The 1,153,433-nt window shown below is 36.9% G+C and overlaps 3 protein-coding genes, 3 non-coding genes and 1 pseudogene across 25 annotated transcripts; 3 read left to right on the top strand and 4 right to left on the bottom strand.

Annotated features, from left to right (window-relative positions):
* Positions 1 to 77,964: 77,964 nt before the first annotated feature.
* LOC132496574 (U6atac minor spliceosomal RNA) lies at positions 77,965 to 78,087 on the bottom strand. The gene has a single exon (XR_009533469.1). It is a non-coding gene; the product is annotated as a U6atac minor spliceosomal RNA (small nuclear RNA).
* A 250,958-nt stretch (positions 78,088 to 329,045) lies between these two features.
* TRNAR-CCU (transfer RNA arginine (anticodon CCU)) lies at positions 329,046 to 329,119 on the bottom strand. Its single transcript has one exon. It is a non-coding gene; the product is annotated as a tRNA-Arg (tRNA).
* An 85,197-nt stretch (positions 329,120 to 414,316) lies between these two features.
* HDAC9 (histone deacetylase 9) lies at positions 414,317 to 993,528 on the top strand. Of its 20 annotated transcripts, XM_060108660.1 has the most exons (27): positions 414,611 to 414,630; positions 414,862 to 414,924; positions 511,880 to 512,121; positions 516,756 to 516,906; positions 517,909 to 518,035; positions 520,301 to 520,422; positions 567,115 to 567,246; positions 572,429 to 572,544; positions 582,403 to 582,525; positions 585,557 to 585,767; positions 586,199 to 586,416; positions 603,452 to 603,715; positions 633,900 to 633,902; positions 668,957 to 669,134; positions 684,032 to 684,165; positions 695,533 to 695,653; positions 700,462 to 700,511; positions 739,262 to 739,369; positions 785,170 to 785,225; positions 785,470 to 785,557; positions 791,580 to 791,699; positions 792,011 to 792,108; positions 847,050 to 847,168; positions 915,091 to 915,224; positions 939,703 to 939,787; positions 964,655 to 964,802; positions 991,753 to 993,525. In XM_060108660.1, the coding sequence occupies exons 2-27, from the start codon at positions 414,903 to 414,905 to the stop codon at positions 991,790 to 991,792; spliced, it is 3,210 nt and encodes a 1,069-aa protein (XP_059964643.1). In that variant the 5' UTR covers positions 414,611 to 414,630; positions 414,862 to 414,902; the 3' UTR covers positions 991,793 to 993,525. The 20 variants fall into 20 exon arrangements, with proteins under 20 accessions (XP_059964626.1, XP_059964625.1, XP_059964630.1 ...); XM_060108643.1 differs by lacking the exons at positions 414,611 to 414,630; positions 603,452 to 603,715; positions 633,900 to 633,902 and adding an exon at positions 414,317 to 414,461 and having other exon boundaries at positions 516,765 to 516,921; positions 991,753 to 993,528; XM_060108642.1 differs by lacking the exons at positions 414,611 to 414,630; positions 603,452 to 603,715; positions 633,900 to 633,902 and adding an exon at positions 414,317 to 414,461 and having other exon boundaries at positions 516,756 to 516,921; positions 517,909 to 518,029; positions 991,753 to 993,528.
* On the top strand, positions 474,958 to 505,554 carry LOC132496405 (casein kinase I-like; annotated as a pseudogene).
* Positions 993,529 to 998,078: 4,550 nt separating the features above from the next.
* TRNAV-UAC (transfer RNA valine (anticodon UAC)) lies at positions 998,079 to 998,151 on the top strand. Its single transcript has one exon. It is a non-coding gene; the product is annotated as a tRNA-Val (tRNA).
* A 91,918-nt stretch (positions 998,152 to 1,090,069) lies between these two features.
* On the bottom strand, positions 1,090,070 to 1,091,973 carry TWIST1 (twist family bHLH transcription factor 1). Its single transcript, XM_060108710.1, has 2 exons — positions 1,091,224 to 1,091,973; positions 1,090,070 to 1,090,692 (listed from the first exon to the last, which is right to left on the bottom strand). The coding sequence occupies exon 1, from the start codon at positions 1,091,878 to 1,091,880 to the stop codon at positions 1,091,266 to 1,091,268; it is 615 nt and encodes a 204-aa protein (XP_059964693.1). The 5' UTR covers positions 1,091,881 to 1,091,973; the 3' UTR covers positions 1,090,070 to 1,090,692; positions 1,091,224 to 1,091,265.
* Positions 1,091,974 to 1,129,108: 37,135 nt separating this feature from the next.
* Positions 1,129,109 to 1,129,600, bottom strand: FERD3L (Fer3 like bHLH transcription factor). Its single transcript, XM_060108873.1, has one exon. It carries the CDS (start codon positions 1,129,598 to 1,129,600, stop codon positions 1,129,109 to 1,129,111), a length of 492 nt encoding a protein of 163 aa, XP_059964856.1.
* Positions 1,129,601 to 1,153,433: the final 23,833 nt, after the last annotated feature.

Below are 1,153,433 nucleotides of genomic sequence, written 5' to 3'. Positions count from 1 at the left end.
AGTGAAGGTGAGAACCCACTCAGTGCCCCATTTAAACTTTTGGGCCCATGGGTCCGTCAGGACAGGGTGACATTCTGTCTTTATTGCTAACTAGCTACATAGTGTTTGACTGTTACTTAAGTTTTTGTAGCCTTTCTTTCCTTAACTCTACATTGGGGATCCCAGTACTACCTATACTATAGGATTGTTGTGAGAATATGTTGTAAGGGTCAATGAGGCACATTATGTAAGGCAGTTAGAATAGAGTAAATCTCAGAAACCTCCTCTGTAGCTTTTGGTATCACTGTAGTTTCAGATTACAAGTCTTATTTCCTGAAGCTGCATCTAGTCTCATGCAATGCAAAGTTTCCCAAAGTATATGGAACATTAATCCTACAACATGTGGAAGAAAAAAGGATTACGAAGTTAAAAGAACTTGAGATATCCTGTGGATCATAGATGGACTTCATGGAGAGTCACATTAAGATATTAATAGCTCTGAAAAGTCTGGGAGTAAATAAACCTTTTCAACTTTGTTTAATATTATGTACTAAATTCCTTTGATCAGTGTCCTCCCCCATATTCACATTGTATATTCTTTGGGAAATGTTAATTTGAAGAGCTTCATGAGGTAGATCAAGCAAATTACTGGTACTTATAGATCCCCATTAATATTGTGAATCTATAATAAATGATAAATAATAAAATATGTTTTGAGATTCTGTATGACTCTGAGCCAGTTTATTAGTTACCCCACATCAATCATTACATGATCTTTCACATATTTCATTCCTCATTTTCTACACAGAACTGTATCACTTGCCCTATGTTTCCTCCTAGGCCTCAGATATGTTCAGAATGATGTTTTTTTGGCCCGACTTGAGATAATTTAAAGAACGTTCCCCAGACAGTTCTGGAAGTTGCCTTCCAAAAATACTTGGAGTAATGCCACCATCATTAAACTAAGCAGATAACTTTCAAGGTGGATGGTTTTAAAAGGGACAGCAGCTACTTGGATGTGTATTTTCTCTGCAGAATAAAAGGTTTGTCATTTTATAGTCATGTAAGGACTGCTGAGTTCCTACTATATGCTTGTCCCTGTGGTAGATATAGTTGATCTGGGGCAGACATTCATAGTCTAGTGCAGGAAAATAAATGTTAAAAATGAACCATTATGGAAGAGGTTAAATACAGTCATAGAGGGATCCAAGGGTTATGAAAATATGGAGGAGGGGTTTGCCTTGGGGGTCAAAAAATGCTTCATAACATCAAGGATACTTACGATAACCCTTGACTACCATGTGAACAATAGAGAGAGGATATTCCAGGCTGAGAGCAGTAAATGTACACAGGCCCAGAGATGGGAAAAGGGTGGGGAACTGTAGCCACGTGAGTGCAAGTGGAGTGTAGGCCTCTCAAAGGAAAGTGGAAGGTGATGAAGCCAGATGGAGTTCTGACTGTGAGGGCCTTGTAAGTTCTGGGGGCATGCAGTTTGGAGTTCATCCCCTAGCTGGTGGAGAACCACTGGTAGACTATTAGAGATGGCCATAGTCATAATTTTAAAAAGATTGTTTTGGTAGCACTGTGCAGTTGAGTTGGAATAAGAGAGACAGGAGCAAGGAGTCTCAGAGGCCATTGCAATGGTCCAGTCAAGAATGAGTCTAAACTAAGGTAGCAGGAGTCATGATGGGGAAAAGGGAACAGCTTTGAAAGATATTTAGGAGATGAGGAGGTAGACTGTCATGAATGACTGGATAAGAAGAATAAGGGGAAGAGGAAATCTGGGATTCTCAGAGGGTCAGGGTTGGATATTGGCATCATTCAGTGTGATTGGCATTCAGGAGAGAAATGCATGTTGGGGGACACTTACTGAGTTCTGTTCTATGCTTGTTGCATTTGAAATGCTTATTGGTTATTTATTTGTGCCTTTATTGATTCTTGGAGTAATTACTTTGTCCTAGATAATGTGGTAGACTCTGAGGATATGGCAAGAAAAAAAGGCACAATGTTCCATGTGCCTGTGAAGCTCACAGCCTAGTGAGAGAGACAGACATAAACAAATAATTACTCAACTAAGTATTTAATTAGTAAGCAAATAAGAAGGGGCCCTAACTCATAAGGCAGTGTGGAGTCCATTCTGGAGCTTAGCAGAACAGTCTGGTCTGTGATAGAGATTTGGGGGTCATTGGTGAATAGTTGGTAACTGAAGCCATTTGATTGCCTAGACTAGGTTTGCAATATGAGCAGGAAAGGGGATTGAGGTTAGAATAGCATGAACATTTAAGGGGGATGGTGGATGACTAAAGTGCTAAAATCTGGAAACGATGGCAGAGTAGTTGAAAGGCTGGGAAAGGGTTGGGACTGTGGCAGAGAGGTCAAATAAGATAGGTATGCAAATGTTCCCTGGCTTTGGAACTGCAAGACCATGTTGGCTGTAGCAAGAGCAGGTACAGCAGAGTAGAAGGTGCACAAGCCATGTTTTCATGCAGCAGTGTGCTGGAGCTGGTGGCTTACACTGGTTTGTGAGAGCCAGATAGTTAACTTTTCAGGAATTGTACAAGCTGGTTGTTAAACATAGCCATTATTTAAAATTAAATTATGTATGCTTACAATTAAATAAATTATATTAAAAATAAATGTAACAAATATTCAAAACTCATACTCCTTAATTATTTTACTACATTTTCCTATTATCTATGCTCCTAAGTTTACTTAGGTCTATTTTATCTGAATGGTGGATATGCTATATATAATGGTGTGCCAGTGCATATCTCTTCTGAAGTTTGTGTTTGTTCATTCACTTTAGTATCTTGAAATTAACCCTAGTGAGAGTATTTACACCATAGAAATTGGCAAATGTTACAAATCAGATATTTTGTTTTGTTTGTTTTCTAGACTTGAAGTGATAGAGATATTGCTAATGCAGACTAAACTCAAAAGTATGTTGAAGATGTAGCAATTACATTGTAAATGGCACAGAAAATTGAGGAAATGGTATTCCAGATATTCTCCAAATACATAAACTATTATCCAGTTCAACAAAGAAGTTGCTCCCATTATTGATGAGCAAGAGAAGTTTTGACATACATATTCATTGTTTCACTTTTCTCTTACTTATTAATACAAAAGAAAATATCAACTAACATTCATGTCAGAACGTACCAGATTTGGTAAATATCAATGAAAGCATTTTATAAGAAACAGTTGGCTATATGGAATTTATAGTGAAGAATATTATATATTTTACTATTATGTGTAAATTGTGTGCTTTATATTGCTAAAATTTATAATAAACAAATGTATATAGGTACATACATACATACACACGTATTTATGTTATGAGAGCTGATTGATAAACATTTACTGGCACACAATGGCTGTATACAGGGGATGTGTGGAATCAGGTGGAATCTACTGTTCAAAAAGCTTGGCCGAGAAGAGATATTCCCTCAGTACTAGGTTATAAGTAGCCAGAAGACATTTGCAGGCTTGTGGACTTCTTTTGTTTCATTTTGTTTGTGTCTTTACTTGAATGGATTTATAGCCCTAAAGAGAGGAGCCAGTAGAGAGGAAGAGATTGATGGTGCAGAACAAGATAAAAGTAAATGTTGGCAAATGAAACAACAGACAAAGGATTGATCTCCAAAATCTACAAACAGCTCATGAAGCTCAATATCAAAAAAACAAACAGTCCAATTAAAAAATGGGCGGAAGACCTAAATAGACATTTCACCAAGGAAGACATACAGATGGCCAAGAGGCACATGAAAAGATGCTCAACATCACTAATTATTAGAGAAATGCAAATGAAAACTACAATGAGGTATCACCTCCTGCTGGTCATAATGGCCATTATCAAAAAATCTAGAAACAATAAATGCTGGAAAGGGTGTGGTGAAAAGGGAACCCTCCTGCACTGTTGGTGGGAATGTAAATTGATACAACCACTATGGAAAAGAGTATGGAGGTTCCTTAGAAAACTAAAAATAGAACTACCATATGGCCCAGCAATCCTACTCCTGGGCTTATACCCTGAGAAAACCATAACTCAAAAAGAGACATGTACCACAATGTTCATTGCAGCTCTGTGTACAATAGCCAGGACATGGAACCAACCTAGATGTCCATCGAGAGATGAATGGATAAAGAAGATGTGGCACATATATACAATGGAATATTACTCCGCCATAAAAAGAAATGCAATTGAGTTATTTGTAGTGAGGTGTCTGTCATACAGAGTGAAGTAAGTCAGAAAGAGCAAAACAAATACTCTATGCTAACACATATATATGAAATCTAAAAAAAAAATGGTACTGATGAACCTAGTTGCACGGCAGGAATAAAGATGTAGACATAGAGAATGGACGTGAGGACACGGGGTGGGAGGGGGAAGCTGGGGCAAAGTGAGAGTAGCATTGACACTACCAAATGTAAAATAGGTATCTAGTGGGAAGCAGCTACATAGCACAGGGAGATCAGTTCCGTGCTTTGCGATGACCTAGAGGGCTGGGATAGGGAGGGTGGGAGGGAGGCTTAAGAGGGAGGGGATATGGGAACATATGTATGCATATGGCTGATTCACTTTGGTGTACAACAGAAACTAACACAGTATTGTGAAGCAATTATACTCCAATAAAGATCTATTTAAAAAAAGTAAATGTTGGAAGAAGGTGACAAAGAAATGGTAGGAAATAAGATGCAGACCATTGTGGGAAAATTAACCTTGAGTACAAGGAGGATGCCTATTCCTGTAGGATGAGGAATGATCACAGAAAATGTGGTAAATTCAAGTACACGGACATTAAAGTCATTTACATCAGTGAAGTGTAATTTAAGAAGTGGGCAGGATGAGCTCAAGAAAAGAAACTCAGAAAGGTATCTGTTAATTTCTGAATAAATTATAGAATAAGAGGTGAATACTATGATTGACCAGGGCAAGTTTTTTACTGATTTAATCTCTGAAATATTGTGTTGCATTTTTAGTCTGTTTTTCCAGGTGGAAAGATTTGAATAAAAGTGAGAGACAATTTAAAGACACCTAATGTATTTAAATGCCAAATATTATTTGTTTTACTGAGCCCTGCAATGTAGTCCTATATTTCCATGGACACGGGTTGAGTTTCTACAAGATGATCAGAAATGGGGAATCATTTGAGGTTGACTAAACTGCATTCATTGCATGCATGGATAGTTTGAACACAAGGTAAAATGTTACCCAGACTGCTGAAGAAAACAAGACTTATTTTGGAACATGACTTTTTTCAGCATTATAATTTTTGACTTTTTCACTTGGATTCTTTCTTTTAACACACTCATATTTATATATATGCCCCAATCAAAGAAATGCATAACATTTTGCTTACACTGCCTCCGTTCTATTAGTTTCCCACTATTAAAATTTACGGTCCTTATTCTTCTCTCAATTGAAATACAATAAAATAAAGAACTATTTTATATTTCATAGTACTTTAACATCTCAAGTCTTTTCATATCTGTTTTCTCAAAATATATTAAATTAATTATCCTAAATATTCAGAAGTACTGGTACTGATTATGCAAAATAAGGGTATTAGTATTGAGTATTGCATGCACCCAGCTCTCAGTTGCCATTATAGCTGTCATTTTTGAGCCTGACAACTGTGGTTACTGCCCTTGCAGTTTAAAAGCACCTTATCCATCTGGTTGAGGATTTCAAGGCCTTAGTCTTGACTTCTGGAAGCATAATGCTTCACTCTGTGTTCGTGTTGTTAGGGTTAGAACACTGTTGTAGCCCTGCTCAGACAGCCGGTCTTGTGTGTGTTGATTGCTTCATGGTTGCAAGGTGCTACTGCTGGCCTAAGTATCATGTTCATGTTCAAGGTGGAAAAAGGGGTGGAGGACAGGGAAGGGACAGCATCAGGCAATGAGTGTGTCCTGTTAAATCATGAAAGCAAAAGCTTCAGAGACACTTCCTTTAAAGTTCTGCTTAGACCTTATTGGCCACCCCTAGGCACAGGAGAGTCTGGAAAGGGAATATTTATTTAGCTTTCCACCACCTGTAGTGGGAGACAGCAAAGGAGAAGTTAGTAGAGAATGGCTTTGGTTGGCTCATTGACAGCATTTGCCAAAGGGGAGCATCTCAAGTCCTGTCTAGAGCCAACTGTTGCATTTCTTTTACTTATCAATTTAAGGCTGTCTCACCTGGAAAGCAGCCTTTTTAGTCTCCTTCCCTGCAGGCTTGGGAGAAGTGTTGTTGGCCTCCATCTAGGCTTTACTTTGATAAAGTTTGGTAAGTTACGAGATACTCCCTTTTGGAGGAGAGGATCCATTCTTCAGTGTCAGTCTGGATAGAGCAGTCGAGGAAATAAGATACAGTCCTGGAACTGAAAGGATACCAATGTTAACAGCATCTCAGTACCAAGCATGGCTGCTGTGAAGGCTCCTGTGAAAAAAAAAGATCATCAGGAAGAAAATAATCTGAGAATCTGCCTGATAATACTTTTTGCATCTGAATGATTTAAACAAGTAGAGCTGCATACGTTACCGGGTTATTTTCTGGTCGGTGTGGGACTGTACATCAAGACTTCCTGTTTGAAGTGTTTCTTTCTTTGCAGCTAAAAATATTAGAAAAGAATGAAGTTTAAGTAAACTGTTTATTTGTGGACTACTTGGGAGCACTGAGAATGGTTCTGAAGTGAATATACTTCCAAAACCCATGTCTAGATCAATCTGGCACTATTCACAACTGCAAAAATAAAATATTTGTGACCCTCTAGGTGTAGGATAATTCTTTGTTTTGGATTTTTGAGAATAATATTTAAATGACAAAAAATTTGCCATGCACATAAATGAAAAGCCAATTATTAAATTATTTACAAAGTTGAATTGCACCATATAGATATAGAAGATATAATGAGATATATATTTTTTCTGAGATCTTAATTGTATTCCAGTATTGGACTAAGAGATTCATGTGTATTGTTTTATATCCTTGAAGTACGTCCTTACTATTATTTTCTCCTTTTGAAGGATCTGATGTTCATAGAGGTTAGGTTACTTGCCCAAGGTTTCAATGCCAGTAGTTCACAGCAGCTGTGATTTAAAACCAGGAAGTTTTCCATACCTGCCGGGTGTGGATCTGTGCTTTTAATAATAATAACAAGTAGGCACTATGCCAAAGATTTTATAGTCATTTCACCTATTATTCATTAAAATCCTAGACGTTGGTACTAGTATCATCATACCTGTTTTACAGTTGAGAACACTGAGCGATTCACTAACTGTCTCAGTTTTTCACAGCTTCCAAGGCATGGGTTTCAACCCTGGCAGTCTGACCTGACTCCACGTGAACCCTAAGCTCTTCACTACACTGCTTGTATGTAGTAAGTCACGTGTTTGACTTGTATCTCTATTGTTTTCTATAAACTGTAATGTTTATTTCTAAAAAGAAAATTTCATCCACATTGTAAAATTCCAGAAAAGGCTTCTGGTGTTTCTCAATGGTTTCATGCTGGGAGACAACTTTCTTCTGCCAGATCAAATTTGGTAGCTATTTTTCTGGTGTATGTTAATGAAAATTTGATTTGGATTGCTTTGTTTCTTGCACATATGACCAGAGCTTAGATTAGTTCATTTTTAGATGACTGAGTAAATTTTAAAAATCAAAATTAACTAAACTGGGTGCTTCCCTGGTGGCACAGTGGTTGAGAGTCCTCCTGCCGATGCAGGGGACACGGGTTCGTGCCCCAGTCCGGGAAGATCCCACATGCTGCGGAGTGCCTGGGCCCGTGAGCCATGGCTGTTGAGCTTGCGCATCTGGAGCCTGTGCTCCGCAACGGGAGAGGCCACAACAGTGAGAGACCCGCGTACCGCAAAAAAAATTAACTAAACTTATATTAGGAAGATTCCAGGCTGAGAAAATTTGACACAAAAATTCAGCAATGATGAAAGCTTATGCCTACAGGAAAAGTTACAATTTATGTAACTTGCTGATGTTTTATGATAAGGGAAAAGCAGTCATTTTTATTCTTCAAATATCATTTTGCTTAAAGGATATTAATAGAAAGTAATATGCACTTCCTTATACTGTGGATTGTGATTGGAAAGAAAATGTGATTGCTATTCAGTCTCAAAAAATAATCTACTTCATTACAGAAACATTCATATTAAATTATAGTTCATTCTGTATCAAAATGGTGCTTTGATTTTGATTCAAATGTATGTAAAATAAAATATAATAAAAATTGGTACATGAAAAAAATCAACTCTGTATTATTCCAGGCACATTTCATCACCGAACTCCCTTTCACCCAAATTCAGTGCTATATTTTATAGTAATTGATTCACAGGAGAAAGATCTGTGACTTATATCTTGCTGCATGACCTTGGGGAAAATTGGCTTAAATGTATGAAAGGATATTTCAGGCATTGACTCAGACTAAATAAATGTGCTAAATTGGATACAGTGAGTGGGAAATTTTTCTCACCACATGGAACCACTAATGAGCTTGGGAAGTAAACATGGTTAAGTAGACATAGTTGCCTTTTTGTTACAGTAATTCTGAATTGGCCCATTAGCATAAATATCATTTCAGTAAATTTTACAATTGTAGCTTTAGGTCTGACCAAAAAAAACCCCAACCCCCCCCCCAAAAAAAGTCTACAAATGACAGAGCTATTGTGAGTTGGATTATGTTCCCCTAAAACATATGTTCAAGTCCTAACCCCTGGTACCTGTGAAAGTGACCTTATTTAGAAAAAGGGTCATTGTAGATATAATCAAGTTAAGATGAGGTCCTACTGGAATAGGGTGGGCCATTAATCCAATATGATTAGTGTCCTTATATGGGGAAAAGAGAGAGACACACAGAGAGAACACCTGTGACAACAGAACTAGCGATGACGTGATGCAGCAGCAAGCCAAGGAGTGCTAAGGATTGCCAGCCACCAGCAGAAGCTAGGGAGAGGCAAGGAGGGAGTCTCCCCAGAGTCTCAGAGGGAGCATGGCCTTGCTGACACCTTGATTTCAGACGTCTAGCGTCTAGAACTGTGAGAGAAGAAATATCCGCTGTTGTCAGCCATTTAGTCTATAGCAGTTACCGTAGCCCCAGGAAACTGATGACGAGAGGTAGCAATAGAGCAGTGATGGAGAGAGTCAGTGGTAGTCCTCTGTGGATTTGCTCTTTCTCCTGTAGCTCCATATCTTCCTTCCTCTCCCCATGTTATTATCATAAACATCAGAAAATTGGGTTCTGTTTCTTCCTCCATCACATACCTTTGCAACATTACTTAATCCCTCTGGGTCTCATTTGCTTCATTGGTGGAGAGAGGATCTCAGACCCTTCTGAATAATGATAGCCAACATTTATGAGAATTTTGCCCATCTAAACCCAGGGGTCAGTGCCTAACATGCATGGTTTTATTTACTTCTCATAAGAATTCTATGAGGAATGTATTATTATCCCTACTTTACAAATGAACCAAATAATGACATTTCTCTGTGACTCCTCACTTTTTCTTGTCTTGTCCCCTCAGAGACTTGAACATGGCAGTCAGAGCTGAAAAAGTGTTAGTATTCATGTTTCCTTGATGGGAAAGGTAACAACAGATACCTAACGACTTAATCTGAGTAGAAGAGGGTGAAAGCCATTGGAAAGGGATGTTACAATCACTTTGGCCATTTCACACTTTCTCCATGTGCAGGACAGAGGGTGTTTCTTTTTAAAAATTCTCTTGTTATATTTGACCCCTTTTTCTTACTAACAAAATCTTAGTATAGTTTTTTTCTAGCTCACTTGAAAATTTTCATTATTGGAACTATTTCAAGTTAGGGTGTAATAGAGGAATTTAATGATATAACTGCCATTATTGATATTCACTCTGTCTTAGACACTACATTGTGTACAGCAGCCTATGAGTTAGGTGATATTGTTATTCCACAGCGTACAGACTGAGGCATAGGAAAGTAACTTGGTCAAAATTACTTGTCTTCAAGTTCTGTTTTTTTGGCGTCCAGAGTCTATTTTTGTACGTTTCTGTTAGAGAAGGTCGTTAACACACTGACATGGACTAATTTATCAGATTAATGATCAACTTGGAAGCTAGGCATCTGGGCTCTAAGAGGTACTGGCCAAAGTAGGTAAGTATGGGAAGTCTGGAAATATCTGAAAAATGGTATGCTGAGTGGAGTAGCTTAGGCTTGAGGATGGGGCACAACATGAGGACAGCAGGTGTATCAGCATAGGGATATCAGAGATAAATTTGGCTTCTTTCAGAATATTTAATCTAAAGCTCTTCTAGAATAAGACTAATTTATCCTTAGTTACCATAATTAGGGGCAGGCAAAAATTCAGTATTTTCTGCTTAGCTTTTGGTTGCTTACATTCTCCCATTCAAGGATATGGTGACAAACTTTACACTCTACCCCTAACATGGACGTTTTAGTAAATGGTGGGTTACAACCTGATAATAGAAAAGATGTTACAGTTGAAATCAGAGTGCATAAGTCCATTCCATGCCATTTCCTTGGAAGGCACACTGTGTCACATGCCTTTAATATTAAAAATTCTTAGAAATTACAGCAAGCAGTAGCCTTTGAGTAGGTCTTAGAGGCAAAACTGATCTGACCAAGCAATGTACATTGGTTAAGTGAAGTATGAAAGACTGTCTGTTCTATCTCAGCTGAGGATGTTTGCCATCGAAAATGTTTGTTATGGCACAGTAGAGAGACTGAAGCTACCGGTTTCTTGCTACCCAAACTTGCTTTGGTTAAATTTGTCTCCTGTCTTCTAGACCCTAGAGAACTGTCAGTCTTCTGAAGAACTGGGCAGTATAGTGTAGGAAACAGGAAGAGACTTTGAGGAGTTTAGCTAGTTTACCAGAATCATTTACTGGGAAAATGTACTTGGACAATAAATAGACACTGGAAAGTCTGACTGTCTGATTTGGATTTCTCCATATACCTGTCATGGTGAAGTGAAATATCTGTTGGACTGGGAGTAAGTATGTCAGTATTTTGGTCACACCTCTGTACAAATTAACACTAGGACTGGCAAGTGGTGCTTTGTGGGAATAGCTTTCTTCATGTGTCAAAGCTGTGGAGTTTTTACATTCCCTTTAACTTCCCCCAAATTCCTTTTCAACTTAGAAAAAACCGTAGGGGTCATATTGAGAATGTGTTTTATGAAGTATTGATCAACCCACTGGATGTTTCCCATGAACTTGCTATGCTTGCCATCTTTGCCACCAAAGAACATTTTCCTGGGTGATATATGGGAAGTTGGAAATGCAAATGATACCACAGTTTTTATCTGGAAACCAAAATCTAATAGATAATGATAATGTTGACTGCTGGTATTAAGTAAGTCAGCATTTATTATGGGCCAGATAATTCGCTGATACTCCACAGGGGAAGGCTTTGCCCCCCCCGCCGCCCCGCCCCCCAGGGACACTTGGCAATGTCTGGAGACATTATGGGTTATCACAACAGAAGAGAGGAGTGCTACTGGCATCTAGTGGGCAGAGGCCAGGGATGCTGCTAAACCTCCTACAAAGCACAGGATAGGCCCCCACAGCAAAGAATTATCTGGACCCAAATTGCCAGTAGTGCCAAGGCTGAGAACTCTGCTTTAGACCCAGTGTCTTATTTAATTTGTATACATGGTGATCATAGATGATTTAAGCCTGTCTTACAGCTGAAGTTCAAAAAGGTTGAGTTAATTTCTTAATGTTCATTAGCCAGCATTCCATTTCAGTCTCTAATGTTCAATCTTCGTAAACTAAGAGACGGCACCCAAACACAAACCCTTTTTTCCCCCCGTGTTGGGAAGTGTCCTTCACCTCAGCCTCTTAATCTTTAATATGAGAACATTTCCTGTCCTTTGCCTAGAAGGCTGTAGTAATATATTTGGGTTGGAGGTAGGTAGTAGGGAGGAAAGATGAGGGGTTTAGAGATTTTCAAAAAGTTGAGGTATTATACTTAAATGTAATATTTTTGGCAAAAATCTGTAGTCATAAGCAGTGTGGGTGAAATACAAAATGTATATTTAGAGTTTAGTGTTGCTCATACATATGCATTGTTTTTAGATTAAGAATGAGAGCTTTTAGTTTTTGCTTCTCTTTGTATCTTTCAAAAGCAATTTGATTTGCTCTTCTCTTGGGCGTGGTGGTGATTTGTAGATAGAGCTTGCTGGTTGTTAAGGAATCGAAGACTCTTTGTGGGCACTTAAGGATGAGAGTTTACTTCCATGCAGGCAGTAAGGTAGATTGTGAGTGTTTGGACTTAAAGCATAGTAGCAGGTATGAGAGAGATGTGAGCAAGGCCAAATTGCACTTTGGGGAAAGAAGTCTGGAGAGCCCCATGAGGAAACTGTGTTTTATTTACTTCTCTGGTCACTGATAAATCTCAACTTTGGGATAAAGTCTGACAGATAAATAGGTTACTGGAGTGTAAGAGGTGGGGAAAGTTAATTTAAATTATTTTATTTGAAAACTTACATTTTATGAGTGGGAAGTGTTGCTTAGGAAAATTGACAAGACTCATTCCTCTATAATATTAATTTCTTGCCAAAATACTACATTGCTTTTGAATAGTCTTTAGGGACTGTACACTGAAAAACATAGACAGCTGCCCTGGGTAGGGTTGCACTTGCCACAGAGTTTTACACTTGCACAGTGAGTCAGGTTTTATTCTGGAAGACTTGTGGCAGCAGCTTCATTTGCTTTGCAGGATAATCACATAGAACAAAGGCACCTCTTTGGTTTACCTGGTGTTCATTCTGCCAGTTGGTAGATTTAATAAACAGAGGAAGGACAAGACGTGCAGCCAAGGTAAGGAGAGTACCAGAACAGTATGCAAGTTATACCTTGAAATTATCTGTAGAGGGTTGAAAATAGACAGCTTCTAATCAGCATCCAAAAACTGAACATTTTCAGGGAGCAATACACAGAGATATGCTCAGTGTGGCAGTCAAGTTAACTGAAAGAATGAATTCCAGCTTTTCAGTGTTAATTTCAATGCATTAAGAACACTGAGGTCTAATCTTTACTGCCTTATGTTAACTACAGACATCATTATTTTCACAGGCATTCAGTGATCATTGCAATTTATTTTTAAGTAAAAAAAATAGTTGTGCTGAGAATAGTTTAGGACACTCTGAAACTTTTAATAGTTCACAAGGAAAAGATGAGGAGATCTTGAGGTAAAGATGACATTCGCTGAATCATGTCAAACCTTGATTTGAATTGAAATTGTTAATTTGCTTCTTTTTCACCCTTTTAATGAAACAAGAGTTGCCCCTGTGTTTCTTCAACATGCTGATTTCCCAGAAAGCCAACATCAAGATCCATGGTTTCAGCAGAATTTAAATATAAGTTACAGTCACTGTGGTATTGAAAAGTCCCCATAGCAATGAATCATAATATTTTATGTAAGGCAGTGAGAAATGTTAATTCATTTTCACATACAGTTGAAAGATTATGTTAGACTTGATTTTCTTTAGACACCATATGCGTATTTACCAGTAGAATAAACTCTGGTTGTCAGTTATGTGTGTAGGTTGGAGAGAATTTGGATATGTTATATGAGGGCAGTATTCTTGCAGGGGGAGAAGAGGATAGAAAGTAATGGAACTGACACTGAGTGCTTGCTAGTTTTCAGGCATTGCACTGGGCAATGCTATATGTAAACATCACAACAGCTCTGGGACCTAGATGGTATTATTTTCATTTTACATTTGAGGAAATAGAGACAACAAGCTACAATAACTAGGAAGTACTTTTTTTTTTTTTTAAACCATACTCCGATCCAGCTCTAGTATCTGGACCAAAAATTGGAGATTTGTGGGGAGTGGGGGTCAAGTTATAGTTGTTGGTTGACTTGAACAGAAAATTCTAAGAATTTGGATTCACCCTTAAATACAAAAATCTCTGCTTTTTTTTTTTTTTTTTTACTTGGGGGGAAGACTTTCATGCACTCATTCAAATTACTGCTTGAAATATTTCCCAGTGGCCCTAAAGACACATTGGTTACAGTGACAGATTTTGGTACAGTGAGCACTATTTAATTTGTAAGATAACCTCCTCCTCCAACAGAAAATTACTTTAAAATAGAGTCTGGTAGTTTATCTTAGTTCTGATTATGCTCTGTTATTTGGTACTGCAAGAAGTCAAGACCCCTTTTTATTCAGAGATATTTTATCCAAAATGGCAAAGGGACATTGATCAATTTAAAGCCACAGTCCAAATGTGATTTTTGCAGCTAGCTCACTTTCATCCCTGTGTATTTTAATTGTAAATAAGTACACAGCCCCCCAATTTAAAATAGGTTGCATTCAAAAGTTCAGTTCGAACAGAGTTGTTTGGAGTTTGAAACATTTTTCCATAGAAACAATGTTAGGTTTCCAGGCCAACCCACAAAAGCCTATTTAAACCATATTGTACAGTTTCTGCTCTAAAATCATCATGGGGCCCACACAACATATATAATAATATTTCTATTATTGTAAATGCATTTGGAGTTTGGCTTGGAATAGACTAGAGCTTCACTCGGGGAGAGCTGGGCACTTCAAGTCCTCCTGCTATCTTGGCAACGAGAACCAGCATTTTTTCTTATGATGCTGTCTATAGTGCCCGTGACCTGGGGTGGAGACTAAGGCAGGATGGGGGTGAAGGTAGGGAGCAGGTCATCTTTCAAGGGTGGATACATGATTTAACATGCTTTTGGGCTCCAAGCAGGAGCCTACTCAATTTGAATATAAGGTTTATTCTCTCACACAAGAAGTCTGGAACAAGCAGTTTCAACATTGGTTAATTCAACAGCTCAGTAACATCAAGGCTGTAGGTTAGGTTAGGTTCTTGGAAATCTGTATAACCCCACAGTCATAAGATATCCACTGAGGCACAAGAATCTTGTCCTTGTGTAACAAACTCTGAAAGGTGAAAGAATAAGGAGTGATCTCTTAATCTTATTAAGTAGGAAACTATCTCCCAGAAGGCCCTTTCCTGGGCGTATTTCCCTTTCCATACCATTGGCCAGAACTCTGCGTCAGAAGTCTGCTTCTAAACCAATCACAGGCCACCGAAAATCAGATTGTTAGAACTGGCTTAGAGTCTAAGCCTTAGGATGAGTTGTAGTTCATGTTGTAGGGTGAGGCAGATGCCCATCTCCTCTGAGCACGTTGCCAAGCTCATCTGAAGATCTGCTGACATAGAAGGTGGAATGTCTGTTGGGTGAATGTTATCCACGTCTTCTGCATTGTCTGCCTCTAGGGAGCAATGGCCTGGGTTAAGGGGAAGGTCATAAAATCCAAACTTTTGTTTTACTCGCTCCAGCCAGCTGAGAAGTCATGTGATTCCTCCCTCAACTGTAGTTTCTATAAAAGAAGCAGGTAGGATAGATTCATTTATTCTTCATCTTATTCACTCAAGAAATGTTTATTGGGCAACTTCTTTTTACAAGCAGTATTTTGGGCATAGATAACTTGATTGATATTTTCTGTTTTTTTTTTCCCAATACTGTCAGCAGTAGAGGAAATAGATGGTGGTGATGGTGGTGGTGGTGGTATGGAGGGACCTTCTTTATCTTCCCTTGTTTTTTCTCTTATACCTGCAGGGGAAATTAAAAGTGCATGAAGAGCATACTAGTGCTTCCTTGAATGCAAAGTACGGAAGTAAGATCTACTTATATTTCAGAGAAATATCCAGGTTTGGTGAGGAAGAAAGAGAAAAGTATGTTGGAGGAGATTGACTGGTGGCTGAGAACAGCTGCAGGGGTACTGAGGTTACCCTTCCATCTTCTACCCTGGGTCTCAGCCATGTCCATCCCTGCCACCTGGGACACTGCCCCGGCCTGGGATCAGAGACTGGGAAGGGAAAGGGCTGTGCAGGCAACATCAGACTGTGGGTGATGAGGAAAGGGAGAAGGCAGAGAAATCCTCTGCAGAGAGAATAGCAGAAATCCTGCTGCAACCTGAGCTTCTGGGTCTTTCCTGAAAGTCCATTTTCTAAGGGAAAGTATACATATAATCAAATGTAGCAATAATACTGGCTCATGATACATATGTTTTGTTTTTTAAGTGATGATAAAATACATCACAAAGTACTACAGTGATTTCAATGGCTATCCTTTGGAATTCTAGTGGAACCTTTTAGAATAGTGTAGATAGTAGAGGGTTCCAGTTTGTGTTATCTACCTACTTATCTGTCTACCTCAGGAGTTGGCATACTTTTTCTACAAAGGACAAGAAAGTAAATATTTTAGCCTTTGTGGGCCATATGGCTTGTGTTCTAAGTATTCCATTCTGCTGCTGCACCACAAAAGCACCATTTAGGTAAACAAATGGGCGTGGCTGTGTTCCAATGAAACTTTATTTATGGACAACTTCCTTGTATTTCCTTCAATTTCACATAATTTTAATGTCATGAAATATTTTTTTAAAATATTTTTCAACCATTTAAAAGTGTGAAAGCCCCTCTCACCTTGTGGGCCATGGTAAGAGAGGCCAAGGGTCAGATTTTTCTCTTGGGCCGTAATTTGTGGACTCCTGGTCTGATTCTCATCTGTTATCTGTCTGTCTACCTATCTGTCTTCCTTCTTTCCTCTTTTATCAGTGAACAAGAATCTGATTCCACTAAATTGTATACAAAGAATTCTTATTCATGTAGTCAGCTGCTCTAAACACTTATAAAGGAGAAGGAGAATAACTGATTTATAGGATCTCTAGTATTGATTCACTTCTGTTTCCTGTGGTTGAACTTGTACAAGCTTTAAATATTATCATTATTATTGTAAAAATACTATATTTAGCATTCTTATAACTAGTTTGAAGTAATTCCTTTGTAAAAGATCCTTAAGGATGTAACTTTCGTCTTAACAATAAATGATCTTGGATCTTGTTGAGACTTAAAAACCACAGGTGAATGATAGCATCACGTCAATTTTTCCATCCTCAATAGGGCACTTGTGTTTTCCGAGGCAGACAGTCAAGACTTGGATGGCTGTATGTTACTGTTTATGATCCTTATCCTTTACTGCAAATCCAGTGTTTATTCCACTCCTGAACTTAATTAGCAGCTAAGAGCTTTGTATTTTAAGGAGGCATGTGATTTGTTCATTAGTTCAAAAGCAGATTAATTATTATATCTTTAGTCACCATCTGTAAACACATCTATATTGGTGAGCTCTCTCCTGCTGAGTTACCTTGAAATGCCCTGTGGTGCTTTATTAGCTTTCAATTCTGTGTTTATTACAGTTGGCTGGAGACTTTTCAATTTAGTTTATTGGCCACAGAAAGTCCAGTCCTTCTGTGAAAACTACCAGTTTCTGAGGGTGAGAGATTTATTAATGTTGGCTATCAATTTGCTATAAACATTTTTCCCAAGTCATACTATGTTTTGGTTTGGATTAAAGATATTAGTAGTTCGATTATAAGCCAAGGTTTTAAGCACCTTATGTGCTGTCTAGGTTCAAGGAGGAGCAATTGGGAATAAAATTAGTAACCTGGATAAAAAAATGTCTTCGGAGACCAACCAAGTCAACCCTGTAGAGAATTCTTAAGTACATGACAGCAAGCAGAGAAATGAATAGTTATTGATGCATTGGCGCTTTAATATTATTTAATTTTGGTGTTGCAGTAACACTTTCAAACTCCAGGCAGTTTTCAGAGAATTTAAAGAGCTTGCCTAAGGTCAGTGGTGGAGCTGGGGTGTGAACCAAAGTTATATGATGTGTGAGTTTATGTTCCTCTTCACCAGTGTCTAGGTTGCCAGGTAAAATACAGGATTCTCAATTAAATTGGAATTTTTTCATATCAACAAATAATGTTTTAGCTACAAGTACATCCCAAATATTGCATGGGACATATTTATACTGCAAATATTTGTTGTTTATTTGAAAATTAAATTTATTTGGGCATTCTGTATTATCATTATTATTCTTTGCTAAATCTGGCAACCCTAGTAGTGTCATCACCTCTGTCTTTCTCAAGGTATTCACACTGTTCAGAGTACCCCACTGTGCTGCTAGTTTTGGTTTATTAACCCTGTCTTACTCTGTTCAGGCTGCTGTAACAAAATACAGTAGACTAGGTGGCTTGTAAACAACACGTTTATTTCTCACAGTTCCAGAGGCTGGGAAATCCAAGATCAAGGAGCTGGCCAATTCAGAGTCTGGTGAGGGCTTGCTGTAACCTCCAATGGTGGAAGGGGCTAGGAAACTCTCTGGGGCCTCTTTTATAAGGGCACTAATCCCATTTATAAAGGCTCTGCCCTCATGATCTAATCACTTCCAAGAGGCCCCACCTCCTAATACCATCATCTTGGGGGTTAGGATTTCAACATATGAATTTTGGAGGAACACAAACATTCAGACCATAGCAAACCCCATTCTTTACTTTTTTAGTGTGAAGTTTACCTGCTCAAGACCATTAAGTGAGAACATTAATCTCGTTGATTTTCACAGTGTCCAGTGACTAATCTGATAAAGTAATTCAGGTAACCTGTTGATCAGACCTAATGGCTTCACACGTTATTTCTTCCAGGTTACATATTTGATTAACATGACTTGCTGTAGCTAATGCTTTAACATACAGTAACTGCAGAGGCCAGAACATCAGATTCCATGCAAAAGAAAATGGAAATGAGTTTTGAAACCATTCTTTTTGTTATTCTGGTAGTGTGTTTTTTCTTCACAGAACCTGTTTATGATTTTAACTGTATTTTTTATTTCATCTAAAATTTGATTATCATAGTTGTTAATTTTCTTATGATTCCTAAGTACTTTACATATTTTAAAGACAATTTTGGTGCATTTTCAAAATAAAGTGTGTTATAAAATACGTTTTAGAATTGTAGTGGATGATTGAGATTGCTACCAATTATGAAACTATATTTTCACTTTTAGTAAAGGGTAATGTTGTACAGTAAATTTGTTCTTTCTTGAGCAATCAGAATACAGTGAGAGAAATTAGTTCTCAGCTTCCAACCGCTTAACCATATACCAAGGTGATAATAGATCAGGAGTTTCACAGTGTAGCTAATCCAAGTCAGTGCCTTATATACTCTGCCAGAACTATAGGACACTTGTATCTTTGCCCCCCAAATCTCAGAGAATGGGCTGGAAAACCACTGGGTATATTAAGGGGGGTGGTTTTATTATCAAGTTACCATGAAGCATTTAATAGGGGCCCCAAACCCTTTTCGGACCACTGAGCAGAATTGGTGTGTTGTTGACTATACTATGGAACAAGTCATTTCATCTCTCTGTACCTTGGCTTTTTCATCTGTAAAATAAAGCGGGGGTGGGACTGCATAATCTCTGAGGTCTCTGTTACTTTGGTACTGGCTCCAACAGAGTTGGGAAGCCCCAAGTCATATGAAGCTTTTCCAGAATTACTTTACAGGATCACTTAGGGTAGCTAAATGATTACAAGAACAACCTCAGCTATGTACAGAGCCGTTGGAATAGAGGCAGTGGATCTGAAGGGCTGCTCTCCAAGGTCTTTGCAGGCAGTAATGCACTTATATTTGACTACACACAGGGCAGGCATATTCACAGGGTTGAATGGTATGTTTCACCCAAATAATGGAAGTTTAGTAAAATACCTTCTTTTTTTTTTTTTTTTTGTGATACACGGGCCTCTCACTGCTGTGGCCTCTCCTGTTGCAGAGCACAGGCTCCAGACGCGCAGGCTCCAGACGCGCATGGCCCACAGGCCCAGCCGCTCCGCGTCATGTGGGATTCTCCCGGACCGGGGCATGAACCCGTGTCCCCTGCATCGGCAGGCAGACTTCCAACCACTGCGCCACCAGGGAAGCCCTAAAATACCTTCTTAATGGGACTTTAATGTGCCATGCCTCTCTTCCCTCAAAATTAATGCATCTGAGTCTTGTTTCTCTTCCCTTTTCCTTCTCTCCCTCTCTCCCTTCTTTTCTCTTTCCCTCCTTTGTTCCCTTCCTTATTCCTTCCTTCCTTGTCGTTTTAACATGACTTTTAGAGGATAATCTTCCAGAAATAATACAGTTGTATTTATTGCCTTATCTGGATTTCCAGAGCTCATTTCTCTCCATGTGCTTTCTAATCAGAAAGAAAACAACACAAACACCTACGCCTTTCAAATGGAGACAGCCCCCAACTTACGATGGTTTGATTTTTGGTTTTTTGACTTTACCATGGTGTGAAAGAGATACGTATTCAGTAGAAACCATACTTCGAATTTTGATCTTCCTGGGTTGGCGATATGCAGTACAATACTCTCTAGTGATGCTGGACAGCAGCAGTGAGCCTCAGCTCCCAGTCAGTCACGGAATCACAAGGGTAAACAACCAATACACGTACAACCATTCTCTCCCCACACAACCATTCTGTTTTTCACTTTCAATGCAGTATTCAGTAAGTTACATGAGATAGTCAACACTTTTTTTTTTATAAAATAGGCTTCCTGTTACGCGATTTTGTCCAACTATAGGCTAATGTGAGTGTTCTGAGCGTGTTTTAGTTAGGCTAGGCTAAGCTATGATGTTCAGTAGGTTAGGTGAATTAAATGCTTTTTCAACTTACGATGTTTTAAACTTATGATGGGTTTATCAGGATGTAACCCCATCGTATGTCAAGGAAGATCTGTATATCAGTTTATAAACAAAACCAAACCTGGGGAGTGTGCATTTTGGAGTTTTGGATTGCATGTGTAAGGAAAAATGCTTAAAATCTGTTTCAGTTATTTTTTAAAGGTGGACTCTGCTTTAAAAATAAAACAATGATAATGCAATTGCTCAATACTTGTTCTTATAAACTTGCTTGATTGATAACTAATAGTACTATTTGGTTGCTGTTTCGATATCTACAGTCTGCTGAGAATCAGAATGTTATGGTTGAAAAACTAGCTTAGTAGCATTAATCAGAAATCCCTGGCTTCTGGGAAATTAGGAGGTTGCGTCTTTCCTACTTAGGAAAATAAATTTCAAGTATTAATCTTCATTTATTTTTGACCAGACCACTTGTGGGATGGAGTGGGAGCTACAGTGTATACTATTGAACCACTTTCTGAAGTCAGTTATAGAAAACATCTTTTGAAGAGAAAAAAAGGACTAATGAATGTCTCTCCTGGGCCAAAGCTTTTGTCACCCCAGAGAAGGAAAGAACTCTGATGTACGAGCAAGGGAGGAGAGCAAAATCAAACACCACCATCATAAGGCAGTGAATGGCTTAATCCTAGCAAAGGACTTTATACCCTCTCTCAAAGAAAGCAGATCTAGGCAGGCTGTTATGCTCACTTATTTTTGGTCTTTCAATCTGAGCAATACAAAATTTAAAAATTATGATGCAATGATAGTTAATTGGAGTCAAAATTTAAGACAAACCCTTCCCTAGTTTGTTCTAGGCAGAGAAGAGGCTGACGTCAAGTATTTAAGAGCTATTTCAGCTAATGGCAACAGATTATGGAGAATCACTGCTTGTTCATTGGGCCAGGTACTAATTAGAGACTGAAGAAAGAAGAGTTGAATGTGTTCCATTCTCTAACACCTTCACACGCCTCTTGAAAAATTCTCTATTGCCTGTTCATTTGCTTCCCTTTCTTTGCTCCCAAGTCACAGCAGTTATGGGCTTTTTCTTGCCTTCGGTGTGCCAGTGTGTCCCAGTGACGTTATTTCTCTTTTCTTCAGACAATTAGTAGCTTCCAAAATCAACCGCAGTCTCCAAATTGCTAACTACAGAAGCAAAATATAACTATATTCAAAGTGTTTAGAAGCTCTCATAAGATTGTAGTAATATGAAGAATAATAGGCAAAATATTTCGTCATATCTGAGTATACTCAAAAGTTGTGATTGAAGTTTTTAGCCTTATTCTTTGTGGGGATCAAAAAGCTTACTATCACCTTCCGAATTAAGTGGAAGAATTTGATAATTTCCCTAAAAGACAGTATGTTCTTTCAAGTAAGATTATTCAGAAGGTAGCATAGAATCATTAAATGACCTGGCTGAGCTCTTTGGACCATGAGGCCTTAGTTGTATTATCCGTAAAATGAAGAGTTTAGCTTGAATCAGTCTTTAGCGAGGTGGGTTGTATAAGGCTGACAATGAAGAACAACTTTTTCAAACGATATTGTTTCTTTATGTCAGAATCCCCATGAGCCCTGCTCCCCCTCCCCTGAATAAGGTGACTTTATTTTTTATTTGATTTTATGTTTGTAAAGCATTCTTGGGTTAACAGTCTTTTAAAATAACTCTCAGAATTAAATCAACTGGCTGTGAACTTTGGGTCCTGGCCTAACTGAGTCCTCTGGCCTCATAGATGAAACTGCTCACCATGGAAACAGTCGGTACCAGTGGTCTATTTGTTAAGAAAGCAAATCTTTATTCAAACTTCTGCTCTGCACCCCCAACTCATCATCCTTAAGCTTCTGTCATAAATTGCTTGGAAATGAACAACAGCAACAAAAACCAACAGAGATGTGAACTCTGGTTCAAAGCAGAACAAATTCCCCTGAAATTACCCATGGCATGTCAGTAAAAAAACAGGATTAATCACAGAAAATAATTGTAGTCTTTGGACATGTCAGAAACTCATAATATATTTAGAGCTGTTCGTTCCTCATATCACCCTCTTAAGAAAAAAAGTCCTCTGGGCTTTTAGTTAAGCGGTGGTGATATTCTAGATGACATATGAGAAGACTTGTCAAATATCCATGACTTGAAACTAGAAACAGCATGACTTCTTGTCATTTTAGGGAGACTTAGGAGCTCAGTCTGGTAGCTTTGGCATCAGCTTATTTTTAGCAACATGTGATGTCTGTTTTTTCTGTTTATTATCTCTGGGCTTACTTTTACAATTATAGGATACACACGTTATTCAGCAGATAGGAACATTTTCACTTAGTATATTCCGTATATATGAGCACCTTTTTAATGCGTTAATGGGCTCAGTTTTGTTGATTGTTTTGCATTTAAAATGGCACTTCAGTCAGATAACCAAAGACATCAAGTGGAAAAAATGATTATTGTAGAAAAAAGGGAAAACAGCATGTTTCTTTAAATGCTTTCATGTCACTTACCCAGAGAAAACCATTTGGCTATTGGAAGTTGCTATGGGAAGCACACATTTCTGCAGCATTACATTTTGTTTTCTTGTTTGCTTATTTGAAGTTATTCTTTTAAAAAATCTATGTCTATATATCTGTGTAAAAAAACTATATCTATATATTTACACATATGTACACACATAGCTATATATGGGTGTGAGTGTATATAAATGTACATTTTTTTTAATGCCTGTGTGCCCCTTTTCAGGCAGGGCCAACAGAGTAAAATTTAGCTTTAATTATAATGTTCACCCTCCTGGACTTGGTCCATTACAACCATTGTGTGCATAACCTTGTGGAAGGAAGTTTCCTGTAACTGTGCTGGCTCTTTGGCACCACGGTGTTTGCTGTGTTCATGCTGCAGGACTGCTTTAAAGTTCAAGTCTCCTTACCAAGAGGCTTGGTATTTCAGAGACTAAATTCCCATGTGGCTGAGCAATACAAAATTGACCTGCTTTATTCCTAATTCTGCTGGATAGCATATTATTTTTCACTAATGTCATAGTATATATTAATTAAGAAGTGTTATTAAAGGGCTGCTAGGGAAAGAAATGAGCTTTTGGGTGACCATATAAATTCCTTTATAACTCTGATGGATCAAGACCAATGAAACTAGTGGTTAATTTCCACCATTAGCTGTACTTATACCTGTCATTATCAAAATTCATGGATTGAGTATGAATATAGCTTAGAGATTCTCATGCACAGCCCTATTTGAGACAGTAGAAATTGCATATGACTCTTTAAAGGCAGAAATTAGTTACAGGGACTGCATAAAATGTAAAGAGTGTCAATTGTAAGTTGTGAACATAAGTGAGTAACCTTATTTCTCATTCTTAAACACTGAGAGTGATTCTGAATCACATTTATGTTTCTAGTTCTCAGCCTCATCTCCATGTGCATCCCCACCCTCAACCCAAATAATATTTGACTAAAACCAGAAATATTCTCTCTTTATTTGCTACATTAGGGATTTCAGAGGGAATTCTGTTCACCCAGGGAAAAGAAAATCAGGCCAGTTCTGAGAAACTAAAAATGTAGCTATGCAAAATTGTTTTCAGAATGGAATTCATTGGCATTTGTTTTTATGCATAACTCTTTAGAATATAGCATTGAATCAAAGTATGATTCTGACTGCAGTGATTTTTTTGTAGTCAGTTTAAGAATATTGACTATAGATTCTCCTATATATCTAAGCAGGTCTAATTTAAATTCCTATAGCATAATAGTAATATTATAATAATAATGAAACAATATGAAAAATAATATATATGTATAACTGAATCACTTTGCTGTACAGCAGAAATTAACACATTATAAATCAATTATACTTCAATAAATTTTTTTTAAAAAGTGTAAAAAAATAATGATGCAACAGTATTTATTGAGTTTGTAATATGTGCCTGACAGAGTGCTAAATTTTTTTACATCTATTTTCTCTTTTAATTCGCACCACTATCTTTCCAAGTGGGTAGTATTAGCCCCATTTAATATGTAAGAAGGTGGAGAAAATGTCTTATCAGTTTGACAAAAGTAAAAATTTCTTTTAGGAAGAGAAACGTGTCAGTATGAAATCTTGATAAGGGTTCTGGGGAAACCGTGAGCCTCTGAGCTACTCAGTGCCTTCCTTTTCCTCTCTCCTTTCCAGGGCCTCTTCTTGTCACTGATGCCAAGACTTCAGAATGAGAACCGCATGGCAGAGTAGTGTGAGAAGGGTTTGGAGTTCCTGGGTTTATCTGAGATTGAGGGAGTGTGGAATAGAGACGAGATGGGGAGAAAAAAGGAGCCAAAGAACAGGATTGTAGGAAGCTTTTAATAGAGTTGTTTTTTTATTATTATTATTTTGTATATGTGTGTGTGTACGCGTGTGCATGCACGTGCCCGCTCATGTAAACTTGGGCTCTAGGCCCAAGTAAACACAGTGCTGGAGGGATCCCAAGAAGCAGAGAGGGTGACAGGCTACAACCTTTCCAGGAACTGGTAGCAAAGGGGATAGGATTATTTTGGATTTGCACCAGCTAAAGAATTCAGGGCTCAAGGCTATTTCATTATGAATCTTGATTGGCAGAGAAATGCCCAGGGACATCTCTCACATCACAGATTAGCAAACTGAGCATGAGTGCTTGCCTGAAGTCATTCACTTTGTCAGAGACAAGGCTGGGATGTAAATCGGGGACTCTCTCAATTCAGGGTGCTTGGTTCTCTTCGTTCTGGAACTCTGGAATAATGATTTCTAGCATGAGATGTGGTAGAGTCCCATATATAAATGTTATGATTATACCTGTGTTTACTAGCAGTTCTGGTAATCTTCAGTTTCTAAACTTGGTAGTCAGATGTGTTTAAAATTTAAAAAAAATAATGTATTTTAGAGAGTGAAAAGTATGCTTAGGAATATTAAATATTTTATCAGATATCATCATCATACTGCTATAATCGGGACGTTTTATGACATTTTATTTCATCCCCTGGCACCAAGAAACTATGAAACATATAATGCTTTACTTATAATCCACACATACTGTGTTTTGCTATTCTTTTCTTTTTGGAGAGTCACAGAGAAGTAAATTGGCAGGTTTTAAAAACTGTTTTGTAATATATTGGATTGTATGAGAGACCTGTAGTAGGCTGAATAATGGCACTCCACAACATATCCACTTCCTAATCCTTGGAACCTGTGAGTGTTACCTTATATGTCCAAAAAGGGTCTTGGCAGATATGATTAAAGAATTTGAGATTATTTTGATTGTTGTATATTATCCAGGTGGGCCCTAAATGCAATCACATATATCCTTGTAAGAGGGAGGCAGAGGGACATTTGATACATACAGAAGAGGAGAAGGCAATGTGACCTTGGGGACAATGACTGGAGTGATGCTGCCACAAGCCAAGGAAGACCAGTGGCCACCAGAAGTTGGAAACAGCAAGGAACAGATTCTCTCCGAGAGCCTCTGGCGGGATTGTCTGCCAACACCTTGATTTTGCCCAGTGAGATTGATGTTGGACTTTTGGCCTCCAGAACTTCTGTAGGAGGATAACTTCTGTTGTTTTAAGGCACCACATTTGTGATAGTTTGTTATGACAACCCTAGGAAACTTATACCACACTACAGAGAAATCCAAGCCCTCAATTAACCTCAGTCCATGGAAAAATTAAAGGCAGGATGCAGGCTTTCTTTCCCCTAAAACCAAGGCTGTGGAAAGGAGCCTGTGATGAGAAACGAGTGGTGGCAAGATAATCCCCTGCTTAGGGATTCTTGGCATTGGGGGAATGGCCTCGATCTCTTCAAAGACAGAATTGGTCTAAAGAAGAGATTAAATGTTATAAATTTTGTTGTACTTCTAAAAATTGGAATACCAGCATACAAGTTGTTTTATAGGTTTTTCTCTTTGAACACACCAAAGTAAGAAAAAATATGTATCATCTTCCCCAGAATTTAGAATAAATTATGTCACCCTGATTAGATCTAGATTTCATCTCATCTTATTATGATTGTTTTAATCCAAGTAAACAAAATTAGCAAGCTGCATCAATACTTTGTATTATGTAGGAGAAATTGTTAGTAATTATGTTTAGACAGTTGATTATTAAAGATTTTCCTACTTTTTAGCTGGGCAAATAACTACATCCATCTAATTATAATAACTTAAGACTTTTTTTATGTTACTGCTTGGAATGCAATACCTTGAAAAAGTAAAATTAATTTGTTTCTTTCCAGTACCAAAGATTTTAGTCTATATGCCAATGCCATTGAATATATATATCCTGTTCTTCTTTCTTTAAATTTCTCTAGTAATATCTATCAAATGAAAAACAAAGCAGTTCTGTTGATACAACATTTAATTTGGAGGTCACTCATATTTTGAATGGGAAATCAAATTGTAAGTTTTTTTAATTAAGTGGCTGCAATAGAATTTGATTTCCTGTCCCTTCGTAAAACTAAAATTCTCAATGAGCAACATTTTCTTTAGAATAAACCAGCCACTATGAAAACAAGCTTCCTCAGCTGGTAAGAAGGTGTGTGCCCTGATGAGCAAGCAAGCCACACTAAGCTTCAAGTATTTTAAAACTGAACCAAGGGCCCTGCTGAGGCACAGCTGCCATTGTTTGGTAATAAGTATTTTGCAGAGTCCTTTCAAAAGTAAACTGTAGTGTTCCCTTTCTAGCTGCGGTGCATCTGAGTGAGGTGATTATGGTTTGTTAAAAGGCACTTTCAGGACTGCGGAAAAATTATCTATTTGAGAAAAACTTTTTCCCCTACGTCTGGTGATAAATTTAAAAACCTTAAACATTTCCTGAATGCCCTAGCAAAGTCTATAAAATTTTCTGAAAATCCTGCCTTTGATCCCAGGTGCGCAGTCTAAAAACCCTTCAGAGCCCACAGGCAGGGCCCTGCTTCCCGAGCTGCTGGTTTGTTTCGGCAGGAAATTTTGCATACTAAATACTTTACAACTTTGGTATTCAGAAAGGAATATTAAGCCCAAGGCAGCTCTGAATAAATAGAGCAAATTTTCAACACGCCAGGGTACTTGTGTAGATATTGAGACAGCCTCATTCATCATATAAAATGTCAAACTGCTGGCACATTGAGCTCACTTGTATCTTCCGATGGAACGTCTATTGTAGGGCTCTCAGAATGGTGTGGGGCTGGGGGGTAGACATGGTGTGGAACTGGAGCTCATCTTTTACCCCTTTGCATTTTCATATATCCTTTCTTCTTAGTTACTTGTGTCGTTTCATTATTACCAAGTTGAAATAACCATGGTCTTGGCCAAGTTCTAATATATTATTTTTAAAATATTTGCCGTATAGATTGTATTATTTTTAAATGTTGAATCAAGCATCTCCAAGTTAATTTTCTTTTAAAAAATTTTATTTTATATTGGAGTATAGTTGATTAACAATGATGTGTTAGTTTCAGGTGTACAGCAGAGTGATTCAGTTATACATATACATGTATCTGTTCTTTTTCAAATTCTTTTCCCATTTAGGTTATTACAGAGTACTGAGCAGAGTTCCCTGTGCTATACAGTAGGTCCCTGTTGTTTATCTGTTTTAAATATAGCAGTGCGTACATGTCAATCCCAAACTCCCAATCTATCCCTCCCCTGCCACTCTTCCCCTCGGTAACCCTAAGTTTGTTCTCTAACTCTGTAAGTCTATTTCTGTTTTGTAAATAAGTTCATTTATATATATATTTTTTAGATTCCACATATAAGTGATATCATAGGATATTTGTAAATATCTGTGTAAGCAGAGTTTGTAATACAGGAGGCAAATATTGGATAGGGCCTATGACACCCTATCAGTTTATTGACTCCTGATTTCCCTTGACAAGTCCTTGGGTTCTTAATTTAATGAATTGATACTAGTCCTTTATTGTCTCAGGATAATGCGGAACCCATACCTCCAAGGGTCTTACCCATTTCCGCACGCATATTTTAGGGGATATTGAAGGGATTAGAAGTGTCTTCGTTTGGCCTAAAGAAGTAACTTAATATGACCCAATGAAACTCTACCCTTAAAATATAAGTTGCTTCCAAAATAATCAACTAGAGCAGTCCCCTGTGGGAGACCCCTCACTTCTCCTGTTCATCCTTCCTACCCGCTCTGGCAATTCTCATTCTTATCCATGAGGTTCTTCTCCCTACTGAAAAAATACATGTCTGAAGATTAAGTGCACTGGAGTCTTATGCACTGCCCCAACTTGTTATAGAAACATCTGTTCTGTTGTTACTGGGATGAGGTCAGCATCATCACGTAGAATTTTGTTGTCCCATCGTCATCATGCAAGGGAATTAGAGTTCTGTTCATTCCCTAGCTGTTCCTCTACTTCAAGCAGAAGTGACACCTGGCCATGTCATTTTGTTCTTCCTGGGATCAGCTCGTCTCAGGTCAGTGTAATAGCACCCAGCTTGCCCTCTCCCAGACCCCTCATCTCAACCCCAGAGAGCTGCAAACTTTTACTTCCCTTGAAGTGGAACTGAGTCAAGCCCCCTCCCAGGGGGTTTGGCAGGTCGAGAGTAAGCAACTTTATGTACACATTTTGTGATTCCAGCTCCCTCTGCTCCCAAGTCTGTGGAGTAATCCCATAGCAGCACACATTATACCAAGCTGAGGGGGCCTTTTCCCTTAAAATCTTCCATTATATCAGCAGCATACACTGAAGCACTGGATTTAGCTGTTAGGTCCCTTCAGTCCCACCAGGGTCCTTCAGTTCCACTCTTTGGAACCCATAGGTTTTGGAACCACTTTAGATGTATAGTAATCTCATGGAGAGACTTCCAAAACTCTGCCCACTGCTGCTTTCTCACCCAAATGTAAGCATGAAGGCAGGGAGTTTTATTCTGCTCATCTTTTGTAAACTGGTGTGTTCCATGCACCTAGGCCTATTGTTGAATGAATAAATCTTTACAGTGGCATATTTGCATTTTTTGACAAACACTAATAATAATTCTTTCCAAAACCTAGAGAAAAAAATTCCCCAAAGAAATCAGGAGATGGAGTTATGCTACTTGTTAACCATTACCATACAACTGACTACATTAGGACATTTTTGAGAAAACTATATATGATGCTTGTGGTCATTCTGTTTACGAAGATTGCATGTTATATATGTTCTGTTTATTGACAGGAATGGCAGAATCCTTTTGAATTGTCATGTCAAGATGTTAAGTATGTAAGTAAGATGAGTTGCTGTAATGAAGTAAAAATTGAAAGCAACTTAATTAGTTTATAGGAAGTGAATGCCCCTTTCATTTTACCTATTAATTTGGTGCAGAGTATGGCTGGGCATGACATATGTTAAAAGTAGATATTACACAAAATTTTCTGTGGCATGTGGTAGATAACCTCATTAGAAGGAGAAAAAAGCCCAAGTTGACATGGATCACGTGATAGTGTCAGAGTCTTCTGTTGCTGGCTACATTTATGCAAAAAAAAAAAAAAAAAAAAACCCTCTCCAACCCCCTAAATCTATCTAGGTATCACACCTAGTTTTGATTTTAATGACTTTCAGACTCTTCAGTGGGAAGTAAATACACAAAACAATAAAAGCAATTTTATTGAAAATATTTGGGAATAAAAATATTTTCTGATTATGAATAATACATGTTTTATTTTAGAAAATTTGGAAATTAAGAATAAGGCTAAAGGAGATAAAATCACCTTAAATACCAGTTTTCAGAGGGAACCATTAACATACTGATGTATTTCCTTTCCTCAGTTCAGGGAAAGTAAAGGCTTCTATTTACCTTTCTTCATTCCTTGTTACTGACTTCTGTGATAGGGACCTCCTTCTGGTTCACCAAATCAGAAACCGTGGGGGTCATCTTTGACTTCTCCTTTCACTCATCCCTTCATCATTTGGCACTATTGGTCCTACCTCCCTGAGTACCCCTGTGCTCCATTCTCTCTGGTCCAACCCCACTCCCGTTATCTCAGTCTCCCTTCATCTCTTATTTGGGATCCTGCAGCAGCTTCTTACCAGTCTTCCTGATCCTGGTCATTCCCTCCTTTGAAGTATGAACCATTTTGGGACTAGCAAATTCTTTTTTTCTAAACGTTTACCCTATTAGGTCCTACTCTTGTTTAAATCCTTTCAGAGGCTCCCACTGCCCTCCTTTTCATGATCTGCCCTTATAAACTCCCCAGTCTCACTCCTTGCCCTTCCCCTCCTCATCTTCTCCTCAGCCATCACCCCAGGCAGTCGACCAGCAGTTACTAGATCATCCTTTTCTTCCATGATGTTCATAATTCTGTTCCTTGTACCTATGATGCCTTTCTCCTAACCTCCTTGAAGTCTAAAAAAATGAAACAGAAAGACACTGCAGTACTGTGTGTTTGTTATAAATAAGTGTTTTGAATGGCATCTTCCTGTTCCTCCTTCAGAACTTAGCTTGTCCTCACCAACTCTGGGAACTCTCCCTGTTCACGAAGACTAAGTTTCACTCCTTTTGTGTTTCCACAATTTATGACTAGCACTTAGGCATTGTAAAGTTTAGGTCATTAACTGAGCCTGAATATATATGTCAGGTGAAAATTGTTGAGAAGCAGATTTTAGGTGGATTTTATTTGAACAGTCAGTAGTATATGTGGCCTATCTATCATATGCCAGGCACTTTTTTCTGGTTCCTGTGAATTAGACCTCATCTTTACTTTCATGGAGTTTGTAATCTGACAGTAGGAGATATACACTCAAGAAGAAGCAGCGAATAAGCAAGGTAATTTCACATGGAGATAAATAATTTTAAGTAATAAACCAGGGTGATGTGATGGGATTGGATGGGATGTGGTAGTACGTTTTTAGATTGACTGAGCTAGTGAAGGCTGTGCTATTTCACATTTGCCAATGTGTTACGTAGGCATATATCAATCATAACTTAGGTTAACACCAGCTGGTGATGAGAGCTGTGCATATTTATGGGGCTAAAGGTATTAAGGTTAAAGGCTTATTTGAATGAACAGAGGGCATTTAATTAAGGTTTGAAAGAAACTTGATAGCATTCAAATAATTGAGTGACTATATAACATAACTAAGGGATTCTGGATCACCCACAGAAGACTGAAAGAAATAAACCAATAAATAGAACTTACAGAGGTATACCTCAACTTAATGTAGAGAACATCTTTTAAATGCTTATCATTTACTCATCAATAGAATGGATTTGGTGAGCCTTTCATAGGGGTTGTGTTCAGGTAGAGGTGATCCGTCAGAGGTCAGTGGGGAATTTCCTCTAAAGGAGAGAAGAGCAGCTAAGATGGATTCAGAGAAACTTGTTGCATTAAGTTTAAGGCACTTGACTTAGAATGAATAGAAGTAGGTGTTCAAAGAGGAAACGATCCTAGCCAGAGAAGGAAGACCCCTCAGAAGAAGTGGATGGAAATGACATTTCTCTGGAGAAGAGGCATGTAGAAAATATGTAGGAATGTTGATTCACCAACCATAAGGTCTTCATGCTGCATGGTTGGAGAAAAAGGAACGGGAAAGAAAAAAAGATCAAATAAAATAAACTGGAATAGTATGTTTATCTTTTATTTTGGCATAATAATATGACAAGTCTTCATTTTTGATCCTCAGAATTATTGATTGAAGCATAAATTTACTTGGACTCGGGCTTGGCTAGATCAGGAAAACAACTGTTTTTCTTTAGAGCTGCTATTATTGCCTTTTATGTTGTGGTTGGTATTTTGGCAGGCACAGGTATTAAATTGCGTGCCACACAGAACTAAATATAACAGTTTTCTCAGGCTTAAAAGAAAGGGACCTTGGCTTGTTTAAGAGATTAAGTAAGCTTTATTTGAATAACAATGGGTAGCAATACAGTACTTCTATTTTTACTTGTCATATATTTAAGTTATACATTATTCTTAGATTATTCTTGTGCTTATTTTTTTCTTCTAGCAGAAACAATTTAGTGCCAGTGTTTTAAGTTATGAATCCTTCCTAGAAGAAGAGTTAAAGTTTTCCAGTTCAGGAGGAAAAGCAGTCAAAGTGGAAACCCCCCTCATTTTTTACATTTTCTCCCAAGAAGAATAATGGTAATTTCCTAATCTTCTGATAATGCCCTCAAGGCATTAGACACACATTGACACTTAAAAAAGAGAAAAATAGCAATTGAAACATGTGTGACAGCAGTATAAATAATAAAGGAAAAATATTAAACCACAGAAGTAAATTTATATTTTTTCCTCAATATTTGTGTCTTTAGCTAATAGGCTATTTATCCTTATTGATGGAGGGTTTTGACAATGATAGTAGAATGTTACTTTGTCATTTAGCAATTTATTTCAACATTGTATTTCTAAATGAACCATCTCAATTTTTTGTCTGAAAGGTGAAAGCATACTTATTATGGTCCGTTTCATAAATATCCATTTACAAATAGACCTCTTCACACCTGCATGTGCCTATTTGGAGACACAGACGAAATCCTCCCAATGTGAATTACTTCTTGACTTTCAGAAGTTAAAATGAAATTGCTTAAAATAAAAGGAAAAATAAAAATTTGCTTGCTTCATCGTACATTTGGAAGATTACAAAAATTGGGTCAAATATTGATATTTGCTTTTTGGTATTTTTGTCTTTTAATTGGCAAGTTAATAGGGATACTTCCTTGGGTGTCTCTGTTTGCCATTGGACACATGGAAAAGACATAATTGGAACATGTTTTTTAGAAATATGAAATATTTCAGTAATACAGAAAATATGGATAATATATTTAATAGTCATCTATTAACTATATAATTTTCAGACCTTTGTGTTTTGTCTTATTTATCTTAGGACTTTTGTTTTTGTTTTACAAAATAAAGCATCCAAGACATGCTTGAAGCACTCTGTCCAATTCACTCCACAGAGGTAGCCACTGTCCTGAGTATGATGTTTATCATTCCCATCCATTTATTTATTCTTTAATTACTGTATGTTTATTCACAAATATCATCTATCATTTTGTATGTTTTTGAACCTTATACACATGGTATTTTATACAAACCATGCTTTAGTTTATTTTATTAATTTACCATAAGTTTTAAGATGTATCCATGTTGATTTATATAGCTTTATGTCCTTTATATTAATTACTGTGTAGTATTCTGTTATATAAATTATCACAGTGATTGCTTATATATCCATTCTCCTGTTGATGAACATTTAGACTGTTTTGAAATTTCTGTTCTAAATAATCTTGCAATGAACATTCTTGTGATTTTGTCCAAGAAGACATGTGGGGGAATTTCCCTAGAAGTAGAATTGCTAGGTTATTTATTAGTTTTCTATTGCTGTTGAAACATGTTGAAACAAATTACCCCAAACCTGCTGGTTTAAAATAACACAAATTTATTATCTTACAGTTATTGAGATTAGAAGTCTGATATGGGTCTCAGTGGGCCAAAATCCAGGTGTTGGCAGAGCTGTGTTTCTTACAGAACCTCTAGGGGAGAATTTGTTTCCTAACTTTTACAGCTGCGAGAGAGCGCTCACATGCTTTGGATTGTGGCCTCATTCATCTGTCTTCAGAGTCAACAATGCTGTATCTCTCTGTTAGTCCACTGTCACATCTCCATCTGGCTCTCTTCTGCTTGTCCTCCACTTTTAAGAACACCTGTGAGTTTTACACTACTGGTAGATAACTTAACTCTTAGACTGAGTAAATAATGGATGCTGATTTACATCCAAGAAAATAAAACAACATTTACAAGGTAGAAATTTTCATGAGACAAAATTTTCATGGGACCCACCTGAATAATCCAGGATAATCTCTATTTTAAAGTCATTTATTAACACAATTCTATCTGCAACCTTAATTCCCCTTTGCTGAGTAAGGTAACATGTTTACAAATTCTGGGGATTAGGTCATGAACATCTTTGGGGAGGCCATTATTCTGTCTGCTTCAGGTATTATAAATCTTCCACTAGGCAAAATAATTTTATTTTTTATTTTATTTTATTTTTTATTGGAGTATAGTTTCTTTACAATGTTGTGTTAGTTTCTGCTGTACAATGAAGTGAATTAGCTATATGTATACATATATCCCCTCCCTCTTGGACCTCCCTCCCACTCCATCCCCATCCCACCCATCTAGGTTGTCACAGAGCACGGAGCTGAGCTTCCTGTGCTTTATAGCACGTTACCACTAGATTGCTCTTCTAAGTGATGTGTGCATTTGCACTGTCTCTGTATGTGTGCGAGAATTTTAGTTGTTCCGTATACTTACCAACACTAGGGTTTTAAGATTTTAAGATGATATCCAGTCTGATGGATGTGATTGGTATCTCACTGAATGTCTTTTCATATAATTATTGGCTGCTAAAGTTTTACTTTCAGTTTATTGCCCATTTCTTTTCTACTTCTAAATTGTTCTTTTTTGGTTTATTTTGTTTTCTTACTAATTTATAGATGTTCTTTTAATATTCCCATTACTAATTCTTTGTTGGTTATTTGCATTGCAATTTTTTCTCCTCAGTGTGATTTATCATTACACTTTTTAAGAGTTTGTTTTATTGCACAGTTTTAAATTTCAAAGTAGACAAATTATGTCTTGTTTAAGAAAGAATATCCTACTTGAAGTCATAAAGATATCCCTCTTTATTTTTAAATGTGCAACAGAGCAAATTATACATTTTAATAATTTTCTTTGTAGATGTATATGTTTCTATCCGTATTTGTGAGATGTAGCAACACAAGCAAGTATGATTTATTGAGTTGGCTCAATTTTATATAGGCTGCAACTGAAAACTATATAATTTAAAGGTTGATGGTTTATGAAGTGTTTTTTTCTAGGAAGAACTTTAGAGGTGATCTGGCCCAAACCTGAGGCCCAGAGAGGCAGGGAGTGGCAATTCTAGAACTACTTGCATTGACAGAGTGAATTGCATATATACAGCATTATATTATCTTCATGACTGAGGAAACTGCCTTCCTTACCTTAAAGAGTTTTATACTACTGGTAGATAACTTAACTCTTAGGCTGAGTAAATAATGGATGCTGATTTACATCCAAGAAAATAAAACAACATTTGCAAGGTAGAAATTTTCATGAGACAATAGCATATCACTTTGTTTCTAACTATCCAGGAAAAAAAAGGGCAGTATCAGAAGCAAGGAATAGTTAATTGCTATGAATGTAACACTTATTCATCCTTCAGTGATGAGTGTGTGAATATAAAAATAACTAGACATCAGTTTTGTTGAGAATCACCTATTTCCCCCATATTTTCTTTTGCAAGGCCTGTATCACAAACATGCCTCTACTGTGGACCAGGCTCCAAAAGGAAAACTTACTTTAGCAAAGTCCCTCAACTTTTCTGTCTGGGTACTCACCCACCTCACTGTATATCACACACTGCCCCTTCTCCAACTCATTAAACATGTTTATTTTCACAATATCACTCAATTCTTAGACTCTTTAAGCTCAGCAATAAAATTAAGTGCATTTCTTATGCTCCAAGTAAGCATCTCAAGAATTTTTCACTATTTTTTTTCTTTAAGGAGTGTTGCAGAGGAAGTTAAGAGTGAGTGACAGTTGACAGAGCTCTGGTTGCCCAGCAACTGGCAATTTAAATATGTAGGACTTACCAACTTGATAAACAGCAAGGACTTTAATACAATCTTAAGGACTGCTACAGATGATGCATTGACCTATTTATATGTCTTGATCTGTCTCAGTCTATTTTAATGTGTGTATATATATATATATATATATATATATATATATATATATATATATATATACACACACACACATATGCTTATTTTTTCCTGCAGAACTGGAATATGAAAGCAAAGACTGTATTTCTTCCCCTATATGACATTAATAGAAGTTGCATGCAATAAAATTCTTTGTTCTAGCCCCCTTGTTTTTATTCAGATACTCAGTTTCAGAGGAGGCCTTCTCACTCAGAGGGAATAAGTGTCCTGTGGATTGAGTGCTTTGTTTGAGGTCTGAGACTGTATTTATATATTCAGTAATTGTTGTTATCTTCTTTTTGCAGGTTTTATAATTTGAAACTTCACTCCATTTTTTGAAAGGGAGTAGTAGTTGCTCTTTATTCTTCACAGGAATAATGAGGTTTCATAGGTTTGGCTCTGAGTTAGCTAATTGATTAGTGTGTTTTACTAATGGGATCAAGAGGCTTGATTCCATCATGAGCCAATTAGCTTCCTGGAGCAGGTGAATCTTCATCTTCCTGACCTTCCTGACCTTCAGTGGACATTGTTCATAAGGTGATTCTAAGCGATGATAGAAAAGCTGCAACCCGTCAGTAATAATAGTATGGTAACCCAAAGAGTCCCCCTCCCTGCAGGAGGTCAGCACTGTCATTTTGTATATCAACAACATGGTATGCTTGAGAAGCAGTCTGTATAAAATTCTACCATCTTGTCGGGAACACAAGGTGCTACATAAAACACACTACTGACATCCTGTTACTAGCACAGGAGTTGAGAAATTTTGAGGATAATTTTAACACTGAAAATATTTTATCATATGGGAATACAAAAATAGATCATTTCAGTCATGGAATAGTTGAACGTCACAGCAAGGTAACTTTAAAATTGTTTCTTGAAACTTTGCAGTTTGTTAAGTTAAGGCTTGAAGAACCCTGGGAAATGAGGACATTTTTGCCAACCATGCATGTTTGAATAAAATTCAATATCTGAAAGCTGCATGCCAGCTCTTCCAGGGCACCTTTCCTTCTACCTCTAATTACAGTGAAAAGTCCCTTTTCCAAATTCCTATAGTGCTTATGCTGTCCTATTCCTTTTAAGAAAAAATGCCTATTAGGGCTGTGGTGTTTCACAATTCCAGGGGCATTTGGTTAGCACAGAGGCCTTGACTTTCATAATGATATCTCACGTTTATTGAGCACTATGCTAATTATTTTAAATATATTGTCATTTGTCCCTCGTGATCCTACAAGTCGTTATTAGAGCCAGCTACTGGTGAGGAAGGTCAGAGTGGTAGAGTAATTTGCACATAAAAATAAAGCAAGAAATTGAAGAGGTGGAATTTGCTTTATGGTCTGTCAGACTCCAAATCCAGTTTTCACTGTGATATTTTTCTCTCTATGTTTTGTTGTTTCTTAATTGTTCATACATGTATGTTATTTCTCCAGTGGTTCTCACACTAGAGCTCACTTAAGAATCATTGTGAAAATTTGTTAAAAATGCTGTTTCTGGACCCTTGTCACACAGATTCTGATATAGCAGGTCCTAGATAAGTTCCAAGTGTCTTCATCTGTATTTTTAGGGGAGTCCTTAGACCATACTCTGAGAAATACCTGATGTGAACTCTGTGAGGCAGCAATTGTCTGAGCTACGCTCTCAGCTCTGTACTGAACGTTCATAGTAAGCACTCAATAAATACATGCTAAATTCAAGCACTGTTAAAACTGTTGCTGCTGTGCTAAATATAGCCCACAAAGTTTCATAGCTTGAACCTGGGTGGATCTTAACTTGAATATAAAGTTTGTGCAAGTTAGAAAAGTCAATACTAATTGGTAGGTTGAAGACCAAAGAACAAGATATCTGATATGATGATTCATTTTTTCCATATCATTGTATTCTGGAAATTTAGGTGTATTCTAAAATACCGGTATTTGTTCAGAGGAAGCCTCTGTAGAAAAGGGAAAAGCATAAGTAAGAAAAGAACCAGAGAGGAGTGGAATTGAGATAAGTCTTAGGTATAAAATACCTAAGATTTTTGGGAAGGGATGGGAAGAAGATAAAGGTGGGAGATAGGAGGTTGATTCAACTCATTAGTGAAAGAAAGTGGGTTCTTTGGAAAGGGGTCAAAGAAGAAAATGACCTATTCAATTGGAGGAGATCTTGGAAAAAGCTAGTGGAAAAAATGATCAAAGATAGGGGGATGGGAATAAAAGGAATCAATGACAACATACATGTTGGTTGGGGAGGGGTTCCATGCACCTCACATTTTTTGAGTGGCCCTGGTTACTCAAGGCTTATCCTGTTTTCCTTCTTTATCATGTGGATATTCTTCTGTTGTCATTTCTCCACCTGAGGTGCTTATCTGTCCATGTGTGAAGACGTGTCTTGGCTGGCTCAAAATTGGACTGAACATTAGCAGTAGATAGAGCAGTGAGTACCATGACCAGTGAAATCCTGCCCAGAATAGAGAGAGGCCTTAGGTCTATTGAAATTCCCAAGGTGATTTGTTAAAACAATAGAAAAGTTGTTTAAAGAAGGATTTATATGGTACCCAGGGAATATGCTTCATGTTTCTCTTTAAATTTCTACGAAATGATAGTTGTTCCTAACTTACTGTTTGTGATACTGTAATGTTTTCCTTTCTATCAATACCCAAGTGGTTTTTTAAAAGTTTTATATATATATAAATATAAATATATAGTAATATCATTGAAAGATAAGGGTAAACATGGTATATTCACAAGCAAATGATAGCACAGTATTTTTCCTTAGAGCACACATTTGCCTCCTAAAAGAAAAAAGCAAAGAAAGGAAAAAAGCTTTAGTAATTAGATCCCTGTTGTAACCCTAGTGGAGTAAGAAAGATTAATAGCTGTGCTGCAGAACTCGGTTCCAGGGTGAGAGGCACTGCGTGTCACTGTTTTCTCCTGGGATGAAACTTGGCCTGAAGTAAAACACAATTTCTATACTAATAATGATAATAATAGCCAACATTTTTGATCACCTACTCCTTACCGATTACTTTACATTTATTTTCTCCAAGCCTCACAATGACCTGGTAAGTTAAATAATTCATGTTTAAGCAGCTGAGGCTCAGAGAGGTTAATTGACTACCAGATCACCCAGTTAGTGAGACATTTTACATGGGCACTTCAGATCTTCAGGAGGTAGATTGCAGCATTAAAAAAATCACAGAAAAAAATTTAAATGTATTCAGTATTGAAGTTTGAAAGAAAGAACCATGTCGATCTAAATTGCAATGATGGATAAAGGTCTTTTGTGTTTGGCTAGCTGATCATGACCTGTGCCTTCACACTGGCAAGGTAGTAGGCCGGGAGCCAGGTTCTTTAAAGCATGCTTGATCGGGCAAGTTTTCTGTAGGGAAGGTTATAGTGTACAGATTACAAAGCCCTCCTGCTGCACAGGTATCAGAGGTTGTCTGTTGCAAGTTCCTTCACTTCGACTATTACTTCCTTTTCTCAATTCTATTTTGGACTTCTGTCTCATGTGTATTTACAGGTAGACAAAGCTCTTTTTAACAGCCCCTTTGCCATGACTGAAGAGGAGCCTTGTATGTCCTGCAGTTTCTAGGCATTGTGATTCTCGTTTTAAACTCACTCTGATGATAATGCTGGCTGTGACTTCCTGTTCCCTATTGTCCAAGGAGGGAAGTTGCAGGTAGGGGCCTTCAAAGATGATCCCATAAAAATCTGTGCAGGAAGGCTTTTTGATGAAATGGTCTTCATAGAATCTGTTTGGCATATGATTTGGGTGCTGGATTCTGTGGGACTAAGCCCCGTGGGTTTTTTTGTTGTTGTTGTTTTGGTTTTTTGGTTTTTAAAAATATTTATTTATTATTTTGGCTGTGCTGTGTCTTAGTTGCAGCATGCGGGATCTTCATTGCTGTGTGTGGGATCTTTAGTTGTGGTATGCATGTGGGATCTAGTTCCCTGTCCAGGGATCGAACCCGGGCCCCCTGCATTGGGAGTTCAGAGTTTTTTTAACCACTGGACCACCAGGGAAGTCCCAAGCCCCATGTTTTTAAAGTCAAGGCTTCCTGAGAAAAGTCCAGTCTTTATTAGTGCAGATTCTGAAGTTGGCAGAATTTCTTCTTATAAAATGAAATATACAGCAAACCATTTCTGATTGTGTTATATGTATTTTTAGATATTACTATTGAGTTATATTTATAGTATAGGCTACCAAGTTCTATTTTATTTATTTATTTTTTATTAAATTTAAAAAAATTTATATATTTATTTATTTTTGGCTGTGTTGGGTCTTCTTTGCTGTACGCGGGCTTTCTCTAGTTGTGGCGAGTGGGCTCTAGAATGCAGGCTCAGTAGCTGTGGCACATGGGCCTAGTTGCTCCTCGGCACGTAGGATCTTCCTGGACCAGGGATGGAACCTGTATCCCCTGTATTGACAAGTGGATTCTTAACCACTGCGCCACCAGGGTCCTATTTTAAATATGCAAAATATTTGCATAACTAACCTTACAAACTGCATTCCCTGGTCTGTGTTGCACCCTGCAATGTAGCCTGTGCTTAAATGGTTCTCCTAAAAATCTTAGAATGGAACTTCTTATTTGCTTTTTTTTTTTTTTTTTTTTTGCGGTATGTGGGCCTCGCACTGTTGCGGCCTCTCCCGTTGCAGAGCACAGGCTCTGGACGCGCAGGCTCAATGGCCATGGCTCACGGGCCCAGCCGCTCCGCGGCATGTGGGATCTTCCCGGACCGGGGCACGAACCCGTGTCCCCTGCATCGGCAGGCGGGCTCTCAACCACTGCGCCACCAGGGAAGCCCCTTATTTGCTTTTAAAATGTCAGCACAGAGAGTGTATGTGAGCTATATGGCCCTCCAGTGACCTTTCTGTTCTTACTTGTACTCTGAGAGTGCTTGTCAACTAGTTTTCCAGTCTCCAGAGTCCCCAGGGTCCTTAGAGTCCTATTGTTTAAGATAACTTAAGTGTTGTCATTAGCATTATTTTTGCAGTCCTGCTTCTGCTACTGCAGTTGAAGGGGAACAAGTATCCTTAAATCTCTATATCCCATTCTCCTGTGTCTTGTTGAATAGTAGTTTGATTATTTTGATGGAACTGTGAGTTTGTAGAGCTTGTCTAACAAAGAAATGGATTTCCTTCGACAGAGGAAAACCTGATACTAATAAGATGAGTAGCTGAACCTTTCCTATGATATGAGAAATCACTTCTGTTGAAAAGCCTTGGTAATGATAGTGTCTCAGACAACATAATTAATAGGAAAATTTGTTTTTGGGAGTCTCATGTCTTACCCTAATTCATGAAGACACACACCTTGTCTGGGTCTACTCTTTCTAGATGGTGGTCCATGCTCTAGAGTATTTTTCTTTCTTTCTTTAATGGAAGTCAAAGGACTGTGTTCTAGTCCTTCAGAACTTTATACTAACAAATCAGATAAATGATTCTGCCCCAAAGTTAGGCAAGTAAAGATTCATTAGTTTAGCCCTTTCCCTTTAAGATTATTGTGTACCTAAATGTACCAGGCATGGTGGTAGGTATGGGGATTGCTGAGATGGGATAGTGCAATCCCCGAACCAAGGAACGTAGTCTCATGATGGATAAAACTACTTCACTAATATAAGAGATGCTATTATTATCTAACATAAGGGGTGTTATTATATGGTACAAGACACAGTGGGAACATAGATGAAGAAGCTGACCTTTTACTTGGAGTGTTTGGTTAAAAATTCTCATTTGAACATAGCCTTAAAGAATTTGAGCTGAGAGGTAGACATGAGATGATAGTATCCTTTGGGGAAGGAGGCACAAAATCATGGAAATGTGAATGTGAATGATACTATACAGAAGTAATTAAGCCCACAGTCAGCTTATGTGATTTAGTACAGCCACACAGATGCTCATACAAGTGTTCATTCTGATTTGTCAGTGCCTCTGCCTCAGCAGTAGTTAGCAATGTAGAATATCACCCTAGGAGTAAGGACAGATTGTCTGGAACCATAGGAGTTATGTGTGAGGAAAAGAAGAAAGGAGAGAAAGTGGAGTTAGAGAGAACAAATTATGAAGGAACTTGAACGCCAACTAAGGAGTTTATAGGTCACCACATTTTATTTACTCATTCATTCATTCATTCAGACATTCCTTGGAGGCAGGGATACCAGAGAGAAGGCTAGATAAAGAATGCAATCCATAATAAATAATTACTCACAGTCCTCTTAGATAGCCTCATCCACCAGAGGGCAGACAGCAGAAGCAAGAAGAACTATAATTCTGCAGCCTGTGGAAGGAAAACCACATTCACAGAAAGATAGACAAAATGAAAAGGCAGAGGACTTTGTACCAGACGAAGGAACAAGATAAAACTCCAGAAAAACAACTAAATGAAGTGGAGATAAGCAACCTTCCAGAAAAAGAATTCAGAATAATAATAGTGAAGATGATCCAGGACCTAGGGAAAAAAATGGAGGCAAAGATGGAGAAGATGCAAGAAATGTTGAACAAAGACCTAGAAGAATTAAAGAACAAACACCTAGAAAAATTAAAGAACAAACAAACAGAGATGAACAATACAGTAACCGAAATGAAAAATACACTAGAAGGAATCAATAGCAGAATAAGTAAGGCAGAAGAACAGATGAGTGACCTGGATGACAGAATGGTGGAATTCACTGCTGTGGAACAGAATAAAGAAAAAGGAATGAAAACAAATTAAAACAGCCTAAGAGACTTCTGGGACAACATTAAATGCAATAGCATTCTCATTATAAGGGTCCCAGAAGGAGAAGAGAGAGAGAAAGGACCCAAGAAAAAATTGGAAGAGATTATAGTCAAAAACTTCCCTAACATGGGAAAGGAAATAGCTACCGAAGTCCAGGAAGCGCAGAGAGTCCCACATAGGATAAACGCAAGGAAAAACACACCGAGACACGTAGTATTCAAATTGGCAAAAATTAAAGACAAAGAAAAATTATTGAAGGCAGAAAGGGTAAAATGACAACATACAAGGGAACTCCCATAAATTCTACAAGCCAGAAGGAAGTGGCATGACATATTTAAAGTGATGAAAGGGAAGAACCTACAACCAAGATTACTCTACCCAGCAAGAATCTCATTCAGATTTGACAGAGAAATCAAAAGCTTTAGAGACAAGCAAAAGCTAAGAGAATTCAGCACCACCAAACCAGCTCTACAACAAATGCCAAAGGAACTTCTCTAAGTGGGAAACACAAGAGAAGAAAAGGACCTACAAAAACAAACCCAAAACAATTAAGAAGATGGTAATAGGAACATACATATCAATAATTACTTTAAACATTAATGGATTAAATGCTTCAGCCAAAAGACACAGGCTTGCTGCATGGATACAAAAATAAGACCCATATATATGCTGTCTACAAGAGACCCATTTCAGACCTAGGGACACATACAGACTGAAAGTGAGGGGATGGAAAAAGATATTCCATGCAAATGGAAATCAAAAGAAAGCTGGAGTAGCAATTCTCGTATCAGAAAAAATAGACTATAAAACAAAGACTATTACAAGAGACAAGGACACTACATAATGATCAAGGGATCAATCCAAGAAGAAGATATAACAATTGTAAATATTTATGCACCCAACATAGGAGCACCTCAATACATAAGGCAAATGCTTATAGCCATAAAAGGGAAAATCGACAGTAACATAATCATAGTAGGGACTTTAACACCCGACTTTCACAAATGGACAGATCATGTAGAACAAAAGTAAATAAAACACAAGCTATAAATGACACATTAAACAAGATGGATATTGATATTTGATATTTTATAGGATATTAATTGATATTTATTGATATTTAATTGATATTTATAGGACCTCCATCCAAAAACAACAGAATACACTTTCTTCTCAAGTGCTCATGGAATATTCTTCAGGATAGAACATATCTTGGGTCACAAATCAAGCCTTGGTAAATTTAAGAAAATTGAAATCTTATCAAGTATCTTTTCTGACCACAACACTATGAGACTAGATAGAAATTAAAGGAAAAAATCTGAAAAACTACATACACATGGAGGCTAAACAATACACTACTAAATAACCAAGAGATCACTGAAGAAATCAAAGAGGAAATCAAAAAATTCCTAGAAACAAATGACAATGAAAACACGATGACCCAAAACCTATGGGATGCAGCAAAAGCAGTTCTAAGAGGGACATTTATAGCAATACAATCCTACCTCAGGAAACAAGAAACATTTCAAATAAACAATCTAACCTTACACCTAAAGCAATTAGAGAAAGAAGAATAAAAGAAACCCCAAGGTTAGCAGAAGGAAAGAAATCATAAAGATCAGATCAGGAGTAAATGAAAAAGAAATGAAGGAAATGATAGCAAAGATCAATAAAACTAAAAGCTGGTTCTTTGAGAAGATAAACAAAATTGATAAACCATTAGCCAGACTCATCAAGAAAAAAAGGGAGAAGACTCAAATCAATAGAATTAGGAATGAAAAAGGAGCAGTAACAACTGACACTGCAGAAATACAAAGGATCATGAGAGATTATTACAAGCAACTATATGCCAATAAGATGGACAAGCTGGAAATAATGGACAAATTCTTAGAGAAGCACAACCTTCCGAGACTGAACCAGGAAGAAATAGAAAATATAAACAGACCAATCACAAGCACTGAAATTGAAACTGTGATTAAAAATCTTCCAACAAATAAAAGCCCATGACCAGATGGCTTCACAGGTGAATTCTATCAAACATTTAGAGAAGAGCTAACACCTATCCTTCTCAAACTCTTCCAAAATATAGATGAAGGAAGAACACTCCCTAACTCATTCTATGAGGCCACCATCACCCTGATACCAAAACCAAAGATGCCACAAAAAAAGAAAACTATAGGCCAATATCATTGATGAACATAGATGCAAAAATCCTCAACAAAATACTAATAAACAGAATCCAGCAGCACATTAAAGGATCATATACCATGATCAAGTGGGGTTTATTCCATGGATGCAAGGATTCTTCAATATACGCAGATCAATCAATGTGATAAACCATATTAATCTACAAAATCTACAGATTCAATGCAATCCCTATCAATTTACCAGTGGCATTATTTACAGAACTAGAACAAAAAATCTTAAAATTTGTATGGAGACACAAAAGACCCCAAATAGCTAAAGCAGTGTTGAGGGAAAAAAATGGAGCTGGAGGAATCAGACTCCCTGACTTCAGACTATAATACAAAGCTACAGTAATCCAGACAGTATGGTACTGGCACAAAAACAGAAATGTAGATCAATGGAACAGGATAGAAAGCCCAGAGATAAACCCACACACCTATGGTCAACTAATCTATGACAACAGAGGCAAGGATATACAATGGAGAAAAGACAGTCTCTTCAATATGTGGTGCTGGGAAAACTGGACAGCTACATGTAAAAGAGTGAAATTAGAATACTCCCTAACACCATACACAAAAATAAAATCAAAATGGATTAGAGACCTAAATGTAAGACAGGACACTATAAAAGTCTTAGAGGAAAACATAGGAAGAACACTCTTTGACATAAATCCCAGCAACATATTTGTGGATCCACCTCCTAGAGTAATGGAAGTAAAAACAAAAATAAACAAATGGGACCTAATGAAACTTAAAAGCTTTTGAACAGCAAAGGGAAACATAAACAAGATGAAAAGACAACCCTCAGAATGGGGGAAAATATTTGCAAACAAATCAACAGACAAAGGATTAATCTGCAAAATATATAAACAGCTCATGCAGCTCAATGTTAAAAAAAAAACAGTCCAATCCAAAAATGGGCAAAGACCTAAATAGACATTTCTCCAAGGAAGACATACAGATGGCCAAGAAGCACATGAAAAGCTGCTCAACATCACTAATTATTACAGAAATGCAAATCAAAACTACAAGGAAGTATCACCTCACACCAGTTAGAATGGGCATCATCAGAAAATCTACAAACAACAAATGCTGGAGAGGGTGTGGAGAAAAGGTAACCTCCTTGCACTGTTTGCGGGAATGTAAGTTGATACAGCCACTATGGAGAACAGTATGGAGGTTCCTTAAAAAACTAAAAATAGAATTACCATATGACCCAGCAATCCCACTACTGGGCATATACCCAGAGAAAACCATAATTCAAAAAGACACATGCACCCCAATGTTCACTGCAGCACTATTTACAATAGCCAGGTCATGGAAGCAACCTAAATTCCCATCAACAGATGAATGGATAAAGAAGATGTGGTACATATATGCAGTGGAATATTACCCAGTCATAAAAAGAAACCAAATTGGGTCATTTGTAGAGACGTGGATGGATCTAGAGACTGTCATACAGAGTGAAGTAAGTCAAAATGAGAAAAACAAATATCGTATATTAACACATATATGTGCAACCTAGAAAAATGCTACAGATGAACCGGTTTTCAGGGCAGAAATAGAGACACAGATGTAGAGAACGAACGTACGGACACCAAGGGGGGAAAGTAGCGGGGGGTGGTGGTGGTGGTGGGATGAATTGGGAGATTGGGATTGACATGTATACACTAATATGTATAAAATAGATAACTAATAAGAACCTGCTGTATAAAAAAATAAATAAAATAAAATAAAATAAATAATTACTTGAGCCAAGGCAGCGTTCATTGAAAGGGAAAGGAGGGCCCGGATATGAAAGATATTTTTAAGACATCAGTGTTCTGGCTTTGGTGACTATCTATGGGAAATGCAAGAAACAGAGAATTGAAATAAAATCTAAGGTTTCCATCATGGGTAACAGAGTATCTGGTATGTACTCAATAGAGTTTGTTGAATAGAATGTTAAGAGTGATTTTCAAGCATTTTTCTCTAAAGATGAAATTATGGCAGAATTTTAGGTTTTGAGGCAAAAGATACAGACTTTAGGTCTGATGAACCTCCTGATACTCAATGCACCGTACAATGGATGCTATGAACTGAATCAGCTCATGAAGCCTACTATACAGAGGATTTGAGGCTAATGGCTCCATCTCAGAAGAGGACTTGCAAGTGAGTGTGATTGGCTTTGTACTCTGAACTGTGCATTACAACTTGCCCTAAGTCTGAGAAAGATATATTAGAGACACATAGTTTTTGTTAGCTACATAGCATTCTGCTTTCTTATTGGCACACTGTCCAAAATAATACCAGTTGCCCAGAAGGAAAAAAAAGAAAGAAACCTGTAATAAGAAGCTCAGGGTATAGCTTTAAAAAACTGAAATAAAGATTGTGGTAGGAAGGTGAAGTCTTAGTCAAATTTGAAAACTTATACTGTGAGAATTCTTGTAGACATTTATTGTAACTTTTCAGTTTATTTTATCATCTTTTGTGATTGAGTTCAGTCTATTCAATGGCAAGGTAAGTTCTTTAGTAAAGACCTGTAACTCAGTGAGTCAGTACTGAAATTGTGATGACTAGGTAGACAGAGTCTTGGTATTCAAGCAGCTTTGCTGGAATGGTCTGTAATTCCTTGTGATGCAATAAAGAGAGCACAGAGCTAAAAGGCAGAAGGCCAGCCCTCCCATTTGTCATCTGCATGTCTGTAAATGAATTCCCGAAGCTCCCTAAGACTCAAATTCCTCATCTGTAAAATGGGAATAAAATGACTTAGTATACTCCAGAGGGCTGTTGTGAAGATCAGGGGAAATAAGCCTTGTGCAAATTCTTTGTGGTCTGCAAAGCTCTGCTAACTTGCCATGTTATTACTATGGAACAGGCCATGTAGGTGGAATGGTTCAAGGACCTGTGGAACCACCTCCACAATGTTAATGAGAGCAGCATGGGCTGGGGCAGTGTAATGTGTTAGTGGCCTCTCTTTCCCTGGCTGCACAGACAAGCTAAAGCATTGCAAGATGTCACCCCCCTGGGCTATTGCCCTGTGCTATATCCCAGGATAGTATAGCACTAAGTTACTTGCAAGCAGCTGACCAACTTGTAGTTAGAGATGACCTTTTTGAAGCAAAGACTCTTACCCCCTTACTGTGGATCCAGGTAGCTCAAGTAGTATAGTTGACCCCAAATAACCATTCTTGGATCTCAGTAGGTAAAAGTTTTATAGCAGCAATTTTGTTTTTGCTGTGCTTGTATTTATCTCCTTAAATGTGCATATATATTTTTTTATAGCATGGACAAATTAATGTACAAATTAATTGAAACTATTACTTGAAGCCAGATATAATTCTGTATTTGCTTTAATAATCTGTACTCATAAACAATCAGCATAACTTTTTTTCCTTTTTTTTCACTTATCTACCCACATGAAGGTCAGTTTCCTATTATTTCTTGTTCAGACTTATCATAAGAATGACTAATATTCTAGGGGAAAATGTCCCCATTCTAAGAAAATAGTCTGTTTCTCTGTAGTCCATTTAGATAAAGAAATGTGGGAAGATTTAAGAACAAATTGCCCTTTCTTATTGACAAATATTCCTCCACTGACCCCTCTTTCTTTTCCAAGCAACTAAAAATGATCTTAATTTGTGCCCAATTCTGAATTAATTTTGTCCCTGAAATAGGGCTGCCAATCCATTGATTTTGTTGTCCATGAGTCAGGGGAAACTTACGGAGCCTTATGATGCACACACACACACACACACACACACACGTATGCATATATGTGTAGAGGATCCATATCCCTGAAACATTTTAGGAGAGCTCTTTAAATGACCATATTTCAGTTATGCAGCTATAGTTATTGTGATAACTTTGGTTTAATATGGCTCATTGGAAATGCAGATGTAATAAATGGAAACCAGTATGTATCAACATAGAAATGCATATTAATTTTCTTTATAACAGTGTTCAGTTAACAAGGCTTTCATAATGCTAGAAGAATATGTCATGATTAGGCAGTTATTTTTTTTATTTTTTATTTTTTTTGCTGTACGCGGGCCTCTCACTGCTGTGGCCTCTCCCGTTGCGGAGCACAGGCTCCGGACACACAGGCTCCGCGGCCATGGCTCGCGGGCCCAGCCGCTCCGCGGCATGTGGGATCCTCCGGGATCGGGGCACGAACCCGTGTCCCCTGCATCGGCAGGCGGACTCTCAACCACTGCGCCACCAGGGAAGCCCTAGGCAGTTATTAAAAGGTTGAATGGCAAGGAGAGTAGTTTAAATTTTAGAGAGGTATTTAATGGTAAGATTTTGGAAGCCAAATTCATATTTCCACCTGAGATTCACTTTGCAACTCAAGTCTAGAGCTATGAAGACAAAACTCCACAATTATGTAAGTAGCCATAAATCAGCATGTCGTGGACAGTTGTTATGTGTGTTTGTGGAAATAAACAGCAGAAGTGTGTAGAAATAGAAACATTTTTTTTATATATAAATTTATTTTATTATTTTTTTGGCTGTGTTGAGTCTTCGTTGCTGCGTGTGGGCTTTCTCTAGTTGCAGTGAGCTGGGGCTACTCTTTGTTGCTGTGCGCAGGCTTCTCATTGCGGTGGCTTCTCTTGTTGCAGAGCATGGGCTCTAGGCATGTGGGCTTAAGTAGTTGTGGTGCACGGGCTTAGTTGCTCCGTGGCATGTGGGATCTTCCTGAACCAGGGATGGAACCCGTGTCCCCTGCATTGGCAGACAGATTCTTAACCACTGCGCCACCAGGGAAGTCCCAGAAATATCTTTTTAATTTTAGATTTTGGGACAAGTAGTAAAACTTTGGCTTTGTATGTATTACCACTGTTCAACTGTTGGAAATTATTGGTTAAACTAAGTTATATTTGTAGATATACAAGTATCAATTGTACAAAGAGACATTATAGATTAAAAATAATTTTTTTAAAATGCAGAGTAACTATGCCTCTGGTGGAAGGTACCTTTTAGTGCTGCTTCACATATATTCTCTTAAGGTTTCCTGTCCCTCGCTTTTTGTAATTTTTAATTTAAAATCAAATCGTGCCATTGAGAATCAAGAATGTATTAAGAACATTTAAAAATGTTTTAGACTGCAATGTAAAAAAAAAATTAAAATGCGAAAAATCTCAAAGTCCACATTCATCAATTTTAGATAGTCTATAAATTCACATTTCACTCAATTTTAACTTTGATTTTGCTTCATTTCCTTTTAATTATGAAGCATATGATATCTCAGTTTTTTTACCTGTAAGGGTAGGGAGGGGAGTTACAAGTATCTATTAGCATAGTTGATATGAAAATGATATAAAATATGGTAACATGTCTAAAAGTACTTTGTAACTGTAAAGAACTATGCAAATGATGTTATTACTTTAAAATACGATATTGACATCTTTTTATTTAGAAGCCACTGTCAGAATGTCTGTTTGCTGATACAGAAATCAAAGGAATTTTTTGCTCTTCATTTTTCATCTCTTTTTGTAGAAATATTGTTTTCTCATCAACCTGGAAATTAAGATTCTTTAAATAATGCTGATAAAATAATCACATCAGTATAATTTTTGAAGGGGATTTATAAAAATATACATTTTATTGTTTCTAAATCTTAATGTATATCCAGCACAAAAGATGTGGTGAGAATTAGCCTGTTAGAACTGATGACTCTACTTAACTGTTTTTAATAACTGGCATACTTGTATTTTGGTACCTTTTGAAGTATCATAGGTATTCTTAGTGATGTTACATAGTTCTTCAAGGGAAATACGTATTTATATCCTGCTTTATACATTTGGGCAAAAATAGTAATAACACTTTCAAAATACTGATGGGAAAACGAGTCACAATAAATATGTTGGATTCTCAAGATAAAGAGATGTACAATTCTCAGAGTTACAGCATACTGTCTTTAAAAATAGTGCAATTGGGATATACTATTTTAGTAAGAAACTCATTAAGTGCAACTTTAAAAGCTTCTTTTTCCTCTTCTTTTTTTAAACTTTGACATTCCAGTAAGTTGTGAGGAAAATGTTCTTCCACTTGCTCTTTGCTGAAGTGTCCGGAAAGTCCCTTAAATTCCTTTCAAGAAGTCCATCCTGTAAGTGCCACTCCTAGAAAGAGTATGGTTGTTATTACTGTTGGCTGGAACAAGATTGCAAAAGACTTCAAGAAGAAATGGAAATTGTAATGGTAGTTTTCTGTCACCCTTGTAGTTTATGGTACTTTTGTCCCATTTTTTTTAGTCTATTAAGGTTTTTTTTGGCCAAGAAGTCCTTATCTCTAGAAGGAAATCTGTGATATTGATAGTTAAGAATACTATGTAATGAGATTCTTATATCCAGAATTCCAAAAAAATTAAAAATTTCTGTAATAATGATAACAGCAAACAAGTTAGTATATAATAGTAAATAGGAAACTAATTATAATTATGTAAAGTGCTTTTCACAGATTCCTTCTACACCTATTATTTTATTTTGGTGTTCGCAGTATTTTTGTGCTTTAAGCATGACTGGTAAACTTGCTCTTATATAAATGAAGACTTAAGACACCTGGGAGGTTGATGTGACTGCCTCAAAGACCCTCCGTCGAGCTGTGGCTGAGCTGAGACTCAATGCTGGTTCTCTGTGTTTCTTTTCCTGTGTGGCTTGACATAACCTATTTAATACACATGCATTTTTCTTACATTCTAGGTTTCCCCTCTACCAGCTTCTCGTGGACCGACATTGCCAGCTGAAGAAAGGCTGTGAATCCGCATCCCAGCGCAGTCCTTCTCCTGATTCCCATGATGAGTTCACCAGTGCAGTCCGGTCAGTCTGGTTGCTTCTTAAACCATTAACAGACTTAATATGAAAGATGTTGTTTTGTGTTGCTTCAAACTAAGCAATTTAAGTTGTGAGAGGACTTTTTTTTTTCTGATGAAGATTGGTTGATATAATGAATTTTGAATTTTATCTTCTATAGCCCATCCTCTATTATGTAAGCTTGCTTTCCACGCAATTAATTTCATTTGTGTTATCATCTGAGCAGTGGGCTTTAATTCTTCTGCTGCAAATGTAACATTTGGATTGAATTTTATGAAGTTATAAGTATTTGTTAAATATGATGTAGGCATCTAATTCACACCCAGAGTCTTCTGACTGAATACGTGTCTGTATGTTTTTAAATGGTGTTGTGGGCTTTGGAAGTCAGCCTGTGGATTACTCCCCCTCCATCTCTTTGACACACAGGAAGGATATTTCTCTTCCCCACCCTTCTTTGCTGCCACTCCTGTTTCCTATATACATATTTAATTATGTTTAATCTCAGCACCTGCTTCCTCTGAGTCCAGTGTGACGTGTGGCTCATGTAGTGTTGTGATCAGCACAGCTGACACCCATTTCTCCAGGAACAGGGTGTCAGTTTTGGAACAAACACAATCCAAGTCTTGAGAATGATGGAATAGCTTCAGAAATCACATGTTAAACATGGACACATTTAAAAAGAATTTTCTGTTTGGATCATTATGGGAGTATTTATTTCTGTATATTCTTTAAAAAAATCTTTCAGCATATTGATATCCTTGAGTTATCCAACTCCTTAGATTGAAGCTAGTGTAATATTTTATTCAGAGTTTATGAAGGGAAGTTTTTTGCCAAGATTTTCACTCTGTGGAGGGCCACACCCAGATCAGTTGCTCTGGAATTCCAGTGTCTCATCAGCCTTCCTCACATCCCCAGCAGGCTGCCAGCTTGTGTGTTGAATTTGGATCTGGAAATTATTGGAGAGTATAACTGTAACTGTTGATTCTAAATGATGTAGTAAAGATATTCCAGGGTCTTTAGTCACAGTCATGATTTATAATCGGCATTATCATCTGAATAAGAAGATGAAGAGTTACCTAGGCCTCTTACCTCTGAGTCCCTGTAGCCCAGTGGTTCTCAAACTTTAACATCAGAGGGAGGGCTTTTAAAATCAAGCCCCATCCTCACAGTTCTCGATTCAGGTCTTAGGCGCGTCCCAGGAATTGCAGTATTTACAGGTTCCCATAGGTGATGCTGCTGCTGCCTGGGGACTACACTTTGGGAAGCACTGGTCTAGCCTGCTATATTTGTTCCTTCCTCCACCCTGCCTGCTCTCCACCCCCTCCTTCCCCCACGCCACCACCCTCACAGGCAGCCTTCTGTGTGACCTGCGTTACTCATCACAATCATGGCACAGTTTTACGATCCTTTCTGTTGAGTTGAACTTAAAATGATATCTGCATTTTTATATCTATGTATTATATTTTAAATATATATTATATTTATTTATATATAAATTTAGTGTTTCAAAATTACATAATTTAAAAGAGACATTTAATTTAGAAATACCATAGCCAAACATTTTTTTTTCTTGTGGTAAAATGTGTTGGAATCATTAAAAAACATACTAAAAGCAATGGGGACAAATTGGCTACGTACAGATGTGGCAGAAAACGTACTCCATTTCTCTAAGTTACTGTCTAGAATTTATACAGGGGGTTGTCTTTAATTCTCAATATCAGAAACTATACTTCTTATATATTTTTATAAAACTGTCCATGTCCCTTTATTATTCTCTACCCACCTCCCCCATGTCCTCTGTACATTGTTTGTTTACCTCCCATTTTTACTTCACAGAAGAATGACAGGTCAGATTGAATCATGGGAAAATAGACTTTTTGGCAGTGACAACTGTATCCAAATGAAACATTTGAAATGGCGTTTCTACCTGGATATGTAATCTTGCAATGGGCACAAAATGCAGATCCCATCCAGGTTAATGAAGGATGAAACTATAAGGGAAATTTTTGATTCCAAATTATAATTAAACTCAATTTATAAAATTTACTGACTTTTAAATAGTGCAAGTGTAGCAATTTCAGTGTCTGTATCGTCCCTCTTTAGCATCTTTCTAGCATGTATGGACTTGCACCCATTTTTTTCTTTCTTTTTTTATTGAAGTATAGTTGAATATAGTTGATGTACAATATTATATAAGCTACAGGTGTACGATATAGTGATTCACAATTTTTTAAAGGTTAAACTCCATTTATAGTTGTTGTAAAATATTGGCTATGTTCCCCATGTTGTATAATATATGCCTGTAGCTTATTTTATATACAGTGGTTTGTATCTATTAATCCCCTACCCCTATATTGCTCCTCTCCCCTTTCCTCTCCGCCCCCACCCCCGGTAAACACTAGTTTATTCTCTATATCTGAGTCTGATTCTTCTTTGTTATATTCATTAGTTTGCTGTACTTTTTAGATTCTGTATATAAGTGCTATCATACAGTATTTGTCTTTCTCTGTCTACCTGTTTCACTCAGCATAATACCCTCCATGTCCATTCATGTTGTTGCAAATGGCAAAATTTCAGAATGGACCCACTTATTTTTAAGGTGGAACACATAATCCCATTAGAACATTATTGTAAGCGATTAGACTCCCAGTTTAACCCATCAAAGTCTATTTAAAGATAACTACTTTGCAAAGAATGAATATAGAACTATTTTGACAACCTTATTTGGAAAAGAGAATCAGTACAATGTAATGAAAAATATTTAAAACTTTTACATGTTTAAAGAAAAGTGGGCCAAATGGCAGGAAGACAAACAGATAAGAAATTCTATGGTGATACTTAATGTGGTCTATGGGCGCCTTAGATCGTTTCTCAGGTAGGTCTGTATTACATGTAATTTCATTCTAAAAGTAATGTGTTTTTTGGGAGGTCAGTGTCAGGGTGATTCTACTCTTGGTTTTCTTGTCTGATATGTGGAACAGAAGGTGGGAGTGACATTTTTATTGTTGTGGAGGTAACCACTTAAGAGGTAAAGTATATTGGGCAAAAAAGCTATAGAAATGATGTATATATGTAAGGAACAGGTGGTCAGAAGTAACAGTGAGGTACAAGAGAAAAGGAAAACAGATGAGTGCATGCACCTGACTTTTGAGAGAGAAGAAACAGACATGATTAAAGGGGATTTGAGGTTAAATAAGAATCTTATTGTCTGCCCAGCATAGGTTGTTGGTTGTATAGGAAGGGCATGTGAATCCATGCTTTAAGGTGCATATGGAGAAGGAGGGAGTAGTATGAATAATTCAGCTTCTTGTGCTCAAGATGATAGCAACTTGTAGCATTGTTTAAAAACTCAGAGTTCCTATATGTAAATGTAATACGTAAGATGGTCAAATACACTGGACTTCCTTTCAAAAAGACAAAGTAAAATAATACCAAATAATTTGATTAATACCACATATACCTGATGCTAGCTCACAACAGGTAATATTTGACAATTGAAATCAGCATGCCCTGCCCGCAAAAGTATTGATTTTATAATATGAAAATGTCCTTTCAGGCAGCTATTTTGATGAGGAGGTTCTTGCCAGCCTTGATAATCGTTCAGTTAGAAGAAGAGTGGATGGTAAATGAGACAGCCACCAAGTGAAGCTCATTTGACTCTAGAGCTATTAAAATGTCCTTGTGTACTTTCTTTCTTATAAATACTTCTGGTCTGTTGAGAGCAGCTTTATACAGACGTCTTAATCAATTATGTTTGGGGAATTCTTATGAATGAACTCAGAGTTGAAGAAGGTCATAGAACAGGTGGGTGGGAGTCTTTTCTGTTTATTCCAAGTACAAACTGTGATCAGAGACCTGAAATGCACTTTGCATATATATAAAAGAAAATGCTGGTCACAAACATTAAAACAGTCTTTTGCTACTATTAGCCTGTATCTTATGGTACCATATATATTCTACTAGTGAGAGATAACCTAATCGTTTGACTTAGAAAAAGTGTTTTTCTCACATCTCCTTTTTTAAAAAAAAACTGTCTAAAAAGAGAATTAAATTGGTCTTATGCAATCACCATCCATTTATTTTGCTTTTGTTCCACAAAGGGCTCTAAGGAGTTATTGTGCACCAGAAAAACAGTCTTACTCTAGTTGTTCCAGAAATTCTTTAATAGTCAGTATTTCAGATAGTGTAAACTCTTATTTTGCCCAGGCATTGACACAATTCTCATAAAAGTTCTCTATCCATATTCAAATACAGTCAATATCAAGTACTAAATGTTACTGTCTTGATCATATATGCAGTCAAACAATAAGTACTGATTTCTGAATATAGAATTCACTGGTTTTTATTTTAGTCTTGCTGCCCCAATAATGTTCTAAGTTAGAGCACTGGGTATTGCTTTTGGGCGCTGAGGAGCCTGAGTGGAGAGAGGACTACATGGATGAGACTGGCAGCTAGCTGCTGCAATTAAGATAGTCACTCATTTAAAACTTAGCATGTATTCTGTGCTAAGCAGTGTGTTACTCTGTGGGGACACAGTACTAAAAACATGGATTCTACCCTATGAACAGTACCCTTTAGTGGGAGAGACAGAAGTGTAAATAGTTTTGGTCCATTCAGTGTGTTAAGTATTTTAATAAATATAGGAACAGAAGTTAATTTCTTCTGTATAGCAGTATGGATGCCATTTCTAGCAATTTATTTTTATCAGGGTTGCCAAATTTCAGAAGTAAAGACTTTAGGGCTCATCTAATCTAGAGTTTTCCAAACGTGTCAGATAATAAAAATCATCTGATGCTCTTGTTAAAAATACAGATTCTTGGACTACCCTCCCCCCACCCCCACCAAAAAAAGACTTAAACAGTGGACCTGGAGGGGTTATTAGATAACATATTGCATAGCGCTCTTCACTGTGACTTGGCAAAGTGCCGAATTGTTCTTTAATCTGTCCAACAAGCACTAGTGTTTCTCATTGAGACTCTAGAAAAACAAATATATCATTAAATTCCATCTTAATATAGGTATTCGTCCTGTGAGCTAAACTATAGCTCAGTCATTTTGCTTTCTGATAAATAAAAATCTAGCGGTGTTGAAAACTAGAGGAGGTAATAATTTGTGGTGAAATTCTAGGGCTTATGAGTATTCTCTGCCAGCAAGCCACCCTGTTTTATGTGGAGATGAACCAAAGAGATTCTTATAGTAGAGTACATTTTTTTCCTCCTCAGAACAAATTTCTACCTATTTTAACCCAGATCAGTTTTTTAGAATGATCCCAAGGTTATAGAAAACATGATTTGAGCCTGGACATTTTTAAGAATAACTAAATTCGGCTGTATCAGCCCTAGAATGATTCCAGTATGACTTTTAATTTTGATGAATCTAATTTATATAATGTAATTTTGATGAAAATGCACCCAAAGGAATTTTCCAAACATAGAACACAATGGGTATCCTGCCCCCTGGAATTTATAATGTTGTGGCCTTGGGGGCTCCTAGGTGACTTTGGATGGCAGAGTTACTATTAGGTGTATAGCAAAGTCCTATAATATTAGTTTTCAAAGCCCGTTGCATATAGGTGGCTAATTTCTCTTTTCTTCACCATTGTGGGAACACTTAAAACAACTACTCCACCCCACTGAGTGAGACGACCTGGCTATTGATACAAACTAAAGGTTTGTGGCAGGATCTTATATTCTATTCCTTTTCTTTTTTCTTTGGCAAATCTTAGGCGAAAATTAGTTGAGTTTTCCCTTCATGCCTCTGTTTTGTTAAACAGCTGAGTTCTCTTATAGAAATGTAGAGTAGCTTTAACTAATGATCAAAAAGTTCTTTGAGATAAAAAAATGTTATGAAAATGCTAAGTAGTATAAACAATTTGAGGGCAAGCATTAATAAAACCTTCACTGCAAGCATTTTTAAAGAGGACTAATAAAAGCTTCACGGTTCAGTTTTCTAGAAGCATATGGGGCCCATAAGGCCTGCCCCTGTTTTTAAAATTTATGAACTCTTTAATGATTCACCACTTTTGCTCTAGTGCATTACCCACTGTGGTCCCATTTAGTTATTAAGTAGGAAACTAAAACCAGGACAAAGCTACAAACAGATATCACAGTGTCCAAGTTGGTATTTTTTCTTCAATTTGTTCACAATGTGTTACCATAAAAAAATGAATGGTAAATGAAATAGAGTCGCAAGGCAAATCAAGTAGGTTATGGCTTCCCCAGGTGAGTGTGATCAGCTGTATTTTTTTAATGAAATACAGGTCAAATCTTATTACAATAAGCTCTGTGTAATTAAAATATTTTCAGGCTCCTAGACAGTTATCTATTTCAAGTAGTGTTCAAGAAAAATATTCTAAGATAATGAAATAAATTAGCCCCTTGAAGTTCATTGTAACAGAATTTGATCACAGAGTATGGTATTAGTGAAGCATGCTGAATGTTAATTTATTAAATATTGTTTTAGATTTTTTTTTGTTGCTGTAACTTCACAGTTAAGTGATTCATTCTTGTGCTATTGCTAAATCTAAACTCCTCAATATGATATTCAAGTTTGAAAGATAAACCAGAGAGAGCATTTTATTCATTGTCTAATTCCTGAGAGACAGTACTTTAAAAATGAGGCACAAACCTTTTCCCAAAATGTTCAGCTTAAATTTACTTTGCATATTTATTTGTTTTCCACTTTGCTTTTCACAATTTATTTTTGTGGGTAATTCAGTTTATATATTTCTTATTGTGTTCATTATTGTAGCACTAGTTCAAACAGAAAAGAAGGTTATTTCTTGTTCATATAAAGACTAAACAGGTTTTCCTGAATGGTAGGTTGTTCTTTTTCTAGTGGCTATTCAGAGCCCAAGACAGATTCTAATTTGTGACTATACTTCTTCAGCTCTTGGATTCCAAGGTTAATGTGTGTCTCTACATCATGCTGATGGAAGAGAAATGGAAGAAGTGGATTGTGTATGAAAAGTTTCCATAGGCACGTTGCTTCTGTTCACATTTCATTGGGTAGAATTTAGTCACATGCCCACAGCTAATTACAAAGGAGGCTGGGAAATGTAGTCCAGCAGGAGTCCAGGAAGTGGATGAAACAAGTTTTATGAACAGCTGGCTAGTCCCTACCACATTTGTCTTAAACGTTTACCTGGGAGTACCAATGTGGTATTGCATACAAGAGGTGGAGTACTTCCTATTGTACTCTTCTTAAAAAAAAAATTTTTTTTAAAGTTTTTTTTGATGTAGACCATTTTTAAAGTCTTTATTGAATTTTAAAGTCTTTATTGAAATACTTTTACAATGTTGCTTCTGTTTTATGTTTTGGTTTTTTGGCCTCGAGGCATGTGGGATCTTAGCTCCCTGACCAGGGATCGAACCCGCACCCCCTGCATTGGAAGGCGAAGTCTTAACCACTGACCGCCAGGGAAATCCCCTTCCTAATGTACCCTTGATTAAACCAATTATTAAAGAGTTAAGTAAGATTCCTTTAAAGAGATAGAAACACATTAAAGTCAGGACAAATCAGTTTATCTACATTTCCTAAGAGTTACTTAAGGAAGCCTTTCTTTAGAATCATGCTAAGTAGTGAAGCAGTGTAGCTATTAGAAAATTCAAGTTCTTGTTGTTAGTGGGAACTTTCCAGAAAATAGGAATAATATGTATAATGTAGAATATTATGTTTCCTTAACTAGTGTACAAAAGTCATGTGAGTGACAGCTGAAGACTGCAAAAAAAAATATCATGTCAGTTTATCTGAAATTATAGTTGCATGTATACTGAGGAAGAAGTAATATTCACAATTCTTTTTTTTTTTTTTTTTTTTTTTTTTTTGCGGTATGCGGGCCTCTCACTGTTGTGGCCTCCCCCGTTGCGGAGCACAGGCTCCGGACGCGCAGGCTCCGGACGCACAGGCTCAGCGGCCATGGCTCACGGGCCCAGCCGCTCCGCGGCATATGGGATCCTCCCAGACCGGGGCACGAACCCGTATCCCCTGCATCGGCAGGCGGACTCTCAACCACTTGCGCCACCAGGGAGGCCCCACAATTCTTATGTTTGCTTTTTATTGCATATTGGAGTCACAGTTTTAAACAACTTCATAGTTTAAATATTATGATGAAAATCTAGTCCAAATAAGCAATGGTTGATAGATACTTGTTTTACATTGATTTTTTTCATGAATGCAGTTATAAAACAATGCTAGGCTTTTTGAAGATCCATAAGCAAAATTTGGTACTTCTGCAAAATACACATGGACAGTCTTTTGTTTATAGCATCTGTCATCGTTTGAGAATGTCAATATATAAACAGTCTTCTCTTACGACTTATGGCCTCTAGTTTGTTGTAGGGTTAGAAAGTGAAGAACTATGCTAAATAAAATTGTTCAGTAAGATAAGTTCTATAAGTTCTGGGGAAATGTACAAAGGTCTCTTTTATGAGCAAAATACATATGTTTGGTTTTTTTTTTTTACATGTTGTAATTACACTTTTAAAAAAATGTTCAAAGAGCTTGTTGTTATGATGCTGCTTACTTTATTTATTTATTTTTATTTTTATTTTGGCCATGCCAGGCAGCATGTGGTACTTCCCCAACCAGGGATGGAACCCGTGCCCACTGCAGTGGGAGCATGGAGTTTTAACCACTGAACCGCCAGGGAAGTCCCTGTAATTACACTTTAACTGTCTCCCTAACCCTTTTATTTTCTTGGTTCTTTCTAGCTTGCTATATAGAACAAGAAAATTCTGAGTTTTTAATAGGTGAGGCATTGTTACGGGTTTGATTTTGTCACGCTTATCTTTGCAGATTACGATCAATACATTTTATCAATGCATGTTCTGTGTGTTGATTTGTGTTTCTTCAGAGGTACTTTAATATGCAAAATGAAAGACTCATGACTAAATTATTGGTGAGTTTTTCTTTAAAATCTTGTATTGATTAACGGGAAACAGAAAAGCTCTGAGGTAGTCTGTGAAATGGTTTGAAGTCTTTTCCATGATAACTTTCTGGCATTTGATTATATAAGGCTCTTTCCTTTTATGATAGATGGTTGCTTGTCAAGCAGCACTGAATAATTAACCTATTCTTCCAGACTTTTAACTTCCAAGAGAACTTTCTCTTCATCGTTGATATTATAACTCCACTGGCAACTGGGGAATTTCCTCTGGAGTTAGAATTTGCCCTAATAATTTTGCCCTCCTTGGAATTCTGTGAGTTCTGAGAGAGGGCAGATTATCATAGTTGCACACATGTGGGCAGTCATCTTTTATCTTTCACTCTCAGAGGTAATTGTTCTTCAGAAAGAAATGCTGAAATGACATATGAACAAATCATTAATAAGAAAAACTAGTTATGAGGTTTGGACTCTCTGAGATTGTAAGCATGTTTAATAAAAGCTGGTGACACCTTCTGGGTCTATTGTTATTGGAAAGGCTGCTTAATCATCTTATTTATGTTTTTCTGATCTTGAGATTTCGAGTGCTTTCTGGAGATCTAAGACTGCTGTACAAATGGATGAAGCCAAAACTTCATCTTGAACCTCTCTTTTAAAAATCTCTATCTGGTAGGAAAAAATATTTGAAGTCATTATAGTTACTTGTTTGGCTTGTCACTGAGACCCCAGATGTCTACCCAATGTGTTCATGGATGTGGACGTTTTGGAAATATCACTATCATTTAGGGCATACTGTTGTAATAAGTTATTAACCCAGTGATAGTGAAGTAATTCTTCCTGAAGGCCTTTCTCCCCTCATTATATGTGGTATGAAATAAGTATTATAATTAGAGATATTTTAAAAACCGCTTTAAGAAAATAAGAGCGTATGGCTAATAAAATTATTTTTGCATTGTTTTTATAGTACTTTTGGTTATATCTGTATCTTATGCCTATAATATGGTGCTTGATTTTTTTAATGGAGAATTGAATGTATCTTATTTTGGCTTTATGTTTAAAGTGAAACAGTAAAACAGATTTTAAAGGTAATAGTATTTCAGTGAAAGGACCTAGTAATTAGTAGAAAAAGTTAGGAAGCCAATTATAGAAAGAGGAAAAAGAATATATACCATAACTTGTGTTAGGTAATGTGTGCTCTTGAATTTCTGAATTTCAATAAAACATGTCAAAGTAGAGTTCATTTTCCCTTCTGTTGGGAGAATTGATAATCCGCTTACCCATCTGCCTTCCTACCTTTTGGAGTTTTCTTTCTTTATTTTGCTTTTGTGCTGCATAACTCTAAAAAGGATTTGGGATCTATATAATAAATTAAAAAAATAAAATACATTAAAAGGAAAGGAAATAAAGGAAGGAAAATCGGATAAAGTAAACACCTTTAGTACATATACTCAGGTTCTGTAAAGTTGCTAGAAAAGGAATGGATTTGGCTCTGAACTTCCTGGTAGCAAGTCTGTTTTCTACTATGAGATTACTCTTCCTTCAGCCTAAATCTGATCACGTCACTGCCCTCTGACATTTCTGACAGCCAGAAATGTCAGTGGTTGTCCATAACCTCTGCCTGAGGTACACCGGTACCCTTTCCAGATTTATCTTCCTTTTTCTCCTCAGTGAACCCTGAACTCTGTTCTGATCACCATGTGGAGCTGTGTGCCTTTCTCCAGGTCCTGCTTTCCTGCTTGCAGACCTTTAAATGCACCTTTCTCACTGCTGGGAGTGCCTTTCCCCCAAACCCTCCACCTCTCCAGTTCTTGGGAAATGTCTTTATTTATCCTTCAAGACATGACTCCAATTCCATTCTTCTGTGAAGCCTGCCTGGGTGACCCTTGGCCCCTCTGACATCTGCTACCTCTGTTAATTAAGGAACTTACCTCCTGATGCTGGGGGTTGTCTTAGTAATAGCTCAGTAGCAAAGTAAGCTTTTGAGAGCAAGGCATATCTTCTCGATACTTTTTCTTTTGGCATAAAATAAAGCAGTTGGCTGTTTTACTCCTGGTTCCTTGCTTAGTTAACCAGTACGATGCCAAGCATGTAAAAAGAGCCAAATAAGTGAAGAACGAAGGGCTTTCAGAGGAGGCCTATGGTAGTGGTGCTATATCTGAGGGTGGGGAAGCTGTTGAAAATACCTGAACAAAACCAATCTGCTCGATCTCTGGAAAATAATATCCCTTCCCTTTCTTTCTTCTTACGTGTTCATTTGTTGACTTTCTGTTCTTTTCACTTCTGAATGATGGTTTTGAGATGTTCTTTTGCCTCTATTTAGTTCTACCCATTGAAATGTTTTTTTCTCTTTCTAGGGTAGCTTTTCTGTCCCTTGAGCAATAAACATTGCAATAGGGTGCTTATTGTTCGCAAGACTTGCAGCACATGCTCAGTTCCCTAAATGTGGAAAAGTCTCTAAATTTGGAACGGCTTTAGCTAGCACAGTGGTAGAAGCAGACCTACACCCTTTTTTCCTTTTAGTACCTTGGAGCTCTCTCTGTTGCAACACTTGTGAGCTACCTCCCTCCCTATAAAAAATACACACTATAGTTAAGAATAGAAAAAAGGATTTTGAGTTGTGATTAAGCAGGAAATTGTGTTAAGTTCGTTTAGAATTCATTGGTCCAACATCCTTTAAACTTTAAAAAATTGATGCAGTTTTTGCATACTGTATTATTAACAGTAACTTTTTATATACTTGGTGTCTGAGGACTTTAAGTACAATATGTATAAGGGAAAACAGCTGGTTTAATAACTTATGACTTTTCAATCTATATGTTTTCAATTCCTCTTATTTAAGATGATGAACTTATAAGCACATTAATGTAATAGGTGAAGTCTTCATAGAGATTAAATTAGGATCTTAAACTTTGTGTCTCCATTAAAGATATGTTTTTGGCTTGACAGTATTGCAGTATGAGACTCGGTGGACAGAGTGATCTCTTACTTTGGCATATATCTAGTCATACAGCGTTCCTTTCATATCTGCAAGGATGTTCGTTTTCTAAAGATCATGAAAAGAACAGATGTGGAACAGGCAAGCACTGCTTGTCTTTCACTCACAGCTCTCTGAGGTACATCTTTGGGTAGGTTTTTGTTTGTCACATGCATAACAAATATGTCTTTACCCTGAATGATGCAATGGTCCAGCCTCCTATAGGGTAGCATCTACCGACAATAACGCCATAACCCATTAGTTGATAGCAGACCCCCTGAATCCATAGAGATTTGCTCCAGTCTAAATGAGTGACTAATTTTTAAACTACAAGGTAAGCCTGAGGTCCTTAGGGAATAGGGACATGTGAAGTTGGATTGTTTATTTTGCTTGTTATAACTGTAGGATCATTAAGGAAATGTTTACACCCTGTTGTGGTTATATGTTCTTAACCAGTATATGAGGCAAAGAGGTTTGATCTTTTGGCTTCTGCTTCACTTTTATTCCTTAGCATTCTCTACCCCACCCCCCAACTCCTGTGAAAAAAAGAGTTAACACTCATCAGGTCTAAATAAACCCATATCTGTTGTTTTGAATACTTTGTTACCTTATCTGTCTATTAATGAGAAATTATACAAATGCATATTTGAAGTTATTAGTAAAAGCCCAGGGACTTAAACATAAGCTCTGGAAACAAGTGTTACCTGTCACCTATCTGTTATTCATTAAATCTCCCTTTGTCCCAGTTTCCTTATTTGGAAAATATGTCATGACTTTGCTATATTGGTACATGAAAGGTATAATTGTAAAAAACATAGTAAAGGATCTAGTGTTCTTTTAGAATTATTACACATAAATTTGTAATTTTTTCTCAACTGGAACTTGAACTATCCTTTTGTGAATGTATCTGTAAACTCTGATGTATATAGGTCTTTCCACACTGCTGAGAAAGACCATCATTTCCAGGTTCTATCACAGTTTCCAGCTTTGTCTCTGTCGCAAGCTTGCTCGCTTTTGAGCAAATAAAATTATGCCTTTACTCTTTCTTATTATATGCCAGCTCCCTGCTCTGTCCCACCCCAAATAGTGAATGACTTTGTTGCCTTACTTAACCTTTCTGCTGTGTTTTGTTTTTTTTTGTTTTTTTTTTTGCGGTACGTGGGCCTCTCACTGTTGCGGCCTCTCCTGTTGCGGAGCACAGGCTCCAGACGTGCAGGCTCAGAGGCCATGGCTCGTGGACCCAGCCGCTCTGCGGCATGTGGGATCTTCCCAGACCGGGGCACGAACCCGCGTCCCATGCATCGGCAGGCGGACTCTCAACCACTGCGCCACCAGGGAAGCCCTCTGCTGTGTTTTTATACCATTTGCCATGCCAGTATTTCCTGTGAGTGCCCCTCCCACCCCCACCCTCACATCCTAGCGACACTTACTGTTGTACATAGATTACATGTAGTTTAATGAAATATTTGCCCTGAGGGTCTTTTTGTACCTGATATTAGCAACACTGACTTGCCATTTTTGTCAAATGATTTTTTTTTTGTCAAATCAGATACGCTGCTGATAAAATTGGTATGAGGGATTTATCATCTTTACAGTCTCCATTCTGTGGCCATAGATGAGGTTATATTTGGTACTCACATTTAAATCAAAGAGTTAGAGGGGACTCTGTGGGCTTTAAAATATGTCGCAGGCAGTGTAGTAAAATGAAAAGAGTAAGAGTATCTGAAGGAGTCAGGGAATCTCTGTTAAAAACCCAGTTCTGCCCTAACTTGGGGCTTTGGAAAAGTTACTTTACCTCTCTGGATATAAGTTTTCCATCTTGTGTTAGTTCCCTGTGGCTGCTGTAATTACCACAAACCTGATGGCTTACAACAAGAGAAATTTATTCTCTTACAGTTCTGGAGCCAGAAGTCCAAAATCAGTTCACTGGGCTGAAATCAAGGTGTCAGCAGGGTGGCCCTCCCTCCAGAGGCTCTAGGGAAGAATCTGTTCCTTGCCTCTTCCAGCTTCTCGTGGCTGCCAGCGTCCCTTAGTTGGTGGTTGCATCACTCCATTCTCTGCCTCTGAGGTCACATTGGTGTCTCCTCTTTTGTGTGTATCAAATCTCCCTTTGCCTCCTTATTATAAGGATGCATATGATTAATCTCTTCATCTTAAAATCTTTAATCATATCTGTGATTTATTTTTTGCCATTTGAGGTAACATTCACAGGTCCAGGGATAAGGATGTAGATATCTTTTGGAGGGTCATTATTCAGTATACCAAACAATTGAAATAGTTTCTGAAGTCCTGCTGGCATGTAATTTCTATTCATGCATTTGCTCATTCATTCACCCATTCACTAAGCTCTTATTTCATGCCCACTATATGCCAGACACTGTGCTAGATATGAGGAGAAACATGCTGACCATGCCTTTAAGAAGTTCATTATGTTGTCAATGAGATGTACCATACAGAATAAATACAGAGATAAAGGTAAAAGAGACAACTTGATGCAGACAATAAGATTAATTCTGTGTATGTCTCCTTTTGCATAATTCTAGACCATAAGCGACCATCATGCTTCAGTGCTCGCAAGTTATTTCAGTAAGTCTAGAGGTTATGTGCAGCCTGTGGACCAGAAAGTGTTTTGCAGTGCAGAAAGCATGTATCAGCTTAAATTTAATTCAGAAGAATGTGTTGAGCATAGACCTTGCCCCGCAAAGAATATATAATCTTACACAGTTCTTATCAACTCAACATCAGCAGTAGAGTTTTAAAAAATAACCATGCCTGCTTCTTCACCCCACATTGTGCTTGGTTCTGGGTGGAGCCCAGAGGGTTTTTTTTTAGTCTCATCAGGAGGTTCTTATATGCTGTTAGGATTCTCTGATGGAATAGAAGCCACCTGTAACTAGGAAAACAAATACACAGGTACTGATAAAAATGCAAGACAAAATGCCCTTAGTTCCATTAGGATATATAGAAACAAAATAATTTGGATACTCAGAGGAGTATGAGAGCATACTTGGCTCAAGGGAAATTTGGAGAAGGAAGTGTTTGAAATGTCCTTGATGGATGGGTAAGATTTCAAAAGGCATTAGGGAAGGGTAGTGGGAAGAGAATCCACAGAGGTGTGGAGGTGGGGAAAGGAGGTGGGTCATGGCTGGAGGCAGGGGCCAGGGTCCAAAATCTAGGTACCAATTCTCCTTTTGCTCACACTTTCTGGCCCAGAACCCAGGGGTGCCTGAGAAATCTAAATTTAAACCTGTTCTTCTAGGTCATTTCTAAGGTATATTTTTTCAAGGTGGGAGGGTAGAACATATTTTATGTAACAGCTGATAGGTTGATTTATACTTTTTAAACTTTTAGAAACATGATAGTTGGACCTCTGTGTACTCTTTCTGTAGGTCCTGTAAATATTGGGAGCAGGTGTCAGTGAGAGAAATAAAAACGGAGGTGTAAGTTTTCTTTTAAAAGGTTTCTAAAGGGGAATATCCAGGATATGGTGACCGATGAGAAGACAGAAAAACACAGTAGGAAGTAACATAGGTAATTCTGAAGTTCAAGAATGAGACTAGAATTAGTGGGAGTGAGAGATATTGATAGAAAAGATAGCTAACATTTGCTGAGTTCTTTCCATAAGCTGGGGTCTTAACCACTGCATTTTCTTTATCTCATGGAATTCTTTTCATAACTCTTGAGGTCAGTATTGTTCTTATTTCCATTTTACAGATGGGGAAATTGAGATTTGAGAGGTTAAGTATCTTGCTCTATCAAGGTCTCACAGTAAATAGAGTGGAACATCTACGACTCCGATCTAGGTACCTGAAATCTAGAGTTTGTATTGTTAACAATACAAACTAGTTATCATGAGGCTGGCTTGAGGGTAAAGTTGATGAAGAGAAGTTGGACCAAAAGGAGTTTAGAAGTCATCTGAAGAGAGGATGCATTTGAAAACATGGCTAGCTTCAAATTAGTGAGCATCACCTTATCAATTAAAACAGGGAAGAAAGAGAGAAGAGCAGAGGGCCAAGGAACAAGCCTCAGTGAAACTTTTATCTCTCTTTAAGGCTGCCAGTCATTTAACACGATTCATTAAAAAAAAAAGTCCCTGAATATTTAAATAGGCGAATGAACCAATCTTTCAATGCTGAGTTTTTTTCTATTATGTATAAGATTCCCCTTAATAACTTCAATTGCTTGAAGGAGGCAAATCAAAATATTTTCTTAACTTCTGTTGCCTGTATCTATGAACCTGATTTAGTTTCAAATCCTTAGGGCCTTTGTTGGATTCCATTTTCCAACCTTACTCCATATTTTTCCCAATAGAAGAGGCCTACTCTATAGAAAGGTTATGGTAGGGTAAGAAGACTGGCAGAGTAGCTCAATATTTTAGTCATTTTAAACAGCTTGTAAGCTAAGATATTGAAAGGACAGGTAACATGTAAATGAGGAGTGAGGAGTTTTGGCTGTATGAGTGTGTCTTTCTCCTCCCCCTCCTCTCAGAGTGCCTGAAACTTTATTTCTTTCCACCGTTCTTACAGAGTATGCCAAAAAAAAAGCACTATTAAATAACCCAGGAAAATAAAATTATTGCCTTTGAAATATGTGTTATGTTATTTTTTGTTTCTTGTCAGTATAACCAGATCAAGTTTCCCATGCTGGTCTTGTTCTTTTCCCCCCCAGTATTCCATAGTCTGAATCTAGCAGGTTTACGTGAAGGTTTCAGGTATTGAATAAAAAGAATTTCAGAATAACTTTATGGTTGTGTCAAATATTTTAATGTTATACTGTTATATTTCTTGTGCCGGTTTTCATGAAGTCACATTTTTCTCATTAATTTATAATTTCAACTCTTACGATACTAACATCATACCTACATTCTTAAAAAAACACTGCAGAGCTCTAATCTGTATCCTGTATGTCCTGTTTTTTTTCTAGTACTATAATTGAGTGCTAGGTATAATGTGGTCTTTTTACATAACTTATCTCACCTAACTTTATTAGGAAAATTGATGGAATTGGGAATCTCACAGAAGTGTTTGATTAGAATCAAGGGAAATCAAACTAACTTGTATTGAAAGTCAAGACTGGCTTTCAGAGTAAGCAGTTTTACGATTTGAAGTAAAAATACCCTACATTTATAGATAGCAATCAAGGCAAAGATGTCCATCACTCGGTTGTTTGAAAGACATTGAGTAAGCTAGTGATTCTCAATTTGGACTCTGCCTTAAAATCATCTGTAGAGCTTAAAAAACAAAAGCAAACATGAAATGGGACCCCCAACCTCAGTGATTCTTACTTAATTGGACTTCTCTGGGGCCTTGGCATGGGTATTCATTAAACCTCCAAAGTGATCATAATATGCAACCAGTGTTGAGAACTACTATTAAAAGAAACATCAGGGAAGTACAAAAGAGTAGGAGAAAGTAAATAAATATAAAATTCTTACTCTTTAGGAGATGGCGTATAGTTTCTAAAAAAGGAAATATTGTCTAATTAGTTATGAAAACTAAACTCTTAGTTCTTCTATTTTGAAAGGAGACAAATTAATCTCATTTAGATATTGTTACAGGGATATGTGAGAATACATATTTGTATGTTTTAAAAAAGCCTTTTTTTCTGTGTGTTTCTAAACTGCCTTATTTTCTTATTTAAGATTGTTGAATCTTAACTGTGCGTCTAGTCTTCTCCCCCATTATTCCAATTTATGAACTCTAAGTGTACATTAATTTACAAATGACTAATTCAAAATTAGTGGAGTGAATGTGACATTTGCAGGCAATGAAAAATTCAGTGATTATCTTGGGTGTATTTTTCTCCATAATGAAAGCATGGTTACTGTTACAAAGTGATGTTTGGTCACTGTGTACAAAGTGCCTTGATCGTTCTGGTCTTGGGCTGCTTTTTCTGTCAGACTGAGATATGCACTGCTGAATAGCAATGACTGTGTATTGAGTGTTCCTTATATTTCAAGTTCTAAGTGTGCCACATGCTGTATATGTGGTATCTTGTTTAATCATAGTGGAAACCCTATGGAGTAGGTACTATTTTCTAAAATCCCCATTTTAAAGATGAGAAACTGGTCTCAGAGACATAAATAACATGTCCAAGGTTGGGCATCTAGTTAGAGGTAAAGTCATGATGTGAATTCAAGCAGCCCAACACCATGGGCAGTGGTACAAGGTTACAGTAATACAATATGAAGATGAATTTTTCTGTTTAACCAATTGGTTGAGATCAGAAGTTAAGGCTTGTACCTTCCTTACTGGAAAGCTTTCCAAGAAGCCCATCCTGATATTTCCCAAGAGAATGGCAGATTTTTCTGTGGAAGCTAACAGGGAATAGGTGAGCTACTGGCATTAGTGTCTGCCACTGGCACTGGGCTGGCTGGAGGATGGGTGTTCTCTGGTGCTGGTTGGGTTTTGAGGAAGGAGCAGTACTCTCAAAACTTCCCAAAGCCCTCAAGATTCTGCTCTACGCTTCACTTCCAAATTGTAGGAGGGAACACTTAGGGTGGGAGGAAGCACAGAAGAGAGCTAGCTCATTTGGGATAACCTGAATGGGCTTGATGAATGTAGATGGGAAACTCTGCAAACTTGTGGTCGAAAGACCTCAGTTAAATTCATGACTCTTGACACTCATGCCCTAAAGGTGACTCAACTTCTCTGAATCTCAGTGTGTGCATCTTTAAAATAAAAATGGGATAGTAGTAACTAAATTCCTTAACTCAGGGGTCTGAAGATTGAATGAGATAATATACTGTAAAAACTCTAAATAAAGTATAAGATTTTTAAAACTATTAATGTTGATAAAGTAGATTTTTATTTTCTAGCTGGAAGTCTTTATTTCTTTAACATGCAGAATAAAAAAACAAACCAATAAAACCCCCCAAAAAAAGATGTGTACCCTACAATGCTACTTGATTTAGAATGTCCTCACCAAAACACTCGGACTGGCTTTGACTTCCCCCAAGTGTTCAAAACCCCTAGGCATTTATGCAGTCTCTAAGTGCACAAATTACTGTCTAATGGGCAAATCCTATGATCTTTTCTCAGTCTTCAATAGAATTGCTAATAGCAGTAGTAATTCATTCATTCAACAAGTGTATATTGAATGCCTACTGTGTATCTGGAATGGTTTTAAGTCACTGAAAGTAAAAGTCAGGGAAAATAAAAGCAGGCAAAAATGAAATTGTCTATTAAGTGCTTACTATGGATCAAATGTTACATCTAATATCATTTAATCTTCACAGCACTCCTATTTTACTAGCATGATTTATAAATGAGGGTACTGAAGTTCAGAGCACTGAAGTGACGTGTCTAGCACCTACTAGCAAGGAGATGGTAGAACTGGGATAAAACCCCTATCTCCTCTCCCAGAAAATGATCTTTCTTTTGACCACTCATTTATTAATTCGTTTGCTCATACTTTACCTGGTCTAAATCCTCTTAACCTTCTTTCTTTCTGTGACCATAACAGATATCTTCTTAGCCACCTGTGCTTAAAACCGTGGTGCCATTCTTGATACTCTTACTCTGCTCCCCTCCATATCAAATTGGCTTCAGTCTTGGTTGACTCTGTCTTCCATTTTTGTTGCCAACTTTTAGCACTTATTACTTCTTGCTTACAACTATTATAGTAGTCTTCCAACTAGTCTATTTTTAGTCTCTCCTCCATTTAGCCTAATTGTACGATGTTGCCTAGTGACTCCTACAAAGCACAAATCTGGTTATTTCCTTTCTCACAAATCTTCCATGGCTTGCCATGGTCTACAAAACTTGCCAATACTCATGAGCTATTCCTAGTGTCCAGGGTATAGGGTGAACCACATTTCCAGCCTTCTCCCTCAGTGTGCTCCTTCCCATACATGATATCAGTGTTTTTTAGGCTCGTCTGATAAGAAGCGCCTGGAGTTATTAAAACACAAGTTCCCAGGCCCTACTTGAACCTACTGAGCCAAAATTCTCGGGGATTTGCAATGCCTTGTGGGGTGTGGTAAGGCCTGGTGGTCCTCGGAGAGGCTCAGAGCACAGGTACACAACTGTGACCACCCAAGGATTCCTGCTAACACTGTGTGTTGAGGAGATCAGCCAGGACCACCTGACATTATGACACTTAGTCATATCTGAGTTCTCCTGGCCACTCTTTCACACACATCACTAAGGTGCAAACCAAGTGCTGAAAAACCTAAAGCCACATTAATTAAAGTGAATTTTCCAAAGAGGTGATTTTCTCACATCTATATGAGCATGAGATATTTTGTGAATAAATATGAAATACATAAAGGAGTTTAACTTGTAAATAAATGTTTAACTAGCATATGAACTGTCCCATTTCTAAATTATATATATACAATATATGTAATTTAGAGAGTGAGGAAGACAGAGACAGAGACACAGAGAGACAGAGACAGACATAGACACACACATGTATACGTGTATGGCTTGTCCTTCCCCAGAGTTATACAAGCTGGATTATAAAAAGACCCCTAATATTGCAAGGTAAAACTTTCACAAACTAAGGTTATGAAACAAGTGACAGATACTAACCAGAAAGTAAAATGGAGTAGAGTCGTTGTTCTGTAAAACTTTCTATATTATCAGTGAAATGGCTGTTAGAGTAGTACATTGAAATAACGATCTTTGCTTTCCTCTTGTTCTTTTATCTTTCCCAGTTTGCACGACTAATAAGCAAAATTACCTAGTTTTTAAAATCTCTTATATTATCATACTATATATATGTATATATATACACACACATTTTTTTCTTCTCAGTAATTTGTGTTTCCCCAAATTCCTTTTAAATATAGTAATTTGAACCTCAAATTTTAAAAATTCCAAGTAAAATAGTAGCATGTAATTGTTTTGTTTCTGGAAAGGAAAAATTAGACCCTTTGGCTATCATACAAATTAGGCTTAGAAGTAAATATGGAGAGATATTTAATTGGAAGGTGAAGAAATCATTTTAAATCCCTAAGTAAAATAAATTATTTAATTATATATTCCAAAAATGATCAAGTAATATGAATACTAATTCATTCTTTTCTGCATCTAGCCATTCCTCCATCCATTTATCCACAGCACATTTATTAAGTACCTACTTTGCACAGTGCCAGAACAGATGTATACCCTTAAAATTTTGCTATGCCTTGATATTCACTGAATAACACTGACTTTCTCAGAGCTGAAGAAGGATAAATGGATCTGTGTCACCTAGCAAATTCTAGGTTGATTTGCTTCTACATTAAAATACCTTTTTTATATTGATGTAATATTTCAAATATGTATGCATTTTTATTCTCCTGTTACTCAGCATTATGAAATATTTTTTGAGAATTATAGTCATAGTATGTTTGGCCATGAAATTGGTGGATCTACTATCATCCTGGGTGGAATGTTCTCTTTTTCCAGGTGGGACAGGCTGGTCCAGGATATGTGCTCTTAATCAGTTCCCTGACCTGCTTTTATTGTACCAGCATTCAGGCTTTAGTCACCTCTGATAAAGAGGGATTGTATGTGCTATGTGTGTTTGTACCTGGCTTCTGAGGCTACTCTCTTTCTTGCCAGGGAAGGCCATGCTTTGCACACCCTGGGAGAGCCAGTGAGGGAGGCTGTTGTCCTTGGTTACAGCTCTCCTGCTCCAATGGAAAGCGGCTGGGTTTTGATGCTAGGTAGATTCACGTGTAAATCCTTCACTTCCTCACTTTTTGATCTTGGACAAATTATCATCTCTGAGCCTGTTTCTTCATTTGTATAATGTAGAGAATATTATCTATCTCATAGATTTTTATCCACTGTCAAAATTTACTTTCCTTTCACTATCAATAAATATTTGTTAAATGCAATTAAGTGATAATGTTTTTGGAATTATGTGTATCAAAGTAACTGGGAGTATTTGTTTTCCTGTTCGGTTCCTGTTATGGGCTGAAATTTATATGTTGAAGCCCATTCATATATTGAAGTTCATATGTTGAAAATTTATATACTGAAGCCCTAGTCCCCAGTGTGATGATATTTAGAGGGGGGTGGGCTTTGGAGATAATTAGGTTTACATTACGTCATAAAGGATAGACCCTCATGATGGCATTAGTCCCCTATAAGAAGAGGAAGAGGGAGAGAGAGATTTCTCTCTCCAGGAGCATATACCCAAGAAAGGCCATGTGAGCACACAGCTAGAAGGCACATCTGCAAACCAGGAAGAAGGCCCTCATCAGACACCAAATCTGCCAGCACCTTCATCTTGGACTGTGAGAAATGAATTTATGTTGTTTAAAACACTCAGTCTATGGTATTTTGTTATAGCAGCTTGAGCAGACTAGCACAGCTTTTTACTAAATTTCTTACGGACTCCTTAGGGCACGAACTATAATTTGTACCTTTGTTTAGGATCACCAGTATTTAGTGTACTACCTGGTACCTAGGACTCAGTAAATCACTGTTGAACACAAGTAAGCTGTAAAATGGTAAATCAGCCCTCATGTTCTTATCATCATCTACAGCCTCTATTGATCACTTTCCCCACCACACATATGCAAAAAACTATGATGGTTTGGACGAATAGGATAAAGTAAAAACCTACAATTTGATCAAAAGGCTCATAGGGAGAACAGTGTGATATAGTGTTCACCATGAGGTTAGGTATGAAACAGAATGGATTTAAATTCTGCCTCTGCTTTTTTTTTTTTTTTTTTGCGGTACGGGGGCCTCTCACTGTTGTGGCCTCTCCCGTTGCAGAGCACAGGCTCCAGACGCGCAGGCTCAGCGGCCACGGCTCACGGGCCCAGCCGCTCTGCGGCATGTGGGATCCTCCCGGACCGGGGCACGAACCCGTGTCCCCTGAATCGGCAGGCGGACTCTCAACCACTGTGCCACCAGGGAAGCCCCTGCCTCTGCTTTTTATTAGCTGTGTGGGTGAAGAAAAGTTACCTAACTTAACAGTTTATTCATCACATAATCTTTGCAGACCTGTTTTGAGCATTAGATGAAGTCATGTAATAAAGAAATGTGAATGTTTTCTGAGTAGTTTTATCATCCTGTGCCATTACTGAAATATGTTTACACTCTTTCTCAATTCCTGAAAGAATGATTTTAGATTAACCTAGAGAACTCTCTTTTGAATATCTTTCTTTGTTCCAAATGTATTTCCTTGTGGCAGGAAGCGATAAAAACACATGGCACAGGCAGCTAGTGACTGAAGAGGAAGTTAATGGTGTTTGTTTTCCCTCCAGAATTAGTAGTTCAAAAATTAAAAATAAAAATATGTCTTGCCAAGTTTGGAAAATACAGAGAATGCTTTGATTATAGGACTACAATGGACCTACGTTTTTGACATTAGTATTTGTCTGATATCTATGAACTGAAATGCTCTTTCAACTTAAAACTTGGAGGCTTTACATTTTATTTTATAAGCTATAATGATTAAAATATTTATTTTTATAATTTATTATAAATTATAATATAAATATAATTTATGTTATTATAAATTATGAAGAAGAACTTATTTCTTCTTTACCCTGTAGACTTAGAAACCAAGAGAAGATTTAGAATAAAGCATCTTGAAATCATTGACAAGCACAAATGATACTGTTAGGATTCCATGTCAAGACTGTAATACCTTTGCAGAGATGATGTTTTAGGTGGTTTTCAAGCTATAATGAGAAGTAAACGAGGCCTTTCCCCAGCTATATACTGAAAAAACTCCAGTTGTGATCGAGAAGAATTGTTTTACTCAAAGCAAGCTCATTTTTCACAAGAGATTCCTACACACCACTAGTCTGGGGCATTACTAAAGATGGTGGAAAGGAGGTGGGATGAGGTGGGGGTGTTGCAGCAGAAGGCAGCCAATTAAGAAAATCTACAAAAGTGACAATAGATGCTATTCTAGAAAGTCAGAATATTCTTATTTCAGGAAACAAATTCTATAGTTTGGAAGGGAGAATGCAACTACTTTGAAATATCTTTTATTTAATTAAAATCAAGATTTATGTGGTTTGCTGCCACTGCATGAGTATCATTTTAACTTTTGCCTGATTTAGCTGTTGCCTGATGGTTTACAAAGATTCAAATGTACTTCATTATGAGTAGAAAGGGGTTCCTTTGGTAGATGTTTAATTTTTTATTGCAGAATCCCTGTGGCTTGCTTCTGCTGTCGGGTTTGGCAGTATTCATGCACCCTGGGAAAATCACTTTTAAAGCCGTTTGAGTGGAAAGGATCATGGGTATTTACTGTGAAAAAGAAGGGAAGGCAAAGATGTTATAGGGATTATATCACGATTTTTCACTTAATGGATTGGAAAGAATCATCTAGTCCAGTGTTTCCCAAACTGTATGTCATGAACTATTAGTGTGCCATGAAATCAATTTAGTGGTTGCAGGTAAACAATGACATAGAATAAAATACACTACAGCATACCAGAGTGCACCCACATTGTAAGATTTAAGGGCTAATTTGCAAAACTGATATTTTTATATAGAAAAGCATGTTTCTATATATGTATAAATATGCATACTGCACTTAATATGAAATGTATTTTTCAGTATGAGTAGCCGTTGTAGAAGCTTGAAACCTATTGATTGAGTCCTCCCATTTTTCAGGTGAGGAAGTTGAAAGAGGCCGACTCCCAGTTGATTTGAGTGGGTCTCCTAGAGGTAGCTTATCTATCAACAAACAAGTCTCTCTCTTGTTAAGAATTTTGTTTTGATCACCTATACATCTTATACATTCTCTGCCCCATACTTTAAAATTTCTATGTTTTTGTCAGAAGGAATTGGGTCAAAGATGTTGATTCTGGGGAAGATGAGTCTTCACTGAGCCTCTGAGCACCTTGCCCGTGGGTTGGTTGGTACTTGTGATACCAAGTGGAAAAGAACAGAACCTCTCTCTATCGATAAGCCCAGTTATTTTTCGTAGGTTCAGTCAGGTGGAAAGTTGGAGCAATAACCTGATATATTTCATCAATAGATGCAGGTAATTTTACCAACTTCTACCACTTGTGTCACTTCAGTTCCACAAATATTTATTGAGCTCTTGTTTTGTGCCAGGTATTTTGCCAACCACTTACCTTCTCCTCTATGGAGAATAAATACTCAAACACTTAAATTGATCCCTCACTTTGCTTGTGGGATATCCCTTCAGATTTACCGAAGTACAAGATATTTTGGGATTGTTTGCCAAAGATAATAGAGAAGTAGCTCCATGTTTTATAACAAAATATGCCACTTTGGAAATCTATTATGCTTTATCTGGAAATGTTCCTGGTGGCTTGAACTCAACCTTTCACTCATTAAGAAGTTGTGCAGTGACAAAGTTCATGTAGAATGTTTTTCTCTATCTTGCTTTCGTAACACATTGATTTTTATTGAACTTTCTCCCTGTTGCTATTTACAAAGTGTCGGTTCTGCACTAAGAGCTGATGGAGGTTTTTTGTAAATTTTTCTCTGACTATCTGAGAATCAAGGCAACAGGACCAAGGGGTCCCACTGGCTGGATGCCATGTGGAGTTTTGTTCTTCCCATGTTGTTGCTGTTTCTTGTTTGCCTTTCTGTGTGGCAGTTCCTGAAGGTAGTGTTCTGTTTTCTGTCTTTCCTTCTTTTGTTTTTAAAGTGTTTGTGCAAAGTGTATTATTTGGTTTAGTTTGGTTATTAGTTGAATATTGGCCACACAAGTCATTTCCTGAGTCAGTTACAGCATCAGGGAGTAGTCCCCAGATGGCACCATGAGCCTGCTTTTTCTTGATGGCTCTCAGTACAAAGAGGGATACCCATTAGGTCCAAGGCAATGGAGGGAGATCGAAAACCAGAGCCTGATCTTGTCAGTGGGAAGACAAAAGTACCTCTTTGCTTTTTAAAATTCTCGATCTTTAAAATCTCTGCTAATTTGAAAGTTAAACATGATAGTCTGTAGTCATTTTTACTTGTTTTCTTGACTTGTAGTGATTTTGAACATTTTCTCCACATAAATGCTAGAATTTCTTCCCTTGTGCTGAATTTGTTTGTGCCCTTTGCCCATTTTTCTTTTAGATTGTTCTCTTTTGTTACTGATTGATAAGAGCTTTTTGTATATTATTGAAATTATTTTTCTATTATAGTAAAATATATATTATAAAATTTACCATTTTAACCCTTTTTGAGTCATACACTTTAGTGACATTAAGTACCTTCACATTTTTGTGCAACCATCACCAATATTCATCTTCAGAACTTTTCCATCATCCCAAAGTAAAAAAAAAACAACAACAAAAAAACATGGTTAGATGCCACAGAGTAGGTGGCTATGTCTTAACCACGTGTTATGCAGGCCCAAGGACCTCTTTCATCCCTGGCAAGAGGATTGCTAAGCTTTTCTCCTTTCATACAACACTAGAAAAACTTCTTGAATGATATAATCCCCTAATTGTTTTTCTGGATCCAGAGCTTCCTTGATTATTGCTACTTCACTTTAAAAAATATATTCATATATTAAATAAACAGACGAAAAGCTTTTGTCATGTGACCATCTTACTGAGCAAGTTCTATTCTGTCAAGTCTTTGTAGTTCTTCCACTTTTTATTTAATCTACTGGTTTTTGATGTTTTTCTTGCCTGCCAATGTGGTATTTCCAGCTGTGCATGGAAATTAATTTTCTATTTGAATAGACAATTCCAGGAAACTATCTATTAAGGTTATAGGAGGCAAAGAGAATGTTGTTATACAAGTTTTTTTTCTGGTATTCTTGGCATTATAAGGGGAGGAAAAAAGTTGATTTAAGAGTTCATGATTGGCAGTTTATTTTTGTTTTTAACCAATATTATTTAAGTATAAATAAAATAAACTTTGCCACTGATAACAGAAGTGCTCAATAACAGAATGTGTATGGCACTGAAAACTTATCCTCCATTTAACAAAACCATTCTAAATGGATCTTTCATATACTCTGAAACCTTTTTTGGATGATAGATCCCTTTGTGTATCTGACTGGTTCTGTGGAATCTCAAAATCTAAGGTCCATAGAATCTTATCCAAAACCCTAGGGGCCAGGTATGTTTTGGAACTGAGAATTTATAAGATTTAAAAAAGGTAGTATGGAGCACATACTCAGTGTTACATGTCATGTCACCTTTAATGGGATCTGGTACAACTACTCATAATAAAAACAATTAATATTCCTGCAGTGAAATTCATAGATATTAATGCTAAATGAGATGAAGACAATAAATAGCCTCATGTCTTTCTAGGCCAGTTTTTGTTGCTAGATGAGCTTAGATTTATTGCCAAATGAGTTATGGAAAATCTTTGTTGTTTAGGATCATGGATAAGGAATGAACAGCATTTCACCTATGCTTTAGGGACTGCCAGCTGCCTCGGTTAGAAGTGGCTTGGCTCCATCATCCAGCTGTGCTGATTCTCCTTGGGCCCACTCAAGTTGTGGACTTAGCATTCTCAGTATTACAGACATGTTTTTGCTTCTGGGGCTCTACCTAATACTCAATTATTCTTCTGCTGAATTTAATCTCTTGTTTTTCAGCCATTCTTTGCCTGGGTTCTGATCCTTTATACCAGTATATTTATCATTTTAGTATATGTCTCATTACATATATATATATTTTTTCAGTGTCTCTATTCCTTTTCATTGGTTATTCTCAGTTTTTGAAATGCCTTTTCCACTCCTCCTCCTGTTAAATTTATCCCCTACCATATTGTTCTACTATTTAGATTCTACAGTTTAGATTTTCCCGCTGTTAAATTACCTATATTCTCTTAGAGCTTTGTACCTTTGTTATAGCGTGCAGTACATTGCTCCATAATTATTTGAATAATTATCTATCTCTCACATGAAACTGTAAGGTTCTTGAGAGTAGTACCTTTTTGTATATCCATTGCTTTACACATCACAGATTCAAAGATTTTCAGCCCAAGATAAATAGAAGGTATGCCTTTGGAGGCCATAGGGTGAGACTGGGGACTAGGGAGAGAGGAATGTACAACAGAAATAAAGCAGAGTACAAGACAGAGTAGTTTAGAGTAACAATGGTGCTGTTTAGCTTAAATGCATATGAGGTTTAGAAAATTAAAAGATATTTATATGGTTTGTAGAATTAGGAAAACTTCAAAAAGGAGTTGAAGCTGGAGACAAATCTTAGCAGGTAGATGGGATTGGGGTAGGCAGAGAACAATGCACAGTGCTTTCCAGAAAAGGAGAGTATGTTGAGTAGAGAAAGGGCATTGATGAGTGAAGAACATACTTTACTATTGGCCACTTATAATGTAAGTTCTGGTTTAGGAGATTGATGGAAGAAACGGGTCAGTGAGGCAGGTAGGGCTGGATTATACAGAACAATATATTATAAGGAAAATAATTGGATCTATTTAGAGTAAAATGCCACTGTGAGTTAAGGAATAGAACAAGAATGATATGATGAAAACAACATTTTTGATAATAAGTGTATCCACAGCGTACCCGGTGGTATCTGAACCAAAGGATGGGAGGGGACTGTTTTACATCCTTCTACTGGAAACCAGAAGGAGAGCATAAGGACCTGAACTGAGATAATCGTAGTGAGAGTGAGAATAGAGAAAAGAGTGTGAAACTTTTGAAAAGTAAAACCGTAGTGTGATGGTTAATTTTTTGTGTCAATTTGACTGAGCCACTGGGTGTTGAGATATTTGGTCAAACATTATTCTGGGTGTTTCTCTGAGGGTGTTTTTGGATAAGGTTAAAATTTGGATCTGTAGACTGAGTAAAGCAGATTGAAGCTCTATAATATGACTGGGCCTCATGAAGTTTGTTGAAGGCCTGAGTAGAACAGAAGTCTCACCTCCCCCAGACGAGAGAGAATTCTGTCTGACAGCCTTCACACTGGAACCTTATTAGTTCTTCTTCCTGATTTTATAACAGCTTGCTGGCCTTGACACACGAACTGGGACATCAATGAACTCTGCAGATTTTGGACTCACTGGCCCCCATATTGTGTGAGCCAATCTCTTATATAATAAATCTTTGTTTCTCTGGAGAACCTTGACTAATACACATAGGATATAGAGACTAGATAATGGGAGCCACAGGTGAGTTAAAGGTGACTTAAAATTTAGGACTCAGAATTCTGGAGAATAATAATAGTAGGAATAGGAATGGGGAAATTGAAAATAGGAAGTCAGTTTTGAGGGAGAATGTATTTGGTTTTGGTTTTGTTGGCTGTGAAGTAAAATTGGGGATTCAAGTGAAGTTATTTTAAGCGGCTGCAGTAACTTAGGCAACTTGTATGGGTTAGAATGGGTGTGGCATCTTGAAATCATCTGCAAGCAGCTGAACAGAAGCCATTTGACAGAACAAAGTCCACAGGGCAATGAGAGAGAGAAGCCCAGGGTAAGGATTTGAGGCTCTCCAGGAAGGAATTATGGCTAGAGGAAAAATTGAGTCAGTGTACAGAAAACTAGTTGTTATCAGAGTTCAGTCTTGACACTGGTTTGTCTGTCTCACGCACTAGAACGCGAGTCCCATGAGGGCAACTATTTACCCACTTCTGTTTCCCCAGCTTTAAATGTTGTTCTTCAAATACTCAAGATCTCTGGACATTTGTTTTACCTTTATTCTTCACTTTAAATGAAGACTGAAACAGGAATTAGGAATCTCTGCTCTAATCTTGACTTGGCATTTAAGTAGATGTTTAGAGTCATGCTTCACCTTTCAATTCCTGGAACTTTAATCTCCTTTTCTAAAAATGTGAAGGTTGGTTAAACAATTTTTAGGATTCCTTACAGGTGAGTAATACTGGGAAAATAACTATATGTCAAAAAGTTGTTCTAAACTGCAGAAGTAACGTTGAGTAAATTCAGAAAATACATGAAAATTTATAGCTAATCTTGTCACCTCTTTGTTTTTGAAGCTTTTATTAATTTAATATCAGTCAAAATATTGTAACATATATGAAATAAATCAAAGCTTTTTTTTTTTTGGTTTGCAGATCTCTAGAACGTTTCATCAAGTGTAACTGAAACTTTATATTCTTTCTCATACTTCTCTGTTGCCTATGGGACACTGGAGGACATATTGAAATTCAAGGCTCTGCATTATCTGGTCTTTAACTGTCTCATATTATTTCTTTTTTATTTTTTTAACATCTTTATTGGAGTATAATTGCTTTACAATGGTGTGTTAGTTTCTGCTGTATAACAAAGTGAATCAGTTATACATATACGTAAGTTCCCATTTCTCTTCCCTCTTGCGTCTCCCTCCTACCATCCCTATCCCACCCCTCTAGGTGGTCACAAAGCACCTAGCTGATCTCCCTGTGCCATGTGGCTGCTTCCCACTAGCTATCTGTTTTACGTTTGGCAGTGTATATATGTCCATGCCAGTCTCTCAATTTGTCACAGCTTACCCTTTCCCCTCCCTGTATCCTCAAGTCCATTCTCTAGTAGGTCTGTGTCTTTATTTCCGTCTTGCCACTAGGTTTTCATGCACTTTTTTTTTTCTTAAATTTCATATATATGTGTTAGCATGCAGTATTTGTTTTTCTCTTTCTGACTTACTTCACTCTGTATGACAGACTCTAGGTTCATCTACCTCACTACAAATAACTCAGTTTCCTTTCTTTTTAGGCGGAGTAATATTCCATTGTATATATGTGCCACATCTTCTTTATCCATTCATCGGTTGATGGACACTTAGGTTGCTTCCATGTCCTGGCTATTGTAAATAGAGCTGCAATGGACATTTTGGTAAATGACTCTTTTTGAATTATGGTTTTCTCAGGGTATATGCCCAGTAGTGGGATTGCTGGGTCATATGGTAGTTCTATTTTTAGATTTTTAAGGAACCTCCATACTGTTCTCCATAGTGGCTGTATCAATTTACATTCCCACCAACAGTGCAAGAATGTTCCCTTTTCTTCACACCCTCTCCAGCATTTATTGTTTGTAGATTTTTTGATGATGGCCATTCTGACCAGTGTGAGATGATATCTCATTATAGTTTTGATTTGCATTTCTCTAATGATTAATGATGTTGAGCATCCTTTCATGTGTTTGTAGGCAATCTGTATGTCTACTTTGGAGAAATGTCTATTTAGGTGTTCTGCCCATCTTTGGATTGGGTTGTTTGTTTTTGTTATTGTGCCGCATGAGCTGCTTGTAAATTTTGGAGATTAATCCTTTGTCAGTTGCTTCATTTGCAAATAGTTTCTCCCATTCTGAGGGTTGTCTTCTCGTCTTGTTTATGGTTTCCTTTGCTGTGCAAAAGCTTTTACGTTTCATTAGGTCCTATTTGTTTATTTTTGTTTTTATTTCCATTTCTTTAGGAGGTGGGTCAAAAAGGATCTTGCGGTGATTTATGTCATAGAGTTTTCTGCGTATGTTTTTCTCTAAGAGTTTGATAGTGTCTGGCCATACATTTAGGTCTTTAATCCATTTTGAGTTTATTTTTGTGTATGGTGTTGGGGAGTGTTCTAATTTCATTCTTTTACATGTAGCTGTCCAGTTTTCCCAGCACCACTTATTGAAGAGGCTGTCTTTTCTCCACTGTATAGTCTTGCCTCCTTTATCAAAGATAAGGTGACCATATGTGCGTGGGTATCTCTGGGCTTTCTATCCTGTTCCATTGATCTATATTTCTGTTTTTGTGCCAGTACCATACTGTCTTGATTACTGTAGCTTTGTAGTATAGTCTGAAGTCAGGGAGCCTGATTCCTCCAGCTCCATTTTTCTTTCTTATGATTGCTTTGGCTATTTGGGGTCTTTTGTGTTTCCATACAAATTGTGAAAATTTTTTTTCTAGTTCTGTGAAAAATGCCAGTGGTAGTTTGATAGGGATTGCATTGAATCTGTAGATTGCTTTGGGTAGTAGAGTCATTTTCACAATGTTGATTCTTCCAATCCAAGAACATGGTATATCTCTCCATCTATTTGTATCATCTTTAATTTCTTTCATCAGTGTCTTATAATTTTCTGCATACAGGTCTTTTGTCTCCTTAGGTAGGTTTATTCCTAGATATTTTATTCTTTGTGTTTCAGTGGTAAATGGGAGTGTTTTCTTGATTTCACTTTCAGATTTTTCATCATTAGTGTATAGGAATGCCAGAGATTTCTGTGCATTAATTTTGTATCCTGCTACTTTACCAACTTCATTGATTAGCTCTAGTAGTTTTCTGGTAGCATCTTTAGGATTCTCTATGTATAGTATCATGTCATCTGCAAACAGTGACAGCTTTACTTCTTCTTTTCCGATTTGGATTACTTTTATTTCCTTTCTTCTCTGATTGCTGTGGCTAAAACTTCCAAAACTATGTTGAATAATAGTGGTGAGAGTGGGCAACCTTGTCTTGTTCCTGATCTTAGTGGAAATGGTTCCAGTTTTTCACCGTTGAGGACGATGTTGGCTGTGGGTTTGTCATATATGGCCTTTATTATGTTGAGGAAAGTTCCCTCTGTCTACTTTCTGGAGGGTTTTTATCAAAAATGGGTGTTGAATTTTGTTGAAAGCTTTTTCTGCATTTATTGAGAAGATCATATGGTTTTTCTCCTTCAGTTTGTTAATATGGTGTATCACATTGATTGATTTGCGTATATTGAAGAATCCTTGCATTCCTGGGATAAACCCCACTTGATCATGGTGTATGATCCTTTTAATGTGCTGTTGGATTCTGTTTACTGGTATTTTGTTGAGGATTTTTGCGTCTATGTTCATCAGCAATATTGGCCTGTAGTTTTCTTTCTTTGTGACATCTTTGTCTGGTTTTGGTATCAGGCTGATGTTGGCCTTGTAGCATGAGTGTGGGAGTGTTTCTACCTCTGCTATATTTTGGAAGAGTTTGAGAAGGATAGGTGTTAGCTCTTCTCTAAATGTTTGATAGAATTTGCCTGTGATCCATCTGGTCCTGGGCTTTTGTTTGTTGGAAGATTTTTAATCAGTTTCAATTTCAGTGCTTGTGATTGGACTGTTTATATTTTCTATTTCTTCCTGGTTCAGTCTCGGAAGGTTGTGCATTTCTAAGAATTTGTCCATTTCTTCCAGGTTGTCCATTTTATTGTCATAGAGTTGCTTATAGTAATCTCTCGTGATCCTTTGTATTTCTGCAATGTCAGTTGTTATTTCTCCCTTTTCATTTCTTTCTTTTTTTTTTTTTGAGGTACGCGGGCCTCTCGCTGTTGTGGCCTCTTCTGTTGTGGAGCACAGGCTCCGGATGCGCAGCCTCAGTGGCCATGGCTCGCAAGCCCAGCCGCTCTGCGGCATGTGTGATCTGCCCGGACTGGGGCACAAGCCTGCGTCCGCTGCATTGGCAGGCGGACTCTCAACCACTGCACCACCAGGGAAGCCCTCATTTCTAATTCTATTGATTTGAGTCTACTCCCTTTTTTTCTTGATGACTCTAGCTAATGGTTTATCAATTTTGTTTATCTTCTCAAAGAACCAGCTTTTAGTTTTATTGATCTTTGCTATCATTTCCTTCATTTCTTTTTCATTTATTTCTGATCTATCTTTATGATTTCTTTCCTTCTGCTAACGTTGGGGTTTTTTTTGTTCTTTCTCTAATTGCTTTAGGTGTAAGGTTAGGTTGTTTATTTGAGATGTTTCTTGTTTCTTAAGGTAGGATTGTATTGCTATAAACTTCCCTCTTAGGACCGCTTTTGCTGCATCCCAAAGGTTTTGGGTCGTCATGTTTTCTTTGTCATTTGTTTCTAGGTATTTTTTGATTTCCTCTTTGATTTCTTCAGAGATCTCCTTGTTATTAAATAGTGTATTGTTTAGCCTCTATGTGTTTGTATGTTTTACAGATCTTTTCCTGTAATTGATATCTTGTCTCCTAGCGTTGTGGTTGGAAAAGATACTTGATACGATTTAAATTTTCTTAAATTTACCAAGGCTTGATTTGCGACCCAAGAGGTGATCTATCCTGGAGAATGTTCCATGAGCACTTGAGAATGTGTATTCTGTTATTTTTGGATGGAATTTCGTGTAAATATCAATTAAGTCCATCTTGTTTAATATATCATTTAAAGCTTGTGTTTCCTTATTTATTTTCATTTTGGATGATCTGTCCATTGGTGAAGTGGGGTGTTAAAGTCCCCTACTATGATGGTGTTACTGTCGATTTCCCCTTTTATGGCTGTTAGTATTTGCCTTATGTATTGAGGTGCTCCTATGTTGGGTGCATAAATATTTACAATTGTTATATATTCTTTTTGGATCGATCCCTTGATCATTATGTAGTGTCCTTCTTTGTCTCTTGTAATAGTCTTTGTTTTAAAGTCTATTTTGTCTGATATGAGAATTGCTACTCCAGCTTTCTTTGGATTTCCATTTGCATGGAATATCTTTTTCCATCCCCTCACTTTCAGTCTGGATGTGTCCCTAGGTCTGAAGTGGGTCTCTTGTAGACAGCATGTATATGGGTTTTATTAGCAAGCCTGTTTCTTTTGGCTGAAGCATTTAATCCATTAACGTTTAAGGTAATTATCGATATGTATGTTCCTATTACCATTTTCTTAATTGTTTTGGGTTTGTTATTCTAGGTCTGTTCCTTCTCTTGTGTTTCCTGCCTGGAGAAGTTCCTTTAGCATTTGTGGAAAGCTGGTTTGATGGTGCTGAATTCACTTAGCTTTTGCTTGTCTGTAAAGGTTTTAATTTTTCCGTCAAATCTGTATGAGATCCTGCTGTGTAGAGTAATCTTGGTTGTAGGTTTTTCCCTTTCATCACTTTAAATATGTCCTGCCAGTCCCTTTTGGCTTTCAGAGTTTCTGCTGAAAGATCAGCTGTAAACCTTATGGGGATTCCCTTGTGTGTTATTTGTTGTTTTTCCGTTGCTGGTTTTAATATTTTTTCTTTGTATTTAATTTATTATAGTTTGATTAGTGTGTGTCTTGGCGTGTTTCTCCTCGGATTTATCCTGTATGGGACTCTCTGTGCTTCCTGGACTTGATTAACTACTTCCTTTCCCATATTAGGGAAATTTTCAACTATAACCTTGTCAACTATTTTCTCAGTCCCTTTCTTTTTCTTTCCTTCTTCTGGGACCCCTATAATTTCTATGTTGGTGAGTTTAATGTTGTCCCAGAGGTATCTGAGACTGTCCTCAATTCTTTTCATTCTTTTTTCTTTATTCTGCTCTGTGGTAGTTATTTGCACTTTTTATCTTCCAGGTCACTTATCTATTCTTCTGCCTCAGTTATTCTGCTATTGATCCCTTCTAGAGAATTTTTAATTTCATTTATTGTGTTGTTCATCACTGTTTGTTTGCTCTTTAGTTCTTCTAGGTCCTTATTAAATGTTTCTTGTATTTTCTCTATTCTCTTTCCAGGATTTTGGATCATCTTTACTGTCACTACTCTGAATTCTTTTTCAGGTAGACTGCCTATTTCCTCTTCATTTGTTAGGTCTGGTGAGTTTTTGCCTTGCTCCTTCATCTGCTGTGTGTGTTTCTATCTTCTCATTTTGCTTAACGTACTGTGTTTGAGGTCTCCTTTTCACAGGCTGCATGTTCGTAGTTCCCACTGTTTTTGGTGTCTGTCCCCAGTGGGTAAGGTTGTTTCAGTGGGTTGTGTAGGCTTCCTGCTGGAGGGTACTAGTGCGTGTGTTCTGCTGGATGAGGCTGGATCTTGTCTTTCTGGTGGGCAGGTCCACTTCTTGTGGTGTGTTTTGGGGTGTCTGTGGCCTTATTATGATTTTAGGCAGCATCTGTGCTAATGGATGGGGTTGTGTTCCTGTCTTGCTAGTTGTTTGGCATAGGGTGTCCTGCACTGTACCTTGCTGGTCGTTGAGTGAAGCTAGGTCTTCGCGTTGAGATGGAGATCTCTGGGAGATTTTCGCCGTTTTATATTACGTGGAGCTGGGAGGTCTCTTGTGGACCAGTGTCCTGAAGTTGGCTCTCCCACCTCAGAGGCACAGCCCTGATGTCTGGCTGGAGCACCAAGAGCCTTCCATCCACACAGCTCAGAATAAAAGGGAGAAAAAAATAGGAAGAAAGAAAGAGAGAGAGAAAGAGATGGAGAGAGAGAGAGAGAGAGAGAGGGTGGGAGGGAGGGAGGAAGAAGGAAAAAGAAAGAGAAAGAAGATAAAATAAAATAAAGTAAAATAAAATAAAGTTATTAAAATCAAAAATAATTATTAAGAAAAAAAATTTTTTAAGTAATAAAAAATGAAAAAACACACAGAGGAACCCTAGGAGAAATGGTAAAGGTAAAGCTCTAAAGACAAAATCACGCACAGAAGCAGACATGTACACACTCACAAAAAGAGAAAAAGGGGAAGAAAAAAATATATCTTTGCTCCCAAAGTCTACCTCCTCAATTTGGGATGATTTGTTGTCTATTCAGGTATTCCACGGATGCAAAGTACATCAAGTTGATTGTGGAGATTTAATGCCCTGCTCCTGAGGCTGCTGGGAGAAATTTCCCTTTCTCTTCTTTGTTCGCACAGCTCCCGGGGTTCAGCTTTGGATCTGGACTTGCCTCTGCATGTAGGTCACCTGAGGGCATCTGCTCTTCGCTCAGACAGGACAGGGTTTAGTAGCGGCTGATTACGGGGCTCTGGCTCACTCAGGCTGGGGGGAGGGAGGGATACAGATGCAGGGTGAGCCTGCAGCGGCAGAGGCCAGCGTGACATTGCAACAGCCTGAGGCACCCTGTATGTCTTCCAGGGAAGTTGTCCGTTGGTCACGGAACCCTGGCAGTGGCGGGCTGCACAGGCTCCCGGGAGGGAAGGTGTGGATAGCGACCTCTGCTTGCACACAGGCTTCTTGGTGGCTGCAGCAGCAGCCTTAGCGTCCCATGCCCGTCTCTGGGGTCCGCGCTGATAGCCGCGGCTCGCTGCCGTCTCTGGAGCTCCTTTAAGCAGCGCTCTTAATCCCCTCTCCTCACGCACCAGGAAACAAAGAGGCAAGAAATAGTCTCTTGCCTCTTCGGCACTTCAGATTTTTTCCCGGACTCCCTCCCGGCTGGCTGTGGCACACTAGACCCTTCAGGCTGTGTTCACGCAACCAACCTCAGTCCTCTCCCTGGGATCCTACCGAATCCTGAGCCTCACCTCCCAGCCCCCGCCCGCCCCAGCGGGTGAGCAGACAAGCCTCTCGGGCTGGTGAGTGCTGGTCAGCACCGATCCTCTGTGCGGGAATCTCTCTGCTTTGCCCTCTGTACCCCTGTTGCTGCGCTCTCCTCCATGGCTCCAAAGCTGCCCCCGCGCCACCCCCCATCTCCACCAGTGAAGGGGCTTCCTAGTGTGTGGAAACTTTTCCTCCTTCACAGCTCCTTCCCAGAGTTGCAGGTCCTGTCCCTATTCTTTTGTCTCTGTTTTTTCTTTTTCTTTTGCCCTACCCAGGTACGTGGGGGAGTTTCTTGCCTTTTTGGAAGTCTGAGGTCTTCTGCCAGTGTTCAGTAGGTGTTCTGTAGGAGCTGTTCCACATGTAGATGTATTTCTGATGTATTTTTGGAGAGGAAGCTGATCTCCACATCTTACTCTTCCGCCATCTTGAAGCTCCTCCATAAATCAAAGCTTTTCTATAACCTTGTCTAAAAGCAACTTTGGATCAAAATAATTTCTTCCTAAATACTGAAGGTGTGATTAAAAAAAATTTTTTTTACGGGGGGGCCTAACCCTACTTTATATGGTTAAAATTAATAAAGATGTTAAAGAAAAACCCAGGAAAAAATATAAGCAGCATTTTTCCTTAAATTCCAAATACTGTAGAGAAATTTTAGTTCTTATGGGACTTCCCTGGTGGTCCAGTGGTTAAGACTTTGCCTACCAATGCAGGGAATGTGGGTGCCATCCCTGGTCGGGGAGCTAAGATCCCACATGCCTCTCAGCCAAAAAACCAAAACATAAAACACAAGCAATATTGTAACAAATTCAATAAAGACTTTAAAAATGGTCCATATCAAAAAAAAATCTTTAAAACAAAAGAAAATTTCTTTCTTATGGAGTTTTTGTTCTATTACAAACACTTTTTACTCTTTTTAAAAATTTTTTATTGGGGTATAGTGGCTTTACAATGTTGTGTTAGTTTCTGTTGTACAACAGAGTGAATCAGCGATATGTATACATATATCCCCTCCCTCTTGGAGCTCCCTCCCATCCCCACTCCCATCGAGGTCACCATAGAGCACCACGCTGAGCTCCCTGCGCTATACAGCAGGTTCCCACTAGCTATCTGTTTTACAAATGGCGGTGCACATACATCAATCCCAGTCTCACAATTCATCCCACCTGCCCCCCTCTCCCTGTGTCCACATGTCCATTCTCAACGTCTGCATCTCTATTCCTGCCCTGAAAGACTTTTCACTGTTAAAATGTTCTTATGGAATCAACTTATGAAATTTTAAAAAAGAGGAATCACTGGTTAAAATGATCCTATGTGTTTACTGTATTTTATTCAAAATTATATTGCACCTCCTCATATGTTTCTTGATCTATATTAACATCAGACAATCTCACAATACCCATTTTTAATTTACTTTGGAAGAATACTTTCTGTTCTGAATGGCACATTCAGATAAGGCATATCCAATATCAGTTTTAGGTATTTGATCAATGTGTGATATTTAAATTGTAGTCTATACCCTTTAACAATTTTTTCTGACTGTACAGTTTGAAATATGGTGAATTTCTAAAGGTAGTTTGGAAAAAATATGACGTCTCTATTCAAAAGATGTACAACATGAAAACTGATATATTTCACACAGAAACTATTGAATAGTTAGGGAATAAATGGCATAAACTTTAATCTGAAGGCATTAAAAATCAACATTTTCTTTATTAAATGAAACTTCTCGAGTCCCCAGTTTGTGTGTTGTGTGTTAGATATTGTTTATCATTCTAATTGTCTGCAAAGACACTGTGACCAGTCTTGCTCAGTGACCATCTACAATGTGCAACTTCCATCTGGAAATAATCTGTCTTAAACTAACAAAGTGCTGATGTTGTATTTTATATGTCTCTTTTATTTGCTTTAAGTCTCCTTAATTAAGGACAATTAACAGTTAAGAATTCTCTCAGAAAATAGACAGTGTCATAACAGTAATCAGATATGTACTTTTCTGATACAATTCCTCTATCTACAAAGTAAAATCTAGAAATCTTATTTATTTCCAATAGTAATACTTTAAAATTATTTATTTTTACTTCACACAGATCCCAAATTTCTGGATTTCTTGTGAAGGCGAGTAATTTATCCTTGAATTGATTTTTACTTTTGTGTCTATTTATATCCCAGTCATTTAATCATTCATGTTGGTCAGGTGGCATCTTAGATCAGTTTGTATTGTATATTACACACGAGGATCTACTTTTACTGTTTGCTCTGTGATCAGATTTATAGGAGATTAAAAAAAATAAAATCTACTTATTCAGTAACTTAAAAAAGCATTAGTAAAACTTTTGTGACATCTTTGCTCCATTTATTAGTCACACTGATGACTGATTTGCTTCTCAGTAATTTTCCATTTGTAACATTTTATACCTGGATACACAAATGTAATGCAGTTGAACACGAAAACAATTCTCTGTCTGGTGGAAATAATGTACTTATCTCATTGAAACAACTGACTTGTTTAAAAATACACAGAAGTTCTAGTTCTGCTCAGATTGTGGTTACCTGTAATTTGTAAGGAATTTCCAGGAAGAATTAAAATCCTCTGGTGTAATGGGATTGGTGGTTGAATCCATTGGTTGTGAGTGATAAATTCCCATACAGAATCCCTCTCTCATACACACCTCTCTTTGGAACCATTTTGGGTTTGAGAGCTTTTTTCAATAATCCAGCTTTTTTGGCTGGATCCCTGGAAAACTGCACTTCAAAGGCTGTATCTTGCAGTGAAAACTTCATGTTGACTTGTGGTTCTATGTCAGTGGAACTTTTTAGCACTTTTTGGCCTCGTTCAAGTGTTTCTTGGCATTTCCTGAGGGGTTTGGCCCATCCCATCTATAGGATCACATTGGATTTGGTATAAACTGTAAAAGCCGTAATTCATCTGCAAGCTAATTTGGGATTTTATTGAGTTTTGGTAATGGACTAACACCATTGGGCAGTTGAGGATTCAGTATTTTTTAAGAGTATTTCTAAGGACATATTTACTTCAAAAATAATACAAAAAGGGACGACTTTTCCTTTGGCCTGGCACTTATTCATCTTGTATCTGATCTTTTCAGAGGTCAATGTCCTATTTTAATTCCTTATTATAATTTTTTCTCCTTAGCAGTTTTTAAAACTACTGCAGATATACAGCTTTTTCTTCTTTCTTAAAGGGAGATTGCTCTGGCTGTTGGCTGACTTGTGATGTGGGACTTATACAGGTTTTCATTTTTTCCTTTAAAGGTGCTGCCAAAGCTAGTTAATTTTAGTTATAACATCATAGAATGTTGGTGCCTTAGGTGCCCTACAGATAGTTTGGTCCAACCCTCATTTTAATCATGGGGGACCATGCCCAGTTTCTTAATTGTCACAGGAAGCTATGGCACTGTTAGGCTGGAACTCTTGACCACCTTGCAGCAGAACCAGTCTGCAGAAGCCCCCAGGGACTGCTTAAAAATGTGCCCCCATTCCCTGTCTCAGATTTTGTATCTTTAGGTAGTTTTCCTTAATGCTTTTTAAATTTAGTTCCCCAAACTTCATATTAATTTGGAAAACCAGCCAAAATTTTTGTTTTGTATTTGGTTGGGATTCCAGAGTATTATGTACTATTCCTTTCTTCTTGTGTTCCGAGCCACAAAGAAACGAATATAGGAAAGAGAACGGGTTCAGAATAACTGCTTAATTACAAATAATGCTGGGTTTTAGAACATATCATGGACCCAAGGCTGAACCTGGCTTCCTCTGCCTCCCCCAAGCGCCTATTGAACTTAGCCACTGGGTCATAGATGGACAAGTGCGGAACTATGTGCCTTTTTTTTTTTCTCTTGCTTTACCACCAGTGTCTTGACACCACTGTCATTTACACTTTTTCCCCTGAAAGATGAGTTATTTTCCCATTATTCTCCTGAATAGAGTTGAAAAAGCAAGGGTAGTGAAGTCATCGTAGGCAATTGATTATTTACAATTGAGGAAAATAAATGAGAATTAAGCAGCTGGTAATGAGACCCTGTACACATACTCAGAATACTTCACAGTAGTGAGAAATGAATAACTTCTCTACTCTCTCATCACCAGGCCCTTTCTCTTCTTCTGACAGTTTTAAGGAGAGAAATGTGGGGAAGACATTTACCTCTCTATTTGCCATATTTGTTGAAGCTCTAGACCCCTGCCAGCACCCACCATTATATTTTAACGGAAGATTCAAATAATTTTGTTTTGTTTGTTTTGCTTTTGTGTTCCTTTGGGACCGAACTAAGTAAAATTTCAGGTCATAGAACTCTCCTGGAATTTTTAGTTGGTTTTTTCATTTTATGTAGGTAGGTTTCACTACGTTATTTTTTTTCAGGATAGTTTTTAATGAGTATCTTGTTTCTTTACCTTCTACGCTAGGTCTTTAAGATAGTTACCTATGACACCCCAGAGAACATCTAACAGTTTCCTTCCTAAAAGGGGATTTTTTTCCTTAGGATTTCTTGCCCTGTGAAGCATGTTGCACCTTTGTACAGATACTTGTTCTTGATTCAGAGGTAAATTGAATGTAATTTAAAATTTGAATATTCTGGATACTCATGCCTTCTCTCCCAACTGTTATTCTTATGCTTACTGAGCATTTACTTCCTTTTAGTAGGTTCAAGCGCATTTAGATAAAAAGATACTGAATTGCAGAAGTGTAAATCTAAGGTTTTATGTTGTAAGATGTTAAAATTTAAGATGTTTCAGTACCATTCTTGGAATCAAAATCATGTTTAAGATGAATTGTTTCTGAAGAAGTGGTGTAGTTGATGTCTCTTGAATCATCACATTGTTTTTTTTAATGGGCATGTCAAGTTATCTGTTATAGTGGAAACTGGGAGATAACGCACAGGACATAGCACAGAGAAAGTCATGGTACACAGCAGAAGGTGCCTAGGCAGTAGAGTATGGTAGAGACCATGGGCTCCGGAGCTGTGTACCTGGGTGGAAACTCAGTTCCAACATCAACTTTTGTAATCTCTCTTTTTCAGTTTGCTCATCTGCACAATGGGCATACTGACTAATGGTATCTGCCTCAAAAGTTCTTCTAAGGAATTAAATGAATTAATACATGGAAAGCATTTTAGGACAGTGTCTAAAATATCATACGTGCTCTATAAATGTTAGCTGTTAAACAGTCTTCCCATTCCTAATTGGGTTAATGGATCAAGGTTCATCTGTATTTCCAAGTGTTTTTCTTAGTACACTATTATTTAGGAAAACTGGACTTTTCTGAGGTGTTCCTGGCTTGTATTTTTGAAAGTGAACTGTGCATCAAAAGATTATGAGCCTTAATTTTATATAATTTAACATTAATAATTAACCTGGGCTTTTTGGTTGTGTGAAATTATTTGATGATGTCAGGCAATATATTTCCCGCTGTCAAACTATATATGTGTATTGTCTTCATCGTTGGCATTGATTTTGGCACTAAAATTGTCCTATATTCACAGTTGCTCACATTAGAAGGGAAATATTGAGAAATCAGTTCTCCAATTATTGACAGATCTCAACAGGCATAAAATAGTTGGGTATTTTAGAGGAATGTAGGATAATCTGATACTTGGGGCCATAATACCCTAAGCAGAACATTCCCTAATGTAATGTATATGTGTTTGGGGGGGGGTATTAAGTGGGTATGCCAATTTCAGGAATATTGAAGGAGAAGTTTTGGGGGAACCTGAAAGTTTTACTTTAGTTTGTATGATAATTAACTTGACTATATAAATACTAGGGAAATAATTAGAATCACAGATTATGTTGAATGACTAAAGAAATATGTTTGACAACTTTAATTTTTCTTTCCTCCCACACACCACTTCCTAGTTTGTTTCTGGCACACCAGCTGTGTCTCAACACAGTGGCTGATCCAGGTGGAGTTGTATGAACACCCGTGATTGTGGCAAAATAAATTTTCTCATTTTGGTTACATTAATGAAACGATATGTAGAAGGAGCACTATTTTGCAGATATTGTTATACAGATATAAGGGGTAGCCTGCCCTTTCTGCAAACCTCTACATCAATGTTCTTTTTTTTTTAAGCTGATACTGAAGTTTGTGTCCATGTGGTGAATGTACACAAAAGCTGATTGTAATCTTGTTTTTCATAGTTAGACACCAAAGGGCTACTTTGAGGCACAGGAATGAAGAGGGATGATTGGTGGGGAAAATTGGAAAAAAAATTAGTCACAGGGAAAGGTTTCTAAATAATATTCCTTTTACTATTTTCAAGCTTATTTGAATAGGCCAATTAACTTGCTGTTTTTTAGCTTAAAACTAGCTTTAATTCTTGATTTCCATGGAGAAAATACTTTCCGTAGGCATTTTAATTTTGTTTTTCATTTATTTACTGTACTAATTTTCTTATTATTCTTAGCCTTTTCTCAATTTAAATGCCAGAGTAAGTATTACATCCCAGAAATTGTAATTTCTTTCAAAGGAACTAATTTTGTTTTTACCTTTGGCCTCATTTATGATTCTTCTGTATATCCCTAATTTTGAAAATCTAATAATTTATTTAATAATTTTTCTCTCAATTTTTTTTTTTTTTTTTTTTTGCGGTACACGGGCCTCCCACTGTTGTGGCTTCTCCCATTGCGGAGTACAGGCTCCGGAAGCGCAGGCTCAGCAGCCATGGCTCACGGGCCCAGCTGCTCTGCGGCATGTGGGATCTTCCCGGACCGGGGCACAAACCCGTGTCCCCTGCATCGGCAGGCGGACTCTCAACCACTGCGCCACCAGGGAAGCCCTCTCTCAATTTTTAATTATAGAATAAACAATATTACAACTAGAAAGAAACTGTGCCTTAACATACTAACTTGTACAATTTGTCTGTTTCCTTTCAGCTTCAGATCATATTCAGTTTCAATTTATATTGCCCTTTACATGTATTATACTCTTTAATGAGTGATTTTTAAAGAGCAGTTGTTTGATCATCTAGTTTACTTAATTATTCCTCTGATGTTAAAGATTTAGACTTACAATGTTTGCTACTATAAATTATATCACCACAAAAATCTATTTGAAATTGCCTTTCCTCCCTCCCTCCCTCCCTCCCTCCCTCCCTTCCTTCCTTCCTTCCTTTTTGGAGTTATTTACTCATTTTAAACTTTCTGGTCTGATATTATTAGGTTAAAGCTTTTGAATTTTTTATGGATCAAAGAATGTGATTTTTAAAACATGGCTTTTGAAGTGCTTTGTTAAATTGCTTTCTAATATAAATTGCCAACAGTAATGTATGGGTTTATCAGTTTTACTTTCCCAAGAACCTGAACGGTGTTGGATATTGTTTCTTAGAATTTTTGTATTTATTAGTTAAGTGAAAAATAGCACTTCATTGTTGTTTTAATTTGCATTGCTTTGATAAATAAAATGTTTGAATGTTCTTTTTTTTTAATGCGTGCTTAATAATTTGATTTCCCCTTGCACGTGTCCATGTTATCAACTTGTTTTTCTTCTGGATTTTATGTTTTTCTGTCACATTGTTAACCACACACCCCACCATAACATAGAAGACCTTTTATCCCTTGTACTCATTAAACATATTTTTGCAATATGCTGTTTTCCTTTTACCATGACTACTACTTTATTAGTATTAAAGATTAAACCACTACACTAAATTTACATCTTTTTGTTTCTTTTATTCACTCAAAGTTTAGACAGCTATCATTCTTTCAGAAATACTCAATTTTATTTCATGATAATATTTTATCAACTAAATTATATATAATATATATATACATATACATACATATATATAGAGAGAATGAGAACAGATTAGTATTATAATTATATTATATGGTGTAAATTTTGAGTCATTATCTCCTCAAATTACCAACCATTTATCTCAATATTATTTATTAAATAGCTTTCTTCCCCTACCCCCATTGGTTTGAATTTCCTTTTCTGTCATATTATTGCATTCTTACATATAGATATCTTCCTGGACTTTCTATTCATATTCATTGAACTATTTCAGATTAGATATCAAAACCACATTATTTAAATTATTATTGTTTTGCAGTGTCTTTTAAAATCTAATAGATTCAGCTCTTCTCAAAAATCATTGAGCTTCTCCTGTGTTTCAGAAAACGTGTGGACATAGAAATTAAAATTACCCAGTTTCCCCACTCCTGATAATCAAATTCCTTCCAGGAAAACAGACATGTAAAAAGGTATTTGTACTATAATGTGATCAAAACCATGAAAGAGTGGTGAATACAGAACTGTGGTAGCACAGAGAATAGTATATTTTCATATGTTTATATTTTCTTGTTCTAGAGACAGTTCTATTTTAATTATAATTGCTACTTTATTATGTCTACAAAATAACTTTTGGTTTTTTAAATTTTGTAATCTTCTCACTCAGGATTAATGTCTGTGTTATTTATTTCCCAATTAAGATAGTTTTCTTTAATGTGAAATTCTTGTTAGAAAAATTTTAAGTTAAACATGTACATGTTATGAATATTGTTTGTGACAGTCTCTAGGTAATTCTGTATTTGATTTATTTCTTTAAAAAAAAGCCTTTATTTTGGATTTAGCACTCTCACTGAAAATCGGAGCACGTGCTTGATCTTTCTTTTTTTTATTGGGAAGCACTCACACATTCACTGATAATACTTCTGGGAGTTGAAAGGGTTTAGCATATACATAAGACGCAAGCATAGAAGTGTCATTGATGTTTACTAATAATTAATTTTTGAAACCAACAGTAGGCCAATGAGAAATTCTTATGCCAAGAAAACCATATTCTTATGAAAACCTGATTGAAATTGTGGGAAACAATCTGTATTCTATTGCCATGGAAACTTCAGATTTCTCATCTTTGGCATGCGAATTATAGTTTCTATCATTGCAGCTGTTAATTGGTGACAAGGAGGGGATAAAAGGTGTTAAGGAGTTTTGGAAAATAAACACATCAAATGGTAATCATTTCTGGAATTCTGTTTATATCAGTTGTTTAAATCCTACCTTTCAGATGCAGAGTAAAGTTTATTTCATTATTTCAGTTTGCTAATCTGTGCTTTATTTAAAAATATTTTTGTATTTGCAAATTAGGTTAGGAGTAAGCAGGACCTCAGTGACGTAAATAAACAAATCCCAGTCGAAGCCTGTCTTAGGACTTTCTCTGTGTGTAATTCTTTTTATATACGAGGACACTTCTCTTGGCCAGAATCCCGTTATAAAAAAGAAAAGAAAGGTGGGCATGTGGGGGGCTGAATATTCCCAGAGAGACTCTTCGAATTTCAGCCTTAAAATTCCTTGATTATTCTTGTGGCTATGGGAGCTGAAAGAATAATGAGAAGTTCATTTCCTATATGAATCGTATATACAAAATGGGTATACACAGGGCCATTGACTTGACTAAATCGATGGCCCTTAAACAGTTCTCTTTTGGGGGAGCGCAGTTTGCAGGGGGAGCATGGTGAAATTGTTTTAGTGGTTCAAATTCTGTGACTTCAGAGTAAGTTCATGTGCAGGGAGCAGAGTGGCAGGCATTTGATAATAAATTTAAGTTCAGGTGTTTATTTAATATATGCACTGCCTCATTCAAAAAAAATCATTTAAGACATCTTATAAGAACATACTCAACTTAATAATGGCAAAAGTATAAAGAAGAAAAGACTCATTATCAGGAAAACATGAATAAGTAGGAAGTCCTAATTACAAAATAGAAAATAAGTATTTTTAAAGTTTATTACATGTCATGTCTCTTACCACACACACACATACATTTATTTATTACAATTATTTGTTTTATGTATATTAAATCTCTATATTTGTGTTATTTAAAAAAAAAAACAAATTGCATTCATGAGCCTTGGGAGAAGCTCTACTATGTGAATCTCTAATTTCTAAAAGATATTCTTATACAGACCTTTATAAAGTGTGTACCAAGTGAGGTACTTAGTAGGAAAGTTAAATGATTCCCTTTAAAAGAACTGGTTTACCTATGGGTGATTTCAGATCAATCTATTAGGTACCTAATTTAAGAGTGGAGGCATAAGAAGTGTTTGGGAGAGAAGAGCAGACATGATAAACGTGATGTAGAAAAGTTACTGAATCTTCTATTGAGAGATAACTTCAAATGTTTCTTATCAGTTACCCAGATCACAACCTTTCACTTTTTCTGTCTCAGTATCTAGCTCCCTCTTCTACCTAAACATTAGCTGCAGCAAACAAAACAAAAATAACTCCCCTAATCTGAAACCATTTTTAACTTGTGGATTGGGCTTAGTCACTTGTATCCAAAGTGTTCTGATGCCCATTCTAAATTGCAGCAAAGTCATCATTGGTAGCATAGCATATAGGAAGAAAATTTAACCAAAAAGAAGTTGATCTAGCTGTCAATGAGAAGGGAAAGAAAGCTGAATAATAAATTAAACTAGCATGAGGAAGTGAAAAACAATGAGAGACTGGAAGATACCATATAAATTATGTGGCATGTAAATCCTGAGTAAGAGTCTTGAAATGATATTTATTGAGTCAGAAAAGGACCCCTGCCTTACTCAGATGTGCGTCTTCTGCATTTAAAAAAAGAAATTTATTTATTTATTTGTTTTATTTTTGTCTGCGTTGGGTCTTTGTTGCTGCGCACGGGTTCTCTCTGGTTGCGGTGAGCGGGGCCCACTCCTCGCCGCTGTGTGCGGGCCTCTCACTGCAATAGCCTCTCCCGCTGCGGAGCATGGGCTCCAGGCACGCCGGCCTCAGTAGTTGTGTTTTGCGGGCTCCAGAGCACAGGCTCAGCAGCTATGGCGCAGGGGCTCAGCTGCTCCATTGCATGCGGAATCCTCCCGGACCAGGGCTCAAACCTGCGTCCCCTGCACTGGCAGGCGGACTCCTAGCCCTTGTGCCACCAGCGAACCCTGCATTTGGTTTTTATTACATACCACTTAATTGCCTATTGGTTAAGTTCTAATCCACTGAATAAAGAAAAGTAACTGTCAACATACCTTATTTAGCAGCTTTCCCTTTCCTTATATCTTATTTTCTTTATTATGTCATTATTGCTAAGCTCTTTTAGTTCTTTTGGTCTGTTACCACCCCAATACTATTGTCGGCATGGATGTTTTAATGGAAAGGGCTAGTAATTTTTCTGGTTTTGTGACCTTTTACATTCTGATTGAACAAAACTTTATTGATCAGCTATTTATGTAACAGCACAATGCTAGGAGCTTTTTCATATCTTATCACACATTACTTCCCATAATACCTACACAAGGTAAGTACTCTATGGGCAGCATTTAATATGGGAGACTACTAATTTTGGGGAGAGATTAGCTCAAGGTCACATTACTAATAAGTGCTAAATTTTGGCTCAAACCTAAGTCTTTGACCTTGAAATTCCATAGCCATGTCTCTTGCTAAGCACTTATGACTTTTACCTAAGGTACACTTTGCTCTCTGTTTATTAATTATGTTTGTGTTAAATGTAATCACTTAAGTAAGCTGAATCTAAGGCTGCTATTATTCTCTGGGTCAGATTGTGGAACTGAAACATTGAGATGCAGATCTGATTGTTGTTGACTGTACAACAATCCGAAGAGTGGGATCAAATTTCCCTTGGTTGAAATCAGAGGGGTTGGAGCTTAAGGAAAAAGAGTATGTAATTTTTTGACATTGATGTTAGTGCTCGTTTTGACTATTAAGGGCCACTAGTACAAACAGTATATACCATAAACTTTTTATCTGATATAATGAGGAAACTGAGACACATAATAGGAATATTTTCATATTTAGTTGTGTTCATCAGAAATTTATTGAGCCCCTAGTATAATGCAGATAGTCTGCTGCATTCAGTGATACAACCTTAAATAGCAGTTAGATCTGACTCTCAGGAAACTTACAGTCTAGTGGAGAAACTTTGAATTTATAGTAAGATTGCTAGATTTTAAAAAAGTTCAAATTCAGTAAATTGCTTACTAGAATCATCAGCTTTGGGAATTTATCACTTATCTAATAAAGAATGTAAGTTTCAGCTAAGAGAGTTTCTTATTTTAGACAATGTAAGGTAAATCAGCTTGTACCATGATTTTAAGCCTTTTTCAAAAAAACTCACATTTTAGCTTTAGAACTAAAGTATGTTGAAAAGAGTTCTTTATCATGTAATTGAGTCACTTACCAGGCCTATTTTAAACCAGTGGCTTCCTTTTCTTTCTTTGCACCCTGTGACACACAGACTCCCAGAATCAGGGAAGTATTGTTTTTGTTTTTAGGGAGTTGCTACATTATGTGGAACCAAAACTAAGTTAATATGAGTAATGTTCAGCTCATGGTAGTGAATTATATTGAAATTTGCTTGTTTGCCCTTCTAAATTTGGGCGTGAAGTAGTTTCTCATGTTATAAATTGACAATTTTTCTTTATTTGTAATGAAATAATCCTTTTTTATTTATAGCCAAGTTCATGATTTTAACACTTAATCCTCCATGACAGTCTGGAGGAGAGGAAACTTGGCAACCATTCATTATTATCTGTTTTTACCATCAGAAGGTATTTATTTGTAAGGAGAGTGTGGCAATGACATCAAGGATAGGAATGAAATACTCCCTGACATTTTTATACAGGGTGGCCTTTCCTTTGGAGTCGTGAAGGTAAATATGACCATAATTACTTAAAATGCATGCAGGGTCCCGTGGAAACGCAGTAGTGTGTAATTGTAGCTGTGGAAGGAGAATGTCTAATAACGAAAGGAGAAAACGTCAGTCTTGGATTAGTGATTCGGGAATCCCATCAGTGACCATCTACTCAACAGCATTTCATCTACCTTCTAAAGCAGCTTACAAAGCTCTTGTTGGGCTGTGCTTCCACATCTTCATGCTTTTGTAAAAACCCACTCACTGGAATAGCCCACTAAGCCACAGTCCCAACATTTTAAGTCTAAGAGCTTTAAAAAAAATTAGAATTTCAGACCCTGATATAATATCTTACATATAAATATAGCATTAAGTGAGTCTCTGATGTTTTGAGCCTGACAGCATGGTGGTGTACTGAGGGAAGTCCAGTATCAGGTCATCTGAAATGATTTGACATTTGCCCTTGCTTGTGAGAATAATGAACTTCTATGAAAGTGCTGATATTCTGTTGATTTTTTTCTGATTTGGTCGTAGTATTCTATGGCTGTTTTTTGACTTGGTCCTTATGACAAAGTTATGTAGGTGTTCACTGGTGTCTCTTAAATTGGTGATGAACAGGAAGAAAGCTGAAATCTGGAGAGAACTGGGGAGACTTGGTATTCTAAATCTGTACCCGGAAAGAATAACTTCTGTGGTCATGAATTCAGCAAACACTTCTGAGTGCTGGTTATTATGTGCTAAGCTCTGGGGATGAAAAATGTGCAGTGAAGACCTGGCCCCTGTAACGGTAGACATCGCAGTCTAGCTGGAAAAATACAAATAATGTTTAAAGTAATACATAGCCTAGATTTGTTAATGTAAATTATGGCCATTGTGATTTTTTTCTATTATGTTGAGTACAGTATTGTGTGAGTATATAATGGGGAAGGAGTGAGAAAAGTGAGGAGAGCTCATTGAGCCGAGGACGAGGAGGAGACTTGGAAGAGTGGAAGGAACTATGGAGCAAAGTGGGAGAGTGGGTGTTTGAGGGACAAAATTCTCTTGGGAGAGAATTCCTTAGTTACTAAAGGATCAAGCTGTTCACTGGGATCAGTGGTTCATTGCCTGTTTTTCTCTGGGCAGAGGTTTATAACAGTTAGATTGCCTCTGTCTTTTAATACTCTGTGTTTTGCATGTTTCTATCTAGCTCCCAAGTCTGACTTCATCTTAATTTGATGAGTAGGATGATGATGAATAGGATGATAAGTAATACCACTCTGGAGATTTAAATTAGAAGAAAAAAACCTTCTTTATTATTGTAAGATTCAGATCTAGAGTGTTCTAATATGTTTCTTCCATCAAATTTATGATTACTTCTTTGAACGATATTATTAAATTTTATTATGATAAAATTAATTATTAAAGTTCATTATTAACCCCGTCAATGGTAAGAAATCATAATTTTGTGGTTAAGAGCCCAGGCTTTAGAGCCAGAAGATAAGGATGTGAATCCTGGTTGCATCATTCACTGCCTTTTCCACATTGAGCATGTTATTTAGCCTCTCTGCACCGTTGTTACCTCATCTGCATAATGGGATAATAATTGTGCTAGCCTCCTAAGATGGATAAAATAATACAGTCAAGTTTCTTGCTGAGCTGTCTTCTTTTGATTATTTCATAAGACATAGGAGGCGTCTTTTCTGTGTCCCTCCTTTGGAACACTGAAACATTTAGAGAGGGGCAGGTTCTCAAAATCAGGTTTCAGACTGTCGTATTCAACGCACAGTCCATCTTGTACCGCTGAAGACCAAACTACAATTTCACATAAACCTTTTCCTAATCCAAGGTAGTTGTTCACTTACTAATGCAAATGCCTTGTGCCTTGGATGTGTGAGCCCTAAAAATACACTTACAGGGATAAAAATAGATCTCTTCAGAGTTTTGAGATGCTGCTTAATCAGAACCAGCTGCAAGCTGTCTAGAAAATGCAAGTTATATGAGCCAGATGGCTTTTGCCCTTTTTGCTTTAGACAGCATATAATTTGGATAACTACAGCAACAGTAATACATTTTGCCAGTCACAGTGTTTGATAAACATATTTGTTGAGAACAGCCACTTCCAATTAGAGACCCAGTAAAATGTTAATTTATTTTAATAATTTTTTCCTCTAGGGTGAGACAAAGAATACTTTAACAGACTACAGAAATTATCTGTTCACCGGAGAGAGCACTGTTGGAGTTATTATATGCCAGTGGTTAACTTTTAGTTTTGGCGTTTAAATAATGATGAGGAGTATTCATGACCTACCCCATCTACTTTCCTTATTAAAATCTAGTTGCTGATCGAGAGACCATGATTTTCCATATTTTATAATTATGTTTGCTTTAACTGTAGAAAGATGGTTAGATTATTTTTCAGTTTTCTTCTACAGAGATCTATTTACTATAAACTCTGATAATAATTATTGAATTATTGTTTGTCCACAGACCATTATTAATGTGGTATTTCTGGCGATTTTACTTTTATTACCATGTTCTTTGAGAAGGGATTTTATTTATTAGCTGGATGTAACCATGCCTGATTTTCATTTACTGAAGATGATTGCAAACATAGTCATTGATATTAGCTTTTTAATTTCATCCAGCTCTCAATCAGCTCAGGTAAAACAGCCCAGTTAAGTGTTTGGGGCTGTTCACACTCTTAAGACCTAAGCTTGGATTCAGCCTGCTTTTTTTTTTTTTTTTTGCGGTATGCGGGCCTCTCACTGTTGTGGCCTCCCCCGTTGCGGAGCACAGGCTCCGGACGCGCAGGCTCAGCGGCCATGGCTCACGGGCCCAGCCGCTCCGCGGCATATGGGATCCTCCCGGACCGGGGCACGAACCCGTATCCCCTGCACCGGCAGGCGGACTCTCAACCACTTGCGCCACCAGGGAGGCCCCAGCCTTCTTTTAAGACTTGTGAAGCTAGCAGTTCTGTTTTCACTGGTGACACCACTTCTTGGAAAAGCATTCTGAAGCCCTCCTCTCCCGTTACATGTGATGAAGTATTCTCTACTTTATTTCTTGAGACATCTACCAGGCAGCAAATAAAAGATTGTTAAGTACCTCTGAAAGGTCTCTGTGTCATAAATTTTCCATAGTTCCAAGCTTACCAGCATTGTCATTTAGCAGTCTCCCAGCAGTGTGTTTTTTTTTTTTTTTTTTTTCCTTCTTACCCAGTTTAAAGAAGAGAGGATATTTCATGTATGGGATTAGTGGTGTTAGAACATAAACTTCACTATAATAATAGCGACAGGTTTATTTACTCTTCCTATAGTTTCTGGAACTTTGCTAATCACTTTATACATTACCTCACAGCAGTATAACATTACACGGTGCATATTTTTATCCTGTTTTACAGATAAGGAAGCAGTGGCTCTGGAGTATAATTATTCAACATCATACAGAAAGTGTCAGAGTCAGGATTTGAAGCTACTGTTGTTTCAGTGGTCTATCTGACTCATGCTCTTTAATTCCACCCATTTAGCTATGAAAAGTGGCATTTGACTTAGCCAGAGCTGTTTTTTCTCAGAGATAAACACATGCCTCTGCCCATCCTTGTATCACGGTGATGCTTCTTGGAATTTATTTTAAGCCCCGATTAATATGTGAAAGGATCTAATCTCTCTCACTCCACCTCATTAGATACACTATAACTGATGCACTTTAAAAGTCATATCAATGAGGAAAATCTCATTTTGGTGCTTTTCCAATATGTACATAAGGATTATACTGATATGTAGTTCTTGGAGAAACTTGTAAGCACTTGTGTGACATGAAACAGCATAGGAGGTGAATGTTTGTGAAATTTACCGAAGCTAAATCCTACTTTTATGACTTTATCTAACAAAGTAATAAGATAAAGAAATTCAGTAATGAATGCAGCAGGTCATACCTATACACCGTGTCACATGCAGCAGGAAATAAAGCAAAGCATTATTTATAGAAACATCTTAGTTGTGGCTCTGTCCACACAAAGCAAACTGATGGGTCATGGAAAAGATTTTATTATTCCTGACTGTTTGGGGAGATTATATTGTTGTGATTATTTACATATGGAACTTCTTGAAAGATAATACAAAATAGTAGAAAAGCTTGTACTTAAGTCACTATGGTTTAATAATGGGCATATGCTGTTTCTTAGTGAATAGTTGATGTTATTTGTTTTTGCCTGGAAATGAAAGGGAGAAATGGATCAAAAATATTATTTTCTAATAAAATAATTATTTCTATTCTATTTATTATACAAAATTATATTTAAATAATTACTTAGCCCCTTTTTTTCATATCTCACACAGTTGTAGTCAGTTAAGATATGGATTTAAATATGAAATCTGATACTTGTTTGGCTCAATTGAAAAAGCTTTTTAACATCATTAGATGAGAGACATTATAAATGGCCAGGAGAAAGTCTCAGCTCTTTCTTTACGTGGAGAGGTGTATCTTGGAGTGACCCAACAAGGCTGATTGAGTCAACATATATCAGTTTTCTGTTAATGTGTGAGGTGCTGTCGTTGGTGCAGTGGAAGGAAAAGGATAATCATTCACTGCCAAATGCATCCACATTTACACTTATGTGTGTGGATTGTTCCTTTTTCACTATATGAAGGTTTAGTAGCTTAAGAATTAGTATGCTTTGTTTAAATGATTTAAAAAGGAAGTACTGAGCATCCAATGAAGTGACTGTTTCCTTGTCCTCAAAGAGCTTTTGGCATTCGTCAACAAAAGGAAGCTTTGTTTCTATGTGACTTAAAATATGGTCCCAGAATATTGTGACTTTTGGAGGTTAGTGACTCCAAAGAAAATAAGGTAGATGAAGGGAAACCTTTTATTTTCTTCATCATATGGGAGACTTGTTGCCTTTGTCTTCCTGAAGAAAAGACAAGTATTGGCCTGAAAATGTATGTTACATACCCTTGGGCTCCATTGGTGTATTCCAAGCGGTTATTGTCAATCATATACATACACATTTAGGCAATTTCAGAAACACTTCCTGTTCTTTGCAAAGAGAGGTGTCACTCATCTTGGTACATCAGATTAATATATAAAGTGGCTTTCCAGAGTTGTGTCATTTCTTCACCATGACTTCTTTTGTCCTGCACTTCTTCCAAAGGCCTATTCCCCCTTTCTTTTTTCATTAGATGACCATAATTCTGTTTCTAGGTATGTAGCAGTATGAGATGTATGAGTGAGTGTGTGTGTGTGTGTGTGTGTGTGTGTGTGTGTGTGTAGAGGGAGAGAAAAAGAGAAGAGGAGAAAGAAAGAAGATTGACTGAATGATTGAATGGTTGGTTGGTTGTATGTGAATGGGGCTTTTTCCTGAAAACTTTACAGCTGTGGTTGGCATATTGAAAAGGTTACCAAAATCTCATTACTTTTCATGGATTTCAGTTAAGTCTCTTGTTTTTTTAAAGATAAGCAGCAATATTATATGCACATATAATCTGCCATTCCAATATTTATAACTCTTAGTGTTGTGTTGGTAAGATTTTTCTGTTGTGTTGGTAAGATTGTCAGAATTTCATCCTAATGTTAGTGAAGGGCATATGTACATCTGGCTTTATTGAAAATGACTTTGCTAAATGTTTAATAGTGTGCTGACTCTAGGTTAAAGACAGGGAGTCTTTATTATATTATTGAACTATTCTGGCTTACTAGTGTATGGACATGTAAACAGATGACTACATATTTTTTTTGAGGAGGTGGTTCTGTTTTAATTGCTCTTGACCTATTGATGTCATAAGTTTATTAGTAGATTTCCCAATAGTAAATCATTCAGGGGTTACTGAAATAAACTCAACTGGATGTGTTTTATTATTATTATAATATGCTGCTGGGTTTGATGTGTATTTCATCTAACTCTTTGCCTCTGTGTTCATAAATAATACTGACCTGTAGTCTTCTGTTTTCTCAGCTCTTTTTCAGGTTTTAGTGTAAGGGTTATTACTAGGCCCATCACTTCTGATTGTACAGCTTGCACACTGTCACCTACTGTATCGTAATTTGTATAGCTCTGACAGTTTTCCTGATGAAGGCAGTAAAGCATCTTGAGGAAGGGACTTTTTCTAACATAGACTTACCATAGCAGCTTGCAGAAGAGTGAGGGTTACTTTAACATCCTAAAATAGATTTTAAAAAAATATCTCCATATTTCTCTATTCATTCAGTGTTTAAAAGAACTAACATAAAATCATTCTGGTCTGGAAACTTTATTTGGCAATAGTTCCTTACTTCAGTTTCTTCAAAACTTTTGGTCTGTTTAGGTATATGTTCTACTCTTCTGGGAGAATCTGTTAAGTTCATTGAAATAAAAATTTTTTTTTTAACAACCAAGTATACATAGCACTCTTTAAAAATTTTTAATCTCTTCTGTGTTAGTGATTTTATCTATTTCTAATTTTCTTATTTTACTTTTTGGTCTTTTTCTTGAGTATGGAGGTTTGCCTTTTCTTTTCTTCTTCTTTCCCTCTCCAAATACCTTTGGCTTTATTTACTAGAATATACATGTTTTACTATTTTCAAAAATAATTTTTTTATCTTTGGTAATTCTTCCTGCTTTTTTTAGATACAGTTTAATCTATTTTTTAAAAAAGAAAATTATTTGCATATCTGCATTGACTATTTAGTTAATTTATTTTTATTCTTTATTTGCAAATGGCCATTCCAGGTACTTTTTAGGCTTTCTAATTTACTGTAACTGAAGAATTTAATTGTTAACATAGGGCCTCTCTGCTGCTGGATTAGCACATGTATGTTACCTGTGTTAGAATTCTTTGGAAGAATTTAGCTTGAAAAATTGACTGTGGATTTAATCTTAAAAGTCTGCATCAGGATTACACTGACAAATAATGTTTAGTGTTTTAAAATGACATTTTGTTCTCTCTATAATTTTAAAAGCAGTACACATTATCCATAGAAATTTGCAATATATAGAGAAACATACTTTGTTAGTTGTCATGGCTGTGTAACAAATTGCCCTTAAGTTTAGTAACTTAAAGCAACAAACATTTATTTTTGTACACAGCTCCTGAAAGTTAGGAATCTGGCAGTGGCTTTGCTGGGCTCTTCTGGCTCTGTGTTTCATTAAGTTGCATTCAGGCTGTTGGCTGGGGCTGTTGTAATCTGAAGGCTTGAGCAGGGCTGGAGGAGCCATTTCCAATACAGTCCACTCATAGCTATTGGTTGGAAGCCTCAGTTCCTCACTGGCTGTTGGCAGAAGGTCTCAGATTCTTGCCATGCAGCCCTCTTCACAGGGTTGCTTGCTTCCTCCAGAGTGAGTGATCCAAGAGAGAGTGAGGTAGAATGTGTGACAGAGAGTGTCTTTCATGAACTACCCTCAGAAGTGATGTATTATCCCTTGTCCTGTATTCTATTGATCCCACTTACCAACCTTGATACAATGTAGGAGGTTATGATACATAAGAATGAATGCCAGAAAGTGGGGATCATTGAGTCACCTTGAAAGCTGGTTACCACACATACCTAAGGATATTAAATTACCTTATGGAACTCTTTAGAGAAACTATCAATCATAGATGATGGTGTAGGAAAATCCTGAACTCATCTGCTCCCACGGACACAACACATCTACAGCTGCATATGGAATAATTCTCTTTGAAAATTGGATGAACATAGTCTCCACAACAAAGGATAAAAGGACAGCATCGAGACAGGTAAAAGAAACAGATAGAACTTGCCAGGGGAAGACCACACCCCAACTATAGTAATCCACATCAGGAAGGATCATGAAGGCATGGTTATTTTCCGCGCAGATTGAGGAATTCAAGCTCCACATCATGCACCCAAGTTCGTAGATCCTGCACAGGAGAGATGAGCCCCCAAAATATCTGGCTTTGAAAACCAACAGAGAATATATCCAGGAAAACTATAGAACCACAGGGAACAGAAAATCTGCTCTTAAAGGGCTCAAGTGCAGACTTATTCAACATGAAAACCAGCACAAGAACATCAGATTGAAAAGTGCATGGGCCTTAGGTGAAGAGGACTCACTAATCTTGAAGTGTCTGCTGGAGGTACTGGAGCCAGTTTGGATGAGGTCTGAGACCCTGGTGGGGGCCATTTTTGTGATCTCAGGCTATCCTGCTAATACCAGCACTGGCGGGCACCATTTTGGAATTCTCTGTCTAACCTATTAATGCCAGTAGGCACACCCCACTAAGAGCCGTGCCCACCCCTGTGCCTTGGCAGGGCCTGCAAGGCCTTAAGCCCACCCACCAGCACCTGGCAGCAGCAGCTGAAGACCCGCCCCACAGCCGTTCTGCTTGCAAGCCCCATGCATCAACACCCAGCAGTCTCCATGGCTGGACCCTGCAACTATTTCTGGGAGCCAGCTTCACCCACCAGTGCTTGGCAGCAGACATGCCTCACCACAACAGGAAGGCTCACATAGTCCACATAGAAGACACCCCTTGAATGCCTGGCTCTGGTGGCCAAGCGAGATTGAGCTTTTGAGCTCCATAGGACATCTCCTACATAAATCTCTCCTTCAATACTGGGACAGGTAGCTGATTTACCTAATACATAGACACAAACACAGAGAATTAGGCAAAATGAAGAGGTAGAGTAATATGTTCCAGTCAGAAGAATAAGACAAAGGATATTATACGTGAACCTCACAGTAACCACAAGGAAAAAACTTCTAATAAATGCACAAAAAAGAAAATGAGAAAGGAATCTAAACATAACGCTAAAGAAAATCACCAAAATGCAAAGGAAGAGAGAAAGAGAAAAAGAAAGGAACAGAGAGGAACCACAAAATAGCCAGAAAACAATGACAAAATGGCAGTTAAGTACATACCTATCAATAATTAATTTAAATGTAAATGGTCTAAATTCACCAATCAAAAGAGATAAAGTAGCTGAATGTTTAAAAAACAAGAGCCAACAAACAAAAGCCCATGACCAGATGCCTTCATTGGCAAATTCTACAAAACATTAAAAAAAGATTTATTATCTGTTTTTCTCAAACTCTTCCAAAAATTTGAAGAAGGAAATCTTCCAAATGCATTTTACAAAGCCAGCATTACCCTGATACCAAAATCAGAGAAGAACACTGCAAAAAAGGAAAATTACAGGCCATTACCCCTGAGAAGAATAGATGCAAAAATTCTCAACAAGATATTAACAAACCAAATCTAATGATATATAAAAGGATTGTACACCATTATCAAGTGGGATTTATTCAAATGATGCAAAGATGGTTCAACATCTGCAAATCAATTAATGTGATACATCACATTAAGAGAATGAAGGGTAAAAATCATATGGTCATCTCAATAGATGCAGAAAAAGTATTTGGCAAAATTCAACATCAGTTTATGATAAAAACTCTCAACAAAGTTGGTATGGAGAGAACATACCTCAACATAACAAAGGCTATATATGACAAACTCATAGCTAACATCATAGTCAGTGGCAAAAAGCTGAAAGCTTTTCCTCCAAGATCAGGAATGAGACAAGGATGCCTACCCTCACTGCTTTTATCCAACATAGTATTAAAAGTTCTAGCCACAGCAATTAGGTTAAGGAAAATAAATAAAAGACATCTAAATCAGAAATGAAGAAGTAAAACAGTCATTATTTGCAAATGACATGGCACTGTATATAGAAAACCCTAAAGATGCCACCAAAAAACTATTAGGACTAATAAGTGAATTTAACAAAGTTGCAGGATGCAAAATCAGTCTACAGAAACCTGTTGCATTTCTATACACTCATAATGAACTATCAGAAAGATAAATTAAGAAAACAACCCCATTTGTAATTGCATCAAAAAAGAAGAAAATACCTAGGAATAAATTTAACCAAGGAGGTGAAAGACCTTTACACTGAAAACTCTGGCACTGGTGAAAAAAATTGAAGAAGACACCAAAAAGTGGAACGATATTTCAAGCTCATGAATTGGAATACTAATGTTGTTAAAAGGTCCATTTTAGGGATTTCCCTGGTGGTCCAGTGGTTAGGACTCTGTGCTTCCAATGCAGCAGGACTGGGTTCAATCCCTGGTCAGGGAACTAAGATCCCACATGCCATGTGGCACGGCCAAAAATTTTTTTTAATAAAATATAAAAATTGCTCTTAAAAAATTAAAAAAAAATAAAGTTCCGTTCTAACCCAAAGCCATCTACAGATTCAATGCAAGCCCTATCAAAATGCCAATGGCATATTTCACAGTACTAGAACAATTAATTCTAAAATTTGTATGGAATCACAAAAGACCCCAAATAGCCAAAATAATCTTGGGAAAAAACAAAGCTGGAGGTATCACACTCCCTGATTTCAAATTATACTACAAAGCTGTAGTAATCAAAACAATACAGTACTGGCACAAAAACACACATGGATCGATGGAACATAATTGAGAGCCCAGAAATAAACCCACACATATATGGACAATATATGGACAATTAATCTAGGACAGAGGAGCAAAGAACATACAATGGAGAAAAGACAGTCTTTTCAATAAATGGAATAACAAATATTGGAGAGGATGTGGAGAAAAGGGAACCCTTGTACAATGTTGGTGGGACTGTAAATTAGTGTAGCTATTATGGGAAACAGTATGGAGATTTCTCAAAAAATTAAGATAGAACTACCATATGACCCAGCTATTCCTTTTGGGTATTTATCCAAAGAACCCCAAAACACTAATTAGAAAAGATCTATTCACCCCTGTATTTATTGTAGCATTATTTAGAATAGCCAAGATATGGAAACAATCTAAGTGCCTTCATGGATATATGGATAAAGAAGATGTGACACACACACACACACACACACACACACACACACACACAGAGACAGGAATACTACTAAGTTACAAAAAAGAGTGAAATCCTGCCATTTGTGACAGTATGGATGGACCTTCAGGATATTATGCTAAGTGAAATAAGTCAGAAGGAGAAGGACAAATACTGTATGTCTTCACTCATATGCAGAATCTAAAAAACAAAGCAAAGAAACAAGCAAAATATAACAAAAAACAAACTCATGAAACAGAGAACAGATTAGTGGTTACCAGAGGAGAAGGGAGTTGGGGGTGGGCAAAATTGTTAATGGGGGCCAACTGTGTGATGATGTATGGTAACCAGACTTGTGGTGGTGATCACTATGCATGTGTACAGATGTTAAACTACAGTGCTACACTTGAAACTTATATAATAATAAAAAAAAATTACCTTAAGTCCAGCATCCACACACAGTGGATCTTCCAGGTTTTTCTTCCCCCTTCCAATGCAGATATGATCTTGAACATTAAAAAAAAAAAACAAATTAGGGCATATAATCTTTTCTCACAAAACAGCAGATCATAAACATTTTTTATGTTATGAAATAGTGTTCTAAAATAGGATCTTTATCTGTTTGCTTAGCATCCATTGTGGGGCATGCCATAATTTATTTTTACTAATCTACTAACGTTGTTTTATAGTTAGGTTTTTTTTGAGTATTTGACTATTATAAATTGTTTATTAAATATTTTTGCCCATAAATCCTTGAACACATCTTCTACCATTTACCTAAAATAAACTGTTAGAAATATTACTGCTGGGTCAAGGCATATAAATGTTTTAAGACTTTATACATATACTACCAAAATATTCTCTGGAAATTTGTACCAAATTTATGTTCCCATTGATATAATAAAGAGTACATGGCTTCTTCTGTGTTTATTAATACTAGGTATTATATTTGAAAAATAATAAGAGCCTGGGGCTTCCCTGGTGGTGCAGTGGTTGAGAGTCCGTCTGCCGATGCAGGGGACACGGGTTCGTGCCCCGGTCCGGGAGGATCCCACATGCCGCGGAGCGGCTAGGCCCGTGAGCCATGGCCGCTGAGCCTGCGCGTCCGGAGCCTGTGCTCCGCAATGGGAGAGGCCACAACAGTGAGAGGCCCGCGTACCGCAAAAAAAAAAAGAAAAGAAAAAAAAAGAAAAATAATAAGAGCCTGATAGGAAACATAGTGTCTAACTGCAGTTATAATTTTTATTTTTGGATTACCAATAAGGTAGGGGAATCATTTTAAAAGTCTTATTCCTGAACCTATATTGTATTTTTTCTTGATTTTTAAAAGTATGTCATCCTCATAATTACTTTCAAAGGTGTAAATAGTTCTCTTTGAAAAATGTTATGCTTTGTTTTCTTTGAAAATATATATCATTGGAGTTTTCCATTAGGCCTACACTATAAGAGTGTTCTGCAGTGAACCTGGAAATATTGGAAAATAATTGGATAACTGAGGCACTTTCAAAGTGCTCATCAGTTTGATGTTTAGTAAATTTTCCCAAACTTATATTTTATTGTTTGAACATTTTCTAGAATAATGGGTTAAAAGTGAGAAGATGCTTTTTTGTTGTGGTAATCATCCATCTGTCAAAATTTGGTGAGTGTTGAAGAGCATTCATCCAGGGCTAAAGCATGACTGAGAGTTGTCTAGTCAGGAAAAAAAGAAAAAAGCACTCAGTATTTCCATGTGATAGAATGACTGTTAGTACTTGAAAAAATTTCCTGTCCAGCACTTTCATTATCACTGGTGTTCCCAGTGTTGTACCAAAAAAATTAACCTGCTCAACAGTTTTCTGGATCTCAAAATATGTTAATTTGATATTTTGATAACAATTGATTTTAAACTTAAACGTCATTACGAGGCTGAGGCATTAAGCAACAACTTCTCTATTTAGATACAGAGCAGTTTAAAGGAAAGGGTTGGTGGGGTTTTTGTTCTTCAGTTTGTTTTTTTTTTTAAGCCAACTATATCTGCAAGGGTCAGTAAGTTTTACTAAATTTTTTTCTTACCAGTAAAAAAGGAGTAAAAATGCCTACTTTGCTGCATTGTTTTCAAAAGTATGTAATATACACATAGTGCCTGGCACACACAAGTGCATGATATGTGTTTGAAGCAACAAGAATAACTACAGAAATGTATGCTATTCTTGGAAAGCAGTCAGACCTAAACAAAATGAAAAATTCAGGGATTTGTATGTAAATATTGAATATATGCCATAATTCTGACCAAGAATTTATGTGATAGAGGAGGGCATGGACAAATATTATTTTTGTACTAGTGAAGAATTTTGCTATTATTATACTTATTATAAAAGTTTTCTTCGTGATTCAGAATAGAATCATAGTTGCCATGATCTCTATTCTGAATTGAGAATGACGCCAGGGAAAGCAAACCATAGACTAAGACTATGAACATGAAAATGAAACTGATAGGTGTGATAAATTCTGTGGCACTGGCTCTAAAGTATAAATACATCTACATTCATGATTTCGCTGAGGGCAAGACAGGTTTTGAACTGTATTTGAAGAATGAATTGGCTTGCACAAGAGTAAGGGAAAAGGAGTGTCCTAAGTGTGGGGATGGTCTGGACACCTGCACAGAAACTGATATCCATGTCTTGTTCTGCCGCAGGTAAATTGACCTAACCTCGAGTAGAGAATCTGTGTTTGGGATTCAGTATGGATAGGGAAGGTGTAATCAGAATACTGAGAACCTTGATCATCAGGCAGAAGAGATTAAGCAGACATAGACCATCACTTGAAACTTCTGGAACAGGAGAAGAAGTGATGATACTAGTGTTTGAGGGACTTGGGGAGAAGTGATGCAGTGTCTCTGTCATAATCCAAATATGAAGATGCATGCTGAAAGTCAGCTCAGCAGCCCAGGGATGCGGTGATCAGATTCCAAACACTGGAACCATTACTTCTCTTCTGCTCAAGAGGCTTCCAGTGGTGTTCTCTTGTTATTCCCTTATGAATATATTGTTTGAAAGGAAAAAAAAAAAGGAAATTAAAATGTGAGATGGTTGGTTAATGGTTATTTACCTTTGGTTGACTGCACTTTTTTTTTAAGCACTTTATTTTTCAAGTAGGCCAGGAAAAAGTATGCTTTGACAATTATGTAATTATACAGTTATAATTACTGTAATATTTCACAATTTGTTTTCTTTCTTGGTGTGCTCACTGTGAATTACCATGACTGCAGATAAGCTGGAAAGGAAATAGCAATTTTTGAGCCCCTGTGTTGTATTATGCATGTTAGCCTCAGCATCCCATTTAGTCTCCACACATCCTTATAAAGCAGGTGATATTATTCCCATTTACTGATGTATACACTAACCTTTCTCAAAATTAGACATCTAGTGAGTGTTGGTGCAGAATGCTCTGCCTTGTAACATGATGCTTCCTAAGAGAATATGGAGCTGCACAACTTTTGGCAGGAGGAATGAACCCTAAACTAAGAATGGTATTGTTCATTTTTTGTGCCATAGAGATAAGGAAGTTAGTCTCCCTTGGAGGAGTCCGACTTAATTCTTACTGTGAGGTATAGTATCTGGTCATAGGGCTGTTCCTCTGCTTCCTGAGGAAGTGAAATTCTTCACTAAATTTGGTGGTGGCCTTCCATATTTAAATATAGTAATAGCGTGCTTTAGTAAAAATGTTAAAAACCATGGAAAATGCAAAACATTTGATCTTAAGAAGATTCTAATGCTCTTCATTGATGAAAAAGACTATCAAGTTTTATTTCTACTGTAATAATCATGAATTTTCCACATAACTGTAGTTTCTGAAAAAACAGGTTAGTTTACTATTAATGATAAGAAATGACTCTCCTAAAAATTACGGTGAAAAGTACAGGTTTTGTAAGCTGTAGGAAACTTCTTAACTTCTAAAGTATAAAAAACATCTTGAAAGTTGAATTAAATTGAACCTATTATTGTTACTAAGATTTCTTTAAATGCTCTGCCTGCTATGGGTTATAATTCTTGGTTTCAAGTACTAATGGAGATGTTACTTGCATATTAAACTCAGAACTGAGAAACATGCTTGTGAATTCCTTTATAAGTGGCTCTTTTAATTGCAGTTCTTTTGAAAAGGAAGTTTACACTTAAGTATATATTAATTCTTGACAAGGACCTTATTGAACCTAAGTAAAAGGTTTCTTAAATAGGCAGGTAGCTGTTAGCATTATGTGAGAATCTGAAACTAGGAGAGTAATTATTATATGAGTTTCTTAATCTTTTGTTTTTTTACAAATTGGAAATGTCCCTTTTTATTATTACAAAAGCAATTCTTAAATGTTAAAAAGTATTCAAACAATACTGAATGGAATAAATTGAAAAGTGAAAGCTTCCTATAATCTTACCCTACCAAGATGACCACTGATTACAGTTTAATACATATTCTTCCAGAACTTTTTCTTTGCAATCATAAATCTATATTGCTATCTATACATCTTTTAAATAGGATTGATTTACATACTACATATACTATTCTTTAATTTGCTTTTTCTTATTGAATATTGATCTATTGATCTATTATTGAATATTGATCTACACTTCCTGCTTCCTTAATTACAGATTTACCTCTTAGGTTATTGATTTGTTTTGCTGTTTTAACAGCAGTGTGAAGAAATACCTGTTTTGTATGTTTTTGCACACTTCTTTATTTCTTTAGGCTAAGTTCATACTAATGGAATTGTTAATGGAAAGGTAACTGCTCCTCTAAAAGGTTTCACCAATTTATTCTCCCATCAGTATTGTATGAGAAAGTTTTTTTGACTTACTCTTTTACAGTACTGTGAATAATCAATTTTTGCTAATCACAAGAGAAAAAAGAAATGAGTTTCTTTGATTATTAGTGAGGTTGAAAAAATGTCACGTTGTGAGCCTTTATATTTCTTATGACAGCTTATGACATTTGCCACGTTTTTTCCTAAGGTACTTATTTTTCATATTGATTTAAGGAACTTTTAATATATTCTTGAAATATGTTGTAAATATGGTTGTGCCTTGGTATCTGAGGTGGACTGGTTCCAGGATTCCTGTGGCTACCAAAATCCGTGGATGCTCAAGTCCCTTATGTAAATTGGCCTGCTACAGTAGGCCCTTGGTATCTGGGAATTCTGCATCCGCGGATGCAGAGGGCTGACTGTATTTACATACTTTTTTCTTATACTTTTATTGTGATATTTGCTGCAAAAAAATACTTTAAAACTTGACATATGCACATATGTCATTCTTTTTGCTTATGGTTTCTGGCTTTTGTTTCCATGCTAAGAATAAAAATCACAACTAATTTTGTTGGGCACCTAAGCACTTCATGTGCACATTCTCACTGAACCCTCACAGCAAATCTATGAATAGGATACTGTTAATCTTCCTTTTATAGGTGATGGGTAAGTAACTTGGGTAAGTAACTTACTTATTCAAGGTTATAGAGTTTTAAACGATAGCGCCACAATTCAAATACAGGCAGTCAGATACCTCCCTAACCCCAAGATTAATGAAACAAACAAACAACAAAACTTCCTTTGTTGTTTCTACTTTTGATTTTATTTATAAATGTTTAAATATAATAATTGCTATGGAATTAATCTTTTTTAATACTGTGAGGTAAGAATCTGTTTAATTTCATTTTCATCTTATACTAAATTTATATATACACGTGTTTGTAGCCTCTCTTTTTTATTGTAATAATCATATTATTTCTTTGCTAGTATTATACTGTTTAAATTACTCTCATTTTAGAGTAATTTTCATATGTAAGGGAAAGTCTCCATTATCATTTTTCTCTCTAAAAATCCTCTTGACTATTCTTATATACTTTTCTTCCAGAATCAGTATGTTAAATTCAGTTTGCAAATTCTCCCTTTACAATAGTTGGTAATTGTAATAATTCTAATTGAACAATTAGCATCTTTACAATATTGATCATTCTATTCAGGAAAATAGTATATCTTTTAATTAACACTTTTAGTAAAGTTGTATGATTGTCTTCATTTAAGTTTTGGACGTTTTCTTTTAAGTATATTCCTGGGTTAGATCTTGATTGTGCTGGTTCTTGTTCAAAGTTATAACTGTTGCCATTTTGACAGTGGGTGTATGTTACTTATCCTTAATGTTCACTAATTTGATTTCCATCTTGTGATTATTATAGTAGTTCATGTCCTTTTTTTGTATACTGTGTCAGAGAGTGAGGAATGGTTTCAGTATCTTGATGGCCGAAGACTCTACTTAATGAGCTACTAGCATCTGAAAATTTAGTTTTCCTGTAGATTGTATGATTCATTCATATGCTCATAGTTATTGGTTGATTTGGATTCTGCATAGCCATTGAAAATTATATTTGAAACCACAGTGGTCTCTAGGAACCAAAATTCTTCAAAATCCACCTGAAAGTCACATAGAACCATTAAAATAGTCAGAATTTCACATTTCAATTGTCAGCACAAGTAGTTCTACGTGAACAGGTTTGACTTTTTTTCTTCAAGTTGTGGATGCTTTTGCCATATATGTAGGTTATAGGAAGAATTCAGGATTCCCTTGGGATTGAGGACCACAGTAACATCACACACACATCACACCTGGAAACTCTTTGCTATTCTTTCCATTGCTGCTGTGTCTCAGAAAACCAAGAGAAAGGAGGCCTTAGTTTACATTTTCTTCACAAAGCATTACCAAAGACTGTAGAATTAGAAGTGAATGGAGAGTGTCTTAGAAATTGAATTTCAAAAAGAAATATGAGGCTGGAAAGTAATTATAGTAGTGAAAGAAGGCCAAAGGGAGCCAGAAAGAGGAGAAACGATAATGAAGAAGAAATGAAATGGAGAAAGATGAAGGACATTGAATGCCCCCCCTCACGCCAACCCCCCACAGAATGCTTGAGAGGAAGTTGGAGGGTATGGGGGATAGAAGAGGAAGAGAGGGGCATGACAGTAGGAAAAAACTGCAGCAAAGATGATGAAAATTTAGTAAAACTTACTGACCCTTGCAGATATAGTTGGCTTAAAAAAAAAAACAAACTGAAGAACAAAAACCCCACCAACCCTTTCCTTTAAACTGCTCTGTATCTAAATAGAGAAGTTGTTGATTTCTCTTTAGCAGCCTATTTTGGTATTGTATTTTGAAGATTTCTTCATGGAACACTAGGATATTTTACTACCTGACTGAAAGTGAATAAACAGAACTGGAGGATTTCTGCTTTGCACATTTCTGCAGCTTTATTATATCCTTATATAGGTAAAGAGAGAAGTTATACACAGAGTATGCCAAAATGACCACATGCTTCACACTTGCACTACCTCTTTTTATGAAGCTAAATTTGGAGTTTTCAAAACCTCCTGCTTAAAAATACATCCCAAAAGACTTCTGCTTATTGCACATTTTGTTCCTATCCTGTATGAGTTAGATCTTCATTTACAATTCTTTGTGGAATGCTTTTCCTTTTGTCATAAATACAAAAGGAAGATATTGACATATAATCCTTTACTATGTTTTATGCAGTAGCATCATAATTCTGAAATTTTGAGAATATATATACATTTTCTTCAAGTGTAGAGAAAAATCTTACAAGAATGTTTAATTATGCATTCATGCATATACATGGACTTTTAAATATAATTGAATGAATAAAAATGAAGTTGCCACAAATTAGTTTATGCAGGCATTCTCCACTTAAAATAACAAATACTTTACAAGAAAAAACATTTCCTGACAGATATTTTTATTATATGATTTGTATTTTCCTGTTAGATTTCATCATAAAATTATAGATTTTTTAAAATTTAAGTATAATTGACTTACAATGTTGTGTTAGTTTCAGGTATACAGTACAGTGATTCAGTTATACATATATATGTATAACTGATTATATATATGTATAGCGTGTGATTTTTCTACAGTGAACGAATGGATGAAATTGATCTTCAAATTAGTGAATCTTTAGTGTGCTAGCTGATTGGTTTCCAATTTAGGGTTTATTTAAATAGAATGCTATTAATAGGAATTTTAAAAAGTATATCAGATTGATGTCAAGATTCTAAAATTTATTAGATAGAAAATGTTGGATGGGTTTGGAAGTAAGAAATATGTTAAGAGTAGCTACGACTTAATTGGTAGTAATAGCAGTGCCAGAATAGTGGATAATAGGGAAGAATGGCATCTGTTTATTTATTTATTTATTCAATAAACAACAATTTATGAAGCACCTACTGCTGGCCAGGCACTTGCTGGGTTATGTAGGACTATAACAACAAACCAGACATATAATGCTTGTCTTTCTAGAATTTATAGATTATTACCAAAGATAGCACATAATTAATTATGATTTGGGGGGTTGAGTGTTCCCAATAAAATCACTCACTGTCCCTGCCTGATTTCTAAATGAAGTGAGAAATGAAAGAAGAGAGTATGGAGGATGAGAAACAAAAATATCACCTTTATACTGATAAAGCTGGTGTTAGCGTGTGCAGCTTGTATCAAGGAGCAAGTGGGCTTTCTAATACTATGAGAGATTTACTCATAGTGTTCCTGGAGGGGTGGGCACCTGCAGGCCCCTCCACAAAGAGGAGCCCTTGGCCCCTGTGAGGCATACAGCACTGAGAAGCAAAGCATATGTTCCCTGTAGGTAAAATGGCTCCCAGGAAGAAAAAGGAAAGAGAGTCTGTGTTGCCCCTTTAAAACACTGACCTGTGTTGCCCAGGTCAGTCTTTCCTTCTTCTATGGGGAAAGAGTTAGAGTGTCACACTGGTAGTCCTCCTTCCATGTGAGAGAAACTTCAGGAGTAGAGAAGAAGCATTTCGCCCACTCCCCGCAACGATAGAACAGTAATAATGTTTGGTAAGGTAGGGTTGATGAGAAAGGAAATATGGACTACTGTGGGAACCTAAGCTAGTCTAGGACTTCAGTGCAAGTGAGATTTAAGCAGAAGGAGAAGGGGGTTGTATTGGGGAAAGATTTTTTTGGACAAGGTGAGAGACATCTGGATACATCTGTGGAATTCAGAGCAATTCAGCTTGGCTGGTCACAGCCTAGACTATGGGACAAGAAGTGGAGAGTGACGCAGCGGGTGTGTAACCTGTGCCCAAATCTCAAAGTTCATTGTGAGCCAAATGCCTGTGAATGAAGGGCAACTGGAAACATTTGGAGAGTTTCAAATAGAGCAATGACATAATCAGATTTGTGTTTGAGGGAAGTTCATTCTGGCTATAGCTTGGAGGGAAGTAAAGGTGGAAAGAGGGAGACCTGTTAGTGATATGCAAGGAAAGGAGGTTTCTGGCAGGAGATGTGTAGATTAGGATAATTTTGTACATTTTGCCTTTGAAGGGCCAGGCATTCAAGTAGAGAGAGAAGGTTAGTAGAGCGCATACATATAAATCTGTTATGAATGCTTTATATTCAAAATATCGATCAGTGAATTTATGTTAATCTAGGGCAGCCGTGAATTTAATTAGATTTCTTACCTTCTGATAGAAACTTTCTAATACTTTTGAATATTTTCTTTGGTTTTCTTTAGAATCCAATTATTTGAATAAAGTTTCTTAAGACAGTTTTTGAAAGAATATACACAATTTCACTGTTTACTACAAGGTGCTGTTGACGTCTTGTAAGTGTTCTGGTTTATGGGAGAACAAAGGAAAGTTTAAGTTTTTGAGAAGGCACATTTCCATTGAAACTGAACATGCTAAAAGTGCATAATCATACCCGAAATGTGTTGTCCAGACAGTTTTTCTTAGATGCTACAAAAATACAACTATTTAAAGGCTGCACTATTTCAAAAGATGAAAATTTATTATCTGCATTCTGCCTAGGTGCAGATAAAGAGCCCGGAACTATATCTGATAAAACTTCCAAATTTATATGAGAAAGTCCTTTGCAAAGATAATTTTATGCTACCTAGCTAAAGGTCCCTCAGCATCAGCTAAGAATGCAGCCTGCTGCCTGCTGTCATTTTTCCTCTATGAGAATATTATCATATTATTATTTTTACAGCTTTTGTGTCATGTCATAATAGGTTCCAAAGAATTTTTTCCTAGTAGTTTGAGAACTTTGTGCTCTTGATTTGGGACAGTGTGACCTGTTAGTGGTTACCAGATGAATTGTATAGCTTTGAAGTGACTTTTTCTAAGCCATTGTGCTAATACATTTTAAAATTTACCTTACCTTGTGTTATAATAATTATATTTAAGTCTCATGGCAGTCTTCTTTAGTCTATATGTGATGAAAAGATTTATTTGCGTGTCTATTCAGAATAAATCAAAATAAATTTTGCTGGACATGGCATCATGTGAATTGAATCTCTTTAACTTGCAGTTCCTAAACACTGCTTTATCTGGTGGAAATGTTAGCGTTTGATGGCAGAAGAATTCCAGGCATCTTTAAACCCACCTTTAGTTACGTGAACTTTCATAGAATAAAGGTGGTTGCTGAATGCTCCAAGAATTTACTCTTCCTGTTCTATTTTTGTTATTTTTATTGTTTCCAATTGTTTTTTATAAAGAAAAATTTTATTTATAAATTTCATTGTTATTTATAGATCACTTCATCATTAAATAAAGCAGATGAGCTTACTAAAAATGATGCTTGAAATCATTTTTGTTATCAGTACGTACTCCTTTGATTAAAAAGCATTTTATTACACCACATCCCCTAAAACACAGTTTCACCTATACAGCAATCCTGTTGTTCTCTGTCACTGTTATAAAGGAAACCTGTGATATTAGAGGGAAATATTTCTAGAGAAGAATAGGCAAATTATATTTCCTTCCCTCCAGGGAGGTTGTCTTGAAAGCTCAAGCAATCTTGAGCTGTGGGGTGGGACCAAGAAGTGAGAAGTTCAAGAGAGGAGCTACAGTCTAATGACTTTTTCTTTCCCTGCACGCCTTTTTCTCCTTTTACCGTTTCCCTCTCTTTGGTTCTAGGATCAACATGAAAATGCATGCCCTCCTGCTCTTGTATGCTTTCAGTAGGAGAAAGGCTTGAATTAGTACTATGACTTCGAGCTCAGGAAGAGTTTAGTCTGAGAAAATTTAGCCAAACGTGAAAATGTTTGCAAAGTAAAACTAAACTAGTCCTGTTCTCTTCATGAGTCCATGAGGTAGTAAAATGGAACTACCATTAGCCTACAGCATACAGCTGTGTGAGCCTGTCATTCTGAAAGGGACTCCATGGGGAGGTCAAAAGTCAGTATGACCCATGCAGAGGAGGACCCAGGTTTTGTAGATTGTGGATCTTACGTAGTTTGGGGGCCCTCTTTAAGAAAAAAATACAGAATTACAAATAAAAAATTAGTGAAAAAGTCTTGGAAGGTGCCTGTGCAAGTAAAGGGCCCTGAACTTAACCGTCATTAATTCACAGTAAATCCACCTCTAACCTTATACATATTAAGTTCTATTCTGAATTGGTAATAAAACTTCATTTATTAAGTTAAATTCTGAACTGATAATAAAGCTAAATATTTTAAAATAAGTTTTAATGTCACATTCTTAGGGAAACCTTCCCTGATTCCTTCGTTTGTAATTCCACTATGTCACATATACACTGTGTAGTAATTGTACACTTGTTTGTCTGTGTTGCCCGTGAGATTCTAAGCTACAGGCAGGCTGAGATGTCTTGCCCAGTGATATATCTCTCATGCCTAGCACTGTGTTTGGAAGATTGTAGTTGTTTAAACTAGAATGGAGTGGTGCTGGGATCATGGTACCTTCAAGCAAGTTCCAACAGCAGCTCTGGTGTTGTACTTGATGTGCTAACAGAGGCCTCTAGTGCTATTACATGCAGAAACAGTTCTCATCAATCATATGGACAGCAGCTGATGAGTTCTGTTTTACTTGATGTGTTACATATGGGAAAGATGTCGTTCAACTATGCACAAAAATTTATAAAGAACAGGCTAGGAGTTCATCCCTCTGGTATGAAGGAGTAACTATAACACATCTGAAGGAGGAGTAAGGTACAAAATGGCCATATTTTACTTCTCATTGAAAACATTTAAAAATTTATTTCTTAAGACAATCAGTTCAAGGGAATAAACATGGAAGGCATAATTCAGAGATCAAATTCTTCCATTTGATGAAGTTGTACTTCATCTAACTGGGTAACTGATTTTAAACCAGAAGTCTATTTACAGATTTTATAGCTAAGACATCTAACTATATCTAAAACATCATAATAAATATCTTATTTCCAATGAAAGGTGTCTTGAGCTTAACATACATGAAAGGAGAAAAAATAATGGCTTCTCTTCTTTTCCTAAAATAAAAGAATGCTATTGCTTGTGTTTAGCATTTACAGGATTTAAGATTGGCAGGTTTGGTAGGGGGATATTATATATCCGTGGTGAATTATTTTTTATATTCAGAAAAATGTAGGATAAATTCTGCAAATACTGTAATTTATATTACCAAAGGAGAAACATCCTAAAACAACAAAGTTAAGGGCTGATATAACACCTAGTTGTATGAAAGGTGACAGGACTGGCCATGTAGTTTGCCATGCCCAGTGCAAAATGAAGATGTGGGAACCCTTACTAAAAAATAATTAAGAATTTCAAGACGACAACGGCAGAATGTTAAACCAAGTGTGGGGCTCTTTTAAGCTTGAGGTGCTGTGCTGTGCAGCTGCATGGATCACACACCCATGAAGCTGACCGAGTAAGGTGCCTTTGCGTGATTTGTGAAAGCTGCTGTTAAAGACCTTACTCACTATGTTGCCTGGTCAATTATACAGAACGGTTCATGTGATAAACTCCTCTTTGATCACAGTACCAGAATAACGTTTGTCACCCTAAATGACCTGTAAGTTTCCTTTGAATGACAGAGTTCAGTGTTGTGCTCAAATGGGGTTCCTCAGTTTCGATTTTCTGATGTCATTTCTTCTTTATTATTTGACTTCGGTTTTGTATGCAGTGTTAATAGGTTTTGGTCTTTTGTGTTGGAAGCCACCTCAAATCCTCTCTTGGAAGTAGGTTAAAAGCAAAAATGAGCAACACTCTTAAAAGTGGTTTCAAAAGTTGATTTAAAAAGCCTGTCATCATCAACATTATCTACTGGGTGCAGTAATAGCTCTATTAATGAAATTAATGTTTTCCAACAACATAATTATTTGTTAGAGACTTCACAATCTCAGGCAGAAATAATCTGGGAAGCAGAGGATGCATTTCATATAAGTAAGAGTACACATCAGCAATTTTAAATAGCAATAAAAATTTCTTAGTCTTAAGCAAAAGCTTAAGCAGTTAAGGTTAAAGGAGGTAAAGGCTGGGGCTTCGTTTATTCTTGGGCAAGGCAAATCCATTGGGGACATGCTTAGAGGGAAGGGATCTGCTGGCAGACAGCCCTTTGCTGGGGTGATACAGGTTCCCTTCAGACATAACATATGCTCTTCTATTCCCTAAAGTTTCCTGCAGCCTCAGCCAGGATCCCAGAAGAGCAAGGAACCAGTTATGGAGACTGTGCTTTGGACCTCCCTCCCTAAGTCATCCCACAAGAATTAAACTGGATTGTCCTTCAAGCAGGGTTGCTATGTTCAGTTGTGCAAGGTTTTTCACTGCACAGATCCGCTGGGTGATAGGCAAGTGGCATCTGAATTCCTCCCCACTTTATGATGACCAAGCTGTATCCCCTCACATGGGGCTGTGCCCCCTGCAAGAAGGGGCACCTTACGAGCTGGTGTTTAGGACAACCTAAGAACCAGCTAAGTAGACATAGTAGAGAATCTAAGTCCTTTAAAGTGAGAAAATGCCTTTTCTTATTGGAAAAAAAATTATTTCCAATTAGCTCTAAAAATAAAAACATTTTGAGTTAATTTCAGCATGAATGAGTACTGGTTAAAGTAGAATGGTAAGAGTAGTGATTCTTCACTTTTTGATAAGATTGTGGTGTGTGAAGAGCCAGAGCCTTTATATGAGTTGGAGACCAGGGAATGGGAGAAGTGGATGCAAAATGAAATAGATACAGTGTTTTTCACCACTTTGACTTCAATTTAGGTACCATCTTCTAGGGGTATTTGTTAATCGAAATATTACTTGTATAGAATTCCCTGAAGGACCAGTGGTTAGGACTCCACTGCTGAGGGCCTGGGTTCAATCCCTGGTCGGGGAACTAGGATCCCACTAGCCATGTGGTACAGCCAAAAAACATAAAATAAAATAAAAAAGAAATATTACTCGTATATGTTAATTGAAGTACTATTTGATTTGAGAGTAATATTCTCTTGAGTTTTTCTTATCCTTTAGGTATCAAAGAAAGTATATTTGTATTTCCTTGTTAAAACGGATAAAAACATGTAAAATCATATATGAACACATGGAAAAATACACACTGATAAATTAGATAACATTTTTGTTATAGCAAAATGAGAACAAGTTAATTTCCATTGAAGATAAAATAATGAGCATATTTGTGATTTGTGCTGCTTGCTCATCATAATTATGAGACATGACATTTAAGCACATATAAAATGAGACTTAGCCTGCACTTTCACATTTAAAACACTAGTTATTGTCTAGGTAGAATCTTACGCTTGCATGGCTGTACTAGCTGGAGTATTCTTCCTCCTTGACACTATTGGGCTTGACTGCCTCTCCACAAAATATGTGAAGTGTTTGCTGTGTGCCCAGCATGGTGCTAGAAGATATGCAACCAAAAAACCCCAGGGTTGCAGTATAATTAGTACATGGTATGATTAAAGCCTGTCCTCGATTTTTCTCCCTTTGTTACTGCAGTCCTCAATACTTTCCGAGATGCACCTTTCAACCACTGTTGCAAGGCTCCATATCTTGGGAAAATCATGGGCTTCTCTCTTTTGCTATCTTTTCTGTAAAATCTTTGCCCATTCCCCTATTTGGAGCTAATTATTTCATCCCAAGTGTTTTCCAGGGAACTTCATATTTTACTTTTCTATCACAGTTATTTCTATTCATGTGTTTATTCCCCACTAGATTTCAAGTTCCCTGATGTCATGGATTCAAATGAATCCTCAGCTCTCTATTCCTCATGATGTTAGCAAAATGCCTTTCTCATAGTTGGTGCTCAAAAAAAGTTTATAACATGAAATCAGATTGGATTAAAATAATGTTTTATCTGAACTGTTCAGGGACACAGATATATGCTGTAGAGCCAAGTTGAATTCTTGTCAGCATTCTTAATTTGTTTTCATTGTGCAGTGGAAAATTTAATGCCCAATCTCCTATTCCTGAACAAATAAACTATTATCATCATTTTCGGTTGCCTTTTCCAGTCTTGTATGTTTGTAAACATAATTTCTATGAATCTATGAGCATAGGCTCATAATATATATTCAGTTTTGAGTTCTGTATTCTTTCAGATATGTAGGAGACTTAATTAAACTAAAGAAACAAGGACTTTTGGTCAATAAGTATAAAAGTTTTGAGAGGGCTTCCCTGGTGGCGCAGTGGTTAAGTGTCCACCTGCCGATGCAGGGGACACGGGTTTGTGCCCTGGTCCAGAGAGATCCCACATGCCGCGGAGTGGCTGGGCCCGTGAGCCATGGCCGCTGAGCCTGCGTGTCCAGAGCCTGTGCTCCGCAACAGGAGAGGCCACAACAGTGAGAGGCCCGCGTACTGAAAAAAAAAAAAAAAAAGTTTTGAGATTGTTGCCCCAAATCAGCCTTTTAATTCTAGTAGAAGCATGCATAGAGGCTTATCAAGCTTCAGAAAGTACATCCTTTCAAGCCTTTCTAATGGCAGTATCATAAATTATGGCCACATATATCAGGGGATCACCCCAGACTGGGATTTTTCTTCAGTGAAACAGCAGTGCCTAATAATTCGAGATGAAATTCTAATTATTTTAATGGGATTATTTTGCTTCTTGGCATATCAAGCAATTTGTTTTACACCTTTACTCATTATTTTTCATCCTTAAAGACTTAAATAGAGGAGACATGATAGAATAGGAGTCCTGTTTCATCTCTTGTACCATTAATTATGCGATGGTAGTTTCACTGCTGATGAGACACTGAGACAAATGAATCTTGTTGGGTCTTACTCTGGTAGCAGATTTCATTCTTTATACCTCAAACAAGTTTTCTTAGAAAATCATTAATCACTAAACTGTGGATTAAATAGTGACAATAATGGAAATATAACCAACAACCAATTGTTCATGGTTGGCTTCTCCAAGGATTTGACAGCTAATTTATAAAACAAGTTATTTTTATATAGTAAGACTTCTGTGACTAAAGTAAAATTGCTTTGACAAAAATGCTCAGCATTGTTCTGTAGTCTGTGGGGGAATGCATACACAGACCTTCATCCTTCTCTCTTGATCCCCTTTTCTTGCCATTTTTTTACAAGATTTCAGTTGGTCCTGACTCATTGCCAGCATGTGCCCTTGAAACAGTTACGAAGTTTGCTAATATAAAAGACTATGAAATCTATTTTATCTTCTCAACACAGGGTCCACAGTGGTGGGCTCTCAAGCCATATTGTGGGGAACTTGGCAAATAGGTCCAACAAAATTGCAAGGATTCTGTTGCAGGAGCGTGATGGTATCTTCTCAATTCAGGATAGGCATACATTGGGGAGCAGTTGGAGATGGGGAGAAGGGATTTTGTGACCAGGTGGTAGAGGATTTAAAAGCCAGAATGTGGGGTTTATGTTTCATCAACAGCTCTACATGTCATCTTAAGACCACCTGTTTGGGATGCCCCTAGAGCTTGGAAAAAAATTACCCCTTCAGGATCCTTCCTCAGACTCTTGTTCAGATTCTTAGGGGTAGGGCCCTGAAATCTGCATTTTAAACAAGTGCCCTAGATGATTCTTATCCCACTTTAGGTTGAAAATTTCAGGTAAAGGAGAGAATTTGGTAAGACACCATATTTGTATATATTTTAATATGTTTTGTTTAGATTATAAAATTTTTGTGTGGTATAAAGGAGAAAAGAAAGTATATTTTTATCACTTTATCAAAAACTAACACTGGAAAGATACCTATCAAAGGCCCAGTATGTCCTATAAACAATGATATGCAGGTAAATGTTTAAGAACTAGCTCTCTGAAAGTAAACAACCCAACTGCACGCAAGTCCAAACATGGAGTTGGAAACAAGAATGTCTATCTGTGGTTGGTTGAATGCACAGATGTGGAGCCCATGGACACAGAGGGTGGACTAAAACATTTTATATAAGGGACTTGAGCATCTGCAGATTTTGGTATGGGGAAGAGGGTCCTGGTACCAATCCTGTACAGATACCGAGGGATGACGATCCAGTGTTTATAAAGGTAACTGTATAGGCTGATGGGAAGTTATGTACATGATAACAGATATCTTACCTTAAATATAACCATTAATTATTTTCCAAGCATGTTCTCAAACATTACCTTTGAGTCCTGCAAATATTCTGTGAGATTGCCATGGAAGGGAAGATAATATCAGCTTTATTCTATAGTTGAGAAAACTGAGAGCTGGTAAATGTAAAGACTTTTCCAAGGTTACATGGCTATTAAAATGCAAAGCCTGATTTAGAAGTTTTGGAGTACTGCTCAAATCATTTTCCTGTACTCTGCACGTCTACTACTTAAGCTACAGGATGCAATCCAAGGGTGGCTACATGTAAATGCTGACAGAATGATACTATGGATGTAACAAAAGGATAATTCTGAGATATTAGTTGAGATACTTCTACAACCCAAAGTGTCCTAAGAATAGACAGGTAAAGCATTCATTCTACCCTCACTAACAATTGTTTTCTAGCCACAAAGAAAGATCAAAAGCTCAAGGAAAACTATTCAGAGAGTGGAAGAAAACTAATGAGGCACTAAAGTCACCTAGAAGAACTCTAAACATATGCCAGTAGCTCTCAAAGTGTGGTGCCTGAGACCAGCAGCATCAGCATCACCAGGAAACTTGTAGGCAATGCAAATTCTTGGGCACCCCACCACAGACCTACTGAATCTGAAACTGGGGCTGATGTCAGTGATCTGTAATCAACAAGCCCTCCTGGTGATTCTCATGCTTGCTGAAATTTGACAGGAGCCCTAGGTCTATCCCCCTCCCCAGACCCAGGAACCCTAGAGAGGTTGGAGGATCTTAAAGAAAAGAAGACCTGGTTGTCTCATTCCAAGCTGACAGAGTTTAAATCAGAGATAACTGAGTAATCACTAATATGATTTCATTTACTTGAAGTTACTCAATTAAGTTATCTGCTCTTAGCTGGAATTGGGGATTTAAGATAGAAATTAAGTTTAGTTTAAGGGAAATTAAATTAAACTGCATACACACCTGGGTTTGTGGCTTTTAAAATCGAGTTTTCTACCTACACTTTGGATGCGCTTGGAATTTTGTGCTGGAATGAACCAAACAGTTGAAGTGAACATACAGACCTTGGTACATCATATAGTGTCAGATTGCAGTTCATACTGAATTAAGACTCATTATATACAGCTGTGGGGTGGGGCGGTAAAGCATATGAAATAGTAAGCCATGGCAAAATATGATCCATGTCACTTTTCCTTGGCCTTTGCACTGTGACTCTGCCCCCAGCCCCCTGGCTTTGACTTCCCTGACCTGATTGTGCTTTGTGCTTCTCCTTCAGCGTGGCATCTCACCACGGTCTTAACTAGAGTGACCAACTCATCCCAGACTGCGTGAGATTTTCTCAGTTTTGAAATGGAAAGTCCCATGTCCCTGGAACCTCCTAGTCCTGGCCAAACTGGGACAGTTGGTCACCCTAATCTTAACCCTCTTAATTTAAGACCACGACTGGGCATTTCCTTTGCTTTTTTCCCTGGTGCAGGTTGATCCCATGTCTCTGACAGGCTGGTGATACCAGGTTTTGCTGCTCTTGGGGAACTACAGGGCAACTGGCTATTGAGGCTCCCTGTGAAACAGTCACTTACTTCTTGAACTCGTAACTAATATTTGTACAGGGCATGAGTAGTAGTTACTTTTAGCCCCATGTGAAATATCTCTTACTGTTTTGAAGATATCTAGTCATGTATTACTGACACAGCTAGGTTACTAACTGCAATGTATTAAAGCTTGGAAACATCTTCTTGCTGTTGAGTGACTTCAGTTAAGGAAAATCACTAAGACTGGAATTTAAAAGCTTGGCCTGGCACTGGGGTATTGATTGTTTGGGTGATACCTGAAAGTGGGATTTTAAGAAAATTAATCCTGCCATTTGTGGAGTAGAATACAGGGGTTCTGAGGTGAAGAGGCATATAAGGAAACAGATCTGTTATGTCAGGACCGAGATGATAAAGGCACAATAGGGAGTTAATGGTCAGAATAAAAGAAAATAATTATGGAAATATATTTTGGATAAAGAATGCATGAAGTACTAACCTGGGTGTTTGAGACATTGATGATGCCATTGATTGAACAAAAGAGGCAAGTCTAAATTTAGACAATTGAATTGAACTCAGTTTTTGTATTGGTAACTGTCAGGAACTCAGATTAGTCCAAGCAGTTCGAGGTTTGGGGTTAAGGCCTCAGGGAAGAGTGGGTTGCATATGCCCCTTTGTGTTCATCTAACAGAGGTAATGGTTGAAGCCTTGGAGGTATCATAGTATCAAGAGCAGGCAGCTGAGATGAGTCATGTCAATGGCCGTAAATCTTTTGTTTATTCCTCAATATATTTTGATGCTATGTAATTAACATCTATTCAGGGTTTTATTGTTGTTCCTTCCATATTATTTTATTTTATTTTCTGGCCGCACTGTGTGGCATTTGGGATATTATTTCCCCAACCAGTGATCGAACCCGTGCCCCCCTGCAGTGGAAGCTTGGATTCTTAACCATTGGACCACCAAGAAAGTCCCCCATCCATGTTATTTTAGGAGCAGAAATTTTTTTTTTCCTTTTAACATCTTTACTGGAGTATAATTTCTTTAAAATGGTGTCTTAGTTTCTGCTTTATAACAAAGTGAATCAGCTATACATATATCCCCATATCTCCTCCCTCTTGCGTCTCTCTCCCACCCTCCCTATCCCACCCCTCTAGGTGGCCACAAAGCACTAGGCTGATCTCCCTGTGCTATGCGGCTGCTTCCCACTAGCTATCGATTTTACATTTGGTAGTATATATAAGTCCATGCCCCTCTCTCGCTTCATCCCAGCTTACCCTTTCCCCTCCCCATGTCCTCAAGCCCATTCTCTACGTCTGCATCTTTATTCCTGTCTTGCCCCTAGGTTCTTCATAACCTTTTTTTTTTTAGATTCCATATATATGTGTTAGCATACGGTATTTGTTTTTCTCTTTCTGACTTACTTCACTCTGTATGACAGACTCTAGGTCTATCCACCTCACTACAAATAACTCAGTTTCACTTCTTTTTATAGCTGAGTAATATTCCATTGTATATATGTGCCACATCTTCTTTATCCATTCATCTATCGGTGGACACTTAGGTTGCTGCCATATCCTGGCTATTGTAAACAGAGCTGCAATGAACATTGTGGTATGTGACTCTTTTTGAATTATGGTTTTCTCAGGGTATATGCCCAGTACTGGGATTGTTGGGTCATATGGTAGTTCTAGTTTTTAAAGGAACCTCCATATAGTTCTCCATAGTGGCTGTATCAATTTACATTCCCACCAACAGTGCAAGAGGGTTCCCTTTTCTCCACCACCCTCTCCAGCATTTATGTTTGTAGATTTTTTGATGATGGCCATTCTGAATGATGTGATATGAAACCTCATTGTAGTTTTGATTTGCATTTCTCTAATGATTAGTGATGTTGAGCTTCCTTTAATGTGTTTGTTGGCAATCTGTGTATATTCTTTGGAGAAATGTCTATTTAGGACTTCTGCCCATTTTTGGATTGGGTTGTTTATTTTTTTGATATTGAGCTGCATGAGCTGCTTGTAAATTTGGAGACTAATCCTTTGTCCGTTGCTTCATTTGCAAATATTTCCTCCCATTCTGAGGGTTGTCTTTTCGTCTTGTTTATGGTTTCCTTTGCTGTGCAAAAGCTTCTAAGTTTCATTAGGTCCCATTTGTTTATTTTTGTATTTATTTCCATTTCTCTAGGAGGTGGGTCATAAAGGATCTTGCAGTGATTTATGTCATAGAGTGTTCTGCCTATGTTTTCCTTTAAGATTTTTATAGTGTCCGGTCTTAAATTTAGGTCTTTAATTCATTTTGAGTTTATTTTTGTGTATGGTGTTAGGGATTGTTCTAATTTCATTCTTTTACATGTAGTTGTCCAGTTTTCCCAGCACTGCTTATTGAAAAGGCTGTCTTTTCTCCATTGTATATTCTTGCCTCCTTTATCAAAGATAAGGTGACCATATGTGTGTGGATTTATCTCTGGGCTTTCTATCCTGTTCCATTGATCTATATTTCTGTTTTGTACCAGTACCATACTGCCATACTGTCTGGATTACTGTAGCTTTGTTGTATAGTCTGAAGTCCGGGGGCCTGATTCCTCCAGCTCTGTTTTTCTTTCTCAAGATTGCTTTGGCTATTTGGGGTCTTTTGTGTTTCCATACAAATTGTGAAATTTTTTGTTCTAGTTCTGTGAAAAATGCCGTTGGTAGTTTGATAGGGATTGTAATGAACCTGTAGATTGCTTTGGGTAGTATAGTCATTTTCACAATGTTTATTCTTCCAATCCAAGAACATGGTACATCTCTCCATCTGTATGTATCATCTTTAATTTCTTTCATCAGCGTCTTATAGTTTTCTGCATACAGGACTTTTGTCTCCTTAGGTAGGTTGATTCCTAGGTATTTTATTCCTTTTGTCACAGTGGTAAATGGGAGTGTTTCCGTAATTTCTCTTTCAGATTCTTCATCATTATTGTATAGGAATGCAAGAGATTTCTGATTAGCTCTAGTAGTTTTCTGCTAGCATCTTTAGGAATCTCTATGTATAGTATCATGTCATCTGCAAACAGTGACAGCTTTACTTCTTTTCTGATTTGGATTCCTTTTATTTCTTTTTCTTCTCTGATTGCTGTGGCTAAAACTTCTAAAATTATGCTGAATAATAGTGGTGAGAGTGGACAACCTTGTCTTGTTCCTCATCTTAGGGGAAATGGTTTCAGTTTTGCACCATTGAGAAAGATGTTGGCTGTGGGTTTGTCATATATGACCTTTATTATGGTGAGGTAAGTTCCCTCTTTGCCTACTTTCTGGAGGGTTTTTATCATATATGGGTGTTGAATATTGTCAAAAGCTTTTTCTGCATCTGTTGAGAAGATGATATGGTTTTTCTCCTTCGATTTGTTAATATGGTGTATCACATTGATTGATTTGCATATATTGAAGAATCCTTGCATTCCTGGGATAAACCCCACTTGATCATGGTGTATGATCCTTTTAATGTGCTGTTGGATTCTGTTTGCTAGTATTTTGTTGAGGATTTTTGCATCTATGTTCATCAGTGATATTGGCTTGTAGTTTTCTTTCTTTGTGACACCTTTGGTTTTGGTATCAGGGTGATGGTGGCCTCATAGAATGAGTTTGGGAGTGTTCCTCCCTCTGCTATATTTTGGAAGAGTTTGAGAAGTATAGGTGTTAGCTCTTCCCCAAATGTTTGATAGAATTCACCTGTGAAGCCATCTAGTTCTGGGCTTTTGTTTGTTGGAAGATTTTTAATCACAGTTTCAATTTCAGTGCTTGTGATTGGTCTGTTTATATTTTCTGTTTCTTCCTAGTTGAGTCTTGGAAGGTGGTGCTTTTCAAATAATTTGTCCATTTCTTCCAGGTTGTTCATTTTATTGTCATAGAGTTGCTTGTAGTAATCTCTCATGATCCTTTGTATTTCTGTAGTGTCAGCTGTTACTTCTCCTTTTTCATTACTAATTCTATATTGATTTGAGTCTTCTCCCTCTTTTTCTTGATGAGTCGGGCTAATGGTTTATCAATTTTGTTTATCCTCTCAAAGAACCAGCTTTTAATTTTATTTATCTTTGCTATTGTTTCCTTCATTTCTTTTTCATTTATTTCTTTCTGATCTGATCTTTATGATTTCTTTCCTTCTGCTAATTTTTGGGTTTTCTTGTTCTTTCTCTAATTGCCTTAAGTGTAAGGTTAGGTTGTTTATTTGAGATATTCCTTGTCTCTTAAGATAGGGTTGTATTGCTATAAAATTCCTTCTTAGAACTGCTTTTGCTGCATCCCATAGGTTTTGGGTCATCATGTTTTCATTGTCATTTGTTTCTAGGAATTTTTTGATTTCCTCTTTGATTTCTTCAGTGATCTCTTGGTTATTTCGTAGTGTATTTTTTAGCTTCCATGTGTTTGTATTTTTTAAAGATTTTTTCCTGTAATTTCTATCTAATCTCATAGCGTTGTGGTCAGAAAAGATACTTGATACGATTTCAATCTTCTTAAATTTACCAAGGCTTGATTTGTGACACAAGATATGATCTATCCTGGAGAATGTCCCATGAGCACTTGAGAAGAAAGTGTATTCTGTTGTTTTTGGATGGAATGTCCTATAAATATCAATTAAGTCCATCTTGTTTAATGTATCATTTAAAGCTTGTGTTTCCCTATTTATTTTCATTTTGGATGATTTGTCCATTGGTGAAAGTGGGGTGTTAAGTCCCCTACTATGATTGTGTTACTGTCGATTTCCCGTTTTATGACTGTTAATATTTGCCTTATGTACTGAGGTGCTCCTATGTTGGGTGCATAAATATTTACAGTTGTTATATCTTCTTGGATTGACACCTTGATCATTATGTAGTTTCCTTCTTTGTCTCTTGTAATAGTCTTTATTTTAAAGTCTATTTTGTCTGATATGAGAATTGTTACTCCAGCTTTCTTTTGGTTTCCATTTGCATGGAATATCTTTTTCCATCCCCTCACTTTCAGTCTGGATGTGTCCCTAGGTCTGAAGTGGGTCTCTTGTAGACAGCATATATATGGGTCTTGATTTTGTATCCATTCAGCCAGTCTGTGTCTTTTGGTGGGAGCATTTAATCCATTTACATTTAAGGTAGTTATCGATATGTATGTTCCTATTCCCATTTTCTTAACTGTTTTGGGTTTGTTATTGTAGGTCTTTTCCTTCTCTTGTGTTTCCTGCCTAGAGAAGTTCATTTAGCATTTGTTGTAAAGCTGGTTTGGTGGTGCTGAATTCTCTTAGCTTTTGCTTGTCTGTAAAGGTTTTTAATTTCTTCACTGAATCTGAATGAGATCCTTGCTGGGGAGAGTAATCTAGGTTGTAGGTTTTTCCCTTTCATCACTTTAAATGTGTCCTGCCAGTCTCTTCTGGCTTGCAGAGTTTCTGCTGAAAAATCAGCTGTTAACCTTATGGGGATTCCCTTGTATGTTATTTGTTGCTTTTCCCTTGCTGCTTTTAATATTGTTTCTATGTATTTAATTTTTGATAGTTTGATTAATACGTGTCTTGGCATGTTTGTCCTTGGATTTATCCTGTATGGCCATCTCTGGGCTTCCTTGACTTGATTGACTATTTCTTTTCCCATATTAGTGAAGTTTTTGACTATAATGTCTTCAAATATTTTCTCAGTCCCTTTCTTTTTCTCTTCTTCTGGGACCCCTACAATTCGAATATTGGTACATTTGATGTTGTCCCAGAGGTCTCTGAGACTGTCCTCAAGTCTTTTCATTCTTTTTGCTTTATTCTGCTCTATGGTAGTTATTTCCACTCTTTTATCTTCCAGGTCTTCTGGAAGATAAGATATTTTATCTTCATTCTTCTGCCTCAGTTATTCTGTTATTGATTCTTTCTAAAGAATTTTAAATTTCATTAATTGTGTTGCTCATCATTGTTTGTTTGCTCTTTAGTTCTTCTAGGTTCTTGTTAAATGCTTCTTAAATTTTCTCCATTCTACTTCTAAGATTTCGGATCATCTTTACTGTCATTACTCTGAATTCTTTTTCAGGTAGACTGCCTATTTCCTCTCCATTTATTTGGTGTAGTGGGTGTTTACCTTGCTCCTTCATCTGCTGTGTGTTTCTTTGTCTTCTCATTTTGCTTAACTTACTGTGTTTGGGGCCTCATTTTCACAGGCTGCAGGTTCATAGTTCCCCTTGTTTTTCCTGTCTGCCCCTAGTGGCTAAGGTTGGTTTAGTGCGTTTTGTAGGGTTCCTGGTGGAGAGGATTGGTGCCTGTGTTCTGGTGGATGAGGCTGGATCTTGTCTTTCTGGTTGGCAGGACCACGTCCGGTGGTGTGTTTTGGGGGTGCCTATGACCTTATTATGATTTTAGGCAGCCTCTCTGATGATGGGTGGGGTTGTGTTCCTGTCTTGGTAGTTGTTTGGCATAGGATGTCCAGCACTGTAGATTGCTGGTCGTTGAGTGAAGCTGGGTCTTAGCGTTGAGATAGAGATCTCTGGGAGAGCTTTCACCATTTGATATTAACGTGGAGCCAGGAGGTCTGTGGTGGACCAATGTCCTGAACTCGGCTTTCTCACCTCAGAGGCATAGGCCTGATACCTGGCCAAAGAACCAAGACCCTGTCAGCCACACAGCTCAGAAGAAAAGGGAGAAAATAAGAAGAAAGAAAGAAAATAAATAAATAAATAAAATAAAAAAGTTATTAAAATAAAAAATAAAAAAATTATTAAAAATTGAAAAGTAATAAAAAAAAGAAAAGAAGAAAGAGAGCAACCAAAGCAAAAAACAAATCCACCAATGAAAACAAGAGCTAAAAACTATACCAAAAAAAAAAAAAAAAAAGGAAACAGAAAGACAGAACCCTAGGGCAAATGGTAAAAGCAAAACTGTACAGACAAAATCATACAAAGAAGCATATACATACACACTCACAAAAAGAGGAAAAGGAAAAAAAGTATGTATCTATATATATATTTTTAAAAAAGGAAGAGCAACCAAATCAATAAAGAAATCTCCCAATGATAATAAACTGTAGATACTAAACTAAGATAAACATAAAACCAGAAAGAAATTAGATGCAGAAAGCAAACCCCAAGTCTACAGTTGCTCCCAAAGTTTATCGCCTCAATTTTGGGATGATTTGTTGTCTATTCAGGTATTCCAGAGATTCAGGGTACATCAAGTTGATTGTGGAGATATAATCCACTGCTGGGAGAAATTTCCTTTTCTCTTCTGTGTTTGCACAGCTCCTGGGGTTCAGCTTTGGATTTGGCCCCGCCTCTGCTTGTAGGTCGCCTGAGGGCATCTGTTCTTTATTCAGCCAGGACGAGGTTAAAGGAGCAGCTGATTTGGGGGCTCTGGCTCACTCAGGCCGGGGGGAGGGAAGTGTACGGAATGCGGGGTGAGCCTGTCACGGCAGCAGCCGACTTGACGTTGCACCAGCCTGAGGCATGCCATGTGTTCTCCCAGGGAAGTTGTCCCTGGATCACGGGACCCTGGCAGTGGCGGGCTGCAGTGGAGGTGTGGATAGTGACCTGTGCTTGCACACAGACTTCTTGGTGGCTGCAGAAGCAGCCTTAGCATTTCATGCCCATCTCTGGTGTTCGCGTTGATAGCTGAGGCTCACGCCCATCTCTGGAGCTCATTTAGGCGGCGCTCTTAATCCTCTCTCCTTGCGCATCCCGAAACAATGGTCGCTTGCCTCTTGGGCAGGTCCAGACTTTTTCCCAGACTCCCTCCCTGCCAGCTGTGGTGCACTAACCCCCTTCAGGCTGTGTTCACGCAGCCAACCCCAGTCCTCTCCCTGGGATCTGACCTTGGAAGCCCAAGCCTCAGCTCCCAGCCCTCACCTACCCCGGCAGGTGAGCAGACAAGCCTCTCAGGCTGGTGAGTGCTGGTCGGCGCTGATCCTTTGTGCGGGAACCTCTCCACTTTGCCTTCTGCACCCCTGTTGCTGCACTCTCCTCTGTGGCTCCGAAGCTGCCCCCACCGCCCCGCCATCCTCCGTCTCCACCAGTGAATGGGCTTCCTGGTGTGTGGAAACTTTTCTTCCTTCACAGCTCCTTCCCATAGTTGCAGGTCCTGTCCCTATTCTTTTGTCTCTGTTTTTTCTTTTTTCTTTTACCCTACCCAGGTACGTGGGAAGTTTCTTGCCTTTTGGGTGGTCTGAGTTCTTCTGCCAGCGTTCAGTAGGTGTTGTTCCACATGTAGATGTATTTCTGATGTATTTGTGGGGAGGAAGGTGATCTCCACGTCTTACTCCTCCGCCATCTTGAAGGTCTCCCAGAATCAAGAGTAGAAATTTTAGTGAAGCAATTAGAATAGTGAACTTGTTTGCGCATACTAATGAAGGTCTTTTAAATTAACTTTTTAATAATAAAAACATCATCAAGTTCTCAAGAGCTATTTACTGCCACAATGATAAGGAAATTAGGCTTTGAGAATACCAATAATAGTTTAGTCCCTTAATTTCTATAGCATTCATAATTGGCAAAGCATTTGACCATTTATTATTTCATTTATCTCTGACCAAAACCTGTTGAGATAGGTGGTTTTATCCCCGATTTACAGGTGAGTAAACTGACGCTGAGAGTGATGGCATTGCCTGCGAAGACATATGGTGAAATAAACTGCACCCAAGGCAGATCTTGTGGTTCCTTGGCCAGTCTGCTTTCCACAGAGCCAGATATGAACGCTGCTGATCATAGCTACATAACTCTGGTGTAGTGAGTGTTTCTTCCAGTTTTTCATTAGCATAGGGTAGACTTCAGAAGCTTGCAGAAATGTGCCTTCATTAATCACAGAAAGACCCTCTGATTGTAGAGATTTTAGATGAATACCTCTATCTAACACTGCTGTAAGACCTTGGCACCATAATTTTCAGATTCAGTCATCTTCACTGGGAACCCATGAATAAAATCAGGCTGACTGAGGGCAGAAGAAGGCTGAGCCAATTAGAGAAAAACACTGGGAAGCCTGGATTAAGTAGCACAAAGACGCAGATGAGTGAGCTGATGAAATTGCAACCCTCACTGAGAAGCAGCTCACTTGCAGTAAAACCATAGAATGTTCTGCTAACTTCAAGCAGTGGGAGTTACATAATCTAATAATTAATTGTCTGTAACTTCCAGGCCTATTAGGGAGGTATGGAACAGACTCCAGAAGCAAATCACCAGCTTTTGTGGTGGTCAGGAATATTGCCTTAGGCATTCAGCTTTGTAATGGTAATGCTTACAAGTTGTTTTCCCTGTTAATTTTTAACCGTGGGTACAGTCCTTCTCCTACTAATGGGTATTTTAAGTGTATCTTAAAGATTTTTCACTGGTTTGTCACTCACAGTTGGAAATTGCCTAGTTTACCACAGTACTTTCAAGTGTCAAATTTGGCCTTTTTTTTTTTTTCCTGAAAGACAAAGCCCAAAATAAAAGGTGACAGAATATCCCCAGCAGGCTGGAGAAAAATTAGGATCATGTGCAGACAGAAGGACACATCGTTTTAAAATAGTTTAAACTGCCATGAGAAGTAGAAGGAACCCCATTTTATGTGGATTGCTTTGAACAGGCCTTACTCTCACAAAGGAGGAATATGAATTCTGTCTTGGAAAGGAAGAGGCCCTGCAACCACACAGCGTGAAGGGGAGGTTCGAGAGAGGCTGTGAGTGGATGAAGGCATTCAGTCACCAGGGGCCATAGGTTTCATTTTGATGTACATAAAAGCTGACCAAGGACTTTGTGAAAACTTTGAGCTGCCTTCCTGACCACCTTGGTTTCTTTCCTTCACCCATAGATCAGCGTCATTGACGACCCTGTTCTTTTCAAGTGGTAAAAGAAGTTAAAAATAAAGTTCTATTTTAGATGTACCTTTGATTTTCTTCAAAAACATTTCAGTTGATAGGAGAGAGAAGTAGAGTGATAAATTTTAGCAGAGACCTGGCAGAGTCTTCTTATAGTTTAATCAAAACGGGCTCAGCTTCAAATATATTAAGTTGCCACAGGAGAATGGGAGTGCCTTTTGGGAACAGTTAATAGTTCCCAGAATTTTAATCTACTTTTATCATAATACAGGGTAAAAGTTCCAAGGTAAATAAAGACAAATAACATTTAAAGGAATATTGCATGATATGTAAGAGGCAACATATTTAAATGGATGTAATCCTTCCTTATACGGCTTGCCTTTTCTATGACATGTGCTGCATGTTTTCTCTGGATAATTTGGACTTCATCCAAGACAGCAAATCCCAGTGTTCCTTATGCATGTGGTCATTCTCATCTCCTTGACAATGTCAGAAGAGATCTTTTAACTTGGAAATTTATAAAGGTAATAGAAAATACTATTTGGGATCTAAATGCAAGCACTTTAGAGTAAATTATTTTTATAACGTCAAGTTAGTTGTAGGTTTGTACCTGCAAATACTATACAATTAAAACTACCATGGTATTCCTCATGATTCTTCCCACTTGAATATTGATGAAAGCCTTAAGCAGAAGTGGCCAAGTTATACTCTTAGATTTCAGTTGTGATTTGGGTCTTATCTTTTGTTGTGCTGGACTTGCGTTGTCTGATGATTTCCCATTCTATACTGCATTTTCCCCTACTGAAAAAGTGCCTCCCTTATAATTATTTTCTCTTTAATCTGCGTTTCAGAGTAACATCAGAGTAAAATTTTCTTAATTTGTGTGCTAATAATAACTTTTTATATTTTTCTTTTTTGCCTTCTACTTTTTCCCTATATTCTCACTTCAGATTCTTTTCTCACATTTTCCTTAGATGTTTCTGTTGGCTGCAAAGTCTATATAGCACAGTTCCTATGATTCTCTTTGTCTGTTATGTACCTTTAGAATATGAGTCTCATTAGAAAACATAAATTTGTCTGTGTCATATTTATTGACAGAGAAGACCTTCATGCTTTATTGTTAAGTGGAGTAAAGGAGCACACAAAAATACATGTTGGGTGATTCAATTTTTTGGAAAATAAATATTTTGTTTAAGTATGAAAAGATATAGAAGGTTAGATACCAAAATATTAACTGTGATTGTTTGAGAATAGTTAGAATTTTGGTGATTATAGTTTTCTTTTTTTTCTCCACTATTTCATTAATTAATCTTTTAAATGTTTATTTTTATTTTTGAATTTTCTGTATTATTTGTGTTAAAAACAAACACTAAGTGGAAAGCATATAAAAAAAGTTCTATGGACATAAATAAATGTGAACTCTGATTATTTTATTTGATTGATGGGGCTATAAAATTTTCTTAACTTTCTTTTCTTTGGTTGTGAGGACTAAGAGTCTAACGCCTACTTCTTTTAAACTTTGGAGGGCATGGATTATATCATTTTCATAAAGTTAGAATGGCCCATTTTTTGCCAAAGTGATCAAGGAAGGAATTCACTTTGGATATCAATTGTGACTTTACATGGGCCTGGAGAAGGCATAATTAAACAGTGATGACTTCTAGCCTCTGAGTAGATCTCAGTAGAATGGCAGTGCCTCTTCCAAACTCCACTCAGGCTGGGGACAATTCTGTTGCTGACTGAGGGGTCCCCACTTGGGAGTGTCATATTGAATCTGTCCTAAATAATATGACAAAAGCCAGAAAGATGAGATTGGGGAAGAAAACGTAGAGCTAGGGTAAGATCAACCCTACTGCTACCCACATATTTGTTTTGTTTACTTGAATGAAATATGGAGCTATTTTAACTTCCTATATAACACAATGGTATCAATAAAATGCAGCTTGGTTAAAAAATATATTTTATTTTTCCGTTTGTGATTACATTAAGCTTCCGTGAAAATGGAACACGCCAGTTTCACAGCAGGAGAGGATAGATATAGCAAGACTAGAGAGGCGAGATGTTCAGAATTAGAAGAATCTGTATGGCTGAAAGTGAGGTAATGATAATGATTATGTGATAATAGTACTGTTGTACTGTTTTATGAGGCAGTAAATCCAGCTCCCAAAGCAGCTAAGCTATGGGGGTGAAGGCTGAGTTTATCCCATGGAGGGCAATAGATTCTTGCTGAATAACCCAGCATGACAGTAAGGCTTTTTCTTTTTTGAAGCAAGGTCTTAAAAGTAAGTTTTAAAATAAAATGAGTAACTTCCCAAATATGATCAAGTGAACAGCTGAGCAACAGTAAAAGAAAAGCAAATTGTGCAGGAGAGTGGGGGGCTAAGGGGGTGGAGGTGGGATTCTTTTTATGCAATGAAAACTAGAGTTCTAGTAATAGGAGACAAAATTTCCAGGAACCAAAATAAAAACAAAAACAAAACCTCACTACCATACATATTGGCAGCTGAATTGAAGTGTTATTCTTCTAGAGAAGTATTAAACTACTGCAAAATGCAAACAGATTCCCATTCATCTTATTGTAAGTCATTGTTCATTCGTGGCTTGGCAGTTGCTATATGGAAGGGGCTACATTAGTTACAACAGCAGTTATAGACAAATGGGATGTTATCCTTGGTTTCTATGAGCTTACAGATCAGTACTGCTTAATAAGATGTTGAAAGAGCTTAATCTTCAGTTTTTCTCTCTTTTTTTAATTTTTATTTTTTATTGGGGTATAGTTGCTTTATAATGTTGTGTTAGTTTTTGCTGTGCAGTGAAGTGAATCAGCTATACGTATACATATATCCCCTCTCTTTTGGATTTCCTTCCCGTTTAGGTCACCATAGAGCACTGAGCAGAGTTCCCTGTACTGTACAGTAGGTTTTCATTAGTTATCTATTTTATACAAAAGTCAGTTTTTCTCTTGTAGCCAAGATAGACCAGAAAAAAATCTCACTCTGTCTTGATTCCTCCTGCTTCCTACATGTATATAAGCATGTTAAGGCTTGTTTGGTTCTAGAGGAGGGATGGGATTCAATCCTCAGTCCATGTTGGTCATTCCTCCTGGGCTCTTCACTTAGGCATGTGGTTTCAGTTCAATTTGGGTGGCTCCACTGGCAGCTGGCTTCACTCTGGGACAGCTGGGAAAATGTTGCTTTAGCTCCCAAAACTTTAGTGTTTAGTACAAATTATTTCCCCCTCATAGGCTGCCAGCAGGCATCCTCCTGTGGTACTGTCACCTCAGAAGCCATAGTATCAGATGGGCTCATGCATCTTACACCCTGTAGAACTGCAATCCCTATTTTTCTAAGTACCTGGAAACTATTAGACCTCCCCAAGGGACGAGGCCACTTCTAACACTGAGCCTTATCTGCTCCTCCATTTTCACACAAAACTCTAGCTCAGTAGCTTTTGCCTTACAATGCAGAGGCCCAATTGGAATTTGTCTTGGGGGCAACCACCCATCTGGACCATCTTTTCAGACTAATTCAAAATAACCAATTTCAAGGATACTGAGGTTGCTTTTATGGTTACCTTCTGGGAGATGTGAAGATGCAAAAAAATATTTACAGAGTACTTATGTGTACCAGGCACTATCTGGGCACTTGGAATGTATCACTGAACACAACAGACAAGGACCCCTGCCCTCATTGAGCTTTTGTTTGAGAAAAGGGGACGATAACCAGTACATGTATTGAAAAGTTATCAAGTGTGTTAGAGACTAGGTGTTGTGGGAAAAAAATAAAAGGTTTGAGTGGGGTGAGGGAGATAACAGAGTAAAGAGCAGTTTGCTGTATTAAATAGGGTGGTCAGAGTTGGCCTCATTGAGCACGCGGTATTGAACAACCACGTATAGGCGGAAGGTAGTTAGTTGAGTGGGTATTTGGAGCAAGAACACTCTCTGGGCAGAGGAAAAACAACTAGAGCAAAGGTTGGAAGTGTGGTATTTTTAAAGATTGTGGCAAAATGAATATATCATAAAATTCACCATTTTAAGTTTATAATTCAGTGGCATTGTACATTCACAGTGTGCAACCATCCTTGAACTATGTAGTTCAAGAATGTTTTCATCACCCCAGAAGGAGACTCAATACGCATTAAGCAGTCACCCCCATCCTCCCCTCCGACCAGTCTCTGACAACCACTAATCTGCTTTCTGCTTCTGTTGATGTGCATGTTGGCATTTTGAAGAAGACCGAGAAGCTAACGTGGGCTGGAGCATAGTAAGTGGAAGGGAGCTTAGGAGGGGAGAAAGTCAGTTAAGTAATGAAGAGCTGAATCCCCTTTCAGCCATTTTAAGTATATGATTTTTTACTCTGAATAAAAGAGAGAACCATTCCAGAATTTTAGACTGAGGGGTAAAAAAGCTCCATGGGAGAGTAGATTGAGGGGAGTGTGTGTGTGTGGCAAGGTTGGAAGGAAGAAGATTGACTAAAGGGTGAGAGAAGATAATGGCTCTGGCAAGGTTGGAGGGGATTAGGAGGGGATTCAGAATATTAGAAATATTCTGAAGCTAACGCCAATAGGACTTGCTGATGAACTGGATTTGGGGTGTGATAGAAGAGTGACATCAAGGATTGCTCCAGTGAGTCTGACCTTTGTGATTAGAAGGATGAAGTTGCTATCAACTGAGATGGGGAAGCTCCAGCTGGAGCAGGTTTCAGGGGTGGGGGGTATCAGGGAAAGAGTTATGGCAGAGTGAGTCTGAGATGTCTGTTCATCCAAATGAAAAAGTCAAATAGATGGTTAGATGCGTGTGTCTGGAGTTCTGGAAAGTGGCCTGCAGTGGAGATAAAAACTGGGGAGTCATTAGCACAGACATGGTATTTAATGCCATGAGAGTGGAAGAAGTCACCGGGGAACTGAATGTGAACAGATAATGAGAAGAAACCAATTGCTGAGCACTGGGGTGCATCCTCCTTAAATGATGAGGGATACAGAAGGAACCAGAAAGGAGGAACCAAGATAGGAGGAAAATCATAGGTATGTAGTGTTGTGGAAGCCAAGTGAAGAAAGTGAATCAAGTAGAGAGTCGTTAACTGAATGAAATGCTGTTGAATTGACTGACTATTGGATCTAGCAGTTTGTGAGGCCGTTTCTGTTGTGTGAGTAGCTTGTAAGTCAGATTGGAATGGGTTTAAGGGAAAATGGGAAAGGAGGAACTGGAATAGTGAATAGAGACAAATATTTGGAGGATTTTCTTGGAAAAGGGCTGAAGGAAATGGAGGTGTACCCCCTTTTTCAGCTCCTCACTTTTACAAGAAATCATCATCTCTTATTTTATATATAACATAATTATATAGTTAATTCATGGGAGTGATACTTTTCTTTGCAAAGTATCATTTCATTTTCTTCCTCACAGATCCTCAGGACAATCCCTATCATTTAAAAAGAAACATAAGTTTATGAGCAGCTAGTGAGGGGTAAGAAACAGATCTGAGGGAAGAGAAAGATTCTCTTTCTGAATCACCAATCTTTTTCTGAATTACCTAGTGTTTTACAGAATAAAATCCTTTAAAAAAACTATCCAGTAAAGATTTTGTTCATGTACTTCTTATAGGTAGTTTGTAAATATTTCCAGAAAAAATAAGAAAATTTGGAAAATGTAAAAGTCATGGAGAAAAACTGAATAGTCTTTCCTCCAAGCCCCTTGGGGAAAAAGGAAATTATATGCAATGCTTATTTTAAGGCCTTTACAATGCTTAATTTATTTATAACTTAGTTAATAAAGTTTTGTCTGGGATAACTAAATTTTTAAAATATGGTAGATTAAGAAAGCAATTGCAAATTTATTAATTGAATTTGCTATTTGATGTTTCTAATTTTTTAAAATCATAAATAGGGTTCTAAAGTTGCTGAGGTTAAAATAATTTAACTTTTCTTATATGTTCTAGTAACTGAAAAGCAGATGAACCCTGGATAACCATCAACACTAGTACTACAAAAACTCGTGCTGTTTTAACTAGTTCCTTCCTCTTATGCAGTTAAAAATTTTTAGTTTTCTGAAAAGTAGCTATACAATAAAGGGGAGGGAACCCTTACATTCACTGGACTTGCTATTTTGACATGCAACTTGGTTGAACTGTTTGCAGTTCAACCTTCCACAGTATCCTCTGGTGCATTGTTTCATGCCAAGCTTGTTCATTTACCCACTTAAGTGCCCAACGAGTATTTATAAATGCTAACGGATAATTTAATGGGTGCTTGGGAACTGAGGATTTTACTGGATTGAGGAATGCTACTCTACTCTTTCATTTGATAATTGTTTTCTAACCTGAATATTTCCAAATGAAGGTCAATTTCTTTAATCCACTAGGTGAGATGGAGGAGGCCAAAATATGAGATTCAAGAGAAGTCTTAGAGAAATGGTTCTGCAAAAGTCTTCTCACCAGGCTGTGGGAGGGAGAGTCCATTTTATTGAACATTTATTGGGTACAAGTAGTTATGTGCCGAGCATTGTATTCAATGTTGTGATGCAAAGATGAGAGCTAGATTTATTCATTCAGTAATTATTTATTCATTCAGTCAACATATATTCAGCATCATTTGGATTATTCAAACAACTATCTAAAGGCAGTAATTCTGCAGCAATTGAAAATAGAAATAAGACATTTTTTGCATTGTAATTTAGTCAAATAAACTGCCATGCTACCCGATATCACTTACATTTCTAGTTTTAATCTAAGATTCAAACTTATTGCAGCTGGAATCTTAGTGATTACAGTTGGGGAAAAAGCTATTACATCTGTTTTCATAAAACTCAGAAGAAAAATCTTAATTTATTTTTAATATTTCATGTTCTTTATATTTCCCTATTTCAGGATATGTTTTTTAAAACAGGCAAAAATTTAATAGATTTTAAATAGAAAACAATATTTTCATAAAATCTTTCTAAATTATCTGTTTTTTAAGTGGGCAGTTTTACAGGTGAGGGGTTATTTCTTAAAGTTCCTTGAAGTGGGCAAACCTGTCAGTGTTTGCAGCTACTTAAACCATCTACCCTCCCACACCTAAATTAACTCTTCCTTATTGATGAATAATCTTTCTATTTTTCTGAGAGGAAACACCAGTTAAGTAGGTAATTAGGTACTAGTGTCTTTATGATTTCTTTTTAATACATGTAATCTTCCTTTTAAAAAATAGGTTATACCCCCTGTGCAGATGAGATGTAAATATTTTTAAAATAAGGATTTAATCCATTATAAATATGCCTGCTAATTTTAGGCAAAATTTTGCCCTAGGAGCTGAAGAAATCCAAAGAAAACTAATGTTTTTCCAGCTCTGAAGGAGGTAATAATCTAGTGGGAACGTAGAAGCACACATTATTTAGGTGGAATTGCCAATAAGATTTTAAAAATGGGAGCAGCGATGGACTGTTGAAATAGGGAGGAAAATTCATTCAGTGTTTAGATATGATACTTCTGTAAAGTTGTGAAAATGCTTTTATCTCTCTGAATTATCATATTATTGAAGTTGGGATGGACCTGTGTGAGATAAATAAGAAGGATCATAAGAGAAAACAGCATTGAGTTTAGAGGCAGCATCTAGAAGGAAGTAATTATTTGCTCCCAACTAGTTTCTTAGTAAAAGAGAATACATTTCCTGGGTGACTAAAAACACACTTTGCATGTTCTTCCAGTACAGTCTGAATCCTCAGCAAAAGGCAAAGAGGATGATTCTCACTCAGCAGCCTCTCAGCTTTTATGTACTTGAAACCTTCAGTTGCTATTTGTGGTTAACACTTGCATTTCTATCATCTCACTTTCCTCACTGCTAATTATGAGCTTAATATGCACCTTCCTTGATAATTTGTCTCCAACTGGAAGGCAAGATCAGTAGACTACTCTGTACCTTTAGCACTTAGCTGAGGGCCTGGCATATAGTCAGTGCTCAATAAATATCTTTTAGTGAATGAATTACCACCCAGATAACAAAGCCTTTACATATTAAGCTCTAGGGCAGAATTTGGGGCAGGTAGAGGGCAGAAGGTTCTAAGAACAAATTTTTGTGATACTAGTATAAACAAATGGAAGCTATATTAGCAATTGATACTTCGAACCTTTTCTGATAGGACTTTACTTGCAAGTAAAAAAAATGATGGACAGGTTTTAATATTGTGTCAAGTCAGTGCTGTCACCTTCATTCATGAAATTTCCATTTAATGTAATGCGCTTTAACAATTTGAGTGATAACAGGTGAATGACTTTGTATTTATGTGTTTGTGCCTTGCAGGTTTAGATATTTACCAATTCTGCAAGCTACTATGAAGTTAGCATCAGAAACATATTTTGTTATAGTTGAGGTATGAGTTAAAAGAAATTATGTACATTGTATATATTTATGTCTCTTGAGAGTACACTTTCCAAAAATGATTCATTGCATTTTTATATTCCTCTAGATTTTCATTTCTATCACGGTCATATAGGAAAATATCTACAAATTGTTTTATATGCCAGTGAGCTGGTCTTGCCAAACACTCAGTATTTACCAGCACAGAGCAGTATAAAATAAGTAAAAAATAGTCTCTGCCTTCATGGTTAATGTTTCAATAAAGAAGTTGGATCCCCCCAAATTGTGAAACATATGAGGTCATCAACAAGAGAAATGTGTAACTACAACCAGTTGCAGTGATCCTCAAATCCAGAGGGGTGGCTTCAGGCAGTGCAGTCGCTGAGTCCAAAAGTGGTTTGGAGAGTCATAGATCAGCTATCTGAAAGCTGAGGATGATGTCAACCTTCTCTTCATGGGTGACAGATAGTATTTGCTGTGTCATTAAAACGTGAACAGCATACATCTAAATATTAGATTCAATATAATGATCCAAGAGCAGTTTAACTGTATGTCCTATGAAATGAACCTACTCTATCCTATGTATAGGACATTTATTCATATGTATATATCCTAAGGTTCATGAAACATAGTCAGGAATGACTTTAAAAATACCAAAATTAAGAATAATTTACTATTGCCATGTTTTGAAGGTGCTGTATAATCCACTACTTAACACTTTGAACTTATTTGTCTCAAGCCTGCTTAATACCAAAACACACTCATAAAAGCACTTAACTTATTATGAAAGGTAATAATATCTGGGGAATTTGTACCAGAAATCACATGCTTGGTTTATAAAATATTTATTAAAAGAGAAATTAAATTATTCATGTTTAAATTAGGGTAGGTGGGTATAGCTAAGAAGTCCCAAATCTTGATGGTTTAATACAATAAAGGATTATTTCTCACCATGTCATCATCCAATTCAAGTTAGTGTTGGTGGTAGTGGGGCAGTTATCGGGAGCCTTTACTGTCCTCAGTCATTTAGGAAATCTGGCTTCTTCCACTGAGTGGCTTTGGTGTCAAGGAAGGAGCCTTGGAGTCCCCAGTGGATCATCTGCATCTGGCCTGTAAACAAGAGAGGAGAATGTGGAGCATTGCATTGAAGGGAATACCTTTTTAGTCCAGACGTGGAAGTGCTAGCCATCACTTTTAACTACCTTTCCTGGCCATAATTTAAGCGCATGGTTCCACCAAACTTAGGGGAGCCTGGGATATGTAACCTAGTGCTATGCCCTGGAAGAAAAGGAAACAGGGTTTGGAAACATAGCATGGTCTCGGCCATAGTGTTTAAACATGCTGCACTGATTTAAAACTTTCTGTACACACTGCTATGTTTGAAAGTGATAACCAATAACCAACAAGGACCTACTGTAAAAAACTAATTAATTAATTAATTAGAAAACAAAACAAAACTTTCTGATCAGTTGAAATACTTCAGAATTTTCCAACTTAACATGAAGTCAGTGGATCGTATAAAAGAGGAGTGACCAAAAACGTAACAAGAAGGAAGACATATCAAGTTAATCGGCCAATTTGGAAGCAGCTATATTTAAAGAAATGACTATCCAAAGATAGTTCAAATGGAAATGAAAGGTGACGAATTCAGTGCCTCAACTCTTAAACTAAGTGTGATACTGTAAAGAGGTGGATATATGGGTATCGCTAACTGGACATGCATCCTGGGCCATTCACTTAATTGCAATCTGACTTGATTGAATCCTCTGAAAAATGGAGATGATACTGACATTTGTTTTCATCCTTGCTTTGAAGCAAACAAAATCATGTATATGAGGGGGTTTATAAAATATTAATTGTTAAACAAGTTTTATTTCAGGCTACTTGCATTAAGGAAAAATTACCTCCAAGACTGCTCCTGTCATTCACCTGTGACTCATGAATTTTCAGTTGGCCTAGAGTAGCAGAGGAAAGTCTTTCAAATATTGTAAAATCTAGGTTTATCTGAGGTAACCGTTGCTGCTTTTAGGAAGTATGTGGCTGAGTAATAGTTCAAAAATAGCTAGTTATTTTGAGGAAGAAAATATGTTCTTCAACAAATAAAATAAGTGTTCTGAAGAATAATTTTATAGCATATTTAATCACACATCTAAAATAATTTGAATCCTGTAGTTCAGAGCACTCTGTACTTTGATATGAATTTTGAAGTGCTTTATTAACTGCAGTAGTACCAAGGCAAGTACTATTATGTAGAGTTGCATTTTATGAGTAGCTCTTACCAACCTCTGTGAAGGAAACTGTGCCATGAATAATCAAAACTGGAATACACAGATGAAACAATTTATATATTTAACATGGATTTTGAAAAGTTATGAATGTATGCTTACACACACACACACACATACACATAAATGATAGCTGTGATTAAAAGAGGCTTGTTTCATAAATCAAACAAATAGACAGTCCTCTCTTTGCTTTATGATGACCTGCTGATGCGTGTCTACCAGGAGTTCGTGGATGGGTTCATTCAATAGACATTTGAAGACTAAGTTGTAGGGATTAAGGTAAGTGTTTTCAGGATATTAACAAAAAGTAGCTGTAAGTCTCTTCAGGGTTTGCAGATATTATATACAGAAAAAAAAATGTAGTCAAAGGCAGTATTTTTTTTTAAGGAGTCAGGAGACAGATTATAAGTGGTATAAATGTGGCAGAGTGAGATTCCTTTCAGGTTGGAGAACAGGGAAAGACAACGTCAGGAGGAAGGAACGTTTTCATTGGTTCTTGGAGGATGGATAAGATTTAGCTGTGTGACAGGCATGAGTAGTACTTCAGGCAGGGAATATGGCATGAGCAAGTCAAGGGGATGATAGAGGAGCCATTGGCAATAGTAAAATGATTGATTTGGCTGGAGAATTAGACACATAAAAGAATTCGGGGAAATCATTCAGCTTGGAAACAGGTTGTAGCCATACCCTAGATAGCTTTAAAAGCCAGGCAGCTTTATGGACAGCTTTGATGAGACATTGATGAGTTTCTACAATGATGTGAAGTGATTAAGAGAGCTTTGAAAGCATTATTTAAAAACTCTTAATTTCCTAGGTGACTTCAAAATTATACTTGACTCTTCAGAAACCTTGTCATCTTAGCAAATAGAAAGCTTTTTTTCTCTTAATAACTTGAAGGGCTATTTTTTTTGCCCCAGATTTTTGGATTTTTATTTCTTACTACTGTGTTGAGTGTCCGAGATTCTTATGCAGTGCCACCTATTGTAAGGTTCCTATATAGAAACAGTAATGTGTTACTTAATAAGCAGAAAGTAATATTGATTCTGACTGCATGGAAAGTAGGGTGCTAGGTGAAGTGAGGCACACACAAAAATATAAAAATATGATGTTAAAATAACAACACTGCATAGCATTTGGGAGATAGCAAAAGAATAGTATAGAAAATATATTCTTTAGGAGTTCAGAGTTGTGATTAGATTTCAGAGAAGACAGGTGGGAGAATTGCAAGGGCTCTTAACCCCCAGACTGAGTGATGAGATTGACGGTATATCATCAGATAGTTTCAAGTAAATCAGGCAGCCAATGACGAGCCACTTCTACCTTTCCAACCAGCATTCTGTCTTATCGCTCTAAGATAATCCATTGCCATCAGTAATGGGAATGATAGTGATGACTTTTGGGACCCTGATTTTCTTAAAAGTAATTTTAAGTCAGCTAATAAAAATTTTATTTAGCTGATTTATAGTTTTTATAATAGACAATAGCAGAATGTTTAAGAACTGTGATGCATGTGTTTTCTGCTTCTTAAAATATGTCCTTTTTTCCCTTTCTACTTCCATTCCTCTCTCATTTTGAACAGGATTTTAAGTCTGTTTAAAATATATAAAAATAACAATACAAAAGCCAAAATTTAGGGAAATAAGGGCCAGTAAAAAATAGGGAAAGAAAAAGATGGATGAATTATTTAAGATGAGGTTATACATAAAATCCAGGTGTTAAGGTACTACCCATTTTCTATAAATAAAGAGCCCACATAGCTGTCTGTGAGTTTTCTAGCAGCCACAGAAAAGGGGAAAGACCATAGTTTGTGACTGGTCCTCCAGGAGAAGCTCCACAGAAGTAATAAATACTGAATGTCCTCTTAAACATCCTTACAAGTAAATAGGACAAAGGTTGTCTTAAGACTTTTAAAAGTATGCTTTTATAATGATTTTGGCTAATTGTTTAATGCCTTAAATAGTGTGTGGGAAAACACTTCTATCGAGTCCAAAGAATGAACACCAGGCACAGACTGGGGGTAATTTTGAGCCAGGGCAATAAGAGTGTGATTTGCTGACCAGCAGCTTCAGCATCACCTGGGGGCTTGTTAGATATGCAGACTTTCAGACATCTCAGATCTACTGAGAATCTTCAGGGGGTTATTGAGGAATACTGATTTCAGGTATCTCAGGTGACTTACTGGATGTTTAGATAATCTTTTGTGGATCAAAGGGCACAAACTTTCAGCTATAAGATGAATACATTCTGGAGATCTAATGTACACCATGGTAAGCATAGTTAGTAATAATGTAGTGTATACTTGAAATTTGCTAAGAGAGTGGATCTCAGGTGTTCTCAACACTCACACACATATAAAATGGTAACTATGGGAGGTGATAGATATGTTAATAATTTGATTGTCGTAATTATTTTACAGTGTATATGTATATCAACCCATCATGTTGTACACCTTAAATATATACAATTTTTGTCGAAACCTAAGAAGTAAAAAAAATAAAAAATATTATCTTAAATAAGTTTTAGTTAGACCTTATATAGCAGTGGATTTGGAGATTGCCTCCCTGACAAAATTCATGGAATAAAAATATATTATTTTACTGGTTAAGGGTAGATCTGATTTTTTTTTTTTTTTTTTTTTTTTTTTTTTGCGGTACGCGGGCCTCTCACTGTTGTGGCCTCTCCCGTTGCGGAGCACAGGCTCCGGATGCGCAGGCCCAGCGGCCATGGCTCACGGGCCCAGCCCCTCCGCGGCATATGGGATCCTCCCAGACCGGGGCACGAACCCGTATCCCCTGCATCGGCAGGCGGACTCTTAACCACTGCGCCACCAGGGAGGCCCAGATCTGATTTTTTTACACCATCCAAGTAGGGGGAAAGGTTTTAGATATTTAGATAATTAGTTATTGCCTAATATGTGTGAAGCACTATGTTTAGGTACTTTAGAGTTGTAAAGATGAACAAGACATGGTAACTGTTTCTAAGAAGCAATCTAGCAGGGAGACTTAGTTGTAAACAAGTTGACCTAATGAAATAAGAATCACAAGGTACAAACAAGGTGCTGTGATAGTTATTCCTATTCTACAAATTTTTACAGATGAGGAAACTTGGCTCAGAGAAATAATTTGTCTTAGCTAACAATTGAACTCAAGCTCTGTGTGATCTTAAATGCAGTTTACACTTTTAAAATACAGCTTCTTAAAGAAAAGAAAAAAAGAAGGGAAACCCATTTTAGAAGTGAGAAAATAGTCATAAATCAGTAGGCTTCTACATTCAAGTTCACTATTCACACAATGTAATAATTTTGATTCACATCTTTAAGAGCAAGTGCTGTTTTTAGTTAATGTAAACTGAAGTGAATCCTGCAGTTTTCCTCAAGTAGGAATTAAAATTTTGCCAAAATAAAGAGAGTGTCATGATTGCAGGTTTTTTTTCCCTGAAATAAACATAGATTTTATTGATATAGGAAGACAAGCTATTTTTATCCCTGAGTGCTGTGTGAGATTTAGTGGATTGAAGTATTTAGCAGATAGTATGTCCTCAATATATATTGATTAAATAAAAGAATTTAATATTTACCCTTGAAATCTTCTTTGGAGCCCAATTTTACCAGGCAAGTGGAATCAAAGGAATATATTCATAAGTTTTAAAATCTTACCTTCTTTAGAAATATTTCATAGTTCCATAATCCTTTTTACCAGATATGAGCTCCCCACCTCTAAGCACTTTATATTTCCGTTGACATTGGCTATAATTTCCCCCATGTTATACTGATGTGTGTATTTGTCTTATATTCCTGCAGTAATGTAAGCCTTTCAGAGAATTTGTCATGTTTTTCTTTCCTGTGTAGAATCTTGTTAGTACTCAGGAGGCACTTAGTAAATATTTGAATGAACAGTGAATGATGATCACTACAGTAATTACTAGTCAAATCTATTCTAGCAACCTATGCCTCTAATCAGTTCCCAATAGCTGCCTTTTAAACCTGGTCAAAGCCTTGCTAATTGAAGGTGTTCTTTGACAGTGTTTTTGAGTATTTACAGTACTGCTGTTGAGAAGGCTAGCATTTATTGGGTGCTTATTCTTTCTCAGGTACTATTTTTAAAGCTTTTTCTTTTAAATTTTAATTTTATTGGAGTATAGTTGATTTACAGTGTTGTGTTAGTTTCAGGTGTACAGCTAAGTGATTCAGTTATACATATACGTATATTTATTCTTTTTTATATTCTTTTCTCATATAGGTTATCACAGAATGTTGAGTAGAGTTCCCTGTGCTCGACAGTAGGGTCCTTGTTGGTTATCTATCTTATATATAGTAGCGTTTATATGTTAGAGCTTTAAAAACATTATATCTCAATTGGTCAGTACAACAATCTGAGGAGAAATTCTTATTTTGTCTTCTTTGGAGATAAGAAAACTGAGGTTTATAAGGAATTAACAATTTATGCAAAGTCATGGAGCTAGTAAGTGGTGGAGCTGGGATTTAGATTTGCTTTTAAAGCTCTGCTTACTGTACAAGGGTAGGAGTAAAGGAGTGACTAGGAGGTAACGAATGACCAGTCCATTTATTCTCAAAGAGCATAAATATACAAAATAGGCTGATTTGGGACATTATAGTCCTGTCTTCCTAGAAATTGACTTTGGCTAGGCTTATGTTTGGGAAATCATCGTCATCCAGAGCTAGATCAACATCTGTGTACAGAGAAGTTAAGAGTCAGTCCATTAAATAAACTGAATCAGCCTTAGGATGGGCACTTTATGGCTCTAAAACATAAGTGGACATGTTGGAAAACTTTATAGCTGTTTCTGACCTAACAAAATGTATGCTAATGGGAACCCTACTCCAGTTCTCTGAATCTGGCACTGACATTCTCTCCTACTTATTTAGGAATAGATTCTAAAGGATCACAATGTAGGCATCACAGTCCAGTCCACTGGGTCAGTCTCTCACAGGATAATCACATAAGTCCCGGAACTATCAGGATGTAACTCCATAGGACTAATGGGTAGGATTCTCATCTTCATTCCCCCGATAAAATAAGGTATACCCTCGGTATCTAAGATGCAATAGAGAGCACAAACAAAAAGATTGCTGGCCTATAAAGAAAACAAGCATGAGAATGCAAGCATGGGATTAAGATCGGTTTCCTAGGGCATACTCTTTTCATAAACACCAGGGAGGGAACTTTGTTCTTTTTCTGCTGGTGTTTAGAAGTTTTGTGGAGTGAAGGCAGTGAAGTCAAAGGTGTACTCCCTTAGTTTTTTTGTTCTTCTTGCTGAAGTAAATGAGTGGGGACAGTAAGGATTTCATGTGTGCACTGTGGCTACTTATTCTAAAAATAAAATAATGCAAACTAAGCGATTATTTCTTTTGATTCACTTTAACATAGTGATTTGCTGCTTATTAATACAATCTGACAAAAACCCCTAGGCAAGCAGGTTGGCACTAGCAAAGATATAAACACATCCTCTAGTGTATTCCCTTTACTGAAGTATTATTTTTAAAACCAACAAGGACCGACATGAATAATACTAAATACTGTCAGTTATAATAGTAAATAATACTAAATATTGTCAGTTGCTATATTCTTTTCTTCTTAAAATAAAACTAAGACAAAGCAATTAACTGCAAAGGGCTATATTAACCCAACTCAAAGGTTGCATTTTTAAACATGGGAGAGTGAGGAAGTGGAAAAGTTAAATTCTCATAGAAAACATTAACCCCTCTGCATTTCACCTGTGGTACATTAAAATGCATATTTAATAGTCTAATTAAACATGTACTAAGTTTAACATAACTGAATGGTTGTTAACCTGAAGCCCTTAACTTTTCCCTATCTTGGCTCTTTTGTTCATAAATTTGCACTTTACATTTCATTAGTAGATTTTCTCACTTATGAAACTTTTTTCCTTTCCAAAGAGTTAAAAATAGAGTAGTATTGTAATGATCTCTTGGTAAAACTATGTATCATTTGATGAGTCAATTTACTTATTTCAGAAAATTAAAAATTTTAACTAAAAAATAAAATTAATTTTATTTCAGAAAGTTAAACCTGTTGAGGTTTAATAAAATTTAGAGACCTATTGTATCCAACTTTGATCACCAGTCAGCTAATTTTAAGCCAGATATTATTTATTAACTAAAAGCTTTCATATGAAAAATACCACACATTAATTTTCATCAGCATAACATGAAATCCAATGACTCGTCTTAAAAGCAGACTCTCATTTTATTTTTTTAATTTATTTTTTATTTTTATTTATTTTTCTTTTTGAGGTACACGGGCCTCTCACTGTTGTGGCCTCTCCCATTGTGGAGCACAGGCTCCGGACGCGCAGGCCCAGCGGCCATGGCTCACGGGCCCAGCCGCTCCGCAGCATATGGGATCTTCCTGGACCGGGGCACAAACCTGTGTCCCGTGCATCGGCAGGCAGACTCGCAACCACTGCGCTACCAGGGAAGCCCCAGACTCTCATTTTATAGGAATTTAGTCAAGTGGAGGTTCTGAAATGTGTGAATTGATTTTGATATGTCAATCTCCAAACATAATGATTTTCTTATTTGGCTGACCCCTTCTTACCTAGCTATATCTGGGGACAAAATGCAACGATGACTGAAACATCCCAGAAATATCCTAGTACAGAGTCTCTGATGACTTTTAGCAAAAGAATTAGGTGTGTTTGGTGTACCTCTGTGCTCTTTCTCATCCTCATGGAGAGCACTCTTAAGATGGTCTCTGAATAAGAAAGCAGCACTGGAAAGATTAAGTTATCATTTCAAAGGAAGGTCACTGAACAAGCCTGTGAAGTCAAAGACTTTGGTAATATAACACCTTTTCTAAATAAGCTGTGTGTGCTAAGCATGTGTGAAAACCACAAAACTTATGGTTGGGGAGCAGGCTACAGGAGGAGATGCTGATCTTGGGAGCTTTAGAATTTTAATTTGAAGAAAGAGGCACTTTGGCATTTTCTGGACACTGTCACCTTCAAGGTTTTGTTGAAATATGCAAACTTTGTAACATTCTGACTTTTAGTGCTTGGACTGGGTTCTGTGTTTTTTAAATCATCTATAAAATATGCAGAGAGAAATTTGTTCTGATGAGCATAGGACCATGATTCATTCAGAGCCAGCCAGAAAAATATTAGCTACTCGAAAAAGGACAGATCCACAGTAAATTGAGTTCTGTGTCATTTAATAAGAATTCATATTGTGTATACTTCAGTGTCTTGCTTTATATAAAAATGGAACTTTTGTCAGGGCCTACTTTAGGAGAATGTGTAGAGCTGTACACATGTTCAGGAAAGGCCTGAGATGGACTTAATCTCTCACATCTGCCTGACCTTGAGCTTCTGTATAAGCAGGAAGTGAAGGCTAAGGCAGAGTTGTAAACTGTCTGCCAAAGCAGGGAATCCATGCCCCAAAATGCACACAGAGCCCCTTGGTTAAGGCTGGGAGACATATTGGTTCAAGTTATTTAAATAAATCTTTTTCTAATCATTAGGTGATCACAAATCTAACTGAGTAGTGACTTCAGTGGCCACACATGACAAAATGCAAACTTCAGAGAATTCAGAAAAGTCACTAAGCAAACAACAGCAGAAGGAGCAGCAGCAGTAGCAACAACAAACAACCAAAACAACAAACCCTGGGGGTGAGAGAGAAATCTGATTTCCAGAGTTACCACATTCTATTATTTAACATGTCTAGTTTTCAGCAAAAGAAGTATAAGATGTGTAAAAAAAGAAAAAAAAAAAAAAAGAAAAGAAAAGTATGGCCCATACACAGGGAAAAAAGTCAGTAAAAACTGACCTTGAGGTAGCCCAGACATTGGAGTTGCTAGACAAAGAAATTAAATCATATATTTATAAATATGTTTAAAAAATAATGGAAATCATGTTTAAAGAATTAAAGTATGACAACTATTTGTCACCAAATAGAGAATATCAATAAACAGCTAGACATTATTAAAAAGTAGAAATTTTGGAGTTGAAAAGTATAATAACAGAAATGAAGAATTTACTAAAGGAGCTTAACATCACATTTGAGCTGGCAGAAGGAAAAAATAGTGTACTTGAAGATATGTCAATTGAGATTACTCATTCTGAGGAACAGAGAAGTAAAAGAATGAGGAAAAATGAACAGAGCCTCAGAGAGCTGTGGAACCCCATCAACTGTACAAACGTGCATGATGTAAGTCCTAAAAGGACAGGAGAGAAAGAAAGGAGCAGAAAGAATATTTTAAGAAATAATGGCTGAAAACTCCCCCAGATTTGATAATAAACATTAATGTACACATCCAAGAAGCTCAAAAAAACCACATAGTACATACTTGAAGAGAACCACACTTAGACACCTCATAATCAAACTAATGAAGCAAAAAACAGAATCTTGTAAGCAGCGAAAGGTAAGTGACTCATCAAATCAAGGAATCCTCAATAAAATTGACAACTGATTTCACTTCAGAAACCATGGAAACCAGAAGGCAGTGGGTTACATATTCAAAGTACTGAAAGACAAATTAGCCAAAAAAAAAATTTTTTTTTTTTTTCGGTACGTGGGCCTCTCACTGCTGTGGCCTCTCCCATTGCAGGGCACAGGCTCCGGACGCTCAGGCTCAGCGGCCATGGCTCATGGGCCTAGCCGCTCCGCGGCATGTGGGATCCTCCCAGACCGGGGGCGCAAACCCACGTCCCCTGAATCGGCAGGCAGACTCTCAACCACTGTGCCACCAGGGAAGCCCAGCCAAAAATTTTATATCCAGCAAAACTGTCCTTCAAAAATGAAGGAGAAATTAAGATATTCCAAGATAAACAAAAACTGGGAAAACTTGTCACTAGTAGACCTGCCCTATAAGACATACTAAAAAAAAATTCCTTCAGGCTGAAATGAAAGAATGCTAGACCACAATTCAAATCTGCCTAATGTAATAAAGAACACTAATAAAGGTAACTATATAAGTAAATATAAAAGACAGTGTAAATTTATTTTTGTTTATAACCCCTTTTTTCTCCTGATTTGAAAGACAACTGCATAGACTATAAAATCAAGTTAATGGGCTTATTGTCTATAAAGAAATAATTTCTTTGACAATGTTAACACAAAAAAGAGGGGAAGGAACAAAGCTATATAGTAGCAGAAGTTTCATATGCTGTTGAAATTAAGTTAGTATTAGTCTGAATTAGACTGTAAAATAAGATAATTTTAATCCCCAGAGATTAAGGAAACAAAAAATATATTAAAAGAAACAACAATGGAATTAAAATGGTACACTATAAAATATCTATCTAACATAAAAGAAGCCAGTAATGGAAGCAGAGAAGAATAAAAGAGACATGACATAGAAAACAAATAACAAAATGGTAGACATAAATCTTATCAGTAATTTATTCAGTGTAAATGGATTAAATAATCTAATCAAAAGGGAGATGTCGGCAGAATGGATAAGAAATCATCATCTATCTATATCCTGTATATAAGAAATATAAGTTAGATACAAAGACAAATTGGTTGAAAGTAAAAGGACGGAAAAAGATATACCATGCAAACAATAACCAAAAGAGAGCTGAAGTAGCGATACTAATATCAGGCACACTAGACTTTAAAACAAAAATTGTTCCTAGAAACAAAAAAGGACTTCTCATAATGAAAAAACGGTGAATCCATGAAGAAGACATAGCGATTATAAACATTTATGTTCCAAACAATGAGCCTCCAGATATGTGAAGCAAAAACTGACAGAAGTAAAGTGAGAAATAGAAAATTCAACAATAGTAGTTGGAGACATTGCCATTCCATTTTTAATAATAGATAGAGGAATTAGACAGATGATCTACAAGAAAATAGCAGATTTTAATAGCACAAACATCCATAAAACATTCCACCCAAGAGCAGCAGGGTATACTTTCTTCTCAAGTGGACAAGGACCATTCTCTAGGGTAGACAATATATGCTAGGCCATAAAACAAGTTTCAACAAATTTTAAAAGATTGAAATGCAAGGTATATTCTCCAACCACAAAAGAATAAAATTAGAAATCAAAAAAAGAAAGAAATTTGGTAACTTCACAAATAGGTGGGAATTAAACAACACATTCCTAAATAACCAGTGGGTCAAAGAAGAACAAAAAGGGATAAACTATATATACAAATATTAATGAATTAATTTTAAAGAAGCTGTAGACATATCAGGGTTTTTAAAAAATGTATTGTGTTATTGTACTAGCAAAGTACTTTGTTTACACCCATGGTAAAATTAGGTATGAGAGATTTTAGCTTGCTAAAAATGACTGTACATATACTCATGTAAGAGGGGCATGAATGTAGAGGCCGGCAATTCATTTTGAAGGATTAACCTACTTCTATTTTAGAAAAGATGATTTATTTTAAGACAGTCTTACCCATGTATGCCTGATATATGACTTAGTTCTTATGGGGAAGAATAATTTACTCTTTCACTGACATCTCAAAGCCTTTGCTTCAAATCTTGGCTTTAATTAGACAAAATTTTAAGTTGTAAGAGAAAGCTGTTGATGTAAGTGAATTTACAAATTTAGCTAAGTATGATTTAAAAATTGTTTTTGGTTATGTGTCCTTAAAAAATGTTGACTTCATCTAAATGGTGTTAGGCCACATCTTTTACATTTACTTTTTGCTGTATACTTTAGTGCCATTAAGGGAAAACTAGTTACTCTAGAGATATTCAAACATTGCGCACAGTAGTGTCTATGCATGTCCATTATAATGCATCATTAAGTTCCAAGCACATGTGTTTGAGTCTTGATGCTTATTGAAGAACAGCAAGAACTTTTTTTTTTAAACATCTTTATTGGAATATAATTGCTTTACAATGGTGTGTTAGTTTCTGCTTTATAGCAAAGTGAATCAGCTATACGTATACATAGCTGATTCACTTTTATAAATAGTGAGTTTGATTTAATTTCAGTCTGTGTCAGGTGGTGAAAAAATGCATCCTGCAGAATTATTCAGAGAAAACTTACTCTTTCTTCAGAACAAGGAGAAATCAATATTGGGTGTTTGAGTTGAATGGTATTTTACTTTCAATTAATAATCTCTGTGATTGTTGAAACAGGAGACCAAAGCATAAATCACAATATGCACAAAAATGTTTCTGGAAGCAATATTTTATGAGCTATCTGTCCATGCTATTTTCTTTCAAAGAATTTTAAGTTTGGAGATGAGACATTTTTTAAAAAAATCTAAATAATCATCCAAGAGGAATATTGTATCCATTTACAAATAGTTTTGTTTTTTGACAAAACTATTGTGGTATGGCTGATAAACACCCAGAAGTTTTAGTTGGGTCAGAAAGAGAGTCTATGCATATTTCTTTAGTCTGGGGGCTTGTTTCCCTCATGATCTCCACCATATTCCTATTAAAAGCTCTTTTGTCATTTGTTTCCTCAACTGGAAATATTTTGTGCTTCTGGTTCTGTCTTTACATAGCTGTGTACATGGTAGACAATAAGTATTAGGTGGATACATAAATACTATGAAAACCTCAAAAAAAAACCTATGAAGACAGTCTTATAGTGTATTTCCAATTTTACTATTCTTCTCTTAGAACTTGATAGAATGCTGAGCACCATGAATGAACACAGTCAGTCTTAATTGATGTTGGTGCTACTCACGGCTACTGCAGTAATTTAAAACGTATATTTCTTGATCAATTAATATTTTCATGAGAACTTGGATATTTAAAAGAGCTAATAAAAACACTAAACCTATTAGACTATTTAGAAATCAAAGAGAACAGTAGAAAATCTTTTAAAATATTCTTACAAAATATCAATTATGTTTTGTACTTTAGAGTTATTTTTTAAGAACTTGTTATCAATTTCCATGTTTCATTAACAAACTTATAATTGATGTATAAATTGCTTGAGCTGATACTTTCTTTGATGACTATATGTTATTTGTCATGTACCTGTAGTACTCAGCGCATTGAATTTTCTCCACAAAAGTTTGTTGCATAGCTTGAATTTTGTATCTTCCTTTATGGATGTTTGAGTTATAAGAATTGTGTTTCCAACTGAGTTGAAGAATTTTCACATGTCAGAGAGGTTGTCAGAACTAAAGTTAAAAAATTTTTTTGTTGCTGAAAATCTTTGTTAGGTTTAGGCTCTTCAATTTTTAAATGTAGTTGATTTTAATTAAAGTTTAAAGAGAAAAAGAAACCATTGGAAAGATATTGGAACTAAATAATTCACTTCTGGTGAATAGGGAGTTTGCAGTTTGAGTTAATGGTATTCATTACACGAATTAAAAGCAGTGAGCCATTTTGCCCTTATTTTCCCAACCAGTGTTTTCAGTGATGGGGGGATGGGGTGGTTGGCATTTGATGTTTTATGTGATGAGGTATTTACTGATGGGCTGCTTTGACTTCTTCCTTAAATTGACAACCACTTGAAAGGAATTTATCAGACAAAAGAACAACTTCTTTTCTAGAGCTGGACCGTTTATTCCAAGTTTGGACAGTGAGAAGACAATTGAGTAGCTTTTACTGCCACCAGCTGTGCTATTTGAACAAATAGAAGACTAAAAGAATTGTACAATCTCTTTATATACAGCATTATACAAAATCAGGATCTTTTGCCTATTAAATATTGCATTTGTAGTTGAAAAACTTATAATTACTTAGATTTCCATTGCTGTAATGAATTTGCTGCCCTTTGAAAGCTCACGTAGGTCTATCAAAATTGAGTCTTGTAGAATTTGAGAAGGTGCTGCTGCAGGATTTGCAGCAAATTCATGATTATTTGTCTTGCAGATGGGCATCTGTATCTATAGCTGTATCTATCCCAAAGTAAACAGCTTGAAAACAAAACAGATTGTCCTAACTACTTTGAAAAATCACATTTCCTAATCAAGGAATTCCAGCGATTAATATCACTTGGCTACTCTAGGGCTTTGGAAAAAATGAGAAGTGGGTGTTTAAATGTTATAAGAGGTAATTTTCCAAGCAATTGAGCAGGTAGTTAAAAATACCTTGTTTTCATTTCCTTGCCTGAGAAAATCCTAAAGTCTAAAGGTTTAGAAGAGAGTGGAAGAAGTTATACTGAATAGAGCCTGAAGCGTATGCTCCAGATGTGAAATCCTCACACTTGCCAGTCTCCAGAGTTCATTGATCAGTATATGGAGTCATTGTGTTTGAAGTGTGAGTACGGGAACTGCGCCATTCTGTTAGCCTAAATATGTAGTTTCTTGGAGGTTTTTTTGGTGTACTCATTGATTTTTATAACTTATTAAATATTACTGTTGGAGTTGAGAAGGTATCTTGAGTTTGATAGAGGTGGGCAGACTACAGGAAAGGGTAGGTCAGGGTTTCTCAACCTCAGCACCTTTTTTATTGACCTTTTGGATTGGATAATTCCTTGCTGTGGGGGCCTATCCTGTGCACTGCAGGATGTTTAGCAGCATGTCCGCCATCTACCCACTAAATGCCAATAGTGCCCTCCCCACATGTTGTGACAACCAAAACTGTCTCCAAGCATTGCCAGATGTCCCCTGTGGAGCAAAGTCATCCCAGTTGAGAACGACTGTGCTAGATAGAGGGCTCCTGGCAAGTGATATTGGTTCTTACTCATCTCTGTATCCTCAGTACTTATCAAGGTGCCTGGCATAGAGTTGGACCTCAGTAAAGGTTTGCATAAATTTAAAAAAAGATAACTTAGAGGAGAAAGGTAACTTATTTTACTATCACCTCCTCTGCCATTGATTTCCCACATTATTAGTAGAATAGCATAGAATAAAAAGGCTCAGTGCTGCATTATTTATAAAGAGCAAAAAGAAAAAATCAGAAAAATATCTGAATGCCTACCTATGTAGAAAATGGCCAAGTTAATATAGTGCATTTCTGCTGTGGAATATTACACATTCATAAAATAGGTTACTAGCAAACCTTTTAAATAATATTATTTTTGTAAAAAGTAGGTTACAAAGTTAAAGAATGATTTTTGTATATCTATCTATCTATATATCTATATATCTCTATCTTATTTTTAGGTGAAAAAACAACAGGAGGATAAATGCTAAATTATTAGTCTTGGTTGCTTCTGGCATTATGATTAGATTTTCTGTACACCTTCTGAGTCATTATTGACAAGATGCCTTCTTTTTCTTTGGTCTTTAGAAAATCCAAATGAAAGGAATAGAAAACCAGCTAAGTCTGAGTGGATTTTATGTAGTCATTTGAAATGGCATTTTCTTCATTTTTTAATGAAAAGCTAAGAATGAATTGCAAGCTCTACTTACTATTTCTGAAATTGTTACCCAAATTTTCCTATAATTATATTATTTGATTTTTGTTGTAACATTGTTATTTGGCAAGAACACATGTAGCATTAAAATTGATTTGGCATACTAAACATAACTGGGAAAAAATACCCAGTGTATTTCGTAACTATTGTATAGAAGTTCCTTAAAATGTAGAAGAAACAATTTCTACATAGTTTGTCTGAATTGCAAACATCCCTGTGTGATATTGATCATCTCTTACCATTATTCCTGTCAGTATTTTACAGTAAAATATTCTTGTAGAAACTATAATTAGGGGAGGAAATGTAGACGCTGCAAGTATACAATGTGTGACTTTTAAAAGAATTACACATTCTCAGTTATTAGAGAGATTCATTTATGTGGCAGTCTAGCTGCACGTATACTGTATGTATAGATGTGTACATTTAAGTGAGATTGTACTGGAGCTATTTGTGAATTAATCCAAGCTCTCTTGTCGAAGGACCTTTTAGGTATTTGCATATTTCTTAGAAATATCCACAACTTAGAACATTCGGAGTTCCCAGTTCTGACTCCTCATCATGTTGAACCTGAAAGTTCATGTATTTCAGGCTGCCATATGTTTGAATAAGAAGTCAAAAATCAAACATTTGGCACTAGTTTCCCTCTTGCTTTCCTCTACCCAACTGTATAGACTAAGTTTGGATCCTAGAGGTACTGTGATCTCACATTTCGTGCACCCCATGCCTTTCTCTCAGCCTGAACACTTTTTTCTCTCTAATTCTTAAGCTTACTTCAAGCCTTAGTTTGAACAGCACTTCCTCAAGATTCTCTCTTGGAACCCTAACTGTGCTCATAGCACCCCGTATGTCCCTTGTCATAGCACTTTAATACAGGGTGATGCGTATCATTTTTAATGTCTGTCTTCTCCAGGAGCCTGTAAGCTTCTGTGAAAGTAGAAATCAGGAACATTCCATTCACCACTTTAGCATCTAAGAAAGTGCCCAGCACATAGGTAAAATTTAATAAGTGTTTGATGAATCAGTGCATGCCTGAATGAATAAATCATAATTCCAGCCTCTTTAAGAGGAAAGAGTAAGATGCATCAGAGGCAATTCCCAAATAATGTAGAGTAGTACAACATTTGCTCAACAATGAGAGGGCATCAAATGCTCAGTTTTTCTTTTACTACCAAGAGTTTTGATTTGGATTATATGGAACTTTGGAAACGTGTAAATTTTAGTTGCACAATATATTGTTATAGAATAGTAATATTCCGAATGTTTATTTATTATTTTTTTGTAAGATGAATTCTAGCTATACTAAGAATTGTAGTTTTCACGTCCAGATCAAAAATTCTCTGTTAAAAGAAACATTATTTTAAAATCTTAACAGAGTTGGATGAATGCTTTTCCTCATCTGGAAAGTAACACATCTTTGAGTCTCCTGATTATATTTTAACCATCTAAACGTATTAATTCTTTCTTGACAGGGACATAGTTAAGATTAAAATACATACATACATACATATATACACACACACATATATACACATATACATATATTGTGTGTCTCTGTGTGTTATACTAAAACACCTTCAAGGAGTAAGAGTAATTTTTTTTCTCTGATAAATAATACTAGACCCTTTATTATGAGTCAGATTTTTTAAATGTTTGAATTTTTTCTCCCTTGGTTTTAGCTTTCTCTTCTTCGTATTGTCTGAAAGGCAGCCTTCTGCAACATTTTCTTCCCCTCTTAGACAGTTTGTTTTGAAATCATCTCTAAAATTTTGGGTAATTCTTGGCTGAATTTTTTTCATATGTTAATCTTGGATCAATTGAAGTTAAAACAAAATTATACCCAATAGTATGTTTATAGTTCACCATTATTATAGAATTTTACTTCTCACTTAAATGTCACAACATTTTATAGAGAAGGGGGTTAGTTTGCCATTCATTTATTCATAATCCATACACATATAAGGAGCACTAAATATATAATGAGAAATGGATACAGGTATCAAGAAGATGTATTTCCATAATCAGAAAATACAATTGAAGATAATTCTAATGTTAGCCACAGAAGTAAAAGGAACCTAGGAATAAATGTAATAAAATGTACAAAATATCTTCATGTACGAAAATGATCTTTAATGAAAGTCATTTGAGAAGATTTAAGTAAATGGAAAGAGATACTGTTCTCATGGATTGGAATACTCAGTGTTGTTAAGTTGTTAATTCTCCTCAAAATGAGCTATGGATTCAATCAAATTCTAATCAAGACCCTAATGGAAGTTTTAATGGAATTCGACAAGCTAATTCTCAAATTTATGTGGAAGAGTAAAGGGCTAAGGAGAGAAAAAATAATGTTGAATAAAAAGGACAAAGTAGGAAGAATGGCATTATAACATACCTAGACGTCTTATGAAATCATAATATTGTACGTTGGACCAAATGTACAAGGCCAATTGGACAAGACTGGATAGCCCAGAAAGCACCAATTTATACATGGAAACTAGATATATGACAGAGGTGACATCATTGATCATCAAAGGGATGAGTTATTTAATAAATGGCACTGGGACAAAAAGTTGAAATTGTATTCCTACCTCATAAAAGCACAAAAGCAATTCCAGATTAATTAAGGATTTACATTTGAAATGCAAATTGGAGAATATCTTTATGATGTAGAGAATGAGAGAATTTTCTAAACAAAATTAAAAAAACACACTAATCTCAAAGGAAGAGGTTGATAATTATGAGCAGTAATTATAAATATTAAATTTAAAATTTGTACAATGAAAGAGAAAAGAAATTAATCAAAGACCAGGGAAAGATATGTGTCACATAAATATGACAAAGGGCTAGCATTCAGGATAACAAAAAAAAAAAATGACAAAAACCCACTGGAAAACAAGACAAATAAGAATTCAATTCTATTCAGTTCTGATAAAGTGAAGTTCAAATGGCCACTAAAAGCCAAAATACGGATCAGGGAAATGCAAATTAAAACTAAATACTGTTCAGTTTCATACACCCATCAGACTGACAAATAAAAAGTTCACCAACACCAAGTGTTGGTGAGGATATGGAGCAGTATAAAATTTCACAATACTGGAGAGTATAAGTTAGTACCACTTAAGAGAGTCATTTATTCGTACATACGTATTCAAGTTGTGTATTTCATAAGGGCCCAGCAATTCCAGTGGGAAGTATAATCCCATAGAGATACACTTTCATTTTGTACACAAAGATACATGTACAGGCGTGTTTATTTCATCATTGTTTATAATACTGAAAAACTGGAATCAAACTAAATATCCATCAATAGGAAATTGGATAAATAAGGTATTTTCATGCAATGGAATATTATGTGGCTTTAATAATGAATGAACTAGGCATATTATATACATGCATATATGTATTCATAATCACAGATGAGTCTCAAATATATGTTTAGACTGCTCTGTATTGTTTAGGGTTACATACATATGAAATAAAATCAAAGACATGCTTAAGAGTAATAAATACTAAATGCTTAATGAAACTAGAAACGGAATTAATGATAGGTAAGGTGTGTATGTTGAATGGATAGCTCAGAGCAAAGTAGGGTAAGGCAAGGGGGAGCTCACCCAATAGCAAGTATGAACCTTGGCACAATAATTCCTCTAACAATATGTTTTATTTTATTTAATTTATTTTATTTTTTAAACATCTTTATTGGAGTATAATTGCTTTACAATGGTGTGTTAGTTTCTGCTGTATAACAAAGTGAATCAGCTATACATATACATATATCCCCATATCTCTTCCCTCTTGTGTCTCCCACCCTCCCTATCCCACCCCTCCAGGTGGTCACAAAGCACTGAGCTAATCTCCCTGTGCTATGTGGCTGCTTCCCACTAGCTATCGCTTTTACATTCGGTAGTGTATATATGTCCATGCCACTCTCTCACTTTGTCCCAGCTTCCCCTTCCCCCTCCGCATGTCCTCAAGTCCATTCTCTACATCTGAGTCTTTATTCCCGTCCTGCCCCTAGGTTCTTCATAAACTTTTTTTTCTAGATTCCATATATACGTGTTAGCATACGGTATTTGTTTTTCTCTTTCTGACTTACTTCACTCTGTATGACAGACTCTAGGTCCATCCACCTCACTACAAATAACTCAATTTCGTTTCCTTTTATGGCTGAGTAATATTCCATTGTTTGTATGTGCCACATCTTCTTTATCCATTCATCTGTTGACGGACACTTAGGTTGCTTCCACGTCCTGGCTATTGTAAATAGAGCTGCAATGAACATTGTGGTACGACTCTTTTTTAACTATGGTTTTCTCAGGGTATGTGCCCAGTAGTGGGATTGCTGGGTCGTATGGTAGTTCTATTTTTAGTTTTTTAAGGAACCTCCATACTGTTCTCCATAGTGGCTGTATCAATTTACATTCCCACCAACAGCGCAAGAGGGTTCCCTTTTCTCCACACCCTCTCCAGCATTTATAACAATACATTTTAAATTTCTACATGGACCCTTAGCAAAGCACAAAATCCTCTCATTCTGCAAATACTCTTTTGAATTTCTTGGGTGATGCATTCAGCCTATATCTGCTTCTTCATATTATTTTAACATGTCTTTCTGTAATTGTTTTTTAAGTGTGGCACTTGAGTTTTCAGGACTGTTCTGAGTTGTAATTGATCACTGTACATGCATTTTGAATAGGCACATTTGTCTATGCAGCATATTATGTCTACTGACATGCCATTTCTCAGCTTGACAAAGCACATCTAGAGGGCATAGGTTTTAATAAGAGAGAATATATTATTTTTTTCTTCCATAGAAAGTGGGTGGTGTTACATTTTATAATGAAATAATGAATAGTTGAAATGACAGCTTATCACCTTACTTTTTTAATAAGCCAAATATAAAACTAGAAATAATGCTTATTAGTTTAGGCTTTATAACACTCACTTCAAGATGAATTCTAATAGGAGAATATTTACTAAATAAGTTTGCTTGTAGTCATAGTAAACAGTAACAAAAGTGGCTTCTTTGTCTTTTTCATCTAAGTTTTTCTTTCTGTATCCTTTCCACTTTTCTTCATACTCTAACTTTCTTCTTGCATTCAATTGTATGAGCAAACCTACATTTTGAAACATGTTGTAATTTTTTAAAACATGTAGTTTTTTATTACTCATTTTCAATTCATTTTGATACCATTATTCCTAGTTATTCAGTAATTATAGCACAGTTCTAAAATAAATGGAGGTACAAAGATGAATGAATGCATTTTCTATAGATTCTGCCCTAGAGGAGGCCCAGTTTAGTGTGAGAACTAGATAAAACACTTCATAATGGCAAGATGTGAGCACTCAGGCAGAAGTAGGAATGATGGCATGTGGCGTTGAAGAAACAGCAGCAAGCTCTGCTTGAGTGGGAGACAGTAGGCAGGGGCCAAAGACAGCTGATCCAAAAAAGTGAGTATGAGCTTGCTAGCAAAAAAGGATGGGAGAAGTGGTTGATAGGTGGAGCATCAAGTGCAGAGGAGTAGAAGAGTGAAAGGTCTTGGCCAGTTGAAAGAAAAATGAGAAGTGCCATGTACGTGGAGTAGTGGGTGTTGGGAGAAGATGACAGATGAAACTGGAGAAGTGGAATTTTCATTAGTACATAGGATATATAGTTCTTTTCTTCCATTTTGATCATTTCTGCCTGGTTCTAATATCTTGTCTTACACCACCGCTCACCCCCAAACATTTCTCAGTCATTTGAACAGACTCACTGGTGGTTAATCTTCCTACTTCATTTTCTCCTTTCCTAAGAACTCCTTTCGACTGTCTTGGTCGTTTCCAAATATGGGAATTCATTTCAGTTACTTAATTCAAAAGAATGTTTTATTAAAACATCTTACCTTTGGTTCAACTAAATGGCTAGCCAATTTACTAATTAAAAGGAAACTTTTTATATAGTTCAACATGTTAACAATTTAAATCAAATTGATTAATTCATCTTCTTGCTTGGTTAATTTAACCATTCCAGAGGGGAGTTTAGTAAAGAAAATTTTGTGATGTGTAAATTCATGGAACTAGTTGACTTTAGTCCTTTTCCAGGTCTATGTCACTGCACTTGCTTCATCCTACAATCAGGAAGGAACATCATCTTGAACTTTTCTTTGAAAAGTTCTCCTTTGAAGGATTCTAATGATCACTTAACCAGCCATTTCCCATTTCTGGATATTTTGGTAAATTTTCAGAGCATTTGGAAATCATACACCATTTCTTTCAGTTTCAGGAAATTATCCTTTTATTTCAGAATTCTGTGATCTGTGAAATGGGTATTCAGTTGCTTAAAACACTTCAAGTTGTTAGTTTTATGTCCAGAATGTTTGCCCTAACAGTTCAAAGCTAAGTTTTGTTTGTTCACATTTAGCAACATTTTTTAAAAAAAACTTTGAATGGACTGCTTTATTAAAATAATGGAAGAACTTGGTAGAGGAAGAACTCCCAGGGAAGAGGTTAAATAATATAAATAGCTCTGCTGAGAATGCAACAAAGTTCTCTATTGTGCTGTTGCCACAGCAACACCAATAATTCAAAACAAGGAAATGGAGTCTCATGTTTAATATAATACAGACCTTTCCCTAGAACCTCTGTGGTCTAGGGTTTTTCAAGGATTGGAATGTTTATCTACATATGTCTAAATTTAGATATGCCCTTTATGTAATATGGTAAAAGAGAAGTACTTAAATTCTATATGATGCAGTTATTTCTTTAGCATTTTTTTAAATTGACTTTAGAACATCAGGAATTTTCCTTGGGCATTGTGAATATGTGCTTATGGAGAGAGACATAATTTTTTGTGCATTTCACATTCTATTTTAAAAGGTCACTTTGAAAGGTATGAAAGAGGTGTTTGGTAATTCAAGAAAGAAAACTGATTTTTTTTTTCTATTGAATGTTTAACCACTGTAACAAGAGCTGCCTCTGCTATGGAAGTAGATATTCTATTCTGAAAGTCCAAATCTGGAACTCAAAGACATGGATGTGGAATTTTGGGAGTTTTAAAATAAACTTTGTCATTTTAGAAATAAATTAGAAAAATATTGAACTCCAATCTCAGGCATGTATCAAATTTAACTCACCATTCAATAAAGCACAACTAAACTGCAACAACAACAAAAAAGAGAGAAATTGTCAACGTAAAAACATAACATACTTTTTCCTAAACGTATTTGACCCAGCATAGTCTAGATAGAGACCTTCTTTGGACTTAAAAATTTTGTTCTCCTTTGTTAGTTACTTTGCCTTGCTGCCTGCCTGCCTGGCTTTCACACCACCAATTTTACCCTTGTTCTTACTAAAAAGTAGGCGTGTAGACAATTTTGATTGTTATAATTATAAATGAAATGATGAGAGAAATTTTCATGCTCTGATCTTTTCTACCCAGTTACTTCATCATGAGGTTGATGCCAAATGTATATCCAGTATGTGTGTATGTTCACATTTCACCCATTTAATAAGGACAGTTGTTGCCTAGAAACTAGTTTTCTCAAAGGCTTAATTATGTACTATGTGTAAATTGGTCAAATATTATTCCTTGCATGAAACTTTTATTAAGGAATTATGACTTCATTTTTCACTTATCTCTTCCACCTAGTGTTGAAAGGGGAATTCTGAGTGTTGAAAGGGGAATTCTTAGAGGTTCAGGAGAATAATTGTGAATCAGCCTTAAAAATGATTGAAAGGGGGCTTCCCTGGTGGCGCAGTGGTTGAGAGTCCGCCTGCCGATGCAGGGGACACGGGTTCGTGCCCCGGTCCGAGAAGATCCCACATGCCGCGGAGCGGCTGGGCCCGTGAGCCATGGCCGCTGAGCCTGTGCGTCCGGAGCCTGTGCTCCGCAACGGGAGAGGCCACAACAGTGAGAGGCCCGCGTACCGCAAAACAAAACAAAAAAATGATTGAAAGGTTAGAAGGGAAATAAAAATAAAATGAAAATGTATTCATCCATTCAGCAAATATTTGTTAAGGAACTACCTCTGTCAGATATGTTTCTAGGCACTGGAGATAAAGTATTGAAAAAGACAGACTAGCCTCATGAAAATTACGTATAATAAATATTTAAAGAAGGGATTTGGATCATAAAATAACCTATTGGGATTTTTTAATACTGTTATGACTCGTTCCATTCAATCATTCATTCATGCAGTATTTGCTCATAGCAGATCAAAAATTTTGTTATGTACTCTAATCTCCCTTTCTTCATCCAATTTTATCTTTTCCAGTTTTTCAAAAGGAATAACATTTTAAAAATTAAGTGGACTTCACATGTCACTTGAAAACAGAGTCAGGATTATCCATTTTAGGGCTTTGTTTTATTTTGCCATTCCCATCTGGACCTTCTTGATACTTTACTTTCAGGAAGATATGCCTGAGGAAGACCAAATTTGAGGTTCTAGATGGAACAGAGCTTTGTCTGTGAGTCTGAAACAGGATCAGGCAATGATATATGTTTCATGAAGGATAATGAACTTTTTAAATGGTGGCCGTACGTTTTGTGTTATTAGAAAGCATCATAACTATTCACTGACTTCTATTAATAGATTTTTCTTAAGATGAGTAAAATATTGCATGGGTTTTGTGGCCATTCTTCTTGTTCAGACTTACGCTTTGTGGAGCATGCTTTTATTGGTACTCTATTTGAGAGAGAGGCTGACAAAGGCTTCCATGACTTCCAGTCTTCAAATGATGAGAACTGAGCACCTGGTGAAGGATTTCAGGAAACCACTTACTGAATTGACTCTCTTTTCAAGTAAAATGTATTTCAAAGGATAATAGGCTAAGATTTGACTCCAAAGCCTCAGTGGAGATGAGAAATTCTTCTGGCTGAACTGTATAGCTAATGTTCAATTACCTTAGTTTCTATTGAACTATATTCTAAACACCTTCCTTTGTAACCATCACCTTGTGCAGAAGTCTATATTTTTAGCCTTTAAGCAGAGCTCAAGCACTGTATTTAGACATCTGACTTGAAGACTAAAATTTGCTCAGTGAGCAGAACAAATGTTCAGAAAATAACATTTCAAGGTTAGAGTTAGTGTCCTGAATAAAATTCCTTTTCTTCTTTTTCTCCCTATTGAATATAATATAAATAATGTACCCTGACTGGCTTTCAAGGTTAAAAAAATCAGAGAATAACAGTGAACTTGGAGGGGGAAGAAGGAGTAATTAAAAATTGAAGGGGCTACTGTTGAACAATTGTTTCCCTGAATCTAAGTACATGTTTTATTCCTGATTCAATAGGATTATGAATCCTAAAAGGCTTTTAAAAACTCTGTAGTAAAGCTTCTAGAAAAAGGGCCAACATGAGCCTATAGCCACCTTAAAAATATTGAAAGAACACACACACACACAATGAAGAGGCATTATAATATCCCTCTCAGAATGGGGAGGAGAAAACTATTTAAATATTGTTTTTGGCTAGTTATAGTAATTGTAGGTTTCAATTTTTGGCCATTTACAATGTGCTAGTCATGGCCTGAAGGCCTTTTATGTAATTGACCTTATTGAATATTCACAGCAATTCTATGAAATAGACATTATAAGCCCCATTTTATAAATGAGAAAATAAAAGCCAGAGTGTTTCATAACATTCCTAAGACAATATAGTTAGTGAGTCGTAGTATGTTATGGATATTTCTCAGGAAAATCCCGAAATGGTGGCCAAGGCTCCCTAGTGTTGAGAAATGAAAATATTTCACTTCTTATGGGAATAGATGAGAGTGATACATCATGATTATTTTTCTTAAACAAGACATTGCAAGGTCCCAGGACCACTTCCAAAAAGGGAAGTCACATATTTGCACTGAGGGAAAGGGATTATCACGGTGAAAACTTCTTGAAGAATTCAATTCACTTGGATTGTATGTGACTTGATGAGAAACTTATCCCTTTATATCCCACAAGGCAAAAGGATGTTGTAACTGCATTGCACAGTGGGTCTATAAATCGGCCTGGGCACTCCCTCTTCTTTGTTGCCTGGTTGAGGGCATGTCTTCACTTAGTGTAGCCCAGTCTCCTTGTGAACAGCACCAGGACTGTTTAAATGATCAAATTTTCTCACCCTTGGAATTAGAGCTGAAAGAATTGTTGGAAATTCTGGATAATTTTTAGGCACTACTTTTAGAAAGGAATAAAGAACATGTGAAACCCTTTGACCTTTTTCTGATCCTTGGTGTCCAAATGCTCAAAATATATTTCAACCCAGCATAGGGAGACATTTCATAGTAGGGCATAGTAAGGAGAGTGAGAGAGTAAATCAAAGGTGAGTTAGAGATTTATTTTTAAACTGGGTGGAATACCAAGTTTGTGTATCAGAAAGTATAACAGCTGACTGTTATTTGGTGAGATGATTATCTTTCTTCTTTGCAGAATGGATTGTCAGTACACATCACCTAAATGATATCTTAATTCTTTATTTACAGTTCCAAAGGATAGCACTAAATTTTTATGTGAAGTATGTTGTATTGCTCTAAAACAGAGATTGTTAAGTACTAAGATATAATTCCATTTAGTCACTGAGTCAGACTTTTTTCAGAACTTTTGGAGGTTATCACCATTATTTATTGATGGGAACATTCAACCTGGGGGATTAAATGATTTATTCAAAGGGAAACAGTAGTAAATGGCAGGATCATCCATATAATACTTTGAATTTTGGAAAAGTAATAAAAACAAATCCAAACAAATCTCTCAATTCCCACGTTTGTGTAGTATTCCACCTACCCCTCCACCATCCCAGGTAAAATGAGGAGGCAGAAAACCATTACTGTGGGAGTTAGACAGGTATCTGTTCAAACTCTGCCTCATGTCACTCACTATACAGCTTGGCCAATTTACCCAACCTTTGTTTTCTTAAGTGCTACTATGATCTTATGAACACGAATAGAAAGAATTCTGGGAAGCTGCCACTTAGCTATTAAGTATTTTTGCAGTATAGGATTATGAGGCAATTCTTACTTTTGTCCTCATATACTTTTTGTATTATTTGATTTTGTGATCAAATTGTTATTTGTAGAACAGTTAAAACTTTCCTGCTTTAAAGTCAAAAATAATTTTGAATTTTATTTAGTATTTAGAAATAATATGTTAAGATGTCAATTTATACACACACACACACACACACACACACACACACACATATTACTCCTATTTCATATGTTTAGATCTTGTGTCCTGACTCCTGGTTTGGAAAAGATGGCCACCGTTATATATTCAATTGCATAGTTTTTCCAATTATTTATTAGCTCTTATTTAATCTTTCACTATAGTCACTGTAGAGGAGTAAAGCATGTTTATTTCCCATTTTTAATCTCCTTAATTTCATGATCCTCAAGGATTTTGTTCTTTTAAGTTGTCTGTAATTTTAAGACTACCACAGTAGGTGAACGGTCTGGATTCCAAAAGAAACCTCTCTCTATAGAGCTGGGCATTGGCACTACGGAATTATCTGTAGTCAATTCTGGTCCTCCATTTAACAAATATGAAGACTTAGTCAAATTACTTAGTCTTTGGGTAAATTAGTCTCTTCAACTGTAAAATAAATGTAAGAAAACTGAATCCTCAGGATTGTTGTGATAATTAAATGAGCTAAAAATTTCAAGCATCTGGTATTATAGAGACTAGATAAAGATAAATTACTTTCTCCTTCACTTGGTTTAAATCTAGTACTCAGTGTTGCTGTTGTCCCAGGTAAAATTTTGCATATTAGTTTTGTGATGAATTGGATGTGAATTTTAGCAGTCTGCTAATTTTAAGAGTAATTGAATATCTTGTGGAGTAACTAAACAGATGACCAGCTGACAATCTTTTCTTCATTAACATGAGGCTGATTTCAGCCTAAATATTCTGGGTTGTCAGGCGGCCTTCACTTTATCAAGGGAGAAAATAAAAATCCACAAAGCTAAAGTAACAATGAAATAAAATTGGTCCAAAAGATCAATTAAAGGGCACTGTGATACATAAGATTCTAGCACTCATGAAAAGTACAAATATTTTTGATGTCTTCAGATTTATTTATTTATTTTTTGCCCTGGTGTTCAAAGTAGAAAAATTGCTTTTAAAAAAAAGTAAAAAGAAGAATATAAAATTTATCTATAATCATACCATTCAGAGATAATCCTTCTTCACATTTTGGGCTTTTAAAAAAATTCTGTTTTCTATCTAATATGTGGATACATTTTACATGTGAAGTCTGAAGGTGTGAGTGGTGTGTGTGTTTGTGTTCCAAGATATGGATAATAATACATACATGTTTTTGTATCTTTTTTCCTTACTTAACATTGTATTATGAATGTTTTTAGTGTCATTAAATATTTTTAATGTCATGATTTATAGAAGTTGTATCATAATCCAACCTATAACTATACTATGATTTCCTTTATTATTCCCCTTATATTCAGGATATAGACGGTTGGCAGTTGTTCAAATTTTAAAGTAAGTGTGATAGACATTCACTTACATAAATCCACATCTTTAATTTTTTTGCTTCAGAAATGATTCCTAGAAATACAGTCACTCTCAAAGAGTGTGACTTTTAAAAAGATTCTTGATATACTGTGACAGTTTTTTTATCCAGGAAAGGTATACCAATTTACACTGTCATCAGTAGTATATGAGAGTCCTTTTCACATCATATGCTGTCATCATCATGCATTAGCATCAATTGATAGGTAAAACACACAGACCCGAGGATGGTTTCCCTTTCTTTTTAGCAAGTATTAGATATGTTGTATTCTTATGGCAATTATAAAAATTATTTGAATATATGTCAATAAGCAAAATCTTGGCTAAAAGTAATCACTTTAGCAGCAAGTTTAATCAAATGCTTAAAGCATTTAAAAGAGACCACATTTGGGATGCTTCCCTCAGAAAGATGTGTTGCATGATACTAGGCTTATGAGATAGCTTTTCATATCTCCTTTTATGCTGGCCAATTGGTAATTTTGTTGTGTTTACCCTGGGTTCCCCAAAAGTGTTGAACTAGCAACTTTTGAACCTGCAGACATCTGCTTTTGTCATCGAAATTGAGAGATATAACTGAAAGGAAAGTTTTACTTCACAAACTGTATAGTCTTCTGATCCTGCAGAATTGAAATGAATAAACTTGAAAACATGTTTAAGGACTGAAGCTTCAGTAAACATAGAGCTTGAGACTGGAGAAAGGGTGAATTTGCTTTCACAGTAAGCACCAGCAGGACTGTGCTCCCTAACAAAAAATGAGGTAACATCTCCAAAATTATATCATCACTTCCACATCAATTACTATGATTCTAACAGTTACTTTCTATGCAGTCACTGATACATTTTTATAATTTGCGAAAAATCATTAGTAATTGCAGAATTCTTAGGGTGTATAGAGCATGCTTTAAATAGTCTTATTAGGTATGATTTTTAAAAAGACGTTAGCTTATTTTTCCAGGATGTCAATCTTGATGCTCAGGAGGATCAACTTTGAAACATTTCTAATTAAAGAAGTCTAATTTGGGGGAAAATAAATTTTTAAAGGAATAAAATGTGATCCAAGTCTTCAGCAGACTGAAGGATAAGACTGGCTTATAAAGAAGAGAGGTCTTATAAGGTATTTCTTAAGCCTTAGAGGAAATTAATAAAATAATTTTATTGAATTCAAACATGACTCAGCTTCTAATATTAATTTTTTAAATAGGGAAAAGCTAATTAAATTATGAAAGACCATTTTAAAGGTCAAATTATTATTTAGCTCATAGGGAAATTTATTTTTGACCTCTTTTAAAGCCCTAGATCTACACACAATTATTTAAGTGCTTTCTGTGTTATTCATTCAGTCTTAAATCCTGCCTGTGTGAGCTCTGGCTATCTAATAAAGGAGATAAAATAATGACCTATATATCTGGAACACAAGGTAATGAATCCTATTACTTGGATACATCCCTCTTCTGATTTGCAGACAGCTTAATTTTTACATCTGATCTTTAGCCAGTGCTCGAGATGGAGCAGAATTGAGTATTTGAGAGATACCACATTTGTTTATGCATTTCAACTGTGGTCCTTTCTGAATATCTTCAAAGAGTTTTCATAGTTACTTTCCTCTGATCTTTTTAAAAATTAAAAACTCTCTAGCCCTTGTTTCTTACTGTAAAACCTTAGTTCATTTTGGGAAAATTAGAGAATACTGTAAAATAGGAAAAAAACCCATATTCATGGAGAATTCCTGTTAACATATTGGCAGCTACTCCAGAGTCTATTCTATATCATTTATCTATGAGTGTTTTTACAAGATGAGACCAAAGTCTTGGTCACCTGCATGTTATACTGAATATCATATCTTTGATAATATATATTTTGTAAATGTCATTATAGTGTTTTTTATTGAGCAGCTAATACCTAAGGCAGAGATCATGTCAGCCTGCAGACAAATTTAATGTAATCTGAAGGGTGTTTGCCAGTCTTTTGAAAAAGGAGATTTCACATAAAAATCCAGTTATTTATTTTCTCTTGAAAAATGGGAAGCCCTGCAGTGCTCAAAATCTGCTTGCCCAAAGCTAGTGGGAGCCAGATAGGGCTGCTGATGGTTCTTGGGTGACAGCATTTTGTACGTTGCAATCTTTTGGAGTTGGATCAACAGATAAAAAGTATTTTATTTCATTAAAACGTGTCTTATGTCCTGCATTTTCTTCTCATTTATTGCAGATATTTTCACCTAGAAAACTGTTTATAGCTTCCTCAGAGGACATTAAATTTTCCCTCATCCAGAGGCACATATCTACCACTTTGTCATGTGTTTTAATTGCTAAACTCCAGAGGAAGAGAATCATCCGGGCCAGGGCCTCACATTGTGGAAGTATCTATATCCGGTAAACTGGCTCCATTCCAGACAGAATAATTTATCAACAAATGAAACACCAGCTACTTCCCACAAGTCCTCTGATTGCATTAAAAATCACTCCCTTTCCCACCCAACTGATGGAGTTTGCATAGAGTATGGAGCTGACATACATTCTCTCTTCTCCTCCTCTTCATTTTGTTGAATCACTGGTTTCTGTCATCTGTTAGGTTTCTTATTAATACTCATAAAATGTTCATTCATTAACTGTCTCATGTCTATGAACTAGATATCATCACTGTCTTTCCCCTCAAGTTATGCTGTTTTTATGAAGTCGTGCTGTAGCAGGGAAGTGAGCTGGAAAACTGATTTTGTGTCTGTAGCATCAGGTACTATTTAACCAGTGGGAGGGACTGATAAAATTAGTAAGTTGACTAACCACTTCCCTTCCTTGTGGTTCTTTAATATTATAACGGATACAGAAAAGTTCAGAAGGACTGGGCTAGTTTTCGAAACCACAGCACACTTTGGCAAAGAGGAAATGCACAACAGAATGGGTAAGTTTCTTTCTTTTAATCTTTTAAGAGAATGGTGTAAAGGATATTGGGGTGGAAGTTTTAATGTTTGATTACACAAATAGTCTTTAGTAATTGCTGTGGAAAGATAAACCTGTTAGGAGGAGGGAAGCAAAAGGTTTTCCAATCAGCAGCCGTAGCTCTAACAACAACAGACATTCGAGTGAGCAAAAGATTCACCTCCAGGAATGTCTTTATTGTTCCAGATAGACAAGACTAAAATATTCTGAGGGGAGGATTCTTGTATTCATAAAATTTTTGACAAGTAAGTTCCTGCACCCTCAGTTCTTGAAATCCAGACTTTGGAATTGTCAGCAGAGGCATTGACTTACTGAGCTCAAATGTCCTTCTGGATCCTGTAACAGCCTAAGATCTTAGGTTATCTTCTCTGTGGTTGAAACGTTTATTGCTTTTAACTTTTTATTTTGGTAAATCTCAAGCGAAAACAAAAGTAGAGTGAACAGTATATAGATACCCCATGCACCTATCACACAGCTTCAAGAGTTATGAAGTCAGCACCCATGCTGTTTCATCCACACCTCTGTGGCACTTTAGCTGAATTGCAATATTTGAAATGTGCCATTGTGAACATTAAATGAAAGAGGCCGAGAATCTCCTGAAGGCTTATACCAGTTCAGTAATGTAAGTTTTAGAGAAATATTTTTATAGAAAATTCAATTATGAGTCAGAGAAAGCAAAACCAATTTTCCAGTGGCTGCTTTACCAGTGGGATTGGGAGTAGAGGATAGTAGTTCAGATCATGGACTCTGGAGCTAGACTGTTTGGGGTTCAAATTTTGGTTCCATTGCAATTCAGTGTCCTTGTGGAAGTTTCACAATGTTCTTAATGCCCCGGTTGGTTTCCTCACCTGATAAATGAAGATAATAGTAGAACTGATCTTTTCAGGTTAGAAAACAATGAGACAGTGCCTCTAAAGACTTTGCAACTTGCTGAGAGTGGAGAGTGCTCAGTGTAGGTTAGTCCCACAGCTGTTTGCTGAAATTATTAGAGGGATAGTAGGAATGAGATTCATTCAAATAGGAAGCAAATGCATGCTTGAGTATACTTGGTTGTCTTCTGACCATTGTTTTTCTCCTGGTTATTTGATGATGTGAGGCTAAGAAAAATCTCCACTGAGATGTCTTTCTAGCTCCTGCGTCCAAAAAACTCTTCCCCACCAACTCTGAATTAGTTCTGTCTGAAAAGAATGTCAAAGCTGATCTTGTCCATCCTCTCACTTTGAAGATGAGGGAGTAGAAATTTGTCTAAGCTCACAGAGCAAGGAGTAGTCGATCTGAGGGAAGAGTCATGGGCTTCTCTAATCCCTGAAAAGGGGTGTGCTGTAGTTCGGTTTAGGCAGCCCTCCTGAGCCTGGGAGGCTGCCTCACATCTGAGCTCATGTCCTTTCCTCTCAGAGACAGAGTTCTCCATGCTTGACTCCACCTTCCAAGGCCACAAGCTGCCCAGATACTGTTTTCATTAGTAATGAAGATGGAGAAATTCTAAAGATGGCAACAAATGGGAAGTGAGGACCTTCCCTACTCTGTTCCTTCTCCATAATATTAATACAGACACTAATGGCTGCTTTTATTTATTTTTGGCTTCATTGGGTCTTTGTTGCTGAGTGCAGCCTTTCTCTAGTTGCAGTGAGTAGGGGCTACTCTTCGTTGTGATGCGCAGACTTCTCATTGCGATGGCTTCTCTTGTTGCGGAGCATGGGCCCTGGGCATGCAGGCTTCAGTAGTTGTGGCACACAGGCTTAGTTGCTCCGCAACATGTGGGATCTTCCCAGACCAGGGCTCAAACCCGTGTCCCCTGCATTGGCAGGTGGATTCTTAACCACTGTGCCACCAGCGAAGCCTCCAATGGCTGCTATTTATTGAGCATTTACTATGTGCTTGGTACTGCACTGGGTGATGTTTTCATAGATAACATATATAATATAGATAAGGGAACTGAGGCACGGAGAGATTAAGCAATTTACTTTGATTACCCAGCTAATAAGAGACAACCAGGATTTTATTCCAGTTCTGTCTGACTTAACCACTTCTTAGAGCATTTGTCCATAAGAATCAGTTTACTCATACGTGTGCAATCAAAATGCATCCACGATTTTGCTCGTAGCCTTCCTGAAGGTGAAAGTCATCAATAATCCTTTAAAGCAAGTTGAATGGAAAAGCTTTTGTCTAGCAATAGACAAAATTTTTTCCCACAGTGAATTTTCATAATGCCTAATTATAAGCTGGAAATTTGTCAGAAATCTTAACAAATACAGAGGCTAGTGGAGGTGGGGGTGGAATTACCACTGTAATGAAGTAGATATTGAACTGAGAGGGTAAGAAAAGAAATGCTCTTTCAGTAAATTAACCATACCTCAGTGGTGGATTTTGTTTATAAGGTCGCCATTTGTCTCTCTTGAGTTTTTGTAAATGATGGGTGAAATTAATCTAAGTCAATTTTCTAGAACATTCAGTGCTGTTGTAAAACAAATGATAAACACTGATGTGCTGCAGAAATAAAAATTGGCCAAATCTTTTGGGAGGTGCTGCAGAGAACTGGGACATGCACAGTCAGACATTTTAGAAACCTGGAATTAACTTTCAGTGCTTTTTCTTTTAGATTACTGGTACAACTGTAAAAATAGAACCAAATGTGTGAATGAAGGGAGAGGTTAATTTCACAACTTGGGAGAATTTTTTTTTTCCCTTCAGTGGAGTAATGGTGTTTAAAGAAAATTTCCTTCACTGAAAGGGACACTGTCTGGAATTTCCAGCTAAAAATGAAGACATCAGATACAAAATGACTGACTTCTCTTATCAGCAATTGGATACATTCAGCAATCTTTCATCTTTACGTTTATCTTTCCTTCATTGACTGCAGTACTTTTGTCATCTTGATAGAATCGGCCAAGCTTTCCTTATAGAAACATTGGAAGAGATTTGAAATCCTGCTATCTTTTTGCAGAGAAGTGGGGGAATAAATGGAATTGAGGCTGCCGGTGGGGGAGGGAGTGAAGTGGGAAGGATCATTGTTATAAAGCATCCTTGGATTCTTAAACCTTGAAGAAAGCAAAGACGCAGTTTAGTACTGGTGACTGCAAACCACTGTTTCCAGAATTATTCCATTAACTGTGTGTGTTTTTTTTCCCTCTAATATCTTTATCTCATAAGAACACATGATTCACAATGAGGAAAGTAGGATTCTGGGTTGGAAATTTCCGTGTCCATCTATGGTTAGAAACAGGTTCAGAAGTACCATTTAGCTTGTCAGGGTCCCCTAAGTCTGTATGCACTAATGTGATTTCTGATGGGCTTGGTCATCTCCACTGGATGACAATACCAGTGCCTCCCAAATCCTCCATTTCTGTCCTAATATTTAACATTTGGCCTGCTTTTATGTTACTGCTGTTTGGGGATTAAAAGTTTTATTAAAATTCTTAAATAACTAAAGCATTGTTTTTCCTTGAGATGAGTTCTCTCTTTTTTATTCTTTCAGCCATTTAGTCACAATTTTTTAGTGTCACCTGCCCTGCAGTTTCAGAGGTCAATAATCACAGCTCTTACCCTCAGAAAGCTTACAGACCAGTAGGCGAAACAAAGTTGTATGAAGTGAGTGAAGCTATAGTTCATAAAATATTTTCTATCTTCCTTGGACCACTATGCTAGGAAGGCAGTGCATGTGTGGATAAGAGAGAAGAGAGCCACGGTTCAAATCCTGTTACTCTGTGATTTTGGGTATCTTACTAACCTTACTAAGCCTTGATTTCTTTACCTGCAAAATGATACCGAGCTCCTAGGAGTGTTGTATGAATCATATGATATGATACATGTTAAATATTTATATAACATGTCATATATAATTTGGGGGTTCAGGGAGATTCTCTCTTAAAAGCAGTTTACTTTAAGATGGGTCTGAATGACATAGAAACATCCTTCTAATCACAGGGGAGCTACATGTGGCAAAATGGTAAAGAGTTTGGCTGCTCTGAGAAAGAGAGTAAAGGCCAGTGTGGTTGAAACATGTAAAAGGGGGAAAGTTGCTTGGAGGTGTAAGGAGTCCAGATTATTCAGGGCCTAGTACGTCACGGCAGGGAGGTTGCATATTATTCTAAGTGCAATCAGAAGTGATTGAAGGTTTATGCAGGAAGTTGCATGATCTGAATATTATTTTTAAATTAGTTACAGAGTGGAGAACACATTCTCAAGAAGCAAGATTAAGACACATGAAAACAGGTTAGAAGACCCTTAGAGTAGCCTAGTCTAGAGATGATAGTAGCCTGGAATAAGTAGTGCCAGTGGACAGAGCTGAGGGATCCAGTATAATCAATAGGATTTGGTAAGGAATTGGATGTGAAACTAAGAGTGAGGAAAATGGCAATTATGATTCTGGCATGAGCAGCTGGGTCAAGGGAGTTATCATATATGAAGATGGGGCAAACTGGAAGAAGAGTAGTCTTGGACATCTCAATTGAAATGCTTTTGAAAGAGTCAAGGGAATATGTCAAGTGGCATGTAGATGGTATGTGAAGCCATAGAAATAGATGTGATCACCTAGGGAGATGGTATGTAGTGAGAAAAGCTGAGGGCTCAACCATGGAAAACTCCGAAATTTAGAAGACATGTAGAGGAGAAGTAAACAGTAAAGGAATGAATAAGTAGTAGCCAGAGAAAAGCGAAAACCAGAAAGCACAGAATATTCAGGAGAATTGAATGGTTACCCATATCCAGTGCTAATTAAAGAGCTAATAAATTATCAAAAAACATCATGGGATTTGGTAATGTGAAGCTCATTGGCATACAATAAGTAGACAGAACATTTAATTTCTTTAAGATGTTATTACATTTTGACATACTGACTAATCAATTTTACTATTGACTAATTCAATAAATACATAAGATTAATTCTATTTAAGAGTCATGTCATTTCCCTAAGTGGCAATATATTTATGTTTCCTTATTTTATTTTCATGTAACTGTACAGTATTCAGGGAATAATAATAAAGTATATATGCCAGTCTAAATTTATTTCCCCCAAAGTGTAAATTGCTTGAACTCAGCACTTTCTTCATATTTATATTTTCAATGTCAGGGCGGCTAGGTACTGTTGTGGAGGGCACCTCTAGGGGGTACCATTCACATAATCAGGTGGTTCTCAACTGTGGACAGTTTTATCTTCTGGGGATATTTGGCAAAGTCTGGAGACATTTTTTTTTTTTTTTTTTTTTTTTTCAGTACGTGGGCCTCTCACTGCTGTGGCCTCTCCCGCTGCGGAGCACAGGCTCTGGACGCGCAGGCTCAGCGGCCATGGCTCACGGGCCCAGCCGCTCCACGGCATGTGGGATCTTCCCGGACCGGGGCACGAACCCGTGTCCCCTGCATCGGCAGGCGGACTCTCAACCACTGCGCCACCAGGGAAGCCCTGGAGACATTTTTGAATGTCACATTTGGGGCCAAATATGCTACTAGCTTTTAGTGGGAAGAGACCAGGGACGCTGCTAAATATCCTACAATACACAGGACATCCTCAAAAAACAAAGAATTATTTGGTCCAAAATGTCAATAGTGCTGAGGTTGAGAAACCTGACATTGACTATGATGCAGACCTGCTCAGTGCCTACCATGAGGTGTTGGCAATCATAGTTCTTGACTTGAGTTTTTCTGCAAAAGAGTAGGGATCTCTTACTGTGTTTTTCATGGTCTACCAGTAAGTTTGTATAGTAAGTAATCTTTGAATTTCATTTTTATCCTGAGACTTGGTAGAAAGAAGTGAATCAATAAAAGTAAAGTACATTTGTATGAACTGCCTCTGCAGAATTAATTTTTAACAGAATTTGTCTGTGTGGTTATAAGTAGAAGACAGTGCTCCACCCAATGGATGTTAGAATTTTACATCAGAGCTGGAACCTTTAAGTAGAGTTAGTTCCAATGCTAAAGTGTATATTAAGGAAGTCTTAATGTTAAAAAATAATCTTGAAAGTTATTAGATCCATTTTTAAAAACCCTAAAAGGTCCCATCCCTTTCTTTAAAAATAAACATTTTTGCTTTTAGTTTATTATAAAATAGTTCATATATGTAAAATTGTGTGGAAGTATATATATATATATATAACAAACTACTAGGGACACATAACCAATTTAGGAAGTTGAATATGACCATTACCAATGAAGCTTCCTGTGTGACTCCTCATCCCCTTCACTCACCCAAAGGTAAACACGATTCTGAATTTTTTTTATTGTTTCTTTAATTCATATTAAAGTTTTACTATATGTATATGTACATATATATAAACAAGGTATGAAATTAGAGTTTTTAAAATGCTTATGTCTATGAAATTAGAACATTATCTTACACCATACACAAAAATCAACTCAAAATGGACTAAAGACTTAGGCATAATACCTAAAACTATAAAGCTCTAAAGAAATAATATAGGGGGAAAGCTTCATATTATTGGCCTTGGCAATGATTTGTTGGATATGACACCAAAAGCACAGGCAACAAAAGCAAAAATAGGCAAATGGGACTACATCAAACTAAACTGCAAAGAAAACCATCAACAGAGTAAAAAGGCAGCTTATGGAATGGGAGAAAATATTTGCAAGCTCTGATAAGGAGTTAATATCCAAAAAATATAAAGACCTCCTACAACTCAATAGCAAAAAAGCCAAGTAACCTGATTAAAATGGGCAAAGGACTTAAATAGATATTTCTCTAAAGAAGACATACAAATGGCTAGCAGGTATATGAAAAGATGCTCACTCTTGCTAATTATCGGGAAAATACAAATCAAAACAATGATATATCACCTCACACTTGTTAGATGGACACTAAAGAAACAAAATAACGGGCTTCCCTGGTGGCGCAGTGGTTGAGAGTCCGCCTGCCGATGCAGGGGACATGGGTTCGTGCCCCAGTCCGGGAAGATCCCACATGCTGCGGAGCGGCTGGGCCCGTGAGCCATGACCGCTGAGCCTGCGCGTCCGGAGCCTGTGCTCCACACGGGAGAGACCACAACAGTGAGAGGCCCGCGTACCACACACACAAAAAAAAAATAAGAAAAAAATAACAAGTGTTGATGGTGTTGTGGAGAGATTGGAACCCTTACACACTATTGGTGAGAATGTAAAATGTTACAGCACTATCTAAAACAATATGGAGGTTTCTCAAAAGTTAAAAAATAGAACTAACATGTGATTCAGCAATCCCATTTCTGGGTATTTATCCAGAAGAATTGAAATACTGCAGTGTAATATTACACTTAAAAAATTGTTAAGAGAGTAGATCCCATGTTAAGTGTTTTTTCCACAATTTAAAAAACGGTCTATGCCTGTAGGATGGGTTGGCAAGGGGAAGAGTGGAAAGAATAAAACATGGTCAAGGACTGTTTTAGAAATGTAGACACGTGGCTGTGAGGCTTTGTACCAAGGGTGAGAACAGTGGCACTGTTAGAAAGGATTAGACATCTTTTGTGACTGTATCCATGGGAAAAGGATGAGCCTAAGATCAAAATGACTGTTTTAAACATGGTGGTAGAATAGAGGTTTTATTAACAGAACTACAGAAAGAGACAAGGGACAAGAAACATATAGAGTGAGATTGATTTTGTACTCTTTGCCTTCCTTCAAGAAGATCGAAGTACCATGTTCATTATCTGGACCTCTCTTTGCCATGGCAACAGGACATCTAAGAGTTTGCTCTCTCAGAGCAATTCCAGATAGGGATATAGTCGTTGTTGAGATGGCAGAACTGGAGCCAGATATTTGAGAGTCTTCAGTGTGGGGTGCAAGTTGAAGCCATATGAAAGGAAAAGTAGGGACAGAAGGGATTTTACGCTTGGTGAATGCCCATAGGTAATGGTGGGATTAAAAAAAACAAAAACTATGAGCTTTTTCTATTGTTTTTTGCTTATTTTTGTTTTAAAATCCTTTATCAATTTATTTCTATTCCATATGCTTCCTCTGTCTTTCTCTCTTCACAATGTGCATTCTTGTAGTGGATTAACATTCAAAACTAGGTTGGATTCTTCTGACGAGAAATATGATATGGTTTGATTTGGAATTCTTACATTACTTGGAACAAGTTTTTAATCCTGTTCGAAAAGGAGTGTAATTTATCGGAAGAACCAGAAGTGGCATCAGTGCTAGGTAAAATTGTGACATCAGCAATGTTTGTTTCTGGGGCTGCCATTCCCATTTTTATTGGTTTCTTTGATCCTAAATTTTTACCTCTTCAAAATAAGAAGTTGATCTAAATAATGTGTAAAATCATTTAAAGACAGTTTTTCTACCTTTTGAGCTTTTCTCGTTTTATGAACCTTCGTCCTATCTGTTAGGGCCTAAGCCTAAGTGGTTCACTCTGCTCTTTGCTCGCTCACACCCAATTTAAATGCTGCAGTGCTACATTCCCTTTTCTCAGAGGTCTGCTAGTTACTAATGCTAATGTGTCAAGTCTGTATTATTCATAGTAATTCACAATACGCTATTATTGGCCTAATGTATTCACTCCCAGATGGCATCTTCACTGGGGTCTTCATGTCTGCACCTAAAGTGGAGCTTAATGAAGGACTATTCAGGAACTGCGGCAGATGTAAGCCAAACAGGTCTATATTAGTATTATTTATTTGTACAAGTACCTTTTTGGTCCATATTTATCTAACCTATATCAACATAATGATAGAAATTTAAGAAAGACCTAAATTTTTACATCTTTCTTACCTGACATGCTTCTCAGAAGAAATTTTTACTTTGAAAGTGGTTAACTTTCTTTTATTCAACTTACACTTGAATTAATGAACTAGCTTATTAAGTCAATTTTTATGTTTATTATGTTCCCACATAGGACAGGCTTAGGCATATGCTACAGCTGCTGGGTGTTTTAACTGTTCCCATATGAAAAGTTATATAGGGCTTCCCTGGTGGCGCAGTGGTTGAGAGTCCGCCTGCCGATGCAGGGGACACGGGTTTGTGCCCCGGTACGGGAGGATCCCACATGCCGCGGAGTGGCTGGGCCCGTGAGCCGTGGCTGCTGGGCCTGCGCGTCCGGAGCCTGTGCTCCGCAACGGGAGAGGCCACAGCAGTGAGAGGCCCGTGTACCACAAAAAAAAAAAAAAAAAAAAAAAGAAAAAAAAAGTTATACAAACAAATAGTAAACCTGCTATTTTAGATTTATCTATAAGAAAACTAAAATTTTATTTAAAATATTATACCAGAATTTTGTGGTTTTGCAAAAACACCATGAGTGAAAACCCATAGATAGGAGAAATAGTATTTTATATTTACAGTTAGAACTGAATCTGTTCGTTTCAAAATGATAAGAGTTAGATTTTTAAACTTTTTTGGAGCCTGACATTTCTTAAGTTTCCAAAAGAATAAAGATATTTAAATAATTAAAATCACTTTATTATTAAAAACTGAATTAAGATGACAGTGAAAGAACACCCTCAGGTATGTGACTCTGCATTTTAAAGTGGTACATTTAATGTTTATGCAAGAGTGAGAGTTTTTTTTTTAATTTATTTTAAAAAGTGATTAGCACCTTGGATGTACAGCTCCTAAGATTTTTTTTTTTGTAACACCGCATAAAATTTAAAGCGTTTTTTGCTTCAAAATTTGACCTACTTAGAAAAGTTCTGATAATTCCAATGTAATGTATTCCCTCAGTTTTGTAAACGCCTTGGGTAATGTATTGGAGAGGCAAGTAATCTCATCAAGAAGCGTAATGGACCCTACCGAATTTCAAGATATATTTTTTTCTACTACTTCTGCTTCAAATTTAGTTCTGTGTTTAATGATACCACACTCTACTGGTAAGGGTACTTTTCCAAGTAGTTTAACTCTCTTTGCATACAAATGGTGTTTTGGTCTGGCTGTCATTGCAGATCTTTTCCTTGAAATGAGGTGACATAATTTGATTTTTTACAGTCAGAAAAAAAAGTATTTGTTCATGTTGAGAGATTAGAGAAAGAAAGATTGTCACTGAATAAAATGCATGGCCTGACACAATTCGAAAAATGGGTTGGTGCCAGCTAGAGAAAGCTGGAAGGAACTCTTACTTGGTTGAAAAGTACGATTGATCTGGTAGTAAAGGAAAATCTCCAGGATCAGTCATGTGGGGCTTTGTAATGGAGAGGAAATAATACCAGTTCACCTTCACCTTAGCAAACACTTTTCCCTGCTGGATTCCAGTGAGCTGCATGTTTTAGTCATAGGTGTTAAATTTTGAAGGCTTCTCAAGAGACTCTCTTGACAAGTAAAGTAGTCTTTATTATGTAAACTTTTACAGATAAAATACTTCAGGTCCTGAGAGATATTAAGCAACTTTCCCAGGAACTCAGATATCACCACCCTAAAATTTGAGTCTTCTTCCTTCTACTGCTGTCTCTCTCTAGATGCTATACTGACTTTTCCAAGGAATGTCAAAAATAGGATCTGATTTTAACAAGTGGAAAGTGTCCTTCTGTAAATGTCAGGTTTGCTTTGACTTACATATACCTTAATGAAGAAACACAATGAACTGAAGCATGATTTAAAAGCAGCTTGGGTAAGCCACTACAAAAATATATTTAATAGTATATAAAATATTTTTCTGTGCTAAGTAGAATAAATCAGATTATAAAGCAATATATTAATTATATATGGAGGATTTTTTTCCAAAATAAAATTAAGACATCCACAAGAACAAACTGATTCAGTTTTTTAGTTTGCAAATATCATCTTAAGTAAATATTTTAATAAATACATATTTTAAAGTTCTTGAACTATATACAACACAAAGTATTCCAAGTAAACATGTAGGTTAAAGTTAGGCAAAGCCTTATCTTGGCTATACTTGCCAGGAAAAAAAAAATTCCTTCATATTTTGGAAGACAAACATGATTTCATATATGTAATTAACAAAAAAATACTTTTAGGAGAAACACAATCATTTTACTAATGGTTATGAAACAGCAGTTGAAAACTCTGAAATCATGGATTCTAGGTAATAATAATAAAGAATTGCTTGCACAGTTCTTCATGAACCATGCTGAGAAAAATACTGTCAAGAAAGAATTCAGTACAGTTAAATAATTTAATTTGGTTTTTAAAACTGAAGTTAAGAAATGCAAACATTTTTGTCCTTTAGGTAAAAACACTTTCCCTGCAATCAGTTTTTTAAAAATAAACTGTTTATTGCATATGCATCTGAAGACCACATCATACTCATTTTCTGTAAAATTGCTTAAAGAAATATTACCTCAAGTTAAATGTTCAGTTGGAACTTGCCAGCTTCTCAACATAAGGTATCAGAATGTTTTAAGGTCATACTATCATCAGCTATTGTCTAAGTGGATAGATACAATGTCTGTATACTCAAATGGAACAAGTTAATTTAAGTGTGGTAGTTGAAATTATGTTTTATGATAGAACATGAAATTGTCTTTATTTTGAATTTACACTAAATATAATTATAGGAAAAAACAATCGAGACGCATTAGATTTTTTTTTCGCATGAATTGCTTTAATCCTCTATTTTATTCCAGAGACATTAGTTTTCACTTAGTATCCCACTGAGATAGTAAATAGCTTAATACTTTCTTTCATATTACTATCTAAGCATTTAAATGTAGAAAGAGACCAAAACTTTGACTCCTACTGCATTTGAATATATGAATTTATATATACGTGTGTATAAATATACAACAATAAACGTGTATAGAATGCATCACCATATTATTTTTATTTGTAACTCATGAAATACAAAATAAAGAAATCAAAATTATCTGCTCGCAAGTGAGGAGTGCCATCCCCTTCTCACATTTCTCTACCAGGTACTCTTGTTCAATAATGAGGGTGAGAGAATGATGCAATAGGAAAAGTCTACCTTGTTATTTAGGTGTTCTCAGGTGATAAGGTCTTAGCACATGTATGTTTTCCTATTCCCTCTCAACTGCCACAGAGTTCAGTACTTAAGAAGATGGATTTTGTATAAATCTTCTACTTTAGTATTTTTGTGCATGTTCATTTGATTAAGTGATTCACTTTAATGTTTTGATGACTCTGAAGTCACATGTGTAAGTCTCTGAAATCTACAGTACTCAGATATTAAGAACAGGTGTCACCATCATTTGGCAGTTTCCTTAAGTGGAAATTTCTAACTTTAAGAGCTCAAGTTGCAATTAAGTAGACAATGTGCATGTGATTAATAATACTCCCCAGTCTCCTTGTTTGTTTACACTCTTGGGTCAGCAATCAGTGTTGCTGATTTTATGCACTTAATTGCCACTTGTAACGTATGCCCATGTGCACAGTTCACTAATAATGGTTCCGATGGGGACTCAATTGGCATATGTAATTTTTATGCATCATTTCAGTCAGCACATGAGAAAAAATCCAGATGATGATATCAAGTATGTGATTTTTTTTTTTTTTTTTTTTTTTGGTTAAGTCATTGCTAATGTGTGGTGTGATTGGAACTGGGGGTTGAGACATCATGGAAAGGGCATTGGTCTTGAAGCCCAGATGATCTGGGTTTTAACATAAACAATATCATTGACTAGCTCAGTGACATTTGCAAATTGAGTTTACCTTTCTGAGTCTCAGTTTCCTCATCTATAATGTCTACTTTGTAAGGTAGTAGTGAAGGTAAAATGAAATACTTTATGTAAAGCTGGAGCCTAATGTTCCAGAAGACATAGGTAAATTGACTTTATGAGTATCAGTTCCCTCATCTACATTGTCCACTCTATAAGATGATAGTAAAGGTAAAATGAAATAATTATGTAAAACTAGAAACTAACCTTCTGGAAGGCATAGACAGTGTCTAGTCTCTAGTACAGTGTTTGGGGCATTGATAAATACTCAGTAATTCTTTGTTTGAATTAATTAAGGCACTTAGAACAGTAGGTGTTGAAGAAATATTAGTTCCATGCTTTTCTGTTTTCAGAGTTCTGTATCTCAATTTACTAGCTAACAATAGTCAAAGACTTCAGTTCAGTAACTTTTTTTGGCGGTGGGGGTCCTAATTTCCCACATAATACAGTATTAAGTGTGATTTTGTCAGTTGGTCTTTTCATGGCTTTTCCTAAAGGCATATGATTTCACTGGATGCAGTGGCAAAAATTAGCCACTAAGAGGTTGATAATTTTTCATAGAAAGGGCAGAACATGAGTTAATGTAATTAAGTGTGTGGTAAATTTATCCCCACTGTAACATAGTCAAGTAACTAGCATAATAAGCTCTTAAGTTTTCAGAGATGGCAAAGGGTAGCTGTGGAGTGAGACCTTAGATTCTTTTCATTGAAAAGCATAGGTGTTGGAGTCTATTGCAGAAAATGTTAGCTTTCTAAAAACTTTTTGTTTTTTCAAAATGCTTTCCCCCTTGTTCCATGGAAATAAAATTGTAGTTGAGCACATGACTGACCAACTAGGCACTACAATTCTCATTCCCCATTTGAGGTAGGTATGGCCATGTGACTAAGTTCTTATGAACAGAATGTGAGTGATGTGTGTCACTTCTGGATCTGTGCTTTAAGACTTGTGTTTGTCACTCTCCATGCTCTTTCTCTATCCTGGTGGCTGGAACCTCAAATGGTTTTGAGCTGGCTTTAACCATATGTTGACAAAAGTGCTCTTAGTCTTCCAAGCCATATATTTCCAGAGAACCATATCTAAACTCTAAGCTAGAGAAAGTGTGACTCCCCTTTTATCAGTAGGTTTTCTGATCTGTAAGCCAACAGAGAGAAGTAGTTATCAACAGTCATTTGAATGACATAAAGCTCTGCTTTACCCCGTGGAGGGTGCAGAGAAGCAAAGTTTCTGATCTTTAGGTGGAGGTCTACTCAATGAGAGGTTAAGACATACATATACACATAACACACCATGTGATGTAGAACAAATAAAAGGCAATGACAGGGCTTCCCTGGTGGCGCAGTGGTTGAGAGTCCGCCTGCCGATGCAGGGGACGCAGGTTCGTGCCCCGGTCCAGGAAGATCCCACATGCCGCGGAGAGGCTAGGCCCGTGAGCCATGGCCGCTGAGCCTGTGCGTCCGGAGCCTGTGCTCTGCAACGGGAGGGGCCACAACAGTGAGAGGCCCGCGAACCGCAAAAAAAAAAAAAAAAAAGGCAATGACAATAATTGCTTAGAAGTTCAGGAAAGGGAGCTGGCACAGTGGGCAGGGCTGATCAGGGAGGCTTGGAGTAGGGGTGGAGGGAGGTATTTTCTGGGTCTTGAGAGACTATTAGAGCAAGGAAAGTAACTTGAGCCAAGGTGAGTGGGCTGAGAGACCAGGATGTGTTTTAGTTTGGGTTCATCCCAACCCTAAGCAGGCCCTGAGGCAAGGAATCAAGTTTAAGTCCTTTATTAGGGAGGAGATTCCAGGAAATTCTTAATAAGGGAAATGAGCAAGGGAATGGAAATCAGCCCCCAAGGTAATATGATATCAAGTAAGTTGCTACCCTGAATAACTAAGGCTTAATTCTACTTGGGGAACTGAGGGAAACAGTGTACAACAGTGTACATGCTCGCCAGAGATATTCCACCCAGGGGTAAGGGAGCAGAGGTATTTATATGCCAACTCATGACCCTAGTCATTGGTTGAGGGCTGCCGATCAGAACTTCGGGTGAATGTGGGAGTGTTATGTCCCCAGCGCTTCTGGCCACTGGAAAAGAAATACACGTGTAGGCAGTTGGAAATCAAAGTCTAGCCAGTGTATACTGTAACGGTAAAGGCAAATAGGTATGGAGGGTCCATCAACAGCATCTGCTACAGCACGTTTTCAGAAGCAAATCTGAGTGAAGTAGCTTTAGACATGTTCCCAAACTGTGTTTATGTGGTTCTGAGGTAGCAGCATTTGTAAAGAAATAAAAGATGATAGTAAGACAAGTTAACCTAACACTGAGTAATGTGGGAGTAGTTTGAAATTGACCAGCAGATCAATCCTTCCACACACAGCTTTGGTGGCTCCTCATATACTGTTCTAATCATTGCTACTGCTGAATACTTCTCCCATATGCCTTTAATCATGGCACTTTCCTGCTCACAATCCTTGGATGGATACCAATGCTGGTACGATTAAGTCTTAACTCTAGAGTTAAATTCAAGACTTCCACAATCTTTTCTTCTGCTTCACCCACATTTTTCAGTATAAATTCTTCACTCCAATCAGATTGTTTACTCACCTTCCTCCTGTTATTATGGACATGGGAAACACCTCCCACTTACTAATATTCTTCCCCTTCTCCTTATGCATTTCAGCAGTCCTCTTTCATAGCCATCTGTCATGGCCATATGAGCCAGCAGTGGCCTCACTACTTATCCCTACTGCACAGTTCACATTGTGACATGTCTTCTGTTTATTAACTTGAATTGTTATTTCTCACCTTTATTATTCAATTTATTTGTGTGCTTATATCTTGGCTCCCCAGCTGGATTGTATACTCTTTGAGAGAGATAGTTCTATCCTTTTTGGGGTGGAGGAGTTTTGCTTTGAAACCGTACTGCCTGGGTTCAAATCCAGGTTCCACCATTTATGAATTTTGTGTCTGTGGGCAAGTAATTGATGCCTCAAAAGCATGGGCATTTACAGTGATCAATCCGGGAGTATAAAAAATGCACATAGGTGAAGCATCTGCCTGATACGTATTAGAAAAGTCTCTTATTGTGAGAATTGTCTTGAACGTTGACTTTTGTGGAATGAAGGTTATTATTTAGGGCCATTAAAAGAAAGCCAAAGTCCTTCTTTTTTTTTTTTTTTTTTTTTTTTTTTTTTTTGCGCGGTACACGGGCCTCTCACTGTTGTGGCCTCTCCCATTGCGGGGCACAGGCTCCGGACGTGCAGGCTCAGCGGCCATGGCTCACGGGCCCAGTGTCTCCGCAGCATGTGGGATCTTCCCGGACCGGGGCACGAACCCGTGTCCCCTGCATCGGCAGGCGGACTCTCAACCACTGCGCCACCAGGGAAGCCCCCAAAGTCCTTCTTGTTATATTATATCATCTTCTCAAATTAAGTGCTTAGCCATCCTTAGATTCTAAAAATATTTTCTAATATTATAAAATCATAGCAATCAAAATCATAGTGATATTTTAAAAACAGTAATCACATACATAAGAGCAATATATATCATTGTTTATTGATATATAAAAGATATATTAAAAAATATATATCTTTTCCCACAATGATCTTGAACACCAAAGATCATTGTGTGAAAAGGAAGCTATGCATCTGTGATTCTCCATCTCACCAGATACACTTTCTAGGTAATGAAAATACTTGAAGTCCTACAAAAAGCAGAAGAGAAATATTTCAGAAACTAGCAAAGTACGTATATATGAAAATGTTACAAACAAGTTAGATTCTTTGTTAAAAGTTATCCTATGATTCTGAAGAGTAATGAACAAATTCTTTATGTATGTATAGACAACTTCTTCAATTTAAATAAAAATTCAGCGCGTTGTCTTAGTTTATGTTTACATTCCTGACCAGCTTAACATTTTAACAGTGTTGTAAACCAGTTTTGGTTGTTAAGGACTTCTAATGAACTTGGTTCTGGTCAACTAGATTACTTAGAATGTGAAATTTGCAAAACCAAGCCTACATAGAATATCGTAAACATTAAAGAGGAAAAAATTCACTGTTTTAGCCCTTTTTTCTTCATACTCGTGTGGGTTTGTTTGAACACATACAAGAAACGAAAACTTTTCCTGTAAGGAAAAAAATAAACTTGAGCTCTGATCTGTAATTATTTAACCTGTGGAAAGTTCACAGCCTTATTGTTGGCTATGAATACAACCTACTTCCCCCTAAAGTGACATTTGATTTGCATTTAGTACTTGATAGTGGATTTTAAACATTCTGAAGATTTAAAAGTTTTGGTAGCCTCTGTAGATGATTGAAGATATACTACTTTGTGAGGAAAACGTGTTAGGTCTGACCTGGAGAGATGTTCTGTTAATCTTTTTCTTGTGCTAGATTTATAACAAAAAGTAGAGACCATCTAAAGCCAGAATACGTTATGTATATTGTTGATATGAAAAGTTGCTAGCCATTATTTTCCCTCTTATTCATACTGGTCCCCAATTTAAACTCAAATTCTGGGGATTAATGTGAGTTTTTATGGATGAACATGAAGACAAGAAAACAGAGCCCATCAAATACCTTCTTGGCCGTATCTTAAGGCCACTTCATAAGGCAGGTTTTACCTCTGTGTGCAGATGTAGAAACTGAGGTCCAGAAACCTCAGGAAACCTGTCCAAAGTCACATGTCTGACGAGGGGAGAATTAGCATCAACTCCAAATCCCACGCTCTTGTTTATTCTTGTTGATGTCTCTACATCAATCCACATTGCCTGTATTTTATTGCACAATTTTAAGTTTACTGAGACTGACCAGAGTTATTTGTAAGACTGTAAGGCTGGGCTTGTTTTATACTGTTTGGGAAGAATTGAAGTGTGTCATTTCTAGGACAATGAAATGTTCAGTCCTTTAGGCAGTATACATTTTTTTCTACCCACTGGACATTTATCCTTGGTTTAAACACCCATTTCCTTCAAGATCTTTCTAATGAGAATTTGTGGATTTTCCAAAAAATATATTGTGTCAGTGACAGTTTATTCACCTTACTTGCATAGTTCGAGGAACTGCTTGTTTAAATTTAGATACTGTTTCTGATGAAATGTTTTGACAAAGTGATACCAGCCTGATACTATTTAAAATATTTTGACAGATGGGAAAATTGTTTCAGTCTGAGTTGAGCAATACTTTATTGCAGTATTTTGCCAGTTAGAAAAAAAAATGGTAAAGGTAGCCTTAATGTTCCCGAAAATAACATCCTTCCATTCTCCCTGAGAAAAGAAAGGGCTCCATTCAGTCATAGATTACAATATGTGTACCACGTATGTTAAGAATTCAGGCAGTTAAAACAAGAGGGAACATTTGGGGATTATTTCCAAACAGGGAACATTTATTGTTCTGTAAGCAAACAGCACCTAAAGAACTTTTAGGAAGGTTTGTTGCTATAGCACTCTATTAGAGCTTTCTCATGCTCTGGAGAGTGTGCTCTTAATTAATGATGCTGAATCACTAGGATTTAAAAACTGGTTGAAAAAAATCCTCAAATCCAATTACTTTTATATCTTGAATTTTTAGAATGCTAAGGTAATAAAAATATTTAAATTTCTCAAATCAGTTGCAAAGGAATAAAATACAAGTGATATTTTCATTATTTTAAGCAAATATGTTAAAGAGATATGATGAGGCGGTGGTTCTCAAAATGTAGTTGCTGGACCAGTAGCATCAGCATCACCTGGAAAACTTGGAAGAAATGCAGATCGTTAGGCTTCACACCAGGCCTTTGGAATCAGACAATGGTGGAGTCCAGCCATCTGGGTTCTACCAAGCCTTCCTGATGGTTCTGATGCACACTGTAATTTGAGAACTACAGAGATAGAATAGAGGAGCTATTTTAGGTCTCCTTCAAATGATCTCACGGAGCTTCTTCAACGTCTGCGATGTGGAAAGAGAAGGAATTGGTGGGAAATGATGAGGGAAGTCTTCCAGGCTCCTTCCAGCTCCTGACCTGTGTCACCTCAGAGTCTTGGTTTTCTATCACAAGGTTTTAGATGGGTTCTGCCACTAAACGATGTCTTGAAAACCACTGGGATACATCTTTCTTTGGAGGCCAGTATTTGGTGGCCCAGAAAGACTTCTCAGGGTGATAGTATCTCTTTACTGTGCTCATATTATTCTATCCATGTGGTCTTGAAACTGGGTTTGGCTAGTAAAGAAAGAATTGCTGTGTGTCTCAGCAATAGTTTCATGCTCACCAGACTCCTAAGGAACATATGTGCAAATCAGAATGCCAGTTTTATTTTTCAAATTACAATGAGGAGCATAAAAATAAAAATTATACAATACTTATGTTTAACTCCTCTAGTTTATTCTTACTGTGCACAAGTTAACATTTAGAGTTGGGGATATACTTGTCCAGTGATTGGTGAAACTGATTCACTCCCCTACCTTCTGCAGAGTGCTGCAGGTGAGATGTAGAATTAATAACGGATTGTTCCTTTGAAACATAGAATCAAAGGCAAGAAAATCTGATATTTTCTCCAGGTCATCATGAACCTGTATAAATCTCCTTCTCTCTCTCTCTCTCTCTCTCACACACACACACATACACACACACACACACTTATTATTTACTAGATTGCTGAGGGCCCCTAAATTCAGTATCTCTCTTACTTGAAGCCATGTTATATAAACTTACTATATTATTTCTGTCTATTTTCTGTTTTTAAACATTTTCCAAATTATTGCTTACAATTATTTCTATAAATATTTTAATATTATTAATTAAACTTTAATAAGATCTATGTTTCTATGTATAATTTTTTGCTACCATCAATTATATTATGATTTTACTTGTTTACTTTTCTGAGTTCTCAGATGATGATGATGATGATGACAAAATAGGTTATCATTATTACAACAAAGATCACAGAAGGTAACAGAGTGCTTACTAAGTGCTAGGCAGTGTACTAAATACTTGGTGTTTATTAATACATTTTTTCCCTCATAGTCAATGTATAACGGAGGCTTTTAAACTTTTGAACATGACCCCCGGTGAGAAATTGAGACTTAGTAGTATGTGATCCCTCTATGTGTATATTGTATATGAATGGAAAAATTCATGATAAACTTTTAGTATGTTTAAAACTCATTTTTTTTCTATTCTATTTTATTTTATTCTGTCTTGTTCAATTAAAGAAATGCCAGTTGTGACCCAGCAAATTGATTTTATTACTCACACTAATGGGTTGCAACCTGCAGAATGAAAAACTGTGCTATCAGATTAGGTAGTATTATTAATCCCTATTTTACGTATGAGGAGATAGACATAACAGAGTTTATGTAAATTACCCAAATTTACTAAGTAGCAAATCCAGAGTTCAAACTTGGACAGTCTGTCTTCAAAGCCCTTACTCATAACACTACGTCTGTCTTGCCTACTAAGAACCTTTAGATTGTGGTACAATCAAGGAAGACTGTACCAAAGTAGAAGGGCTTAGAGCGGAAGGGTAAACATTGGCTAGGGAGTGGCTTTGGAGCCGCCTTTCCATTGAAGACACTTTTTTTTTTTAACATCTTTATTGGAGTACAGTTGCTTTACAATGATGAGTTATATAAAAGTGAATCAGCTATACATATACATATATCCCCATATCTCCTCCCTCTTGCATCTGCCTCCCACCCTCCCTCTCCTGAAGACACCTTTTTAAAACTTAGAATATGTGCTTGTTTGGGGAAGCTTTTGTAAAGAGGCTGATGGAGATTAATATGGAAGGGAAGTGGCTATTGCCACCAAACCACCTTCTTTGTGCTACCTCGGGAAATTTAAATAATTCAAGAAACAGTTGGTAGAAAAAATGTTTACTCAAAGTTAAAACAGTCTTTGGTATGTGGAGTTTCCTGGGGAGTGAAGAGAAGATGAAATGGAAATTATTTGCATAGTTGTCATGCTTTTTGTCCTGACTCCTCCTAGGGCATATAGTTAAATGTGAAAGACTGCTAACTTGGCTGAATATTCTTGGACACAGACATTATTCTTTCCCAAGTGTTACTAGATATGATTTTAAAATATGTATTAGATATCCAGGTACAAAATGCAAAGATAGAAAAGCCATAGAGTGAAAAGTCTGTGTCTCTCCCCCTTTTTCCTTGGTTGTTCCTCTTCTCTCTCCTGAATCAGTCAGTGCTACCTGTTTCTTGTATGGGTCCTTCAGAATCTTGTGCTGTGTGTGTGTGTGTGTGTGTGTGCATTAAATGCAAACATATTTTAACACATTTTCTGTGCCTTGCTTTTATTCCCCTTACAGTACTTCTCAGAGTTTGTTCCATGTGTAGAAGTGCCGCCCTGCCTTCTCCTTTTTCACAGCTGCATAGTATTTCCTTGAATGGATTTTCTAAAATTTAACAGGTTTCCTATGAACAGACATTAGGTAATTCCTAAGCTTTTGCAAGCCTCATTATTTTACATGCAAATTGCCCTTAGGGCTGAGAGTCCTCTTTGTGGTCTTTTATTCCTAGAAGAAGATTCACAGCCCTCTGCATCTTCAACAGGGACTGATAAATTTCAGACTGTTGAATAAGGTCAGGTTTGTGTCAGGAAGTTGCTTGATCTCAGTTTTCTTCACTATCTATTTTTAGCTTCTAAATAGTAATAGTGGTAAGAAATCTTAGTATCTTGCCCTGGACAATTTTTTCTTGGAAGATAAAGTGGTCCCTGTGAAAGGGTTCAAGGAACACAATTTGCTAACGGTTTAGTGGGTTGATTAGGGAGGTTGTGTGTTTATTTCTAAAAGGACAAAATGTTTGTGCACTGAAAGTTCTATCTGCTTTATTCTTCACAACCACTGAAACTTTTTCAGATTTATTTTCTTATTATTCATGGACATTTGGAAAATTATGTGGAAGATATGTATTTTCTTAAATGCATGATTACCTATTGCTTTGTCCTACTCTTTGAAGACAGTTCCGTGAACTGCTCAAGTTTGCAAAGAAAACGTGTCTTCACTCTCTGAGTTTTCTGTCATCCGTGTATTTTAAGAATGTTTTAGCCAGTTTCAGACAAAGAATATTCAATATTAGTGATAATTATGTGAGAAATAGGCCAGCAAGGCAATAAAATGGAAAGTTAGTAGAAATGTATGCATGAGTGATTTGGTCCATCCTACATTTTTCTGACTCGATTATATTCACACTAACACAGATAACAAAATTGGTGCTATGTAGCACATACTGTGAAGAAAACAATGCTGCAAATTCTTTGAGAAGTGATTTCAGAACTTAATATTTTCCTGTCAGGAGATTTATGACCTGACACTGAAAATTATTAAGGCTCAGATCCAAATACTTAGTTCATTTCCTCTTGCTCAGCATTTAGTAAAGATGTAGAACACACTAACCAGATATTGGTTAGCCAAGCTTGTGATTCAAGATTTGGTATCCTTGTCACCATGTGTGAACTTTGGAATATTTGGATTTTAATATACGCAAATGATTTTATAATGTGTTATGCGTTAGGTGAAAAATTATTACACATGCCAACAATCTAAAATGCTACTCCTGAATATTTTATAAATCTCTGGAATAATAACATACCCTTAATGAGCATTAGAAAGTTTCTGCTTTCTTTGTTTGCTAAATCATACGGCCTCCACTATACTTAATACACTGCCTCAGTTTATCCTTTTTGTGCTAGGAATTTCATGTTAAAATAGAAAATAATCAACAATCCAGATTGGACTGCAATCACCTTCACATGCAAAGTTTGATTTAGAGATATTTGATACATTTTTGGAGATGTTCCAGGGACCTATATTGGTTAATTTAAACCTATAGTTTGGTTGTATACAAAGGTAAAGTTAATCAGAATCAATACCCTTCTGAATTTAATTAGATGGCCAGCATCCAAGCAAGAGATTATTCTTTTTAGTATCTTTCTATCCTCTTTTCTCACAGGGTGAAGTAACTCCTTTGCCAAATTATGTTGGACGGTTCCCTGGTGACAGGTACTATAGAAACTCGTAGCTGTGCTGTTAGCAGATGAGACAGAGGGGAAGGGAATGTGGGCAAGGAAGACATTGTATTCTGGAGACAGTAATATGCCTGCCCTATCTCCACATCACAGCCCAGCCAAGGAAACAATGTCCCATTTGCCGTGGATCTACAGTGACTGTTTCTAAACCAAACTTGTAAATGATGATATGGTGCTTCTTTCAGGCTGAAGCATTCCAGGACAGAGAGACAGGAATAGTAGGGAAATGAATCATAAATTAGAATGGACTTGCAGTTTGAGGATACTATTTATAGTTATGTTTGATAAGGGATGCCTGGAAATGTGGCAATAAATTGAAGCTGAGGTTTTATTTCAGGTAATAACTTGCTTTTTATCTCTGTTGGAGCATGAGTAAAACAACCTAAAGGAGTTTTAGAAGGGCTAGATGGTATAACCTTCATCAGTCTTTATGTTCAATGCCATCAACGGGTTTTTATGTCATTGAGAAGTAGGTTGTTTACAATGTTTAAAGAAGGTGATTTGACTCTAGATCCATGAAACAACTGAGTTGAGTTGTTACGGTTGATACTATAGAAATTACTTGATGGGTAGATGCCTTTTTAGCAATAAATTTAAAATAAGTTTAGTAATATTTAAGTTACATGAATATATTTCTAATTTTGTGGCTTTCTTTTTAAAAATAGATGAATTGTGACACCTGCATTTTGTAATTCATATTTTTACTGTTCATGTCGTATCATCACAGATAAATATGGGTTAGGCAGCTATTATGAGGAAGGCACAGTGGAGGATTCAAGGAAACATAAGAAAGGCCTTTGTCCTCAATGGTTCTCAGAAATCTGGTTGAAAAAAACCTGGAAAAAGTACATGAAATGATTAAGTAACAATAACCATATAAAGGTTGTGGTCTTATTGTAGTTGTCACGCAGAATATCAAACATAAGGTATTTGTCTAAACCCCTGTGTTAAAGGAAATGGATTCCTTTTTATAAGACTAACAAAGATAGAAGAAACCAACATTTTTGTTCTGTTTCATGTACCTTCTTAAAATGAACATTTACTGAGCATTTACCAGCTATCGGGCACTGTTTTATGTGTTCTACATGTATGAATTCCTTTAATCTTTGACATCTTATGAGATGGGTACTCCTATTATTATCCCCTTGGCGTAGATAAAGGAGCTGGGGCAAACGATGATTCATTAGTTGCTCAAGGTCACAGAGCTGGTAACTGAGGGAGCTGGGTTAGGAAACAGGCAGCAGGAGTTAACAATCAACACTTCACCTCCATGCTTTATACTGTCTCTCATTTTGCTTCTTATTAGTTGATACCCCTCTGCTTTAAGCTTAAATAGGTGTTCAGTTTGCCCTAGTAAAATACAGGCCTTAAGCTAGGATCAGATGCTTGAAATTTATTTCTGTAGAAAATGATGATATGTGATTTGATGCCAGTGTTCACAACACTGCATAATTTAGTGATTAAATTAATCCCCTTTGGTGAGGTGGGGGGAGTTCTAGGAGGATAACCCCCTAACTTTCGGAAGTTGAGAGATGTATATTTATGCAAATGTGCATTTCCTCTGCCTCCTCCATCTTGTCTCTTCCTGGGAAGATCTTTATGATTACATGTGTCACAGATCACAAGAGATTTAATCACAGCCTTGGGTGTCCACACACTAAACAGGGACGTTTAGAGACTGCATGGAGGTGTATTTGCTTTCAGCGATGGTCCTTGCCCAGTGCTCCTTTTCATCTGTACCAGTGAATCTCCAACTTCAGCATGCATCAGAGTCAGCTGAAGGACTTGCAAAATAACCCAGATTACTGGTCCTGCCTCCAGAGTTCTGGTTTAGTAGGTTTGAGGAGGGACCAGAGAATTGGATTTCTAAGAAGTACCCAGTCAAGGTGAAGCTGTTGGTCTGGAGAACAGACTTTGAGAGCTACTGATTCACCCTAAAATTGTAACTGAAAGGAGTCTAGGATCCCCCTCCCCTTCCTTCTCTTTGCTTTTAGGCCAGTGCTCACTCCTTAAATGCCCAACCTTTTATTTACAAAGGTTAGAAAACCTCATGAACAGCTTTCATGGACCCTAGAAAAATTCTGGTAAGTCTCTTAATAATATAAGAATCATTGATAAGATATAGCACTTTTAATAATAACTGACTGCATTTAGTGAGTGCCCACTACATTGCCGGGCACTTCACTAGGGCCCACTGTCAATGTTGTCTCACGTAATAAAACAGCAAGCATAGGGATCCGTACTAGTCTTATCTTCATTTTGCGTTTGGAAACTAAGGTATAGAAAACCACCTGACTTTCTCAAGATTACATATACAACATGAGGTAGAGCTAAAATTCCAACTCAAATAATGGATGAATTCTAAAAGCTATGCTTTTGACTACCATGCTTTTTAAAACCCGTAGTGATGAGCTGAATTTCAGTTAGGCTTAAAGTTTCAGCACAAAGCGTCCTTCATTCTCGTTTCTCCTTTTATTTAAGTTCTTAAGCATCCTTAAATCAGCAGGGGGAAAAATTGCATGACCACAGATTTTTCAGAGGAAATGTAAAAATGAAAATTGCTGCTTGGGATATGACTTTATCATTTGTAGTGGTTCTCTTCAAATTTCCAGGACTAAAGGATTAATGTTAAGAAAATACATTTTTGCAGTTTGCCTTTCAGTTGTTTGTTTGCTTCTATGCCTATTTACAAGAATTTCAAGAAGAGTATTAAACTTTGGGGGGATATAGACTCCTTTGAAGGTCAGTTGAAAACTCTGAGCCTTCTCCTGAGAAAGGTGCACTAAACTTTGCATACTATCCAACATCTATCTGTAGGCTCTGTGTGAAGATATTTACCTTGAAGAGAGCACAGCAGAGAAACAAGTTGGGCTTTTGTATCTGGTGGCCCTGGGTTTGCTTCCGTCCCTTCCTATTTATGTGACCTTTGGAAAGTTATTACTGAGTCTTGTTTCTTCATCCATAAAATGGTAATGATAAAAAGAATAATATCTAGCTAATATAAAATGCCTAGCTGGATAACTGCTACACCAGTGTTTCTCAAGCTTTAAGGTGCCCATGAGTCACCTGGGGATCTTGTTAAAACGCAGACACTGATTCAGTAGGTCTGAGGTGAGGCCTGAAATTTTGCATTTCTAACAAGCTCTCCAGGGGCCACACTTTGAATATTTTCTCTACAAAATATGCAGAGATGTTTCTATTAATAAGTACTCTTAGGTGTGTCATACTAACAGAATATTTTCATTGATAACTTTGAGCTCAGTTTGGGGTTACCTGCTAAAATATGTACATAAAATACATATATATTGAGAATTATGACATTTGGAATATTCGCATTGGGAGGTAATGCATTGTGGACTGGTATTGTGCTGCATTGTACCCCCAAAATCAATATGGAGTCCTCTTTGGAATAAGAGTCCCTTTAAAATTTACCCATGTTAAAATATTTCTGTGTGTGTAAGAGTGAATCAAAGATGTGATTGGAGGCCTTTGTGTCATGTATTCCCTTCTGACAGCTAGATTTTTTTTGAGTACAACAATAATTTACCATGAATTTATGATTATTCTAAAAAAATAGGTTTATTATCTTCTCTCAAGAGTACTGCTCTTTATATACTTTGAATCAGGAACTGCTAACATTACATATGCTTGATTTCTGTCTGGTAAAGTTGAGTTTTAAAGCAGACTTTTGAAGACACAAAAAGAAAGACTATATATGAATATCTAACATTAACAAAATAGTAGAATCTCTGACTTACATGTATCTTTTCCAAGCATGTGTTTGCTAGCTGGTTACAGTTTATCACTAATGACATGCAACCCTGCTGCTGAGTCTGTTTTCTCTGATAACTACTGAATCAACCACTGCCTAAAAGTAATGATGAGACAGATGAAAAGCTTCCGGCAACCTGGGGAATTGTGAAGTCTGGCAGAACTTTAGTTTTTTAATTTTTATTTTATATTGGAGTATAGTTGATTAACAATGATGTGTTAGCTAAGAACTTTCTACTTTAGGGAAAATCTATGGTGTAAGGCCCCACTCTGTGTTTCATTTCTTTCCATTAAACTATACTTTTGTGTTGCTGAGATTTCTTCATAAATGTTATTGTTCCACCTTGCACAAATGGCTTAGTGTAAAAGTCCTTTAAAATGATTGGTTCTACTGAAAAATTTGCCTGTAAAAGTGGAAATGGAGAGAGAAGACTGCTGTCCTATTTAATTCTAGAAAATATGATAATGGTCATCAGCAGGGGCTGTCACAAATCATGTGTTTTCTGACGGAATGTGCCTGCCTTCAAAATAGCATGAAACTAGGAAAAGAACCGTATCCTAGCCAGCTTCATTCCAATGTCCTGGCCTCCTTGGGAGTTTTTAGAATAGAATGGTTGTCTACATACAGCACTGATGTGCCAGCATCTTTTGGATCAGAGCCTTTCATGAAATAAGGGAGAATTTGAAAGGGCTGTAGTGCAGGTCTAGGGATTAATTGAAAGATTATACTTTGTCATCCGATATAAAATGCTAAATAAACATCTAACCTTTTCTAAGGGTGAAATGTTTTCCCCCAAGCCAACATACTTGATCTATATCCACACCTTATACTTGCCATTTTTAGTAACAACTGGAATGTAGATGGCATTTATTGCAGTGAGTTTTCTTATTCAGACGGAATAATGAATAACTTCAGCGATTCCAAGAGTCACCTGTGGAGATGCAAAGAGATTTAGACTTCTCAATTCTCACCACATTTATTGAAAAGGAAGTATATTGCCATGGAGCCTAAGCATGTGGACTTTTAAACTGCTCTACCATTGATTTGAAAAAATTCATTCTGAATTAGAAGGTTGTTTGTAGATAGCATTAACTAGTAATAATTAGAAATTCTTTTCTTGAGAAAGAAGGCAGTGAAATATTGGTATTATAGACCAGGGGCTTTGACTTCAAAGAGACCTCGGTTTATATTTTGCTTCTGTCACCTACTGGTTGTTCGAAGTCTCTTTTTTACTCAGTCTCCTCGTGTGATAGTTGGAAATAATACTACCTGTATCACAGGGTGGTTAAGAAGGTTAAATGTAAAAACATATGCCTAACATAGTGCTTAGTAGGTAGTAGACTTTTTTTAAAACATCTTTATTGAAGTATAATTGCTTTACAATGGTGTGTTAGTTTCTGCTTTATAGCCAAGTGAAATCAGCTATACTTTACATATTATCCCCATATCTCCCCATTTTGTGTCGCCCTCCCACCCTCCCTATCCCACTGCTCTAGGTGGACACAAAGCACTGAGCTGATCTACATGTGCTATGCAGCTGCTTCCCACTAGCTATCTGTTTTACATGTGGTAGTATATATATATCCATGCCACTCTCTCACTTCATCCCAGCTTACCCTTCCCCCTCCCCGTGTCCTCAAGTCCATTCTCTACGTCTCTGTCTTTATTCCTGTCCTGCCCCTAGGTTCTTCAGAACCATTTTTTTTTTACATTCCATATATATGTGTTAGCATATGGTATTTGTTTTTCTCTTTCTGACTTACTTCACTCTGTATGACAGACTCTAGGTCCATCCACCTCACTACAAATAACTCAATTTCATTTCTTTTTATGGCTGAGTAATATTCCATTGTATATATGTACTATGTCTACTTTATCCATTCATCTGTCAGTGGACATTTAGGTTGCTTCCATGTCCTGGCTATTGTAAATAGAACTGCAATGAATATTGTGGCACATGACTCTTTTTGAATTATGGTTTTCTCAGGGTATATGCCCAGTAGTGGGGTTGCTGGGTCGTATGATAGTTCTATTTTTACTTCTATAAGGAACCTCCATATTGTTCTCCATAGTGGCTGTATAAATTTACATTCCCACCAACAGTGCAAGAGGGTTCCCTTTTCTCCACACCCTCTCCAGCATTTAATGTTTGTAGATTTTTTGATGATGGCCATTCTGACCAGTGTGAGGTGATACTCATTGTAGTTTTGATTTGCATTTCTCTAATGATTAGTGATGTTAAGCATCCTTTAATGTGTTGCTTGGCAATCTGTATATCTTCTCTGGAGAAATGTCTATTTAGGTCTTCTGTGCATTTTTGGATTGGGTTGTTTGTTTTTTTGATATTGAGCTGCATACGCTGCTTGTATATTTTGAAGATTAATACTTTGTCAGTTGCTTCATTTGCAAATATTTTCTCCCATTCTGAGGGTTGTCTTTGCATCTTGTTTATGTTTTCCTTTGCTGTGCAAAAGCTTTAAAGTTTCATTAGGGCCCATTTGTTTATTTTTGCTTTTATTTCCATTTCTCTAGGAGGTGAGTCAAAAAGGATCTTGCTGTGATTTATGTCATAGAGTGTTCTGCCTATATTTTCCTCTAAGAGTTTGATAGTGTCTGACCTTACATTTAGGTTTTTAATCCATTTTGAGTTTACTTTTGTGTATGGTGTTAGGGAGTGTTCTAATTTCATTCTTTTACATGTAGCTGTCCAGTTTTCCAGCACCGCTAATTGAAGAGGCTGTCTTTTCTCCATTGTATATTCTTGCCTCCTTTGTCAAAGATAAGGTGACCATATGTGCATGGGTTCATCTCTGGGCTTTCTATGTGTTCCATTGATCAATATTTCTGTTTTTGTGCCAGTACCATACTGTCCGGAATGCTGTAGCTTTGTTATATAGTCTGAAGTCTGGGAGCCTGATTCTTACAGCTCCATTTTTCTTTCTCAAGATTGCTTTGGCTATTTGGGGTCTTTTGTGTTTCCATACAAATTGTGAAATTTTTTGTTCTAGTTCTGTGAAAAATGCCATTGGTAGTTTGATAGGGATTGCATTGAATCTGTAGATTGCTTTGAGTAGTATAGTCATTTTCACAATGTTGATTCTTCCAATCCAAGAACATGGTATATCTCTCCATCTATATGTATCATCTTTAATTTCTTTCATCAGTGTCTTATAGTTTTCTGCATACAGGTCTTTTGTCTCCTTAGGTAGGTTGATTCCTGGGTATTTTATTCTTTTTGTTGCAGTGGTAAATGGGAGTGTTTCCTTAATTTCTCTTTCAGATTTTTCATCATTAAGGTATAGGAATGCAAGAGATTTCTGTGCATTAATTTTGTATCCTGCTACTTTACCAACTTCATTGATTAGTCCTAATAGTTTTCTGGTAGCATATTTAGGATTCCCTATGTATAGTATCATGTCATCTGCAAACAGTAACAGCTTTACTGCTTTTTATCCAATTTGGATTCCTTTTATTTCTTTTTCTTTTCTGATTGCTGTGGCTAAAACTTCCGAACTATGTTGAGTAATAGTGGTGAGAGTGGGCAACGATGTCTTGTTCCTGATCTTAGTGGAAATGTTTTCAGTTTTTAACCATTGAGAATGATGTTGGCTGTGGGTTTGTCATATATGGACTTTATTATGTTGAGGGAAGTTCCCTCTATGTGCACTTTCTGGAGGGTTTTTTATCAAAAATGGGTGTTCAATTTTGTCAAAACCTTTTTCTGCATCTGTTGAGATGATCATATGGTTTTTATCCTTCAATTTATTAATATGGTGTATCACATTGATTGATTTGAGTATATCGAAGAATCCTTGCATTCTTGGGATAAACCCCACTTGCTCATGATGTATGATCCTTTTAATGTGCTGTTGGATTCTGTTTGCTAGTATTTTGTTGAGGATTTTTGCATCTATGTTCATCAGTGATATTGGCCCGTAGTTTTCCTTTTTTGTGACATCTTTGTCTGGTTTTGGTATCAGGGTGATGGGATGGTGGCTTTGTAGAATGAGTCGGGGAGTGTTCCTCCCTCTGCTCTACTTTGGAAGAGTTTGAGAAGGATAGGTGTTAGCTGTTCTCTAAATGTTTGATAGATTTCACCTGTGAAACCATCTGGTCCTGGGCCTTTGTTTGTTGGAAGATTTTTAATCACAGTTTCAATTTCAGTGTTTGTGATTGGTCTGTTTATATTTTCTATTTATTCCTGGTTGAGTTTTGGAAGGTTGTGCTTTTCTAAGAATTTGTCCGTTTCTTCCAGGTTGTCCAATTTATTGGCATATAGTTGCTTGTAGTAATCTCTTAAGATCCTTTGTATTTCTGCAGTGTCAGTTGTTACTTCTTGTTCATTTCTAATTCTATTGATTTGAGTCTTCTTCCTTTTTTCTTGATGAGTCTGGCTAACGTTCTATCAATTTTGTTTATCTTGTCAACAAGAACCAGCTTTTAGTTTTATTGATTTTGCTATAGTTTCCTTCATTTCTCTTTCATTTATTTCTGATCTGATCTTTATGATTTCTTTCCTTCTGCTAATTTTGGGGTTTTTTTGTTCTTCTTTCTCTAATTGCTTTAAGTGTAAGGTTAAGTTGTTTATTTGAGATGTTTCTTGTTTCTTGAGGTAGGATTGTTTTGCTATAAACTTCCTCTTAAACTGCTTTTGTTGCATATCATAGATTTGGGGTCATTGTTTTTCATGGTCATTTGTTTCTAGGGATTTTTTGATTTCCTCAGTAATCTCTTGGTTATTTAGTAGTGTATTGTTTAGCCTCCATGTGTTTCTATTATTTACAGATTTTTTCCTGTAATTGATATCTAGTTTCGTAGAGCTGTGGTCGGAAGAGATACTTGATACGATTTCAATTTTTCTTAATTTACCAAGGCTTGATTTGTGACCCGTGATATGACATATCCTGGAGAATGTTCCATGCGCACTTGAGAAGAACGTGTATTCCATTGTTTTTGGATGGAAGGTCCTGTAAATATCAACTAAGTCCATATTGTTTAATGTATCATTTAAAGCTTGTGTTTCCTTATTTATTTTCATTTTTGATGATCTGTCCCTTGGTGAAAGTGGGGTGTTAAAGTACCCTACTATGATTGTGTTACTGTCGATTTCCCCTTAGGGCTGTTAACATTTGCCTTATGTATTGAGGTGCTCCTATGTTGGGTGCATAAATATTTACAATTGTTATATCTTCTTCTTGGATTGATCCCTTGATCATTATGTAGTGTCCTTCTTTGTCTCTTGTAGTAGTCTTTATTTTAAAGTCTATTTTGTCTGATATGAGAATTGCTACTCCAGCTTTCTTTTGATTTCCATTTGCCTGGAATATCTTTTTCTATCCCCTTACTTTCAGTCTGTGTGTCTCCCTACGTCTAAAGTGGGTTTCTTGTAGACAGGATATTTATGGGTCTTATTTTGGTATCCATTCACCCAGTCTATGTCTTTTGGTTGGAGCATTTAATCCATTTACATTTAAGGTAGTTATTGATATGTATGTTCCTATTACCATTTTCTTAGTTGTTTTGGGTTTGTTATTGTAGGTCTTTTCCTTCTCTCTGTGTTCCTTTGGCATTTGTTGTACAGCTGGTTTGGTGGTGCTGAATTCCCTTAGCTTTTGCTTTTCTGCCAAGGTTTTAAATTCTCTGTCAAATCTGAATGAGATCCTTGCTGGGTAGAGTAATCTTGGTTGTAGTTTTATCTCTTTCATCACTTTAAATATGCCCTGCCCCTCCCTTCTGGCTTGTAGAGTTTCTGCTGAAAGATCAGCTGTTAACCTTATGGGGATTCCCTTGTATATTATTTGTTGCTTTTCCCTTGCTACTTTTAACATTTTTTCTTTGAATTTAGTTTTTGATAGTTTGATTAACATGTGTCTTGCCATGTTTCTCCTTGTATTTATTCTGTATGGGACTCTCTGCACTTCCTGGACTTGATTGACTATTTCCTTTCCCATATTAGCGAGGTTTTAATCTATAATCTCTTCAAATATTTTCTCATCCCTTTCTTTTTCTCTCCTTCTTCTGGGACCCCTATAATTCGAATGTTGTTGCGTGTAATGTTGTCCCAGAGGTGTCTGAGAGTGTCCTCAATTCTTTTCATTCTTTGTTCTTTATTCTGCTCTGTGGTAGTTATTTCCACTATTTTACCTTCAAAGTCACTTACCCATTCTTCTGCCTCAGTTATGCTGCTATTGATTCCTTTTAGAGAATTTTTAATTTCATTTATTGTGTTGTTCATCATTATTTGTTTGCTCTCTGGTTCTTCAAGGTCCTTGTTAAATGTTTCTTGTATTTCTCCATTCTATTTCCAATATTTGAGTCATCTTTACTATCATTATTCTGAATTCTTTTTCAGGTAGACTGCTTATTTCCTCTTCATTTGTTTGGTCTGGTGGGTTTTTACCTTGCTCCTTCATCTGCTGTGTATTTCTCTGTCTTCTCATTTTGCTTAACTTGCTGTGTTTGGGGACTCCTTTTCACAGGCTGCAGTTTCGTAGTTCCTGTTGTTTTTGGTGTCTGCCCCCAGTGGCTGAGGTTGCTTCAGTGGGTTGTTTAGGCTTCCTGGTGGAGGGAACTAGTGCCTGTGTTCTGGTGGATGAGGCTGGATCTTGTCGTTCTGGTGGGCAGGACTGAGTCTGGTGGTGTGTTTTGGGGTGTCTGTGACCTTGTTATGATTTTAGGCAGCCTCTGTGCCATGGGTTGGGTTGTGTTCCTGTCTTGCTAGTTGTTTGGCCTAGGTTGTCCAGCACTGTAGCTTTCTGGTCATTGAGTGGAGCTGGGTCATAGAGTTGAGATGGGGATCTCTGGGAGAGCTTTCAACATTTGATTTTACGGTGGGCTGGGAGGGCTCTGGTGGACCAATGTCCTGATCTTGTCTCTCCCACCTGAGATGGTCAGGCCTGAAACCCGGCTGGTACACCAAGACCCTGTCAGCCACATGGCTCATAAGAAAGGAAGAAAGGAGGGAAGGAAGGAAGGAAGGAAGGAAGGAAGTGAGGGGGAAGGAAGGAAGCGAGGGGGAAGGAAGGAATGATGAGAAAATAAAGTTATTACAGTAAAAAAATTATTATTAAAAATAAAAAATTATTTAAAAAAAGCAAAAACAAAAAAGAAGGAAAGAAGAGAGCAACCAAACCAAAAAACCAATCCACCAATGATAACAAGCACTAAAAACTATAGTAAAAACAAAGAAAAAAAACGGACAGACAGAACCCTAGGACAAATGGTAAAAGCAAAGCTTTTGGGAAGTCTGAGGTCCTCTGCCAGTGTTCAGTAGGTGTTCTATAGGAGTTGTTCCACATGTAGATGTATTTTTGATGTATTTGTGGGGAGGAAGGTGATCTCCATGTCTTAGTCCTCCGCCATCTTGAAGGTCCCTCCAGTAATGGACTTTTGAAACTCGAAGTCTGGCCTTTGGATCGGAAGCAACCGCATCACACCACGAAGATGCTGGAAATGCAGAATCTCAGGCCCTTCCTACACCTCTCATTCAGGGAGAAGAGGGAGAGATTCCGTTGTTCAAGTATGACATGTGCTCATAATAGACGAACATTAAATGTTTGTAGTGGTTGTCGTGATTGTTGGGTGCTTTACAGTTCTAAGCTAATAACCTTAAAAACACTTGATGGTTGAAACAAAAATATTTTATGGGTTTTTTTTTTGTTACTTTCTCTTTATTATTTTTTACTAACAAGAGTTTCTGTTGCTGGTGAAGATTAGTTTGGGGCTCAGTGAAACTTTCAGAATTGCCTCTCAGATCTTAAAATAACATTTAGTTATTTCGTTTTTATGTTTGTGCATTTAAACATAAACTCTAAAGCCGAAGAAGCAGTTTAAAAGTAGACACAGTGTATTTACAAATAAAAGCTCATGTAGCAACCAATAAAATGGAAATTTGTGAATGTTTTAAGCAAATTGCCAGGAAGATTTTTAAAAATCAGATCAAATAAAATATTTGCAAATTATGCTATTTGTTGATGTCCATAAATTTAAAAATAAATCCAACAAATGTGCTATATTTTCACAGCTTAAATTTTTATGGGTTCCCAATATTATGGAATGAGAAATCACCATTGTAAACACTGTGCTAAATTGAATTTCTTTATTTGACTTTTACAAGTCACCAATATAGTACTTGCAGTTTACCCCTGGCAAAAACATAGAAAAGACTAAATTTAAGAGGCACTTCTGTTGTGTTCCTCAGAAAAGTTTTTAGTCATCCAACTTTGAAAAAAAAGGTAAAGATGAATTTGCAATCTAGAGCTAGGGTTAAAAATTATTGAAACGATTATTGAAGGCTTTTAAAAATCTTTGCAATTATTTAAAATAATAACGTTGCCATTTAGCATTGCCATTAACAGCAGAAAGTTGCAACATTCACCCAGTATTTTGTGTTTTTTATCTTGGAACACAAACTGAGTGAGAAAAGTAATTTTCTTTTTCACATATAGAATCTATTTTAGTTATTGCAGCAGGTTTTTGTTGTTGTTGACTGATTTTCAGCTCCAAATTTTATAACCTTAACAACTCATGGTGGTGGGAACAAAAGATTTTCTCTCGTTCTACAGCCGAAGTTATTTCAGCACCTGCTGCTCACCACAGGCAGCCCGGCTTTTCATCAGCTTTTAACAGGCTCATCAGCAAAGCTGGGGGAGAAAAGTCTTGAGGACATTCAACCACACTGAGGTGCCCACTGATCATCAAGGATACTTACAGTAACAGCCTATTATGTTTAATTAGCAAGTTTGAGTCTATTAAAAGAACTGTGAAGGGTGCAGTCAAGATGGCGGTGTGGGAAGATGCAGTTAGTGTCTCCCCACAACTAGGGCACCAGTCGGCCGCTGGTGGGGGACTCTGATGCCCAAGGAGTTTGGAGGAACCCCAAAGTGAACTGGCAGCTTGTGGGATCTTGGTTCACGAGCCAGGGGTCAGGCCAAAGCTCTTGTGGTGGGAGCTCTGAGTCCAAACCACTGGACTAACAGGGAACCTCAGACCCCAGGGAATATTCATCAGAGTGAGGTCTCATGGAGTTCCTCATCTCAGCACCAAGACCCAGCTCTACCCAATAGCCTACAAACCCCAGTGTTGGAAGTCTCAAGCCAAACAACCAGTAAGTCAGGAATATAATACCACTCATTAAAAAAAAGAAAAAGTGAGACAACAAAAAAATATGTCACAGATGAAGGAGCAAGGTAAAAACCAAATAAATGAAGAGGAAATAGGCAATCTACCTGAAAAAGAATTCAGAGTAATGATAGTAAAGATAATCCAGAATCTTGGAAATAGAATGGAGGCACAGATTGAGAAAATTCAATAAATGTTTAACAAAGATCCAGAAGAACTAAAGAACAAACAAACAGAGATGAAAAACAGAATAACTGAAATGAAAAATACACTAGAAGGAATGAATAACAGAATAACTGAGTCAGAAGAACGAATACGTGAGCTGGAAGACAAAATGGTGGAAATAACTGCCGAGGATCAGAATAAGGAAAAAAGAATGAAAAGAATTGAAGACAATCTCAGAGACCTCTGGGACAACACTAAACACACCAACATTCGAATTACACTGGTCCCAGAAGAAGAAGAGAAAAAGAAAGGGTCTGAGAAAATATTTGAAGAGATTATAGTTGAAAACTTCCCTAACATGGGAAAGGAAATTGTCACCCAAGTCCAAGACACAGAGAGTTCTCATACAGGATAAACCCTAGGAAAAACACACCAAGACACATATTAATCAAACTAACAAAATTAAATTCAAAGAAAAAATATTAAAAGCATGAAGGGTAAAACAAAAAATAACATACAAAGAAATCCCCATAAGGTTATCAGCTGATTTTTCAGTGGAAACTCTGCAGGCCAGAAGGGAGTAGCAGGATATACTTAAAGTGCTGAAAGAGATAAACCTACAACCAAGATTACTCTACCCATCGAGGGTCTCATTCAGATTCGATGGAGAAGTCAAAAGCTTTTCAGAGCTTCCCTGGTGGCGCAGTGGTTGAGAGTCTACCTGCCGATGAAGGGGACACGGGTTCATGCCCCAGTACGGGAAGATCCCACATGCCACGGAGTGGCTGGGCCCATGAGCCATGGCCACTGGACCTGCGTGTCCGGAGCCTGTGCTCCACAACAGGAGAGGCCACAAAAAAAGGCCCATGTACCACACACACACAAAAAAAAAGCTTTTCAGACAAGCAGAAGCTAAGGGAATTCAGCGCCACCAAACCAGCTTTACAACAAATGCTAAAGGAACTTCTCTAGGCACAAAACTCAAGAGAAGGGAAAGACCTACAATAACAAACCCAAAACAGTTAAGAAAATGGTAATAGGAACATACATATCAGTAATTACCTTAAATGTAAATGGATTAAATGCCCCAACCAAAAGACATAGACTGGCTGAATGGATACAAAAGCAAGATCCATAAATATCCTGTCTACAAGAGACCCACTTCAGATGTAGGGACACATACAGACTGAAAGTGATGGGATGGAAAAAGATATTCCATGCAAATGGAAATCAAAAGAAAGCTGGAGTAACAATTCTCGTATCAGACGAAATAGACTTTAAAATAAAGACTATTGTATGAGACAAAGAAGGATACTACATAATGGTCAAGGGATCAATCCAAGAAGAAGATATAACAATTACAAATGTTTATGCACCCAACATAGGAGCACCTCAATACATAAGGCAAATGCTAACAACCATGGAAGCATAAATCAACAGTAACACAATAATAGTAGGAGACTTTAGCACCCCACTTACACCAATGGACAGGTCATCCAAACAGAAAATAAATAAGGAAACACAAGCTCTAAATGACACAATAGATCAGATAGATCTAATTGATATTTATAGAACATTCCACCCAAAAGTTGCAGAATACACTTTCTTCTCAAGTGCACATGGAACATTCTCAAGGATAGATCACATCTTGGGTCACAAATCAAGCCTCAGAAAATTTAAGAAAATTGAAATTGTATCAAGCATCATTCTGACCACAGTGTTATGAGATTGGAAACCAATTACAGGAAAAAAAAAACTGTGAAAAACACAAATATATTGAGGCTAAACAGTGCACTACTAAATAACCAAGAGAGCACTGAAGAAATCAAAGAAGAAATAAAAAGTACATAGAAACAAATGACAACATAAACATGATAACCCAAAACCTATGGGATGCAGCAAAAGCAGTTCTAAGAGGGAAGTTTATAGCAATACAATCCTACCTCAAGATACAAGAAAAATCTCAAATAAGCAATCTAGCCCTACACTTAAAACAACTAGAGAAAGAAGAACAAAGAAAACCCGAGGTCAGTAGAAGGAAAGAAGTCATAAAGATGAGAGCAGAAATAAATGAAATAGAAATGAAGAAAACAATAGCAAAGATCAATAAAACTAAAAGCTGGTTCTTTGAGAAGATAAACAAAATTGATATACCCTTAGCAGCACTCATGAAGAAAAAAGGGAGAGGATGCAAATCAATAAAATTAGAAATGAAAAAGGAGAAATCACAGCTGACACAGCAGAAATACAAAGGATTATGAGACTACTACAAACAACTATATGCCAGTATAATGGACAACCATGAGGAAATGGACAAATTCTTGGAAAGGTACAATTTTCCAAGACTGAACCTGGAAGAATTAAGAAGTATAAACAGACCTATCTCAAGTAATGAAATTGAAACCATAATTAAAAATCTTCCAACAAACAAAAGTCCAGGACCAGATGGCTTCACAGGCGAATTCTATCAAACATTTAGAGAAGGGCTAACACCAGTCCTTCTCAAACTCTTCCAAAAAATTGCAGAAGGAGAAACATTCCCAAATTCAATCTACAAAGCCATCATCACCCTGATACCAAAACCAGAAAAAGATATCACAAAAAAAGAAAATTATAGACCAATATCACTGATGAACATAGATGCAAAAATTCTGAACAAAATAATAGCACACAGAATCCAATAGCACATTAAAAGGATCACACACCATGATCAAGTGGGATTTACCCCAGGGATGCAAGGTTTCTTCAGTATACGCAAATCAATCAATGTGATACACCACATTAACAAATTAAGGAATAAAAACCATATGATCATCTCAATAGATGCAGAAAAAGGTTTTGACAAAATTGAACACCCATTTATGATAAAAACTCTCCAGAAAATGGGCACAGAGGGAACCTACCTCAACATAATAAAGGCCGTATATGACAGACCCAGAGCAAGCATCATACTCAATGGTGAAAAACTGAAAGCATTTCCACTAAGATTAGGAACAAGACAAGGATGTCCACTCTCACTACTCTTATTCAACATAGTTTTGGAAGTCCTTGCCACAGCAATCAGAGAAGAAAAAGAAATAAAAGGAATACAAATTGGAAAAGAAGAAGTAAAGCTGTCACTGTTTGCTGATGACATGATACTATACATAGAAGGTCCTAAAGATGCCACCAGAAAACTACTAGAACTTATCAATGAATTTGCTTAGGTCGCAGGATTCAAAAGTAATGGCACGGGGCTTCCCTGGTGGCGCAGTGGTTGAGAATCTGCCTGCTGATGCAGGGGACATGGGTTCAAGCCCTGGTCTGGGAAGATCCCACATGCCGCGGAGCAACTGGGCCTGTGAGCCACAGTTACTGAGCCTGCGCGTCTGGAGCCTGTGCTCGGCAACAAGAGAGGCCGCGACAGTGAGAGGCCCGCGCACCGTGATGAAGAGTGGCCCCCACTCGCTGCAACTAGAGAAAGCCCTCTCACAGAAATGAAGACCCAACACAGCAAAAATAAATAAATTTATAAAAAAAAAAAGTAATGCACGGAAATCTCTGGCATTCCTATACACCAACAACGAAAAATCAGAAAGAGAAATTAAGGAAACACTCCCATTTACCATTGCAACAAAAAAAATAAAATACCTAGGAATAAACCTGCCTAAGGAGATGAAAGACTTGTACTCAGAAAACTATAAAACACCGATGAAAGAAACCTAGATGACATAAACAGATGAAGAAATATACCATGTTCTTGGATTGGAAGAATCAATGTTGTGAAAATGACTATACTACCCAAAGCAATCTACAAATTCAATGCAATCCCTATCAAACTATCATTGGCATTCTTCACAGAATTAGAACAAAAAAGTTTTCAATTTGTATGGAAACACAAAAGACCCCGAATAGCCAAAGCAATCTTGAGAAAGAAAAACGGAGCTTGAGGAATGAGGCTCCCTGATTTCAACTATACCACAAAGCTACAGTAATCAAAAGAGTATGGTACTGGCACAAAAACAGAAATATAGATCAATGGTACAAGATAGAATGCCCAGAGATAAACCCATGCACATATGGGCACCTAATTTACAACAAAGGAGGCAAGAACATACAATGGAGAAAAGACAGCCTCTTCAATAAGTGGTGCTGGGAAAACTGGACAGCAACATGTAAAAGAATGAAATTTGAACACTTCCTAACACCATACACAAAAATAAACTCAAAATGGATTAAAGACCTAACTGTAAGACCAGCCGCTATAAAACTCTTAGAGGAAAACACAGGAAAAACGTTCTTTGACATAAACCACAGCAAGATCTTCTTTGACTCATCTCCTAGATTAATGGAAATAAAAACAAAAATAAACAAATGGGACTTAAACTTAAAAGCTTTTGCACAGCAAAGGAAACCATAAACAAGACGAAAAGACAATGCTCAAAATGGGAGAAAATACTTGCAAAGGAACCAATTGACAAAGGATTAATCTCCAAAATATACAAACATCTCATGAAGCTCAATATCAAAAGAACAATCTAGTTAAAAAGTGCCCAGAAGACCTATATAGACATTTCACCCAGGAAGACATACAGATGGCCATTAGGCACATGAAAAGATGCTCAACATCACTAATTATTAGAGAAATGCAAAGCAAAACTACAATGAGGTATCACCTCATGCCTGTCAGAATTGCCATTATCAAAAAATCTAGAAACAATAAATGCTGGAGAGGGTGTGGTGAAAAGGCAACCCTCCTGCACTGTTGGTGGGAATGTAAGTTGATACAACCACTATGGAAAAGAGTATGGAGGTTCCTTAAAAAACTAAAAATAGAACTACCATATGACCCAGCAATCCCACTCCTGGGCATATACCCTGAGAAAACCATAATTCAAAAAGAGTCATGTACCATAAAGCTCATTGCAACACTATTTACAATAGCCAGGACATGGAACCAACCTAAATGCCCATCGACAGATGAATGGATGAAGAAGATGTGGCACATATATACAACGGAATATTACTCAGCCATAAAAAGAAATGAAATTGAGTTATATGTAGTGAGGTGGATGGACCTAGAGTCTGTCATACGGAGTGAAGTAAGTCAGAAAGAGAAAAACAAATACCATATGCTAACACATATATATGGAATCTAAAAAAAAAAAAAGGTACTGATGAACCTAGTTGCAGGGCAGGAATAAAGAGGTAGACATAGAAAATGGACTCAAGGACAAGTGAGGAAGGCGAAGCTGGGGCGAAGTGAGAGTAGCATCGACAGATATACACTAGCGAATGTGAAATAGTTGGCTGGTGGGAAGTAGCAGCATAGCACAGGGAGATAAGCTCAGTGCTTTGCAATGACCTAGCGGGGTGGGATAGGGAGGATGGGAGGAGGCTCCAGAGGGAGGGGATATGGGGACATGTGTATGCATATGACTGATGCACTTTGTTTTGCAACAGAAACTAACACAGGATTGTGAAGCAATTATACTCCAATAAAGATCTATTTAAAAAGAAAAAAGAGAGAGAGATCTGTGAAGATCTTTCAAATCAGCTTTGAACACACCCCCACCCCCACCCCACCCCCAGCCCATATTATGTGCTTCTGTGAGTAGTTTGGGTTGATCAGATACTTGACTATATACTTTATCTTCTCTCCTCCATATGCTCCATGGTTCATCTCTTATTAAGTCTGCTAGTGACACTTCCATGGAACTTGGAAATCTGTCTTTAACTCCCAGGTAAAAGAGGAGCTGTATTGTGAATGTTATGAACTCTTATTTTTCAGGACAGCAATAATGGCTGAGAATGTAAAATTTTTCCGGACAGCAATAATGGCTGAGAATATAAAATTCTTTGCACTGGCTCTCCTATCCAAACCTGAAAGATGTGTCATGGCAGGACCGTAACTCTTTAAAGTATCCCTTATTGTCAGTCACTTTGACTAATCACCAATAGAGGACTCTTGAATTTGGCAAACTTGGAATTTACTCTAAAAAATGACTTTTCCACTAAGTCATGGAAATTAAGGGGACTGTCATTCCTTCTGCTGACTCATTTTTATTCCCTCATTGTTCTCTGGTGCATGAGGAGGAAGGGTGCTCTATTTTGATAGCTGTAATTTTGTCCCTCAGTGAAATTCTGAGTGGCAGATAAGTGTGACATTTGCTCTTCATTTCACTTTGTTTCTCTCTTTGGACCTTCTCACTGTCAAAATGGTGTTGTGGAAGGAGCACTGGGCTGGAGGTAAACCCTGATTGTTGGTCCCTGCTCTGCCTGTAGCTAGCAGTGTGATCTCAAGCAGTCCCATAACCTCTTTAGAGGAACTTTCCAATTTCCCAATTCCTGGCATATTTATCTAAGTCATGGTTGGGAGGAGGAGAGAGGATAGGTAATTAGCATTGAGTATAAAAATATTTATCTTAGGTTGAACCATATGCAATGGCCATTTTTGTAGGTCAGGCAGTTTCATATGGTTTAAACTACAGTTGACCCTTGAACAATGTGGGGGTGAGGGGCACAGCTGAAAATCCACCTGTAAATTTACAATAGGTGCTTTATATCTGCGGTTCCACATCCTAGGATTCAACCAGGCTAGGATCGTGTAGTACTATAGGATATATTTACTGGAAAAAAATCCATGTATAAGTGGACCCATTCAGTTCAAACCCATGTTGTTCAGGGGTCAACTGTAATAGATTCTACTATCCACACTTCAAGGCATATATATATATATATATATATATATATATATATATATATATATATATACACATATGTATGTATATATATATATGTATATATATATATATACACACATATATATATATATATACATATATATATATATAACAAGTTCTACAGATTTCTTAGTGATTTTCCTACTGTCACAGTCAGATCTGACTTGAGTCTACATTGTGAACCAGATGGAAATAGTTCTTAGTATCTACAACTATTTGTTTACGTTTCTTCCCTTTCATATTATTTTCTTTTTTCCCAGGTTAAATCCAGGCCTTCACAACCTTCATGATCTTCCCATCTTATCCATTCATCATCAGTCCATCTACCTCATTCATCTCCTTACGTGTTTCACATCTGTTTTCAACATTTATCATATTCCATGCACTATGTGAGATACAACAAGAAGAGCTCAAAACTGATGATAAACTCAATAACAGGCCATATGAAATAGGTGGTTTGCCTTAATGTTGCTAAAGAGAATTCCAGTTTAACCACAGAATCACTTTGTAAGCTTTTAAAGACTATGTGTGTGTGTGATTGTGGAATTACAGGGTGAAGGAAATTAAATGGAAAGTGGTTGCTTGATTTGGTTCAGAGAGCACTCTTAAAATGGCAGGTATTGGTGAGTTCTAGAACGGAGAGTCCTTCTGAGAGTAACTTTATATACTGTGGCTTTTTTCAAGGTTCACATTCCTGTCTGATTTTAGGTAGCACATGAATAATTGCCTTATTAACTTCTCCTTCCTGAACTAAGCCAAGTTCCAATCAAATTGTGTGGTGAGCCTCAGGTGAGATGCACCCTGATTACAATAGAACCATATAAATGTTGGTATCCATTTTTTTTTAAATTGGAGAGCTGTAACTTTTTTGCAGCTTTGAATATTTCATTTAGAATTTATATCAAAAGTAGGGCAAAAATGGAAGTATTTCTACATTCCATTATGTATTACCCTCAATTTCAAAGGGATACTTAACATTTCAAACTAGTTAAATTTATTTCACTCTTCTTTTAGGTGAGAATTCCTTTGAGATTTCTAATGGAAGAAATGTATATCTTCCACATCACTAAGCCTCCCAAGGTCCTTTCTCTTTTATTTGAAACATCTTCTAACAATGGCATGTAAAAAAAAAAACTCATCTATAAGTAAAACTAACAGAAAATCATCCCTTCTTTTGTGTAAATTTAGCAGCATTAAACTGTTCTCCTGTAAAGTTGAATAATCAAAAAAAAATTATTTTTTTGTATTCCAGTTCTTCAGGATTTGAATATATAAGCATTATAATTTGGATTACTTAGCTTGTTTATCATAATCACAGGTTTTGGGTATAGGAAAAAGTGTTTTTGGATATTGAGGAGGGGGTATGGAGTGTAATTTTCATGAACATAAATTATCACAGAGTAGCTAATTTTTGTGGATTACCACATTACATACCACAGAGTCCAATTTCCTTCCAGGAGTGTGGTTAGAGACATGTTTGGTTGTCAAGGAAAATAATTTTCAGGGCGTACTTAATGTGAGCGTATCACTTTGTATACACAGCACGTCTTATCTCCGACTTAATAAGAGATTATATTTTCATATTGAAAAGGTTTAATTCTTTAAACAGAGGCAGAGTGGTTTTTGTTTGTTTTTACCTTGACAGTGTGCTGGTGTGGAATCTGCTGATTGCTGATTCCACAGGGGCAAAGCTGCTTTTCTAGTTAGGGGCACAAGGAGAAGAAAACAGACAGGTATGGATACAGGCGTACCTCGGAGATATTGTTGGTTCAGTTCCAGATCACCACTATAAAGCAAATATGGCAAGAAAATGAGTCACACAAATTTTTTTGTTTCCCAGTGCATATAAAAGTTATGTTTACATTATACTGTAGTCTATTAAGAGTGTAGTAGCATTATGTCTAATAAACAATGTACATACCTTAAGTAAAAAATACTGTGTTGCTAAAAACTATCTGAGCCTTTAGTGAACTGTAATCTTTTTGCTGGTGGAGGGTCTTGCCTCCCTGTTGATGGCTGCTGACTGATCAGGGTGGTGGCTGCTGAAGGGTGGGGAGGCTGTGGCAGTTTCTTAAAATAAGACAACAGTGGAGTTTGCTGGATCGAAGGACTGTTCCATTCATGAATAATTTCTCTGTAGCATGCAATGCTGTTAGGTAATATCTATCTACAGCAAAATTTCTTTCAAACTTGGAGTCAGCCCTCTCCAGTACTGCCGCTGCTTTATCAACTAAGTTTATGTAATTTTCTAAGTTCTTTGTTATCATTTCAACAATCTTCATGGCATCTTCACCAGGGATAGATTCCATTTTAAGAAACTACTTTCCTTGCTCATCCACCAGAAGCAACTCTTCATCTGTGAAAGTTTATCATGAGATTGCAGCAATTCAGGCACATCTTCAGGCTCCACTTCTAATTCTAGTTTTCTTGCTATTTCCACAACATCTGCAGTTGTTCCTCCACTGAAGTCTTGAACCCCTCAAAGTCATCCAGGAGGGTTGGAATCAACTTCTTCCAAACTCCTGTTAATATTGATATTTTGACCTCTTCCCAGGAATCACAAATGTTCTTAATGACATCTAGAATGGTGAATCATTTCCGGAATGTTTTCAATTTACTTTGCCCAGATTCATCAGAGGAATCACTCACTGTCTGTGGCAGCTATAGCCTTATGAAATGTATGTCTTAAATAATAAGACTTGAAAGTCAAAATTACTCTTTGATCCATGGGCTGCAGAATGGATGTTTTGTTAGTAAGCATGAAGAGAACATTAATCTCATTGTACATTTTCATCAGAGCACTTGGGTGATCAGATGCATTGTCAGTGAGCAGTCTTTTTTTTTTTTTTTTTTTTTTTTTTTTTTGCCGTATGCAGGCCTCTCACTGTTGTGGCCTCTCCCGTTGTGGAGCACAGGCTCTGGACGTGCAGGCTCAGCGGCCATGGCTCACGGGCCCAGCCACTCCGCGGCATGTGGGATCTTCCCAGACTGGGGCACGAACCCGCATCCCCTGCATCGGCAGGCGGACTCTCAACCACTGCGCCACCAGGGAAGCCCAGCAGTCATATTTTTAAAGGATTCTTTTTTACTGAGCAGTAGGTCTCAACTGTGGGCTTAAAATATTCAGTAAACTATGTTGTAAACAGATGTGCTGTCATCCAAGCTTTGTTTTTCCTTTTATAGAGCACAGGCAGATTAGATTTAGCATAATTCTTAAGGGCCCTAGGATTTTTAGAATGGTAAATGAGCATTGACTTCAACTTAAAGTCACCAGCTGCATTAGCCCCTAATAAGAGAGAGTCAGCCTATCCTTTGAAGCTTTGAAGCCAGACATTGACTTCTCCTCTCTAGCTATGAAAGTCCTAGATGGCATCTTCTTCCAATATAAGGCTGTTTTGTCTACGCTGAAAATCTGTTGTTTAGCATAACTACCTTTATTAATTATCTTAGCTAGATCTTCTTGTAACTTGCTGTAGCTTCTATATCAACACTTGCTGTTTCACCTTGCACTTTTATGTTATGGAGATGGTTTCTTTCCTTAAATCTTATAAACCAACTCCTGCTACCTTTGGGCATTTTTTCTACAGCTTCCTCACCTCTGTCAGCCTTCACAGAATTGAAGAGTTAGGGCCTTGCTCTGGATTAGGCTTTTGATACGGGAATGTTGTGTCTTGTTTGATCTTCTCTCCAGACCACTATAACTTTCTCCATGTCAGCAATAAGGCTGTTTTGATTTCTTATCATTTGTATGTTCACTGGAGCAGCACTTTTAATTTCCTTCAAGAACTTCTCCTTTACATTCACGACTTGGCTAAGCTTTTCATGAGGCCTAGCTTTTGGCCTGTCTCGGCTTTTGATGTACCTTCCTCACTAAGCTTAATCATTTTTAGCTTTTGACTTAAATGGAGAGATGTGTGACTCTTCCTTTTGCTTGAACACTTAGAAGCCATAATAAATTGGCCTAATTTCAAAATTGTTTTGTGTCAGGGAGTAGGGAGGCCAGGGGAGAGGGAGAAAGACAGGGGAACAGACAAACAGTGAAACAGTCAAAACAAACAGAACCTTTATTGAATTTGATGTCTTATGTGAGTGTGGTTCATGGTGACCCAAAACAATTACAGTAGTAACATCATAGATCATTGATCACAGGTCACCGTAACAAATATAATAATAATGAAAACATTGGAAATATTGCAAGAACTACCAAAATGCTGATACCTAGGCTGTAACCCAGACCAGACAAATTTGAATCCCTGGGAGTGGTGCCTGGGCCTTGTATCTTACAAAAGCTCTCATGCTCCAAGTTTTTGGGTACCAACAATGAGTAAGACCATGTTTCAACTCTCAAGCTTTTGACACCTGACAGGGAAGACCAGAGTACCCCACCCTGAGGCAAGTGCTACACTTATAAGATGAACAAATATATGGGGAGGCCCAGAGGAAGCCAGAAAATTACACACAGTGGAAGGATGTCAAAGAAGTGGCATCCCGCTGGGCCTAGGAGGATGGAAGATTTTCCCTGAGAGAGAAGGGGAGAAAGTGTGCCCAGGACAATCTCCTTTATTATGGCTCTGAGATGCTAAGAGAAAATGTGTTGATGTGATAAAAACCTGAGGTCTTTGAATCAGGCAAAACTGTGTTCAATTAGTTAGGCAAATTACTTCACCTCTTAGTACTCAATTTCTATGTCTATAAAATGGAGATACCCACCTCATAAGGATGAGAATTACCAACTGTATTTGGTACATTGTTGGTGCTCAGTAATGTTAACTTCCTACCAAAGCTAACCTTTAGGTGGTTCATGGTTGTGTAGGGGGCTGTATACCCTTGCTACTCACAGGGTGGTTTTCAGAATAGCAGGGTCAGCATAAGCTTGCAACTGGTCACAACTGCAAGACTTCAGGCCTCATCCCAGAACAACTGAACCGAGTCTGCATGCTAGTAAGAACCCCAGGTGATCTGTGTGCACCTCAAATTTGAGGAGCATTTTTGTAAAGCATAAAAAGATGAATAAGAAATAGCTCTTGCCCTTATGGAGCTTAGAGGTCCCTAAAACAACTTTAGTATTTACAGAAATAATTATAATGCAGGGTATAATGTGATAAGTGACATGAGGCATCCACGCCAAATGCTAAAATACCACAGATTGTTGCAGCTCAAATTGAAAATAGTATAAAGTTCCTTTTCTTACTGATAAAGCCTGAAAGTTCTTAAAGTTACAATGAGCCCTTTTCCTTTTCTGCCATCCTCCAAATGCTATAAACTGGAAAGCTTAACATATATGTAAGTAGAAAGCTACGTTTGTTTATGCTTGTTAGGACATTTGACCTACAAGTTGAGTCATTGCCTGAGAGGAAAGGAACAAAAATGCCAAAAGGTAATAAAAATGACCCTCTAATATTAAGTCTCAGAGCTGAAATAGATTCCCCAGAGAGAGATCAAGGTTAAGACAAAGCAGGTGAATGGAAATAGTACAGTTACCTTAATTTTTGATGCTCAGTGCTTTTGAAAATAAAACCCTACTTTTTGTATTCAAGAGCAATAGATAAAACAGCAAAACTGGCCTATAATTTCCCCTGTTGACATGAAGAACAAAACATTGATTTATTAATTATTCTCCTTTTGATAGTACTGATTTCATCTCGTCAAGTTTACCATTGCAAGTTACCAGAACAGTCAGAAATAAAGAAATTTAGTGAAAGAATGTGATTAAACTCTGTATAATCACTACAATGTACTTATTATTGAAAGTATTAGCAAAATGAATTAGAGTGATTATCAAAATATAGAAGGAGATGGGCATCGTTTAGTATATCTGAGGCAGAGATGTGTTATGTGTGGGATTTAAGAAAAACTGCAGTGATTATCCTACTCTTGTCACCTCCAAAAAAAACCTAAAGGAGACACAGGCTAAGTTAAGACAGAAAAAATAATTTCCATCACTTGGAATGATTCAGCCCCTTCCCCTGATGAAATGGAAATTGAGTTTATGCAGAAGCAGATATCTTTGAATTTGAAGGCTATTTCAGTAATATTAACTATATCATTACGTTTTATTGAATTTACAGCACATATGTTTTGCTTCTTTAAGTGAGCATATAAAATTTTAAAGTCTGGGAATATTTCACTTCAATTTGTGGTGAAACCATATGGCCTAGTATAATATAAAGCAGAAATAATAATTTGAAATAACTGTTTAACTTTTTGTCACTGGCTAACAGTTGACCCTTGAACAATGCGGGATAGTTTAGAGGCACTGACCCTCCCTGCAGTGGAAAATCTGTGCATAATTTACAGTTGGCCCTTTGTATAGGTGCCTCCTCCGTACCTAGAGTTCTGTATCCGTGGATTCCACCAAGCATGGATCATGTAGTACTATTTTACCTACTATTGGAAAAAATCTGAGTATGAGTGGACTCATGCAGCTCAAACTTGTGATGTTCAATGGTCAACTGTAATTAATGGTGTTTGATGAAAGTGAATCAATTCAGCTGGGTTTTGTTCTCAATACAGAGATGTAAATAGTGAAAGTAATTTTCAGGTGACACGTTAGATCAATGGACTTCTGATATAGCGGAAGTGAAAATGTTCATGGTTAATTTTATTTAATATTATTTTTGTTATTAGTAAACGTAAAGACCTGTTATTGTCTTATTTCAAATTTCATTTTTGTCTGGTAATGGTTTTACTTTCCAGAACTTATTTCAAATTGAAATTTCCCACTTACATTCTTCAAATTATGTATATTTGAATCAAATTTCCTGAAATAATATATTTGTCTTAGAGATAACAACATTCTTAGAATTTTTTTTTTACAAATTATTTGATTAAGGGAAGCTTGATAACAGATATTGAAAAGTATATTATTTTCTTGGCTATTTTATGCATATTCAGTGGATGCTTCACTTTCTCCTTAGGAATTACAGATTCTCAATTCCTCTTCACCTCTTATATATTTCTGACTTTGTATCAAGCAATAAAACATGCTGGTATGTTTTTGGTACCTGGAACAAAGGGTCTAATTAGGAAGAGGAGCATGTTCATAATGCATGTGGTCCATGTGTCACGGCCAAAATGGATATATATTTTGGATTTTTCAGCACTTTTATTAAATTGTTTAGATTTTTAAAAACTCTGTTAGAAGGGCTAGTTAAAAGTTGTATAAGTGTAGACCACGTTTTTTGATTGAAGTTCATCTTGGCAAGGCATTTCTTTCTAAACTTTTGTCAAATATGGACATTTTGTGGAATGCTGAGGTCTTCACAGTTGGAATCTAGAGGAGAGCTGAGGTTAGGTAGTTAATTGAATGCTTAAGTCATGCAAGATATTCAGGTAAACAGATCTTTCCCTTCAATGTCCTATTTTTCATCATTTCACCACATTCTTATGATTTTGGATACCTCAAGACATCTATAAAAACAATGAAAAGTTGAGGGACTTTTCTTCCCCATATTTCCCATGTGTTGATGACCTGTTAATATAGATATGTCACAATATATCTATGTTTATTTTAACTCATTTTACATTTGACTTGTTATTTATTAGACTGACTTTAGTAAAGAAACATCTCTTTCATTTTTGATTAGTACATGAAGCTCTTATATGATTACAAATAGTTGTTTTTAGGAAAATACACTTATTTCTTAGGACAACAGAGTTATTTGCTATAAATTAAATTTAATCTGGTAATTAAATTTTACTATTTTTAATTTGTGTATGAGACCCTAGATATAATTGGTAAAAATATTATGCTAATCATATAGATAATCTGCAGTGAAAGCTATGTTTTTTCAGTAAATATTAGTTTGAGCCATATGAAATGTCTGATATTTGACCATTTTTGACTTACAGAGATGGCAGTTGCATACGGTTCAATCTAATACTAAAAGCCAAAACTTAGGATGTTACACTAATTAAAATAATAACAAAACATCGAATGGGCAACACCTCACTCTTGGGGTACACATTTTTATGCTTAAAAAACAAAAGCTAAAGGAAAAACATATTTCTGAGGAAATTGCTGTTTTTATTATCATCACCTAAATGTGAAAAGGCTAATCAAAACTATTAATAACCAGAAAATTGAAGGTAAAGTTGAAAAGCCTGTATCAACAAAAGTTGGCTACATGTAAAAAAATACATATGAGTTTCTCTCAAATAATTTTTTGTTTCCTAGCTAACATCAAGCTAACTAAACTTCCTGATTTTAATTAGTGTGGAATAACTTACTGGTTATTTTAATCTACTTTGGTACTTATTTCCTTTTTTCAATTGTTACAGGATTAGATGAAATAATTTTTTGCTGCTTTGTAAAAGAGGAGGTTGTGTTAGAAGAATTCTAAGATGCCTTTCAGCAATAGGATGTCAAAGAAATAGGAAAAAAATCTAACATGGTTTAAGGACTATTTATTTAAGCAGTAATTATGACTGAAAAACATCAGAGTGGAAATAGGGTATGGTTTAGAAGCCCTTTTGCTTTTTTCTGGAGTTCATTAAAATGAAATTGTAAAAACTTAAACCATGACTATTTTTCATTTTGAACTTTTGTTCCTGTTGAAATTGGAGAGAAAACCACATAGTAATTTACGCATGCTACTAGGAGAGGTTGGCTACCCTCCAGGGCTTTCACAATGTGTCTCACTGCCTTTACTGGTTCATTTATTAAGTGCCTGTTACGTGTCATGGCTGGTCTCACAGATTCTAGGATATGGACCTTAGCAGTGGAGATCTAGACACTTATTTGGTTAGTAGATTTGGACTAGAGCACTCATGCAGGGACAGTCTTGCATTAACCAAATTCACAAGATGTTAAGGTATAAACCAAAATGCAAATATATTGATTTACAAACAGTGGGTCTTTGCTACGTATGATTTAGAATGCACATGTGAACCTACTCAGCACTGTCTCACTGAAAGTTACTCTACAGGGAAAATCAACTTATTACCAGAAGGCTGCTTGGTAGTAAGGCCCTAAGAGGGAATGGAATGAATTGCATGATTCAGTGTTTGATATTGGTCTCTGACATTCTGATGCCTCCAATTCTACCATAGCGATGCACCTGCCAGAGGGACCAGATTGCTCAAGATTTTGGACCAGATTATGCTTCCCATAAACAGCACTTGCATGCAGATTACTTCTTTAGAAGAATTCCCTTACTTTTCTCAATTTCACATTACACTTTCCTCCCTGCCTCAGTATTTTATATAAGCTGACTAACCTAAGACCTAGTACCTGGCCCCAAAAAGCACATCAAGTTTAATAAATTGATACTACCATTTAGCTACCTATAAGATTCTTATTATTTTTACTTTAGGAATAGTACATATTTTACTTCTGAGCTACTTTGGGTATAGTTTATCACTTCATTCTAAGGGGTGTGTGCGTGTGTGTGTGTGTGTGTGTGTGTGTGTGTGTGTGTGTGTGTGTACATGCGTCTAATGGGAAGGGCATGATACCTTCCATGCCTTGATGCTTTGAGAAAAGAAAAGTTTTCTGATTTTATTATTTTGCAAAAGTTCTGGATATGCTTATGCTTTTTTTTTTTACTTTCCAAATAAAGATTTAGATCATGAAGTTTCTTTCTAGAGACATAGCTTCAAAACTAAATGAAACTCAGAGTATCCCTAAGTCATCCCAGTTTAGTGAAGCTCTTTATGATGATAGTGAGTATGTGTGTTTTGCGGAGGTAGGTAGAGAGAAACTACATTTGAACTCTTGAAAGTCATACTTCAGATTCTTAGTCATTTTTCAGGGACCTGAAACTTACTGTTGATCCTAGTTTAATCTTCACTAAATGGATGATTTTTTCCTCCTAAAACCACTGTCCAATTATTGAAATTAATGCATATACAAGATATCTGACATGTAAATAGAACCGATAATTTTAGTATTTTGCCATAATCCCTTAAGGCATGAGTTGGCAGTGTAGACTAATGGGTTGAAAAAGATACCCGCTTCAGAAAAACCCAAGAGAATTAATCTTTCAAAATTCTTCTGAAACCATCAACTTCCATTTTCTATTTTATTTTTCTGTACCTCAAGAAAAACCAACCAAAAAGCTATTTCCTCTCCACCCTCTCCCCACTTTCTGAAAATAATTCACTTTTGGTTTGTTACCCTATATAACATGTGCCAAAATTCAGCCCTGAATGAATTTTTGTAGCCAACTTAGAACCCCAAAATAGAAACTGCTGACAGTTCCTTAAATACAGTAACACTGGCAGGTGACTTGGTAATAAATTCACAAGCTTAGAATCCACAAAACAATAAAGTTATGCAAATTGGAGCATGTAGGAAGAATAATCTGAAATAAATGCAGAAGAGTAAGTTTAGCACTGTGGCATCCTGTTTTACTAACACAGGGCAAATCACTCTGAGGAGAATCATAGGGAAATTTAAGATCAAGGAGGGAGAGATATGGACATAATAAGTAAATGAGTACAGCTTAAGCTGACCAATTAACAATTGATTTCCCTATTACCACAACCATAAACAGAAATGAGAAAATGACCATAAAGTTTCACATTGCAGGTATAAATAACAAAAGGCAAATGGAAAATAAAAAGAGACCTAACCTGATTGAAGTTATCAAAGTTGCTTTGCTTTAATTGTTCCTTCAGCATCATGCCTATCAGTCATATTCAGATTAGTTGTTTAATTTTAGTCAAATAATCAAGCATGTGATACATTTTGAATCCCATTTATTTTAAATATCCCTGCTTAATTATCTTTTACTTTTGTTATTAATCGCTGATACTTTTGTCATAATGGAAAGTTTTTTATTTTTAATAAAAAGAAAAGGCAACATGTTCAGTTAACTTATTTTTAGGAAATACACATTTTCAATTAAAATTTAAAATCGCTCTAATAATCACAGACAGAAGTGGAGCTGAGGACTATACCTTTTGTTAGGTGTGTGGTAAAATGTAACCTTTTGGACCTGTACTATGGCTTGTAGGATGTAAAGGAAATATTTAACTTTTTCTCCTTTTTGTTTTTATCACCTTTAAGTAACTCCCAAAGAAGTACAAAATGGCTGTTGTGTGCACAAGAAAAACCCATTAGAATAATGATTATAAGTTGATCGTACAAAATGGCTGTTGTGTGCACAAGAAGAACCCATTAGAATAATGATTATAAGTTAATCATCCTATTCAAGGTGAAGACATAGTGGTTGACTTAGTACAAGTTCATTTGAGATGGCACCATAACTACCCTTTATCATACCATATTCCACTACCTAGCTCTGTTGTCTGGCACTTAACTCTTAATAAATATCACCTGAAATAAAGAACAATATCATTTGCAAATTTAGTAGGCTCACAAAAATTGAGTTCAGCAGTGTGGTGGGGACCGTCATTGCAAAGTGTCTCAGGAAAGGGGGGTCTAGAGAAACCTCTAGAGTTAGATGCTAACTAAGGTCAGAGAGCCAGGACTGGAACACACATAACAGAGTTCTGTCAGCCTCAGTATACCTTTCGTGACCACATTTTCCATGCATTCAAAAGTTTAAGCTTATTTAAAAATGGTGCCATTTATTTTCTTTAAAGTTCTCACTAAAATTCTTTCTGGGAGAGGAGTAAGGACTTTATACAGATACTAAATAATTTTCCTGATTATTCCCTTACTTAAACATTTTCAAACTAACAACCACAGTATTCTCGTGGAAACAAAGCTGACCAGTAAATATTATAACATGGCCTGAGTGACCAGAGTTCCCCTGAGAGACTTCCTCTTCCCAGCTAAAAGACAATGTTCCATTTTTTCAGAAGTCTGTAATTTATAGCTGTGTGTGTATGTATGATTTTTCTAAAAATCCCCTCCCTTGTCACTTAAACTTGATTGTTGCTTTTCTTCTGGCATATAATTTTTCTAAGCAAATTAATGAAAAATACTTAAAATTAGTGAATACATTCCATAACTGAGCCAATTAAACCTGGGAGAATGTTGGAAGGGGACTATGGCAGCAGAATCCAAAAAAAAATTTCTGCCCCAGCTACCCCATCCAGGGAGTGAGACGGTATGCAAATCATTGAACATATGTAGATTTCAATTAATGCATCTGTAAAATACTTTTTAAAAAGTTAAGATGATGGTTATTTAAGTAGTTGAAAAATAACACTTCTCATTTTGGCTGCTTTTTATGTCGAAGCTAAAGGAAGTTATCCCTTTTCATGTACAGTAGACCGTGAGCTAATAATTTTGTTATGGGCAGAGAAATCAACATGTAACTTGTAACACTGAGAAAGTAGAGACCTGCTCTTTATTTCAGAAGTGGAGAACCCTTTAACAGAACATCCAATGTGAGGAGATAAACTTACACAAAGATCCTGACACAAAATGTTTACTGTAGAGTGAGAAGTCTGTTTATGATGTCAAATTTAGTTGCTTATATTGTTAGGTATTAAGTTATGTGCCAAAAGATACTACCACAGTTTTCTCTGATCGCAGTGTCATAAAACCAAAAATTATTAACAAGCTATAACACAAAAATAAACAGTTACTTGGAAGAAATACGCCGTTAAAACCTATTGGGTCAGATGCAATTCAAACTGCAATCGTGAGTCATTTAGAAAATAATAACACTATTCAGGGGAAAAAAACCCTCCTGAAATACAGGAAAACTGTACTCACAGGCAAATATATAGTGCTAAATAATTTCACTTTAAACTATAAAAAATAAATATTTTAGGAACTTTTAAAAAATATGAAACTTAACATGAAATATAAAGGGAAATTGGATGAGATAAAAAACAAAATTTGAAAAAACAGTGAAAGGTTGAGTTCATATATACAAGAGCTGGTTCTTAAAAATAATACTTTAAAAACTTTGGAAATAAAACTAAGGGAAAATATGAACCACGGTTATTTTTTAAATGAATGAAGAGGTTGAAATAAAATATAAATTTTAATAAAAATAGAAATTATAAGCTAATTCTCTGTGACACTTGATAGCAAGAAAAATTCAGTGGATGGCCACTTATAATTTTGGAGTAAAAATGGGTAATATCTGAAGTGGAAGACATTTTTTAAAACCTTATTTAAGAGTTACTCCTCAAAGTGTTTTTACCAGTAAGTTTTTCAAATTTTTTAAAAAGTAAATTCTTGTTTGTGTGAATAGAAATTGATAGAAAGTATTCCAATTAAAAATTTGAAGGTCACATAATCCTGAATCTAAAACCTAACAGAAATTATCACAAAAATATATATCTGTAGACCAATCCCTTTTGAATTTTGAATAAATATATAGGCCAAAAGTCTAAGTAAAGTATGGCAAATTAAATTTAACAATATCTTAAAAGAATAATTCACCTCAACCAGGATGGCTTCATGTCAGGAATTCAACAATAATTAATTACAGAAATATATCAAAAGAAAAAAACCTCACTAGAGATGAGTAAAAAGCATGAAAAAAAGTCAATACCTATTCCTAGGTGAAAATATTAATAAGCTAGAAATAAAATAACCTTCATGATGTAAGAAAATGTATCTAAATCAGACAGCATCATAGAGGGAAATGCCAGAGGCATTCTTGCCAAAATCAGGGTATTTCTATATTTGATGACATATTAAAGATTATTGGTGAAAGTTACTTTTTCAAAATATCGAATAGGTTTTTTTCCAGTGTATAAATGAAAACATCTGTCTCCATTATTTCCAGAAACCCGATTAAAGTAGCAATAAAAATCTAAAAGTATAAACCCACAGAAGGGAGAGAATAGGAGAGGAGTAATTGTGGAGAAGGGAGGCCAACAAATTTTGGAAGATAGGAGGATAGTAGGGGAGTGGTGACTAACTTAGAACCATGGAGGAAACCCAAACTCAGTGTCTACAGGGAGGGTGACATTAAGAAGAAAGATATTTTGTTTCCTTAAAGGATCAAGGATTATAAGTGGGAGATAAGGCAAAAGGGTGAATATAATGGTTGGTTGAAAGTTAATATTTAAGTAGCAGGTCACCAGTTCACTCCTCATTCTTCTTGGCCTCACCATCCTATGTAGTCAGGAAACTACCCATCTACTTGCCCAGCAGGGTTTGGGGAAGTTGATTATTTGAAGAAATTAATCCATAGAGTCTTGAGACTTTGGGACACCAGGGTTATGGAAAGTTGGGGAGAGGAAAGGCATTGATAAATAGGGGATTAATTGAAACTCTATATACTAAGTGTGAGAATTGTCCACCTACTTTCCACCTGCTGGCCAGAAGGTCTGATCTTTCAAAAGAACTTTGAACTTTAAAGAAAGAAAGAAAACCTCACAAACAGGAAAGAAAAAAAAAACTCAAAAATATATTTAATGCAGGGAACAGAAGAAAATTAAAATAATTTAATAGTAGTCTCAGAGAGATAAGAAATTCATTCATTAAACAAGAAAAGGATGCTATTTTTGTCCTAACATAGATCCTTTTTTCTTTTTCTTTCTTTCTTTGACTCTTTTCAGATCTTTCCACTTAGTACTACATAGTCTTTATGCCACTAATAATCCTAGGTTCCAGTCTTGTGGCTTCTTCAGCTGGGAGGACTGAGACTGAGAGATTCCCATCTTCTGAGTCCTGGATTGTTCAAGGATGTGTTCTAAGTAGATCAGGCACAAGATAGTCTTGATTTAGATGGATTTGCTGAAAACCCTAGTCCAATGGAGAATGGCTGTTTTTGATTGCCTTAGCATCTAAGATATTACTGGAGACTGGGAGAAGAAAAGGGTAAGAATTAGACATTTCTAATTTCAAAAATGTAGGAAAAACATTATGGAAGAGATTAATGGGGAAAGTAGACATTCTCAGGTAAGGGGTGGGGATAAATGCTGAGCTGTTTATCTTTCTATGAATGCTTAGAACATCCTTCTCCTAGAAGGAGGTCAAGAGAATAGGGCAGGACTACAAGCCATGCTGTATATAGAATGATTCCAATTCACCACATTCCTATCTATCAGCAGAAGTGATGAGTGGGGAAGGGATCATGGCAGATGCAATGACGGGGGAGGGAATTTTTTATGTTTGGGAAGCTAATCCAAACATAAGGGGCAAGTGTTGGTCAGTCGTGAATTAGTATAATTCAAAAAGCTTTTCAGCCACACAAACGTTTTGGGTTTGCAATTTTTTCACTTGTTTATTTTATTGTTCATGATGTCATACAAATGATATAAATTATATAATTTAAAAAAATATGTAGCTCAAAACAGTTTCAAGTTTTTTTAGGAAAGTTGGGAATTCACCTTCTCTAGTCAGAGTGCCTGGGATGGCATTTTCACCCAACTACTTGCTAACTACTGGACCTTGGATAGTGTTATAACCGCTTGTGCCTCAGTTTCCTCACCTGTAAAATTGAGATAATAATAGTACATAGCACATGTGGTATCAGGATAAAATATTATTATTTTTATAATAAACACTTTGGTCTCCTCATTTTATCTCCCCCTTGAGGTGTTGCCTAGCTCTGATTATTCATTTGTTGTATCTTATCCTCTCTTTTTACTTCTCATGTTTTAATATTCAAACATTGATGTGAATGCAGTCCCTGTATATAACTATATACCAGCAGACAAGGCACTATGAGATGAATTCTGTAAACAGAAGCTTGTTAACATATCATCCTATATATAGTAAATAATAATATCTTCATTTCAACATAGGTAATATTCACTATGAATATATGTAAAATTCTTCTCGCTGTATTTTAAGGAATTACACTGGTAGAAATTTGGTTGCAATCCTAGCCATTTGGGAGAGATTTAATTATTATTGCTAGGTTAATCTCATGCTAAAGATTTGTAGAAAGTCTCTCTCCAAGTTGAGAATGGTATGGATGTAGATGGTAAGACTGATGATGAGTGAAATCTGAAATTTTACCATGGTAATTTCATGTTTCATAAGCTGGCAAACGATTCCACTATTTATTCCTCATCTATTTTCTTTTGAGGAAGCCAATGGAACATTAAGTTCTTGTGGATGTATTTCTTTAAAAAATAGTGGTGCCATACCACATACTGTCATTATTTAAAAACTGTGACATTCTGACAGTGTGTCAGAAAGAGTGGTAGCTGTATGAAATTTACATGCCTAAGTTTGTAACTAAAACTAATTAGTAAGAGAATATTTTATAATTACCAAATTAAAGAAATGTATAATTAAAGTAAAATGAGCTCTGCATGAGCCTAGAAACATACTCTCTTAATGCTTTTGTTAGTTTTCTCCAATGATATTACTTGTAATATATGTATATAATATATATATATATATGTGTATATATATATATATATATATATATATATATATAATTTATTTCAGAAATAGTGGCAGAGTAAGGTTGTTTTCCAGAGATATGCAACCATTTGGAGAAATTAATGAACAACTTACTATGATGAATTATTTTCACATGTAATTCAGTGACTTTTAAAAGAGGAAGAGCAAATCAACCAAATTCAAATGCCCCTCTCCTTCTCATACTTCTGTATTTTATTTATAGCAGAGGAAAAACTTTCTTCATTTGTTCCTGTCAGCTGTGCAGAGGCAGTTTTACTGAAATTGGGTAAAAGAATATCCAGAACACTTTTTAGCACTTTGAGTAAGTCTCTGGTAAATAAATTAAGATGAATATTTTTCTAGCTAAGATGATATGGAGCAGCTTATTTTTTGAAGCACTCCTAAATAAAACTTTAAAAATTCCTTTAGTAAAGGGAATTTATTTTAATGCAATAATTTTGTGGAAGTGCAATGAGTATTATTTATATTTTGGATTCTGATAATACTGTGAATTCTCAGTTCTCTGATCTAGAGTTTTACTCACATGGGTACTTGCTCACTCTTTACATGGTCTGATCATGTAGCAGTGTAAGACTTTAGGAGTGTGTACATTCTATGATGGACTTTATTACTACGGGGCAGAAAGCTTAGTAACCATATTAGAAGTGTTTCATTATTGGGTGTATTTGAAGGAGACTATTTAGGAAATAATTGGGCATGTGCAACTACATTCAAGAAAGATGGTGTATATTTATGAAATCATCTCTTTCTGAAACTTAAAGGAGATGGAAAAATACCATCTATGTTTGTGTAGAAATTATATAGCTATAAGTGATGGATAAATCACTTAACTTCTCTGGATCTCAGTTTTCTAATTTATAGAATGAAGATACTATTACCCTCTCTAGTGAGCTCACAGAGTTTTCCAAATCAGACCATGGTAAAATCAATGTGAAATGCTTGGAAAAGTGTAAAGCATTTTGCAAGTATAAGGGATTATGATTTTTCATTATTGTTTTGTTATCTAGAACTACACTAGAGTTAAGTGCCTTTATTTTATTCTGCTAAATAAGAAGGAAAATAGAAAATTATTGTGTTTAAGGTAGTTCAGGTTTAAGAAATTAAAAATACAATGTGCACAGGTCTGTACTGAGACAAGGTAAGCTCTACATAATCAACTGGATATGCAGCTTACTATGTGGCAAGTCAAAATGGGTGGTAGAGTGCCATTGCTGTTCAAAGAAAGATAACCCGATAATGTAAAAGTAATGACAATAACATTGCAGTGATTATGACAATAAAGATATAAGCAACAGGGGAGACCTTCAAGGTGGCGGAGGAGTAGGACGCAGAGAGCACCTTCCTCCCCACAAATACGTCAGAAATACATCTACATGTGGTACAACTCCTACAGAACACCTACTGACACTGACAGAAGACCTCAGACTTCCCAAAAGGCAAGAAACTCCCACATACCTGGGTAGGGCAAAAGAAAAAAAAAAAAACAGAGACAAAGAATAGGGATGGGACCTGCACCAGTGGGAGGGAGCTGTGAAGGAAGAAAGGTTTCCACACACTAGGAAGCCCCTTCACAGGCGGAGACTGCAGGTGGTGGAGGGGGCGAACTTCGGAACCACGGAGGAGAGCACAGCAACAGGGGTGTGGAGGGCAAAGCGGAGAGATCCCCGCACAGAGGATCGGTGCCGACCAGCACTCACAGACACTCACTGGTGCCTGTGTTCTGGTGGATTTGTTCTTTGGTATGTCTACTTTCTTCTTTTCTTCTTTCTTTTTTTTATTACTCTTTAATTTTTTTATTTTTAATAATTAAAAAAATTTTTTTATAGCTTAATTTTATTTTATTTTATTTATTCATTTTTCTTTCATTCTTTCTTTTTTTCTCCCTTTTCTTCTGAGCCGTGTGGCTGACAGGGTCCTTGGCTCCGGCTGGGTGTCAGGCCTGTGCCTCTGAGGGGGGAGAGCCGAATTCAGGACAGTGGTCCACCACAGATCTCCTGACTCCACGTAATATTAAACAGCGAAAGCTCTTCCACAGATCACCATCTCAATGCTAAGACCCAGCCCACTCAACGACCAGCAGGCTACAGTGCTGGATACCCTATGCCAAACAACTAGCAAGACAGGAACACAACCCCACCCGTTAGCAGAGAAGCGGCCTAAAATCATAATAAGGTCACAGACACCCCAAAGCACACCACCGGACACAGTCCTGCCCATCAGAAAGACAAGATCCATCCTCATCCACCAGAACACAGGCACCAGTTCCCTCCACCAGGAAGCCTACACAACCCACTGAACCAACCTTAACCACTGGAGGCAGACACCAAAAACAACGGGAATTATGAACCTGCAGCCTGTGAAAAGGAGGCCCCAAACACAGTAAGTTAAGCGAAATGAGAAGGCAGAGAAACACACAGCAGGTGAAGGAGCAAGGTAAAAACCCACCAGACCAAACAAATGAAAAGGAAAAAGGCAGTTTACCTGAAAAACAATTCAGAGTAATGATAGTAAAGAGGATCCAAAATCTTGGAAGTAGAATGGAGAAAATACAAAAAACGTTTAACAAGGACCTAGAAGAACTAAAGAGCAAACAAACAATGGTGAATGACATAATAAATGAAATTTAAAATTCTCTAGAAGGAATCAGTAACAGAATAACTGAGGCAGAAAAACGCATAAGTGACCTGGAAGATAAAATAGTGGAAATAACTACTGCAGAGCAGAATAAAGAAAAAAGAATGAAAAGAAATGAGGGCAGTCTCAGAGACCTCTGGGACAACATTAAGCACACCAACATTTGAATTATAGGGGTCCCAGAAGAAAAAAAGAAAAAGAAAGGGACTGAGAAAATAGTTAAAGAGATTATAGTTTAAAACTTCGCTAATACGGGAAAGGAAATAGTCAGTCAAGTCCAGGAAATGCAGACAGTCCCATACAGGATAAATCCAAGGAGAAACATGCCATATTAATCAAACTATCAAAAATTAAATACAAAGAAAAAATTTAAAAGCAGCAAAGGAAAAACAACAAATAACATACAAGGAAATCCCCCTAAGGTTAGCAGCTGATCTTTCAGCAGAAACTCTACAAGCCAGAAGGGAGGGGCAGGACATATTTAAAGTGATGAAAGGGAAAAACCTACAACCAAGATTATTCTACCCAGCAAGGATCTCATTCAGATTCGACGGAGAAATTAAAACCTTTACAGACAAGCAAAAGCTAACAGAATTCAACACCACCAAACCAACGAATGCTAAAGGAACTTCTGTACATAGGAAACACAAGAGAAGGAAAAGACCTACAAAAACAAAACCAAAACAATTAAGAAAATGGTAATAGGAACATACGTATTGATAATTACCTTAAATGTAAATGGATTAAGTGCTCCAACCAAAAGACATAGACTCGCTGAATGGATACAAAAAACAAGACCTGTATATATGCTGTCTACAAGAGACGGACTTCAGACTGAGGGACACATACAGACTGAAAGTGAGGGGATGGAAAAAGATATTCCATGCAAATGGAAATCAAAAGAAAGCTGGAGTAGCAATTCTCATACCAGACAAAATAGACTTTAAAATAAAGACTATTACAAGAGACAAAGAAGGACACTACATAATGATCAAGGGATCAATCCAAGAAGAAGATATAACAATTATAAATATATATGCACCCAGCATAGGAGCACCTCAATACATAAGGCAAATGCTAACAGCCATAAAAGGGAAATCAACAGTAACACACTGATAGTAGGGGACTTTAACACCCCACTTTCACTAATGGACAAATCATCCAAAATGAAAATAAATAAGGAAACACAAGCTTTAAATGATACATTAAATAAGATGAACTTAATTGATATTTATAGGCCATTCCATTCAAAAACAACAGAAAACACTTTCTTCTCAAGTGCTCATGGAACATTCTCCAGGATAGATCATATCTTCGGTCACAATCAATCATTGGTAAATTTAAGAAAATTGAAATTGTATCAAGTATATTTTCCGACCACAATGCCATGAGGCTAGCTATCAATTACAGGAAAAAATCTGTAAATAATACAAATACAGGGTGGCTAAACAATACTAAATAACCAAGAGATTAGAAATCAAAGCAGAAATCAAAAAATTCCTAGAAACAAATGACCGTGAAAAACAATGACCCAAAATCTATGGGATGCAACAAAAGCAGTTTTAAGAGGAAGTTTATAGCAATACAATCCTACCTCAAGAAACAAGAAACATCTCAAATAAACATCCTAACCTTACACCTAAATCAGGTAGATTAAGAACAAAAAACCCCCAAAATTAGAAGAAGGAAGGATCATAAAGATCAGATCAGAAATAAATGAAAAAGAAATGAAGGAAACAATAGTAAAGATCACTAAAACTAAAGGCTGGTTCTTTGGAAAGATAAACAAAATTAATAAACCATTAGCCAGGCTCATCAAGAAAAAAAGGGAGAAGACTCACATCATTAGAATTAGAAATGAAAAGGGAGAAGTAACAACTGTACTGCAGAAATACAAAGGATCATGAGAAATTACTACAAGCAACGATATACCAATAAAATGGACAACCTGGAAGAAATGGACAAAGTCTTAGAAAAGCACAACCTTCCGAGACTGAACCAGGAAGAAATAGAAAATATAAACAGACCAATCAGAAGCACTGGAATTGAGACTGTGATTAAAAATCTTCCAACAAACAAAAGCCCAGGTCCCGATGGCTTCCCATGCTAATTCTATCAAGCATTTAGAGAAGAGGTAACACATATCCTTCTCAAACTCTTCCAAAATATAGCAGAGGGAGGAACACTCCCAAACTCATTCTATGAGGCCACCATCACCCTGATACCAAAACCAGACAAAGATGTCATAAAGAAAGAAAACTGCAGGCCAATATCACTGATGAACGTAGATGCAAAATCCTCAACAAAATGCTAGCAAACAGAATCCAAGAGCACATTAAATGGATTGTACACCATGATTAAGTGGGGTTTATCCCAGGAATGCAAGGATTCTTCAATATATGCAAATCAAGCAATGTGATATACCATATTAACAAATTGAAGGAGAAAAACATATGATCATCTCAATAGGTGCAGAAAAAGCTTTTGACAATATTCAACACCCATTTATGATAAAAATCTTCCAGAAAGTAGGCAAAGAGGGAACTTACCTCAACATAATAAAGGCCATATATGACAAACCCACAGGCAACATCATTCTCAATGGTGAAAAACTGATACCATTTCTTCTAAGATCAGGAGCAAGACAAGGTTGTCCATTCTCACCACTATTATTCAACATAGTTTTGGAAGTTTTAGCCACAGCAATCAGAGAAGAAAAAGAAATAAAAGGAATCCAAATTGGAAAAGAAGTAAAGCTGTCACTGTTTTCAGATTACATGATACTATACATAGAGAATCCTAAAGATGCTCCCAGAAAACTATTAGGACTAATCAATGAAGTTGGTGAAGTAGCAGGGTACAAAATTAATGCACAGAAATCTCTTGCATTCCTATACCTTAATGATGAAAAATCTGAAAGAGAAATTAAGGAAACACTCCCATTTACCATTGCAACAAAAGGAATAATATACCTAGGAATCAACCTACCTAAGGAGACAAAAGACCTGTATGCAGAAAACTATAAGACACTGATGAAAGAAATTAAAGATGATAAAAACAGATGGAGAGATATACCCTGTTCTTCGATTGGAAGAATCAACATTGTGAAAATGACTATACTACCCAAAGCAATCTACACATTCAGTGTAATCCCTGTCAAACTACCAATGGCATTTTTCAGAGAAGTAGAACAAAAAGTTTCACAATTTGTCTGGAAATACAAAAGGCCCGAATAGACACAGCAATCTTGAGAAAGAAAAACAGAGCTGGAGGAATCAGGCTCCCTGACTTTAGACTATACTACAAAGCTACAATAATGAAGGCAGTATGGTACTGGCACAAAAAGAGAAATATAGATCAATGGAACAGGATAGAAATCCCAGAGATAAACCCATGCAGATATGGTCACCTTAGTTTTAATAAAGGAGGCAAGAATGTACAATGGAGAAAAGACAGCCTCTTCAATAAGTGGTGGTGGTAAAACTGGACAGCTACATGTAAAATTATGGAATTAGAGCACTCCCTAACACCATACACAAAAATAAACTCAAAATGGGTTTAAGAACTAAACGTAAGACTGGACACTATTAAAGTCTTAGAACAAAACATAGGAAGAACACTTTTGACCTAAATCACAGCAAGATCCGTTTTGATCCACCTCCTAGAGAAATGGAAGTAAAAACAAAAAGAGACAAGTGGGACCTAATGAAACCTAAAACCTTTGGCATAGCAAAGGAAACCATAAACAAGACGAAAAGATAACCCTCAGAATGGGAGAAAATATTTGCAAATGAAGTAACGGACAAAGGATTAATCTCCAGAATTTACAAGCTGCTCATGCAGGTCACTATCAAAAAAACAAACAACCCAATCAAACTTGGTCAGTTGACCTAAATAGACATTTCTCCAAAGAAGATATACAGATTGCCAACAAGCACATGAAAGGATTCTCAACATCATTAGAGAAATGCAAATCAAAACTACAATGAGGTATCACCTCACACCGGTTAGAATGGCCATCATCAAAAAATCTACAAACGATAAATGCTGGAGTGTGTGTGGAGAAAAGGGAACCCTCTTGCACTGTTGGTGGGAATGTAAATTGATACAGCCACTATGGAGAACAGTATGGAGGTTCCTTAAAAAACTAAAAATAGAACTCCCATATGACTCAACAATCCCAGTACTGGGCATATACCCTGAGAAAACCATAATTCAAAAAGAGTCATGTACCACAATGTTCATTGCAGCTCTGTTAACAATAGCCAGGAAATGGAAGCAACCTAAGTGTGTGTCGACAGATGAATAGATAAAGAAGATGTGGCACATATATACAATGGACTATTACTCAGCCATAAAAAGAAACGAAATTGAGTTATTTGTAGTGAGGTGGATGGACCTAGAGACTGTCATACAGAGTGAAGTAAGTCAGGAAGAGAAAAGCAAATACTGTATGCTAACACATATATATGGAATCTAAAAAAAAAAAAAAAGGTCATGAAGAACCTAGGGGCTGGACAAGAATAAAGATGCAGACATAGAGAATGGACTTGAGGACACGGGGATCGGGGAGGGTAAGCTGGTTCGAAGTAAGAGAGTGGCATGGACATATACACACTACCAGATGTAAAATAGATAGCTAGTGGGAAGCAGCTACATAGCACAGGGAGATCAGCTCAGTGCTTTGTCACCACCTAGAGGGGTCGGATAGGGAGTGTGGGAGGGAGACTCAAGAGGGAGGGGACATGGGGATACGTGTATACATACAGCTGATTCACTTTGTTATAAAGCAGAAACTAACACACCATTTTAAAGCAGTTATACTCCAATAAAATTGTTTTAAAAAAAGATATAAGCAACAAAGATATGAGAGAAGGTTTTTATCTATTTTTTCCTGTTGTTTTCTGAGCCAAGAATTAGGCTCAGGTACCTAGTAGGTATTAATGAATATTTGATGATATTACTGAATGAATAACGTTTACTATTAGATACAACTAAAACTTGCACTTGTTTCCATGTAGCTCATGAAGAATTTATTTAGTGTTTTTCTGCTTCTATGAGATAATCATGTATTTTTTGTCATTTATTTTGTTAATATGTTGTCTTTCATAATTGATTTTCCGATGGTAAACCAATCTATCATTACTGGGATAAACTCCACTTGGTTGAGGTATATAATACTTTTTATACATTGATGGGTTCTGTTTGAGGAACATTGGTTTATAGCTTTTTTTCTTGTAATATCAGATTTTAGTATCAGGGTAATGTTGGTCTCATATAATGCATTGGGAAGGAGTCACTTGCCTTCAGTTTTCTGAAAGAGTTTGCATTATTTTTCTCCTTAAATATTCGGTAGAATTCAATAGTGAACTCCATCTGGCCTGGAGCTTCCTTTGTGGGGAGATTTTTTTTATTACAAATGCAAATTCTTTAATAGGTATAGTACTATTCATACTACCCATTTCTTCTTGAATTTGTTAATTTGTATTTTTCAAGGAATTTGTCCATTTAATCTAAATTTTCACATGTATAGGCAGAAAGTGTTTGGTAATATTCTCTTATAATCCTTGGAATATCTGTAAAATTGTAGTGATGTCACAAATTTGATTCCTGATATTAGTAAATATTATCTATTCTCTATTCTCTATGATCAGTTTGACTAGAACTTTACCAGTATTATAGATTTTCTTAAATAACTTTAGTTTTCTGATTATCTTTCTGTTTTGTATTTCATTGATTTCCACTCTGATCTTCATTATTGCCTTTCTTGTATTTGTTTTGGGTTTCATTTGCTCCCCTATTTCTAGTTCTTAAGGTGGAATCTAATTGATTTGAGACCTTCCTTCTTTTCTAATACATTTATTTAGTACTGTAAAATTTCCCTTAAATACTGCTTTAGTTACGTCTCACAGATTTTGACATTGTTTTTATTTTCATTCAGTTTAGAATAGTGTCTTTTTTAAAAAACGTGTATAATGTCATGCTCTGATATGTATACATTATGAAAGGAATTCCCCATCAAAGTAATTAAAACATCTATCACCTCACACATTTACGCTTTGTGTGTGTGTGTGTATGTATGTACAGTTAAGTTCTATTCTCTAGGCAAATTTCAACTATACAGTGTTACCAACTGTTATCACCATGTTATACATTAGATCCTCAGACCTTATTCATCTTATAGTTTGTACCCTATTACCAACCTCTTCCTATCCCCCCCCACCGCATCCCCCAGCTCTTGGTGACTACTTTTCTACTCTCTGTTTCTATGAGTCCAACTTCTTAAAATAGATTCCACATATAAGTGATACCATGCATTATTTGCCTTTCTATGTCTGGCTTATTTCACTTAGCATCATGCCCTTCAGGTTCACGTTCATCCATATTGTCACAAATGACAGGATTTTCTTTTTCTTAGTGCTGAATAATATTCCATACACACACACATACACTTGCACACACACACACACACACATCACATATTAGTGATCCATTCACCAGTTGGCAGACAGATTGTTTCCATACCTTGACTACTGTAAATAATGCTGCAATGAACATGGAGTACAGATATCTCTTCAAGATAATGGTTTCTTGGATATATACCCAGAAATGAGATTGCTGGATCCTATGGTAGTTCTATTTTTAATTATTTGAAGAGCCTACATACTGTTTTTCATAGTGGCTATACCAGTTTATATTCCCACCAACAGTGTACAAGACATGCCGTTTCTAAATATTTTTTACAGAATGTGTTCTCTCTTGTCTTTTTGATAACTACCCTAACAGATGTGAGGCGATGCCTCATTGTAGTTTGGATTTGAATTTCCCTGATCATTAGTGATGCTGAGCACCTTTTTATGTACCTGTTGGCCATTTGCATGTCTTCTTTGGAAAAATGTCTATTCAGGTTATTTGCCAATTTTTTAATTAAGTAGTTTTTGTTTGTTTGTTTTGCTATTGAGTTGTATGAGCTCCATATATATTTTGGATATTAACCCTTTATCAGATATGTGGTTTGCAAATATTTTCTTCTGTTTGATAGGTTGCCTTTTCTTTTTTTTTTTTTTGATGATTTCCCTTGTTGACCAGAAGCTTTTTAGATTAGTTTGATGTAGTCCCACTTGTTTATTTTTGCTTTTGTTGTCTTTGATTTTGTATCATAAAATACTTTCTAATTTCCCTTTTGATTTGTTCTTTTACCCATGGACCATTTAGAAATATGTTATTTGTTTTTGAAATACTTGAGGATTTTCCTAGATATTTTCCAGTTAGTGACTTCTAATTTATTACAATTGGGTCAGAAAACCTAACTTGTATGAACTGAATCCTCTTAAAATTACTGAGACTTGTTTTATAACACAGAATATGGTACCACATTCCTAGATAAATGTCCCATGTGCACTTTAAAAATGTGCATTCTGCTGTTGTTTCCTATAAATGTTAACAAGATCAAGTTTGTTAATAATGCTATTCAACTTACTGATTTCCTGTCTGCTTTTTCTGTCAATTGTTGTATATCCTTACTGGTTTTCTATCTACTTTTTCTACCAATTATTGGAGGAAGAATATTACAATCTCCTACAACTGTGTATTTATGTATTTCTCCTTGTAATTTTATTACTTTTTGGTTCATATATTTGAAAGCTCTTTTATTAGGTATATAAATATTTAGGATTGGTATGTCATATTGATAAAATGATCCTTTTATCATTATGAAATGGTGATCTTTTTGTTTAATAATATTCTTTGCTCTGGAATCTACTTTTTTCTCAAGGTCTCTTTCTATTAGTGTTAGCAGGGTATGTAGTTTTCAATTCTTTTACTTTAAACCATTTGTGTCATTATATTTATAGTGAGTATATTGAAGGCAGCATAGAGTTGGATCGTGCTTTGGTATCAAATCTGGCTATCTCTGCCTTTTAATTGGAGTACTGGACCTTTTACGTTTAGCATGGCTGTTGATATGTTTAGGTTAAATCTATCACCTTGCTATTTATTTCCTACTTTTCCTATCTGTTCTTTGTCTCCTTTTTTCCTTTTGTACCTTCTTTTTGATTAATTGATTTTTACAAAATGATTCCATTTTATCTCATTTTATTAGCCTACCATCTACAACTTCTTGTTTTATTTAGTTGTTATGTTAGGGTTTATAGATACATCTTTAATTTGTCATAGACTGTCTTCAAGTGATACTATACTGCTTCATGTATATAGTATGAGAAGGTTACCAAAAGTATACTTGCAGTTTCCCCTTCCTGACCATTGATTGTTATTGTCATAGATTTATTTTTTTACATTATTGATTGATAAACCCTACACTGTATTGTGATGAGTTTTGTTTAAACATTAGAAAGTTTTTAAAAGAGATTTACATAATAAGAAAAATTTCTGTTTTCCCACAGAGTTATTTCAGGTGCTTTTCATTTCTTTGTGTAGATTCATCAGATTTTTCCATGTGATATTATTTTCCATCTGTTTGAAGGAGATTTTTTAACATTTCTTGAAGTACAGATCTGCTGGTGATGAATTCTTCTGGCTTCTCTATGTCTAAAGAAATCTTTGTTTCACTTTCATTATTGAAATATATTTTGGCTGGGTATAGCATTCCATGTTGACATTTTTTTCTATCAGTACTTTAAAGATATTACTCCACTATCTGTTTCTGACATAAAATACGCTATCATTCTTTATCTGTGTTTCTCTATACTTAAAGTTTGTCTTCCCCCACTCCCACCCCTTGGGCTGCTTTTAATATCCCCCCCTACCTTATTTCTGTTCTGTTGAGCTTGTTGGATCTCAGAGCATATTCTTTCCATTAAATTTGTAAATTTTGGAGCCATTATTTCTTCAAATATTCCCCACCCTTTTGAGGCTTCAAATATATGTATTTTAGGCCACTTGAAATGGTCCTATATGTTGACAGTGCTCTGCTTTTTTTTTAAATTCTTTTTTCTCTGTGTGTTTATTTCCGTAGTTTCTGCTGCTGTTTCTTCAAGTCCACTAATCTCTTTTTCTGAAATGTCTAATGGGCTGTTAGTCTTAGCCCAATGTATTTTTCATCTGAAACATTGTAGTTTCTATCTCTAAAACTTTCATTTGGTTTTTAAAAATAATATCTTTAATGTTACTACTTAACTTTTTGAACATATGGGATACAGTTTCATAACTGTTTTACTTTTCTTTCTTTGTTAACTGTAGAGTCTATCAGTTTTGGATCTGTTTTGATTGATTGATTTTTCTCCTTAGCTGGGGTCATATTTTCGTCCTTTGCATGCCTGGTAATTTTTATTATGTGCCAAACATTGTAAATTTTACCTTCTTGAGTGATGAATATTCTTTGTTTTTCTATAAATATTCTTGAGCTTTATTCAAGGACACAGTTAAGTTATTGAAAGCAGTTTTATTCTTTTGGTTCCAGTTAGGCATGACTGGAGTAATGCTCTCTAGGCCTTAGTATTTCTCACTATTGTGAGAAGCCCCTTCCATTTTCTGTATCCAATGTCTCCAATGATTCATGAAATATACCACTCTGGTTGGTGGAAATAAGCACTATTTCCAGCCCTTTGTGACCGTTGCACACTATTACCTCTAATGTTGTGGTTTCCTTATACATATACTGATGAGTACTCTGCCGATCACTCCTTCTGTATATAGCTCTGGAGTTCTATTTATCACTTCATGCTGCCTTCTTCTCTCTAGTACCCTCTGCTGTGAATACTTTGGTGTTCCCAGACTTTCAGCTTTTTCTCTTCAAATATGTGAGCTGGCTGAGTTATTCCTGGGTTTTCACTCGCTGTACCATCACTAGCAAATCTTTCAAGTCAATAAACTAGAGTAATTTTTAGGCTTACCTTGTATATTTCACATCTCTCAGGAATCACTATACTTTGTTGCCTGATGTCCAGTGTCTTAAAACAATTGCTCCAAATGTGTTGTCTACTTTTGGTTGTTTCAGGTGAGAGAGTAAATCTAGTCCATTACTGCATCTTGACAGGAAATGGAAGTTTCTGATGCATAGTATTTTTATGTCACTTATTTTCCTCCTTTTTATTAAGAAGCCTATTTTCTTAACTTCTATATGCCTCACTTTCCTAATCCACAAAATTAGAATTATAGTTTTGCCTACTTTCAGGCTTGTTGAGAGGTTTAAATGAGAGAGCATTGTAAAACATTTGATAAATACATGGAAAGCCCCCAATAACTTACTTATTTTATTGTTATCATTATTTTTGTTACAAATCACATGAAACAATCTCTCAATTTCAAATGCATGTCCACTTAATTTGATTCATTTTCGATTTGTGTTAAACAAGCTTAATATTTATATTATACACAAGCAAGGGTTAAATGAATCTACTGAATGAGAGAGAAGAATCCTGTCTTGAAAGACAGGTGGGAACTGTTAATATAATCAGTTGGGTAAAGTTTCTTGGGAGAAATGTTGTCAAGAACCCTTAATATGGTGCTCAGCATATTCTTATGAGAGTGAAAGTCTCAATGCAGACAAAAGATTCTCAGTAACAATTCACCAAGTCATTTATTTGTGATTTGGATCATCTCTGTACCCTACTTGCATAAAATCTCCTCCTGTAAAGATGTACATTTAATCCTATCTTTCGCAATTAAAGCTGGGCTCTTTAACCAAAACAAACTCAGTGTCATGGGATTTTTAATGTATCTCTATGGTATCTTACTCATCAGGTTTTTTTATGCTTACCTCATTGGGAAACGTTTCAGCATTCCCAAAGGTGAAATATAGAAGATATTTAATAGTAAATACTTCATGTCTCATGAACTTTTGGCAAGAGAGGTAATTAGTAACTTGCTATTAAAAACCTCCAAGGGAGGGCTTCCCTGGTGGTGCAGTGGTTGGGAGTCCGCCTGCCGGTGCAGGGGACACGGGTTCGTGCCCCGGTCCGGGGGGATCCCACGTGCCGCGGAGCGGCTGGGCCCGTGAGCCATGGCCGCTGAGCCTGTGCGTCCGGAGCCTGTGCTCCGCGACGGGAGAGGCCACAGCAGTGAGAGGCCCGTGTACAGCAAAAACAAAAACAACAACAACAAAAAACCTCCAAGGGAATTTATGATATATAAATTATTAATAAACAGTTATAATATATTAGACATAATTTAATGGAAATAGTTTTAGGCACAGTTCAAATCATTGTAGCATTCAGATTATCTACAGAAAAAGTTGCCTATGTGTATGGTGTGTGCAGCTCGGATGTGTCTGCAGAATGTGGACCACGAGGAGAAGGAGGTATTCCTTATATCAAAATTAAAACAAAAAATCAAATTCATACTTTGATGTTTTTGTTTTTAAATAGAATATAGTTTAAAAGACAGCAAAATATAAAACACAAAATATAAATTTCTGTTTTGGTCCTAGCTAGAAGACTCTTCTGTTTTCTCCACTTTTCTTGGATTCAGTAAAATAAAGATGATTTTAGCATAGATTTAATCTATACTAATCTGCATTTCCTCAAAAGAATTATTTCCATTTTAGTAAATTCACCTTTATACGTGTATTTATTTCCACCAAAAGGAATCATGGTGTTCTTTTATCAAAAAGTAGGAACAGATAATATTTATCACTAAAGTAATAGTCTAATATAATCTCAAAATAGTTTGGGGAAACTCACCTCTATTGGGTCCTAACCAAATTATATCTACTTTTACTAGAATTTCTTTTGTAGTGGGCAATTCAGTAGGAAGGTCCTTTAGCAAGGTCTTAATGAGTAATTGTTTGAGGGGGAGGGAATGGTATACTTGACAGAAAGTATTCAGTTTCTTACAGAGTTCTCTTATTAAGACACTGTCCAAAATAAGGGTGTTTCAGATTATAAGTGAAAGCTAGAAATACCTTTTAAAAAACTGTTTTCCTTTTACAAGTCCATGATTAGTGTCTTGAACCCATAGGTGCAAATGTCTAATCGGATATCAGAGTAGGGACATCATTTATTGATTAGCTACTATTAGCAGCTAGGTTACGTACTTTACATTTATTATATCATTAACTCCTTCCAACAGGCCTATAAAGTATTAATATCCCAATCTGACAGATAAAGAAATTGAGGCTGAGAGATTATGGATATTGACCAGGAAGCAAAGACCAGGTAGCAAAGAAAGAATTCTAGTAAAGTTGTCTAGTTTCAAGCCAGATGATGGTAGTGACAATTTCAGGATATCTATGTGCACATGTGACCTCCAGAAATAGTTCAGGTAGTTTTAGGTACTAAAATAACAAGTCAAATTAATCTATCATTCTGTTGGTCTTAAAAGCATTTTTCTTTGCATCCAAAATTACCATTGTAAAGTTTTCAAGGAAGACAGAATCTGCATATTTTGAGCTTTTGTTTTGGCAGAAAAAAATAGGAGTTAAAAATGTGCAATTTGTTCAAAGTGCAAATATGCTGTGGCATTTTGGCAATGTTCCAAGGGCACAGATTTAACTTGGAATTTTGGTGGCTGTTACTGGGAATGTACTGTTTATCAAATTCAGTGTTAACTGCACAGTTGACGATTTTCTAGCAAAACTCTTTCTCTTTTTAACTTAAAAAATTCTTTCACCAACTTCTGAGGGTTGATAAGTAAAATCCATAAGGAGCTATGATGTTTGATGAACAACGTCTTTTATTAAAGGATAATCAGTGAGGTCATTCCACAGAGAGTTTGTGTAATCGGAGTTTGGATGATCTGGCATCTCTCCTAAAACCACATGCCCTCACATCTTAATGGGAATAAGAGAGGATGGAGTTTATAGTCCTTCACCGCCTTAGTGAGTGAAATAACCAGCCAGCAAACACCTGTCAGATGGTAGTAGGTGCTCCTGAGAGGTTTGACAGGTAGTATTTTAATCAGATGCACTAGTAATTCTGTAACCTGAAAGGGTTATTGTTTCCAAAGGCCAGGGTTTCCTTTCTTCTAGATAATGTTGTGTCCCTATGGATAAAATGACTTCCAATGAAACATTATGAACAATGGAATATATTTTAACCTATTGCTGAAAATTTTCTCCTGGCTTATTTCTTCATAGGTTTTAGAAATTTCTCCCTCCTCTGTGCTCCAGGAGTTGTTAATTCATACAGATCATGTTAAGCATCATTTTCACTCATGTGCTAGAAAAATGTCTGATTAAAAGATCATTGATAATAGGAATTATGATGCTCCTAGCTAATCACACAGTGGAATTCAATAAATTGTTCATTTAATAAATTCTTGTTTAATAAAAGTGTATGATAGGTGAACCTAAAACTGCTCTAAAATTGTCATAATAGAAAAAGTACCTGACTGTCCTCTAGTAGATTATTATCTTTATTAGTCAACAGAAGATGAAAAAAAAGACAATTGTTTGAGTATTAGGAGACTAATGAAGAAATTCCGATTAGCTTATTTTGCTCCCCATAATATATAGTTGAGGTATAATTCAACTTTATTTTATCTCTAGGCTAAGGCGCTAAAGAGCCTATTTATTATTCTTATTTGATTGGGTGACTGATTCTTTCCAGGTTGGTGCTGTCTCTACCTTCATTCAGCATATTTCTTTTATTTTACCTATATTTTGGGGATTTTACTCCCCCTGCTGGCCCCTGGCATGCATTAGTTTTGAATCCTTTCCAAGGAATCTAGTTAAGTTGTTCCTGTTTCTTTTCATGTCTTATGTATAGTTATATTTATGTTCCAAACACAGCAGCAACCACAGAAGTTTAACGGTAGATTTTAAAGTTTTTAGGCACCGTTTTTTCTTAAAAATTTCCTAGAGAGACTAGAGTACATTGATGCTAATTTAGAAAATATAGAAAAGACATTCTGAATTTCCGATTGCAAGATGTAATTGATTTAATTAAAAGTCTTTTGCTAAAGAAAGGTTATGTTTTTGTTCATAATGAATAAAGTTTCTTCCTTTTAAGATAGCAGTAATTGTGCTGCAAAAAAGAAAACTGTTTGCACTTTAAAAGATTCATAAAACCTTTGAAATAGATAGCTTGATATGAGTAAATGGAGCTAGATGATTTCAAAGTACATTTACTTTGACAATGCTTTGAAACAAGTACCACCCACTGTCATTAAATCTTTATGACTATTTCTTCATGAGAGAATTTGGATAATCTAAATCTCAAACATTGTTACATGCTATTGTAGCCTCTGTAGTTTTGCTTTTGTTGGATGCCTCAACCTCCATTACACAACTTACTTTTTTTCCTTTTATTTTTGTTGGACTAAAAGATGAATATGAATATTTCCTGAGAGATATTTCTTTTAGGTTGAAGAGAAGAGCTGCACTTTTCACATCATTCTTTTGTTGTTATTAAAAGAAAAAAAAATCATCTGACCAGGAAATCATATTTTTTTAGGAAAAATACTCTCAGAATCTTCTTCCCATCTTGAAATATGTAGGATGTTGCTGCTTTTGATAGGTAATGGTCAATAGGATTGTAAGATACTTTTATCTTGTACATTTATAATAGACATCCATATGTTTGATTAGTGACTCTATCATTAATAGTCACTGAAATCTCAAAGCAGGAGAAGATAGGCATATCCCACTAGTTGCTTGGGAGCCAGAGGATGACAGTTCAGATCATTTTTCTTGGTCCAAAGAGAATTAAATAGCCAGTCAAAGTAAAATAGCCACTTTACTTTGTTTCCTATGTCTAAAGTTCTTCCTAATTCATGGGTGTGGCATTCATAGGAGGGTCTGGTGGCACACAAAGATAATATGGTACCTACCAGTCAATTTTTTTACATCATACAATGGATTGAGAGTTTTAAAAACTTCTCTTGTTTGTTCTCTGCATCATGCCGAATGAATATTTTATAGCACTTCTTTTTAGAACACAAAACTTTGTAGGAAAAAAGTACTAATTCACCATTTTAATATAATGCCATCCACTCCTGGTTACCAGCACTGCAAAATACGTACCACTCAGCAGTTGCCAAATATACAGCAATGTGTTTTGTTTTTTTTTGTGTGTGTGTGGTTCGCGGGCCTCTCACTGTTGTGGCCTCTCCCATTGCGGAGCACAGGCTCTGGACGCGCAGGCCCAGCGGCCATGGCTCACGGGCCCAGATGCTCCACAGCATGTGGGATCTTCCCGGACCTGGGCACGAACCCGTGTCCCCTGCATCGGCAGGCGGACTCTCAACCGCTGCGCCACCAGGGAAGTCCAGCAATGTGTATTTTTAAAACATATTAAAAACTTTCCAAATGAAGTCTGTTTTTCCCACTCTTACCAGAAAGTGGAAAGGAAAATAAGCACTTCATCAGCAACACTCTTAATTATGTTACCAAGAAATAAAACATGAAGAAAAGTTTCTAAATATTGTGAGACCTTGATCACAACCCCCTGCAGGGGGTTAGGAGGGGCTGCTGTTTATAATGAACTCTATATAAAAACTTCCAGTATTAGAAAATAGTTTCTTAGACATTTGCTTGGATTTGTAGCTCATAAAGGGAAAACAAAACTAAAAAGAAATCCCATGTACATTGTTTTATTGCTATTCAGTTAAAATCAACAAAGGGATCTTTGACATAGTTGATACATCACAACATTTTTAAAATCTGTATATCAGACCCCTGTAACTTTACGAAGTAGGAAGGTAAGTATTGGGTTTTGAAATGGGTAGAGAGTTGAAAGGGACATGTATTCTTACTTCCCCTTTTTATTATTTTTTTTTTAATTTTTAAAAATTTTTATTGGAATATAGTTGATTTACAGTGTTGTTAGTTTCAGGTATACAGCAAAGTAGGTAAGTTATACATATATTTACATATATCTGCTCTTTTTTAGATTCTTTTCCCACATAGGTCTTGCAGAGTATTGAGTAGAGTTCCCTGTGCTCTACAGTAGGTCCTTATTAGTAATCTGTTTTATATATAGTAATGGGTAGATGTCAATCCTAATCTCCCAATTTATCCCTCTCTCCCCCTTTCTAAAAGAAAGTCTGGGTAGCAGTAATGGAATTGAATGGGCCGTGGTACAGTAACTATCCAGTGATTCTCAAAATTCCTTAGTCATACGAATCCTCTGGATTGCTTGTTTAAAATATCTATTTCTTGGCTGTTCCACAGAAGATTCTGGGTTCTGCAGTGGGACATAGGAAGAAACACAAGCACCCCAGATGATTCTTATAATCAGGAGAATTTGGGAAACTTTTACCTGGTTTAATGAATTGTAGCAGCAATATCAGGAATTTAGACCTGAGATTCGTAGTAAAGATTCATATATTCATTTAAGAAACATTCATTGAGCGCTTACTATGGACTGGGTTTGAGCACACTTTACTAGATGCGTAATTTTTCTAGATGTGTAGTTTAATCTTCACAATAGTACAGCAATATAGGTATTATGACCATTTAAATGGAGGCTGAGAAATGCAGTAACTAAGACAGAATCTTATAGCTATGACATTGAAAAAGAGAAATTATTTTAATCCAGATACATCTGTCTTCAAGCTCAAGTTCTGGCTACTAAGCCATATAAACTATTTCTGTAAGTTGAGTACAATTACTTTTCCCCAAGATCGGAGCATACAGTTCTCACATTGGCTTCTCGTTGGCTTTCTTTTCACTCAGAATGAAATTCAGAGTTCTTACGGGGGCCCACAAAGCACTAAACGATATGCCTTATGTGTTCAAGAACCTCTGCACTTCCTTTGTCTGGAGCTAATTTCCCCTAGATAGACCGCACAGCTCTGCCTAATCTCACCAAAGATGCCTTCCCAGATCACCTTACATAAGAGAGCTTCTGCTGACATACACACACAGCTATTGCCCCTTCTCCTTGCTGGCTGATTTTTGCTCTGCAGCAGGAATCAATAGCTAATACGTGCTATGCACTTTAAAATTTATTTTGTATTTCTCCTCAGTGTAAGTCCTCAAGAACAGTGGCTTTATGTTCACTCCTGCATCCCCAGTGCCTAGCATATAGCAGGGAAATATCTGAATATTGAACATTGAATTGGAGGATGTATTTGATATTCATTATATTAGTAATTTTATAATTTTCACAGCATTACAGCTTCATAGATGATGTCTTGGTAATTATCCTAACTTCATCTGTATTAGCTTTACTTTTCATAACAGAGTTCCTGACCAAAAAATACATCGTTGGATTTCACTTTTTGTACCACCAGGAATATCACTATGAAGAAAATAAAAAATATTTTTCTAGATAGAATATCTGGAATGAAAGAGTTTTCTTATAAGACTTCCTACTCTAACTTAGTCGCTCTTCAGTATTAATACTCAGTACATTTTCCTTACTCTTTCCTTTAGAAGCTAGAGCATTAGAGTTTATGTGAGGATTAAGCATTATCCAGTATTAGGAGGTACTCTACGTGCTGAGGGAAAGTTCCTATCTGCTAGCTTGGGTCATTATTCATTATTATTAGTAGCATTATCGTATATGTGTGGTAACACTAATTCAATAGCTTTCTAGGGTGTTTTTATACTGTCATTACTTTTTGCCCTATGACAAACTGGATGTATAGGTGTCCAGAATTATTGTACATGTAACTTAGTGATTTAAGGGTAATTAGCGACCTTGTCTTTTCTCTAGTTCTAACAACATCATTTCATTGATATCTCATGTAGTGTTAATGCTAAGTTTTGAAAAATAATTTATTTTGGGAGGCAGTAGTTTTGAGTATTTGAATTCCATGAAACAAACAAAAAAGAGAACTCAGGAGCTAACTGTGCACCAGGTTCATTGGCATCTGTGTAAAGCAATGTTTAGCAACTGTCAGTGGCAACATCCATCTGGCTTTCCTTTACCCCTACCTGGTCAGTTATGTGTCTTCATCGATACTGGTATTTTAATTTCTTCTTTCAGGTATCTTTTTGTTTTTCTTTCCTTCTCACTCTCCCTTTTCTCCTCACCTTAAGCTACTTTAAAAAATAATAATTTAGTGATACTTAAGATGCAAATCACTTTGGAAATGAGAAGGTGTAAATTTATACATGTGTTTGATGACAGGGGTTTCTAAGTCTGTCCCACTGGGGATGGTTAGTGCATACCATAGCTGTAAGGGAAAAATCCAAGTTTCCCAGAAATAAAGGTCAAGAGACATGGAACAACTCTTTTATTATTTGCTTTCAAAACATAGGGGTTATGATTTATGTAGGATATAAGCTTATGTTATAGCTGTGCAGGTGCCGCAGCGAAGCCGTGACCCTGGTCTAATCCCCATAAAGACACTGGGCATTGACCACATTTGCTTTGTTGTTACCAAGCTGCTTTCCCAGAGGCCTTTAAGTTTCTGAACCCAGCTGCTGGGTAGCTAGCTGGCCAGCTCGTGCTTGGTACAAGAACACTGTTTTTAAGTGCAATCTGAAGTATATTTTATGATCCCTGTCTGCGTTAAATGACTGTCGGTTTGTGATGCTGGCTATGTGATTGAGTCTAAAGTCTCATATTAACACTCACTTTTTAAAAAAATGAGTTTAGTATTTGCTTATAAATAATGTGTTTTCTACATTTCTTTCTCGTTATAATGCAGAAAATAATCACAGTTACTTATTTTGAAAAATAGTAAGCAGTTGCTTGATATTTATAGGATAAAATGTATCTTTGATATTGAGTGATAAGTCAATGGCTGATTTACTTATATAATTTATTTTTACTGTGAGAAGATAGTTATTTTTTCCATAATGTTTCAATATTTTCTTCATTTCTTACCTTCCCCCTAAGATTAATGACTTAGTAAATATTTGCAAGTCATCACAAAAAAATGATTTACAATTTCGTTCTACCTTCCAGTATTTCCATCTACTAGGGTTTTAATATTTTTAAAGCTTTCTATGTGCCTTAGATTTTTAAAAACCTAAAAAGTATTACCTTTATTTTAAATCTTATTAATGCTTTTTATGATGTGAGGGAAAATGTATATATGTAAGTTACCATTTAAATTAAGTTAAATTCAAGAAATTAAGAATCAGGACTCTGGAGGCAAAGTACTTGAGCTTGAATCTCAGCTCCATCACATCCCAGCTCATGATCTTGAGCAATTAGTTAACTTTTCTGTGTCTTATCTGTAAAAGTTAGATGGTAATAATAATACTGATCTCTTAGGTGTTATGATAACTAAAAAAGTTAATATTTTCAAGGCCCTACATAAATTTGTTATGTAGAGAAGTAAAGTTTAAATTTCCCAACTAGATACTTGTGATTTGATACTTTTCATTAATGTGTTTTGAGTCATTCGTACTGGTTATCACAATTTTATTATGAAGTTATTAGCTTTGTCTTAAATCTTGAAAATTTTGAATTGATAGGGAATAAAGGGAAAGTGACAATCCACAAAATTGTTCCTTATTTGAGGTGGCATGTGGGGCAGAAAGAGTTTACATACCTTTGGAGAACAAAAGCTCAAGAAGAAAAGAGTTCAGAATAAATTTATGTTTTTCTCACAATAGCTGTGAGTACCCTTCAAGTCTTAGTTAAGTGATGACAATATAATTAGACTGTAAAATATTCAAGTGTTCCTTTGTCACCTCTGAGGCTTCTCAGTTTTGTTAAGGTTTCCTTAGGCTACCCATTTAATCTGATTTCTCTGAAAATATATACTTGAATAAATAGGCTCTGCTAAACAATAACAACAAAATTAATATTTAACATTTAGCAAAAGCTGAGGCAAATATTACTTTTGAACAGGACAAAAGGAAATGAGGTAAGATGGACGCGCCAAGAAAATGTAATATTCTTCTTAGGAGAAAACAGTAAGTTGATTTTTAGATGTATATTTTTAAAAATATTTGAGACGACAGGAGTAAAATTATAATGCGGATTACCTCAGCATTTGGTCCTCACATTAACTGATTAAAAGTATTTGCCAAAGAGTTACCTCTGGAGGGCAGTGCAGTCTTATATTTGTTTCAGGAGCTTCAGGTAGTTTAAAACTTTTCCTGAAGTTCATTTCAAAGATTCCTGGCCTTGTAAGACCCGAATCACTCTCTCTTTTAAACACGCAAAGGAGACATAAACGTGAAAGTAAAGTCTTTTCTGCTAAGATGGTTAGCCTGTTAGATTGCGGGAGGGGACGTTACCTGAAAAAGGACTTTAAAATCCCATATGAAAAGTGTTTCAGCATTGTTTACACCAAACTGGTAAAGCTGGGTGTATAAATAAAGGGCCAACTGATATTTGTCTTTTTTTCTGCTTGGTTCAAATACCTGTGAACCTCAACTTAATTATCCTTTTTTGGTCTCTTCCTTACTCAGAAATACAAATCTGACCTTCTGTGGAAATCTGTTGACGGCCAAGACAGATGACACTGCTTAGTTGTCAAATCTGTTGACACTATATAGTGTCCTGGAGAAGGTCAGCCCCACAGGCATCAAAATATCTCCCAGTACCTTAACAAATCAGCAAAATATTTTGAGAAATGCTTTACTTTTATGAACAAAATACCCTGGTAGTTATTGGATTTGTCACAGCATCTAAGGTTTCTCTCATAACTATACTGACCTTCACGTGCTATTAAATTACAAAACCAACTCTTTATGTAATCAAACTAAAGGAAGAATGCTTAATTAGCTATACGTGACCCTATGTTACAATATAAGCATACAAAAGTTATTTTCTTCAGCACTGTCTAACTATTGTATAAAGAAATGTCTTTATACAATAAAGCCTGGGCTATTTGAAGTCTCAGGAGTAAAGTAATATCAGGATTTTCTTTTTCCTCTGAAGGCGATTTGAGAGCTTTCAGCAGGGGGATACTGCATTTAAAGGTTGCCTAAGATCTCATAACTTCAAGTGTCACAAAAAATATGTAGATTATGACTTTCCTCGTGAGCACAACAAATGTGCTTTTCAACCCTAAATTATGACACAGTCTTGTGATACCACAAAGAATTAAAGAATGTTAAGTAAATGACTTTTTTCCCTCCCTCTGTGCCTCTGAGGATAGTTATTAATGTCGATTCTTGCTGCTGAGTGATCCTGAAGCTACTGTCACAACCTTTTTATTCCCTGAGTGCAAATGAATCCTTTATGAGGTAATTGAAGGAAATTGATGACATTATTTTCTGTATCTTGGGTATCAACAGCATATAAATGAAAACACAGTTATCACACTGACCAACACATTTGGATAGAAAGGTCTCAAGCTGTTTCCTGCCTAAGCAGACTTTACACTTTTGCATTTTATGTGAAGTAGCAGGTACAAAACTTTTAAAATTACTAATACCTAGTATTAGTTTACCATCACCCAGTGTAAGGGATAAGCGTTTTAGAAACACAAAGACCCTGGACTTATTCTTTTTATTTTGTTCCTCTTTGTTTATTTTAATGTATTCACATTCAGAACAGTGACCAGTTTCATATTATTTTATTTTGACTGTTAGTATATGCACATTCTAAGCCAATGATGGCTTTAACGTTTAAGTTAAATCTCACCATTTGGGCCACAGCAAATTCTGGATTGTGTGTTTTAAGGGGGGGGGGAAGCACTAAAAAGAAATTTTTTAGAAATTTTATTATAATACAGAGTATAGATGAATGATTTAAATAGAAATGCTATTTTAAATCAGCACTACTGAATGAGTGACACTAAAAGAATGCTCATTTACTTAGCTAGGGAAAAAAATCATCTTAAATATGGTCTCTAGTTATTTTTCTTCTCAGTTATTGCATTTGCCACTTCATTGTGACCTTACTGTGACCTTGCAGTTTATGGGCTAAAGGTAACCATTATGCAATAATGAAAATATGCAGACCGAGCTTTACCACCTAGAAAGAACTAGTTTTTTATATTTTGTTTAAACTAAAACACTTTGCTGTTTATACAACTCTGCCCCACGGTGCTTAAAAGAGGAGAGAAGCATTAATCGCAATTAATGTGCAGATTTGGGCTTTTAGAAACTGTGTTTAGTGGAGGTGAGTCAGCAGGCGTTGTTATATTAATTATAGTGGTTTGATTCTCCACTGGTCTTGATTCACAAAGATACGTACTGTTCCTAACTTAATGCCTTAAAGTATAAATTGCTTAGAAAAAAAGGAACCTAAAAATCAAACTATTAATACCCATCTTTGTTTTCTTGTTTGGTTTGATTTATTTTATTTTACTTATCCGGACCTTAGTTTATTCTACTTCCACCTTGCTATGATCCCATAATCTGACCTTTGTGAAATAGGCAACTTACCATTTGGATGAGGTGAAGGAAAAGCTCTTAGGAAGGCAATAAAAAACAGAGAATACAAGAAGTGTTAGAGGAGGTAAGCACGTTCTTGGCACATAGGCCCCAAAATGAATTGTTACCTTCTTTGAGATCAGCCTTTTAATTTCTCCTGGTTTGGTCCTTAGGCTTGGAAATGAACTGAAACCACAGCTTGACCTTGAAGATCCACAAAGCATATGATATAAGTAATTATAAATTAATGGTTAAAAATCCTCAGTCTGCCTATTGCCAGTCATAATATTACCAACCACAGGTGCTTTCTTTACTCTTAAATAGAAGTGATGATAATTATCCTTGGTAAAATAACTTTCAGATAATACTGATTGCAGTCACTGTGAACTATGTTCCAGGCACACATCTCAGAACTTTTACATCTGAAATAAACTCTTATTATCACCATTGTATGGGTGAGGAAACTGAGGTTCAGAAACTTAAGTGCTTTTCCCGGTGCAATCTGATAAATTTGAGAGCAGCATGCCTGCTCCAAAGGACAGACTGGAGCTCCAGGACCTAATCTCCAGAGAATCTGAGTTCTTGAGAGAATCTTTATTTTCAGCATGGGGTCTGTGTTGCACCACTAGGATTAAAATGTCTTGACAGACTCAAAATGGAGATTTTTTTTAAAACCTCATTAGCAAAGAATACTTAGGGAATAATTTAGGATTTTTGTATAGTCAATTGAAAATTGATTGCTCACACCCAATGAAGGCAAATCTAAAAACTATTAATCCTTTATAAAACCTTGGGATGTGAAACCTTGTTTTGAAATGGACTGTTGACTCATGTGTTAAAAGTATATCCATGGTCAATTTTCCCATAGATATTAGAGACAGATTTAGCATCACTCTCAAAACTGTGGAAGGTTAAATATACACTGTGGGAGACATTTAAAAGTGCATATTTACTTCTCAAAAGTTTGTTTTGGTAAGGGATTTAACCCCCTTTTCATGACACTGATCAAAGCAGGAGGGTTTGAAGGAGAAGCGTTACAAAAAGGAAGACTTGTCTTGATAGTTATGTTATGGAGTATTTAATTCAAGACTTTCATATTTCAAAAATGAAAAAAGAGGCAAATCCATAGAGATACAAAGTTGGTTAGTGGTTTCCAAGAGCTGGGCGGAGAATGGGTATTAGCTGTAAATTGGCAGGAGGGATATTATTGGGGATGATGGAAATGTTCTGAAACTGGATTATGCTGATAGTTGTACAACCTGGTTTAAAATTACTAAAAAAGAATCACTGAATTGTCCTCTTAAAATGGGTAAATTTATTGTATGTAACCTTGATAAAATCCTTTAAAAATTCAGGTAGAAATCAAGAAAAAAAGAAAGAAGATCCAGAATTGTTTCCGGAGAGAACTATTAGTTGCATCGGATTCAGAACTTCCTCCGTATAATATTAATTTACTTCTCAATTTAAAGTCTGACACTAAATGTAATATATTAGGTCAAAAACCAGTAAAGATAAACATCAGTGCCTTCTGCCTTCTTTCCTTTCAACTTTTTCCATTTTGGTATTTTCAAGTTGAATCATTTCCCTTGTAGCCTCTAGAGGGCAACACATGTGTTTTTATTTGAAAGAACAATGTCTTCTCAGAAGTCTTAACTTCCTCAAGCAAACAGTAGTAACTTGCAAGCAGTAGGAGAGCCAGATTGCTTTAGATGAACCTTCTGATTTCAGGAGTTTATCCTAAGGACCTGGACAGTTGAGGGTCTTCGTTCAGCGGCTTGCTGGAATGAGTCATTCCCTCTTCCTTGTCAGCTGTCCTTTCCACCTCTCAGTATTTATGCCCTAGAAATATCTTTTGGCCCAATCTACAGGGGCACGTAGGAGACATTTCACTTGAGACTTTCACAACATTTTTCCATTGTAAGGCTTGGTTTTTAGGTAACAACAACAAAGAACAAACTCAGTATTTGCACATAGGGGGAGTGGGAAGATCCAGGAAATTGTGATACAAATCCCTGAACCTTATAAATTTATGAGGTTACATTAGAAGAATGAGCTATGACAAAAGCAAGGCAAAAGCAATGCCGGTATTCTCATCAATGTATGAATGGTTAGGAATGCGGGGCTTAAAAATCTGTAAGAATTTTTTGTATTGTGAGACATAAGCATTCTGGGTTTTTTCCCCTGTTCTTTTCATTTAACTATGTACAGTAGAAATCAACAAATAATGATTGAAAGGGTAAATCAGTTAGCATTGAGTTATAAACTTCAGGTCATTTTACAAAATGACTAAACTCCTCTTTTGCCACTTGATGGCATTTTTCCTATGGTAATTTAATTTAAAAAATACCTACAAAGTTACACCATTGTAGGATCCCGTCAACACACAGGATTTATACGCATTGATTTTGGTGTAGGGATCTGAAACAATTTTAGGCTCCCCTCACTATGTCTTAACTTTACTTTGGTTCTGAAATTCTTCCTACATATCCAACCCAGTTTATATGTGAAAAAGAATAAACAAACAAAGAAAGAAAGAAACTTGAGAATTGTCTGAACAGACATTCACATTGTCTGAATAAACCTCACAGTCCCACAATAAAACATTAGATTTGAGTGAAACTAGCAGTTAATTTTTTCTTCTTCCATTCCTCCTTTTCTCCTTTCCCTCCTCCTGTCTTCACTTCTCTCAGTAAACTTTGATTGCATGATAATTGTGTGCTAGGCCTTCTGTTAAGTTCCACCTATACAATGGAGAAAGCACAAGCATAGTTCCTGCCCTCGTGGAATTATAACCAGTGGAAAAGGCAGACAAAACTATATACAAACAAAAAGTAAATGTGTCATTATGGATTGAAATCAGTTCTGAGAAGGAAAAGTAACAGTGAGAATAACTCTTGGGATCAACTTCAGGCTAAGTAGTCAGGAAAGCTGTTTCTGAGGAGCGGAGGCTAGGCAGCCCCAGCCACATAAAGGATTGGGGGACAAGCTCTTCAGGAAGGGGATCAGAGGATGAGAGGCCCTGAGTCAGGAAAGAGCTCGGCTTGTTCTAGGAGCTGAACAGGTGTCTCGGTATCTCACTGTGAATGAGGAAGGGGGCTGAGATGCAGCTGGAGGGTTGATGGGCCAGGTCAGAAAGGTCTCTGTGAAGAGCCTGGATTTGTTTCTAGGTGCAGTGATGGTTTTTAAAGGGCGAAAGGAAAAACCAGTGGCATCATCATCTGACTGAGCTTTTGAAAGGCTCATTCTGGCTACTCTATGGAGAAAGGATTGGAGACGGGCTCAAGTGAATATGGGAGAAGTTAGTAGGTGGTTGCAGAAATCTAGACACAAATGATTTTGTAACTGACTTTCACTTGCATGTTGGAAGTAGAGGAGAAAGCTCTTTTTTGTTTCTTTAAAGGTATAGTTTTCAGCTTGTTAAGCGTGGCTACATTGAGAGAGTAAGGATTAGTGGGATATTTAAAAGTACTCTTGGAAACATTAATATCTCGTATTCTAGTTTCATGCAAAATGACATTGATTGTAAAAAGCTGAGGCAATCCAATATCCTCAAATGAGTGTTTTCTCTCTGAGGGCTAGAATTTTTAAAAATTGCTGATGAAATATGGGAACGGATGAGAACACTAAGAACTTGGTAAGTATGTTTACATGCCCCTTAATATTATTTTGTTAGGAACTTCTCTTTTAATCAAATACACTAATAGATTGCTGAGATTTAAAATGTCAAAAAAGCCAACCCTGTGAATAAAACTAAAAACTCCAAGACTTTATGCATGTGCATCTACAAATATGTATATACTTATATTCGTAAATGCCTAAAGTACCTTTGTGAATACTGCTTAGCTGTTGTATAAGTATATTTTGGTGGTCTTGACATGAACAGAAATGATATGGGAGGTCTTCCCTGGTGACGCAGTGGTTAAGAATCTGCCTGCCAATACAGGGGACACGGGTTTGAGCCCTGGTCCGGGAGGATCCCACATGCCGTGGAGCAACTAAGCCCGTGCACCACAACTACTGAGCCTGTGCTCTAGAGCCCGTGAGCCACAACTACTGAGCCCACACGCCTAGAGCCCATGTTTCGCCACGGGAGAAACCACCACAATGAGAGGCCTGTACGCTGCAACGAAGAGTGGGCCCCACTCGCCTCAGCTAGAGAGCGCCTGTGCACAGCAACAAAGACCCAACTCAGACATACATACATCCATCCATCCATACATATGTATGTAAATAAATAAATAAGTAAATAAATAAATTTATTTATTTATTTATTTTAAAGAAATGATATGGGAAACAACATATGTGATATTTTATACTTACCACACAAGATTACTTTCTGCTGAGGTGGTTAATGTGACATGTAATGCTAAAAATAAAAGTATCACATATCTCCATTGCAGCACCTCTCCTGAGGACCAAAGGACAAACTCCATCCAGCATCATCCAGCATCATCACTCCCCACCTCCCCCCATTCAAAATCAGCAATATAGTGCTAACAGAGCTGAAGGGTTCAGATTCTGGAGGTGGGATACTTAGGTCCAAATCCTGCCTCTGAAGCTTACTTTGTGACCTTGAGCAAGTTATTTAACCTGTCTGTGTCTCAGTTTTCTCCTCTGTACAATGGGAATAATAAATTCACCTGTCTCATACAGTCCTTGGGATGACTAAAAGAGTTGTTAAATGAAAAGCACTTAGAACAGTATCTGGCACATTTGAAGCACTGTATGTTGGTAGTATCCCAGTGGCATCAGTTAGTCACTCAAGGCTATTTGTTGAGCTGAATACAACCCAAAATGTGTCACCAGGTGCTACAGGTTATTTCTTAGGGAACATACGATTTACTGTTTTTTTTTTCGATTTACTGTTTTAGGCACCATCCTTGGACATGCCATTTTCTGGGCATCTTTTCCCTTTGCCGGAAACTGCAGGAGTTATGAATAGTATTGCTCTCTTAATGACCACTAGAGTAAAAGTGGACTTTTGCCTGGTCCTGCCGAGGTTGTGACCCAGCCCTGAGGACATGCATATTTTGTTTACTCTACATACTAGTTTTAGAATACTTTGAATTCATTGTCAGAGTAAAAATCCTCATTTCCATACTCTTTTGAAAAATTAAAGATCTGTATATAAACCACTATATATAAGATAGATAAACACCAAGGTTGTACTGTATAGCACAGAGAACTGTGTTCAATATCATGTAATAAACCATAATGGGAAAGAATCTGAAAAAGAATGTATATACATATGTATAACGGAATCACTTTGCTATACACCAGAAACTAACACAACATTGTAAATCAACTATACTTCAATTAACAAAACAAAAATCAAAAAAATTAAAGATCTGTAAATATGGACCCACTTCTCCACATGGCTGCATTGACTGGTACTGAGCAGTGACTACTTCTCAAACACTATCTCACAGTTGGGGTGAGCTCTTCAGCCCCCTATACTCATGTGTTACCTACCTGGCTCTTGCAGGCATGTGACTTCCACTTTGGGACAGCTGTCGATTGAGTGCATGTTAATTAGAGCTGTAGACGCAAAGATCCAGAAGGCACTCTCGTCTTGGGTATGGTACTGATGCTCAGGAACCCAACAAAGAGTACCGTGTAATACATTCTACTCTCAGTTGTTACCTCTCTGGATCATTTAGAGTTACGAACACAGGCTCTAGGATTGACAGAGCTAGGTTTGCTTCTTGGCTTCACCACTTACTATCTATAACTTCAGACACATAACTCTCACGGATCCTCCATGTTATAAGAATGTGAAGATTAAATGAACTGATATATGCAAAGGACCTGTCTCATAGTATTCAAGATCACGTGATTTGCCCCAGAACATCGGCTAACAGGTGGCAGGGCTAATATGTGAACCCACAATGGCACCAAAGCTTGCACCTTAAAGATTACACTGTAGCTATACTTCTTCCTTATATTGGGGTGGTGAGGGGAGATGGAAGAAGAGATATTTACTGTTATTCCTGAATTATCATTCTACTTCTCTTCTTCCTTTCACTTTCATTTCCTTGACTCTTATTCACATTTTCTAAAACTTAAGAAAGAACTTTACAAAATCACAAATAGACAATAGTACGATGACCCTCCATGTAGCCATAACCCCCACTACCTGCTTTCTGTTTTTAGTGATCTACCAAGGTAGATTTGGTGGTTTACTCGGAAACCCAAGAGCATTTTCTCAGTCTCATTCTCCTCTCCAGTTGAGGGTCCTGCTGTCCAGCACTCCCTCCTCCTGCTGTAGCAGCACTGTGCTATCCTGTCACTTTCCTCAGTCCTCAGATCCTCCCTCTTCTATCAACTTTTTACGTACTTTGTCCCTCTGCTCTTCTTTTTCTAGATTTTTCTAAGAACATTCTTCTACTTTCTTGGACTCAACTGTAATTCCAATTTAGATGGGGAGACTACTCTTATCTCCAGTCCTGGCCTCCTACCCTGAATATATTTCTACATTTTCAATAACTTTTAAACATTTCTGAACAAACTCATCACCTCTCTCACCAAGTGGACTTCCTTTGTGTCATTATTCTCCTCATTTCCCATAGTGAAAGTTTTAAGTTCTTTCTCTCTGCTTTCATATTTCATCAGTCGTTCAGTCCCAGTCTTCACTGGTAACAGTTTTTAGCATCTTCTCCTTAGTTATTTCCCTGCTCTATCTAGAAACATGTATGAACATCATGACTGGACTATTAAACTATTATGTTACTATTAACCTCTTGATTGTTATCCCTGCTTTAATCATTTCCTCTACAATTCCTAAAACATTGTGTTAGCCAAAAGTTTCTAGAGACTCCCCTTTTGCTGTGGAAAAAGGAAAAGTTTCAGAATCGCCATTTCCCCCTCTCTGTCCTCTCTCCAATGCCCTTCTCCTAGTCACTTCAGTGTATTACATTCTGCACTTCTTCCAAAGTCCACTTTAATCTCATCTCCTTCCTGAAGATTTCCATGTTCTTCTCTCAAACAATAATTTTGTCCTTTTCTTTAGTTAGTACAGCACTCTTGGTCCCACTCATTTCAAAGTTATTTCACACTACATTTTTTAGTTATTTGTCTTGCTTTACCAATAAAAGCATATACTTTCCAAGGGCCCAGATGATTACTTTCTACTTGCTTAGTTACTCCCACAGTGTCTAGCCATTTCTTTGTACATAATTCTTGATTGATTGATGGACGGATTGACTCTCACACCTGAAAAGTGGCAGAAGAATTATATTTGTCTGATGTCAGTTTTGTAACGTGTCACAGTTTCAAGCAGTTGCTCAGTTCATTAGGTTTATTTCCAGATAACCTAGTTACTAGGAGTAAAATGATGTTTCTTCTCTTCAGAGAATTGTAAGAAAGTTTTAGTTAGCAAAGTTGTTTTTTCCCTCTAGCTGATTCTTTATCTCTGTACCTTCTAACTATTAACAATAGCATAATTTATAGAATATACTAAGGTTTCTGAAAGCTGGAGGGATTTATTCTTTTCTCTGGTCAAGAGAAGCAAAGAGAGAAACTGGGTTTTCTTCTCCTAAAATACTAACTTACTAAAATTATAAGTGCTAGTTGAAAAAAAATCTCAATGCATAGGCAGGTGCAAGTAGACAATGGCTGATCACCTTTACTCCAGCCCTGTCTCTCTCCTGAACTTACCCAGACCAGTGCTTTCTACCCCTTTGAAACATCTAGTCTATTGCATGTTGATTTCTTGTTTGTGTAGCATTTTTCCCCCCCAAGAAGAACTTAAACCTTTAAATTAAATTTCAATTTAAACATTCTCATTTTGTACACTTGGTAAATAATTACATTCAGTTATATTACACCAGGGAAACCAAAAGAAACATTCATTTCTCTATTTTGCAAACACTTTAACTGCCTCAATAGGCATAAAATTTTACTGAGGGTTAGATTTCTGTTGAATATATAGTTAATACTACTTCTGCTTAAGGAAAAGACCTGGACTTTAATTCATAGAGCAATACTGCTGCAAATGTGTAATTTTCCAAATTGTCCATAGTCTATGAAACACTTTAATGTACTATTTCCTTTATTGCAGAGAGAGAGAGAGAGAGAGAGAGAGAGAGAGAGAGAGAGAGAGAGAGACATTTTGGCAGAAAGCCAATTTATTACTGATACACTTGGGAGACTCATTGTCAGTACATGATATGCTCTTTTCCTCCAAGTCCTCCTTATTTCTTCCTTGCTCTCCTTTCCAGCTCCCCACCCTTCTGGAATTTCTTGGTTCAAGGACAAGTGCTGACTCAGCATGGGCCACCGTCTTGAACTAACTTACTGCTTTGTGCTGCTCCTGAGGTGTCGCTTTGTGGGGAGCAAATGGAGCACCAGCAAATTCCCCAATTCTCTTAGGAGTCGTAGCTCTCCTCACTGATTATGAATTGCTTCTGTGAGAATAGAATGAGCTGTTAGGCTGCAAATGAGCTAACCTTTAATACTTGGCCATGTGGACTTTCAGTATTTATGATGTTCAGTACTCCTTTCCAAATTTTACTACAGAATTGCAGAAATTAGATTCTGTTGTCACAGAATAGAAATCTGTGATGTTTATGTGTTCAACCCTAGTTTCCCTATATATCTGTGTTAGAGGCAAGTGATAAGTGTTTATACTATGTATGTAGAAGAACCTTGAGTTTTTTTATTTTTTTTTTTACTGGAGTATAATTGCTTTACAATGTTGTGTTAGTTTCTGCTGTACAATGAAGTGACTCAGCTATATGTATACCTATATCCCCTCCCTCTTGGACCTCCCTTCCCTCACCCCTTCCCACCTAACTACGTCATCACAGAGCACCGACCTGAGCTCCCTGTGCTATACAGCAGGTACCCACTAGCTATCTATTTTACACATGGTAGTGTATTTATGTCAAACCTAATATCCCAATTCATCCCACCCTCCCCTTTCCCCGCATGTCCACACATCTGTTCTCTATGTCTGCGTCTCTATTCATGCCCTGCAAATAGGATCACCTGTACCAGTTTTCTAGGTTCCACATATATATGTTAATATATGGTAATTGTTTTTCTCCTTCTGACTTACTTCACTCTGTATGATAGACTCTAGGTCCATCTACCTCATTACAAATAACTCAGTTTCGTTCCTTTTTATGGCTGAGTAATATTCCATTGCATATATGTACCACATCTTCTTTATCCATTCATCTGTCAGCGGACATTTAGGTTGTTTCCATGTCCTGGCTATTGTAAACAGTGCTGCAGTGAACATTGGGGTACATGTATCTTTTTGAATTATGGTTTTCTCAGGGTATAAGCCCAGTAGTGGTATTGCTGGATCATATGATAGTTCTATTTTTAGTTTTCCAAGGAACCTCCATAGTGTTCTCCATAGTGGCTGTATCAATTTACATTCCCACCAACGGTGCAAGAGGATTCCCTTTTCTCAACACCCCTTCCAGCATTTATTGTTTGTAAATTTTTTCTTGATGGCCATTCTGACCAGTATGAGGTGATACCTCACTGTAGGTTTTTTTTTTTTTTTTTTGCGGTATGTGGGCCTCTCACTGTTGTGGCCTCTCCCGTTGCGGAGCACAGGCTCCGGATGCGCAGGCCCAGCGGCCATGGCTCACGGGCCCAGCCACTCCGCAGCATATGGGATCCTCCCAGACCGGGGCACGAACCCGTATCCCCTGCATTGGCAGGCGGATTCTTAACCACTGCGCCACCAGGGAGGCCCCTCACTGTAGTTTTGATTTGCATTTCTCTAATAATTAGTGATGTTGAGCATCTTTTCAAGTGCCTCTAGGCCATCTGTATGTCTTCTTTGGTGAAATGTCTATTTAGGTCTTTTGCCCATTTTTTGATTGTGTTGTTTGCTTTTCTGATATTGAGCTCCATGAGCTGTATATTTTGGAGATTAATCCTTTGTTAATTGCTTCATTTGCAAATATTTTCTCCCATTCTGAGGGTTGTCTTTTCATCTTGTTTATGATTTCCTTTGCTGTGCAAAAGTAGTTTCATTAGGTCGCATTTGTTTATTTTTGTTTTCATTTTCCTTCCCCTAGGAGGTGGGTCATAAAAGATCTTGCTGTGATTTATGTCAAAGAGTGTTCTTTTTATGTTTTCTTCTAAGAGTTTTATAGCGTCCAGTCTTACGTTTAGTTCTTTAATCCATTTTGAGTTTATTTTTGTGTATGGTGTTAGGGAGTGTTCTAATTTCATTCTTTTACATGTAGATGTCCAGTTTTCCCAGCACCACTTATTGAAGAGACTGGCTTTTCTCCATTGTATTTTCTTGCCTCCTTTGTCATAGATTAGGTGACAATAGGTGTGTGGGTTTACCTCTGGGCTTTCTGTCCTGTACCATTGATCTATGTTTCTGTTTTTGTGCCAGTACCATACTGTCTTGATTTCTGTAACTTTGTAGTATAGTCTGAAGTGGGGGAGCCTGATTTCTCCAGCTCTGTTTTCCTTTCTCAAGAGTGCTTTGGCTATTCGGGGTCTTTTGTGTTTCCATACAAATTGTAAATGTTTTTGTTCTAATTCTTTGAAAAATGCCATTGGTAATTTGATAGGGATTGCATTGACTCTGTAGATTGCTTTGGGTAGTATAGTCATTATCACAATGTTGATTCTTCCAATCCAAGAACATGGTATATCTCTCCATCTGTTTGTGTCATCTTTTATTTCTTTCATCAGTGTTTTATAGTTTTCTTCATACAGGTCTTTTGCCTCCTTAGGTAGGTTTATTCCTAGGTATTTTATCCTTTTTGTTGTGATGGTAAACGGGAGTGTTTCCTAATTTCTCCTTCTGATTTTTCGTTTTGGTGTATAGAAATGCCAGAGATTTCTGTGCATTAATTTTGTATCCTGCAACCTTACCAAATTCATTGATTAGTTCTAGTAGTTTTCTAGTGGCATCTTTTAAGATTTTCTATGTATAGTATCATGCCATTGGCAAACAGTGACAGTTTTACTTCTTCTTTTCCCATCTATATTCCTTTTATTTCTTTTTCTTCTCTGATTGTCGTGGCTAGGACTTCCAAACCTATGTTGAATAACAGTGGTGAGAGTGGACATCCTTGTCTTGTTCCTGATCTTAGAGGAACTGCTTCCAGTTTTTCACCATTGAAAATAATGTTTGCTGTGGGTTGTCATTTATGGCCTTTATTATGTTGAAGTAGGTTCCCTCTGTGCCCACTTTCTGGAGAATTTTTATCATAAATGTGTGTTGAATTTTGTCAAAAGCTTTTTCTACATCTGTTGAGATGATCATATGGTTTTTATTCTTTAATTTGTTAATATGGTCTATCACATTGATTGTTTTGCATATATTGAAGAATTCTTGCATCCCTAGGATAAACCCCACTTGATCATGGTGTATGATCCTTGTAATGTGTTGTTGGATTCTGTTTGCTAGTATTTTGTTGAGGATTCTTGCATCTATGTTCATCAGTGATATTGGTCTGCAATTTTCTTTTTGTGTGATATCTCTGTCTGGTTTTGGTATCAGGGTGACAGTGGCCTCATAGGACAAGTTTGGGAGTGTTCCTCCCTCTGTAATTTTTTGGAAGAGTTTGAGAAGTATGTGTTAACTCTTCTTTAAATGTTTGATAGAATTCACCTGTGAAGCCATCTGGTCCTGAACTTTCATTTGTTGGAAATTTTTTAATCACAGTTGCAATTTTGTCACTTGTGCTTGGTGTGTTTCTATTTTCTAATTCTTCCTGGTTCAGTCTTGGAAAGTTGTACCTTTCCAAGAATTTGTCCATTTCTTCCAGGTTGTTCATTTTATTGGTATATGGTTGTCTTGTAGTAGTCTCTTATGATCCTTTGTATTTCTGTGGTGTCAGTTGTTACTTCTCCTTTTTCACTTCTAATTTTATTGATTTGAGTCCTCTCCCTTTTTTTCTTGATAAGTCTGGCTAAAGGTTTATCAATTTTGTTTGTCTTCTCAAAGAACCATCTTTAGTTTTATTGATCTTTGGTACTGTTTTCTTCAGTTCTATTTCATTTATTTCTGCTCTGATCTTTATGATTTCTTTCCTTCTACTAACTTTGGGGGTTTTTTGTTCTCGTTTCTCTAGTTGCTTTAGGTGTAAGTTTAGATTGTTTATTTGAGATTTTTCTTGTTTCTTGTGGTGAGATTGAATTGCTCTAAACTTCCCTCTTAGAACTGCTTTTGCTGTGTCCCATAGGTTTTGGGTTGTCATGTTTTTGTTGTCATTTTTTCCTATGCATTTTTTTATTTCCTCTTTGATTTCTTCAGTGATCTCTTGGTTATTTATTAACGTATTGTTTAGCCTCTATGTGTTTGTGTTTTTGACAGTTGTTTTCCTGTAATTGATTTCTAATCTCATAGCACTGTGGTCAGAAAAGATACTTGATACGTTTTCAGTTTTCTTAAATATTCTGAGGCTTGATTTGTGACCCAAGATATGATCTATCCTGAAGAACATTCTGTGTGCACTTGAGAAGAAAGTGTATTCTGCCACTTTCGGGTGGAATGTCCTATAAATATCAATTAAATCTATCTGGTCTGTTGTGTCATTTGAAGCTTGTGTTTCCTTATTAATTTTCTGTCTGGATGATCTGTCCATTGGTGTAAGTGAGGTATTATTACAGCTGTTAGCATTTGCCTTATATATCGGGGTGTTCCTATGTGGGTACATAAATATTTATAATTGTTATATCTTCTTCTTGGATTGATCCCTGATCATTATGTAGTGTCCTTCCTTATCTCTTGTAACATTCTTTATTTTAAAGTCTATTTTGTCTGACAGGAGAATTTCTACTCAAGCTTTCTTTTGATTTCAATTTGCATGGAATATCTTTTTCCATCCTTCACCTTCAGTCTGTATGTGCCCCTAGGTCTGAAGTGGGTCTCTTGTAGACAGCATATAATGGGTCTTGTTTTTGTATCTATTCAGCTAGTCTGTGTCTTTTGGTTGTGGCATTTAATCCATTTACATTCAAGGTTATTATCGATATGTATGTTCCTATTACCATTTTCTTAATTATTTTGGGTTTGTTTTTTGTGGGTCTTTTCATTCTCTTGTGTTTCCCACCTAGAGAAGGTTCTTTAGCATTTGGTGTAAAGCTGGTTTGGTGGTGCTGAATTCTATTAGCTTTTGCTTGTCTGAAAAGCTTTTGATTTCTCCATCAAATCTGAGTGAGATCCTTGCTGGGTAGAGTAATCTTGGTTGTAGGTTTTTCCCTTCCATCACTGTAAATATATCCTGCCACTCCCTTCTGGCCTGCAGAGTTTCTGCTGAAAAATCAGCTAACCTTATGGGGATTCCTCTGTATGTTATTTGTTACTTTTCCCTTGCTGCTTTTAATATTCTTTCTGTGAATTTAATTTTTGCTTGGTTTTTAAAAACATAAATCTTAGTAACTTAGGTAGAATGTGGCCTAGTCATCAAAATCATGGTATAGATTCTAAACGTTGAGGAATTTGAATATTTATCATTCATAGAGGCATGAAAAAGCAGTATGTGAGTGTATATATATATATATATATATATATACACACACACACACCTATATGTATATACTGATATATAGCTTGGAATTACTATGAGTACAAGTATTAAGTTTAAAAGCAGTGATATTTCTTTTTAAAAATGATTAAAAAGTGACCCATGAATGTTGAAATTTTTTTTGTTCACAACGCTTTTTCAGATCATATATCAACTTATCATGCTGATGATTTTAAATTTCATGTACCATTTCTCATGCTGCATTTATCTCTTAGCAAAAATTATTTGTGAGTCTCATATTCAAATGTAGAGCAATCCTGAATAGTGAGAGTTCTGGCTTATGTTTTTAAATGTCAGAAAAATATGCATTGTTATGTTTAGTTTATATCTTTCTTTTAGTAAAAATCTATGCCTGACAATTACCAAAAGTGTTAAATTTATGGGGAAAAAAATTTTATCGTAGATTGATTAAAGTACGCAAAGGTGCCAATTTCTGACATGTGTTGATGAAATGTATTAAAATAGTAAGCTCACTAATAAGCATTTTTGCATTTTGGATTGATTTAAAGAATGTTTATGTTAAGAAAAGTACATTATGAAAGTAATTACAACTATTAATTATACTAATTCTCTTTATCTTTCTTAAGGAAGGATAGGATTTAATAAGGTGGTTTTTCATAAAGCCTTTAATCCATGGCTTTTATTTTAGGCACAGTGGATTTTCATATAATTTCCTTAGCTACTTTTTCTTAATGTCAAATGAGGTACATATATCTTTTGTAACTTCCTGGTGTCTGATCTCAGATACTTCTAAAGCTAATTGTGAGGATTAATGGGCAAGACTTCTGTCTAGTAATTTTGTGTTTTAGAAGAAACATGTTAATCCTAGAGAAAGAACTGATACATTTTTTTCCAATTTTTCAGGTTTTGGTTTACACTAGTGGGAAAAAAAAAGAATTTTTGGAGACTCCTGGTTGTTCAATTTCTTAAGAAAGGAAGCATCGTTTTTTGTTTTTGTGTTTTAAAGTTTACATTTGGTGCTATGCTATGTAGATAAATCAGTGGAATCTAAGTAAGGCTTGATTTTGAAGTTCTGTTATTGATTCACTAAGTACCACTAAGTCACTGCATCTGCTTTCTATTTACAAAATGGAGATGTTTTCTGCTTCTAATTTGCCCCTCAGAAGTGCAGTGTTGTAAGGATTAATTAGAGAAGGCCAGTAGACTGAGCCTTGAGGAAGGCATAAATACAGACAAAGGCCACATCACCAGGTGTCTCCTCTTCTTTGTATGTGGTTGATCACAATTCTGAGAGTCTTGCTTTTGCATTTTTATATAAAGGACATCACATTGTGTCAGTTAGTTCAAAGATTTGCATTGTAAAGATATGAACTTCCCGAGAGTTTATTTTCCTGGTGAAATGCCTTATCATGAATATTTTGTTGAGTCCTACTTTTCATAAAGATTCTTCAGGTTCAGAAATTTAATTCTGAATGGATGGGCTATATCAGATTTCTTTGCAATAGCAATCCATTCCCCCTCTCATGTTGTTCTATCAGATTTCCTGCAAGAGTATATAATCCCTCTTTTGGCACCTTCAGTCACTTATTTTCAAGATGCAAGTTGGCATCACTGGCTTGCTCATGGCCTCTTGAACAACACTGGCATGAGGCAGGATTGCCAAAGTAAAGATCCCAGGCTTTCAAGTTAAATTGCTTGGAGCTGAATTCCTGCTCCAAGCTGGCTGTACAGTGTTTGTGATGCGACTTCAATTTACCGTCTTTAAATGAAAAAATTTCTCATGGATTCTTCTGAGGATTAATTAAGATAATTCATAAAGTTTGTAGCATAGTGACTGGCACATAATAAATGCTCAAAATAATATTACTGTTTGTATTAATATTAGAAATTTTTAAAAATTAGGCACAAGGAAAAATAAAAGAAGTCAGTAAGGAGGCAGAAAAAGGGCAATTAGAAAGTGGGGAGAACCAGCCTGGTGTGTGTCTTGGAAGTAAAAAATAGAATTATTCAAAAATGAGAGAGTTGTATATAGCCTTGCCACTCAGAGTGTGGTCCATGGACCAGCAACATTGACTTTGCCTGGAAACTTGCTAGAAATTCAGAATTGTAGGCCCCAGCAGGGCCCAAGGAATCTAACTCTGCACTTTAACAAGATTCCGGAGGGAATGCGCTTGAAAAGAAGCAGATTGGGATTGAGTGGGATTTAGACTAAACAAACCATTGAATTTGTCTGCTAGACCTTAAGTGGAAAAGAGGAAAGAAAGAATAGGTAGCAATAAAAGAGAGAGTTATTGATAATTCTTTCAAGGAGATTAGAAATTAATCAGGGTTGGACAAAAGTTAAATGAAACTTTTAAAATGCAACAGAGTTGAGGGCAAATTTGTCTATTTTTATGAGCAAGAAAAGGTTGAGCAGTGTTTACACATGGAGTTAGAGTATCACGTAGTGGGCGAAAGATTTGAAAAGGAATGAATGAATGAAGGCAAAGACAACTAAGAGATGCGACGAGGAAAAACATTGATGACTGGCAAATTTGAGAAAAGTGCCTCTTCTTAGGCATTTGCAACAGTGGAAAGAGTTTGAGGTCAAAAAGAGGAAAGACAGGGCTTCCCTGGTGGCGCAGTGGTTGGGAGTCCGCCTGCCGATGCAGGGGACACAGGTTCTTGCCCCGGTCTGGGAAGATCCCACATGCCGTGGAGCGTCTGGGCCCGTGAGCCATGGCCGCTGAGCCTGCGCGTCTGGAGCCTGCGCGTCTGGAGCCTGTGCTCCGCAACAGGAGAGGCCACAACAGTGAGGGGCCCACGTACCGCAAAAAAAAAAAAAGAGGAAAGACGTATGTGTTCTAATTAGATGTCTTCAAGGATTCAAGGCTATTTGCTAAGGGCAAGTATGGCAGGAATGCAATCGATGGGTTTGGAACCATTGTGGTAAGTGAGATAGAACTAGAGTGTTACATAAATTTTAGATTCAGTGCTAGCTCTGATTGATTGGTAGTGGCTGCATGGAATATCCTCTTGAGAAGGATTCTAAAGCCGATATAGTATAAAGAGTTAAGAGAGCTGTGCTTGATGAGTGGTTCCTGGCATTCATAATCAGGGAGAAGTAGCAGTGTATGCTCCACACATATGCCAATCCTGGTATAGAGGATCTCCTGGCATTGTATGAAAATTATTAGGTAGAAATGAAGGAATAACTCTACCACTAATTTATGGTAAATCATTTGTGCAGTATTATTTGATCTTTCTCCAATAACACTTAGCCTAGGAATAGGAAATGCAGTCAAAGGAATAAAGCAATAATGAGTTTATTTTTGAAATGCCTGACTATGAGTTCCATATTTCATGCAGAGACAAATAAACCCTGAATTTGCACAATTCCACACTCAAGAAATTGTGGCCTAATGGGAAAAACACATACTATGGAATTTGAACACCAGATCAACTACTTATTAGCTGTGTCACTGGTAAATTATAGTTAACCTATTGCTAAAATGAAAAACTCAGTTTCCTCAACTTTAACATGGGAGTAATAATATTAATTTCCAAATAGAGTTCAAAAGAAGTCAAATGAATGTAATATAATGCCTGATGCCTTATCTCATGTTAGTTCTTTTTCCCCTTTTGTGTTTTCAGTTGTTTGTTTTTTCTGTCAGTTTCTCCTCTGTTTCTTCTGAATTTCTGTGAGCATCCAAGAGAACCAAGAATCATGAATTAGGATTGAATAATAAAGTGGTAGACTGGTATTCCCATGATCATTCTCCACTACTGTAATTTAATTCTTAATCTCCTTAACTTTCATTGCTTCATGTATTATATGGAGATAAACTGGAGGAAAATCAATCATGGGTGACATTGCTTTGCAGAATAGTTGTGAGCAAGGCTCCTTCAGAAACTAATAAATTCTTTACCAAGTGCCTCTTAGAAGTAGAAGTTCCATCACAGAACATGGGGTCAGTATCTTATAAGTGTTGAGAAGAAAATAATGGCTGACTTAGCCTTGGACCTTGAGAATAAAGGTTTCTAGAGCATGGCAGCTGGCTTGGATGTAAAATCTAGAATTTGCTCCAGTGGAAGATCTGTGCCCCCAAATAACTTGCTACAGTGCCAATCAAGATTTGTACTTGCTCTTCCATGGGATCGGATCTTTCAGTTACACTTGGCTAAGGACCTCCTTGGCTGATGAACTTTCACATGCGTACACTCCGAAGGAGCAGGGCTGAGAGTTAAAGGGTAGTATGCATAAATTCCACAACTACCTTTTTCTTTTTATTCTTCAAGAAAATTTAAGAACATATGATACTGACAGATGATGACATTTTTGGCAGGGCTGTTAGGCCCTTGCTACAAGGCAGCTTTCCATCTTTGCAATTGCAAAGTTATAACTTGGTTTCCAAAAGAAATGCTCATAGCTATTCACCTAGCTCATATTCCATTCTCAGTTTGAAATTCCAATGAAATGACTCTCTTATTTTTATGTACAGGTGATGCTTTTAGTTAAATAGTCATATCGTCTATATTTTGTTTACTTTGCTTAGTTTAATAAGAAAAAAACTATAGAAAATGTTTTGGATTAAAGATGTTTATTAAAATGTCATAAACTTGGCTAGTTTTGTTAACATGCAATTCTTAACATGTAGAATTGACTACTTTTCTAGATAACTTGTTTCACATTCTCTTCCCATCTGTATAAGATTTCTTCATTTTTCTCTTGGAATATCCATCGAAATAAGGCTTGTGTTTCTTTTTCATAAGTAATAGATATCACTGCAGACAAATAAGCACAGATAAGCAAAAAATAAATAAAACCATATTTAATTGCATCGTTCTGAGAGAGCCATTGTTAATTCTAGTGCATTCTAAGGGACTGCAAACTCAGATACTTAGAAGGGCCAGGGTGATAACAAAGGAGCAAATCAAGCTGGATAGGGACGCTGGGACTAGATGGGGCAGTTTTTACTTATAGCTCTACTGCTTTCACACCATGCGAGAACGTGGGCCCAGGGTCACCAGTTCTTACCATGTTTCGAGAGAAGACTACCAGGTTTTTTTTTTATAAGATTTCTCATCTCGAAGTTTGAATGACATAAAAATTAGTAAAGACCATATTCAAACCAAACAGAGCAGGTATGCAGACATTTTTCATTCTTTCTTTTGTATGTATAAAATCTAATGTTAGAAATTGTAGTTATGTTTTTAAGTTTTTAGTGTAAGGTTTTATACATACTTTGTGAATATACAATGTGTAATTTATAATAAAATGAATACCACCACTACACTTAAGAACATTATCAATACATGCACTACTCTTGGGTTTTATACCAATCCAATTCCATGTTAACCACTACCCATCATTCTAATTTCTCATTCCCATTTTTTTTTTAATAAAAAGGTGCTATATCTGCATATACGCCAAAACAATCTTTACTTTTGTTTGTTTTGGAGCTTCGTAAGCATAGCATGAAAATGAATGCAGTCTTCTGTAACTTTCACTGTATATTATGTTTTAAAACTCATTCTAAGGTTATTAGCTATAGCTGGAATTTATTAAATTTTTACTGTACTTCAATATTTTATTACACCACATTTGCTTATCTGTTTTCCTCTTAATAGGCATTTATGTTGTTTTAGGTATTTGCAATTATAGTCAGTACTTTCTGAACATGCTGCCAATGCATGTTTCCTGGTACACATGTAGCTTTTTCTTAGGATGTACCTAGAAGTGGAATTGCTGAGTCATAGATGGGTACATCAAATTTTTTTTTAATGTCTTTATTGGAGTATAATTGCTTTACAATGGTGTGTTAGTTTCTGCTTTATAACAAAGAGAATCAGCTGTACATATACATATGTCCCCCTATCTCCTCCCTCTGCTGTCTCACTCTCACCCTCCCTATCCCACCGCTCTAGGTGGTCACAAACCACCGAGCTGATCTCCCTGTGCTATGTGGCTGCTTCCCACTAGCTATCTATTTTACGTTTGGTAGTGTGTATATGTCCATGCCTCTCTCACTTCGTCCCAGCTTACCCTTCCCCGACCCCGGTGTCCTCAAATCCATTCTCTACGTCTGCATCTTTATTCCTGTCCTGCCCCATGGTTCTTCAGAACCTTTTTTTTTTTTTTTTTTAGATTCCATATATATATGTTAGTATATGGTATTTGTTTTTCTCTTTCTGACTTACTTCACTCTGTATGACAGACTCTAGGTCCATCCACCTCACTACAAATAGCTCAATTTCATTTCTTTTTATGGCTGAGCAATATTCCATTGTATATATGTGCCCCATCTTCTTTATCCATTCATCTGTCGAGGGACACTTAGGTTGCTTCCATGTCCTGGCTATTGTAATTAGAGCTGGGCAAATTCTTAGAAAAGCACAACCTTCCGAGACTGAACCAGGAAGAAATAGAAAATATAAACAGACCAATCACAAGCACTGAAATTGAGACTGTGATTAAAAATCTTCCAGCAAACAAAAGCCCAGGACCAGATGGCTTCACAGGCGAATTCTATCAACCATTTAGAGAAGAGCTAACACCTGTCCTTCTTAAACTCTTCCAAAATATAGCAGAGGGAGGAACACGCCCAAACTCATTCTACGAGGCCACCATCACCCTGATACCAAAACCAGACAAAGGTGTCACAAAAAAAGGAAACTACAGGCCAATATCACTGATGAACATAGATGCAAAAATCCTCAACAAAATACTAGCAAACAGAATCCAACAGCACATTAAAAGGATCATACACCATGATCAAGTGGGGTTTATCCCAGGAATGCAAGGATTCTTCAATATATGCAAATCAATCAATGTGATACACCATATTAACAAATTGAAAGAGAAAAACCATATGATCATCTCAATAGATGCAGAAAAAGCTTTCAACAAAATTCAACACACATTTATGATAAAAACCCTCCAGAAAGTAGGCATAGAAGGAACTTACATCAACATAATAAAGGCTGTATATGACAAACCCACAGCCAACATCATTCTCAATGGTGAAAAACTGAAACCATTTCTTCGAAGATCAGGAACAAGACAAGGTTGCCCACTCTCACCACTGTTATTCAACGTAGTTTTGGAATTTTTAGCCACAGCAATCAGAGAAGAGAAAGAAATAAAAGTAATCCAAATCAGAAAGAAGTAAAGCTGTCACTGTTTGCAGATGACATGTTACTATACTTAGAGAATCCTAAAGATGCTACCAGAAAACTACTAGAGCTAACCAATGAATTTGGTAAAGTAGCAGGATACAAAATTAATGGGTACATCAAATTTTATCAGATGATTCCAAATCATTTTCAAAAATGGTTGGAACCAGTTTATACACTCATCAGTGACTGAGAGTTCCTGTTGCTTCATACTTTCCCCAAAAACTTATATATTCAGATTTCTTAATTTTTGTTGTCTGGAGGTTGTTAATGTGATTTTAATTTACACTTCCCTGATTAGTATGGGATTGAGCATCTTTGGATGTGTTTATATAACATAGCATTTCTTTTCGTGAAAAATGCCTCTTTTGTCCACATTTCTTTTGGGTTGTTTCCATCTCTCAGTGACTTATTGAAGTCATTAGAACAGTCTGATATTAATCCTGTGTCACTTTTATGCTGCCAATATCTCTTCCCAGGTTGTAGGTTGTCTTTTCCCTTTATCATTTCCTTTGGTAAACAGAAGTTTTTAATTTTAATGAATTCAAACTTATTATTTTTATTTAATGGTTAATAGTCTTTTATGTCTTGCTTAAACATTCTTCAATTTGAAAGGTCATAAAGATATCTTCCTGTATTTTACTCTAAAATTTAAGTTACCTATTATATTTTACCTTTAAATCCACCTGGTATTTTTTTTGTTTGGTATGAGGTAGCGATCCCATTTCTTTTTTGTGTTGCATAGGTTAAATGAGTGTCCCAGACTAATTAGGGATCTGCAGTGCTACCATTGCCATATATCAAATTTGTCACACATCAATCACATGGTTCTGTTTCTGAACTCCATTTGGTTTCATTGATGAGAACATACACTCTTTGTTTATAAAGCAAAACATACTGTTTTGTTAAAATGTGTTTTATTTTCTGAAAAATAAGTTTTAATTAATTTTAGGGAAAAAATGGCCTTCAGTTTAATCCCACGCCTGTTCTCTTCTTTCCCCTTTGTTTTTTGGTTATAAGGATTCACTCTTTTCACTGTCTGAACTTCATGATGATACACTTGAGTTCTGTTGAGGAAGAAAGAACATATCCAGGTTTCAGACTTGTATTCAAGGCAAGAAAACTGAACATGGAAGCCTTCACATATCCAGTGCCCATGCCAAGGAGAGATGTGCCTCTCTGTGGTTCCTGTAAGCAGGAACCGGGCTTCCAATTGTTGAATTCACTCTGCAGGCACAGCCTTATGCTTGAATATATTGCTGGCACAAATCCTTATAAATACCTAGACACAGTGATTATCAATTATCTTTTTTTCTATCTGCTATGAGTTTAAAAATCTACTAGACCCATTTTTCACCCCTGAAAATCTATCACCTGGCTAAGTGCTTTCACACTACTTATATATGTGATATTTAGGGTTTTCTTAATTGTTTTCCTTTGTCCTACTTTAGCATCCTTTATGTGTTCAAAGTGAAAAGTACTCCAATATTTCCCATATCTATAAAAAAAATTGACTAGATCATGCTACGTGTCCTCTACTTTTCTGAATTAAAAAAGAAGTGAAATCCTGTTAGTGAACTATTTTAAGAGTCTGTTCTGTCTCATGGAACAGTAGAATATTGAGATGCTTACCTAAACTATTTTTTTTTTGCACTTTAAAAAATTCCCTTTTAGTGAGCACAAATTCAGGAAAAATAATTAACAACCTATGACATTATATTCTGTAGGAGTATTTAGACTATTGTAACGATATGCTTATCATGTTATCTGAAAATTAACCAAGAGGGTTAGATTACAGATCTAGCCTCTCTTTTTTTTTTCCTTTCCCTTTTCTCTTTCCTTTCCTTTTTTTTTTCTTTTTAAAATATCTTTGAGTTTGCGTCCTTACCTTGAAATCTTGAGAATACTTTATCTCAAGCTTCATATCCAGTCTTTACAACTATAATGACTCCTTCAGTGGAATTTCTAATTATGAGTGGAATAAATATCCCCTAAATGCTGTGGGCTTTGCACTAAAGGAAGTTATACACTAGACCGATTAACTCAAGATAGCTAGTATGTTATTCTAAAAAAAATTTTTTTAGAATGCTGCAGAGCAGGTCTTGAAAAGTGTTTCATGGTCAGTCAAGGAGAGACTCAGAGGAATGATTGAGGAAGTGTGCCTCTCACTGAGTCTGTCCCTCCATTATCCCAAAATGGGATTGTTTGCATTAGTGTAACTGTTGCTCTGAGGGGAAAACAAGGTTTATAGAGAATCTTTAAATCATTCTAGGGTAGAAGGAATTATAAGGTCAACTTTCCCACCACCTGCCAATGCAATAATTTTTTTTGTAGGTTCAAAGCATATTCAAGAAGAGGTTTTTTTTTTTTTTTTTAAGATCAAGACTTGCTTTTTCAGTTCCCCCCTTTTTTTTTGTATCTACAATATAACTTGTCCGCAGAGATAATGATACTGAAATGGAAAAAAAGTGTGAATTTTAATAGACTGGAGCACAAACTATCAAGACAGTAATTTATTCCTGCAAACCATTGTGCATGTAGTCCTGTAGGTTCTTCAAGCCCCAAGTGGGTTACCTTCTTCCTGTACTCACTAGCAAGCCAGTCAGTGTGGTTCTAGTTAGAATCCCATAAATCTGTAATATAATTAATTGCATATCCTTTCAAGCTAGCAGTGAAAGGAGTAACACGGGCCAGGATTTTGATGTGTTTCCATATTCTGAAATCAGCATGATGGTATACGACACTGCTGAAAACATTAATTTAGAGGGTGGCTGGAAATTGCTGAAAATATTGAACTCCAGCTCGTGAACCCAAACAGTCTCCTTTTTTTCCTACCCCTAGATCAGAGAAGTCTATGTAGTTAAAACTATGTAGTTAAAACTGCTAATCTAATTCTCTATTTCACGTAGATATGCATAAAACCATATTTTTTTGTTTAGCAAGCTCAGCACTGCTTCTTATAAGTCTGTAAATCATAAGTGTGAGGCAATTGGATCATTCTGCTCTATAAGAAGCATATTCCACTATAGTCAGTTTTTTAATTTAACTTTTATCTAGCCCTTGCTGGCAATATACTGGATTTTGTGTGATGCATTTTGCATAAGGGTTCTATTTGGTCCATAATGGTTGGTGTAATGAACTATTTGTCCTCTTCTAGATGACAACCAGTTGCTTAAAACCTATAATGAGATGTCAGGTGAATTGCACTGATTGGCATTGATGGATGAGCTTGTTGAAATATTGCAGGGTTTCCTGTAGGGGCATAGAGGAAAATTGCTGTTTAGAGCTTTGGGTCTCCTAAGCATTGAAACTGTAATCACATAAACAGAACCACTTCTGCAGGTCCGAGGTGTCATCGTGAATTTTCTGGCTAATCCATCCATTCATCTCAAAGGTCCAGAACTCGCGCTTCATGTCACTCTTTGCCTTTGTTCTGCACTTTGATCTTTCAAGATGTCTGTCAGAAGAAAAGTGTTTATATTGAATTATGTGTGGAAAGGGGTAGGGTGCATACTTCAGAAACTTGGCATGAAATTTGCTAAACAAACCTTGCCAGTTGCTCTGCAGCAATAATCGAGGTGTGGATTTCAGTTTAACAATACGTAGGTATACATTTTTTACCTTCAAAAACAACTTTAATGTAGATGTTTAGGTGCAGAAGATTTTGTTTTATTTGCTTATTCTGTAGAATACATCTAGCACCTTTATTAACTGTTAAACTTAATGTTAAGAAGGAAGATTAATAAATTTTTTAATGAAATTTTTTTCTAAAATTCTGATGAAAGGAGTTAACTAAATGAATGCTTGGGATGAATTGTCTTTTTGAGTGTGTATTTCATCTCATTGACTTCTGTATTCCAGTATAAGGTAAGATAGTAAGATACTAGTATCTAGTATAAGATAGTAAGATACTATTTAAGTATACAGTATACTATTTATACTGTATTCTAGTATAAGATAGTAAGATAAATAGATACTATCTTAGTATCTATTATGTCTATTATAATATATATGTTAGGACACACTAGGAATTCTACAACAGAATCACAAACAAACAAAATTAGGAACTAATTATGTTGAAAATACTATACAGGCACAAAAGCAGAATAAATGGGTGAATTGTTGATTGCTGTATCCTTTCACAGCGATCCTTTCTCTCTTCTCTCATATCTTTTTAATAATTATGGAATGAAAGTTGTTTTTTCCTCCTTATTGTGTCTCAATTGGTTTAAAAACTCTGAATCAGTTTCCACTGACATGATGCTATGGTCAAGAAAATATGTATTGGTTCCATTTCCCAGACTAACTTACCCTTTGATGGGCAAAAACAATTCAGAGATCTTTTGACAGCCGTCATATGTCTTTGCTTAATTTGGACACTGAAATACTGGTGCTGTTGTTATGAGATTCTTGAAGTAGGAGCAGATCTTATGCCAACTTTTGGAACCTTTTGAAATGAAATTGAATGGGACCCTCCAATGACACTGATTATCTCCTTGAATCAGTTTTCACTGCAGATGAGGCATTCATGTAATCTGAATGAACTCAGCCAGCCCAAAGTAACACATGCCTAACAAATTCAGGTTTGGTCTTTAGTGAGGCCCAGCATTAGTATTTCTGAAAGCTTTCCTGGTGATTCCAATATGCAGACGGATTTGAGAACCACTGGGCTAGGAAGATTCAACACAGTGGTTGCAGCTGTGGGAATATCAGACTGTCCAGCAAGAATGAATTACATGGACACCAGTGAGCCGCACAGAGCAGTAGCTTGCCCTGCTGATCTTCAGAGGGCTTTTCAATCCGGAGACCCAGGACAGGCATGACAGAGCAGTGGCTGAACCGACAGCAGAGAGCTTATGAGGCAAGAGTGATCTGCTTGCCAGGTCTGGGTTTAGACTTAGCTCAAGATCAATTCAGGAGTTAAATAATTAAGTTTTGATCCTTTAAAGGCTTTGATCAGTATAGGCACCCCTTCCTATAGGTCCTAAAGGCACTCTTAGGGTCATTCTTGAATGGTTGAAAACGTTTTTATAGAAGGGTAAGAGGGACAGAGCTGTAATTATTTCCTGCAAAATTTTAAAGATGACACAACCTGGACTCAGATCAGACCTAGTCTAGCCTGTGACTTACCAGTAATAGAAAAATCTTTCTTGAGCAGCTGAATAGCTTCTGGCCGACTTGGTTTTGTTGGATGGCTCTGGTGATTATGTTGGCAATGCTACGATAGTGGCTAGATATTATGGACTATAAGAAGGGTAAGGCATCTTGTACAGGTAGCCATATAACTAATTATTCTGTCCAAAGCTGTGTATTTTAACAAACTAGAAATTTTATATCTGAATAGTCATTTGTTTACTTTGGTTCAAAACATAAATAAACTGGAGCCAAAAGTCTTGAGTTTTTTATCTGCAGTTGTAGTTGAGCTCTACTGAACATGTTACTTTTATAGTATAGTGAGAAAAGGTGGGTGTGTTTGTTTACTTATTTAAAGTTATCATTTATGCAAAGTCCATCTTGTTTCAGAAAACTTTAATGAGAACCTATAGTAAATTTTTTTTAATATGAGAAAGATAAAAGGATCATTTAAGTGTCTCTCTTTCTCAATTTATTATTCTCATCTCTAAAACAGGAATAATAACAGTGTCTACCTTATGAGGTTATTATGATACATGAATTTATATATTTGGAGGGTCATAATGCTGATATTAACAACTATTCTGTTGAATTTTGTGTCCAAGTAATTCAGAAATTCTGATGCACTTTCTTTTATTTGAAGACATTTTTCTACTTTAATGGGATTTCATAGTAGCTTAGAGATTCCATGCAGGAAATGAGGTGTAAGTGCCACATTTGCAATGCTACTTCCCTTGAAATCCAGGTGAAACTGATGGAGCTTTGAAAGGAACACACCAAAACCTGAACTCTTGAGGTAACCCTTCTTTACAGATCATTGACATTTTTCAGCTCTGCCTTGAAAATTCATTTGTTTTGGAAAAAAACTTACGTATTTTCTCTGGCATTTAAGACATGCTAACTATTAAAGAGAAATACTAGACTTAACACTTGTGAGCCTTTGAATTACTTTTTTGTAGTTGATACTTGATATTTTTAGAAATATGAAAAGCACTCTATAATTAGGTATTTGAGCTGAGTACATCTAATAATGGCAGATATTAAATTATTGGTGCTGTAAAAATTTTTAGAATATATGCATTATTTAAATCATAAAATGGAGTTAGAATGTGATTAGTTCTCTGATATGTTTCTTTTAGTCTGAATGAATGTTTATTCACTAAACTATGTCTCTGTCTCTCTGTCTACCTCTGTCTCTGTATATATTGCATGTATATTATACACTAAATCACTATATATATATATATTTCTCACCCCTGTGGCGTATGTAATAGGAGGCAGCAGTGTTCCAAGGAAAGAGGATGGGCATCAAAGTTAAGCAGTCAGGCTTACCTGGTTATGAGTTTTACTTTTCCATGATTTATTAGCTGTGTGGCCTTGAACAGGATCACTTAACCGCATAGAAGTTTATTTTCCTCCTCTATAAAATGTGTGGGATAACACCTACTATGTAAGGTCGTTCGTGAGAATCAAGTAGATAATTTATATAATGGACTTGGTATATATCAGGCTTTTAATAAATTGTCCTTTTCCTTTCCCCTTAGTTGAGCCACCACATAGGTGGTACAGATGGGACCCTGCACATTGGCACCTGGCTAAGGGTTGAGTGGATGCTGAAATCCAGCCTGCCCTCTTTTTAATCAGCCTCAAACCCTGTGTGGAACTGCATTCACACTAGCATGGGCTGGTGGTGGCCCTGCCCCTTAAAGCTCTGAGACGGGCATCTGAATCCAGGACTGAATCCTGCTTGGTTCTACCCAGCTACATGACCCTAGTCATGTCACTTCACAACTTTGTATCCATTCCTTCAATATATAGAGAAGGCATTAGTATCTGTCCTCTAATGCTAATCCTGATGTCATTTTTTGAAGATGAAATAGCATAATATCTATGAAAAAAATATAAAAGCAATGTTTTATGCAAATTCCTGTGTAACACAGGTTATTTTTTATGAAGAATAGGCAAGATCATACAAATGTTTCAATTACTGATATGGAGAATTATTGTTTAGTTAGCTGGGTAATTTTTAAAAAGAGGCCAAGAGATCTTGGTGACTCTTCTGGGACAGAGCTGCTGTGTGCGAAGATTAAGCCAGGATTGGGAACGAGCCTAAGGAGGAGGTGGCCTAAGAAGTAAGGCCCTCGAGGGAGTGAGAGACATGAGAGGTCAACATGAAGGGCAATGATTAGAGAACATGACATGGATGTTGCTTGGGCCAAAAGACACTGTGAAGGAAGAGGTACTCTGCTCAGTTACAAATTTTATCAAAATAAATTTAGTCTATAAGTAGAATTATAGTTTCTCTTCTAAATATGTGAAATGTGTACATTCATAATAATTCTGTATCTGAGACATAAGTATTATAAAAAATAAGACTAAACTTGCTTTCATGCCATAATTATTCCATAGAATAAATGAATATTTTCCCTCATGTTTCACATGCAGAATGCTTTGATTCATTATATTTGCCATATTGTACACTCTGGCACCCTAAATTGACACATATTTCCATTTTTACCATTAAATTATTGAACAAATTATTGTATATTTCTGTTGCTGCGGGATCCTGGAAATCATTAACTAATTCTGGCACCACACTGACAGTAGCTTCTAGCTATTAACCATAATGCTAATGTAATGTTCCCTTCCTTTTGCTTGAATTAAGAAAGAGCTATCAGAGTTGCTGAGGCTAAGATCCAATCAATAGCCTGGAAATTTCTTATGGGCCAACGCTTTGGTCATCTCTAGCCTAGAACTCCTACTTTACAGGCACTCTAATTCATCAATAATGCTTTCCCTCTTTAAAAAATTGGTATCTTGATTTTCTGGAGGTTTCCTTTAAAATGAGCAGTAGTTTTACCTACAAAATGCTGCAGCTGTTTTACTTGTCAGTAATATTTATTAATTACATTAATTCCTTATTAGGAAAATTTCTTCTATTTTTTTCTTTAAGAATAGAAAATATACTCAATGTCCACAAATATGCATGATAATTGTTTTAGTCAAAGCTTAAGTATAGTAAAGATAATAATTTCAAGTCTTAAATCCTCTTATCAGAGTGAATGTGGTAAAGGTGTTTAGTATGATTTGAAATTTAAATATCAGCCTCCAGATTTCAGGTGTATTTTATTCTTTTAGTAAATCGGGCAGGCTGTGGATATATATTGAACAGCTATTCTGATCAGTCTTTATGTTTCATCCTCCAAGGATAGCAATAATTAATGATTCATTGTTAAAGATGTCAATACGTTAAGCATTTTAAAATCTACAGTTGTTCAAATAACGAGAAGGATTTTGTTTTTTATTATTTCTCCTATTGTGCTCTAGATTTAAAGTAGAAACTTGGTCCTTTAAATAGACAAGGGAACATGAAAGTGGTTCAATTTTACACGTTGAAAAGTACGTAACTTTAATTCCAGAAAAGCTAAAGAAGTTCTCAGATTCCTCAGTAGCTGGAACAAAACTAGTAAATCTAGAGACTTGAAAAAACAGAGGGACATAATAGCTAAATTAGGTGCCACTCTTTGTCTACTGAGCCCTTACTGGTATCACCTAGGGACTAGCAAATATGACTGGATGATTTAGTGCAGGTTTAGGAAAATATAAAAGAGATTATTAAGGTAACTAGCAGGTGACAGGTCAAAGGAGTTTCAACTGTATGAATGTCAAAGCAAATATAAATGTTCTTTTTAGTTTAAAAAATGCCACAGCTGAATTTCTGAGAGAGTAAATCATTTAGTGTGCAGATAGATATATATTTGTGTATACATATTTTGTATTTATATTATGTATTCATTTATGTTTAGAAAATATATATTTTATTTCATTGTTGATCATATTATAATATAGTGCTTTTATAATAATGCCAGATAAAAATAGCTAAGAATGGATTATATTCATATTAAGAATAATTAGGGGGCTTCCCTGGTGGTGCAGTGGTTAAGAGTCCGCCTGCCAATGCAGGGGACACGGGTTCGAGCCCTGGTCCGGGAAGATTCCACATGCCGCAAAGCAGCTGGGCCTGTGCACCACAACTACTGAGCCTACGCACCTAGAGCCTGTGCTCGGCAACAAGAGAGTCCACCTCAGTGAGAGGCCCATGCACCCAGTGAGGAGTGGCCCCTGCCCACCGCAACTGGGGAAAGCCCATGCACAGCAACGAAGACCCAATGCTGCCCAAAATAAATAAATTTATTAAAAAAAAAAAAGAAGAAGAAGAAGAAGAATTAGGGAGGAAAGGAGCCTAACCATAAGTAGTTGAATTTTAGTAATCTAATTTTTTCCCTGTGGATGTTTACCAGAATAAAGTGAATTTTATATACATCCATATCTAACATAGATATATATTTATTTATGCACATGTGTTTATATATATATAAATATGTTTTTGTAAATGTATAGTCTCTATTTTGGAGTAAACATAAATTTTATAAAAGCAGAGCTCATATGAAAACAAAACAAAATGTCTTCACTTCAATATGTCTGAGCAATTGAAGTGATAAAGCAGATAGCAAAGAGATCTTGTTTTTATTAAATGACATCTGTATTGTTTTTAGTAGAACTAAATATGGAAAGCCTTCTCTTAATTCAATTTTATCTAAAGCTGTAATTGGTTATTTGAGCTAAGGTCACATTAGTTTTTTTCAAATGCCAAAGTGAAACCAAAGCTTGCTTTTTGAAAGATTTATATCTAAAAATCATTATTCTTACTACACATAGGGATCTATGTTTTTACTTGACATACAGTTATTGAAATTTATAATTTTATAACTCACAAATGACTTCTCTTTTTAGTAATACTTTTTTGAAAATCACCACTCAGAAATTTGGGTCTCTGAATAATAGAAGATGCCCTTAAGGGAATGAATATAAGAGCTACGTTGTGTTTAGTATGTCATTGATCAGTTTATACTGATTCTTAGATAAGTATAGATTGAAGTATAGATTGAAGTATAGATTGTAACTATATTATCTTCTGTTAGTAGTTGCTGTTTGGTTCTTAGTACTTCTTTCAGTAGAGCAAACATTTAAATTTGCAATGTAGCAAAGAGGTCCCAAATTCATATGTACTAGAGAAATAACTGTTCTGTCTTACAACAAGAAACCTGTTTATCTTGTGAACATCTTCTTAGGGAAATCATTTTTTCATGGATCCTTGAACATATGGCAGTATCCTAGCTCTAAATGGCTTTCTGCTCTATATCAGAAATTGAACTGAATTAGGTAAGAAATTGGGTACCCCACCAATTATGTTTTGTTGAACTCAGACACACACACAAATCTAACTTCACAATCAGTTTTTAAATTTTAAGATTAACCTTAAGTATGCAACTCTTTTCTGTCTTTAGTTTCAGAATCTGTCACAAGGTTACAGATTTTTTTTTAACATTTATTTTTCTATTTTAGTGGGAGGACTGTATTTTTTCATTGTGTAGTTGTTTCTTTGGGACTCACAGTGCATTATTGGTAAATAATTACAGTGTCTCTGTTTCCTGACTCTCTCCTGTGGTTTTTTTGAACAGATCTAAGGGATCTCCATTCCATATAGACTCTGGGGAATGGAGAGGATTAGTTTGAACTGCCTGGACACCCTTGGATTTGTATCTTGTGACTAACTCTTATCCAAGAAAGTCACCAAAAAGTAGAATTGATGTCCTTCATGCTTTTCCCTACCTGGAGTAGAATGAATGACGTAACTCATTTTAGTATTGCTCTCAAACCAGTTGAGTTCCTAAAATAAAGTGTTTGATCCCTAGGTAAAATGAGACATATAATTATGCCAATTAATACAAATGCATCAGATTTCCGCTTTAAAAGACAAAAGAGATCTCTCAGATTAGGCTTAAAAATAGCCTGTTTCCAAAAGGTCTAAAACAAAATGACACAGTAAGTTGAAAATCAAATAATAGGTGAAAATATATAAGCTAAGTGCAAATAGGGAAAATGATATAATAACTCATAGAATGTAAGTCAAAAAGACATTAAATGAGAAATAAATGGACTTATTTTATATAATTTAAAGAAACATCCACAGTGAAAACACAACTGTGACACTTTATATACTAAAAATACAAAGAGCAGCAAATTAAATTGCATTGATTAAGTTGCATTGCTGCAGTTCAGTGATTCAGAAAAGCTAGGAAGAGACCCAAACGTTAGTTGTAAGTTTGCCAAGCGTTCATGCTTAAGCAGAATATAGTTGGCCGAACAGAGAGGAAGGATGCAGCAAATTTGTGCCTGGTTTTTCCTTTGCCCCCAACGCAGTTGCCCTTGACTCTCCTGGCATAGATACAGTCCTCACAGAGACCAAAGGGAGGCTGAATTCTTGCTATGTTGGAATCCGTTTGCACACGGGCTTCCGTCACCATTCCAGAAGAACACACACTGACACTCTATAAGCTTCTCTTAAAGGGGCTTTTGTTCTTTAAACAAGTGTGTTATTTACAAAACTGCATCCTCATCTGGGGGGAAAGAACACCTAGTATCCTGGGGTCCCCCCCCAAATATCTTTACTTCCAGCTCTCTGGAGTTCTAGAAAGCTGTCTCTTCATATTTATAAAGTAAAACTTTTGAAAAAGTAGATTAATTGTGTTGGAAGCACAATTATTCTGGGTCTTTGACAAATGGTTTAGGAAAAGCTTGGAGGATGTAATTAATGTGGTTGAATAAATATTTCAAACTAGAAAGAGCACAGTTTACATTATCTTAACACAAAGCAATAAAGTAGAAATTAAAATGAAGGTTTAAATAAAAAATCATGGAGACATGAAAAGAAAACTTCTTTTCTAAATTTTTGGATCAAAATGGAAATCAAAACTGTAACTACTGACAATTAAGAAAATAGTGTTGGGAATTCCCTGGCAGTTCAGTGGTTAGGACTCTGCGCTCTCACTGCTGAGAGCCTGGGTTCGATCCCTGGTCCTGGTCAGGGAACTAGGATTCCACAAGCCACACAGCATGGCCAAAAAAAAATAGTGGCAATGATGAGATCATGTATCAAAATGTTGGGATGGGATAAAACTACAATTAGGCACATGTCAGACTTATTCTTAAAAGGTAAGAAAGACAAAGTAAACTATACACTAAATACTAAAATTTAGATGAATAATGCTATGGAAAAAATATGAAGGAAATCATTTTCAAAATAAATGTTGATTAGAGACAAATACAGAAGACAAATAAGTTGAAGAGTACATTTTAGGAAAAATACATCCTGATACTATGTGTCTTATTTGAGGATTTTTGGCAGTATATTTAATATTAGAAAATATTTTAATGTTTTACATGCTTTTAGGTTGCTTGTTTCATGGGGGTTTTTTTCTTCTCTTTTTTTTTCTTTTCTTCTTTTTTTTTTTTCTTTTTTCTTCTTTTTGGCCACGTGGAATATGGGATCTTAGTTCCCTGACCAGGGATCGAACTAGTGCCCCCTGCATTGGGAATGTGGAGCCTTAAACAGGGGACTGCCAGGGAAGTCCCCTGTTTCATGGTTTTTTGACTCTGGTATATGGACTCTTGGATAGTTTATGAAAATATTTAATGCCTTTTCATTAAAAGACATTAAACTTGTTTTTATACAAATTTTATACAAACTTGTGGATCTCTAAGGTTAAATACAAATTTGTGTGTGGGTGATGTTTTTCTGGGTAGAATCAATATTAACATCTCAAGATGGTCTGGAAACCCCTCCCTCCCAAATTGTTTTCATTGAAACAGTAAATCACCTTGGTAAATGAAAAGAGAAAACCTACATGGTGATCTTCTTTTAGGAAATCTCCAAAATGGAGTCCATGTTAAATCTCTATTTAAAAAACAAAAAACAAGAAACAAATTCATTAGTTAGTTACAGAAAGATGCTTTCTTAACAGTAACAGGTTATTCCCAAGCCAATATTTAAGCATCAGTCGTATGTAATAGAGAAATACCATTGACATTCTTGGTAAAGAACAAGAAAAAATAGCCACCTCCACCATGGTATTCATGAGGTTCTAGTCTCTGTATTAAGTCAGGAATCAAAATTTTGAGATATAACTCTTAGAAATATGAAGAGGACATTGCTGTTATTTTTGGAGGATTATTTTATTTCAAACAACAGTCATTCAGCAAATATTTATTGAACCTCTGCTATGTGGCAAGCACCGTTCTAGGCACTGGAGAGCAAGTCATGCACAGGACGGGAAAGGTCCCCTTCCATGGAGTGTGTAGTTTAAAGTGGGTAAGTGGAAGATGGCAGTAAAGAAGGAAACACGTGAGAAGATTCCAGATAGAGATTTAATGATTTCAGCTATGATGTCATTGCCTACCTAGAAAGTCAAAATGTGTCAGCAGAAAATTATTAGAAATAACATTAGGGAATAGTAAGTTAGAAGGATGTAACATGTGTAAAAGTGATAGTTTTAAATAATCATATAAAAAATGTAATGAAAAAATGTCTCCATTCATGATAGCAACAAATAATATAAAATATATAGGAACTAACTTAACAAAAAAGTACTGGACATATAATGAAAAAATCTAGATATGAATGTGTATGTATATGTATATCATGTATGAATACACACTTTTTTTAATTAAGAGAATGCTTGACTAAATAAATGGAACAACTTCTGTTTCTGGCTAGAAGGGCTCATTGTTGTAAAGATAATCTTCATTTTTTAAAATAAATTTACTGCTACTATAATCCTAAAAAAATTCTTTAGTACACTTTTAAAGAGAATATGACAATCATCTGGAATAATGAACATTAAAGACCAGCCATAAATAATTTGATTAAGAAGGAATATAAAAGGGCACCTGGGCTACAAGATGTTAAAATATATCAAAAAGCTGCAAGGGAATTGAGCTGGAAAAGGCAGAAACCAGACCATCTTGAGATGTTAACTAGTGCAAGGATGGCACATTTGTGGCATAGTTACCATCTTCTCCTATCTTCCTCCCCATGGCAATCATTCCATTATAAGTTACCTGGGCGCCCTTCCCTGCTGGGCCTGGACATGGTCTCAGAATACTCCAGGCAGGCACTGTTAGGCTATCAAAGTTGGTACATGAGTTAAAACATATTGGCACCTTGTTCTTGTTCAAGTATGTGATGAAAGTGGCATTTAAATTAGTAAACAAAGGAAGGATTATTTCGGAAATGATTCTGGAAAAACTGGCTGTCTTTGGAAAGAATATTTAGGCCTTTACTTCACATTATAAAAATAAATTCCAGATGGATCAAAGGATTGAATGTAAAAAAGAAAGCAGGAAAGAGCTTGACGATAACATAGATATTTATCTAACATCAAAGTAATGTAGGTCTCTTTAGCATGAAAGCGAAGGAAGAAATCAATAAAAGAACGGATGGAGAGATGAAAGTACTCCAAAATGTTTCATTTCTGTAAGTCTTATATGTACTATTTACAAAACATACTTGGAATGTTTTACCATATTTTGTAAAATATTGTTTGAAAATATGTATATATACTCAAACACATACATGCTGAAGAGATTAGATTGAAACATACAAAAATATTTTCAGCCATTCATTTAAGGTAGCGAAATTATGGATAATTTTTTTTTAATTTCTACAATAAATATGTTATCCTAAAAAAGAGTATGTATCAAATTTGTGAAGGGAAATGTAGGAAATTCATATTTTAAGAAATCTAATATTCAGTAATTTTTACATACATCATTTCTGAATTCCCTTAACAACCTCTTGAAGTATGTAGTAATATTCCACTTTTAAACTTCAGGGACCTGAGGTTCAGTGAGATTAAATAAATGCCCCAAGATAACTCAGGTAGGAAGAAGCAGAGTTGTGGTCTGAAGCAAATGTTTATCTGATCTCATAAGCCATTACCCAGCATCAGTTATGGATCTCTGTTCTGCTTGGTGTCAAAATTAGATAGAAGGAAAAAACGGTTAAACTGAAATTCAGGCCTGATCTTTCAACAGCAGAAAGGGGCTTACTTTATCCTACTTTCAGTGCCTTTTCCTAATTTCTTCCACATACCTCCATTTAGTCCTTCAAGGGCGTGTAAGGTAGATGCTTGTCTCCTATAGATGGTGTTAGGCTTTTGGAAACAAAATATCACAGTTCGGTAAAAAGTGAGCTCTTTCTGTTCTTATCGACCATTTGCAAATATGAGTCTATGCTTGAAGATGATCCTTTGATTCTTCTTTTTTTGGCTCATGAACTTGTAAATCTTGTATTTGAGTTCTTGTGGTTGCAAGAGTGTTAGTATTGAAAAAGATAAAGTTTATTTCCTTATTACAGACATTCTGGAGCCTTTAATTCTATGTTATAGTCACCTTGCTGCAAAAAGTGGCAAAGTGATGGAACCAAATGCATGCATTACAGCTCCAGGTAAAAATAAGCACTGTCAAATGCAGAGGTATTATATATAGTTAATTTTACTAGATGGGTGTATCTTCAGTAAATCTTTCTTCTCTCAGCATGAATACTTCTCAAATCCCATCATTTTCTTTTTGGAGAATAAAGAAGTGAATATATTTATGTTATAGTATGCTAGTGAATGTAGCCAGTTTACAGTTTGAGTCTAGGATATGTTAGTCTACTAAGGTAAATTTGCATATATTTTGGAAATAATTTTGTGTATTTCATGATTGATATGTTTTATTTTTCTCTGGCCTGAGTTTAGGGCCTTTTCTGTTCTTCTGTTCACGGGGGAACATTATTTGAAAACATCTAACTAGATATTACAAATTTCAAATTGCTTTAAAAAAGGATCATAGTTATATTTAGGATATTGTTTTTCTGGAACTATTTGCTGATGGCAGTTTTCTTCTAAATTGGCTTTAGAAAATATTTCTAAATAGCATGATTGTGACCACTGTATTTTACAGCCTCCCAACCTGCACAAACAAACCCAATGCACTGAAGCTTCTGATCCTTTTATTTTTAAGTACAGTTTATAACATTGCAGCCATTATTGACATTACAGAGCCTTTTGCTAAGCTCTTTCTTTCCTTCCAAATTTTTAACAACTTCCCCACTGCTTGTCAAAAAAAGGTCACAATTCATGTAGCCTAAGGCTACCTTTCAAACCACTTTTATTATTTAATGTGCCCTTTGTTCCAGCAAAATTGTACTATTCAATCTTCAGCTGATAAGATGTACTCATTTTCTGTTTCCTTTGGTCATTATGATTTTGATTTCCTGGTGTATCTTCTTCCTCCATCTCTCTCTGGTGAGATCTTACCTGCCTTACTGGCCTGGCTTAACTCATCATGAAGCTTCCTGTCATTCCCAGTTCTGAATTCCCATTCATGGCTTATTTGTACCTCTGATACCATATGCCAGGTTCAGACTCTTTGTAAGTTCTCTTTCTGGCCCAGCTAAGCCTGTGACAGCCCCATGCTGTACACCCTGGGCCCCTCCATTGAGTATCTCCAGTTCTCCCACTTCTTTCTCTTTTTCATTTCATAAGATAATTCCTCCTTCCTTACCTCATTTGGTTTGTATTTTCCATTCACTCCAGTTTTACATCTTTAAATGAGGTCTTATTTTCATTGGAGATCTCATTTTGTAATTCTTATTTAGAAGTGGTCTCTCCAGGACGTCTTTGGCCCTGTGCATGTCATTTATGCCTTTTGAGGCCAGAAGGATCTTGGGACCAAACCATAACTTGAGACCCAGGTAACTCTCACCTTGAACCTGCCCTGCACATGGCCCCACCTACCAGAGGAGGGGAATTAAACATCTACGAGAATATCCCACTTAACATTGCCATTGCGGTATTTGAAGTGCTTCCCCAGTCCTCTTTGTGGAGCCTCATTAGGATAATAGAAGTGCCTTTTTCTAATGAATTCCCAGCTGGAAAGGAGAGTGTTCAGTCTCTTCAGCTTCAAGCAATCTGTTCCCACTCCTATTCAGTCCCCAGGGTGAAGAAGATTCTAGACTTCCTTCTTTAGCCTTTTCAGCTCTTTTACTGAGTTCTTCTCGTGGAATTTAGTCTTAGTCTCTTGAGACACACCACGTGGCCAAATCCATTCTTTGCTTTTGGCAGAGACATCCCTCCCGGGTCCTCTCCCTTTAGCTCTCTCTCCATTTTCCTCCCTTCCCTCAACCCAGCAGCCATCAATTTTTTTATGTCTTTGTACCCTTCTTGTGTCTGGCCTTTTAGGGAGATTGTTAGTCTCAGATTTGTCTCTGCTGATAGATAAGGAGTGGTGACCTTCAGCTTCTGAGGACAAAAGGAGACCTAAAGAGGAAGAGTATCTCTTGCTCAAAAGAGTGTCTGTCTCTACCTTTGCTTTAAAAAGCTCCCTTTTTGTAACCTTAACCTTTTCTATATTTCAGCATGGGGTGGGTCAAGGGGGAAGCCTGCCCTGTCACATCGTTTCTGTTCATAACTAGTCTTGCTCTATTCATGTTTATATTCCCAGCTGGTTCCCAATGAGAAGTCTTGCACGTAGAAGGTGCTCAATTAAATGCTGGATTCAGAATCTTGTCCATTTTTTTTTAATTCCCACATCTTATTCTCTCCTGCTATTATAGAATCTGAGTATAATTAAATCCTTCTCCAAATTGTCTGTGTTGTATTTCTCAGTCAGAAGCTTGCAAAAAATATTTTAAACAGTTGTCGTGTGGGCTTTTCCTGAAATGCCATGTCACTCCAAAAGTGATACTCTGCTATTTTGACTACTCATAGAAAATGAGGAAGGAGGTAGGCTGAACAGAGAGAAATTCCAACTGAAATTAGTACTTCTAGCCAAATCAGTGGTGTAGGAACATTGCTTCTCTTTAGAATTTTAGAAATAACTAAGGCAGTGTGAATTTTTAAAAACCTTTCCTATCAGTGGCAAAAGAAAATGATGAAATGATAATAATGGTAGTTGGTGTATAGGATAAATTACTGATAAAAGCGTCTCCTGTCTTGGCATTTTTGATACTAATCCCAATAGTATGATGTGGTTATATGCTTTGTTATAGGGATTGTGTGTATGTGAGTAATATATCAAATTATATCAACTCATTATTTGAAAAAAAAACTTAATATTTTTTTGCTTTTAAAATTACGTTACTGGGGAAAAAGAAAAAAAAATCTTTCCATTCACTAGATTGAAGTAACTTAGTGATTTCTGAATTATTTCTGTGGTTACTGAAATTTTAGTTTTAAATTCTAGTAAGAATATTTTAAATTATACATAGGAGGTGTGGGAGTTCATCTTATCCAGGAGAGAAGAATCTGTTTCACTTAACCAACTTAACCATGTGGGATTGTTTTATGAAAACAATATAAATATTCTGACCCAAAAACACCCTGGTGTGTTTGTCTATGTGGCTAAGGTGATCAAATGATACTTCTCCTCAAATTGTCCCCAGCGTATTTTATTTATGTTCTCAATGGCTTCTGCTTCAATCCTCTGGAAAGTTCTGCCTGTTCATGAGCCTCCACGAAAACATCTGCAGTGGGCAAAGAGGAAGGTGCCCAGTGTCAGGGCTACATAGCTTTCCCAGCCCACTTCCCATTAACGTAAGTTTGGAGTCCCAGTATTGTTTCACACAGCTTCCGAGGATAGAAGAGAAATGAAGGAAGAAAAGTTTTTGACGACTAGCGTCAGAGTGCCTTGTAGAAATTCAGATAGCTACTTCTTTTACTAGAGGTTCCTAGTTTCTTTAACAGTTCTCTCAGAAATTTAATCGGCTTCTGGTATATTGCTTCCAGTCAGTTCCATGGCCACTCTCAACATTTTATTAAACACAGTGAACTCTGCTTTTTATCTTTCCTTCTATCTTCTATGCGTCTTTTTTTTTTCAAGCCTTGATTTTTTGGGTTAGATTCAACAGATATAAAAGGACTGTGTCAAATTTTTATCAGTGTTTCTGTCTCTTGCTCTTAGGTGCTATCCCCTTCTCGTTGCAAACCAGTAACAAATGTTTGTTTTTTTAAAAAAAAAAATCTTTATTGGAGTACAATTGCTTTACATTGTTGTATTAGTTTCTGCTGTATAACAAAGTGAATCAGCTATACATATACATATATCCCCATATCCCCTCCCTCTTGCATCTCCCTCCCACCCTCCCTATCCCACACCTCTAGGAGGTCACAAAGCACCGAGCTGATCTCCCTGTGCTACGTGGCTGCTTCCCACTAGCTATCTATTTCACACTTGATAGTATATATATGTCCATGCCACTCTCTCACTTCGTCCCAGCTTACCCTTCCCCCTCCCCGTGTCCTCAAGTCCATTCTCTACGTATGCATCTTTATTCCTGTCCTGCCCCTAGGTTCTTCAGAACCATTTTTTTTTTTTTTAGATTCCATATATATGTCTTAGCATACAGTATTTGTTTTTCTCTTTCTGTTTTTCTCTTTCTCTTACTTCACTCTGTATGACAGGCTCTAGATCCATCCACGTCTCTACAAATGACCCAATTTCATTCCTTTTTATGGCTGAGTAATATTCCGTTGTATATATGTACCACATCTTCTTTATCCATTCATCTGTTGATGGACACTTAGGTTGCTTCCAGGTCCTGGCTATTGTAAATAGTGCTGCAATGAACATTGTGGTATATAGTTGCTTGTAGTAATCTCTCATGATCCTTTGTATTTCTCCAGCGTTAGTTATTACTTCTCCTTTTTTCTTCTAATTCTGTTGATTTGAGTCTTCTCCCTTTTTTTCTTGTTGAGTCTGGCTAATGCTTTATTAATTTTGTTTATCTTCTCTTAGAAACAGCTTTTAGTTTTATTGATCTTTGCTATTGTTTCCTTCATTTCTTTTTCATTTATTTATGATCTGATCTTTATGATTTCTTTCCTTCTGCTAACTTTGGGGATTTTTGTTCTTCTTTCTTTAATTCCTTTAGTTGTAAGGTTAGGTTGTTTATTTGAGATGTTACTTGTTTCTTGAGGTAGGATTGTATTCCTATAAACTTCCTTCTTAGAACTGCTTTTGCTTTTTAGGTTTTGGGTCTTCGTGTTTTCATTATCATTTGTTTCTAGGTATTTTTTGATTTCCTCTTTGATTTCTTCAGTGATCTCTTGGTTATTTAGGAGTGTATTGTTTAGCCTCCATGTATTTGTATTTTTTACAGTTTTTTTCCTGTAAGTGATATCTAGTTTCATAGCATCGTGGTCAGAAAAGATACTTGATATGATTTCAATTTTCTTAAATTTACCTGGGCTTGATTTGTGACCCAAGATATGATCTATCCTGGAGAATGTTCCTTGCACACTTGAGAAGAAAGTGTAATCTGCCATTTTTGGATGGAATGTCCTATAAATATCAATTAAGTCCATCTTGTTTAATGTGTCATTTAAAGTTTGTGTTTCCTTATTTATTTTCATTTTGGGTGATCTGTCCATTGGTGAAAGTGGGGTATTAAAGTCCCCTACTATGATAGTGTTACTGTCGATTTCCCATTTTATGGCTGTTAGCATTTGATGTATGTGTTGAGGTGCTCCTATGTTGGGTGCATAAATATTTACAATTGTTATATCTTCTTCTTGGATTGATCCCTTGATCATTATGTAGTGTCCTTCTTTGTCTCTTGTAATAGTCTTTATTTTAAAGTCTATTTTGTCTGATATGAGAATTGCTACTCCAGCGTTCTTTTGATTTCCATTTGCATGGAATATCTTTTTCCATCCCCTCACTTTCAGTCTGGGTGTGTCCCTAGGTCTGAAGTGGGTCTCTTGTAGACAGCATATATACGGATCTTGTTCTTGTATCCATTCAGCCAGTCTATGTCTTTTGGTTGGAGCATTTAATCTATTTACATTTAAGGTAATTATTGATATGTATGTTCCTATTACCATTTTCTTAATTGTTTTGGGTTTGTTATTGTAGGTCTTTTCCTTGTGTTTCATGCCTAGAGAAGTTCCTTTAGCATTTGTTGTAAAGATGGTTTGGTGGTGCTGAATTCTCTTAGCTTTTGCTTGTCTGTAAGGTTTTAATTTCTCCGTCGAATCTGAATGAGATCCTTGCTGGGTAGCATCATCTTGGTTGTAGGATTTTCCCTTCCATCACTTTAAACATGTCTTGCCATTCCCTTCTGGCTTGCAGAGTTTCTGCTGAAAGATCAGCTGTTAACCTTAGGGGGTTCCCTTGTATGTTGTTTGTTGCTCTTCCCTTGCTGCTTTTAATATTTTCTCTTGGCATTTAATTTTTGTTAATTAATATGTGTTTTGGCATGTTTCTCCTTGTAGTTATCCTGTATGGGACTCTCCATGCTTCCTGGATTTGATTGACTATTTCCTTTCCCATATTAGGGAAGTTTTCAACTATAATCTCTTCAGATATTTTCTCAGCCCCTTTCTTTTTCTCTTCTTCTTCTGGGACCCATATAATTCGAATGTTGGTGTGTTAATGTTGTCCCAGAGGTCTCTGAGATTGTCCTCCATTCTTTTCATTCTTTTCTCTTTATTCTGCTCTGCAGTAGTTATTTCCACTATTTTATCTTCCAGGTCACTTATCCATTCTTCTGCCTCAGTTATTCTGCTATTGATTCCTTCTAGAGAATTTTTAATTTCATTTATTGTGTTGTTCATCATTGTTTGTTTGCTCTTTGGTTCTTCTAGGTCCTTGTTAGACGTTTCTTATACTTGCTCCATTGTATTTCCAAGATTTTGGATCATCTTTACTATCATTACTCTGAATTGTTTTTCAGGTAGACTGCCTATTTCCTCTTCATTTGTTTGGTCTGGTGGGTTTTTATTTTGCTCCTTCATCTGCTGCATATTTCTCTGTCTTCTCATTTTGCTTAACTTACTGTGTTTGGGGTCTCATTTTCACAGGCTGCAGGTTCGTAGTACCTGTTGTTTTTAGGTGTCTGTCCTCAGTGGGTAAGGTTGGTTCAGTGGGTTGTGTAGGCTTCCTGGTGGAGGGGACTGGTGCCTGTATTCTGGTGGATGAGGCTGGATCTTGTCCTTCTGGTGGGCAGGATCAAGTCTGGTGGTGTGTTTTGGGGTATCTGTGTCCTTATTATGATTTTAGGCAGCCTCTCTGCTAATGGGTGGGGTTGTGTTCCTGTCTTGCTAGTTGTTTGGCATAGGGTGTCCAGCACTGGAGCTTGCTGGCCATTGGGTGGAGGTGAGTCTTATAGTTGAGACAGGGGTCTCTGGGAGAGCTCTCGCCGATTGATTTTACGTGAGGCTAGGAGGTCTCTGGTGGTCCAATGTCCTGAACTTGGCTCTCCCCCCTCAGACGCACAGACCTGACAACCAGCCGGAGCACCAAGACCCTGTCAGCCACATTGCTCAGAAGGAAAGGGAGAAAGAAAGAAGGAAGGAAGGAAGGAAGGAAGCATCAAAGGAAGGGAGGAAAGAAAGAAAGAGGGAAAAAGAAAGACAGAAAGAAAAAGAAAGAAAGAATTAAAGAAAGAAAAAGAGAAGGAAGCAAAGGAGGGAGGGAGGAGGAGGGAAGTAAAAAAAATTAAGTTATTAAAATGATTATTAAAATAAATAAAATTTAAAGCAACAACAAAAAAGAGAGCAACAAAAGCAATAAACAAATCCCCCAATGATAACAAGAGCTAAAAAGTATGCTAAGATAAACATAAAAATCAGAAAGTAGTCAGTCACATACAGCAAACTCCAAGTCTACAGTTGCTCCCAAAGTCCACCGCTTCCATTATGGAATGCACAGAGGATTCTTGGTGGCTGCAGCAGCAGCCTTAGCGTTTCATGCCCATCTCTGGTGTCCACGCTGATAGCCTCAGCTTGCACCCATCTCTGAAGCTCGTTTAGGCAGTCTTCTGAATCTCTTCTCCTCACACACCCAGAAACAATGGTCTCTTGGCTCTTAGGCAGTTCCAGACTTTTTCCCGGACTCCCTCCCGGCTAGCTGTGGCACAGTAGACCCTTCAGGCTGTGTTCACGCAGCCAACTGCAGTCCTCTCCTTGGGATCCAACCTCTGAAGCCCGAGCCTCAGGTCCCTGCTCCCACCCACCCCGGCAGGTGAGCAGACAAGCCTCTCAGGCTGGTGAGTGCTGGTCGGCACTGATCCTCTGTGCGGGAATCTCTCTGCTTTGCCCTCTGCACCGCTGTTGCTGCGCTCTCCTCCGTCGCTCCGAAGTTTTCCTCCCACCCACCTCCTGTTTCCACCAGTGAAGGGGCTTCCTAGTGTGTGGAAACTTTTCCTCCTTCACAGCTCCCTCCCAGAGGTACAGGTCCCATCCCTATTCTTTTGTCTGTGTTTTTTCTTTTTTCTTTTGCCCTACCCAGGTACGTGGGGAGTTTCTTGCCTTTTGGGAAGTCTGAGGTCTTCTGTCAGTGTTCAGGAGGTGTTCTGTAGGAGTTGTTCCCCATGTAGATGTATTTCTGATGTATTTATGGGGAGGAAGGTGATCTCCACGTCTTACTCGTCTGCCATCCTGAAGGTCCTCTATGCATCTTTCTTAATTCAATGGTGGCCATCATGAATCCACCTGAAACAAAGGCTGGGGAAAGTGGCAGGGGAGGCACTAGCTACAGTCTTATTTTCGTTACAGGGTTAAGTATTTTTGTTTAATTGGGAACTTTTAATTGATTTTTTTGTTTAAAGCCTTGTACAGTTATATTTATTTTTGGTATTTGGGGATCAGAAGCAGTCTTATTTTTCAATCCTGTATAGTCCTAAATTTCTGAACTCTCTACTCCTTTTCATTTCTGTCTCCAAAGTAGTTAAGTGTTGTCTGAGCTCATCTCTTCCTTGTCATACCTTGCACTAAGCATCAAGGAACAAATAATAGACGCCGATGGCCTTTTGCAGCTTCTTTCTCTAGAGCTTCAAGTTCACTAGGCAGTTGCATTGCCTTTTGAGAAACTGTGGGCTTCAGTCTTACTAAATGTTTTTTTGGTAGCATGAACCACCAGCTTTCCAGTTGTTATATCTGTTTTCTTGCTATTTGATTCTGACCACTAAGCCAATATTAAAGTTTTGGGCCTTTGTTATGGTCCCATTCCATTTCCAGTGGTCAATTAATTTCTTCGTGAAGCTAGGCTGAGTGTGATAACAGAGAAACCCGAAAATGTCAGTGGATTATTTCAATAAGATTTTATTTCTTATTGACATCAGAATCTTTGGGTTATAGGAGATTAAATCAGTACAACATCTTTCCTCTCCTATGGACCCATAGTGATGGTAGTTTTGAAATCTTTCACACATAGCTTCCAGTGTTACCGAAGCACTGGGAGAGAGACGGCATACGGAGCATCACTCATGGTCATTCTGTAGAGGCTAGATTTGGAGTAGCACAGGTCACTTCTGCTTACGTTCCATTGGAGAAAATATTGTTGTTTCATGTAACTGCAAGGGAGGCTGGGATGTGTATAGTAGGAGGAGAGAAGCTTTTAGTAATTAGCTGGTAGTCTCTGCCACAAGATTCTGGGAAAGAATTTAAGTGTGTCAAGGATATGCGTAAGAAAAAAGAATACGACTACTGGAATGGCAGTTGGACTTAGTAACTAGATGATAAAGGACCAAAAGGCAAAAAAGAAACTGTGAAGTAATGATTACTATCATGTGATATTCTGGAAGATATAACTATTCTGATTTTTTTAATCTAGCAAGGGAAAGGGTGGTTAATAAAAGTTAGTCTCTATGTTTATATGCTTTAAAGAGTGTGTGACTTCCTGAGGATGTAATGTTTTATTTATTTTGGCATTTTGTGAATATGACTAACATGTTCTCTACACACATCAATTAGTGTAGTTGTTTTGAAAATATAAGGTATTTTTAGGTCTCAATTGTGCTTGCCCCTGGAGAAAGAAAGACAACACACACACACACACACACACACACACAAATGATTGAGGAGGAAGGCAGCGGGGCATGAAGCAAGCATGAGAATGAAAAATGTGTTCAAAGGTTTGACCATGACTTTCCTGGCTTTTGTGGGGAAAGAATATAGCTATATTTAAAAGTAATTCTTAAATAATGATGAGATGATGTTTGTGTGGCTCTCGGCAGCTGACTACTACCTGGAATAAGCTGACAGAACTGGAGAGGAGGTCTTAGGTTTCTGCAGAATTTTGTCTATGATCCTAGCAGGTCAGCAGGTTCTGTCTCTCATGGAACTACCAGTTCATAGCAACTCTGAAGGTTTATTTACTTCTGTTCTTGAATGTTTGATTTTATTCTTGCTTCTTGCTTTTTCTTTCTGCCTCCTCCTAGTCTAGGCAACTTGGCATGTCATTTCTGAATTCCAGCAGTAGTTTTGTAATGGCAGTTAATGTGTCTCCACTTCAGTATATTCTGTACCCTGCTTTTTCCTGCTCATAAAAGCTGAAATTACTGTACATTTTCCATAGGATACCTTACAAGATTTTTCACTATCTGTGCCTAGACAAGGCATGGCCTAGCAGCCAGAGATCTTCAATTGTGGCTTCAAGTTCATGGCAATCAGCTGCATGACCATGGAGAAGTCACTTAGGAGACTCTAAGTGTCACCAGCCACTCTGTAAAAATAACTATTTATTGGTCAAAGAAGTTAGAAAACATTGTGCACTGTCTTTTTCTTAGTAATATAAGATTGCATGATAGTATATTTTAAAGGTTCTGAAAAGCCCTGCCACAAAGCAACCTGTTTACCTGGATTTAACCCTGCATCCTCCTCACTGATTGAGCATCAAATCCTTTTATTCACACATCACTATCGATACTACAAGCAAATTAGCATCCCCAGAAGACACAGTAGTGAACTACATTTGATGGCATTAAGAACTTTCCCAAAATGTCTCCACTTTGTAAAATGAGGGGAATAGTACCTCATCAGGTTGTTTTCTGGATTACGTGAATTTATCCAAGTTAATGCTCAGAGCTAAGCATGAAGCCCAGCATGAACTAAGCCGTTCGTAAATGTTGCCTGTTATTTATTATTAGTCACTATTTCCTCCATGTAACTTTTCCTTTCCCATACTTTTACCTTCACTTATGTATTTTCCCTTACAGTAAATGACTTTCTCATCCTCATAATTTAGCTGACACCTTCTTGAATGAGGTAAGCAAGATAGAGTGAAAAGAGAGCGGTTGTCAGATGTATGTTCTCATCCCAGCACCACAATTTACAAGTAGTGTCTCCTGAGCGAGTTTCTCAGTCTACCTTGACTGTAGATTCCCTGCAAACTGGGATTATTTTCACGACCTACAAGTTTGCTGTGAATCCTCCGTTATATATACACACACTTACACACACACAGAATATGTGTTCTGTGTAGGTAGCACTAATCTCAGTAACTGGCACATATAGGTGTTTGGTAAATGAAAACTGTTGCTATTATTGTAATTTTTATATTATTAATTTAAATCCTAGTCTCATGTTGTCACTTTCCCTGACCACTGTTGTCCAAGTAATGTGATTTTTCTCAGAACTGTAAGAGCTTAACTTCTGTGTGTCACACATCTGCATCATTTTATTATTGGCATTTTTAATATTCTGCCCTATTATCAGCAAAGGCTTTGAAGTTAGGGACCTACATTTCATGCTTTTTATTTTGTTAGAGGACATGGCATTTCACTTTTCACATAGGAGGGCTCAACTGCATGTAGTTTAACCTCAAAAAAAGCCAGAGGAGGGCCAAGGGAAACAGTTGAATATACCTTCCTGCTGACCCTCTTTGTTTGCTGGACTGTGACATTCAGGGTAAACGGTCCAGTAGAAGGCTCAAAAGGCATGAAAGACGGTAAGTGCTGAATGTAGGTTTAGACATGACTGACAAAAAATAATTGAAAAGAGTAGTAAAATAGACAAAATTCTGCCAAGATTTATTTTTTAAAATGTGTGGAGATACATGTAAATGGCATTAGGAAAGGGGATGGGCATAATAATACTTTGGTAAGGATATTAAAATCATAGGGACATAAGAAAAGCTATGTGTCAATAATTTTAAGAACAGATAAAATTGATTTTTTAAAAAGACAAACATAAATTGATTCAAGATGAAAGAGAAAACCTGTGAATCAGCAAGCAGTAAAGAAATTAATTCAGGCAAGGTAGAGAGTGAATTAAACTAGTAAAGTTCATAAGACCTATCCTGGATGAAAGATTAAATGTAGAATTGGTGAAAATTAGAATTAGGAGAAAAAAGAGTTTTGGAGAAGAGATCATTCTGGCGTGAAATGATTAGGGACGTTTCCATAAGATAGATTCGACCTGGATAGTAAAGGAGAAGGGTGGATAACAGAGATTTGAAGAAAATAGGCAAAGATACTAACCTCTTTTAAATCAGGAATGCTTCTTATATTATTTTTGTTACCTTTCTGGATATTTGAAATATTTCTAAGTTTAAAACTAAGCTTTTAAAAGAATGGATGAAGTGGGGTGGGAATGGGAAGCAGAACACTTCATCTGGGGTAGAGTTTTGTTTAGAAGGGCAGGAGGAGAGTAAGCTAAAATTAAAGCGGCCGAATCTTTGAGTATTGTGTGAGCCTTCCATTTCCCATTCCTGCTACTCTGACAGAGCTGCTCTTAATACCCTAGATGCTGAAAGCTTGCAAAGTTTTTTTCTGTTTTTTTTTTTTTAAGTGAAATCATTTTGGCCTTGCTTTCCTCGGTTATGGGAAATTGTTTCAGTGAAAATTTCCTACAGGCTGCTTAAAAGCAATGCGTGGAACAATGGGCCTTGTGGGAAGTGAAATGCATGTGGGGAAGTGCTTAGCACTTAATGTGAGTTATTTTTACTTCCATTCATAGACATGTCTCAGTGAAGTTCAAATTATCCCTTGGACAGTAGAAGGCAGTCTGTTAATTTAAAGCTAGACTTTTTTGGTTCCATAAAGCCAAATTTAGGATAGATTTCAAAAGCTAAATAAACAACAGTCTACCTCCCCATTAAAAATGAGTGTGTCAGGTTTCTGTGTACTTAAGTCTTTAAATAATCTCCACTTAGCTTTTCTACAAGGGGCCTTAAATATTTAGGAAGAGGCTATCCTTTCCAATCATACCTTGTTTGTGAAGGGGATGCTGAGAGGTGGGGGCTGTCTTAATTTTATTACTAAAATTCTGTAGGTGTCTTGTTGATTTTAACAAGTTAAAATGAAGGCTGGGAAAGTTGTGCATATTGGGAGTGGTGTGATTGTGAAATGCTGAGAGGCAGCAAAGGCTGAAATCCTTAAAGATACTGCTCAGCATCATTTTTCTGTAATGCCATAAATATTATTTTGAAAAATTGTCAGAGGAAATTAATGTTATACTTCATAGCACTGGTTCTCAATCTTGATTCTTAATCAGAATCCCCTGTGAAGTTCTTAAAAATATGTATATTGGGGCTGGGTTTTGGAAATTCCAATTTAGTAGTTCAAGGGGATGGGGCCCGGGTGTGTGTGCACATGCATGTGTGTGTGTATCTGTCTGTATCTATGTGTGGAAAATTCCACAGCTTATTCTGAAGCAGATCCAAGGATCAAAGTTTACCAATATACTAAATTCCTTCTCTGTGGAAATTCATTGTTTCAGAGCTACACTCTGCAGATTTCATGCATGCCAAGTTGTAATAGGACTACTACTTATGAGACTGCAAAGTAAAGGTTTAGCAGAACTGTTAAATGTATGAGTGTGTTGCTTCTTACATTGAAGGACACTTTAAAAATCCATCAGTAACTTAGTTATTTATGTATTTTTAAATATTTATGTATTTTAGTTTTTAAATTTTTATTTACCATAATTTAACAAAATAAAAAAACCATCCCTGAGTTAAATATACAAATACTGGGAAATTTAGTAATATTCTGATTAACGTGATAGTTGACATGATTTACAAGAAAAATTTCTGTAAAAATGATAGTAATTTTACAATGTGGATTTAAATGGATAATTGCACTATGTTTGACATCCTATCAAGAGAGGATTATTTTAGTTAAAATACTGGGGCGTATAGAGGCAGTTACAATAAACTGGACAAACGTGATAGTTGAAGTAAGTTCAGGCTTTGAATCAAGGTCCTACCACTAGCTGTGTGACCGGGCAAGTAATTTAACCTTAAAATAGGGGTAATTTTATCAACCTTACAAAGTTATTTTAAAGATTAAATGAGATAATGTATGAAATGCTACATAAGTATAAAGCAGTATCATTAATTATTTGGACTGAGACTCATTTTGTACATTTTCCATATTGGAAGATGATGTACATGTGTATTGGGTGTATCATGTGTATGTAGGTTGTGGAATTGCAGAAGAAATTAATTATACCAGACATTTTCACATTTACATTTTTAGCAACCTAAGCCTTCCAAAAGGGAATTGTTGTAAATATCTCTGCACTCTTTTGGGAAGGAGAGCATTCTTTGTTAGAACATTCTCAGGTGTGGTTCTCTGAGACTGGATTTCTTCAATATTACTTATGATTACATAAGAGGTGTATTCTATGTGTTGGAAACTTGACATTGCCAACACATATCAGACTTTGTTTGTTTGTTTGTTTTGTGGTACGCGGGCCTCTCACTGTTGTGGCCTCTCCCGTTGCGGAGCACAGGCTCCGGACTCGCAGGCTCAGTGGCCATGGCTCACGGGCCCAGCCGCTCGGTGGCATGCGGGATCTTCCCGGACCGGGGCATGAACCCGTGTCCCCTGCATCGGCAGGGGGACTCTCAACCACTGCGCCACCAGGGAAGGCCCACATATCAGACTTTTTAAACATGTATCTTTCAACCACTGCTTCCCCAAGGCCATTATAATATTTCAGAGAAGACTGAATCTTCTAATTTGCTTCACAATTCTAGAATTGTAGAATTTTGTGTTGACACCATAGTATTTAATAAAAATTTTTTTAGTGAGAAAACCTTGGGAGAGACCTTCTTTTGAAAATTTATATTTTGGCCTAGTAGTTGATTCTACCTTAGATTATGTTTTCTCACATGATGAATTACAATGTTTTGAATTATACTTTATATTCTGTTAGGAAGAATGTAGGGAAAAGGCAATCTTTTAGTACTATTACTAGCTAAGTAGATTTTCCTGACAATGACTGTCAAATTGTCATTTCCCCAAATCTTCCTCTCATTCCCCACCCTCCCTTCCTAACACAAATGTTTCTTGAGGGACACTGTGTGCCAGGCACTATACCGTGCACTGGGAGTACATACAAATTAAACCACAAAGTCCTGCTCATATAGAACTTACATTCTCATGAGGGAGACTAACAATAAATCGGTTAAAATTATGTATAAGATGATTGCAGAAATGGTAAGGACTAGGCAGGTCCTAGCAGGGTGCTGTTATAGAGGGAACAGGAATAGTCTAGATGAGCTCATGCCATTGCATGAGACACGGGATGTGCACATATCCCGAACAGCTTAATATCCCGAACAGCTTAGAATCAAAGAGGATTTGATATTTCCCTCTCTCATACCCTCCCCATACATTCTCCTCTGTAACTTTATTTATCCTTTGAGGCTTCCCTTGCCTTTTTAGTTGAACTTGATTCTGTCCCTGTAAGTTGTTTTAAAGGATGGAGGTCAAGGTGTTAATTTTTACCCCTGACTGGCACTATTCAGAGATGATGCCCTTAACTTTCACACTCCTTTATGGAGACCAGGCTTAAAAGTTCCAGGTGTCTGATTAATGGTGATAATTGTGCTCAGCCAATACAGTAAAGACAGCTAAATACTGGAATTTTACCTGGGAAAAGTACTTCAGTTACCATGTTCTCCTTGGAAATACAAGCTCTCCTGATTCATTTTTGCTTACTTTGATGGTAGAATTAACTTGGGCTGATGGTTGTCATCTTCTCCTAAAACAAATTCCTTTGGTTTCTTTTTTTTAATCTTATGATGTAATGCCTGCCCTCCCTCATTGACTCCCCCCTCCCTTTTCTAAGGAGAGAAGTCAATGTTATGTTGGGAAAAAAAGCATTTTTGTTTCCTATCTTTGGGCAGAAACAAGAAGGGAACAGAGGGAATAGATTTGGGATGCAGGAAAGTAGGTAATTAAGGGAGATAATGGATATGAATGGAGATAGAAGCATTCAGGTATAAATTGTTGAAGGTGTGTGAAAGAGAATAAGGGCAGAAGGGGTAGTCATTGTATGTTATTGTTCATATAGTTTTCATTTCTCAAGAAAGGAAAAATGATACTGAAAGATTAGCACTAAGCTGATTAAGAAGTTGGTGAAAACACCAGTGTATTTTCAACTCAGAGTGCACTGAGAGGCAAGCAAATACTTGTTTATTACAGAAAGGAAAACATGTCACAGAATCTTGAAGTGGCAGTCTGAAATCAATAAAGCTTCTCACTAAGTATGATCACCATAGAGATGATTCCCTAGGTGGATTTTGGGCAGGTGGATCACTCATTTTATTTAGTGTTTTAGGAAAATTTAAATACCATCACCTCCTGAGAATACATCCAGGTTCCCCTCCTCTCTATGTTAATCAATGTCTTTGAGAATGCGAGATTCTTTTAATGTTAACCTAAGCCAGACATCATTAAGAAATGCAATACCCTTTTAAAAATTCATGAAATATATGGAAAAATTAAAATATAAGTGATTTTTAAACATTCTGCTTTATGGACATACATTCTCTCTGACATTCCCCCCTTTATTACTTGATAACAAAAGTTAGTTGTCATGAGGTTTACATCAGAAAAGAAATGACAAAAAATTCCATTTGCCCAATTATTATTGACTCCATATGTAGTACTAAATCAATCAGGAGGGCCAGAGAGGGAGCTTCCTGAGTTGTAATTTTCACAAAGTCACAAAATAGCAAGCCTCCAAACCAGGTATAGTGTAAAATTTTTCATCCGAGGATGAGGAAACTGGAAGGGGTTTCAATAATAATGAATCCCACTCCATCATCTTACAGGTAAGGAATCTGAAGCCTACTGAGATTAAGTGATTGTCTAAGGTTACAATGCAAAATGTTAAATTCCAAGTTTACTCCAAAGTAAATTTGTATTTCTGAGCCGTAATCCTAGAAGATATCCCTTGTGGCTTCAATTTATTACTGTTTTCCACAACTGATTCAAAGAACCACGCCCTTCAACTAACAGTATTTTAAAGTAAGCAAAAACTATTCAGAACACTATTCAAAAAAGGCATATCACAGATGAGCATTATTTAATAAGGAACTCATCAGGTTTTTGATTGATTCAGTATTTTTTGCATTTTCAATTGTCTTCTAATTTTCCCTGTAGAGAAGAAAGTATTTTCAATGTAAACTTTGATGAAACAAAACAAGATTTTGTTCTTGGAAAACTCCTACTTTAAACCTCAGAAAGTAAAACACTGCCTTAGAGTTGAGTTTATTTTTCTTGTTTTTTTTCTTTTGTCTTTTAACAGCTTAAAATATTTGCCAGCTTCCTTGCTTAGAAGCACTGTGGTGGACTTTATAGATCCTTAGGTTTGACAAGTGGAAAGACATAAGATTGAGGGTGTGATCCTTTGCTCAACTCAATGGTTGAGCTCTGTTAGCCCACTGGATTCTTTAGGATATATTTCAGCCATAATTTTATCATTTAAGTGTGACTGCACTGAGTTTAGCCAATTCTGATACATTTTTAAGAAGAATGTGCTGCTGAGCTAAGACTCTATATGCCATATTTCAGCCTCAAGCAGATTCTTATGACAAAGTAATGAACCCCTGGAAACGGGTTTATAATGGAAAATGCAACTTGACCTTAAATACAGGAGCCCAAGTGCACCTTACAATAGCACACTTTTTGAAACACACAAAATCCTTTTCTCCCAAGGGTGGTGTCACAGGAGGAAGGTGTATAATCATGGTTGTATTTACCATAAATACCTAACATATTTTATGATTATTTGATTCTATTAACAATTTTCACCTTATAGATTTTAATAAAGCTGTCTATGGGCAAAGTTATTGCAGTTGGATTTCTTTTCCTTTGCCTACTGGTCTCAGTGGAAAGAAGCAAGCAAAAAGGCTTTAGTTTTTAGTACCTGGTTAATAAAAAATAATTTCCTCTCCTTTGGACTTGTTCATGAAGCTGAAAAATAACTCTCCAGGTCAGTGGTGTGTGGGAAAGCTAATTTCTATAAGCCTTTTATCAGGTGGTACTGAGTAAAACAATATGGGGAAACCAAAAAACCCATGCTTCTGTACTAAATTTACAGGGGTGAGAGTTATTCCCAGTGGCACAGAAAGGGGGGGAAACGACACTTTTCTCTTCCAGATTTCTACTACAACCACAAAAAATTCTGAGATATAAAGAGTACAGAAGGAAAAACTAAAGTGTATGGAAAATTTCAGCTAAATATAGATTTTAAGATCTGACACAAATAGCACTCATTGTTTGAGACACAATAAAACTCAGCTTTCACTTGTTTGTTGACAAGGGAACTTCACAGTAGTAAACGTGAGTGAGGCAACGCATATCATAGCAACCCAGAAAGTGGTTGTCATTCATCTCTCTCATCCACAAGGCTCCTTTTCCCCAAGCATCACATTTTCTCAGAGGAGCATCATGAGAACATTCTAATCAACAAAAATCAGGCTTCTTCCCTTTAGGTTCAGCAGAGTGTTTGCTGTGTGTCTTGCAAAGTATGACAGCAAGATACTTCATACCCCTTCTGTCTCTCCAGGATATTTACAGGCCACTTTCCAGGAAAGAAGCTGGGAGCAGGGCTGCGTAACACACCCAGGCACCTGTATAGCAGGCAGCTCTGATCCCAGTAAGTTTGAAGTCACATTTCTTTCTCTACTTCTTCAGGCTGGGGAATCATAAGAATGAGCAGCAGCAATGTTGCTTAGGGGGTAATGGATCCCCTTTTTTACCATCCTTGTGTAAAAGCACCCAGGGCATCCTTACACTGGCTTATTCCCCTCAGAGCCCAAAGGAAGAATTAGAAACTGCAGGGATTTGGAGAGGTTGTAGGTGAGTCTTTCTTGGATTATTTTTATTTCGATGGCTACTGTGGATATTGGGAAATGACAGTATTCGATAGAAGAAGTAACATGCTACTGTGGAGCCATGTCTTGGATGAAGGTGAAAAAGCAAAAACAATTATAAGGTCTTTGGTGGAATGTAAAGAACTTATTGCCCGTTCTAAAATTCAATTTTACAATAAAAAAGTATAGACATGTGGTGTGCAATTGTGAGAAGGACTTTTTTTTTTTTTTTTTTTTTTTTTTGCAGTACGCGGGCCTCTCACTGTTGTGGCCTCTCCCGTTGTGGAGCACAGGCTCCAGACGCGCAGGCTCAGTGGCCATGGCTCACGGGCCTAGCCGCTCCGCGGCACGTGGGATCTTCCTGGACTGGGGCACGAACCCATGTCCCCTGCATCGACAGGCAGACTCTCAACCACTGCGCTACCAGGGAAGCCTGAGAAGGGCTTTTGATCATCATGTTAGAAACATAAATTTCTGAAACACTGCTGTCTAATAGCTATAGAATTGATTGGGATAGTGATTGGCAGGGAGAAGGACACATCCTTCTACTGATATGGGAGACAAGTGGTAAAGATGGGTGTGGAGTCAGACAAGTGTATTGTTGTGGGAGCCCGAGGTTGGCAGTGTTCCCTCCCATCAGATGACCTCTTAGTTTCTCTGTGAAATAGACATGTGGACATTCACTGAGAGGTTGTCCAAGAGGTGTGAATGGGAACTTGAAAGTTAGTGGATGAGTTTAGTGGACAGTTTCTGCAATGAGGAAGGATGCTGACAGTGAGACAGAAGAATCAAGAACCCTGAATCAATTTATACATGGAATAATGTGAGTCAAGTAGAGCAGGATGGAGATGAATTAGGGCTCTGCTGGATAGGTGAGGCAGAGGAAGGAGAACTTAGAAATGTGATGGAAATAATTAGGCCTGGAAAAGGAAGAGTAGCCTTCATTGATCAGCTCCTTCAAGAACTGGAGTTTGTGTCACGTAAATCAAGTCTGCATTTTGCAAAAATAACTTTGCCCTTAGGTTTTCTTTCCCTAATGGAGTGGGGCATGAGTGTTTAGTTTAAACGATCAGATGTTAAATAAACACAGCAGTCCAATTTGTGTAAGCTAGGCTGAGAAACCTTACTTGTGGTATGAAAATGATGGGAAATGCTTAAATCTAAACTTAATCATTTTTAGGCTGTTTGTGGCTGTTCTGGGGGAAATAAGTCTTCCTATATTTTGCCCAGCTTTAGTTACTTTTAGACCTTTTGGTTGTGGCATGTCAAATATTTGCTCTTTGAAAACTACTTGGGATTGGAATTTTTATGAAATATTGTGCATTTATTTAAAGTATGACACAGTTATGATTTTACAGGCTAAAACAAAATGACCTGATGGTCTCTTCCAGGGATGAATCCCTGAAAGGGATTTGTACTCAAAGAAAGGACAGCTCCTCCCTAATCTTTATGCATCTACTGGGCCTGCCTTTTCACCTTTGCATAGTTGCTTTGAAGGATTCTACAGCTGTTTACCTCAATTGGAGATGTAGCTGGGGAGAAGAGGTGGGAGCAAATTGCTGGGGGTTTGGATGGCCTTGTTCTGTAAAAGACCCAGCTCTTCTGGACCTTCTCTAACCTGGGATCTTTGTGCTTTGCATAATAATACTTAGTGTCTCTTGTTTAGGCATATTTAAAGTGATAGAGCTGACATGGTCGTGATGGTGACAGGAAATGGCTCTAATGCCTCAGCAAGTATTACAAAGGCAATGAACAATGCTCTGTCCTCTTGTCACAACCATGCTCAACAATCTGCAATGGTTTTGCCTTACTTGCATCTTATTTTTTTTTTTATTTTTTTGCGGTACGCGGGCCTCTCACTGTTGTGGCCTCTCCCGTTGCGGAGCACAGGCTCCAGAAGCGCTGGCTCAGCGGCTATGGCTCACGGGCCCAGCCGCTCCGCGGCATGTGGGATCTTCCTGGACCGGGGCACGAACCCGTGTCCCCTGCATCGGCAGGCAGACTCCCAACCACTGCGCCACCAGGGAAGCCCCCTTACTTGCATCTTAGAAACTAAACTCATTAAATGCATGAGCCTTCAAAGAACCCCATTGCTCTAACCCTATCCTATCCTCCTTTTCATTTTTGTTCCACGCCATCCAGCTCCCTGTACTTCTCTTGGCCAGAGTTACTGCTCATAGTTCACAGTCTGTCATTACCTGCTTCTGGGATTTATTTATACAGGTGTTTCCTCTGACCCTCTTTCCATTTTGCATCCTATCAAGATTTTACCCGTTCTGAGAGGCCCAATTCAAGAGAACTTTTGTGTAGGAAGGCTTCCTTGGTTTTCTCAATCAGTTTCTTCTTTCAACTCCTATCAGCCTTTATCCATACACTCCTTTGTGGCACTTCTCATATTTATTTCCCAATTTATGACTATATAGTTGTCTAATTCCTCACCTGCCAATCTCTTTTGTAAACTCCTAAGTATCTTTTTAAGAAAGGAAATGACTAATATTTATTAAACACCAATCTTGTATGAAACACCACGGCTGATGTGGGTTGGAAGATACAGAAAAATGATATGCTTTCCTCTTCTTCAGTTCTCAAGGATCTTGTAGTCTAGCCAGAAGTATGACAGGTAAGCAGATCATATCAATATAATGTATTATAATAAGTATAACAAGATAGGCATCTCAAATTGTCCTAAGAAACTAAGTCACCTAACTTGGGTAGTAAGCTCAGAAAATGCCTCCTACAGGAGAGAACTCTTTTTTTTTTTTTTTTTTTTTTTTTTTTTTTTGCGGTACGCGGGCCTCTCACTGTTGCGGCCTCTCCCGCTGCGGAGCACAGGCTCCGGACGCGCAGGCCCAGCGGCCACGGCTCACGGGCCCAGCCGCTCCGCGGCATGTGGGATCCTCCTGGACCGGGGCACGAACCCGTGTCCCCTGCATCGGCAGGCGGACTCTCAACCACTGCGCCACCAGGGAAGCCCCAGGAGAGAACTCTTGAAGTAAACCTTAAAGGTTAAATAGGAATACCAGTCAGGACAGGAGCAAGTTCTGGGCTGAGGAAAGAGCATGGGCAAAGGCACAAAGGCATGAGACATTATAGTGTGTAAAGGCGGCCATGAACTTTTCAGAATCAGCAGAGTATAAAATGCAAGATTGGGTGAGGTAGTGGGTGAGCCTGAGTGGAAGACAGGGGCCAGTTCATGCAGGCTTTTGTTTGCCTAGCCAAGGAACTTGAATTTTATTCTGAATGTGTTGGAGAACCATCAGTAGGTTTCAGACATGTGAGAGGCATGATAAGATTGTTGGTTTAGAGAACTCACTCTTGCAGCAAGGTTGATAATGGATCTGGAGATGGGGGGACTGGTTCATATTTGTGATTGCTGATGGTTGGAATGAATTTGTAGGTATAACAGCACCTGAAAAAGTTGAATGGAAAGTTGTTTTTCTGCCCTTCTTCATTGGTTAGGCATCTCTTTCAAGAACAAACTCAGTAAAGCACCATATAGATTATGTTAACCTTCACAGAGAAAATTTGGGGTGGCATAGCTAGTCTAAAATAAAATCCACGGGAAATCTGATGTTCTAAACACAGTGATTATATAAAATGCTGGCTTGTGGCTTAAGCAAACGCAATCATAGAATTGCACAGCTATGAGTCAGAGTCGGCTTGGTCCTTAAAGTCCTTGCTTGATAGCAAATTAGTGGCTTAGGGAAATATATTTACATTTCATTTCTTATTGTACATCTGATTGCATGTTTTGAGAGTTGGATACAAAATTTCTTTATTTACAAATTTGGAGTAGGGACTTATATTGACTGTGTGTGCATACAGACTTAAGTTTCCCAGTTAGGTATGTAAATCCAGTGAGGTATATCCTTACATGGTAAGATATTGCTAATTTGCCATTTAATTTCAAATAGAAACATATGCAAGATACAATAACGAAATTCATTTACTCTTATGGTTAGTTAAATCGTCATTACTGTAGAATGGCATATTAGGTCTTATGATTTGATCAGTAATAATTTATTTGTGGGAAGAAGAACAGACAACTATTTTTTAAGTATTTCTTTCCACGTGTTCCCATGTTTCTATCATAAAGCTTAAGTACCTTATTACACTCATTATTTTCCTGTATCTTTCATCTAGATTGTGAGTACTGTGAAGGCAGGGTCTGCTATATATTTGCTTTTAACCCCAGAGTTTAGCACGGTGTCTCATCAAGTAATTGCTCTCTATATAGTTGTTAAAAGTGAATGGCAAAATGAATTGAGTAAATACATATAAATAAATGAATAAGTGAATAGGTAAATGAACTGTATATGAATTGGCTTCACTCATAAACATTTATTGAGTACCTACTGTGTCCCAGGCTCTGAACTGATGCACCAATGGTTCTTACCTTTAGAGTTCTTGCTTTCATGAGCAACACATCAAATAATTATAGAAGAAACTATGTAATTAAGACATCCCATAAATGTTGTGAAGGAAAAGAAGAGCTTGCTATGAGGGTACTTAACAGAGACTTGACCCACCCTAAGGAGGTCAGGTAAGCTTTTTTGAAGAAGTAGCGTTCGAGCTGAAACCTGAAGAATGAGTAAGTGTTGGTTAAATGAAGAACGGAGACACCTTTCAGGCAGAGGAAAATTTTTTTGAAGGTTGAGGACTGTAGGAATGTGGTATGTTAGGGAAATGGAAAGGCTGATACAGAAAACAAAGGGAATGGAGCTTGATCAGAAAGTAATAAGGGCGAGGCACGGTATGTGGATACGATTTTCTCTCCCTCTCCCTCATTATATCTCAATCTCTTTCTTTGGCTGTTAGAAATAATACATCAAGAATGACTATCTGCAAATACATAAATATTAATGGTTTCAAATTATTCACCAGAATAGGCTCCCAGGAATACTACATAAATCTTCTTAGATGAATCAAAAGAAACAGCTTGGTTACATGCCTTAAAAATAGTCATGCAACTATATAAACTATATGCCTGTAAACAATTAAAGGTACATCAATAAATGTAGGACACAGCTTAGATAGTCTCTTATTGAAATCTCTGATCACTGTATATACTGGGTTGGCCAAAATGTTCATTCGGGTTTGTCCATAACATCTTACCAAAAAACCCAAATGAACTTTTTGGCCAGCCCAATATTTCTGTCTAAATCTCCCAAAGTCCAAGATCTGATTCTTGTTTCTTTTATTTTAGATCTCACTTCCATCTAAATCTGTTGGAGAAGACACAGCTTTCCTAATTTTCAGATTTTATTGACTTATATATTGGGTTCTTTGCTCTATTTCTAGAATAACCTCTGAGTTTTACTTGATCATCTCTTTTTGTGACCCAAGAATCATTTCTTCTCTGCAGAAGGAAAGTATACTTTGAATATCCCCTGCAGTAGGTATCCTTTGTTTACTAGGGACAAATAACATTGTATGTTAAATTTTTGCTTTTCTATTGATTCCATTCTGAGGTCTTAAGCTACTGTAGCAAATCTAAAAGGGTGACATATATTTAGGCAAAAAAGAACCCCAAAATATGTGACTAACAAACAGGAACAGGAGATTCAAAGGCAGTGCCCAGACTTCTGTGATTGGTCAGTTCAGGGAGTAATACTCTGACCCCCCAAAAAATTTTGAAAAAACCATCACTCACACAGTCCTAGCACAGTGTGTCTAGGCATTTAGTAAATTACATGGAGTTCAAATTCTTGAAACTCTATGAAGCATTCATGAGTTAAATATAAGAATATTGGGGATGCATCAATTCCACAGAACAATAGTAAAACTGGCAAAAGTACTTTTCAGATTTCACCTGGGACAGTGCTCTAGAGATGGTTAAGGAAAAGGATAATGCTATCCTCAGTTGTTAAAGGAAATCTGATTGTGTTTCCTTTTGTCTAGATAAATAAATTCTGCAGAAACTTTCTTTATTTGGGTAGATTGAGATCCTCTAAGATTAGATCCCAAATTATTTTTCAGACAGAGATAGTGAAGTCACAAGAACAAATGCTTTGGAGTTTAACAGAAGTGGGTTTGAATTCTACCATATTCAATTATGTATCGATGGTCAAGTTACTTAACTTCATACTTACCTAGTATTTGCATCATGAAATTTTTGGGAGGATTAAATGAGATTATATATATGTATAATGTATTATATATATAATCTAATTATATATAATGAGTTATTATTATTTGTGTGTGTGTGTGTGTGTGTGTGTGTGTGGTGTGTGTGAACTTAATGCTAGAAAGAAGTGAATTCTCTTAAAATCAGCAGATATTGAAAACTAGACTACTGGTTTGTCCTCACTAGATTATCAAATACACGAGAGCCAGGTTGTGTTGTCTTTTTTATCACTGTACCTACAGTACCTAGTTCTTGAGTTACAGAAGGCACTCAATAAAATAAGAGTAAATGAAAGAACTACTTCTTAACTGGTGTCTGTCTGTTGGCTTTCACATAAGCAGATATTCTCTCAGCCATAGAAAAATCAGGTATCATATAATACCTCTACTAGCTTTCTGGCATAAATCTTTTAATTACCCTCTTATGAGGCTAGTTCACATAAATAAAACACCAAAAAAAGAAAATGGCTCTGCCTGGTATTGTAAGTTCAGAAAAATAACTAATTTCTTAATACGGTAGTAATTCCTGGTATGACTGGCTGGGCTGGGACTGAAACCAAGGGCCCTGACACTAATGGGCCTTTTACAAAACTTACATAGCCTGAAGTCATCTTACTGGAATGTCGTTAGTAGCCATCCCCATTGTTACGGGCAAAAATTGGGAGGCTGTTTCTTTCTTGCAGTGCTTTCTTTAGATTTCTGTATTTTGTGGGCACCACATTTGAGACCATGGTTTGGATATTTATGTAAGAACAAACAGTCCTAACACATATATAACAATTTCTAATGCAGCCCCCAGGTAAAGAGAATGAAACAAGGCACAGACCTTTAGTGCAGTAACTCTAGGAAAGGTACAGATTGAGTTTGAAACAAGAGTGACCTAATCCAAGTACTATCCTTCGGATAGCAGCTTTTTGGAGATAATCAGATCTGTTTTTAGACCTGCACATTTTCACTAACTTTTTGCCCTCCGTAAGGAAATGATTTTTGATATATATTTGTGTGCTTTTACTTCTTGATGACCTGGGTAAGGATTCGGGCTTGGAATATAGTTGCCTTGGAAAAAAAATCCAAGGGAATATTTTCTAGGTTTTGCTGACTAAACCTTGGAAGCCAACGAATTATGGTACAGGGCTGGAACTTTACCTCCTTGTTAATTAGCAGGTTAAACTTTTATGAGTTTCTGGTACCCTGGCAATACATGACTATTAAAATTTGCAGGTGGTTCAAGGGGAGAAAGATGTAAGTTCCTGTGCTAGTAATATATCATAAAAGTGTGTATTTCATGTGCCTGTTGTGAAAGTGGAGACTTTAATACTCTTTCACAATATAAGCTGATTAAGGAATCTTTATGGTTCTCATTAACTCTATGGGTCTTTTTTCATAGAAAAGTGAAAAGTGTAATGCTTATAGACAGAAGCATAGAAGAAAATAATTAGCCACAATGGTACCTCTTTGAGACTAACTAAAAGCTTAGTGACACCCTCTGCATTCACCTCTCAACCCTTGGAAACTGCCCTTGTTTCTGAAGTTGATTCTACTACATGAAGTGCTGTAAATCTCATGCTTTGATTTTTCTCCTCAGAAGACAGTGTTTGCCTAATTACACTTGTGTTATATTTAAATGTTAGCATACTTCCTTTTTTGACTCCACCTTTTCATCAGTAACTGTGGTGAGCGACATGATTCCACACAATAAACTAAATTTTGGAAAAAGTAATGTGATTGTAGTTTTTTGAAAGCTATACTGTCTTATGTTTTACATGTGGTTTTAGGGGGAAAGCCCTCAAATATTTGCTAAGTTAAGCATTCCCCCCCCCAAACTTAGAAGTAGCTCTTTGTAATTAAGGTTATAGCTTGTTTTAGCATGGGGAAATAGTGAAATGAATTAATTTTAGTTAAGAAAAGGGTAGAAAAATGAACAACAGAAGATATTTGTTTTATTTTTCATTTTTAATTCCACATTCCTCTTTACCCATTGTGGCCAAGGGTGGATTCTGTTTGTTTCTCTAGGGTTAAATCATCATCTAAAAATAACTCTTTTGGAACATTAGATTATCATTGAGTTTTTTCATTCTGTTGGTGAATATATCAATATAATGTTTTAGTTTGAACGTGCTGCATCCATTTGTATGTGTTGCTGAGAAAGGAAAACAGGCAAGGATGGTAGGATTGAGCAGGGGCAGGGGATGGAGATGTAAGACAGGGCGGCACGCTGTGGAGACGCTGAGGACCAGGACTGCAGTAGGGCATTGGGAGGTGTTAATGAAGAAAGAAACTTGTGTTGGATGGACACTCCTGTTGGGGCTTTTAGTTCTGATATCAGTCATAAGAACCCTATTTCCAGAACTCTGTGTGCCAAAGCTTTGTAGTTTGTTTTGACAAAGAATGCTTGCTGAGCATGGCAGTTAAACATACACACAGTCACACACATATACACACATACACACACGTAACACTGTTAAGATAATATATTTTTATAAGGACTTGAGCATCAACTTTATGGCTTTCTTTAAATTAGTTTTTAAAACCTCATTTTCAAATGTGTGACAATAGAGGACACACTAAAATTGAAAGGAATATAACTCTTTTAAATACTTGTTCCCTTCACTTTTACTTACTTTTATTTTTGGTTTAAGGATATTTCACTTCAGGAAGGAAGAATTACAGGTTCTTTCGACCTAATGAAATGCAAGAGGATGAGAACAGGGTTGCATTTCAAGACTTCTATCTAAAAATTTTTTAAATGAAAAAATAGTCCAAATTATATTCTTATCAAGTTGATAGTCTTAGAACAATGGTAAATATAAGCTTTACAAAAAGTGCCCTCTTTTTGGTGAGAGGTATGGGAAGCAAATTCCCTTTTGTGGGAAAGATGTAAAAAAAGTCAGCTTCAGAGAATTAGAATTTAGTCAAGGAAGTATTTGCGAATCAAAGCCTAGTTTTGGAAATCCATCTCTTGCCAAGAGAAAAGGTGCTAAGCTGCTCAGCCAGAAGCAGTTTGCAGCAGAGGCTTGTCTGTCAACGTTTGGGAAGTGCTGATAAGCTAATAAGCCAAGAGTTCCAGCTCAGGGTATTTGGTGTATCCACAGAATGGTAGTGGATACCTCACCTTTGGCAAAGATCCATGTCAGTCCACAAAAGTTACTGGGGACCTACTTTCAATATATGTATGTTTTTCACTGGGTGCCTGTCTGGGAGAAAAATTTATTTAAAAATAGCTGATAGGGATATGTCTCATCTTACATTATATATTCTTTATTTCCTAGCCAGGAAAACTAAAAAACAAAAAAATAACTCAATGAGAAAACTGTAATAAATATAAAAGAAATACAGATGGAGTATACCAGTCAGAGGAGGAGGTTGAGGCACGGTTTTCACCGAAAGATGACTTCCCCGGGGCTCTAAAGGATAGTGGTGGTGATTGCTTGCAGCTTTTTTGGCAGGCTTTGTGCTGTGTGTCTTATAATGGCTTATTTTCACCACTTAGTCTTATAGGAAACCTGTGATGGAGAAATGCTTGTCCTGTCGGATGAGGACCCTGAAGTTCAGTTGAGTGAAGTAGCCTACTGGGCATTGCATCCCGAAGAGACTCATTTTCATGGCTGATTTGCTTCAAAGCCTGAGCTCTTTACTATGTGGCAGAAAACAAAGCTAATGTTATGCAAAATAAAAAATATATGCCACATGTGATAGGGACACATATCCTGTGTTTTCATTGTTCAACTGTGAGATTTAAAATTATATACAAATTAGAAGAAATGGCAGTCTGACAAATGAAGACTCTTCATCTAGTGAAAACTTGAAAAAAGTTAAAACAATAGAATGATATGGATAATTTTTATCTGTATTTTAAAAAGTATTGATTTTTAAAAATATCTATTTATTTATTTGGCTGTGCCGGGTCTCAGTTGCGGCACGCGGGACCTTTTTAGTTGCGGCATGTGGGATCTAGTTCCCTGACCAGGGATCAAACCTGGGCCCCCTGCATTAGGAGCACAGAGTCTTAGCCACTGGACCACCAGGGGAGTCCCTAAAAAAGTATTGATTTGAAAACCTTTAGAAACTAGCATAATATGAAACAATTTAAACTATGTCAATAACAAATGTCACTTCAAGGTTTTAAAATATGGCCATCGTCAGATTAACTAATGACAAATATGATTTAGCTTAAGAAGCAAATTGTAAAACTTATGAATCAGTAATATATATCTGCTACTGTATCTATCTGAAAGCATTTATTAGGTTTAACTATCAACTTAACTATTAATTTTATCACCAGTATTTGAAGGACATGAAAAATAATAATACCCAGTTTCCATTATGACTTGATATTTCATGCAATGATATCACAAAAGGAAAGTAGAGCAGGAGGAAGTATAAGCATATCAAACTAACTTGAGGAAAAAGTATATGATAAGTACAATATACTACTAGTTCTCTAGGTTTAATTTAAAAACTATAGGAAAAAAGAGCAGAATTCCTGGAACTAATGATTGCCACCTGGAGTTCATCTCTGGATCCCTAAGTGTCCACCAACTTAAGATTTTTTGTGTGCTTATTAATGTTTAAAAAGTCCTAACATTAGTTATTTTACTCCAGTTAGGGCTACACAGGACTTAACCAGTTGAGCTTTTTTACTCTTTATTGTTACATTAACAAAGTATGATAACCTCTCTCATAAATGGTAGAAGCTCTGATAGGCTGTTACATGTGTCTTTATTTATAAAACACATAAAACTGTATTAGTTCTTACTCTACAAAATTTGCTTGCTAAGCAAAATCTTCAAAATAAATGTATACATAGAGGGGTAGATAATAATAAAGGGTATAATGAAAAGGCTGGGGAATCACTCTTCTGGACGCTTAGACTTTAAATGAGTAAAATAACATCTCATGTTTCTGTAGAACCGAGGCTGGTGTTTATGCTGCATAAAACTCCAGATATTTAGCATTTGGGTTATTGGTTAATAATCATTAACTCTATAGTAGATGCTGTGTCTTACTATTAAGCTAAGCATACTTTAATATTCTGCACTTTATCTTCAATATTGTATAAGCCACTTGTGATGAGATTTAAGTGACAGTGCTAATAAACTCACTTCAGACTAAGATCACACGTGAGAAATTTCAGCTCAAAGGAAATTAGAAGGCCAGAGGGAAGAAATTAGGAGTAAATTAATGAGTTATCATAACTAGAATGCTGCTAAGATATTAAAATACTTAGGCATTTTAGAAACATGGTTATTTGCTTTTATTTTTTAAATGTATTGAAGTGAAAACTTGAAAAATATTTAAGTTAAGCAGAGCTTTCATATTTCCTTAATTTGTTAAAGAAAGAAATTTAATTTCATTGTACTTTCGTAAAGATGTAGCAAGGATATTGACCGTTACATTACATGGTGTCCCTTTTGTAATATTCGCAGGATAAATTCTTAAATTCAGGATGGGGGGATTTGTTCTATTAAAGGAACTAAAAAAAAAAAAGGAAAGAAAAGTAACTTTTGTAGTTTTTTCTTGTCAAATAGTGGGAGATATGTCTTCTGCATCCTTACTCTCCATTTTTTTGTCTTGGCCAAAAATGGTTTGTATAAACTACCTAGAATTAATTGTATAAGCTACCTAAAATATCTTTTATATATGTGTAAGGAATGAATTGTAAGTAAAGAAATGATCTCTGAGATATCACAGATTTTTGCATGTTTTTTTTCTTAGTTAAATAGTCTGTAATGAGTAAACAAGTTATTTGGGCAGTATATTAACAATATCAACATTTACTTTTATATACTGAAAAACATTATTACAGTGGATACAAACATTTCTTAGAAGAAATCAAGAAAAAAATATAACAAATAAAGAAGAAAGGCTATTTGTTATTTCTGGAGACCATCCTGGTTGAATTTATTTTTAATGGAGATGCAGAGGATAGTTGATATTAATGCTTTTTATCTAAGCTTCTTGCTTGCTCCATCATCATTTTAGAGAATAATCTTATTTGAATCCTTTATATTTGATCCTAATTCTATGTTTTTCATGCCTTTCTACCTTGCCTCTTCATCCTATGACCTGTGTGCCTTTCTTTTCTCCTTGCTTTGTAGTTTCCCATCCTTCTCTTTGTTTTCCCATCTCTTTCCGCTAATTTTACAGATGAGAAAACTGATGCTTAGAGGCATTAAGTAGCTTGACAGAGTTTACACAGCTGTTAATTGGTCCAAGCTAGGGCAAGAACTCTGATCTCCTGTCTCCTGATACTGCTTTTCTTGACTTTCTAATGGAGTTATTGCTTAGATCAGAAGATGATGCTGATAGATTGTGGTGTTTTCCCAATTGCTTACTGTGTATGAGTTTTCCTGTCTAAACTAGAATTCCATAGAGCTAATTTCAGCCAGTTCACATGGGCACAATTGTACCAGTTGTTAAAATGTTGAAATATTTTCACACTGGCTAATAAGTAAAGAAGCTGCTGCAAGGAGCCTCTCAATTGTACCTCATTTTCCTTCAGCCGCCCCTGAATATCCTTTAGGGACCACTCCCCAATCTGCAAGACCCTTATACTTTGGCCCAATAGCAATCAAAGTGAGGCATTTAGCTGCTGACAGTTAGATAAAATGACTACTGAGGCACTTCAGGTGTACAGAGCTACACTCGCTAACATATTTGTCTTTTAGGTTTGTTTCATTCTTATAATGCTGAGAGGGAAAATTTAATCTGCTAAAAGAATGCTGATTCCAGGTTTTGCTTGTTTTGATTCCTCCTCCTCCTCCACCTTCTTCTTTTCTTTCCTTCTTTTTTTGCAGTGAGAGATGTGAAAGCAGTGTCCAGAGACTTATCATGCTAGATCATTTTAGCAGCTATATCTACTTAAAGTTTTGCAAATGTGTTCCCTTCAAAGATCATTTAAATGTTTTGATTCTGAAGTAACTCAAAGTGTATGTATATATATATATATATATATATATATATATATATATATATATATATATGATTCTCAGTATCACAATATTTTTGTCTCTTTAATGTGTTATTGGTCGGGTTTTTTTTTGCTTTGTTTTTATTTAGTTTGTCAATAGGGGAATTATATTGATAGATTTTCAAATATTAAACCATCCTTGCATTTTTAGTATAAACCCTACTTGATCATGATATATTATTCTTTTTATATATTCTTTAATTCAATTTGCTAAAATTTTATTTAGAATGTTTACCATTAAATTCATAAGGGATATTAATCTATACTTTTCTGGTAACATGCTTGTTAAGTTTTAGTATCAAAGTAATGCTGGCCTCATAGAAGGAGTTGGAAAGTATTACCTCCTCTTTAATTTTATGGAGGAGTTATGTAGAATTGATATTATATTTTCTTTAAATGTTTGATAGCATTCACAAGTGAAGCCCTTTAGGCCTGGAGTTTCCTTTGTGGGAATGTTTTAAACTAAATATTCAATTTCTGTAATAGACATAGGTTACTCATTTCTTTTTGAGTGAATTTTGTTAGTGTTTCAAGGAGTTTCCTTTAAGGTGTCCAATTTATTTGAAAAAGGTTGTTCAAAATATTGCCTTATTGTCTTTGTAATAGTTATGGAATCTATAGTGATGTCACTTTTGTATCTTCTTTTTCCAAATTTAAACAAGTTGTTCCACTATCTTCTTGTTCATATTGTTTCCAGTGAGCTGTCTGCTTTCATTCTTATCTTAGTTACTCTGTATGTTGTGTGTCTTTTCCTCTGGACTTATAAAATATTTTCTCTTTATAATTGATTTTGAGTAATTTGATTATGATGTATTTAGGTGTAGTTTTCTTCATGTTTCTTACACGTGGAGTTCAGTGAGCTTCTTGGATCTATGGGCTTACAGATTTCATCAGATTTTGGTAATTTCCTTCACATATTTTTCTGTCCCCTTCCCATTTCCTTTGGGGATTCCAATTACACATATATTGTATTAGACTGCTTTAAGTTGCCCCATAGCTAATTGATTTATTATTATTATTATTATTTTATTTCTTTTCTCTCTGTGTTTCCTTTTGGATAATTGCAATTGCTGTGCCTTCAAGTTTACTAATCTTTTCTTCTGCACTGTCTACTCTGCCATTTATTCCATCCAGTGTATTTTTCATCTCACACTTTGTAATTTTCACCTCTAGATGTTCAATTTTTGTCTTTATTATATCTTCCATATTTCCACTTAATTTTTTTAACATGTAGATTACAGTTTTAGCGACTGTCTTAATCACTTGTCTGCCAATTTTAACATCTGTTTCAGTGCTTGGGTCAGTTCCAACTGATTGGGTTTTCTCCTCACTATAGGTCATACTTTTCTGCTTTTTTGATTGCTTATAAATTTTTTATTGGAAGCCAGTCATTGTGAATTTTAACTTGTTGGATGCTGAATATTTTTGTATTTCTATAAATCTTGCTTTGTTCTGGGATACAATAAACTGTTACTTGTAAACAGTTTTATCCTTTCAAGTATTAGTTTTAAGGTTTTTTTGGTAGAGATGGATCAGTGTTTAGTTTGGGACTAATTATTTCACAATACTGACACAACATCATTTTGGGTACTCCTCCCAATGCTCTTTATATTATGAGGTTTTTTGGCCTGGATGATGGGATCAGGCACTATTCCTAGCCTGTGTGTGCTAGTCACTGTTACCTCTAGATTTTCAAGTGTTCTTTCCTTGACTCAATCAGTTTCTTCACACATGTGTAGTGATTGGAACTCTGTTGAATACTTAATGGAAACCCTTTGTTGATTTTCAGAGTTCCATCCTCCCTCTGGTACTCTGTCCTGAAAAGTCTAGTTGTTTTATTCTCCATGGAATCTCTGATCTGTCTTCTCAAGTCTGGTAGTCCATCAGGCTCCTCCTGGGCTTTCCCTCTCTGTGCTGTTGCCTAGAAACTATTTCATGGCAACAAACTTGGACAGTTATAGGTCTCACCTCACTTGTTTTCCATCTCTTAGGATTACTATCCTTTGTTGCCTTGAGCTCAGGATCTTGAAAACCATTGTTTCAGTTTTTGATTTTGTTTGTTTCAGGGTTTTAGTTGTTCCAGGCAAAAGGATAAATTCAGTTCCTGTTAATTCATCTAAGTTGAAGTTCTTTGACACTTGGTGCAGAGCTGAAGTAGGAAAACTTTGGGACTGGATACCAAAGTTTCAGCCTCAGAACGTAAAACTAAGGAGAATAAATCCTAGTATTTTGACTGTAGGATAAGTATATATATTAATTTTTTTCAGAAAATAAAAAGTTGTTCATTAAAAAATTATAGAAACATACAAACCAAACAACAACAGACACATGAACATCTAAAGTTTTCTTCAATAAATTAATGAAATAAAGTGATTGTGGGCAATCTAAAAAATGATGTAGGTGGTTCCCGAAGTCATATTCATGGGTGAGTACTTATCTTTAAGGATGTTTTTACCAGACCATAGAAGAATAAGAAAAATGTAGAGAGTTTTTCATAAAACTAAATTTATTCCATTTCAAAGACTATTTTTGACTATGTCCTTCCTACCTTTTTTGTGATAAAGTTTCATGCTTTATTGAATTTATTATGATAGCAGATGGATGGTAAGGTATTTTGTTTTGTTTTTAAAGTAATTACTTGGCAAAAGTACGAGTGGGCCATCCTGTGTTCACTCCCCATAAAATTTTCATTTTACTGCTCTGGGTACTCCAATAGTCTGGAAATACCTGTTTGGCTGTGTGCAAATACTTTAGCTCTACTCATTTTTATACAAATAGTGATTACCATAAAACTTTATTCAGGAAAGCTGGTAAAGTTTCTCTTTTTGAGCGTCCTTTTACTTGAAGATAGTATGTTTTGCTATGTACAGCTCACAGAATCTTTGTGGACAAGGGGACATATTTGAATGGCCAACCTGGGTCATCTTTATATTTCCTTGTTTTTCTTTACTCCATAATGACTATGCAACTCAATTCTTTCCTCAGTACTTATAAGCAGTATTTAGAGACTTATGATTGATTTTCATTGTTTCCCAGTATTGTTTCTCTTTATTATATGACAAGAAACCAGGAACTGACTTGGTTTCTTCCCCCTCTGACATCAACATATGGCCAGTATGTTAGAATTCTCTGGAAAAAGAGAACAAATAGGATACATACAAATATACATAGAGAGATATATACATATATCTATATCCATATATATCCTATTTTGTAGGATGAGCCTGGGTCTAAAGGTCTGAGAACCAGGATGTCTGAAGGCAGAAAATGGATGCCCTAGCTAAAGCTAAAAAGGACAAATTCACCTGTTCTCTGCCTTTTTGCTGTACTTGGGCTCTCAACAGATTGGATAATGCCCACTAGTATTTATTTATTCAGTATACTGATTCAAATGCTACTTTCTTCCAGAAACATCCTCGTAGGCACACCCAGAACTAATGCTTTACCAGTTATCTGAGCAACCCTTAACCCTGTCAAGTTAACACATAAAATTAATCATCACAGCCAGTGAGAAAAATATCTTCTCAATGATAACAGTAATGATAATACTATTTCAATGATGATAATAATAATAAACAACTTTGTGAGGTGGCCATCATTATTCTTATTTTACAAATAAAGAAATTAAGTCTTAAGGAAGGTAAGTAACTGCTCAAGATGTCACAGCTAAGGTAAAGCTCTAGATAAGACTCCAGCTCTGTGTTGGGAAAAGGCAGTGCCCCACTGCCTTCAAGTGAGGAGATGAGTTTCAGTGTTTTCCAAATTGTGGCAATATGTTCCTCTCCAGACACTATTCAGAATCTCCAAAGAGGAGCAAATGACTCTATTCTATGCACTATTTATTGCTTCTGTTATTATACAGAGCTTTTTATTTAAAGAGGAGAATGTTGCTAATGATAAATTATACACTGTTGATGAAATAAACCTTTCATTTACTTTTTAATTTTTTTTAACTTTTAATTTTATATTGGAGTATAGCCGATTAACAATGTTGTGATAGTTTCAGGTACACAGCAAAATGACTCAGCAATACATATACATATATCCTGAAAAGGCTTGAAAAGCAAAGAAAACAGACATTCCAAAAGAAGCATGACCACGACCTGGTTTTTTTTGTTTTTTTTTTTAAGAAGATGTTGGGGGTAGGAGTTTATTTATTTATTTATTTTTGCTGTGTTGGGTCTTCGTTTCTGTGCAAGGGCTTTCTCTAGTTCTGGCAAGCAGGGGCCACTCTTCCATCGCGGTGCGCGGGCCTCTCACTATCGCGGCCTCTCTTGTTGCAGATCACAGGGTCCAGATGCGCAGGCTCAGTAGTTGTGGCTCACGGGTCTAGTTGCTCCGCGGCATGTGGGATCCTCCCAGACCAGGGCTCGACCCCCTGTCCCCTGCATTAGCAGGCAGATTCTCAACCACTGCGCCACCAGGGAAACCCTGTTGTTGTGGGTTTTTTTTTAAATAAATCTTTACTTTCACTAAGATCTCTTAAAAATATTTCCATTTTTATAAACGCATTCTGGTTTCTTTGTGAAAATAGCTGCAAGGATATGTCACTGGGTAGTTTCATTAAGAATTACGAGTGTTCACCATTACTGTGAAAAGTTTCTGCAGCCTGTTTCCTGCACTTGGGGAAGGCTGCAGCTTTCCAGTGATGGCTGCCCATGAATCTTGGAGACCTGCACCTGCAGATTCCAGCCACAGGCACAAACAGGCACTGTGAGAACAGCCCCCATTCTGTAAAAACGAAAAGGTCTGCTGTTCTACAGAAATGTTTAGGACAGAGAAGCGAACCTCAATGAGATACACAAAACCCATAAACCACTGAGATTAGATAAATTGCTGGAGTTGTTTAGAAGGCCAGGCAGGAACAAACATTCTCTTCCTAAATGTAGTTTCCCTGCACTTGGGACAAGCATACTATCTGATTACCCAGGATGATTTATTTATCTTTCTAGACTGTTGACATGAAGTCTGAATTCAGGCCCAGGAATAGGTGTACTTCCTGTTGTTATTTTGCTTGCAGAAATCACTGACTTTTCTCGTGTTACTTTTTGTGATTGCTGGAGCTAACAGTATTGAAGTTTATACTGTGCTATATCATCTGTAATAGTAAAATCATAGTAAATCACTCTGGATTTGAAGTTTAGGTCATGGCATAATAATCCACAATGAACAGAGTTCCTGCTTTATTTATGGTTTCATCTACAACCTTGTATCAGTGATACTTCAGTTTCTTCTTCATATAGCTTTTTCATATAGTTTCATGATAACTTGTAAAATTTATGCTGCAGGATAAGTAAACTCTTTGGAGTACTAATTCATTTATTTGTTTATTCTTTGACTTCACAAATTTTTATAATATGTCTAATCTCTGCCAGACATTTTTTTTTTTTTTTTTTTTTGCTGTACGCGGGCCTCTCACTGCTGTGGCCTCTCCCGTTGCGGAGCACAGGCTCCGGACACACAGGCTCCGCGGCCATGGCTCGCGGGCCCAGCCGCTCCGCGGCATGTGGGATCTTCCGGGATCGGGGCACGAACCCGTGTCCCCTGCATCGGCAGGCGGACTCTCAACCACTGCGCCACCGGGGAAGCCCCTCTGCCAGACATTTTTGTGGATCATGGGGACTCAGTGGTGAAAAAGAAAGATGAGTACTGCTCTTGTAAAGCTCATGTTTTAATTGAGGGGTAGAGTGGAGGGGAATAAAATGAACAAGAAAATATCAGGTAGGAATGTTGCTCAGGAGAAATTACAACAAAGTGAAGAAATCAAGTGTGCCCAGAAGCCTGCTTTCAATCAGGCAATCAAGGATGGCCCCTCCAAGGAGGTGGCATTTAAGGTAATGCCTGAATGAGAAACAGACTGCTGTGCAAAGATTTGATGGAGGAGCATCCCAGCCAGATGTAACAGCCTAGTATAAGGATATAGCTATACTGTGGACATGGTGAGACACACATCATGTCACCTTGACTTCTTTTTTTTGTTTTTAATTTGTAATATATTTTATTTAACCTACTATTTAAAATATGATTTCAACATATAGTCAGTGTAGAAACTATTGTGATAATGTCCAAAATATTAAGTGGTTAATCAATATAAAATTATTAATGAGATTTCTACATCATTTTTCATACTAAGTTTTCAAACTCTGGTGTGTGTTTTACACTTACAGCACTTCTCAATTTGATCAGTAGCCACATGTGGCTAGTGGCTACCTTGACTTCTTACTCTGGTTTGCTTTCACTTTTACTGTTCAAATGTCCCTTCTGCACTCTGTCCCTTCCCTCTCCCCCTTCAAATTTGCATATTCTTAATAAAAACTATATTATTAGGGGACTGGAAAAATACTGCTTTAGCTAATTGATTCTGTAGTGTTTTCAGGAAATTATTCCACATTTAGAATAATTTTACAAAATGATTTAATTTAAAAGTAGCTACATAAGAAACACGTAGATTTCAAAACAATTCCCCCCAAATCTTTGATCTCCAAACTTTCATTAAAATTGGCAAATGTAATGCCTCTTAAAAACACAAACAAAGAAAAAAATGCAATGCTTTTTCTATCTGGAAAGATAAAGGGAACTTTTTCCCAAATGAGGTAACTTGGAAGCTGGGAGACAGATTCACACATTCATAACATGAAACTCCCAGGACATAATTTCCTAAATTATTTCTTTCACTGCCCTCTTGGTAGCTCAGTGTCATGGATGAGTGAGTTTACCTCACAAGTAAGCAGTTAGCTCCCCAAGAACAGACTCTTAACCTTAGCTTGCCACGTGATTAAACTCAGAGTGAATGCAAAAGATTAATGAGGGCCCTGAGTGAAAACAGTCTCTTGTAAGGACGGCACTAAATCTTGAAAGTCTGGTTGTTATTGTTTGTGGAGGCTGAATCCTGGACCAACCCCAGAAGGGATCATGGTGGTGGTGGGTCCTGGTTTGGGTATTATCTTTAATGCCTTGACCCTGTTTTTCTGTGGCTGGCATAATGTCATTCTTCTTTGTAATCTATTTTTAGGAGTCACAACATATTCTTGCATTTTCTCAGTGTATCTAAATGTAGATCTTATCAATCTACTTTTACTCCACTTGTTTTCCCAGATGATAGAAAGAGGACACATTCGCACATTTGGAAGTGCATGCTTTAGTTCTGGTATATTCTCCCTCCAAGTACACTAAAGACTTTTTCTTCCCCAGTGTCGGTCTTCTAATGGACAATAAAATGGTGAGAAAAGAATCTGAAAATTCTTCCCATTCTCCTCTGTTTTTCCCTATTTTGCCGCTTTTTTCAATCCTATGACATTTTAGTAAAGGAAATATGAAGAGTGATTGTTGGGAAGAAAGGATATTAAGGAGAAGCCATTGACAACTAACAGTCAGCCAAGTAATCACAACAAGAGATTTAATATTGGCAGGTAAGATAGCCTGGTTGGAGGATGCATATGCAAATTGTGAATAGATTGTAAACAAATACTTATTATACACATGAGGAAAATCTGAATCGACTCCACTTTACCCAGTTTCCGTCAATTGACTTCTAGTGGTGGTCCCCAAAGAGCATTCTAATAGGCAAGAATGAGGCATTGATTTTATAAAACAGAATCTTCAAAGGAGGGGGAAACCAAGCCTGTGGGGAAGGACAGCAAAAGTCTGGCAAGAGGTCATGGGAAAGGAAGGAATCACCGTGGGGTTTGGACTTGGAGAAAGAAGTAGCAGCAGTCCACAGCCCAACCTGTCATTAGCTAAAAAAACAAAAACAAAAACAAAAACAAAAAACTGCCACTAACCTCAGAATGGATTAAGTTGAAGGTTATTCTTTCCCCTCTCTAGACTCATTTCCTATCTGGAGTTTATGTTAATAATTTCACTGCTTCTCTACAGTCCTGAGTTTGAGGAAGGAGGGGCTAGGTCTTAAAACTTTCAATCTAATAGTACTGTATATGACCCCAAAGTGTAATGTGGAAAGATTTCTACTGAGCTAATAGCTACGAATACATCAGTTTTCTATCAAAAGTTACTTTATAGCAGACTGCTATTTGGGTAACTGAGATACACTTTACTAAAATTATAACAGGTTTAAACTAGTGGTTTTTATTAATACTTGTTTTTGTTTTTTACGATCCAATTACCCAGAACACTACAGTTTATTCTGAACTGGTATCTTTTTATTTCAAAAAAGACATTGATCATTTTTATGAATGTTTAAAACTTTTAACAGCTTTGTATGGTTTTGCCGAGTGAAAATTTCATCAAGTAGTCTTGATTTTTTTTTTCTTTTTTGGGTAAGTTGCTGTGCTTCATTTGTACCATAGAAAATTTCTATTCTATATATTTCTCTCCCTCTCTCTCTCTCTCTCTCTCTCTCTATATATATATATATATATATATATATACGCTATATATACACACTATATATTTATATATACTCTATCATATATATTTATATATTCTACCTATGTATTTATATTTATCTATCTATGTAAAGAATTTTAGAAAATCAGTAATCTGAATTTATTTCTTCTCTGACAGTACTGAGAGAGTTTACTTTCTAGGTACTAGATGTCCCATTAGGAGAAGGCTTTATTCATGAAATAGTATAAGATGCTTAAAGCAGTTGCTTTAAAGAACAGACTTAATTAACTACTATTTTCATTTTCATATATTACAGTTACTGGGACACTATGCTGGGGTATAGTAGACTTTCCCTTTCCCTACTTTACTTCAATGTAGTAATTAAATTTCCTATGTAAATAATTTTTTTGATTATTTTGGAGAAATAGAGCTTTCCTCCATTTTGGATTTGGTTTTTCTAGTTTCATTTTGCAAGGCACAAGTAATAATAGTTTTTCTTTAAATATTTGTTTTCTTTTTTCTCATTTATAAATTTATTTTTTATTGAAGTATAGTTGATTTACAATATTAGTTTAAGGTGTACAACATAGTGATTCAGTATTTTTATAGATTATCCTCCATTAAAAATTATTACAAAATAATTTCTATAATTTCCTGTGCTATACAATATATCCTTGTTTCTTACCTATTTTATATATAATAGTTTCTATCTCTTAATCCCATACTCCTATCCTGTCGCTCCCCCTACCCTCTCCCCACTGGTAATTAGTTGTTTCTATATCTGTGAGTCTGTTTATGTTTTGCTTTAAATATTTGGAGGACAAAATGAATAGGAAAAATGTAAAGTTTGATATAAATTCTAGAGGTTTTAGTTTTTTATGCTTACTGATATATAGTGCTTATATGGGAGGTTTCATTTTTCAGAGTTGTTTTTCTTTTTCTTTTATAATGACAACATTCCTCAGAAGAGGAAAGCATTTAGCATTATTTCATTTTGCCTTTACAGATGTTGTATGATTATATGAGTTTTACAAAGAGGTCATCAAAAAATCTAATGTTGTATTCCCCCCCATTAGGCTTTAATAGTTAAATGAAATGATAGCAATGATAGTAAAATATTTTGTGATTTTCCAATTAAGAATGTTTTATTCTGTATTCAGATTACTCATATGTTATGTGACAAAGTTATCTGTGGTTTACTTAAGAAAGACTTACTGAAAATATTATTATGAATTTTAGTCTCTATGGATAGTAAACCCTCTCATTTCTTGTCATAAGACAACCTTCAGGAAGTTGAACCTTTTTGCTTTTAGTAAAATTTATTGGACAGGAATTTGTAGACAGCTTGCAGGATTGTGTCCAGGTAGATTAAAAAATTTCAGACACAGGCAAAATTATTATCGACAAAATTATTTTTGCAGAAAATTTTGTTCAAGCAAATATAGAAATAGTTGTAAAATGACAGTTTGCATCTGAGATGTACCACAAGCACTCTATTTTGAAATTGGATAGGAGCTAAGATTATCCAGCAAGTTCTCATCTCATCATGAAAGAAAAATGCTGAGTTGAAGGTGGCGTGACACATTTCTCCATTCACAGCTGAGTGGGCAGGTGACACATGTTAGAGAGAGAGCTGCTTTCTGATTTTCCTGATAAAGCTTGTCAACTAAATTGAATTTTAGATTTTGAAAATATCAAAGTGGATGACCTCTTTGGCATATTTTAACATTTAACTAAGTCTTACACATGGCTCCAGAGGAGGCTCTACCTTTTCCAGTTAATACTAAATTACTAAATCAGTTTACTAAATTACTAAATTACTAAAATACTAAATCAGTGCTTTGGCAGGAAGAATAAAGTGCTATGTGGGTTATGATTCTGGAGACTGAACATTTAAATACTCATTATACATTAAATTTATAGAATATATTAAGAAGAAGTTTCTCCCTGGCAAGCTCTATCCAAGGTTGTCTTTCTAGAATCTACTGCAAGTCTCTTTAACACTGTCCTTGTGATCTCTGCATATAGGTTGAATCATCATATGTCTTATAATGGGTCCTTTTTGTACATTAGTAATTATATCCCCTCGTAATGAATTCACATCAACTTGCCTTCTACCAGGCCAGCATATATTTTTCAACTTTGGGAAGAGACAAAAAAAGAGAAATACTTTTGCACTTTGGACATGACTGAATAGTTGCTGGCTCTCAGTGGGGAATAGACCCCATATAATTAGCATGGTGATATGTGGATACACAATTGCTGACACGCAGATTCATTTTTTGCATTTTATTTTAGGTATTAAAACATGTATAATATTTCTTCTGAATAAGTCAGGCATAATTAAGAGCCACATGTGACTAAATCAGGAAGGGTGATTTCAGGGAATTGATTGGCATACATCGAGAGTTTTAGAAAAGAACTGTCAGTGGTTTATATTTATTATCTTTTGTTCATGGGACCCTCTGAAGACAGCTGCTGTGCCAAAGTCATTTGTCATTCTTTCTCTCTAAGTTGTAGTTTGCCAAGTGAGTTTCCACATCAGTGGCAGCATTTACACAAATTCTAGTACAGTTTTTTTAATCTTAGTGAGAAGCATAGAATCTGAACATTTTACTAAAGTTCAGTGACAATGGTACTTAATATCAAGCAGCAGCTTTTATCCAAGGATATCTATAGAATTTAAAATTGAATTGGCCCAAATTATTTACAAGCACTGGGGCATTGGGTTACCATATTTAGACCATAATTTATTTGACATTTGAACACCCTGAAAGGAAATGTAAATTTTTCATCCAGCATCTTCAAAGAGTATAAAATGACTACCACAGGCCTATAATAATCATACAGTTTATTCACACTCATATACACAATCTTGGAATTACTTTTATTTACCATTCTCATCCTTATTTCAAGTCTAGTTGTATACTTTATGAATCCACAAATGATTGCCTTTATTGAAGGGCTTGTGTTATTCAAGATGACTTGTAAAGTTTACTCAATCCTCCCTAGCAAGGGAAACAGGAAATTCCAGAGAACACTAGACTCAGCAAACCTATAAAATCTGAGAAAGCAGACCATTATTTCTGGAGACATTTCACATAACACTTGGGAAGCAATGACTAATTAGTTTTTGGTCTTAACAATAGCACTTTTGGGGCCTTTTTTTTTTTTTTCCTTTCATAGCTTTCATATTAGGAAAAGAAGAAAAGTAGCTCTGAATGATGAAATATTGGCAATGTATGCACTTGCTTCTCTGTAGGAGCTCAACTCTGATCCTTAGTACAATTATCTCCATTACCTGGCTGGTATTTGCCGGCTGGAGAGTAACAACCAATTGTTGCAGGCACTACAACATCCTAATATGCTCTCCCTCTAGTAACTGACTGATTATTTCAAATTGAAGGCTCTGTTCTATTCGTAAATTCCTGTTGTAGTTAAGTCAAGCCCTTAAAGAAACATAGGTGCTTGTTCATGCCTAGAGTCTCATCTTTTCCAAGGCAGTACCTTGCCTAGCCACCCAGCCACAGCTGCCAGTGAATACTTAGTCATTATCAGGGATAGGATTTATTCTGAGTTCTCTCAATGTAAATATTTGCATGCTAAATCTTCCTTCTTCCTGTCTTCCTGCCTCCCTTCTCTACTTAATAATTTACTCATTCATTCTTTTATTCATTTTAGAATTTCACTTTCCTGTATCTACCTTAACTGGGACAGTTTTCCCATTCCACAGCCAATCTGTCATTGAATCCTATTAGCTCCACCTCTATAATCCTGATCCTGATCCTGGTCTCTACCATGTCTCTTGCATTACTGCAATACTCTAATTGATCTCTTTGCTTCTATTCTAAATTCCGTGGCCTCCCACCTTGCCCTGGTTTATTCTAAATCTGGCAGCCCAAGTGCGCTTTTAGAAGTCATACCATGTCTGTCCTCTGCTCAGAGCTCTCTAGTAGCTTCTCATCTTTCTCAGAGTAAAAAGCAAACATGTATCCCAGAGCCTATAAGAATCTGTGCCTCCCCTCATTCTAATTCATCTCCTGCCACTGTTTCCTACCACGCGGCTTCCTTGCCATACTGCCAACACGCCAAGCACAACCCACTTTGATGCCTTTGTACGTGCTACTCCTGCTGGTCAGATAGATAGACCTTATATCCCAGATATCTGTGTGGCTCTCTGCATACATCTTCAGAGCTGTGCTCAGTTGTCACCTTCTTAGAGAGACTTTTGCTGACTGCCTTGTATAAAATAGCAATGCTACCCCTACCACACCCTACCCCACCCCATACTCCTTTTCCCCATACCCTGGTTTCTCCACAGTGCTTGTGCTCATCACCAACCAGCAGGGTATGTATTTATTTGGTTGTTTATAGTCTGTCACCCCTGAGTAGAACATAAACTTCACAGAGGCAGAGACTTTGTTTTGGAACTGCTGTATCCCCTATACCTAGAAAAATATCTGCCATGAAAAAATGAATAATTGATAAGAATTAGTCTACTTTCTCCTCATTTTCTTTTCTTCGTCTTATGCCTCCCACCACCACCTTCTTTAATTCAGCCGGTGCTCATGGCTCAAGAACATGGTATTTTGTTTCTCTTTAGTTACAAATGCATTACCCATCCTTCCATGCCTGTAGAAAAGTTACTTTTCTCTTTTTTTAATGTTTTTTTTTTAATTAAATTTATTTATTTATTTTTGGCTGTGTTGGGTCTTTGTTGCTGCACATGAGTTTTCTCTAGTTGCAGCGAGCGGGAGCTACTCTTCGTTGCGGTGCGCGGCCTTCTCATTGTGGTGGCTTCTCTTGTTGTGGAGCACAGGCTCTCGGCGCACGGGCTTTAGTAGTTGTGGCATATGGGCTCAATAGTTGGGGCTCGTGGGCTCTAGAGCACAGGCTCAGTAGTTGTGGTGCACGGACTTAGTTGCTCCCGGCATGTGGGATCTTCCCGGACCAGGGCTCGAACCTGCGTCCCCTGCATTGGCAGGCAGATTCTTAACCACTGCTCCACCAGGGAAGTCCCAAAAAGTTACTTTTCATTGGATGTTGATACTTCTTTTCATGTTCTCAATTACAGATGGCCAGTGGAAGTTTGAGTTTGTGTGTGTTTTAAACTTTCTTTACACTGTAATGTTTGTAATAAAAACAAAGAGGAATATAGATTACATGTCTTTGATATAATTTCCCCATATTGTTGCAAGAAATTCAAGAATGAATGCAAGGCATATAGTTTAAACTTGGAGAGGCAAAAATTCAAAATTTCTTTGAACCAAATCATGGAATTCCTATGCTGTTTGTTGATAGATGCATTTCCCATTGAGTCTGAGAGCTGACATCAAATATAGACTCTTCTAAATACACTAGATTCTTCTTTAAATTATATTTTCAGCAGTTAATTAAAATATTTGAAGAACTCATTTCAGTTGCATTCAAGTAAAATTTCCCAAGAGATTACTATGTAAAATAATACCGATAATTTATGACTGCTTCTGGGGTGTTAGGAACTCTTATAGGCATTTCACACATTAGTTCATTTAAATTTTAAAAGTTATAACAGTTCTAAAATGTAAAGAATATCATCCTTATTTCACATTAGGAAACTGAGGCTTCTGAGCAGTTAGTTTGTCAAAGTCCAAGAGCCAAGAATGCAAAAGCTGGAAGTTGTCTGAGTCTGAATTTAAAGCTTCTTCTCCTAAACTAGTGTTTCTCAAAGTTGTGACCACAACATACAATAATAAACTAATTTTAAATTGTTTATTTGCACACATACCTATACTTGCAGCATAAGTTTCATTAATATAATACCCTCACCATATGTAATGGACTCTGATATTTTCTATTCTGTTCTAGCTTAGCCTAGCCTCCCCAAGTCATGCCATGCCTTGCCTCTCCTTTTCTCTCCTCTCTTTTTCTGTCCCTCCCATCTCCTCCCACTTCCTTCTCTTCCTTCCCTTCCATCCCTTCTTATCACATCCCACCCCATTTCATCCTGTCCCACAACCCACTGTATCAGTGTTAGGATGCACACACTGTTCTAGAAACTGCTTCTATATTCATGAAGCACTGTGGATACAAAACGCAACAAAATGAAACCTTAAGGAACCTGTAAGAGGATGGAAAGAAATTAATGGTTAGATATAGTAATCATGTAAAATAATATATTAAATTTCAAAAGCCTTTGACTTTTTTACTTCTCTGAGGTTACAAAAGTAGGAGAGATTCCTTGGATTTCTCCTCTCATATTTTTATTTTTATTTTTTTTTAAGTTATATGGACCCTTTCTTTTATTTTATTTATTTTTTTATTTTTATTTTTTTGCTTTATAACAAATTTAATCAGTTATACATATACATATGTTCCCATATCCCCTCCCTTTTGTGTCTCCCTCCCGCCCTCCCTATCCCACCCCTCCAGGCGGTCACAAAGCACCGAGCTGATCTCCCTGTGCTATGCAGCTGCTTCCCACTAGCTATCTACCTTACGTTTGGTAGTGTATATATGTCCATGCCGCTCTTTCACTTTGTCACAGCTTACCCTTCCCCCTCCCCATATCCTCAAGTCCATTCTCTAGTAGGTCTGTGTCTTTATTCCTGTCTTACCCCTATGTTCTTCATGACATTTTTTTTCTTAAATTCCATATATATGTGTCAGCATACAGTATTTGTCTTTCTCTTTCTGACTTACTTCACTCTGTATGACAGACTCTAGGTCCATCCACCTCATTACAAATAGCTCAATTTCATTTCTTTTTATGGCTGAGTAATATTCCATTGTATATATGTGCCACATCTTCTTTACCCATTCATCTGATGATGGGCACTTAGGTTGTTTCCCTCTCTGGGCTATTGTAAATAAGGCTGCTATGAACATTTTGTACATGTCTCTTTTTGAATTATGGTTTTCTCAGGGTATATGCCCAGTAGTGGGATTGCTGGGTCATATGGTAGTTCTATTTGTAGTTTTTTAAGGAACCTCCATACCGTTCTCCATAGTGGCTGTACCAATTCACATTCCCACCAGCAGTGCAAGAGTGTTCCCTTTTCTCCACACCCTCTCCAGCATTTATTGTTTCTAGATTTTTTGATGATGGCCATTCTGACTGGTGTGAGATGATATCTCATTGTAGTTTTGATTTGCATTTCTCTAATGAGTAAAGATGTTGAGCATCCTTTCATGTGTTTGTTGGCAGTCTGTATATCTTCTGTGGAGAAATGTCTATTTAGGTCTTCTGCCCATTTTTGGATTGGGTTGTTTGTTTTTTTGTTATTGAGCTGCATGAGCTGCTTATAAATTTTGGAGATTAATCCTTTGTCAGTTGCTTCATTTGCAAATATTTTCTCCCATTGTGAGGGTTGTCTTTTGGTCTTGTTTATGGTTTCCTTTGCTGTGCAAAAGCTTTTAAGTTTCATTAGGTCCCATGTGTTTATTTTTGTCTTTATTTCCATTTCTCTAGGAGGTGGGTCAAAAAGGATCTTGCTGTGATTTATGTCATAGAGTGTTCTGCCTATGTTTTCCTCTAAGAGTTTGATAGTGTCTGGCCTTACATTTAGGTCTTTAATCCATTTTGAGCTTATTTTTGTGTATGGTGTTAGGGAGTGATCTAATCTCATACTTTTACATGTCCCTGTCCAGTTTTCCCAGCACCACTTATTGAAGAGACTGTCCTTTCTCCACTGTACATTCCTGCCTCCTTTATCAAAGATAAGGTGACCATATGTGCGTGGGTTTATCTCTGGGCTTTCTATCCTGTTCCATTGATCTATGTTTCTGTTTTTGTGCCAGTACCATACTGTCTTGATTACTGTAGCTTTGTAGTATAGTCTGAAGTCAGGGAGCCTGATTCCTCCAGCTCCATTTTTCGTTCTCAAGATTGCTTTGGCTATTCAGGGTCTTCTGTGTTTCCATACAAATTGTGAAATTTTTTGTTCTAGTTCTGTGAAAAATGCCAGTGGTAGTTTGATAGGGATTGCATTGAATCTGTAGATTGCTTTGGGTAGTAGAGTCATTTTCACAATGTTGATTCTTCCAATCCAAGAACATGGTACATCTCTCCATCTATTTGTATCATCTTTAATTTCTTTGATCAGTGTCTTATAATTTTCTGCATACAGGTCTTTTGTCTCCTTAGGTAGGTTTATTCCTAGATATTTTATTATTTTTGTTGCAATGGTAAATGGGAGTGTTTCTTTGATTTCACTTTCAGATTTTTCATCATTAGTATATAGGAATGCCAGAGATTTCTGTGCATTAATTTTGTATCCTGCAACTTTACCAAATTCATTGATTAGCTCTAGTAGTTTTCTGTTAGCATCTTTAGGATTCTCTATGTATAGTATCATGTCATCTGCAAACAGTGACAGCTTTACTTCTTCTTTTCCGATTTGGATTCCTTTTATTTCCTTTTCTTCTCTGATTGCTGTGGCTAAAACTTCCAAAACTATGTTGAATAAGAGTGGTGAGAGTGGGCAACCTTGTCTTGTTCCTGACCTTAGTGGAAATGGTTTCAGTTTTTCACCATTGAGGACGATGCTGGCTGTGGGTTTGTCATATATGGCCTTTATTATGTTGAGGAAAGTTCCCTCTATGCCTACTTTCTGCAGGGTTTTTATCATAAATGGGTGTTGAATTTTGTCGAAAGCTTTCTCTGCATCTATTGAGATGATCATATGGTTTTTCTCCTTCAATTTGTTAATATGGTGTATCACGTTGATTGATTTGCGTATATTGAAGAATCCTTGCATTCCTGGAATAAACCCCACTTGATCATGGTGTATGATCCTTTTAATGTGCTGTTGGATTCTGTTTGCTAGTATTTTGTTGAGGATTTTTGCATCTATGTTCATCAGTGATATTGGCCTGTAGTTTTCTTTCTTTGTGACATCCTTGTCTGGTTTTGGTATCAAGGTGATGGTGGCCTCGTAGAATGAGTTTGGGAGTGTTCATCCCTCTGCTATATTTTGGAAGAGTTTGAGAAGGATAGGTGTTAGCTCTTCTCTAAATGCTTGATAGAATTCGCCTGTGAAGCCATCTGGTCCTGGGCTTTTGTTTGTTGGAAGATTTTTTATCACAGTTTCAGTTTCAGTGCTTGTGATTGGTCTGTTCATATTTTCTATTTCTTCCTGATTCAGTCTTGGCAGGTTGTGCATTTCTAAGAATTTGTCCATTTCTTCCAGGTTGTCCATTTTATTGGCATAGAGTTGCTTATAGTAATCTCTCATGATCTTTTGTATTTCTGCAGTGTCAGTTGTTACTTCTCCTTTTTCATTTCTAATTCTATTGATTTGAGTCTTCTCCCTTTTTTTCTTGATGAGTCTGGCTAATGGTTTATCAATTTTGTTTATCTTCTCAAAGAACCAGCTTTTAGTTTTATTGATCTTTGCTATTGTTTCCTTCATTTCTTTTTCATTTATTTCTGATCTGATTTTTATGATTTCTTTCCTTCTGCTAACTTTGGGATGTTTTTGTTCTTCTTTCTCTAATTGCTTTAGGTGCAAGGTTAGGTTGTTTATTCGAGATGTTTCCTGTTTCTTAAGGTGGGATCGTATTGCTATAAACTTCCCTCTTAGAACTGCTTTTGCTGCATCCCATAGGTTTTGGGTCGTTGTGTCTCCATTGTCATTTGTTTCTAGGTATTTTTTAATTTCCTCTTTGATTTCTTCAGTGATCACTTTGTTATTAAGTAGTGTATTGTTTACCCTCCATGTGTTTGTATGTTTTACAGCTCTTTTCCTGTAATTGATATCTAGTCTCATAGCATTGTGGTCGGAAAAGATACTTGATACAATTTCAATTTTCTTAAATTTACCAAGGCTTGATTTGTGACCCAAGATATGATCTATCCTGGAGAATGTTCCATGAGCACTTGAGAAAAATGTGTATTCTGTTGTTTTTGAATGGAATGTCCTATAAATATCAATTAAGTCCATCTTGTTTAATGTATCATTTAAAGCTTGTGTTTCCTTATTTATTTTCATTTTGGATGATCTGTCCATTGGTGAAAGTGGGGTGTTAAAGTCCTCTACTATGATTGTGTTACTGTCGATTTCCCCTTTTATGGCTGTTAGTATTTGCCTTCTGTATTGAGGTGCTTCTATGTTTGGTGCATAAATATTTACAATTGTTATATCTTCTTCTTGGATCGATCCCTTGATCATTATGTAGTGTCCTTCTTTGTCTCTTCTAGTAGTCTTTATTTTAAAGTCTATTTTGTCTGATATGAGAATTGCTACTCCAGCTTTCTTTTGGTTTCCATTTGCATGGAATATCTTTTTCCATCCCCTTACTTTCAGTCTGTATGTGTCTCTAGGTCTGAAGTGGGTCTCTTGTAGACAGCATATATATGGGTCTTGTTTTTGTATCCATTCAGCCAATCTGTGTCTTTTGGTGGGAGCATTTAGTCCATTTACATTTAAGGTAATTATTGATATGTATGTTCCTATTCCCATTTTCTTAATTGTTTTGGGTTCGTTATTGTAGTTCTTTTCCTTCTGTTGTGTTTCTTGCCTAGAGAAGTTCCTTTAGCATTTGTTGTAAAGCTGGTTTGGTGGTGCTGAACTCTCTCAGCTTTTGCTTGTCTGTATATGTTTTAATTTCTCCATCAAATCTGAGTGAGATTCTTGCTGGGTAGAGTAATCTTGGTTGCAGGTTTTTCTCCTTCATCACTTTAATTATGTCCTGCCACTCCCTTCTGGCTTGTAGAGTTTCTGCTGAGAGATCAGCTGTTATCCTGATGGGGATTCCCTTGTGTGTTATTTGTTGTTTTTGCCTTGCTGCTTTTAATATGATTTCTTTGTGTTTAATTTTTGACAGTTTGATTAATATGTGTCTTGGTGTATTTCTCCTTGGATTTATTCTGTATGGGACTCTCTGTGCCTCCTGGACTTGATTAACTATTTCCTTTCCCATATTAGGGAAGTTTTCAACTATAATCTCTTCAAATATTTTCTCAGTCCCTTTCTTTTTCTCTTCTTCTACTGGAACCCCTATAATTCGAATGTTGTTGCGTTTAATGTTGTCCCAGAGGTCTCTGAGACTGTCCTCTGTTCTTTTCATTCTTTTTTCTTTATTTTGCTCTGCAGCAGTTATTTCCACTATTTTATCTTCCACCTCACTTATCCGTTCTTCTGCCTCAGTTATTCTGCTATTGATCCCATCTAGAGTATTTTTTATTTCATTTATTGTGTCGTTAATCGATGCTTGATTCATCTTTAGTTCTTCTAGGTCCTTGTTAACTGTTTCTTGCATTTTGTCTATTCTATTTCCAAGATTTTGGATCTTGGAAATAGAATCTTGGATCATCTTTACCATCATTATTCTGAATTCTTTTTCAGGTAGACTGCCTATTACCTCTTCATTTGTTAGGTCTGGTGGGTTTTTATCTTGCTCCTTCTCCTGCTGTGTGTTTTTCTGTCTTCTCATTTTGCTTATGTTACTGTGTTTGGGGTCTCCTTTTTGCAGGCTGCAGGTTCGTAGTTCCCGTTGTTTTTGGTGTCTGTCCCCAGTGGCTAAGGTTGGTTTAGTGGGTTGTGTAGGCTTCCTGGTGGAGGGGACTAGTGCCTGTGTTCTGGTGGATGAGGCTGGATCCTGTCTTTCTGGTGGGTAGGTCCACGTCTGGTGGTGTGTTTTGGGGTGTCTGTGGACTTTTTATGATTTTAGGCCACCTCTCTGCTAATGGGTGGCGTTGTGTTCCTGTCATGCTAGTTGTTTGGCATAGGGTGTCCAGCGCTGTAGCTTGCTGGTCGTTGAGTGAAGCTGGGTGCTGGTGTTGAGATGGAGATCTCTGGAAGATTTTCGCCGTTTGATATTATGTGGAGCTGGGAGGTCTCTTGTGGACCAGTGTCCTGAAGTTGGCTCTCCCACCTCAGAGGCACAGCACTGACTCCTGGCTCCTCAATTTGGGATGATTTGTTGTCTATTCATGTATTCCACAGATGCAAGGTACATCAAGTTGATTGTGGAGCTTTAATCCGCTGCTTCTGAGGCTGTTGGGAGAGGTTTCCCTTTCTCTTCTTTGTTCTCACAGCTCCCGGGTCTCAGCTTTGGATTTGGCCCCGCCTCTGCACGTAGGTCGCCGGAGGGCGTCTGTTCTTTGCTCAGACAGGACAGGGTTAAAGGAGCAGCCTCTTCGGGGACTCTGGCTCACTCAGGCCGGGCGGGAGGGAGGGGCACGGAGTGCGGGGCAAGCCTGCAGCGGCAGAGGCCGGCGTGACGTTGCACCAGCCCGAGGCGCGCCGTGCGTTCTCCCAGGGAAGCCGCCCCTGGATCCCGGGACCCCAGCAGTGGCGGGCTGCACAGGCTCCCGGAAGGGCGGTGCGGACAGTGACCTGTGCTCGCACACAGGCTTCTTGGCGGCGGCAGCAGCAGCAGCCCCAGCGTCCCACGCCCGTCACTGGGCTCCGCGCTTTCAGCCGTGACTCGCGCCCGTCTGTGGAGCCCCTTTAAGAGCGCTCTTAATCCCCTCTCCTCGCGCACCAGGAAACGAAGAGGGAAGAAAAGGTCTCTTGCCTCTTCGGCAGCTCCAGAGTTTTTCCGGACTCCCTCCCGGCTAGCTGTGGCACATTAGCCCCCTTCAGGCTGAGTTCTCGCTGCCAGCCCCAGTCCTCTCCCTGCGCTCTGACTGAAGCCCGAGCCTCAGCTTCCAGCGCCGCCCGCCCCGGCGGGCGAGCAGACAAGCCTCTCGGGCTGGTGAGTGCCGCTCGGCACCAATCCTCTGTGCGGGAATCTCTCCGCTTTGCCCTACCCAAGTATGTGGGGAGCTTCTTGCCTTTTGGGAGGTCTGGGGTCTTCTGCCAGCGTTCAGTAGGTGTTCTGTAGGAGTTGTTCCATGTGTAGCTGTATTTCTGGTGTATCCGTGGGGAGGAAGGTGATCTCCGCATCTTACTCTTCTGCCATCTTACCCGGAAGTTTTTTAAAAAAATATTTATTTGGTTGTGTTGGGTCTTAGTTGCAGCAGGGGGGCTCCTTAGTTGTGGCTCACTGGCTCCTTACTTGTGGCATGTGAACTCTTAGTTGTGGCATGCATGTGGGATCTAGTTCTTGGTCCAGGGATCCAACCCGGGCCCCCTGCATTGGGATCGCAGAGTCTTAACCACTGTGCCACCAGGGAAGTCCTGTCTCCTCTCATATTTTTAAGGGTCCCAGCCTGATAAAGCCAGGAGAATTGGGGAAATGACTCCCATAATATGGTCATACCATGGCTATGCAACTTTGCCATTTATTTCTTCCAAGTCCGTGACACTCATTTTGGTACCTAATCAAAAGCTGTTATGCTTTAATTTTGTGGGTATTTTTGATACCTATGCATTGTATCCCCAGTAACACTGTGAACTCCAAATCAAGGAATGACCAAATGAGATACTAACTGTGAATGGGTTTTGAAAACAGAAGGCTAAATACATGCAGTGAATCCTTGCTGATGTATAATCATTGCTGCTAGCATTATTATTATTCTCTTCTACCCCTATGATGTCTTAAAAAGTAAATGTTAAATCACTGCCTGCTGTATTGATGAATGAAGGAATTATATACTGGTTTCAATAGTGTATGATACATTTAATGGTGAGTGACTGTGAATTACATATCAATTTCTCCATATTTCAGCATTAATTTCTTTATCTGTTGTGAGAAAATCACTTATTCAGTTTATTCAACAAAGATTTATTGAGAACTTGGTAGGTATAGAAAGAACACTGTGCTGAATTCCATCTCCACTGCCTTCATCATAAAATCAGAATTCCTTAGTGTGTCCTTTTTACCTCTTCAGTCTTATCTCCTGTGCATTTCTGCTCACATTCTTGCTGGACAAGTGCTATTTGAAGGGTTCTGAATAAAACATGCATCCAGGCCTTTGGGCCTAAGCCCAACTGTTTAGCCCTATTTGTCTGACAAATCTAATTATGTCTTTCAAAATCCATATCTATCAATTGTTGCTTTCTTTCTCCAAGGGAGTGTCAAGCTTCCATTCATCTGTCCATCTAGCCACTTAACAAATGCTTATTGATCACCCACTAGACTCCACCTCTGAGCTGGGTAGTGGTGTTACAGCGGCCATCATGACAGAGTCTCTGCTCTGGGGAAGCACCTTCTTGCTCTCTGCTCCCACTGCCAGCTCCCTCTTCCATTCCTCTGTTGAGCATGTTGTTTTGTAACCATTATACTTATCTGTTTCTTCTGATAGATTATGAACTCCCATGAGGGCATATACTTTAACTTATCTGGGGGGGGGGATTTTCCAGTGCCTAGTAAGGGGTCTTGCACGTGGTAGACAACCAGTAAATCCTAAATTAATGAATGGAAAAACTTTTGTGAAAATTGACATAGATTGCTCATCACAAGCCTGGTGATACAAGCTATCCCCAGCCTCTCAGATTTGGGGCTTTCTGATTTACTTCTGTTTGCATCTTCACCTAGAATTGGGAATAATGCTGCTTTCCACATAGTGAACTCTGAGGATTATGTTGGAAATGTGAATGTTCATTTTTTGTGCTTGAAACATCTAGAAGGAAGGTTTCTGCACAATCATGTCAACAAGATTTAAATAAATAATATTTGTGCTATACTAGAAGTACTACTACTAATAAATATACAATACTTATTTTGATGGCTATTACATATTTTCTTTGAATATATTGAAGTGATATATGAGAAAAAGTAAATTTTAAAAAATCTATTACTGCTGAAGTCTGTTATTATTGTTCAGTCACAATTTGATTGAAATGATATTTTTTAGGAGATTTCTACTCCAAATGAAACTGTGCAAAGATTATTTTTTGGTCACCTATCTCAAATGTTTAGGTAGTGATCTTAATGGAAAAAGTCTGTAGTTGTTGGAAGTTGGTGTAAATCTATCAGAAACTCTTGTGAATGATGGTACAGTAAATGGGAAAAGATTCCTCAATTCCATTCATTTTTCATTTAAAAATTCATATGTAGTTGTTTCATTTTCATACTGATTTCAAGATAGACTGATCTTTAGAAATCCATCTGTCTTAATTTTAAGTTGTGGAACTATCATGAGGGACTGTTTGATGTTTCACATATACAATAAATATTTCATTTAACTTCTTTGCAAGGAAAGGGGTATAAAACATTTAACATCTGCTACAAATGGTTGTACCTTGTAAATTGTAAGTTCAACATATTATGTTTTCATAAAAATTTGCATTGCTAAATGAGGCTTTATTTTTATATACAATTTATAGTTCCAAATCATCCATGTGTTAGCAGTAGCCAGATAATGAAATATAGATGGTGGTTTAGCATTGTTTATTTATTGAGGCAAGAAGTAGATGCATAAGGAATAGATTTGATATGATGCAAATAATAGGATTGATGGTCCTGAAATCCAAACTCTTGTACATATCATTTACTGATGAATAAATCTAACTATACTAACACCACTTACATACATATTATTAACTGATAATTCTCTATAGGATCAGGCTAATGTGAGCAAGAGGGATTTCTAAGGCTCTCTTCCAATGGGGCTGGAGGTTTTATTTACTAGTTAAAGCTCTGTAAATCTCTTCCTAGCACTGGCAATTCAGTATCAGATTTTTTGAGCTGATTTTAATTAAAGTTGATTTTAGGCTCAATGTCACTTCATGTGAAGCTAAAATGGTCTGTGGAAAGTAGTCTTTTATGTATGAGGGTAAAAGAAGAATTTTAAAAGAGTTATATGGGTATGTGTGTGTGTGGTATGTGGGTATGTGTGCATGTTTATGTATGTATAATATATTCGAGAACACTAAGATAAAGCCAGCCAAAAATATCATACAGCTTTTTTGTTACTGTAGTTCGTTTGAGCTCCAACCAAAGGAACTCCAGCCAACTGAAGTCAGACCCTCTGAGTCACCAGTGTATACCCATGTGACCATGGACAAATCACTTAAACCCTTGAGTTCCTCTGTGCTCATCTGTAATCTGTTTTTTTTTTAAATTCCTACCATCAAAATATATACTTCAAAAGCCATATAGAAAAAGATTACAAATTTGACATGTTGTAGACTGACAGAGAATATATGTAACATATATGTTAGATGCTGGGTAAATATATACCATAAATCTATAAATAACATATAAATTGTTCCTACAGATCACTAGACAAACTCAATGCAAACATGGACAGTGGTTATGCAAACAAAATTCATAGAAGGAGATATGCAAATGGCCATATGACATACACTTAAGAAGAAAACATTACTATGAGATACCTTTCTTCACCCTGAGCATTGGTAAAGCTTTTTAAAAGATTGGTATTACACAGTGTTGGTAATGGTATGGGGAACTAGGCACTCTGATATATTATTGGAAACATTTTGCAGGCCAATTTGTCATTTAAAAATTTAAATATAATACTTTGCAAGCAATTGGACTTTTTAGACTCTACTTATACATCTACATATTTATACATTTGTGCAAACTCATTCACATAGACTTTTTATTTACAATCACAAAGTGATTGGAGAAGGGTTAAATTATGACATATCTGTAAATTAGGATGTGATAGAGATGTGTATCTAGACATGGAAATGTCCAAGACATTGCAAAAGTGAACAGAAATTATATGCTATGTCTATTACTTGTCTATCTATCTATCAATCTATCTGTCTATTTATCTAGTGTGTGTGTATGCACATAAATACTTAGTTGAAAGGGGCATCTGGAAGCATACACAGCAAACCTAACAGTTGTTAATCTTGGGAGGGGGGGTAATTTCTCTTTTTATTCCCTAAACTTCTAAACTGCTTTAACTTTACAGGGCTAAACTTTTAATAATATTTTAAAAACCAAAGAAGTTCTATGTTATCCCTGCCTATATCCCTGCCTATATGCTATTAAGGTCAAAGGGAATTACTGAATGTAAATTTATTTTTTGAACACTGCAGTTACCAAATAGTAGATATAAAGTGTATGCATGTCATGGTATGACTTCATCTTTACTATCTGGACTTATGTAGAATGTGCATCATGTAATTTTGGATGAATCTGAATAGCCCCCACTTGACAAGCACTTAATTTATACTGCATAGTTCACTACTAATTGGATCCGTTGGTTTTGAATAATGCTAAAATTTCTCTTCTGGTAATCCCAGAGAATTAAAATGGGAAAGTTGCCACATATAGGAGTTTTCAGTCAATCTCTCTGTCTTTTTCATTCTCTTTCTGTCTCACTTTCTCTGTAACTCTGTGCGCTCTGTTTCCTCCATTCTGCCTCTTTCTTCATCTCTTCTCTCATTCTCTTAAATTCTAAAAATATTGATAGTCTTATATAAATACTGGAAGAAAATTGTAATTTGACTTCCTAATAGTAATGTTAAACTTTGAAATGTTTAAAATTGGTTAAATCAAGGCAACAAATTAAACCCTGACTGTCAATCTTATTATAGTCTCTCACTTATATAAAGACTCAAGAGCTTTTGCCCAGTTCATTTCTACTCCATCAGTTTCCCAAGAGCCTCTGCAGTGAAGATGCTAATATGCCCACTACCACTGTTTCCTCTTCAGTCCTCTAGGAAACCCTGGGCATTTCTTGGTCCAACAGCCTGAGAGGTCCTGGCCTTCTTTACTATTGTCTTCTCACTGATGAGGAGACCTATTAGTATTATAGTTTGAGAAATCAATTTAGTGGGTTGAGACCATCATTTTTAAACACAGGATTGAAAGTAACAGCGTGCACACAACATGTTGTAAGGGAAGTATTATTTATAAAACTTTATTTTCTCTCTCTCACTCTTTTTCTCTCTGTTGCTGATGATTCTCAAAAGCCATAACAACTACATTTTCCATAATAAACAGAAATAAAATATGTAAAGCTAGAATCTACTTGATCCTTTTTCTTACTACAACCTCATATGTATCTTTTATGAGCCCTGATACTCGTATATGTAAGTACCATCTTTTATGAAAGCTGCTTGACCTTTGGGCTTCCTTATTAATGTTTTGGAAGCCAATTCCATAATAAGAGTTAATGATATAGGCAATGCCTTAGGAGAAAGATCTGGCTTCTAGTTCCAACTTAACCTCTCTTTGCTCTTGGAGACTTTGGCAACGCGATGAACTTCTCTGGACCTTGTTCTTCATATATAGAATGGATAGAGTAATATCAAATGTTAATAAAAATTGAAGGAGTAACCCAGATAATGAATCAAAGTAAAAACTGAAGGAGTAACCCAGATAGTGAATCAAAGTCCTTTCTAGGTCTAACGATTGTGTGTCTAAGACCATGTCATTCTATTGCACATGAAAATATCATAAGCTCTTTCATATCCAGTGCTGTGTAGACATTTGGCCAGTTTTCTTTTTAAACTGTTAGATCACTTCACCCATGTCATCTGTCAGCTCTTACTGTAATATTTTACTTGGACATTTGTCATTTTTCTTTCTCTCCATTTTGAAGTTACTCTTATCTTTTGTGAGTTTTTTTAATATAATTTAACACTTGTGTGCAAAATGTTAAATTCTTTTTTTTTTCTTTTTTAATTAAATAATTTATTTTTTATTTATTTTTGGCTGCATTGGGTCTTCGTTGCTGCGCGTGGGCTTTTCTCTAGTTGCCGTGAGCTGGGTCTTCTCTTTGTTGTGGTGCACAGGCTTCTTACTGCAGTGGCTTCTCTTGCTACGGAGCATGGTAAATTCTTAAATAAATATATTTAGAAGGATTTAAAAGGACACAAATGCACACGTATATGCACATATAAAATCTATTTTTTAACGTAGTATGACACTTCCTTGGAAATAATGCGTTGTGATTTATTTCAGCTTTTACTTTCACACATGCATAATATAGGTTGCAAATTGTCTTACATTCCAAAGACATTTTTCAGTATTCACCTGTTTTGAGGTGAGCCTCTCAGGAGACTTACATTTTAGAAATCTAAAACAAAAGAAAACAAACTATATAAGAGCCCTCCTCTTTTATCCATTTTCTATCCAGAGAGGCATTTGTAAGTTTGAAAGGGTAGCAGAGTTACCCAGGGGAAGTTAGTTTTCACACAAATTTTCGTTTCCCAATGCAGGGACTCTTCAAAGTGAGAGCAAATTCAAGGTAACAGATGACCAATGACTATCCTTATGTACATTGATATTATACACAGGATTTCTTTCCTGTCAACATTTAGCATTTTCCACCCCTGTATTAGTTGTCGTGATTGGGTGGGAAGAACTATTTTTTTTCACTCTGTCACACTCATTTCTCTTACAAGATACATTACTTCATGCAGATTAAGATTCACATTGATGCTTGGAAATAAGAAATATGAAACAATAGAAAAGGCCAAATACACCCCCAAACACACACACACCCCTCCCCAATTGCTAGACTCACTTTCCTGCAAAGCTGAAACTTACACACAAGTGATTGTGGTACATCCTCCTCTCTGCCCTCCCACCCCTACTTCCCCTAATATATTCCTGTATTCATCTTTATCTTCATTAGGGGGTGTCCACAGTCAGTTAAATACCTTGGATTTTCAGTGGGTTTGTAAAAGCCTGCATTATCTGAAATACTGCAATTCTCAGAGTAATAAAACTAAACTATGTCTATAATAGGTTTTATCCTTTTGAGTGGAAGTTTACATCATACTACTACTTTGAAATATCTATTTATATATTTTTATGCTGTAGCACCATGGGAAATCTATATTTTTTCCTTCTCTCTAGGGTTTTCAATGGTTGGGTAGTCAAGACAGTGCCTGGTTAATTAGCATCTGGTTTGTCCACATCCCCAGAGGCTCATTCAATCCCAGCCCAGACACATATGTACAGCTTCAAACCAGGGAAGGTGACTTTGATGTGGGGCTGATATGATTCTCAAGGGGGCATATTTGAGGATTCAGCTACAGTGTATGCCCCAGGCACCCAGGCTGATGGCTGATTGACTCCTAATATCTGAATTATTCTCCTGAACCAGTACAACTCAATGGGAACCCCGATTTGCCAGAGTACCACAGGTAAAGAATTCACAATAGTCCCTGCCCTGATACAAACTCACATCCATAGAATTGAGGTAGAATCTCAGTAATCACTGACTAGCCAGGGATGATAAAGCCCAACTTCACTTAAAGTGGCTTATTGACTTGACATTTTTCTGAAGGAAACTCCTCTCATTGCTTTTGATTATAATTTCCACAGGGATCAGATGTTATATTTCAGCATTAATTTTGTGTACTGTGACATTAGGGAAAATTATTTAGTAATTTAATGTAACTATTTTCTCTAACAGAAAATTTAACTGAAAAAGACTAATGGGTAAATAGTCTCATTTCTCTCATAAAACCAGGTTGGAAACTGTTATATTACAGGGAGCACACACATATACCTCACAGAAGGAAATAGAGTTAAATAAACAGGAAGTAAGCACTAGTGATACATTGAGGATGCATTTTTTTTTAAGTTTTGGCTTTTCAGGTGTTAGTTGTGGTCCATTCTAAAAAAAACATGTTATGCTTTAATAATAATAATATTAGCCCTGGAAGTGAATATTAGCGAAGCTCTCAAGATATATGTGTAGATAGATAGATATAGATATATATATTAAGACCAAATGTTTAACTCTTGTGTCAACTAGCAGAACACCACCCTTCATTTATAAAATAGAATGTAGGAACTTAAAAATGCTTTGTATTACAATAGAATCCAGTGTGAATTTGTACACACACACACACAGATGTTACAATCCATATATATATACATATTTATGCACACACGTATATACCCACACACACATATATATGCAAATGTATGTATGTATGTTTGTATGTATGTATCTATCTAGCTAGCTAGCAGGAGGAGAAAAGCTTCATTCTGGCTATGGCAGTTACTAATGAAGATAGTGATTTACTATCAACATCAATAAAGAAATAAGTCTCTGAATAGACATCTCAGTATATATTTTCTACATACTAAATAGCATATCTTGTAAATAAAAGGGGAAACTAGATCACTATATGTTTATCCTCCAAGCACTGTATATCCCATACTTATTTTAGTATTTAAATAGCTATTTCCAAATATATTTATTATTTTTAAGCATATGGGATGAGATGATGGTTTCCTAGATACAGTAGAGTCTGGTTATTTGACTTTGTTGGAACTTCTTTTTTTCCTTGCATGTTAATAGTTCTTCACTCTATGCCATGCCCAAAGGAAGCACTAGTGAATAAATAAAATAGTGCCAACTGTGATTTTAAGATAAATGTTTGGTACCAAAATATAAGCTGTGAATGATACCACAATTCTGTTGTCATTGTTCAGAAAGTGGGGTTTTACTAACCCCTCCTGTTGTTCATTAGAATCAAGTACTGTTTATCATTTTTGTCATAATAAGACTTTCATCCATTTAATTTGTAGGTACTGAGAATAGAACATATTATCTTTCTCATCTCCTTCATTTAATGATTAAATTTCCCTAGAATATACAACCAATGTCAGATTCAGGACTGAAAATGTTAGTTAAATGTGAGTTTCTCAAATTGTGCAAGAGCTTAATCATTCTATGACCTAAGAAGGATATGCCCCCCCCATTACCAATACAATACACCACTTTTCCAAAGTTCGCTTTATTCCACTTCGTTATTACAAAAAAACTTACATACCTGTTTTCACTAACCAAAAGAAATTTGAAGAGGATTTTCACAGTTGTGAAAAAAGGCGAAAAGCTAAAAACAAACAGCATTCAGCATTTGTTTTGCAGTGAGTCTCAGTAGTGCAGGAGCAGTGAGAGTGGCGCCACCAAGCTCCTTCCCAGGGAACCACACTCAAGTGTCAGCCTCAATCCGTTATCGCTTTGAACTGTGTCTGTGAGTGTCTGTGCTTGATCTCCACTTAATTTGTCCATCAGTTAGCAAGATGTGTTCTAAGGTGATTGTTTTTTTGCTTTACACCATTACATCTTACTAAAGGTTTCATAGGAACTCTCCACTTTCAGACAGCTGGGAAAAGCTGTATTTGTATTACAGAAAAGCAGGCAGTTGCATTCGCCATATCAACTGTATAAGAATTCACAGCTGCAGAAAAATGAATTATGCATTTTCTTAAGACAATAATCATATCATGGCAACGGATTACATACTTAACTATAATCAGCTTTCACTAATCATGGAAGGTAAAATTAGCTCTATTAGTTCAAGTCACAACTTGCTTTAAGTAGTAATATAAATCCAATTATATTGAGTTACTTTAACTTTTTTTGGTGATTACTCCATTGTTTTCACTGCAAGCTATTTTGAATGAGTTGTGTAATTTGTTTATATATTTACATTATGTTCTATATGGTGGTGTTAATCGACTTTACATATTTGACATTTTCTGCTCACTAAATGAGTTCCCTACGTTGTTATGGGTATAATTAATGCTAAAATATATAATGCTGGGTGACCCCTATAATTGTGTTAACATTGCATATTAACATTAAAAAAAGAAGTACCTGTGATAATATGAGTTGATGTTCACAGAGCTTTCTGAGCCTTTTTCTAACGAAAATTTAAACTCAGTATTGTTCATCAGTGCCAGCAATCGTTTTTGTGTGTGTGTTATAACCAGGCCTATCGCTTCCCAAATGCTTGGAGGCAGAGCTGTTAACAGAGAGTTAGAAATGAAGGCATTGTTTTGAAACTTCAGCCTGCCTGAATCAAATACTCCTTTTATGCATGGATAGTTAAATGGGTAAAAAAGATAGTTGACAGCAATATGTGGAAATATCCTGACAAAGTGATTTGACCTTTTCATTAGGTGCTGGAAATAAAAAGAGAGAATAAAAAGAAGACTTTTATTTAACCTTTTGAACAAAAACCTGCTTACAAGTCATATACATCTTGGGTTTGTGCATGAGCTACTGATGGCATAAAGGCTCATTTGCTCCTTAAAGAACAAAATTTGAGCGCAAGGAAAGAGAACCATTCCCTGGTACAAGTAAGCTCTATTTAAAATGTGTAGCTCTCTACTTAAAGAGAGTAGGTCTGGCAAGGGTCTGTCATTGGGCCAGCCAAGAGAATAATATGCAGAGACATTTAAATTCGGTGGGACAAACACTACCCTTTGTTGGCTCCCACACTCAGACACATACACAGAGCTTCCACTAAAGTTAGAGCACTGTATCTAATTTGGAATTCAGAAGATGGCCAAAAATAGTTTATTGTCATATTCAGATTTTATTCATGGCTTTCTAGGTTGGTGTGTATAACATCACTTCTCTAAAGCCAGCCATTCATCAGCATTGGTCACTATTCCTTCACATGCCAAGGTTGGGGGTGGGTTTAATAAAGAGATTAAAAAAGAATGTGTTTAGCACAGATTTGACAAGACTTGAAAAAAGAAAAAGGTTAGGGATACATTTTGGAGTCAAATCTTCTCCTTTACTCTAAGCCTGCTCTTCATGTAAACTATATTTTAATATTTGGGGCATTTAAATTACAAAAATAATAGATGTGTATTACAAAAAATCATGTTATGAGTAAAAACAAAACTAAATTAAAGCTCTCTTTCTGTCTGTACTTCTACTTCCTTGAGGAAGTTAATAATATGGTTCTTTCAAATTTTTTGCTATTCATTTACAAATATACAATTGTGCTTGTGTGTGTTTGTGTGTGTGTGTGATGTGTATATTTTCCTGCAAGATGCTTTTTTTTTTAACTCAGTGAATATCAAGGGCAACCTTATATGTTGAAAGCTGTAAATACTCTCAGTTTATTTTAACAATTGCATGTTATCTATGTGATTAAATTTTTTCCTAATGTTGGGTTTTAGTCTGTCTCCAGTTTTTCTCTATTACACACAAAAAATTGCCCCAGTGAATATTAATCAGTGAATGCTTATGAGCACGTGAGCTTTACATTAAAAAAAAATTCCCAAATGTTTGAATAAATGTTGAATTCCCATGTTGATAGATTCTTTCTTGCAACCCTAAAAATAGTGTAGGATTACTGATGTATTTAAAATAATGAAAATGTTTATTGACCTTAGTGTATCTACGGCATTGTTGACCTTTTGAAAATCCAAATCTAGATATGAGTCAGTGGTATGAAAATAAAAATAGGAGAGAGTTTAAAATGATTTGTGATAAAATATATTGACACCTGAAATAACCTTACGTGAAGAAGTACTTCATCGTGCTGTTTATTTTAATATTATTATATTTCACAGAAACATTTCTATCCCTTGCCAAAATCATGGTCTATAATATTACCCTATTTTTTTAACTAGATTTTTTGTTTTGGAGGTAAAAATAAATACTGATAAGCTTATGCTGCTTATAAAACAAGAGAATAAGATGTATTGAATTTAATCATTGTAGAACCATTTGTGTTATTAGTCCATTTGGGAGAAAAACAAATGCAGCTATGCCCACCACTCCTTTTATTCATGTGTAGCATAGAATTTGACATACATTAAAGCAAACATCAAAGTAATGACTTTATTAGTCTTGCAAATTTAAATTATAAAGTTCAAATTATTTTCATAAATAGGAGAAATTTTTATATTTTCAGTGCTTATAGACTATATTTTATTATCCAGACTGAATATTGTAGCAGGAATTTTATTGTTAATAACCATATACAACTAAAAAAACTACCACACATTTTAGGAAATCCGTAAGTTTGGTTGTTTAAAAGTCTCCATTGGCTTCTATTATGTACATATTTCTATTACAATATATAACTGGAAAAACACAACTAGAGTATGTCCAAAGGAGAGTAGTTACATTACAGAGGGTCCTGAAACTATGTCATAGAAAGAACTGTAGAATGATCTGGAGGTATTGATCCGATGAAGAAGAAACAACCATAACTGTTATAAACTATTTCAAGAGCTCTCATGTGGAAAATAAGCTAAATTTATTCTGTGTAGATGCATAAAGCAGAAAAAAAGACCAATGAGTAGATGTTGAAAGAGGAGCAAATTTCACCTTTAGTCTAATCCGTATGGATATTTTCTGCTTATATAAATAATATGTATTTATTGTACAAAATGCAAGAAAGTACTAAAATAAAACAGTATTATTTTTGATCCCACCACTAAGAAATAGTTTGTTATATTTTCTTTCAAGATTTTATTTGTGTACAGTATTCAAATTAAGTGGTCATTATTAGACTTCTAACAGTTATTAGTTGCATAGGGAAGAAAAGGAAGATATTGTTTCTCAGCAAATTGAATATTTGTAACATTTATTTCCACTCAAAAATTCCTACTTAGCATCACTTTTTTTTAAAACTCACCCATTCAGTCAGTTTCCTTCTTAGTCAGTGTTCTGCTGATTTTTGTATACAAGTTAGAAAGGACTGTTTTCAAAAATATAATGCAAATAGGTGCAAAGTCAAATTATGGTTTTTGGAAAAGATTAAGGATTTTCTTAACTCGCGAGAATGATGTTGGAAAACAGTTTGAACAGCAAAGCTTCTGAAATTCTGGTTGAACTTAACCTGTTGATAGTCCAATAAGAGGACACCTGCAATATTTGTGGCATGGTAGATGCTTAAAAAGAAAAGTGAGGGGCAGGGAGAATAATTTGCTTGTAAGAGGAGTAAGAAAACTCTAGGGAAAGTTGATAGAGCCCTAGAGTATTTTGGCAAAACTGAAAACTTTGTTATGGAACTCACCATTTTTTCTGATACAGTTGAGCTCAAAACAGTTTATACTAAATCTGAACATATGCATACCTTATGACCCAGCATTACACCTTTAGCTACATACCCAGTAGAATTGTGTACACCAAGATGTGTTTACCAAAAATATGTGTACAGTATATTTTATACACATTATATTACTAATAGCCAACAAGCAGAAACAAATCAATGCTCCTCAAAATTAGAATGGATAAATTGTGATATATTCATGTAGTGAAACATCATGCAGCAATGAAAATGCATGAGCTATTATCACATACAATAATATTTGATGAACCTTACAAATATAATGTTGAAAAAAGAAGCAAAACACAAAAGTGTCTAGTATATGATTTAATTTTTACAGTGTTAAAAACCAGGCAAACCCGATCTACGGTGTTATAAGTCCAGCTAGTAGTTACTTAGAGAGGGTTAGAGACAGAGAGGGCCATGAGGAGGGCTACTGTGGTTTTCAAACTGTTTTATTTCTTGATCTGGCTGGTTTCTTGAGTGTGTTTGCTTTGTGTTAATTCACTGAGATCTACAGGTATGGTTTATTCACTTTTCTGTATGTATGTAGCATTAGAATAAGAGAGTTTATATTTAAAAAGCTTCATCACATCCCCTCCAGAAAAATCACAACATTTAGTCACTTATTGTTAGTTATAAGAAGGTGCTCACATATATACAATGGAATATTACTCAGACATAAAAAGAAACGAAATTGAACTATTTGTAGTGAGGTGGATGGACCTAGAGTGAAGTAAGTCAGAAAGAGAAAAACAAATACCATATGCTAACAGATATATATGGAATCTAAAAAAAAAAAAAAAAAAAAAAAGGTTCTAAAGAACCTAGGGGCAGGACAGGAGTAAAGATGCAGACGTAGAGAATGGACTTGAGGACATGGGGAGGGGGAAGGGTAAGCTGAGATGAAGTGAGAGAGTGGCATGGACATATATACACTACCAAATGTAAGATAGATAGCTAGTGGGAAGCAGCCGCATAGCACAAGGAGATCAGCTCCGTGCTTTGTGACTACCTACAGGGGTGGGATAGGGAAGGTGGGAGAGAGACGCAAGAGGGAAGGGATATAGGGATATATGTATATGTATAGCTGATTCACTTTGTTTCAAAGCAGAAACTAATACAACACTGTAAAGCAATTGTACTGCAATAAAGATGTTAAAAAAAAAAGGTGCTCAGAGTTATAACTAAATTTTAATGACCATATATTAAAATCAACTTATTTGTGTATTTGTTTACTTTTGAGAGAAGGTCCTTCCCCGTTCCTCCTCCCCATCTTATTGAAATTTGTGTTCACTAATCACCTCTGGTATCTCAGATAATTAAAATCTCCAATTTATTCTGCCAATATATCAAATATCATACTTTTTACATATAAGTTTCACCTGTCATTCTGCTATTGCCATTTTCCATGATATTAAATATTTCATTGACTGAAAGTACCAAAATGTATTTACCATTTCCTTATTTTGGGAAACAAATTATTTCCAGTTGAAGAAATACTTTTTAACAAAGATGTTAACAAATGAAACAGGTATCTCGGAAGAGTGTGGTCCCTTTATTGGAGATGTTCAAGCTGAGGCTAGTGGCCACTTATTGGAAAAGTACGGGGAATCAGACTGACACTCCAGTGCCTAACAAATATTAAGCTTTTCAAAAATGTCTGTGGAATGAATTAATGTTTTTGGAAGTCCTTCCAACTCTGATTGCCTAGGATATGTGAGCAAGCAAAATCAACAAAAATATTGTGAAATATTCACTAACTGAGGCTAATTGGAGTATGACGGTGCCTGATTGTAGTTATGACATCCACATCTATGATTCCTGATTCAACTCCAGTGCTTTGATATTTATTCTTCAACTTTGCCTTTGTTTTAGAGATAGAAGATCAGCACCGTTAATATTGCTGGGAGCCTTTGCTTTTGGCAAATGGTAGATAAGTTGTCTCAAAAATAGCTCTATCTCAGTGGCAGAAGAATGTTTAACAGAGCTTGTACACTTTATTTTTACTCTCCATCACCCTTGCATAGTACTAGTTACAAGGTAGATACTTTTAGTAACCTTCCTTGTATGACCCAAGTATTTTGTAAGAGTAAGCTATGGTTCCATCATTATTGTCATTCTTCACTTAGCCATGTGTGAATGAACTTAAGACTTTAAGAAGTAAGTGCTTTCTTATTTCAAGAGTGTTTTTTTTTTCTGTTTTACTGAACATGGAGGTCCAACACTCAACTGTACTTTCATTGTTTCTTCATATTTACAACATAACTAATACTATTATTTAATACAGAACTTTTTATTCTATACTTCTTTTCTTTATATTTTTGAGAAGAAGTAAAGCTCCAGAGATTATAGTCCAATGGGTCAGTGTCTCAATGAGAAGGAAAGGAGGGTTTTGATTACATATCCCTTTGCATGCAGTGCAGCGAGACATACACAATAAAGGGGAAGGTATCAAGAAGGAGAAAGAAAGCAGTCGAGGTTAAATATGTGTTTCCCTGTGCATATATGTTAACATGTGAGCTATGCATACTTGTATATGTATATGTGTATGTTTGAGTGTATACACATATAGACAGACAGGTAGGTAGACATGCATAAATAATGGGGAATCCCAGCTGACCGGAGTAAAGAGTGTACACATCCACATGTGGAGTTCCCAGACAGAACACATTACACATTTTCACATTTGTAACCACTGATTTATCTGGATATAGCTATACTTCTTGGGAAAAAATGTCTGCCATTCACACCTGTTGGTGTATTTGGTCAACTGTGTGATACAGAGTGGCTTAGAGAACATAAGGCAAATTTTAGGAAGGACTTTGTGGCCCCAGGAAAGAATTCATCCAAAGGAAGAAGTCTGGGTCAGAAACCTGGGTTCAGGGGGGGAGCTGGGCCACTGGAGGGAATTTTGAACTTGGAATCAGTATGGTGGTTTCACTGAATCTGCCCCAGTCCAGCAGTCCTTATGGTAGATGCATATCCCTAGATGTTAAGGTCTGTGTGGAACTGAAAGAGATGTTGCACAAAAGTATTATGTGTTTCTGTATGGAATCTTGAAAAAAAAAATGGTTGTGAAGAACCTAGGGCAGGACAGGAATAAAGATGCAGATATAGAGAATGGACTTGAGGACACGGGGAGGGGGAAGGGTAAGCTGGGACGAAGTGAGAGAGTGGCATGGACATATATACACAACCACATGTCAAATAGATAGCTAGTGGGAAACAGCCACATAGCACAGGAAGATCAGCTCGGTGCTTTGTGACCACCTAGAGGGGTGGGGTAGGGAGGATGGGAGGGAGACGCAAGAGGGAGGAGATATGGGGATATATGTATACGTATAGCTGATTCACTTTGTTATACAGCAGAAACTAACACAACATTGTAAAGCAATTATACTCCAAAAAAGATGTGAAAAAAAATAAAGTGTACAACAAAAAGTATTATGTGTATTAATACTTATGAATATAACAGATATGAAAATACCAGAGATTTACAAAATCAGAGGTTTTTAAAAATTTTTGAGCCAAAAAAAAGCCTTTGAATTAATAATTTGATGAATTGCAGTTCTTCTTGGGCAATGTAATTAACCTCCTAATTTAGGTGGGTCACTATAATTTTTAGATTAAAGCTTTGGATACTTTTTATAATAGCAGTATTTTATGTTTGCCTAATGCTTTACAATTTGCAAAGTGTTCTGCTTTCAGATACTTGGTAATATAAATAGGTTGAGTATTGCCTCCACTTTCCATTTTAGGTAACTGTGCCTTAGAAAGTTTAAATTAGTTACTCAAGTTCACAAAGCCAGTAGAGTTGGAAGTCAGACCCAAGTATTTGGACTTTTACTTTAAAATTCTTTCTTTATGTTACATTAAGTCCAACATAATACATTCTTGAAAACAGTTAAAAATATACACTTTACTAATTACTCTATTGAGAACCTGTGGATAACAGGAAACTTGCTTAATTTTCTAATTAAACAAAATTGTCTTCCACCTTATTATGCAGATGTTATTTTCAGCATTTATCCTAAAAAAGTGCCATTTGATAATTAACTAATTATACAAGTTTTATTTAACAATTCTGTTGATCTCATTACTGGGTTAAATATAATCATTTTTCTTTAACTGTATGAGGTAGAACAGAACAAATTAATTTTCATTGTGGATCTTGGTTCTTGCTGACAACAAATAGTCAAAATAAAAGGTTTCTTTAACCTAAAAATGGAGGAGGATGGCATCAGAATTTACTTTCTTCTTAACTGATTGCTAATTAGTTGTCCTTGAGTACACAGGTTATACATAATTCACGGCCTTCTGTTGTCTGAAGTTTTTGTCTATCTATTTCTTCTTCTAAATCTGAGTGTCTGTTTGCTTCATTCAAAGCCCAATATTTGGATAATAAAATGGAGTCAGGGATATGGAAGTGAGTATAGGAAAAAGATGAGAACTCTATTGTAAGAAACTTAATATTCTGTAATTCAAGTAGAGTCATGTAAAGAAAATAAAAACAAAATAACTCCTGCTTTTTCAAGTTCAAGTTGATATTTAAAATATTTTTTAAAATATTAAGTCTAACTCAATGACTCCTGTAAAACTTGAACTAGAAATACTTATAACTGTGATATCCTGAGTCCTTTTTCCCATTAAATATGAAATTTTAGCCAGGTCATTGATTTCATTGCACAATCAAAAATTCCTGGTCTATTAAAGCATGTAAACGAAATGAAAACAAACCAAAGAATTTTGGATTGGTGTTTGTCTCTACTTCTCTAAACTCAGAAGGAAAAATTCTGACAATGAGGATCTGCCAGCCAGCTCTGTGCTTTGGCAACAATCAGAATAAAAAATATTATAAATAAATGTTTTCATGTACTTATTTTCCAAGGGATGGATCTGAGCACAGAATCTATGTAGACCCAGAAGAGAGTGCGAGAAGAAAGGGCCAGGTTGGGGATGTAGCCAGCCGCCTAATTACACTAATAGGTTCACAGCACAGTTGGGTCACAAATTGTGTTTCTAAACTTAGGAGATGAATCTCCACCATAAATTATTGAAAAGCACTCTGTGGTGCTCCACTCTCCATTCCCCACAAATTAGATTACTGAGAGCTGTAAAGCATCTTTAGAAAGTATTTTCCTTTCTGTTTTAAAATTTTCCTTCATCATCAATTAGTGTCAACTTTGAAAACATCGGCTATAACCAGAAAACATGAAATCAAAAGATAAAATAAAGAAGCAAGGAAATTATTCCTAAAAGAAGCAGAAGCATATTGTTTAACCTGCTAGGGAGAGTTAACTTACTAATGAAATATTTGTGTGTTTCTATATCCCAAACTTCCTTAGGATAGAAATGTAATAACATATTACATAAATATAGTCCCCAGATTTCATCTCCATGTTGACATCTGTTGTGAAATAAGCATAGTTGAACTAGAGTAAGTTTTGTGAAGACAATTCATTCTATAACATAAATTAACCAACTTGCATTATCACTCTACATTTAGCTTTTGAGCTATATATATTCACTTTCATTAATAAGATTCATGAATCTGCAATGGAGTTGGTAGAAGATATTACAAAATAAGATTATGAATGACACTACACTAAATTTAAGGTTTGGCCACTCTGCTTAGCTTATGATTTTCTTCATGCCCTCTCTTTTTCTGTGTCTATAAAAATGGGAATAACAGCTACTTTACTTACTTTAAATGAGATGATCAGTAAGCTGCGAGATCAGTCAAAATTGTTTTTCAGATTCTAAATTGAATATAGAGCAATGTGCCATTTAAGGTCTCTTTGATTGCAAGTTTAAAAATGTCCAATGACATGCTGTGCTCATGGATTAGAATTAATATTGTTAAAATGACCATATAACCCAAGGCAATCTACAGATTCAGTGCAATCCCTATCAAAATACCAATGGCATTTTTTACAGGACTAGAACGAATAATTCTAAAATTTGTATGGAAACACAAAAGACCCTGAGTAGCCAAAACAATCTTGAGAAAGAAGAACAATCTGGAGGTATTAAGAACCCTGATTTCAAATTATGCTACAAAGCTAAGTCATCAAAACACTATAGTGCTGGCACAAATACAGACACATAGATCAATGGAACAGAAATAAAGCTTGTACAGTCAATCTATGATAAAGGAGGCAAGAATATGCAATGGGGAAAAGACAGTTTCTTCAATAAATGGTGTTGGGAAAACAAGACAGCTACTTGCAAAAGAATCAAACTAGACTACTTTCTCATACCATATGCAAAAATAAATTCAAAATAGATTAAAGACTTAAATGTAAGACCTGAAACCATCCATAAAACTTCTAGAAGAAAACATAAGCAGTATGCTTTTTGACATCAGTCTTAGTAATAGTTTTTTGGATCTGTCTCCTCAGGCAAGGGAAACAAAAGCAAAAATAAACAAGTGGGACTACATCAAACTAAGAAGCTTTCACACAGCAGAGGAAGCTATCAAGAAAATGAAAAGGCAGCCTACTAAATGGGAGAACATATTTGCAAATGTTATATCTGATAAGGGCTAATATCCAAAATATACAACTCAACAACAACAACAACAAAACAACAAAATTTAAAAATGGGCAGAGGACCTGAATAGGCATTTTTCCAGAAAAGACATATAGATGGCCAACAGACATATGAAAACGTCATTCATCATCAGGGAAAGGCAAATCAGAGCCACAATGAGACATCATCTCACACTTGTCAGAATGGCTATCATCAAAAAGACCACAAATAAGAAGTGTTGGTGAGGGTGTGGAGAAGAGGGAACCCTCGTACACTGTTGGTAGGAATGTAAATTGATGCAGCCATTATGGAAAACAGTGTGGAGATACTTTAAAAATTTAAAAATAGAACTACCATACAATCCAGCAATTCTACTTCTTTCTGTTTCTGAAGAAAACAGAAAAAAATAATTGAAAACATATTTGCACTCCTATGTTCATTGCAGCATTATTTACAATAGCCAAGACATGGAAGCAACCTAAGTGTCTATCTATAAATGAATGGATAAAGAAGATGTGGTATGTATGTGTGTGTGTACATATATATATATGTGTATATATATATATATATATATACACATATATATATATATATATACACATATATATAATATATAATGGAATCTTATTCAGCCATAAAAAAGAATGAAATCTTGCCATTTGTGACAGTATGGATGGACCTAAAGGGTATTATACTAAGTGAAATAAGTCAGAAGGAGAAGGACAAATACCACATGATTTCATTTGTATGTGGAATCTAGAAAACAAAAACAAAGACAGACTCAGAGATACAGAAAACAAACTGGTGGTTGCCTGAGGGGAGGGAGAAGGGTGGATGAGTGAAATACGTAGGGGAGACTGAAGTACAAACTTCCAGCTATAAAATAAGTCACAGGGATGTAACGTACAGTATATGGAATATAGTCAATAATACTGTAATAACTTTGGTGACAGATGGAAACTAGACTTACCATGGTGATCATTTTGTAATATGTAAAATACCGAGTACTATGCTGTATACCTGAAACTAATATAATATTGTAAGTCAATTTTGGTTCAATTTTAAAAAAAGAAAAAACGAACAGACAAAAAGTGTCCAACTCAAACTGGCTAAGGTTTATTAAAAGGATATTTATTGGCTCACCTGACCAAAAGCCCTGGACGTGGAAATTGCTTCACATATAGCTATATTCAGGGGTCACAAAATGGTTGTTTCCATGCTCAGTTTTGCTACCTGTGGTGTTGGCTTCACACTCAAGTTTTATGTTATAGTAAGGATGCAGTACAACTCAAGTGCCTACACTTTCTGAGATCCTAAACTAGTAGGAAAAATAAGAATCCCTTTCCCAGGATTCCTTGCAGATGCTCCTGAGTCTCAGAGGTTCTGATTAGCTCACATGTCCATTCCTCAACCCTTTTCTAATGAGCAAGAAAAAAATAGTTTTTTCAGATCTTGGAAAATGTGTATGCAGTTCTGCTTTCATTTTTTCTACAGTGTTTTGAGTGAATTATTTAATGTTCATCCCATCATTTTCTACCACCTTACTCTTGTAATTTAGGGTAAAATAGAAAGAACTGTCATTAAATGAAAGGGAAAAGGCTTCTCAGAGAATGTATGAGTTAAGGAATAAAATTTATGAGACAGTAGGAAGGTATTTGCTTTTGATTTTTTTTTTTTTTTGCGGTACGCGGGCCTCTCACTGTTGTGGCCTCTCCCGTTGCGGAGCACAGGCTCCGGACGCGCAGGCTCAGCGGCCATGGCTCATGGGCCCAGCCACTCCGCGGCATGTGGGATCTTACCGGACCGGGGCACAAACCCGTGTCCCCTGCATCAGCAGGCGGGCTCTCAACCACTGCACCACCAGGGAAGCCCGCTTTTGAACTTTTAACTTAACTTTTCAAATTAATTGTGATGTATGGTTTTACAAAGAATAATCTCACTTTTCTTTGGCTTTTAATTGTTTCTTTCTGAATAGTTACTGCCTGCCTCTGGGTAGGTGACCCATCATATTTACCAATTGGTTGACTTTTGCATATGGACCTTAATAGTCTCATAACTATATGAGATAAAAATCTGCCCTAATTGACTTTCTCATATACCAACTGAATTTGACATCTTTGTTAAGACATTAGTGAATTCTAAAAATTATTAAGTTTACAAAGAGCACCATTTTGTTGATTGGTCAAGAGTATTACTAAACTGGCTTCACAGTGTTTGAACTCACAAATTTTCAGGTGATAAGAATTTTTAAATTGTTTTTTCTTTGCCCCTGAATGGGTCTTATTCTACCATATAGGAGCTAGATCTCTGATATTGGAAGAGATCCTACATGTCTAGCTGAACAGGACACGTGTATACACAAATGCAAATGCAAATACTGACACTGAGGAATAAGTGCATGTGTTCTTTCTCTCTCTCACTTTGAGGTTGGGTATGGGCACGTATGCCTCAAATGGGGTTGGGTTTTATAAAAATGTTACAGATGAATCACTTTTGTTTTGTTGTGACATTTGCTGCCTCACCTTCAAAGAGTAGGTGCAGTTGCACTGACAACTCCTTGGCATTTTGCCCCAGGGAAGTGTTACGTTATCAAAAGAAGCAGTGCCAGTTTGCTGGCAATTAAAATGTGGACATTTGACCATTATTTTCAGGAGAAAATGATCAAAAGAATACACTGAAGTGAAAACCTTAACTAGGCAGAGTCATCTCTAACGAATAAGAGGGAAGCTCTTTTAGGCTTGGTAACTTAGATGAGCATATGTGAAATATATGGCTAATGTTTCTAAAAGAAAATGGTTACTAGGAAACTATGAAAAGACCTCTAATTATGTTATCTCCAGGCTATACCAATAAATAGAGAATTCAGATCACTTTGTGCTAAAACCAGTACTAAGTAACCTGCTAATATTCTTAATACTCTTGAGGTTTGTTTCTGCAGCAAGTGAGATTTACTGTCCTTTTAAGGATTAGATAGCAATTCGAAAAGACTGGATTTAACTCAAAGTTCATAACCAATGCTATTGACTGAATTTTGGTGTCCTATTGCAGTCTTCTAAAGGTAGCAAAAGAATATCTTGACATAAAAATAAGTGTTGGTTGTTTAGTTGGCCAAGACTTCGAATTATGTTAAGCTCTTGACCTCTACCTGAAGCAGTAACAAAGAAAGAACTAAGGATATTGTCTCTGGGCTGCCTCTCCCATGGAGGGTGTTTCCTTATTAAACCTGACTGTCCTACCCCATAATTTAAAGTCTTCCCACAAAGAAAATTCCAGGCTTCACCAGTAACCTGTTCCATAAATTCAAGTAAGAAATAACATATTATTCCAGGATCTAGCTCCTATCTGTCAGAGTAAGACCTGTTCAGTGGCAAGAAAAATCAACTTAGAAGTTCTTATCACCTGAAAATCTGGGATTTCAAGCATAGTGAATCAGTTTGACAGCACTTATGATCAATCATTAAAATGGTGTTCTATGTAAATTTAACATTTTTTAAAAAAAACACCTCCTATGGGTTCTCTTCTCTCTTGTAATTTCTTCCCTGGTAGATGCAGACCTCACCCTGTTTCATTGGTTGGTTGGGAGTTGAACTGAGCATTAATGGGTGATTTTCTTTCCCAGGCTATTGGTCAAAGCTGTGGTCAGTACCAACTTTGACCAAGACATGCCTGACCCAGTTCTGCCAAGGGGTTGTTGTTGGAAGCTGGCATGAATCTGAGAAGCAGGGTTACCAGCTGGGCAAAACTCTCAGGTTGGTTAGGTGTATTTAAGGGTCTTTTCACCTCTCTTTACTCTTTCTCTTTCTTTATTTATCTCTTACATCAGGCCCTTAGATTCCTTCTTACCCTTAGTCCCAAGTGCTTGAAATCTGTTACTTCCTACTAAATTTAAACAAATAAGTCAGACAGAGGTAAAACTGCTAAGATGATTTTAAAAAGATACTGTAGAGGGGTAGGAATTGGGTAGGAAAACAAAAAGTTATAGTAAAATAGTAAGAGTGAGATAAAATAAATTTCTAAGAAAAAGATGAACAAATAAATAAAATTGCTTTTTGGCAATATACATGCTCAAATGTTTGAGCTCAAATATTTTCCCTGTGTTTTTGTGGGGGCTGTTTTCTGGAGAGGCAATTTTTTAAACAGGTAAGATAAGCTTCTTTACTGACTATAATTGACTAATGGTAACCATGGAAAATGGCCCTTGGCCTCCAATTTTTGCTCCCTTGCCAGTGAATCAGTCTGCCTAGGGTGATGATTTAATTTTCATGGTGTTCAAATTACAAATTAACATTTGCAAGTGTAGATTTGGGGGATTGTGCTGAAGCCTAATAAAGTTCTCTGAGGATGGTGTGCCCCCTTGGGCCACATCATATAACTTCCTTATTAAAGTGAAAGGAAATTGCCTTTTAGTTTTCTTATAGCATATCAAGTCCTCATATTTGAGAAAGGCAGCCTTCTAACCTCTAGAATCTTCAAACCTCATAGATACTCCTGTATCAAAATATTTCAGATCTTCAGTTTGCACAGTGCTTATGGATGAAGTTAACTTAAAATAATTGAGAAGGTCAACAGTATGTTTGCTTCTGATAATCTCAGTTGTTCATGAGTACAATGTATAAATCTAGTCCATCACCATACAGATGATACTTTAGAGTATTACTTGCACTTGTGCTTGTAGTTTAACTTTTAAGGAATGATAAAAAGGAAACAAAGCTTTGGACAGTGTCCAGGCTTGGTTCCAGGGCAAAATAAACAATTATTTCTTGAATTACATAAAATTTTGTGGAATTATGGTATATAACAACCACATTTGGAGGGCAAAATTCATAGGTTTCTATATTTTATAGTTTTCAACTTTATTCTATGGTATCAAGAGTGGATTTTCCTGAATCCTAATAGAAAATATTTAGAGAGAAAGACTACTATTTTCCTGTAAGGGAGATTCAGCAGAAAAATTATAAAAACAACCTAATGCTCTACTGTGACTAACATTTGCAACTCAAAATGTTTAATAGACTCTGGAAAATAAACAATGGTTTCTAAAGAAGAGTGAAAAAGCCAGAAAGAGAAAATCTAATTAGAGGCACTCTATCTGTGGGGAACCCTATTAACTGTGGAAAAGAATAACAAAAGTCAGATAAAGTCTAGCAAAAAGTCTCACGTGTGTGTGTGTGTGTATGTGTGTGTGTGTGTGTGTGTCTACGTAAATACATATACATACTTCTCTCAGACATACATGGATTTTGCAGTCAGAATAAATTTGGAGTCCTAAGTATTTGATTAAATGCTGGAAACTAATACCAAATTGATTTATAGAATGTAAATTAACATTTTTTTGGACACAGATTGATCCTATTATGAAGTTATAAAATTCAGGCAATTTAAAAATAAAAATTTGTTATGCAGTCAGTGCTGAAGTGGATATTGGTAATTTTAGATAAGTTTAAGTGATAAAAGGAGGACTTTGAATGAAAGTTGTTTCTTCTAAAATTGAAGGAATTAAAAATATTTTGCTTATAATTTTTTAGAAAGACAAAAGAACTCAAAAAGTTTTAAATTTGATATTTCCTAACATGTTTACAGAATTGTAACCTAGTAATATAACATTTGCACATGGTTTTGTTAGCAGCAGTATTATGCTATCTGCTATCTGATAATAGGATTCCTATTTTTTATTATATAAAAATAACACTTAAATTGGTACTAGGCAAAGCAACTGCTTTTTCTATCATCTTATGTTTATTGGCAAATTTGTAATGAAATTGTCACTTTGTTAACAGTTACATTGCCTACTTGTATCTCCAGGGCAGCATCTGAAGAGCTCTCTCAATTATTTTAAGATCACTTTTACTGCATTACTGTTAAAAGATTTTTTTCATAAACTTTTGGAAGAAATATATTTCCTTGTTTGATTTTTGTTCTTCAATCAAGCCAAACTCAAAACTTCTGTGACTTGTTTTGCTTTATTTGGGAAGCTTATCAGTACTGTCTAACCGTAGGATTAAGTGGAATTTAAGCAATTTTAGCAAGAGCAGTCTTTTAGGGGAAATAACTCTCTCTCCTTACCCATTTGTTGTTTATAAAGTGCATATGGCTGGGTAAAGGGTTTACTCAACTGTGGTTAGGATGCATGGGACCTTTTTTGTTTTGTATAACAAACAAAGTAATAAATTTTGAATACATTGGGTTATTTGATTAAAAAATATTATTTATGATACTATATGTTTAAACTAATATGACTTTAGTCAGTTTTATATGATGATGATGATAATGGCTCACAATAGGCATGCTTATTATGTGCCAGGCATTGTGCTAAACATCTTACATAGATTATCTCATTTATTCCTCCCAAGTGTTATATTGGAGCGAGAAAACTGAGGCCTGGAGAAATTGAGTAATGTGCTCATGGTCACTGTATTAGCAAGTGGTCATGCTTTACTAAGTACCTCTTATTATCATTTAATACTGTCTCTCTCCTGGTATTGAATCAGAAACCTCAGAGTTTGAGACTTCTATTCTTAACATCTAAAAAAGAATGGGCTGGAAATTATAAATCTGTCATATAGAAATCTATCTTAACCTTTGAAGTAATGATGTTATAGAAATTCCATTTACACAATCATCCCCCCCCCCGAATTTAATCTCTGATATCATATTTCTTGTGTCTAGACTTCCTTCTTATCCATTCTTTATGTAACTGCATGATATTACCCTGATGCAGTAGTCTCTCCTTATCTACCGTTTTGCTTTCCACAGTTTCAGTTACCTGTAGCCAACCCCAGTCCAAAAATATTAAATGGAAAATTACAGAAATAAACAATTTATAAGTCTTAAATTGCAAGCCCTTCTGAGTAGCGTGATGAAATCCCTCCCTGATCCTATCTGTCCCACTCAGGAGATAAATCATCCCTTTGTCTGGCATATACGCCCTGCCTGTATTCCCCACCCTCCCACTAGTATAGGAAAAAACATACAGTTGTCCCTCAGTATCCATGGAGTTGGTTCCAGGACCCCCATCAGATACCAAAATCTGATGCTCAAGTCTCTTTATTTATGTCTGGATTTCAGTTCATATATTTTTATAGGATTTTTGCTATTATGTTCATGAATGAGGCTAGTTTATAATTTCCTGTCTTGAAATCCTCTTGTTAGATTTAGTGTCAGGATATATCTGCATAATAAGTTGGTCAGTGTTTTCAGAATTTTCTATTTCTAGAGGAGTTTAGTGTTATTTCTTCCTTAATACTTTGGTACAGTTAATTGGTGAAGCCTGGAATTTTCTCTGTGGGAAGATTTTAAATTGTGGGTTCAGTTTTTTTAGTAGTTATATGACTATTGAGATTTTCTTAGTTATTCATGTGTCAGTTTTCTATGTTTTGCTTTTCTAGTAATTTGCCCATTTTATTTAAATTTTCCTTTTTTTTTTCTGTTTACCAGAAATCCTTTTGCAGTATGTTTGAATATTTAGCTATCTTCTTTTTTATTCCTATTTTATTCTTTGTGTTACAACCCAATACTACCTTACTTATTTTCTTGCTCAAATTGTTATAGCTTTAGTCATTGGGAGGTGTAAATTTTTAAATATCTCTTTTCCTGGTTAGAATATAAACTCTGTGAGGATAGGTATGATGTCCACTTTATCCGAAAAGGTTAGCAGAGAGCCTGGCGCCTAGTAGAAATCAGTATTTATTTCTCACAAACTCAGTTCATGACTGATGAATGAATGGAACCCATAAAAATGAAAAAAAACCCATTAAACTTATCTAGTGTTCAATGTTTCCTGAGTTATCTTCATTTTCTAAGTGCTCGGTTATTTTTCAATTCCTCTGAGCTTCCAGACTACTGTATAGGGGAAAGTTAGATGACACAAAAATTTTAAAAACAAGTAAATCTCTGTATTGTCAGACCAGACACGTTTAGAAGGATAAGATCATTGTTTTCTTGGGTATGTCTCATTTCAGACTTTTATTTGTACTTCTTAGTCATCCTGCCATTCCTTCAAGTTTTATAGTCACCTACTCTATATTGATTCACACCCAAGTATAATTGTGGTAGCCTCAGTGTTCTTCTATAGATGGTTTGGTAACTTTTAGTTTTACTTAATTGTCCAGTGTGACAAAATTGGTCACTTCATTGGTTGGTGACTTTGAGAAGAAGCTGAGAAGATATTTCTTTGTGGAGCAATATATATATCCATAGTTGGCTATGTGTTGACAGAGGAATAGTCTTATCTTATTTACAATGTTCTGCTACTTCCCCGTGAGGAAAGAGCAGTACATTTTCATGTTCAAATTTGGGAACTTCTATTATTCACCATCAAGTACAGATCTCATAAATCAAAGAGCAGTTTTAAATGTCATATTTGTATATGCTATTTCTGGGAAACACCAGATACAGTGTTATTTTGGGAAACTGTGGGTTGACCTTGCAAAACTCACATTAACAAGGAAAAAAGCACATTTTAAACAGTGACACATCTAACAGTGGGCTTAAAAGAGCAAGAGAAATTGTGTAGGTGTTCAATAGTAACAACCTAGTGGTACCACATTGTATTTCATGAATGAGAGCAATTCACAAAGTTCCCACAAATAGGACCTAGTGCAAGGACATAAGTGTCTAGTAGCTTTCTTTATCATTCATTCTACCAACACTGTACAAGTCCCTACTAAGTACCAGGTAGGATCCTGTTTGCTGTGAAAATAAAAGTATGGTACAGTTCCTTCCTGTGTGTGGCTGAGTTTAATGGGGAGAACTCAGCTCTTATAGGTGTATCACTCATATTGTTTATTTTAAAACTAATGAGCTGTAGGTAAGATTAACTTTGAGAATGAAGTCATGTCACCTAGATAATGTGTCTTCTTGTATTTAATAAACCACTTACAAAGAGGACTGCAAGGAGATATGTCAGAAACTTAATAGAGCTGATTTCCTGTCTTGCTAATTAGTAGTGATTTTATGTGTTCTGTGATGTCTAAAACAAGTATATATTTATTTTAATTTGAGAAATAAAAAAACAAAACAAAGAGTCATTTAAGTTTCTAAAATTTGCAAGGATATCTTTATGTTTCCTTGAATTTACTTTCACTGTGCTTAGCTAATTATGGATTTTCTGTTGCTTAGTATTACATTTAAATTGATTTTTATTTTTTTTGAAAAATCATTAAAATGCAGAGGTAGAAGAAACTTTCACAACAGACATTAGATAGCCCGCATGAGAGTCTCTTAAGACAGAGGTTGACAGGGGACTTCCCTGGTGGTCCAGCGGTAAAGAATCCGCCTTACAATGCAGGGGATGTGGGTTCAATCCCTGGTCAGGGAGCTAAGATCCCACATGCCGCAGGGCACCTAAGCCCACACACCACAACTACTGAGCCCGCGCGCCTCCACTAGAGAAGAGAAAACCTGCCTGCCACAACTAGAGAGAAACCTGTGTGCCGCAAAGAAGACCCGATGCAGCCAAAAATAAATTAAATAAATACATAGATAGATAATAAATAAATAAATCTTTTTAAAAAAAGAAAGACGGGTTGACAAACTTTATCTATAAAGGGCCAGATAGGGCATATTTCAGGCTTTGTGATCTGTACAGTTTCTGTCACAACTATTCAGCTCTGCTTTTTAGCAGGAAAACAACCATAGAGAATATGTAAATGAATGAGTGTAGCTGTGTTTCAATAATACTTTACTTAGAAAAACTGGCAGAGGTGTAGATGTGCTACAGTTTGCCAATCCCCTGACTTAATGGCATTTGTCAAAAATGCAAAGACCTAGTTCTCATACCTCCCTGAATCAGATTCCAGAGAGATAAGCCCTTGGAACCTGCACGTTTACCCAGTTGCCAATATTATTATTGTTTATTATTTACACTTAAGTTTGAGAACTTTCATCTCCTTTACTTCCTGGGATACCTGAGACAGCAATGTATCTCTGCAGTACCCCTGAGGGACTTCTGTTTAGCTTGACTACTTTGAAGTTTGTGGAGCATATGTTTATCAGGTGGAACCTCTATTTTAAATAATTGACAGAGAAAATATGAAGGGAAAATTTCTGTTGAGTTAAAGCCTAAAAATGGAAACTCTAAGAGAACAAAGATCTTTCCTCCCATTTCCTGCTGTAGGGTCGGTGCCTGGTGTGTGTGAGGGAGGTGTTGGTAAATATATATTTGCAGACTGAACTGAATGCACTTTCCTTTTGCTTCACTCTCAGCACACAATGATGCCCTACATCCTAGTGATCTGACTGTCCCTGTATTTGATATCCAGGCAGTCGAGTTCTAGCCATACCTTTCCTTCTTTTTACACCATAATTCTAGTTCTTATCCAATATTCCATCTCTTTTGAGTAATCTGGGGTTTATGAATCTTGCCCTCCAATATAGTGTTTTTCCAACATTCATGATTCCAAAGCAGGATGACACTTATAAGCAGTGATAAGTATATTAAAGATCTTTTGGCTGTAATCAATAGAAATCAATATGGCCAACTTAACCGAAAAGGTATCTATTAGGAAAATGAGTTCGGTGAGATCTCAGCAACAGGGGTCTGTGGACCTTCTCTCTAGAATGCCACCCAACATAATTCAGCTCCCAGCTTTTTCCCACCTCTGGGTCTTTGCACACGCTGTGCTCTAAGCCAGTTTTAAATTCCTGGAGAGAGATCGGGATTGACCCAGCTAAGGTCAGGTACCTGTTATTTAGTTTAATTACTCAGCCACTGGATCAGGGGTACCATTAAGTAATCACCTCTGTGGAGAGAAAATCAAAGACTATTACCAAAAGGATGTGGGAGTGGGATAAAGAGTTGCTAGGAAGACTCAGCTAGCTTAGACAGGCTAATTTTGGTGCCTTTTTAGAAAAACCTGTAAATGACTATTTGGACTCTGGTTTTCTAAAGGCTGTTAAATTCTGCTACTAACACAAACCAGGCTGCAGACCTGTGAGAGGTCCCTGCCAATATTCTCTCTATTCTGCTGCTCTCCTGTGGATGGTGTTCTTCTGTAATTGCTGTGGATTTCCTCTAGACCTGAAGATTTAATTTGGAGCCCTACTTTAGCTGCCTGTAGCTGGAAATTTTGATTTTCAGTCCTGTTTTTGCTTTTAGATTATATTTATTTATAGTATCTATCCCTGCTTGCTTACAAGAAAAGACTGTTACTGGCAGGTCTCAAATCAAATTCCTTGGTAAGAAATGGCACAGATAATATTCAGACCACTCCCTCCAATCTATTCATCTCAGGTTCTGTCCCTGATTAGCGGCCACCCAGACAGGCACTGCCCCATCATGGTACTGGACTGCTCTACAGCATGAGGGCTCTTAGAACAAAGTTCTTTCCCACTTATAGCCCTGTCTGCCTCATACCCAACCTCTCAACCTCTCTCTATTCTGTTGTTGTAATCTGCAAGGATTGACAGGTTCTGACTGCTCTCCCCTCCAAAAGCATCTTCTTTACCCCTCCCCACTCCTTTCTGTGCTGTAGTTCCACTGGGCTGCTTTCTGTTGCAGACACACGGAGGTCTATTCTCTCTGCCTGGAATGTGCCTTTCCCACATATTTACAAGGCTGGCTCATTAATATTTTTCCGATCTCAGTTCGTCACCTACTTTAGGGAGAGATGCCCTCTCCACCACCCTTTCTGAATGGTCCCTGCCTCCTAAGTCACTCTATATCCCATTACACTCTTTTATTTCAATGTTTCAGTGATCACTATCTGGAATCCCACTTCTTTGTGAACATATTCATTGTTTGCTTCCCCCCAATAGAATATAAGCCCCCTGAAAGCGTGAATTTCATCTCTGGTCTATCTCAGGTGTTTACAACAGTGCCTGGTATATAGTAAGTGCTCATTGATCAAAAGAACAAATTAAGGCCAATTTGCAATTTCCAAATAATCTCTGATGCAAAACAATCCATGTGCATATGGAATGTATCAAAGCCAGGGAGAGCAAAGTTAAGCAACCAGCACCTTTTAGATTGTGGGGAGCTGAGATCACTGGACTGACTGAATCTCTGGTCCCAGAAACAAACATCCATTCAAAGAAAGATGTTGGGCATCTGCAGCAACTTTTATACCTATGCTCTTGGGTCACCCTTCTCATCATTTGTGCCAGCCCTGTGTTTGCTGAGCTCACCAGAGAATTTTACCAGGCTAGGAAGAAGTAAAATGTGGTAGGTATGCACAAGGCATACCTCTGACTAAGAGCACTTATTTTTGGTGCATCCTCTCATAAGATCCAAACATTTCTATTTTCTGCTCAGTTGACAGTACCTATTACACAGCAGCCTCACAGGTCTCTATGGGACAATATTTTTTCCACTCATGTACAGGTGCATGTGTGAGTGCACACACAGACCAGCAACTGTACCTTTGAAAAGTGTTGCACAAGCCTAGCCATGGCTTAAGCCACTAAAATGACCTCTGACCTTATAAGGGGGAATTATGTTGGAAAATTTTGAGCTAAAGGTAAGGACAAAAGATATGTTGAGTTTTCTTTAGTAACCTTGATTTTCCTCCCCCAATAGCTATTCTTGGGCAGCATACTTAATTATTCAAAGCTATTTCAATGCATAATTCGTTTACTTCTCACTGACTAGAGCCTTGTTATAATGTTTTCCTTAGAGCTTCATGCTGATGGATCAACCTGTTGGTGAAATTATTTTAAATAGCTTTAAATGGGTTTAAAATACTTCAGAAATCAAACTCTTTGGCCTGTTTGGAAAGAGTCTAAGGGGGACCTTATGCTGTATTAGCTGCACAATAAATAATGTAGAGTAAATAATAAGGCTCGTGTATGAGTTTATGGTGTTCCATACACATCACTTAAAATGCAGAAATAAAACAACTAGATCTTAACTTGCCAGGCCCAAGTGCTTCTCAGCTTCTTATCCTGTATTATTTTAGACCTTCTGATGGCATCCCAATTATTTGTCCTGAGAAGACTATTTCTGTCTTTTTTCCCAATACTGATATGAGGCTTGGCTATATCTCACAACTTTTTTGTGTATACATGTATGGAAATATTCTAAGTAAGCTAAATTAAATGAAAAAAACAGCAATAAAATGAGGCACAATGTTAAAAATTGGTGAATCTGCATATAAGGAGTATGAAGTTCTTTGTATTATTCTTGTACCTTTTCTATAAGTTTTAAATGATCTAGATAAGATGTTAAACAAAATGTCAGCAATCTTCAGGGCAGTCAGGGTTGAGCTTTCCCATCTCAGGTATCCACCTGTAGCAGCCCCTGCAGCATCTGTTTTTCCCTGGGAGATCCCCAGCCACAATAATCTCTCGAGAAGGCTCTGCTAAGCTGATGAAATCAGAGACCTATGGAAATGAAATTTAAAGAAACAAACGTTTGCAGCTAATTTTTAGAATGCATCAAAATGATGCAGAGGAAGTAAAATTTTTTAACAATAGGATTTTAATATATTCCTCTATTTGTATACATTTTATTATTTTTGACCTACAGTTTTTTCTTTTGGGGGAGGTAGGCAGATTTATTACCAAATTTTAATAAGCTGTTACATTCTCAAATAATTTAAAAGCAAGTTGGAAATAGGTAATGATTATTTTATATGTTTATTTTGAGCTGAAATTCCTATTTTCTAGTTTCAGGATATTAGAGAACTACTTCTTAATAAAGGCAACACTAGAAACCTGAAAGTCAGAGACACAAAAACAATGAGATTTGAAATGATGCATAACAAGAATCTGGAATACCCAAAGGAAGAAAAGTGAATGAGAATTGCTACTGGGGGAAAGGAGGGAGGGAGAAAGGAGAGAGAAGGGATGGAGAGAGGAGGGGAGGTGGGGGGAGAGAAGCAAGGAAGGAAGGAACTAAGGAGAGCGAGAAGGAGGAAAAAGAGGAAAGAAAGAAGAAATGATCACAAGAAAGAGAAATCCATAAAGACACAGTGTGCAAATATTGCTGTCTTCACTTAGTAGGAAGTATATAATGTAATTGAAAGGCAATCAAATAAGTGTTAATAGAATTTTTAAATAATGTTCATCATATGCTGTGAATTTACCCTGCAGGTTTATGGAAGCTCAGGCTGCTAGCAAAGCCAGGGACAGTGTCAGGATCAGTTAGAGCCCTTTGCCTAGCCAAGCTTGGAAAGATCCTGCTTTGGTTAATAGCCAGGCCTTCATCTTCCCACCCAAGGAAGCTGCTGCCTTAGTAACAAATCTCTGAAAATGGACCAAGATCCCTTTCCTCGTCTGGAAGTACCCTTGAACCCACACAGAGTGTCATGTCACCAAATGTTCTGCTTCTGAAACTAGTGTGGAACAGCTCTGTATTTGGAATGAGTGAGTTAAATTCTCTGAGTCTTTTTTTTTTTTTGCGGTACGCGGGCCTCTCACTGTTGTGGCCTCTCTCGTTGCGGAGCACAGGCTCCGGACGCGCAGGCTCAGCAGCCATGGCTCACGGGCCCAGCCGCTCCGCAGCATGTGGGATCTTCCCAGATCGGGGCACGAACCCGTGTCCCCTGCATTGGCAGGCGGACTCTCAACCACTGTGCCACCAGGGAAGCCCTCTGAGTCATATTTTTAATGGAGATGTAAGAATTAATTTTACAGAAGGTACCATGCTTCTTAGAAGCAAGGCTCTGGATAAATATTTTTAGTTACCATCCCCTCTGTCTCTTGAGATATCCTACTATCATTATAAGAAATTTTTTGGATTATTTTATAAAGAGCTTCATTTTGTAGCTCCACACAAGGCAAAGGTGGCAATTGGACATTAAATCAATGCCTTAGCTGTCAGCATGGAGATTCATTTTTTTTCTAATCTTACTAACACTCTAGCCAGTCACCATGCCTCCCCAGTCCATGCAGCTGCATAATTATACATCAGATCTCCAAAATGAATTAGTTTATTTTTAAAACAGCTAATTGCCTTAGTGGAGTCATGTTTTACCAGAAGCACAAAAGGGCTTTGTTCGTTGCAGGGAAATTTTCTTCTGGAATGACTGTGTTAGGCTCTAGCTTCTGTGAATGTCAGTCATAAACAGCAAAATATCAGCAAAATTCACTAAGATCACTAATATTTCAGAGCATCCCATTGTGATTTCAGCATTATTTACTCTACATGTAGCTCTATGTAATCTTAAAATGAAAATATCCTACTTAGGAATGTTCCGGTACAATGATATGCAATGGAGCCCTGTTATGTGTGTGTTTTCTATAGCACAGTTCAGGTCTCGTCTCTTGAAACCCAACTATGTATTTATAAGGCAAACTCTCATTGATTATTTGGTCCCCATTATGGGTGATAGGCCAATTCTTTGAAATCAAGAATTCTCTCTATTATAGTCCCAAACTTAAACTTTTGATTTTGAATGCTATTTTATTTAACTAGAAGCAGGTATATTTCAATTATGTCACTCTGCAGGGGTAATGTTTTTAGAAAACAATGATCAAAGATTGTTTGCCATGGTAGCACTATCAACTACAAGTGTCTGAGGGTATCCCCATAGGGTAGCATTACCCTAGCAGATTCACATCAGCAATCCCCACAAAGACAAATGGATTCAACCAGAATGTCAAATAAATAATCCCAGTATAAAGTATTACACCAGGGAACAGTACCCTCATGACCTCTGACCAGCAAATTCTGGGAAACCGGATTATAATTAGAAGGATGATGGAAGAATTTTGACTGAAACCCATGCCTTTTAGTTATATGGTTTGAATGTTTAATAGCATGAAGCTAAGATGATGAGATGGATCTGCCTCTGTGGAGCCCAGATGTGGCAAGACCACCACAGAGAGCCTCGGATCTGGCCCCAAACTCAATATAACTGTTTCCAAACTTCCCTGCATTCCCCAAAAAGGCAAATTTAACTTCTTACCCTTTAAAGCATTCATGAGTATTTCAGAATGCTAGAGTGTGAAAGAAGAGCCTAATGAATACCACACAATAAAACTTCATTTAAAAATCCTTATTAAATATCTTTCTTTCCCTAATATTCCCCTCTAATATTAGCAGCCAGTAACATTATCTCTTCTTTTATGTCTTTTTTTTTTTCCATTCTCTATCCACACAGCCCCTGGAATATATTGTATTGTCCTAAGCAATTAAGCTCTGGCTCCAGTTTTGTATTCCCACCCAGAAAAGCAAAGCCTGCAGTTAGCTAAATCCTCCTTTTGTTTTCAGAGTTTTGCTGTTTAAGTTTGCCACCTGGAGAGTTCATCTTCCACGCCAAATCACTTTTCAAAGTAGTCACCTAATAATTCCTAGGAAAACATTCTGCTGCTAAGAAAAATAGGACTTCCTATTCCTAATTATAAGAATTTACCAGTCTCTGGGACTGAACACCCCACCCCAGAGCTGAGCTTAGGTGGGCCCAGACAATGTTCACCTCTGTGTTCTATGTTTTCTCTGACTCCAAAGATAACATCCCTTCTAATGGATCTTTCATTCAGTAGATTAAAGTAATTAATTTTATTACAGTCAACTGATACTAACCTGAAGAGTATATTATATATTATCATGTTTGAGTTAGCTCACTAAGAACTTGAATATAAGAGAGAATACTAGCCTCCCAGAGCTAACTTGGCCCCCATGAACTGACAATTTAACAATGGACAATAGATGGCTAAAAGCTGTCCAGGGAAGCCTGATATTCAATGTCAAAATTTCTAAATTAAGGCTGGCAGAGGAGGTAATTAGTTCTCCATACATATTAACAAGCAAACAAACACATACATACATATTTATTTCAGGAACCAGAAGACTATATTTACAAAATATAGTTGAGATGGGGTAGTTATTAAGGTCAAACTGTGTACCTACAGAGAAAATACTTTTTTACTAGTAAAATACATTTTTATAATTTAAGAGCTTTTAGATGGTCTCAAAAGTCTTTTCCGGTTACACTTCCTAGCAGTCATGAATCTCTGAAAACTGGTGAGGAGCTTATCACTTGACAGATTACAGAGGTGAGATTTCCAGAATTTAATGTTATATTGATTCTTACTATTTGCCATTATTTTCAAATTGTGTTTATCTCAGACATTCATGAAAATCAAGGCACTTTAGAATAATTATAAATTTTCTTTGATCTATTAATAATCTTTCACAGCATGTTGCTACCTTCTGCCATTTCTGCTAGTGGTATATTTATTCAGATATTTAAAATAGTAGTGCCAGTTGTTTTTATTTTATTAAGTTAAAATGTGTTTGCCTATCATGGCTGTACCTGCATTTAATAATTCTTGCCTTTGACACTAGAGACAAAGATCAGTCAATACTTTAATTGCCTGAAGGCTATCGACAGACATGAAGCTTTCCTTAAAGTAGTAATCATCTTTGGCAAAGAAATTGTACTTTTAAGTGCAATTTATGCATTTACTAATTCTGTGCTGCATTCTCAAGATGATGGGCTGCACATTAGCTCTTTCCTTTTATGTTACATTATTTAATTTGGGAATCAACTTTTATTTCAGGTGCCATAGTAATTTCTCATTGTTGACAGAATTACAATAAGAAAATCTTGAAAAGAACATATTTAGTTTAAATTAAGCAAAAGAGAAAAGAGAAAGGTAAGCTTAGACAAGGGTCAATTTAGGATTTTACCCAGAATATTTAGTTGCCTTAGAAAATACAAAGTTTTGCCACTTCGAATGGAACTTTCTTCAGAAAATCTAGCCTTCATTAGTGTTTGTAACAAATGTAAACTTTTGCTGTCAATGTGTAAAAGTTCTTATTACTCAGTATTCTTACCAATACTTGGTATTATTATACTCAATTTTTTACCTATCTGCCAGATTTATAATTGTATCTCATTGTGGATTAATTTATTTTCTGATTATTAGTAACCTTGAACATATTTCATACTTAGATTGGACATCAGAGTTTCCTTTTCAGTGAATGCATCTTTTTATGTTTTGCCTACTTTATTATTGGGTTTTGTGTTTTCTAACTGATTTGTAAATATTGTCATTATATTCTAAATACTAATCATTGGTTGATTAAATGCACAATGTTTTCTCCCAATGTGTCATAATTTTTTTTCTTTTTTAATAGTGTGTCTGCATAACAATTGTATTCTTGTGTCATATTTATGAATCTTTTATGATTTGTGATTTTCTGGGTCTTTTTGGAACAAATGTATTCCTAATCTGAGGATGTGAACAATACTCTTTTATATTTTTTTTCTTCTAAAACTTTTAAAGTTTGCTCTTTGTGTGTAGATTGTTAATCTACTTGGAGTTGATTTTGTGAGTGTGTGTGTATAGTTTAATTTCACAGGGTTCTAATTTCAAGGGATCTAATAGTTTAACATAGAGAACAAGTTATCTAAGCACCAGTTATTGAGGATCTCCACTTATCTATGGTGCTCGCACTGACACGTGTAAAGTTATCATGTATATGCAGGCCTAATTTTTGTTGGTCTATTATCTTACCTATTTGTTTATGAAGCAATAATATAGTCTCTTTATCATAACTTAACAGATAAGTCTTGAAGAGTGGTAAGGCACATGTTCTCATTTTGATCTTCAAAATTTTCATGACTCTCCTTGGAGCTTTGCTATTTCATATAAATTTTAGAATTAGCTTGTTGAGTTAAAATTGATATTACTATTCTATTTATTTTTTTCTCTCCTTGAACATACTCTCACTATTAATTTTTTTATTTCTTGTCTTTCATCTACAACTTTTAAGTGAAGGGCACTTTATCTAATTTAACCATCACTAAGGGTACTTATTAACATTATTATTAATATTTTAATGTTATGTAATATGCTAATGGATTATTATATTACACAATCTTGAGTTGGGTAAGTAGGCCTGTATGTGACAACACTCAGTTATACTGAGTTGCAAGACTTAGAGAAGTTTTAAATCTTCTAATTTATTATTATAAATCTTCATTATATTTATAAAGGTATTTCTTATCCTTTATTTTATGAATTCATCTCTGACTTTTTTTAAATTGGAAATTATCTGTTTCTAGCAGCACCCTTTTCCTCTTTGTGTTGTTTTCTTTTTTTCTTTTGATCTCTTGTCAACCACTTGTTAGCATTTTGTCTGAAAGTAAGTTGATTTTGAGTAAGGGTTTAAGACATAATAAGTAATTAGTTACTATTCATTAATTAACTATTACGTACCAGCATTTGTGTTAGACATTTCATGTGTCATCACAGCAACACTCCTGTTAGAGACCTATGGTAATAGCCAATGTGTCAGTAAAACCGAGGACAATTTGCCCCAGGTCACAAAGTCAAAATTCCCTGTAGTCAGGGTTGAATCTGTGTCTTTGCTTTTCTCCCTGCGCCAACCTGCCTCTAATGCATAACAAGGTGTTGAAATTGAAGTTTAATCAGAGACATTGTGATGAAATATTTCTAAAGCCAGACAGCCTGATCCTGAGGAGGGATCAGTACCTTCCCCTGTCCTGTGACCATGGAGTTCCTGATTTGCTAGACAATTTCTAGGAAGGGTGGGTGAGTAGGAAGGAAAGAGCTACCCTGGGGCTAGATCTGGAGGAGTCTCTCACAGGTGGTTGTGGTGGGCTGGGGATGGCACCCCCATCAGAGCAGTGGACTGAAGGGGAGAAAATAAAGGGAGTTTTAAGATGCTCAGTCTGTTCTGCTACAACTCATGTTCCTGTAACAAAAATTAAATCAAATTTGATTGGTAAATAGGGGATAATAAGAATATAAAGTGGATGTTGGTTCATATGAGATTTTCTTTCCAGGCATAGGGAACTGGAAGAGTAGAAATAGAATAATAACTTGCAGTAAGAAAAGGAAAGAAAAAAGCTATTGATTGGGGGCTACGTTGCCAACAGGAGCCATCGTGACTCTGTTTAAGAAAATGAAAACTAGTGCCTGCGTCCCTCACCGCAGATGCACTTGCCGAGCTTCATTCAGTTGGCAGCTCATGGCAGGAGGCTCTTCCCCAGGTGCTCTGCTTCCCTCAGTGCTGGTTCAGCTCCCACCACCCCTCCACGCACATCCCCGTCTATTGTTTTGTGCACTTGTCCACATTGTAGCAGCTTCTGGCCAAGCTGAGCTGTGGTTTTGGTGTTATCAGGGGGATAGGGTGAGAGGGTCCAACTTATTTCCCCAATTAATAATGAAAATATCAATAATAGTATTACATGATGACAATGATGATGATGAAGTTAGTGGTACGTTTACAAAATAACATAGGCTTTGAACAATTTCCTGATAACCCTATCATCTCATAAACTTGTTATCAAGGGTGCCTATTTAACAGAATATGAATTTTCTCTGGAATTCACTTATTGTGTTATAGCTGATGCATGCATGGTTATGGGCCTGTTGTTCAAAACTTATAAATACAAGGCTTAATTTACTTGGATATTACTCTTGGGTTAATCAAATGCATATCCTTAACCAAACACAGCTGTGAACTACTGAACTCTATGGGACAGTTTTACATCTAAGGTTTGTACTTGGTTCTGTTTACTTACAGTACCAGAGTTTTTGTCTCCAGTAGTCAGATTTTATCCCCAGCATCCATTACAAAACCTAGAAAATCTCTTGTTAATTCAGGGCTTTAGAAAAATCATAAAATCCTTGAATGTGAATTGATAAACTGCACAGTGATTTATTTTACTACATAAAGGAAGGAAAATTATATGGGACAAATGATGATTCCTATAGGAATCTTCAGTTCCTATCTCACCTTTACCATGTGGAGCCAAATCCAGGTTAGATTTCTTGTCTTGCACAGTCTGAAGGCTGGTGTTTCTCGGCTGGGTGGGCCACATTATGGCCTGATGATTTTTGTCTGGTTGTTGCTTCCCCACGTTCAAGACCCTTGCTTTTATTTGCAGAAAAATGATTAGTCTCTGTGTCTGTAATTGCCTGTGGGTCACTTTAATTGCCAACTCTCCACCACTAGCATTTCTAAAAGCGTTTTGTTTTCCTCCAATATGTTCATCAAATGCCTGATTGCAAGTTGAGTATTCCTGAGGCATGGTCATGCAGCCAGGAGCCTGTCTAGTTCTGACTGTGCTCTGCATTTTCTTTGTAAAGTTGGGGCAACGAAAAAGATCAGATTCTATTCTCTCTGGCAAGAAGAGAAAGAGTCTGAATTGAAAACAGGGGCAAAACCATGGCCCCTGATCTTTTGTAATGAATGCCAGCATGCCCTACCACACTGTTAAAGGGTCTCCCTGGCTGTCACATTTTGGGGATATATTTTTAACTATTTCCCCTCTATATGGATATCGTATGTATTTGTATCTTGATCTCAGCTATCTTCCAGCACTAAATACTTAAGATGCTATTCTACTTTTCAAATATTAGAAGTTAATGTGACAGAAGGACAAAAAAATAGTATTAGGGGATTAAAAACATGAATTATGAAGGAATACTTTTCCTCCATAATTATGAAGGAATAGTACCCCTTCATAATTCATGTTGAACCCCTATTTATTTATTTTACCTTAATTTTTTTCCTGGGGCTACATGACACATTTTTAAGGACACAGTTTTAGGATTCAAAGGACATGATTTCCATTCCTGGGCCACAAGATCAAAGTGTTCCGGAGGGAACATTGACACCCAGGTCTGCTTGGCCCTGCACCTCATGAACTTTCCCTGTTCTCACTTCTGGTCATGCTCCGTTCACTTGAACACCTAAGGCCCTACTTCCGAGAAGCCTTTGACAGAACGAATATTTGTCAAAGGAAACAATATTTATTGTACAAATATAGGAAACTCTTAAAATTAAAAACAGAACAAAGGCTAATATATTTTTTAAGGTATTGATCAGAAGTGTTACTTTTGCTACTGATGCAGTTTTCCCAGTAAGAAAATTATCCAAAAAAAAGACACTGAATTATGTGTTTGATATATGCTACAAAGAAAGATGAAAGAAGGGGGAAAGAGTATGGATGCTAATGGGTGAGAAATATGTGCTTAGGTTTGAGGCAAGAAAAAAACTGACTTCTGATTTCTATGTGAGAAAACAAAGGCATCAGAGGGTGGTGTGTGAATGAATGTCCCAAAGAGCAGGCTAAGATTCCTGAAGTGAGGGAGAGATCATTCTATGCAACTAGAAAGGACATTTTAAGAAGCACTGATATAAACTGGTTTACAGGGCAGAAATAGAGACAGATGTAGAGAACAAATGTATGGACACCAAGGGGGAAAGTGGCTGGGGGGATGGTGGTGGTGTGATGAACTGGGAGATTGGGATTGACATATATACACTAATATGTATAAAATAGATAACTAATAAGAACCTGCTATATAAAAAATAAATAAAATTAAATTAAAAAAAAAAGCATTGATATAATCACTGTTGGGACACAGTGGTTTTGAAGAACCTAATGAAATATGTGGCAGGTTTAAAAAAAACAGGAAGATGAATGTTAAAAAGATATATTTGAAAGTGGATGTGTTCTGATTTATGAAATGTGTCAATAGACATCATCGTTGTCGTGATCCTAGGAAAATCCTGGGAAGAGTGTGCTTGGAAGTAAGAGTGTCCATGTTACCTAATGTGTCATATCCAATTTACCCCCATGTTAAGAAGCTTTATCCTGGAAAACCAAAATTGCTCTTGGATATACATAGCAACGTCTGGGAGATTTTATTTTTCTAGAAATAAAATTTAAAATTTTTACAAATGAACTTCTTTCTGTCTTTTCCATCAAATTTTCTAAGACTGTTGCTACATTGCTATCTCTTAAAAATTCAAAGTTAATAGATTTTATTATTAGAAAAGAAGATATATCATGAATGCCTATACATTATACTCAAGGGCACAGATTCAAAGTTTTGAGTATCATCTTAATCTTGCTGTTTCTTATCAGCTGATTTGATAATATACATTTGGATGTCTGAAAGCCAATATAATCCACTATTTAATAATTGTTCTAGTTAAACATTCTTGAGATGTCATGATAATCCATGATTCATTTGAAAATAGCAAAAAGACTACTTAAGGTTTACCCTAGACTGGATATTAAAAAATATGACTATAGGTGTCATACCATAAGATGCAAGGGTAGCCATGTTACCATAGCTGTTCAGATTAACTATGGGTTCTCATTTCTCATCCCTTATATTGGTTTAAGGTGGTTTTTTTTCTTTTCTTTTTTTATGTAATGCTCTACATATGGTTGATCCTGTTTATTTGTTGGTTTAAAAATTTTTTTTTCTTTTTTAATTTAATTTTATTTATTTTTATATACAGCAGGTTCTTATTAGTTATCCATTTTATACATATTAGTGTATATATGTCATTCCCAATCACCCAATCTTCACACCACCACCCCCATGGTCACTTTCCCCCCTTGGTGTCCATACGTTTGTTCTCTACATCTGTGTTTCAATTTCTGCCCTGCAAACCGGTTCATCTGTACCATTTTTCTAGGTTCCACATATATGCGTTACTGTACGATTTTCATTTTTCTCTTTCTGACTTAGTTCACTCTGTATAACAGTCTCTAGATACATCCACGTCTCTACAGATGACCCAATTTTCTTCCCTTTTATGGCTGAGTAATATTCCATTGTATATATATATACCAGATCTTCTTTATCCATTCGTCTGTCGGTGGGCATTTAGGTTGCTTCCATGTCCTGGCTATTGTAAATAGTGCTGCAATGAACACTGGGGTGCATGTGTCTTTTTGAATTATAGTTTTCTCTGGGTATATGCACAGTAGTGGGATTGCTGGATCATATGGTAATTCTATTTTTAGTTTTTTAAGGAACCTCCATACTGTTCTCCATAGTGGCTGTATCAACTTACATTCCCACCAACAGTGCAAGAGGGTTCCCTTTTCTCCACACCCTCTCCAGCATTTGCTGTTTGTAGATTTTCTGATGATGCCCATTCTAACTGGTGTGAGGTGATACCTCATTGTAGCTTTGATTTGCATTTCTCTAACAATTAGTGATGTTAAGCAGCTTTTCATGTGCTTCTTGGCCATCTGTATGTCTTCTTTGGAGAAATGTCTATTTAGGTCTTCTGCCCATTTTTGGATTGGCTTGTTTGTTCTTTTAATATTGAGCTGCATATGCTGTTTATATATTTTGGAGATTAATCCTTCGTCCATTGATTCGTTTGCAAATATTTTCTCCCATTTTGAGGGTTGTCTTTTCATCTTGTTTATAGTTTCCTTTGCTGTGCAAAAACTTTTAAGCTTCATTAGGTCCCATTTCTTTATTTTTGTTTTTATTTCCATTACTCTAGGAGGTGGATTTAAAAAGATCTTGCCAGGATTTATGTCAAAGGGTGTTCTTCCTATGCTTTCCTCTAAGAGTTTTATAGTGTCTGGTCTTACATTTAGGTCTCGAATCCATTTTGAGTTTATTTTTGTATATGGTGTTAGGGAGTATTCTAATTTCATTCTTTCACATGTAGCTGTCCAGTTTTCCCAGAACCACTTATTGAAGAGACTGTCTTTTCTCCATTGTATATCTTTGCCTCCTTTGTCATAGATTAGTTGACCATAGGTGCATGGCTTTATCTCTGGGCTTTCTATCCTGTTCCATTGATCTATATTTCTGTTTTTGTGCCAGTACCATATTGTCTTGATTACTTTAGCTTTGTAGTGTAGTCTGAAGTGTGGGAGTCTGATTCCTCCAGATCCATTTTTTTCCCTCAAGACTGCTTTGGCTATTCAGGGTCTTCTGTGTCTTCATACAAATTTTAAGGTTTTTGTTCTGGTTCTGTAAAAAATGCCATTGGTAGTTTGATAGGGATTGCATTGAATCTGTAGATTGCTTTGGGTAATATAGTCATCTTCACAAAGTTGATTCTTCCAATCCAAGAACATGGTACATCTCTCCATCTGTTGGTATCATCTTTAATTTCTTTCATCAGTGTCTTATAGTTTTCTGCATACAGGTCTTTTGGCTCCCTAGGTACGTTTATTCCTAGGTATATTATTCGTTTTGTTGCAATGGTAAATGGGAGTGTTTCCTTAATTTCTCTTTCAGATTTTTCATCATTAGTGTATAAGAATGCAAGAGATTTCTGTGCATTAATTTTGTATCCTGCAACTTTACTAAATTCATTGATTAGCTCTAGTAGTTTTCTGGTGGCATCATTAGGATTCTCTATGTATAGTATCATGTCATCTGCAAACAGTGAGTTTTACTTCTTCTTTTCCAACTTGTATTCCTTTTATTTCTTCTTGTTCTCTGATTGCTATGGCTAGGACTTCCAAAACTATGTTGAATAATAGTGGTGAGAGTGGACATCCTTGTCTTGTTCCTAATCTTAGAGGAAATGCTTTCAGTTTTTCGCCATTGAGAATGATGTTTGCTGTGGGTTTGTCGTATATGACCTTTATTATGTTGAGGTAGGTTCCCTCTATGCCTACTTTCTGGAGAGTTTTTATCATAAATTGGTGTTGAATTTTGTCAAAAGCTTTTTCTGCATCTAGTGAGATAATCATATGTTTTTTCTTCTTTAATTTGTTAATATGGTGTATCACATTGATTTGTGTATATTGAAGAAGCCTTGCATCCCTGGGATAAATCCCACTTGATCGTGGTGTATGATCCTTTTAATGTATTGTTGGATTCTGTTTGCTAGTATTTTGTTGAGGATTTTTGCATCTATTTTCATCGGTGCTGTTGGTCTGTAATTTTCTTTCTTTGTGACATCTTTGTCTGGTTTTGGTATCAGGGTGATGGTGGCCTCATAGAATGAGTTTGGGAGTGTTCCTTCCTCTGCTTTTTTTGGAAGAGTTTGAGAAAGATGGGTGTTAGCTCTTCTCTAAATGTTTGATAGAATTCACCTGTGAAACCACCTGGCCCTGGACTTCAGTTTGTTGGAAGATTTTTAATCACAGTTTCAATTTCATTACTTGTGATTGGTCTGTTCATGTTTTCTATTTGTTCCTGGTTCAGTCCTGGAAGGTTATACCTTTCTAAGAATTTGTCCATTTTTTCCGGGTTGTCCATTTTATTGGCATAGAGTTGCTTGTAGTAGTCTCTTAGGATGCTTTGTATTTTTGCGGTGTCTGTTGTAACTTCTCCGTTTTCATTTCTAATTTTATTGATTTGAGTCCTCTCTCTCTTTTTCTTGATGAGTCTGGCTAATGGTTTATCAATTTTGTTTATCTTCTCAAGGAAACAGCTTTTAGTTTTATTGATCTTTGCTATTGTTTTCTTTGTTTCTATTTCATTTATTTCTGCTCTTATCTTTATGATTTCTTTCCTTCTACTGACTTTGGGTTTTGTTTGTTCTTCTTTCTCTAGTTCCTTAGGTGTGAGGTTAGATTGTTTGAGATGTTTTCTGTTTCTTGAGGTAAGATTGTATTGCTTCCCTCTTAGAACTGCTTTTGCTGCATCCCATAGGTTTTGGGTCATCGTATTTTCATTGTCATTTGTCTCTAGGTGTTTTTTCATTTCCTCTTTGATTTCTTCAGTGATCTCCTGGTTATTTAGTAACGTACTGTTTAACCTCCATGTGTTTGTGTTTTTTATGGTTTTCTTTCCCTCTAAATGATTTCTAATTTCATAGCATTGTGGTCAGAAAAGATGCTTGATATGATTCAATTTCTTAAATTTACTGAGGCTTGATTGTGACCCAAGATGTGATCTATCCTGGAGAATGTTCCTTGTGCACTTCAGAAGAAACTGTAATCTGCTGTTTTTGGATGGAATGTCCTATAAATATCAATTAAATCTATTTGGTCTATTGTGTCATTTAAAGCTTGTGTTTCCTTATTAATTTTCTGTTTGGATTATCTGCCCATTGGTGTAAGTGAGGTGTTAAAGTCCCCCGTTATTATTGTGTTACTGTCAGTTTCCTCTCTTATAGCTGTTAGCAGTTGCCTTATGTATTGAGGTGCTCCTGTGTTGGGTGCATATATCTTCTTCTTGGATTGATCCCTTGATCATTACGTAGTGTCCTTCCTTCTCTCTTGTAACATTCTTTATTTTAAAATCCACTTTATCTGATATGAGTATTGCTACTCCAGCTTTCTTTTGATTTCCATTTGCATGGAATATCTTTTTCCATCCCCTCACTTTCAGTCTGTATGTGTCCCTAGGTCTGAAGTGGGTCTCTTGTAGACAGCATATATATGGGTCTTGTTTTTGTATCCATTCAGCAAGCCTGTGTCTTGAGTGGAGCATTTAATCCATTCATGTTTAAGGTAATTATAGATATGTATGTTCCTATGACCATTTTCTTAATTGTTTTGGGATTGTTTTTGTAGTTCTTTTTCTTCTCTTGTGTTTCCGACTTAGGGAAGTTCCTTTAGCATTTGTTGTAGAGCTGGTTTGGTGGTGCTGAATTCTCTTAGCTTTTACTTCTCTCTAAAGCTTTTGATTTCTCCATCAAATCTGAATGAGATCCTTGCTGGGTAGAGTAATCTTGGTTGTAGGTTCTTCCCTTTCATCACTTTAAATATGTCATGCCACTCCCTTCTGGCTTGTACAGTTTCTGCTGAGAAATCAGCTGTTAACCTTATGGGAGTTCCCCTGTATGTTATTTGTTGTTTTTCCCTTGCTGCTTTCAGTAATTTTTCTTTGTTTTAACTTTTGCCAGTTTGATTACTATGTGTCTCAGCGTGTTTCTCCTTGGTTTATCCTGTATGGAACTCTCTGCGCTTCCTGGACTTGAGTGGCTATTTCCTTTCCCATTTTGGGGAAGTTTTCGACTATAATCTCTTCAAATATTTTCTCAGGTCCTTTCTCTCTTCTCCTTCTGGGACCCCTATAATGAGAATGTTATTGCGTTTAATGTTGTCCCCGAGGTCTCTTATGCTGTCTTCATTTCTTTTCATTCTTTTTCTTTACTCTGTTCCACAGCAGTGAATTCCACCACTCTGTCTTCCAGGTCACTTATTTTCTTCTGCCTCAGTTATTCTGCTATTGATTCTTTCCAGTGTATTTTTCATTTCAGTTATTGTATTATTCGTCTCTGCTTGTTTGTTCTTTAATTCTTCTAGGTCTTTGTTAAACATTTCTTGCATCTTCTCGATCTTTGCCTCCATTCTTTTTCAGAGGTCCTGGATCATCTTCACTATCATTATTCTGAATTCTTTTTCTGGAAGGTTGCCTATCTCCACTTCATTTAGTTGTTTTTTGGGGGTTTTATCTTGTTCCTTCATCTGGTACATAGCTTTCTGCCTTTTCATATTATCTATCTTTCTGTGAATGTGGTCATTGTTCCATACGCTGCAGGATTGTAGTTCTTCTTGCTTCTGCTGTCTGCCCTCTAGTGGATGAGGCTATCTTAAAGGCTTGTGCAAGTTTCCTGATGGGAGGGACTGGTGGTGGGTAGAGCTGGCTGTTGCTCTGGTGGGCAGAGCTCAGGAAAACTTTAATCTGCTCGTCTGCTGATAGGTGTGGCTGGGTTCCCTCCTTGTTGGTTGTTTGGCCTGAGGCTACCCAACACTGGATCCCACCCAGGCTCTTTGGTGGGGCTATTGACAGACTCTGGGAGGGCTCACCCCAAGGGGTACTTCCCAGAACTTCTGTTGTCAGTGTCCTTGTCCTCACGGTGAGACACAGCCATCCCCCACCTCTACAGGAGACCCTCCAAGACTAGAAGATAGGTCTAGTTCAGTCTCCTATGGGGTCACTGCTCCTTCCCCTGAGTCCTGTTGCACACACTACTTTGTGTGTGCCCTCCAAGAGTGGAGTCTCTGTTTCCTCCAGTCCTGTAGAAGTCCTGCAATCAAATTCCACTAGCATTCAAGGTCTGATTCTCTAGGAATTCCTCCTCCTGTTGCCAGACCCCCAGGTTGGGAGGCCTGACATGGGGCTCAGAACCTTCACTCCAGTGGGGGGACTTCTGTGGTATTAGTGTTCTTCAGTTTGTGAGTCACACACCCAGCAGTTATGGGATTTGATTTTATTGTGACTGCACCCCTCCTACCATCTCATTGTGGCTTCTCCTTTGCCTTTGGTTGTGGGGTATCTTTTTGGTGATTTCCAGTGTCTTCCTGTCAATGATTGTTCAGCAGTTATTTGTGATTCCATTACTCTCACAAGAGGGAGTGAAAGCACGTCCTTGTACTCCGCCATCTTGAACCAGTCTCCTGTGGTTGATCCTGTTTTGAGTGATGTACATATTTTAAATGAAATGCCTGAGGGTTTTAAATGACATTTCCTACTAATGTTTTCTCCTAGCTTATAAAGGGGAAACACTAACTTATGTTGGAGAATTCCCTATCATTTTGTCCTCAGAACATTAATTGCTCCTAGACTTTAGTTTCCTTTAACTAGGTTTGGGCTCCATCAAGTCAGTACTTAATTATTAATAATTCACATAATCAAAAAGTAGTAAATTTTAATCCAAGTAAGATATTGACTTCAAAATAATTCAGTTTGGCTTCCAAATGGTCCCTTCTGCTTATCAGAAGTACTTTTGAAAATTTCCTTCAGATATAGCCAAAATAAGAAGACAACCGTTCCCACTTCATTACCAAAAACAGGTTCTTATAGCTTCAGATGAAATTACTAATATTAGCTTATTGATTTTAAAATACACAGTTACTGCCATCTGGAACAAAACCATTAGCTGGGGGGAATGCATTGTGGATTGAAGATATTTCTAGGTTTCGATTAAATGACAAGCACAGATGTAATTCAGTGTACCCAGTGAAGGGTCTGTGTTCCATTTGAGTTTTGTTATTAATCTCTGTTCCTTATATTAAAGTATCTGATTTGACCTTACAAAGTAAACATAGAAAATAGCCTGGCATATACCAATCACCCTCTTGTTCATTATTTCCATTTCTTATTTTGCAGTTAGGAATCAGTGAGTTTTTGAATACACATGGTTTGTTTAGTCTAGAGAGTTAATGAGAAATTCCATTCTAATTTTTCTTATCTAGCTTATATATACTCATTTTTTTTCCTTTAGGAAACAGCAGAAACTAATGATGTTTATATTCTGTTTTACAATGTTACAGCTGATCTTGAGAAATAGGAATTATCTTAGTTCAGAATATAGAAATCTAAGTAGGCCCTCAATTATTCACTTCTTTATTTATATAATAATAGTGTGCAATATTAATAATGTGCAATAATAATAAGTACAGTGTACCGGGTACCTATTATGTTCTTGTCATAATGGTAGGAATTTTATATTCACTATTTCTAAATATTAAATCAAAATTGCAAGGCAGATGTTAATACTCCCATTTTTAAGATGATGGAATTGTGACTCAGAAATGTTAAGTAACTTATACAAGCTATACAGCTCATGACTGCCTAATAAGTGACAGAACTAGAATTCAAGTCAAATTCTGTCTGAATCCAGAGCTTCTTCTCTGTTTAATAAGTCACATGATTTAGAATGTTATGTAGTTGCCCTTCATGTAAAAGAGATTCCATGGTCCTCATGAATCAAATATAAATTAATATCTGAAGCCTAAGTGTCCAGTTTACAGAATATATCTCTCTTTCATTTAGAAAATATGTGAACATAAAGCCCCTCCTTAAGAAGATTTAGACCATGTAGGATCTCTTTAAAACTGAAAAGGAACCCTTCAAGTCAATGAGAATATAAAGTGGAACTTCTTTTGACTAGAGCTTTGATGCTTTTATTATTTATTTGTTTATTTTATTTATTTTTGGCTGCGTCGGGTCTTAGTTGCGGCACACAGGATCTTCACTGAGGCATGCAGGATCTTTCATTGTGGCGCACGGCTTCTTTGCAGGTTTCTCTCTAGTCGTGGTGTGCAGATTCCAGGGCACATGGGCTCTGTAGCTGTGGTGTATGGGTTCCAGAGTGCGTGGGCTCTGTAGTTTGCGGCACACAGGCTCTCTAGTTGAGGTGCATGAGCTCAGTAGTTGTGGCATGTGGGCTTAGTTGCCCCGCAGAATGTGGGATCTTAGTTCCCTGACCAGGGATCGAACCCTCATCCCCTGCACTGTAAGGCAGATTCTTTACCACTGGACCACCAGGGAAGTCCCGCTTTGATGTTTTTAGAAGAGTCATTTCACTGTGTCCTGTAGAATAATTGCAACAGGATCCAGGCTGGCCATTAGAGCCAAGGAGAGCCTTAAGAGCATAGGAAAAATTGCTAAAATTTCTGAAATTTCATTTCACATATATCCATTTAACCAACACACATAGAGTGCTTATCATTAGGTTGGGCAGTGGCTTAGGCATGTAGATGAATGACAGATCTCTATTCTTGACTTTCTGAGGCCTAGTGTGGGGAACAGACATGTAACCAATGTTAAAATATCCAATGACTTATGTTATGGTAGAAGTAAGGACAGAGTTAGACCCTCTCGTTCATGGCAGCTCAAGTCAGGGAAGGCTTTTCTAAGGAGATAAGCTTTGGGCAGAGTTCTGAAGGATGGAATGGATCTACTACTTTTTTGCTCTTGAGAAGATGGTGAACCAGCAAGGGCCACTATCTCCCTTCCATGAACTTAGCAAATATGAGATTTTATGGGATGAGTGGGAAAACAATTCAGAAATATGGTGTCTATTAAAGCTATACTTAAAAGGATTCAAAGAGTAAAAATAAAGGGATAGAAAACGGTCTATCATAGTAGTTGAGGAGACCAATCAAGGAATCTGGAAGAAATAGAGAGTTTGAATAGACCAATCACTGGTAGTGAAATTGAATTTGTAATTAAAAATACTCCAAGCAAACAAAACTCCAGGTCTGAACAGCTTCACGGGGGAATTCTACCAAACATATAAAGAAGATCTAATACCTATCCTTCTCCAACTATTCCAAAAAATTGAAGAGGATAAAACACTCCAAAACTCATTCTATGAGCCCACCATTACGCTGATACCAAAACCAGGCAAAGACACTACTAAACATAACTACAGGAAAATATATTTGATGAATATAGATGCAAAAATCCTCAACAAAATACTAGCAAACAGGGGGCTTCCATGTTGGTGCAGTGGTTGGGAGTCCGCCTGCCGATGCAGGGGACATGGGATTGTGCCCCGGTCCGGGAAGATCCCACATGCCACAGAGCGGCTGGGCCCGTGAGCCATGGCCGCTGAGCCTGCGCATCTGGAGCCTGTGCTCCACAACCGGAAAGGCCACGACAGTGAGAGGCCTGCATACTGCAAAAAAAAAAACAAAACTAGCAAACAGAATCCAACAACACATTAAAAGGATCATACACCACGATCAAGTGGGATTTATCCCAGGGATGCAAGGATTCTTCAATATAAGGATTCTTTAATATATGCAAATCAATCAATGTGATACACCATATTAACAAATTGAAGAATAAAAACCATATGATCATCTCAATAGATGCAGAAAAAGGTTTTGACAAAATTCAACACCCATTTATGATAAAAACTCTCCAGAAAGTGGGCATAGAGGGAACCTACCTCAACATAATAAAGGCCATATACGACAAACCCACAGCAAACATCATTCTCAATGGTGGAAAAACTGAAAGCATTTCCTCTAATATCAGGAACGAGACAAGTATGCCCACTCTCACCACTATTATTCAACATAGTTTTGGAAGTCCTAGCCACGGCAATCAGAGAACAAGAAGAAATAAAAGGAATACAAGTTGGAAAAGAAGAAGTTAAACTGTCACTGTTTGCAGATGACATGATACTATACATAGAGAATCCTAAAAATGCCACCAGAAAACTACTAGAGCTAATCAATGAATTTAGTAAAGTTGCAGGATACAAAATTAATGCACAGAAATCTCTTGCATTCCTATACACTAATGATGAATAATCTGAAAGAGAAATTATGGAAACGCTCACATTTACCACTGCAACAAAAAGAATAAAATACCTAGGAATAAACCTACCAAGGGGGACAAAAGACCTGTATGCAGAAAACTATAAGACACTGATGAAAGAAATTAAAGATGATACCAACAGATGGAGAGATATACCATGTTCTTGGATTGGAAGAATCAACTTTGTGAAAATGACTATATTACCCAAAGCAATCTACAGATTCAATGCAATCCCTATCAAATTACCAATGGCATTTTTTATGGAACTAGAACAAATCATCTTACAATTTGTATGGAGGCAAAAAAGACCCCGAAGAGCCAAAGCCGTCTTGTGGGAAAAAAACGGAGCTGGAGGAATCAGACTCCCATACTTCAGACTATACTACAAAGCAACAGTAAACAAGACAATGTGGTACTGGCACAAAAACAGAAACATAGATCAATGGAACAAGATAGAAATTGCAGAGATAAAGCCACACACCTATGGTCAACTAATCTATGACAAAGGAGGCAAAGATATACAATGGAGAAAAGACAGTCTCTTCAATAAGTGGTGCTGGGAAAACTGGACAGCTACATGTGAAAGAATGAAACTAGAACACTCCCTAACACCATACACAAAAATAAACTCAAAATGGATTCGAGACCTAAATGTAAGACCAGACACTATAAAACTCTTAGAGGAAAACATAGGAAGAACACTCTTTGACATAAATCCCAACAAGATCTTTTTAGATCCACCTCCTAGAGTAATGGAAATAAAAACAAAAATAAACAATTGTGACCTAATGAAACTTCAAAGCTTTTGCACAGCAAATGAAATCATAAACAAGACGAAAAGACAACCCTCAAAATGGGAGAAAATATTTGCAAATCAATCAATGGACAAAGAATTAATCTCCAAATATATAAACAGCTCATGCAGCTCAATATTAAAGATACAAAGAAAACAGTCGAAAAATGGGCAGAAGACCTAAATAGACATTTCTCCAAAGAAGACATACAGATGGCCAAGAAGCACATGAAAAGCTGCTCAACATCACTAATTATTAGAGAAATGCAAATCAAAGCTACAATGAGGTATCACCTCACACCAGTTAGAATGGGCATCATCAGAAAATCTACAAACAACAAATGCTGGAGAGGGTGCAGAGAAAAGGATACCCTCTTGTACTGTTGGTGCAACTGTAAATTGATTCAGCCACTATGGAGAACAGTATGGAGGTTCCTTAAAAAACTGAAAATAGAATTACCATATGATCCAGCAATCCCACTACTGGGCGTATATCCAGAGAAAACTATAATTCAAAAAGACACATGCACCCCAATGTTCATTGCAGCAGTATTTACAATAGCCAGGTCATGGAAGCAACCTAAATGCCCATCGACAGACGAACAGATAAAGAAGTTTTGGTACATATATATAATGGAGTATTACTCGGCCATAAAAAGGAATGAAATTGAGTCATTTGTTGAGACATGGATGGATCTAGAGACTGTCATACAGAGTGAAATAAGTCAGAAAGAGAAAAACAAATATCATATATTAACACATGTATGTGGAACCTAGAAAAATGGTACAGATGAACTGGTTTGTAGGGCCGAAGTTGAGACACAGATGTAGAGAACGCACGTATGGACACCAAGGGGGAAAACCACTGTGGGGTGGGGATGGTGGTGTGCTGAATTGGGTGATTGGGATTGACATGTATACACTGATTTGTATAAAAATGATGCCTAATAAGAACCTGCAGTATAAAAAAACAAACAAAACAACTAATACTAAACTTTCTTTGGGTTATTTGTATGGAAATACGTTAATATAAATGTTTCAGACATTTCATGAAATTTCTAAAAATCTTATATGTTCTGGTATAATGTTATAAGTCATAATTCTAGTTATTACTTTAAAGTGTATATCTCAGAAATAACTAAATTTCCTTGTCAATTGCATTATTATGAACTTTCATCAAATCTTTAACCGTGGTCATTTAAAAAAAAAAAAAAAATGGAAAGGAGTTTCCCAGATGGGAAAGAGTGGAAAAGCATTCAGGATTACAAGAACAGCATGTGCAAAGTCATGGAAGAATGAAGGATTTGTGTGGGTAATACCAAGAAATTGTATGTTCGTGAATTTTGAAAAGGAAAGTAAAGGATCAAGTTACTAAGTCACGTTGTGGTCAGAACCTGAATGGCCTTGGAGGCCATGGTTCTTTGTTCTTGGCACTGATTTAAGGGTCCTGAAATAGGAAATATTCCATAACCATGGGATGTCTGATGAACTTAGTGATACAGCCAATTGCAAATGTTTGTACCTTAATTATATGCCATTGCTATAAACAGTTTTGATCAGTCAAAAAATAAGTACAGTATATTTTGGGTGCTTGCTATTTCTAAAATTTGGTAGTTGGCACCCAACTAGATCGAATTATGAAGTCAGAATTTAGTTGCAACATTAAAAGAAAATGTTGTTGCTATTTTCGGAAGCAAGCATCCCAACATTCTCTTGATTTAAGTTGGTGATAGGTAATAGTTTGGTATGGTAAATACCACTTGATCTTTGTGGCAAGAAATGACATTTCTGGTTTTATTTTCTGATGTCTGCTATACTTTTATTAGCATATGGAAATTAGTCTTATCACAGCTCTGAAATGTAGTATCCATCCAAATGCTAACTATGACTATTAATTTTAGGTGATCAGAATCCCATTTATTTCCAAGATGATAAATATTAAAGGTACAGCTTCATAATAATGAAACACACTTTGTAGTATAATATAAAATTAAAAATTTGAGGCATACCAAATAGCAAAGATTAGAATGCTAATTTTACTTAATTGGAATTCTCCCAGAATTTTTATTTTCATAGCCCTATAGCCAAAAATAGTGTTTTTGTCTTGAAACTAAGATTTCTACTAATAGTTTATGGTCTTATAAATACCTTGTACATACAGAGTTTGGTAAATATAGCATAGGTTAGCCAAGCTTATACAATTTGAAATACAAACCAGTATTTCAAAGTAGATGCTGGTAAAAAGAAAAAATGGTCTTTTCATACCTTGAATATTAAGTGGTCTTCTTCAGTCTATTAGCAAGTTTAATTATTTTCATTTTGAAAAAGTATCCTGTAATAATAATGTTTAATTTGAAATTGGACCCAAAATAGATAATTTATTTATACCTTTAGCCATCTAATCATTGCTTTGGAAAGGATGGTCTTATCTACTGGTTCTCAAACTTTACTGTTCATCAGAATCACTGAGAGGGCTTGTAAAATTCAGATTCCCACCAGAGATTTTCATTTAGTAGTTCTCGCCCAATAAATTGCATTTCTAACAAGTTCCCTGATGATACTGATGCTCTTAATCTGCTAAAGATAGAATAAATCATGGATCAGCACATCCAATTTGAAGGGAAGAGTTAGAGAACAAATGATTTTCAATCAAAGCAAGGCCAACAGTTCTAGAGGTTTGTTGAAGTTGTTTTGTTTTCTTATGGGACAGTCTCCTGGAATTTCACTGCTGATGTGTTTTCGCAGACCCTTTGGGTCCAGGCAAGATTTCCTTATCTGAAGATCATTTGGTAACCAATTAGCTTGTTATAGTACAGAGGAATCACTCGTAAATTTAGTGTCCACTATTTAATAAGAGACAGAAAATTCAGGAAAATAACCTACTTAGTTCAGAGTAAAAATTAGTACATTATACTTTCCCTCTCCTTCCTGTTCCTCGGGGTTCTAGGAATCAAGTCAGTTGCCTGCAGGCAAGTATGTATAACTTTACTGATGTGACAATACTTTGAGAAATGTGAGGATGGGAGCAACAACAACATGAGTGTGAAAGAGTGAGCGGAGGACTTACAGCTCTTGGTGAGTAATTTGTAGCTTTCTTGTAAAGCACAATTCAGTACTTCAGGCAAACAAGTTTTAAATCTTACTGCACCTGGATTCTAGAACCGTAAGATTTGGTACTGCATGAAAAGTCTGCGCTTGATTACAGATGAACAGAGGATGTATTATTGTGGTAGAATAAATTAGGTTATACTACCTCCTTTGCTTTTTTCCAGTGGCGTCTTCAGTCAGGTTATTTGTGGAAATATTTTGATGACATGTAGATTTTTTTAATCTATAATTTAAATTTTTAATTAAAATTGAATTTACATGTTTAATTTTTTTTGTTTTGCCTATATACCCATAAAAAGAATTGGAATTATCATAATTATTCTTGAATGACATGTTGCATTAGGATTCGATGCCCATTCACATTTTTTATTAAATTGGGAACCTGTTTTTTTGCTCTATTCTTTTTGACTTATTATTTAAATAAATGTAAAATATAATTAGATCAATTTCCAAAATGTTTATTAAATTGAATTAAAATTTATTATATTACAATTTCAAAAACTGCCTAGCTATTCTAGGCTGACATTTGTATTAGCTTCTTACTGTTCTTATAATATAAAATGTATTATCTTTTTTCCTAGTCAGTAAAATTGGTTTTATAAATACCTAGAAAGGGACTTCCCTGGTGGCGCAGTGGTTGAGAGTCTGCCTGCCGATGCAGGGGACGCAGGTTCGTGCCCCGGTCCGGAAAGATCCCACATGCCGCGGAGCGGCTGGGCCCATGAGCCATGGCCGCTGAGCCTGCGCGTCCGGAGCCTGTGCGCCACAACGGGAGAGGCCACAGCAGTGAGGGGCCCACGTACCGCAAAAAACAAACAAACAAACCTAGAAAGAAACTTAGTCACGTTTCTTTACCAACATTGTTGAGATGATATGAGAAGCATTACCTCAACATTCTTAATATTTAAGTTCTTGGATAATAGACATAATCAATATACTTGGTGGTAGGTTTTAATAATTCTATCTTTTCCTCCCAGAAACAAGTGGTGTCTATTTTATAAGCGTCCAATGTCTTTTCACTCTAAATTTTCATTATCAAGAGTTGAAAGACAAGACTGCTAATGGCAAAAAATGCTGAAAGAATACAGGGATGAAATATGAATAAACCTCAAATTAAATAACTTGGTCAAAATGAAGAAGACCCATTATTTATACTATTCTATGTGGATTGCCCTCTCCTGGTACCTCTGAGAATGGAGAATTACTAACTCTTTTGAGTTTTATTTTATTTTATTTTTTATTATTATAAAAGCTTTGAGACTATTTTTTTGTAAATTGAGGGCATAATTTAAATGTAAAAGGACAAGAGATGTATATTACGTCAATGCAGATGGTCCCCAATGTCAATGGTTCTGTTACCGAACCGAGTTCGTCCTGCCCAACTCACAGCAAGCCAGAACGCTGAAACACTGGAGATTTGCAGCAAAGAGAGGGCTTATTCGAAAGGCAGCCCCGCGAGGAGACAGGAAAACAAATCTCAAAGGCTAAGGGCTAGGGGTATCGATGGGATAAAGAATAAAGGAACAGGGTGGTCTGAGGCATGGGAGGCATGGGGAGCCTCAGGAGCGTGGGGAGCATGGAAAAGGTGATTGGAAAAAGGTGCGGGAATTGTCTTTAGGCGCTGGTATAACAAAGCTACAGGTCTCTGCAAGTTCAAAAGGTCACCTCACGGGCCCTTGGCATGCCCATTTGAAGAGCCCGTGGTCTTACCCAGTCTTAACCACCTCAGCTCAAACCACATGCAGCTGACTCCAAGTTCCTGGAAAACTACTCAGGCAAACATCTTATTGTGTAGACCACCTGCTCTTGGAGGACATGCAAATCTTAAAACACCTTGATTAGTCCAGACAGGTGAAATGGATTTGGCTAATCATTACACAGAGTTTCAGTTCCATTTACGATTTTTCAACTTTACTATGGTGTGAAAACAATATGCATTCAGGAGAAACCACAGTTGAAATTTCGATATTCTATGAAGATGCTGGGCAGCAGTAGTGAGCCACATATCCTAGTCCGCCACAGTGATCACTGGGTAGATAACTGATACACTTAAAACCATTCTGTCTTTCACTTTCAGCACAGCATTCAATTACATGAGATATTCAATACTTTATTATAAAATATGCTTTGTGTTAGATGCTTTAGTCCTCCTGTAGGCTTCTTTAAGTGTTCTGAGCATGTTTACAGTAGTCTAGGATTAGCTATGCTGTTTGGTAGGTAGCTATGATGTTTGGTAGCTATGATGTTAGGTATATTAAATGCATTTTGACTTAATGATGTTTTTCATTTAGAGGTTTATCAGGAAGCAACCCCATCTTAAGTCAAGGAAGATCTGTACTAGGATTTTTGCTGCTCCTCTTATGTTTATCACTAGTTTTATATATTCTGTTTAAAACCACTCTGAGACAATTAAGAGTGATTCTATTTTTCATAAGTAGATAATATTAAAATTTATTCTCAATATCTCAGATAATTATTTACATTGTAAGGGACAAGATGGTGGACTGGAGAACATGAATGCTAGACCTACTTGGCTAGAGTACCTGTTAGAAACTAAGCAAGTCTCTTCAGTCATAACTCCATTAATGAGTGCTTTTGCATCTTTCATAACCCTCTAAAAAGTCTCTTTACTTTCTTCATGTGTAAAATAGGGAGATCATTTGTACTAGAAGAGTGGATTTCAGTTATTTTTTTCCTTCCTTTCCTTTCTCAGCTTTACTGAGATATAGTTGACATACAGCACTGTATGTTTAAGATGTAGGGCATAATGATTTGACTTACATACATCATCAATGACTACCACAATAAGTTTAGTGAGCATTCATCTAATATATCATCTAATATAGGTACAAGATAAATTGAAAAGAAAAAAATTTTTTTTCTTGTGATGAGAACTCTTGGGGTATACTCTGTTAACAACTTTCATATAACACATAGCAGTGTTAATTATATTAATCATATAGTAATTATGTTTTATATAATAATAATATAACTATTATGTTGTACATTACGTTCCTAGTACTTATTTATCTTATAACTGGAACTTTATACTTTTTAACCACCTTCATCCAATTCCCATCCCCCTACCCCTCACCTCTGGTTATCACAAATCTGATCTCTTTTTTTCTTTACGAGTTTGTCTTGGAAGTATGATTGACCTACAACACTGTTAGTTCCTGGTGCACAACATAATGATTGGATATTTCTATACATTACGAAATGATAGCGATGATAAGTCTAGTTACCATCTGTCACCATACACCATATTTTCTTTTCTTAATATAAGAAGTCATTATTCAAAACAAATCTTACACACCCAAATGTAAATAGATGAAAATGAGGCTGCCCTGGTTCAGGGAAGAACGTCTTCTGGAGAACACTGAGTCAGCTCCCAGCTACCTTGGCATCCTGGGGGACAGAGAGTTTGGACATCATTACAGACAATCTCTAAATTTCCTCCCAGGTCTAAAATGCTGTGGTTGCTTACATAATCTCTGAGGTAAATTGCCAGATCCACAGTATTTCCATCCCTGGAATTTTATACACCAGTTTCTTAATTGAGTGAAAGTTTACTTGAAAAAGCAAGTGGAATTAAACAGTTTTTCCCATTGACAGGAACATAAGATTTTCATGTTTAGCTTAAGTCAAATGTAATTTGGAATAACTTTTTTATAAAAATCTATAACTTATCTGTTCAAATATAATTGCGCAGTAAGTAGGAGTTAATCTATGAAAGTAGGAAAATTCAGTGCCATTTTCTTCAGCAGTGAGTTATCTGCCTAATGACTTAACATGCTTCCTCCTTTTCACCAAAAGTCTGTCTCCATGTTCTGTTTCTTCTGCCCCACACTCTGCTTGATCAAGATCCCTCCTTCACCTGGTCATCCCGGGAACCTTGAAATGCTCTGCTGTTTCCCCTTGCTTTTCTGTTGCTACTAATGCTTTAGGAGTTTTATTTTTTCTTGCAGATCTAGTTTAGAAACAGGAGAAGAGCTCCCATGACCAGTGGATTTTTCACTTTGGGGTTTGCTCTTGGGAGTGGCTAGATGATAGCAACCCAATTTGTGATGCCGAATTTATGTCTCAGATAGAAATGCTGTTAACTGTACACCAGAGGCCATAGAATTTTTAGTACTAAATACTGTATAGCTCGTTTACAGGTGAATTCCACAATGTGTGTTGGTCTGGGAATCTATCAAACATTATAAATGCTATTTCTATAGAAAAGTGAGGTCTGTGTTTCAGGCAATCAATGTAGAAATGAATGCAGAACATTCATAGTTGGGGACTGACCATATTTATTTATTGATCCACAGGTACATATAATCTGTAATTCTGCACCATCCATAATGAAGTACCAACATTTTCTTTCACTTTTGCAGGTGAATTGAATTTAGCCTGAGAGGCTGAAATAGAGGGAACGTTTTTAGGTCTAAGCTGTGTGCATATATATATATTTTAGATATAATAGAAACTGAATGCAATAAAATTGATAGGTGGTGGTAAGATTACATTAAGATTTGTGAAACAGGACAATTGCCTTACAAAAATAGCAAGTAAAAAATCAAGCTAGTCCTTCAGAAACATTTTATTCTGGGGTGTGCTTGTTTTCTGAAACTACCTCTACTAAATCTCCTGTCAGTCTTAAAACTAGAAGGCAGAAAAGCTTCTAGTGCTACAGCCAACTGCAGTGTAGCCAGAGAAACAGGCAACAAAAATAGAACACCAGGATTGCTGAGCGTGGGTGAGGCAGAAACCACATTATGAGCAAAAGCTTCCAGTATTATTTTAGAACCAATACAGAGCTCTGCACTTCTCTCCTCTCTCTTCCAAAAACACATACTACAAAAATAAAATGAAATGAAATGTATGTGCATTTGCCCTCTTAGAACTATGATTCTTAATTTTTTTTTCCCCTTCCTTTCTTTGGAAGCGAATCGCCAGTATGGAAACAGTGTGTAAAAGCAAGCTTGGAGGGAGGAAAGAGTTAATTGCTTTTAAGGCCCTGCAATAGAGAATTATGGTTTGAAAGATAGAGGCTGGACAGCTGGGTTTGCTGGGGTATTTTTAAATGCATTAATGCAGGCTCCAATCACTCGGCCATGCTTGACCTATTTTTGGCTCAGGCCGACCATTGTTCTATTTCTGTGCCTGTGGGCCATGCTGTTGTTGATTCATATGCAAATGCATTATCACTAGCTTTAGCCAACTTGAGCTGAGAGAGACCAGAGAGGGGGAAGAGACACACACAAACAGATAGGAGAAGGGCACCAGCTGAAGCCACTTGCAGGACTGACTGACGGTTCTCACAACGAAACTCTAGCAGCGTGAGGAACTAAAAGCCAGGTTTAATTGGTTTCTTTTTCTCGTGGGTAGAGTTAATATTTTTCTACTTATTTTGACAAAGCAATAACCCCGAAGCACATTCCTAGTTCCCACCTGCTTTTAGTTTCCGGTGTAACCTAAACTCCAGAGAGCCTTAGCATCCACTCGGTCCTTTCTGCTTTGTACACAGGTTGGTAACGTGGGGAAAGTGTCCAGGTCTTTTGAAAAGTGTGTGTTAACAGAGAGGAAACCATTGTTGAAGCTGATACTCCGCTTCTTTTCCTCGGGGTGGAGGGAGGACCAGCCAGGGTAACTCCTGGGGCCCGTATACTGAGCAGCGATGAATCTTTCAGTAGCTGAAGTAAGAGTGATTGGAATATGCTGCAGACAATTTATGAGACTGACTCGTGTTTTTCTTCAGATGGGGTGGCTGGACGAGAGCAGCTCTTGGCTCAGCAGAGAATGCACAGTATGATCAGCTCAGGTAAGACGCTTTTTTCATAACTGAGATCTTTTATGTGTGAAAAGGGGCTGACTTGGGAAATGAAGCTCCGGAAAGCACCTCTGTTAAGGGTTTGCTGCTTTTTGGTGTTGATGTTGCTATTTTCTTGGCATCTGGAGGGTTTTAGATCCCTTCCATTACTGTTTCTGTGAATATTCAGTCTGCTCAGGGACAGACTGCTTCTGAATGAAATCTCTAAGCTTCTGATGAAGGATGGGACTGAGATAAGTAAAATGTACTTGGGGGTGTTTTGCCTGACTGTGCCACTAGAAAAAGGAGATCTGTACTGATTGTAAGAGTATTCTATTGGGACTTTAAAATAATCAGGTAAGTTCATATTGGGGCTGCAGCGTACATTGCAGTCTCCTCTAGCCGGATGATTTTATATTTACAGTGTGCCTACAGAAGCACATCTATTTATAGACCTACCTTCTGAAATGTGTTTGCTACAGGAGTTGTGAAGGTAGTTTTAATGTGGTTTTTTCTCCTAAGCCCAAAATGAAACTGCTTAAGGATGAAATAAAATTATTATTAGCAGATGGTTATTTTAATTTTCTTCAAAACATTTGGGGAGTCTAGCATTGTCAGGCAGATGCGAGGGCATAACACACATATAAAGGTGTTATATGCAGGTGCAACGTTTTAAAGAATAACAGTAACAGATTCCAATTTTTAGTTTCCCCGTGTATGTGCTTGTGCCTTCAAGGAGCTGTGCTGATGGAAGATGAAGCTTGTCAACTTTATCAATTTTTGTTTGTTAAAAGAGCAGACTGTCCAGGCGATGGCACATACTTGTAATTGTTGCTTTTCATATTTATTCCCTACAGCTAGTTCCTAAAGCTTGGGGGACTTTTTGTTTTGTTTCTCTTTTGAGTGCTTCCATCTAAATTGGCTTAAAAGTTCTCCCTCACATCTTCTGTGTTCCCATGTGCAGTTAATCGTAATTATAGATCACCACCTAGATTTCCATGATAAGAATGCGGCATAAAGCAGCGTCTACTTGGTAGAGATAGAATGGAAAGAAATATTCCACAGGTAGGCATAATGTCTGTTTTAGTACTGAACACCTTCTCATCTCTGGATCTATGTTTGAAGCAAGTTTTCTTAAACCTTGGTTGCTTAGGACGATTTTAAGGTCTTTCTGTTGACCCCAATTTTTCAATGAATCAGAATAAAATATCAATTTTGTGTAATTTGGTGTGTTTACACTTAAGTAACAGGACTTACATTAATTAGTAGTGCCTGCTTATCGAAAGCAAACGTACCAGAATTTCATTATGGTTTATTATCTTTGTGGCTGTAAAGTTGACAAAAGCTTGCAGAGGGGTCAGCCGTCATGTCTCTGATGGAACTGGTCATTTAGCATTTTATTTTTTAAATATCCACCAACTCTATTAAAATTACTATTTTAGATGTCTTTTTAGTACTACACTTTATCCTTTTAGTCCTTACCTCTGTGTTACAAGTTTACTATTTCTTTCACGTGGTAGAAACAAAGCTGTGCCTTTCAAGCAGATACTGTCTGCTGGCATTGAACCTTGCTACAGGTGTTTGCAAGCTTCACTGTTTCTCAGCGTCTTTGATAATCATACATAAATTTACTCCAATTTCAGTTGAGATTGTCATTTTCCTGACATTTAATGATTTTTATACTAAGCAACAGTATTTTCAAGCAGGGAAGCGCTTGAGACTGTCTGTGCTATTGTCAGTTTTACAGGAAGCAACATTTAAGCACCAGCTATTAAACGAAAAGTGATGTCAATTGACATCAACTCCCAAATCTGTCTGATATAAATAAGGAAAAACTCCAAGTTCCATTTATTTTTAAAATTTGAAACATAAAAACATTTGCATTCTTCCCACCATGTCCTGTAACATTTGATTTTGTTTAATATATTATTATTTGCCCTTAAATTTAATTCCCCTAGTTTTTATTGTATACTTCTGAGACAGTGGCTCTCAAAGGTGCTGTCACCAGGAGTATTTTGCAAAATACCGATGTCTGGGTCCACCCTTAGAGTTTCTGATTTAAACGGTATTAGAAACATCCTGGACATTGGGATTTTAAAAATCCTGAGCAATTCTAATATGCAGCAAACTTTGGGTATCACTGATACAGGGGAAGGGGGAGGTGATGGTGATGCTGGTGACCCATATCAATAGGGTTTGCCCTTTAAGTTAATTGCTAAATTAGGGGTGTTTGTCCACATTTAGCTACAACTCTTGTTCAACTCGCTTTTGGACCAGTGGCAGGGATGTGATTGATAGGCTTAGAAATGGATGGAGTCTTTGGATCTGAAAGAGAAAAAGATATATTGTAGCAGTGCTGGGCGGAGGGGGCACTGCTCGAGGAGTGGAAAGCTCTGTGTTCTAGCTAGAGCTCTGCTGCTAACCAGTTGTGAAACTGGTTTACTCACCTGTAAACTGAAGAATAATGATGTCTTCCTGCTTACCTCTTGGCATTTCTGTGAAGTTCAAAGGTAACATGTCATTAACGTGTGCACTCACTGTTATTATTGCTATTTTTAATGAATGAACCTGGGTTTCTGGCTCTTCAATACCAAGGTCTAGCTTGCTGAATGAGCCAGATGAGCTAGGTTTCATGTCACATGGGGGAATAACTTTAAGTTTTGATAAATTTTCTTTAACTATCTTATAAATCAGCTTTTTGTTTTGTTTTGTTTCCCTGCGCTGATAAGAATTAAATTCTTTCCTTGGGCAAATGGTGACCTTAAATCAGAGTAGCATGGGTACGTGTGTATTTTCTGTGAAATGTCTTTTTAATAGTCAAAGGCAAAGAAGCTGCAGAATATGTAATTGAACAGTGAGACCACAACAGCAGATTTCTTGAGATTAATTGTTTAAAAAGCTTTGTTTTGTTGTTAGTCGTTGCTTTAGAGTTCCCATTTGTTTTTCTAGTTGTGTTGGATACTATGCATTAAGCTAGATGACTTTTTTCTTCAGAACTCTTTATATACTATTAAATTGCAAGTGTTTTATATGGTTCCATTTTTTTCCTAATACTGATCCAGCCAGGCTAGACATCTAAAGTAGAATTAGGTTCTACAATGTAGTCTGTTAATATCTTTTTAATAAAAAGCTTTATAATATTGAATCTCGGAATTTGGTACGAGTGACACATTTTGCCAGGTCAGTCTCCACTTTTGTGGCTTGTGTGGGCCAATATAAGTGATAACTGGCAGAAGCTGAAGCATGTGCAAACATTGACTCAGGTCACTCAGCAGTAGCTGGCAGAATTTGGGGTGTTCTGTTGCCAGGCATGTTGCTTAATGCGTTGGACAGGAGAGCTTTCCAGACAATATTGGAATGATTATTATGAAAGAATTTCCTAGAGTTTGTACAGCATCAGTGTAAAATACGTTTACAATAAGGAAAAGTCGTGTTTTCACTATGCTTTCTTATTTTTGGGTACAAAAGGAAAACATTTAAATCTAAAATCTGAATTTCTTTTAAGGAAAATGTTTCTTCACCCTTTCAGAATCCTTTTATCTCCGTGGTGTGTATTGTCGAGGGAAAAGGAACATTTTAGATTCAGTAGTCATTTATGTCTACTTGGAAAGCAGAATCTAATTATGAAAATGTAAGTCTGTGAAATGCTCCTGTCATGTCAAGAATCACTTCTGGTATTCCCCATAATTACTATTTTTGCTGTTCTCTAACTCAGGTTATCTTCACTTACAAGGCTGTTATCAATTGAAATATTTGATACGTAGCAATCAAAAAGCTAGATGTAAGTAGGCCCATTGAGGATGGGGACAAGAATGAGTATTTTCTTTTCCTGTGGGTGACACAGGTGGCATAATTGTTGCTATGTGCTTTAAGTACGAAAATTCAATAAAACCCCTCACACGAATATAATAAGCCCAAATTCTGAATTTAAAGTGGTTAGTTTTGATTTTGAAGATGAGAAATTTGTAAATGTACAACATAATGTCTCACCACAGATAGATGATGAAGTGACCCTAAAATAGTATAAGCCAGCAACCCACCCCCAACCCTATACATAATACTCAGCACTGACTGAGCGAAGAAAATGATATGGCCTAATGCAACATAACTCAGAAATTGGTAGTCAAGGGAAAAAGGGAAACAGGGATCTTTGATCAGAACAGAGAGACGTAACAGGGCCTGAATCCTGTTCCTCCTTAGAATTTTACTGACAAGAGGACAACTTCCTGAAAATTCTCACTAACGTTCCCGTATCTGGAGAGAAGCAAACTGAGTGGATATCCTCAGCTTTTGGTGGCGGTGCTGTTTTTTCTTGTAACTGAGGACTAGTAGAAAGGATTCTGGAAGAGAAACTGGTGAAATGGAGGAAGGTGAACAAACGCTGCGTCTCTGGAGAAATGAAGACTTCAGAGCGACGCTCTAAATTGGAAAAATGACCCATAGCTCTTTGCAATGAAATACCCTTCCCCAGCTAATCTTATAGATCCCACCAAGAAAAAAAAAATCAACTTCACTGAATCCATGGAACTGTGTAATAATTGCTCCCCACAAATAGAGCACCTTAATAGGAAAATTAATTCCATAAAATAAGAGCTCAGAGATGAGATGATATTGATAAAACAGTAGAATGGGATGAAAAGGATATTTTAGGTCTAGGGAAACAAATTTAGATTGAAAACATGATGATTATAGAAGAGAAATACTCATTAGAAATAGCGGGAAACAATAGGCACCAGTGACAATCTTTACCAACAAAGAGGAAAGGCTGGAGACAGAGGGATGAAAAAGGAAAATGGATTAAAGCAATTGGAGAGAAGTCAATAGTAAGAAAGACAAAGACAATGTAACAAAAAGATTATTTATGTCCTTGAAGTTGATATTCCAAAACGTTGAAATAGAAGATCACTTTGTAAAAATGAAGAAAGATTATTTCAGTGAAAAGGAAAAAAAAAGAAATCTGCAGATTGAAAGAACTCCCGTCTTTTAGGAAAATTTGCTGCAAGTGCTCATCACAGAGACATAGCCTAACTGGGCTATTGAATTTCAAATGATAAATAATTCCTCAGGGGTTCAGGCAGGTAAGGCAAAGATCTACAGTGAGGGAGAGGGGGGAGGAAGGGAATGTGTGAAACTCTAGAAGGCTTATCAAACTTATCCAGCACTCAGTGCCAGAAGATAATGGAGAAAAATCTCTGAAGCTGAAAAAGAAGTACAACACTGTGTTCCACCCAGGGCAGATGTTATTAAAGTATAGAGAAAATAGGTAGGCAAGTTCGACATTCTCAAACATGACCTAGACTGCTTGACAGGTGAACCCACTCGATGAAAAAATGAGCTTGAATCAAAAGCAAAAAATGAAATTCAGTCGGAAGTAGAGAAAGCATAGTAAGGTTAATGGGGCAAAAATTGAATCCTTTTTAAACAACTATGAGATTGTGTTTGTAGGAGAGAAAGCAAATTTTATGAAGTAGGGCAATGAAAAAACATTCATAAAGCTCTCATCCATATGAGGCACTGGGGAGAGGTGAAATGCAAGGATGTGTGAAAGTGCTAATATCTTCTCCTTTCTGAGCAGGGACAGACTCCCTGCTGCTTAAAATAGAAACACGTGGTTAAAAAAAAAGATCTAAATACTGATTTCTTTTTAGTAGTGTCTTCATTTAATCTTAGAGATATCTTTTTGGAAATAGTACCTCATATAGGAAGGAAGCATTTAGTATGTTTATAGTCCCTTCAGTTACAGTTTTTCATTATTAAATTCATTTAAATTTAATGTTTTTTAATTAAAAATAACTTTGGTGATATGATCTCATTTTATGAGTATATTTTATTTATCAATCTCCCAGAATAATTCATATATAAATAGAAGGAAATCAGGAAAAACTGTGTGTGGAGGTGGTCGGAGGGGAGCTTTGGTTTCCATTGTCATGAGTTTTTGCTTTGTGTATGAATTTTTATAATATGCATATATTTTCTACAGTGTTTCTTACACACCCACACGTGAAGCTACTATGCCAAAATACTAACAGTGATTAACTGTAAGTAGTAGGTATATAAGCTAGGTTGTCTCCCATCGCAAGTAATAGAAAATCGTATTCGAAGTAACAATGACAAGGGAATTTATCATTTAGTGAAATAGCATGGTACTCAGGCAGCACCAGGGAAGTCAGTAATATCAACAGGTTCTTCAAACTGTTCTTCTCTGCTGGCCTGAGAGTTTGTATCATCCTAAGTCTGTTTCCTCCAATAGTCTCAAATTGATTGTAGCAGTTCCAGACATTGTCTACATGCACGGTAAATTCCAGAGACATAGATGAGAAGACTTTGCTTTCTTGGATGTTTTCTTAAGGAAGGAAGTTTTTTACCCAAAATTTCTCTAGCAGGTTTTCCTTCATAACTCATTGACCAAAAGAGCATCACCTGCCCATATATTAGCAAGTCATTGAAAAGAAGAATGAGACTCCTACGATAGCTCCTTAGGACCATGACTGAGCCAGGGAGGGTGGAGGCCACAGCTAATAATCTAGTTTCTATAAGGAAGAAGAAAGGGTGAGCAGAATAGATGTTGGCTAGGCACCACAGTATTTGCTACAGTGTTTGTTGGTGGTTGGAATTTTCTTCTTTGTAATTTTCTTTAGTTTGTAATTTCTCAAGATACAAATAAGTGAAGGAAGTGGGCTATGTAATTTCTCTTTCAGTTGAATTGTGTTACTTCATTTTCATGAAGATATGCATCCATTTAAACACCAATAAAAATTTTAATAGTATTGAATAGAAATTAATTGTGGAAGAAGACTGGTTGCCTCTAGGTTGCAAGTCATTTTTTTAGAAAGGAGGAAAAAAGCATTTATTAGAAATTTGAGTAAAATATTCATTTCTTGTTGGCTTTGAGGGATACAGAAAACATTAACAGAAATTTATCTCATATAAGCTTTTCGGTATATTAAGGAGGGTTTTCTTTAAAATATTCAGAATGCAATTTCTTTGCCAGTATGTTGTTACAGTTATTACATTTTCAGAGTAATGAACAATTTTAACAATCTGGAATGGTAACTACATTATAACATTTTTTTTCCTGAATTGGAATACTTTGAAAACAATTTAATTGGAATAAAAGCCCATGAAAATGACTTTTAAAACAAGCCTTCTTTAGATGAAATTCAAAGATATTTTGGCATGTGCTTCAAAACAGTGTGTCAGTGCCATGGTCTGTCCCATTCTTCAAAGGAAGTTGAGGTTCTAGTGGTTATTAGCTTGGGAGGCAAAATGCCCTTACAACGGACAGTTTTCCCTTTTGTAATCTTGGGAGATTGACAGTTGGGATATGAAACGACAAGAAAATACCTTGTTCCCACTAGTTCCATTCTTCTTCCACTAAGTCAGTTGCACAAAACAAATTTAATTTAAACAAGTGTTTTTACAATACTAAACGACGTATACTTTTAAGTGTTATCAGAGAACATTTTGTTTAGGTGCTTCATGAATACAAAACTAAGTCATTCTTATGTTTTATAAAAATATCAGTTCTATTCATTATTTCCATGTTAAATTTTCCATAGTGATGGGCCTTTTATATATGGTGTTTTAAAAATACCCAATAATTAAATCCAATGAAAACTACATTTAAGGAAGAAGGAAATTTACCAAACCACAGAGTGTAACTAGTCATTTACTTATGATTAAACTCTTTGCATGTTGATAAGGTTGGAAATACCCCAGAACTTCACTTTTTTGCTTCTTCCCCTCATGGTCTACCACTTGTGTTTGAGATGTTCAATTCGTAATTTATATGCAGTATTGACACAGTTGTAGCCATGTGGATGTCATTTTCAATTATTCGAGGTAAGTTTTGGTGGGTGGCTAAGGCACGACATTTCCAAACTCGGTTAAAATATGAGAATGTCATGTCGTTTTTTCAAAATTTGAAATTAAAAGCAAGCAAAAAAAGAAACCTGGGAAAATTTCACTGAATTTCCATTAAATTACATTGTGGCCTGGGAGTTCTTGCTTTAGTAGAAACATGTTTACCCAGAAAGTTTTCAGGGAACCCCACATAGGGTGAACTAGAAAAGCTCTTGGTGAATTGAACTCGATTTTAAGTTTTATTTGTGGTGATGTTTTTTGAATCTGCTTACAAATAGAATTCAAGTATGTATTTTGAGTCTGTGATTTTATATCAGGAACTACTCATTTTAGATTAGAAATAACAATTATCAGTATTAGTTAACATTTTTATGGTTTTTCTGCCATATTCCACTCTGATCCAGTTGTCTAGTCTCAGTTTAGGAGGTCAGTGATTGGACGTATATATTCTCACCTTTTTAAAAAAAATTATTGTCATTCTTATTATTGATATAATGAGCTAATGTTTCAAAGCTTTTTCTGTACCAGGCATTGTTTAATCATTTAATACTCTCCACAGCTTGAAGAGGTATACAATAGTTGTAGCATATTTTGCACATAAGGACATAGTTTCAGTGAACTTACTGATGGTCATCATGGCTAGGAGCTGGCAAGGTCAGGTATGAACTTGTGCTTGTTTACCATGTCCCTGCCACTTTTTCTCAAAGAGAAAAATATTTAGCATAGGATAATGTTTTTCACATCTGTTTGGTGCTAAAAATGTGGAGTCAACTGTACTTATAGACGAACATCTAGGTACACTTCTTAGTCCTGGGATGTTTATAGCCCACATAAGCAAATCTGTTGGAAAGCTTTCTGGAACAGCCTTACTTCACAGTTCCAGAGCTTGAAAATTAAATTGGAGTAAGTTAACAAGATTCCGAGCTGAGACCAACTTAAGGCAACCTCCAGAATTCCATGAGATTGATAATACATGGAGTAATGAGCAGACACTGTGGGCAGAACCAATATTCCCCATGCAGTTTGCCATTGCTCACAGTAACATCTCACAAAGCATAAAGGTAAGGTTTATACCTCTTCAAAAGAACACGATTATTAATGTATTTTAGCTGGAGAAAGTTTTTTTTTCAAATGTTAGCACCGTGGGGCTCAGTTTCTTTCAACCAAAGTATTTGAATTATACCCACCCTGGTCTTTACCTAGAAATGGGGGAAAGGAGAGGTTAATAAAGTTTGCGTCTCCACTCAAGTCCTGCTTTCAACATGCAATGTCAAACTTTTGAGCTAAAGAATGATCTAACAAAATTTAGATTCTGCCTATTTTGAATATATATTGGTCCAATTTGGGTCCAATTTGGACATTTTGGGTGAAAATTGGAAGTGTCCAATTTGATATTACATTTTTCTTTATCTTGAGTTAAATTTTATTTCTTTGGATGAATATTGTATGTTCTATAGGTGGCTTATGCATAAAATTCACCAATTAGATGCTAATCCAGTTATTCAAGACCCAACTCTTTGGTTTCCATCAAATGATTTTTATAATTCTATTTGCTCTGAGAATCTCAAGCCATCTTTATCAATCAATACATTGTAAAAGCATTATTGATTGTCATGTTAATGACCAACATAATTTATTGCCTTCCTAAGGGAAAGAAGCTTTCAGAAGATCATTAAAGGCATTAAAATCTGCAAATGCCCACATGTCTGTGGCTCTCTTTAGCAGGCTGACTCCTTTGGGTCAGTTATTCTTAGCTCCGTATTTCTATCTTATGGCATCGCAGGTCTAAGATTAGCTTGTTAGGCGTTATCATGCCATCTGAGTTACCTCCTAATATAACTCTACACTGGAATGATTATTTATAGAAAGAGCATTCTGTCATTTTTGGGTTATTTCTAGTAGTTTAAATAAAGAAGAATAACATTCAAGTGAAACCACAGATTCCTTCCTGCTGCCAAAACAACATGATAACTGTCTGCTTAAGGGGCAATAATGTTTAAATGTGTGCTTAGGGTGATTGCAGAATTCTTTTTATCACTGCCACTCTGACAGAAAGGGGAGGCCTTCGGATAGTGATGTATAATGCTTATGGAAAGGCAGAGAGGCAGCCTTGATGCTTTCTGTCACAGAGCACAGAAGACTCTGGTTGATGATGACAACATGAGACACTCAGGGTTTATTTTTAGAAACAGACATTGCTAAGCTCTCTGTTTGGTGTTAATATGGCTCATAAACAGGGCTCCTTGCTGTTGACCCTTCCAGTGAAAATGGCATTTTATACACCCATACACACACACGCACAACCTTTTTTTTTTCTTTTTTTACTTTGCAAGAATGACTCTGTTATTAGGAAAAATATTAGAAAATTTTAAAGCTAATAAGTCTAAATTCTATTAAATTCCTCTAGTAGATATAGATTATTTTTAAAATCCCATGAAGATTGGGTTTAAGAGATGGTTTATGAAAGACAATTGAATGTTTTAAGTACAGTGAATATACAGGTTGGCTGTAAGGTGTGGAAAAATAGGTGAATATACATCCCAAATGACTTTTAATAATACATTACAATGCCTGTAAAATATATCATCTGTGCTTCTGGCTTTATTGTGGCAATATATAAAATAAAGCTGCAAAAGATTATAATTATGATGCATTCATGTACGTTACTGATTTTAAATAGATGAAATAAAATCTTAATATATTTTTTAAAAAGTTGATACAAGCCTCTGTTAGTTGTTTTCATATACCTAACTCTTCATGAGCCCAACAGATTTCATGTACAGTAAAATGTACAGTTTCACATTTGAGAACTATTCTCTTATCTTACTTAAACTGTGCACTTAATTCAGAACTTAGTAATTGATATTTTGCTTTAAACTTAGAATTGTGATTTTAATCTGTTAAATTTACATTTCGTGTTTCCTGATTATTAACTCATCATTAGATGATGAAAATGTTAAAGTGGTATGTTTCATATTACACCTTAGTCAAAATGCTTTAGAATGAATAATTTAGAGCTCTGTAGGAATATTCATAATTTTGTTACCAATTATTTACTGAAAAAACATATTATCTTTTTAAAATATAAATATTTTTGTGCTTGTGCTCAATATAAGGAATCCACTGATCATTAAGAATTTGCAAAATGATGGACAAAAACAGGAAACACACAGCAATTCAGGTGTATTCTCAAAGAAGCCAAGATGTAAATAAATTCAGACGGGTGGAAGTAGAAGCAATTATAGGAACCAGTTGCATCCCAACCACTCTTAATTAGCAGGTTGAAGGTTTGGGGAGGGTGATGTAATTGTTTGAAGCTTTGGAAGCTGAGGCAAAATAGTCATTCATCTGTCCATCTTTTCACTCAAAAATATTTGAGAGTCATCCATGAGCCAGGTACTGTTCTAGGAATGGAGCCTCTACCTATGAAACAGGACAAGGAGACACATGGTAGACTGTTCAATTGAATGACGGATGGATAAGGCTACTTCAGATAGTAATAAGTACTAAGGGGAAACAAAACAGAAAAAAGGGATAGAAAGTGACTGGTAACAGGGGTGGTATTAGCTATGGTAGTCAAGTAAAGCCTTTTGAGGATGCTAAGATATGAAGAACATCTTCCCAATGAAAGTAGGTTTTCCATCAACATTGCATTTGGGCTAAGTCAAATAGAATGAAAACACAGTTAGAAAAGAACAGAAAATATTATGGAGCTATTGTAGCTTCCACTTGCTTTATGTGAAGAATGGGGGAACTTTTATCAGCATATCAATGAGAAAGCCCCAGGGAAAGGCTGTTGGCTATGATTCTCTCTAGTTTCCAAAGAGAACTGTGGAATCAGCTGAGCTCTTCTTAGGATTAATGCTGTTGACTGGAAATTAAGGGCCTTGTAGAACTCCTTACCTTTGCTCCTTCCTAAAGATTCATCTTCGCCCCTATTCAAACTCTTACCTCAACTGTGCTGAAACTTCTTACCCAAGCAGTATGAACCATCCTAGTAGTTTAGTGAATAATTCCTCTTCCCTGGGGGCCAAAAAGAAGGGGAACAGTATGTCCTCATAGGGAAGAAAAGAAGTCTGAGAACATTTTCTCATGAACACAATATTGCACATTTTTAAGGGGTATAAAATACAGTATAAATTACAGTATTTATTGAGCACCTACAGTATGTCAGGTACTTAATTCAGGGAAATCATGGGTCAAATAGCAACCTTGTTAGGTGGCTGTAGAACTGTAACTTACAAACAAAATATTTGGAATACATAATCTTCCTTGTGTTGGCTAGTGAATAGATTTGTGACAAATTGTTGCAATAGTTGAGCAAGAAAGTACTTCATGGAGGTGATAGACCTATTTTTAAAAAAGAAGGAACAGCAGTGTGCTAGGAGTTGTTTTCCCCACATGTTCTGCTCTCTCATGGATAGGGAACAATGATGGTTACACATAGTAGAATGCACAAACATTTTTGAGGGACTGACACATTATCTCACATGCTTGATGCCTCATGGGGTTTTCCCTCAACATTCCAATTGGTCTAAGTCAAATGGAATGAAAGCACAATTAGAATAGAGCAGGAAGTGTTCTGAGGCTATTTTAAACTCCACTGACATGCCTTGTGGAAGGGATGGGGAAACCTTTATTAGCGGGTAGGTGAGAGAGCCAGGGGAAGGGTGTCAGCTACAATTTTTCTCTAGCCTCAAGAAGACTGGGACTGAGCCAGACTCCTGGCCAACATGCTTTGTTGGATTCACAGTGTAGCTGTGAAAAATAGTTAATAGCTACCTTCTTTTTTTCCTCCAAGGATTGTCTTATTCAATCAATATTTATTGAGTACTTGACAGCTATATTTTTAAGCTAGATTTCTTGTTTATCTGTTATTATTGTTTATATATTTAGTCAGCTATTTCCTTTTTCTGAAATACCCTTCTGCTTTATTCCACCTAGTATTCACTGGAGAAATTTTAACTCTTGCAAAGCCCAGTTCAAATGTTTCTATGTCTCTAAATTTTCCCCAATCCCCTGCAATACTTCCCCAGTCATAATATTAATCTCTCTTCTCTCCTCTCTGTCTTCTCTCTCCTCTCCATCCCCAATAATCCTTTATTACTCCCGTAGAACATGCCCATTTTCTGTCTTATACTGTGGTTATTTATGTACGTGTGTCTCCATCCCCCCCAATTAGTTATGTGCTCCAAGAGGAAAAGGATCATGTTTTACTTCTATTTTTGTTCCCTGCAGTGCCTAGCACATAATTGATCCCTGAGACTATTTTTAAATGAATGAATGAATGATTAAATAGTACAGTGGTATTGTACACAGTCTGTTTTTGATTTTTTGAAATGTTTCCTTTTATGTAGAAAATAAGTCCTCAGTTATTTGTAAATTTGAAAAATACAGACTTTTGAGGATGTTAGAAACTTTGACTCAAAAATTTAAATTATTCATTATAGAATGTAAGTCAAGAATGATCCCCAGTGCTTCGACAATATGTATATGAACCTTTAAATGTTTCAGTTATTCTTAACAAAGGGAATTTTGGAATATTCTTACTTGAGTTGATTTTTCAATGAATAATACCAATAGAAATTTCATAAGATATGTGTCTGCATTCAAAATGTTGTGTGAAATAGCTAATTTGAGACTGCCTGAATGTAAATGCACTCTTTTTTATCCAAGGAGAAGAGTAAATTTGGTTGTGCAGATGATTACAGGTGTACTTTTATATTATTCAAACACCATTTCACATTTAATCCTATTTTTCTCTTTGTGATATTTTTTATGTAAAGACAGTTTTCTTAGATAAAGGACAAAAATGAATGGATTTTTGGGTTAACAACAGTATCAATTTGAAACAGTTCTGCACCTTGCATTGCTATTTAGAACTCATCTTCATTTCTTCAGTCAGTATTTAATTGGCTATGTTCTTTGAGAAGGGGGCAATGAAAGAAGATTTTTTTTTTGATAAACACTTCACTGATCAAATTTTGAATGCCAAAGGTATCAGTAATTTAAAAAATTATCTGAAGTAAAATGTCAGAACAGGGAATTCACAGAGTGAGATACTAAGGAAAAACAGATGGACGGAATGAATCAATCTGTATACAGAGCTATTCAAGGAGAAGAATGAAATAAATATATTTATGTCTTAGTGGGAGAGGAATGATGAAAAGAATAGATATAACATATGTGGGGAAAAGACACATAATTTTTTGTGGTAGTCCTTTTGCCCTGGTTTAGGCTTGAACTCAGCACGTTAGGATAAATTAAGGGCATTAAGGCTCAGAAAATTAATTGAGTTGGTTAAAAATATAAGTATGAGCCAAAAAAGGAGTTGGATAATAAAACAAAATTTTGCAACCTAGCCATTGAACTCAGCTTAGTAGAGCACAGGGAATGAATGCATGCCCATGTTCTTTCAGTGACTTTGCAAATGCTGCCAATTGTATTTTCTCATCATTAGGAATCCAAGTTAAGTTTCTAAGTGCTGTAATAATCATTTTGAGATGGAACAAATCAAGGTTGGTTGATCTTGGATTCAGAAGTTTCTCATTCTTATATTAACCATTACCAAGAAATAAGGATTAGTTCAAGCAAAATTCCAAAGGAATATAATTTTAAAGCTATAAACACAGTAAATTGAAAACACTCATTTGTTTTCTTTTCTGAAGATGAACAAAAAATGTTAAAAAAAATTACCTTGTTATCAACTTAACCTAACTTGTATATTGTAAGAAGGAAAACAGTATAAACAATCTCAGGCGACTGATGATTAAACATAATAAAAGCAATGCCCCTAGTTTAAAATCACTTCCTTCAGATTTTAATCAAGCGTCAACTCTCACTATTCATTATCCCAATAATTAAATGGAAATTACCTCAACATCATTATCCTGGAAAGATTAATGATTCTTGAAAAAAAAATTTTTTTCAGCAGATAGTGCTAAACCTGAATATGGTTATAACTTTAGAAAACCTTATGAGTTCATTTTTAGATGACTGGAAAATATATTAAATTGCTTTGTAGACAAAGGAAGAGAACATCTTTCTATTTCATTATCTACTGCCCAGTCATGTTCCTTGGGCACTGAACCAAAATGGGGTAGAGATTATTTTTATGCTTCACCAATCATATATGTGAGAACCATTTTTCCCACATCCCTGCCATCACTGAATATTATCAGATTTTAGATATTTTTACCAAATTGAGAGATGAAAAATGGCACAACATTACTTTTTTATGTGAATTTCACTGATTACTGGTGGAGCTGAATGGTTCTCATATGTTATTAGCCATTTGGATTTTCTTTTATGGAGAAATAATTTCACCAGAATGCTTAAAGGGAAAAAGTCTATCAATGAATGTCACCTGCTAAGAGACTAAAGGAAAAACCAATATGATCATTTCATTAGACGCAGAAAAACATTTGATAAAATGCAGTACCTTTGCAGAATAGAAACTCTATTAAACTAAGAATAGAAGAAAAAAGTAAGTGTTATAAATCAAAACCCTATCTGAAACTTTATATTTAATGGTAAAATTAAACCACGTTCTCTTTTATGTCAAGAACTTTGTCTTTGGAGGTCCTAGTCGATGTTCTAAAACATAAACATTCAACAAGAGATATAAGATTTTTAAAGGGAAAGAAACTAATTGAACTGATAAAGAGCTCAGTTTAGATTGCTCAGTACAAGTTCAATACAACATAAAAAATTGAAAAGATTGTTTTATGCCAGAAATAACCAAGCACAAAATGTAATAAAAATGATAGCATTTATAAATGCCAACTGAAATTTTTATGGAGAAATTGATAAAATTATTGAGGACATATAAGAAAACTAGAAAAAAATTGAGTTATTCCGTGACCATGAATAGGAAGTCTACTTTTAAAAATTAGTTATTCCAGGGCTTCCCTGGTGGCGCAGTGGTTGAGAGTCCGCCTGCCGATGAAGGGGACACAGGTTCGTGCCCCGGTCCGGGAAGACCCCACATGCTGCGGAGCGGCTAGGCCCGTGAGCCATGGCCGCTGAGCCTGCACGTCCGGAGCCTGTGCTCCGCAATGGGAGAGGCCACAAGAGTGAGAGGCCCGCGTACCGCAGAAAAAAAAAAAAAATTAGTTATTCCAAAATTCATCTATAAATCTCTTTGTTTTTAAAACAGCTAACTTAAAAAAATATAGACCATTCATAATTCAAAAGTCAAATGTACTTAATATGATTATATAGTAAGTAACCTATGTGTTATCATATAGTCTGTAATTCTCACTTCTTTTCCATTTCCAGCAGCCATTCAGTTCCGTGCTTCAGATAGCCTGATGTCAATTTCTTCTGTTTTTTGTATGTTAGTACAAATTCAGATAATATCCTAACAGGGTCTGTCAGAGAACATGGCATACTAAATTCTAAAATGCTAATGTAAGAGTAAGTGTGGCAATTTTGTAAAACAACAGATTAGGAGAAGAAGGGTAGCTACCAAGTCATACAAAGTTGTATTAATTACGATTGTTTGGTTTGGCCAGGGACACAGTTGTATAGATCAAAGGACAAGAATACAGAATTATTTTTAATATCTTGGTGTATGGCAGGCAGAGTTTGCATCACAGATCAATGTCAGAGGACAGACTATTAATTAAATGTTTTGGGAACAATTAATATATTTAACTTGTAAAATTACAGTCAAATGATGTTATATTCAGTATTCTATTTTTATAATACCATTGTTATCCTGTCCTGTTGGACAGGTTACAACTTAAACTTCTGTAAAGCCAATGTATTGTGTAATGTGTGTAGGGTCTTGCATTTTATGGAGAGATGAGAAGTAATTTTATGAAGATATGGGAAGAGTTTTAGTTAATTTAACTAAATTAGGTGAGAGAAGTACTCAGTGTTTATTTATATAGCTCCCCAAGTTTCAAAAGATAATTTAAGATTAAATTAAATAAAAAATTCAGATTTAAGAGTACCATTGAGTGAAATAGAGGGATGATAATTCAGTCAAGTAAAAAAGGTAGATAGCAGCACTGTCCTGAGGCCTCATCATACAGCAGCTGCTGAGTAGTGCCTAAGAAGACCCATGAGGAAGTGATTTTTTTCCTAGTTTTACTGAGAAATAATTGACATACATCACTGTATAAGTTTAAGGCATATAGCAGGATGGTTTGATTTATATCTATTGTGACATGATTACCACAATAGGTTCAGCTAACATTCACCTTCTCATATAGATACAAAAAAAGAAAAAAGGAAAGAATAAAGGAAAACAATTTTTTCTCCTTGTGATGAGAACTCTTAACGAGCTACTCTTAACAACTTTCCTGTGTGTCACACAGCAGTGATAGCTGAAGCCATCACATTGTACATCACATCCCTAGTACTTACTTATAACTGAAGTTTGTACCTTTTGACCACCTTCCTGCAATTCCCGCTTTTCCTCCAGAACACTCTCCCCCACCCATGCCACCACCATCTCTGGTAACCACAGGTCTGATCTCTTTTTCTATGAGTTTTTTAAAATTTCACATATAAAAGTGAGATCATACATTATTTGTCTTTCTCTGTCTGACTTATTCACTTAGCATAATGCCTTCAAGGTCCATCTATGTTGTTGCAAATGGTAGGATTTCCTCATTTCTTATGGCTGAATAATATTCCATTGAATTGGGTTGGCCAAAAGGTTTGTTCGGGTTTTTCTGTAACATCTTACAGAAAAACCCAAATGAACTTTTTCGCCACCCCAATGTATGTATGAGCAACTTTTTTGTCCATTCATTGTCTGTGGACACTTAGGTTGTTTCCATGTCTTGGCCATCGTAAATAATGCTGTTCTGAACATGAGGGTGCAGATATATTTTTGAGGTAGTGTTTTTGTTATCTTTGAGTGTATTCCCAGAAGTGGAATTGCTGGACATGTGGTTGTTCTATTTTTAATTTTTTCAGGATCTTCTGCACTGTATTCCACAATTTACAATCCCACCAACAACAGTGCAGGAGGGTTTGCTTTTCTCCATATCCTTGCTGGCATTTGTTATTGCTTGTCTTTTTGATAATAACCATGCTAACAAGTGTGAGGTGATGTTCTATGGTGGTTTTAATTTGCAGTTCCTAATGACTGGTGTTGTTGGATGTCTTTTCGTGTACCTTTTGTGCTTTCATATATCTCTTTTGGAGGAATGTCTGTTTATGTCCCTTGCCCATTTTTATTTTTTTTTTTTTTTTTTATTTTTTTTTTTTTATTTTTTTTTTTTGTTGTCCATTTTATTGGCATAGAGTTGCTTATAGTAATCTCTCATGATCTTTTGTATTTCTGCAGTGTCAGTTGTTACTTCTCCTTTTTCATTTCTAATTCTATTGATTTGAGTCTTCTCCCTTTTTTTCTTGATGAGTCTGGCTAATGGTTTATCAATTTTGTTTATCTTCTCAAAGAACCAGCTTTTAGTTTTATTGATCTTTGCTATCGTTTCCTTCATTTCTTTTTCATTTATTTCTGATCTGATTTTTATGATTTCTTTCCTTCTGCTAACTTTGGGATGTTTTTGTTCTTCTTTCTCTAATTGCTTTAGGTGCAAGGTTAGGTTGTTTATTCGAGATATTTCCTGTTTCTTAAGGTGTGATTGTATTGCCATAAACTTCCCTCTTAGAACTGCTTTTGCTGCATCCCATAGGTTTTGGGTCGTCGTGTCTCCATTGTCATTTGTTTCTAGGTATTTTTTAATTTCCTCTTTGATTTCTTCAGTGATCACTTCGTTATTAAGTAGTGTATTGTTTAGCTTCCATGTGTTTGTATGTTTTACAGCTTTTTTCCTGTAATTGATATCTAGTCTCATAGCATTGTGGTCGGAAAAGATACTTGATACAATTTCAATTTTCTTAAATTTACCAAGGCTTGATTTGTGACCCAAGATATGATCTATCCTGGAGAATGTTCCATGAGCACTTGAGAAAAATGTGTATTCTGTTGTTTTTGGATGGAATGTCCTATAAATATCAATTAAGTCCATCTTGTTTAATGTATCATTTAAAGCTTGTGTTTCCTTATTTATTTTCATTTTGGATGACCTGTCCATTGGTGAAAGTGGGGTGTTAAAGTCCCCTACTATGATTGTGTTACTGTCGATTTCTCCTTTTATGGCTGTTAATATTTCCCTTATGTATTGAGGTGCTCCTATGTTTGGTGCATAAATATTTACAATTGTTATATCTTCTTCTTGGATTGATCCCTTGATCATTATGTAGTGTCCTTCTTTGTCTCTTCTAGTAGTCTTTATTTTAAAGTCTATTTTGTCTGATATGAGAATTGCTACTCCAGCTTTCTTTTGGTTTCCATTTGCATGGAATATCTTTTTCCATCCCCTTACTTTCAGTCTGTATGTATCTCTAGGTCTGAAGTGGGTCTCTTGTAGACAGCATATATATGGGTCTTGTTTTTGTATCCATTCAGCCAGTCTGTGTCTTTTGGTGGGAGCATTTAGTCCATTTACATTTAAGGTAATTATTGATATGTATGTTCCTATTCCCATTTTCTTAATTGTTTTGGGTTCGTTATTGTAGTTCTTTTCCTTCTGTTGTGTTTCTTGCCTAGAGAAGTTCCTTTAGCATTTGTTGTAAAGCTGGTTTGGTGGTGCTGAACTCTCTCAGCTTTTGCTTGTCTGTAAACGTTTTAATTTCTCCATCAAATCTGAATGAGATCCTTGCTGGGTAGAGTAATCTTGGTTGCAGGTTTTTCTCCTTCATCACTTTAAGTATGTCCTGCCACTCCCTTCTGGCTTGTAGAGTTTCTGCTGAGAGATCAGCTGTTATCCTGATGGGGATTCCCTTGTGTGTTATTTGTTGTTTTTGCCTTGCTGCTTTTAATATGATTTCTTTGTGTTTAATTTTTGACAGTTTGATTAATATGTGTCTTGGTGTATTTCTCCTTGGATTTATTCTGTATGGGACTCTCTGTGCCTCCTGGACTTGATTAACTATTTCCTTTCCCATATTAGGGAAGTTTTCAACTATAATCTCTTCAAATATTTTCTCAGTCCCTTTCTTTTTCTCTTCTTCTTCTGGAACCCCTATAATTCGAATGTTGGTGCGTTTAATGTTGTCCCAGAGGTCTCTGAGACTGTCCTCTGTTCTTTTCATTCTTTTTTCTTTATTTTGCTGTGCAGCAGTTATTTCCACTATTTTATCTTCCACCTCACTTATCCGTTCTTCTGCCTCAGTTATTCTATTGATCCCATCTAGAGTATTTTTTATTTCATTTATTGTGTTTTTAATCGATGCTTGATTCGTCTTTAGTTCTTCTAGGTCCTTGTTAACTGTTTCTTGCATTTTGTCTATTCTATTTCCAAGATTTTGGATCATCTTTACCATCATTATTCTGAATTCTTTTTCAGATAGACTGCCTATTACCTCTTCATTTGTTAGGTCTGGTGGGTTTTTATCTTGCTCCTTCTCCTGCTGTGTGTTTTTCTGTCTTCTCATTTTGCTTATGTTACTGTGTTTGGGGTCTCCTTTTTGCAGGCTGCAGGTTCGTAGTTCCCGTTGTTTTTGGTGTCTGTCCCCAGTGGCTAAGGTTGGTTTAGTGGGTTGTGTAGGCTTCTTGGTGGAGGGGACTACTGCCTGTGTTCTGGTGGATGAGGCTGGATCTTGTCTTTCTGGTGGGCAGGTCCACGTCTGGTGGTGTGTTTTGGGGTGTTTGCGGACTTTTTATGATTTGAGGCAGCCTCTCTGCTAATGGGTGGTGTTGTGTTCCTGTCTTGCTAGTTGTTTGGCATAGGGTGTCCAGCACTGTAGCTTGCTGGTCGTTGAGTGAAGCTGGGTGCTGGTGTTGAGATGGAGATCTCTGGAAGATTTTCGCCGTTTGATATTATGTGGAGCTGGGAGGTCTCTTGTGGACCAGTGTCCTGAAGTTCGCTCTCCCACCTCAGAGGCACAGCACTGACTCCTGGCTCCTCAATTTGGGATGATTTGTTTTCTATTCATGTATTCCACAGATGCAGGGTACATGAAGTTGATTGTGGAGCTTTAATCCGCTGCTTCTGAGGCTGCTGGGAGAGGTTTCCCTTTCTCTTCTTTGTTCTCACAGCTCCTGGGTCTCAGCTTTGGATTTGGCCCCGCCTCTGCGTGTAGGTCGCCGGAGGGCGTCTGTTCTTCGCTCAGACAGGACAGGGTTAAAGGAGCAGCCTCTTCGGGGACTCTGGCTCACTCAGGCCGGGCGGGAGGGAGGGGCACGGGAGGGGCACGGAGTGCGGGGCGTGCCTGCGGCGGCAGAGGTCGGCGTGATGTTGCACCAGCCCGGGGCGCGCCGTGCGTTCTCCCAGGGAAGCCGCCCCTGGATCCCGGGACCCCGGCAGTGGCAGGCTGCACAGGCTCCCGGAAGGGCGGTGTGGACAGTGTCCTGCGCTCGCACACAGGCTTCTTGGCGGCGGCAGCAGCAGCCCCAGCGTCCCACGCCCGTCTCTGGGCTCCGCGCTTTCAGCCGCGACTCGCGCCCGTCTCTGGAGCTCCTTTACGCGGCGCTCTTAATCCCCTCTCCTCGCGCACCAGGAAACCAAGAGGGAAGAAAAAGTCTCCTGCCTCTTCGGCAGCTCCAGAGTTTTCCCGCACTCCCTCCCGGCTAGCTGTGGCACATTAGCCCCCTTCAGGCTGAGTTCTCGCCGCCAGTCCCAGTCCTCTCCCTGCGCTCTGACCGAAGCCCGAGCCTCAGCTCCAGCGCCGCCCGCCCTGGCGGGGGAGCAGACAAGCCTCTCAGGCTGGTGAGTGCCGCTCGGCACCGCTCCTCTCTGCGGGAATCTCTCTGCTTTGCCCTACCCAGGTATGTGGGGAGTTTCTTGCCTTTTGGGAGGTCTGGGGTCTTCTGCCAGCGTTCAGTAGTTGTTCTGTAGGAGTTGTTGCACGTGTAGCTGTATTTCTGGTGTATCTGTGGGGAGGAAGGTGATCTCCGCGTCTTACTCTTCCGCCATCTTACCCGGAAGTCGCCCATTTTTAATTGTTATTTGTTTTTTTGCTGTTGAGTTGTTTGAGTTCTTTTTTTTTTTTTTTTTTTTTTGCGGTACACGGGCCTCTCACTCTTGTGGCCTCTCCCGTTGTGGAGCACAGGCTCTGGACGCACAGGCTCAGCGGCCATGGCTCACGGGCCCAGCCGCTCCGCGGCATGTGGGATCTTCCTGGACCGGGGCACAAACCTGTGTCCCCTGCATCGGCAGGTGGACTCTCAACCACTGCGCCACCAGGGAAGCCCTGTTTGAGTTCTTTATATGTTTTGGATATTAACCCCTTATCAGATATATAGTTTGCTAATAGCTTTTCTTCTGTCACAGATTGTCTTTTCACTTTGATGATGGTTTCTTTCATTGTGCAGACGCTTTTTAGTTTGATGTAGTCCAACTTGTTTATTTTTTATTTTGTTGCTTATGCTTTAGGTGTCATATCCAAAAAAATTATTACCAAAACCCATGTCAAGGAACTTTGTTCCTATGTTTTCTTTTAGGAGTTTCATGGATTCAGGTCTTACATTTAAGTCTTTAATCCCTTTCAAGTTAATTTTTGTGAAAGGTATAAGATATGGGTATAGTTTCATTCTTTTACATGTGAATATCCAATTATCCCAGCACCATGGAGAGACTTTTCTTCATCAAGTATTCTTTGCTCTCTTGTCAAATATTAGTTGACTGTGTATGCTTGGGTTTATTTCTGGCCTCCAGACTCTGTTGCATTGGCTTGTCTTTTTTGTTAATGCCAGTACCATACTATTAGTAGTCTTAGATTATAGCTTGCAATCAAGAATTGTGATACCTCCTGCTTTGTTCTTTCTCAGGATTTCCTTGGCTATTTAGGGTCTTTTGTGCTTCCACATAAATTTTGACTTTTTTCTACTTCTGTAAAAATAATGCCATTGGAATCTTGATAAAGATTGCATTGAATCTGTAGATGGCTTTCAGTAGTATTCATGTTTTAAAAATATTAATTTCAATCCATAAATATGGGATACCTTTCCATTAATTTGTGTCTTTTACAGTTTATTTCATCAATGTCTTGTAGTTTCAGCACAATCATCTTTTACCTACTTAGTTAAATTTATTCCTAAGTATTTTATTCTCTTTGATGCTATTATAAATGGATCAATTTCTTTATATTCTTTAACAAAAATTTTTTGTTAATGTATAGAAATGATAGTGATTTTTGTACATTTATTATGTATCCTTCAACTTTACTGAATTCAGTGATCTAACAGTTTTTTTGTTGTTGTTGAGTTTAAGATTTTCTATACATAAAATCATTTCATCTGCAAATAGAGACAAATTTTACTTCTTTCTTTTCAATTCTTATACCTTTTATTTCTTTTTCTTGCCTGAGTGTTTTAGTAGGACTTCCAGTACTGTTGAATAGAAGCTACAAGAGTGGGCACCCTTTCCTTGTTCCTGATCTTAGAGGGAAAACGTTCAACCTTTCATCACTTGATTATGATGTTACCCATAGATTAGTCATATATGGCCTTTATTATGTTGGGATATGTTCCTCCTGTGCCTGATTTGTTAAGTGCTTTTATCATCCAAATGGATGTTGGATTTTGTTGAATGGTTTTTGCATCTGTTGAGATGATCATGATTCGTCCTCTGTTCAATCAATGTGATTCATCAACATTGCATATGTTGCCCTATTCTTGCATCCCAGGGATAGAACCAATTTAATCATGGTGAATGATCCTCTTAATGTGCTGTTGAATTCAGTTTGCTAGTATTTTATTGAGAATATCTGCATCTATATTCATCAGGAATATGAGCCTATAGTTTTCATTTTTGGTAGTGTACTTTTCTGGTTTTGGTATCAGGATAATGCTGGCCTCTCAAAATGAGTTTCGAAATGTTCCCTCCCAAAAAATCCTCTGATTTTTTTTGGAAGAGTTTGAGAAGGATTGGTTTTAATTCTTCTTTAAATGTTTGGTGAAATTAGCCAGTGAAGCCATTTGGTCCTGTACTTTTCTTTGTTAGGAGATTTTTTGTTACTGATTAAATCTCCTTACTAGTAATTAGTCTATTTAAATTAGTCAGATTTTCTATTTCTTCCTGATTTGGTCTTGATGAGTCGTGTGTTTCTAAAACTATTTCCATTTCTTCTAGGTTGTAGAGTTTGTTTGCATATAGTTGTTCATTGTAGGCTCTTATTCTTCTTTGAAGTTCTGTGATATCAATTGTAATGTTTTCTTTTTCATTTATAATATTATTGATTTAGGTCTTTTCTTTTTTTTCCTTGCTTAGTCCAGCCAAGGGTTTGCAATTTTGTTTAACTTTTCAAAGAACCAACTCTTAGTTTGGTTCATCTTTTCTATTGTTTTTCTGTTCTCTATTTCATTTATGTCTGCTCCGATGTTTATTATTTCCTTTCTTCTGTTAACATTGGGCTCAGTTTATTCTTTTTTTCTAGTTCCTTAAGGCATGTAGTTAGGTTATTTATTTGGGATCTTTCTTGCTTCTTAATGTAGGCTTTATTGCTATGCCCTTCCCTCGTAGAAGTGCTTTTGCTGCATCCCATAAGTTCTGATATGTTGTGTTTCCATTTTCATGTGTCTTTAGAAACTTTTTAGTGTACTCTTCAATTTTTTCTTTGATCCAGTGGTTTTTCAGCAGTGTTGTTTAATTTCCATGTGTTCATGAATTTTCCAGGTATCCTCCTTTTATTATTTCTAGTTTGATGCTATTGTGCTCAGAGAAGATATTTGTTGTGATTTCAGTCTTCCTGAATTTGCTAAGACTTGTTTTGTGGGCTAACATATGATCTATCCTAGAAAATGTTCCATGTGCACTTAAGAAGTATGTGTATTCTGCTTTTCTTGGATAGACTGTGCTGCATGTGTCTGTTAGGTTCATTTGATCTATAATGCTGTTCAAATCCACTGTTTGCTTACTGATTCTCTGTCTGAATGATCTTTCCATTGTTTAGAGTGGAGTATTAAAGTCTCCAACTATTATTGTCTTGTTGTTTATTTCTCCTTTTAGCTCTGTTAGTTTTTGCTTTATATTTTTAGGTGCTCAGATGTTGGGCAAATAAATATTTACAATCGGTTTGTCTTCTTGATGTATTGACTCCTTTATCATTATATAATGACCTTCTTTTTCTCTTTTTATCATTTGTAGTTTGAAGTCTATTTTGCCTGATATGAGTATAGCTGCCTCTGAGTTTTTTTTGGTTACCATTTGATCGAAATGTCTTTTTGCATCTCTTCACACTCAGTCTATGTGTGCTTTCAAAGCTAAATTGAATCTCTTGTAGGCAGTACATTGTTGGATCTTGTGTTTTTATCCATTCAGCCACTCTCTGTCTTTTGATTGAAGAATGTAATCTGTTTACATTTAAAGCAATTATTGATGGGTAAAGACTACTGTTTCCGTTTTATTATTGATGGGTAAAGACTACTGTTTTCTGGTTGTTTTGTAGATCTATTGTTCCTTGTTTCTTACCCTTCTGTCTTTTTTTGTGTTTTGATGTCTTTTGGTATCAGTGTTCTTTAGGTTTTTTATCCTGTCCTTTTGTGTAGTTACTACAGTATTTTCCCTTGTGGTTACCATGAGCTTACATTAAACATCTTAAACTTATAACAACTAATTTTAAACTTACAACAACTTAACTTTAATAGAATTCATATACTTTTACTTCTTCTGTCCCTCACATTTTAGGTTATTTCTCTTACAATTTACATTTTTTTAATTGTCTGAAGACAGATTATTGTTTATGGTTATTTTTGTAACATTCTTTTTTAAACTTTTAAACTAGAGTTGTGAGTTATGCACCATTTCTACCACATTGCAGAATTTAACTATGACTCTATATTTACCATTACCAGTAAAATTTACCCTACCTTTTTTTTTGTATCATGTTAATTAGCATTCTTTTACTTCTTCTCAAAGAACTCCCTTACGCATTTCTTATAAGCAAGGTCTGGTGGCAGTGTACTCCCTCAGCTTTTGTGTGTTCAAGAAAGTCTTTATCCCTTATTCATTTCTGAAGGACACCTTTGCTGGGTATAGAATTCCTGGTTGAGAGTTATTTTCTTTCAGTATTTTTAATATGTCATTCCATTCCCTCCTGGCATGAAAAGACTGTTGAGAGATCTTATGATAGTCTTACAGGGGTTTTCTTGTATGTAACTTCTCTCTTTTCTCTGCTGCTTTTAAAATTCTTTGTCTTAGACTTTCACAAATTTAGTTATAATGTGTCTCGGTATAGCCCTATTCAGGTTTGATCTATTTGGGATCCTTTGGAATTCATGGATCTGGATGTCCATTTCTCTCCCCGGGTTCAGGAATTTTCAGCCATTATTAGTTTAAATATATTTTCTGTCACTTTCTCTTTCTCTTCTTCTGGAATTCCCATAATGTGAATATTGTTTCTTTTCATTGTGTTGCATAATTCCCGTAGGCTTTCTTCATTCTTTTTCATTTTTTTTCTTTTTGCTTTTCTGACTGGGTAATTTCCAGTCCTATTTTTCAGGACACTGATTCTTCTAAATGGTCAAGTCTACTTTTGAAATGATTGAATTCTTCAGTGATTGTATTTTTCAACTCTAGGATTTCTGGGGGTTTTGTTGTTTTAATCAAACTGCTCATTTTGTTCATGCATTATTTTCATAATTTCATTTAGTTGTCTATCTGTGCTTTCCTACAGTTCACAAAACTTCCTTAAGAGAATGATTTTGATTTCATTGTCTGACAGTTCATAGATCTCCATTTCTTTAGATTCAGTTATTGGAGATGTCTTAGTTTCCTTTGGTGGTGTCATATTTACCTGAGTTTTTATAATCCTTGATTCCTTATGTTGGGATTTGCACATTTGAGTAATAGGGCTCATCCCCCAGACTTAACAAGTTTGCTTTGGCAGTCAGTTTTTCACCAGTCAGCTCAGTTTGGATTCTGGGTGTGTCTGCTGGTAGTATCTTTGGGCAAGTGGGTCCTGCTATTATGGTCTATTTTGGGGCAAGGCAACTGTTTCAGCTCTGAGGTTGGGGATGGGGGCTAAGAACAGTTGGATAGGACTGCTGACTTGGTTTCCTACCCAAGTGAGTCTGTAGGATGGGCTCCAAGGTGGCATGGGTTCTCATCAGGCTTGCTAGATGTTTGAAGTTGGGTTCTGTATTCAGTAGGAGATGGGACTATGAATTAGCTTTCCTGCCCTGGCAGGGCAGCAGGCCAGGGTCCAGGGGCTGTACAGCTTTGGGGCCTGTATCATGCCTGAGTATATACTGAATTCCCTGTTCAGGTGAGGCCACTAGTTTTGCTCTGACACAGATCATGCTCTCTGTTCAAGTGCCACTGTAGGTAAGGCTATTGAATGGGCTACACTGTATGTAAGGCTATTGAATGGGCTAGGAAGTTTCCCATGTGCTTTTGTTGGACAGGCTGAAGACTGTATTCAGCAATGAGTGGGGCTGTGAATTAGATTTCCTGCCAGGGTGCAGTGGAAGAAGCAGCTCTAAAACCTGTAAAGATGTTTGTTGTCTTAACTCAAGATGACCTTCACCCCAAGTTCCCTAGTGGAACAGGTCCACTGGCTTTGCTGTGCAAACTATCACTTCTGTCCACCTTCCTCTTGGTTTGAGTGCCAGTGAACTGCACAGCTTTCAAGTGTTTTCACCAGCTCTTCTGGTCAGATGGGGCCAGAAGACTGACTCCACAGCAGGGGGGGCTATGTCTCAGCCCCCTTGCCTCCGTGTGGGTGGGAGGGGACACTGCAGGCTACTTTCAGTTTCCCAAATGGTTTCTCCAGTTGGGATGGAGCCTTTGTATGAATTAATCCCCCTGCCTGTGCTTAGCACACAGGAACTCTTCATGCCTACTACTGCCTTTGCCATGGGGGAGATCAGCTCTGCTTGCCTGCCTCTCAGCTGGAGTGCCACTGGAGCTTCCAGAAGTTGTTACCAGCCCTTATGGTCAGATGGACCTGGAAGGCACTCGTCACAGTGGATGGAGCTGTGACTTAGCACCTTGCCTGGAAGTTGGAAAACCAAGCTCTAGGGCCTGCACATCTCTTTGTTTAAGGGCCTGAATGAGGCAGATCTGTACCCCACCAAATACCTGGTCAGATGGCACCACTGACTTGGTTCTGCAGATGAGCAGAGCTGCTGGTTGAGAATAACACTTTGGCACTGCAGGGACAAACTCAGTCTTTCAAGACTCCTGTGCTGGTTGGTGCAAGCCCCTCCCCCATTCTCCATCACATTGAGATTCCCAGTGATTGAGCCCCATAGATTTCCCTGCAGTTGTCATGGTGTGAGATCAGAGTAGGGGCTCCCACAAAGTGACTCACAATGTTAAGGGAGGCTCCTTGTCCTCCCTGCATTCTCCTTTCTTACTGGAGGCTCAGGAGGCTCAGGGGAGATTTCTCTGCGTGGTGCTGTGCTAGCCTGTGGGAGGGGCAATGCGGTCAACATGTAGCTGCTTCTCTTATCTTCTCATGCAGTCTGTCTTGGTCTCTGAGGTGCAGAGGGTGTTTCAGCCTCACTCCTGTGCTCTAGAATTCTCTTGGTGCTGTCTTCTTGAATAGATGTTAAGTTTTTTTCCTTCTGACTGGGAGAGGAGTCAGGAATGACTTATGACACCGTCTTGGTAACCATAACTCTCCCCAGGGAAGTGACTTTTAAGGTGAGGCATGAATAACTAGAAGAGCCCAACCATACAAAGATCTAAGAAAAGGCATTCCAGGCAGAAGGAAGCCAGTGCAAAGGGCCCAAGTTTAAAATATATATTTGGCTCTTTTCAGAATGAAGGCTAGCATAGCCACTGCATTTTCAACAAAACAGAGAGGAAGGATGAATGGTTAGGCAGGGGCCACTTGAATAGTGCATCCAAACTGTCTTTTGCAATAGCCATAAAATGACCTATTTTTCATATTCTTAATTCAGAATTCCGTAAGTGCTTCAGTGTCCTACACCAATATCTGACAGTTTGTCTTCAGAAAGCACCATTTGCATGCTGAAGGAACAGAAGGTTCTTTATCTTTTTATTTTTCCATGCATACTAGAAACATACTGAATCTAATTCTAGTGCCAGTGCATGCAGGAACAATTTAAGTATTGCATGACATAGTAGATATGAAATCGGGAAGACTGGTCTATCTGTTCATTCATATATTTTTTTTTTTTTTTGCGGTACGCGGGCCTCTCACTGTTGTGGCCTCTCCTGTTGCGGAGCACGGGCTCTGGACGCGCAGGCTCAGCGGCTATGGCTCACGGGCCTAGCCGCTCCGCGGCACGTGGGATCTTCCCGGACTGGGGCACGAACCCGTGTCCCCTGCATCGGCAGGCGGACTCTCAACCACTGTGCCACCAGGGAAGCCCTGTTCATTCATATTCTTATGAACCTAGTAAAGGTACTAAAAGATTTCAGGAATAATAAAACTGATGAAGAAACACCAGTGTCTGGTCTCAGGAGCATATACTTTCTGGGTGTTTTAGCTCAGGGTCTGCCATTCTTTGTGTGAAGGTAGGTTATTTAGTTGACTGCTCTTGGCATATATAAACCATGAGAGGGTTGCCTAGATTACTGTTAGGGTCTCCACTAGTTCTAAAAATGTCACAGATTTGCCTTTTTAATTCCGTGAAACAGATCAGACCACAGACTATGTCTTTCTTGTATACCAAAAGTAATTTTGATTCAGCAGGCAAATTGCCACAGTAATGTGTTGGTCTGATACTGTCAGTTTATAATACTTGATATTTAGGCTTAGAAACTCATTCTGTTCTAGCTTATTTTAACTTTATTCTGAATCTTGTGCTGCGCCTGACAGGTTTTGAACGTCTTACCTTTTCACAAAAGCGTTGTGGTCCTGTTTACAAAGACCTGTTTACAAAGAATTATTCATTAATTGTTATGATTTATCTAGCTTAATTTGATAGTTTAAAGCATTTAAATAATTTTTTTATTTTCCTGTAGCGAGAGTCATGGCATTCTTCTAATAGAAATAGAAGAGAAGGAAAAATATGACTCTGTACTAAACTCTTTGTAGCTTAGAACCAGTTATTATTTCTCTTTTAGTAATGAAGATTATCATTTTACTGTTAGAAATGTAAGGTTTTATCATCAGTCTTCATTTTTTTCTTTCTATATACACCCAGTGACTACATTTGAATTTTCTAGATCTCACTTATAATTGCATTTCACTTTTTAAAATTAGATCTTATTTTGGATTAATAAATAGAGCACAAACTTCAGTTTAAATAACACCATCACAAAAATTATTATAAATAAGCAGAAAGTTTGTTAAATACCTCAATAATTATTACCTATTATTGCTGCACATCAGCTGCTAAAAAGATAAGGAATCATTTCCAGCTGTCTTTTTTGCACATTCATTTAAATCAAAATAATTTTCTTAGTAAAAAACAGTATTTTGGACTAAGCGCTACAGAGTCCTTAGGAATTGTTTTACTCATAATTTTTTCTAAGCCCAGTTTATAGTTCATAGTGGGTAGACTTTAAAAAGAGAGAGAGATTACATTGGTTATTGGTTCTAAAGTCATATTTTATTGAGTTTTACACCTACTCTGGGTGATATTTAAATGATGCCAAAGCTACATGTTGCACTCAAGATAACAACAGTATTTTTTCTTTCTTTCTCATTCCAATCTTTTGAAATGTAATGCATGGAATTTTTTTTTCATATGTTAAGTGTATCTCATTGCTGAATATAGTGTTCCTCACTGAAGTATTCACTTCTTTGCCAAAAACACATCAGTCATTCACAAATATTCAGTACTCTGAGAATGAAAATTTATTTAGCTACTTGTGTAGTTGGTGAAAGCCAGTTTGCAAAGATTTCTAAAGCCACAGTGTTAGATGTATTATTTGGAATCTAGGACTAAGTATTAGCACCCGGTGTGTGAGGTAACATTCTAGATATGTTGGACCCTGCAGGCTATGATATTCTAGACCAAAATTTGTAGCCGGTTAATAGAATGATGTTAATCAGTCTTCTATTTTGTGGATGAGATAAAAATTCATTATAATTTTGGAGAACAAAATTGGTTCCATCCCTGAACACATTCATTAACATTTGAAGAAAATATCTATAAGATAAAAATAGAATCCCTGAATTAACTGACATGGAAATTCAAGTAAGAAAACCTAAGACTTAGAAGAATGCTTCACAAATAAAAATTACTCAATGAATGTTTGTGGAATGAGTAAATGAATGAATGAATTGAAAATTATCCATTTACAGCAGCTGATATTTAAACTGCACACAAACCTTTGAATTTTGTATTGAATATGTTTCTCAGCCCATTATACTGTGTTATCTAAGCATAAAGATATACAAAGAATGTATTTTAAGAGTCAATCTTTAATTTAAATGAAATAAGGAAGAGCTTCTCTTCCTTTTCCATGATCTTTTTATTAAGGATACATTATTATTTTTATGAATATTAACTATGTTATACTTCAAATGTGGAGATCCTTCAATAACACATAAGGTTTTGGGGGGCTGTTTCTTTCAGAGAAAAGTGGCATTTGCAGCTGTGATTCAAAATCTTTGTCCTCCTGCAGGTCTCCTTCTAGTGGGCCACATTATGTTATCCAAATTTATTATTTATAATATAGTTAGTGAATAAAAAATCAGATGATCATGCTTGTTACGTTAGCTTCTAAAGCAAGGGTTAAAAGATCCTTTGGAAGGATTTCTTTTGTGTGAAATATATTCAGTTAAGTTCATATCCATAGAAAATGTAGTTTGTCCCATAAGAGGCCAAATGCTTGAGTCTTTAGTATGTTCTGGGTAGCTGAAGTTATTAGAGTAGTATCTTTCCAGAAAAGAGAATATTACCTCACAGTCCTACTCAGTAACCTACTTACCTGAAAACACTAACAGAAGCCCAACTCAACCTTCCTCTACCCCTTCAGAAAAGAGCCCTAGAGAGTGCTTTGTGTGTCAAGTTGAAATTCTAGAATAGTAAATTGAGCATCTGATCTGGCATAGCTGAAAAATGAAACATCTTCTGGCATAATAGTAAAAAATTACATAGAAAGATTATTTTAAAAGACCAACATCAGATTTCAGGCTTCTTTCTCTGAAAAAATATCAGCCAGCGTTCTCTATAATTTTGATTTCTCTTTAAATAAACATGAATATACAGTCTGATTCCTAATTTCTTGGCTCAAAATTGATGACTTCACACATGCAAAAATTCACTTTCTAATGTTTAAAGACAAACATATTTGGAAAGGTTATGATGTGAAGAGCACCAAGTGCTTATGAGCATTGATAGGCTTTGCCTTCATGACTGCTTCATTTCACTGCTTTCTGACTGACTATCTTCCTTCTGCTCGCCCTTCCTCCCTCCCTCTGTCTTCCTTCTTTCCTTCCTTCCTTCCTTCCTTCCCTTCCTCCCTCCCTCTCTCCCTCTCTTCCTTCTCTCTCTCTCTCTTTCTTTCTCTCTCTTTCTCCCTTCCCTTCTTCCCTCCCTTTCTCCTTCCTTCCTTCCTTCCACAGCATCAATTTACTACCTCTCAGTTTCTATAGGTCAGGAGTCTAAGCACAGGTTAGCTGCGTCCTCAGAGCACCCAAGGCTGAAATCTGCATGTTGCCTGGGGCTGCATTATCATCCGGAGTTCAAGACCCTCTTCTTGCTCGTTCAGGTTGTTGGAAGGATTGAGTTCCTTGTGGTTGTAGGACTGAGACCTCTGGCTTTTTGTTGGCTGTCAGTTGGGTTCATTCTCACCTACTAGAGGCTACTCTCAGGTGCTTCCATGTGGCCCCCTCTACCTTAGCAATGAAGAAATTCCCTCTTGTTGAATCCCTCTTAAGCATCAAATCTCTCTGATTTATTCTTCTACCAGCAGGAGAAAACTCTCATCTTATAAAAAGTCCAATATGATTAGTTTAGGCCCACTTGGGTAGTCCATCTTAAAGTCAACTGATTACTAACCTTAATTACATCTACTGGTAACCTAACATAATCATGGGAATAACACCAGGTAGGGAATGTCATGTGAACCATCTTACAATTATGCCTTCCACAGTAAGTTTTTTAAAAATTATTATTGTCATATACATTCTTCTGGAGTGATCTCTTCCTTCTACTCAGTTTCAGCTATCACCTCTATGCTGATAGCTCACAAATCTCTAGCTCAAGCCCCAGTCTCACACCTTAGCCTTTAGATCTAAAGGCTAACAACAACTCCCACTGTCCATTTGGAGGCCCCAATACAGTATTTTAGAGATTGGAAAATGAGCTACCTGCCTTTGTTTCGGTGCATGATAAAAACTCAAAGAACGCATTACGAAAATGAGTTCTGAGGATGTTTTATTTCCTTGCTACTCTCTACTTAGAGGTTCATGTAAAAGCACAATCACTTGCACTTGGTAAGAACCCAGAACTTTGGAAATGAATGAAAGGGCCAGCTCTGTAGATTCAGTGACTGCTTTGAGTGATTTCCTACCATCCATGCCTCCTCTCTCCCACTCACAGAGTCTAGCACAACTGCTCTTATTGTTCTTCTATACATTTATTCTAAAGAATTAGCTATTATCCATTAGACATTGTGTTCTGCCTTTGGTGTTCTCTTGTTGTCAACCAGGCTTATCTTACTGCTAATTTGATCAATTGTCAACCCCTAGGGACAAGACCTTGCAGGTTGAGGAGTACAAGTGAAACCAGGATTAATTAAAGAAAAGGCCTTTATTCCTCTCTTCTTCCATTCTTACCCATCTGTTTCCTGCAAGGATTATGACAGCAGGGTGGAAAGTGGGTTTTTAAAGCCGATTTGACAAGAAGCAGGGCAGTGAGGACAAGAATCTTCTTTCACATGCTAAGGAACTCCTGACTATACTTCTGAAGTAGACGTTGGAATGACAGCTCTTCTGGCTGAAATGCAATTTTTTTGTTTTAAAAATACAAATGATTCTCTTCATTTTCTTTTCTCAGTTCTTATACTCACATGCTCACATTTACAGTGTTATACAGTACATTTTCCATTATGGTATACATATATTTTCCATTGTTTTCCCTTTTGAAATAACATGAGAAAATTTAACCATAGACAAATTGTCACATATTTTGTATGTGTTAATTGAGCATTTAAAAGGGCATTATTCCTTATGATTTCACATAATCTCTCATTTTATTGGGATCTATCATCTCTAACCACACTGACTTTTATAAATGACTCACTTATTTGGGAACTTTTCTATCTGAACCAAAATCAGGGATTTGAGGTGAATCGAAAAAGGACCTAGAGAGCCCAAGGTTCCATAAATGGGCTTTAGGCAGTCCCTGAATCCTGTGAAATTGTACAAACACTAATACATTTGTGTACATGTGCATTTTTCTTGGGAGACTGTCCATTCTTGTGTAATTCTCAAAGAAATTTGTTACCCCAGTAAATGTAAGTAATCATTTTTAGAAGGGGTGATAACAAATTTGGCTGTTTGGATTCTCAAACCCGAGATCAGAAGACACAGATTAAAAGGCAGGGTAGGGTCCTAGAGCTAGGGGGCTTACCCACAGCCACAAGGCACAATAGCAAGCAAGAAGAACCCACCCCCAACCCAAATATTGAGAAAGAAGAGGTAGAACTAAGCCTCATTCCATGAAGGCCAACCATTGTGCCTAATAAGTCCTAATGGAACCACTGTGTCACAGTGCTGTAACCAATGGGCTCAAGGATGACCCTGTGTCTTCCAAACTGTGGGCATTTTTAAAAGCAGGAATATATCTGATCTATTTTGAAGAGAGTAAAACTGTAAAATGGAATTTTAAAAACTATTGGGTTGGCCAAAAAGTGTCTTCAGGTTTTAAGTAAAAATAAAAGACACATTTTTCATTTTCACCAAGAACTTCATTGAACAACGTATTCACCCTTTTGTTCCACTACCTTCTGCCATTTTTCAGGCAACTTCATACTTCCATCTTCCCCAAACTTTTTATCTTTTTGAGCAAAGAACTGTTCCAGGTGTCTTTTTTTTTTTTTTTTTTTTTTTTTTTTTTCAGTACGCGGCCTCTCACTGCTGTGGCCTCTACCCTTGTGGAGCACAGACTCCAGATGCACAGGCTCAGCTGCCATGGCTCACAGGCCCAGCTGCTCCGCGGCATGTGGGATCCTCCTGGACTGGGACACGAACCTGTGTCCCCTGCATTGGCAGGCAGACTCTCAACCACTGCACCACCAGGGAAGCCCCAGGTGTCTTTTACAGTCTTCCAAGGAATTGCAATTTTTTCCATTAAGAGAATTTTGTAAAGACCTAAATAAATGGAAATCTGAAGGTGCAGTGTCTGGTGAATACGGCAGATGAATCAGAACTTGCCAGCCAAGCTGTAACAGTTTTTGCCTTGTCATCAAGGAAACATGCGGTCTTGCGTTATCCTGATGGAAGATGATGCATTTTCTATTGACTAATTCTGGATGCTTTTTGTCTAGTGCTGCTTTCAGTTGGTCTAGTTGGGAGCAGTACTTGTGGAAATTAATCGTTTGGTTTTCTGGAAGGAGCTCATAATAGAAGACTCCCTTCCAATCCCACCATATACACAACATTACCCTCTTTGGATGAAGACCAGCCTTTGGCGTGGTTGGTGGTAGTTCATTTCGCTTGCCCCACGATCTCTTCCATTCCACATTATTGTACAGTATCCATTTGTCATCTCCTGTCACAATTTGTTTTAAAAATGGAACGTTTTTGTTATGTTTAAGTAGGGATTCACATGTGGAAATACGATCAAGAAGCTTTTTTCCGCTTAACTTATGTGGAACCCAAACATCAAAGTGATGAACATAAGCACGCTGGTACAAATGACTTTCAGTGCTTGATTTGGGTATCTTGAGTATGTCAGCTATCTTCTGAGTGGTATAACATTGATTTTTCTCAATTAATGTTTTGATCGCTATCAACTTCAACTGGTCTACCTGACCTGGAGCATCATCCAGCAAGAAATCTCCAGAACAAAACTTTGCAAACCACTTTGATCAGTCACAGCACCTTCTCCATACACTGCACAAATCTTTTTTTGCATTTCAGTTGCATTTTTACCTTTCTTGAAATAATAAAGCATAACATGCTGAAAATGTTGCTTTTTTTCTTCCATCTTCAATATTAAGGTGACTACAAAAAAAATCAACAATTTTGATGTCTTTTTTTTAAATGCACACTGATATGACAGCTGTCACATACAGTCTAACAAAAATGTTTAGAATGAAGCTAAAGACAACTAAGTGCTACTAGAGTCATCTTATGGGAAAAAATGAATGAACCTTTTGGCCAACCCAATACTTTGAGAGAAACCTTTCAGCCATCCGGAATGCTATTCCCATATGAATTGAGATAGGTATATGAGGTTGAGGAATGTGTCACTTGCCACCTGATGGAAGATGAACCTTTACGGCCAGAAGCCCAGTGCCTGGTTTGTTAGTTTTATACACATTTGTGGGCTCTGTTAAGTGACTGAGAAACACTTTGTGTAGGATGAATCTCAAGCTTAGTTTTGAGGTCCTACTTCATAGACCAAAATGAAAAAGGTGCTAGCAGAAACTATAGTTTAGATATTATGCGTTGGGGAAAATATTTCTATCTATATTAATGAGCTTATGAGTGAGGTTATCACAACTCGTTCTAGGAAATATCTCTTCCAGTGTAATCCTATCTATAGAGAGTTTAAAAAAAAAAGAGTGATGTTTGACTTGGCATTAAGTCAGAAACAACTTATATGACAAATGATGCCACTACGTTTCACTAAATGACAGACAGATGGAAAAGAGTTACCATGTATCTAAAACTCAAGAGGTTAAACTGTAAGGTACCAATACAAACTATAAATAAACTTAAAAATATCAATAACTCAGCAGAAAGATGGTCAAATGTGTAAAGAACACAGTCACAGAAAAAGAATAAAAAATGGCCAATAAATAAATGAGTAGATGATCAGTCTAAGTCTTGATTAATACATCAATGAGGTGCCACTTTTGTTTTCATTATACTAGTAAAAATAAAAAGACTCATAATATCTATTAATTAGGGTTTAGAGGAAAAGGGCATCCTCATATTAGTGGAAGAGCATACTGGTGAAATTTTGGAGGTACATAAATTGCAGTACTGTCAACGTAAAAAATGTACATACTCTGCAATCCAATAACTCCACTTTAAATGCTGTACTGAAATACTTGTCCAAATGCACAAGAATATGTGTACTAGGGTATTTATGTGCAGTGTTATTTAAAGTAATGAAATATTGAAAGTGGGTTAAGTATTGCATAATACAAAAATCAGTTGCCTTAATCCATACTCTGAAATGTTAGATGTCGTTAAAATTAATAAGTAATGTCTGAATATATTAAGAATGGAAGAATTGGAAGAAAGGACTATTGTTGAGTGGGAAAAACTTCAAAATGTATAACCATATACATATAGGATTGTAAGCTCAACTAATCTTTGTTGTTGTAGGAGCATAGAAAAGTAGTAAGAGTATTTTAATCTGAATAAAAATTACCAGTTAAAGAGAAATTTTTTAAATCCATGATATTTAAAGTAATAAAGTAATAAATTTAAAGTAAGAAATTATTTTTATGTCAGTATGTTAACTTAAAATTGAAAGTATTAATAAAATTACCTCAGTAATAGATTTATACATACCTATGAGAGCCTTTTTGATGTACATCAAAACACTAAAGTAATGATGCTATGTTTTAATTTTCATTCTGAAGAACCACCTCTTACAGATTTTTACTTACAGTTTATTATACTATCTTATTCTCCCTTCTTTACTTCAGATAGAGCTCACAATTATAGAAGTGGGTTACCTGTTACTTGCAGAAATGTCACTCATTATTAATATCACTTTCCAGCATAGAAAAGATTTTAGCATAATTAGAGGCAACCAGCCTGCTTAAATAGAATTGGTTAAGTTATAAAATTCTAAGGGAGTGTGATGAACTAAGTAGACATATGTAGTTAGTGCTTTCTGTTCTGCTTTTTTTCTCAACTGCCCTTCTGTTGAATATGGTTTTCAAATTGATGCTAGGAAGCGTAAGTAGTACTCTTTGGACAAATGAGATCTTCATTTGTATAGTGATAATATGTCAACACACATTTTCCAAAATAACGGTCCAACTACCCTCAATGTCTTGGAAAGAGTTACTTGATACCCAGAATGTGGAGTACAGCTTGGTTGGACACCAAGCACTAGGCAGTTTATTAAAGAAGATAGCCCGGATAGCTGGAGCCCTGCTCTGCTGTGTTGACATGTCTAGAGCTCAGAATAAAATTGAGTTTCCTGCTTTAGCCATAGCTGGGTCTTAAAATAACCTGAAGAAATTATAGTTCTGATTACATAGAAAGTGAAGGACTTAGAACATTCTCCTAATAAAGCCATGAGAATGACACAAAGCTTAGTCATCAGCAGTCCTTCTCTAACAGGCATTTTAGAGAGAAAAATAGAGCTTTGAAATTGGATAATTTGATTTGAAATCTTGCCTAATTATTTTAGGAATGCAGAAAACCTTTCTTTTTGGCCAAAAAAATAATGATCTGGAATCCAAGTATGAAAGAACAGGCTTTTAAAATGTTTGATATCTCCAGTAATGGAAAAAAAACCATATATTTAAAGTTACATTCTGCTAGAAATCTCATTCTTGGATGTCTTGCTTTTTGCATTTTGAATGGAGGAATTTAATGTAATTTCCTTTTGGAAACATGGCATTGGAAAAGTTAGATGGGATGTTTGATTCTGTGTTGGAGCCTATCTACTAGGGCACAGATTTTAGGAGCAAAACACTTCTTGTTTCATTTTAATTCACAAAGGGAGATATCTGACTTAACCAGATGCCTTGAGATTTGTCACAACATGAGATTTTTTACATGGATTCAGTGCCCAGTCCTCCATCTATTTGATTAGCACACCATGAATAAAATAAGCAAAGTGGATAAAGCCTTTAACAACTGCAGTTTTTCAAACAATTACCACTATTACTTTTCACTCTTAATATGCTATCCCCAATGGCATTTATCGCCACACTGCCTCACCATGTATATTTGTATGCCCATTGCTTTCGATTGAGTTGTAGCCATATCAATAATATGAATGACCATAAACAGTATTCTAGGATTTCCAATTTTAAGGAAAAGGACAATAAAACAAGTTAAAGAAAGCTATATTAAGATATTTTCTTTTTACTTATAAATTAAAAGAAAAACATAAGATTAATAAAACTTCTGATTAATATCTTGAAATGGTTCCTGTTATTTTTACTACAAAGTTAGTTGGACCGTCACAGAATTTTTCCATTTTACATGAGATTCAGATTCAGCTAAGCCTTAGCAAAGTGCCTTGAAACAGGAGGTTGAATAAACATTTGTTAAAGGAAAAATCAGTTATTGAAATATTGTGTCTTCTGTTATCATTCTTGAGAAATGGTGGTGCAACAACTTAGTAGAAGTGACTAACAACTACATACATACAGAAGACAGGATGTAAGTCTCCAAGGTAATCAAGACCATCAGGAGGATGTTAGACCAAAATTAACACCAAGAGAAATGTGTTATGCATATATTACAGCCCACGTGTGGAAATCTGTTCGTTTATAGAGAGACTGCCTCTCTGTGAATGGCTAAGTTGGCTCCTCCAAGCACAAAGAAACACTTAGGGCCATTCAGAAGTAACAGCCACACACTTAAAGATTTTAAATCATAAAAAGTCTGATAAGTAAGTCCATCTTTAAATACAAAGATGGAAATTTTAACAAAGAAATGGTAGGAAGGTGAAAAACTTCAGGGGTAGAGCTCCAGGCTGAGAAATTCTGAGGATCCAGAACCTTCTAACAATGCACTCAGAGCTCATTCCCAGCCGTCTGGCCACATTTTCATTTCTTCTCTTGATCCTGAGGATTAATCACCTTAGTCAGATTCTTCCCAGGCCTACAACAGGACAGGCCATAGTATCTTAGCTTTCGCTCAGATGAATCATAAACTTCATTTGCTAATATTGAAAGGAGAAACAGGTGATATACAAACAAACAACATATGTCTGTCATTTCTTGCCCCATCTAATTTTTATTTAGACCTTCTGGTGAAGCAGTTGGAATGAGGACAAGGATGTATCTTAAAAAGTAATAATAACATTCCATGAATATCAGTTAAGCGCTTTGAACTTTAAATGTATGGTATTTCTTTTGTTTCTCCCTAGGATCCTTTTAGTTGGTGGTAAAAAAAAAAAGTGAGGAAACAGCTCATAGAGGCCGCGCAACTTAAATTAAGAAGTATTTATGGGGTTGCAGGAGGCAGGGAACTGGAGGAAGGTGGTTAAAAGGTACAAACTTCCAGTTATAAGATAAATACTAGGGATGTAATGTACAACATGATGACTGTAGTTAACACTGACGTATGGTATATAGGAAAGTTGATAAGAGAGTAGATCCTAAGAGTTCTCATTACAAGGAGAATTTTTTTCTTCTTTCTTTTTCTTTTAATGTATCTCTATGAGATGATGGATGTTAACTAAACCTATTGTGGTAATCATTTCACAATATGTATAGATCAAACCATCATGCTGTACACCTTAAACTTATACAGTGATGTATGTCAATTATTTCTTAACAAAACCGTAAGAAAAAAAGAAGCACTTATGGATGCCCACTGAATTTTTTAAGTGAATGATGCAATGTCTTGCTTCTGGAGCACACTGTCTAGAATGGAGAAAAAAGGCAAAGTAAACAGAATGCAATAGGTGCCCAAACTAGAATATGCAAGATTGAGAAGACCTGGAAAACCTTACAAAGAAGATCACTGAAGGGAAGTTCTGTGTGTTTGAGGATGGCTGGAGGCCTTGATCTATACTGTTGCTGTGGTAGGAGATGAAGCTGTAAAACAGGCAGGAAAAAGATGATTAAGGACCTTTAATTCCATGCAAAGATGGTGACTGTGAACCTCTAAAGGATTTTAAGCAGTAGAGCTGCACAATAAGAAATTCTTCCTGGAAATGTAACTCTGGCTGCAGTGTAAAGTGTAGGACACCCCTTAAAATGGGTTGTGTAAATTTCATTCAGCCTGTTAACTATTAACTATAAGTGTCCGGGCAGAAATAGTGAATGAATAATGAAAGGGAACTGGAAGGAACAGATATCGAGAAATTGGGAATTGATGCAAAAGGTAGAAGAACAAATCTAGAATGACTCTTAGATTTCTAACATTCGTGACTGGGTAGATGTGGAGCCATTATTCATTTATTTGACAAGCGTTTTTTGAGTGCTTTTTATGTGCCAGACATTGTCTCGGTGCCTAAGGTAGACAAGGGAACAAAACAGACTTGTATGTATGCTTGCCCCCATGGAACTTGAAATCTACGTGTGTGTGTGTGTGTGTGTGTGTGTATGTTCCCATTGCTTGTCTTGCAACCCATCTGGACTGACAGATGTACAGTGGAGGCTGGTGGGAAAAATTGACCGATTTTCACTGAATGAGGGTTGGGGAAGAATGAGAGCAGAAAAACCTTAAGCAGTGAAATCATACAGGGGAAAGAAGCGCTGTGGAAACTGCAGCATCTGGCTGGGTTCAGCATCTCAGAGTAGTCAAATATGAAAGCTGTGTGGAAATCGGGTTTTGGCATGCACACTTATATCTACATGTATACATATATTTACATGTATAGTGAATATGAGAAAGCTAATACATATATAATTAACTGCTGTATTTCTTTGAGGACTGAAAGTTAACAGTTTTTTTATACTTGAAGAAAACTAACTGTAGTCTTTAAGAATTGCAGGGATTTTTAACTCAGAATTACTAGTCAGTTGTAAATTTCAGATGCAGACTATTGCTTTTCTCATTGAAGGGAAATGAAATTGCTTCAGCCATCCATCTACTTTGTGATGAGGCCTGCTATCAGAGCTGTAGTTGAGTGGGGCTCACTCTCTACTATTATTAGTAGTTTGTCCAAGTTAAAGCAAGTACACAACTTGTACACAGGTTGGATTCAGGAAAACAGGTTATTATGTTTTGTGGTTTCAAGATATTTCGGCCTCAAACTAATAGGATAAAATTTTTTTAAAGTATTAATGCAGTTGAAGATAAAATTCAAGCTTGGGGGAGGAGGAAGAGAGTAGGCATGTGTATTCTCTCTGTGTGTCTCTCTTGTGATTGAGAGGCAGAGGGAGAGATTTAGAGAGTGAATTGGAGTGAATAGACATGAATTATACCACTGCTTAATAGAATATTACCACCTCAACCCCTGGCTTAAAGTATGCATGAAGAGTTCTAGTAAAAGATTTTGAGTAAAAGGAGATTGTGATAAAATAGAGGTTTAAATATATATGAAATAAAGATAGAAAAGTATGTATACAGACAGAAGGTTGCTTTTCTAAATATTATGTAATACACTACCCAAGAAATTTTAATACACTACCCAAGAAATCTTAGGAGACTCCAAAATCATTTTGAGATTTAATGATAGTGACACATGTACGTTTTTAATGTGTCATTCATTACAAACTAGAAAAGCTTAATAAATCAGCCTGAATCAGTAAAGCATCGTAGGTTTGCATGCCATAGTATGCTTCCTCAATTGTTCTTATAGGAGAAAAATTACTAATTATTTGATAAATTTAAGCTCATAAAAAAGGTGTTGACAGCTTGAAAGGACATGTAATGACTTGGACGGAGACCAGATGTAACCCTATAGCAAATAATATTGGGGCCTTAAAAACCACTGATTAAAAAAATGTCATTGGGGCAGATATTTTAAAGTGACAAAAATACCAAAGCCTTTGTTTCTTTGGTCCTTTCCCTACTTGAAATTTTGTAATCACTTTGGTGATCACAGAAGATATATCTTAAAATTACTGAGTTTGATTATTTAGAAAATAAATCTAATTCTGTCCAAAAAACTGTAATCCTTTAATTCATTTGCAGTCTTTGGTAAAATAATTCTTATGGATATTAAATAATGTTCCTTCTTAGCCATTTTGCTTAGTTCATGTTTTTGTGAACACTGAATTGTTTTGCAGAATATATTAATGGTGTGATGAAAATAGGATCACTCTTTGAATATAGGACTCTTTGTTTCCTGTAAACTGAGTCTGGCCTTGGAGAGCACAGTTGGATGCTTACTGCCTATTCTCTAAAGTTTGGATTCTCTGGTCTTGGTTCCATGTCACTTTGAGAACGTATAGCTCCTGGACTGTTTCTCTGCGGGTGTCTTTGACTTTCTGCATATGATTTCTGGTTCACCTCAGTCCTAACTGCCAGGCCTGCCTCTCCTGCAATCCATTCTGCCTTGCCACCTAAGACATAATGTTCTGTGGTTGCTCCATTTTGTCTCTTTGCATATCATTCAAAATTGTTCTGTACCAGATGAAACTCACTGTTTTAGGCACTATTTAAGGGGCACGTGAAGAATCACTTCCCTCAGGAAGCTGCAATCTTCACGGGAAAGGTTCACAAAGTATATAATGGATCATTATTATATGATTTTACATAAAATTTCATTGGAATTATATAGCAATCTTTTAAAGTTACTATTTGAGAATTATTGTGTCCTGAATCATCTTTCTCCTGGACTGATGCATAATTCCTCCCACTGACCACTCCTAACACTGAAAAGAAGCATGTGGTGAACACTGCAAAGTAAACTACTAGAATTCAATGGCCACTATGTAAAGGTACTGAAATATTAAAAAGATGGTGTTTTATGAGCAGTGGAAAATTTTGTCATAGAAATTTCAACTGACACTGTCTTTATTACTATTCTGTATCTACATCTGAAGACCTAGACTCATGTAGTTGTAATACAATACGTGTAAAAGGTGGGGAAAAGCCAATTCTTGTCAATGTGGCACCAAACATTATCAAAGCTAATCTCTTAAAGGTGTCAGATAAATTAAAGTTGCCTTTGGCTCCATGTTATAAGAACTGACTGAAATATCAAACTACCCTCAGTAGCTGACTACATACAGCAGCAGGAAGCCTTCAATTAACTGCATCAGTTCTATTTGTAGTACAAAGGATCTGTGGCTTAGGATAGCCTACATAACTTAAACAGAAAAAAACTCAACTAGATCTTAACAGTATCCTGAAGTACAGCCTGAGAGAAAAAGATACAGGGGGTCAGTCAGGAACATGGGGTATAGTAACTAACTCAAAGGCAAAGAGCTCTTAGGTGGAGCTTTAAAAAAGGCTCTATCTTGGATTTCCCTGGTGGCGCAGTGGTTGAGAGTCCGCCTGCCGATTCAGGGGATGTGGGTTTGTGCCCCGGTCCAGGAGGATCCCACATGCCGCAGAGCGGCTTGGCCCGTGAGCCATGGCCGCTGAGCCTGTGCGTCCAGAGCCTCTGCTCCGCAACGGGAGAGGCCACATTGGTGAGAGGCTCGCGTACCGCAAAAAAAAAAAAAAGAAAAAGAAAAACAGAAATGTTCTATCTAGTCAATAAGAAATTCAGTGAAATTTTGTTTGAAAAAAGGTAAGCCAGAATGTAGAGCAACATTCTACATTTTAGAGATTATAACAGTAAAAGTCAGCAATAGTAATATACAATAATTTAGTGGAGAAAAAGATGAACTTTTAGAAGAATGGGGGTAGAAGAATTCTTGAGGTTATACATAGAAAATCACATGGATTTGATAGTGAGAGATCATTTGCTTTTGATTCTGAGTCTGATTCTGTTTCTAGGACTACAATTAAAATAATGGAGGAACATTAAGAGAAAGAATTAGAGTGTGGTAGTGGTTCTCATCTTTTACTCTTTGAAGCTATAGCTTACACTAACTTTTCAGAAAAATTTGTTGGAGACTTGCATGTCTTTTGCATAATTTTAGTTAAAGCTGAATTATCTAAATTTTGTCATTTTTGTTCTTCCCGTTTTTCTTCCCTCTCCTTCTGCTTTATAGACCATGTCTAATTAAGTAAATTAACATTTTTGAAAAAACTTTAAGCATTGAGAAAATTTGGGGGAATCTCTGGGTAATGTCACAAAATTAGATTTGAAAGTCACTGAAAGTAGTATTGTGGCTCAATAAGGAAGTTGTTAGGTTTGTGATAATACTGAAAAAAATCTGTAGTTTGGTTTTCTCTAAATTAAGTTTCACAATACAAAAGTCATTCTGAGAATTGTAATTAGCATTTAAAAAGTCTGATATTTTACACAGAATTTGGTAATTATTTTTGGTAAATGATTTTTACAGAAAATGTTCCACCAAATTAAAATAAAAATCTTTAGGAAGCCAATGTATGATTTTTTGTATTGATATATTTATGTAAAATTTAAATGGTAAAAAATGTAATATATTATTTTTTGAGTTCTGAACTTACTGGGATATTTATCTTATATATGTCTCTATATAGATGATAATAAAAAATAATCTTGACTAAAAATGGTATTCCAATAATAGTTCATGGAAACTGCCTTCTATACAGATTATAGTTTTCATGACTTATTCTCTAAAATAATTTTAAGTCAAAATTTTTTTTCAGAAAGTAGATTTTTGGAGCCGATAAGTAAAAATGATAAATACCAGTGTAGCACAGTAGAAGTGTTTTGTAGCATATTAGTGAAGCATCTTATATATAAGTAGAAACAAAAATAATTAAGGTAAACCAATATATTCATAACCCTAATGGAGGAAATGGAATAAATTCTCTTCTGGTTCTTCAGACCATATGGACATTCTGTTTTTTTACTGAAAATTCTGAGACACGATCTGTAAGATTAATGCTTATTCTTCTTTGGCCCTTTACTTGCTTTGTAATAGTCTCCAACTGAGCATTAAAAATGACTTAATGAACTCATACTTATATACTAGGAGCATTCTCTTTGGTAGGAGTTTCATTCTAGGAAGTCACCTTTAAAAGTGGTACAATGTTTCCAATATATAAGTAATTTTGCACTAATATTAATAATAACAGTAAATTTTATGGTAGTGATAGATACACAGAAGATAGGAATCAGTTTACTGGGAGTTTAATATGGAATATAGCTTATCATCTTTCAGCATATGAAGCATTAGAAGATGATATTTTTCCATCTCCTCTGCTCTTCCCTTCAACTTCAACAATTTCCTGCCCAGTCTAGAGCATGTATGTTTGGAATGATAGATATTGCCAAAGGAACCACATCAGTAAAAAACCTGTGGTAAAATAGCTATTTCAGTCATCAGAGTTTTACTAGGGTACTTGTATGACTTTTCTATTTTCTTATTTGATGTCTTTTGTCCTTCCATTCTCTGAATCTCTTGAATCCCAAACATTTGGCTGTAAAGCCTTTTTCCTTATATGACTCAATATAAGAGGGCTTTAAACAGCTAAACAAAATAACAATGACTGAAAAATGTCTGTAGCCAAGAAGAAAATTAATAATAGGAGGCAGGAAATAACCAGAGAGGAAAAAAAACGTTTGAGTGGTGTTGAAATGTCTTTGAGGTAACCCTGCAGGGAGAGACACCTCTCACCTCCTCCTCTTTTTTTACCTTCATCACCCTCTGAAGGCCTTCAGTTGATGTAGGACATAAAAGCAAATCAGAAGGTGGTAGGAAATCAGAAAGTAAAGAAGGGGAGAGATGGTCCAGATCAGAATGAGGACAGAGATACTACTTTAGTTGAGTCTGAGTTTAGTTTCCATCAGACACTTAGTTTGGAGGAATCAGTGGTTAACACGTGAATGCTCCTCTAGATTTCCAACATAGAAACCAAAGCAGATTGAGAAACTTAGTGGACCAGTCCCTAGGATTTGTTAAAGGAATTTGAGAATCTTCCACTGATGCCTTTAACTTAACAGAAAAAGAACCGATGATTGTGCATTTTGTGTATTTTTGCTCATACCCATCATGTATTTATTTCATAAATAGGCCTATTTTTTCTCAGTTATTTCTTTAGTTGTTTTTAGAGCTTGGAAGAAAGTCCATTCATATATTTTTGAGGAAAGAGACTTGTACTAGTTGGATTGACCAGTTTTTAAAATCCTTACCTGGTTTCCATTGATCTGATGTGGTACATGATTTGCCATGACATCCATCCTTTTAAAATGAACTATAAATTCAGCATTTTGCTCCATTCGTCACATTACTTATCCATAAATTTTAATCTAACTTCTAATTACTTTTTTAAAAATACACACTTAGTGCTTTCAGAATGGTCCAATTATATAATAGTATATATTCTTCCTGAAAACAACATTGTTAACATCCTATGGAAGCTGCTCCTGGAATTGAGGGAGACTGGTTCATGTAAGGTTAGCCAGTGCCATGACTGCTTCAGAACATAAATAACATTTTACATACTAGTAGTGTTGAACGAAAAATGATAACCTTACCAAAAGCCACTTCTACTGCTTGTATGGCTCCAACAAATGATTTGTACATTTAGTGAGATTTTTTTCAGGGATTTTTTTCAGCTAATGTAAAATCTAGGAAAAAAAAAAGAAACTCTTGTTGAGAAGTCTCTGAAAGGGTGTGAAGTTTCTTATTTTACACTCGTTAACTTTTTATTTTATTCAAAGTTCAGAAATAGGCTATTGGTCATGCATCATAAACTTACCACCTGGGTCCACCCAGCTTTCTGAGGGATTTTCCCTAATGTCACAAACTTCTGAAGATGTATTTCATGTTTGTAAAGGTATTGGGTGCTTAATTTTATATATATAATGGGCATTTTTGTGTGTGTGTATATAAAATAAAATGTATGTACATAATACTTGCATAAATATTGAGAGTTTAAAGATGTATGTGTATGTATTGATATATGTAGATGTATATATATAGTTTTAAGAAATCAAATCAATCAGTATTGAAAGGCTTATAATAAAAAGAAACTGTTCTCTGTCCAGTTTCACCTTACTCCTAGTCTATATTGGTCAATTTTAGCAATTTCTGACTTTTATGCTTTGCATGACCTCTATATTCTTAAATAATGTACTTGATTTATTTACTTTAAACGTGTCTGTTGACTTATTGATGGTCATGAGAATAACTCACTAATTTTCCTCTTCCCTACCCCACTTCATAATATAGTTATATCGATGTTCTTACTTCTTCTGCTTATTATTACTATTTTACTTTTTTACTGATGCTTCGTAAACCCAGGAACAATAGGTTCTTCTCAGGTCTTCAGTTGGCTGAGGTTATAAGCAGATTTGAATGATTTGGAATGTAAGGAAAACTACAATGTGGTAGACTAGCAAACTGTAAACACCATATAAATGTGCTTTCTTAAGGAATGTGGTTTCACTCAAATTACTATTTTAGATAAGAAAAGAATTTAAACCACTTGACATAAACTAGAGGAAATTGTTAAATGATTTATCTTAATTTCTTCAAATTCTTTCCTCTGATGTGCATGTAATTGAGAACCAAATAAGAAATGGACTCTTAAAAAAAACTTTATAAACTTAAAAGAAAGTCACCTTTTTTTCTATGATTGAAAAAAAAGCAAACACCCCTAAAGTTAATGCATGGGCTATATGTTGCTTTTTGACAGTCTTTAGTAGCCAAACTGATTCATTTCGTGTAAGTAAGAAAATGGGGAGGAGAAAAATTAAATCCTCTCTTTCCTTCCTACTTTTCTTCTGATGCATCAACTCTGCACATGTAATTCTGTCTTTATGTACTTGTGTAAGCACAACTCAATACATTTAACCTCCCGGAAACTGCCCTTCTGCTCTCTGAATTATATTGAACTCAACTTCAATACAAACAAGTAAGGGAAATGTTCCAAAAGTTGATTCGTGATAAAGAATGAACTCTGTTTTGTCAAAATGTTGGTGATTCTGAAAGAAAATATTGTAAAATAGATTCTTTTTTGGTCCAAAACACATAATTTGCTATTGTGTTTTTGTATTTGAAGAATTAAAGTATTTCCATACTGAATGATCACATTTCAGCTACTATATCAGAAATTCTGTTGTCTACAATGATATCATGAGTTCTCCTAAATATATATTTCTAAAGCTAGATTAAAATTTTTGGTGAGTTCAGAGTATAGGGATGGGAAGAGAAATGGTTTAATTATTTAAAATATACCGATTCTCAAAATTAATTTGTACTTTTAAGTTAAATAATACAGCTTTCATGGAATATCATAAACATTCATTTTATCCCTCCTCTCTCTCAGCTCTGATGTTAACCATAGTGAGAGCTGTCCAGGCCTTAACACCAACTTGAATTTCAAGTTCTCCATGAATTGAGTACGATTATTAGAATGTAATATATTAATTCTATATAGTTTTTAAAAATCAAAATAAGGCATATATTTAGTTTAAAAAGTAAAAAAAAACTCTTATAATGAAAATAGCTGTCCTCTCCTCTGCCTCTCTTCAGTTTCTTTCTCCAGTTTACAGGGGTAATTACCTTCAGCAGTTGTTTCTTCTTCTGGTCGTCTACCTTAAAATTTCTACATAATGTGCTCACATAGAAAATTCTTAGGGTATACATTTTAAGCATTATGTATTATTGTTTCCTTGCCCAGGGATATGAGGAAGTTCCTTCCAATACCCATTTATATATACACCCACGAGTGTCCGCACGCCACATGTCCATGCACATATGCACACACACGTGCGCACACACGCACGTTTCTTCTCCACCCTCCCCAGCAGTTGTATCAAAGTGTTAAATAAAATCAACTAGTGTTTAAATGACTAGTAAAATGTTGCTTATTGCTGAGCCAGCTGTGCCTGTTTTCTTTTTCAGTTGCGCCTTTTCCGTGGAGTTCATTGTAAATTTACCCCCATTTGTCAGATTTTCTGTGCATGAATACCTCTGCTATGTGCTTATAAAAGATATTTGCCATACCAGCAACATTTCCACTCTGCCTCTTCCTAGAGTTTCCTACCTTTTGTCACTATTGCGAACTGTTTGTTCTCTAGGCGTTGCACCTATCCTGGGTCTTTTCTTTGGCTGTTTGTTTCAGTGATCCCCTCTTTCTTGGATCCTTATGGCTTCTTTATTGGTTTCCCCATTGTTTTTATTTTTGGAAGAACATCTTAAGGTATCTTATATTTATTGAATTCTTACTTGTCTGAAAATGTCATTCTTCTCTGTTTATAAGTGATAGATTTGTGTGGCTGGGCATAGAATACTAGTCGAAAATCATTGTGAATTCTGATCCCAAGTTGATTCTATTTCCTTTATATGTGGCTTCCCCCACCCTCTCTGGAAGCTTTTTACAGTCTTCTCCTTATCTCTGTTCTAAAATTTCACATAGAAAATTCTTAGTGTATAAATTTTAAGCATTAGCCTTAGTCTTATTTTATTCATTTTGCTGGGTAATTCTGTGGACCCTTTCAGTTTGGAGGCTCATTTTCTTCAGAGTTCTCTCTCTCTCTCTCTCTCTTTTTTTTTTTTTTGAGAATCATCCTTTTTCCAAGTGTCCTGTTCTAATTTTAATGCATGAAGTAACTTCCTTTATTAGATAGAAGATATTATAATCAATCAAATGTTTATTTTTCTACCTGTACTTTGTGCTTCCCACCCCTGCCTCTGGCTCCCCCAGCGCCCAACTTCACATTTGTTTTGCTCTCTCCTGCACATTGGGAACTTTCATATCTATGAGTGAGCATTTGTATAATGCAGGCATTTTTGGACTAGAGGGCTTTCTGTACAGGAGGCCTGAGTGGTTAGCAGTCCTTTGATTGGGTGTGCATGTGTCTGTGTACATGTAGTTAGGGGGAAATACTGGCATGCAGGTATCTTTAGTTTTCTTCTCCTGAGTTGTTCAGTGTCCCCAGGAAAGAATCTTCCAGGCTTCTGTTTCAGGGGAATATGCCTGGCGACCAGAGCTCAGGGAGTAGATTGGCAAGTAGACTAGGCAGACTTGCACTCACTCGGTCTGCAGCTTTTCAGCTCTACCTGTGTCCTCTGTTTTCTGTTAGGGCTGTGGGGCCCCAGCCCAGTTCAGTTCAACCGGAGAATAACTCTCTAGTCTTGTAGCGGTAATGGGCCTGGTGCATGTGGAGGGTGGAAAGAGGCATGGAGAGGAGAAGTCTCTTGGCTGTGAGAGAGAGAGGACATGGCAGTTTAAGTGCTCTGTAATCAAACCTGAAACCAGTCCCTCTGCATTTGACCCTGCACGTGACCACTTAGCTTCCTTGCTGCCCATGCCTGCGAGCTCTGAGCCTCTGGGAATTCTCTGGCCTGGGGCTGCCGGCTGCTCCCTCCTGCGGTTCCTTCAGTGGTGCTGGCACTATTCAGCAGAGCTCTTAATCAATCACCTTTCAATTCACTTTCCCCTTTCCACATTTCATTGAACTCTCCTGCTCATTTTTGTTATCTCTGCCATTTTCTTTTCCACTATAGGTTTAAAGAATTTTAATTCTTCCACTGTCATTTTATGGCATTTCTGAAAGGAACAGAAATAAATGTATTTGGTCAATCTGTCACTTTTATTCAGAAGTCACACAGTTTTAAATCACCCAAAATTAACATTATTGATATTATAGTTGATGTTTTCTTCCTATGATTATTTGAAGCACGAGGTATTTTAAGATAATAATACTGGAACGTTTCTAATAAATCTTCTAAAATCGATTACTGAAGAAGCCTGTTACAGCCATGGACCTTATCAACATCTATAATTTTAAGGAGGATGTCCTAAGATTAAAGTTTGTGGTGGACATCTGTGATATCTATCAATGATGCATTCATATCTCCATACATTCATTTCTTTATAAAAGCTCATCCACCCAGAACTCAGCTCTCCAGCAATCTCATTTTATTGGTAACAAATGCCAGAACAAAGAAAGTATCAGAAATGGCTTTGAAACGGCACAAGTTTGCATTTGAGTCTGCAAATGTTCCTCTGGGGATAGCCTATAAGGGCCTTAAGCAAAAAAGCATTTACTTCTATTTCACAACCCATTATAATAGCTTTTGAAATGTACATTCCAAATACACAGAAGTTAGAAAACAAAATACAAGAAAATGAGAGGAAAGCATTCCAGAAGGCAGAAGGCAAGAAATGATCTATGAAATGCTCAACCACAAAGAGACAGGAGAACTAGAACTGATAACCAGAGGAACTCAAATTCCTATTAGGAGCTTGTAATTGAAGCTCTTGGTGCCCCGCCCAAATCTACCAGGGCTCTACCATTTTATGTTTGCTGGTGGGGCTCTTGCCAGCATAGATCTCTCTCTGCCTAAATTCTTTCTCTGGTAGCTTGAGCCTACATCACATGCCTATTACAGGTGCATGACAGGTCAGAAGTGCCAGAGAATTAATGCCACCAGGAACTAGCTCACAACCAATGACTGACAAGAGTTGATGTGTAAATATCCTAGCTTCCTTGCCCCTTGGTTGAGTAAGTCTAAAGAATGTGTTGTGCACTGGCAACCAGAGGCCCCCAGAGAGATGAAGCTCCATTTGTCCACCGTGGTGATTTACTTATTTCTTTGCTGCCCGCCTTTATTGTCTCATTTCCCTTCTCTCCTACTGGCGTTTTGTAGAATCATCTCCCAAATAAACTACTTGCACTACAATTTTTTTTTTTTTTTTTTTTTTTTTTTTTTGCGGTACGCGGGCCTCTCACTGCTGTGGCCTCTCCCGTTGCGGAGCACAGGCTCCGGATGCGCAGGCTCATCAGCCATGGCTCATGGGCCCAGCCGCTCCGCGACATGTGGGATCTTCCTGGACCGGGGCACGAACCCGCATCCCCTGCATCGGCAGGCAGACTCTCAACCACTGCGTCACCAGGGAAGCCCTGCACTACAATTTTTGACTTAGGTTAGGAGAACCCGAACTGAGTAAGAACCTTTTAGAGTTGGGGAACAATGATATATTCTTCAGTAGGACAGTGTGATATGTACGAAAAATAAAATATCTAATTTTCAGATGATGCACAGTCACTGAGGAAGTAATCAGTTATATTCAATATGTTTTGTTTAAGAACATGAGAATTATGTGTATATTTAAGAAAGATTTCCCATTTAAAATAGCTAATCTATTTCAGGTCCAGTGTTTGACTTTTATCTATACAGAAATTTAAATCATCCTGAATGATTCATTTGATTAGAATTCTAGATATCCAAGATGTTATTGTGCTAATTAAAACATGTGTGGGGCTTCCCTGGTGGCGCAGTGGTTGAGAGTCCGCCTGCCGATGAAGGGGACATGGGTTCGTGCCCTGGTCCGGGAAGATCCCACATGTCGCGGAGCGGCTGGGCCCTTGAGCCATGGCTGCTGAGCCTGTGCGTCCAGAGCCTGTGCTCCGCAATGGGAGAGACCACAACAGTGAGAGGCCCGCATACCGCAAAAAAAAAAAAAAAACAAAAAACGTGTGAATGTTAAAGTATTTTAATAATTGGGGATCGTTAACTTAATAGTGCTCAGTAAAAAGCCTACCTAAGCCTCCAAAAATTCATGGAAATATGCTAGTGAAGGTATTAATGAAGTTAATCATATAGTTGCTACTCGCTACAGAAGCTTCAAAAAAAAGTTTTTTTAAAGTCGTACACCTATTATGAAATAAATGCTGACATGAAACACTGTGAGTATATCTGTGTGCACTCTTCCTCAGCTTCTCCTGGAAGTTAGTTTCCTAAAATATCATTATTGCCAACATGTTTCTACATTCTCCTAATCCTCCTGGGATTATCTGAAATATGGGACAAAACATACTTTCGCTCAACTACAGAAATTAACATGAATAATTGTAGGGCAGACATTTTAAGTGTAACCTGAATAAGTTATCCTCTGTGCTTCTTTTTCCTGATATCTCATCTTCTAACTGAAAAAGGGTGGAAGAGATTGAGGAATAGACTTTTGGGACAAGTAGAGGAGAGAGCCAGTTCTCTCTGCCAGGAGAATGGAGGATATTTATTTGTTGTTGTTATTTCTAGAGGAATGTAAATGAATGAAAAGGAGAGAAAAAGGCAGAGAAGGCATAGAGAAGTAATGGGAGAGCGAAGCCAATGAACTAAAAATAGACGTGTTGCATATTCATATTTCACAGGGTTTTTCTTCACTCTTTATCCCCAACTCTACAAGAAAATCAGATGCCCACAAAAAGTCCACGAGTGAGTGGGTTTGTTTTTATAGGGATCAAAAGGATAAATGGTTTTTTAAAAATTTATGTTAACAACAGGATCAATGCCAGGGCATGGATGAAAGTGAAAAATGCAGCAGAAAACAATAATTTAGTGGCGACAGGAAGTTAAAGCCAGATGGCCCTGGGAATTCCCTTAAATAGGAGGGAACATCATTGGACTTTGCGTATAGAGGGGAATACAAGTCCAATCCAATCTGACCTAAAAGTCATGGGGGGAAAAGTTAAGGGTTTGGGAGACATGGCTAATATCTGAGTGTTTAACCATTCAGTGTCCACAGACTTTACAAGTCTTAAAAATGCCCAAATCCTGAAATTGAGCATTTCAGTTTCAGCCACAGGTTGAAGAGGTGGACTGTCATCTTTCTTAAGGCCTCAGCTGATGGGCGGGTGACACCTCTAGTCCCTCTGTAACTCTAAGGCTGTGCTTTCAGTGCCTGGAATGATCTCTGCTATGTGCTGTGCTCTGCAAGCTATCAGGCCACTCATTCCCCTATAACCTTGATTGTACGGAGAGAAAAGAACTATAATATCTTTTCCCCTGACAGTTCTCTGCTATTATTTTCTGTACTTCTCTGGCATTCACCATCTGAATTTCTCTTCTGGTCTTCCATTCACTTTCGTTCTCCCATGGGATCTCTCTTTCCCCATAGTCATCCTCTCCCAGGTTTGGTGATGTTTATCTTTGTTGTCTGGTATCCCCATGGATGACAGATCCTATCAGTTTGCTAATCACCACATAGCTCAGCCACAGCCTTATGAAATAAACACGCTAGTTCAAGTATGTTGGTATGTTGAGTTGGAAAGGTAAAATATAAGACTTGCATACTTAGTGAAAGGAATAAATTGCTTCACTTTTGTTGACACTTATTTTGGGGTAGATGAAAGGACAGTCTGGTAAGGTCAGAGCACGTGTTTCAGAATCAGATATTCATGGACTTGAATTTTATTTCTACCTCTTACTAATTAAGCACTATTTAATTCCAGCAAGCCTCAATTCTCATATAAAATCAGGATGATAGTACTTGTCTGGTTGGTGTATGTGGTGAAATGGAAAGCACCTTTCGCATGATAGGGTTGTGGATAAATTAGGTTTGCAATAGTTAGTCATAATACGAATGTTAAATTAGTGACTCAATGGCTGTCTCAGTGAATGGAGTACAGAAAGTGGAAAAGAGTAATGTTACAGTGGAGAAACCAGGCAGAAACCTCCTTACCCAAGTGATCAAGGTGGACCTCACTAGTGATAAGTATGAGGGTCTCCTATACTTAGGTGGATGTGATGAATAGGGTATTTCACCTCTTCATGTTCTTCCCCAAAATTCATATCCTCATTCTAATAATGCAAAAAAAAATAAAAAATCAGACAAACTCAATTTGAGGAACAGTCTACAAAATACTTGAGCAGTAATCTTTAAAAAGCATGAAGATCATGAAAAACCAGGGAAGACTGGACAATGGCACACATCAGAGAGATTAAATAGACCCAGCCACTAAATGTAACTTGGGACCTGGACTGGATCTTGAACAGTTAAAAGGATGTTAATGGGAAACTGATGAAATCCAAATAAAATCTGTAGTTTAGTTCATAGTATTGTAGCAATATTAATTTCTTAGTTTTGACAAACATCCTATGGTTATGTAAGATGTTAACATTAGGGGAAGCTGGGAGAAGCATATATGGGAACTCAGTGTATTATCTTGACAACTTTTCTGCACATCTGAAATTATTCCAAAATAAAAAGTTAAAAAAAAATTTTTTAACATTAAAAAGTAAAACTTCAGTGACAGAGGACAGATCAGTGGTTGCCAGTGGTTGGTGTAAGTGGAGCATAAGAGAGTTTTTTGGGGTAATGCACCTATTTTGTATCCTGATTGTGATTATAGTTTCTTTTTTTATTTAGAAATATGCATTTAAGATTTTTTAATTAATTTTTTATTGGAGTATAGTTGATTTACTATGTTGTGTTAGTTTCTGCTGTACAGCAAAGTGAATCAGTTATACATATATCCACTCATTTTTAGATTCTTTTCCCATATAGGCCATTACAGAGTATTGAGTATAGTTCCCTGTGCTATACAGTAGGTTCTTTTTTTTTAAACATTTATTAGAAGCTTCAATTTCATTTATTTATTTTTTATACAGCAGGTTCTTATTAGTTATCTGTCTTATACATAATAGTGTGTATATGTCAATCCCAATCTCCTATAGTTATAATAATCTATACATGTGCTAAAATTCTTAGACCTACATACCAAAGGAGTCAATTTTACCACATGTCAATTTAAAAAATAAAACAGAAAGAAAGAAAGAAAATTGAATGGGAAGGATATACTATAGAGTACAAGAAAAAAAATATAGATTATAGAGTTAGAGCCTTGTTTCTTATTATATAACATGAGCATCATCAAAGTGACAAAACCTTATTAAATATTTTTGTTCTTTCATTTAACAAATATTCATTGAATCTCAGTGATGTGTTGGACACTGTGCTGAGGCTTGGAGGTACACAAGAACTGGACATGTTCTAGGTATTAAAACAGGTCCTTATTCCAAGATAGGCCAATATATATTATAAAAAAATTCTTGTGAGGAATCAGGGCATATGCTTACAAGGAGTTAAATGGCATAAATATTTACAAAATATTTCAAGATAATGTACTATATTAAGCAAAGTGAATTATCATGACCTAAGTTCAGAGGAGATGTCAACATCCTTAGATGAATAGGGAATTTTGACGAAGGAGGTACATAGAACTTTGAAAAGAGATTCCTTGTCTGTGGTTTCAGACTATTATATTTAGGAAAGGAACATTTAAACACCATAATATTTTTTTGTTTCAAAAATTTATAGTACATATTTTTGTCTCCCTAAATTTATATGTTGAAGGCCTAAAAAACCCTCAAGGTAATCTTATTAGAAGGTGGGGCCTTGTGAGGTAATTAGGTCTAGAAGAGGTCATGAGTGTAGGTCCTCATGAAAGGATTAGTGCCCTTGTAAAAGGAGAGCAGGGATCCTGCTCTTTTTCTCTCCACCACGTAAGGGTAAAACAAGAAAGCAGCTGTCTGCAAACCAGGGAGAGAGCTGTCACCAGACACTGGGACCTTGATCTTGGACTTCTCATCCTTCATAACTACAAGAAATAAATGTTTGTTGTTTAAGTCACCCAGTCTGTGGTATTTTGTTACAGCAGTCCAGGCAGACTAAGACAAAAATTGTATTAAAATAACCAATATTAATGAGCATTTAGTATAGTAAAACTCTTATAAAGACTTTACATGTATTAACAACATGATCCTTACAGGAACCCTAGGAGATAGGTACTATTATTTCCCTCAATTTAGAGGGAAAGAAACTGAGTTGTCAGACAATGAAATAACATGCCTAAGATCGTACAGCTGGTAAGTAGTAGAACCAGGATTTGAATCCAGGTGCCTCATGCCAGAGCATACACCCCACCCCACTAAAATACATGGCGTTGATAGTCATGGTTTGTTTCTTTTTTTTTTTAAGCTGGAAATAAGCATGAAATGTTTCAGCTATCCAAGAAACCCTGATTTTTGTGAAAAAAACTACTTTAAAATACAACTACTTAGAACACACTTTTTTTTTTCTGGAAGCAAATAGCCTTTGCCATGCCCTCCGTTTGGCACCCTGCTCGTTGCTAACGTGCATGGATGAGGGCCTGTTACTTTGCTTCCTGCCAGCAGAACATGACCTTGGCAGCCTGGCATGCCAGCCAAGATTCCAAATAGCAAAAGTAGCAGTTAAGTTCCTGATTAAGTTCCTGAAGAAACTCTTTGAACCACTAAGCATGCCTTGCCTTGTCCATAGACACGTCCATAGATACGGCAATAGTCCTTTTACGAGGTGGCTCATTAGCTAATGGTTCTAAGTGTGGCTTAATTGTCTCTTAGTTTGCTCACGATGTGCTTGTAGTTCTAATACATTATTTCCTTAATTTTGTGTTTCTTATTGTTGGAATTGCCTAATTTGTCTGAAATAATTCCATTTTGTGTTACTCAGCAATGACCCATTTGCTTGCAAGCATTTTGGTGACAAACATAACAATTAATTATATGGGATTTTGTTTTGCATTATTTTTGTTGGAACAAAAACAGGAATTCTAATTTCTCCGTACAATTACTGCAAAACAAGGGTGCTCTATAAATGAATTACATGTGGCTAAATGTTCAATTTTTCTAGTCTATTTAATTCTGAAAGCTTAATAACAATTTTGATGCAAGCTACCAGTGAACAGAGATGTAGATAACGGCATACGTTCACAATGATCCATGAAAATATAACCGTTTTATGGTGTGCCTCTATATTGTTTATGCCAAATCTTTCTCTGACCTAGACCACTTTTCTGAGTTCCAGACTCCATATTAAATATATCCATTTAGATGGAGGTTCCCAGCCTCAGTACTACTGACATTTTGGGTTGGCCAGTTTTTGTTGTGGGTGGGCTGTCCTCTACATTGCAGGATGTTTAACAGTATTCTGGGCCTCTGTCCATTAGATGCAAGTATCACCCCTACCTCCTCAATTGTGATCATCAAAAATGTCTCCAGAAATGGCCAGATGTCTCCTAGGGAACAATATCATCCCCAGTTGAGAACCAGCAACTTACTTATGAAAGTAAACACATACAAATTCAACACATTTTCTCCCTCAGATCTTCTCCTCCAGAGGAATTAATAGCATATGTGATGGGCTTCCCTGGTGGCGCAGTGGTTGAGAGTCCGCCTGCCGATGCAGGGGACATGGGTTCGTGCCCCGGTCCGGGAAGATCCCACATGCCAAGAGCGGCTAGGCCCGTGAGCCATGGCCGCTGAGCCTGCGCATCCAGAGCCTGTACTCCGCAACAGGAGAGGCCACAACAGTGAGAGGCCTGCGTACCGCAAAAAAAAAAAAAAAAAAAAAAAAAAAAAATATGTGAGGCAAATCTTAGCTCTCTCCTTTAATACAACTGTGTTAACTTGATCAAGGTACTAATTTCTCTACACCTTACTTTCTCCATCTGTAAATATAGTCATAAAACCCCCTTCATATGACTGTTGTGATGATTAAATGAATTAATATCAATACATGTAAAACATTTAGAACACTTCCTGACACATAGTATGCTTAAGTTAGTAAAGTGTTTGCAGTAACAAATGAACAGTGTTAAATGTTAGCAATATTTGTACCATACAGGAAACTCTTGATTCTTCTTTCCAAAGGATGTGTGCAGACAATTTCAAAAGGGAGATACTGAAGTGACAATAAATAGATGAAATAATGTTCAACATCATTAATAATCCAGAAAAATTTTAAGAGGCATCCTGATGTACTATTTAAATCTATTAAAGATGGAAAGCTTTAAAAAATACTCTATCGGTAATTGTATAGCAGAAAGACGCCTATAAACTGTTGGGAGAATGTGTGGCTATATTCTTTCTGGAGGATCACCTGGCAACACATATTAGAGCTTTAAAATATTTATAGGCTTTAACAGTAAATCTAGTTCTAGAAATTTACCCTGAGGGAGTAATGTGCTCAAAAATTAATAAAGAAGTATGTTGATTACTCTGTTATTTATGATGGCAAAAATTAGAAGCAACTCTAAAAACTCAATAATAGGAGAATGACGAAATAACTCATCGTGTCATGTATTAAGTAGGTATCACATTTTCAAATAATATTTATAAAACTGGACAAATGCTGTAGGGCAATTCCTGGTTCAGAATGCCTCCCTCGCTTTCAAGATAGAGGGCTTCCCTGGTGGCGCAGTGGTTGAGAGTCCGCCTGCCGATGCAGGTGACATGGGTTCGTGCCCCAGTCCGGGAAGATCCCACATGCCATGGAGCGGCTGGGCCCGTGAGCCATGGCCGCTGAGCCTGCGCGTCCGGAGCCTGTGCTCCGCAACTCGAGACGCCACAACAGTGAAAGGCCCACATACAGCCCAAAAAAAAAAAAAAAAAAGATAGACATTAAAAAATCTTTAGGTGTGCAGTAGCATGCACACATTAAACACTTACCTTTTAAAGTTACTTTTTTGGCAACCCCTCTGCCTACTTATCTAGCCATTTATTCTCCCTAGGTTTTCTTCCCAGTTTCCCAACACCCACGCATTATGAAATCCTGATACACCATAAATAGAGGGGCATTATCTGTATTTGAGAACCACAGGGAAGATTCTCTTGGACGTATGAACAGTGAATTTGCATGAGTGGAGACACGAAAGGACTGAGGACTGCTGCCCAGTACCCCAGCTCTGCTGGCCTGCTTACAGTTTCCCGAACAAACCTTGCTGCTTCATTCACCCTGCTGAGCTTTGACCCGCCAACCCATTTTCCGAACTTGGAGAGCTCTTCTTCCCTTTCTCCTTTTGTCTTCTCCTCAAGACCGACGTAAAGCATCAGCTGCTGTAGGAAGCTTTCTCTAAGCCACCACCCCATTCAGACTTACGTGTTTTTTTCCCTCTGTACTCGTGTGGCACAGCATGCAGACCTGTTCATTCATTCATGCATTCCCCTGTTCTGCTATTCAAAATTTGAAATATACCATAGCACCCTGTGGGTCCACACGGGAAACTGTAAGTTTGGGAACTGTAGGTTCAGTGCAGAGGTTCTCAACTTTGGCCCTGCAGACCTTTGGAGCTGGAGATTTCTTGTTCTAGGGGTTGCTCTGTACATTGCAGAATGTTTAGCAGCGATGCACCCAATAGGATACACTGCTCTCAGGTGTGACAATCAAAAATGTGTCCAGACATTGCCAAATGTCCCTTAGAGTGCAAAATTACCCGTTTGAAATTCACGGGTTTGATGGAAGGAATAAGTGAGTCAATCAACATTTCCAGTTTTGAATGAACACACAAAGACATCTGCCAAACACCACGTGCACTACCAGCTGAAGGGAGTACAGAATCTAATCTAAGGTTTGAGAAGTTGTGCAGAGCCCAAAATGTGTTAGGTTGTTAGGGCATAAATAGTTATTAAGTTGTTTGGAGCTGGCAACTCAGTAAACTCAATCAATAGGTATTTCTTTTGGCTTAGGAGTATAGTTTAAAAAAAATTACTGAGATGCTAAGAGCACCACGAAGGAGAAAGTTGGGAACTGTTGTGCTAGATTGAAAGTTCCTTGGGAATAGATACCTATATTAGTACTTTATATCCCCCCCCACGTAGCACAGTCATGGTTCAAGTGTGTTGTGTGAGATGCCAAGTGGACATCCAGTGGAGGTTGTAGGAAATTTAATAAATATAGATTGGCGGGCATGGAATAAATGAATAAAGGGGGCACGTGTGCACTGTAATGTCAAGGTAAGGATATGGTAACTAGTGAAATTCTACCTACTGGTTCACTGTATGCTAAGATATAGATATACTAAATATCCCTATTTTTATATTTAGTCAAAAACATAGAGGGAAAAAACACTTGGCTTACTTACTCTTTGGCCTGTGAATCTCCAGATTATAATTTCTTGATTTTAGTACTTGTAAGTTTACTTCCTCAGATTACATTGAATTTTTTTTTCTTATCACTACAGATTTCTATTCTCACTTTCATTATGCATATTGACACAACTGTGATCTTATTCTGTAAGAATATGTAAGAGGGAACAATTTGAATATCTCCTAAATTTTTGGCTGCTTTTCTTCCTGTCCCTTTTTGCCAAGCACTACATGCCCTTGCCTAGTGATTACATAGATGCTGGAAGAGATGTTCTCCTTAGACTTAGTAATTTTATTTTGTTTGAAGTAAAAAAGAATCTTTTTAGTATAAGAAAAAGATTAAAGACTATAAAATTACAGAAACATCCTTGGTGTAGCAGAAAGAAGTTGGCTTTTAGAAAGGAGTATCAACAGTCCTCTGCATCCCACACTCACTGAGGGACATCTTAAGATGCTCAGCCTCTTTGTTTCATAGTTTTGCCATCTGTAAACTTGGAACAAAAATTCTTACCTCTCAAAGTTTTTGTAAGGATTAAACAAGTTAGCCAATGGCAAGTACCAGCCCATAGCCTGACCCCAGAGGAGATACTGAATAGACTGTAGCTTCTCTCTGTCCTTCAACCTGACCCATCCTGGCACCTTCCTTCTCCTTTCTTTTGTTTGACTTAATCTACGATGAAGCCAATAGAACATATTACCATTTTAGAATAGACAAGATTTTAATTTTCTTGATATTTGGTGGTGGTTGATGGTATGTTTCCCCTTAACGGAGTGAAACAGTAGTGCATTAGAAAATGTAAACACATCCACAGAAGGTCCTCCAGCAGGAGCAGAGCTGGAGAATGGCTGTGTCACCAGGGACTCATTCCAGTTTTCCCCACCTGAGAGCGTTCACAGTGAAACTTCTGCCTATTTCTCTGTTCCTTGGTCTTGCTCAGTTGTTATAGCTAGTCTGTAAGAATCATAGACCCCATGGATAATAATATTCCAAAATCATCAGTAAAGCTAAGTTTATATAGTAGGTCTAACTTCTACCAGATCTTTTTACAGAGTTGCTAAAATGCAGCCTGACTGAAATCTGGCTTACTTAACTTCCTCAGAAGAGTTTACCATGTGTTAGCCCTGGTGACAATTCCACTGCCCTTCCCCTGCTCTGCTGTTTTTCTTTGGGCTGATGCTGGCAAACATCATTTCCCAGGCTCCTTTGCCACCTGTTTCCTTCTTAGGTTCAGCCAGTGGGAAGTACTGGGTGGAGATGGACAGTACTGGGTGGCAGTACTGGGTGGAGAAGGACAGATGGAAGAGCTCCCACCTTGACCCCTTCTCTCTCTCCAAGAAGCTCTTCCCTCCATGGCTCCACATCTATCCAAATGGCTGCATTTTCTCCATGGTCCCAGATCTAATCTCACAGCTCTGGCCTTGTCCCCACTAAGGGTGGCACTGTGGTGGCCGCCTGGGTTTCTGGTTCCCTTATGCCAAACCCAGCTTCTGGGCTCTAGCATAACATGCCTTCTCTTTGTCACTTTGATCCTTTGAGGCAGTAGCACTTGTTAAATCTCTGGCTTACCTCACCTTCCTCTGTTTTCTCTTTTGTCTCTTCCAACATTTTTCAAGTAATTCTGCCATGTTACTCTATTGAATTACCTCGCATGGGTTCTGTTTCCCTGAGTGGTCCCTAACTAATACAATGATGATGATGATGTTTCTGCAATTGCTGATAATGAGCAGTGTGATTGAAGGATGAGAAGACCTAACATTCAAAAGAAATTTAGGAAAAACACAGAGACTGGAACCTTATTCACAAACACATGTTTAACTTGCTAAAATAGATGGGTTTTAATTTTGTGACAAAGGATTCATGTAAATAAAAAGCTTTTCAATTGTCAAAAAGAATGTGAGGTATTTGCCACAGTGAGAAAGTAACTTTGATTTTCAGTAAAATAGAAACTACTGTTGAACCTTATAAATATATTAACAGAGAATCCATTGGTCCATGTTCTACCAAGTAACAAAAGGAGACGATTTGCCCCTGAAGCTTTTTTGTTCCTTGGATCTAAAAGCCAGAATGGTGTGTGGGGTGTGTGTGTGTGTGTGTTGGGGGTAGGTGGATATAATTTTATAATAATAGGTACTACATGCATCTACAGAATAAATGTGCATGAACGAAAGTAGGATGTACATTTATGTATACTTTTTATTTCAAATTGTTTTTACTTAAATGTTTTTCTGATGAAGCAGAGAAAGGTTTAAGAGATAAAATAAGTGGATGACAGACTAAAGGCAAAAACAACAAAAAAGAGGGATTTTTATTAGTCATTTCAGTATAGTTGTTACCTGTTGTGTAATGAGACCTTGTGTTTATTAATAAACGTGTATAATATGAGAATGTGTACAAAACGCTCACTATATTAAAAAAACAACACTTTTGCAACTACATGTATGACAAAGGATTCTAGATAGAATGTATAAATAATTCTCAAAACTCAACAGTAAAAAAAAAAAAAAGAGTTCAATTAGAAAACAGGCAAAAGACATGAAGAAGCGTTTCACTGAGGAGAATATACAAAGAGTAAATAGGCACATGAAAAGATGCTAAACATCATTAACCATTAGCAAAATGAAATTAAAACCACAATGAAATACCAATATACACTTATTAGGACAGCTAAACTTAAAAATAGTGACAATGCCAAATGCTGACAAGGATACAGGGAAATTGGATCACTCAGATATTGCTGATGGGAATGTAAATGATACTGCCACTCTAAAAACCAGTTTGATATTTTCCTAAAAATTATGAAAATACACTTACTGTATGACGCAGCAATTGCCCTTCTGGGAATTTATCCTAGAGACATTAAAACTCATGTTTACACAATAAAAACTGTACACAATTGATCATGACAGCTTTATTTGTAAGTGCTCAAAAGAGTAAACATTCACAATGTCCCTTGACAGGTGAGTGATTAAATAAACTGTGTGGTATGTTCATACCATGGAATACTACACTGCAACGAAAAAGAATGAACTATTGATACAGGCAACATCTTGGATTTATCTTAAGGGCATTATGCTGAGTATAAAAAGCAATCCTGAAAGGTCAAAACAACACACTGTATGATTCCATTTATATAACATTATATCAGGGTTAATTTCCTGCTTTTGAGGTAACTATGTAAGATATAATCACTGGGGAAAACGGGGTGAAAGGTGCACAGGAATCCTCTCTAGTATTTTTGCAATTCTCTTTGACTCTAAAGTTATTTCAAAATAAAAAGTTTTTTTTTAAGCCATTCTTTGCACACACACTATTGTTTGTTGGAAAAGGGTTACTTTGAAGTAAATGGGGAGCGTAGTTATTTCACTTATTCTGGCCAAAATTGTTTGTCTGTTTCTGTGTAGGATTTTGAGAGTTCTTCCTTTTCTCATTCAGGAATATGCCCTCACTGGTTCTGGCCTTCTGACTAGTGCCTTTGCTTTTAGAAAGGCAACATTTTTTACCATTAGTTAATTAATTTTATTGTGATTAGAATTTGGATATATGGCTCCTTTGAAAACTCTAGACCATTTCAGAGGTATCTCATTGTTCTTTGGGTACTCAGCTGGATTTTCTTTGTTGTTTCATTTGTTTTTTCACAGATTAGAAACAAAAGCAGAGTCAGTGATATTAACTGGAGTAGATAGCAAAACAGAATAGACAGTTGCCATACCACCCTATTCTGATCCATTCCATTCCATTCCATTCTCTGATTTCCCAGCCTATTCTGTTCCATTCATTCTATTCTATAAATGTTTATTAAGCATCTGGTATGTGCCAGGTATTATTCTAGGTGGCCTGGCATGTAGCAGTGAACAGAGCAAACAAAAAAATGCTCTCCTAAAGCTTATATCCCAAGAAGGGGAGTCAGAAATAAAATACACATAATACATAAATAAACTTTGTAATATGTTATAAGTTAGTAGGTGCTATGGAGAAAAAGAAAAAGCTAAGCCAATGGGAGGTATAGGGTCGGGAGGGAGGGAAGGTTAAAATTTCCAAACAGGATAAGTTACGAGAAATTGTGTGAGAGGTAAAGGATTTAACCATAAATTGAACTGAGGGAAGAGTTTTCTGGGATGTAGGATGGGAGGTGTCTGGTATGTTTAAGGAACAGCAGGGAAGCTGTTGTGGCTGGAGCAGAGTCAGGGTGATGAGATAAATTGGAGGCGGAGTCAGAGAGGAAAAGTAAGATCTGATCACACAGGGCTTGTGTGAGTCATGGCTTTTACTCTGAACAAAATGGCCAGCCAGTGTAGGGTTTTCAGCAGAGGATCACGTGATCTGAATAGTTTAGGACCATGGTAATCTCACTGAGAAAGACACTGGCTTACACCCTACTGTTAGCAGTGGAGTTACGGAAGTGGTCATATTATTGACACCCACCCCCTCACAAAAAATAAGGGTATTTTGAAGATAGAGCCAATAGAATTTCCTGATTAATGTGATGTAGAGAGCATGAGAGAATGGAAAGAAGGAACTCTATCCTTCTTTCACCTGGAAGGATAGAGTTGTCAACAAATGTGGAGAACAATAGAAACAGGGTGGTCTGAGGGGAATATCAGGAGTTCACTTTTAAATATGGTAACTCTGAAGTATATTTTAAACATATTGATACAAGAAGACATTGCTTGTCAGCAGGTGGGTATATGAGCCTAGAGTTCAGGAGTGAGGTCCAGACGGAAATATGTAATTTAGAGTTGCCAACACAAAGTGATATTTGTGATGAGACTAGATGAGTTTACCAAGGGGTTGCCATAGATTGAGAAAAGAATCAAGGACTAAACCCTGGGAAACTCCAGAATTAAGAGGTCGGGGGGAGAAAAGGAAACAGTAAATGGGACCAAGAAGAAGCAGCCAGTCCAATAGGAGGAAACCTGAGGGTACAGTGTCCTCTAGGCCAATTGAAGTATGTGTATCAAAAGGCTTCCAAATACTAATGTATATCTGTTACCATCAGTGTAAATGGGCAGGATGTGATTCAGTTTGGCTGTACCCCTACTTTTTAAAAATTCTATTTTTATCCTGGGAAACAAGATGGTTGTGAAAATTTATCATGCTAAATTCTTATTATTTTATTGCTCAAGTTTCAAACACAGAATCAACATTAATTTAAATTGCTTTAAGAACTGGGTTTGGTGTTAGTAGTTTCTCTATAGTGATTCTGTGTTTATTTGACCCGATATTTACAGTAAATGATGGTGTGATGTCTTGATAAGAAGCCCATTACACTTATTTTAGGAGGCTAAATTGAAATGTACTCTTTGTGTAATTATTTGCGGAAAAAAAAATTAAGCTTCTTTTCTTTATTATGGTCATTTTTGTTATTGTTAGCATCTTTTATAAATAACAGTTTTTTTTTTTTTTTTTTTTGCGGTATGCGGGCCTCTCACTGTTGTGGCCTCCCCCGTTGCGGAGCACAGGCTCCGGACGCGCAGGCTCAGCCGCTCCGCGGCATATGGGATCCTCCCAGACCGGGGCACGAACCCGTATCCCCTGCATCGGCAGGCGGACTCTCAACCACTTGCGCCACCAGGGAGGCCCAATAACAGTTTTTTTGTGTTTCATTTTCTCTTGTGCCTGTACATGTTAAAAGATTAAGCATTTGACTTGGAATTATCAAATAATTCTTTGTAATAACTGTGATTTAAAATTATACGGGAATTTATTTCAAGCAGTGACTAATATATGGAAGTTTACATTCTTATTGCATTTTCCATATATTTTATCAAGGATATCAAGTATTTATATACCAAGTACATGAAGGATGATAGGTGAAAATAGAAATTATTAGTAATGCAATTTTGCTATCTAAGAAAACAGCTAGATTCTCAGGCTTAAAAAAAAGGTTTTTTGAGCCTGCAGAATATTTTACAATTAATTTGCATGCATTTTGTGTATATTTATGTTGCCTTTGGCTTGTATTCTGCAGTTCAGGCTTCTGAGTTGCCACCTCATGAGTAGGCTTTACGCTCCCCACAAATTACTGTAACAAAGTTAAAATTTTTTAAAACCTACAAACCTAATGAACTGGACTGCTGAGAAGAACAGAGCTGAATAAACACAAGCTTCCCTTTTTGCAGTGACTGTTCCAAACTAAGCAGAAGCTGCTGCTTTTTTTCAGGGAAGGGAAAATAATGACCTGGTTTTCTTTATTTTTCTGGTGAGCAGTTTAACTGCTACCTCCGTTTGGTGTATTCTCCCACTCCTTTTATTGGAATGTGGCATAACTGTAGGTATGGCACTCTCTACCACAATGTATATTTTCTTTACCACAGTGTATATTTTGAACCATATTTACCGATGCAAGCTATATAATTTTTGTCTGAGGTGTAGTCTTGAAGCAATTGTTCAGAAAGAAATTCGACACTAAAGCTGGAGGTACAAGCATTTCCAGTCATTTAAGTGTGTGTATGTGTGCTTGTAGAATTATCATCAAGGAGAAAAGATTATTCTCCCAGATGGCATTACCTTAATAGAAACTGCTAATATGCACATGCTTGAAAACCATTTCTAATCCAAGTCTACTGGCAGCATATTATTTTCAGACATGGTTGAATTAACTGTTTGAACCTTTTATTTTATTATTTTCTACTTTTGAACTGGACTTTTGGAAAGATAATAGCTCTACCAAATAAGTTATTTTTTGAGTATTGTATGTATGTGTGTCCCTTTGTGTGTATTTGTGTTGTGTATAAGCCCTTGTATATTTTGGCATGGCCCAAGTCAGCAGGAAGGCTCCAGGGTTGAGGCTGCTTTCATCCTATGTTATACCCTCACAACCTTCCTGTTTTACAATAATTCTGAAACCTAATGCTCCTGCCACTTTTAACTCAGAACTGTGTTTATTTGCCTGTGGCCTGTTTTATTGTGAGATAAAAATCTTAAGAACCCTATGTTTTAGGGTGTTTTTTTCCCAAGAACAGTACGGTTGTCTTAAAGGCTAAATGATTGTGTTTTAACAGTGTGTAAAAATTCAGTAAAAGACAAATCAAGGCATTTTTGTTTTAAGAAGAAATTTTTAAAGGTCATACATGCTGCAGACTTCAAAAAGTCCAATGAAACAATTAAGAACAAACTGTACTTGTGTGAACGAATCGTTTTATTCTGCACTTTCCATAATGTGTTAAGTCTTAAGCTTCAGAAGATTATGCTTCAATTCCAGGTGACCATTGGTAGAGGATTAGAGCCACAATTAGTTAAAAATAAGTTTTCGCAGATCTTGAATGTCTCTAGGAATTTTCTACCTGTGGCACGTGACAGAGGGAATTATACTGATTTGCTTTCTCTGCCGATGTAAACAGTTAGGTGGCTGTCATTGATTTTATTGCACAGGCTGGCAGCTTACAGCCTCATCATTTTCTGGTAGTGCCCCTCATGGTGATGCATAAGTAGTAAATAATGAGACAGTGAAGTGCTTTGAACCTTTTAATTGTTTTTGAAATCTTACTACTTTTCATGTTAATCTGTCAAAAGGTATTTACATTTATTACATATCTAGCATCCATGTGTTCTAGGTGTGATGAAGGTAACATGTAAAATACCATTTTTGTCCTCAAGGAACTTCCTGTCTGACTCAGCATGTCTTAAGAAGGGAGGGTGGAGCACTCCTGGCATTTTAGGTGGAACAATTCTTTCTTTTGTGGGAGTGTTCCTCACAAGTTAAGCCTCCCTGGACCCTGACAAGTGAATGTCAGTGGTACCATTATTTATGGTGACAGCGAAAAATATATTCGTATATTTATCAAATGCCCCCTAAAGAAGCTGTTAACTACACCTCTTCCTCCTGAGAACAGTTGGAGGCGCTGAAGTATACCCTATATGGATAGAACGTGATTATAGAACTCTGTTGTTGAAACTATGTTAAAGGAATGATACATACCATAAAAGTTTAGAAAAAACAGGGAAAAAGGCTGCACCTATTTATACCAAGTTATATTACAGATTACTCTCGAAGCCCATGATGATCCTTCTGCTATGACTATCCTCTTTTTTTGGTCCTTAGTTTGTATTCTCCTGGCAAATTCCTACTTAATCATCAAGATAAACTGCATTGTTATAGCTTCCTAGAAGCCTTTGGTAACTTTCTCTTTTCTCAGATATGGGGTTGGGTGATTCCTACCTTTATTCTTACAAATCCTTAAGCATATCTCTACCATTGTCTTTGTCATTATGTTGACATCATCTCTCATGGATCAGTCAGTTCTGGTGGCTCAATAGCTTGTATGCTTATTGTGGGCAGGAACTATGGTATACATCCTTCCTACCGATTTAAATTCTGTGGTGAGTACATGTTTAATGAGCTGACTTGAACTTGACAGGTAAATGATGGAAGCACATAAAGTTGGGTAGTTTCATTGTTTCTTGACATCAAATTTAAATTGTGTTTCAGAGTCTCCTTAATGTTTAACTATGCTCATTTTAAGAAAATTTTCATGCCTTGCTGTTGGAAATGTAATTTGGTACAGTGCTTTCGGAAAGTCATTTGGCAGTAGGTATCAAGAGATTTACAAGTTCGTGGCATTTGATTTATTAATTCCATTTCTGGGAACCTCTCCTAAGGAAACAATTCTAATTATAGAAAAAGCCTTATGCACAAAAGTCTCCATTTCAGCACTGTTACTAATAGCAAAAAATTGGGAAGTCTTTAAGAAGTCTGGGTAATAAAAATGGGACTTTGCTAATTTTCAAAAAAACAATTCTAGTGGACAATTTGGGGGAATTATGTGTGAATATGATCTGGCTTTTAGATGAGATGAAATTATTCTGACAAAGTAAGATGGAGATTGTTAATCCATAAAAATAATATAGCTATAAAATAATATGCATACATTATCTCATTATAATATACATCTACATACACAAATGCATACAGATACGTATATACATAAAAGATTCAACAGGATATATTAAGATCTTAACCATAGTAACCTCTGGGTGTTAGAAATTGATGTTTATGTTTTCTGATTTTTTTGTGTGTTTCGTAATTTTCTACAATACCCATTACACAGGTATAATAATAAAAGGATATTTTTTAAAAAACAAGGAATTGAAAACAAATAATAGTACAATAGCTTCACAATGGTTAAATTAATTATTATAGCTCTACGTTCTCGATTATTTCATTATATTTAAAGACAGCATTTATGAGAAGCTTTAGCAGCATGATAAAAATCTTTCTATCATAATATACAGTGAAAAGAGCAAGGTGAAAAAGTTTTTATGCATTTTGGTCTCATTATATACATACTACAAAAGTAGATCTCACAGTTATTGTTTCTAGATGGTAAAATGGAGTTTTCTTTTCTTGTATTTTTAATTTTTTATAATATATAATATTTTTATTTGGAGAAAAAATATATATAATCAAAAATTCTATTAGAAGAGCTCTAGTATGTGTTTCAAAAGTTTTAGGATATTGTCTTAAGAAGTTCAAAAAAGTTTTAGTTGCAAATCATGACTGTATTTAAATAAAAATAACATTTCATACTAAAACTATATATAGGAGGGAATTATGTCTTTTGTAAGGATAGGGTAAGAATCTACAAACTTTTTATAGGCAAAATGGTTACAAAGATTTGTATAAATTCAGCATAAAGGCAGGTTCCTTAATACTACTTTTCATTAAATCATTCATTCACTCATTCATTCAGCAATTGCTCATAGAACATGGATTTTAGTACTGGGTATTCAGAAATAAGAAATGTTAAGAGGAGACATAAAATTGAATTGTCTTACCTTTTGCCCCAGAATTGAAAGGTTAAATTTTCTTAGGACAGCAATACTGTATGTGATCAAAAGTCCAAAACACCTTTACTATATGTGAGTAATATTTACTGAATTTCCAGATGTTCTCCTAGCTCTTTAATTAGGTTCCCTGGTTTCTGTCTCATTCCAGTGTTGAAGTCAGCAGCCAAATGCCACATATGGAAAAACGTTCCTCTGGAAGTAAATTGAATATTTTTAAATTTACTGTCACATCTTAATATTTAACTCAAGAAAACTTCTGTTTCTCAGTGTTGCTCTACAGATTTTCATGTGTCTGTTAAATTGTTGGTAATGCTACATAATTCAGCAGAAAACTAAATGGATTCTACCTCATTTAGAATGGTTTTAAGGGTAAAGTGATAGATCATTCTTTGGAGTAATTAAATACATCTAATAAGTACCATTTGATTTCTTGTTGGTTTAACCACCTTTATTTACTTCCCATATGGTAAATTCAGAAACCTACTAATATTACTATTTATTCAGAGGGCTTCTGAATATCTTTTAATGAGAAAAATCTATCTAGGAATAGTAGAAAATTATGGAATCCAGTAGATTCAGGAGGAATTTTTAATGGATCTCATTAACATTTGAGTTTTAAGTTGAGAGAATATTCTGTGCTCATTTCCCAGCTACTTTAGGAATAGTATGATTATGGTTATTTTTAAACCTAGAAGAAGCTATTTTGGAGTCCTTGTTAGTTCAACATTCTAGATCTATTCTCCATGTGATATTGACTTAAAATTTAAAAAGCAGATGTAGGTCAAAGGAGATTCTGCAAACACTTTCAGTGTTTTATCCTGGGGCTTTGACAACTTTAAAGCAATGGCAAGATGATGAGTCTTTTTAATATCTAACCTAAATACTCGTGGTAAATTTTAAAGTCATCTCTTTCTAAATTTTCTCTATTACAAGTGAAAATAAAAATCTAATTATTTTGCCTGGTCTTTATTTCAGCAATGGTTATGTGTTTTGTCCCTAATATGTAGAGACAGAAACTTAACATTTCATGAAAGATAGACCTCATGAAGCATAGACAAGAAACTGTTAATAGGGATTTCTTCTAGGAGTGGTAGTGGGAGGTAAGGAGTGAGAAAGAGGGATTTGGACCTTCTACTATATTTCTTGTACTGTTGACATATTATGCCATGAATATACTATTAATTTTATAATTTAAAACAAAGACAAAATTTTATTTATTTATTTATATACAAATTATAAGTTTATATTTGGCTTTTGGCATGTTATGAGCTCAATAAATAATTAAATTTTGGCATTTATTTGCATTTATTTTTATTTTTACAAGTGTGCCTACCATCTGCTGAACTTGAAAGGATCTAGCATGAAAAAGTTTTTAACAATATATGAGACCTGGAATAAACAAGCACAAATACTTTAGACATTTTAAAAAGCTGTTTAAAGAATATTCTCATGTTTGTTCAACTTTGGCCCCCAGATACTGAAAGCATTTCTTTTCATAATAAACCAAAATTACTGGATATAATCTTTGCCATGTAGAATTTCATGTAATCAGTCATCTTTTCTGACCCAGTCATTAATGGTTATTCTTCTCATGTTTTATGTATTTCATTTTCAGGATCCTCAGAAAACACACTCATTTTCCTACTACTAAAAATAAACAAACATAACAGTTTATTCCTAAGTATAGTGTATTTCCAGTTATTGGTGTTTCTTTCACAGGCTATGGTAAGTGAAGGAACTGGAGAGATAGTGGGGTAAAAGGTGCCAAGAATGATATCCTGAAACTTTGTTTTGCCAAGGTCACCTAACAGCTATATATCAGGGCTCATTTCAAGACTATTTCAGGACTAATCCCCTGAATTTATACACCATACTCTACAGATGTGGAAACTGAGGTTTGTGCCTTACCTAACACACTAATACTTGGTTCTAATAATGCCAAGATCATATGGGCTAATTTTTTTTCCTCACAACTATTGTAACTTTTACATTAAACACTTGGGATTTGTAGGGTACCAACAGAAAACCAACTTAAATTTCTTTCCGCTCTGCCCATTCAAACTAGAACTGGAGGAGATGTCTGACCCAACACTGGGAATGAACTATAGGCCCCATGACTTTTCTGTTCATTATCAGATAATTAAAGGTACTCAACACACTTTAGCCTTAGATTGTTTCAGTTCAATAATTATCAATGTATGGTAACAATCAAACTTTATTCAAAGTAAAAGTTTCTCAACTCAGATTAGCTGCATCGATAAGCCTGAAATAGAAACGAAAGGCATGGTCACCTTCCCTGTTTTCTTCAGCTTTTTGCTTTTATTCCTCTTCTGTCAGCTTGATATGGGATCCAGGAGGAGAGGTAAGGACGCAGGAATGGTCTTCTGTGTTGGATTCTCCTGTGAACTGACATCCCTGCTTATTAGGACAGATGATTAAAGTTGCCTGTTTCCCTTACAGGTGCTTATTAGGGTTCACTCACCCAGTTCCCTGAACTAAGTGAAACACCCCACAATTGGCCAATTACATGCTCCCTCATTCTTTGGGTACCAGCCTGTACACCTCTGGAGTATTCTTGCTGAAGTGTCCTCGATCAGTTAGGTGTCCCTCACAGGCAGATTGTAAGACAATCCCAGGCCAGTCTTGTCATCCTCTTTCTCTCCTGGCCTAAATCTGCTCTACACAATATACACCTTAGACCTGCTCATCAGGTGTGCCTTCTTTCTCCAAGTGGACTCAGTTACCTTCTTATTCTTTAGATTTCTCAGACTTGAGTCAGAAACCAGTCCACCCTGTCTCCAAAATTTCAGGAAGCATATCAAGTTCTCCAAGTGTGTTCTTTCAAGCCCTTCTCATTAATCTTAAGGGGAGGGACAGGCAAGCCCTACATCACTAAGGAGGAGGGAGTGGGCTGGGGAATACATACGTCGACACTCTTCCTCAAGAAACTCTCCATCTCTTTTCTCCAATGTCTTGGCTAGTTTTACTGCAGCTCTTTTATACCTTTGAGTGTTGAGGAGCCATGGGTTCCCACACTGGTTTTGTTTATACCTTTGCCTTACTGCATGGGTGATCTAGAATGTGGGAGTAGTTGATACTCATTTTCCTGGGGTCTCAGCCAAAGTAGAGACAACTATTTAGTAACAGCTTTGGGAATATAACTTTTGAAAAACTTTAATGTAGTCTGTGAGATATTTTTCAATCAAATATCTCAGTCTAAAGTCTGTTTGTTTCGTACGTGCTTGTCGGAGCCAGTAATGCTAGCTGCCCTACTTAAATATAAGCTTAGACACCAGAGGTTAGCAGAGGTGATCCAAATTGTACTGTCCTGTATTTGTTTTGATTGATTATTCATTTACTTGAATAGATAATACATAACATGATATGACATCTGAAATACATAGAAGAATATATAATGACAAGTGCATTTTCCTTGTGCTTGAATATCCCAATCACTCTGCCTTACCAAGAGGCAAATATTTTATTTATTAGTTACTTAAAAATTAATTTGCCTAACATTTGCAGAAATCTTAAAGGCCATGTGGATAATTTATAGAAAATAATGTCCTAATTGTGCTCAGACTGATTTGACTTAGCTTTCCATGTTACCTCTCAGCTGAGAAATGTTGAGTATGGAACATAACTGTGCTAAATCTTGGTATTCCGTCTGTAAAATGGAAATCGTAATACTAAAGACCTTACCGAGTTGTGGAGAATTAACTGAGCAAAATAGATTTAAAGGCAGTAGTACAGTTTCTCTAACAGAGTATTCACTCAATAAATATTAATTTTTTGAGTCTCAAACTCTTTGTCATGTAATATTAGCTTCCACTTCCTCCTCTCAACACTCAACACTCTGCCGTCCACATCCTTTGTGTGCCTCTGTGACAATGATTACTTGAAGTTTCCTGCATATACCCAGCTCCAAAACTTTGTTGTGTAAAGCATGCCCACGGTGCCCTGTGTGTATCTCTGATATCATGCTTCCTCACTGTAGTGTAATTGAATACTGTTTATTTTTCTCCCCACCTTAGTGCTTTGTTCAGTGTTTTGTCACTCGGTGCATTGATTGCCACTTAATAAACAATGTATTTGTGGAATGAGTGGATGCACAAATAAAGCAACCTTGCTGAGGGCCTGTTCTGTTTTGCTAGTGGGGAAATGGACAAAGGTGAAATATTTACATTGATGACATGAGTATTGTGGGGACCATGGGACTTAGCTCACCTAGTGTCACAGAGGAAATATCAAGGGGGTGGGAAGAAAAGGCTTGTTAAGGAGAAGGTAGGGGGCAAGGGGGAAGGTCATGAATGTCCGAGTATACATTTAGGAGTTTTGCTTGGACCTTAACCTTGATTTATCCTCCCGTTCAGGTATTAGAAAGAAAGTGGCTTTTCAGTTAAGAAATTGGAGGCTTGAAGCAGACCACATATGTTCCTGCATACTGTATCAGTTAGCCCCAGAAAACCTAAAGTGTCAGGGGGGGAAAGGAACAAGAAAATAAATCATTTTTCTCGATCACGTGAAAGGTCTGATTCCTTGATTAAAAGGATGGAGTCAATACTGTGGTGGCATTTTAAGTCTGTGTTTTCACACATTCTGCTCCAAAGAAGCTGGCGATAGTATGTATTGAATTAAAAATATAATCTTAATAGCTTAAGGGAAAATATTAATAAGGCATTGGCAACTTTCACTTTGCATACTTTAAAATTTCTGTATGTTATATTTCTGGAAATATAACAGTTCCCAAGTGATTGTCTTTTATAGTTCCGAAATGAAGAAATATTTTGTTCTATATATTAACTTTTTGTTATTTCTAGATCTCAGTATATTTAAAATTTTTTATTCAATTATTTTAACAGCATAATTGAGATATATCATAAAAATTCACTCATTTAACATGTATAATTCAGTGTTTTTAAGTATATTCACAGGGTTATGTAACCCTCACCACAATCTAATTTTGAATACTTTTGTCTACCCTAAAAAAACTCATACCCACTAGCAATCATTTCTCATTCCCACTTTCCCCCTCCCAGCCGTAAACAATCATTAATCTATTTTTTGTCTCTGTAAATTTGCCTATTTTGGACATGTGGTATAAATGGAATCACACAATATCTAGTCTTACGTGGCTAGCTTACTTTGTTCAGCATAGTGTTGTTAAGGTTTATCCATGTTGGCATGTATCAGTACTTCACTTATTTTTACTATTTAGTATTACTGAATAAATACTCCCTTGTATGGATATGCCACATTTTATTTATCAGTTCATCCACTGATCGACATTTGGGTTGTTCTGTCTTTTGGTTATTATGAATAATATTGCCATGAACATTTCTGTACAAGTTTTTCTGTTGGATGTGTTTTTCATTTCTCTTGTTGTATATACCTGGGAGTGGAATAGCTGGGTCATAAGTGCTTGTCAATACTTGGTATAATCTGTCTATTTTATTACAGCCATTCTAGTGGGTGTGAAGTGGTGTCTCATTGTGGTTTTGATTTGCATTGCCCTGAAGACTAATGTTGCTGAGAATCTTTTCAAGTGCTTATTGGTCATTTGTATATCTTCTTTTAAGAAATATCTTTTCAAGTTCTTTGCCCATTTTTTAATTGGGTTGTTTGTATTTTTGTTGTTCAGTTTAACTCTTACAAATTTATTTATTCTGGATACTAGATCCTTATCAGATTTATAATTTGTGAATATCTTCCCCCATTCTTTGTATAGATGTTATCATTTTCAGCACAAATGCTTTAATTTTAATGTAAATCTATCTTTTTTTTTTTCCTTTGCTTGTGCTTTTGATTTTGTTATTTAAGAAACCATTGCCAGGATCCAAGGCCACAAAGATTTACTCCTGTTTTTTCTCCTAAGAGTTTTATAGTTTTAGCTGTATACTTACGTCTGTGATCAATTTTGAGTTAATTTTTTGTGTGTGGTGGAAGGTAGGGTTCCAACTTCATTTTTTTAAAATTGTATTGGAGTATAATTGCTTTACAACGTTGTGTTAGTTGCTGCTGTATAACAAAGTGCATCAGCTGTACGTATACCTATATCCCCATATGTCCTCCCTCTTGCATCTCCCTCCCACCCTCCGTATCCCACCCCGCTAGGTGATCACAAAGCACCAAGCTGATCTCCCTGGGCTGCGCAGCAGCTTCCCACTAGCCATCCATTTTACATTTGGTAGTGTATATATGTCCATGCTACTCTCTCACTTTGTCCCAGCTTCCCCTTACCCTGCTGTGTCCTCAGGTCCATTCTCTATGTCTGTGTCCCAACTTCATTATTTTTGCATCTCGATATCTAGTTGTCCTAGCACAATTTGTTGAAAATACTGTTCTTTTTCCATGAACTGTCTTAACACTCTTGTCAAAAAACAATTGACCAGGGCCTCCCTGGTGGCGCAAGTGGTTGAGAGTCCGCCTGCCGATGCAGGGGATACGGGTTCGTGCCCCGGTCTGGGAGGATCCCATATGCCGCGGAGCGGCTGGGCCCGTGAGCCATGGCCGCTGAGCCTGCGCGTCGGGAGCCTGCGCGTCCGGAGCCTGTGCTCCGCAACGGGGGAGGCCACAACAGTGAGAGGCCCGCATACCGCAAAAAAAAAAAAAAAAAAAAACAATTGACCATAAGTGTAAAGCTTTGTTTTTAGACACTTAGTTCTATTTCATTGATATATACACATGTTCTATGCCAGTGTCTTGATTATTATAGTTCTGTAGTAAGTTCTAAAACCAGGAAGTGTGTCCTCCATATTGTTTTTTCTTTTCAAGAGTGTTTCGGCTATTGTGGGTCCCTTCCATTTTCATATGAATTTTAAGATCAGCTTGTCAATTTCTGCAAATAAACAAAGCAAAAGTAGGAATTTGACAGGGATTGTATTGAATCTGTGGATAAATTTGGGGGGTATTGCTACCTTAGTAATATTAAGTCATCTGATCTATGAACATGGGATGTATTTCCATTCATTTACATCTCATTTAATTTCTTTCCAAAATGATTTATAATTTCAGTGTACAAGTGTTGCAGTCATTTTGTTTAATTTCTGCCTAAGAATTTTATTCCTTCTTGATGTGTAGGTCATTTTTATTGACCTTTTACTTAGTTTGATTATATTTACTGATCAAAAGTTTCCCAGAATTTCTAAATATATTATAATATGGTTTTGTACAGTTAGAAAACATATTGATGACTACAAAATAGTTTATTGCCATTTATGTGCTCCCCACTTTTGCCATCGAAAGATTTTGCCTTTTTAAAGAAAATAGGGCCTCCCTGGTGGCGCAAGTGGTTGAGAGTCCGCCTGCCGATGCAGGGGATACGGGTTCGTGCCCCGGTCTGGGAGGATCCCATATGCCGCGGAGCGGCTGGGCCCGTGAGCCGTGGCCACTGAGCCTGCGCGTCCGGAGCCTGTGCTCCGCAACGGGGGAGGCCACAACAGTGAGAGGCCCGCATACCGCAAAAAAAAAAAAAAAAAAAAAAAAGAAAAGAAAATTATATGTTCTTTTGCCCTATAATTTTAAAATTAACAAAAATGTTCAGTGTTGCTGTAACAATGCTACCATAATCTAAATATATTAGTGTTTTTTTTTAAAGAATTCCTAGTTGTTTCATTCAGTTGGTCTTCCAGTCTTGCTGACTGTACCTTGAAGACATCTCTTAAATTCATCCCTTTCTATTCTGTGTTCGGTACCTTAGCTATTCAATGGTTATCTTCTTGTCTGCTTTTGTTGTTGCTGTTAGCTTTTTAGTTATTTCTCCATCTACCATCCTCTTAATACATTGTACTCAGGAGCATTTCTTATGACCCCTATAGAAAAAATTGTTACTATTTCTGTGATTTCATAATGTATTTTAAGGTGCTTAGCACAATACATTTCATAGAGAAAACTCTCAAAAATTTGCACCCATCAACATCCCTAATTATCTATTCAGATCGTTAAGTGTAGACTTTATCATATTCTATATCTTTTGTATGTTTTCTCACCATTTCTTCCCTCAGATACCCACCCTGCTTAGATTGTAAATCTTTTGATAACAACAACTAGTTATTACTCCTCACCTTTCTATTTTTGGGGCCTGCATTGTTTAGAGGTAAGAAAACTGAGTTAAGTTTTAAGAGTAAAACTGAAAAAAAAATTGTCCATGATTATAAATTAATCTGTCTTGCTTTCACATCTGTCAAATAATGGATAGTATTAACCTGGTGAGAGCTTTGGTGATAAATAAAATATTACAGTTTTCTTAAGTTTGAGATGGTCCCGTTTTTGAGTTGCTTTTTCCTCTTAGGTTTCCAAATATATATGTATTTTAAGAGAAGAATTGTATTTCTGGCTTTATTTAACAATTTGGTTTTATCTGTTTGCATAATGAGAGGAAGCTGGCACTTAGCTATCTAAGCTAAGTAAAAAATAAGTGCTCGATTCACATGTACAAAAACAGAATCTGAGCCAATATTTAAAAATAATTTTTCATTCTGAATAACAATTATGTACTCTACAATATTTGTATTCCTTCCAATTATTTTGTACCACATGCTTATGGTATTCATTGGATCTCTATTCCTAAATCTTTTGGTTTAAGATACTAGTTTTGTACTAATATTTTACTAATAGCATATAAAAATGCAATTCAAAGTATTCATGATTTCAATTTTATACCTTTTTTCTTGCAAGACATGCAAGTGCCATTCTTTAGAAAGTTATTTTTAAGCCCATGTTTGGGCTCCATTCTTCCCTATGCTTTCCCTTATACTTTTAAACTGTAAAATCCATGAATATAAGAACCATGTTTTCGTTTTCTATTTTTCTTAAATGCCTAGGCCAGCATTGAGTGAATGTATTTTCAAAGTATCCCATGGTTTGTTTATCATATAATTTAAAATTGAAAATCCAAATATTTTTCAAAGGGAGGAGAATTTCTGAAAGTAGTTTTTTTCTTAGCATCTTAACATCCAAACTCTGCTTGCTCACAAGATGACTTAATCAGCACCATATCAGAGACAGCTTGCTGTGTTTACCATTGTTAGTTGGGCCAGCATATGTCCAAAACAGTTGGAATGAGAAAAACAGCATTGACTTGAAGCCAAATTAGAGAGAGGAGAAAAAAAAGAGTTCTTTAGCTATTGAACAGGACCAAATGCTTTGGACAGTTAGGGTACTTCTGTAGAGGAAAAAAAATGGACGATTCTTTTAGGGAAAAAGAAAAAAAAGAAACCCAAAGCTTAGTTCATATCTAAATGCACTGAAATAATTAAAATAAGTATTGATGTGTGATGGTAATTTTACTTGTATAAACCTTTGCAGGTGATGTTATTTTTATACATTAACCAAAAAAAGGAATTCTAAGATATTTAAATTGTGGGTAATTTTTTTTTTCAGTTTTACTTTTCAACTTTAGTTGGTTTTCTTCTTCCTAATTACTGGCAATTTTCTGTTACCTTATTAAGCAATGTGGGTACCTTTGACTATCGATTACATTTCATGGGATTAGAATATTTCTGATTTTTGTCAAATTGAGTACTGTATTGCTCTGTAGTAGCACTTTTGAGGAAAATGTTTATTCTTATTTTCATAAGTAATTAATAAAACAAAATGTAAATACTGTGTTCACTATACCTCACTGAGAAACAATTCTTGTAGGAAAATAAATATGTTCTTTGAAATAGAAAATGGAAAGTGTGTTTTGCTGTTTATAATGGAAGGTTTGAGAAGTTTCCATACACCACAATCGGGGAATAGAATAATTTTGACCATAATTGAGTTTTATATCTCAGGCAAAGCATGCCCTAGGATAATTTTTAATTAGATAAAGCTTTTCTAAAGGAGTTCCTGCTTTCCATTCTCTGTCATTTTCTTCTATTTGGTAGGCATCCCTCTCTTTCCTTGCTTTCTCTATGGTCAGACCCTGCCCTTCTGGTTGTTGATTTACCCAAAAAGTCAATGAAGGCAACAGGAATTGCCTATCTCATGAGACAGACTTTCTAATAGAGACTAATATATATTCTATATATTTGAAGGTTGGGAAAGAATAAAGAATAGCCTTGGCCCTAAAACAAGCCTTGAGATCATTACTTCAGCCTCTTAGTTTTTATTTGTCTTATACATGAAGAACCCAAGGCCCATAGAAGTAGAGTGATGAAGATTAGAACCAAGGACTCAGTTTTCTTTCTGCCATGTTCTGCTTCTCTCCTTTGGCAAGATCTTGGGTATTAGCCAGTGATTGAAAGAAGATGGACTGATAGATCGATTCATTTATCTATTCTCTAAAACAACTGTGTCCCATGATTGTGAGAATCAAGTAACACCAAGCCTTGGTTTTAACAATTTGATGTTACTGATGAGTTTGGTGAAAGCATTTTCAGAGCAGCATAGAAGGTGGGATCTAGGTTTGCACCCTGGGACCTGGAGGTGAGAGTAGACAGAGGAGGGATGCACCTTGTGTTGAGAATCAGAATCACTCAGGCCCTGAGGCTTGGTTATCAGGTCACGTGTGTCAGGCCTGGCTTCCTCTTTGCTGAAGATGAGTTTTTCTTAGGAGGTGCCTTAGTCATTTATGCAAATGGACATCTGTTGTGCCAGCCCCACCTGCTCTCCAGACATGCCCAGAAATTTCTGAACCTTGACTTTGACTAAATCCTACATCCTGCCAAATTTACCGTGAGAGGAATAAACCCAACTGAATGACCTACATAAATCTTAGAGAAGCATGCCTAACGTGGCAGGTTGAATTTCCTCACTGACCTAAGGAATCACATGGGATTCTGTCTCCTTATCTCTCCCTCTACCCCAGCAGGGAAAGGAACCCTGAATAACCACTATAAAAGTGGCTTTTCTCTTAGGATAAAGAAAATTTTCATGTGTTTTTGTTCTCTTTTGTTTCTTTTTGTTTAACCAAGGTAATATTTACTTTTTTTTTTAATTTGAAGGATTATAGTTACCAAACTGCTGAGTTAAAGCATTAAAAAAAAACTAGAACTTAAAATTCTGTGTAATAAATGAATTCTCAAGTTGTTGAATCTCAACTCATCTGATCTAAGTTATATTACGAATTCTGTGGAAAATAAAATGAAACCATTGGATTCAGAATGGCTGTGGTAAACTCTGTGATTAGCAATATATTTCCTATAATCTTGGGTTACATTAATTTAAAATTACATTAATATCTGGAAGGACATTTGGGTAACTATTTTTTTCCATAAGTTTTTTTTTTTTACAATGCCTAACTAGTAGGTCTATTTTATTTGAGGCACCACATTTCTTTAGTGGTTTGGCTACAGATCTATCACTAGGATATAATAGCCAACCTTGTAGTAGGTATTATTGTAGCTTTGAGGTACATGTGCTGTTTCTTTAAAACCTCAAGGTTTTAAAATATTCAGTACAAACTAAATCAACCCACACATTATTAACAAAAATTTTAACGTCAAATAAACACAATATCCTGTAATTTCTAAACATTCCTTTCCTAAACTCATTCAAATGTTCACATGTTGATTTCTGTAAGATGTACTGGCTGTGTGTGTGTGTGTGTGTGTGTGTGTGTGTGTAGTATGAGGAATCATATATCAACTGCTACACAGATGGGAGCAGTCTGTGGGGTTTTCTTTTTAGTAAAAGAAATTTTAATTGAACAAATATTTGTTCTAGATCTAGCTTCTAACATGCAGAGTCTGTTATCTTTGCCTCATAGAAAAGAGATAAGTTAGAAGGAGAAGCCACCTGAATCTTTAATATGGAGTATGATACAGTGACTTTCATTTAGTGTCATTTACCATGATTTTAAGTAAACAAGATAAAAAAGTAGCACTTAAAAAAATGTTGTGTATGTGACCTTGGAAGTTTTCACTCTAGCCTGTCTATTGCTCATTATCATCACCTGTAAAATGGGAATAATGATTGCTATATTAAATGAAAAAACTCCATGCAAAAATTGTAGCTAGTGCTCAGCATACATTCCTCACTTTAAAATGTCATCATTCTTACTTATATTTTTGTTTTCTAGTTAACTGCTTAATGCGAAGAGCAAGCAACAAAGCCTAAAACTAATATATTAGTCCAATAAAAATACTTAGAGCTACTTTTACATGGAATTTTCCTTGTCAGCGTAATCTGCTTCCTAATTATGTTTTATTTTAGATGAAATAAACTTTGGTAATTTTTATCCTTCTACATTATACCAGTAGGGTAGAGAGTAGAGAGGTAGCTTAGGCATTGGATTGTCAATGGGAGGTATCACTGTATGAGAATAAAAAGTAGATGTAGATTCTCTGCCACAAGGTTTGGCAGACTTTTTCAGTCAGGGCAGATAGTAACTATTTTAGGCTTTGCAGCCTGTACTGCCTCTGTCACACTCAACTCTGCTTTTGTGGTGTGAAAGCAGCCATAGACAATAAATAAGTGAATGGGTGTGACTGTGTTCCAATAAAACTTTATTTGTGAGCACTGAAATTTGAATTTCACGTAATTTTCACATGTCACGAAAGGTTTTTCTCTTTACTTTTTCACCATTTAAGAATATGAAAAGCATTCACATGTAGCAGGCAGTAAAAAAACAGGAGGCAGGCTGGAATTGGCCCGTGAGCCATAGTTTGCTTACCCTGGCTCTACACAGTTATGTTCATTTTTAATGCTTTAAATTATTTCTTATACTTTTGTTTGTACAAATTGTATATACCACTTCAAATTGTAGACTGATTATCTCAAAGCTGTGCTTAAAATATTGAGAAGCATTCTGTAATGCTGACAGTTCTCTGAATACACCCTATTTCTATAAACAGATACTATGAGTTCTACCAGGAATAGAAATTTTAATCACAGTCTAATTAAACAGAAGAGAAAAATTATTACATTTTCTTATGCCAAATTATGAATATCTTTAAGGCACATATACTGTCACATTGATTTCTCTTTATATATTTTTAAAAATTAGATTCTTCTGACAATTTTAGGTTCTTCTTTTAGGTAGACCCTGTCACTTACCTAACAAGTTGTGCCTTAATGGCTAGTAATCATCTTTTATAATGCACAAGGAATCATGAACCAAAAAAAACTCTGAAATAAGAAAAAGATAAACCACCACAGTCTATCCTGTCAAATCTTTTCTCATACTGTCAAAAAACAGCTGCCTCTTCCTTTTTGTTACTGCTTTCTTTCTTCAATTAAAAAAGTAATCTAAAAATTTATGAACAATACATTCAAGTCTCATTAACAGTTTACAGTTAATATGATTCAGTATCTCTTTCTGAAACAATCCAATGTGATTTAGTTAATCAAGTACTAATAATAACTTCATTATTAGGTTGTCTTTACCTGTGAGTTAGTGGATTTCAGATTAGAGAGTGAGATGAATTTTTAAAAATTGTCTAGACTCAACAGAAATTTCTGTAGCTAAAAGAAAAGGGTGAAATACTAAATTTGCAATTCCTAAATACAGAATTGTTTCTAAAGAGAGCATTGAAACACCTGAAAATTCACCAATGTGTTAAAATATGCAGAAATGTGTTCCATTACACATTTCTCTATGGTATATATTGGCCATTACAAGCAAATGCTTTCCTTTTACCTCTAAAAAATATGTAATATTATTTTAACAAAAAACTTTTCATTCTCATTTACATCAAGGCAAACTTCAAGGTGAACTGTGTAGAAATTAAATTGGATACCTGTTTTGTAGAAGTCAAGAAGAATAATAGTGGAGTGGCCAAGACCATAGACTCTGCAGCTGGTTGGTGTATGTTCTAATTCCTGTTGCACCACTAAGTAGCCGTGTGACCTTGGCCAATTTCCTCTGTGGCCTACATTTTCCTCATTGGTGAAATGAGGCTCATAATTGTGTCTACCCCGTGGGTTACCAGATAGCACAACCTTATAGTGTTGTGAAGAAGGATAAATGAGTTAACATTTCTTTTAAAGCATTCAGAACGGTGTGTGGCACATAGTAAGTGCTATATTGGTGTTGGCTCCATAATTTAAATTAAAGCAAAACAACTCTCCAGACCAACCAACAATATGGTATTAGTCTTTGTTCTTACCCAAGTTTAGAAAGCTAAATTTGGAATCAGCATAGGGAAGTCACATTTCATTAAAATGCTCAAGGCCTGAAAACTTTGCATAATTCCAAGCCTGCATAATTATGTTAAAACTCATATCCGAAGCACTTCTGACAAAGGAGAGTGGGTATTTCTACTTATGAACAAGAGTGGTGCCACCATGTGGCAATAACATAAACACGGGTGCCAATGCACTTATCTGGCTAGGTTTGAAATTATGCAATTTTGGATGATTTTTTTCTTTTTTGGCTGCGTTGGGTCTTTGTTGCTGCGCCTGGGCTTTCTCTAGTTGCGGCGAGAGGGGGCTCCTCTTCACTGCGGTACACAGGCTTCTCATTGCGGTGGCTTCTCTTGTTGCAGAGCATGGGCTCCAGGCGCAGGCTCAGTAGTTGTGGCTTGCACGCTCTAGAGCACAGGCTCAGTAGTTGTGGCTCACGGGCCTAGTTGCTCCGCGGCATGTGGGATCCTCCCGGACCAGGGCTCGAACCCGTGTCCCTGGCAGGCAGATTCTTAATCACTGCACCACCAGGGAAGTCCCGAATTTTTATGTTTTTTTTTTTTTTTTTTGCTGTACGCGGGCCTCTCACCGCTGTGGCCTCCCCCACTGCGGAGCACAGGCTCCGGACGCACAGGCCCAGCGGCCATGGCTCACGGGCCCAGCCTCTCCGCGGCATATGGGATCCTCCCAGACCGGGGCACGAACCCGTATCCCCTGCATCGGCAGGCGGACTCTCAACCACCGCGCCACCAGGAAAGCCCCGAATTTTTATGTTTTAACATTAACTTTCATCCCCAAATTGTATGTACAAAGTGAAACTTTATTATTTCCAAATCATACATTCCAAATTCTTACAATTCCATGAAACAGTAATGCATTTTTCTTTGAAAGAGGACTAATGTAATTTGCCTCTGATTTGAATTTAGCAAATAAAGAAATAATGCTGTTAGAACAGTGTTTTTCAGTTGAATTCCTTGGAGTCTGGATTCCCAGGGGAACAGGCCAAGGAGGAAGTGAGTGGGTGGGACATTGGCTCCTACTTAACAGTTGCACTCGTGCTGGTTTTATACGTTGGGACTATTCATAAGTTTTTATTTGAAGAAAGTGTCCAGCTGTTTAAAGAAATGTTTTTGCTTTTTAAAAGTGAGTGCAATCCTATATTAGAACGTTTTAGTGGGACTATAAGCCTTTTGTTTTGTAATAAAGATTTCCTCAGAACTTAGAAAACAACTGAGATCTGGAGAAGGGGAGGGTGGGAAAAAGGTTGAAGTCCTAGTCCCATTATGTAAGACTGAAGATTAGAGAGTAGAAAAGGAAAAGACATGGTTTAAATCGAAGAGGAAAATGAGAGAAGCCTCATGCATGGCATTTCTGCTCTTTTTCTTTCATACCTTCCTGCAACTTTTAATATATGCTCTTGTCTTAAATATACTAAGCATTGAAGCTTTCAGAAAATATTGGAATATTTTTTTAGGTTAAAGGCAATTGTTTCTTGCTGGCAGTACACAAAACCAATAAAAGCTCTTCTTTTCTCTCAAAACAGAATACAGTTACATACTTCGGCACACAGGGGTTCCTGATAGAGGAGTGGGAACATATTCTTTGAAAAAAGTCTATTTGCCAAATAAACAAATGTAATTTGTTCCAAAACAGTGTTATTAGAGTGGGGTATCTGCTGAGAGAATCATTTATTCAACCAATATTTATTAAACTTATGTTACACGTCAGGTGATGAACTAAGTTCTGGAGTCAGAGGGGAATCCCCTGCCTCACATATTAAGTTTTCATAATGAGAAGGAAGTTGTGTTAGCTATTTGCAAATAGTAATAATTTAGTACTTGTCTGTAACCTAGAAAAACATATAAGTTGTAGAGAAAAATATGGAGGAGACAGTTTGTCCCACCTTCGTCTTAGTTCTTACAGAAGTCAGTTTGCTGTACATTCCAGATGATGAGTGGTATAGATGGCTGAATAAATGACACTTTTTAGATCAATACCTGTATTCCCTACTTCACAGCACTAACATTTCTCATCTACTGAATGTTTCATTTACAGGTATCATTATATCTGATTAAATTTTTGTCTCAAATTACAAAATGATATGGATTAGGTTCTTAGCTCCTATTACCTTGAAGTCACGTAAATTGGCTTGATTTTGTTCCCATACTGCAGGAAGCTCAATGAAGCTTCTACTTGGTTCTCAAATAGTAAAGAACTAGTAAACACTGCGATACTTTAGAACTAAGTGGGTATTACAAGTGAGTTGGCAGTTCATGTTGGTGTTTTGGTTTGTTATGACTGCTTAATTCAAAAGCATATTTGCAGAGAGGGAATTTGAATCAAGTAAATCAAAATAGTAAGGGTTTGATTAAAAAGTTAGCTTTCTTTAGCTTAAATGTTGATATTTCAAGGCCTACTGATATTTTAGTCATTTGTGGTTATTTTTGTTTCCTGTTCAGACCCCTGGGAATAAGAGAATAGTAAATAAAAGCTCAGAGTGCTTCTTGCATTTATTTTCTTTTCATTTATGCCATGTATTAGTGCACCTTAAAGAAACTGTAAACACGTGTAACTTGAACAGAATCACTATCAGGGAGAATTGTATTTCTGGACTAATCAATTTAAGTAATTCTTGTTCTAGAAATTATTTTTTCAAGTTTGATTAATTTATTTTTTATTTCATTATGATATAAATATTAACAGTGGAAAATAAGCTAAGAATATTTATTTGTATTACTAAAGTGAAATTTGGGCAACATTGTCATCAAACTGAGGTTGTATTGCTTGTTTTTGCATTTCCAATTTTTGATGTTAGCCACATTTAAATTGAGTAATTTACTTTTTCAGAAAAAAATATGCCTTCCAAGTCTGCAATGATTCTACATGTTTCAGTGAAGAGCCTTCAATAAAAGGCACTTCAATATTTTTTTTTAAATCAGTTATTGGTTATTTTAGAGAAAATATTAAATAACCTTAAGATGATTTATTCTTTTCTATTAACATTTAGTAATTCTTCACTTTTCAAATTGGAGATTGGAAAAAAATTCTTAGCTTATAGTTTATCGGTTCTGTTCTAATTTTCTCATATTACACGGGGTAATCATTCATGAATTAGGCCTTACTATTTAGATAACTCAGGATTGTGGCTTATTCTTGGTGATCTCTACTGAGGCAAACAGCATGATGGGTAAGTTTTATTTTACTCAGTGCTCCCTTACTGCACTTTGGTGGTTGTCACCTGTCAGCACACTGAGTTTTAAGAGATAACTTGGGGTCTAGGAAATGTGAAATGACATCTTAGGTGGAAAAATTGGGGGGATTGCTTTTTTCAAATACTTAATCACTTTTGCCAGAAACTCATTCACTTATCAATAAACAGTCAATGTTTACCTGGATTCAGACAGTCAAAAAGAACTAATAAATAATTGTTTTAGGATTTTAATTGGATATGTACATATGTATTTCTAATTTTATTACCATATGATTCATCACTATCACTCATTCATTTATTCCTTCATTCATTTCAGGTATGCACTGAGGCATTACTATGATTTTATGCTGTGCCAGGCACTGAAAATGTGGTCCCTCTTCTCAAGGAACTTAGAATAATGGTGAAGGGAGTCAATTAAAAAATATTATGAAAGTGAATTGAAAAATTTAATGAGAAAATACAATAAGATACAGAAAGATATCCTACATCAAATCATTTTTAGCTAAGCTATGAAGGATAAGTAAGAATCAGTATAGAAAAATGGGATGGGATTGGAATTTAGAAAGAGATAATGTATATAAGAAATCTCTGAGATTTCGGAGAGCATGGTGTGTTTACGGACTGAAAGAAGATCGGTGTGACTCAAATGAAGGGAGGAGAATAGGGGGTGTTGAAGCTGAAAACACAGGCAGAAAACACATCATAGAAGGATAGGCCATCATGTTAAAGATTGGGGTTCCACTGATGGGTGTTACCCAGGAAAGTGACAGAGGGCTGCTTTAGTAAAATAGGCAGTGGTAGTGGAGAGAGCTTGATGAATTCAAAAAATACTTAAGAGTAGAGAAGATTGTTTATGTTGATTGGGTATGGATAATAAAGGGAAAGAGGAGTCAAATATCACTTTCATGTTCTCCTCTGGCTGCACAAACTGAGACCAGAGGTACTGGAGAAAGAGCAGAGTAAGACAGGTAAATGAAGAGTACCAGTACTAGTTATACATATGGGTGGCAAGTTTAGAATAGATGTTTAGGCTGGAGACAGAATTGTGACCATAGCGGAAGCAAATAAAGTCCTGGGAATGGAAAGTATCACCATTGAGAGTCCTGGAGGGAAAATAGAAGAGGGCCCAGGTGGGATTCTAGAACACCAACATCATTGCCCTTGATGTTTTCTACATCAGTTTATGGCTTGATGTGCATCAACACATGAGTTCCTTGAAGGCAGTTCCTTCTCTTGTTGACTAAAAGCTGTTTTGGCAATTAATATGGCTTTACAAATATTTGCTGAATAAAGGTGTAAATGAAAAGTGATATGTCAACCTATGATACTTTAAAAACAGTGATTTCAATGTTATTTTAGATATACACAGCCCTAAACAGTCTAATACTTTCTTTAGATAGTATTAATTATATTATATTTAAGAATTTATGCTGCAATGTAGTTATTGAGGCAAAGAGCTAGAGGAACAAAATACAAACAGCCATCAGGCATGGGCCAGCCCTCAGTTAGCTTTATGCTGTGATATAATAAGATATAATGGATAAAAGTGTAAATAAAATTACAAAATTGGACTTCTTTTGTTCCACATCAGTGTTAAAAGAAAGGGGGTGAGAGGTGGTAGCAGGATTTCAGAAAAGGAAATATCAAGGTGGTTTAAATGAATGTAAATCAATTTCATGGAGTTGAAGGAAGAAAAACATTTAAGTTCTGTTTCTTTCCCGAAGCCCATGGATTCTACCCGAAGAACTCTTTCTGGTGATCAACATAACCAATGATGAGGAAGTGGCAGTGAATCTAGAATCACAAAAGCTAGGTATTCCCCGTTGCTGTAACAGAGCAAACTTTAAGATTCTTCATGGTGGGATTGACATCCCACACATAAAGTTGTATCAATAGTACAAAGACTGTAAGTGATACTTATGGACCTTCTTCCATCCATTCTCCAAGACCTCTCCAGTTTCTGTTCAAGAAGGCTCACAGTGAAAACTGTACTAGCATTAGCTGACCAAGATGATCAGTAGAATTGCGTATGTGCATATGAACAGTTTAAGACACAGTAAACCAGATAACTTTCTAATTGGTAGTGGGTGTCACTGTTTTTATTCCATATTGATTTCGGTTTGGCCAGAAAGTACAGAAATGACAGGACAAGGCAGTACGTACTCTACAGAGCAGGTAATAATCTCTCTGACGCTACCTGTCAAACCAGCATAAGTGAACATCTTGGTATTGAGCAGAGTTTCATAGATGACAGGGTATCATTAGGATACATGTCCACATATGTTAATAGAACCAGCCTCTCCTGGCAAAGGCTGCAATAAAGAAACAAGTAGGAAAAGATTAGTGAAAGATGTCTATTCCTGATGAAGTTTCATATAAATTCCTTCAGAGTTTCCCATGTACTTAAACTATTATTAAAGGCTATACTTTGAGAAAGTCTGGATTACATGTATCCGAGACAGATATTCCACATTCTTTTTTTTGTAATTAATTTTTATTGGAATATAGTTGCTTTACAATTTTGTGTTAGTTTCTGTTGTACAGCAAAGTGAATCAGCTATACGTATACATATATCCCCTCTTTTTGGATTTCCTTCCCATTTAAGTCACCACGGAGCACTGAGTAGAGTTCCGTGAGCTATACAATAGGTTCTCATTAGTTATCTATTTTATACATAGTATCAACAGTATATATATGTCAGTCGCTTTCTCCCAGTTCATCCCACCACCACCCCTTTCTCCCCATTGGTGTCCATATGTTTGTTCTCTACGTGTGTGTCTCTATTTCTGTTGTGCAGATAAGATCATCTATACCATCTTTATAGATTCCACATACATGTGTTAATATACGATATTTGTTTTTCTCTTTTTGACTTAACTTCACTCTGTATGACAGCCTTTAGGTCCATCCACGTCTCTACAAATGACCCAATTTCGTTCCTTTTTATGGCTGAGTAATATATTCCATTGTATATATATACCACATCTTCTTTATCCATTCCTCTGTTGATGGACACTTAGGTTGCTTCGGTGTCCTGGCTATTGTAAATAGTGCTGCAGTGAGCATTGGGGTGCAGGTATCTTTTTGAATTATGGTTTTCTCTGGGTATATGCCCAGTAGTGGGATTGCTGGGTCACATGGTAGTTCTATTTTCAGGTTTTTAAGGAAAAAAAACTCCTCCATACTGTCCTCCATATCCACATTCTTTTCTGAGCCCTGAACTAATGACAGGCCCACATATTTGACAGGATGATGTTAAAGCACAAAACAGCACAACAGGCAGCCTTTTCCCATGGGCGGAGTCTGCAGGCCCAAAGATTTCTGTGCAGGAAAGGAGGAACAAAAGAAGCTGAGCAGATGATCAGAGCAACATTTGTTTCTCCCAGATCTGGAAATCGTTATTCATACATCCACCTGCCAGTGGTTGTGGTCAACCATTTCTTGGTGTAAGAACTTATTTTCCGTATAAACTGGCTGTGGGCAGCACTGGTGATGCTGTATCCTGAATATTACTGTAGCTGCTGTAATTGTGCATATTAACTGAGATAGTTAAACATGGTTCCATTTTTTGTCACATTTTTTCAAGTTTCAACTTGTAACTGAATTGACACATACACATTGGTGGCGAGATTGTGCCTGTGCCTTTTTTCTGTGTGTGAAAGCCTGTGCTTTACACTGCACTGCTTCGGGGTCTCATTCAGAGGAACAGCGTGAACAGTCTTCACCGTTGTTGTGATAGTTGTAAATGGTCAAAATTTGCATTCTTAGAATTTTTCCATCCATGAGGTTTGCAAGTTATTCACTGAAAACATTCTTAAAATGGATGGCTTCTTGTTTGTAACCCAGCTGATAAAGAAGCAACCAAAGATTCCTGTTTTTGAACATACAACAATTCTCCCTACATACCTGTGCTGTAAATAATAGCATCTAAAGTGAAAAATTAAGAAACATGCCGTGGGGCTTCCCTGGTGGCGCAGTGGTTGAGAGTCCGCCTGCCCATGCAGGGGACACGGGTTGGTGCCCCGGTCTGGGAAGATCCCACGTGCCGCGGAGCGGCTGGGCCCCGTGAGCCATGGCCGCTGAGCCTGCGCGTCCGGAGCCTGTGCTCTGCAACGGGAGAGGCCACAACCGCAAAAAAAAAAAAAAAGAAAGAAAAAGAAACATGCCGTGACTACTTAGGGTATCCTTAGTACTTCGATTTAACTCTTTAATGGTTTTGGTATTTAAAAAAATGTATTTATCAAAGAAATTTAGTTACAGCTGAACAGGTGTATATGTTGCTGAAATAAATGTAATTATCATAAGCATCTATATGAGCTGAGATTTTTATTTTGAAATGGGAGCTTTTTTGTTTCCATGTTCCTTAAAGTAAAAACTATTTCTAAAAAATTGCATGAGTTGTTAAGTCCTAAGTAGAGGAGGGAATAACTATCAAAGAGTTAGTAAGAAAAGACACTGAGGAAAGAACGAGCAGAACTCTGTAAAGTGATAATAAGACTAAATATATGTGGAAATGTTCTGACTGGGTATTTGCTATTAGAATAACAATAAACATATAATATACATATATATATGTCACATGTATTTGAAATCTCAGACAAATAGGGTGAGTCTAAATAAAGTTATGAGATCTGTTAAGAAAACAGGATTTGTTTATAAGTAATGCTAATGCTACTGTTATCATCAACTTCCTTCTAACTTATGTATCACTGGCCACCTGTTCTAAGTAATTTGCATGTTCCTAGACAAGAAATGTTGTGAACAGTGATGATTCCATTTCCCCACTGTTAAAATTGGTTGTTAATTTTTCCTTGTTAGTTGATTATTTCTAATTATGATAATACAGCAGCTGTGGACAATGCCCTTTCTTTCACATTCTGTGATGTGTAAGTGACTGTAACTTGTTGAAACTCAGCCCTGGTATTGTGTTACTATTATTGCTCCTGGGGAGGCTTATTAGCCTGTCACAGAAGATGGAAGAAAAACCCGTCATTCTTTTTGGAATACGATGAGCCTTTGTCACCCACAATGCAATTAATTTTAAAAATAGAAAGAATGGCTGTGATATGATTATGATTAACCAGAGATGAGCTATTGTCCAAGTAACAGGAACTAATCCAGCAGGCCAGAGATGACCTACACAGAACCGTCAGTTTGCTGATTGCCATTTCTCTCTGAGTTTGATGAAATATTCATGCCTTCGCTCTCCTCTCTGCAAGCACTATTGATTTCTTGTGTAAATGCTGCTATATTTAGTCTAGACAAATGGAATGTGGATTGCTGCTGAATAAATTGGATGAAAGACTGGGATCTTGCCTGCCTCTTTCTCTCAGTCTTGGGCAATTATTTATAATCAAGAGCAGTTTTTGTAAGTTGAGGGTGATTTTTCACAATTTAGTGATTAGTCTCTGAACAAAGGCAAGCAGTTAGACACAATCATTTCTGTTGGGATAGCAGGTTAAGAAGTCAAATTACCCTTTGAGGCTTACACTAGCTGTTTTGGAGAGTTCTGGGGCTCTTTTTTCCTTATCTCTTTTGGGTTTTGTTCTTTTTTTGGGCGGGGGGTTGACGGTTATAGTTTATGGATAATAAGAATGCCAGCAACAAGAGACCCCAGGATCTCTTGAAATCTTACATTTTGCCTTTATAGGGTTAAATTTGTTTATTGAGATGTCCATGTAAAAACTAAGGCTTTAGTTTGGCCTTTTTAATGTAAAAGTGAAATATATGCTTAACAGCCATTGCTTTTGGTTGGAATAACGCCAACTCTATAAATTAACGCTCAAAATCTCACGTTACTCCAGAGCCTTAATTGAAAGTTCTACATTGGACCTTCTGACCAAGAGATCTTACAGGCCATCTTCATCAGTTCCAAACTTGTTACAATTATTATTTTTCCTTTTGTAAATATCATATTTTAGAAGACATTGTCCCCCAAACTATGGTTTATTAATAAATTGTTTTCCCATTTTCATTAAACTGACATATACAGCACTATCAGTGCAAGCTCTTCTGATCTATACATTGAAAAAATCACCAGTGTCAACAACCAAGATTGATACCAGTTCCCCCACTCCACCCCTACAAGCTGACACACACACGTGCCTGTACCCACACATACCTGTGTGTACACACAATTCAGATGATAAGCAAGACATTAACGTTTCATTTAGTGTTTGAAGCCTTAACTTCTATAGACAGAATTTATGTTAAGCTTGATTGACTTCCTGAAAATATCTCTTAAATTTGCATGGAATATTAACTTTGTAGTTTCCAGCCTGGACTCTTCAAATTTAAGTTACTCAGAGTAGGAGTCACAGCATTAGATACAATTTGTAAAAATATGGAAAAGTAGAAGGGGAAAAATTATTGATATTTCCACCCAAAATACAACTTTCTTTTGTTCTCTATCTCACCAGTCTTTGCTGGTAGAATTCAGAGACTAATACCATTAAATCTCCAGTAGAGTATATGCTCTATGAGGGCTAGAATTTTTTTGTCTTTTTGTTTTACTACTGAACCCAAACATCTAGAATCACCTTGGGAATTTAAGGTTCTCGGTAAATGTACATTGACTAAATTAACTTATTTTTAAAGAGTCATCATAGGGTATATATCATTTTTATTATTTTTCTTTCACTTAATGTTACAACAACATTTTTCATGTTCCCATAAACATTATTTTTAATGACTGCATATTTTTCCATGAAATGGATGTGACATATTTACTAGACATTTCCTTGTAGTTGGTGATTTCAATTAAAATGATAATACTTCAGTAAACAGTATGACATTGAACTGTTTCTTCCTGTTAGTATTATCTCCTTAAGATATATTCCAAGAGTTGGAAAACCTGAATCAAATGGTAGAAATACTTAATGCCTCTTGACAGATGTTACCAAATTGTGATATCACGTATCACTTTTTCAGAAGTTTTAAACCAACTGGCGGTGCCACTTGCAACATATAATTGTCTACTTGGTCATATGTTTACCCTATACAAGGGGATGTTGTACATACACATATGCATATATGTGAATCATATATATGATATTTAATCATTAGAAAATGCCTTATTTTTATTTAAAATTTTGCATATCTTTACTAGTGAAGGTGGATTTTTTTTTTAGTTGTTTGGCTATATTTCTTTGTTTTCTTGTTTTATAATTTTTCTAGATGTTTTAGTGTTTCTACTTTCTAATATTTAATAGAAATCATAAACAATTTTATTTTCATACTGGCTCCATATTTTTGTTTGGTTAGCCCCACAGTGTTGATGATTTATTTTAGTACACAGGAAATTTCTGTTTTTACATAATTTTTTAGAAAAAACATTTATTGAGAGATGTGCTATATATGTTGTCAGTCTTTGAATGGATTATCACATTTAATCCTTTTAACAACTCTGTGTTGTTATTGTTAATGGTAATTATCTCATTTTGCATATGAGGGAACTGAGACCTAGAGAACTTAAATAACACACTCAGGATAACACAGTTACCCTGAGGGTGACACATCCTTTTAAAAGTTATGGGAACAGGCATTTATATTTTTTTTAAAGATTTTATTTATTATTTATTTATTTTATTTATTTATTTTTGGCTGCATCGGGTCTTAGTTGTGGCATGCGGGATCTTTGTTGAGGCATGCGGGATCTTTCGTTGCGGCACGTGAGTTCTTCGTTGTGGCGTGTGGGTTTTCTCTTCTCTAGTTGTGGCGCCCAGGCTCCAGGGTGCATGGGCTCTGTAGTTTGCAGCACACGGGCTCTAGCTGAGGCACACGAGCTCAGTAGCTGTGGCGCGCGGGTTGCCCCACAGCATGTGGGATCTTAGTTCCGTGACCAAGGATCGAACCTGCGACCCCTGCATTGTAAGGCGGATTCTTTACCACTGGACCACCAGGGAAGTCCTAGGCATTTAGATTTAGAGCAGAAGTTGAAAATTGGCAGCCTGAATATCAAAGTCGATTTATAGAAGCTTTTTTTTTTTTTTTTGGTTCCAATAGTTTTGAAATTTTTACAATGATTTGAAATTGAAAATTAGGTGACTTCTGTCTACCCTGGGTCTGTATTTTCTTTCTACTCACCATTTCCCACATTTTAGCATGCATATTTTTACTTTTTCTTTGGTAGGTTCAGTAGCCCTACAAATACATTATTTTAAAAGGTTTACTTCATAAGGAATATATGTTAGAATGTATTTTCTGACTCTGATTACAAACAAAAATGTTTGCAGGTGTACAAATTTAGTTGTGTTAGAAGTTCTCTAATACAACGTGACATCTTTTCCCCGATAGAGTTGCAGTGTTTTGTCCTCAGTTGACTTGAATTCGGTAAGTGGTCCAGTAGAATAAGTTTTATGAACAACTTTGATATCCGTGAATCTTTGGAGTCATCTCTTTGAAAAAGGGAAATGTGGAAGATTTCACAGCAGAGTACAAATTGCTGGCTGAAAATTAGCCTGTGGTTCATTTTATCAAACCTGATATGCAGAATACCTTTTACTATCCTTGTGAAAAAAAAGACTAGATTTGTTGATGTAAAATTTGTCTAATGGGGTATAGTGTCTTTCACTTTTCATTTGTTTCCAAGTCAGTGTGCTAATTTTCTATCCTCTATCATCCATCCTTTTTTTCTGTCTCTCCAGTTGATGTAAAGTCAGAGGTTCCTGTGGGCCTGGAGCCCATCTCGCCTTTAGACCTAAGGACAGACCTCAGGATGATGATGCCCGTGGTGGACCCTGTAGTCCGTGAGAAGCAACTGCAGCAGGAGTTACTCCTCATCCAGCAACAGCAGCAAATCCAGAAGCAGCTCTTGATCGCAGAGTTTCAGAAACAGCATGAGAACTTGACACGGCAGCACCAGGCTCAGCTTCAGGAGCACATCAAGGTAGCAAATGTTTCTTTGTCTCTGACCGTTGACTCAGGGAGCCTGCACCATAACATGGGCATAAGAGGGAGCAGTGGAGGGATATTTCACTATGAAAAGATATGGATGCATGGCTGGGAGGAAACTTTGATTGTACTAGTGAAAAACCTGGGTAAGTAAAAGGAATCCTGGCAAAAACCTGCTTTGCTTCTTGGAGAGGAGCCTCTACCACTATTTTTTCTGTTAGTTTACAGCATCAATAGTAAGGAATAGTAACTTCCCACCCTTTTTAAGATTCTCTTCTACATGCTTTTGTCCATTTGCCCCATCTACTCTCCACCAAGAAGAAACATGAGCCTGGAAAGACCCATTTTATATTTCTAATAGCAAATCTATGGATACCAAGGGGGAAAGGGAGGGGGAGAGGGGGGAATTGGGAGATTGGGGTTGACACATATACACTACTGTTACTATGTATAAATAGGTAACTAATGAGAACATACTATATAGCACAGGGAACTCTACCTAATGCACTGTGGTGACCTAAATGGGAAGGAAATCCAAAAAAGACCCATATATATATGTATGTATGTATACATATAGCTGATTCGTTTTGCTGTACAGTAGAAACTAACACGACATTGTAAAGCAACTATACTCCAACAAAAATTAATTTTAAAAAAAGAATCTGCATATACTATTTACCAGAGAGGATAAATTAATCCCTTTAAGTGAAGAGAGAGCCTTTTTTTATTTTTGTCTTTGGTCTATAAGTAGATATTCTGAGTGCTCTATAAGTAGATGTTCTGAGTATGCCCTAATCTTCCTTATGGAAAAGACCTCATAATGTATACATTCAAAATAATAACATAATGAAAAGCTCAACAAAATTTTATATAAAGAAACTGATACATATATTTTCAGTGTTTTTATATAAGCCTAATATACTGTAGATAAGAATTTTTTGAAACAGTTTTGGGAGTAGTTGACAATTTGAGACCCAAGTTGTTTAAGTTATTCTAGGAGAAATATGTCCATATCCCACAATTATGTATGATGGAGTATTTTATTAGCAGTGTCTGTGCATCTGTTTATTCTCTTGTATCCTCAGAGATAAATATTACTTCAGCTTTATTTGTAAAATGTCTTTCAACTTCTTGTCAAAAATAATTAAAACAAAGCTATTTTGGTCTGACTTAGTAGATGTTTAATTTGAATTTATTATGACAGTAATATAAAGTAGCAAATATTTGTAATAAAAAAGTCTACTTTTATGTCCAACTCCTTCAAAAATAACTTATGTTAACTTATTAATATAATAAAGTATGTTATATTATTTCATTTTTATTATATTATATTATAGACACTTGATTTTTTTTTCCTTTTGCATTTTTTTAATTTATTTTTTTATACAGCAGGTTCTTCTTAGTCATCCCCATTTTATACACATCAGTGTATACATGTCAATCCCTATCTCCCAATTCATCACACCGCCACCACCACCCCCCGCCACTTTCCCCCCTTGGTGTCCATACGTTTGTTCTCTACATCTGTGTCTCAATTTCTGCCCTGCAGAAATTGATCTCTTACTCACTTGCAAATAAAATGCAAGCACATTTATGTGGAGTTAATATAGATAACTAATCTATGTTAATATTATACAATTTTACCACATTGATATTACAGTGTCTGAGAGGGTAAAAATGCTTTTTCTTTCTTATATTCCTTGTTTTATATTTCCTTAGCCTGGAAGACCTATTTTAACTTATTTTCAGAAAAAGGCTCTTTGATACCTGATATAAAATGTGGTATTTTTTCCTTTAACTAGTGAACTTTACTAAAAGATGCTTACAATATATTGACCCATAAGATACCTTAAAGATAAGAGTGAGGATTTTGTTTTAAGTCTCATATGGAATCCTGGTTGTATTTTGCAGTAAAGGAAACCTTCATTTAGTTTATAGACTTATTTTTGAGTAATTCTGGAACATTTTATTTCAGTTTGACCTTTGAAACAATAATAGTAACAATAATGTCCAGATTTCCTGCTTCATTCATTCTAGGCATGTTAAAATGGCAATGATGAATGAGTAAAATTTATATTCTTCCCCATACTTGAAGGTTTGTTTCATTTTGCTGTGGTATGCAAGTCGTGTTGCCCTGAATATAGGGCGATACTAATAAGTTACAACTTTAGATAATTCTTTTCATTTATGTTTGATGCCTTTTGTAGTTGTAAAGATCAACATAAAATTTTTTTAAGTAATTAATTGTTTGATTTTACTCAAAAGTTAATAGTAGCAAGTAGGTAATTGTTACTTTACCCCAAACAAGGTAATATATAGCAGGTTTACTGACACCTAGAAAATATTGGAAAAGGGGAGGGAGAAAAATGATTCTGAGGTAGCTAAGGAAAACTTAGTGTTTGGAATTATTTTCTAAAGTAATAAGTTGCTTTTTCAGAAACTAAAGTCATACTTAAAATTTCCCTTTAAGTTTAGGAAGTTTCTTTGCTTTAAAATTTTTTAAATTTTATTGTTTTATACTTTTTATGCATAGGACTAAAAGTTGATGCTTTTAACATTCATATAGATTTTACTTTTATGAGGAAGACACAGCATGATGCTTTACTTATATTAGTGTTTTGAATCTTTGGCTTCTATAATCATCTGTTGAGTTAGATGCTGTTATCCCATTTTTCCAGCTAGTAATCTCAGGCAGAGACACTGTAACTTGCCCAAGGCTACACATTCAGTAAGTGGGTGCTCCAGGATTTGTAATCTTGCCTCATCTACCTCCAAAGCTACTACTTCATTCTGCCTCTGTCTTGGACTGGAACATGAAACTGGAGGAGTGATGTTTTGTTCCTTTTTTTTTTTTTAACCTCATTCCTGCAATCTTTGATAATGAATAGTAGCTGTGGAAATTAAATCTTGTGCTTTTCTAATTCCTAAGAGAGATTAATATTCAATTCCATTGGGGCTTTGGGTGAAGCAATAAATCAACTTGATCAACCCCAATATCTATATAGAATTAACATTTAAGGCAAAGTTTAAGCAGAATTATGAAATTTTTGGTTAGAATGGAGTATCTAAAAACACTTATTAAGAGACTGGTGTATCAAATCCAAAATGTCAAAGACTGTAATTTGAAAAGTAACCAGAAATGCTTCTAGCCATGTCCTTCTGGGAAGAGTAAAGCTATGATGCTTGACATGCAGAGTTGGCTTCCTGTTGCTCCACAGTGACTCTGATGCCATTCCATGTAACTTTTAATTTTTGTTCTGTTACTGTGCAGTGTAAATTTCAGAATTTTAGGCACCTATCTCATATAAACAGCAAATTACACTAACTTCATTAGTATTTAGAGTTTAAAATAGTAATAATAAGCAAAATTAGTATTGTTCAAACTTACAAGTTAAATTTCATATGCATTATGAACATGATGCATGGCAGAGATTATTCCTCTGTCTTATATATGAGGAACCAGTGCTCTGAGTGGCTTAGTGTTGTCTAGATCTCATATCTAGTCATGTCAGAGCCTAGTAGAACTCAGTTTTGAGTTATTCCTCAGTGGGCACATTTACGATTATTCCATGTCTATTTCTCGGTCTGAGAGAAAATTGACATCTCAAAATGTTTTTTTTTTTAATTTATTTTTGGCTGTGTTGGGTCTTCGTTTCTGTGCGTGGGCTTTCTCTAGTTGCGGCGAGCGGGGGCCACTCTTCATCGGGATGCGCGGGCCTCTCACTGTCGCGGCCTCTCTTGTTGCGGAGCACAAGCTCCAGACACGCAGGCTCAGTAGTTGTGGCTCATGGGCCTAGTTGCTCCATGGCATGTGGGATCTTCCCAGACCAGGGCTCAAACCCGTGTCCCCTGCATTGGCAGGCAGATTCTCAACCACTGTGCCACCAGGGAAGCCCTCAAAATGGTTATTAAGAATGCTTTATATTCATGATGTACCTTATTTGGAAGTGAATTCAAGGGATTCAGACAGCTAAACAACAGTGCATCAAAGTGTAGTCTGATGGAAGTGATTTCTTCTTGACCAGTCTCTAATCTGAAGGGTTTGTGTGCTGAGTGAACTAATTAGACTTTGCTATTTTGAGAGAAGAGCTTGTTATGGATATACAGATTACATTCATCTTTTGAAAACCTTCTTGGAAGGTTTTGAAATTTTTAGCCTTCATTTTATTTCAGATTTCCCCAAAGTTAACTCATATCTCACTATTCTATTCAGTTTGATTATGTTCACACAATTTCTCAGGGTAAGAAGTGAAGATTTCAATTGTTTATATTGCAAGGGAATTGGTAAAACAGACTTCTGGGAAGTTCCTGCCTTTCTTTGCCTATATCATGTATTTCAGATGCACAAAGGAAAGTTACTCAAGGAACTGAAGATCTGACTGAATTTGGTAATATTGTGATAGGACGGCGTAGCTGTTGAAACTACCTAAAAACTTTCTTGTTAATGACCTTAAGACCATTTATGGCATTAGTTGCTTGTCTTTAGATTTCAATAATATACCAAAAAATGGGTAAAATGTAAAGTAAATACAAATAATTTCCAAAAGCTCATAACGTTTCGATTTTGGTCATTGATGACTATGAAGTCTAAAGAAATTGCACACTCTCATGTCTTTCTCTTCTCGCAAGTTGCAACAGGAACTTCTAGCCATAAAACAGCAACAAGAACTGCTAGAAAAGGAGCAGAAACTGGAGCAGCAGAGGCAAGAACAGGAAGTAGAGAGGCATCGCAGAGAACAGCAGCTTCCTCCTCTCAGAGGCAAAGATAGAGGACGAGAAAGTAAGAGGCACCAGGGTAAAAGACGGATCTCTTCCCTCATATTTAGCTGATGGTCATTCAGAAAGGATCCTGATAAAGAGTGGAATTAAACTTGTCAAAATTGTCTGTGTTTAAGTAAAAGAATACATTATGGACCCAAATGTAAGGCTTTGACATTCATGTATCAGCTCTCTGCATTCAGTCTACAAGCATCTCCAGAAGTAAACATAGCATTGTTTGACAAAGATGCTAATTTCTGTTGTTTTGAGCCTTAAAAATAATGTTATACTAAGGCAATATAGCTATGCCATTGTGTTTAATAATAAGCTTACTTCCACATTACTCCACCATACCTTCCTCCTGCTCAAGTAATAATTGCTCTTTAATAAGTCAAGGCTTGTCTCATTTAGTTTTCAAGTACCCAAATTTTGAGAAGATTTAAGGTAGAACTTTTTTTTTTTTTTTTAAAGAAGCAACTATCCACAAGAGGGAGACAGATCCAAATAATTCCCCTGTATGAGGTCAGTTCAAAATCAGGTCGTAGCAAGGTTTAAAATGTGATGACTTAAACTGGAATTGTCAGCAATATTTATTTGTTTAATGCTCAAAAGTGCTTTTTAAAAAAGTTTTTCAAACTAGCAATTCAGAAGAGCTCATTTTAATTCGCTTAATCACTTATATGGTCCCCCAAGATTCTTGACTTTTAAAAAGCAGTGTTCTGTTCCTCAGCAGTATTTTTTAAAGCTTAGGAAAAAATTAGTATTAATTCTGGGAATCCCCTTTCTGCAAAAGCAATTAAAGAAATCATCGAAGGTCTTTTGAAAATTGGCAGTTGAAGCAGTAGTTACAAAATATTACCATGTCATTTTCTAAAGCCTATTTAGACTCTGGTTTCTTCTTTTAATAGGAAAACTTCATATGCTGTGACGAGTGGTGTTACTTCTTAATTTTTGCTAAATATTCCAGAGGCTTGAAAGGACAGAACCGCAAATCACCATCTGTTTCTGTATGTGTGTGTTTCAGGGGCAGTGGCAAGTACAGAAGTAAAGCAGAAGCTTCAAGAATTCCTGTTGAGTAAATCAGCAACAAAAGACACTCCAACTAATGGAAAAAATCATTCCGTGAGCCGCCATCCCAAGCTCTGGTACACGTATGTTCAGTGTTTGGCTTTTTTCATTCCCAGGGGTAAAGATCACAAGTTCTCAATTCAGCCAACCTGGGCACAAATCCCTGGCCTGCCAATTCTCAGCTATAAAGCCGTGGGCAAGCTCCTCAAATTCTCCAAAGCTCAGGTTTTTATTCTGTAAAAAGAGGACGATAATAGTACCTGCCCTCTAGGGTTTCTGGGAAGGTCCTGTGAAACAATGTGGTAAAGTATATAACAGAGACCAGCTCTTAAATAAATGTTAGCAAGTATCATCTTGAGGGCTAGAAAGTATTATACATGTTCTTTGCCAAATGAATAACTGACAAATGTAGGGTGGGGCATAGAAATTAATTCATATTTTGCATTTTTCTATTCTCAGATGGTACATCTGATATCTTTACAATAATTTCTGAAGATTTGGCTCGTTGAAATTTTATTTTACTTGGCTTGAAATAAGGTGGAGATCTGAGTTATTTTTAAAAGTCCAGAAGATTTCTGACTTAATTAAAAAAGAAAGAAAGAAAGAAAAGTAACTGATATATCTAAGTTTTCAGTGACTAGTTTACCCGTGCCCACCTCATCTCATTTCTTCTCACCCTGTAAAATGAGAGTAGATTGGCTTTTAACACACACGCTGACAACGTAACATACTGCAGTATTACAGTTTTTTTATGCAACCATCTTTCTCCAAGTCTAGTAAAGAGATACTGTGCAACACACAATTCTTCCTTCTGTAAAGTATGAAGGAGGTGATATTTTTAAAAAATCAGGAGAAGAACTGATAGGCAAAGCATATTTGGATAATAGACTAATAGATCATAGTTTCATCTCTCTCATATTTAAAAAATATGTTTAGGATTTTACACTTACATATTTTTTATTCACATCATAAGGATAAGGGAGTAAAAACCTCATTATTTGATACTCTGTTACATTGACATTTCAAGCATGCCAGGAGTTCTATTAAAAGAGTTATTGTTCTTATAATTCTATCTTATAAGTATCTTCCCTTCTCTGCATCCAGGAAAAAAGATGAGGCAGATTCTAGAATGCTATATAAATATTTTTTAATGGTTTACGTAATTTCTACCATGCATGTCAATTGACTTGAGAAACCAATCCCTGAAGAAAATTTTCACGTGTTCAATCAACATCAAAAAGTATTGAAAAAGAAATTCTGTTTTATTACCTAAAATTACATACATAATTTATAACTAACTCATGTTCCTTCTAAGTTAAAACCTGTTTTAAGAAAAGATAATATCTTTTTTTTTTCTTAAGTGGAAACAACTACATGCAAACAACTTGTCAGCTGAAAATTCTTTAGCTGTTCCCTTGGGTATATTCAACATGGCTCTCAAATGTTACTTAGGAATCCTTTTTTTTGTACTGAACTGAACTTCAGTAGGGTCCAACTCCTGGACAGCCATAAGTCATTAATTTATGAAATCTGAACTTAATACTTTTTGCCAGTTATGGCTAGATAAAATATCTTTACACCAGGTAATTCGAGAATGTTGATTCAAATAAATAATATTGGTAGAATCATCCTGGTGGTGGTACTACGCCCTATCTATGTTTTCTCCATATAGAATGATTATAGATGTTTATATCCACTGGGTAATCTATGTTCAGTCCTAAGCTATTCTCCAGTAGCACAATTGCATCTCTTTTACTGTATTAATGCAGGAAAGACAGAAGATTTTAAAAGGTCAGGTTCATATTGAAGAAGGATGTGTCTCCAGTCTTTACCTTGAAACTGCTATAGAAGTTTGGAGACCTGAGGCTATTCGCACAGTACTGTCTCTCCAGTATAAAGGCACCCTCACGTACTCTCATGTACTACCTAGCAGTTTTTTTTAAATGAAGTCCTTCTGTATGTTTACTTTTACCTTGGTTGTTCTACATTGTTGACTAAAAAGGATTCGGATGATGACTTTTCCACTAATATGGCTCTTAAGAAAACATACACAATAATCTCAGATGTCAAATCTTAGGCTCTGGGTAAATTCTCTCCTTTAGTGAAGCAAACTTTTCTATGTGACTGTGTGACCAAACACACAGTGGACATTCTTGGGCATCCTGCATCATTCCATAACATACTGCTAAATTGAACTTGGTTACATGAGGCTGTGGTTTGTACACACTAAAAAAGAAAGAACATAAACACAGCTGAGACACGTGTTACAGCATGTGCAACCGATTATTGCTGACCAATGTGCAGTAAAAACTCAAGGGGAAATGGTGAACCCTCTTTTTCTTTTGTAGGGCTGCCCACCACACGTCATTGGATCAAAGCTCTCCACCCCTGAGTGGAACGTCTCCATCCTACAAATACACATTACCAGGAGCGCAAGATGCAAAGGATGATTTCCCTCTTCGAAAAACTGGTAAGTCAGTTCCACAAGAAGACTCCACTTACTCTTCCATGACCTTCCTGCAGCTTTATTTTGCCATACCTCTAGGGGAGCGTCAAAGGATTTGAATCATAGCTGTCAGGCTCTCTCCACCTCTGCCCTCAGCATAAGCAGACGCGCGCACACACTCTCCTATTTCTATATCAGTTCATTCAGTATATTATCAAAGTAGCTTTTTTAATTTAAAGGTTAGTCACATTTGGGTTTTAGACAAATTATTTTCTTATTAGCAATAAAGAGAAGAATTAAAGAAAATAGAAATTTGATTTCTCAGAAAATTTAAATCTTCTCTGTTAATTAGGACCTCTGTAATTTCCTCCATTTCTCTGATTTTCTGTTGAGCCTCAGCCATTTACTACAAAAATGGAAATAATCTTTTCCTCCCACTTTTAAAAACCTTAAATTTTAATTGTTTACTAAAACAGATAAGGCCAAGCCTAGCTCCTGAGTAAGTGACTTGCCTAGTGTCTCACAGATTATAGGAGAACTCATAGTGAAGCTTTGTAGCTAATAATCTCATGTAATTGTACTAAAATTTGCTTAGGGGAACTGGGACAATGAATCTGTAATAAATTTGGAATTTAGTAAGCAGCTCTATGGCTTTACAGTCTGTGTTTGTTTTCCCATATTCCTTTTTAGCCCTCTGGTATGTGCATATTTAGTGTGTTACATGCTCTTACCTCTATAATAAATATATTTAAATTTTAGCTAGGTAGAAGCATAAATAGCAGTTGTATACATTATGTTCTAAATCTTTGGAGATTTTCTAAATCTAGTTCTTTAGAGGAAGTTGTAAATTTTAAAAAAATTTTATAACCACAATTGATGTGAAAAGATATTCAGAGCAGAGAGTTTGGTCCATTGTATTTTACTGAGATCTACTTGAAGAACTATAGATCTGTGTAATTTGTATATAAAATCTACAGAGTGAAAATTATTTCCAATAATTATATTCATTTTCCCAAGCAATTTTGAATAATTAAAATAGATATAGATTGTAAAAACACGTGCTGAAGCTATTTTCTGTCTTATAATTTACTTCTAGCATAATGAAGATTTAAAAATAAAATCAATCATGAGTAAGAGTTTATTCTATCATCTAGCCCGTATTGTACCAGGCACTGAGGAAGGATGGCCAAGTATTGTAAAGCAATTTGTGCTTTTTTATTTTAATAGCCGAAAGATGTTCACATTTCTACTATAAGATATCAGATATAGTAAAATACTTCAGTGGAAGGCTATGCAAAGGAAAGAGTGAGTTTTATGTATTGCATGAGAATTTCACACTCTTATCTACAAATCAGATTGCCTTTCATGTAAATAAACTTCTCTGGGATAAAAGGAACAAAGCAAAGAGTGAGCCTCCACATATTTCTAAAACATGGCATATAGTTTATGAAAATTGATCCATAAAGGACATGGATTTTAGAATGTGGGGACTTTGATCTGCAGCCTTGACATTTACTTGCACCAATGGCATGTGTAGGAACTATTGACAGAGATTATGTGAATATTGCCCCAGGTCTTAGGGCAGTGACTGGCATTCAAGAGCCTAAGGAGTCACTAAAAGGAAAGAAAACACAAGTCCCCTTATGGCAGGAGGTTACTGATGAGTGATATAGTTACATTTAGGGAGAAAGACTTCTACCCTGCTGTGCACATAGCCTTTGAATATATTCTTACCACTGGGAGATTGAAAACTGACTGCAGAAGTGACACTGAGTTTGAAAAGTAGTGGCATTTGGAACCAGTAAGCATCCAGAAAGCAAATATGATCTTTTTCAATACTTAAGGACAAGTACTAAAAACCCATACATTTGTGTCCCACTGTTTCCCTGAGAACGGCTTAGGATTTTTCCTCTGAAGAATGAATAGCAAGCTGTTAATTTATTCTTGTAGAATTTCTCAGTCCACAACACAATTCAAAGAGAAATCCTGCTTATTATATACCTTACAAAATTTAATTCAAATCTGTACTAATATGAAACTCATCTTCTGTATCTCTTTATGTGATATGTAATAGTAGTGAAAAGGTACAGCCCTTGTCTTTTCTAGTGGTATATTTTCTGTATTTGCCCATTACGTTAAGTTTCTTCCCTTTATATCGAATATCTGATATTTATGAAGTGTCAGGCTGCTGATCTGTAAAACCAAACATTTTCAATCATTGTACCAATAAAGTTCTTGAACAGCCATTAATACTTTTAAATCTCTATAGGGGTTTCAAAATATTCCTTAATTCAATTCCTATTGTCTAAGAAAAGTATGATGTAATTAAATACAGATGTTTTCTACACATCTAAATAGAGATACCCCTCATTAATTACAAATAGGTGAAACTCTTCCAACTTTTATAAATATAATCCATTTGGTATATTTCCAGTGCACTTTGAGAAAGTTTAGGTGTATATTTGCACTAAATAGAAGAGCACTGAAATATAGTCAAATAATTTTTACTTCAGCATTTGTTGTATTTTAGTGACTCAATAGTTATTACAAAAAAGTAAACAATAAAATACTATCATAGTTAAACTTATGTGATGATTAGGGAGACTGTATAAGATAATTTTCAAGTAAAGCTTTATCTTATTAAATGAAATCTAGAGGAGTGGCATTGATCGTATAGTATAAATACCAGTACAGCCGTAATAGAGTGTAGCTTTTCTATTGGGCCCTGATTATCACTCTCTGAGGTCTACTTGAATTTCATTGAATTCAATCTTAGATTTAAAAGAAGGTTTTAAGTGGATTCTATCTTTTGATCTGCATATAATACTAAATACTTTCAATTTCTTTTTAACCTATGTCAGTACTGAATTGCCAATATGCATTAGCAAGATTTACGGGAGTAAAGCTGGAACCAAAGTAAGAAAAGTTCTAATGACCTTAAAATGATTAAAGTGGCCCCAGGGGTGTTCCCTAAGCAGTGAGCAGAATTTGGAACCTCTCTTGACCTCTTAGGACTCAGACAGTGACAACCTAGGAACAGTCAACCATAGAAGTCTCATTTGCCTGCAGAAATCTGACCTTTGTCATGCAAAGTGGACCTTTACTTCCTTCCCCTAAGGAGAATCATAGTTGCTCATAGCATTTGGGCTCTTTGGAAACCTCAGAATAATATGAATAGTTAGCTCTAATCAGGCCCATTCCGAATTCACTTTTCTTTTAAATGTAAGAATTGAGAGTCTTTTGCTCCTTTCATAACAATGATTGAACGTCAAAGGCTTTCATAATTGGTTCTGAAGTTAAGAATAAAATAATTTTTTAAATTTTTATGTTTATTGCCCACACTTAAAGTAGCACTTCCTTTTAGAATTACCCTCTGTGATTGCTTTTGTTCCATAACACAAGAATTTGTTGTTTCTGAAATTTGGATTATTTTACTGAACTTTAGGTTTTGGCTGCAAATTATATCATACTGTAGTAGGTGATTTTTTTTTCTCTAATATAATGCTCTGCTGGACTGATAATAAACTATAAAATAGGGAAAGGAAGTTTCTGGATCCGGATACTTTTGAAATAGTACATATTTCTCACAAAGATGCTGCGTATGTGGTGACTTTGAACTGACCTCCAAAACCATTTGATTCTGTTACAATGAGTGTGTGCATATGTTTTATAAAATATTATGGTAAAACATTCTAGAGGTTTTATGCTCCATTGTATTATTGGGGTCTTCCCCAGTGAACTTTGCCTTTCTTTGAGTGTTACAGTCTTTCCATTTAATACTTCTGAACAAAGTGAGCTGGCTGGCTAGATTTACCTCTTAAAGAGCACAAGCCATGTAAAGCTACAGCTTGGCTTGGGCTAATAGGACTGTTCCCGCCCCACTGAAATATTCATTTTAATGGTCAGCAGCCCTAGAATAGGACTCAAAGATGGAAGGGGTCCAAACATAAGTTAAGGTTTTAGAAGGCCAACGTCATTTTCCACACTGAGTAATTGGAAGGAAGGCAGAGATGAGATATATAACTTTATACATCTCCCTCAGTATAGCAGTTAGAAGTTATGTTGTGATACCTTGGTGACCTTTTCAAGTTACTATAATCCAGAATTAGTACAAGGAGGTTTTTAAACAAGGTTTTAAAATCTCTCTTGCTCTCTTGCTCTCTCTCTCTCTCTCTCTGTCTGTCTGTCTGTCTCTCTCTCTCTCTCTCTAGCTCTGTGTCTTTCTCATAATACACAGTCACACATGCATGTGTACACATGGACATGCACACACATTTCTGCACAGCTAGCACTAAGATAGCACTTACGTTTATAAAAGTATTCACTCAGAATCTTATTCCAGATTGACCAAAACTGGAGTATTTTTATATATCTTAGTACTCGATCTTAGTTCCATTGTAGTGGCTCTTCTTGCTTAAAATTATTGAAATGTAATCTTTGTGATAAGTCTTACACTAGTTTTCCCAGAATTGAGAAGCAATGTGGCACAGTAACACAGGCTTTGAATCTACCTACCAGCTTGAAATCTGGATCCTCAATCTTGGGAAATTTACTTAACTCTTTAGGTTGTGATTCTCTCATCTGTAAAATGGGAATAATTTTTGTACTTGGTTCATACAGTTATTTTGAGGATTCAGTTAAGTAATGCATGCCATGCACTTAGGATCATAACTAGGACTTAGGAAGGGCTTAGTAAATCTTAACTTTGCGTTTCTAGTTGATAAGAAATTGAGTTTCATTTATTTTCATCAGTGAAAACTAAATTGCTTATTGTTGTGGAAAGTCTTTTCAAGGACTGGTATTCTGCCACCTTATTGATAAAAAGAGAAAACTGAGGAGCAAGTGATAAACATTTTCAGTTTAAGCTATCTGCTGCTTGCGATGCTAATCTCAAGATGGGAATAAAGGGCTTTGTTAATTTTGCATATTTGCTGGCATTTGGGAGCATAGTATGGTGTCAAAAAGTAGCAGCAGATTTGTTTCTTTCCTTCACCATAGGAGGAGCTCTTATTAATGCTCCGTCCTCACTAGAGCCAAACAGAGTTTTAATTTCTGCCATTGACTTCATTTTAAAATCAATAGACTTTAATTTTTAGAACAGTTTTAGATTTCCAGAAAAACTGACGCATAGTATAGACGGTTCCCGTATTACTCTTCCCTCTCTCCTGTAGTCTCTGCTCTTGTTAACATCTTGCATTAGTGTGGTACATTTGGTACAATTAATGAATGACTATCAATACATTATTATGAATGTAACCCATAATTTACATTAAGGTTTACTCTTTGTGTTGTAACATTCTATTGATTTTGACAAATGTATATGTCATACCATGTACCCACCATTACAATATAATGCAGAATAGTTTCATTGCCCTAAAAATCCTCTGTGCTCCATCTGTTCATCCTTCCTTCCATCAACCCCTGGTAACCACTTATATTTTTACTGTCTCTCTGGTTTTGCCTTCTGCAGAATGTCATATATTTGGAATCATATAGTATGTAGCCTTTTCAGACTAGATTCTTTCACTTGGCACTATGCTTTTAAGATCCCTCCATGTCTTTCTATGGCTTGAAAGCTCTTTTTAGCACTGAATAATACTGCATTATATGGGAGAGGCCACAGCTTATGTAACCGTTTACCTATTGAAAGGTATCTTGATTCCTTCCAGGTTTTGACAATTATGAATAAAGTGGCCCTAAACATTCACATGTAGGTTTTTGTGTGGATGTAGGTTTTCAGCTCAATTAGGTAAAAGCCTAGGAGTGCAATAGCTGGATTTTATGGTGAGACTGTGTTCAGTTTTGTAAGACACTGCCAAACTCTCTTCCAAAGCAGCTGTACTATTTTAAATGCCCACCAGCAGTGGATCAGAGTTCCTGTTGCTCCACATTCTCACCAGCACTTGGTATTTTCAGTTTAGTGTTCTGGATTTTAACCATTCTACTAGGTATATAATGGTTTCTCATAATGGTTTTAATTTGTAATTTCCCAGTGTTAGCATGGTATATCTTTCTTCATCCCTTTACTTTTAATCTGTGTCTTTATATTTTAAATGGTTTTCTTATAGACAACATATAGTTGTATCTTTTTTTTCTTAACCCACTTTGACAGTCTCTTTTAATTAGTGTATTAGACCCGTCACATTTAAAGTGGTAATGGATATAGTTAGATCAATGTCTACCATGTTTGTAACTGTTTTCTCATCATTATACTTACTCTTTTTTTTTTTTTAATCTTCCCTTCTTTTTCTGCCTTCTCTGGTTTTAACTGAGCATTGTATATGATTCCATGTTCTCCACTGTCTTAGCATACCAGTTGTTTGTTTGTTTGTTTTGCGGTACACGGGCCTCTCACTGTTGTGGCCTCTCCCATTGCGGAGCACAGGCTCTGGACGCGCAGGCTCAGCGGCCATGGATCACGGGCCCAGCCGCTCCGCAGCATGTGGGATCTTCCCAGACCGGGGCAGAAACCCGTGTCCCCTGCATCAGCAGGCAGACTCTCAAACACTGCGCCACCAGGGAAGCCCTGTACCTCTTTTAAAAAAATTTCTGCAGTGGTTTCCTTAGAGTTTGAAGTGCACATCTGTAGCAAATCTATACCCACTTTCAAATCACACTATACTGCTTAATGGGTATAGGTACTTTATAACAGAGTATTCCCAATTCCTCTCTTCCATCTTTTATAATTTTGCTGTCATTAACTTCACTTTCCCATAGTGATATTCTTATTTCGAATAGTCAATTAGTCAATTAAAAATAAGAAAAATTTCATTTTACCTTCATTTATTTCTTCCTTTATACAGCTCTGAGTTTCTGATTTATATCCTTTTTTTTCTTGCTAAAGAACTTTTTTTAATATTACTTGCAAGGCAGGTCTACTGGCAACAAATTTCCTTAGTTTTTGTTTGAGAGTTTTTATTTCTCCTTCATGTTTAACAGATAATTGCACTGAATACAGAATTCTAGGTTGCTGGTGTTATTTCTTGCAACACTTTAAACACTTCACTGGCTTCTTGCTTGCATGGTTTCTGACAAGAAATTTGCTTCAGTTTGTATCATTGTTACTCTATAGGCAAGATGCTTTCTCATATCTTCTGGTTTCTTTTAAGATATTCTTTGTCTTTGGTTTTCTGCTGTTTGAATATGATGTGCCCAGGTGTCCAGTTTTGGTATTTATCCTGTTTCATGTTCCCTGAGATTCCTGTATCTGTGGATTCCAGCCATTATTCAAATAGTCTTCTGCTTCATTCTTCCTTGTTATTCTGGGTTTCCCTTTATGCAAGTGTTAACATCTTTTGTAACTGTCCCAGATTAGGGGGCATTTTGTTCTTTGTGTCATTCTTTTATTCTTTGCCCTTCAGCTTCAGGAGTTTCTGTTGACAGGTTTTCAAGGTCACTGGTTCTTTCCTCAGTCTTGTCCAGTCTATTAATGAGCCCATCAAAGACATTCTTCATCCTGTGCTTTTGATTTCAGGCATTTCCTTTTGGTACTTTCTTAGTGTTTCCACCTCTCTGCTTACAGTTACTCATGTGTTCTTGCATGTTGTCAACTTTTTCCATTAGAGCCCTTAATATTTTACTCATAGTTATTTTAAGTTCTCTCTCTGACAATTCTGAAATCTTTGTCGTAACTGAATCTAGTCTGACGCTTACTTTGTCTCTTCAGACTGTTTTCTCTTGCTTTTTAGCATGCTTTCCCACTTTTTGTTGAAAGCTGGGCATGGTATATTAGAAAACAGAGATTGATGGATTAAGCTTGTGGTGTGAGATTTTATGTTAATGTGGCTGGAACTGGGCTGTGTTTAACATTTGCATAGATGTAGGTACCAGAGGCTTTAGTTCCCTCTAGTTTCCTTGGTTACTGTTTGTTTGTTTTGTTTTTGTTTTTTTCTTCCCCTGTTTTGGGGTTTCCCTAAGAACTTCTTCATAAGTAGTGTCTTGCAGCTCTCGCATTTGCAATCCACTGTTATTATACTGGAACCCTGTTAAAATGGTGGTAAGACATTGGGGAGGGACAGTGTTCTATAATCTTATAATTAAATCTCAGGGTTTTTTTAGTGGAACCTGAGTTTGTGGTCTGTGACCTCCAGAGCTGTTTCTTAGCTTCTTTTTTTCAATCTTTCCCTTAATAAGTGAGATAGGAAAGGTAGGAGAGGCTGCGGTTGGCTAATTGCCCTACCCTCCAGGTCAAATAAAGTTCTGGTAAAATATTTTCCTTTGGAAGGCAGGTTTTGTTATGTAGAATGCTTTAGGTATATTTGAAAATTGTACTTTTCTCCTGGTGTATTTCAGAATGACTGCTTTTCTCTCTTCCTACACCTTTACTCCCTACCATCACTTATACAGGAGGGGATTCTTCACTGATCTTCACTAAGAGAACCTGGTTGGGTTCTTGTAAGTCAAACCTATGAATGTGTACAGTCCCCCCCGTGAGACTGGGCCCCTGGAATTTTTAACTCTCAACCTAGTCCACACTCAGGCTCCAGCAACTAATCAAAATTAACATCTAGGGGCTTCCCTGGTGGCGCAGTGGTTGAGAGTCCGCCTGCCAATGCAGGGGACACGGGTTCGTGCCCTGGTCCGAGAAGATCCCACATGCCGCAGAGTGGCTGGGCCCGTGAGCCATGGCCACTGAGCCTGCACGTCCGGAGCCTATGCTCCGCAACGTGAGAGGCCACAGCAGTGAGAGGCCCGCATACCGCAAAAAAAAAGAAAAAAAAAATTAACATCTAAGTGTTCCTACCAGTTACTGGCTTCAGTGGCTTCTGTTCTCAGTAAGTTGATCTCAGCTGTGATTTTCAGTATTTTTCTGTCTCTCCAGATTTTGGAGTGGCGGTTTGCTCTGAGACCTCAATTCTCTGATGAATCTAAGAAAATCGCTTTGGTTTTTAATTTGCTCAGCTTTCTTCTTGTGGTGAGGATGGCAGTGAAGATTTCCAAGCTTTTTACGTGTTGGAATTGATACCAAAGGTCAGCCATTGACTTTTAAACTGGTAAAATACTTTCAAAAAATTTTAAAAACACAACTTTACAACTTTTTGAAGTGACAGATTCATATTTAAGCAATATAATTCTTACCAATTAATTATAATCGATTTTTATAAGATTATAAGTCATCAACAGTTGACTCTCCTTCTGCTCAGTGTGATCATGACTAACAAATCCATGTGCTAAAAATACTATGACAGAGAGAGGATAGACTAAAATAATTTTAAATCACATTTTGGAAGGAAGGCAATACTTTGTGTTAAAGTCTTTGCCTAATGATTCAGTCTATGGTATTTTATTCTGTGCCCTCTTCTATATGTCCTCTTTCTCTTCTCCTTAATAGGAATCAAACACTGCATTGATTTTTGCTACTTTGAGAATAAGTTTGATGAAATATTGGGTTGGAACAGAGTATAAACTACTGTGTAAGCAAGATTTGGGAATTATAAGGACTTTTTTCCCTGTGTTTTTCTTACTTTTCTCTTCATATCAAACACCTAGAGGTTTGATGAGGTAACCACTTTTTGGCCCTCCAAAATTTAGAAAATTCAACTCCTTTTTAAAATAAGATTTAATTTTTTACATAGAAAAATTACTTTTTAAAAGAAGGCTTTTTGATAGGTTTAATTATTTAGATTATGAAAAGTTAGCCATTTTCAACTACCATTATTTCATTGACACACATTTTCTCCAGTTTTATTAAAATATACCTCACAGGGCCTCCCTGGTGGCACAGTGGTTGAGAGTCCGCCTGCCGATGCAGGGGATACGGGTTCGTGCCCCGGTCTGGGAGGATCCCATATGCCGCGGAGCGGCTGGGCCCGTGAGCCATGGCCGCTGAGCCTGCGCGTCCGGAGCCTGTGCTCCGCAACGGGAGAGGCCACAACAGTGAGAGGCCCGCGTACAGCAAAAAAAAAAAAAAAAAAAAAATATATACCTCACATACAGCACTGTAGTAGTTTAAGGTGTACAGCAGAATGCTTTGACTTACTTGCTCATTTTTTAAACAAACATATCTGAATGGACCTAATGGATAATATTTTATAGTTTAACTAGCACTGTTTTTTACTTTTGCATTTTTTCCTTAGTGGTACACAAGGTAATTGTGCCTGTTACAATTGATAAATTACTGTAGTAGAATTAAATGGTGTACAGTAGTAAGAATCCTTGTGATAGAAAAAATACAAATTTGTAACGTGATTTTTCACTTTAAAGCATAATAGAAATTAATGTTCCTAAGAATTTTTGATTCAAGAGTTAGATGTGTGGTTATGTTAGAAACAAGGGACAAATGGTTTAAGTTTCACAGTTCGATAAAAGAGAAGCTGGTCTCACAGATTGTATATGTGGTATGTATGGTGACTAGTTAGAGCTATGAGCAAGTGTCAGTTGAGAACTGTTTGATAATCAACCTTGTAAGAACTTTGAACATCTAACTAAAATTATTTGCTTACGGCGGAAACTAGTGTGAAAAAGCTAATAGAGCCTAGAAAAACAAAGCTTGGAAAATAATCGCATGGTTTGGAGTTAGATGTGGCTGAGAATTCCAGCATGGTGCTACCAGTTAGAGCTTTATGACTGCGGGCAAGTTACAGGACTTCTTTGAGCCTCGATTTTTAAAGTGTCAAGAATGGAAAATATTTGGCTTGATGGATTATCATAAGCAATAAAGATACTTCATGAACCTGCTCAGCACAGTGTCTGACATAGCAGAGTCTCTGTACATATTGCCAGTGCGAGTTACCAAGAAGAATGATGTGGCATTAGTAGTAGCCACATAGTATAATTGTAAAATAATTGGAATGGCAAAAGGAGTCTAGAGTTGTAGTCTTATGCCACTAATATATGACCTTGACATATTTATGATTTTGGATCATCAGATTTCTCGGTTAAATGACAGATTTGGACCAAATGATTCCTAATATTGTGTATAAGTCTAAAAAGGAACTATATCACCATGTTTCATGAAGAGTAAGATAAGAAAACGTTAATGATTTGAAGAACATATAAATAAGAAATAAATGATGGTGCTTTTGCAGAATTGTATCTCAAATTCATTATAATTAACTGTAACAAAGTCTAATGACATATTTTTCACTCCCCATAAAATGGTCAATTAGAAACAGGCAGGACATTTTAGATAAGATTGGAATGAGAAATTGGCAAAAAATAATAATTAAGACTTCAAAAGCATTTAGCCATCTGTTGTATAATCATGAGAATGATTGAAAAATGACTCCTAATTTGTAATATTCACAGTTATATAACTTGAAACACTGGGAAAATATTCTCTGCAAATATATGCACTTATATCTCTAGATACATCTAATGAAATAAATTAAAAGATGAAAAAATAAATGATAAAATATTGGTGGTTATATTTTCTTTAAATTTTCAGCCTCCTGGTGAGCTACTTTGAAATGCAAGTATCCTTTATGGTAAAGAAATCTGCTAGAAACCATTATCTGTTTGTTCAAAAACCTTCTTAGTATTTAAGGTAGCACATAATAACAGTTTTACCCTTGCATGCTAGATTTTTCATCACGTGACCTTAATTTGCCCAGAGTTATCTCTATTTCTGTCTACCAATTTCTTCTTTTATAAAACTGTTTGCTTTTGAGCTTATATTTATTTTAATGTTTATACCGATCCCTCCATTCTTTACCTACATATCCATATACAAGATAAATTCAAAAGTCATTTTTCATAAAACTTTCATTCTGACAGTTTCCTTATCTGTAGTCACTTTTTGCTGTAATTTTTGCTATAAAAGCTGGCAATCATATGTCAATTATTATGTATCATATTTCATCCTCTTGTTTTTATCTTGTTCTTCCCAATTGGATGGTAAAAATGTCCTTGAAGAGAGTGTTTGTCACATCTTCATTCCTTATCTGACAAACCACACTTTGTGCTGGGCCTATTGGGGGGTATTAAAGAAATTAATCTGAGTAACAGGATTTTTGCCATTAAGGAGCTCACACTCCTCATAGTGAGAGGCATGTTGATTGACAATTAGTTTAATTTAGCTTTTGAACCACCTTACTTCTTAAGAAACTACTGTCTCATATTTCCACATTATAAACATTCTTGAGTGAAAACAAAGATCCAAACCACCTGAAGAATGTAGGTAAGAGAAGACATTGATATATTAGTTTTTTTAGTTTTAAGCTTTCAGTGTATTTAATTGGAATTATCTGTATTAATTTTATTATCACATTTTGAAGTAGGTAACACAAAAGAAATTCTCAGAGAGAATTTATTAGCCTGCTACAACTGTACATATGTGTTTTTTTGTTTGTTTGCTTTATTTTTGGCTCTATTGGGTCTTTGTTGCTGCATGCGGGCTTTCTCTAGCTGTGGCGAGCGGGGGCTACTCTTCATTGCGGTGCGCAGGCTTCTCATTGCGGTGGCTTCTCTTGTTGCAGAGCGTGAGCTCTAGGCATGAGGGCTTCAGTAGTTGTGGCACATGGGCTTCAGTAGTTGTGGCAGGCTCTAGTGCGCAGGCTCAGTAGTTGTGGCACACGGGCTTAGTTGCCCCACAGCATGTGGGATCTTCCTGGACCAGGGCTTGAACCCGTGTCCCCTGCATTGGCAGGCGGATTCTTAACCACTGCGCCACCAGGGAAGTCCCTATATGTGGTTTTTTGAAAATAGAATAGACTAGTCCTGCTAAATAGATTATTCTCTAATAATGGAAAAAGTTCTCTGTCTGCACTGTCCAGTAGCCACAAGGCAAATGTAGCCACTTGAAATTGAACACAAAATGTGGCTAGTGTGGCTGAGGAGATAAATTTTCATTGATAAATTTTAAATTTAAATGTAAATATTCACATGTAGCTAGCTAGTGACTATCATATAGGACACTACAGGTATAGACCAAGGCAGGCACACATATGGCCTGAGTGTCCCTACAAAATCCCTTCAATGCCCAAGGCAGACATCCCAGTCACAGCAAACTCTTCCCTAGAAGTTTGGACATAGACTTAGAAGCATTCTAAATCATATCATGCAAAAAAGATATAATGTCTGAGCAGAACTGTATTTTCAGGACTCAGTTTTTAAGAAGCAAGAAACTAGTACAAAAAAGCTTAGTTTAAAAAATAAGAGAGGATTTGGAGGATTCACTTAACTGAATTTTCTTAGTGTCTAGGTGCTTAGATGATGTTAGTTCAGTGTTTTCACATGTTGTTATTAGACATATGAGTTCCTATCCTGCTTCTGCTTGACTTTACATACAGTAATGCTCTCTCCTAATGGTGACAAGGAAAACCCAGTACAACCCTAGGCTTACCTCTTCCCTGCTTAGAAAGAACAGGAAAAACAAGCACTTTCCTCCCAAGTAATTCCTTTTTTTAAAAAAAATTGTTATTGAAGTGTAGTTGATTTACAATGTTGTGTTAATTTCTACTGTACAGCAAAGTGATTCAGTAATACATATATATACCTTCTTTTTCATATTCTTTTCCATTATGGTTTATCACTGGATATTGTATATGGTTCTCTGTGCTATACAGTAGGACCTTATTGTTTATCATTCTATATATAATAGTTTGCATCTGCTAATCCCAAACTCCCAATCCATCCCTTCTCCACCCCACTTCCCCCTTGGCAACCACAAGTCTGCTCTTATGTCTGTGAATCTGTTTCTGTTTCATGGATAAGTTCATTTGTGTCATATTTTAGATTCCACATATAAATAATATATGGTATTTGCCTTTCTCTTTCTGACTTAGTATGATTATCTTTAGGTCCCTCCACGTTGTTGCAATTGGCGTTATCTCATTCTTTTCTAATGGCTGACTAGTATTCTACTGTGTGTGTGTGTGTGTGTATACATATACATATATGTATACACACACACACACACACGTCTTCTTTATCCATTCATCTGTCGATGGACATTTAGGTTGTGTCCATGTCTTGCTATTGTAATTCTGATAATTCCCAGGACTAACTCACCTGAATAGCTTGGGTCATGTACCAGCCCTGAGTCAGTCTCTCTCAGAGACAGAGAAATTATACTGAGGAGGGCAGGTGGGGAGCCTGCCTTACTCGCCCACCCTGGAAGTTTGGATGGAGTATACAGCAGCTCTCAGATGGCCTGGACTGAGAATGAACCTCTAACCAGCATTCATCCTTCTAAAGGGCGGCTCTGATCCTATTAACTCCCTTCTTCAAAATTATGTGTGGATTTTCACAAATGCCTCAGTGTACTCTTCAGATCTGGGATAACTACCTGTTCTTCAAAAGTCATTTTAAACACTGAAATTTATAGGAAGTTTTTTCCAAATCCTTTACCTTCCCTGCCCTGAAGCCCCGATGCTGAAACTTTTTACAGTTCATCTCCCTTAAAATGCCCTTGCTACCTATGCCCTGCATAAACACTGCCCTTCTATAATATATTATTGTAATAGTTAAATTTAACTCCAATAAAAATATTTAAAAAATAATTGCTTAATTTTTAAAAAAGTTAAAATTATATGGTAGTAATAGTAATATTGGTTTCATGTGCTAGATACCATTTTAAGTATCTTATCTATATATCATACTGGTTTCCATACAATAACTCTTGAAATACATCTTATTATTTCTCACCAGTTTTATAGGCAAGGGAACAATCACAGAGAGGTTAGTAATTTTCCTCAGTTCTCGTTTTATTTATATGAGCAGGAAGTGTAGTGCCAGCTCAAAGAAAGGAAGTTTTATTTCAGAACCTGGTCTTTCAGCCCCTGTGTTTTGTACATAAATAAGTGGTATCTAGTATCATTGAAAAAAGCAGTTTTGCTAAAGTTAAAACACCACGTTGATTCATCTTAATGTAGTGAATTATAACAATTTAGACTGTACCATTTATAATTTAACTTCAGTCCAATGATGAATAACATTCCAAATATTTTAGAAATAATATGTTTTGATTATTCTTCATAATTTCAACTACTAAGGCATTTTTCATTAAAAGCAAATTATTTAAAACCATAAATTGCTGTGTTCTTTCTGCATCTAAATATTTAAACATTTTTAAAAGATAAACTATTCCAGAAGTTAAATATCATTTTAAGTTGGATCTTCCAAATGTTTTTGCCACAAATACAAGAGCTAATTTATTGATCAATGACAGAATTCTGAGAAACTGAAAATATAAAGTTAGTACCAAAGTATGATACTTTGCAGTCACTATACAAGAAAATGGTATCTGCTAGATTTCTTTAGGGGAATAGATAAGCTTGTGGATACAGATGAACTAATAGACATTAATTTATATGAATTTGAATATTCCACATAGAAGCAATTTTACTTTTTAAACTTGTCATGTTATTCATTTATAATATAGTTATAAGAAAAAAGATATGAAGAATATTTTTCCAGCTTTTAAAATGTTTCTTGAAGACATATCTATTATATTTTCCATTACCGTTACATATATATATAAAATAACTTTCTTTTGGATTTATTACTAGGATCATGTTTGTGTTTATTGAAGAAATATACTTACTGCAACTATATAATTCTTTGTACTTTTCCTTTTGCTCTGTCAGAAACTAAGCTATTCAACTTGTTCAGTTGAAGTAGATTTATTTACAGTTCTCTCATGTTGGACATTTAAAGTATTTCCAGTACTATTGGAAATAATTTTGCAATTAACATTATACAAGTTCTTCTTTGGGCAAATTGATTATTATCTCTACAGGATAGATTTCTAACAGTATATTTTCTGATTCAAACTCTATCTGATCTCAGGTGGCCTCAGCCTGCAGTGCCTTGAAGCAGGGTTTCAGTTCCCAGCCAGTGACTGAGGTCAGGTCGCAGCAGTGAGAGCACCGAATCCTAGCCACTAGACCAGTGGTCAGTGACAAGGCCCTGGCCCTGTGGCTTTGCAGAAAAAGAATTCCCACAAAGACAGAAAGTAGTGAAACAAGTAAAGTATTTATTAGGAGAAAAGAGTACAGTACATGTGGATAGATACATGGCAGGCTCAGAGAGAGAGAGTCATGCCTTTGTGGCAATTTGAGTCACTTTTATGGGGCATTTCTTCTGGGTTTCCTTTGACCAATCATTTTGATTTGCCTGGTTCAGAGTCCATATCTGGTGTATCTCAGGATTTTTCCATGTGTGTACGCATCTCTTAGCCAAGATGGATTCTGCCAAAGAGGCCTAGGTAGGTTGGCCACTTGGTATCACTCCCATTTTGACCTCCAAGGAGACTTTCTGCACATGTGTAGTCGGGAAGATCTCCTGACTTCGAGAATGAGGAATATGTGGTCTCTTATCTTCTATGTGGGCAGGGCCCAGCCTCCTCTCTCAATTGTTCTGTAATTCCTGTCTTGGAATATCGGTCCACAGGAATGAACTCAAACCATTTGCCCTGAGGGCCCATCTGTCTCCTGCCTCAAATCTACTAAATAAGATTTGTTTAACCTCCCACCCCTAACTACAGTGAATGAAAATGTCTATATCCTTGGACCCTAAGCTATCCTGAGTGACATTATTTTTTTAATTGCCTGTTTAATGTATACCATTTATTGAGAGCATCTTAAAATTCCTTTAACACTGGCATAACATAAATAAGTTACAAGATTGCCATTGCAGTTTTAGCAGAAACAGGGAAAAAATCTGAAATAATGGGCATATATGACATTTCTTGAGTGGACAAATGTTAATAGAGAAATGTTCCTAATTGTGGAATTCACAGATTTTATAATTTGTAAACATATAAAATTTATACTTAAAAAACTCCAGAAATGTTTTCTCCGTTGCTTTTATAGCTCAGTATGATGCTTTTTTTGATTCAGGTGACACATTAAACTAATTTCTGCCTTCAAGATAAGTAGTCTATTTTTGAAAACACATAGAATAAATACAAATGGAAGACATGTCTGTTTATGTATTTATTTGTTTTTTTTTAATCATTACCAATTTTATTCCCCCAAAAGATTTCATTATGGATATAGAATATTATATGATTAAGATCATAACATGTTTAAAGTTTTTAAAGTTCTTGAGAGTTTTAGAAGCAGATAGGGAAGTCTTAGTGGAGAGAACAGGTTCACAATATTACCTCAATAATGGTTAGGTGGAGAGTTAGGGAAAAGCAAAAAAGGCAGAGTGCTGAGGAGTGAGCATCTTAAGGTGGAGGACCTATTTTATACAGGAAGGAGAGAAACTTTTGCTAGATAGTGTAGTGCCAGATCATGGAAGCCCATGCAAGACCCAGTTTGCAGGAATTCACTTTGTCTTGAAGCCTAGTGAAAGAAGAGGAGCAAAGAAGTCAGTGCAATGCATTTGTATGTATGAGATTAACTTGAAACAATAAAAGCTTGAGAGAGATATGTATTGGTTATTGTGTGCCAATCTGAATAAAAAGAGAGAATAGAAAACAGAGAGGGTAGCTAATTAGCTTTTATAAAAATTAACATTCACAGAACTTCTAAATGTATGCAAGTTCACACGGCTAGTAAACAAAAAAGGTAGAATTCTAATTCCAGTCTTCCCAACACCAAAAAGTGTAGGTATTAGCATAGCACTGTAGATTTCACTAGAGATGGAAAGGATGATAAAAACAATCAGTGTAAAGGTAAAGGTGTTGCAGAAGGCAATTTCTTCTGGCTTGGTAGGAAAGTTGAATGGATTTTTTTTATTATACTGATGAAAGGTGGGAATAAAACATACAAAATAGAATTAAAGATCACTGACTGAAAATCGGAGTTTTCCTGGATCAATTATGTAGAAAACTTAGTAAAGTTTGGGAATTTTTGACCTCTTTAGAAGAGAAAAGGTATGTGTGTGAGATAGAGAGAGAGAGAGAGAGAGAAGCAGAGAAGAAGCCGAGAGGAAAGGAGGGAGGATATGAATATGAACATTTAGAGAATAGAGCATGGAAAAGCCTCAGGGAAAGCTGCAGGGCAGGAAAGAAGGTAAGGAGGTGGAGAATTCAATGATGAAGAGCTCTGGTACAGAAGGTAAGAAGAGCAATGAAATTTTGGTTATTTCAAGGAAAGGTATTGGAAATAACTTTCATTTGTTTAGAAATAAGTAAGTAAATCATATAATCCAGAGGCGGTATTGGGTTAATCCTAGAGATGAATGACGTGAGAACACGGGAAAATATTCCATCAGAGAAAGGAATGAAGATGCTGCCACATGAGGGAGGACCATGACTATTGAGGTCTCTTCGCTCTTAAGGAAAATGTAAAAGACAAAAAATTCAGGAAGTTTATGGTTACAGTGAACTTTTGAATTTTAAAAAATTGCAGTAGGTTAAAGGTTGAAACTTTAGAATGATTAGAAGGAAGTATTTTTGAAACTTGTTGGTAGAAATTATATTAAAATATATAGTCTAAAAGGTTTACATGCTTAATTTAAAGTTAGGGCACAGGCCTCTTAGATAGCTTCATCCACCAGAGGGCAGACAGCAGAAGCAAGAAGAACTACAATCCTGCAGCCTGTGGAACAAAAACCACATTCACCAAAAGATAGACAAGATGAAAAGGCAGAGGGCTACATACCAGATGAAGGAACAAGACAAAACCCCAGAAAAACAACTAAATGAACTGGAGATAGGCAACCTTCCAGAAAAAGAATTCAGAATGATGATAGTGAAGATGATCCAGGACCTCAGCAAAAGAATGGAGGAAAAGATCAAGACGATGCAAAAAATGTTTAACAAAGATCTAGGAGAATGAAAGAACAAACAAACAGAGATGAACAATACAATAACTGAAACAAAAAATACACTAGAAGGAATCAGTAGCAGAATAAGAGAGACAGCAGAATGGATAAGAGACCCGGAAGACAGAATGGTGGGATTCACTGCTGCGGAACAAAATAAAGAAAAAAGAATGAAAAGAAATGAAGACAGCCTAAGAGACCTCTGGGACATTAAAGGCAACAGCATTTGCATTAGAGGGGTCACAGAAGGAGAAGAGGAAGAGAAAGGACCCAAGATATAAAGAGATTATAGTCGAAAACTTCCCTAACATGGGAAAAGAAGTAGCCACCCAAGTCCTGGAAGCACAGAGAGTCCCATACAGGATAAACCCAAGGAGAAACACAACGAGAGACATAGTAATCAAATTGGCAAACATTAAAGATAGAGAAAAATTATTGAAAGCAGCAAGGGGAAAACGACAAATAACATACAAGGGAACTCCCATAAGGTTAACAGCTGATTTCTCAGCACAAACTCTACAAGCCAGAAGGGAGTGGTATGATATACTTAAAGTGATGAAAGGGAAGAACGTACAACCAAGATTACTCTACCCAGCAAACATCTCATTCAGATTTGATGGAGAGATCAAAAGCTTTACAAACAAGCAAAAGCTAAGAGAATTAAGCACCACCAAACCAGCTCTACAACAAATGCTAAAGGAACTTCTCGAAGTGGGAAACACAAGAGAGAAAAGGACCTACAAAAACAAAAACAAAACAATTAAGAAAATGGTCATAGGAACATACATATCGATAATCACCTTAAACGTGAATGGATTAAATGCTCCAACCAAAAGACACAGGCTCGCTGAATGGATACAAAGGCAAGACTCATATATATGCTATCTACAAGAGACCCACTTCAGACCTAGGGACACATCCAGACTGAAAATGAGGGGATGGAAAAAATATTCCATGGAAATGGAAATCCAAAGAAAGCTGGAGTAGCAATACTCATATCAGATAAAATAGACTTTAAAATAAGGAATGTTACAAGAGACAAGGCAGGACACTACATAATGATCAAGGGATCAATCCAAGAAGAAGATATAACAATTATAAATATATATGCACACAACATACGAGCACCTAAATCAGTAAGGCAACAGCTAACAGCTATAAAAGAGGAAATTGACAGTAACACAATAATAGTGGGGGACTTTAACACCTCACTTACACCAATGGACAGATCTTTCAAACAGAAAATTAATAAGGAAACACAAGCTTTAAAAGACACAATAGACCAGATAAGTTTAATCGATATTTGTAGGACATTCCATCCAAAACTAGCAGATTACACTTTCTTCTCAAGTGTGCACAGAACATTCTCCAGGATAGATCACATCTTGGGTCACAAATCAAGCCTCAATAAATTTAAGAAAATTGAAATCATATCAAGCATCTTTTCTGACCACATAGCTATGAGATTAGAAATCAGTTACAGGGAAAAAGACGTAAAAAACACAAACACATGGAGGCTAAACAGTACTTTACTAAATAACCAAGAGTTAACTGAAGAAATCAAAGAGGAAATTTTAAAAATACCAAGAAACAAATGACAATGAAAACACGATGATCCACAACCTATGGGATGCAGTAAAGGCAGTTCTAAGAGGGAAGTTTATAGCTATACAAGCCTACCTCAAGATGCAAGAAAAATCTCAAATAAACAATCTAACCTTACACCTAAAGGAACTAGAGAAAGAAGAACAAACAAAACCCAAAATTAGCAGAAGGAAAGAAATTATAAAAATCACAGCAGAAATAAATGAAATAGAAGCAAAGAAAACAATAGCAAAGATCAATAAAACTAAAAGCTGGTTCTTTGAGAAGATAAAAAAAATTGATAAACCATTAGCCAGACTCATCAAGAAAAAGAGGGAGAGGACTCAAATCAATAAAATTAAAACTGAAAAAGGAGAAGTTACAACATACACCACAGAAATACAAAGCATCCTAAGAGACTACTACAAGCAACTCTATTCCAATAAAATGGACAACCTGGAAGAAATGGACAAATTCTTAGAAAGGTATAACCTTCCAAGACTGAACCGGGAGGAAATAGAAAACATGAACAGACCAATCACAAGTAATGAAATTGAAACTGTGATTAAAAATCTTCCAACAAACAAAAGTCGAGCACCAGATGGCTTCATTTAGAGAAGAGCTAATACCCATCCTTCTTAAACTCTTCCAGAAAATTGCAGAGGAAGGAACACTCTCAAACTCATTCTATGAGGCCACCATCACCCTGATACCAAAACCAGACAAAGATACTACAAAAAAAAATTACAGACCAATATCACCGATGAATATTGATGCAAAAATCCTCAACAAAATACTAGCAAACAGAATCCAACAACACATTAAAAGGATCATACACCATGATCAAGTGGGATTTATTCCAGGGATGCAAGGATTCTTCAATATATGCAAATCAATCAGTGTGATACACCATATTAATAAACTGAAGAGGAAAAACCATATGATCATCTCAATAGATGCAGAAAAAGCTTTTGACAAAATTCAACACCCATTTATGATAAAAACTCTCCAGAAAGTAGGCACAGAGGGAACTTACCTCAACATAATAAAGGCCATATATGACAAACCCACAGCAAACATCATTCTCAATGGTGAAAAACTGAGAGCATTTCCTCTAAGATCAGGAACAAGACAAGGATGTCCACTCTCACCACTATTATTCAACATAGTTTTGGAAGTCCTAGCCATAGCAATCAGAGAATAAGAAGAAATAAAAGGAATACAAATTGGAAAAGAAGAAGCAAACCTGTCACTGTTTGCAGATGACATGATACTAAACATAGAGAATCATAAAGATTCCACCAGAAAACTACTAGAGCTAATCAATGAAGTTGGTGAAGTTGCAGGATACAAAATTAATGCACAGAAATCTCTTGCATTCCTATACACTAATGATGAAAAATCTGAAAGAGAAATAAAGGAAACACTCCCATTTACCATTGCAACAAAAAGAATAAAATACCTAGGAATAAACCTACCTAGGGAGACAAAAGACCTGTATGCAGAAAACTATAAGACACTGATGAAAGAAATTAAAAATGTTACAAACAGGGCTTCCCTGGTGGCGCAGTGGTTGAGAATCCGCTGGCCACTGCAGGGGACATGGGTTCATGCCCTGGTCCAGGAAGATCCCACATGCCGTGGAGTGGCTGGGCCCGTGAGCCATGGCCGCTGAGCCTGCACGTCCAGAGCCTGTGCTCCGCAACGGGAGAGGCCACAACAGTGAGAGTCCTGGGTACCGCAAAAAAAAAAAAAAAAAAAAAAAAAAGATACCAACAGATGGAGAGATATACCATGTTCTCGAATTGGTAGAATCAGTATTGTGAAAATGACTATACTACCCAAAGCAATCTACAGATTCAGTGCAATGCCTATCAAATTACCAATGGCATTTTTTACAGAACTAAAATAAAAAATCTTAAAATTTCTATGGGGACACAAAAGACCCCGAATAGCCAAAGCATTTTTTTTTTTTTTTTTTTTTTTTTTGGCGTTACGTGGGCCTCTCACTGTTGTGGCCTCTCCCGTTGTGGAGCACAGGCTCCAGACACGCAGGCCCAGTGGCCATGGCTCATGGGCCCAGCCGCTCCGCGGCATGTGGGATCCTCCCGGACCGGGGCACGAACCTGTGTTCCCTGCATTGGCAGGCGGACTCTCAACCACCGTGCCACCAGGGAAGCCCCCAAAGCATTCTTGAGGGAAAAAATGTAGCTTGAGGAATAAGACTCCCAGACTTCAGACTATACTATAAAGCTACAGTAATCAAGACAATATGGTTCTGGCACAAAAAAAGAAGTAAAGGTCAATGGAATAGGATAGAAAACCCAGAGATAAACCCCCACACCTATGGTCAACTAATCTATGACAAAGGAGGCAAAGATATAAATGGAGAAAAGACAGTCTCTTCAATAAGTGTTGCTGGGAAAACTGGTCAGCTACATATAAAAGAATGAAATTAGAACACTCCCTAACACCATACACAAAAATAAACTCAAAATGGTTTAGAGACCTAAATGTAAGACCGGATACTATAAATCTCTTAGAGGAAAACATAGGAAGAACACTCTTTGACATAAATCCCAGCAAGATCTTTTTTGATCACCTCCTAGAGTAATGGAAATAAAAACAAAAATAAACAAATGGGACCTAATGAAACTTAAAAGCTTTTGCACAACAAAGGAAACCATAAACAAGAGAAAAAGAAAGACAACCCTCAGAATGGGAGAAAAGATTTAGAAATGAAGCAACTGACAAACGATTAATCTACAAAATATATAAATAGTTCATGCAGCTGAATATTAAAAAAACAAACAACCCAATCCAAAAATGTGCAGAACCTAAATAGACATTTCTCCAAAGAAGACATACAGATGGCCAAAAAGCACATGAAAAGCTGCTCAACATCACTAATTATTAGAGAAATGCAAATCCAAACTACAGTGAGGTATCACCTCACATCAATCAGAATGGGCATCATCAGAAAATCTACAAACGACAAATGCTGGAGAGGGTGTGGAGAAAAGGGAACCCTCTTGCACTGTTGGTAGGAATGTAAATTAATACAGCCACTATGGAGAACAGTATGGAGGGTCCTTAAAAAACTAAAAATAGAATGACCATATGACCCAGCAATCCCACTACTGGGCCTATACCCTGAGAAAAACATAATTCAAAAAGACACATGCACCCCAGTGTTCATTGCAGCACTATTTACAACAGCCAGGTCATGGAAGCAACCTAAATGCCCATTGACAGACGAATGGATAAAGAAGATGTGGTACATATATACAATGGAATATTACTCAGCCATAAAAAGAACGAAATTGGGTCATTTGTAGAGACGTGGATGGATCGAGAGACTGGCATACAGAGTGAAGTAAGTGAGAAAGAGAAAAACAAATATCGTATATTAATGCATAAATGTGGAACCTAGAAAAATGGTACAGATGAACCAGTTTGCAGGGCAGAAATTGAGACACAGATGTAGAGAACAAACGAATGGACACCAAGTGGGGAAAACCGTGGTGGGGTGGGGATGGTGGTGTGATGAATTGGGAGATTGGGATTGGCATGTATACACTGATGGGTATAAAATGGATGACTGATAAGAACCTGCTGTACAAAAAACAAAGTAAAAAAAAGTAAAAAATAGAAAATATTGGGGAAAACTAAAAATAATAATAATAATAAAGTTAGAAGGAAATTAAAGATGAGTAAGGGTTGAATAGGTGTTTAATGATCGAGATGAATGGTCAGGGAGTCATCTTCCTCTGACACTGAATGTAGTCTGCTTTGCTACGTCACAGAATGGAGATTGCAAAGGATGAAAAATACTGGGAAGATCAGTTCTTAAGTTTTGTCATTCTTCTCAGTTTCAATAGCAATCTTCTAATTTAATCTGTTCCAAAGAAAGAGGTAATTTTCAAAGTTTCCCCTTTCAATTTTGCTTAATGAGATGGGAGAAGGGAGAAATGAGAGCAAATTTGTATTTAGCACTTAATCTGGGACAGAAACTGTGCTCACTCTGATTAAGAGACCATGGTTGCTTTCCAGGAGCTAAGTGACTTTGCTCAAATACCCCCCTAATGCAAACATCTTCTAAGTCTTCTGATTAACAAGCTTCTTCTATGATGTTCCAACACTCAAAATCAATCCTTCTCCTAAAAAAAAGAATTAAAAAGGAAGAATATTTTAAATTCTTCTAGTTTGTTCTAACCTTCTTTTGTTGTCAAAATTTGAGCTTATTTCATCATCACCTATATGAATGAGATCAGTATAACATTTACTGAGCATCTATTCTATATTAGTTATTCTGCTAGGTTATGGTGTTATAGAAATGTGTGTATCATATGATTCAGCTCTTTTTCTCTTCTGTATCAGTATTAAAGAACACCAGTAATTTGCGAATCCCCAAGTCAATGGATTTTTCTCAGGTTTCCTTTTTATCTTTTGCTGCTTTTGACCCCATTGACCAACTCTTAATCCTTCAGATTTTAACTTTATGTGCTGTACTTCCATTCATCTGAGTCCCGTCTCTATTTTCATGACTATATCCTTTACATCTGCAGCCCATGAAACATGGGAGAAGAGACAATGACTCTAGAAATCCTATGTTTCATAGGATGCAAATGTAAAGGATGTAGTCATGAAAGATGCATGTTTTAATTTTCCCATGTTTTAATTATCATCACCCTCTTCTTTAATTCTAGTTTCTGTTCATTCTAATCAGTAGGTATCTCTGATGGTAGGGCTTAACCCAGCTTTCTCATTCCTACAGTGAGCAGACTGATCAGGACCATCTTCACATTTTTCCTTTAAGTTCTTTCTTTTATGATCTAAATCCACATCTCTAATTCTCAACCCTTTCATAGATTCCAGGCTGACATTTCCAAGATGTCCTGCAGTTGGTTTAACCTACCAGGTTTAAATGTTGACCCTCCTATCTTCTACCTCAAGGCTTGCTCCTCTTCCTGATTTCCTTAGTTCTGCTAATACGCCTCCCTGAATCATTCAGTTTAGACCATTGGATTCCACTTTGGCTCCATCATCTTCTCTCTTGTCCAATCCATCACCAGGTTAAGACCTTTTCCCCTACCAGCTCTTTCTCTTTTTTACAGTAGGACTCATCTTTTCGGATAAATTTCCCGCCCTTCTTAATACCTAGTATACAACCTTGCACAGAGCAGGTGCTCAGGAAATTTTCATTAAAAGGAGCATCTCATTCTCTTTCTTGTCCAGCTGCTGTCAATACTTGTTCAGAAATGTTGTCATAATTTAAGCCAATAAAATGAGAATCAGAGCAACATTCTCCTTTTTTCTACCCATAGCTTAAGTACAACATTTAAACCACCTGAATTCGAATCAACTGGTTAGAAAAACAGTGCTGTTCTTCGAGCCCTTATAACATAAATTCAGTGAAAATCTGCTCAAAAGCAAACTCTAATTAAAGGTTTTAGCTGCCAAATAATACGTTCTGGTTAAAGCCAAGTTAGTATTAAGGAGTGTTTCATGAATAACAGCACAAGCTTTATACTTTGCTGTTGATTTTCTCATGGGAAACTCATGTAAAGGAGAGTGATACCTCCCTGTTGACTTTAACTTTTAGAAATGCAAAGCATGCTGAATTTGTACATAATTCTCTTCTAAAGAAAAGGAAATAGCATTTCAGTGGTTTTCCTCAGTGTCTTACTGAGTTATGGTAGGGCACAATTATGTCTGTTAAATTGATTTACCAGATGGAAGGTTACATTTTATATTTAGCTGATTAAGTTGTAGGAGAGTAGAATTGTATCTCATACCATAAAGATCATATGTAAAGGTAAAAATATTTTAATTAATTACATTTTGAAAGTGACTAATTAGAGGTCTAAACTGTTTTTATTCACTCATTTTAGTTGCATTGCACCAAAAGGGGAAATTGTTCTTAGAAATGGGCCTTATCATACAGTTGTTATTTGGCTTAATAACTTAATATTTCAGATGGAATCTGTTTTTTTAAAAAAAAGTAAAATGTTCCCACTTCAGTGAGTTTTGGAAATTGCTTGCTTTTGACGCTATTTAGAATGTACAAAGTACTCAGCATTTGGGGGTTAAAATAAATGATCCTTAATTTACACACTTATGGAACATTAACAGAAAAATTTAAAAGAGAAAACTACATTTTTGTATTTTTTTCTTTTTTGGATATTTTTACAAATAAGTAAATATATTAATGAAAGCTTTACTTTTTATAAAAAGTTATATCTGATCAAGTGTTAAATATTAATTTTAAGGAAATTATTGTCTTGGTATTTTTACTAAGCGATGGGCATATGTCATTAATAGTTTTCTTTAATATCCTACTTCCTTACCTAAAAACAACACAAAAAAATATAGCACAGTGAAATCTGATCTGGTCAGAACCAGTATTTCAGGATATTCAGACTTCCAAAGCAGTGCCAACTTAGGAATTTATTAGACTGCTCTATTGACTTCTTATGGCTCCTGTACTAAATTAGCACAAACTTAGTTACTTAAAACAACCCATATTTATTATCTTACTATACTGGAGATCAGAAATCCAAAATGAGTCTCACTTGGCTAAAATTGAGGTGTTAGCAGGGCTGTGTTCCCTTCTGAAAGCCCTAGGAGCAAGTCTATCCACTTTTGTCAGCTTCTGAGGGCCATCCACACTCTCTGGCTTGTACCCCCCTTCCATCTTCAAAGCCAGAAATGACTAGGTGAGTCTTTGTTGCATTGCATACTCACTATTCTGCCTCTTTCTTCCATATGTTCAAAGGACCCTTGTGATTATATTGAGCCCACCTGCATCATCCAGGATAATCGCCTCATCTTTAAATCAGCCAATTAGCAATCTTAAATCCATTTGCAACCTTAATATATTTCTTACCATGTAAAGTGACAGTCACAAGTTCTGGGGAGTGGGACATAGACATCTTTGTCCTGGAAGTATTATTCTGCCTACCACAACTACTTAAGAATTTTATAGGATGATATTTGCTAAAGCATACTTTGATTTACTACCTCTTTACCTTTTTTGGGGGGGGGGCACGCTGTACGGCTTGTGGGATCTTAGCTCCCCAACCAGAGATTGAACCCACACCCTTGGCAGTGAATGTGTGGAGTCCTAACCACTGGACCACCAGGGAATTCCCTCTTTACCTTTTTATTTGAAGTTTGTTTGAGGTTTATTTATCCAGACAATCACCCAGAGAAAATTGGCTAAATAGAAGGTATTTAACTGAAGGTCTGTCTAGAGAAGATCTCTGGGTGACCTTAATAAATCCAAAGGCAAACTATTACCTTTTACATCATTCTCAAGTAGATAATAGTGTTTCCTTATAAATATGTATTATAAAGAAAATTTATGATAAAGATAATAAAGCTGTGAATTCCATCAAGGCAGAAGTGAATTACCAAGAACATTCCAGAACCATGAAGTTTACAAAGTCAAACTTGCAAAAGAAAATAAACCATAACAAGACCTGCCCAAATGATTTGGAAAGTTTTGAAACAGGAAAAGAAGAGCAGGAAGCAAGTTGGCATTTGAGCTGGGTGGAGGACAAACTCCCATTGACCAGAAGTCAGTGATGTTGAGCCATGGCAACTAGATGTATCTCAGTGGGTTCTGAAGGGCCCAAAAGACTAGTGGTTGCACCTAAAGACTTGAAATTATATTGAAGCTGATAACAGTTCTAAGCAGCAGTAATTAAGCATTAAAATATATGTACATGACTAGACTGACCAGAAAGCCAGTAAAAACTAAACTGAACAATGTGATTCCCTAAAGAGACTAATGGAACCACTTCTACATATGACCTAATCCAGAAACCTGGCAGTCACACTGAGCTACTGGTTCCCCTTCATCTCATCAGATACAAGCTTCCATCATTACTTGCTCTTAGACTCCCTCTTTCTCATCATGTCTTCTGTTGTAGTTCAGTACCCATTTAGTCATATCCACATTCCAAGTATTGACCATTCTCTGATTTCAGCATAGCCTTGTCCAGTCAACCCTCTGTCTTTTTAAAATTTAAATCTAGTCTTCCTATCCTCCTACTTTCATGTCAATTAATACCTCTTCTATTATGTACAAGGGTAAAGTCCTTCCATGGCAAGCACAAACTCTCTTCTCTCACCCTCTCTCCTCACCTTCCCCCCTCCACCACCTCATTCTCCTTTGTCCTAACAGTACCTAACAGTTTGCAGTTCCATGAATAAGTATTTCTGTTGCATACTCACACAAGCCATTTATACCTGGTTTTCCACAAGGTCCTTGCTAAAATGTATGCTTGAGTAATTCATACTCATCTATCAGTGCTCAGCTGATACATGCTTCCCTTTGTTAAGCTTTACTTGGTGCCTTCCCATCACCCACCTGGCTACCCTAAATACTCACTACATTCTTTATGCCAGTATATATGCCCAAATATACCTGGACAATTCTCTGTGCATATATGTCTATATTAAAATTAAAATTCTCTACTTAGCTGAGAAGTTTCTTAAGGTTAATATCTATAGCTTGTTTTGTATTGTATCCCCAGCATCTTCAGAGAGCTCATATTACACGCTGAATAAACTTCTCTTATAGCAATAAATAAATATATAGAATAAGATAGGAGCTAATATACATCTCTTTAGGTATTTAAAAATATGGGAAGATTCTTCATGAAATAATTTTTAAGAACTCAATTTGCAGTAATATTTTGTAGTGAAGAGATTGACTGCTTTTGGATGGCTATCACTAGGCAAGTCAGAAGAAAGTAAACAAAATAACAGGTTAGAGAATGATGTTATATTTTTACGGGAATGAACTGAAAATTTTCAGATAAACATCAGAGACAAAACAATTAAAAGTTATACAATTGAAGAAAGTAAGTTGTATGGCATTTAAAAGTAGACTGTGATTTACTCTGTTTACTATTTTTCATTTTAATGAATATTCCTGAACTCTTTAAGGTCAGGAGAATGGATGATATTGTCCATATTTGCAGGCATAAATACTGAGGCACAGCGACATTAAATAATGCTTTACCCAAATCACACAGTTAGTGGCACAGTCAAGACTGGAAAACAACTCCAGACTCTTATGAATATAACCAGGTAAGTTCATGCTGAGAGCACAAATGCATACAATAAACCTTAGGTTTATGGTATACTCAGGGAGTTATTAGAAGATAGGTGTTAGTTTTCTGGACCATACCATCCCAACTATAAGGTTGTTTTCTGGGAAAAATTGTGTGCTGTTTCAGCATGTACCCCTATAAAATAACAGGGCTGCCCCAGTGCAGATCTTACCTGCTAAGATGGTCCTTGCCCTGCCATGAAAGCAGTTCACGCCTATGTGTATACATGTAGCTCTTATAAAGTGTGTGGGTAGAAAGTATGTTACAAGTTTTACATCCACAAATAAAACTACTTTTCATGACATTTCTATTCAAAAGAGTATATAAAAGATACATCTAGTAGAGGAGGTGAATAAAACTATAGAGTGCACAGTGTAATTTTTGTGTATGTGTACATAGACCAGATTAGTTCCTTACTTAAAGAAGATTAATAATGTAATTAATTTTCAATTCTATTTTTCAGTATGAAATTTTAGAACTCAAGAGGACTTTTAGAAAAAAAGATATGAATATATCTATAAATACAGACTCCCCCCAGAGTACTACATTATTTAAACTGTGAAATACTTGTTCAGAAATAAGACTTTATTATAAACCCTCAGGCTCTAGGTTAAAAACCATTATTTTAGAAACTGTTTTGAAGAAGACTGAAACGTGCTCCTAATCAAGTTTGTTTTATTGAAGCCATAATTCAAAATTTTGCTCTATTTTCAAAATTTATTTTTGCTTAGGTAAGTAAAATATTTTATATTTGAAAAAATTAAAGTGTATAAAGGAATTAACTTTGAAGGTATTCTAGACTGTATAGGATGTGGATTTCCTTGACTCCAAAACCTGGTATTTTTGATGCTTGCCAGAAAAATGAAATTCCGTCTGCATTCCACACCTGATCTATAAGACCTCTTGCCATAAAGTTCAGCATCAAGAAATTCTTAGAAATTAAAGAAGTTGAAGTTCAGCTAGTTCTCTTCTCAGCAACATTTGAAACCTGATCTTTTACTGTAAGTTTCCTTTCATGCTTGGCTATATGCGAGCATTCATTTTTTTCATTCAGCAGCTGTTTATTGAGACCCACCATAAGTCTATGTAGTTGTTCAGTCCTGAGAGTAGACACAGGAGTAATTGTTGCATTTACTATTCCGAGTGCTATGTATGGTAATTTCAGTGAAACAGTGAGGGTTAGAGCCATATTGCAGTGGTTTGAGGTTAGGAAGCAGTGGTGGCAAGTGTAAAGCTACTTAAAAAAAAAAAAAACTTGACTGTGAATTAAAGTATAAATGCAGACAGTAGCTAATAATATCTGTATCTCAGGAAGGCTTATTTTTATTTGAATGGGAAAAATCTGAGCATGTCTACATGCTGAGAAGAAAGCCAGCAGAGAGAGGGAGTCTGAAGTTACAGATTGAGTAGCCTCTGTTAGTATTACATAATTTAGCTAAATTTTGCTTGGCATTTAATTTTTTTAAAGTTTATTTTTAATTTATTTTTGGCTGCATTGGGTCTTTGTTGCTGTGCGCAGGCTTTCTCTAGTTGCGGCAAGCGGGGGCTACTCTTTGTTGCAGTGTGTGGGCTTCTCATTGCAGTGGCTTCTCTTGTTGTGGAGCACGGGCTCTAGGCACAAGGGCTTCAGTAGATGTGGCATATGGGCTTCAGTAGTTGTGGCTCATGGGCTCTAGAGCACAGGCTCAGTAGTTGTGGCACACGGGCTTAGTTGCTGTGCGGCACATGAGATATTCCCGGACCAGGGCTTGACTCTGTGTCCCCTGCATTGGCAGGCGGATTCTCAACCACTGCACCACCAGGCAAGCCCTGACATTTATTTTTGAAGCTTTGTCTTCCACTTAGTATCCTTTCCCCACCCTGCTAGAATATTTAATACCCATCCCTTAAATTTGCCAGCATCTTCCCCTGGACAGGGTTGTTTCCTCTGCCTAGAACTGCACTTCCCTCCCACTTCTGCCTGTCAGGATCTCTCTGTCCCCAGGATTTCCCCTAAAGGCAAATGAATCTCTGCCTCCCAGCCCCAAAGCTCTGCTTACACCTATCACATGGCATTGATGACAGTGTGTCATTCGGTCTTGCTAGACTAGGAATGCCTAGGAGAAAAATGCTCTCTGGTCTATCTCTGAGACAGTTGCCTCAGCAGTTAACACACCCCTTTTCCCATTCATTGATTCATTCATTCAGTAAATAACTAATGGGTTTTATCTATGTGGTAGGTACTGTATACGTGCCGAATAAACAGTGGAAACATAACTGGACATGTTCCGACTCCTCATGGAACTTGCAACTTTGGTTCTCAGTATTATTTAATAGCTCTTAAAGTTAATTAAACAATGGAACCAACTGAATAGAAAGTTTCATTTAAATTATAAAAAGTGATGAAATATATCTCCTTATTATTATTTGCTTATTATCACTTACTATTATTTGTTTCTGTCCAGAATCACATTGTTTGATTAAAGTATCTTATCTGTTAAAAATGGCAATTTGTACTTTAAATGTCATAAAATTTTTTTAAATAGTTATTTATTCTTCTGTCCTAGTATTAAAAACAAAACCAAAAACCCAGCATTGAGTAGCAATTTGTGTATTCATTCACTCAGTAGACGTTTTCTGAGTGCTGACTAAGCCAGCTGAGTACCAGGCACTGTGGAGAAACACTGAGGAAAAGGAAGCAGGATTCAGCATAGAGTCCTGCTGTTGGGCCGAGGAAACTCAGTGCCCTGTCGTAGGCTTTTGAGCTTTAGAGGTGCCTGCTCTGGCTCACAGATGCTAAGGGAGAATGCCAACCCAGAGCTAGCAACCCTTCCATTCTAGACCAAGCTTCTGTTAACCAGGACCTCCATTTTGTTTTCCCATACTGCTCTGAGCTACTTCCTAGGACTCCGTAATACTCTCTGCCCTTTATACCCACTGATTTTTTTTTTCACAAGAAAGTTGTTGTCATTGTTGTTTTCATATGAATTAAATTTCTGTTTACATTGATGGAAGGAAATACAAATGGACATGTAGATTCACAGTACTGTGTGCTACTGTGCTTTGAAAGCAAAGCATTGTAGATCACCTAAATGCCCAAATGTTTTCAAATGCTTAAATAAAATATTGCATATTCACATGTAAATGTGGCTGAATAATATATGGCATATCCACATAATGCATTTTTAAAAGAATATGTAATTGCTTGGGAAAAGATTCATGATAGATTTTTAAATGAAAAACAGAATAAATGTAATCATTTCAAGGAATAGATAATTACTGGGATAATTACATAGTACCTTATTAAGTGAACAAACAGGATATTATTATAAATGTAATGTGATTCTTATTTTCAAATACTTTTATAAATAAAACGTAAAGGATACATGAGTAGGGTATATATTCAGTTTGTCCTGTTTCCAAAAATTTCAAACATGCATGATTCACATAATCAGAAGAAAGCAATAAATGTAATTACAAAACACTTTTCAGAAGATCACACTATAAATTGAGTAACATTTACCAATGTGCTTTTTGAAGAAGAATAATTCTCTTTGAACAAATAGACATAATTAGCATGTTCTAAATAAGAAGATGGATGGTTTTCTACATTAATATTTCTGAAACTAAAAGAAGAGTATTATAATTTGTCCAGGAAATTGCATTTATATATTACCATAAATGTGGCTAGCTATTAGAAGCTAAAATTTCACAATAAATGGTTTCTAAAAAAGCTGTTTTATATGAATTACATATCATTAAATGATTGTAATTAGAAAGAGTTAGACTAGACATTTTGCTTCTCAATATCAAAATGTATAAAATCTGACCCATAACATTGAAGATTCATATTATCCAAGCCCCCAAAAAAGCATAAGTTGTATTAGATTTACTATATTTTTCTGAATGCTAATTTGAAAATACATGGCCTTTGTCTAGTTATGAGATTTTTAAATTAGAGTAAGCTACATCCTTATTTTTATTATTTTTTAACATCTTTATTGGAGTATAACTGCTTTACAATGGTGTGTTAGTTTCTGCTTTATAACAAAGTTAATCAGCTATACATATTCATATATCCCCATTTCTCCTCCCTCTTGCGTCTCCCTCCCACCCTCCCTATCCCACCTCTCTAGGTGGTCACAAAGCACTGAGCTGATCTCCCTGTGCCATGAGGCTGCTTCCCACTGGCTTTCTCTTCTACGTTTGGTAGTATATAAAAGTCCATGCACTCTCTCACTTCGTCTCAGCTTAACCTTCCCCCTCCCCATGTCCTCAAGTCCATTCTCTATGTCTGCGTCTTTATTCCTGTCCTGCCCCTAGGTTCTTCAAAACTTTATTTTTAGATTCCATATATATGTGTTAGCATATGGTATTTATTTTTCTCTTTCTGACTTACTTCACTCTGTATGACAGACTCTGGGTCCATCCACCTCACTACAAATTACTCAATTTCATTTCTTTTTATGGCTGAGTAATATTCCATTGTATATATGTGCCACATCTTTTTTATCTATTCATCAGTCAATGGACACTTAGGTTGCTTCCATGTCCTGGCTATTGTAAATAGACCTGCAGTGAACATTGTGGTACATGACTCTTTTTGAATTATGGTTTTCTCAGGGTATATGCCCAATAGTAGGATTGCTGGGTCGTATGGTAGTTCTATTTTTAGTTTCTTAAGGAACCTCCATACTGTTCTCCTTAGTGGCTGTATCAACTTACATTCCCACCAACAGTGCAAGAGGGTTCCCTTTTCTCCACACCCTCTCCAGCATTTATTGTTTGTAGATTTTCTGATGATGGCCGTTCTGACTGGTGTGAGGTGATACCTCATCGTAGTTTTGATTTGCATTTCTCTAATGATTAGTGATGTTGAGCTTCCTTTCATGTGTTTGTTGGCAATCTGTATATCTTCTTTGGAGAAATGTCTATTTAGGTTTTCTGCCCATTTTTGGATTGGGTTGTTTTTTTGATATTGAGCTGCATGAGCTGCTTGTAAATTTTGGAGATTAATCCTTTGTCAGTTGCTTCATTTCTAAATCTTTTCTCCCATTCTGAGGGTTGTCTTTCTTTTTCTCTTGTTTATGGTTTCCTTTGTTGTGCAAAAGCTTTTAAGTTTCATTAGGTCCCATTTGTTTATTTTTGTTTTTATTTCCATTTCTCTACGAGGTGGGTTAAAAAGGATCTTGCTGTGATTTATGTCATAGAGTGTTCTGCCTATATATTCCTCTAAGAGTTTTACAGTGTCTGGCCTTACATTTAGGTCTTTAATCCATTTTTAGTTTACTTTTGTGTATGGTGTTAGGGAGTGTTCTAATTTCATTCTTTTACATGTAGTTGTCCAGTTTTCCCAGCACCACTTATTGAAGAGGCTGTCTTTTCTCCACTGTATATTCTTGCCTCCTTTATCAAAGATAAGGTGACCATATGTGCGTGGGTTTATCTCTGGGCTTTCTATCCTGTTACATTGATCTATATTTCTTTTTTTGTGCCAGTACCATACTGTCTTGATTTCTGTATCTTTGTAGTATAGTCTGAATTCAGGGAGCCTGATTCCTGAAGGTCCGTTTTTCTTTCTCAAGATTGCTTTGGCTATTCGGGGTCTTTTGTGTTTCCATACAAATGGTGAACTTTTTTATTCTAGAGATGTGAAAAATGCCAGTGGTAGTTTGATAGGGATTGCATTGAATCTGTAGATTGCTTTGGGTAGTATAGTCATTTTCACAATGTTGATTCTTCCGAACCAAGAACATGGTATATCTCTCCATCTGTTTGTATCATCTTTAATTTCTTTCATCAGTGTCTTGTAGCTTTCTGCATACAGATCTTTTGTCTCCTTAGGTAGGTTTATTCCTAGGTATTTTATTCTTTTTGTTGCAATGGTAAATGGGAGTGTTTCCTTAATTTCTCTTTCAGATTTTTCATCATTAGTGTATAGGAATGCAAGATTTCTGTGCATTAATTTTGTATCCTGCTACTTTACCAGATTCATTGATTAGCTTTAGTAGTTTTCTTGTAGTGTCTTTAGGATTCTCTATGTATAGTATCATGTCATCTGCAAACAGTGACAGCTTTACTTCTTCTTTTCCGATTTGAATTCCTTTTATTTCTTTTTCTTCTCTGATTGCTGTGGCTAAAATGTGTACAACTATGTTCAATAACAGTGGTGAGAGTGGGCAGCCTTGTCTTGTTCCTGATCTTAGTGGAAATGGTTTCAGTTTTTCACCATTGAGGATGATGTTGGCTTTGGGTTTGTCATATATGGCCTTTATTATGTTGAGGTAACTTCCCTCTATGCCTACTTTCTGGAGAGTTTTTATCATAAATGGGTGTTGAACTTTGTCGAAAGCTTTCTCTGCATCTATTGAGATGATCATATGGTTCTTATCCTTCAGTTTGTTAATATGGTGTATCACATTGATTCATTTGCATATATTGAAGAAGCCTTGCATTCCTGGGATAAATCCCGCTTGATCATGGTGTATGATCCTTTTAATGTGCTGTTGGATTCTGTTTGCTAGGATTTTGTTGAGGATTTTTGCATCTATGTTCATCAGTGATATTGGCCTGTAATTTTCTTTCTTTGTGACATCTTTGTCTGGCTTTGGTATCAGGGTGATGGTGGCCTCATAGAATGAATTTGGGAGTGTTCTTCCCTCTTCTATATTTTGGAAGAGTTTGAGAAGGATAGTTGTTAGCTCTTCTGTAAGTGTTTGATAGAATTTGCCTGTGAAGCCATCTGGTCCTGGGCTTTTGTTTGTTGGAAGATTTTTAATCACAGTCTCAATTTCAGTGCTTGTGACTGGTCTGTTTTTATTTTCTATTTCTTCCTGGTTGAGTCTTGGAAGGTTGTGCTTTTCTAAGAATTTGTCCATTTCTTCCAGGTTGTCCATTTTATTGGCAAAAAGTTGCTTGTAGTAATCTCTCATGATCCTTTGCATTTCTGCAGTTTCAGTTGTTACTTCTCCTTTTTCATTTCTAACTCTGTGGATTTGAGTCTTCTCCCTTTTTTTCTTCATGAGTCTGGCTAATGGTTTATCAATTTGTTTGTCTTCTCAAAGAACCAGCTTTTAGTTTTATTGATCTTTGCTATTGTTTCCTTCACTTCTTTTTCATTTATTTCTGATCTGATCTTTATGATTTCTTTCCTTCTGCTAACTTTGGGGTTTTTTTGTTCTTCTTTCTCTAATTCTTTTAGGTGTAAGGTTAGGTTGTTTATTTGAGATGTTCCTTGTTTCCTGAGGTAGGAATGTATTACTCTAAACTTCCCTTTTAGAACTGCTTTTGCTGCATCCCATAGGTTTTGGGTCATCGTGTTTTCATTGTCATTTGTTTCTAGGTATTTTTTGTTTTTTAAAGTGATCTCTTGGTTATTTAGTAGTGTATTGTTTAGCCCCCATGTGTTTGTATTTTTTACACAATTTTTCCTGTAATTGATATCTAGTCTCATAGCACTGGGTCAGAAAAGATACTTGATACAATTTCAATTTTCTTAAATATACCAAGGCTTGATTTGTGACCCAAGATATGATCTATCCTGGAGAATGTTCCATGAGCACTTGAGAAGAAAGTGTATTCTGTTGGTTTTGGATGGAAGGTCTTATAAATATCAATTAAGTCCATCTTGTTTAATGTATCATTTAAAGCTTGTGTTTCCTTATTTATTTTCATTTTGGATGATCTGTCCATTGGTGAAAGTGGGGTAAGTCCCCTACTATGATTGTGTTACTGTCGATTGCCCATTTTATGTCTGTTAGCATTTGCCTTACATATTGAGGTGCTCCTATGTTGGGTTCATAAATATTTACAACTGTTATATCTTCTAATTGTATTGATCCCTTGATCATTATGTAGTGTCCTTCTTTGTCTCTTGTAATAGTCTTTATTTTAAAGTCTATTTTGTCTGATATGAGAATTGCTACTCCAGCTTTCTTTTGATTTCCACTTGCATGGAATATCTTTTTCCATCCCCTCACTTTCAGTCTGGATGTGTCCCTAGGTCTGAAGTGGGTCTCTTGTAGACAGCATATATATACGTCTTGTTTTTGTATCTATTTAGCTAGTCGGTGTCTTTTGGGTCGAGCATTTAATCCATTTATATTTAAGGTAATTATCAATATGTATGTTCCTAGTACCATTTTCTTAATTGTTTTGGGTTTGTTATTGTGGGTCTTTTCCTACTCTTGTGTTTCCTGCCTAGAGAAGTTCCTTTAGGATTTGTTGTAAAGCTGGTTTGGTGGTGCTGAATTCTCTTAGCTTTTGCTTTTCTGTAAAGATTTTAATAACTCGGTTGAATCCGAATGAGATCCTTTCTGGTTAGAGTAAACTTGGTTGTAGGTTCTTCCCTTTCATCACTTTAAATATGTCCTGCCACTCCCTTCTGGCTTGCAAGGTTTCTGCTGAAAGATCAGCTGTTAACCTTATGGGGATTCCTTTGTATGTTATTTGTTGTTCTTCCCTTGCTGCTTTTAATATTTTTTCTTTGTATTTAATTTTTGTTAATTTGATTAATATGTGTCTTGGGGTGTTTCTCCTTTGATTTATCCTGTATGTGACTCTCTGCACTTCCTGGACTTAATTGACTATTACCTTTCCCATATTAGGGAAGTTTTCAACTATAATCTCTTCAAATATCTTCTCAGTCCCTTTCTTTTTCTCTTCTTCTTCTGGGACCCCTATAATTCGAATGTTGGTGTGTTTAATGTTGTCCCAGAGGTCTCTGAGACTGTCCTCAATTCTTTTCATTCTTTTTTCTTTATTCTGCGCTGCAGTAGTTATTTCCACTATTTTATCTTCCAGGTCATTTGTCCATTCTTCTGCCTCAGTTATTCTGCTATTGATTCCTTCTAGAGAATTTTTCATTTCATTTATTGTGTTGTTCATCACTGTTTGTTTGCTCTTTAGTTCTTCTAGGTCCTTGTTAAACGTTTCTTGTGTTTTCTCCATTCTATTTCCAAGATTTTGGATCTTCTTTACTATCATTACTCTGAATTGTTTTTCAGGTAGACTGCCTATTTCCTCTTCATTTGTTTGGTCTGGTGGGTTTTTACCTTGCTTCTTCATCTGCTGTGTGTTTCTCTGTCTTCTCATTTTGCTTAACTTACTGTGTTTGGGGTCTCCTTTTCGCAGGATGCAGGTTTGTAGTCCCTGTTGTTTTTGATGTCTGCCCCCAGTGGCTACAGTTGGTTCAGTGGGTCGTGTAGGCTTCCTGGTGGAGGGGAGTAGTGCCTGTTTTCTGGTGGATGAGGCTGGATCTTGTCTTTCTGGTGGGCAGGTTCCCGTCCGGTGGTGTGTTTTGGGGTTGTGTGATCTTCCTATGATTTTAGTCCTGTCTGCTAAAATGTGGGGTTTTGTTCCTGTCTTGCTAGTTGTTTGGCCTAGGGTGTCCAGCACTGGAGCTTGCTGGTTTTTGAGTGGAGCTGAGTCTTAGCTTTGAGATGGAGATCTCTCGGAGCGCTTTCTCCGTTTGATGTTACATGGAGCCGAGAGGTCTCTGGTGGACCAATGTACTGCACTCCACTCTCCCACATCAGAGGCATAGGCCTGACACCCGGCCAGAGCACCAAGACCCTGTCAGCCACACGGCTCAGAAGAAAAGGGAGAAAGAAAGAAACAAACAAATTTTAAAAAATAAAATAAAATAAAGTTATTAAAATCAAAAAAATATTAAAAATAAAAATAATTAAAAAGTAATTAAAAAAAGAATGGATCAACCAAACCAAAAACCAAATCCACCAATTATAACAAGTGCTAAAAACTATATTAAAAAAAAAAACAAAAAACGGACAGACAGAATCCTAGAACAAATGGCAAAAGCAAAGCTATACAGACAAAGTCACACACAGAAGCATACACATACACACTCACAAAAAGAGAAAAAGGAAAAATATATATATATCTTTGTTCCCAAAGTCCACCTCCTCAATTTGGGGTGATTCGTTGTCTATTCAGGTGTTCCACAGATGCAGGGTACATCAAGTTGATGGTGGAGATTTAATCCGCTGCTCCTGAGGCTGCTGGGAGAGATTTCCCTTTCTTTTCTTTGTTCGCACAGCTCCCGGGGCTCAGCTTTGGATTTGGCCCTGCCTCTGCGTGTAGGTCGCCTGAGGGCATCTGTTTTTCTCTCAGACCGGACGGGGTTAAAGGAGCAGCTGATTCGGGGGCTCTGTTTCACTCAGGCCGGGGGGATGGAGGGGCACGATGCAGGGCGAGCCTGCGGCGGCAGAGGCCGGCGTGATGTTGCACCAGCCTGAGGCGCGTCGTGCGCTCTCCTGGGGAAGTTGTCCCTGGATCCCGGGACCCTGGCAGTGGCGGGCTGCACAGGCTCCCCGGAAGCAGGGTGTGGAGAGTGACCTGTGCTTGCACACAGGCTTCTTGGTGGCGGCAGCAGCAGCCTTAGTGTCTCAGACCCGTCTCTGGGGTCCGCGCTGGTAGCCGCGGCTTGTGCCTGTCTCTGGAGCTCGTTTAAGGTGGTGCTCTGAATCCCCTCTCGTTGCGCACCCCGGAACAATGGTCTCTTGCCTGTTAGGCAGGTCTAGACCTTTTCCCGGACTCCCTCCCGGCTAGCTGTGGCGCACTAACCCCTTCAGGCTGTGTTCACGCAGCCAACCCCAGTCCTCTCCCTGCGCTCCGACCTAAGCCCGAGCTTCAGCTCCCAGCCCCGCCCTCCCCGGCAGGTGAGCAGACAAGCCTCTCGGGCTGGTGAGTGCCGGTCGGCACCGATCCTCTGTGCTGGAATCTCTCCGCTTTGCCCTCCGCACCCCTGTTGCTGCGCTCTCCTCCGTGGCTCCGAAGCTTCCCCGCCCCCTCTGCCACCCGCAGTCTCCGCCCGCGAAGGGGCTTCCTAGTGTGTGGAAACCTTTCCTCCTTCACGGCTCCCTCCCAGAGGTACAGGTCCCTTCCCTATTCTTTTGTGTGTGTTTTTTCTTTTTTCTTTTGCCCTACCCAGGTATGTGGGGAGTTTCTTGCCTTTTGGGAAATCTGAGGTCTTCTGCCAGCGTTCAGTGGGTGTTCTGTAGGAGTTGTTACACGTGTAGATGTATTTCTGATGTATTTGTGGGGAGGAAGGTGATCTCCACGTCTTACTCCTCCGCCATCTTGAAGGTCTCCCTCACTATATCTTTAGATCAACTAGATAAGAGAATTTACTTGTGTTCCCAAAGTGTCTTTTCATAATTGTAATGATCATTTGATTGAACAGTTCACACATGACAGGGAATACTACAGTGTTAGTGTAAAAGTGACTTGGGTAGGAACTACTCCAGGAAACATAATATTCAGAAAGTACATTCAAAATAGAGTGAATGGGTCATAGGTTATTCCTGCTTGGTTTAAGTGACAAAGTGTCAGAATATGGCAGCTCCAAGGTATCCCTGTGCGTGGGAAATAGCAGGAGAAATCCAGGAGAGAGGGAGGCTAGGTTGATAAACTGATAGATATCTAGTCCAGTAGAGAAGAATAGACAATGCCAGAGAAGGGATCTGACACTGGCTATGGAAGCTTGACCTTCACCTATGATTGTAGTGCTAAACATGGAGGTGGAATTGTTGAGTATCTTAAATATTCATTAATATTAAGATACATTTCTTAATCTAGTACTTAATCTTGATAGATCATTAATGATCTTAATTAATAATATCATTAATCATTACTCAATGGAAACATCTTTCTTTTCTCCTTATGATCATATCCAATGAGAATGAAGAACTTCTTTATACCATGATACATAGTTATTGAATTTTCATCTAAATTACTGATGTAAAGAATATTCATAAGTTAAGATTAAAAATGAACAGAAACAAAATGCACAAAGTAGGTAATCATTCTTAGTAAAAGGTGATATATTTAAGACATAGAGTAAATAGAGTAGAAATTATAAACAGGCAAGTAAAAAAAGTGAGGAAAGTATGGAAAGTCAGTTATTAACCATAAAGTATTTTAAATACACTAAGTGAAAGATCAGAAAAGGACCATCATTATTTTTGTTGTTATAGATACTATTGCCCAAAGCAAAAGGAGTAAACCACTTTTAGCCTTCTGTCCCTCTGCTTACATTTTAATTTTATTCATTTTGTTTTATTTTAATATAAGTTTCATATTCTTATATGTGGACACAATTAAACGTTCGTTTATTCAACATCTCTCTATTGAACAAATTTTTTGTGATGGCCAGTTGAGCTAGGAACTTCATTCTACCCCTTTAATCTTCCACTCTGATGTATCCATATATATCATCTACTGTAGATGACAAAATGATTCATGGAGATCAAAAAACTCACCCAGGTTTGCTGGGTGTTAGTACATGAAAAAGTTAGCATTGAAAGCTGAGTCTAGTCTGTTTGTGTCAGAGACCCATTTGCTCCTGCAAAAGATAGTTTCCATGTTTGTATGTGTGTACATGTGCAAAAATGACACCTCCACACTCAAATACATGCTCAGCACACCAATCTCTTAGTGAAATGACAAGTCTGGGCCTTGTCACTTACTGTGCCTTAGAATCCTAATTTTTTAACTTGTGCTTCTCCTACCTAACTTTTCTATTTCTTTCCCATTGTTTTCATACCCACTGACACCTAGGTTCATTCTGCACCATGGAGATCAGTATGAGAAGAAAGATTCAAATATATTTAACTCATAAGGCATTCTTCACATGTTTTCTGTTTCCTTCTTTCACTTTTTTTTAAGTGAAAAGAGAAAAAGGTTTTAGTTCTCTCCTCTTTGCCATTGTTTTCATTTAAATAATTATAATCAATTTTTCATGCAGTGTTTTCATCTCAGCAAACAAATGTATTCAGTTGGGCACACATGCACTAAAAGCTTGCATTCTGTTTTTGTGATTAATTGAGATGTAGAGAGTGATGGGTGTGGGGTAAAAATAGAAATGCAATTAGTGCAGCTAGGCATGAAATACATTCAAATACAAGCAGAATGTCTCCCCAGTTAGTGGTCTCTTTGTGGGCTCTTGAGGATTTTCCTCCCATTAGTAAGTCACTGGAATGGAAATCTTCAGCCTTTGGGGAGACCAGAGCATTAAACATGGAATTAACTCTTAACTGCAAACTGAGTCAGCTCAATAGGTCATTAATTCTACTGCTTGGGTATATATCACGCTGAGCTTTGGTGTGTGGGCTTCTGAAATGTTAGGAGTGAGTTTATAAAGCATTGCAAGGACTAAATGATGGTTATCTATCATTCCAACCTTTGCCTTCACCACTTAGATACTAATATCTCTGGTGACTCAAAATCAGAACTGAAATGCAGGCAGAAGCTTTTGCTAAAACCAATGGATTTGGACCTTTACTTAGAAAAGTTGTATATTGTATATTTTGAGAAAATAAATTTATGTTGCACTTTATAGAATATGTGATTCTTAGTTTTTACAAAGGTGTGTCCTCAGTTGATAAAGATATCACAGTGCCTCAAATATTATCCTACCCCAATTTGAGAATCTTTCTGCATATCTTCATAACCAGTAGAAGTTGACTAGCTTTGCTTTGAATGTTTTAAAATAAATTTCTAAGTATAAAGTGTATTGAAATATTTAATATTTTAAGCCACTTATAGCACTCCTTGATTTCTGATAATATTTCTTTTCTTCCCATACTCTTTTACATCCTCTTTGAGAATCTCCAACAGATATTATTATCTCCTTTGATCATCCCAGTGTAGTACAGTTATTAACAACTTGCATTTACTGATTGCTTACCCCAAGGTTTTTCACACTTGATGATACTGATGTTTGGGTCCAGATAATTCTTTGCTGTGGGGGCCTATCCTGTACATTGTAGGATGTTTAGCAGCATCCCTGGCCTCTGCCCACTACATTCCAGCAGCAACTCCCCATACTGACAATCAGAATATCTCCAGACATAGCCACATGTCCCTTGGTGTCAAAATCTTTGCTGGTTGAGAACCACTGGTTTATCTTCTACTAAGCATTATTTTGTTTGAGTCTACAATAACCTTGTAAAATATGAAGGACTGTGTTAATCAGAGTCTTGGCAGGAAACAGAACCTACACAATATGGGTCTTAGACATTTATGAAGGGACTGCTTACAACTGCTTAGGGATGTTGAGGCACCCAGAAAATAGCAACAGTGAGAAGCCAGAGCTAAAGAAGCAAGGAGAGGAAATAATGTTGCTGGAGTGCTAGGAAAGCTGAAGCTGTGGAGCAGAGCCCTCAAGAGGGAGATGAAATCAGGAAGAGACAAAGCTACACCTGGTGATGCAGCTCTGTAGCAGAGAGAGCATAGGATACCTGGTCTCTAACTCCTTAATCCTTTGATCACTAGCCAGTCCTACCAATAGGTTGAGTCCAGATGAAATCCAACCAGCAAAGGACTGGAGTGATGCAGTCCCAGGATTCGGTCCCATGAACTCAGAGAAAGAAGGAAAATGGAATCTGTTGGAGCATATGGAGGGAAAAACAAAACAAAAACAAACCTATCTCCATTTTAACACAAGAAACTGAGATTTAGAGATATAAAATAATTCATCCAAAGCCAAATACCTAATGTGTGAAGCAGGCATTTAAAGCACATCTATTTCACTCCATGCACTACAAAGGTATCTTCATTCCTTATTTGCATGAATGAGGGGACTGATAGTAGCTGAAAGATGCAAAACCAGGACCCAGTTTTCATTCCTATTCTAATGTTCACTTTTTTTTATGTTGTCATTGAAAGATATTTAAGAGCTGTATATCCAGCCCATTCTCATAGACGTGCAGGAACAAAAGCTATCTGCCCGCCTGTAAAGTCTTTTCTGAAAAGCTTATGGAATTCTAGGTTTCATGTAGAATGTTTAAATGGCATATGCCGAGTTTCCAAGCTGTTGGCACATTTTCATCTTGATTGCAGAAACTCGGGCCCAGCTGGTGCAATGTGTTAGGAGCAGGAGGACTGGACTGTGAATCAGGGGATCCAGGGCCCAGTCCTGGCTCTGCCATCCCTAGTGTAACACCCCCGCCACCAGCAGTAGCAGCAATAATAAAAATTGGGTAAACCTTTTCTTCCCTTTTGCGTTCACCCAGATCTTTGCAGTTACTCTCAGGTATCTAATCCAGTGGCCACAGTTCTGTGAAGTAAGGAAGGTATTAGAGTTTCATGTTTCACAAACAAGGAGTCAGGCTCAGATAGTACTAAAGTCTCGCTGAAAATCGCATAGATGGGAAGTGTGGTCCCAACTGCACATATTCCCGCTGAAAACACAGTGCCTTTTCTCCTCCATCTTTGAAGTGATGAATCAGTTGGTGTACTTCCTCTGGAGAGCCAGTCTGTAGTGTTGAATCTGTTAGGCTTCATCATAAAGTCATGTCTAGATTAAAGTCTGAGACTGTGATTTTTGTCCTAGGGTTATAAGCAAGGTGACAGCAGATACCAATCTAGTTAGCACATAGGGATTGCGCATTTTTTCCTTTCTGGGTTTTAGATGGAATATATTTATTAACCTGCAGCTTTTCAGAGACAAAATTGGTGTTTTAAAGGCATTTAAAAATAAATATATACCAACGGGTGGGGGTGGGGTGGATTCTAAGTAAATTAATACAGTTCCATTTTTTCCCCTTATTCATGGGTAGGTTGGATGCTAGTAATTCAGACTCAGCCTTCTCTACTAAGATAAAGTGAGTTGAAGGAAGCTCTGGACTCCTGGAAGGTCTGGCAAGAACCTTAATCCTTCCCCCAGACTGTTTCCCTTCTTTGCCTCAAGGTGGGAGGCCCAGGAAGTAAGACATTTCAGGTCTCTAGTCACTGAGCTTCTTGTACTCAGTCCTGATCTCTGCCCACCTCTCCTGCGCATTTTCTACTTTTACAATATTTTTAGCACTGCCCCTTTATTTTTACTTTTTCAGTATTTTCAGGATAAAATCAGGTGTAAAACACAAAAAAATTAACTTTTTTATTTTACCTAGCCAGTTCCAAGAAAATCTAGGGTTCTCAGTCCAAGGTAGAGCTAAAGAAAAGGGAAAAAGAGAAGAACAAAGAGGAAAGTAAAGTATAGGATTTTGAAGTCAAAAACAAAAAATAAATAAATGAGTAATAAAAGATTGTAAGTTCTACTTTTGATACTCTCTGTAGTTTGGCAGAATTATAAAATTCCTTCAAAGAAATCATTTTATCTGATCCAGAATTATAGCTACATTATAACATTGTATCTGATGTAGATGATTAGTAATGCTTTGGAAAAGCAGTTGTATAATTGTTATACTGTTCATACATAAAGAAGGGTGGAAGAGCAGTATTTTCAGTATTTAGAAGATTGGAGTTGAGCTAGGTTACCTGGGTACAGATTCTGGCTTCATCCCTTTTTACCTTTGTGACCTTGGCAAGTTACTTTCCCTGTCTGGGTTTTGGTTTCTTCATTGATATATTCAAGGTGTAAGTAAAATCTATCCCATATGGATTTTTATGATTGAAGAAGTTATTATTGACAAAGCTTTTAGGACAGTAGTGGAACGTAATAATCACTATGTGAACGTTAGTTGTCATCAGAAACATTGTTTCCCTAATCATCATCATCATTATCATCTCCACCAGCACCATCATAATCACCGATTTCTACTACAGACGCAATCCAATGTTTTCATTCTTCCAAAATATAATCACTTAAAAACCTAATAAATAATGACTAATTTTAGAGCATCGCTATTTAGGATAGTTCAACCAAAGAAATAGTAACGTATGTATGAATAATGTGCATTTGTATTTTGGAACATATAACCTAACTCAGAACTTTAGTAATAAGACTTGGCCACCCTTCCTTTCTAATTGATTGTGTACTCACTGTATACAAAGATTTATTCATAGTGATTCTACTTGGTTTTGTGTTATTATACCGAGTATATTTTCCCAGGATTTCAGGTTCGAAACTACTGACAATGAAATATTTCAGGAGTCAGAATCAGACATAAATTATATGCTGCAGAGGTGTCTTCTTATTACCAGAAGTCAGCCTAGAGTCTCTAAAATCACATTAAGGTACTGTTTTTGTGGTTATTGAGTTTCACCCTTGAGAGAATTGAAAGGACTGACAATGAAGTGTAATAAATCTTACTCTGACCCAGACATACTCAGTCATTTAACTTCCCGTTAACAATCCCAATTCTGCTATGTAAAATAAGTTGAAACATATTTTTTCTCCTTTTTCACTTTACATTTAGAGAAGTCAAAGAACATTTCACATATTTCATAAAAATAATTATGACATTTGTCTGTTTAATTAATTTATAGTCAATGCCTTATTTACATGCTTGGGGTTTTACTTTGAGATGAGAAGGGACTATGAAAAGGGTGAGCCGTTTTTTATACACAGGAGCGATTGGCTCTCCATTTTTTAATTTTTATCTATTTTCTTTGTCTCAATCCCCAGCCTCTGAGCCCAACTTGAAGGTGCGGTCCAGGTTAAAACAGAAAGTGGCAGAGAGGAGAAGCAGCCCCTTACTCAGGCGGAAGGATGGAAATGTTGTCACTTCATTCAAGAAGCGAATGTTTGAGGTGACAGGTAATTGAGGACTGGGCAGATATACACTAAAAAATGCTGCTAGTAGGAATGAACAAAAAAAAGTTTAGAAAAATATACCTGTTGTATATTAAAAGTTATTTTGAGGAGAAACATTTCTTGAAAGGAAATTATATTGAAAACTCACAAGTAGTTCAGTAAACCTTGCCATGCATTCACCGTGTTAAACAGGAAATGAATGAAAAACAGAACTGTGTGTCAATAGGCATAACTAGGGAATGCCAAAGCTCACCTTAATCTTTTCAGAAACAAGCAGTCCATTTTGGGAATGCCAGCCAGGAGAATATAACTTTTAATGAAATTTGATCAGAAATGAGCAGAGGGAGGTCCAGGAAGAACACTTCCCCCATAGTCAGACATGAATGTACAAAATACATCTGGGAAAATTAAACTACGTGGAACAGCAAAACCTTGACTTTTCAACAAATTTACAGAACTCATAAATGACTTTATGTGTTTACTAGTGAACAGGGACTTATGGCAGGAGGGGGATATATTGCCTTTTATGAAGGGAAAAAAACTGTCATTTTTCACTAGTCTCAAATGGAAGAGTTCTTATTTTTTTAGCTGCCTGGTTAGTAGTGGGGTGAACAGGTTAGGAAATTCAACCTGATGTCTTACAAAGCCCGCTAGTCCCATTTGTACCTGGTATGAAATTGGAGAAGACATAGGGATACCAGAACCAAAAAGGCTAGCCAGAATAACAATACTAACTACTGTTTATCGAGTACCTACTTAGAGCTATACATTGTATCTGGTCATTTCCTTTAGTTGCATCAATAAAAAAAATGGTAATCTACAACCATTTGTCTCCATCCCCAGGGAAAATTGTGCTTATACCAATATAGTCAGTTGGTATTATTTCTTCAATATCAGATCTTATTCTTAGCAAGTTTTAACAAATTATTTGTTTTCTATATCTTCTTTGGTCATGATAGTGTCTAGTTTAGGGAGACAGTATGGAGAAGATTGCAGAAGTAGAGGCAGAGGTGGAAAAGTACAGAATACTAATGACACAGTGCTTTGTCAGGCTACTAGGGCAAAAAAATGTTTAGTCTTCTCTTCAGTCCTGACAGATTAATATGTTTATCTGAGGGAAAGTATTGGTGGGAAAATTTTTTCTTGAGGGATAAGAAATATTAAATAAACAATTACTTTACTAAAGTTTATTTTCCAGTATCAAATATAATCACTAATTTTGACCAATTGAATTCTAAATTTAGAGTTATAGACTTTTTATGCCAAGAAACTTATATGTATTTTAGTGAGTAAAAGTCTTAAGTAAGTTTTCATAATAGAGGTCCTTGGTGGGGTTGGGGATTTGGGGAGTGAATCTGTTTTAATGAATGTAAACAATAATGAACATATCAATTGTCTAATGTAACGAAATATAGGTGATTTTTCTAAAGGGAGAGAGTAGGTTCTCTCATAACAGAAAAACTTGAAAATGGAAAAACATATATATTGCTTTTTTGTTGTTTTTTTTAGAATCTTATTGTTTAAGGTCATATTTATTTATCCCAATTTCTTTTCTATTTTCCTATTAATCATCTTCTTGATCATAACTTTTTTCCCATGGTCACTTACTCGTCCTTACCAAATTTCAGTGGAATTTAGCTCAATGCTTATCTGAGTAACAATTAATTCTCATTTGTAAGGGTTATGATTTGCTAGAGTTCTACTAAGATTTCTTTACTTGTGAAATATCATAATTTTCTCTTTCTAATTTTGTGATATAATAACTTCCCTTTTCAACTGAGGAAAAAAACATGAATTTGAAGAGACTTGTACATTTATTAGACACACATTTCTGATCAATAAGCTAGGACTCATGGATGCTTTGGTAGATATTTTTAACTGCTGTGTTGCAGTTATTCTAAATATCTTTGGAGGATCTGAACTACTGGACACACAGCTTTCTTTACCTGTACTCCTTCCCCTTTCTTTGCCAGCTTTCATGTAATTAGGATGAGCTCTGTTTGGATCTTAATACTAATTATTTTTGCTATCGAGTCAGAGACCACCATAGCATCATAGCAGTTGAATTACCACTGCTTTTCTTTTTTCACCTCTACCTCTCTCTTCCCTGTCTCATAGGTTCAAGTGTTTGCTTTTTCCAAACCCATGCCACCTCTCTTCCCAGTAATTGACATGGGAACCACTTATCATCTTCCTCTTTTTCAAAGCCAAGAGTTTTCCGCCCCTCTCCACCCCCAAAGCCATGTTAATTTAAAATTCTAACATCCCTGTGCCTGCAACAGCTTCTCCTCCACTCTTCCCTTCTCCACTGACCCCATTTCATGAGTTGCTCTTATTCAAGCCCCAGTTGTGATATTATTTCTTCTCAGAGATTTTTGTCAGTGTTCCCAGAAAATCAGTTGCCACCTCCCCTCCCAGACCCTATCCAGCGTGAAGCTGTAGAATCCTGTTGTAGGATTTGTTGTCTTGAATTCTAGTGGCTATCATAGTGATTTCTACATAAGGAAATACTTCTGTCTACGTATCACATAAAATAATATAAATAACATAATTTTAAATTGACAAGACAGAATGTTTAAAAGTAGTTTTCATTTTTATTTTTGTTCTTTTAAAGACAGAATACAAAAATGGGACTTTAATGAGAAGTCAGTGTGTAGTCATACAGGAAAGACAAGAGTTAGGAGTCCAGGGGAAGGAAACTCTTGAAGTATTTTTTTTTAATGTACATCTTCTTTGTTAAAAGAAAAGTAAACAAGAAATAGGCCAATATAAAAGTAGACTAATCAAATGTAAGCAAGATATATAGACCGGAAGGTAGTGAGCAGTATATATTTAAGAATTTTATGATATCATTGACTTGATGAAATCCCACAGTCGGTAGGTGGCAGGATCAGAATTCTGTCACCAGTCTCACATTCTTTCCATTGGTACTGCACTTCTGAGTAGAGAAATATTTATAATAGAAAGTTGAAAGTAATAGGGGTTCCAAGGAAGGGTAAGCAACTATAGCCTGAAAATTGGGAGCTTCCATTCACGGGTGACAGATGGTATGTGAGCCAGGCTTTGAGCATAGAGGTGGGATTGGACCTTAAATGAAGTAGGTGGAGGAAAAGGAGGATAACAAAGCAGGAAATGGGAAAGCGGCACATACGGAGAGTAGGCGATTTAAATTTGACTGAGTGCAGAGTTCAGAAAGGGCAATAATAGGAAATAAGGTTAGGCTCCATTTTGGAGCAGAGGAACGTAGTGAAAGTTGTCTTGCTATGATCCATCTGGCAACAGTTTAAGGAAAGTTTGGAGAGACTGACTGCTGTAGCAACTTAGAAATACAGGAGACTTTTGCTATAGTCCATGAGAGAATAATGAGGGCTGAGGGATAAAGCTGAAATCACTGTAGTCAGAAATAGATGAGAAATGATGTAAAGAACAAAATGAAATAATCTAGTAATTGATTAGATTTGGAGTAGGGAAGGGAATGAGAATGACTGTAAGGATAATGATAAACAGAGGTAAGCAGAGCACATTTAATATTGAAATACACTGAGTTTGATACACATATAAAAAGAGATGAAAAATGTCCAGTATTCCAAAGGGATTCAGGCTAGAAATTATGAGAAGGAAAGACAAGAAATAAAAGTTTTATGGGAGTATTCTGCCTAAAAATGATAGTATGACATCATAATTTTGAGTGATTTTGACAAGGGAAAGAGAAATAGGATAAGGCTACAAACTTCGGTGAATATCTACATTTAGGAATTGGTCGAAGGAGGAAAAGCCAGAGAGATGGAAAAACAAATATGGAAGTGGCGAATCTTCTTGTAGAAAGGATGAGGAGAATGAGAACCGTTTTGTCAAAGGCCTTCAAATTTTGGGGTGTTCAAGAGAACAATTGCAGTCCACAATGAGCAAGCTAGATTGCCTGGTCTCGAAGAACACGCACACTACTTCTCACAAGTTATTAGCATGCTTTCAGACTAGAGGGACAATTCCAGTGGAAAAGGAGGACCTGAAGATTCAAAATAATTGCTGGAGCAGAATTCTAAAGCAAGTGTTAAGGGGACTGGGTCATGGGTGAGGGTGATTGTGCCCGCATTGGAGCGGGAAGCAGAAGAGAAATGCTTTCACTTTGACACGGGCAAGGAGAGTGTGGATAACAAAATCATGAGGTAGAAAGAAAAGTCACTGATAGAAATCATGTCAGAAGTTGTCAGTCTCTGAGAAGTGTGAGGCCAAGATCATCTGTGCAGAGCTGAGTAGACAAGGTATAGGATGAGGCACCTAGAAAAATGTTCAAATGAATGAACTATGGAAGGTGATAGGGGATTGATTAGAGCTCAACAGATAATTTGCCAAGGCTTGATAAGATGGCCTCTCTTAGCTATATTTCTAGGAACTGAAAGTTTCTATTTCATTAATTAGATATTTTAGTAAGAGCATTACTTCCTTTGTAACTTGAAATGTGTGTAAATTTTATATCTGAAGATGACAGAGATGATCTATATTGTTATCCAACTCTTGCTAAAATGAGTTTCTTGTTATATTGATGTTTAAAATTGAACATATTAAATTTAGGTAACTTCTCATCTTCTGGAAACAAGTTGGGTAGAGTTAAGGTTAGCCAATGTTGTACAAGGCCATCAATACAATATTGAGATTTTATCTTCTATTGTATTTTCTTCATACAACTTTGACTAAGATGTGCTGTAATAAGGTACAGCCTTAGTAAATTAAATAAAGAGCCATTTATAACATAGCTTATAAGCAATTTTTCCACACACAACAGGAATGACTCCAGGCCTCATTTGTTGATGGCATGTTTTTATGAATTATGCAAGTCCATTATCTCTGTTACTCATATTTTTTACGGTAGCACAGGAGCAAGTAAGAGAAGATTACATTCTTTTTTTTCCCCCTAATCGAAAGCTTCTACAATCCTCTCTAACTGGATATCTCTACTTCTCTAAAATTAATGAATACTATGTTGTATTTTTAGCAGTGAAAACAAAGGAAGAAACGTGGTATGGAAATTCAGAAATGTTCCAAAATTTTTCACAGTTCTTTTTATTTAGTCGTTCACGTAGGGGCAGAAAAACAATGTTCGCTTCTGTATATTACTTAGAGTATAACTGCAGTTCATCTTTGTATGTTTTTCATTAGTGTATTCGTACTTCACAATGTTTTTCAGAATCCTCAGTCAGTAGCAGTTCTCCAGGGTCTGGTCCCAGTTCGCCAAACAATGGGCCAACTGGTAATGTTACTGAAAATGAGACTTCGGTTTTGCCCCCTACTCCTCAGGCTGAGGTAAGACTCATTATTTTGGTTCTTTTAAAAGTTAATCCTTGATTAGCCCCCTAAAATGCAGTGATATTTCTGAATTGAAGTTTAAAGCCACCCGTTCTTAGTTATTTTTCTGATAGGTTTATAATGTGTGGAATTAAGTAAACTCAATCTGATTTACAAAGTTTGGATGACAGTCATGGTTTGAAAATACTGAAGTATAATCCTCAAAGAAACCACTCTTAGTGATGCTGAGTATATACTGCCCAGCAGCTGTGCAACTCAAAAATCCTTTTGCATGGTTCTTGGTTATCCTGATGGGAATAGACCCATCAGTAAGTAAAACAACATCATGCAAACCTCTCAGAAGAACAGTTGCCCAAAACAAGTTAAGTGTTTTATCCAATTGACCTGAAGAGTAATGAGAAAATTGTTGAAGTATCATAGTTGAGGAACACAGAGCTCCGCTAAGCAAACATGTATTGAGGACCTACTATGTGCCAGTCATTTTGCCTGGCAGTGGGGATATAAAGATAAATGATACATGAACTCTGTCCTTGAAAAATGAAAGATTAAAGGAAACTGGTCTGAAATAACACATGATTTTTTTTCTGGCTGTATGCTATCAACTTTAATAACATTGGTTTTTTGGCACATGATTTCTTGAAACCAGTGATACAACAATAGAGGAAAGTAAATTTATGAGTCAGCAAGAATTTGTCTATGTAGTTTCTGTAGTAGGCTAAGCAAAGGCAACAGCCACTCCTGTGGAATCAGCTGTTTTGGAGTCACCATCAGTCAACTGAAATTCTCCATATTTCTTTTCTGTCATTATAATGCCTCCTTACCATGCATTGCTCTATGCAGGGGAAGCTGGTGTAGTAACTTCTCATATATAACTGTGACATGCTTCTTTCATTGTGTTTTATAGAGTCATGATCCTTTGGGGTTGAAAGGGACTGATCAAATCTCTGATTCCTGAACCATCTGTGTAGCTCTCTTGATATGTGGTTATCAGACTGCCACCAGAGCACTCTTTATTCAAAGGGAACTCGCTTCACTGTCTCCTGGGGCAACCTACTTGATTTTGGATGGTTAGCTTGACTGATAGAAATGTCTTCTGTACATTATGCCAACATCTGTGTCCGTAGCTTCATACATTCACACATACACATATAATAAATTATTTATAAGTTATAAATTATCTGGCCAAAATATAAGGGAAGGTTGTCCCTGATAAGGAAAGGACTGGAGCCAGTGAAGTCACTTCTTCTCTGAGGACATTTGTATACTTGAGTCTTGAGTTTTGGTTTTCAGAACCTCACATAACTCTGAAGGGAGAGAGAAGGCAAAGCCCAGTACTGACCAAAGAGGATAATCTAACAGGAAACCATTCAAACCCAAAGACACATATCTGTGCTACATTGGTGAGTCCCTCATCCCCACCTACAGAGGTGTCCTGATGTAGACCAGAGCAGGGGCAGAGTCTTTCCTGAAGTTGTAACCAGAAGCTAGTTGTAGTCCGAATTTTCATAGCCTCAAACTGTTAATTTAATTTAAAATGCCCCAGATTTTTAGTTCCCTAGGTATCTGGAAAAAGCAAAAGTAAATTCTTTCTAGAGGAATACACATTCATTTTAGATTTCAAATTTTTCCCTCAATTTTCCAAGGAAAATGAGCAGAATAGATAGATGCTCTTTTGCTTATGACCATCTTTCAGCTATGTGAAGAATACAATTCAGGCCTCTATATTTTCTCCTGTCCTCCATCTATTTCTTGTTTCTTACCATCCTATTGTCCCTTTCTCATCTTCATTTTTCTTTCTAAAACATGATACCAGGTGGAATAAATATTTCACATGTATTTGTGGCCATAGATGTAAGTGGGATTCTTGGACTATTGGTTACAGGTATTGTATTTCTGTTAGTGCAGTTATATCTCAATATCAGTCAGTTTTCTGCAACCCTTTAATCAATTTCCAGAAAAAGAACAACTTGGTCACAAATATTTCTAAAAAACTTTAGATTTCCATTTCCTCTCAGTTTGAAGAATGTGTTTCAGTTGCAGAAACACTAAAAGATCTGGGTTCTAAATAGGTTCTGGATGAATTCTGTATCCTTGGAAAATGAAAACACACTAAACCACATTCGTTCAACAGCATTTATGATTCTTAGAAAAACATTGTTAGTACAAAAAGTGCAGAAGACCACTTACAGCTTGATAGTATTTTGTTAAGTTCAGAAACAGGCAGTGCAGTATTTTGATCGGAAAAACGTATGTAATAAAAGTATATTTTAAAAAAGCGAGGGAGTGATGAACACAGAATTTAGCATGGTGGTTACCTCTCAAGGGGGAGGAAGGCAGTGGGGGACATGATTTGTTACTAAAGATGAAGATACATATAACCCTTCATTATAAATACAAACATATGCATATAGCACTTAGTACAACATTAAGAAACAACCAAGAAATACATATTCATGAGACTGGATATAAATGGGAAAAGGTGAGATTTTGTCTTTACTTCAAGCTTTTTAAAACCTGTTAAATTAAATTGAGTGTCCCAGATTGTGTGACCCTATCATTAAATTTCAAAATAGATACAGTGGAGAATGTAAATTAAAGGAATTTGCTTTTACTATTTTAATCTGTTTTATATTCCTAAAACCTTTTGCTGATACCTAAACACAAATATCTGTTTATATGCCCCAGCTTTTTAGCTAATTGTTGACATATTCTTTCCTTCCACCCCAACCAGTTAAAAAAAAACAGAAGGAAATGTGATTGAATGGAGTTTGAAAGAGTAGAGGTATTTCTTCAGGTCAGTGACAGGATGTTCACCTCCAAAGCTGGAAAGACTAGTTCAAAAGCAAGCAGTGACTTACCTCATAATGAATTAATTGTGTGCCTGAACTATGATCCAAAAGGCCAGGTGGGCAGACCTTTATGCACTGATGGGTAGCCTCTCCGTGGCCCAGAACAAAAAATTCAACCCTGATGGCTAACATGTGGTTTTCTGCTGCATTGCATTTACAGAGGTCTGTGGCATAATTCATACTGGAGAGGTGAGGAGACAGCAGAATTCAGACTGGAACTGTCAGCAAATTAATATCCTCGTCTTTTAACACCAAATATTTCCACCTAAACTAGAGAAAAGAGGAAAAAACAATGTTTTTCAGCCAATTTTGTATTAATCATTTTGAATTTAGTATGATGTTTACAGACATCTAAGATTAATAATAGCATGTGATGTCATATCAACAGAAATATTTGGGGGTATGAAAAATTTACATCATTACACTTTCAAAAATCAAATTAGTTGCATACTTTACCCTTCATAAAATAGGCTTATTCTACCATCTTTGCTTAAAATAGTGTAACAGTGTACATTTGAATCAACTCTCTTTTCTGTGACCTGGAAGTAGAAAAGCATGTCACCTAATTCTTTCAGATCCCATGTAAACGAATGGGATTCTACTCCCTTTTTGCTGCTTAGGAAATAGGAAAGTAAGGCTGTATTTCAGGCTGATCTTGTGGCTTAGGTAAAAAGAAAATTTCCTCTCTCATAATTCATGTGTTCTGCATAATTTAAATAAAGGTTAAGACAGAAGTAAGAGGAGAATTTACTTGTAAGTCCAGGCTAAGGAAACCGCACGTTGCATTCAGATGTATGGGTCTTCCATTCAGAAGGCTCCCAAGGAACCTGGCTGCAAAACCAACTACTTTGTCATCATTGGTTAAGTTGCTGAACTTGCCCTGAACCTCAGATTCTTTATCTAGTGAAAGGTGGTAATAACTACCCCAGCAGCTTTGTGGTGGGGAATCAGTGTTTGGAAGGCAGGTGGTAAATTGTGAAGTGCAGAACAAGTTCATTTTTTGTTTTTGGTATCAATACTGACTTCTAGTAGGGAAAACTCATTAGTATGTTTGTCATCAAGCCAGCAAATCTCACGTGAGAGTGAGCCTCCATCTGCTCTGGCCACTTCTGTTCCATTTCTTCAATTTCTTACATATGCTCAGTCCCGAACTCGGATCACTGGAGCTACTTGCTTTACTCATTTGTAAACTTGGTTGGGGAGCTGAAACCTCAGGAGTTTCTATTTCCAACTCCAGTCAGAGATGTCTTTACCTATCTAGTTACTTTATTGTTAATACTGTGGGCCTGTGGGTTCAAATATGTTTCCATGAATATCAACACCATTATTTTAGATTTGGTAGATTTATTTGATAGCTATTTTAACAGTAGCCAAGCCGCTGGTTTATTTCTAGTTGAACATTAGTGGCTGGCTCTGCTATGCTATTTTTTAAATAATTTTTTTCCAGCAGATACAAACGATTTTAAAAATGGATTCTAATAATAAGGTTAAGTACTCTAAAATCATCTGAAATGTCACTTGTTTTGCCCCAATCTCACATGACTCATCTGCCTGTTGTTTCATAATAGTTGTTGTGACGTTTGCTGTAAATGTTATGCTCCCTTCTGAGTGGGTGTAGAGCTATGGTTTTAGATAGCTGCAAATAAGACCCTCCTCCCCCCACCCCCCCAGGGGAAAGGAGGTTGTTATGACACAAGAATCATTTACTAGGAATAACATGAGTCAATAATGTAAACCAAGACCTTTAACAAAACATCAGTGACTTTTAAATGCAAAGGAAGCCCTGTCAAATGATAATTTTTTTTCCTCCAAACCGTTTTAGTAATACATTCTTGGGTGTCCAGTAAAAATGAAAACTGAGAGATTTTTACTGCCTAAAAAAATGTATTCATCACATGGAGATTTTAATTTTCTATCAGCTGTCTGAAAGGAGAATGGAAAATAAATACTATACTGAAAAATACCATGAAAGCCGTAGGCAAACATTAAATGATTAAGAGATTTTTTTTTCTTTGTTTACTTGTTTGTTTTTAATGTGGTTCTTCTTTTTATTTAGATAATCTAGATTTGGGAATTTGGAACCTTTTAAAGCCAAAACAGATTGAGGCTTACAAGCATGTCTTCCTAGATGCTGCTCTAATAGAACAGATATTTCCTGATAGATCTAGTCAGAGGTGCTCCAGTCTTAGGCTGAAGGATCTGATGTCCAGGGAAGGTAGGCAGCTACCCAGAGTCATAAGCCAGTGAGTGGTAGAGCTCAAGTGTAAGATGCTTAGACCACTCTCCTTTACACCAGTCCAGACTGCTGCCCACCAAAACCTTTAGGTACTGATATTCTTTTTCTAATGTTTCTAATGCTCATGAATATTGTAGATAATTTTGAGCATGCAGTAACTTGAAAATTCTACATTCACTTTTTCTATGAGCCTCTTAAAAAGTGGGTGATTACATAGTTAGTATTCTGTCAAGGGTCATCTGTTGACTTCTTTGTCTTCTTAAGAGCAAGAAAGGAATTCTCCCTCCCTTCTTCCCTCCCCCACCTTCCTTCCTTCCTTCCTCAGTATCTTCTATCCCCACATGCATTTTCCTTGCCCCTATATGCAGTCATTTTCTCCTGTATTTTTGTTTGCATGGGTTCTTACGTCATACATGTATTTTTTGCTTTGTGCTCATGAATTTTAGGGGATATAAATGGCATGGTGTTATCAATCTCATTCCATTTCTTATTGTTATCACTAAGCATGTGACAAAAATAAGACTAGCTCTTTTTAGAGCTAGTCCCATCATAATGGATGCATATACCTAATTGCTTTTAATCACTGTAATAATCCATGGCGGGTACTCCTCCATTTTACCTACCTGTTCTCCAGTTGGATTCCCCAGTGACCTCCAGTTCTCACCCACCACCAGAAAATGCTTTAGTGTATATCCACACTCATCACTCTGTAGCTAAATGAGAATTTCTTGAGCAGCAGGAGAACCTCTGGGTCATGGTGTGCAGTGCTGAAATATTCACCAGAATTGCTATACCAGTCCACAGTCTCACCAGTAATGTGTGATGATTTTACTTTCCTAAATCCCTGTGACATTTAACATTGTCCATTTTTGTAATTTTTGCCAGTGTCCATTTCGTAAGAGAATTTGAATCTTTTGATTGAAACTAAGGTCTTCTTGATGTCAATGGCTAAAGAAATAGCTCTATTGAGATATGTAATTTTCAGTTTGTGTGTATTTTATTCACCTGAATTTCAAATATTATCCATAATTTAGGGTTTCAATTACCATGATGGTGAGAAAAGTAATTAAAATTTGAAGGTCATTATTAAATTATGGATAGGCCTCCCTGCCCCAACACCTGGCTCAGTCATATCCCTCTTCCCAACATCATGCTCTTTCTGGTGAAATGCTAGTTACCCATCAAAGCCTAGTTTAAAATCGACAACCTGCTCTGTGCCATTGAAGTGTTTTGACCATACTCTAATTATAGTAATTATGACGGGTCATTAGAGCTAGTTCTCTACTTTTCTGTGCACTCGAGTAGCATGTGAACTTATGTGGCCTAGGACATCTTTGTACCCCTCCCACCCAATTAATCTAACTTAATTGTAATTAATTAATTGTTTTGTGAATGTTAAGCAATAGCCATTGTACATTTAATATTTTCATTTTATCTGACTACAGCAATCATTTCTGGTTCTGAGAAATTTTTAGATTAAAACCATCTTCCGCATGTTCTAAGGTATGAAACATTGGCATCTTAGCACAGCACTGATTTAAGGGCTGCATCGGTTTCAGAACAGCTTCCTGGAAAAATCCTGGCCTTGCCTGGAAATACTTGTAAGCTCACCACAGTGCTAAGTTGGGGTAACCTTCCAGCCTTGCAAGAATGCTGGTCAGGATCCTTCACTGTCTCAGTGCAATGGTCCCTCTCACCATCCATTCATCTGACTTTTCAAGTGTGTCTGCACCCTTTTAGCAGTGTACCATACAGCTCCGGTTTCTTATTAAGAAACATTAACCTGGAACAGATAGCCTGCTTCTATCAAGAAGTCAAATTGAGGGGACTTCCCTACTGGCCCAGTGGTTAAGACTCCACGCTCCCAATGCAGGGGGCCTGGGTTCGATCCCTGGTCCAGGAACTAGACCCTACATGCATGCCACAACTAAGAGTTTGCATGCCACAACTAAAGAGCCAGTGGGCCACAACTAAGGAGCCCACCTGCCACAACTAAGACCCAATGCAACCAAATAAATTAAAAAAAAAAGAAGTCAAATTGAGGAAAGTTATATTTAAAGAAGATAATTTGAGAAAAGCATTATTTCAGCTAAGTCATTTGTGATTTTATCCATTGGAAGTTTATGTAAATGCTGTGCTTATTTCCTTATCTGTAAATTGAAGGAAATAAATTATGTCCAAGTCTCTGAAGCTTCCGTGATATGATATATAATAGTTAGCCTCTGTGGGAAGAACCAACTATACCCCCCAACTTGGGGGACTTTGGACTTTCCTTACTTCCTCAGGAATTATGTCCATGACTTGAAGATCCTCATGTCTATAAAGTCACCAGGGCTTTTGCTTTCTTCTCACGCCAGGCTAGCTGGCTCCCAGTTGTGCACTTTTATTCTTTTCCATAAGCCCCAGGGCCTGATTGTGCTTCCTGTTTTTCTCTCAAGCTTCCTCCTTCTTCATACTTTTTTATGGTTCCCTTATCCTTCAGTAATGGCTGCAGAGTGGTGTGTAGCTTCTGCAGCAGTACCTGACAACAAATCATCCAGCCTTGATCGGTTTAAAAGTTTGATTGCTGATCCCACTGGGAACCAGAATTAGGGAAATCTCTCAGTTCCTTCATCCATAACAAGAGCATAAGATTGCTGGAGAGTGCCTGGAATTAGGAACTAGGAATTAGGTTAATGTCCCAAAACTCCCTGGCATAGGGCTTGGCACGCGGTCGGTGCTATCCTAGGAAATGGCACCACTCAATTTTGCTATGAAGCTACAGGGGCCTGAAGTCCCATAGTAAGAACATTCCCAAGTCCCTTCACTTTTGTCAAAGCCCCTGTGAGCAGCCAGTGTGCTACTGCAATTATTACACCTGAGAAGAAACCTTTTTTTCACTTTAGTATAGGTTTGCTTCCTACGATAAGGTAGGAGGATATCGCCCAAGTTCTGACTGGAAAACAAAGATAACCTCTTTTGTGGGGTTGGGGTAACTTTTGGTGTCATTCCCACAGTGCCTGTCAAGTCTCCGTGCTGTGGGAAGCAGATACAACCTTGAATGAGTATTGTACATGATTTAAAGTAATTATTTTTCCACATTTATTTCTCTTCCATAAATACAGATAAGCAGATGAAATATCCTTTTATTATAAATGGCTGCTTGCTGCCAATAAGCTAGTTAAAACATTTTTACTTCCTCATACGTTCTTTTGTTCTTGTTCAGGTATATATTCTATATTTAAAAATCATGGTAAAAACATATCAGTATAAGCAAAATAACTCGTCTTTTTAAATTAGAGCAAATATGCAGCTGTTGTTGATACTTCTTAAATAAAATTGCACTCTCATACATTCTGATGATAAAATCTTTTCCAACAATCTTCATGGGTTTTTGACAACTTTAATTTTGTAAAGGGTTTCATATAAACTCAATGTAATGTTAAAAATTTCAATATACTTCTTGCTTTCTTGCTGTACACATATCTGACTTGTTCTTCTGAGAAAAAACAAACTCTGAGTTGGTTTGGAATTCCAAGTTGCAATGAGAAAAGTCCACCTTTAGCTTTCTGCTCTTATTATGTTAAGGCTACGACTCATCTCCAAACAAACGTATGATTGAGGTGATGTTTTGGAATAACATCCTGTGTTTTGGTGGCGCATCACTCTTCAGTGACATTCTGAGGTTGCATTGTATTAGCACATGATATTTTCCCCAGTTAATTGATATCCCAGGTTTGTCCAGGGGAAAATCTACCGCTCCCCCAAACATACTTGACAAGTTATTATATTTACTTTAGTCAAAGCCCGTGTGTGCAATATCCCTCTTGGAGGTGGTCTATTATTGGAGTCCCATATGCTTTTTGTTTGGGAAGAAAGCAGTCACTGTGTCATACTGTTACATGGAGTATTCTTTTTCAGGGATGTTGTTCCCTTGGGGACCATATCAGGCCAGAGTTCCTTAGTCTAATAAGACCTTTGTAACTCTTATTGTATAAGAGTTCTGGGAGGGAAGCAAGAGTTAAACAGAAAATGTAATTCAAGCAACTATATTAGGCCACATGTGGGAAAACATGACTCTTAGTATTGGATTTAAAAAAAGGTTATTTGTTGTAAAAAGGACTCTGATGCCAAAATTTTCAGGGTATTTCAGTGTAAGTGAAGACTGTGGTGGCCCAGGGAACTCACACCATTTTAACATTTACTTTAGTTTCTGAATATGTATGATTTAAAAAACACCATACAGAGTTGTCTTTTCACAAATTTTATATTTAAAAAAAGATATAATTCGTTGTTATAGAAGTCCTGTATGGTGATATTTAAGATTTTCTTGTGTGAGTTTTCCCATCAGCAAAATGATGTTTAATCCATATGAGGATAATGATTATAGCAACATTACATACATATTCATCACGCATTAATACAAAAATCTGTACTCCTAAAAATTAGTCAACTTAATTGTTGTACTTTACCAATTGATGACAAACACACTGATTATATTCCATAAAGGTAGAATTTTAAAAATGAATTTTTTTCCAAATGAACATAGAAGCTCGCTCTTCAGATTTTACAGTTACAACTGATGGAGAAAATTTTAATTGATTACATATAACATTTTTGGATACAAAAGTCATAAAATACTTATAAGTTCTTAATTGAGATACTTAAATGTTTTGACAGATTATGATAATGTAAAATCTGTTTTCTGAAATGAGAACGTTACAGTAAAATATGTGATATTGTGTAATATTTTGAGAGTTCCCTTTCACCTTTTTTTTTTTTTTAAACCAGAAAATGGTTTCACAGCAACGCATTCTAATTCACGAAGATTCCATGAACCTGCTCAGTCTTTATACCTCTCCCTCTTTGCCCAACATTACCCTGGGACTTCCAGCAGTGCCAGCCCAGCTGAATGTAAGTTATTACCCTGCAACAGCCTAAACCAGCCCAAGGGATATTTTCATAGGGGAATTCTCGTTCTTTTCTTGTATATTTAAACTTCAGGGAAACTTGGTAGTCTGCTTCTCCTTCACTGTTTGCTGAGTTGTTCAAAGATGTTCAGTTTAATTTCACATTAAAGAATCATGCTGGTTCATATCATAATATATAAAAATAATAACTAACATTTATATAATGCTTTATAGCTTTTAAAAAAGATAGCACTCTCCAGGTATATTATTTTGGTAGCTCCACGCAACCATCCTATGAAACAGAGATTACAGGACACATTTTTACAGAAGAAGCAGCTGAGACTTGGAATGCATAAAAGCCCAAGATCACAGACCCAGCAAGTAGCAGACCTGAACCTCAACTCAGGCCATTGCTGAGAGGTGCAGCGTCTGAAGCACAGCAGCATATGTTTAAAGAATTTATTTTGTGAATGACTTTATTTTGAGAATTTAGGTTACTGACTCTGAGGTACTGAAGCATACATATCTGGAAAACCTCTCTAAGAACAATATTAAACTCTTGCCTGGAGATTCAAAGTGAATCAATTACTTTAAAAGTCCTGACAACTGAAATAGGATCTTTTGGAGGTAATTGTCCTACTAACAGAAGACAGCAATAATTATTTTATGCATATCCCCTAAAATAATATAAATTTCAGTCATTGTAAAAGATTTGTAAACTTTACCTAGACTAATTTATCGGTGAAAAGTTAGTAAATTAAATTGTACTTATGCAGAGGTCATATGATACATTTGGTTTAAAGAGAAATTTGTTCCAACCCTTGGCACCAATTTTGCCAATTTTTAGATGCAGGTCTTCCACTGAGTCCATCTTGTCAAACTCACATCTTTTAAAGTACGCTAACATTAAGAAATCATAAAGAGTTGACCATTTTGTGACTAATTTATTTTCAAAATATGAACCCTATCTATGGTATGCTACTAGTTTATGCACAAGCACACCTACAGGTGACATTTTTTAATGATAAATTTTATGATTGTGTTCAATACATATTATAAAACCAATCTAAGAGGTACCTTATTGTATTTGGTATTTTTAATAGAGTAGAATGTTATCTTATGTGATATAGTAATCTTATACCAGTGAGGAGAAAGCAAAATTTGGATGTTGTTTTGTATTTGGAGATTAAAGAAGACAGGCTTAAAAACACTGAATTCAGCTATGCCCCTGAAATTCCACATGAAACATTTGTAAACAGTTGGCTCTAGTGAAAAGAAGAAAGAAATTAGGGATGAAATAAAACATACATATTTATGGATGATATTTTCAAATCTTCACTTATTAAAAATTATTTGCTTCTGTTCCTATTTTTTCCTATCTCTTCTGATGATAAGCAAATACTAACACAAAAACTTATGACACGTGAATAGGCTTTTTTTTCTTCCTACTCTTTTTTTTGCATGTTCTAAGTCACTCCTACCAGCTAACACAAACATACACCACTTTTAATGTGGTCGGCGAGAATTTTTTCCCAAAGGACCAAGTACTAAAAACCAGACCATTTAATGTTTCAATGGTAATACAATTTGGTACCTTTGGATGAATAAACCAGTGTGGTTTGGATTGAAGTTTCATTTTTCTTTGCTTCCATTTTGGTGTGGATGAGGCCATCACAATTAATTTTTCAAGCTTAGCATTGCTTTGGCAAAGGGATCTCTAATATTCTAGTTCCCCACTGAGTAGTGGTAAATTTTAAGGAAAAGAGGCCAGGAGAAGGAATCACTTCTAGATTAAACATTGCATTGACTCACTGTGTGACTAAGACAAACCATTTACCTCTTTGTCCTTCAATTTCTCCGTCACTGAAAATTGCTTTGCTTCCCTGGTACACAGCAATTTTGAAAGATGAAACATGAGTTTTGAAAAGAAACATGCCACATAATTTTGAGGTATTAGACCTCTGCTTTTGTAATACCAAAATGACCACCATTCATTAAGTTCTTTGAATAGGAGAATTCATTATTACTGTTGATGATATAAATATTATTGCCTTATTACTGTGTTATCATATATTTCAAGTTCTTAATAGCATTTTTATTTGATATCTAATTTCACTTGTAGTTTATTTTATTAAACAAAAGTATCTGGAGTGTCATTTTCAATATTTAAAGATTTGGGAATCTGTTATGAATTAATATAAAATACATGTTTAAATCAAATTCCTGCATATTTTATATAACCTTTCATTGACTTATCTCAAGAATTTTATTTTAAAAATTAAATACTGGAAACCCACAGCTCTGGGAACGTATTAGAGGACGTATAGAGAAAGGGTAAATTGTTCCTTCTGCTTGAAACCCCAAAATTACGGATCATTTTATCTCTAGCTTCTTAATCCCTATCGTACAGCCATTAGCTCAGCGATTTGAATAAATTTTACTTTTCTAATATACCTTTTACTACATCAGTATATTAAACTATTTTAGAAATAAGTTTCCCAGTTATTAAGCCTGAAATTAGCATGATTTTTAATGTTAAAAAAAGTTTTAGGGCTTCCCTGGTGGCGCAGTGGTTGAGAGTCCGCCTGCCGATGCAGGGGACACGGGTTCGTGCCCCGATCCCGGAGGATCCCACATGCCGCGGAGCGGCTGGGCCCGCGAGCCATGGCCGCGGAGCCTGTGTGTCCGGAGCCTGTGCTCCGCAACGGGAGAGGCCACAGCAGTGAGAGGCCCGCGTACAGCAAAAAAAAAAAAAAAAAAAAAAAGTTTTATTTTGGGTTCAGTATAATGATACCCAATACTAAATTGTCTCCAGTGCTTCAGCTCTATTTTTGTTTCTCCTTTGTTAGTTCACTTAGTTCACAAGACATGGTGTTATCCATTTTCCCTACTCAGCCATTGGGTAAGGTAGGGCTTTTTGGTCGGGGGTTAGGGGGTGTGGGAATTATGGAATAAGAAACTAATCTAATGATTTACAGACCTAATGACCCATATGGATGAAAGCGGATTAACATCTGTATTATTTCTTGACACAGGCTTCAAATTCACTCAAAGAAAAACAGAAGTGTGAGACCCAGACACTCAGGCAAGGTGTTCCTCTGCCTGGGCAGTATGGGGGCAGCATCCCGGCATCTTCAAGCCATCCCCATGTCACTTTGGAGGGAAAGCCCAACAGCAGCCACCAAGCTCTCCTGCAGCATTTATTATTGAAAGAACAAATGCGACAGCAAAAGCTTCTTGTGGCTGGTAATTCATAATGGCACCATTTGCAGGTTATTTTAGGGCTTTCATTTTATCAGCAATTCAGTGTACTGTCTCTTTAACTCAAGACCTAGTAAAGATTCACAGTGTCATACATAGGTCTCCCTGATACCTACTACTGTGGAAAGACTGTTGTCTTTATTTATTCCTCTAGATCCATGAAAAAAAAAACTCACCTTATTTAACCTTCATACATACCAGAGTGGACTATTGGTGAGTCATTGATCAGATGCATATGCCCAATGCTTTGGCACTTTTGCCTTCACCCCACCCAACCTAGCCTTCTGATATTTGCCCGGTAGTATACTACTTTTCGTAAAACTTATCCCATAGCTATTTTCTGTAGCTTCTTTCTTAAATTGTGTATGTGTCTGTGTGTGTGTACATATATACATGTACATATATATTTTTTTCAGGTGGAGTTCCCTTACATCCTCAATCTCCCTTGGCAACAAAAGAGAGAATTTCACCTGGCATTAGAGGTACCCACAAATTACCCCGTCACAGACCCTTGAATCGAACCCAGTCTGCACCTTTGCCTCAGAGCACATTGGCTCAGCTGGTCATTCAGCAGCAACACCAGCAATTCTTGGAGAAGCAGAAGCAATACCAGCAGCAGATCCACATGAACAAGGTAAGTCCCCAAGCCACGTCAACATGCCATAACCACTGGTGTGGAAATTGGGGTTTTCTTCACTGATGTGTGCATACAAGAGAGAAAGTTGGTATCCATCACAGCCAAACGGAGACTGCCCTCCTGGCCCTGCTGTCAGGGTTCAAGGACACCATCACATTATCACTGTTTTCTCCCTCACTACATGCGTAGGACATTTGTAGCAAAATTGAGGTCCTAGATTAGAAAGTCTTTTATGATTGGGTACCTGTCTTAATACAGGAGCACATACAGGCACATGTGTGCAGAGCCCCATTTTTTGTTATTGTAGTAAAGGTGTGAGGCAGAGTTGAAGTTTGCACAGGTGCTAGCAGCTATGCCAAGGTCAGCCAGTTAAGTATTTCTCAGCAACTTCTATGTATGCATGTTATATTTATTTTTTAATATGCCCTACTTTATTCCAGTCAGTGTTGAAACAGTTTCTCAGAAACTTGTGGTAGTTTCTTTCTGGCAGCCTTATTGTGGCTGAAATGGACAGCAAATGCCTGAATCACAGCACATCCTCAGGAGCCCTCCTGCTGAGGCAACCACAGTCATTCTAAAATAATGGTATCAGGTGGGCCAGCAAAGCATTTTCAATGAACTTGTAAGCAAAACTGGTCTGTACAGTTTTGCCACTACTCTCTGCTGTGGTAGCCTTACAAAGTAGCATCCTCTCATTTCTGGTGAATGAAAGGTCCTGAATTTCAAAATTCCTTCTCTTATCCTTTGTTACTATATCACCTCCAGATATCTTGTAGAGATATTATATTGAGAAACAATCTCCTGTTTACTGATAAATGGATAGCTAAAAATTGAAATAGTATTTAAATGCTTTATTGTATTGTGATATAAACAAAACAAAATCTCATGGGAGAAGATCTAATCATCTTTCTAATAGCAAGAGAAGGGGGTCTTTATCATGTGCTCACCTTATTGCAGGTGGGATTAGAGATTTTCTCTCCTCTTTGGCCTCCATCTTAACAAGGCAGAGCCATGGAGGGCGCATGGGCTGAAGACCCCAATACTGAACACAAATTCTCCCAGCCCAACCCTTTGCAGCATTCAATGACGTGTATGTGCGTATATCGGGGTTCAGGGTGGTTGGCTGTGCCAGCTGCCTCTCCTGTTATCATTTGCTGTACTGCAGATTATATTTCACTATATTTCAGACTCTTTCTATGTCATCACATTAATGCCTGTTTTATTGCTACAGCATTTCTCTAAATTTATCAAATTGTTTTGGGTAAAATCAGTCTTGTCAGAGGAGAACCAACTTCCTTCTTGTATAATGGCGTATAATACTCCTTGTCTTGAATGTTATTCTGCATGTTTACTATCTTATGGTGGAGTTGTGTTGGTTTGTTTGTTTTGTGGTATCTTAGCACTACTTAAAACTACCAGGTATTCTTGAAACATTGTCCAGTGTGAGAGGAAAGACTGGGAATTCTACTTTTCACCTCACAATATTTTGATCTGGAATTAAGTTCATGTAGAAAAGTAGTATTGGATTGTAAGTTTACTTTCTGCTACTCGGTTCTATTTCCTAGAAATAAGTGGATGTGCATATTCTATTATAGATAAATTAGGTAAATTGATCCCTTTCAAATCATCATCTACAGATGATTTCTATGAATACCTTTAGGAATACTTTGGAATACATTTTTTATGACCTAGAGTTGCCACTGCTTCACACTCAGATGGTTTGTTAATATCAGAATCTTTGTATATTAGTTATCACAGTCGAGATTTTGACAGGCAGATGCTAACCTCAGTCACATGGAAGAAACTAAGATGGAAAGCAGGCATTTGCATTTTAGCAATGAGAAAAGCAAATCTTATCAGAGACTTTCTCCCATGTGGAGCTGATTCCTTGGAATCTGTTAAGAATTCTTCCCAAAATTAGAAACAAACCTATACTTTTAGGTACATGTTTGTACAGTGGTTTGATTATTAAATCTTGTCTTAATTAGGCAAAATGAAGCCCAGAAAACTTCAAAGTACAAAGCTGATCTTTATATATTAACCTCTCTCAACTTGGGTGTTTAGATTACTCAAGCAGGTCTCTACTTGGCTTTTCTCCATGTATATATTCCATATGTTTAATCAAGATGGCATATGCACACTGGGTATTTTCCAGATTTGAAAATATTTCACTTGCCCTCAATTGTCTAAGGAAATAGAGAAGAATCTTATTAAATAAATCTTGAACTCCATCCTGTTCCATGGTATTCACAATAGAACCATTAATAAATGAATTGCTACTGTTCACCCTCCCCCATGAGGTAATGAAAACATTTAGTTCACATTAGGAGGAGGCCAAACTTAGATGCCAAAAGATAACAAGTTTCTATATAATAATATATTTATGTGTACTCTAACCATTTAGAATAACCATTAATGAGAAATAACCACAGAAACTTTAATATATGTCATTTTTTTCCTATTATCATGGAAGAACCTTTACTGAATCCATTCAAATTGGAGCCAAATAGTTGGCATCATAAAAGCATGGTCCTTACTCTTGAGATACTTATTCCAGCAGGAAATATAGGCACACATGAAGACATAGGTGTGCAGATGACACATTTTAAAATGTCTTTTCCTTTTATTCCCTCAGCTTTTCTTTATGGTTCCTTTTTGAGGAATTTAGGAATTTTGAGGAAAAAAGGAGTGAGAAGAAAGAAAAAATAAGTAGGTTTATCTCTAAACTTACATCATATTAAATATGATTGGCCTTCCTGGTATGAAATTTTTAATGATTTATTTGAATTGCTAATAATCTTTAGAAGAATTAGAAGCAAAGAACAGTTTTCAGAACAGTTTATACAATGATTGACTTATTAAATTCTGAAGACTTTCTCATATCTTGCTCATATTATTTGACTGCATTTATGAAAGCAGTCATTCATGCTTGTTATAACTATACAATGTAAATGTTATTAATCATACTAAACAATTTACCTACCTGTTACCTGATACTTTAATGACATTTACATGGGAAATTTGTGTGTGGTAAGATGTTAAGCCTCATGTAATTATGTTGTAAGTGCTTAATAGCTTAGCAGAAATACCCCAGGAATGGGTTTATGTAGCATTTGTATTGCTGTATCTACCAGTAAATAATGGGGCAAGCTTGAAAAATGAATGAAAAATGTCAGAATGATTTATCTCTGCTTATCAGTTTGTATATTCTGTTTTCACTGAAAGAGTTTTGAGAAGCTTAACCATAAGAAAATCATGGCTTACAACATTTGTTCTTTGGTGTTTTTTTTTTTTTTTGAGACATTTTAAAAATTCAGAAATGCATTTAAACAATTTATATTACTAATATATAGTACCTTCATGTTTCAAAAAAAATAAGAGTTTTTTAATACGAGGATTTCAAAAGAAAACTGTTGCTTTTGCCAGTATCTTTTGATTTTTTTATGAGAAAAAAATGTTCCTAAAACAGAATTTTCCTTGTAAATACAAAATAACAAACAAAAATATAGGAGGGTATTGATAATTTTCTTCTGAACCCTTTTCAAGTTTAAATATTGCCACAGATTTTCTGGTGAAAACTATGATGAAAACAAAATACCACAGTTACTTGGACGTTTTTATGATTTTTGAAGGAGTATTCTGACCACTGCCTAATTACTAGAAGGGTAGATCTCTAGTCACATCACTCTCTGAATGATATACAGAAAATTTCCATAGTATATTCAGGCATTTTTGTTGTGAGATAATTTGACATAGATCTCTGCCCCCTTCCAAATGACAACATTATTCTTTGAATTATTTCTCAGTTATAGTATTAATAGAATAGCATTAGTTGATGACTAATTGTTTCTGTTTTAACTAGAATTTTAATAACTTTTCTAATACCTATATTTTTCATATTCATTCCATCAAATCCATATGAGAAGAAATTTTAAGAAAATTATTTCTTCATTCAATACTTATTTGAATGAAATAATCTATGCAAGTATCCATTTAGCAAATCATTACTGAATTCTTACTTCGTACCAGACACTATTTTAGGCACTAAGAAAACAACATTCATTATCCTCATGGAGCTTACCATATGGGGAGCAGGGGACTGAAATATTCCAGTAAACAGTAATGCAATACAATGTTTTAAGTATTAGGATAGAGGACATGAGGAAGGAAATAATTTTCTTTGAGGAAACAAGATTTGAGACTTGTTTAGTTCTTCTCAGGATTATCTTGTCCTTTTTACATCTTTTCCTCTCCCTTCTGTCTGTCTGTCTGTCTGTCTGTCTGTCTCTCTCTCTCTCTTTCTCTTTTTCTCTGTCTCTCTCTCTTTCCTTCCCTGCCTCTTTCTCTGTTTCTCTCCCTCCCTCTCTCCCTCTCTTTCTTTCTTTGTAAAATACTCTGTGATAAATACCTTATGCATTCCTATGACTGGATATCAGCCAACACTTAAAAAAAACCCACATAACTCATGAGATGATATCTTATACGTGTCAAGGTTCACTCTAGATATAAGTATTTATTATATATTTATTACTATGATACTTAGGCATTTTGACATGAGTGCTATTTTATCATAATAAAAAGTATATCTAAGACAAGAGCAGTAAAGGGGAGGGTGGGCAGATGTCCTACATTGCCCTTATTAAAACAGGTAGATTTTATGTCTGACAAGCAAGGCATGAATATAGTTAAGTTCAAATGCTGGAGCTAATGGGGAGCTTTCATCAGTTTTAGAAGAGAATTTGACCCTTTATTTGAGTAGTATCTATTGTATTCCTTTTCTTGACACAATTTTCTAACATAAATGTTACATTTTCTCCATAACCCCTCATGATTCATACCCACTCCTTGTCCCCAGCAATCCATCCAGAGCAACTCAGGGGAGAATATTCTTTCATGCCTGCGGTCACATACAAACATAGCTTGGTTGTGTGTGTGTGTGTGTGTGTGTGTGTGTATGTGTATTTTTCCTTATAAAGTATCCCTGAAGGCAGCACTAAAATATAACTGTTTTGTGCACTATTAAGCAAAGTGTATATTTTCCCAAGGAAATTAATTTGAACAACAATTATACAGACAGCTACAATCCCAAGAGTTTACATATTTTGAAGTCACACTTCATATTAGTTTATTTTAATAAGGGTATTTTTCTATCCATGCCTTACTTGTAAGAAGATTAATATTTTAAGGATAATTAGATAAGGACCAGGTACCAATTTCTGCTTTTTTGCTACACCTATTTCTCCTAGTGTATCTTTTCCTCCCCATCTTTTTTTTTTCTTTTTGCGGTATGCGGGCCTCTCACTGCTGTGGCCTCTCCCGTTGCGGAGCACAGGCTCCGGACGCGCAGGGCCAGCGGCCATGGCCCACGGGCCCAGCCGCTCCGCGGCACATGGGATCCTCCCAGACCGGGGCACGAACCCGCATCCCCTGCATCGGCAGGCGGACTCCCAACCACTGCGCCACCAGGGAGGCCCTCCTCCCCATCTTTTATACAGCATGCATCTTTCCAGAACCTTTCCCATAGGGACCTTAGGGATAGGATCATTTAAATGATGCCAGCTCTCTTTTATGTGTAGGATCTTCTATGAGCTGGGACACCATGCTAGCATTCTTATGTGTATCATCTCCTCAAACTATAAGCACACTTTTTTTTTTTACTATCAAGAAAGTTAACTTAAAAGGGCTTAAGTAAGCTGACTGAGGTGGCTAGGTTAGTAGTTGACAGAGCTGGGATTCCGACAAAGGTTGTATGACACAAAAGCCTGTCCTTAACGTAAACTTAGGCTTATTATTTCAATGTTGCTTTTATCACTAAGCGGGAGACAAGATTTTCCTAATTTTATTTTTGCCAAAAAGTAGGAAACTTACAATAAAAAATAAGGCAAACAAACAAAAAAAGGAGGGTTATCTTATTTTTTAGGTATTTGTTTGGATTTGCCAGGAAGGAGAAATCCCATTTCCTGACCTTGCTTCCCAGTTCTCCACTCATTGCCCTCCATCCAGTTACTCATTTGGATGTCTTTTTATATGGACCCAATAGTGGGACTTTCAGAAATCCTGTTGACTTTCCAGCAATGCAGTGTGAATGCAGTTCAGAGCCAACTACAGCCAGGCCACACTTCATTCCTTTCTTCTGTGTTGTAACATTGCCATATTTTTTAGACTGGGCAAACATCTTCTCACAGGAGTTCTGAGCAAGCCTGAAGCTGAAAGTCAACTGACTTCATCAAGTTCAACTGAAATGCAAATGTTGGCATCTCATCTATGGGTGGTTTGGAAAATGCCTTGTTTTAAGTTTTGAAAAATGGATGAGTAGAAACTTGAACTGGGCTTTCATTTAGGAAAGTAGGCATTACTGTTGTCAGGTTTAATTTCTCTCTATCCATTTGACAACTTGTTTCCATGCAGAGTCTTTAATCACCAATTTAGGATTACATTTTGCCCATTAGATGGATAGTATGTCCAAAAACTTCAGCAGGCATTGAAAGGCAGTCTTAATTTTATAACAGTAAAAAGCCTCCTAGATTATTTATCTATCTATAGAGGTTTATAAAAGAAACTTTGACTTTACCCTTAAATAGATGCTATTTCGACATGATTAGCCCAATGTAAATAGATCCTTGTAGGTATGTATTGGGCTTCAAAAAAAAAAAAAAACTACTTATGCTGCAATACCGGCTTACATCATCATAGAGAATTCATATAGAAGCATTTCACTATATAATTACAAGTTGATGGTTTATAATATACAGAAAATGGCTTGTTGCTTTATTATTAGATGTGATGAAATCCTATGTTTGGAAAAGAAACTAAATGACCATTTCAGTGGATTAATGTGTAACATTCATAAACGTTCCCAGGGCTGCTTTCATAACTTGAAGACCAAGGGAAGGACCTCGACCTTTCCCTTTCACTCTGCACTGTTAATCTAGTCAGAGACGCTTTTATTGAATGAGAAAAACAATAGTTGGACATGACTATGAGGTAAGAAAATAGGGGAAAGAAAAGTATCTGGGGAATTAGGCCATGTGAGTGGTTTGACTGATGTTGATTCCAGGAGTTCAAAAGGAGAGGGAAGCTAAATAATTTGGTTGTTTCCCAACCTTGACAAATAGTTTCATTTGACAGAATGAAATAATTAAGTCTTACTAAGGAATTTTTAATATAACTAAATGACTTGTGGACATGAAAACCACCGATGTGTAGCAGTCTCTTTGTTACAGATTTTGGTTGCTTATAAGTTCCTGATTTTAGGGGTTTTTTTCCTCTGTATCTTTCTGCTCTTTCTCTAAATATTTATGAAGACTGAGGGATTATAGTGACCCTGAAATGTCATACAGTCTGGAGTATTCCCATTCCTTCAGGCAGAATTGCATCCAGGGCTCTTCTCCCATGTCCTAAATATACCATTACTCTCTTGCTATCAACTTAGTTGTATCAGCCAGCAATAAAAACTCACTTCTAAAAAATAATTTCCTGGCATGGAATAATTGGTGTTCCACAAAGATTTATTAGCAACTATTTTGCTGCATCCTGGAAGTGAAAACAGAGAAGGCATGTTTTTCCCCTTGAATGGCTCATAGACCTGCAAATAGATAATTTTAATCAAAGATAGTTCTACAGAATGCATAGTTCAAAATCTAGAATGCTGGGTAGCCTTTCCAAGAGAAGTTTCTGATGCCCTGCACACTTATTTATTTGTTTTGCAATTTTGGCCAGAGTGTCAAACCTCTTTGTCCACTAATGCTCTAATCTGCACACTTTAGAGGTTTATAGTGAGAATTACATGAGAGGATGTACTGAAAGTGCTTTGTAAACATAGTAAGAAATCCTTCCATTTAACACAGTATTTATGTTCTTATATAGCACTAAGAGTTATATCTTCCCAATTATGTTAATGCAAATGGCTTTCTGGAAGTGTAGAATATTTCTAAGACACACATTTTTCACTTGCCTCAATATTGCATCAAGCTACTTCGTTGTAAACCAAACCACTAAATTTTGTTCCAGCTCTTCCTTGCATCTTTGTATTCATCATGAAGCTGACCTTGTTTTCTCTTTGGAACAATATTATGGTTAGTTATTGAATTTTTTATTGAGGTATAATTCACACACTGTAAAATTTATTCCTTTTGCTGCGCAGTTGAATGAGTTTTGACAAATGTATATTGTCATATAATTACTGCAATCAAGATATAGAACAATTCCCTCAACTTCCAAAATTCCCCTGTGTTGCTCTTTTGTAGTCAATCCATACTCCTACCTCCAACCCCTGGCAAAGTACTTGAATTTTTGACCATGTAGGGAACATAAAACGAATCACAAGTATGAAGGATGGTGTATTTTAAGAGCATGCAGACATCAGCCCTAAATGATTTAAACCATAAAATGTTCAAGCAAGAAGAGACATAAGGGATTCTTTGCCGAGGTCACAAACTGATAGTCTATGGACTGGATCCATTCCATTGAACTGATGTCTTTGGCCTGCCTGGTGTCTTAAAAAGCATTCAAGTTTTTGGTCAATCATTTTAAATACAAATCTGGATTTCTGGCATTGCCTGAAAAAGTGAAGAGTCTGGCTACACTGGGCCCACTTTTCCATGTGGCAATTATTGTCTGGGGTTTACTCTTGGTTGTCTTTTTTAAGTAGCGCTTGCACTGCTATCCAGTTTACCCAAGCAAGGGATTGAGGGGAGAAAAGGAGATGTTTATGAGTCAAGTGATCAGGAGCTCCCTGGCTTTGAGATCTTGTCTATTCTGAGACGCAGTCCGAAATCACCAAGAGTTAGCAAAGAACATAAGCATGCCTTACCTCACTCTGCCTCTATTCATTACCCTTAAAGAAGGAAAAAAGAAAACTTTAAAAGAAAATGTACTGTCAACTGAAGATCAGGAAGGAGATTATCAGGGAAAAATCCTATTATGTAATATAAAAGGACATAAAATTACACGGTGCTCTAAAAGAAGGAAAAATAGCTCATTTGTGTTCTAGTTAAGAAAAGCCCCTAATAGTTCTTGTTACACTCTCTTGCTGAGGATTTTATGTTCTGAAAGGCCAGTCTTCCTGTTTCCACTTTTCCCCACCTAAATCCAATCTCCTGTAGCAGCCAGAGAGATCATTTACAAATGCAAATCAAATCATGTCAAGGGCTTCCTAAAAACTCCCCAGTTGCTCCTTATTGTTTGTTGGATAAAATCCAAGTATCTTTTCATGGCCCACAGGCTCTTGCCCCCTCACTGACCTTATCTCCGACTCCCTACCCTTACTCGCTGAGCTCCCACCACCTTGGCCTTCTCTCCAGTCTGTGAGGAGTCTCCTTCCATCTCCTGGAATGAACTGCGAGTCACAGTTCTGTGTGGAATGTTCGACCTCCAGGTGTTCTTGTGATTCGACCTTGGTATTGGAGTCTCTCTCAGCTCAAACCTCAGCTCTTCAGAGTGGCCTTCCTTGCCCATCCAAATTGGACACAGACACCCACTCCTTCCCCCATTATTCCCTATCACATTTAGTTCTACTCTTCAGTTACTTATTTTTTATTTCCCCCTGAGAGACAGAATCTTGCCTGATTGACTGCTCTCTTCCCAGGTCCTGGCATATAGCAAGTGCTCAGTAAAAATTTGTTGAATGAATGAAAGAGTGGGTAACTTTCTCTAAAGAACCGGGAGGAGGAAATTTTCAGTCTCCTTTCTGGAAGTGAACACATAATTGAGTTATTGGAATATTAGGATGTTTTGAGAGCCGAAGAAAGGATATTTTAATTGCTGGCATTGTTTTGGATAGTCATTTAGCATTATAAAAATAAACGCATTTTTATTAAGAATTCATTTGATCCCTAGATTAATTTCATATCTCTTCAATATTGGCAAGAAAGGGTGTTTTTCAGCTTAGACTTTTAACTTATGTGAATAATAGACCAATACTTAGAGAATCTTTCTCTCTTGTTATTTAACTTTGGTTCTGCTGGTTATTTCCCTAAAATGCACAGAAGCAAAATGACATGTAGTATTTTGGCTTGAGTCGGAGTTCTTCTCTAAGTAGACCTCTTGATTTGAAAGCCCTCCAAGCTCTGGTTGTTTTTGAGAACAGTTGGTACATACCTAATCTATTTGTGAATTGAGGCAGAATTTTATCATTATTTTTAAATCTAGTTTCCTTGGAGCTTAAGGGAAGGGTTTTATTTTCCAAAAGAAGTATTTTACATTTATTTAAAAGAAAAAAAAAAACTTATGCTATTACCATTCCCCAAGTAAAATCTGTCTTAAAATCTGAGGCAAAATAAGAAAGTGATGAATAGGGTTGAAGGTCATTTTGCATGGTTTAATTCAAACACTTGTGCTGAATGGTTTGTTGGCAATTTCAGAAAATCAGATGTCTATCAGAAACAGATTTACTCCTTATATACTCCTGTTCTTAGTTTGATATTCCATATCTAAAGATATTTGTGGGGACATGAAGGATTTCTGTGGCTAAAGTTCAAAATATAAAATTTAAAGATATTTTACTCAAAAGCACTATGCTTATGTTGGTTTCTAGAATTTTATCAAACAATGTAACTTACACAGAGATGGACTTAAACAGGTCAATGTGTAAAGCTTAGCAGCACAGCCTTTAAATATTATTTAATGAATTTTACACCATTTGCCAATAGATTACATGATGTTCAACATGGAAATTATGTTGAACATCATATAATATAACAAAGTCCAAACGTTGAAATTGTGGACTTGCTATAGTTATGACCCTAGCAGGGATTGATAAGAATTCAAGAGTCGAGTTATAATACTTGAAGCTGTGAGCAGTTTGGATAAATTATCATGCTATCTGGTCTATAAACTCTCCAGTGTAAGTGTGTATAGTGTGTGTGTTACAAACTCAGAATGGTGATGGACCGCCTGCAGCATTCTTAGTGTTTGGTACAATTGCTGTACAGTAGCATGGAGAATACAGAGACATGCTGACAGATGAGGAAAAGCACAGATAAAAGGAGGAGAAGAAGCTGCTCAGCCATCATCTTCTTTATCTCAGCTGGGTTCCCCACCAAAGTAACTCACCTGGTGTCAGACGAATGACACACAGTGTGTTTTACAGATGGGGCCTCAGCCGAGACTCATGCAGGCTTACACATTTATCTGTCACACAGATGTTTCTTCTTGTGTTTTCTAGCCAGCAAGGCAACAGCTCAGCTTTGCTGGGGGATCACCTCCAGATGTTCAACCAAAGAGAGACCCTGCCACCCCACTGAGAGTAAGCAGACAGCTCCTCCCTGCAGCTGGGGCCACTCAGCAACAGTACAAATTAGAAAAGGGTTTGCTCATACCTTCTTTGTAATGGTCACATTTGTAGTTCAAAAACCCATAGAACACAACATAGTCCAAACACTGGATTTCCTAGTAAATAGTCAGAAACTTACAAATAACAGCAAGTAACTTTTCACTTTAAAAATCTGAAATAAGTCAAACCTGGCAGGCCGGTTTTCTGTGACTTTTGTTTGCAGATTTTCTTGATGTTTATTGCTGATTTTTCCACTCCGGCAAATTTGACTGTTTAAATAAAAACAGCTTGAGTCAAATATCTAAAAAAAAATAAGTGTAGGTTAACTCCCTCTGTGCATTTATATTTTGCAAAACCGTCTCCAGGAGATCCCATTTACTTCTTTTGTATTTTTTGAAACTTCACAAAGAGCATGTTTTATTCCATAAATGGTGAAAAAGTAGTAGTTATTATTCACGTGGATACTGGCATTCGCCTCATAACCTGGGAAAAAAAACATGTCAAAGCTTTGTTGCTAAGTTTTCAGATATTTATGAAGACAAGTGAGAGAGAAACGAGGATAAATCCTAGGTTTTAGACTCGTGCAACTGGGTAATGCTGTTTACTCAGATGAGAAAAATTAGATGATCAATCCATTTGGGTGCAATGGGAATAAAGGTTATCTTTGAGCTACTTAAAGTTTCTGATGCCTATTGGATATTTTAGATCTAAGTGATGACGTATGGTAAGCAGCTGAATATGCAAGTTTGGAGCTCAGGGGAGACATTGGAATTGTTTATATGAATTCAGTTGTCATTGGAATATAGCCGTTTGAGAGGAGAATGCAGAGGAAGGGTATAAAAAGTTCTAGGTGTCTTCTCTTCTCTGGAGATGACTCGGCTTTTACTTGGGGATGAAATTCCTTCTCTGTAAAATAAGGATTTGAAGAATGTTATTAGAAAATTTCCAATTCCAACATTTTATATCTATATGATCTCCACTCATAAGTCACTGTTTTGTGTCAAGAAGCATTTCTTTTACAAACCCGTAAGGAATTCTGCCCTTGGAAGAGATCATTTTGCCATCTGGCCTTCTTGTCCAGTTATCACAGCATTATCCATTCTGGCACTTTTCTCCCTCGTGTTTCCTTTAGTCCAGCAGAAGTGTAGATGAAGCCAGAGGCACCGGAACAAACAGTATTGTTTCTGTGTTGTACACTGGAAATTGTTATACACACTTTCATGTATGTCGCTATGTCAGTGCGGTGGTAAATACCAAATGTGATTCATGGACTAAATGATATGATTTCTGGGCACTCCGTTGACCTCAGAAATACATTAACAGATCGGATTTTCTGTTAAAGGTTTTCTGTTTAAAATGTGCATATGATTTATTCTGTAACCACTCAGCATTTTGTCAGTATTAAAGATTTTCTTTGACGTATTTGCTATCTGTCGGAAATTATATTTCAGTAAATTCACATACATCTTGTCTGGTTTGGCTGCACCACTGTTAGTAATATCAATCTCTTACTTTCAAAGATGCTATGATTGGGGCTTCCCTGGTGGTGCAGTGGTTGAGAGTCCGCCTGCTGATGCAGGGGACACGGGTTCATGCCCCGGTCCGGGAAGATCCGACATGCCACGGAGCGGTTAGGCCCGTGAGCCATGGCCGCTGAGCCTGCGCGTCTGGAGCCTGTGCTCCATAACAGGAGAGGCCACAACAGTGAGAGGCCCGGTACCACACACACACACACACACAAAAAAAAAAAAAAAAAAAAAGATGCTATGATTTTGTCATGTTTTCTTTTCTAAAATGCTTCATTCTGACTGCACCTGTTAATATCCTATTTCAAGTGCCACTGGATTTGGTATTTACACAGTCTTTACTGACTTTAACGAGAGAGATTTCAGTCAAATAGTGTGGATGAAAGCCTAGTTGGCGAGAATTCTAAAGAGAATGGGACAAGAGAAATGAAGACAATGAAGAGATATAACTCAAGAAGTTTTACTGTGAAGGAAGGTACATAATGGGTTTGAGGGGGGTGGTCAAGGGAGGTTTCATTTAAAATGGATGATAAGACTAAAGGTGTCCAAGTGGAAGGACTGCAGCAGAGGAGGGAAATGAGTGCTGGAGGACAGAGTGGATACCTGCAGGAATGGATAGGACCTAGGGCATTAAGCTGAGGGGTTGACTAACATAGGGCTGCAGACCTTTCTTTCACTGTAACAGGAGGAAGAGTGAGTGGGACAGCTTGGTAGAAGAATGTTGAGTTTCTCTGTGATGCTTCTATTTGCTCACCGAAATAAGAAGCAAAGGTAGCAGGAGTGAGGAAGAGGTCTGGATATTAGAGGTTTGAGGAGAGAGGAAGTAATTTGAAATAGTCATTGAAAGAGTGGGAGAAAATTAACTAGAGAAATGTACTAGGATTTCCAGGCAGGACTGAGGGTCCATTTGAGGGTTATGATCACAAATTTGAAGAAAAACACTCAGCATGACTGTAATTTGTTTATTTGTTTCCTAGCTTATTCAGCTGCTTGGGTTTGGCAGGGATTTAGTATTAACCAAGGTTAGAAGTCTTACTTATACAGTAAAATCCATATTGAAAAGGGCAGAGGAGTTGAAGATAATAAGCGAGGGATTTTTATTGATGGAGAATGGAACCTAGTCCAGCAAGGAAGGAAGTCGGGGAACGAGGGTGGTGGCGGTGATGGGCAGTGAGGATGTGGTAGGCTCAGTAGCTTGGAAGACGCTCCAGAGGTGAGGAATGATTGGGGCCAGAATGCTCTGAGGGTGAGCCAGAAGAAAGAAATGATGTTTGAAATTAAGGTTTAGGAGAGTGTACAGTTACCAGCGAAGACCAGGTCATTGGGAGCTGAGGTAGGGTGGAGGACAAGACCATTGGAGGTTAGGAGGTCAAGGCAGTGAGAGGCCATGCTGGAACTGAAGCTGAGGAGAGAAATAGCAGCAGGAAAGTCTTTTTACTTAGCGGGTGGCATCTGTAACTTGGTTATTAAATACTCCCTGTAGTCAAACATCCAGAAGCTGGATAAGATGCAGAGTCACCCACAGGAAGCAGGAACTTTTGACGTGGCATTTCCTGGACACTGGTCATGTGCTCTCTGGCTGACCTTTCATGAATGGCCTTTATTTCCTGTCCTGTGGCCATACATCCCATAGAGTTTTTTTTTTTTTCTTTTGCCCTCACAGAGGCTCTTATGGGCAGGATCGTTTGACCACCTTGTGGAGGCGTCTCTTTGACCCACCGGTATCATTGGCCCATCAGCTCTGATGAACTAGTTCCCGTGAACCTTTCCAGCAAAGCTTTGGTAGCAAGAGGGGGACTTTCTACAACTCAGTATATCCATCTGTAAGATGAATTGCAGCAGTCTTCTGGCAGATAGTCTCTCTGAGGGGCTCTTGCAGCCTCCTTCACCTGACTAGTACTTTTTCTAAGTAAATCTCTTCTCCCCACAAAATTCTCTAACCTGCTCTTGTATGTCATCCTAGGTGAGTGATGGAGGTCAAAGTTGCAGGCCTGGCTGATGAGCTCTCTGTCTCTCTCTCTTTCTTTCTCTCTCTCTTTCTCTGTCTCTCTCTCTCTCTCTGAAAAATGAGTGGGTGTTTGTCACCCAGTGTTCTTATCCCTGGTGTCCCAGCTAAAACTGGAGCTTTTCAATTAAAACCCTGCTTGTTTTCTGTGGTGTTAGATGTTTTTTTCCCTAGCCAATTAAATGGAATTTTACAATTGTGTAGTCAGAGTCCAGGAATATTACATTTTCTCTTTCCTCCAAAATCTCAGCAGTGTTCAAGTTATTATGTATTTAAGACAAGAAGAGCTGATAAGTGTTCACGATTGGTACAAAAGTCCTGCAGATAGTTTCCTAAAAAGTACTTAAAAACATTTAAAGCATGGTGGGATGAATGTTCTCCTTATACTGTCCAGGAATAGACGTTAGATTGTAGGCATGAAGGAAATTAATATTTAAGTTTACCTTCTTCATTTTTATATGAGTTTTGATTGGTATGTATTCTCTTCGCTTGATCATGTCTAGATTAGGATTAGTGATGTTTAGGTCTTATATATGGTTTATCCTAAGTTATATTTTATTTCTCTAGAAGCTTATTCACAACCCAAATATATTGTAAACTGTGTTACCCTCTCCAAAATCGTCTTCCAGCTTTCTCTCCCTGTCTTCCTGTGCTCAAACCCCACTGGGCTTTCAATGGCTCAAATGCACAGGACTCCTCTTTCAGTCCACACACTGTCCCTTCTGCCAGAAGTGCTCCCTCCCCTGATTTCCACTCCTGACACACACAAAATGACTCCTGTCCATGCTTCATCTTTCATGTCTCAGCCTAAACATAGCCCTTCCTCAGTGAAACCTTCCTTAATAGTCCACACTTCCCCTCCGACACCAACTAGTGTGTTTTCTTTTAACACCCTGTGTTTCTTTTTTTTTCATTTACCACACTTGAAAAGAAGAACAGATTTATGTATCTATTTGGTGCCTTTCTAACACTCTAAACTATAAGCTCCATGAGGGCAGAGCAGTGGCTGTTTTCCCAGTGCCTAGCAGGGTGTCTTGAACATAGTTGGCACTCAGTAAATATTTGTTGAGCAAATGAATGAAAACTCCCAGGATAATTCTACTACAGTGAAATTGAAAGGCTTTGTCAGCATATGCAGGGCCATTTGAGGTTGTGAGGATTGGAGGAACATCTAAGAGGTTAAGACACCCTGCAAAGTTTGAGTTCTTATGTATTCTAACTCTACTAAACACTCTATGTGTTTAGTTTTAAAAACATAGTTAGGTGTGAGTGGGAGGTAAATTTGAATTTTTCATAGAAAAATCTGTATTCATGATTTTTGTGGTGGTATTCTAACCGTGCTGCTCATTATAATAATTGGTGTGTTGCTTACATGGGCATTGACTCAGCAGAAAATTCTAACCACTCTTGAAAACACAGTTCAAGATCTGCAGATGATCAGTCAATAGGGCCCTTGTCAAATAAAACAAAAAGCCTACACGAGATGGAATCATCTTGAGAATTTTTCCCCATATACTGAGCTTTTATACTATGGCATTTCGCTGTTGTTTAAGTTAGGTGTGTTGTCAATTATTTTTTAAAATTATAATTCATACACTTCTGAAGATTAAGTATGATTTAATTTATAAAATAAAAGATCTAAATAACAATTTTCAAATTAAAAAGAATTCCTTATTTCTTTCCTGTTATTTAATTTACAATTGGATATGTTTATAAAACATTTTTAGTGCTGTCAATTTTTTTTTAATTCCACATCTTTTTAAAGTTCAGGATTTCAAAATCAGTATATCCATGTTTTAGAAGTATATATGAAGGTCTTTTATCATTTGACCATTTAGGTATAGGAAAATTAATAGGCAAGAAGAACTCTTAGCATTTGTGCTTCTGTCTTTTACAGTGGTTGCCATTTGTTGGAAAATGAGACTGTGAAAGTTTCATGGTTTCCATAGAAAGTTTTTTACTTTTTCCAAAAGAGTGATGTATCTTTAAAAACCACCTAAAGACTTCACTCCCTGTCTAGGACACCAATACAATATGGAATTGATGGGACTGCTTCAGATTTAGTACTACTGAGGAAGTTTGTTGCATACAAATTCATTCTGAAACGAATGTTCAGAGATTAGACATCAGAGTATACTGAAGTAGAGTATTAAGAAATCAAAGTGTATATTGCTGCTCTGTTACCACCAAGAACTATTGAATTTTGAACCCCTGAACACTCTCTTCTAGCTGCTTTCGAAATCTATTGAACAACTGAAGCAACCAGGCAGTCACCTCGAGGAAGCGGAGGAAGAGCTTCAGGGGGACCAGGCGATGCAGGAAGACAGAGCGCCCTCTAGTGGCAACAGCACTAGGAGTGACAGCAGTGCTTGTGTGGATGACACACTGGGACAAGTTGGGGCTGTGAAGGTCAAGGAGGAACCAGTGGACAGTGATGAAGATGCTCAGATCCAGGAAATGGAATCTGGGGAGCAGGCTGCTTTTATGCAACAGGTAATAGGCAAAGATTTAGCTCCAGGATTTGTAATTAAAGTCATTATCTGAATATGAAATGCATTGCAGGTTTTGGTAAATGGATATAATTTCCTATCCGATTATATCTCTGAATGATTTGACTTTAGTGTTTAAGGATTCTAATGCAGATATATCTATATATAGATCTTTCTATATACTGATCTCTATATAGATATCAAGGTTTCATTGAAACTCTACCGGTAAGGAAATACCTGTTACACTAAAATTATACTACATCAGTATCCAAGTAATAGGGTTTTAATTCATCCCAAAGCCTGCCCCACCAATTACTTCTAAGGAAAACGAAATCACTGTTGTTTTTAGTTTATCTGTTGAGATCAGTGACTGCTGGATATAGTTTCCCAGTCTGATCAATGAAACATTCTATTAGTTCTTGATTTTTTTGATATGCAGAATTCAATTTTCACATTGTTGTACATAATGTATCATACTACAGTCTTGAACCCTGTTAAAGGTAGTCAGCCCTTTCTTCCTCTCTCTTTTTTGTTAAGTGAAATGTTCTGGTTACTATGCCAGTAGTCCTAGGTTATTGTATAGATTGCAACTGAAAATTTTAGGAATAGAGGTGGTTTTAAATATATAGATGCAAAGTACAGCACAGCACTATTTTAAATATTACATTATGTCTCACCTAGTACTGCTCATTTCATTTTTATCCTGTGTTATTTGATGACATTGTTTATTGAAAAAGATCAAATGAAGCAGATGCAAATGTTGGCAAGAAGTAATGTGCAGCATTATGGTCCAATCAGATACTGTATTGTATCTACAGTTGTGGAAAACATAGTAATGGTGTGATTATTATCTGATATGAAGTCAAAATCATGTTTAAAAGGAGAAGGTGTATCATGTTTGATAATCATTGTCACTAGGATCTCTTTAATATAATTCCATAATGACATGGCATATACCATACTATTTTGGCAAATAAAAATTAGGAAAGTTAGGTTTAACAAAAGAATCTACTTGTACATAATGCACCTTCAGAAGGACTATGTCCTTTGATGTTATGAAATGCAAACAACTTTGAAGGCAACAGTAGACTGTTTATTTAAGTCAGTTCTTTGTCAGGTTCCTGCTGTTCTACAGAAAACTGATTCTATGAGGCTGAACAGGAAATGCCTTGTGGAAACAGGAAGTCCAAGTGATTCATGTACTGAGGAATGTAGGGAAAGAAAAAAAAACGGAGGATAGTGTTTTACTCTCTCTGTTTTTAAAGGGCACTCTATGAATTGATTTATTGTCTAAGAAAATAACACCACAAGTAGGGAAATTGTTAAGGAAGCTTTTCACTGGAACATTTCCTTCATACTCCCTTTTGATATGTTTACCTTGTTTTATAGGTTTACTTTTGTTAAGCTAGTTAAAGATTCGTTGTATTAAGACCCCTTTAATATGGATAATCCAAATTGACCTAGAATCTTTGTGAGGTTTTTTTCTATTAAAATATTTATATTTCTAAATCCGAGGCATTTTAAGGTGTAGTATCCTGTTTCAAAGGAGATATAGCAGTTTTGCCAAATGTAGACCTTGTACAACTGTATGTTACTGGCACGTGTTGTTTACATTTTGCTGTGACATTTTAAAATATTTCTTAAAAAAGGTTACTGCTAAAGATACATTATCCTTTTTTAAAAAGTCTCCATTCAAATTAAATTAACATAACTAGAAGTTAGAAAGTTTAAAACATTTCCATATAATGCAAGTCCTGATCATTTTGACAAATAGCTGTAATAGGCAACACTTCCTACTACCAACATATTTTGGTTAGTATATTCCTTCAGGTTAAAATGACTTTTTGTCAGTTGTTTTGCATTAAAAATATGACATTCCTAAGATAAAATTGTTTATTTTTCCCATCTCATAAATATACATTTTCTTTAAAGTCTTTTTTCAGTCTCATAAAAAAGGGATAGTGCATCTTTTAAAATACATTTTATTTGGGGAGGAACATGTGGCTGAGCAGGCTTTTGTATAATATTACTGCAAAGATATGTAATCACAAACAAAAAAAACCTATTTTTTATAATGTCATTTGAGAGAGCTTCATCAGTACAGTTGGTGGACGTTAATTGTTTGAATTTGATAGTCTTTGAATTTAATCAAGAAACTACCTGGAACCAGTGAAAAGGAAAGCTGGACTTAAATAATCTTAGAGCTAATTGATAAATGTCTCTTTTAAAATCTACTGTATTTATTATAATTTACACCCTTGAAGGTGATCTCTTGTTTTGTGTTGTAAATATATTGTTTGTATGTTTCTCTTCTTGCCTTCTGTTATAAGTCTCTTCCTTTCTCAAATAAAGTTTTTTTTAAAAGATCCCCTTTCATACATATGGCTTTGTGTAAACTTGATATATTTAATCGAATTTGAAGCTCATGCACTAGGTCTCATATACCAAAATATATTGCCATTCTTTGTTGAAACAAGAAAATAAAGATCTTGCAAGCAGTTACTTCTAATGCCATTAAAAATAATAAATTCAGCAATAGTGACTTTAACCTGTTTACATCAGCCATTATCACATAGCAAACACATGTAAAATTTGTTGCAGTTTTATTTTCCCTGCGTGGCCTTTTTCGTATGTTATCATCTTTGATGTCAACTTCTAAATATAAAATTTTATATAAATAGATATCAGTTCCTAACTTTGCTCAACTTAAAAAATTATTTTTAAAAAGGTTAATATAATCCCTTGAATATATCAAGCACTCAATAAAATATAAAAATGAATAATTTTCTGTGTATCATAATAGTTATATCTATTAGAGTAAGGACCTGACCTACAAGTATAAAGTGACAGTACATAAATTTAAAGAGAAAAGAGTAATTAAATGACCTCCCCTTATATGGAAACAATTATAATAGTAGTGTGAAGACCAAGGAGCCTGACTCAAGTGAAGGGAACCGGACCATATACATCCAAGGGTTCCTTTTCCTTTTCTTGTCAGTTGCAAGCAAAACTTACTAGTCAGTACTTCATAATGTGTTACTGTGTATTTGGTTCAATAGGTTAAAAATATTTGTTTTATATTCTTTGATTCTCTTTAAACTTCAATAGTGTCACATGAGGTAAAGCTACTCTAATTCTGGAGCTAATATTATGAGCATTATGAAATGGATTATCATTCCATAATGCTGTAAAGTAGATAATTTGGTCAGAATTGTGGAAATACCATTGATGCTAGGCATAATTTCCTGAAAATTGCCTTTGGATGGTAAAATTACAAAATTAACTTGGTACTAGAGATCCTCAAAAAAGAGTTGGAAGAATCAATTAGATAATGATTTTATACTGTGTATCTGATTTCCAAGATGTACAGGGACTGATAACTGCATCAATATTAGAAACTTCTTCAGAAAAATAGTTTTTGCCAGGACCTGCAATGAATAACCATTAGATTTCCTCTTCTGATAGTCAAGAGCTGCCTTCTCCCTGGTGAAGGTGGTTGCTGACATGGAGACTGCTGCTTTTCATAGTTCTAAGAAAGACAGTTTTTAAGAAATTTTTATGTTGTTTCATACTTCTTTTTTTCTAAAGTATGTTAAAAAGGAATTCAGACACTAAACATTTTCTTGAAGCCCGGTACTCAACGGATATATAGGAGGACAACAGCATTTTTTTTAATTTGTGATTTTTTTCCACTAATGTAAATATACAATTGTGGCTGTATAATTATGGGTGAACAATGATAAATAATCCAGGTGTACAAATTATAAGCATTTATAATCAGGGACTTAGAGATACTAGAGAAGGAGTTTGAGAGGTAGATTACCATTCCCTTTATTATTGGTCATTCCTCCAACTGGATTTTAAAGGGAAAGTAATGGGTGGTTGTGTGCAGGCAATCAAAGAACTCCGGCAAATGAAGCAGGATATTGGGAATATGACTTTACAGAACTAATCTATCTAGATTTTAAAAGGTCTCTATTCTCATTTAAAGTAACTTCTTTAAGGCTTATAAACTGTAGGGTTTAGACAATGCAACTTTGGGGGACCATCCTGATTTACAAAAAGACTTTTAACTATTGCAGATATACAATGTACTAGGTATTGTTATAAGCACTTTACATCTTTTAAAGCATTAGTCCTCACAGCAACCTTACAGGGTAGATATTATTGTCCCATTGTAGAGATGAGGGCGCTGGGGCCCAGAGAAGTCAAATCAGGTCAAGGTCACCCAGTTAGTGACAGTCTAGCTCCAGTTTGAACCCAGACATTCCCACACCAGCCCTTGTTCTCAGCCTCTACCACTGAGCTGTATTTGTGCAACAGTTCTTCTTACATGTCCAAGTCTCGCTCCCTCTCTCGTTCTCTCTCTCTTTGCCCATCAGCATTTCCAAACTGTTTTGAATCCATTTTCTCTTTCAGTCATTGCTGTGAGTTAGGAGTTCAGGACTCTTTTTTTATTCTAATTCACAGATGAGCAATCTAACTCTTGTACATTATGTTCAACTGTTTAGAATCATGAAAATTTGTGAGTCTCTTTTTTTCTGACCAGAGCTAGTCCTGAGATGGGGTGAAACAGTGACTGCACTTGGAATTAACTTTTTGGGATAGTGAAAGAGACAAGATTTCAATCAGCTCACAGCTTTCCCTTGCCACTCCTTACGTTCATTCCCCAGCAAAAGGGAGGAGACTTCAGTTTCTAAGCAGTCAGGACACTGCCTTTAAAAACTTTTTTGACGTATCAAGGATGCACTTGATAGTCACTTTGACATAAAATAGTCTGTGTATAGTATTGTAAAAAAAAAGGATGTTCGTCTTGAGTTCTAGACCTCCTAAGTGGTTTTCCTATTGAAAGGTGCATAAAAATTGTCTTGAGGGAAGATGTTGACAATTGAGATTCCTGACCACACCCTGCAGAGGTTCTGATCCTGTTGTACTGACTAGAAGCCCAGGAATCTACATTTTTCAAGCCCTTTGGGAGAGTCTGATTCAGAAACAGTGCTCTGGAGATGGCCAAGGGCCCTAAACCACTTCTTAAAATATGTCTTGATTTTTAATAGCTTTTACCTAAGATTCTTGGATTCTCTGATTCATTGTTTTCATAAGACTGTCTTGTATATTGTTCTATTTCACCTGCATGTTAATTATAGGTCAAGTATAGTTGTAGTATAACTATAGGTTACTGTATTTACTGCTATTACTTCTTTGATAGTGTTTGTCCGTTTTGCTTCTCTCTTCTAATAGAATAATTTCCTAGTCTATTATAGAGTTTGCCAAGACGTGGCAAATTATTTTTCCTCAGAATTTCTGAGCTACTGTGATATGTTGTTTTTTCTTTTTGTGTTTTTTATTGAGATAAAACTCATATAACATAAAATGCACCATTTTATCCATTTTAAAGTGTACAATTCAGTGGTTTTTAGTATATTCACGATGATGCGCAGCCATCACTACTTCCTAATTCCACAACATTTTCATCAACTCAAAGAAATTCTGTACCAGTTAAGTGGACACTCTTCATCCCCCACTCCTCCAACCCCTGGCAACCACTAATCTACTTTATATTCCTATGGATTTTCCTTTTGTGGACATTTTCATATAAATGAAATCATACATTATGTGGCCTTTTATGTGTCTGTGTCTGGCTTCTTTGACTTTGCATAATATTTTCAGGTTCCTCCACATTACAGCGTGTATTAGTACTTCTTATGACTGGATAATATTCTGTTGTATGAATATACTATGTTTTGTTTATCGTTCATCAGTTGATGGACATTTGGGTGGTTTTCACTTTTTGTGTATTACGAGTAATGCTGCTCTGCAAATTCGTGTACAGATTTTTATTTTAACATGTTTTCAGTGTTTTGGGGTATATAGCTAGGAGTGAAATTGCTGGGTTATCTGGTAACTCTGTTTAAGTTTTGAGGAACTGCTAAATTGTTTTCCACGGTGGCTGAACTATTTTATATTGCCACCAGCAATCTATGAGGCGTTCCAGTTTCTCCACATCTTCTCTAACACTTGTTCTTTTCTTTTTTTTTCTTAAATTGTTGCCATCCTAGTGGATGTGAAATGATCACTGTTGTTTTGATTTCTGTTTCACTAATGACTAATGATGTTTAACATTTTTTTTCATTTATTTATTGGATATTTGCTGACATTTGCTTATCTTCTTTAGAGAACTGTCTATTCAGGTCTCTTGCCCATTTTTTAATTGGCTTGTTTGTCTTTTTTACTGTTGAGTTGTAAGAGATTTTAAATATATTCTGGATACTAAACCGTTATCAGCTATATGAGTTGCAAGTATCTTCTCCCATTCCGTGGGTTGTCTTTTCATCTTCTTGATAGTGTCCTTTGATGCACAAACATTTTTAACTTTGTTGAAGTCTATTCATCTATTTTTTCTTTTGTTATGAATATGTTGCTTAATCCAATGTCACAGAGATTTGCACCTATGTTTCCTTCCAAGTATTTTATAATTTTGTAACTTACTTTTAGGTCTTTGATCTGTTTTGAGTTATGTACATTTTTAAATATTCTTCCATGCTTTTGTGTTATTTTTAAAGTGATAAGAACTTACTGATTAATGAACTCCACTTGCTCATCCATCATCTTCATTTTCCTCATTCCTAGTTGATTTTGGTCTTGCTTTTCCATCATTCCTGGTGTTGTCTCTTGTTGCCTTCTAGCTTTTGATGGTGCTTCTTTTTTTTCTTCTCAATTAAATGCTACAATCTTGATGTTTAATATAGCTAATATAAACTGAGGAAAATCCTAAGTTTATTTTTCCGTTAAGAAATGCTTTTTTTTTTTTTCTGGTGATCTTTAAAAGCTAAAATCAAACTTATTTTTCTTCATTTATGTGGCTTTAAAATTCTGCCCTGGTTACTCATTTTTACTTATGTCTACCTTGCACTTAAATTGTATGTTGAAGTTATTATGTTCAAGTCTTTGATCTTTGTTCCTCTGTTGACAGAATTTCTGCAAAGAACTGTGTATTTGTACTTTCAAACTGATAGCCACATTTAGCTAGTGAGAATTTAAAATGTGACTGGTATGAATTGAGGTATGCTTTAGTGTAAAATAAACACCAGATTTCAAAGACATAGTATAGAAATATATTAATACTTAAGTAATGATGACATATATTCATTACATATTAAAAGATAGTATATTTTAAATATGTTATATAACATTATTAAAATTAATCTTACTTGCTTTCTTTTACCTCTTTAATGTGGCTATTAGAAAATTTAAGATTGTATATGTAGCTTACATTTGGGGCTCACATTAAATTAATGTTGTACAACACTGCTTTAAGATCATCTTCCTCTCATGTTAATAGATCTCACTACATCATTTCGGAAATAGGTAGGCTATAAAATCTGAACAAATGAGTATTTGCTCTTGCCAGTATCTTTCTATTGCTATAATTTAGTCTAACATAAAGGTATAAAATGTTGTGTTAGAAGAGATCTATGGCATGTTAATGGTTTAAAGGTTTAAAGATCTCTTTCTTTTTTTACCTTAAAGACAACTCAAAGTCTATCACGTGCTTTATTAATACTGTCAGTCTTAAAGGCAGTACACTGATTGCTCCACTCTCATCTCAAAGTTAGTAAAAGTTCATCCTCTGTAAAATGTGCTGTTTTTTCTCACTCTTCCATTTCTGTCTTTGGAACTACCATTTAGTCTCTGGGATGGATTATCATGAAGTCACTTTTGATCATCTCCTCTTTATCTCTTATAAGCAGTTGGTATTCCTATTTCTGATTTCCAGCCATCATATCTCTTCACTCTCTCTTTGGCTCTGCTTTCCCTAGTCACTAACATAATTAATACTAAAACAATTTTTTTTTATCATTGCAAGAGCTTCCTTCCACATCAGTGTCCTCTTTACACTAATTCAGTTAACTTACTGTGAAATTCCAATACCACTTTCCCATTCTCTATGGCAGAACATACAGTAATATCTTCCTAATATCTTTATCTAAATGTTATCATGGAACTTCAGTCCTCATAATTCGACCTTTATATTCTGACCAGGCACTTATCCCTCCCAATCTAACTTAATCACTTTCCATGCAAAGCAAATTTCCAACTTGGGATTCCAATTGCATGAGTTTCATCAAGCTTTTTTCACTATCTGGAAAGTGCTTAACTTCCTTTTTCAAACCTTTCTTTGCTTTCTCCTTTATGCCATCTCTGATTTCTCTAACCCGCCTGAATTATTCAATCAACTTAGAATCAATTCCATACAATTTACCATGTAGTTTTTTCTTTCATTATTACCTTTTGCCTTTTGAAGCTAGGGAAAATATCAGGGTTCCTGGAACCACACAAGGAACCTATGAAGTTCTCAATTAAATGCCATTTGAATGATTTTTGTTTTACATTTCTCTTATTCAGATTCCTTAATGGCTAAAGGACATTTTCTTCCCTATTATGATTACAGGTTCACTTTTGTTTTCTAATGTGAAATGTAGACTCATTTTTTACTTGTTGGACTATTTCTTGTGCTGAATGTCTCCATTAGTAACATTTTCTTTAAGGTGGCTCTAGTAATAATCATTACTGTTTAATTTTCATTTTCAGCTAGGGGTAAATGGAAATTTTTTTCTTGATGAATTTATTATTTGATATTACACAAAACTTACTAGTTGATTTTTCATAATTTGTATTCTCTATCAATAATTATTCTATTATAATATCTGACACACATTTTTAGATAAAAATACAGTATCTCAATTTTCATGGGCTCTTTATAATCCAGGCATATGAGAGATATTGTGGCTTCAATTCCAGACCACTGCTATAAAGCAAGTATCACAATAAAGTGAGTCACATGAATTTTTTGGTTTCCCAGTGCATGTAAAAGTTATGTTTACACTATAGTCTATTAAGTGTGCAATAGCATTATGTCAAAAAAATGTGCATACCTTAACTTAAAAATAAAGCTGTCAAAAAAAAATGGCGCCAGTAGACTTGCTTGAGGCACAGTTGCCACAAACCTTCAATCTGTAAAAAATACAGTATCTTTGAAGTGAGCAAAGTGAAGCACAATAAAATGAGGTATACCTGCATTATTTTTTCTATATCCATGTAATCTATATAATTTTTGAAAGTTGGAGCTTGGAAAGAAAACAAAATGATTCGTACTAATCTTAGTAAATCAACCTCATCTTTATGCATATTTAATTAAGGAAAACTATTTCTGAACCTGAAAATTGTGTTGTTTTGACTATGTATACAAAAAACTTGAACAGTGGCATTTCTCATTGTCTTCGAGATCCATGTGTGAAATTGCATTATAGGTGTAACTGCCTAGTGGTGACAATGCTGATTCTATAGACTGACTGAAGGAGTTCCAACTCTAACTTCATCTACCAGCAACTCCACCTCCTAATTATTTAATTTTGCCAAGCCTCAGTTTACTGGTTTGTTAAACGTGATTAACAATTGTAATATTTATTAGGATGTTACGAGGTGTAAATGGGTTAGTCTGTGTAAATACCAATGTGTGCTAGCAAAATTGAAGCAGAGTAAAAATTAGCAAAAGCTAGTAATATCACTATTAATAACATTACTAAGAACTTCTTGGAACTTTAGTTACTTTATTCTCCTTGGCTGGAACCTACCTCACACTCAGTTTCACTTTTTAGTAATGCATAACTTTCTCTTCAGTAAATAAAAAACCAGAAAACAATACTTCCCCACCTTTTCCATGTCCCAGCACACTCAGAAAATGGCAATAAATATATAGCGTAGGTCCCTGCAGGAGGCTGCTTGGATTGCCCTTCCCTGTCCCAAGGACTGCAAGTAAACAGTCCAGAATTTAAGTGATTGAACTGCAACCCTTTCATGACTCGTCGGGCAATACCCAGGTTGGATTGTTCTTTGGGAGACCCTGTGAGTACATGACTTCTCTTCTTCCTCTCATCCCCTTTCAATCTATCTCCTTTTATCTCCCATAAAAAGAACCCCAGATTTTTTTCTTCAGATTTCAACGAAGGATTCATCAAATTTAAATCAACTCTAGATATAAATGATCCACATGATCTTCGTGCCAAAGAGTGTATTAAGAAAATGTATTGATCAAGGGAGGGTCTTCGGATAAGTTGTCTATGCCCAGCTCTCCTCTACCGTTAATTCCCACCCCATTATCAGCACCAGGAAACAAAACTCTGAAAGTCTGCCTTGCTAGTAGCCTACAGGACAGATTCTCTTCTCACATTTTCACTGGGCTGTGTCTTTTTCGAGGCAGCATGAAATAAACAAGAGTAGTGAAATTTCTGTGTCTTTGCTTTTTAACAAAATGCTCTGATAACATTTTCCTTTGCTGTGGGAGGGGGCAAGAGGGGGTTTCTATTGTCTCCAGTTTGCTGAATGCTAAATTCATTCCATCTTGGAACAAGAAATCCTGCAATGATTTCTTGATCTTAAGTGAATTGCTTGCTAACTTTGAATAGTCATTAGTTCTCTCTATTACTTTCATTTAACATGATAAAGATGACTTAACACTATGTTTTTAGTAGCTTAGATATGTTTTGGTCATGATGGTGGTGCTAGTAAATCCCTTTATTTCTTTATTTATACTTTATGAATTCAAGTAAATGTAACATTTAGTTTTCTGGTGCATATTTTAAATGATTTGATTTTTATTTTATTGCTTGAATGGCCTGACAAACTCGTGAAAATATCCAACTTGATTCCTTTATTTTTTATTTTCTTTACCTTATACACATTTTAAGTATTTTTATGTATCTTACAGCTTTATGTACAGTAGTTAGTTGTACTTCAATATAATACTCTTTTTCTTTAATTTTTGAATTCTATTTTATTTATTTTTTATACAGCAGGTTCTTATTAGTTATCTATTTTATACATATCAGTGTATACATGTCAATCCCAATCTGCCAATTCATCCCACCACCACCACCACCCCCCGCCACTTTCCCCCCTTGGTGTCCCTATGTTTGTTCTCTACATCTGTGTCTCAATTTCTGCCCTGCAAACCAGTTCATCTGTACCATTTTTCTAGGTTCCACATTTATGCATTAATGTACAATATTTGTTTTTCTTTTTCTGACTTACTTCACTGTGTATGCCAGTCTCTCGATCCATCCACATCTCTACAAATGACCCAATTTCGTTCCTTTTTATGGCTGAGTAATATTCCATTGTATATATGTACCACATCTTCTTTATTCGTCTATCGATGGGCATTTAGGTTGCTTCCATGACCTGGCTATTGTAAATAGTGCTGCAATGAACACTGGGGTGCATGTGTTTTTTGAATTATGGTTTTCTCTGGGTATATGCCCAGTAGTGGGATTGCTGGGTCATATGGTAATTCTATTTTTAGTTTTCTAAGGAACCTCCATACTGTTCTCCATAGTGGCTGTATCAATTTACATTCCCACCAACAGTGCAAGAGGGTTCCCTTTTCTCCACAACGTCTCCAGCATTTGTTTTTTGTAGATTCTCTGATGATGCCCATTCTAACTGGTGTGAGGTGATACCTCATTGTAGTTTTGATTTGCATTTCTCTAATAATTAGTGATGTTGAGCAGCTTTTCATGTGCTTCTTGGCCATCTGTATGTCTCCTTTGGAGAAATGTCTGTTTAGGTCTTCTGCCCATTTTTGGATTGGGTTGTTTGTTTTTTTAATATTGAGCTGCATGAACTGTTTATATATTTTTGAGATTAATCCTTTTTCCATTTATTTGTTTGCAAATATTTTCTCCCATTCTGAGGGTTGTCTTTTCATCTTGTTTAGAGTTTCCTATGTTGTGCAAAAGCTTTTAAGTTTCATTAGGTCCCATTTGTTTATTTTTGTTTTTATTTCCATTACTCTAGGAGGTGGATCCAAAAAGATCTTGCTGGGATTTATGTCAGAGTGTTCTTCCTACATTTTCCTTTAAGAGTTTTATAGTGTCCAGTCTTACATTTAGGTCTCTAATCCATTTTGAGTTTATTTTTGTGTATGGTGTTGAGTGTTCTAATTTCATTCTTTTACATGTAGCTGTCCAGTTTTCCCAGCACCACTTATTGAAGAGACTGTCTTTTCTCCACTGTATATCCTTGCCTCCTTTGTCATAGATCAATATAATACTCTTTTAGATAGGGAAGCAGATTTAAAAAGCTGGGGTTCTTTCCCCCACCCCCAGAAAGAGGCTTTCCTGGAGGTTTAAAAAATGTTCCATTTCTAAAGCTCTGGATTTTTTTCCATCATAATTTGGATTAAATTTTTGAAATGAGATTTTACTTTGGTTACTTTAACTGCCTAAACCATATTGGTTTTTTAATCTACTTTTTTTGAAGTATAATTTACATACAAAAATCTACTTATATATGTACATTTGATGAATTTTGACAAATGTGTACACCACGATCTAGGTATAGAATATTTATAGCACACTAAAGAGTTCTCTCTTGCTCCTTTTTACTCAACCCTCCACCCCCACTCTCTACTCAGCCAAGCAATCCTTCATCTGTTCTCTGTCACTGTGCATTAATTTTGATTTTTCTAGAATTTCATGTAAATGAATTATATAAAAATGGTCTGTGATATTTTCAATTTTTTTTTCAGTCAGAAAATGCTTCTGACATCCATGCATGTGTGTATCAGTAATACGGTCTTTTTTAAATTGCTGAGTAGTGTTCCATTGTTTGGACCTGACACGATTTGTTCATTCATTGACAGGAATTTAGTTATTTCCGGGTATAGACAATTATAAATAAAGCTGCTATGAATATTATATTCAAGGTTTGGTAAACAGTTGCTTTATTTCTTTTGGGTAAATACCTAGGAGTAGAATAACTGATTTGTATGTTAAGTATATGTTTAGCTTTATAAAAAACTGCCAAAGAATTTTTTGATGGGGTATTTTACAGTGTCATCAGCTATGTATGAGAGTTCCTGTTGCCAACACTTGATATTGTCAGATATTTTTTTTTAACTTTATATGTTCTAGTGGATGTGTAGTGTATTCTCACTGTGGTTTTAATTTGTGTTTTCCTGATGTCTAATGATGTTGACCATCTTTTCATGTGTTTATTGGCCATTTGCAGAGCTTCTTTGGTAAACTGTCAATTCAGCTATGTTGCATGATTTTTGCTTGGAGCATCTGTCTTTTTGTTATTGGGTATGGGAGTAACATATATTCAGGATACAATCCATTTATAGATGTATATGTTGCAAATATTTTTACCTAAACCTATAGCTTGTCTTTTATTTTGAAGAGTAGAGTGTTTTAACTTTGGTATGTCCCATTCTGTCAATTTTTTCTTCTATGGTTAGTGCTTTATGTCCTATCCGAGAAAGATTTGCTTTTATATTTTCTCCTTCTAGTTTAGTTTTTACATGTAGGGCAAAGAGCCATACAACTTTGTGTATGAACTAAAGAAAGGTTGAGATTCATTATATTACATAGGTAACCAAAGTTTTCCACACCAGTTTTTGTAAGGATTATCATGTTCCTTTGAATTATTCTCATGCCTTTTTTAGAAATCAACTGAACATATATATGTGAGCAAACTTCTGAACTCTTTCCTTTATTCCACTATATATATCTATATGTCTAACTCTACACCAAGATCACAGAATCTGGATTAATGTTGTTTTATACAAGTCTTGAAATCAGATAGTGTATTTTTCTTCTGCTTGTTTTTAAGATTTTCTTGTTATCACTGGTTTTCCACAACTTGATTATAATTTGCCTCAATGCTGTTTTCTTTGTTTGTATCCTGCTATTGTTCACTGAGCTTGTATCTGTGGATTTGCATTATTTTTTAATTTTGGAAAATATCAGGCATTATTTTTTATAATATTATTTTCACTCACTTTCTTTTGGGACTCCAGTTACACCCAGGATAACTGCTTGACACTGTCTCACAGGTCTCTAAGTCTCGGTACATTTTTTCTTATTCTTTATTCTCTCTGTATTTGTTCGTTTAGTTTCTGTTGCTGTACTCATCTTTTCCTCCTGGTAAATAAACTTCTTTTAGTCACACCCAGTAAATTGTTCATTTAAGACATTGCGTTCTTCAGATCTAGAAGTTTCATTTGTTTCTTGTATATACTTTCCATTTACCTCCTCATTATATTTATGTTTTCTTTTAAATCCTTGAGCATATTTATATGTATTTGTTTTAAAGTCTGTTTCTGCTCATTCTTTTCTCTGCCATTTCTGTGTCTGCTACTACTGCTTAATTTTTCTCTTGAATATTGTTCTTGTCATCCTACTCCATTTACTGTGTAGTAAATTTTCATTAGATGTCAGATAATTTAAATTTGTCTTTCTTTAAACAATATTGATCACTTAAACCTTTTCAAGACTTGTTTTTAAGTTTTGTTGGAGCAGGTCTATAGTAGCCTTGACTCTAATCCTGGTTTTTCTCTCTCACTAATTGGTGAACTCTGGGCCTCTAGTGAACAGTCCTAGATGTTTACAGGGATGAATGACCCTAGGGAGTTATCAATCTTAGCCTAGGGCCCTGGGGCAGGGATGAGGATGGAAAAGGGAGAATGGGACTCAGTAAAGGTATGAAGAGATAAATACAACTATCTTGGGGAGGGGGAAAGAGCTGCTTTAGCTCACTCTTAGGCCTTGGCTTCACTTTAGAAGCTGGTCACTAACTGGCTTCTGTCAAGTCAGTTCTTCTATGTGGCTTGACTATTTTCTCTTAGGCTTTGAATTTCTTGAATTTTAGCTATCTTTACACTCAATTCTTAATTTTGAAGGCATACATGAGGGAACAATTGTTAATTTCTTATCGATTTCTGGCGTATATACACAAACATAGTTTGAATGGGCATTGCTAACCCATGTATATTAGATGAGTTTTGGCATCCTACAATTACATAGAATAAACCAACTAAAAAATAATAATACCAACTGAGTTTCAAAAACCTTTCAAACCTCAGTTTAAAGAGTTAGTTCCACCCCTTTCACCCTCCCTCACTCCCTCCCTCCTTGCCTCCCTTTCCCCAACTGACCCCCCCTTCTTTTTTTTCTGCATAATATTGAATCCCAATAAATTGAGTGTGTTTTTATAGTTAAGGATTATACTATAATCTTATTAGATCATTGTCTTGAACAAAAGCCTAGAACTCAATGGCAAACTTAGAGAAAATTATGGTATTGGGTGAGAAATTGTGGGAAGCATGGAAGAAGAGTTTTCTGAAGAGACTCCAAAGGCTCTATTCCTTTTTCAATAGATCTCCTAATTTCAGTTGTGTAATGGGGAGGGAGGATATAAAATTGGTGGAAAATGAGCAAGAGATTTAATTTTAACTCTGATTCAGAAGTATTGAGGTTTTGATTTAATTTTGTATAGAAATGTGTCCTTAAAGCAATCAGAATATTGGCTAAAGTAAAAATGTTGGTAAACCTTAAGGGGGTTTCTTTTTCATCCTTTTTAATTACCACGGGCTTTTCAATAGCTCCTAAAGTGAATTAGGAAGTTCTTAGGCATTTGGCGTTAAAGTCCAGGCCCAGGGAGTTTATGTGGATATACAACTTCTGATTCTTGGATGGTGTGTTGATACTGTATATTTTTTAATGGTTACATTTTCCTTGACTAGTATAAAAGATTTACTGTTACAGTTTGTGTGTGGCCAGGCCATGGCATATGGAAAAGCTGTTTCCTGCTATTTAATTTAATTAGCCAAATCACGTGCCAGCCTTCGGGCATGTCACTCTGGACCTCTGAGGCTCTTTGTCTGTCAAAGAGATGGACAATATCTTGGCTTTGTTTGGTTGCTCCGCATGCTGCAGATAAAACCACTGAAATTCTGACTGTTTGTTTAACCAAATCTTTGCATTTTTACCATTTGGCTTTGATTTTCTTTAAAAAAAAATGATGACATTTTGGCCTTGGGAAGGTGAAAAAAAATATTGAGGATACGAAGAAGAGCTGCTGCTCTTCATGGTTTAATATTGGGTTGAGAATGTTATCATTTTCTAATCAGAAATTTTTAGTTAGTTTGTTACTACCTTGTTAGTAGAAACTCAAGACAATTATTATTGAATTATTTTAACCCTAACTTGGCTGACAAATTGATTTTAAATCAAGGGTTTTTTCCCTTTTTTTGTTCATGAATATATTTAATGTGATTTTTTTTCATCTTGCAAAATCTCTAAATCTTTCATTGTGAATTTGTTGTTGAAGAAGAAAATATTTCATTTGATATTTTGAACGAGAATATTTTAGTTTAGTTTTGGCTTCACAGAAAGGACAGTGGTTAAAACATTCAATTACTTCAAGACTTGTTCCCAATATTTTAGTCTTTCTTTCAAGGTCAAAGATATTTTTAATTTCTTTAATTGATGCGTTCAAATTTTAACAATTATCTTTAATTATATTTAAGTTACTATTCCTAATATTTTTCAAGCTTTAAAATTAGTGAAGAATATTTGAAAAGAAACAGAAGAATAAAAATTACATTCTGCAACTGATTTGCAATGAGGACTTTTGCCTAAATTCCCAGCTGAATTAACAGCAACTTCCATGAGTCAAAGTGACTTGTCCAAGGTAATAAACATATCTGAATATCCACATTTTAAAATTAGGTGTCCCAGATTTGAGATTATTAATTAATTTAGATACATGCACAGTTCAGAACTTCAAGAGGATTTGCATGCTTAATAATGCACTGAAAGAGTCAGTTCAATTACACTGAGCATTTAGTCAGGGTGTACTACTATCCTAGGTGTCAAGGTATAGCCCCTACCTACCCTCTGACATTGCTTGGCCTTTGGAGCAATGCTTAGGACGTATACTGAATACATGACAGTCAGTCTCTAAGGAAATATCTTTGTTCTAAAGCTAATAGATCTATTACATTTGAGTAGATGAGGAATTTTTGAGAAAGTTTATTGCAGATTTCACTTTGATAGAATTTGCAAATAAAATCTTTACCTTTGATCATTTTTTAATTAAAAAAAAAGTTAAGTGGTAAAGAAAAAGGGAATTAAAACCTCAATAGGTAAATCCTCTTAACCAACATGATTCTTACAACATAATTTACATTTATAATGGCCTCATAGTTAATATGGGTCCCATATTATGAGCTACATAGATTTTGAGTTTTGTTTAAGGGCAAGAAAACTTCAACAACAAAGTGAAAGCTGTGCTTTTTATCTTCTAATGCTTTTCATGATCAGTTCTTCAATGTAATTGTACTTAAATATTCAATATTGTATCTATTTTCAGATTCATTATTGTATTCTATCGTTCTTTATGTATGACTAATTTTTCACTTAATTTTCTTTTAAATCTATGTTAAGAGTGTGATTTTTCTGAGGGCACACACGCACACCACCACACATTGATTTTAGAATGAAGTAGTATCCATTCAAGAGAATCCACATTGCTGGTAACTTTTTAAGAATGAATATATTTTTAGTATCAAGAAACACTCATATTCTCTACAGAAAATAAACTTATGGCAGAAATAGAGTCATTTTTCATAAAGCTCTGTTTTTCAGTATTGATGTTTTGTTGAAAATGTTATAGACTATAACATGATTGAGGTTTGAAATGAAATTAGCAATGAGGTGACAGTCAACTCAGAAATAGAGATCTTTTTAAGATTTTCTAAGGAAAGAGTATTTGTTATTAACTTAAACAAAGATTCTTGAATATAGGCACAACCTGGTACAACTTGGTTTCATCTAGAAAATGTAACCCTTGTAAAATTCTGGTATTTTTTGCAAAAAAAACCCTGAATAACCATGGTGAAAGTAATTATGAGATTTCAAATAGATATTTTTTCTGTCTTTATTCCTGTCCTGCCCCTAGGTTCATCAGAACCTTTTTTTTTTTTTTAGATTCCATATATATGTGTTAACATACAGTAAGAAATCACATTTTTAATTGTTATATTTCAACTCTATTTGTTATAAGGTATAGTTATCAAAATTTGAGCCAAGATATGGGGGTTGAGTTTTCTAAGTGTAATTAAGTATAAGCATATGTAAATATGCTTCCATTTATGGAACTTTTTTATTGTGGTAAAAAAAAACATAAAATTTAACCTCTTAACCATTTTTAAGTGTGCAGTACAGTAGTGTTAATGATATGCATATTGTTGTACAACAGCTCTCTAGAGTTTTTTATTCTTCAAAATTGAAACTCTATACCCATTGAAGAACTCTCCAGCTTCCCCTACCCGCTAGCCCCTGACAACCACACTCTACTTTGTTTCTATGAGTTTGACTATTTCAGGTGCCGCATATACGGTATCACACAGTATTTATCTTCTGTGACTAGCTTATTTTACTTAGCATAATATCCTCAAGGTTCATCCATACTGTAGCATGTGACAGAATTTCCATCTTTTTTAGAGTTTAATAATATTCCATTGCATTTTTTTTTCTTTATGCATTCATTCATTTGTGGCCATTTAGGGTGCTTCCACCTCTCAGCTATTGTGAAAAATGCTGCAGTTAACATGAGTGTGCAATTGTCTCTTTGAGATCCTATTTCCAGTTCTTTGGGATATCTACCAAGAAGTGGTATTGCTGGATCACATCATGATTACTCTTTTTTTTTTTTTTTTTTTTGAGGAAAGTTCATATTGTTTTCCACAGGGGATGCAACATTTTACATTTCTACTTATAGTGCACAGGGTTCCAATTTCTCCACATCCTTGTCAGCATTTGTTACTTTATGTTTGTTTGTTTGTTTTGATAGTGGCTGTTTTGTTGGGTATGAGGTGGTGTCTCATGTGGCTTTGATTTGCATTACCCTGGTGATAGAAATGTTGAGCATCTTTTCATGTGCTTCTTGGCCATTTGTATATTTCTTTGGAGATATGTCTATTCAAGTTCTTTGCCAATTTTTTTTTTTTTTTTTTTTTTTTTTTTTTTGCTGTACGCGGGCCTCTCACTGCTGTGGCCTCTCCCGCTGCGGAGCACAGGCTCCGGACACACAGGCTCCGCGGCCATGGCTCGCGGGCCCAGCCGCTCCGCGGCATGTGGGATCTTCCGGGATAGGGGCACGAACCCGCGTCCCCTGCATCGGCAGGCGGACTCTCAACCACTGCGCCACCAGGGAAGCCCTTTTGCCAATTTTTTAATCAGGTTGTTTTATTGTTGTTGAGCTGTAGGAGTTCTTCATATATTTTAGATGTTAATGCCTTGTTGGATTTATGATTTGCAAATATTTTCTCCCATAGATTGCCTTTACATTCTGTTGATTATTTCCTTTGCTGCCTAGAAGTTTTTAAGTTTGATATAGTCCAGTATGAGTATTTTTTATATTTATTGCCTGTGATTGTGGAACTTTTAAATATTTTTTTAAGTTTTATTTACTCTAAAATGAGAGTAGCAATAACTCACTCATGTAGATCAGAAAAGCAATTGTGATCAATTTTATTGCCAACTAAGAACTTTCATCAAAGCTATAATGAGTTACCGAAAGCACCTTGATTAACACAGCAACTGATACTTTTTAGGTGATTTAAAGGCATCTTTTTTTTTTTCTTTCTGCGGTATGCGGGCCTCACACTGTTGTGGCCTCCCGCGTTGCGGAGCACAGGCTCCGGACGCGCAGGCTCCGGACGCGCAGGCTCAGCGGCCATGGCTCACGGGACCAGCCTCTCCGCGGCATATGGGATCCTCCCAGACCGGGGCACGAACCCGTATCCCCTGCATCGGCAGGCGGACTCTCAACCACTTGCGCCACCAGGGAGGCCCTAAAGGCATCTTTTGAGCTATGTACTAATAATTGTGTTTTTTCTTTGAGTAAGTTATCCAATTTTTAAATAATGCCTTTCTTAATTTTAAACATAAGATCAAGGTCCTAAAAACTGATATGTATTGGTTATTCTTCATTGATCTTGGGAATCTTATTTCCTACCCCAAAGGACAGTTGGCATATAAAGTAATCTGACACATAAATACATATATGGATACATATTAACATATGTATGTGTATATATATGTGTGTGTGTGTCTTTATATGTATGTGTATATATGTAACCCAGCCTGACATATAAAGATAAAAAATATTTACACTTTTATTGACAGCTATTAGGCAGATAGACCATGTTGAATGTCCATTTTATTTTTAAAATTTCTCTTTTCTTTTTTCTTTTATTTTCATATGATTTCCTTCAAAGTTCTTTTTCTTTTTTTTAAGACTGTTGAATGTTTAAATATAATAAAAAAGGTCAAGTGAATACTGATTTACTTTTTTTTTTTTTTTTTTTTTTTGCGGTACGCGGGCCTCTCACTGTTGTGGCCTCTCCTGTTGCGGAGCACAGGCTCCAGACGTACAGGCTCAGCAGCCATGGCTCACGGGCCCAGCCGCTCCGCGGCATGTGGGATCTTCCTGGACCAGGGCACGAACCCATGTCCCCTGCATCGGCAGGCGGACTCTCAACCACTGCCCCACCAGGGAAGCCCTGATTTACTATTTTTGAGACAGAATTGACAAATAGATTTTCACCTAAAGGAGAGAAGATGGGAGAAACACATTCTATACTGACAGAGTTTTTGATATTCCTCGTGAGTGAAAATAACCCAACTAAATTAGTCATAAAATATATGCAAAAATAGTGTGTGCCTGTATTTAAAGTTTTATAGAAAACAATATAAAAATAGTACAGAATAACAAAATATTATTATTGGCAAAGATGTTAGATAATGAAAATAGCAACAATAAAGGTAGTATGTTTGAGAATTAATTAAATGCCTGTCACCTGGCCCAGCAGTTTACATGTATCATTTAATCACCATCTCTTATTTACAAATGAAGAAATGTAGGCTTCATCAGTGAAACAGTTGCCTAAAGTCATACATCTAGAAAATGATAGAGCTCAGATTTCAACCTCAGTCCAAATCCAGAGAGGTTGAGAAATGGTTTGGAGCCTCACAGCCAATTTGTGATAATGTAACAGAGACTAAGATCTGACTCACAGACCATTGAATAAATTCAACTCATAATTCCTTCATCTGCATATCAGAAAGCCATTTCCTACTATGTTAAATTTTTCACCAAGTCTTTCTAACTCCTCCCAATTATTTTGATGAGAATGTGCTAGCACTCGTAGAAAGAAAAGTCAAAGGTGAAAAATGAAAGCTAATTAGAGTCAAGATGTCATTGTATGAGTGTCTTCACAGTTGTAGCCCTGATTTTTTTCTTCGTACTAAATATATTCCTTATGATCATTTAATTCTTCTATTTAACTTAAGTTCATAAAACTTAGTGGTCATGGCTTAGAAGACACTGCAAAATGTCATTTTTGGGATCCTCAACTCTTTAATGCTTACTTTTCATACTCAATGTGAGATTTACTTTATTTACTAAATATGTTTTTGATTTACAATATACATTTATTCCCTTTGCCTCAATATATATAAAAAACAAAAATTTAAGTACTTAACTTGGCATAACTTCTTCGCAATTGGTTCAAATATCCTTAACCTGCCCAAGGGATTTTGCAGTCTTAACTCTGTCTACCAACATTTAAACAAAACCTTTCCCTCTCTCCTGTTCATGATTATGAAGCACTAGGTTTAAAGGAAAGGTTGGAATCCTCTCTCTTTTGCATGTAAAAATACTCATGAAACAATGTTAACTAAGCTAGTTTAAATCTTCATTTCTTTGTTTGTTAATTCCTTATCATGCATCCATAATGTGTAGGACATTGTTTAAAGTGTTGTGTACGATCCTGCCTGGCTCCAATAAGTTTATAATCTGGTAGGAAGCAGATACATCACATATACAAATATTATCAGATAAAAGAAGTTGGGTATGTATGATAGGTACAGGTATAGTAGTACTTTGGGAGTTCATCTGTTTATAACGTAACTGTTAGAGATTGAATTTTCCAAATGCCCTCTGATTTAATATAAATAGTTAATGAACATTTATGCTTTCCAATGCCATCAAAAGTCTTAATTTAGCTTTGTCAATGTTATTTGTATGTGTATGCATTTCCTAGGTCAACACACTTCCCAGCACAGGCAGTAAGCTGTTCAGTGTATGAGCTAGCAAGTAGTCTTAGCTCAATTGCTTTAAGTAAATATAATTTACATAAACCTTCCACTCACGTCACCCGACATGCTGGTTCCCTTTATATATATTTGCATGCAAAACCACAGACTAGTTTAAGATTCTTGAAACAACAGATATTCAAAGATGTAAGATTTAATTATGACAATATCTTTAAGTTATAATTGATCCTATCATAGAACTCCCATTGATGAGAAATTTCTATATTGGGGTAAACAACACCTGTGCTACTCAAAATTACTTTAGTGAATTTTGTATTCTTTCCTTTTTACAACTCCAGGCATTTTAGCAGATGTAATAAATCATTATTTTGGCAACCTAGTCAATATTCACGTATCTTTAATATTCACTGAGAAATAAAACTTTTCAGGATATGGAGAACAGATCCAAAGAGTTGACCTCAAGGGCCCAAAGGTTAATTAATGGCCTAAGATAGCCTGACTCAAAATAAAAAGGAATTCAGAAAGGGAGGGAGTGGGGAAGCTGTGTATTTCTTCAGGGTTTCACAGCTAGTTAGATGGACATATTTTATTATGTTTTCTCACAAGGGAGACATTTTCCTCCATTGCATGTTGAGGTGTGGTCTCTTGTAATAAAGATCGTTTTAGTCTTTACCCAATAAATTTTCCCCATTATCTACTATAAAGTCTGGCTAGCTACTCTGTACTTTATAGAGTTTTTCCATAGTGTAATGTGTGAAGGAATGAGGTGGCTATCAGATTTCTCTTTAAGCTAACTAAAAACACGGAAACCCCACAAACAGTCTATATAACTTGAAAATTGAATAAAAGTAATAATATGTGTGAGGTTATGTATATATACATCTACACACACACATTATGTGTATATATGTGTATATACTGTATAGAGTAATTCTCTTTTTCCATTCGTCACTTTGATATTATTCTATTATTAATTCCCTTAAGTTTGTTATCAAAAAGGGGAATAAACAATAGGATTTCAAAAGCAATACCAAGAAGTATAATATTCTCAGAGAGCAAGAAAAATGGAGGGAAAATGCTGTTGTATAAAACTACCAGTGACACAGGAAATGCTTTCCTGCAACCTAAATAATAAAGGCTCCATTTCTAGTGTATTTATAGACAGATTTTATGAATAATATGTACGTGTACAAAAGATGATTAGCTTAACTCCAATTCCAGTCACATATTTAAATCAATTGTTTTAGAAATATTAGCACATGCCTATATATATTGCTGATATTATCTCATAGTTTTCCTTTTCTTATTTTGATATTGAATCCTGGGCTCACTTCTTAGAGATGGCACATCATTTTTTTATATTTACCTCTTTGTAAATTTCCTTCTTCCAATACACAATTACACACCCTGCAAGTGCTTTCAAATAGGAGGTAATTGGTTAGACAACTAGATCCAACTGCTTCCACCAAAAAACTAGAAGAAGCACACATCCAGGGGAAATGTCTTTTCGTTTATCTTTAAATTGGAGCAGGGCAGAGGTCACTAGCTGAAAGGAAGTCAAAATGACAAGGACCCTAACAGTTGCAAAGAAAAGTTAAGACAAGTAAATATCTTTCCATGAGACTCTTGGACTGTTGTTAGCTACCTGGCACAGACCATTTTCTATTGAAATAAATTAAAATATCACTGACAGAAAAAGTAAGGGAAAGGTAGTCTAACTTAATGGAAGTCTCAATTACAGTCTACTTCAAAATTGATTACATTTTATTGCTTCTAAACCTGCATTCTCTCACATAGTTTAAAACTAATATGTAGGAGCAGCTAAATTAAAAATAGGGTTCACAAACCATATTTTACATTGAAAAATAACTTGTCATAAACATAAACACAATTAATACATAAACATTTGTTGCTAGAGCCTGCCTGAACCTCTAGGAAGGAATCCTTAATTTGGATTTGGGGAATTTTCTTTTCTAAACATTGTAACAAGTTCCCAATAAATATATTTTCCTCTTTCACTGTGGAATAAATAATGAGCTAAATTAAGACATGGGAGGCAGCAGAGAGATTCCAAGTACTATGGCCTCCATTACAATTTTCAAAATCCGAACATTTTGAATTTTCAATTAGGCTTTTCTGATAGGGTATGGCTGAGAAGCAGTTTCACAGGGGTCAATGGTAATTGCTGCAGAAAATCTAAATGGTCAGAGTGGAATGATTCAAATTCAGAGAGGAAGAAAAATAGTTATACCAAAGGCTCCCATCAGAACATTTTAGAAATGCACTGAAAATGCTCTAACCAAAGGACAGTGCTTGATATTCTTGGAGAGATTTTCACACTAAGGGTAAAGCTTTTGTTGGTTTATGGGTTTACAGCAATGTTGGTTCTAGCCAATTGTGTGCAACCATGGTAGCAATAAAGACTAGTGCTTAGCATGATGGATTTATGGTCAGTGTTTTGTTTATGGCCATTAGGATCATGAGCAGTCTAGTTTCCTTTGATTTAAACAGGATATCGTTGGTTTGGTTAGTGGTATGTTTTTCTGTGGCTATGGCTGACTTCAAATAAGCATTTTTAAGGTACTTGCCAGCTCTATCTCTAGGGAGAGGGAATAATCCAAATTGTCCAAATGTTATTAAGAAAAGGAATCACATCTTGGATATATTGTGTAAAGGAGAATAAGAATTCCATCATGATGTGTTTAAGGCATTCTTCCATGGTTAATTTTATCACCTTAAATCAAGATTTATTGACATCAAACAGTAGTATTTCATCATATGGCCTGAACATCCTTGAGAAAGGCATTAGAGGCAATGACTGGAATGAGGCACCGCTTGATAAACAGCCCTGCGAGTTCATTTCCAGCACATTGCTGCCTGTTTGTCATCTCTTTCTGCAAGAGCCCCCTTATCTGATGGTAAAGGAGGAAGATTTTATTCATATTTCATATTCAGGAAGGCTAGATGTGAACTGAAGTGCATTTTAGCTTTTGAATATATGTAGTACGGAGACATTACTGGCAATAATATGCCAAGATGCATTGGCTGCAATTTGCAATGTTATGAAACTCAAGTATTTGCAAATCATAGCCCACAACTGTTCATAGATTGTATGATAGGACTATTGGGATATTTTACTTTTGTTTCTTCCTCACTTAGAGATTGTTTTGGATTTTTGCTGCTGTTCAGAAAGTGAGAAGCTCTCTTTCTGTTTTCACCAAAGTCAAATTGCTAAAGTACCACTCATGCAAAAAAAAATGTTTCTATAATATATATTATGCATTAATTTCTTCCTAGAGAAAAGACAATTGTAATTATTTGGAGAGAAACTGATCTTTTTTAATTTATTTATTTTTATTAGCTAGCTATTTTATACATATTAGTGTATATATGTCAATCCCAATCCCCAATCTCCTAATTCATCCCACCACCACCCACCCCCCTGAAAAACTGATCTTTAAAGTTGAACAAAGATAGGGTAATGTAAATAATTTTGCAAACAAGACATAGTGTAAATAGCTAGCATATTTCAGTGTTGTGCCTTTTTTTCCTATTAAAAGATATATCAGCTCTGATAATTAAGTTGATTAATGTCCTTTTGGAAATTTGCCTGTTCTCACTCATGAAAAAGGCATATTTCCACATTATCTGGTACTGTGTGATTATAGTTTTCCACTAAGGAGTTATAGGGGAAATGTTTTTAAAATTACTGATATTAAAAGATATTTGTTTAATCCATATTTATTTCTGAATGATTCATATGAAATTTTCCTATCTTGGAGAATCCTGAGGGAAAAAAATGCTAATTTTATTTAATTTATAATACATGTGTAGAAAGTCTTTTCTTACCTGTGAATGGGACCTACATAATAAGTGGTGGACAAAAAGTGACTGAGATAGGTTTTGAGAAATGGCAAACTGTTCAGATCAATTTGTGGACTCAAACTCAACTTTCTGCATGTGAGGGTTCTCTTTTGTATCCTAATATAAAAAAAATATCGGCAATGTAAGAATTTAACATGTCCCAATTAATGCTGAGAAGATGATCCAGAAGTTTGAATACGTTTTCCCAAAACTTTTCTGAGGGGTTAGTCACTTTGCATTGCTCTTTTTGATTTTATATCCATTTTAGTACCAAAGAGTAGAGGGACTGAAGTGAACAGAAACTAAATTATATGTTGATTTTTCCATGGGATATTAATATGTTGTTACTTTGAGATGGAAGGAGTTGCTTGGTGGTTTCTCGCTTGGTAGTATTTGGCCTATAGGTGAACAGGAGGAAAACACCGACCACCTCTGACATGAATGCTGATTTCCAACTGCTGTTTAACATAAATTTCTTTTGGTTGTTTCCAGATTTACCTTTGATTAGTATCTTAACATGTATGCATTCCCCATCTTACTCTGTGTGTTATAAATGGCAGTCCTTGAGAATGGGTAGAGTTATAAGTAAAATTATCATTGATTGTACTGATTTGTCCATGCTAGAGAGAATTCAAATTAGCATAGTCTGCAGTGGTAAAAGGTCAGACCATTAAGATTGCAAATGCAGGGTAAACCATCTCGATCCCAATGACTTTACATGACCTAGGCACACCGGAGAAGCCACTAAAGAGTTTCACCAAAAAAGAACAGTTTTTTGCAACACAGTTTAAGGGAAGGAGGGAGGCCTTTGCAGTGAGCACACCTTCTGTATGAATCCTGGCTCCGTCACTCCCTTGTCCTCAGAAATCTTAAACTCTCAATCTCAAGTTCCTCCTCTATGAGATGGAGTTGATAACATCTATCCTCCTGAGGTCGATGTGAGCTTTAGATGAGACAGCATATTTCAGGCTCATTCACAGAATGAACTCAGGTTATCACACTTACCTCAACTTACCACACTGACTTACCACACTGGTGCTCCGTGTGGTAAGTCCAGGTTGGAAATGAATGAACTATCACTTTCCTTAAGAGCACACGGATGTAGAAAGGCTGGATGACTTCAGAGATAATTTTCCAAACTGTGTTTTTTGAAACATCAGTCCAGAGAGAATTTTGGAAACTCTGCATTTGATGTAAGCTTTTTGGAGACACCCAATATACTTTAGGAAATTAATGGCTCTGATAAGTCCTGCAACAAAGCAATTTATTCATGTTGTTTAATCTGACATTGAAAAATATGACCATGACATTTTTCAAAGTTACTGTTCCACTGAACATACTTTTTGAAACACTGACCTAGGACATTAGCTCCTCCCATCCCAGTCTTTAGGTAACCTGTAATTGAAATGAAATGTAACCTACAACAAACCACCTCTCTTAACTTTCTTGTGGCATGTGGGAAAAAAGATTTGGGTCTAAGTCCATTTATCTTAGACCACATTTGGCATTCCTCGTTAATCTCTCTTTAAAGAGACTTTGTGGGCCACAAAAAAAAAAAAAACAAATGGAGATCTGGTTAGTATATAATACTTTCTCAGCATGGTATGGCTAAGTTTGGTTGTTTGCTGATTTTCTGTATAAAAAGGGCACTTAAAGCATCCAGAGCTAACAGTCTGGTATCTTTTGCAAGCAATTTATAAAAGTACCTATTTATACTTTATCTTGAAAAAAGGAAGTGCATCATTTGGGTACTAGTAAATAATGAATTGTTTTTGCCCTACCATTTTTTGGAGAAAAAAATCGTACTTTATAGTTAGATGTTTGCAATGAAAGAAAATAACCATATTCACTAGCTGGTGATAAACACATTTTCAATGTGATATCTTGTCTGCTAATTTGTTTGGCTTTTTAATTTGTTATTGTGGGAAAATATACAAAACATATAAAGTAATTTATTTTTAAATGGTAACTGAGAATGAAAACTAGATCAACTTAGATATTATTAAAGTCTTGGGACCCATAGGAAACAATAAATTGTGATAAGGGTCATGTCTGAGACTTATTGGTTAGAAGGAGAGACAACCAAATCAAACAAAGATATCTTTATTTCTATTTTTCTATTTACTCTATTGCAACATTTTCCTAATGTTATTAGAATTCTAAGGTACACTTATAAAAACCAACAACATTCTTTGATTATTGTGTACAGAAAATACCCTTGAATGAGAGAATAGATTAAATTAAGACTTTTAATTGAATTATTGAGTAAATATAATACCATTCATATCAAGAAGGTCAGTATGTCTTTATAGGATTATGTGGTGTACTTGTCTCAACCAAATATTCAATATTAGAAAAGCAAGTGACATAATTTACTTTTAAAGAGAAAAGTAAAAAGTACCACCCCCTCACCCCCATTGGAAGGAGAGAGAAGAAAAAAAGGAGAAAGAATAGATGATTGTAGCCTAGCAGCAGCACACATCAATCCGTTGTCCAGTAGGGGCTGCTCATAGAGCAAGAAGGCTGATTCTTTTAGCTACATGTTTCACAACTTCAAGGAGGCTGGGATTTCAAGGCCACTCCAATGTCTGTACTTGAAATAACCTCTTCACATACTCCTGAAGTGACCCAGCCTCTGATAACTACTCGAATAAAACAGTATGTATAAAATTAAAGAATCATTAAATGAGTCATTTGCATTTTGTCATCTGCCTTAAAATGCCATGTTACACACCACATAACTGCATTTCCAAAAAGAATCAAAGTGTTGTTAAATTGTTTTTAAACACAGATTTAGAGAATGAAATGGGGGGTAGTAAACTAGTAGCCAACTAAAGCAAAACAGGCTGGAATGTTGGTAACCGATTGTGGACACAGGATCCAAGCAAAACATCTTGAATTGCTAGTACCATAATAAATTATAGTTTTCACATTTGTACTTTGCAAGTGAAAACAGCACTAAGTCAAACTTGTGAAATAAAGACCCAATGATGGTATTTTAAATTCACCCGCACCTATGATGACTGGGGAGACCTGAGGCATCATGCAATAAATTGGATAACCGAGGTTGAGTAAAGAAAAGGCCAAGGGACAGACCCTCTGTGGCCAAAATGCAACTGTAGATGGAAGAAAATGGCTGAGGTAGGCAAAGAGTTAATTGTCACATAGAATCTAATGAATGTGATGATTTCTTCTCCTCACAAGAAGACCCAAGCCACTTCACCTAACACCCAAGGGGCTGTTATCTCATTTTCTTCAGACTTAATTTTCTCTCTTTAACATAATGAGATAAAAGGCTGAATGGGGTTAGTGTCCCGGGAGTGTTCAGAGGGCAAGAAGTGGTCAAGAACTGGTTTATCTCCAAACTTCATTAGCCCATTAGATAACCGATGCAGGGGACCCCAATTAACGTAAGGAATGAGAGACTTCTAAGGGATGAGGGTCAGTCCTCACAATAATGGAACTTGGCCTCCTGCTTCAGAAAGGAGATTGGAAAATCCCCTTGGTGGAGAGGTACTCTCCTGGGTGGAGATGATGGGCTGATTTATTTCTCCCTGGTGTCCTGGAGTGTATCTGCCCTGATGACTCCCTTGATCTTGACATCAGTCACTTTGGAGTCAAGATAATGAAAACTGCATTAAAGAGGCCCATCCAGTTTATGCAAATGGAACTTTATCTTCAAAGAGACCATATCCTTGGAAGAGTTTCTTTGCTATTTAAAAGTATTAATAAAATGTGTTCAATATTTTCTCCGTTCTACTCCTTGTTTTCACTAATTTACGTAGGCATGGGGGTGAGCTTTTGTTTTTATTTATTTTTTAAACCCAAAGCTTTCTTGATGTTTCATCTAAGAAAGTCAAATCATATTTAGTTTGAAGATTGCTGTATGGAATTAGCAAGGACATAAGTGAGGCATAAGTATTTATTCTAAACAAAAGAAGTCACGCACTTTAGTGACTTGGGACTGGGTCTCTTGAACCAAGGTGACTGGAGGAAATTGAGTTTTGCACTTGAACAGGCGTTCTTAGGGTGAGAGGGCAAAAATGATTGCGCCATTAGCAATTACACCCGCAGATGTACCTTGGGCTACCACCCTAATTAGAAATGAATCATGTTATGTCTGTACAGGGACTCTTTGGGGAAGGAACGTGAGATAATGTACACGGGGGAAATATTGGAATCATGGGGGAGCTTTGTGTTTCCCTATCTTTTCTGCCATGCCATTTACCAAATAACATCAACATAAAAATGTTGACAATAGATGAGGATTGTGTTTACCTGACTCAGTCCATGTTTATTCGATGTTTCAGCAGATTGATTTTGAGTGTATGTTTCCCTCGAGATACACAGAAAGAGCCTGTTACACAGCCTAGTGACACTTTCAATAACCAGAGTGGGACTTTGAGAGCAATGGTGAAAGAATGAATAGAGTTTGCTCAATAATCTCTCTGGTGTTTTCAAAATGTTGCCAATATTAGAGATACAAGATTTATTTTTACCTTGATGTCAGGTCCATGTTCTTTAGTATTCTGAATTTGGAATGAATGGGTGGTTTATGACTGTGTAACAGAAGCTTATCCTCACCTGAACTTTAACAACAACAACAAAAAAAAAGGAAAGAAAGAAAAAAGAAAAGCACAACCTTAAGAATTGTTCCTTTTCTTGAGAAAAATCACTTATCTAAAGAATAATGTCTCAGTTTTCTCTTGCATTTGTATTTATTTTCTTGCTAGTATTTCACATATATTGTACCTAGGTGGTAAAATTTTCCTCTGAATATTTCACAGACAGCTATTTTGCTGAATGCGCTCAAACTGTTACTTTATTTTTGAAAGTTAGAATCTTTAATATCTTTTCTACCAACACTATACTGCTTTAAGAAATATATAGTTAAAATGTGATAGAATGCTTTTGCTTTTAATATCTTTTTTGTCTTTTCAACCAGGTAGTGATCATTCCCTGGATATATTTACACAGTATTCCAAAATGATAACTTCTTTCAACCAAACAGACTTTTTTTTTTTTTTTTTGCGGTACGCGGGCCTCTCACTGTCGTGGCCTCTTCCGTTGCAGAGCACAGGCTCTGGACGCGCAGGCTCAGCGGCCATGGCTCACGGGCCCAGCCGCTCCACGGCATGTGGGATCCTCCTGGACCGGGGCATGAACCCATGTCCCCTGCATCAGCAGGCGGAGTCTCAACCACTGTGCCACCAGGGAAGCCCAAACTGACTTTTATTTCAAACTAATCACTGAAATAGATTGGCTGTGAAATTATAATTAAATTATCTTAAAGCACCACAAAATATAAAACTGTATTATAGTTGCATATTTATATAACTATATTATAATTATATGTTGTAATTATTACATAGTATATATTATGTGGTTATCTTATAGCTATATAACCACTATGATGATTAACCCAAGGTCATTCTTATTACTACCTGAATGAGGAATTACAAGGCTGTACAATTCCTGGTGGTATTCACAATATTTAACAACCATTTGGCATGGGCAGTGATCAAACTAAATGGACAGGAGCGGTAACAATCTCACATGCTCACTGAACATCATGAGCCTTGGGCAAGAGATATGACTACAAAATATTGACGGAGTTATCATTCTTCCCACAAACAAACAAAAACAACTTTGTGAGGAGAAATAACAGAAATCAAGAGAGTTCTTTTGCTAATGAAGACACAAATGCAAGGTCTTATAGTTGGACTAAGAGTAAAAGACTGCCTGAGATATGCTTTCATTCAAATCCCAAATACTGAACTTGGAATAATATTCTCCTCGAAATGGTCTGGCAGTTTCTCTTCAGCAGCCAGTAAGTCCTGGAGCAGCTTCTCTGAGATTTTGTCAAGTATGTCAAGGCAGTTGTTCATCATGGCAAGGCCTAGCCTATAAGAGATGGGATCATTGGCATGCCTTTTACATTCAAAAGGCCTATGTGCCTTCCTACTCGTTTGTGTATTTTCCTCCTCTTTTATTTTTTATTCAGAAGGAGCACATAATCTTTGCAGAAAAATTGGCAAAAACAGACAAGTATAAACTGTTGAAAAATCACCTATAATCCCACTACCCAGAGGCAAGCACTGTTAACATTTTTTCATGTTTCTCTTTCTCTCTCTTTCTCTGTCTCATTACCTCATTGTTTTGCAAAAATGGGAAATATTTCTTTCTTTGAGTCACATCTAAAGTTTTCGGTAAAAATATTGTCCCCTTTCAACTCCTTTCAACTGCAATGCCACCTACACTAAGACTGTTTAAAGTGGGTAATCTTTTAGACGCTGATGTTCCTAATGTGTTCAGATGTCTATTATCTATCCCCTGAGTCACCAGTTTTGCTCAGTCTTCATAGGACCTGTGAGGAAATTCCTCTCAGGGATCTTAGCATGAGCCAAGGTTCAGAGTTCAAGCATTCCTTTCTCTGGTTCAAAATGCAAGTAAACAGATTTTTTTTTTTTGGTATGCTCATCACTGCCAACATTTCCATTTTATGATTGGATAGCACATGGCGAGTGTGGCCAGTGTTAAAGCCTTGTCTTTAAAAAAAGAATTTTAGTGATAGTTGTGGAAATGTCTGGTGAACCCTAAACACCTCGTGAACCAGTGATATCATGAATAATGCTAAAATGAGAGCCACTAGGAAAAGATGCACAAACAAAAATTATGTGATTATTAAATCATTGAAGCGGGAGAGAAACTCATCCATTATCATAAATACAGATTACAGCCCTGGGAACATTTCACTAAATACATCAAAAGTATGTTTTGATCAGAAGTTAATATATGCTCAGCAAGTTGATAATGTAAGCCCTATGCTCCCCCTCTTCCTCTCCAGTGAATGCCTAAATAAACTTTATTTTGCAAGTTGAAAAGACCTTCTAAAATTCCTCATTCTTAATGCTCTAAAATGCCCGGGTTCAGAAAATTAAATTACGCCATTTTTATCTGTTCGAGATCAGCTCTGTTTCCTCCTTCACTTTGTGTTTACTTTCCTGCAGTAGCTGACATCAAAATGTTTTCTGGAATGCTGGGACTAAATAAGTTATGCTTAACTCAATATCTAATACAAATAGCCCTGGGGAGCTTCAGCGACACAATCATAAAAGCTATAGTTTCTTTTAATAGCTTGCCACACTTTGCCGATATAGTATTTCTCTAATCACCAATCTTTACGTGCCTTCCTGACCTTGCAGCTCTCAGCCCAAACGGCTTCGTGGTATCAAAGGCCTATGTCATTGGAAGAGTGAATGGCTTTCATTTTTCCCCTTGAAACTTCCGGTTCCTAGCATCTGTAAAGAATTACTCCGAGTGGTGTTTTGCTGCCTTGCGGCCACTGCCCTGTCCAATGGAAGTGACTTTTCCCAGAAAGGTCACAGTGGTCAGTAATAGGTGGATATTCAGGGAGGAGGCAACTCTGATTTCTCTGGGTTTGTGTTACAATATTCACTCTTCTTGTATCACATTAGCTGTTAAAAATCCAAGTTGCATTTCATTTGCAAAATATTTCAGCAAGGAAGGGTCCACTCTGTCACGTAGGAAGGCTGAAAGGATTAGCAACAAGTTTCATAAAGTCATCCTATCTGTTGGGAAAAAAGTAAATTCCCCATTTGCACCTTTGGGGAAGATTACTTTTTGATGGTGCACATGAATTCATCTTCAGGATATATTACCCTACAAGATCTAAAAAGCACACACAAATGCGTGGTACTGCAGTAACTGAGGAATCGCAAATCTGCAGATTCTGTCCTGTAACTCTGTCAAGTGGGCCAATCATTGCGATGCAGGACTTCTGATTCATGCCTTATTTTAAAACTGAATTCCTCAACACCATTATGTTTTAAGTCTTCTGTGTAGTCGGTAGTGGGGGACTTCATGAATGTATTTCTAGACTACCGGCTTACACTGAAGTCTGGGAAACGGATAACATTTCCGAACGTTCCAATAATTGAGTTGTTCTCAAATAATTTCTTACCTTCTCTGTGCATGAGAATCTTAAAAGAGAGAGAAATGCAGTGAGGGGGGACAGAAATAATATAGAATACTAGTAAGGGCTGTGAAGCGATTTGATATGTTTCCAATGAGGGATTTTTGTTGTTAGTTTTTTTTTCTTTTTTAATGAGAGCTTCTTATTTATTTTTTAAATTAAAAAAAATTTTGGCTGCATCATGTGGCATGTGGGGTCTTAGTTCCCCAACCAGAGATCAAACCCGTGCCCCTGGCATTGCAAGTACGGAGTCTTAACTACTGGACTGCCAGGGAAGTCACCAATGAGGGATTCTTAACACAAGTAAGAAATGTGTATTTAAAACAATCAGTGTGTAGAAGAACATGATTACAAATTTAGAAGTACTTGTATGGCATGCAATTTCATCTATCAGTCTATTTATTTATATAAAATCTGTACATGGTTTTACTAATGTAATGAACATCTGCTCACCCCTGGGAATGTCCACTATCTATAATTTTATCTAAATTTCTTGATTTGTTTCCCTAAATGGTTCTTAGAATATCATTTTATAGATAGTCTCCCATTGATTTCCAGTTTATGCTAATTTATTTTATATTTTATATATATTAATATTACTGAGCATTAAAACTAGAAAAAAAACTCCTATAATTCCATGAAGTCCTTTACTATTTGGTTGTGTTTTCTTTAAAGTCTTTATTTTTTCTTATTTTATATATAAAATACATAGAATCCTTACAAAATTGAATTCATATTAAATGTACAATCTTATAAAGTGGGTTTTTTTCTGTATCCACTTTATTTAGCATTGTTTCATGTTACTAAATATTCTTTAAAACCATGTTTTTCTGGAATAGCCAGAATACCTATTTAAAAACATAAGTCTCACAGATGATGGTGATAGAGTAACAGGCAAGCTTGTCCTGGCATTGGAAGCTACAAGAAGAAGAAAAAGTGTCTCCTTTATGAAGAAGTACCAATTCTGAACGTTTTGAGGTCTTAGAGCAATTAGGGAATTTGGATGTTTCCTTTACTTGCTCAGCCATGTGTGTATGTTAGAGAGAGAGAGACAGATGACAGACAGGAGAGAGAGAGAAACAGAGAGAGAGAGAGTATTTTTGAAGTCTTTGAATTTATGTGAAACACACGGAGTCTTATGAATGAACTGCCTTGTCCTTACTATCTTAACTTGACACTCTCTGAAACCTCTCCGCATCCCCTGTAGCCTTTGGCATAAAGATTGGTGACTGTGGGGTTGTCTTTCTAGAATTTAGTTTCCTGAAATTAACTGAGATAGTTAATGTATTTATCAAGATGATGAGTGAGGTCGTCTCTTAGCTCTGTGAGGTAGGAACAGTTTTCAAACACTCGAAGCCTTAGCTGGATTTATATTTACATTTTTGGCGGAACAGTATTGAGTTGGTTACATTTTGCTCTGTAACTAGCTTAAAACACAGTGCCTTAAAACAGTTAACACGTATTATTTCTCATAAACCTGCTGATCAGCTGGTGGTTCTTCTGTTCTAAGCCAGCTCGGCTAGGATGGAGTGGTCTTGGATGGCCTCCCTCACTGTCCCTCTGGGAAAACAGCCATGGCTGGGAATGCTGGGGTCTCTCTCCTCATGGTCTCTTAGCTTCTGGGGGGTTAGCCCTGGCCTGCTCATACAGTGTGGCACAAGGGTTCTCAGCACCCAGAAGCGGCATGCCCCAGTGGGCAAGCACTTTACAAGTGTGTGCTTCTATCACACTTGCTTTGTATTGTCTCATTGGTCAGAGCGCGTCGCATGGCCAAGCTCAGAGTCACCATGGGAGGGGGCTATTTCACAGCATGTATATAGAAAGGGTGATTCACTGGGGCCCTTACTGCAATGTTATACCAGCACCGTCTCCTTAATTTCTGAAATCCGTTTCAATTAGACAAATACAGGACCTAATTTTAAGTTTTTAATAATTGTTTCATTTATGTTTCTGCAAAATTCACATGAGAGTCAATACACCTGAATATATAGAAACTTGTTTTTGAAAAGAAACATGGCATAGTGTTTTTTTTCTCTTCAAGCAAAAACAAAACAAAACAAAAATCCCAACACTGTGAGAGAATTAGACTTTCTCCCAGCTTTGCCCTATCATTCTAGTCATTTGAGCTTCTTAGGAGAATAATGAATGCATGTGTTTTAACACAACTGTGATCTGGCATAGCAGAAAGACATTTTAAAATCTCTTAAATAAACAGAAATTACCCTGTTATGCCATGTGTTTAAAAAAATACAATTTACGGTACACTACTGCTATGAAACTCCACTGATTACATGTAGTTTTAGATGAAGGCAGTTTCTTAAGGATAAATGATTTTATTAGCAGCTCTTAAATATATGTATATATATATATATGTTTTTCCTAACAGAAAATGCTATGCTGTTTCAAAGTTGTCATTTTCCCCTTATTAGAGTCAATTACAAATAGTCTTCTCATCCTGGGAAGACAGAACCCTGGGTAATTTGTAGATAAAGGCACCTCTCGATAACATGCCAAGTTCATATATGAAATTGATAGGGAACATCCATTAGATGTCTGGAGACATTCTAGATTCCCACAGATCCGTGATATCCTGTCAATACGACTTCCCTACACCCATATGGAGAGGAGGAGCATGTATACTGGAGACAGACTTGGGTTAAAATTCTGTTAATTACTGTTGTAACCTTGAGCAAAATCCTCTAATTTTCTGTGTTTCCACAGGGCTGATGTGGAGTTAAATAGGCGGCAACTCGAAGGGTTTGTAGAAATTTTCAGTGTTAGTTGCCTTTCCTCCTCCTTTTTTCACTCTTTCTTTTTACTATTTATTGACTTCGTCTACTGAAAGCAGTTGAAAACTTCCTGATAAGTTGCACATCAGGCTTTTGGGGAGCAAAGAAGGAGACCGGGAGGGTGACTGTGGGTTAGTCTAAACGTTCCTGGCCTGAGTCAAGGGACGGGCTGTTGGCGCCAGTACCAGACCCATCTTTCCATGGCTGTTTCCTCCTCCTTCCAATTTTCCTGTGTCTGCTTTTTCAGAGACTGCTAAATTTTGTTGCATACTGATAACCAGCTTGCTCTGCCTGCCCCTAGTGCTATTATTACTTCAAGGAAAAGGCACTCTGGGGCTATAACGAGAACTTAAAACACATCAGCAAAAGCCTTAAGGGAGTTTGTGGATACAGCAGTGCTTGCAGCACCTCCAGAAAGTGGACGGGGTGAACAGGATGAGAGCCGGCAACAGTCTGGGATGCCACCTATAAGGCCTTACCGTTTCTGTGGCTTAAATTTGTGTTTTCGCTAAACATTAGCTGGCTTAATTTGTCAGTGCGTCGGAATCAAAAACACTTCAGGACAACCATAATGCTACCCTGAGAGAACCCAGGGACAAGCTAATTAGGAATAAAGAGGTGAGATGGAGAAGAGTGTGTATCTGGGTTACTTCACAAGGTGAAATCCCCACATGGGCGGTGGCAGCTAGGAAATCTGCATAGTAACAAACCTGTCACAAATCAAGGACAACTCGATGGAACAATTAGAATTAACATTTCACTCTGACATTTATCAAAAATCTCTGCCCATATTTTACTCTTTGTAACAAAAACTGTGGTTTTGTCCTAACATTTAGTAAGCTGTTGCCTAACTGTAAACATCCATTTGTAAGATAGGCACTGCCTGCTACAAGAGTAAAGTTACATCTTTTGAAATCCTTACCTCCCATTTGAATACTGCACTTATTCCATTTGAATGACAATTACATACTTTGAAGTATATACATACTGTCTGAATCCTACACTTATTCCATTTGAATCACGAATGCTTTAAGAATTCAAGAAAATATTATTTTATGGTAGATAACATCTGTTTCAATGACCTCTTCTTCAAAACCTTTTTCATTTTATTTTTTCCTTAAAACTCTCTAAATTGAATGAAAGAAAACCAGATACTCTGACTATATTATATATTTTTTCTTAGTTAAAAAACCACAATTCTGATTTTCTAATGTTCATTCACTATAAAACAATACTTTAGATGTTTTGTTTCTGAACAGAAGCTCAGAGGACACCAACAAATTGTGATATTTGTAAGGTATTTTGATATTTTGTAAGCTGTAATGTAATTATATCCCTGACTTCCTGTTTTCATCACATTGTAATAGATATTCATATATCAGGGTGCACAAATAATTAATTTTGAAATTAAATAAAATACATCAAAAGTTACAATGAGGGTAAAAGGCCATTGTTAGATGTCCAACTGTGCAAACTAATAAGAGATCTTTAAGAAGATAAAGACATGGTAGAACAAATCTATGTTGGCATTGCTTTGTCTGAAGTTCTTGCCCACTTTTCTACACAGAGGCACACACTGTTATGTTCTCAATTCCATCTTTTTACTATCATCCAATTTTTCAAGACCTAATGAGCTAAGGCATAAAATACTATAGCATATTTACAAAGGATTCCAGAGTGTAAGCGTTGGAGAGAAAACATTGCAATGAGATTAGCAGATTAGTCTGAACACAAAAGGCGGGAAGACTGTGACGTCAACCCCCCAGACCTCTCCCTCCCCTCTGGCAGTTATATTTCTACTTCTTCCTCCAGACAGAAAAATCCAGAGGTGATCTGGAGTTGCTCCTCCACTGTTTCCCCTTTCTCTACAACACAGGCACACATTCAGTCCATTACTAATTTTAGCCACTTCCTTTACATATACCCCGGCCACACCCTGTCCTTGTCCTGCCTTGACTAATGTGGCAACCCTGCCACTCCCGGGCTGGGGCAGGAGGGCAGCCAGAGAGAAACAATATCAAAAACAGCCCTTTAAAACAAGAAGCATACCCTGCTTCCATGCATGTAGCATCCGTTACATCCTCTCGAGAGCCCATGAGTGTCCATGCTGTCATTAGGACCCAGTGGCACCTGCGAGCTCTTCCTGGCCTACCTGCAAGCACAGCCTTAGCAAGATCTAACTTGCCACACATGGGAAAAAGGGAGTCTTAGGAGCGCAAAGGCAAAGCTCTTAAGCTGCCCCTACTTTTGCTCATACTCTTCTTCCTCCATGACTTGTTGACTTTGGAAGATTTGGGACTTTCCTTGTTTAAAAATACTAGGAATATTGTGGGGTCTCCTTACCTTTTGTGACTTTAAAAAGTTAGCATTTTTCCATGTACTACATAAAGCCTTATTGCAATCCATGTTTTCGTCCAAAATTTTAAGAAGGGATTCTCACTACTTAACTGCATTTGTAGGTCCAGATTCTCCTTGAATGGTTGACACATTCTCAATGACAGCCACATCCTTGGGTGACAATTGGATATTCACAAATGACATTCTCCTCTGCTTCAACCATGATTTTCTATTCCTTTTAGGTACTTCAAAAGTAAGACAAAAATAGAATTTGGAACAAGTAGAAAGTCAAGAGTTTGCCTGAAATCTAAACACATCAGTGATTTCAATAGCTGATGAAACACTCTAAACCTGACTTTATATATCTCAGCAGTAGGAGTGGTATTCTCTTGCATATACACAGATTAGATAATAATTTTTTAACAGTCTATATAGCCTACCTATGACTAGCAGTTAATTACTAAACTACAGTATAATAAATTAAGATAGAGGGATCTGAGGAGCAAAAGATCAATTTCCATTGGTTAAAAGGCTTTCAACATTTTATAGACAATGGAATACTTTTTTTTGATTTTTAGAATTTTACTTTTTTTTATACAGCAGGTTCTTACTGGAATACTTTTTAATTACTATGAAGAAATGGACAGATCTGTGCTATCCAATAGAAATGTAATGGAAGCCACATATGTGATTTTATATTTTCTAGTAGTCACATTAAAAAACAAAAAGCAGGTAAAATTATTTTAAATAATGTATTTTTATTTTACTCAATATATTTTACCCAATATATCTAATATATTGTCAGGTTTCATGATAGAATAACCTGGTGAGATCCTGTGTTTAAAGACATTAAATCAATATTTACTATCTATCTATCTATCTATCTACCTATGTATCTATTTATTTATTTAACTATTTATTTATTTAACTACAGGAGTCCAGGTCCTTTAACATGCTAATTGGTGTTGTGGATCCATAAGCATAGGGTAGAACAGGGTTTCCCAACCTAGGCACTACTGACATTCCAAAATGTCAGCCCAGTAATTCTTTGTTGGCTCTCCTGCACATTATAGTATTTAGCAGCATCTCTCACTTCTACCTACTAGATGCCAGTAGCACCTCTTCCCTATCGCCTCAGCAGCTGGGACGACCAAAACTATTTCTACGCATTGTTAAATGTTCTTTGGGTTGCAAAATTCACTCCCCCATTGAGAACAACTGGAGTGTGTGGAGTATGATTCCTCTCATTTGCTCACATCTGCTTATCTAAATAGGTCTGCATCTTGTATTCCAATGATTAACTGAACTTATATATCCATGCTTATTAATTGAATTGAATTAATTTAAAGCATTTTATACCGCTAGGCATTATAATGTATTTCACTGGAGCAAAACATGAACCGACACTTAGTAGCTAAATTAATCCTGTAGTTGAAAGGAATAATCTCATTGATGTCTGGGCAGTCTTGTGTCCTTGAAGACCTAGACCCTAATCCATCTGTTTGAAACCTTTCCCCAGTCTTTCCCATATGATTGGAAAACATCCTATCCCTCTTGCGTCCGTGCCAACCAGGTCTTTTGTTCACATATGGTAAAAGATCTAGCTCTCCTGAAAGTTTTCCTTTTTTGCTTTCCTCTCCCTGAACTGTAATAAATTTCCAAATTGCTGCAGAAAACCTAAACATTGCATTTGTATAGTTAAGTTTCCATATGCATGCTGACTGCATGTTAGACTCATTTCTTTCCTCCAAAATTGTAAGCTCCTTGAGGTTAAGGACATTGCCAATTTTTAATGTCCACCATGGATTAAAGAAACGTGTTAATAATATGATATCTGCTTGGTGGGTGAATAAAAATTGAATCATTTATATGCTGGACACTGGGCTGGGTGATGGCAAAAAGTGATGAATATACAGGTCCTACACTTGCAAAACTCACAGTCTAGCACAATGGTTCTCAACCTGGGGGGGATTTTGTATCCAGGGTACCTTGACAACGTCTTCAGACATTTTGCATTCTCACAACAGCCGGGAGGTTGCTACTGACATCTAGCTGGTAGAGGTGAAGGATGCTGCCAAACATCCTGCAATACACAGGACAGAGGCCCACAACAAAGAATTATCTGGCCCCAAATGTCAATAGTGCTGAGGTTGAGAAACCCAGGAAAGAGGAGGGCAAGTCACCAACAGTTTAAATTAAAAGTGATACATGCCATGATACAGTTAGGTATGGGGTGCCATAAGAGCTTAGAAAAGGGAAATAATTCAGAGTGCATGACTGAGAGGGAGAAAAGTCTCCCTAGAGGAGATAAGAAAAGGTTGGATGTGCAGGTTTGAAACCAGCAGCATATGAGAATGAAGGATGAGGCATTGGTTACCCCAGGAAGAAAGTATAGAGATAGAGCCAAGAAGTAGGGATGGCGCTCCAGGGAAGCAAACTTTCACAGGCAAGACCAGGAAGAATAACGTGCAAAGGGGATGATGGTGAGGAACTAGAAGGGTGGAAAGCAGGAAGATGGTTTCTTTCCAAGGGAAATAGAAGCCAGATAGAAGATGGTTTCGAGAAGGGAATCATCGCTAACAATGTCAAGTACCTCAGAGAGGCTGAGTGAGATAAACCAGAAAAGTCTCTTTAACATTGGTAAAGAGTCATTGTTAACTTTAATGAGAGAAATCTCAAGGGAAGGAGGTAGAAGATAGATTGTCTTAGGCAGAGACGTGAATGGGAGGAGAGAAGAAGTATGGATTTGTCTTCAGGAAGCATGTTTATGATTATTTATAGAAAAGAAAAATTGAAAACAATCTAACAGTCTAATAAAGAAGGCATTTAAATGGTTACAAATATAATGCAATAATATACAACCACTAACAGACATGTTTGTGAGTATTTAAGACTATGGAAAAATGGTCACAAAAGTGAAAAAAACAACCAAGATGTGAACCTTTGTGCAGTATTATGCCCATTTTTTTTACGGGTAGTGAAAAATAAAGCGAAGGAAACAAAACCACAATATTAGCAATATATTGACAACTAACAATATTAGTTGTCATCCCTGGGTGGTGTATATTATAGGTAATTTTCTTTATTTTCTTTGAAAATCCTTATTCTCCTAATATTATAAAATGAGTATTTATTACCTTTAAAATCAGAGAGAAGACATGTTTTAAGAAACTTGGCTGAGAAAGAAAAAGTTTTGCAGTAACTTGAAGAGAATACAGGGAGGGTTAAGGAGTGTGTGTGTGTGTGTGTCTGTGTCTGTGTCTGTGTTTGAGTTGGAAGCAATGAGAGCATTTTTGTCTGTTGAGGGGAGGAGAGGAGAGAGCCCGTGCACCTTGAGAGGTTGTAGATACAGGAGCATGGATGATTGATGGAGCACGTCCCTGAGGGAGTGGGAGGGGATGGAATCCAGATCACAGGTGGTGGGATTAGTCTTGGCTAAGAGGAGAGACATCACTTCAACTGAAAAATGAGGAAGAGAGGTAAGGATGGATGTGGGTGCTGATAAGAATGTAGAGGAGGGGGCAGGAAGTTGAGGGAGTTGCTGTCTGTTGGCCTCTATTTCCTTTGTGAAGTAGAAGGTGAGGTCATTTGCTGAGTGGGGTCAAGGGTTTATGGAGAATGATGGGGATTTGGAAGGGCTGCTCAGGGGAAAGAGGGAGGTAGGGGACTTGGGACACACAGACAGATTGTCCAGCTAACTTGAAAGACCAGCTGAGGCTGAAGACTGAGTTTGGAACACAGGGCACCTACTTTTGTAACCATGTGGCTTTCTCTAGCAGCACTCTGTAACATTAATCTAAAAATTAAGAAAGTAAATAGTGAGACTGATCAGAAGGTTGTCGATTTAGGGGGAGGCCCTGCAGAAACAACATTATTTTGAGTGCTTGGCATGATAAACAATGGAATTTACGCTGGAAATAAAGAGAAAGAAATCAAGCCAGAAGACAGCTGAAGGGAATGGAGGTCGCAATGAAGCCTACAAACGGAAGGAGGGGGAGACAGGGAGGGAGAGAATTTGAATAATGGGAGGTTGGGCTAAGAATGGGGTATTGGGAGGTAAGATTCTAAGGATGAAGGATTACTACGTGGAGGTGAGAGTGGAGGTCAGCTGGTGTCTCCACGGACTCTCCCTGCTAGGATGCTTACCGGAGAGTGAAAACACAGCTTCTGGTCATATGCAAAATGCAGAAACGCTTATACAATCAAACAAAAATTTCATGTAGATTAAAATACTGTCTCCCTCCCTCTCTGCCTCTCTCTCTCTGTCAATCTCTTTACACACAGACACACAGACACAGACACACACACAGACACACACACACGTATGCATATAATTTGAAATATTATTAAGAAAATAGCATAGACGTTAAAACAGACTGCACACCGAGCAAAAAGAACACTGGATCTTGTTTCAGTTCCATACACTTAATTGCTCTGTATCTTGAACAAGTCACGTTCACATTAGAAAACAATTATCTCATTGGTAAAATGGGTTAAATTAGATCGATTTCACAAGTTTTCTTTAAAGAACTAGATCAGAAGTTTAAAATATACCTCAGTTTTAGAAATTCCAAATACTGTAGTTTAATTCATTGTATATTTCTTGAGCACTACAATATGTGATTGGAGAATCTAACAGAGAACGAAACAAATGGACTCCTCTCCCTCACAGGTTTAGAAGCAAATGGGGGAGTTTAAAAGATTATTGTACAAATAATAGGACACCTTCCTTGTCCTGTGATTCTGTTCCCTACCACATCCCAAGACTTATGTTGGGGTGCTGCCAGGGCCCTCCTACACACAGATATGTCTCCTGAGATATATCAGGGAGAAAGGATTTTGAATATTTGTGATCACAATTTGTTAATGTTTCCTCTTATATTACTTTTATATCTATTTGATTATTTGAAATCTTGAATGCAAGTTTATAATCTCACTTCCAAACTGCTATTTTCACATGCCTATACACACAGGCACATGCACAAATGTATACAAACACACACATGTAAACATGCATATGCATGCACGCATACATATATACACATACATATTCTGGGAGGAAACACTTCATGTATAATCAAAGCCTAAAAGATTTTAAGTATTCAGAATATTAGCCTATCAGTAGTCAGCATATTAGAGATAGCGTCTAAATACATCTGTCCATCTAATAGATTACTAGCTTCATACCTAGGAGTTGAAAGTACGTCAAATGCTCTTTGATGAGCTAAGAAAAGTGAAAAATTATAAGGCATGCCTCTAACAAAACCACTGAGTTTAATTAGCAACACAGAGCACACAGAATAGAGAGAAAAGTCCATGTAGCACATTTTATTGCTTAACTATTCAGTGGTAAAGTTAGCCAGTTATACATATGTATGTACATGTGTTTATTTGTTCACATAAATACATATGAGTTTAAAACTAATGCTTGTAAATAACATACACTTCAAATTGGTATACAAATTGGACTTTCTAATGTTAACAATTTTATTTACTTGTAAGTCGATTACTCTCTGCAGGTATAGTAATAATTGTTAATATGTTCTGAGTACCCAGAATGTGCCAAGCACTGTGTTAAATATTTTTAGTGGATCATCTCATTTAACTGTGACAAAAATCTCTAAGAGGTAGATACTATTATTATTCAAAACTTACAAGTTGAAAAAATGGGACAATTGAGGTTTCAAAAAGTTAAGTAATTTACCTAACATTGTACATCTGGTGAGTGATAAACCCAAAACAGTCTGATTTCAGAGCCCATGCTCTTCATCATTGCTCCCCATCTCCCCCACGTAATCACCTTCCCAATTCATCAGATTTTGTGGATTCTGTCTTCTAAATATTTCATGGGTCCATTTTCCTCTCTTCAACCCACTGTTGCAATCCTGGCTCTGACCACGTTCAAAAAGATTACGCCTATCTCTGGTAGTCTGACTCCTTGGGTTCATCTGTGACCCATGTGTCTGGCCAGTGGTTACAAATTAGGTCACATTAGCATCAAGTACCCAGCTTCTGCTATCATGATAGTCCCTAGCACCATCATTCTGGAAAAAGAGACTGACTCACTGCCTCTCAAGTACTTCTGGGTTTTCCTTGAGGGAGTCTCGCATGTGTTCAGGAATGAGTCTTTGCTCATTTGAGAACCACCAACACCTGCCATGATCTGCCATGTCTACACCCACCACCCACACTTTGGTTGCTGCCTCCCAGGTCCTCAAAGCCTTACAGTCCTCAGAGTGCAAAATGGCTCTTCATTGCCTTTAGCCCCTCCATTTTATCTTCAGCCAGAAATGAGGACAGTGGCCTCTTCCAAATTCTATGCCCCATTTTGCCGCAGGAGGCACAAAAGAACAGCATTTGTGACCTAAATCTCATAGGGAAACAGCTCATTCAATATCTACCTGAAAGCCTGGCCTCCTGGAGCTCAAATAACCACTCACGAGGGCCAAAGAGCAGACTGGTTTGCTTCTCTCTATTCCTCATCTTTTCCCATCTCTTCTCTCAGATCTCACCAGAATTCCTCCTTCTTCCTTCACCAAACAAACACAAAGCAAATTCATATCAACCAGTGCAAAGGTCCACTGGATACAGGGGACAATGGGCAGGCGAAGGCTATGTGGTTTACCCACTGACCCACTGGTCATGGCTCATCAGCTCTGCCAACGGCCAGTCTTTGAATCCCCTAAGTCCTCCTTACATGCAAATATAATCATGCTCTTCCACTGATTAAAACGTACCAATGAGCGCTCATTGTCTTCAGAATGAAGTTAAAATTCCTAAAAATGGTTAACAAGGTTTTGCATTAACCAGACACTTTCAGTTTTCTTCTCCTCCCTCATCTGTTGCAACCTCCTCCAACAACCTTACTTCAAACCCCATGTTCTAGAGAAGGACTGGACTATGGCAGGTGGAATCATGGTAGGACAGGCTAATAGCAGTCCATGGAGCTATTGTAGAATGCCATATTTACCAATTCTGCAAATTTACAATAATGCCTCTTTTTTTGTCAATTTAGAAATAACTACTGTTTACCAAAAGCATGATTTTAAATCTCTCTTGGGTATAATAACAAATTTACCATCTAATAGTGATAAGAACTCTTTCAGCCTTGTGAACAAATATTATTATTATTTACTTTTTGGCTGAAGAATCAAGCCAAAAAGTAAAGAATCGAGCAGATGAAAAATAACACTGGGTATTGCAGGTTCATTGACATAAATCAAATATAATAACTTTGGTGATAATTGAATATAACTAATTTTAATATGTCATTCATATTTATTGCATATTTTCAGGTTTGTATTATAAATATAATTTTTCAATAGCAATTTTTAATATTCTGAATGTATAATATGTGCATAAATGTGAATAATCATAACATTATTTAAAGTTTTCAGAGAGATAAAATAACTTTTAAATTGAAGAGTTTATTCATGTAAGCCAGGAATTTATATTAGTGAATGTACTTTGTCTCTGCTCATTCTATTTAGAACTGATTCCATTATACTAAAGCCAAATTACCAGACAAGATTTTAAACTAAATTGTTAAGCATTGTCTAATATATTATCCATTTGTTCTTTGTAGGCATTTTAAGGTTTTTTGCTGAAACTTATAGCTGTATGCCCTTTTGAATTTTAAAAAGAAATCTATTGGTCTATATTCATAGAAGTAGGAATGGATAAATGCTGATCAATTAACATTTTAAATGAGTTAAGTGTAACAAATGGGACAATCTCAGGAAATATAGAATCATTGAAGATCTAGAGTAAACAGAAAACTGGGAAAACATTTTGGAATTGAGAAGTATTATCATTTTGCTTTTAAATTGTATGAAAATAGTCATTTCTGATATAAACAAAAAATTCTTACAACAGGCAATAAGATGATTGTACCTGCTTAAGTACTCATTTGTTATCTCAAGCTGCAAACCAGAAGGCCTTCTTATATACCATTAGAATGTTATTAACAAACATTGCCCTACTTATTAGTTTCACATTAAAAGGTTAAGGGATTAATTCCAAATGATGTCTGATATTGTGGATATGCTCTGGTGAAGCTGACCAAACCATTATAACTACAGCTAACATTATGTAGTGTTCAATATATGTGAGGTACCATTATGAAATTTGTACATTTACTCTGAATCCCATGCTCTTTTAATGAACTTTAGTTTGCTAAAGAAGGTGCTCGAAAATTAAGTCATCTACCCTAAATAAAATACAGGTTATTATTCTGCTGGAATGATCATTCCAAAATACAAAGCTGTTCTTATCAACCAGCTCCACTAAATGCCCAATCCCCAGGCCCAAATCCTTGGGAGCTTAAAACTATTCATTGACTTGCCATTGCTCTTAGGATTAACATTCATCCTCTTTAGATAGAATGCCTCCTTCAGCCTCAGCGGCCTCCTCTCATTATGAATAGCCACGCTGACCTGCACCTGTTCCATGGTACTTACCAGGTACCCTACCGTCAGGGCCACTCTGAACATGCTGTTCCCTCCACATGGAACATTCTTCTTCCTCTCTTTGTCAACTTAAATCCTTCACATCCTTCATCCTTTGGCTCAAATATCCCTTCCTTGGAGAAGCCTTTCTTGACTCTCTTAAATTCGGACTCTATACCACCCTTCCTCAGGCCTTCCCTTGGTTGCTCCTTTATATCTCTTTGTGCAGAACTTTGATGACTATTTGTCTCCCTCACTAGACTGTAAACTCCACAGGGGAGTGACTGTATCTGTCTTGTTCACCATTGTTTCTTCTAGTATCTGACACAGTGCCTAACATCTAGTAGACTCTTAGTACAGTGAAAGAATGTACAAATTAATTAAATTCCACCGAAGTCAAGAAATGATTACAGAGTTGTTTTAAATTCCGGTGCCTTTTTTGTGATATTTATTTTTAGGTTTGAGCAAATATTTACAAAGGCATTCCGTTCAAAAATTAAACATCAAATTTGGAGGTGTGCTATGTTTTATTCATCTTAGCAAATTTACCCTAGGATTATTGTTAAAGGTCTAGTTGTGGAGGAAACAGCAATTTTCAGCTCTAAACCTACAGTGGCAAGTGTTTAGTCTATTTAAGATGCTTTTTTACATGCTACAGGTTGAGCTGTGTGCTTCCTTAAACACTTGTCTATTTTAAGCAGAAAAGTTTCTGCTTTAAGAGGATGCATGTGGTAAAATACCAGAAGGAATACAGGTTAAACAGTATTCTTTCTCCTTCTCTTTTTGTTAGCCAAATATTTTAGCAGGGAGCTACCAGTAATTGGCTCTAGTTCAGTTGACTTGAGACTTGGAATACCTTGCCTTTGACCCATGCATGCTTTGGGAGAAAGAGTGAAATGGACATAATGCTACACATATTCTGGAATTTGACATTTTTGGTAATTTGCACACAAGCAATTGGATCTGGAGACGAGTGGTGAAATATGGTGATTCTCTTAATGTTGAGTTCAATAAGATACTTTCTCAGGCTGAGAGATGAGGGTATAAAACTTTAAAGCCTGATTCTGCAAGAGTTCTGAGCCTACTGACTTGACCAAACTAGTGATATGTTTGAATCCAAGGGTTTCCAAAAAATCCATTCACAACATATTGTTAAAACTGGCTTATTAATAGAGACACCCAGAAGTTGTAGTTAGTGGGATATTATTTTGGCACTTACTGCATTTTTTTTCTTAGAGCTGTGATTCACAACACTGTTTTAAAAAATTAAGGACCTTTCTGATGAAAGCTATGACTGTGTCTCCAGAAAATTCACACATGCACATACTCATACAATTTTGCACACAATTTCAGGGGTTTATTTCCACTAGAATTCTTCCAGAGATCTTAGACTGAGAACACCTATCCAACATAAATCCATGTATTTCACGTGTCTTAAGTAGCAATGATTTATATTGCTTGTCATCTCTCTCCTTATGAGCTGTTTTATATCTGGACTCTAATAATCAAAGGGGAAGAAGAAAGGAAATGCTCAAGAGATTCATCATGGTCAAAAGAAACCTCTTCCTCCCTTTTCTTTATCTTCAGGCTATTATTTCTAGACCAGAGCTCTATTGTTCATGCTGTACTGTTCACTGGCTACCAACCAGACAGATGATACTAGTCTAGGCCATTGCACAATTTCATCTTCCTCTGGGCTGTTATGTAATTAAAATAATTTCAACCCACTCTCTTGAACATTTTTTTTCCTAGAGGCAATTGAAAAAATGTAGAAGCTGAAAAGCAAATAAAAGAACAAAAATGTAACTTGTTTTCTTTACTTTTTATTGTGAAATAAATTACTCATTATGGACTTGTTACTTATTTAATTTCAAAATTCAAATGTGGTTTCTTTTGTTTTCTGTAGTGGAGTAAAATCCCCATTGGTTTAAAATGGTCATTTTCCAAGATTGTACTAAAGTGGCTGGGTCTTAAACATTTCTAAAGCAACCAGCCTTTCACAGATATAAATGCATATATAGTGCATTTATATCTGTGAAAATAGATATAATGCATATATAAATGCAGATATAGTGCAACTGAATTAGTAATTTATTTTCTCCTGGAGCTCATATCTGAGGATATCTATAAGTGAATCTGAAGCAATTTATATACTCTGTACATAGGTAGTAAGTTTTACCAACATTCTACCCAGCTGAGGAACAATAGGTTCAGCTTCACAGCAGGTCAATAGCAGTATTAGAATAAACCTTTAAGCCTCAATCCAGAATCACAGGTTAACTACACACCACACACATTCCCACTGTGCATATATATAAACACTGGTTACACCTGAAATCAGTTCCCTGGTTCTGCTGCTGACGCTTTAGCTGAAAGCTTTGTAGTATTTGGATACCCACAGCACTGCCTTGTGAGTCATATTATTGTTTATTGATTCCTCATGATTTGAAAATGAGGATATTATTTAATATACAAAAATTGTACCCTTCCTTTGTGCTTTTTTGTATAATTGTTTGCTGGCATGAAAAAATATGCTAGACAAAGACTCTTGTTTGGAATGAGAAGAACCTAAGAAGAAGGGAGTGGGACTGACCTGACCTCACTGGAAATAACCAGTGAGTACATGGGAGCAATAAGTCAGCTACCTTGAGCCTGACCTCTGCTACAAGGGGCCACCACTTGGCACTGGAAGGAAGGTTCATAGAGAAATAGTGAGCAGTAACCTCACTATTAATCCAGCTATTAATCCACCTTCTCCTGGATTGTGTGCCACTCTTGCATACTAGAATTCAGAAATACTGCCCATTGCTAGGGGAGAGGGGGCATAATAAAAGTCTTACATGTTTGTTAAAGGCACCCTCTATCTTATCAAATTTTTACTTAACAAAAAAGGAGCCCTCCACCTTTCAACTCTTATGCATAGGCCTAAATTTTTTTTATCACAAGCAATAAAAAATATTTTAGCATGTACTTGTACACATAATCATTATATAGATATACAAATAAATATAAAATACATTTTCACAAATTATATAAGTGAACCACTACATCAGTATATTATATATATTACAAAGCGTGAACAAAAACAGAAATAAAGAACGGTGTGATAAAAATTAAATAAACATGATCTGTAAATAAATGTTATCTTATGAGGTAACCTTTCATACTATGATGAAAATAGTGTTGTTTTTTTTTTCCGATACGCGGGCCTCTCACTGTTGTGGCGTCTTCCGTTGCGGAGCACAGGCTCCGGACGCGCAGGCTCAGCGGCCATGGCTCGGGAAGCCCAATAGTGTTATTTTTAACAACTTTTTTGTTGAGATGTAATTCACAGACCATATGGTTGACTCATTTCAGTGTACAGTTCAGTGGCTTTTAGTATATTCACACAGTTGTGCAACCATCAACACAGTCAATTTTAGAACAATTTAACCACCCCCAAAAGAAATTCTGTGCCCATTAGCAATAATTCCCCAATGCCCCCGCCTCAACTCTAGGGAACCAGTAATCTACTGTCTCCATAAATTTGTCTATTCTGGACATTTACGTAAATAGAATTGTACAACACATGGTCTTCTGTGACTGTCTTCTTTCATTTAGCATAATGTTTTCAAGAGTGCATCCATGCTGTAGCATGCACCAGTGCTTCATTACTTACTTTTTCTTTCTTAATAATAATTAACTGTAGGCCCCATGCTGTATATTAATTATATTCCCAGGACTTATTTATTTTATAACTGTAAGTTTGTACCTTTTGACCACCTTTGCCTCCTCCCCTCCACCCACCAAACGTGTACTCTGTAGCCCTCTGCGGGGCTTGCTGGGATCCTGACGGAGAATCACTCCGGGCCTCCAGAGGCCTCCTGGGGGCGCTGGTCGGGGGAAGATGCGCAGTCGCAGCAGCGCCCGGCTTCCCGCCCCGCCCCCGCCCCAGCGTCTTGCGTCGCGTCGAACGTAGGCGGCACCTACTTCCTCACCACAGCCCAGATGCACAGTCGGGACCTGAAATCCTTCCTGTACCGTTCGTGCCAGGCTGACGCCGACCTGGACTCGGACAAGGATGCAACCGGTGCCTGTTTAGTCCACAGCGAGCGCACCTCTTTGGGGCCCGTGCTGAAAACTCTCTGAGACTCCGAAAGCTGGTCATTAACAAAAACCTCGCGGAGGAAGCAGTGTAGGAGGAAGCGGAATTTTACCACATCACCTCACTAGTGACACTTGTAAAGGACGGAGAGAATGGGACAGCGGACCATCCCAGGTGCGGGTGAAGCAGGCGTACCTCCGGCTTCAGTTGAAGAGGCGCTCACGCAGGTGGCGCCCACCACGTATGAGGACGGGAAGTTAGAACACCTGGGCGGCATTAGCTCTTCCTGCAACTGGGGGAGTGGAGACCAGGCCGAGTTCCTCTGCGTGCCCTCTAAAGAGCTGCAAGACTCGGCACCACAGTGAGCCCAGCGAGAAAGGCAGGATTTTTGCAAGAAGGAGGTAAGAAGCACAGGGCTAACAGCCGAAGAAGTCTTTTATCTTTTCCCAAGATGCAGCGAACCACCTTCTCAGGAAGTTTGGCGGTGGGAAGAGACCTGCGTTTGACGATTTACCTGGAGATCCAGGTGTGAGTCCTTTTCTGCCTCTCAAATTGGTGCTGAGTCACGGGACCAGCCGTCCAAGGCCGCATGCGCCCTTGCACAGGAGGCCTGCTTGGCGGTGGGCGTCCTTTGAGGGCCCTCCCTCCGTTTTTCCAAGTGCAGCCCGGGCCTGAAGCTTCCGAATCACCGAAGTTCATGAAAGGCGACGTTCTTGCAGTCCGTCATGCAGCGTGGGCCTCCCTGGTAGGCAGTAGCCGCAGCACCGTGGCTCCGGGGACTGAGGCTTGGTCCGCGGTCAGGCTCCCAGGTTTCGCCCGGCCTCTGTGAGCCGTTCCTCGGAGAGGCAGCCTCCGCCTTCGCTACTACCCGGCCTTTGCTCTGGGGTTTCTTCAGAACCAGGCTCCTCCACGGGGACCCAGGCCTGGAATCACCGTCAAGCCTTCTCAGTTGTGTATTTTCCTGGCAAGAGACCTTTGCATCCTTCTTTCCCAGGGTCCATAGACTACAGAGTGTTTGCACTTTTTAGAAATGCCTGCAAGTGTTGCGCCGTTTTGGAATGATCTGTTACATCATGGAAAGGGAGGCAGAGGTTTGCTCACGTCTCTCCCACCCACAGGCTCCTGGGGGAGCTGGTAGCCCTGTCAATATGCCTCTGTCTGGCCTGGGATGGAAGTCGGGGCAGGGGCATCTGGATTCCTAGAAAAACTTGTGTATGCCTGCTTTGAGAACAGACGGCTCGCCGGGTCGTGGAGACTGTCAAGAGCCTGGGGGACCTGGCCCAGATGAGTGGCTCTTTGCTTCTTGACCTCTGGCTTCCCAGGGGAGCTGTGCACACTGATCACCCTGGCGGCCTGCAGGTAGGTCAGAGGTTGTGACCCGTCTAGTTTCAAATGCTTCTGGAGACTTCTGCCTGTGCCCCTTTTTCTTTTCCATCCCCCCAAACCTGATTAACCAAGTTCTTCAGAACCTAGGACCTAAGTCCTCCTCTTTGTAAGGTCTGTTGTATGATGAATGTTTGGTCTCAACATTTTATAACATGCTTTTCTATAGGACACATTGAAACACCAGCAGACCAGTTCTCCCCCGTGGAGCCCCAGGAGGAGGGTTGGCTTTGGGGTGTCCCCTGTGGGGAGCTGCCGGCCACTTTTTGCCCTTGTTTGATCTCCGACCCTGGCATAATACATAGGCTTGTCTTTTTTTTTTTTTTTTTTTTTGCGGTATGTGGGCCTCTCACTGTTGTGGCCTCTCCCGTTGCGGAGCACAGGCTCCGGACACGCAGGCTCAACGGCCATGGCTCATGGGCCAAGCCGCTCCGCGGCATGTGGGATCCTCCCAGACCGGGGCACGAACCCGTGTCCCCTGCATCGGCAGGCGGACTCTCAACCACTGCGCCACCAGGGAAGCCCGGCTTGTCTTTTTTAAGGTCTGAAGATATTAAGAGTTAATGCAATAAAATTTATTCTAGGAGGATATTTATACTTTTTTAGGTATTTTTATTTTATGAGCTTGCACTTTAATACCTAAGTTTTCCCCTGAAAATAGCAACTATGGTTTGTGGTTTTGCAAATGAGGAAAAAACAAAACAAAGTTTGTATGGCTGGATAACATTCCATTGCATTAGATATACCATATTTTATTTATCCATTCATCAGTTGATGGATATTTGGGTTGTTTCTACTTTGGTCTATTATAGTGCTGATATGAACATTCATGTATGAATTTTTGTGAGATATTTTCATTTCTCTTAGGTATATACATATTACTGAAATTGCTGGGTCATATGGTAGCTCTAAGTTTAGCTTTTCAAGGAACTGCAGAACTGTTTTTCAAATCGGCTGCATCATTTTATCTTCCCTCCAACAGTGTATGACAGTTCCAATTCCTCCACATCCTCACCAACGCTTGTTATTAGCTACCTTTTTTTTTTTTTTTTTTTTTTTTGCAGTACGCGGGCCTCTCACTGTTGTCGCCTCTCCCATTGCGGGGCACAGGCTCCGGACGCGCAGGCTCAGCGGCCATGGCTCACGGGCCCAGCCGCTCCGCGGCATGTGGGATCTTCCCGGACCGGGGCACGAACCCGTGTCCCCTGCATTGGCAGGCGGACTCTCAACCACTGTGCCACCAGGGAGGCCCTTAGCTATCTTTTTTATGGTAAACCATTCTAGTTGGAATGAGGCTGCATCTTATCGTGGTTTTGATTTGCAAATCCCTGACGGCTAATGATGTTGAACATCTTTTCATGTGCTATTGGCCATTTGTAGATGTCTTTTAGAGAAATGTTTATTCAGAAACTTTACTCATTTTTAAATTGGGTTGTCTTTTTATTATTAATGCATAAGAATACTTCAGACATGCTGGGTACAAGTCTCTGATCAGGTATATGGTTTGCAGAGATTCTCTCTGATTTGTGTATTAACTGTTTACTTGATGGTGTCCTTTGAAGCATAAAAGTTTTTACTTCTGATTATATCTGTATTTTGGGGAGGCACTGTTGGTTTTGGGTCTTATATCTAATAAGATTTACTTCTATATTTCTTCTAATAATTTTATAGTTTTAGCTCTTGTATTTATTCTGTGATCCATTTGGAGTTAAGTTTTGTGTTTGGTGTGAGGATGTGGTTCAGTTTCATTTGCCTGTGGGTATGCAGTTGTCCCAGCTCCATTTGTTGAAAGACTGTTTTTTCCCTTTTGAATTGTCTTGGCACCTTTGGTGAAAATCAGTTGACCGTAAATGGAAGGGTTTATTTCTGGGTTTTCAGTTCAATTCCAATTCTATATGTCTATCCTTATGCACACTGTTTTGATTACTGTAGCTGTGTATTAAGGTTTGAAATTGGACTCTCCTCCCTAACTTAGGATATCTCAGAGAGTTTGTGCTGTATGACCCTTGATGCAGGGACTGGGTGTAAATGCTACTGTCTATCCATATATCAAATATTAATATAGTTAATTTGCTTTCTTGTGTTTTTATTTAAAAATTAAACACAAGTAGCACCTCTGCTATTTTCTTCTGCACTCACTGGATGTATGTGTACTCCCAACTTCGGAGACCACTGCTCTCAGGTACCATATTTGGGTTCTATTCGGCACTATACCAGTTTTTAGCCAAATGTCATCAACCAGTGGCCCACCCCTACTTCAGGCCCCAAGGTAATATTGAATTACTTGTACACACCCAGTAACATCTCCAGGAGAGTAGACTTTCTCTGAAACTTCATCTCAATCACTCTGTTCTAACTGTGGTTCTTTTTTTTTTTTGTGTGGTATGCGGGCCTCTCACTGTTGTGGCCTCCCCCGCTGCGGAGCACAGGCTCCGGACGCGCAGGCTCCGGACGTGCAGGCCCAGCGGCCATGGCTCACGGGCCCAGCCGCTCCGCGGCATATGGGATCCTCCCAGACCAGGGCACGAACCCGTATCCCCTGCATCGGCAGGCGGACTCCCAACCACCGCGCCACCAGGGAGGCCCCTAACTGTGGTTCTAATTGCATAAAATGATTATTCCAATACACTGGTGAGTTAAAAACAAAATACTAGGGAAAATCTTAGTGACCTAGAGTTGCTGATGGGTTTGGGTTTACCAAAGTGTTTTCTGACACAATGTGAAGAAGAAAACAAGAAATTTAAATTACATTGAAAAAAATTAGGTAGATTTATCAGCTCAGTCAAATACATTAGAGAGTCAGATTTTTCCCCTAATCTTAGACTAGAAGCAGTTATATTTCTATAATATATAATATATAATATTATAATATACATTATATTATAATATATACATTCTCAACATTTAGTGAGCCCTTGTGTTCTGGGCTCTAGGTTTAGGACTGAGAGTATGAAAATGCAGTCAGATTTCTGTTCACAGGTATCTAGTAGTCTCTCTTTTTCCAAGTCCAAATTAATATCCATGCTAATCCCCTTAGCATATTTAACCACTTAAGATATTGATATCACAATAAAGTGTAACATTTGAAAATAACTTTAAAAATAGAGTTAAAAATGCTGTTTATTAGGCAATTTGGAAAATACAGGTCAGCCAAAATATTAAGAAAATGACAATAAATCAGTCATATTATCAGTACTTAGAAATGATTGCTTTTAAGTGTCTTTATGTTTCTTTAGTTTCTTAAAGTTTGCACACTTAAATTTGTTTTTTCTTCTGTTCCAAATCATCATTTCAAGTTTCCAGTTTACATTTTTCTGCACTAATTTCTCAGTCCTTTAAGTATCATTGTTTTCTCATTGAGATGAATTTCATGATAATATGTTGAAATTCTAAAGACAGAATATACTTAATTGTACATTTTATTGTACTCATTTATCAATCAGTGCAATATAGTACAAATTAATTGATATCTTATGAATATATGACCTAAAAGTAAATTAGCATACTTAAACTTACTAAAAAATAATTTTTCATACTTATTTTTTTCTCACCTACTTTTACTTTTTCTTTATTTCTTTTTTCTCTTATTTTTTCTTTTTTGTATTTTCCAGTGAATCTTTGTTCCCTCCCTACAAAAACTTAGTCTTTTCAATAAAACCAATTTTATGTTATAATAATATTGGTGTTTTATATGTGCCAATTTATTAAACATTTTACACTTATTTTAAATGTATTAATATACAGAAAAAAATAATAAAGATTATATAATGAACATCCATAACATCCAGCTTGAGAGATAAAATGTAATATATATAAAGTTTACTATGTATCTCTTTCCTATTTCATCCTCCTCCCATTCCTTCTTTTCTGAATTTGCTTTTTATTTTTCCTGTGCATTTCTTTATATTTTTATTATATTCATATATACTTAAATAATGTATATTAATTGTTAATTAAAACAATGTATATTGCATATTTTTAAACTTAAATAATTGACTTCATATACGTTTTTTGCTTGCTTTTTTCACTCATTCACCATTTATGCTGTAGGTTTACTGTCCATCTTCACTGTTACTAAATATTAGTCCATTGTTCTTTAAGGTAGTTATAATGATTTATTCTCCTACAAGTAGTCTATGAGTTTCTCTTGCTTTATGTTTTCTGTAATGCTTGGTATCATGAGACTTTTAAATTTCTGGTCAATCTCGTGAGTATAAATTGATATCTCATGTTGGTTTTAATTTGCATTTTTCTGATTACTAGTGAGGGTTTTCTATTCATGTATTTGTTGATTTATTGAAATATTTTATTATTTAATCCGGGAATTTCCTGTTCATACTTTCTGTCCATTTTCTGTTCCTATTTATTTTTAGGAGTTATATAGGTAACGTAGACATTAAACATTGCCTTATTCTATGTTTTGCAAATATTTCTACCCAGTTTCTGGCTTGTGTTTTTCTGGCTTATGATAAACAGAAGTATTTGACTTTCTTTCCTTCCTCAAGTTTAGAATGATATTCTCCATCTACTTCCATAAAACTTTAAAAATTGTGCATTTACATTTTTAAGTTTTTCATCCATTTTCAGTTGTTTTTTGCATGTAGTGTTAGGTAGGTATCTAAATTCATTGCTTCCTTATGGATAACCAGTGTTCCCAACATCGTTTATTAACTATTCTTTGTTTACCTGCTACTGTGTAGATCATCTCTGTTATATATCACAAGTTTCCGTATACTCATGGGTCTGCTTCTAGGCTCTCTGTTCTCTTCCATTAATCTATTGTGCTAATATGTCTGAAATAATTTAGTTTTTAGTATGTATAGATACCTGGTTGGTCATATCTCCCCAACTTATTCTTTATTTTCACAATTCACTTGGGTATTCTCTGCCTTTGCTCTCCTATGCAAAATTTAGAATCAGCTGAAACATTCCAGAAATTATAGATTCTTTTGGGAAGAACTGTTATCTTTATGATAGTGATTCTATCACAGAATATAGTGTATCTTTTCATCTACCTAGTTTACATCTCTGACCATATATGGTCCCCATATATGATTTGAATAATATTTCTCTTTTTTTTCAGTAAAATATATGTAACAGAAAATTTACTGTTTAACTATTTTTAAGTGTACAGTTCAGTGGCAATCAAGTATATTCACTGTTGTGCAACCATCACCACGAACCATCTCCAGAACATTTTTCCTCTTCCCAAATTGAAACTCTGTAGCCACTGAACAATAACTCTCCATTTCCCCTTTTTGCCAGCCCCTGGTAACCACCATCCTACTTTCTGTCTATATGAATTTAGTTACTCTAGGTGTATTATATAAGTGGAGTCACACAGTATTTGTCCTTTGTAACTGGCATATTTCACTTAGCATGGTGTCGTCAAGGTTTATCCATGTTGTAGCATATGTCAGAATTTCCTTCCTTTTTAAGGCTGAATAATATTCTATTTTCAATATTAATTCTTTAAAGTTTGTTGACACCTCCTTTATTGTATTGGTCAATTTTGCAATTGTTACATGTGTGCTTGAAAGAATATGTTTGGCTGCAAGTTTCAATATATCACCAAGGAATTGTGTTAATTCAAATCTTTTGTAACCTCACTTATTTTGTTATACGTTTGTTATAATCTCCTTCCATGATGTTGATTTTTCTTTATAGTTTTGCCAATTTACATTTTGAGTCCCTGTTACTAGTTTTAGAATTTTTTTTTGGTTAATTGAACTTCCGTATTATTTTATATATACCTTTATTATGGTCTCTAATATTTTCCCCATAAAGTCTATTTAATCTGGTTTTAACAGGGCTGCACAAGGCTTTTACGTCTTTTTGTTGTTGTGTTGTTAGTATTTTCTTATATCATGGAACCTTTTAATTTAATCTTGGTCTGCCAAAGAATATAGCCTTTGTATTTTTGAAATTCAATTTGACTGTCTTCATCTTTTAACTGGCAAATTGAGTACATTGACATCAACTGTGTTTAGTGATATGTAGGAATTTGTAGCATCTTATTTTGTGAATTATGTTTGTACAGCTTTTTCAGTGCTTCATTTTTTTCTCCATTTATTTTTAGACTGATGGCTTCTTTGTTTTGTCTCCTTCTAAAAATGTTTGTCTACTTTAAAGTTATATATGTTATTTCTATTTATTTAATAGCTACTTTTAAATTATTAATATGCGGGCCTCCCTGGTGGCGCAGTGGTTGAGAGTCCGCCTGCCGATGCAGGGGATACGGGTTCGTGCCCCGATCTGGGAGGATCCCATATGCCGCGGAGCGGCTGGGCCCGTGAGCCATGGCCGCTGGGCCTGCGCGTCCGGAGCCTGTGCTCCGCAACGGGAGAGGCCACGACAGTGAGAGGCCCGCATACCGCAAAAAGAAAAAAAAAAAAAATTATTAATATGCATGTTTAGCTTTAAAAAGTAAAGTTAGCCACTATTTCTACACCCATACTGAATAATACAAACACTTTAGAACGTGTAAATTCCCTCTAGCCCTTGGCATCTTATAAGATAACCCCTAGGGATATTTATGATTCTAATTTTCTGTAAAAGCAAAACTTCTTAAATTCAAAGCACTGCAAACCAAAAAGAAAATTCAATTTTCTCATAATGCCAAACAAGGAGGAACATATTCTTTAAAGAAATGGCTTTAGAAACAGAATTTTAATATTTTTTCTAATTATTTTCCCATGATCCTTTTTCCTTTATTTTTAGGTCATATCTTTTATTAAACTAATCCAAATAATTTTGATTATTTCAAAGATTAAACGCTATAATTTATGATTTCTGTATTTGCTTTTGCTGAAATTGCATGATGATATTGATTATAGCACACAATGAGTAATATGTCTGGAAGCAAAGGTAACCATCCAGAACGAAGTGAAAACCCAGAAGCCATAAAATAGGTCCCTGAGCAGTGGCAACAAGAAAACAACATAAAACCAAACAGAAGCAAAATAAAAAATCACTGCTGTCACAAAAAAATAGAACCTTGAAGTCTCCTCAACCCAGGGGCTTTATCATTTCATAATCTCCATTAGCAAGCCACTCCCAAATATTTAACAGCAAGAACATTGTGCCTGCCATACAGAGACCTATATATAGAGACCCACTTTCCAAATAGATGGCAGTGCCTATGCCCCACAGCTTAGGAAGGCCCAGGCCCCAATGACATTGATGTCCTGCTAGGTATCATTGAAGAATTTATAAAGTAGGGGCATAATAACTCTTCACTGAAAGTACTTTGCAACTTTTATCAGTAGGAGGAGACAGATGATGTTCAGGTGTAGTGGCCTTAGGCCATTTCATATAGAAAAGGTTGTCGTACACATCTCAGTAGCCTGACAGAATGTCCCTGAATAACAATCTGGCAAAGTAAACAATCAAAACCAAGTCCCTAGTTAAATCACCTGAAAAAAGAAAGGCCATGTATGCATAAGAAACAGGCTCAAAATACTACATGTATTTAAAAAGTATTTTAAATAAGAATGCTTTTGGGGGATGAGGGCATGTTTATTATTCATTAATTGGGCATGACACATTTTCCAAAGGCACTCAATAGATGACAGGTTAATTTGGGTATGCATGCAATTTTTAGTAGCAGTAGGTTCTGAACTGTTAGACATTTTATTTTTCTGATGATGCAAGAGAGAAACATGCATTTTTGTCCTTACTTCGAAGTATGGGAAATAACCACGAACAAAATTCTCTCTCGTTAAAATTGCTAATAGAAAAAAATGTTTAATGAAACACTTTTTTAGCTATAAAAATACTATCTCAATTTTCAGCCTCATGAAGGAAGCGTTTTATTGCTGAGGAGTAATATCCATCTGAAATAAAAGTGGCCTACTGTTTTGTGATACTTTCGTCACTAATATGTACCATAATAATCAGTGCCTTACTAGATTGTCAAGATTTGCCCTATACATTAAAAGCTATACTTCATTTGTAAAGGCATATAATTGTAGTCAACTCTTTTGAAAGTGAATAAACTTTTCTCTCTTTTATAGTCCTTTTTCGGTAGAAGGTTCAAAAATATTTGATCCATGTCTGCTCTTAGAACCAATAATTATGAATCTGTCCCAGTGAAGTGTTTGAAAGGTTCAACTATTTATTTTAAGTAACATTTGCCATTTTTCTTAATTGTGATATGCAGAAAGTTTGGAAACCACATAAAAGCACAAAGGGAAAAAATAATTCTCAAATCACTCGTTTCCCTCAGCTCTTGGCTCCATCACTAAATAACTTCAGAGTATTGTACTTTGATAGTTGTTTTGTCTGTTCTCTATTTTCTTATATTTTCATTAGCCATTCCTTGGTTCTTTATATAATGATTGCTTATAAGCTGCTTTCTTGTTTTATCCTCGTAGTGAGATCTTAAAGATGACCATGTATCTCCTTTCTATTCATGTATTTATTCAACATATATTTGTTAACACCTACTATATGTGTGAAACACTGCATGGGAATATATGATTCAGTAGGCAAAGCTCATATCTTTATGGAACTTACTATTTATGGACAAAGTGCTTGAATTTGGGTGTCAACCTATAAGATCAGGAGCGATGCTTAACTCACTTTCCTATCTATACAACCCAGCATGGCATCTATCAGTATTTTCTATCTGCATGCACAGTAGATATTGGAAGGACACTTACATGTGATGAATAAATAACTACTATTGAACAAGTAGTTGTTTGTCTCTTACCTATATTGCCGTATTCCTAATAGTATGGATAAGGAGATTAGATAAGTAGAATTGAATAAGTAGAATTTGCTTGCTTGTTTGTAAAGGTCTGTGTTGAGGTGTAACATTTGTATCTTGGTTATGAGGTAGCAAACTGTAATTCCATTATCTCAAAGGTTCCTGTGAAGTCCAAGTAAAGCAATAAATATGCTTTATTAGCAAAGAAAGAAAGAAGGTGGCGGTGGTATTAACATGGAGCTCTTACAGTATTGAGTTATTCATTAAGAGGGAAAACATGTAGTAACCCCAGTCATCTAAAACATGGTTATGTTATTTGAAAAAACCATGGCCTTTAACTCTCAAATATCTGTTACATATGCTTTTTTTAAAAATTAATTAATTAATTAATCTATCTTGGTTGCATTGGCCCTTTGTTGCTGCGTGTGGGCCTTCTCTAGTTGCAGTGAGCGGGGGCTACTCTTCGTTGCAGTGCACAGGCTTCTCATTGCAGTGGTTTCTTTTGTTGTAGAGCACGGGCTCTAGGCACGTGGGCTTCAGTAGTTGTGGCACATGGGCTCAGTGATTGTGGCTCACGGGTTCTAGAGAGCAGGCTCAGTAGTTGTGGCACACGGGCTTTGTTGCTCCGTGACATGTGGGGTCTTCCCGGACCAGGGATTGAACCTGTGTCCCCTGCATTGGCAGGCGGATTCTTAACTACTGCAAGTCCCATGTTACATATTCTTAATGCGCAAATAAATATTTAACTTCGAGAAAGCATAAGAAATACAAAATGCAGCACAATATAAGTTCACAGATGATATAGATCCAGTCCCTGGTTCAAAGAGCTTTCAATATTGTACATGGAAAGATGATTTCACACACCACACACACACACACACACACACACACACACACACACAACCTATCTAGAGCCTTCTCCCCACTTTGCTTCTGGCTAATGGAATTTATCTTTTACAGCTCAAGTTAAATGTCACTTTCTTAAAGTTCCCTCAACCTCTAAATTAGGTTCTTCTTGACAGTTTTTCATGATACTCTGCATTTTCCCCATATAGCACTCATTATAATTACATTATACTTAGAAATATTTAATGTCTGTTTCCTCACTAGACAATAAACATAAAAAAGGCTCAACACACCTGCAAAGTGTCTGGCTCAGAGTGTGACCTCAATAAGTAGTTACTGCATGCAGAAACTCTAAAATATAAAAGATGGTGGCAGGGAAATGGAGAGAGAAAAACAAAATGTGATGGGAATGTAGTGGAGAGGGAAAGTGCATGTAATATATGGGCTTGAAAAGGTTCCATGTAAAATTTGAAGAGGACTTTAGAGGTAGTGAATGGTTGCTGAATGTGAAGCTTCATGGACATACCTAGAGGGGGTGATACAGAAAAGATAGATTGGAAGCACGAATGATCAGAGCCAACATATCCATTAGACACAGTAGACACTGTGCCCAGAACCCATGATACTCTAAGGGGCCCCAAAAATGTCTTAAATGTTAATTTTTAATCAGAAAAAAATGAATATTATGATAATGATTCCAGTGTATGCCAATATTAGCATAAAATTTAATTTTTAATATTTTTTATACAGGAAAGAGCCCATGAATGCAGCCCTGGAGATGGTATTTGTTATACAGTAGATAGGATTTGAGCTGGAATCTGAAAAAGGAATAGAAGATCTAACACTGAAATTCAAGTTGGCCTCACTTAGGGAGATTCCAGATGACAGGCTGGCGAGGTTCTTCAAACTTTGCTTTACCTTCACAGACTTTCTACCAGCTTTTTACTTATAGGAGAGCTTTAGGAAGAGAATTCTTGCAGGAAAGAATTGGATGGGTTGATTTTAGAGGTAGGGTGATCAATCAAGGGCCTTTGCATTAGGTTGGATTATAATAGAAAGAGACAGAAGGGATAGATATTACAAACATCCAGGTATATATTTATCCAGGCATTTTAGATCATATGCAGAAGAGCTCATTTTCTCCATAGAAAACTCCCAAAGTCATAATTACACATTTACATTCCCTATATAAGTTTCATGAGAGGAGGAACCATGTCAATCCTACTGCTGTACCTTAGGGAATTGAACATTGAGATGCTCAAGAAAACAAGAGATTTAGACTCCTGTAGATGTGTTAAAACTATTAGAACTAGATCTACATCCTGGCCAAGTCATTCTAATCATCAAAGCAAATGCCCAGAGCTCAATGATGTGACAAATGCCTTCCAGTTGATTAATGGTTCAGTTATTCTGCAGAGCAAAACTGAAGTAACACCACATACACATACATTAGTTATAACTTATTTTAAAGTTAATTTTAAAGGATTCTTAACTTTTTTCTAAATTGGGGAATCTCTGTCTATGATCTATAACTAAATACATATTCATAATCATTACTCATTTTTATATACAGCATTAACTCATACAGAGAAAGTCATACTGACATAAAACCATGTAATATGCATTGAATACAGTTGTGTTGTATGTAGATTTGTTAGCATTCTCACTAAGTAAATAATTTGTACACTAAGGATGTACCAAGCCTTGTGCTAGAGGAGCACCACCCTGACAAGAAGGTTAAGGCAGGGCCTTACTAAGGAGAGGTGATGTTTGCATTCAGTCTTAAAACAGTACATGCCTGGCAGGTAGACCAAAGCAGAAGACCATGTACATTTTAAGAATTATAGCAATTAGGCTTGTATTTAAAAGGCTTTGTTAACCTTTTGGAGTATTAGTTTCCTTATCCATGGAATGTGATGATCATCCTTTGTATCACTGTTCAGCTACTTTTCACGTTTGTTGGGAACATGGAAAAGGAAACAAACATAAAAATCAACACAAAGGTTATGAATCCCGTGATGTTGAAGAGAGGAAATATTCGGTGTGTAACACTGATAACTAAATTAACCGCCCCTCTCTATTTTAGAGATTGTCTTTTTTGGAGACAGAGGAATAGACCAAGTGAATCTTTCAGGAGCTTCCAAATTCTGGCTCTTTGATTTCATAACTTGAGAAGTATGAAGATTGATAATGTTGTTAAATCACTGAGATTGTATTTAATACTTTATAAAGAAACTAAAACTTTTCATAGTATTGAGATTACACCATGCAACCTATGAAAACTTCCTTATTCTGTACCATTATATGAAGACTGAAAGTTGTCAAATATAGTCATTTAATTGGCAATTTTTAGGCTCTCATAAATGTCATTGACAATATTACTGAAATAAATTCAAGATAGGGTTTTCAGAATTGAGCTTCGTTGGCGGTTTGAAAGCAGTTGAATTGTTCTCCCACTTTGCGTTGTAACAATTCTGGGGCTGTATTCAAAACGTTGGTATCAAGGTAGGAAATGAGTCTAAGTCAATGTTCCTCTTGAGGTTAAAGGTCTGTTTCTTTCAATCAGTTCAAACTGACAGGCCTCCTGCCATCACCTCCTCCTTAGCCAGGCAGACAGGCCCTGGCCGTCAGTGTGAAAACATCTGTTGAATGGATTTATTGACTAGATGGTGTTTTGTTTCTCCCTTTCTCTATTTTTTTCCTTCACACCGTTTATTATGTCTCTGACCTGATGAACTTAATTGGTTGCCATGTCGCTCTCAGTGTCTCCCTTAGTGCTTGTCTCATGTTCCTTTCTACTGTGCTCTTCTCTTGGCAACAGCCCTTCCTGGAGCCACAGCACGCACGTGCGCTCTCGGTGCGCCCAGCTCAGCTGGCCGCGGATGGCATGGACGGATTAGAGAAGCATCGTCTTGTCTCCAGGACTCATTCCTCCCCTGCTGCCTGCATTTTACCTCACCCAGCAATGGACTGCCACCTCCTGCCTGGCTCTGCAACTGGTGAGAATCCCTAAAGACTCTCCCTAATAGGCAGGCTAAATACACCGTTCTTGTAGGATTAAGCAATTTAAATGCTCTGAATAACTCCAAGAGCAGAACACTCCATTTTAACCCAATGCAACCCAAATTTTATGAGATTATATAGGCCACAAGACAAACAGCACATCTGATAAATCTTGGGCTTAGTATTAATAGCCTCATAAATTGTTACCATTCAAGGGCCTGGAAAACACATCAACAGGTGCATGGGTCCCTTTTGGAAACAAAAATCCCTACAACATTCTTTAGCAGTGTTCCTCAATCTCTTCCTTCTAGTAGTCCTGGCCACTAGGAAATTTATGATGCTGGCTTCATTTGAGTCTAAAGAGTGCCCCTCTTCCAGTTTGTCTTTCTTGCTGTTTTGTTGGTGTCCCTGTTTTCTTCTGACTTTGCATACAAATGACTCATAGGAGACAGTGGTGCCAAGGCAAACCTTGTTTAATTCTACATACATGAGTTCCATTTCCATTTATTATGGCACCAATGGGTGGGCTATTTGACTACCCTCTTCGTTTGCCTACAGCTGTGTTTGGTATTTCAGAACCTGGCTACAGAGGAAAACAAACCAGATAATTCCAAGGCCAAAGGAAGGTCAAGTCCGGAACACACACACAAAAAGGGTGCTATTCTCTCACAAAGGAGCTGTACCATAAATATCCATGTGGATGAATATTCCCTTAAGTCTGCTGGCCCCTGTTCTTATTCCATGCACTCAAACTGTGGCTCATCAAATGAAAGATATTCTAGCCCTAAGGGCTCATAACTTGGATGCAGCAAGGGGAGAGTTCAGATGTACCTTCCCCCAAAGTCTCTCACAGGTTATCTGATTTATTTTTGAAGCAGTTTTTAGGATTCAGAGTTTGTTTTTGTGGCTTCTGTGACCTCAAGCAACCCTTTGTGCTTGGAAAAGTTAAAATACTTTTTCTGAAATCACGTTCCCAAGCCTTGATATCATCTTTTATTTAAAAATCAATAAATGAAATGGCCACGTTATTTAACTTTGACAGACATCTTAGTAAGTATGCATAGGAGCTACTTTTTATAATGTGTTACACCACAAGCCAACATTCCATACTAGGAGCTGCAGTCGTTATATTTGGATATATTTCCTTCACCACATTAGCCACTGCCTCTGATCCCTCTATAACTTGGAGCAAAGCAGACCTGTCCTGGTATCCCAGACGACCCAGGACTGCAGCCCACTGTCAGCGGAAGCCGCTTGGATCAGTCAGGCCTGGTTCTATCCCTGGTCTTCTGAGAATTTTTGCTCAAAGCCAGATACGTGATGTAGAGAAATACTTTTTGTAGGTAGTGAGAGCAGCAGCCTTTAAGAATTAGATACTTCTCAATTCTTTTTACTGAAAGTGTTTTTTATTCAGCCATAAGCTTTCAGAGACACAGACACCCTATTGTAATGCAGGTTACATTCACTCAAAATCATTTCCTTAGTTTAAAAGTGAGCTTGGGGCCTCCCTGGTGGCGCAGTGGTTAAGAGTCCGCCTGCTGATGCAGGGGATACGGGTTCGTGCCCCGGTCTGGGAGGATCCCATATGCCGCGGAGCGGCTGGGCCCGTGAGCCATGGCCGCTGGGCCTGCGCATCCGGAGCCTGTGCTCCGCAACGGGAGAGGCCACAACAGTGAGAGGCCCGCATACCGCAAAAAGAAAAAAAAAAAAAAAAAGTGAGCTTGATTATAAAGTTTTGTGGTGCTGTTTCCATGTGCGCTGCTGTCTACTATTGTAATCCTACTGATAGTTTCTTTTCTTGGTTAAGAGGGGTGACCCTTTCCTGACATGCTGTGGTTTCCTCTACTTTTATATGTTCCTTCCAAATGAATGAAGCAAGATCTCTGAATATTAGAATGATCCTACTAGTTTGAGAAAACATGTTGAACAGGGTTTGTAGGCCTTAAAAGAATCAGGTGAAAGGATGGACTGCAAACCAAATAACATAAGCATGACATAAACATAACCTAATCCTTCAGACTGAAGACTGGGTCATTTCACATGATTAGTTTCTTTCTCATAATGTCAACATCCTAGTATTTATCAGAGTTTATATTCCAAACACAAATAGGGAAATCAGCTTGAGTGTATTTTCTTTTTTTTTTTTTTGCGGTACACGGGCCTCTCACTGTTGTGGCCTCTCCCATTGCGGAGCACAGGTTCCGGATGTGCAGGCTCAGCGGCCATGGCTCACAGGCCCAGACGCTCCACGGCATGTGGGATCTTCCTGGACCGGGGCACGAACCCGCGTCCCCTGCATCAGCAGGTGGACTCTCAACCACTGCGCCACCGGGGAAGCCCTATTTTCATTTTTAATGTACATGATGAGGCACATTTCTTGCCTAAATGAGAGATTATATAAACTTATATTTTAAAAAATACAGGATTTTATACTTAGTAGGTATTCAATAAATTTTAGTTGAATGAACAAATACTAATTTGTAGTATATGTACATGATATATGTACATATAAATTGTAAACACTTAGGAATTTACTAGTTCAAATTTGAAAACATTGAAAATGAAAGTTACTTTGTAATTATTGTTCTGTAAAGAATGACTAAGTGATTTCAAAGTTACATACTTCAGTAGAGAAGAACCTTCTTATTGTATTATTTACCTTAAGAATGTTGCATCCTAACACTTAAATTCTTAAAGTAAAAATATTACATATTTTTTAAAAAACATGCAAAGTATATAATTTATGTATCTGTTAATAGCCCCTCCACTGTCATTGGGACTAAAAATATATATTTGATTGGTGACTTTCATTTAGTGCTTTTCCAAATCCAAAGGAAATGAAATGCACTGTCTTCACTCTGCTCCTCCACATATTATTCTGGCTTTAATCCAAACTTAAATTTCCCCTGTAAGCTACATACTCTTACAATCCACATGACCTAAAAATTCATTTTAGTATTTCTAACGATATTTATTTTAGAGGAGAACTCTTAAGGCTTTCATTTGTGGTATGTTTGACGACAAATTTTTTAAGCATTAAATGCCTTTCTTTTGGCTTTTTAATATCTGGTGTAGATACATCAAGAAAAATCAAGTGACATTTAAGTCACTTTGAAGTCACATGTTATTTGAGAATATTTAGCTTTTTTTTTCCAAAAGAAAGTCATAAATCTTCAATACTCAGTGGTTGTTCCACTAAAAAGTAAGGAAAACAAGTTGTAAGTGTAGGCGATTTGCTTATTTCATTCTCTAAGAGCTATACCTTTTGAAACAACTAAAAAGTTACTCAATACTAAACTCACATAATTTTCAAGGCACAACATTCAAACCTTTACCTTCCATATGATCCTCAACAGTCAACTAGAGTAGCCACACCATCCCCTTTTTGTAAAGAACAAAGCAGTGGTCCAAGGGAAAAATGTGGTCTGAACTCACTCAGTTGTTGAAAGATGATGTCTCTAGTCCATTTCCTGTGAGAACTTGAATGGACCAAGAAGCAGACTAAGATGCAGCCACTCCCTGGTGGCCCTACAGAGAGCCTGGTTGAGGATATTTCTGGATGGACAAGAAGATGACACACCTGCTGTAGTGCTAATGAAGAATGCGTATTGTAGAGCCAGGTTGCCACATATTCAAATGAATTCTGTTATATTGGAATATGAGTAATAATATTCAACTTTTATATCAAGTTGAATTTAAGAGGTGCTTTTTTCATTCTATGTGAAGCCAAGGCATGGTGTTTGTATGAGTTCTGATGACTAAGGAAAGGGCAATGTATGTCATTTTCTCTGCCATAGTCTTCCTTTCTACTCAGCTGTTCCTAACAGAGATGAGGCTTGGTCATGGCTCACAACAGACCATTGAGAGTAGATGATGTAATAATTGTGCTAAGTTTATACCAAATGGGATTCATTGACACAAGAATTTAATGGCAAATAAATTTGATTGGCTTTATCTTCCCCATCACCCAGTACCATTTAAGGTCTTCTTTCTCCCAACACTAGGTTCCTTTATATATTCTGTGAGTAAATTCTTTCTTTGTAACATTATCTTTTTAAGTCAGTGTCTAATGTGAAGTAGAATTATAGTGCTCAAACTAAACCAATGTTTATGAAAGCCACTACAAATAGTTTAGTTAAAAGAATTTTTAAATCGATGTTTAGTGGGTGGCACATCATGACAGAAAGTGAAATACATTTGAATATTTCAGTGTGAGAATAGCAAAACTGGCCTTTTTTCCTGTTTTTTTGGTTTTTGGTTTTTGTTTTTTAATTAAAGATATTTTCCCAAGTCAGGCAAACTCCCATTAATCCTTCAGGTTTTAGTTTACGTGTTATTTCCTTCATGAAGCCTTGTTCGGTCAGCTAAGTCCAAATTAAATCAATTATGGTCCCTCATAACAAACTGGATTTTTCCCTAAAAGATTGTAGTTATTTATTTTGGGGATTATGTTCAGATGGGCTCTGTGCGGGAAGAGATTGTGTTTTCTCTTCTTTCTAACCCTAGCACATAGGTATATGGCTAGCCCAAGGAGGGTACTCAGTGTATGTACTTACTGTATAATAAACAAATGAATATCCGAATGAAATGAGAGTAAACAGACATGAATTGCATGCAGCTACACACAAAAAAGATTATTGGTGTGTTAAGTGAAATTTGGGAGTAACACTTATATTTTTTTAATTCAAAAAAATGTTCATTGAAAGTAATTTGGTAAATTTGAAAGACTGTAAAGGAGAATCACCTATTCTTCTATCACTCAGAGGTAACCATAAGTAAAATATACATTTATTTATTCCAGTCTTTTTTCCTCTTCCTATGTGCCTCTCTTTAACAGAGTAAAAAAAAGTTATATGTGTGTTTGTGTTCATGTCTGTGCGCACGTGGATATCTGTAAATATGTATATGTGTGCGTGTGTACTCGTGTGTGTGTATGTATATTTGTATGTGCATGTGTTTATGTGTGTGTTTTAAGACCTCTCAGAGTAACTAATGTTACCACCTGTATCAGAATGGAGAGATTAATTTCATTTGGGTAGAAAATCAGTTTTGAAGTTACTGTCCTCAAATATATGTGCTTGAAATTTCTCCTGAAAAATTCCTCCAAAATTTGTTTCTCTTAATTCTCACTGAAGATGATAAAATAGCTATCTTTTTTATTTAGGAGATTAAATGCACTTGGTCACATATATATTATAACATTTATTAATATAAGTTATAGCATATATTTTATTTATTTATTTATTTTTTGCGGTATGCGGGCCTCTCACTGTTGTGGCCTCCCCCGTTGCGGAGCACAGGCTCCGGATGCGCAGGCCCAGCAGCCATGGCTCACGGGCCCAGCCGCTCCGCGGCATATGGGATCCTCCCAGACCGGGGCACGAACCCGCATCCCCTGCATCGGCAGGCGGACTCTCAACCACTTGCGCCACCAGGGAGGCCCAGCATATATTTTAAAAGTATATATTAATATAAATTATATATATGTGTGTAGATATATATATATATATATATATATATATATATATTTTTTTTTTTTTTTTTTTTTTTTTTGCGGTACGTGGGCCTCTCACTGTTGTGGCCTCTCCCATTGCGGAGCACAGGCTCCGGATGCGCAGGCTCAGCGGCCATGGCTCATGGGCCCAGCCGCTCTGTGGCGTGTGGGATCTTCCCGGACCGGGGCACGAACCCATGTCCCCTGCATCAGCAGTCGGACTCTCAACCACTGCGCCACCAGGGAGGCCCTCCAGTGTAGATTTTAATTTTGCCACTATGCATTTAGTTTTCTTGCCATCCTCATTTACCTTATTCATCTTTCTTTTTACTCGTTAATTTAGCTTGATTTCTCCTTTTAGCTGTTGGCTCCTATTTTATAGGATCAGTGTCTTTTGACATTTGAGGATCTCAAAAAGTTTCTAAAATCTAATTTTTGTTCCTATAGTAAATCAAATTCACTGAGCTAAGTAGTAGGAATGATGTTTCCTTTACAGTTTCTGTAGCATATTCTCATAGGCCCAGTTTTTTGTTTTTTATTTTCTTCTGCTCACTCAATCTTTAAAAAAAAATTTTTTTTGAAGTATAGTTGATTTACAATTTAGTGTTAATTTCTGCTGTAGAGCAAAATGATTCAGATATATATTTTCCAACTTTCATTTCATTATAGTTTATTATAAGATATTGAATGTAGTTTTCTGTGCTATAAAGTAGGACCTTGTTGTTTATCTATTTTATATATAGTAGTTTGTATCTACTAATCCCAAACTCCTAATTTATCCCTCCCCCCACATTTCCCTTTTGGTAATCATAAGTTTGTTTTCTATGTCTGTGAGTCTGTTTCTGTTTTGTAAATAAGTTCATTTGTATCATTTTTTAGATTCCACATATAAGTGATATCATGAGATATTTGTCTTTGACTTACTTCAGTTAGTATGATAATCTCTAGGTCTATCCATGTTGCTGCAAATGGCATTTCATTCTTTTTTATGGCTGAGTAATATTCCATTGTGCATATATACACTACATCTTCTTTCTCCATTCACCTGTTGATGGACGTTTAGTTTGCTGCCATGTCTTCGCTGTTGTAAATAGTGCTGCTATGAACATTGGGGTGCATATATCTTTTGGAACTAAAGTTTTATCCAGATACATGCCCAGGAGTGGGATTGCTGGATTGTATGGTAACTCTATTTTTAGTTGTTTGAGGAACCTCCATACTGTTCTCTATAGGGGCTGCACCAATTTACATTCCCACCAGTAGTGCAGGAGAGTTCCCTTTTCTCCACACCCTCTCCAGCATTTATTATTTGTAGACCTTTTGATGACCGCAATTCTGACCGGTGTGAGATAGATAGATACCTCATTGTAGTTTTGATTTGCATTTCTCTAATAATTAGTGATGTTGAGCATCTTTTCATGTGCTTTTTGGCCATCTGGTGTGTCTTCTCTGGAGAAATGTCTGTTTAGACCTTCCACTCATTTTTCGATTTGGTTGTTTGTTTTTTTGATATTGAGCCCCATGAGCTGTTTGTATATTTTGGACATTAATCCCTTGTTGGTCACTTCATTTGCCAATATTTTATCCCATTCTATGGTTTATCTTTTCGTTCAGTTTATGGTTTCCTTTGCTGTGCTCACTCGTTCTTGAAAGCTTGAATGTAGAGTGATCTTTCCAGATATTTGCCAGTAAATACGTAGTGAATTGTGTTTGACTTCACTTTTTGCCAACTTATATACTGGTTGAATCTCCTTCTCGGTTATCTAGTTGAATGGCAACACTTAATCTAATTCCCAGGTTCTAACAGACTTTCATATAGTGTTAGTTGGAAGCCCTAGGATGGAATTTCTTCCACCCACTTCCTTTTTAGCTGCTGATACGATGATTTACATAAACAAACAAATCTGAGTCTTAGAAAATTCTCCTTATGTACTCAGAGGCACAATTTAGCAAGTTTTAAACAATTATTTTTGGATACTTCATTTGCCTGCTAGACAAATCAAGTTTCACACATAACTAAAAAGTGTACTATCTGGAGGGAACTTAACTCAACATAATAAAGGCCATATATGACAAGCCCACAGTCAACATCGTTCTCAGCAGTGAAAAACTGAAACCATTTCCTCTAAGATCAGGAACAAGACAAGGTTGTCCACTCTCACCACTGTTATTCAACATAGTTTTGAAAGTTATAGCCACAACAGTCAGAGAAGAAAAATAAACAAAAGGAATACAATTTGGAAAAGAAGAAGTAAAGCTGTTGCTGTTTGCAGATGACATGTTACTATACATAGAGGATCCTGAATATGCTACCAGAAAACTACTAGAGCTAATCAATAAATTTAGTAAAGTAGCAGTATACAAAATTAATGCACAGAAATCTCTTGCATTCTTATACACTAATGATGAAAGATCTGAAAGAGAAATTAAGGAAACACTCCCATTTACCACTGCAACAAAAAGAATAAAATACCTAGGAATAAACCTACCTAAGGAGACAAAAGACCTGTATGCAGAAAACTATAAGACACTGATGAAACAAATTAAAGATGATACAAACCGCTGGAGAGATACACCATGTTCTTGGATTGGAAGAATCAACATTGTGAAAATGACTCTACTACCCAAAACAATCTACAGATTCAGTGCAATCCCTATCAAACTACCACTGGCATTTTTCACAGAACTAGAACAAAAAATTTCACAATCTGTATGGAAACACAAAAGACCCCGAATAGCCAAAGCAATCTTGAGAAAGAAAAATGGAGCTGGAGGAATCAGACTCCTGGACTTCAGACTATACTACAGAGCTACAGTAATCAAGACAGTATGGTACTGGCACAAAAACAGAAATACAGGTCAATGGTACAGGATAGAAAGCCCAGAGGTAAACCCACACACATATGGTCACCTTATTTTTGATAAAGGAGGCAAGAATATACAATGGAGAAAAGACAGCCTCTTCAATAAGTGGTGCTGGGAAAACTGGACAGCTACATGTAAAAGAATGAAATTAGAACACTCCCCAACACCATGCACAAAAATAAACTCAAAATAGATTAAAGGCCTAAATGTAAGGCCAGACACTATAAAACTCTTGGAGGAAAATATAGACAGAACACTCTATGACATAAATCATAGCAAGATCCTTTTTGACCCACCTCCTAGACAAATGGAAATAAAAATAAACAAATGGGACCTAATGAAACTTAAAAGCTTTTGCACAGCAAAGGAAACCATAAGCAAGACGAAAAGACAACCCTCAGAATGGGAGAAAATATTTGCAAATGAATCAGCAGACAAAGGATCAATCTCCAAAGTTTACAAACAGCTCATGCAGCTCAACATCAAAAAAACAAACCACCCAATCCAAAAATGAGCAGAAGACCTAAATAGACATTTCTCCAAAGAAGATATACAGATCGCCAACAGACACATGAAAGGATGCTCAGCATCACTGATCATTAGAGAAATGCAAATCAAAACTACAATGAGGTATCACCTCACACCAGTCAGAATGGCCATCATCAGAAATCTACAAACAATAAATGCTGGAGAGGGTGTGGAGAAAAGGGAACCCTCTTGCACTGTTGGTGGGAATGTAAATTGATACAGCCACTATGGAGAACAGTATGGAGGTTCCTTAAACTAAAAATAGAACTACCATACAACCCAGCAATCCCACTACTGGGCATATACCCTGAGAAAACCATAATTGAAAAAGACTCATGTACCACAATGTTCATTGCAGCTCTGTTTACAATAGCCAGGACATGGAAGCAACCTAAGTGTCCATAAACATATGAATGGATAAAGAAGATGTGGCACATATATACAATGGAATATTACTCAGCCATAAAAAGAAACAATTGAGTTATTTGTAGTGAGGTGGAAGAGTCTGTCATATGAAGTGAAGTAAGTCAGAGAAAAACAAATATCATATGCTAACACATATATATGGAATCAAAAAAAAAAGGTTATGAAGAACCTAGGGGCAGGACAGGAATAAAGATGCAGATGTAGAGAATGGACCTGAGGACACAGGAAAGGGGAAGGGTAAGCTGAGCTGCAGTGAGAGAGTGATATGGACATATATACACTACCAAATGTAAAATAGATAGCTAGTGGAAAGTAGCCACATAGCACAGGGAGATCAGCTCGATGCTTTGTGACCACCTAGAGGGGTGGGATAGGGAGGGTGGGATGGAGACGCAAGAGGGAGGAGAAATAGTGATATATGTATATGTATAGCTGATTCACTTTGTTCTAAAGCAGAAACTAACACACCATTGTAAAGCAATTATACTCCAATAAAAATGTTAAAAAAAATTTGTACTATCTGGTACTTTGATTTAGGTGTTCCTGTTAAAAGATATTATAGCAAATAATTCAGGTATTAGAATGTAAAGAGTATAGTAGAAATAGAAAAAATTAAGCAAGATAAACCTTATGGATAGATTAGAATTATGGTTAGAAAGTATAACAGCTGCTGTGGGTACGATTTAGAGGTTATTAGAAATGACCCTTACTTCAAAATAGCTCCTTGTATCCATTTTAGTAATTCTACCAATTTCAGGCCATTTTTTAAAGATTTGGTTTTTTATTTTTAAAAGGTCGTCTTTGACCTCCCTGCCCCATATTTTTGTTTCTTCCTTACCATACAGAGTCTTAAAAAAACATGTCATAAAAGTATATTCGTGAGTACTTCACCTTTACTGCTAGATCATAAGTTAAATGTAATAAAATGAAGTTGCTGGTACCTGGATCATTGTGAGCATTCAATGACTGTTTACTGAACCTGCGTCTTTTAGGAAAGATATTATGTTATATATATTTGTGTTGTGCTTAGTTCAGTTCTTTGGCCCTGAAAAGTGTTTAATATGTGTTGTTGAGCAAATCCTTAGGAAGCTGTGAAACCTCAGGCATTAACCAGAAAAGCAATATGAAGCTGAATGTTAAGAACTTGTGATCAGGATCAGGAGTTTTAGGTCTAAAGATTTAGACTCAACTTTCCAAATAGAACTCAGCCTCACAATCATATAAGATTGGGCATAAACCTGAAGATATGAATGGCTTCTATGGCTAAATAATGACTTAACTACACGCAGTGATTAAGGAAAGGGAAAGATGCTGCACTTTGTGCTTCCTCATTTAATAAAACTGAAAGCCAGAGAAAGCACAAAGTCCAAGCTTATCTAAAAAAAACATATCAAAAAATTTTAAGAGATTTTTTTTGGTAGAAAATAAACTACTAGAGTTTAAAATTAAGGTAAAGGCTTTATGTTAAGACTCCTTTGTGTGTTTTCTCAAAACCTAATTTTAACTCTTGTCCCATAGATTGAGAGAGATTGATCCATTGGCTTATGTTGTAAGTGGTAACCAGTGGGGCAGAAAGGGTCAAAGAAAAGTAGCATTCCATATGAATCCCAAAGAGAAGAGCAGGCTTGTTTCTCACCCTATAAGTTTTTGTTACTGGAAAAAAAAAAAAAAAGGAAAAAAGAGAGAGGAAAAGAATGGAGATGAAGGTTGAGGTTAAGTCTCACCTTGCAGTCTGCGTGTTAACACCTCATTGCTAGGTCATTAAGATGAGTAAGTGGAGGTTTGGGGTTCCAGACTTTATTTATTTTCTCTTAAATTCAAATGTCTTTCCAAGAGTTCCTGGACTTTGTATTATAATCTCCAGATACTTGGCAATAAATTTCAGCTACCATAACCTGTTAAATAATTTTTTTTTGGCAGTGGCTTATGGAGGAAATTTTGTTAAAAGAGGAATAATTACTATGGAGGTGAAGTTAGATATGTCAAGAGGTGAAATAGTGAAAAAAAATAAGCAACTTAATGATTAGAATCTCTACTCTTAAAGAATATGTTTTCAAAATGGGGGAAATACTGTATTTTATGTTTCCATGTTAATCATTAATATATCCTTCATGCAGTGCAAAACTGTGGTTGAAAATATGTTAAACAGTTCCTGTTATGTAGTAGCAACTCATAAATAAATACTTGATATATCTGAACTGTGGAGACATGTCTTATATATCATTGTATTTTTTTAAACAAATTTGTTTATTTATTTATTTATTTTTGGCTGCATTGGGTCTTTGTTGATGTGCGTGGGCTTTCTCTAGTTGTGGCGAGCGGGGGCTACTCTTCGTTGCGGTGCGCGGCGGTCTTCTCATTGTGGTGGCTTCTCTTGTTGCGGAGCGCGGGCTCTAGGTGTGCGGACTTCAGTGTTTGTGGCACACGGGCTTCAGTAGTTGTGGCTCATGGGCTTTAGAGCGCAGGCTCAGTAGTTGTGGCTCACAGGCTTAGTTGCTCCACGGCATGTGGGATCTTCCTGGACTAGGGTTTGAACCCATGTCCCCTGCATTGGCAGGTGGATTCTTAACCACTGCGCAACCAGGGAAGTCCCTATCATTGTATTTTTAATGTTTCTTTTTTATGCCTGCTTCCTTTTTTTTCCCGCCTTCCCTCTTGTCTCCCTTTTGACTTTATTTAAAAATATTTATTCATCTCTTTTTTATGCAAAATGCCATGTAGAAATATAATGAGTAAAATAAATGCCTGTATTAGAGGCACTTGCCAGTTGGAAGATAAGGCAAATAAAAGGTAGAACATTAAAGAAATAAGGCTATAAAAACTTCAGTAGTCCAATGAGGTCCACCAACTAGGTTCATCAAGGAGGTCTTTATAATGGAGATATCTGACTTAGTTCTTGCATCAATTCATAGATTTATGTTTTTCATTCATTTACTAAAAGTACTTTTGAGGATCTACTGTATTCCAAGCATGGTTTACAAACATGAAAAGTTCAGAGGTAAACAATACAACTCTAGTCTGTGTTTTCATAGATCTTACCAGATAGTAAAGAAAATATACAATTAACAATATTATACAACAATTACAGAATTGTGCTAAATGTTCCGAGGAAGACCTAGAAGAACTAGTAGAGCATATAGTGGGAGATCTAATTTAGAGATCCCAGGGAATGCTTTATTGAGGAAGTGACATTAAAACAATTTTGAAGAATGAATAGGTATAAGCCAAATGAAGCCTAGAGTTACGGGGGCAAGAAGGAAGAATTTTTGGCATAGATGGGATAGCATGTATGACGATCCTAAGGCTGGTATGATTTTGAGTCTTCTGAGGAGTGGAAGGTAAACCTTTGTGGGAGAAATAGAGATCAAGTGAGGGAAGAGTATGAGATGAAGCTGGAGAGGTGGGGAAGGGCCTATGTATGCAGACTTGAGAAATTTTAACCTCATCTTTGAAGTCACCAAAGGGTTTAAGCAAAGGTGGCTACTGTTAAGTGGCAAATAGAATAGAGCAAAAGTCAGATAGCCAGTTACAAGGCTATCTCAGGAGTTCAGATTAAAGATAATAGTACCTTGGATTTTGTGTGGTTTTGGCATTGGAGTTAAGAGAGTGATTCAGTATGTATCTACCAGGGAAGATAGACAATACTTGTTGGTTCATTGGAGAGGGAGTGTCAAGAGGACTGTAAGATTTCTTATATGAGCAATGGTGGATTATGATATCCTTTACTGAAATGAGGAACAGTGTGTGAAGTTTAAGATTATGAGCTCAAATCTCTGATAGTCTCACTTTATGAAAACAAATGCAGATTTTGGAGGGGCAATTTGGACAAGTGTGCAAGTGTACCGCTCCGAAGGGAGATCAATGCTGAAGATGAAAATTTGAGAGTTAGGGGCGCAAGGAGGGAGTTTGAAGCCATTGTGTCGATGTTACGCATCCAGAGAGTATCATGCCGAGTGAAACACGTTAGACAGAGAAAGACAGATACCCTATAATCTAAAATCTGTATGTTTAGATCTGGAATCTAAGAAACAAAACAAAATGAAAACAGCCTCAAATGTGTAGTTGCCAGAGGGAAGGGGGTTGGAGAGTTGGGCCAAATAGGTGAAGGGGATTAAGAGGTACAAACCTCCAGTTATAGATAAGCCACAGGGGTATAATACACAGCCTAAAGGATATGGTCAAAAATATTGTAATTACTTTGTATGGGGACAGATGGTTACTAGACTTATTGTGGTGATCATTTTGTAATGTATGCAAATGTCAAATCACTATGCAGTACACCTTAAACTAACATAATATTGTATATCAGCTATATTTCAATTAATAGAAAATAGTGGATGTTATTTGGGCCAGCAAAGTGATATTTTTTCCTAGACATAATTTTTGCCACGTGGTTCCAAATAACACATGTCATTCTGCTGCATGATTTTAATACAGTCAGGGACAAGTATTTTCCCCTCTTGAGTAACAGGGACAAGTATGTTCCCCTCTTGAGTAACATTCCTCTAACACAATAATGTAAGGGAGAATAAAGTGCATTAATTGAACCTACTTTATAACACTAATTGCTTGTATAGTATCCGTTCTTGAATAGACATTTAGAAATTTCTTATAATGGATTCTTCTGCCCTCACTCCATGCCCCCAGAGAATGTATTTTGATGGTAATATATTGGAATATTTGATTGGTTAAATAATTTCTTATGTCAGGCAATTTTGTAAATAACATGTTTCCCCCCCAAGGAATCGGGTTAAGGGTGGAAACGTTTTTATAGTAATTATTATCTAATTTGTTGCTTTAAAGAGCCCTACTTTATATATCCCTCATAGTTCATTTCATCAAATGTTTATAAAATCTTCCCCATCAAAGGGTCTAACTGAAATATGCAATGTGTTAACTCATGATAATTTAAAAGCAGAGTTTGTTAAGTATCTATGTGATCTCTACTAAAGGTATTGCAGCTGACTTACTCATTTTTTAAAAGAAACGCTTCAGTGTTCCACAGTCTAAATTATAGATTTTATTTCATTATAAAATAAGAGGAAGCTCTTTCTGCATAACTTTGAAGAAATTGATAAGCAGAATAGGCAAGCAGTTGGAAACTCTTCCAGTTTATTACAGTTGTAACATGACCTAAAGTAAGGCTAGAATTACTCTTGAAATAAATTCACAATTTAAAGAGTCAGTTCATTTTATGGCTTCACTGATAAAATTGAAACCTCTACTGAATTGAATTATCTGTCTAAAAATGCTTCATAATGATTTAAGATACTGGTAAAATTACAGGTTTTTTTAAACCTGAAGTTTCTTAAGTATCACCATCTTTATTACTTTACTACTAAGTAAGCTAGGGTCTGAGTACTGATTAATCCATGAGTTGACTTCTTTGCATATATATCCAGATCCATAGAACTAAATAGCTCTATGTGCTTCCTGGGAATTTGTGGATATATATTATTTCTCCATTTGTAAATTTATTTGAAAAAGAATGCCTTTTTTGGAGTAATCATATTGTCATGTAACTTGTATCATTCCTTTGTATCATTACTCATCTTGTGCTGTGTTTTCTTTGTCCTGAAGGAATTGCCTATGATCCTCTGATGCTGAAACACCAGTGCATTTGTGGCAATTCCACCACCCACCCTGAGCACGCTGGACGCATACAGAGCATCTGGTCACGGCTGCAAGAGACTGGGTTGCTAAATAAATGTGAGGTAATCCTGAATTGGCCACACTCTTTTACTTACTTAAATAAATCATGTAAAGAGGCCAGTATTCAATTGGGTAGGTGTAGAAAAATGTTAACTCTGTAGTACAAACACCATGATTGATGAACCATCGTAGACATTAGTAGCATAGAACTTATAACCTGACACTGGGCTGGGCACACAGTGGGTACTCAGTTTGTGTTGATGGACTGAGCAGCTGCCTGATGTATGTGCTGTTACTGCAGCGTTTTTCTGTACACATGGTAGTATTCTAGGTATCATTTATTGAGTTAGTTTTCTGAGAAACTCTTCGCAAACCGTTAAGTGATCAGTAGTTGTTATTTCTTGTTATAAGCGATACTCTGAACTGACATATGCCGATTTTGCCTCATGGAAATGAATAGTTTAAAAAGATTAACTGTCTTCTTACCAAGAAAAGTCACTTCTTTTTACTGATGTTTAGATTCATTTCTGTAGATTCTTGGTGAGTCTTATTTTTTTATTTAGAAAAATTAGTTTCTTTAGGCTTTCAAAAGTTAAAAGTAAAAATGTTATCAGGTCAAAAAGACTCCCATTGTCAAATCTGCAAAATATATAACAACCAGCAGTTGTTTGATTTAGTTGCTGTAAATGTCCAAAGTTGCTTAAGATCCAATAACAGTCTATATTTGAGTCTAAAACTTTTTTAAAAGAAAAATATCTCCCATGTGTTTTCTTACATTACCTTAACATTTATTGATCAAAAGCACTTTTTCTTGGGTCTATATTCTGTTCCAGATGTGTTCTAGGGACTAGAATTATGGAATTTCACAAGCCAAACATGGTCCCTATTCTTATAGACTGATAATTTAACATGTTGTGGAACATATTTGGTCCTGTTATCCTTCTTTATAGGGCAATGAAGGGAATCTAACTAGTTCTTACCAGTTTGGGAAAAAAGTAAACAGATAATATTGATATTTTGACCATAGTAATGTCAGAAGGAAACTAATACATTGAAATCATACTAAATTCACTGTACTTGGATAAAATAAAGACAATCTTCTGTGACTACTTTTGAGTTAACTGATTTTGACAATCGAAAATGTAGTCAACTAAATTCTATTCAAAGCCAATTTACTTTAAAGTGAACCTGTAAAATATTTCAGTTGAAATAGAGGTGCCAAAGCAGACAGACTATTTCTTAGAGTCAAGTGCACTTGCCTCTGTTTGATAGCAGGAGTTAATTCAGTGTGATCTTTCTTCTCTGCAAAGTACTGAAAATAACTGACTTTCAAAGATGCAGACTCATTCATTCATTGTGTTCATTTCTAAGGATAAATTATTTTCTTTATTTATTTTCTCTTTTGAAGATGAACTATGTATCTCATCTTACAGGGGAATTAAATGGTTATTTTCTTTACATCAAAATATAGATAATGTCGATGGGTCATTCAGCCGTTGGGATTGTGAATGAATACGTCAAAGCAGTGTTTACAGACTTAGTTTCACAAGTTTTATTATGTGTTGATAATAGAATTATCAAATGTTTTTCATATGTAGAGTTCTGCTTTTGATTAAATGTATCCTTTACCTAGAAACCCCAAAGTGAAGGAATTTCAGCTAGATTTATTTCTCTGGTTTTTTCCTGAGTGAAAGTCTATTATTCATATTTTGCCAGTAGCATCCATATTATACAGCAGAAGGCTTTCATATTCTTTGGTAAATTTTAGAGTTATCTTCAAAGTTTTCATGTTTTTGATAACGCAGTTTGGAAGCCAAACCTCTCTATTGTCTGCACAATCCTATATGGAGTCGGTAAAGTAAACCATCAAGGAGACTTAACTTGTGGTAGACTAGCCTTAATGGATATTTATTCATGAGAGTGTTCCTGTCTCACCTTTGCATCTACTATAGATGTTTCCTAGCTTGGCTATCTCTCTTTACTTTTGCAAGCTGAGGCATTGCTGTTTACCTTTTTTTCACTTTCAAGTCTTTGTTATATCCTGAAGCCCTGCCCCAACTGCTCCAAATTAGCAGTGCCTGATCACAGCCTGAAATGCATTGTTAGTTTGTGATATCCCTTAAATCTGTTACCTGAAGGAACACTATTTATGAAAGGAGCAAAGTGCAGAAGTAAATGGAATGTAATATGGTTCACACTGGTCTTAAAATTTAGAAGTCTATTATCCCTTTGTGATCAGTCTTCTTTTTCAGTTCCTGGTACATCACATTATTTTAGTCTTGTATTATTTGAAACCATGAAATTCAGTTTATACAACAGCACTGCTGATGTGACATCAGACCCAGGATGAAATGTTAGAAGAACGGTGGGCACCCCACAGTTGAGTGAGAATGAGTGAGTCTATTCCAGTCCAGTCAGCAAATACGAGTCTCTCTAGCAAACAGTCACACAATTAACAAATAATGCACTTGAAAGCCCAGATTGGCAGATTGGCTCTTAATGAAGACCAAGCACAAAAAAGTCTGATCCAAAACTTTAAAAATGCAGACAGAACACTCTTTTTCCTAACATAGTTTAAGAACAGTTCAGCAGGTGTTTGCTTTCCTAAGTGATGGAATTGTTGCCCATATTATTTATTTGCTCCTGTGTTATCAAAACATCTATGACTTATGCTGACCTAATCCAAAACATGCCATAGTATTTCACTGGGACAGGAGGTAAGGAGTCTCAATTCTGGTGGCGTACAGAGAAAAAAGTGCTTTCCTCAGCCAATGGAGTAGTCAATGTTGCAATTAAACAATGATTATGATAGAAAAGATGGCAATTTTAAAATGTTAAAAGGGCTTCTTTGTTTTTAAACAATAGTCTGATCCACAAATCAAACTTATGTATCGTTTCAATTCATTTATCAATGTAGAAAATTAATCAAAATGGATTCCTTCCAAGGTTATTGTTCAGTGTTAGAGTTGACCTTAGTCCTGCCATTAATTATCTGTGTACTTTTGTCAGATCATTTAACCTTAGTGATCTTTGGTTTTCCCATCTGTAAGATGAGGGTGCTAAGCAGGATATTTGCTAGGACCTTTCAGCTCTAATATCATATGAAATTAGATGCCTAAGAAGTTAATTCGGAGCATAACACTTTCTTTGGTTAAGAGTAGACACAATTTTTAGGATGTTTTAGTAAACATACTGCTTTTAGTTTGTAAGCTATAGTGTAAATTGGCTGTGCTTACAGTCCTGATTGGCAGCCAGAGAAAACATTAGTCCTTATTATATTAGATTCCAGTGGTTACATGGGTTAACTTCTCTTGGCATGACGTGGCACTCTTTTAAAAAAAAAATTGAAGTAGTTAATTGTCCCTCATGCCAATACCATCTAGTTGTTTCCCCTATTGAATCATTCACACTGAGTTTAGTGATTCTGTTGGGAGTAAAAAGCAAAACCAGCAGCTTTCTTGTCACCATAAGAAATGGGTCTGGAGGGGTCATTTGGTGTCCTCTTTGGGAATAAGCTCTTGGATTAGGTAGCCAGGTTTCTGAAGTGTGTGTGCCCCTGAAGAAAAAGATGTGCTCTTCTGTGCTTAAAAAATTGCAGAGGTTGACCCATCATCTGTTAGAAATGCACTTGCAGTTGTTTTTCCAGAAGTGCTCATGACTCTCAGCCCCACCACGCCCCCCACAGACATTTGCTTGCTCTCACATTTGTTTTGAGAATAATAACATTTTATAATGCTTTTGTTGGATTACACATTATATGGAATTTGCATTGCCTCTTTGTGACTAATATTGAATAACTTTGTTTCGCTTAATTCATAAGTAAAAACCGTAAGCAACATACTGTGCTGAAATGTTTAACTCCTTTATTCAAGTGCCAACACAAAGTAATTACAAACAATTTTGGGACACAGAACCAAGCTACTGTTGCCCCTTCTGGGACTTCTCAGCCATTCCAATGAAAAAAGTGGAGAGCAGGTTTAGTGTAAAATCTTAAGATGCCAGGGAGCTCAGGGATAGGGTCTCCAGCACACTTTCCCGCACACACAAGTGATTTTTAAAATACCTTTTGTAAATCTAAATAAAGAAATATAATACTCTTTTGAGAAACTTAGTTTTGAAGTGTGCAAGTTTTCTGACTTGAAGGTTACAAAGTACTAAATATTACAAGTTAATGGAAATTCAATTAAACATTTGTTTTATGGACTAATCTAACTAGATGGCAGCACATAACAGCTTACTGTTTTGTTTAGTTTGCAAAAAACTTTTGTGTGTGTGCTTGTGTCTTAGAATCTAACCACAAAGCAATAAGAAACTCAAACAGGGAATCTGGTGAATTGTCTCTAAAGGATATGGCAGTTATAGAAAGAAGTACAAATGATCTAGATGTGATGAGTAAACCAAGGTGTTATTATTCTGAGAGAAATTTGTATAACCCAGTAGAGTGGACCCTGGCAGATAAATAACATGAAAAATACCTGTGCAGCCCATAATCAGAATTAAGATGATCTGGAATTTTTTGCTTTGATTTTGATTTCTGAAAAAAAAATTAATGTAGAAAACAACCAATAAAAGGAAGTAAGACAGGCTGCCCTTCTAAGTCCATTTGGAAAGTGATACAGGATTTTATTTTTAAACAGCAGCATTAAAGCTTATTAGCAAAAAATGACTAGTTATATGGACTTGAACTGTCTGAAAGTTGTTGTGCTAAAAGTAACAAAATATTTATTTTGACAAATTTGTTTCATACATGATGATTATAAAAAATGCTTCAACCCAAATCAGTAAAATGTTCATTACAATGTTTAAAAAAATAATTACAACACAGGAGATTCAGTTGCATAAAAATTGTGAAAATTGAGCCAGTACACTAAGGCATAACATTTTTTTCTTACTTTCTGATGAGCATAATGGTTTGAAATGAGTGGACGTAAAACTGGAAAAAAAAATACATAGTACATATGCTTTTTACCACCCAGACATTTGTTATTGAATGGACTTGCTGTTTTCTGAAGTACTTTTGAAATTATTCTATGCCCTGAAATATTTTTAAATAAATTGTAATGACTGAATCAAGCAGTATTACATGCAAGTAGATGGCACTTGTCATTTTGAAGATCAGATAAACTTTTTTTTCTTTTACTGTCCAACCTTCTCTCTGCCAGCCATTTATTTTAACTATTCCATAGTCCCAAATGTTGGTTAGTACAGGGGTCAGTATCTTGAATTCACTTATGAGCAGGAAGAATGGACAGCTCCCTCTAAGATGTGGTTCTTGACCTAGGTTGCCCATTAAAATCCACTGGGTGGTTCTCAGTTTCTAGATGCCTAGGTTGTAACCAGACAAAGTTAACCAGGATCTCTGAAGGTATGACCCAGGCATTAATACCTTTTAAACTTCTGCAGCTGATTCCAAGGTTCACCAATGTTAAAAATCAACAGAAACTCAATTTCTTAACATAAGCTTAATGAGGTAGAGACAAACAGGTGAATGGAGTCAAGTATTTGGAGATGGGAGAGTAACAAAAGTAAACATTTACCTGAGAAACAAAGGTGGTATTATTAACTCAGAAGCTTCACGCACAAAATTTTTTTTAAATTGGGAAAATTGTTCTTTATTTTGAAGTTGTCATGGGATAGGAAAATGAATTCTAAAAACTACTCTTATTTTTCAAATATAATTAAGCATTTTTTAAAAATGGGCTTCAAGGAAAACCTAGCATCTTTTTGAAAACCTTCATAGTGAGGTCTCCTCTCTTGCTTCAACCATGGTAATTTATCATTTCAATTATGATATTTACTTGCCCAAGGCAAATCTATAAATCAAAATAAAGGATATTTTATTGAGTGTTGTGTATAAGGTAATTTCTCATAGCCATTTTAGGGCTTACCATTTTCACTTACCATTCTAGGGCTAAAAGTAATTTGGTTAAATCTCCTTATGTTTATAGATGAAGAAACAAAGCTCCAGAAAGTTACCTCATAGCAGGCTATGGGCACGTTAAGGACATGTGACAGAACCCAGAACTCAGGGCTCCTGACTTGCAATTCACTTTCTTTTCATATGACTGACAGAAAGGACCAAGAGCTTGTTAGACTGCCTGCCGGCTTAGTAGCCGCCTTCCTTCTTTCATTCCCCTTTCCTTATAAGAAAGCCTCTGAGGAGAACAGGTTATTAGATGATGAGGGATCTATGGAAGGAGAGAATGCAGTGCGAGGAGGGGATAGAAACTATCTTCTTTGTAACATTTAAAGAAGCAGTTGGTTGTAGCATTTAAAAACTCCAGTTGGTAAGCTTGGGCATGAGCAATGAGACTGGATTTTTTGTGTTTGTTTAAGAGGGGAAAGAGTATCGACAATAATGAATAGGTGTGAACTGATTTGTTAAATATTAAGAATGGGATTTGTAACAGAGGGTAACTTTGACAGTCATAAGTCATTTATGATTCTTTACTTTAACTCTGTAAGTCTGCAGCCCTGCAGATCTTTGTAGAAAAAAATAAAAACGTATCCATATATTTAGGGACACTGGATGAAATATTTTCAGAAAATGAGATATTTCAGTGGAAATTCTTGCCTAATATGTCACCACTTTGAAAATGATTAAAGAAAATGGGGTATCCCCCAGCAGAGGCAGGTACTTTGACTTGTCAAATTTAAGTTGGACATTTTCTCTTAGTTTGGAACTGCCACAAAATAAGCCCTTTCATGTCCTCAATAATACCAAACCAATGCAATCCATCTGTTCTGCTAAATTATTTCTAGTTCCCTAACCAAAGGCACTGCTTTTTCATGCATTTTATCATGATTTTATGCCCTTTATTATATTTTACAAAAGGTTCTGATTCCTCCAGGGCCAATGAGAACTGATTAGGACACTGGCCTCAATCCAGGCTTTGAACAGAGGAGGGGAAGGAATAGAACTATTTCCTTTTTTCCCTGCTCCTTGGCAGAAAAAAATATGAATCTATACCGTGTGTGTGCTCTGTGTGTGGGTAGGCTGCATTTTATCCTGTCACAGTATGACTTTGTAGATCATGTTCAGAACATTCCTTCTATAATCAGGTTGCATTAACAGGCTTTAATTCAGAAAGACTACTTCTTTAGGAAAAAACCACGGTGTGTTGTGATACTCAATGATATGGTCATTTTGAACAACTTTAGTCAAACTTCAAACGTGAATGTATACTGTTTGGGGCTCTGATCTAATAAATAAGATCATATTCCTCGGGTGCTTAGCACAGTGTAGGCGCTCAGGGCACATGAGTTCCTTTCCTGCTTTCAAGGAAGAAACTACTTGAGTGCAAGTCACAGAGAATGGAAATAGAATAATGAATACCTCCTACATGGCAGCGTTTCTTTACTACGAAATTGAAAGAAGAGCTATAAGCTTTCTTTCTTAGACTTATATTGGCAAGTTACTTAAGACCTATATTTGGATCTCAAGTGAGAAATCCACAGGTGGAGACCCATGCCATCCTTTATATGCACTGAGTGTCCAAATATACTCAGAATTCTCAAAAATTCTTTTGGTCAGACTCATAGATGACTTTAGCTAGGCATCCTGCAGGCTAAGTATCTCTGAGAACGGAAATCAGTATCTCCGTAAATTACAGTTATCAGAGCACTTTATCCTATTTTGTGACTCATTGTGCTCTTGACCTTTGGCTCAAAAGTGCATCATGAGAGAAAATTGAAGGAATAAAGGGTACACAGGAAATAGAAAATATGGGAAGGGATTAAACGGAACTATCTATATTTAAGCATAAACACATAACTTAATAAATTACTGACGATGATACCAGAAAATGAAAACTGTTGGAGACCTCAATTTGAGAGGAAAAGTAGAACGTGACAAATTTAAGACATCTGAGGCAAAACGAACTACTGGAGATCCTCCGTGATAAGAAAGAAGGAGAGCTGGTGCTGTTTCAGAAGTTTTAGCTTAGACATCCACCGAGTTCCCACAGCAGTGCTCTTGGGGAGGTATAAATCTCAGAGCATGCTTTCTCCAGGTCCTTTCTCCAGGTAGAAACATTTTTTCATATTGAACTGGTTTTCACTGCCCTCTTTCTGTAGAAACATGTACACCCTGTTTGTGGGTCTTGTTCTCCAGCAGCCTTAAGTGCAGAAAGTGATTGTCCAGAATTATTGCTTATATTTAGCGTAAATATTTTTTAAAGAAACATATTCTATAATAATAAAAAGAGTCATTGTAAAATACTTCCTGGGAATCAAAAAGAAGTGTGTGTGGGGGGGGCAAGAAATCAAAGGAAATACTTGAATACTTTGTTCATTTTAGTAGTGAGGGGGAGGACTTGGGTATACTAAAAAGTAATACTCTTAGAATAAGTGAAAGCTAAATAGGCTGGGCCAGATGCTCTATCCTTACTGTTAGTTAACTGATATTACACAAGGGAATGACTGAGATTCAGCAGGTGTTCTCTTAAGGTTTATCAGTTCTTGAGCTACTGTCAATAATTGAATCTTGTTAGCAGATTATTTTTCAAATGTGTGATTGAACATTCAGCCTGAATACTAGTGGGATCGTGGGAGAATGAGAAAGGAGTTAGGACAAGCATGGAATGTATGCTATGTAAATATATATGACTAGTTTGTGAAAACATAAAGATATATTTATTACTAATGGTATTTAATGTTACACCAGAGGCAAAAATTCAATGTAGAGCTGAAAAATATCTTTATAGAAAAGGAGAAAGGGAAAAAATGATGGAGCTTTATGATAGTAGTCCAAACATGGGTCTGATAGTTACAGAGCTGTCATTGTTTAAGATAAAGATGTTTCACTGTATCAGCGTATAAGTTGTTAGTGGCTATGGATTTCATAGACTCATAGAAGTGAGAGCTGGAAGCCCTGTTATTTCACGGTGTTCACTATTCTGCCAGACTAGGACCGGTTGCCACAGTCTGGTTTCCAGTGTGCTGCTCATTCCAACATTAGATGACTCAGACCATGGAGTTACTACTACTTATCTTGGGGGATTTTCCACCAGCTGAAATCTCCCAGTTAAAATGTTTCCCTTTAATAGTGACTTAGAACTTTCTCTTTCACATTACTTGTCATTCTGTTTCTTTGGTTGTTCTGGTCTTCCATAAATGTCTCCAAATTTAATGTTTACCAGCAAGTCATCTAGGTCAATAACGTGTTTGTTTATTGATCAGAGCAATGGCTGACCAGATGGCCATCATAAATTTGCCCTAGTCTTCAGCATTACCTACCTGGTTTAATTTTAACATTCAACACCTACCTGGGAATAATTTCTCTAAAGCGTATTTTTATTTTTCTGGAAATGTAAATGGGGTGTCAAACACAGGGAACTTCAGTGCCATCACAAAGAAATTCCATAAGCATTTGTTTATTCAGCACATAATGGCACAGTGTCAAGAAGTTTCTGTTTTACATCACTCCTGTTACCTTCTTCTTACCCCTTGGGTCCCTCACCATTCCTTTCTCACTGTGACATGATGATTTATTTTCAGTAACAAGCACCTCTACCCAGTAAAGCTCTAGGAAGTGTCAGTGTATCGAGGTTCTCCCTACCTGCCCCCTCAGGGAACCACACAGCAGCAGCCACATCACCTTAAACTAGGGAGATTGAGCATGGAATTGTCTTGGTCCTGAGAGGTGTCGTTGTCACCTTATGTTTCCACGTCAACTGGTAATTCATGGTCAGGAGCATGAAAGGACAGGATTCCCTGAACAGATTCTCTCTGAATTTTACCGTAGTTCTCTGCTAATATATTACCTTACAATTGTCTTGTTGTGATAGATATTTTAAGTAAAATATTAATATGGTTTGGGTAATTTTAGGAAAGCACAGCAATTTTTAAAATAAGGCTAATTAACTTCATACACCAGCACGTTTATTGGTCTCAAAGATGTGCCAGCTGAGAAATGTGACCAGGAAGAACACTTGGTCCATTGACTGACTGAGATTTAATTTATGTACTGTTTTGTCTATGTTGAAGGACCATTCTTTGTTAGCTGAAGTGAAAGTTTCTGCCTAGCATGGGTGTAAAAATATTGACTGAGTCTATAGATTGTCTCAAACTGTCTCTGATTAAACAGCAGTTATTGTTTTTGTTTAATTTCCATTCTGTCACAGACTAATGCTTCTATAAAATACATTAAACATGAGATACTGCAATAGTGGAATAAAAACTGAAGACATACAAGATTATATTTGATTCAACAGACATAAAAATACTCTGTCAGATTACTATAAACGTTTCTAAATATTTATTCTCAAGCTTTATGCAGACCTCATCACAGACCATTCATAAACACTTCCTGAACTTTTACTGATCCCAATGTTACATATTTTGAGTGACATTGTTCTAGATGATCACTGCTGTGAGGTGCACACACATGAAGTGATCAGCATATGGGTAATAATCAAATACATTAAAATGTGTTGGTATTTACTTATGTCCTTTAAGAAACAATAAGGAATTTGTTTCAGCAAGTTCTTTGGGTGAGTGTAAAGTAAGGGTTGAATTTACTTGTTAGCTAAGCAATAGCTCCTGTTTGTTTTTAAATTGGTACTTTTACAAAGGAGTTAACTATTAATTATTATTAAATTTTAATTAATTATTATTACCTTTTTTTTTTTTTTTTTTTTTTTTTTTTTTCTTTTTGCGGTATGCGGGCCTCTCACTGTTGTGGCCTCTCCCGTTGCGGAGCACAGGCTCCGGATGCGCAGGCCCAGCGGCCATGGCTCACGGGCCCAGCCGCTCCGCGGCATATGGGATACTCCCAGATCGGGGCACGAACCCGTATCCCCTGCATCGGCAGGCGGACTCTCAACCACTGCGCCACCAGGGAGGCCCTATTACCTTTTTTGTTTGATGCTTTACATAATTATTTTATTTCATTTGTTCCTCACAGTAATACTATAAGGTAGACGTTATCTTCTTTTTTTTAATAAATTAATTTTTACTGGAGTATAGTTGCTTTACAATGTGTTAGTTTCTACTGTTCAGCAAAATGAATCAGCCATATATATACATATATCCCGTCCCTTTTGGACTTCCTTCCCATTCAGGTCACCACAGTGCATTAAGTAGAGTTCCCTGTGCTGCACAGTATGTTCTCATTAGTTATCTATTTTATACATAGTATCAATAGTGTATATGTGTCAATCCCAATCTTTTTTATAGATTTTTTTATGCCAAAGAAGAATATGCTTAATGTCAATTGCCCACTTAGGCATAAGCAATCCATTGGATCTGAACCTTGCATACACTTATTTTTCAAATATTATTATGGTACCTTGTTAATGCAAATCCGTGTCACACTCCTACATGATGAAACTCCGACCATTATTAATCATCTTAAATGTGACTTGGGGTCTTATTTTCTCCTAAATGTTGTCAGTGAAGTACTGTAGGTTTCTGCTGTTTTCTTTCAGCGAATTCAAGGTCGAAAAGCCAGCCTGGAGGAAATACAGCTTGTTCATTCTGAACATCACTCACTGTTGTATGGCACCAACCCCCTGGATGGGCAGAAGCTGGACCCCAGGACACTACTAGGTCTGTATGGACCTCTGTTCTACTGAGAACAGCACATTCCAGCACTATCATTAGTCAGTGCTGCTGTCAGTTCAAAATCCTTGGCAAGCAGTGAGACAAAAAATCAGCTTTTCCAACAGCACTGCTCTGTGGAATGAGTCGTTTACAATAGAAGCCAATGTAGATGAAGAAAATCCTCCATTAGAAAAAAATGACACTGCAAGTTTCATGATGTTTACTTTTATTTGAATAGCATTTGTTCACTGTGTTTTAGCTGACAGGAATAAATGCACTGTGGAGTTTTCTTGCTTACATTTTTAAACTAAAAAAAATAGTTTTTACGTTCTTTATGCAAATTTATCTTCACCTTTCACATTTATTTTGTGTCTTTCAGTTCTTTTTTCTATGACCTTAACAGAGGGTATAATACAACTTACTTTAAGTGAAAACTCATTACTGCTACACCTAGAACACCGTATTTTATAGTAAGATTGCATTTTAAATCTTAATGCAGTCTATTTAATGCATGTTTTAATTATGGAATTAAATAGTAGTTGACAGAAGTAGAAAACTAATAAACATAATCTTTAAGTTATGATTTTGAAAAACTTTATTATCAGAGTTTAAAATCAAATTTATGTTTCACAGCTTTATATAGACTTTATATGAATGATAGAAACAACAGATTTTGAAGAAAGTTCATGACAAAACCTTATTTTAACTGAAACAATCTATTAATTACGTTTATTCATAATCTTTTACAATGGAATAACAATACATGACATGGCAATGTATGACAAAAAGATCATATTTTAAGTTTTTCAACTAAAAAGGCATTTGAGGACTTTTTCTTGTCCCTTTCTTTCAAATAAACCTATTGCATCAGTTCCAAATTATTGGACTCTTTCACGCAATTCAGTATTATTTCAAAATGATTTTATGTTAACTGGTCCTAAACAATTCAAAAGCAAGTGTATGACATGTAGTAGGCAGGTATCTTGGAAAGCAATTATAAGGGGAAATTAACAGTTACCAATTATAATGCTAAAAATCTGCCCTTTTAAAACAAGTGACAGGCATCCCTAAATTTATGAAGTAAAGGTATATGGTTGAGTGTGTGTGTGCATGTACATGCATGCAAGTTAGGGAGAAATTGACAGAAAGGGGAACACAGAAAAATTACTCAATTTTTAGAAAGCATATTATGAAAATTTGATGATGAAAATCAATTTGTATAGTAGAATTAAAGTTATATATGGACTTCCCTGGTGGCGCAGTGGTTAAGAATCCGCTTGCCAATGCAGGGGACATGGGTTCAAGCCCTGGTCGGAAGATCCCACATGCCACGGAGCAACTAAGCCCTTGCGCCACAATTACTGAGCCTGTGCTCTGCAACGAGAAGCCACCACACTGAGAGGCCCACACACTGCAATGAAGAGTAGCCCCCGCTCACCGCAACTAGAGAAAGCACGCATGCAGTAACAAAGCCCCAATTCAGCCAATAAATAAATAAAATAAATTTATTTAAAAAATAATAAAATAAATAAATAAAATATTTAAATTTCTTTAAAAAAAGAATTAAAGTTATATAGTAACATAAAGGACAGTGAGTCAATCTAAACATATATAATCTGTGTGTTTTTTTCTTCTTTCTGTTGAAGGAATCCATTTCTGCACATGTAGATCTTTACATAAAGTACTTCTTTTGCTGTGGATACTGTCAAAATATGCCCTTATTTTAACATGAATTAATAATCCCACCCAGTTTACCAAAATGATGAAGTAAACCAAACAATAACTTTCATGGTCTTTTGTGGTCGAAATACTGATGCATTTTAAAGATGGGAAGCTATGTCCATTTTGATTATAGTTAATTTAGTTAAGAGAAAACAAGTAGAAAAGCTTCCCTATTTCTTTTCTCTTCTATATTTTTAAACTAGGTCTCAAACTATTATTCAACCTGAGCATAGGACTAGGTACTTGGGATTTAGTTAGGATAAATTTACACATAGATGTTTAGATGTTCCAAGACCACCGTTATTCCACCTTTTAAGAGAAAGGACATATTTGTAAAAGAAATGAAATTTAAACTCCGGCAACTTTGAACTGTTTTACTTATGAAACATGGCAATACCACTTTTTTTAAAATGAAATTTGACACTTTTGAGAAAAACTGATTTTCTCAAAACACACATATCATTTAAAGATTTGATGATTTAGAAATGAATTCTAATACATAATTTAGAACTTGGACAGAGGTCCTTTTCAAATATGTATGCAATGAAAACACCAAGTACCAATTATTTAATTTTTACAGTTTTAATCCAAATGGCCATGTATCTCATTATTTCTGAATATATAATGTGAGATAAAATTCATACAATTGATGATTTTAGAGTTAACTTTAGATACACATGTGGAGTTCCATAGGCACCTCTCAGGGATCAGTGCAACGATGTCACCGTTGAGTGCAAGCTACAGGGGTAAAGGTAACCAAGGATGTTGCATTGCTAGCTCTTGATATTGAGCACTAAATTCCACTTTGATGATGCTTCTGAACTGTATCAGTTTCTCTCATGAATCCAGAAACTTGGCCGATTTTCCTCAATTCAGGGTCTCAGTTAAAAATCCCATTCTTTTAAAAATTAACTTTTCATAATTTTTTGTTCTTTGTGAAATTTGAATTCTTGTGGCTTGTTTTTTGTATCTAAAAGACCAGGTTGAAGCTGCCATGTATGAACGTGTAGAAATTCATAGCCATCAAGATATTTTCTCTCTCTTTATCCCTTTCTTTTTCTCCCACACATCCTCTTCTTCCTCTGATCCCTCCCAACACAGATGGTGAGGGAGGGGTTGTCAATGCACACACACAGTAAATTGAAATTTATTCAATTCTATGAATTCTCTGAATTTAATTGATACTACTACTTTTGATAGTTATGTTCTGGAGTTAGGAGGAAGGATTTAAACAAAAGTTCATTATGACCAGACCCATCAGTCTTCGTATGTTGAAAGACATCTATAGCTTATAAAATAATTAGATTTGAAAATGGGCAGCATTTATCTCTTTAAATACTCTAGACCCTGTAAGGTGACACTTTTCAAACATTCTCTTCAGTCATTTCTGGTGAGAGGTTTTTCCTTAGCATTAATATTCCTGTCATTCTTACTACCAGTTTTCATTATCTTGTGGCTAGCCAGAGCTCAGTCCATGGGTGAGGCAGTATAACATTATTAAAAAATAAATTGAGTCAATTCAGTGAAATAAACATTTTTTGCATACTACTAAATTTAAATTATTGATTAATTTGGTTGTTTAATATTATTTTAAACAGTACTAAACTAGATTCTCCTAAAGTAGTAAATCATTTATTTTCTGTATTTGCTTAGAGTTTAAGAATTTTTTAAATTACTTTAAAAATTACTTCAGTACACTGTAATATTATCTTTAACCTTTTTCACTGACTATGGAATGGAGATTTCAGACATTAAAATATACATTATTATATATTTTAATTTCACATATGACATATGAATACATCCTTGCAAAATATTAAGTGAAACTGAAATATCTTTGTTATGAGGAACAACTTAAGAAAACTTTTTACCCCTCCCCAAGCTATCCATAAAATTTTTTATGTATCTTTTACTGATGTCAGTATTCCAGTTTTAATATTTTTTCATGATTTGTTTTTTTTGTTGTTGACTTTTCATCTTTTTTCCATGAGGCTCCTTATATATAACGAGATATCTTATTTTTTCATTTGCACTTACATTTTTCTTTATCATTTTCCATCTGTTAGCAATTGCATTTGAAAACTGAACTCATACAATTTATTGTTTTCAAAATAAACTTTCTTCTGTGACAGTAAAATCTATTTAGACTTTTACTGACATGATGTGAATTCCATCACAAACCTGTTTTCAATTTTCATTATTTATTTCATTGATCATCAATAGAACAAATGAATTAGGATAAGTGAAATGGAGGTTTGTACCTGGTTCTACCACTAATTTCCTGAGTGACCCATGTGAGTCACTTCAGAGCTGTTTAACTATGATATAGAAATGCCCACTGCCTTTCCTTTAATTACTTTGCAAGACAGATTTTAGTCTTGGAGGTTTAGGAGTAGTAATTTTTTGTTTTCTCTATACATGTAGTAGATAATGTAGAAAATCAAAGTGCAGGTAAACAAAAATGATTAAAACTTTCATAAAATCTCAATTCCAAAAGATAGTTACAAGTAAGATTTTGGCATTTACTTTAAAGATACATTTATATGTATATTATATAGATCCCCAAAAGGTTACCCTTTTTATAGTGATTTGTGACTTATTTGTTTAAAAAATTGTGAATGTTAGAGAGGTTTATAGTATACTTGGTCTTAGCTATATCTGAAGTAGAACTTAAAGATAAGTCTGTATACTTGAATAAATGCTTTAATATTTGGAGCATGTAAAATATGACAGTGTATTTCATAAACTCAAAACATTACACTGGAAGGATACACATAATGAACAGCTGAGTTATTTATGATAAGTTATAAACAAAAAAGGTATTGTGATAAACATCCTGTAGGGCAGTTGAAAAAAATCTTGAGACTCAACTTTCATAGGTATGTGTTTGTTCATGTGGGGTAAAAGCCTCTACGTGTAATAATATATGCATTAATTTGCTTTGAGTTCTTAACTATCTAAAATTTGATCCGTTTCCTTCTGAGTCAAATGATAAATACCATGTGACATATTATGTGTTAATAAACACCAAAATGTTAAAACTATAATTATATTCCAATTTATATATTTTTTCATGTCTTCTTACTGTGTAGGTGACTCTTCTCAAAAGTTTTTTTCTTCATTACCTTGTGGTGGACTTGGGGTAAGTATGAGTTTGTTTACTGCTTTTTAAAAAAATTTTTTTATTGGAGTATAGTTGATTTATAATGTTGTGTTAGTTTCATGTGTACAGTAAAGTAAATCAGTTATACATATATCCACTCTTTTAGATTCTTTTCCCGTATAGGTCATTACAGAGTACTGAGTAGAGTTCCCTGTGCTATACAGTAGGTCCTTATTAGTTATCTATTTTATATATAGTAGTGTGTATATGTCAATCCCAGTCACTCAAATTATCCCCGCCCCCTTTTCCACCTGGTAACCGTAACTTTGTTTTCTACACCTGTGACTCTGTTCTGTAAATAAGTTCATTTGTACCATTTTTTTTAGATTGTACATACAAGCGATATCATATGGTATTTGTCTTTCTCTGTCTGACTTACTTCACTCAGTATGACAATCTCTGGGTCCATCCATGTTGTTGCAAATGGTATTATTTTGTTCTTTTTTATGGCTGAGTAATATTCCATTGTATATATGTACCACACCTTCTTTATCCATTCGTCTGTCAATGGGTCCATGTCCTGGCTATTGTAAATAACACTGCAGTGAACATTGGGGTGCATGTATCTTTTCGAATTATGGTGTTCTCCAGATATATGCCCAGGGATGGGATTGCTGGATCATATGGTAGTCATATGTTTAGTTTTTTAAGGAACCACCATACTGTTCTCCATAATGGTTGTACCGATTTACATTCCCACCAACAGAGTAGGAGGGTTCCCTTTTCTCCACACCCTCTCCAGCATTTATTGTTTGTAGATTTTTTGATGATGGCCATTCTGACTGGTATGAGGTGATACCTCATTGTAGTTTTGAGTGCTTTTTGACCATCTGTATGCCTTCTTTGAAGAAATGTCTATTTAGATATTCTGCCAGTTTTTCCATTGGGTTGTTTGTTTTTTTGGTATTGAGCTGCATGAGCTGTTTGTATATTTTGGAGATGAATCCCTTGTTGGTTGCTTCGTTTGCAAATATTTTCTCCCATTCTGTCATTTGTCTTTTTGTTTTGTTTATGGTTTCGTTTGCTGTGCAAAAGCTTTTAAGTTTAGTTAGGTCCCATTTGTTTATTTTTGTTTGTATTTTCATTATTCTAGGAGGTGGATCCAAAAAGGTCTTGCTGCAATTTATGTGAAAGACTGTTCTGCCTGTTTTCCTCTAAGAGTTTTATAGTATCTGGTCTTACATTTAGGTCTTTAATCCACTTTGAGTGTTCTAATTTCATTCGTTTACATGTAGCTGTCCAGTTTTCCCAGCATCACTTATTGAAGAGACTCTTTTCTCCATTGTATATTCTTGCCTCCTTTGTCATAGATTAGGTAACTACAGGTGCGTGGGTTTATCTCTGGACTTTCTATCCTGTTCCATTGACCTGTATTTCTTTTTGTGCCAGTACCATACTGTTTTGATGACTGTAGCTTTGTAGTATAATCCAAAGTCAGGCAGCCTGATTCCTCCAGCTCTGTTTTTCTTTCTCAAGATTGCTTTGGCTATTCATGGTCTTTTGTGTTTCCATACAAATTGTAAAGTTTTTTGTTCTAATTCTGTGAAAAATGCCTTTGGTAATTTGATAGGGATTACATTTAACCTGTAGATTGCTTTGGGCAGTATAGTCATTTTCACAATATTGATTCTTCCAATCCAAGAACATGGTATATCTCTCCATCAGTTTGTGTCATCTCCAGTTTCTTTCATCAGCATCTTATGGTTTTCTGAGTACAGAAAACCTGTACTTGCTTCCTTAGGTAAGTTTATTCCTAGGTATTTTATTCTTTTTGATGTGATGGTAAATGGGATTGTTTCTGTTTACTGCTTTTAAATAACATAAACTTCCAAAAATATATCCTTTGATTTATCTGGTCAGTTGTGTTTAAGACTGTTTCTCAGTAGAAGTTATGCTGGACTTCAGGTTATTATGGCTACATAATTTGTAGGGCTCAATGCCAAATGAAAATAGAGATCCCTTTGTTCAGAAATTATTAAGAATTTCAAGATGGCAAAAGTACCAAAGTAATCCAAATATGGGGCCCTGCTAACTATAGGTTCCTGTGTGAAGCCACTTTGCTAGACTTTTATATTGCTAGAGAAAAGGTAATATGAGAGGGTTCATAACGTAGTTTCATAGCAGAATTCAGTTTTCAGTAGAGTCATGCTGAGTATGCATATGCATTATATTCCTGGTGAAAATGGCATAAACTTCACAAAGCACTTTGCATTGTGGGACATTTTGTTTGTGAACCTCCTGAGGCCATTTTTGTCTTCAATAATTAACAAAGCCTTTTTGACCCAGGATATTTATACCATATTTCAAGGACAAATTTGTTCAAATCCAACAACGTATGAAGAAAAATGTCTACATTTCTGTGGATGATTAGAACATACCCTATAACCTGCAATCTATTTAAAGTTAACCCTTACCAGTAAGAAGCCATCATCCTGTAGAACTGAGTGCTAAATCATGTTAGGACAAAGTAATTCTAGATCAGGTTTCCAAGGACTAAGGGATTTAAGTCAGTTAAGTTTCTTAGATATTGAAGGAAAGAACACAACTAGTCCTGAGTACGTTTTAGGTGATATTTTGCTATAACTAAATTTTATACAGGGAAATCCCATACATTTTCAGCTAATTCTGTAATTTTAGTGATGCTAGATTTTGCAAGGATAATCTTTCTATTCCTTCACCTGTGACTCTGCCTTCTAGAAATAAAAATGGCAACTACAACCAATATCCATTTGGACTTTACAGTTTACCAACATGCACCTGAGGTTTGTAATAACATTATAACATAGTCATAATTATTAACACCATTTTGCCAATGAGAACCTGAAGGCTCAGAGAAGTGAGGTTATTTTGCTGAAGTTACTTAGTAAAGGCTGAAAGGCTGAAGGTATGAGGTTGACGTGCACGTCCATGTGGAGGAGTTCCAAAAGAGCATTTTAGGTCCTTCCAACGCTCTCATCTTCAACAGACCAACCGCAGCCCCTGGAGCCTAGCAGTGCATCTGTGTGGCTAATGTAGTGTGGTCCCCTTGATGGCAGCTCACCAGTGAACTTTGCTTTTTGACTCCTAGGACAGGACAGTCACCATCCCACATTAATCCATGCTCATTTTTTGCAAACCTCCAGTGAAGCCAGGAGCTTACAGAGTCATTCTAGAAAGCAGAGAATTTACTGACTTTTAAAATGGGTTTCATTGGTTTTTGCACTTATTTTCTGACATCCCAAGTGGCCATTTTTAGAGAATGGCTCATTACCTACAAATGAGGCAAAGAATGAAGCAAAGTTAATGACTACTTAGTGGGTATGGTAATGGGGAGGAAATCAAAGCTGTGAAAAGAGTGGTGATCATCAAACTCCCACTCACTTACAAGTACATTTAATTCATGATCCAGAGTTGAAATAAGGACAGTTTACTAGGACCCACTTCCCAAGTCTGACCTCTGCTGTGCCTATGACTCACTATGCCTTGAACATAAAATACATGTACTCAACTGTGCTAAACACATACCAAGTAAACTTCTTATTCTTTAGCAAGAACTGCTCTAGTAAACTCTCAGAAGTACCCAAGGGATGAATAGTGACTGCTGCTTCTGGCACAGTGGGTGTCATAGAATAACACCTAATCAATATGGTGGCATCAAAGGTGGTGGATAAATCTAGCTTGCACAAGCGGAAGCAGGAAGAGTAAGACTGGATTAGTTTGACTCCATCACTGCTGGAAAGCTCTGGAGAGAGGCACCTCTGTTTTTCAAATTGGCCTATAGGTCTCCTGGTGGTGTTTATGTAGGTCTAGGTGAGTGTGTATGTGTTGTGTATACCTACACTTGTTGATGCTCTAGAGAACAAGCTTGATTCAGTGTTTTGGGTTTTTTTTTTAGGAATCGGATTGTGTTCTTAGACATTCAGGAACCATCTTGACTCCTAAGATATTTGGTTTTGGTATAAGTCCTAAGAGAAACTCTGGGTCCTGTGGATTTGTATCCATCTAAAATTTTACCTCCAGGACAGTCCAAGACATACTAAGTATACAAAAGATACCCAGTATGAACATGGAGTGGCCCAGCTTGGCAACATGGGGGCACACCAGCAAGCTTGGAAACCACTAAAATCGCTTTTGTCTTAAGGCATTTCTTCCGGTTCATATTGTCTAAGATGAACCCATTGGTTTAAATGCCAAAACACCTAATGCTCCCCAGTCGTTGGGATAAACCCCAGTTGCCTAGAATATATACCTTCCTACCAGATGGGTTTAATTTATACCTACTGAATGCTGATGGATTAATTGGCTTTTGAGGGATCTGCCTGGGACATTATGAAATTTAAAAAATCTCTGCCTCTTATTAGATCTTCCTGTAAAATTGCAGGTGATAATTTGGTCAAGCAGCTCAATGGGTGAATGGTAATAAGTTGCTTTAAAGTGTGCTCTCCAGAATTGCATTTTGGACAACAATCTCAAGGTTTCCAAATTCCTTTGTGTTTGGTTCTCATTTTGTTTCGTTACTATGGCATGACTCATTTCTGATTACTGTGTGATTGCACTGCAAGAAAATGCACCAACTGAAAACTGAAAAGAGCATTTTACCAAATCCTGGGCCTTGGTAGTCATATAGTGAAACAGATAATTAAGGGACTCTGGAAACAAAAGCCAGTGCCGAACCACTTTAGTTCTCACTCCTCAGGGTATATCACTAAAAATAGTGATCATTTTCCTGGCCATCTGACCTGCTGCTGTGTGAAGAAATCTTGAAGTCATTTCTCAGCCTTATTTTTCCCTCTTCACTTGATAGGCCACAAAAAAACCCACAAAAGCAAGGACGAGCAGGCTTTTATGATAATGTCGTCATCAGCTCCCAGCTTCAAACGCTTCTGCGGCTTTTGAGTTGTCATTTATAACTTGGAACTGAATCGACCCATAATTCCCCTGATACACTTAGAGAAATTGATAACAGACTCTGCACTTCTTTTATGGCTCGGAGGAGGCAACTCCAATCACATCACTATTGGCAGGCAATATTATTTTTTGACATGGTTGTAAAAGTATAAAGGGGCTTATGGCATTTGTTTAGATGAGGAATGGGCTCTCAAGCTGTGCTGGGGTTTACAGGACCAGATTAGTGAGAAGCAAAGGGAATATGATGTTTGCAAACAGGATATGATTTTATATATAAGTTTGGGTTTCATGCTCTGTTCCCTGGGGAAAGCCGTGCAGACAGCAGAGAATTCCACTTTTATCCTTCAACAGACAAGCTCCTAGTGCCAAAAGGCAGAAAAATAAACGTGGTCAATGGGCAGTGTCAGACCCTTGATTGGAGGAGGAGGAGCTGTGGAAGAGGCAGAACAATTCCCTGGGAGGAATGAGGAATTGCAGAGCATGGGCAGAATCTGGGCCTGCCTAACTGGTCAAAGATGTGCCAGAAATGAGGCTCTGGGAGGTTGAATCAAGGCACCTTCTCCAGCAGCAGCCCAGTCAGTCCGTGAACATGACACTGGCTTCTTTTTTTTTTTTTTTTTTTTTTGCGGTATGCGGGCCTCCCACTGTTGTGGCCTCTCCCGTTGCGGAGCACAGGCTCCGGACGCGCAGGCCCAGCGGCCATGGCTCACGGGGCGCTCCGCGGCATATGGGATCCCCCCAGACCGGGGCACGAACCCGTATCCCCTGCATCGGCAGGCGGACTCTCAACCACTGCGCCACCAGGGAAGCCCGACACTGGCTTCTTATTACAAACTTTTACTCTGTCCATATTCTCTTTGATTACACCTAGATCTGGCACCCTGTGAGGCTTATGGATGTCATTTTTTGTGATTTTTGGGGAGGGGGAAATAGGGAGAAGGATTAGGTGATTGTGTGGAGGTAATTTGAGGCTTATTTCAATTGCTCAGAGGTTTTCAGGAGACATTTTAGTTATATACTAACTATACTCCCTATAGAGGAGGCAGGTTTGGAAAAAATGTGTCAAATTTTCTTGAATTTCGTCAAATTAAAAATGTAAGCTCTCCCCTCTGATGTATGAAATGTACATGTATATATATATGATATATATATATACACACACACATATTTTCAGAAGCAAATTCTATTCTTTCACTACATTTATAACTTCATATTATTTCCCCATTTATTATGTACCACATTGGTCCTCCGCATTCATTCCCCCAATGACAATTTAAAAAGTTCCAGTGGCAAGCCTTTCAAAGACAGCTTTCTCTATTGTATTATAATATCAAGGAATGATTTATTTTATGACCAAATCTATGGACATATGGTTAAATTCAACATAACAGAAAGTTTTGGTTAATACATTTTTCTGCTGTTTACAGTGGTCTTCTTTGAAACAAAAAAAATCAGTATTTTAGAAGGCATAACATGTGCCTCATAAGAGGGGTGAAGGGCCAGAAAAAGTAAGATAAGGCTCCTTGCCAGTGATTAGACAAGGAGCAGGAATGCAAAGACTAATGAGACAAGACTACTTTTCCCATTGCTCATAGCCTTTTCAGTGGGCTGATCTGGGTAAACGTTGTGCTGTGGGAGCACAGAGGAGGGAGCTTCCAGAACAGAAAAGAAAGAAGAGGGGTGTGGAGGTTAACTCCAGCAGTTGTAAGCTGAATATTCAAGAACAATTAGGAATGAACGTGTGTGTGTGTGTGTGTGTGTGTGTATGTTCGGGGTGGGTTATGACTGTGGAGTAGCAGGGAGGCATCCAGGCATTAACTGTTTAGGCTCTCATAACACACCATATTTTTGACAAATGCACCAAGCAGTTGTCGATTAGTAGGAAATTTTTTTCCTCAGATAAAAACAGAACCAAACCCTAATGCTTATGCCAAAATTTGGATATTCCTGAAGTTTTGATAATGATTCAGGAACCCCTTACTCTTATCTTAAGTATATGCATCATGTGTTATTCTCACCCAGTTATCCCAAGCAAACACAATGCTTTTTGTTACATCTGCAGAAAGAGGAGGGAATGGCATCTGTTTCTCACATGCAGTAATCAGGATAATGTTGATTTCTCTCATATTAATGGTCAGCTCAGACCTGGCTTGCAATCAGTGTTTCATTTCCTCCACTGCTGCTATCAAAGATGCATCACAGTCCTCTTCCCTCCAGCACAATAAGAGGATCCACCCTGATTTGGAATCTCTCTTTTCCTCATCTCCCTTTCTAATTGTATTTGGATTTTCATTAGTTTTAAACTTGACGCAAATGATACTAGCAGGAACACCCCAGGGCACCTGGAAAAAGTAAAACAGATAAGCGGCCTTAATGAAATTGTTTTGAGAATTTTGTTTCATGCTGTGGATTCCACAAAAAGATCATGTTGCCCCAGACTTGGAAAATATAGTACAAAATATTATGCAAGCCAGGAAATTCTTTCTAAATAACAAAGGAAGTTTCCAGTATTGCATAAATTATGCTAATTGTGTATACTCAATGATAGTTGCAGGGAAATAGACAACATTCCCCACAGAGATAGACATACATACATTACTCTGTGTTTACTGTGAACTGTAAAATTTTATAGAATCTTTAAATGCATGATGTCCATTGCAGGGAAGAGGAAAATTAGAAATGAAAACCTTAACTTCCTCCTTAATTCATTCACTTAACTGTAGCATGCCATCATTGATTAAATTCTTTCGATTGCTTTGACATTATGGCTAAACACAACAGGATGCATTTTGGGGGTTTGGGGTTTTTTTTAATTTTTCTTTTTTTTTAAGATTTAATTTAATTTTTATTTTTTTGGCTGCGTTGGGTCTTCGTTGCTGCGCACGGGCTTTCTCTAGTTGTGAAGAGTGGGGGCTACTCTTCGTTGCAGTGCGTGAGCTTCTCATTGCAGTGGCTTCTCTTGTTGTGGAGCACGGGTTCTAGGCACGCGGGCCTCAGTAGTTGCGGCATGCGGGCTCAGTAATCGTGGCATGTGGGCTCTAGAGCGCAGGCTCAGTAGTTGTGGCGCACGGGCTTAATTGCTCCGCGGCATGTGGGATCTTCCCGCAGCAGGGATCGAACCCGTGTCCCCTGCATTGGCAGGCGGATTCTTATTCACTGCACCCCCACGGAAGTCCCGACAACAGCATGCATTTTGAAATTTCATTTTCATTTTCTTATTTAAAGTACAAATGAATATAACAAAACTATTAAAATTCTTCTGTTGTCAAAATGAGATAGCTTAGAAATGCTGTCATCAAAGCTTTACACATGTGTTTTTTACACTCGGGGCTACAACACCTGTAAAAAATGACATACACAACTATGTCACCCAAAGTAGTGTCAGTAGTAGAGAAGAAGAAAACATATTCATTTCTGGAATTCCTTTTTCTGTCATTTTTCTCTGTTCCTTTTCTTTACTGGCCTATGGTTCTTGATTATAAACATTCAGACAAGAAAAATTGCACCTTAGAGCCTGCAGTTGCTGAAGGTAAATGGATTTGATGAACTTCAGGCTTCTATCTAACTCAGGAAATCTGTGCTTCTATGAAACAAAAATTCAGAAATTAAAACATTCTAGAATAAATTTGAATATACATCACTGATTGTCACTTCTGATTGTCAAGAAAACATAAAACCTTAGGTCCAACAAAAATTTAGAGTTGACAAAGGAAATGAGACTACCTAGGAAAAAGAAATCTTTGGGACAGCTTCTGTGCTGTGCAGCCTGAAATGCAGATAAATCCAGGCTCACCTCAGACTTTCATTTTGATGTGAAAAAACTACACTTATATTTTCCCTTTGTCACATTTCTACCCTGGATAGTTTCGGGTCCAGATACTCATCCTGTAACTAATATCTAATACATAGTATTGATATATCATTACTGGGTTTGTCTCTGCCAAGTATTTTGGCAGAAAGTTTAATAAAGTATAACTATTATGATTCTCAAACAATACACACAGTTTTTCTTACAAAATCCAAAACTAAAATAAATTAGTTTACTGAATGCTTGAGCCATAGTAGGCAGTTCACAGCAGAGTTCCTAGGACTTAATTATTCCAAACCCCCAAGTAGAATCCATAGCTCCCAACGCCTAGGCCAGCAGCATCATTATCACTGGGTCGTGTTTTATTTTTAAATATAAAATAATAAGTAAAATAAAGGACTTGAAATACAGAGCAATGACGCACCTTAGCAATGAAGCATATACACTGATTCATTGTTTTTATTGAGGCTAATAAGACTATTGAAGGGCTAATATATTTGAGAATGATATGCATCCAAAACCATTTGGTTTATTTATGCTTTTATCATATTCTAAACAATATGATTTATATGGTCTATAACTAATATGTACTGTGGATACATTGTTATCCTTTATAACAATCTTTAAAGACTTCTCAAAGTGATTCTATACCATTCCGAAGTGTAATCATTCAATCCCAGGAGACTTACTACTAACTGTGTAACTGAGGCTTTGTAGTCTACAGAAAAGGAAACTGAGGCTCAGAGAGGAGAGTAACTTGTTCAAGTCTCATAGTTAGTAGGTGGTGAAGTATAATAGAAGTCTCCTGATTCCTGAGCTCTTAACCACAGTTCTGTGTACACACAACTCACCATAATTTCAACCTCACATGATTGTCAGCACTCCTTTCCCAAATGAGAATAACCCTAACCGTAAGAAAAGCAAAATTGTTTCTTTTGCCAAGAACATTCTCTTTTTAATTGAAATTCCTATAAAGTATTAAATCCATGAACTCAGACATCATTAATTTGAGGTAAAAAATTATGTAGCTGTATACAGCATTTCAACTCTTAACTGGACCCCTGAAGAATCTCTGGCCTTGGAGGAAACCACTGTGGAGTGGGTTAGAGAGAATCTCATTTCATACACCGACTGAGTCAGAGTTAATTTTATTAAGTTGCTTTTGGTAGGAATGGGGCTCTAACATGCATTGTTTAGTGAATAAGAAGATCAGCTTATTATGAAATACCCTTTACACAGTATGTGCATCAGATTAAATAAAGAAGCAGTAGGAAAATACTGACATGATATTACTTGGCTGTAGCTCTAACTCAGTCTTGGTAGGACTGATCAGCAGGTCACTGAAATTGTGAATAGCAACAATGGGAACTCTCACGTTCCTTCACTGACCACATAACCCACAGGAATCCATATATTATTTGTCAAATCCTTTAGTCCACCAGTATCTTAACTAAAGATCCTGAGTCTCAAGATGTAGCACTTTGCCACAACAAACATGTTACTTCATTTATTCTTGTTATTGGCACGCAAATAGCAAAGGGATATTTTTCTGAAGATGAAGAGTGACTAAAAATTGCACATGTAAGGTCAGTAGAGCTGCCAGAAAGCAGTCGATCATACTGGGAGGGGGTTTGTAGTAGAGCATTAACGTACATGGCCTGCCCCTTGTCTCCTCCAGCTGCTGCATTAATAGTTCACGCCTTCTTTCCATATGGAATGTTGGTCACAGTGTTCATTCATCATATCCATGGTTTTCCTTGGAATCTGAAGGTCCTCCCTGTAGTTGCTCTGTTTCTTTTTCATCTCACCATGACTAAAGAAGCTAAGGTGTGGGCATTATAACCTACAAGTGATCCCAAGGGAATGGGCTGTCATTCATGTGTTCCTTGCAGTGTTGAACAAAAGAGAGAAAGCATGTGGTTTCACCCACCCATTGTCATCATAAATCCATCCCAGCTCCATTTCAAAGGTCTCAGGGTTTCAGCAGAACATCTAACATGAAATGAATACATATATTCGAAGAGCTGGCATGTTGTATCATATGGGAGATGGGAGAACACCCATTGTTTCAGGCTGCAGAGCCAAATGAAGAAGAATCCAATAAAGAATGCCATGGCTCCTCAGCCCAGAAGTAGGTCTCTCATCATTACACTACAGAGGAGAAAAGTGATGATAACCCAGAGTTATAGTGGCCTCTCAAGAGGTTCTGAAGTGTTGCTACCTAGATGACTGCAGAACTATCCCTGAGAGGTTTTATGATTTTAGGGGATATGTCCTTCTGCCCAGCCCTAGAGTCAGAGAAACCAGCGATGAAAAGTCTCTGTTAATAATTATTTCATTCATGTGAGTCTCAGTTTCTTCATCTGTATAATAGGGATAATGAAGCCTCTCTCATTGTGTTATTGTGAAGATCAAATGTAATGATGTAGGTTATCAATGACAGCTGTGTCTATAGAATGGCCACTTCCCCACTTTGACGGGTGGCCCTAATTTTTTCTCCTTTTGCAGAGAGTAAATAGGTTGCTGTCTCAAGGGTGTGATTTAAAAGCTTCAAAGCTCTGAAACCCTGGGGTCTCATAGGATGCACCTACCCAACTGATGTTCTACCATTAGAATCCTGGCACTGTTAGGAGACTAATAAGGAGGGGGAGGCCATTGTTTTTAGAAGCCCCTATGATGAAGCACATGGGCAAAGAACCTTGATTTAGGAATTGGAATATTTGGATTCAAATCTCCACACTGTCACAACTTGAAAAGTGTTTCTCTGACTGTGAAGTGCAGAATCGGATTCAACAGTACTGGATGGGGCCTGAGGTTCTGCATTTTTAACAAACACCCACATGATGTCAATGCTGCTGATCCATGGACCACAGTTTGAGTGACAAGATCCTGTATGACCGTGAATGGACAAATCATTTAATTTTTCTGTTCTTCAGTTTCTTTACTTCTTCTAAGTAGAGGTGATTAATGAAATGTGCTTTATCTTTCTCCTTGGGGACAAATGTGACATGCTTGGGGATCTGGTTGACTAAGACTTAGATAAGCAGTCTGTCTCCTTTGGGCAAATAGTCACAGGGCAAGGAAGTTTCTATGAGGGGCAGGGGTGAACCATGACAGCAGAGGTCCAGGGTGCTAGGGGGAGCTCCAGGTGATGCTGGATGCCAAGCCAGGGAAAGGAGGCACCTGATTCTGGCAAATGAAAGCTTCAGGGCTAGGTGTGACACTGACTGAGGAAAAAAGAATGGTTCTTCACTCAGTTGTGTATGTAATACAAGACCTAAATGGAAGAGGGATTTTTATGTCACATTTCATCTTTATTTAGCCACAGTAGAACACTGTCAAGAAATATATCACTATGGAATGAATTTGTTTTCATTCATTAATTTATTCCCTTGACAAAAATTTATTAAGCATCTATTATGTGTCAGACCCTGAAGATATAGACACCTGTAGCCCTGCACTCACGGTGCTTAACACTAGCTTTCATGGTATATCGTTAAGAAGAGATCTACAGAACAAACAATAAAGAATATCTTTTTTTTTTTTTTTTTCCTTTTTGCGTTATGTGGGCCTCTCACTGTTGTGGCCTCTCCCGTCGCGGAGCACAGGCTCCGGACGCGCAGGCCCAGCGGCCATGGCCCACGGGCCCAGCCGCTCCGCGGCATACGGGATCCTCCCAGACCGGGGCACGAACCCGCATCCCCTGCATCGGCAGGCGGACTCTCAACCACTGCGCCACCAGGGAGGCCCAGAATATCTTTTTTTTTAAACAGTTTTATTGGAGTATAATTGCTTTACAATGGTGTGTTAGTTTCTGCTGTATAACAAAGTGAATCAGCTATGTATATACATTTATCCCCATATCTCCTCCCTCTTGTGTCTCCCTCCCACCCTCCCTATCCCACCCCTCTAGGTGGTCACAAAGCACTGAGCTGATCTCCCTGTGCTATGCGACTGCTTCCCACTAGCTATCTATTTTACCTTTGGTAGTGTATATATGTCCATATATACACTACCACTCTCTCACTTTGTCCCAGCTTACCCTTCCCCCTCCCCGTGTCCTCAAGTCCATTCTCTAGTAAGTCTGCATCTTTATTTCCGTCTTGCCCCTAGGTTCTTCATGACTTTTTTTTTTTTTTAGATTCCATATATGTGTGTTAGCATACGGTATTTGTTTTTCTCTTTTTGACTTACTTCACTCTGTATGACAGACTCGAGGTCCATCCACCTCACTACAAATAACTCAATTTCATTTATTTTTATGGCTGAGTAATATTCCATTGTATATATGTGCCACATCTTTATCCATTCATCTGTCGATGGACACTTAGGTTGCTTCCATGTCCTGGCTATTGTAAATAGAGCTGCAATGAACATTGTGGTATATGACTCTTTATGAATTATGGTTTTCTAAAGAATATCTTTTAAAGTTCATATCTGTGTCAGTCCACTGGAGCTGCCATAAAAAAATACCACAGACTGGGTGGCTCAAGCAACAGAAATTTATTTTATCACAGTTATGGAAACTAGAACTCTAAGTTCAAGGTGCTGGAAGGATTGGTTTCTCCTGAGGCCTCTCTCCTTGGCTTGCAGGTGGCTGCCTTTTCTCCGTGTACACATCCCTGGTGTCTCTTCCTCTTCTTATAAAGACACCAGTCCTATTGGATTAGGAACCTACCCTGGTGACCTCATTTAACATAAATTACCTTTGTAAAGGCCCTGTCTACAAATATAGTCACATTGAGCTTCAACATTTGAATTGGTGGGGTGGGGGGGATACAATTCAATCCATAACAATATCCATGTCTAGGGTTGACTTTGATTAAAATCCCAGCTCTGTGCCTTATCAACTATGTAACTTTAGTCAAGTTACTTAACCTCCTAAACTCAGTTTCCTCTTTTGTAAACGTGACTATAATATATTTTTTAAGCTATCATGGGGAATAAACTGAGTTATGTTTGTAAAATGTTTAACACAGTGTCCAACACTTACTAGGTATCCTTACTGCCCCATATCTCTTTCTTTAGATGCTGACCAAAGATATTTCCTTTTTCCTTTCTTTGGGTAATAAATTTGATTTTACTTCCTCTTGTACTGAATCTACTAATAAATTCGGTTTTTCTCTCTCGAATCTTTCCTACTCCCACCCCCACTATCAGTATTCCCAGAAAGAAAATATCTACTGGAATCTTCAGTTCTAGCTGTAAGAGTGGAGGCTTGATGATAGAAAAATATTGAACTTTTCAAATATCTCTTAAGTAGCTAAAAGGTAGTTATTCTATTCCCAAAACGGACAAATAAGAAATTTGGCTTGCAGATTCCATTATATGTAATGTGGAGTTTAAAACAGACTAAGCTATGTAGATATATTAATGCTAAAATATCTTAGAAATCAAACCACGCTAAAATAATTTCAGTGATTTTAAAATATTTGATAATTTCTAAGTTACTAAAATGCTGTATGCAGAAATGTCTGGTCCACAATAGATGATTCATTTAAAAATTACACTTTTGGGCTTCCCTGGTGGCACAGTGGTTGAGAGTCCGCCTGCCGATGCAGGGGACGCGGGTTCGTGCCCCGGTCCGGGAAGATCCCACATGCTGCGGAGCGGCTGGGCCCGTGAGCCATAGCTGCTGAGCCTGCGTGTCCGGAGCCTGTGCTCCGCAAAGGGAGAGGCCACAGCAGTGAGAGGCCCGCGTACCGCAAAAAAAAAAAAAAAAAAAATTAAAAAAAAAAAAAAATAAAAATTACACTTTACCTGATGCAATGCAAAAGTTGAAAAGATATTGAATTTCTTTTACAGTTAAACTTTTATACAACATGCCTAAAATGGTGCAGAATAAGTACGATGATGAAAAACCTCAGTTTCTTTGTTGAGTCTGGTGTCTGTCAGGAGGTTTCTAGGGGCATCTGATCATTATTTAAAGTTTAAACTCAATTATTCAGAAATGCCCTGTGGCCCTAGAAGCAGCATAGCATAGCAGCAAGAGCTTACTAAACTGCTTAGTAGTAGCCAAGGAGTTTTGATTCCCAACTTTCAAGGGGAAATATTCAAGGAATCCAAGGAGCAGTCGTGTACCACATTAACCATGCACAGTGCATATGAAACTTGTTCTGTTAATGGGCACAATAGTATTACATTTAACTCTGGGAATATTTCCGAAAGGAATCAACAAGCTGCATTTAGATTATATAAAGGAGACTGTGCCTAAATTCCTTTTCTTCTAAGTCATTCTCTTTCCCTTTTAAATACTTTCAGTACAGGTAGCTTAATTTCTATCATGTGCAGCTTTTCAGAGCCTGAGCTTTGTTTCGGGTGCCAATGATTGAGCTATGCTGGATGTGCTTGGAAAAGGCCCACATTCATTCAGGAAACTCTAGTTGAACTAGATCCATATGTAGCTAAAAAAAAATGTAGCTTTGTGATTGGAGGTAGTTTCTGACTTCCAGCATTATCACATATGATTTTTGTTTTTGGTGTACTGCAGAATAGAAAGTAATTTTGGAACAAAACTCTGGAATTTTTTTTATTAGTTATTAGCATTTACTCAGAGCTTACTGTACTATACTTTCACCATTGTGTTGTACTGTGGTAAGCACTTTACATGCATTGGCTAATTTAATGCTAATAAAGGTGGAAAGTGGTATTATCTCCATTTTTCTTAAGGCTTGGAATGGTTAATGAACTTGTCCAAGTTTGAACAGCTTTTAAGTGGAAATGGTAGTTTTCAAGGTCTCTAACTCTTAGGTCAACAAAAATAAATAAGGTGTTATTGTACTAAACATTGATGGTGGCCTAAGCAAAAGCTACCACCCAAAAGAATGGGATAAGGTAGAGGAGACATTGTCTGAAGATTGGTTCCTTGGAAACTCTGTTAAAAAGCTTATTAGAAGACTGTTGCCCTCTCAGGCCCTTCTGGCTCCACAGATTCTGTGGTTTTGTTTCTGTGACATCTGCCTTAGTTTCTGTTAAGCCAGCATGCTGTGGGCATGGACTAATGATCGTGGTGCGGAAAAAAGAAAGAAATATTATCTCTGGGCTGCCAGGTTTTAATGCCACAGCTAACCACGTCTTCTGAGTGTGGGTCCCTACAGTGCCCCCCAAGGAGGGAGCCCCGGGAAGTCAGTCCATGGGACAGTCTGGGAACAGACTGGAAACAGACCATCCATCCTCTCCCGTCTCCACTCTCCTTGTGCTCAGCGTGAATTAGAAGGGTCAGTACCACGCCCCAGTTTCAGATGCTGTTCTCCAATTGGTCGGCCATGTGATCTGGTGCAGATTTCCCTTAAAAATGAGCAATATTATAATGACATTGAGGGCAGAAGTACACAACAGGTAAGATGGTTCAGTAAGCTATAATTATACGTGCATTGTTGGGGAGACTCTCAAGATGGCGGAGGAGTAAGACGTGGAGATCACCTTCCTCCCCACAAATACATTAAAAATGCATCTACATGTGGAACAATTGCTACAGAACACCTACTGAACGCTGACAGGAGACTTCAGACTTCCCAAAATATATATATATTTTTTTACTTTTTCTCTTTTTGTGAGTGTGTATGTGTATGCTTCTTTCTGTGATTGTGTCTGTATACCTTTGTTTTACCATTGGTCCTAGTGTTCTGTCTGTCCGTTTTGGGTTTTTTTTTCTGTTTTTGTTTTTTAGTATAGTTTTAGCACTTGCTATCGTTGATGGATTTCTTTTTTGATTTTGTTGCTCTCTTCTTCCTTTAATTTTGTCTTTTTTTATTACTTTTTAATTTTTAAAAATTTCTATTTTTTATTTTATAAATTTATTTTATTTTATTTTATTTTTCTTTTTTTCTTTCTTTTTTCCCACTTCTCTCCTGAGCCATGTGGCTGACAGCATCTTGGTGCTCCGGCCACATGTCAGCCCTGAGCCTCAGAGGTGGGAGAGCCGAGTTCAGGACATTGGTCCACCAGAGACCTCCCGGCTCAACCTAACATCAAACAGCAAAAGCTCTCCCAAAGATGTCCATCTAAACGCTAAGACCCAGCTCCACTGAACGACCAGCAAGCTACAGTGCTGGACCCCCTATGTCAAACAACTAGCAAGACAGGAACATAACCCCACCCATTAGCAGACAGGCTGCCTAAAATCATAATAAGGTCACAGACACTCCAAAACACACCACCAGAGGCAGTCCTGCCCGCCAGAGACAAGAACCAGCCTCATCCACCAGAACACCAGTCCCCTCCATCAGGAAGCCTACACAGCCCACTGAACCAACCTTAGCCACTGCGGGCAGACACCAAAAACAGTGGTAACTACGAACCTGCAACCTGTGAAAAGGAGACCCCAAACACAGTAAGTTAAGCAAAATGAGAAGACAGAGAAACACACAGCAGATAATGGAGCAAGGTAAAAACCCACCAGACCAAACAAATGAAGAGGAGATAGGGAGTCTACCTGAAAAAGAATTCAGAATAATGATAGAAAAGATGATCCAAAATCTTGGAAACAGAATGGAGAAAATACAAGAAACATTTAATAAGGACCTAGAAGAACTAAAGAGCAAACAAACAATAATGAACAGCACAATAAATGAAATTAAAAATTCTCTAGAAGGAATCAATAGGAGAATAACTGAGGCAGAAGAACGGATAAGTGACCTGGAAGGCAAAATAGTGGAAATAACTACCGCAGAGCGGAATAAAGAAAAAAGAATGAAAAGAATTGAGGACAGTCTCAGAGACCTTGCGACAACATTAAATGCACCAACATTCAAATCATAGGGGAACCAGAAAAAGAAGAGAAAAAGAAAGGGACTGAGAAAATATTTGAAGAGATTGTAGTTGAAAACTTCCCTAATATGGGAAAGGAAATAGTCAATCAAATGAGGAAGCACAGAGAGTTCCATAAAGGATAAATCCAAGGAGAAACATGTCAAGACACATATTAATCAAACTATCAAAAGTTAAATACAAAGAAAAAATATTAAAAGCAGCAAGGGAAAAGCAAAAAATAACATACAAGGGAATCCCCATGAGGTTAACAGCTGATCTTTCAGCAGAAACTCTGCAAGCCAGAAGGGAGTGGCAGGACATATTTAAAGTGATGAAAGGGAAAAACCTACAAGCAAGATTACTCTACCCAGCAAGGATCTCATTCAGATTCAATGGAGAAATTAAACCTTTACAGACAAGCAAAAGCTAAGAGAATTCAGCACCACCAAAGCAGCTTTACAACAAAGGCTAAAGGAACTTCTCTAGGCAGGAAACATCAGAGAAGGAAAAGGCCTACAATAAAACCAAAACAAGAAAATGGTAATAGGAACATACATGTCAATAACTACCTTAAATGTAAATGGATTAAATACTCCAACCAAAAGACATAGACTGGCTGAATGGATACAAGAACAAGACCCATATATATGCTGTCTACAAGAGACCCACCTCAGACCTAGGGACACATAAAGACAGAAAGTGAGGGGAAGGAAAAATATATTCCATTCAAATGGAAATCACAAGAAAGCTGGAGTAGAAATTCTCATATCAGACAAAGTAGACTTTAAAATAAAGACTATTACAAGAAATAGGGACACTACATAATGATCAAGGGATCAATCCAAGAAGAAGGTATAGCAATTGTAAATATTTATGCACCCAACACAGGAGCAACTCAGTACATAAGGCAAATGCTAACAGCCATAAAAGGTGAAATCGACAGTAGCACAATCATATTAGGGGACTTTAACACCCCACTTTCACCAATGGACAGATCATCCAAAATGAAAATAAATAAGGAAATACAAGCTTTAAATGATACATTAAACAAGATGGACTTAATTGATGTTTATAGGACATTCCATCCAAAAACAACAGTATACACTTTCTTCTCAAGTGCTCATGGAACATTCTCCAGGATAGATCATATCTTGGGGCACAAATCAAGCCTCAGTAAATTTAAGAAGATTGAAATCGTATCAAGTATCTTTTCCAACCACAATGCTAGGAGACTAGATATCAATTACAGGAAAAGATCTGTAAAACATACAAACACATAGAGGCTAAACAATACACTACTAAATAACCAAAGGATCACTGAAGAAGTCAAAGAGGAAATCAGAAAATACCTAGAAGCAAATGACAATGAACACAATGACCCAAAACCTATGGGATGCAGCAAAAGCAGTTCTAAGAGTGAAGTGTATAGCAATACAATCCTACCTCAAGAAACAAACATCTCAAATAAACAACCTAACCTTACAGTTAAAGCAATAAGAAAAAGAAGGAAAAAAAACACCCCAAAGTTAGCAGAAGGAAAGAAATCATAAAGATCAGGTCAGAAATAAATGAAAAAAAAATGAAGGAAAGAGTAGCAAAGATCAATAAAACTAAAAGCTGGTTCTTTGAGAAGATAAACAAAATAGATAAACCATTAGCCAGACTCATCAAGAAAAAGAGGGAGAAGACTCAAATCAACAGAATTAGAAATGAAAAAGGAGAAGTAACAACTGACACTGCAGAAATACAAAGGATCATGAGAGATTACTACAAGCAACTCTATGCCAATAAAATGGACAACCTGGAAGAAATGGACAAATTCTTAGAAAAACACAACCTTCCAAGACTGAACCAGGAAGAAATAGAAAATATAAACAGACCAATCACAAGCACTGAAATTGAGACTGTGATTAAAAATCTTCCAACAGACAAAAGCCCAGGACCAGATGGCTTCACAGGTGAATTCTATCAAACATTTAGAGAAGAGGTAACACTTACCTTTCTCAAACTCTTCCAAAATATAGCAGAGGGAGGAACACACCCAAACTCATTCTATGAGGCCACCATCACCCTGAACCCAAAACCAGACAAAGATGTCATAAAGAAAGAAAACTACAGGCCACTATCACTGATGAACATAGATGCAAAAGTCCTCAAGGAAATACTAGCAAGGAGAATCCAATAGCTCATTAAAAGGATCATACACCATGATCAAGTGGGGTTTCTCCCAGGAATGCAAGGATTCTTCAGTATACGCAAATCAATGTGATAAACCATATTAACAAATTGAAGGGGGAAAACTATATGATTATCTCCATAGATACAGAAAAAGCTTTTGACAGAATTCATCACCCATTTATGATAAAAACACTCTAGAAAATAGACACAGAGAGAACTTACCTCAACGTAATAAAGGCCGTATATGACAAACCCACAACCAACATCATTCTCAATGGTGAAAAACTGTAACCATTTCGTCTAAGATCAGGAACAAGACAAGGATGTCCACTCTCACCACTATTATTCAACATAGTTATGGAAGTGTTAACCACAGTAATCAGAGAAGAAAAAGAAAAAAAAGGAATCCAAATCAGAAAAGAAGAAGTAAAGCTGTCACTATATGCAGATGACATGATACTATACATAGAGAATCCTAAAGATGCTACCAGAAAACTACTAGAGCTAATCAATGAATTTGGTAAAGTAGCAGGATACAAAATTAATGCACAGAGATCTCTTGCATTCCTATACACTAATGATGAAAAATCTGAAAGAGAAATTAATGAAACACTCCCATTTACCATTGCAACCAAAAGAATAAAATATCCAGGAATAAACCTATCTAAGGAGACAACAGACCTGTATGAAGAAAACTATAAGACACTGATGAAAGAAATTAAGGATGATAGAAACAGATGGAGAGATATACCATGTTCTTGGATTGGAAGAATCAACATTGTGAAAATGACTCTAGTACCCAAAGCAATCTACAGATTCAATGCATTCCCTATCAAACTACCAATGGCCTTTTTCACAGAACTAGAACAAAAAGTTTCACAATTTGTATGGAAACACTGAAGACCCCTAATAGCCAAAACAATCTTGAGAAAGGAAGACGGAGCTGGAGGAATCAGGCTCCTGGACTTCAGACTATACTACAGAGCTACAGTAATCAAGACAGTATGGTACTGGCACAAAAACAGAAATATAGATCAATGGAACCGGATAGAAAGCCCAGTGATGAACCCACGCACCTATGGTCACCTTATCTTTGCTAAAGGAGGCAAGAACATACAATGGAGAAAAGACAGCCTCTTCAATAAGTGGTGCTGGGAAAACTGGACAGCTACATCTAAAAGAATGAAATTAGAACACTCCCTAACACCATGCACAATAATAAACTCAAAATGGATTAAAGACCTAAATGTAAAACCAGAAACAGTAAAACTCTTAGCAGAAAACATAGGCAGAACACTCAGCAAGAAGATCCTTTTTGACCCACCTCCTAGAGAAATGGAAATAAAAACAAAAATAAACAAATGGGAACTAATGAAACTTCAAAGCTTTTGCACAGCAAAGGAACACATAAAGAAGTCGAAAAGACAACTCTCAGAATGGGAGAAAATATTTGCAAATGAAGCAACTGACAAGGGATTAATCTCCAAAATTTACAAGCAGCTCATGCAGCTCAATACCCAAAAAACCAAACAACCCAATCCAAAAATGGGCAGAAGACCTAAATAGACATTTCTCCAAAGAATATGCACCAATTGCCAACAAACACATGAAAGGATGCTCAACATCACTAATCATTAGAGAAATGGAAATCAAAACTACAATGAGGTATCACCTCACAGCAGTCGGAATGGCCATTGTCGGAAATCTACAAACGATAAATGCTGGAGAGGGTGTGGAGAAAAGGGAACCCTCTTGCGCTGTTGTTGGGAATGTAAATTGATACAGCCACTATGGAGAACAGGATGGAGGTTCCTTAAAAAACTAAAAAGAGAACTACCATACGACCCAGCAATCCCACCACTGGGCATATACCCTGAGAAAACCATAAATCAAAATACACATGCACCACAATGTTTATTGCAGCTCTATGTACAATAACCAGGACATGGAAGCAACCTAACTGTCCATCAACAGATGAATGGATTAAGAAGATGTGGCACATATATACAATGGAATATTACTCAGCCATAAAAAGAAACGAAATTGAGTTATTTGTAGTGAGGTGGATGGACCTAGAGACTGTCATACAAAGTGAAGTAAGTCAGAAGGAGAAAAACAAACATCATATGCTAACACATAAATATGGAATCTAAAAAAAAAAGCGTTATGAAGATCCTAGGGGTAGGACAGAAATAAAGACGCGGACGTAGAGAATGGACTTGAGGACATGGGGAGGGGAAAGGATAAGCTGGGACTAAGTGAGAGAGTGGCATGGACATATATACACTACCAAATGTAAAATAGATAGCTGGTGGGATGCAGCTGCATAGCACAAGGAGATCAGCTCGGTGCTTTGTTGCTTTGTGACCACCTAGAGGGGTGGGATAGGGAGGGTGGGAGGGAGACTCAAGAGGGAGGAGATATGGGGATATATGTATATGTATAACTGATTCACTTTGTCATAAAGCAGAAAGTAACACACCATTGTAAAGGAATTATACTCCAATAAAGATGTTAGAAAAAAAAAAAGCTTATAAATTCTGACAATTTCTCCAAATCCTTCGGTTATGGAAACCTGTAGGTACAAACTACTAGTGTAATGCTCAGACAGTTGTTGGTAATCATTCTCCCTTGGGACAACTTATCTTGATAGGGCTAATTTATTAATAAAACTTCTAACACATTCCTAGTTTTACCTCTGGCTTCAGCTTTTCTTTCTTCCTCTCTTTCCCAAATAGAGCTCTTTCTTTGTATAATTTGGCAGGAAATTCCTTTCTGTATGAAATCAATACTTCTCAAATTATATGGTGAAGAAAGATTTTTGTTTGCTTATGCTTTATTTCCTACCTGTCATAGAGTAATGTTTTTATAAAATGCATTAGAATAGAATTACTAAAATTGAGATACAAAAATATGCAAAATAAAAAATTCAGTTATTTTTTATTAGATTCAACAAGTATAAAATTATTCCAAATGGATTGCTACAAAAGTTTCTAGATGCTTGCTTGTGTTTATCTTGCAGACTGGGAATAGTCTGTGGACCACTGTGGTTCCCCGTGCCATACTTTGAGTAGCAGTATTCTAGACCAGTCGTTCTTGATATGGTTGAATTTAAATCTGCCGTCTTGTTAGTTGTTTTATATTTGTTCCATCTTGGTTTTTGTTTTTTGTTTTTTGGGGTTTTTTGTTATGGTTTGTTCTTTCCTTTTTCTCTCTTTTCCTGCCTTCCTTGGGATTGAATATTTTTTAATTGTTTCATTTTATTTCCACTATTGGCTTAGTAGTTGTACCTCTTTATTTTTTTAGTAGCATTTACACTTATTAACACTTATCACAGTGTGCTTTCAAGTAATATCACACGACTTCATGTATTATGAAGAATCTTAACAGCAGTTTATTTGCAACCCTTTCCTCCTATTCAATGTGCCTTTGTTGTCATACATTTGACTTTTACATGTGCCATGAACTCCACAAGAAATTTTTATTATTTTTGCTTGGGATAGTCGATTATCTTTTTCAAGGGAAAGAAAATAAAAGTCCCTTATATGTGCCTTCATTATTATCACTTTCAGCACTCCTTATTTCTTCGTGATAATGTGTTATTCTAAGTTTCCATCTGGTGTTATACTGTTTTTCCTAAGTGATTTCCTTTACCATTTTTTGTAACTGAGGTCTGATGGCAGTACAGTACCTCAGCTGTTATCTTTATGAAAAAGCTTTATTTTATCTTTTAAAGATATTTTTAAAAGATAGTTTTGCTAGTATATAATTCTGGGTTGACATTTTTTGTTTGAAATCTTTGATGTCATTCCATTGTCTTCTATCTTAAATACTTTCTGCTAAGAAATCTGTTATAATTCCTATCTTTGTTGAATTTTATATAATGTGTTTATTTTCTCTGGCTGCCTTTAAGATTTTTTTTTTGAGTTTTTAACAGTTTGTGATGTGTCTAAGTATGGGTTTTTTTGTTTGTGTAATTGATTTCCTGGTGGTTTTTTTTTCTAGTTATGCTTTGAATTTTTTGGATCTGTGGTTTCATTATTGTTGAGAAATTCTCAGTCACTATCCCTTCAGTATTTCTTCTGTCTCATTTTCTCTCTCTTTCCTCCTTCCAAGCATCCAGTTATACCTGAGTTAGACATTTGAGGTTACTTGATTGTCTTGTGACCTCAGCTCCCAAATACCTCCCAAATTAATATTTATCAGCATTTTTCTTTTTATTGATTTTAGGTTGGGTGTATCATTTTTTGTAGCTTTCTTTATTCTAAACAGTAGATTAAATTTAAACCAGTTGTTCTTAACTTGTGTTCATAAACTGCTGAAGGGCCATGAGTTATTTATTACAAGAAGCCTGTGAATTCATATACACACCCAACATTGTCCATGGACTGAATAAATATTATGTGTCAAAAATATGGGGCTACATTTACAAATGCATGTAGGTATTGCTGCAATTAATATGCTTGAAATTAATTTAAAATCATTGCTGAATTATAGATAACTTTCACCATGAAACATTGCTCAAATAACAAAATTTAATAGTGCAATAAAACTCTTCTGTAGTGCTGTGAATATTTTGAACATTTACTTCAAGTGTTAACCTGAGCATCCTTACTCTAGTCTTTTTCTCAGGCAGAGGCGAGAGTCCTTTATAAACACACCAGGTGTAGTATACTCTCCAACTGCCCCACCCTAAGAAATCTCCTTGAGTTAGGCCATGATCTTTGTGCACAAGAAATAACCCAGCTAGTTCCTTGGAGATACATTTTTGCCTTTTCTGCCTTAGAAATTTCAAACTGTGTAAAACGTAAGTCACCCTGGACAGCAGGAGTTATGCACTGGCAGCCCAGTAGCCAAATTCAGCACACTAATAGGTTTCTTTTGGCCTGGCTGTGAATTTTTTTAAAGTGAATTCTTGTCAATATTTAAGATTGAAAAATTGTACCTGACCCTCCCACCCTTTCCCCATTTACCTTATATTATGTTATGTCTACATTACTAGTCTGGCCCTGGGAGTCATTAGAATATATAGCTACTGCTTTAGTCCTACTCTGCATCACTTCTATATGCAAGTTTCTCCAGGCTCGTTTTTGGTACTTTGTCCTTGTTTATGGACTCGACTTATCTATATATTGGTTATCAATCCCTTTAACACCAAGAAAATTCTTTATACCCTAGTTAATATTTAAATTATACATGCTGCAGATCTGAGGAAGTATTTTAGGGAAAAAAATTGCTGCTGTTATTGCTATTTTTAAAATCATAAATTACATGACAGTATATATTATCCAGTGACAGACCTATCTATGGATAATTCACTTACTTGGGACTCTGATTATTTGGTGAACCATGTGTCACTTTTATTTTTATGTCCATTTTTATATGGCCATTCTCAGAGCAAACAATAAAAAAAAAAAAAAAAAAGAAAAGGAAAAACCTGAAAGCCATTAGGTGCTTATCCAAAAGGTTTGCAGAAGTACAGAGACTTCTGAATAAGGCAGGGCACTCAGGAAACATCTTCATTTCTTGGAAAATCCTGACCGTGGATTTTTGGTCATTTTAATTCATGTTTCTAATTAATACTGACATAAAGAAACTGAAAACAGTGGTTTTTGAAATGTTATACCTAGTTCTCAGAAGCTCAGAATCTATTCCAAAGGAAGTGAACGTTTGGAAGGGTGGATATACTCGGAAACAGCACTTCCATATGTGTACTCAACAAAATGAATCATGGTCTGTCAAAGGCCTCAGGCTATCTTGTGTACTCCCATCCTGCCATATGTGCAGGGACAAACCCAGCATCCTTATGAACAACCATTCATCAAGGATCTTGCTTTTAACAAGTAGAAATTGTCCCTTTCTTTCCCTTCCTTCCTTCCTTCCTTCCTTCCTCCTTCCTTCTTCCCTCCCTTCCATTCTTATTTTTGGTATAGATGCCAATAATCACATTTCCCTTGATGTTTTATTTTGCCACTGATACTATATACTTATTTACTTTTTGAAACCTTTAAAGAAATTGTAGTTGCTTTCTTTGATATATTAAGGAAAGATAAGTTGAACTTGGAGCAAAAGAATGGGGAGAACCGTGAAAAGTTTTTACTGGCTCTGTCACTAACATTTGTGAAACTTAAGAAACTGAAAAGAGCAGAACAGTCCTTAAAAATAAGTTTATATTAATGTTGATTCTATTCGGTGGACAGAATTATTTGGGTAAATTCAGGAAAAGGATAACATTGATAAAAATTATTCTTGGTTGTATTCCAAATAAAAAAGCAAGAGACAAAGCACAACTTTAGAAAGTAACAGTGAGAATATGAAGTGTTTACCTCCCTGTTCCCTCTCTCACCTATCCTTCTCTGTTGTCTCTGGGCTTTGTCTCTGCTTTCTCATTTTGCTTGTCCTTCTTTCTTCCTTCCCTTCCTCCCTCCCTCCCTCCTTCCTTCTTCCCTTCCTTTCTTTTCCTTTTATTCCTGCCATATTTCATAAAAGATTTGAAGCAGCTTTTAAAACAAACATGAACTCTGTGTGTGTGTGTGTGTGTGTGTGTGTTTTAAAGTAGGTATGGTAATCATTCAAAGGTGAAAATACCATGAACCAGGAATGAGGTTAGCATATTAAGTGTGCACTGTGGTATCTACTGCTTTTACGAAAGAGGGACCACAGATCTGGCTTTGAGATTTCTAGAAGCCAGTGTGAAGAAAACAGCACTGTTGTTTATAAGGTTCTCAATGTTTCTAGGGCAGGATTTCCCAACTTTGGCATTATTGACATTTTGGCCAGATAATTCTTTGTTGTACTGTCCTGTTGCACTGTAAGATGTTTAGCAGAATTCCTAATTTCTACCCAACAGACGCCAGAAGCACACCTGCCCCCTCATTTTTTTTTTTGTTTTTTTTGTTTTTTGCTGTACGCGGGCCTCTCACTGCTGTGGCCTCTCCCGTTGCGGAGCACAGGCTCCGGACACACAGGCTCCGCGGCCATGGCTCGCGGGCCCAGCCGCTCCGCGGCACGTGGGATCTTCCGGGATCGGGGCACGAACCCTAGTCCCCTGCATCGGCAGGCGGACTCTCAACCACTGCGCCACCAGGGAAGCCCTGCCCCCTCATTTTTGACAACCAAAAATGTCTCCAGAAACCACCAAATGGCCCATGGGGGGCAAAACCATCCCCATTGGGACACTGCTTCAGAAAAATGGCAAGCAAATCACAACACTCAGGAAAAGCCCAGCTATTCCAGATACAACTTGGGGTATTTAAATTTCTTGAATATTTTAGCAACTTTACATGACAGAAGTTCAATACCTTTAAAGATAAAACATTCATGTAGGTCTTAGCTGATTTATTTCATTAGGAAAATCTTTAACTCTACAAATATATTTGTTTTTTTTAAACTTATTATTTAGTTTTTAGATTTTTTTTTTTTTTTTTTCTTTTTGGGTACGCGGGCCTCTCACTGCTGTGGCCTCTCCCGTTGCGGAGCACAGGCTCCGGACGCACAGGCCCAGCGGCCATGGCTCACGGGCCCAGCCGCTCCGCGGCATATGGGATCCTCCCAGATCGGGGCACGAACCCGTATCCCCTGCATCGGCAGGCGGACTCTCAACCACTGCACCACCAGGGAGGCCCTAGTTTTTAGATTTTGATTTGACTAGCATAAAAATCAATATGAGTTAAGAGCTTATCCTCTTTTTTTCTGGCTTCTCATTTCTGCTCCACTAATTACTAGCTGAATAACCTCTTTGAATTTCATATACAAAACTGCTTAATAATAGCATCTATGTCAGTAGTTGTTGTGAGGATTGTATGAGTTAATACAGGCAAAGCGCTCTTTGCACAGTGGCTAGATCTTAATAAGTACTCTATGAGATGACAACTCTTATTATTGTTGTCATTATTATTTATAAATAATAAAGACCAGAACTTTATAGAGTAAGGGAATAAATAAGAATAATAAAACTGAAAACGTGAAATGTCCATATTAGTTTTCTATTTCTTTCTCTGTATATTTCCTGAATTGCGTTTCTGCTTTGACTTCAAGTGAATGAGATCACATATCTACCATTCCTCTTCTGTAAGTCATGTTTGAGTCAGCAGTCCTTCTTATCACCCCTCATCCTTTTTCACTACTACTGAGAGAGGTTACAACATGATGTTCTTCTTTCAGATGTGTATAGTGTTGTCTAGTGGCTACATTTTTATAAAGAGGTGTGTAACTAGTGCTTTTTTGGCCCTTACTCTCCCTCTACACTTCCTACATGTCTCCTTAGAGAGAGCACCTTCCTAATTCTTTTAGGAGCTTCAGAAATGGCTAATATGAATAATCGCTGTCTACTTCTGAATTGCTGATTTTCCCCCCATATCCTGTTCTTTTCTTTTCTTTCTTTTTTTTTTTAATCAGTGAGGTCTGTTGGCCTCTGCTGATTATTCCAAGGTTTTCACACTGCTAGTTCCTCTGGATTTTCTGAGGTCCATAATGAAGTGGAAAATGTGTATATTACCTTCTTTTAACATTATAATTTTCCAAGGTGATACCGAAGTGTTTTACTTCAATCTCATTTTCTTCTTCTTTTTTTTTTTTTTTGCGGTACGCGGGCCTCTCACTGCTGTGGCCTCTCCCGTTGCAGAGCACAGGCTCTGGACGCGCAGGCCCAGCGGCCATGGCTCATGGGCCCAGCCTCTCTGTGGCATGTGGGATCTTCCCGGACCGGGGCACGAACCCGTGTCCCCTGCATCGGCAGGCGGGCTCCCAACCACTGCGCCACCAGGGAAGCCCCAATCTCATTTTTTTTTTTACAGAATTTAAAATGTATTGCCTATTTCAGTTTTTCCTTACAGCTTTCTCTATCACTTTACCCTTTTCTACCCTGCTAAATAGATGTGAGTGGCTAGGAGTAAGAGGCAGGAGGATCTCAGTGCTGGATTCTGTACTGTCTTCAGAATTGTGTCTCTTCCTCTTTTAACTAATCTTGCTTATGGGCCAAGCTTGTATGATTCTCTACCCTAAAGCATATTACCACCTTATCTCACCACATTTGCTCAGTTTCTCACACAGTAAGACTTTTTGTGGGACACCTTCAACTAATGTTTCTGAACCTCAGTTTTGGACACATGTTAGGTCCAGACCCTCCTACATATTTATAAAGTGATTTGAACTTTTGGGGAACTGTTTCCAGATTGAAAGATTTTAATTCTGGCAGTAAAATAAGACCTCTGTGGACAGTTACTCAGCAGACTACTAAAGCTGCCTTCGTGTTTTGTACACTAGTTACATTGTCAGAAATATTTGAAAGTTGAAAGCATATTGTTTTTTAGAATAGTACATAAGGAAAAGCTTGGTGCACATTCCAGGTGAATTCTGAGGGGGGCAATAAGTTGCATATTGCTATGTTAATTCTGAAATACTGTTATACACCACCAGCCATGTATGCAGCATATCCTTGGAGAATTCTGCCCAGGATCCTGGCTAGACTCTTTTCCCTGTCATCCAACAGAGTACATTCCTGACCTTGAAAATGGGACACAGAATGATCCGTGCTTACTCATATATGTGATAAATAGGCTCTTTCTTTTTTTTTTTTTTTCCCTTCGGTACGTGGGCCTCTCACTGTTGTGGCCTCTCCCATTGCAGAGCACAGGCTTTGGACGCGCAGGCTCAGTGGCCATGGCTCACGGGCCCAGCCGCTCTGTGGCATGTGGGATCTTCCCGGACCTGGGCACGAACCCGTGTCCCCTGCATCGGCAGGCAGACTCTCAACCACTGCGCCACCAGGGAAGCCCAATAGGCTCTTTCTTTGTTCTCCTAATTATGGTGATCTTCTCTACAATTAATAATATATCAGTCTCTTTGAGTTTGAATAGCCTCCTTTCAGTTTTAAAATTCTGTCTCTTCATGATCAACTTATTATTAGACGCAGTCTCTTTAGGTAATTGCTCTGTCTCTCAGCTTCCTCTCTCAAGATGGCATTTGGGTGTCTGAGGGAAAGAGAGAGACCTGATGGGGTCCTTGGATACTCATTGTCCTCTGGATATTCAGGTTTCCAGGGCAACCTCATTAATATACCTGATTGTTGCTGATTTCCCAGCATTTAAAACTGAGGTCAGCAGCTGAATTTCTCCTGGTTTCTGATTTCACTGCAAAATGGAGCTTGATGGGGTTTGCAGGCTCCAACAGCCTCACCTCAGCTCTCCCTGTGCTGGGATCTTCCTGAGCTTCTGCTGTAGACTTCATTTGACTCCAGCCATAGTTACTCCATTTCAGGGGCTCTCCCATAGCATACACTTGGAAGACTGGGAACTTGAGGCTTCCATTGCTACCACACAGGACCCAAGAGCATCTTAGGAATGCTTCAGTCTAAACTTCCATTTACTTTTCACACTACTCCCTAGCCTTTTTAATGTGGTGCCCACACTTTGGTATAGACATGGACTACAAAAGTCCTAAGTGTAAATGACACCAAAGATTTACTTATTATCTAGTCAATTTACCTAACACATTTTCCTCTCTCTGAGATGTGCTCACTTATCATTCTTTACCTCCCCTGCTTCTGTCACAACTCTTCAGTTTGCCTTTCTCCAATATCTCATCACCATAAAGGATAGCGTCCAGCTTTTTCTTCCTGTCATCATATCCTATATATAGCCTAGGTCAGCAAGCCCTCTGCCTGGGTGTCATAGGTAGAAAGACTCTCTTCTCTGAACTGTCATTCAGAGAAGCAGTGATAGCATTGTCCTGATGCTATCACTAACATAGGATTATAATCTGAGAGCACCAAGCTTAGTTTTTAATATGTAAAGGAGTTTGGAAAAAAAATCTTTTATGACAAAATCTGGATTTTTATGCGTATTTATGAAAAATCTTTGTTTTTAATGTCAGTTTCTTTATATTCCTTTTATATCAATACTAATCTCCCTTTGATCTCATGTACCACTGCCCCATAATAATGCACATGTAATATGTATAAAAGAGTTACTAAGAACCTTCTGTATAAAAAAAATTAAATAAAAAAAAATAATGCACATGTATGTGTGTGTGTATGTGTCTGTGTGTGTGGAGGTGAATTTGTACATGCACACACACACACTTCAGGCAGAAGAATGAATTGGTGGGCAGACCAAGGGGAAGTAAATGTAGTGCATGGAAAAAACAAAGATAAAACACATTGATTTTTTTCAGATTATAATAGTTCTGGTTTTAAAAATTTGCCTTACATCCCTTAAGAACTTTAGCAAGATCTTAGTAACCAGCTAGTGTGGTCAGCAGGATTGCTTTCTGCTCCACTGCCATTTCTTTCCCTTTTCCTGGCCTAATCTATTATAATTTACATTATTTTACGTGTCCAGATCCAACTCTATCCCACTTTTCTAATAGCTCTACCTTCAACTTCCAAATGCTAGAGCACCTGTCTTCTTACAGTTCTAACCCCTTCTGGTCTCTACTTCCACCATTATTGTATTGCCAGTGCAGCTCCTTAATCCTGTTTATGTATATCCACCTGAGGTGAGTTTTTCTTGTTCTTTTCCTTTCCTGTCCAGCCACTCAATATCCCATTCCATGCCAGGAACCACCATCATTTGATGGAGTCAACCATCCTTTCTTAACTAGAGTTTTTTCCTACTGTCAGGAAGCCTTGCACAGTTGAAATCAGCTCTCATATGAAGGAGATCTTCTTGACAGTATCACAAATATAGGGAAAGGTTTTTGGCAATCTCTCCAACCAACAAGAGGGACATAGGGGGAGAAGAAATAACTTTTTGCCATTGAGAATGGCAGGAAGTGGATTTGGACATCACTTCTAATGGCAGGGATTATGTAGGGAGAGTTCATGAGTCATGCATCCTTTTTTACCATTGGAACTCTTATTAAACTATAATATGCCAAATTCATGTGGATAGGTTTTGGTAGCTGATTTTGGCGGCTGATGTCCCTGAAACACGACTTGGAACACAGTGTCGTAGGGAAATATGCTTATAAATTGACTTATAAACAAGCTTTGGGGGTGTAACCTTGCTATAGGCTGAACTGTGTTCCCCCAAAATGAATATGTTGAAGCCCTAACCATTACGTGATTGAATTTGATAGGGCATTTAGGAGGCAATTAAGGTTAAATGAGGTCGTAAGGGTGGGTTTCTAATTCAGTAGGGTTGGTGGCATCCTAAGAAGAAGAAGAGAGAGATCAGTCTCTCTCCATGTGTACTCACTGAGGAAAGGCCATGTCAGGACATAGTGAGAAGGCAACCATCTGCAAGCTGGGAAGAGAAATAAACCAGACATTAGATTGGCTGGCACCTTTATCTTGGATTTCTAGCCTCCAGAACTGTAAGAAATAAATTTCTGTTGTCTAAGCCGCCCAGTGTATGTATTTTGTTGTGGCAGCTCAAGCTAAGACAACCTTGTTCATACATTCAGAATTAAATACAATTACTCGTTTATGAATAGATTATATCTACAGAACTTACCACTATTACTACTTAGTTATAAGTTAAATGTACATAAAATATAGGTTAAAGTAGTATTTAGAGAAATGTTTTTTATGTTTAAATAGAAGCAAATAAATGAATGATAAATCCCATAGATTCCTAAAGAGAACCTGTTTAGGGATAAGCCTAAATTTTGGATGTGGCCAGAACTTCAAGCATCCATTGAGCATCTGTGTGCCTGGCACTAATTAATAACCATATCCTTATTATTATTTTTTTTACATCTTTATTGTATTATAATTGCTTTACAATGTTGTGTTAGTTTCTTCTGTACAACAAAGTGAATCAGCTATATGTATACATATATCCCCTCCCTCTTGAGCCTCCCTCCCACCCTCCCCGTCCCACCCCTCTAGGTCATCACAAAGCACTGAGCTAATCTCCCTGTGCTATGCGGCTTCTTCCCACTAGCTATCTGTTTTACATTTGGTAGTGTATATATGTCCATGCCACTCTCTCACTTCTTCCCACCTTACCCTTCCCCCTCCCCATGTCCTCAAGTCCATTCTCTACATCTTCGTCTTTATTTCTGTCCTGCCCCTAGGTTCTTCAGAACCATTTTCTTTTTTGTTAGATTCCATATATATGTGTTAGCATACGGTATTTGTTTTTCTCTTTCTGACTTACTTCACTCTGTATGACAGACTCTAGGTCCATCCACCTCACCACAGATAACTCAATTTCATTTCTTTTTATGGCTGAGTAATATTCCATTGTATATATGTGCCACATCTTCTTTATCCATTCATATGTTTATGGACACTTAGGTTGCTACCATGTCCTGGCTATTGTAAATAGAGCTGCAGTGAACATTGTGGTACATGACTCTTTTTCAATTATGGTTTTCTCAGGGTATATGCCCAGTAGTGGGATTGCTGGGTTGTATGGTAGTTCTATTTTTAGTTTTTTAAGGAACCTCCATACTGTTCTCTATAGTGGCTGTATCAATTTACATTCCCACCAACAGTGCAAGAGGGTTCCCTTTTCTCCACACCCTCTCCAGCATTTATTGTTTGTAGATTTCCGATGATGGCCATTCTGACTGGTGTGAGGTGATACCTCATTGTAGTTTTGATTTGCATTTCTCTAATGATCAGTGATGTTGAGCATCCTTTCATGTGTTTGTTGGCAATCAGTATATCTTCTTTGGAGAAATGTCTGTTTCGTTCTTCTGCCCATTTTTGGATTGGGTTGTTTGGTTTTTTTTGATACTCAGCTGCATGAGCTGCCTTGTTAATTTTGGAGAGTAATCCCTTGTCAGTTGCTTCGTTTGCAAATATTTTCTCCCATTCTGAGGGTTTTTTTTCATCTTCTTTATGTTTTCCTTTGCTGTGCAAAAGCTTTTAAGTTTCATTAGGTCCCATTTGTTTATTTTTGTTTTCATTTCAATTTCTCTAGCAGTGGGTCAAAAAGGATCTTCTTGCTAAGTGTTCTGCCTGTGTTTTCCTCTAAGAGTTTTATGGTGTCTGGCCTTACATTTAGGTCTTTAATTCATTTTGAGGGGTTTTTTTGTTTATGGTGTTAGGGAGTGTCCTAATTCATTCTTTTACATGTACCTGTCCAGTTTTCCCAGCACCACTTATTGAAGAGGCTGTCTTTTCTCCAAGGTATATTCTTGCCTCCTTTATCAAAGATAAGGTGACCATATTTGCGTGGGTTTATCTCTGGGTTTATTTCAGTCCTGTTCCATTGATCTATATTTCTGTTTTTGTGCCAGTACCATACTATCTTGATTACTGTAGCTTTGTAGTATAGTCTGAAGTCCGGGAGCCTGATTCCTCTAGCTCTGTTTTCCTTTCTCAAGATTGCTTTGGCTATTTGGGGTCTTTTGTGTTTCCATACAAATTGTGAAGTTTTTTGTTGTAGTTCTGTGAAAAATGCCATTGGTAGTTTGATAGGGATTGCATTGAATCTGTAGATTGCTTTGGATAGTAGAGTCATTTTCACAATGTTGATTCTTCCAATCCAAGAACGTGGTATATCTCTCCATCTCTTTGTATCATTCTTAATTTCTTTCATCAGTGTCTTTTAATTTTCTGCATACACGTCTTTTGTCTCCTTAGGTAGGTTTATTCCTAGGTATTTAATTCTTTTTGTTGCAGTGGTAAATGGGAGTGTTTCCTTAAGTTCTCTTTCAGATTTTTCATCATTTGTGTCTAGGAATGCAAGAGATTTCTGTGCATGAATTTTGTTTCCTTCTACTTTACCAAATTCATTGATTAGCTCTAGTAGTTTTCTGGTAGCATCTTTAGGATTCTCTATGTATAGTATCATGTCGTCTGCAAACAGTGACAGCTTTACTTCTTTTTCTCCAATTTAGATTCCTTTTATTTATGTTTCTGATCAGTGTGAGGTGATACCTCACTGTTGTTTTGATTTGCATTTCTCCAATAGTTAGTGATGTTGAGCATCATTTTATGTGCCTCTTGGCCATCTGTCTGTCTTCTTTGGAGAAATGTCTATTTAGATCTTACACCCATTTTTTGATTGGGTTTTTTTTTTTTTTGATATTGAGCTGCATGAGCTGCTTGTATATTTTGGAGATTAATCCCTTGTCCGTCACTTTATTTGCAAATGTTTTCTTCCATTCTGAGGGCTATCTTTTTTTTTTGTTTATGGTTTACTTTGCTGTGCAAAAGTTTTTAGATCCCATTTGTTTATTTTTATTTTCATTACTTCTGGGGGTGGATCAAAAAAGATCTTGCTGAAATTTACGTGAAACGCTGTTCTGCCTATGTTTTCCTTTAAGAGTATTATAGTGTCTGGCCTTACATTTAGGTTATTAATCCATTTTGAGTTTATTTTTGTATATGGTGTTAGGGAGTGTTCTGATTTCATTCTTTTACATGTCATTGTCCAGTTTTCCCAGCAACACTTACTGAAGAGATTGTCTTTTCTCCATTGTATATTCTTGCCTCCTTTGTCATAGATTAGGTGACCATAGGTGTGTGGGTTTATCTCTGGGCTTTCTATCCTGTTCCACTCTTCTGTATTTCTGTTTTGTGCCAGTACCAAACTGTTTTGATGACCATAGCTTTGTAGTATAGTCTGAAGTCAGGGAGCCTGATGCCTCCAGCTCCATTTTTCTTTCACAAGATTGCTTTAGCCTTTCAGGGTCTTTTGTGTTTCCATACACATTGTAAAATTTTTTCTTCCAGTTCTGGGGAAAATGCCATTGGTAATTTGATAGGGATTACATTGAATCTGTAGATTGCTTTGAGTAGTTTAGTCATTTTGACAATATTGATTCTTCTAATCCAAGAATATGGTATATCTTTCCATCTGTCTGTGTCATCTTTATTTCTTTCATCAGTGTCTTATAGTTTACTGAGTACAGATCTTCTTTCTCCTTAGATAGGTTTATTCCTAGGTATTTTATTCTCTTTGATGTAATGGTAACTGAGATTGTTTCCTTGTTTTCTCTTTCTGATCTTTCATTGTCAGTGTGTAGGAATGCAAGAGATTTTTGTGTATTAGTTTTGTATCCTGCAGCTTTACCAAATTCATTGATGAGCTCTAGTAGTTTTCTGGTAACATCTTTAGGATTTTCTATGTATAGTATCATGTCATTTGCAAACAGTGACAGTTTTACTTCTTCTTTTCCAATTTGAATTCCTTCTATTTCTCCTTCTCTGTGCCATAGCTAGGACTTCCAAATCTATGTTGAATAATAGTGGTGAGGGTGGACATCCTTGTCTCATTCCTGGTCTTAGAGGAAATGCTTTCAGTTTTTCACTATTGAGAATGTTATTTGCTGTGGGTTTGTCATATATGGCCTTTATTATGTTGAGGTAGGTTCCCTCTAATCCCACTTTCTGGAGAGTTTTTATCATAAATGGGTGTTGAATTTTGTCAAAAGCTTTTTTTGCATCTGTTGAGATGACCATATTGTTTTTATTCTTCAGTTTGTTAATGTGGTGTATCACATTGATTGATTTGCATATATGGAAGAATCCTTGCATCCCTGCAATAAATCCCACTTGATCATGGTTTATTATCCTTTTAATGTGTTGTTGGATTCTGTTTGCTAGTAATTTGTTGAGGATTTTTACGTCTTTCTTCATCAGAGATATTGGCCTGTAGTTTTTTTGTGTGATATCTTTGTATGGTTTTGATATCCGGGTGATGGTGGCCTCGTAGAATGAGGTTGGCAGTGTTCTTTCCCCTGCAGTTTTTTTGGAAGAGTGTCAGGAGGATAGGTGTTAACTCTTCTCTAAATGTTTGATAGAATTCTCCTGTGAAGTCATCTGGTCCTGGACTTCTGTTTGTTGGAAGTTTTAAAATCATAGTTTCAATTTCAGTACTCGTGATTGGTCTTTTCATATTGTCTATTTCTTCCTGGTTCAGTCTTGGAAGGTTGTACCTTTCTAAGAATTTGTGCATTTCTTCTAGGTTGTCCATTTTATTGGTGTATAGTTGTTTGTAGTAGTGTCTTATGATGCTTTGTATTTCTGTGATGTCAGTTGTAACTTCTCCGTTTTCATTTCTAATTTTATTGATTTGAGTTCTCTCCCTCCTTTTCTTGATGAGTCTGTCTAATGGTTTATCAATTTTGTTTTTCTTCTCAAAGAACCAGCTTCTAGTTTTCTTTTGGGGTTTATTGATTTGTTTTATATTTGCTTGCCCCCCCCCAATAATTTTAAATCTGAAGAATGAGGACTTTCTACGGTACCTGTAGCTACGTAATGGTTGAAAATTGGTTTAAAAGTATCCAACACAATGTAAATGTTGGTTTTTATTTTTTAGCTTGAACAACCATTTTCCTGAAGGCTGTATCCTCATGAAGCTCAAATAACTACTTACTTACAGTGGTTTAGTAAAAAAATAAAAGTTTCAATTTAGAGGGTAAATGATTAGGTTCTAGGGTTCATTTGATGATTCCTTTGCTTTTTAGTTGATAGTGTTGACCATGATGGTGTTGACTATGACATGGGCTGAATGTTCTTAGAAAGTAAGTGTTATTTCAGTAGTATGGTAGAAAGGCATGTGTTGTCAGGGTCAGAGCTCTGTGTGAGGGTCCTCAGACCTGCTGGGTAGCCTCTCTAAGCCACAATATGTTCATTCAATAACCACTTATTAGGCCTCAACTATGTGTTAGGCATTACAAAAATGAGTGTAATAGCTGAAATAGTAGTAGCTAACAGTTGCATATCACGTACTCATTTAATCCTCCCCAACCTCATATGCAGATGGCACTTTAAAAAGCTGCTATTTCATTGGTAAGAGAGTTAAAGCACAGAGTTGTTAATTAATTGATTGCCCATTGTCATTCACCTTTTAGTGGTGAAGTCATAATTTCACCTGGACAGTTTAATTACAGAATCTTCTCTCTTTAACACTTTTCTGTTGTTGGGAGAATCTTAATATTCTATTTATTTATTTAGTGTTCTCATTTATTATGTATTTACTCATTGTTCTTAACAGAATTTAAGTTGTTAAGGCTCTCATGAGAAAAAGCATGTGAAAATGCTTAGGAAACTGCTTAGTGCATTGTGAATGAGTTATTATTTATTGTGTTTGTTCCCTGTCATTAGGCCTCTTCACTTTAGTTCTTCTTTTTAAAAAAATTCTGTATTTTGTGTCAGAGTTCCCTTCTTTGAGCCACTTGAGAAGTCTTGATATTTGCACAGTCACAAATTTTTTTATTGCATTTCCCAGTACTCCAACTGTGTCCTAAAATAAGACTTCTACAGCTTGATACTGTTATTTTTTTATATTATGACATATTTATACATTAAAAATATGTAACATATATGACAATTATAAACCACTACTATTGCACTTTTCTTGTCCTTGTTGTAAATGTTCTCTTAATGAGTGCACAAAAAAGAGTAAAGAGCATTTTATAAAGGTAAATCCAAAATATTGGTTCATGCTTTGTTTGGATAATAATGTTCTCTAGTATAGGAGCAACCATATATTTTAATGGCCTATCTAATTTTAATAATACTAGTTTGCTCTAAGACTAGCTGCCAAACTGTACTAAATGTTAAGCTTCTACTTTGAAAGTCACATCTCTCCTTGCAGTTGAGTATTGAGAATATTTTAAGTGTGAGGACCACACACTCCCTCCGTTTAGTTGGAGAACCTGAACTGCAGTTGCTCCTTCCCACTCACTGACTGCTACTGCTACCTGCCTAATAATTGTTTTTGGCTCCACGTAAACCTGCAGCCAGAAAGGTATTTGAATTTTCCCCCTCTAGCACTTGCAAATCCGATTTTTATGTATAGCTAAGTGCTCTTAGCTTTTACTCTATCTACTACTGGGGCCTGGTTTCTAGCAAGCCTGTAGCTACGCCAGATCTGGCCTATGTAATGCTGTTTGTAATGAGAAATCTAAACAGGGAATGGCAGTGAGGCATGGCAGGAATGTGTTTCCATTGGAGAAGTCAGTGTAGAGAAAAAGTATAAGCAAAGCCATGTGCAGAAGGCCTATTCAGCTGGCCAGGACGGAAGACTAATGTTATTGTACATAGACTGTTACTGTGCCAGCCCTTCCTCACAAATTTGCTTTCTCTCTCTCTCCCCTCTCCTGAACTCCCTTCCTCCCCCCTCCCTCTTTCATCTACTCCTTCTCCTTCTCTTTCTCTCCCTCTCTTTTCTGCGGGCTCTGCTCACTGTTTGCTCAGGTGGACAGTGACACCATTTGGAATGAGCTGCACTCGTCCGGTGCTGCACGCATGGCTGTTGGCTGTGTCATCGAGCTGGCTTCCAAAGTGGCCTCAGGAGAGCTGAAGGTGAGGTCTGGATTGCATTAAGTGTGGGAAATCCAGAGAAGACGCTGAAACAGAGATGTTGTTGTTTGGGAATTGTGGGGAGTGTGGTGTGGTAATAAAAGGAAAAGGGCAGAGGGAAGAGGGCAAGGAGATGGCCACTAAGGTGTGATAATAACTAGTGTGTAGGTAGGTAGTAGCTGATCGTGCTCCCAGGGCCTTCCTCTCCTTGGGGAAACTCTGCGGTTAGGGCACTCTGTTGTATTTTTAAGAGCACAGAAATGGTGAGTAAAGCTATGGTCCAGGTTAAAAATACCCAGTATATACATACCAGTCATGCCCTCCTGGGATTCTCTTTTGAAGCGACATAAAACATATGATTACTGAGTACTGTGTATAAGCTCAGAATACCACCCAGAGAGAAGGGGGTGGGGGTGGGGAGAAAGGTAAATATCACATGGGAAGGATTGGGAGGAAGAAGGAAATTGTTGACTAGAAGGGTAATGATCCAGAGTATGTTTTTCCATGAAAGAACTTCAGAAATGAACTACGCTTTATTGTTCTTTTCTTTTTACGGTCTCTTCTTTTCTACATCATGTGAAAAGAACAATGTCCAAACCCCAACGTTTCCCAGTCTAAACAATTTATAAAAGCCAGAGACCTGACAGACGTTGACATTTTATTTGGTATTTTAACAGTGCTATTTAAAGGTATACCATGTGCATCTTGAATGCAGTTGCCCCAATAAACTTTGTTGGTGCTAACATAGCTTTTTAATGCACTGGTTCACACACTTCATAATGAAATCTGGGCAGTGATTGATTTGGTATTTTTAGCAATTGTGGGGCTTAGGGGAAATATATTGTAACCAACAATATAGGCACTGTGAGTTTTGTTCATCTAAAATAAAATCTAATTAGGATTATTTTTCTTTATGCCTAATGAATTTTTATTCAGTTACACCTGACTATTTCACTTGTGATTAAAAATGCAGGGTAGGAATGTGCACTTTACAACGCATTGTCTGCCCCAGAAGTCTTTGCTCTAACTCTTTAAGTCAAAACCTACAGAAATAGCATTATGATAAGGTGGGCTATATTTAAAAAATATATATATATATATGTATATATGCGTCTCATGTTAAGTTGACATGATCAGCATTAGTATATTAATTGCTCATCTCAGGAGATTTCTTAGGCCATTAATGTGGTGCTTAATACTCAGTCTTTACCTTTGATAACGAGCTATTGGAAAGAAGAAAGGAATCAGCCTTATGGAGAGGTTTTGGCTCTCTCCCAGTAGCACTTGAGGAATAATTCTTCCTGTTTGAATATGTCACTTGTAGCACTAGAATCAATTGACATTTTAAAAGAAGTATTTGAGAGTCTTATTTTCAAAAGAATTCAAATGACAGACAACAGCCAGGCCACAATATTATAATTTTTAAAAGATTATGCTGGCACAGACCCACTTAATAAAAACCAAAAATGACTGTTAGCATTTCACAGTTTCTAATTGTTTTGATTTTGTTGAAGTTTAATCAGTAATTCTGAGACCTTCTCAAGTAGAATGCCCACATATTACACTCAAAATCATCATTGCTATTAACCTCACAGAGTGCAGAATTGCCAAATGTATGTGTAAAGAGTGTTGAACAAAAACCTAATTATATTTTTTAGGAGGTAGTCATTTAAAATAGCCAATTACAAACAGAGTGTCAACAATATATAGTATGGACATGCTGACTACCAGCTGTACTAAATAGCATTGGCTGTTTATGTTAAGATCAAGGATTCATACAAATGCTTTTCCTCCCCTTGGTTGAGAAATCAGCAAGTATGATTAAAAAGGAGAAGAATAGGGAAAAGGAGCCAGCATAAAAATCAAGAAACATTGATTCAGGCTCTGCCACTTAAATGCTGTGTCACTTGTGGGAGATCACTTAATATCTCTGGGCCTCAGTATCTCGTTCCACAAAATCAGTAGGGTAGAATTGATAATGTTGAAGGTTGTACCTGGTTTTGACATTCTGAGCTATTTGCAAATGAGAAGTAGATCTGGTTATCAGTTATATACACCATGACATACCAAATAGTAGATATTCCACAACTGATTTCACCTTCCTTTGCTGAATATTCCAGGCAGTGTAGCTGGTTTATCTTTCTGATTGTTAGCCCAAAGTAAAAGTCCAAGACAGGTAGGACCATAACAAACGGACTAGTGCTGACAGACCAAGAGACTGAATCCTTTTGTTGCTAATAATTTGATGAGGCCTATGGGAATGCCACTGTAGATAGCCAAGAATTGTGGTAGATAGCCATGTTCAAGGACCTCTAGCTAACCAAAAATGTTACTCAGTGTCTACCTGTTCCAGACTCCAGTATGACTGGGCAGGTACACCTTCTGGCCAGGAGCATTAACACTCTTGGCTGTGGAGTCACTTCATTCAGATCTAGGAAGAAAATAGGGAAGCTTATTTGAGGACACTGGTAAGTTATCCTCTGATAAGAGATGTGAACAAAGAAAACTTCAGTGTTTTGTTTATCATTTTCTGCATCTACATTCTCACATCTACATCTACATTCTCACATGTTCTGCCTCTTTCTCCCAGTAAATCTATAACTTGAAACAACTTTGACATATTGAAAGACTGCATTTTGTGAGTCTGCACTCATTTTGCTTGGAAATTAGAGAAGAATTAAGAGCTTTATTTCAAATATGGTGGGTCTGGGGCTTCCATGGTGGCGCAGTGGTTGAGAGTCCGCCTGCCGATGCAGGGGACACGGGTTCGTGCCCCGATCCCGGAAGATCCCACATGCCGTGGAGCGGCTGGGCCCGCGAGCCATGGCCGCGGAGCCTGTGTGTCCGGAGCCTGTGCTCCGCAACGGGAGAGGCCACAGCAGTGAGAGGCCTGCGTACAGCAAAAAAAAAAAAAAAAAAAATATGGTGGGTCTGTATGGGGTGCTGAACTGAGACGTTCGAGATAGCTGGAGGGAGGTCACCAAACTCATAGGGGATGGGGACCTAGGAGATAAGAAGGGCGCCCAAACAAGGAAAATGCCAAAGGCAAATTTCAGTACCTGGAGTTTTTCCTTGATACTGAGCTTGATCATGATTGTTCCCCTAACATTTGACAGGTTCTGTCCTTTCTTCACCTGCAGATACTAATGGCCTAAAGGAATTAGAGGTATAATCCAGGCACAGGGAGTGGGTCTCATGTTGATGCTTAAACTGAGCCTGTGCAGCAAACTACAGCAGTAAGTGGGTGTATTTTTTTGCACAGCACGGACATGCTCAGCGGAGTTCAGTGGAAATTATGGGGACTTTCAAGTTTTCCAGGTTTTTAATAAGGTATTTTAAAAAACCCATGCAAGTGGAAATTTCTCAAACCTACATATACCCAAGTTGGCTATTTCTCAGAATCTAGAACTAGGGAACATAACTATTCTGGAAATGCTGACATGTTTGTTGTATTGGAAACTATAATTGGAAGAATAGTTATCTCAAAATGGTTTTATTGTTCTAAAGGTCATTTAAGGAAGTATGTCTAGAAATAGAAATATCTTTAAAAGATGAGCATTTTTCAAGTTATAAATATTCAATATTTCATTCAAAAAATGGTGTCACATATGTTGTACACCTTAAAGTATATAATTTTATTTCAGTTATGCTTCAATATATCTGGGAAAAAAATGATTCAACAGTTATCTACTTTTACTGTAAGAATGCCCTTTGATGCTATTTTGGCAATGCTGTATTTCATAAAAAAGCAAAAATTGCTTTAGTTGTCTGGAAATTTTTGTCAAGAAAATTCCCATATGATTATCTGAAAAATATATGGATTACTTTACTGTTTGAATGGATATTGTGACATCATGTTGCTAATAATACCTGCCATTCATTAAGTATCTACTATAGGTTGGACAGTGTACATGTAATTTGTCATTATTCTCACAATGTCCACCAAAAGTAAGTACCACCAATAGGATACCAGCTCAGAGACATCAAGTAACTTTTTAAGATCCTGCACACAGTTTAATAAATGGCAAAGCCTGTAAGTGTCACAATCCTCTCTTCTCTTTCAACACTTTATAAGGAATTTCTTGTAGAGGTAGCACAAATATGTAAGAAAAAAGGGGTTAAAGCTATCTTTTTAAAATAGTCTAGATTCTTCCCTTTTTATTACTCTAAAACATTTAATACATACAAAAAAAATAAAGAGTTACACTAATAACTTACAAATCATAATAATATGGTTGGATGTGAGCCCTTCATCCAACTAAAGAAATAGTACTGTGCTAACAGTATTAAAGTTCTTTCAGTACTTATCTCATTCCTATCTTTTGACCCAGGAGTAATTATTAATCTGTTGTATTTTTTAAATTATTCCTTTCCCTTTAATAGTGTTAACCATATGTTATAGATCTTTATAGAAAATAGAATCTTATTGAATGTGTTATTTCTCAGATTTCTCTCCCTCAACTTAAAATCATGTTATGAGGATTTATCCTATTTACATAGCTGTGATTTATTCATTTTCCTTGTACATCATAATTTGTTTATTCATTCTTCTGTTGGACAGTATAGTTGTTTCCAGGTTTTTGCTCTTTTGATCAGTGCTGCTGTGAACACTCTTGAACTATGACATAACTAAGAGTAAAATGGTAAGCTCCTAGGATAGAAACATAACAAATTTCAGAGAGTAATGCAAGGTAGAATTCCAAAGTCATTTTGCCACAATGACATCAGCAAAAATAACAGTTTAAACCTCTGAAAATTCTTCACTCCATGAAGTCAGTGACGAAACTGGCAAAATTTATCAGAATTAATTTTTTAAAATCTTTTGTTGGAGTATAGTTGCTTTACAATGTTGTGTAAGTTTCTGCTGTACAGCAAAGTGAATCGGCCACACATATATGTGTATCCCCTCTTCCTTGGATTTCCTTCCCATTTAGGTCAACACAGAGCACTGAGTAGAGTTCCCTGTGCTATACAGTCTGTTCTCATCAGTAGTTATCTGTTTTATACATAGTAGTGTATATATGTCAGTCCCAATCTCCCAATCCCTCCCACCTCCCTTCCACCCCTTGGTATCCATATGTTTGTTCTCTATGTCTGTGTCTCTATTTCTGCTTTGCAGATAAGTTCATCTATACCATTTTTCTAGATTCCACATATATGCATTAATATATGGTATTTGTTATTCTGACTTAATTCACTCTGTATGACAGCCTCTAGGTCCATCCACGTCTCTACACATGACCCAATTTCGTTCCGTTTTATGGCTGAGTAGTATTCCATTGTATATATGTACCACATCTTCTTTATCCATTCCTCTGTTGATGGATATTTAGGTTGCTTCCATATCCTGGCTATTGTAAATATTGCTGCAGTGAACATTGGGGTGCATGTATCTTTTGAATTATTGTTTTCTCTGGGTATATGCCCAGGAGTGGGATTGTTGGGTCATATGGTAGTTCTATTTTTAGTTTTTTAAGGAACCTCCATACTGTTCTCCATAGTGGCTGTACCAATTTACATTCCCACCAACAGTGTTAGAGGGTTCCCTTTTCTCCACACCCTCTCCAGCATTTATTGTTTGTAGATTTTGGGGGTTGGCCATTCTGACTGGTGTGAGGTGATATCTCATTGTACTTTTGATTTGTATTTCTCTAATAATTAGTGATGTTGAGCATCTTTTCATGTGTTTGTTGGCCATCTGTATGTCTTCTTTGGAGAAATGTCTATTTAGGTCTTCTGCCCAATTTTTAATTGGGTTGTTTGTTTTTTTTAATACTGAGCTGCATGAGCTGTTTGTATATTTTGGAGATTAATCCCTTGTCAGTTGCTTCATTTACAACTATTTTCTCCCATTCTGAGCGTTGTCTTTTCTTCTTGTTTATGGTTCCCTTTGCTGTGCAAAAGCTTTTAAGTTTCATTAGGTCCCATTTATTTTTGTTTTTATTTTCATTACTCTAGGAGGTGGGTCAAAAAAGATCTTGCTGTGATTTACGTCAAAGGGTGTTCTGCCTATGTTTTCCTCTAGGAGCTTTATAGTGTCTAGCCTTACATTTAGGTCTTTAATCCATTTTGAGTTTATTTTTGTGTATGGTGTTAGGGAGTGTTCTAATTTCATTATTTTACATGTAGTTCTCCAGTTTTCCCAGCACCACTTATTGAAGAGATCGCCTTTTCTCCATTCTATATTCTTGCCTCATTTGTCATAGATTAGGTTACCATAGGTGTGTGGATTTATCTCTGGGCTTTCTATCCTGTTCCATTGATCTATATTTCTTCTTTTGTGCCATCAACTATAGTGTCTTGACTGTAGCTTTGCAGTATAGCCTGAAGTCAGGGAGCCTGATTCCTCCATCTCCATTTTTCTTTCTTAAGATTGCTTTGGCTATTCGGAGTCTTTTGTGTTTCCATACAAATTGTAAAAATTTTTTGTTCTAATTCTGTGAAAAATGCCATTGGTAATTTGATAGGAAAAAAAGGAAATTACAGACGAATATCACTGATGAACATAGACAAAAAATCCTCAACAAAGTACTAGCAAACAGAATCCAACAACATATTAAAAGGATCATACATGATTATCAAGTGGGATTTATCCCAGGGACGCAAGTACTCTTCAATATACGCAAATCAATCAGCGAGACACACCACACTAACAAATTGAAGAATAAAAAACCATATGATCGGGCTTCCCTGGTGGTGCAGTGGTTGAGAGTCCGCCTGCCGATGCAGGGGACGCGGGTTCGTGCCCCGGTCCGGGAAGATCCCACATGCCACGGAGCAGCTGGGCCCATGAGCCATGGCCACTGAGCCTGCGTGTCCAGAGCCTGTGTTCCGCAACGGGAGAGGCCACAACAGTGAGAGGCCCGCGTACTGCAACAAACAAACAAACAAACAAAAACAACCCAAAAAAACCCATATGATCATCTCAATAGATGCAGAAAAAGCTTTTGACAATACTCAACACCCATTTATGACAAAAACTCTCCAGAAAGTGGGCATAGAGGGAACCTACCTCAACATAATAAAGGCCATACATGACAAACCTGTAGCAAGCATCATTCTCAATGGTGAAAAACTGAAAGCATTTCCTCTAAGATCAGGAACAAGACAAGGATGTCCACTCTCGCCACTGTTATTCAGCACAGTTTTGGAAGTCCTAGTCATGGCAGAGAAGAAAAAGAAATAAAAGGAATCCAAATTGGAAAAGAAGAAGTAAAACTGTCACTGTTTGTAGATGGCATGATACTGTACATAGAAAATCGTAAAGATGCCACCACAAAACTAGTAGAGCTCATCAGTGAATTTGGTAAAGTTGCAGGATACAATCTCTTGCATTCCTATACACTAACAATGAAAAATCAGAAAGAGAAATTAAGGAAATAGTTCCATTTGCCATTGCAACAAAAAGAATAAACTACCTAGGAATAAACCTACCTAGAGAGGAAAATGACCTGTACTCAGAAGACTAAAGATACTGATGAAAGAAATCAAAGACAACACAAACAGATGGAGAGATTTGCCATGTTCTTGGATAGGAAAAATCAATATGTGAAAATGGCTATACTACCCAAAGCAATCTACAGATTCAGTGCAAATCCCTATCAAATTACCAATGGCATTTTTCGCAGAAGTAGAATTAATTATTTAAAAAACCCAGGAAATTAACCAAAAGCTTGTAACATCTCAGGAAGTATGTATTCAAAAGAAAACTGGCTAAATCTTCATGAGAACAGTGAACTTTGTGGTGTTTTAATTCACCCTTTCTTATTTAACCCTTTCCAGTTCCCCAAGAGTCTTATCCCAATGAAAACCAATAAGTTAGCAGTCTCCAGACAGGGCAGAATGGGGCTGAAGCTTCTTCAAAGCCTCATTCCCAGAAAATTTTCATTATTTGGCCTGTCTGGTCCTTCAGTGCAAGTCCCCAGTTACAAAGTTGTCTTTATTTGTCTGGATTTAGAGTGAAAAGCCTTTCCTCAGAAACACTTGTTGAAAAAAATTAAAGGTAATTAATTAACTTATGGCTGCCTGAAGTGGTGGACAACAGTAGAGAAAACAACAAACTAACCAAAAGCTTCCAGAAACAACTGGGGAATGAGATGTACATAAGTGCTATGGCAATCCCTATCAGACTCCTAAGAATCTAGAAGGCCATGTGTCTGATAGGGCTGTGTGCATACTCAGGGCTGTGTTCACACCACACTTGTTCCTTTTCATGGCTGAGTAATATTCCATTGTATATATGTACCACATCTTCATTATCCATTCATTTGTCATTGGACATTTAGGTTGTTTCCATGTCCTGGCTATTGTAAATAGTGCTGCAGTGAACATTTGGGTACATATGTCCTTTTGAATTATGGTTTTCTCAGGGTGTATGCCCAGTAGTGAGATTGCTGGGTCATATGGTACTTCTATTTTTAGATTTTTAAGGGACCTCCATACTGTTCTCCATAGTGACTGTATCAATTTACATTCCAACCAACAGTGCAAAAGGGTTCTCTTTTCTCCACACCCTCTCCAGCATTTATTGTTTGTAGCTTTTTTGATGATGGCCATTTGACTGGTGTGAGGTGATACCTCATTGTAGTTTTGATTTGCATTTCTTTAATAATTAGTACTATTGGGCATCTTTTCATGTGCCTCTTGGCCATCTGTATGTCTTCTTTGGTGAAATGTCTGTTTAGGTCTTCTGCCCATTTTTTAATTGGGTTGTTTGTTTTTTTGATATTGAGCTCCATGAGCTGTTTGTATATTTTGGAGATTAATTCTTTCTCCATTGCTTCATTTGCAAATATTTTCTCTCCTTTTGAGGGTTGTCTTTTCTTCTTGTTTATGGTTTCCTTTGCTGTGCAAAAGCTTTTAAGTTTAATTAAGTCCCCTTTGTTTATTTCTGCTTTTATTTTCATTACTGTTGGCGGTGGGTCAAAAAAGAACTTGCTGTGATTTATGTCAAAGAGTGTTTTTCCTGTGTTTTCCTCTTAAGAGTTTTATGGTGTCTGGTCTTACATTTAGGTCTTTTATCCATTGAGTTTATTTTTGTGTATGGTGTTAGGGAGTGTTCTAATTTCATTCTTTTACGTGTAGCTGTCCAGTTTTCCCAGCACCACTTATTGAAAAGGCTGTCTTTTCTCCATTGTAAGTTCTTGCCTCCTTTGTCGTAAATTACATGACCATATGTGTGTGGGTTTATCTCTGGGCTTTCTAACCTGTACCATTGATCTGTATTTCTGTTTTTGTGCCAGTACCATACTGTCTTGATTACTGTAGCTTTGGAGTATAGTCTGAACTCTGGGAGCCTGATTACTCCAGCTCTGTTTTTCTTTCTCAAGACTGATTTGGCTATCCGGGGTCTTTTGTGTTTCCATACAAATTGTAAAATTTTGTGTTCTAATTTCGTGAAGAATGCCATTGGTAGTTAGATAGGGATTGCATTGAATCTGTAGATTGCTTTGAGTACTATAGTTATTTTCACAATATTGATTCTTCCAATCCAATAACATGGTATATTTTTCCATCTGCTTATGTCATCTTTGATTTCTTTCATCAGTTTTATAGTTTTATGAGTACAAGTTTTTTGCCTCCTTAGGCAGGTTTATTCCTAGGTATTTTTTTCTTTTTGTTGCGATGGTAAATGGGATTGTTTCCTTAATTTCTCCTTCTGATTTTTTGTTGTTAGTGTATAGAAATGCAAGAGATTTCTGTGCATTAATTTTGTATCCTGCTACTGTACCAGATTCATTGATGAGCTCTAGTAGTTTTGTGGTGGCATATTCAGGATTTTTAATGTATAGTATCATGTCATCTGCAGTGACAGTTTTACTTCTTCTTTTCCAATTTGGATTCTTTTTATTTCTTTTTCTTCTCTGACTGTTGTGGCTAGGACTTCCAAACTTTGTTGAATAGGAGTAGCAAGAGTGGACATCTTTGTCTTGTTCCTGATCTTTGAGGAAATGCTTTCAGTTTTTCACCATTGAGAAGGATGTTTGCTGTGGGTTTGTCATATATGGCCTTTATTATGTTGAGCTAGGTTCCCTCTGTGCCCATTTTCTGGAGAGTTTTTATCATAAATGGGTATTGAATTTTGTCAAAAGCTTTCTCTGCATCTATTGAGATGATCATATGGTTTTTATTCTTCAGTTTGTTAGTGTTGTTTATCACGTTGATTGATTTGCATATATTGAAGAATCCTTGCATTCATAGGATAAATCCTACTTGATCATGATGTATGATCCTTTTAATATGTTGTTGGATTCTGTTTGCTAGTAATTTGTTCAGGATTTTTGCATCTATGTTCATCAGTGATATTGGTCTATAATTTTCATTTCTTGTGATATCTTTGTCAGATTTTGGTATCAGAGTGATGGTGGCCTCGTAGAACAAATTTGGGAGTGTTCCTCCCTCTGCAGTTTTTTGGAAGAGTTTGAGAAGGATAGGTGTTAGCTCTTCTCTAAATGTTTGATAGAATTCGCCTGTGATGCTATCTGGCCCAGGACTTCTTTTGTTGGAAGATTTTTAATTTCATTACTTACGATAAGTCTGCTTTATTTTCTAATTCTTCCTGGTTCAGTCTTGGAAAATTGTACCTTACCAAGAATTTGTTTATTTCTTCATGGTTGTCTATTTTATTGGCATATACTTGTTTGTAGTAGTCTCTTTTAATCCTTTGTATTTCTGCAGTGTCAGTTGTGATTTCTCCTTTTTCATTTCTAATTTTATTGATTTGCATCATCTCCCTCTGCCATTTTTTTTTTTGGATGAGTCTGGCTAAAGTTTTATCAATTTTGTTTATCTTCTCAAAGAACCAACTTTTAGTTTCATTGATCTTTGTTATTTTCTTCATTTCTATTTCATTTCTGCTCTGATCTTTATGATTTCTTTCTTTCTACTGAGTTTAGGTTTTCTTTGTTCTTCTTTCTCTAGTTTCTTTACATGTAAGGTTAGATTGTTTACTTGAGATTTTTCTTGTTTCTTGAGGTGAGCTTCAATTGCTATAAAATTCCCTCTTAGAACTGCTTTTGCTGGGTCTTGGTGCTAAGATGAGGACCTCCAGGAGACCTCACTCTGACGCATATTCCCTGGGGTCTGTGGTTCTCTGTTAGTCCAGTAGTTGCGACTCGGACCTCCTACAGCAGGAGATCAGGTTGGACCCCCGGCTTGTGAACCAAGATCCTGCAAGCTGTGCAGGGCGGCAGAAAATAAAAAAGGAGCAGAACAATAACAAAGAGTAAAAAATAAAATAAGAGTAGAAAACTAACAGATATGGTAGAAAAGATTAAAATATAGATGAAACAACAACCAGAAGGTAAAACAGAACCACAATAGCATAAAAGAGAAAAGAATAAAAAAAGAAAAGCTAGAAAAGGCCTTGGCTGTGGGGGGTGGGGTTTAGTCAGGGGCTGGGTTTTGGCTGTGGGCAGGGCCTATGTTTAGGACCCACAGGGCCGGAAAAATCCCTGGGTTGGGGGAGGGGGGCATGGGGCTTAGGCTCAACACAGCAGGAGGGGCTCAGGAGTGCCTCTGGCTTTGGAGGGTGGAGGACCAGGTCCTGGATCCCAGCAGGCTCCCTCAGCCAAAGTGGTCAGGGGAAATTCTAGGCACATTCCCCCCGCCCTGCATCCTCTGATCTGGGAGGGTCCCTCCCATTGGCCTCTCTTCTTCTTCCCCACCCTCCCTTCTATGCCCCTAGGACCCCTGTGGCTGGAGGGGGCCCCAGAAGGCAGGGGACCAGACCCTCAAGCCCAACAGGCTTCCCAGGGTCGAGTAGGCAGGGGAAATACCCAGGGCACTTCCCCTGATCCCTCGGTTCTGGAGGGTCCCCCCCGCCACCGTCTGCCTCTCCTCTTCTCCCCCCGCCTCCCTCTTATGCCCCTAGTATCATTGTGGCCCAGAGGGGGCCTCGGAGGGCTGGGGTTCTGGCCCGGGAGCCCAGCAAGCTTACCGGGGCCAAGTGGGTAGGGGAAACACCCGCCACGCCTCTCCTGATCTTCCGGTCCTGGAGGGTCCCCCCCAACCATCTGCCTCTCCTCCTTTTCCTCCCTCCTACCTCCCATGCCCCTAGGACCCATGAGGCCAGAGCGGGCCCTGGAGATCGGAGGACCAGGCCCGGGAGCCCAGCAGCCTTCCCGGGGCGACTGGACTGGGGAAATACTAGGTGCACTGCCCCCTGATCCTGCAAACCTCCACAGGTTCCCTCGAGGTGTGGGAACCCCTCCCCTCTCCCAGCCACCCCTCAGGGACGCCAGTTGTGTCCATTCTCCACTTCTCTACCCCCTCACCCCCCCCCACATCCTACCCGGTCCCTCTGGGGTTCCTCCCGTCTCCTTGGGCGTCGAGGTCCCCCAACAGTGTCCGACAGGTGCCCTAGCTGTGGGAAGACACAAACTCCACATCTTCCCATGCCGCCATCTTGACTCTACCTCTATGATAACTTTAAATGGAGTGTAATCTATAAAATCTTGAATCACTATGTTGTACACTTGAAACTAATATAGTATTGTGAATCAAATATACTTCAAAAAATAAAAATAAAAATATTTTAAACATATATTTTATGTATTTATAAATTTGAAATAAATAATAAATATTTTAAAATAAAATGTTTGCCAACCTTGTAGGTATAAAATGTCACCTTATAACGAACCTCTGTTATTAGATATGGACAAAATAAGATCATTATATCCTTCTTAAACCTTTTATTAATATTTACGCCTTATCTCAAGTAAAGCCTTTTGTCCTCAGTTATATTTGTATGATATTAATATAGCATTTTTAGTTTTTTTTCTTTCCTAGTATTTGCCTAGTTCATTACTTACCATCCCTTTACTTGCAGAGTTTGTCTTTGCTATACACTAGGTCTATCTCTTATAAATAGTTTAAGGCTGGATTTTGCTTTCTAATCTGACTATATATTTTAACTGAGGAGTTGAATTTATTTCCATTTATTATGGTCAATAGTATACATAAATGTATTTCTATCACAATTTGTTTTTTCTTTGTCCTACCATTGTGTGCACCCTTTCTTTCACTCACCCCTTGCTTTCTTTTCCATTGAAATATCTCATTCTGTGTTACCTCTAATTTTTAAAACTCACACAAATTATTTGTATTATTTAGTAATTATTTAAAAATTTAACCTATTTAAGAAATCTTAAACTTAATTACTTTATTCTCTTCACTAACAACACAGGAACTTTAAATGTTGTAAAGGCAATTATCCTGTCCTAATTTTATGCTATTATGGTATAGTACTTTAGCTTTATCTCTTTTGTAAAAGTAGTATCAGCAGTGAGACATTATTAAACTGTTTATATCATCAGTGTTTCATTTTACTTTCCCACATATTTACCATTTTCCTTATTCAACATTTATCTTTGTATCTGAAACTTCCATTTCTTGTTTTCTTTCTTCCAGCACATTTTTAGAAGTTTCTTTAGTGACAGTTTTTCAGTTTCTGTTTATCTATGATATCTTTTTGCCCCCATTCTTGAAAGATAGTTCTGTTAAGTACACAGAGTTGACAGTTTCTCTCAGCACTTTGAAGATCCTCCATGCTTTTCTGGCTTCCAGTTTTAATGTGTAAAATAACAGTTACCAATCTAATTATTATTTCTTATAGATATAGTGTCTTTTCTCTCTGATTGCTCCTAATGTCTTCTTTCGACTTTGATATTTGTATTTTGCTTTCCATGTGTCTAATAGTGGATTTTACTGATTCAAAATTGTTTAAAATATATATTAACAAAACTAAAGTTTAATGTAACTTTTGGATACATTACATATAAATCCTTACATTATCCTTACATTTATACATATAAATCCTTATATTATCCCTGTAAGGATACACTGTGATAAGTCACCTGCATCAGAGTAAAAGTAACCTTGCTAATTTCAGTCATTAATTATTCATTTATAAAACAAATATATGTAGAGCATATTTTCAGGTGAAAATTAGTACTATGGAGAAAGAACAAAGCATGAAAAAGAATTAGAGTGAGACTGAGGGAGAGGGCTACCTCTGTTAGTTTTTGTTGTCAAGAAGGCCTTAAAGATTGTTAAGGAGAGATTTGAGGTAAATGAAGTAAGGGAAGAATCATATAGAGAAGTGGGAAAGAGTAGTCCAGACAAGGGATAAAGCAAATACAGAATCTCTCTTGTAGAGTGGACTAAACAAGTCTTGACATGTGTAAGGAACTGCAAGGAGGCCTGTGTGTCTGGAGTTATCTGCAGAGGGGCTAGCAAGAGATGATGTTAGAGAGATAGTCAAGAGCCAGATAATGGGTTGCATGCATGTGCACGCACACACACACACACACACATACACTATTATTTAGCATACGTATATATGCATATGTAGGTACCATTAAAAACTAAGAGTGTATTTCTAGCTTAGAGAATAAGGATAGCGATTACATTTTTAAACTTCTGATTATAGATAAAGAAACTGAATTGCCATTTCAAATACATTTTGCCATGAATTTGGCCTTCCTTAAAATTTTATACTATTTCCTAACCTAAAATTGTACATCAAATAAGGTATGAAATGGAATATTTGTTGACCCCAATTTTGACCAAGGTCCCAAGCTGAGGACAATCGATGTTAATTATGTATGATAGACACCTCTTCAATGGATTCATTAAAAGAGAGTCAAATAGGCCTGCAGTTATCTTACCTAATCTAGTTTATATACCGGAAGACTAGATAAGAGAGATGTGATTGATGGAAGATTCTTTAAAAGGAATTTAAGTATTTTGGCTGTTTTGCTCTGTTCCCTTCTTTGCTTTCCCCAACATAAGCCAAATGGTGTAGGAGTCCAAGGAAATTGCTTATGTCTGAAAATGGGAGGAGTGGCTTTTCAGTCCTTAGCTTGATACATGGTGAGTTACAGAAATCTGTAGGACCATTCTAGACTACTACCAGGGTGGGGCATGAAAGAGTTCACTAGGGGGACTGGTATATGTATCAGGAGTTTGGGAGCTGTATAAAGATAGAAGAATGTCCAAGCTTGTCACCTAGAGAGGGCAAAGTAGAGAGCTGGCTGAAACTGCCATGTGGGTAGGTTGAAGAGAGGGGTTGAGCAGCTGTAGTGAAACGCACACCGTTGGTAGGGCAAGGACTTTAAGGACTTATTTTCCTTGTGGACCAGTGGACACTTTGGATGGAAGCCAGATCTGAATCATCTCGGAAGTATCTCACCAAAGAGGTCTACCTTTCAAGACAAAAGGCCCTCGGGAGAATATGACTGGAGATGTTTGAAAAAGCTGATGAGGGCTTGTAAGGTCAACCAATGAGTGCATTGCCCACATTAGTGAACTTTGCAGACTGGAGGTCGCTGACAGTGTCTCTGAAGAACTTGTGAGTGCTCCCATTGGAAGAGGGACAGCATTGGATCTGCCATGACAGAGGGCATTTCAAGAATCCATAGAGATCTCCAAATTGCACTGCTAATCCAAAGTCTTCATCCTTTTTATTCTCCCCACTCTCCACAGCTGGAAGATCCATAAGCACAGCATGAAGGTAGTAGAGCAAGAAAGGAAAAAATATAAACCGTATGGCCTCCTCCCCCAGCACACAGATTTTCACCCACTGCTGGTCCCTGATTCTGTGGGTCAGCAGGTCAGTGGGGAAACACTCTCAATTAGGTGTGACATTAAAGAGTTTAACATTGAAGAGTATAGACTGAACTGGACGTTTTAATATCTAAAGATGAGAGTGTTCCTATAGCTGAAAGTGATCTGAAAAGCTTTGGAGTATATCAGATAAAAACTAAAGAAAGGTTAGTGCTGGGAGAGAAATAATGCCATTTCCTTTCTATACCATTCCTAATTTAACCCTAATATATGGGTGTATTAGTTTTCTATTGCTGCTGTAACACATTACCACAAATTTATTGGCTTAAGACAACACTAATTTATTATTTTCAGTCCTAGAGGTCAGAAGAACTCTACAGGTCTCACTGCAGCCCTGCTAACACCTTGATTTTAGCCCAGTGAGGCCTGTGCACTTCTCCAGCTTAATCAGGTTTTGGCTGAATTCGTTTCCATCTGGTTGTGGAGACCGTGTGGTCCCCACTTGCTGACTAGCTATCAGCTGGGGGCTGCTGTCAGCTTCTACAGGCCTCTCTCCATTCTTTGCACATAGCCCCTATGTGTCAAAGCCAGCAAGAGGGCCTAGAACCCTTCTCACGCTGTCATTTTTGTGAACTTTTTCTATCATTGCAACTCTCTCTAACCCTTTAAGAACGTGTATAATTTGAATGGGACCATCTATATAATGCTGATACCTTTTCCATCTCAAAGTCTGTCATGGTAATCATATCTGCAGTCATATCTTTTGTCATTGAAGGTAATATTTACAGATTCTGGGAATTAGGAGGTAGACATTTTTGGGTGACTTATGTCTTCCACAAACAGTTACTCAGAATTCAAAGTAGATTCCTTCTTTAATGTTCTCACTGTATATGGCTGTAAGCTATTTAGTAATCACTTGAGATTCTTCAAAAATAGATAATATAATTTATTTTTTAATCAATGTATAGTGTACATTGAATTGAGTGTACAGATTTTCAAGCGTATGAGGTCATTTGACAAATGTCTATACCTGACTACCACCACAAATTATCTGATATTTAAATCACCCCAGAAAGTTTGCTCATGCCCTTTGGTCATTTTCCCGCTCAGGCAAACACTGATCTGATTTTTCTGATAGTCACCTAATTTTTCCTGTTATGGAACTTTATATCCATGGCAGTGTATAGTATGTAGAAATTTCTTTGTGGCTTCTTTCACTTAATATAATGTTTTTGAGATACATCCATTCTATTGCATGCATCATTTAGCTTATTAACTTTTATTGCTTAGCAGTAATTTATTTTTATTTAAATTTTCTTTATTTTCTTTAAGATACAAACAATATCATTTCCCCTTAGTTTAAAATTAAAGTTTCTCCACTCTTAAATAAACTAGTGATAATTTTAAATGGTAGGAGCTATTAACTCCCAATTTGGTAATTGCTGACTTACCTCATTAAAAGTTAATCTGCCAAATTGTAAATTAATTTTTTTATTGAGGTATAGTTGATGTACAATATTATATAAGTTTCAGGTGTACAACATAGTGAGTCACAATTTTTAAAGGTTATATTCCATTTATAGTTATTATAAAATATTGGCTATATTCCCTGTGTTGTACTATATATCCTTGTAGCTTATTTATTTTGTACATAGTAGTTTGTACCTCTTAATCCCCTGCTCCTGTCTTGTCCCTCTCTCCTTCCCTCTCCCCACTGGTAACTGCTAATTTGTCCTCTCTTTCTGTGAGTCTGCTTCTTTTTGTTATATTCACTAGTTTGTTGTATTTTTTAGATTTCCCATACAAGTGAAATCTAAACATACAGTGAAAACATACGGTATTTGTCTTTCTCTGTATGACTTATTTCACTTAGCCTAATACCCTCCAAGTCCATGTATGTTGCTGCAAATGGCATAATTTCATTTTTTATGGCTGAATAATATTCCATTTTGTGTGTGTGTGTGTGTGTGTGTGTATTCCACATTTTCTTTATCCATTCATCTGTTGCTGGACACTAAGGTTGCTTCCATATCTTGGCAATTGTAAATAATGCTGCTATGAACATACGAACATTGGGGTGCATATACTTTTTCAAATTAGTGTTTTCATTTTTTCAGATATATACCCAGGAGTGAAGTTGCTGGATCATATGGTAGTTCTATTTTTAGGTTTTTGAGAAACTTCCATACCGTTTTCCATAGAGGTTGCACCAGTTTATGTTCCCATCAATAGTGTAGGAGGCAAGGGTTCCCTTTTCTTCACATCCTCGCCAACATTTCTTATTTGTGGTGTTTTTGATGATAACCATTCTGACAGGTGTGAGGTGATATCTCATTGTAGTTTTAATTTGCATTTCTCTGATGATTAATAAGCAGTATTCTGTTTTATGAATATTATGCAATTTGTTAATTCATTCCAGTTTTGGACTATTATGAATAAAACTGCAGTGCAGATATTTTTCAAAGTCTCTTTTTAGGTGTATGTTTTCATTTCTCATTGTTAAATGGCTAGGACAGAAATAATTGTTATAGGGTAAGTGTACGTGTAGCTTTATAAGAAAATGATAAACTGTTCTCCGAAGTAATTACTAGTTTATCTATAGAATCTGTAGTTTTGTCATCACTTTCATTCCTGAGAGTGGAAATTTGTGTCTTCTTTATTTCTGATCAGCATGGCTAGAAGTTTATCAATTTTATTGAGTTTCTCAAAGAGCCAGCCTTTGGTTTCATTCATATTCCTTATTTTCTATTTCACTGATTTGACCTTTATTATTTCCTTTTTTCTGCTTACATGGGGTTTCATTTGCTCTTCTTTTTCTAGTTTTTTAAGGTGGAAGCTGAGTTCACAGACTTGAGACTTTTCTTTTTTTCCCAATATAGGCATTTCATGCTAGAAATTCCTTTGTTATTACTTTAATAAAAATTGTATATATTTAAGGTATACTACATGATGATTTGATATACATATACACAGTGAAATGATTACTACAGTCCATACAGTTAAGCTAATTAACATTGATTTTGGGATTTTTTTTTTAATGGTGAGAACACTTGAAATGTACTTTCTAAGCAAGTTTCCAGTATTCAGAACAGTACTATTAACTATTTTAAATTTCTTTTTAAATACTACTTCAGCTGCATACTATACATTTTGGCATGTTGTGTTTTCATTTTCATTATGTTCAAAATATCTTCTAATTTCCCATTTGACTACTTCTTTGACATATGAATTATTTGGAAGTGTGTTTCTTAGTGAATGACTCTTTGGGGACTTTTCCAGATATCTTTCTCTAATTGATGTGTGATTTAATTCTACTGGAGCCAGAAAATATACTTTGTATGACTTGAATCATTTTATATTTATTGAGACTCATAACAGTGTAGTTCTCTTTATCTTCCCCTTACCTCTGCATTATTTTATCATATATTTTACTTTTACACATATTAGATATCTCCACAGTAAATTATCATTATTTTTGCTTTAATAGTTGACAGTTTTTAAACAAATTTAAAGTGTTTGTGTGTGTTTGTGTGTGTGTGTGAGAGAGAGAGAGAGAGAGGGAGAGAAAGGGAGAGAAAGAGAATATGGTATACATATATGATATAAAGATAACTTATAAAATGCCTTTTATATTTGCCCACATATTTAATATTTCTGGTGTTCTGTATTCATTTGGGCAGATCCAGGCTTCCATCTGGTATCATTTCCTTTCAGGCTGAAGAATTTCCTTCAACATTCCTTGTATTGCAGTTCTACTGGCAACTGATTCACTCATCTTTGGTTTATAAGAAAATGTTTTTCTTTTCCTTTAATCTTGGAATGATAATATCATTTGATATAAAATTCTGTGTTGACAGTTATGTCACACTTTAAAGATATCCTTCTGGTATTTTTTCTCCTTCTTGATAATGAGAAATCTGTTGTCATTCTTATCATTGACCTCTATAATTTAATGATGTAATGCATCTTTTTTTCTCTCTGTCTTCAAGACTTTTATTTACCTTTGTTTTTTAGTAGTTTTGTGATTACATATAGATTTCTCTGTTTTTATCCTGGATGGAGTTCACTGAGCTTCCTGTATTAGCTGTTTTTGATAAAATTTGGAGAACTTTTAGTTAGTATTTCTTAAAATATTGTATTCTACCACATTCTCTATACCCTCTGTTTCTTAGAGTCCTATTATATGTTTACTTGATCCGTTCACACTGTCCCACTGGATATTGAGGGCCTGTTCATTTTCTTCAGTCTTTTTTCCTTCTCTGTATGTCTATTTGGATAATTTCTCTTGACCTATTTTTAAGTTCAGTGTCCTTGTCTTCTGTTGTGTCTAAGCTGCCACTAATCCCATTCAAATACTTCTTCATTTCCCATTTAGTTCTTTTTCACAGCTTCTAGATCTCTTTTGAAATTCTCTTCTTTACCATTATATCTCTCTTCATCATCTTTTCCCATAGATTCTTTAATATATCTAACATAATTATTTTAAAATCTTTTTTAAGAAATTCTAATTTATGAGTCGCTTGTGAGTATGTTTCTATTACCTTATTTTTTTACTTGATTATAAGTCTTGTTAGTTTGCTTCTTTGTATGTCTTGTGATATTTGATTATATGCTAGGCATTGTGTTTAAAATCCAGTAGAGGCTACACAGGGCTCGTTTCTCTGGAGTTTAATTCTTTTAAAAATTTATTTGTGTTCAAAGCTCTTCAGTGGTAAAGAAAATCATTTTTTTTTTGGTCTATTCACTGATTTATTTTTACTTTTTCAGGACTGGAGTTTTACACATCCTTTTTCCTTCTAATCAGATGTGGACCCCCAAAACAAATAAAAAATATATATATATATATATATATATATATATATTTTTTTTTTTTTTTTTTTTTTTTTTTTTTGCGGTATGCGGTCCTCTCACTGTTTTGGCCTCTCCCGTTGCGGAGCACAGGCTCCGGACGTGCAGGCTTAGCAGCCATGGCTCACGGGCCCAGCCACTCTGCGGCATGTGGGATCCTCCCAGACCGGGGCACGAACCCGTGTCCCTTGCATTGGCTGGTGGACTCTCAACCACTGCACCACCAGGGAAGCCCAAAACAAATATATTTTTGAGAGGATGTTGAAATTCTCTCCTGTTGCAAATTTTCTCTCTCACACTCATAAGGGACAAATGCAGATGATTAGGATGGGATCATATTGACTTATTTCTCCATTTGGTTTTTCAACATTAATGAAGGAAAGGACAAATATGTTACTAATATGTACTCTCTGTACATCCACTGAAAATGGCTTTCTAAACATCACAGAAAGGGAGAAACCTTGGCAGTTAAACGTTTACTTTGTGGAAAACTGCCTTGTTCTTGACCTTCTCACCTCCTATTGCAACAAGTGCTCCAACTTTTTCTGAAAGGTCTTAAATTAGCCAACTTTGGACTCATTTATACCTCTGAATAATGACAAACATAGAAATAGTTAAAAGCTCTTAGATTAAGTAAAATGTGAGCCTACCTATTACTCATATTCTTTGCTCAGGAACTGAGACTTGTTGTCTAGTTGGCCTACCTGTAGTGTTCCCACTGCACAATTTGCTTCTTTCTAGGCTCTTATTCTGCCTATCTGCTTTTTGATGGATAATATTTCAATTTCTAGTTTGCAGTTTTAATTGCCTGCCCCATAGTAATTGAATCTGCCTATTTCCAGTCTTTCCATCTGGTTCTTGGTTTTGGACTGTCCAGATTTCATTACGTGTATGTGGTTTAGCTCATACTGACTAAAAATTGCTACATATTCCTTCAGACTCTATCTACATCTCTCTCCCCTCTAAACCGTGCTGAGCTCTTCTCTATCCCTGACACTAACTTTATAATTTTAGTCAAAGTCTTGATGATATTTTAAAAATAACTTAGATGGGAAAGAAAGCTTCCTGAAGTAAATTCCAGTCTCACACTTAGCATTTGCTTGCAAGGTTTTTTACTGCTGTATATTTACCTCAATATTTAAAGTATAGAACAAATAATATGTAAGGGAAAAAAATCTTCCAACTAATTTATGTTTGTTTTTTATCTTTAATAATATTAAATTTGATACCTGCTGGTTTATGTATAATGCAGATGTTTTCCTTTTTTGTTTCAATCTCTGCAAAAGACATTGTTTGGCTTTTTGATACCAGTGTTCAAATCACACGTATCATACATACTTGGTGAACATAAGTCTTTTACACCTTTGTAATTTTATATGGCAGTAAATTTCATACACACACAAATACACACACACACACATATGAACTTATAAAATGAAAAGTCTGGTCAATTGAGTTGGTGTTCTTAGTACATAATGCTATATAATTTAATTTCTTTGCTTGAAATTTTGATTCAGTTGTGTAGTTTTGACTGAATTGACCAATTTACTTGTTGGTAACTATTCTTGTTATAGTGTATGGCCATGGAGAATTAGAATTTAATACAAGAAGAAACTTTACAGTTAGAGGAAGAATAACATGGCCAAAGTTAAAAATCATCTATGTAAAGAACCTAGACATTTTAATAATAGTTATTAAATGTACATTGCTACTCTAAAATTTTTGAAACTTCATATATATAATTGAATAAATGTATGTATACAAAAAAAGACACCAGGAATATTAGATCCGCTGTTGATTGAATGCAAATCTGCCGTAGTAAGATGTGAGTATAATGATAAAAGTGGTATTATCATGGGGCATTTGTTTGATACAGTCTTTGTCCTCCAGTGTTATCTGTGCTCAGGTCTTGGTCATTACTATTATGTTACTATTATTATAATATCATACTGTTTTAATTACTATTATTATAATGTCATAATATTATTTTGTGCTATTATCTTCTTAGAAGGCTGTGATCATCTGTCTTAAATTTTTTTTTCCCAGTTCTTAAAAACAAAAGTTCTTTTGCCCTAATTCTGTTTTTTTCAGAAATTTTTCATACTGAGGTTCTATTTACATGATAAAAAAATACCTGTTTTTTGTTTTTGTTTTTGGTCACTGTGGTACAAAAACCAGGCATGTTTCAAAAAGTTCAGGGAATTGAATTGTTGGGTCTTGTATGAACTGAAACCACTGATTGATAAACTAAACAAATTGCTTTTCATAGGTTATTATTGCCTTACCAAGACCCACATTCTGATGATTCCCACTCCCCAACAAAAACTTCTTCATAGTGGATCCACTGTTATTATCTTCATACGGGGCTCAACTTAAATTATGTGTAATATAAACACCATCAAATGCCCTGTCTCCTTTCCACCAGGAGACTGGTTTTTCATGAATGTATTTATTCCTGTCTATAGCCACATCTTTGCCAGGCTCAAGGCTGTAGGCATTATGGGCCACAGATGCCAGGCTTCCTCAGAACTGTTCCAGTGCTGTCATCAAGCTCCTTCCTTCAGGGAACAGGGCTGGCAGCTGTGCGTATGCTTTGGGGTCTACCATTCAGTTAAACTGCCAATGCTAAGCTCCTGTTTTCCTGGCTCCCTTGAGTTCACTCAAAGAAACAAAATGGTATTCCCATATGTCCCTTATTGTTTTCTTGGCAAATCTCCCTACCTCCTTTAACCTCCCAGATTCTAGTATGTAAGAGACAAACTTTCTTTGTCAAACTTCCTTCCCTCAGATGCTGTAGACTATAATAACATTGATTCTAAAGCAAACTGTCTTTTTAGAAAGTCTTTTTTGAGGCTGAAGTTGACTAGTTTTAAGGACTATAGTAGTGTATTCCAAAAATATGCATCCCGGTGAACTGTAGTTAAAGGCAACCCAAAATGATTTACTAATTTGAATGTCAGATTTTAGAGTTGGTTCAGTTATTATTAGGAGGTACCCATTAACTGAGAGTTCAGGCATTTTGCAATATAGTGTTTTATCCTCATATTCCTGTTAAATTCCTTCTTTTCAAAAAGAACCACAACACTAGATTTCTAATTTTTATGTAAAGAATTAATAATAAAGTACTATACAGTACTTATTAGAGACTTGTGAAATTAAGCAGAAGTGGATAAAGTGTAGCATTTGTTAGTAATACATCTCTAGGATGATATAATTCGATCCCCTCTCTCTTTCTGATAAAGACAGAGTGTGGCAAACCAACTATTTATGACATTTAATAGACATAATTTTTTTTACTTCTAAATAAGATTTTATTCCAAGAACTTAAAGCTGGGAAGGGGAAATATTCTACTTTCACACTATTGTTGCCATACTATTAATCATGTGGAACTATTTCATTGCAGATAATTAGTGTAGCTGAAGAAAAAGACCTCAGAATACACCAAAGATTCACAGTTGCTATTCAGTAGCAACTTTGAATGGGACCTGGTATAATGCATGTTAAACAAATGATGAACTGTATCATATCCCTCTCAGTCAGCTCAAGATTGCAGGTTATTTAACAGCTCATTAGCAACATTGCTGTCCCTGAGCTGCTCCTGAAAAGTGGACTCTGAGCCAATTGTTGCATAAGTTCCTACAAGGTAAACAGAAGTGGGGGAAGCAAGGCAGGAGAGTGATTATCTGTTTTTCCTTTCTCTGCTCTTGAGTTGGTTTCTGATCTTCTAAATCCCCATATCCATTACCAGAGAGTGATAGGCAGGGAAGGTAGTATTAATTCAACTTTCATGTATGACCTTCACCTAAAATTTTAACATTCAGTGATATCAACAAAGACACTGTGAACAATTTCCACTGAACAATTTTCAGTTTCTTTAGCCTAAAGAAATGGACTCTCATACAACAATGTTGAGTGTAACCAGCACCATTTTAGATGAGGAAGCAGAGTTGAGGCAAATTCAAATGAACCATCATAGGTGACCCACAAGGTGCTAGGGAATTCTGATGGATGCTTTTGCCTTATTCAACTCTACCTAACAGGGGGCAGGGGGTGGTGGATGAGGAATCCTTATAAATGAAGTGCTTACTATAGCAAGATGAGCAGTATTATTTATGTTTTAAATCCCTGTTACAACAGACAGCATTAGCCACCTCCCTCTGCCAAAACAAAAGAACAACAAACAAAACAAAACAACTGAAAACCCCGAATACATACAACAGACAACACAAATACTTCAAGTAATGATTCTTTAGTAACAAAGTTTTAGTATAATAGGAGAACTTAGGATCGTCTATCCAATTAAATCTTTTAAAAGCATTATGTCTTTACCATGTTTGTGATTTTGTGATCTTTGTGCAGCTTAATATAAAGAACCAGAAGTTTCTTACTATACATAATTTTATTAAATGTGTGAAACCAGCTAATGCATGCTTATTTTCATTACTCATTTGATCTGTCATCAGGTAAAAGACTTGAACACTTGGCAGACACATTTATTGAGAAGTTAGAAAGGGCATTTTCAAGCAGATTGATTTGTTAGGAGATAAATTATGCTATCCAAGTATTGTCATGTAAATTGCAGATTCTAGCTGCTTTTAGCTCTTCATTTTACTAGAGCCAAATAGCTTATGCTCTGATATATTTGATAATTATAGTTATTTTAATCTACTTTGATATTCAAAACTATCTCCAACTATTCTTAAAAAAATCAGCCTACATATAGGTAAAGAAATATTTCTTAAAGTCAGTTTCAAAATTGATAATGCATCAGTACAAATCTGGGATAGCTGGGATTTTGGTTTCCAGTGAAATATTTCAAGCACATAAATCATTGCATATGAATTTCCAACTCAGCAAATGTATTGGAAGTAATAATTCAACCATCACAGAGTTTTTCCATGCTCTGCTTGGTTTTAATACATATTATTTCACTGAGGATTGATACTTTAGTACATTTAGAAATATTTTGGTGGTAATACTTAGGCATTGGGAGGTAATTACTGAGCTCCAAATTAGTAATGCACTTAAAGAGAAATTTAAAAAATAGAATCGCAATCAACTGGTCTGACATGCTCAATTAATCTTTGGATAGTAGGCAGTTATATTATACATGAAACATTTTTCTCAGCAGGACAGGTTTCTTTGATTTTGTTCCCAAAATAGAGTTACATTCGAAATACTAAGTAAAAATACAATATTTGATCAACTACTTCTAACAAAGAAACACAATCATCTCATCTCTTGTCAGTTTATGAATATCACATAGACATTCTGTACTCTGCTTTGCAGTTATGCTTTTATAAAGAATATAAGTCAAAACTAGTAAGTGGCTAACAGGACTACTGGGTATTACAGGTAGTATTAGTTTAAGCTCTGGTTCATAGCTTAATATCTTTGGAAGTGTATAAATAATCTTTGCTTTTCTCTTTTGGATTGGCTAATTCTGCTGTACAACAAGTTATTAACTTTCTACTTCATTCTTATCAGTGGTGATTAGGCCTTCATTTTCCATGATTTCTGGAACCTAAATTACTCTATATAAGTTGGAATTAGTAATGGTTCTTACTATCCATTGAATATCTGCTAAGCCATGGGGTTGTCAGAGAAATGAAAAAATATATTTCTGCTGTCCATGAGGCCATCTTAATAAATACAACAAGTAAAATGATCAGATTATTTTGTATTTCGCAAATTTTCAGTTCCCATCAGTTCCATGGGAATGAACTGTGCTATGTAGAGGAATTTGAACTTTGGTCACGCTGAGTAGAAAAAAAAAAAGAACCTTTAAAACGGTTCCAGTGATTTGCTTACTGCCTGCCCTTTACCTGCCTGCATATTCACTATGCATATAAGGAATACACAAATAAGTTTGACATTTTAAGAAATTTGAACAGAAAGTACAGATTACATCTGTTACGAAAATAGACTAGTTTTAAATGATTGGATTCCTTTCCATCTCATTCAGATCCATTTTACATATAGACAGTGTCATTGATTCCCTTTCCTGGATGTCACATGTCTATCTATGGTGAGCAAATAGTCTCCTGCATATCCCCATAGGATAACACCAGAGAACACATTCTTCTTTAACGAAAGAGAAGCATCAGCAACACTCATCTAAACAACAACAAAATAGGGATGTGAGCACACTCAGTATTTGAAATGTTAATTGTTAGTGTTAGTGATGTTCAAACACTGCCAAAGCTCTATGATTATTCGTGTTCATGACTGAAGAGAATGTAAAACTTGAAAAGACATTTTAAAAATTAGATTCTTAAGATAAAAATTACATCACCATTAAATTGTTAAAATCCACAGAAAAGTGCTTTGGCATGCTTTTTCTTAGATTAACTGCTTGGTCTGCATAATTTTGAGTAAAATATAGGGCAAATAATTTTTTCGTTGAGTAAAGAAAAATATTCACAATTGTATGGAATAATACGGCATTTGTAGGTTTTACTACTATACTCTGAGATGCTCACAAAATAAAAGAGATTAAGAACATCATACACATTCCAAATTTTGAGAAAACAGAATATTTCTTCAAAACATGAAAATGGCTATCTATATTATTAGCATTAGATGAGAAAATAATAAACCGAGCCCCTGAATTCTTTATTATGTACAGATTTTCTCATAGTTATAGTTTGTGATTATTGTTATATTATATATATTATATTATAATCTATAAGTTATACTTATAGGTTATTGAGGTCTTGGAAAATACAGTCTATTATTTAAAAGGCTCATTGAAAATACTGAAAAATATTCACTGAAGATATATGTTCTTTATTTTATTGGAATATAAAAAAATCAACTATTGGAATATAGTTGATTTACAATGTTGCATTAGTTTCAGGTGTACAACAAAGCGAATCAGTTATACATATACATATATCCACTTTGATTTTTTTACATTCTTTTTTTAAAATTTTTTTTATTTTTATTTATTTTTATTTTTTGCTTTATAACAAATTAAATCAGTTATACATATACATATGTTCCCATATCCCCTCCCTTTTGCGTTTCCCTCCCACCCTCCCTATCCCACCCCTCCAGGCGGTCACAAAGCACCGAGCTGATCTCCCTGTGCTATGCGGCTGCTTCCCACTAGCTATCTACCTTACGTTTGGTAGTGTATATATGTCCATGCCGCTCTTTCACTTTGTCACAGCTTACCCTTCCCCCTCCCCATATCCTCAAGCCCATTCTCTAGTAGGTCTGTGTCTTTATTCCTGACTTACCCCTATGTTCTTCATGACATTTTTTTTTCTTAAATTCCATATATATGTGTCAGCATACAGTATTTGTCTTTCTCTTTCTTACTTACTTCACTCTGTATGACAGACTCTAGGTCCATCCACCTCATTACAAATAGCTCAATTTCATTTCTTTTTATGGCTGAGTAATATTCCATTGTATATATGTGCCACATCTTCTTTACCCATTCATCCGATGATGGATACTTAGGTTGTTTCCATCTCCAGGCTATTGTAAATAGGGCTGCTATGAACATTTTGGTACATGTCTCTTTTTGAATTATGGTTTTCTCAGAGTATATGCCCAGTAGTGGGATTGCTGGGTCATATGGTAGTTTTATTTGTAGTTTTTTAAGGAACCTCCATACCGCCATCATCAAAAAATCTAGAAACAATAAATGCTGGAGAGGGTGTGGAAAAAAGGGAACACTCTTGCACTGCTGGTGGGAATGTGAATTGGTACAGCCACTATGGAGAACGGTATGGAGGTTCCTTAAAAAAACTACATTCTTTTCCTGTATAGGTCATTACAGAGTATTGAGTAGAGTTCCCTGTGCTATACAGTAGGTCTTTATTGGTTATCTATTTTACATATAGCAGTGTGTATATATCAATCCCGATTCCCCAGTTTATCCCTCCCCCTTTCCACCCTGGTAACCGTTTTGTTTTCTACATTTGTGACTTCGTTTCTGTCTTATAAATAAGTTCATTAGTATCTCTTGTGTGTGTGTGTGTGCGGTACGCAGGCCTCTCACTGTTGTGGCCTCTCCCATTGCGGGGCACAGGCTCTGGACACGCAGGCTCAGTGGCCATGGCTCACAGGCCCAGCCGCTCCACAGCATGTGGGATCTTCCCAGACTGGGGCACAAACCCGTGTCCCCTGCATCGGCAGGCAGACTCTCAACCACTGTGCCACCAGGGAAGCCCCATTAGTGTCATTTTAAAAATTAGATTCCACATATGAGTGATATATAGTATCTGTCTTTGTCTGACTTACTTCACTCAGTATGTTAATCTCTAGGTCCATCCATGTTGCTTCAAATGGCATTATTTTGTTCGTTTTTATGGCTGTGTAATATTCCATTATATATATATGTACCACATCTTCTTTATCCTTTCATCTGTCACTGGACATTTAGGGTGTCTCCATGTCCTGGCTATTGTAAATAATGCTGCAGTGAACATTGGGGTGCATGTATTTTTTCGAATTATGGTTTTCTCCAGATATATACCCAAGAGTGGGATTGCTGGATCATATTGTAGCCCTATATTTACTTTTTGTTTTGTTTTTTTGTGGTACGTGGGCCTCTCACTGTTGTGGCCTCTCCCTTTGCGGAGCACAGGCTCCGGATGTGCAGGCTCCGGACGCGCAGGCCCAGCAGCCATGGCTCACAGGCCTAGCCTCTCTGCAGCATGTGGGATCTTCCCAGACTGGGGCACGAACCCATGTTCCCTGCATCGGCAGGCGGACTCTCAACCACTGTGCCACCAGGGAAGCCCCTATATTTACTTTTTTAAGGAACCTCTATACTGTTCTCCATAATGGTTGTGCCAATTTACATTCCCACCAAACAGTGTAGGAGAGTTCCCTTTTCTCCACATCCTATCCAGCATTTATTGTTTGCAGATTTTTTGAAGATGGCCATTCTGACTGGTGTGAGGTGATACCTCATTGTAGTTTTGATTTGCATTTCTCTAATAATTATCAGTATTGAGCATCTCTTAATGTGCTTTTTGACCATCTCTATGTCTTCTTTTGAGAAATATCTATTTAGATCTTCCAGTCATTTTTTGATTGGGTTGTTTGGTTTTTTTTGATATTGAGCTGCATGAGCTGTTTGTATGTTTTGGAGATTAATCCCTTGTCGGTCACTTCATTTGCAAATATTTTCTCCGATTCTGAGGGTTGTCTTTTCGTTTTCTTTATGGTTTCCTTTGCTGTGCAAAAGCTTTTAAGTTTCATTAGGTCCCATTTGTCTATTGTTGTTTTTATTTTTATTCCTCTAGGGTGTGGGTCAAAAAAGATCTTGCTGTGATTTATGTGAGTGTTCTGCTTATGTTCTCCTCTAAGAGTTTTATAGTATCTGGTCTTACACTTAGGCCTTTAATCCATTTTGAGTTTATTTCTATATATACTATTAGAGAGTGTTCTAATTTTATTTGTTTACATGTAGCTGTCCAGTTTTCCCAGCACCACTTATTGAAGAGACTGTCTTTTCTCCATTATATTCTTGCCTCTTTTGTCATAGATTAGTTGACCATAGGTGCGTGTGTTTACCTCTGTACATTTTATCCTGTCCCATTCTGTTTTTGTGCCAGTACCATACTGTTTTGATGTATACTGCTTTGTAGTATAATCTGCAGTCAGGAAGCCTGATTCCTCCAGCTCCATTTTTCTTAAGATTGCTTTGGCTATTTGGGGTCTTTTGTGTTTCATACAAATTGTAGAATATTTGTTCTAATTCTGTGAAAAATGCCATTGGTAATTTGGTTGGGATTGCATTGAATCTATAGATTGCTTTGGGTAGAATAGTCATTTGACAATACTGATTCTTTCTATCTAAGATTATGGTGTATCTCTCCATCTGTTTGTGTCCTCTTTGATTTCTTTCATCAGCATCTTATACTTTTCTGAATACAGGTATTTTGCCTCCTTAGGTAGGTTTATTCCTAGGCATTTTATTCTTTTTGATATCATGGTAAATGGGAGTGTTTCCTTAATTTCTCTTTCAGATTTTTCATCTTTAGTGTATAGGAATACAAGAGATTTCTGTGTATTAATTTTGTATCTTGCAACTTTACCAAATTCATTGATGAGCTCTTAGTAGTTTTCTGGTAACATCTTTAGGATTTTCTATGTATAGTATCGTGTCATCTGCAAACAGTGACAGTTTTACTTCTTTTCCAGTTTGGATTCTTTTTATTTCTTTTCTTTCTCTGATTGCCATGACTAGAACTTCCAAAACTATATTGAATAATAGTGGTGAGAATGGACATCCTTGTCTTGTAGCTGATCCCAGAGGAAGTGCTTTCAGTTTTTCACTGTTGAGAATGATGTTAGCTGTGACTTTTTGTCATATATGACCTTTGTTATGACCTTTGTTATGTACTAGATTCCCTCTATGCCCACTTTCGGAGGGTTTTTGTCATAAAGGGGTGTTAAATTTTGTCCAAAGCTTTTTCTACATCTGTTGAGATGATCATATCATTTTTATTCTTCAGTTTGTTAATGTGGTATATCATATTGATTGATATGCATGTATGGAGGAATCCTTGCATCCCTGGGATAAATCCCACTTGATCATGGTGTATGATCCTTTTAATGTGTTGTTGGATTCTGTGTGCTAGTATTTTGTTGAGGAATTTTGCATCTGTGTTCATCAGTGATACTGGCCTGTATTTTTGTGTGTGTGGTATCTTTGTATGGTTTTGGTATGCAGGTGATGGTGGCCTCATAGAATGAGCTTGGGAGCGTTCCTTCCTCTGCAATTTTTTGGAAGAATTTCAGAAGAATAGGTGTTAGCTCTTCTCTAAATGTTTAATAGAATTCACCTGTGAAGCCATCTGGTCCTGGACTTTTGTGTGTTGGAAGTTTTTTAATCACAATTTCAATTTCAGTACTTGCGATTGGTATATTCATAGTTGCTGTTTCTTCCTGAAGATATATGTTCTTGAGCTACGGAAAACTCTCAGTCAGGCAGTATCATGTAGAACAAATATCTGTGCCAGACAATAAGGCAAAACAAATGGAAATAATATAGAAAAATATTTTAAAAACTCCTTGTCAAGAGACTCAGAATCCAGTGTGAAAATCAAATATTTCCATAAGAATAAAAAAGTCATTTTAAAGCACTTTCCACAATAGTTCATCAAATCAAAGACTCCATTAAGTGTAAGGAACAAAATATTTTATGTGCTTCTAAGAAGATGTTATGTAGTCTAATAGGCAGCCTCCCATAGAAAGCTGGGATGCAAAAGCTGGAACCTTGAGAGAAGGAAGTACTTGTTGCTGAGCTGAGAACAAAGGACCCGAGGGATAAAAACTAGGGTAATATGTATTCACAAATTGTTTTATGTTTCTTTATTGACCAGTAGTCACTGTGTAAGTCTACAGGCACTATGTAAGTCTAGAAGATAAAAAGGTGAGCCAAGTCATAAAGTGGTGACCCCACTATGGGGAGTAGGGGTGTGGATACTGACCGTATAAATCCCATTAATCAAAAATAATAAATCGGATAATCATACTAATGAGTGTATTGTTACAAACTAAGATGAGTTCTCACAAACAAGGGTTGGCAGATCTCTAAGAGCACTTCATACAGGAAACTGTTGGTGACCTATGGAGGTTCGGAGATGGTTTTCCTGGGGCAGTGATGTTGGAGTTGAAGTGTGCAGATCAGGAAGCATTATCCAGATAAAAGAGAGGGTAGGTAAGTGGAAGACATTCCACACAGAACTAGGAGCATGTGCAAGGGCTTATGGCTAGAGGAAACAAGGCATGCTGGAAGAATCTGAAGGTCAGTGTAGCTGGAGTAGAGAAACCAAAGTGGATGGTGGTATAAGATGAAGTTGAAGAGGTGGCAGAGAGGAGTACCTTCAAGATGGTGGAGGAGTAAGACATGGAGGTCACCTTCCTCCCCACAAATACATTAAAAATACATCTACATGTGGAACAACTCCTACAGAACACCTACTGAACGCTGGCAGAAGATCTCAGATTTTCCAAAAGTCAAGAAAATCCCCACATACATGGGTAAGGCAGAAGAAAAAACAGAAAAAAGAATAGGAATAGGACCTGCACCTCTGGGAGGGAGCTGTGAAGGAGGAAAAGTTTCCACACACTAGAAGCCCCTTCATTGGCAGAGACAGGGGGTTGGCAGGCGGGGGAGCTTCAGAGCCATGGAGGAGAGTGCAGCAATAGGGGTGCAGAGGGCAAAGTGGAGAGATTCCTGCACAGAGGATTGGTGCCGACCAACACTCACCAGCCTGAGAGCCTGTCTGTTCGCTTGCCAGGGCGGGTTGGGGGGTGGGAGCTGAGGCTCAGGCTTTGGAGTTCAGATCCCAGGGAGAGGACTGGGGTTGGCTGCATGAAGACAGCCTGAAGAGGGCTAGTGTGCCACCGCTAGCCGGGACGGAGTCCGGGAAAAAGTCTGGACCTGCGTAAGAGTCAAGAGATCATTGTTTCGGGGTGCATGAGGAGAGGGGATTCCTCCCCTGTCTACCCACAGAAGGCAGAGCACCGCCTAAACGAGCTCCAGAGACCAGCACGAGCCATGGCTATCAGCTCAGACACCACAGATGAGCATGAAGTGCTAACGTTGCTGGTGCAGGCATCAAGAAGCCTGTGTGCAAGCACAGATCACTATCCACACCTCCCCCCAACCCTGGGAGCCTGTACAGCCCGCCACTGGCTGGGTCCCATGATCCAGGGACAACTTCCCCGGGAGAAAACACAGTGCCTCAGGCTGGTGCAACGTCACGCCGGCCTCTGCCACTGCAGGCTTGCCCTGTATTCTAATTATAACTGCCATAATCCTACCTCCCCCCTGGCATGACTGAGCCAGAGCCCCCTAATCGGCCTCTGCTTTAACCTCGTCCTCTCTGGGCGGGAACAGAAGCCTGAGGGCAAACTACATGCAGAGGTGGGGCCAAAACCAAAGCTGAACCCCAGGAGCTGTGCGAACAAAGAAGAGAAAGGGAAATCTCTCCCAGCAGCCACAGGAGCAGCGGATTAAATCTCCACAATCAACTTGATGTACCCTGTATCTGCGGAATACCTGAATAGACAATGAATCCTCCCAAAATTGAAGTGGTGGACTTTGGGAGCAACTATAGACTTGGGGTTTGCTTTCTTCATCTAATTTGTGTTCTGTTTTATGTTTATCTTCGTTTAGCATTTAGGGATTATTATCATTGGTAGATTTGTTTATTGATTTCGTTGCTCTCGTCATTTTTTAAAAATATATATATATTTTTTTCCTTTATCTCTTTTTGTGAGTGTGTATGTGTATGCTTCTTTGTGTGATTTTGTCTGTATAGCTTTGCTTTTGCCATTTTTCCTAGGGTTCTGTCTGTCCATTTTTTTCTATTTTTTGTATATTTTTTTACCACTTGTTATCACTGGTGGATTTGTTTTTTGGTTTCATTGCTCTCTTCTTTCTTTCTTTATTGTTATTTTTTTTACTTTTTATTTTTTTAATACTATATTTTTTATTTTAATAACTTTATTATATTTTACTTTATTATTTTTTTCTTTCTCTCTTTCTTTTTTCTTTTTTTTGTCTCCTTTTTTTTCTGTGCCATGTGGCTGACAGGGTCTTGGTGCTCCGGCCGAGTGTCAGGCTTGAGCCTCTGAGGTAGGAGAGCCAAGTTCAGAACAATTGAATCACCAGAGACCTCCCGGCCCCATGTAATATCAATTGGTGAGAGCTCTCCCAGAGATATCCGTCTCAAGACTAAGACCCAGCTCCACCCAAAGGCCAGCAAGCTCCAGTGCTGGACACCCCATGCCAAACAACTAACAGGACAGGAACACAACCCCACCCGTTAGCAGAGAGGCTGCCTGAAATCATAATAAGGTCACAGACATCCCAAAACACACCACTGGATGCAGCCCTGCCCACCAGAAAGACAAGATCCAGCCCCACCCACCAGAACACAGGCACCAGTCCACTCCACCAAGAAGCCTACACAAACCACTGAACCACCCTTACCCACTGGGGGAAGACAACAAATACAACAGGAAGTATGAACCTGCAGTCTATGAAAAGGAGACCCCAAACACAATAAGTTAAGCAAAATGGGAAGACAGAGAAATATGCAGCATATGAAGGAACAAGGTAAAAACCAACCATACCAAAAAAATGAAGAGGAAATAGGCAGTCTACCTGAAAAAAGAATTCAAAGTAATCATAGTAAACATGATCCAAAATCTTTAAAATAGAATGGAGCAAATACAAGAAACGTTTAACAAGGACCTAGAAGAACTAAAGAGCAAACAATGATGAACCACAAAATAAATGAAATTAAAAATTTTCTAGAACAAATCAATAGCAGAATAACTGATGCAGAAGAACGGATAAGTGACCTGGAAGATAAAATAGTGTAAATAATTACCACAGAGAAGAATAAAGAAAAAAGAATGAAAAGAATTGAGGACAGTCTCAGAGACCTCTGGGACCACATTAAACACACCAACATTTGAATTATAGGAGTTCTAGAAGAAGAAGAGAAAAAAAGAAGGGTCTGAGAAAATATTTGAAGAGATTATAGTTGAAAACTTCCCTAACATGGGAAAGGAAATAGTCAATCAAGTCCAGGAAGGGCAGAGAGTCCCATACAGGATAAATCCAAGGAGAAATACTCCAAGACACATATTAATCAAACTATCAAAAATTAAATACAGAGAAAAAATATTAAAAGCAGCAAGGGAAAAGCAACAAATAACATACAAGGGAATCCCCATAAGGTTAGCAGCTGATCTTTCAGCAGAAACTCTGCAAGCCAGAAGGGAATAGCAGGACATATTTAAAGCGATGAAAGGGAAAACCCTACAGCCAATATTACTCTACCCAGCAAGGATCTCATTCAGATTCAACCAAGTAATTAACACCGTTACAGACAAGCAAAAGTTAAGGGAATTCAGCACCACCAAACCAGCTTTACAACAAATGCTAAAGGAGCTTCTCTAGGCAGGAAACACAAGAGAAGGAAAAGACCTACAAAAACAAACCCAAGACAATTAAGAAAATGGTAATAGGAACATACATATTGATAATTTCCTTACATTTAAATGGATTAAATACTCCAACCAAAAGACACAGACTGGCTGAATAGATACAAAAACAAGACCCATATATATGCTGTCTACAAGAGACCCACTTCAGACCTAGAGACAGATAAACAGACTTAAAGTGAGGGGACGGAAAAAGATATTCCATGCAAATGAAATCAAAAGAAAGCTGGATAGCAATTCTCATATCAGACAAAATAGACTTTAAAATAAAGATTATTACAAGAGACAAAGAAGGATACTACCCAATGATCGATGGATCAATCCAAGAAGAAGAAATAACAATTGTAAATATTTATGCATCCAACATAGGAGCACCTCAATACATAAGGCAAATGCTAACAGCCATAAAAGGGAAAATTGACAGTAACACAATCATAGTAGGGGAAACCTCACTTTCGCTAATGGACAAATCATCCAGAATGAAAATAAATAAGGAAACACAGGCTTCAAATGATACATTAAACAAGTTGGACTTAATTGATATTTGTAGGACATTCCATCCAAAAACAGAATACACTCTCTTCTCAAGTGCTCATGGAACATTCTCCAGGGTAGATCATATCCTGGGTCACAAACCAAGCCTTGGTCAATTTAAGAAAATTGAAATCATATCAGATATCTTTTCTGACCACAACACTATGAGACTAGATATCAATTAGAGGGAAAAAATCTGTAAAAAAATACAAACACATGGAGGCTAAACAATACCCTACTAATTAACCAAGAGATCACTGAAGAAATCAAGGAGGAAATCAAAAAATACCTAGAAACAAATGACAATGAAAACACGATGACCCAAAACCTATGGGGTGCAGCAAAAGCAGTTCTAAGAGGGAAGTTTATAGCAATACAAGCCTACCTTAAGAAATAGGAAACATCTCGAATAAACAACCTAACCTTACAACTAAAGCAATTAGAGAAAGAAGAACAAAAAAACCCAAAGTTAGCAGAAGGAAAGAAATCATAAAGATCAGATCAGAAATAAATGAAAAACAAATGAAGGAAACAATAGCAAAGATCAATAATACTAAAAGCTGGTTCTTTGAGAAGATAAACAAGATTGATAAACCATTAGCCAGTCTCATCAAGAAAATAAGGTAGAAGATTCAAATCAATAGAATTAAAAATGAAAAAGGAGAAGTAAAAATTGACCCTGCAGAAATAAAAAGAATCATGTGGAATTACTACAAGCAACTCTATGCCAATAAAATGGACAACCAAGAAGAAATGGACCAATTGTTAGAAAAGCACAACCTTCCGAGACTGAACCAGGAAGAAATAGAAAATATAAACACACCAATCACAAGCACTGAAATTGAGACTGTGATTAAAAATCTTCCAACAAACAAAAGCCCAGGTCCAGATGGCTTCACAGACGAATTTTATCAAACATTTAGAGAAGAGCTAACACGTATCCTTCTCAAACTCTTCCAAAAGATAGCAGAGGGAGGAACACTCCCAAACTCATTCTATGAGACCACCATCACCCTGATACCAAAACCAGACAAAGATTTCACAAAAAAAGAAAACGATAGACAAATATCACTGATGAGCATAGATGCAAAATCCTCAACAAAATACTAGCAAAGAAAGTCCAACAGCACATTAAAAGGATCATACACCATGGTCATGGGGGGTTTATCCCAGGAATGCAAGGATTCTTCAATATATGCAAATCAAATAATGTGATACACCATATTAACAAACTGAGGGGTAAAACCATATGATCATCTCAATAGATGCAGAAAAAGCTTATGACAAAATTCAACACCAATTTATGATAAAAACCATTTAGAAAGTAGGCATAGAGGGAATTCACCTCAACATAATAAAGGCCAAGTATGATAAACCCACAGCCAACATCGTTCTCAGTGGTGAAAAACTTAAACCATTTCCACTAAGATCAGGAACACGACAAGGTTACCCATTCTCACTGCTGTTATTCAACATAGTTTTGAAAGTTTTAGCCACAGCAAAAAGAGAAGAAAAAGAGATAAAAGGAATTCAAATTGGAAAAGAAGAAGTAAAGCTGTCTCTGTTTGCAGGTGACATGATACTGTACATAGAGAATCTTAAATATGCTACCAGAACACTACCAGAGCTAACAAATGAATTTGGTAGAGTAGCAGGATAGAAAATAAATACACAGAAATTTCTTTCATTCCTGTACACTAATAATGAAAAATCTGAAAGAGAAGGAAACAGTCCCATTTACCATTGCAACAAAAAGAATACCTAGGAATAAACCTGTCTAAGGAGACAGAAGACATATATGCAGAAAACTGTAAGGCACTGATGACAGAAATTAAACATGATACAAACGGATGGAGAGATTTACCATGTTCTTGGATTGGAAGAATCTACATTGTGAAAATGACTATATTACCCAAAGCAATCTACAGATTCAATGCAATCCCCATCAAACTACCAATGGCATTTTTCACAGAACTAGAAAAAATTCCACAATTTTTGTATGGAAACACAAAAGACCCCGAATAGCCAAAGCAATCTTGAGAAAGAAAAACAGAGCTAGAGGAAACAAGCTCCCTGATTTCAGACTGTACTACAAAACTACAGTAATCAAGACAGTATGGTACTGGCACAAAAACAGAAATATACATCAATGGAATAGGATGGAAAACCCAGAGATAAACCAACGCACCCATGATCACCTTATCTTTGATAAAGGAGACAAGAATATACAACAGAGAAAAGACAGCCTCTTCAATAAGTGGTGCTGGGAAAACTGGACAGGTTCATGTAAAAGGATGAAATTAGAACACCATACACAAAAATAAACTCAAAATGGATAAAGACCTAAATGTAAGGCCACTCTAAAACTCTTAGAGGAAAACATAGGCAGAACACTTTTTGACATAAATCACAGCAAGATCCTTTTTGACCTACCTCCTAGAGAAATGGAAATAAAAACAAAAATAAACAAATGGGACCTAATGAAACTTCAAAGCTTTTGCACAGCAAAGGAAACCATAAACAAGACGAAAAGACAACCTTCAGAATGGGAGAAAAGATTTGCAAATGAAGCAACTGACAAATGACTAATCTGCAAAGTATATAAACAGTTCATGCAGCTCAATATCAAAAAAACAACCAAATCAAAAAATGGGCAGAAGATCTAAATTGACCTTTCTCGAAAGAAGATATACAGATTGCCAAGAAACACATGAAAGGATGCTCAACATCACTAATCATTAGCGAAATACAAATCAAAAGTACAATGAGGTACCACCTCACACTGGTCAGAATGACCATCATCAAAAAAATCTACAAGCAATAAATGCTGGAGTGGGTTGGAGAAAAGGGAACCCTCTTGCACTGTTGGTGGGAATGTAAATTGATACAGTCACTATGGAGAACAGTGTGGAGGTTCCTTAAAAACCTAAAAATAGACCTACCATATGACTCAGCAATCCCACTGATGGGTATATACCCTGAGAAAACCATAATTCAAAATAGTCATGTACCACAATGTTCTTTGCAACCCTATTTACAATAGCCAGGACATGGAAGCAACCTAGGTGTCCATGGACACATGAATGGATAAAGAAGATGTGGCACATATATACAGTGGAATGTTACTCAGCCATAAAAGGAAACAGAATTGAGTTATTTGTAGTGAGGTTGATGGACCTCGAGTGTGTCATACAGAGTGATGTAAGTCAGAAAGAGAAAAACAAATACCGTATGCTAACTCTTATGTATGGAATCAAAAAAAAAAAAAAAACAGAAACTGCTTCTGATGAACCTAAGGGCAGGACAGAAATAAAGACACAGATGTAGAGAATGGACTTGAGGACACGGGGAGGGGGCGGTGTAAACTGGGAAGAAGTGAAAGAGTAGCATTGACATATATACACTACCAAATGTAAAACAGATAGCTAGTGGGAAGCAGCTGCATAGCACAGGGAGATCAGCTCGGTGCTTTGTGACCACCTAGAGAGGTTCGATAGGGAGGGTTGGTGGAGACATAAGAGGGAGGCGATATGGGGATATGTGTATACATATAGCTGATTCACTTTGTTGTACAGCAGAAACTAACACAACATTGTAACGCAATTATACTCCAATAAAGATGTTAAAAAATAAATAAATTTTTAAAATGCAAAAAAAAAAAAAAAGGTGGGCAGAGGCTAGATCATTTGTGCAATGTGGTTGGTCTTAAATGCTTGTGCTGAAGTGTCAGAGTGTGTGAGATGGAATCCCAGCTGTCACTTGCTAGACATGAATCTAAAGCAAGTTCTTTAATCTTTCTGTGCCTTCATTTCCTCAGTTGTGATATAGGAATAATAATATTATCTGCCCTCAGATATTTTTGGATTAAATGAATATCAAATATTGGACTTTATTATTTATCATATTATTATTTGCATTATATTGTTTTTGTGTTATGTATTACATTATAGCATTATAATATAATACTCTTGTCATTTTGTTTTTGTATATATTAAGAGGAAAAGTAAATGTTTTTTATTGTGGTGGCAATAATTAACAGATGAAATACTTAATGATATTGTAGAGAGAAGGGGAAACTATAGGTACTATGTCCTTGAATAGGTAAGACAAGCAGCACAGGGAAATTAATTGCCCTTAGATCTTATTGGGGACTAGTAAATGGGTAGAGTTTATTATGGAAGCATGAGGAAATTTTATTCTACTTGCTTCCATTTTATAAGTGAAATTAGAAGCAAAGTCATCACAAAGGCTAAAGGGTGAGTAGGGGTTAGTGGAGATTTGAAGAAGGAGAAGAGGGTAGAAATACCATACGAAAGGCTCGGAGAGTTAATCGACTAAGGAATATAGTATGATTGCTAGGCATCATGAAGAGCCTACTGAGGTTTCTAATCATGAATTTAAAGGAAGACCAGGCGTGTGGGTTTTATATATTCTTAGGTGCAGGAACAGAGCAGATGCAAGTTGTGTTTAATCAGAGTTACAGTTTTACCAGGGGAGTATGTTGAAGGAAGAAAAGGACAAAGTGACTAAAAGTATGTTGTGGAATGAATATCTGTGTCCCCCAAGATTTATATGTTGAAGCCCTAACTCCCCATGTGACCAAATTTAGAGAAAGGGTCTGTGAGGGAATGATAAAGGTTGCATGATTTCATGAGTGTGGGACCTTAATGCAATAGGGTTGGTGTTCTTATAAGAAGTGGAAGAGACACCATAGTTCTCTCTGTGCTTGTATACATGGACTCAGAGAATGACCTTGAGTGAGGACTCCAGGGACAAAGGAGATGGATCTGCAAGCCAGGAAGAAAGCTCTCAACAGAAACCGAACCCTGACAAACCTTAATCTCAACTTCCAGCCCCTAGAACTAAGAGAAATAAACTTATGTTGTTTAAGGCACCCAGCCTGTGGCATTTTATTTTGGGAGCCTAGCAGACCAACACACCAGGGGAGTATGTTGGAGGGAGAAAAGGACAAGTTGTCTAAAAATATATGCAAGGAAGTAAATATAATAATGGACTCTGAAGTCTAAGTCAGATAAGGAGGGAAGGGAACATAGTGTTGGGGATTGAATGATGTACATCAAAAGTTAAGTAAGGTCAGGACTTCCCTGGCAGTCCAGTGCTTAAGACTTCACCTTCCAATGCAGGAGGTGCGGGTTCAATCCCTGGTCGGGGAGCTAAGATCCCACATGCCTCGTGGCCAGAAAACCAAAACAGAAAACAGAAGCAATCTTGTAACAAATTCAATAAAGACTTTAAAAATGGTCCACATCAAAAAAAAAATTTTTTTTAAAGTTAAGTAACGTCAAAGGATTGGAAGTCCCAGTGCTGCTGAAGCCTCAACTGGAAAATAGGAGAGTAGGAGAGTAGGATATTTGACATTGAGATTTTGGAGGAGATGTCGTTATTTATTGGTAATGGCAAGGTCTAGGAGTATGGCTGTAAATAGAAGACAGATTTATGGAAGGCAAAGAGTCAGAGAACTAAGAAATCAAGATATTGAATAGATATTCTGTGTGGTTATTGAAATTGCTAAGAAATTAACTGAGTGATGGAGACAAAGGCAGAAATTCCAAAGGCAAAATATTCAAAGAATGGATATAGATATAAATACATAGATTTGAGTGATATTTAAAAGCAAAATCAACAGGAATTGCTCATGAATTAAAATGAGATAGAAGAATAATAGGGAGAGGGAGCCATTAAGGATAACTCACTGGTCCCTGACTTGAGCTACTGGTTGAATCATGGTATCATTGGTAAGTTAGGGAAGGCTGCAAGAAGATCAGGAGTTTGATCTTGGATATTCTGAATTTGAAGTGACCTTGGGATATCCCAGCGAAGATATCAAAGAAGTGGGCTGGTATTTTGGTGCTCAGAGCAGGGTTCATCCTGGAAATAAAAATCTGAGAAGTATCTGATGATGGGTGGTAATTGAATTCCGTGACAGTTGTGCCATTGCCTATGAAGTAAGTATAGAAAGAGGAGAGGAGAAGCCTAAGACTGGGCCTTGAGTAACTTCAGTATTTAATGAGCAGATTGAGGAGTATGAGCCTTAAGGGAGACTGATTAGGAAGTTGAAAGAGAGATAAAGAAACCAGGAGAGTATGAAGTCACAGAAGCCAAGGGAAGAGAATCTTTTAAAAAGGAAGGTGTAGCCAGTAGTGTTGAAAGCTAATGAGACCAAGTAGCCTGAGAGCATAAAAATCTCATTAGATTTAATGACATGGAGCCTATTGGTGACCTTAGTAAAAGCTTCATTAATGGACTAATGGAGGTGGAAGATAAGTTAGAGATAGGTGACTGAGGCAGAGGTGAGGAAAAGGCAAAAAGAGAAAGCACGTTAGACCACGTTTTCAAGATTTTTTTTTTTTTTTATGTGGGCCTCTCACTATTGTGACCTCTCCCATTGCGGAGCACAGGCTTCTGACGCGCAGGCTCAGCGGCCATGGCTCACGGGCCCAGCCGCTCCACGGCATGTGGGATCTTCCCGGACCAGGGCACGAACCCACGTCCCCTGCATCGGCAGGCGGACTCTCAACCACCGCGCCACCAGGGAAGCCCACGTTTTCAAGATTTTTAAAGGGGAAGAAAAGACATGTGGCGGTTAGAAGGGTAAATCAAAGTAAGGATGGAGATATCTATATCTATATCTATATATAGATATAGATATAGATATATGTATGTATATATATAGTGTGGGTGTGTATATTTGTATTGTCTTAGTTAACATATATATAATTTTATTTTCAAGATGGCAGGAACTTGAGCCTATTTAAATCTTGATGGAATGTATATAATTGGGAATTTTAATATGAATTTAATATGTTAGTGAGGAAAACATAAATGATAGTGGAAAAGTAGGAGGGGATGGTATCCTAACCGCAGGTGATAGATTCTAAGAGGACTAACAACTCCTCTAGTGCAACAGGAGGGAAAGAGAGCTGGACTACCCCAGGACTCAGTCATCTTAATTGTGTTCTATCTTCTCTCTTTCTGGGTGATCTAATCCTTTTTTACAAGAAAGTGTTGTGGAGGGTTGGTGCAGTGGGCTTCATGGTCCCAAAGCAGCCATGAGAAAGCAGAACACAAGCTCCATCTTCTGCTGCAGGCAGGTTGGTGAGATGTGAGAGAGGAAATAGCTACCACCTGAGCATATTATGGGAGACGCAGCCTTGCCAGGTTTCAACTAAGGAAAGGCAGGGACCCCTCAGAGAAGACTTGGAAAATGTAGGGGAGTTTGCCATTCCTGAGAACACATTGGAAAGTTTGGGTGGATCATGATAACTAAGAAAATATTTATTATTGTCAAGAAGATAATTTTCGATCTAAAATCAAGTAGTTAAGCAAAATGGTAGAGGTAACTGAAGAAAACTGTAAAGTGAAAGGCAGACCTTTTGTTCAAGGAATTTGGCTATAAGAGAAAAGAAGATGGAATTAAATTCTATTTGGCTTTTTGTCTTCTATAATCTAGCTAGTTACCTGTGCGATTTCACTTCCATTTTTTTTCCTTAACATGAACTCTATTCAGGTTCATTTTCTGTACATAATATTTTCTAAAATCCTTTTTCTCTGAGCCATGTTTATGCTTTTCCCCCTGCCCAGAATACTATTTAAGTCCTTTTTCACCTTTATGAACACGACTCTTCTTGTAAGACCCTTTAAAATTTACCTCTCAACTTTCTCTTTGTTTTATAGTATTTTTTCACTCTGAAATAATTGACGTTTGTTGTAAAACCATTTGGAAAATACTTGAAATTATAAATTAAATATAATCCACATAATACTATCACTCAGATATATCATGCTATATGTATTATTTTCAACACTAGTACTTGTAAATTGCTAAGTCTTTACTGTTCCACTAAATATTTATAACAAAATTTTAATGGCTCTCTAATATTCTGTGGTATAGATGTACCATATTTCATTTAACCATTCTCCTAATATTAACCAACTTAGATAATTCCCATTTTTCCTATTGTAAATAAAACATTATCTTTTACATAAATACTTGTCTATACAATTAATAACACCTTTAGAGCAGAAATCCTTTAAGTAGATAACTAGTTCAAAGGGTAAATGTTTTATAAAGGCTCTAAATGTATAGAGGTAGATTATTTTCCAGAAAGACTATAATAAATTATCCTCCTGCAGACATCATTTATCAGTATATAGGCACCCCTCCATTGTCAGCATGGAGTATTTTTTAAAGTTTTAATTTCCTAAGTGGAAAAATGGCTTCCCATTGGGATTTTCATCTGCTTGTATTTGATTACTAATTAAGGTGAATATTTTTTCTTATAGTTATTGATTACTGGATGTTTTCTTCTTTGTATTGTCTAGTCATGTCCTTTAACACACAAAGCGTAGTATTTTTAATTGAATTATAAAAGATCATTAGTATTGTTAATCTAATTGTAAAATTTTATTACATGCTAATTATCTTGCCTTGTATTATATTGGTTGTTATTTTCACCCTAACTACTGTTTTCGCAGTAAAACATATCGCACATATCTAATCTTTACAGAATTCTCCATTCTCAGAAGTCATGTAGCACTCTAGAGTTTCACTCCAATTTTAAAATTGCACTCTCTACTGTCTTGTGTTGTTCATTAATAGTTTCTTTTATATTAATCTTTTATAGCCACAGAGATAGTAACTTGCTTAAGAACAAAAATAGGGAATATGTTTATCATTATTTCTAGATTTGTAATTGGTATTGTGTTATTGACTTCTAATTTGCTTCTGGGATTATCATTATGTATATGCCCATGAAAATATATAGCAAATTAACTCATGTGTTAATTACCATTATGTTCTAGAAAAATTTATGTATATTTACAGCCGTTGGGAATAGCTTATTTTTCTTGAGACTATCTTTATGCTTGTAGTAAGATCTGGGAAAAAATATCCCTGGGGTATATTAAAATTATTTCAAAAGTTTTAGGATTGTATATTAAAGAAACATTCTGTCATGAGCATGTTACTTGTATCATAGTTAAGTGAAAGGTGGTGTGAGCCATCTGATAAATGATTTCTTTTTTCACATCAAGCAGCCCAGCTTTTCTGAGCATGCTGGCTTTGCAAGGATTTATAGTTCCCTGCCTTCATGCTGGAGTTACTTCAGCTTTCCGTGATGCATTCCAACTAATCTGGAGGTTAAGGCATTCCTTGATCATGGATAGATCTGATTGCTACTCAGCCCTGGAATTCTTTATAAAATTCCAGAACGTGGGCTAGAAATTGACTTAGGGAATCCAATAAAGTTGCAAGTCTTGGCAGTCATCCAAGCTAAATTTATAGACTGGAAGAAATATGGGCTTTCCATTGTTCTCTTTTTCACCTTTCTGGGGTTTCTTTTGTGTGTATGTGAGTGTGTGAGTGTAAATTTATCATTTTGCTGACGTTGGAGTGGAAATAATCATTGAGGAAATCCAGCTAAAGAATTTTCACTTTGGATCCTCCGTGGTCTTTCCGAACTTTGACCCAAACCTGCACCAAGAGTGAATTTGTTCTCCCTCTCTAGGATGCTGGTGTCATAAAATAAGAAGTTGTTCTTGAAAATGAATCATGCTAGTATAACAGCTGATGTACACATTTGCCAGCTAGGTACAACTCCCAAATCCCCGTTCTTCCCCTGGCTCTGTGGGAGCCTTCTTTTTGAGACATGATCTGAGAAAATGTGATCATATGTATTGTTTCTGTTCATTTTGTGAAACGGTAATGGGGGCAAGAAAACAAGCTCTGAAGCCTCTTACAGATTTCAGTCTTTTTGTGTGTGCCTGATGCTCTGTAGTACATGGAGATCCAAGCAATCCTCTCCTATCTGATCAATGAAAATCTGTCTTGTTCTTACAGAATGGATTTGCTGTTGTGAGGCCCCCAGGCCATCACGCTGAAGAATCCACAGCCATGTAAGTACCAGGGACTGTTGCCCATCTCCAAGCGCCACGGTTCCTGGCGGTCACCTGCCCTGTGCATGTCTCTGAAGCCTCTAATTGTTAGCAGATGGACTGAGAAATCTTGCGAGGTACTCCCAGAAGCAGATTTATGGCTTCAGAGATCATATAGCATTTTAAAAAATGCTCTGAACATTATTTATAATGGTTTTCCTGGCTGATTTGCTTTCTTATTTCTCTGTTCTTCTCTATTCCGCAGGGGGTTCTGCTTTTTTAATTCAGTTGCAATTACCGCCAAATACTTGAGAGACCAACTAAATATAAGCAAGATATTGATTGTAGATCTGGTATGTATTCCTGGCCAGAGCTGCATTTTCAGTGACTCTAGATAAAAGGGAGTGAATTTGTATTTCTCTGTTAGGTTGCCTTGCTTTTCGCACTTGCAAACAACTGAAGGGTGTGTTTCCTTTGAATGTGGAAACTCATTAAATTCAGGATTGCAGTTCTGAAACCATAAACATTCACGTTTCACTTTCATGGTGTTAACTGCAATTTAATGAGAAGAAGGCGCAGATCAGGGCAACTTTTATGATGCTTAAATGAATTGATACTTCCACAGTTAAAATAACCCAACAGAACCTGAATTTACTTTTCCCTGCAGAATATAGACTTTAAATAGTCAGATGTGCTGGAAAGAATGCTGTTGCTTTGGTAACCAATTGGCCACTTCCCCTGGTTAGCAATCATGTTGCTTGTTGTGCAACAGTGGTATTATTAAAACAAGTCAGCATGTCATTTTTTCTGAAAAGATCTCAGATCATGTATGCCAGTTTGGGATGACTCCCGGCAGGAACCCTGAGTGATTAAAAGTCAGAGGTATTAGATTAGTCTTGCATTTTAACATGATGCATTCTTACACAATGGAGTTATAATTTGTTTAACAAATGGTTTGTTTAAATGCAGATGACACTTGGCAGGTTGTCTATAGTATATTTGTGAATAATGAGCTGGAGATCTGCCCCATACAAAGGGACCAACCCAGGAAAGGGCGAAAGAGAGCTGACTGGTGATTTATGAGCCCCGTTTTCAGTTTGCCTCCAGTTCACGAGGAGGTGTAATAGGTTGTCTGACAAAGCATAGACAGGAAATGAACCCTGGCATCCAAAGCTAACCTGCTACATCTGCACTTAATTAATTTTTGCAGGTGATAAAAGATTTAAAGGCAAAATATGTTAAAAGTTTTTTTTGAAGTGCAAGGCTTAATAGTCTAAATCTTGTTCGTATCTGCACTCATAATTAAATCTTATTGGGAAGTCGTGGCCTCCCTGTCCCGCCCTCTGATTCAGTTAAGCAGGCACACCAAAGGGTTGAGAGAGCACAAACCAAGCCATGTGAAGAAATACTTAGTCAAGTTAAAATGAAGATAAAAGGAATGAAAGACTGATAACCATTTGTACTGTTTGGTAGGAATGGTTATTTTCCACATCCTGTAGTGTAGCCTTTCTGCAAGTTCTTTGGTGCTGAGAGTATTGAAACCCAATTTCCCATGTATTTTCCAAACATGCTTAAGTTTCAGTATAGGTCATAGTTCAACATTAAAGAAATGTGTTGAAGGCCTAGATATACTACAGCAGCAAGGTCTTAAAATTTTACAAAAATGAGGACATCAGTACCTATTTTCCCATGTATATACAAAATGATGTTTTAAATAATAATCATTGGCTTGCATGATTTATAAGATGGTAAATTTTAAAAATATTTAATATGTTTCTAGAACTCTTAAGTTTTGCTCGAAAGATAAGTGAAAAACTTGAAGAAAGGATAGCAGACGAAGACCAAGGATTGTGGGAAAATTTTTCTATGCTTTCTAAATTTGTCACAATTATTCAGGAAGGAGATTGTTAAACTGTCACCTATCCTTAAGAATTTTTTAGTATTACTTTCTGAGGAATCTCCTCTACTATGAAGATAATAACTGTTAAGAGGCTCTTTGAAAGCACATTTGTGACATCCAAACTCTAAAGCAATGAATTGTACAAGAGACTTGAAGGCTAAAATGCCTGGCTTGTGATAGATGAATATTTTGTACCTCAGAGGATTTGTGTGTAAGGTTTTGTTTTTGTACATGAATATAAGAATAAAAGTTTGTTGGATGTAATTTGATATGATTTATAAATTAAGTTGCTTGGTAGCTATAAGGAGTGTCCTGTAAGCTTACTGGCCTTTGATTATGAATTTGCTCCATTATCCCACATAAAGGATACTGATTTCCCAACAGGCTATAGTAAAACAGAAGTTTTTGTTTTATATTCTCTAAACATATGAAGTTCTGTCCAAAGGGTTGCCTCTGAGATCACCACCAGCCCGCATATTCTTACTTTCAAGTCTTCCAAATTCTGCAGCTGCAGGGATACTTTGAGGAAATTCCCCTGTTTCTTCCAGCTGCCGAGAAGGAAGTTTTAAAGTGCCACGTGGCGCTGAGACATCCGTTCTCCCTGGCTGACAGGTCTGTTCTGCAAGTTAGCAGAGGAAAAGTGAAGGTTCTTCAGTGGCAGAAGAACTTCATTCCTGCATATACAAAGTCACTAACTTTAGCTAAATGATATGAACCAGCTCCATCAATTCCTAGGCCAACAGAAGGCAGAGCTACTCCACTGTTTCAGCAGCTAGATTCCACATTTTTTAGATGCCTAATAACAGAGCTCTAATTCACCCCCTATTTGAAGCCACAGCCAAATATCAGAGGCGTTGAGTATTTTAGGCAGGAATGATTCTAGTTGATCTGTGGAGCTTATTCATTCCAGTTCTCCTTCTGGGGAAGATTCCAAAGATATGCAGATTGGTGAGGAGAGAGAGCAGGTGCACTTGCTTTTCAGCTTGCAAGAGACTGGCCATTGTGTTCAGGGTGTGAACCTGTCCTAGAAGTAGGATTTACCTGAATGACTTAGGTAGCTTTTATGTAATGTGACTTTCAGTCAAAAATAATATGTTTTAGGCTATTTTCATTAAAAAAAAAAAAAGACACTTCAAATGTCCATAGATCTTAGGCAGTTCCATTTTTGGTCAAGCACCAGACTTGACCAAAGGATTGTTGCAAGTGCCTGTACTAAATAATTATAAGTGATAACATTAGTTGATAGAATATATAATTTATTCAGAGCTATTTTAACATTGTAGTGAAAACATGTTGGCTCTAAATCCTTGTATAGAATAAATTTTCACAGTATATCTTTAATCAGTAAAATAGCGAAATGATTTTTCAGTATTTCCCAGCAAATCTTAGATACAAGATCTATTTTGAGGCTGTTCATGATTTGGTTCATTTCCTTACTATAGTAAGTCCTCATAATCACCAATAATTGTCTTATATTGATCTAGTATATATTTGTTGCTATGGAGAAAAAATCCTCAGATCATATCTGACCAGGAAGTATTTTGTATTTATATTTTCAGAGAAACTGGAAAAATACTCTCAAGATTATAAGTTGTTGCCCAAAACAAAAGGCACATTTGGACTTACCTTTATCTCTAAATGCTTTGTGAATATAAATATGGAATCAAGAATTATCCAAGTATTTTAGAATGGGTTTGTGAATTTTAATGAATAATGTCTGTTGAAACCTTATTGTGCTGTGGGCAAGAGTATATTTCTTATTCTGAAATTTGTGCAACAATAAGCACCCAACACATTTTTGAAGAACACATTATTTTATATCTAAGACAAATTATCTTTTATTTGACCTTCTTAGATAAACCTTTACAACATCAAGGCAATATTTTTCTGGTTTTCAAACTGTGGATGTATCTAGGCCCAGAGCAAAATTTTTCTTACAACGCTAACTAAAAATTATATCCTGTAGTAGCAATGCAAATATTCTATCACTGTTATTTTTCAAAATATTTTGTTTGTCCATTCTCTAGGTATCCAGTAGCAAATTCAAGACATTGTGGGTTAAATTGTATCATTTTTGTTCTCATAAAGGACAAGTTTTGCTATTTCCTCCCTCCTTTCCTTTGAACGTTCAGAAATCCAGGAATTAATATATATATTTTTCAGTAAGCTATTTTTTTTCCTGATGTGTGTGTATGCCTTTAGTCAGGACAAGTTTCTGGAAAGATGCCTTTCTTTCCAAATATTTTATGATTCCTTAATTGATTTTGGATATGTGTACTATATAAAAGGGGGGAAGATTAGTGTATGTCTACACTGTGGATAGCAAGCTCACTGCTTTTAGAACCCACCAAAAGGAGGTTTGGGTGGTGTCTAGTGAGGGAGTTCTGGGCTGGAGGTTGAAGTGGAGACAAGTCATATAAACCTCAATAAGGAACAATAATGACCGCCAGTCTCACTTCATAGATTTGCTAAGAAGATCAAAGAGATACGAATGTAAGTATAAGTTAATAGCATAATGGTTATGAGTTTGGCCTTTGGACTGAGAAGTGGATTCAAGACCCTGTCTTGAAAAATAACTGAAGCTCTCCAAGTCTCAGTCTACTTACCTTTTAAATCAGTGATAATATCATATACCTCATATAAATGTTAAATAATCTATGCAAGATATTTAATATGGTACCTGACTCAAAAATTGTAGGAATCATTGTTGAAAATAGTGTGATTCTTACTGATATAAAATAAAGTACAGTGTAAGTAAGTAGTTACAAGTGACCAATACTTTTTTATAACAGAACCTGAAACTATAAATGTTACACATGTAGCAGTAATACTATATTAAATACAAATATATAGGTTATTCACTTTTTGTATTTTTTTTATTTTTTATTAGTTTCTGCTTTATAACAAAGTGAATCAGTCATACATATACATCTGTTCCCATATCCCTTCCCTCTTGTGTCTCCCTCCCTCCCACCCTCCCTATCCCACCCCTCCAGGCAGTCACAAAGCACCGAGCTGATCTCCCTGTGCTATGCGGCTGCTTCCCACTATCTATCTACCTGTTTGGTAGTGTATATATGTGCATGCCTCTCTCTCACTTTGTCACAGCTTACCCTTCCCCCTCCCCATATCCTCAAGTCCATTCTCAAGTAGGTCTGTGTGTCTTTATTCCTGTTTTACCCCTAGGTTCTTCATGACGTTTTTTTTCTTAAATTCCATATATATGTGTTAGCATACGGTATTTGTCTTTCTCTTTCTGACTTACTTCACTCTGTATGACAGGTTATATTCACTTTTATGAGTCATTTATTTTATCTTGTTCAGAAGCTATTAGGAACCATATTAACTGAGACTCTTGACAGTTGGGGTCTTTTATTAAGGACGTTTTTAAAAATGCTATTGGTTTTATTTTTCCTAAATCTTTTATCATTTCCAGCATATTTATATCATAAAACAATTAGAAAAAAGAACTATTAAGTCTTGAATCATTATCGAATACAAATGTCCTAAGAATTTTTTTTCTTTCATTTTAATGAAACAGGCCCTTTATTTTTCCTGTGGGAAGGGGGAGTGGTGTGCAGAAAGAAAAAATAGGAAGAAGGAGGCTGGGAAGAGAGCCATAATATAATATTAAAATTAGGCAGATTGGACAAGATTGCATAAAGGCCCATGCCATCTTTCTGCTTTGGCCCAAATGATTTAATAGCTAATGAGCTCACGCTCCTGTGTCTTCGACTCTTGCCTTCACGATTTTACCAAAATAAAGTATGAAGTCCTTTTTGCATCTGGCATCTCTTTTGAAGTCATTCTAACTGCTGAGGGACTGCTAACTGAATTGAACGCTTCAAGAAAGCCAATTTACTCAGCTGGTTGCAAAGCCTTTGACCTTAATGGTGGGACTTGGCAAATCAATGCATACACGTATGTTTAGTGTTCCGTCAAGAATTGCGAAAATGCTCTGTAAGCCATAGATCCTTCTGCAAAATACTAGTTTGTAGTTTAAACATTAGTCTTTCTTCAGAGGCCAATGAGGCTAGTTAATTAAGCCTAAGGGGTTATGAACTGTTGGCAGTTAATAAGTCATAAAATTCCTCCATAAAACAGGATGCGAGATTCCATCACTGAAGCAAAGAGTACAAAGGGCCGGTGTACAAATATCTAATTGTACCAAAGGACTGGGCTTTCTCAATGACTGCTCATCTGGAGTCTCCAGGGCATGTTTGCTGTGGTTTCCTGATTTTTAGAAGCCAGTTTAAAAAATGAGTGCATTAAAGGGTAATTTGCCTGAAAGTTCAGGAAGTAAAGGGGGTGGTGTGGAAGCAAGCTGAACAGGAGAAAGAAAGAGGGACATACAAGACAGCAAATGAGAAGGAGGGTGGGGTAGAAAGACAGGGAACTAGAAATTAGAAAAGTTGTCTCCACACAGAGTGAGACACGACTGTATTTGTCATCTGTTTTTTTTTCCCCCCCTGTAGGATGTTCACCATGGAAATGGTACACAGCAGGCCTTTTATGCTGACCCCAGCATCCTGTATATTTCACTCCATCGCTATGATGAAGGGAACTTTTTCCCTGGCAGTGGAGCCCCAAATGAGGTTCGGTTTATTTCTTTAGAGCCCCACTTTTATTTGTATCTTTCAGGTAATTGCATTGCATGATTACCCCTAATTTTCTTGTCCTTTGCTGGTGTTTTAAATTACACGAGATTACTGAATTGTCCCACGGGACCAAGAACCAGTGCAGAACAAGTGCATAACCCAGAGCACTGGTTGTCAAGCAAAGTTGGGCTGATTTGACATGTTGTTTGATGTTTATTTCAAGAGCTCACATGTGTTTGTTTTCCTCTCTTCTTGCTTCTTCCCTGTGCTCTTCTCTACCCACTGTGGTGTGGTTTTTCTCTTCCTAGGTTGGAACAGGCCTTGGAGAAGGATACAATATAAATATTGCCTGGACAGGTGGCCTTGATCCCCCCATGGGAGATACTGAGTACCTTGAAGCATTCAGGTTGGTACTTCTTTCTCTGAAAGTGGAAAATTAGAAAACAAATGAAACAACACCAAATGTAAAAGAGAAATGTAAATTTCTAACTAAGGTAAAGTAGCTAAAGGAGTCATTCTGTTAAAGCTCCAAAAAATGTTTGGTTTGAGGGACCTGAATATTGCTACAAAGCCACTTAAGGAGTATGTGTACCAAAAAAAAGGTACATTAAGACCTAGTTGTAGTCAATGGCCAGGAATGTTCCCCTCTTTCTGCAAAAAAAAAAAAAAAGGGAAAAAAAGACTTTATTATTAAGTAGTCTGGAAAATTCTGCCTGTTATGACATATGATGTGATTTAGAATGGACATTAGCATATTAACCGCTCTGGGAATTCCTTCACTACCTATTTAACTTTTTTGAACAGACATTTCGCAAACACCACTGGACTAAAGAATTTTTTGCACATATCTTTACACATAGCACCACTTGGCATTCTTAGTTCCAAGGAACATTGGCCTAGGCAGTCTCATTTTATGGTTAAGTAAATGGCTTTTCCCTATCATAATATGTGTATTTTCCCTCTCACATTAAAACACCAACTGATTAATTGGTTGTTTCCAGTTTCTTTAGAAAATGTAGGCAGTAATTAAAGTGTATATTAATATATACACATTGCTACTTTTTTTCTAAAGAGCTTTAAAAATTAGTTGAAACAAGAAATACAATAAATTAAAAGTTTTTGTTTTGGATATAGTTTTTTAAGGCATTTATTCTCTGGAATTAAAATTTTGTTCAGTGTTTGGAAAGGTCTCTGTTTGAAGGGAAATAGCAGATTATGTCAGTATGTGCCTCACTTGCAAGATTTTAGGAGATTTTAACCTATTGGTACTGCATGAATTTTGGATGTTTTGTTTATTTGAAGCAAAAGCAAACAACTGCATGATAAGAAATTTTTGAAGCATTCTTTTCTTTGGCTAATTTACGAATTATAAATTCCCAAGGGAAAAATCCTGTTGACAACACATCTGAAATAGATAAGAAAATTTTTTAATCAGTAAAGTTTTGATGGGTTTCTGTTGTCCTGTGTATCATTCATACTTCAATTTCTCCTTTGAGAGTCATTTCTCATTTGAAAACAGGCCCAGGAAAAATGATAGAAAATTGCTATTTTTAAGAATATACATTAAAATAAATATATTGTCTTGATATTTGAGGAAAATTCTACTCATATTTCAGATTTGTACTTTGAAAAAAATGTACATGTTCTATAAATAGTACATGTATCTTTACTAGTTATAGAAAAAATAGGTGAAATAAGTTTATTTATTTTGACTTGGGTTGTCTATGAAGATATCTTGTGTTAATTAGCAGTAAAAGTCAACAATTATATTAAGAAACTATAGGGGTTTCAATATTATGAACTCTTTTTGCAACTTAACAAAACATTATTAATGTTTTAAAGGAACTCTAATGGGATAATAGGTTTTTATATTATCTCACATATGAATTTATTTGTCTGTTTACCAAGTTGACCTAGTAACTTACATGATACACACATTAAATTCTCAACTTTACTATAGTATGTGATCATAGTCATTGATCTGCAACATAGAATTACTAGTTTTTTATTATCATAATACTATTTGTGGTACTGTAGCTTTACATAAGAATGCATTATGCATTCACAGCAGGGAAGGATAATTAATACTTTGTATGTCTTTGTTCTCTCATGACAAAGTTAATGGTAGATGAGATTTTTTTAAAAGAACCCCTTTGAACACAACAATTACATTAAATAATGTGAAAACAGATATTAAGTGTACACTATTGATTTTTTACTGAAATGGTTAAGTGAATCAAGTGCACCTGAAAGTGTTTGAATGTCCCCAAGAATGGCACCTTCTCTTTGCCTGGAATGTGGACACTTTATTTTAGAAAACTTTTAAACTTCCCAGTGTGGTCGCCATATCCAGGCTTAATTAGAGGAGAAGCAGCATTATTTAGCTAGGCTGCAGAAATGTAAAATTGTGACTTTTAATGTTCATAATTATTTAAGAACCAGATTTAAAGTATAATAATTCTGTCAGTTTTTAACTATACTATACCATGTCTGCTTGCTGCTCAATGTGTATAACTAGAAATACTTGTAAACTTTTTAAGGAGGAATCAAGAAAGTAAGTCCTTCATTCAAAAAATATTCACTGAACACCTAGTATATGCCAGGAACAATGGCGAGCACTTGGAATTTAGAGCCAGTTTGCTCTCGGGGAACATAATAGAAGTGATACTTATTGTTCTAGTGAACAGATGTCCTTAGACATAGAGAGGATAAAATGATGAATTCTTCCTGAAGGGTTTCGGGAAAGGCTTCATCAAGTATTGTTCAACCTATGCTTTCAAAGATGAGTGGGAGTTTTCAAGGGGTAAAAGAATTGGAGTAGGGGGATTCATACTAGGCAGAGAGAATAGACTGTGAAAAGCATGGTGCCATAAAATGATCTTGCTCTGTGGGCTCAAGAGCGTGAGGGTGGGATTGCGTGGCAGGTATACAGATCATACTTCATAAAGTCTTCTGCAGGCAAAGAATGCCCATCTAAATATATAAATTTCTTTCTAATTTTGGGTTCTAGTGTGATAGACTCCCAAATAATTTTTAATGTAGTATTATTTTATAAGCATATCCTTCTTAATATAATCCTTTTTCTAAGTATTGAAACTAAAGCTCTTTCTGGCATCTGTGCGTGGGTGTGGAATACAGAGGTTGGGAGAAAAGTAAATGGTACCTTTCCTTTTTTCTTAATTTTTAATTGTTTCTGGACTATGATAAGTATCTTTGTGAGGAAAGCCTCTCTGAAACTCCATTTATAATAGGATATAAGATGGCTGCTAATTTTAAATTTGCATATATATTGCCTTTGTGGCCTCTATTATGTGTTTTTTTCTGTGGCAAAAAGAAAATTGCAAGCAAACCAAACATTTTCATGTTTGCTATAAGTTTTAAAGATAGTTTAAAAACTATAATAGAATATCTAAATTAGTTCAGATAATTAGTTGTTTCTTCCTTGTAGTTATCATTCATCTCTGAAATAATTGAAGGTTATGATTCAGATTTTTCTCAAGAGTTTTTAAAATCTTCAAATAATTTAAAATATCTTCTATGTTCACCTAAAATATATTTCTAAGGTTATCATTTTATTAAATAATTATGGGTATTAGTATTAAGGTCTTACATGCCAGGTTCTAGATTATAAATTTTATAGACATCATGGCTATTTCTTAAGTGGTTTGTATAAGCCACAGAACTACTATATGGAAGGGCCATGATGTGGCTCTAAAATCTATGCTCTCTCTGTACCACCACACTGCTACACTTTTCTACTGTTCATGACTTAAAAGACTAAGGTGTGATAAAGCATAGTGAACTTATACTGAAACATAAGGCCTTCTACCCCAAACCGAAATCACAAATGCCTAGTACACAACATGGCAGAGAAGAGCTATTAAGTAATACTGGCTGAATGAATCAATTAATAAATAAATAAATCAGAGAAGAAAGGGGGAGTAATATACTACAGTAGAAGCATTGGAAACCCCTGAGGGACCTGCATGAATCCTATCTCTTGGTCCCTCAAGGACCATGCTTCACAAAGAACTCTGAACACCCATTCATTTGCTTATAACAATTTCAAATGTCTTCTCTTCATTCAACAAATTTGCTAAATGCCTGCTTAGCAGCTTCTGTTCCAATCACTTCAAAATATTGTTCCAATGGTTCTGTCTTATCCATAATCCCTAGATGAGCGCTGGACACATTTTTTCTAAAGATGAATTCTTTAAGAGTTCTATAGATGTTAAAGTGGTTATTTATATAAGAGAGTTTATTTATTTATTTATTTTTATTTTTTTTGCTGTACGCGGGCCTCTCACTGCTGTGGCCTCTCCCGTTGCGGAGCACAGGCTCCGGACACACAGGCTCCGCGGCCACGGCTCGCGGGCCCAGCCGCTCCGCGGCATGTGGGATCCTCCGGGATCGGGGCACGAACCCGTGTCCCCTGCATCGGCAGGCGGACTCTCAACCACTGCGCCACCAGGGAAGCCCTAGAGAGTTTATTTTTTGTACAATATTATATGTTACAGGTGTACAGTATAGTGATTCACAATTTTTAAAGGTTATACTCAATTTATAGTTATTATAAAATGTTGACTATATTCCCTATGTTATACAATATATCATTGTAGCTTATTTTGTACATAATAGTCTGTACCTCTTAATCCCCTACCTCTAAATTGCACCCCTTCCCTCTCTCCACTGGTAAGTACTAGTTTGTTCTCTGTATCTGTGAGTCTGCTTCTTTTTTGTTATATTCACTAGCTTGTTGAATTTTTTTTAGCTTTTTCATATAAGTGATATCATACAATATTTGCCTTTCTCTGTCTGTCTTATTTCACCTAGCATAATGCCCTCCAAGTCCATCCATGTTGCTGCAAATGACAAAACTTTACTCTTTTCTATGGCTCAGTAGTATTCCATTGTGTACACACACACACACACACACACATACACACACACACACCTACATCTTCTTTATCCATTCATCTGTTGATGGACCCTTAGGTTGCTTCTGTATCTTGGCAGCTGTAAATAATGCTGCTGTGAACATTGGGATGCCTATATCTTTTCAAATTAGTGTTTTTGGGTTTTTTTGGATGTGTACCCAAGAGTGAAATTGCTGGGTCATATGGTAGTTGTATTTTTAATTTTTTGAGAAACCTTCATGCTGTTTTCCACATTGGGTGCACTAATTTACATTCCCACCAACAGTGTGTGCGAGTCCCCTTTTCTCCACATCCTTGCCAACATTTGTTATTTGTGTTCTTTCTGATGATAGCCATTCTGACCGGTGTGAGGTGATATCTCATTGTGGTTTTCATTTGTATTTCTCTGATGATTAGCGATGTTGATCATCTTTGCATGTGTTTGTTGGCCATCTGCATGTCCTCTTTGGAAAAATGTCTATTCAGTTCTTCTGTCCATTTTTTAATCAGGTTATTTGGTTTTCTGATGTTGAGTTGTATGAACTATTTATATATGTTGGATATTAACTCCTTATTGGTCATATCATTTGCAAATATTTTCTTCCCATTCAGTTAGTTGTCTTTTCATTTTGTCAATGGTTTCCTTTGCTTTGCAAAAGTTTTTAAGTTTAATTAGGTCCCTTTTGCTTTTATTTCCTTTGCTTTAGGAGACAGATCCAAAAAATATATATTGCTATGATTTCTGTGAAAGCGTATTCTGCCTATGTTTTCCTCTAGGAGTTTTATGGTCTTACATTTAGGTCTTTAATCCATTTTGAGTTTATTTTTGTATATGATATTAGAGAATGTTCTAATCTCGTTCTTTTATATGTAGCTGTCCAGTTTTCCCAGCACCACTTATTGAAGAGACTGTCTTTTCTCCATTGTATATTCTTGCTTCCTTTGTCATAGGTTAATTGACCGTAAGTGTTTGAGTTTATTTCTGGGCTCTCTATTCTGTTCCATTTATCTATGTGTCTGTTTTTGTGCCAGTGCCATAATGTTTTAATTGCTGTAGCTTTTATAATAGTCTGAAGTCAAGGAGAGTGATTCCTCAAGCTCTGTTCTTCTTTCTCCAGATTTTTTAGGCTGTTCAGCCTCTTTTGGGTTTCCATACAAATTTTGAGATTATTTTTTCTAGTTCTGTGAAAAATGCCATTGGTATTTTGATAGGAATTGTACTGAATCTATAGATTACCTTGGGTAGTATGGTAATTTTAACAGTATTAGTAGTTTGTTCATAGTGGGCAAGATAATATGTATCTCATGCTTCTAATTGAATCTAATGAGGAAAACATCACGTGTTTAAAAAAAAGAGTAGCAATTTCCAATGTAGAAATAAAATATTAGTAGTCCTTCAAATTATGCATATTTTATTGGATAGATAAATGAATGAATGAATGAGTGAATGAATGACGATCTCTGTGGATTTTTAATTTCAAAAACCAGGTATAAGCCCTTTACATTTGGAAGGTATGGATGAAATAATAAATGAGTCATTTGGCATACACTGAAAACAAGCTAAGAGAGTGGCTTAGAGGTGTTGATCTGGGTTCCTTAGATGCAAACAAGTTGTGATTTTTAAAAAATTACTGCTCTCCAGGCCAATGTGTTTATAGTCTGTAGCTACCATAATTAATATTTGTTAATGGTAAGGATTTCCAAATACAAAGGGTCTGTAAATATGAGGTCTTCGGGCATATTCACTTCTGGGGGGAAACTCCTAAACAGAATGATTCTGTTTCACCAAGGTTGCCAGTATGCCAACTGAAAAAAGAGGATTTGAGCGAGTTATCTAATCTAGAAAATAAATATCTAGTCAAAATATGTGTTGTTATTTCTATTGTAAACTAGTTGTTTTTTCTTTTCATTGATTTATGAAGTATCTCTTTAATCAAAATGTTTTTGTGCTTGCAAATGTAGCCTTTGCTAAAATACTTTGACCATATAACTGATAGAATGTTTAAAAATTAGCATATTTGTTACGAAGTCAAAGCAGCTGAATCAGTTGGACATATACAAAGAGCCCAAACAGCCTATATCTCTTTCCGTTGTCTTTGATTTATACCTGTTTGCTTTAATGATATAAGCAAATTTAAAATCCACTGATACAAAACTGTGACTGGAAACTTGACTAGATAACATCTATTCTCAGTTCATCTGTAACACTGTCAATTCTATTGTAGATACAGCATCTTTAAAATAGAGCTTCCTATGATTTCTCCTGTTTGCGGCAAAAATAGAAACATGCATTTAACTTGAAAGCAGAGAATAGAGCCCTTAATTGTCATATTCATAGAGCAGGTATTCCTCAGACAACTAGTCAGTAGTGGTTAGCTTGGAGTTTTCTTAGAGTGGTTGAATTTACCATGGAATGATAGTAGATAATTTTGGGCAGTGAACATAAATAAGTACAATATTTTATTTTCTCTTGTTTTATCAAACATATCATTGTTGTTACAACTAATTTTAGAGCACTGACTTCTAAATAGTCTTGTCATATGCAGAGACTGAAATTTAGAGGTTGCTTAATTCTGTCTGAGAAATGAGATGGGATCATAGTAAATATTTATGTTATCTCATTGGTAATGACAACTAAGTACATATTTTTATGGTTATTCTTATTTTTATCATATTTTAGTGAAATTTCATGGTAAGAGAATGTAAAGTAAAACTATTATAAAAATAATAACATAATATAGTGATAATATCATAGTAATATAGAAATTCATTGAGGACTTGCTAGTTGCTCATTTCTTTTCATCTTCACAAGTTGTTGAATTAAGTGCTCCCAGTTTCCAGATGAGGATACCAAGCCCCCCTTGAGTTCAGTAGGTTGGTTACCTGATGTCACATAGCTGGTTAACGGTGATCAGGGACTGGGTGGCAAAAAGTGTGAGTGTAGAGACAGTAGTCCTTTGGCCCTAAGCTATAAACTATAGTTGCTCTGTCAAGAGTAGGGGTAACAAAACAATAATAAAGTGAGAAATTCTTTGCCAGTGCATTTTAGTCTATCCAGCATTTATCTTCGACATCTAAATTGGTAATACTATTTTAAAATTGAAAATTACTCCCTAATTCTCACTACCCTTGTATCATATAATAATTCCAAGCCACTTCTCTTTGTGCCTTTCCTCATGTGGCACACTAAGCCTATCAAATAACACCCCTATAATTTTTCTTCCTTTTGATAACGAGACTGTTTACAATGGAAAATATATTTTTTCCTTTTTTGTTAAAATAATTTTTTTTCATTATGTACACATTTAAATGTTTTTGGAATGGGTATGGGATTGAACTTGAGAAAACCCAAATTAAATTTTAATAGAACATAGACTGATAAATGAATGCTTAGATCCAATTTTGAAATAAAGAATGATTTGTTGTCATCTAAAAATCATACTCAGTACTGCAAAATGATGTGGGGTCTTGTTTTGTCTATAAGAACTGTGGTTGATGCTTCCCAGTCTTGAAATGGATTTTCAATTGTTAATGACAACCAAATATATTATGCTCATGATAGTATGTATTTTCCCAAGGATGTTGAAGACATTTTGGGAAAGAGGGTGGAATTTCTTGAAGCAATTTGCCAATATGAAATACTGTACATATCAAATTGGCCTTACTACCATCTTTCTCAGACCATTTATCATAGCTCACAAATCAAGCCCACATTTTCTCTTTCTGAAAGACTTGGCTAATAGAGAAGATGTGGGCTTCAAATCCAAACTTGTCAATCAATCTTGGGAACAAAGCAGTAATGATTTTCATCTATTGATATTTTATTTCAATGAGGAGCAATACATATGAAATTACTGCTGAAGTGATCTACAATTTTATTCATTGTCCAGATTCTGTTCTTTATATTCAGCATGTAGAGATGTTTCAAGAAGTTTTATCAGAATAGGTCAGAAGAAAAAGCTCCATAGGAATAAATTTTAGAAAGCTGTCAGCTCTATCTGCTCTTTAGTTTCAGCAATAAGTATAGTTTCAGAATAATTTTTTCTCTTTCATCTGTGCAACATATTGTACCAATTTTCATCAAAAAATTACAATTTCTATAGGTGTGTGTCTCTAGATACCCTTAGAATTTTGCTCTTTGACCCTGGGAGTAAATTGATCTTATGCACACCTGTCTTCCTTGGGAAACTTGCAAACTTCATTTTTGAGCTGAGCATCAAAGAGATATGATATTATTAGACAGTATAGAACTCAGGTAAAAAGTCCAGGAAGTATCTTGAAGTGCTTGAAGTTTTGAAATGTGAATTATATTATCTTCTGTGAAGAACTATTTAAAATAGTTCAAATGCAAGGCATAGTTTTTATTATTATTTTAAAAGGTCAGATCAACTGTAAAAATTTTAAGACAACATTTTTCCCTTCTGACTTAGAACAGTTTTAAAGCCAGAAATTTCCAGGAATTTGTGTAGCAATTATACAGTTTTCCAAATAATAAGGACTAATTAAAAGAGTAGCTATGTTCTATTAACTTTTCCTTAGCGCTTCTCTGTAAGAAAGCAGTTTGCGTGACTAGAAACGATTTGTTTTTATTTTCAAGATGGAACAGTGGATTACAAAACCCTTGCCTTGCACAAAATCCTCCCAACATATGTGTAATACTCAGAGATATCAGGAAATGAAAGCTTTCTACGAAATATTATTGTGAAGCTTTTTAGGCCAGAAATAGCAGATCTTTTGGACTGTCAAGCAGCTCAGATCAATTCATCAACTTAAATCATCTCATCTAGTAATAATGGAATTGGTGTGCAGTTAATTATGATATGACATAGCCAGAATGGAAGATAAATATAATTAATAAACTATGGAGTCACACTTTTTTCACAGTTTTAGTGAATATTTTAAGATTATGCTTCATTTACTGGTAAGATAAAGCCAAATAAAAGTCACTTATCCTGTATTTCATTAAACAACTATTTATTAACCAAATTTCAATGCCTTTTGTTCTTCATGTGTTTTCTTAAAACTGAATAGTTCCCCTCTATTTCCATGATTTCACACCTAAAGTTTACTATAACTAAGTTTGAGATGACAAATAATGTGAAAAAAGAGATAGAACTTTGTTTTAATATACCATAAATGTAAATTTGTAATCTTTTTTCTGAACTAGATAAATATAATGTTTACTAATAGAAATTTACTTATTAACTTCTCCAAGTAAAAGTGTCCACTTTGGGAAACTTGTGTTCACTAGGAAGTCTGTTCAGATATTACTTCTGAGGTTCAGGGCTGAAGCTTACACCATTTTCTGGTAGGCAGGACTTTCAGATAGTAGTCCAGGTCTTTGCATGACATTCAGATATCTGAATGATAGATTCAGTTTTCCATATTTCATCCCAATGATTTGATGTTATGTAGATGAAACTTGTCAACATTTGTTCCCATTTATATAGACATTTAAACTCCTCTGGCACTTTTATAGAAGGGTGAGGATTTGTCCTTGTAACTCTTATAAATCTGTCCATCTTTCTTATGGGCGCCCCAGTTCTGGGTATTTGTTGTCTAAACATCTACTCCAAAGAGCAGCCCTGTTGTTGTGAAGCCATAGGGAAATCAGCAGGCTTACAGACTGCGTAACTCCTAATGGGAAAGGCTCAGCAATGTAACATTCTTGCCATTATAATTCATATTTTGCTATTTAAAAAGTGGGTGGGAGGGGGAATTCCCTGGCAGTCCAGTGGTTAGGACTCAATGCTTCCACTGCAGGGGGCTTGGGTTTGATTCCTAGTTGGGGAACTAAGATCCCACAAGCCATGCAGGGCAGCCCCCAAAAAAGTTTTCAGAATACACAGTCTGAGCCTCTGGAGAGAAAATAAGACATTTTATCCAAAAGAAAAAAAAAGGTGGGTGGGAGAAGGGGTAGATGGATGAGTGAGTCACCTTTCAATCTCAGCAGAATTTTAAATCCATCTGCATCTCAACTTGGGCATATTTTGCATCCCAAAATAATTGCAGAAATGGCCGTCAAAAAATAGCCTCTACATATTATCTTATGTATTAAAGATATATATTGTTGTAGTTGAAAACAAAATATTGGTTCACCTAGGATGTATATTTTTTGTTGTTTCATAACTTCTTGAAATTAAAGCAATATTGGAGTTACTGATATGGACTGAATTTCAGAAACAAATGAGCATTTTTACTCAAATAATAGTGAAAGCTAAGGTGTGAAGGGGAGTTTGTTTACACTCCAGATTAAGAATGAAGCTGGGGTTTCCCTGGTGGCGCAGTGGTTGAGAGTCTGCCTGCTGATGCAGGGGACACGGGTTCGTGCCCCGGTCCAGGAAGATCCCACATGCTGCGGAGCTGCTGGGCCCGTGAGCCATGGCCGCTGAGCCTGCGCGTCCGGAGCCTGTGCTCCACAATGGGAGGGGCCGCGGCGGTGAGAGGCCCACGTACCGCAAAAAAAAAAAAAAAAAAAAAAAAAAGAATGGAGCTGGCACAGATTTATAATTTAAAAGTTTTATAGCCCAAAGAAAGCTTGATCTTCTGTGCTTTCAGTTTCAGAAAAAGTCTCTTAAATGTTAAAGTTGCCGCACTGGGCCTCTGACTTTGCTTTGTGTACCCAAGTCCTCTCCCTTGTATAAGTTTCTGATACTATCACTTCCCTTTCATATTGCAGGACTTCTAAATTGAAAATACATTTGCAGAAATTATTTAGTGATGCCTTTTTCTGCAATAAACATAATTTTTCCAAGTGACTCAGCAGGTGAAAAAGGCAGGGACAGAAATAATAAAATCTGGGGTGTGTCATATTTTATTGATTCAGTTAAGTTATCTGATTAAATTCTAAATTACTCGGAAGACTGAAGTCTGTAAGAAGCTTAATATATTGCCCTTAGTCTAGTTATTTGAGGATATGACAATTGATACAAATCAAATACAGGATCCAAATGAAAAATAATAATTATGAAAGAAGGATCACTCACTTGTTTACTAGTGTCAATTTTTAGAAAGTAAACAAATTACTATTTTGTGTCTTCTAAAAAAGCAATGATATCTCTATATAGATATATAGACATAACGTTTGACACAGTTCTCTAAACATGCTTTTGAAGAAATTAGAATGTAAAAAGATCATCCCATTGTCAGAGCTGAGCATGAAATCCTGTACCAAGTTTGAAGGCCCACTTTAAAATGTTGTTGTTTTATAATACCTTTGGAAAAGTGTATTGTTCCTTGTAAAATACCTACATATTCTCCTTGGGAATGGCTCCAGACTGTAACTGAACCACGAGGTTGCCCCCTGGTGCTTTATATATTGTTTAATTGTTTGCCTTTGGTGGATGTTTTTATTAAAAGCCTATTCTTTAGGATAAGACCAAAGTGTCATTTTAAGAACAGCAGAAGCAGAGCTGCTCCGTCCCATAGCTCTTTTTCATAGGTGTGTTAGTGAACACTAGATGCAGCTAAAGAGCCTGCCAACATTTTTTCTTGTAATACTTCAAAAAGAGCAGCGAGAACAACAAACAAAACCCCGGATTTTTATTTTCCTCCCATAAAACATGACTGCACTGGCCAGAAGAGCTGTGAGTTTGAATGGCTGTGCCCAGGGCAGTAGGGAAGAGAGGTGTTTGTCTGCTGTGTGTGCTTACCCACTGCTGTGTCTGTGTCTTGGTCCAGGAGGAGCTAGTCTGGCGTTACATGCACCTTGGTGCGCATGGCCAGGTCATGCCCGAGGAGCTTGTGGGGCAGGGAAGTCCATGTGTTAGGAGGGCCGTGGTGGGCTTCCTGGGGTGTTCAGCAAACCCATGTATGCTGTAGTGTACGTCGCAGCTACAAAGAAAGTTCTTAATGTCCTCCCCCTCCCCACAATCTGGTTGTAAGATAAGTATCATTCTGAAGTTCTCAGATCACTCTGAATATAAATTAGGTCTGGAAAAAGTTATTAATCTAATGATTTTAATTCTAAATGTTCTCCCTGAATATTTTCTTCTCTGAAGTGGCATCACCATATCACTCACTGATTTCTCAGAAGTTGGCTCTGGAAAGAATTCAGTGTTCTCTAGCAGGTCCTTGCCACAAAGAGCAAGCAGGAATTCGATTAGTCTTCTTCCCAAGCTAGTCTTCCTGACTGTGACCCACCCTCAGGCAAGAAGCTTGAAGGCGATGTACCTTGATACAATTTCTAGGGCTTAAATGATCTCATTAAATTCCAATGCTAGATATCATGTTGACCTTTGAGGAAATATGATTATTGACAAAATGTAAGCCTGTTATACACTATATCACTTCAAAAGGAGAAAGGCCATTAGGCCATAATTACATCAGAACAGTATACACATTTGGCTGGTTTATAAACTGTCACTTTCAGAAGTACCAAGACATATAAAAGTCTCCAAAGGTTCCATTATGACCCTATTTCCAACAGTCTTCTCTGACAAACTAAATAAATTACTGCATGTATTGGACCTTTGAGGCTTGGGGCAAAGAATGGAAAAATTATTTACAAAAGCTTGAAAATATTTAATCACTAGAGGCAGGGGGCAACGGTGTTTTAATTAGCAGGTCCTCGGGCCATTGGCTGACTGGAGGCTTTCTCAAACAACCACACAAATGCACTGAATAGCTGTTTGCCAGCCTTAGGGTCAGGTCTGAGATGAAACAGATAAGATAATTGGCTCTAATGAAATCCAGAAGGCCTTGGCTTTCTTGTTTGAGCTTGGATTTGAAAAGTGCGTGTGGAAGTGAGGCTTAATTCAAACCAGAACGGAGCTAGGCCCGCTTCTTAGTGACTTTGATATTGTTTGAAGTTCTAAAAGTGTTCGCCACACCACTAGCCTGCTGGGCTGGGCCTCCCTGGTACCCTTAATTACTAAGCTTTATTGCTGACTTTACTACACAGGAAAGGGGCCATTATATGTTCCATCAACATCAGCTCTTCTCAGATTGGAGGAAAGGGCAGGGTTAAAGGCCACTGTAGGAAGGCAAAAACTTCACTTTGAGGTAGTCAGATCATTTACCAGTGTTGGATTTCACCGTTATGCCCATACATTCCTTACAACACAGAAGCCCAATTTCCATTCTTTAAACAAGTGATTACTTTTCAAAACATTTTTGTTTGTTCCTGTTTTTTTGCAGAGAGAACATTTATTTTTAGGGGCTGAAATGATTGCACCTGATATATTGGAGAAAAAAAAAAAAGTAACACCTCCCAATTAATCATCACACCAGAAAGGTCTGGTTGGATTCTGTAATAAGGAGGATTATTATTAATGCTCCTTTGAAGTGGAAATAAGTGAGGAACCCTCCTGTGGTGTGAGAGTTGTCCTGACACCCTGAGGAATAAAGACCCCTCAGGAGACTCTACAAAATTAAATCCCAGCTTCTAGAGTCTTTCACAAAGGGGTTATACAAAAATGCTCTCAATCCAGTTCAAAGCCAAGAAGCAGAAATGAGGAAGTCTCCCTCTTAGGGGTTGGCTGCAGTGTCACCAAGCATTCTGTCCTCTGCAAGCTTGCTGCTGCTCTGTTGCTTTTGGTCCATTTGGTAAAGATGGATTATGCATCTTAGCGAATTAATAATTATTCAAGCCTTAGCCCTCTCGGACAAGGAGAGCTGGTCATGCTATGAAAGCCAAGGGACATGGAGTTCAGGCCTATTTCCTGCCCTACTTATCACGTCTTGGGTAGGAAAGTCATTGAGTGATACCATCTGACTTAGCTCTTTTTGAAATAAAAACAACTATTTTTGCCTTATTTATGTTAATTTGACATTAGTGTGTTCTGATCTCATGCACGATCCTGGGGACCATTCATCCAGTACTCCTATCTGAGTATTCTTATGCACAGGCTGGACTGGGCATTAGCTTTCCACAAGGATGATGCGTCTGGGCCTAAGTAAGCATATGGAGAACCCAGGGAAAGCAGTATTGAGAAAACAAGACTGAGCGTCCACTTCCTAACCTCCTAAGAGAAATTAAGGAGGCCTTGACAGATTTTTTTGTCAGTGATGAACATGATGTCAGCTCAGATCAAAAGAAAAAAAAGTCTTAGAGTACTCAGCTAATTCAAAATATATTTTTTTATTAGGCACGGTTATTGACTGAATGCTTTTGTCCCCCCCAAATTCATATGTTGATGCTCTAACCCCCAATGTGATGGTATTTAGAGATTGGCCCTTTGGGACGTAATTAGGGTTAAATGAGGTCATGAGGGCAGGGCCCTGGTCTGACGAGATTAGTGTCTTTATTAAGAGACACCAGAGAGCTTTCTCTCTCTCTCTCCCTGAATGCATGTACCAAGGAAAGGCCCTGTGAGCACATGGTGAGATGGTGGCCATCTGCAAGCCAGAAGGAGAGCCCTCTACAGGATGCAACCAGAATGGCACCTTCACCTAAGACTTTCAGGCTCCAGAATTGTGAGAAAATAAGTTTCTATTGTTTCAACCACTCAGTCTATGGTATTTTGTTATGGTGGCCTAAGTAAGTAAGACAGGCAACACAAAGATCTGGGAGAGCAAGACAGTTCAATAATAGCTCTAAATTTGAGATACCAGTAGAAGTATCTTCCACACTATGTTCTGCTAAACACGAGATACAGGGGATAATAATATGCATTTCTCACCAATAAGAAATATCCTTTGGTGAAAAATCTCCTCTTGATAATTTGTAAAAGCATATGAAAGAGTTTTAGAATTCCAGTAGTAAGGAAATCTTAGATTATTTAACACATTATTTCCTCAAATTACTTGAACATGGAACTCTCCATTTCCCCAGTTTCTTTCCCCCAAAAGAACTGCAGATACCACAGAAACTAGCATTCCATAGAACATAGTTTGGGAAATTCTGATATACAGGGAGCAAGGTTAGTTGGCACTTTAGACAGTTCATTATTAATTAAATAAACATGATAATATAAAAGTAAGTAAAATATATCTACCCTTTAGATTCCAGCAATCAATCTAATATAAATAAGTGCAATATATAATATTTCATTATCAGATAAACTGAGTACTTGGGTGAGCCATATTCTACAGACTGTCTTCTCCATTTCTCACTGGTTGCATCTAGATGGTTCTTAGATAACACATGGTCATAAAGACAAAGAAAGAAGGAATGAGAAACATAGAAGCAACAAGAGGGAAAAGAGGGTCAGTTTCCTTTGATATCACTATTAAATCATCCAGTGAATTTTCTTAGGGTAACGTTACTGCCATTCAGAATTATAGCAAATTGGTGATATTTTACAGTCATTGTGTGTATTTTGTTTCAGTTTAAATATGTGCACATACCTCCCAAACTTATTAGATCAGATATGACACATTAAAAACATGGATTTGTTTTTTTTTAACTCTTAAAATTATCAACTAATTGCAGTGTGAACATATAATTGGTTTTATGGGTAAATCCATTTATGGACTTAAGAAATATTAAAGCCTCATTTGTTATTCATGACTACATTTTGCTGAGGGAGAAGAGGATAAATTAGTTTGTCTTTATGTCAATAAGAGAAGAGTTTCAATTAAGTAAGTACCTTTCATGATAAGAAAGCACACCCTGAAATAAGACAGTAAGAGTTAAACTATATTACTTTTCCTGGTTAAAAAAGAAAGTGGCTTTGGGAGTGGATCCTGGGATATCATGGTGTGGTAATGTCATTTTGTTTCCAAAGATAATATTTCTAGATGTACATATGTCCTGAACTTTATCAAACCACAGCTATGGTTATCACATATTTATTCAAAAGATAATTATGGCTATCAGAGCAATAAATCAGCAAAGTCCTTAGTTGTTTGCTTAAAATGCTCTTTTGTTTTACTGGATGTTTAAGTACTCAACCATTGTCTTTAGGATCTCCATGTAGGTTGAATTATATAAGTGAAAGAAAAACACCTGAATAAAAACACAAGAATAAACCAAAAAATTACTTATATCAAAACATTCAGAAGTCATTAATAACATTATGACACACAAACCTTTGTGACATTTAATAGATTCAAAAAAAGGAGAAAATGATTTTCTTGAATAACAAAAGAATGCAGCTTTCCTTGGCTGAATTGACCCTGATTCCAGTATGCCAAGTATGGGATGTGTTTGGGAAACTATGGTGTGGCTGGAATGTGCAGTGTTCCATGTAACACAGAATCTTGTACTTCTTGTTCTGGGAGAGGCAGAAGTATGACACTTCTCTTCCCAAAATGACCGTTGAGGGAAGAATTTTTCCCTAGAATAAACCTACAGAATGCTTTCCTCCATGAATTGTCAATAGATATTTCCTGGGCCCAATGTTAAAGGAGTATCTTTCTTCCCAAAGCTCAAAAGCCCTGCATCTATTGTAATGTTTTGTCCTCAGACATCCTTATGAATTGGACAAGGTACTTATGAAGATCACACAGGAAGCTAGTGTCAGGGCTAGAACAAAAGCTTGGATGTTCGCTCACCATTCATTCAAAATGGGAACCTAAGTGTATTCCCAAGACAAACATGAATGGATTTAGAAATATACTTATTTTAGAAATATATATATCTTTAGAAATATACCAGCCACTCAACAATGCCTTCTTCCCTTCTGGCAGGCAGGTATATGCCTGTGGGGAAAATACCATAGAAACTGAGGTTTATTGGAAACTTATTCCCAGATACAACTCTCCTGACATGGCTGCTGAGGGGTGCAAAAATGGCACAACTGTGTTCTGACAGACTGATCAGTTTCTTAATTCAGACTTTGGGGCTTGAGGTATCTGTCATAGGCATGGATGTGCATAAAGCTGCCTTACAAGTAACTGACCTACTGTGGACTCCACTCTGGGCTAGTTGCTGTCGGAGGAAAATGCAGAAGTATCCAGCATTTTCCTTGGAGAAGTATACAGTCCTAGTTGGGAGTGAAAGTTACTGTGAGACAGAGAATCAACAAAGGATAAAATATTGACCATGCAGTAGGAGAACACAGATAAGGGAAAGAGATGCTACTCCAAGCCTTATAAGTGCCCCCCCGCTTCTGCAGGTGTCCAGGGAAGGATGATTTCACACAACACAGGCATGCTATCATTTCTACTCAGAGTCAGACCTCAGTTTATGGGTCTCATTCAATCTTCTATGATTATGAGTACTCTCTTTCAGAGAAAGAATACCAAGGAAAAAAAATTTAAATAGGTACAAGGCCTTGGAAAGGGTTCATGTGAAAGAGGGACTCTGAAAATTAATCTTCTTAGTTTGATGGTAAATATGCCTTGGTTTATTTAACCCTAATGCCTTGTATTGCCATTATTTAGAATGAAAGAATGTACAACATATCATGTAATGAGCCTCAGATAAATTTAGTGGCTACTCTAGCTAGGGATGGGAAGCAGAGAAACTCTACAAAGGTAGAGAATTTCTTAGAGAAACTGCACTGACAGAGGATGATCTTGACATAAAAATTCAATATCTGGGATATCTTTTTCATCCTAGGGCACATGCCAAGGAGATCAAAGTAAAGGATTTTTTTCTCTCTTTCCAGTGTACGTTAAGGCAGACTTTTTTTTCTAAATAAACGGGATTCATCAAGGGGAAATATAGTCAATTCAAACAAAACAAATCAAAGTGCAGGTGGGGCGAGCAATCAGTGTTTGCATGGAGAGCACACACTTTTCTACTGGTTTTGGTGTGAAGGGTCTGCACCTGTTTGTGAACGTGTTCAAAACCGGGACTGAGGCAAGTCCCTGAGCTGGCCTGACTCCGACTTTCCTCCGAAGGGATAGAGTTGCTTTAATGCAGTGCATGTGTAGGGAGTTTCATCTTAACCAGAGTGATTTATGTTAATGAAATGAAACAGAGAAAATACCCTTGACATCCTAGTCTCCTTTTAAAAATATTAAATAAATATGTCCAGGACTGTTGTATAATTATATTTATTAAAACAAATGGAAGACTTCAATAAACTCCAGAATAAATTTGTAGGTGACCCTGGGTAGGGTTAAATCCATTAGAAAAAAAAATGAGTTTGGGGGTTCCTTACTGATTCTGAGAATTCTAAACAGCCATTAAGATCAGACAATGAGCATCAGGTTTAAGGTAATTTATTCTGTAATTTTGTATATTCTTTTGTGTGGATTATGCAAATTTAGTCCCCAAATCATGATTCACAAAATATATTCAGAGCATCTTTATAAATCTGATACTAAGCCTCCTTAACTGCCTGTTTGGAAATTAAGTAGTGTCATATTTACCTTTAAAGGATCTCTTTGGAAATGTTACAATTTAAGAGTTTAGTTTCTAGTGTTTGTTATTACTAATATAGAACTAGTCATTTTTAAGACTTTTTAAATTTATTTATTATCAGTTATTTTTGGCTGCATTGGGTCTTCATTGCTGCACACAGGCTTCCTCTAGTTGTGGCGAGCGGGGGCCACCCTTCGTTGGGGGTGTGCGGGCTTCTCACTGCTGTGGCTTCTTTTGTTGCGGAGCATGGGCTCTAGGCGCTTGGGCTTCAGTAATTGTGGCATGTGGGCTCAGTAGTTGTGGCTCATGGGCTCTAGAGCACAGGCTCAGTAGTTGTGGTGCACAGGCTTAGTTGCTCTGAGACATGTGGGATCTTCCCGGAACCAGGGCTCGAACCTGTGTCCCCTGCATTGGCAGGCAGATTCTTAACCACTGCGCAAGCAGGGAAGCCCAGAACTAGTCATTTTAATAGAACTTATAAAGCAGCAGAAAGACTCTTTTCAACTCTTAGATTTCAATAGCGTATATTTATCTATTCCTGTATAACACTATTAAGTAATTAATTCCATGGAAATCAAATTAGTCAAATGAATAGATTTTTTTAAAAAATCAGTTGATTGGAATTTTTCTCAGAAGTTATGGAACTGAAAAAACATTAAAGAATAATTCACATGTCTGGTTATCTTAACTGCTGATTGAATTGTAATTTATCCAGCTGATTGTGACATTTAGAAAAAACGGAATTAGCGAAGGAAAAAGTTTACTCGCTAGGAGCATATTGACATAGTTTTAATCCACTAGTATGAGTAAGCAGTAATCTATTTTTGAAAGACTTTTTGAAGTAAAGATTAAGGGAGTAGAACTGAATAATATTTTTATTTTTAAATATCTTTTTGCCCATTGATGTGGGCAGATTTCACCAGATATGTACCAGAAATGTGCCTAATGTGATTTATCTCTGGCTGTTTGGTAAGCATGTAAGGTAGCAGCTACCTACCAATATGCAGGACCAGAAAATAAAATGAAAAGGAACTTTTACAACACATTTCTGAGAAATGCCTAGTTCTATCTGCTGGTTGATGTGTCATTACACTGCCATCCATTAGCAACTGAAATATTATATTTTCATTTTTGATGTCTTGGATATAGGTGTTAAGTGAATGATATTCTTGTGGGACTTGTGGTAGTGATGGTGATTGTAATGATGTTGGTGATGGTCATTTAATGTGTCCTGAGACTGTTATTGTATCTTATAGCGTAGAATATAAGTCTGTGACACTTCAAGAACATTATCATTTAGACAGAAAAGGACATCAGTAGGTGAGTAAAGAAAGGATAGAAATGGCTAAGCGAAGACCAATAAAAGGAAAGAGACAAAAGGAAGTGAGAACAGAGTACAAACACTTAAGAATGAAATGCTAAAATAAAAGCAAATTAATGGAGGAAGATGTAAAAAGCATAATAGGGGAGTAAATAGTCAAATCAGGGGTAATTTTTAAAAATGAGCGAGAGTAAGGACCCACTACAGCAAAGAAAAAGCAAAAATATTAAATACCATTATTTTCAGTTGCTACTGCTACATTTTATAAAAATTGGTCATTGACAGTTATCATGGTCATTGACATCATAGCTTTTATGGTCTGTATATTTTGTCAGTGCATCTAAACCCTCCAAAGAAGGCAATGTGGTCAGTGTCTGTACAAATTAGTCAAGTCTTATGTTGTGATTGTTAAATATTTTGAATATCATCAACGTTTAAAATAATGCTTTTATAACATAATGGGAAAACAGATGCAATTGGTTGCTAAAGTGATTGATGTCAGATTTCAGAGATGGGTGGAATTAGCTAGAAGGGATCCTTTAATCCCACCGCACTCTTCTCTCCGAAGGCAGAGTCTGAAACTAGAGAAGTAAAAGTACATGCCTCCATCATACAACCAGTGAATGGCAGAGCCTGGTTTCAAACACAGCTGTCTGACTTCAAGCCCAGGGCTCTTTAAACTAGATTACATACAGCACATTTTTCTAAATGTGCATCCCCAAAAGATCTGTCGTTCCCCAGCATTGTTTTTGTAAAGAAGGGAGTTTGAAAGCTTGACTAATTGATTAGTGGCTATCTTCTGTGACTCTGACATAATCGTACATGTTCTCTATGTAGAGAAAAAAGTTGCAATATATATGTTTTTTAATCCAGCCATTGTCAGTAGCCCTAGTCTCCTTACTCCTATCAGTTGAAGAGACCATTGTGCTTTAAGACTTCGCCGTGAGCACTCCTTTCCTGCTTGCCCTCTGCGGATACTGTTGATAGTTCACTGCACCCACTGTGTTTAGAAATGGTGGCTGTGCTGAACTTGAGCACTCCTTTTCAGCTGCCTGTGGTTTCACCACTTCTTAATATGTTAAATTTAATTAGGCTGTGGTTGCTAGCCCCTTGCTTTTTTGCTTGCCATTCTGTCGGTTAATGTTTCCCTTGTATAGGTCAGAAGGCATAGGGGGAGGGGAGAAAATGGGGAAAGCGTGGCCAGATTCAGGTCAAGCTGTCTAACCAACCGGTAGCTGATTCTACTACTGACTCAGTCTCTGTTTCCCAGCCTCTGTAGTACCAAGAGACCTTTGCAGTAATGGAAACATTTCTTCTTTCACTCCTGTGCACTGCCGTCCCTGACTTCATGCAGAGAAACATGAGGGGCAAAATAATTGTAAGCATTACAGCCTTTCACTCTAATGACCTTGACTCTGCACTGGGATAAATGTCTAATTACCAAGAATTCAGCACAGACCACATTAGCAAGGCTGATGTTTGCTTTGCACACAGACCAACATCTGTTGTATCTTTGTAGTAAGGGCTGTTGGTTAGGGGAGCTGAATCCTGCTGTTCTCTTAAAATGCATGTTTTAAACAGAAGGTGCTCTTATAACATTTTGGTCTTGAGAGCTATTGCATCATAGGTTCAGGCAAAAGACTTGTAGCCCCCAAGAAACTGAGTAACTGGTTAGATTTTGAATCTAACCCATAAACTAACCCTAAAGATCAGAATCCTTTCCCTAAATAAACCTTAAAAATCAGAATGCATTTTGCTATTTTGGACATTATGATGAGCAGTCAGAGTTGACCAGGTGGCAGTCTTCTCACCACTCCCGGCCACTACACAGAAACGGCTTCCAAAGGGTGTCAATGTGATTGATTTTAGAAACTATGTAGATACAAACCTCTCTTTTTCTTTTTTCTCCTGAACTCTGCGCGGGTAAGAAAAAGTCTGTTTTCTACAAAGCATTAGCATCTTCCCTTAATTTCAGTTTGTTAGTTTGTAATATAAACGATAGGAAACAAAGAATTTCATGTGCCTTTTCCTTTGGAGATACCACAGCAATTTAATTGATTGTTTTCCATTAACATTTTTCTGGTTAATGTGAACAGTATAATCAAGTGTAACGTCAATTTGGGTTCAAACTATTTCTATTTGGGGAACCATTTTCTAGTTTGCCACAGTATTGTAGAACAGGTTACCTAATTACCTAAATTATTGAGATCCTGAGCTTAGGAACCAGACGGCCTGGTTTCAAACCTCAGCCCCTCTACTTACTGCCTGTGCGACCTTGGGCAAGTTAGCTAAGCCATCTGTACCTCAATTTTTCACATCTGCAAAATGAAAAAAATAATAGAAATACTTTCCAGGATTCTGTGTGGAATAGATGAATTTATATAAGTGAGGCACTCAGAATAGGGCCTGACACAAACTAAGTGCCATTTGCTATTCTTATTACTATTTTGAAATAGGCTTTCTAAAGTGTTAAGGCCACACTGTAATTACAATAAATACCTAGAGAAGAATTTAGATTGTCTTGTACTCTGCTTTTATATTGCTTCTAATCTTTAATAGTAAATATCAACATACATCTAAGGATCTAATCAACTAAGTGCTTTGCCTCTGTGTAAGAATTATGGTTTATTTTTATCAGGACACTAGCAAAATACAGATTTTCTGTTCTTTTCCTATCTTTCAGGATGTTTTGTTCTTGGAAAAGATTCTAAAGAGGTTTTTTTTTTTTTCCTTCAAGAAAGAATATGCTAATTGATTAAAGATTTAATCTCCAACTTTTAATGGAAATCACCACAAATACATTTTTAAAAGCTATACCTGGATATTATATTATGCAGTATAATATATTCTAAGAATTACACATCACATTAGGGTATCACAATTCTCAGTCACATAAAGTGTAAATCTTCCAGAAATTAGGTGAAAAATACACTGTGAGGGTCAGAAGCCTCAGAAAAGACTGCCTGAAAGGGGCTGTTACCAGAGATTTCTCTTCTCCAGGACATTTTCTCCCTGCTCCAGCCATACCTTATAATGGGCTTCTAGGGCTTCTTTAGAATCCATGAGGATGCACACCGATATATACATAATATACATGTATCATGGACTATAAGTGAGTGTCGTTGTAGAATTGTTTTAGGCCAAAGTGTGTTTGTTTTGAAAATAGCTCCCTACGTCTAGTTATTTAGATATCGTCATCATTCATTCAAACTGCTTCCATTCTATATGAAAACTATTCTTTAGGATAGTACCTGTTTATCAAATGCAAAGTACCAATGACTTTTTTTGGCCTATTATCATCTTTCTCAAGCTCACGGTAACTTGATAATATCTGTCTTGAAATTTGTATCCCTCCTGCTTTTTATAACGCTGTGGTCTCCTGGATCTCTTCCTATAATTTTTTTTTTTTTTTTCTTTTTGCGGTATGCGGGCCTCTCACTGTTGTGGCCTCTCCCGTTGTGGAGCACAGGCTCCGGATGCGCAGGCCCAGCGGCCATGGCTCACGGGCCCAGCCGCTCCGCGGCATATGGGATCCTCCCAGATCGGGGCACGAACCCGTATCCCCTGCATCGGCAGGCGGACTCTCAACCACTGTGCCACCAGGGAGGCCCTCTTCCTATAATTTTAAAGGCTTTTTCTCTTTTGTTTTTTCTTATCTGACTTCTTCTTTCTGCTCCCCAAAAGGTAGAGTGCCCAACGTTTTGTTTCAACTTCCTGTATGTCTAGGAATTTGACCCAAATAATAGAAGGGCTTATATTCATGATTTGGGCTGGTACCGAGAATATAATTATGTTAGAGAAAAGTTGGAAAATGGAGATACAAAAGGATCATCACCCATAATCCTTTTCACAAAAGATAGTGTAATGATTTTAGGATGAATATGACAATATAAAAATTCTGGCATTTAATTAACAATATAATTATATTTTGAGTAAATATTAAACCTTCATTTAAATTATGTTCCTTTTGAGGAAATTAAATTGGAATCCTTGTAAGATTTCTAGAATTTTGACTTTGATTCTGGTTGCAAATGCCCGTTGGAGAAATTCTTTGTTGTTCAGAAGCCATCTTAGTCATGCTAATCTAATATCTCAGCTAAAAGATGTAATAGTAGAAACATATGTATATAATGTTTTTATAGAAATGTATAGGACTTTTAAAATAGCATTTTCTCTTATATGATCACATTTAATCTCCCAAACTCTGGGAAGTAGTATTTTTTCATCCCCATTTAATGAAAGAGAAAATATAATAAAAAATCTCTGCTTATTAGTAAATGTGTAAAGTGATTGTAATTTTTAATTACTAATAATACTGACAAATCTTTTATACTATCTGATTATAAAAGTAATACTTGTTCATTACAGAAAATGTGGAAAATAAAGGAAAGTGTAAAGAATAAAATAAAAATATTTCTTGGAATCCCAGAGTATAGGTGTAATCTCTAATAATTTTGTGTATTTTCATTATCTTTCACATGTATTTTGACGCCTGCATTTTAACATCAGCACTACAAGCATTTTCCACATGTCATTAATTATTCTTTAAAACATAATTAAATTCAGATTATGAATAAACCCTTCTATTATTTAGGTCAAATCACAACGTAATTTCTAAGAGCTACGTAATATTATTTAATCACTTCCCTAATGATGGACATTTAGCCCATTTTCAATTTCTCATTATTTTAAATATCGATCAGACTTGTTTGTCTTCATTAAATCTGACTCTTTCCTTAAAGAAAAAATTGTAGAAGTTGAATTATGAGTTAACAGATATGATAATTTTTTTGTTTCTTGATACAGACTGCCCAATTGATTTCCAGAAGACATCTTAAAAATTTATAACCCCATCAGTAACACATGCAAGTCCCAATTTCAACTCACCTTTACCAATATAAAATATTCGTGTTTTTAAAAACTACTTTACCAACTGATAAGCAGGAAATGGCATATTTTTTGTTAATTTACATTTCTCTGATTACTAATAAGGTGGATATTTTTTCAAATATTTAATGGCCATTCATATGAATTCATTCCATGTCAATTCTGAATAGTAGTTTTAAAGAACTGTTTGCATTTTTAAGAATATTTTGTTGAATACATAAATTCTTATGAATGGTTGCTTTAAATTTTTCAAATGAGAACAATTTTATTTTGTATTTCATCTTAACTATCCTATATATTTTGTTCCAGTTTTACTAGGACTGTGTGCTGTAATGCCAGTTATTTTTTTGTTTTTTTGTTTTGTTTTTTTTTTAACTCAAATCCCTTCTTAGTAATAACTCTTAAAATTGCTCCTTGCTATCCATCCCCACTGCCACTACCTTGGCTGAGACGTTTATTATTTTCTCTGCCACCTGTCTGATTGCAGTCTGGTCTTTTCTTGCCATGACTATCTTTCCCTAAAGCAAGGGTAGCATGCTGTTTCCCACTTTAATGATCTCTGCTCTATCACTGTTGTCACACCATAAAGCCTATATTCCTTAAAAGTAAATAACAGTCTGATTATTCACAGTCTGGTCCTACATTCTTCTCCTACCTCTCAGCCTTATCTTTTCCTTTCTCTCTTTGATTCTTCCAATCCAGTTTTCAACTCTTCACCCCCATGCCAGTCATGATTGAACTCCACTGAAATTTTTACCATTTTCTCTACATCATGGCTTCTGTAATTCCATGACTTATACATACTGTTCCCTTTGGATATGTTTTCTTCAAATGGATAACTGCTTTTCTTCCTTTGAACTTGTATTTTTTATACTGTGAGCTGCAGCTCATTAAAAGGTTATAAAGTCAATTTAGTGGGTCAAGGCTGGCATTCTGGGAATGGAATGGAATATAGTAGAAAACATAAGAGTGTAAGTATTATTTTGTGAAACTTATGTTTTAGCTGTGTGTGTGTATTGGTTTATAAAGTGAAATGTGTTTTTTGCTGTTGGTTGTTTTTTGAGGATTTTGAAATCTACTGAGCCACTGTTTAAGCACCCATCTCATATTATTTTATCTATAAAGCCATTCCTCTATTTCCAAGGGACAATTAATAACTTCCATTTTTAATCTACATACATAGCTATGTTTTTTAGAGTACTTATCATTTTGAATGGGAGAAAAAAATCTATATCTGTGTAAAAGAACTTATCACTTTGAACTGGGGGAAATTTGTTTACAGATCTGTTTCACACGTGCCATGTGAGCTTCTTAAGTATAAGAACCTGTCTTAATAGTATGGAATACAGCCCTATGCAAAGAGATTCAGTGTAGATTCTCAATGCATGCTTGGCCAGATAAATGAATGAATAAACAAATGAACAAACTGATGAATAGACGACCTTGTCAGAGTTAGCTTCAGCTTTGTTTTCAAATGGGAATGTGAAATGTAAAACCAGTTTGAAATATTTTTAGATATCTGCTACTTGGGAAGATTTTTAAAAGTAAATTAAATTCTTTTTGATATGAGGGTGCAGAATTGCTGTACAGATGACTGTAGAGGATTATTTGGTTGTAAGACAAATATACATGCACAAAAGAAGATTAGTCTTCAAGCTTTTTTTTGTGTGTGTGTGGTACGCGGGCCTCTCACTGTTGTGGCCTCTCCCGCTGCGGAGCACAGGCTCCAGACGCGCAGGCTCAGCGGCCATGGCTCACGAGCCCAGCTGCTCCGCGGCATGTGGGATCTTCCCGGACCGGGGCACGAACCCGTGTCCCCTGCATTGGCAGGTGGACTCTCAACCACTGCGCCACCAGGGAAGCCCAGTCTTCAAGCTTTTTATCCATTGGAATCTGGGGTTCTGCCAGGTATTCAGCAGCTCCTTTAGTATGTCTCTTTATCACTATAGTAGCATCCATGAGCCACCATAACAACCAGTTTTTTTTTTTAAATTAAAATAATCAGTCAGATAACTAGCTATTTGTGTATACGGAGCCAGATGTCTGGTTATTTGGAAAAGTGGATGATCAGATATTTTTTCACTTCTTATATGGAATTTTTGAGTGTACTTACAGATTGTTTTCTACTAACTCAAATGACAGTCCATAGTTTAACTCATCAGTGGTATGTTATACTTTTGTCATAACTAATAAAACAGTAAATGTCAATTAATCTCTCAGACCACCATGGAAAGTCCATACTTATTGATGGAATGAACACTGTGGTTGGATGTGCCTGGAAATAAGTTGCTGCTGATTGAATGTTCACAGCCAGCCTTGGTTCTATCGTCTCCTGTAAAATGGGGCGTGGCCTACCTGCTTTACTTCTAATTCACAGAAACATTGAAGTGATTAGTTTGATACACATGATATGCCTTTATCTCCTCATAGAATCATGGCATTTAGAAACATTAATTTTTCATCTAATAATGAAGTTAAAAGAAGTGAAATTGTCAAGTTCCTGAGAATATGGTCTTTGGAATCAGACAGATCTTGGTTTGAACCCCAATTCATGCTGTTACCTGCTTAGTCACCTTGGATAAAACTTTTTTAACTTCATTGAGCTTCCACTATCTATAAAATGAGGAATCAAAATACATAATTTCAGGTATGTTGTAGGCATTATAGCATTAGATAATGTATAAACTAACTCCATGCCTGGCATATGGTACATTGTCAAAATGGCTGATAATTTTATTGTTGTTGCTAGAAGTAAAGAGTTAGCTTGCCTAGGGGCTTCCCTGGTGGCGCAGTGGTTGAGAGTCTGCCTGCCGATGCAGGGGACACGGGTTCGTGCCCTGGTCCGGGAAGATCCCACGTGCCGCGGAGCGGCTGGGCCCGTGAGCCATGGCCGCTGGGCCTGCGCGTCCGGAGCCTGTGCTCCGCAACGGGAGAGGCCACAACAGTGAGAGGCCAGCGTACCGCAAACAAAAAAACAAAAAAACACAGAAAAAAAACAACAAAAAAAGTTAGCTTGCCTGCAACATAAATGAGCTATTTCTTTATCTTTGGGGTAAATCTTACCTTCCTGTCATTTTAGATATGAATAAAATTAGAACTCCTTGATCTTGGACTGGTCTTCTAACTGAGGAGATGACTTGCACTTCAGAGCTCCATTCAGCTCCCAGGTCCTTCCTTCCTTCTCAGTCTCTTTCTGGCTGTGCCTCAGGGATTTAAATTACTAAATGAACTTGCCTTTTGTCTTGTTCATCTCGTATTGTTACGCAATTAAAAGAAAAAATCTTGACGATGCTGCTTCCCTCAGAAAGGCCACATCAAAAGGTAGAGTTCACCAAAAATAATACACACTTTTTCCGAAGACACAAACAGTTCCTTGAAAAGTATGTCATGCTGTAATTTGTTTTGTGAATTCTACAAACCACAGAACATTTACTTACAGTAAAGTTTGACCTTTCTTTTTCTTTCTTTTTCTGCCTACAAAGCTCTTTTTTTTTTTTTTTTTTTTCGGTACTCGGGCCTCTCACTGTTGTGGCCTCTCCCATTGCGGAGCACAGGCTCCAGACGCGCAGGCTCAGCGGCCATGACTCACGGGCCCAGCCGCTCCGCGGCACGTGGGATCTTCCCGGACCAGGGCACGAACCCGTGTCCTCTGCATCGGCAGGCGGACTCTCAACCACTGCGCCACCAGGGAAGCCCTGTTTTCTCTTCTTTTGAAAAGAAATGTAAGGGCTAAAATTCTCTTCAAAGTGTGTGGTGTGTGTGTGTGTGTGTGCTTAATTGGATTTTATTAGAATACTGAGTTTAATGTCTAGCCAGGGTGCTTTGGCTTTATGTAATAATATTTTATGGAATGCAATCACTTGTGCAAAGACCAAAGAGAGGCTCATTTAAAACTTTACAAAAAAGAGTATTCTGTGCTCATAGGGTGACGGGAAATGCAGTATGTATACTAAGCTCCACATTGCACCCCACTGAAAGCAGAGAAATCCCTATGACTGATTTGATGGTAGTAAAATCTCTTTAGGGATTTTTTTGGTTAAAGTAATAGCAATAAATGGGCACATAATTAAGTTTCCAAAGTGCACGTGTCACGAGCATCTCATTGTCCCTCTGGAGGGGAAATTTACTGTTGACTTAGGTAGACATTTTTCCTGCTATGAGCCCATTTTTTAAAAAAAAAATCAGCATTTCCGAATTCTCTAAACAATTCTCTGCTATTTGAGCTATAAGAACATTTTACTGTCATTTGTGTTCTATTTTCATTATGGCAATATTTTACAACCACCAGGTTGCTATAGAAATGAAAATAAACAAAGGTTTGGAAAGATACATGTTGCAGGGACTTGTTCTGCCTCTCTTACCTGCGTATGTGGACTGTGTTCTCTCTGAATGGACTTCCTTCCTCAGTTATTCAGTTGGTCTTTACCTAAGGAACAAAGGTGAAAAATTTGTGTTCCGATAAGTTCTTCCAAATTCTTTTAAAATTGTTTTCATGTCTTTTAAGAATAAATCGGTCTAAAAAAGACAGATTAGAAGAAGGAAAGAAAGGAAAGAAAAAAAAGAAGGAAGAGAGGAAAGAAGGGAGGAGAGGAAGAAAGGAGGGGAGAGAGTAAAGGAGTAATAAGGTAGGCAGATGTGAGAGAGAGCGTAAAGTCTGCTGTGGAATTAGCATCTTTGTAGGTGCCCACTTAACCATAAGGAAAAACCACATTCTACCTGGATAGCCACAGACAGTTTTGAAGGGATTCATGAAGGAATCAGTTATTGCAGTACATTACCCTAGGGAAGATCCTAGTTCTTTCTATTTGGGCTCAGCATTGGTTACCTGTGAGTGGGTACTTTGTTAATTGGATAGTGGCACAGCAACTGTTCCTTTCCAGTCCTAGCTTTTACAAATTAGGAAGAACTGATTTAGCAATACTTATAAAACTAAAGACATAAGACCATCTGTAAGTTACTAGACCCACATTTGGCATCATAATAAAATATTTCTTGAAAATCACTCTTGCAAAATTATAGCCACATTTTGGCATATTAAAATACATGGTATTTATATACTTTCATAAAATAATGACTAGAAAGGGACACATATAAACATATATGCATTTCTTTCTATATTTCAAAGCAAAAGAATGTTCATTTTAATAAAATTTAAATATTAACTCTTAAATGACATCTAAAAACTCCAAACTAATTATGTCTCCTAATTCTGGTTTGTTAATTTTTCTAAACCAAATTTCAATATAGAGTTCAACAAAAGCAATTCTGTTAATTCTATTACCACTGTGTTTTTATATGGTAATTAGATAAGATTCACTTTATCCATTTTGTTAGACTAGCAATCTTATAATTTTTCCCAGCTTGCTATACTTGAGTATAGGATTTTGCCTGGGAAGCTAGCAACTCTCCACATTCAGATAAATACTGAATATAATGGTATAAATGTAATAACATGACACTTACTGACAATGTCCCAAACCAGGAAGAGCTACCATTGAGAAGGATTTTTCTCCGAACTCTCAGCTCAGAGAAACATTGAGTAATATCTCTGAATTAGTCAGAACTATTACTGGTTCTATGACACATCTTAAGCAAGGAAAGTCCCTTAGTCCCTTAAAATACTCTTTTTTTTAACAGAATTCTAAAATTAACATTGACATTTTAATGTACTAAAGCAATATAAACTTACTAAATGTCACATTTAAAACTGTAATTAAAAGAATTAACTTTATGAACTAGGAATATATATATATATATATATAATTAGATATTATATACATATATGTGTATTTATACATGCACATATATATTTAGTTAGAATATATATACTTATATTTTCCTAGTTAGGATGTATTGTGTGGTAGTATGATATACACACACACATTTAAATGAAGTAATATAATAAGATTTAGACCTATTATGCTAATTTTTGAAATGTGCTGTTTTTAAATAGTTGCCTTGTTCTCATCAAGGATTCAGTCTTTTAAAAACACAGCATACTGTAATTAACATCTTTTTTTTTTTTTTTTTTTTTTGCGGTATGCGGGCCTCTCACTGTTGTGGCCTCCCCCGTTGCGGAGCACAGGCTCCGGACGCGCAGGCTCAGCGGCCATGGCTCACGGGCCCAGCCGCTCCGCGGCATATGGGATCCTCCCAGACCGGGGCACGAACCCGTATCCCCTGCATCGGCAGGCGGACTCTCAACCACTTGCGCCACCAGGGAGGCCCTGTAATTAACATCTTAATGTAGCAAAATAATAATGTAAACTCATTAGATGGCATATTTAGAACTCTAATCTCTTTAAAAGTACTACTTTTACGAAATTTAAAAAATTCCGCTCTAGGAATTTAGCTCATAGATACTTTATTCTTGCTGTGAAGTAGTTTGCTCTCGACTGTAGAGTCCAGAGTCATCAAAGGAAAGACACACCTCAGAGTTGACCTGAAAAGATAAGGGCAGATAGGTTGATATGTAGCAAAGATTTTGATCAGAAAGGATGTTGAGCTTGAGAAAATGGTTTTTCTTTTCTTTCAGTTTTATTGAGATACAATTGACATGTAACATTGTATAAATTTAAGGTGTATAGCATAATGTTTTGATATATATATATAAATTGCAAAATGATAACCACAATAAGATTAGTTCACATCCATCACCTCACATAGTTACAATTTTTCCCCCTTGTGATGTGAACCTTTGAGATCTATTCTCTTAGCAGCTATCAAATATTCAATACAATATAGACACCATGCTGTACATTATATCCTCAGAACTTATTTATCTTATAACTGGAAGTTTATACCTTTGGACCACCTTCACCCAAATACCTCACCCCTGCTCCCCCAACCCAGGCAGTGGTTTTTCTTATCAAATGCTAGAGAAAGAGATTAAGAAGGGTAAAAAGCATCACTTTGATGTAATACCTCTGAGACATAACAAATCATGTGAGAGCTGCATTTGACTTTAGAGACCATTTAAGTGAATCTCCTCTCCCTGCCCACCCCTTCCCCCGCCCCTGTCATTTTACAGTTGAGGAAAATAATAGTTGAAGAAAGTTTACTAAGGTCATACAGTTAAGAGCAGTGCCAAGAATAGAAACTGGATGTCTTGAGTTGGAGTCTTTCTATGCACTACAGTTGAAGCCAAAGAATTCAATTTCAAGATGGCAGGCAGTAGAAAACATTGCAGAGTTTGGTCCCCTTCTTTGAAGTCTTTTGGAGAAACCTCATTTCAGTATCTATTTGTGAAATGTACAGAAACTTCAGGAAGAATGAGAGACCAAGAAAACCTGAGCTGAAAGCACAAAAAAATCACAGGAACTATCATTGGACATTTCATTTAACACCTATTTATTGAATATCTAACACACGTAGGCACTCTTCTATGTCCCTGGAGTACATCTGTGAACAAAGAGGCAAACAGTTTCTTCCCTTGGGGAGCGTGCATCTAGTAGAGAGAATTAGACAATAAAATAAACAGTAAACATAATAAGTAACTCATATATCACTTTAGAAGATAATAAGTGTTATGGGGGAAAAAAACAGAATAAAAGAGTTAGGAGTGACAGAGCTGGGGAATGTCTTAATGAGAAAATTATACATGAGCAAAGATTTGATTGAGGTGGGGGAGTTAGTCATCTGAGGAAAGAGCACTCCAGGTAGAGGGAAGAGCTATTGTTAACCCCGATGGCTGGAATACGTCTAGCATATTTGTGAATACAGTTCTGGCAGAGAGTGGTAAGAGATGGGCTCAGAGAGATGCTAGTCAGCCTCCTTGTGCAGAGGCGTAGGTCATTTAAAAATACTTTTACCCTGGGGCTTCCCTGGAGGCGCAGTGGTTGGGAGTCCGCCTGCCGATGTAGGGGACACGGGTTCGTGCCCCGGTCCGGGAAGATCCCACATGCCACAGAGCGTCTGGGCCCGTGAGCCATGGCCGCTGAGCCTGCGCATCCAGAGCCTGTGCTCCGCAACGGGAGAGGCCACAACAGTGAGAGGCCCGCGTACCGCAAAAAAAAAAAACAAAAAACTTTTACCCTGAGAAATATGATGAGGACCTAATTATGTCAACGTGGCTGCTGTGTTGAAAGAATAGACAGTGGGTTGGGGGACGTGGATGGTAAAAAGAGGTAATAGGGTACCTCTTAGGAGGCGGTAGCTGTAATCCAGGTAAGAAATGTAGACCTAGACCAGGGTAATGATAATGGAGGTGTTCAGGTGTGGTAAGTTTCTGAATAGTTTGAAAGTGTAGACAACAGGATGTCCTGATGGGTTGGACATAGGTCTGAAAGAGAGAAAGGGAGCTGCCAAAGATGGAAAACCGAATCAATAAAGAAAAAGGAAGATGGTGCAAGAGAGAAAGGAACAAAGTGTGTGTGTGTGTTTGTGTGTGTGTGTGTGTTGACTGTGTGAGGAGATGGAGGGTGAAGGTTAAGGAAGAAGAGCAGGGCTTACTCTGGTTGGTGCTGGTGGAGAACACCAGTTATACTTGGTGTGTTTAGAGCTCCCAGCACTGACCCTCTTCCACAAATGCCCATGATAATCCCTTCCTTTGGTGCCTTCCCAGAAGGGCACTGGTCCAGTGGTGAGTGAGGTGCTGGGGGCCATCCTGAAGCCCAGCATCCACAACCGCTGCCCGAGATCTTTTTAGCAGCTTGTCTTTGATGTGCTGCCTTCACCACTTCTCTAAGCGTGAACTGTCATGAGGCGTTTTCCTTGGGAGGATCCTTCTCCTGCACTTTGTACACAAACATGTACAGATGGATGAAAAAGCATGCATGCTATAATGTGCATTTTAATTTTGTAAGAAAAATCTAAAAGAAGTCTTTGTAGCATTTGAAAATGTTTAATTTTATAATCTGATGCTTTTAAGCAATGACCTACAATTAAACTATAAAGAAAAATGTAGGCTTGGATTTTCACCTATAATTCATATTTGCATGATTATAATGTGCCATTATAAATTATACAGGGGATCAGAATCTGCCATCTCAGAGGTCAAAAAGACCTCATCATTCTAAAGGACACTTTTAAATACTTTGCTTAATGGATGAGGACAGAAATAATATAAATCGGATCATGTCACTGTCCTGCTCAAAACTTTCCAGTTTCCCTTCTCATTCAAAACGAAATCCAAAGTCCTTAAAATGGCCTATAAGGCCCTACACAAACTAGCTTTATGCCACTTTTCTGGCCTCACTTCCAACCATCTTTCCTTTTATTCACTTTGCATCAGTCCCAGTGACCTCCTTATGCTGACTTGAAGACACTGAAGACCCTCCCACTTCAGGTCCTGTGCACTCACTATTCCCACAGGGCAGTACTCTTCCCCCGGGATTCGCTTGCCCTTCTTCCTCACTTCGTACAGTGCAGTGCTCTGTTCACTGTCCCCACCTGAGAGCATCCTTCTCTGTATACCCACATCTAAATGTTCACCACCTCCCATGACTTTGTCTATGTTATTTTCCGTCTGAATTCTTACTACACACTTGCTTATCTGTTATCTGTACACTTTCTTCTCCAGTAGTATGCAAACTCCTTGAAGGCAAGAGAGCAGAGACTTTGTTTGCTCTTAACCCTAGCCTTGCAACAGTGCCTGGCACATTACAGGTGGTTGGTTAAGATTTGTTGAGTGAGGAAAGTGAATGGGGTGACCTTTGTCATGCTTTTATACTGTGGTCTACTCCAGTTCTGGAAACACTGGACACCACCCTCCCTCAGCCCCTGGTTTCCTCAACATCAGGCTTTTCTGGTTCTGTTTCAGACATGTAGGGCCTGGGATCTGGGATACACACTCCTCTGCTATCTCTACCTTATATACACCACATGCTCCAGAAATATCACACTATTTTCACAAGCCTCCATGTCCTTTCAGATGTCCGTGCCTTTGTGCTTGCTAATCCATCTGCCTGAACTGTCCTCCCTAATTTTTCTTCCTGGCAACCTCTTACACTGGTGTCCGAATTCACTTTTCATGTCCCTTCTTTGGGTGAACTTTCTTCATGCTGTGTTCCTCCCTATTGGCTACCCACTCCCTTATGTCTCTTGGTACATTGTTTGTGCCTGAATTCGTAGCGTGCTATACTGCAAAGACATGTTTCCCCTCTGCATTTCCTCCTAAGTTATGAACTCCTTGAGAGCAGAGCTTCAACTTATTCATATATTTGAATCTGGGCACAAACCCAGGGCCTCTCACATAATAGGGGCTCAATAAATGATGTCTGAACGAATATAAAAATATTGTTGAGTAACTCTATAAGGTAAAATGCTTTGAAATGCTTTAAATTTTGAGTTGAAGGCTGTGGAACCGAGCTTTTTGTTTTCCTTAAAGCCAGAGCAAAGCATGCTCCCCTGCACAGAGCATGCCGAAGGATTGGGTAGCATAGCATACTGCTGACTCAGCACACGCCAAGGTGAATCATGGGAAATCACTAGTGGAGTTCTGCTTAGGCACAGCACATGACTCAGCGTCAGTGCTACCAGTTCTTTGGCCATTGACTAGAGATGAAATAAATCCAGAGATCTGATTCTAGCTGAGGAGGTTTTGAATTCAAATCACATTTCATGGAAAGAAATCCAGAATGGGATTCTTTTCTCCTTACTGTGTTTAGTGTCTGATCACATGATCTGTGTCTCCCTTTATTATTAGTAGTAGTAGTACTAGTAGTAGTAGTAGGAGGAGTAGGAGTATTCTTATCTCCATTTATTTTTATAAGCTCAATGTACTCTCTATAGCATGAGTCTTACCTGGGGAGAGGACATGCAGTAACAGAGAAGGAAGGTTGCCTCCAAGGAGAGCATGACAATCTCCAGTGGTCAGGTGAAAATGAAAAAGCATAGATGCCATTATTATTGCTTCAGTCATTTGTTTCCTTTTTTTTCTTAAACATTTTTATTAGAGTATAATTGCTTTACCATGGTGTGTTAGTTTCTGCTTTATAACAAAGTGAATTAGCTATACATTTATCTCCATATCTCCTCCCTCTTTTTTTTTTTCACACACACACACTGTATTTTATTTTTACAGGGGATAGACTGACGCCAAGCATTGTAAATGGATGACCACAACAAAAGCAACAACGATTGCAATTACCAAACACGAAACACACTCATACTGTGTCATAATATTGACATTCAGTCCAGGAATCCTCCACGGTAACAGCTCCTTTACTGTGCAGTGAAAATTGATTTGTATATTTTTTGCCTCTGAGTCCTTGTGGGATTTTTTTTTTAATTCAAACAGAAAGTCACAAAAATTATAATCATCCTCATCAGTTCACTCAGTCCCATGTAATTAATTTTTTTTTCATCTTGATCTTTTGTTAGCACTTTTATGATTTCATCAGTTTTCCATTAGAGTTCTGAAAATGCTTATTCATTCAGTTCAACAGTATAGTCAGTTACCAGAAACCTGAACTTGTCAGAGTCTTTTCCTTGAATTCCTTGAAGATGAAACCCTGTTATAGGAGCATATTTGCAAAAGCATCACAGTTCACCCAGAACTTTCAGTAAATGACAAAAGACTTTTACAAATGACCATGGTTAAAGATTTGATGAAAGTTCATAATAATGCAATTGACAAGGAAATTTAGTTATTTCTGAGATATACATTTTAAAGTAATAACTAAAATTATGACATAACATTATACCAGAACATATAAGATTTTTAGAAATTTCATGTAATGTCTGAAACATTTATATTAACATATTTCCATACAAATAACCCAAATAAAGTTTAGTATTAGTTGTTTTTTGTTTGTTTTTTTATACTGCATGTTCTTATTAGTCATCAGTTTTATACACATAGGTGTATACATGTCAATCCCAATCGCCCAATTCATCACACCAGCATCGCCACCACACCATGGTTTTCCTCCCTTGGTGTCCATACGTTTCTTCTCTACATCTGTGCCTCAACTTCTGCCCTGCAAACCGGTTCATCTGTACTGTTTTCTAGGTTCAACATACATGCGTTAATATATGATATTTGTTTTTCTCTTTCTGACTTATTTCACTCTGTATGACAGTCTCTAGATCCATCCACGTCTCAAAAAATGACTCAATTTCATTCCTTTTTATGGCCAAGTAATATTCCATTGTATATATGTACCAAACTTCTTTATCTGTTAGTCTGTCGATGAGCATTTACATTGCTTCCATGACCTGGCTATTGTAAATAGTGGTGCACTGAACATTGGGATGCATGTGTATTTTTGAATTATGGTTTTCTCTGGGTATATGCTCAGTAGTGGGATTGCTGGGTCATATGGTAATTCTATTTTTAGTTTTTTAAGGACCCTCCATACTGTTCTCCATAGTGGCTGTATCAATTTACATTCCCACCAACAGTGCAACAGGGTTCCCTTTTCTCCGCACCCTCTCCAGCATTTGTTGTTTGTAGATTTTCTGATGATGCCCATTCTAACTGGTGTGAGTTGATACCTCATTGTAGTTTTGATTTGCATTTCTCTAATAATTAGTGATGTTGAGTAGCTTTTCATGTGCTTCTTGGCTATCTGTATGTCTTCTTTGGAGAAATGTCTATTTAGGTCTTCTGCCCATTTGTGGATTGAGTTGTTTGTTTCTTTAATATTAAGCTGCATGAGCTGTTTATATATTTAGGAGATTAATCCTTTGTCCGTTGATTCATTTGCAAATATTTTCTCCCATTCTGAGGGTTGTCTTTTCATCTTGTTTATGGTTTACTTTGCTGTGCAAAAGCTTTGAAGTTTCATTAGGTCCCATTTGTTTATTTTTGTTTTTATTTCCATTATTCTAGGAGGTGGATCACAAAAGATCTTGCTGTGATTTATGTCAAAGAGTGTTCTTCATGTTTTCCTCTAAGGGTTTGATAGTGTCCAGTCTTACATTTAGGTCTCAAATCCATTTTGTGTTTATTTTTGTGTATGATGTTAGAGAGTGTTCTAATTTCATTCTTTTACATGTTTTCCCAGAACCACTTATTGAAGAGACTGTCTTTTTGCTATTGTATATCCTTGCATCCTTTATCATAGATTAGTTGACCATATGTGCATGGGTTTATCTCTGGGCTTTCTATCTTGTTCCACTGATCTATATTTCTGTTTTTGTGCCAGTACCATATTGTCTTGATTACTGTAGCTTTGTAGTATAGTCTGAAGTCAGGGAGTCTGATTCCTCCAGCTCTTGTTTTTTTCCCTCAAGACTACTTTGGCTCTTTGGGATCTTTTGTGTCTCCATACAAATTTTAAGATGATTTGTTCTAGTTCTGTAAAAAATACCATTGGTAGTTTGATAGGGCTTGCATTGAATCTGTAGATTGCTTTGGGTACTATACTCATTTTCACAATATTGATTCTTCCAATCCAAGAACATAGGAGATCTCTCCATCTGTTGGTATCATCTTTATTTGTTTCATCAGTGTCTTATAGTTTTCTGCATACAGGTCTTTTTGTCTCTGCATACAGGTCTTTTTGTCTCCCTAGGTAGGTTTATTCCTAGGTATTTTATTCTTTTTGTTGCAGTGGTAAATGGGAGTGTTTCCATAATTTCTCTTTCAGATTTTTCATCATTAGTGTATAGGAATGCAAGAGATTTCTGTGCATTAATTTTGTATCCTGCAACATTACCAAATCCATTGACTAGCTCTAGTAGTTTTCTGGTGGCATTTTCAAGATTATGTATAGTATCATGTCATCTGCAAACGGTGACAGTTTTACTTCTTCTTTTCCAATTTGTATTCCTTTTATTTCTTTTTCTTCTCTGATTGCCATGGCTAGGACTTCCAAAACTATGTTGAATAATAGTGGTAAGAGTAGACATCCTTGTCTCATTCCTGATCTTAGAGGAAATGCTTTCAGTTTTTCACCATTGAGTATGATGTTTGCTCTGGGTTTGTCGTATGCAGCCTTTATTATGTTGAGGTAGGGTCCCTCTCTGCCCACTTTCTGGAGAGTTTTTATCATAAATGGGTGTTGAATTTTGTCAAAAGCTTTTTCTGCGTCTATTGAGATGATCATATGGTTTTTATTCTTCAATTTGTTACTATGGTGTATCACATTGATTGATTTGTGTATATTGAAGAATCCTTGCATCCCTGGGATAAATCGCACTTGATCATGGTGCATGATCCTTTTAATATGTTGTTGGATTCTGTTTGGTAGTATTTTGTTGAGGATTTTTACATTTATATTCATCAGTGATATTGATCTTTAATTTTCTTTTTTTGTAGTGTCTTTGTCTGGTTTTGGCATCAGTATGATGATGGCCTCATAGAATGAGTTTGGGAGTGTTCCTTCCTCTGCAATTTTTTGGAAGACTTTGAGAAGGATGGATGTTAGCTCTTCTCTAAATGTTTCATAGAATACACCTGTGAAGCCATCTGGTCCTGGACTTTTGTTTGTTGGAAGATTTTTAATCACAGTTTCAATATCATTACTTGTGATTGGTCTGTTCATATTTTCTGTTTTTTCCTGGTTCAGTCATGTTATACCTTTCTAAGAATTTGTCCATTTCTTCCAGGTTGTCCGTTTTATTGGCATAGAGTTGCTTGTAGTAGTCTCCTAGGATGATTTGTATTTCTGCGGTGTCTGTTGTAACTTCTCCTTTTTCATTTCTAATTTTATTGATTTCAATCCTCTCCCTCTTTTTCTTGATGAGTCTGGCTAATGGTTTATCAATTTTGTTTATCTTCTCAAAGAAACAGCTTTTAGTTTTATTGATCTTTGCTATCGTTTTCTTTGTTTCTATTTCTTTTATTTCTGCGCTGATCTTTATGATTTCTTTCCTTCTGCTAACCTTGGGTTTGTTTGTTCTTTTGCTAGTTCCTTTAGGTTTAAGGTGAGATTATTTACTTGAGATTTTTTTGTTTCTTGAGGTAGGCTTGTATAGCTTTAAACTCCCTCTTAGAAATGCTTTTGCTGCATCCCATAGGTTTTGGATTGTCGTGTTTTCATTGTCATTTGTCTCTAGGTATTTTTTTATTTCCTCTTTGATTTCTTCAGTGACCTCTTGGTTACTTAGTAACATATTGTTTAGCCTCCATGTGTTTGTGTTTTTTATGTTTTTTTCCCTGTAATTCATTTCTAAACTCATAGCGTTGTGGTCAGAAAAGATGCTTCATATGATTTCAATTTTCTTAAATTTAGTGAGGCTTGATTTGTGACCCAAGATGTGATCTATCCTGGAGAATGTTCCGTGCACACTTGAGAAGAAAGTGTAATCTGCTGTTTTTAGATGGAATGTCCTATAAATATCAATTAAATCTATCTGGTCTATAATGTCATTTAAAGCTTGTGTTTCCTTATTTATTTTTGTTTTGGATGATCTGTCCATTGGTGTAAGTGAGGTGTTAAAGTCCCACACCATTATTGTATTACTGTCGATTTCCTCTTTTAGAGCTGTTAGCAATTGCTTTATGTATTGAGGTGCTCCTATGGTGCATATATATTTATAATTGTTATATCTTCTTCATGGATTGATCCCTTGATCATTAGGTAGTGTCCTCCCTTGTCTTTTGTAACGTTCTTTATTTTAAAGTCTATTTTCTCGGATATGAGTATAGCTACTCCAGCTTTCTTTTGATTTCCAGTTGCATGGAATATCTTTTTCCATCCCCTCACTTTCAGTCTGAATATGTGCCTAGATCTGAAGTGGGTCTTTTGTAGACAGCATATATATGGGTCTTGTCTTTTTTTTTTTTTTTTTTCTTTTTGCGGTATGCGGGCCTCTCACTGTTGTGGCCTCTCCCGTTGCGGAGCACAGGCTCCGGATGCGCAGGCTCAGCGGCCATGGCTCACGGGCCCAGCCGCTCCGCGGCATATGGGATCCTCCCAGACCGGGGCACGAACCCGTATCCCCTGCATCGGCAGGCGGACTCTCAACCACTGCGCCACCAGGGAGGCCCTGGGTCTTGTCTTTTTATCCATTCAGCAAGCCTGTGTCCTTTGGTTGGAGCACTTAATCCATTCACGTTTAAGGTAATTATTGATATGTATGTTCCTATGACCATTTTCTTAATTCTTTTGGGTTTGTTTTTGTTGGTCCTTTTCTTCTCTTGTGTTTCCCACTTAGAGAAGTCCCTTTAGCATTCGTTGTGGAGCTGGTTTGGTGGTTCTCAATTCTCTTAGCTTTTGCTTGTCTGTAAAGCTTTTGATTTCTCCATCGAATCTGAATGAGATCCTTGCGGGGTAGAGTAATCTTGGTTGTAGGTTCTTCCCTTTCTTCACTTTAAGTCTATCATGCCACTCCCTTCTGGCTTGTAGAGTTTCTGCTGAGAAATCAGCTGTTAACCTTATGGGAGTTCCCTTGTATGTTATTTGTCGTTTTTCCCTTGCTGCTTTCAATAATTTTTCTTTGTCTTTAATTTTTGCCAATTTGATTATTCTGTGTCTCAGCGTGTTTCTCCTTGGGTTTATCCTGTATGGGACTTGCTGCACTTCCTGTACTTGACTGGCTATTTCCTTTCCCATGTTAGGGAAGTTTCTGACTATAATCTCTTCAAATATTTTCTCTGGTCCTTTCTCTCTCTCTTCTCCTTCTGGGACCCATATAATGCAAATGTTGTTGCGTTTAATGTTGTCCCAGAGGTCTCTTAGGGTGTCTTCATTTCTTTTCATTCTTTTTTCTTTATTCTGTTCCACAGCAGTGAATTCCACCATTCTGTCTTTCAGGTCACTTATCTGTTCTTCTGCCTCAGTTATTCTGCTGTTGATTCCTTCTAGTGTAGTTTTCATTTCAGTTATTATATTGTTCATCTCTGTTTGTTTGTTCTTTAATTCTTCTAGGTCTTTGTTAAACATTTCTTGCATCTTCTCGATCTTTGCTTCCATTCTTTTTCTGAGGTCCTGGATCATCTTCACTGTCATTATTCTGAATTATTTTTCTGGAAGGTTGCCTATCTCCACTTCATTTAGTTGTTTTTCTCGGGTTTTATCTTGTTCCTTCATCTGGTATATAGCCCTCTGCCTTTTCATCTTGTCTTTTATTCTGTGAATGTGGTTTTTGTTCCACAGCCTGCAGGATTATAGTTCTTCTTGCTTCTGCTGTCTGCCCTCTGGTGGATGAGGCTATCTACGAGGCTTGATGGGAGGGACTGGTGGTGGGTAGAGCTGGCTGTTGCTCTGCTGGGCAGAGGTCAGTAAAACTTTAATCCACCTCACTGTTGATGGGTGGGGCTGGGTTCCCTCCCTGTTGATTGTTTGGCCTGAGGCAACCCAACACTGGAGCCTCCCTGGGCTCTTTAGTGGGTCTAATGATGGACCCTGGGAGGGCTCTCGCCAAGTAGTACTTCCCAGAACTTCTGCTGCCCATGTCCTTGTACCCATGGTTAGACAGAGCCACTCCCCACCTCTGCAGGAGCCCCTCCAACACTAGCAGGTAGGTCTTGTTCAGTCTCCCCTGGCGTCACTGCTCCTTCCCCTGGGTCCCAATGCACACACACACTACTTAGTGTGTGCCCTCCAAGAGTGGAGTCTCTGTTTCCCCCAGTCCTGTTGCGATCCTGCAATCAATTCCCACTAGGCTTCAAAGTCTGATTCTCTAGGAATTCCTCCTCCTGTTGCCAGACCCCCAGGTTGGGAAGCCTGACGTGCGGCTCAGAACCTTCACTCCAGTGGGTGGACTTCTGTGGTATAAGTGTTGCCAGCCTGTGAGTCACCCACCCACCAGTTACGGGATTTGATTTTACTGTGATTGCACCCCTCCTACCGTCTCATTGTGGCTTCTTTGTCTTTGGATGTGAGGTATCTTTTTTGGTGAGTTCCAGTGTCTTCCCGTCGATGATTGTCCAGCAGCTAGTTGTGATTGTGCAGTCATTTGTTTTCTAGCAAAGAAATACATGCACAAGTCCTGAGTGGGCCCTCTTTATCATTCTCCTATGATATATATACTGCTTTGGTCCTATGCCTGTCTATTTCTTTGATTTACTTCCTTGCTATGTAGAAGTACATTCTCAAGTGAATTATTCAGAAAGAGTACGTTGAAATTAAACTTCTGAGTCCTTACATGTCTTAAAGTATGTTTAACATACTTTAATCCTAGTATTTAATGGCTGGAAGTAGAATTAAAGATTAAAAATACTTTTCCCAGGCTTCCCTGGTGGCGCAGTGGTTGAGAGTCCACCTGCCGATGCAGGGGACATGGGTTCGTGCCCCGGTCCGGGAAGATCCCACATGCCGTGGAGCGGCTGGGCCCATGAGCCATGGCCGCTGAGCCTGCATGTCTGGAGCCTGTGCTCCGCAACGGGGGAGGCCACAACAGTGAGAGGCCCGCTTACCATAAAAATAATAATAATAATAATAATTTTCCCTCAGAATGTAAGGACATTCAGTGTTGCTGATTAGGAGTTTAGTGCCAATCTCATTCTTCATCTCTTTTTGAGGATAACTTTTTTTTTTAAGGATCTCTGGGGATTTGAAGTTTCATGAGAATATGTCTAAGTGTGTATATGTTGTTATACGTAGAGCTTGGCAGTGGTTAGACTTATCAAATCTGGAGACTTGAGTCATTCTTCAGTTCCTAAAATTATCTCCTGCTACTAGTTGAAAATTTTCTCCTCTCTCTTTCTCAGCATTCTCACGGACCCTATTATTCAAATACAGGACTTCTATATTGATCATTTATGTCTGTTTTCCCACTTATCATTATATATTTTATCTGCTTCCTTTTATAAGGGACTACTTCAATTTTTACTTTTTCAGATACCTTACTAATTTATGCAATTGCAGTTTTATCTTTAAGTTCTTCCCTTGTTCTTTAATTGTTCTTTTTCATAACAACATATCTGCATTTTAGATAAAATGTTTTCTTGAATCTCTTTGAGATTATTATTTCTGTTCCTGAACTATCTCTGTTTTGTCCAGAGTTGTTTTTGTTTATTTTAAACTTGTTTTTCTTCATAATATTGTGTCTCCTTATATATGCTGGGATATTCCTAATTTGCCATTGATATTTATGAAAGTAGTAACTGGTATCAGTTTTCCCTGTGATTGTGTAAATGGGTCAACTGGGAGCTCTGTGTCAGCCACTGTGGGTTAGAGTGTATGAACCGCCAAATCCCACTTAGGGTTAGCATTCCAGAAGATGGCTCATGGTTTCTGTATCTTCTTAAATGACTGTACGTGGGGGACAGTATCCACATTAGAGGGCTTGGCTTTCTCCAGACACATCCTTTTCTTAAGGAAGAATCATCTGAATGTTTTCCCTGGGTTGCTGGCATAGAGGAAACGTAATTAAGGTGTTGAGCTATAGTCCTGGTCTTCTAAACCAGCTAACATTTTAAAATTTCTTGTTTTCAGTCCTGCCTCTTTTTCCTTCACCATACCTGTTTCTTCAGTGGGGTTCCATTGGGTAGAGTGTCTCCCGTCTCTTCTGTGGTAGGCTTCTTTTTGTTTCATTCTTTTAATATGCACCTTTTCTGGAATTTCCCTTTTCTGGAAATTTACTTAAAATATCTGTTTGTTGACAACTCTCACATCCTCACTTTTTGTTATACATCTATTCACTTTTTTGGATTCTGATACTTGGTAGCATTTTATTTTAAAATACTGTTGGACTTACAGAAAAGTTATAAGAATAGCACAGAGTTCCTGTATGCCCTACACCCAGCTTCCCCTAGTGTTAATACTTACATAACCACAGCACAATTATCAAAATTAAGAAATTAATATTTGTATAATACTGTTAGCTAAGCTACAGATTTTATGTGGAACCAAAGTTTTCCCATGATTGTCCTTTTTCTGTTCCAGTATCCAATCCAGAGCCTCACATTGCACTTAGATGTCATGTCTCCTTAGTCTCCTACAACCTGTAGCAAGTCCTTAGTCTTTCCTAACCATGACTTTTAAAGTGTACTGGTCAGTTTATTTTGTAAATATCCCAAATTTGGGTTTGTTTGATACTTTCTCATTATTAGATTTGAGATTGTATGTTTTTAGCCAGAATACTATAGAACTGATCTGCCTATCTCAGGGAGTAGTGATGTTAATATGTCTTATCACTGGAGATGTAAACCTTGATCACTTTATTACAATATCTTGGTCAAGTGATTATTTTCTATTTCCCTCATTTCTTCTATACTTAATAGTTGAAAGTTTTCCTTAGGCAGAGCTATTTCTTCTTTTCTGTATTTATTCTATTATTTTTTAATCTCTATAAGGATTTCTGGATACTTACTTGACTCTATGGCTTATAATCCAGTACTATCATTGTTTATTTTGTTCCTCAGATTGTCACAGCTTTGGCCATTGGGAGCTCTTTCACCTTGCCTTATATGCCCTACTGACATGCCCCTATCTCTTTGAGCCTTTCATTGTTTTCTGTCACCAGAAGATATTCCAGAAATACCTTGTATTTTCCCTGACACAGGCCTGGAATCAACCACTTCTCCAGGGATCCCTGGATCCTTTTTTGTTGTTGTTTTTAACATTTTTATTGGAGTATAATTGCTTTACAGTGGTGTGTTAGTTTCTGCTTTATAACAAAGTGATTCAGTTATACATATACATATATCCCCATATCTCTTCCCTCTTGCATCTCCCTCCCTCCCACCCTCCATAATCCACCTTTCTAGCAGTTCACAAAGCACTGAGCTGATCTCCCTGTGCTATGTGACTGCTTCCCACTAGCTATCTATTTTACAATTGGTAGTGTATATATGTCCATGCCACTCTCTCACTTTGTCCCAGCTTATCTGTCCCACTCCACGTGTCCTCAAGTCCATTCTCTAGTAGGTCTGCGTCTTTATTCTCATCTTACCCCTAGGTTCTTCATGACCTTTTTTTTTTGGATTCCATATATATGTGTTAGCATACGGTATTTGTTTTTCTCTCTCTGACTTACTTCACTCTGTATGACAAACTCGAGGTCCATCCACCTCACTACAAATAACTCAATTTCGTTTCTTTTTATGGCTGAGTAATATTCCATTCTGTATATCTGCCACATCTTCTATATCCATTCATCTGTTGATGGACACTTAGGTTGGTTCCATCTCCTGGCTATTGTAAATAGAGCTGCAATGAACATTGTGGTACATGACTCTTTTTCAATTATGGTTTTCTCAAGGTATATGCCCAGTAGTGGGATTGCTCATTCATATGGTAGTTCTATTTGTAGTTTTTTAAGGAACCTCCATACGGTTCTCCATAGTGGCTGTATCAATTTACATTCCCACCAAAAGTGTATGAGGGTTCCCTTTTCTCCACACCCTCTCCAGCATTTATTGTTTCTAGATTTTTTGATGATGGGCCCTCGGACTGGTGTGAGATGATATTGCGTTGTAATTTTGATTTCCATTTCTCTAATGATTATTGATATTGAGCATTCTTTCATGTGTTTGTTGGCAATCTGTATACCTTTGGAGAAATGTCTATTTAGGTCTTCTGCCCATTTTTGGATTGGGTTGTTTGTTTTTTTGGTATTGAGCTGCATGAGCTGCTTGTAAATTTTGGAGATTAATCCTTTGTCAGTTGCTTCATTTGCAAATATTTTCTCCCATTCTGAGCATTGTCTTTTCATCTTGTTTATGGTTTCCTTTGCTGTGCAAAAGCTTTGAAGTTTCATTAGGTCTCATTTGTTTATTTTTGTTTTTATTTCCATTTCTCTAGGAGGTGGATCAAAAAGGATCTTGCTATGATTTATGTCATAGAGTGTTCTGCCTATGTTTTCCTCTAAGAGTTTGACAGTGTCTGACCTTACATTTAGGTCTTTAATCCATTTTGAGTTTATTTTTGTGTATGGTGTTAGGGAATGTTCTAATTTCATTCTTTTACATGTAGCTGTCCAGCTTTCCCAGCACCACTTATTGAAGAATCTGTCTTTTCTCCATTGTATATTCTTGCCTCCTTTATCAAAGATAAGGTGACCATATATATGTGGGTTTATCTCTGGCTTTCTATTGATCTATATTTCTGTTTGATCTATATTTCTGTTTCTGTGCCAGTACCGTACTGTCTTGATTACTGTAGCTTTGTAGTATAGTCTGAAGCCCAGGAACCTGATTCCTCCAACTCCGTTTTTCTTTCTCAAGACTGCTTTAGCTATTTGGGGTCTTTTGTGTTTCCATACAAATTTTGAAGATTTTTGTTCTAGTTCTGTGAAGAAGGCCCTATCAAGGATTGCATTGAATCTGTAGATTGCTTTGGGTAGTGTAGTCATTTTCATAATGTTGATTCTTCCAGTCCAAGAACATGGTATATCTCTCCATCTGTTTGTATCATCTTTAATTTCTTTCATCAGTGTCTTAATAGTTTTCTGCATACAGGTCTTTTTTCTCCTTAGGTAGGTTGATTCCTAGGTATTTTATTCGTTTTGTTGCAGTGGTAAATGGGAATATTTTCTTAATTTCACTTTCAGATTTTTCATCATTAGTGTATAGGAATGCAAAAGATTTCTGTGAATTAATTTTGTATCCTGCTGCTTTACCAGGTTCATTGATTATCTCTAGTAGTTTTCTGGTGGCATCTTCAGGATTCTCTATGTATAGTATCATGTCATCTGCAAACAGTGACAGCTTTACTTCTTCTTTTCTGATTTGGATTCCATTTATTTCTTTTTCTTCTCTGATTGCTGTGGCTAAACCTTCCAAAACTATGTTGAATAATACTGGTGAGAGTGGGCAACCTTGTCTTGTTCCTGATCTTAGTGGAAATGGTTTCAGTTTTTCACCATTGAGGATGATGTTGGCTGTGGGTTTGTCATATATGACCTTTATTATGTTGAGGAAAGTTCCATCTCTGCCTACTTTCTGTAGGGTTTTTATCATAAGTGGGTGTTGAATTTTGTCAGAAGCCTTCTCTGCATCTGTTGAGATGATCTTATGGTTTTTCTACTTCAATTTGTTAATATGGCATATCACATTGATTGATTTGCATATATTGAAGAATCCTTGTACTCCTGGGATAAACCCCATTTGATCATGTTGTATGATCCTTTTAATGTGCTGTTGGAATCTGTTTGCTAGTATTTTGTTGAGGATTTTTGCATCTATGTTCGTCAGTGATATTGGCCTGTAGTTTTCTTTCTCTGTGACATCTTTGTCTGGATTTGGTATCAGGGTGATGGTGGCCTTGTAGAATGAGTTTGGGAGTGTTCCTCCCTCTGATATTGTTTGGAAGAGTTTGAGAAGGATGGGTGTTAGCTCTTCCCTAAATGTTTGATAGAATTCGCCTGTGAAGCCATCTGGTCCTGGGCTTTTGTTTGCTAGAAGATTTTTAATCACAGTCTCAATTTCAGTGCTTGTGATTTGTATGTTTATATATTGTATTTCTTCCTTCAGTCTTGGAAGGTTGTGCATTTCTAAGAATTTGTCCGTTTCTTCCAGGTTGTCCATTTTTTTGCAATATAGTTGCTTGTAGTAATCTCTCATGATCCTTTGTATTTCTGCAGTGTCACTTGTTACTTTTCCGTTTTCATTTCTACTTCTATTGCTCTGAGTCCTCTCTCTTTCTTGATGTGTCTGGTTAATGGTTTATCAATTTTGTTTATCTTCTCAAAGAACCAACTTTTAGTTTTATTGATCTTTGCTATTGTTTCCTTCATTTCTTTTTCATTTATTTCTGATCTGATCTTTATGATTTCTTCTGCTAACTTCAGGGGTTTTTTGTTCTTCTTTCTCTAATTGCTTTAGAGGTAAGGTTAGGTTGTTTATTTGAGATGTTACTTGTTTCTTAAGGTAGGATTGTATTGCTATACACTTCCCTCTTAGAACTGCTTTTACTGCATCCCATAAGTTTTGGGTCATCTTGTTTTCATTGTCATTTGTTTCTAGGTATTTTTTGATTTCCTTTTGATTTCTTCAGTGATCTCTTGGTTATTAAGTAATGTATTGTTTAGCCTCCATGTGTTTGTATTTTTTACACATTTTTTCCTGTAATTGATATCTAGTCTCATAGTGTTGTGGTCAGAAAAGATACTTGATACAATTTCAGTTTTCTTTAATTTACCAAGGCTTGATTTGTGACCCAAGATATGATCTATCCTGGAGAATATTCCATGAGCACTTGAGAAGAATGTGTGTATTCTGTTGTTTTTGGATGGAATGTCTTATAAATATCAATTAAGTTCATCTTGTTTAATGTACCATTTAAAGCTTGTGTTTCCTTATTTATTTTCCTTTTGGATGATCTGTCCATTGGTGAAAGTGGGGTGTTAAAGTCCCCTACTATGATTGTGTTACTGTCGATTTCCCCTTTTATGGCTGTTAGTATTTGCCTTATATTTTGAGGTGCTCCTACGTTGTGTGCATAAATATTTACAATTTTTATATCTTCTTCTCAGGCTGATCCCTTGATCATTATGTAGTGTCCTTCTTTGTCTCTTCTAATAGTCTTTATTTTAAAGTCTATTTTGTCTGATATGAGAATTGCTACTCCAGCTTTCTTTTGATTTCCATTTGCATGGAATATCTTCTTCCATCCCTTCACTTTCAGTCTGTATTTGTCCCTAAGTCTGAAGTGGGTCTTTTGTAGACAGCATATATACATACGGGTGTTGTTTTTGTATCCATTCAGCCAGTCTATGTCTTTTGGTTGGAGCATTTAATCCATTCACATTTAAGGTAATTATTGATATGTATGTTCCTATTACCATTTTCTTAATTGTTTTGGGTTTGTTATTGTAGGTGTTTTCCTCTCTTGTGTTTCCTGCCTAGAGAAGTTCCTTTAGCATTCGTTGTAAAGCTGGTCTGGTTGTGCTGAATTCTCTTAGCTTTCACTTGTCTGTAAAGGTTTCAATTTCTCCATCAAATCTGAATGAGATCCTTGCTGGGTAGAGTAATCTTAGTTGTCGGTTTTTCTCTTTCATCACTTGAAATCTGTCCTGCTACTCCCTTCTTGCTTGCAGAGTTTCTGCTGAAAGATCAGCTGTTAACCTTACGGGGATTCCCTTGTATGTTATTTGTTCTTCTTCCCTTGCTGCCTTTAATATTTTTTCTTTTTATTTACTTTTTGATAGTTTGATTAATATTTGTCTTGGTGTGTTTCTCCTTGGATTTATCCTGTATGTGACTCTCTGCACTTCCTGGACTTAATTGACTATTACCTTTCCCATATTAGGGAAGTTTTCAACTATAATCTCTTCAAACATTTTCTCAGTCCCTTTCTTTTTCTCTTCTTCTTCTGGGACCCCTATAATTTGAATGTTGGTGTGTTTAATGTTGTCCCAGAGGTCTCTGAGACTGTCCTCAATTCTTTTCATTCTTTTTTCTTTATTCTGCTCTGCAGTAGTTATTTCCACTATTTTATCTTCCAGGTCACTTATCCGTTTTTCTGCCTCAGTTATTCTGCTATTGATCCCTTCTAGAGAATTTTAAATTTCATTTATTGTGTTGTTCATCATTGTTTGTTAGCTCTTTAGTTCTTGTAGGTCTTTGTTAAATGTTTCTTGTATTTTCTCCATTCTATTTCCAAGATTTTGGATCATCTTTACTATCATTATTCTGAATTCTTTTTCAGGTAGACTGCCTATTTCCTGTTCATTTGTTAGTTCTGGTGTGTTTTTACCTTGCTTCTTCATCTGTTTTGTGTTTCTTTGTCTTCTCATTTTGCTTAACTTACTGTGTTTGGGGTCTCCTTTTTGCAGGCTGCAGGTTCGTAGTTTCCTTTTTTTTGTGTCTGTCCCCAGTGGCTAAGGTTGGTTTAGTGGGTTTTGTAGGCTTCCTGGTGGAGGGTACTAGTGTCTTTGTTCTGGCACATAAGGCTGAATCTTGTCTTTGTGTTGGGCAGGCCCATGTCTGGTGGTTTGTTTTGGGGTGTCTGTGACCTTATTATGATTTTAGGCAGCCTCTCTGCTAATGAATGGGGTTCTGTTCCTGTCTTGCTAGTTGTTTGGCATAGGGTGTCCAGCACTATCGCTTGCTGGTCGTTGTGTGGAGCTGAGTCATGGCGTTGAGATGGAGATCTCTGGGAGATTTTTACCGTTTGATATTATATGGATCTGGGAGGTCTCTGGTGGTCCAGTGTCCTGAACTCCACTCTCCCACCTCAGAGGCACAGCCCTGACACCTGGCTGGAGCACAAAGAACCTGTTGTCCACACAGCTCAGACTTCTGGGAGGTCTGAGGTCTTCTGCCAGCCTTCAGTAGGTTTTCTGTAGGAGTTGTTCCACATGTAGATGTATTTCTGATGTATTTGTTTGGAGGAAGGAGATCTCCATGTCTTACTCTTCTGGCATCATGAAGCTCCTCCCCTGGATCCTTTTCCTGAAGATTGATGCTAACTGTGCTGTTTGCTACTGCTCTGTCATTGCTTTTAGGAAATACATAGTAACCCATACATACACACATATCTAAAGGTTTTTCTGAGTCTGTTTACCTGATATATATTTAAAACCATGAGTTCATATGTATATTTTTATAACTTTCTTTCAGTGGGATATTGGGAAATAATGAGGGACTAACACATATGCTTTGTTTGCTGTCTTTTACCAGAGAATCCAATAATTCAGATAAAATTTTAAATAAATGCCTTTGAGGATTTGTTCTATTTAAGAAAAATTATATTATTTTCCCCAGTCAGTACTCCCAATATGTTTTCAGTCTTTCAAACATGATAGATCTTTTGAATAAAAATCAATCTAGACTAACATAAAAAGAAGAGTACAGACACTTCCTTGTACATTGCTAAAATATTTGCCACAATAAGGAGATCTGTGGAGTCTTAGTCTCATCAGTTTATCAGAGAACTGAGTATTAAAGAGTTTAATACTAACAATGGGAAAATAAATAAGTTTCAGTTCAAAATTTAGCACATCTTTAATCCAAACAGTATTTGCAACATGGTAGACACTGAATCCATACTTGTTAAAATGCCTGAATGAACCTTATCAATATCACCACCAAGAAGCACCTGTTATTATAGAGTTCTTCAATACCCAGAATCTATTGTAGCACAGCGTTACACAACTTTTATAATCGTGCATCACTAACTCATTCAACAAACAGCTACTACTCGGACACAATTCTAAGCATGTATATTTTTAAATGGAAGAAGTTTATCAAGTGATGTATTTTTTTTCAAATTTTCCATTTTTCTTTATTTTTTGGAGTGAATTCAAGTGTATAGGATAAGTCTTGTGAAACAGAGCATTTTGAAAGCCTGTGTGAAATTGTAAAATCCATGTTTGTATATTCAGGAATAACATACATAACAAATGTGGTATTTACTTCAGACAGAAACTAGTGGATTCTGTATATTTGGAGATACGTGGCATATCTCCAGATAAACATATTTCCTCTGTAAGTGGGTAAGGTCTTTATTAACAAAATAGTTGCATTGGAATGAAAACCTACTCCAGTCCATACCAAATTTCCAATTGCAGACCAAATTTCTGTTTTGTTCTAAGGTTAGATCTTTTTTTTTTTAATTTTGGCAAAAATGGACATTTATAAAAATGTTTTGTTGGAGGGAATGGTTTGTGTCTCATTCTCTTTTTTAGTTTATGCCTTCATTTTGATGGAGGCATCCAATACCTTCCTTTGATAATGTTTGTGGGAGATAATATCTTTTTGTTTGATATTTTAAATATCTGAAACTCTATTATCTGCTCAGTTTTGCAGCTTGGATGTATATGAGTTTATAATTTTTTAAATATTTTCCTTAGACTTTCCTTCATAACATAATTTACTAAATGGGTCCTTCAAGTTTCTTGCCTATTTTTCACATCTCCGTTTTGTGTTGTACTTTCTGACAGAATTTGTCAACTTTATCTTCTAAACAGTCTATTACACATTTTGTTTGCTGTTTCTTCTTTTTCTTAACAGCACCCTCTTTTCATTTCATAGATGTACTATCTTATGTCTTTGAGGATAATCCAAATTTCTGTAATTATAGTCTCTTCCCTGCATTTTCTCTTGTTTGCAGAGTTCCCTTTCATTTATTCATTTGTTTGCATGTTACTTGTCTTTCATGCTAGAAACTTTCTTCACACAGTCCATCATATTTGAGAAAGGGGCATTGAAAAGATAACTGAGAGCTCTGTATAACTGAGGGGGCCTTTTTGACTGGTGAATTCACTATAGGAAAATAGAGGAAAAACCTGACTGTTGATCTGAGTGACTCAGAAATGTCAGTCTCTCTAGTTATTTTCTCTTTGGCCAGTTTGTTCCTCCAGGAAGACAGAGAAAAGTCAGCTTGCTTTTTGTGGCTTCCTCTCTGTAGATTTACACTTATGCTTCAGCTTTCCCCTCCGTAGATCATCTGTAAGTTTCCCATATTCTAAAATTATGTTGGCAGACCTTGTCTCCTGTTCTATCTTTGTCTTCCAAAAATATATACATATATATTTTATATCCATATGTAGAGAGAAGCCTTTATGGAGAAGGTAGTAAGTGAGCTGTGCCTTGAAGGATGTCTATCCTTCAATTAATCTTACAAGTATAGATTGACTGGGGAGAAAGAAGAGTAGGGGGAGAAATCTTCCAAAGAGAGGGAAAGGAAATGGAAAACTATAATGCATGGTTACTGTAATGCATATGACTGAAGGGACAGCATTGCTTAATCATCTACCTCCATATTTTCCTAAGAGTAGTGTTTGTTCTCTAAGATTGTACATAGGATTAATCAAGCTAAATAGATGGAGTACCTTGGTAAAACACTCTTGATTCTTTAAGACAATTTATTCCAATATCTAATATTCCAGCAACATACATAACATGGCTATTTCACACATATAAAAGTAGTGACTTCATAACATGTGACACTTTTGTAAAAAATTATTGGTATTATTAGGAAGGAAAAGTATTGAATATCTCTCCTGATAACATAGCTGTATTAGAGATTCTTAATTTTACTGAAGAGTAAAATAATGAAGTGGTACATGGTAAACAAAATTAAATTTTCACTTTCACAGATGGGCCAGTTCAGGTATAAGTAGCTTTCTAAATGTTGGCAAGGCTACCGTGGAAGTCACTTACATGTACATTTATGATTTTGAAGGATTGAACTTTTATACTTTTATGACAATAGTACAGTTATGAAAGATATTTAATTCATTTTTATCTCTAGGTAAGTTTCAGATAAGTATTTTTTTATTTTATAATGTGAACAACTTGTTTACATGCAAAAAGATTTAAGTATAAAATTAATATGTGGTCATTGTAAAAAATCTGGGAAATTTGCAAATATTCAAAAGTTAGAAGAACTTAATTATGTCATCATTCAAGGATAGCTATTTTAATATTTGGTCTAGTTGTTTCTCCCAAACACACAAAAGAGAACTTACTAATTTTTAAATTCACGGTAGTGTGAACTATTCCCATTTCATTAGTCTTTGAAATTTTGTATTTAAATGATGGCACACTGGTCTTGAAGCCTGCACCAAAAAAACATTTGGTTTTATAAAGCCCACTAGCATCCACTAGTCATTCTCTCTCAAATCCAGCTCTGAGGAGGAAGGGGTTAGGGAAGGCTGAGAAGGCTGAGGAGGTAAGTGCTGAAGTGTCTGAGTGGGACCAGCAGGGGCTGCTGTCAGGGATGAGACTGCCACATTCCTGGTGTCTCTGACCTTGGACTCACTTAACATTATAATCTGGATTCTATTAAAGGAATTTCGTGTTTTTCCTTTGCAAGAGTCACCCCCTACCACGACAAACATTTTAAAATGTTTCTTAAAAAAAGTTGGAAAAGCAACTTTTTCCCAAAAGAAATTTATAGTTCAAATTTACACCAAGTTCTCACTAACTGGAGCAAGCCGGGTTTTCACTAAAGCTTCGACTTTCCTCTGTAAAACATTAGTCACTCCCTTGGAAGAAGCAATTTTTTATAGGCAGTGGGATAAAACAGCCACAGATGTTCATGTAATATGATGGGCTTTAGAATGTACCTGCAAAGCATTTTTTTTTAATTTGGAGAAAAAAAGACTGAATTGGGATGCTAAAATAACAGTGATTCAGTATTAAGAAAATGATAAATTTTTGGTCCATTCAAATAGTGTTTTCTTTTCCCCTTTTCTTTATTCTTGGGATGTTCTTGAGGTTGTACCAAGTCATTTTCACTGCACAATTTTTAAAGGATTTGCCATTCCCATGGGTAACTGGTTGCCTTTTTACCGTGCAGGACTATAGTGAAGCCTGTGGCCAAAGAGTTTGATCCAGACATGGTCCTGGTTTCTGCTGGATTTGATGCATTAGAAGGCCACGCCCCTCCTCTGGGGGGCTACAAAGTGACAGCAAAATGTAAGTAATAGCATTTTTTACATGTGAATAGTAACTTAGGTGAGACTTTCAAAAATGATTTTAGATGGTGTTTACTGCTTTGTCAGATTCATTCCTCTGTAGAAATTGGCCTTTAAGAAAAACAAAGTTAAATCATTGCCTTTGGTGGGCTTGAAGGGACATTTCAGAACCTTTGGTTTTTCAGAAGTTGTGTTTTGCTATTTAAAGGCAGAAGTGATAGGGCTTCTGTTTAAAATATGTTACATGACTTGAGAGGTCTAGAAAAGCTACTGGGCTTTTGCAAGTAGAATGGAAGTCACTGCATTTATTTCATTGTATATGGGGTAGAAATAGCTGTTTCCCAATAATGCTATGCTCTTCTAGGTTTTAATACAAAAGTGTAGTTCCCCTTGCTCAGAGGTTCTGTACATGCCTGTGGGCAATGATCAGGATCTCTACTGGTATTCTGTTGTTCTGCAAAGGTTAACTTTTTGGCTGTATCCCTTAGCAGCTAGACACCAAATGAACAAATGAATTTTGTGTCATATTGTATTTGAATAACATGACCTAATGGAATCTGGTATAAAGAGTCTTTCTTTAAGAAGAATTTCCGTGCTCTCTAAGTATGAAAACAAGGCATGTGTATAGTCCACACATGCAGATGTATGCTGGCACTCTGGATATATATTTTTTTAAAAAGATGAAGGAAAAAAGCAAAATTACACCAAGAATAGTATCCACTATTGTGTATTTTAGTGGGGGTTGAAAAGAAACAAACTAAAAACAACCCAAATAGTTTTAAGTGAGAGAGATGTGTTTGGAGCAAATGTGTTTTATTAATTTGAAAAGAACCAAAGAACCAGTATTATGCCAGCCTTTGTTTTAAATTGGCTTTACATGTGACAGAGTTTTCTGCACTTTAATTCTTCCAGTAACATTGTTAGGTAGTAGCTATTTTTAACATCTGTTATTTACTCAGCATTCTTGGTGCCTTATTGTCTATTGAAAATATATTGAAAGAGGCAGCTCTACAAACACAAACAAAGCATAATTCACAATTTTGGTAAAATTGAATAGAGAGGTGTTTGTTCACATCACATATCTTTATTAACCTTTTTCTTTGTGGAATCCCCCTCACATGGAAGTCAGTCTTTTCACTGCAGATAAACCTCATTTGGGTCAAGACTGGTGAATAGTTTAGTCTAAATAAAGGGGAAAAAAATGCTTGTACCCTAAATTGAGAAAAACCCAAACAATAGAAAACACATGGTGCAAAGATGGAAATCTAGAAAAGGTGTCCTTTGCCATTAAATCCAAGAATCTCCCTCAGAGGGAGGAATGTCTATATTTGGGTCTTTCTCCCTGCCAAGGGGAAAAGTTGTAACAAGTCTGAACTAGCTGGAAGGAACTAATCTTTTTGTTTGCTTGTTTATTTGTTCATGTTTTGCCAAGTCAAATTCAAATTCAAATCTCAAATGTCATCTTGGAAGTTTCTACCTCTTGTTAGCTTTAATACAGTGCACCAAGACCTTCTTTATGTTGTGTTTCCTTTATCATTTGGGGGGATGCTCTTCATTGTTTTCTATCCCAGGATAAGTTTATCTATAATTTCTCCAGTCCCCCCACCACCCCTCATCTATTTCTTCTCTTCTTTGTCTTTTCTATTCAACAGAACATTGCTTCCTTACTAGCTGACTTGTTTCCTAAGAAAAACACAGATACAAATTTTAAAAATTGACCCTTTGTTGAGTATATACTGTTTAATAAGGAAAAGATACACAATGAGGAGAGGCAATCTTAGAAACCAAAGAGGCTGTGGTAAAGGCTATCTAAAACAGTTCACGTATTTCATAAATGAGAAAATGAATTTATTTTACCATCTGAAATACTTGGGGTTAAAACCCAAGTGCTTATCCTGAATTTGTAGTTAGATGAAATTGCATAAGCTTTAACTGGATGTTTTCCACAAAGAAACACGTTTCATAAAATGCATGAGAATAGAGAACTTGTGTGCGCACTACAGAGGACACTTTGGTGCCCAAGACCCTGAACCACGAGCAGTCTGTGACAGACACTGAATAGTCCCATGCTACTTAAATGAAAAAACAGCAGGACATCATGTATGAGCAACTTTTTGTATAGATCATCTCATGCAGGTCTCAGTTTGCCAGCTATATTTTCTACAGATGCTGCCATCCTAACTGGGTAGAGGTTAGGATTACTGGACCATTGTACAGTTATTCCCCAAATAGTGCACACCTGGGTCTCCTTTTTTCCTTTCTAACCACCTGTCAAATGCATTTATATTGCTTTGGTCTGGACAGACAATTAATATTGGTCCTTCACTGTCCCATGCCAGAAGTCATTCTCCATTTGAGGGGAGTCCCAAAATGAGGCTAGAAATGGGCTAAAACCTAAAGTAAAAAGCAGGTAGAAATTAAAGAAACACATGTCTTTCCCATTCCTGCAAAACCCACCCTTGCCCGAAGTAGAATGTTTAAGGATTTTAGAGAGTAGTTTGGAGGATACTGTCTTGTCAGAGATGCCAAAATTTTGTCTTAGCACATTGAATAAATCCTCTAAAAAACCTTTTGTTTGATAATCCTGAAAGGAAAAGATAAGTCAAAATAAAAGTGTTTTTGTTTTTAAACATCTAATTAATTCCCTGATTTTTTTTTTTTAAGTATTGGTTGATACTTTGACCAAAGTCTCAGCTCACATATAGAGGTAATTTAAAATTACAGTTGATTCTTGGCTAGTAGTATTTTTCTTCCTCTTTTCTCCTCTCATCTCTTCACATATTGAACATTCTTTGCTGTGAGAGTAGAATACAAATATTCAGATTTGTTTGTGCCGAAGTTTTAAATAAATTAGCTGAATTAATTATTTGAAATCTATGCTGTTCTTTCAATTAACCACCAGGATTAAGGCCCAAGCTGAATGGAATGAGTATCTTTGTGTCCTACCCTAAACCTTACATCAAACTTTACCTTAAAGTTATCAGCTTATCTTTTTAAATACTCTTGTTTGGATCTTATTGTCTTCAGGTTACAGTTTAAGAAGTTTGGCATAACAACTAAGTGCCATCTTCAAACAGTAAAATTGATTCACCATATTGCAGCACCCCCTGGCTTAACAGTGTTGTCACCATTAAAAAAAAAAGTTTCTTGGGCTTCCCTGGTGGCGCAGTGGTTGAGGGTCCGCCTGTCGATGCAGGGGACGCGGGTTCGTGCCCCGGTCCGGGAGGATCCCACATGCCGCGGAGCGGCTGGGCACGTGAGCCATGGCCGCTGAGCCTGCGCGTCCGGAGCCTGTGCTCCGCAATGGGAGAGGCCACAACAGTGAGAGGCCCGCGTACTGCAAAAAAAAAAAAAAAAAGTTTCTTTAGTTCAAATTCATTTTACAACAAAACATATTTTTTCTTTCTTTTCAGTACATCTGTATATTTTCTGTTTTCCATGGCTTCAGGTAGTGAACTCCTATGTGCAAATTGCTTTTTTCGTGTAAGAACTTTCCTTTCTTTGGAATAATGCAAAAATCACTGTGAGATGATAGCCATGTGTGATTAAAAAAAAAGCAAAACACATGCTCTTTTTATAAACAGAGAGTAGTTTTATAGTCCTTGAGATAGAAACCACTTCCCTCAGCCAATACACAAGTGTTATTTTGACAAACAAAGAATAGATAATAGTCGGGGAAAAAATCAAATAACATGTCTTAGAGTTTTGAATTACCATCTTCTCTTTGATAGAATGTTTCATCCTTTTTAGTGATCCTCTCATTCCTTTTTCCCTTGTGGAATGTCTGTCAGGGAGATACACTATTGTGGGGCAGATACCTGTCTAAATGAATTGGTACTTAGCTGTGAGTTAATCTTAGGGAAGGACAAAAATTCCTTCATTGGTTAATTCTCCAGAAATAAGTCTCTAAGAAGTTGAGTGCTAAGCCAGTCAACAAATAAGTGCCAGGAAACAAGTTCGTTAAACATATGAGGCTATTCTAATCTACTTCATCTGCTAATGATGGATGTTTGTGCTTCTCTTGTGCATATTCAGGAGGGTCTGGTTCACAGTGTCCTCTGCCTACACATTTTTTTTTTTTTTTTTTTTGCCTACACATTTTATTTGTCCATAGAGTTGAAGGCAGACTGAGCCAGAACTATAAGTAGATTTTCATTTTTACTTGTTCTTCCCTCACTAATGATTCTACTTTTACCTTAAAATGTCCATGGCTGTCCGAGGTCTCTAATTTTCTCCCCATTATCAAAACCTGTAAAGGACTTGATCATATTCACTGTGTGTTTTATTACCTGATGATACTTTTTAAAATGAGTACATTCCAGCTAGTGTGTTAGTTCTGTTTGACAGTTGAATCTTTTATTATTTTTCTGCAATTGTGGCAACAATGCGTTGTCTTCTCATAATAGAATTTCAGGCCACAGCAAACAGGTGTGGAGAAAAGAAGTGTCTGGAAGACACCTACCAAATGTCACTTCATGAAAGATCAACCTTAAACTTGAACTGCTTCTGTTCTTTTATATTAGGGTGGAAATTGGGGGAATATCATGCTGGTTGATTGTTCAAAGTATCCTCCCATCCATCTACCATCAGATTAACCTCTGTTATATACTTCTGTGCTGTGTCCTCAGACGCTGGACCAGCACCTGGCACATAGTCTAAGTAACTTTATTATTTTTTTTTAATGAGTAAAGGTAAAATGAACCCATGATTTCTTAGCTAAGTCAGACCCTTTCTTCCAGTATATTTGATGCTACTTGAATTGGGAGTTCATGATTATTTTTGGTTTTGGTATTGCTATCCCTCTATCACTGCTACTTATTTCCAGGTCTTAGACTACATATTTATAACTCCTATAATATTTTAATGAACACAAACCTGTGTTTCTGACAATGGTCACTTATTCAGTATTTCCTTTAATAGAAATATTATTGAAAGTAATGTAAATATTAAATGGGAAGTAATGATTTCCTTAATAATGGGCCTTGGGCAGAAGCACTGAGTATTAACAACTGCTAGAATCTAGATGGTGAGAAAACTCATTTCATCTCTCCTCAGAAAAACAGGATGGGGAGAGTGACTCCTTTAAATAATATACCTGAAATAAGTGTGAAAAAATATGGGAGAGTGCAGAAGAGCTCGTTTGCGGGGGGGGGGGTCAGAAGATCTATGTTTAAATCTCAACTTTGTTCCTAATTAATTTTGTAATCAAGTTAGTTTCTTAATCAGACAAAAAAAAAAGTAGGAGAGTAGGGAAATAATAATTATACCTACAACATAAGGAATAAATGATTAAGCATTGTGAGGTAATAGTTTTGAATTTTATTGTGGATATCATTTCAACAATTCTAAACATTCAACAGAAGTCTGAGATTTTAGATGATGTATTTGGACACAAAATACACAATGCAAATGTAAGAAGAATTTTATACTCTTATTTGAACAAAATGGTCAGAATGGTCCTAGGAAGCTATTCAGGATTCTAGGTGAATAAAAAGCATATGTCCATTCAGTTAAAAGTCAGGTTAGGAGGAGAAGTACCTTTGTCTCACATTTTCTTATCCACATGCATTCTCACATTGTAATTAGTCTGGGGGCAATTGGAATAAATTACAATGCTTTTTAAAGAAATGAGACATCATTATTTTGTAGTGAGGATAACTCAGGCACTGCCTGCCTAAGAACTCTGCAGTTTGTCTTGGTATATTGAGGTGTGCTTGGATCTTGACATTATTAATATGCTGATGCAGAAGAAATTATCCAGTGGTGCATTTTTAGCAACTGAACTATCTGAAACACAGTTAAGAATCAAAAAACAAACAGAAGAACTTCTGAAATGCAAAAATTGATGCAGAAGGTCCACTTATAAATGTATAGATATGCCTTCTTGCCCTTACTGAGATTCTGCTTAATTCTTTACATATATAACTAGCATACTTGATTATCTAATTTTCCAACTGCCGTAAATTTAAGCAATAATTTGGAAGTAGAGGTAGAAGAATGGATGGTGGGCATATTTCTGTCTCAGACGTTCTTAAATTTGAGTCTGCAGGCCTCCTGGGAATCCATGGATAGAATTCATGGGGCTCATGAACTTGGATGGGAAAAAACTACATTATTTTTACTAATCCTGTCCCTTATTAGCTGTATGAATTTAGGAATGTATTTTCTCCCATTATAAATATAGGCAACAAACCATAGCTTTATCAGTAAAATAGGTAGCCTTGTCACCAATAGAAATGGCAGCTATTTTCATATCACTTTACTGTTGTGTAGATATTTCCAATGATCAGTTATTCTCACCATTACTTTGAAGTGATGATATATGTCAGACCGGCTGCTCAATTAGTTCTTTGATGCAGTAATATAGAATTAGATGTATTACACCATGGCCTTCCTCCATATTTTGGTAGCTCCTTTCTATAGTAGTTTATTTTGTTTTCTGTGTACTTTATTGTGCACATTTTAAAACATTCTGAGAAGGGATCCATAGGCTTCACTTCAAATACACATGCACACACATACCCACGATCTTTACCTTGAAGCTGAGAATAGTTTGTCTCTTTCTACTTGCTGATTTGCTTCTCCCATTATGCCTGGCATAATTATTTTGTTATATATTACTGAACTTTGAAGTAGACAATAAAAAAATGAGTGTTCAGTTTTTCCAAAGATTTCTTATCTGTAAAACAAACTTCAGATATGTGTTGCAGGGCAAGCTAATCTTCATATCTCATAACTGGGAGTCACACGGACATTATAAACATCATATCAAGGATTTGCACATTGCTATGTCATCATTTTAGAGAGAATAAACTAGTGTAATTTGGGAAATCAGAAATTTTTTCTAACATCATGCATCCATTCAAAATTTTTTTTTATTTTGGGTGATATAAAAGATGTATAATACAGAGAATTATATAACAACTTTATTACTTCCACTATTCAGAATTGGCAGCAGCTAAATATTTTTATTATGTTTACTCCAAATCTTTTGTTTATAAAAGAAATAAAAATTGCAGATGAGTGAGGACTTCCCTTTAATCACTGAATCACAGTCTCTAAGTCTTATTCCCATTCCCCTCATAGCCACTGTCATAATTTGTGTACTTTCCAGTACATACACACACACACACACACACCACTCGCACGCAAACACACACTCTACAGTATTATTTTAGTGAGTATGGTTTTTAATTTACCATATATAGCGAAAGGTAAGTATTTATGTTATTCTGTACATATAGTTTAAGGAAGTTGCTTTTTTTCACTTTTAATATCTTTGTTTTGACATATGCTCATGAATGTTTATATATCCTTTTAATTTCTCTGTACTGGGCCATTATGGACAGACACCATAGTGTACATTATCTATCCTCCTATCAATGGACCTTTACGTTGTTTCCAGGTTCTCACTATTGTGAATAGTGTGGAAGTGAACATCCCTTCACAAGTCTCCTGTTGCCTGGGTGTTACCTTACCTGACTTTTCTAGTCAGTTTGGGCTTCTGTCTCTTTTTCAGTATGAAGCACTTACAAACATGGAGGGAGGCAGCTGAAGAAGGAAAGAATGCCTTCTACCTTCCATAACTATTCCTCAAACTGCAGTCCATGTCCCTTGTCTCACAACCACATACACCCACAAATCTGCTCTTTCCTCTTCTCTTTACCATTTTACACTTTGTATATACACCCCTTCCTTTCAAGTTAAAATTGGCAGAGAGGCTATTGGGTACTAAAATTCTTCAAGTCTCATCCAAACTTTAAGGAAAAAAGAATGTGCTAGAAATCATGTGATAGATAAAATATTATAATTTTAAGGTGTTTTTATGCAGTACTTTGGGAATTAAATTTAAATCGAAAAGATGGGCTATTAAAAGCCCATCTGAATGGCTATGCTTTGAATGACTGTGGAGGGCACCATGGCTCTGAGGTTGAACGCACAGGCTGGTCATCCAGTAGACAAGTCATAATCCTGGCCTGGGCCCTTAGAAAGACCACAGGAATGTCATTTCAACATCTTTTTTTTTTTTATTATTATTATTATTTTTTTTTTTGCGGTATGCGGGCCTCTCACTGTTGTGGCCTCCCCCGTTGCGGAGCACAGGCTCCGGACGCACAGGCTCCGGACGCGCAGGCTCAGCGGCCATGGCTCACGGGCCCAGCCGCTCCGCGGCATATGGGATCCTCCCAGACCGGGGCACGAACCCGTATCCCCTGCATCGGCAGGCGGACTCTCAACCACTTGTGCCACCAGGGAGGCCCATCATTTCAACATCTTGAAGATTGTTTTCTTACCTGGAAAGGGAACATTAATTTCGTTCTGGCAGTGTTGTTTTTATTGATGGTACAGTAATAATACCTACTGGAAATCGTTGAGTGTTTACTCTGTGCTAGGCACTGTACACAGTACTTCCCTGCATTTTCTCATTTCATTTTTATGATTAAATGAGATAATATATATGAAGCACTCTTTTTTTTTGTACCCTGCAATCATGGATTTAACAGTCACGTAACTTCCAAATTTAAAAAAAAGTGACAGAAAAATTAAGTGACTTGCTCACAGAGCTGAGGAATAACAAAACCACAACTTGATCTCATGTCTTTTAACTTCCAGCTCAGCATATTTTCCACTTGGCTCAATGGGTTATTAAAAATATCCCAGATAAGTAAATAGAGTTTTTAATTACTGTAGAAGCTTATTCCAAATTGAGAAAATACAGAAAAAATAAAAGGAAATTTTCACAACAAAAATGTTCTTATTTAAATAAAATTCTCCAAGTCAAAAAAGTAACCAGAGCTCTTTTAACATATGGGAACTTAACCATTTTGCAGACCGTGTGCACTGTTTTTCATGAAGCTTTCTGTGCAAGATCTAGTTAGGGACTCATTTTGTCTTTGGCTCAAAATTTCTGCATACCAGTACCTCTCTTTGTTGTGCTCTTAAGCAAGTACATTGCCCCCTGCAAAGACAGGGGGAAGTGGATTTACACGACATTTATATTCAGAAATGTCTTATGCAACATGGCTTCCTTATATGTAACTAACAGTCAGTATAAAGAAGCAGCATAGTTAATTAAGAAGGGAAAATGTCAGCATGTAAAAAATTACAAATCTTAGATTTGGGAATGATTTTATTTTTAAATGACAACGAAAAGATTTATTCAGTGAGTGCTCCATGTTTTACTGTTACCCTGCCTTCATTTTCTCACTCAATTGCCTGTTTCCTTATACCACATGACAGCTCAGATACCAAATTATAGAAGAATATTTTCCATCTGCAGTGCTTAGTTACTGAGGTCATGAAACAATCCTTAGGCTACGATGACTACTGCTTAACTTTGAAGAGCAAAATTACTGTAACTTGTACCATAACTGGGGCCAGGTCAACATTGCTTTTGAAAATAAAATACATACATCCTGAAGGAGGATGACAGCTGCAACTGTACAGTAAAATACATGCTATATTTCATTGATACTTTTTCATACTTTAACATGTCTGAATCGGACTACCTCTTACATTTGATGGCATTTAATTGTTGGATGGGCAATGTTTTTTTTTTTAATTTACATAGTGGTTTGTAAAAACACGGTCACAATTATTTTGTGCTGTAATTGATGACACCTTAGATTAAATGAAATATGTAGTATTTTACTTTTTGAGATGTTGTTTTAAAAATCCCAGCCAAAGGTCATACTAAAATTATAGCTTAGATTTGCATTTTATATTTGCTTTACAGACTTCCAATGATTGAATAGAGTCTTGAGAAAGTAAAAATTAAAATAATAATATAATATAAAACAACCAAAAGTACTATCAAGGAGAAATTTCAGATAGTGGATTCTCTTAATGGGTTTGCTTTTAATTCAGACAAAAATTTGTTTTTCCTTGGCCTGAAATCTATATGACCATGGGCTCTGACCCTTTATCGTGATGATCACACTAAGTAAAACTGGTTTCCAACTCATTTTATCAAATGAAATCAATACAATGAAGAGTCAGGTAGTCAAACGATTTATTAAGTAATGTCATAGGTCGGAGGCAGTAGTATAAGGGTCTGGGCCACAGCTACATGACTGATAATCGTCTACCAGCACATGTGAGGCTGATGAAGTTATCGTGGAAATTATGGGGAATGAATGTGTACTTTCCTCTTACAGGAAGTTTTCCTCACACTGCTCTCATGGGCTGGAGAATCACTACCATCTAGTACCACGGTTTCTGAACTCACAGGCATCAGCGTCACCTGGGGGACTTGTTAGGTGTGCTGGGCCCCACTGTTAGAATTTCTGATTCATTATGTCTGGAGTAGGACCTGCAATTTGCATTTCCTACAAGTTCCCAGGTGAGTGCTGATACTCCTGGTCTAGGGATCACACTTGGAGAACCACGGGGCTAGTTATATAAAGAAAGGACACAGGACTTGGAATTAGTTGATCTGTATTTTGAGTCTCATTGGCAACCAACTCACTTTTCTGTGACTTAATATTCTTGTCTCTCAAACAGAAATAGTACAAATTATATTTGTTTTGGCTAAGCATGGGGCTATTATGAGAATCAAATGAGATAATGAACTTGAAAAGATGCTTTGTAATATACGATACTGTAAATATGAGAAGATATCAGTGATATTGTACCCATTAAATTTGGGGATATTGTTTTCATACAAGTAAGCTGGGTTCAGAATTCTAAGGCAAAACAACTTTGCATTCTTAGATGAAAATATATTCTAAATATTTAGTTATTTTAAAATGTTTAACATATTTAAATATTTAAAGATATTTTAAAATATCTGAAATAGGTAGCTATTGTTGCTTTTTATAGGGAGATGGCTGGAGTCCCACATATCTGTTTTCTCCCTAAATCTTTTTCAACAGAACCTCCAGACTTGTCCCAGGTGACACTGGGGCTCATGGCCACAGATAAGTCACCAGGAATTGTGGCAACTGTCTTAAACACAAATTCTCATGATTCCGGAGCATTACAGTTAATGAGCCTCCTCTGCCCAGTATTTCCCTCAGTCACTTCCGTGGACTTCCCCTTATCTCTTCACCTAAATAACATAATTGTTACTCAGTAGAGTACAATGAACTCTACCAGGTCCCTTGGTAGAAAGAGTACTTTAGAAATCAGCTTTCTCCTAAACAAATAACAAGTGTTGGTGAGGATGTGGAGAAAAGGGAACTTTCAAACATTGTTGGTGGGATTGTCAACTGGTGCAGCCACTATGGAAAACAGTGTGGAGGTTCCTCAAAAAATTAACAATAGAACTGCCATGTGACCTAACGATTTCACTTATATGTATTGTATTTGCCTGAAAAAAACAAAAAAATTAATTCAAAAAGATATATGCACTCAATGTTCATTGCAGCATTATTTACAATAGCAAAGATATGGAAGCAGCCCAAGCGTTCGATGATAGACAAGTGGATAAAGAAGATGTGGGGTGGGCTTCCCTGGTGGCGCAGTGGTTGAGAGTCCGCCTGCCAATGCAGGGGACACGGGTTCGTGCCCCAGTCTGGGAGGATCCCACATGCCGTGGAGCGGCTGGGCCCGTGAGCCATGGCCGCCGAGCCTGTGCGTCCGGAGCCTGTGCTCCGCAGCGGGAGAGGCCACAGCAGTGAGAGGCCCGCATACCAAAAAAAAAAAAAAAAAAAAAAAAAAAAGAAGATGTGGGGTATATGTATAATGAAATACTTTAGTCATAGAAAAAGTATCAATAATTTTTCCATTTGCGACAATATAGACGGACCTAGAGGGTGTTATGCTAAGTGAAAGAAGTCAGATAGAGAAAGACAAATACTGTATGATCTCACTTATATATGGAATCTAAAAAACAAAACAAACACACAAAACAAAATGAAAACAGAGTCATAGATACAGAGAACCAAGAGGTGGTTGCCAGAAGGGCAGGGATGGGAATGTAGGTGAAATAGTGAAGGGGATTAAGAGGTACAAGCCTCCAGTTCTATAATAAATAAGTCATGGGGATGTAATACACAGAATGCAAGAATCTTATGATTCTTATGTAATCATAAGAAATATGATTAATTATATTGTAATAACTTTGTATGGGGACGGATGGTTACTAGATTTATCCTGGTCATTTTGTAATGTATGCAAATGTCAAGTCATTATGTAGTACACCTGAAATTAACATAACGTTGTATGTCAACTATATTTCAATAAAAAAGAAGTGGTTTAAAAAAAAAAAAAAGAAAGAAGATTTCTCCTGATCTCAGAATTTGATGTATTTTCTTTTCTTTATTTTTTAAATATATTTATTTATTTTATTTATTTATTTTTGGCTGCGTTCGGTCTTTGTTGCTGTGTGCATGCTTTCTCTACTTGCGGCAAGTGGGGGCTGCTCTTCCTTGCAGTGCATGGGCTTCTCGTTGCGGTGTCTTCTTTTGTTGCGGAACACGGGCTCTAGGTGTGCGGGCTTCAGTAGTTGTGGCATGCAGGCTTCAGTAGTTGTAGCATGCGGGCTCCGTAGTTGTGGCTCGTGGGCTCTAGAGCACAGGCTCAGTAGTTGTGGCGCACGGGCTTAGTTGCTCCACGGCATGTGGGATCTTCCCAGACCAGGGCTCAAACGCGTGTGTCCTGCATTGGCAGGTGGATTCTTAACCACTTCGCCACCAGGGAAGCCCCCAGAATTTGATGTATTTTCAATCAAACAATATGAAATGTGATGAGATAGAGATGATGATGATAGATAGATGATGAGATAGAGATAGAGACTTTTCTTCCAAGTTGTTTTTAAAATGCCATACTTATTTTAAAGAAGTTTCTTCATCCCCTCCCCAACCTACCTCTAAATCTTAGTACCAGCTTGTTCCATAAGAAATTATATGGATCTAACCAGATTGTAAGCTCTTATTTATCTCTTCCTATCATTTCTTCAGATTTTTAATGTGTAGAATTTTTCAATCTAAATGAGTCACCTGCATAAAATAATTTGATGTTTATTTTCACGTTGGAAGCAAAAGAGAAATGCCTAGGGTTAGGAACATCAGTTTGTAAATCTCTGCTTCAACTACTGCATATTTCTCTAATGTTCAGCCTTTATTCAGGAATGATTTAGGTGGAGTCATATATAACGATATAAATGTATAGGTAAGGTCTTCATTCCCTACTGTTTTCCTCTTTTCTCTGCCTTGATAGAATGTGTCTGTAACTGGAGGAGCTGTCTGCTTCAGAAATTATTTTACCAAATCATTGACCATCTATTGCAGGTCATCCCTATGCTTAATATTATTTTCCTGCAACTACAATATAATTTTCACTTCCTACCATACATGACCTCTTTCCTCTCTCTGTGTGACCCTATTCTCCTTGGTCCTCCCCTTTGTTCATTATGCTCCAGACTTGCAAATCTTTCCACCTCTCAAACTGGCCAGACTCCTGTCAGGTCTGTGTATAGCATATTCCTTTTGTCTGCAACCCTCTCTCCTTCAGTGTTCCCTGGCTGTTTTCTCAGCTCAGATATTATCCTCCCAGAGAGTTCTTCCCTAACCACATGCCCCCCCACCCCCCCATCATCCTCTACTGCTTGCCCTAATTGCTATTTGCCAAAACTATGCAATTTGAGGCTACTTTGTATTGTTAACTCTTTGTCCCCAGGCCTAAAACATCTCCTCACTCACTGTCCAGACTCAAAAGATATTTATTGACTTTCATTTATTGGATGCTTTTTCTCTTAAAAAAATCAAATGACCTCATTTAAAAATGTATTTTAATTCTGCAAAGTCAATCTATTTTTTTTCTTTTACTTGAAAAGTATGGTAAATGGGTGTATATTCAAGGTATTTTCATAAGCATCCAAGTTGAACCATGTTTGTTGCTATTAAAAAAAAGAAAGAAAAGAAACAATAACCAGACTAGCAGGCAGTATGAGATAGTGGTTCAAAAAAGCAGGCTCTGAAGTGTACCTCTCTAGGATCGACACTTGGTTGTGACACTTGTCTAATTGTGTGACGTTGGATAACTTATTTTACCTTAGTGACACTCAATTTTCTCTTCTGCAAATGGGACTATTTCATAGGTTTGTGAAGATTAAATAAAAACAGCCCATTTTCACCCTAAAAACTAACATTTAGTAGGCCCTCAACAAATCTTAGCCAGAATTATATACTGTTAAAATTTTCATGTGCCTTGAAAGTGCTTTGGATTACAAGTTTAATACATTCATAGAAAACTACGCTTGTTGGAATTGAACAATTCTGGATCTGTGTCTTGATAACAAAATATAACTATATGGCTTTTAAATACTTCAAACTAATTTACATTTGAAAAAAGCAATAATTAGCAATTGTTAACAAAATGCATGAGTCTGTAGATTTTGGGGGATCACTTCCGTTGGTGGAACAAATCTCCCAGACACCTACATAACAAGGAGTCAGTCTAGCTAGACAAGCTCATATAGGTAGTACAGGCTAATGATATCTGGGACAAACAGCAAACTTCTTCATTTAGTAAGAATTTCCATAAACACCTAAAAGATTTTTATGTGCAAAAAAAAAAAAAGACTCTTCATGTTGCTTAAGATAAAAACAAGGAATAAAACTGAGGGAAGGGACTTCCCTGGTGGCACAGTGGTTAAGAATCCACCTGCCAATGCAGGGGACACGGTTTGAGCCCTGGTCCAGGAAGATACCACATGCCGCGGAGTAACTAAGCCAGTGCACCACAACTATTGAGCCTGCAATCTAGAGCCCACGTGCAGCAACTACTTAAGTCCGCATGCCTACAGCCCGTTATCTGCAACAAGAGAAGCCACCACAATGAGAAGCCTGCGCACAGCAAGGAACAGTAGCCCCCACTGGCCCCAACTAGAGAAAGCCCACGCACAGCAATGAAGACCCAACGCAGCCAAAAATAAAAAAAACTGGAGATTGGTTAAAGGTGGTGGAGTAGAAGGATGTGCTCTCACTCCCTCTTGTGAAAGCACCAGAATCACAACTAACTGCTGAACAGTCATCAACAGGAAGATGCTGGATCTCAGCAAAAACGATACCCCACATCGAAAGACAAAGGAGAAGCCACAATGAGATGGTAGAAGTGGCGCAATCACAATAAAATCAAATCCCATAACTGCTGGGTGGGTGACTCACAGACTGGCGAACACTTATACCACAGAAGTCCACCCACTGGGGTGAAGGTTCTGAGCCCGACGTCAGGCTTCCAAACCTGGGAGTCTGGCAATGGGAGGAGGAATTCCTAGAGAATCAGACTTTGAAGGCTAGCGGAACTTGATTGCAGGACTTCTACAGGACTGGGGGAAACAGAGACTCCACTCTTGGAGGGCACACAAAGTAGTGTGTGCATCAGGACCCAGGGGAAGGAGCTGTGACCTCATAGGAGACTGAATCAGACCTACCTGCTAGTGTTGGAGGGTCTCCTGCAGGGGGTGGGGCAGTGGTGGGCGTGGCTCACTGTGAGGATAAGAGCACTGGCAGCAGAAGTTCTGGGAAGTACTCCTTGGCGTGAGTGCTCCCAGAGTTCACCATTAGCCCCACTAAAGAGCCCGGGTAGGCTCCAGTGTTGGGTCGCCTCAGGCCAAAAACCAACAGGGAGGGAACACAGCCCCACCCATCAGCAGACAAGCGGGTTAAAGTTTTACTGAGCTCTGCCCACCAGAGCAACAGCCAGCTCTACCCACCACCAGTCCCTCCCATCAGAAAACTTGCACAAGCCTCTTAGACAGCCTCATTCACCAGAGGGCAGACAGCAGAAGCAAGAAGAACTACAGTCCTGCAGCCTATGGAACAAAAACCACATTCACAGAAAGATAGACAAGATGAAAAGGCAGAGGGCTATGTACCAGATGAAGGAACAAGATAAAACCCCAGAAAAATAATTAAATGAAGTGGAGATAGGCAACCTTCCAGAAAAAGAATTCAGAATAATGATAGTGAAGATGATCCAGGACTTCAGAAAAACAACGGAGGAAAAGATCGAGAAGATGCAAGAACTGTTTAACAAAGACCTAGAAGAATTAAAGAACAAACAGAGATGAAAAATACAATAACTGAAATGAAAAATGCACTAGAAGGAATCAATAGCCGAATAACTGAGGCAGAAGAACGGATAAGTGACCTGGAAGACAGAATGGTGGAATTCACTGCTGCAGAACAGAAAAAAGAATGAAAAGAGATGAAGAGAGCCTAAGAGATCTCTGGAAAAACATTAAACACACCAACATTCGCATTATAGGGGTCCCAGGAGGAGAAGAGAGAAAGAAAGGACCAGAGAAAATATTTGAAGAGATTATAGTTGAAAACTTCCCTAATATGGGAAAGGAAATAGCCACCCAAGTCCAGGAAGCACAAAGAGTCCCATACAGGAAAAATCCAAGGAGAAACACGCTGAGACACATAGTAATCAAATTGGCAAAAATTAAAGACAAAGAAAAATTTTAGAAAGCAGCAAGGGAAAAACGACAAATAACATACAAGGGAACTCCCATAAGATTAACAGCTGATTTCTCAGCAGAAACTCTACAAGCCAGAAGGGAATGGCATGACATATTTAAAGTGATGAAAGGGAAGAACTTACAACCAAGATTACTCTACCTAGCCAGGATCTCATTCAGATTCGAAGGAGAAATCAAAAGCTTTACAGACAAACAAAAGCTAAGAGAATTCAGCACCACCAAACCAGCTCTACAACAAATGCTAAAGGAACTTTTCTAAGTGGGAAACACAAGAGAAGAAAAGAACCTACAAAAACAAACCCAAAAGAATTAAGAAAATGGTCATAGGAACATACATATCGATAATTACCTTAAACGTGAATGGATTAACTGCTCCAACCAGAAGACACAGGCATGCTGAATGGATACAAAAACAAGGCCCATATATATGTTGTCTACAAGAGACCCACTTCAGACCTAGGGATACATCCAGACTGAAAGTGAGAGGATGGAAAAAGATATTCCATGCAACTGGAAATCGAAAGAAAGCTGGAGTAGCAATACTCATATCAGATAAAATAGACTTTAAAATAAAGAATGTTACAAGAGACAAGAAGGACAATACATAATGATTAAGGAATCAATCCAAGAAGAAGATATAACAATTATAAATATATATGCACCCAACATAGGAGCACCTCATTATCTAAGGCAACTGCTAACCAGTATAGAAGAGGAAATTGACAGTAACACAATAATAGTGGGGGACTTTAGCACCTCACTTACACAAATGCACAGATCATCCAAACAGAAAATTAATAAGGAAACACAAGCTTTAAATGACCCAATAGACCAGATAGATTTAATTCATATTTATAGGAAATTCCAGCCAAAACCAGCAGATTACACTTTCTTCTCAAGTGTGCACAGAACATTCTCCAGGATAGATCACATCTTGGGTCACAAATCAAGCCTCAGTAATTTAAGAAAATTGAAAGCATATCAAGCATCAAGCATCATTTCTGACTACAATGCTGTGAGATTAGAAATGAATTACAGGGGAAAAAACGTAAAAAACACAAACACATGGAGGCTAAACAGTATGTTACTAAATAACCAAGAAGTCCACTGAAGAAATCAAAGAGGAAATCAAAAAATACCTAGAGACAAATGACAATGAAAACATGACAATCCAAAACCTATGGGATGCAGCAAAAGTAGTTCTAAGAGGGAAGTTTATAGCAATACGATCCTACCTGAAGAAGCAAGAAGAATCTCAAATAAACAATCTAGGGGCCTCCCTGGTGGCGCAAGTGGTTGAGAGTCCGCCTGCCGATGCAGGGGATACGGGTTCGTGCCCCGGTCTGGGAGGATCCCATATGCCGCGGAGCGGCTGGGCCCGTGAGCCATGGCCGCTGAGCCTGCGCGTCCGGAGCCTGCGCGTCCGGAGCCTGTGCTCCGCAACGGGGGAGGCCACAACAGTGAGAGGCCCGCATACCGCAAAAAAAAAAATAAAATAAAATAAAATAAACAATCTAACCTTACACCTAGAGGAACTAGAGAAAGAAGAAGAAACAAAACCCAAAGTTACCAGAGGAAAGAAATCATAAAAATCAGAGCAGAAATAAATGCAACAGAAACAAAGAAAACAATAGCAAAGATCAATAAAACTAAAAACTGGTTCTTTGAGAAGATAAACAAAATTGATAAACCATTAGCCAGACTCATCAAGAAAAAGAGGGAGAGGACTCAAATCAGTAAAATTAGAAATGAAAAAGGAGAAGTTACAACAGACACCGCAGAAATACAAAGCATCCTAAGAGACTACTACAAGCAACTCTATGCCAATAAAATGGACAACCTGGAAGAAATGGATAAATTCTTAGAAAGATCTAACCTTCCAAGACTGAATCAGAATGAAACAGAAAATATGAACAGACCAATCACAAGTAATGAAATTGAAACTGTGATGAAAAATCTTCCAACAAACAAAAGTCCAGGACCAGATGGCTTCACAGGTGAATTCTATCAAACATTTAGAGAAGAGTTAACACTCATCCTTCTCAAACTCTTCCAAAATATAGCAGAGGGAGGAACACTCCCAAACTCAATTCTATGAGGCCACCATCACCCTGATACCAAAACCAGACAAAGATACTACAAAAAAAGAAAATTAGAGACCAATATCACTGATGAATATAGATGCAAAAATCCTCAACAAAATAAGAGCAAAGAGAACCTAGCAATACATTAAAAGGATCATACACCATGATCAAGTGGGGTTTATTCCAGGAATGCAAGGATTCTTCAATGTACGCATATCAATCAACGTGATACACCATACTAACAAATTGAAGGAGAAAAACCATATGATCATCTCAGTAGATGCAGAGAAAGCTTTCGACAAAATTCAACACCCATTTATGATAAAAAACCTCCAGAAAGTAGGCATAGAGGGAACTTTCCTCAATATAATAAAGGCCATATATGACAAACCCACAGGCAACATTGTCCTCAGTGGTGAAAAACTGAAACCGTTTACTAAGATCAGGAGCAAGACAAGGATGTCCACTCTCACAACTCTTATTCAACAGAGTTTTGGAAGTTTTAGCCACAGCAATTAGAGAAGAAAAAGAAATAAAAGGAATCCAAATCGGGAAAGAAGAAGTAAAGCTGTCACTGTTTGCAGATGACATGATACTATACATAGAGAATCCCAAAGATGCCACCAGAAAACTACTAGAGCTAATCAATGAATTTGATAAAGTAGAAGGATACAAAATTAATGCACAGAAATCTCTGGCATTCCTATACACTATTGATGAAAAATCTGAAAGTGAAATTAAGAAAACACTCCCATTTACCACTGCATCAAAAAGAATAAAATATCTAGGAATAAACCTACCTAAGGAGACAGAAGACCTGTATGCAGAAAATTATAAGACACTGATGAAGGAAATTAAAGATGATACAAATAGATGGAGAGATATACCATGTTCTTGGATTGGAAGAATCAACATTGTGAAAATGACTCTTACTACCCAACGCAATCTACAGATTCAGTGCAATCCCTATCAAACTACCACTGGCATTTTTCACAGAAGTAGAACAAAAAAAATTCACAATTTGTATGGAAACACAAAAGACCCCGAATATCCAAAGCAATCTTGAGAACAAAAAATGGAGCTGGAGGAATCAGGCTCCCTGACTTCAGACTATACTACAAAGCTACACTAATCAAGACAGTATGATACTGGTACAAAAACAGAAACATAGATCAATGGAACAGGATAGAAAGCCCAGAGATAAACCCACGGACATATGGTCACCTTATCTTTGATAAAGGAGGCAAGAATATACAGTGGAGAAAAGACAGCCTCTTCAATAAGTGGTGCTGGGATAACTGGACAGGTACATGTAAAAGTATGAGATTAGAACACTCCCTAACACCATACACAAAAATAAGTTCAAAATGGATTAAAGACCTAAATGTAAGGCCAGAAACTATCAAACTCTTAGAGGAAAACATAGGCAGAACACTCCATGACATCAATCACAGCAAGATCCTTTTTGATCCACCTCCTAGAGAAATGGAAATAAAAACAAAAATAAACAAATGGGACCTAATGAACCTTAAAAGCTTTTGCACAGCAAAGGAAACCATAAACAAGACCAAAAGACAACCCTCAGAATGGGAGAAAGTATTTGCAAATAAAGCAACTGAAAAGGGATTAATCTCCAAAATTACAAGCAGCTCATGCAACTCAATAACAAAAAAACAAACAACCCAATCCAAAAATGGACAGAAGACCTAAATAGACATTTTTCCAAAGAAGATATTCAGATTGCCAACAAACACATGAAAGAATGCTCAACAACATTAATTATTAGAGAAATGCAAATCAAAACTACAATGAGATATCATCTCACATTGTCAGAATGGCCATCATCAAAAAATCTAGAAACAATAAATGCTGGAGTGGGTGTGGAGAAAAGGGAACACTCTTGCACTGCTGGTGGGAATGTAAATTGATACAGCCACTATGGAGAACCGTATGGAGGTTCCTTAAAAAACTACAAATAAAACTACCATACGACCCAGCAATCCTACTACTGGGCATATACCGTGAGAAAACCATAATTCAAAAAGAATCATGTACCAAAATGTTCACTGAAGCTCTATTTACAATAGCCAGGAGATGGAAGCAACCTAAGTGTCCATCATCGGATGAATGGATAAAGAAGATGTGGCACATATATACAATGGAATATTACTCAGCCATAAAAAGAAATGAAATTGAGTTATTTGTAGTGAGGTGGATGTCTGTCATACAAAGTGAAGTAAGTCAGAAAGAGAAAAACAAATACCATATGCTAACACATATATATGGAATCTAAGAAAAACAAAACAAAAACAAAAAATGGTCATGAAGAACCTATGGGTAAGTCAGGAATAAAGACACAGACTTACTAGAGAATGGACTTGAGGATATGGGAGTGGGAAGGGTAAGCTGTGACAAAGTGAGAGAGTGGCATGGACATATATACACTACCAAACGTAAAATAGATAGCTAGTGGGAAGCAGCTGCATAGCACAGGCAGATCAGCTCTGTGCTTTGTGACCACCTAGACTGATCGGATAGGGAGGGTGGGAGGGAGGGAGATGCAAGAGGGAAGAGATATGGGAACATATGTATATGTATAACTGATTCACTTTGTTATAAAGCAGAAACTAACACACTATTGTAAAGCAATTATACTCCAATAAAGATGTTTAAAAAAAGAACCTGCTGTATAAAAAGATAAATAAAATTAAATTTAAATATTAAAAAAAATTTTTTTAATAAAAAAACAGAGGGTACTTTTCTAGTGATGATTGTGTTTATACCACATCCATTGTGACTGATTATCTTTTCAGAAGCAGGTTTTCTTTATAAAGTAAGGAAATTTACTACAGTATAAGAGAAAATATTTATTTTTGAACAATACTATGGAAATTTATCTTTGATAATACTATGATATATATTTTAAAGTAAGACAGAAAATAGAAAGATAAAAGCATAGATAGAGGTCGAGATGAAAAGACAAAGGTAAGCCTAGAGAGACCGGACTTAATTTAGCAGTGCACTCAAGATTTAATTTATTTGGCCAGCCATTACTTAACTGTAGCAGTGTAGGTATTTTAGCAAGTCTGTCTGATCTGGGTTTCATAGCACATATTTGAGCACTGTATAAAATCCAGTCATCTCATTTACAATCACTTATCTCAAATTCAAAATGTGTTGCCAGCTCTGTTCATTTATTTGCAGTTTTCTGGATATAAACAGTTTCCTCAGATGTTTTTATTTCTTTCAAAGACTTTTCCCCACAGCACTGTCCTTATGCACAATATTTCCTTCCTGTTTTAGGGTAATCATCTAAATAAGGCACACATAAGAGTTCCTAAAATCACTTTATTTTCCAAGTAGCCAGCAGAGGGAAACGTTTATTAAATGTAGCTAATTTCAGTAACTGAGAGGCTCATGAAGGGCCTAAAGAACACAGAGGAGTGTCAGGCTACTTGGGTCGGTTCCTGGAAGGTCATCTACTTTAAGAGCTGCATTTTATTAAGCACTGTGCTGGTTATTGGGACTGTTCCTGCTGTTTTACTCAGTAGTCTCAGGGGGACTGTTTGGCACTAGGGTGCAAAATGGGATCTCAGCAATTAGGAGAAGACGCCACTGCAGGTTCTGTAAATCGTTGAGTACCAGCCTTAATAACTGATAAGTGCCTGGCCAAAGACTAGCCCAAGGTTGTTCAAGAGTCCATCTGCTCACTCTTTCCAGCGGGCCCGCCTCATCTATCCATCTAGAGGCAGCCCTAGAGCCACCTTCCACACAGAACAGAGGCATTGGTGCTGTAGCAACCTGGCAGATCTGTGAATGGATCTGTTCTCTCTGGGGTTAGGAGGCAGAGAACTTCCCACTGGTCTGCTTTGATTTTGATGACTCCCACATCAGAGAAGGGAAAATGTGAAGAGAGCAATGTTAAGTAGCTTTTTGCTTTCAACCAAAGCCACCATTTCCACCTCCAATTTTCCTAAGGAGTCTGATGACTCCTTTTACTTCCATGTAACAATCAAGAAAAAGAGGGAAAGGAATAAGGGGACACAGTGAATATTAGAGTGGTATATTGGAAAGTACACTAACTAGGAAGTTAGGTGACCTATGTTCTCATCCTTATTCAGACACTAAGTATCTGTTTAAAGAATTGATGTTTCCAGTCCTCACCTGTAAAATGAAGTATTTGGACCAACCAATAGAATGCTTTAAAGTTCTCTATCTAGAATAACAAGAGCTGCAAGCATTTAATAAGCACTTTCAGTCTATAGTAAGCACATTACATTTACTTTTTTTTTTTTTTTTTTTTTTTTTTTTTTGGCGGTACGCAGGCCTCTCACTGTTGTGGCCTCTCCCGTTGCGGAGCACAGGCTCCGGGCGCGCAGGCTCAGCGGCCATGGCTTACGGGCCCAGCCGCTCCACGGCATGTGGGATCTTCCCGGACCGGGGCACGAACCCGTGTCCCCTGCATCAGCAGGCGGACTCTCAACCACTGCGACACCAGGGAGGCCCACATTTACTTTTTTAATCTTTATAACAACACTGAAAGATAAGCAGTATTGCTATGATCCCCATTTTATAGGTGAGGACACTAAAGCATAAAAAAGATAAGAAATGCCAGATTTGTAAAAGAGCTACAGTCGGGATTCACAGGTGGTCTAGCTTCAGAGCTGGTCAAATGTATTTTTCTATATATGTTTATATCAGAAATTGACCTTGAAAACAAGGAGAGGCAGGGCCAGGACATGCTTAGGACTTGCATCACTGTAGGGATCCAAGTTTATTAAGTTCACCCCTTTGGCTACATCTCTCTCTCTCCCCCTGTCTCCCCCTCTCCTCCCGTCTCCCCTCTCCCTCTCCCCCCCACTCCCCCTCTTATTTTCCTATTCTTTTCCTTTCTCTCCTGGAAAGTGATTTTGGGTGTTGAAAGCATAAAACTCTCCAACATGAAGGATTTGGGCCCTTCCCTGCTAGGACAGAAAGAGGTGAACCTGGGTCCCTGTGTATCTATTCTCTCATGATGCTTTAGTAAAAGATAAGTAAAGGAGCAATACAAAGTGGGAAAAGGAGATTTATTGCGCAGAAACAAATTCAGAGGGCTAGGGAAAGTGTATTTGATTTTGTCCCAGACATATAATGATGTTAAATTTTCCACACATAAGATTGATGGAGCTTCCTTCTTGGTAGAGAGATGAAATTTACATTCTAAGGATAATTGCTATTGAGTTTAAGAAGATTAAATTTATGTCTGATCTTTTATTTTTTTTCTCCCAGCCTATTACTTAGTTCTTCTCATATTTGGCCATTTTCCAACTCAGAGTTGAGACTCTCTCTCACCTGAGAGAATTTAGAACCTACATAGGGTTTCAAGTAGGTAAAAACATTGAAGGGAAAAAAGGAACCCAAAGTATCTTTTTCATCAAGGCAGTGACAGTAGACAGAGACAGGCATATTTAGGGCGCTCTCACTGTGTCCTTGCCCTTCTTTTCACATTATTGGTGATAGCTGTGTCAGAAAGGAGAGGGAAAGCTACAGACTCTAAACAACTGGTGTTTATCTGCAAAACCAAGTCATTCAGGATGACCACCTGTTGTTGCACAGTTTAGGATTTGCACAAAGGGCTGCAGGGTGAGTGGGAGCTAAACCATGTAACCTGTGCTCCCTCCATCAACCAAATACCATGGCCTGCATCATTGTTTAATCAGGAAAATGAAACCAGAATGGAAAAATTGCTTAGTTCATTCAACAGATATATGTTGGGCATTGACTATGTCCTGGGGTTACATCAGTCTAAAAAAATCAGAACTCCCTGAGCTCATGCAGCTTATATATCCAAGCTGTGCTGTCTAAAAGGGTACCCAGTGGCCACATGTGATCATTTTTATTTAAATTAATTAAACTATATATTTTAAGTGCTCAGTAGCCACACATAGCTGGCTGCTGCCACACTGGACAGCACTGATATAGAACATTTGCATCATCATGGAAAGTTCTTTCATAGAGCATTTACTAAAGACTAAACCAAATAAAGAAGCAAACATACAGTACATTAGGAGTTGATATGCTATTAACAGAATTAAAGTAGGGGAAGGATCCAGTTATGCTGGGAGAAGTGAGACTTGCAATTTTAAAAAGGATGGTCAGAGATGGCCTCGCTCATAAATGATGTTTGCATGAAAACCCAAAGGTAATGAGGAAGCAAGCTGTGAGAGCATTCTAGTCCTGCGAATAGACAGGGCAAAGGCCCGGAGGCAGAGGTTCACTGGAGTGTTCAAAGAGCGAAGAAGCAAGGGGGACTGAGGTAGAGTGATCGAGAGAGAGGAAGGTAGAAGTGATGAGGAGTGGTTATGCTCTGATTTATTGTAAAGGTAAGTGAACGGGACTTGCTGACAGACTGGCTCTGGACAGAGTGGGTGAGGGTAGGGGAGGAAGCATAGCTCCAAGGTCTTGGGTGTGGACACCAGATAGAAAGGAATTGATGGTAAGTGAAATGGGAAAGGTCATGGAAGCAGGTTAGAGCTGATGATCAGGTGTTCAGCTCTGCACACAGACTTGTAAGAGTCTCCTAGACATCTGAGTGGAGCTGTCTACAAGGCAGTTGGATGTATGTGCTGTGAGTTCAGGGTAGAAGTCAGAGCTAAAGATATAAATGTAGTTGTTATCAGCATGTAGATGGTATTTAAAGCCAGGAGCCCAGATGAGATCACTTCGGGGGCCAGTATAGGTAGCTAGAGAAGATATCTAAAGACTGAGACCTAGAATGCTCCAGCATTATAACATCAGAGTCGTTAGGAGGAGCCAGGTGAGGACTGGTTGATTTTCACTAGCTAGTGTCCTGGAACCTAACTGAAGCAAGCGGTTCAAAGAGGAAAGCATTATCAGCCCTGTGAAGTGTTGTTGATGGGGCAAGTAAGATGAGAACTGGTCACTAAACTCAGTAACAGGGAGGACACTGCTGACCTTGTCACCAAGGGGTTTGATGAGTTAAATCCTGATCGGAAAGAATTGGAGGAGAGATTGAAGACTGCATGTATAGATTCCTCATCTTTTGAGGAATTTTGCTCTAAAGGGGATCAGAATAATGGAGCAGTAGGTGGAGAGAGGAAATAAATGAGCATTTAAAAACATAATATTAGTAAAATAACAGTATATTTATGTGATGCTGGGGATGATCTAGTACAAGGTGAAAAATTGATACTGTTATAGTGAGAGGAAAGAATTAATTTCTGGGGAAATTTCCTTGAATTTAAGAAGGGAATGAGATCTTAGATACATGGACAGCTTGTCCATGGTAACAGTAGGAAAAGCAGAGCACATGGGTCCAGATGTTGGCAGGTGCTTGAATGTAGTGGTAGGAGATTGATGAAGTGTGCTTCTGATTGACTTCTTCCTCAGTGAAATAGGAACCAAGGTCATCAGTGAGAATGAGAGCAGGGAGGAAATTTTGGAGGTTTGAAAACTGAAGAGAAGATAATGACAGAAGTAGCTAGGAGAGTAAAAAGGCATCTACTAGCAGTAGGTGACATAGAGCAACTTTGAGGGCCCACATAATTTTCATGGGCATTGCTTCAGAGTGAGACAGTTCAGCATAGCTGTGTCACTTTCACCAGCCCTGTTGAGCAATAGAGTTTAACAAAGGCTGAATTAGAGTGAAAGAGGCAAGGCAGTGACTATCTTATGTACTATGAATTCTAAACCGGTTAAAGGAGGGAAATGAGTATAAGACGAATGAAAAATAGATAGGATCAATGAATTGCCGATCTCAGAATTATTGCAGTTGCTGTAGTAGTAGGAGTAAACTGAAAAGATAGGCAGTGATGGTGAGAGACGAGAGTGCTTAGAACTGATATTATGGAAGGGTTCTAATTATTGCTGAATAAGAGGATCCAGGCATGATCCTGAGTGATTTCACTAAATCCTGTTCTAAAGATCAGTTCACGTAGAGAGTTACTTTAAATTTTTATTAGTTCAATGCACACTTTGTCTAAATTAGAATGTTAATCTCTTTATGAAAGAAGAAAATTTTGATAAGATGTAGTCAGTTGATGCTTACATTTAAAAATCAAAAATAATAGGGTGGCATGTTCCCCTTAGGTAGCATCAGATGGATCTCTGGCCTGTTCTGTTGTGAAGCAAGACAGTGCAATGTTGGGGTTTGCATTTGATCAGAATAAGCTTCTTGTTCCACTCAATTTCCAAGAGTTTTCAGAACAGAAACTTCAAATACAAGCCAAGTAATAATAAGCATAATTTAATTATTCTTAGCTACTTTCTTTATGAGTAAATTTCTAAAAGAGAGGAATGGCAGTGTCCTAGTGTGGATTCTGTACTCCTTGACTGTACAACTATAAAGAAACTATGGATCTATTTGGGTAATCAGGGAAACCTCAAAAAAGAACCAGGTACCTGTTTCATTAATGCAAAAGGGAAAAATCAAGAAGACACTTTTCCTAATATGTAGGAAGTTCTAAGTGTTATTTATAAAAAAAAGGAAAATATAATGAGATACAATCAGTTGATGCTTAAATTTAAATTTTATTTTCCATTAGAGTCTTATTTACATTTTAAAATAAATGAACAGGGACTTTCCTGGTGGTCCAGTGGTTAAAGACTTTACTTTCCAGTGCAGCGGGTGTGGGTTCAATCCCTGTTTGGGGAGCTGAGATCACACATGCCTTGTGGGCAGAAAACCAAAACAGAAAACAGAAGAAATATTGTAACAAATTCAATAAAGACTTAAAAAAATGGTCTACATTAAAAAAAATCTTAAAATAAATAAAATAAATGAACAAGCAAATACATTTATTCTTGAGACATAAATGTGGACATATTTCTGCCTATTGATTTGAAGATTTGTTGGCAGTCAGTGAAAAAAAAATAGAAAGTGGACAGTTGCTTTAAGACCTAAGAAAAATGTGTACATTTTCTCCAACTTCACAAAGACTTTGATAAAACACTCAATTTGGTCAGGCAGGATTCATCCACCATTACCTTGAAAAGTACGAGGTAGAAACTTATCTTCATTAAGTGCCACTGAATGTCTGGCACCACATAACTAACCAGAGAATTCAGTAGCTTAGGGTCCATGGGATGCCTCAAGTTCAAAGGGAATAGAGACATCCTGTTTGGTGTTGTATTTCACTCATGCTGTTAAAACTGCCCAGACCTCCTTAAGTGTTTTCTTTTTCAATCTTGAGCATGATCTTCTTTGTTCCTCACAAATAACACAAAGCATAATAAAACCCAATGTCATACCAAATAATTTTCACAATGCGTCACAAGATTTTATTTTTAGTTATAAAGGTTTTTCCTTTTGTGTAAAATGACTTTTTGTTAGTGATGGTGAAAACAGGTCACATACCACTCCTGAGGACCTGTGGCTTGTTAGAGAAGAAAGAACATTGCTTCAGAGTTACCAGTTCTGACCCAGTACATTCAAAGTGCAAATTCTATTATTGAAATTTTCAGTACACAGGATGTCTATTGAGAAACAATGAAGGTAGGTGAATTAAGCTCTAATGTGTCCAACGAAGAAATTCATTCTCAGTTCCTGAGACCATAAACATGAACAAAGAAAAATAAAGTGATTTAAACTATCTCTACATTCAGTGACATTCTAAAAGATTTAGCAACATATGTTCATTCAATGCACAAAATTCAGATGCTCATTTTTTTCTAGTATAAAATCATGACCTGTGACTTCATTGAATGTCTCAAAGCTTGTTTTCATTAACATTTCCTATTTTTAAAATTTAAATCATGGAAAAAAATGCTGGCTGAACAAAATCTGGTCTGACTGAATTTTTCAGAAATGGCTTTAGTGATATTTTTCTACATATTTATAACAGAGGGTGATAAATAAATATGAAAATATAAGTCCTGTTATATGTTAGATGTCTATTGCAACTTGGCTGCCATTTGGAGAGAAATTAATAATATTTCTTAACTGATCACTTATTGAGTAATTTCTGAAACCTAAACAGTGTTCAGACTTGGGAGAATTCATGGTTTATCAAAACTCTGGGACTTTACACATTTTCTGTTTGTTTTCTTAGGATATATCTATAAGAGAATAGATAATATCACATGACTCCTAAAATCCAGTGTCACAGTTTTCCACAAATTGTTTAAAGGATGCTGTGTGAGGGCTTCTGCTACCTTCTGCTACCTTCACTTGCAGAATATCAAATGATCAAAGTTGTAGGTCACATGCAATTTGACCATGTTCTACTGGAGAAGGTCTTGATTGAGCAACCAAAAAGAATGAATAATGGGCTATAATTCTCCATATAATATTTTTTGAATTATTTTCCATTTAAAATTGTATTTGCAATTTGTTACATATGTTAAATCGATATAATTAAATTTTAGAAATGATAAGACAAATGTCATTTTTCCCCACTCAAATATCCTTTAAAAAATTTTTTTTTAACAAAACATTGTCCCCCCATTCCAGCTAATAAGTCTTTCCCACTAGTGAACAGTGGCATGGACCTAAAGCTAAATATTAAAAGACCATGTCCACGTATGGTCTTCCTAGATTGCTGCTTTTTACTGTCATTCTCGAAATGTCTCCTCTGAATTAATCTCTTTAGGAATAAAGAAGAATGATAATACCATGTAAATTTTTGTATGTGTAGAAATTAGCAAAGCATATTTTATGCATTTAGAGAAATCACCTCTTCTGGAGCATGAACTTAGACATGACTACTGTCCTTATGAAGCACTGTTTCAGACATTTCTTGGTGGAGCTACTACTTTTTAAAAAAATATATTTTATTTATTTATTTGGTTGCACCGGGTCTTAGTTGTGGCAGGCGGGCTCCTTAGTTGTGGCTCACCGGCTCCTTAGTTGTGGCAGGCGGGCTTCTTAGTTACAGCAGGCAGGCTCCTTAGTTGCGGCTCACCAGCTCCTTAGTTGTGGCATGTGAACTCTTACTTGTGGCATGCATGTGGGATTTAGTTCCCTGACCAGGGATCAAACCTGGGCCCCCTGCATTGGGAGCACAGAGTCTTATCCACTGTGCCACCAGGGAACTATTTCTTAATTATTGAATCATTTGTTGATTCTTTTGTTTCGTTTAAAACCATTTAGTAAGTCTTTAAATACAAAAAGTAACGATATTAAGAGAGATATGTATACAACTATGGTAATATAGATGTAAAATAAATACTTACAATAACCTATGGGAAAACAGATGAAGTAGTAGATCAGTTTACCTGTTTGAGGAAAGAAAGATCTTGCTGACAAGGTAACTTAAGTATGGCATGAAATGTTGAGTGGTACTTGGCCAAATGGCAGACAGCTAAGGAAATTTCACATAAATGAAAAAAAATTCTAATATTTTCATGAAAATAATGAGTGGCCTCATATAGATAATGTTTGGAGTATGTGAACAAGAATGATTAAGAAAATGCATTATCTCTGAGGGATTTTTCTTTGTGATCACAAAACAAAGTGAGTTTTGGTAAGCAATATTGAGGGAAACAGTATCTTATTTTATTTAGGTTACAAACTCACAAAAAGACTCTGTGACTCTATATATATGTGTATGTATGTACATATGTATGTATGTACCTACCTATCTTATCTATTCATCCATTCGTCCATCCATCTGTCATCATTCTACCTGTGTTGGAATTCACTTATACAATATTTGAATTGAAAAATGGAATAATACTTTTTCCTGGAAAAAAAAAAAGTGACTCTGATTTAGTTAATTGGTGTGACAAATAGGACTGGTATTGCCAATTCTATTGTATGGTGGACATTTTCCAAAAATTGAATAAGCTGGATCAAGAGGTCTAATATTTTGAAGAAATATTTTTAAACTGCTTATACAATATGTTGAAAATACATCCTTTAAAAATTACTAGCTCTTAAAAATATTAGACATGCTCTTAAAATATGTAAGAGAGTATAGAGATTTTAAAATTCTGTTAAGATTATGCTACCAAAAAGTATAAAGATTGCTGAGTTAGAAAGTTATTGCATGGGGAAAGTTTCCAAAGTATGGACTTAGGTTTTGGAATCTCCACCAAGCAAACTGTTATTAATGAGAAATCATGTTTTAATCTTAGGATGTATTTGCTATGGTTTCACTGATTGAAAACATAACTTTTGGATGAGCTATCTAGACTGTTCTTTCTCAGAATCAAAATTCTAATTCATTGTCCTATCAATAGAGGGCACTTTCTTTGTTGTGTTTAGATTTGAACTGAACTCTGGTAAACAGCAACCAGTATGATTGAGTTCACTCAAAGTCCTGGTGTTACCACTGGCATCACTTATCCTGAAAGTAACTCACTCTTCTATACCTGAATATGAACTTGATTTCTTCTTTTTTGTTATCTTTACTGAGATTCATGAAGAATCTGACAGCATAGGCTAGTTGTGTTAAAGATATTAATAAAGGGAGACTGTCATCCACTAGTAGCAAATTTCAACTGACCTTGTATTGATTAAATAAATCATAGTTTTAAAATTTTATAGGCCCCGGAAGATACAAATTTTAATTGTTTTGGTCCAAACTTAAAATTGGTAGCATTTTAATATACACTTTAGAAGATGCGGTGGCTAACTTAACTTACAAAATAATGAATATAAATACAATGGGTTAAAAATATTTAAAATCATTGTATAAGCCTTGAATTATTGAATGTAATTTGTCACCTACCAAGTTGTGTGGATAAAGACACAAATCCACATTAATAACATTTAATATTTAATAAGCTACACACCCATGTAATAAACAATTTTTATTGAGTTTGAAATATTAACAAAAAATTCAAGTTTGTTTCTTATTTCCAGATCTCTAAAATTGAGACTGTTTCGTGTGTTTTCTGAAATGAAGCATTCTTTGAAATGTTCATAGCATACATAACTACTTGAAAGATGACAGAGGAGGGATTTCTTTGCATATAGATCTCAAACAGGGAGTTTCTCTAATTAAAAAAAAAAAAATTCACACAATACACTCAAAAGAAAGCAAAGAATTCCAGCAGCACAGCGTTCCAGGGTGTTTCCCTTGCCAAAAGGCTGTATGAGTTTTATGAATACATACTTGAGTTTTGTTTTAATTGTGATAGTCTTACTTTTAAATCTACAAAGAACAACTCAAATCCCCCAACACACACACACACACACACACACACACACACACTCTCTCTCTCTCTCTCTCTCTCTCTCTCTCTCTCTCTCTCTCTCTCTCTCTTACGTTTATACATACTATCATTATTTAGAGCATTAAGGTAAATAAACTATGTAAAATATGTATCATTAGGATTGGGAAAGCTCTTATTGGTGACAGCTGTAGCCATGAAATGTACTTGATCCTGGGATGGTGTGAAAACGATGAGTTAGCTGATTCAAGAACAGATGGCCCCTATTCACCCCATGTGGCTAAACACACAAATGCCAACCTCCGAGACGCCTTACCTTTGCCCTGTCTGTCCCTTCTAGGCTGGTTCTGTTATATTAGGGGTTATTGCCTTCTTGGCCCTCCCTGCAATCAGCTTTTGAAGTCCATGGCCAAGAAGGCAGCGTGAGACACCATTATGAGAGAGGTGTTTGCTTAAAGATATAGTCTGAACAAGATCCCATGGACCCCTTGATAATCTAGCAGGGAACCACAAACTCCAGCCAATATCTTCTAATCCCCTGAGGATTCGGAACTGCCCACCATAAAAACATAATGGGCTGTTTATCTGAGCAGCCAGGAGATAACATCTTAAAGTTACAGTCTGGGTTACAGACTGGTGACATAAAGCAATAAGAAATTCAAATACCTCCCTTGCCCTGGGAAAAACAAAATGCAAACAGCCCAGTGTATAGATACCACTGGATGCTCTTTTCTCATGCTAATGAGAGCCACAGTTTTCCCAACATTTTTCTGTTAAATAAATTAAATATACTTGGGAAGAAATGGATGGACCCTGCCCCTTTCTCCATTTGCATGCTTTATACTATTTTTGAAGTTTGGGACGATGTTAGGAAATATTCCCACTGGCACAATCAAGTGAATTTTTGTGGCACATTTTGACTTCTTTTCAAAGATTGCTTAAATTCTGTGACATTAATCCTGATTGTCTAATAAAATACTACAGTGATTCTCAACAAGATGTTTTATTCCCAGGGCTCCCATACTGCAACAGATCAGACGCTCATTATTACATATGTGTATGTGTGTGTGCATGTGAATAATATATTTTTTTCTGTGGTTCTTTGTTTCTCTGCTGGGGCAGAATTAAAATATCTCAAAGTTTAAAAATTCTTCTCTAAAGGCCTGTTATTTTTCTGCATTGCTGACATTAGGAAAAAGAAAAGCTAGACTTGATATTTAAACTATGTCTATTGAACACATAATATAGTGGAGATTTTAGAACCATTTGTTTCTAGTGAGCCTGTTTGTTATTATCAGTCAGCTGGGAGAATCCTATGCCTATACAGGATTTTCCTTTCCCCTTAAATAAATGAATCTCTGTGACTATGGATAGGGACCAAATTAACCACTTAGTTGATAGACTTCTCCCCACTGGATAATGTAGGTATTTTAGCATATATAAATATGACCATTACCTATGTTTCAACCAACTTGGTTCATTTTAACCATTTCCTGAACATTCAATAGGATTGTTTTCATAACCAAGCTTATTTAATTATAAAAATAGGCTCCATGTATCAGTCTAATATGCTTAATCTAATCTTTTTCATCCTCAGACCTGCATGTATACATTTCTGATCTATTGTATTTAACAAGTAGCTTTCTTTTCCATTTCTCCCAGGGGTAAGTCATATGATTTTACGTCAGACTCAGCTTAATCAGAAGCTTTGCCTGCTCTTACCTATTTATTTTCTTCTACCTTTTCAATAAAAACATAAAATTGCTCTGAAAAGTATAGAAATAGCTTAAGTCACAACTGTGTTGCACTGTTCAATAAAGCTACCTTCATGAGAGACTGCCCCTTGAGGCTGAAGCCTCTGGAACTGATCTCAAAGAGAATATACTCCATCCCAAACCATATTCCTTAAGGATGACTGAAAAGTGAGACATCTGCTCTCCTTGGGCATGTGCACTATGCTGCTTTCTCTTACAACTTGAAAACGTTTTATTAGCTTTAAGAATTTGTTTAATCAAATCCTCGTGGAGGTCCTTCTCACTCCTGGGGCTATTTAGTAAAATATGGATTAGGGCAAAGCGCTCTAATGTGTCTTGCGGAGAGTCATCATGGGGAGAGCCACCAAGGGATGGGGGAGAGGAACAGTCTCCAGAAAAACAGCTTTTAGCCAAAAAGGAGAAAAATGAGGCTTTGGCAGGAAAAGCTCCTCATGTTTGAAACAAAACTATGAAAGAAAGTATGTCAGTAAAAAAGATTTCCCCAAAGATTCGTTTGGAATAGAATTTTCAATATAATGAAGATAAAGCACTTTTTGAGAACCCCCTCTAATAATATTTCATTCCTAATAGAATTGCCTGTGAGCAGCTGAAACAAGGGCAGGGGAAGATATTTATTGAATAAATTATATCGCCGAAATAAATAAAAATATACTTACCTCAGTTAGACATCTTGTTGGATTTCCTAGAATGTAATAATTTTGCTGAGTAATCAAATTAGCACATAACAAAAGAAGAACACTTGATTTTAGTACCCGAGGAATAGGAAAGGTTGGGAGAAAGAAATTTCACACTGTCAGTGAAGCACTTCTCTACCCTAAATGTGTTAGCGTTCTAAATTCAGGAGTCTCACTGATCTCGTTCCTTGGAGTGTTCTCTAGCGAGAATAATCATCTACAGTGAGGGCACTTATTTACCTATGGTATTGTGCAAGGGATGAACAAAACAAGTTGTGCACAGATAACCCCTGCTTGTAGGAAAGGTCAGTCTGACATAATAAAGCGTGATACAGAGTTATTCAGGGGGAAAGGAGCAAATATACTCGGCAGTTTGCTTGCATGAGCTCTTTGCAAACAATTTACATGTTTAGGCCAGAGAATAAGTTTATTGATCACAGTAGGAGAAAGGGAACACTTTGAGAATTAATGGACTTTCAGCCTGGGGGTTAATTACAGCAAGGTCTGTGAAACTAGGCAAACCTGGATTTGTGTCCTGACTCAGCTTTGTCTAAGCTACATGACTTTAGGCTAGTTGTTAACCTCTCTAAACTTCAGTTTCCTCATTTACTAAACAGAAATAACACTATACTCATAGCTCGTGTAAAACACTTGCATAGGGCCCCTAAGCAGTGGTAAGTTAGACCAGAATTACTGAATCGATAATGCTCCTCTCGAGCTTTAATCCATTTTCATTTTTCTTAACTTCTTTACTCCATGGTCTTCCTCTTGCCAGTCTTACAAACAGACCTCCAGTAGAATTTCCTCTCTTCCACTTTCTGAAGATAGGCATAGAGTTTCTGTTTTTAACTTTCTTAATTTCCTTTTTTATCCTTATCTCACTGAGTGCCAGTATTTGACCATGAAAAGGGTGATTTTTCATATCCTTGCAGGAAACATTGTTTTCTTGTCCTTGCCAGCCGTTCACTCTCATGTCTTCAGTCATCTTTCTACGAAATACTCTCGTACATCTTACCTACACCTTAAACTAAAATGGAGTTTTTATTCCTTCCTAAGGTCTCTTCTCCCTTTCATTGTCAGTCACCATTAGTCAAGAATGTACCAGTTGACTCACTCTGGTTTGCAATCTTTGTAGTCCAGCACGCTGTTCCTCTCTCTATTTTATCAATCTGGAGTCACTTTAATGTTTCAAGTGGAATTGGAGCCAGATACCTCATATTCTGCTCACCTCCACATGACCTTTACACAACTGGCAAAGGATCTAGAATCAGTATAGTACTGGCTACGACTGGGAACAGAGATTCTGCTGAATGTCCGAGACTGAAATACTCATAATTACAATAAGCATGATTCCTGTCTTTCCAAAAACACCCAACAATTGGAACATGTACAAGCTTTAAAGTACCTTGAATAATTTGTAAATCAACTATACTTCAGTAAAAAAGAAGATGAAGAAAAGAATCCTACCAATTAAAACAAAAAAAAATTCCTTGAATAAAAAATATTATTTTCCCTATTTTTTAAAATAGATGAAAGTTATTTTCTAATGTAGTAAGAAGTAGAACTTGACTGAAATGGTCAGGTTTGTTTTCTACTTCATATGTGCCTACCATGTAAGTAGAAGATAATTATGAAAGACACACTGTTCTTCACACTCCCAATATATTACAAAAGGAGAACGAGCCTCTCTCCTTGGCTTGCAGATGTTTCTCTTTCTTATAAGGATACCATTCATATTATTAAGTCCCCACCTAATGGCATCATTTCAACTTAATCACCTTTTAAGGATATTATCTCCAAAAATGGTTACATTTTGAGGTACTGGGATTGGGACTTCAACATATGAATTTGATGGGGGACACAGTTCAGCCCATAATATCCTCATGGAGATTAATGTCTATTTGGAAGAATAAGCAGTATATAGCAGGGATGAATTTGCTGTACACCCTTGGATTCATAAAATATTGTGCTGATTTATTGTTCTAAATCAAATTTGATCTGGCTTTGAGTTTTCCATTTGCTAGATCCTCAACAAAGGTCAATGGGGATCCCTCTAACCATCCCCAAAGTCATGCTGAGACCTGAGTGAGAGGGTAAAGGGGGCTTCTGTAGTTAAAGAGTTTCACAGGGGGCTGTAGCCTTCAGTCCATCACGGTTGCTGTTGTCCACTGTCCAGGCTGATGTGATCCATTTGAAGGCATGTATTTTCACTCACTCTGTGCCAAAGCTAGGGCACAGGGATGTTTTTTGTTTTCCTTTGGCTCCTAATTTCACAAGCTCTTGGAGTGTTCTGTTGCTGTCAATATGCGTATGCTGTCCCATCAGCACTCCTGCCACTTCCAGAAAAACTGTCATGGGAAGGTAAAATTCCCTATCATTTCAAGAACCTAGCCTTTCATTTAGGGAATTTTATTTTATTTTTTTAATTAATTAATTCGTTTATTTTTGGCTGTGTTGGGTCTTTGTTGCTGCACGCGGGCTTTCTCTAGTTGTGGCGAGCGGGGGCTATTCTTTGTTGTGGTGCGCGGGCTTCTCATTGCGTTGGCTTCTCTTGTTGTGGAGCACGGGCTCTAGGCCCACGGGCTTCAGTAGTTGTGGCATGTGGGCTCAGTAGTTGTGGCTCACAGGCTGTAAAGCACAGGCTCAGTAGTCGTGGTGCATGGGCTTAGTTGCTCTGCGGCATGTGGGATCTTCCCGGAACAGGGCTCGAACCTGTGTCCCCTGCACTGGCAGGCAGACTCTCAACCACTGCGCCACCAGGGAAGCCCCGTCCCTTTGTTTTAAACTCTGTTCTCACACCCTTTGAGGTGCCATCTGCTTCCTGAGGATGCAGTGGTGAGAATGAGAAAGATAAATTCACTGTCCTCATGGAACTTACTTCCTGGGAGTGGTGAGGGTGTGGGAGTCAATTAGCAAACAAAAAGTTAAACGTGGATAGTATTAGTAGCATTAAGTGCTAAATGAAAAATAAAATCAGGCGACATGACAGAGTGACTCGATGGCTACCTTAGGTTTAGGATTCTCCCTTTCATGTCTAAGAAACCATGCCTGGAATTGGGCCAGTTTCTCTCCTGTCAACTCAGGCTCCAATCCCTAATTCCCTCCCTCTCATGATGGTCTATATTAAATTATCTTGTAAGGCTGGACTTCTAAACAAAAATCTGGCAGAGATTGTCTTCTGTTATCTGGCAGCTTCTCATTTCCTCTGAACCATAAAAGCCATCAATAGCCTCTGAAAACCAAAGAACCTATAGCACTCAGAACCCAAAGTCCTGGGACTTCTCTGTGAATAGAAGTGGGCTGCGTGTATGTGTGTGTGTGGAGCAGGGGTGGGAGATGGGGGGCAGGTGCTGGAAAGCTAATACTGTCATTTTCCCAAAAGGAAGAAAAGGCACTCACTAATTAACATCTTAATAGATTGTTTTTCCATATACATCTGCAAGAAAATTTAAACTAATAGTAGACAGGATAACTAAACCTTACTAACTCTTGCTTTATCATATATATTTGGATTTATTCCAGTGCTAAAATTCTATGAATTTATGGTTTTTGTGTGATAAGTGAGCAACAAAAATAAGTGCTCTAGGCTTTCAGAAGATCACTTCAAGTCAAGATGGTCAGGAATAGGACAGGTTTTATGAAGAAATGACATTCCAGAGACTCCATGGGTTGTCATAGACTTGCCTTACAGTGATGTTTGCCCTCTTCTACATAAAGTTCTCTTTTTTGTTTAGCAGAACAACCTCAAATCCTCAGCCTTTCCTTTCTCTGTAACGTGCTCAGTGGATTCTCTGCCCTTCCTCCCACTTTGGCCAACTCATCTGATCCTTGAGCTTCAGCAGAAATGTCCTCACCTCCTTGAAGAGCCTCCTTATTTCCCAGCTGGAAGAACTTGCTCTTGTTAACTGCTCATGATACTGTTGGCATCTCTTCTCTTGTTCATCCCCTTATCTTTTCTTGTTGTAGTCCATGACCTTGCCTTATATCTCTTTATTGGCCTGAAAGCACTTGGGAATCTAATACAGCATCTTAGAGTAGGTAAATGTACACCAAGAATACCTTGACTCTTAAAAGATAGATAAGATGTATTCAAAGCTCCTTTCCATAGAATTTGGAAAGCCCATTTCTCTCCCCAAGATTATGAAGTATCTAGGTTTGTGCTGGTGAGGATAGTGGGATATTTATAGTTTCACGGATGTCTTAAAGGTTTTAAGCTCTGGAAAGCTCTCATTTGGATCAGTGAATACCAGAACTCTTACCCTAGAGATGGGAGAGTTTAGGTATAAACCTGGGGAATGAGAGAATGTGGGATGAAAGAAAGATCTCTCTTTCATCTTCACATCAGGATCATCCTCACAGGAAAGAAGAAACCAACTCCATGTGCATCCAAAGACTTAGAAACTGCAGGCAGATGCTATGAAAACAAGCTCCAATAAAAAAAACCAAATGATCCCAAGGGTGTAGAATCCATCCTGCAGGATGTAGTTCTATTCAGCAGATGGAAAAGGTAGAGAAGCAAGGAGGTTCTCCCACACATCACTAGAACACTCTGATTTGTTAAATGTTTCCCAGGTAAAATAGACAATTCACAGATTAACTGTCTATTAAAAACGTTTGTCACTAGGTGAGGAATAATAGGAATTTAATATTAGTTAATTTGCAAGTGATGAAGTTTTGTCTAAGAAGATTTTTAAAGAGTGACACATCATAAGATGCTATGATGCATATCAAGAGTACATCACTCATGTTATTCCCAGTTGAGTCATGCTGCTAGTGTAAGAATTCCCCACAGATGTTGTGGTGTCATATTATTTGACAGCCAAATTTGATTACAGGTGGGTCATACTGCAACCTCGAGGAGCAAAGTAGAATCCAGCAATGATGTCATTGTGGTCCATTGTTAAGAGAAAGGCCATAGATCTTTGGAGCCATAGCTAGTTTATTCCTTGGAGAAGAGTAGACCAGTGATCCTCTGTCATGCAACCCAGTGATGTGAAACCAGATAATCCTGGAAAGAAAACAGAATGCACCAAAGGGCAACATGCATGGTATATGAGGCATTTAGAGTTTACTTTACTCTTGGTAGTGTAGTAACTATTGGTAGAATAGTGATATCCTGAGAATAGGTGTAAGTATTTAAGGTCATTTTCAGCATCATCCAGATACAGAATAACCTTGAAAATGAAGGTTAAAGGTGACTTCCATAGAATTGGTTCTGATCAAATTTGTACCTATAATGTATGCCATAGTCACAGTATATTTTACTTTTTATATGTGGTATACATATCTAATATATTTTAGATATTTTTACAATATTTTCCATGATAGTTTATTTTATTCTAAAGGAAAAGACATACTGTCTTACACTGTCTCTTAACATATGGAAGACAAATATCCTCATATGGAGCCCATTTTTAAATGTTGCATGGAATTATTGGTACTTCACAAACATATGTATATTTTTTAAAAAGATTAATATTCTAGAAGTAAGCATAATATAAAAGCTAAGAGCCACACCAGTTACACTGTTTTTATATAGTCAGTGCTTGGTAATTTTTCATTGACTATATAGATATGAACGTTAGAATATATTTGGATCTAGCACAATAGCTGAGTGATCTTTGGGAAGGTATTTCTTTTTCTGTTTTCAGTTTTCTCATCTATGAAAATTGTCGTAAAACCCCACATGTTTAGGTTATGAGAATTAAATGAGATAATGTTTTAAAGCTTTTTTTTTTTTTTTTTTGCGGTACGCGGGCCTCTCACCACCGCGGCCCCTCCCGCTGCGGAGCACAGGCTCCGGACGCGCAGGCTCAGCGGCCATGGCTCACGGGCCCAGCCACTCCACGGCATATGGGATCTTCCCGGACCGGGGCATGAACCCGTGTCCCCTGCATCGGCAGGTGGACTCTCAACCACTGCACCACCAGGGAAGCCCTGTTTTAAAGCTTTTTAAAAACTACGAAAGTATCTTAAAAGTGGGCAAAAGTATTATTGTTATGATGCGGTTTTCTTCTTCATCAGTAGGTAAGAAACCTCTAAAAGTGTGTTATGTGTCAAGTTAACATTTTCACTGGAAATCAGTCTAATTCAGTGATTCTCAACCAGAGGTGATTTTGTACTCCAGAGGATGTTTGGCAGTGTCTGGAAACATTGCAGCTGATACAACTAGATGGTGCTACTAGCATCTAGTGGGGAGAGCCCAGGGATGTTGCTAAAGATCCTGTAAGGCACAGGACAGTTCCGTACAACAAAGTATTATCTGATCCAAAATATCAGTAGTGTGGAGGCTGAGAAATATTGGTCTAATTTTTAATTATAAAAAACTTGTATGTGTCATTAATTGTAATGATTCTAATAAAAATTAGAATAATCTCCTTGCTAGAATTTGGGATAAGACAGATTTGTGCTGAACCTAGGTAGGCCTGAGATTTAGGTATTTCAGTTTCACTAAGGACGTGCTCATGCTCTCTAAAAATGATGTTACACAAGAGCTTAGGCGGTGTGTTTATACTGATGTTCTCATCCCTGTACTACAAATAATACTAGTCTTAAATATTAGAAAACTACCTAAAGAGGAATTTTCAGTGAAAAAGTTCTATTTAGTTGTAGCACATACAAATGAAATTTTCTCTGCTTAGAAATTTTCTATTCCTCTTTTGGGCATTGAGGGGAATCTAGCATTCTTGAGAACTAGACCAAAGGCTATGTAAGTGTATATAAATAATGCAGTCTTTTCAACACATGGCTAATTTCCATGGTCAGACTTTCTCCAGTTCTTATCCAAATCTCTTCCACATCCCTTCTGGAGAAAGAGATCTTAATTTTCTGTCTAAAATCTGTTTGTATTCAAGACAGTCATTCATATCAGAATAATAGAATTTAAACTACTTGACAGAGAAATGTTTTTCACTTGTAGATGGAGGCTGCTGTCAAAGTAGAATGAGAGGAAGTTTGGCAGCCCATCTGATGATTATTTAATACTTAAGGGATTAGGCTACTTGACATACTTGGTACCCCCCTTCCAGACACTTAACAGTCCAGGATTCTAAGGTAATGACATAGCAATAGACACTTTACTCCCCTCTCCTTTAAAAAAAAGAAATTATGAACAGTTTTCTTTCTGTTTCATTTGGACCACGTGTGCCTGATCCTGTGCCAGAAAATAAGAGGAATCTTATACCAACCTTCCTAATTACTACTGACATCACAGAGTATGTAAATTTTCATTAAAGCCTTGAGAGGTGGTTCAGTAGATGTGAAAATGCAGTTTTATTCTAGGCAGAAAAGAAGTTAAAGCCCTGGAAGCTGGGAACGTAAAAGGAAAGTCAGTATGTTGAATAACAGTGAAGGGATTGAAAAATAGCATGCAGTTAAGGAGGTTTGAGGAGTTTCAGTCTGTAGGCAAGTGGAAATAGTAGAAATAATTACACGTATTCTCATTCTCCCCTTCAGTGCTCCCCCCAAAAGGAAGACTGACAAAAATAAATTCCAGCTTCCAATTCTTACTTGAATTAACCCAAGATAAAATATAAAGTGATCACTGTAAGTTGTAAATTAGGTATTTTGAATAATTTAGGTACAGAGGTCAATTAGTGGTGCAGGTAAATGTTTGAAAGGTAGCTCTCTAAAACAGACAAACAAACAAACAGGCCTGTGGTGTAATACTCCCACGTGGCCAATTTCAGCTAAAGTGAAGTCACTAACACAGGTTGAGAAGAGATATGCAGTAGCAAACCGTTAACATAGTATTTCCACCAGAGGAATACAATAGATACAAATAACCCTAGGCGCATATACAGTAGCAACTGTGCTGAAAAATTAGGAAATGATGAGTTTTGAGTATTTAATACCTTTGTTTTTAATATAAGTTTTAAATTGTAAGTTTATATAATATTTAATAATGGCTGTGCTTGCAGAGTCTCTGAAAATTTAGCCACCAGTTCTCAGAAGTGAGTATAAGCTGACTAGTGATGGGGATAGTTCTTCCAACTTCCCACATTACTTTGCTCTATGGAGTTGGAACTTGACATAAAAAATGATGAGTAGTCACTGAAGGTCAGTACTTTGGATGAAATCATCGTTTTTGAAATTTTGACCATTAAAAATATAGCAGAGGAGAAACCCTGCAGGAGAAATTTCACTCTAACAATGGAAAGAGGTAGAATAAAGTATAGCAGTATTAAGAAAGAGTATAAATATTACAATACTTTATATGATAAAACCAATACAAGATTTACAGAAAAAATATAGAAGGAGGAAAATGATTCGGGGGACTAAGAATCTTTTAGCCTATTCATATTTGCATGTAGATTTTAAAGGGGCTGTTGGATTACACAATTCATGTGCACCTTGTTCAAGTAAATATGTATGACCTCTGAATGACAACATTAAATCAGTTTGTGTGTGGTGTGTGTGTATGTGAGTGTGTGTGTGTGTGTGTGTGTTTGTTTTCAAATTTGGCATCTACCAGACAAAATTTGAAATGCAGTTTTTATTAAGAGTCCTTGAAACCTTTAGTAATGATCTTTTGCAATTAGAGCATGAAAACGAAGTAGACATTTTCTCTAGACTGCCTGAAAATTTAAGGTACAATTTTGTCTTTCTGCCAAGAGAATTGGGTACTTTGAGAGCTAAACCCTATATTGCTATGGCTTTTATCAAAAAGTTTCCGTTAATGTATTACCCTGGATTTTCCAGTTCCTTTCTTGTCTTCAGAAAACCACAATAAACTATTTTTTAGTTGATTAAAATACAAGTAGAAAGCTTCATCTTGGAGGAGAAAAGAATAACTGAAGATCGAGCTTAAAGGGAAAAAAATTACAAAAAACTATGTGCTACAATGAAGCTTTGAAAACAGAGCCCTAAAAAAATGAAAGAATGACAATTTGTAAATCAGGAGTCCCGAAGTTCTGTTTCATGATTATGTTGCAGTTTAATTTCTTTATATCTTTCTGCCATTGTTAAAAAAAAAAAAGCAGCCAGAACTTCAAAGGGACTCTGCATGTGTTCCGAATCAGGGCTTCAGAGCTGATGTCTGACAGCCCAGAAATTAAAAGGAAATAAATGTGCTGTTTAAACTCCCATTTTTTCCAACAACAACAACAACAAAATCACCTTTTCTGTATTAAGAGGTTTTTTTTTTCTTTGCTAACTTTAAAATTCTGTCCCCTCAGATATTTCCTCATTTGTCAATTACGGGCCTGGGTCCATGGAGTGCAGCATTCTCATGGACTTCAGAGGGAATTTTCAGACAACCAGAGGGGATGTCAAGACTTTGGGATCAGCCTTTGTGACTTTTTCTATACGTTAAAACAGATTCCCTCCTCAAAAAAAAAAAAAAAAAAAGACAAAGAACCGTAGTTGTTAGGCCATGCCCAAACACCTGTGTTTGACTGTTCTTACATTTTCTTGGGATGACGGAAACAGACATCCCAAAGAACAAAGACAGGCTCAGGATGGTTTGTGTTTGAAAGTGCACTAGCGTGGATATGAAATGTCAGTCAGCAGCCAGAGATTTGGCAGCCATTTCTTGGAGTTCCGAAGAGAGTAATTAGAGTTTGACCTGGAGAGCGCTGCTGCATGGGGGTAAAGATGAATCTTTTACTCGGGAAGAATCATAGATGTAAAGGAACTAGGTTTTAGTTCCTTTACAAATGAGAAAGTGACGAAGCTGCATCTCAGTGTGGCAACATGATTTGCTCAAGATAACACAGTAAACTGCTGTCGAATTTTGGTGAATTCTATATCATATGTCTAATGAGGTGGCTCTTGGGCTTTAGAGAGAAAGGGGCACATAAACATTTTGGGTTTAGGTGGTGCTTCCTACCTCCCTATCAGAACCATTATTCTCAAACCTACCTTTTAATAGATATCAGCAAACAGCCAGGAAATGTGGGCAAACAGCAGCCAGGAGCAAAGGGCTTCCCTGCCACATCTTTGCAAAGAAAAGCAAGCCACCCTGGGAATATGCTAGATTTAATGCGCTTGGGTTCTTTCTCTCAACTCTCACATGCCATCTCACAGTCTGCACATCTGGCCTGCAGAGTATCCCAGAATGTTTATTTCCGGACCTGAGAGGCTTTCCTGAGCATTGCTCGGGTAGAGTCCACATTTTGTTCATGTTAAGTTACATCTCCAGAGGAAGGAGACGATCCACTTCAGTATTCACATTACATTTCAAGTTCTGCAAGCACACGTGGTGGAAAGAAAAGAGTCAGTAAAGGTGAGCTGAAATGCTTTCAAAGTTCACAAATATGAAATCTTCCTACATTCCTTGGGAAAAAGTACAGAGAATGCCAAAGCACTGATCTCCCTGGCTCGACTGTCACTATGTTTGCAGTCAGTCAGGACTGAGAACTCAGATCCAAGCATAGGCACTGCTCAATCTAAATGTCCCTTTGGACATGAGAATGAGGAACACTGGCTTTTAATTTATTCAGTAAATACTACTGTTTTGGTTTGGATGACATGTCAAAAATTGGGGTGTTGAACAACTCTTTCAGAATTTCACAATTAAATTGAAAATAAAAAAGACATGCAAGAAAAGACAGTACCTGGTTAAGTGAATTCTGCAGGGAAAATGTATAGTGATCAGGGAAATTTCTCTAAGAGTAGTGACAGGGGGCAGCAGAGCTGGCTCTTGGATGATGAATTAAATATAAATAAGAGGAGAAGGGAAAGCAGATGGAAAGAAAGACATAAGTAAACACATCACATTTGCTCTCTCCGGCAACCATTTGTTGCACTTTGCTGTGTCCTCACATTGTGCTTAAGCAGAAATGTGCAGTCTTCCATGTATTCACCATAATCTCAAGTGTTATTTACGCCGAATTCACAGAAGAAGAAATAGAGACCCAGGAAAATTAAAGAACATGCCTGAGATGTCACTGGTGGCTCTCACCCAAAGCAATCTCCAGAAAGAAAGCATCTTTAGGATCGTCAGTTTAACAATATGGCATATTGGGGCCTGGCTTACCAAACCAGGTAGTTTGAGCATTGTCATTGGCAGATGTTAAGGGGATTTTAGGAGGAGAAGCTATGGAAGATGGATCATGGATAATATTTAGACATGGTCAGTTAGAGTCAAGTGTGGATGTATAAAGAAATGCCCTACTGGGCAATTTGTGAATGAGAATTAAATCTAGAAAAGGAGGGTAAGGAGAGATGGAGATTTCAGTCTTTGACTTAGTGATTATGGATGTAAATGATGTAGCAGTGAAAGGATTCACTGATTAGACAGCGTTTGCAGAGGAGGAGTGGAGTACTGAGGGCAGAACTCTGGGAGTACCCACACTTCTCAGGAGGAAGGCGGTAGAGGAGCCAGCAGCTAGACTCGGAACAGGAAAGGAAGGAGGGAAACCTGAGAGTATCATGGCGTAAGGCCAGTTGAGAAGAGTGTTTCATAAAGCAGGGGAGAAAAAATGTTGATACAGAAAGTCAGTATCGTTCAAGAGACATTCTGTAGGGCTTCCCTGGTGGCACAGTGGTTGAGAGTCTGCCTGCTGATGCAGGGGACACGGGTTTGTGCCCCGGTCTGGGAAGATCACACATGCCGTGGAGCGGCTGGGCCCGTGAGCCATGGCCACTGAGCCTGCGTGTCCGGAGCCTGTGCTCTGCAACGGGAGAGGCCACAACAGTGAGAGGCCCGCGTACTGAAAAAAAAAAAAAAAAAGACACATTCTGTGGACTAATGTAATTAAATGAGATATTTATATAAATGATTTACAATTTTCCCCACTTATTTATGCTAAGAATAGATGTAAGAATTCCAGGCCTTCTTCGGGTGATCATTAAAAATTGACCCTACATTAAGCCACCAAAATAACCATGCTTTTATTACCTTTCCTTGTTTATTGTCTGTCTCTCCTCACTAAAAACTTAGTATATCCTTGGGTGATAGATTCACACACAGTCAGTTTGACCATATAGTCCTGCAAATGCTGCAACCTCAGTTGTTTCAACCAGAAACAAAACTTCACTAGATCCAATTATTTGACTGAATCAACCAATTGAAATGCTGAAATATCCTAAGAACCTGCTTTTCCTTTTATGCTCAATGATGGCAGTTGGGATTCACCAGAGTTCTCTTGTTAATAAACTTAGTTTTAACTTAATTTAATTTATGGGCCTGAAAAATTGTTTTCCATTAAGAATCATGGCTCCTCAAATGTAGTTGTCTGGTTGGTTGAACATAGGCCAGGTCTTTTTGTTTAATAGTATTGCATGTCTCAGATCCTCTATTCAAATCAAGCCTTGCACTTTGAAGTAGTAGGTAATAAAGAGACAAGTACAACATAGAAAACTTTCCTCAATAAATACTTGAGGTAATGAATAGTCATGATTAACTTAAAGGCCTAATCAACAGAAAACTCAGTGTGCTTAAGGAAAATTTTATTATCTTTAGAAATATGAAATCAAAAGGGCACTAATGTGTTGTTTTGCAAATTATTGTTTCCAAAGAGCTGCCTATTATTATTATAACCTAAACTATTTATTTATCATTAGTGGAATGTCTTCCTCATGTTGGCATTTCACACTTTATAATTTATCGTAAGAGTAACCAAAATGATGGTAACAAGGTTTGGTCTTAAATGTGAGTTAATAATTTCCTTTAAGACTACATTTTGGGGGAGAGCCAGGACACAGTTTCACTTGAGAAGGCTTCCTAATAGAGGAAAAAGGCTTTTATCATTCCAGAATTAACAAGTTATATAACTCTTATTATAATGGGGCACTTTTTTATGAATTTTGTAAAAGTTAACATTTAATTATTGAGATGAGGCTCCCATGCCTAAACTTTCCTGATAAAGATAACCCACTGACATAAATTCACCATGTAAGAACCCTTCTTAAAAGTATATTTCATGGAGACCAGAAGGAAGAGGAGAATTGCACTTAAAAGGGAGACTGGGATACAACACAGGGCAGGGAAAGGGTGAAAATACCAGGTTGAAATTCTACTTTGTATACCATCTCATGACAGCCCAAACCTGGAGTAACAATGAAGTCTATTATCTTTATTTCGATGTCTGTCTTGTTGACAAGCAAAATAAAACTGGATCTATTTTGCTTGTTTCTTGGTATGCTTATATTGTTGACTACTACAGATATCAAAGGATCAACCCAAATGGCAGAGCTGGAAGGACCCTTCATGATCTTGTAGTCACATGGCTCTGAAACGTAATTCGAGGGCCTTATTTTAAATGCAGAGTCTGGGGGACTTCCCTGGTGGTGCAGTGGTTAAGAATCCTCCTGCCAGTGCAGGGGACATGGGCTCAATCCCTGGTCCAGGAGGATCCCACGTGCCACGGGGCAACTAAGCCCGTGTGCCACAGCTACTGAGCCTGCACTGTAGAGCCTGCGAGCCACAACTGCTGAGCCCGAGTGCCACAACTACTGAAGCCCACGTGCCTAGAGCCCCTGCTCCACAAGAGAAGACACTGCAATGAAAAGCCCACTCACCGCAATGAAGAGTAGCCCCCGCTCGCTGCAACTAGAGAAAGCCCACACACAGCAACAAAGATGCAACACAGTCAAAAATAAATAAATAAATAAATTTAAATGCAGAGTCTGGGTCTCACCCCAGAGATTTGGATTTTAACTTGTTCAGGAATGAGTCTCAGGAATCTGCATTTTAATAAACACCTGCATGATTCAGATTAGCCAGAGGTTAACCTCACTTTAAGAAATACTTAATCCAACCCCTTTAATTGACCCATAGAGAAATTAAAACCTAGAGATGAGAATTAGCTTTATCCAGCAGAGCTGGAATTTAGTTGGTAATGTTCTTTTTTTTTTTTTTGGCTGTGTTGGGTCTTTGTTGCTGTACGCGGGCTTTTCTCTAGTTGTGGGAAGTGGGGGCTACTCTTCGTTGCGGTATGTGGGCTTCTCATTGCAGTGGCTTCTCTTGTTGCAGAGCACGGGCTCTAGGCACATGGGCTTCAGTAGTTGTGGCTCGCAGGCTCAGTAATTGTGGCTCACGGGCTTAGTTGCTCTGCGGCATGTGGGATCTTCCTGGACCAGGGATCGAACCTGTATCCCCTGCGGTGGCAGGCAGATTCTTATCCACTGCACCACCAGGGAAGCCCTGATAACATTCGTTTTTACTGTTGATTAATGTTACCCAAACTCAGAATCAGTAGTGCCACACTGGCTCTGTCACTGATGTTTCACAAGATAGACTAGATAATCTTTTCTAGAAACTAACATTCCTTAGGCAGTAAGACTCAACAGATGTCTTGGGTGGATTTAAGGAGCTGGCAGAGAACATCTGGGTATCTCTCAAGAGAAGTCATTTTTCCTTAATGAATTTGAGGTTGAAAGTTTTTATGATGAGTTACACAACTCCTTTGAGACATAATAGTTATGATAAAAGGCACATTCCTTTAACAGTCATTTTAAATTTCTTTTGTCATCTGGTATTAGTTAGGTAATTTTGGTCACTCAGTTCTTTTTTTTCTTGAAGCTATGATGCTTTTCATTGGGATAAGAAGAATGCCAGTGGTCATACCTTAATAAAATTCCCACATTTTTCAGTTATGGATCAGTCTGTTAATATCCAGATTCTGCAATTTTAACTATTTTTGGTAAATCTATACTGACGCTTTAAGGGAGGAGCAATAGACTAGACAGGTGCATATCTGAAGTGTATTCCAGCTTGACTCCCAGCCCTAGTGTATCTGTAATGGTCTTTAGTTTGAAAATCGGTTGCCTAATTTCATTACAGACTCTTTTTTTAAAATTTATTATTTATTTTATTTATTTTTGGCTGCATCGGGTCTTGGTTGCAGCTTGCAAGGTCTTTGATGCGGTGCACAGGCTCTTCATTGTGACACACTCGGGTTTCTCTCTAGTTGTGGCGTGTGGGTTTTTTCTCTCTAGTTGCGGCGTGCAAGCTCCAGGACCTGTGGGCTCTGCAGTTTGAGGAACACAGGCTCTCTAGTTGAGGTGGATGAGCTCAGTAGTTATGGCGTGCGGGCTTAGTCGCCCCGCGGCACGTGGGATCTTAGTTCCCCAACCAGAGATTGAACCCGCATCCCCTGCATTGTGAGGCAGATTCTTTACCACTGGACCACCAGGGAAGTCCCTCATTACAGACTCTTATTGAAAGACATTCATGACCTCCCAGTTCTAATGATTCTGGAATTACCAGCAGATTATGCTCCTTCATTTATTCTGATACGTAGTCCAGACTTTGGACTAGCTGGACTCCCAGCTAGTCCCCAAAGTCCTGAAAACTCTTCTTTATCTTTGATCTACCCATTCTGACACTGGCCTCTGCTTAGTTCACTCTGTCAACATTCAATGCTACACTCTTGTCATCTTTCAGATCTCTTAAGTGCCTTGAAGTATTTGACCTAAAAAGCCACCACGCTCCCTGAAATGCTCTGTTTTTGCCACATTTTAGAGTATCTTGGATATTGGGCCTCGTTGTGCCTTGAGATGCAAGACCTCTAGCATGATCTAGGGAAGACTCCTTTTTCATGTTCCACATCTCCAGCTCGGGAAAGCAGGAAAAAAGTACAGGATAAAAATCACGATGCAGTGTACTCTGGAATATTTCATTCCTCCCCCCCCCCGCCCCAAAATGATAGTTATACTCATATACTGATGGATATGTGAGGAAGTTTCTATTTTCATCTACCTGTAATTCAGTTAATGATTTTTTTTTTAATAGCAGGTGGGAAGAGCCTATAACAGACCAAAACTACTTTGATAATAAATATTTAAAATAAACACTTTTTGGTTTCATGCTGGCACGTTGGCAAGTTGAATCATGGCATTTGTAAAGATTGTATAGGATTCTGGCCACAATTGCACTACAGATTTTCTACCACAATGTTGGAGAACAGGCTACTTTTTTTTAAAAGAGCTACCTTACTGGTCTTACTAGATTCTCATGGGTTTTGCTAAATACTATACTTTCCTTTGTAAATGTTCTTTAAATATTTCAATTAAATGGTGATTTATTTTAAAAATCAGCAATAACAAATGTGTAATAGAAGCCAAGTATTACAGAATGCTTAATCTTTGACAAATACATTCAGAGCCATTTCATATTTATTTAACATACAATTGCTGTCTAATTTAATCTAAATTAAATGGTTGCTTGAAACCTATAATTCAGAGGCTTCCTGAACCTCCTTTTATGGCAAGAAAAATAAGAAATCATCAGTTTTGCCCTGAGGGTAGAAACTTTTCTTTTAAAATCAGGTATTTTTGTCTTGAAATTAAAAACCTGGGTCATTTGGGAAATGGAATTCCAAGGAAATATTTTTGGCAATGAGACTTATGTCCATTGAGACATGGGTTTAAGCCCTGGTCCGGGAAGATCCCCCATGCCATGGAGCAACTAAGCCCATGCACCACAACTACTGAGCCTGTGTACTGCAACTACTGAAGCCTGTGTGCCTAGAGTCCGTGCTCTGCAACAAAAGAAGCCACCTCAATGAGAAGCCCACGCACCGCAATGAAGCCCCCCGCTCGCCACAGCTAGAGAAAAGCCTGCGCGCAGCAAGGAAGACCCAACACAGCCAATAAACAAATAAATAAATTTATTTTTTTTAAAAAAGCAATTAGTCATGAAGTAACCACAAGGACAAATATAGTAGATAAACTTTTTGGCAGTGGGCACTACAAGAATTGCCATGACCATCATTATCTGAGCTGGATTTGGGGAGTGCCGTCATGAATTAATGCTATACCAACGTTGAAAAGCAAGCTTAGTTCCAAGGGTTAATTCGAAAAGAAATTAGGGGTTTTAGCAGGGGGGCAAGTAATATATTCCTTTTCGAAGTGATAATATCAGAAAATCAAAGTAGATTTTTTTTTCCTGAAAATCAGTTTTTATGAATGTAAGTTAAAGCTTGATTAAGAAGAATGGGTAACAGTCATTAACATTTGAGGAGTGTTATTCAGGCACAGTTGGTGCCGTGACTGTAGCATTAATACATTGAACTAGTACTTCAGTATGTGGATTCAAACACAGCTGAGAGGTTTGAAGGACGCGTGCTGGAATCAACAAGCCACTTCCTTATTACAGCTTTGCCATTATCTGTGTTGCTTGGGCAAGTTAATTTCTTTTTAACTCATTCTCCCACTTGGGCAGTTGTGATGATTAAATGAGATAATGTTTCAAACACATAGCATGGTACCTGGTGATGGTAGCTCTCACTAACATTAGTTTCTAAGTGATGTAAGGAAAGGGACTGTCTTTGTTACGCTCAAAACTATATCCTCATTGGCCAGCACAGTTCCTGTATTCTACTTTCACTCTGTAAAACTAAATTAATGAAATTCTTTACAAGTTTCATAGAACTGTGTAAGAAACAGTCTGTGACAGGGACTTGAGTTTTCTTTGTGGCTTGTTGTATTTCTTTGGACCTAAACTTTTTCCCTGGCTGCTCCCCCAGCCAATCTTTGAGAAAGATTTTTTACGTGTACTGGCCACAGTATTTTTTTTAAAACATTAAGAAAGGAAAATAGTTATTCTGTAGTAGGTGTAAGAGCATGACATTTTGTTTTGTTTTGTTTTTTTTGCGGTACTCGGGCCTTTCACTGTTGTGGCCTCTCCCGTTGCGGAGCACAGGCTCCGGACGTTTAGTCTCAGCGGCCATGGCTCACGGGCCCAGCCGCTCCACGGCATGTGGGATCTTCCCGGACCGGGGCACAAACCCGTGTCCCCTGCATCGGCAGGCGGACTCTCAACCACTGCGCCACCAGGGAAGCCCCAAGAGCATGACATTTTTCAGGGCTTTGCTTTTCTTTACTTTTCTTCAAAAATTGCTCTCCAGTATCACCATGGGCCCTGAATCCAGAAAGTTGGGTATTGTAATTTAAGAGTGTGGACTCCAGAGCTGTTTTACCTTGGACAACGTGCTTTAACCTCTCTGTGTTTACTTCCCATCTCTAAATTGAGAATAATGGTAATACCTCTTTCATACCTCTGTGTGTGTGTGTGTGTGTGTGTGTGTGTTAGCTGGGTTGAACATTAAATAAGTTGTAAAGAGCCTACCCTGCAATAAGTTCCACATACACTTTAGCTATTAACACACATTCATCCAAGTCTATAAAGTCAGCTTCAGGTCTCTCTACTATTTATACATCAGTCATTTAATTAACATACTGAGAATGCCAAGCACTGTACTAGGCATTGGATATACAAAGCCAGGCAAGATGTGGTCCCTGTTGTCTAGAAGTTTATAACCTCGTAGGGTGAACTCGCAAATTAAGGACTATAGAGAGAAATCAGTGTGAAGGGGGCACATAGGAACAATTCTGCATTGCCCAGGGGGCTCAGGATGTTGCTTACACTAAATTTAACAGGTGAGTAGGAGTTAGCTGGATGTGGACAGGACATTTCATCAGTGGAAGCTCAGAACTGTGGGCATTGTTTGGTTGCTGTGTTCATCAAATTGTATAACTAGTTACATCAAGGGAAGAGTAAATGTGGGGACATGACAGAAGATGGGGCTGGAGAGAGAGACCATGTCTTGAAGGCTTTGAATTTAATCCTGAAAAATGTGAGAAGCCAACGACAAGTGGTTGGGTGGCTGGTGTATGGAGGTCACTGCTCTCCGAAAGTGAGCCTAGAGTTTTCTGCTGGGATGCTTGCCCATCTCCAGGCCCAGGGTCTTCTCCTAACTTGTACACTCTTTCAGCTGTATAAGCCCTCCCATAGTTCCTTGAGCACAAGATGCGTTAGTTAGAAAAGGCTTGCAGTGTCCAATTTGACATGGCCAGTGATCATACAGAGCCCTTGGTTCTTCAGAAGAGTTCACAGTTCTTGAAATCTCTCTGCCTGGAAAAGGTCACCTAATTTACATAAACCTGGGTTCATCCCGGACTGGGATTCTCCTGTTCTTTTAAACAAAGTGACCCACAGATTTTGGCTTTGGTTCAGCGTAACAGAGAAGTTAGCAGCACTGACTCTATTTGAAGTATCTCATCATGACTGAAAATTCATCATAACCTTATTTTCTTCTAACAACCCACTTCTTCCAGATCCAGCAGACACTTTGTTCAGGCATTGTCAAGGTATATGTCTTATTCCTCAGCATACTGGTAGTTGGCACTTAGTGGGGGAAATGGGTGGAGAATAGCGAGGACAGATGAACCCTTTGGGCACATGGTGACATGCATTGGTTACTTCATGTTATTCTAAGTGAAAAGTAAACATGCTTTATGTGTGTGGGTTTTTAAAAAAATTATTTGGGGCTCTTCTCACTTATTTTAAACAGGCAGTAGGGTCAGTGGTTAAGGCCTCAGAGTCTAGAGCCTGAGTCCTGACATTACTATATTCTAGTTGTGTGACCTTGGGAAAGTTACTCAACTTCTCTTTGTTTGCCCCTCTAGAAAGTTGGATACTGTCTGTAGCTACCTCATAATGTTGGTGTGAGGACTGAGTGAAACATCTGTATGAACCCCAGGACCTGGCACAGGATAAATATTTTAGAATTGTTCATTGTTGTAGTTACCATTACTATTCCAGCTTTCCTTACACTTTCAATTTTACCTCATGAACTGTTATTCCACTATCGATTTATCTTACGCCTATAGCATATTCAGGGATATGTGAAAATTTATTAACTCAAAACACCATCCTTTTTTAAAATTTTATTTATTTATTTATTTATTTATTTATGTATTTATTTATTTATTTGGCTGTGTTGGGTCTTCGTTGCTGCCTGCAGGCTTTCTCTAGTTGCAGTGAGCGGGGGCTACTCTTTGTTGTGATGCACGAGCTTCTCATTGCGGTAGCTTGTCTTGTTGCGGATCTTAGGCTCTGGGTACACAGGTTTCAGTAGTTGTGTCTCGTGGGCTCTAGAGTGCAGGCTCAGTAGTTGTGGCTCATGGACTTAGTTGCTCCGCGGCATGTGGGATCTTCCCAGGCCAGGGCTCGAACCGGTGTCTTCTGCATTGGCAGGTGGATTCTTAACCACTGCTCCACCAGGGAAGCCCCACCATCCATTTATTTCCTCACGGTTCTGTTAGATCACAAGAACTGGGTTCTCTGCTTCTGGTCTTACACGGTTAATATCAAAATATCAGCCAGGCTGGCTCCTTATGCTAGAGGTTGTAAGGAACAATCCTCTTCTGAGTTTATTTAGTCCCTTGCAGTTGTAGAACTGAGGTCCCCATTTCCTTGTTGGCTAGAAGCTACCAACATTCCTCCTCACATGGTCCCTTACATTTTCAAACCATCAGTGGTGCATCAAGTCCTTCTCATGCTTCAAATCTCCCTAACTTTTCTTATAATACCAACTAGAGAAAAACTCTGCTTTTAAAGGGCGCATGTGGGACTTCCCTGGTGGTCCAGTGGTTGAGACTCTGTGCTTCCACTGGAGGGGATGTGGGTTTGATCCCTGATCTGGGAACTAGGATCCTACATGCTGCGTGGCATGGCCAAAAAACTTTTTTTTTTTTTTTTTTTTTTTTTTTGCGGTACACAGGCCTCTCACTGTTGTGGCCTCTCCCGTTGCGGAGCACAGGCTCCGGACGCGCAGGCTCAGCGGCCATGGCTCACGGGCCCAGCCGCCCCGCGGCATGTGGGATCTTTCCGGACCGGGGCATGAACCCGTGTCCCCTGCATCGGCAGGCAGACTCTCCACCACTGCGCCACCAGGGAAGCCCCAAAAGACATTTTTTTTAATTAAAAAAAAAATTGAAGGGCTCATGCAATTAGATTATCTTAGCCAACCCCCTCCAGTTCCCTCCGACAGTGCCTGAAATCTTCCCTTTGAGTTACTCAAAGTCAACTGAAACACCTTTTTGCCATACCACAGGAGTATACATTATATGCACAGATTTCATCCACACTCAGAGGAGACTGTATTATACAAGAGCAAAAGTTATTGGGGGGCCTCCCTGGTGGCGCAAGTGGTTGAGAGTCCGCCTGCCGATGCAGGGGATATGGGTTCGTGCCCCGGTCTGGGAGGATCCCATATGCCGCGGAGCGGCTGGGCCCGTGAGCCATGGCCGCTGAGCCTGCGCGTCCGGAGCCTGCGCGTCCGGAGCCTGTGCTCCGCAACGGGGGAGGCCACAACAGTGAGAGGCCCGCATACCGCAAAAAAAAAAAAAAAAAAAAAAAAAAAAAAAGTTATTGGGGGTCATTCTGAGATTTCTGCCTACCATACTATCTAATTGAAATGGAATTAAGTAAACTTAAATAGAATACATTCATTCCATATTCATTCATTCTTTCAGTAGCATGTACTGAGCATCTACTATGTACCAAGCTAGGTGCTAGATTTGAACGTATTAATTCTGGCAATTTATTTTTTAGAAAAAATTTTAAAGAGTAGGATTATCTGGAAATATGGGTTCCTGTTCTCCAAACTTATTTTTCCATTCCCCATTTTGCTGTCTGGAACTGTAATATATGTGGTCCTATGTGAGCATAACGGAGTAATTCTACAACTAAGTTTACTAGTAGAAAAACCAAATGAATGAAAAAAATGATACCATTTAGAATACTTTGCCTGTTTACCTAAGAGAGCTTTTGAATCACGAAGAGGGCTGATGGGCTGGTGAGGAAGTAATAGTTATTGATATTGCCTATGTGTGAAGTGCTGGGTGGGTGCATTTTACATATATTTTACTGAAACTAACCAGCATGACTGTTCCTGTATCAGAAGTGGGAAGCTGAGGCAAAGATATACAAATGCATAACACTGCAGATGTTTGAATATGTCCTCTATTATCTTCTGAGTTTCTTCTAAACAGATGTATGTCTTCCATCTATTAAGCTTTATAAAAATGTGTTTATTTTATAACAATTATCTTTCTCTATGTCAAATTTTATTTATCCGTGTATGTGCCCCTTATATGTAATTTCTCTGGAAGCAGGAACTATATCTTATTCATCCACGTATTTCCCTAGTTATTGTTAGAGTGTGTACTCAGTAAATACTGGTTGAATTTGAGTAGTGCAAAGTACTGTAATGGGATCATCATTGCTTAGCATGAGACTGTCCTGCTCTTGTTCATCTCACTTGGCCAGTTTTGCATGAGCATCGATGAGAGAATAGATCCCATGTGTTTAATGCATTATTGAAAACAGCAGTAAAAGCTAGTGATTGGCAAATCAAATTGCAGTTGGGGTTTGGCAAAAACAATTTTGTTGAGGGGTGGGAAGGAATGGTCCTATGATATCCAAAAGCATTTTCTAGGGATTTTTATCTCCTCACTGGTTTTATATTTGTGTATTTTAAGGGAAATTTAATTCACATGTTTCTGGATCATTTACACTTAACACACCAAAGCAATGATTTGTAAAAGCCATTTGGTGTCTAGGAACTCTTTTTAAAGTTCCTTTTGAACTGGAAATCATGTCTAAAAAAAATGGGCAGTCTTAATATCTATTGGGTTGGCTGAATAGTGGGAAATGCTTTGGGTTCTCACCCCAACTCTGTAGTTAACTATTTGCCTTGATAATTGACCTTTGAGTCTTAGTTTCCTCAACCTTAAAATGAAAGAATTGGAGTATTTAATCTTAAAATTCATTTCTAGATCTTAAGTTCTACGGTTAAATTCTTGTATTCAAAAATATAAAAACTGAATACCTGCTATGTGCCAGGTTCTGTTCAATGTACTGTATTTATATATATATTGAGGTGGCTTTTTATGATTAGATACTTATTTCAAATCTGTGAGGTAGAATAAATAATCCGTAGTTGTATTTACAGATGAGAAAACTGAGGTTCATGTATTTGAAGTATAAGATTTATATATAAAACTGTGGCACATAGTAGGCATTTAGTAAATAAACTGTTGATTTCTAGATAGATGGATCATGGATGGACAGACGGATGGATGGATGGATGGTCAAAATGCCAGTCAACCTTTCTTGCCATTTTATTCTCAGGAATTCCTGAGGATAAATATTTTTTAACTTCATTTTTCCAAAATACTGGCATTGAAGTATTCTCTTGTCTCAGATTTTGTTTAGGATACAAACCAACTATTCATTTGTTTTCAAAAGGTGCTGAGAATATAAAATTACTTCCTGGAGCATCACTGACTGGAACAGTAAAAGGATTTTTACTGTACTTGAAAGTGCCTTCTTTAAAACATATGCAGTATTTATAGGGCTGCTTGGAATAAGCCAACTGAAAGATTTAATGATAATAATCTCCTTAGTTCTTCTAAAATTGATTTCCAGTTTCAATGAACTTGAAAAGAGTCCTAGAACATCAAATAAATAAAGATCTTAATGTGAAATGAATCTTCAAAATATGTTCATAAATTTACATTTTAAACATGACCAGAAAATATATACCTTTCCCATTATTAAGGTGATGCTTTAATGAAAAATTTTCATTTGCATGAAATAAACCTTTTTTGGCTACAGATGAAAGGATTTTATGGTAGCGACAATGGTTTTGTGAGTTAAATGATCCCAACATCATCAGGAACGAATCACAAGTGCCTACCATATGAATTACAGCATCATAATTCTTAAAAAGGTATTTCTGTGGAGACCATTCTTCCCATCTGCAACAATCAGCTTCTGCTTTGAAGTCCTGCTAGGGAGCCTCACAATACATGAGCCAGCCACATGCTACCCAAACTTCTCTCTCAACTTGAGTTTGACTGCATTTTCCTAAAGAACAACATGGTAACTTAATGACTAAGGGGTTTAGAGAGGAAAATGACTACAATTTTTGTAATTACACTTTACCGTATGTTCATTCTTCAGTTGATCTTTCCTGGACATAATTACGGAAATTTTGCCAGTGGATGTGCAAAATTAAATTGCAAATGAAAACAGGACAAAAGTGTCTGACTCCATTGATCCCTACTATATTGAATTTGCAATGAAGTCTTCACAAATATTTTAGGACCAAATGAAACTAACCTGTTAAAACATGAGTAAAACTGTTATTGAGGCTTTTTTACCATACCAGAAAGAGTTACAAAAATTACATAAATCAGTAACATATTAGGCGTCAATATTTCTAAAGAGACTGTCATTGCTGCTGACTCTCACTCCACTTCCTCTGCTAAATGGCACCATGGGGTGGGGGATTGCCTCTATCATTCTTGCTTTGTTTACTTGAAGCTTTCCTAGGCAGACATAGGAAATAATAGTGAAGAAGCACTGTAGTGAATGGGAGACTGATATCAGAAAAGTTAGGAGATTTACAAGTAGAAGTGAAATGATTTCTAATCAGTCATTTTGTGTCACTATTTCTTTATTAATCAAGTGAATCATGACCCAAGTACCTACCTTTCTTGGGGGTTGGCTGCTGATTCTAGGGTGTGATTTTTATAGGATGGCAAAATAGCAATGGTTAACTACACTCTAAGTTGGAGAGAAGTCCCTCTTCAACCTACAGCAGAAGTCCCTCAGTGTTGGCCTCCCTAGAGAGTTCTGATACACTACATATTTTCAATTTCATAATAAAAACAGACTTTCTAAGAGTATCTCATTTCTCTAAGCTTCTATAAGAATGTTTCAGTTATCCACAACAGGCGTTGCTGAATGCACATGAATGAAGTTTATAAAGTTTAGGAACTTCATTCCCGTCTTACCATCATGTGCTTTACTATTTATGTTCTATCTCATACTCTGGTAAAAAAGAAAAGTTAGCAGTAAAAAAAAGCAAGCCTCTTTTCATCCTATAATAATACGTAATAACACTAGAATCAGATAAGTGCTTCAACCATACAGGAGGATATTATTTGCAACCTTATATATAAAGCTGAAAACTAGTAATAATTTAATATCTGAAAACAGGGAATTAGTTGGTATATTAATACATTTAAAATGATATTGCAGAGTATATGAAACATGTTTTCTACTATATTTGTATTTGTAAATGTAAATTTAAAAATTACAATATGATCCTGTTTTATTTTCAAAATACACAAAAACTATAAGAATGAAATACCACAAAAGTGGGACTGGCTATTTCTGGTCGGTAGGACTGGATTTATAACTATATAAATTATAATTATTTTATTACTATTTATTATTTATTAAAAAATATATAATGTATAACAACATATATCACATTTGTTATATATTACATAATTTTATTTGCCTTGTTTTTCTATTTTCTATTTCCACATTTTCCACAATAAACATGTGTTAATTTTTGTTTTGAAAATAGTTGTTTTCAGATGGAAATTAAAATAAAGTTAGGGTTGTTTCCTTGCACTACCAATATTCTGGGAACTATTTGGGAAACATTAGGGAGAAGCATATGAGACATGACATTTGGAAGGGTGAATCCTTTTGTGTCCTATGGCTTAGTTATGAAATATATATCCAAAGTTTAATCTTTGAGGCTTCCTAGAGCAACTTTTCATTTCAAACAATTTCTCCAAACTTAATAAAAATGCTGACACGGGGCTTCCCTGGTGGCGCAGTGGTTGGGAGTCCGCCTGCCGATGCAGGGGACGCGGGTTCGTGCCCCGATCCCGGAAGATCCCACATGCCGCGGAGCGGCTGGGCCCGCGAGCCATGGCCGCGGAGCCTGTGTGTCCGGAGCCTGTGCTCCGCAACGGGAGAGGCCACAGCAGTGAGAGGCCCGCGTACCGCAAAATAAATAAATAAATAAATAAATAAATAAATAAAAATGCTGACACCATATGACTTCTTTAGCAGAAATGAACCCTCATAGAATTTTGGGAAATCACAGTGAAATTGGTCATTTGAAGCACTACCATATTTACTGCTTATTTAATATTCTTTACAGAAGCAACAAAATTAAGTTTGCTTCCAGTGAATCAGAGGATTTCTAGCTAAAGATGCCCTTGCAATTCTCTTCCTCAGTGGTGTCTCAGTCTTGGTAGTTACCAGTTCAGTATGTTTGGTCATCAAAAAAAAAAAAAAAAAAAAAAAAAGATTTGTTACAATGTACCTTCCTTCTTATGCTTATAATAATGCTGATTTAATTAAATTAACTTAATGCTTTTTGAAACAACCAGGTTATATATAGTATTCTTTAGTGTAGTGGCAGTAGCAGTAGTACAGTAAGTAGTAGTGGCAGTATTTTGTTAATGCCTCATTCTAGAAGATTTTCTCAGAAGAGCTTAAGGTGCCAACTTTCACTTTGAAAAATATTTCTGAGAGTATTCTGTCACAGCCAATGCACATGGTAGGGACAACTTCTGAGGCTGATTTTCACTGAATATGTATCATTTCCAGTCACTAACCTGATCCTGCCCATCTTGCTGCCCCAGGCAACGAGGCTCCTCCCTAAGTACCCCACCCTCTAAAAAAAATTCAGAAACAAAAGGTATATGTGGACCTTAAGAACCCAGTTCCACCCCATTTCATATCTGTAATTGCTTGAGCTCAACATGCACTGTGTTATGCAGACTTACTTTCTCACTTGATCGCTTCTTTCCCATCAACCCTCACACTGCAGACACTCGAACCTCCTTGAGGAAAACCTTGCTGGCGCTATGCTCTCTGCTATAATTTTTCAGCTGTACAGGTTCAGTTTGTTGTAACAAGTAGGATGAGCTTTTGTGCTTTTGTGAAGCTGGAAGTAAAAACTATTAAATGAAACTTGTAATTATGCCCATTAAAATTATGTTACAAAACCTCTCAAATGAACACACATACACGCACGCATGCACACACCACTGAATCTTCTTTTTCTCATGTCCAGAAAAATAATACCTTGACATTGCTAGCCACACTTAGCTTTTCTAATCCCTCTTATATATGTACAGCAGTAATGGACACAGTAGAACTCAGGTTAATAGAAGTAAAACGTTGTTCTTAAATTTCTTACTTTGATGGGAAGAGAGAGCTTAGGCCTCGTAGAAACTTTATTTCTTTACTTCACTTGAATGTTTTGTGCAAGGATAACTCAGAGTTCAGCTGCCTCAATCTGTGGCTCCAGAGATCACATGGGTAACATGTGAATGGAAATAAACCCTGTAGGTAAAAGAAAGAGGAATTTGGATAGAGATCAAAGATTAGCTTCATTCCATTCTTTCCTTCCACTTTTTACTATCCCATCTAAATTTGGTATTTTACGGGACTTTTTTTTTTTATTCCCAAAGGAAAGAGTGAACTTAAATCAGATTTGAGACTTTATCCCTCCCCCCACCTCCTTTTTTTTAATCCATGTGATTTGATCCGCTCAGTAGTAACTTTAGATAATTGAATTCTCAATTGCTAGGAACCTTCATTATGAAAGATGTGGCATACAGGCTTGATTTATTATTATCTCTTTTTAAGTTATCACTGTTGCCATGGTTTAGGTTACAGGAAAAGCTGTTCAGAATATTTAACAATATGATTAGCAGAAATATCTGTCTATGAATATTATGAGTATTTCTTGCTCATTTATCTTCTAGAATGGAATTACTTACTATGTGCTATTAACCCTGACTTAGGCCAAGAACGTTTCTAAGCATTAGGATCAGAACTCTGCATTACACATTTTCTGTAAGCTTACCGTTCTTTTTATAGCAGTCAGGTAAGAAGGTGGAGCTTAATGTGTTCAGCCTCATTCCTAAATGGCCTGTGGAAAAGATCTTATTGGTATCATCATGAGGTCCATAGAAGTGAAAAACACAATAATGCTTAAAAACAGTTTTCACCTAATTTTTAAATCTTTTTTAGAATAGTTTTTGCCAAGTATTTAGAAACATAGGGTAATTATAAAGTGAATATTTTGACTTCCATCAAAATAGTAGCTAAGTGGATAGAATCAACATTGAAGTGCTGCAAGGTAATGGGGAAATGAACTCACCTTGTTCGTAGTTAACCTCAAGTGCTAGACCAGAGCTGAAATTCTGGACAGCTCTGGTTTATTGAGTGGATATCTCAATGCATTCCAGGGATTAAGATGATACTATTTCATTGTTCTAAAATGGAAGCAACTTAGTGTGGTTTTAGGGTCTCACTGCTTGACAATTTTATGGACTTGCATTACTTCTACCAACCTTATCCTGAAAATTTACTTTCTTTTCAAACAAAAACCCACAATACCTAAGAGAAGAACAAGGTCAGGCTTGAGAGCAGCCTAGGTAGGCTTGCAGACCATGCATTTCCACATTTGTGATAATTCTTTCAAGTTTTCATGGATATAGAAGTATAAATATTATAAGTATTATATAAATGAGGGAGAATGAAATAGTTTTGTACTTAGAATGGTTAATACAAGAAGCTAAAAATTTGAATTAATGTAAACACTGAAAAAATGTGTAACAAAACTACAGAGACAAAAAAGATCATTGGTTTGTAGCGATTGGGGGGCAGAGAGGAGGGATGAATAGGTGGAGCACAGGGAATTTTAGGACCTTGAAACTAATCTGTATGATGCTATAATGGTGGATACATGACTTTATGTCTTTGGCAAAGCCCACAGAACTATACAACACAAAGAGTAAATCCTGGTCGTAGACTTTTGTTAACAATAATGTATCAATACTGGTTCATCAACTGTAACAAATGTCCTACACTAATGCAAGATATTATTAATAGGGGTCAGCAAGGGGGTAGGGTAGTATATTGGAACTCTGTGCTTTCTGCTTAAATTTTCGATAAACCCAAAACTGCTCTTAAAAAATCTATTAATTTTGTTAATGTTTTGGTTTTTTTCCTTCCAGTTTTTTTGAGATATAATTGATATACAAGTATTGTATAAGTTTAAGTGTATAGCATAATAAATTGACTTATATAAATCATGAAATAATTATCACAGTAAGTTTAGTGAACATCCATCATCCCATATATGTAGATATAAAATTAAAGAGAGAGAAAAAAATATTTTCCTTGCAATGAGAACTTTTAGGATTTACTCTCTTAACAATTTTCATATATGACACACAGCAGTGTTAATTAGATTTATCATGCTGTACATTACATCCATAGTACTTATTTATCTTATAACTGGAAATATGTACCTTTTGACTGCCTTCATGCAATTCCCCCTCCCCCTAAACCCCACCTCTGATAACCACAAGCCTGATATCTTTTTCTCTATAAATCTGTTGAGTGCATTGGGTCGCATGTGTCTTTTAAAGCCAAAAGACTATCTTTAGAATTATGTTTGAATTCCTTTCTCTTTTTTGTGTGCGTATCTATTGTAGATTTTTGGTTTGTGGTTACCATGAGGTTTATATATAGCAATCTAAATATAAATATGATTATTTTAAGTTGCCGCTCTCTTAAGTCCAAACACATTTTAACAACCCTGAATTTTAACTCCCCTTTCCATGTTTACTGTTTTTGACATAATATTTTACATCTTTTTGTTTTGTGCATCCCTTAAGTACTTATTGTGGATATAGATGATTTTACTTCTTTGGTCTTTAAACTTTCCTACTAGCTTTATACGTGGCTAATTTACTACCTTTTCTATATATTTGCCTTTACCAATGAAACTTTTCTTTTCATAATTTTCATATTTCTAGTTATGGCCCTTTCTTTTTCACATAGAGAAGTCCTTTTAACATTTCTTGTAAAGCTGGTTTGGTGGTGCTGAACTCTTTTAGCTTCGTGTCTATAAAACTTTTGATCTCTCCATTAAATCTGAATGAAAGCCTTGCTGGGTAAAGTATTCTTGTTTGTAGGTTTCTCCCTTTTATTACTCCAGGATCAGCAGGTGTGTCTGACTCAGGCTCCTTTCAAATTACTGTTTCTGCCCTGGGTCCTGGAGAGTGTAAGATTTTGTGTGTGCCTTTAAGAGTGGAGTCTAGGGACTTCCCTGGTGGCTCAGTGGATAAGAATCCGCCTGCCAATGCAGGGGACATGGGTTCGAGCCTTGGTCCGGGAAGATCCCACATGCCGAGGAGCAACTAAGCCCGTGAGCCACAACTACTGAAGCCTGTGTGCCTAGAGCCCATGCTCCACAAAAGAAGCCACCACAGTGAGAAGCCCATGCACTGCAACAAAGAGTAGCCCCCACTTGCCACAACTAGAGAAAGCCCACGCGCAGCAATGAAGACCCAATGCAGCCTAAAATTAATTAATTAATTAATTAAAAAGAGTGGAGTCTATTTCCCACAGCCCTCTGGCTCTCCCCAAAGTAAGCCCCACTGTCCTTCAGAGCTGAACTTTCTGGGATCTTGGCTTCCCAGTGCAGGACCCCCAGGCTGGAGAGCTCGATGTGGGGCTTGGACCCCTCGCTCCTTGGGGAGAACCTCTGTAATTGTAATTATCCTCCTGTCTGTGGGTGCCCACCTAGGAATATGGCTCTTGACTATACTACATCTTTGCCCTTCCTACCCATCTCATTGTGGTTCCTTCTTTATATCTTTAGTTGTAGATCTTTTCTGATATCCTTCTAGTCTTTCTCCTCAATAGGTGCTCTGTAAATAGTTGTAATTTCTGTGTGCCCATGGGAGAAGGTGAGCTCAGGGTCTTCCTACTCCGCAATCTTGGCCACTTGTTTTCAACAAGTCGATTCAGGAACTTGTGGGCCGCTGAGCATCTGAGGATCTGGGAGCCCAGTCCAGATGTGTTATGCTGTAGCAACACATCTGTTAACTGCTTTAAAAATATAATTGTTTTAAAAATTAAATGTTTATGTCCTGCATGTTCTTAAAGCCTATTTAAAAAATGAAATGCCATATTGAACACATGGTTGGTTTTTAAAAAATAATTAATTAATTAGTTTATGTATTTATTTTTGGCTGTGTTGGATCTTCATTTCTGTGTGAGGGCTTTCTCTAGTTGCGGCAAGTGGGGGCCACTCTTCATCGCGGTGCATGGACCTCTCACTGTCGCGGCCTCTCTTGTTGCGGAGCACAGGCTCCAGACGCACAGGCTCAGTAGTTGTGGCTCACGGGCCTAGTTGCTCCGCGGCATGTGGGATTTTCCCAGACCAGGGCTCAAACCCGTGTCCCCAGCATTGGCAGGCAGATTCTCAACCACTGCGCCACCAGGGAAGCCCGAACACATGGTTTTATATATTTTCATTTATCCTTTTTTTTTCAGTAGTGCCTGAAATTGAGCAGGTTTATGAAATGTTAAAATTTTTTAAATATTGAGAGACATTTACATTTGGCAATATGAGTGACTGCATATCCTGAAATACTCCTACATGAAAATATCAAGACTACTCTTTTAAATTTATGGATGACTTCCAAAAAGATGAAGAAAAGTGAGCAAATACTATAGCTGTTGGCCACCCTGGGCTATCCCAAAGTGTTCAATTGGCGAAAGCTTGAACATTAATAGACTACTGCATACTAGAAAGGGGAGTCAAAGCTTTGGGTCTATGAAGGGAAGGGTTTTGATTGGAGACCAGAATAGAAAAGGGAATGTCAAAGGGCCAACTCTAAAGAAAAGGATAAATAGGAGAAAAGGAAATACAGCTGAATAAAACAACAAATTGATCTTAGCTATGGCTATCAGTAGAGGGAATTTTAAAGGGAATGGAAAGGGGAAAAAAAAACTATATTTTTTTCTATGTCAATTTGTAATCGTTTTGGGGTCTATATTTACATTATCTGTGCATAAAAAAAAAAACCCTTGAGTCTAAGAATTTAAAATTGATCTTGGTTGGTAATGTTTCAGCCATCCAGCAGAAGCAAACAAAATCACACTCAACTCAGGTTTCAAAGATAAATATCACATTCAACTCAGGCTTCCAAGCTTTCTCACATATAAAGTTCTGATTAATATGAGCTCAAAAAAATTCAAAAAACAAAGGAGAATTAAGACATCATGAGGCTGAATCATCAGAAACAAAAAATAGTAAAACTAAGCCACAAAGACTTTAAATAGCAGATACAAAAAATAAAATAATTATGCCTAAAGAAATAAAAGAAAGAAATAAAAACATAAACCAAAAGTAAGAAAATATAAAAATGACTAGGAAGTTATGAAATATAACCAAATAGAACATCTGGAATTGAACAATGTAATCACTGAAATGAAAATATCTGTAGAAGTATAAATAGCAGATTAGATACATCTGGAGAGAGAAAGTCTGGAAGATAGATACGAAATAAAAGTACACATAATGCAGGACAGAAAGAAAATATGAAAGAAAACTTCAGAGATGTTGAGGTTACAGTAACAATGACTACATCTAATTGGAGTTCCATCATATGATAATAAAGGTAATAAATAACTTTACGGAATAAGTTTGAACACAAAAGATAGAAATTTCTAGAAAAATATAACTTAGGAAGATATTGAAAACACAAATAGTCCTCTAATCCCTAAAGAAATTCTCAATAGATAAAAATCTTCCTCAAAGAAAACACAAGAGTCAAATGGTTTTACAGAAGATTTCTACCCAACATTCTAGGGTCAAATAATAGAAAAAGAGGGTCTGACCATAATAAAATTCAACATGTTCAACATGCTCAATAAAAAAATGGAAATTTATAGATTAACCCCTTTCATAAACATAGGTGAAAAAAATTCTAAACAAAGCATTAGTCAAACAAATCCAGCTTTGTATAAAAAAGATAATATATCACAACCAAACTTATTTTATTTCATAAATTCAATGATGGCTAAATATTTGAAATATTAATGTAACTCACAACACTATGAAATTATAGGAGAAAAACCGTCTCATTTGGTATAGTAAAATAATTAAATTCAACATCTGTTTATAATGAAAACTCTAATTTGGAGTAGAAATAGAAAGATTCCTCCTTATACTGAATGAAACCACAGTAAGATGCTATCATTCATCCACCCAGTTGGCAAAATCATACTAAATGGTGGCAAGGATGTGACTAAACTGGGATTCTAATATGTACTGCTTCTCAGAGTGGGGATTGATAATAGTCCTTTGGAAATGATCTGGTATTATTTAGCAGGTTTTAAGTCATGACAATTTCACTCCGCTCTTGCACATGTACACCAGAAGACTAGTATAAGAATGTTCATGGGGCATTTTTTTTTTTTTTTTGGCCACACTACATGGCTTGTGGGATCTTAGTTCCCCTGACCAGGGATGGAACCCCGGGCCCACGGCAGTGAAAGTGCAGAGTCCTAACCACTGGGCCTCGAGGGAAGTCCCATAGGGGCAATTTTTGTAATAACACAAAACCTAAATATTTGTCAACAGGAGAATGGGTAAATAAATTCTTCTGTACTCGTTAAATGGCCTACTAGACAGCATAGAACTGTAGCTACATGTATCAACAGAGATGAGCTAACAAAATGTGTGAAAAGAGCAAGGTGCAAAAGTATAAAACCATTTTTATAAAGTTCCAAAATAAGCAAATTAACAATGGAAAGCAAAGGAGTTATAAACATAAACTCAGGATCCTGATTTCCCATAGTGAGGAGGAATTATGTTATTAGAGAGAAGCATACAGGGGGCTTCAAAAGTATTTTCCTTAAATTGGAAGGTGAGTGACCAGGTGTTTGTCATATTATACTTTATAACATAAATAGATATTATTTTTTGCATTTAGCAACTATGTTATAGTAAAAGAATGTCTGTAAAGTCTAATGTGATAGTTAAGTACTTTGAGCTGTCATATAGAAAACCTCCTTTTATAATGAAGGCAGATGATGGAAACAGGAAAGAAATATTAAGCAAACGGAATTGTTTACCTTATTGTCAAACAAACACTATTCAAGTTTTTCATCCAGGTACACATAGAGTGTGTTGTGAAAGGCAGTAATGTGCACTGGTGAAGAACCAAAATGACTGTTGCAAATCTTAGTTGTGATACTTCTTAGCTGTGGGATCTTGGGTTTTGGTGCCCTCATTTGTTAAATAGAGATACTAATAGGACCTAATTTATCAAGTTATTGTGAGTATTAAACAAGTTAGCACATGGGAAGTGCCGAGAAAGGACATATGCAGAATAAATGCTCAATCAATATTAGATTCTAGTGGTCAGTTAACTTTTAATTTATACTTTGAAATGTTCTGTTTGCATTATGTTAGGCTTTGGTCATTTGACGAAGCAATTGATGACACTGGCTGATGGACATGTGGTGTTGGCTCTAGAAGGAGGACATGATCTCACAGCCATCTGCGATGCATCAGAAGCCTGTGTTAATGCCCTTCTAGGAAATGAGGTAAAAAACTAAAAGTACAAAAGAGTAGGGGTAAAGGACCAGGAATGTATGCATGCATATTTTTTGTCTTTTTTAAAATCACATGAACTCAGAAAACACAATGGAGCTCTTACAATTTTAAGGAAGAAGGCAAGCCTTAGATAAGAAAAGTTTACATGTTCTCATGGTATATGCTATAACTTTTGCCCAGTTATGGAATCCATATAGTACTCCCCTCGATCAGGTTATTGGCAGACCTCAATAAATAAGTAAAGATAACCCTTGGGAGGAAATGGTTTGTATATTGATCCGGCTAATGAGCAATGAAACATTGAAAAAGAAATAACTCAAAGAAAAGTTCTCTTAATATTTTCTGTAGGATTATGTCAGTTCAGGGGGAAAAAAGCTTTTGAAAAATATTTTTTCAGCTTTATTAAGGTATAATTGGCAAATAAAATTATAATACATATATCTAACATATACAGTTATGATTTGATATGCATATACATTGTAAAATGATTCCCTCCATTGAGTTCATTTAACACATTCATCACCTCACAGTTATATTTTTTTTTGATGAAAATACTTAAGTTCTACTCTCTTAGAAAATTTAATTATACAAGACAGTATTATCAGTTATATTCACCATGTTATACATTACATCCTCAAGCCTTATTCATCTTATAAGTGAAAGTTTAAAAACTTTTACCAACCTCTCCTTATTCCCCCCACCACTCAGCTCCTGGCAACCACCATTCTACCCTCTGTTTCTATGAGTTCAACTATTTTGTTTGTTTGTTTTTGGTTCTACATAAGTGATACCATGTAGTTTTTTTTTTTCTCTGTCTGGCTTATTTCACTTGGCATAATACCTTCCATGTTCATCCATGTTGTCACAAAAGTCAGAATTTCATTCTTTTTTTTTAAGATTGCAAAATATTCCATTGTGTCTGTGTATGTGGATGTGTGTGTATTACATTTTCTTTATCCATTCATCTGTGGATGGACACCTACATTGTTTCCAATGTGTCCAATGATGTCCAAATAGTGATTTCATTTCCTTTGGATATTTACCCAGAAGTGAGATCCCTGGGTCATATGGTAGTTCTATTTTTAATTTCTTGAGGGACCTCCTACTGTTTTCCATAGTGACTATACTACCAAGAATGCACAAGGGTTCCCTTTTCCCAACATCCTTACCAGCATTTATCTCTTCCCTTTTTGATAATAGATATCCTAACAATATGTGAGGAAGTATCTCATTATGGTTTGATTTGCACTTTCCTGGTCATTAATGATGTTGAATACCTTTTCGTGTACATATTGGCCATTTATATGTCTTCTTTGGAAAAACACATATCCAGGTCCTTTGCCCATTTTGAATTGTGGTATTTGGTTTTGTTTGTTTGTTTTGCTGTTGAGTTGTATGAATTCCTTGTATATTTTGGATACTAACTACTTATTGGATATGTGGTAAATACTTTTTCCCATTCCATGGGTTGCCTTTTCATTTTATTGTGATTACCATTGCTGTGCAGAAGATTTTTAGTTTGAGGTAGTCCCACTTGTTTATTTTTGCTTTTGTTGTCTTTTCTTTTGTTCTCAAATCCAAATAACCATTGCCAACAGCTATGTCAAGGAGCTTACCCCCTATGTTTTCTTCTAAGAGTTTTATGATTTCAAGTCTTAAATTTACATCTTTAATCAATTTTGAATTGATTTTTGTGTATAAGATAGGGATCCAGTTTCATTTTTTGCATATGGCTATCCAGTTTTACCAACAACATTTATTGAAGAGACTATTCTTTCCCCATTGTATATTCCTGGTTCCTTTCCTGAAGATTAATTAATGGCTGGGATCTCTCTTCTGTTCTGTTAATCTATATGTCTGTTTTTAATGACAATATCATACTGTGTTGATTAATTTTAATATAGTTTGAAATCAGGAAATGTGATAACTCCAGCATTATTCTTCCTTCTCAAGATTGCATTGGCTATTTGCAGTTCTTCTATGGTTTCATATGAGTTTTAGGATTTTTTTTTCTATTGCTGTGAAAAATGCCTTTTGGTAAGTATTGCATTGAATTTATAGCTCACCTTGGGTATTATGGACATTTTAATTATATTAACCTTCCTGTTCCATGAACCTAGGATATCTTTCCATTTATTTATGTCTTCAATTTCCTTTATCAGTGTCTTAAAGATTTTTGTGTATAGATCTCTCACTTCCTTGGATAAATTTATTCCTGAGTAGTTTGTTTTTGGTGCCATTGTAAATGAGATTTTGTTTTCTTTATTTCTTTTTCAGATAGTTAATTTTTACTGTACAGAATCACGAATGATTTTTCTGTGTTGATTTTTTTATCCTGCAACTTTGCTGAATTCATTTAGTTTTAACAGCTTTTTGGTGGCATCTTTAGGGTTTTCTACATGTATCATGTCATCTGTAATAGTAACAGTTTTACTTCTTGTTTTCTGATTTGGATGTCTTTTATTTCTTTTTCTTGCCTGATTGCTTTAGATACTATTTACTTACAGTACTATATTGAATAACAGTGACAGGAGTGGGTATCCTTATCTTGTTTCTAATCTTAGAGGAAAAGTTTTCAGCTTTTCAACATTGAGTATGATGTCAGCTGTGAGTTTCTCATATACGGGACTTATTATGTTGAGGTACCTTCCTTCTATACCAAATTTATTGAGAGTTTTTTTCATGAAAGGATGTTGAATTTTGTCAAATGCTTTGTCTGCATCTATTAAGATGATTATATATAATCTTTATCCTTCATTTTGTTGATGTAGCTTATTGCATTTATTTATTTACAGATGATGAACTACGCTTGCATCCCAGGAATAAACCCCACTTAATCATGGCATATGATCCTTTTAATGTACTGTTGAATTCAGTTTGCTAGTATTTTGTTGAGGATATTTGATCTCTGTTCATCAGGGATATTGGCCTGTAATTTCTCTCCTTGTAGTGTTCTTTACTGGCTTTGGTATCAAGGAAATGCTGACCTCCAAAAATGAGTTTGGGCATCTTACCTCCTCTTCAATTTTTTGGATGAGTTTGAGAAAGATTGGTATTACTTCTTCTTTAATTTTTGATGGAATTCACCAGTGAAGCCATCTGATTCTGGACTTTCCTTGGTTGGGAGGTTTTTGATTATTAATTCAATCTCCTTACTAGTAATTTGTTTGTTCAGATTTTCTATTTCTTCATTATTCAATCTTGATGCGTTTTTTGTTTCTAGAAGTTTATCCATTTCTTCTAAGTTATTTAATTTGTTGGCATGTAATTGTTCATAGTAGTTTCTTATGTTCCCTTGTATTTCTGTTATGAATTGTAATGTCTCCTCATGCATTATTAATTGAGGCCTTTCTCATTTTTTCTTAGTCTAGGTAAAAGTTTATCAATTTTGTTTATCTTTTCATAAAACAAGCTTAGTTTTATTGATTTTTTCTATTGTCTTTTTAATCTCTATTTTATTTATTTCCACTCCGATCTTTGTTGTTTCCTTCTTTCTACTAATTTGGCCTTAGTTTATTCTTCACTTTTTAGTTTCTTGAGGTTTAAAGTTAGGTTGTTTAGTTGAGATTTTTCTTTTTTCTTAATGTAAGCATTTATCACTATAAACTCTTCTTAGAATGGCTTTTGCTGCATGCCATACGTTTTGGTATTTTGTGTTTCCATTTTCATTTGTCTCAAGATTTATTTTATTTCTTTTGATTTCTTCATTGACATATTGATTGTTCAGTAGCATGTTGTTAAATTACTATCTATTTGTGAATTTTCCAGTGTTTTCTTGTAATTGATTTCTAGTTTCATGCTATTGTGGTCAGAAAAAATAACTGGGATGATTTCAGTCTTTTAAAATTTGCTAAGACTGGTTTTGTGGCCTACTGTATTATCTCTCCAGGAGAATGTTCCATGTGTGCTTAAGAAGAATGTATATTCTGCTGCTGTTGGATGGAATGATCTGTATATGTCTGTTAGGTCTATGCCATCTAATGTAGTTTAAGTCCAGTGTTTAGTTATTGATTTTCTATCTAAGCTATCCATTGTGTTATATCCTCTTGGTGAATTGACCCCTTTATCATTTTATAATGATCTTCTTTGTCTTATATTACGGTTTGGGGGTTAAAGTTTATTTTTTCTGATATAAGTATATCTGCCCTGCTTTTTGTTTCCATTGGCATGGCATATTCCATCCCTTCACTTTCAGCCTGTGTGTCCTTAAACCTGAAGTGATTCTCTTGTAGACAGCATGTAGTTCAGCCTTGTTTTTTAAATCATTCAGCAACTCTATATCTTTTGACTGGAGAATTTAGTCCATTAAATTTAAAGAAGTTATTGATACATATGGGCTTACTGTTGCCATCTTTTTGTTTCCTGGCTGTTTTGTAGTTCTGTTTTTCCTCTCTTGCTGTCTTCCATTTGTGAGTTGATGATTTTGTGTAGTGGTATGTTTTGATTCCCTTCTCTTTATCTTTTGCATATCTACTATAGGTTTTTGCTTTGTGGTTACCATTAGGCTTACATATAACTCCTATAGTTTTAATAGTGTATAATATTTTAAGCCAATAACATTTTAATTTTTAATGCTTAGAAAAGCGCTACATTTTTATACTTTCCTCCCACAATTTATCCTTTTGATGTCAAAATATACATTTTTTATATTGTGTAATCATTACAAATTATTGTAGTTATGGATTATTTTTAATACTTCAGTCTTTTAACCTTTACACTGGAGTTATAAGTGATTTACCCACCACCATTACAATATGAGTATTCTGAATTTAAGTATAAAAAAATATATATATGTATGTATGTATATATACATGTATGTATATACATACATGTATGTGTGTATGTATCTATAGATATATAATATATATATATATACTTTACCAGTGAGTTTTATATACTTTTATGTTCTCATGTTACTAGTTAGCATCCTTTAGTTCAGCTTGAAGAACTCCCTTTAACATATCTTATAAGGCAAATCTACTGGTGATGAACCCTTTAGCTTTTGTTTGTCTTCAAAACTTTATCTCTCCTTGAATTCTTAAGGACAGCTTTGCTGGGTGAAGTATTCTTGGTTGGCAGTTTTTTCTTACTACACTTTGAATATATTATCCCATTTGCTTATGGTCTGCAAGTTTTCTGTTGAAAAATCCACTCATAATCTTAATGAGATTCCCATATTTTCTCTTGATGCTTTTGAGATTCTCTCTTTGTCTTTAACTTTGACAAAGTGTGTGTCTCTTTAGATCCATCTTATTTGGTATTCTTTGGGCTTCCTGGATCTGGATGTCTGTTTCTTTCCCCAGGTTAGGATAGTTTTTAGCCACTATTTCTTCAAATACACTTTCTGGCCCTTTCTCTCTCTTCTCCTTCTGGGAAACCTAAAATGTGTATGGTGGTCTGCTTAATGGTGTTCATTAAGTCCTTTAAGCTATCTTCATTGTTTTTCATTCTTTTTTCTTTTGCTGCTTTGATTTGATGAGTTTCACTACCTTGTCTGAGTTCCCTGATCTTTTCTTTTACTTGATCTGGTCTGCTGTTAAACTCCTTTATTGAATTTTTCAGTTCATTTATTGTATTCTTCAGTTCTGTGATTTCTGCTTGTTATTTTTTAATATTTTCTTTCCCTTTGTTGAAATTCTCACTTTGTTCATGCATTGCTCCCTGACCTTGGTGACCATATTTAGGACTGTTATTTTGAATACTCTGTGGGGTAAATCACTTATCTCCATTTCACTAAGATTAGTTTCTGGAGATTTATCTTCTTTTGTTTGGAATATATTCCCCTGTTTCTTCACTTTCCTTGACTTCCTTTGTTGGTTTCTGCACATTATAAAAACACCCACCTCTCCCAGTCTTGATAGGCTGGTCTCATTAGGAGATGAACTTTGTCTATCAGCCCAGCCCAAGCTCCTGGTTACCTCTCAAACCTTTGTGATTGTCCAAGCCACAGTCTTCGTTGTTAGTGGCTCCCAGTAGTTGAGGGTGTGCCCAGACCTATAAGTGTCCATAAGGCAAGAATCACAGTCAGCACCTAGAAGTAGGCTGATTAGAAGCTGGGTGGAAAGTATGCAGTCAAACCCCTCCCAAAGAGAAACTGTGAGATGGGAATTTTTGCCTTTCCTTCTACACTGAGCTCACGTGTGTTGACATGAGGGGTACTCCTGTGCCCATTTAAAACTTACTTCTTTGTTTGCTACAATCCTATGGGACTAATAAACACATGCTCTATTAGCTATCAGAGCTAGGTGATTTGGGGTCCCATCCTTCAGGTCGCAACCATAAAACTTGTGGTGCTAGATATGTGAACAAGCTCCTTCCATGGAGACACTTGGTGACCTGGTTTTATTGTTGGAGGGAAGCAGAAGAAGAAGGCAGGAGAAGTGCCCACCAGCTATTGAATGCTCTGGGGAGAATCACAGTCAGCATCTTGATGTGAACTAATTAGAAGCCAGACCCCTCAGGCAGCAGCTTGTAAAGTATGTAGTCAGATCCCTTGCAGAGAAAGACTGGGAGATGAGCATGTTTGCCTGCTCCCTCTGCACTGATCCTTGGGAGGATAGCTATAGTATTGATAGTAAGTGCTCACATACTTAAGAACTGCTTTTTTGTTTGCTCTGGTCCTATGGGACTCAAGAAACCAAGCCCTGTTGGCTTTCAGAGCTAAGTGTTTTGGGAGCCCATTCTTCTGGTGGGAGCCTAAAAGTTGGGGTGCTAGATGTATAGTCCAAACCCTTCACTCCTCAGGGAGAAGCTGGGGAATGAGTGTTCATGGCAAAAGTGTATCTAAGAATTTCCCACCCATTTTGATATGGGTATTTTCTCATTTGCTCAATGTGTAGTAGTCACTCAGCTAGTTTCTTTCAAGGGAATTGCTCTGTTTGTAGCTATACATTCAGTGCATCCATGGGAGGAAGAAAATTCAAGAGCCTCCTGTGTCACCATCTTGGTCTGGAGTCTTAAAAATATTTATAAACTCTTTTTTTCGGTCACCATTTATAAATTCTTTAGGCTGAGAGATACATACTATTTCCATGTTACAGATGGTGATAGTGAGACTCAAAGAGGTTTGAGAAATCCATTCAAAGTCATGCAGCCAGAATGCAATAGATCCAAGACCTGAACTTGAATTTACATTGCCAAAGGTCATTCTTTTTTCTTTCACATCACATAACTAAATTGCAACATATTTTTCTGACTACTCTGGAGAACACTTCAGATCAGATTACCATTAGGTTCACTTCCAGACCATGGAAAGCTTTTGGACAAATTAATAGCAATTCACAAATATTTCAAAGTTCATATGCATTCATTAATATTATCATATCAATTCATTTACTTTTATAGTGAATGTACAGAATGTTACAGCTACTTTATATATTTTGCCTTTTTTCACAAACTCAAAGTATTACTTTGCTTATAAAATAAACATATACAAAATCAGTTAAAAAATCTATAATTCATACTGTTCTTTAAAAGTAACTCATGTTTTCACCTACAGTATTTATGAAGGGGAAAAAGTATATTTTCTTCTGCACACTGAACACATAAGTTTTATTGTCATTATCTTACAAACCTATGATGCTTCAATATGATTATTGTGCTATGTTTATTTAAGTAAATATGTACATTTTTAATTTGAAGGAAAATATGAGACAGAAGACTTGAGCACTGCTCAAGTCTTTACTCTGTTGTGTAATATTAGCACAGTAACTCAAAGGATGTAACTATCTGGTGATTAATGTTATTAGTGGACTGCTAATTCATATCACACATGGTGTCTTAAGATTTTCTAAATATTAGAATATTTCTGAGATTCCTATGAACAAATAACATCAAACAGAATGTTGAGGTTTTATTTTTTGTTTTTTTTTTTGTTTTTCATTGAAATAAGGGAGTGCAAAAAATGAATACTACTTCTACCTTATCAGTTAATGTTGGGCTGTTCTATTTGCCTACCAGATAACATATTTTGCATATTCACCTATATTCTCAAATTACTTATTTCATTTTAAATATAGAAACATTTTAAGGAAGTAGACTGGTTTTAATATTTGCATGCAAAGGCTTACACCAGATGTGCAGAAAATCACAGTATGGTGTGGATTGTGGCTCCATGGATGATTGACCTGCCCAGAAAGAAATGTTACCCAGTTGCAAAAGCCAACCACTTTTCCAACTATGTGAAAAGAAATTATGGATTTCACTGGCTCTATTTGAACACATTCATTCAAATGACATTCTATCTCTGTGCTCTTGTAATCTCTGCACTTGGCCCACTCCCTTCTTCCAAGGGAGGATTTCCAATGAAGATGGAATAATTTGTCCTGTGGTCTCTTTCTTTAAAAGATGATTGTATTTCAGAACAGATGCAAGTCAGTTGTATGGAGTTACATGTTTTTCTTAATTTATCTGAATTTACTAAAAAAGCAAAATGGATGTGTTTTGTACCTTCCTTCCCTTGTATGCTCATTTGACTAGGATGTCTTTGATCATTTTATTATATCAGCTATATCTAGAGATCAAAGACACTGTTTTCATAGAACAGTTACTGACATTAGAGGGATGTCACCTAATTTAAAGTTTGAGACCTTTGCCTTTTCTCTATGTTTTTAGAAAGACCAGGCTTGAAATAGAGGAAGGGATAAAAGTACCATTGGCCAATCTTAAACATGCCCACGTGTGTGTATAAATGCTAAAAATTCCAGTAAGTGATAAACTAAATGATTTTTTTTGGCTACATTGACTATTTAATCAACTTCAATTATCTGGATATCTTATAGTAAATTTGATTTAGTTATTATAATACCCTAAATACTACCTGTTCCTTTTCATTGGCTGTCTTCAATTACACAAGCACGATCTAAAATTTGTTCATTATGAACTAAACAAGAGAGATTTAAGTAATCTATGTCTTTCTTTTTTAATTGAGATATCTTAGGGATATAAGCAAAAATATAGATTTTTCACAAAATACTTTAAGGGTAACAGATGGATTTGGTATATTGAACTTTGAAAGGTAAATTTTGGTGTGTCAGGTCTATCAATACACAGAGAAACGAAGCAAAGAGAAAGAATGATTTTTTAAATGAAAAATGGAAGAAAAATACCTATGTGTTGTACATTATAATTCATTTGAAAAAAGGAAATGAAAATGTAATACTTGAAACAACTTATGAAACAAAAAGTTCTTCTCTCTTTCATTGACAATATAACTTATAATCCATGGCCTGGGTTTCTGTATTTTTTTCCAGTTCAAAGGTCATCATGACTAACAGCATCACTACACTGAAGTTTTAAGTTTCATTCCCTTAGAGAAACTAATATATAAGGCATAGTGCTTGTACCTCACCATTGAAAAAAAGTGCATACATGTTGTTTTCATAGTAGTATGTGGTAGGCTCTAGGTAAGAAAATAAAAAAGGATGTCTTTCGGGATACCAATTATTGCAATTTCAAATCCCATTTTCCCTCCAAACTCCCTTTTCAAGTGATTAATAGGGCAATTATAACTTATTATCTGGGATTTCACTTTTACAAATAACAAAGTGTAGTAAAGCTTGAGCTTAAAACATTGGCAGAACATACACTGGCTTCTCAACACTGAACATGCAATTGAACTCAAATTAGGAAGGTCAAGAAGGGCTTTTTTGAGAGACTCTGCACTTTGTCAGATGTATTTATTCATGTGCAGAGGATTTAGAGTTCATAAACATTTTGCCAGTTTTTTTAATGCTATTTCTTTTCCTTGTTGTTCTTGGCCAGGCCATGTCAATACAGCAAAATGCTGCTTCATATGGCTTATTATCAGCAGAATAATATGTATTACATAACCCAAAGGGATTGTAAAATCAGCAGGAACTCTTGGCTCTGCATCTCAATGTAGATACATAGATGGGTACCACAAACTTGATTTTTAAAAAAAAATTAAGTTATCTGAGTGTTACACCCAAAATAGGCATTTCTTCTTTTTAAATATTTTTTATCATGAGAGTGATCTAGTTAGCAAAACATCTCTTAACTATTCTTTTAAGAAATATGCACAAGGTCAGTCAAAATAATATACTATTGGATTAAAACTAATTTGAGCATGATACAGGAAATGCCTTGAGGCAACTGATTTTGAAGACATACCAGAAGTCCATTTTTTTCCTTTTTGTTGGCAAAGTTCAGGACTTAGATTTATCAGTCCAATCACTGTATGATGAATATTTTTGAACTTTAATGAAGCACTAGAAACTCCAGCTTGAGGATTGTAAGAAATTAAAGTGACTATCTAAATGTGAAGAATCAGGTTGCTTGGACTAGCATCAAAGATAGCTATGTGAATAGTCACATCGTTTGTTAGTTATAGTAATAGAAACATCTGTGAGGTTCTCAGAGACACTGATTTTGGTAATCTGCATTTGCGTTTGCTGGCAAACAATGTCACAGTTGCTTTAAGGCCACATTTGCCTACTGTTATGCAAAGCCAATTAGCAGCACCCTGGGTTGCTTCCTCTGAAAGAAATTTTCTTAGGAGGTGAGAAAAGCTTAAGCAGTTGGCATTCCTATGGAATTTAAAATAAAAACATTGAAAAACTTAAGATAGGTAAAAGAAAGGAGAGTACATATAGCACTAAGAGCCTTGAGTAGTGAGTTGAGAACATGGCCATTAAAAGACCACCTGTCAAAACAGAATAAATGACTGTTTTAAGCTTGTTAGAGAAAAAAAAATTGCCATAGACATGGAAGCTGTTGAGATGATGCTACAGCCTCTGGTACTGAAGGTTCTGCACTTAACATTTGAGTCTATAGCATGTCTTTTCTTGATCTCCCTCACTCTTATTAAGGTTTGGCTTCTAGGCCTTTCTTCCTTCCCTCCTTTCTCTCTCTCTCTTTCACTACTTGCCTTCCTCTCTCTCATTTCTCCTCTTTTTGTAATAACTGCTATCTCCTGTTGATTAGGTTCAGCTGCTTTTATTTGACTTGATTTCAGCAACAGTGGCTACACTTAGTGATTGTGTATGTTTATAATCTTTCCAAGATGACTTTTTGCTCTAAAGGTGCTGAAAAATCTCTTGAATTGACTTAAGTGTTGACAACCACCGCTGAGGTGAACTGTTGAGATGTTGTTGTCTGAGTTGCTCATCAGGGGTTTGTTTGTATTAGGTTTTGAATGGATGAGCCACTTTACCATCTTTTTCATCCTTTAGATGATGTATGGCTGACTCCATTGGGGAATTGGTGTGAATCTGGGAAAGCTTACAAGCTCCTAAATAGTTGCAAGTCATGAGTTGAGAAAGGGAGAAGTGACTACAGGGAAAATGTGTGATAATCCAGAATAATGTTTTTCATGGTCTTTTCTTAGACTTTGAAACATATCCGCACTCTGAAAAAGTGTATGGATAATCTAAAGAGTTAAAATGTTTTGGAAAATATTATTTGAAGATATTCTCTGTTGTATTGATAGATATAGCCTATGAATTTGCATTTCTTAAAAGCTTATGAGAAGCAGAGCCAAAGTGATTGTGGAGTTTTCTGTTTATCTGTTTTAGCAAATGCCAAATAAACTAGAAGTTACCTGGATAACTCAAAACTCCATCATGCAGATCTGTACTGATTGTCTTTAGGGTTTTTAGAAGGTGTTAAAAGGAATGTGGGCTGGGAACCTGGACACTTCATAGGGTTCTGGTTACCAATAAAAGAGAGAAAGCATTTCTTTTCAGTGGTGAAGTAAACATGTTATGATATTCATTTGTCTGTCTGTTCATTCAGTAGTCTTTTATTGGACATCAATTTTATACCCGTAAGTTCTGATACAAGTAAAAGTAAAAGAAATATAAACAAAGTACTTTGGGAGTGTAATGTAGGACCCATTATTTTTAACTATAACGATGGAGGAATATTTTAATAGAGCAAGTAACTTTTAACTTTGATCTTGAATAAAAATGATAATTTGAAAAGCTGAAATCAAAGCAAAGAATTTCTCTCTTGTAGTGGAGATACATAGATAAAGACATTAAGACTTCTTGGAATTGTGGATGACTCTTTTTTGGGCTTGTTTGTTTGTGGCAGAGGAGAGGATACTTTGAGTGGAATAAAAGTGAATAATGAGATTGGATCAGTGGAATGGAATACTGTAAGGAATTAGAATTCCTGTGGACAATATGGAAGACTTGAACAAATGAGTCCCATCCTTTGTGGTAAAATAACAACAAAATAGTGTATGCGTTTTGAATAAGGCAATCTCATGCAAGAAAACAAAAGTTTATTAAGGAAATAATTGTTAGGAACAATTTCCCCCAGATTATCAACAAAAAAATAATAGCCTATTAGTGATATGTTAGAGCTGTCTCTTAATGGCTTGTGAGTGCTAAGTGTGTGTATCTCTGCTCAAATCTGAGTTCAGTGATATAACATTGTTAGCTTGAAATAGGCTATGGTGGGAGTATTTACACCATGGAAATCAGCAAATGCTACAAATTACAACTATTTTTTTTGACAGTCAGCTGTTAAACATTTACCACTGTACCACTCCTGCATGATATGAAACAGGTCTTAGCAGAAAAGTCAATATTTCAAACACAGTATAGTAAAAATCTCTTTACGTAACAAAAAAATTAAGGAAAAACAGTTTAAAACATGCATATCAGCAGATTGAAATAGAGAAAACAAAAAAGCAAATGAGGGTAAGACAAACAAGAATAAAAGACAGTGAAACATGAGGAGTTACAAAGTATAATTATCAGATTTAAACTTATTTGTAAAACAGTGACTTATTTGCTTATAGGATGAATTAAGCCTTTTTATAACAATTGATATCTAGACTATGGACATTACATTAGGAAACTACACATAAAGCACTGACCGCACATCTCTTAAATGTTATTGAAACTTCAGTTTAACATGCACCTTTTAATATATATAGTATTTTCCTAACTCAACTGTGTGATTTGGAATATTTTCTCATTATATTGCATATTTACACTCTTACCTCAATGTTTAAACAAAATATTGATAGTGTGAATTATCCAACTAATTGTATTCATTATCCTCTTTCTAATAGACCACTATGCCTCCTCTTTTTACCTTTAAGTTCATTTTTAATTATTTAGCTAGTTATTGCCATAGATGCTTAAATATGCCATTATGTCCAAACTTTCCATAGTTAAGTATCATGGAAACTGTGGTATGCTATTTGGATATGATAGTGGATAGAGGCACTTCCTCATAGCCTTCCTCCTTCCATTCATTGGCCAATATATTGTATAACCTACATTTATCTAAGCTGGGGTAGGTTTGGATAAATCTCAACTAATAGAATAATAACCATGTAATAATCTCAGAGTCTAGCCCCACTGTCCCTCATATTTTATTAAGGGAATTCCTTCAGTATCTCCTGTGAGCTGAATGGCCATGACTGTACCCTTTGCCTCTTGGTCCTCCTGCTAGTCTCATAAGACTTGCTAGGTTTATATCACTTCTCTTGGCCAGAGATGTATCTTTATTGCTGTGTGATATCACCATTGTCTATATGAAGGTAGGTTGCAGGCAGACTCAGTCTGAACAATCGCAATAGTGTGTCAGTATAATAACTTGATTATCAGTAGAATCTATTCTGATTTACTTTTGTTTCCCATCTATTTGGTCAAGAATTTTAATGACTCCAAATGAGTAAAAGGGGTTATTTTGAGAATGACTCATGAATCACAATATGGATAAAATTATATCCAGGTTTACTTAAGCAATCAAATTAAACATATACAACTAATTGCAGGCCTCTCTAAGATAATTATTTCAATGAGAGCTGAGTTTTAACCACCAATCCCTCCTCACTAGGGAATCCAGAATAGATCATCAGCGTGGAGAGTCAGGTCTTCACGGCACTCTGCTTCCCTTATCCTCTTGGTCTTGATCATCATATTCTTCCAATGTTCCACAAGATCTTTGATCCTGACAACTGAACCTTTTCTGCATTTTTTTTTCTGAGTTGCTTTGCATGTTATAGGGGACTTTCAGTTCCCGTTATTAAGTGAATTTGTGGCCTATATCTAAGAATGTAACTTGTTCTTGCTGCAAAACCTATAATCTCACTTTTTTTCTCAGATGCACCATAATATAGTAGAAAAAGCATGGACTCAAGAACCAGACTTAGTTTCCCTATTCCCTTATGTCATAAAACATGTTCTCTTTTTAAACTGCTTTTAATGATAAGATACAATATTCATACAGAACACTGCATTAGACATGAATGTACAATGCAATGAAATATCACAAATAGAGCACATATATAACTATCAACCAGGTCAATAAACAGAATAATGTCCGCACCTCAGTAGATCACATACACACTTTCCCAATCAGCACTTCCTTTCTCTTTTCTGAAAGTAACCTATTTTCTGGTTTCTAACATAAGATTTTAGTTTACCTGTTTTTGAGCTTTGTATACATGAAATCATATATATATATATATATATATATATATACACACACACACACATATATATGATTATATATATACAACTTCTTTTGCTCAACATTGTGAGATTTATCCATACTTGTGCAATAGCTATAGTTTATTCATTTTCATCATTATATAGTATTAGATTCCATAAAAAGACTTTCCAGGACAATGTCATGGTTTATTTATCTATTCTACTTTTAATGAGTAGAGGGTATTTTTCTAGTTTGGGGGCTGTTGTGAACAGTACTGTGATAGACATTTTATAAATGTTTTTTGGTACATTTGTACACACATTTCTGTTGAGTATATATCTAAAAGTAGTATTGCTGGGTCATGGGGTATGCATGCATTTAATGTTTGTAGATAATACCAAACTGCTTTCCATAGGGATTGTCACAATTCATACTCTTATCAGCAGCATATGACTATTTCCATTGTTCTATGTCCTTCCAAAACTTGGTATTAGCAGTCTTTTAAAATTTTAGACATTTTTGTTGTGTGTGTAGTAGTATATCATCATGGCTTTGCTCTTCCAGAATACTAATTAACTAAAACAGCTCTTCATCTATTTATTATTTGTACATACCATTTTTGAAGCACCTATTCAAGTTTTTGTTTACTTTCAGATGGACATTTTCTTACTTACTTGAGCAGTTCTTTTTTTTAAATAAATTTATTTATTTTATTTATTTATTTTTGGCTGTGCTGGGTCTTCGTAGCTGCACGGTCTTTCTTTAGTTGCGGAGTGTAGGGGCTACTCTTCGTTGCGGTGCCCGGTCTTCTTATTGCAGTGACTTCTCTTGTTGCAGAGCATGTGCTGTAGGCACACGAGCTTCAGTAGTTGTGGCACGTGGGCTCAGTAGTTGTGGCTCATGGGCTCCAGAGCGCAGGCTCAGTAGTTGTGGCGCACGGGCTTAGTTGCTCTGCGGCATATGGGATCTTCCCAGACCAGGGCTTGAACCCTTGTCCCCTGCATTGGCAAACGGATTCTTAACCACTGCGCCACCAGGGAAGCCCTGAGCAGTTCTTTATAGATCCTCTTGTTGGTTTCATATGTTGAAATACCTTGTCTGTCTTTTTACCCTCTTAATCGTGTCCTTTGATAAATAAAAATAATTTTCAATATAGTACAATTTATCAATCATTTCCTTTGGGATTAGTTCTTTTTGTATTCTGTTTAAATATTCTTTCTGTATACCCAAAATCATGAAAGTATTTTCTCTATTCTATTCTTAAAGATTTTTGACTTAAACATTCAGATGTGCAGTTCTTCAGGAATTGCATATGTATATGGCATAATGTAGAAGTCAAGTTTTTTTTTAATGTGGATATATAGTTGATCAAGTACCACTTATTGAAAGGCCATTCATTCCTTATGGCTCAGCAGTGGTATCTTTATCCACATATACATGGAGACTCTAGTCTTTTCTGCAGGTCTCATTATCTGTCCTTGAGACATTATCAGATTGTCTTCACTTACATAGTGTTATAAGCAATCTTGATATCTAGTAAAACAAACCTCCCAGTTTGTTTTTCTTCAAGACAGTCTTGGTTACATTTGTCCCCTTTGTGTTTTCATATACAATTTTAGAATCACCTTGTGCAATTTCACAAGACACATATAAATGGATTTAGTTCACCAATAAAAGCAAAGATTATCACATAGTAATAAAAAGTGCTGTTTAAAGGGACACTTTCTGTTATATAGTGATAAAGTTTGAATGTAAAAAATGAAAAGGGACTTCCGTGGTGGCACAGTGCTTAAGAATCCGCCTGCCAATTCAGGGGACACAAGTTCAATCCCTGGTCCGGGAGGATCCCACATGCCCTGGGAGGATACCACATGCCACGGAGCAGCTAAGCCCATGCACCACAACTACTGAAGCCCGTGCACCACAACTACTGAAGCCCACGTGCCTAGAGCTGATGCTCCACAACAAGAGAAGCCCCTGCAGTGAGAAGCCCACGCACCACAATGAAGAGTAGCCCCTGCTTGCTGCAACTAGAGAAAGCCCATGCACAGCAACGATGACCAAAGATAAAATAAATAAATAATTAATTAATTAATTAATTTAAAAACCTTTTTAATGAAGAAAAAATTAAACTACATTAACTTACTGAATGAAAGCTTACATGGCTCTATCAGTATCACTTAAGTGGATGTTAAGACAAAAAAATAACTAGAGTTAGAGATGCTTCATAGAGATAAAATATTCTATTAACTGGTAGGATAAAACAACTTAAAATTGTGTTTTAATAACACAGCTTCAAAACATATCAAGCAAAAGTTGAATGAAACAAATGGAAAAAATAGTTAATACCACAATCATAGTGACAGACTTTAAGATACCTCTTTCAGCAGCTGATAGAGGAAGAAGACAGTAAAAAAGGGAGGGGGATGTATAAGACTTAAACACCTTAATAAACCTGCCCTAATTGAAATAAATAATAGGCTTTACCCAGTAACTGCAGAATATCATTCTTTTCAAGGACACATGCAACGTTTTCAAACATAGACCATATTTGGGGGTATAAAGCAAGTTGCAGTAAATTTCAGCTAAAGGATTTCAAACAGAGTATCTCTCATCATAATGAAACTAAACTAGAATCTATATTATATAACAAATGGAAAGATATCCCATGTTCATGGATTGGAAGACTTAATATTGTAAAAATGTCTTTACTACCCAAAATAATCAAGAGATTCAATTACAATTCCTATCAAAATCCCAATACTGTAGCATTTTTTACAGAAATAGAAAAAAAATTCTAAAATTCATATGGAACCACAAAGGACCGCAAATAAAAAAGCAATATTGAGAAAGAAGAACAAAATTGGAAGCATCATATATCCTGATTTCAAAATATATTACAGAGCTACAGTAATCAAAACAGTAGGGTACTGCCATAAAAACAGACATACAGACCAAGGGAACAGAATAGAAAGTACAGAAATAAATACACACATATATGGTCAACTGATCTTCAAAAGAGTGCTAAGAATACAAAATAGAGAAGGGATAATGTCTTGAACAAATAGTATCAGGTAAACTAGATATCCACTTGTAAAAGAATGAAACTGGACCCTTATCTTATACCACGCACAAAAATAAATGGGTAAGGAGTTAAATACTTTAACGTAAGACCTCAAACTATAAAAATCCTTAAAAAAAAAAATAAGGGTAAACTTTTATGACTTTGATCTTGGCATTGATTTCATGGATATGACACCAAAAGCATTGGCAACAAAACAGAATAAACTAGTGGGATGACATCAAACTGATAAGCTTCTGAACAACAAGACATTCAACAGAGTGAAAAGGCAATCTATGGAATGGGAGATAATATGTCCAAACCATATATCTGATAAGGTGTTCATCTCCAAAATATATAAGGAATTCTTAACAGCTCAGTAGTAAAATATAGTAAACCTGATTTTAAAATGGGCTAAGGACTTAAATAGACATTTCTCCAAAGAAGACATACAAATGGCCAACAGGTATATGAGAAATGCTTAGCATCACTAATCATCAGGGAAATGTAAATCAAAACCACAATGAGATATCACTTCACATCTGTCAGAATATCAGGATGACGATTATTTAAAAAAAAACAAAAAACCCAAAGACAACAAGTGTTGGCAAGGACATGGAGAAATTAGAATGCTTGCATTCTGTTGGTGGAGATACAAAATGGTGCAACTGCTATGGAAAACAGTATAGAGGGCTCTCAAAAAATTAAATATAGGGCCTCCCTGGTGGCGCAAGTGGTTGAGAGTCCGCCTGCCGATGCAGGGGATACGGGTTCGTGCCCCGGTCTGGGAGGATCCCATATGCCGCGGAGCGGCTGGGCCCGTGAGCCATGGCCGCTGAGCCTGCGCGTCCGGAGCCTGCGCGTCCGGAGCCTGTGCTCCGCAACGGGGGAGGCCACAGCAGTGAGAGGCCCGCATACCGCAAAAAAAAAAAAAAAAAAAATTTAAATATAGAACTACCATGTGATCCAGCAGTCCCACTTTTGGGTATTTATCCAAAAGAATCAAAATCAGGATCTCAAAGAGATAATAGCACAATGAATACTGCAGCCCTATTCACCATAGCCAAGATGTGGACACCAGCTAAATGTTCATTGACAGATGAATGGTTAAGAAAATGATATATACATACAATGGAATAGTATTCAGTCTTTAAAAGGAAGGAAATTCTGCAATATGCAACAACTTGGGTAAACCTTGAAGACATTATGCTAAGTGAAATAATCCAGTTGCAGAAAGACAAATACTGTATGATTCCACTTATACAAGCTATATAAAATAATCAAATTCATAGAATCAAAGAGTGGAATGGTGGTTGTCAGCAGATGAGGAGAGGGAGAATTGGGGAGTTACTAATCAATGGACATAGTGTTTCAATCAAGCAAGATGAATAAGCTCTAGAGAACTGCTCTATAACATTGTACCTATAGTCATTAATAGTGTACTATATACTTTAAAAATCTGTTTAAGTAGTTAGATCTCATGTTCAGTGTTCTTACTACAATAAAGTTAAATTTAAAAATAAAACAAAATACCAGTGATGTAAAATAAAAAGATGAAGTATAGAACAAAACTTTTAAAAAGTGTTTGTATAATTTGAAATAAAAAGATAATTGGAAAATCTCATAGATTTGGAGATTTCAAAATACAATCTCTTATGTGTCAAAGAAATCACAGTAAATTTTGTATTTTGAGCTGAATAATTATGAAAATATGAAATATCAAAAGTGTAATATGTATAAGCTGAATTTAGAAACACATGTAAAGCTTTAAATGTATATACTAGAATAGAAGAAAGTTTAAAATTACAGATAGGAACACACGACTCAAGAAATTAGGAGATCAAAGCAACAAATTAAACATGAAGTGAGTGACTTAAATATAAAGAAACAATGAAATAAAAATAAGCATACAATATATAAGAATTAAAATGTCAAATTTTAGTTCTTTGAAATAATTAACAAAATTGATAGCACTCTAGAAAGACTGATTGAAAGAAAAGTCATACATTACCAGCACTCTGAATGAACAAAAAGGACTTTACCACAGATCTTAATGTATTAAAATGATTACAAGAGAATATTTTAAAAAAAACTTCGTGTAAAAGAAAATTAAAATTTTATTTGAAATGGAAAAATTCTTGTAAAAATAAACTGAATCAAAAAGACAGAAAATTTGAATGCTACCATAATTAACAAAATTGAATCTTCAATACCAGATATACCAACAGAAAACACCAGGCCCATATAGCTTCAGCAGTGAATTCTGTTAATAATTTATACTGTTTTAGAGTAAAGGGGAAGATGGGAAGAGAACACTTCATAACTGGTTTTTGAGGCTAGTATACTATTGACACCCAAGCTCAAAAGAACATTATAAGAAAAGAATATTACAGGAAAATCCTGCTCATAAGCATAGCAGTTAAAACCCTAAACAAAATATTAGCAGTTCATCATTATCTTAAAAACCCATAATATAATTGTGTTTAGGCCAAGAATGTAGGATATTAACATTACAAAATAAGTTGTTATAATTCACCACGTTAAGAGAATGAAGAAGAAATATAACCATTTCAATAGATGTTTAAAAATTTGTTGATAAATTAGACACTCAATTATGAACTACTTTTGATAAACTGGGAATAATTTACTAGCTTGATAAAGGATATCTACAAACATCTTATAGTATGCATCAGATTTAAAAGTGAAACATGAGAATTTTTCTTTGAAATAAAAAACATGACAAAGATATTCACTCTTAGTGCTTCATTTTAACATTACACTGGTGGTCCTAGACAGTGCAATAGGGTAAGAAAAAGAAATTTAAAAATATAAAGATTGGGGTGGAATAAATAAATCTCTCGTTATTCACAGAAGATATGATTGTATAAAGTCTATATAAAATTAGGTTTATACATCATTGGAATTAATAAATTAGTTTTACAAAATGGATGGTTAATTTAAAAATCAATTAAAACATCAATTAAAAATCAATTATTTTGATTTAAAAATGAATTATCTCTGTTGTTTTCCCTATTCTTTTTTTTTTTTTTTTTTTTTTTTTTGCGGTACACGGGCCTCTCACTGTTGTGGCCTCTCTCGTTGTGGAGCACAGGCTCCGGACGCGCAGGCTCAGCGGCCATGGCTCACGGGCCCAGCCGCTCCATGGCATGTGGGATTCCTCCCAGACCGGGGCACGAACCCGTGTCCCCTGCATCGGCAGGCGGACTCTCAACAACTGCGCCACCAGGGAAGCCCTTCCCTATTCTTTTAGTCTAAAAACATGCCCTGATTATGGCAGACAACCAAGTGAAAGAACATATTCCATGTAGGTCTGTTAGCTATGGAGAGCCAAATAAAGCCTATCTCCCCATATTTTCTTTCAATTAATCATTCCTCCATTCATTCAACATTTTTTTAATGCCTATTATATACCAGGCTCTACCTTTGCCTTTAAATTGCCCACAACAAAATAGAGAATGACACACATGGCTGACTATCATATAATGTGTAGAGTAAAGAAGAAAATTTTTGTGGAAAGGAGACAGAGTGGAAGCAGTTTGCTCTATCAGAGGATTTTAGAAAAGATTTCAGAGCAGGCAGTGTTTGTGTTAGTCCTTGAATGATTTAGTATGGTTTCACCAATTCAAAGAAGGATAGGGAAAATAAAATTCAGAGAATAAATAAAGGTATAAGAGTATGAAAATACTTGGCATATTTGGGAAACATAATATAAAAGCTAAGAGTACTTAGTAGATCCTTTGCTTGGTTGATGTGTGCATCTGTCCTCTTGTATCTGTTATATTTTGCAAAATCTGTTTAGCTTTTTTTTTTTTCTGTTCTTTTCTGAATCATGAAAATAATAGAGATGATTTTCATGTCTCATAAGTACAAAGTGAGTTTTAAAACTTCTACTCGAGCTTCTCCAAGGATACCCTTCTTGCCTTTTTCCATAAGTGCATCTTAGCCAACTAAAGTGATTTTTGATGATTTAAATGATCTGATTCTAAAGAATCTGAAAATTATTTATTCACAACATGATAATGGCCCCAACTTTTATGGTGTTTTAAAATAGCTGTAGTACTTAGCAATTACATGGTATGTGCAATTTAACAAACATCTGAATTGTATCAATAGAGTATTGCAACTTTCTGTAAAAGATGTAGAAAAATAAATATCCCTATACTGAGTCTGAAAATTTATATAAAGAATTGCGGTAAGTAATGATTGCATTTAAGCTTTAGATATAGGAAACCTAGATGAGAGCTTCAAATGTCAAGAAGTTGTGTTAAAATCATCTAGTGTATCTTATAACTCTGTTATTACTTGATGGAATTGTGCAACAAAGACAGTGTGATGGGTGTGTGATATTTCCTACATCTGCATCTGTTTGATCTTAGTATAACTTTTGCATGCAGAAGTTCTCTGGTTTGCATAAATTACTTCCTTATTTATCTTTTAATAACTCTTACTAACATTGATTAGCCTCATTGCCAGTGTTTTTGCTACATCTTATCGGCCAAACTAGGTACATAACACAGCTTTACTGTATATTCTTATTTTTTGCTCCAAAATTATAAAATATGACTATTTGTTTAATATTATTTTATTACAGTTAGTTATTAGATTTTATTAATAATGACCATTACTCATAAATATTTATTAAATAGATGCTTCAGTCAGATGTTTTTAGTGCTTATAACTGTGAATTATTAAATCAACAAACTCGTTTAGAAAAGACAACTCAATTCTGTGGTCCCTCTATACAAGGTTTTAATATTATGAAAACAGACTCTAAATGCTGCTTGCCTTCTTGCCAACTGCGAGTATTACCCATTACCTTCTCAGCAGAGCTACTAGAGAAAAAATAAAGAACCTACATTGAGAACTTTCTGAATTCAGCTCTGTCTGTGTGTATACACTCAAAATGAAACAAATTGGGGCAATTTACTGAAGGTTAAATCCTCCAAATGACATTCACCTAAAGTATGCAGGGAAATGGTTTGGGAGGCTTAAATTATCAATGTAATTGCCTTAATTCTCTAGGTTGCTTTCATAAGTAGACACAACTTTATCGTATCTAACTGACAATTCCAAATTGGAGGTTTAGGGTTGTTTGTATTTTTACTCCCAACACCCTGCATCAAGTTTACTTTCTACATAACCCAGGTCCTAAAAATAGCCCACAGACCTAATGTGAGAGCGTTCCAGAAGTGAGGTTTTTACATTAATGATCTGCCTGTAGCTTTCTTTCCAGTAGCTAGCACCTTTCCGTTTGTCAGCATTTTACCCTGAAGTCGCAGGAAAGCTTAAGAACTAAATATGCTCATACTACGTTGTGCTTTTATTCTTAAGTATTCGAACATAGAGTGATATTTCAGAACATTTTATTAATAAAGTCTACCTGATTTCTATTAAAATTTTTCTCTAAGCCCTGAGAGAGAAGTGAAAGGAAAGATTATTTATGAGCAAGGTAGCTCAGCTCTGTCTAATTCTTGAATAAGAGTTTTCCAAGTAACCTTCCGTTTATGATTCAGCAATTCCTCTGAGTTAAGAGGGTGTTACTAGGATAACATATTTTTGAAGATACTGTCTGAAATACCAGATTTTTAAAAAATGATTTTTAACAAATTTTAAGAGTTTAAGATTGCAGAACCTTTCACTGACACTGTGGGGTTTTTTTTTTTTTCCCCTCTCACCAAACTGTACTGCAAGTAAACCTTTTGATGTTTTAAATGTTTTTCTTTGGCAGCTAAGAAAAACACTCTGGAAAGTTATATTTAGTGAATTTACCCATGTATAAATATCCCTGAGCTAGTCTGTTATCCTATGGCATCTGGAAGAAAGGTGCTATTGTTTTAGATTCCATGATTAAAGTATAGAATAATCAATTCAGAGAGACCCTGGGGGGAAGATTCACTCACACATGCTGTGGAAACTTGGAATCCCTGAGTTTTTTACTTTTTTTCTACAGATGAAGAGACATAGATGGGTTCATGTTTTGGCACAGTGTCTAGTGACATCGTTTCCCATTCTTGCCATGTAATAGTTTGGCCTATTGAGACTACTAACTTTAAATTTTCTAAGAAAACTTTTTTGTTGTTGTTAATCCCTTTTTACTATTACTTTCCTTGCTTTCTGGGTCACCATAGCTGGACAGCTATTTTGTTTGCAAGTGCTCTGCTATGCAGTTTGTCCTGCTCCACACCAAGCCACATCACCAAGGTATTCCCAGGGATGCATCATCAGATTTAGTTCTGCCAGAACACTCCATAAATTATTTAAAGCTCTTCTTCATTTCTTGCAAAACAATGTTTGCTGAGCTTCCCCATGAAAAATCAGTGTAATTCCAGAAGATCAGGATAGATTTGCAAGACAGGAATTTGTCCTGTGCTTCCACATGGCTATCTGCATAGATGTGAATACAGTGGAAGTTAAATGAAAATGTACAGTTATTTTACTTTTGGTTTTATTTGAGCATTTTCTCTACTACTTATTCAATAGCAGTTGAATAAGAGCAGCTATGTGTCGTGGCGTTCTGCTGTGAAGTGTCCAAAAGTGTAACGTAGTTAGGTGTAAAAACACCACAAAAGTATGGATAATAGACTTCCCACCTTCTGTCTACTTCAGCTTCCCTGAGGTTTCGTTTGCAGGGCCCAGCTGCATATACAGACATGATGGAATTTGGTTTGTCAGGAATCCACAAAAATTACACAAATAACTCGGATTTTTAATGAATAATACACAGACATGCACCTGCTTCAGGGACTTCATAGATTAATTTTGTGACCAGTAGAAAATCCCCTTGGAATTCAATTACATTGCTGCAAAACAGAAAATAAAACTGGCTACACTTTTGGAACTGGTATCAGCAAAATCTTAAGTAGTTCTTGGAGCAGGCTTTTTTTTTAGGTTGTTTCAATTTGGTTTGCTTCTGTGAAACTTACTATAAAGTCATAATGTTCTGCTCATATCATTATTTACCATTCTTGCAGCTGGAGCCACTTGCAGAAGATATTCTCCAACAAACTCCGAATATGAATGCTGTTACTTCTTTACAGAAGATCATTGAAATTCAAAGTATGTCTTTAAATTTTTTTAATATTTCTAATAAGGTACTAATTAAGCTTATATTGAGAATTAGAGCACATGAAAAATATAGTTGAACTTCTCAAATATAAGGAATATATTTAAAGTAATTATAATTTCCACATATTATGTATTCATACCTAAATGTCTTGTTGCCTTGCTGTTAGTGTGGCAATCTTATCTCACACTGATAACGAAATTCAGAGACTCTAGATTTAGAACCTTGTTTTTCTCATGTTTTCCAAAAGTGTTTGGATTTTTTTCCATTACTGCCACTAAGTATCTACTCAGAGCTATGAAATTAACATAGAAATTGTGATTATATTGTCCAGTCTTAACTGAGGTAAGTTATCTCCTAGTGATGTTGGAATTCACCAGTCATTTACTCGTTTTAAGTTTGTCAATAGAGGAAAAAGTTCACGAGAAAGCCTACTAGAAAGTCCAACTGAACAAAAAGGAAAAGTCAGAGACTTTTTTTACTATCCCAGTTCCTTTCACATCACTGTTACTTTCTCAGGAATTATTCTTTTTTAGATGATAACATGCATGAGTGTGCGCGCACGCACGCACACACACACAGACAGACATACTGAAAGCAAGCACAAATTGACATGAAAGCCAGCATGAATGGGAAAAGCAAATGGCAAAATTAAGTGTGAAGGAGGATCAGAAAACCCTTAGCTTTGCTACTCTTTTGTAGAAGCATTTTTTAACACCGCTGGAGAAGCCACCTTCCATCTCTCTCTGAGTCCTTGTCTTTGCTTGCTCAGTAGTAATTTGGAGATACGGTCGTGACTGGGGTTCTAAGTTATCCGTTCATCTGGTGCTTATGCAATCTAATCTAATACTTCATTAAGGTCACCAGCAGCATAAAAAATACCTACTTTTTACACATACGATTCTTTTTTTTTCTGAGTATTGTTTTTCCATTATACACACAGACTATTAAAATTATTGTTCCTATGTATATTATGATCCCATTACTTTCAATAAGCATTCTTAAATACTTATTACATGTTGATACATGATAACTTGAGCACTTATCAAGGCAAGGCACAGAAGAGGAATAAGGCAGTTTCTAGCATTAGGGAGTTTACAGTCCAGTGAGTGAGAGGCACTAAAATAGATCATTTCACTGAGATCATGGACAAGAAACAGTCATTTTCTTAAGTCCCTTGCAGCCAGAAGGAGAAGTACTGCAAAGTGAGGAAGGTTCACGGAAGGTTTGAGGAAGGCTCCTTGGCGGTGATAGGGCCTGACCTTGGTCTTAAGGTCTTGTTACCGACCAGGGTTCTTGGCCTCCTTAATCAATAGAAATTGATCAGAGGCCAGACAAGGAATTCAGGCTAGGCTTTATTGGGGCCCCTGCTGCAGCAGCCGGGAGCAAGAACAAACAACAGATTCCTTTGTTTGCTTGCTCGCTGAGGAGGGGGGATAAGCTTGCTCTTTATATGAGATTGAGGGTAGGGGTGTGTCCAGGGGTCGGGCCAGAGGGGTGGCTTAGGTGTTTTGCCCACCCCTTAGGTGGTGTTGTGTGCAGGGGGCATGCGCAGTACCCTGCTTTTGCTGCTGACCCCCTGCTTTTGCTCCAGGCTCTTCAAAAGTGGCTCTTGGGTTTTTTGGTCCCTTTGTATCTTTTGTCCAGAATTGCCCCAACTGGGCATGCACGCAGTTATTTTTAGTTCCGTATAGTTTCTTTGTATTTTGTTGCTTGAAGAGAGGTGTGTCCAGGTGCAAGCATTACAGCAGTGCAGCAAAGGGCCCCAGGTCCCAGCTTGTCTCAGTTTGAACAGGATTTTGGCCAGATGAAGAAAGAGTGAATGTTTTGAAGGAAATAACAGAAGCAAAAGACTCAATTTTCACATAGGTGTAAAAATTCATGGTTTATATATGTCTTTAGAAACCATGCTGTTGTCTGTTGCATTGGATCTAACTTGCCAGTAATGACTTTCCACTGCATGATGGTTTTCCTTTCACCACTGACATTTTTGAGTGACTTGTACAGTCTACTTTAGCCAAACAAACCTGTTTGACTCTTGAAAAAGATTCACTGAACTATCAAAGTTTGCTGTATAAGAATTCTGCCCCTGTGGATTGTGAATCTCTGTCTTTTGCTCCAAAGTGCATTTCAAACACCCAACACTGACCATTTCCCCCATTTAAAAATCTATTTCTGGTGGTGCAGTGGTTAACAATCCACCTGCCAAGGCAGGGGACATGGGTTCGAGCCCTGGTCTGGGAAGATCCCACATGCCATGAAGCAACTAAGCCCGTGTGCCACAGCTACTCTAGAGCCTGTGCACCACAACTGTTGAAGCCTGTGTGCCACAACTACTGAAGCCCTCACACCTAGAGCCTATGCTTGCAACAAGAGAAGCCACCACAATGAGAAGCCCGCACACCACAACAAAGAGTAGCCCCCGCTCGCCACAACTAGAGAAAGCCTGCGTGCAGCAGGGAAGACCCAATGCAGCCAAAGATAAAATAAATAAATTTTAAAAAAAATCTATTTCCTCCTAAACTCATATTGAAGATTCCACCCAGAGCTTATTAATCCAGTACTTCTGTAAAGTCTCTGCACTAACATGTAGATTTTAAGTGGTATTTTTATTTAAAATTTTTCCATTATTTGAGTTTTTGTATGTTTTATGGTCTTTCGGTAATGGTTCCTTAATTATATGATAATCATCAAGAGGATGGAACCGTGTCTTCTCACCCCGACTTGTACCTGCAGGCAGGGTTGGTACCAGGGACGAGGTTTGAAGTGCATGGAAACCTGGAAATTGAGAGTTGGAAGATTTGAGCAGGATTGATTCGAATAACTCTTCAAGGCCCTAGGGAACCAAAACTTGCATCAAAGAGAGCTTCTGAAGAAGAATGCCTCCTTCTGAGTCATGGATACAGTATATGGTATAGTGGGTACTGTTGTTGGCTACTCAGTGACTATGTGTACCTCATCAACTTAAAAGAAGCCTGGTTTCACACATGAATCCTTGCCACCAGATGCAGTACAGATCAGGGGAAGATGAACTTAGGCCCAGCTCCAAAGGAGCTGTTCTTAGTCCAAGGCTAAACTTGTCAACCCACTTACCAGTGATTAGTTAAGGAGCCGGTACTTGACCCAATTCTGGCCAGGGAGAAGCAGGGCTGGCTTTGTGGGCTTTCAACCAGTGTAGTCACACAGGCCCCACACTTAGAAGGGCCCTACACATGGTTTAATGCTCTTACTCTTGCTGCCTTAAAATTCTCACTAATTTGTATTTTGTGACAGGGAGCCCACATTTCATTTTGCACTGAGCCTTGCTAATTATGAAGCCAGTCCTGATGAAAATCAAGGTGCTGGTGATGCAAAAAAATATTTACCAAAAAAGACTGAGGGTAGCATCAACACAAGGAGAACTCAAGTTGTGGTTGAGAAGGAACTGAATGGTGGGTTGAGGTTGTAAAAGGAAAGATAAACACAAGATAACAGTGATCTCTCACCAGTTGGGACATAAAGTGAAAATTTGTACAGAGAAACTGCTTCAGTACTGTGGCTTTGACCACTGTGTGGTACATTTTTATGGGTTTCTCTGAATTGTGTGTCTTTGGGGCTACTCTTTTTTTTTAATCATCTTTATTGGAGTATAATTGCTCTACAATGATGTGTTAGTTTCTGCTTCATAACAAAGTGAATCAGCCATACATATATACATATATCCCCATATCTCCTCCCTCCCACCCTCCTTATCCCACCCCTCTAGGTGGTCATAAAACACGGAGCTGATCTCCCTGTGCTGTGCAGCTGCTTCCCACTAGCTATCTATTTTACATTTGGTAGTGTATATATGTCAGTGCCACTCTCTCACTTCGTCCCAGCTTACCCTTCCCCCTCCCCGTGTACTCAAGTCCGTTCTCTACGTCTGCGTCTTTATTCCTCTCCTGCCCCTAGCGTCTTAAGAACCATTTTTTTGTTTTGTATATACTCCATATATATATATATGTGTTAGCATAAGGAATTTGTTTTTCTCTTTCTGACTTACTTCATGCTGTATGACAGACTCCAGGTCCATCCACCTCACTACAAATAACTCACTTTTGTTTCTTTTTATGGCTGAGTATTATTCCATTGTATATATGTTCCACATCTTCTTTATCCATGCACCTGTCAGTGGATATTTAGGTTGCTTCCATGTCCTGGCTATTGTAAATAGAGCTGCAGTGAACATTGTGGTACATGACTGTTTTTGAATTATGGTTTTCTCAGGGTATATGCCCAGTAGTGGGATTGCTGAGTCATATGGTGATTCTATTTTTGGTTGGGGCTACTCTTCCAGGTTAAAGAAACAGAAAGGGGTTTTATAAAGTCTATAAAGCAATAAAAGAAAGTGGTATTTCAGAGTAACAAACTTCATGATGGCTTGGAAAATCAAAATTGTGGGTACCTGACTTAACAAACAATGCTATATTTCCTTAAAAACTATAAAATTGTACTCTCAATCTTATTTTTCTCTGTTTTATAACACACTTCCATTTCACATGCTCGTGTAGAACTCCAGGCCCTTGATTAGGCTCCCCATTTTGCCTTTGGTGGGGAAGGCAGTCAGGACTCACTAAAACTTTGTGGATCCCAGTGCTTCCTTGTTAAAAATTATTAATAATTTCAAGAAGATGCCAGCCAAGCATTGAACCAAGCCTGAGAGCCCTTCTGAACATGGGGTCCTTTGCAACTGCACAGGTTGCCTGTTTATGAAGCCTGCCTTGAAGGTCGCCTTTGTTTAACAGAGGAACCTTCTCTTCACATGTCTCTGAGTGTCAACCAGGTGCCTCCTTTCAACTTAAGGAGGTGTTCGAATTTCAGCTCACCCCCCAGCCCAGGTTCGGAAGGATTCTTTTGTGCCAGGGTTTGGGACTACTGTATCAGAAAAGTATGTAAATGTTGAAAAACAGGCCTTGTAGCATGTGGGAAACGTTCAGGCAGGTTCCTAGATATCCTTGTCCCAAGGCAGACAGCAAGGTGCTGACAGGCCTTATGTGAATTTCTTTGAGAACTGAGCCCCACAGCTGAGGGTATGCAGGTGCTGGAGGCTGTGATGCTAATTGGCCCTTTGCCTGGCCACATGTGTGTGAGTATTTTGCAGCAGGATCATCCCTGTTGTCCTGTTCTTGTTTATATTACTTATTTAGCTGAGAAGAAAAGGCCTTACAAGGCAACAGCAGGGCACCTACTTCTCCTAACAGGTAAAGACCATCCCCCCCGCCCCGACAGGTCAGGGTCTGGTTTCATCTTCGGATGGTGGGTGTATACAAAGATCAACCATCTCTGAAATAACAAAAGGGAGGTATGGACAAGAAATTTCATGTTTGCACACGCTGTTCACTCTGCTAACAAAGTCTTCTGCCTCATCCCTATTAAGTTTTCAAGACTTAGCTCAGATCTTATCTCTTTTGGGAAGCCATCTATGAATCCCCATAAATCCCTATTCTAGATTAGGTACATTTCCTGGGTGCTTTCATGGCAGAGATTATTTTTGCTGATGTTCATTGTTTTTAATCGCTGTGTCCTCTGCACAGTTCTGGAACGTTGTAGGTGCTCTGCAAATGTTTGTTGAATGAATGAATCAGCCAGTATGTCAGTATTTGCCACACTCTTTTTTCCTTAGCCTAGACTGACTTTTTAACTAAGGTTGTACTCCTTGGTTAGCTCATACAGAACAAGAGATTAAGAAGTGCAGGCAAAATCTATATGAGAGCCCATTTCTTCACTCTCTTTCACAACCCACAATGATGAATCATTTCTAAGTTAGAAAGAACATGAACTGCTTGTGAGCTACCATTTCCATCGCTAAACTTGGAGATGGCAGTTCTAAGAGTTGACTGGCCAGATGTAATCACCAACAAGCAATGCCAGGTAAAAGTCAGCCCAGAGTAGGATAAAGGACCTTCATATGTATATAGGCTTTCCTGAAACCCGTCCTAACAACTCACAGTCCGTTGAACTCTTACCTTTTTCTACATAGTATGGTGAGAAGCAAGATTCCCAAATGTCATGTTTTACACTAGTCCTGGCCCGTGATAACATTTTCACTGATTTTGAAGGGAAGAACCATGAAGTGAGTTTTCCACAAAACTAAATTTATTTAGTTTGAAAGACTATAATTTTAAGTTTGAAAAACATATAATGAATGATGTTGATATTGATCTATGAAACCTCAAAATATGAAAACCACAAGGATATAGTCATGGTTTCCTTTTATTTATTTAAATTTTTTAGTAAGAAGAGTACTCCTTTTAAGTGTCAACCAATTTTGTAGACCTCCTGCATGATAATAACGATAATCATAGTATCTTTTGAATTGTGGATCAAGAAAATGTATGTGTACACAAGGATTTGAGGATTCTTTTAAAATTTTGCTGCAACCCTCCGGTGGTTTGCAGCTAATAAGTTGAAAAACACTAGTGTGGAGTGTTTTAAAATGATACGAATTTCAGTATAATCCTCACCAGCCATGTGACGATGAGCTAGCCACTTAACTTTCCTAAGGAATTTCCAGAGGAATGACATGACATATCACCACACTGATTTTCTAAGGTGGTGCCACTGTGGCAACAAGATGGCAGATCAGAAGCAGAGTCATAAAAGAACAGGCAGTTTTTCCCTTTACCCCTACTTTCATCTTTTTCCCACTCTAGGAATTCTTCCCTTTAGTAGATTGAGGTCTTCTTAGAATTCCTTATTATGCCAACCACAGAAAACTGGTGACATAGGCCAGAATGAGGAAGAGACAGTAATTGCAATGTCACCATATGTTTTTGTCAGACTTGTTGTATATCAATGGAGGAACAACATCCATGCCTCCTGCATATAAAATTTGTCACTATGGCTAAATTTATCTGTATTTTTTAAAACTCGCCCACACACAGGACACACATTATTATTTAGGGCAATGAGAATTGCATTTATGGTCTTCTGAATTTATCCAACTTTTGAGACCAATATGAAAAGGGATATGATTATCTCATTGCAGGAGAATATACCATGTAACTATGTAATTGACTATGAGGCAGACAGTTATCCACATGGTTCAGGCAGCAACAATGGGCAGAACACACCTTTCACCCATTCTAGAGAAAAAAAAAAAAATGAAATCAAATTTTCTCTGGGAGATCCGAGGCAAGTATAGTTGACACCAACTCCTTGTCAGAATTCTGCTTAACTTACGTTTTTATATGTGTTATTGAGTGAATGACTTCCTCTTCCTCTTCCTTTTTGTTGTTATTCTTTTCCTTCTCCCCCTCTTCCTTAATCTGCTTCTCTTATTATTACTATACATCCTCTGTTCCAGAAACTACCCTTAGAAGTAACAACTGATGTTGGAAACAAACAAAGGAATGTTAATTTTGTTGATTTCATTTCCACTCTATTTCCAATGGAGATACTGCTGGTAAAAATAAAATACAGACACTGTTGATGTTGTATTAGAGTGGATAATCAGAGAAGGTGCTATCCAGTTCTCTTGGTGATTAAGAGATCTGGATAGTAATTAATGAAGAAAAGCTATTAAAGTAAGATAAAACTTGCTCTAAAGATGGCAGTCATTTTCTTCTTTTATGTGAAATATCATTCTCAGCCATCTCCTTCCATTACTTTAATACCCTCTACATACCCCCTTCCCAAGGAGAAAGGGCATTTACATCAGACGATCCAGGAGAAAATCAGATTGTTTCTAATCTGAAAGGAATTTGTGTACATCTCTTGTTGTGAGGAAACTGTCCAAGATTTTGATCTCATGGGGCTATGCACATAGATTAAAGGGTTGTTTCCCCAGATGGCAACAAGCACTGCATAAATCATTTCACTAACTCTCTAGCTTCTTGACTCCACACCCAAATGCTAACCGACACTCAGTTTTTCTTCTCTCTTTTGGTCCCTTCTTGTTTTGATTTTCTACCTTTTCTCCTTATCTCTCTGTCTTTCCCTCTCTCCTCCATCTCCATCCTCTTGAGACCCAGGGGAGAAGAACAAGAGATATGCACAGATGTTGAAAATGGGCTTGTAACTCATAAGGATTTAATGATTTATTTCAAGCAGGGAAGGAACATGATCAAACCTGCATTTCAGAAGATCACTATGCCTGCAGTAAGGACAGGAGATTTAGCAGAACTTACTGTCAAATGTGAGCAGTTTAATTCAGAAGTAGAGTTGGCTTGGTATGTAATTAATAGGCATGGAGAGGATTAATGGTTTCTAAGTTTCAGGCTTGGACAACAGAGTAGGTAGTGATGTCACCTCCTGTGATGGGGAACAGTAGAGGAAGAAAAGGTTTGCAAGGAAAGATGAATATTAGACTTAAGAAAAAGAAACTGCTGATTGAAAGGCTTAAAATTTGGGGAACCCAATCTTAAATATAAGTTTTCTCCACAGTAAAGTTATGGAGGCATATTGGATGAAATTATTTACACAATGCAAACCCTGTAAGCTGTTAGCAAATAATAAAATAACAATTACTGAGTGTTTTCAGTGTGCCAGGCACTGTTCTAAGCACTCTTATTAATATAGGTTAAATTATTTAATCTACTTAACAACCCTATGACGTTGGTACCATTTTCATTCCCCTTTTACAATCAAGTAAACTGAGGCACATCTAGGTTAAATACTTTGCAAGGACACATAATTACTAAACGGACAAAAGCAAGCTCATAAACCAGGCATTCTAGCTCCGGAGTCTGTGGTGTTTGCCATTATGTTATTCTAGCTCACAAAGAAATTCATTCCTTTTGCAATTTTTTGTATGCATTTTTTTCTATTTCATCCAAAAGTGACAGGTTTAGGGGGGAAATCAGTTAAACTGAAGATTTGGAGTTTGGGACATTCTGGTTAATTGAGGTTTAGCCACAGTCACTTCTAGAAGGGCAGTGCCAAATTGCAGGGAGTCATGGAGCTATGAATCCACTCTGGAGTCCCTTGTAAACTTGCAAAATACATCTAATCACAAAAAAATGCAAGGATTGGCAGAATTTCAAATCCCTGCCCTGCTGAGTTTAAAACCCTGACTGTTGTCAGGTGTGAGCTGCTATTTGTCATAGATTTTTTTGGCTTTAGACAGAGGCCTTGATGTTGCAGCCCTGGGCCAGGCCGACCTTCATTGAAGAAAAGCAGCGTTAGACATTTTCCCACTATTAACCCCGCCAACCCTTGCTTGTATCAGAGCCAGGTCAACCTTGTACACATGGCTTTTTGAAAGTTGATTTTGAACTTCTAATTAACCATTCTCTTGAAATGTTGAGACTCTGATTATTGTTTGGTGGAGCGCTAATACTAGAATATACCAGAATTAAAAGGAAAACCTGCCATCTGCTTAGAGACTTAACTTGTCTGGAATTTTTTTTTAATTCCAACTACATCTGTAATTATGAGTTTTCTTTCACTCATGTTTCTACTAAGGCAGAACTAATCAAACCAAGAGTCTAGATAAAACCATGCATCTTTCTAGGACTGAAAACTCTTTAAGGACAGAAATGCTTTCTGATTATACTCAGCTGTTAGCACCCAGATGCACTTCACACATGCAATACCATTACGGTGTGCTCGAAGGTCAAGTTTGGGGAAGATCATTTGTTAGGTATTTATATATACATTATATACACACATGCACAAACATAGATTATATATATGCGTATGTATATATAAAGTATATATGTATATATAATCTCTAGTCCTCACATAATTCTGCAATGCATAATTAGTTTCCTCATCTTGTTCATTAATAAATTGAGGCTTAACAAGTTTAGATCACTCGTTGGAAGTCTGTCAACTAATAGCACTAAAACCAACATTTGAACCCTGGTCTGGCTGTGCTTTCAAAGCCCACTTTCCTTCTGTTAAAGCATATGACCTTCCTGTTCCCACTTCATTTCACAGATAAGAACAGAGTTCCACCAGACTTCCTGTTCCCAAGTATCCCAGGATAGACACTAGAATAGACCTCTCCTAAATAGCTTCTGCATACGTTAAAACAGACTATTTTAATCCATTAGTGGGCTTCCTAGAACATAAGGGAATATGAGGGAAAAAGAAAACATAAGCTGAAATTTAATAGGGAGTGAGCAGTAATCAATAAGTAACACAAAATGGGAGAGTATCCCTGGGGCAAATGATGACATCAGTGCTATAACTGCACAAAAAAGCCTAAAGTCTGCATCAAAGTTAGGGATATGAATTTGATAGATACTAAAGAGGTTTTGTCTTCCTTCTCAATTCTGGAGGAAGCAAATACAATTCCTTTCTGGGGGAAGTATCCCTAATTTAGACCCCAGTATATGCAGAGATCACATTCAACAAAATATGAGCTCAAGTAAATAAATACATACATATTTAAATAAATGAATAAAATAAAGTGCACAAGGACACAAGCGACTAGGGAAAGTCAGCAGAAAAGAGAAACAGAGAATAGTTAACCTTATTTGTGGGGTTAAAATAGTGGAGGGGCATAATTTCAAGTAATGATAATAGATTTAAAATATTCATTTTACTTTCACTCCTCCATAAAACTCTACTAAAAATTAAGAGGATCTTTTTTTGTTGTTTTGTTTTTAAGACAGACACTCATAGGGATGAAGAATGCAAAAGGAAATAATAGGAACCTGGAGAGCAGATGACCATCTGTTACTGTCTTAGCAGACCCGAAAAAAATGAATTATAAACCAGTACTAGCAGGCATATCTCTGCCAGAGAAGGATACATCAGATGCATATAGAATTGTTGACCCACACACCTAAGACTTTGTATTTTATTTCATTTATTTTAATTTGTCATTTTTTCTAGTTCATTATCCCTTTCTTCACTTCTATGTCCAGCTTAAAAACAGTAACACTTAAATCCATTTGCCCTTCTACCTTTAATCTGCCTTAAAAATCTTGCCCTTTTACTTTACCAATCTAATGAAATCTCAACCCTGAATATAGTCTACAAGGAACTTTCTCTAACACTGGACGTAAATAAACAGGTCCGCTTGAGATTGTCATGAATCATAGCAATTTGATTTCCTGTAAATTTATGAACACCAAACTCAAGTGGGCCCATTATAATCCTGCTGTGTTTCTCAGGTCAATTTTCACTGCCTCTCTCAAACTACTTTTTCAAATTTCACTGTCCTCAAACCTCCATCTGTCTCACCTTTGCTGGCAATCTCAGCAATAAACTTTTCTTAGAGTAAATTGCAGCTACCAAACTGCTTTCTTTGAATTGTTCATTCTCATCAACAATTAAACAACCTAAAATCTCTCATCTTAAAAAACAAACTCCAACAACCCACTCCTTCCCCAGTTTACTATCCTATTTCTCTCAAACCCTCCAGGAACAAATTCCTGAAAAAGGTTTCTATCTAGTTATCTCCATTTTCACAGCTAGAAATCCCTATTGGAACCACTCTATTCTGGTTGCAATCTCACTGTGGTCACCAGTGGCATTTCTACTGCCAGATTTAAAAAGTGATTTTATTAAACTTTATTTTGAAATAATTTTAAGTTTAGAGAAAACTTGCAAATACAATACACTATAGAATTCTCATATAACCTTCCTCTGGCTTCCCTTAAGTTGACATCTTGCAAAACCATAGCACAATTACAGGAACTAAGAAATTAATAGTCATACAGTACTGTTAACTATAGACTTTCATTGGATTCTACCAGTTTTTTCACTGATTTCCTTATTCTGTTCCAGAATTCAGTCTATAATCAACACATTGCATTTAGTTGTCATGTCTCAGTCTCCCCTCAACTACAACAGTTCTTCAGTCTTTCTGTGCCTTTTATGACCTTGACACTTTTGAAGAGTACTGGTCAGTTATTTTGAAAAATGTCTCTCAGCTTGGGTTTCTCTAATGTTTCCTCATAATTAGATTGAGGATATGCATTTTTGGCAGGATTACCACAGCAGTGATTCAGTATCATTCTTAGTGCATCAGATCTGCAGCACATAATGTCAATATGTTTTATTATTGGTAAGGTTAGCCCTAGCCTGGATCACTTGATTAAGGTGATCTTCAGTATAAAGTTAGAATATTTCCCTTTGGAATTAATAAATATGTTGGGAAGATACTTTGAGATTATGCAAATATACTGTTTCTCCTCAAATTTTTGCCCATTAATTTTAGCAGCCATCAGTAGATCTTGCCTGCAAAAATTATTACTCTGGTGTTCCAATGCCTATTTTCTATTTTCTTTACTCTGTCTACATTTCTTACTTGGAAGTTACATGTAAGGAGGAACTGTCCTTTCTCTTCCATTTACTAACTTATTCATTATAATTATAATTATAATTATCAGTATGGACTCATGTATATCTATTCTATAGGTTATAATCCAATACTATCATTATTTATTTTGTTGTTGAAATTGTTCAAGCTCTGATTATTCAGAGCTCTTTCAGGATGGCTCCTATGTCCTTTTGACTTGGCTTCAGGCAAATACAGTCTTAACATTCCAATCTCCCAAAGTCTTTGAATCCCTTCCTCTTCATTAAACCAAGGTAGGTCTGACGTTTCTAAATCACTTCCTGTGGGCCACCTTTTGGTCCATGTTTTAGCCAACCAAACAAATGAAGTTAGAACCCTTCTTAACTCTTCTAGCTGCAGCATTAAATGCAAGTATCTCTGTTTAGTGGGCCCATCATCCTCTACGTAAATGCTTTTCACCCTACATATTCTTTTCTTAAGTATATTATATGGATAAGTTATTTCAACCCTCTTTACTTCAGTTTTATCAACTGTAAAATAAAGAAAATGAGATTATCTTACAAGGTGGTTTTGAAATTATATGAAATTACATATAGAGCACATTTTCATAGGCAATTAATAAATATTTCTTATCATTTTACTTATCGTTGTTTTCGTCCCAGACCATAGCTTCATAGTCACCTCTACGTGAATAACTCCAAAATTTCTATCTTCAGCTCAGACCACAGACCTGAGTTCCAGATGTTTCCTAAACTTCTAGCTCAGCATCTTCCCCTAGATGTCACAAAGGCACGTCTAGTCAACATGCCCAAAGCCAGTCATTATTTTTGCCCCAAACCTCAACCTCTTCCACGTTTATTGGTCCAAGTAAACGGCACCACTATCCTTCCAGTTTTGCTGGAGAGGAATCTAGGAGTTATCCTTCTTGTTGTTCTTTCCATTTCTGTCTACATCCAATCCATTACCCCTTCCTGTTTGTTGTACTCCTTAAACATTTCATTTATCCAACCAATTATTTCTCTTCCCATGGCCACTGTCCCAAATCAGGTTTCCATCATCTTTCTATTGTACCATTTCTATATCCTACAAAGTGGTCTCCGACATCCAATTTTGGTTTCTCCATTTTTGTTTCTCTAACATGATGCCAGAGTGATCTTTTACAAAATAAGGCATATTCGTCTCTCTACCTCCTTGCTTTGAACCAGAGGTCAGCAATTTTTTTTCTGTACAATACTAGACAGTAATTATATGAGGCTTTGTGTTTCAGCTGCCTAACTCTTCCATTGTAGCAAGGAAGCGGTCATAGCCAGTGTGTAATGAACATGGCTGTTTTCAATGAAACTGTATTTACAAAAAAAGGGTGTGGGTCTGTGTCTTTATTCCCGTCTTAACCCTAAGTTCTTCATGACCTTTCTTGGTTTTGTTTTTTCTTAGATTCCATAATATATGTGGACTTGAGGATATGGGGAGTGGGAAGGGTAAGCTGTGACAAAGTGAGAGAGTGGCATGGACATATATACACTACCAAACGTAAAATAGCTAGTGGGAAGCAGCCGCATAGCACAGGGAGATCAGCTCCTGATCTCTAGGTTTGTGACCACCTAGAGGGGTGGGATAGGGAGGGTGGGAGGGAGGGAGACACAAGAGGGAAGAGATATGGGAACATATGTATATGTATAACTGATTCACTTTGTTATAAAGCAGAAACTAACACACCATTGTAAAGCAATTATACTTGTTAAAAAAAAAAGGGGGGCCTCCCTGGTGGCGCAAGTGGTTGAGAGTCCGCCTGCTGATGCAGGGTATACGGGTTCGTGCCCCGGTCTGGGAGGATCCCATATGCCGCGGAGCGGCTGGGCCCGTGAGCCATGGCCGCTGAGCCTGCGCGTCCGGAGCCTGCGCGTCCGGAGCCTGTGCTCCGCAGCGGGGGAGGCCACGGCAGTGAGAGGCCCGCATACCGCAAAAAAAAAAAAAAAAAAAAAAAAAAAAGGGTGTGGGACCAATTTGGATTCTGAAAAAGGAAAAATCTGAAACAAGTGGTATCTGGATGGGATATTAAAATACCAGACATCAACCAAAAAACCAATTGTAAAGGACACCTAAATTTCTGGCCTGGGAGATGGAGAGAGAAATATTCAACATTTCTGCCACCTGATGCACTAAACAGGCATGCTGTAGCCACAGCCTGTGACATGCATGAAGCCACCAAGCTGTCAGAAGGTGGGGTTGGGAGGAACATGGGGAATCAGAGGTTAGGAATGGATAAAATGTGTTCAAGAAATAGAGAGGGAGCAGAATTTAGTGCTCAATTGTTTCCCAAGAAAGCTGATAATGAACATGTAACTTTGCACAAAATGTTTATCAGTATTGATCTTTCGTCATGAGGATATAGTGATATCATGAGTGACAAGAACACTGAAGACACAATGATGTTGAATCAGTAGTAGTATCTACTTTAAAATGTAGTCATTATTAAAAACAAAACAAAAATAAAAACTAAGGCCACGGGGACAATTTAACAAGTGCAGTTGCAGAAGGTGCATTTAGGTATTACTTATGAAGCATGGATTTTTATTTAGATAAAATGACTATGCATTTAGTTTTCATTTTAATTTTTTAATGAGTTTTCAATTTCAAGCGTTTTTTTTTTCCAGCTCCAAAGTGAGGTAATAGTTGTTATTTGTTGACTCCGCTAGAAGAATATCTTGGTTAAAGATGCAGTGTCCTTAGGATGCTACAAACAGAAAAATCAGTTAATTCAAATAATGGTTTGATATTTTTCATTCAATTCATGGAATTAAAGTTTTTGGAAATAAATCTGCCAAAAATAAAACTTAGGGCATTACTATGAAAGCTGTTATAAATTACAGTGAAAATCTAACACTGACAATACAATCTTTTGATTTCATATTCATATGAAAATTTAAATTTTGCTGGAGCATAGCTTAATCTTAAAGAACAGAAATGCATTTGGCATTGATTACATAGTACCAAATTCCTTAACTTTTTATAAATAATAAAATATAATTATAAGTTTAATAAAAATGTATTTTTAAATCCCTAAAAACAAAACCCAGTAAGCTTGATATTCTATCAATGAAAGTTTATGGTGTTGCTCTCAAAATTTAAAATAATTTTTTATAAACACGGGGTAAAATACAATTAAATGAAATACAAAGTTCTTAAAATACAACTGATACTGATGACAAAGAAACACGTTCAGCAGGGCAGTACAAAATTTCTCTCTTTGCTGCCCATTATCAACCATACTTTAGAAATGTTTGAAATGACTATTCTGCAATAATATTGAACTATTTTGTAAGTGAGTTTTCTGAACTTTGATTACATCTTTCTAATCAGTTAGAATTCACTAATCAAAATATTCAATAAATGGCCCTCTGAACTCACATATGAAGGAATAACTACTATAAGAATTGCCTGTTGATCAGAAATAAAAGTAAACTAGGAAAAGCACACATATGAAACTTTTAAACATTTACTTTATTGATGTATAGTTGATTTACAATGTTGTGTTAATTTCTGCTCTACAGCAAAGTGATTCAGTTATATACATATAGACATTATTTTTCATATTCCTTTCTATTGTGGTTTATCACAGGCTATTGAATATAGTTCCCTGTGCTATAGAGTAGGACCTTGTAGTTTATCCATCCTATGTATAATAGCTTGCATCTGCTAATCCCAAACTCCCAATCCATTCCTCCCCCCACCACCCTTGGCAACCATAAGTCTCTTCTTATGAGTCTGTTTCTGTTTCATAGATAAGTTCATTTATGTCATATTTTAGATTCCACATATAAGTGATATCATATGGGATTTGTCTTTCTCTTTCTGACTTAACTTCAGTTAGTATAATAATCTCTAGGTCCATCCATGTTGCTGCAAATGGCATTATTTCATTCTTTTTTATGGTTGATTAGTATTCCATTATATATATGTACCACATCTTCTTTATCCATTCATCTGTTGATGGACATTTAGGTTGTTTTCATGTCTTGGCTATTGTGAATAGTGCTGCTATGAACATAGGGGTGCATATTTCTTTTTTAATGATAGCTTTGTTGGGATGTATGTCCAGGAGTGGGATTGCTGGATCATATGGCAACTCTGGTTTTTTGAGGAACCTTCATACTGTTTTCCATAGTGGCTGCACCAGTTTACATTCCCACCAACAATGTAGGAGTGTGGAACTCTGTTTTTGGACACTGGACAGCAGGCATTGAAGGCCTGTGATCCTAGCAGCAAACAAACAAGGAAAGAGAAACAAAATGATTCCTACAATTGCTGGAGCTTACTGATAAGAGGCAAGTTCCAGGCTGCAGCATAGGGAGAGAGAATTCAAAGAGTGTAGTGGTTTTTCTGAGTAGAAAATGAAGTGATCAGAGTTTGGGGGGATTGAAGTGACTAGAATTTGTGAGGCAGAATACTTGGGATAAAGTTGCTGCACAAAGAAAGAGTTCTGGGTATCTGTACAAGAGTTTCCTTAAACCACTGTCTTACTTACCTTTCCATACATGAGGTGAAACTCCACAAGGCTAGGGAACTAACCAGTGGAAAACAGTAGGTTAAACGATTCAAGGAGTTCAAACAGAACTGGGAAGAGTTTGCATTCCTACTAGCCAGAGTGGAAAGACCTTGTAATATACAAGGCATCATGTAGAGATATTGAAATGGTTTCATCTTAGTTATAGGGCTAAATTAACTTTATACTAAAGCCTGCTCTGAAGTTAGTCTAACAAAGAATACAAGCATCCTCAAAAAGTTCATACTGAGTGCAAGCAATTTAACTGCATGCCCAAAGTCCAATGCTTTAAAAGAACACAGCAAAATTCAACAACCAAAACTGTTCAAATTAACAATGTCAAGCATCCAAATGAAAATTACCAGGCATACAAGGAAGTAGGAAACTATGACCTAGAACCAGAAGACAAGTCAGTTAACAGAAACTGACTCAGTAATGCAAGGTATGATGAAATTAACAGATGAGAATGTTACTTCCAATGTAAACAGGAAAGTGCAAACATACTGCAGAAAAAAATGAAAAACAGAACATGTAAGTGGAAGTTTTAGAGATAGAAATAAAATATTTGATATTAAAAAATTCTGCAACCTAAAAGGATTAATGGCAGATTATAAACTACAGAAAACAAAAGAAAAAAAACAAAAAAACAGTGAAGCTGAAGAACAGAAACTATCCAAAGAGAAGAATAGAGAGAAAAATACTTTAAAAAAGTATATTAGTTATATATTGGACAACATCAGTCAGTTCAACATATGTATAAATGGAGTCTCACAAAAGGGGGGAATATTTGAAGAAATAATGGGAAAATGTTTCATAAATTTGCTGAAAACTACAGATCCACAGATCCAAGAAATCCATTCACCAGCAGAATAAATATGAATAAACTCACACTGAGGAACATCAGAGAAACCAGACAAAAGAAAAAGCATATTACATTCAAAGAAACAAAGATAGAGATGATAAGATAAAAAATGATAATAAATTTATTGTTTTGGCCGCACAGCACAGTATCTTAGTTCCGTGACCAGGGATCAAACCTGTGCCCCCTGCAGTGGAAGTGTGGAGTCCTAACCACGGGACCACCAGGGAATTCCAATAAAGAAATGTTTTGAATCTCAAAAGTATTATGTTAAGTGAAAGATATTAAAGACTACATAGTATATGGTTCCATTTCTATGAAATTCTAGAAAAGGCAAAAGTTGTACTGTGTCAGAATTTTAGTGGTTGTCAGGGGCTAAGAAGGAGGGTAAGAAATTAACTCCAAAGGGCCAAAAGTAACTTTTTGGGTTGAAGAAAGTATTACATTTTTGATTTTTGTAGTGGTTATCATAACCTGCCCTTAAAGTTGGTAAATTTTATTAACCGTATACACTATACCTCAATGAAGCTGTTAAAAAAATAGTCATGAAATGAAGCAAAAATATAACCTTTGGAACTTTTAAAGGATTGCAATTACAGGAAATAGTATTTGCAAAAAGGAAAACATGTAAATTGATCCCTACAAAAGCAAAGGAATAAATGAACAAACTGAAGGATAAGAACTCAAACCATGTACAAGATTTGATTTTGAAAATCTGTAACTAGGCTTTCAAAGATATATATTTGTTGATAGAATCATTGATAAAACTGTTCTTAGCTGGATAAATTTATATTGTTTTGGAATATAATGAAATTTAAGAAGTCGTATGATTTTGCAGCATCTAAATTTGGTAAATAAAATTTGAAGTTATAAACGGAGAAAACTTTTTTGATAAGTTCAGCTTACATAAAATATTTGCCAAGGGTACTCTGAAAGGAGGAACAAGACAGTAGTCATGAAAATATTTGGTATGAAATACTCATTTCAATATTTTGAAAATTGGAAGTGAAAATACTTCACATTTAGCGGATATTGCTGAGCTTACCAGATAGCACTGCACTTGTAGAGACAGTATTTGTCAACCAAAAATATTATAGTCTCTCAAGAAGAGCAAATTAAAGATGCCACAATTTAAAATTTATTAACTCTAAAATTCTGCTTTGAAGAAGATTTCAGGCAATTTTATGAAACAGTCTAAAATATTCAGACCATGTTGAAACAAAAAATACCAGTGATACTCTGTCAGTGAGATATATGACCACAAAACTGATTAACATGTGAACATTTACCAAAAATCATAATACTGTTTGTCATTTTCTAATATTTAGATAATGTTTTGAAAGTTGGTTACTATGCTTTGGCATACATGAATTGTGCTATTTCTATATTTCAGAATGAATAACTAATAATTAGTTGTGACATTTTTTGAATAGTACTATTTTATAGGCCCACTGATATAATTTGTCGACTAAGTAAATAGTTCTATAACATATAATTTTTATTTTTAGCCCCATTTTAGCCTCAAAATAGCCCCAACATGAATGAAAAATATACCTGATCACTCTATTTATACACCAGTTTCCAATATATCTTTATTTTTGCATATATACAGTGCTTAGGATCCCAAGAAAGTTCTCCATTTAGGTAAGAAATACATTATTTTTTTAATATATTTATTTATTTGTTTGTTTGTTTATTTCTTAGTTTTGGCTGCGTTGGGTCTTCATTGCTGCACGTGGGCTTTCTCTAGTTGCAGCGAGCAGGAGCTACTCTTTGTTGTAGTGCGTGGGCTTCTCATTGTGGCGGCTTTTCTTGTTGCGGAGCACAGGCTCTAGGCACGTGGGCGTCAGTAGTTGTGGCTCGCAGGCTCAGTAGTTGTGGCTCGCAGGCTCTACGGCGCAGGCTCAGTAGTTGGGGCACACGGGCTTAGTTGCTCCACGGCATGTGGGATATTCTGGGGCCAGGGCTCAAACCCGTGTCCCCTGCATTGGCAGGCGGATTCTTAACCACTGTGCCACCAGGGAAGCTCCAGAAATATATCTTAATGAACCTGAAAGACAGAGACCACATTGTAGAACTCCTGGGCTGCCAGTGGGAGCATTTACTCTTCTCTGAGGATTTAGTATCTTGAAATGGGAGCAAAATTACCAGACCTGTGTTTTAGAAGGACTCTTACAGAAATGTGGGTGATAGATTGCATGAGAATAGACAGGAAGAATGCAGAAAAGAATTTCTCTTTAAAAAGAGCTAACAAGCTCTGAGATCTGGAGAATCCATGAACCTAGGCCCCTTGTACGTCCCACAGGTATTAATAATCTCTAAGGTTGAAGGGATAGGAAGAAGTTTCGGTCAGCACCAGCTTCTTTTCCTATGGGGACATGGTACCTAATGACAAAAGAGGACATCATTCAAGCGGCAAGAACAAATTTGAGAAGTGACTCCAAGGCTCCCAATGATGATGGAAGGGGGAGGTTGTGGGGTCAGGAAGTTTTCAGAGTCTCAAAGGGCTTTGGTTGGGAAAATGTTTGGTGGATAGGTTATTTCTAACACAGACTTTCATGTGTCAACAAGTACCTCTTTTTCCAAATTGATCATTATCAAGAAAAACCTGGTTTATGCTGAAGTCTGATTACACAGTACCTGCAACATGTCCTCTCATGGCTCCTATCTGACCCAGCGACACTCCATCTGTGTCCCCCCACTTCTAACTCTTGACTGTCTGCATTCCGTTATCTAGTTTTTACCTTTATTTTAGATTCATTCTTTGCTTTACTTCTACAAGATAAAACACAAATGCAGAACTATGAAAGCCAAATAATTCCCCCCCAAAAGTGCTGAGAAGTGGGAAGATTTATGCAATGGGAAAAATGAATAAAGATAGAGGATATGATCAAAGAGGGAGTGTGTGTGTCCAGTTTTAATGGAAAACCCCTCTCTTCTGCCAGTTTTATTGCCTTAGGAGAGCAACACAGTGGTGGCTGGTTACTAGTAGTCTACTTTATGAATAGCAGCTCCTGAAAACTCTGGCAGTACACCTTACTTCATTTGTCTAACTTGCTAATGGGGCTATTATTCTCATGCCAACAGATAGGATTTTTCTTGCACAAATGTTTCTGTAGGGGGAAAAAAAATACCCATCACATGAAAATGTAACCCATAAATTGTAGGGTTTGAATTGGCTGCATATTGCAGTCTTGCTATACCTACTTCCATTTTAATTATTATTCTTTACAAATAGAGATAGTGGCCTATAAATGCATTATTAATGTAGAATATTTCCCTTGTTTTTATAGGCTTTACTAAAAGCCATGTTGAATTTAAAGTTTTGGGTTATTTCTGAGTGAAGAACCTCATATATTTGGATAAAAGCCAACTTCTAACATTTAACTTTAACTTAGCAGGATATTTTATACACATTAAATTTTATTGAAAAGGTCTCAGCTGTTTAAAATCCATCTCACTACTCACATGCATAAAGGCTAAACTTTGAAGAATCATTGTCAGTCATTCTGCTGAATGGTTCTTATTAATGATTGTCCTTCTGTCCTGATTGTGTTCCTCTGTGTTCCTCTGTGTTCTTGAGGAAGAAGTACAATTCTTGAAAATTGAAGCTCTTGGTATTCTAGATGTGCCATATTATCTAAAAGTAAGTTGTCCGCTGACCTCTTCAAGGGTTCACAGGCTCACAGAAAACTAAGATTTTCTGCCATAACAAATTTATTCTAATATCCAAGAGCGATATACGACATCAGAAGAATCACAATCATTGAGAATTAGAGCAGGAAGAGACCTTTCCTTATCATCAATCCCACCACTATCATTTTATAAATGTGGACACTGTGCTCCAGAGTGATCCAAATGATTTCTCTGGGACTAGTATGGGGTCCCAATTTATAAATCTTGACTCTCAGTCTCCCTTTAGAGCCCAAAATACTCAAGAGAAAAATTTTGCATGGGTAGCTTGGTCAAAAGATATTCTGGTGACTCTGGGCAACTCTTGGCTGTAATTGTGTGAAACGGGCCTCTGATTCTCTTCTCAGTTAGGTACCTGGTTTAAAGAAAGCGATCCATGTGGGCTATAGGACCTCTAGCGATACAAGTCTGTGATGGACAACCCTACAGGCTTCAGAAACTTGGGGTAGGCTCCACAGGTTCAAAGAGCACTGTGCCTAATGGTGCCTTTAGCTAGGTGGTGAGAAACACATCACTTTAAAAAGGGATACTCTTCAATGAGCACTCGTCTCCAGTTTCATGATAGCTTCATCAGTGAAGCAATGAGGTACTTGCAATAGACTATGAGAAATGAAGGTAATGAGAAGTGAAGAGTAGAAACAACTAGTCTCAACATGGTTGTCTCACTAGGTGCAATAAACCCATGCCATAAAGTCAGTAAAAGGTAGATCAGCTGAGTCACATATCTAAGGAGCAAAGGTAATTTGTTGTTACCAAAGACGATTTCTTTGGTAAAGGGAAGAAAAAAAAATATATATATATATATATATATATATACTTGTTTTGCCATGTGCATAATTCTTTTAAGTTGCGATTTTCCTATATTGAGTCTATTTTTGTATTTTTAGGGGTAGTGGGAGGTGGTAGAGAGGGACTAAATAAAGGAGGACAGACAATTACAGAGGAAGAAACATTTTGGGAGTCAAGCAGTCCTGGGTGAGGATTTCAGCTCCTCTGCTTTTTAGCCATGTGACCTTAGAGATAACACTGCCTACATAGTTGTCATGAGGAGTAAATAAAATTATAAATGTGAAAATACCTGGCACAGTCCTTGGCACATATTGGGAGCTCAGTAACACAAGTTTCTCTTTCCTGTAATTTGTAACATAATTTAACCCACAAAACCACCTGTTGTTTATTTGTCAGAGGTCTGATATTAGTCACTCTAGAGAAAAAGGAAATGATGACTTCTAGAATCACCTGCTTTGTGAATAGCATGTGCTAAAATAACAATTAATAACAATACTTTGTGAAACTCATTACATCTGAAGGCACTTACAGATAGAATATGACATTTCCAACTTGGGTAAGATGATAATGACATTGTGATATAGAGAAATTAGGGTTTGGAATGGAACTGTCAATCCAGATTTATCTTTCAAAGTTGAGAGAGGTAGGGGGCCATTAAAGGATAAGACAAGACTCATTTCCATTGCTCACCTCCTAAACCTCTCTTTAGTCCATCTCTTCATTTCTATTCTGTCACTTACTTTTAGTTTAGACATCATCATTTCCTGCCTGGATTTTTGCCAGGAGGTGAAATTGCTTTTCCTGCCACCACTCTCACCACCTGCTAATCCATCATCCATGATCTCTCCAGAAGGATCCTTGAAGAATTTAAATCTGATTCTCTGCCTCTTCTGTTTAAAATGACCCCTCATCACCCACAGGTTGAAGGCCAAGATCACTGGCATGTTATTCAAGATTGTGTGTTAATTAGCCCATGCCTACACCATAGCAGTCTCTTGCATTACATTCCATACTGCCTACATTCCACTTGTGCCTAGCAGTGGACTTTGTACCCCAGTGAACAACAGAGACTTGAGTATCTGCACATTTGTGTGCATTATTTCCTCTTCTAGGGATACCTCATCACCACCATCTTCCTCTGTTTCAGCTTGACTAACTTCTGATGGTCTTTCAAGTACTTGGTCAGGTGTTATTTTTGCTGGCAAGTGTTCTCTTGCCTTCTTGGCATCAAAAGTATATGTTCTTCTTATTTCCTCTTAGGATCACATGGGCCTTTTCCATACAGAATTGTCATTGTTTGTTAACTAAAAGGGCTTTCTCAACTAGACCATGAATTTCTTGGTGTCAGGGAAGCATCTTTGTGTCCTCAACATCTGGCACAGCCTTGGCTTTCAAAAAATGTTATTTTGTGGGTTCATTCAGTTAGAACTGGTATCATTTGGTCCAAATTAAGAGCTTTATGATTCTGACTTTGGTCAGACTAGGTGATCACAGCAAGTAAAGTAGTAGTAATAGACAACTATGCCAGAAGGTTCTGTTGACACGGTGAGTGGATGGGAGACTGGGTCTCCTCCCCTAACATGACATGACATCCATTCCTTTGTGAAGCAGTAAGATAAGGAGAGGCCAATCACGAAATGTTAGTTATAGCTGGAAGGAATTTGAGGCCATCCCACTGTTTTTGAGAAGCAGAAATAAAGTGCCAAAGAGCCCTGCCAGCATAGGATGGTTAGTGGCAGAGCTGGGTCTAGAACTGAGTTATCTTACTCCCCAATCCAGTATTCACCCATTTGTCTTTTCTACTCTAGCATAACTTTATTTTATTTTAATTTTGGGGTGGGGTGGGGTGGAAGTAAGCTACTTTGCATGCCAGCTTCCCTCTTAACTGGTCAGGCTGCCGAGATACTGCTTACCTGGTGAGTCATGTCAGCACCTAGGGAGACTCTCCTGCTTTGATATGGGGCTATTCAACGCTTCACAAAAAAATAGCTTAGGGGCTGCAAAAAGGCTGTTGACTCTGCTCTTTCTTATTTATTCCACTGGCATGTTCTCATGAAATTACCTCCTATTTTCCTCTCATTCTCCTTCCCTGCCTCAAAAAAAGAAACATCCGTATAATTGGATCCGTATAACTTATGGAAGGGCTCCAACATCAGCCAATGCATATATTAAAGTTTTAAATCAATTATTGTTCTAGTACACACCCTGGTGTTGAGAAAGAAAGAACATCCAGGACTAACAAACCTGATTGTTCTGGCAAAGCTGCCATTCGATTCATGCTGGCATTTCTGGGCTTTTCTTTTCCTTTAATACTCCAACCTCATTTAAAAAAAAAAAAGTTAATGGCTCAAGTAGCAATTTTTAACATTACTGGTTCATTCAGTTTCTCCATAAGACTTCTACCTCCCAGTCTCTTGAGGATTACCCAGAGGGCATGATGCCCAGAGTTTGCTTACCTGGTTGCAGAGACAGCTGTCAGTCTGATAGTGAGTTCATTAGACTGTGGATTATTCCTCACTTTATTAACTTCTGAGCAAGGGAGAGACTCAGGCTTGGGAATAAGAGCACTTCACAACTTGGCATTCCAGATTGAGAAAAACACTTAATCATAACAGTTAAGAAATTAAATTACAACTGTGTATAACATTGTGAATTTTAACCTAACAACTACTCTGAGTTGGACCTATACAAGTTTCTGATTAACACTGTTGAACTAAAATTCCTATAACATATGATGCATGGGTCTTTGTGTTTTTTAGGCAAGTACTGGAAGTCGGTAAGGACGGTGAGTGTGCCGAGGGGCTGCGCTCTGGCTGGGGCGCAGTTGCAAGAGGAGACGGAGACCGTTTCTGCCCTGGCCTCCCTGACGGTGGATGTGGAACAGCCCTTTGCTCGAGAAGACAACAGGTATGAATGCAACATGGGGGGAATCATCAGGGTCAGTAACATCCAGGCTCATCATTAGCGTTTGTGAGCCTCTCTCTAGGCTCTCCTTCTCCAGTCTCCTCCACTTCCACTTCTCCTAAGCCACAGATGCCACAGCACATGCTGTCGGCTGTCAGGAATTCATGTGTTTCATTCTTCATGAGAAACACAGAGGTGGAGCATGTTCTTACAGTTCACAGAGAAACAGAGTGATGAGATAGATGGTCCTCGCTGGATAATTTAGTACAGATCATTATGGAGAAAGCTTCTTATGGGCTTAACTTCTTTCCTTAGTTATCTCTAGTTTTCAAGATGTTCTTTTTCTTTCTCTCATCATTTCGAAGTTACTGATATAACAAAGGGGGAAAAGGAGAGCAGAAGCTGGAGGTATGGCTTGTCAGTTGGGTAGCCTTATATGACTGTCCGTGAGGTACAACTACTGGATAAAGATGAAAGTTACCTTCCAAGGAGATAGGAGTGTGTATAAAGGAATGTGTGGACCTGGGTCTGATTTTATTTTACTTTATGATAAGAAGGAGTTGATTTTAATTAGTCTTCATATGAATCGCTTTCAGGAAAAAAACAAACAAACATAAAGATAACCTAAGATTGAGTTTGCTTCTTCTCCTTTTAAGAAATGTTTGTCAGTTTGTACATTTTGGTGTTCAACAGACAGTGCTACATACAGGATTTCTTTTAAGTTTACTATGACCAAAACCACCCCAAATGTACAGACAGTAACATTGGTGCTCTCTGTGGATGACTTCAAAGTCACATTTCTTCGATTTAAAAATGAATAGGTGAGCTTTCGCTAAAGCTCTGCCAGCTTGCACTTTTAAATTGCTTCTGAGAATGAAATCGAACTCCCTCTGTCAATAACATCACCATTAATTACACAGATCCTGCTACTAGTACATAGGTTGGCAATTTTCCCAAGAATGCACAAATTTGAAAAGTTTTAGTTTTTCTTGCTTTTACTGGGTATTCAGAGTTTAATGGATTTAACATCTTGCTTTGGTCAAGAGCAGGAGATACATTGAATAAGAGATTTCATTTTTATGCAATTGTTTTTTCTTACTATAACCACTTAAAAAGAAGATTACCAGTAGGAAAAAAAAAGTTGTACAATATTGTATTAAAAGACATCTTCATATGGGCATCTGGAGCATAAGGGTAAACTTATTTTACATCTTTGATAATATGAACTAACCCCCTGCTGTTCCCAGCTAAGAACCAAACCAAGTTCATAATCCAAAGGTGTTGCAGTTGTTCCCAAGGCCAAATACAGTTAGTTGTCTGTCATATGAGGGCTGTAAAACTAAGGAAACTAACATCTGTTAGTGTTGGATATAAAAGGAGTGTAGCTATTCTTTAGAATTATTTAGTATAGAGAAATGAAGCTAAATTCCAGCCCGAGTGAAATGAATTGTAAGTAATTTTTCCCATTAAATTGCAGGGCTTAGAATAATAAAGAATAATAAGTCCTGTTGTGAGCCCCACATAACATAAAAATCTCAGCACTTTGGCAGGAGTTGGCTCTATAAGCATGCTTGTTTATCCTCAGGTACATAGTGTGCTTGACTCCTGATAATCTATAGGGACTTGACCCTGGCTTCAGTTCACAGTGATTTTTAAGCTTCATTTGACGGCAGAGAAAGAATAGGAATGGGAATGTTTTGATGTACAGGGAAACAGAGTTGAAGCTTGTGGCCTGGATTCATGTTTCTTTATCAGTTTTAGACAGATTGTATCTATTTTGATTGATTTTTCTTATGGGAAGGAAAATGGTTTTGCTTGAAATATTTTCTGTGGCTTTGAACTCACTTTTTCAGCAGAGGAAAAGAAAAATTCTTCTAGAACTGGCTTTTGCATTTCTATTGAACCATGCATGAATTTCATCACAGAGAGTCAGACAGGGAGAACCCTTAAAAGCCGCAGAGCATTTATTCTTTTCAGGGGAATGCTATCAGAATTGTCCCCCTACTCAGTATAGGAAAGATGGCTTTCACAATGAGGTAAAGAGGTAGAAATGTTCTTAGGCCTTTGTTATGAATGCAGTGTTATAAGTACACAGGAAATTGAAAAATTAGAAAAATCAGAGAACTAAATGGATGGAAAAGGGTGAAGGCAAGATTCTTTTTATAGGAAATTCTTGCCAGTTATTTTGGAGAATATATTGGTGTTTGGAGTGAGATGACTCATTTTGTACTAAGATTTTGGGTAAAGCAGCTCTTTTCCTGGCCAACTCATATCTGACTCATTTACCACTAGTGAATAAGGGATAAAATGCTCCTGGCTAAGAACCATTGTAAGTATTTTTTGTTCATTTTTTTGGGGGGGGGGGTGTGAGGGAGATGACAACACAGTGCAAGCAGTCATTTCATTTTTATAACTCACTGATGGACCATGAAGAATAAATTATTAGAAAAAGGCTCGGGATTCATTTTGGGGATGATTGACTGAAGTACAGTTTTCAAAACATAATTTTCAGGTGGCAGAGGACTTGAGCAGGAACAAAATGACTGGTGGGTCAGTAAAAAAAACGAAACAAAAACAAAGGGCAGAAAACTAAGTGAGATCAAGTTATATGTTCAAAAAAAATTAAGTAGATAGGACTAGTCACATATAGCATATTGTTTAGAAGACAGAACTGTGATCTTAGTTTCTTTCTTGATTGTCAGGAGACTATACCTTTAAAAGATTATAGTTTGCATTGTTCAGGTATCTATTTCAAATGCTTCTACTTTGAAAAGGTCCGTTCAATATTGAGGTTTATTCTTGGATACCAGTTCGGGCTCTGCTGAAAATCAAGAAAAAGTTTTCTCTGGCAATCAAGACTTCAGAATGATCGACTCTTAAGTTACTGGGAGCATATTTACACTCTAGAATTTCTGACTCTCTCATTTTTTAATCAAAACAAAAACTGAAAGTTAGGTTTTCAAATGTCAGTTTATTGATTACAGTGTGAGTCACATTAGATTTTCTTTAATACAAGAGGATCTGGTCATTTCTGAATCATTTCATCTTCAACTTTTGTCAACTTTTCTCATGAATGAGATGGTTTCAGTCATTATATGACACAAAAGCATGAGAAAAATATATGATTCTGAATCTGGCTATATTTTAATTAATTTTTATTGGAGTGTGGTTGCTTTACAATGTTGTGTTAGCCTCCACTGCACAACAAAATGAATCAGCCATACACATGTAGCTATCCCCTCCCTTTTGAACTGCCCTCCCATTTAGGTTACTACAGTGCATCAGGTAGAGTTCCTTGTGCTGTACAGTATATTCCCATTGGCTATCTTGTTTTTTGAATAACTGTCTTATTCATGAATATTTTTTAAAAGTGTAATAAGCTAGAAAATCCCAAGTATCATCTGCCTTAACTTTGAATGGTCTATCAGTAGTGCCAAGGACATTGATAACCCCATTTTCCTGTGTCTGGAGATTTATATAGAAATATAGACCAGTCTTAAATACACATTCGTGTCTAACAGAAATACAGCTTTGTTTTCCATGCTTTAGGATTGTCTCTCCAAGGCTTCTGGAAGCTAAATATTGCAATAATTATTCAGGTCTCTGATTTTTCTCTCTGATACCGTTATTGTGAGCACCTGTTTATCTAAACAGGCAAACATTCCAATATAAATTTTATTCTTAATTTTCATCCAGTGTCAACAATACCTTAGTTGAAAAGTGGACTGAGATTTGGAAGCTCCTGGTAAAAGAAAGGAGCTCCTTTATCTTCTTTTCCTCTTCCTCCTGGGACCATCATTTTATCCCAGTGTTCAGTGCCTAACATGTGGTCTTGGGGCATGTGTGAACTCTTAGTATGTTAGGGATTAAAACCAGTGCCCGATGTATTTCAGGGTTCCCTTCTAAACTGTTTACAAACAAGTGTTTAATTTGAAAAAAGAAACACAATGGACTAGAGGCATAAGTAAAATGAGATGCACGGTAACTTTAGCTTCCCATCATCCTCATCTTTCAGTCCTGTCTTCTTACCACTACAGAGGAAGAGTAGGTTGTGACTCTGGAATCAGCTTGCCAAGGTTCAGATCCCATCTCCATCTTATTAACTGTTGATCAGTGGCAAGTTACTTACCTCTCTGGGCATTACTTTCTTTGTCTTTAAAATGAAGGGAAAATTTCAGAGGGTTTTGAGGAGGAAATGAGACAATACATCTTAAGAACTTAACACAACACTTGACACAGGGTAAGTACTCAATATTAAGGTTGGCTTTTGTTATTTTTTTTCTATCTTTTTCCCACTTCCTCAGTTTGCTCTGTTCTTTCCCTCCATTAATACATTGTTCATCATCCAGGGATCTATAATATTAGAAATAGAGAGGCTGTACCTGAGCATCTATATGTTTAACTGTTCATAGGTTAAATCAATACTATAGTCATTAAAAATAAGAGATTGATAAATAATCGCTAAGCAAAGCAATAAATTGATTCAGTTAACTAAGCCGTGGTTAGCTGACTTAAAGAACTTTCACAATGCCTAATACATTGTAGGTAATAAACAAATACTCATTGAATGAATGAGTCCAAGACAAACAAGACATTGTTAAAATGTTAACAGAACAATTTGTAATGATACCTGAAACTTCTTTGTCTCCTCGTCTCTATGTACTATTTTTCTGAGGGAATCAGTGTTTTTATCTTTCACAAGAGTTTTCAAAATGTGTATTTTACATTTTTTCTTCCATAGTACTAATTGACAGTGTCCATTTTCAGATATGTTGGCTAACCAGAATCCATAGTACTCATATCATAAAGATCGATTGACTGAGGAGACATGATAAAGGTGGGAAGGGAAAGCGAAGTGTCTAAATGGAGAAAGGAATTGTCTTGGGTGAGGTGGAGGGGCTATGGGAGTGATGCTGACAGATTACAGGGTTATTCTGTGACTTGCAGAATGAGGAGGGAGAAAATCCGGTTCATTTATTCTTTAAACATTTTCTGTTTAGTTTTTATGTGCCAGACAAAGTGTTGGGAGTCAAGGTCACAAAGCTTCCGTGGAGTCTCCAAAATATCCACATACTTTGAGATTGTATTAGTTTTCTATTGCTATCTTAACCAAAAAATTACTTCATGGCTCAAAATGACAAAAAGGTCAGAAGGGTGACAAGTCTCTGGGCTAAAATATAGAGGTTGGCAAGATCTTTTCCTTCCTGGAGGCTCTAGGGAAGAAACTGTTTCCTTGCCTTTCCCAGTTTCTAGAGGCTGCCTGCATTCCTTGGTTGATGACCCACTTCCTCTGTCTTCAAAGCCAGCAACTTTACATCTCTCTGACCTTCCTTCAGTCATCACATCTCTCTCTGACTGAAAGAAAAAAGCTGGGAAAACTGGCTTAAAACCAGGAAAGTTTCTCTGCTTATAAGGACTCATATGATTAGATTGGACTCACCAGGATCATTTCTCTATCTCAAGGTCCTTAACCTTAATCATAAATACAAAGTCAGTTTGGCTACACAATGTAACATTCAAAACTTCCAGGAATTAGGACATGGACATCTTTGGGGGCTATCATTCTTCCTACCACAGGATCAGACATGAACGACCAACTATTGTAAATGATAGGTCATTTGATAGACCGAGCTCCAGAATAAAAGAAGACCTAACACAGGCCAAGAACTGGGGAACAAATCACTGACCCAGGGTAGAAAAATGGAGGATTTCAACTAGTAAATAAGAACAAAGGCATCCAAGATACAAAAAATAGCTTGAGCAAACGATCTGTTTTAATTTTTATTTTATATTGGAGTATAGTTGATTAACAATATTGTGTTAGTTTTAGATGCACAGCAGAGTGATTCAGTTATACATATACATGTATCTATTGCTTTTCAAGCTCTTTTCCCATTTAGGTGATTACAGAATATTGAGTAGAGTTCCCTGTGCTACACAGTAGGCCCTTGTTGGTTATTTATTTTAAATATAGCAGTGTGTACATGTCATTCCCAGTCTATCCCTCCCTCCGCCCCTGCTTCCCCCCAGTAACCATAAGTTCGTTCCTGAAGTATGTGAGTCTGTTTCTGTATTGTAAATTAGTTCATTTGTATCATTTTTTAGATTCTGCTATAAGTGATATATGATATTTGTCTTTCTGTCTGACTTACTTCACTTACTATGATAATCTCCAGGTCCATCCATGTTGCTGCAAATGGCGCTATTTCATTCTTTTTTATGGCTGAGTAACATTTCATTGTATATATGTACCACATCTGCTTTATACATTCTTCTGTTGATGGACATTAGGTTGCTTCCACGTCTTGGCTATTGTAAATAGTGCTGCAGTGAACACTGGGGTGTATGTATCTTTTCGAAGTATGGTTTTCTCCAGATACATTCCCCAGGAGTGGGATTGCTGGATCACATGGTAGCTCTATTTTTAGTTTCTTAAGGAACCTCCATACTGTTCTCCCTAGTGGCTGCACCAATTTACATTTCCACCAGCAGTGTAGGAAGGTTCCCTTTTCTCCACACCCTCTCCAGCATTTATTCCTTGTAGACTTTTTGATAATTGCCATTCTGACTGGTGTGAGGTGATATCTTATTGTAGTTTTGATTTGTATTTCTCTAATAATTTGTGATGTTGAGCATCTTTTCATGGGCCTCTTGGCCATCTGTCTGTATTCTTTGGAGAAGTGTCTATTTAGGTCTTCTGCCCATTTTTTGATTGGGTTGTTTGGGGTTTTTTTTGATATTGAGCCTCATGAGCTGTTTGTAAATTTTGGAGACTAATCCCTTGTCAGTCACATTGTTTGAAAATATTTTCTCCCATTCTTTGGGTTGTCTTTTCATTTTGTTTATGGTTTCCTTTGCTGTGCAAAAGATTTTGAGTTTCATTAGGTCCCATTTGTTTATTTTTGTTTTCATTTCCATTACTCTAGTAGGTGGATCAAAAAAGATCTTGCTGCGATTTATGTCAGAGTGTTCTGCCTGTGTTTTCCTGTAAGAGTTTTATAGTGTTTGGCCTTACATTTAGGTCTTTAATCCATTTAATCAGTTTATTTTTGTGTATGGTGTTAAAGAATGTTCTAATTTCATTTTTTTACACTTTTCCCAGCACCATTTATTGAAGAGACTGTCTTTCCTCAATTATATAGTCTTGCCTCCTTTGTTGTAGATTACTTGACCATAGGTACATAGTTCTGACTTGCATTTCCCTGATGATTAGTGATGTTGAGCATCTTTCCATGTACCTTTTGGTCATCTATATGTCTGCTTTAGAAAAATGTCTGTCTATTCAGATCTTCTGCCATTAAGGGCTATTGTGAATAAAGCTGCTATGAAGTTTTGTTATTGCGGAAAAAACACATAACATTTACCGTCTGAACCATTTTTAAGTGTACAGTACAGCAGTGTTAACTATATGCCCATTGTTGTGCAACATATTTCTAGGACTTCTTTGTCTTGCAAAACTGAAACGCTATTAAACAACTTCCATTTTCCCCTTCCCCCAGCTCCTGGCAACCACCATTCTACTTTCTAAGAATTTGACTACTTTAGATACATCAAATAAGTGGAATCATGCAGTATTTGCCTTTTTGTGACTGGCTTACTTCACTTGGCATAACGTTTTTTCTAAAGGCTTATCCCTGTTGTAGCATATGACAAAATTTCTATCTTTTTTATGGCTAATATTTCATTGTATGTGTATACCTCATTTTCTTTATCCATTCATCTGACAATGGACATTTAGGTTGCCTCCACCTCTTGGCTATTGATGCTTCAATGACTATAAATGTGAAATTATCTCTTCAAGATCCTATTTTGAGTTATTTTGCATATATACCCAGAAGTGGAATTTCTGGATCATATGGTAATTCTATTTTTAATTTTTGGAGGAACCTAACTCTTTTATACACGTTTTTACTTTGTGAACACAAGCACTCAGTTTTCTTTAATGTACACTGAGGAGTGGAGTTGCCAAATTATAGGAAAGTCATATGTCTTACTTTATTAAAAAAACCTTCCAAACTGCTTTCCAAAATGGCCGTACCAGTTTTCATTCCCACCATCAATGAATGACAGTTCCAATTGTTTTGTATCCTCACCTGCACTTTGTATAATTGGTCCTTATAGTTTTAGCCTTTCTAGTGGGTATGTAGTGATAGTCCATTGTGCTTTCAAATTTTCTCCAAAATTATGTCCATATCAGGTCTTATCGGAACATAACCTCCCTTCCTTCTGTTTGGAATACTTAGCTTGTCTTCCTTCTCTTCTCACTGACCCTTCACTGGCCTTCCCATTGTCTTCCAACTTACCTTGTAGATCTCATATCAAATATCACTTCCTCTTCTTGGACAATTTTCACTGACCCTCAATCCCAAAATTAGATCAGGTCCATCTGTTATACTGTATTACATCTCCCTATACTTCCAGTACCTAGAACACAGCCAGGGTGCATCATAGACACTAAGTAATTATTTCTTCAATCAATGAAAACTTCAGTAATCCGGGGAATGCCAGCATTGGTGGAGATGTGGGGCCCTGGAGCTCTCATAACTGTGGGAAGGTAAACTATGGCAGCATTCTGAAAAGCACTTTACTACCATTTTTAGTATACACAAAACATAACCTGGTAATCTTACTCCCGGGAATGTATATTGAAGACATTCTCATCTAGGGTAATTAGAAGACATGTACTAAGAAGTTCACTAAGCTTCTTCTTTGTGGTGGGTAGAGAGGAGGAGTCAAACCCAGTGTGCATTATTGGAAGAACAAATAGTTAAAATGTGGTGAAGGTACACCATGGAGGAGATGACATGTAGCACTTGGCCACTACAGACTAGATAAACATAACTGCTTACAGTGATGTTTATGTAATAACTACACTACTGGGTGAGAGAATTAAGCAACAGAAATGATACATGTGTGTATAAAGATAAAATAAAAATATACGCTCATAAAACAATAACATATAGCTTTACAGAACACCCTATGAACAGATAACGTACATAACAGGAATTAGCTCTCTGTCGCCTCCCTCTTGCGAGAGCACAGGAATCACAACTAACTGCTGAACAATCATCAACAGGAATACACTGGAACTCACCAAAAAAGATACCCCACATCCAAAGACAAAGGAGAAGCCACAATGAGACAGTAGGAGGGGCTCAATCACAATAAAATCAAATCCATAACTGGTGGGTGGGTGACTCACAAACTGGAGAACACTTATACCACAGAAGTCCACCCACTGGAGTGAAGGTTCTGAGCCCCACGTGTTAGGCTTTCCAACCTAGGGGTCCAGCAACAGGAGGAGGAATTCCTAGAGAATCAGACCTTGAAGACTAGTGGGATTTGACTGCAACACTTCAATGGGACTGGGGGAAACTGAGACTACACTCTTGGAGGGCACAAAGTAGTGTGTGCATCAGGACCCAGGGGAAGGAGCAGTGACCTCATAGGAGACTGAACCAGATGTACCTGCTAGAGTTGGAAGGTCTCCTGCAGAGGCCGGGGGTGGCTGTCTCTCACCGTGAGGAAAAGGACACTGGCAGCAGAAGTTCTGGGAAGTACTCCTTGGCATGAGCCCTCCCGGAGTCCACCATAAGCCCCACCAAGGAGCCCGGGTAGGCTCCACTGTTAGGTCACCTCAGGGCAACCAACCAACAGGGAAGGAACCCAGCTCCACCCATCAGCAGACAAGCAGATTAAAGTTTTACTGAGCTCTGCCTACCAGAGCAACAGCCAGCTCTACCCACCACCAGTCCCTCCCATCAGGAAACTTGCACAAGCCTCTTAAATAGTCTCATCCACCAGAGGAGAAGAAGAACTACAGTCCTGCAGCCTGTAAAACAAAAACCACATTCACAGAAAGATAGACAAGATGAAAAGGCAGAGGGCTATGTACCAGATGAAGGAACAAGATAAAACCCCAGAAAAACAACTAAATGAAGTGGAGATAGGCAACCTTCCAGAAAAAAAATTCAGAATAATGATAGTGAAGATGATCCAGGACCTTGGAAAAATAATGGAGGCAAAGATCGAAAAGATGCAAGAAGTGTTTAATGAAGACCTAGAAGAATTAAAGAACAAACAAATAGAAATGAATACAATAACTGAAATGAAAAATACACTACAAGGAATCAACAGCAGAATAACTGAGGCAGAAGAACGGATAAGTGACCTGGAAGACAGAATGGTGGAATTCACTGCTGTGGAACAGAATAAAGAAAAAAGAACGAAAAGAAATGAAGAAACGCTGAGAGACCTCTGGGACCACATTAAATGCAACAACATTCGCATTATAGAGATCACAGAAGGAGAAGAGAGAGAGAAAGGACCTGAGAAAATATTTGAAGAGATTATATTGGAAAACTTCCCTAACATGGGAAAGGAAATAGCCACCCAAGTCCAGAAAGCACAGAGATTCCCATACAGGATAAACCCAAGGAGAAACACACTGAGACACACAGTAATCAAATTGACAAAAATCAAAGGCAAGGAAAAATTACTGAAAGCAGCAAGGGAAAAACAATAACATAAAAGGGAAATCCCATAAGGTTAACAGCTGATTTCTCAGCAGAAACTCTACAAGCCAGAAGGGAGTGGCATGACATATTTAAAGTGATGAAAGGGAAGAACCTACAACCGAGATTACTCTACCCGGCAAGGAGCTCATTCAGATTCAATGGAGAAATCAAAAGCTTTACAGACAAGCAAAAGCTAAGAGAATTCAGCACCACCAAAACAGCTCTACAACAAATGCTAAAGGAACTTCTCTAAGTGGGAAACACAAGAGAAGAAAACGACCTACACAAACCCAAAACAATTAAGAAAATGGTCATACAAACATACATATCAATAATTACCTTAAACATGAATGGATTAAATGCTCCAATCAAAAGACACAGGCTCACTGAATGGATACAAAAACAAGACCCATATATATGCTGTCTACAAGAGACCCACTTCAGACCTAGGGACACATACAAACAAAGTGAGGGAACAGAAAAAGATATTCCAGGCAAATGGAAATGAAAAGAAAGCTGGAGTAGCAATACTCATATCGGATAAAATAGATTTTAAAATAAAGAATGTTACAAAAGACAAGGAAGGACACTATATAATGATCAAGGGATCAATCCAAGAAGAAGATATAACAATTATAAATATATATGCACCCAACATAGAAGCACCTAAATCCATAAGGCAACTGCTAACAGCGATAAAAGAGGAAATCGACAGTAACACAATAATAGTGGGGGATTTTAACACCTCACTTACACCAATGGACAGATCATCCAAACAGAAAATTAGTAAGGAAACACAAGCTTTAAATGACACAATAGGTCAGCTAGATTTAATTGACATTTATAGGACATTCCATCCAAAAACAGCAGATTACACTTTCTTCTCAAGTGCGCACAGAACATTCTCCGGGATAGATCACATCTTGGGTCACAAATCAAGCCTCAGTATATTTAAGAAAATTGAAATCATATCAAGCATCTTTTCTGACCACAACACTATGAGATTAGAAATCAGTTACAGGAAAAAAACCGTAAAAAACACAAACATATGGAGGCTAAACAATACGTTACTAAATAACCAAGAGATCACTGAGGAATTCAAAGAGGAAATCAAAAAATACCTAGAGCCAAATAACAATAAAAACACAACAGTCCAAAACCTGTGGGATGCAGCAAAAGCAGTTCTAAGTGGGAAGTTTACAGCAATACAAGCCTACCTCAAGAAACAAGAAAAATCTCAAATAAACAATCTAACCTTACACCTAAAGGAACTAGAGAAAGAAGAACAGACAAAACCCAATGTTAGCGGAAGGAAAGAAATAAAGATCAGAGTAGAAATACATGAAATAGAAACAAAGAAAACAATGGCAAAGATGATTAAAACTAAAAGCTGTTTCTTTGAGAAGATAAACAGAATTGATAAACCATTAGCCAGACTCATAAAGAAAAAGAGGGAGAGGACTCAAATCAATGAAATTAGAAATGAAAAAGAAGTTACAACAGACACCACATAAATACAAACCATCCTAAGAGACTACTGCAACCAACTCTATGCCAATAAAATGGACAACCTGGAAGAAATGGACAAATTCTTAGAAAGGTATAACCTTCCAAGATTGAACCAGGAGGAAATAGAAAATAGGAACAGACCAATCACAAGTAATTAAATTGAAACTGAGTAAAAATCTTCCAACAAACAAAAGTCTAGGACCAGATGGCTTCACAGGTGAATTCTATCAAACATTTAGAGACGAGCTAACACCCATCCTTCTCAAACTCTTCCAAAAAATTGTGGAGGAAGAAATACTCCCAAACTCATTCTATGAGGCCACCATCACCCTGATACCAAAACCAGACAACTATACTACAAAAAAAGAAAATTACAGACCAATATCACTGATGAATATAGACGCAAAAACCCTCAACAAAATACTAGCGAACAGAATCCAACAACACATTAAAAGGATCATACACCATGATCAAGTGGGATTTATCCCAGGGATGCAAGGATTATTCAATATATGCAAATCAATCAATGTGATACACCATATTAACAAATTGAAGGAGAAAAACCATATGATCATCTCAATAGATGCAGAAAAAGCTGTTGACAAAATTCAACACCCACTTATGATAAAAACTCTCCAGAAAGTGGGCATAGAGGGAACCTACCTCAACATAATAAAGGCCATATACAACAAAACCACAGCAAACATCATTCTCAATGGTGAAAAACAAAGCATTTCCTGTAAGATCAGGAACAAGACAAGGATGTCCACTCTCACCACTATTATTCAACATAGTTTTGGAAGTCCTAGCCACGGCAGTCACAGAAGAAAAAGAAGTAAAAGGAATACAAACTGGAAAAGAAGAAGCAAAATTGTCACTGTTTGCAGATGACATGATACTATATATAGAGAATACTAAAGATGGCAGCAGAAAACTACTAGAACCAATCAATGAATTTGGTAAAGTTGTAGGATACAAAATTAATGCACAGAAATCTCTTGCATTCCTATACACTAATGATGAAAAATTTAAAAGAGAAATTAAGGAAACACTCCCATTTGCCACTGCAACAAAAAGAATAAAATACCTAGGGAGACAAAAGACCTGTATGCAGAAAACTGTAATACACTGATGAAAGAAATTAAAGATGATATGAACAGATGGAGAGATATACCATATTCTTAGATTGGAAGAATCAATATTGTGAAAATGACTATACTACCCAAAGCAATCTACAGATTCAATGCAACCCCTATCAAATTACCAATGGCATTTTTTACAGAACTAGAGCAAAAAAATCTTAAAATTTGTATGGAGACACAAAAGACCCCGAATAGCCAAAGCAGTCTTGAGGGAAAACAACGGACCTGGAGGAATCAGGCTCCCTGACTTCAGACTATACTACAAAGCTACAGTAATCAAGACAATATGGTACTAGCACAAAAACAGAAATATAGATCAATGGAACAGGATAGAACGCCCAGAGATAAACCCACGCACCTATGGTCAATTCATCTATGACAAAGGAGGCAAGGATATACAATGGAGAAAAGACAGGCTCTTCAATAAGTGGTGCTGGGAAAACTGGACAGCTATGTGTAAAAGAATGAAATTAGAACACTCCCCAACACCATACAGAAAAATAAACTCAAAATGGATTAGAGACCTAAATGTAAGACCGAACACTATAAAACTCTTAGAGGAAAACATAGGAAGAACACTCTTTGACATAAATCCCAGCAAGATCTTTTTTGATCCACATCCTAGAATAATGGAAATAAACACAAAAATAAACAAATGGGACCTAATGAAACTTAAAAGCTTTTGCAAAGCAAAGGAAACTACAAACAAAACAAAAAGACAACCCTCACAATGGGAGAAAATATTTGCAAACAAATCAATGGACAAAGGATTAATCTCCAAAATATATAAATAGACCATGCAGCTCAATATTAAAAAAACAAACAAGCCAATCCAAAAATGGGCAGAGGACCTAAATAGACATTTCTCCAAAGAAGACATACAGATGGCCAAGAAGCACATGAAAAGCTGCTCAACATCACTAATTATTAGAGAAATGTAAATCAAAACTACAATGAGGTATCACCTCACACCAGTTAGAATGGGCACCATCAGAAAATCTAATAACAGCAAATGCTGGAGAGGGTGTGGAGAAAAGGGAACCCTCTTGCACTGCTGGTGGGGATATAAATTGATACAGCCACTATGGAGAACAGTATGGAGGTTCCTTAAAAAATTAAAAATAGAATTACCATATGACCCAGCAATCCCAGTCCTGGGCATATATCCAGAGAAAACCATAATTTAAAAAGACACATGCACCCCACTATTCATTGCAGCACTATTTACAATAGCCAGGTCATGGAAGCAACCTAAATGCCCATCGACAGATGAATGGATAAAGAAGACGTGGTACATATATACAGTGGAATATTACTCAGCCATAAAAAGGAATGAAATTGGGTCATTTGTAGAGGTGTGGATGAATTGAGAGAGTGTCATACAGAGTGAGTAAGTAAGAAAGTGAAAAACAGATATCGTGTATTAATGTATATATGTGTAACCTAGAAAAATGGTACAGATGAACTGGTTTGCAGACCAGAAATTGAGACACAGATGTAGAGGACAAACGTTATGGACACCAGGGTGGGAAGTGGTGGGGGTGTGAGGTGGTGGTGGGATGAATTGGGAGATTGGGATTGACATATATACCCTAATATGTATAAAGTGGATAACTAATAAGAACCTGCTGTATACAAAAAATAAAATTCAAAAAAAATTCCCCTCTGTCTGTGAACCTATGAAACTAGAAAATAATCAGTAGTAAAAATTAAAATGTTTTAACTGAAAAAAACAAAACAAAAGAGGAATTAGATTGCTTGCCTTGGAGAAGGAAGAGGAAGGTATAGGGAGTAAATTAAATCAATAAACCAAGAGGAAATGTGTCTTTAAAAATAACATTATTAATATAAATTAACAAATACTGGTTTAAAAATCATAGGAAATGAAATACCCCTTTAAGGGAAAATACAAGAATATAATTTTATGCTATATCTTATCTCAAATTCTTTCTTTCTGCTTTTTATTTTTGCAAATTATCTAAACTACTATGACTGCTGGACCTAACTGATCCTTCCCTTAATGTATGAAATCTTTGTTTGTGTCTTTCAATCAGCTGAACTATTGTACTAAAATTTATCTTTGAATGTTTTATTTTACACTTATTCCTGACCTTCCTATGTCTCTACCTCACCTAATTGCAAAAGGAATTAAATCCAAATATTGAAGATTATCTCTCCCCTTCACCCAGCCCTTTCCACAACTGTGTTTTTGTTAATCAAGATAACCTTGGTATCTGTCTATAAATGATTGAAGTGGGGAGCCCCCCACATTTCAAGAGTACTGCTTCTCACTCTGTCACCAAAAACAGCCATTAAAGGGTCATCCCTGACCAGTTCGCTTTCTAAATGTTTCATGAAGATGACTTCTTAAATTAACTTAAAAATATATGTAGACAGTTAACAGTTACCTAGGGACAGGGATTAAGTAAAGATAATACTAAATCCACTGAGAGCTATGGATATGAGAACACCCAGAGAGCAGGTCAGGGATTATTATTTCAGTTTTAAAGAGAAAACTGAGAATCTAGGGACGATGCCTTGCTCAAAGTTAAATCTTAGAAAATGGCAGAGCTGGGACCTAAATACATCTACCTTATGAAATCTACCTTGAAATAATCCAGGATATTTTCCAACTTGCTATCCTAGTAATAAAACTTCTGTGTTGCAAGACACTGAGAGATTTGGCTGGTTATGTGTATTTGTTTCATTAGAATGTGGCAGCAGTTAATTAACTATTTTCCAAAAAAGTGATTAATATGAAATGACTTTGAGGGGAGGAAAGCAAAGAGAAGCATCTGATGGAAAGCTTTATATTGTACCTGAAAGTCCCCATATTTGAAGAGAAGAAGTTCCATTCTTGCAGTGAATGGTTTGTGCTGAAGACACTTTGCTTACCTCCTCAAAGCCTACGCTGGATGTCTGGAGAATGCACAGACACTTACCACTGTCTCTGAAATTCCAGCCACAATTGAGTCCTGGATGTGGGGGAAAGATCATCTTGCTGTGGCTTTAGGTTGGAAGTAGGAAAATTCAGATGGAGGGGAGTATCATCACCAAGACGGTAGAACAGGAGAACTGAGCCTCTGTCCCCACACAAAGATCAATAATTACACAGCTATCCATGAACAGAAACAGCCCTGGGAGAGCTCAGATGTCCACCTTAGAAACACCAGCAACACACTGGAACAAAAAACCTGAGACTAACTGGACAAAAAAGGAAGAACAGCTTCATTTTGCCTATGTCATCCCATCCTCCAAGTTCGCACTGCTCAGCACCAAGAGGGAACTCCCCAGGTAGAAGGAGTTTCCCTCACTGGGAAAGGGAGAACAGTGGTAAACAACCAGCTTCCCCAGCCTTTTGGGACACTGCAGGAAAAGACCCACTTCAGTTTCACCTCACCCAGAGAGCAGGAAAGCTGAGATATATAGAGATGGCTAGGAACAGGGAAGAAGGGCATGGGGGCAACCATAGTTCCAGTGACCTGCTCTTCAAGGACCCCAGCAGCTTTCACCACTGAAGAAACCAGTGGCCAGTACAGCCACGTTTGACCCCCTGCAGATTTCACCATTGAAGTTTGTACCTCACTGGTTTTCACGTTCATGGTCACCAACTGTCTGAGTCCCTCCTCATTCCCTGCCTGCCACACACACACAGGTTGGGACCCATACTGGTGATCAGCCCCAGCCTCTGTGGCTGCACAAGTGCAAGATGCCCACCTAAACCAAGCTATGTACCTCCACGCTGCCAGCCTGACTCCCATCGCCAGCCTCCACTGCTCTGTGCCCTCCTGTGGCAAGAGCTGCAATCATGGAAGTCCATGCTGACAGCCAAGGCCCCCACAAATGCCTGTGGGCCAGGATTCAGTCCTTTCTCCCATTACCAGCCTGAACCTCAACTTCAGCTAGCTCCTCCAGCTGTGTGCCTGCACCCCCCTTGGCCCAACTCACATCACAAACCTCTACTACCATGCTCACATCTGTGGTGAGACCCTTCCTCCATGGCAGTGCACCCCTACACCCAAGGCCTCCAAAACTGCTATGGGCCCACATCTGGCCCTGACTCCTGTCACTGGCCTGCAATGCTGGGCTTAATGTCAGTTAGCTCCTCCAGCTATGTGCTTGCACCCTGCCAGCCTGAGTTCCAACACCAGACTCCATTACCATGGCCCCATGGAAAGACCCTGCAATCACAGGAGTGCATGCCCAGAGCCAGTGCCCCCACAGCTGATACTGTACCTGCGGGTGGCCCTGGCCCTTGCATGTGTGTCTGAAACTGGCCCCTGACACTACACAGGCACCTGAAGCTGGCCCTGCAGTCAAGTGTGTGAACCACTGGTTCCAGCCACTACAGCACCTGCCCTGGTCCCTAGCTGCTGTATCTGAAGAAGATGCTGAAGACCCCCAAAACCCTTAGTCCAGACCTACCCCCCACCATAGTACTCACCAAGGGCCACATAGTTGTCATTGTTGTGGACCTGAAAGGCCTGAGCCAACAAGATATCATGCCCCCCTGCCCCAGACCCAGAGCCACAGGGATCACGAAGAGGCAGGGAAACATAACACCACCAAAGGATCACAGTAAACTTCTACTAACTGACCCCAAAGAAATGGAGATATATGAATCGCCTGAAAAAGGATTAGAAATAATTTTTTCTAAAGATGCTCAAGAGAGTTGAATTACAAGAGAACACCAATAAACAATTTAACAAAAATCAGGAAAGTAATACCAGAACAAAATGAGAAGTTCAAGAAAGAGATAGAAAACAAACAAGTACCAAAACAGAAAGTTTGGATCTGTAGAATACAATAACTAAATTAAAGAATTCAATAGAGTTAAACATCAGACCGAACCAAGCAGAAGAGTCAATGAACTTGAAAAGAGATGATTTGAAATTATCCAGTCAGAGGAGCAAAATGAAAAACAAAAACAAACAAACAAAAAAAACAAGAAAGGGGATGTAGAAAGCCTGTGGGACTTATGAGACACCATTAAGACAAACAACCTATGAATTATTAGAGTCCCAAGAGGGGAAGAGAGGAAAAAAGGAAAAGAAAGCTTATTTAAAGAAATCAGGGCTGAGAACTTCCCAAACCTGAGGACAGATGTGAACATACAAGTTCATAAAGCTAATAGGTTAGCTCCAAAGTTCAATCCAGAATGATCTTCTCCAAGGCTCATAATAAAACTCAAAAATCAGAGACAAAGAGAATTTTAAAAGCAACAAGAGAAAATTTTTCTCTCATACAAGTGAACCTTCATAAGCCTATTAGTGGATTTCTCAGCAGAAACCTTGCAGGCCAGGAGAGAGTAGGATGATATATTCAAAGTGCTGAAAGGAAAAAACTGCCAACTGACTACTTTACCTGGCAAAGTTTTCCTTTAAAAATTAAGGTGAGATTAAAAAGACTTTCCCAAACAACAACAACAAAAAAAAGTTGAAGTAGTTCATCACCACAAGACTTTCCTTACAAGAAGTGCTGAAAGGAGTCCTTCAAGCTGAAAAGAAAGTACGATAACTACTTACATGAAAACATATGAAAATGTACAACACACTGGTAAAGGTAAGTATATAGTCAGATTCAGAATACTCTAATACTATAATATAGTGATGTGTTAAACACTTTAGGATAAAGGTTAAAGGACAAAAGTATTTTAAATAGCTATAGCTACAGTAATTTGCTCATGGATATACAATATTTAAAAAAATGATATCAGAAACAAACTATAGGGCTTCCCTGGTAGCACAGTGGTTGAGAATCTGCCTACCAATGCAGGGGACACGGGTTCGAGCCCTGGTCTGGAAAGATCCCACATGCCACAGAGCAACTAGGCCCGTGAGCCACAACTACTGAGCCTGCGCATCTGGAGCCTGTGTTCCGCAACGAGAGAGGCCGTGACAGTGAGAGGCCTGTGCACCGCGATGAAGAGTGGCCCCCGCTCGCCGCAACTAGAGAGAGCCCTCGCACAGAAACGAAGACCCAACACAGCCAAAAATAAATTAATTAATTAAAATTAAAAAAAAACAAACTATAACACACCATTGTAAAGCAATTATACTCCAATATAGATGTTAAAAAAAATACTATAGACAGGAGGAGTAAAAGGGTAGAGTTTTGTATGCGATTAAAGCTAAGTTGTTGTCAGCTTAAAATTAGACTGTTATATCTATTAGATGTTTCAAGTAAGCCTCGGGGTAACCACAAAGCAAAAACCTATGGTAGGGCTTCCCTGGTGGCACAGTGGTTAAGAATCCACCTGCCAATGCAGGGGACACGGATTCAAGCCCTGGTCCGGGAAGATCCCACATGCTGCAGAGCAACTAAGCCTGTGCACCACAACTACTGAGCCTGGGCTCTAGAGCCCACAAGCCACAACTACTGAGCCCACGTGCTACAACTGCTGAAGCCCGTGAGCCTAGAGACTGTGCTCTGCAACAAGAGAAGCCACTGTGATGAGAAGCCCGTGCACCCGCAACAGAGAGTAGCCCCCACTCGCTGCAACTGGAGAAAGCCCACGCGCAGCAACAAAGACCCAGTGCAGCCAAAAATAAATAAATAAATTTATTTTTTTAAAAAAAGAACCTATGGTAGATAGGTAAAGCTAAAGAGAAGGGAATTAAAGCATACCACTATGGAAAGTCATCAATTTAAAAGGAAGACATTAAGAGAGGAAGAAATGAACAAAGTAAGTACAAAACAGCAAGAAAACAATTAACAAAATGGCAATAGTAAGTTGCTAACTATCAATAATTATTTTAAATGTAAATGGCTCAAAGTGAAGGTATGGAAACGGATATTCCATGCAAATAGAAAACAAAATAGAGCAGGAGTAGCTATACTTATATCTGGAAAAAAAATAGACTTTAAGTCTAAACTGTAACAAGAAACAAAGAAGGTCATTATATGGTGATAAAGGGATCAATTCATTAAGAGGATATGATAATTTTAAATACATATACACCCAACATGCGAGCATCTAAATACATTAAGCAAATACTAACAGATCTGAAGGGAATAATATAGACAATAGTACAATAATAGTGGGAACTTCAATACCACACTTTCTACAATGGATAGATTATCCAGGCAGAAAATCAATAAGGAAACATTGGACTGGATCTATACTTTATATCAAATGGACCTAACAGACATATACAGAACATTCCATGCAACAGCAGGAAAATACCTATTCCTCTCAAGTGCACATAGAACATTCTCTAGGATAGGTCATATGTTAGGTCACAGACAAGTCGTAGCAAATTTTAAGAGTGAAATCATACTAAGTATCTTTTATGACCACAGTGGTGTGAAACTAGAAATCCGTAAGAGAAGGAAAATTGGAAAATTCACAAATGTGTGGAAATTAAACAGCACATTCCTGTATAACTAATGGATCAAAGAGGAAATCAAAGAAAATCAAAAGTTATCTTGAAACAAACAAAAATGGACACACAGCATAACAAAACTTATGGGATGCAGCAAAAGCAGTGCTGAGGCAAATTTACAGCAATAAATACATACATTAAAAAAAACCCTCAAATAAACAACCTAACTTTACAGCTTAAGGAACTAGAAAATGAACAACAAACTAACCCCAAAGTTAGGATAACAAAAATCAGATCAGAAATAAATGAAATAGATAATAGAAAAGCAATAGAAAAGATCAGCAAAACTAAGTTGTTTTTTGTAAGATTTTAAAAATTGACAAACCTTTAGACTTACCAAGAAAAAAAGAGGACTCAAATAAATAAAATTATAAATGAAAGAGGAGACATTATAGCTGATACCACACAAATACAAACCATCACTAGAGACTACTATGAACAATTATATGCCAACAAATTGGACAACCTATAAGAAATGAGTAAGTTCCTAGAAGCATACAACCTACCAAGACTAAATCATGAAAAAATTAGAAAATCTGAACATACCAATAATGAGTAAGGAGATTGGATCAGTAAACCAAAACCTCTCCAAAAAGAAAAGCCCCATCCCAGATGGTTTCACTGGTGAATTCTTCCAAACATTTAAAGAAGAATTAACACCAGTTCTCAAAACTCATCCAAAAAATTGAAAGCCTGCCCTCCCTCCCCACCCAAAAACTGGTGTCTGACAGACATTACCTGTCACAGCTGCCTTTCACAAGGTCCCACCTCCCAGACTCACCATGGGACCTGGGGTAGGTGACAATCCCCCTTTCTGGTCATCTGTTTCTTTTTTTTTTTGGCTGCGTCAGGTCTTAGTTGTGGCATGTGGGCTCTTCGTTGAGATGTGCGGGCTTTTCTCTAGTTGTAGCACATGGGCTTCTCTCTAGTTGTGGCACGTGGGTTCCAGAGCGCTTGGGCTCTGAAGTTTGTGGCACACGGGCTCTCTAGGTGTGGCGTGAAGGCTCAGTAGTTGCGGCGCTTGCGGCGCATGGGCTTAGTTGTCCCGCAGTATGTGGGATCTTAGTTCCCTGACCAGGGATTCGTCATTTGTATCTGAATATCTGATTTACTGATTTAGGGAATCTATCACTCCTAAATTCATTTTATGCAGCCACTACCCTGATACCAAAGGTAGATAAGGATACTGCAAGAAAACTATAGGCCAATATCCCTGATGAACATAGATACAATAATCCTCAGCAAAATACTAGCAAACCAATTTCAACAGCACATTAGAAGGATCATACAACATGAGCAAGTGGGATTTATCCCTGGGAGTAAGGGTGGTTCAACATATGCAAATCAATGCATGTGATACACCACATTAATGAAATAAAAGATAAAAATCATTGTCTTTTCAATAGATGCATAAAAAGCAGCAGACAAAATTCAACATTCTTTCATAACAAAAACTCTCAACCAAATTGGGTATAGAAGGAACATACTTCAACATAATAGAAGCCATATATGACAAACCCACAGCTAACATCATTCATACTCAACAGTAAAAAGCTGAAAGATTTCCCTCTAAGATCAGAACCAAGACAAGGGTTTCTTAACATGATCCTGTACTTGTATGTAAAAAATCCTAGACTCCACCAAAAAAAAAAAAAAAAGGTTAGTAATAATAAATGAATTCAGTAAACTTTCAGGATAAAAACTAAGATCTATATACCAGAAACAGTAAGATCTGATGAAACAAATTGAAGAAGACACAAATAAATGGAAAGATATTCCACGTTCATGTGTCAGAAGAGTTAATATTGTTAAAACATCCACACTATTCAAAGTCACTGATATATTCAATGCAATCCCTCTCAGAATTCCAATGGCATTTTTTCACAGAAATAGAAAAAAAATCCTAAAATTCAGTGGGATTACCAAAGACCCTGAATAGCCATAGCAATCTTGAGCAAGAACAAAGCTGGAGGCTTCACACATCCTGAGTTTAAATATTACAAAGCTGTAGTAATCAAGAGTATGGCATTGGCATAAAAACAGACACATAGACCAATGGAACAGAATTGAGAGCCCAGAAATAACCCCTCACATATACTGTCAAGTAATATTTGACATGGGAGTCAAGAATACTCCATGGGCTAACAGTAATCTCTTTGATAAATGGTTTTTGGGAAAACTGGACATTTATTCATATGCAAAAGAAAGAAACTGGACCCCTACCTTATACCACTCACAAAAATTAACTGAAAATGTATTAAAAACTTAAATGTAAGAATTGAAACTATACAACTCTTAGAAGAAAACAAAGAAAAAAAGCTCCTTGACTTTGGTCTTTACAATTAATTTTTTGGATATGACAACAAAAGAAAAAGCAACAAAAGCAAAAATAAGCAAGTGCAGGGGCTTCCCTGGTGGCACAGTGGTTAAGAATCCGCCTGCCAATGCAGGGGACACAGGTTCGAGCCCTGGTCCGGGGTGATCCCACATGCCGCGGAGCAACTGGGCCCGTGCGCCACAACTGCTGAGCCTGCGCTCTGGAGCCTGTGAGCCACAGCTGCTGAGGCCCGCGTGCCTGGAGCCCACTCTCCGCAACAGGGGAGGCCACCACGAGGCCTGTGCACTGCAGCAGAGAGTAGCCCCTGCTCGCCGCAACTGGAGAAGGCCCACGTGCAGCAACGAAGACCCAACGTGGCCAAAAATTTTAAATAATAATAATAACTTTACTAAAAAATATAAGCAAGTGCAATGACATCAAACTAAAAACTTTTGCACAGCCAAGGAATCAACAAAGTGAAAAGGCAACCTATGAAATACAAGAAAATATTTGCAAACCATATATCTGATAAGGGGTTAATATCCAAAATATATATGGAGCTCATACAATTCGATAGCAATAAATAAGTGAATAAATTAACTCAATTTAAAAATAGGAAAAGGGGGCCTCCCTGGTGGCGCAGTGGTTGAGAGTCCGCCTGCCGATGCAGGGGATACGGGTTCGTGCCCCGGTCTGGGAGGATCCCATATGCCGCGGAGCGGCTGGGCCCGTGAGCCATGGCCGCTGGGCCTGCGCATCCGGAGCCTGTGCTCCGCAACGGGAGAGGCCACAACAGTGAGAGGCCCGCATACCGCAAAAAGAAAAAAAAAAAAAAAATAGGAAAAGGACCAGAATAGATATTTTTCTAAAGAAGACATACAAATAGCCAACAGGTACATGGGAAGGTTCTCAGCATCACTAATTATCAGGGAAATGCAAAGCAAAACCACACGGAGATATCACTTCACATGTGCTAAAACAGCTTGCATCAATGGGTGGGATGGGGAGGGTGGGAGGGAGGGAGATGCATGAGGGAAGGGATGTGGGAACAGATGTATATGTATGACTGATTCACTTTGTTTTAAAGCAGAAACTAATAAAAAAAATTAAAAAAAATTTAAAAAAGAGATAACAAATTAGTGAGGATATGGAGAAAGTGATCTATTTGCACTGTTGATGGGAATGTAAATTGATGCAGCTGCTATGGAAAACAGTATGGAGGTTCCTCAAGAAAGTAAAAGTAGAACTACCACGTGATCCAGTAATCCCACTTCTGGGTATAGATCCAAAGGAAACAAAATCACTATCTTGAAGAGGTATCTGCACTCTCATGTTCATTGCAGCACCATTTACAATAGCCAAGACAAGGAAACAACCTAAGTGTCCAGTGATAGATGAATCGACAAAGAAAATGTGGTATATACATACAACAGAACATTATTCAGCCATAAAAAAGAAGGTTCAACATGGGTGAAACTTGAGAGCATTATGCTAAAACAGAGAAAGATAAATACTACATGATCTCACTTATATGTGAAATCTAAAAACATTGAACTCTCTATATGAGATGACGGATGTTAACTAAACCTATTGTAATCATTTCACAATATATGTAAGTCATACTATCATGCTGTACACCTTAAACTGATACAGTGAGGTTTGTCAATTATTTACAATAAAACTGGAAAAAAATTGTTGAACTCATAGAAACAGTAGATTGATGGTTAACAGGGGCTGGGAGATAGAGGAGATGGAACGATGTTGGTCAAAAGGTACAAGCTTCCAGTTATAGGATGAATAAGTTCTGGGGATCTGATATACAGCATGATTACTACAGCTAACAATACTGTATTGTATACTCAAAATTTGCTATGAGAGTAAATCTTAAATGTTCTCATCATAACAACAAAAATGGTAGTTATGGGAGGTGAAGGATATATTATTGTGGTAAACATTTCACAATATATATGTGTATCATATCATCACATTGCCTTAAACCTATACAATGTTATATGCCGATTGTATCTCAATAAAGTTTGGAAAAAGTAAATAGGAGAATTCAGTCTCCATTGGAGTATCTAGTTTGAGGATTCTATACCTGTATAATCCACGTATTCTCAAATGTAAATAAGTTTGCATGTTTACGTATAAATCAGTTTAGTTACTTACATGTTTTCCTTAATTTAAAATTTTTCTTGTGGGAATGCTGATAATTTTAGTTTGGAAAGATTTTAATAGAGTATGACTCATTTAAATAGCTTTTATCTTATATAGCAGCTGTAAACACTTTCTCACAACCTCCTTATCCAGTATACTGTTGGATAGGCCATAACTTCCTAAGAATTTTTTTTTTTTTAAGTATTCCACATGGACTCATTTGGAACTCTCTCCTTTTAGTAATGTTAAATAATGAATACCTAATATTTCTCATTCTTTAGAGGATGCATTAAAATCTTTTTTATTACTATTCCATGGATAAAATCTTTCAGTGTTTTAAATTTATTATACAAATGCTAAATTTTTTTTTTTTGCGGTACGCGGGCCTCTCACTGTTGTGGCCTCTCCCATTGCGGAGCACAGGCTCCAGATGCGCAGGCTCAGCGGCCATGGCTCACGGGCCCAGCCGCTCCGCAGCATGTGGGATCCTCCCAGACCGGGGCACGAACCCGTGTCCCCTGCATCGGCAGGCGGACTCTCAACCACTGCGCCACCAGAGAAACCCGCCCCCCAAAAAATAAATAAAAGCTAAATTAAAATGGCAACTACCTTATTTGTAGATACATAGAAATCTTGGTTTTTTCTTTATATATCTATAAAATAACATGGCTAAATTGTTCATTTTTCTTCATTCAGAAGTGTTCTAAATATAGCAATCTGTTCTAATAGAAAAGTAATTCATTATAGAATACTGGCAAGTAGAAAAACAGTATGAAAAAGAAAATTTAAACCACCTACCTATTATTCCACCACCCAGAGAGGACTATCTTCCCAATATTGCATTTCCTTATGGTAGCACAGGCATAACTCTGTATCTGTGTACCAGTCAACACAGTTTTATACATATGTTAGATGATGAGGAGACAAATCCAGAGTTAAATAACTACCGCCTCATAGTGTGTATTGTTTAGAAGTCCGTTTTATCTCCTTTATTTTTTTTAACCTTCACTAATTCTGTAAGGAACATCTTTTTTCCTCACGGGTTTTAAACATGAAACCGCAGCTTCACAGAAGTATAGTTACAACATTCGCAGTTGCAACATTAGCAAATCGCAGAGCCCAGACTCATACTCAATTCTCCCGGCATCTCAAACCCCAGCGTTCTTCCCTCAGCAATCCAGCTACCTCATGCATTTGGATTCCTGCTACAATTTGTCCTTTTGACTAAATTAAAAATCATTCTAAAAGTTTGCCTTAAAACACCCTCAGAGTGTTACTAAATTAAGGCTAAATCTCAAGTATAAATTTTCAAGCAATTAGTTTTGGTTTTGCCAGAGCAGAACACCCCTCAGATGACGCCGAATAAAAACTATTTACACACTACCATAGTGCGTTTCTTGTAAAAACGTTGGGTCTGTAGCAGTGATTTGCTAATCAGATTCAGAATTTGATTTGAAATGCCTCCGGCAGGCAGCCAATCCAGTTATGAAAGAACAGAAGCAAAAAAACCAGAGCCCTGGTGAGTCTCCTCCAGAAGCTAGCTGGGTCCTTTGCTCTCGTTAGCAAACTGGTTCCATAGGAAATCACTGTAATTGCTCCTAAAATAAAATATCATAGTTAATTTTTTCAATAAATTATTGGACTGTACTAGACACAAAACATGTACATTTTGGAATCTAGAGTTATAAAATATTCTGACATGTTTTAATATAAACAGGAACATTTCCAATGATTGCTTGGATCGAAAATGTTTTTCCACTTGACATTTGTTTATACTTCCTAGGAAAGAAACTCTATTTATGGACAACGGAATAACACAAATAAACATCAGAGAGAGCTGAAAAATCAGCTTTGATTATGCATGAAAATCTACAATGTCATTGTGTACTCTTATGCTGTATTCTGATTGCCTGTTTATTTTTACAGAACTGCTGGCGAGCCTATGGAAGAGGAGCCAGCCTTGTGAAGCGCCAAGTCCTCCCCAGCCTTCCCCACCCCCGATATTTCCTGTGTGTGACATCATTGCATATCCCCCCGCCACCCCAGCACCCTCAGACATGTCTTGTCTGCTGCCTGGGTGGCACAGATTCCATGGAACATAAACACTGGGCACAAAATTCTGAACAGCAGCTTCACTTGTTCTTTGGATGGACTTGAAAGGGCATTAAAGATTCCTTAAAAGTAACCGCTATGATTCTAAAGTTACAGTAAACCACGATTGGAAGAAACTGCTTCCAGAGTGCTTTTAATATACTGGGTGACCCACTCCCAGGCCCAAAGTATGAACTAGAAACATCCAGTACAGCGTTAGATACTGTTAATTACAGATGGTATGACAGCCAACAAAATTTTGGGCAAAACCTGAGAAATCTCATTCCTGACATTCTGATCAGTTTTTTATTGGGAACTTTTTCGCTAGTCTTAAATTGTTTACAGGATTTGCTTTCAGCTATGAAAGGACAGCAATTCCCGACAGATCACGGGGGTTTTTTTGTTTTGTTTTGTTTGTTTTTGGCCTTTGTTTTAACATATGGTTCAACTCTTGCTAGGAAGAGTCCAAGATGGAGGAACCAGGATGAGGCTTTTTTCAGTGGAATAAACCACACAGTATCTCAAAGTCCAATGCCAAAGCAACCTCACACATTTTATGTAATGGTGCAATATTTTATATCACATTTTTTGAGAAAAATTACCCTGTTTCCCTAACATCCCTCTCTGTGTTCTCACACACAGGAGATTTGCAGTTGATTTAGGATGAAGTCTCCTTCCTCCCTCATACATCCCTTGCTCTGGTGACAGTAGCTCTGAGCATATGTTCCACGGAGGATTTTCAGTGTCTTTGAAAAGTGCATAACTTCTCAAAGGCCATCTTAATTTGTTCCAAATCTATCAAGAACTTATTCTCTCACTTTTATTTTTCTGCTTTCCATCACTTCCTTTCTTTTTGCCTTTCATCCTTCCTTCCTATAAAAAAAGACGAGGATTACCCATAATCTCCCCAATTACTCAGGAGCTTTGAGGACTCAGTTTATTTTCTTGCTTCCCAGGTTAACACAGCTGCTTGGTCTGATGTGTTCTTTTTAGCTGTAAAACCATTGAGGACTTAAGCAATGTTACTGAATTTTCTAGATCTTTGAAATGTGTTAATGAAGGCATTGCTTATTTGAAGTCACCTTGAATTGAGTTATCCTTGAAGTTGTGCCTTCATGTGAAAAAAACAACACGAACTTAACCTTTACACATGTTGCCTTAGTGTTAAAGGCTAAAAATATAGGACATTTATTTCTGAGATTAAAAAGCAACTTACTAAATATAAGTAGGTTATCCCCCTACCTCCCCAAATTCTATTTCACTGTATAACTCACACACCTAAAGACACTGATGTAGAATACCTCGCAGTATTTAATATCTGACAACGCTTTCAAAAGAGTTGATGTTTCTTTTTATATATTTTCCTAACTCAAAGGATATATTAAAGCCATAAGTGAAGATTGTCATGCTTTTATTCAAAAATCTGAAAGAAACCTTAATTAAAACAAGGTTTTAGGGAAGGCCATGATATGAAAGATATGGGACAATATGGTTTTAGTTAAAGAGGACTCCAACCTGTAAATCAAAGATGAAAGATTTCACTCAAGTAGAATTATATAACTCCCTTTTGTTATACAGTCAGACCATATTTTTCATGCATTTGGTTTTTTTAGGATTACCATTTTAATTTTAAAGACTTTTATTACATATACAAAAATGGCTCAATACTTGGTTTAACATCTTAGAAATTTGAGACACCCTTTGAAATAGGAAATCTGAAATGGAATGTAACTCAGTATTAGTTAAAAATTACTTTCATTGCATAAGCGTAAGGTCAATCTAGATTCACAATAGTAATGAATTTTTTCCATGATATTTTTAGAGAAATTCATGCCAATCATATTTGCTAGCTCTTGCTGTTTTTGCTGTAATTACTTGAGGAGATTTTACTTAAAGAAACCAAAGGCTTAAAAAAAGAAGACAACCCCCACCCTTTAAAAAGGAAAGCTATAACATACGGTAAGTGGAAACATAATTGTGACTTTTTAAAATCAACTTCATAATTACAAATCTCTATTATTCCTCTCAGTCCTCCCAGATAGTTTCTAGATTTTGAATAAGAAAATGAAACAGTATAATGCAAACATACTAATTTACTGAAGTTTCCTGCAGTTATTTTACCACATACTTAGGCATAGCCATCAATCTGATAAAGCCAAATCAGTAGGACATCTCCAAGGTTATTTAGATTTAAAATATGACACATTAATGAGTTAATCACACATCCTTCCAAGTGATATGGTACCCAATTGGTTGCAGTTAGAGTCTTGAGGATACATAGAGAGACAGATAAACTATGGAGAGGATTAATCACAGCTGAATGTAGTTGTAAGAACAGAATGCCAGCGCTTTTTGATTATATCGTTACAAGATGTAATGTAGCCCTCAGGGACAGAATGGAGGCTTTTGGAGAATATCAACACTTCTTTTGAAATAGAACAGTACTTTTTAAAAGGGTAGTTTCACTTGGTATAGTTTTCTTCACTTATACATTTAATTTTTATTGCTCACAATAGTTCCCAGTAAGAGTCTGTTCGAAAAACTCCTCTTTAAGCATTACCAATAATATATCTCTTTCTGATCCATGCTTTGAAGGATAATCACATAGGCTTTCTCACGATCTTATAACTCATATGATGAATAAAAATAAAGGTTTTTGAGAAATCTATTACTAAACAATGCCAGGACTTTAATAAGACTTGATAATAAGTCCAAAAAGAAAACGTAAGAAAATTTTCTCAATTATATAGTACAATCTGGGGTTCTATATTAAATTGAAAACCAGACAGTTTTATTAAATAATAAGTAAAATGGACCTCAAATGGTAATAGAGGCTATTTAATCATTGCTTAGTAAATGAGAACACTTTGAGATGAAACATTTTTAATATTTTAACGAATTTACAACATCAATAGTGGAGATAGAAGTCAGCTTTTGGAGAAAACAGATATTTATGAAAAACTATTGTAAATCGCATTTCCATTATCAATTGTAGGAACTGAAATCTTGCCTTCAGTTTTGACTATAACCCTTTACAAAATTCTCCCACACCTCTCACTGGCAACATGGTAGATTTAAAAGCAGGACAACATCTCCTCACAGGAACATTTCAGAAACTATAGGGCTGGTCTTGCCCAGCAATTCAGTACTGTCCTATTTCCAAAGGTCATTCTCAAAGCTTTGTGGATTTACTAGGTTTCTTTACAGATTCCATATGGAAGTAAAATAAAATGATCAGTGGAAGTTCTCCTGGGAGAAAATTTCTCTCCAATCAGCACTTTTATACTTATTTTTTATCCTAGCATTTATGTTTAAGACAATTTATTTAAATATTTTTTACTGTTGATCTTTAGAAAGTTTACTCTCAGTTTGTCTCAGTGGAAGTATTAAATGCCTAATAACCACAAAAACAAACAAGCCAAAGTTTTCTGTCTTAAAAGTGATTCATTCTGAGCTTGAAATAATCACTCTGTCAAGAGTTGGACATTGTCACTTCTAGCAGCATCTATCTTAACATTCTTTTCCTGCTTCAGGAATGAAATCACTTGACTTACTGAGAAAAGAGAAGAAAAAAAAAGAAAAGAAGATGTAGGAAACAACACACCTGTTCAACCATTCCATAAAGAGGGCATTTTCACCTCCAAAAGAAATGAAGGCATTTTATTGTTATCTTCAAAACTGATCATCAGCATGGTCATGACCATCATCAAATGTGTCTTGTGTTCACAAAGGACACAAGTATATTTTGGTCTCCAGCAGTATTTTGTACTATTCACTGCCTTTTTAATGAAGTATCGTAAGTATTACATCATCTTCATCAAGACCCTCACTAAAATATGTAAGTGCCTATGTGTGGCTTCTTTCCTGGTCATATTTACATTGAAAATCATAGCCCTTGCCTCCTACCAACTTGCTTTTACTCCATCAATGCTTCATGAAGCACGGCATGACTGTCATGTGACCAGAGTATAAATTTTTTAGATGAACATGGTATACTCACACAGGGCTGTAGAACTTGATTTCTCCAAATCAACTGCAGTTTGTTGTTTTTTGTATGATACACCTGGCAGGTTTTATGTAATAGTTTATGCAACACCTGAGTCAGTTATTAATATCCTGGAAATAGTTGGGTCAGACAGTTGAACCTTAGACTCTTGATCTGGGGCTGCTTCGACTTGACCTCAACGATAGGGTAATAGGGTTGTAACAGGGTTGAAACAATTTCTCAAACCATCTTAATTCTCAAACTGGAACACTTAGTAAATATGTGGTGAATTCACCGTACAGTGCCAATCTTTCTAACCAATAATTTCCTTTCCACCCCTCTCTCCTTCCCTTATCCAACTGCCAATACAAAATTGCCGTATCTAAACTATCAGAATACTTTCTTAAATCTCTACTTTATGTTTCCTAAGTTGAAGCAACCTTGGCAGCTTATTTTCTGAGACATCACTAGGTATGCTTTCTTTGTGCAATTTTATATAAACACTCTAGTAGATACTTTTTATCTTCTTTTTTATCTCTTTCTTTCAAGAACCACTTGACTTTTTGCTATTCTTATCTTAAAAGATAAATCAGGTTAATGCCTTTTGGTCTACAGTTTTAGACCTGGCATTTGTTTCATTAATACAGATTTTTTTTTTGTCTAAAATATAGTTTTCCTCCGTTCTTGGTACTACTTAATTGTCTTGTGCTAGTTATCACATAGAAGATTGTATATAGACTTTTCTTGCCCTCTGGATGATGTTTTATGAGTCAAACCCACAAGCATAAATTCTAACCATAAAAAAAATGACAAAAGAGAAATTTTAAATTCAATATAATTTGGAAGTAAGATATTTCCAGACTATTCAAAGAAAATTGAAGTGCTTTTATTTTTCTGTTTGGGCCTTAGGTACATTAGAGCCAAATGTTGCAACATCAAATAAAATAAGGAGGGTCAAATGTGTTGTGGGACATTGTGGCCATGCCCTTTAGGCTTCATTGTGGTGCCCTTTCTTGGAGTTGGCATTTTATGACATTTGATAGAGATCTTGCAACAACATCTGGCTATTGCTTTTACTAGCTTAAAATTGAGTAGAAATGGAACAATTTTTTAAAACATAAGAATTAAGAATTCTAAAATCTGAGGAGGAATGTCACTTCCTTATGTATGCAAAGATTTGTTTTTAGGTAAAATATCTGCATATGCTCTTTCTAAATTGTAAGATTCTTAAACTCTTTCTGGGTAAGCAGAGCTGGGTTCTATGAAACTGTCCTTTCAGTGGTGACTGGGTATAACAGGCATGTTGTTAAAAGTGAGTGATCATTTTGTAGATTATAGCCTTGGCAGTCTGTATCATTTGAAAGCAAATATACTGATATTTTTAAGTAAGGTGGGCAGAGCAGGCAGAAAACCAATATTTATCACTCTTGTGATTAAACACTCTAGACCTGGCTTTGTTGATGTGTATGCCAATAATCTGGAGTTTCTGTCTTAGTGTAAAATTAAAATGTTTTTTATATTGTGGTCTGATATCTGTTTCTGTAATAAGATCAGTTTGTTGTCCTCTGTGCACCAGTGGTTTTGCCCTTAATTTTTTTGGCTAGCATTCACCAAAATCTACCATCCAGAGCTGCTGAGAAAAATACGTGTTGCCAAACTTCTTAAAATTGTGCTGCCAGTGATGTTTTCCCAGATGTGAAAAATAATTATCTAATAAAGGATTAATACCTAATAACAATACCATTGTTGAACATGCTCATGGACTGTTCACCTTCTATCTGATTCCTTTTTTTGTATTTGAAAATACTGAATGGAAAATTCAATGGCGTGTTCCAAATTATTGCTGATGTTGTTAATGTCATGATTCTCCTTAAGAGTGTGAAAGATCTCCTTTTGTCTTGTGTTTTCTACTGAATTAGACTTTCCTCTAGTCCTAGTGTGAATAAAAGCTATTTGAAATAAAAGTGTTCTTATTTTTCTACCTCTTTGGTGCCTACCATTAGACTCTGAATACTAGTTATTTGACAAAATTTGTTGAATAAATATTACTAATTATAAATTACTGTGACACTGTTCCACTTTCAAAACATTAAAAGGTTACTTGCAAGTAAACTCCCTTTATGGTGATGTGAGAATTCACAAAAGAAGAAAAAGTAAAACAGTTGCTTTTTTGGACTTCCTGGTGGTCCAGTGGTTAAGACTCTGCACTTACACTGCAGGGGGTGCGGGTTCGATCCCTGGTCAGGAAAGTGCTGCATGCCGCATGTTGTGGCCAAGACAAAAAAACAACAAGTTGCTTTTTGAATGTAAGTTTCTGGTCAGGATAAATAATAATAAGACCTAACACTGATTAAGCACCAACTATGTGCCTGTTACTCCACTGAGCACTGTACCAAAATTATATTATCCATCACATGACTTCTACATCATGTATTATTATTCCCATTTACAGATGACAGCATGGAGCAAGGAAGAGGCTAACTCCTTTACTTGCCCATTGTTACAGACAGTAAGAGGATTAAATCCCTATCTGTGTCTATTTAGCTCTACAGTCTTTCCTCTCTGCAAATGGCAAACATGGCATGTCAAAGATGGCATACTAAAAGCATTCTTTTTAAAACTATGACTAAGCTTCAGAATAAACTCTGTGCTCATTCTCTGCTAACCTCATGATTTTATTAAATTATCATTTTAAATGGATCTGATAATTGTGGCTAGGTTTGTACACTAAGTACAAGTTACAAAACACTTTTTTTTCTCCCTATTTCAACATCTTTCTTTAATCTAGCCAAGAACTCTTAAGATGTCTTTGGAATACATATTCCAAACACTTTTGAAATCTATTCCAATGACCAATACTTATTTTTGTATTTTATAACCCCCTGCAATGTTTAACAGTCTAAAACATAACTGTTTCCAATGGACAATGGTTTGGGTTCCTTCTGGGAAAAGACAGTAATATTTTGTCTAACAGAAAGTAAACTTGAGATGGAGTGGGTGAGCAGAGTCGGTTTCAATGGTAAACACCTTTGGTTTAATCAGATTTGTCAAATGGCAAATGTTACTTCATGGTTCTTTGTTTCTTTTAAGTTTTAGTGGTGAAATGATAGCAATTGCAAAAGTGGAGTATAAGCAAAAATAAGAATGAATGTTGTAGGGTTTTTTTAAGTGATTTGTAAACAAAAATAGAAGTCTAAAGAATTTCTTCCTCTACCTAACAATTTTAGAGTTAGGTCAAAATACTTCCAAATATTATAATTACTTCTCAGCTTTGTAATATTAACATCAATATCAATTGCTGTGATTCTCCCAGTTGACCACGAATGGATAATTCCCCACATATCCTAATAAGTACTTTGGAAAAAACTGATTGCTCTTCTTTCAAATGTCATAAGAACAGGAAACAAGATTCAGGGAAAGAGATGAATGAATTCCCTTTTTAAAATCTTTTAAAAACTGGAGATAAATAGAAGAAAGATTGCATTTACCTTAGATCAAGTAAAATTTAAAGTTCTTAGTGTATCTAGAAAAGCCACTATATGGGACTTCCCTGGTGGTGCAGTGGTTAAGAATCCGCCTGCCAATGCAGGGGACACGGGTTCAATCCCTGGTCTGGGAAGATCCCACATGCCCCAGAGCAACTAAGCCCACGTGCCACAACTACTGAGCCTGCGCTCTAGAGCCCACATGCCACAACTACTGAAGCCCACGCACCCTAGAGCCCATGCACCGCAATTTCAGAAGCCTGCACGCTTTAGGGCCTGCATGCCACAACTACTGAGCCTGCGTGCTGCAATTACTGAAGCCTGCGTGCTTAGAGCCCGTGCTCCACAACAAGAGATGCCACCGCAATGAGAAGCCCACACACCACAACGAAGAGTAGCCCCCGCTCGCCGCAACTAGAGAAAGCCTGTGCACAGCAATGAAGACCCAACACAGCCAAAAATAAAAATAAAAGCCACTATTAATTCTGTATTGAAAGCTTATACAATACATTTAAATTTTTACATAGTCCCACATATATATTTTGCTTTTCCCTCAAAAGAATTCTTCCCAAAAATGATTTTAAGACTTAAAATGTGATAAAGTAAATCAATTTAATGATGTAGTAAAAAGTTTTTTTATAAATTTATTTAGTTATTTATTTTTGGCTGCATTGGGTCGTTGTTGCACATGGGCTTTCTCTAGTTGTGGCGAGCGGGGGCTACTCTTTGTTGCGGTGCACGGGCTTCTCATTGTGGTGGCTTCTCGTTGCAGAGCACAGGTTCTAGGCACATGGGCTTCAGTAGTTGTGGCACATGGGCTCAGTAGTTGTGGCTCGCGGGCTCTAGAGTGTAGGCTCAGTAGTTGTGGCACACGGGCTTAGTTGCTTCACGGCATGTGGGATCTTCCCGGACCAGGGCTCGAACCCATGTCCCCTGCATTGGCAGGCGGATTTTTAACCACTGCACCACAAGGGAAGTCTGTAAAAATAATTTTAATAATAAATTATATATTTATGATTATTTATTCTTAATTGGATGTGAAGACTTTAATGTCCATGTTAAATGCGGTTGTTTCTTTTTAAAATGTATACTTTTAGTACATTATTTTTAATTTTTCTCTTTGCTTAACGTTTGTTTTAGTTGTTTTATTTATTCTAAAAAAAATTAATATTAAACACTTACCCTGTGTTCCCATTTAAATCTCAAAATACTCTTGTGAGGTGAGTAAATTAATAGATGAGGAAATTGAGGCTTAAATACCAGGGGAAAAAAAAGCCCATCTACTTTACTGCTACCCAAAATATTTTATCCAATGTAGTCAACATTCACTGAATGCCTACTATGTCACATGTATTCAGTATTATTCTTGTAACAGCATGGAGAATAGCAAGAAAATGGGTAATATAACTATATAAAAGAAATGAAAAATTCATTAAAGCTCCCCCTTCTATAACTGCAAAAGAAATTTAATCAGAGATTTGAGTTTAGAATAGTACGATACTAAGGCTTTAAAAAAAGTTGTGACCTGTTTTTTTTCTCCATAGAATTATAACATAGAGGCAGACATAGAATACATTCAAGAAATATTTGTTGTCTAAATTATGTATCATATTCACAGGAAGATTTGGGCAAAGATCTATTAAGAGAGTAGATACAATTTAGGGTGTTTGTTAATGTCCCTTTCATCCCTAATGTCTACCATCCTTAATGTCAACATTCAATTAAAAGTATCTAATGTTGAGAATTAGAAAGATAGGAGATTAGATTTGTAGACACCCTAAAAATCCCCTTAGAAATTGCTTTCTAAATTGCAGTCATTTGCATTTCTCTCAGTATTTCTTTTTTTTTTAAATCAGTTAATTATAATTTTTGGTACATCAAGCCCCAGATAATCAAGTTCTTCAATAACCACTTCTGGTTTATTTCATTTGCCCTTTAATGAAACGTAATTTTCAACCTCTTTTACTTTTCAAAGCACTAACCTTAATAAGCAGTACTTTCAGTTCTTTCATCAGAACCCAAACCCTGATAGACTATAACACCCTCATCAGACAGAATGTATTTATAAGGAGTCTCTGTGCCATTAAAACTATTCTGCCATTTTGAAGTTATAATTTCCCCAGTTTAAAATTCGGCCCATACTTAACTAAATGCATTCTAACTTCTTTCTATGGTTACATATATGTCCATCTCTTGCAAGAGACTATTAGGTTCAACCCAGCAATCCCACACAGCCATAAACACAGATTTGCAGTTGCTGAATATTTATGAAAGGACTGTTAGATGCTATGAAATAGTTCCTTCTTGTCACTACTCCTTTTAAGCTCAATGGAAAGTGAATGGGAAAGTATATGGAGCCCTATACTATAATCTGTGTTACAAGATCATTGTCCTCTATGTTGAGAGCAAGTTGAGTCAAGTGTTTAGAGCTTTAAGAAACAAACCTTTAAAAGCAGGCAAATACATAAATCTTATTTACTCTACAAAAATTCAAATTTGGTTGATGTATTTCCAGAGTATTCCCAAAGAAGATAATGCAGAACTGGAAATACACACTTTTGGCTTCCAGACCCACTTCTACAAAGAACTAGCTTGTGACAATGGGTAAATTTCTCATGGTCTTAATTCCTTCATTTTTTCATCCTTTAATGCTTTCAAAGTTAAACATTCTACTTCTGTTCTTTTAGGAAAGTTATACATGATGTTTCTATTATTTTAGTGATTACTCATATTACTGACTTGACTTAAAGTCAATTACCTTAGTCATACATCTCTACTTTCCCTTTTCAGAATACAAGAGCCTTAAATTACATTGATTCCTATATACCCTGTTTTATCTTATATCTCATTATTGTCTAGTATTTACTTTCACCTTGTTTGAAACCTTAAATTTATTTAAAACAATAGTTACATATCAGTGATTAATATTTTTCCATTTACAACAACAATAGTAGTAAGTCAATAATTATTGTTTCATCATGTTTGCCAACTTCTTTGCACAACAATTTTGCTTGCACCCATTTTCTTTCTTCTTTCAGGCTTGGAATGATGATCAGCTTCCATTTTCCCTGTCTAAAATGTATTTTTTGGGGCCTTACTCTTAAATGATATGTTGGCTGGGTATAGAATTGTAGGTTGCACTGTGATAGCATCATTTTACTGTACTCCTAACTCTACTTTCACTATCAAGATGTCTGCAATTGCCTAATTATCATTCCTTTGAAAGTAATCTATTTTTTCTGTCTAGATCTTTTAAGATCTTCTCTGTGAGCAGGTATGATCTTTGTGTTTATCCTGCAACGGACTTAATGAGTTTTCTAAATCTGAAAATGAAATTCTTTCCTCTATTCCAGGTATTCTAGGTTATTTATGATTGGTAATAGCTCCCCCTATCTTCTATTCCCTTCTTCTCTAGTATTTAATACAACTCTTATTAGACATATATTGATAGGCCTCACTCTGTACTTTTTCTCCATAAACTTGCCTTTTACATTTTCCATTGCATTGTCTTCTTATACTTCCCTCTGCATAATTTCCTCAAATCTTTTCAGGCCTAATTTTATGCATTTCTATACTATGAATTTTAACTTTCAAAGACTGCATTATTCATTTTAAAAAGATGTATGCACTTCTTTTTCAATATTCCACTATTCTGGTGTCTTATTTTCTTATTACTTATACTTCCTGTTTTACGTTTCAATCATCTTCTACACATTTAGTTTATAGTATCTATCAGAGTTCTCTATGGCCTCAAGTACTTAGACATTGCTCATATTAGTTTATTTACTCTTCTGAAAAAATTTTGTTGTGAATTCATCTTCAGTAGGCTTTTACCTGTGGGAATTCCATATTATCTGAATTAAGGACATATCCCTCTTCAGCATTATTATATTTTCTTCTGGCAGGGATCCCAGGCATTTTTACCACTTAGGACAATTTTTCTGCTTATTTTTCTACTTATGGGTTCTTTGACCATATGACTAACAAGAATATAAATAATAAATCTATGTGCAGGCTTACCACTTCTCAGCAGGAACTTTCTTTCCTCCCAAGTATCCACAAAAAACTACCAGCTTCCTTCTTGTCATTCTGTTGTCAGTGGGCTTTTTTTTTTTTTTTTTTAAGTCTACCCTACCACTTAGGGGGCAGCCTTTCAAGGATCCTAGGTTAATTGTGAACATGTGTGTACAGGAATAGGTTTCACAGTTCCAATTCTCTACCTCAGGAAGTTCCAAATACTCAACTCCTATCTCTATATAGGTATTAAAGCATAAGCCTTTGGGTTACTTGTACTGGCAACTCCCCACAACCCCATCCCAAGCCAATGGCAGCATTAGCTCTCCCACCTGCCACTCTTATTTTCTGTGCCTTCCTCATCCTGGTACTTGGAGGTTTTCTTAGTTTTGGTGAACTTATCCATACATTTAAAAGAAAATTTCATTTAGCATTTCTTGATCTTTATGACAGAAGTCTTGCAGCTTAACTGGTCCTTCACATTGACAGCATTAGAAGTGGTCTCAGACTCTTTCTATGAAATGAGAGCATCAGATATCTAATCTGTGTGGTCCCCATTAGCTCTGATACTGGGTGAATTATTTATATGCATGAAATTTATACTTTAGTTTCTGAAACTGCTGGTCATTCCATTGCTTAAGAGAACTCCTCACTCTGGGCAATGAGTAGCTACTACCATAAGAGTTTTTCACAAACTAAAATGATGAAAGGGTTTGCCGGCTGCTTCAAGAGAGAAAGAAAGTTAGAAGCACATAGGCCATCAGCAGAGATGTGACTACTCTTAATTATTAAACTGCCTCTGACAATGCAGTGCTGGTAGTCCTTTCTTTGGTGTGTATGCTTAATCTCACTGTTGGCTGCAAGTGAAAAGAGGAAGAAATAGTAGTGAGTACCACTTGCCTGAACCTTAGAAATGAGGATAGGGTTACATGGGCAATATTTTCTTTTCTCTCAAAACATGACAGGGAAACAGATACCCATCACATGTCAGAGAGTGAAAGATTTGGGCTAATGCTTGGCAGGAGCATGCATAGCTGAGGTTTCATTTCTTTGCTCTCTAGTACATACTGTGGCCATGTTAAAGTTCAGGCTTCACATTCCTTTCTGGTGAAAAAGGGATTTAATGAGTATGCTACATGTTCTTCTAGATACTAAATGACATGCATCTTCCTCTCATTTTGGCTACCATTCTTTGAATACCTTGGATATACCGTCCGTGGGTATCTGTCCAACTAAAAAGTACTTACTGAGAAGGAAGAGGAATCATTGCTGTGGGACAAAAACATTTTCCCTCAAAAAAGAATGTACAAGCACACAAAAAAGATGTGGGATTTTTATGAATCATATCCTGTAATTTTTCACTTTTTTCCAGCTACCTCCTTCTTAGAACAGAATCCAAGAAAACCAAAGAAAACTATTTGTGCTGTGAGCAAAAATTTTGCCAAATTGAATTACATAATTCATCTAGCAGATTTGATGAGTTCCTGGATGCAATTTGCAAATTTGCATTTCACGCACAAGGAAATAATGCATGTTATATATGAAAAAACACTGTGCTTGTTACAAAACCATATTTTGTAACTGCTCAGGATTGTCTCTGTATATATGTATAGTATATATACTTAGGCATGAAAGTTGGCTGTTTATCATGTACACTTCAGGATATTTGACAGTGAACATAGTGAACTATGGAATCAAATATGTGAATTACTAGAGATTTAGCATTTTTATAAAATTATGATATTAAAATATTCATTAAATATTCATTAAATATATCAACTTTCAAAACACCCAGGTAAACCAATATACTCACTTTAATGTATCATACTTAGATTCACTATATGTTATCCCTTACTTTCCAAAATAAACATTCTAAATTATGAGAAGGACGGTTGATGTCAGCAAGATGGTAAACTAGGAAGCTCCAGGCGCTCATTTCCCTACAGAATTATCAAATAAACAACCATACACTGATTAAGATAACTTCATAGGAGCTTTGGGAACTAGCTAAAAATCTACAGCAGCCAAGAAAATGCCCAATCAAGAAAAAGCCACATTCAAGCAAGATGATACGAAATTTCCCGGGGCTTTTACTCACCTTTGCCCCATCCCCGCTACGTCCTTGGAGCAAGGACAGAAGGAAGTGGGCTTTGTTTGCTCAAGCATCCATAAAAAAAAATACCATGGGGACTTCCCTGGTGGTGCAGTGGTTAAGAATCCGCCTGCCAATGCAGGGGACATGGGTTCAATCCCTGCTCCAGGAAGATCCCACATGCCACGGAGCAACTAAGCCCTAGCAACACAACTACTGAGCCTGCACTCTAGAACCCACGAGCCACAACTACTGAGCCCTCGTGCCACAACTATTGAAGGCTGCACGCCTAGAGCCCATGCTCCACACAACAAGAGAAGCCACCGCAGTAAGAAGCATGCACACCACAACAAAGAGTAGCCCCCACTTGCCACAAACTAGAGAAAGCCCGTGTGTAGCAACGAAGACCCAACACAGCCAAAAATAAATAAATAAAATAAATAGTAATTTAAAAAAATATACCATGGACTGGTTGACTCAAAAAACAGACATTTATTTCTCATAATTTTGGAGGCTGGGAACTCTGATATCAGATTGTCAGCATGGTTGGACTTTGGTGAGGGCCCTCTTCCTGACTTGAAGATGGCTGCTGTATCCTCACATGGTGGATAGAGGAAGCTCTCGTGTCTCTTCCTCTTCTTATAATGGCACTTTTCGTGTTGTGGGCACTCACAATATGACATCATCTAAACCTAATTACCTTCCAAGGGCCCTACCTCCTAATACCATCACAGTAGGGGGTTAGGGTTTCAACATTTGAACTGGGTGGGAGGGAATAAACATTCAGTCCATGGCATGGCCCAATTCCCAGTTCCCTCTCTCGGGCTGGAAAGAACAGAGTGAAATTTGCTTGCAAAGTTCAGGCCTGTCTGTGGGATTCCCAAGGAACTGGAATCTATCTTGCCTGACTTGAACCTTAGTCAGGAAATGGTGGCATAGCTTGGACATCAGACTGGAAGCCACAGAAGTCAGTGGTGGGCACCATGGTGTGTAAAAACTGCAGGTGGACTGCAGACTTGTGGATACCTACAGACAAGAGATTGATCATGGGTAGAGGAATACAATAGAATATCTAAGGCCCCAAGAAGAAATTGATGTGTGACTGGGAAACTAAGCCATTTAAAAACAACCAGGGGTGACTGGCCATCAAGATGGAGTAGAAGGATGTGAGCTCACACCTTCCTACAAAAACACAACTAACTGCTGGAAAAGAGTAAAGAAAGAGGATGAAAAGGAAGACAGTCTAAGAGAACTCTAGGACAACGACTGACAAAAATAACTCTGGAGTCTATCAAGAAAGATACCCTATATCCAAAGACAGAGAAGAAGCCACAAGAAGATGGTAAAATGGGCTCAATCATGATAAAATCTAATCCCATACCCTTCGGGTGGGCGACCCACAAACTTGAAAATAATTATACCACAGAAGTTCACCCACAGGAGTGAAAGTCATGAGCCCCACCTTAGGCTTCCCAGCCTGGGGGTATGGCAATGGAAGGAGGAGCCTGCAGAGCATATGGCTTTGAAGGCCAGTGGGGTTTGATTGCAAGAATTCCTTCCACAGGACAGGGGGAAACAGAAACTCAGCTCTTGGAAGGTACAAACAAGGTCCTGTGCACACCAGGATCCAGGGGGAAAAAGCAGTGACCTCATAAGAGACTAGGCCAGACCTACCTGCTAGAATTGGAGGGTCTCCTGTGGAGGCAGGGGCCAGCTGTGGCTCACTGCAGGGACAAAGACACTGGCAGCGGCAGTTCTGGTGAGCACTCACTGGTATAAGCCCTCTTGGAGGCCACAGTTTCTTCCCCAAGACCTAGCCCCACCTAACAGCCTGTAGGCTCCAGTGATGGGTGCCTCAGGCTAAATAACCAACAGGGTGGAACCACATCCCCACCTATCAACACACAGGCTGCTTAATGTCTTCCTGAGCACAGCTCTGCCCACCAGAGGGACAAGACCCAGCTCCATCCACCAGGGGGCAGGAACCAGACCATCCCACCAGAAAGCCTGCACAGCCTCTTAGACAGCCTCATCCACCAGGGAGCAGAGAGCAGAAGCAAGAAAAATTAAAATCCTGCAGCCTGCAGAACAGAAACTGCAATCACAGAAAGTTAGACAAAATGAGACAGCAGGGGAATACATCCCAGATGAAGGAACAAGATAAAACCCCAGAAGAACAACTAAGTGAAGTGGAGATAAGCAATCTACCAGAAAAAGAATTCAGAGTAATGACAGTAAAGATGAGCAAAGATCTCAGAAAAAGAATGGAGGCACAGATTGAGAAGATACAAAAGGTGTTTAACAAAGACCGAGAAGAACTAAAGAACAAAGAGAGATGAACAATACAATAACTGAAATGAAAAATACACTAGAAGGCATCAATAGCAGAGTAACTGAGGCAGAAGAATGGATAAGTGAGTTAAAAGACAGAAGGGTGGAAATTATTGCCCTGGAATGGAATAAAGAAAAAAAGAATGAAAGTAAATGAAGACAGTCTAAGAGACCTCTCAGACAACATTAAACTCACCAATATTCACATTACAGGGGTCCTAGGGGGCGAAGAGAGAGAGGAAGGGCCTGAGAAAATATTTGAAGAGATAATAGCTGAAAACTTCCCTAATATGGGAAAGGAAACAGTCACCCAAGTCCAGGAAGCACAGAGTCTCCCAGGCAGGATAAACCCAAGGAGGAACACACCGAAACACAGTAATCAAATTGACAAAAATTAAAGACAAAGGAAAAATATTAAAAACAACAAGAGAAAAGCAACAAATAACATACAAGGGAACTCCCATAAGGTTATCAGCTGATTTCCCAGCAGAAACTCTATAGGCCAGAAGGGAGTGGCATGACATATTTAAAATGATGAAAGGGAAAAAACTACAACCAAGAATACTCTACCCATCAAAGCTCTCATTCAGATTTTACAGAGAGATCAAAAGTTTTACAGACAAGCAGATGATAGAAGAATTAAGTTCCACCAGACCAGCTTTGTAACAAATGCTAAAGGAACATCTCTAAGCAGAAAAGAAAAGGCCACTACTAGAAATAAGAAAATTATGAATGGAAAAGCTCACCAGTAAAGGCAAACATAAAATAAAGGTGGGAAATCATCTGCACACAAATATGATATCCAAGCCAGCAACTGTGAGAAGAGGACAGCACAAATGCAGGATATTGGAAATGCATTTGAAATTAAAAGACCAGCAACTTAAACAATCTTGTTTATATATAGACTGTTATATCAAAACCTCATGGTAACCACAAACTGAAAATCTACAATAGATACACATACAAAAAAGTAAAAGGAATCCAAACACAACACTAAACAAAATTTTCTTTCATAGATGTTCCTTTAGTCATCAAATCACAAGAGAACAAAAGAGGAACGGAAGAAAAAGAGACCTACAAAAACAAATCCAAAACAATTAAGAAAATGACAATAGGGGGACTTCCCTGGTGGTCCAGTGGTTAAGACTTTGCCTTCCAATGCAGGGGGTACAGGTTTGATCCCTGGTCAGGGAGCTGGGATCCCACATGTCTCGCAGCCAAAAAATCAAAACATAAACAGAAGCAATATTGTAACAAATTCAATAATGACGTTAAAGATTGTCCACATCAAAAAAATCTTTAAAAAAAATAAAATGTCAATAAGAACATACAAATTGATAATTACCTTAAATGTAAACAGATTAAATGTTCCAACCAAAAGATACAGACTTCCTGAATGGATATGAAAAAAAAACAAACCTATGTATATGCTGTCTAAAAGAGATTCACTTCAGACCAAGGAACACACACAGACTGAAAGTGAGGAGACAGAAAAAGGTATTCCATGCAAATGAAAATCAAAAGTAAGCTGGAGTAGCAATATTCATATCAGATGAAATAGACTTTAAAATAAAGACTGTTACAAGAGACAAAGAAAGACACTACATAATGATCAAGGGATCAATCCAAGAAGAATATATAACAATTATAAATATATATGCACCCAACATAGAAGCATCCCAATATATAAGGCAAATACTAATAGCCATAAAAGGAGAAACAGACAGTGCCACAACAGTAGCTGGGAACTTTAACACATTATTGACCAGAGACGTATTAATAAATCTTTTGTTACCCGAATGTTATTGGCCAGAGACGTATCAATACATTTTTAGAGTGCAATACAATTAACATCACCGTGAAGTTCTTAGAGCTTAAAATTGATGAAGGGTTCATTATACAACTTATGATAGTCATTATCATTCACATTTTGCTCCATTACGTTTTTGTTCCAAGCCTGTGTATATTATAAATGTAAAATTTTCAAAAACGATGCATTGCAAAATTTTGAGTAAAAAAGAATTTTTTGGTGAATTGTATGCAGATACCTGCTCTGATTGTCCAAGCAACATACATACTAGGGTCTCAGAAGATGATAGTTCTTCAGAATATAGTGCTGATTCAGATGATGTGAATATTAGACCAATAAAAAGACAAAAAACTTTAGTGATTGATTCTGATATGGAAAGTGAAAATGAAACTCATGGTGCTGGAGAATGCTCCTTTGCTTCTACAGAAGAGTGGATTGAAGACAACATTTCACAAAAATTAGACTTTACAGGTGTGTCAGGTGTGAATATTGAAAGTAATAACCCACAGAGTGTTAGTGAAATAACAGAATTAATTTTTTGGCCAGCCAAAATAAAAATCTCAGGCCACAGGCATTAGTTTCTGCAAAAATCCCCTGGTCAATAATGAGTTGACACCCCAATTTCATCAGTGGACAGATCATCCAGACAGAAGATCAATAAGGAAATATAGGACTTAAATGACACATTAGACCAGATAGACTTAATTGATATTTATAGAGCATTCCATCCAAAAGGAACAGAATACACATTCTTCTCAAGTGCACAGGTAACATTCTCCAGGATCAATCACATGCTGGGCCACAAAGCAACCCTCAGTAAACTTAAGAAAATTGAAATCATATCAAGCAACTTTCCCGATCACAATGCTATAACATTAGAAATAAATTACAAGAAAAAAATGTAAAAAACACAAATACATGCAGGCTAAACAATATCCTACTAAACAACCAATGGATCACTAAAGAAATTAAAGAGCAAATCAAAAAATACCTAAAGACAAATGAAAACAAAAGCACAACGATCAGAAACCTATGGGACACAGCAAAAGCAGTTCTAAGAGAGGGAAGTTTATAGCAATACAATCTTACCTCAGGAAACAAGAAAAATCTCAAACAACCTAATCTAATACCTAAAGCAACTAGAGAAAGAACAAACAAAACCCAAAGTTAGCAGAAGGAAATAAATCATAAAGATCAGGGCAGAAATAAATGAAATAGAAACAAAGAAAAAAATAAAAAAGATTAATGAAACTAAAAACTGGTTCTTTGAAAAAGTAAACAAAATTGATAAAATTTTAGCCACACTGATCAGGAAAAAAGGGGAGACAGCTCAAATCAATAAAATTAGAAATGAAAAAGGAGAAGTTACAACGTGCACCACAAAATTACAAAGGATCATAACAGACTACTACAAGAAACTATAGGCCAATAAAATGGAAAACCTAGAAGAAATGGACAAATTCTTGGAAAGGTACAATCTTCCAAGACTGAACCAAAAAGTAACAGAAAATATGAACAGACCCATCACAAGTACTGAAATTGAAACTGTGATTTAAAAACTCCCAACAGGGATTTTCCTGGCAGTCCAGTGGTTAAGACTCTGCACTTTCACTGCAGGGGGGAAGGGGTTCAATCCCTGGTTGGGGAACCACGATCCTGCATGCTGTGCCACATGGCCAAAAACAAAAACAACAACAATGAAAAAAACACCCAACAAACAAAAGTCCAGGACCTGATGGCTTCACAAGTCAATTCTATCAAACATTTACAGAGGAGTTAACACCTATTCTGAAACTATTCCAAAAAATTGCAGAGAAAGGAATACTCCCAAAGTCATTTTACGAGGCCACCATCACCCTGATATCAAATTCAGACAATATCACTGATGAACATAGACACAAAAATCCTCAACATAATACTAGCAGTATGAATCCAACAGTATGTTAAAAAGATCATACACCATGATCAAGTGGGGTTTATCCCAAGGATGCAAGGATTCTTCAATATCTGCAAATCAATCAGTGTGATACACCACATTAATGAAATAACAGACAAAAATCATATTATCCTCTTAATCGATGCAGAAAAGGTTTTTGACAAAATTCAAAATCCATTTATGATAAAAACTCTCCAGAAAGTGGGCATGGAGGGAAGCTACCTCAACATAATAAAGGCTATATATGACAAACCCACAGCAAACATCTCAATGGTGAAAAACTGAAAGCATTTCCTCTAAGATCAGGAACAACACAAGGATGTCCACTCTCACCACTATTATTCAACATAGTTTCAGAAGTCCTAGCCACAGCAATCAGAGAAGAAAATAGAAATAAAAGGAATCCAAACTGAAAAAGAAGTAAAACTGTCACTGTTTGTAGATGACATGATACTATACATAGAAGATCGTGAAGACGCTACAAGAAAACTACTAGAGCTCATCAATGAACTTTGTAAACTTGCAGGCTGCAAAATTAATGTACAGAAATCTCTTGCATTCCTATACACTAAGAAGAAAAGATCAGAAAGAGAAATCAAGGAAACAATCCCATTTACCATCGCATCAAAAAAATAATACCTAGGAATAAACCTACCTAAGGAGGCAAAAGACCTGTACTCAGGAAACTATAAGATACTGATGAAAGAAAAGAAAGATGACATAAATACATAGAGAGATATACCATGTTCTTGGATTGGAAGAATCAATATTGTGAAGATGACTATACTACCCAAAGCAATCTACAGATTCAGTGCAATCCCTATCAAATTACCAATGGCATTTTTCACAGAATTAGTACAAAAAATTTGTATGGAAACACAAAAGACCCCGAAGAGCCAAAGCCATCTTGAGAAAGAAAGATTGGAGGAATCAGGTTCCCTGACTTCAGACTATAATACAAAGCTACAGACATCAAAACAATATGGCACTCACACAAAAACAGAAATATAGATCAATGGTACAGGATAGAAAGCCCAGAGATAAATCCATGCACCTATGGTCATCTAATCCATGACAAAGGAGGCAAGAAAATATAATGGAGAAAAGACAGTCTCTTCAATAAGTGGTGCTGGGAAAACTGGACAGCTACATGTAAAAGAATGAAATTAGAACACTCCCTGACACCATACACAAAAATAAACTCAAAATGGATTAAAGATCTAAATGTAAGACAGGATACTATAAAACCCTTAGAGGAAAACATAGGCAGAACACTCTTTGATATAAATTGCAGCAAGATCTTTTTCAACCCACCTCCTAGAGTAACGAAAATAAAAACAAAAATAAAACAGTGGGACCTAATTAAGCTTAAAGGCTTTTCACAAGGAAACCATAAACAAGATGAAAAGACAACCCTCAGAATGGGAGAAAATATTTGCAAACGAAGCAAATGACAAAGGATTAGTCTCCAAAATATAAAAAGAGCTCATGCAGCTCAATATCAAAAAAAAAACAATCAAATCAAAAAATGGGTGGAAGATCTAAACAGACATTTCTCCAAAGGAGACATACAGATGGCTAAAAAGCACATGAAAAGATACTGAACATCACTAATTACTAGAGAAATGCAAATCAAAACTACAATGAGGTATCACCTCACAGTCAGAATGGCCATCACCAAAAAAATCTACAAACAATAAATGCTGGAGATGGTGTGGAGAAAGGAAACCCTCCTACACTGTTGGTGGGAATGTAAATTGGTACAGTCACTCTGGAGAACAGTATGGAGGTTCCTTAAAAAACTAAAAATAGAGCTACCATATGATCCAGGAATCCCACTCCTGGGCATATATCTGAAGAAAACTATAATTCAAAAAGATACATGCACCCCAGTGTTTATTGCAGCACTATTTACAATAGCCAGGACATGGAAGCAAACTAAATGCCCATCAACAGAGGAATGGATAAAGCAGATGTGGTACATATATACAATGGAATATTACTCAGCCATAAAAAAGAATGAAATAATGCCATTTGCAGCAACATGGATGGACCTAGAGATGGTCATACTGAGTAAAGTTAAGTCAGAGAAAGACAAATATCATATGATATCGCTTATATGTAGAATCTAAATAAGGGAAAGAATGAACTTGCCTACAAAACAGAAACAGGGTTACAAATGTAGAAAACAAACTTATGATTACCAGGTGGGTAGGGGGTGGGGCAGGAAGCGATAAACTGGGAGATTGGGATTGACATATACACACTACTATATATAAAATAGATAACTAGGGCTTCCCTGGTGGCGCAGTGGTTGAGAGTCCACCTGCCGATGCAGGGGACACAGGTTCGTGCCTCGGTCTGGGAAGGTCCCACATGCCATGGAGCAGCTAGGCCCATGAGCCATGGCTGCTGAGCCTGAGCATCTGGAACCTGTGCTCCACAGTGGGAGAAGCCACAACAGTGACAGGCCTGCGTACCGCAAAAAAAAAAAAAAAAAGATAACTAATAAGGACCTACTGTATAGCACAGGGAACTCTATACTCTGTAATGGCCTATATGGGAAAAGAATCTAAAAACGAGTGGATATATGTATATATATATAACTGATTCTCTTTGCTGTACATCTGAAACTAACACAACATTGTAAATCAACTATACTCCAAGAAAAAATTTTTTTTAAATGAAGAGAGGGCTTCCCTGGTGGTGCAGTGGTTGAGAGTCCACCTGCCGATGCAGGGGACACGGGTTCATGCCCCAGTCTGGGAAGATCCCACATGCCGCAGAGCGGCTAGGCCTGTGAGCCATGGCCACTGAGCCTGCGCGTCAGAGCCTGTACTCCGCAACGGGAGAGGCCACAACAGTGAGAGGCCCGCGTACCACACACAAAAAAAAAAAATGAAGAGAAAATAAACACTCTTTTAGACATGGAATAAAAACCAAAAAACACAAACAAACAAATAAAAACACTATGGTTCTGGCACAAAAACAGAAATATAGATGAATGGAACAGGATAGAAAGCTCAGAATAAACCCATGCATCTATGGTCAATTAATCTACAACAAAGAAGGCAAGAATATACAATGGAGGAAAGACAGTCTCTTCAATAAGTGATGCTGGGAAAACTGGACAGCTACATGTAAAAAAATGAAATTAGAACATTCTTTAACACCATACACAAAAATAAACTCAAAATGGATTAAAGATCTAAACGGAAGACAGGATACTATAAAACTCTTAGAGGAAAACATAGGCAGAACACTCTTTGACATAAATGGCATCAATTATCTTTTCTGAGCTGTCTCCTAGAGTAATGGAAATAAAAAGAAAAAATAAACAAATGGGACCTAATTAATCTTAACAGGTTTTGCACAGCAAAGGTAACCACAGACAAAATGAAGATACCTCTCAGAATGGGAGAAAGTACTTGCAAACAATGTGACCAACAAGGGATTAGTCTCCAAAATTTACAAACAGCCCATGCACTCAATATCAAAAAAAAAAAAACCCAATCAAAAAATGGGCAGAAGACGTAAATACACATTTCTCCAAAGAACACATACAGATGGCCAAGAGGCCCATGAAAAATGCTCAGTCACTAATTATTAGAAAAATGCAAATCAAAACTACAATGAGATATCACCTCACACAGGTCAGAATGGCCATCATAAAAAGAATGTACAAACAAATGCTGGAGAGTGTGTGGAGAAAAAGGAATCCTGCTGTATTATTGGTGGGATTGTAAACTGGTGCAGCCACTCTAGAGAACGGTATGAAGGTTCTTTAAGAAATTAAAAATAGAGCTACTATAAATAGATCCAGCAATCCCACTCTTTGTAATATATCCACAGAAAAACATGGTTCAAAAGGATACATCACCCCAATGTTGACTGCAGTGCTATTTACAGTAGCCAAGACATGGAAGGAACCTAAATGTCCATTGGCAGATGAATGGATAAAGAAGATGTGGTACATATATCCAATGGAATATTATTCAGCCATTAAAATGAATGAAATCATGCCATTTGCAGCAACAGGGATGGACCTGGAGATTATCATACTAAGTGAAGTAAGTCAGACAGAGAAAGACAAATATCATATGATATCACTTATATGCACAATCTGAAAAAAAATGAACACATGAACTTATTTACAAAACAGAAACAGACTCACAGACTTAGACTACAAACTTATGGGCACCAGGGGGAAAGGTGGGGGGGATAGATTGGGAGTTTGAGATTGACATGTATACCCTGCTATATTTAAAATAGATAAAATAGATAACAAACAAGGACCTACTGTATACCACAGCAAACTCTGCTCAATATTCTGTAATAACCTAAATGGGAAAAGAATTTGAAAAAGAATAGATACATGTATATGTATAACAATCACTTTGCTATACACCTGAAACTAACAACATTGTTAATCAACTATGCTCCAATATAAAATAAAAAATGTTTAGATAAATAAGTAAAATAAAAAACTAGATTGTAACTTGTAAAAAATAAAATAAAATAAAATAAATAAATCAACCAGGAAATAAAGGGTAGTGGGGGGTGGGGAGAAAAGCATATACCCAGGCCCAGACAGAACAGATGTCCAGAAAAGATTTGAGAAGACCTTAAGCCTTCACTATAGGCTAATCTCAAGAGTGAGGAGTTCTCTAATTAGTAAAGGTCTTCCACATCAGTCTACAAAGACTGAGAGAGACTGCAATTTTTTCAAATGCCCAAATTTTTTAAATCGTTACAAGGCACATAGAGGAAAACATGGCTAATGTAAAGGTACAAAATAAATCTCCAGAAACAGTCTCTGAAGAAACACATGCATCAGGGTTACTAGACAAAGACTTTAAAACAATGTCTTAAATATGCCCAAAGAGCTAAACAAAAACATGAACAAAGAACTAAAAGAAATTAGGAAAATGGTATTAGAACAAAATGAGAATATCAATAAAGAGAAAGAAATTATAAAAGATTCAAAAAGAAATTCTGGAGCTGAAAAATACAAAAAAATGAATTGAAAAATTCACTAGAGGGATTCAACAGCAGACTCAGAGAGGGAGAAAAAGAAACAGGAAACTTGAAAACAGGTCATTTGAAATTATCAGTTCTGAGGAACAAAAAGAAAAAGGAATGAAAAAAAGTGAACAGAGCCTAAAGGACTTATAGAACATTATCAACTGGACCCATATATGCATTATGGGAGTACCAGAAGGGAAAGAGAGAGAGAAAAGGACAGAGAGATTATTTGAAGAAATGACTATCATATGACATCACTTTATGTGGAATCTAAAATCTGACACAAATGAACTTATTTACGAAAGAGTAACAGACTTACAGACATTGAAAACAAATGTATGGTTACCAAAGGGGAAAGGGGGTGGGGGAGGGATAAATAAGGAGTTTGGGATTAGCAGATACAAACTTCTATATATAAAATAAACAACAAGGTCCTACTGTATAGCATAGAGAAGTATATTCACTATCCTGTAATAAACTATAATGGAAAAATATAAAAAAAGAATATGTATATATATATGTATAACTGAATCACTTTGCTGTACACCAGAAACTAACACAGCATTGTAAATTATACTTCAATTTTGAAAGAAAGAAAGAAAGCAGGAAAGAAAGGCTGAAAACATCCCAAAATTGAGGAAAGACATAAATACACTAATCCAAAAAGCAGAATAAACTTCAAGCAGAATAAACTCAAATAGACCCAGAGGGCAGTGGAATGATATATGTTAATTGCTAAAAGAAAAAAAAAAAAAAACCTTTCAACCAAGAGTCTGGCAAAACTATCCTTCAAAAATGAGGGAGAAACTAAGACATTCCCAGATGAAGAAAATTTGAAGGAGCTCATTACCACTAAACCTACAAGAAATGCTAAGGAGTTGTTCAAGTTGAAATGAAAAGAAATTAGTAACTTGAAATCATATGAAAATAAGAAGTTCTCCAGTAAAGGTAAATAAATGTACAAATATTAAAAAATAGTATTTATAATTTGATTTGTAACTCTACTTTTTGTTTCCTGCAGGATTTAAAAGAAAAATGCATAAAAAATGATAAATCTATATTAATGGGTACACAAAATATATAGATGTAATTTGTGACATCAATAACATAACTGGGGGTTGCTATAAACAGAGTTTTGTATGCATTTGAAGTTCAGTTGCCAACAATTTATGACAGATGGTCATTATTTTAGGATATTATATGAAAACCCCATCGTAATCACAAGGAAAATATCTATAGAATATACATAAAAGGAGGTAAGAAAGGAATCAAAAGGTGTCATTAAAAAAATCAACCGGGCCTCCCTGGTGGCGCAGTGGTTGAGAGTCCGCCTGCCGATGCAGGGGATACGGGTTCGTGCCCCGGTCCGGGAGGATCCCATATGCCGCGGAGCGGCTGGGCCCGTGAGCCATGGCCACTGAGCCTGCGCATCTGGAGCCTGTGCTCCGCAATGGGAGAGGCCACAACAGTGAGAGGCCCGCATACCGCAAAAAAAAAAAAAAAAAAAAAAAAAAAATCAACCATATAAAGTCAATAATAGATTAAGTGACAAAAAGCTTTAAAACATACAGAAAATAAATGAAATGGCAAAAGAAAGTGCTGCCCTATTAGTAATTACTTTAAATGTAAATGGATTAAACTCCCCAATCAAAAGATGTAGATAGATAAAATGGGTTTAAAAAAAAAACAGGATCAACTACGAGCTATCTATATGAGACATATTTTAGATCTGAGGACACTCGTAGGTTGAAAGTGCAATGATAGAGGAAGATATCTCATGCAAACAGCAACCTAAAGAGAGCAGAGATGGCTATACCTACATCACACAAAATACATTTTAAGTCAAAAACTGTCACAAGACAAAGAAGGACACTATATAATGATAAAATGATCAATTCACCTGGAAGTTATAGCAGTTATAAATATACATGCATGGAACATCAGAGCACCTAAATATATAAAGCAACAAAACATATGAAAACTACAGGATACAGTGAAAGCAGTGCCAAGAGGGAAATGTATAGCTTAAATACTTTCATTAAAATCAATAACCTAACTACATCTTGAGAAACAAAAAATAAAAGAACATTAAATCCAAAGCTACCAGAAGGAAGGAAATAATGAAGATTAGAGGAGAGATAAATAAAACAGGGAGTAGAAAAGAAATAGAGAAAATCAACATAACCAAGAGTTGGTTCTCTGAAAAGGTCAACGAAATTAATGAACCTTTAGAGAGACTGACTAAGGAAAAAAAGAGAGAAGACCAAAATAACTAAAATCAGAAATGAAAAGAGGGGCTATTACTACAAATTTTATAGAAATAAAAAGGATTATAATACTGTGAACAACTGTACTCCAACAAATTGGATAACCTGGATGTAATGGATGAGTTTTTAAAAACACATAAATGGTACCAAGACTGAATCATGAAGAAACAGAAAATCTGAACAGGCCTATAATTAGTAAGGAGAGTAAATAATCAAAGACCTTTTAACAAAAAGGTTTTCTACCCAAGAACAAATGGCTACACTGATGAATTCAACCAAATATTTAAAGAACCCTTCTCCATGTCTTCTGAAAAACTGAAGGGGTGGGAGCACTTCCTAACTCATTCTATGAGACCAGCATTAACCTACTATCAAAACCAAAGACACTAAAAGGAAAGAAAATTATAGACAAAAATCCTCTCTGAATACTGGTGTAAAAAATTTCAGCAAAATATTAGCAAACAGAATTCAACAGAACATTAAAAGGGTTATACACCATGACCAAACAGAATTTATTCCTAGAAAACAAGGATGGATCAACATACAAAAATGAATCAATGTAATGTATGACATTAACACAATAACAAAAAAACCTACATGATCTCCATTAATACAGAAAAAGCAGTTTACAAAATCCAATACCCTTATGACAAAAATTTAACAAACTAGGAATAGAAGGAAAATACCTCAACATAATAAGGCCATATATGAAAATCCACAGCCAACATCATACTTGCATTATTCAGGGTTCTCCAGAGAAAACAGACCCAATTGGAGATATATGTACATACATTTGTGTATTATTTTTATTGTTATTATTATTATTATTATCGATTGACATGATTATGGAAGATGACAAGCCTCAAGATCTGTAGTTGGTAAGCTGGAGTTCTAGGAGAGATGATAGTGTAGTTCCAGCCTGAAGGGTGGTAGGCTCAAGACCCAGAAAAGGCCAGTGTTTCAGCTCAAGTCTGATGGTGGGAAAAAATCTTATATCCCCACTTGAAGGCACTCAGGCAGAAGAAATGCCCCTTGCTCATGGGTGGGTCAGCCTTTTTGTTCTCTTCACACCTTCAGCTGATTTGATGATATCTACCAACATTAGAGAAGGCAATCTGCTTTCCTCAGTCTACTGACTTGTGTGTAATCTCGTCCAGAAACACCCCCACAAACACCCAGAATGACTGACCCAATGTTTGGGCATCCCATGGCCCAGTCAAGTTGACACATAAAAGGAATAATCACAATACTCAATGGTTAAAGTCAGAAAGCTTTTACTCTAAAATCAGGAAAAAGGCTGTCCACTTTCATCACTTCGATTCAACATAGTACTGAAAGACCTAGCCAGAGTGATTAGGCAAAAGAAAGAAACAAAAGAGATCCAAATTGGAAAGGAAGACATAAAATTATCTCTGGTTACTGATGACATGATCTTTCTTATATGCAGAAAACTAAAGATTCCACAAAATCTGTTAGACCTAATTGAATGAATTCAGCACAGCTGCAGGATACAAATTAATACACAAAGATTAGTTGTGTTCTGTATAGTAACACTGAATAATGCAAGACGAAATTAAAACAATTTCACTTACAGGAGCATCAAAAAGAAAAAAATAAATAGAAATAAACTTAACCAAGGAAATGAAAGCCTTGTACACTGAAAACTGCACTTTCTGAAAGAAAGTAATGAACACACACAGAAAAGGAAAAACACCCAGTGGATTGGAAAACTTAATATTGTTAAGAAGTCAATAATACCCAAAGCAATTTATAGATTCAATGCAATTTCTATCTAAATCCCAGTGATTTTTTTTTGTTTTTCCAGAAAAGAAAAAGCCATTCTAAAATTCTTATGCAATTTCAAGGGATCCTGACTAGCCAAAAATAACCTTAAAAAAGAAAACAGTTAGAGGTCTCACACTTCCTGATTTCAAAACTTACTGCAAAGCTAAGGTAACCAAAACAGTGTGGTACAGGCATAGTACAGACATAGAGACCAATGGAAAAGAATAGACAGCCCAGAAATAAATCCTCACATATTTGGATGAGTGATTTTCTACAAGGGTATGAAACCATTCAATGGGGAAAGGACAATTTTTCCAACAAATCATGTTAGGAAAATTGGATATCCACATGCAGAAAATAAAAATTAAAAAATTGAAGTTGTACCCTTAATTTACACCATATGTGAAAATGAACTAAAAATGGATAAAGACCTAAACTTAAGAGCTAAAACTACAAAAGTCTTACAAGAAAACACACAGGAAAAAACTCCATGACACTGAATTTGTCAATGATGTCTTGGACATGGTACTTAAAGCACAGTCAACAAAAGAAAAAATAGGTAAGTTAGATTTCATCAAAATTAAAAACTTTTGTGCATTGAAGGGCACTACCAACAGAGTGAAAACGCAAATAATGGAATGAGAGAAAATATGTGCAAATCATATATCTGAAATGGAACTGATACTCAGAATATATAAAGAATCCTACAACTCAATAACAGAAGTACCTCTTTTTTTTTCCTTTTTTTTTTTTCTTTTTTGGCCACGCTACACAGCATGTAGGATCTAAGTACCCCAACCAGGGATCAAACCTGCGCCCCAACCTGCGCCCCCTGCATTGGAAGCATGGAGTTTTAACCACTGGACTGCCAGGGAAGTCCCCAAAAGAAACTAATTTAGTAATGGGCAAAAGACCTGAATAGATATTTCTCCAAAGATATACAAATGGCCAATAAGCACATGGAAAGATGTTCAACATCACTAGTCATCAGAGAAATGCAAATCAAAACTACAATGAGATACCACTTCATACCCATTAGTATGGCTATTATTAAAAACAAAACAAAAAAAACAGAAAATAACAAGTGCTGGCGAGGATGAGAGAAAACTGGAACTCTTGTGCATTGCTGGTGGGAATATAAAATGGTGCAGCCACTGTGGAAAAGAGTATGATGATTCCTCAAAGAATTAAAAATACAATTACCATATGATCCAATAATTCCACTTCTGGATATATACCCAAAAGGACTGAAAGCAGGGTCTTTTTTTTTTTTAACATCTTTATTGGAGTATAATTGCTTTACAATAGTGTGTTAGTTTCCGCTTTATAACAAAGTGAATCAGTTATACATATACATATATCCCCATATCTCTTCCCTCATGCGTCTCCCTCCCTCCCACCCATCTAGGTGGTCACAAAGCACCGAGCTGATCTCCCTGTGTTATGTGGCTGCTTCCCACTAGCTATCTATTTTACATTTGGTAGTGTATATATAGCCATGCCACTCTCTCACTTTTTCTCAGCTTATGCTTCCCCCTACCCGTGTCCTCAAGTCCATTCTCTAGTAGGTCGGCGTCTTTATTCCTGTCTTGCCCCTAGGTTCTTCATGATGAAAGCAGGGTCTTGAAGAGATATTGGTACACTCATGTTCATAGCAGCATTATTCATAATAGCCAAAAGGTGGAAGAAACCCACTGACAGATGAATGGATAAGCAAAATGTTGTGTAGACATACAATAGACTATAATTCAGCCTTTAAAATAAATGAAATTTTAGGACTTCCCTGGTGGCGCAGTCATTAAGAATCCACCTGCCAATGCAGGGGACACGGGTTCAAGCCCTAGTCGCTAGCCCTAAGCCCTAGCCCTTAGCTGCTGTGAAGCAACTAAGCCTGGGTGCCACAACTACTGAGCCTGCGCTCTAGAGCCCATGAGCCACAACTACTGAGCCCACGTGCCATAACTACTGAGCCCACATGCCACAACTACTGAAGCTTGCACACCTAGAGCCCAAGTTCCACAACAAGAGAAGCCGCCGCAATGAGAAGCCTGTGCACCACAACAAAAAGTAGCCCCTGTTCACTGCAACTAGAGAAAGCCCGCGCGCAGCAACAAAGACCCAACACAGCCAAAAATATAAATAAATAAATAAATTTATTAAAAAAACAATAAATGAAATTTTGACACATGCTACAATATGGATGAAATTTGTAGACATTATGCTAAGTGAAATAAGCCAGTCACAAAAAGACAAATGCATGATCCCATGTATATGAGGTTCCTAGAGCAATCAAATTCTTAGAGACAGAAAGTAGAATGGTAATTGCCAGGGGCTGGAGGGAGTGGGAAGTTATCGTTTAATGGGTACAGTTTCACTTGCAGATGGACAGTAGTGATGGTTGCATAACAATCTGAATATAGTTAATGCCACAGAACTGTACACTTAATAGTTAAAGTGGTAAATTTTATATTGTCTATATTTTACCACAATTTTTTAAAATTCTCAATTTTTTCTAAAACTTTTGGAAAATGTTCAGAGTTAGAGTACTCAAGGTGAATGAGAAACTGTAGGTGGGCAGATTGGAAAGAATGCTGGCAGCAGCTCATTGATATAACACTCAGTTAACTTCTGACTTCACTCTCCCAAGTGAATGTAATGTCCAAATAAATGTAAGATGCTGGACTAAACATTCTGAAGGTGATAGTGCAAATATTATATTTCCAATATTCACAAGATACTTTTAATATTATTGTTTATTGCACTGTTATTTTGCAAACAATATATATAAACATTACAAAGGCCTTTATAAATAATGCATGAGAATTAATACAACAAATATCCTTGTAGAGTAAATACCTGACATTAAACTTTTTGGTTGTAAAAAGTGCCTGACATTGAGCTTTTGATTGCTGAGGCATCCATTTCAAAAGATATCTGTCTTGAATAAACTTATTGCCAGCTGTATGACACAGCTACAAACAAAACAACCAGATAAAGAATTAGGCCACCCCACCCATAAAGTTCCCTCTTTCAGAAAACCCTGCGTCACCTAGACTACTTGAATGACCCTGCTTCTCCCTTCCTGCACCCTAATTCCTGCTCTTATGCTTTAAGTTAGCCAATAAAGAATGAACTCATGGGCTTCCCTGGTGGCGCAGTGGTTGAGAGTCTGCCTGCTGATGCAGGGGATACGGGTTTGTGCCCCAGTCTGGGAAGATCCCACATGCCGTGGAGCGGCTGGGCCCGTGAGCCATGGCTGCTGAGCCTGTGCATCCGGAGCCTGTGCTCCACAACGGGAGAGGCCACAACAGTGAGAGGCCCGTGTTCAAAAAAAAAAAAAAAAAGAATGAACTCGTAAAACCCCAGACACCCCCAACCTCAGACCCTAATAAAGGCAGAGCCCCAGGTCTGTGTACTCTACTCACAACTTTGCTGTGTGCCCTCTGGCATGCTGTGTACCCTCCAGGACCTGTGAGTAATAAATCTTGTTCCTCAAACCTCCCTGATGGTTTTTGCTTAAGTACATCCTGCGATCATAGTAAGAAGACAAGGGCCCCTTCAGCCACACATTAGGAGAAATGTCTGTGGGGGCCTGCTACAAGTAACAGTGGCCAGAGGTAGTGTCCCAGGCATTCCTAGCTGAAAGCATCTCTATCCATAGTCTAGGACCCACACAAAAATCCTTTTCAAAGTCATTTGCATATCTGGTAGGAAGGACTAAAAGATTTGTTTTCTATTCTCAAATATATCACCATATTTAAAATTTTTTTGTTTTGCTTCATTATTTCTCTGGACCCAATTTCTACATTAGAGGCTATTGTGAGAATCTACTTGGCAAGTCTGATAGACTATTACATAGGACTCTGTGCCAAAGCAATTCCTAAATTATATCATCAGAGCCATTCAGCCCTCTGCCCCCAATTATCACCTTCCCAATCATATAGCAGACATGTGTTTAACCTGAGGAAAGTTATTAACTTCATAAGGAACAGTACAAATACCCTTACAGAAAGCCATGTATTAAATTTAAACTCATTTATCTATAGGGTAGTGTGTGCAAGTAGAACTTAGAAGGTAGAAATACCTAAAAATATCTGAAGCAAAAGCAACAGGAGAGCAGCAGTTTTAGAAAACTGAAAGAACTAAGAATAAACTTCTGCTTTATACCATCACTGTAGAAAAATCTTTGAAATGAGCTACATAGTACCCTTTGCTATGATTAATAATTTTTCTTCTAGTAAAAAATGGAATCTCTTTCCTTCCTGTTCATCTGTACTGAATCAAGAAGTTTTAGTAGAAAAAAATTTCCTTATATCCATCTAATCACAGAGAAAAAAAAGAAAAAATGTCTATGGTCTATTGAATGATTTCATTTGAAGCCAACTACACTGAAAAGAAGCAGTCTTACTTTCCAAGGCTCTAAGAAGTTGTGAAGCCTGTGCAGATTAATATATGATAGATACAACACCACTGCATATTAGCTGGGGATTTCTCTACAAAGACCTTCTCTCCTTGGCAGTTGATACAGTGGGGTTTTCCTGCATTTAGAAGGAAGCACTGTCCGGAATGTTAATTCAATAACTATGATTGTTGTGAGCCAAATCATATCAAGGGGTAGTCTGACTGGGCAGCTGCCTTGGAAGCCAACTATAAAATGTACTAAAATATCACTGGAAAAAAATAGTAATATGATGCCAGCTAATGCAGATTTCCACATGGGACTTCTAACATAACTGGCAAGAGGTCAATTGGCCCTGATTTCCCTGAAACAGATAGCATCCCAGAGTGGAAATAACATACACTCATCACCCTCACTAGCCTGTCTCTATTGAGCATTTTTGCCACAGACATGTGTAGGTTATGCGGTGATACTATAGGGCTTAATTCCCCGGACCAACAAAGCCACAATTTCCAGCAGTTGGCAGCCTCAGGGCAGGTTACCAGGGACAGGTGATTTATATTTTCATTTAAAAATGGAAACCATTTAATTTGTCTCCAAAGAATAAATTTAGTTCAGAAAATCATAAAAGAAAAGCAAAGAAGAAAAAAATCAGAAATACCTTGCCTGTGTGGAAGCTGGAAGTAGAGCAGATAGTGGGAAAGAAAATTTAAACATTCTCTCTATCTTTAGTGAGTATGATGAGTGACTGATGCTGTATGATAATGAGTAATGGAAAATTTGTGGAACAAAAATAATCCCAAATAATTTGAAATGATATGTCATATTCTGTCCAAGTAATAAATGTCTAATTACGATGATAAAATGTATTAATAGAAAATTTGTTTACCTCTAACTCTAATAAAGAAATGTTTTAAAATATTTAAATAAAAATATTAAAAATAAGATACAAAATTAAGCAAATCATAAAATATTAAATTGAATAAAATATTGAAATATTTTAAATCATTTTGAAGTAGCCCTCAACAATTAGTCTAGGGTTTCCCTGGTGGCGCAGTGGTTAAGAATCCACCTGCCAATGCAGGGGACACGGGTTCGAGTCCTGGTCGGGGAAGTTCCCACATGCCGCGGAGCAACTAAGCCTGTGCACCACAACAACTGAGCCTGTGCTCTAGAGCCCATGAGCCACAACTACTGAGCCCATGCACCACAACTACTGAAGCCCACATGCCTAGAGCCCGTACTCCGCAACAAGAGAAGCCACCACAATGAGAAGCCCGCACACCACATCGAAGAGTAGCCTCCGCTTGCCGCAACTAAAGAAAGCCCGTGTGCGGCAACAAAGACCCAACACGGCCAAAAATAAATTAATTAATTAAAAAAAATTAGTCTAGGACACCCACAATGTCAGTCTAGCCCTAGTTGTGAGAATCGATGTTATAAAACACCTTTATTAAATGCATGTCAATGTAAAAAACAGTATCTGAAAATAATTAGAATATGAGTAGGAAACAGCTAAATAATTCACATCCTTCTTGAATGCTGACTTTGCTGTTCTTTTAGAGGTTTTCGAGGTGGGATTATAACTTTTGGCCACAGGGTACTACTTATCCTACTGCCATTGCAAAACTGAATGTCTTCCTAAGCATCCAGAACATAGATAATTCATGTTTAAGCTATGGCCAATCAATAAAAGGAAAATGAAAACAAATTATATAAAACCACATATATGGAAAACAAAAGATAAGCTATAGTTCATGAATATGTCAATAAGAACTCATCAAATTATGTACTACTTAATAGGGTTTAAGTACTTCCTAATATGGAATTATTCCCCAGGTTAGATGACAAAGGCAGAGACAAGGTCTCTATACAACCACTGTAAATATCCTTTGTGTTACCTCAGAGGAAAAAGCCTATACTGCTATGGGAAGCCTTCTCCAATATGTCCCCATTAGACCTTCAGGTTCTCAGAGCTCTTGGGTATTAGCATAAAAGACAGATTTTTTTTTTTTTTTTTTTTTTTTTTTTTTTGCAGTACATGGGCCTCTCACCATTGTGGCCTCTCCCGTTGCGGAGCACAGGCTCCAGATGCGCAAGCTTGGTGGCCATGGCTCACGGGCCCAGCTGCTCCACGGCATGTGGGATCTTCCCGGACCGGGGCATGAACCTGTGTCCCCTGCGTCGGCAGGCGGACTCTCAACCACTGTGCCACCAGGGAAGCCCGAGATTTTTTTTTTTTTTTGAGGTCTTGGTTGTTAATACTGATCAGGAAAAAAAAAATTGATACTGTGGTACGATGGTAGAATAAGAAGGTAAGAAAGCAGGATGGTAGACAGGCATGGGTGGCCAGAATTAGTTGGTTACTCAGGGTGCTGTGTGGGGAAGGCAATAACCATTGGATATGGAAGGGTTTATAAGACCAACTTTTGACTAGAATAAGCCCAAATTGTTGGCACTCTTTACCCCAAAAAGATTCGCAAGCTGTGGGTTTAGAGAGGCCAAGTTGGAAGAAGGACAATATCACAGAAAGTAAAGTGGTAATAAATTTTCTTGACATAATAAACACTAGTAAAACTATACAAAGAACTGGATTCTGAACTGGAGAACTCTCATCCAGAATGATGGAGACAAGTTGAAAGATTTTCAGACTGGGGACATAGAAGTTATATGAACCTTAGGGAAAACAATGAAATGAACAAATTTTATATGAAATTTTGTCTAAGTAATGGACGTAGCGAGGCCTTGTCATATTCCTACAAATCTTTACCCAATGTAGTAATTAGATTTTTCAAGTTCTAGAGAAAATCCCAGCAAGCTGTCTTCCACGCTTTGGAATGTTCTGTGGCTTCAAATGTTTTCCTGTTTTAATCCCTTGGAAAATTTGTATAAAACTATAACAGATTTTACATCTTAGCATCAAAAATAGAAGGTAATAACTTAGAAGTTTACAGCACTAACTTTAAAAAAAAAAGACCAAAAGTAAAAGTTACCCTCCACAACATTTGCATAGTGTCTTATATATAATAGATGTTGGAAAAAGTTTATTGGATGGTCTCTTGGTTGTCCTAGGCTCTCCACTTAATGATCTTTCAGTGGTATGGAGTGAAATCCCTGTGGCATGGCATGTTTAGTTGGGAGGGTTATTTTAACATAAAATCAGGCTAAGAGAAACTGACAGAGCCATGAGTATGCTTGTACCACCCCAGGTCACTCACTTTAAATCACTACAAGTCTCTCTGAATCTCTGTGCTTCATATGTCTTTTTGCTCTTTGAAGAATTTTATTTTTCTTTTTATCTTATACCTATCAGTTTATGTGATTTGATTTTATGAAGGATGAACAGTCCTAATTTCTGCAGTGTTAAATTTAGAAATGAAGCTATCAGGTGACTTATTTTAATGGGCCAAGGGTGGGGTCTGCTCTATGTTTAACAGGACTGCCTTTAAAATATCATTAAAAATGGAATCTGGGGCTTCCCTGGTGGCGCAGTGGTTGAGAGTCCGCCTGCTGATGCAGGGGACACGGGTTTGGTCCCTGGTCTGGGAAGATCCCACATGCCGCGGAGCAGTTAGGCCCGTGAGCCATGGTCGCTGAGTCTGCGCGTCCGGAGCCTGTGCTCCGCAACAGGAGAGGCCACAACAGTGAGAGGCCCACGTACCACAAAAAAAAAAATGGAATCTGTCTTGGTGCAGCCACTATGGAAAACAGTATGGAGGTTCCTTAAAAAACTAAAAATAGAGTTACCATATGACCCAGCAATCCCACTCCTGGGCATATATCCAGAAAAGATTAAAACTCTAATTTGAAAAGATACATGCACCCCAATTTTCACAGAAGCATTATTTATAATAGCCAAGACATGAAGGTGACCTAAGTGTCCATCAACAGATTAATAAATAAAGAAGATGTGGTATATATATACACAATGGAATACTACTTGGTCATAAAAAAGCATGAAATATTGCCGTTTGTAGCAACATGGATGGACCTAGAGATTATCATATTGAGTCAAGTAAGCCAGACAAAGACAAATATTATATGATATCTCTTATATGTGGAATCTAAAAAATAATACAAATGAACTTATTTACAAAACAGAAACAGACTCACAGACATAGAAAACAAACTTATGGTTACCAAAGAAGAAAGAGAGGGGGTAGGGATAAATTAGGAGTATGGGATTAACAGTTATACACCACTTTATATAAAATAGATAAGTAACAAGGATTTGCTGTATAGCACAGGGAACTATATTCAATATCTTATAATAACCTATAATGGAAAAGAATCAGAAAACAATATATATATATATGTATAACTGAACCACTCTGCTGTATACCTAAAACTAACACAATATTGCAAATCAACTATACTTCAATTTTAAAAAATCTGTCTTTATAGACAATAGCTCAGAATTATTTATTTATAGAAGTTTGGTTTTACATTAAATTTTATTAGTTTATTTTTGGCTGCATTGGGTCTTCATTGCTGCATGCCGGCTTTCTCTAGTTGCGGTGAGTGGGGGCTACTCTTCGTTGCAGCGCGCGGGCTTCTCATGGCAGTGGCTTCTCTTGCTGCGGAGCATGGGCTCTAGGCACGTGGGCTTCAGTAGCTGCAGCACGTGTGCTCAGTAGTTGTGGCTCACAGGCTCGAGAGCGCAGGCTCAGCAGTTGTGGCACACGGGCCTAGATGCTCCACGGCATGTGGGATCTTCCCAGACCAGGGCTTGAACCCGTGTCCCCTGCATTGGCAGGCAGATTCTTAACCACTGCACCACCAGGGAAGCCCCTACATTAAATTTTAAAATTCAGTTACTTTGTAATTGCCTTTATGGAGTATCCAAGAAAATCCCACTTCTCTCTAGTCTTCCAAAAACTCCTCGAACAGCGCTGATTCCTATGAGGTCCCCAATTTGTTGGGAAGAAGTGTTTATTTAATCCTAAATTTTGTAGTTACATGATAGGTAAGCATAAATAAGTTTAGTTACTAACTAAAATGAGGTTAGAATTTCTGAACTGGACATATTATTGCTTCTTCCCCCTCCTCCCACCTTTTATACTACTCTGAATAGTAAGTTGAGGTCACTTTAATCATTCAATAAATCATGGACATCGGAATAGTAATAACTGAGCAATCTCAACTGCAAACATTTATAGTGAGCTTACAAAATGCCATGCTCTGTGTTAAGCAAGTATTTAACCCTTACAACCACACTATGGCGTAGGTCCCCAAGACAAATGATAATATGCCTGTTTTACAAATGAGAACACTGAGGTTTAGTTAACATACCTCGAAGAGTCCCACAGCTAGTAAATACCAGAATCTAGAATCTAAACCAAAGTCTTCAGTATTATACTTCAGTTATACTATGGAACTGAAGTATACTTACAAATCAAGTTATTAATAAGTCTGAATGTCATTTAGAACACTTCATACCTAAAACCTAGGCTGCAAATGAAGGTGGAGGCCAAAACATGCTCTCAACCAACTACTGCTCTACTTTATACTTTGGCTTTATGTGCTATTTACTAATACTAATGACTTAATTTGAAGAGGAATGAGGCACACTGTAGATATGAAAGCATCTGTCCACTGTCTACACAAGAGTCAATAACCTTTCCCTACCGACAGAGCTCTTCGATTGTTCAGGTGGTGCCTGTGGTGCCTTGACTTCAGAGATTTTGATTCTTACCATAGCTCAGGGAGTCAATCTCCATTGCCTGAAACCATTGTAGTCATCTGATTTTCTTTGGTCAATTATTAGTCTGGAAGTAGTCATGTGACTTCCTTCTAGCCAATAAGATATAAGAGGAAGTCTACTGCACTGAGCTTCTAGAAAGGCTTTTTCTTTCTCAGTAAAAAAGGAACAGACATGGCTGGCATAGATCTTTGCTCCTTTTCCTTTCTTCTTGCCTGGACTGTGGACATGCTTGTTGGTATGTAGGTTGTGTTGTGACCAAGAAAGGACAAACATGAGAATGAAGACAACACGCTAAGCACAGCAATGCACAAAGGATGCAGAAAGACCTAGATTCCTGATAATTATCGTTGAGTGTCTGCATCAGCCTTAAGCAGCTGAACATTGACATTCATGTTATAAGAAGGGAAAAAAAACACCCATAATTTTTTAAGCTGTCATAGGTAGATTTTCATTTATCTGGAGCAGAATATATTGTGAACTGATAAAAGGTCTCAAAACATGACCCTTGCGGGCTTCCCTGGTGGCGCAGTGGTTGGGAGTCTGCCTGCCGATGCAGGAGACACGGGTTCGTGCCCCGGTCTGGGAAGATCCCACGTGCCGCGGAGCGACTGGGCCCGTGAGCCATGGCCGCTGAGCCTGCGTGTCCGGAGCCTGTGCTCCGCAATGGGAGAGGCCACAGCAGTGAGAGGCCCGCGTGCCGCAAAAAAAAAAAAAAAAAAAAATGACCCTTACAACATGTAACTGGAAGGCAATCTTTGTTGATATATTTATCAAACTAAAAATCACAAGACCCCAAACTTTTGCTGATCCTAACCCTGGGTACCAGCAAGCTCTTTCTCATCCTGAGCTAGACTCTGTGCCTTTGGATTCAGAGGAAAGAGAGGCTGCAGAAATGACGTTTAGCAACACTGGGTTATTCGTTTAAGTCATGAAATATCATAGACTTTAGGCTAGCAGGTTGCTTTAAGATTTTATGATACAGTTTAGAACAATACATACCTAGAATTTTGAAAAGAGTCCATATTAATGTTGGCAGAAATGACTATGAGTAATCTGAAAAATAACTCAGAATGGTAGAATTCTGTAAGCATGAGACTTACTGAAGACAGGTCCCTTACTGATTATAAAGTTTTTAATGTTAGATTTATGGGAGGGTTCACCACTTTAGTATCTTCATGACAAAACATTTTCAGTTCTATTTCTGATACGCAATCTGATTTGCATGAATCCCTTCCCACACCAGGGTTTACTTTATTAATCTGTAATATTTCCCCACAGACATTGTAATAAGCCAAATAAAGAAGAATTTGGGGAGCTTCTCTATATTTAGAAAAGTTAAAAAATAAAACAATTTCTGAGAAACATGTTCAAAATTCTTGAAAGGCATGTTAGGTATTTAATTGAATTTCAAAGTGCCTGGAAACAAGGGTAAGGTATGTTTACAGAGATTTGTCTTTTTAAAAGAATTTCTTCCCATTTGGTTTGACATATTTTTGTGTAAAACTTCTAGTTTATATAAACTATAATTTACCAAAATAAAATATACAAATATAATGCTTAATAATGCCAAAATGTCATTTGTTTTTCTGACTTTGAAGAAGACACCATAGTGTCAACACAAAGAAAGAGCATGAACTTGATATGTTTATCATTTTACCAGTTGTAGCTAGATAAATGTAATTATTTCAGTGGGTGTACATACACATATGTCTGTGTGTATACATATACATTAAACAGTAAGATCTTATGTGGCCTGTACTATGGGGAAAAGAAAAAGTACAGTAGGACAAGGAGAATCAGGAGTTAACAAAGAAGAATACGAAAACTGCAATTTTAAATAGGGTGATCAAGGGAGGGCTTATTTCCATGGTGTAAATACTCCCACTATGGTCAATTTCAAGCTACCAAAGGTTTGAAACTGGTTTGTAAAATTCCTTCATATTTAATTATTCACACTTATGAACTGGTAAAAGCTGGCTCTAGAAGAAAATTTGAGCAAAGACTTGGAGAAATTGAAGGTGCTCGCTTACATCTGGGGAAGGATCCAAGCTTGCATCCGGGAGAGCAGCTAGAGCAAGGCAGAATCTAGAGGAATTGAGGAACATCAAGTAGGTCTGTATGATGGAGCACAGGAAAGAAGTAACAAGGGAGAGAGGTCAGATTCTGTAGGGCCTTGTAAGCTTTCCAAGGACTTTGATTTTCACCCTGTGCAAAAAGAGAATCCACTGCAGAGTGCTGAGTAGAAGAGTGACATCATCACATTTTCAAAGGATCAGTTTGGCTGCTTTATTGAGAATAGATTTTAGGAGAACAACTTGGAAGGAGGGAGACCAGTTTGGCAGCTAAGCCATTGATCCAGATGGTGATGTTATCTTTTGAAAGTAGAACTAACGGACTTTACTAATGGATTGCACGTATGGTGCTGGAGAAAGAGAAGAGTCAAGGATGACTCCAAAGTTTGGGAGCTGAGAACTAGAAAGATGACGTTGCCCCTGAATTAGATGGAGAAGGCCAAGGGTGGAGGAAACTCCAGGGGAAAGATCAGAAGTTCTGTTTTTACTGCTTGCCTTTGAGTTCTCTCAGGTTGGAGAGAACAGAAGGGATCATAAAGGGAAAATGAAAAGGAGTAACAAAGTGGACAAAAATTAAGGGAGGGTAGTGTCCTAGAATCTATGTGAAGAAAATGTATCAAATACGGATTCAATATCTTTTCTTATTGAGGTGCATTTTTTTCAGAATGACTTTTTTGCTCACCCAAAGTATGTGGCATCTAGGATTTAAACGTATAGGATATTCTAATTAAATTATGTTTAGTTGGAGATAATACCCACTTACTATAACAATGATCAAGAAATAGCATCTATTTTAGCAATTTTAACTTGATTTGCGTTTAGTTCCAAAAAGAATCTGAAATCTTTTATTAGGAATTCCACTATTAAATCAGAATTTTATTTTCATTTTTTTTATGTTTGGGGGCACACAAAGTTGAACTAATCATAATCCTTAGTTCATAACAAACTTTTAGCACTGCATGGTCTGCTTTTATTTATATAGCTATTTATATATTTGTATTTATCACCCATAAGCCTCCACCTAAAATTCAGCACCCAAAACAAAAGTTAGGACCTCAAAAATTACCTGATCTAACAATATTGCTTGCCTACCATTCCATTCTTTTGGCCCTTCTCCCCAAAATAAACATCCTCTTGAATTTTAGGTTTATCATCCTTCCCATGCATTACTTTTTTATAGATTTAGTGCCTATGTAAGGATTCCTTTGAAAGTATATCTTATTTTATTTTAGTTCTCTTTAATTTATAAAAAGGATAAAATGTATACTATTTTGAGGCTTTTTCATTATCATATTGCTGAGTTTCATATACATTGTTTTATGTTTGAGTAGTTCATTTATTTTGACTGCTGTATCCATTCATCCATTACTGAATTGATGGACCCTTGCACTGTTGCCAGATTTTGCTAGTGTGAAAAATATTGTTATGAACATTTTTGTACATCTCTCCTGTTGGCTATATATCTGCTCCATTGGTCTCTTTCTAGCCCTGCACAAATATCACACTATCTTAATTACTATAACATTATGATAACTTTCAGTATCTTAGGAAGCAAGTTGTACCAATTTGTCCTTCAGTTTTATCTTAGCATTTCTTGGCCATTTGTTTTTTCATGTAAATTTTAGTATCTACTTGTCAAGTTCTACAAAAATTTTGTTGAAATTTGGATTATAATTGAGAGGAAACTAAATTAGTTGGAAATAAGAATTGGCTCACTCACTTATGGGGGCTGGCAAGTCTAAAATCTGCAGTCAATGCCCCACTTCAGGTCTGAGTCTGAAGGTTGACAGACTGCTGTAGAACCAGGAAAAGTCTATGTCTCAGTTTGAAGGTGATCAGGCAGAGAATTCTCTCTTATTCAGGGTAAGGCCAGCCTTTTGTTTTATTCAGGCCTTCAACAGATTAGATGAAGCCCACTGAAATTATGAAGGGCAATCTGCTTTATTCAGTCTACCAATTTAAATGTTAATGTTAATTTTGGTTAATCCAAAAATACCCATACAGAAATACCCAGAATAATATTTGACCAAATATCTGAACACCCCATGGCCCAGTTAACATGTAAAATTAACCATCACATTCATCTACTGAGATGACCCCATGACTTTCTCTTTTCATGTGTTAGTACGAAGACCTGTAATTGATTTTCTAATGATAAATCCTACTTCATGAATTATTTTTATACACATGACTCAACAGTTTTTTGACTTGTATTTTATCACATTTTTGCATTTATCTAAGTGAGATTTACCTATTATTTCCTTTCTTGTACCCTTATCTACATTTGAAAATATAGTTATTTAAGCCACTTATGATGAATAGGGAGTGTTTTCTATTTCTCTCTTCTCTGGAGTAATTTGTATAATCTCAGCTTTTTTGTTTCTTGAGTGTTGTAAGAACTTGCCTGTGAAAACCATTTAGACCTAATGTTTTCTATTTGGGAAAACATTTAACTACTAATTTAGTTTCTTTTATATGGTTATCAAGACCATTCATATATATTTTAGTATTACTTTTAGTTAGTTACACCTTCCTAGGAATTTGACCACTGCTGTTAAGTTTTCAAATTTAATGATATATATTTCTTCATAATTTTCTCTTACTATATGATATTTACATCCCTTTTATTATTTTAATAATGATTATTTATGCCTTCTTTCATTTTCTTAGTCTCTTCAAAAGTCTGTCCATTTATGAGTCTTTTATGAGATTAAACTTTTATGTTTTTTATTTCCCTGAATCAGAGTTGTTTTCTATTTCTGTAATGGCTGTATAGTAAATATTTTCAACTGTGTGTTATGGAGACCATATGGCCTCTCTATCAGCTACTCAACCCTGACATTGTGGTGTGAAAGCAGCATGGTCAATACTAAATGAACTGATGTGGCTGTGTTCCAATAAAACTTTATTTACAAAAACAGTGAACTGGCCTACAGGTTACAGTTTGCCGACCTTTGTTCTATTTCATTAATTTCTGCTCTTATTTAATTATTTATACTTTCTTTGGGAGTTTTCTGTGATTTCCTTGGGTTATCTAGCCGAACGCTTAACTCATTAATTTTTGGTTCTCTTTGGTACATAAAAATTTACCCCTTAAAGTCCAGTTAAGTCCCTCTCTTTAAAAAGTGAGTTAAGTAACTCTGTGATTAACTTTTTTATCAGTGCAAATACATACAGATCCTACTGCATGCAGTTTTGATAATAACTCTGTAGAACCAAAGAATGTCTGGCCTTAGAACACAGGATTTGCTACACGATTCAAAGGGAAGGACAGATATCTTCAGGCAAAACAGTCCCTGAGAATTAAGATATTATCTAACAGAAGCCATTAGACACAAAATAAACAAACAAAGGAGCAAACAGAGATATGGAAACCCAGAAATGCAACAAATTTGTATTGTGCTTACTGCAGGTTAAGTTCTCTGAGAGCACAGGCTGAGATGAAGTTTTTGGGAATTAATACCAGTGGAAGGGAGAGGAAGGAAGCAGCAAGGGCCAGAGGGGAAGTCAGACTGGGCATGCAGCTCCTACAAAGCCTCAGCCAACCCCATAACAAGGTCTGGAATTAGAAGAGCCCTTCAGAGTTATCCAGCACCGAGCTGAAATGGTAAAGCTTTTATGTCACACTGTGACCAGTCACTAGATGTGGGTTGCCTCTGGCAAAGTGCAACTAGGGCCCAGACAATCCTCTGTAGCTGAGGAAAACCCCGAAGGGGCTGACAGTGGAAGTTTGCCTGCTGACAGACAGGTTATATGTCCTCTCATGAAATGATGTCTGGGCCCATATGTCCTTGTCCACCACAGCACTCCATCTTTATTCCTGACATCATGTTAGGCTCTATGAAAGGTGCCCTTGGGCATGCTTTTTAGAATGTCAGTCTAAAAAGATGGGCACATAAGTTTTGGCTCAATTTTTAATATCCCTGAAGCTTCCACTACAATGATTCACCTTGATTGCCAAGATTCACCCTGATCTAGAGACTGAAATCCCCAATTTCCTGGAAATTGGTCCTATCTTACTGACAAATTTTGCAGTGTTATTCATGATTTAGGTTCTCCTTATCAAGTGTACACATGTGTATATTCTGCCAAAGAAAGTAAATGCCAATAAAGGATCACCATCACCTAGTCAATTAGAAAAGGTTAAATTGCCAAATAAAGAATCACCATCACATAGTCAATTAGAAAAGGTTAAATTGCCAAATGAGGAAACAAAGACTTTCTCACATTCCTTAACTCTGAAAAATGACACCGGCTTTTTGAGAGAAGAAAATTACATAAAATACATGAAGTTTTATCACAAGCATTCTAAGGATGCATATAAACAAGGCCAAGGAGTAGACTGAGCTTGTGAGAGGTAAGTAAGGAGGATTGTTAAGAATGCCACTGTCACATGTAATTTGAGTACGTTCCTTTTAATAATGTAAAACCTAGTTTTATGAGTATCTAATAAATGAATATTTTTTAAAATTTCTGCACTATTTTCCACTCCTTGCGTGTGCTGATATTTCAAAGATGCAAATATCGTATGATTTCTAGACTATGGCAAGATTACATTAATAAATGTTCCTGAGAAATGTTCTCCCTTTATATTTTCTTGTTGTGTGTGTGTGCCCTGAAAAGCAAGACGTGTTTGCCTTCTGTGACTTCTTCCCAGACTATAAATAGCTTGAGATAGGATAAGTGGAATGAAATACCAAGTGTTAGATTCATCGAAAATGTTTAGCTTAGACATTTGTAATCTATAAATTTTGTAAACCAAATCCCAGGATTCCTGTGACTTAAGAGTCACCAGTATGTGCAGAAGTTAGTGGCACAGTAGCAGTCAAGGAGTGAAGTTAGTGGCACAGTAGCAGTCAAGGAGTGTTCAGTATCTTCTATGCCATGGCCAAATTATATTTTCCAGCGTCTAGATGCCACAGGGCAAAATACTTTCTGCTGCACATAGTGTGATTTTTTGTGAGCTCACCATTCTTCTGTAAAGTGTTCTTTCTTGTCTCTAGAATTCATAGCCTCAGCATTTGTTCTCTGTGCTCTACCTTGCCTAATTTTTTAAAACCACAAATTATTTTTTAAATTGTACCAATCCTGAAAAATAATAATAATATGGTGAATATTCTAACAACTGACAGATTTTGGCTCTTTTAAAGAGTATTGTTGATCTTTCTCTATGCATTATTTTACCTCAAAGTGTATATCATACTGTAACTCAGAATGTAGTTGTCTTGACTGATTTGCAGCCAGACTGACAAAAACCATGACAGTCATGGCAAATTCTCCCAGTTCCACTTTATGGAGTGTTAACTAAGAAACGTAATTTTGACCTCTTAAAGACTGGGCCTTAGGTATTTTTCCCAAACCACCCTATCTGAGGGAGAGGAAGTAACTCCTATTAACCTATAGGACACTTAATTGGGAGGACTGTCTAATTGAGACATCTTCCAGATACTCCATTTAAACATAATGATGTATAATGGCAGTAACTGCCATTTAATTAGGAGAGTGATTCTGCTACATCTGAAAGTAACCAAACCATTGAAGGATTTTGCTTTCCCATTAAAAAGATAAATTTCCTATCAGCTCAGGAATATTATTTTTACTTTTCTAAACTCTCAATTCCTGTGATATTGAGGTACTAGTATTTTAGCGCCACTGCTATTCTGAAATGCCAGTGAATAGGGGATGATCAATTTAATTAAGACATTTTTTACTTGGAATATTATCTTGGAAAATATAAGAGAAAAAGATGAAAATGACCAAATATCTATGCTGTGTCAGGGGCCATATTAAGTATTTAAACATATAATATCTCCTTTGATATTCACAAGATATTATTACTCATGTTTTTAAAATGGAGAATCTCTGGGCTTCCCTGGTGGCGCAGTGGTTGAGAGTCCGCCTGCCGATGCAGGGGACGTGGGTTCGTGCCCTGGTCCGGGAAGATCCCACATGCCATGGAGAGGCTGGGCCCGTGAGGCATGGATGCTGAGCCTGCGCGTCCGGAGCCTGTGCTCCGCAACGGGAGAGGCCACAACAGTGAGAGGCCCGCGTACCGCAAAAAAAAAAAAAAAAAGGAGAATCTGAAGCTCAAAGAACTTAACTGGCTTGAGACTACATAGCACACACACACTAAAAAAAGAAAAGTCCTAGTGAACTGCAAGCCTCAATCTATTTGATTCTTCCTTGTACATATGGGTTCTTAGGGTTTTAACAAAGGTTAATATGGTATTATCTAGGATCCATAATTTTTGAACACCCATGATGAATAAAGAAGAATAACAAGTTGTATGCTATTCCTACACTCTTGTCAGTTCAAAGTCTATTTAATGATTCATTTATTTGTAGACACAGTTCACATTTTCTCACATTCAACTCAGTTCTGGTCGGTGAAAGTGAAAATGGAAGAATATGACAATTAGGTTGAGAATTATAGTGCTGCCGCCACTAAAAGTGTATTTTCTAAGAAAGATGGGGTAGAGTAAAAAATATTATTTACCTAAGATCTAAAGGCACAATCCTAACCTGGAATGTATTTTTAGGTTTTACTGAGGCCAGCAATCTTTCTCCCAGCCTAGCTTTCTGAACACAAGAAATAATACACTAGGTTGTACCTACAAATCTTCCATGCTAATGGAGGTCTTTATGTTGGCTTCCAGAGAAATTTTACACACACACACACACACACACACACACACACACCACTCCACACTCTGTTATCCCAAAGAAATAGCTGTTATTAGACATTCATGATTTGTCCATTTATCAGAATTAAGTAAAAAGAGTGGAGGCAATTTTCCAAGTTGGACCTCCAAATCTTCTGTTTAGGAAAACAAAACTCAGTTTGCCTGTCTGCATCGATAAAATTCCCTTGTTAAGTGCTTAGTTCTACATTTTGCTTTACCTGTACAGACATATCTAGAATAAAGCCAATAATAGTAATTATACGTCTACAAATTTTTTGAAACTAAGTCAGTGTAGTTTTCTGTAAATTAAATCAAAGAAAGGACAAAAATTGGCTCCAATTATTATATTTATCCATTATCCCAACTCATAAGTAATGGACTAGTTTAGTTTCTCATTATCCAAGTGATCATTTCTTCTGATTTTTCTTTTCTGATTAAAAAAATATGAAATAAACCCTAAGATTTTGCTAGAGTTATGGGACTTAAATATTAGGAAGCAAACTTCTGTAATGCTGAACATAAATAGCTATGTCAGGGTCATGCTTGAGGCTTATTTATTTATTTATTTTTATAATGATAGTTTTTAATATAGTACAAATTATCATTAAAGTCATATTACAATGTTAAATCTCTTTATCCAAAATTAGAAAACATTTAAATAGAAGGCACTAGAATTTTTAATTAGTTTCCTCTTGGTCTTTCCTGGATTTATTCTTTTATTGACTATATTTGGCATATAACATTGTGTAAATTTGAGGTGGACAATATGTTAATTTGATATATTTGTATACTGTAATATGATTGCTGTTGTCATGATATTTCACAGCTATATTGTATCACGTAATTACCTTTCTTTTTAGTGGTTGGGATAATTAAGCTTTCATCTCTTAGCAAACTTGAGATATATTTAGAACTTGAGCAAATACAGGTTCTTACAGGAAATACATTTTTCTGAGTAATTTAACTCTCTTAAATAAATGTCGCCTAAAAACAATAATATGTATACAAAACAGAAGCACCTATATCCATTTAGGTACATTAAAATAGAGGGTAGGTTACTTTCTGAATTGGATACTTTAGCATTAGGCAAAAGGACAACTGACTAACTTGATCTGGTATATCAATGCTATCACAACATTATGCAGTATTTATTAAAAACCATATAGTCAACATTCCTTTTGTGCCAACCTCTGTGTGAGATAATGGGTGTAAGAACACTCTTGCTGATGAGTGTCCTGGGCAAAAGAGGAAATAGGAAGGGCGGGTTGGCGCCATTTTTTTACTTGAAAGAACGACTGCCAGACAAACTGGCTCATCGGCCATGGATATTTAGCAGACATTTTCCCCAAAATTTACCAAAATGGCACTCCAAAACAATTGAAAATGTTTTTTGCCAATGGTAAAATTCAATCTTTCAAATAAAAATTCTGAATTCTAGAAAACTTGCACTAACCACTCTGAGTTTGACAGCTTTCCAATACTTCAGACTTTCTGGATGAGATTGGTGATATTAATGAATGTGAGTTTTTTATTTTGTATAATGAAATATGTCAACATTTGGAAGTTCTGCATAACTTGAACCAATATTTTTCAAATGATCAATGCATAATGTTAAAAAATCATACATTGGTAAAAGATCTATTCAAAGTACAAGATAGACTAATAGATTTTAATGTACAGTAACAGAGAAGGAAAAGTATATTGATGTGGTTTCAAATTCCACACTGAAACTAATCTTTAAGATATGACTATTGTTCAGTTTTGGTATAGTACCAAAGAAGAATGTTGCCAATTAACTAAAAAGGCTAGTAAAATACTCCTCCTTTGCCCAACTACATTTCTTTGTGAAGCCAGATTTTTACCACATATGCCAATCAAAACAACACATTGCAACAAACTGAATGTAGAAGCAGACTTTAGCTGTCTTTTCTTAAATCAGATATCAAGAGATTTGCAAAACTTGTCATACCATGTCACTTTTTTCACTACGTTTCTTACTCTTAGAAAATACAGTTATTCTTTAGGAAACTATGTTCTAAGTTTTCCTATCTAATAAAGTAAACATTAATACATATAACCCAGATAAGTAAAAACTCTTTGGGGAGTTCAATCATTTCTAAGATTGTAAAGGGTTCCTGAGACTAAGAGTTTGAGAACTCTAGTTTTCAAGAGAGATTCTGACTATCCAAGAAAGACCATAAAAAAGAAGAAAGGATAGAAGTCAACGTGGACCATTCATGAGATAGTTGTCTCTCTGGTTGTTAAAACTCTGTCAGAGTTATTTTTGATCCCAATGTTTCAGAGGCAGAGGGGGCTGAAGATGAACTTGCTACTTTTGTGTTGTTTCAGGGAGAAAAGCCAAGCAATTATATTATGCATTGATGAGATAGAGTAAGAGCAAGCACTAATAGTGGGAGGTAGAAAAGAGGAGGGAGGCCTGAAGGAAAGGGAATAAGAGGTCTTATTGTTCCAGGTGAAGCCTCAATAAACCCTGATAATAAAACTGAAGCTAGGAGTGGCGTGAACTCAAAGGAGGAAATAAATTCCATGTGAAGGAATATAAAGGATGGCTCTGAGATTTCTGGCTTAATATCTGAGTGTATTGCATAAGAATTATTGATACCCAAAAACCCCTATAACATTACCATTAAGCTCTGCCTTCATGTGATTCTCAAGATTTCTACCTATAAATCACAAACCAAGAAGTCCTTGGTGTTCTGTGATTAAAACATAGGATAGCATGAATATCAAAGAGCATCTGCTTAACTTTTTTTTTTTTTTAACAGATGAAGAAACCAAAATCTTGAGTGGTGAAATAACTTTTCTACATCATAGCAGAGTTAGACTAAAATCCAGGTTTTCTCACTCTTGAATCTGCAGTTTGTGTGAATATAAAGAAAAACTACACCTTAAAATATGATCCCAAAGAGACCAAGAGATTCATTTCATCCTAAATCATCCAAATAGCTTTGAGCAATGTAAATGTTCTGCAATCTAGATTTGAATTCACTGGGTATGTCAAAGCTATATTAATCAGAAGAGACCGGGTTTTCCATAGGAGATATTTTAGAGAGGAATGTCAAACATCATCTACATGGGCAGCCTAAATCTTATTTCATTAATTCCATCTGCAGCCACTTTTGCTTTTTCCTATATAGTGTAAGTCACTTTTTTCCCCCTTAAATGTATTGCATACACCCATGTTTATGATGTGGCAGTACTCTCTCAAGTATTATAATGCTAGTCCACTTCCATGCCCCAATTAATAAGTCACAATAATGGTACAACACGCAATCCAGAAAACACTTGATTCTACACAATAAAAGAAAGAAACAGGGTGTGGATAATTCAAAATGGTGACTAATCCAAAAGACATTTAAATTTGTAATGTGCCCTGTGCTAACATTAAATATGGACATAATTATTTTTTCAAAGTTCTCTTCAAACAAATGAAGTCACTCTCTAAATGTTTTCCTTTTTCTTGTTTTTGGTGTTTAATTATCCATACCCTATCACATATCCTCCCTTTGTTATACTTTATGATAGTTATATCTAAAATCTTCAACAGGATCCTTATTTTAGAAATATGAAGAATCTGATCAATTACATAGGTAAGATATCAGCAAATATTTACTTCAAATATAGCTATTTTCTCATCCTTCACCCTTAGTACTTATCCAATGATCACAGTAGTCTTATTGATCACAGTACTCTTAACCAATGGGCCTATATTCTGCTTCAGAATTCTTCTCAACACACAACTCCCAGACAGCTGTGTTGGACTAACACAAGAATTCAAATCGATTTTACACTCCTGATCTAGTCAATGATGCTTTTCCCAATGATGCTCACTCCTTATCTGATAACACACAGTTGGTTAGCTACACAACAAAGTCTGGAATGCAAAACTCCTCATTCCAAATCTGTAATGCTTTTTGTAGCATCTTTTTGTGTCAAAATTCATGCTTCTTTACATTTGAATTAGCTGAGTTATCTCAGTTAACAAAAGTTATATGAATGTGTGTAACATAACTGCTACATGTTAAAATTACAGTAAGATTTGTTTCTGAAAATTTACAGTAAGGACAAGTACAATTAACTTATTGTTTATCTTAAATCATTCTTAATTTGCCCATGCTTTCATATTTTCAAAGAACATTATAAAAACTAATCTCTTGAAAATAATTTTTCATTTAAGTAATATATTTTAATATTAAAAGACCTTAAAGATACTTAAAACCCAGACTCAGTTATCACTCCCACATGTGTATCTATCTGAACTATCCTGTTGGATATAGCAAAGACTGGCTAATTGGTCATAAAATCTGTTTCCTCTTTCTCCTGAGCACACAGCTAAGCCAGTGCTACTCAAAGTGCTGGTCCACTACTAAAAGCTTGTACCAGAAGGTAAATCAACAAACTTCATCAGGAAAGTTGTAACTGTACTCAGCAGTGTCTTTAGTGACATAAATAGTTAATTCACATCCAGAACACGTTTCTGATCTTATCAAAGATCAGTAACGAATAGTTTATAGATGGGCAGCCAGTACATGGACCACAAATCGAATACCACTGACCTAGACTATAGTCTCCCTCGCAGTGACTTCTAACCACTGCATCGTGGTTGGAGAAAAGGTCCATCATTTCCAGGGCTGCAGACATAAATCTCCCATGTTCCCTCCATTATCCAGTGACTTTGGAAGCCATGTAGTTGATGTAGTTAGGCAAAGAGCCTAGATTCCTTAAATAACCCACATAAACACTTATATTGAACTTTATATGTGCAAAATAAAAATTACTACTATGTTAAATCACTAAAATTGAGCAGATTATCTATTATAACAACTAGAATAGCATCAACTACTGGACTGCATAATACAGCAATGTTTAGATGTTAAGATTTTCAATCAGAAATAATCCACAATTGTCTATTTTTTAATGATTATCTCATTTTCAAAAAAGTCAGGGTTTAGTAAATTAAGTTTAAATTTTAAACATTTTCTTATTTGTGAATATCACATTTTACTTTACTGTTTTTAAGACCTCAAGTAAGGTTTTCAATTTTCTCAAGCAGGACTCGCCTGCCACTTTGCAATGGGAACAAGCCAACTACAAATGGCCTGATTGGGGTATATGCCCACATTACTTTTCTTCAGACACTCTGACGTGTAGGTCCTATGTGTAAAGAGACTGAATGTATCTCTACCACGTAGAATAGACTAGGCTCTGGATGACTATTTGTTGAATGAGTGATGAAATCAATGCTGTCATTTTTCACATACACATTATCAGCACACCCTTCCATACTGAGAAAACTGTCCTTTAATTGCAAGATACATAGCTTCCCATTTTATGCTTAGATCTGCATTTGCATTTGTGCATCTTTGCCTCATATAATGCATAACATCTTTTCTTAATGCTAGAACTCCGCACAGAACAAAGGCCATATTCATTCTGTAAATTATACCTATTACTCATAGTATACACAATAATACTAGCCAAAATTTATTGTGTCAGATGAGTGCTTTCAAACTAGTGTCACTATTCCTCATAATAACTCCTCCAACAGGCATTATGAGGCCATGTTATCGATACAATGAAAAACTAAGGATTGTTGAGAGTACCTTGTCAAACAATGTGAGTTTTAAAGAACAACTGTGATTTGTACTCCACAGCCCATTATCTTTCTACCATCTCATTCCACCAACCACACTGACTGATATAACCTGTACATGTCCACATGTCCTTAATATGATTTTGCTGCACATGTTATTTGTGATAGATACCACTTAATTACACTATTCAACAGCCAGTGAGACAGGCTAATTTCAGGAGTTTTCTACATGATGAATACTTCTTCTTCTGCATGGGAACTGGGTGTGTTCTAAGACCTCACTATAGGAATCCTGTTTACCAGTTGGAATGTGATACTAGTATACTTATCAAATGAACAAGTGATTCTGTCTGTGATAAGTCCAACCTCTGACAAAAAGAAGATCAAAGCACTGGGCAGTTTCTAGGCTTTTAGCTTACTTCCCAATCTCTTAACATATTTAGTTTAGTGATTAAGAGTTTGGGCTCTGAGGCCAAGCAGAGTCAGACTCCAGGCTCAGATATTCCATTTACTGGCCACATGACTTTGTACCTATTTCATAACCTCTGTGGGTCATCAGTTTCTTCAACTTTCTATTTCATGGAATTGATTTGAGATTAAATAAATGAATGCATATAAATCAGTTAACAGTGACAAGCAAGTGATAAATGCTAAATAAATACATTATTACTGGTCTAGATTTCTTGTTTACTAATTTCTAGTTTTGCATCTTTGACTCTTTCACTGGAAACTGCCCTGTTCCGTAGGAAGAGGATTATGGTAGTATTTGTCCTGTTTGGGTAAATACATGGAACATGGAACTAAAATCCAATTAAGCATAAAATGGGGGAAGAAACCTAGGTAGAGAAAAATATTGAGGAATGTAATAGGTATCCCATAGAGTGATTTAAGTACCCACCCTAGTGAATATGAAAAGGTATGCAAATTGATAATTAGCTTTTTAAATGTTTTATATATGGATGATAATATTTATGGGCCTTTGACATGGGAGTGGCTCAAAGGAAAGAGGACCCACCATTATTTTTAGTTTTAATTTGTGTTTCTTTTATAATAATAACTAAAGATGATGTTATGAGACTAATGCTTTAAGTCCTTCTTATCAGTTGTTCTAAATGTTTTCAGCAACTAGAAAATTTAATATTATTTAAAATCATTCATGTTAAGGGCATTTTAGGAAACGCTCCCAATATGCTGCAAATCCATGTCATGACAGAAAAACTAAACAGAAAGTGCTATCCAAACTGACTGTACAATGATAAAACAAACAAATAAAAAAAGACAAGAAACAGTGTCAAAAATTGACAGTTGGCAAGGTGTTAGCATTTAAACAGTATCCACCCAATAAAATGTTTTATTAAAAAAAAATTTTTTTTTAAACAACAAATTCTGTCATCTTGAGAAGATAATTCCAGAGTTTCCTGTCTCCTCCACTTTGTAGGACTTTGTTTTCTTTAGTGTAGGAGAAAAGAGACAAACAGGAATTTGTTTTTTAATGTTAAGTACATCTAAATACAAACCAAAAATTTTTAAAGTAGCATGAAAAATTATTGGAATTCTTCAACTAACCAGGTATTTAATATATTCATGAAATTCATCCTTTTATAAGCCTCAAACAGAACAATTTATACAAATCTAAAATATTTTTATAAAATACTAACTCAAAATTTGATGGTCATAGAAAATAATTTTATAAAGAGCATATTTTGCATTGCTATAAAAATGACTTTTACTGCAACGCAAAGTAATATAGCTGGAAAAAACAAATCATCAAAAAATACCCATAATCAGGGCCTCCCTGGTGGCGCAGTGGTTGAGAGTCCGCCTGCCGATGCAGGGGATACGGGTTCGTGCCCCGGTCTGGGAGGATCCCATATGCCGCGGAGCGGCTGGGCCCGTGAGCCATGGCTGCTGAGCCTGCGCATCCGGAGCCTGTGCTCTGCAACGGGAGAGGCCACAACAGTGAGAGGCCCGCGTACGGCAAAAAAAAAAAAAAAAAAAAAAATTAAAAAATACCCATAATCATACCCATATTTTTTAGCCTTTTTTGTATGAATACTTTAAAAATTCATAGTTAAGATTACATATAATAAAAATTTTGCATCCTGCTTTTTGCACTTATTATAACCACTTTCAATGTCATTAAAAATTCTTTCAAAAAATAATTTAATTGTTACATAACATTTCAACATATGACTGGATGTTAACATTTTCTACTACAGAATATTAAAGATAATTCTATTCTTGATATTATAATTAATTATATACCAAATACTGTTATGTGTAAATTCTTATTCACATTTTCTGAAAAAAGTCTCGTAACTATCATTACTGGCCCAAAAGGGAAAGAGTGAAGATCGCTGACATGCCCTTCAGTACTGTTTAACAATCAGGATAGCTTTGCTAATCTAAGACATGAGAGTTGGAACTTTTTAAAATTTACATTCCCTTGATTACAAGTGGGGTTGAATTTTTTTCACTATCAGTTGTATTTATTTTATCAACAATTCATTGCTTATGACCTTGATTCCCTTTTCCTTTCAATTGATCTCAATTTAAAAATACTTATATACACAGAGTAAGAAACTTAGAACAATCTATATGTGTGATTCTCTACTTAGAAGTTCTGCTATTCAAGTCAAGAATATGTTTAGATTTTCTTCACCTCTCCCAAATCACCTTGTTTCTAAGGCTAAATCTTGTTATTAATTGTTCATTAATTTATTTGTTCTTATAAAGTTACAAAATCTACAAATGTTTGGGACTTCCCTGGTGGTACAGTGGTTAAGAATCCGCCTGTCAATGCAGGGGGCACGTGATAGATCCCTGGTCTGGGAAGATCCCACATGCCGTGGAGCAACTAAGTCCTTGTGCTAAGACTACTGAGCCTGTACTCTAGAGCCCGCGAGCCACAACTACTGAAGCCTACACACCTAGAACCCATGCTCCGCAAGTAGAAAAAGCCTGCACACAGCAACAAAGACCCAACACAGCCAAAAATAAATACATAAAATAAACAATTTTATTTTTTTTAAATCTACAAATGTTTAAGAAAGAATAAAGTGTTATAAAGACAGCTTGAAGAGTTATAAAAGAATCATTTTTAAGGCAAAAATTTACACACAGTAAGACCCTCAAGCTTATGTCATATTTGCTAAAGGTATTTCCCAAATTGTTTCCTAATTTTACTTTTGATTTCTGTATATCAGACATGCATTTCTGTATATCAGACATGCATTACTTTTGATTTCTGTATATCAAACACATATACTTGTGTTTGTTGCTATTTTCTTTTGTAATTACTTCCATTCATTTGAGTTAAGAAAGTCTTTAGAGATCAGATATTCATATTCCTTTTCTTTTTCTCATTTAATTCTTTCCTTAATCCTTGAAAAAAATTTTCAGCTATGGTATGAGGTAAAGAACTATTTTTTTTCAAATATCTATTCATTTTTTCTGATATTATATGATTAGTAATAAATCCATCATTGGTTTTTAATTTTACCTTTTTATATTAAACTCTTATGTCCATATATATATCAAGACCAATATGAGTAGATAAACGTATGTTTGTTATAATTTTCCATTCTACTTATCTATTTTTTTCCCTGAAATCACACTGCTTTAATAATTATAGCTTCATGGTATATTTTAATGCCATCCTTTTGCCCACCCCCTTTTTTCAGAATTCTGTTTAAAGTGTGCTTTGTTGCACGTTGTTACATGTTGTCATGGAAATTTAAGGAAATAATATATGATTGTCCCATAATTTAATCCCTTATAATTGGAAATTTGGGTATTTGTGTTATTTCATTTTTTTCTTTCTGTATAAACAATGATGTGATTATATATTCTTGGAGGGAATTCATTGCACATACACCTAATTAATTTTGCATATGCATTCCCAGAGATGGAATTGTTGACCAAATTTATGCATACTTTAAAGGCATTTTATATGTAGTGGTCTCAAAAAGAATGTAATAATTCATATTTCTAGAAACTGTGCATGAAAGTAACTCCCTACATTCTTGTAAAAAAAGAAAAAAATAAAGCTAATATTTAACAACGGCTTATTTCTTCCCAGGAACTGTTCTAAGTATTGTAGTATATTCATACACTTAGTTCTCACAATAACTCTTGAGGCACTGATTGTTATTTGACCCATTTGCTGAAATAGAAAAAGAGGTACAGAGAGATAAAGTAATTTGCCCAATTTAATCTAACTAGAAAGTGATCATCAGGATTTAAATCCAAGCACTTTGAGCCATACTCTTTTTCTAAGTTTTATCTCTCTCTATATATTATATATATATCAAATGCTATTATAATTTGCAAGGCTAAACATTTTTCCTGTGTTTACATATCATTTTCAGGGAGCACCTGCATCATGTGCCCCAAAAAGCCTCATTATGTGAATAATAAACCTTTTCTAACTTCTTTGTGTGTGTGGTATCAGCAGTCTCAACAACTGAACCCAATTTTGTATGAGAGATACACCTTGTTGATGGGAATGCCCAAAATAAGTTGTTTCTTTGTGGGTGTGGGGGTAGTATTTTGAATAAAGCTGCTATAAAAATTTACATTTAAAACTTTGGGTTTATATATGCTTTTACATTCTCTCAGAGGAAAAAAAAACTAGGAATAAAATTGATGAGTCATATAGCAGGAAAACAATGAACTCTGAAAGAAACTACCAAACTATTTCCTAAAGTAATTATATCAGTTGTATTCTCAATTACAGTATTTGAGACTTGCAGGTGCTCCACATTTTTACCAGCACTTTGTCCTGTCAGTCTTTTTAAATTTAGCCATTCTGGTGAGTAAATAGGGTGTCTTATTGGGGTTTTAATTTGCATTTCCTTGATAACTTGTGAAGTTCAGCATCTTTTTCATGTACTTGTTTATCACTGGTAACTTTCTTGAAGTATTTATTTAACGTCTTTTGTCCATTTTTTCAGGTTGATTTTTCTTATTATTATGGATTTGTGTAAGTTTTTAACATATGCTAAATATAAGTGGTTTGTAAGATATAAAGTGAATGTTCTCTCTCAGTCTGTGACTTGCTTTTTAATTTTCTTGGTGGTGTTTCTTTATTCTAATTGGTATGTCTTTTATTTCCTTCTCTTGCTTTGTGTAAATATTTAAGACATCCAGTATAATACTGAACAGACTTGGTGAGAACAGAAATCCTTCTCTAGTTCCTGATCTTAAGGGGGATAGTATTCAGTCACTAAACAGCAAGTATGATATTAGCTATAACTTTGTAATAGATGCCCTTTATTAGAATGAGGAAGCTCCTGACCATTTCTAGTTTGCTGAAGTTTTTCTTTTTACCTTCAATGGTGTTGAATTTTTTCAAGGATTTTCAAGGATTTCAAGGATTTTTTCCAGGATTTTTATTTTTGCATATTTTGAGATGATCTTTTTTCTTTTGTAGTTATAGATGTAATACAGTGAGTTACACTGATTAATTTTTCAAATGGTAAACCAACTGTGCATCCCTCTGTCATGGTATATATTGTACTTTCTATATATTGCTGGAATCAATTTCCTTAATTGATTAGGATTTTTTTAAAAGCTTTTTCCATCTATGTTCAGAAGGAATATTTCCTAAAATATCTTTTCCTAAAATACCTTTGTGTGTTCCTGGTATTAAGATATTACTGGCCTCATAAAAAACTTAGAGACATTTGTTTTCAGGAATATGTAATAAATGCACTTTTCCTCACACCAAGTACAATTTAAAACTCTGGGTGTTATATATAAAACAAACATAAGAAGGTGAAGAGAAGGCACACCAACTAGTGACATCAGGACCCAGGGAATAGCCAGAGTGGTGTAAGTGGAGGCCTACTGGGCATGCACCTACCCCTATCATTGGGGTCAGTGGAAGCCAAGTGAAGAATCTGGATTCCCACTGCCATCTGGCAGTAATGATGTGGCACCTTCATCACTCAATGGAATGGTATCAGAGAAACCTTGCTAAAACGCCAGATTTAAACAAAATGGAACAGTGTCTTGTACCACAGTACCCAAACTGTCCAGATTTCAATCAAAACTCGAGTCATGCAAAGAATCAGGAATATCTCAAACTGAACGAGCAAAGACAATTCAACAGATGCCAACACCAGATGACACAAATATTGGAATTATCTGACAGGAATTTTCAAGCAGCCGCCATTAAAATATTTCATGAGCAATTACAAACACACTTGAAATAAATGAAATACAGAAAGTCTCAAAAGAAGCAGAATATATAAAGAAGCAAATGGAAATTTTAGAAATAAAAATGACAATAACCAAAGTAAAAAAAAAAAAAACTCAATGGATGGATTTGGTTTCATGTCCAAAATGTAATGAATTTGAAAGTCATCACTCCCATCATTAAACCAGGAAAAAATAAACTAATCAAATCAAAAATCAATAAGTTTTCTTGGACCTATTAGAGAAACGAGTTCTAAGAGCAAATCACCATACTGAATCCGATGAGAATCAGATGAACCCAGAACATTACAGCTAAGATCTACTTACCTGAAGCAGAAGCAGGTGGAGCCATAAACTAGTGGTAACACTGACTGACAATTTTAATGAATTGTTGGAGGCTGAATGAGGACTAGTGTGAGAGTGAGAAACCTTTGGGGGCTACAGTCTTGGCAGGGAGGGTCTCTCACACTTTTATGGGCTTACCTCCAGGAACCCCACTAAGTCCTCATGAAGAGCAGAGAAAGATCCCTTTGTGGCTCTGGCAGGGAAGGTGAAAGATAATCATTGTGAAATATCCTCTCAGTGTTCTCCATAAGAAGATTTGCTGTCCATACTCTCCAGGGGAAAAGACTTTAGCAGAGCCAGATCTCACCTGAGGAAAAGGCATTTCTCCCACTCCAGCCCCCTCTAGACTTCTTGTCTAACCTAAGGGAGAGGGGAACAGCTAAGAAACACTTGTGAAGATCAAAGCTTATGGTCACAGGCCCACTAACAGATGGATTTAATCAAACAATTATAGAACACTTTCCCCCCATCTACACCTTGCCACCATAAAACAGGGCTCCAGTGTAAAAGTAGATTACAGCTGAACAAGCTGCAAGACAGCCTCTCTAAGGAGGAATACTTCAGGACGCCCAAAGTCAACAGGGAAGAAAAGAAAAAAAGGCCAACCCCTAGTTGGGATGTGTTTATTGTTTAATGTTAACATAAAACCTCACACTAAAGGCCTATTTACCTTAGTTCCTATTACTGGATATGTTATAACCAGGTTTCAACAATAAAAAAATCACAGGGCATGCTAAAAGGCTAAAAATCCATAATCTGAAGCGACAAAGCAAGCATCAGAACCCAAATCAGATATGACATGGATTTTGAATTATCAAACAGAACATTTAATAAAGAATAAAAGAAAATACTAGAAATCAAAAACACCATGCTTTTTGGTTCACTGATCTTCTCCATATTATTGACACCTGTTCTTCCCTAGCTGCTTCTGCTTAATTTGGAGTTAATTTGCTCTTCTTTTTCTTGTCGTCTTTAGGTGAATGCTTGGATCATGGATTTTAGACCGTTTTTCTTTAGCCCCTCTTTTTTTCTTTTAGCCCCTCTTTATCCCTGATATTACTTGGCATTAAATCTACTTTGTTAGATATATATAATCACTACAGTTCTTAGTGTTTGCATTCTTTTTCTATCCGTTTACTTTTAACATCCAATGTATAGTACCTACAATAATACATATTTTATTTTCACATATTATAAGACATCTCTTATAGACTGCAATATAGTTGGGTTTATGCACTTAATTCATTCTTATAATCTCTGCCTTGTAATTGGAATGGTTAGGAGATTGCCCAAGATGGTGGAGTAAAAAGAACCTGAGCTCACTTCCTCTCATGAGCTCACCAAAATCACAACTTTCTGCAGAACAACCATCTATGAAAAAGACCGAAACCTACCAGAAAAGATCTTCCACCACTAAAAACACAGAGGAGAAACCACAACGAGACAGCCAGGAGAGGCAAACTTGTGATATATTTAACTCCCACACCCTCAGGTGGGCAAATCACAAACTGGAGAATAATCATAGTGCATTGGTTCTCCCACAGGAGTGAGAATTCTGAGCCCCACGTCAGGCTCCCCAGCCGGCCGTCCTGCACCGGGAAGACGAGCCCTCAGAGCATTTGGCTTTGAAGTCTGGCGGGGCTTAATTTCAGGAGCCCCACAAGTCTGTGGGCAAGAGAGACTTCCTCACACAAAATCTCACGCGCACCGGGACCCCAGGCAAAAAGCAGTAATTTGATAGGAACCTAGGACAGACCTACCTGCTGGTGTTGGAGAGTCTCCCAGAGAGGCTGGGGTGGGCGGCTGAGGACGCAGACGCCGGGAGCAGCCATATTTGGGAGCTTGTTCTTCACGCGAGTGCAAGTGGGAAGCCGTGCTGGCTGCACCAGCGGACCCTCCCTCTCACTCATTGGACCGAGACCTGGCCCCGCCCAACAGCCTGTAGGCACTGGTGCTGGGACACCTGAGGCCAACTAACGGGGTGGGAACAGAGCCCCACCCATCAGAAGGCAGGCTGCCTAAGGTCTTCCTGAGCTCATAGCTGCCTCTTCACAGGGCCCTGCCCACCACAGGCCCAACTAGCTCCACCCACCAGTGGGCAGACAACAGCCCTGCCCTCCAGGAAGGCTGCACTAGCCTCTAGACCAGCCTCCATCCACCAGAGGGCAGACACCAGACCCAAGAAAACCACAATCCTGCCCGCTGAGAACCCAGCCTGCACACCAGCCGGCCAGACCCTACCCTGAGACCAGCTGGGCCCCAGCCCTGCCCACTAGCAGGCCAACACAAGCTTCAGGATACCCCGGACCCCATACCCAACTGTGTTAGGAACTGCCCCCCCATCCCCTCCAGCTAGTGATCTGACACCAGCTCTGGGATCCCTGGGCCTGGCAGCCAGGGCCCAGCTCTGCCTGCCAGTAATCCAGCTCTAACCCCAAAACCTGGCTTCACCCACCAGTGTGGGGCTAAAAGCCCCAGTGTCTTCTGGACCCTGACTCCGCCCACCAGTGAGCCAGCGCTAGCCCTGGGGCCCCCTGGGGTTCTGCATCAGCCACCTCATGACCAGGGCCTGCTAACCAGCACCAGCAGCATCTGTACAAGGCAAGGCCTGACAACCAACTGGGCTTGGGGCCAACCAAGCCTACCAGACCACCCACATACTCAGCCTGCTACAACAGAAGGACCCATGCAGCCCTCTTAGGGGGAACCCCTAAAGCATGTTGCTTGGGTGAGCACACTACAGGTACTCATAGGACATCTCCTACAGAGGCCACGTCTCCAAGGTCGAGAAATGTAACTAACCTACAACATTCGTAAAAATATACACAGCAACTTAGAATGAGGCAAAGGAACATGTTTCAGATGAAGGAACAAGACAAAACCCCAGAAGAACTAAGTGAAGTGGAGATAGGCAATCTACCCGAGAAGGAGTTCAGAGTAATGATCATAAAGATGATGAAAGAACTCAGGAGAAAAACAGATGCACAGTGCAAAAAGTTAGAAATTTTTTAACAAAGAGCTAGAAAATACAAAGAACAACCAGAGATGCAGAATGCAATAACTGAAATGAAAAATATACTAGAAGGAATCAACAGTTCACTAAATGATACAGAGGAACGGATCAGTGAGCTAGAAGATAGAGTAGTGGAAATCACTGCTGCTGAATAGAAAAACGAATGAAAAGAAATGAGGACAGTTTAAGAGACTTCTGGGACAGCATCAAGCACAGTAATATTCCCATTATAGGAGTCCCAGAGGGACTGGGAGAGAAAAAGGGGCTGAGAACATATTTGAAAACATAATAGCTGAAAAATTCCCTAACCTGAGAAAGGAAACAGTCACCCAAGTCCAGGAAGCACAGAGAGTCCCATACAGGATGAACCCAAAGAGGAATGCACCAAGACACACTGTAATTAAAATGACAAAAATTAAAGATAAAGAGAGAAATTAAAAGCAGCAGAGAAAAAGCCACAAGTAACATACAAGGTAACTCCCATAAGGCTATCAGCTGATTTTTTCAGCAGAAACTCTGCAGGCCGGAAGGGAGTGGCAAGATATTTAAAGTGATCAAAGGGAAAAGCCTACAACCAAGAATCCTCTACCCAGCAAGGCTCTTGTTCAGATTTGATGGAGAGATCAAAAGCTTTACAGACAAGCAAAAGCTGATTGGAATGGTTAGACTGTTTCCAATTAATGTGCTTTCTAATATGATTTTAAGTCTACCATCTTTTCTATTTTTCCTATCTTTCATTTATTCACTTTTTTCTCTTTCCTTACCTAGTTTTAAATTAAGTGATATCTTATAGTTTTCAAAATAATCTGTACATTTGGCTCAATAGCTATACTTCTTTTATTTTCATTTTTTGTTTAGGGTTTTGTTTTGTTTTATTTTTTTGCTTAAATTTGGTGCCAAGTTTTTTGTTTTGTTTTGATTTTTTTAATGGTCGCTCAAGAGTTTACAACATGCATCTTTAACATATTTCAATCTACCATCAAATGATATTATACCACATCATGTAAAAAGTAAAAGCTTTACAGTCTTATGCTTCTACTATCCCCTCCCATTGTAAATATTATGTTGTTGACTGAATTTTGTTGCCTTACTTTAAAGAGTATTGAACTTCGTTTTGTTTGGGAGTTAAATTATTTGTAGATCAGCTTGATTATCTCAAAGCTTAGTCTTAAGTTATATTAGGGCAGGTCTAGAGTATCCTTTACTCTGCATCTAGTTTAGTTTTACTATTAAGTCCGTGTATTTTAATACCTAGTAATGTCCCAGGTGTTCAACAAGGTCTCTGGCTAGTTGGAACTCAAATATCTCCCATTCCCATGTGAGTTCTAGGAACTGCTCAGCTTAGAGCTCCCAGTAGTTTTGAGTCTGACCTCATGAAGTTTCATCATATACATGCATGGTTTAGTAATCAGTCACAGACTCCAGACACCCCAATGCAGACTCTTATGCTCCTTTTCTATCTAGCCGCCTCCTCTCTGGTATTTTGTACTTTCAGTTGCCTCAGTGTCCTAGAACTCTGAACTTTTTCCTCTACCCAGCAAGACTTTCCCTGGGTTCCTCCTCCCTTCCAGAAAATTTCTTCAGGTAGAAACATGGTACAGTCTAAGGTTCATTTTGTTTCCCTACTCTTAAAGATCACAGTCCTGTACTGTCTGCTCTCCAACATCTGAACATTACGGTTTCATATATTTTGTCCAGTTTTGTAGTTGTTTATATTCTAGAAGTAAAGCACAACTGGGCCTGATTACTTTTTCATGGCAAAAGCTAAAGTCCCCGAATTTCCTATTTTCTGTCAACTACAGTGTAACAGAGTGGTGTAAATCCCAATTTTACTACTGCCTAGCTAGGTGACTTTGACCACTTGATTGAAGTTTGTTGAACTTCCTTTTCCTCACCTGTAAAATGGACATAAAAATACCTAAACTACTAGTCCCTTCTGCTTGTTGAGTTAAATATGTTAATAAACATATCTAGAAGAAGCATCTAAATGTCGATTTTCATTCTCCTTCCAAAAAAACTGACTATGGAACAAGATCATTTCATTAAGCATCAGAAATATAAAAAGCAAAATTTTGTGATATCTATAATGTAAAATATTCCTTTATGCTCCTGTGTCTTCAAACCACATGCTACGTACTGATTAAATCATGTATCCTAAACTCATACCTGAGCAGACAGTTCTATATGCTTATGTAGACACCAAATATAAACAGAATCAATTTTGTGGAGGCACAATTGGCTTCTTTATGATTATAATCATCATATGAGTGAGATTACTAGAAGCTGTGAAATAAAAGCATTGTATTTGCACTTTCTCAAATAAGACCATCCTTGGCATTAAATTAGGGAGTGCACAAAACTTGTTAAGGGGAAACAGATCCACATCTTTAAGATCAATATCTAAAATATTTATAATATTCAACACAATTTCTGAGCATCTACTATGTGCTAGTGATTATTAGGTTCTGGAGGAACCAAAATAAACAAGATATAACCCCTCAAGATTAGGAAAGATCAAGACAATAATATTTGGAAAGTGTCATAAATTGTATAGGTAATTAAGTGGGAAAAATGTAAAATCAGAAAACAGAACATGCAGTTACCTTCTTACACTACTTCATAAAGGCACAAGGTAGATTTCATACTTTGCATGATATTCCCTTCCATCCAAAGTAAAAAATAAATAAAAATCCAAGGCTTCTTCTAACATTTCAATTTCTATTATATTTTTTTTATCCACAAAAATTAACTGGTTGAGTGACTGAGTTAATCTTCATGATTAGGTTCACTAGGGATCTGAACCCATCATTATGAGGACGCTTTTAAATAGCTTAAGTCCTTCTTGGCATCTAAGTCTTTGCTATTGGAAGCCACACAATATGAGATATGAAGCAATTACATGGTAACAACATTGAGGCAACCATAGTAGTGCTACTCAAAGGATAAAATAGCCCTGAAAATCCGTTCATCATCAAAGTAAGACAGAGTCATCTCCAAAGAAGCTTTAAAACCCTTATTATCACAGCATCACATTCTTAGCCTTCTTTAGAGTCATAAAATTATATAAAGTAGTACTTATAACAATATATTGTTCAGTTTTTAACATTTATACATGTAATATCTATAATGATAATATCACAAAAAGGGGAAAGAGACTAGAGCTCTATAGGAGTAATGTTTCAATATCTCACCAAAATTAAGTTAGTATAAGTCTGATTTTGAGGAGTTAAGATGTATAAAGTAAGCCTTAAGCAACCACTCAGAAAATAATTATTAAAACTATAATGGAAAGAAATTTAAAGTAATTAAAATGTTACATTAGAAAATATTCAATGTAAAACAAAGCAGTGAAGGAAGAATAGTACAACAAAAGAGAAAAGAGGTATAACAGAAACAAAAAGTAAATCAGCAGATATAAATCCAACTACATTAATAACATTACATATGAATGGATTAAGCAACTCAACCAAAAGGCAGAAATTGTCAGACTAGATTGTTAAAAATTCCCAACCCAAATACATAGTGTCTACAGGATACACACATTAAGTTCAAAGATACAAATAAATTGAAAGTAAAAGAATGGAAAAGGATATATCATCCAACAGCAACCACAAGAGAACCAGAGTGGCTAGAATATCAAGCAAAATATACATTAAGACAAAAAATGTTACTAGAGATAATGAGAGAAAATTTTTAATCACAAGAGGGCAAAATCACCAGGAAGGTGAAATAATTATAAACATATATGCACCTAGTGAGATTGTAGCAAAATACATAAGACTTGACAGAAGTGAAGGGAGAAATAGAAAACTCAACAATAATAGAGACTTCAATACCCCATTTTCAATAACGGATAGAACAACTAGGCAGAACAAGGAAATAAAAGACTTGAGCAAAACTATAACCCAATCACCATTGGACCTACATATCCTTGGGTTTTGCATCGTGGATTAGACCAACTGTGGATCGAAAATATTTTTTTTTAATTCCATAAAGTTCCAAAATGTAAAACTTAGATTTGTCATGCACTGGCAACTTATTACATAGTATTTACATTGTAATTACAACTATTTACATAATGTTCACGTTGTATTAGGTATTATAAGTAATCTAGAGATGATTTAAAGTATACAGGAGGATATGCATAGGTTATATGCAAATATGATGCCATTTTATATATGGGACTTGAGCATCCTCGGATTTCAATATCCTCAGGGGGTTCTGGAACCAGTCCCCTGAGGATACAGAGGGACCACTGTAGACCTAACAGAAATCTATAAAACCTTCCACCGAAAAACAGCAGAATATTCCTTCTTTTCAAGTTCATATGAAATATTCTTCAGGATAGACTATATGTTATATGTTAGGTCACAGAACATACCTAAATAAATTTGACAAGATAGAAATAATATGTATGTGTGTTCTGACCACAGTGGAAGAAAACAGAGGTCAATTATAGAGAGAAATTTAGAAAACTCAAAAATATGTGAAAATTAAATAGCACACTCTTAATTAACCAATAGGTCAAAGAAAAAATCAAAAGGGAAATTAAAAAACTCTGAGATGAATGCAAATGAAGACACACATATCAAAACTTATGGGCTGAATCTAAAGCAGTACCTATAGGGAAATTTATATCTGTAAATTCTTGTATTAAAAAAGAAGGAAGATAAGAAATTAACAATCTAAACTCCCACTTTAAAACGCTGGATAAAGAAGAGTGAACTAAATGTAAAGTAAGAAGAAGAAAGAAAGTAATAAAGATTACAGTGGAAATTAATGAGATAGAGAAGAAATAATCAATGAAATCAAAAGCCAGTTCTTTGAAAAGATCAACAAGATTGACAAACCTTTAGCCATACTGACCAAGAAAAATGTTGAGGGCTCAAATTTATAAAATCAGAAATGACAGAAGGGACATCCCTACTAAATTTACAGAAAGAAAAAAATAATTATAAAGGAATACTATGAACAGGTGTATGCAAATATATTAGATAACATAGATGAAATGGACAAATTCCTAAAAGAAACACAGACTACCAAAATTGACTCCAGAATACACAATCTGAATAGAACAAAAAGAAGAGATTTAATTAGTAATCAAAAACTTACCCACATGGGGCTTCCCTGGTGGCGCAGTGGTTGAGAGTCCGCCTGCCGATGCAGGGGACATGGCTTCGTGCCCCGGTCCAGGAGGATCCCACATGCCACGGAGGTTCTGGGCCCGTGAGCCATGGCCGCTGGGCCTGCGTGTCCAGAGCCTGTGCTACGCAACGGGAGAGGCCACAACAGTGAGAGGCCCGCGTACTGAAGAAAAAAAAAAAAAAAAAACTTACCCACAATGAAAAGTCCAGGCTCAGATGTCTTCACTGCTGAATTCTACCAAACATTTAAAGGAGAATTAGTATTAATTTTCACAAACTCTTCCAAAAAATAGAGAGAACACTTCCCAACTCAGTCTGTGAGGCTATTTTTATCCTGATACCAAAACCAGACAATCAGAAGAAAACTGTACACCAATATCTCTTATGAACATGGACATAAACTCATCAACAAAATACTAGTCATCTAGCAACATGTAAAAGAATTATACACCATGGCAATATGGGATTTATCCCAGAAATACAAGGTTGGTTTAGTATGTGAAAATCAATTAATGTAATATACCATGTCAACAGAATAAAAAACAAAAACCACATTATCGTCTCAATAGGCTCAGAAAAAGCATCTGACAAAATCCAACACCTTTTCATGATAAAAACACTCAACAAAGTAGGAATAGGAGGGAATATTGTGAACCTGATAAAGGGCATCTACAAAAAAATCCATGGCTAACAGAATGTTTAATGCTGAAAGACAGGATGCTTTCCCCCCTAAGATCAGGGACAAGACAAAGATGTCGACTCTCACCACTTCTATTTAAAACTATAGCAGAGGCTCCAGGAAAACTATGTACTATAAGGAAATAAAAGGCATCCAGCTCTTGTCTGTAGAAAATTCTAAGGAATTTAGAACAATAAACATACAGACAAAAAACTAATACAACTAATACATGAGTTCAGCAAAACTGCAGGATCAATACACAAAAATCAGTAGTGTTTCCATACACTTGCAATGAACAATCTGAAAGTGGAATGAAGGAAAATTCAATTTACAGTAGCACCAAAAATAATAAAACAGTTAGGAATAAATTTAACAAAAGTCCAAAACTTATTCTGAAAACTACAAAACACTGTTGAAAGAAATTTAAAATATCTACATAAATGGGGAGGGGGGAGGTCCACATTCAGGTATTGGAAGACTTAATAGTTAACGTGGCAATACTCCCCGAATTGATACATAGATTCTATGCCCTCCCTATCAGAATCCCAGGGACTTCCCTGGTGGCGCAGTGGTTAAGAATCCGCCTGCCAGTGCAGGGGACACGGGTTTGATCCCTGGTCCGGGAAGATGCCGCAGAACAGCTAAGCCCGTGTGCCACAACTACTGAGCCTGCACACCTAGAGCCCGTGCTCCACGAGAGAGGAGACACCTCAGCGAGAAGCCCGCGCACCACAACGAAGAGTAGCCCCCTCTCGCCACTAGAGAAAGCCCACGCACAGCAACGAAGACCCAACACAGCCAAATAAATAAATAAATAGAATCCCAGCTAACTTCTTTGCAGAAATTGACAAGCTGATTCTAAAATTCATATGGAAATTCAAGGGATTCAGAATAGGTAAAACAATCTTGAAAAAAAGATCAAAGTAGGAGGATTCACATCTCTCAATTTCAAAACTTAGTACAAAGTAACATTAATCAAGGCAGTGTGGTGCTGTCATAGGATAGACATACAGATCAAATGAATAGAACTGAGAGTCCAGAAATAAACCTCTGTGTCTACAGTCAACTGATTTTCAGCAAGGGTTCTAAGATCATTCAGAGGGGAAATAATAGTTGTTTTGACAGACGGTACTAGGACAACTTGATAGCCACAGGTAAAAGAATGAAGTTGGGCCCTTAACTCATAACATATATAAAAATTAACTCAAAATAGATCAAAGACCTACATGTAAAAGCTAAAAATATAAAACTCTTAGAAGAAAACACAGGAATAAATCTTCATGACCTGGAATTTGGCAATGACTTCTTATATATGACAGTAAAAACTTGAGCAACAAAAGAAAAAAAAGAGATAAATTGGACTTCATCAAAATTCAAAATTCTTGTGCCTCGAGGACAATATCAAGAAAGGAAAAGATATCCCACAGAATGGAAGAAAATATCTGCAAATCATATACGTGGTAAGGGACTTGTATCTACAACATACAAAGAACTCATACAACTCAATAACAGAAAGACAAATCACCTAATTTTAAAATGGGCAAAGGATCTGAATACACAGCTCTCCAAAGAAGATATACTACAATGGCCAGTAAGCACATGAAAAGATGCTTATCATTAGCCATCAGGGATATGCAAATCAAGACCACATGAGATTCCACTTCATACCCACTAGAATGGCTAGAATCATAAAGTCATAATTATAAAAAGTATTGGCAAGAATGTGGAAAAATTGGAACCCTCATGCACTGCAGATGGGAATGTAAAATGATGAGGCCACTTTGGAAAACAAATGCAGTTCTTCAAATGATTAAACAGTTTTTATATGACTCAGCAATCCCACTCCTAGCAATTTGCCCAAGAGAAGTGAACACACACACACACACACACACACAGACATATATATTTACAAACTGAGACTTGTACATGAATCTCTATAGCAGCGTCACTTACAATAGCTAAAATGTGGAAAAAACCCAGATTTCCATCAGTGATAAGTTGATAAACACAAGCTGGCATTTCCATACAATGGGATATCATTTGACCATAAAAAGAGTGAAATACTGTTATGTGCTACATTGATGAACACTGATGACATTGATGAACCCCAAAAACATTATGTTAAATGAAAGAAGCCAGTCACAGAAAACTACATATGACATTATTCCATTTACATGAAATGTCCAGAATAGGCAAATCAATAAAGACAAAGTAGATTGGTAGTTGCTTAGGGCTGGGGAATATAGGGGTATAGGGAGATGGTAGTTAAATAATAGATGGTTTATTTTTGAAATGATGAAAATATTCTAAAATTGACTGTTGTAGTCCTTGCATATATTTATGAATATACTAAAAATCTTTGATGTATGCACTTTAAATGGTGAACTGTATGGTATGTGAACTATAGCTCAATAAAGCTGTAAAAAAATTCTACTTTTCAACATACCAGTTGTAGAACTGAACAATAGTTAGAAAATTTGAAAGAATCTATGGCCAAATATTTTTCCCCTTGAAGCCTTGAGTTAATAATATCTCTGTTCTGACTCATTTACATGTAATTCATCAACATGGTTTCTAAGGAGGCATTTGATGTCTAAGGGGACTGATGAGCTTTTAATTTGGTGAACCTTGGTTGGATGCTTTTCTTTTTTCCCTCTGAACCATGATGTTGTGCTTGACGACATTAGTTTTAACTTAGTTCTGGAAAGGTTCACTTCCAGTTCCAAACTCAGATCTCAGGAATTGCAAGGGAGTCCTACATTTGGTAAAAATGCGGAACATGTTATTTCCTTTGGTTTGAATGATGAAGCAAGATTACATGTGACACTGATGAGTAAGATAGCAAGTTCAAATGCCTGGAGTTTTGAGCCATATGTAAAGTAATACATAGCACCCAAAACATGCTTTGCACTAGTTCTCTTTACTGTAGCTGGGGCAGTGGTGGGGGGTGAGAAGGGATGCCACATGGGTACTTTCTAGAAGAGGCAAGAGGGACAGTCATAGTGTGTGCTTCTGTTAGCTTAGTCTCACTCAGTGACTCTCTGCTGGCCCCTTTATATGAGTTATGTCTGTGGGAGAGTAATAAAAATAAAATGCACTATGGAGAAGAGACAGTGATTTTGGTGCTCAGTGGGGAAGAGAAAAAATGTGATGTTATAAATCTCATGTTTAATTGTAGAAATGAAGTGAAGCAGAGACACTGACTCAGGGGTATTTAGGAGCCACCAGTGGCCTCAGATCCCCCAGCGTTCCACACTCCTCCAAACATTTCTTGGAGTAGCAAGCATGGTATTATCCTCAAGACATAAAATGATGTACTAGTTGCCCTCAACCTGAAAAGTTTACTAGGTTTTTCCTGTTGATTGTGTTTGAATGTGTATAAGAGGCAGGAGTATTGTCAAAAGAAGTAGTACAGCTTGCAAAGAGTGGTATACAAGATATATTTCATATCCTCCTATTTTTCTGTTCCCCTATGTCTATACCCAATGCCAACAATTTCAAAACTCTTTGCAAAAACTTGCCAAGGAGTTTCATTTCTAAATCAAACTAGAAACTAACTTGTTAGTGACTGTGTGGTCAATAACCAAGAAAATAGGGGCTTTATTTTGTTAGCCCTAAAATCTTAAGTAGTCAGTAAGGTGGTTTTTGTTTTTTGTTTTGTTTTAAATATTTGAAAATAAGGAATCACATAAAAGATTTGTAGGATAATGCTTGGTCCTAGATGTCAGATAGGTGACCTTGCCTAGCTCCCCCTCTGACCCAACAGAAAGAAACCTTCCTGTTAATTATTAAGTCAGAAACAGTTTTACAAGCCTTCTCATTGCTGAGGATTAGCCATCCTTACCTCACCTGCTCCTGAGGGACTGCAAGTGAATCAGATTTACCAAGGGAAAGGGAAGAGGTACAGGGGAGAACCATTCATCCCAGTGACCTAGTATTATTTAGGAGTGGAGGTCCAACCTCCTACCCTCACTACACACATACACACTTACACTTTTGAATCTGTGAGTGTGGCTGGGAAAGGATTTAAAGTGTGGGAAAGGCTAATAGTGAATTCAGACTTGGGGTAGCAAGTTTGTACTGTTAACTGTGCTGCATCCATGTTGTCATTAGAAAGCCGAGAGAGTCTCAGCTTCAAACATGTGTAGAACTGAGAGAAGAAAAGTTCAAAGATAGGGCTTTTCTTCCTTTCCTCAAAAGCTAGGAGTATTTTTTTTCATGTCTTCTGTGATGATAATAATAACCACAATAATAACAAGATGGAATAGTGATTAGGCAGTTTGATGGGACAGACACTGGTTTAAGTCCTTTACATGGATATTCCTACTTAATTTGAATACCTCCTGAGACACATACCATTATTGCCCACTTAACAAACTGAATGTAGAGACTGAGTGCCTTGTAAAACATCATCTTGCTGAGCAGCCACAAGGGAGATCTGAATCGAAGGAACAGACTTTGGAGGCTAAGGGTCTCACCAGTACGTGACAGTGAAAGGGGGATCTGGGGCAAGTGAACAAGACATATGGATGGCCACAGAGTAGTTCAAATCAGCAACCACTTACTGAAAGCCTCCTCTATACAATATTACATACATGTAACCCTGAATATATGTTTGTTCTACCCCATTTTAAAATCCAGTCAGGGAGTTCCCTGGTGGCGCACTGGTTAAGAATCTGCCTGCCATTGTAGGGGACATGGGTTCAATCCCTGGTCCAAGAAGATCCCACATGCTGTGGAGCAACTAAGCCAGTGTGCCACAACTACTGAGCCTGCGCTCTAGAGCCCATGAGCCACAACTACTGAGTTCCCGTGCTGCAACTACTGAAGCCTGTGCGCCTTGAGCCCGCGCTCCGCAACAAAAGAAGCCACCGCAATGAGAAGACCGCGCACCACAACAAAGAGTAGTCCCTGCTCGCGGCAACTAGAGAAAGCCCAAGGGCAGCAACGAAGACCCAACGCAGCCATAAATAAATAAATAAACAAATAAACAAACAAATAAATAAAAATAATTAAATAAAATCCAGTCACTAAAATTAAATATGGAGAGCAAAAAATTTATTTGATTTACTTTTAGATCTTATTATGCTTTAGGCTGGGAAGAATGGCTTCCAGTCATATACACAATATTTAGTTTATAAAGCATTTAAAAAAAACAGATGAGACTGAAATTGCAGATTGATAGAAATTACATTAAAATGATTAACAGGTCCTATACAAAATTAAAAGAAAACAAGTCTTCCTGCTGAAGAACTGTCATAGCAGAATCGCTGCCCAAAATGAGGTCAATCATATGATTTAAACAATTCCTCTAGAGAATGGGAAGGGGACATGAAGAAACAGGAACATTTAAAATATTTAAAAACCCTTCTAGAGACTTGAGAACAATGCAGCTTTCATAATGTGGGTACCAAGTCCCAAACTGCCAAGTTGCCTTTGAGGGTAAGGACACTTAACTGCGATTTTGGATGGATAACAAAACAGACTGTTTTCCTCTTCTCCTACCTCCCCTGTAATAAATAGTCAAAGATACACCCTGTGAAAATACTGCGTTTGGGCTTTGAGGCCATATGCTAACACTGAGAATCTGAAATGGGCTGACTCATGCACCTTGTGAATTCTTTTCTTCATTGTTCTGATTAATAAGGTTAGCTGAAGTCAAGTTTTGCAAAAATCAGTTGAGAAAAGGTGGATGATTTCTCTTTCTTTTCAGAAAATACCACCCAGCTTTTAATTACAAATGGTGTATTTACAACAACAAGCCAATATTTTGTTTGACTTTACTGAGAAGGAAAGTAGAATTTTGACAAATTTTTTATCCTTTTCAAAAAAGCAAGATATTTAAAAATATAATTTGGTTATAATTAGCCATGTGTCCCCAACCCCAATAGAACGCCATTTAGACTAGAGACAAAGTTGGGTGGAGGTGAGGTCATGGAGCTTTGAACCTGTCCAACTTAACTTGAAATCCTGGCTCGGTCAGTTAATGGCTGTGAAACCCTGGGTAAGTTTACTCAATCTCTCTGAACTATATTACCTTATTTGTAAAATGTGGATTATATACATCACACTGCGAGTTACTTTAAGAATTAATGTATATATGCCTAGTATATGCTCTAACTTATATTAACAACTGATCATTTATCTGATGAACTGATTGGCTCACAGCTATGTCTGCTAGTCAAGATGATCTTTGATCTGACTGAGGCTGCTACCAGTTTTAAGTTTTTTTATCATGAACTGCTTTAGCTAAACAATGGACTTATGAGAGACCCAGATATTTTTTGTTGCTCCTACAGTATATGGAATACATGATGAAATAGAGAGTAACTTAGAGCTCTAAATTTCTAGCCTCTAATGTCTAACAACCTTGCCACTTATTCATGAAATATTTACTTAGCTTTCATTCTATGGCTAACACTAGGATTACACAGGTGAACAAAACAGACAATGCTCTACCCCCATAAAATTTACATATGGGGGAGCTTCCCTGGTGGCACAGTGGTTGAGAGTCCGCCTGCCAAGGCAGGGGACGCGGGTTCGTGCCCCGGTCCGGGAGGATCCCACATGCCATGGAGCGGCTGGGTCCGTGAGCCATGGCCGCTGAGCCTGCACGTCCGGAGCCTGTGCTCCGCAATGGAAGAGGCCACAACAGTGAGAGGCCTGCGTACCGCAAAAAAAAAAAAAAAAAAAAAAAACAATTTACATATGGGGAATGGATAGGGATGAGAGGGTCAGAGCTAGCAGGTTGGAGAGGCAAGAAACAAAGGCTAGAGGGAAATATAAGGCAAAGTTATAGATGAGGTTGTGGATTATTTGTGTGGCTTGATCTAAGAAAGAACAGATGTTTGAAGTAACTCTCCCCTTATACAATGAAAAAAAATGTTTTTTAGGTTATTTAAATTTTATCATCTTTGGTGTCCACTTCTGATTTTACTTCAGTGTTTGCTTAGTTTGTTTAATCCAAAAGTCTTGTCAAGATATCCCCTAGGAATCCCATCTGTAATTGTCAGGATTGTAAATTGAATACATTTTAACTTTTCTGCAATGCCAGCTGGAGTTAAGGGAAGAGATTTCTTCTTCAAGGTATTTGAGGCAGAATTTTTCAATAGACTTTAGGGGAAAAAAAGGGCTCTGTGATGGGCTGAGTTGTGTCATCCCAAAATTCATATGCTGAAGTCCTAACCTCCAGTACCTCAGAATGTGACTCTATTTGGAGACAGGGTTTTTAAAGAGGTAAAATTAAATGAAGTCACTAGGGTGAAGCTTAATCCAATACAACTAGTGTCCTTATAAGAAGTGAAGAGTAGCAACGACCTAAGTGTCCATCAATGGATAAATGGATAAAGGAAATGTGGTATATATAGATATAGATATAGATTGATAGGAAGGTAGATAGATAGATATTAGAAAATTACTCAGCCATAAAAAAAGAATGAAATTTTGCCATTTGCAATAACAGGGATGGACCCCAAAGCCATTATGCTAAGTGAAATAAGTCAGACAGAGAAAGAAAATATATATTCCACTTATATGTGGAATCTTAAAAAAAAAAAAAAGACAAGCTCATAGATACAGAGAACAGACTGGTCGTTGCCCGACATGGGATGGAGGGTGGGAGAAATGGGTGAAGGGGGTCAAAAGGTATAAACTTCCAGTTACAAAATAAATGTCAATGAGATAAATGTACAGTATGGTGATTATTGTTAATAAAACTGTATGGCATATTTGAAAGTTGCTGCAAATAGATCTTAAAAGTTCTCATCACACACACAAAAAAACATAACTATGTAAGGTGAAGGATGTTAACAAGAAATGGTGTGGTGATCATTTTGCAATGTATACAAACATCAAAGCATAATGTTGTGTACCTGAAACTAATATGTCAATTATACCTCAAATATAAGTGAAATACATAGAAATACACAGAAGAGAGACCATGTGAAGACACAGGGAGAGGATGGCCATCTATAAGGTGAGGAGAGAATCCTCAAAAGAAACCAACTCTACCCCAAGTGAATCTTGTACTTTTAGCCTCCAGAATTGTGAGAAAATAAATGTCTGTTGTTTAATCTCAGTCTGTGGTCCCTGTTATGGAAGCCCTAGCTAACTAATACAAGTTTCAAAGTAATATGAAAGCCATTTAGCTCATTTGCCTACTCATTTACTTTTCAGGTTATCTGACTTCAGCTCATAATAAAGACACAGAATTATAAGTGTTGTTTAAAATTTATGAAAAGCCTCAGTCTTCACCCTCTAGGACCAAAGATGTGCTTTCCTACTCCAACTCCCTTGCTTTTTTTTTCCCCCATTTGTCAGAAAGGTAAGGTATTAGACTAGGACTAGGCCTCTACATTTCTTCTTTATAAAAGAGGAAAATCATTCAGAAAAAAAAGACATTTCTATTTTGATTTTTGAGGTCTTACTGGAATGCAATATAAAAATTACATTCTATTTTGCAGAGGAAGAGATAAATCTGAACTGCAAAACTATCCTAGTGGAGATTGAAAAAAAACTTTGTCCAGTAATTATTCCTTAATTTTCATTTCTCTCTCCTGTACTATCCACAAAAACAAATGAACCAAACAGGCAACAAGGGTAACAGGATACTAAACAATATCTGTCTGCAGGTGATGATTTGGGATGGTATCGCCTAGTACTTTTTCATGGATACCTCAGAGTTTAACAGAAAGTTGAGAATGCTGGGCCAGCAGAGCAGGAAATTCCTTACAAGCCCCCACTTCCACATGTGCTGCCTCTTTTTAACATTGACTGTAGAGAACAAACTTATGGTTACCAAGGGAGGAAGAGGGGGTGGGACGAATTCGGAGATTGGGATTGACATATATACACTACTATGTATAAAATAGATAACTAATGAGAACCTACTGTTGAGCACAGGGAACTCTACTCAATGCTCTGCAGTGACCTAAATGGGAAGGAAATCTAAAAAAAGAGGGGATATATGTATACGTAAAAACTGATTCACTTTGTTGTACAGCAGAAACTAACACAACATTGTAAAGCAACTATACTCCAATAAAAACAAATAAATAAATAAATCCACTGACTGAAGTTCAACAGTATCCCCAAGTTTCCTCCAATTCATCTTGTCAGTTAGCAGTTCCCTGCCAGTGACCTCATATTTTTGGTAGATGAAAGACCTGCAAATCCTTTTTGCCAAAAAGATTAATACTGTCAAAATGTTTGCAAAGAGGTAATGAGAATGGAACACTAATCATATACAGTCTGTGCCACACATATACATAGTTATCAGAGTAGTACATTTGTAAAGTGCTTTATATATCTAACTTCTTAACCATTCACTCATATCATCCTCAAGACAACTGTTTCAGTAAGTAGGCAGTTATTGTCCAGGTCTTGCTGACTTCTAAGAGGGTGTGAGAGAGGGGTAGACTAATGGCAGAGATGTCAACTGACTCAATAAACAAATAGGTGCACCTAGAACCCAGGTATACTGTTCCCCATCTAGTGCATTCAACCATGTAAAAGTACATAAGAGCTGTGCTTATGTGCATACATTTGACCTTTTTAGACAATGTGAATATATCAGCAATATTTTTTAATCTGGTAGTTTGATTGAAATTACTGATCAATCAAGTGAAAAGAGTTACTGTGGTTGTAGATGTAAAACCATTGCCTTGGGCGGGGGGTTCTGTAGTATCTGGGACACAGGTGTGCTTTGTTATGTGAGGGGGATTCAGGGCAATTAATGTTTTCTTTCTCCTGTTGCCTATTTAGCACACAGCAAGGCTGGCCTGTTCCAGAATCCTCATGTGATCCTTGATTGCATTACAAAATATGATCAAAAGACTCCACCTCAATGGGCATGATTGTGCTGCTTGCTAAACTCAATGGCAATTTATTTAAATATGATACTCTGCAGGAGAACTCCTTCAAAGAAAAGGCACAACAGGCAGTTTATCATTTCCATGCGAGGCGTTTCGAGTTATTGCCTCTTGAAAGCATTGGGGAAACAAGGATAATGCTGGTGGAAGAGTTAAAATGTGACATGATCATAAGACCCACTCTCTATGAACAATGCTAGTTATGTCCTAGAGTTAATAGCTTGGTGGTCCCTTCTTAACACAAATCAGCCTTCCAAACAGAGGAAAGAGATGGGTGTGGGTGGTAAGGAAATTAGGAGCATGGATTCTAGACAATAATGCATCTGAGATAATCGAGTGATGCAAGCACATTACTATTCAGTGTGTGGCAGAGTGCCGCTAATTCACTAAAAAGCTAAGTCAGGCAAATATAAATTAAAGCATGTGCAGGACTGGATTGTAAAAAATAAGATCAATTAGCATTGCAGTATGTGCACATCTGCAATAATCCTGTTTGATGCATCTTCTATTAATTAACTTTATTGGAAGGAAAAAAAATCAGGTCAACAGAAGGAAATGCACAGCTTTTGGCCACTACAAAGCATTTCCAAACATTGACTAAGTTTGCCATGTAAATGTGTCAAATGTCCTCCTTTAAACCTAGAAAAGCAAAATGCCTCTTATTTGCAAAGCTGTGATTTTTTTAAGCCTACAAAGTTTAATTTTTAGAAGTGCATTATGACAACTTTTGTTCATGTACTCTTTTTTCTCCCTAGTGATATGCTTCCTGTGTTTATGAGGGAAATTATGTTAAAAAGCAGGTTGAATAATTTCATTTATTTACACATGAACTGCAACCCAATCAAACCTATGATTTGGAATATGTAATATGAAAAATTATAATTATGCTCCTGAATCTGGAAATATTTTATTGTATAATCTTAATTCAATAATGTGTTTTAAATATTTCCATATTCAAATAGAGAAAATAAGATTTTAGATCTAAACTAATATATAAAGATTTAATCAACATAGAAAGTATTTTTAGGATGCAACAATTCTTCCCAAAGTATAAAAATAATTTAATTCCTAGTTTAGTAGGCTGTTAAATATTTCTCACTAAATATTTGCTATTTTACCAGTATTTTCTGAAATCACTAGTATAGGGAGGCAAATTAGCAGTTTTCAATGAATTGAATTGTTTACTAAGAAATCAGTATTTCTTAAATATATGATTGATTATGTCTCATTCTTACAGTCAGTTTGCTTTTAGCACAGATCTCTAAAATAAAAATTGTATTGGGGGAGGTAATATTTATATCAAAAAGTAAAAATTATTTTTCTTAAGTAAAATTGGAAGTAATCTATGATTTCTAATTTATGTAAATTCATCTTTATTTTTTTGATTCCAAATGGGCTTACTTTAAAGAACTGATAACAGTTGGTTTTTACCATCTTTCTTTTTCATTTACAAAGAAGGCAAATAATATGCCTGTATAAGAAGCAATATATTAATCAATTATCATTGTTTAATTATTTTGACAAAGCTCTAACTCAACAGAAATACTTTTAAAAGTGCACTATTACCATTATATGATGATGCAGTTAGATAATGCCATCAAGGGTATACCTATAATTCAAGAACTGTCAGTCTTTCTATATTTGTAGTTTTTAAAAACTTAAAGCATTGTACTTAATCCAATAAGATATTTTGCTGTAAATTAAGCTTAATCGTGACAATAAATTGTGTATTTAATAAGTTATTGATATTGATATTCTTGATACTGATATTACTAAAAATTCAAAATGTTTTCTGAACTAAATGATAATTAAATTTTAAAATGCAAACAAGCATTTGAGGAAACATGTTATGCAATTTAATACAATAGCATAACAAACCAGATGAAATGTTTTCATCAATAAAAAATTGCTCTCTTGACTGATTTATGAATTTCAGTTTTTAGATGATTATATGTAACATTATGTTTGAAAAAAACTATAAAAATATGTCACTACAACCATTGAACTTTTGCCTTCTGTGTTATGTACATAAAGGAGACTTTTTTCCTGAGACCTAATCTGTGTGAATAGCCTGAATCTCTGGCCTCTGAAGTGAGATCAGTAAGATAGAAGGACTTGAAAGTATTGCTTCCCCCATGCATTATAAGCAAAGATTGTGCAAGTGAATATTACTTCTAAAATCTCATTAGAGAATATCATTTTTGTCAAGTTCATATGGTTGAATACATCTACACTACAGATCAGAATGTACATTGCCATTTTAGAATTTGTGACTTTTGTCTACGTATTAAGGTTAGATAAGAATTGATGTTTACAAAGACTTATTTCATATTAAGGAAATGTGATTAGTGTCTGAGAATTGTACTAACCATGTGTACCCTCTACCATACCATCTTGCCAATACTTTCTTATTTTATTATTTTTTAAAATATTTATTTATTATCTTTTTTTTTTTTTTTTTTTTTGGCTCTGCCAGGTCTTAGTTGCGGCATGCATGTGGGATCTAGTTCCTTGACCAGGGATCGAACCCAGGCCCCCTGCATTGGGAGTGCAGAGTCTTAACCACTGCACCACCAGGGGAGTCCTGTCAATACTTTCTTTTTAAAATTCTTACATGTATGTGGACTAGGCACTACCTGTCATTCTTCAGAGGTCCTAGAGTCCCTTGGACATAGAGCCATATCAGAGCTTCCACATTAACTCTCAATTTCCTGGCTCTTTCAGGGCTTCAGCAGACTCATAATGTCTCTTTAACATTGGGGTTTTTTGTGGTTTAATATTTCTAAAAGCAGTAAATTATTTCCAGTGTACGTAAAAAAGACAAATTTCTCTGTGGTTAGTGACCACAAAACAAAACAAGAAACAGAAATACTTCAGAGCACGAATCCTAAGAAAAGTTTCAAGTTTTAAACTCTTACTTTGATGTCATACGTGAAAAAGGAAATTTTGATAAAGAATTGTGAACTACTATGTTAAAGAAGGCTTGAAGCTAATATACATTCCTATGTCTATCATTTTCATTACCAATAATAAGCATGCTAATTGTTAGGTAAACACACAAACTCATTGTCTCTCATAGGCATATAGCATAGCCATGAGCTGCTGAACATGACTAATATTGACTAGTAAAGATATCTTATGATTTAAGATAGACTCAATCTTCAATTTAAGGGATTTATAACAAATAGTTTTTTTAACAAGAAAGTAAAACTAGTAGCAAATGAGTTTTTAAAGCAATGAGATGTTACTGATTTATCACTGCTTTTGTACTTGCTCCCAGACCTCATTATTATTTTTGTTTTTAATTATAATAATTTGAAGCTCAGAAAGAGTTTCTGGCTTTTAAAATAATGCTTCCACTTCACAATTTTTAAGTGATACTTTTAGAAAATATATTTTAATTGATCTTGTAGATTTAAAGTTTGGCAACTGACGGAGAAAATTTCTTGACAAGCTAATTAACAATGGTAATTTAAAACTGTATTTATTGAAGCATTGTTAGAGATATTAGATCATAGAATGACAGAATGATAATGCTTGTGATATAATTTACCATGCTCCCCAATTTTAGAGAACTGTATGCTCAGATAAATTCAGTTAATTGGCAAACAACACAGCTAATAAGTGGCGGAGCTTAGATTAGACTTGCTCTTTTTTTCATTTACATTCTAAACTAACTTAACAAGTGTAACTTTTATTTGGGGCAAAATTAATAATGCAAGAGCATGTTATAAGTTCAAAACAAAGATACATAAGTGAACGAAAAGAACAGCATTAGGGGTTTCATTATTCTATACAAGAAAGAGGAGAGAAAAAAGCATGCTTAGATTACATGATAAAACAGCAAGATTTTTTGAGCACCTTTCCTTGTTTCATATTGCTAAACCTTCACCTTCTTTCTCAAATTTGGCCTCATTCATAGAGAGAGCACCAAGCAATAGAGATTTTGTGGGAGAGAGAGACCAATAATGACAAAATGCAGTTCAGATTCTAGACTCTCAAACTCAGGCAAAGTAACATAATCAAGTTTTTTACTTTTTTCCATCATTGCTCCTGCTTTTTTCTGCATATTTCTTCTGGACCAGATCAAAACTAAGCTGAGAACCTAGATGGTATGTACAGATAAAGAAAATGGGCATATCACTTAGAGATTTTTACCCCTGATATGGTAAAACCAATGTTATATACAGAACAGCTTTTTCCAAACTGTCTAAATTACATATTTTGGATCTGAGAATTTCTAAACCTAGAAAAATAGGAAGACACACACCCATAATTTACATATATATATATATATATATATATATATATATATATATATATATGGCTACCAGTAAGATGGACCAATGACAGCTTTAGGATATATGATATCAGAATTGTTCTAGAATGTTGCTCTGACTCTGTGATAAACCTTTATGAAAGATAGGTTTCACTTTAGAAACTGAAATTGAATAGTAAATAAAGAAAAGAAAAACAAAACAAATAATTTTTTGACAAATAATTTTGTTTCAGATGTATAATTATTCTCAGATGAAAACTACAGTCTCATTTATTATGAAGTCCTCTCTATCAAGATACTTACATATTCCTTCTATTAGCTCTTCTTAATGGAATAAAATACAGAAGTTACTTTACTTGCAAAAGCAGAGTTGGGATCCCTGCTCCAAACATGACAATGAGTTTTTAAACTAAAAGTAAATTATGATATGGTGTCCCAAGAGGATATTAAAACATTAATGTTAAGTAGAATATCACAGTCGGAACTGTCAAACACTGAGTTAACAGTAAATCACATAGTGAGGCCAAAGAGGAATAATCCAGACTTCAGGGCTCTTCAGACTAAGAACTATGATGCTGAAGCAAATGACTATGTTTGGAGACAATGAGGCAAAACAAAATTCCAGGAAAGAAAAAAGATAGTCATAAATAAGATATAAATGAAAAATGCTTTTAAGTTTTAAAATGGGCACATGGCTTAAAGAATATATATATTCATTCATATATATTTATATATAATACATAAAACATCATACCTATGCTTCCTGGCTGAGATCAACACATGCTCTCTTATTTAGAAGGAATGGAGCTTAAAGATCACGCTTCCACTTTCTATGTGCGAGGGATATTCCTTTTTTTTTTTTTTTTTTTGACTCCCTAATTTGACTAGACGTTGTGTGATTTTCCTGGAGAAGTAAGACCCACACACTTCTTCATGTTCAACATTTCCAAAGTTGCTACTCTACTCTCCTCCCTTGCACTGGAATCTTGTCTAATATGCACGAGGGTGCCATTTCTTAGAGGTGTTCATTCTGAAAGGAGAAGAAGCAGATAGGTGGGATGTCAAACAAAGACAGCCATGCTAATGGTCTGGTAGATGTCATGACTATTTCCAGCAGTAACAAAGACTCCACTGTGTGCCCTCAGGTAGGTCACTTAACCTGCGGTGTCACAACTGCTCCACCTGCAAATTAGATGATCACCTTTGCCACCCATCTTCCTCTCAGGGTTGTTTTGAGAATGTCATAACTGGTCACTTGTTTGATCTATTTAAGAAACACCCAATGCCCTTGGACCTCTGAATGTGCATACCCAAGTGCAAGCTCAGTTATGAAACTACATCCAACAGGAAAGTTTCCTTACTGAAAGAGACAAAGGGCAGCCAATTGAAGAATGCCAGACCCAAATGACATCTTGAAGGCCTTTGAGATTCTCAGATGAAAGGCTTTATATAAAAATAAAGTATTGTTATTACCTAGGCAAAGAAAAACGCATGCGTTTTTCTGTCAGTGTTCAAAAGCCAAAATATAGCGGTGCCCTTTGCTCCCCTTTGATATTTCCTTCGCATTTAGTTTGATGACAATATAGATAAATCCTCTATTTGGTGCCATTGGACCTGGGTTACATTTCAGTATGTGGAAAATGACGAAATGAAAGAGAGAAGCCTTTGAAAGAAAGTGAAAATAAATGTAATAGCCAAAAGCCAAATAATAGTCAAAGTATATTTAAAGTCTATTAAAGAGCAGCAGTCAGGGTATCAAATGCACACTCTCTCATCCTCTGTGGTCAGCCTACTATGTGGACCACCTGCCTTAAATTACACAAATTCACCGCATCCCTGGAGTGAAGGGGGGAAGGCAGGAGAAAAATGGGGGTGGAGAAGCAGCTTTCTCCATTCATACTAATCATACGAAATTTTAAATATTTTTCAAATGCCCCTTTTCAACTCACAATGAATTATACTTCAATCTCTAAACTGCCACTCTTGGGTTTGGAATATGTGTGCATACATGCAATAAGTAAGTAACTTGGAGTTTCAGTTTTTCAGTAGATACTGATTGACATGTATTGTTTAGTTATCAGTGATTATGCTGTTTTAGGAGGTGACAGGGCAATGTAGAGCTGTTTATGGCACAGGAATATAGGAAACTGGAACCCCAATTGGCTGGAGTAGGAGAAGATACCCTTCTGGGTAGACTGCCCCAGTTTGGTTAAGAAGCACATGTGGAGAGTCTGAGTTTGGATCTTTCATAGAAATCAAGTGGAATCAATTTCAGACACATGAAAATGCACTGATAATAAGCTAGGCAGATTCCTTATTAAATTTGACAATGATTGCTTTTGGGGTGCCAAGACTGCTACATATGGTTGTGAGGGATGTTCATTGAACAAAGGCACTTGTCCATGGGGAAATGGGGCCTGAAATCAGCCCTACTCTGACTGCTTTTACAGGCAAGCCATATGCCGCAGGGGAAAAAAATAAAAGCTTCCCTTTACTTATTCACACAAAGAAATCACATAGGACAATGGCAGCTATGGGCTCCAAACAGAAAGACACTCTAAAACAAAAGACACTCAAAACAAAAAATTGAGTTGAAATAAATGTCTGAATACCAGTGTTTTAATAAATGTCTTATTTTGTGCTTACTTGGGTTTTCATTCTAAACATAAACCTGAGAGACAAGTATATGAATTCCTCCGCTATAAGAGTATGGGACTGTTATACTGTCATTTTTTTGGTTCTTTTACATGTGGATTCTGCTTCTCTCCCTCAGTTTCCCTATTAGTATAATGGTGATGTTAGTTCAAATCAACAAAAATGCCATGTGACAGGTGCTAAGCAAGGTGCTGGGATTATAATAGTGAGCTGGATAGGCACCTGTCTACAAAAAGTATAAAGTCTAATAAGCAACTATTAATCTATAGGATTTTGCTACAGATTGATGAATGGGCATTGAAAAGAAATAAAAATAGCAAAGGCAAAAAATAAAGTGTCCTTGGACTCACTCTACTCTCTTTGTCAAGTTTCCAATTTTAGAATGCTAGATGGAGAGGGACCATGTTTGCCTCTCCACTCCTATTCTTCCACACTTAGGAGAAGTCCTAATTTTCTGCACCGCTTCAGAATAGCAAACAAAACTGGGGGTGAAGTAACTACTGTAAGGGCCTCTGCACACGCAGCAAATAGCCACAGGTGAGACCAGCCTTCTGTGATTAGAGGCGCCTTTGTTTGTTTATGATAGGCATGACACAGTCACTTCCACATAAGCTTCAGACATTAGAGAGAACTTCAAGAAATGTTTGTTGACTGAATAATCATGCATCTGTTTAAGGCAGTATCATAGTGGCCACCCACACAGCCTGTCACTTGGGGAAAAGTGCTTGGGAAAGAGTGAACATTTCGAAATTGCTTCTGCAGATCTACCGATGTTTAACTCTAGCTGTAAAATCAGACAACTGGGTAGATATGTTCTAGGAGTAAGTGAGAGTCACTTGTGATCATATATTCGAATAAGTTCACACACACACCTTTACCTAGGTTGTTATTTTTCTGAATTGTGCTACCTATAATCTGATTTCAAGTTGTTCTTTGCATCAGTAACTCAGGAAAACAAAGCCCACCAGGAAAGCATGTCAGACATGAGAATAGCATTGCAGATCACAGATTCAAAAGGCCTCTGGGAACATTTGTACAGAGTAGGAAAACCCACTTATGATCACTCTCCTTTGGTTTTGCCTCATTCCATAATCACTCCATGGGGCAAACTGTACTCCTGGTTTTTCTACCCAACAAACAGTTTCTGCACATGCTAGTTAAATTATCTTTCTTTTTCCAACAGTCTTGAATTCATAAGAGTATTCTTAGTGGTAATTATCCTTATAAAAGGCAAAAATAATGGTCTTGGGGCATTTTTCCACAAACAAGGCTTTGTATCAGTAATTGTAAAAATCAAAATAAAATAAAAAGTACTCTGAAAGGTACACATATTCATAATACTACTATTGGAATTTTTAGTATAGATAAAGTCATACTCATTTTCATTCTTAGGAAAGGAAAAGATAAAACAGCTAAATAGGATCCTGGCCTTTACAATTTACCAGGTGTTATGTCTATGCAGAGTAGTGTCCAGCCTCATTTATCAGTCGTGGTCTTGTCTACTTTGTTTATGCAAGACTTTGTAGTAAAAGAGAAAGATAGTGAGCCTTGGAGGATAGTTGCTCAGCTGGAAGTAATGGGTAGTTCTAGTACACAGGCCAATTCTGGAGTTTACTAACCTGCTTAAAATCTTAAAATCACGCCCCCAAGTAGAGAAAAAAAGCACTGGACTAGGCCCAATTAGTCTTGGACAAATATCTTAAACACTCTGGACTTCAGAGTCCTTTGCCATAAATTAAACGGTTGAATTAAATGAATCTAAACCTTGAGAGAAATGGAGACTTCAGAGCCATGGTCGAGAGCCCACCGGTAACCAATCAAGGAAGATATGCAAATCACCATCAGGCTAAAATTGACCCTGGGAACCTGTTGTCTAGGGAAGCAGATAACCAGGTACCAAAAGCAACTCTTGAAGACACTGTGAAATGAACCACAGGGAAAACTGGAAATAATGACAATGAAGTCAAAACAAGTACCAATATCAGGATTTATCAAAGGATTGGTCTAAAAGCAGTAGCCAACCAGCAGGTTAACCTGCAATTCAGCAGTTAAAGTTTGCTGTCCTTTCTTAGAACTCAAAAGTCCTATGTAAGCTATAAGTGGAAAAGAAGCTGCAGCTCATAAGTGGAAAAAGAGATTATTCCAAGTCTCACGTGGGTCTTGCTCATCACAGCCAACTACAGAACCAACCTATGTCACCACAGAGCCGACACCACCTATGTCACCTTCCAGTGTAAAGAGCCATCTCTCAACACGGCAGAATTATAGGTTGAAAGAATATTTGGATGAAACATCTCAGAAGGCAATTTGTGTTAGCTATTAAAAATTTTAAATGGCCACACCAGTGTACACCTTCCCTCCTCCCCCCAATGAAATAACATTTGCTATGGTAGACATGGCAGTCTTCTACAGAAAATAAATGCCAAACACACAGGAGTTCAACACTAATTTCTCCTTACACAGAATGCACATGACCCCTTTGACCACCAACCTGTCTTTCATGCTAGTTTTAGAAACCTGGTCAGAAAAAATAAAAATTTCTGTGGCTTGTGAAACATTTTGGGGGGGGGGGTATAAGGTCCTGACCAGCAAATATGAAAATATATTGTTTGGTTTCCTTTCAATATCAATACTTAGTATTGCATTTTGGGTCTTGTAACTGCTCCCATATGTTTCAGAAATAATTAAAATTTTATTGACATTTTGGCCTGCCTCCTAAAGATGAATATCCTTCAGCTGTTAACCATTTGATAAGATTGAAGTTGGGAAAGTTTTTTATTTAATATTTTTATGCTCTTGAATATATACATACAGAAAAGACAAGAGGTGACCTGAGTCTTTTGATGTGGTGATGGGAACTCAAGGAAAAAGCAGTGACTTTCCAAAACTCTCAAGCTGCCCTTTGAGAGAGAGGAGGGGATAATCAGTATACCTTCTGTCATATGATTAAGCTTATCAAATCAGGATCGGTTCTACATAAGCCAATAAACTGATCTGGTTCCTTGTTTGGTAACGGTAATGAAGAACGAAGAAAGCTTATGCATTGGGAAATAAAGTTTTTAAAAAGGCTCTCAAGTTAACCCATTCTCTTTCACCCAGGAAATCAGCCTTCTTTTCCTTTGGGAAAACAAACCTCTGACCTTCAAGTTACTAACGTCGCAGGGACATGGGAGGAAGGGGGGTAAAAGTTCATCAAAAAAAATACTGAAATGGTCAGACACTGTTCCCCAAATATACAGATTCCCAGCCTTGTGGGATTCTAAGCAAATAACCAGACTATCACTCAGGCCCAAACCTTCCTCTGTAAGCAGACATTTGCTAGCGGTGCCCTGGCCTCGACCCTCCTCACCGCTGGTCTTCAAGCCTGCGCGGCTAATTCCTTCCGTAATTTGCCTTCACCTTGGGAAAGAAGAAAGAAAACAAAGCTTCTCCTCCTCAATCCCCAATCTGTTACACTTCGAAAGAAGAAATGGCTGGAAAACCTCTCTCGTTTCCTCTGGGAAAAGCGTCCGCTGGAGGCTACTGTGGGTCGGGCCCACCTTTAGCTTCAGGTTGACAAATGTCTTTAGCGCGTTCTCAGTTCTGCCGGCCTTAGGGGGTCCCCTAAAATCGCGCTAGCGTCCGCCCTGTCTGACCTGCCCCCCTGCAGCGGCGCACATTTCAGCTTTTCAGCTTCCTGGTGGAGCTCACAGTAATTGAGTCGGGAGGGTTATTTTTCCTGGCCTCGCTTCGCCGTCCAGAGACGGCAGGGAGCTTTCGAGAAGACATCGCCTCCTACCCCCTGACGCCCCGGCAGCTTCTGAGCGCCGCCCGGGCCTCCGCCCCGCGGGAACCAGAACAGCGATTCTCGCGGCCGCGGCCAGAGGCTGAGGCCGGAGGGTGAAACCACCAGGGGTCCCAACGGAGGGCTTATTCCCGCCCCGCTTCACATTTGGGGTCAAATCGTATTAACACCAAACCACCAACGGGGCGGGAGCAGGTGGTTAATTGCATAAAATAGTTAACTGCAAGAAACTAACTTTACAGGCGGGTGACTTGGTTTCCCTCCGTAGCTTTGTCATCATAAAAAGAAGGGCCCTCCCTCCTCCTTAGTTGGAAGGCGGGGAAAGGTTATCAGCTGCTCCAGAAGAAGGCTGGTGCACACTGTCAGTTTAGCGTGGCCGGCAGGCGGGCGCGGTAGGCGCGCTGGCTCCCGGTCCGCGCGGCTCTTGAAGGCAGGTTTCCCTCACCCCTGCCTGGAAGGTAAGAGCTCTGGCATCTGGAAGTGTCAGAAAGGAGCCTTTCGCCATAAATCATCCTGAAAAGCATTCAAATCACACAAGCGTCTAGAGACCCCTTAGACACTCCACCCCCAAAATCCCAGATCAAAGTGAAATTCCTGGAACCATAAACACCTATTATAATCAAAATTCTGCTTATCTGGAGGATGCTAAAACCGGGGAAACAAAAAGGGGTAAGGGACATTGCCGCTGTAAATCCCCCACACGAAATTCACAAACCTATCTTTTCTTAACATTGTCAACTGCTTTCTTGGAGACAGCCAACCACAGCGCTTCTAAACTCGCCCAATACGCGTTTCTGGAGTACTCGGAACAGCTGGCGGGAGCGTTCTGCACGCGGGACTGGACATTCACTTTCGCTTGTTTTTTCAATCAGCAGGAGCAGGTGCGGGAGAGTCCGGGGTTTGGGACGTGGGAGGCGGAAAAAAAAAATCCGCTTGGTGCTCGTTTAGAGGACAGCAACCATTCGCTACATACAACTCTAGCGCTGCAAACCTAGTTTGTTCGAAACGTAACAAAACTCCGAACAGAAAACACCCGCCCAGGAAATTTCTGCTCTCGCTGAACTCCCTGGGTTGCGTTACATTCGCACCTAACACTGCAAATTTCCGAGATCTCGCAAGAGGGATCGTCAGAGGGACGAGAACACAAAGAGGGGACCTGGAAGGGAGATGTCTTCGATTCGGAGAGAGCAATTTTCTCTCCTCGGAAATGAAAAGACCCCAGCTTTTTCCCACGAATTCCTTAGTCAATCCAAAATCTACCGATTGTACTGAAATCTCAGGTCTGGATGGAGCACGGATGGCCGGGCCCGGCGTCTACGGCGGAAGCTAGGGGGTGGGGTGGAGATGGGGGTGGGGAGGACCAGGCAGGAGAGACCTCCCCCGACATACATTCCCTGGTGGGAGACGCGCTGGGCGCGCGGATTCTGCTAGAGGGGGCGTCATGAACCCCGCGGGCTGCGAGCGGACACCGGGGTTGAGATTATTCGACACGTGTCTTTCACTCCTCACAATCCATTTCTTACGCGTGATTTACGAACGAAACACTTTGATCAGGCTCGGTTTTATCTGTCCACTACTTAGGACAGACGCGGCTGCTAAAATGCCTCGTCCCAGCTGCCTAAAAGTTTGCCCCCCCCCACTTCCCAAATGCTGTTTCTTTTTCCCTGGCGATTCCTCACCCCCTGCCTCTTCGCTCCCCTCCCCTACCCCCAGCCCCATTTGCTCTATTAGTTGCAGTCCCTCCGGGTGTTTTAAATCAACAAAAAAACTCCGGGCAGGGTCAGCTGGGAGCCAAGGCAGGCAGATTTGGGTCACGCCGTCCCCTTGGTGCCACAAGTGTTGGGGTCCTAACAAGGCTTCCAGCCAGGGACCAGGAGAACTTGCTCCCAAAGTGCGGCGGCCCGCTTTCAGAAGGGAGAAGGCGAAGCCCTCGTAGTTAAGTCCCCGGCGGCCTGGCTTTGCTAAGAGAAGGGACCAGAGTCGGGATGCAGAGGGCAGCAGTCCACGGTTATCTGCGGGGGCCGGGACTCACCAGAGCAACCACTTTGGCTTAATTGGGGAGGAAAGGAGGCAGCGGGAGAAGGGGGAGAGGGTATCACGTTACAGAGCCTCCTGCTTCCTAATAGGTAAAGGAAAAGCGGAGTCTCAGAAGCGGTTATTAGTAGTAGATTTTTGTGTGTGTGTGTGTGTGTGTGTGTGTGTGTGTGTGTGTGCGCGTGGTAGTAGTATTTCATTAAAACCATATCCTGGAACAAAGAGTTGTTCTTTCATGTTTCTTTGTTATTACTCTGACAGGAGTTCTAAAAACAGGATTTTCCAAATCAAAGGATCCCTGGAGTCTTCTGCCCCCACCCAGCCCCCCTTTCCTTCACCAAACTGCTCTTGGTATCATTATCCCGGTAAGGATCCTTATACTCTTGATTTAGCCGGAGGACATTTAATAGCTGACTGGATTAAATATTGCAGACTCCAGCCTGGGCCATTTGAAAATCCGGGTCGTGGACTTGCCTTCAGAGAAGGAAAACTGATCTGTGAGATGTGTTTTAAGTTTCACTCAGTCGGGGCCTGGAGAAAAGGAAGAGGAAGAAGGATTCTCTGCTCCAAGTCTCTTTTATACGTTACAAAGTTAGACGTTTTAAAAGGTGTGTGTTGATGGGGTGGGTAGCAAGAGGACTCAGGGAGGCATGAGGCCAGAGGCAACCTTAGCAAGAGGCTAACTGAAATTTCCTTCTTCCATGATGTGAAAAAGGGCTTTAAGAACATTGTAAAGAATGCTGCTCTGGAAGGTAGGGTTCTGCCCCAGGAATGCAACACTGATTTAGGGGTGCATCAGCAGACCTCTCTGAAGGATTCATTGTCATTGCTAAGCTTGCAGGACTGAGAAGGTCTGTGTTTGCTGCATGTTGGCTTTCAACAATAGTAACAATTCTTTGATTGGTGTAAAGTTTCAGCAACAAAAGAGGAAAAGAAATGTGGACTGTTTTGTCCAGTACTATGTTTAGAAATGGAGTTCTGGAAGCCTCAGAGGAAAGCTTTACATAGCAGAGTCAGCAAGTTGGGGTCCAACCCAACATTCATCTAGGCTGGGCAAATCCAGAGGGTCAGGATCTGAGATCTTTGTCCGGGGCACTTTGGGGGCTATCACCAGATATGTTATGCACCCAAAGGTGGTAAGTCAAGGTTAAGTTCCTCCAGGGATGGCTAGATGGGTATTTAGATTAAATGCTATAGAGAGAAAAGATATGTCTGTTTATCTGGTCTTGTGCGTTTTAAAAACTGTCAACCCTTAAAGCTAATGTGATCACTTTGAATCTATTTCAATTCTGACCACACCTTTGGAAATCCAAAAAGGAATAAGATAAATTCTGACAGTAAATTTAGATTTAATATTGTGGAAAAATACTCCAACTTTTAAATTTTGTTTAAAGAAGAAAGCTGAATGGGTGGCTATATAATAACTGTAAGCCAGGTGCAATGTCAATTTAACAAAGACTTAGGAATAGTGTTGCATTTAAATGAAGAGCCACAGCACAGTTCACTTAATGTACAACCTTAAAGTTATTGTCGACAAATATTTAAAACCTTAACGTGGGCAGAGACCCAAGCCTGTGCCACATGGTAATATTCACAATAATATCTATGAACATCTCTCTTAAATACAGAGAAAGGGGGAATTAGACTGTTCCACCACTGGGCAACTGCTAATTCATTTTAATTTTGTTTATAAATGGAACTTCCTTCTTGCATGTAGGGTAAAAAAAAAAAAAAACCCTATCTGTACAAGTCATTAAAAAAAAATCCTTTCAACCAAACCAATAATTTAACTTGGTGAAATCCCTACCCTGTCGGCAGCAGGGATCCCCAGAGCTCTGGATCCCGCCCCAGGAGGGAGGGATCACCCGCTCATCTTTCAGCCCATCCAAGCATCTTGGAGGTTTAGGGTCTGTCAGGCCTGGCATTCCTTCGCTCTTCTTATCACTCTCTACCCCTTCAAAAAGGCAATTGATTAGTTTCAGCTTTTCCAAACCGAGATCCGATATGTTTCTCAGGATCAAACGTCTTTGAGAAGCCAAGAGAGTAACGTGGGGGATGGGGAATGTGAAGAAAGAAAACAGGAGCAGGAAAGAAATTTGCCCTCCATCCAAACCATCCACACCCAAGACACCTAGAGGACGGGGGGCGGGGGAGGGATGGGGGAAGTGCTGCCCAGAAGATTGGATCGTGACTTCTGGAAGATGCACTTAGGATGTGTCTTCCCTTTCCGGAAGCAAATATTTAAAGGAGAAAATAGATATCTAGAGAAGGAGGTTGATGATTTATGCCTGGATTTTCCCTCCAAGCATTTGCCTCCCTTGTATTTACAGGCGTGTCCCCATTTGCAAGTTGTACATCTGTTCTCTTCACGTGACATTTCATAAAAGCCCTAACATCTGGGCAAGATAAACTTCCTTCAGGTACCTGCTTAACTTTTCACTTGTTGCACTCACGTCACCCCAGGCGCGTCCCTTTCCCCCCTCCCCGCCTGCCTCACTGGTGGGGTCTGTGGCACGCTTTGTTCCAGCCCCTTTCGCTGGGACCCCCATCCCCAGATGGTCCCACATCGCCCGCTTCCCAGCGCCAACCTTTGCCAGGGCCAGTCTCTTCCGCAGACCCCCGATCCTTGCGTCTCCCGCCTCTGGTTCCACTGTGCAGGTGAGAGAGGGCACCATCTTGAACCCAAGGAGAAAACTCCTATTTCCTTCGATTCTGGCTTTAGACCAAAAACAAACAAAACAAAACAAACAAGCAAACAAAAGAAACCTGCCTAATAAGCAGCAGGCAAACTCGCGCTTAGATTCGACCGTCTCATACACATCCATATATACCTCAGTGGAATGAGTAATAGGGAACAGCTGATTTTGATGATTGTCTTTTCGCTCTCTCTGGTAGATGTTTAAACGGCATGTTTTTTACAGAAACCTAATTTCACTTGCTCGCAATCTCCCCTCCCCCAAGAAGGCTGCCTTCTAGGATGAATGTTTTTAGAATTGCTTTTTCATTTCCTAATCTGGAATTTTGTTCCTCTGGCTTCAGCCTAAATCGCACGCATAAGTACGAAGACACATCCACAAACTTGAGAGGGGAAAAAAAAACAGAAGGAAAAGAAAATAGTCCACGTAAACAAGAAAGACGGCAGGCAGTTGGAGGCCCTCGCTGCAGCAAACCCCAAACGATCTCATTGCAGGGCGCCCACGAAATCCCGGCTATAATTGAGTGTTTTCTTTGAGGTTTTCTGACCATGTGCTTTTTACCATGGTTACTGTGACTCTGATACAAGAAGCTGGATATTCATTATGATCCCGTCCCATCCTTTCCCCAAGGCTTATCTCCGTGGCCCTTATAAAAGAGAATATAAAAGGCGGAATTTTGTGCCAGTGATTTTAACCTGCCCCAGCTTCCAGTGACCTGCCACATGCTCCTTCTTACTTTATGGACATCTGGGAATTCCATACATGCCTTAAACTCCAATTACACACCTTCTTCAAAGGACACGTGCTTTGATTTGCTAAGAATATTAAGTGGGCTCACATCCTGGGGCCTTGGGACAAAAGCGAATGGAAAAATGTATCCCATGCCCTGTTTACTAGGTCTATCTTTTGCTTTTCAGTAAGTAAGGATCATTCATAATCCTGTTTGCATTTTCGAGGTGCCTGGCAAATAGTGGGGTGATCCGCTTTCAGAAATTATGAGGAAACCTATTTCTCCTTCCACTTTGCCGGTACACTTCCCTTCCACAGTCGCCGGTGCTGGGGGTGGGACACGCTTTACGACACGCCGGTAGAAAATTCTGGAAAAGTGGCCCGCGTGGATCCCTCTCCCGACCCCTGTTTGTCGCTAATGCGGTCCTGTCTCTGGAAATATGAGGTTGGGCCTTTGCCTGACTCTCTTGCTGCTGCTGCCCTTGCTACCGCTGACAGTTGGAGTTGCCTCCTCCGCGCAGCGGCCTGACGCTGGGCCCGGGGCTGGGGCCGTCCGCGCTGTCCCAGGAGGCCACGGACACGGTCACTCTGCCCACCGTGCGGCCGCCCGCCACCCACGCAGGGGAGTCCGGGCCCGCGCCCCCTCCCGCGCTCGCCGCAGGTGAGACTCCCGCTCCCCACGGAGTTCTGTTTGGGTTTCCGTGGCGTTTGTTCCCCGCAGGTTGGTTTGTTTTTCTTCAAATTACAGATGCAGGGAAAACCGCCTGACATCATGAGAGCGGGACAAACGCTCACTTTGAAGGATTCCTGGGCAGGACTTCAAGTGAAATCATATGCCTGAGAAGAACTTGATACCGGTCTAGAGAAAATAACCAGCTCTGAGTCTGCCAAACCGTGGAATGTGCAAAATGCTCTACTTTTTTGCAAGAGGCCAAATGTCCCTTAAAAAGCTCCATTATGAATATGAGCCTGAGGACCGAAGGAGCAAGAAGCTTGTGTCGGTTGCTGAGTGTGGGGGAAAAGTACACACGTTGTGTGAGTTTCTGCTCTTTGACGTTATTTTATTAATATGTTCCACTTTGGGGAGGGTACCTGCAACTGTGCATGAATTATCATCTGTGCATGTGCTTGTTACCAAGTGTGTGCACAAAGAGGGGAAATGTGTGTAACGGGAACAAAAATTTACTGCTTTCTTATGACTGAAGGCTGTCAATCCAACAAAATTAAAAGCAAGACTAAAAAATTATGTGCACAGTAAAGGAAACATTCAATTGTTTAGAATTCACCCAAGACAATTTAATACAATACTTTCCCTTCAGTGAATACACTCTGGCTAAACGGTAAAGACTCCCAGGTCCAGAAATCGTATTAAATCCTCACTTCTGAAACAGAGGTAGTTCATCCTAAATGTCCTTTAAATAAGAATAGGTAGTAAAAATAACATGAAATAAAATGAAAATAGGAAATATTGATAGAAACACAGGTGTTTCATTTCTAGTCTAAAAAAGAATCGGCACTGTGGTGTGTATGGGGTGGGGAAGGTTGGGAATACAGATAATAGTCTGGCAAGCTGAAAATTGTATTCTAATAGTATTTTCCACCATGAATCCTTCTCATTCAAAGTAAAACTATTCACCACCTTTCTTTCATTCATTTATTTATCTGAAAATCTCGGGGAAAATATTACCTTCAGTTTAGTATTTAGTATTACTCAACATAAATGTGGCATTTGATTTTCTTCCAAGTCTTTTCTCTTATGTGAAAAGTGGAGAGAACTACACACACACACACACATGCACACACACACAAAGAAAAAAAAAGGCAAATGGAAGGCTACCTTTTTTGAAACTTCTAGTGTCTACATCATCAGAGGTTAAGATAGAAATTACCTTCTCAGCAAGGATGGTCAGCTCCATTCTGATGTACATCAAGAAATCTGAAATATCAAATAGTCAGGCCAAGCTAGTAACAAGATCCCTCCATGAACAACTTAGAAAATGGAGGTGGTTCAATGACACACACAAAAGAGAGAATTACCATCTTGATGATCTCCCTCATCCTTCTAGGGCACCCTCTTTACATTTCTGCTCTACACACACACACACACACACACACACGCACACACACACACACACACACTGCACAAATAATCAGTTTCCGTCTTGTTATTTTGTAGAGGACTATCAAAATCTAAAAAATTATTTCCCTAAGCTTTCACTAATCTTTTAATATAAGTAAATTCTACAGGCTCCTTATTGTAAAACATGGTCTAAAATACTCACAATAATAAATTTACAATATTGTTATGTCAGCATTCTATGATGTGAGGAGAGGGGGAAAAAAACCTTCAGGCAATATAATAACCTCAACCTGAGCTGAGCAAACACTATCTGTTTGGATTCATACACTTATTTGCCACAGTCATTATTTGAATTAGGCAGCAAAATTATTTGCCAGTTTGAAAGCATCCCTAATTATACTTGAAGGCAATAAACTGGATTCAAAACTTAAGAACTTAGGGATACAAGGTCATTATTTCTAATGTTATTCATTGTAAAAGCCAGTATTTTTTTTGGCCCAGAAATGAGCAGAATGAAATTAAAAATCAAGCAACATTTGTCCCTGTTATTCCTTTACTTAACTAAATCAGATTTTGTATACATGTAAGTAACCAGGGAAAAATTCTGTGTAATTTTGGATAAAATATATTTGCTAATGAACTGACTAGAAAATGAATAGCTATAGCATTTAAAATTGTAACTGTTCCAATAGTTACCGAAGATACTGAAAGTTCAGGTTCTTTATTGTGTTCTCCTGCATAGCTGTATGTACTTTACATATAAAGAAGGAGCATGCTTCCCAAATGGACAACATCAACATGGGAAAATATTCTTAACTTTGGCTTGTCTTCTCAGCAAACTTGACATTAAATGTCATTCTCATTCATGAAAGAAGAGTTAAGCGAATCACTTTATAAATGGAATTCTGTCATGCCAAATTAAACTTTATTTTCTATACATTTGTATTCATTTATGTGTGTATAGATAGGTACTTTTGATAACACTTTATGCATCCCTTCACTGAAATAAACCTATTATTTAAAAATCCTCATAAAGAGTAGAAATCATGACAAAAACAAAGAGAAAACAGTGCTGAATTCATAGTGCTTATTTGCATTTAACTGTTTTACAGCTGCCTTCTCAAAATATAAGGAAGAGAGGTGAATAACTCTTAAGTTTTTGCTGTCTGGGGACCTGATAAGAGATGAAGGGGAGATGCTAAGTCCACTGAACACCCAACAGGAATAATGATAAAGCTGTCTTTCTAAATAACATGCCTGTACCTGTCAGTAACTAGTTTTGAGTTTTTCACTGCTTTGTTTATATTAGTGCTCCCTCACCCTCCTGGGTGTCTCCAGAGTTAAACAAGCAGGTTTTTACCTCCAACTTAATCCTTTAAAAATATAGACCAAACTTTAAGGTTCTGACAATTTTCAACCATATTTATTTATTGCAGAAAAATAATATACAAAGATATTTACAAAACAATCATAAAAATATGAATGCATTTAGACACCGGATCTATTTGCATTTTACCATGGGTCATCAATAAATAAATAGAATGTTGTTTTTGTATTTTAAGTTTTTTTTTCCCTCAGAGGAAGAATGAAAAAAGGAATTAACTGACTGTGATTTTGCAAGTCAGTTTGATCCCAGTATTTTTATTTCTAAAGGTGTTCTTAAAATTCCTCTGATAGTTACCATTTTAAAATGGAGAAAGTCCATAATGAAGCCTTTCCTTTCAGTGGCTGATTGGCACGACCTCTTGAGAATGCATGCATGAAAAAATAAAAATAAAAACATTCTTCGTCAAAAAAAAAAAAAAAAAAGGAACACAAACAAACTGTTCAGACTTCTATCAGAATGTAGAGGTGTGAGGATGGTGCCGCTGCCCGTCCGGGAATCACTGTCCACGGGCCTGTCTCGCTTTCTCTTTTAAAAGTGCGCCCCACGCCCTGTTTCTTTGAATTTGGATTCTGCTCTTCTAATTTCCAAGAAAACCTTTGGCATATATATTTATTTTTAATTATCCAGCTCCAGAGTCTCTAGACTGTCCATTTTCTCCTTCTCTGGAAGCAATGACATCTGCAAAAACCCAGAGGGGGGAAAGTTGGTTATTGTTTAGGTCCCTGTGGCTGTTTTCTAAGACTAGTGAGCACTGTTCTTATCACCACCACGGAGAAATTACGCTGAACAACCTGGAAGGATTTCAGCCCAAGGGCAAGAGGAAGTGGGTGGGCGGAATGGAGGAGGAGGTGGAATTTGGAAACATTTGTTTTAAGGAGAACGAAAACTTAAAGCCAAAAGAAAGGGAGGCGCTGGCAAGACTGTCCTTATCCATGACCCTCGACTCTTTCTCAGTCTTCCCTCCTGTCTGTCACGCGCACTCACGCACACGCACACCCCTCACAAGGGCGCATCCCTCTCTCCCTAGCAGGGACTAAGCTGCCTTCCAGGGACGCTCGGGAGATGGGGTGGCGGTGCCAGGTTGGGTGGGAAGGCTGAGAGGGGAGTAGGAGACGGGGAGGAAGGCGAGGCGGACAGGGAGCCGCGGCCCGGCCGTCAGTCGGTCTGCCACCTGAGCGGCGAAGGGGCGCAGAGGCGCCGGGTCCTTACCTAGGTCTCCGGCCCTGCCGAGGGGGTGGGGAGCTCCGCCTGCTAGTGGGACGCGGACATGGACCAGGCCCCCTCCATCCTCCAGACCGAGAAGGCGTAACTGAGCCGCTCGTGGGCCACATAGCTGCAGCTTGCCATCTTGGAGTCCAGCTCGTCGCTCTGTAGGACCTGGTAGAGGAAGTCGATATACCTGGCCGCCAACTTGAGGGTCTGGATCTTGCTCAGCTTGTCCGAAGGCAGCGTGGGGATGATCTTCCGCAGCGCGGCGAACGCCTCGTTCAGCGACTGAGTGCGCTGGCGCTCCCGCACATTAGCCATGACCCGCTGCGTCTGAAGCTCCTCGTAAGATTGCGGACTCCCGCCGCCGCTGCTGCTGCCGCCGCCGCCGCCGGCGCCGCCGCCGCCGCCGCCGCCGCAGCCCGCAGACTTCTTGCCGCGCTTGCCTTGGGCTGGGCTGCCAGGCTCCTCGCCGCCTCCGACGCCCCCGCCCGCGGCCCCACCGGGCCCCGCGCCGCCCCCAGCGCTGCGCCGGCTGCTGCGCCGCTTGCGCCCCCCGCGCTTGCCGCTCGGCGGCTGCTGCCGGTCCGGCTCCTCCTCGCTGTTGCTCAGGCTGTCGTCGGCCGGCGAGACTGGCGAGCTGGACACGTCCTGCATCATCTCTTGGGCGGCAACGCGCGGCCTCGCAGGCCCGGGGCAGAAGGGCGGCCCGGGGAAGAGGAGGAGAGCCTGGCGCCTCAGCCCGCCAGCTTCCCTCGCGCGCGGCGCCGGCCCGGGCGGTGCGGACCGCGGAGGAGGGAGCGGGAGGAGGGACAGGGAGGATCTCCGCGGGGAGGGCGCGCGGGGGAGGCGGGGAGGGAGGCGGGAGGGGGAGGGGACGGTGTGGATGGCCCCGAGGTCCAAAAAGAAGGCGCCCAACGGCCGCACGCACACCCGGCTCGGCCTCCTGGAAACGCTGCCGGTGCCGGCGAGCCCGCGAGGTGTCTGGGAGTTGGGCGAAAGCTGCAGACTTGGAGGCTCTTATACCTCCGTGCAGGCGGAAAGTTTGGGGGCAGCAGTGTCATTGGCCTGACGTGGGGAGGAGGGACTTTTCGAAGTTTTATAGGAAAGTTTCCGCTTTCCAGCCCCCCTTCTCCGTCCCCACCCCCGTTCCTCGGGGTCTAACAATTCGTCCTCCCAAACCATTCAAAAACGACCTGGCCCAGGCGGCCGGCCCCTCTGCCCGCCTCCTTGCTGCCCTCCCCCTTCCCTCCCCGCTACCCTCTTCCCGCGGGCGCGGGGCAATTTCCTTCCGCGCCGGAGCAAGCGGGCCGCGCCCCCGCACCCGAGCGCAGCCCGGGGAAGCGGCCGGAGGGTACCATTCCCGCCGCCTTGTCGGCCCCTCCTGGAGTGGCTGTGACAGCAGCGGCGGCAACAGCTTCTACGCAGTGGGTGAAGTCTCATCTCGCCTCAGTACCCTCTAGGTCCGTGGCGCGATTTGGGACTGCTGGGGCGGGGGGGACTGGCAAGAATACCGGCAACGGCGGAGCCCACCCGATGGTCAGGTAGACGGACCCCTCGAGTCCCAAGGGCCAAACCACCGTGGCTGGTCCTGAGGTCGTGGGCGTTTCTGAAGACGTGGCCGCGCAGGGGACTGCAGAACTGCGCCCCGGCCTATTCTCTCACCCTTCCTCGAGAAGCATCTGGGCCTTTCTGTTCCCTCCACAGTGTCTCGATCTGACGTTTCCCAACACCCAAAGGACTACACTTCCGAAGGTGCTAGAAAGAGGCAGACGTTCATTCTCCCGCGGAAGGCAGTCCTGTCCTTGGAGAAGGCAGCAGGGCCGGAGTGGGGCAACGCGGGGTCTTCGCCGCGGCCCTGATTGCCTGTGCTGCTAGCCCAAGGTGGAGTCCCTGTGGCCGTTTCATCCCCACCCCACTCCCAGATAAGGCCCTGCATTGTGACCTCTAAAGGTCGGCTCTGAGAGAGTGAGACGGGGGCTCAACATTGCCTGGACACACGGGGCTGATGGTTGCGAGAGTCCCCTTCCCCACCCCACTCCCCACTCCTAGGAGGTCCAGTGAGCCTGTTCCGCGCGCCCCAAACGCATTCCAATCGTTTGGACACTGACATTTTAAGCGTTTCTATCTAATAAGTCACAATGAAGAGCCCCGAAGAGGGTGTTAATGCAGATTCTGTCAAGTCGGAAGCAAGAAAAGTTGGCGAGCTGGAAAGGAAGGGACGCTGCCGTGGACGAGAACCCCATCTTTGCAATGCTAGACTTTTTTTTTCCCCCCCTTTTTGGAACGAGTTGGCAGAGAATAACCGTTTCATGTTCATTCTTTAAGTTGCAAAGCAAACCAGAGGTCAAACACAGTAGTTAGTTTTCGGGGCAAATTTGGGGGTGCGGAAGTTGCGTGCCCTGTGCTCGGGTACCCTGCTCAGGCCGAGGTCCGCTCACGCTCTCCACGGTTTGGACTCTAAGCCGGGAATTAACTTAGCTAAGCTTCCCTTTCTGGGCCCGACCGTGGGTCGAGGCCCACGGTGTCCAGAGGAGGAGGCGGGAGCTCAGGCGACGCGCGGGCAGGCCACGTGGCTGTGCCCCACTGAGGCTCGCAGCTTCGGTCCCGGTCCCGGAAACCCCGGGGTCTGCAGCGCCTGGGGCCGGTTGAAGGGCTCAGCCTTCCAGGGGAAGTGACAGCAAGCAGAATCCCCTCCGCGGGGGGCGAACAAGGCTAAGCTTTCATGGAAGGGGCGACCTGCAGGGTTTGTCTATCACTATTCTTACAAATATTCATAGACAATGACCACAGCGTGCCAACTTGCCTGCTTTTTGAGTCGCTGCCGTATTTTAAAATGAATGCCTGTCTGAAAATCAGATTCTACTTGACCTCCACTTAATCTTTTACAGTCAGGTCTTCTTAAAGCGCCCTCTGATAATTCACTTCTTAAAGCGCCCTCTGATAATTCACTCCTGTGATTGCATCTTCTGCCTATAGGATTTGATCTCTTGGAAGCAGTTAGAGAATAGGCAGAAATCATCTTTTTATCTTTTGTAAATCTGAATCGCAGAGTATTCCACAATTCTTATTTGCACGTCGCTGCAGGATTCTTGAAAAATGTCATCCTTTTACCTATGTCTGTGGGTTTTTTTTTAAAGATCAATCTCAAATCTTTATTTTGTTTTGTTTTTTTTCCCTTCAGCTGAATACTCAAAAATAAAGAGATCAAATAATTGGACTCTTTCCTTTGTGACTATGGGTAAGCAAGACAGGAAAGTGTGGGCAAAGTGTAAAGGAAACCTTACCTGCCCAAGGGGAATTGGAGTTGGGGGCGGGGGTTCGAGGATGGAAATCGGGACGGAGACGCTGGAGGAGAAACCGAGTCCACAACAGCGCAGCAGCCATTAGTTAGCCCGACTTGCAAAGTCATCAATCTCTAAGACTAGTTCTGTTTAAAGTGAGCCCAGCCCTTCTCTGGGCACTCAACTTCTAGGGGATAAAGAGCTCCCGGTCACTGAATACAGGGATCCCCAGGAGTGAGGCGATGCTATGGATGCAAGAATGCTTAAAACAGGGTTTTAAATGAACTAAGCAGAACTACCCCGGGCACGGAATCTTCTTGATGGAGTCACAATGAATGACTTTAGTTCTGAGGGAAAAAAATGTCTCTTGTACTCTTCGAAGGAGTGGAAAATGAGGATGAGGGGTTTTGAGTATTCAAAAGTCAGTATTGAAGCAGAAGGTTGTAGCTTGCCAAATGAATTACCTCTCAAAACATCTGAGGCTTGATGCTCCCTACTTTGCAAACTTCAACATTTCCTGGCCTGATTGTCCCATCTGTATTCTACCTAACATTTTATGTAACAAATTTCTTATCCACACTTGCTGGGGCAAGAATAAAGGCAAACTCTCCTTTTAATGTGCTGAAGAGCCAAGTATAATTCTTGATATTTTGTATATGCAATGATAATGGCACCTTCCACAATATTTGGTTTAACATATGAAAGCTTACTTAGTTCTAAAATCCTAATTTCAGGCTCTTTAAAAGGGGTCTTAGGAATTTTCCTTTGGGGCTGACCTCAGCCTGACTTAAAGGACGTCAGTGGAAGACTACCTTCTTTGGGAATACTGGATTCATTGGAATTAAATCATTTCATCTACTTCTAAAATAAATGCCCTAAAAAATTAACTGAAAACAAAACAGCTTTCTTTTGCACTTGGATAATTCAAAACGAGCTTTGTTTTCAAACTGCAAACTTGGCATGTTCACAGTCCTTCCTGAGGAATGTGTGCTGTGTTAAAATATGAAAAAAAGAATACTGTTAGAAATAACAGAGTTAGGAATCTCATACTCAGCATATGCAAAAAAGTATGTACATATCTGTATTCCTACAGTATGAATAGGCACTGGCATTCTCCTAGCAACATTTATAAATACTTTTAGAGAAGGAGAAGAAACACATACACTATAGAATGTTAGCAAGCTGGTACATTTTGGAGTTGGGATTTGCACAAAAGGCGAGCACTTGAATCTGTTCCTACTGTTTCTCCTCAGTTTTTGGATGACTTACCACCTGTTTATTGGCTTAAAGTTCTGCGAAATAATTTCTCTGGATTGCATGAATGAAGCACAGGAACATTCACACAGAAGGGGGCGCAGATTGGAAAAGGCTGCATTTGAGTGCATCTCAGTTGAGATTGTACATGTTAGATTTCATCTTGTTTTGAACACTTCACAGGGATTGCTTAATTTGATATTTAAATGAGAGAATTTTATCAAAGTGGAATATAAAATTTTTGTCAGCAGGAGTGACTTGGATAACTCTATATGAAAGCAGATTCTTTTTCAGTGACACAGGTAGCTTTAAGGATGTTTGTGCACCTTGCCCTAAAGAGGTCATTCTCCTCCTCTTTTAATGATAGTTTAATTCATGAATTTAACTGATTCTACCTTTCTCTTTTTGAATTTCTTTAAGAATAGGGATCTAAACTTATGAAATTTGAAGCTTTCAATCCAGAAATAAAATGAAAAGTATAAAGCACAAGAACTTGAGTTGCCAAGAGCACCTCAAATCAGCAAATCGAATTTGCAAATAAATATTAATCTTTAAAGTATCTGGCATTCTGCAGTAAAAATTAGGATGGGATTAGGAGACATAATATGCCAAACTTGTAGGGAGAGAAGAATCAGAGTGTGGAAAAGTATAAAGTCTTCAAGAGTCTCCCCCCCACCCCCTTTATTACCTTATTGGGTATGCATGCTAGAAAGTTTGTGTCCCAGCTTTGCTGCCACTTAACCTTGTTGAAATATGCTCTCACTTATATCAGAGTTACCGGAATGACTGGAGAAATAATGTAAGAAATACACAGTTATTCATAGAGGCTTTTTATCATGGCCACAATTTTCCTACATAGTAATCATTTTTTCTCTTCTTTTTAATCATCTGATGATCAAGCAATTTAAATATAAGTTGAATGATTTACATTCTGTATTTTTCCAGCTAAAGTTCCCTTTCTGATTACTCTCAGCTTTCATCTCTCTTCACTTCAAGGGATTTCCTTTTTTCACAAGTGGCTTTTCCTGAAGCCTTAAATCCTATTTCCATTGTTTGGATTGATTCTTCCTGCAAAAACATGTTGTTTTTGCCAGTGACCACAAGAGGACACAATTTCCCAGAGAACTTTGTTGAAAAAGACACAGAAGAGGAAAACTAACAAAATAGCAAAAATACTACACAATGAATGAATGTCGTTTGGGGAATGTCTATTTGATTTATGTTACTTTTATTAATTTTTAAAAACATAAAAATTGGCATTCAGGTTTTAGATTTTTTGGAAGGCTTTATCTTTTTTCTTTATTGTAGAGCATACATGAAAAGCATACATTTAAGAAAATACCTTTTTAACAGAAAATATTTATTTTACATTAACAAATTTTTTTTACAAAACAGCATTTTGTTCAAAGGAAAAAAATTCTTTTTATATTAGCAAATTCTGTACAAAACTCTCAGTGACCTGGAATTCTACTATTTATATTTTAGAGCCATGTTTGACAATGAAAAACAATTTAAAAAATATACTGCTATTCCAAAATGCCTTTGAAAGTTTGAGTTTTCTGCCTGGGCACTTGGGATGTCTTTACATGAAAAATTACATGGAAATCGTTTTATGGTCTGTCAATTATATAAGAACTAAAATTATTTTTCCAAGATATGGCAAAATAGGATATTTTTAACGTATTGACTCTTAACACTTCCCCAGAATTATGATATACGATGTTTGATTTAAGATCACCTTCCTCTTTCTTACTACTTTTTCTCAAAAAAAGTTTTCAGAGTATTTGATTACTTTATAAATTAAGGTAAATTAAAGTAAATTATGTTTTGATATTTATCTGGAAGAATTTTTTAGTTCTGGTGGGGTGCCATGACAACCAGGCTGGGAAATCCCTGCTTCAGTTAGAACTCAATGCTTTTGCTTTGCATTTGTGTCTCTTTGCAGATACATTTCTAATCACATTCTCTGAGACCCTGCTGGAGGGACTGAGGAATGGGCCAAAAGACCTGGAAAAAGAAGAAGAAAAAACAAGAGAGAAGGAACAGTAAAAATAAGGAGATCAAGAGAGAAAGAGCAGAGTGTGCAGAGAGGTGAAAGAGGTAGCTGGACCAAGTGAGGAAGACTGATATGGAAAAAGAGAGAATGAGGCTTAGAAGGTAGGGGGAATAAAAGGCTTAAATGACAAGAGAAAGAAAGAAATTAATGCACTTAGTGGGAAATAGAAAAGCACTGGGATTATTGGCCTCAGTTTCTGCTCAAAGAGACCATTGCAAGTGGTTGCCTGTCCCTTGGTATAGGCATTTAGTTTTTTTTTTCTTTATACAGCAGGTTCTTATTAGTTATCTATTTTATACATATTAGTGTATATATGTCAATCCCAATCTCCCAATTCATCCCACCCCCACCCCCACCAGCAGGTTTCCCCCCTTGGTGTCCATACGTTTGTTCTCTACATCTGTGTCTCTATTTCTGCCTTGCAAACCAGTTCATGTGTACTATTTTTCTAGATTCCACATATATGTGTTAATATACCAAATTTGTTTTTCTCTTTCTGACTTACTTCACTCTGTATGACAGTCTCTAGGTCCATTCACGTCTCTACAAATGACCCAATTTCATTCCTTTTTATGGCTGAGTAATATTCCATTGTATAAATATACCTCATCTTCTTTATCCATTCGTCTGTCGATGGGCATTTAGGTTGCTTCCATGACCTGGCTATTGTAAATAGTGTTGCAATGAACATTGGGATGCATGTGTCTTTTTAAATTATGGTTTTCTCTGGGTATATGCCCAGTAGTGGGATTGCTGGGTCATATGGTAATTTTATTTTTAGTTTTCTAAGGAACTTCCATACTGTTCTCCATAGTGGCTATATCAATTTACATTCCCACCAACAATGCAAGAGGGTTCCCTTTTCTCCACACCCTCTCCAGCATTTGTTGTTTGTAGATTTTCTGATGATGCCCATTCTAACTGGTGTGAGGTGATACCTCATTGTAGTTTTGATTTGCATTTCTCTAATAATTAGGGATGTTGAGCAGCTTTTCACGTGCTTCTTGCCCATCGGTATGTCTTCTTTGGAGAAATGTCTATTTAGGTCTTCTGCCCATTTTTGGATTGGGTTGTTTGTTTTTTTAATATTGAGCTGCATGAGCTGTTTATATATTTTGGAGATTAATCCCTTGTCCGTTGATTCATTTGCAAATATTTTCTCCCATTGTGAGGGGTGTCTTTTCGTCTTGTTTGTAGTTTGCTTTGCAGAAGATTTTAAGTTTCATTAGATCCCATTTGTTTATTTTTGTTTTTATTTCCATTTCTCTAGCAGGTAGATCAAAAAAGATCTTGATGTGATTTATGTCAAAGAGTGTTCTTCCTATGTTTTCCTCTAAGAGTTATAGTGTCTGGTCTTACATTAAGGTCTCTAATCCATTTTGAGTTTATTTTTGTGTATGGTGTTAGGGAGTGTTCTAATTTCATTCTTTTACATGTAGCTGTCCAGTTTTCCCACCACCACTTATTGAACAGACTGTCTTTTCTCCATTGTATATCCTTGCCTCCTTTGTCATAGATTAGTTGATCATAGGTGCATGGGTTTATCTCTGGGCTTTCTATACTGTACCATTGATCTTTATCTCTGTTTTTGTGCCAGTACCATATTGTCTTGATTACTGTAGCTTTGTAGTATAGTCTGAAGTCAGGGAGCCTGATTCCTCTAGCTCCCTTTTTTTCCCTCAAGATTGCTTTGGCTATTTGGGGTCTTTTGTGTCTACATACAAATTTTAAGGTTTTTTGTTCTAGTTCTGTAAAAAATGCCATTGGTAATTTGATAGGGATTGCACTGAGTCTGTAGTTTGCTTTGGGTAGTATAGTCATTTTCACAATACTGATTCTTCCAATCCTAGAATATGGTATATCTCTCCATCTGTTTGTGTCATCTTTGATTTCTTTCAACAGTGTCTTACAGTTTTCTGAGTACAGGTCTTTTACCTCCTTAGGTAGGTTTATTCCTAAGTATTTTATTCTTTTTGCTGCAACAGTGAATGGGATTTTTTCCCTAATTTCTCTTTCTGAACTTTCGTTATTAGTGTATAGGAATGCAAAAGATTTCTGTGCATTAATTTTTTATCCTGAAACTTTACCAAATTCATTGATTAGCTCTAGTAGCTTTCTTTAGGATTCTCTATATATAGTATCATGTCATCTGCAAACAGTGACAGTTTTACTTCTTCTTTTCCAATTTGTATTTCTTTTATTTCTTTTTCTTCTCTGAGTGCCATGGCTAGGACTTCCAGAACTATGTTGAATAATAGTGGCGAGAGTGGACATCCTTGTCTTGTTCCTGATCTTAGAGGAAATGCTTTCAGTTTTTCACCATTGAGAATGATGTTTGCTGTGGCTTTGTTGTATATGGCCTTCTTTATGTTGAGGTAGGTTCCATGTATGATGGGTGTTGAATTTTGTCAGATGCTTTTTCTGCACCTACTGAGATGATCATATGTTTTTTCTTCTTCAGTTTGTTAATATGGTGTATCATATTGATTGATTTGCATATATTGAAGAATACTTGCATCCTTGGGATAAATCCCACTTGATCATGGTGTATGATCCTTTTAATGTGTTGTTGGATTCTATTTTTTTTTTTTGCCTTATAACAAATTTAATCAGTTATACATATACATATGTTCCCATATCCCCTCCCTTTTGCGTCTCCCTCCCACCCTCCCTATCCCAACCCTCCAGGCGGTCACAAAGCACCCAGCTGATCTCCCTGTGCTATGCGGCTGCTTCCCACTAGCTATCTACCTTACATTTGGTAGTGTATATATGTCCATGCCGCTCTTTCACTTTGTCACAGCTTACCCTTCCCCCTCCCCATATCCTCAAGTCCATTCTCTAGTAGGTCTGTGTCTTTATTCCTGTCTTACCCCTATGTTCTTCATGACATTTTTTTTCTTAAATTCCATATATATGTGTCAGCATACAGTATTTGTCTTTCTCTTTCTGACTTACTTCACTCTGTATGACAGACTCTAGGTCCATCCACCTCATTACAAATAGCTCAATTTCATTTCTTTTTATGGCTGAGTAATATTCCATTGTATATATGTGCCACATCTTCTTTACCCATTCATCTGATGATGGACACTTAGGTTGTTTCCATCTCCGGGCTACTGTAAATAGGGCTGCTATGAACATTTTGGTACATGACTCTTTTTGAATTATGGTTTTCTCAGGGTATATGCCCAGTAGTGGGATTGCTGGGTCATATGGTAGCTCTATTTGTAGTTTTTTAAGGAACCTCCATACCATTCTCCATAGTGGCTGTACCAATTCACATTCCCACCAGCAGTGCAAGAGTGTTCCTTTTTTTCCACACCCTCTCCAGCATTTATTGTTTCTAGATTTTTTGATGATGGCCATTCTGACTGGTGTGAGATGATATCTCATTGTAGTTTTGATTTGCATTTCTCTAATGAGTAAAGATGTTGAGCATCCTTTCATGTGTTTGTTGGCAGTCTGTATATCTTCTGTGGAGAAATGTCTATTTAGGTCTTCTGCCCATTTTTGGATTGGGTTGTTTGTTTTTTTGTTATTGAGCTGCATGAGCTGCTTATAAATTTTGGAGATTAATCCTTTGTCAGTTGCTTCATTTGCAAATATTTTCTCCCATTCTGAGGGTTGTCTTTTGGTCTTGTTTATGGTTTCCTTTGCTGTGCAAAAGCTTTTAAGTTTCATTAGGTCCCATGTGTTTATTTTTGTCTTTATTTCCATTTCTCTAGGAGGTGGGTCAAAAAGGATCTTGCTGTGATTTATGTCACAGAGTGTTCTGCTGTTGTTGGATTCTGTATGCTAGTATTTTGTTGAGGATTTTTGCATCTATATTCATCAGTGACATTGATCTGTACTTTTCTTTTTTGTAGTATCTTTGTCTGGTTTTGGTATCAGGGTGATGGTAGCCTCGTTGAATGAGTTTGGGAGTGTTCCTTCCTCTTCAATTTTTTGGAAGAGTTTGACAAATATGGGTATTATCTCTTCTCTAAATGTTTGATAGAATTCACCTGTGAAGCCATCTGGTCCTGGACATTTGTTTGTTGGAAGATTTTTAATCACAGTTTCAATTTCATTACTTGTGATTGGTCTGTTCATATTTTCTATTTCTTCCTGGTTCAGTCTTGGAAGCCTATACCTTTCTAAGAATTTGTCCATGTATTCCAGGTTGTCCATTTTATTGGCACAGAGTTGCTTGTAGTAGTCTCTTAGGATGCTTTGTATTTCTGCGGTGCTCATTGTAACTTTTCCTTTTTCATTTCTAATTTTATTGAGTCCACTCCCTCTTTTTCTGGATGAGTCTGGCTAAAGGTTTATCAATTTTGTTTATCTTCTCAAAGAACCAGCTTTTAGTTTTATTGATCTTTGCTCTTGTTTTCTTTGTTTCTATTTCTTTTATTTCTGCTCTGAGCTTTATGATTTCTTTCCTTGTACTAACTTTGGGTTTTGCTTGTTCTTCTTTCTTTAGTTTCTTTAGGTGTAAGTTAGATTGTTTATTTGAGATTTTTCTTGTTTCTTGAGGTAGGATTGTATTGCTATAAACTTCCCTCTTAGAACTGCTTTTGCTGCATCCCATAGGTTTTGGATCATCATGTTTCATTGTCATTTGTCTCCAGGTATTTTTTGATTTCCTCTTTGATTTCTTCAGTGACCTCTTGGTTATTTACTAACGTATTGTTTAGCCTCCATGTGTTTGTGTTTTTTACGTTTTCTTCCCCCTGTAATATATTTCTAGTCTCATAGTGTGGTGGGTGGAAAAGACGCTTGATATGATTTCAGTTTTCTTAAATTTACTGAGGCTTGATTTGTGACCCGAGGTGTGATCTATCCTGGAGAATGTTCCATGTGTTCTTGAGAAGAAAGCGTAATCTGCTGTTTTCAGATGGAATGTTCTATAAATATCAATTAAATCTATTTGGTCTATTGTTTCATTTAAAGCTTTTTTTTCCTTATTAATTTTCTGTCTGGATGATCTGTCCATTGGTGTAAGTGAGGTGTTAAAGTCCCCCACTATTATTATATTACTGTTGATTTCCTCTTTTATAGCAGTTAGCATTTGCCCTAGGTATTGAGGTGCTCCTATGTTGGGTGCATATATATTTATAATTGTTACCTCTTCTTCTTGGATGGATCCCTTCATCACTATGTAGTGTCCTTCCTTGTATCTTGTAACATTGTTTAAAGTCTATTTTATCTGATATGAGTATTGCTACTCCACCTTTCTTTTGATTTCCAGTTGCATGGAATATCTTTTTCCATCCCCTCACTTTCAGTCTGTATGTGTCCCTAGGTCTGAAGTGGGTCTCTTGTAGACAGCATATAGATGGGTCTTGTTTTTGTATCCATTCAGAGAGCCTGTGTCTTTTGGTTGGAGCATTTAATCCATTCATGTTTAAGGTAATTATTGATATGTATGTTCCTATTACCATTTTCTTAATTCTTTTGGGTTTGTTTTTGTAGGTCCTTTTCTTCTCTCGTGTTTCCCACTTAGAGAAGTTCCTTTAGCATTTGTTGTAGAGCTGGTTTGGTGCTGAATTCTCTTAGCTTTTGCTTTTCTGTAAAGCTTTTGATTTCTCCATCGAATCTGAATGAGATCCTTGCTGGGTAGAGTAATCTTGGTTGTAGGTTCTTCCCTTTCATCACTTTAAATATGTTATGCCACTCCCTTCTGGCTTGTAGAGTTTCTGCTGAGAAATCAGCTGTTAACCTTTTGTGAGTTCCCTTGTATGTTATTTGTTGTTTTTCCCTTGTTGCTTTTAACAATTTTTCTTTGTCTTATTTTTTGTCAGTTTGATTACTATGTGTCTCAGCATGTTTCTCCTTGGGTTTATCCTGTCTGGGACTCTCTGCGCTTCCTGAACTTGGGTGGCTATTTCCTTTCCCATGTTAGGGCAGTTTTCGACTATAATCTCTTCAAATATTTTCTTGGGTCCTTTCTCTCTCTTTTCTTCTGGGACCCCTATAATGTGAATGTTGGTGCGTTTAATGTTGTCCCAGAGGTCTCTTAGGCTGTCTTCATTTCTTCTCATTCTTTTTTCTTTATTCTGTTCCATGGCAGTGATTTCCACTATTCTGTCTTCCAGGTCACTTATCCTTTCTTCTGCCTCAGTTATTCTGCTATTGATTCCTTCTAGTGTATTTTTCATTTCAGTTATTGTATTGTTCATCTCTGTTTGTTCTTTAATTCTTCTAGGTCTTTGTTAAACATTTTGGGCATCTTCTCGATCTTTGCCTCCATTCTTTTTCTGAGGTCCTGGATCATCTTCATTATCATTACTCTGAATTCTTTTTCTGGAAAGTTGTCTCTCTCCACTTCATTTAGTTGTTTTTCTGGGGTTTTATCTTCTTCCTTCATCTGGTACACAGTCTTCTGCCTCTTTATTTTGTCTATCTTTCTGTGAATGTGGTTTTCGTTCCACAGGCTGCAGGATTGTACTTCTTCTTGCTTCTCCTGTCTGCCCTCTGGTATATGAGGCTATCTAAGAGGCTTGTGCAAGCTTCCTGTTGGGAGGGACTGGTGGTGGGTAGAGCTGGGTGTTGCTCTGTATAGGCATTTAGTTTAAAAAATCCCTGTCATTTTCACCGAATCATAACAAAATGTAAGGAACAAGGTGGAGGGCCAGGAAACTTTTAATTAAAGTTGATCTTTATCTAATAGTTATTTAGAATTATAGTCAAGATAGTAACATATTGTGATCACTGGATCTCAAGGTGGCGGCAGGAAGATGTTTGGGGGAATATTGATGCTGTTATTCCATGAAAAATATTGGATTTCAGAAATCTTATGTGGTTGCTAAGGCTCCTAGCTCATTGTTTGTTTTCCATTTGACCTCCACGATGAATATCAAACTGGGTGTTTTTCCCTGTAGTTATCTAGGATCAATGCCTTTGCTCTCCCCACCTCAGATACCTCAGGGAAAGATATAGCAGTAAGTGATGAGTCTTATTTTCACTCACCACTGCTCAAGACCTTGAGAAATTATAAGGTTCTGGTTCTGCCTAATGATCCATTCAGGAGACCTGAATTCTGGTTTCAACTGGCCCTAGTTACTTGCAACACATTTATTGATTCTCTTGTAAATGAACAAAAATGCATCAAATTCTCTAATTATTTTAGGTGCCCTGAATTAGAAGATTTAGTCTCTAACATCAAGGATGTCACATTCTAATGAGAAATAAAACAGGACCATATTGGATGTCACCAAACGGAGCCTATTTAAGACCTCATAGATATGGGTGCTTCATGAATATGGGGTTCCCTAAGAGCTTCATGCTTACATAGTCTTTCTGTCCCTTCCTACTTACTTTAGTGATGTCTGAGAAGTCTCTCAGGTTATTTGTGATAGTTAATATTATCAATTCTCCTTGTTGGTCTTACTCTATTTAGCAGAATTGGGTATTCATAAGTAACGCAGCAAGCATAATTGCAGTTTTCCTGAAATGCATTTTATCTCAGCTTTAGTCTTGAAGGATAACTACGGGTGAACCAGGAGAGTAGAAAGGGTAGGAGGAAAGAGAGACACTGGCAGGGGCATGGGCAAAACATGGAGGCATGAGCATGCATGGCCTTTTCAGGGACCTGTAAAGAGTTTTGTATGGTTGGAGGTAGAATGGGTGTGGCAGCAGCCAGAAATGATACAAAGTTTAGCTCACAGTAACACTGTGTGCTATGCTAAGGAATTTGGGTGTTATGCTAAATGCAACCAAAACTGAAGAATGTTAAGCAGGGAAAGGACATGATCAGATGTATATTTTAGATGTGTATTTTGGTCTGTGGACAGACAGTGCAGGGAATGTGATTAGATTTAGGAAGTCCTTGCAATAACCTACCATGTACACAATATAAATAACATTGTTTTACTTATGAGAACTTACACCATTGTAGTATCTATGGGGATATGGACAGGCTAATATAAAGCTGAGAGAAAATGACTGGATTTAGGGAGATTTGGAGGCATCAGTTTCCTCATCTGTAAAATTAAGTAATTGGATAGATAATTTGAAAAAGTTGAAACATGTAGAAAGGATTTTATAAATGATCTTGTCTGACTAGTCAGTTTTATAGATGAAGTTTTCTCTATGACTGCTTATAACTCTAAGTATCTGGAAACTGAAAGCATTTTCCAACGTGATGAGAATGAGTTTCCTTCTAGTTCTGGAAACCACTTGTGGCCAGCTGTGGTCCTAAACTGTTGTGCCAAAAATGAGTAAAAGAGGCGGTGAAGTGGTTCAGGGAGGTCAGAAGGGGCTGCCTCCAAACACCACCTTCTACTTCCCATAGTCATGCTTTAAATTGATCGCTGGTTACTCATTAAGTTGGGGCCTGGCATTGTCCTCTCCAGGCTCCTCTTTTAGATGGCAAAGTCCCCAAAGTGAGGTAACACATTAGGTCACTAACACTTTCGAGTGAATTATATTGTATGATGTTTTTCTCATGAAGGGAGTGGCTCAGGGTAGCAGAAGGACAGTGGGACATATTAAAGAGGATGGACTGAAAGGCAGGGGAAATTGTGAAAAAAGGCAAGTTATGGTAATAGGGCCTTTGCGATTTTTCCAAGTGTAGGCCTTGGCCTGACACCATGGGCTTGTCCGAGCATTCCATGGCTGTTATTCAGTGTGGCTGAAGCTATCCAGTTCTGTCTTTCGGATTCAACTCTAGATAGATGGAGCACAATGAGATAATGAGGAAACCAGAGCCCAATGGCCTTGACTCATCATCTCAATTTCTGTCAAGTTCTTAGAACCTTGAAATGTGTCTATCAAAGGTCTTAGGGCCTTGAACTCTTCTATTTCACTATCAGATATGTGTTAAGAGCAAACAATAATCCATGATCTATTTGTTTTAACTACATATAATTGCCCTATTTAGATGTAGTTGTGCTCAAGAGTAGAAACATTTCCAGGGAATATGAAGTATACGTAGTGACTGAGAAAACAAATTATCCAGTAATCGTCATAAGCACCCTTAATGGCAATTTTAATTTCACAGACTAGTGTTTGGACTGAGGAGAAACATTGTTAAAAATACACTAAAGAGAAAGACAAAGATGTTAATACTGAAGATATCAGCAGGCTTGGACTATCTGAAGAGCAAATTAATTCTATTTATTTTCTAACTGGATCTTTCTCCAAAATAGGCTACAGTCTGATATAATTATTAGGAAAAATAAACTGTACTTCTAGATTTATGTAACATTTACTCATTATATTTTCATTATATTGATTCTTATATGAAAATTATTTTCATTAGAGTGATTCAGATATTTTACAGAAATTCATTAAAATATTTTACATTACAGTACCTTGTTTAACACATTTTAAATGGTAGAGAGAGAATTTCATGGCAAATTTTGGTAAAACAGAATGACTACTGGATTTTATATGTGAATACATCAATGACGGAAGCTGAAATCACAAGTATGCTTTAGTTTTTGTCGTTTCTGTGAGTTAATAGGTATGGCAGAGGATCATATTATTAGAAATAATCGAGTAATATAGAATGAAAGCAGAATAAAAATAGGAATCTAGGTAATTTCCCTAGATTAAATTAAATTAGTTGATGATTTTACTTTAATTTAATATTATAAAATTCTTAAAACATAACAATTGCTGAACTGGAGAAATGGCTTCAATCACTTGAATAAAATCACAGACTACTAGGGCTAAAAGAAGTTTTATAAGTCCAGAGCACTTCTTCCTTTTCTGGCAAGATAGCGTGGCCAAAGAGAACAATGTAGTGAATGATGGCCCAGATTCTGGAGCCAGTCAGCCTAGGCTCAAATATGGCTCAACTTCTCACCACCTGTATACTTTAGATATGTTACTTACCCCTCTTCGTTTCCCGTGAAAGGGAGATGCACATCATTAGGCTGATGTTGTGATGATAAGATAAAGCCATCACTCCTAACAGTTTTAAATGGTGCCTGGCACTTGATATGTGTTTTATATTATTATTTTAAATGAGGACTAAGTTATGCAGCACCTTGCAGACTGAGATGAAGCATTTGCACTCAATTCTAAGTACAAAAGGAATGGTTTAAAGGGTAAATGAAGAAATGAATTGATGATCCAGTTCTGTCTGAAGAGCAACTGTTCCTTTATTCTTGTCTCACTCCTAAAGACTCAAAGGTCAGGGCAGGGACACTAATTGGAGGAGGTTCAATAATTCATCTATGCACCAGCTGCCAAGAAATGCTACACGGAGGTGTATGACCCCTTCGGTTTCAGTATTGGGTGGCATCTTGCCTGAGCTAAAGACTCTCATATTCAATTCTCCACTTGATGCTACAATGTGGGCTTCTCACAGACATCTTAAACTGATTCGTCACTTTCAAATAACTTATTCCTTACGCTCCTGCAAATCGGTACATTTCAGTAATTTATCTAATTGTTTAGCCTAAAAATCTAGGAACCATCATTAATCCCTCTGTTTCCCTCAGCCCACCCTCTCCTCCACCCAGGTGATCATGAGGAGTACAGTCTCCCGCCAAGACTGACAGACTGGGTATTCAGGCAATAGTAGGAAGTTGGTTTGGGTGTGGTGCATTCAGAACTCCAACAGAGATGGCATTTCCAGAGTCCATAGCATTGAGACTACCTGTACCACAGTTTGGTGTTGAGTGGCTCAATCGGAGTGTGTTTCATTTGTATTAGTGTTTTCTTCCCAAGTAGCCTAATTTCCATAAGAAACTAAGCTCTCCTCATATTCCTGATGGGCTCCTTAATGTACAAAATGAGTACTCCATAAATAATTGTTTATTGATTGTTATTCTTTTAAAAAAGTAGAAAAATTACAAGTACTATCATAGGTCAAATATTCCTCAGTTTACTTCAGCGTTACCCTGAATGTATATTTTAGTCAATAAACTCAAACGACAGTGAAATGGAGTAATATCTATTACTCAAAGATCAGAGATTTAAAACAGTTATGTTGAAAATATTAATTTGGAGACTGTTTCCTCCCACAAATATTCAATCAAGTATTACTACTAACTTGATTCTGAAATTACTCAGTAAACATATCTGGTCTTGCTCACCCAAATTCTGTAGCTAATAGTTAGGACAACATTTTATTTTGTATAGGAGCACCAGAGGGACATGCACAAATATTGGTGAGGAGGGGAAAAGACTATAATAAAGCAAAAATTATCTGTAAATTCTCATTTTATTTTCTTTAAGAAGCTGAAGCAGTTGACCCTGAGCTGGAAAAGAAGGAATGCCTTACAGCTATGTAATTTCAAAGAGCCAGAGGTATGTGTAATAAAATAGTTGGGAGAAAGTACTAAGGACAGTGCCCAATCTGAGGCTGTGGCAATTAGAATAGGAAGGGTTGTGAGTTCTTTGCTGAAACGTCAACCCTGTCCTTTTCTTGATCCCATAGGATGGCACAACCATTTAAGGAATGGTCCATTCTGGTTATCATATGAAGATATCACTCCACCACAAGTGTCAGAACTCAAAAGTATTCACTTGACGACATCTCTGTGTAGCAGGAATAGTGCTGACCCAGTAATGTGCCAAGGTCAGTGGCGTATGGACTTTTCTTTGGGGAAAGAGAGACTAGTAAGGAGACTACTATAGTAATCTAGGTGAGAGCTGACTGTGACCTAACCTGGGGTGGTGGCAGTGGAATTTAAAGTGGACAATGAGCGGTTATATTCTAGATATATTTTGAAGGTAGAGCCAAGAGGATTCACTAAAGATAAGATATAAGGTGTGTAGAAAAGAAATCAAGAATGACTCTAAGGCTTTTTATTTGAGAAAAATAAAGGGGGAGTTGGCAACCCCTGAGATGGAGAAGGTCATGGTGGAGCACATTTCAGGGAGGATATAGAGTTCAATTTCAGACATGTTGAATTTGAGATGTTTGTTAGACATCCAAGTGGAACTGTTGGGTAGGCAGTTGGACATGCAAGTCTGGAGTTTGTGAGAGAGGTCTGTGATGGAGATAAAATTTGGAATATATCAGCATATAGACAGCCTTTTAAGGTATGTAACTGAAGGAGATTGCTATGGGAGTAACAGTGTGAGAGGAAGAGATGAGGACTAAAACCAAAGGGGGAAAAAAAGATGGTGATCACTGTGTTGGAGAAAAAATAAATCAGAGAAGGGGTTTAGGGATTGATGGGAAGGGTATAATATTTGTGAAATTAGAGATAATTCATTCTCCTAAGAAGATACCAGGACAAATTGAGAAGACACAATAATCAATAATAAAAAACATAAAGAAAATAATTCTCCAGAGTAGGAAAACAAATTAACAGAGTTCATAGACTGGAATGGCAAATTGTATTCCAGGCAAAGTGAATAAAAACAGATTAATACCCATTAATATTCTTAGAAAATTTTTGAATATTGAAGATACAGAAACCATCCTATAGGCATCCAGATAGAGAACATGGATTACTTATAAAGGAGTGAAAATTGGACTACTTAGATCTTCTCCATAAGAACACATGCCAAAAGTATGTTGTAGTCCAAGAAGTTCATATACCCAGCCAAAGTCACATTTACACATAAGAACAAGGATGGAAGCACTCAGAAAATACCATTCTGTCTTCTTAACAACAACAAAAGGTCAAGTATATTCTTAGCTTACTGAGAATGACACAAGAACTGTGGTGAACAATGATATAAGGAAACACAGCAATTTAAGCCTAATCAGTTGTTATAAAAAAGGCAACAAGAGTGAGTGCAAACTAAACAAAAAAAATGTTAAAGGAAAACATCATATAAAAATATTATGTATTTATAAATATACACTTAATTCTAGAAAAATATTTGAGGTAAATGACATAAATTTTAAAAAGCCAGCAAGAAGACATATATTAAAAATAAGTAAGATAAATTAATCAAAAAGAATAAAAACACAGGGTATATAAAGTAAAACTTAGTTAAGTTAGCAGAAGAATGTATATCTGTCCTATGTATTTTTTTTTTAGGATTTATAGCTTATATTTAAGAGTCCTGGGACTCTAGGAAGCTAGTTATCTTTCTGTCCTAGGTATTTTTTAATGGAGGATTAGACACTTGGCTCTAAGAAGACTAGTATACAATGTAAACAGGTATCACAAACGATTGTAGATCCACAGGGTCCATGAGGACACACACACACCCACACACACACACACACACACACATACACACACAGACAGTCCAGGAGAAGTCCAACTATTCCTGGTACTGTGACCTGAAAAAAGTTTCTTCCATTTAAGTTCATTGGAGAAGGAAGCACTGGGTATCATAAAGGACAATATCCTTGACAACATCTGTACATTAAACCCAATAAATTTCATAGAGCTGTTCTTTTTTAAAAAAATGTCATTTCATATAGGTTTTATGATATTATGGTGGCAAAAGTCAATTACTAAAAGTAATTTTTTGCAAAGGCTTATGTTTTTCTGATTGTGTGGTTTAATCTTCTTACAGATATTTGAGATCTTGAATAATACATATACTTCAGTAAATACTGTCTGTCTTAGCTGAGATATTGAAAGTTATTGAGAAGTGATTTTGAGGTTGTGCTCCCTGAAATTTGGTAGTAAAATGTGGTAATACAGTTTACCAGTGAAGTGATATTTTCTTGAGAAAACCATTGAGTCCAGTAAAATCTTAAGTGGAAGACTTTTGCTTAACTTGAAAGCTTTGTTATCCCTAGTTGGAGGCAAGGGTATAGCAATTAATAATTACCAGCTTTTGTATGTTAGTACTATTAGCCCTATATTGTCAAAGAGAAAGTCACAGCAGCAGATGGACTAAAAATATGCTAAATTTCTTATAATTTAAAAATTTGATTTTAGATTAGATATATTTGACCTATGTTTTTTGAAAACTTTTATTGCATTCAAATTTATACTGTTTATACTGTCATAGAATGAAAATAACTTTGAGCTGTGTTTCATAATGTAGACAGCTGATTTTTATTCTATCACATTTCACTTTCTCTTTCATTTTGTATAGTTAGACTGTTTTTACCCTCTGAAACATTGGAATTGTACCTTGTGAGATGAGGCTAGAGTATGTGGAATTGAGGTATGTTTTAAACTGGAGTGCGGAGAAGGCATAGTGTGTAGCACTCATATCAGGCTAACATGCTCAGAACAATTTCAACTTGGCCCCTGCCTATCTACTCTGGATTTAGGCTTAAAAACATTTTGTGTAATCTGAGGTCATTCTGTCCCTTTGTGGTCCACAATATTAATGAGACCTTATTATGTGTCAGGAACTGTCCCAACGCACCTGGGAGGAAGAGATATATTAAATGGGATATGGCACTATAATAAAGGTATAGTGGATTAAACAAGGCAGTTTGTTTCATGAAAATTTTGGTTAGATGTTACAGGTGTGGTTCAGTGGCTCAGCCAAATTGGAGATTTAACTTCTTACTTTACTATTCTCAAAATGTGACCTTCCATTTCATGGGCCAAATGGCTACTCCAGGTCTCACTTCCATTTTGCATTCCAGCCAGTGGAAAAGAAGAAAAGCAAGGGGAAGACATGTCCCTCTTTTAAGGGACCTATCTAGAAATTATGTGTGACTTCTGCTTATATTCCATTCCTAGATCTTAGTCACATAGCCACAACTAACTACAAGTGAAACTGAAATGTAGTCATTAGCTGGATAGCCAGGTCTTCATGGGTTCTACTGTTAAAGGAAGAAGGGGAGAATGGATATTGTTAGACAACTAGGTCCTTTATGAAGTAGTGACCCAAACAGTCATGATCCTTGGCTTCAACCTGGCTCTGAGCTTAGAATTTCCTCCTTTAGACCTAGACGTAGTCATAGTCTGCACGCTAGGTATACAGCTATTTTACCCAGCCTGCCAATGCTGTTTTTCCCAGCAGCCTCAACTTAGGGCCATTTAAGTACAAAATAACACAGAACTTGCAATATATTAACTATATTTCTTCCATTCCATCCCAATAGCTATTATTTCTAATGCTCCCACATCCAATATCTGCACAAGTTGGTTGAGTGCATGTCCCTCATTCTACGATGAGCTATTAGGCAAGATATCTTAACCAAACTATAAAATTGTGTTGAGAACAGAGCCAAGTCCATAGTAAGCATCCAATAAATATTTGATAGATTTTTGTTGAATTGGTAATGAAAGTTAGCACAAGAACTGGATGCTGATCAGAGAAAGAAAACTCAATTGGATCCAACCCAATTTAAATGTAAACTGAGCCTACATTATCACTACTTTTCACCCTCTCCTCACTATGCCATTTATGTGCTTGTTTAGTTTAGGGCTACACATAAGAATGACCATGAACATTTGACTTGGGGAAGGGGAGTCAGGAAACTGTTCACCTTCTTGATCACTTTGTCAACCCCTTTCTCCCAAAGGAGATATTTATGCAGCCCAGTAACTTCACTAAATTGTAATAAAATATATATTCATGTTTTCTTTCTCTATAATTTCTGTAGAAAGCATATAATTTGCATGCATTTTTACAGAAGAATCTTAAAAAGAAAATAAACTTTTATTTTATATGCTAGCATATAAAATACAGTCAGTAAATCCAACAGACAGTGACAGCACAAAAGGAAAAAAAGACTGTGTGGGGGGAAAGAAAGAGAGGAGAAGGGAAGCAGGAGAGATCTGTAATGATTTTAGATTATTATTATTATTTTGTTATATGAAGCCACTTATCCTTGCAACATGAATGATAAATGAGCAACTAGTACAACTGTAGTACAGTATAATACATTGAAAGCCAATTACTAATGATATAGGAGCATTAAAAAGCAACTATAGGGCTTCCCTAGTGGCGCAGTGGTTGAGAGTCTGCCTGCCGATGCAGGGGACACGGGTTCGTGCCCCGGTCTGGGAAGATCCCACATGCTGCGGAGCAGCTAGGCCCGTGAGCCATGGCCGCTGAGCCTGTGCGTCCGGAGCCTGTGCTCCGCAACGGGAGAGGCCACAGCAGTGAGAGGCCCGCGTACCGCAAAAAAAAGAAAAAAAGCAACTATAACTAAATCGTATAAAATCAGAGTATGAAGGAAAAACATTAGATTTATGAAAGAGTGAAGCATACTCTAAAGAACATCTGCAAAATTAGAGACATAATAATGGCATTATACTTTAAGCTGATGAAGAAAATGTTATAAATCATATCTTCTGACTTGGAAATTCTCCCAATGGTTGGAATTTTATTTCTAGAGAACCTCTATTTCTGAATTAAATGCCATAAATCTGAGAATTGTGTTCATTTTTGTCACTTGATCCGTTTGGTAATAAATTTATGGTAAGCATCCATGAAAAGTTTCCAGCTACCCTCAGATTCATAGTTAAGGTTAGTGTGAGTAGTACTCTTTCCTCTTGAAAGATGTTTCCTTGGAGTTTGTCTACACTGTCCTTTTGAAGCTCAGACTCAGAATCTTTGACCTCGATGCTGCTTTTGATGTTGTTTTGGGTTCCGTGGCTGTGACATTATAACTTTAGCAAATTATTTATTATACTAGTATTGCATGTAGACAAGAACCAGCCTTAGTTTTCAATCCAGAAGTTGTGTTTTGTCTTTTGTTGAGATGATGAAATAAACATCTTTAGAAACAATTTTTCTCTGCTTTAATGTTAAAGTTTCACATTTAGAAGTTCATCTCAATTTAATTCTAATTTTGTCAAAGAGCAGGAAAATGAAGTGAATAAAAGGAGAAAAAACCCTGAAAGCAATTCTAACCAGTAGCACAAGGATAGTTATAACCAATTTGACTAGTGGGATGGACCTGGCCAAAACACAGGATAGATTTATCTAATAGTCATATATTTTTCTTGCCTTCCCACTTTTTTTTGCCACTCCAAGCACCATAAATATGATAAATATCATATATAGGGTCTTTAGCTGACAGAATACATTATGATTAATTATGAAACAGAGACTCTAATGAAATGCAGCACCTGAAGGAAATACCAAAGATTATGCAGTCTTGAGGTGGTAGCCTTTTCATTATAGTATCAGGCAGTAGGAAGCTATATATGTATGTCACACACTCACACACACACACACACAGGCACACACACATGTGTATTTCTGAAGCATTTAGAAAAATAGCCCAATTCAGATGCAAGGAATTATTTCTTTCACACGCTATGAACATAAAGCAATAATAACACAGAAAATGACACTAGAGGAACATATACAGATGGCATGAAATAGAAATCATCCCAGTAGCAACAGCTATTTTATTTTAAAGATGGTATAAATTGAAACCATAGGAACTAACAGAAACTCTTAAAGGAGCCCTTCAGTTTATGCTTTAAAAAGTGCCTTACTGAGCTGACTACCCAAACAATGCTGGGCTGCCTTTGCAAGGAGAATATGCAAGCCTCCCACTAATTGACATGGGCATGGAGCTACATTATAGCAACATTTGTCACTGTTACCTCTAGAGAAGGAGGCAACTGGGTCAATATTTGGCTCCATTGTTAAGTGTAAGCTTGGACAAGATATTTTAACTAAATTGTTTCCTTATTCGTAAAGTGGATATATAAATATTCATTGTAGTATTTTCTAAGGATTGGATGACATAGCTTATGTAAACAGCTAGTGCATAGTAGTTGTTCAATTAACTCACTCCTGTCTCAGCTGGCTTTGTGTGCGGTTCCTCACTTAGCCCTGGGAGTGCGTTCAATAACTCAGCTGAACAGTCCACAGGAAAGAAGGTGCCTATGAAAGGTGAGGCCAAGAACCAGCCAAACAAATCAAATTGGATTACTCATTATTTTTCAATTTGCTCTTTGTGTTCCTTTTGACTAGTAATGAAAATAATGGAGTTGGAAAAGAGTAAGTAAATACTGTTGTTTTGGGTGGTCTTTTCTCTTTAGAATTCACCCAGATTTTCAGTCTCGATGACTGATTAATTTTTGACATTTAAATGAGAACAAAGAAAAATTGTAAATACTATGTAACATGCATGAATCAACGTTTAGGGTTTTGTTTTGTTCGAATTAGCTCTCTAGGGGCTAATACGATCATATTCTAGGTATTAATTTAGCTTAAGTGGCCCCCACCAAAACTGTTTTGGTTTCTATGGAGACTTTTTCTCTGGTTTACTGGTATATAACTGTTACCTCACCTTTTCATTTCCTGAAATAGCACCAAGTACAGTATCTAAATTTTGACTAATATAAATCAAAGCACATGCCTTCCTTTCAGTAAAGTCCTCTATTTCAACATGCATGCAGGATTTTCCTTTTTAATGCATTAGACATCTGTTATTGCTAATGGGGATAAAATGTCACATGTTAAAAACAATAAAAGTTATTAAAAGCAGTGCAGGTTTTAAATATTTTGAAATTATTTATGTTAGAAGTATAATTTTTTTCTTTAGATGTATGGTAGAGATTTCAAACAATGAGGATAAAAAGTATGTGAAAATGAATATGTGTATGAACATGCAAATATAATCATATAAAGCTTTTATGGATCACATTTATCAGGTTATAATGTACACTTTTTTTTTTTCGGTATGTGGGCCTCTCACTGTTGTGGCCTCTCCCGTTTCAGAGCACAGGCTCCAGACGCGCAGGCTCAGCGGCCATGGCTCACGGGCCCAGCCGCTCTGCTGCATGTAGGATCTTCCCGGAGCAGGGCACGAACCCATGTCCCCTGCATCGGCAGGCGGACTCTCAACCACTGCACCACCAGGGAAGCCCCTATAATGTACACTTTAAAAAAATAAAGTAAATATTAAATATTACACAATCTCCATATTCCTTTACTCACACAATCACATGCACATTCATGCATACAAACGTACACACATTGTGTTCCCATGGGCTAAATAGGAGCAAAGCTATGATACTAATTGTTTAAAAGCCAGCAATTTCATATTTGAAGTGTATTCCTGACTAATCAATAATGTCTTATCATTAATATAGTTTACCGTAGCTATTTTAGTTGGATGTGTCTCTTTGTGTGTGTGTGTGTGTGTGTGTGTGTGTGTGTAATTACAGGTGAATTCAACTGTTTAAAAAAAGGAACACCTCAGCATTTTACATGAATTTCCCATTTCAGTGTCAATGAAATTAAAGTCATATTTGCTAAGTACTTTTAACTTTTAACTTTGTATTTAATTAACTTCAACTTCTCTTTTGGGGCAACTCTGGGAATACTTGTTTTATTGAAGAAAGACTTATAAATGAAAATCATTTCTCCAAACCTAATGATTTCATTTATATAAAAGAAAACAAAAATGGGGAAGCAAATTGAGGTTGTTTGAAATCAGGATCTGGGTATTCCTGTAGGAAGAGAAGGGCAATACTGGAAGGAATCATGAGACGGGACCTCTAATATGCTAGTAATGTTTTGTTCTCTAGTATCTAAAGAAAAGTATTACAGAATATCACTCCTAAGCATGTAAAATACCTAGTCTAAATGTTTTAAGGTTAGAAAGGCAAGCGTTCTTACATAAGTAACAGCATCCTGCCCTTCAACTAAGAGTAAAACTTACAAATTGTATTGTTGTGTGGCTATTTTTAATTCAAGATAATTTTATTATTTTTCTCTTTTTTCATTCTTTGTGGTGATAACCGTTAAGATTTACTCTCTTAGCAACGTTTCTAATATATAATACAGTATTTTAAACTATAGTCACCATGCTACATATTCGATCCTCAGAACTTACTCATCTTATAAATGGAAATTTGTACCCTTTGACCAACATTTCCCCATTTCCTCCACCCCACAAACCCTGGCAACCACCATTCCACCCTATTTCTATGAGATTGGCTTTTTAAAAATTCCACGTATAAGTGAGAACATACATTTGCCTTTCTCTGTCTGACTTATTTCACTTAGCATGATGCCCTCAAAGTCCATCCATCTTGTTGCAAAAGGTAGGATTTCCTTCTTTTTTATGGCTGAATAACATTCCATTCACATCTTCTTCAACCATTCATCTGTTGATGGAAATTTGTTTGTTTCCATGTCTTGGCTATTGTGAATAATGCTGCAACGAACATGGGGGATGCAAATATCCGTTCCAGATAATGATTTCGTTTCCTTCAGATATATACCCAGAAGTGGGATTACTGGATCATATTGTAGTTTGATTTTGATTTTTTGGAGGAAACTTCATACTGTCTTCCATAGTGGTCACACCAATTTACATTTCTACCAATAGTGCATGAGGGTTCCCTTTTCTCCACATCCTTGCCAACACTTGCCATTTAACAGGTGGGAGGTGATAACTCATTATAGTTTTGATTTGCATTTCTCTGATGATTAGTGATGTTAAGCACCTTTTCATGTACCTGTTGGCCATCCGTGTGTCTTCTTGGAAAAATATCTATTCAGGTCTTTTGCCCATTTTTAAATTGGATTATTTGTGTTTTTGCTAATGAGTTGTATGAGTTCCTTATATATTTTGGATGTTAACCCTTTTCAGACAGATAGTTTGCAAATATTTTCTCCCATTCCATGGATTGCCTTTTCATTTTGTTGATTGTTTCTTTTGCTGTACAGAAGCTTTTTAGTTTTATGTATTCATACTTGTTTTAAAATAATTTTGTTGTTTTTCTGTTTTCTGTCTACAAAAGGATGATAGAAAACTGGAAAAATACAAACAAGTACAAAAATGACCAGTTCTTTTATAGCATGTATAAAAAGAACATTTATATTTATAGATAAAAGTATACCTACATACAACTTATATATTTACACACATTCCCATATGAAACAGAAATGAAATCATGACTCGCATATTGCTTTCTTTATAAAATAATGTTTTACTTATTTATGTTAATAATCTTTCCATGGCACAAACTATTTTGTACATCATCCTTTCAATGACTGCAACAATTTAAAATAAGTACTCACATTTTTAGACATCTAGGCTGTTTTCTATATTTTGACATCAAAAACAATACTGAGATGCATATTTGGTAGTCTAATCTTTGTACATAATTTTGATTATTTCCTTAGGCTAAATTCCTACCAATGAAATTTCTGTAAGCAAGCCATAAGAATCCACAAAATGTCCTAATGTTGTAAAATATGGCTTAGATCTTCCTAACCAGAGCCAAGGTTCAGAGAGCATTCTTGAATCCTTTCTTGATATGGTAAATTACCTGAACTTCAGATACTCTTGAATCACTCCAAGAGGAAGTAGCTCTGCTTCCAGGGAAAATTCTGTTTTTCTCATTGAGTCAATGACCCTCATCTAATCAATGAATGTTCAGTAGGTTTCCTGAATGGCAATTCCAGACACTTTGTTTTCTACAATTGGCTGGTAGCTGGTCTTGGTAATTATATTCAGGCCTGATATTCTTATGTGGGGCCAATGCTCAGTCAAAACCTGGAGTAATTCTTGGGCTTGTTTTCAATATATGCAAAGACATTGATACTCACTTAAATACCTGTCTTAGTGACAAGTGATGGAAACATTAAACAATCATTAATATTATAACATATGAAGTATTCAAGAAAGAGATGCCAGTTAGTAAAAAAAGAGCAAAGCTACCAGCATATGGAGGAAAAGAAAGAAAAATAAAACCTTTTAGAGGTTTGATCTGGGAGCAAAAAATTTTTACTTATGTACCATCCATTCTAATATACACGTGAAGGTATTCTGATGGAAGTAATTTTGTATGTATGCATGTTCGTACGTATGTGAATCATACAATGGAGAGAGGGGTTATAGGTACAGAAGTAGAAACTTTGAGGCTGTCCGGGGTAAGGTCCCTGAGGTATGGTGTATATTTTCATGTGGATGTAATTTGGGAAGATTTTTGTTGCGTTTTGTTGTGTAATGCTTTGAGTTCTGGGCATTTTTCAGCCTGCTTCATGTTAACTTTAGAAGTAGTTGATTGAATTTGATGAAATATAGTACACTAAAGTTTAATTTGTAGTCGTGTCATCTTGAAACAAAGTGGCCCCCAATATATATATTTTAACTGAGCTCATTTGCTCTGATTTTAATGGGCTTCAGTGAGATTAGGCAAATGAACAGTGATGAAAGAAATGGTGTGGCATGTTCAATAAGATCTACAATTAACAAAACCACTACTTGTCAAATGCTTGTTAACTACAGTCACCACATTTTTTCTGGTCAAAAATATGAACCCATGGTGAGAATATTTGAAACTGGGTATGTTTCCCAAGTCAGAAAAGTTTTAGTAAAGTTCAGAGGGCCCTTCAAATAAGACTCTTGAAGTTGAATCAAAGCATTTAAAAGGAAGAAGATATTTAATAATTATACTTTTAACTTTCTATGCAAGGAGGCAAATTTTTCATATAAAATAGTAGATATGAAAAAAGTTACCTATTTTTAAATGTTGAGAAATTATGTGCAAGTTAAGGCCAACTTTATCTTTTCAAAAACTGATGTTTAAATTGCAAGTAAATCTAGGCCAAAGCTTTTCAGAGATTTTATATAAATCCACTAGTGTCAGAGTGAAAAGGAACCCGTGTGAATAAAGAAGATAAGTCCAGGTGCTAAATTTTCAAAGACTGTAAATGGCAGAAGTAACACAGAATGTCCAAGGATGCATTTTGGAACCCGACGTCCCCCTCTGCTGCTCCAAAGAGGGGTCTTTTCTCTTTTCTTCCTGATTCCTCTCTGTTGCAGGTGGCAGCCACTTAACCTTCCTGGGTGCACAAGGACTCCTATGTCCCTCAGAAAACCTAACACAAAGCATGGCCATGCTATCTCATTCCGGGTGACTAGGCTGAGTGAGTCCCAGGTTTTTGGATTTCACATCAGCCATCATCAGGCATGAATAAATGCTTAGTACGTGAGGCAGTCCTACTTCTAAATTACTTTCACAAATACAGCAGCTTTCAAGATGAATTTGCTCAGAAAAAAAATTACTAGAGGATTTACCAATTGAGCTATCGCTTTTTCATATGAAAGCTTTTTATGCAAAATTCAGAGATTATTTTAGGAATGTAGGATTTACAGTGACCTTCCTGGCAGACCAAAGATTATAATTATGTATGTCATGGACCAGAAGCCTTACCCTTAAATTTTTATGTTTTTAAAACAAAACTAAACAAAAATACTTTATTAGGGCAACAACTTAAATTGGGCACAAAATGCCAGGCTAAAAGACTAAGTCTAAAAGACTTTGATTCATTTAGGAGAGACAGGACAACTATTTAATATTGCTTTTATATGTGTTCTCATGAGTCCTTCTTAAAAGGCTGAATTGTCATTTTGCTCTGCATACACATTCAACATTGAAAGGGCATAAACAACAATTACAATATTGGCTAAATATTTATTTTGCATGAGGCACTGTACTAAGCACTTTACATGATCTCTTATGATACTTTTAATAACTCTGTGTTAATTATTTCCACTTTACAAATCAAAGTATTAAAGCCCAGGAATTTTAAGTGAGTTATCTAAGTAAGTAGCACAATTAGGATGCGAAGCTCCTCTCTACTATAAATCCATACCTGAGAATGTAATCTGGCCAAGAATGTCAACATGGACCAAGGGACATAGAATCAGATACTCAGTTCTTGACTATGACCTTTACGGGTACAGTACTGATTTTTATTCCAGGACCCACACAGTACCATGCACAAACTTGGTTTCACTTTATGGAATACTTAAAGAAAAATTGTAGAACATGATGTGAATCAAGTGTATGTGAATGTCTCCCTGAAGTTAATGATAATTTACATTTATAAGGTGCTTTATAGGTTCAAAGTAATGTCAAAATAATTATCCATTTTTTCACTTTTTATTTTGAAATATGTACTTATAGACTCACAGGCCATTACAAAGATGGTGCACAGAGGTTCTGTGTACCCTTCACTCAGTTTCCTCCATTAGTTAGATCGTATATAACTACAGTAAAATACCAAAACCAGGAAATTGACATTGGTATGAAATTATACAGTTCTATGTCATTCTATCACATGTGTATTAGTGTAACCACCATTGCAATTAAGATACAGAACTATTCCATCAGGAATCAGCTGATTTGAATAAATCCACACTGATTTGGAAAGCATATATTTAATATAATGTCTGGGCTGCTGACAAAATAGAACTCCTTTGAATGAACTTAGTTCATTTTTTTCAGATTTAAAGTCACTTCCTTTTTAATATATGTTCTATTACAGTAGCAGATTAAATTTGGAAGTTTTGTGGGTATATTGGGGGTTTACTGCTCCACTTAGAAGGATGCATAGACTAGGACTAAATGCTGACACAAATATTCTGGGAATAAGAAATTTGGGATGATAAAAAAATTCATTTCATTTTTTTCATCTTATTTTAAAGCATTATATAATGAGCGCTGCTCTTTATATATTTTATGCTTTCATGTATTACCATTGGTGGTGAAGTTAATGTCTTATTCTTTCAGTTTTCATTGCCATAGAATTGGAAGGGATATAATAATAATTATAGTGATGATGACGTGTATTTTTTTTTTTTTTTTCTTTTTGCGGTATGCGGGCCTCTCACTGTTGTGGCCTCTCCCGTTGCGGAGCACAGGCTCCGGATGCGCAGGCCCAGCGGCCATGGCTCACGGGCCCAGCCGCTCCGCGGCATATGGGATCCTCTCAGATCGGGGCACGAACCCGTATCCCCTGCATAGGCAGGCAGACTCTCAACCACTGCGCCACCAGGGAGGCCCCGATGACGTGTATTTTAATAGTAGTTACCATTTACTGAGTGCTCACTCTGCACCATTTAGTCTGTATACATATTTCAGTCAACTCTCATAAAAGCCCTATGAGACGAATGTTATTATCTTTACTTTAAAGATGAAGAAACCGAGGGTCAACAAGGTTAAGTAAAGTTGTACTGGCTTTCACAGCATTATGCTATGTACTTGTGATTCAAACCCACCTCTGTCACATTCCAAAGCTTGTGCTTATGTTCATCAAAAGAGTTTTTTCTCTTCTCTTCTGGCAGGATTGCGCTGAAGCCACCTGAGGAAAGTCGTGGCTTTAAAATATCCATAGAAGATTAGTTCAGAGACTTCAAAAAATTCCACCTGGGCTTCCATGGTGGCGCAGTGGTTAAGAATCTGCCTGCCAATGCAGGGGACACGGGTTCGAGCCCTGGTTTGGGAAGATCCCACATGCCGCGGAGCAACTAGGCCCGTGAGCCACAACTACTGAGCCTGCGCGTCTGGAGCCTGTGCTCCGCAACAAGAGAGGCCGCGATAGTGAGAGGCCCGCGCACCGTGATGAAGAGTGGCTCCCACTTGCCGCAACTGGAGAAAGCCCTCGCACAGAAACGGAGACCCAACACAGACAAAAATAAATAAATAAATAATAATTAAAAATGAATATCTGGTAAAAAAAAAAAATTCCACCAGTAGTCCACCTTCCCCATTCCACTGCAGCGACTAAATCCCTCCGCATGATATGCCCATGCCTACATTTCTGATCATCAGTAAAGATGAAGAACATTTACTCATTTTTACCACACTATTTCTACTTAAATACAACCATCATATAATCGTTCACAAATAAACTCAGACCCTGAGAGTTTGGTCTCTGAAATCCTTGACTGTGTGTAAATCGTGGCTTCACTATTTATTAGCTGATTAACTTTGGGAAAGTTATTTAACTTCTTTATTCCACAGTGTTTTCATCACTAACAGAGTAATAATAATGTCTATAGCCTAAAATTATTGTGAGAACTTTAATAGTTATCAACATGTGCTGTCATGTAAGTAAGCAATACAGTAGATAATTATAGACATTACTAATTATTATAGATATTATTACTTCATCCAGACCTAATAATCCGATTATTCTCTTGTTCTCCTTTAGACCATTTCTAGTTTCTCCAACATTTCACTAAACTATGGGATTAAATGTAGCCAACATTTTACTAAACTCTAGGACTAAATACAGTCAATCAGTTTAAGATCTGACCAGTAATAAATACAGCCTGTGAAGTTTTGAAGAAGTTACAAAATTATCTGCAGTAAAATAATTGTGTAATCACATTCCATCATTCATTCATTCAAATATGTTTACATGACATTGTTGTCTTCTATTGTTCACCAACTGTTTGCTCTATTTCCATATTCTCATAGATATTTTCCTCCTTTTTGAAGACTGGAAATCATAAAAAGCTGTCCATAACAGCTGCTTTGAGATCATCTACATTTGCTGGCTGCAGGTGGAAATCTCCTTCACAGAGCCTTAAATAGAAGGTTGTAAAATTTGGCCTTTGAGGGAGCCAGACTGTACCAGCCTTTTGTATAATTTATCATCCACAGAGTGTGTTAAGGTGCTTTTGATCTTGAAGGCAATATCTTTCAAAGAAATGTGTTGCTTACATGTGACCATTGGTCCTTTATAGGAATCTCAGTATCATGCTGATTTCCATAGGTGAATGAATTTTTTAAATGGTAAATTGATGACTCAATTTACTTGAGAGACTCTAGATCTTGTTGAAATCCATTCAGATCAAATGAAAGAAAGTATGCGAAGGGTGCTTTGAAAAAAATAATGTGCTAAGTAAACATTTTATTATGATAATTATGACATTATGATAATTCCCAGCATATTTGTCAAACTCTTGACTTCACTGAATATTAAAAGTTCTTTGCCTTCTGCAAAACTGAGTGGAATTCTACCAAATATTAGCTGTAAAGAATGTTTAAAAATACATTCATACTATTCTTTGCATTTCCTTACACTTCCTTACGGAATGTGTTTTAGGCACAGAACTAAAATTTGGTATCACAGAGAAAGTTGTGGAAATTTATAGGCTTTGGTTTATCGACACTTGAAGAAGTTTTTCCATCTTTCTGGTATTCTATTCCTGTCAGTTTGCATTGCTTCTTTCCTTTCCTTCTCTTCCTTCGCCAGGTTTGGTTTTGAGCTTTGGATTCAAAGAAACCCCAAAGTCAAAACAAAATGGTCAGAACTGCTGACTCTTGTTTTGTAACCTTTTTTAGTCAGGCATTCACAGGAAGAGAGGGCACTGACCAGAAACTGGGACTAACTTCACCCAAAATGTTGGGAAAGTTCAGGAACCTTTGACTGAACTTGGGCCAAGATATAGATATATACCAACACTTTTCTAAAACATTTAAACTATAATTTAATCAAGTAATATCACCCAATAAGTAGAGTTAGTACTTAAAGTTCAATATTAATCTGCCAGCTATTTTTGATAAAAATAAATCGAAATAAAAATAATCTAATTTATATTTTGTATTAAATAGAATCTTTTGGTTTTTAAAGTTGCACTACATTTGGGAACCTCACACGTGAAGTATACCTAAGTGTCTTCATTAACTTTGAAATTTTCTTTGAAGATTTATAATTACAAAAAAAGTTATGCTAAACTGTGCTTTATCAAGTTTCATTTCAAATTTTTGAAGCTGTTATAAACCTTCCACAATAGTGTTTTTATAATGGAAATGCTGACAAATGCAATAAACACGAATCCCAGGGTCTTAATTTATGTTCATGCAGGAATTATGCATAATAGCATAAAATTTGGTTCAGTTTCCAGTGCTAATTTTGCCAAAATCTGTTTTCACATTGGGTAACTGTAAAAGATGATCAGCCTGAATGGCTGCCTGTTGATGGCAAAGGCTTTTGATTATTTTTACTTTCCTTGGAAAGCCTGATTATCTTTCAAATATGATTTCATTTAGATCTTTTTTTTTGGTTTACATATCTGAATACTAATAGTAACCTGATAGTTATGGGGAACTTAGTTTGAGACCAAAAGGCAGTTTTCAGTCAGTAAAGAGTGTATAAATAAATCGCCTCCAAGCAATGTCTAAAATGGTATTTACATTCCAAATGTCCAAATTACTTTAAGATTTCTAAAACCAATTATTACAATTTTCCAGAAGTAATTGATACCCTTGGGATTTTTTTTAACTGTTGGAAGGTATTGAAAAAACTATGTCTGTTGATATTTCTATCAGTGTTGGTTTAGGAGGTAATAAAGAATAAGACAATTTTAACATAGGATGTGTTAAATACTAAAATCACTTGTATTAAAGAGTGCACTGAATTTATGGATCTAACATGGGAAAACAAATTATCACGTTGCTTAGAAAAGTTGAGTGTCAAGACATCGAGGTGTGTGGATTCATGTTCGAAATGCAGATAATTTTGCTTTATCTCTACGGATGATTTGGTATAAGGAATAAGTCAATCCATTTTTTTCTGTATTTCTTTTTTTTTTTCTTTTTTTTTGGCCACTCCGTGCAGCATGCGGGATCTTAGTTCCCCGACCAGGGATCGAACCCATGCCCCTGCACTGGGCGTGTGGAGTTTTAACCACTGGACTGCCAGGGAAGTCCTCATTTCTCAGTATTTCTGATCCTTATTTGGCTTCAAATTACTCAGTTAGTACAATGATTAAGAAGAAATCTTAAGAGACTTTACATTTTAGAGCAGCTTCTAAGCATATAAAAAGACAAAGAATGAAGCATTTAAGAGCTGTAACAGTTTTAAGAATCGTGGACATAATTCTAATAATAATGGGAAAAACCTTTTTATTTAGAGCTTCTTTGGGTATTATTTACTATACTGAATAAGAAGTATTCACTGTAGGATATCATGAGATTACTAAGAATATAACAGAATGGTTCAGAATATGAGGGAGAGCATTAAGGATGATGGATGGTTGTATTTACTCTTCAGGACCCGATGATTTTGAAGTCCTTTGTCTACGCAGTTTTTAAAAATTTCTTATTTTCAAAATTGGTTCTTTCAACAAAATATTAATGATTCCTAAAGTTGAATCTTTTTAGAAAAACTTATTCATCACTTGCAGATTTAAAAAAAATGATGTTTAATTCTCAGGAGAACTTTAAGTGGGAGAAGGAAGGGAGCTTCTATAAGCTCTTTCAATTTTGAACCCATTCATCCTATATGTAAAACGTCAACACACCTTTTTAATTGAATGAATAAATAACTGGATAAACATGAGGGATTACTGAAGCCACTTGCACTACAGAAGAAGTTGGGGAGCAGAATACTGTTTGATGATGAGTTGAGAAATAGTTATTTTTCTTTGACACATTGAAATGAGTAATTTTAAATGTGTCTTTAAAAATACACATATGCTAGTCTGAGCAGTCAAAAAGTTGTCTAGAAAAAGAGGAGAAAATGAGTAATTTTATTTTATAAAACTGATACAGAGGTCATTGTCCAAACTTCAGTTTATTTCAGTAAAGGTGCTAGAGAATTAAAAAAAAAAAAAAAGACACTCCCTGGTTTTGTTGTTGTTTGGTTTAGTTGGTTACCTTTTTTCCTTTTACCTGTTTATCCTGATGTTCTTATGGTAGAGGTGGAAACAATCCTGGTGAAAAGATACTCAAAATAAGAAATCATCTTTGCGAGGGTAGTCATTTCAGAGTTAATTCAGTTCCTATAGATAGGAGAACTAGGAAAAGTTTTAAATGAAGGTGTATGAGAGATAAGAAAATCGCTGTTAATTCTGGTGGGAGGGAGTGTGAACTGGCAGATCTGCTTGGAAGGCAATCTGGCCATTTGTAGCCATAAACTTAAATGTTCACTTGATGCAGAAATTTCACTTCTAGTTACCTGATATCAGGAAATTATCAAAGGCAGAGAAGACATTTATAAGAATGCTCTTGCATCATCGTTTATTTTTTTAAAAAATATCTTAGCTATCCACTTGTAAAGGATTGGAGTTAGGTTGTGATACACGGATATAACAATAAAATACAATGATTAGAATTACGGTTGAATAATATTTAAAGTCAAGGGAAAAGTGCTCATTCTATAAGGCTGAGTGGAAAAAGATAAATTCCAAAACTATCCCAAATTTGTTAAACACATTGAATTTATTTCTGTATAAAAAAAGACTAGAAGGAAATAGATAAAAATGCTGTGAGGTAATGAGGAGTGATTTAAATTTTATTTCTTTTTTAAACTTTTATTTTCCAAACATTTTGGGATGAGTATATATTACTTCTTAATAAAATGAATTATATTTCTAAAAGTGTGATAGGGAGACTTGTGTGTGTCTGTGTGCCTCCGCGCAAGGATGTGAGAAGTGAGAGCAAAATAAAGTGTTGGAATAACAGGATTTGTTTTTAGGATTACGGACTTTACAGTTAGATGGGCATTATTCATTCCGCTTCCTCTCCTCACTTACCTACTCCTGTCTGAAGAACCCCAGTTCAGGTGTTAGCAGGTTGCCCAGAAGGAAGAACTGTGGAATGGCAGACCGTCCAAACTCGAGGGAGCCCCTCAGCATGGTCCTACTTCAACCTCATCTCCATCGCACACATTTTGGCAAAGAGGAAGAATGCATCGCCTCCTCTGACGTTTTGTCTCTCCTGTCCCTAGATGCGAATAGAATAAAAACTATCTTTCCCTACCTTCAGCTAAAAATGTGAAAGTGCGCACTCAGGTGTCGCTGCCCCTGGGAGGACCCAGCCCTTTTCCCCCCTGTAGGCGACAGGGGAAAGCACCCGCGGGCGGTAAGGCTCGGGGCGCCCAAGACACCCTGTAAACCCAGGTGCACCCCCAGCTCGTGGGCCGGAGCAGTCACCTCTGGGTTCAAGCGTCCATAACAGGGTTGCTGTTCTGAGCCTAAGGGGAGGGAAAGGGAGAGGGAGGGAAGGAAGCGGGGGGATAATGTTCCTTTTTAGAGGTCGCCCGTCCCTTCGACTCCCCTTCCTTTCTCATCTCCTTCATTCTGCCTGTCGACAAGCCTAAGAGGACCGGAGGAGAGATCCGGAGCCACTTGGCCTCTCAGAAGACCCAGTACCGCACTCCTCGCGGGTTTCTGGTCCAAGGCCTCCCTAAGAGCACGTCCGGAGCGGAGTGCCTGCCTGGGATGGCTGAGCACCGATTCTTGAGGCTTAAAAAAAAAAAAAAAAAAAAAAAGAAAAGTAGGAATGCCTCTTTTATATTTACATTAAAACACACACACACACACACACACACACACACACACACACACACACACACACACACGTAAGAAGGAGGGAGATATGGGACTCCATAGAAGCCCCCGAAGTCTGCCTTTTCGGAAAGGATTAGCTTCCCACCCGCCTGACAAAAGCTGCTTTGGGGCGTGGGCCTCGACTGCCCCAACTCCTTCTTAACCAGTCCTAACTTGCCCCGCCCGCTCCTGCCCCACACTCCGCTGAGAGCGATCGCGTATATTAACTCTACGGCTTCCATGCTTCTCGAGGGCTGTGGGAATTTTATAATCCAGAACCAAGCTCCCGAAGGCCAGACGTTCTGTCTTGGAGCGTCCCTCCTGGCCTTTCAGCCACACCCACTGCCGGGTCCTGAAACACCCCAACCCGCCCGCGCCCAGGCGAGCAGGGGGCAGACACTTTCATCCCACACTGGCTCAGCCGGTTTCCTTCTCGAAGCTCTCCAAGAGCTCGGTCATGAAGGAAATGTAGACGATGGCCAGGCGTAGGGTCTCGATCCGAGACAGCCTCTTCTCGTAAGCAAAAGTGGGTACCTTCCTCCGCAGCTGGTCGAAGGCCTCGTTGAGGTTGAACATCCGCTTCCTCTCTCGGATGTTGGCGGCTTGGCGCTGGGCGTACGTGATCACTCTTTTCCTCTTGGGGCGGCCCAGCAGGGAGGCGCCTCTCCCGTGCTCCTCTTCCTCCTCGTTTCCCCCCTCTTCTACTTCACCCTCCTCTTCTTCTGGATCGTCCTCAAAACGCGCCAGACTCCTGGGTCCTTCCTCTCGGAGCACAAGGTCCTGGTGGTCTCCATAGGGGACCCCGGCTGCGAAGTCGCAGAGAAGAGGGTGCCCCGGGGAGGCTAGGGACAGGTCTGAGACGAAGTCCAGCACGGTGGCGTCCACGCAGCTCTCGGGATAGGCTGCCATCGCGTCGGCTTGGCCCTGCGTCTCATCGGTTTCTCGAAGGGAGGGGCGAGGCTGGTGATGGGCTTCCTAATAGCCCTGAATCTGATGGGTCACCATCACCGAAGGACCAGGGGACATTAATATTTATAACCAAGCTGATAACAGGATTAGTTGCACCGACAGGGAAGGCTCTGACAACGTTGCTCCTCTCGAAACTGATGGGAGAAGACAAGCTTGAGCACGCATGGAAGACTCAAAGGGACAGGCCTCCAATTCTGCGATCCTTTTTCCTGTGCCACCTGGGACAGTTCCTTCTTGGCAACAACTCCCAGCCCTTACCTGCTGTGCTTTTTGTGTCTCTCCACACCCCCGCAGTCAACTAATATTCTTCAGGCTCCTTATCTCATGTAGCTCTTTAATTTAGCTTTGGATTTTCAAAGCAAGGATGTTTTCCACCGCTATGGCTTCTCCTTGGCTTCAGAGTAGGAGTTCTGAATCTTGCCACCCTAGGCTGCCAGTGGGTGTGAAACAACTGCATGTGCTTTTAATGATGTCCTGAAGAGGGGCCCTGTCTGCCAGGGGTCGAGGGGAGCTGTTTGTCTGGTATCCCAGTGCAGCGGCTACTGAAAGGCAAGATCTTCCATTAGCTTAAGTAAGCACGGTAGGGGGGCCGAGAGCGCATTCCCCAGAGTCGCTGTTGGAACCGGCTTTCTCTTTCCACTGGGTCGTAAACAGCTCTCCTTTCGCTTTACCAACCCTGACTTCTAAAATCTGTTTTGCTGTAATCAGTCTAACATTTGAGGTACTTGACTTTCCTTTCCTAACCCTATCTCCCACCCAGGTAAATGATTTTACTTAGAGGGAAAAAGTTATGATGGCAATAAAACGAAAAAGGGAAGCTCAGAATATTTCCACCCAGTGTGCTTTACTGTATAATCCCAGCATGGGAGGCAAAGCAAACTCTCCCCCCCAAACAAAACAACTTCAGTCTCTTTTCAAAACTGGGATTCACCCTTTGATAAACCAATTGGTTGATCAGCTCACCCTCTGTTGAGAAGTCTTTCAAATTTTAAATTCCTGATCAGTATTTGTGAACAAAGAAAAATCCTGACACTTCTATCTGGTTTGTTTTCCTCATTACCAGCCTACAGGATTTAAGAGCGGAAACTATACTGCATTTTATTTAAGAGAGATTTTGGTTATCTTTTTTTTGAGATGAAAAAAGACTTAAAATTTGGATAGCGAAAATAAAATTTTACTGATTTCAGATTATATATATATATATATCTAACAAAGAAGGGTTTGTTTTTCCTTCTTTTTTTTTTTTTTTTTTTGCCAGTAGCTATATTTATTTAATTATTCTGTGTAGGGATTTTTAAGAAGACACGGTGGGGCAGAACAACATAGTAGAAAATCATTTTAAAGATGTGTTAAAAGAGATAGCCTAAAAAGATGAGTACAGAGATGCCTTGGTTCAAGGGAGAAATACCTAGGACATCAATTCCTATTAACAAGGTAAGTTGTGACTATGATGGTTAAGTTAGTACATTGGACAGCTCCCAGAAACCGCTTATTTCTAACAGGTAAGCACAATTCCTTTTCTTTTTCGTAGCCTTCCGGTGAGTACTCCCAGATACTATTAAAGCAATACCATCTTGTAGTCTTCTTTTTGCTTTCTTCTTCTTCTTCTTCTTTTTTTTTTAACCCATTTGTGTCTAGGTTCCCCCTTGCTCGTTTGTCCTTTAATTAGTTTTCTTTTCTCTTGCTTGTGTTTACTCTTTGCTCTCCAATTTGCATTGTGATAACTCAGGCAGAAAAGAATCAAAATTAATGTTCCTGAAAGATGTAATGAGAATGAGATCTTTGATTATGATTACCTATCTGGTTTTTACTAAACTTCTGTCAAAGAGAAGACTGAAAAATAAAAAAAGAATTGGAATTTCAACAGTGGCTAAGGAAAAAGTAAATGGGAGGATTAATTTTTGTTTTGACAAGCAGTAACATTCTTTCTAACTCTTGTTTAACTTAATGCATTGTTAAGCGTTTGGATAAATTTTATAGTTGATTTGCAGTTGTTGAATGTTTCTCATGACTTATTTTTTCCTTTTAAATGCATACATAAGCGGAATAAATACCTCACCTAGTGAGAATCTAGTTCTACATCAAACATACATTAGGACATTTAATGAAGGGAAATATGGTAGAAATTTAAATTTAAAATTTAATAAAATAAATGTCAGAAGCTATCATGAGACTCTAAGAGACACTTTTCTTGGACTAAAATTCTTTATGATTTTATCTAAGGGAATGAATTTTTCAACAATCACATCACAAAAGAAACTGTAGAAAAATTAAAGGAACCAATACACAGGATTGGGTTGAAATTGGGTTGAAATTCTCTATTAAAATATTAGAGAATTTATTAAAATGTTTAATAGGCATGCATATAGCAACTATTTAAAAATACTTTCTCTTCAATTTTATCATAAAATCCCAAGATAAACATTTCTGTTTGTACCACAATAATTTGTTTATCTTACAAGGTTCTAATCATGGTGACATAATCAGAGAAAAATGTTAAAATCTAAGTTATCATGATTGAAAATACTTTTTGTTCATAAATATAATTAATTATAGAACAGAAATAAGTGAAATTGTTTTCTCTGCTTATTTTGAAACATCCACATTATTTTAAAAAAGGTTTTTGTGGATATTTGCTTCCACAGCAAATATAAATAGTAAATGCAGTAAACTTGTAAAGTACTATATGGTTTAAAACAGTTCATTTCACTGGAAGGAACTATTATTTTCATTTCTAGATTTGAAAGAAGAGAGAAACATTTTTTAAAAACCCAACTGAGGATTAAAGGACATTAAATTCAAACTTGATTCTTTTGGGTTCCAGGCCTATAGATGTTTTATAATTATTCAGTGACCTACGTGGAGGCTTTTGGAAAGAGTTTGATAAGCCCTCAACAAATTTTGATCAAGATGTTTCAGGAAATGATTACAAAATGACAGTTTTGCTTAGTTTATTACCTGCTTTATCTTTGTTGGCCATCCCAGTTAAACATTAAACATTCTGTGTATACAGATGGTCCCTGATTTACCGTGGTTCAACTTAAATGATTTTTTGACTACTATGGTGCAAAAGCAATACACATTCAGTAGGAACTGTACTTCAAATTTTGAATTTTGATCTTTTCTCTGGCTAGTGATACACAGTATGATATGGCTCTTGCAATGCTGGGCAGTGGATGCAAGCCACAGCCCCAAGTCAGCCATGCTATGGCGAGGGTATACAACCCATACACTTAAAACCACTCTGTACTCATACAGCCATTCTGTTTTTCACTTTCAGTACAGTATTCAATAAATTACATGAGATATCCAATACTTAATTATAAAGTGAGCTTCATGTTAGATGATTTTACTCAACTGTAGGCTAATGTAAGTATTCTGAGGATGTTTAAGGTAGGCTAGGCTAAACTATGATGTTCAGTAGGTTAGGTGTATTGAACACACTTTGACTTTCAATATTTTCAATTTATGATGGGTTTATCTGGATGTAGGCCCATCATAAGTTGAAGAAGAGCTGTACTATTATCTTGTATTCAGAATCAAAGTGGAAAAAAACAAATGACCAGGAATAACCTGAGCAATAACTGCTAAGGGGGCTGGAGCATGGGATTAAGAGTGTTAAGGAAGGAGAGAAAAGTAGATAAAAAAGTATCCAGCGAGTAAAGCAAATACCTAACTCTCCCAAATTTATTAAAACTCTTCCCTTCCTTCCCTTCTTCATGCCCCTTCTCTTATTCTTACAGGTCATTAAGCAAATTTTGGGAAAATGATAAAATAAAACAAAGGTAAATGTTTGTCATGATTGCAGGGAGAAAAGGCTAAGAAACACTCCCTTAGCTGACATAGAGAAGGGGCCTGCATTCTCTTCTTAATTCATTTCAAATTATGCATGGTTTATGGCCTTGGCTGATTTTAGAGTTAGGAGAATGTATATGCATCTCTTTTATTTTTCTATTTTAGGTAAACTATTTTTTTAAGTTTAATACATATACTTAAAAATTCACCAGTCATATATGTGCAGCTTAATGAATTTTCATAAAGTAAGCATACTCATGAAACCTCTGCCCAAATTGAGGAGTAGAATGAACCATTGAAGTTAGAGATTATGTAAAAACAGGTAAATATTAAGTATATGGCTTGAGACTATTTCAACCTCTCCCACAACATTGTACCTATATCATGTCACAGAACACTCTCCAAAGTATTATTCTTGACTTCCAAGATTAATTTTACCAATTTTTGAGCATTATATAAAAATAAACTATGTGTACTCTTTCATGTCTTTCACTCAACATTTTAAAATGGGATTCATGTATATTATTCTCATTGCTGAATAGTATTTCATTGTGTGAATATATCTTCTACTGCTTATGGGCATTTGGGTAGTTTCCAGTTTTTATCTATTACAAATAGCAGTGCTATGGTTATTTTTGTACATAACTTAGGTGAGAACATTTATGCATTCCTGTTTTTGTATACACCTGAAGTAGAATAGGTTATGTATATGTTCAGCTTTAGTAGTTATTGATAAATTACTTTCCAAAATGGTTGTAACAATTTATACTGTCACCAGTGATGTACTAGAATTCCAGTTTCTTCACATCCTTTTCAACAGCTGGCATTTTCAAGCTATTCTGAAGATGTGCATGTGTATCACATTGTGGGTTTGACTTGCATTTCCCTCATGACAAGTGAAATTGAAAACCATTTCTTATTGGCTAATTGGGTACTGGCTCCTTAGTAAAGTGTCTGCTCAACTGTTTTGCTAATTTTTATAATTATTTATTTATTTATATATCTATTCAGCTATGAGTCCTATGTCATATATATGTATTACAAATATATTCTCCCTACTCTGTGGCCTTTTTTTTCACTCTTAATGATTGTCTTTTGATGGAAATAAATTTTTATTTATTTTTATTATGACAATTTTTTAGAGCAAAGTCCATACTTCTATCTTAGGATTCACTTTTGATGCTATACATTTTATGGGTTTGGATAAATGTATAATAACATATATCAAACATTATAACACAGAGTATTTTCACTGCCCTAGAAATTCTCTGTGTTCTGCCCATTTATCCCCCATTACCCCCCAGCAATCACTGATCTTTTTATTATCTCCATAGTTTTGTCTTTTCCAGAATGTTATATAGTTGGCATCACACAGTATATAGCTTTTTCATATTGGCTTCTTTCACTTAGTAATATGTATTTGTTTTCTCCATGTCTTTCAGGCTTTATAGCTCATTTCTTTTTTGCACTGAGTAATATTCCCTCGTCTGGGTATTTATTTATCCATTCACCTACTGAAGGACATCTTGGTTGCCTCCAAGTCTTGGCAATTATGAATATAGCTGCTACAAACATGCATGTGCAGGTTTTTGTGTGGAGCTAACTTTTCATCTTCTTTGGATAAATGACAAGGAGCATGACTATTGGACTGTATGCTAAAAGTACATTTAGTTTTATAAGAAACTACTAAACAGTCTTCCTAAGTGGCTGTACCATTTTGCATTCCCAAAAGCAATGAATGAAAGTTCCTTTTGCTCCATATCCTCACCAGCATTTGGTGTTGTCAGTATTCTGGATTTTGGTCGGAAGTTTTTAGCTTGAATATAGTCCAAATTATCATTTTTTTCCTTCATAGTACTCTTTATGTCATGTTTAAGAAATCTTAACCTATTCCAAAGTGATGGAGACATTCTTTTTTGTTTTCATCTAAAAGCTTTGTTTTTTTTCCTCTCACATTTAGAACTTTAATCAACCTAGAAGTGATTTTTCTATGGTATGAGTAACAGACGTGGTGGCCAAGATTTATTTGGTTTTCAATTGGATATCCAATTAACACAGCAACATTATTGGAAAGCCCATCCTTTCCACATTAAACTTATTCACTATATGAAAATATATCCAAATAAAATGAGCACCTTTTCTGTCTTTAGAAGCTCTAGGAAAAAATTCAAGAAATGTAAAAGAAAATCAATTCTATGATTTGAATACATTTAGAGTTAAGAAATTCTTACTAACATTCAAATTAACACCTCTAATTAACATTCTAATTAAAATCCTGAGTTCAAATGAAAGCAAGGGCTTCCCAGAATGCCATAGTTCAGAAATTGTCAAACTTTCTTGTTAATGGAAAAAATAATAAACAATTTAGGCTTTTTATAGGTCATACAGTCTCTGTTGAACTAGTCAACTTTGCCTTTCTAGTATAAAAGTAGTCAGAGACAATATGCAAATGAATAAGAATGGTTGTGTTCTCTAAAACTTTGTTTACAATATTTGGCAGTGGGCTGGATTTAGCCCTTGGACTTTAGTTTGCCGATCCTCACTCTGGTTAATGAGCCTATCTCCACATTCCCTGTGACTCCTAATATGGAGACTTGCTAAGATAAGGCACTCAGAAATATAAGTGAATATAAAATTGGTGAGCATGTATCTTGTTTACGTGTGTATATGTGTGTGTCAGGGAGTGTAAAAATGCTCCTGAAGCAATTGAATCTGTAACTAGTGTCTTTGAAATTATACTGAGGTGCTATAGAGTAACAAGAAGAGGCTGGATGGGAAGCATACATACCAGGTTAAAGTTACCACTGCAGAGATTAAAGACTTATCTCTAGTCACTGAAAACAAGTGCTCTGCTGATGATCTGCTCTTTAAAATATTAGTATTGCTAGGCCCTGGGTGAAATACATTTAACTAGGAATGAGTAAGGAAGAGATAAAGTTCCTGGACAGAGCAGGCTTCTACTTTGTGAATCGCTTCTCATTGTCAAAGTTCATTCATTCAATGAAGAGGGCAGCTGTTTCAAGAGGCTTAACCTTTCCATCCTTATTTCCACCTATACACCCTCTTTTTGCCATAGATAACTTGTGGCAGAAACTGCTCATTGTTCTCCAGTATCTACTTAACCATTTTCCTTTTAGTAATAGACCCACCCACACATATTTTAGCTGAGCCCCACTAAAATTATGCCAATGGGTTAAATGAGAAGTGATATATGCAAGTTCAAGTTGGTCTCTTGAAACCTTTGCATTCTACTTTGTCCTTTGCCTTTTTCCCACAGCCTAGAATGTGGGTGCTTTGGTGGTGAGCTAACATTGACCATATAGACAAGGACATCACCCTATCGCAGGGGTTGGAAAACTTTTTCTGCAGAAGGCCAGATAGTACATATTTTAGGTTTTGCTGATCTGTCACAACTACTCAACTCCACCATTACAGTGTGAAAACAACCATAGATAATACACAAATGAATGGGTGTAGCTGAATTCCAGTAGAATTTTATTTACAAAAGTAGGTGCCAGGCAGAATTTGATTCTCAGGCTGTAGTTCACTGACTCCTGCCCTAGAGGATGGCAAAGCAACAGGAAACTGGGACTTGAAATGATTCAATGAAGCAGAGCTGAACCTCTCAAATACAGATTAACACGTGAGAAAAAAATATATTTTCAGTGTATCTCAGATCTCTTTTTTATAGTGGTGTTTTCTGCTGGCACCTAAAAAACTAGACCATGATTTGAAAGATTAGACAGATATGTTACTTTATATCTATTTTTAAAGTATATACATAAAAAATGCTTAAAATTGGTTATTAGTTTTTTGCCCCAGGTTTTTCCTCTTCATAGGAAATAATTCCATTTCAGTTAGCCATTGGAATAAATGTATTTTCCAGATTTTTGAATATATTAGTTCTTAAATTAGTTGTCATTTGAACGCTCTCCAAATTCTTCACTTCTTTTTGAAAAACGTGGAAAATTAGAGAGGTGTGAAGGCAAAAATATCCCTCAGTATGTTATAAAATACTACCCCTAAATAACTTCCTTTCTTTCCTCATTTTCTGTACTATATTTTTGCATGTTATTATTATTATTATTATTTATTTTTATTTTTTTGCAGTACGCGGGCCTCTCACTGCCGTGGCCTCTCCCGTTGCGGAGCACAGGCTCCGGATGTGCAGGCTCAGCGGCCATGGCTCACGGGCCCAGCCGCTCCGCGGCATGTGGGATCTTCCCGGACCGGGGCACAAACCCGTGTCCCCTGCATCGGCAGGCGGACTCTCAACCACTGTGCCACCAGGGAAGCCCTGCATATTATTTTTAATAGTAACTTTCCTTTGTAATAAATGTTAGGAGTTTGACACTTATCCTTAAGTCCATAAGTTCTCTGTATATTTGGAGATTAATACTATATGTGTAGTTTTGCAATTTAGTAATTTTTCAGCTTTTGCCATTATACTATTCATTTATGATATGGGGAAAATATTAGTATTAAATTGAAACATATGTAGCTGCCAAAAATCAAACAATTTTTAACCTAAAAAAGTGAGCAGGGCTTCCCTGGTGGCGCAGTGGTTGAGAGTCCGCCTGCCGATGCAGGGGACACGGGTTTGTGCCCCAGTCCGGGAAGATCCCACATGCCGCGGAGCGGCTGGGCCCGTGAGCCATGGCCGCTGAGCCTGCACATCCGGAGCCTGTGCTCCGCAACGGGAGAGGCCACAACAGTGAGAGGCCCATGTACCACAAAAAAATAAAATAAAATAAAATAAAAAAGTGAGCAATTTAAGTTGGTTCCATGTAATATATTCAGACCTCCTACTTAATATGAAAATGAAATTAAATATATTAATATAATGAATGTACTAATCACATCAATACAAATTATAATCTGCTATTCTACTGCATACTAAACTTTATTGCACACTAAATTAATTAAATTAATTAATTAATTTATTTGGCCATGCTGGGTCTTTGTTGCTTCACGCGGGCTTTCTCTAGTTGCAGCGAGTGAGGGCTATTCTTTGTTGTGGTGCGCGGGCTTGTCATTGTGGTGGCTTCTCTTGTTGTGGAGCAGGGGCTCTAGGCATGAGGGCTTCAGTAGTGGCAGCACACAGGCTCAGTAGTTGTGGCACACAGGCCCCAGCGTATGTGGGCTTCAGTAGTTGTGGACTAGGGGCTTAGTTGCCCTGCGGCATGTGGGATCTTCCTGGGCCAGGGATCAAACCCATGTCCCCTGTACTGGCAGGTGGATTCTTAACCAATGGACCACAAGGGAAGTCCCAACTGCACACTAAATTTATATACAATGTTTTTCAACAAATTCTTATTGAATGCCTATGATGTGCCTGATCCTTGCAGCACTGATCTAAGGGTTTGAAATACATCAGTGAACAAGATAGGAAACACAAAATATTCTTTATTGCGTTGAGGGTGGTAAGTGCTATGGAAACAAACTGCTTAGTGTAAGTGGGATCATGAGTGCTGAAAGTTGGGGACAGGTTGCTCTTTTAAACACGGTTATCATGTAAAAGTCTGATTGGAAGGTGATATTTGAATAAATACTTGAAGATACTAGGGAGCTAGTTAAGTGTACATCAAGTGAGAGAACTGACATTTCAGAGAAGATACAGTAGAAGAATGCCTGGGATATTGGAGGAACATCACAGAGGCCATTAGACAGAATTGAGGGAAGGAAGAAAATTAGGAGATGAGGTCAGTGTGGTAGTATAAGGCAGGGTTTAAGGACCCTTGGCTTCTACTATTTAAGGACCTTGGTTTCTACTTTGAGTAAGATGGGTATCCGTTGGAGCCTTTCGAAGATTTACTTACTGTTTAAAAGAACCCCTTTGGATAATGTGTTGAAGATAAATTCTACAGGGAACAAGAGGGAGACAGGGAGATCTGACCAGAGATTCTTACAGTAGCCCAGGTTAATAGTGGTCTCTGTAATGAGCAGTGGTTATATTCAGGATATATGCTGAAGAAAATTTGCTATTCATCAGATTTGCTGATGAATTGTACATGGAGTATGAAGGAGAGAAGAGAGTCCAGGGTGATCCCAAGGTTTTAGCCTGAGCAATTGGAAAGTGCTGTGACAACTGAAATGAGAAAGACTCCAGCAAGAGCAGATCTGGGGGAGGGTGAAGATCAGGAAATCAGCTTTGAACATCTTAAATTTAATGTATTTATTAGACAGTCAAGTGGAGACATTGAGTAAGTTTCTACCTCTCTCAGGGTAAAAGTCATCACTGTGTCTTAAAAGGCACTATTTTACATGATACACTATTGTCTCACCCCAACACCTGTGAGAACTCGTCTCTTGTTATTTTCCCTTCTCCCTCACACTGCGTTAGCTATGCTGGTCTCTTTGCTGCTCCTCAAACATGCAGGCACATTACCTGCCTCAGTGCCTTTGTATTTCTGTTGCCTCTGACTGCAATGCTCTTCTCTCAGACATCCACATAGCTCACCCCATCTCTTCCCTCTGGTCCTTGGATAAGGCCAGCTTATCAGAGAAGCACTCCCTGATCACCCTGTATAAACTAGTACTCCCCGTCCTCTGCCTTGCACTCCCTAACCTTCTCACCTTGCTTTATCTTTCTCCATTGCACAAAAAGTACCTGACACAGTATATATCTACTTTTTCACTTGTTTTACTTTCAGTTTCCCTCATTAGAACATGAACTCCAAGTGGTAACCATGGCAATTAACTGCTTGGATTTCTCTTTTAACTGTAGGGATTGCAATTAGCCAATATTATCCAAAAGCCATGCCTTAGGGATCCACGGCAGCATACAAGGTGAGGCCATACTCTTTCTGGCCAGCCTCAGCAGATAAGGCATACTAGGGCCTGGACATTTCTGCCCAGTGGGGGACTTCTTCAATAGAGAATATTTGCTCTAGAACTCCCTACTGTGTTTGCTGAACGTTTGTCAGCTCCACATCATAGTTTGAGGTTCTTCTTGTGCAGTCCTCATTCCTCTTACTTTGTTTTTCATAGCTGTCAGATCAGTATTATGGTCTCAAGCTTTTCTCAGCATAATTCTGTTTTTCCCGCTTTATCTTTCCCAGGAGTTACCACCCTCCTGCCCCAAAACCCAACCACTACCACCACCACCACCACCACCACTCTCTTGCACTTCAAACTCAATCTCAGTATCTCCTTTCTAGAGGATCTAAACTGACGGTTGCTCCTAAGAGTGTTCTGAACAAGTGGTAAGTGGGGTTGGAACTTGGGGAGTGCATCACTTGCCATCCTGAGTGGTATATGAGACACAGTTCCTGTACCAAGTGGTGGTCCATTTGCTAAAAGTTTCACTGGTAGAGACTAGGAAGGATATTCTAGTGGAAGGGATTACCCTGGGTAGTGTAATGATGCAGACTTTTGAAAAGTATGAAGGATGCAATGCATCGAAGGACAATGAAATTGACTGGCTGTTAATAAGCTGCAATGATATCGTAGTGAAAAAAAGGATATTAAAAATTTCAATCACCTTACAGATACTTAAAATGAAGTGTGAAGGCAAGAAGTTCTTATCTCCAACAGTGGGAGAGCAGAAAAATTTGGAAACCAAATTCAGGACTCAATTCTTAGAGTTGTTGAGCTTCAAAGACAGCAAAGGTCTTGCTGAATTACAAGCTTTGGTGCCATGTGGACCTTTGGAGTGCTCAGGGATCAGCAGATATGAAGCGCAGTCACTGTCCTCTGATGAGCAGGAGGAAAATATATGGAACTCAGGTGATCCACTTCAGTACCTCTTAGCAATCCCTTATCTAATTTTGAGTGAGGAGGAGATTACCAGACTCAGACTCCTGGAAAGACAGTCTGAGTTACATCATTAGATAAGCCTCTAAGACTAGCAGAGATGGTAGCTGAGGGTGGGAGGAATTTAGAATGGAGAGTGGAAAAGGAAGAAAAGGAGTACCAGTTGCAACACCAAGAAGAACTGCAGTAATGGGGTTATAGTTGGTTCTATTAATCTCTCTCTTCCAAATTTCTGATCAAAAAGAGTTCAACGGACACCCTGGAGGAGCCACCACTCAACACATGTATGGAGAGGTGAATCCATGTGGCACAGAGTGAACTGTGGTATCCATGGAGATGCAGTGCTCAGATTTCCCTTCTAGAAAGAACATATTCAACTCTGAGGAGTGCAGTTAGCTGACAGTTTCCCGTTGCACTGTAACTCCCCACTCTATGGACTGAGACACTGTCACATCGGCATCACAGTCTAATGTTCCCTCTACTCAGTTCTGCTTCCTCACCTCTTTCCTTTCATGAGTGTCTATCTCTACCACAATCGGAAAGCTTTCTTACCAGTTCTGCTTCCTCTCTCTTTATATTAATATTTCACAGGCAGCACACCACACTCCCCCTATCCTCACACACACACACACACACACATTAGCCTTTCCATTCTTATTTGGACCTCAGCATCTGCTCCTGAAGGATCCAAACTGACTTATTCCATGAGGACAGGATTTTATCTTTTTGATTCTTTGCTGAATCCCCAGTGCCTTGACTAGTATCTTCCAAGTTGTAGGCATTAAATAAACAGGGTTTTGAAAGTTGTAATCTGAATTACACATGATAATTATCTCCCTTTTCATTAGACTGTGGGCTTCTTCAAGACCATAATAATAATAATAATAATAATAATAATAATAATAAATGTTGTTGAATACTTACTATGTGTGAAGTGCTATGCATGCATTATTTCATTTAATACCACAACCTTATGCAGAAGATTCTCTCATTATTCCATTTTCAAAATGAGTCTTAAAATGGTTGTGATCACAAATGTGTGACTGCTCACATCAAGATCAAACATAGGTCAGAGCCCAGGGGTTTGATTATCCAGTCACAGTATGTCCCACTAACTCATGTTGCAACCTTTCTGATATCAGCACCTAGCACAGAGTCTAACTTAATATTTCCTCAACAATTTTCAGAGCCTATGAAATTTACACCTTCAATTTTATTTGCATTTTGTTTGGAAGCTTTTTGTCACCTTTTTCTTCAATGAAGAATAGTGTATTGAGCTCACTAGATATTTTCATTAAATAACTTTCTTAAAATAAGGATACCAAGGGTATCATTTAGATTTATTTCTGTCCTATATTATCTCTTCTAAATTTAAGTGATTTACTTAAGCTTAAAAATGCTGGCTGTATCAGAACTAACAACTTTGAAGTGAAAGGCTCCCTAGCCATTTTCCTGCTTCTTGACTCACCAACCTTCCTTGGGCAGGCTTTTCTGGTTATCCTACCACTGTCTTTAGCCTTTTTGTGGCTGCTTATGGCTATCATTTGAGGATTATGGACTCTCCATACTGGTTAGTATCATGAATGGAGAAAACCATCGTCTTGGTGGAAGACATTACTGTCATTATCTCTGTGGGTCCTGAAAGGTGATGACCCTCCAGAGCGTTCTCACAAGTGTCGCTCTATGCCACGAGAAAATTCTAATTTTCAAACACATGTCCCCTCACCCCATCCAAGTGGCAATTATGTCATATCTGTCATCTTATTTGGCAAAGTGGTTTGTTACACACTTTGGTTTACTCTCTTCTTAGACCTCTTTCACTATATTTCCTCAGGATATCACATAGTTCTCAGATCCAAATTTGAGCCTGTCCTGCTTCCGTCCTTTAGAGCCACATTGGCTCACCCACACTCATTAACTTAAAGGATGTTTAAAACTAAGTGGCCACACCCACCAGTGGCCACATCAATAGAACTATTTTCAAGTCTGCTTACATCTTCTCCCACAAACGTATGCAGTCTCATTTTATTTCTCTATCTCTCCAGGCTTCAAAATGTAGTCTCTGTTACTCCTACCTGGATTTATGATTATGTTCTGTGGATATGATCTGTTATTCCTCTCCATGGTCCTTTGAAGTGGCTCTTGGGACCATTACCTCCAGATTGGTTATCTTCAGTCAGAATCCACTAGGAAGAACATGATAAATTTCTTTCAGTTCATTACAAGGTGGAGTTACAATATGGTAGACGCATTGAAGATAGCAGAAATGATTAGATACTATACTATACATTAAGAAATGATTATATTATACTATACAGAAATGATTAGATACTATACTATACTATACTATACTATACTTTTAAGATTCTGGAGAAGAAGAATGGTCAAGTGGTTTTTTAGTTTCTGTCTTTACTATTCTGAATTTATCATTAAATTAAATTTACTGTGAATTTATTTGTACTTTATAGGTAAAACAAGACTTGCAAGATTTGTTTTGTCCTAACACTAGCTCACAGTCTGGTGACTCTGACCTTGTTTGGATATCAGGTTTGGACTTGGCATGCTATGGAAACGAAAAACTATGTAGGGAAAGTATGAGCTGGTTCAGTGCTGCCCTTGTTATTAATAAAGTAAACCACATTGAAAGCAATACCATAATGTTGTTCGCCATTGTCAATTTGCTTTCTCTCATCTTAAAATAAACATCCCGAACACATACAGTATTAGAATAGAGTGGGCCTCCGGTGCCTTAAGACTCTTCTGGAGTTCCACACTGGGCCTTTTTTCTCACTCATTTTGCTCTCCTCTTCTTGCATGTTTTATTCATTGACCCTCAGATCTCATAATAAGCTCCCTTTCATTAGGACGTGCACTGTAACCTAACTGGTACTATAATACGAAGCTTAAAAAGGGTCACCTGGAGGTTACAGCCCCGCGGCTGCTTGAGGGCCGGAAGCTCGTTCCGCGCGCCTGCGCATGCCCACTTCCTTGCGCTTGTCTCGGCCCGAGATGAGAGAAGTGCGTGCGCAGGCACGCACCCACGGGAAGAGCGCCTCGTCCACCAGCAGTGCGCTGCTCCGGCGGAACAGGTAGGCCAGGTCGCTGCAGGTGCGGGCGGGAGCCGGGCAGGATGCCGACCCACCTGGCCCGCTACAGGCTAACCAGGATGGGCCTCGAGTGGCCGTCTCGGGATTGAGGAGTTTCAGAACGGGGGCGCCCGACGTCCCTCGTCACTGGGCTGGCTCAGGGCGCTGAGTGGCTGACTCACCCCCCCACCGGTGAGTCCCTTGGTTTTGGCCGCAGTCTCCGGAGTGGCTTTGGGGGGCGGCGTCGCCGGGGTTGAGGTGGGCCTGGGACTTCCGCGTACGGCCGAGGCCTTCTGTTAGCCCGGCCTGCTGGTTGGGCGGTGGGACTGGCAACATATCGGTGTTAACCGCGCACATGCCCGGTGGGGATGGCAGCGGGAGCGCGGGGTGGGACTTGAGGGGGTTGTCAGCGGGTCGCGGCGAGGGACCACGAAGCCCTCCACGTCTTCGGTTGGGTCCACGGTGCCGGGGGCGGCAGGCGGCCGGGGTCTGAGTCGCACAGGGTGGTAGGGACTTGCTGACGGACGTGGGCGTCGTCTTCTGGGCCCCCGGAGCACCGGCCGGCTCCTGGGACCTGGCAGTGTTGTCTTTGGAGCTGCTGAGGGACGCAGGTGCTGCGCCAGGCACAGGTCTACGTCGTGCGTCATGCGCCGTGCGCGTCGGCCGCGCGGAGGGAGGTGCAGCTCGGCCTCTGTGGGGCCGTGGGAGGTGGCGGCAGCACTTGCGGAAAGGAGGTGGAGAAGGACTGTCTACTTCCGCGGAGTGTGAGAGCCCCCCGCCGTGGGCAGGGAAGGCGTGGTTACTGTGGGATACAGTACTGTTGACTTCTTCGCTCTTTTCCTTATAGGCATCTATTTCAGACCAGGTATTTCCTTTAGTATGTCTCGGCCCAGACCAAGGCATTTTCTTGCATTGAAATAATCAGTTTTGCTTTTCATCATGAATACCCAGAGGGAGCAATTCTTTTTTTCCCATAGGATGTGGCTATGGTTAATACCTGAGTAAAGCAGTGGATTACTTTTATTACCTCAGTAAAATATTGGCCTGGAATGTTCTATTTCAAGGTTCTCTAAGGAGAGTGGGTTGATTTTGATGAATGTCATAATCATTACGGGATGAAGTTTTACATTTTACAACCTAAAATATGCCACCTTTAGGGTTTTAATTTATTTAAAGTTATGAAGAATTAAAGTTGATAATGTGCTACTACAGTCCTGAACAAATCAACTGAAATTTTTTGTAGTAACAGTAATTACACTGGCTTTTGGGAAGAGCACAGGGCCTCTCTTTAGTCTTCCCCTTACTTCATTCCCTAGGAGAAGTAATTTCTGGTGCAGGTTCTAGGACGTTTTATTGGACACAGGCCTAGTGGGTAAAACTTGCACAGGTGGAACTTCTGCTCACCTGAGTATTTTCTTCTCTTATTTCTCTTCATTAGGTTATATGAAAGTTATGAGAGTGCTGGAGCCCTCACATGTCAACTGCCCTCTGATCTTGCTCTCCTTCCTGACTCTCTGGGTCTTTTTTCCCCTCTGGTACTGGGGGGTGGGGGGTGTACTCTAGACAGACCTTAATAAACTGAAATTGGAAAAATAGAAAGTTTGGTTTTGAACTTAGGACAACAATTCTCATTTGACCTGTAGACCACCTATCTCAGAATGACCTGCTAGCTAAAAGGTAGATTCCTGGACTTATCCTAGAGTTATGGAATCAGAATATCTGAGGATACACTGAGGTTGACCTATCCAGGACATTGTTGTGTATGTTAAAGACTTTGATTCATGGCTTAAGTCTAACAGTAGTTCTCAGTCATGGCTGTGTATTAGAATCACCTGTGAATTGAAAACTATTGCTAGTGGGGTAATATTATGGAAAAACTAAATCAGCATTTAAATTGAATTCCCCAAGTGACTCTAGTATGCAATTACAGTTAAAATTTATTGATTAGGAGAGCGGTATTGCCTAAATAGTGAAGTCTTTACTTTGATTTTCCTTTCTTTCTGACCTTATGGTATATGGTTTAATCAAACTTACATTCCAAAGAATCAGTTCAGTAAACACTTCCAGGAAGAAAAATGAACTGCATTTAGAATCAATAATAACACAACTAGAATATTTGTGTTGCTCTACTAGCCTGTGAAACTTTGTTTTATATAACTTGTAAAAATAAAAATACAATCATATTAAAGTCAAGTTAGATAAATTTTATGCTAAAAAACGGAATAGGTTTTTAGACATATTTCACCAAAGATTGCCCCCTGAGCTTTGAAAGAAAGTGATTAAAGTATCACTTAAGTTGAAAAGAAAAATCTTTTCCAGCCATCTTATCCATATTGTGGAAATCCATATTGTGGTCAGTGATGGAAATCTGCTGCATAAAGTCCTGGTTACTGCAGCTGATGTTGGGTGTTTTCTTATCACTCTTATATTGCCAGGACATAATCAGTGCTCAGATCAATGTTCTATTGAATAAGTTTGTGTATCAGGTGATCTCCTAAATGACTTCCTGGGGTTATTAGGTATGCCACATCATTTCTTAATGGATTCTAGCTTCAGTCATCTCACATGCATATATGCACATGCACACACATGCACACGCATCCACACACAGTGTGCTGAAAAATGTATATTTATCTATTATAGTTACCGAACTGTCATTTATGAATTTTAAGTCTATGGTGATGATGATTTCATTGAACCTGAGTATTCATTTCACTGATGTGTTGTAGCCTTAAAAAAATAATTAATTAATTAATTTTGGCAGCGTTGGGTCTTCATTGCTGCCCACCGGCTTTCTCTACTTGCGGTGAGTAGGGGCTACTCTTCGCTGCAGCGTGTGGGCCTCTCATTGCGTGGCTTCTCTTGTTGCGGAGCACGGGCTCTAGTCACGCGGGCTTCATTAGTTGTGGCCCATGGGCTCTAGAGCACAGGCCTAGTGGTTGTGGCACCCCGGCTTAGCTGCTCCGCGGCAGGTGAGATCTTCTTCCCAGACCAGGGATCGAACCCATGTCCCCTGCATTGGCAGGCGGATTCTTAACCACTGCACCACCAGGGAAGTCCCTAGCCTTCTGGTTTTGAAAACAATAGAAATGATAATTTAGACAATTTAGATAATTTAGAGGGGAAAATCGATAGTAATTTCTATAATACAACTTTTGGATCAAGTGGCCAAAACCAAATCTGAAATTATAGCACATAGAATATATTTTCTTCATCACAGGGCTCAATTTCCTAAGAATCTTTTCCATAAAGGGAAGGGGAAATGTACATGCATCAGTCTTATCATTCTGTCTTCATTGATAAATAATGATAACCATGAAGATGTTAATTTGTTAAATTTGACTATTAATCTTTTTATTGCCATTAATCTATTAAATGCTTAAACAGGCTGGTGTATAAATCAATGGCTGGATATGGTTTTTATAGTTAAAATGCTAGGCTTAATCAAAATTATATGGCTGAAATAATGCTAAATGTAGTCAGAAATTATTTGCATAATACAGAAAATATTACAGAATGCTATACAAAGAGTACTTAAAATATATAAAACATACTGAGGGCTAAATAATATTTTAGGCTCATAAGAGACAATCATCTATAAATAAGGCAGAATTGAGAAATTAGGTAGTTTAATGAGTGCCTGTGAATAAATTTTGAAGCTTTAAAACCAGATAAGGAGATTTTTGTTGTGATTTCAATTCCCATTTTCACAAATCTATCACAGTCTTGTATTGCTTTGATTCAGTATCAGCAATTATCTCCAAATGTTCTTGAAACTCATCTTCATCTCTTTTAATCCATGGACCATGTTACTATCAAACTAAATAACTTCTCTGATATTTCTGCACACAAAACCTTAAATTTGCTCAATATTTAATTCTGTTATTCATATGATGTGAAATCCTTTGATTACCATCAAAAACCTTCCCAACTTTCTCTGTCTTCTAACTGACCATTAAATCTCACATGCTCTCTCTTAACCATGTCAGGAATATACTTTCTCATTCCTGATTATTTGCCTTTGGTCATGGTATAACTCGCATCCTCCACCTGTGACTTACATTATCTCATGCATCTGCCTGAAATGTTTCACATTTCCTAACTGATCTCTGAATGTCTTAACCCACTGTAACACCTTGCATTTCATTCTGATTCCATTCTTAGGCTGGAATTAGAAATCTGTGATATGATATATGAGGTCTTCAGTAATCTGATCTCTGTCAACCTATCCAGTTTCATCTCTCACCTTTTCCCTTGTTCTAGACATGCTTGGGCTTTTAAAATTCCTGGGATAGGCCACAGCTACTCTCCAGTCCTTCTGACATGGGACATTCTCTGCACGCCTAGTGGTATACCACCTTCTGGGTTTTTTCCCCAGTTCTCCAGGTAGGAAGTAAATACAGATTGTGTAGCTAATGCTCCTAGAAAAAGATAGGATTTTAAAACAATCCTCAAAGTCTTTCTGTATCATACAACCTGTGATTGTAACTTTGGCCACCTAACTAACCACCATGCATTTCTTCAGTGATACCACTTCAGTAAGTTTAATTTTATGTATATTGAGACAGAATTAAATGCTACTCAAAATGGATCTTAGGCTTAAACATAAAGCCTGAAACTATAAGATTTCTGTATAAAAACGTAAGAGAAAATCTTTGTGATCTTGAGTTATGCAAAGATTTCTTAGGTATGACTCCAAAGATATGATCCATGAAATTACTAAATTGATAAGCTGGACTTCAGCAAAATTAAAACTTTTATTTCAAAAGATACTGTTAAGAGAAAGAAAAGAGAAGCTGCAGACTAGGAGAAAATATTTGCAAATTGCATATCTAAATACATGGGAAATGTATTTAGAATATATTAAAAATACTTTCAAAACTCAGTTATAAGAAAACAAAAATAAAAAGCTGGGCAAATTTTTGGACTCTTTAACAAAGAAAAGGTATTCTTGACAGTAAGTACATGAAAAGAAACTCAACATCATTAGTCAGTATGGAGATACAAATTAAAACCAAAAGATAGTACTACATACCTATCAGAATGGATAAATTAAAAAGACTGACAGTACTAAGTTTTGGTGAATATGTGGAGAAACTAGAACTCTTATGCTCTGCTAGTTGGAATGTAAAATGGTATGTCTACTTTGGAAAACAATTTAGCAGCTTCTTAGAAATTTAAACATAACACTTACCATATGATCTAGCCATTCATTCTTAGGTATTTACCCAAGAGAAATGAAAATATGTGTATTGCACATAAATGTTCATAGCACCTTTACTTTAATAGCCCCAGACTGAAACTATCCAAATGTGCATTGTCAGAAGAATAAACAGTGGTATATCCAAACAATGGACTACTAGTCAGTAATAAAATAGAATGGACTATTGATACATGCTACAACATAGGTGGATCTTAAAATAATTATGCTGGGTTAAAGGAGACCAAGCAAAAGCAAGTACATATTTTATGATTCCATTTATATACAGTTCTAGAAAATGCAAACTAATCTAAAATAACTGGTTGCCAGTGAATGAGAATATGTAGTTGGGAGGGAGGAATTACAAAAGGACATTTAGAAACTTGATGGTGCTGGGTATACTCATTATTTTGATCGTCATGATGGTTTTTACAGATGTATACCTATGTCAAAAGTTACCAAATTGTATTTAAATAGGTACAGCTTATTAAATGTCAGTTACACATCAATAAAGCTGCTTTACCAAAAAAAAAAAAAAAAAAAAGAGTATTCCTAATAGGCAAAACTTTCCTTGAGGTATTTTTCTAGCTTTCCTGAGTTGGTGAGAGGTGTGATTGCTTAGAAGACTGTGGTGCACAGCCAAAAGTGAGAATCACAAACCAGGGAATTGGAAGAGTGTGGCTTCTAGTGGCTTGAGGGTAGATCTGAGTTCTTGAGGTACAGATGTGGGAATTCTCAAAACCTTAAAAGTTATCAGGTTAGAATTCTGGTCCATGATCCGGTTAGGCAGTTTTTGAATTCAGTCTCCTTGTTTTGTGCCACTGGTGATTCAGTGAGATGGCTTTGTACCCTGTTGTTTAGATTATATATATATATAGCACTTAATGCAGATAGAGTGTTGTGGAATCCAATTTGTAATGACCTTAATTGTTTTCAGTAACTCTGGAAAAGGCCTTCATATCATAATTTTAAATCACTGTTTTAGTGGATCACACATACCGAGCATGCTTTTAGAAATGTCTTGGTTACATTTATATTCAGTATATAACCTAATGCAATTCTTATCCTAAACTTTGATGAAATTTAATGTTGATTTTATTATTTTTAAAGCTTGTAAAGCCTCTCTATGTGGAAAGCAATTAAGTGTAGGACCAGTGGTTTTAGTAAGTAGACTAAAAAATATGAAAACCACATAACCGAAGTAGTTATATAATACTAAATAAACTTTCTGAAACATATTTTTCAGGCTATATTCAGTCCCCAAAGCATGGAATCAGCAGTTTTCTCATGGATTATTTTTTGATGGTTTAATATTCTGGTCCTTACATGACTGAAATTATAGTTGGAGATCATTGAAATTTACATTGCTGTGAAAGTCCCTTCCTTTTCTGTTCAATGAGTATTGTTGATGATTAATATGATGGTCTTTAATCTGCTTCATGTTAGGAAGATTATTATTTATATTGAAAAATGCAAATAATTGTATTTTCAGGCACATAGAACAAAATAAATTAGTATTTTTGACAGAAATAGTATTAGATATGTTTCCCATCAAACATGAAATCAATATTATTATAACATTGCTCATATAGGCAGTATTAGGTGTTGTCTTCTTAACAATCAATAATGAGATTCTAACTTTTAATAATTTGGTGGGGCCATTCTTTTTTTTTAATTTTGTTAATTTAACATCTTTATTGGAGTATAATTGCTTTACAGTGTTGTGTTAGTTTCTGCTGTATGACAAAGTGAATCAGCTATATGTATACATATATCCCCATAACCCCTCCCTCTTGTGTCTCCCTCCCACCCTCCCTATCCCATCCCTGGTGGGGCCATTCTTAATAGGCTATAATGATTAATCCTTTTTCTAAGGAGTATAATAGACTTCTAAGCAGGAGATTGTTTATATCTGAATATTTGTTACTTACCTGAATTCACATTACAAAGTTAAAATACCATTTTATCTTATGGTTTCACTTGTGCTCATTTATGCTACTTGAATCCTGGGCTAGCAGTTTGTAAGGAGTAAACAAATAAACCATTTTTCCCTCCAGATATTCATATTTTGAGCATGACTGCTTACTTGTACTAATTGGTATCATTTTCAATATCACACTGGCCTTTAAAAACATATTTATTTTGTATGAAGACTAGCTTGCCAGTTTTACTCTCAATTTTTTGGGGGGTCATATCTACCTCTTTATGTCTATTCTTCTCTTTAGTTCAGGTGTGGTAGGTAAACCATCTTTCAGTGGAATAAAAACTCTAACCAATCAGGTAAGACTTTCCAGAATTTTCCAACAAAGATCTTTGAATCTTAGTAGGTAAATCATATTTCACTACCATTCAGTAGGTAAATCATATTTCACTATCATTCTGAATTTCCAATTTAAGCACTCTGTCTCCTGTAGCTTGAAATGATTTTTAATTCTTAATTTTGTTTAAATATTAAAAAATTTTAATTATTGTTTTCAAGATTTTTTTACTACTTGCTCTCTCCTTGTTTTTGCTAGATACATGCTCTAGAGCATATAAAATCAACATAACGCAAGGCACATATATACCTATACCCTATAGCAGTTTGAGTCCAGTCGGGAGACATACATCACATAGTGATTTAAACAGGGGATGTTTAATATAAAGAATTGTTAAGCTAAGAAAGGAGAGTAAATATGAAGGTATAAAGAGAACTCTACAAGGTACTCTAGAGCTGAGGGAGAGTACTCAAGGAAGGATAACCTTGGCGGTGGGGGGGTGCTACTCCAAGGCTGAGTTTCAGACTCCCTTGGAGAAAGTGTGGTTTCAGCTCACTGGATGGCCAAGAAGTTTCCTGGGTTTCCTGGGCCAGAGGTGGTCCATTGTCTTTGAGCAGCAAGAAACAATCCTTGGAAGTATTACGGAGCCACGGTTGGTAGGCAGGTGCTCAGAAAGAGTTGAGGCACTCTTATGGGTGTGAGAAATGGAACATGCAGTGTCTCTATCTGAAGGGAAGGTGATCACTGGGTCTGGGGTGGGGCTGTGAGGTTGCTGAGGGACTGTGAACTCTGAATATCTATCTAGAGCAGAGTGTCACCAGGTGTCCTCAAACATCCACACTGCTGATGGCTGTTCAGCGAGAGCAAGATAAAAGACAAAAACTCAGCAGTCAGAATCAAGGGGAGTCTGCTTCATCCTGCAGTGTTCCTCTAGCACCCTCAACTTAAAAGTATGTGGACAGTAAAGGCAAAATGCTTTAGGAATGCAGTCCGTTATCACGGAGCAAGTACTGAGAGTGTATTTGGAGCTCAGAGGCAATAAGTTGATAACTGACACATCGCCACATATAAAAAGAAGCAGGTGAAATTAATTTTAATAATGTATATGATATATCAAAATATTACCATTTCAACAGTTAATCAATATAAAAATTATTAATGAGATTTTTACATTATCTTAGTACTAAGTATTCAAAATCAAATGTATATTTTGCACTTACAGGACATCTCAGTTTGGACACAATTTTCATCGGATGAACTTGATCCATATTTAAATTTCATAAAATTTACAGTTTAAAAAGAAAATTCATATAACCAAATTGTTCCAGATGTACTTAAAAATTTTCAAAAAAACTTAGTTGAGAACCCCAATCATTTTCCTTTAACATTCACATTTGTGAAACTCATCTGTTTTAGAGGAATTGATGTGAACACATATCAGTTTCAAACCTGTGTCTAAGTTAAGTAAGTTCACTAATTGTTGTGTTAACTCAGTATCAATATGAATTCAAAAGGGTATTACAGAATTGAAAATTAACTGAATTTTATCACTATCAACAAAGTTTTCTTCAAAATTTTAATAGGTTTGCAGCCAATTTACATAATGCTGTCAAAAACAATTAAAATCTGTGTATAGAAAAATGTATAAAAGCGTTATTAGTGATTGTATTATGCAGTTT

Source organism: Mesoplodon densirostris, chromosome 9 (assembly GCF_025265405.1).
Source record: "Mesoplodon densirostris isolate mMesDen1 chromosome 9, mMesDen1 primary haplotype, whole genome shotgun sequence".
In the NCBI taxonomy this organism is placed as follows: domain Eukaryota; kingdom Metazoa; phylum Chordata; class Mammalia; order Artiodactyla; family Ziphiidae; genus Mesoplodon; species Mesoplodon densirostris.
Note: the sequence above shows the minus strand (reverse complement) of the source record. Positions and strands in the feature narration are given on the sequence as shown.

Excerpts from the sequence above, each read along its gene's own strand:
- FERD3L (XM_060108873.1), bottom strand. The coding sequence starts at position 1,129,600 with ATGGCAGCCTATCCCGAGAGCTGCGTGGACGCCACCGTGCTGGACTTC.
- TWIST1 (XM_060108710.1), bottom strand. The coding sequence starts at position 1,091,880 with ATGATGCAGGACGTGTCCAGCTCGCCAGTCTCGCCGGCCGACGACAGC.
- HDAC9 (XM_060108660.1), top strand. The coding sequence starts at position 414,903 with ATGCACAGTATGATCAGCTCAG. Across the intron at positions 572,545-582,402 it reads CCCCTACTCCTCAGGCTGAG|AAAATGGTTTCACAGCAACG; the intron begins GTAAGACTCATT and ends TTTTTAAACCAG. Across the intron at positions 582,526-585,556 it reads CAGTGCCAGCCCAGCTGAAT|GCTTCAAATTCACTCAAAGA; the intron begins GTAAGTTATTAC and ends TTCTTGACACAG.